General features: G+C 33.8%; 3 protein-coding genes, 4 long non-coding RNA genes and 2 other non-coding genes across 13 annotated transcripts; 6 read left to right on the forward strand and 3 right to left on the reverse strand.

The window, feature by feature from the left end:
- Positions 1 to 31919: 31919 nt before the first annotated feature.
- Positions 31920 to 40660, reverse strand: LOC146993081 (uncharacterized). Its single transcript, XR_015038459.1, has 3 exons — positions 40330 to 40660; positions 37972 to 38089; positions 31920 to 32148 (listed from the first exon to the last, which is right to left on the reverse strand). It is a non-coding gene; the product is annotated as an uncharacterized LOC146993081 (long non-coding RNA).
- A 93969-nt stretch (positions 40661 to 134629) lies between these two features.
- Positions 134630 to 169999, forward strand: LOC146993082 (uncharacterized). Of its 2 annotated transcripts, XR_015038778.1 has the most exons (5): positions 134630 to 136595; positions 152631 to 152727; positions 154998 to 155115; positions 167518 to 167635; positions 169886 to 169999. It is a non-coding gene; the product is annotated as an uncharacterized LOC146993082 (long non-coding RNA). The 2 variants fall into 2 exon arrangements; XR_015038779.1 differs by lacking the exons at positions 167518 to 167635; positions 169886 to 169999 and adding an exon at positions 162773 to 162955.
- Positions 170000 to 245989: 75990 nt separating this feature from the next.
- LOC146993083 (uncharacterized) lies at positions 245990 to 253400 on the forward strand. The gene is made up of 3 exons (XR_015038603.1): positions 245990 to 246102; positions 248405 to 248522; positions 253200 to 253400. It is a non-coding gene; the product is annotated as an uncharacterized LOC146993083 (long non-coding RNA).
- A 30290-nt stretch (positions 253401 to 283690) lies between these two features.
- On the forward strand, positions 283691 to 291832 carry LOC146993084 (uncharacterized). Its single transcript, XR_015038431.1, has 2 exons — positions 283691 to 284503; positions 291604 to 291832. It is a non-coding gene; the product is annotated as an uncharacterized LOC146993084 (long non-coding RNA).
- Positions 291833 to 361598: 69766 nt separating this feature from the next.
- LOC118191429 (uncharacterized) lies at positions 361599 to 480173 on the reverse strand. Its single transcript, XM_035362232.2, has 5 exons — positions 480053 to 480173; positions 443176 to 443305; positions 401252 to 401394; positions 366212 to 366353; positions 361599 to 362502 (listed from the first exon to the last, which is right to left on the reverse strand). The coding sequence occupies exons 1-5, from the start codon at positions 480090 to 480092 to the stop codon at positions 362241 to 362243; spliced, it is 717 nt and encodes a 238-aa protein (XP_035218123.1). The 5' UTR covers positions 480093 to 480173; the 3' UTR covers positions 361599 to 362240.
- LOC118191430 (uncharacterized) lies at positions 435233 to 791030 on the forward strand. Of its 3 annotated transcripts, XM_085807210.1 has the most exons (4): positions 435233 to 435348; positions 458463 to 458564; positions 645346 to 645452; positions 789846 to 791030. In XM_085807210.1, the coding sequence occupies exons 2-4, from the start codon at positions 458466 to 458468 to the stop codon at positions 790141 to 790143; spliced, it is 504 nt and encodes a 167-aa protein (XP_085663336.1). In that variant the 5' UTR covers positions 435233 to 435348; positions 458463 to 458465; the 3' UTR covers positions 790144 to 791030. The 3 variants fall into 3 exon arrangements, 1 of the variants encoding a protein (XP_085663336.1); XR_004758591.2 differs by lacking the exons at positions 435233 to 435348; positions 458463 to 458564; positions 789846 to 791030 and adding exons at positions 640658 to 640867; positions 646764 to 647009; XR_004758590.2 differs by lacking the exons at positions 435233 to 435348; positions 458463 to 458564; positions 789846 to 791030 and adding exons at positions 640662 to 640867; positions 652019 to 652599.
- TRNAN-GUU (transfer RNA asparagine (anticodon GUU)) lies at positions 487709 to 487782 on the forward strand. The gene has a single exon. It is a non-coding gene; the product is annotated as a tRNA-Asn (tRNA).
- Positions 616727 to 616799, reverse strand: TRNAA-UGC (transfer RNA alanine (anticodon UGC)). Its single transcript has one exon. It is a non-coding gene; the product is annotated as a tRNA-Ala (tRNA).
- Positions 791031 to 796690: 5660 nt separating the features above from the next.
- On the forward strand, positions 796691 to 877925 carry LOC118200565 (soluble guanylate cyclase 88E-like). 2 transcript variants are annotated; one of them, XM_085807000.1, is made up of 10 exons: positions 796695 to 797416; positions 816099 to 816351; positions 820968 to 821137; positions 828675 to 828804; positions 855288 to 855434; positions 863221 to 863367; positions 867639 to 867795; positions 872842 to 872951; positions 876653 to 876742; positions 877782 to 877925. In XM_085807000.1, exons 1-10 carry the CDS (start codon positions 796857 to 796859, stop codon positions 877836 to 877838), a joined length of 1821 nt encoding a protein of 606 aa, XP_085663126.1. In that variant the 5' UTR covers positions 796695 to 796856; the 3' UTR covers positions 877839 to 877925. The 2 variants fall into 2 exon arrangements, with proteins under 2 accessions (XP_085663127.1, XP_085663126.1); XM_085807001.1 differs by lacking the exon at positions 863221 to 863367 and having other exon boundaries at positions 796691 to 797416.
- The last annotated feature ends 2874 nt before the right edge of the window (positions 877926 to 880799 follow it).

Below are 880799 nucleotides of genomic sequence, written 5' to 3' on the forward strand. Positions count from 1 at the left end.
CTCGTTCAATTAACAAGTCCAGAGGCGGCGTGCCTGCGATAATTTGTAAGGCTGCCGTGGACGTGGTACGATAAACCTTGCAAATGAGAAGAAGCTGGTGTCGCTGTATAGAGAGTAATGAACGTCTCATTTGGGAAGAGATGTTAGTTCCCCAAATAGCAGCGGAATACAGAATAATTCTTTCTACTACTGTCTTGTACCATATTCTAAGCAAGTGACATCGGATACCCCATCTTAACGAGGTTGTTGATCGCATGGAAGTAGTCAGTCTATTGATTCTTAACTTAAAGAAGAGATGAGTGGTTGCCAGGAAAGTCTATTATCTATTACTACTCATAGGTACTTAAGTTGTTTAACACATTTAATGGAGGACCCCAAGAGTTTAAGACAGGGGTTTCTACGTACTGGAGAGCCTCGACTAATTATGAGTGCTTGTGTTTTAGGCACCGAGAGTTTCAGTTTATGCTCTCTCACCCAGTCAGCAAATAAATTAAGGCTATTCTGAGTTCGCGTTTCAAGGTCGCTTCGGCCTGCTACAATGAGTAAAAAGTCGTCTGCGTATGCTAAAAGCCTTACTCCTTCTTTGTTTTCAAAGACTGAAAAAACTGAGTTAGGAACTATGTTCCAAAGAACGGGTGCAAGACAGGAACCTTGCGGACATCCCCTCTTAAGGCCCTTCCTTACCAATTCTCTGTCTAACGTCATTAAAACTTGTCTTTTGTCAAGATAGCTGCGAATCAGGTGTGTTATAGAAGCAGAGCATTTGAGGGAATCCAAACTGTTCATGATGTCGGGCCACCACAGCGAGTCGAAAGCTCCTTGAATATCGAGGTATACGACTGCTGTGTGCCTATCTTCCATTTTGTTAGTGAGTATTATATCCAACAGCTGACTCAATGCGTGCTCCGTGGACATACCTGGTTTGAAACCGAATTGATTCTGATGAAAGCTTTTAGATCGTTCAATGAAGTACACGAGTCTGCCGAGTACAACTCGCTCAAGTAACTTACCCAGAGCAGGCAGGAGACAAACTGGCCTATATGAGGATGGAAGGAAAGAGTCTTTTCCTGGTTTCAGAAAAAGGGCCAGTTCAGCCATCTTAGTACCAGCGGGAAAAAACCGGAGACGCCAGCATGCAGTCAGAAAAGCCAAGATTAAGACTGGGAATTTTTGGAAGATGATTTTAATCACTTGATTATCGACTCCATCCGGACCTGGTGCTTTACGGGGTGAGAGTGGGGCCCAGGTTTGAATCCCGAAGAAGGCATGGATTTTTGTAAATGCATAGCGTCTTTGCATCATGGAGGCACTCTAAATATATGGCAAACCGAATGGCCTCTCATGTGGTTTGGTGGTAGAGAAAAGAGGTGGGAGACCCTCGACACCTCCCTAGGAGCTTTCCTGTCTCAGACCCGGAGCAACGGGTGCTGTCCCTCAAAACTGAGGTGGAAGTGGAAGTCTAACTACTTGAGGCTCTGGCAACCATTCTTGCATGAAATTCATGGACAAGACAACAACAATTACAGTAGACATGCAAGTAATAAATTATCATGCGATTTCGAAAAAATTAACAGCAAATTTATCATGAATTTACGTAGTTTTGAGAAATATTCAGATTTAATCATAGGCCCTTATTCAAGTTTAGTGATGTATAAGTATTTATTTATTTTTATTCGGTATGACTGGCAGATTTCTTTTAAAAGAATGTTAATACCTAGAATTATTCCCAGCATGAATTAGGTGCAACTATTATTTATCTTGATGATATTTTGGCTTATGAAAGTTTTCCCAATAGCATATTAGTTTCCTACAACGGAATTTGGAAAATTTTGCAAGTTTGTTTGCGAATCTTTTAAAAGTAAATTATAATAAAAAATTGCAACAAACATTAGTACAGTGTTAATGAAACGGCGTTTTTTGAAAATTCTTGGAACAACTTTTTTTTTTTTTCATACAAAACAAAATGCAGATTGCAAACTAAATAGCAAATACCCCAGAAGTTATCAAAGTAATTCAACTTATCGGGCAAACAGAGAAACGCTCTTGCAGTACATATGGAAAGATAATAATTCGATCAGTGTATAAATAATTATATCGCCTTTTCCGTGTGGGCTTTCGTAGTGTAATTATTAACACGCCCATCAAGCACTCGTTTTTTTTTTTCATTTATTAAAAAATTAAATTTGCGTTCGATATGTTACAAACAATATAATTCAACCATTAAAAATGAATTTTATAATTAAATTAAAATGAATATTATAATATTGTAAAAATAAAATTTTAAATCTAATACTTTTCACTAAAGACAGAGACTTTATTTTGACGTAGTTTGAAAGTAACTTCCTTTACAAAATACTATTAAGTGCTCTTTATTCCATTAGCACTTCCTTTGCTGAAAGGAAGTCCGGCATCGCTTATTGTTGAAAGCCATACGTTAGAAGTTCAGTAGACGGAAAACACTTTTTAAAGTGGACAACCTAACTGAAAAGTGCATCTCAGGAAGTTAAAAAGGTTTCTTAATAAATAAATACTGAAAGAGATTTTTATCTGTTTGGAAGTTAATTATTGACAAAATTCCACAGTGATGATATAAATAATTAATTCCTCGTTTCGTCCTGTCGTAGGTTATTTGCATTGTATTAAATAACACTCATGTCCATAAATTAAGGATAATTCGGAGTTACGCGGAAATCGAACTCTAAAATAAATATATCACCTGTAAAATCACTACACACATCTTCAAGAATCATATGCAAATTTCAGGAACTAACCAGATGACACCGATGGTACGTCACAATGACGAGAGTGTAAGAGAGTGATATATAAGGAATACAGGCAAAGAAGTAAAATTGTTCGCAGGCGCTTTATAAACATTTCAGTGCAATAACCGAATAGTTATGACACAAAGGACGCATTTAGATGATTTTTTACGTGGTAGAATTATCGGCCGTCTGGAATGTGGGCGTACCCAACTGGAAGTATAAGACGAACTTGGAATTGCCCAGAGTGTCATCTCCAGACAGGCAACGATTCCAAGATGATGGTAATGTGAGTAGACGTTACAGCACAGATCGCCCCAGAGTTACAAAGCCGAATGAGGACCGGTATTTGGCAGTTACTGCCAAAAGAAACAGGCGGAGCACAACCTCGGACCTGTCTCGTCAGCTCTCTTCAGCCACTGGTACGACAATTTCAAGGCAGACCGTGTACAGACGCTTAGGGCAGATTGGTCTATATGCTCGTAGACCTGTCAGATGCGTTCCCCTTACTGCAACTCACTGTCGCCTGCGTTTAGCCTGGAGTAGAGAGCATGCATTGTGGACACTGCAACAGTTGGCTTGTGGGATGTTTTCCGACGAGACCAGGTTTAGCTTGCAGTCTGATTCTTGCTGGACTTTCATATGAAGAGTTCCAGGTACCCGTTACCACCAAGAAAATATCATTGAACGACACCGTTACGGTGGTGCAGGAGTGCTCGTTTGGAGTGGAATTATTCTGGTTCCCAGAACTGACCTGCATGTTCAAATTGGAACCATGACAATCCAAATCTATCGGGACGTCATTCTGGAACAACATGTATGTTTGTTTCGGGGCGCCATGGGCGCACAACTTGTGTTTATGGATGACAACGCCCGTCCTCATCGTGCAAACATCGTAAGCGAACGCCTTCAATCGGAGGATATTAACCGTATGGACTGGCCAGCATTCTCACCGGTCCTAAGCGAATGCCTTCAATCGGAGGATATCACCCGTATGGACTGGCCAGCATTCTCACCGGACTTGAATCCAGTAGAGTACGTGTGGGGACATGCTTGGCCGACGAGTTGCAGCCCGTCAACCTCCTCCTACATGTCTACCGAACTTCGGAGAGCATTGCTTTTTGAGTGGTGTAATATCCCCCAAGATCAGATCGATAATTTGATACTCAACATGCCTAGGCGTTGTACGGACTGTACTGCATCGTCTGCGAGACATACAATGTAATTATAATCATACCAACCATGTAATATTGGGTTTTTGTAAATAGTTTTTTTTTTTTTTTTTAATTTGCTCCAGGGAGAAAAAATCGCTAATTTTTTTAATAATATCAAACATATAGCATCTTTTTTTGCTCTTTACCTTTTGTTTAATAAATAAGCTTTACAAATAAGTCAAATTTGGTTTGCTTCTAACATTTCCTTTGCCTGATTTTGCATTATCCTTAATTTATGGACATGAGTGTATTAACTGCAAAATACGTTATATTAATGTAACTATAGAAATTATTGTTAAAAAGTACTCTGCACTATTATAAACTTTTAATCATACTAATGATTTAGGTCCTACATCTCTGAATATAAGAACACTACATCTGCATCATGGAAAACAGTAGCTAGCCTGCATTTTAATTAAGAAATGAAAAAACTACCTTTTTTAAACATTCTGCATTTATCTTATATACAGTCCGTACTAATAAATAAAATCGCATTCTATATCCTATCAAATACACAGTAATGTTTTGCATATTTATGTTTTTTTTAGCTCAAATGGGTGTTAGGTCAGAAGGGTTATTGGTCCCAAAACAGGATTATGCGTGGAATTACTCTAAACGGTTGTATCAGTTTTCAGATTGTTGCCGACAAACATTAATCGCCCTGTGTTATATTTAAAGAAATTAAATAATGAAGAGTCTGCATGAATGTATGCGTGTTTACGCACTGTGAAAAAAATGACAGCACCTACAGCCATCCAATTTTAAATAACGTAGTCCTGCACCCTAACATGGACACCAGGAAGCCCGAATTTAGAATTAGTTTAATAGTATTAGACAGTTTTACTGTCTGTTTCATATTTTGGAAAACTTCAACTAATTTTTAGTTAAAGAACTCAACAATTTCGACTCGAGTATTGGCAACAGTGTAGGGTACAAGACAGTTTTATCTTCAGCGCGCCAGTCTGTCTATGGAAAAATATGCTGTTTTCAAATATTTTTAGTCCTATGTGATGTTAGCTCAAATGCTCTCGAAACGTGTATACGTCTGTAAATGAACAAAATGTCCGCTTGGAAATAATATAAAATTTGATTTTTTTTTTGTGTGTGTGTGTGCATTTTATTTTGCCATTAAAATTTTTTCAGAACTTCATATTTTTTATTCTAATAAAAGTTACCTTATGAACATGCGGTTGGCTCATATATAATCAGCAAGAAACAGGACTTTTTATCAAGAAAACAAATAGCCCACTAAATAGGCAACTCTATTTTATATTAACATCTATAAATAGGAAAACTTCACTTTAGGTAAAAGCCCCTCACAGTCGCAGTAACCTAAATTCCCACATTACCAATTAGCTAGTAATTTTTCACTATTAATTAAAATTTAGCTACCGGAGATTTCTTTACACTGCTATCACTGAAACTGTTTTACGTCCAGTATGTGGTACTTCGCGAGGAATCCTCATTACTGCTAAAAAATTAAATATTGGAAATATTTTAGGCCAAATAATCCATATATCATTTACATTCTCGGGTTTCAGCTAATATAAATGCCTTTTTACAGCTAAGCACTAACTGTAAAAAGGCATTTATTTCGGTTATAAATTTACAGGCAATGAGAAAGACGCAGCGGGATTAAATATTCAGTGTAGGGACTATCACAGTTAACTAAATATTTAGGCAAATTTATAGCGCACAGAAACCATCGAGCAACAAAATCCTGCCACGTACACAGATGAATGACAGTAGGCAGTCTGAAGTCGAGAGGAAAGAGAAGACGGCAGATTTCATTCGTCGGTTGGCTCACCATTCACCACGTCTAATTTTTTACTTCCTCGTACGAAGGAAATATTGTAATAGCGAAAATTTTCGGGTGTCATATTTCAACGGAAACGGCCATTTTGACCGCTATCGAATGCAATTTAACGATGTTTTTGCGTGACATCTGTATGTAAGAATAGAATAAAAGACTCTTCCAAAACGGTTTGCAAAAAGGATTTAGAAGAGATATACATACACGTACGTACGTATGTATGTATCTAGCATAACTCAAAAAGAGTAGCCTCAGAACGTTGAAATTTTGTATATAGGACTGCTATAACATGTAGATGTGCACATCCTTTTTTGGTTGCAATCGGCCGCATCATCCCAAAAAAGTATATATATATATATATAAATATACTTTTTGGGGGTTCTCACTTGGTTCCTCGGCTCCGTAAGCTGAGCTTTTTATTCTTATATGGTGGTAAACTGTCCATTTTTTGCTTTAAAAATGATTGAAGTAAGTTGTTCTTATCTTCCGATTAAGGTTTTTATGCCTTTAGTTAATCTGCATGCAACAGTTGTAGAATTATCACCAATTTAAAAGTTGTTTAAATGCAGACAAGCCTATTTTTTATCATAACAGCTGCATTTGCTTACAGAAGCTTAGCAGAATAGTGAATAAAGTCAGTTTCTGCACCTTCAGTGTCTTTTTGCCGAGTGGGACCAAAAGTGAACTTTCAGTTTTGTGCACCGAAATCTCTGCCTTTTTTCCCGTTCTCTGAATTGTTTTTGAGTAGAAGCACTTAATTTGAATTGTAAAAATTGTTTTTTTTTATTATTGTATGTATTTTTGCTTTGTCGGGAACCGAATTAATTTAATGAGAAATACATCTCTAATGAAAACGCGAGGAAATAAGTTTAAATGAATTAGAGGAAAAAATGCATATAATGTAATATTCCGTACAAGGAACTCGTGTGGCGTACACATCACATTTTTATCTAAGCAACGTCGCGAAGCTACGAGCGATGGAAAGTAGCAGTGTCGTAGAGAAATTACTTGTGTATTTGACTGGAGAACGACATTCCTGATTATATGAACGAGGTTAATTTACGGCCTTTGTTGATTCACGGCCGAGGAAGATACTTAGCGCGGATGATGTACTAAGATCTATATCCAAGGAAGCGGTGTCCAGTCCACACCATCTTCGCATAGATCGATCGGCAAATATGGACGATGAGACTCTTCGTAGCAGTTGGGTCTGATGTAGGGTTACTGCGCAGTGTGCTCAAACCTGAAACGGAAGAACGCACACAAGTACTACAACGATATGTTAATCCAGTGTGGTCCAACCTTTAGTTACCCGAGGGCCAATTAAACGTTAGTATAGGAGGGCCAGAGACAATAAAAAAAGAAAATGAATTACATATTATTCTTATTATGATATGTTCACTAGTTTAACATATCACTTTATTTGACAGTCCAAAAATTAATGTGATGATTGGCACTGCTTTTTTGATACAAGTTTATCAATGTCCACTGCAATTTCAGTAAGGCAAAGTCTCAGGCTCGATTCCAGTGAAGTACTTTCAATGCGATTTCTCGTTTTTTATTTAATTTGTTTGAGAGCAAATAAAGCACTTTCACGCGCATATGTACTGCCAAACGGCGATCACATTTGCAAAGAGAATTTATTTGGGAAAACGTTCTTTAAAAATCCGTTTTCAGAAATGTTGAGTGACATCACCCTTTTTAGTCTGGTAGAATGTAGAATGGATCAGCCTGAAGGTCACAGATTTCCATTTGAAGGTCGCTAGGCTTTTCACTTATTTCAATCTCCACGGGGTTGTTGTTTAATAATGAAAGATTTTTTAGGGAATTTCTTGATATCAGTAGTTATTTCATGAAACACACTAAAATTTGTGTCAATTTCTTCTTTCAGCTGTTGACAAAATGGAAAAATGCGCGGTATTGTTTGCATTCAATGCAATTTACATTACATTAAGTTTTTTTGCGAAAGCCTTCAATATGCCCATAAAGCTGAGATAAATTTTGTTTTCTGCCTTTTAGTTTCAAGTGTCAGAAAAGCAAGATTATTTAAAAACTGGATTTCTTGTAATTTTTCTTGATACTCATGCCCAGTGTTTTCTTTTTTGAGGAAAGCAAGAACTTTATTCCTCAACCCAAAAAACTGTTGCAGACAATTTCCAGCACTTAGCCAGCGCACTTGACAGTACAATGAAATGTCACCAAATTCAGCATCCAAATTGTCCAAAAATGAAATGCTCTGCACCTCTGGGTTTTGCCTCCCCTTATTAAATTTACAGTATTTACAACAGTTTTCATTGTCTGAGTTTCATTGTCTGAGTTTTCATTTCTGTCCTTATAATTTTTATTACTTAATTATTATATTTAATATAATTATTTATATTTATTACTTAAAGAAGTAAGAAGGGTCTTTTGTTTTTCCAAATGTTTAACTAACATTTGTTTTCAGTAAAGAAGGGCAAGTGCCAGCAAAATGAATAAGAGAACCGCGAGTTGGCACACGCTATGTTAATCCTTCGCGGAAGCGAGTACAACGTAACTGTATGGTCCGCTCACAATGGTAAGGAAAGTTGTGCATGCCTGAAACATGCTGCTATGCACGCAATGTACAACTTCCAGCCGAAGACAAGTATCGACATTGATTCTATGTCACATACTAAAAGTTTGACGCTACCTGGAATAAGGCACAATTCTTAGAATTTTTATTTATTTATTTATTTCTTAACTATTTCCCCTTCGCTACTTTGCACTAATATATAAAATCATTCTTACATAATAAACTTTTTCAAGTTATATGTTTTGAAATGCCGGAAGACTCTGAAAGAAATGTATAAAGACACTGGTAAAATCTTAAAAAATATAAATTTGCGTCTGAAAGACAGAAGCAAAAATTCAGTTTACAGAAACTACAATTTGGATTAAAAAATTTATTACTCGTAGAAGCTGCACTGCTTAGTCATTATGGCAAACGATATTGTGCTAATTAAAAGACTTATTTAATTTTAGAGCATTTAATTAACATTGTTTTTTAATCGGTTTCTTTTTCGTGTATTCTGCTCTCTTTACGTAAGCAGCAAAACCTGCCGAATATGAACACGAAAACTGAAAAACATCCCAATAATGCCAAATATATATACCGCAGGCACTAGCTAGTTTAGGCTTTGGCCACTACTGAGGCCAAGGAGCGACGGCCATATTATTATGAAGGCATATAAGACACGCACCACCGCTACCTCCTATGGCGCGCCACCTATGACCTCCTATGACCACGTCTCCTATGACGCGCCAACGTTACTCCCTATGATGCGCCACCTATGATTACTCTCGTTATGACCTCCTATGACCACGTCTCCTATGACGCGCCAACGTTACTCCCTATGATGCGCCAACTATGATTACTCTCGTTATGACCTCCTATGACCACGTCTCCTATGACGCGCCACCGTTACCTCCAGAAAATTACATCCCTGTCGTCTCCGGGATTCGAACCCGGATCCTTGGCCATCGCAAAAAGCTCCCCTAACCACTCGATCGTCTGGACAGCACTCATTATAATATATAAGTTATAACCAGACTATACTGTATGATAATAAAATATCTATCAAAATGGGTACATCATAAAATAACAATAATAACAAGGATTTTTCTTTTTTGTCAGAATATAGTTCGGAATAATGACTAGTAGAGGAGAGTTCGTTGAGCTGGTAGAGGGAATATCGTCAGAGAGAAGCAGCCCACTCGCGTAAATCATTATTCCCCGGGCGGATTCTGAGTGGCACGCATCATTCAGGAATGCGGAGTTCGTCGACATGAATTTTACCAATGGGACTGCGGAAAGAAAAGGAGCAACTGCTCAAAGAATGTACAAAGAACGTTTCTCGAGTAGACAACCGCCGAAATGCCAAATGTTCTAACGAAATAATCGTAAGATTTGCAAGCATATATCGCTCCGTGTTTGAGAGCGTGATGTGGGCAAGGGGATATATCACAGATCTCGTACGGTTGAAGAAGCTGTAATGTGTATATTTGATGATTATACCGCTACAAATAAGAAATGTCTTTGAATAAGAGCCAACCAATCGTTTGAAAACTTTAAACGAAAAAAATACGCTTCCATGTCATTTGCAGAAAGCAGGCATAGCAAACGGATGACCATCCTCTGTTTTTAACGACTTATTTTAAATATATGAGTTTATGTTGTAGAGACATTAGGTATTTTTTGGAGGCAGGCAAGATGAAACATCAGCAATAGCCTTCGCCGGAAATCGAACAACGGACCTCTGGAATACCGGCCCAGCGTGCAGAACCACTACATCACGGAGGCACGCTAGGAAGGCGGGAGAAATACCTTATATACTCCTCCTTTTAAAGGGCTCCTGGGGAGTTTAGGGGACCCAATCGCCAAATCCTGGGTGAGGAGAATAATCATCCAACACCCTTTTATTTCGGACGCCACTGTACAGACATTAGAATTTTTTTTGAAGCCAGAGAGATGAAAAATAAGCAATCGCCTTCGCCGGGAATCAAACCACGGACCTCTGAAAGGCCGGTTCAGTGTGCTGACCACTACACCACGAAGGCACGCTAGGAAGGCGAGAGAAGTACCTTATATACTCCCCTTTTTAATGAGCGACTGGGGTTTTTAGGGGACCCAATCTCCAAATCCTAGGTGTGGAGAATCCTGACCCAACACGCCACTGTAGAGACATTAGGTTTTTTGGAAAAGCCGTAGAGATTGAAAAATGAGCAATCGCCTTTACTAGGAATCGAACCACGAACCTCTGGAATTCCGGCCCAGCGTGCAGAACCATTACACCACAAAGGCGGGAGAAATACCTTATAATGTATCTTCATAGCTGAGATTATATTGTATTCCTGGATATTAATTTATTTTTAAATTAATAAACTAATCGTAAATCTTAAAATTAGTAAAGGAGCAACCTTGTATCTGGAGTAGCTTTAGGCAAAAACACTCAATCGATTTCGACGGCAAACCGGTCCCTCTTCATCAGTAGCAAAGGAATCTGCAAGACTGGAATGCAGCGGCTGTAAAAGCTCCTTTTTATACCCTACTACAGTAAAGTGGGCAGGAAAGTAGCACCGTCTGCCGGCAAAATTAGTAGCTAAAATTGAAAAATTATGTTAATTGAATTTTAAAAACGTCAGGAAGGTTTGCCCTTGAAATCGATTGAGTTTCTATTCTAAATCTATGCCAAATACAAGGTTGTTTCTTTACTAGTTTTAAGTTCCACTTTGACGTGTTTCTCTTCTGATTTCCAATCTTATGCGTTCAGAGTTAATAATTTTTATATTTTCTATATTTTTAAATAATTGTTTTACCTTTTCGAAACTTCAACGGTAAATTCTTTCGAGATGTTAAACTGAAATCTGAAATTTTCAAGCGACATTTTAGTTAATTATTTATGTAGTCATTGTTTTATTTTTCAGTAAAGATCAGATTTCTTATTTAATTCCTTAGCTTTGAATGTATAGAATTTCTTATAACTGGTTAAAAATGCGTCTTAAATGCAAAACGTGTTGCCATTGCGTGAATAGAAAGGTAAACCAATTCTTCAAATGTATATAACTCGCTTTGCTATTGTGCTCATTTTCTGGGTTAGTGATATTGTCTGGTGTCTTTATTTTTGCAGACAATTTTTGCCTTACACCTTTTGATAGAAGAAATTCATTCAGACAAACTGGAGTTGATCTACGGGAGGGTTCGGATTCTTCTAAGACTTTTTCGCCTCCTTGTTCTTGTTATCTGCTTCGAAACATCAGGTTTGTGGGGCTCACGGGAATATAGACGCAAAGCAAACAAGTAACTGCACAGTTGCAGTTCGATGGAAGAGGTGTTCTTTTCGATACTTCCTAGTTCAATATATCCGCAGAGATTACGTCAACTTCTTGATCCCTTTATTCCAGTCTACCAGAAATCACCTAAGTTTGAAATTAGGGAAGCAGAAGTTACAGCTGAAGAACTAAAATAAATTGAGCTATGTGTGTGTGTGTGTGTGTGTGTGTGTGTGTGTGTGTGTGTGATTATGGCAAAGCCTCGAGGGCTATCTGCCTACTAAATTAAATTGAGTGACTGGCTAAATGAAAAGTTTGGACGATGTGTCATTTTACGGTCACATAAAATGTAATAAGGCAAGCCATGGAAATTGTATGGTTTAAAGAAAGGGTGTTTAAATCCGAATGGAATGAATTCGTATCACCTGTATCGCTGTTGAATAATTTAATAAACACGTAAGGATTATGTTAATTTTATTAACAGTTAAATTTTGAATTAAAGTTCCTTTCCTGTCGATTCTTAACTTCAACTCACTACTTCCGGCCAGAACGTAGTTTTAGAATCACGTCTGAATACATAATGAGGAAGAGCGGTATTTAACCGCGAAGTTCTTCGGTCTTAGTGACAGAGATATCAGGTATTCTGTCTGCACGCGTCCGCCTTTTTTAGGCCACTCTCTCGTAAGCTATTATCACGCTCGGCCGTACTTTAGGCCCTTGGTAGCTTCGCAGTCTATTAACGTTAAGGGGCCAACTCTGTTAGAAATTTTGTTACCTTCGGCTATACCTCTTTAGTTTAGATTAGTTTAGTATTATTCTTAGCCTCTTAAGTTCAAAACCAAAGGGTCGGCTTTATTGTACACTCCAAGACGGAAAACCTTAGTTGGAATAATAAAGGATTAGTTTACCCTTCTATCTTGTTGTTTCCTGTCACACGAACTCAAGCGATTATTCGCTTATCAGTTCTTAAGATTCTTCACTTCCAACAGTAGCTTAGAATTTACAAAGTGAGGAACTCTACAAACATATTAAACTGGTCACTTGTTGAACAAATCAAAATGATATTAAAAATAATGAATGAAATAATTCTTTTTGATTCCGACTAGTATTCAAACATAATGGAAAATATTCCATTATGTTTTGGTTTCAACATATTCCAACATTTTATTCGATAAATTAAAATGATATTAAAAATAAAAAAAATCAAATAATTCTTTTTGATTCCGACTAATATTCAAACTATAATGGAAAATATTCCATTATGGTTTGGTTCCAACATTTTATTGGATAAATTAAATTGATATTGAAAATAATAAATCAAATAATTCTTTTTGATTCCGAGTGATATTCAAACATTTTTAGTTCCAACATATTCCAACACTTTATTGGATAAATTAAAATGATATTGAATATAATAAATCAAATAATTCCTTTTAATTCCAAATACCATTCAAACATAATCGAAAACATTTTATTATGCCACTCCGTTTACTTTCATTAAAGGTTAACAGTTAATATGTAAATTACACTATTCTCTAACAATTTTAGACGATTGCGGTAGTTTCATGTTTGCGACTGCAGTTGAGAAAAAGAGTGAAAATGCAGAATTCTTAAAACAGAACTGATCATTCGAAACGAAAGGTAAATAGGAAACAAAAATTAAAAGAATTCGCACTGAAAACGACGATCAGTTCTTAGCTAACAGTGTTAAAGGACTTTTTTAATAAATGGAAACTAAAATGAAGTTACAATGTATAATTCAATCGTCCTATCATCGAGAATGCTTTAACTGTACGAGGGTTGTCTGAAACGTTTCCGACCTCAATACGTAGGTGGCAACTCAAATGGGGGGAACTTGTTTGGGCATCACGTGATAACTACCAATGAAAATGTCGGCTATTTTGAATGCGAATTTTTTGTTTGGCAATTACTTTTATGAGCTGATGTGACCGTTTTTGCAAAAATGGAAAACTCCAGTATCATGCTGTCATTAGATACCTGTTTTTAAAGGTAATGCGCCTACTCAGATTAAACAGGATCTGGACACAATAGGACTCTGCCCCATCATTTACTACTGTAAAATTTTGGGCATCTAAATTTAAACGTAGGCGTACCAGCTTGGATGGCGATGAACATTCAGGACGGCCAAAAACTGCAACCACTGAAGTAAACATCGATAACATCTACAAAATGGTGCTGACGACCATCGAATCAATGTTAAAGAGATAGTACAGGCATATCCAGAGGACGCGTTCGCCTGGAGAAGACATGGATGTTTGAAAATGTGTAGTATCTGTGCGGAATCTGTTGTCACTCAAATATGCGGCGAGCCGAACGTCCTCCGTGAGGTTGATGGTAGGGGAAGAGGTGTGAAAGAGCCTCGACCTGTTCTCCCCAGAACGCCTATTCTATGATCACTGGATCTGTCTACAACTTGAGCGAACAATATTGACTCAAGGCTCAGGTGCTGGGCACTTCAGCAGGCTCCTAGGCTGGGACAGCCATATCCTGTGCATAATTTATTGTAGAAGGCATATCTTTCCTGGCATAACATATTGGAGAAGATAATAGAGGAAGAATATTTTTCCTCAAGAAAGTTCAGTGATTGTTGTATCATGGCATAAGTAAAGATAAGCAATTGACGATAGTTAAATCATGAGCCTTGCGTATATACAAATCGTAAAGTCAGAACGTCCGTCAGGAGAGATAGGCGTAACAGTTACTGCTTCGACGAACGGCGCTCAAATGAGTGAGAAACGGGTAGCAGGGCAGGTCCATGGCTGGGTGGGAGGAGCTACTGGTCATGTGATCCAATGGGAGTCCTGGAAAGAGAGTGCATTTTCTTGCTCGACAGGCATTGGTGGGGAAAAAATTTTAAAGTTTAAACTTCGCTTAAATCCTGGGTACATTTATTTGATAAAATAAAAAAGAAAAAAAAAAAAAGAAGAGAGTTATCAAGATATAATACAATAATGTGAAGTAAAGGGATCCTGGACTGAAATAAGTTGGCCTAATTTAAATGTATTCTGAACTAAGTATAAAAATAGGATATATTGAACATACAAGTTGTTGGTGTGATGAATTATTGATTCATATTCTGTAAGATAGATGGCGACACATGAGCGTGTGCTTTTAAGAGTTGCATATGTATGGTGAAGGAATGCAAACATAAAATAGCTATTGAAATGCAAAAAAGCAGTAATTAAAACAGTAGATAAGATTAAATTAAGTGCCGGAGAACTGCTCCGGGTCTTTTTTTGTTAGCTTCGCTGTTATAATCATAATTTAGTCTTGGGATGGAACTGTTGTTAATCTTTTCGATGTTGTTGAAGAATTTCCGTGCTATTTTTGCTATGTGTACGCTAATACTTTCAATATTTAATTCATTCTGGATAGCCTCGTTCCTGAAGAACCAGGGACTGTTGGATATAATCCTCAGCATGACATTTTGACTTTGCTGAATTTTGAGCATGTGAGTTTTGCACACACAACCCCAGACTGGGCAGGCATAGGTGATAATGGGTCGCAGCATGGATCTATATACATGAAGTTTATTTTGTATAGATAAAACGGAGTTTCGGGCAATTAGAGGGTTGAGTAAAGCTTTAGTCCCCCGAAACTTGTTCAAAACAAATGTTATGTGTGGGGCCCAAGTGAGTTTTTGGTCTAAAATAACACCGAGGTATTTGGCTTGCTTGGCCCAGGGAATACTGATGTCGTACATTTTGAGGGTGATACTTAAGTCGAAGATCCTTTTCTTCGTGAAATAAACAGCTTCCGACTTTTCAACATTGATCTTGATTTTCCACTTAATCATCCAGGACTCTAGTGCATGTATGTGTTCTTGTAGTGCCTGTACGACTGCGGCCATAGACGCAGCTTGGTAGAGGATCGCAGTGTCGTCTGCATAGAGTGCTAGTGTTGTGAGAGGGTTGTGAGGGATGTCGTTCGTGTAAATAGAAAATAATGTGGGCGAAAGCAAACTTCCTTGCGGTAAGCCCGCAAGGGTTACTTTCCGTGTAGAGTGAGTGTTGTTATAACGAACGACAAAGTATCTATCGTATAGATAGGAATTAATGATGTTTATGATGTAATCTGGGAAACCCAGAGTGATTAGCTTGTATGTGAGGCCCTGTAACCATACACAATCAAAGGCTTTCGAGATATCGAGAAAGAGTGCTCCAGTGATGTGTCTTTTTTGGAATCCCTCAGCAATCATTTCTGTGACTCTGTACAATTGATGAGTTGTAGAGTGTTTGCTCCGGAATCCGTATTGCTGTGGGATGAGAATTTGATTTTCTTCGAGGAATTCTTGGATCCTATTTAAAATGACTGCTTCAGCGATTTTGCTTAAGGTCGACAGTAAACTGATCGGCCTGTAGGAGGAAGCCAGCGTAGGGTCTTTTCCGGGTTTCAGGATCGGTGCGATGATTGCAGTTTTCCAATTGGTTGGAAAGTGATGTAGGCGGAGCATAGCGTTCAATAATTTGGAGAATTTACATAGCATTTTTGCTCCCATTTCCTTGATCATCTTGTTACTGATTTTGTCAATACCAGGGCTTTTTCGCTTCTTTCTCTTCTCGATATATCTAATAACCTCTGAAGGCATAACTAAGGGTGTGTTGTTTGTGTGTGTTTTTGTTTGGAATTGTGTGATGAGTGTCGAAACCAAGTGTTCTGTATGAGGGTTAGAAATGTTCTGAGTGCGAAATTGAGATGCATAGTGATCTGCAATAGACTCAGCTTTCTCAAAATCGGTGTATGCGATCCCGTGGGGGCCATTAATGGGCGGAATATTAGTGTTGCGTCTTTTAAATTTAGATACAGCACTCCACAGTGAGTTATCATCTGTGGATAATGCTTCTAAGTGTCTGGCCCAGTCAAGTTGTGCATGTTTTTTTAGTAGAGTCCTGACTTGTTGGTTTAATTGATTAAGTAGAATTTTATCCGTAGGACATCTGAAACGCTGCCATTGCTTCCGTGTGCGGTTTCTGTTTCGGATCAGCTCCCGGATTGCACTGTTCTTGTATCTTCTATCAGCTCTCATTGCTTTGCTGTTTTTGAGTAAGGCATCTTGAAGCTCATCAGTGAATTCTTCAGTATAAGCGTCTAACGCATCCCTGGAGTGTATCGTGGTGGTAGGGTACTGAGTGTTGTTTAGAGCTTTGGCATAAACCTGCCCAGTTTGTGAAAAGGGCTCTTTTGTGTGGTGTACTGTAGGAGTCGGTAGATATTTCCATCATCACCGGATTATGGTCTGAAGACAATTCTGTCAGACTTTCGACATAACTCGGGGGGTTGATGTTTTTTAAAATAAAAAAATCCATAATTGATGGTCTACCTATCCCACAGTGTGTTGGTTTATCTGGTACTGCTAGGTGAATATTGGCCGCTAGGGCAATGTCGTGTATGACTCGTCCGTGTTGATTGATATCCCAGCAGTTCCACTCGCGGTGGTGTGCGTTGAAATCTCCACCTATGATGACTCGATTGTTAGTATTTAAAAGTGTTTGCAAATCTGTCCGAACAGAATTTGTAGGTGAGTGTATAGGAAAATAGGTGGAGATAATAGTGATTGGTCGTGATGTGTTTGGCGTGAGTGTAATAGCTAGGGCTTCAACCGCTAAAAGCTGTGGAAGTGGAGTGACATGATGAGGGATGGAGCGCTTAACTAAAATTAGCAGACCTCCTCTTGGTGCAAATCTACCTTCGGTAGGCCTGTTCCATCGATGCGTAATATAATTGGAAGCTCTGAAATAATTTTGGGTACCAAGCATGTGTTCTTGTAGGAGTAAAATATCGGGGGAAACTTCATGTAAAAACTCCTTAAGCTCATAGGCTTTTTGGAGCAATCCATTTGCGTTCCACGTGACAAGAGTGAGAGGCATATTATGGTTGTTCTGAGACATGATTATTGATTTCACTAACAATTTCGTAAAACATAAATAGCTTATCTACAGGGTCAGACAAGGTTTTCAATTTAGGTAAATAATTTTTAAAAATATTATTCATCAATCTAATATTATTGATTCCTAAAATATTGTTAAATTCGGCGATATTTTTCATAAAATTAAGGAATTCAGAGCCTTGTGGCTTCTCCTGGCTATCCATAACATTTTCTTTTCTTTTACTATTAGGGTTATCACTATTAGTCATATTTAGATTTTTTAAAGCATTGCTTAGATCACTGAGCTTAATATTTTCATTTGTCATTGAGTGCAAATTTTGTGCAGCAGAAGCCGATTCTGTGGGATAAAATTTAGTATTTCCATTAAGCATATTGTTATGTCTTTTTGCCATATCTGCGTAGGAGATGCCTTTTCTGAGAGCGTTGTCCTTTTTTTGCTGGGTAGGTCTATTTCGTGGGAATTTCTCACACCCACGGTATGAGGCTACGTGGTTTTTGAGGCAATTGGCGCACTTGGGCTCTTCCATCCTTCCTTTGGTGGGGCAGTCCATGGTTTTGTGTTCCAGTGAGCACTTAACACATCGAGGTGCAAAGTGACAATTTTCGGAAGAGTGGTGCCACTTTTGGCAGTTATAGCACTGTGGCACCTGATTCTTCGAAATATATTTCTCTACGGAGACAGCAAAGAGAAGGAGGTCGGTGATTTGGTATATCTCGTCCGCTTTTTCGTTTTTGATGATTTGGACAAGGAATAAAGGCATGGGAGCTTTGGTTCTTCGTCTTGTAAGTTGTGTGACTTTACTTATTCCGAATCCCTTTTCCGATAAGGCAGTGGCTATGTCCTCCGGTTTTGTGGTTATAGACAGTCCTCTGAGAACCACTTTGATTGGACGGGCGTAATTTGCGTTGATGACGTAGTGCTCAACTTTTTTTTTTTCGTCGTCGCAGTGCGTGGTAGGACTTTCAAAAGTTCACCATTGACTTTTCCCAAAAATTTGGCTTCAGTTTGCAGAGCTAATTCCTTGAGAAAAACCTCGTGGGTCAGTTTTCCGGGATTAACCATTATGGGGGGAATAGCCTGTGATTGGCTGTTGGTCGGCTGCTGCTGCACGGCCTGTCCGTCTGGGTTATTACCAGCATTTACATTTTCCTCATTACTAGAATTTTCATTTAATACAGAATAACGATTAACAGTTTCTAAATTTAATGGGACTTTATCTAATTTTTGTTGCTTAGCAGTTTTTACGGGTAACTTAAATCCATCATTATCTATAATTATATTGCCATGACTAATTTTCCTCTTAGCTTTAATTTCCTCATTTTTCCTTTTCATGCTAGAAGTAACAGGGGGAACAATGCCTGAAGAGCAAGATAAATTGCACCTACCTCTTATTTCTGCAGCTTGGGTCTGAAGCATGCGTAAGTTCTTCGTCATGATATCCGTAGTAGTATCCGGGTCAGAAACCGCGCGTAGTCGTTGACATGCTTTAATAGCGGTCTTCACAGCATCAATTTCCTTTTCTAAGTCCATAAGCTTTTCCGTATAATAATCCAGGTTGTCGTTAATATCCGATTGGGGTTGCTGGGGAAGTCCAACACAACTCTCCGTGGCGGCAGGTGTCTCAGGCGGGACGCTAACATCCATCCGTATAGTAGCTTCGGCAGCAGAGCCTATCTCCGTCGGAGCGCTCATGATGCGCACCTTCACGTTCAAAGATCAAGGACCGAATGGTGGTAAATATCGAAAATCCAATATTGACTCAAAAGAACCGGTATGGACAGCCATCCCAACTTATCGGAGAAAGCCATTCTGTGGTCCTCAGTTGGAGGGCGGGTGGGTCCATTTAACTTTACTGGAAGGGGACAAGGCTTCAAGGAGCTTTAGACCAATCGCAGTACAGACGAGTGACGAAATTTATAGCGCTCGCTGGCTGAAGTTCTAGGAGTATTCTCCCATTATTTCACTAACTCACACGCTGTATTTGTAATTCGAAAAAAATTGCACAAAACAGTATTATGACCAACATGCAGCAGAATATGCTGCTGTCTTATGTGAAGGAAAATCCCGTTTTTTAAGGGGAAAGTTAACGCAGGAATTTAGAGCTAAGAAATAAAGAGTGATATGGGATACCACGAAAGCAATGGTAAATAGATAAGAGTAGATGAATTAAGCTTACTTCAAATCCTTTTAGAAATAAACAATTTTAATCATTTAAATTTATAATATGATTAATTTGCATTACAGTCTAATAGCAAACTAAGTTTCCCCCTCCCCATGCTTACATTAAAACTGTTTTCCCGCAATTTATTTTACAGTTACTATTGGAAAAATATCTCTTTAAATAAGAAAGTATTTCTTTCTTAATATTTCTTCCCTTTTTTTATTTTATTTTTCTATGAAAATTATTTCTTTCAGGAAAAGAAATAAAATTCATTCACTATGGCCGATTGCTGCTGCATTCAACTATCACACACGCATCAAAATGCTTTATTTTAAATAATTTATTCTATAATTAACATGAAAGAAAATATTTTTTCAATATAAAATACATAACCAAAATTAAACTAATTTATCCTGTATGTGTGATTAATTCGTTTTGCAATTTTTGTCACACAATTACTAATACCTTTTTTTCAATATTACATTGCTGTTATTTTAATTTTGTATATATATAAGAACTGCTCAGTTTAAATATTCTTCCTTCTCAAAAGATTTTGTTCTGTGAAAATAATTAAAAGATAGTAATATTTTCACAATGGAAGTACTAAAGTAAAAATAATCAGTGTAGGTCTCCTGAAGTTCAAGTCCTTATCAAACCAGCGTTTCGACACATTTTAAATAGAAAACTAATAATAATCAATATCTCTTTTACAATATAAAAATGAGAATGCTATGAACAGTATTTTTATTATTTATTTATTAATTTTTTTAAGTTTGCAAAGAAACAATGATTTTTTAATACTATAATAGGTTACAAAAGTACTATTCCATGAACAAACCCTCAGTCTTATAGCATTGTTACTTTATAGCATAATACAATAATAATACAGTATAATTCTGCTAACAAGCCCACCAGCCGCTGAGTGGTAGAGTCGCTGAACGCAGGTAGTTTGGTCCGAGATCCGAATCCCGCGAACGAGTTGGCCGGCAGGAGTGATCTCCATCAAAATTAGGGGGACGGAATTGAGCTAAATCGTACTGTCACCTGTAACGTGCTCAGGGCTATTACCGAACACAGGAGTATCTTGCGCTCCTTGCCAAGAGGAATTTGGTGGACTTCGGCTGATTATAGATCAGACAAGTGAGCATTAGTCAACAAAAAAAGCAATGAATTATTTCATAACAAAAGTGCTTTCCGAAATCCTTAAAATTCTTTCAATCCAGTTTGCTGAAATGTTGCCATTATTTCCCAGCTAAATCTTCCCCATCCTGTCTTTTTTAGTTCTTCCTAAAGGTAATTTTACTTTTAAAATTTCATAAAAAGTCAGAACAATTTCAAACAGGAAGAGGAAGTTAAATAAGAAGCCCTTTTGATTTAGTTTACCCATTTTATTCATAATTAAATTCAATACAGAGTCTCCCAGTGCTTCAGTTATGATTAATTAATTTCAGTTTCTACCTCGTTAACATGTTCTTAAGTTCAATGAATCAGAAATATGAAAAGCTTTATGTACATCAAAATGTTTATGCGAAAATCAGAATGGATACATTAAAAACCAAACTAACAGATATCTAATATAGGCACAGGGTTTGAAATTTCCATTATTTGATTACATACGGAATATGAAAAATACAAACAATAATGTCAGCAAAAACATATAAGCTATATTTTTCTTAAAATAATAATACGATTCAAAATATTATTATTAAAAAATGCGTATATTATCAATGCGAATATTTTAAATTTTGTATAACTAATGAAACCGCTAAAATTTATCAAGTCAATTACAAATATTTTCTGACACGAAATGGCGAAACTTTTCAAAACTGACAATTTGCTAGACCACGTGGTTACTGCAGGTAGACGATCCGATAACGCGAAGCAAAGAGAAAGAGTTGTAGACTTTCATAACACCAAAATCGAACATTTAATCAAGTATTTCATATATCTAAGGTTGGGTTTATTTGATTATGGCAAAGCACTTGAGGGTTATCTGCTTAAAGGGAGGGGTCTAGCAGTGGCGGAGCTGCTGAACATTGGTAGTTCGGTCCGAGGTTGGAACCAAGAGAAAGTGCTGACTGTATTGGCATTTTCGTTGATGTAACGTGTATACGAGGCAGGTTCCTCTAGAAAGTCCTCCACGAAGGCATTCCCTCAGGGCGATAAACCTCGAGTGCTTTGCCATATTCAAATACACACCACACGCCTAAAGGGAGGAATGCCTTCTTGGGAAATATACATATTTACCATGCTTAATATACTATACTACAAAAGCAATAAAATGGGATGAAATGGATTATGCGCATGAATTTAACGAAGAAGAAATAAAAATTCTCTTTAGTAAACTTTCAGCTATCTCATCAAATCCTTTATCAGGAATTCTAAGTAATTTACCCATAACTAGGATTGGCATGAAAGTTTGGTTTGTTTTTTATGCGATTATGGCATAAAAGTATGTTCTTCCAAATAGCTTCTGAAATCCCTTCATTGGGTATATCGTTGTTGAGCTATTCACAAAACAATGCATTAGTCATATCCAATATACTTTGCAAATTTAAAGAACTGTTCCTGTGTAAGCAAGCACATAAACAGTGTGTAGGTGTTCTTTTTTTAATCTTAAAATGCATTTCTCAGAAGTGGTCGCCCAGCCGGTATAGTGGTTAGTGACCCCGACTATCGTAGCGATTGGCCCGGGTTCGAATCCTGTAGAAGGCACGGTTGTAATTCTCTCAATCACAATGGAATTTCGACTACTCTAAAATAATGATATAGCTTGTATGTGTGACATACGCTAAAAGGGGCGTTTTGTTAATTTATACATATATACGCGTTCCGAAATTATCGGAGTTAAGTCCTTTTTGGGCTAAAATGACTTAAAATCAGGCCCGCGAACTGGCTGTGTGCATGAACATTTTCGTAGTTTTCCAATGTGTAACGTGTATAGGAGACAGTTTCCCTTAGAATGTCCTCCACCAAGGCATCCCTTTTCTTAGGCAGATAGCCCTCGAGACTTTGCAATATTCACGTAAACCAAACGCCTATTCTATGGTCACTGGATCTGTCTACAACTTAAGCGAACAATATTGACTCAAAAAAACCGGTATAGACAGCCGTCACAACTTATCGGAGAAAGCCATTCTGTGGTCCTCAGTTGGTGGGCGGGTGGGTCCATTTGACTTTACTGGAAGGGGACAAGGCTTCAAGGAGCTTTAGACCAATCGCAGTACAGACGAGTGACGAAATTTATAGTGCGCGCTGGCTGAAGTTCTAGGAGTATTCTCCCATTATTTCACTAACTCACACGCTGTATTTGTAATTCGAAAAAAATTGCACAAAACAGTATTATGACCAACATGCAGCAGAATATGCTGCTGTCTTATGTGAAGGAAAATCCCGTTTTTTAAGGGGAAAGTTAACGCAGGAATTTAGAGCTAAGAAATAAAGAGTGATATGGGATACCACGAAAGCAATGGTAAATAGATAAGAGTAGATGAATTAAGCTTACTTCAAATCCTTTTAGAAATAAACAATTTTAATCATTTAAATTTATAATATGATTAATTTGCATTACAGTCTAATAGCAAACTAAGTTTCCCCCTCCCCATGCTTACATTAAAACTGTTTTCCCGCAATTTATTTTACAGTTACTATTGGAAAAATATCTCTTTAAATAAGAAAGTATTTCTTTCTTAATATTTCTTCCCTTTTTTTATTTTATTTTTCTATGAAAATTATTTCTTTCAGGAAAAGAAATAAAATTCATTCACTATGGCCGATTGCTGCTGCATTCAACTATCACACACGCATCAAAATGCTTTATTTTAAATAATTTATTCTATAATTAACATGAAAGAAAATATTTTTTCAATATAAAATATATAACCAAAATTAAACTAATCTATCCTGTATGTGTGATTAATTCGTTTTGCAATTTTTGTCACACAATTACTAATACCTTTTTTTTAATATTACATTGCTGTTATTTTAATTTTATATATATATATAAGAACTGCTTGCTCAGTTTAAATATTCTTCCTTCTCAAAAGATTTTATTCTGTGAAAATAATTAAAAGATAGTAATATTTTCACAATGCAGGTACTAAAGTAAAAATAATCAGTGTAGGTCTCCTGCAGTTCAAGTCCTTATCAAATCAGCGTTTCGACACATTTTAAATAGAAAACTAATAATAATCAATGTAAAAATGAGAATGCTATGAACAGTAAATTTTTTTTTTTTTTTTTTTTTTTTTTTTTTTTTTTTTTTTTTTTAAGTTTGCAAAGAAACAATGATTTTTGAATACTATAATAGGTTACAAAAGTACTATTCCATGAAGAAAACCCCTCAGTCTTATAGCATTATTACTTTATAGCATAATGCAATAATAATTCTACTAACAATCCCACCAGCCGCCGAGCGGTAGAGTCGCTGAACGCAGGTAGTTTGGTCCGAGGTTCGAATCCCGCGAACGAGCTGGCGGCGTTTTCGTGGCTTTCCCCATGTGTAACGTGTATAAGAGCCAGTTTCCCTTAGAAAGTCCTCACTTAGGAACCAGTCTTAAACATAATAAAATTTATATATACATACACACACAAACACACCCAAAAAAAAAAAAAATCTGAAAGTCTTCAGATTTTATATTACTGAATATTATATTTATATTACTTCAGATTTTATATTAAGGTCCATTTTTTAACTTTTTGCGTGTTACCTTTATTTATTAAATATCATGTTTTTCGCACTTAAACCATAAAATTCAATTCAACAGCAATATCATATAATTTTAAAAAAGCATATCTTTAGAATTTCCAATACATAGTCTCGCGCGCTAGAGATGAAAATGCTTTTTTTCCTTTTTTTTTTTTTTTTTTTCCGTACAATGTTGGCATTGCTCGCTTTGAAATCGTTGGGTTTCTTAATCAAAAACTCATAAATGCTTTACAAAATATGAAATAGATAATAAAACAAATTCCCAGTTCCAAATATGGGCCTCCAGATGCCTACATTAGGATGGAGGATTATGTTATTCAGAATTTCATGGCTCTAGGTACCGTTGTTTTATCACAGTGCGAGAAACATTCATACATTCTGCAGATTCCTCATTATTTAATTTCTTTAAATATAATAGAGTGCGATAATACTTGGTGGCAACGATTTGAAAAGTGAAGCGCCACAAAATGGCAAAACGAAATTAATAGGCCCTCTGTGCTAAAACGTATTATTAAAAGTATCACACTAGTAGTAGTACAGCTACTGAAAAAAATATTTTAAAGCTATTTTATAGTTTTATAATTTTTTATTTTTATTTTTATTTTACAGTAGTGTGAATTTCGCGTAATGAACGACATTCCTTTTTGTGGTCACAGTATTATTCGTAAGGTATTCAACTGTTAGATTTTAAAGTAAACGTAATTCTTGCTGTACAAGAAGCTTATCGGATGTCTATATTTGTATTAAATGAAGAAGGTTTGTGTGCTTGATAAACTTATTATCTTCTACATTTTTAAAGCATACAATTACAATTTATATCTATAATTTCAGGAACAGCATAACCTTTCTTTCAGTAGAAATTGCGTTCTTGTTTTCTGAATGTGGCTGCAAATACTTTCTCAGTTCATCGCAAATTAAAATAACTATAAATTTTGACAATCTGAAATACGCAATGAAAACATCTTTTGGCAGAGCAAAAGCATCAACATATTTTCTATAAATTCGCCACCGATTCAGAGATCTACGACCGTATTCTTCGTTTAAATATGAAAAAATCAGCGGCGAAAACACATACAAAGCCATTGTCTACTTAGTACGTCAACTGCACAACCCTGATTGACGACGCGGCAACACTTTTTCACGCGCTTTCGACAACTTCCGTACTCAGAGAATATAGGATGTCGGGCAGACCTGTTTTTTACTAGCAGCGACATCTGGCGGCCCACAACTTGCTGTCGACTCTCGTAGCGTAGAATAAATGTCCAGATCTACCCTAAAGAGTTTCTGTTTCTCGTAAACAGAAATAGTATTTTCGCAATTAATGAACTGTTTAATTTATGTTGGAGTATGCGAGTTTTATTAATCTCAAAGGTGGTAGGTCTTCGTGGAGGACTTTCTATGGAAAACGACTCGTAATAATTAAGGCGAGGAGAAACCCTTGTTTTCCGACGTTTGTTCGTAAATCTAAACAGTAACTATTACTGATCTTACTGTTCGTCTTCTGGTCAACCTGTATGAATCTTGCAAAAAGGGGAAGAAATTCGAAGCTCTCACAGTATGTTTTTCTCAGCCGAAGGCCGACACCTGTAGAATAGCTGAGAGCTTGGAGACTCTCAATGAACTTGTTTCTCAGATCTACCCCTAATGAGGTTTTGTACTCCCCCGTAAACTGAAGCAGTGAAGCAGTATTTTTGCAGTTCACGAACTATCTGATTTATGTTAGGGTATCACAATTCCAGAACTATTTGATTTATGAGCATTAAATAAATGTGGAACTATGCAGTAAAATGGAAAAGTAATTTTAGACAATTACCTTCCTCTACTATAAGACTTAAACTATACTTCGCAAATTTAATAACGCACAAAAGCAAATCAAATCTAGACTACATTTTTTAAAATTAATTCTGGAAAGTAATTAATATAATATATGAGATACAAAATTAATATAAGATAGACAGATTATTAATTTTAAAGTATTTCTTTAAGTTTCACTAAGAACAGAAGTATTCAATCGTTAAGTTTAAACCATCAAGCAAACAAATTTTCTCTTTACTAGGATGTGAAATTCCAGAGTAATGTTTTCAGAAATCTTTAATAGTTTGGAGTGATAAAATTTAACATGGGAGAAATGTACTAAAGAATGGTATTTTCAATAGCATTAAACTCAGTCCGACAATCTAACAAAAGCCATATAATAACAAGAGTTGCAAAAAGATTTAAAATATTACTTGTGAAATTCCAATATGAATTGGAGTAATATATTATACGCGAAATTGCGCGTATAATAAATACGTATATTACTTCGATTCATATTGGAATTTAACAAATAATATTTTAAATCGTTTATTAATTTTTTATGATAAAGCATAGATTTGTTTCGCAGTTTTCGTTGAAATGAAATGCTCATAATAATGTATTGATAACTAAAAGCTATGGTTGTTTGTATTGCATTAAACTTTCAATGAACTAGCATCACATAAGCAATGGGATGCCACTATGGTGTCTTTAATAGAAAACAGCCTAACGTATTGGATACATACGTTTCCTTTAAGATTACGGCAAAACACACTAGGCATGTCTGCCTAAGAGGAGCGATACCTTCGTGGAGGACTTTCAGTGACGACACTTTGACGATTTTTCACAGAAGGTGATTTGATTAGTTTAATTACAGTAAAGCATGCTAGAACTGTAAGTCTAACGAGCGGGATGCCTTCGTGAGGGACATTATAAGGGAAATTTGCTCCTATAAACGTTACACGTGAGGAAAACCACGAAAACACCCATGCAAAGCCAGCCTGTTTGCGGGATTCGAATCTCGGACCGAACTACCAGATTTCGGCGACTTTAACGCTCGGCCGCTGGTGGGCCTGATACTGAAGGTCGGTACGGCTATCAAGCATTACATCTCCCCAAACGAGAACCCCACGACCTCCAAACCGGTCCCTTTTGATGATGTTGAAAGGTTTATTGTGTGTTTCACGTTCTCTCCAGATGTGTATGCGTATACTCATAGCAACTCAGACTAAATCTGCTCTCATTCGGGGAAGCGTTCTGCAGAAACTATTCTGAAGTTTCGTCGCTTTAGCCGCTGTTTGTTGAGTAAAGTTGCAGAAGCATATACGCCCACCAGCGGCCGAACGGTAAAGTCGCTGAACACTGGTAGTTCGGTACGAGGTTCGAATTCCACGAACGGGCTGGCTGCATGGGCGTTTTCGTGGTTTTCCCCATGAGTAACGTGTATACGAGACAGTTTCCCTTAGAAAGTCCTCCACGAAGGCATCCCTTCCCTTAGGCAGATAGCCCTCGAGGCTTTGCCGTAACCATACACACACACACACACTCACACGCAGAAGCATATACGCCTCCTAATATCTCTTAAAAATGATTTAGAAAATGCCCCCACACACGGTATAGTGGTTAGGGGATTCATTCCTCTAATTAAATGTACGATTAAAGTTTACATTTCGAACTCAAAAAGCACAACATACAAAAGCGTGAAATACGAAAACATGCTTAAAAATTAAAAAGTTACCAATAGCATAATCCCTTCATGCACATATTCAAAGTTTTTGAACGTATCAAGAGTCAATCACGCGTATCTTTCCTAATTGCATATGTACTATATGTGCATTGTGCATTGCATATATACTGTTCTCTAATTGCGTATGTATCACCTTTGAATTATATGAAAAAGCGTGAAAATAAGAAACATCGCATTAAAACAATAAGAATTTCCCATAACTGTCAAATAATCCCCTTCATGCACGGATAAAAAGTTAATGAACTTGGCGAAAATCAAACACGTAAAATTTCTTAAACAGAGCCAGTAAATGCTCTTAATATTCAAATTAAAATCACAAAAGCACTAAATCATGCGTTTTCAACACCTCGGTTTAATTTCACGAATTATAAACTGTCAATGTCAAATGTAAACATACCTGTCAGCTTAGGCTTAGTGGCTCCAGCAAACAAGAGAACTCAAAATTCACATTACACTTTTTATAATGTCTAATTCTTTTATAAATCAGCATTGAAATACATACAAGAACACATTTGAACACCAAAATTCATTCACACGGTCTTTTCTACCGAAATATTTCATAAAAATTAAAAGCTCATAAAACACACAAACATCATGGCGCCGAGCATGCGCAGAACTCCCCCAAAAATTGATATCGGAAAATTTTCTTCAATATCGAGTATGTGCCCACCAGCGGCCGAGCGTAAAGTCGATGAACACTGGTAATTCGGTTCGAGGCTCGACTCCCGCAAACGGGCTGGCTGCATGGGCGTTTTCGTGTTTTTCTCTATGTGTAACATATAGCTACCTAAGAGGATGGATGCCTTCGCGGTAGACAAAAGTACCAGTGTTTATCGACTTCACCGCTGGGCCCGAGTATTGAGACTAATACAAATGTTTTACAACAGCTCGTCTTCATGATCAGTTTATTCTCGTTGCATTTAGCATAATTCTAAGAACCTATTTTAGGCTTATAAATACAATGTTTAGTTCTCGATCACATACATGTTTTAAATACCACCTCTGAGAAGTCATAGATTGTCTTATAATTTATTTTTTTACGAAAATCTGTTCAAAGCTTCACTTAAAGCATGACTTCCTTTTTTTGAATTTTAGTCAAAATCCAGTACGTTGTTCTCATTGATATAAAATCTTAAATACCAGAATTTGAAAGGTTTTGTATTATATTTTAATACAGTTATTCATTAAAAACTGTTTTGTGCATCAAGTAAAGTACCACTTCTGGTTGTTCATTAAAAAGACTGTTACCACATAGCACAAAAACATACTTGGGATATCCCGATGATGTTGCTCGCGGGATATGCGCACATCCTCAGGACATCCCGGAATATCCCGCAAACCTCCTCCCGAGTGCTTAATGTCACATCCCAGGATATTCTCAGGACATCCTAACTAAGTCCCATCGACTGCGTGCGGGATGTTATTAGGATATAAACTCCTACTTACTACATCCTCAGGACATCCCACAAACCTCCTAAACACCTCCCATTATATCCTAAAAACATCCTATCGACATCCCATCGACAGCCTATGGGATGTTATTAGGATTTAAAGTCCTACTTACTACATCCTCAGGACATCCCGTAATATCCCAATTTCCTCCTAAACTCATCCTCCTGAGTGCTTAATGTCACATCCCAGTATATCCTTAGGACATCCTATCTAGGTTCCACCGACAGCGTATGGGATGTTATCAGGATTTGAAATACTAGTTACAATATCCCTTTAACCTCTTAAATACATAATCTCAACTGCTTAGTGTCACATACCAGTATATATACAGAGGAAACTTCCAGTGAAAGTATGTAAAGGTGTGATGATTTAAAACCTACTTATTTTACACAGATAGTCTCAAATCCTTCTCCTATGGTTACTATGGAAAAATCAGAAATGTTGAAAATATTTATACAACTTATTTTGTTTTTAAATCTGAATTTGTGAATATATTAAAAATGAGCAAGGAAATTAAAATGAATTATTAATACAAAATATTAAAACTGAAAATTTTGTTTTTATTTTTAAGATATTAAAAATCTTTCAATCATTTTTAAACATCCAATAGCCCCCAAATTGAATTATTCATAATTAAATTATTTTACAAAATCAGTTTCTAATTTCAATTAATTTGTATTAAAAATTCAGTAATAAAATTCGCGATTTAATAATCTTTACATAAATGAATCATCTTTCTTTAAAACATGTAAGGAATTTATAGTGTTTTGATGACACTTGGGAAATTGTTAAAAGGAATAAATTGTATTTTTAAAACTAAATCAATTCCTAGCCTCAGAATAAATAAATATGTTTTCGTAACATGAGAATGCTGCAGGCTTTTTTATATATTTAATATTTAGTTGTAAAAATTTGACATTATGTTAACAATTCTTTATATCATTCAAAAAGTAACTCAAGAAGCTCTTCTAAAATTCTATCTTTCTGATCATAGAATTAAAAAAAAAAAAAAAATCTGAAAGCCCTCAGGTTTTAGCAGTCACTCAAAAGGGCTCAAAGTTTATGAGTGCATAGATTATCAATACATTAAAATGAGCAATTATCATATATCAGAGCAGTCAATTTTTGCTTTCGTTTCGAGTCATTAGGATTTTTTTAGAGGCAGAAAAGAATAAAAATAGCAAACGCCTTCGCCAGGAATTGAACCACGGACCTCTGAAATACCGGCCCAGCGTGCAGAACCACTACACCATGAAGGACGCTAGGAAAGTGGGAGAAATACCTTATATACTCCCCTTTAGCAAAACATTTTATAAGATACTGACACCAGAAAGTTAAATATCTTCTATATATTTGAAAAAGTGATGATGAACTATATCATGTAATTATATAAAAATATTAAATGTTTTCAATTAGATATATCATGAATTAAATGCATTTTAAATCAATCAGATTAAAAAGTAAAAAAAAATTGTTAAGAACTGTATGTATTGCTTTTAAATAGCTTGGCTTGTTAATCTATAAGAGATTAAGATTTTCAAGGTAAATATGTTAAATTTTGCCAAATGGCAAGACTTGAATGAAAAGCGAAACAAGTTCACGATTGACAATATGAAGTCACATTTCGAGACTAATCGCCCTTTTGGATTAAAAAAAAAAGTTCTGAAAATAATTTGCAATGGTTCATTGGTATTATTTTATGTAAAATTCAGTAAAATGAAATTTACTAGTTGAAATCAGCACCAAATTAAACTTTGTAAATTCTAGCACATGTTAAAGGTTATCTCATCCATAATTTTATTATTAACCATTCATTTCTGAGCAAAATAAAACAGTAATTGCCATTTATATGACAATCAATATCAAAAATTTAAATCTGCATTTTACGCAACATAGAAAAACTCCAAAAGATCTACTGTTTACCATGCAATTAAGGCACTTTATTCTGCAATCAACTCTACCAGTTATTAATACTTCTAAGTATATTCAGTTTACTCTTTCTGCTCAATATATGCTATGTAAAATTTTCCATACATTTAATAATTCATTTTACTTTGAGGTGAGCTTTTATTCAACTCTCAATGTCAACGAGAATATTTAGTTCATTTTTTATTCGGTCTCAAAAGAGAAACTAAAATACGTGGATTTATGAATCAAAATACATGAGAAATCACAGTGAGAAAAGCACTGCTACCTTAAACTGTGATTATATATAACAAATGCAGTGAATTATAGTTAAAAAATAGTGAAAATATTTATATTTCTGAACTATTTCATATATAACATTTTCAGTTTCGCAATTTAAGAACTTTTTTACGTATAGCAATTTTTTGAAATGTCTACAAATTTTTGTATTTTCAAGGAAAGCTTATTCTTTCACCTTTAGTATATAAGTAATGGTAATTTACCAGATAAAATTACTTAATGGGGAATACAGAAAAATATCTTACCTTTGCATACTTACCTTTGTGACTTCATCTGCAGAGAGACTAAAAAAAGTAGTTCAGCTAAATCTGCTATAATAAATATTTATAATAATGCTAAATCCTGCAATATCTATTAATATGACAAATTTTTGTAAACCTATTTATTTGGATGAAAAATAAACACATTCAGAAATTTATATGGCACTATATTATGATTAACAGATGAAAAACACTTTTCAAAATTCAAAATAGTTTTTATTAATTCAAGTTATCACATTTTATTTGAATTCCTGAAAAACAATCTTATATCCGTGTATTCTTATGTATATAAGAAATCTTGATAAACTGGATCTCTGCCATTGCCTTTCACAGCACCTAAAATAAAAAAAAACACTCACAATTACTATATGTGAATATAATCCATAATTAAATTTAAACAAATGACTATTAGAATGCAAATTAAAGGAAGCATTTAAAATATTTTAACATTTAGTACCTATAAACAGAGTAGCAATTATTTGATTATTCAATTATAGTAAAATAAACATGGGGGATGCCTTTCAAAATTTTTATGTCAGAAAATAAACTCAAACCACGAGCTGAACATATGAGCAGTTTTATCAATCAGCCACTGGTAGGTAACCTGGATACCGAATCAATATATAAAGTTGCCAAGATAAAGAGAGAAACAAAATTATGATAATCACATCTTACCTAATCATAAAACAATTTTAAATTTAACGTGTAGGCAAGTCCAAAAAGAGTGAGAATGAATTTATTTTGCAACACAAACTAAAGTTGTCTTGCAGAAGCAAAAAAAACTTGTCTCATGAGACTGGCAAGTAAAAAATAATTAACTGCATCTGGTAGCATTTATCTGACAACACATAAGTAATTGTTAGCTAAAATCTGATCATGATAAGCAATATGCAATTTTAAATTTTTGAATTTAACTGCAGAAATCTATCAAAGAAGTATATTTTATGTTGTAACAGTAGTAAATGAAGATGTGGCTAATCTTTACTGTATGGTACACTATACATATATACTTTTATACTTTTTTAGAAAGGGCTCAAAAAGACCATTCTAAAAACAGATTTCGAAGAACATGTTGGAAACGAAAGTCATAAACCATAAAAGAAATATTTCATTCAGAATTTTAACGTAAGAACCGTTTCTATTTTTAAGTTCTTTACTTAGGTACCCTTATCCATGAGAGAGGAACGCTTAGTCCAATGTACAAGAAATTATCATGAAATATTACGTCACTTTAATGAAATTATAGGAATATTTCACTCAGGGAAAGAACATATTTTCTAGCTGCCCGGGTTCGAGCCCAGCTTTAATACAGGAAGCCAAAAGACATCAAATGCCATTGAATGATACAGCATTTTGAAATGATGCAAAACATTTAAATGCAATTTCGTGGAAGCACTAGTGTAATTACCTACATACTAAAATTTTGAGAAAAACTTAAAGAAAACTAAGATACTCTTTTTCTTTAGAAGGAATCAAAGTCATATACTAATGTACGGATGCTCAACGTATTGTACTATAAAACCTAAACATAGGAATGAAATTTTCTCAGCTATGTGAGATGTCCAATAAAGAGAAATTCCGTAAATTGTAGAATAGAACCTACGTCTGAAAAGAGATGAATGGTAAAACATAATTCAAATACTTTACTTTTAGCACTGAAGCAGGTATTCTACATTAAACTGTCTTAATTCACATACAGGATTAGTAATATAATAGCTCAAAATATTGTAAGAACAAAACACGCATTACATAAACATTAAAAAAAATCTATATACATTTATTAGTGTTACGAGGGTTTATTCTGAAATATTGTAAAGTCACTTTCAATCAAATGATAGAAATTTTCACACAGGGAAGGGACATTCTGTCTGGCTGCCTAGGTTCCATCCGAACTTTTGTTACAAAAGTTTCATAGAACAATTTTAAAAATCCAGAAACGAAACTTATGAAGAAATTATTGAACATACCTTGTTCTATGATTTAGCCATTCTTACAGACATAATAACTAAATCTTAATCTTGAGGGGGAGGAGAGAAGTGAACTAAAGTCTTTGAATTAAAGGTATTATAAATTCATTTTAAATCAAATTAATTTTGTGAAAATATTACACAAATATAAGGAATATACATTTTTACCATAATGTAATGTACGTTTTGCCACTTTGAAAATCTCGAGAACTAAAGCGTGAAATATAAGAAAACTGAAACAAACATTTGGAAAATCTCATCGAGCTTAAGTTAGTTTCTAAAGAGCTTAAGCTGGAATTTCATTCATACGTGGTTCAACATCTATCCATCAACACCGGAAAGAATTTATCTCCTACTTTAAATAATTTCCATCGACTGAGAATGAAGTTTAAAAAATCTTAAAATCTCAAAAGCAAAGGATGCCGAAGAATTTTCACATATGAAAGACAGAGAAGTCAAACAATGAATCAGAAAATTACAAAAGAAGAATTGTGTGCTTATAAAACCCCTTGATAATAAAAGCGCTCATTACGAAGAAGAGCTCTTAACTGAAGATAAGATGAAGGAATTGTTAAATAACACAAGAGCAACATCTGATCTTTTAGTGGAGATTGACCCAAGAAAAGAAAAAACAGGACACTTTAAAAGAACTACTGGGAAACATGTGCTCTTTAGAGCGACACGATTACAGTTGCATCAGTCATTATTATAAGCAAAAGACATCAGCTTTTTCAAAAAATAATTCTGTCATGCATTTGCCAAGAGAATGGAAAGAAGTCCAAAAGAAACTTTCAGAGTGCTTTTCAAAACAAAGTTGAAAGTTAATCTGCAGAATTTAACTTTAGAAAAGTTAAATTTAAATTTAGTTATGGAATCAATTTTAAATAGATCTTCGCAAATTGGTTCATAAAACTTCACAATATGACAAAATAGTTCAGATTAAGGGGGAAATATAATAAAGTATGCTTAAAACAACTAAGAAAAAGCACATTTTGAGCAGCCTTAACAGAAGACAATTTGGTTCCACTAACTTTCTTTACGAGTACTAATTAAATTTTATTCACATTTCTTTTTTGTTCAACATTTAACTTTCAATGGCTTTTAAGAGAAACACCACTTGATAGAGAGACTCGAAATTAGGAAAAAAACTGAAACAAAATTCGTTTATACACAGGCAGTGCAATTACACTGACCTGTTGAGAAGAGAAGACCCCATTGGACAGGGAAAATATTAGGCCACACAGAGAGGAAAATGTTTAGCCTCTCGTAATGCGAAAGGAGGCCACTTGGGAAAAAATTACACTACAGCAGTAAATTTGAAACCACTACGAAGCAACAGAACTCTAAGAAATCTCAGACTTCTGATATTTATAGTGTGATTAACAGTTCCGCCTCACTTCGAATATTACATTACAATATGAAGAAAGCACCAATTCAGACACTTCAATATGAAATTCAAAATCTAAGAAATTAATCCATAAATGCTACCCTAAACATTAAAGCATAATGTGAAGCGTTCGTGTAAAATTAATAACTCGTAAAACTCCAATATAAAGCAACATGTTAAAAGGGACGTACAAATTATAACATTCAAGCATTTCTAGTGGAAATAAAGTTAATATAAAACAAGAATTACCAGTACTCTTATCCATTAGAGAGGAATGCTTAGTCCAATGTACAAGAAATTATCCTGAAATATTACATCACTTTAATGAAATTATAACAATATTTCACTCAGGGAAAGATCATATTGACTGGCTACCCGGGTTCGAGCCCAGCTTTAATACAGCAAGCCAAAACAAATCAAATGCCATTGAATGATACAGCATTTTGACATGATGCAAAAAATTTAAATGCAATTTCGTGGAAGCACTATTGTAATTACCTACAGACTAAAATTTTGACCAAAAATTAAAGAAAAGTAAGATACTCTTTTTCTTTAGAAGGAATCAAAGTCATATACTAATGTACGGATGCTCAACGTATTGTAGTATAAAACCTAAACATAGGAATGAAATTTTGTCAGCTATGTGAGATGTCCAATAAAGAGGAATTCCATAAATTGTAGAATAGAACCTACGTCTGAAAACAGATGAACAGTAAAACATAATTCAAATACTTTACTTTTAGCACTGAAGCAGGTATTCTACATTAAACTGCCTTAATTCACATACAGAATTAGTAATATAATAGCTCAAAATATTGTAAGAACAAAACACGCATTACATAAACATTAAAAGAAATCTATATACATTTATTAGTGTTACGAGGGTTTATTCTGAAATATTATAAGGTCACTTTCAATGAAATGATAGAAATTTTCACTCAGGGAAGGGACATTCTGTCTGGCTGCATAGGTTCTATCCCAGCTCTTGTTACAAACGTTTCATAGAAGAATTTTAAAAATCCAGAAACGAAACTTATGAAGAAATTATTGAACATACCTGGTTCTACGATTTAGCCATTCTTACAGACATAATAACTAAATCTTAAACTTGAGGGGCAGGAGAGAACTAAACTCAAGTCTTTGAATTAAAGGTCTTTTAAATTCATTTTAAATCAAATTAATTTTGTGAAAATATTACACAAATATAAGGAATATACATTTTTACCATAACGTAATGTACGTTTTGCCACTTTGAAAATCTCGAGAACTAAAGCGTGAAATATAAGAAAACTGAAACAAACATTTGAAAAATCTCATCGAGCTTAAGTTACTTTCTAAATTAGATGTTTTGAATGTATTTAAAATTAGGCAAACTACTTCATTCACTTCAAACCCATTACATAATACTAATATATAACAAAAATGGTAAAAGATTGTAAATATGTTAAATAACAATTCTACAGATCTAGAAATGGAAGTAACTGATTTTCATCCTTATTAAGATCAAGAATATCACAAAAAGCCATTTGAATAGTCCTAGATCAGAAAAATCATGACCTGTTAAACTTTTAAAAAGACAAATTTCAGCTTTCGATCTACTAAAAGATGTGAAAGAGGATTTTTAACAACGAACTTGTTAAAAATCAATGTCCAATAAAGAGGAATTCCATAAATTGTAGAATAGAACCTACGTCTGAAAACAGATGAACGGTAAAACATAATTCAAATACTTTACTTTTAGCACTGAAGCAGGTATTCTGCATTAAACTGCCTTAATTCACATACAGAATTAGATATATAATAGCTCAAAATATTGTAAGAAACAAACACGCATTACATAAACATTAAAAAAAATGTATATACATTTATTAGTGTCACGAGGATTTATTCTGAAATATTATAAGGTCACTTTTAATGAAATGATAGAAATATTCACTCAGGTAAGGGACATTCTGTCTGGCTGCCTAGGTTCCATCCCAACTTTTGTTACAAAAGTTTCATAGAAGAATTTTAAAAATCCAGGAATGAAACTTATAAAGAAAATTTGAACATACCTGGTTTTATGATTTAGCCATTCTTACATACATAATAACAATCTTAAACTTGAGGGGGAGGAAAGAACTAAACTAAAGTCTTTGAATTAAAGGTATTATAAATTCATTTTAAATCAAATTAATTTTGTGAAAATATTACACAAATATAAGGAATATACATTTTTACCATAATGTAATGTACGTTTTGCCACTTTGAAAATCTCGAGAACTAAAGGATGAAATATAAGAAAACTAACAAACATTTGGAAAATCTCATCGAGCTTAAGTTAGTTTCTCAATTAGATGTTTTGAGTGTATTTAAAATTAGGCCAACTACTTCATTCAGTTCAAACCTATTACATATTACTAGTATTTAAGAAAAATTGTAAAAGATTGCAAATATGTTAAATAACAATTCTACTGATCTAGAAATGGAAGTAACTGATTTCCATCCTAATTAAGATCAAGAATATCACAAAAAGCCATTTGAATAGTCCTAGATCAGAAAAATCATGAACTGTTAAACTTTTAAAAAGCTAAATTTCTGCTTTCGATCTACTAAAAAATGTGAAAGAGGATTTTCAACAACGAACTTGTTAAAAAGAATGTTCAGATAGAGGATAAAAAACAAACATCAGAACGACTGCATGGATTTAGCCGTAACATCGCATGTACCAGAGGGAAAGAAAAACTCGCAGAAGAAATGCAGTTTACAAATTATAACATTCAAGCATTTCTAGTGGAAATAAAGTTAATATAAAACAAAAATTACCAGCCACAGATGTCTTTTTGCTCTGCAATATTTCCCCATTCTTATCATCCTCGTTCTTTTTCTTTCATGATATCATGTTCTGCAATCCAAGAGTGCACAGAAATGATGACAATTTACACTAGAAAAGGCCAAAAGGGGGGGGGGGAAAGGTATCATTAGATTTTAACTACTTTAAAATTAAAGAATAATTATACACAAACACAAATATATAATATTGTTTCTTAATATATAAAACTTGAAAGGTAGCCTTCTTTGTTTTCAATTCCAGCAACATGCTACATTGTTAATAAAATCATGACTGCAGTCGATAGGAAAGCAAATGATTTTCCTAATACGACAGAAGTACAGTAAGTGAAGGGGGATTTTAATGTATGGGTACAACATGAACAATGAAATAAATAAATTAGACAGTTATTACGGATACACAGAAGAAAAGGTATAATGCTCTTAGAGAAGAGTAAATAATTTCAGCGCTGGTAAAAAGATGGCACCAAAAGACAAGAAGCAGGTAATTTTAAATGACAAATAAACAAAACAAACTTTACTGTTAGCTTTGAAGCAGGTGATATATATTAAACTATCTTAACTCACACACAGAATTAGTGACATAACAGATCAAATTTGCAATATATTAACATTAAAAGAGTTATACATGTATACTTTTATAGATTTTTTTTTTTTTTAGAAAGGGCTCAAAAACACCATTCTAAAAACAAATTTCAAAGAACATCTTGGAAAAAAAAAGTCATAAACAAAAAAAGAAATATTTCATTCAGAATTTTAACGTAAGAAACGTTTCTATTTTTAAGTTCTTTACTTAGGTAGTCTTATCCATGAGAGAGGAATGCTTAGTCCAATGTACAAGAAATTATCCTGAAATATTACGCCAGTTTAATGAAATTATAGCAATATTTCACTCAGGGAAAGAACATATTGTCTGGCTGCCTGGGTTCGAGCCCAGCTTTAATACAGCAAGCAACAACACATCAATTTCTATTGAATGATACAGCATTTTGAAATGATGCAAAAAAATTAAATGCAATTTCGTAGAAGCACTATTGTAATTACCTACATACTAAAATTTTGACCAAAAATTAAAGAAAAGTAAGATATTCTTTTCCTTTAGTAGGAAACATAGTCATATACTAATTTACATATGCTCAACGTATTGTACTATAAAACCTAAACATAGGAATGAAATTTTGTCAGCTAAGTGAGATGTCCAAGAAAGAGAAATTCCGTAAATTGTAGAATAGAGCCTACGTCTGTAAACAGATGAACGGTAAAACATAATTTAAACACTTTACTTTTAGCACTGAAGCAGGTATTCTACATTAAACTGTCTTAATTCACATACAGAATTAGATATATAATAGCTCAAAATATTGTAAGAACCAAACATGCATTACATAAACATTAAAAAAAAATCTATATACATTTATTAGTGTTACAAGGGTTTATTCTGAAATATTATAAGGTCACTTTCAATGAAATGATAGAAATATTCACTCAGGGAAGGCACATTCTGTCTGGCTGCCTAGGTTCCATCCCAGCTTTTGTTACAAAAGTTTCATAGAAGAATTTTAAAAATCCAGAAAAGAAACTTATAAAGAAATTATTGAACATACCTGGTTTTATGATTTAGCCATTCTTACATACATAATAACTAAATCTTAAACTTGAGGGGAAGAAGAGAACTAAACTCAAGTCTTTGAATTAAAGGTATTATAAATTCATTTTAAATCAAATTAATTTTGTGAAAATATTACACAAATATAAGGAATATACATTTTTGCCACTTTGAAAATCTCGAGAACTAAAGCATGAAATATAAGAAAACTAACAAACATTTGGAAAATCTCATCGAGCTTAAGTTAGTTTCTCAATTAGATGTTTTGAGTGTATTTAAAATTAGGCCAACTACTTCATTCAGTTCAAACCTATTACATATTACTAGTATTTAAGAAAAATTGTAAAAGATTGCAAATATGTTAAATAACAATTCTACTGATCTAGAAATGGAAGTAACTGATTTCCATCCTAATTAAGATCAAGAATATCACAAAAAGCCATTTGAATAGTCCTAGATCAGAAAAATCATGAACTGTTAAACTTTTAAAAAGCTAAATTTCTGCTTTCGATCTACTAAAAAATGTGAAAGAGGATTTTCAACAACGAACTTGTTAAAATCAATGTTCAGATAGAGGATAACAAACAAACATCAGAACGACTGCATGGATTAACCGTAACATTGCATGTACCAGAGGGAAAGAAAAACTCGCAGAGGAAATGCAGTGTACAAATTATAACATTCAAGCATTTCTAGTGGAAATAAAGTTAATATAAAACAAAAATTACCAGCCACAGATGTCTTTTTGCTCTGCACTATTTCTCCATTCTTTTCATCCTCGTTCTTTTTTTTTCATGATATCATGTTCTACAATCCAAGAGTGCACAGAAATGATGACAAATTACACTAGAAGAGGCCAATGGGGGGAAAAAGCAATCATTAGATTTTAACTACTTTGAAATTAAAGAATAATTATACACAAACAGAAATATCTAATATTGTTTCTTAATATATAAAACTTCAAAAGTAGCCTTCTTTGTTTTAAATTCCAGCAACGTGCTACATTGTTAATAAAATCTTCACTGCAGTCGATAGAAAAGCAAATGAATTTCCTAATACGACAGAAGTACAGTAAGCAAAGAGGGTTTTTAATGTATGGGTACAACATGAACAATAAATTAGACAGTTATTACGGATACACAGAATAAAAGGGATAATGCTCTTCGAGAAGAGTAAATAATTTCAGCTCTGATAAAAAGATGGCACCAAAAGACAAGAAGCAGGCAATTTTAAATGACAAATAAACAAAATAAACTTTACTGTTAGCTTTGAAGCAGGTGATATATATTAAACTATCTTAATTCACACACAGAATTAGTGACATAACAGATCAAAAAAGAGTAAGAATCAAACTCGCAATATATTAACATTAAAAGAGCTATACATATATACTTTTAATCATTTTTTTTTAGAAAGGGCTCAACAACACCATTCTAAAAACAAATTTCAAAGAACATCTTGGAAACAAAAGTCATAAACCATAAAAGAAATATTTCATTCAGAATTTTAACGTAAGAACCGTTTCTATTTTTAAGTTCTGTACTATTTTTAAGTTCTTTACTTACTTTTATCCATGAGAGAGGAACACTTAGTCCAATGTACAAGAAATTATCCTGAAATATTATGCCACTTTAATGAAATTATAGCAATATTTCACTCAGGGAAAGAACATATTGTCTGGCTGCCTGGGTTCGAGCCCAGCTTTAATACAGCAAGCCAAAACACATCAAATGCCATTGAATGATACAGCATTTTGAAATGATGCAAAAAATTTAAATGCAATTTCGTGGAAGCACTATTGTAATTACCTACGTACTAAAATTTTGGCCAAAAATTAAAGAAAACTAAGATACTCTTTTTCTTTAGAAGGAATCATAGTCATATACTAATTTACATATGCTCAACGTATTGTACTATAAAACCTAAACATAGGAATGAAATTTTGTCAGCTATGTGAGACGTCCAAGAAAGAGAAATTCCGTAAATTGTAGAATAGAGCATACGGCTGAAAACAGATGAACGGTAAAACATAATTCAAATACTTTACTTTTAGCACTGAAGCAGGTATTCTACATTAAACTGCCTTAATTCACATACAGACTTAGTAATATAATAGCTTTAATATTGTAAAAACCAAACACGCATTACATAAACATTAAAAAAAAATTTATATATAGATTTATTAGTGTTACGAGGGTTTATTCTGAAATATTATAAGGTCACTTTCAATGAAATGATAGAAATTTTCACTCAGGGAAGGGACATTCTGTCTGGCTGCCTAGGTTCTATCCCAGCTCAGTTCGTATTAACTCAATTCGTAACTGACGCGTCAGTTCGTATTTAAATTCTATTTGTATCGTATTTAAAAAAAAATAAATATTATGATTCTGTACAACTTATAAATCAAAATATACGTCTCTTGGGTTAAACAATTAAGCAGCAAAAGAATTGTTAAACTTATGGCACTCAAAAGAACAGTTACATTTACGACACTCTAAAGAATACTTCTGCCTAAGCCATTGTAATGAAACATAAGACACTAAAAATTGACAATCGTGATAACACTCAACAAACCACTTTAGGTATTAAAGGTAAAAAGTATGGAAACATATTTTCACATAAATTAAACTTTTAATACATACAATTGTTTCTCCATTTGAAAATGCAATTTAGTGTTAATAGATATTAATTTTGATCTCATTAGCTCCTTTTTAAACTTAACAAACATAGCAAAATTTTTAAGTTCTATGTGCACCTGAAACGAAAATGCTTAGAAACGTATCAGTATGAATGAAATCAGTTCATTCTTTTAAAGCAGCGAACGATTCGTAGATAATTTTTTGTTGCCAAATCGGGAAACAAAAACTTCAGGCTAATACGTATACGTACGACATCGAGATTTGAATTTAATGTAATATAACAGCTTTTACTTATAAAGAAATTTGGCAATAACATATGGTATCAATCATCCTAACATGAGACAAAAAAGCTGCCAACAGCAAATACTTATTTAAAATCCCGACATTAACGAAACATTTTCGACAAACAATGACGTCACACGCAATAGCGTGCTTTTTTTTTTCAATGTCAAAATATGATCTTATATAATAATAATATATTTAATGATTGGAAATGCTATTTTTATTTCATATTTTGCAAAACTTACGAATTTTTAGTAAGAAACTCTACAATTTGCAAGGAGGCAGTGGCAACACTTTTCGAAGTAAAGCAGATTTTTATCTCCAGGGATCGAAACTGTTGCCACTCGGAAAAATTGAATTTGAAAATTGGTGGTTTTTGAGATTTTAATTAATACCTCGGCTGATTAAAGACGTAGGAAGAAGTAAATGATCGAAATGTTTTCCCGAGAATTTTTGGAATCCCGGGGTACCTCTCCCGAAACTCCCCGCCGTCCCAGAGGAGATAACCCCCCCCCCCCAAAAAAAAAGAAAACAGATTTTAAATACACAGCGGCAGCCTTTTTAATAAATTACATTTATTTGTATTTTTTGCTAAGAATTATCCAGCTCAAAGCATTTCTTTATTTATGAACTGAAAGACAAACTGTAATAAATGCTGTGAGTATGATATGTATATCGACTACATTGTTGGTTTGGATTAAAAAATGGAAAATTGAAAAAAAAAATAAGAAATTTATTCACCCTTCCGTTTAAGCTAGGTATTATTTAAAACTAGGAAACTGTAAAAACGATTTTGTAATAGGTATTCAAAATTAAGAACTACTTTTATTTACTTAAATAGGCACAAGGTCGTTCTGGATAGGGTCAGAGAGGTAAGAGTGCTTTATAGTGTAACATTTATTTATTGGCAGGTTCAAGTTAGACACGGACATTACATTTAACTTTAATAAAATTACAGAGCAGGAGTCTGAAACAACCTATCAGGTTAAACATTTGGCTTTTTCCTGAAGTCCTTCTCTTCCTACTTACTAGAGGGCACCCTTGTTGTTGGAATTAGTCCAACAGTATTAGCAGCAGAGTTTATATTAAATGATTGGTTACAATGTGAAAATATTCGTGTCCAATTTAATGCGCTCTCTAATTTTACGTCTTAGGAGTATGAATAAAAAGCATGAGTGAAATTCGAAGTAACGTGGCTGCTAAATTTCTGTAACTGCAGCATATTCGTCATATTTGTCTTCCATTATATCTTCATGCACATCATCGAATTCTGTTGCATTTTCACTATAATTTTACTCTGATTCACAAATATTGAATAATCATCTTCCGCTCCTCCTATATTGTTAGATGTACTACATATTTAACATCGGTATCTACCTTCTTTTAAAAGTAATCGTCTGTACTATTAAAAGCTATGCACGTTTGTTTGCTTGCTTGTTTGTGGCATTATCTCCTCCGGACGGCGGGGAGTTGAATTGCGAGAGAACTACTCTCGGATTACAAAAAAAATCGTGGCAAGCCAGTTCGACTATTCTCATCTTCGTACGACTTTAATTAGCAGAGATGTTTTCATTTCCTTGTACGAAGTAAAAAGGAAGTATTGTAATCGCGAAAAATTTCGGGTATCGTATTTCAACGAAAATACCGATTTTGATCGCTATCCAATGCAATTAATGATGTTTTTGCGTGACATCCACAAGCAAGGACAGAATAAAGGACTCTTTCCCCCCCCCAAAAAAAACAATTATAAAACTGATTTAAAATGAATTCTGAAGAGTGCATACGTATCTCGCATAACTCTAAAACGAGTAGCCTCAGAGCGGTGAAATTTTGTACGTAGGACTATTATAACATGTAGATGTGCACCTTGAATTTTGGTTGCAATCGGCCGCACCAAAAGTATATAAATATATGTATATATATACTCTGTTACCCGGCTCAGTGATCTCAGTTTCTTTATTCTTATATATTTGTAAATTGCGCATCTTTTGCTTTAAAAATGATAGAATTATGTTGTTTTTATCTTCCTGTTAAGGTTTTTTATGCATTTAGTAAATCTTCATGCAATATTTGTGGAGTTATCAATCAACAATTTAAAAGTTGTTTAAGTTCAGCTAAGCCTAATTTTTTAACTATAGCAGCCATATTTATTTACGTTTGAAACTTAGCAGAATAGTGGACTTGTTGCCAATCTAGATAAACTAAGCTTCGAAACAATAAAGTAACATCACCTTTTATTATTGCGAATTAAATCATGCTTAATCCATTCTGGAATTTATTCGAGGAAATAAGTGCTTCATATTTACTTCGTAATTTTTAATAAAGATATTTTGAGTATTTATGTATTTTTGCCTTGTGGGGAAGTGAGAACTGAATTAATTGAATGAGAAATACCGAATCGTCTGTGAACAACTGTTTCTTTTTTGTTTTGTTTGCTTAATTTCTTTTACACATCGTTTTAAATTTATTATGGTATTTGAACAGAACATGTGGCAACGATTAGATTATTCTTCAAATGATATAAATTTATATGTATTCTGAATTATAATATGGACGAAATGTAACGCTGTTAAGTGTACCTAGCGCCAGAGTGTCGCAATGGTAAACAAATATAGTGAATTTTAAAGAGTGCGGTTATTCTATTGTGGTTTATGCACTATCGACGAAGTAAATTTAATTCAATCCAATTTGAAATACAAGAACAAATGCGTATAATTTAATATTCCGTGCAAGGAAGTCATGTGGTGTACACATCAGGTTTTTAAAAACTGTGAAAACGACAATTTTCGCCGTCATTTTTCCGAGTGGCAACAGTCTTCCACGCTGGAGATAAAAATCTGCTTTACTTCGAGAAGTGTCGCCATTGCTCGCTTTCACATCGTAGAGGTTGTTAATAAAAAATTTGTAAGTTTTACAAAATATGAAATAAAAATAACATTGCCAAGCATTAAGCATATTAGTATTATTATAGAAGGTCATATTCGGACGCTAAAGAAAGCAAGCGATTGCATGTGACTCTACTGTATGTCGAAAATTGTTCGCTAATGTTAGCATTTTAAATAAATAGCTACTGTTCACAACTTTTTGTTTCCGGTTAGTACAATTGAAACGATATATTATTGCCACGTTAGTGCTTCGTTAATTCTGAGAAAATGTTGTCGTATTACATTAAATTTAAATCATGAGGTCATACGTATTAACTTGCTGTCAAAAGTTTTTGTTTCCTGTTTCAGCAATAAAAAAAAAATATATTTATGAATTTAATTGTTGCTCGGAAAGAATGAACTAATTTCTTTAATATTGAAATGTTTTCATACATTTGCTTTTCAGATGTACGTAGAACTTGAAAATTTTGCGTTGGTTGCAACCTGCTAATAGGCTTTAATTTTGTACCTTCTGTTAAGCAGATTTTACGTGACCTGCTCTTTTTATATAAACTAAGTTTTTCGTTTCACATCAATTGTTTCATTTCCTATCACATCAAGCATTACTGGAGTTTATAAAAAATTAAAAATGTAGTTTGAAATTATAGGTCCGCTTTAAGCCTTTTAAGCCTCGGTGTGCTTTATAGGCGAAATGTACTATGCGTTTAAATACAAAAATACTTTATTTTTATCCTATTTTTTCATCACAATTTATGATTCAAGACATCCAAGTCAAATATCTACAGAGGCTGTTCGGACATTTTTTAGACGATTTCGGTAAGCGGTAATAAAAGATCGTTTGCTGCAAAAGATGTAATTGCAATTGTACTACGTTCTTAAAAGTCAAAATTATCGTCTGTGGCTTCAAAGTTTTGTTTTTATTCAAAATGGCGAATTTAACAAAGCAGTGGTTCGAAGGCTACATTGACGCTCTTTCCGAAGAGAAATATGCATACTCCGTTATCCCAAAACGGTACGTTCATTTAACAATAGACGGGCAGATAAATTGGTTTTCGTTTTCACGTCTACGAAACATTTTGCAGCGATGGACAGAATTAAAAGAAATATATTTCGATTTGTTTTCATCGCGATGTGGAAGACAAGTTACCAGCTATTCTTGTTTGTGCAGTTTGAACGTGAATGGAGAATGAAGGATATAAAACGCGAATTTGCGGGCTGCGGAGTTACTAGCGCTGAATTGTTTTACGCAGTTAAAGTAAAGGAAACTTATTCGAAAATAGTTTCCGAGTACGGTCAGCCAGAGTTGAGCGACGGTACTTTACCCGGTACTGCGACGGAAGAAAGCAACCAGAAATTCAACCACGCCCAGCTGGCGGAATTTGCAGAATCGAGAAGAATTACGGACGTGCAGATTTTAATGTGGGAATATGCGCATTTAGCGCACAGAGACTGCGATAGAACCGACGAAAATTCGAAACAGCACGACGAAGACCACATTGAGCAGATGGAAAATGCTAGGAAATTTCTGCACCTCCCTGACAGAAAAAGAACTGCAAGAAACGCCGGTGACGTGACTCGAGCAGCCATTTACGCGGAATTAAACAGAATACCCAACATTAAATACATTGAAAATGAATCGCTGATTCTAGGCGAGAGTTTGGTTTGGTTTGGTTTATTAGATTACGGCAAAGCACTCGAGGGCTATCTGCCTTAAGGGAGGGATGCCTTCGTGGAGGACTTTTTAAGGGAAACTGGCTCGTATACACGTTACACATGGGGAAAACCACGAAAACACCCATGCAGCCAGCCCGTCCGCGGGATTCGAACCTCAGACCGAACTACCAGTGTTCAGCGACGTTACCGCTCGGCCGCTGGTGGGCCTCTAGGCGAGAGACTTGTGGAACAAGCGAACTTTCAGGCTCTAGTTGGGCAGGCCAGTTTTCACCTGTTTAACGTCGTTCGTTTCCACAAGTTTAAGTGCACGGCAGTGATTCTTCTGAGCCTTTTTATTCACGCCCATCCAAAACGAAGATACGTATGTTTAAAAGGACCATACAATTCGGGCAAGACCACGTTTGCTTATGCGTGGTGCTCGTTCCTCAACGGAACTGTTTTATCGGTGAACATAGACCCTAGCCGTGATACATAATATTTATGTATATGTAACATATATATTTTTATATATCATCTTATTCATTTTTATGAATTTATAGAATGAATGATGCACACTTTTTCTAAAGAATTTAACCAAATACACCTCGGAAAAAATTTTGAAGAACCGATAGTCACTTTGCATTTAATGCGCGGAAAACTCCAATGTGAACACCCATCTTGAATATTTGATGACACACGCGTAAAGACACCATTAGAATGTTTCTGAAGAAGTACACACTTTTCACTAATTACATGCATATCAAAATCGCACATAGGTAATTTAAAGACCATTTCAATAACCTATTTGTAGGATGTTTAATATTCGTAAGCCAGACTAAAGCAGCATGATCAATATGTACAATTAAATGATTACCATGTAAATAATAATAAAATTTATCTATTGCATTAATAGCTAAACATTCTAGCTCAGTAATATCATAAATTTGTGCAAAAGATCTTAATTTTCTAGAATGGAAAGCATTTGGATGTAGATTACCATCAGGATGTTCTTGTTTTAAAACTGCATCAACAGATTCTTTATAGATTCATCTACAAATACATGACATGGATGTTTTAAATTAAACAAAGCTAAAATAGGTCTTGAAATGAATGCATCTTTTAACTTTTGAAAAGCTATTTGACATTCAGTAGTCCATTTATAAGGAGAATCATTTTTTGAACTAAATTCTGTATCCGTTGACTGATCTAAGACAGCATCAATTCTAAGAATAGGCTCAGAATCTGTTTCAGTAATTTGGTAAAGTTTTCGACAGTCAATACGCAATCTAGTTTCTGCTTGAACAATTTTTGCATTTGGTCATCAACAATTTCACTATTTGTAGCATAATTATCAAATTGTTTAGTACTTACACTATTTTTGCACACAAAATTATTTTGAAAACGTTTATTTGATAGTAATAATATCTAATAATATGTCCTTTATTTTCAAAATGCATTTAATTGAGAGATTCATTTATTTAAGATTCAACTGCAATTTATATATTTTGCTACTTATCATATGTCATTCGCTAAATATTTATAGTTAATAGAACTATGTAAATAATTGAAGAAGTATAATATGAATATATAAATGAATATTATACATATGAACATATAAATATGAATTCAAATAAAAAATTGAAAAGTATATTTCAAATGTTGTTTTTGTAATACATAAATATATCATATAAAATTGTATCTATCATGACATATGAATGAAATTATACATTTTGATATGAATAGAGATGTTTAATTGAAAATGTTAAACCTTTAATGAATTATCATTTATTCTTAGTTGATGTTGTATTTATGTAATGCTTGATAATGTTGAAATTTATTGATTTTATTATTGCGGTAAGTGTATCTGTATAAGCGCACCATGTTTTCTGAAATATGTTTACCAAAACTATTTCAACGTAAGGTGAATGACAGGTAGTAAACATAATTAAAAATAAAGTAAAAAATGCTATAAATATTTTGTTATTATTTCGAACGTTTTGTGGTTGTATTCACGTTTATTAAAAGAAAAATAATACCATTCCAGATCTACATTTTCAGTACTTTGAAAAATCCATAACACCAATTTCATTTCAACGCTGGTGGTACAAAAATTAAGGACGAGACGGCTTTTTCAATATAACGTTGTGCAAATGCTTTCCATAGCAACAAAAATAATACCATAACATCCACAAGATGTAAGAACACGGGTAATGTAAGCAAAACGTCCCAAAAAAGAAATCAAAATGATAGAAAGAAACAGCATGGAGCACAATGCAACACAAAGTCGAAACATCCGTGTGACAGGTGTCCAGCAAGAAACATGCCCTTAGTATGGGATATGAAGTGTACGTGTCTACAATCGCAACTCAGACTAAACCTGCTCTCACCCGTAAAGATTTCTCGACCCCATTAATTTTTTAATCTGTCCAAAACTTCCCCGACGAGCAGGCGTTAATGATATACACCTTACGGATCGTCGTACAAACAGACCACCATTGTGCAGCCTCCTGGCCATGGTAACACGCTTGTTCCATATGTCTTGAGACTTTCCCGATAAATTTCTCTAAACAGGAAAATGTTTGAAAATCTTCCATTTCATGGAATATGTGTATTCACTTAATAGTTAAAAAATATGAAGCAATAAATATGAAGCAAAATAAAATGAAATAGCAAATTTTTATGAGAATTTTATTTCTGCAGAATGCCTGAAAGTCTATATTAAATTTGCCAAACCAAACCAATGAGGAAAAATCATTTAAAATATAGCCTATTATGCCTCCTTTAAAAAAATCTACTTATTTACAATCAGTTTAATTTTTTTTAAATAACATTTTTTCGTGCATAAAGACGACAGCAGCTGATCCGTGCTTGCATGTACCACACATGCGTGGAACTCCTGATTAGTCTCTCAGTCCGCTCTACGTTCTTCGTTCCACTGATAAGCTAATTTTTCAATTTCGTCCTTAAATTTTTCACACCAGTGCACAAGTTGAACTGTTTTACTAGAAACCAGTATATTATTTAAGAATATATTATAATATAAATTTATTTTTTCCCTTATTCTGTAAATTATCAGAAAATGAACCTGTTTATTATGGATTCCATGCTGATTCTGATATTTTGTCTTAAATTGCCCAAATATCTTTAATGGTTTATAGACGCTTTTATTTGTGATCTATGAAGTGAAAACGCATCAGTAGGTAAGAGTCTTTATTGGACTCTTACCCACCGATGCGTTTTCACTTCATAAATCACAAATAAAAGCGTCTATAAACCTTTTTTTATTTATTATAAATCATAAAGGAATAAATTATTTTAAATTATATTCAGCAGTCTTATAGATAAATTTTTTATGCAATTATATGTAATAGTTAAATATACAATCGATTTTGTTTCAGAAATATTGAACGCTTGACGCATGATTTATTCATTGCTTACATGTCATGAATGTGTTAATTCTGTTTTTGTCACGATATAAAAATTGTGTGTATTCAATATCCAATTGTTTTCATATAAATAAATTTTTTATTTCATTATTGTAATTGTCTTATCTTCAGTTTTTACTCTAAAAGATTTCATACATATATTTAATATTTAGTTAATTTTTATTAGAGATGAATTTAATTTCTGATCAGCATTTTTAATTTCATCCTGTCAAAAAATAAAACTTTCCTTCTGTGATAGGGTTTTCACGACATTTTCATTTCCTGTTTTAACAGTGTATTTTTAAAAATTTCTAGATATTCTTGCATTCAAAATCAAAGCATAATGGCAGATATTAATTTTATGACATATACAATTTCGAAAATAATAAAACGTACCTTTAAAATATTCTGCAGTTCAGGAGATTTAAACTTATAACTCCAAAATTAATTCTAAAACGCATAAATCGAAATAACGCAAATTTTAACGTAATAAATTTAGTAGTTTAATAAATTTTAGCGTAATAAAATTTAAATGTATAAATTGAAGATTAATTCTAAACAGAGAATTGTATAATTAATCAACCGCGCATGTATATAATGACTTCATGAATTATATCCCCAACCATAGTTAGTTTAGCAATGGACAGTTTTCCTGCCTGTAGCTTTGTAATGCAGTGAAACACATTTACAGTAAATAGAATTCTTTCTAGCCAATTGCTCGTCCTTTTATTACTACCTACATACTGCTCAGAGTGTTCACACATTTTTGGAACAACTTTGAAAAGATTTATATGTAAACAAACGAAGAATTTCATTTTCCAATATTCAGTCATAAACCTTTGTATCATTCTTTGGTTGAACTGTCATATTATATCTTGATTTCCGGGATAAATATAATAATATAATGCATTAAAATGTAGATATATCTGTTTTATATTAACAGGAACTTCATAAACATGTTAGCTAAAAATTTTATTTTTGCATAACAAAATTTTTTGCAAAGTGAACGGAGAATACCTACCCTCTACCAACTCACAATAAACTTCCCCTCAACATGCAGTTACGTAAGAAAAGTTGTAAGGATCTTAAGTTTCACTAACGTTTATTTTATTTTAAATCTGTACTATCACTTCTTATTTTCTACTTCCGGCCAGAATTATAAGCGTTAAAGTATTTATGCAAAGTTTGTCTGGCGATCGCCAAGTACAGGGTGATTATAATTAAAGTTTAAGTTTCAAAACGCTATAAAAAAAGAATCACTCATGAAAATGACGTCAAATTTGAAAGGAATGTTATTGAAGAAGGCGGAAAGCGTAATGCAGAAGAAAAAATTTAGTTTCAAAAGTTAGCAACAGATGGCGCTGCAAGCGGAAGAAGACGTAAATTAAAATGCTAATTAAATTTCAGTGTTATAAAGCCGTCAGGTACCAGGCTGTTCCTCATTTTGCGTCTCAGACGTTCGCCATGGGTGTTTCACTGCAGGACCGCGCTCTGCTGGTAAAGCTGTATTACAAGAATGATGATTGTGCAAGAGTAGCTCTGCAAAAATTCAGGACACTGAAGGGTATAAAAGAAGGCATTGGTCCAATGAGTGTCGTAGGTCTAAAGAAAATGATGCAAAAATTCGAAACGACAGGTTCGCTTGATGTGCAGTCTGGTAGAGGGAGAAAACGAGTGCATTCGACGGTAGTTGAAGAAGTGGCCCCAGCATTACAGGAGGGGTCGGCCGGTGGTGTGCAACCGTGCAGTGCACGTGGAATTGCCCGAACATTGGACAGGCCTACGAGCACGGTGCTGAAAATTGTACGAAACATCCTGCAATGCTATCCGTACAAAATTGGCTATGTGCAGGAGTTGCTTCCGTCTGACCTGACAGCTAGGGAGACGTTTGCGTTAGAATTCCTGGCTCGCATGGAAGTGGATAATGAATGGTCGTGGACAATTTTGTGGACAGATGAAGCCCATTTTTATCTGACACGATACGTGAATACCCAGAATTGTCGAATACGGGCAACAGAAAATCCATTGGCAACGCACCCCGTACCACTTCATTCTGAAAAGGTCACGGTATGGTGTGGCTTTATGGCATCATTCATCCTTACAACCATATTTTTTCGAGCAGACGGGTGCTTCCGTTCCTGTTATCGCAACCGTCAGTGGTCAGAGGTATGCGTCTCTTTTGCGCAACCACGTGATTCCAGCTCTGCAACAGCATGGATGTGTGTATGAAATCATTTTTATGCAAGATGGCGCTCCTCCGCACATTGCACATCCCGTGAAGCAGCTGCTGAGGCGCCATTTCGGAAATGCTCGAATTATCAGCCGTCATTTCCCTACAGCCTGGCCGTCCCGATCGCCTGATCTTACTCCGTGTGATTTCTGGCTGTGGGGATATCTGAAGGATGTTGTGTTCCGTGCTCCAATTGCAAATTAGCGGAATTAAAGGCACGCATTTCACAACACATTCTGAACATCACCCCGGAGACACTGCGATCCGTTGTGGAACATGCTGTTTGTCGCTTTCAACTTGTTGCACACAATGGTGGACACCATATTGAACATGTTTTGCGCCAGTCTCGCGACAGTTCCGAACTTCTTTGATGAATGGTTCTTATGCGGTACGTCGCCGCAAAACTCTTGAAACCGATTTGTCCCTTTCGATGTCATATGTACAGTCATGCAAATAAAATTATTCAACAATTCTAATTTGTCAATACGTTTTAATGTGTAACTTCCACCTTAGCCGTTGTTTTACGAATCATTTCTCGTCGTGATTCTGCCGCTTACAGCGCCATCTGTGGCTAACTTTCGAAACTAAATTTTTTCTTCTGCCATACGCTTTCCGCCTTCTTCAATAACATTCCTTTCAAATTTCACATCATTTTCATCAGTGGTTCTTTTTTTATAGCGTTTTTAAACTTAAACTTTAATTATAATCACCCTGTATTTAAGTTGTGGCTTTTTGCCAAGCGAGAGAGAGGAAGCAGTGAGTCGAAGCAGGCCGCTTACCTTAGAAATTTTACGCAGTTGCTGGTTGCCTTCCAGGCCAGAGGTTTTAAACCTCTTGATAAATTTTAAACGTATTGTAGTGTTCACAGTTCTCTGTACTACATACGGCTTCCTGTTAATATAAGGCCAATCTTCCACGTCTATTATTTTAAAGTTAAATTAGAGTTTAGTTTTATTTTTATACTTTTACGTTTTGACCCCAAGTAGCGGGTCTGTGTATTTCCGAAGTACGGAAGTTATTGTAAATAGAGAAAAATAAAGGGTTTTGTATACCCTTCTTGTGTATCCTGTCTACTTCCCCACAATTATTGAACATAGCTTTAGTAAGCTCTCTGTTCCGAGTCAGGTCCTTGCATGTTCCCGAAAAAGGTAAGACGGAACATTGATCCTGATAAAGTAGCTTTTTCTATTCAGAATAATTGGGGGGAACAAATGCCTCATGGCCTTTTAGGGACGAGTCGAAAATGAAAAACAAAGTCGGGAGTGCTCATGTTATTCTAATTTCAGAATATGAAGAAAAAATATTGAAAAGCCACCTGCATGAATATAACAGCATGTTCGGAGGCGAGCTGATGCTATAAAACGAGCAATTAGCTGGGCAACATAGCGAAACGTGAACCTAATTAGCATTTACTCAGAGAATGAGGCAGCTTCCAATTGCCCATATTCGGTTATTGAGATTTTGAGAAAATTGGATACCGTTGTTACTTCTGAATGCGAGAAACACATAGTGGCAGCAATTTTAAAAGTGACAAGACCCTTTCAGTGATTTTTTCGTGATATTATACGTAGCCGGTATATTTATATATCATTTGAAATGTTCAATCTTGTTTTAAATAGCATTTTCATATAATAAATAAAATTGCTCGTTTTTAACCTTATAGTTAGAATCACACGTCCGGCTACAGATCAGAATCGGAAAGTCTCGTGTTCATATTCCGTCGAAAACACATTTGATAGTCCAGTTTCCTTCACTGAAACAACTTGATTCAAAAACTATAAATGTAATTTCAGTTATGTTTTTGATGTCTGAAATGACTATATTTCATGGCTATTTTTCTACGGAACTGATAATTAATATATTTCCAAGTACAAACAGAAACAAATTAATCCAAGGCGTAAATACATATTATTTACTTTCATTTCGAAAACACTCGCAATCGTTTTAACTCTATTCTCTCATTCAAAATCTAAAAATAAAAAGTCGTCGGCAGCGATGCAAAGGCATTTTCATTTCCTTGATCGCACTGCCACAAGCGCTTATAAGCACATGCTCCTAGATGAATTCCTACATAGAAATATTTTTTTTATTTGTTTCTTATACGTCCCAGCAATAATTGGTGAAGTCTTCAGACTCGTATTTTTATTATATCTCAAAATAATTATTCGACTGTATTACAACAGGAGGAGGGTTTCTTTTTTCCAAAAAAATCGTAAAACGCTGTATGGTTAGACAAGGAATTTCACAATAATATTCAGTTCAAAAACTCGTGTATTACTAAAATCACACAAAAATTGCGGATTATAGACACTTGTTACAAAACGTTCAGTGGACTGTATTTTAAAATGGTTTACTTTCATTTCGAAAACACTCGCAACTCTTTTTAACTCTTCTCTCATCCAATATCTAAAAATAAAAAGTAGTCTGCGATTTCCATGGCAACGGAAATCATTTTCTGTTCCTTGATCGCACTGCCACAATAGCGCTTACAATTAGGAAAGGAACAATTGCTTTGTATTATTAAAGGAATCTAAAAATTTAACTAATGTAAAAATTGTGTTAGAGATGTGCGGTCTCTTTTAATAGAAAAATACCTTTTTGGTTTAATTCATTTACAGCGAATTTTAAAAACTGTCACAAATACATGAAAGTTATTTATTTATGGGTTGCGAAAATACTTATAAATTATAATGAAAGAATATACTCAGTGGTGATTTTTACTACATGGAAGTAACACTAAATGAAATTTATAAAATTTAGAAACATGTTTTAAATTGAAGCGCTTCTAAAATGTGAAAATGTAACACCCCAATAACTTTGTGGGTAAATGATAAATCCAGATATGTAGTATGCGACATTACGAGAATGAAAACCTAAAAAAATGCTTTCCTAAAATATAAACTTACACAGTTGCTGTAAACCAGGCTATAAAGCAGATAATTATACAGATAGGTGGAGCGGTTTAGACCAGGCTACCAATGCAGAAAGCAAACAACTCAGGAATGAATGTCCTATTCTAATATTTTACATCAAAATAACTTACTGCATTCTAGTTATTCATTACTAGAATGTAGTAATGTTTCAGCTTGACGCAAGAAGATAAAGACAATGAAAAAAGTGCGACTACTCTCTCTCTCTCTATATATATATATATGTGTGTGTGTGTAATGAAAATAAGCAAAATTAGTAGCAATGAAATGTAAGTAGCAAGCCTGTTCCGGTAAGTCTGGCAGATAACATGGTAGAAATAGTAGAAGTAGAGTAGAAATCGGTAAAAGCATTTACTGGCCTCAGTAAATATACTCTGCAAAATATAGGAAATATAGTATATAACTTACCATCATTATAATGTTATTCAAGTGCAAAAATTCATCACGCTCAAAAGCAAAAGTGTCTGTTATTGGACATCATCCTAATAGACAAGATAACTTCAGCTCCATCCCAATTGTGAAAGAGAATCAAATCCTACGTTATAAAATTTAAATGTTTTTCGATATAAGTGTATGATTCTAGTATTACAGAATTTTAGCACACAATTAAATTTAATACATTTTTCTCAGTTTCCGAAATTATTTTGGACTGTGATACCTTACGGCAATTGGGCGTTTATCACCCATTTGGCATGGCATGCTTTTTAGTGTTACGAAACCATTTTTAGAATTATCATGGTACTTAATTCAATCCACACGTAATCTAGCTTATAACTAGTTCTTACAAAATATCGTCTGAACTTGCACAACCCTATTTCTAGCTTTCAACTTATAAACGCCCCCATCAGCCGGGCGGTAAAGTTGCTGGACAAATTTTTAAGGATTCCATATTAACTACTATATATAAAACCAAAAAGTGCATCAATATTGTATTTTTCAGTATTAACTTCATTCTGAACAATTTTCTGCAGTCTAGTTTGCGTTATTTTATTCATAAGTCTCAAATAAAAACAATTATTCCTTATATGTCATTAGAAAATTAACCAAAAAGGCAGGGACAACAATGTAATTGAAAAACAGTCCTTAGACGTGAAAAGGTTGAAAGCCATTCGGTTATGACTATTATCTCACATACACAGCTACTTCGCATACATGGAACATAGCATTCGAAATGAAAAACTCGATATTTACTACAAATTCATTGATGTAACAAATATCTGTCTTTCTACTCGTATGGCTTTAAAAGAAGATGTTATTTACCTTACAGTTTTTCGTTCAATAATACATTTTCATTGTACAAAATTGCATTCATTCCAAGAATACAATTTGTACTTTCCTCTGTATAAAACTGAATGTAGAGAAGTTAAATGTTTAAACGATTCCCAGATTTTCTCAAGATCTCCAGCATGAGTATCCCTCCTTTTCAGCGGAGGGAAAGGGAAGCGCTTTCTACCGCTTCAAGTATCCCTCTAAGAAATGCGTTCATCCAAAATCCCTAAAAATGTTTTTATCGTTAAATTTACTCATGCAAGTGCTTTTCATTACAATAAAAATCCCTACAAATCCTTAAAGATTTACCAAAAAATCCTTAAAACTCCTTAAAGAGGAATAAAAATCCCCATAAGGAATGTTTTCAAAGCAGCCAGCAAAGTATAGAATGCTTTTCCCAAATAATAGTAATAATAAAAAAAGAGCATGGCAGAAAAGACATGCGCATAAAAATTAGAAACCGCTGATTCGCTTACGTCCACCATGACGTCGAAGAGGTGAGGCGAGGCGAGAAAAGGGAAGTAGAAGAAAAAATAAAAGAGCAAGGATCAGCAGACTTATATATTTATCTAATATATATCCACTAGATTCGAAGAGAAACTGTATACTTATCCTATTTCTATAAACCTATCCTTTTTTACCCAAAATCTTTTAAAAGAGATTGTCACATCTTACGAAAGTTACATGTTACCTTAGTATAGAGAGAAATATAGGATAGTAACATATGTGCTTTTTTTTGTTGTTTTGTTTTTTGCATTGGCGAGTTGGCGAGCTTGCTTTTGGCGTTTATTTTGGCGAGCTTTTGGAGGAGCGCCGAGAAGCATCGGGGTTTCTTTTCGGGGGATGCAGCCATGGAAACCGGTCGGAATACGCGAATGCTTCGATGGTGGCACGGAACCTTCCGCGACGGATGCCCATCGTCGCAGCGGAATTACCGGGAAGCTTAGAGGCGTCCCGGAACCTTCCGCCAGAGCGGCAAAGGATGCGCGTATCCTGCCGTCGGATTTTACCGGAAAGCTTGAAAGGGTCCCGGAACCTTCCGCGACCGATGGAATATTTTCCCGTGTTTCAATACCTTTCTCCTGTTATCGCATAGAAACGTAGATCCCTTCTGCCACCGATGAAATATTTTCCCGTGTTCCAGTACCTTTCTAACGTCGAATAGAATCGTGGATGCACTGGAATTAACGGAAGATTTAGAGGGGTCCCGGTCCCTCCCGCCACCCATGAAATATTTTCGCATGCATGGTCGCATAGAATTGTGGATATAGTGGAATTTTCCGAAATAAGAAATCATTGAAACATGAAAAGTTTACAAAAAATGAAAATTTTCGGTAATTATTACAAAACCAGTACAACGTTTTTTTTAATCGACCGTTTCCATTCCAATTACAAAGCCACATTTTCTTCAAAGCATGAAAACAGAGACGTGCGAAGAAAATGATAAAATATATAAGAGTGATTAAAAGAATGTTGTGGATGGTGCTGTTTTCAACGGTTCGTGACCGCATTTATATTCATGTGATATTTTATATCAAAGTAAAATAATATCCATTTTACGAGTGAAAATGCTGGTATGGATTAAGGAATGCTGTTACCAGCAAAATGTTAAGATGGTCAAACACGTTTGGAGTACCAGACTGAGCTCGTCTTGAGGTAAGAGATTATACTTATTTTTCTTTTTGTGCCTACCTATCTTAACTATTATTCTAGTTATTATATTTTGCATTTGTTAAATTTCCTAGGCGGTAAATCGAAGAAACAGCAAAGCTCTTCAGTGTGTTATAATAAAGGCAATCCGTAAAGTATCGGAAATAAAACAATTTTTATAATTGTTTAAGCAGAAACAAATGTAAAAAGCCCGGAGAAATTTGACAGTAGACTGACCTTATAATCGACGGCATTTTACTGTCTTAGTGACTCCAGGTATTGATTTCATTACATTCGATATTATAAGAGTGCTTTGCTCATCAGCCTAAAAAAGTTCTATCATGTAAATACTGCGTCAAGTGTTTAAAAACTTTTCTGAAGAAAAATGTTATTTTATTAAATGTGTATTAATACAGTACATGGTCTGCAAAATTTGTAAGTTTCCATGAAAATAATATTTGCAGGTCAGGTATTGTACTTTAAATTAGAATTCCGGCCGAACGGGCTGGCAGCATCGGCGTTTTCGTGGTTTTTTCTTAATGTTAATTGGAATAATTTAAAGATTGGAATTACTTAAAATTTTTAATAAATGCCACTGATCTCCGAACCTGTTCGACTGGGTCTAGAAAATTATATTTTTAAACCTAACCTAGCTTGACTTCCACAAAATGAGGAAAGGCGACGTGTTCTACAAGAAAAAATTCATTGGAAACTTTAGAACGTTCTTAAAATACGTCTGGATGCTACAGTTCTATAACGTAAAATGGCACTTTAATGACTGCTCCTGGTAGCCCTTTGTCATAACATCTAAGGAAGGAAGGTCCTGTAAAAGTGCAGCAGAAACATGTCACAAAACGGCATATTTTGACGAAAATGTGTCTTCTTTTAATATTTATATAAGATTTTCGTATCACTCAGGGACAGGTTTAAATATCAATGCAAATTTTTTACCAAATTATAAAATAAATACGTAGCCGGTATTGAACTGTATATGGCGTAAGTGCGAAGAAAATTATTTTTAATGATAAAGCTAAAAGGACAAAAAGAAATAAATTAACAGGAATGAGTGCAAACGCAGTCTGGTAGACTGCGAGCTCAGCGAGAGCGTAGAAAATCCTTAGCAAACCCTTTTGGGCAACCGTTGAAATCAGAATATCTTTAGAATTTTCGAAAGACAGCACCGCCGGCTAGATTTTTTTTCCGTACACTGTTACGAAATGCTCGCTTTGCTATCTTTGAGTTTGTTAATCAAAAATCCATTAAAGCTTAAAATAATATGAAAATAGACGATAAAATGAATTTGATCAAAGTAGACCATATATCTTTACCACAGTTTTTACATTAGTTACAAAATTTACACAATTTTTGGGATAACTTCAATACAAAACAATTGTTTCGTACCTAATTATAAGCGCTATTGTGGCAGCGCGATGAAGAAAATAAAACTATTTTTTAAGTTACCAAGGAAACTGCAGACGACTTTTTATTTTTAGATTTTGGTTTCTAACGGTTTGACTGAATAGAGTTAAAATGTGTCATTAGTGTTTTCAAAATGAAAGTAAATAAAGTTCTTTTTGAAACACTGAAATTTTTTAACAAACGTCTAAAATCATCATCAACAATTTCTGTGAGATTTTAGTAATGCGCGAGTTTTTCAACTAAATATTACTGTGGAAAGTTTTGTCCAACCGCACAGCGTTTTGGGATTTTTCTGAAAAAAACTCCTTAATTTCACTGGTAATTCTGCCGAATAATTACTTTCAGATATAATATGAGTCTAGAGATTTCCTAAAATATGTGAATGCTTGAAACATCTACGGAAAATATTACAACAAACATCTTTTTAATAAATTGTTTCAGTGTGAGCTTCTTACGTTTCTGCGCGTAGTTACCTAATTTCTTGTAATCATTAAAATAGTAAGTTTCATAATTTCCACGAAAGTACAATATATTTAAATACTGCCTTTTACATCTTAAACAACTCGTTGGAACGTGTAGAGGAAACATAATATTTTCTGTACATCTACATTTTTAGGATAAATGCATAACTTCTCGGTTAATTTATATATGTAACACACATTTTATATTTGTGTTTTTGAAGTTTTTTCTTTCTTTTTGGCCCTAAGGGCGTTATCACAGAAGGGTTATTAATTTCGTTTCGGCATTTTGCGTCGATTCTTTTTCTGCGTTGATTTAATTTTCAAACTGTTGCCACCAAAAATTGACTATTACGCGAGTAAACACGGCATTTCTTTTAAATCATCGAGTTATTGTGGAAAAACAACGATACCTAAAGCCATCAAATTTCCAATAACGTAGTCCTCCACCCGCACCTGGAAGACTGAATATTGAATTTCGAATTTGTTTTATTATCTATTTCACATTTTTTAAACTTTAATTAATTTTTGATTAAGAAACTTAACGACAATTTTATTTGTTATGTGAAAATGCTATTTGGGGGTCTATTAACTTACGCGCAACGCAAACGAAAGACATACACACACACACATACTCTTTTATTATATGGAGAGATGGATCATTTAAGGATGTTCCTATTGCATCTCTGTTCCGTCGCATCGCCAACACCTCTGTTAACTGAGCTATTTTAAAGAAATAATTTGGAAACTTTAGTAGTATTAGCGAATTTTGTTAGTGATGGATTGTTTGGCCTTTCTTACGATCATTTAACATTCTGTCTGTTGCATATTACCATAAAAAATCTAGTCTGCAGCTGTTATAAATAAAAAGATCGCTAACCGGCATTTGATTCAAAGATGAGTTGTTGCTGTCGTGTCCGTGTTCCATGGAAAAATGGTTGCCACAGCCTACTCCAAGGAGAGGTTGGACTTCTATTTTTCATTCCAATTTTGAGGAAGATTTCCCTGGGGAATTCCCATCCCTCTCCCTTTCCACCAAACTCGGTTTCGCAGTAGGCTGCCCTAACCACTATACCGTCTGGGCGACATTCAAAGATGAGTTTCAAGGATAAAAGAATGATGTTTTCGAATGGGTAATGTATTAACAGCGAATTTCCAAGCTATTAGACACTAAGAAATCATTTGAGGTTTAGTTCCGGGGAAACAAAACGTTGTGGCGATGCTGAGGATGAGCATGAAACTAGAAAAATGAAAATTAGCCAGGCTGAAGTCTTGGTTTATTTTCATTATGGAAAGCAGACGAGGGATGTCTCCCTAAAGAAAGGCAATTCCTCGTAAGAGATTTTCAACGGAGTTCACTCTTATCGAAGTTTTATTTGCGAAAAACCACGAGAGCTTCCGTACAAAGAGCCAATTCTTCGGTATCTGAGATCGAGTCGAACTATCAGTATTCAATGGTTTTGCCATTGGGGCCATTAATAGACAATAAAATTTTCTTGAATAAAATTTTCTAAAATTTAAGGAGCCATTCTATGAATTCTTCTCCTATAGATCTTTCCTTAGTAAAAAAATGGTACCTGATAGTTTTTAGATTTATCACAAAAAATTTATTAAAATTTTCAAAACAAAATTTTATTCTATAAATGTACGACGAAACTTGATAGCATTTCACAGTTTGTGTCAATTTTGATGCAGTTTGGTTATTGCATTTTTTCATGAATATTTGTCACAAATTAAAATTTTGTACAGAATTTTTGGTAACTGAAAACAAAAAGATAGTAATGAAGTAGTAAGTAGCAATAATAAAAGTATACACATAATGTAATAAAAGAATACATATTGTTATAAATTAATAGTTGCCCTTATGCACTTCTGTTTAAAATTTCAAATATACAGTTTCAAATATTCTTATCGAAAGAAAACTGGCATGATTAAAAACTCAGTCTCAAACCGCGTTTTCGACAATCTAAGGTGATGAAGTCCCAATTACATCGGATCATTGAGGTTCTAGTCTATTTTTTATGTTTTATTTCCGCAAAAGTAATGCATAAATGTATTTTTGGTAAAAGTATAGTTTAGGCGATTTGGCGATTTTTGGCGGTACATGGATACCGATTTTGTGCAATTCTTTGACTCGTTAATTTGGCTTCCGAAGCGGCGATTTTTTCGCCAAAAATCGCCGCTACACAAAGCCAAAATAACAAGTTCAAACAATTGCACAAACTCGGTATCCATGTACACATCGACTTATTTTCACTTAAAACAAAATCCCCGAATTGCACAAAAATGGCATTGCCCACTCTTTTAACTTCATCCATGTACACGTCGACCTATTTTCACTTAAAAAACAAATCCCATAATTGCACAAACTTTCATTGCGCACTCCCTTTACTTTGTCCATGTACACATGGACAAAGTAAAGGGAGTAAGTCACGAATGTCTTTTTGTTTTCTTGACTTTTGGCGTTTAGTATAAAATTTATTTCTAATGATATGGAAATCAATAATTTCTGAAGCAGTGTAGCTAGTACTAGCCTCGGCAAAAGAGATAAACTTATTTAGTGATTCTGCAGCTTCTGCCCAGCTGATTTTTTCCTTTTCTTCCGTTTCGGCATCTGAGTCATTTTCTTCAAGATTTTGAGTAGGCTGAGGGTTTACTACAATGTTGATATTGTCCTCATCGGTTAGTTCTTGTTCAACAGGCTCATTCTCGTCGATTAAAAGCCACTCCTCTACCTCATCTTCAGGTAGGTTTTTCAAGGGATTGTCAGTACTTCTAACGACATCCAAAACTTTGGTCAGAGCGTCTTGATGGTTTTATTCCTCATCAGTCTGTAGAGTTAGGTCAGATGCAGGGTTTGCAGCTGGCCAAAGTTTTCTCCAGCATTTTTGGAGTGTTGTATTTTTTACCTGGTTCCAAGACTGTGCAATAGCATAGACGGCATCTTTTACTGTAAACTTTTTTTGAAAATCAGTCACGTCACAGTCGGCATTTAACAGGCCTTGAATAAAAGACCTTCTATAAAAGCATTTAAAATTTTGAATAACCCCTTGGTCCATGGGTTGAATCAAAGATGTTACGTTAGGTGGGAGCACAGTAGTAACAATATTTCCAGAAACTAACTCATCTACTGGCGGATGGGCTTTGCAATTGTCCAAAAGAAGGATGGCTTTAGTATCTTCTGGTTGACCAAGGCTTTTGAAGGATTCCTTGACCTCAGGCACAAAGTGGTGACAAAACCAGTCTTTAAAGAGGGCGACGGTTATCCACGCATTTTATTGATCATCGTATTGGACAGGCAAGTGTGTAACATTCTTAAAAGTCCTGGGTTTTGCAGATTTACCTATCACAATACCGGATGATCTCTAACTACCCCGAAAACTTCCGAATAGCTCTCGAGCGGTTTTATTTGCTTTAAAGACACACTTTTGGAGAAAACCAAATTTTACAATTTTCCGGAGCGATGCCGGACTATCGGGCATTCCGAACTGTTGGATGCCGGACTAATGGGCTTCTACTGTATTGACACTCTGATTTTGCAGAAGCTCCGTTTAAAACGCGATGAGTGCAAATTTCTCGCAGGCAATTCCTGCAGTCTGTAAGTTTTTTATCCACCGTATTCAGCAGACAATATCATGTCCACTAATACACAATTTTATTGGTGGCAAGGTACTATAACTTTCAAAATAATCACCTACCGGTAATAACTACCGGTTATTCATCTGTAGAAAGCAGGTCCCAAATTTTACTCATTCTTTAAGTGCAAAAAATAATTATATAATAATAATAAAAGTTAATTTATATCCTTGTTCATAAAAACCTAACGGGGCATGTAGAGAATTAACAGGAGTTACAAGAGACAAAAGCGACATGTTTATATCATGCATATCCATAATTGGCGCTAAATCGCACTGCATGGCGACTAATGTATTGTCGACAGGATAATGCGTAAGTACGAAACAAATTAATTCTGTCTTGGTAACATCTTTGGTGAGTGACTCTTAATTTAAAAACCGTATTCTAGTAAAAAATGCATTTTAAGAAACATTCAGAGTAACGCCCATTCGGCGAGAAATTGCTAAATATTATCGAAATTTTCCTAACAAGGTATATCTTGATTTGTCCTCCAAGCCATTATACAACTCCAATGCGCATTCGTACAACACTCGATATGTTTCAAGCTAGTTAAAAGCATAAAATTCAAAAATAACCCAGAAATTTAAAATTATACAAAGCACACTAGAAATATATATAAAATTAAGTCTCATATTGCACAATAATTAATAAAACATAAGTGAGCAGAGTCGTACAAAATCAATAAATATCATTGTGAATATAACTCAAACATATAAACACCAACTTTTGTATAAATTTGCTACTACATATATACATTTACAAATTTTTATCTCTTCACTGGTGATATAATATAAAACCTTCCTTTTTGTCAAAAGAAAAAATCTGATGTGTACACTACATGACTTCCTTGTACGGAATATTAAATTATACGCATTTTTTCTTGCATTTCGTTTAAACTTATTGGATTGAATTAAATATACTTCACCGATACCGCATAAACCACAATAGAATACATGCATTCTTTAAAATTCACTGTAGTATGTGTTTACCATAGAGACATTCTGGCGCTAGATTCACTTAACAGTATTATACTTCGTTCATATTATAACTCATAAAGCACAAAATTTATATCATTTAAAGAATAGAATTATCTAATCGTTGCCACATGTTCTATTCAAATACTATAATAAAGCTAGAATGATGTATAAAAGAAATTAAGCAAACAAAACAAGAAAGAAACAGTTCTTCACACACGATTGAGTATTTCTCATTCAATTAATTAGTTCTCACTTCACGAGAAGGCAAAAATACATAAAAACTCAAAATATCTATATTAAAAATTACGAAGTAAATCTTAAACACTTATTTCCTCGAAAAAAATCCAGAAAGGATTAAGCATGATTTAATTGGCAATAATAAATGAAGGCGTTATCTTTGTTGTTGCAAGGCTAAGTTTCTCTAGATTGGCAACAAATCCACTAGTTTGCTGTTTCAAATGTAAACAATCAATGGCCGCCATGAAAATAAAGGCTTAGCGGCACTTATACAACTTTAAAATTGTTGATAATTCTAAAAATATTGCATACAGATTTACTAAAGGCATAAAAACCTTAACCGGAAGATAAAAACAACATAATTCAACCATTTTTAGTTCTACTCCTTTTTGAGTTATGCGAGATACGTACGTACGTACGTTCGTACAGACGCCACGAAAAATTATCTTCAGAATTAATTTTAAAGCAGTTTTATAATTTTTTTGGTGGAAACGAGTCTTTTATTCCGTTCTTACGTACAGATATCACGCAAAAACATCATTAAATTGCATTCGATAGCGGTCAAAATGGATATTTTCGTTGAAATATGCTGCCTGAAACTTTTCGCGATTACAATACTTCCTTTTTACTTCGTACATGGAAGTAAAAATAGAATCTTAAGTTTTCGCCTAATTTATGTAATTACATGATGCCCTTAAGCAAAAAGAGATCGTTCTGTATACGGGAAGAATAATATATCAATAGATCTCAGTCAGAGAATTGCTCAGCTTCTGATCTACACACATTAAACATTATATAGATATTGTGTTATATTATAAATTACTGTTATTACAATTTCGTTTTTCATGAAGCTTTACGTATCATTAAGTTGCTTTCATCTGGTTAGGTTCCACACCGACGTTTATATTTGACTCGCCCACCAGCGGTCGAGTGGTAAAATCACTGAACACTGGTAGTTCGGTCCGAGGTTCTAATTCAGCGAACTTGCCGGCTGCATGGGCGTTTTCGTAGTTTTCCCCATGTGTAACGCGTATACGAGCCAGTTTCCCTTAGAAAGTCCTCCACGAAGGCATCCCTCCCTTCAAGCAGATAGCCCTAGTATGCATTGCCTTAATCTGAATAATGTAATTATGTCTGACTTTAAGTGGCACTCCGTTAGCAGAAAAGTACCGTCAAATATTTTAAAATTTATACACTGAAGTGATAAAATATAAGGTGAATCTTCGGATTATGGTAACTTGGCAATTTTTTGGCGAAAATTTGGCGACCAACCCTGCTACAGCAACCTGCTAGTTTCTTTTTTTGGACGCCATTTTGTTTTCACAAAGATAAGGCTTTTTTTTTTAATCAACATTTTTTCCAACAATCTGCTAGCCGAATTACGCTTATGCTAGAACTTTTATGGAACAAAAGTGCTTATTCATGACGAAGATTAGATGCGAAATTGGGAGAAAGTGCAGAATCGCCCACTGCTTCGCGCCTTTTTAAGAAGTGCACATACGCTGTATCCATGTACACGTCGACCTATTTTCACTTAAAAAAACATCCCAGAATTGCACAAAAATGGCATTGCGCACACGCTTGACTTTATCCATGTACACATCGATTTATTTTCACTTCAAAAGTCAAAGAAAATTGACAAAAATCCAATTCTTCTTACTCTTGTAAAAAGCGCCAAAGAAATAAGTGGGCGATTCTGCACTTCAGCAGCGAAATTGTTTCTCTAAGTGCTTATTAGCTCAAATCACGATCGGAATTTTCCGGAAAACGTCACATGACATGTCTCATGATCTCTCATTTCTCTGAGACAAAATAATCTGTGATTCGAACTGTGTACTAAAGTCCTACCTAGTAACCTTTATCGCCTTACCAAAATGTCGCCAAACTACCTGTTTGCATATTCCAAAGATTAGCCAAATATAATAGTCAAAATAAGAAACCATTATTGACAACCAACAGTAAATCTGACCTTAACTAACAGTTTTGTTGTGTAAAAAGCTTTTTTGCCTATTTTTAACTAGTGAACGAGTATTGTTTATTCCTTGTTGTGCGCATTATAAGCAATATTATAAGTGTTTCAATCTACATACGGCGATCTGTTATACGAAGTTTATGAATTCCTCGAAAATATATTCGATGACGTTTACAGAAGACGCCGCTTAATGCGATTGCGGTTATTCGGATATTGTTATCGAATTGCCGCTCGTTTGTATTAGAATTAATCTTTTAAATTGAAGAAATGTCACCAAATAAAGTCTAAATTGCAAAAGTTTTAAAGTAAGGATTAAATGATTTCAGTTAACCACTTAAAATTAGCCTTTCCTCCAAAAACAATCTTAGTTTGATGTAGATTTTAAATAACGCTACCAATTTTGAAGGCTACCAGCCACAAGTTCCCTCTTTTTCAGAAGCAAAAACATTCTGCAGAATTTTTTTTTAAATCCCGAAAGGAAAAAGTATCCTCGAAAACATCTACGCGAAACTAAATGCCTTGCCTTTTTTTGCTTACTTTTAAAAGTTACACTTTCATGAATTTGCACTTCATGGAATGTTACACTTTCCGAAGCTTATTGAATCGTTCGTAAATGAACTTTTGAATAAAAGACATTGTCAACAGTTAATGAAGAATCTACTGCATTTTCCTAATTAAAATGCTGAGATGCAACATCACAGAGTTACAACAACAACAAAACGCAGACTATTACATTATATTTAAAATAATTCAACAGCGAAATTTGAAAATATTTATCAATTATCGCGAATAGTATATTTCAAGAGTTTCGTAAAAAAATATATTAATATAGTTTGCTTCTTGATCTTTCACCTACATTCAGTACAGAATTCAACGTTGTAAAGCGAAGTAGTATCTACGTTAATTTCCAAATTCCGTAATTTCCATAGAAGTATCTACGCAATTTCCAACAATAGTTTGGTTTAGGTAACGCGAATTGCAGATGCATTTAACTAAAGTTAATTTTTCGCCGTTTGTTAATGTTCGTATGCAAGTGCATAAACTTTGGGAAATGAAAGCTGCATTATTCGTATACGTAATCATTTCTGGTTATTTTCCCATTAGCTCAAATTTAGTAAATAATACAAAACGTGCAAAATGCAGCCGAAATTTGGATTCCTTAATTCGATAATGCACTTCTGAAGCCATTTTAAGATTGAATTTAATACGAATTAATAAATATAATTCTGGTAAAATCTTTACCTCCGTTTAAGTTTTACGGCGCATATTTGAGATTTCGTCTGAAATTGCGCAGTAAATTTACAATATTTCTTAATTTGAAGATACAAGAGACATAATCAAGAGAGAATTTTAAAACTTATTATAACTATTAGATTATTATTATTAATTTATTCTTTTAAGAAATTGACTTGAAATATAACCAACTCCTATTAATAAACAATGGGAAAAAATTGGTGAACCGATGCTTATCTAGACATATAATGTTAATTAAAAAGAATCGTAGTTATAGTATATAATGAAATTAAAAGCACGTATCGGATTCGTACAAATAGTTATAGTAAATAATGCATTTACCTGGGATACATCCAACGTTAGAGAAATTGGCTTGCATCTTCTTTACAAATGGGAAAACCAACATGCAGACAGCACCTATAGTGGAAACCAAAGTCGAATTATCTCTAAACCGCTTTAACCGCTCGGCTGTCCAAAAGAGCAAATAACAACGAATACTTTTATCGCCAAGCTTCTGAATTCCTCAGACCTCATTCCTGGGGAAAACATTTTTGTGGGGATTTTAGCCCAAAATGGCAAGTAGTCTTTTGCGTTGTTTAACTTTTCGTTGCCATTCGGAAAATGTAATCCTTTAATATTAATCTGCTTGTTGTTAGCGAGCAAGCTAAGTTATTTAAAAGTAATAGATGCAGTTCTTAAGAACAGTATTTTTTTTTTTTTTTTACTTACGAGTCCCATTCAATTAAATAAAAATGCATTTATGATATATCTAATTTAAAAATTCAATATTTTTATAGAACTACACAGGCTGTTCACACATTTTTTAGACGAAGTATATTGTATTCACAAAACTAAATTACATAAAATTCTTGTATTTTAAATGTTCTATTTGACATCCCTTATTCTGAACTATCTTTCGGCACCACAATTTCCAGGATAATAACGCCTTTTGAAGAGGCAGAAGAGATATTCTATCCCATTCCTCCCGAACATCTTTTCAGATTCCTGTTAGGGTTTTGGGACAACGTTTGGATTCCGAAAGCACAAAAATCCATAGGTGACTCATCGGGAGATTTAGTAGGGATATCAGTGAAGGGTATGACCTTGGTACCAGTTTTTTGTTCCATTTCTTTTAGGAAATTTAGAGTGGATTTTAATGTGTGACTGCTAGCTTTGTCCTGATGGAGTCTCACAGATAGATGGCACTGTGGGTAAAGCGATGGTATTTCATTCAGAACAATTGGCGATAAAATATGTTCCTGATAGTATTTGGAGTTAACATTGATATTTTTTTGCACTCTCTTTATTTTTAACTTGCCATTATAAGAAAAACCAGCAACAATCATGAATCCCTTAGAAAAACTTTCTTTCGATTTTTTGAACCATGTGCTTAAATTTTTTTCTCCTCTTTTACGATAATAAATGGCTCTTTTTTTTGTTACAATCATTTAAATACACACATGCTTCATCTATTGTGACAATTGTTTTTCATTTTCTTTGGATAAGCGTTTCTCATATAGAATTCTGCAGCGTGTCCTGCGTTGAGCGATATGGTTTGGAAGAAGACGATGCACATTGCGTTTCTTCGCTTTCTTAAGATTTAAATCAACGTTTATCATTTTCTTTACAGTGGACAACGAACATTTTAATGATTTTGACACTGTCCTTTGACTAGGGGGATTTTCTTTTAACATTAAACAACGTACCTTTGCAATAGTCGAAGATGTCCGTTTTTTCCTTGAATACTGGTTTGGAATTTTTGAGGTTCCTATTTGACGTTTTTTTCCTTTCTTGTTGATGATATTACCTATCGACGCTTTAGATATCACAAAACCATGACTCTCACATCGTTTTTGGATAACGGAGTATGCATATTTCTCTTCGGAAAGAGCGTCAATGTAGCCTTCGAACCACTGCTTTGCTAAATTCGCCATTTTGAATAAAAACAAAACTTTCAAGCCACAGACGATAATTTTGACTTTTAAAAATATAGTACAATTGCAATTACTTCTTTTGCAGCAAACGACCTTTTATTACCGCTTACCAAAATCGTCTAAAAAATGTGCGAACAGCCTCTGTACATTACATTTTTCCGTTTTTTAAATATACAGATTTCCAGATTGGAATTCTAAATACATGCTTTCCGAATATTCTATCAAATGTTTCGCTATTCTACCTGGATTTATCCATTCACAACGTACTCATAAATCATATTAAACTTTAAAAGAACCCTTTGGAGCGATCATTAAAATCTGAACGTTTTTCGTTTGAGGGGGCACTGTTTGAATATTAATTGTTTTACTGCCATTTGTCTTAACGAACTCTAATTATGTGCTATTCACGCTATCCCGGCAATGCATTATCGACTGAAATGTACTAAAGACTGAATGACGTAGTATCTGTTATGATTGACCAGAAATTTAAAGAGTCCAAGGGATATTAAATAAATTATGTTTCCCTTCAAATTCTGTTAAACATTTGTAAAAAGATGAATTTTTTGAGTAACTTTGTACATGATCTAAATTGTTTTAACATTGTATAAAATTTTTATTTTAAGTATCGCAATTTTGTTCTTCATTTGCATTGCATTTAATTTCTTTATTTTATCGGAAACAATTGTTGACTAAATTGACTCGTTTTCAAACAAATTCTTCGGTCTCCACAGTTTTATTCATCAGTGTGGCATGTCGACGGCAAAAGCAGAAAATTGTGATGAATATTAGTTAAAAATTAAATCCCTAATCTTGCTGAAGCAAAAGAACAGAATGGTAAAGGAAACTACTGGGATTTCGGAATGAATATTAAGTAATGTACCTAAAAAAACTTATTTCCCAGAAAGAAAAAATAGTTTACTAATTTTCTCTTATTAATTATTAGACAATAAGAAGTGTTCAACCGCTAAATCAAAACTAAAGTGACTTACCTAAAATAACGTAATTAGATTTCGGGGGAAGCAAAAGGATTCAAATACGAATTCTCCTATAGAAATCCTTTGCTTTTGAATCTTCTGCTACAAAAATCTTTTTCAGTTAAGCTGTAAAAATATATCTTATCTCTCTTTTTTCCGGATAAGAGCAAGATTGAATTTTGAAGTGAATGAATTAAATTCTATCATACTACTTAACTTTCTCATTAAAGTCTCAATATGTAAAATAACAGAGTTCTAAAAACAGAAGAAAATGCTTTCGCTACTCTTAAAAGAATACGTTCATCATGAATTTCACCAACTAGTCCGAAGTTTAACTAAAAATACGATACAAAATTCAGTTAATTTGTACAGCAAATGAAATAATTTCAGCTTGTTTTTCAAAGAATTTAACAACGAGCAGGATAATGCAACTTTTAGATGCTGTTGCTCATATTTCATCTGGCAAGCCAATTCACTCGCTATAACATTTCACGAATGATGACATATATGGGTCATAACATGCACGGGAATGATGACACGTACTGGAATGATGAGTATAACACTGCACGTTCCGATATTTAAGCACTCAGGCCCACCAATGGCCAGTTGGAAAAATTGCTGAACGCGGATGCATTTCCCAATGAATGTAGGCTACTTGGTGAGTTGGTTGGTTGGTATCTCGCAAATGTCCACATACTCGGCGAATGCCATCAATAAATGCTAATTTATCAGGTCCATTAAGAGACTTTTATCCCCACACTATAATACTTTTTTTTTAATTGTAGAAACCACATCTTAAGGAATCAAAGTTTTTTTTTTTTTTTTTTTTTTTTTTTTTCACTTTTCATCTAAACTAATTTTTTTGCCGTACGATCCAAATAAGTTAAACGTACTTTCGTCACTGAATATTATAATTTAGCCCAATTCCAAAGGTCTTTGCTAACTAAAGCCTTTTCTTCTATTCCTCCCGGGGGTCGACGTGGAGAACTTTGTGAAGGTACTGCTTATGTACCTAACCAATCGCGGCCTTGGGAGTATACAAATTACGAAACTTGTGGTGCTGGAGGCCCCGGAGAGATCATAAGGTCGGAGAGGTCGGCCTGTGAGTCTGACAGGTCCTAAAACTGAGGGCTCTAGTAGCCCGGGGTCCTCCCGGGTACACTGGGTAATGTCCCTCTGCGACGGGCTGCCCGAGCGACTGGTAGGTAGCAAATTGGCGACTGGTGACGCCCTGGGTCTCTGTTGCTCCAGGTGCTTTTGCGCCGATCTCTCCAAGGTTCTAGACCAGGGTTTGAAGCCCTATGCCTAGTTCCGCGGGGTTTGACGACCCTAAGTATCATTAAATTGACTGAGAGGAGACCGCCCAGAGATTGTCTTATCTTTTTTTCCTATTTGCTTCACTAATTTTCCTATTTGCTTCCTCATTACGCTTCTACCCTTATAGGCAAATCTATGTGTATGATTTTTTACAGTACATGGTGTCAAAAAAAAGCATGATGTAATGTCATTTTCAATTTCATTGCTACTAATTACTTTTAACAAAGCTTTAAATGAGTCCCTTGCTGAAAGTGGTTTGGGTCAATCACACTGCTTGCAGTTTCCACTTGCTTCGTAAGTAAAAGTAGGAAACAGTTGATATACACCGAAAAGGTAAAACCATTCCTCCTTAATTGGACTATTTTGGCACGATCTTCTCTGATTCCAGACATTGCCAATTAAAATTTTTCTTAAAATAAATGTGCCAATTGACTTTCGGTGGGTATTTTTCATTTCTTACGCTATCTGAAGCGCAGTGGGCTTCTCCACCAGTATTTATTTTTAGTTTAACTAATTAAGAATGGAGTTAGTGCTTAAACAAGGGCTCTGTTCAAATATTTTTGCCCGTCGCTGTACGTCTCGGGCTTTTCCCATACCGATCGTGCAGCACTGCATGGAAGAAAAAAGAAATTATTTCTATATACTCTCCAACTTGTATTATGATGACTACATGAGTATGTATTTTCTGTTTCTATATTCGATGTCATATAACTACCGTACTTCTGTAGACTAACAAGCAAATGTAATACTCGCTTGCCCTTGTATGACCCTGTAATTTTTATTTAAGATCCAAATAAACTCCCGGTGCTGCCTTCTGGGGCCCCAGGGAGTTGTTGCTACTAGATAGTGGAGGATGCGGGACATATGCCTGCTTGCCTCTATCATACGTCAGGCGTCCCCGTCCTCCGACACTTGTATTATGATGACATCATTTCTGAACATTTATAGAACTTCATTTTCTACACCTGATAAGAGCAAGCTTATTTAATAAGAATTATACATAAATAACCAAACTGATGAAAAACGAAGAATTAAAAAATAAAGTACAGAAAAAGATAAAAATGCCCGTAATAATACTGGTTCTAACTCTGGGCGCCTGCGTCTGAATTTGTCGCGATCAAAACTTTTTACTTCGTGTAATAAAACAAGTATTAAATCGAATCGTCGCAATGGTTGTAAAATGCCTTTAACTTGAAAATCTTCTCTCCGGGGGTTTAGTTCAGTTTATTATGGCAAAGCACACTATGGCTAGCTGCCTGGGGGGATGCCTTCGTGGAGGACTTTCTGAGGAAAACAAGCACGTACACACGCTATACGTGGGGAAAACCAGGAACACATCGATGTAGTCAACCCGTTCGCCTGAATTCGAATCCAAGTCGAAACTACCAGTGTTCAGCGATTTTACCGTTCGGCTGCTTGCGGGCTCCCTCTCTCTCAGAACTTAGCGCTGTAGTATCAATATGCGTATCTCCATATGCAGATTGTGAATGCTGTCAATCAGTAAAGAATTTTACGGGCTTACAATCATGTCGAAATAAGTATAAATAATTTCAAACGTTATTTATATTTTGACATGATTGTAAGCCGTAAAATTCTTTACTGTTTCTAGGATTTTCCGAATAAATATTATTAATAAATGTTCTGTTTTCCTTTAATATTCAAAGATCTAAGTGGAAATATAGCATAGAAGCAAATTAACTAAAATGTACGATTCGTAATTTTTATAAAATTGATATTAAAATAATTTTTGTAATTTTTTGTGTTGATCCAATGGTTGCAAAAATAAATTCCATATCCAGCCAATCACGTACAGAAGAGATAAAATGCGCCAGAGCTTCACCCCGCTAGAACCATCGGCGATATGACGTCATAATTTTCTTTTGCAATTATGTCGAAAACTATGGACCGCACAGGTACAGTTTTTCGCGCATTTTTTATGTAATCGGCACGAGGAATATGGCTGTGCAGAGTTTAGATGCTATTTACGGGACACCCTGTGTACAGGATTCGCTGCCAATGTAATCAATTTACACTGATCAAACTGAGAATCCCGTAAAATTTCGAGCTACAGAATATGAGACATATGTTCTATAGCCCGAAATTTAAGCATTTCACATTTATAAAAATCTTTCAGTTATAGTTAGCCATCCCAGTTTCAATCCGTCTTTACCCTCAACTTTTAAGGAAATTATTTCCTAGTTGTTTTCAGTTTTTGTAAATAGATGCTACCCTTTTTTATTGACAGCTTCTCTTTCGTCACTTGCATTACTGCAGCTGGTTCTATATTTAAACCTTCGAAAAAACTAGTCTCACAAATTTATGAATATTACCTCGATTCTTGCAGCTTTAACACAGTTTATATTTCATAACCAAGATTACACTTTTCATACGCTTTAGCATAGATTCAAATAATTTTTTTTATGTGTTAAAATTTGCTACATTCCTACACGAAAATTGCTTTTGGCAAAGCTTTTGAAAAAGTATCATGTTTCCTTGTTCTTTTCTTCAATCAGTTCCATGTATGTTCTATAGAAATTAAGTTCCGAATATGGAAAAGGTTTTTTAATTTCAGCATAGTTGTAAAAAAACCACAAGGGCTGTATGTTAAGGACAGTAGGGCTGTATGTTTAAGATTGTATAATTACAATATATCTTTAAACATACAATCTTATCAACATACAGACAGTTATTCTGATAAAACTCGAATGTATTTTGCATTCCAGGGTTTTTCGCAGACGTTTCCAGATTTTCATTAAGAATATTTGTATATTTATACCAATCCATATTATTTTAGACAAACGCTATTTTCGTATTCTAAAGACAAAGAAACATCTTCATCTGTATCCCTATGCGTGACATTAGGCAGTAGGTTTTCGAATTCAGTTCTTAATTCTGATTTTCTCAGCTATTTATTCGTCTGTAGAACAAAAAACTTTACTTACTGTAGATTTTGCGAAGGCTAGGCGTAGTTTCACTTTACTTTCTTTTTGATGAAAAATTTCCTTCTTGACGATCGCCCTTTTTATTCGTGTGCTCTAAATGATTCTTCTAAAAGCTTCAGGAATAATTTTTATTGCAAACCGTTCTTCTGAGTCCGCTAAACGATTTATAGTACAGAAAACGAGAGAAAAATATCCACGATTCCTTGGTGTCAGCTTAAAAACTTCTCTTTAACGGCCAAAACAATTACTTACTACTTTTTGTTTTCCAACAGAAATAAAAAACATAAAACAGCACAATGTTTTCTGGCTCCATTTTCTAAAACATTTAAGTCTCTTCCGTTCATTTTTAAATTTAAAAAACACGTAACTCAAGATTTATTCTACTAAGAAACTTTCGTAAAACAATGAAAGCAACAGATGTTAAAAAATTTCAGAATTTCCAAATTACTTATATATTTTAAAAAAACGTTTTATTTCAAATAAAAATATCATACGTGAAAAAATATCACAGAGAAAAAATGTGAAAATAGTTCAAATATTAATGCATTCACATATTACAATCATTTTATACAATATGATATAAATTAAATGAATTTGGTGTATTTAATTATGGCAAAGCACACTAGGGTTATCTGCCTAAGGGGAGGGATGCCTTCGTGGAGGACTTTCCAAGGGAAACTGGCTCTTATACATGTTACACATGGGGAAAACCACGAGAACACCCATGCAGCCAGCACGTTCGCGGGATTCGAACCTCCGACCGAACTACCAGTGCTCAGCGACTTTACTGCTCGGCCGCTGGTGGGCCTTAAATGAATTTGATTTGCAGTCAAAATGGATATTTTCTTTGAAATATGACGCCAGAAATTTGTCGCGATTAAAATACTTCCTTTACTTCGCACAAGGAAATAAAAACACAAGCAATTTAATTTTTCAGAATTTTAAAATATGCGCCTTCTCTTTATTAATCTTGATTTCATTCATGTACCTTTTTAAATTTTATTGCCGCTTAATTTTTAATTTTATTTCTGCAGATTAAACGAAATTTCGTTTACTCGAAATTAATGATAGGAACTCAGCTTATAAAAACGACTATATATAGAAACAAAGAATGAAGAAATACAATCTCTACATACTTCTGATTTTGCAGATAAATTAACATGCAAATAATTATATAGCAAATAGTGATTATAAGTCGGTAACAGTGACAAGTATAAAAATCGCTTATGTACACCACATGACTTCCTTGTATGGAGTATTAAATTATACGCACTTTTTTCCTTTATTTCATTCCAACTTGTTCACTCGAATTTCACTAGAGATATATTTCTCGTTCAATTAATTCAGTTATCACTTCGCGGCTGCTAAGTTTCAAATGTAAACATATGGCTGCTATGCTAAAAAATTAGGCTTAGCCGCGCACATAAACAACTTTTAAATTGTTGATAATTCTACAACTGTCGCACGTAGATTAACTAAAGTTACCCGACATAACAACATAATTCAATCATTTTTAAAGCAAAAATTACTTTGTTTACCAACATATAAGAATTAAAACAATTGAGCTCATGGAGCCGAGTAACAGAGTGGGTGTGGGTATATATATATATACTTTTGGTGCGGCCGATTGCAACTAAAAACGAAGGTGCACAGCTACATGTTAGAGCAGCCCTATATACAAAATTTCAATGTTCTAAAGCTACTCGCGTTTGAGCAATGCGAGATACATACATATGTACGTACAGTCGTAAAAAAATATCCCTTCTGAATATATTTAAAATATTTTTTGCAACCCCTTTTGGGAAAAAGAGTAATTTATTCTGTCCTTACGTACAGATTCCTTTACTTCGTACAAGGAATCAAAAAGTTGTTCGCTGGTGGAATTAATATATTGGTACACTGTAGCAAAAATAGACACTGTAGCCTATTGGTACACTGTAGCAAAAATAGATTATGTAATTCTCGAAAGATTAAAGAAAGGCGAAGCAATTTATATATCTTGTGTTATCTGTAAAACTGCTTGTAAGAATGAAGAATTTTTCTTTTTACTTTTTTTATACGAAGCAAAAAGGAAGTATTGTAATCGCGAAAAATTTCAGGCATCATATTTCAAAGAAAATATCCATTTTCACCTCTATCGATTGCAATTTAACAATGTTTTTGAGTGACATCTGTACGTAAGGACATAATAAAAGACTCTTTATTCCCCCAAAAGTTATGAAATTGATTTAAAATGAATTCTGAAGAGAATTTTTCGTAGCGTCAGTACTTCCATACGTACGTATCTCCCATAACTCAAATACGAGTAGACTCAGAACGTTGAAATTTTGTATATAGGACTGCTATAACATGAAGATGTGCATCTCCTATTTTGGTTGCAATCGGTCGCATCAAAAGTCTATAAATATATACATATATACATTCGCTCTTTTACTCGGCTCAGTGATCTCAGTTTCTTTACTCTTATATGTTTGTAAATTGTACATTTTTTGCTTTAAAAATGATTCAATTATGTTCTTTTATCTTCCGGTTAAGGTTTTTATGCCTTTAGTAAATCTGTATGCAATATTTTTAGAATTATCAACAATTTAAAATTTGTTTAAGTGCAGCTATGCCTAATTAATTTTTCCATGGCGGCCACGTTTGTTTACATTTGAAGCCGCAGAATAGTGAATTTGTTGCCAATCTAGAGAAACAAAGCTTCGCAGCAACAAAGATAAATCCTTTTTATTATTGCGAATTAAATCATGTTTAATCCATTCTGGAATTTATTCGAGAAAATAAGTGTTTAAGATTTACTTCGTAATTTTTAATACTGATATTTTGAGTTTTTATGTAGTTTGGCTTGCCGTGAAGTGAGAAAGGAATTAATTGAATGAGAAGTACTGAACCGTCTGTGAAAAACTGTTTCATTTTGTTTTGTTTGCTTAATTTCTCTTATACAACGTTCTAGATTTATTATAGTATTTGAATAGAATATGTGGCAAGGATGATATAATTCTTCAAATGATATAAAGTTTGTGCATTCTGAGTTATAATATGAACGAAATGTAACGCTGTTAAGTTAACTTAACGCCAGAGTGTCTCTATGGTAAACAAATATAGGGAATTTTAAAATGTGCATTTATTCTCTCGTGGTTTATGCGCTATCGACGAAGTAGATTGAATTCAATCCAATAAGTTTAAATGAAATGCAAGAAAAAATGCGTATAATTTAATATTCCGTGCAATAAAGTCGTGGTGTACACATCAGCTTTTTTATTTATTTAATAAACAGTGTTTCTGTACAGTTCTGTGTTATACGTACTTTCCGAAGTGCTAATTAATGATACTAAATTAATTCTTGAAATTAGTTTAGTAGGATTGCTTCTTTCAACACTGTGTTTTCGTTTTAATTTTTCCAAATTTTATTCAGAAGCAATGTTTTACATCTTAAAGAATTATACAGTTAGAGAGAAAGTTATAAATGTAAAATGCTCACCTGTATCACCCTGAAAATCTTTGAAAATAGGTAACCTCTTGTAATGCATAACCGTTGAAAATAACATTAATAATCAACACTAAAACTTCTCGAGTTATAATTAAACTACGATTTATTTACATAGGCCCACCAGCGGCCGAGCGGTAAAGACGCTGAACACTGGTAGTTCGGTCTGAGGTTTGAATCCCGCGAACGGGCTGGCTGCATGGGCGTTTTCGTGGTTTTCCCCATGTGTAACGTGTATACGAGCCAGTTTCCCTTAGAAAGTCCTCCACGAAAGGCATCCCTCCCTTTAGGCAGATAGCCCTCGTGTGCTTTGCCATAATTAAATACACCACCAACACCACACCTATTTACATAGATTAAAATGAAAAGAAAGGGGGAAAAAAGTTACATCGCCGGCTTCGCTAACATATCGTCTGCTCGTTTATCTGAATGGCGAATGAAAGTTACGTCATGCAGTTACAGTTGTGTGGCGATTTTCGCAGTTTTCATATTATATTTAAGAAAATTAAACAATTCCTTTATGTTCAAGAAAAAATTAGTTAGCATATTTAACCTTAGTTTAAGAACAATAGTTAGTACATATTGTGTTTCAACAACAATTTCTTTTATGATTAAGAACATTAGTTAGAATATTTTACAAGTTTGAGAGCTATAAATTTGACGATAAAATACGAAAACCATGCTTTAAAAAGAATATTTGTTATATGCGCCTATCAAATGAACTGTGAAATTCTGTATAATTTTTCAATCAATGTAATATAACAAAGAATTGATTTTCTTGAACAAAAGTACTTGGTTTCTCTCGCTTTTTAATCATCACTTTAACTTTTTTGCTCTGCTTGTAATTAAATCATTTGCCAAGCATCAGTAAAAAATATATTAAAAGTAAGAAAAAAATGGATGTTATAATATTTTTTAGGAAATTCTACAGTTTAGGCTTTGAATTGTTTCTTCGTAAATAATATTATAGGTGTTAGAATAAATTAGTGTTAGTTTTGTATAATAAAACTGGCAACATCAAACGAGCGTCAAACGATAAACTGACGAGAGAGGATTCTACCTATATGTTGATGAAGTCTTAAAAAATTTTAAATGTGTGTTGTACTTGAGTCTAAGCTCTGTTCCTTTTCGGAATATACTCGTGATATTATTGCCTAATAGGTAAGTCTGAAAATATATAAAATATTTATGAATCTTTTGTCAATTCTTTCTTTAACACTTCAATTTAAATGATGAAGAATTTTATTTTTGTGTTCTAATTGAGTTAAGCAAACTCTCTAACTTGTTAAATAAATATTTCATAGTTATTCTAAGTTATGATTCTTTAATAAAACTGTGACAAATTGGTAGTGTACTTAAACGCCTTAGCTGTTTTGAATGCACGACATACCAAATGTTGATCATACATATCTAGTTTATTTTATTATTATATTTTTGGTTTTCTAAGTAAAAAATAGATTGAAAAGGAAGAAACAGTGGTGTTTATTATACTTTTTAAGAAATTCTGTAGATTAGGCTATGCATTTGTCCATCGTAAACAATACTGTAAATCATTAAACACCGACGTATTCAATGATTACGGTATTGTTTACAACTACAGTATTGATGTATTGTAACTTGTGTTCGTTACTCTCAGTAAGCTCATGCATACATATACATGCATAAAAAATAGATCCTTGATGGCAGTTTTCGTTCCTCAAAAAGAAATCCAAATCCTTAAGTCCTTTTTTACTAAAATGTGGTAAAAATGTCTGTCGTTATTAATTTATAATGAAATAATATCACATCAAATTTTTCTCTTGCAATATAGCATTTAACACCTTCTTTCAAATACCTGATTTTGCCTTCTAGATCTTGAATTGAAGAATACTAATAGAATAATCTGAATTTAGCTTAACACATATTCGTTATAACGTTAAGTTACACATGCGGTCCTTTTGATCGTGTATACATTTTAATTTTACTACTTAAAAGTATCGTAAGAAACAATAAGGAATTAAAGAATATTTAAATTAACAAAGATTATTTAACGTGACTGATAATATACGTATTACAATTTTGAAATTTTTACGAAAGCAGAAAAAATGTTACCAAACATTCCTCATTCAGTATTACCAAAATCAAAACGTAAAATGCCCATCGGTCAAATTGTTCGATCTGTACTTATAGGTGTTAAAACTGTCTTAGTTGTTAGATACACGTTTTAAAAAAAATTAATATAAAGCTTTAAAAAATTTTTAATTTTAATTTCTAAAAATTTATATTCTTTCATATTGGAAAAATATTTTGGTACTTTTCTGAAACTTTAACTGTAGTTCGAGATGTTAGAATGTAATTTGTAACTTCTTGATTGGAATTTAATTATTTGATTATATTCTCGAAAATACTTTTCATTTTCGGAATTGGTCGTTCGTCTTTGGGAGTTTTCTCATCTGAGTTTATTATTTTAACTGAAATTTATAAAATTGTTGCATAGTTATCCTTAGCAAGAACACGAAGAAGTTAATCCTACTGCGAATATGGGCATGTGGAATTCCAAATTTGGAATTTGTTTTATTATAGATTTCATATTTGTAAAACTTTAACGAATTTTCGATTAACAAACTCAAGGATTTCAAAGCAAGCAATGGCAACGTTGTATAGAAAAAACATTTTTCTCTCCAACGCGCGAGACTCTGTATCGGAAATTCTAAAGATATGCTCAAAACTATTTTGCGATATTGCTCTTGAATTAAATTTTATAGTTTAAGTGAACGTGCAGAACGTGATATTTAATAAATAAAGGTAACACACAAAATGATAAAAAAAACGCCCCTTTGGACGTAATTTAAAATCTTTGGTTTGGAAATTTTTGAGTTTAAAAATAAATGTTCATGTTACAGTTGCGGAATAAAATTATTTTATTTTTTCCCAAGCATAAAAATATTACAGATAAAAAAATTTTATCTCGATAAAGGAATCATCCTTTCAATTCCTTTGCATAAAATTCCAAAAATTGTTTTAATTCTGTAAAAAAATGGAATGAAGTTTTACTTCTTGGTAATATTGAATGTATAAAATAATAAAATATCAAAGAGCAAAAGTGAAAAGAAGACAAATTAATTTCTATTGTATTTTCTTCATTATCCCTTAAAGCAAACGGAACATGCATTCAAATCTAAGCAGCAGTAATTGAAAATTTTAATACATTTAATTCCCGCGATGAAACGAAAACGCTTTTCCGACTTAGCCAGGAAGAGTTCATTACTTTCGAGCAAAACAAACTCCTTTATACGATACTTTTGGAAATAAAATTATGTTTTCTGTAGTTCACACTTTTTAGAGAGTTGATTTACTACCCGAATTTTGGAACTTTTGCTGTCTTAAATATTGATATAAATGAATCCTGTATCCGTGAAGACAAGTACTTGATGCACGGCTAAGCAAACTCTTAGCAACGAATTTCTTCCTTTCCGTGAAGGCTTTAAACCTACCATAGTAGAAGACATTTTCATTTTTAATGAGCGGCATGAATTATTTAAAATGAAAGCGGAAACATTTAACTAATGAAAAGTAAGGTACCGTTTTATATAAAATGATGTGCAGGATTTGCGAAGTAGAACCACCTTAAAGAGATGACTACTTTACTCAAATTTAGAGCCAGACTGGAATGGATTTTTTTAGGCACAACTGCGCCCACTATGGGACTGAGGGCAGATATGCTCTAATGCGCGACTTCCCAAGGGAAATTTCTTTGTGCTACACATGGGAAGAACCGCGAAACCCCGTGTAGACGTTCCATTTAATTGTCAGACCAAATTAATTTAAATATAAATCATGCTGCCAAATAAATTAAATGCTTGAGGTTATCATGATATATATAGAGAGAGGGTGCTCCATAAGTCCGTCAACATTTTAAAAATTCATTAAAATTGAAGAAATTTGTAGAATTGAACACGATTTCCGAAAAGTCCTTCAAGAGGGATTTATTTTTTTGGTAAATGAAAAACATAATTTCGTCAGTAGAGAGCGCTGTACGAGAAGAAATCGCACATTTCAAGGAATTTCTTTTTTTTTTTTTTTTTTTTTTTTGCATGGACTCTTACTTTTATTCTATGTATTATCATAAATCACAGTTTGCATGCGAGTTACGACACCGTTAACTGCAGCAAGTAGCAGATCCGAACGGATGCAAGAGATTTCGTGACGAATGATGTCCTTTAACTACACCAAGGAATATGTGCTATAGTTCTGGACTTGGTGTAACGCCAAAGTCAGAAATCAATTGGTGTTAAGTCCGGCTAGCGAGAGGGCCACTTATTTCTACAGTGACGGCTAATTGCTCTGCCTTCGGTGAAAGTTTTGCTTAGGAATTGCTTTACTTGTGTTGTGATATGAGAAGGTGTTCCATCCTGCATGAGCGTCACTGTGTCAAGAACATTATGTTACAATAAATGCGTTATCACTTTCTCCTGCAGCAGTTTTCCAGTAATTGAGTAGGTCTTCTAGCCCGCTTTTGCACAGCGCTTTCAAAGAATCCAGGCGCAGTGAAACTATACCAAACTGGAACACTGTCTTTTCATTTGCGTTTAATTTATATTTAATACTTACCTTTTTCAATTTTAGCTTAGAAATCTTCCATTTTTATGTGGTCTTTCGTATATCCATATTTTAAAATTATATCTGCATGTTTTCTAAACATTTCTTGTTTAAATTTCTTTTTAACAAATTGATTTCCTTTAAATTTTTATTTGAAATGCTTTACTTTTCGTTTAGCATGATTTTTTTGGTTAACAAAAATATTTAGCTATTCTGTTTATTCTATAGTTTATTTATTTGGCACATTACTTTTCATTATCCAAACAGTTTCATTTATTTTTTCCTTTATTGTTTATTTATTAAATATTTATTTTAGAGTCAAATCTTAGAGATTATATTGAAAATTTTTCAACTCCTCTTTGAAAATGAGCAATGAATTTTCAGCAGTTGTATATTTTATATATTTTGCAGCAAATTATACAGTTTTACTGATTTTGTTAAATAGTTTTTGCTTCTGTTCTGAAATTTTATATGCATTAAGACACAATAACACGCCGAACAAATACTAATACAGAAGCCAAACAACAAAAATCAGCGTTATATTTTCAAAATTTTCACAGGACTAGTTTCGATGGTTTTACCGAACCAACATCCTCAGCTGCAAAACCGCAAACGAAAACCGCATTTGCTACAAACCGCATTTGCGATTTTGCAGCTGAGGATGGTGGTTCGGTAAAACCATCGAAACTAGGCCTCTGAAAATATAACGCTGATTTTTGTTATTTGACTTCTGAATTTTATATGCAAAATTTCTTAAATATAAATTTATTGGTTATCTGATAATGGCGTCAACATCAACCTTGTTTTTTTTTTAGATGAAAGTGAGAGAATGTTCATTTCTAAATCGGCTAGTTACACAAGCAAAAGCTAATAACGGGGGGGGGGGATTTCTTTTATTGTTGATTTCTTAAACGAGGATCCACATCCATCAAAGGTAACTACACAGTGATTTAACTATAGCTTTAAAAAATAAAGCTTAATTGAAAATAAGTTAAATATTAGTTAAGAGTCCAGAGCCTTTGTTTTAGAGAAACACATGCATATTAATGGTTTATGACTGGAGATTTTAAAAGTCAGCATATATTTATCATAAACTTGAATACAGTAAAACGACGAAAACAGAATATCAAATAAATTGTGACATTAGTGAGGCTGAAAGTCTACATTTCTGAAATTTAAAAATAATGAAAGTATAACATTTCTGAAATTTAATTTTAAAAATATCGATATGGCAACTGTCTTTGTAAATTGAAGTCTACATTTCGTTTTATCTCTAATTACATTTAACCATCTTTTAGCCCAAATACATATCTATTCGATCTTAATAAGTTGTTCCCCCTCTAGATGCATATCCACGAAATCTCCTGATGTGTCTCCTATGGATTAATGTGCATTTGTACTTTTAAAACAAGCTCTTTATACGTGGCATCCCTAAACATTGGACGGACTGTGGAACATTGTGAAAGAGAAGTGGCATAAAATCAACCTTGATGTTTTCAGGAAAAGGCTTTTCTCTTACAAATCAAGATGTAATATTATAACGTTGCGCGCCTCCAACTTGCACGCAACCAAGAGGTGACTGTGAAAGCTGTATAAAACACAGAGTCTTGTAAAGGGTTTAAGTCCCTTTTTATTCAACGTAATAAATTACAATTGCGTCCTCTTGACGCTTACAGACGGTGACATCCTTATTCGTGTTTTAATGATTGACGCTAACATCCTTATTCGTGTTTTAATGATAATCTGGAGGTTTTTTTATACGAAATGCCGACAAATCACATAGGAAAAACAAAAAGGAAGTAGCTGACGGTCACTTCGAATTGGGAGCACAGACAACAAGGGAAAATATGCGTAAGAAAAATTTCAATAATAGCTACAGCTTAACTTAATTCAATGAGAAGTTATAGTTAAAATAGAGCATATTGGTAAATCATAACTGAATATGGTGTGTAAACTAGTAAATTAATTTAAGAGCACAAGAAAAACAAATTTAGCAACGGCATTTAACTGCAAATAATATTTTAATTTCAGGTTACCATAGAATTTCATTTAAATTTTGCAGTTCTGAAATGTAGCTCTAGAAAAGAATTTTAAAATGATTTTCTGTTTCCATTTCAGCTGTAGCGCAATAGATTGGACTGAAAACATCTTTCCTCTCTCTTATCGAAAAAGGCAATTTCTTCCGTCCAAATCCAATCCTCAGTCAATAAGGACGTCACTTAGTCAGTCAATGTTCAATTTTTATTCAGTCACTGGTCAGGCAAAGAGATCTTCACTTTCTCAGTCGATTTTCAGTGAATGTCCAATTTTTATTCTGTCACTGGTCAGTTAATCAGATCGTCACTCAGTCACTAGGCTGTCAATGAGATCGTCACTTAGTCAGTCAATGTCCAATTTTTATTCAGTCACTGGTCAGGCAAGGAGATCTTCACTTTCTCAGTTCCTGTTCAGTGAATGTCCAAATTTTAGTCTGTCAGTGCTCAGTTAATGAGATCACTCAGTCACTGCTCAGACAATGTCCAAATTTAGTCAGTCTCCGGTCTGTCAATGAGATAGTCAGTTAGTCAGTCACTGGTCAGACAATGTCCTACTTTTAGTCACTCAATGAGATTGTCATTTAGTAAGTCACTGGTCAGACAATGTCCAATTTTTAGCCAGTCAACGGGCAATCAAGGAGACCGTCACATAGTCAGTCAATGTCCAATTTTTAGGCAGGCCCTCGTCAGTTAATGTGATCGTCAGTTAGTGACTGGTCAGAAAATGTCTAATTTTTAGTCAGTCACTGGTCAGACAATGTCCTACTTTTAGTCAATGAGATTTTCATTTAGTCAGTCACTGGTCAGTCAATGTCCAATTTTTAGGCAAGTACTGGTGAGTCGAGATTGGTGTCATGGCAAACAAATTTATCACGAATACAAATTGAAATTGTGTAAACTTATCTCAGATCTATATAATATGTTTTAAGTCCTTTGTTTATTTTTAATTTTTTAAAGCAGAAATATTTCAGTAATGTTTTTCTTATGTTTGAAATTTTGAAACGCTTGCTATGATTCGAGGAAGGATGTTGAGTGTACTCGTCATCAAAGCAGATAACAGGGAGGGTAGCAACGACGAGATTAACGAGCTGTTCTTCAGAATCTTCAGTTGGTTTCAGTTCTGTTCTGTCTACTTGATCCAGTTTGCCATTCATTTTTGGTTCATTATTTGTGTTAAGGAGATTACCAGAATCGATGTCTCTTTGTGCTCCAAGATCGTTATGCGATACAATGCATTCAGCATCCAATGATTCAATAGAGGCATTCAAACTGAATTCTTCCTGGTTCAAGATGGTTATACTGCTATTTGGGACTATTTGATTACCTGAGTTATCAGGTTTTGGAAAATCAAAATCCTTTTCTGTTTCATGTTGGAGGTAATTAAATTGCTTTTCATCGCTGATATTGTGCGCATCATAAGAATTATTATCGAAATCTTTGGCAAAATGGCCGATGTGGTCAGTATCACTATCAATATGCAACTTAAGAAGGTTATTATCAAAAGCTTCGTTATTAACTTCGAGGAGATCGGTGTCACTGTCTATGTAAACATCAAAGGAATCATCATTAAATTCATTAATATCAGCATATGAATCAAGGAAATCTAAATTACGTACCTTGTTTCCGGCATTAAACTCGTGTTCATTACGGTTAATACAGTTTTCATCATTATTTTCCCGAATTCTCTCTTCTCTTCGAGAATACAAAAGGAAGGCAGTCGCAAAACAAATAAGTATGCCCAATAGGCTGTCGATAAAGGCTGTTGGTATAAAAACGTAACACAATACTGTCAAAAAAAAGAACTCCATTTCTAAAAATGGTTCGAATGCGATTTCAGCATTAAAAATAACAAGCAAATAAGCTCCACACGTAAGATTTTAGCACCACCAGATTTGATATCTCTAATGATTATGGTTTATAAGCATTGTTAAAAATGTATACATTAACTTTGTTTTAATTCAACAAAGCCTAAAACAATTATTGGTAAATTCATTGTTCCGAACGTTGTTAAAAGGATTCTTTGAATATGTAACAATGAAAGGTATTCTGATATATAACTTTACTCACAATAGAGGGAAGATTCTATGAGTCTGTCTTTCGTTCGGTCTGCGTGTAAGCTGATAGACCCAGGCCTACGAATTTGCTACATAGGTGCATCTAGACAAGAGCCAGTGCACCTCGAAACGAGGTTTCCAAAATTCGAATGACTTTTTAAATTTTATTTTTTATTTTTGTTTTATTCATTTTTTTGATAAAATCGCATAAAATCGGTAATTCTCTCTCATTACATCAGCAAAAATGGCACGCAACCATTATTGCTGTTGTATCCCTGTCGCCATTGTTGATGATATCAGCACTGTTGCCATTCGGAAAAATGAAGGCGAAAATTAGCGTTTTAATAACTTTTAATTAATATCTCTGATTTTTGCTATTTTTTGGGATAAAAGTGGAAGCGGAAAAGTGGAAAACGAACCAACGCTAAACTGCCGCTGCCATACATATTCAAATAAATGTTTCTTGTTTGGGGGTTTCTTGCAATACAAAGCATAAACGTAATACTTATATGTACACATATATATATATATATACATAACCAGAGATTATTATTATTAAAACAAAAATACTTGAATACTCTGGGAAAATATTTTTTATACAAAAAGTACTTTCAAAACATGAATTTGTATTGGATTTATTAGTGCAAAGCACAGAGAATCATGTTTACCTGCCACTCTGATGGAAAGGGTTTCATCTACCTTTGACTGGGTAAAAATGAAGCTAAATATATACACAATACAAAAATATATAAAACTATTTTTAATTCTTTAATAGTCACCTTTTTAAGATAAAATCAACTGGTTAGCGTAACATGAACTTATGTTATATAATTAGCGAGAACGATACACCAAAATGAGTTTTGGTGATCGATGTACTTAGTGTACATAGTGTTTTTTCTACTTTTCATTATTTTATTACATTTACTTAATTATTGCTGATAAATCGATATGGACTTTGCGAAACCTTGGGGCAGCACATTGATCTGTATTATGCGTTAAAAATTTCAACAACTGGTCTGTGCAACTATGCTCCGCTCACTTATGTTACATGCCTCAACAACTACGGCCACGATATTCCGTTAGCTTCAAGACACGGAGCAAGGAGGACGCTACAGCCTAGGGCTAACGAGGATAAAGTTAACCAACGTGTTTATGCTACAGATGTGCTAATTTGCTTTTACGATGTGAAAGTTACGCTTCCGATATTTTAAATCGCTATTTTACACAAGTTATCCCACTGTTACATATTGCCACATTGGATGTGATTCCGACCTTCAAGTGAAAAGGTTTGTTCCAACATTGGGATTTATTTTTGACTTTTATATGATACCCACTAAGGACAGATAGAGATAGGTAAAGATTTCAGGGTATTGTACCTCTTAAATAAGCGAAGACCTATGAACTATGACCTATATGTTATTAGAGTGAATCTATTTAGCGCTAGGAAGGCTTATAAATAATAAGCTCAATCATATGCTTACATACGAAACCATCACAACAGACGACATTTTGACATCATAACAGGCGACGACATTTCATACGACCATCATAACAGACATTCTGTACATGGAAAAAGAGTGAATAGAACATAACACTTCAATTCTCTACATTCCTCAATAATAAAATATACTAATTTGGAAAGATGCTCAGTAGAATTCAAGTCAGGGCTTTTAAGTAACCAATTTATGACAGAGAAGTCAGAGGAATGCTCTTCCATCCAACCAACCAGTAGCCAACCGTAACCTGTGAGAGGCGCAGTTATCTTTCTGAGATACTCCCTTTCCGTGTGAATGACAGGGACATAAATGGATGGAGATGATATCTCATCAACTCCACGTACAGAATCATATTGAGGGAGGTAAGAACAAGTACTAAAGATCCCAAACACAACCAGAAGAAAGCATCCCAGACCACGATTAAGCCTCCACGGCCTTGTACAGTTCCAATATGTCACACCGGATTCATACATTCACGATTCTCTCGCCATATTCTGAGCCTCCCATCGGTATTAATTAGAGGGATCGAGACTCATCACTCCTACACATTTCATATCCACTAGTGTCTATTCTCTATATTCTCTTGCCCAGGTAAGAATGGCAACTCGATGGCATGCATTTAGGAAAGGTACCCTCGTGTGTCTACGGCTTCCGAAGCCCATATGGTGAAGGGAGCGATACACGATCTTTTTACTGACTGTACGACTGTCGCTTACTTTAGCTAGGTGGTAATTTGAGCTAATATTTGGCTTCATTGACCATGTACAATACGGCTGAGACGTCTCACAGCACGATTGTTCTAAGTTAAATGTGCTTTGCACTTTGCAGAGTCGCTACTTCTTTTTCCCACCATCCGTGTATTCTCGGTATGCTCTTGACACTGTCGACCGTTAAAATCCTATCCCGCTGAGGATTTTAGAAATTTTATGCCCCATGCGACGAGAGATTACTATCTGCCCGATATTGAAATTTTACCTATACTGGTATATGAAACAACTGATTATCGACAAGCATAGTGCATTTGCCACAACTCCCTCACGTAAGCCCAGATGCGGCGCAGCGCTATTCAATTTGCATAGCCATGTCTATCCCTAATTTAGTGGCACTTCAGTGTAGTTACAACTCGTGAAGCTTGGGCATACGTGTAACGCTTGCACGAGATAAACATGAATTTACTGCCGAAAAAGAGGAGCAAAAGACTTAATATATTGGTTCGGAGAAAATTTTTTTTTTTCCTAAAGGTTTTTATTGTTCTTACTGGATTCTTTTATAAGGGGAAACTTAAAATAAGGAAAGTAGGAACAAATATCAAAATCAATTCGGATTACAATCAGAAATAACTTTAAACACCTATATTAAAAGACGAAATTCCATCTCTTTATCCAAACAATCTTGACTGTATTAAGTTCCATCAGTATAAGGCTACAAACCATACTTCTAAATCTACTGCTTTATGTTCTGAAAAACGTGGGCGACCAATACTGCTACAGCAACCTGCTAGTTTTTTTTCGGGGGGGGGTACGCCATTTTGTATTCACAAAGTAAAGGCTTTTTTTTTTTTTTTTTTTTTTTTTTTACACAAAATTTTTTTTTGAACAATCTGCTTGCCGAATTACGCTTATGCTAGAACTTTTATGGAACAAAAGTGCTTAATCATGACGAAGATTAGGTGCGAAATTGGGAGAAAGTGCAGAATAGCTCACTGCTTGCCTCGTTTTTAAGAACTGCACATACACGGTATCATCAATATACACTTCGACCTATTTTCACTTAAAAACACATCCCAAAATTGCACAAAAATCGCATTGCGCACACTCTTGACTTTATCCATGTACACTGCTAATGTCATAGCTACTAACCTTTTTCGCCTTACCAAAATGTCGCCAAACTACCTGTTACCATATTCCACAGATTAGCCGCATTTTCAGTGTATTTAGAGCAGAGTCTTTTGAACTGTAGGTTTCAACCTGCAGTAGCAGTTTTAATATTGCTTTAACTTGTAATAATAATTTTACAATTAACAAATATTTTTACACAATATATCTGAAGATAGTTAAAGATAAGACCATTCAGACAAAATCGAAAAACGAAAACGTTTTGACGCATTCTTTTTACAATATAAACTTTCATTTTACTTGCTTTGCACGTGACGCTGTCATTTCATCTGTTACTTGTTTAAAATGTTCACATGTTCTGCGTCTTAAAATTAGAAATAAAGTTAATGACCTAAAATTGCAATAGGATTTGCGTAATGCTTATGGGGTCCTAGGGTCGCGAAAAAATCTCAGTGCAGAAAAGGGGTCGCGACTGAAAAAAGTCTAAGAAGCCCTGATTTAGAGTGTGCTGGATTATTTTCACCTACAATTTGCACAGAAACACTAAAGCAAGAGCGTCAACTCGCCAATGAAAGAAGCTGAGTTGTGTGTAAACAATTTAGTCACGTATGAATTATGGGAAAACTTGCTATTTATAGTTGATTTCTTAAAGAGAACTTTTTTTTTCCCTTTTCTTTTTTCTTTTTTTTTTTTTTTTTTTTTTTTTGTGTGTGTGTGTGTGAAGTTCGCGAGTTCGTTCTGTTGAGATTCTCCAGTATCCAGTACTTAAAAGTTATCCCTTAAACTTTAGTAAGTTTTATGCATGTAAAATTAATATGTAAAAATGACACTGTATTAGGATTTTTCGTATACAGAGTGACTGTCAATTGTTCTTACAAAACCAGAAGGGTGGTAGTACCCATCCAGACGAATAATAATTACACTCCATGGAACACTCCACTAAGAGAGACAGAAAAGAGTAAAATAAGAATTCCGACATGAACTTATAACAGTGCTGAGAAAGCGAATGAACGATACAAAAAGTTGCATAATCTGATTCGTAGATGAGCTCAAAGTAGGCTCACCAGTAGTTGAGCCCACCAGCGGCCGAGCGGTAAAGTCGCTGAACACTGGTAGTTCGGTTCGAGGTTCGAATCCCACGTACGGGCTGCATGGGCGTTTTCGTGGTTTTCCCCATGTGTAACGTGTATACGAGCCAGTTTCCCTTAGAAAGTCGTCCACGAAGGCATCCCTCCTCTTAGGCAGATAGCCCTAGTGGGCTTTGCCATAAATAAATACACACACACACTGATGTTCACTTTCCTGGTCAGCTCGTGGTTAAGTTTTCAGTAATTCACTTTACGAGTTCCTGCCAAGCTCAGTTTTCTGCACCGACAATATCGAGACAATTTCTTAAAAATTTACTCTTAAACTGCTCACCGTACTGAACTGTGTTAAAGACTGGAAGAAAAAAAATGCAAATAAAAATAAAATAATCTTTCAAAATAAGCATTTTCATGACTTATTTTGAAATTAGTCGTTTTTAAGTAATGAATTTTTAAGTAAGATTTTTTTTAAGTCATTAGAATTTTTAAGTAATTAAAGTTCGTCATTCATTAGCGAACACACACTTGCCTAGTCTTTTTCTGCTTTTATTTGAAATTCTAGTTTTTATTATTAATTGTTCACATTTCCTCTCATTATCATTCCAAAATTTGCTCCATTGTGCGGGTTACCCCGTTTTACCAGTTATAATCCGCACAATGGGGCAAATTTTGGTTCCTATTTTCTCGGGTCCTATGGCTCCGACTGAAACGCGGTTTGAGGTTTAATATGCCAGAGAGAAGCCATATTTTTTTATAACAAAAAAAATTCATTTTAGCATGTTGGGTCAAGGTGATTTTCGAACCCCATGTTAATTTTTTTCGACAATTTCTCCGGAACTGCTCCATAGAAATCTCCATTTTTTGTGTGGAGGAGGAGACGCATGTGACCATTCATTTCCGCAAGAAAGTGACTCTATCTACAATAGGCGAGTTTTAGCGAATTTTTTTTAATTTTGCAAAAATATTCAAAAGCAATAAAAATTTAATAATTAATAAAAATCCGAAATAGCAAAAATGTTTTTCTCGCCATGCTCTACGATTTAAAAAAAAAAAAAATTCTCTCTCTAGGTCAATTACGATACGAGATCCATGTGGGCGCTCTAACCCATACAACGGGACACATTTTGGTCCCGATTTTCTCAGTCTCTATGACTCCGATTGAAACGCGGTTTGCGGCTTTAATATGCCAGAGGGTAAACCTATTTTTTCATATTAAAAAAAATTCATTTCGCCATGGGGGATCACGGTGATTTCGAACCCTATATGTTAAGGTTAGCAATCGCCTTCTCCAGGAATCGAACCACGGACCTCTGAAGTACCGGCTCAGTGCGCAGAACCACTACACCACGAAAGCACGCTAGGGAAGTGGGAAAAATACCTTATATACTCCCCTTTTTAAAGGGCGACTAGGGTTTCAGGTGACCTAGTCGCCAAATCCTGGGTGCGGAGAATCATCATCCACAACCCTTTTATAGTTCGGGCGCCATTGCAGAGACATTAGGATTTTATTGGAAGCAGGCAAATAAAAAAATATGCAACGGCTTCGCCGGGAATCGAACCAAAGACCTCTAAAATACAGGCTAAGTGTGCTGACCACTACACCACGAAGGCACGCCCCAAGAAGGTGGAAGAAATACCTTACAACTCTTATTATTACATTACGACATACACTAACGCTAAGGGTGCGACTTAGGGGTCTGCTTTCTAAAGAACACTGCCTCGTGTTTAATTTACGCATAAATGTTTACTTCGTGTTTACTTTATGTACTCATGAAAAGTGACATGCAAGCAGTGATTGGCATTTGAACCCGGATCGAACAGCCAATCTTCAGAGATTTTTACCACTCAATAACTAAAGTAGTTTCATCTTCCATTGGCCCTTATTATTTTTCATAGTAATGGGATTCATAGTACATTATATTTACAATAGTGTGGTAAACGTGAGGAATTTTTCTGGTTTTGGCCATAATTCCACAAAAAATCATGTGAGAGACTTGAAATTCATCCTACAGAGGCTTTTGATGCCTTATTTTATTCTGCTCTATAGGTGGTGCTGACCTTGCACCAGACGTTTTCCTGCGTAGGTAGTTTTAGTTTTGCTTTTGTGGCAAACGATGTGAAAAACCAAACCACACAATTCAATATTCCATGAAAATGTCAACATGCAAAAATTTCTAATAGTGCATTAAAAGAACCACTACACCACGAAAGGGAAGTGGGAAAAATACATTATAACAGAATCAAATCGCTAATAAATCCCGGTACAGCGTGGACTCAAGTAGGGAACATGATCTAAAATTAACTTGCAAAACCTTCTCTTCAATTTCACTTCTTTCTCATTCAATCTGAATAAACACTCGTTAAATTCTGGCATGAAAAGCATGGGTGAAAAAGAGAGTGGCAGAAAAGTAGCTTAGACAAACGCAGTACATGAAGTCACATGAAAGCTGGAGCACAATGTTAGAGTAGGTAAATACAGGTACACCTTGAATGATGAATGATGTGTTCATGAATACTCATGTGTGCAGAAGAGTGCAGTTAGATTGCTAAGGCGTTGATTATTGTAGCGTCGCTAAGAACATAGATAAAAAAACACTGTTAAAAATCACGAGGATGTTGTAGCACTAATTAATGGGCAAAGCCCCAGCAATGACTGCACCATGAGGCACACAAGCGTTCACATGCTATTGTGCCAGTCATTCATTGCCCGGGGTGAACTGTGCAACAAGACCGCCACTTTGAGCTCTTATTATTATTTCTATGTGCCGCCCTACACGGCACTACACGGAAGGGAACGATCCCTTCCTGGAGGATTTTCTAAGGGAAACTGACTCGTACTTAACCCGTTACACATGGCGAAAATCACTAAAATGCCCATAAGCCAGCCCGTTCGCGTGATTCGACTGTTCAGGGACTTTACCGTTCGACTACTTGTGTGTGTGTATTTAATTATGGCAAAGCACACGAGGGCTATCTGCCTAAGGGGAGGGATTCCTTCGTGGAGGACTTTCTAAGGGAAACTGGCTCGTATACACGTTACACATGGGGAAAACCACGAAAACGCCCATGCAGCTAGCCTGTTCGCGGGATTCGAACCTCGGACCGAACTACCGGTGTTCAGCGACTTTACTGCTCGGCCGCTGGTGGGCTCGACTACTGGTGAGCCTACTTTGAGCTCATCTACGAATCAGATTATGCAACTTTTTGTATCGTTCATTCGCTTTCTCAGCACTGTTATAAGTTCATATCGGAATTCTTATTTTACTCTTTTCTGCCTCTCATAGTGGAGTGTTCCATGGAGTGTAATTATTGCTCGTCTGGATGGGTACTACCACCCTTCTGGTTTTGTCAAAACAATTGACATTCACTCTGTATACGAAAAATCCTAATACAGTGTCACTTTTACATATTTATTTTACATGCATAAAACTTACTAAAGGTTAAGGTTTAACTTTTAAGTACTGGATACTGGAGAATCTCAACAGAACAAACTCGCTAACTTCACAAAAAAAAAAAAAAAAAAAAAAAATCTCTTTAGGAAATCAACTATAAATAGCAAGTTTTCCCATAATCCATACGTGACTACAATGTTTACACAAAACTCAATTTTTTCAACTAATACTCTAAAAGCCTTTATCTTCTAACTTTGTCAGATGTAAATACCTAGGTATTATCCTAAATTCGGAATTAATGTAACCCTACATTAACACGTTGAGCACCACGCTTATGTTTTAGGCAATCCCGTTCAGGCCACGCGCTTCGCTTAAAAGCGCTGGTATTGTAGGGCCAGTGATTCGCATCGCGGTAGAAGATAGCAACAAGTTGTGAAAAAGAAGACATTTCATCGAACAAAAAATACAAGGATATCTAGAAAACCACAACATAAACTCCGAAGAAAACCGGGAAAAGCCTCTGAAGTGCGAAAATATTGTAAATTATGTTATGATAAAAATGCAACAGAAGCTGGTAGAGTAATGGCCAGAAAAAAAGACTAAAAGAGTGTTGTCACATTTTGTAATAGCTGTAATGGAGAACCGTTTTTTATGTTTACCGTGTTTCAATGAAATCCAATGAATCAAAAATCAAATCATGAATCAAAATTAAGTAAATTTAAAATAAATTTTGTGTCATTTCATAAAACAGTGTAAATTTTATAGTTATATATCATGTTACACGCTTGTCAGCTAGCGGCGGTTGACGCGGCCTAAACGAAAAGGTCTAGTGTCAGCCACAAATGGCTGACGCGACCTAAACGGAAAATCTAATGTCAGCCACAGATGGCTGACGCGACCTAAACGGAAAGTTTAGTGCAGCCACAGATGGCTGACGCGGCCTAAATGGAAAATTTAGTGTCAGCTACAGATAGCTGACGCGGCCTAAACGGAAAATGGCTGACGTGGTGGCTGATGGCTGATGGCTGAATAGCCACAGATGGCTGACGTGGCGCTCAACGTGTTAAGAAAAATTTTTTATGCGAAGTTAGCTAGAACCTAATATTAACTTATATTGGGTACTTATATTAGTTTGATTTCTAAATTAAGGCCTTATCTAGGTCAGTGTTCTCTAAACTCATCGCAGTCGAAATGCAACTTTCAAGAGTAAAGATATCTCATACATGCGCAGAATTATGACCCATTCAAAACTTATTATCTTGCTCACGTTATAAACCAGACACAAACAATACATGACAATGAAGGAAACACATATAAATCCAGTCATAGTTTTCACTTACAAAAATTATCCTTCAACGTTGTTGTAGACTCAAAAGCACTCAATCAACTCAAAAGAAATTCAGACGCACAGCGCCATTTGGCCCCTGTAATTCTAGTTACCCCCGCCCCCGAATGATCAGGGGTTCATTCAAAATTTACATTAATGCAATTTTAAACAGAAGAAGCTTCGCAATATCACGGCATTACATTACCGATACCGATATCGCACAATGTTAATTCATGCATGACAGTAACGAAATTTAAGAAAATATATACAAAAACACTTTTATTTTATAGAAACATGATGAATCACATTAGATTGGAATAAGGTTTTGGTTTGGTTTCGTTTATTGAGATTACGGCAAAGCACACTAGGGCTATCTGCCTAAGGAGAGGGATGCCTTCGTGGAGGACTTTCTAAGGAAAACTCGCTAGTATACACGTTACACACCACGAAAACGCCCATGCAGCCAGCTCGTTCGCGAGATTCGAACCTCGGACCGAACTACCAGTGTTCAGAGACTTCACCGCTCGGCCGCTGGTGGGCAGATTGGAATAAGGAATTGGAATCTAATAAGGAATGGGTGACTAAAGAAATTAAAGGACTTAAAAAGAGGTTTAAACTAAGAAAGTGGTGAGGCAATGACCTTTCTTAATACGATATTTGTTGAATCAGGGACAACACGCAAATTAGGCGTAGTAAATTTTCTAAGCTGTTGGGGTTATATTGCGATTCAATATTATTTTATATTAACATTAAGACAGCCTTGACAATTGAAGAAAATCTAACCAAGCGAAAAGGGCTATCACTATCATTGAAGATTTTTGATTTGATTAAGCAAATCAAAGATTTCAAAGCGAGCAATGGCATCACTGTACGAAAAAAGAAAAACTACTTTTATCTTCATCGCGCAAGACTGTGTCGGAAATTCGAAAGATATGCTCTTTTAAATATTTTGCGATATTGCTGTTGAATTGAATTTTATGCTTTAAGGGCGAAGAACATGATATTTAATAAATAAAGGTAACACACGAAACGTTAAATATAAAACGCCCCTTTATGCGTAATGTAAAATCTGAAAGCTTTAAATTTTTGTTTTTCTTCCTTTATTTCTTTTTTCCCCAAAAGGGCTTTTAGCCTCGAAACACAATTTTAGGCTGTTTAATTTTTCATTCGAATCTGTCATCACTCGGAAAAACGTAAGATATTATTCTTTCAATCTCTTATTAATTAACAAATTAAACTATTTAAAAGCATTTAAGTTTTTTCTCCCTTCTCTGCGCGTTCCTTCGTACTCTAAGTGGAAGTATGTTCGACGCGTTATTCGGAAGGACTGGCGTTCGAATCTCGCCGTGAGCGTTGCCCATTTTCCCAGTTGTTCTATGGATATAATCTAAGGTTCTTTTTTAAGAAAGTTCTTTTTTTTACTGTTAATGGGATTGATTATAAAATACATTTAATTAACGCTATGTCTAATTAAAAACCTTCAGTATTTTTATAGAATTACATTACCAATCTTTTTCCTTTCCAAATACATGAAAGATGTTATATTATATGTTAGTCTAATGTCCTACAAGTCTATATCTATCAATATCTAGTCACCTAATGTCCTATAAAATGTATCGCTATTCCACTTGACCCATGTCCATACATAAACTCTACTGATAAACCATATTAAAATTTAAAAGAACCTTTGTTTAAAAAAATGTATTTCTCATCTTTAGATCGTATTAACCGAACTGTTGATCGCAATAAGCGACGAATTTTCCTCGTTTTCGTATAGAAACTGGAGGGAGTTGTGCAATTCGATGACAATATCCAAATGATAATATTAAGAGGCATTTACTGCATTTTACACAAGCGTAAGTTAGTTTCCGATTAATAGGCTTGACTCAAACTCTTCGTTAACACAAAGCGACTGGGATGACAGCATGAAAGTTTGAGTGATTTTCCTCACAAGTGACGTGAGAATACGAGCCATTTTTATCAAAAAAATCCTCCATGAAGGCATCTTCTTCCTCTAGGTGGCATATTTTGCCACAATTCTAATAATAATTTTTTATTGCACTGTGTTTACATTTTTAGCCTTCTGTACAATTAAATCTGATGATCAAAGCAACTAAACTAAATTTTATTTTTGAATTTAAAATTTCATACAAAGATCCTTTTCCGGATCTCTATCGTTAAATGTCTGTACATGCATCAACTTCATTATTTCCGAGAGGAAAATACTATTCTTCCGAACTTAGTAAGGAATGAAAAACTAGAATGGCACATCTTCTAAAAACTTCTTGTTCAAAGTAAGTGATAAGTGACGGAGGACGTGGGCACTGTCCCTTTACCTTAATGGTTAATCAGTACAGCACCACGTCCGCCATTATCCAGAGCCACCAATGGGCTTATTAAAAGTAAGTATTCTAAGCAATAAGAACAATGCATTTAATTTAATATGGCTACTAGACCACGCCGGGGCATATACAGTGATAGTGATAGTGACGGAGGACGTGGCCACCACCCCTTTACTATTAAGTTAATTAGCATATAGGGCCACGTCCGCGCTTATACAGAGTAAAGCCGGAGAGGTCACATGGGAGGCTTGCACAAGGCGGCCAAACCCAACGCCTGGACCATCCGGTTGGCAGTTCCGCGAACCAAATGCCACCGGGTAGACACCCGTCCAAAGTGCACGGGTCCAGTGATTTTGAATCTTCAAGAATAGCATTGTACATGGCTAAACAAGGGCAGATATACATTAGTAGTTATTTACATGCTTCTGTTAATACATATTTGCTGACATGCAATCCAGCACTGTTACATACATATACTTTCTAAATACCTACATGACATTACCTTAATTTGCTTTGGAATAATAAGACAGAGCTAGTGTATACACCTAGCACAATAAAGATAAAAATAAAAATAAAATAATAATAATAATAATAATAATAATAATAATAATAATAATAATAATAATAATAACATACATTAGGACACGCTTGCCACACTATATACACACATCGCAGACATATCTAAATTACTTGTGCTTGAATGATACTGATTTACATTGAAATTTGCTGACATACTCACCAGTTATATTTACACATGGCATAAGTCTGGACCCATGTCCATCAGCTTATCAATTATATGAGTAATTTTGTTGGTCTGGTGTCGCTGCTTGACCATAAATCTGTTGAATGCCTCCCTGTTCGTCTGCGGGAACCGGGACATATACAAGATGATCCAAAGGTCGCGCATTTATCTTTACATATAATAAAAGAAAGAGTCTGTCTGTGTGTGTGTCTTTCGTTCGCGCTGCGCGTAAGCTAATAGACCCACGGCTACGACATTTGGTACATAGGTGCATCTAGACAAGAGCCAGTGCACCTCGAAGCGATTTTTTTTAAAATTCGAATTAGAATTTCTTTTAATTTTATGTTTTGTGACGAAATTGCATTATTTTGAGATATAATGGGCTATAGGGAAGCGAGATTTCATTTTACACACTCCATTTTCCCATCGTCATGAAACGTTGGCACTTAGCTATTTTACGAGCTTAAAATAAATTTCGTGTTTCAGTAAATCGATTCAATACGAATTTATTTAACAAAGGTAGCTTAATACCTTTTCAACGGGATTTTTTCTAAAAAAGCTTATTTTTAAAAAATGTCTATTTTATTTTTCTTTGATTTTTGGACACGTTAAACTTTCATCCTTGCGACTGCTTTTACAAAAAGAATTTTGGAAAAATAATAATATTTTGTATTTTTTTTTTAAATTTAAATGAAGCTTTCGATTGCACTTCTCACATCTCACATCTTTAAAAATGTTATTTTGGCAACAATTTTCCCGTCTTGTTGTTGTTGATAGATTTTTGATGAAATCGCATCATTTTGAATAGTTTCATTCTTTTAGAAATATGGGTTTGGCAACAATTTTTTATCGTATTTCTTATGTCACTGTTTTTAAGAGATTGGCATATATATATAATACATTTTTATTGATTTTTTTGATAAAGTTGTTCTGTAGAGTAAAATTCTGCGCGGAATTTTATGTTTTTTGAGTTGCTTTCATGTTATCTTTTGCTTATTTCACTGTTAAGATATTGAAATGTTTTTCATGATTTTTTTTCTTCAACGGAAAGTTGGTTAATTTTTTTATTAGGATAATTAATATTTGTATTAAGGGATATAGCTTATTTCACTGTAATTTTATTATATGTAATAACTTTTTTTTATGAAGTTGTTCTGCGGAGTAAAATTCTACGCAGTTTTTAAATTTAACGTTTGGTGTTCCCTTCAGCCATTTTCCCGGTACAATTAAAATATCTTTTGAAGATTATTTCAGCCGCAAAGTATCTTAATCATTTTTTCTCTTCCACCACGATTCTCGACATTCTTATCTAGTTAGCTATAGGGTATTTTCTCCGTCCTTTCTGCATGCCTTCGTGTTGAAACGCTAGCATGCGTGGCATTCGAGAAGTCCAAGTTCGAGTTCTGGCGAGGGTACTGCTTATTTTTCATGTCTTCTGATTCTAAATAACCTAATGTCTGTACAGTGGCGCCCGATCTAAAAGGTGGAGAATGATGATTCTTCACCAACAGAACTTGGCGATTGAGTCCGCTAATCAACAGTCACTCTTTAAAAGGGGATTATATAAGTTATTTTCTTCCTCTTTCTTGTATGCCTTTTGTGTAACTGTAGAACACTCGGCGCTTATTGGAGAGAGTCCAGGTTCCAGTATGTTGCTAAAGATATCATATTTTGAATAACATTCTCCTCCACCCGATTATGAGCACCTGAAAGCACGGATCAAGATTTTTTTTGTTTATGTCTTATTTTGCAAAGCTTTAACGAATTTTTGATTAAAAAACTCAACGATTCCTAAGTGAGCAGTGGTAACACTGTACGAAAAAAAAAAAAAAAAAAATCTGATGTGTACACCACATGACTTCCTTGTACGGAATATTAAATTATACGCATTTGTTTCTCGCACTTCTTTTAAACTTAGTGGATTTAATTAAATCTACTTCGCCGACAGCGCATAAACCACAATAGAATAAAGGCATTCTTTAAAATTCACTCTATTTGTTTAACATAGCGACGCTCTGGCACTAGGTTCACTTAACAGTATTATATTTCACTCATATTATAACTCAGAATGCACAAAATGTATATCATTTAAAGAATTAACTAATCGTTGCGACATGTTCTTTTCAAATACTATAATAAAGCTAGAACGATGTAAAAAAGAAATTAAGCAAAAAAAGTAAAAAAGAAACCATTTTTCACAGACGATTGAGTATTTCTCATTCAATTAATTCAGTTTTCACTTCACGACAAGACAAAAATACATAAAAGCTCAAAATATCTGTATTACTAATTATTAAAAATTAAATTACTAATTATTAAAAATTAAGTAAATCTTAAACACTTATTTCCTTGAAAAATTTCCAGAAAGGATTAAGCATGATTTAACTCTGTATAATAAATGAAGACGTTATTTTTGTTGTTGCGAAGCTTAGTCTCTCCAGATTGACAACAAATCTACAATTCTGCTGTCTCAAATGTAAACAACTATGTCCGCCATGTTATTTAAAACTTAAACGCACTTAAACAGATTTTAAATTGTTGATAATTGTACAAATATTGCTTCCACAATTACGAAAGGTATAAAAACCTTAACCGGAAGATAAGAACAACATAATTCAATCATTTTTAAAGCAAAAAATGGACAATTTACAAACATATAAGAGTAAAGAACCTGAGATCACTGTGCCGAATAACAGAGTGTATATATATATATAAATATAGTATTTATATACGTTCGGTGCGGCCGATTGCAACCAAAATACGAGGTGCACATCTACATGTTACAGCAGTCCTATATACAAAATTTCAACGTTCTGAGGCTACTCGTTTTTGAGTTATGCGAGATACGTACGTACATACGTTCGTACAGACGCCACGAAAAATTCTCTTCAGAATTAATTTTAAAGCAGTTTTATAATTTTTTTGAAGGAAAAGATTATTTTATTCTGTCCTTACGTACAGATATCACGGAAAAACATCGTTAAATTGCATTCGATAGCGGTCAAAATGGATATTTTCGTTGAAATATGCTGCCTGAACCTTTTCGAGATTACAATACTTCCTTTTTACTTCGTACAAGGAAGTAACAAAAGAAATATATCTCTAGTGTGAGAGACCATCTATCGGAAATTATCAAGATATGCTGTTTTTAAACATTTTCAACCCAAACGGACATTACCGCAAATGCTCTCGATGTTATGTATGAGAGTGTAAATGAAAGACATGCCTAAATACAACTAACAAATTACGAAAATGATCATGTAAAATCACACAAAAAAAATCACTAAAAGCGTTTTGTCACTTTTAAAACAGCTGTCAGCATTTTTTCTCTCATTATGAAAAACCAACAGTACCTAAAGCCAGCAAATGTTGAAAAAAAATAGTCCTCCATACCCGAATATGAACAATTGAAAGCCCGAATTTACAATTTGATTTCTTGTCCATTTAAAATTTGGAAAGCTGAAAAATAAATGAGTTATGAAAATTTTGGAAGTGGGACATAACTTGAAAAAAAAAATTACTATCTAGCCTGTTTCTGTTAACTATTAAAATTTGTTCGAAGCATAAATAAAAATACAAATGTTTGTATGCAAACGTCTGTACCTTCAGATCTTTGGATTTGCATCTATTTATGCCTTTATTGGCACTGGGAAAAGTAAACCTTAATAATTTCGCCAACGCATCTACACTTTTCAACTAGCATGATGCGGCCCGCCAGCGGCTTAGCCGTAAAGTCGCTGAACACTGGTAGTTCATCCGAGGTTCGAATGCCGCGAACGCCCTGTCTCATGGCGTAGTCTATATGAGTCAATTTCCCTTAGAAAGTCTTCCACGAAGGCATCCTTCCAGTTAGGCAGATATAGACCTCTATGCTTAATCGCATAAACCAAACCAAATCACATAGCATCCTGCATCGAAATCGACGTCTTTCGGAAATTCCTACTTTCTTGCATGTGTTTGTTCACATTTTTAAGCGAAAATGATTTGGAACTAATCACGTTCACACGATGACTACCACACGAGTTTGTACGAAAATCTCCTTCTGGCCACCAGGGCTGCTGTACGATACGTCAATTGTTTCCAATCGTAGGAGTTTAAAGCATCTTGAACGAAACTTTTTGGGAAATGCATTCAGTTTAAAGAAGTATCTGAAGAAAGAAGTATCTAAGAAAGTGTGCAAGATTCGAAAATTGTTTCTTTTTTACATATTTTTGTGTAGTGACAAATTAACACCATAATTATCGTTCCTCCATTCGATTAGAAAAAAGAAAAATGAAATCTGAAAGAAAAAAGAAAAATGAAATCTGAAAGCTTTCAGATTTTATATTACGCCCAGAAGGGCGTTTTTTAAACGTTTTGAGTGTTACCTTTACTTGATAAACAAACACACTTGTTCACAGTTAAACCACATAAAATTCAATTCAACAACAATATCAATGAATATTTAAAAAAATGCAAAATAGCATATTGTTAGAATTTCCGATACATAGTCTCGCGCGCTGAAAATAAATGTTTAAAAACAGCATATCTTGATAATTTCCGACAGATAGTCTCTCATACTAGAGACATTTTTTTTTTTTTTTTTTTTTTTTTTTTTTTTTCCCGTACAGTGTTAAAACTGCTCACTTTGAAAGCGTCGAGTTTTTTAATAAAAAGTTAGTTAAAATTTTACATAACTTGCAATAGATTATAAAACGAAATCGAAATTCATTTAAATATAATGCAGAACTGTAACATTTGGTGGCAACAGTTTGAAAAGTGAAACGGACATTGATACATAACCAACGCAAAATCGCAAAGCGAAAACCTATTTAATTTCCTATTCCCAATTACGTTTTGGACTAAAACGTAATTGGGAATAGGAAATTTAATAATTAAAAATTCAACCATTACTTTAAAAAAATTTCTGTAGGCAAATACTGCAATAAATCTATTACGATGGATGAAATTAAAGGTCAGTTTACACCTGTCAGAGCGGCTCGGAGCGAGTCGCTCCTTAAGATTACTTTGACAATGTAAACGCTCAATGTAAACGTCAATGTAAACGGAGTATAAACGTAGGGGAGATGAGTCAGCGCTTCCGTTTCTACTTTGAACCTGTTAAAAAATCTCTCCGGGCAGTTACTCCGAGCAGCGTTCGCAGGGACGTCGTGACAAATAGTCCTATATAATCTGAGATTAAGCGATAGCCAAACCATGGCATTTTTTAATGCACACGCATCTTATGAAGTGTTTTACTTCTATAATTATGTGAGCTTATATTCATTTTTCTACAAGCATCCCTACATGAGGATGCAATAAATATATGATAAACTATAAAAATAAAAATAAAAATAACTATGAAAAAGTTATGTAGATCTGTTTTATTGGGGATATTTAAATTTCTTGCTTTGTATAAAAACATTCTGGGCTATAATTCGTTACAATTCCGCTTGGATGTGAAACATGTTCAGCTTGGATGTGTGAGTGCAAGTACTGAAGGTGTATTAAGGTTTTTATACAAATTATGCTAGATGAATTCTAATCTCCTTAAACTATCCGTTTTAACATTTTAAAAGTAAAGTATAATCACTATATTTACGGATTATTAATTTTGTTGATATCACTTTGTGCGTTGTCCAGAAACACAATTTCAGTAGGATCCAAAAGTAACAATTTGCGATAAATATCTTCCTCTTGGAACTATGTCATAATATATATAATCTTTTACCTGTGGTAATATATGTAATGCTCCCAAGTTTTTTGCTACTTCTTATTTATTTAAGATTTTCTGAATAATTAGGTAGATATCATACAGTTTACTTCTGTCGTGTTAATGGTAGCTTTGAATAAATATTCCATGTGTTAATTTTGCATTCTTCTCTAGAAATAACACAGTTCCAGTCAGAACTCTCCATAATTAATTCATGCACAGAAAGCTACTGATTCTGTGGATTCTGGATAAATAAATATATTCTTTCTATTAATAAATAATAAAACACATTATTACTTTTACATTATTTTGTAAATGATTAATTAGGTGTAAATAAATAGTTGTATATAGTAGAAAAACTTTGTTAATTTGACTTTCAGTAACCACAGTTGACTAAATAACTTCTCTCAAACTGAGTTTCTTTTAAATTCTTGTATCTGATATGCAATAACTTTTTTGTAACTTTGGACATTCTCGTCCGAAATTCATTTAATAGTTCATTTGATACTCCTAATTCATAGCGGCAAGCTACCCAATCACGTACCCATTTTTTTTTTTTTTTTTTTTTTTTTTTCCTCCCAAGAGCAGAAATTAATTCGTTTGAAACTGCTTCGCAGACTTCAAGCACTGCAGCCTAAGAACATCTATTGTATGTTCAATGCATATTCTTTCCTGCAGCTGCGACGTCGGTATCCATTTCGTAAGCAAACGGAGGCGAGTTGTCAGTCCACTCTGATTGGTGTAAACAATCTATCAGAGTACAGGTCCGTTCACTCGGTTCGAAACGCCCGGACGAGCGGCTCGCTACGAGCAGCTTTGACAGATGTAAACTGGCCTTAAATAAAAGAAACTGCAAACCAACGTATTCATCTGATATATATTCCCTAGATACGAACAGCAGCTATATGCTTATCTTATGTTTATAATGTATCCTTTTTACTCAATCTCATTACATGCGAGGATTACATCTTATAAAAGTTGCATGTTACCTCCCAGTAGAGAAAATATTGTAAAGTAATATATATATATTGCTTTGTTTCTTTCATTGGCGAGTTGACGCGCTTGCTTTAGTGTTTCTGTGCAAATTGCGGGTGAAAACAATCCAGCATACTCTAAATCAGGGCTTCTTAAGACTTTTTTCAGTCGCGACCCCTTTTCTCCACTGAGATTTTTTCGCGACCCCAGGACCCCATAAGCATTACGCAAATCCTATTGCAATTTTAGGTCATTAACTTTAGTTCTAATTTTAAGACGCAGAACAATGTGAACATTTTAAACAAGTAACAGACGAAATGACAGCGTCACGTGCAAAGAAAGTAAAATGAAAGTTTATATTGTAAAAAGAATGCGTCAAAACGTTTTCGTTTTTCGATTTTGTCTGAATGGTCTTATCCTTAACCATCTTCAGATATATTGTGTAAAAATATTTGTTAATTGTAAAATTATTTTTACAAGTTAAAGCAATATTAAAACTGCTACTGCAGGTTGCAATTTACAGTTCAAAAGACTCTACTCTAAATACACTGAAAATGCTCGTAGAAAAGGTATGCCAATTACACAGTATTCTAATTCTGCTCTGCTTCACAATTTCAGTGCAGTATATATAAGTAATATTCAATATATAAATCCGTGCATAGGATGTGAAAATATTCCAACACATTCCTAATACACAGAAACCACTCATAAAATTTTTATTCAAAATGAAGTAGTTTTTAGATGTATATCTGTTTCTTAATTTCAAAACAATATACTTTTATGTATTAACCAAAACTTTTAGGGTTACAGTGTAAATCTGTGTATAGGGTGTAAAAATAAGTTTAAGCACTGGTAAAACACAAATAAATATTCATTCTTTAAAAGTACGGTAATAATTTCAGTACTCAATCGTACTCATGTATACATATCAGATATAAGCAATTATCATGTTTTCCTCCAAATAACGCACATAAATAAACAGAAAGTTATTCTAGAAAGATTTCCTAATACAGTTTACACACGCATTCATCAATATCACTTAAAATCATTGAGGTTTAATCTTTGGATTATGGTAACTTGACGATTTTTTGGTGAAAATCTGGCGACTAACCCTGCTACAGCAACCTGCTAGTTTTTGTTTGGACGCCATTTTGTTTTCACGAAATAAAGGCATGGTTTTTTTTTTTTAAACCTCAACATTTTTTTTTCAAACAATCTGCTAGCCGAATTACGCTTATGCTAGAACTTTTATGGAACGAAAGTGCTTAATCATGACGAAGATTAGGTGCGAAATTGGGAAAAAGTGCAGAATCGTCCACTGCTTGCCACGTTTTTAAGAATTGCACATGACGGTATAATCCATGTACATGTCGACCTATTTTCACTTGAAAAAACATCCCAGAATTGCACAAAAATGGCATTCGCACACTCTTGACTTTATCCATGTACACTGCTAAAGTCCTAGCTAGTAACCTTTATCGCCTTACCAAAATGTCGCCAAAGTACCTGTTACCATATTCCAAAGATTAGCCAAAATAAATTTAAGCACTGTTAAAACACAAATAAATATTCGTTCTTTAAAAGTACGGTAATAATTTCAGTTCTCAATCGTACTCATGTATACATATCAGATATAAGCTATTATCATGTTTTCCTCCAAATAACGCACATAAATAGAAAGAACGTTATTCAAGAAAGATTTGATAACACAGTTTACACACGCATTCATCAATTTCACTTCAAAACATTGAGTAATGTGCGATTTCTCACTATCGTATGCAACGAAACAAAATGATTCACAAATTCCTGTGAAATTTATATAAATCAGTTTAATGTGTAAAATAACGAAGCAAAACCAAATACATACCGAATCGCTTCGAGGTGAACCAACACGCACAGCTTTTAGTCCAAATAACTTCAAATCAAAACATAAACAATTCATTCCGCTTATGCTAAACCCGCTGAATATGCTTGTAGCTCTCCAAATAAGGTTTATAAATGCACACTACATCTCAAACAACTTAAGATCACATTTTAATGTAAAATATAACGCAAAATTTCAGATACACTATGTAATTACCAAAAAATAATGATAAATTGAAGAGCTCGCAGAACCAGAGACAGCAATGGCGCCGAGCATGCGCAAAACCAAACATTAATGCGGTAATTGAGTACCCAATGACTCGCCAGCGGCCGAGAGGTAAAGTCGCCGAACGCTGGTAGTTCTTTCCGAGGTTCGAATCCCGAGAACGGGCATGAGCGTTTTCGTGATGTTCCCAATGTATAACGTGTATACAAATCGGTTTCCCTTGGGAAGTCCACTAGAAGGCTTCCTTCGCCTTAGGCAGACAGCGCTCGAAGCTTTGCCGTAATCATATAATCAAACAAACGAACAAATACTCCATGGCCTTGTACGGACGAGTCGAAAATAAACAACAAATTCGAGAGTGCTCATGTTATTCTAATTTCAGAACATGAAGAGAAAATATTGAAAAGCCACCTGCATGAATATAACAGCGTGTTCGGAGGCGAGCTGATGCTATAAAACGAGCAATTATCTGAGCAACACAGCGAAACGTGAAACTAATCAACATTTATTCAGAGATTGAGGCAGCCATTTAAGCAACTACAGATTTCAGAACTAAATCTCCAATTGTACAGAAGATTCCCGATTTTTTTTTGTCTCGTTTCTGTTTACTAATTATAATTCCCGTGCTGAAATCGAAGAAATTGAAATGCTTCTCAGCGTGTGTTACAATCTGGGAAGTGCGAAAAGGTGTCTGAAATAAAATATGTTTATAACTGTTTAAGTAAAACAAAAAAGGAAAGAAAAACCCAGAGAAATTTGACAATAGACTGACCTCATATTGCACGGCATTTTACTGTATTTCTCCTCTAGGTATTGATTACATTATAAATTATAAAAGCGCATTGCTCATCGAAGTAAAAGTGTCTGCCATCTAAATACTTTGTCCATAGTGAAGAACATTTCGAAAGAAAAGTGTTATTTTATTAAGCGTGTAATTAACAGTATATCGTCTGCAAAATTTCTAAGCTTTACTTCATAATTACCGCTACTATTTATAATAACTAACTTACGATAACTTAATGACTAACATTGCGATAGTTTTGTTGTACTTTATAAGAAATCTAAATTTCATACCTTAAATAATACATAATTTTTTTCCGTAAGAATTAGCAATGTTTTTATACTTCTGAAAACATGCCTTTATGAAATACTATGTGGTAATTGTACTTGTCATAAGAACAGCGCATTTAGTATTTGCAGGAAAACATAATAAAAATTGTTCAAATAACTTAAAAATTAATTGAATTTTGAAAGAATATAAGATACCAATAATACAAATAACTCTTCCAAACCAAAACTCGCATTCACAAAAAATACAAAAAAAAAAAAAAAAAAAAAAAAAAAAATCTCAAATCTTTTATATTTTATGTTATGCCGTCTTTTTAACGTTACGTGTTATTTTTATTGATTAAATATCACTTAAACCACACGAAATTCAACTCAACAGCAATATCAGAAAATAGATTTTAAAACTGCATATGTTTGGAGATTAAAATGTATTTTTTCCGTACAGTGTTCTCCACCGCTCGCTTTGAAATCGGTGAGTTTGTTATTCAAAAATTCGGTAAAGTTTCACAAAATTTTAAACAGATAATAAAACAAATTCGAAATTCAATATTCGAGCTTTCATCAGAAATTTTAAGGATAAAGGCACTTCTGTAAGAATTAGCAATGTTTTTATAGTTATGAAAATATGTATTTACGCCTTGGAATAATTTGTTTCTGTTTGTACTTGGAAATATATTAATTAGCAGTTCAGTAGGAAAACAGCCATCAAATACAGTCATTTCAGACATAAAAAACATGACGGAAATTACATTTATAGTTTTTGACTCACTAAGTTGTTTCAGTGAAGGAAATAGGACTATCAAGTGTGTTTTCTTCGGAATATGAACACGAGACTTTCAGATTCCGATTTGTAGCCGGACGTGATTCTAACTCCAAGGTTAAAAACGAGCAATTTTATTTGTTATATGAAAATGCTATTTAAAACAAGATAGAACATTTCAAAAGATATATAAATATACCGGCTACGTATTTATTTTATGATTTGATACAAAATTTGCATTAATATTTAAAACTGTTCCTGGGCGAGATATACGAAAATCGTACATAAATATAAAAACAAGACAAACACATTTTTGGGGGAAAATATGCCGTTTTGTGACATATTTTAGTTGCACCTCTGTATTGTGACAGCGCCATAAAAAATAAATAAAAACGATTTAAGTTGGCATGGAAATCGCAGATGACTTTTTCTTTTTAGATTCTGCAATCTAACGGTTTAAGAGAATAGAGTTTAAAAAGTGCAGTGAGTGTTTTCTAAACGAAGGTAAATGAAATTAAATAAAAAAATCGCTAATTTTTAAAATACAGTCCACTATATTTCTTGTAAAAAGCGTCTATAATCCCTAACAAAATTATTCAAAAGGGGTAATTTGCCAGAAGAAATATTAATTTTGTTTTGGAATTTTACTTTAATTCACTATTATTGGCAAAATAATTAGACCGCTTGGCACATTATTTTGCCTTTATTTGTTCTTGGAAAAATTCCTTTGGTAATCATCCTTCCTCAGGAGAAGGATGCCTTCGTGGAGGACTTTCCAAAGGGAAATGGCTCGTATACACGTTACGCAGGGTGAAAACCCCAAAAACGATCATGCAGTTAGCATGTTCACGGGATTCAAACCTGAGACCGAACTACCAGTGTTCAGCGACTTCACCGCTCAGCCGCTAGTTGGCCGTATACACCCTAAATTGAATAATGAAGTATACCGAGGTACTACTGTATGAGGATAATGTGACCAGCTTGTGTTTCTCGCATTGTGAAAATACAACGATTGCTAAAGTCATCAAATTTTGAATATCGTATATCGTCGTCCAGCTCGGCTGTGCAATTAGATTTATTGTGTATTTCATATTTTGTAAAGCTTACGAACGAATTTTTGATTGACAGATTCAAGGATTCAAAAGCGGGCGGAGACACTCTATCCGAAATTGTGAACATATGCTGTTTTTGAATGTTTTTAGCCCAAAGGGACTGAAATGCTTATGTTTGCGTAAATTAAAAACACGTCTAAAAATTCACTAAAAAATGTAAAATCGCTAAAACAGTTTGTTTAGTATTTTTTGTTACCAAACAAATTTCTAGTGTGTCTTGGCAACAATAGTTGGCTACCTATCATGATTCAATTACGGTTGCTGTGGTAGCTAGAATTTGGAATTTGTTTTATAGTCTATTTAATATTTTGTAAATCTTTAATGAATTTTGGATTAACAAACTCAATGCTTCCAAAGCGAGCAATGGTAACACTGTACGAAAAACTGGGTGGTCCAGCTGGGTGGCTGTCTATCGAATTTTTTAAAGATATGCTGTTTTTAAATGTCTCAACACAAAGGAACATTTGCCCAAATGCTCTCAGAACATGTATGTGTCTGTAAATGAAATAAAAAGGGCGTAAAATTTGCGTAAAATCACGATCAAAATCACTGCATGTGTTTTACATTTTTTAAATTGTTTCCACCACGTGTTTCTGGCATTCAGAAAAAACAACAGTATCTAAAGGCATCAAATTTTGAATAACGTAGTCTTCCACCGGAAGCTTAGCACCTGAAAGCACGGATCTGGAATTTGGTTTATTGGAAGCTGATGCTAAATACGTGAGTTTATATTTATATGTAAAAACTAAAGGCTTACCTGGTGCAGGTCATTTTAACCAGTTTCAAATACTGCAAATTGCCATTAAAATTTCTCTAGGAAGAGAATACATTAAAACAGCATATCTAAGTTTTCTGATAGAGTGTTAGCACTATATTACATTCGCACAATGCAGATTATTATATTCGCTAGATCATTTCTTTAAAAACTAACCACTCATGTAACCAGCAGCCTAAAACAGTAATCATAAAAAAAGTATATGATGATTTTAATGAGTCGGTGAAGTGTAATTTTATACAAATATTGAATATTTCTAATTAGACATGTCAAGATTTTAAAACGTATTTAATTCAATCACATTAAAAAGTACACAAAACTGTTCTTAAGAACTCTGTTAATTGCTTTTAAACCGCTTCATTTATTACTCGATAACCTTCCTGATCAAATTTGAAAGTATCTTAAGCTTTACTGAATGGCAACACGCTGGCACGTGGAAAATAAAAATATTTAATTCCGGCCGCTGCAACACTTTGCTTTCATAGAGTCGAATTTGTTAGCACAGATCGAAAGATATTTATCTTACATATTTTTTTTGAATGACTAATGTCTAGAGCTCTAGAGATTCTGGCGCTCTGGAAAAATACTTTATTTGGAATAGTGTTGCGCTGAGTGTGTTAATCAAATCAATCTTTAAGTGTGTTAATCAAAAATCCATTAAAGTGTTAAATTATAAATAAATTATCAGTTGTTGCCTAGCAATTATAAGCGAGAGAGCGGTAAAGTCGTTTTCACCGAGGAATTCGCCCACAAGCTCCTTCTGGGGTTCTCCCGGCTGAATGTCTTTCACGACCCTGGAAATTTATAGCCATGGGCGGGATAAACATGTGTTGTATCGTTTGTGAGGGGGCGGAAGGCTTCATTGGTAAAAGAAAGGTTTCCGAGTGGAGGATTGAAACGTTAAACCTGTCCCATTTCGCGCTAGAAATACTGATAAAATTTAAACCTTTTTTTTTTTTTTTTTTCCCAAATCTTTCATAGTTTATTCGCAAGAAAATAATGCGCAGATGCAAAAATTTATAAAACGTACGCACGATTTTTGCTTATTCGAACTTCCCCTTGATTAAGGAGTCCACACCAATTATAGCATCAAGTGATATGTCACTTTTTATAACAAAAATATTAATAGTAAAAAATTCAGCATGTTTTAGACTATCAGTTGTAAAACAGGCTATCGGCCTTAATTTCTCAATATCAAAACCAGTCGAATTACTTCGCAATACACTTCATGTATGAGAGAGTTTATTTAAATTATCTCCCTCTGTTATATTTAAAGAAATTAAGAATATTCGAAAGTTTCCAGATTTTAAATTACTTCCAAAGGGGCGTTTTTTTTTTTTTTTTTTTTTTTTTTTTTTTAAATTTTGTGTGTTACTTTTATTTATTGAATATCGTGTTCATCGCACTTAAACCATAAAATTTGATTAGCGGACCCAATCGCCAAATTCTGGTGATGAAGAATCATCATCCTGTACCTTTTCGTTCGGGAGCCACTCTATAGACATTAGGTTATTTAGAAGCAGAAGACATGAAAAATAACCAGTGCCCTCTCGAATGCCACGCATGCTAGCGTTACACCACGAAGGCATGCAGAAAGGAGGGAGAAAATACCCTATAGCTAACTAAATAAAAATCTCGAGAATCGTGGTGGAAGAGACAAAATGATGAAGATACTTCGAGGCTGAAATAATCTTCAAAAAGATATTTTAAGGTTCACTTGCTTATAACTGTTCTGTTCCATGCCGATTTCTCTGAGAATATAAAAGAAAGGATTTTAAAATTGTGTTTTCTCTTATATTTTACACTTTTCTTTAAAAAAAGTATGAAATATTAGCCCAAATGGCGTTAGCTAAGAAGGGCTATTTAGTCTCAAAACAGGATTTTCCGTTGCATCACAGCAAAAGTCTGAATTACTATCCAAATTCTTTCCACCCAACATAATCGCTCTCTATTATATTTAAAGAAATTAAATAAAAAAGGATCTACTTGAACGTATGTATGTTTCTCGCATTGTGAAAAAACGGCGGTACCCAGAGTCATCCAATTTTGAATAACGTTATTCTCGAACCGAACAATGGGCACTTGGAAGCTGAATTCGGAATTTGTTTTATTGTCTTTTTCTTATTTTGTAAAACTTTAACAAATGTTCATTAACAAATTCAACGATTTCAAAGCGGGCAATCGCAGCACTATAAAAAATAAAACATTTTTATCTTCAGCGCGCGAGACTGTGTATCGGAAATTTTAAGGTATGCCGTTAGCCTAAATGCTCTCGAAACATGTATGCGTCTGTAAACTAAACATTTTAAACCTGAAATCTTTCAGATTCTTTTGTTACTTCTGGCAATGTTTATTATTCTTTCATATCAAATTTACCTCATGTAGTACCTTTTCATTCTACTACTTACTTCTTTTGGGAGGCTACCAGCGGCCATTCTGCAAAATCGCTGAACGCTGGTAGTTCGCTCCAGAGTACGAATGTCGGCTAACGGGCTGGCTGCATGTTCGTTTTTGTAGTTTTCCCCATGTGTAACTTGTATACGAGTAATTTTCCTTAGAAAGACCTCCCTCATGTAGACAGCCCTTGTATATTTTGCAGTAACCAAACAAACCAAATTTTTCTACATTTTATTAATATTGTATTATAAGAGGCATATAATTGTGGCAAAGTTTTATAGATAGTTAGGTTGTTTTGTCTTTAGAATTATATATATATGTGTGTGTGTGTGTGTGTGTGTGTATGTTGACCATTTTTGTTGCAAAGAAATATATCATTTTCTGCTAACCCAGGCTTTAATGTCTGAACTGAAAATGTACCGATGTTCTAGAGGGCAGTAAACCACAATAATGATAGAAATGTGATAGGCAAACAAAATACGCTTTGGCCCAAAATTATATCTCATACATAAAACTAATACTATTTATGATTCACACATAAAACTAATACTATTTATGCGATCAATATGAGTAATGATTCATGCAATGAGAAGAAAGCTAAAGTAAAAATTTGTATATAGTACAATGTGGTCAATCTGTTCCTAAGAGTCTGAATAAAATTATGAGGTATTGAAATGGAATGAAAAATGCTCTAAGCCAAGCTTAAAGTTTCAGAGTTTAACTTCAGTGTTCATTCAGTCAAAACCTTGTCTGGTAGCAAATTAAACCCTTGTTTAGAAGAAGATATGTGTGTGTGATTATAGCAAAGCCTAGAGGGCTATCTGCCTAAGAGGACTTTCGAAGGGAAACTGGCTCGTATACACGTTACAAACGGGAATAACATCGAAAACGCCAATGCAGCCAGTCCGTTCGCGGGATTCGAACCTCGGATCGAACTACCAGTGTTCAGCGATTTTACCGCTCGGCCGCTGGTGGGCTAGAAGATATGAAACTGAGAGATGTCAGCCGTTAAATGGAACACCGTATTTCCTCACGCACTTCCCCCCATTTTTGTAGTAAATTTTTCGTAAGTAAATCGAGAGGGAAAAATTATGCGAATACCTTAATTTCCAAAGGACGTGGTTACAGCAAGAACATAAGAAAAGAAAAGTATTCTTTGAATGACCATAAAGGTCACTGGCCAAAGAATGGCCATAAAGGTCATTCAAAAAGGCCTTTTGAATGACCTTTATCACAATATTATTTTTAAAGTAATCTTTATTCCAACAAGAATGAGTAGTAATATTAACATTAGTTTAACTAATGTGATATCTTCATGTCTACATCCCTGTAGCATAGATCTCCCCGTCGTTATTCCTCAAAATATCTATAAAGAATAAGAGAAGGTAAATATGCAGCTGGCTCAGCGAAATGGTAGACTGAATGTCAGTTGGTGTTTACTTTGCTCTGACTTGTCGGTTATTGAATTAGACTAACATAAAATTCAACAGTTAGAAGGGAACGTTTCGGCGGGACCTTCGCAAGTATTTTGCGAGAGTTTGTCTGTTAGTAAGATGAAAACAATCACTATATGAACAAATTTATTTAAGGCAGTTCGTTTTCTGAACGGAGCTTTCTGAGCAGGGAGAAAAATCACGCGAATATTTTTAAAAATTTCAGAACCTGGCGCTTAAGATCAGAGAGGAATTATACGCAAGGGAGAAAAGGGATTTACGCGAGGAAATACGCTAATTGTTTGAATGCAAGACGTAAGAAAAAATGGTATTATAAGCTGAATGTATAAAAACAGGTTGTCTTATATTTTAACTCTTTTATTGTACATTTTATAAGAGATCTAAATTGTATAGTTTAAACAGTGTGTGATTTTTATTTTCCTGGGAAGCGAACACAAACTGACATTCCGTCTACAACTTGGCCGAGTGAGCTGCACATTCACCTTCTCTGATTGAATTGAGGCCTAAGATTTACCATAGACAACAATGAAACTGTCAAGATTCATTTGCAGAGAACTAGAAATGGAGACATAACAAAGATGCGTGGTTTAAGTATCTGTATTTTTAAAGAATGGAATAAAATATATTTATTCCCAGCCATGGAGACTGTATATAGGGAATTCTTAAACATGTGCTACTTTTAACTGTTTAGCCATTTTGCTGTTCAAATGGGTTTCCCAACTAGTCCGTTTGTTTAATCCCAGCTAGCCCGTTTGCCTGCAATAGAATCCAGCTTAAATCGAACTACGAGTATTCACCCGAGTCTACATTAATTATACCATCAAGTCTCTTTTTATAACAAACATTAGTGGAAAAACATTCAGCATGAGTTAGAATATCAGTTATGAAACCGGCTGTTGGCCTTAATTTCTCATTATCAAAACTAGTCGAATTACACTTATTGAGTGAGAATATTTTGATAAGTTAATAACAATCATAGTTTTAAATAGTAAACAGAGCCGTAAACGACGCCATATTTAATTTGAATTACTTTATGCATTCAGTTCGGTACGCTACACTTAATTCACACTTAAATGGCAGTGCTAATATTTTCATCATAAGTCTGAGTTATTGCCGCCAAATATTATCGCCCTTGTTAAAGAAATTAATTAATGAAGAATCTGCATGAATGTGTCCATGTTTTTCGCACTGTGAAAAAACAACGGTGCCTAGAACCATCTACTTTTGAGTAACGTAGTCCTTTATCCGAATATGGACACCTGGAGGCCCAAAATCTGAATGTCTTAATTTGTTTCATTATCTAGTGTTTCATACTGTGTAAAACTTTAATAATGAATTATTTACTAGCCAAGTCAACGACTTCAAAGCGAGCAGTTGCAACACTGTACGGAATACAACATTTATATCTGCAGCTGACAAGAATGCTTATCGGAAATCCTAAAGATGTGCTGTTTTTAAATATTTTGTGATTTTGCTGTTGAAGGGAATTTTATGCGGCGGAAGCGCCGAGAACGTGATATTTAATAAATAAACTGAATAACACATAACTCTAATAATAAAAGGACAAAAAAAAATTTGTAAAGCTGAATTGATATGATTAAGTGAGAAAAGACTGAAAAAAAAAAAAAAAAAAAAAAACAGATAAATGTATGCCAGTACTTTAACGCCACATTGTGAAATCAAACATGTACTGCTATGCTGCTTTTGAAATTTTTGTAATTTTGCTGTTGAATTGCACATGGCGTAAATGCTAAGAAAATGATGATTAATAATAAAGCTAAAAAGACAAAAAACAATGGGTTAGTAGTAGTGAGCGTAATAGCAAATTCGTAAACTTCGAAGTCAGCGAGAGCGTAAAAAAACCAAATGAACCCTTTTGGGCGATCCTTAAATTTTTTTAAATTTGTCCTTGAATTTAGAGATAGTTTTACAATTGCAAAGTAGTTTTTTTTTTTTTTTTTTTTTTTTTTTTTTTTTTTTTCCCCAGGAGAATCGGGAAAACCATTGACCGATAGTCGATAATTGAAATATCGTCGTGGAACGTGTATATTATGTATTGCAAACATTAAGGGATATTATGTATTGAAAACGTGTTTCCAGAGAATGCATCTTTGTCTGATTGTTTTGCACTTTTTGTAAATGCGAGTTTTCGTTTGGAAGAATTATCTGAATTTGTATTTATTGAATTTCTGTCTCCTCTTCTTTCAAAATGCAATACATTTTTAAGATGTTTGAACAAGCTTTATTATGTCATCCTGCGAACGGGAAACGTGCTGTTCTTACGACACGTGCAAATAACACACTGCATTTCTTAAATACATATTTTCATAACTGTAAAAACATTGCTAGTTCTAACAGAAAATAAAAATTACGTATTTTTTTAATCTATAAAATGTAGATCACTTATAATGTACATCAAAAATATTATGATGCAAAGTTAATAGTTATAAATATTAGCGATAATCATAAAGTATTAATAAGATTAGAAGTTTTGCAGACGATGTACTGTATATTACACATTTTATAAATTAACACTTTTCTTTCGAAGAGTTCTCAAACACTATGGACAAAATATTTTACATGACAGATATTTTTACTTTATGAGAAATGCCTTTTTAAATTTATAATGAAATCAATACCTGAAGGACAATGATAGTCAAATGCCGTGCATTAAATATGAGGCGAGTCTACTGTCTAATTTCTCCGGGTTAATTTCTCCGATACAGTCTCGCGCGCTGGAGATAAAAATGTTTTTTTTTATCTTAATGTTTTGTTCGTACAGTGTTGCCATTGCTTCTTTGAAATCTTTTAATCAACAATTTGTTACCTTGAATAAATACCTTGCTAGTTTTATTCAAAGTTAGAAAAATGTCCACTAAAATTTTGCTTACGCAATTACCAAAATATTTTAAAATTGCTGTCTAGGCAATAATATGATTCAACTGAAATTCCAACTTTTTGAAGCTAATGTTGTTAAAGAAATGGCAATTACAGGTAAATAAAATTTGAATGCGTTTCCCTTTTTAGTATTTAGTAACTACTTCATGCTTGCAGTGAATAATTGGCTTTCTACCCTTTGTTGCCCCCCCTCATATTACAGATTTGTACGGTTCTCCGTTTGTAATTGGATAATATTTCTTCTTAGATTTGTTCTCGCTCATGAGACTCTTAATGTTTGGGCCCACCAGCGGCCGAGCGGTAATGTAGTCGCTGAACACCGGTAATTCGGTCCGAGGTTCGAATCCCGGGAACGGGCTGGCTGCATGGGCGTTTTCGCGTTTTTCTCTATGTATAAAGTATATACGAGCCAGTTTCCATTATAAAGTCCTCCACGAAGGTATCCCTCTCCTTAGGAGGATATCCCTCGAGGCTTTGCCGTAATCACATAAACCATGCAAATCCGTGAAATCGTTTGCTTTTACGCTTAATTAATTGAACAAATGATTAGAATTAAGCAAAGCACGTAAAAGTTATCTCCTAAAGGATTAGGTTATGTACATTAGGTTTTCGATATGGGCGTGGGCAACCCGCCTTTGGGGATGCCTTCGTGACAGACTTTCTAAGGTAAATGGGACAGGTCACCACAAAATGAACAGTTGTACCACCTTTCTAGACTACCAACTGATTGTTCATTTTGTGGAAATATCTACTATCCGCTAAACACATCCGAATGGGCCCGGAGATCAGTGGCATTTATTTAAAATTTCAAGTAATTACAAAAATTTAAATACAGAATCATTAACTTATTTAAAACAAAATGTAAATTAAAAATCTGAGAATATATCAGCACAGTGCTAGAAACTAAACTGGTTAACAAAAGAAATATTATAAGCTTATCTGAAATTATTTTCGTAGAAACTGTTTACAGTCAGTCTAGTGTAAGTTCAACGATTGTTCAACTTCAAAGTCTCGGATAATACAAGTTATTGAATGTTCACTAAGGTTCACTGAAAGTTCTCTAAAAGTTGACTGAAAATTCACTGAATGGTCACCTCACTGAAAATAAAAGTTACTGAAAGTTTACTAATAGTGTAGAGAAATTAGCTTAATTCGAAGCAGGAGACATGAAAAATGAGCAATGCCATTGCGGGGTTTGATTTATTTAATTACGGCAAAGCACAGTAGGGCTACCTGCCTGAGGGATGCCTTCGTGGAGGACTTTCTAAGGGAAACTGGCTCGTATACACGTTACACATGGGGAACCACGAAAACGCCCATGCAGCCAGCCTGTTCCCGGGATTCGAACCTCGGACCGAACTACCAGTGTTCAAGCGACTTTACCGCTCAACCGCTGGTGGGCGCAATTGCCGGGATTAGAACCTCGGAGCTCTGGAATACGAAGGCGAGAGAAATACCTTATATTTCATTGAAAGTTTACTTCACTGAAAATCAGGGCTTAATTTCTAAAATTAGAAGTGCCGGAGCTCTATGGAAGACCGTTAACAAAGAGGAACAAAAGTAAATAAATAAATAAAATGACTACTAAAATCATTAATAATTTAAATATTAAATAGTTAATTATTATGAAATTAATTATTATTTAATTAATTTTAATAATTAGTATTTGCCAATTATATAATTAAATAAAATTAATTTATTATTATTACTAAAATAGTTAATAAATAATTAAATAAAATGTAAAGAGATAAATTAAAATTTAATAAGCGATTTGTAATATAATTTTATTACAAAAAATAAAATTTTCGAGATCAAATTTCTACTGAAATTGTTGTTCAGTTACAAAAAAGAAGCGCCGGAGCCTTCTGATTTAGGGCTCCGGTGCGCTCCGACTAGAATTATGATTTATACCAAAGCCTAGCACCGGTGGGCTCTGGCGCAATTTAAGCTCTGCTGAAAATGAAAGTCATTGAAGTTCAATTCTAGCTCGTATTCACGTTACTTATGATGGGAAAGACTACTAAGAATAACTCTGCAATCAACCCGTTTGCCTGGGATCGACTCCGAGTCGAACTTTCATAATGCAGTGGTCCTGACACTCAGCCACTGGTGGAGCAGCTGCCTAAAAGGAGGGATGCCTTTGCGGAAAATTTTCTAAAGAAAACTGGCTCGGCTCATATATTACTTGCTACACATACGAAAAACCACGAAAATGTTTAGAAAACAGATCCGTTAGCCTGGATTTGAACTCTATTCAAACTACCAGTATTAAATGATCCAGGTCCAGGATGCGAACCAAAGACTTTTAAACTAGGAGCTATATACTTGTTAAGGTGAAACACCGAAATCTGGAGAATGTCGACTTTCACCGGTGAGTGTCAACACAGAGACTTCACATAGTCGCTTGGTGCATGTCCGAAATATTTTCCAAATACTCTTATTTCTGTCTTACACCGGTAAATGTCGACATTCACCATGTGCTAATGGTGAATGTTGAACATATAAGACTATTATATTTTCTTCTCCGTAATTCAGTCTCGAAAAAACGCATTTGAGACTTAAAATAAGAACTGAAAACACACAGTACATTCAAAATGAGAAAGGAAAATAATAGAAGTTAAAAACTTACTAAATCATGTGATTTAAATCTTAATTACTGCAACAACTTAAACTATTAAGACACTTTGTGCAAAAGAGGTCCTTGCTTTTACAACTGCATTTATTTGTTGAACACTTCCTTTTGCAATGACAGCAAGTACATATACTCCTCTTTTTTCGACCTACACCAGAGCATATCCGTGATTGTCGACATACACCGGTGAGGGTCCGAATGTACAAGAATGTAATGCAATATTCGATCTTTCACCAACGCATTTGGTGAATGTTGACATTCTCCGGTGAAGTCGACATTCTCCAATTTCGGTCTTTCACGGTAATATACTCACATCACAAAGAAAGGATTACATTCTTCCCTACTCGGGGGCGTAGCTAGGGTTTTCAGCGCCCAGAGACAACTGAAGATTTTGTGCCCCTCTCTGTGCGCCACGAATGGAAAACACTTCATTCTAAAATTTCGTACCATCAATTAGGCGACCCTGGATGCTGCGCCCAGGACCCTTTGCCCCACCCTAGCTACGCCACTGCCCCTACTAAAGCGCAATTGGAAAGCGGTAAGAGATCCGGTCGACCAAGTTCAGACAAGTAGTGATGAATTAATTATCTTCCACACGCAAAGGAGAAGTTCCATTATCTAATTAACTAATTATCATATTCTTTAGCAGTCCGAATATTTTATACCTTTACCATTTCCAGAAATACTTCAGGGAATAAAAATAATACCGTATTAACTCGCGTATCCCCCCTTTCTTTACAAATTTTATCGTCTTAAAATCGAGAGGGGAGAATTAGGCGGATCATTTAATTTCCGAAGGACGCGTTTGCAATGAGAACGTAACAAATGAAAAGCAGTCGTGGATTAACTCCGGGTAACTATCCCAAGATTGTCTCTTTAAAAGAAACCTACATTCCGATAAGAACCATAGTAATATTAACATATCTAATAAAATATCTTCATTTCTAATTACTTGTAACTTGAATAGTCGCCCGGTCTTATCGTCGTCTCCATAAGTAATTATGCCTCAAATCTCTAGAAGTAATTATGCCGTCTCGTCGAATGTAGACTACATGCCAGTCCCTGCTTGATTTGCTGTGATGGGTAGCTGACAAGAAACTCGACAGTTAGAAGGCGAAGGTTGGGCGTGACCTTCGCAGGTAATTTGCAAGGGTTGGTCTTTGTTAGTAAGACGAAAACAATCACTAAGTGGGCGAATCCCTTATAAAATTTAGGGGAGCTCATTCTCTGAACGCACTGGGAAAGGGGAAAATGACGCTAATATTTCTAAAATTTTCAGAACATGGCGTAAAAAACTTTGGGGGGATGCAAGAGGAAATATGGTATCCGGGTGTTGCTTTTTTGCACGAAAAACATCCCCCCTTTCTCACTTTGTCAGTTCAGCATGTAGAGTCATTTCGAACCAGAAAACAGTAAAATTCCCTGCCTCCAATGACATCACGAAAGCACGCAATCGGGAGGGCGAAAATTCGTTACATTCTCCCCCACTTACGGGATGACCAGGGTGAAAGTAACCCGATTGCCAAATCAAGGCCGTGACGAATTATCGTCCACCAACTTTTAATTTGGTTACAGACATTACATTTATTTCGATTCAAGAAAGAGGAGCTGTGTCTGAACTCCGGACCTTCTAGTTACTAGCCGGATTTGCCTCCAGTTACACCATGAAGGCAGGCGGAGAAGAATAGTTCCTTACATTCTCTCCTCCCCGTTAAAGGACGAATGGGAAGGAGGAGGACACAAGTGGTGACGAATTACCGTCCACGTTAATTTAGTTCGCGGCTCAGAGTCACTAGACTTATTTCTGAACAGGTAAGAAGAAAAATCTGTTATCGTTCGCGGGGATTCAAACTCGAGATATACTTCCAACTATACTACGAAGGCACGCACTAAGGAGGATAAAAATTTCTCGTGAGTATTCACGGGAAAAAAGAGATTAATAAAAATTATTTATTTCATTGGATTTAATATTTGGAGCTTCCAACAATGCTTTGACTACTTCCACATGACCATTCTGTTTTGCTCAATGAAGTGGGGTCCAACCACAATTATTTTTTGTATTTACCTGAATATTAGAATTATTCAGTAATAGTTTAACTATTCCTGCATGACAATTCCGTGCTGCCCAATGAAGTGGGGTCCAGCCGTAATTATTCTTTTCATTGACGTGAATACGTTGATCTTTCAGTAAATTTCTTACTATCTCTATACAACCCGTTCGTGATGCACTATAAACTAGGGTATAGCCACTCTTACTTACCTCGTTGACATCAAATTGATTCATTCTTAGACTTATTACAAGCAAACGTAATGAATACAATACAAAAATATATTACTGAAATTGAATGGTATACAGGGTTCGTACACATTTCTACACACGGAAATTAAGTACTTTTAAGGACTTAATTTCCGTGTGCAGAAATGAAATTAATGAAAAACTTTAAGGATCTATAAGCAAATGGGAACAGAATAATTTCAATTAAAAATATTATTCTATGCCTGAATTTCACTCTTGTAATATCATCCTAAAAATAAAATAGATTCCTAAGTAATATGCACTACTACTAAACATTAATTAACATAATTATTAATAAGTTTGAGAATAAAATAAACTTCATGCAGTATATCAAGTAGCATTAAATATTTTACACTTATAATAAAGGTAGGACATATTTGAAAAAGTTTAAGTATTCATAACATATAAACCATGCAAGTTGGGATCGTGCTTTTAAAAATACAAGTAGAAATCACAATTCCAAATACATCTCTTCAAAAGAAATAAATTTGCACGGTATATTTATCAAAAAATCAACATAAAACTTACCCGTGCATGCAAATGGGGCGTTCCGTGTCGTAGAAATTTTCAATCATTCGTATCTTCAAAAACAACCACAATCCTGATACAGAAAGCACATTTTTCGAAACCGAAGCACAAAATAAATTATAATAACACACTTTCAGAAGCACAAAAGCAAAATGCACAAAATTATAAAGATTCTCGAAACACCAAACCATTCAACCAACACGGCTGCTGACATGCCCGTCGCAAAGGGGTGTTAGGTTTGCCAGAATGTGTAAGGAAAGTGAAGGTACCCAGATTTGGCGCGAAATCGCCCATTTAGCGATATGCCATAGACGGAACGAGAACATTCTGGAACTAAATTTTAGCGGTTTTTTTAGGGAATATTTCGAAAGGTAGGTTAAAACTCTATATACCCTGCCTATACAAGAAGATAGTAGTGTCTTGAAGGTCAGAGATTGGCTAGAGAGCAACGACAGAGTCGAAAGTTGTATTTTAGGTCTTTGCCGTGGAGCTGTCTTCACTGTTATAACCTCAAGGGTGCGTTACTGATTGTTTCCGTGTGTTCGTAGTAGTTTTGTAAACGTGTCTTTGGAACTGTCCTATGTAATAGCGCTTACTGGCCAATAAATTGTGTTTCAATTCTTCATCAGTTACTCCAAATCCACAAACCCGTAATGCAAAGATTCGAAAGGAAATCATTTAATTCTGCATGTATTTTTGAGCCCAGTCTCAAAATTGCTTAGAAGACTAAAAGCATTTTCAATTCTGCTTCAAAAGAAACTTGTACAGAGCAACCATATAATTGTTATCGAAGATCCTTAATTTTTTAAAAATTCTAATTTCTATTCTCGTCGAAATATTAGATGACATGAAAAAAACTGAAATAACATAAATTTAAAGAGTTTTTTAAATTATTGTACATTTTATATCCGTGTGCTTTCTTTGATGCTTCATTAGGATTAAACTATTTTTACGATTAGCGACTCTTCACCATAATCGCGAATGGGCAATTTCCTCCCCCAGTTGGGGCAATGTTTCCCCACCCCAGTTGGGGCAATTTTTTTCCCACCCCAGTTGAGACATTTTTTTAGGCATACCATCCTTCCGTTAGGCATACATCCTTTGAACACGTAAAAATATTATAACTAAACTCGCTTTGTATCCCGAAATACCGGAATAGCAGTAAACTGGGGAAAATAAATTGTAATTGTACCCTTCCTATCTGTGTCATATCTTCTACAATTTCAAAGAACATAGTTTAAAGTAAACTCATTGTTCTACTCGGAACACTCACATGTGTGCCAAATCAATTAGGTGAAATAGTAGTTCTGATAAATGTTTTAAGAGGAACTGGCAGCGGGAATGCAACACCAGTGTTAATATTAGTGGCGTCACTTAAAAGTTAAGGCTGTGTAGAAATGTGAATACCTATTTTTGTAAAAAAGCAACTAGAACTTACTTAATAGGTATGGCGTTCACTCATAGCGGGAGCGCAACTATGGCAACGCGTACTTGAGGCAGGTGATGTGAGAGCAATAGTATGGTGACGCGGTATGGTGAGTTTTCCAAATCTTATGTGTAGACGGTGGGTTTCTTCTTATTTTGATGGTCAAGAGCGCACAATTTCATCCAGATCGGAATAAAAGTGTACATTTGTACAAATTACACAAGAAAGAAATGCCACCCCAGTTGAGGCAATTTTTTCCCACCCCAGTTGGGGCAAATTTTTTTTTCACCCCAGTTGGGGCAATTTCTTTCCCACCCCAGTAGGGGCAATTTTTTTTCCACCCCAGTTGGAGCAATTTTTTTTTGCACTCAGTTGGGGCAATTTTTTAGGCATACCATCCTTCCGTTAGGCATACATCCTTTGAACACGTAAAAATATTATAATAACTAAACTCGCTTTGCATCCCGAAATACCGGAATAGCAGTAAACTGGGGAAAATAAATTGTAATTGTACCCTTCTTATCTGTGTCATATCTTCTACAATTTCAAAGAACATAGTTTAAAGTAAACTCATTGTTCTACTCGGAACACTCACATGTGTGCCAAATCAATTAGGCGAAATAGTAGCTCTGATAAATGTTTTAATAGGAACTGGCAGCGGGAATCCAACACTGGTGTTAATATTAGTGGCGTCACTTAAAAATTAAGGGTGTGTAGAAATGTGAATACCTATTTTTGTAAAAAAGCAACTAGAACTTACTTAATTGGTATGGCGTTCACTCATAGCGGGAGCGCAACTATGGCAACGCGAACTTGAGACAAGTGATGTGAGAGCAATAGTATGGTGACGCGGTATGGTGAGTTTTCCAAATCTTATGTGTAGACGGTGGCTTTCTTCTTATTTTGATGGTCAAGAGCGCACAATTTCATCCAGATCGGAATAAAAGTGTACATTTGTACAAATTACACAACAAAGAAAAACGGACACAGATTTTTATATGTACAGATGATTCTAATAAATTCGGTTAGTGTTATTTCATAAGTTCAGATAATTTATATGAATTTCGGCTTTTTTCTAAATCGCTTAGTTTTGAAAAATATAAGAATTAATTTGAAAGGAAAATTAAAATTCCTGCGCTTTGTTGAATGAGAAAAATCTGCTGCGTGGTCAGCGTAACTATTTAATTTGGCTAGTGGCAATGCATTTCTTTTAAATAACTTGTTTGCAAAAGTTGGGTGACAAATATATTGCGATTTGCAACAGACTTCTTTTATACCCCCGAGCTAAATGATTCCATTTGAAAAATAAATATTATCTTATGCTTTGCAGAAAGCTTTACGGATGACCGGAAACACACGTCCTTATTTATGTTTTATTATTCATTTAGCTAAATGACAGTGCAATTGCTGCTAATTTCTCCCTTAACGGGGATAACATACAAGTAATCCAATCCCATTATTGCTGTTTTATATGCTTATATATTTTCTGTAAAAATGCGTTTCTAAAAGCGGGCTGTAAACATAAATGTTCGGGAAACACAGCTTTAGGGCCCGATTCATGACATTTTTAACCACAGCGTTAAGTGATTTTTACGGAATCACGTGGTACTCTGACATCACAAGAAGTTAAATCGCAAGTATTGGTATTCTCATCAAAGCTAGCGTTAAATTTGACCGTTAAATTGATGAGACGGCTGTTAAAGTAAGGACAGGTCTGACCCTTCGTGTTAAATAAACAGATGATTGTATTTCCGGCAATAAACATGGCGGAAGGTTTTGTATCCCCCTGCGTCAGTTTTAGCTGAAGCGTATGTCATCGAAGCAATGCGTTTGATTTACATACAATATAGACAATGGATAATTAATTATTGTCAAGATTATTAAATTCCGGGCCCAGGAGAGTGTTGTTGGTGAGGTAAGTTCAGCTTCGTATTTTTTCATAGAATGTTAGAAAAATTACTCTTCGTATTTCTTCAGAATGTGTATTTTTATTTCACTGTCACTTATTGAATATCAACTGATTGTATAAATACAAAATGAATTGCGGAATGTGCATGTGTTTGTGCAGTAAAATTATCGCCAATACTGTTTGTGATGTTTCTTTTATTATCGCATAGTTTATGCTGTTTGTAAAATTGTATCCTACATTTCATGTAAACTTTGTGCTGAGTTATGGCATGAAATTCTGTAATTATATTTCATGTATACATTATTCTTGATAAAGAACTATATCAGTATCTCACGTTGCCAGCCATAAAATTTTGTACACATGTCATTCTGATAAATGTTGTATGTGTGTAAAAATATCTACCTGCTGTATATTTAAGTGATGCATTTAATAAGCTTGTTTTTTTGCCTAACTTTAAATGCATGCAGTGTTTTACAGTGCTGTAGGATAGTGCTTTATAGCTGTATGAAGAATTAAGTTCATCGAAGCTCTCTTGTCTAGATAATCCACGTCAAAAGTTATGAAAAATAATCACACGATAATGTACACGAGTCCATTCCATTTTTTTGCCAGAGATGAATTTTCAATTTACTGTAAACAACACAAATCACGCAAAAATGGCAAAACATTCTGAAGAAGTTATAGTTAAAAATATCAATCTTTCGATTGGAATTGTCTGCGCTTAACAATACTTACTATTGCCAAGGCCAGAAAAAGAAATAGCAACCTTCGTACGAAGAAACATTGAAAAATGCAAATTTGGAAACTTCAGTATGAATGGTACTTACGACAATCTCCCTTTCTTTTCATTCTGAAGGAACTGCCAGATGGTGATGTCTATGATCATGAGAGGACTCTCAATGAGATGTACAGCACCATTCTTGACAGGGATGTTTGGTTTCAGTATCTTTGCCATCACCACTCCTTTCTTGTGCCTGTATTCACTGTGGGTGGTGCTACTCTGAGCATATACTGGAAGTAAAAGGTAGACGTACAGGAGACAGCAATTATTTACGGAAATGGTGAAGCAGGTGTTGTTTTCATATACTACCTATCCCAAAACACTACCACCCCACTATGATCTCTAGAACTCGCAAAAAATAAATCCTTCATTCATTCCACACTATCAGCCCTAAAACAGCCAGGGACTCATTTAGAATTCAATCCACGTACTTTATTGGTACATATTATCACGCAGATATATATTTAGCATTATATACATGATATTATTACATTATAATCTGGCTGAAAATTTGCTTGCATTAATTTATATACTGAAATCTAACGTGAAATGTCAGAAGCATAAGTAACACAAAAGCCTACAATTTGACGGTTTGAAATCTTTGAAAGCACACACAGATTTGCATTTCTACAATGTGAAACTTGTAACTGAGAAACGCACATTGATTTTTTTTTTTAATTATGAGAATTCTTTAATCGCACAGATTTGTATATCAGAAAGAAAGAATATTATGGTGCTCAAAAGGGGGCGAAGTGCGCAAAAATTAATAACTTGTTAACTGAAAAAGCTCCTATTTTTAGGTACCAGTCGGCAAATAACTATAGTCTTTTCCAGTGCACTGCCTTATAAGTTCAACTTGTTCCCACGTCCAGCTACCAACTAGAAGATTCGCCGTTCGAATCCCACTCAGTTTATTTCTTATGTTTCTTGTTCTAAAATATTTCGTTGATGATATAACGCTAACAGCAGCTCCTCATTCCATGAATTAATATAAAATTGCCAAAAATCATGAATAACCTTATATTTCAGAACACAAGGATAAATTAGCAAACAAAAGAACTCGGTAAAATGCATCCTGTAAGGTATATAACATACAGTAATTTAATTAAAATTCAGAAGGCTGCTGTCAAGATACAAGGAAATTTAGATTTTATAAGATGAAGGGCACATTTCTGAAGTCGCACATTTGAGAACATGAAACGCGTGACTTATGGTTGGAGATATAGAAAAGTCTGTTTCTTTGAATTCGGCGATTCTGAACACGGTTTTGACTTGAATCAGAGAACTTATCATGGAGATCTAATCATAAAAAATAGTTCTGTTTTTTTTTGGGGGGGGAGGGTCTAGATGCAGTGGATTGTTGCCACATTATCAATACCTAAGTAAAAAGTATTTATAAGTCTTGGACATTTTTCTCAAATTCACATTTTAAATACCTTACGCCGCAGTACAAAAGAAAATTTCTACGCAGCTTCTCTTTGTGCAGTCATGCTAAATAGTTAATTGGCTGTACGTTTACAGAAAATCAATATTGGTTACATTAAGAATATCTAATTCTTTTTTCTTTTTTTTTTTGGGGGGGGGACTCGGTTTTTGACTTGAATCAAATAACTTATCATGAAGATCTAATCATAAAAAATAGCCTGTTAATAATATTTTTTGGCCTGGATGCAAATTAAATACAGTGGACTGTTGCCACGTTATCGATATACAACTAAAAAGTATTTTGAAGTCTTGGACATTTGCCTCAAATTCATAATTTGAATACAGTGGCGTAGCTAAGGTGGGGCAAGGGGGGACATGTGTTTCCGGGCGCAGCATCCAAGGGGCGCCAAATTGATGCTACGGAATTTTTTAATGAAATGTTTTCCATTCTTGGCACAGAGAAAGGGCACGAATTCTTCAGTTGTCCCTGGGCATTGGAAACTCTGGCTATGCCCCTGTTTGAATACCTTACACTGCAGTATGAAAGAAAACTTCTACGCAGCTTTTCTTTGTGCAGTCAGGCTAAATGCATTTGGAATGAACTCTAGACCAGGATTTCTTAAACTTTTTACGGTCACGACCCCTTTTATCAACGAGTTTCTTTCGCGACCCTCAGGACCCCATAATATTTACGAAAATTTTCTGGGACCCCATAAGCATTGCGCAAATCCGACACACGCGTGTGTGAAACTGTCAATTTTTTCACTTGTGCTGTAATATAATATTGCAGTTTGGGTCATTAACTTTAATTTCTAATTTTAAGATATAGAACAATGTGAAAATTTTAAACAAGTAACAGACGAAATGACAGCGTCATGTAAAATGAATGTTTCTATTATAAAAAGAATGTGTCGACACTTTTTTTTTTCCTTTGTCTGTATTGTCTTATCTTTATCTCTTTCAGATATATTGTGTAAAAATATTTGGTAATTTTAAGATTGTTAGAAGTATGTAGGGTTTATATTTATTTTAACTAACATTTATTTTAAGTTTAAACTATCTTTCCTGTCAAGCCTTACCCCTGGAACTGCCAATGCCAGAGTATGTAAATTTTAGTAGAACGCGCAAGGATTCAAATTATCAGCGGAAGTATTCTGATATAAATAGAAAGGAAACGAGTTCGAGGTGTGATATTCTTACTTCACGAGCGCGGAGGTAGTTGGCCAGAAATTGAAGAACCCCGCGTTTCGGCCTGTGTGCTTGCCTGGAAGTAGTGTTAATCGTTCAAGTGATCTTCAGGTTTGCTGAATTAGCAGCGGTATTGTAAAACGTGGTGAGTTAGTTACTTTTAGAGAGCCTCGTAGTTAGAGTCTTGTCTTTAGTTTCTTTTCAGGTTATTATTTTTATTTGACCGCCGAGTTGGCGCAGTTTGTGAGCGTCAAGAGCACGCACTTGTAATTTATTACGTTGAATAAAAAGGGACTTAAACCCTTAACAAGACTCTGTCTTTTATCCAGTTTTCACAGTCACCTCTTGGTTGCGTGCAAGTTGGAGGCGCGCAACGCTACAAGTTAAAGAAATATCAAAACTGCTAAATTTTTTGGCGACCCACAGTTTAAGAAACGCTGCTCTAGACAGTATTTCATAACCCTAGATGGCAGCCAGGCTGATCCGAGGTAGTGCGCCTGCACGAGCTGAACAGCAGTGTGTTCGACACTGGGTCTCTAAGAGAGACATTGGAGCTACAGTGTGGAGATATTCTTCTGTGAAGGTTAGGTCCATTGTGGCCCGCTTTTGTCTTCTCCTCGTATGTCACCAACTCGGAAATCTATTAATGTTTCTAAAGGCGTTCAAATTAAAATCAATAAAAGTTTATTGTTGTCTGCAAATTATTATGCAACACAGTTTTACTGTGCATGCTGTATGACTTCCGATGAACTTCAAACATAGTGGCGCAAAGCACTGAAAGCACACACAGATATAATTTCTACATATAATAAAAGAAACAGCGAGATATAATTTCTACATATAATAAAAGAAAGAGTCTGTCTGTGTGTTTGTGTGTGTCTTTCGTTCGCGCGCTGCGCATAAGCTAATAGACCCACGGCTACGAAATTTGGTACATAGGTGCATTTAGACAAGAGCCAGTGCACCTCGAAGCGATTTTTTTGAAATTCAAATTCGAATTTTTTTTTATTTTATGTTTTGTGACGAAAATGGCATCATTTTGAGACATAATGGGCTTCAGGAAAGCGAGATTTTACTCTACACACTCAATTTTCACATCGTCATCAATGATAATATTTTGTATTTTAAAAACATTTTTTAAATGAAGCGTCCGAGTACACTTCTCACATCTCACATCTTTAAAAATGTGATTTTGGCAACAATTTTCCTGTCTTATTGTTGTTGATAGATTTTCGATGAAATCGCATCATTTTGAGTAGTTTTAATCTTTTAGAAATATGGGTTTGGCAACAGATTTTCATCTTATTTCTTACATCACTGTTTTTAAGAGATTGGCATATTTTATTGTCATTTATATGTATATATATATATATAATATTTTTAGGTGTTCTCTAGAGCAAAATTCTGCGTGGAATTTTATGTTTTTTGAGTTGCTTTCATGTTATTTTTTGCTTATTTCATTGTTTGTAAGATATTGAAAAGTTTTGCATCATTTTTTTTCTTCAACAGAAAGTTGGTTAATTTTTTTATTAGGATAATTAATATTTGTATTAAAAGATATAGCTTTTTTCATTGTGATTTTTTTCTCTTAAAAATCTAAGATAAAATATCATTAATTATACTTTGCTTTTCAGAATTTTTTGTTTTTTGTATTCTTTTATGTTACTTAACTCATTTCACTGTTTTTAAGATATTGAAAAATGTTGAGTGATTTTTTTGGAAACAAAGTCCTTAAGATTTTGCAAAGGGAAGTTGGTTAATTTATTTATTAGGATAATTAATATTTGTATTAAGGGATATTGCTTATTTCATTATAATTTTGTTATACGTAATAACTTTATTTTATGAAGTTGTTCTGCAGAGTAAAATTTACGCAGTTTTTAAAATTTAACATTTGGTGTTTCCTTAAGCCATTTTTCCAAGACATTTAAAAGCCAGACGAAGGCTGGCAGCGAAGCTGCTAGTACAATAAATAAATGATTCCTCCGATAATGCAAATCAAGGAAATGGAAGTTCATGACAAGAATTAAATTCAGGCAAACTAAATCATATGAGGTGCCAAACAGAAAATACGAGTAATCCGTATAGCCAGTTTCTCCTCATTCTTACTTCAGAATTGAGTTCTCTTCTGCTGCAACAATGATAGTACTTGTGATGCCATCCATAGTAGTTTTTCTCAATATTAACTATACAGATTTCCAATACATCATACTGCAGGATATGAAGATTGCATTAAGATGCTCTGATTTCTAGCATCAAGATGCTCTTTTATTTGAATGTATGTTTTCTCCAGATCAAGTTTGAGAAAACTGGCAGATATAAAATTTTTGAAATAATTAAGGTTCATTCTTTTAAGTATACAGTAAGTGGTTCCCTTAAATTGACATGAAGTCTAAGGCCTGACACAGATGCAGTGTTTGAGGATTAGATTTTGTGGTAAATTTTATTTCCAGGTTGTGCTTTAAGTTAAGCACTCTCACATCCTCTCATCTATCCTATCTCTTCATATTATCTATAAATTTCTGTATGTTTTAATTTTCGTAAGATGACAACATAGGATTGTTGCTCGGCAACAACTGGTAATTTGCATTGATGAAAAATAAATGAGTTGTGTTCTTTTTCTCAAGTCATCCTGTCATCTAATTTTATTCACATAAAGAGTTAAAAGTTTATTACGGGTAAAATATTAACATAAAATGCCCTCTTCAACACTTTTCTGCTATATTAATAATTCCACAAACAAAGGTATGTAATAAATACAATAACATTTTTTTAATTCAAAAATATGCATGCATGGTAAATATTTGTTTAATTTTTTAAGTTTATTTTATTTTTAACTATTTAATCTTTCAAGGTGCATTAACATGGAAAACAATATAAAATTAAAGCATAGCTTTCTTTATATTAGAAAAATCTTTGGATTATTTAAAAAATATTGTTAATATCTCTGTAAATGAAAGATATATGGTACAACTAATAATTGATTTCAATAACAATACGTATATATACAAGTTACCATTTCAAGCAGAATTTTTATCATATAAATATATTATCATCATACAACCAATGTGTTTGGTTGTGTGCAAGAATACAGAGGCTATTTGCACATATTTTGCAGGATTTTGCTTTGCTATAAAAAACCACCGTCTGTTTTAAAATTCTTTATTTCATTGGTTATATTTTTAAAGATATAAATAATCATCTGAAGTTGTTCTGCAGAGTAAAATTTACGCAGTTTTTAAAATTTAACATTTGGTGTTTCCTTAAGCCATTTTTCCAGGACATTTAAAAGCCAGACGAAGGCTGGCAGCGAAGCTGCTAGTACAATAAATAAATGATTCCTCCGATAATGCAAATCAAGGAAATGGAAGTTCATGACAAGAATTAAATTCAGGCAAACTAAATCATATGAGGTGCCAAACAGAAAACACGAGTACTTGTCTTTTACTTGGCAGTTTTATTCTTATGCAAAATGGCGCTTTTAAAGAAGCAATGGATAGAAGGTCTTTACAAAGAAAATTATTAGTCTCTAATGCCCCCCCCCCCCGAAAAAAAACTCTTTTCAATATCTAAAGATAAGTAATACGACCAACACAGAAACTACGAGATTTAGACATAGTTTTGTTATTAATTTTATTTAAAACTTACGAGCAGAGAGGTAAAGAGAAAAAAACGTACACAGAAAGTTTGATAGTCCTTTTACCCAAATTAGTTTGCCAATTTTAGAAGATTTGGGGGGGGGATGCTGCTGGGTTCTATCAAAAAAACAATTCTAAAATATACATGGAAAAAATATTTTTTTTTCTTGGTAATTGCAGTAAAGTGTTTCAGATTTTTAGGCGACAAGGTGGCTTAGTCCTGCTGTATCTGACTTTCATGAATGCAGCATATTTCACAGTGGTGGTTGTTTACTGTGTTCTTACATGTGCAACCAATCACTGTTCAAGAAAGTATAAGTGATCTAGTAGCTACACATTTGGGCAAAAAAATGCAGGACGATCCTTTCCTGTGATATAAAAGTAGACTAAAAGTAGACTGTCAAAAATATTTTCTAGCCTTCTTATAAATGTTATTAAAAAACTTGTCTTCCCTTTCCCTGCATTTTGGTTACATTTCTCTCTAATCTTGGGGAAGGGGTGAACATCTGGGCTAGGTCCATTCACAGTCTTCCACTTGTTGAGTTGTAACTATGCTAGCACTTATATTGAAGTTTTAACTGCAGGCAAAGTAGCCTCACCTTTGTTTAGTTAGGCCTTGTCCAAATTTATAGTTAAATTTCAGTTATAAATCACCAGGAATGAACTGGATATCTGTAAGTATGTATGTTAATAATCGGACAGAACTTAACATGGTTAATTTACCAGCATGTTAAGGTTACCCTGTTAGCCATCAGGTTTAGTATTCATATTAATCATTGCGAAAATTTTCCAAATAAAATACAAATGAAAGTGAAAAAAAGCTGTCAACAAAACTATCGCAGAAAAGTAAAATTTCTTGCTGGAATACCATGGAGGTTTTTAGATACCAAAGACGAAAGTTGGTTCACCTTGCCAACTTCTGTCTCTGGTATGAGGCGAACTTTTTTGATGATGTGAGATCATGAATATAAGATCATCATTTGAAGAAATAAATGAAAGCTTTGCTTGAATTATGCTCAAAAGATGAGGCTAAAGATCATGATATATGTGGCACCATTAAGCTTTCATTCGATTTTGCTCATACAACTCAGGTTTAAAGGTGTTAATCTAATGCAAACTTAATAAGCATGGTAGCGTGTTTGCGCTGCTATGCTACCAACATAATAATAGTAAGAAATGTAAAGAAACCTTGCACTTAAAATATCAGTGTGGGAAGATGCATGCACTTAAAATGTCTTTCAGTTATTCTGTATGTCTGACTAATAAAGTTGGAATAAAGTTTAAAGTTCTAATAAAGTTTAGATTTCTCTAAAAATTCATTACAGACATAAGAAATAAATATCTGGTGGTGGTTTAAAAGATCATATTCTTAATGTGTCCTCAGAAGATGAAATCCATGCGTGTAAAGTCTAGTGATCATGATAGGCAGGGAGCATGTCTGCCTTGTCCAATGCAGTGGGGAAGTTCTGTGATATCACCTGCTTAATAAACTGAAACAGTCACTGGGATAGAAAGGTGAGTGTTTATTTAAAAACAAATACAGTATGTGTGAGTATAAGTTTTTATGAATACAGTGCCATTTTATATGAAAATGTTTTATCTTATTATTGAATGCAACTAATAGAATGATATTCTAAGTTTAAGCTTTTGGATTGGATTTTGGATTAGAGTGGCAAATTTATTACGTTAATGTTAGAATATTTCTATTATGAAATTTAAGCTCTTGTATTAGACTGGGAAATTTATTACGTTAATATTAGAATATTTGTATTATGAAATTTGAGCTCTTGTATTAGAGTGGTAAATTTATTACGTTAATATTAGAATATTTCTACTATGAAATTTGAGCTCTTGTATTAGAGCCCCAAATCAAGAATTTTGCTGTGCGAATCAATTTAAGAGGCTAGAATTTTTTTAGAATTTACTTTAGTGTAATTTATTAAGAACAAACTTCACAGATTTTTGTTTCTCAGAAAGCACATACGTTTATTGCATTATGTGTTTTAGAGGGGGGAAAAAATGCGTTGTGTCATACTTTAATTTCTAGTTAAAAAAAAAAAAAGACTAGATTGAGCAAGTTGATTTGAATTTTTGAATATTGACTAAAAGTCTTTTAAAATTAATTTTGACACACTGTGATAATTTTTTCGGCATAATTACTGTGAGCGGTCTCACAGACCGCTTTAAAGAAACGCGTAAAAATACATACTTTTATGCCTTTTTATAGATACTTTATACATATTTATTGAATTCTAATTCATTTAAATCAATATATTTAATACATTAATCATTTAATTTTATGCAGTTATTTTCATATAAAAAAGACTATTTTCTTCGTTTTAAGGAAAAGAGCTTTTTTAAAGAACAAAGATTTTATTAAACATGCATGAAAATATGTGACTTTGTTAAAGTATGTGACATTACTGTCAATTAAACCATAGTTCTGTAGCAATGAATTTAGTTATTAATAATAGATTAGTATATCTTTGTTTTCAAGGATGACTTACAAGTTGATACACAGTCAAAACACATTTTTGAGAGCACTTAAGACACACTGGTTCCTTGCATTCTAAGCATTTGGTATGCTGGTTTTCTCTTTTTTTTGGGGGGGGGGATTTGATAAATCCATTCTCTTAATTTCCAAGGATTCTTCTAATTGTTATCTTCAGTTCCCTTGGCAAAAAAGAGGAAATTATCCCAACTCTCAGATGCGGATTAATAATTAGCTAATAAAAGCATAAAATTTCTTCTTTTCACTTTTGTAGCGTCAGTATATGACTAGAACATTATGCATGAACATAAATTCCAAGTATTTTCGGGCTCTGCTCTACAGCCTATTTTTGCAAGATGTTTCTGACCAAGCAGGTGAATTATTGTTTTATGCTTTGGTGTTCGTATTGCCCGATTTGGTCAGTTTTTACACCATTTGAAGCGCTTTTTCCATAAAAATTATCACTTTGTTCGCAGTCATTAGAAAAATTATGACATTCATCTGCAGAAAGCACAGATTCACTTTTGCTTTCGCTGTGAAGGCTACATGATTCTTCAGAATCAGAGTATTTTACATAAAAAATATTGCTGACAAGATATTCAATTTCTTGTAAAATTTGAAGCCATATTTATCTCTTTTACGAAAAACAAGCATTCGATAAATAACGTCTATAGTCCACTAAAACTTGTACACATCTGCTGTGAGGGGCCTCTCAGACAACTTAAAAAGTAAAAATCGTAACTGAAACCATAATAAAGATAGAAGTTTAAAACTTGATATGTGACCTTGTGGGATGGGTTTGAGAAGGTAGGAGGAAGGACAGGCACCATTCTCTGTTTTTAGGGGTGGAGACAACGGTTAGAAAATCTTCTTCGTTCTCCGAAACCGCTCACAGCAGTTTAAGGTTAATTTACACGAAATTTTTTTTCTGTTCACAAACTATTCTATTACTTTTAAAGGTTATAAATATCTATTTGTGTCTTTTAAAATAGGGAGGTTTTAGGGAGTTAAAAAATTATTTTTTTCCCAATTTACAAGTTTCAGTAACTGAAAGAAAATTTTTTTGTTGTTGTTGCTATAAAATGATGCAGTATAAAGTATTCTTATTCCCAGCAGAGAAGATTATATAATTTGAGACCGATAATTGCTGGAGCATATTAACAGAATGATTTGCTGAACAAAAAAATATCTTTGACATATTTTCTACTTTCAAAGATTACTCGAATAAATCGGTTAAGAACTGTAGGTTTTATCCAGTGCTGTCATCTATTGCCGATTAATAAGACAAAAATATTACTATTATTATTTTACTTTTTTTTAGTTGTCGTGAAAGAGCAAAACTAATTTTGCTGTTGAACTGTATATGGCATAAGTACGAAGAAAATGAGGCTTAATAATAAAGCTAAAAAGACAAAATTAAAATGTATTAGCAGGAGTGAGTAGACCTGGTAGACTTCAAGGTCAGCAACAGCGTAAAAAAACTTACCATACCCATTAGGCGACCATTAAAATCTAAGCCCTTTCAGATTTTTTTCTTTTCATTTGGGAAACAGTTAAAAAGTTGCGAAATACTTGTTGATCAGAACAGTTCTGCTGCCTGAAGCTAGGCCGGAATCCCGGCTATTTCAAGATATCAAAACAGCCATATCTGGGCTAGATCAGGTAAGACCAAACACTGTGTCGACCCTCATACGATATTGTGAAATTTTAAATTTTAAATCCGAGATCAGAACTCTATGTTCTTTAAATAATTTAATATTAATTACGAAATTTTTTTGAATATTTTATATATAAAGTATTTACGAAAGGTACTCTTGAAGTTATATAGAAATTGTTTAGCGTGGAAACTTCCTGGCTTCAAATTAGTCATTTGCAAACACGGCAAATTTATAGCTCTGGATATTTTTGGAAACATCTCGTAAATTTGTACGTCCCTTTAATAGCTGCTTAATGCTTTAATTTATTTGAATTGAATAAAATTGTATTTTTAACCAGATATAATAAAATAAACGAATTGAATAAAATTAATTTTTATTTGGTTTATTGCTTTTTTGGTTGCATTTGTTTTTGTATACAATAGTAAATTTACTTGCGGTTACTAGGTTTAAGCGGATATTGAAAAAATCCAATCCTCTTTCCTAGTTATTTTTAATACCGCCTTTTATTACTGTTTTTTTAAACAATTTGTGCTACATTTCTTTAGAATTCCCATAAAAATGCCTTGCAAAGTAATTTTGTTCTCAAATACAAATCAGAACTTTCAAGTAGCCCAATTTGCTGAACTTTTAAACAAAAATAAAAAAAAAACAAATGTTGTTACCCGAAGTTATGTGTAAGCCTACATTAATAATTACAAAATAACTAACAATGGACAGATATCCATGGATATCCAAAATATCTAATCATGGATGTTTATTTTTATTTCATTTAATGATTTTAGTTCATATATATGCATTAATATGTATATCATTATCGTTTATCATTCATTGCTCACATATTATGTGTAAACCTAGGTTAATAATAACAAAACCTCTGACCATGGATAGATTAGTGTTTAATGATTTCATTTAATGATTTTATAGTTAGTTCTATTTTCATTTAACCTAATTTAACAACTTTGTTCCTAGATAATCTTTTAAATACTAGCAGAGTAGAACAGAAATTTTTTAATATTCACAATGCCACCGGTTTCTCACATTTCACATGTATCATAAGATAAAACATCAAGCATTGTTATCAATAATTGGTGCAGGAATTAGAATACCGTATTATTTTTTTTTCCCCCAAAACAAAAAATCAACATTTTCTTAAGAAATGTTGATGATGAAATGAAGAAATTTTACAACTAACTAAAATGAATGGTTTAAAAATTTTATAAAATTATTCTCTCTGTATAAAAATTAAATATCAGTTATGAGTTTTATATAGCTCCAGCACAATATTCAACAAAATTATTCCTTCTCCTTCCAAATTTAATTCAAAAAGTACTTTTCCATTAGTTAAGAAGCACTCCTTTAAACCTTTATTATGCCCTATCATTCATCCTCAAAAATATGAACAAAAACAATATGCATATAAAAATGTAGAAACAACTTGTTGAAAATAAACTATCGCGCTGCGCCGTATTTTTGGCATACGACAAGTGAAGCGTGATAACGCTTCGCCGGACTTAAACGGTTACGTTTTCAGACATTCTGTAAGGATCTTAAGTTTTACTAACGTTTATTTTATTTTAAATCTTTACTATCACTTTTTATTTTCTACTTCCGGCCAGAATTATAAGTGTTAACTTATTTATGCAAAATTTGTCTGGCGAATGCCAAGTACTTAAGTTGTGGCTTTTTGCCAAGCGAGAGAGAGGAAGGAGTTAGTCGAAGCAGGCCGCTTGCCTTAGAAGTTTTATTCAGTTGCTGTTTGCCTTCCAGGCCAGAGGTTTAATCCTCGTGATAATTTTAAACGTATTGTAGTGTTAACAGTTCTCTGTACTACATAAAGCTTCCTGTTAATATAAGGCCAATCTTCCACGTTTATTATTCCAAATTTAAGTTAGAGTTTAGTTATATTTTTATATTCTTACGTTCAGACCACAAGTAGTTGGTCTCTGTATTCCGAAGTACGGAAATTATTGTAAAGAGTGAAAAATAAAGAGTTTTGTATACCCTTCCTGTGTATCCTGTCTACTTCCCATATTTAGTGAACATAGCTTTAGTAAGCTCCCTGTTCCGAGTCAGGTCCTTGCATGTTCCCAAAGAAAGTAAGACGGAACATTGAACCTGATAGTGGCGCCCAACGATGAAGAATAACCATGGCCGAGTTTCAAGAAGAACCTGTGCTGCCTGCAGAAGTGGCTCAGAATCCAGAAATGCCAGCTGCCGCCCTGGAAGGATTTGGTTACATCGTCCAGACCATGCGCGCTTCGATGAAACCAGAAGCAACATTTAATGGAAACTCACCGGTAACCAGTTTTTTGGAAAAATCGGATGACCACTTCATGCTCTACCCTGTGCACGAGTTTCAAAAAGTTACCTTAGCTACCAGCGCTTTGAGGGGCCAAGCGCTTAACTGGTTCAAATGTATAGGCAGAAGTCTCGTGGGTCAAGCAGGAAGTCCCACCTATACTTACGAGAATTTCAAGACTGCCCTAGTAAAAGCCTTCCCTGTCGTAAGGAATCGTGCGAAATTAGAAACGGAACTTTTCAGCATATATCGGCAAAGAATCGAAAATCTCTCAAGCTTTATTTTAAGAAAAATTCTCGTCTTCAAACTCTTGTATGGAAACCGTCCGGATCCTGAGCTAATTCAAGTGATTTTGCCGAGGTTACTTCCCCAAGTGCAAGACTTTATTGAATTAAGGAATCTGACTGCACTGGAAAAATTATTTGAGCTAGCAATCCAGTTTGAAAGTAGAAGAACGGCGGACATTGAAAGAAGACGCCAATATCAACAACGAAACCAGTTTGGTGCGCCAAGACCACAGCAAAGTCAAGCACATGGCTACGGAAGCAAAGCAAATCAGTGGGCAAGGAAACCCGAGCATTCAAAAACAGCCGGCGAACGTCGACAGTTCAATAGCACCCCAGGAAAAAAGTCTCAAGGCCAGTGGAAAAAAAAGGAAAGCATGGAAACAAAAAAGGATTTAAACTAAAACGGATTTCTGCTGATGGGAGGGTGCGGAAATCCGAAGGCCAAGAAAACCCCTCTTCCTACAAGTTAAATACAGTAATGGTGAAAAATTTGACTCTTCCGAAGATTGAAGTGTTGGTGAATAATATCCCAGCCACCGCACTCCTGGATACAGGCGCACAGTGTTCCTGTGGGGCAGTTTTTTTTTAGGAAGTATTTTCGGAAATACCGCATATATAATTCGGATAATACGACGGTATTAGCGGCGCTAGGAGAAAGATGCAAGTGCATAGGTAAATTACCACTATACATCCGTATCAAGGACGAACAAGTAAAGGTTATGTTTTTTATAGTAAAGAATCTGCAAGCACATATTATCTTAGGAATAGATTTTCTTTCAGAGGCACAAGCAACGCTGGATTTTAATGAAGCGTCTCTTAAGCTGACGATGAGACCAGTTCGAGAAGAAAAGGCCGAACCACCGATGTTAAACCTTGACCACCTGCCTAATGAAGAGCAACGAAGAATCCGACAAGTGGTAAGTGAGTTTGCTTCGTTATTTAGTGATATTCCACGATTTACTCAGGTTACTAACCATAGTATTGACACCGGAGATTCAATGCCAGTTCTCTACAAAGCATACCGGTATGATAAGAATAAGGAAAAAAATATAGAATGGCATATCACCGATATGCTACGTAAAAAGATCATAACGCCCATCTCAAGTAGTTATGCTAGCCCGGTGGTTTTATGTAAGAAAAATAATGACTATCCATTGACGCATCCAAAAAGGTGGAGATTCGCGATTGACTACCGTAAATTAAACTCCATAACTAAATATCCGGTATATCCGTTACCTATTATTGAAGAAATTCTAAGGAACATAACATCGACCAAATATATGACGACTTTAGACTTAACGGCTGGTTATTTTCAAATAGGGGTTAGGCCTGAGGACGTGCCTAAGACTGCTTTTATAACCAAGTCTGGCACTTATGCATTTCTGCGTATGCCGTTTGGCCTTTCAGGGGCACCGGCAACATTTCAGCGATGTATGGACATTGTGTTAAGGCCTGTTCTTGGAAAGTCCACATTTATCTATTTAGACGATATCATTATTACTAGTGATAATCTCGACCAACATGTACAGGATTTAAGACAGGTGTTTTCTTTATTAAATGAGGCCGGTCTAAAAGTTAATGTCGAAAAGTGCAAATTTGCAGCCCCTGAATTAAAATATTTAGGTTACAAAATATCTCAGAAAGGAATCGAGACAGACGAATAAAAAATAATTGCTGTACAAAAGTATCCGACTCCAAACACGGCGAAGAAGCTCTCTTCTTTTCTAGGACTTTGTTCATATTATAGGTCCTTTATAAAAGATTTTGCAGCTATTGCTGAACCATTGTTAAAATTAAAAAGGAAAAAGGCAAGATTCTCGTGGACGGCCGAAGCCAATAGTGCGTTCGAAAAATTAAAGCAAGCATTAACGCAAGCCCCTGTGTTGAAATTTCCTGAAAAGGATGAGAATTTAGAAATTTCAGCGGATGCTTCGGATTATGCGGTAGGAGCGGTACTTTCACAAAATCAGCAGCCCTTGGCATTTTTTAGCCGAACTTTAAATCAAACACAAAGAAACTATTCCGCGACCGAGAGAGAGGCACTTGCAGTTCTGTTAGCAGTGCAAAAGTTCCGAGTCTATTTTGGAAAGGCGCCGATAACAGTATATTCTGATCATGCGGCGGTAACTAGATTGTACTCAGGGAAAAACTTATCCCCAAGGTTAATAAGATGGGCACTCAAGCTACAAGAATATAATCTGGTAATCAAGCATACCTCTGGAAAGGAAAATATCGTAGCAGATGCCCTATCCAGAATTAAAATAGATGAAGAAGGTAATACTGTAAAGGTGGCAATGCTCACAGCATGTACAATAAATTCCCGAGAAACTGTAATAACCGAACTGGGTAAGGATCCTGAGTTTGGAAGCATTTATGAGTATTTAAAGGATCCTGAAAATGTTAGCCACCAAGATATTGTGGCGATAAGAAATAGGGCGGCCCATTACGAACTAATAGATGGTCTATTATTTTATACAAAAACTACGAATTCCAACAACGAATTTCGACCTGTTATCCCAGCTAGTCTTAGATTAAATATCCTGCAGGAGTTGCATGACAGCCCTTTAGCTTCTCGTGCTGGTATTCGAAAAACTATACAATGCGTACGCGAGGCAGTCTATTTTCCTGAACTGCAAAAGTTAACAAGGGCGTATGTCCAGTCCTGCCCAACATGTCAAGCAGTTAATTATATTAATTTCCCCGGCCGGGTTTCTAAATAGTATTAAATCCGAATTTCCAAATGAAATAATTGGCATCGATTTATTTTGGCCCTTTCCCAAAAAGTCAGTTAAATAAAAGTCGCTATCTCCTTGTTATGGTTGATCATTTTAGTAAGTGGACCGAAATTGTTCCCTTAAAACGAGCCTCCGCAAAATTAGTTACTGATTCTATTTTAAATAAATATATTTTAAAATACGGGGCGCCCCTAAAAGTTATATCGGATAATGGTCCTCAATTTGTAAGTAATGTATTTGAAGACATGTGCCAAAAACTGGGCATACGTCATTTAAAAATGGTCCCGTATCGGCCGCAATCGAATATAGCGGAACGGGTCAATAGAAATATAGTGAAAATTATCCGTAGTTATGTTACAAATTTTCATAAAAGCTGGGATAACTATGTCAATGAATTTGCTTTCGCCCTTAGGACCGCAAAACATGATACAACGGGCAAAACTCCTGCTGAGTTATTTTTAGGCAGAAAGATTATAACGCCGTTAGATAAATTATTTTATGTGCAACAAAGAGCCCCAGAATTTAAAATGGGTGATACAGAAAAATTAATTAAAGAAGCAGAAAAGAATACTGAAGTAGCACAGAGAAAACAGAAGCTTTATTATGATTTGAAACGACGGGAAGTAACTTATAAAGTAGGGGATGAAGTGTTAAAAATTAAGCATTCACTTTCTTCAGCACAAGATAAAACTGCCAAATTTTTTCCACGATTTGAAGGACCATATGTCATAGAAAAAATAACTCACGCTGTAGTGGTGTTAAAAGCCAGAAATGGTGAAACGTGCTCCGCAAACATTGATCAAATAAAACCCTACTATGATTGTAATAAAATGAAAATTTTCAACACGGCAGGCACAAGCTCCAGAGGTGGAACAACGTCAAGCACAAGGACAAGCCATTAGGAGGCAGGAGCAATTGAAAAGAAAGTTTCCCCGCTGGAAAATTGAAGGTAACAAGAAAAAGAAGCCATTCCACCGTCCAGAAAAGAGAGCTCCCGAACACCCCCAGAATGAAGAAGGGAGAAGTACGACGAATCCAAAGAAAGCCAGGAGAAATAACGGCAACTATAACCCGGCTCCCAAATGGAAGATCAACTCATCGGACAGGACTCTCCGTAGCAAATGTCGCCGAACTGCGAAAGGGCCACCAGCGGCGGAGGAAAAGTTACAAGGAAAATTTGAACGGCCAGCAACGAGGTCCAAGCAGGAACGCGAAAGAAGTGTTCCGGTTCCGCCAAGACCACAGGCAGAGGCGAAAAAGAAGGTATTCAAAAGTGACCGAACTGGAGGAAAAAGAAAGCTTCTAGAGGAAGGCACTGAAGGGCGAGCCCGCACAAGAAGGAGGATAAATCAAACCAGAATCTGCGCTACCTTCCAGGACTGGGCTCAGAAAAGAATGTCCGAATATCACAAAGATAAGTAAAATTTTATGTTACTTTGCAAACTTAAGTTAATCCTTCATTCTTACTGCAAGTGGCAGATTTCAAGAAGTTTTACCTCATGTGAGGTCTACCTTTATCGCCAAAAAGGCGAGAAATGAGTTGTTACCGATTTTGATATTATGTTTTTCAATTACTCGCGCGTAAAACTAAAGTTGATGTAGAATAGGAATGTGTAAATACTTAAATATTGTAAAAGTTATTGTATAAATTTTATTTAAAAACATTCTGGCAAGAAAGAAGTTTTAGTCTGAAAGACTTTTTGAAATGTAGTATTTCAATGTAGAAGAATTGGCACTTGCTTTGAAAAGAATAGAAGTTAACAATGTACCACTAATGTATGTTTTAAAATGCGTAAAATTAACGGCATGTTAATATGTTCTTATATACAATGTGAACTGTTATTTTAAACGTTAAGAAATACTGTGATATGGTAAAAGTGAAAGTAATGCCAAAAATTTTAAACTTATTCGTGTGACTGTAAAAAGACCAAATTATGGTGAATATGTGTTAAAGGTTGAATGAATGTAGTTAGGCTCTCTGACGCTACACTTCAGAGTTAGCCACTTTCAGAATAGTACCTCAGGGTTTAGAGTTGAAGATAGGGTGTGTTACGAGGTCTGGTTATGTTGAATTTTAACACGTTAGTGTTTTGATTGTAGGAGGCAGTGTTGAACACGTATACATAAACACATTCGTGTTTGGTGTTCTTTTACAACACATGTCAGAGAGCATGGGGAGAGATAATTAAAATAGTCATGAATGAAATAAGAATGTTAAGAGAAATATAAATATGCATGTTACTTGCCGTTTCATTGTGTAACATTTCATTAAACTAGTTTTCCTTCCAGATCTCTGGAAGGAACCAGATTTGAATAAAAGCTCCTGTTTAGATGCACTACAGATGAAAAATTGGGTGTCCATGAAGCTGCTATTGTAAAAACAATTTTTTTTTTTTTTTTTTTTTAAATTTCTAGTTTCTAGTGAGAAATGTTTGTAAAAGATTGGCCTTGCGTTAGATACTAGAGCTAAAAGTTTTCAACAAGGTCGTTTTAGACCTCAGTTTCAAACTAATTAACTCTGGCGGGAAGTATGTAAGGATCTTAAGTTTTACTAACGTTTATTTTATTTTAAATCTTTACTATCACTTCATATTTTCTACTTCCGGCCAGAATTAAAAGCGTTAACTTATTTATGCAAAATTTGTCTGGCGAACGCCAAGTACTTAAGTTGTGGCTTTTTGCCAAGTGAGAGAGAGGAAGGAGTTAGTCGAAGCAGGCCGCTTGCCTTAGAAGTTTTATTCAGTTGCTGTTTGCCTTCCAGGCCAGAGGTTTAATCCTCGTGATAATTTTAAACGTATTGTAGTGTTAACAGTTCTCTGTACTACATACGGCTTCCTGTTAATATAAGGCAAATCTTCCACGTTTGTTATTCCAAATTTAAGTTAGAGTTTAGTTATATTTTTATATTCTTACGTTCAGACCACAAGTAGTTGGTCTCTGTATTCCGAAGTACGGAAATTATTGTAAAGAGTGAAAAATAAAGAGTTTTGTATACCCTTCCTGTGTATCCTGTCTACTTCCCACATTTATTGAATATAGCTTTAGTATGCTCCCTGTTCCGAGTCAGGTCCTTGCATATTCCCAAAGAAAGTAAGACGGACCATTGAACCTGATAATTCAAATTTGAAAACTTTCGTTCCAGCTGCATTTAAAAATTAAATAATAATCTGAAGTATTGGACTAACAGGCAAATAGACCAGGGGTTCCCTTACTTTTTCAACTGCTAGCGCACTTATAGGTTTAGTTGTTTTGTCAAGCCGCCCTAGTCGTGTTTGACGAAGTGTTGTACAAGATTTGCGCTTTACAACCTGCTTATTCATAGCAAATCACAACACTTCATTAAATACGACTCTATGATACATCTATGGGCACCACGGAGCACAGTTTGGGAACCCCTGAAATTTACGATTTAAAAAGCAGAGGATGCTGGCTGACAAAATATTACTGTAAATGGGAAAGTTTATTTATATGTGGCAAATCACGCTAGAGCCACCTGCCCAAGGGAAGGGATGTGGAGGAATTTCTTATTCAAAATGAATCATATTCACATCATATGTACCTATGAAGGGGAAAAAAAAAAAAAAGATTTTCATCCTCCCCTACAATTATTGTCATAAAATATTATAATTTTATAACCAGTTTTCTATAAAAATTTTACATCAGATTCACATACTTTGCCGAAACTAAACTTAAAAGGAGATACATTATTACCATTTAAAAAAATTATGACAAAATTATTTTTAAGTTTTAAGGAAGGAATGTACCCTGGGGAGCACGATAGGTGCAATGAAGTGAAACTACACTTCTGCTAATGCTTATGCTTACTTGAAAGAAGGGGGAGGGGAGATATATCAAAACAGTGGAGTCTCCCGAAGATCACTGTTTCTGCTAGTCCACTTGGCAAGTGAACTAGCCAAAAGTCATTAATTCGGACACCCATAATCCAGACCTCAAAGCTAAAATCTTTCTGCGCATGCGCCGCGTTGACACATGCGCATAGGCGTTTACGCGTGCGCGTAAGAGCTTTTACCACTGCGCATATGCGTGTGCGCAAGTGCAGGATACGTTTTCGCGTGCGTGTTTTATATATAACGGACGGTATAATCTAAATTTATCTAATTATCTATTTCAGTTAATGTTGATGATTGCGTTGTTCCTTAATCTTCGAATTGGATCCGGCTTATTATTTTTTGCAGACTGTAAGAGCAATTTTTTAAATGTAAAACTTGAACTTTCGATTATGTCAAATAGAATTTCCGATTCTGGAGCTCCCAAAGGATCGTACAAAACAAAAGTATGTTTCGATGTCCATCAAACAAAAAGTGGAATTGCTGCAAAATATGGATAAAGACATGAAGAATGTGACAGAGAGGTTAGTGAAAACGAAAAAATTTCGATTCGATTTCGTTGGTATTCTCGGCACAACAATTAACGGGACTTGAACAGCGGAACTTTGTAACTGAACAAGAAATTGTGTCTGTTTATAGAATTAAAGAGAAAGTATTATCACATAAAACGAAGCAACTTCAAATAACTTACATTGAAAGAAATGTTTAATAAAGTAAACAAATAAATATTAAGCTTTTTTTTGTAAATTTTGATACCCTTTAGATTATAATTGTTCTTTATTTCATAAATTAAGGTTTCATATTTTTAATTTTAGAATTTCTGCATGCCATCTTACGAGATTTAAACTGATGATCTATAATCCGGAATCGCCGAAGTCCCGACGAGTCCGGATTAACGACTTTTGACTGTATTACTGAAAGGCAATAACTCGCTTTAATATGTAGAGATAATTTTTAAGGGTAAGCAGTTAGTTATAAATAATTAAATTAGGTGAATAGGTAACCTTAGTCATTATGGATCCTGTTAAAATCTAAATCTAATAAAATTTCACAGTTTAAAATACATGTAATTTATGACACTGATTCTTAAAGGATATTAGAATAATTACACATTTAAAGCTACAAAACATTTATGTTTTGTAACAACAACACTCAACAAAATATTTATCCGTCATTTTAATTTGAAGCCTTACCAAACATTTTGGCTAGTTTACATCGATTTCATTCTCTTTAAGCATCTTTCCTAACAATAATTAGAGATTTGTCTCAATATGCAAACCAATGCTCTCGCTAGTTTCTGCATGCTTTATCTCCTAACTTGTTAACTTCTCCACAATGTACATATGAGGGTTTACTTGATCTGGTAAAAGTTAAAGAGGTCCAAAACCCCCGACAGACGTGAAGGAAATTATCACTATGTCTGAAAGTAACTACAATATCAGACAAAGGTTTAAATAAGCCTTTTATTTAAAAAGAACTTGGAACAAACATAAAGGCATGTTCTAATGCTAACAAAGTCAATTACATCTCAGGGTGGCGTAATTAAACAAGAACAGTCAAATTCAAACTAAAAATGTGGACTAGTGGTTAAAGATTATACAATTTAATTTTAATTTAATCTGGCTCTGTAACTCTATCATATGAGGAAAAAGAAATGGAAAATTATAGTAAAGGCTGAAATCATAAACAATTGGGTAATTTACATAATAATAACTGCACATATCTTTGAAGAATAATTTTCTTTATGTATTCAGTTTCTTTCTTCAGCACGTTTCCTTTTCATTTTAGAATTTTTGGATTTAATTAAGGATTTCCGTTTTTCTAAAAAACACTAATTGTATTTAGAATGTATAGAAAAAATGACTAATTTAATTTCTTTAGTAATATGGAATTCAAAAGAAATATGAAATATATATATAGTAAAGGCTGGTTACAAAGCTGGCATGGCAGAATTTTTAGAATTTAGTGACACACCAAACAACAAAATCTAGAAATGCCAAAACTTTTAGAATTTAGACAGGCACTGCAAGCAGAATTTAGATAGGCACTATGCAGTCGAATTTAGAATCTAGAATCTACAGAGATTTCATCAGATGTCAGAATGCGTAGTGCCAGCTCTGTGTACGATGCATTAAGACATATTAGATGGATCTTTTAAATTGTAAGTTTTCAATATCTTTCTTAATAAAAAAAATACCTTTCTATAATGCTTGCCCAAGTGATAAGATTAGAAGCATTTTTGATATTTTCCATGCTTGCATATAGTGAAAAGTAGAGAATATAAAGGGAAGATAAACATGTTAAAAAAAAGATTCTAGTATCAGGAGTAAAACATTCAAATATTATGTCTTCATTGTTCTTCCAGCGTTCTCCAAAAATTGTACATCCATTACGCGCTGATACCATGGAGACATTTTTCATTTTGTCACATATTTCTCGATTCTTCTAGAATTGTGGGTCTAGAAATCTTTTTTTTATATATTTTCATGTAAAGGAAAGGAAAAAGATATTTAAACGCTCATTTTAACATATATGACAGCTTAAAGAGCCATCATAAAGCATGCCATTCGATAACATTCCTTTGCCCTTTTGTTTATGTAATAAAAAACCATGTTTATGTGAGTCATGCTACTTTCATTTTAAGTAGAAGGTCAAATCTCCATGTAGCTGAAACCATATGGACATACAATGCCATCTTCTGCCAAAAGTTATAGTTTTTAAAATGTTTTAAGACACTGGCACAAATTTGTGACGGCCGGGGGTGAACGAGAAAACGCTCTGGCACACCAGAGCCAGGTAGAATGGGCTGGCGTGCTTTGGTAAAATCGACGATTTCTAAATCCTTTTTAGTAAGAGAATTTGGCTTGTCTATTTCAAAAATAACTTCAGAATACTGTTTTAAAATTTTACAGGGTCCTGAAAAAGGAGGAGAGAGTTTTCTGGTGTTAGGATATTCAATTTCCTCATACATTAGTACAGCACCAGATTTAAAATTACTTGTTTTAAAAAGAGGTGATATATCTTTCTTTATTTGCATTACGATAACCATCACACCTTATCTAAAGAATTTTCCTAGCTTCTTCACTTGGGCCTACTTGGCCTTCACTTGGGATACAGAGCCTGATTTTTGATTAAGAGATCACATGGATATTTTCCATAATAAGATGATGGAAATTTTGTTACAGAATACTGCTTGTATTATCAAGGGGTTTTATACGCACCCAATTCTTCTTTTGTAATTTTCTGATTCATTATTTGATTTCTCTGTCTTCCATATGTATTCCATTACAATAGCGCTTCCACGAAATTGCATTTAAATTTTTTGCATCATTTCAAAATGCTGTATCATTCAATGGCATTTGATGTGTTTTGGCTTGCTGTATTAAAGCTGGGCTCGAACCCGGGCAGCCAGACAATATGTTTTATCCCTGAGTGAAATATTGCTATAATTTCATTAAAGTGGCGTAATATTTCAGGATAATTTCTTGTACATTGGACTAAGCGTTCCTCTCTCATGGATAAGAGTACCTATGTAAAGAACTTAAAAATAGAAACGGTTTGTACGTTAAAATTTTGAATGAAATATTTCTTTTATGGTTTATGACTTTTGTTTCCACGATGTGCTTTGAAATCTGTTTTTAGAATGGTGTTTTTGAGCCCTTTCGAAAAAAAAAATTATAAAAGTATATATGTATAACTCTTTTAATGTTAATATATTGCGAGTTTGATTCTTACTCTTTTTTGATCTGTTATGTCACTAATTCTGTGTGTTAATTAAGATAGTTTAATATATAACACCTGCTTCAAAGCTAACAGTAAAGTTTATTTTGTTTTTTGTCATTTAAAATTACCTACTTATTGTTTTTTGGTGCCATCTTTTTACCAGCGCTGAAATTATTTATTCTTCTCAAAGATCATTATTCCTTTTATTCTGTGTATCCGTAATAACTGTCTAATTTTTTCTTTCATTGTTCATGTTGTACCCATATATTAAACACCCCCTTCGCTTACTGTACTTCTGTCGTATTAGGAAAATCATTTGCGTTTCTATCGACTGCAGTCACGATTTTAGTAACAATGTAGCACATTGCTGGAATTTAAAACAAAGAAGGCTACTTTTAAAGTTTTATATATTAAGAAACAATATTAGATATTTCTCTTTGTGTATAGTTATTCCTTAATTTGAAAGTAGTTAAAATCTAATGATTCCTTCCCCCCTTGTCCTCTTCTAGAGTAATTTGTCATCATTTCTGTGCTCTCTTGGATTGCAGAACAACGAGGATGAAAAGAATGGAGAAATAATGCAGAGCAAAAAGACATCTGTGGCTGGTAATTCTTGTTTTATATTAACTTTATTTCCACTAGAAATGCTTGAATGTTATTAATTTGTACACTGCATTTCTTCTGCGAGTTTTTCTTTCCCTCTGGTACATGCGATGTTACGGCTAAATCCATGCAGTCATTCTAATGTTTGTTTGTTATCCTGTATCTGAACATTGATTTTAACAAGTTCGTTGTTGAAAATCCTCTTTCACATTTTTTAGTAGATCGAAAGCGGAAATTTAGCTTTTTAAAAGTTTAACAATTCATGATTTTTCTGATCTAGGACTATTCAAATGGCTTTTTGTGATATTCTTGATCTTAATCAGGATGAAAATCAGTTACTTCCATATCTAGATCAGTAGAATTGTTATTTAACATATTTACAATCTTTTACCATTTTTCTTAAATACTAGTATTATGTAATGGGTTTGAAGTGAATAAAGTAGTTGGCCTAATTTTAAATACACTCAAACATCTAATTTAGAAACTAACTTAAGCTCGATGAGGTTTTCCAAATGTTTGCTTCAGTTTTCTTATATTTCACGCTTTAGTTCTCGAGATTTTCAAAATGGCAAAACGTACATTACATTATGGTAAAAATGTATATTCCTTATATTTGTGTAATATTTTCACAAAATTAATTTGATTTAAAATTAATTTATAGTACCTTTAACTCAAAGTCTTGAGTTTAGTTCTCTCCTCCCCCTCAAGTTTAAGATTTAGTTGTTATGTATGTAAGAATGGCTAAATCATAGAACCAGGTATGTTCAATAATTTCTTTATAAGTTTCGTTTCTGGATTTTTAAAATTCTTCTATGAAACTTTTGTAACAAAAGCTGGGATGGAACCTAGGCAGCCAGACAGAATGTCCCTTCCCTAAGTGAAAATTTCTATCATTTCATTGAAAGTGACCTTATAATATTTCAGAATAAACCCTCGTACCACTAATAAATGTATATAAATTTTTTTTAAAGTTTCTGTAATGCGTGTTTGGTTCTTATAATATTAAAGCTATTATATTACTAATTCTGTATGTGAATTAAGACAGTTTAATGTAGAATACTTGCTTCAGTGCTAAAAGTAAAGTATTTGAATTATGTTTTACCGTTTATCTGTTTTCAGACGTATGCTCTATTCTACAAATTACGGAATTTCTCTTTCTTAGACATCTCACATAGCTGACAAAATTTCATTCCTAAGTTTAGGTTTTATAGTACAATAGGTTGAGGATATGTAAATTAGTATATGACTATGATTCCTTCTAAAGAAAAAGAGTATCTTAATTTTCTTTAATTTTTGGTCAAAATTTTAGTACGTAGGTAATTACACTAGTGCTTCCACGAAATTGCATTTAAATTTTTTGCATCATTTCAAAATGCTGTATCATTCAATGGAATTTGATGTGTTTTGGCTCGCTGTATTAAAGCTGGGCTCGAACCCGGGCAGCCAGACAATATGTTCTTTCCCTGAGTGAAATATTGCTATAATTTCATTAACGTGGCATAATATTTCAGGATAATTTCTTGTATATTACTAAGCGTTCCTCTCTCATGGATAAGAGTAAGTAAAGAACTTAAAAATAGTACAGAACTTAAAAATAAAAACGGTTCTTACGTTTAAATTCTGAATGAAATATTTCTTTTATGGTTTATGACTTTTGTTTCCAAGATGTTCTTTGAAATCTGTATTTAGAATGGTGTATTTTAACCCTTTCTAAAAAAAAACTATATAAAAGTATATATGTATAGCTCTTTTAATGTTAATATATTGCGAGTTTGATTGTTACTCTTTTTTGATCTGTTATGTCACTAATTGTGTGTGTGAATTAAGATAATTTAACATATATCACCTGCTTCAAAGCTAACATAAAGTTTATTTGTCATTTAAGATTACCTGCTTCTTGTCTTTTGGTGCTATCTTTTTACCAGCACTGATATTATTTACTCTTCTCGAAGATCATTATCCCTTTTATTCTGTGTATCTGTAATAACTGTCTAATTTTTTCTTTCATTGTTCATGTTGTACACATACATTAAAAACCCCCTTCGCTTACTGTACTTCTGTTGTATTAGGAAAAGCATTTGCTTTTCTATCAACTGCAGTCATGATTTTATTAACAATGTAGCACGTTGCTGGAATTTAAAACAAAGAAGGGTACTTTTGAAGTTTTATATATTAAGAAACAATATTAGATATTTCTGTTTGCGTATAATTATTCTTTAATTTCAAAGTAGTTAAAATCTAATGATACCTTTTCCCCCCTTGGCCTCTTCTAGTGTAATTTGTCATCATTTCTGTGCACTCTTGGATTGCAGAACATGATATCATGAAAGAAAAAGCACGAGGATGAAAGGAATATAGAAATAGTGCAGAGCAAAAAGACATCTGTTGCTGGTAATTCTTGTTTTATATTAACTTTATTTCCACTAGAAATGCTTGAATGTTATAATTTGTACACTGCATTTCTTCTGCGAGTTTTTCTTTCCCTCTGGTACATGCGATGTTATGGCTAAATCCATGCAGTCGTTCGAATGTTTGTTTGTAACAGATAACAGTTCACATTGTATATAAGAACATATCAACATGCCATTAATTTTACACATTTTGAAAACATACATTAGTAGTACATTGTTAACTTCTATTCTTTTCAAAGCAAGTGCCAATTCTTTCTACTTTGAAATACTACATTTCAAAAAGTCTTTCAGACTAAAACTTCTTTCTTGCTAGCATGTTTTAAATAAAATTTATACAATAATTTTTTACAATATTTAAGTCTTTACACAACGCTATTATACATCAACTTTAGTTTTACGCGCGAGTAATTGAAAAACATAATACCCAAAATCGGTAACAACTCATTTCTCACCCTTTTGGCGATAAAGGTAGACCTCGCATGAGGTGAAACTTCTTGAAATCTGCCACTTGCAGTAAGAATGAAAGATTAACTTAAGTTTGCAAAGTAACATAAAATTTTACTTATCTTTGTGATATTCGGACATCCTTTTCTGGGCCCAGTCTTTAAAGGTATTGCAGATAGTTGTTTGATTTATCCTCCTTCTTGTACGGGCTCGCCCTTTAATGCCTTCCTCTGGAAGCTTCCTTTTTTCACCAGTTCGGTCACCCTTGAATACCTTCTTTTTCTCCTCTGCTTGTGGTCTTGGCCGTTTGATGGCAGCTGGTCTTGGCGGAACCGGGAAACTTCTGTCGTGTTCCTGCTTGGACCTCGTTGCTGGCCGTTCAAATTTTCCTTGTAACTTTTCCTCCGCCGCTGATGGCCCTTCCGCAGTTCGGCTACATTTACTGCGGAGAGTCCTGTCGGATGAGTAGATCTTCCGTTTTAGAGCCGGGTTATAGTTGCCGTCATTTCTCCTGGTTCTCTTCACATACGTCGTCCTTCTCCCTTCTTCATTCTGGGGGTGTTCGTGAACTCTCTTTTCTGGACGGTGGAACGGCTTCTTTTTCTTGCTCCCTTCAATTTTTCCGCGGGGAAATTTTCTTTTCACTTGCTCCTGCCTCTTACTGGCTTGCCCTTGTACTTGTCGTTTTTCCACCTCTGGAGCTTGTGCCTGCGGTGTCTGCCTTGCCGGATCCTGCAAAAGATCTGAAAATATTTGCATTTTCTTACGATCGAAGTAGGGTTTGATTTGATCAATGTTTGCGGAGCTGGTTTCACAATTTCTGGCTTTTAACACTACTACAGTGTGAGTTATTTTTTCTATAACATATGGTCCTTCAAATCGTTAAAAAAATTTGGCAGTCTTATCTTCTGGTGCTGAAGAAAGTGAATGCTTAATTTTTAAAACTTCATCCTCTACTTTATAAGTTACTCCTTGTCGTTTCAAATCATAATAGAGCTTCTGTTTTCTTTGTGCTACTTCCGTATTCTTCTTTGCTTCCTTAATTAGTTTTTCTATATCACCCATTTTAAATTCTGGGGCTCTTTGTTGCACATAAAATAATTTATCTAACGGCGTTATAATCTTTCTGCCTAGAAATAACTCAGCAGTAGTTTTTCCCGTTGTATCATGTTTTGCGGTCCTAAGGGGAAAGCAAATTCATTGACATAGTTATCCCAGCTTTTATGAAAATTTTTAACATAACTACGGATAATTTTCACTATATTTCTATTGACCCGTTCCGCTATATTTGATTGTGGCCGATACGGGACCATTTTTAAATGACGTATGCCCAGTTTTTGCCACATGTCTTCAAATATATTACTTACAAATTGAGGACCATTATCCGATATAACTTTTAGGGGCGCCCCGTATTTTAAAATATACTTATTTAAAATAGAATCAGTAACTAATTTCGCGGAGGCTCGTTTTAAGGGAACAATTTCGGTCCATTTACTAAAATGATCAACCATAACAAGGAGATAGCGACTTTTATTTAACTGACTTTTTGGGAAAGGGCCCAATAAATCGATGCCAATTATTTCATTTGGAAATTCGGAATTAATACTATTTAGAAACCTGGCCGGGGGAAATTAATATAATTAATGGCTTGACATGTTGGGCAGGACTGGACATACGCCCTTGTTAACTTTTGCAGTTCAGGAAAGTAGACTGCCTCGCGTACGCGTTGGATAGTTTTTCGAATACCAGCTAAAGGGCTGTCATGGAGCTCCTGCAGGATATTTAATCTAAGACTAGCTGGGATAACAGGTCGAAATTCGTTGTTGGAATTCGTAGTGTTTGTATAAAATAATAGACCATCTATTAGTTCGTAATGGGCCGCCCTATTTCTTATCGCCACAATATCTTGGTGGCTAAAATTTTCAGGATCCTTCAAATACTCATAAATGCTTCCAAACTCAGGATCCTTACCCAGTTCGGTTATTACAGTTTCTCGGGAATTTATTGTACATGCTATAAGCATTGCCACCTTTACGGTATTACCTTGTTCGTCTATTTTAATTCTTGATAGGGCATCTGCTACGATATTTTCCTTTCCGGGGGGTATGCTTGATTACCAGATTATATTCTTGCAGCTTGAGTGCCCATCTTATTAACCTTGGGGATAAATTTTTCCCTGAGTACAATCTAGTTACCGCCGCATGATCAGAGTACACTGTTATCGGCGCCGTTCCAAAATAGACTCGGAACTTTTGCACTGCTAACAGAACTGCAAGTGCCTCTCTCTCGGTCGCGGAATAGTTTCTTTGTGTTTGATTTAAAGTTCGGCTAAAAAATGCCACGGGCTGCTGATTTTGCGAAAGTACCGCTCCTACCGCATAATCCGAAGCATCCGCTGAAATTTCTAAATTCTCATCCTTTTGAGGAAATTTCAACACAGGTTCTTGCATTAATGCTTGTTTTAATTTTTCGAAAGCACTATTGGCTTTGGCCGTCCACGAGAATCTTGCCTTTTTCCTTTTTAATTTTAACAATGGTTCAGCAATAGCTGCAAAATATTTTATAAAGGACCTATAATATGAACAAAGTCCTAGAAAAGAAGAGAGCTTCTTCGCCGTGGTTGGAGTCGGATACTTTTGTACAGCAATTATTTTTGATTCGTCTGTCTCGATTCCTTTTTGAGATATTTTGTAACCTAAATATTTTAATTCAGGGGCTGCAAATTTGCACTTTTCGACATTAACTTTTAGACCGGCCTCATTTAATAAAGAAAACACCTGTCTTAAATCCTGTACATTTTGGTCGAGATTATCACTAGTAATAATGATATCGTCTAAATAGATAAATGTGGACTTTCCAAGAACAGGTCTTAACACAATGTCCATGCATCGCTGAAATGTTGCCGGGGCCCCTGAAAGGAAAAACGGCATACGCAAAAATGCATAAGTGCCAGACTTGGTTATAAAAGCAATCTTAGGCACGTCTTCAGGCCTAACTCCTATTTGAAAATAACCAGTCGTTAAGTCTAAAGTCGTCATAAATTTGGTTGATTTTATGTTCCTTAGAATTTCTTCAATGATCGGTAACGGATATACCGGATATTTAGTTATGGAGTTTAATTTACAGTAATCAATAGCGAATCTCCACCTTTTTGGATGCGTCAAAGGATAGTCATTATTTTTCTTACATAAAACCACCGGGCTAGCATAACTACTTGAGATGGGCATTATGATCTTTTTACGTAGCATATCGGTAATATGCCATTCTATAATTTTTTCCTTATTCTTATCATACCGGTATGGTTTTTGGCGAACTGGCATTGCATCTCCGGTGTCAATACTATGGTTAGTAACCTGAGTAAATCCTGGAATATCACTAAATAACGAAGCAAATTCACTTACCACTTGTCGGATTCTTCCTTGCTCGTCATTAGGGAGGTGGTCAAGTTTTAATATCGGCGGTTCAGCCTTTTCTGCAAGAACTGGTTTCATTGTCAGCTTAAGGGACGCTTCATTAAAATCCAGTGTTGCTTGTGCGTCTGAAAGAAAATCTATTCCTAAGATTAAATGTGCTTGCAGATTCTTTACTATAAAAAACATCACCTTTACTTGTTCGTCCTTGATACGGATATACAACGGTACTTTACCTATGCACTTACATTTTTCTCCTTGCGCCGCTAACACTGTTGTATTATCCGAATTATATATGCAGTATTTGCGAAAATACTTCCTAAAAAAATCTTCTGCCACACAGGAACACTGCGCGCCTGTATCCAGGAGTGCGGTGGCTGGGATATTATTCACCAACACTTCAATCTTCGGAAGAGTGAAATTTTTCACATTACTGTATTTAACTTGAAGGAAGAGGGGTTTTCGTGGCCTTCGGATTTCCGCACCCTCCCGTCAGCAGAAATCCGTTTTAGTTTAAATCCTTTTTTGTTTCCATGCTTTCCTTCTTTTTCCACTGGCCTTGAGACTTTTTTCCTGGGTTGCTATTGAACTGTCGACGTTCGCCGGCTGTTTTTGAATGCTCGGGTTTCTTTGCCTCCGTAGCCGTGTGCTTGACTTTGCTGTAGTCTTGGCGTACCAAATTGGTTTCGCTGTTGATATTGGCGTCTTCTTTCGACATCCGCCGTTCTTCTACTTTCAAACTGGATTGCTAGCTCAAATAACTTTTCCAGTGTAGTCGGATTTCTTAATTCAATAAAGTCTTGCACTTGGGGCAGTAACCTCGGCAAAATCACTTGAATTATTTCAGGATCCGGACGGTTTCCATACAAGAGTTTGAAGACGTGAATTTTTCTTAAAATAAAGCTTGAGAGGTTTTCGATTCTTTGTTGATATATACTGAAAAGTTCTGTTTCTAATTTCGCACAATCCCTTACAACAGGGAAGGCTTTTAGTAGGGCAGTCTTGAAATTTTCGTAAGTATAGGTGGGACTTCCTGCTTGACCCAAGAGACTTCTGCCTATACATTTGAACCAGTTAAGCGCTTGGCCTCTCGAAGCGCTGGTAGCTAAGGTAACTTTTTGAAACTCGTGCACGGGGTAGAGCATGAAGTGGTCATCCAATTTTTCCAAAAAACTGGTTACCGGTGAGTTTCCATTAAATGTTGCTTCTGGTTTCATCGAACCGCGCATGGTCTGGACGATGTAACCAAATCCTTCCAGGGCGGCAGCTGGCATTTCCGGATTTTGAGCCGTTTCTGCAGGCAGCACAGGTTCTTCTTGAAACTCGGCCATGGTTATTCTTCTTCGTTGGGTGCCACTATCAGGGTCAATGTTCCTTCTAACCTTCTTCGGGAACATGCAAGGACCTGACTCGGAACAGAGAGCTTACTAAAGCTATGTTCAAAACTGTGGGAAGTAAATAGGATACACAAGAAGGGTATACAAAACCCTTTATTTTTCTCTATTTTACAAAAACTTCCGTACTTCGGAATACACCGACCCGCTACTTGGGGTCTAACGTAAAAATATAAAAATAGAACTAAACTCTAATTTAACGTTAAAATAATAAACGTGGAAGATTGGCCTTATAATAACAGGAGGCGTATGTAGTACAGAGAACTGTGAACACTACAATATGTTTAAATTTATCAAGATGATTAAAACCTCTGGCCTGGAAGTCAAACAAGCAACTGCGTAACTTCTAAGGTAAGCGGCCTGCTTCGACTCACTGCTTCCTCTCTCTCGCTTGGCAAAAAAGCCACAACTTAAATACTTGGCGTTCGCCAGACAAACTTTGCATAAATACCTTCACGCTTATAATTCTGACCGGAAGTAGAAAATAAGAAGTGATAGTAAAGATTTAAAATAAAATAAACGTTAGTAAAACTTAAGATCCTGACAGTATTATGTAATGGGTTTGAAGTGAATGAAGTAGTTGGACTAATTTTAAATACACTCAAAACATCTAATTTAGAAACTAAGTTAAGCTCGATGAGATTTTCCAAATGTTTGTTTCAGTTTTCTTATATTTCACGCTTTAGTTCTCGAGATTTTCAAAGTGGCAAAACGTACATTACATTATGGTAAAAATGTATATTCCTTATATTTGTGTAATATTTTCACAAAATTAATTTGATTTAAAATGAATTTATAATACCTTTATTTCAAAGACTTGAGTTTAGTTCTCTCCTCCCCCTCAAGTTTAAGATTTAGTTATTATGTATGTAAGAATGTCTAAATCATAAAACCAGGTATGTTCAATAATTTCTTTATAAGTTTCGTTTCTGGATTTTTAAAATTCTTCTATGAAACTTTTGTAACAAAAGCTGGGATGTAACCTAGGCAGCCAGACAGAATGTCCCTTCCCTGAGTGAATATTTCTATCCTTTCATTGAAAGTGACCGTATAATATTTCAGAATAAACCCTCGTGACACTAATAAATGTATATGGATTTTTTTAATGTTTATGTAATGCGTGTTTTGTTCTTACAATATTTGGAACTATTATATATCTAATTCTGTATGTGAATTAAGACAGTTTAATGTAGAATACCTGCTTCAGTGCTAAAAGTAAAGTATTTGAATTATATTTTACCGTTCATCTGTTTACAGACGTAGGCTGTATTCTACAATTTACGGAATTTCTCTTTATTGGACATCTCACATAGCTGACAAAATTTCATTCCTTTGTTTAGGTTTTATAGTACAATACATTGATCATATGTAAATTAGTATATGACGATGTTTCCTTCTAAAGGAAAAGAGTATCTTACTTTAATTTTTGGTCAAAATTTTAGTACGTAGGTAATTACAATAGTGCTTCCACGAAATTGCATTTAAATTTTTTGCATCATTTCAAAATGCTGTATAATTCAACCGAATTTGATGTGTTTTGGCCTTCTGTATTAAAGCTGGGCTCGAACCCGGGCAGCCAGACAATATGTTCTTTCCATGAGTGAAATATTGCTATAATTTCATTAAAGTGGCGTAATATTTCAGGATAATTTTTTGTACATTGGACTAAGCATTCCTCTCTCATGGATAAGACTACCTAAGTAAAGAACTTAAAAATAGAAACGGTTCTTACGTTAAAATTCTGAATGAAATATTTCTTTTATGGTTTATGACTTTTGTTTCCAAGATGTTCTTTGAAATTTGTTTTTAGAATGGTGTTTTTGAGCCCTTTCTAAACAAAGAAAAATCTATAAAAGTATATATGTATAGCTCTTTTAATGTTAATATATTGCAAGTTTGATCTGTTATGTCACTAATTCTGTGTGTGAATTAAGATAGTTTAATATATATCACCTGCTTCAAAGCTAACAGTAAAGTTTATTTTGTTTATTTGTCATTTAAAATTACCTGCTTCTTGTCTTTTGGTGCCATCTTTTTACCAGCGCTGAAATTATTTACTCTTCTCGAAGATCATTATCCCTTTTACTCTGTGTATCCATAATAACTGTCTAATTTTTTTCTTTCATTGTTCATGTTGTACCCATACGTTAAAAACCTCCTTCGCTTACTGTACTACTGTCGTATTAGAAAAATCATTTGCTTTTCTATCGACTGCAGTCGTGATTTTATTAACAATGTAGCACGTTGCTGAAATTGAAACCAAAGAAGGCAACTTTGAAGTTTTATATATTAAGAAATAATATTATATATTTCTGTTCGTGTATAATTATTCTTTAATTTCAAAGTAGTTAAAATCTAATGATACCTTTCCCCCCTTGGCCTCTTCTAGTGTAATTTGTCACCATTTCTGTGCACTCTTGGATTGCAGAACATGATATCATGAAAGAAAAAGCACGAGGATGAAAAGAATGGAGAAATAGTGCAGAGCAAAAAGACATCTGTGGCTGGTAATTCTTGTTTTATATTAACTTTATTTCCACTAGAAATGCTTGAATGTTATAATTTGTACACTGCATTTCTTCTGCGAGTTTTTCTTTCCCTCTGTCTGGTACATGCGATGTTATGGCTAAATCCATGCAGTCGTTCGAATGTATGTTTGTTATCCTGTATCTGAACATTGATTTTTAACAAGTTCGTTGTTGAAAATCCTCTTTCACATCTTTTGGTAGATCGAAAGCAGAAATTTATCTTTTTACAAATTTAACAGGTCATGAATTTTCTGATCTAGGACTATTCAAATGGCTTTTTGTGAGATTCTTGATCTTAATTAGGATGAAAATCAGTTACTTCCATTTCTATATCAGTAGAATTGTTATTTAACATATTTGCAATCTTTTACCATTTTTCTTAAATACTAGTATTATGTAATGGGTTTGAAGTGAATGAAGTAGTTGGCCTAATTTTAAATACACTCAAAACATCTAATTTAGAAACTAAGTTAAGCTCGATGAGATTTTCCAAATGTTTGTTTCAGTTTTCTTATATTTCACGCTTTAGTTCTCGAGATTTTCAAAGTGGCAAAACGTACATTACATTATGGTAAAAATGTATATTCCTTATATTTGTGTAATATTTTCACAAAATTAATTTGATTTAAAATGAATTTATAATACCTTTAATTCAAAGACTTGAGTTTAGTTCTCTCCTCCCCCTCAAGTTTAAGATTTAGTTATTATGTATGTAAGAATGTCTAAATCATAAAACCAGGTATGTTCAATAATTTCTTTATAAGTTTCGTTTCTGGATTTTTAAAATTCTTCTATGAAACTTTTGTAACAAAAGCTGGGATGTAACCTAGGCAGCCAGACAGAATGTCCCTTCCCTAAGTGAATATTTCTATCATCTCATTGAAAGTGACCTTATAATATTTCAGAATAAACCCTCGTGACACTAATAAATGTATATAGATTTTTTTTTAATGTTTATGTGATGTGTGTTTGGTTCTTACAATATTTTGAGCTATTATATATCTAATCCTGTATGTGAATTAAAACAGTCTAATGTAGAATACCTGCTTCAGTGCTAAAAGTAAAGTATTTGAATTATGTTTTACCGTTCATCTGTTTACAGACGTAGGCTCTATTCTACAATTTACGGAATTTCTCTTTATTGGACATCTCACATAGCTGACAAAATTTCATTCCAATGTTTAGGTTTTATAGTACAATACGTTAAGCATATGTAAATTAGTATATCACGATGTTTCCTTCTAAAGGAAAAGAGTATCTTACTTTAATTTTTGGTCAAAATTTTAGTACGTAGGTAATTACAATAGTGCTTCCACGAAATTGCATTTAAATTTTTTGCATCATTTCAAAATGCTGTATCATTCAAAGGAATTTGATGTGTTTTGGCCTTCTGTATTAAAGCTGGGCTCGAACCCGGGCAGCCAGACAATATGTTCTTTCCGTGAGTGAATTTTTGCTATAATTTCATTAAAGTGGCGTAATATTTCAGGATAATTTCTTGTACATTGGACTAAGCATTCCTCTCTCATGGATAAGACTACCTAAGTAAAGAACTTAAAAATAGAAACGGTTCTTACGTTAAAATTCTGAATGAAATATTTCTTTTATGGTTTATGACTTTTGTTTCCAAGATGTTCTTTGAAATTTGTTTTTAGAATGGTGTTTTTGAGCCCTTTCTAAAAAAAAAAAAATCTATAAAAGTATATATGTATAGCTCTTTTAATGTTAATATATTGCGAGTTTGATCTGTTATGTCACTAATTCTGTGTGGGAATTAAGATAGTTTAATATATATCACTTGCTTCAAAGCTAACAGTAAATTTTATTTTGATTATTTGTCATTTAAAATTACCTGCTTCTTGTGTTTTGGTGCCATCTTTTTACCAGCGCTGAAATTATTTACTCATCTCGAAGATCATTATCCCTTTTATTCTGTATCCGTAATAACTGTCTAATTTTTTTCTTTCTTTGTTCATGTTGTATCCATACATTAAAAACCCTCTTCGCTTAATGTACTTGTGTCGTATTAGGAAAATCATTTGCTTTTCTATCGACTGCAGTCATGATTTTATTAACAATGTAGCACGTTGCTGGAATTGAAAACAAAGAAGGCTACCTTTGAAGTTTTATATATTAAGGAACAATATTATATATTTCTGTGTGTGTATAATTATTCTTTAATTTCAAAGTAGTTAAAATCTAATGATATCTTCCCCCCCCCCCCCCCCCCCGCTTGGCCTCTTCTAGTGTAATTTGTCATCATTTCTGTGCACTCTTGGATTGCAGAACATGATATCATGAAAGAAAAAGCACGAGGATGAAAAGAATGGAGAAATAGTGCAGAGCAAAAAGACATCTGTGGCTGGTAATTCTTGTTTTATATTAACTTTATTTCCACTAGAAATGCTTGAATGTTATAATTTGTACACTGCATTTCTTCTGCGAGTTTTTCTTTCCCTCTGGTACATGCGATGTTATGGCTAAATCCATGCAGTCGTTCGAATGTATGTTTGTTATCCTGTATCTGAACATTGATTTTTAACAAGTTCGTTGTTGAAAATCCTCTTTCACATCTTTTGGTAGATCGAAAGCAGAAATTTATCTTTTTACAAATTTAACAGGTCATGAATTTTCTGATCTAGGACTATTTAAATGGCTTTTTGTGAGATTCTTGATATTAATTAGGATGAAAATCATTTACTTCCATTTGTATATCAGTAGAATTGTTATTTAACATATTTGCAATCTTTTACCATTTTTCTTAAATACTAGTATTATGTAATGGGTTTGAAGTGAATGAAGTAGATGGCCTAATTTTAAATACACTGAAAACATCTAATTTAGAAACTAAGTTAAGCTCGATGAAATTTTTAAATGTTTGTTTCAGTTTTCTTATATTTCACGCTTTAGTTCTCGAGATTTTCAAAGTGGCAAAACGTACATTACGTTATGGTAAAAATGTATATTCCTTATATTTGTGTAATATTTTCACAAAATTAATTTGATTTAAAATTAATTTATAATACCTTTAATTCAAAGACTTGAGTTTAGTTCTCTCCTCCCCCTCAAGTTTAAGATTTAGTTATTATGTATGTAAGAATGTCTAAATCATAAAACCAGGTATGTTCAATAATTTCTTTATAAGTTTCGTTTCTGGATTTTTAAAATTCTTCTATGAAACTTTTGTAACAAAAGCTGGGATGTAACCTAGGCAGCCAGACAGAATGTCCCTTCCCTAAGTGAATATTTCTATCATTTCATTGAAAGTGACATTATAATATTTCAGAATAAACCCTCGTGACACTAATAAATGTATATAGATTTCTTTTTAATGTTTATGTGATGCATGTTTGGTTCTTACAATATTTTCAGCTATTATATATCTAGTCCTGTATGTGAATTAAAACAGTCTAATGTAGAATACCTGCTTCAGTGCTAAAAGTAAAGTATTTGAATTATGTTTTACCGTTCATCTGTTTACAGACGTAGGCTCTATTCTACAATTTACGGAATTTCTCTTTATTGGACATCTCACATAGCTGACAAAATTTCATTCCTATGTTTAGGTTTTATAGTACAATACGTTAAGCATATGTAATTTAGTATATGACGATGTTTCCTTCTAAAGGAAAAGAGTATCTTACTTTAATTTTTGGTCAAAATTTTAGTACGTAGGTAATTACAATAGTGCTTCCACGAAATTGCATTTAAATTTTTTGCATCATTTCAAAATGCTGTATCATTCAAAGGAATTTGATGTGTTTTGGCCTTCTGTATTAAAGCTGGGCTCGAACCCGGGCAGCCAGACAATATGTTCTTTCCGTGAGTGAAATTTTGCTATAATTTCATTAAAGTGGCGTAATATTTCAGGATAATTTCTTGTACATTGGACTAAGCATTCCTCTCTCATGGATAAGACTACCTAAGTAAAGAACTTAAAAATAGAAACGGTTCTTACGTTAAAATTCTGAATGAAATATTTCTTTTATGGTTTATGACTTTTGTTTCCAAGATGTTCTTTGAAATTTGTTTTTAGAATGGTGTTTTTGAGCCCTTTCTAAACAAAGAAAAATCTATAAAAGTATATATGTATAGCTCTTTTAATGTTAATATATTGCAAGTTTGATCTGTTATGTCACTAATTCTGTGTGTGAATTAAGATAGTTTAATATATATCACCTGCTTCAAAGCTAACAGTAAAGTTTATTTTGTTTATTTGTCATTTAAAATTACCTGCTTCTTGTCTTTTGGTGCCATCTTTTTACCAACGCTGAAATTATTTACTCTTCTCGAAGATCATTATCCCTTTTATTCTGTGTATCCGTAATAACTGTCTAATTTTTTTCTTTCTTTGTTCATGTTGTACCCATACATTAAAAACCCTCTTCGCTTACTGTACTTGTGTCGTATTAGGAAAATCATTTGCTTTTCTATCGACTGCAGTCATGATTTTATTAACAATGTAGCACGTTGCTGGAATTGAAAACAAAGAAGTTTTATATATTAAGGAACAATATTATATATTTCTGTTTGTGTATAATTATTCTTTAATTTCAAAGTAGTTAAAATCTAATGATATCTTCCCCCCCCCCTTGGCCTCTTCTAGTGTAATTTGTCATCATTTCTGTGCACTCTTGGATTGCAGAACATGATATCATGAAAGAAAAATCACGAGGATGAAAAGAATGGAGAAATAGTGCAGAGCAAAAAGACATCTGTGGCTGGTAATTCTTGTTTTATATTAACTTTATTTCCACTAGAAATGCTTGAATGTTATAATTTGTACACTGCATTTCTTCTGCGAGTTTTTCTTTCCCTCTGGTACATGCGATGTTATGGCTAAATCCATGCAGTCGTTCGAATGTATGTTTTTTATCCTGTATCTGAACATTGATTTTTAACAAGTTCGTTGTTGAAAATCCTCTTTCACATCTTTTGGTAGATCGAAAGCAGAAATTTATCTTTTTACAAATTTAACAGGTTATGAATTTTCTGATCTAGGACTATTCAAATGGCTTTTTGTGAGATTCTTGATCTTAATTAGGATGAAAATTAGTTACTTCCATTTCTATATCAGTAGAATTGTTATTTAACATATTTGCAATCTTTTACCATTTTTCTTAAATATTATGTAATGGGTTTGAATTGAGTGAAGTAGTTGGCCTAATTTTAAATACACTCAAAACATCTAATTTAGAAACTAAGTTAAGCTCGATGAGATTTTCCAAATGTTTGTTTCAGTTTTCTTATATTTCACGCTTTAGTTCTCGAGATTTTCAAAGTGGCAAAACGTACATTACATTATGGTAAAAATGTATGTTCCTTATATTTGTGTAATATTTTCACAAAATTAATTTGATTTAAAATGAATTTATAATACCTTTAATTCAAAGACTTGAGTTTAGATCTCTCCTCCCCCTCAAGTTTAAGATTTAGTTATTATGTATGTAAGAATGTCTAAATCATAAAACCAGGTATGTTCAATAATTTCTTTATAAGTTTCGTTTCTGGATTTTTAAAATTCTTCTATGAAACTTTTGTAACAAAAGCTGGGATGTAACCTAGGCAGCCAGACAGAATGTCCCTTCCCTAAGTGAATATTTCTATCATCTCATTGAAAGTGACCTTATAATATTTCAGAATAAACCCTCGTGACACTAATAAATGTATATAGATTTTTTTTAATGTTTATGTGATGCGTGTTTGGTTCTTACAATATTTTTAGCTATTATATATCTAATCCTGTATATGAATTAAAACAGTCTAATGTAGAATACCTGCTTCAGTGCTAAAAGTAAAGTATTTGAATTATGTTTTACCGTTCATCTGTTTACAGACGTAGGCTCTGTTCTACAATTTACGGAATTTCTCTTTATTGGACATCTCACATAGCTGACAAAATTTCATTTCAATGTTTAGGTTTTATACTACAATACGTTGAGCATATGTAAATTAGTATATGACTATGTTTCCTTCTAAAGAAAAAGTGTATCTTACTTTTCTTTAATTTTTGGTCAAAATTTTAGTACGTAGGTAATTACAATAGTGCTTCCATGAAATTGCATTTAAATTTTTTGTATCATTTCAAAATGCTGTATCATTCAAAGGAATTTGATGTGTTTTGGCCTTCTGTATTAAAGCTGGGCTCGAACTCGTGCAGCCAGACAATATGTTCTTTCCGTGAGTGAAATTTTGCTATAATTTCATTAAAGTGGCGTAATATTTCAGGATAATTTCTTGTACATTGGACTAAGCATTCCTCTCTCATGGATAAGACTACCTAAGTAAAGAACTTAAAAATAGAAACGGTTCTTACGTTAAAATTCTGAATGAAATATTTCTGTTATGGTTTATGACTTTTGTTTCCAAGATGTTCTTTGAAATTTGTTTTTAGAATGGTGTTTTTGAGCCCTTTCTAAAAAAAAAATCTATAAAAGTATATATGTATAGCTCTTTTAATGTTAATATATTGCGAGTTTGATCTGTTATGTCACTAATTCTGTGTGTGAATTAAGATGGTTTAATATATATCACCTGCTTCAAAGCTAACAGTAAAGTTTATTTTGTTTATTTGTCATTTAAAATTACCTTCTTCTTGTCTTTTGGTGCCATCTTTTTACCAGCGCTGAAATTATTTACTCATCTCGAAGATCATTATCCCTTTTATTCTGTATCCGTAATAACTGTCTAATTTTTTTCTTTCTTTGTTCATGTTGTACGCATACATTAAAAACAGTCTTCGCTTACTGTACTTGTGTCGTATTAGGAAAATCATTTGCTTTTCTATCGACTGCAGTCATGATTTTATTAAGAATGTAGCACGTTGCTGGAATTGAAAACAAAGAAGGCTACCTTTGAAGTTTTATATATTAAGGAACAATATTATATATTTCTGTGTGTGTATAATTATTCTTTAATTTCAAAGTAGTTAAAATCTAATGATATCTCCCCCCCCCCCGCTTGGCCTCTTCTAGTGTAATTTGTCATCATTTCTGTGCACTCTTGGATTGCAGAACATGATATCATGAAAGAAAAAGCACGAGGATGAAAAGAATGGAGAAATAGTGCAGAGCAAAAAGACATCTGTGGCTGGTAATTCTTGTTTTATATTAACTTTATTTCCACTAGAAATGCTTGAATGTTATAATTTGTACACTGCATTTCTTCTGCGAGTTTTTCTTTCCCTCTGGTACATGCGATATTAGGGCTAAATCCATGCAGTCGTTCGAATGTATGTTTGTTATCCTGTATCTGAACATTGATTTTTAACAAGTTCGTTGTTGAAAATCCTCTTTCACATCTTTTGGTAGATCGAAAGCAGAAATTTATCTTTTTACAAATTTAACAGGTCATGAATTTTCTGATCTAGGACTATTTAAATCGCTTTTTGTGAGATTCTTGATCTTAATTAGGATGAAAATCAGTTACTTCCATTTCTATATCAGTAGAATTGTTATTTAACATATTTGCAATCTTTTACCATTTTTCTTAAATATTATGTAATGGGTTTGAAGTGAGTGAAGTAGTTGGCCTAATTTTAAATACACTCAAAACATCTAATTTAGAAACTAAGTTAAGCTCGATAAGATTTTCCAAATGTTTGTTTCAGTTTTCTTATATTTCACGCTTTAGTTCTCGAGATTTTCAAAGTGGCAAAACGTACATTACATTATGGTAAAAATGTATGTTCCTTATATTTGTGTAATATTTTCACAAAATTAATTTGATTTAAAATGAATTTATAATACCTTTAATTCAAAGACTTGAGTTTAGGTCTCTCCTCCCCCTCAAGTTTAAGATTTAGTTATTATGTATGTAAGAATGTCTAAATCATAAAACCAGGTATGTTCAATAATTTCTTTATAAGTTTCGTTTCTGGATTTTTAAAATTCTTCTATGAAACTTTTGTAACAAAAGCTGGGATGTAACCTAGGCAGCCAGACAGAATGTCCCTTCCCTAAGTGAATATTTCTATCATCTCATTGAAAGTGACCTTATAATATTTCAGAATAAACCCTCGTGACACTAATAAATCTATATAGATTTTTTTTAATGTTTATGTGATGCGTGTTTGGTTCTTACAATATTTTGAGCTATTATATATCTAATCCTGTATGTGAATTAAAACAGTTTAATGTAGAATACCTGCTTCAGTGCTAAAAGTAAAGTATTTGAATTATGTTTTACCGTTCATCTGTTTACAGACGTAGGCTCTGTTCTACAATTTACGGAATTTCTCTTTATTGGACATCTCACATAGCTGACAAAATTTCATTCCAATGTTTAGGTTTTATACTACAATACGTTGAGCATATGTAAATTAGTATATGACTATGTTTCCTTCTAAAGAAAAAGAGTATCTTACTTTTCTTTAATTTTTGGTCAAAATTTTAGTACGTAGGTAATTACAATAGTGCTTCCACGAAATTGCATTTAAATTTTTTGTATCATTTCAAAATGCTGTATCATTCAAAGGAATTTGATGTGTTTTGGCCTTCTGTATTAAAGCTGGGCTCGAACCCGGGCAGCCAGACAATATATTCTTTCCGTGAGTGAAATTTTGCTATAATTTCTTAAAAGTGGCGTAATATTTCAGGATAATTTCTTGTACATTGGACTAAGCATTCCTCTCTCATGGATAAGACTACCTAAGTAAAGAACTTAAAAATAGAAACGGTTCTTACGTTAAAATTCTGAATGAAATATTTCTTTTATGGTTTATGACTTTTGTTTCCAAGATGTTCTTTGAAATTTGTTTTTAGAATGGTGTTTTTGAGCCCTTTCTAAAAAAAAAAAATCTATAAAAGTATATATGTATAGCTCTTTTAATGTTAATATATTGCGAGTTTGATCTGTTATGTCACTCATTCTGTGTGTGAATTAAGATAGTTTAATATATATCACCTGCTTCAAAGCTAACAGTAAAGTTTATTTTGTTTATTTGTCATTTAAAATTACCTTCTTCTTGTCTTTTGGTGCCATCTTTTTACCAGCGCTGGAATTATTTACTCATCTCGAAGATCATTATCCCTTTTATTCTGTGTATCCGTAATAACTGTCTAATTTTTTTCTTTCTTTGTTCATGTTGTACCCATACATTAAAAACCCTCTTCGCTTACTGTACTTCTGTCGTATTAGGAAAATCATTTGCTTTTCTATCGACTGCAGTCATGATTTTATTAACAATGTAGCACGTTGCTGGAATTGAAAACAAAGAAGGCTACCTTTGAAGTTTTATATATTAAGAAACAATATTATATATTTCTGTTTGTGTATAATTATTCTTTAATTTCAAAGTAGTTAAAATCTAATGATATCTTCCCCCCCACTTGGCCTCTTCTAGTGTAATTTGTCATCATTTCTGTGCACTCTTGGATTGCAGAACATGATATCATGAAAGAAAAAGCATGAGGATGAAAAGAATGGAGAAGTAGTGCAGAGCAAAAAGACATCTGTGGCTGGTAATTCTTGTTTTATATTAACTTTATTTCCACTAGAAATGCTTGAATGTTATAATTTGTACACTGCATTTCTTCTGCGAGTTTTTCTTTCCCTCTGGTACATGCGATGTTATGGCTAAGTCCATGCAGTCGTTCGAATGTATGTTTGTTATCCTGTATCTGAACATTGATTTTTAACATGTTCGTTGTTGAAAATCCTCTTTCACATCTTTTGGTAGATCGAAAGCAGAAATTTATCTTTTTACAAATTTAACAGGTCATGAATTTTCTGATCTAGGACTATTCAAATGGCTTTTTGTGAGATTCTTGATCTTAATTAGGATGAAAATCAGTTACTTCCATTTCTATATCAGTAGAATTGTTATTTAACATATTTGCAATCTTTTACCATTTTTCTTAAATATTATGTAATGGGTTTGAAGTGAGTGAAGTAGTTGGCCTAATTTTAAATACACTCAAAACATCTAATTTAGAAACTAAGTTAAGCTCGATGAGATTTTCCAAATGTTTGTTTCAGTTTTCTTATATTTCACGCTTTAGTTCTCGAGATTTTCAAAGTGGCAAAACATACATTACATTATGGTAAAAATGTATGTTCCTTATATTTGTGTAATATTTTCACAAAATTAATTTGATTTAAAATGAATTTATAATACCTTTAATTCAAAGACTTGAGTTTAGGTCTCTCCTCCCCCTCAAGTTTAAGATTTAGTTATTATGTATGTAAGAATGTCTAAATCATAAAACCGGGTATGTTCAATAATTTCTTTATAAGTTTCGTTTCTGGATTTTTAAAATTCTTCTATGAAACTTTTGTAACAAAAGCTGGGATGTAACCTAGGCAGCCAGACAGAATGTCCCTTCCCTAAGTGAATATTTCTATCATCTCATTGAAAGTGACCTTATAATATTTCAGAATAAACCCTCGTGACACTAATAAATCTATATAGATTTTTTTTAATGTTTATGTGATGCGTGTTTGGTTCTTACAATATTTTGAGCTATTATATATCTAATCCTGTATGTGAATTAAAACAGTTTAATGTAGAATACCTGCTTCAGTGCTAAAAGTAAAGTATTTGAATTATGTTTTACCGTTCATCTGTTTACAGACGTAGGCTCTGTTCTACAATTTACGGAATTTCTCTTTATTGGACATCTCACATAGCTGACAAAATTTCATTCCAATGTTTAGGTTTTATACTACAATACGTTGAGCATATGTAAATTAGTATATGACTATGTTTCCTTCTAAAGAAAAAGAGTATCTTACTTTTCTTTAATTTTTGGTCAAAATTTTAGTACGTAGGTAATTACAATAGTGCTTCCACGAAATTGCATTTAAATTTTTTGTATCATTTCAAAATGCTGTATCATTCAAAGGAATTTGATGTGTTTTGGCCTTCTGTATTAAAGCTGGGCTCGAACCCGGGCAGCCAGACAATATATTCTTTCCGTGAGTGAAATTTTGCTATAATTTCTTAAAAGTGGTGTAATATTTCAGGATAATTTCTTGTACATTGGACTAAGCATTCCTCTCTCATGGATAAGACTACCTAAGTAAAGAACTTAAAAATAGAAACGGTTCTTACGTTAAAATTCTGAATGAAATATTTCTTTTATGGTTTATGACTTTTGTTTCCAAGATGTTCTTTGAAATTTGTTTTTAGAATGGTGTTTTTGAGCCCTTTCTAAAAAAAAAAAATCTATAAAAGTATATATGTATAGCTCTTTTAATGTTAATATATTGCGAGTTTGATCTGTTATGTCACTAATTCTGTGTGTGAATTAAGATAGTTTAATATATATCACCTGCTTCAAAGCTAACAGTAAAGTTTATTTTGTTTATTTGTCATTTAAAATTACCTTCTTCTTGTCTTTTGGTGCCATCATTTTACCAGCGCTGGAATTATTTACTCATCTCGAAGATCATTATCCCTTTTATTCTGTGTATCCGTAATAACTGTCTAATTTTTTTCTTTCTTTGTTCATGTTGTACCCATACATTAAAAACCCTCTTCGCTTACTGTACTTCTGTCGTATTAGGAAAATCATTTGCTTTTCTATCGACTGCAGTCATGATTTTATTAACAATGTAGCACGTTGCTGGAATTGAAAACAAAGAAGGCTACCTTTGAAGTTTTATATATTAAGAAACAATATTATATATTTCTGTTTGTGTATAATTATTCTTTAATTTCAAAGTAGTTAAAATCTAATGATATCTTCCCCCCCCCCCCTTGGCCTCTTCTAGTGTAATTTGTCATCATTTCTGTGCACTCTTGGATTGCAGAACATGATATCATGAAAGAAAAAGCACGAGGATGAAAAGAATGGAGAAATAGTGCAGAGCAAAAAGACATCTGTGGCTGGTAATTCTTGTTTTATATTAACTTTATTTCCACTAGAAATGCTTGAATGTTATAATTTGTACACTGCATTTCTTCTGCGAGTTTTTCTTTCCCTCTGGTACATGCGATGTTATGGCTAAGTCCATGCAGTCGTTCGAATGTATGTTTGTTATCCTGTATCTGAACATTGATTTTTAACATGTTCGTTGTTGAAAATCCTCTTTCACATCTTTTGGTAGATCGAAAGCAGAAATTTATCTTTTTACAAATTTAACAGGTCATGAATTTTCTGATCTAGGACTATTCAAATGGCTTTTTGTGAGATTCTTGATCTTAATTAGGATGAAAATCAGTTACTTCCATTTCTATATCAGTAGAATTGTTATTTAACATATTTGCAATCTTTTACCATTTTTCTTAAATATTATGTAATGGGTTTGAAGTGAGTGAAGTAGTTGGCCTAATTTTAAATACATTCAAAACATCTAATTTAGAAACTAAGTTAAGCTCGATGAGATTTTCCAAATGTTTGTTTCAGTTTTCTTATATTTCACGCTTTAGTTCTCGAGATTTTCAAAGTGGCAAAACATACATTACATTATGGTAAAAATGTATGTTCCTTATATTTGTGTAATATTTTCACAAAATTAATTTGATTTAAAATGAATTTATAATACCTTTAATTCAAAGACTTGAGTTTAGGTCTCTCCTCCCCCTCAAGTTTAAGATTTAGTTATTATGTATGTAAGAATGTCTAAATCATAAAACCAGGTATGTTCAATAATTTCTTTATAAGTTTCGTTTCTGGATTTTTAAAATTCTTCTATGAAACTTTTGTAACAAAAGCTGGGATGTAACCTAGGCAGCCAGACAGAATGTCCCTTCCCTAAGTGAATATTTCTATCATCTCATTGAAAGTGACCTTATAATATTTCAGAATAAACCCTCGTGACACTAATAAATCTATATAGATTTTTTTTAATGTTTATGTGATGCGTGTTTGGTTCTTACAATATTTTGAGCTATTATATATCTAATCCTGTATGTGAATTAAAACAGTTTAATGTAGAATACCTGCTTCAGTGCTAAAAGTAAAGTATTTGAATTATGTTTTACCGTTCATCTGTTTACAGACGTAGGCTCTGTTCTACAATTTACGGAATTTCTCTTTATTGGACATCTCACATAGCTGACAAAATTTCATTCCAATGTTTAGGTTTTATACTACAATACGTTGAGCATATGTAAATTAGTATATGACTATGTTTCCTTCTAAAGAAAAAGAGTATCTTACTTTTCTTTAATTTTTGGTCAAAATTTTAGTACGTAGGTAATTACAATAGTGCTTCCACGAAATTGCATTTAAATTTTTTGTATCATTTCAAAATGCTGTATCATTCAAAGGAATTTGATGTGTTTTGGCCTTCTGTATTAAAGCTGGGCTTGAAGCCGGGCAGCCAGACAATATATTCTTTCCGTGAGTGAAATTTTGCTATAATTTCTTAAAAGTGGCGTAATATTTCAGGATAATTTCTTGTACATTGGACTAAGCATTCCTCTCTCATGGATAAGACTACCTAAGTAAAGAACTTAAAAATAGAAACGGTTCTTACGTTAAAATTCTGAATGAAATATTTCTTTTATGGTTTATGACTTTTGTTTCCAAGATGTTCTTTGAAATTTGTTTTTAGAATGGTGTTTTTGAGCCCTTTCTAAAAAAAAAAAATCTATAAAAGTATATATGTATAGCTCTTTTAATGTTAATATATTGCGAGTTTGATCTGTTATGTCACTAATTCTGTGTGTGAACTAAGATAGTTTAATATATATCACCTGCTTCAAAGCTAACAGTAAAGTTTATTTTGTTTATTTGTCATTTAAAATTACCTTCTTCTTGTCTTTTGGTGCCATCTTTTTACCAGCGCTGGAATTATTTACTCATCTCGAAGATCATTATCCCTTTTATTCTGTGTATCCGTAATAACTGTCTAATTTTTTTCTTTCTTTGTTCATGTTGTACCCATACATTAAAAACCCTCTTCGCTTACTGTACTTCTGTCGTATTAGGAAAATCATTTGCTTTTCTATCGACTGCAGTCATGATTTTATTAACAATGTAGCACGTTGCTGGAATTGAAAACAAAGAAGGCTACCTTTGAAGTTTTATATATTAAGAAACAATATTATATATTTCTGTTTGTGTCTAATTATTCTTTAATTTCAAAGTAGTTAAAATCTAATGATATCTTCCCCCCCCCCCCCTTGGCCTCTTCTAGTGTAATTTGTCATCATTTCTGTGCACTCTTGGATTACAGAACATGATATCATGAAAGAAAAAGCACGAGGATGAAAAGAATGGAGAAATAGTGCAGAGCAAAAAGACATCTGTGGCTGGTAATTCTTGTTTTATATTAACTTTATTTCCACTAGAAATGCTTGAATGTTATAATTTGTACACTGCATTTCTTCTGCGAGTTTTTCTTTCCCTCTGGTACATGCAATGTTATGGCTAAGTCCATGCAGTCGTTCGAATGTATGTTTGTTATCCTGTATCTGAATGTTGATTTTTAACATGTTCGTTGTTGAAAATCCTCTTTCACATCTTTTGGTAGATCGAAAGCAGAAATTTATCTTTTTACAAATTTAACAGGTCATGAATTTTCTGATCTAGGACTATTCAAATGGCTTTTTGTGAGATTCTTGATCTTAATTAGGATGAAAATCAGTTACTTCCATTTCTATATCAGTAGAATTGTTATTTAACATATTTGCAATCTTTTACCATTTTTCTTAAATATTATGTAATGGGTTTGAAGTGAGTGAAGTAGTTGGCCTAATTTTAAATACACTCAAAACATCTAATTTAGAAACTAAGTTAAGCTCGATGAGATTTTCCAAATGTTTGTTTCAGTTTTCTTATATTTCACGCTTTAGTTCTCGAGATTTTCAAAGTGGCAAAACATACATTACATTATGGTAAAAATGTATGTTCCTTATATTTGTGTAATATTTTCACAAAATTAATTTGATTTAAAATGAATTTATAATACCTTTAATTCAAAGACTTGAGTTTAGGTCTCTCCTCCCCCTCAAGTTTAAGATTTAGTTATTATGTATGTAAGAATGTCTAAATCATAAAACCAGGTATGTTCAATAATTTCTTTATAAGTTTCGTTTCTGGATTTTTAAAATTCTTCTATGAAACTTTTGTAACAAAAGCTGGGATGTAACCTAGGCAGCCAGACAGAATGTCCCTTCCCTAAGTGAATATTTCTATCATCTCATTGAAAGTGACCTTATAATATTTCAGAATAAACCCTCGTGACACTAATAAATCTATATAGATTTTTTTTAATGTTTATGTGATGCGTGTTTGGTTCTTACAATATTTTGAGCTATTATATATCTAATCCTGTATGTGAATTAAAACAGTTTAATGTAGAATACCTGCTTCAGTGCTAAAAGTAAAGTATTTGAATTATGTTTTACCGTTCATCTGTTTACAGACGTAGGCTCTGTTCTACAATTTACGGAATTTCTCTTTATTGGACATCTCACATAGCTGACAAAATTTCATTCCAATGTTTAGGTTTTATACTACAATACGTTGAGCATATGTAAATTAGTATATGACTATGTTTCCTTCTAAAGAAAAAGAGTATCTTACTTTTCTTTAATTTTTGGTCAAAATTTTAGTACGTAGGTAATTACAATAGTGCTTCCACGAAATTGCATTTAAATTTTTTGTATCATTTCAAAATGCTGTATCATTCAAAGGAATTTGATGTGTTTTGGCCTTCTGTATTAAAGCTGGGCTTGAAGCCGGGCAGCCAGACAATATATTCTTTCCGTGAGTGAAATTTTGCTATAATTTCTTAAAAGTGGCGTAATATTTCAGGATAATTTCTTGTACATTGGACTAAGCATTCCTCTCTCATGGATAAGACTACCTAAGTAAAGAACTTAAAAATAGAAACGGTTCTTACGTTAAAATTCTGAATGAAATATTTCTTTTATGGTTTATGACTTTTGTTTCCAAGATGTTCTTTGAAATTTGTTTTTAGAATGGTGTTTTTGAGCCCTTTCTAAAAAAAAAAAATCTATAAAAGTATATATGTATAGCTCTTTTAATGTTAATATATTGCGAGTTTGATCTGTTATGTCACTAATTCTGTGTGTGAACTAAGATAGTTTAATATATATCACCTGCTTCAAAGCTAACAGTAAAGTTTATTTTGTTTATTTGTCATTTAAAATTACCTTCTTCTTGTCTTTTGGTGCCATCTTTTTACCAGCGCTGGAATTATTTACTCATCTCGAAGATCATTATCCCTTTTATTCTGTGTATCCGTAATAACTGTCTAATTTTTTTCTTTCTTTGTTCATGTTGTACCCATACATTAAAAACCCTCTTCGCTTACTGTACTTCTGTCGTATTAGGAAAATCATTTGCTTTTCTATCGACTGCAGTCATGATTTTATTAACAATGTAGCACGTTGCTGGAATTGAAAACAAAGAAGGCTACCTTTGAAGTTTTATATATTAAGAAACAATATTATATATTTCTGTTTGTGTCTAATTATTCTTTAATTTCAAAGTAGTTAAAATCTAATGATATCTTCCCCCCCCCTTGGCCTCTTCTAGTGTAATTTGTCATCATTTCTGTGCACTCTTGGATTACAGAACATGATATCATGAAAGAAAAAGCACAAGGATGAAAAGAATGGAGAAATAGTGCAGAGCAAAAAGACATCTGTGGCTGGTAATTCTTGTTTTATATTAACTTTATTTCCACTAGAAATGCTTGAATGTTATAATTTGTACACTGCATTTCTTCTGCGAGTTTTTCTTTCCCTCTGGTACATGCGATGTTATGGCTAAGTCCATGCAGTCGTTCGAATGTATGTTTGTTATCCTGTATCTGAATGTTGATTTTTAACATGTTCGTTGTTGAAAATCCTCTTTCACATCTTTTGGTAGATCGAAAGCAGAAATTTATCTTTTTACAAATTTAACAGGTCATGAATTTTCTGATCTAGGACTATTCAAATGGCTTTTTGTGAGATTCTTGATCTTAATTAGGATGAAAATCAGTTACTTCCATTTCTATATCAGTAGAATTGTTATTTAACATATTTGCAATCTTTTACCATTTTTCTTAAATATTATGTATTGGGTTTGAAGTGAGTGAAGTAGTTGGCCTAATTTTAAATACACTCAAAACATCTAATTTAGAAACTAAGTTAAGCTCGATGAGATTTTCCAAATGTTTGTTTCAGTTTTCTTATATTTCACGCTTTAGTTCTCGAGATTTTCAAAGTGGCAAAACGTACATTACAGTATGGTAAAAATGTATGTTCCTTATATTTGTGTAATATTTTCACAAAATTAATTTGATTTAAAATGAATTTATAATACCTTTAATTCAAAGACTTGAGTTTAGGTCTCTCCTCCCCCTCAAGTTTAAGATTTAGTTATTATGTATGTAAGAATGTCTAAATCATAAAACCAGGTATGTTCAATAATTTCTTTATAAGTTTCGTTTCTGGATTTTTAAAATTCTTCTATGAAACTTTTGTAACAAAAGCTGGGATGTAACCTAGGCAGCCAGACAGAATGTCCCTTCCCTAAGTGAATATTTCTATCATCTCATTGAAAGTGACCTTATAATATTTCAGAATAAACCCTCCTGACACTAATAAATGTATATAGATTTTTTTTAATGTTTATGTGATGCGTGTTTGGTTCTTACAATATTTTTAGCTATTATATATCTACTCCTGTATATGAATTAAAACAGTCTAATGTAGAATACCTGCTTCAGTGCTAAAAGTAAAGTATTTGAATTATGTTTTACTGTTCATCTGTTTACAGGCGTAGGCTCTGTTCTACAATTTACGGAATTTCTCTTTATTGGACATCTCACATAGCTGACAAAATTTCATTTCAATGTTTAGGTTTTATACTACAATACGTTGAGCATATGTAAATTAGTATATGACTATGTTTCCTTCTAAAGAAAAAGTGTATCTTACTTTTCTTTAATTTTTGGTCAAAATTTTAGTACGTAGGTAATTACAATAGTGCTTCCACGAAATTGCATTTAAATTTTTTGTATCATTTCAAAATGCTGTATCATTCAAAGGAATTTGATGTGTTTTGGCCTTCTGTATTAAAGCTGGGCTCGAACCCGGGCAGCCAGACAATATGTTCTTTCCGTGAGTGAAATTTTGCTATAATTTCATTAAAGTGGTGTAATATTTCAGGATAATTTCTTGTACATTGGACTAAGCATTCCTCTCTCATGGATAAGACTACCTAAGTAAAGAACTTAAAAAAAAAAAACGGTTCTTACGTTAAAATTCTGAATAAAATATTTCTTTTATGGTTTATGACTTTTGTTTCCAAGATGTTCTTTGAAATTTGTTTTTAGAATGGTGTTTTTGAGCCCTTTCTAAAAAAAAAAAATCTATAAAAGTATATATGTATAGCTCTTTTAATGTTAATATATTGCAAGTTTGATCTGTTATGTCACTAATTCTGTGTGTGAATTAAGATAGTTTAATATATATCACCTGCTTCAAAGCTAACAGTAAAGTTTATTTTGTTTATTTGTCATTTAAAATTACCTTCTTCTTGTCTTTTGGTGCCATCTTTTTACCAGCGCTGAAATTATTTACTCATCTCGAAGATCATTATCCCTTTTATTCTGTGTATCCGTAATAACTGTCTAATTTTTTTCTTTCTTTGTTCATGTTGTACCCATACATTAAAAACCCTCTTCGCTTACTGTACTTCTGTCGTATTAGGAAAATCATTTGCTTTTCTATCGACTGCAGTCATGATTTTATTAACAATGTAGCACGTTGCTGGAATTGAAAACAAAGAAGGCTACCTTTGAAGTTTTATATATTAAGAAACAATATTATATATTTCTGTTCGTGTATAATTATTCTTTAATTTCAAAGTAGTTAAAATCTAATGATATCTTCCCCCCCCTTGGCCTCTTCTAGTGAAATTTGTCATCATTTCTGTGCACTCTTGGATTGCAGAACATGATATCATGAAAGAAAAAGCACGAGGATGAAAAGAATATAGAAATAGTGCAGAGCAAAAAGACATCTGTGGCTGGTAATTCTTGTTTTATATTAACTTTATTTCCACTAGAAATGCTTGAATGTTATAATTTGTACACTGCATTTCTTCTGCGAGTTTTTCTTTCCCTCTGGTACATGCGATGTTATGGCTAAATCCATACAGTCGTTCGAATGTTTGTTTGTTATGCTTTATATGAACATGGATTTTTAACAAGTTCCTTGTTGAAAATCCTTTTTCTCATCTTATGGTAGATCGAAAGCAGAAATTTATGTTTTTAGAAGTTTAACAGGTCATGATTTTTCTGATCTAGGACTATTCAAATGGCTTTTTGTGATATTCTTGATCTTAATTAGGATGAAAATCAGTTACTTCCATTTCTAGATCACTAGAATTGTTATTTAACATATTTGCAATCTTTTACCATTTTTCTTAAATTCTAGTATTATGTAATGGGTTTGAAGTGAATGAAGTAGTTGGCCTAATTTTAAATACACTCAAAACATCTAATTTAGAAACTAAGTTATGCTCGATGAGATTTTCCAAATGTTTGTTTCAGTTTTCTTATATTTCACGCTTTAGTTCTCGAGATTTTCAAAGTGGCAAAACGTACATTACATTATGGTAAAAATGTATATTCCTTATATTTATGTAATATTTTCAAAATTAATTTCATTTAAAATGAATTTATAATACCTTTAATTCAAAGACTTGAGTTTAGTTCTCTCCTCCCCCTCAAGTTTAAGAATTAGTTATTATGTATGTAAGAATGTCTAAATCATAAAACCAGGTATGTTCAATAATTTCTTTATAAGTTTCGTTTCTGGATTTTTAAAATTCTTCTATGAAACTTTTGTAACAAAAGCTGGGATGTAACCTAGGCAGCCAGACAGAATGTCCCTTCCCTGAGTGAATATTTCTATCATTTCATTGAAAGTGACCTTATAATATTTCAGAATAAACCCTCGTGACACTAATAAATGTATATAGATTTTTTTTAATGTTTATGTGAAGCGTGTTTGGTTATTACAATATTTTGAGCTATTATATATCTAATCCTGTATGTGAATTAAAACAGTTTAATGTAGAATACCTGCTTCAGTGCTAAAAGTAAAGTATTTGAATTATGTTTTACCGTTCATCTGTTTACAGACGTAGGCTCTATTCTACAATTTACGGAATTTCTCTTTATTGGACATCTCACATAGCTGACAAAATTTCATTCCTATGTTTAGGTTTTATAGTACAATATGTTGAGCTTATGTAAATTAGTATATGACTGTGTTTCCTTCGAAAGGAAAAGAGTATCTTACTTTTCTTTAATTTTTGGTCAAAATTTTAGTAAGTAGGTAATTACAATAGAGCTTCCACGAAATTGCATTTAAATTTTTTGCATCATTTCAAATTGCTGTATAATTCAATGGAATTTGATGTGTTTTGGCCTTCTGTATTAAAGCTGGGCTCGAACCCGGGCAGACAGACAATATGTTCTTTCCGTGAGTGAAATATTGCTATAATTTCATTAAAGTGGCATAATATTTCAGGATAATTTCTTGTACATTGGACTAAGCATTCCTCTCTCATGCATAAGACTACCTAAGTAAAGAACTTAAAAATAGAAACGGTTTTTACGTTAAAATTCTGAATGAAATATTTCTTTTACGGTTTATGACTTTTGTTTCCAAGATGTTCTTTTAAATTTGTTTTTAGAATGGTGTTTTTGAGCCCTTTCTAAAAAAAAAAAAAATCTATAAAAGTATATATGTATAGCTCTTTTAATGTTAATATATTGCGAGTTTGATTTGTTATGTCACTAATTCTGTGTGTGAATTAAGATAGTTTAATATATATCACCTGCTTCAAAGCTAACAGTAAAGTTTATTTTGTTTATTTGTCATTTAAAATTACCTGCTTCTTGTCTTTTGGTGCCATCTTTTTACCAGCGCTGAAATTATTTACTCTTCTCGAAGATCATTATCCCTTTTACTCTGTGTATCCATAATAACTGTCAATTTTTTTCTTTCATTGTTCATGTTGTACCCATACATTAAAAACCTCCTCCGCTTACTGTACTTCTGTCGTATTAGAAAAATCATTTGCTTTTCTATCGACTGCAGACGGGATTTTATTAACAATGTAGCACGTTGCTGAAATTGAAACCAAAGAAGGCTAACTTTGAAGTTTCATATATTAAGAAATAATATTATATATTTGTGTTCGTGTATAATTATTCTTTAATTTCAAAGTAGTTAATATCTAATGATACCTTTCCCCCCCTTGGCCTCTTCTAGTGTAATTTGTCATCATTTCTGTGCACTCTTGGATTGCAGAACATGATATCATGAAAGAAAAAGCACGAGGATGAAAAGAACGGAGAAATAGTGCAGAGCAAAAAGACATCTGTGGCTGGTAATTCTTGTTTTATATTAACTTTATTTCCACTAGAAATGCTTGAATGTTATAATTTGTACACTGCATTTCTTCTGCGAGTTTTTCTTTCCCTCTGGTACATGCGATGTTATGGCTAAATCCATACAGTCGTTCGAATGTTTGTTTGTTATGCTGTATATGAACATTGATTTTTAACAAGTTCCTTGTTGAAAATCCTTTTTCTCATCTTATGGTAGATCGAAAGCAGAAATTTATGTTTTTAGAAGTTTAACAGGTCATGATTTTTCTGATCTAGGACTATTCAAATGGCTTTTTGTGATATTCTTGATCTTAATTAGGATGAAAATCAGTTACTTCCATTTCTAGATCACTAGAATTGTTATTTAACATATTTGCAATCTTTTACCATTTTTCTTAAATACTAGTATTATGTAATGGGTTGAAGTGAATGAAGTAGTTGGCCTAATTTTAAATACACTCAAAACATCTAATTTAGAAACTAAGTTATGCTCGATGAGATTTTCCAAATGTTTGTTTCAGTTTTCTTATATTTCACGCTTTAGTTCTCGAGATTTTCAAAGTGGCAAAACGTACATTACATTATGGTAAAAATGTATATTCCTTATATTTATGTAATATTTTCACAAAATTAATTTCATTTAAAATGAATTTATAATACCTTTAATTCAAAGACTTGAGTTTAGTTCTCTCCTCCCCCTCAAGTTTAAGAATTAGTTATTATGTATGTAAGAAAGTCTAAATCATAAAACCAGGTATGTTCAATAATTTCTTTATAAGTTTCGTTTCTGGATTTTTAAAATTCTTCTATGAAACTTTTGTAACAAAAGCTGGGATGTAACCTAGGCAGCCAGACAGAATGTCCCTTCCCTGAGTGAATATTTCTATCATTTCATTGAAAGTGACCTTATAATATTTCAGAATAAACCCTCGTGACACTAATAAATGTATATAGATTTTTTTTAATGTTTATGTGAAGCGTGTTTGGTTATTACAATATTTTGAGCTATTATATATCTAATCCTGTATGTGAATTAAAACAGTTTAATGTAGAATACCTGCTTCAGTGCTAAAAGTAAAGTATTTGAATTATGTTTTACCGTTCATCTGTTTACAGACGTAGGCTCTATTCTACAATTTACGGAATTTCTCTTTATTGGACATCTCACATAGCTGACAAAATTTCATTCCTATGTTTAGGTTTTATAGTACAATACGTTGAGCTTATGTAAATTAGTATATGACTATGTTTCCTTCGAAAGGAAAAGAGTATCTTACTTTTCTTTAATTTTTGGTCAAAATTTTAGTAAGTAGGTAATTACAATAGAGCTTCCACGAAATTGCATTTAAATTTTTTGCATCATTTCAAAATGCTGTATAATTCAAAGGAATTTGATGTGTTTTGGCCTTCTGTATTAAAGCTGGGCTCGAACCCGGGCAGCCAGACAATATGTTCTTTCCGTGAGTGAAATATTGCTATAATTTCATTAAAGTGGCATAATATTTCAGGATAATTTCTTGTACATTGGACTAAGCATTCCTCTCTCATGGATATAAGACTACCTAAGTAAAGAACTTAAAAATAGAAACGGTTTTTACGTTAAAATTCTGAATGAAATATTTCTTTTATGGTTTATGACTTTTGTTTCCAAGATGTTCTTTGAAATTTGTTTTTAGAATGGTGTTTTTGAGCCCTTTCTAAAAAAAAAAAAAAAATCTATAAAAGTATATATGTATAGCTCTTTTAATGTTAATATATTGCGAGTTTGATCTGTTATGTCACTAATTCTGTGTGTGAATTAAGATAGTTTAATATATATCACCTGCTTCAAAGCTAACAGTAAAGTTTATTTTGTTTATTTGTCATTTAAAATTACCTGCTTCTTGTCTTTTGGTGCCATCTTTTTACCAGCGCTGAAATTATTTACTCTTCTCGAAGATCATTATCCCTTTTACTCTGTGTATCCATAATAACTGTCAATTTTTTTCTTTCATTGTTCATGTTGTACCCATACATTAAAACCTCCTTCGCTTACTGTACTTCTGTCGTATTAGAAAAATCATTTGCTTTTCTATCGACTGCAGTCATGATTTTATTAACAATGTAGCACGTTGCTGGAATTGAAAACAAAGAAGGCTACCTTTGAAGTTTTATATATTAAGAAACAATATTATATATTTCTGTTCGTGTATAATTATTCTTTCATTTCAAAGTAGTTAAAATCTAATGATATCTTCCCCCCCCTTGGCCTCTTCTAGTGTAATTTGTCATCATTTCTGTGCACTCTTGGATTGCAGAACATGATATCATGAAAGAAAAAGCACGAGGATGAAAAGAATATAGAAATAGTGCAGAGCAAAAAGACATCTGTGGCTGGTAATTCTTGTTTTATATTAACTTTATTTCCACTAGATATGCTTGAATGTTATAATTTGTACACTGCATTTCTTCTGTGAGTTTTTCTTTCCCTCTGGTACATGCGATGTTATGGCTAAATCCATACAGTCGTTCGAATGTTTGTTTGTTATGCTTTATATGAACATGGATTTTTAACAAGTTCCTTGTTGAAAATCCTTTTTCTCATCTTATGGTAGATCGAAAGCAGAAATTTATGTTTTTAGAAGTTTAACAGGTCATGATTTTTCTGATCTAGGACTATTCAAATGGCTTTTTGTGATATTCTTGATCTTAATTAGGATGAAAATCAGTTACTTCCATTTCTAGATCACTAGAATTGTTATTTAACATATTTGCAATCTTTTACCATTTTTCTTAAATTCTAGTATTATGTAATGGGTTTGAAGTGAATGAAGTAGTTGGCCTAATTTTAAATACACTCAAAACATCTAATTTAGAAACTAAGTTATGCTCGATGAGATTTTCCAAATGTTTGTTTCAGTTTTCTTATATTTCACGCTTTAGTTCTCGAGATTTTCAAAGTGGCAAAACCTACATTACATTATGGTAAAAATGTATATTCCTTATATTTATGTAATATTTTCAAAATTAATTTCATTTAAAATGAATTTATAATACCTTTAATTCAAAGACTTGAGTTTAGTTCTCTCCTCCCCCTCAAGTTTAAGAATTAGTTATTATGTATGTAAGAATGTCTAAATCATAAAACCAGGTATGTTCAATAATTTCTTTATAAGTTTCGTTTCTGGATTTTTAAAATTCTTCTATGAAACTTTTGTAACAAAAGCTGGGATGTAACCTAGGCAGCCAGACAGAATGTCCCTTCCCTGAGTGAATATTTCTATCATTTCATTGAAAGTGACCTTATAATATTTCAGAATAAACCCTCGTGACACTAATAAATGTATATAGATTTTTTTTAATGTTTATGTGAAGCGTGTTTGGTTATTACAATATTTTGAGCTATTATATATCTAATCCTGTATGTGAATTAAAACAGTTTAATGTAGAATACCTGCTTCAGTGCTAAAAGTAAAGTATTTGAATTATGTTTTACCGTTCATCTGTTTACAGACGTAGGCTCTATTCTACAATTTACGGAATTTCTCTTTATTGGACATCTCACATAGCTGACAAAATTTCATTCCTATGTTTAGGTTTTATAGTACAATATGTTGAGCTTATGTAAATTAGTATATGACTGTGTTTCCTTCGAAAGGAAAAGAGTATCTTACTTTTCTTTAATTTTTGGTCAAAATTTTAGTAAGTAGGTAATTACAATAGAGCTTCCACGAAATTGCATTTAAATTTTTTGCATCATTTCAAAATGCTGTATAATTCAATGGAATTTGATGTGTTTTGGCCTTCTGTATTAAAGCTGGGCTCGAACCCGGGCAGACAGACAATATGTTCTTTCCGTGAGTGAAATATTGCTATAATTTCATTAAAGTGGCATAATATTTCAGGATAATTTCTTGTACATTGGACTAAGCATTCCTCTCTCATGGATAAGACTACCTAAGTAAAGAACTTAAAAATAGAAACGGTTTTTACGTTAAAATTCTGAATGAAATATTTCTTTTACGGTTTATGACTTTTGTTTCCAAGATGTTCTTTTAAATTTGTTTTTAGAATGGTGTTTTTGAGCCCTTTCTAAAAAAAAAAAAAAAATCTATAAAAGTATATATGTATAGCTCTTTTAATGTTAATATATTGCGAGTTTGATTTGTTATGTCACTAATTCTGTGTGTGAATTAAGATAGTTTAATATATATCACCTGCTTCAAAGCTAACAGTAAAGTTTATTTTGTTTATTTGTCATTTAAAATTACCTGCTTCTTGTCTTTTGGTGCCATCTTTTTACCAGCGCTGAAATTATTTACTCTTCTCGAAGATCATTATCCCTTTTACTCTGTGTATCCATAATAACTGTCAATTTTTTTCTTTCATTGTTCATGTTGTACCCATACATTAAAAACCTCCTCCGCTTACTGTACTTCTGTCGTATTAGAAAAATCATTTGCTTTTCTATCGACTGCAGACGTGATTTTATTAACAATGTAGCACGTTGCTGAAATTGAAACCAAAAAAGGCTAACTTTGAAGTTTCATATATTAAGAAATAATATTATATATTTGTGTTCGTGTATAATTATTCTTTAATTTCAAAGTAGTTAATATCTAATGATACCTTTCCCCCCCTTGGCCTCTTCTAGTGTAATTTGTCATCATTTCTGTGCACTCTTGGATTGCAGAACATGATATCATGAAAGAAAAAGCACGAGGATGAAAAGAACGGAGAAATAGTGCAGAGCAAAAAAACATCTGTGGCTGGTAATTCTTGTTTTATATTAACTTTATTTCCACTAGAAATGCTTGAATGTTATAATTTGTACACTGCATTTCTTCTGCGAGTTTTTCTTTCCCTCTGGTACATGCGATGTTATGGCTAAATCCATACAGTCGTTCGAATGTTTGTTTGTTATGCTGTATATGAACATTGATTTTTAACAAGTTCCTTGTTGAAAATCCTTTTTCTCATCTTATGGTAGATCGAAAGCAGAAATTTATGTTTTTAGAAGTTTAACAGGTCATGATTTTTCTGATCTAGGACTATTCAAATGGCTTTTTGTGATATTCTTGATCTTAATTAGGATGAAAATCAGTTACTTCCATTTCTAGATCACTAGAATTGTTATTTAACATATTTGCAATCTTTTACCATTTTTCTTAAATACTAGTATTATGTAATGGGTTGAAGTGAATGAAGTAGTTGGCCTAATTTTAAATACACTCAAAACATCTAATTTAGAAACTAAGTTATGCTCGATGAGATTTTCCAAATGTTTGTTTCAGTTTTCTTATATTTCACGCTTTAGTTCTCGAGATTTTCAAAGTGGCAAAACGTACATTACATTATGGTAAAAATGTATATTCCTTATATTTATGTAATATTTTCACAAAATTAATTTCATTTAAAATGAATTTATAATACCTTTAATTCAAAGACTTGAGTTTAGTTCTCTCCTCCCCCTCAAGTTTAAGAATTAGTTATTATGTATGTAAGAAAGTCTAAATCATAAAACCAGGTATGTTCAATAATTTCTTTATAAGTTTCGTTTCTGGATTTTTAAAATTCTTCTATGAAACTTTTGTAACAAAAGCTGGGATGTAACCTAGGCAGCCAGACAGAATGTCCCTTCCCTGAGTGAATATTTCTATCATTTCATTGAAAGTGACCTTATAATATTTCAGAATAAACCCTCGTGACACTAATAAATGTATATAGATTTTTTTTAATGTTTATGTGAAGCGTGTTTGGTTATTACAATATTTTGAGCTATTATATATCTAATCCTGTATGTGAATTAAAACAGTTTAATGTAGAATACCTGCTTCAGTGCTAAAAGTAAAGTATTTGAATTATGTTTTACCGTTCATCTGTTTACAGACGTAGGCTCTATTCTACAATTTACGGAATTTCTCTTTATTGGACATCTCACATAGCTGACAAAATTTCATTCCTATGTTTAGGTTTTATAGTACAATACGTTGAGCTTATGTAAATTAGTATATGACTATGTTTCCTTCGAAAGGAAAAGAGTATCTTACTTTTCTTTAATTTTTGGTCAAAATTTTAGTAAGTAGGTAATTACAATAGAGCTTCCACGAAATTGCATTTAAATTTTTTGCATCATTTCAAAATGCTGTATAATTCAAAGGAATTTGATGTGTTTTGGCCTTCTGTATTAAAGCTGGGCTCGAACCCGGGCAGCCAGACAATATGTTCTTTCCGTGAGTGAAATATTGCTATAATTTCATTAAAGTGGCATAATATTTCAGGATAATTTCTTGTACATTGGACTAAGCATTCCTCTCTCATGGATATAAGACTACCTAAGTAAAGAACTTAAAAATAGAAACGGTTTTTACGTTAAAATTCTGAATGAAATATTTCTTTTATGGTTTATGACTTTTGTTTCCAAGATGTTCTTTGAAATTTGTTTTTAGAATGGTGTTTTTGAGCCCTTTCTAAAAAAAAAAAAAAAATCTATAAAAGTATATATGTATAGCTCTTTTAATGTTAATATATTGCGAGTTTGATCTGTTATGTCACTAATTCTGTGTGTGAATTAAGATAGTTTAATATATATCACCTGCTTCAAAGCTAACAGTAAAGTTTATTTTGTTTATTTGTCATTTAAAATTACCTGCTTCTTGTCTTTTGGTGCCATCTTTTTACCAGCGCTGAAATTATTTACTCTTCTCGAAGATCATTATCCCTTTTACTCTGTGTATCCATAATAACTGTCAATTTTTTTCTTTCATTGTTCATGTTGTACCCATACATTAAAACCTCCTTCGCTTACTGTACTTCTGTCGTATTAGAAAAATCATTTGCTTTTCTATCGACTGCAGTCGTGATTTTATTAACAATGTAGCACGTTGCTGAAATTAAAACCAAAGAAGGCTAACTTTGAAGTTTTATATATTAAGAAATAATATTATATATTTGTGTTCGTGTATAATTATTCTTTAATTTCAAAGTAGTTAAAATCTAATGATACTTTTCCCCCCCGTGGCCTCTTCTAGTGTAATTTGTCATCATTTCTGTGCACTCTTGGATTGCAGAACATGATATCATGAAAGAAAAAGCACGAGGATGAAAAGAATATAGAAATAGTGCAGAGCAAAAAGACATCTGTGGCTGGTAATTCTTGTTTTATATTAACTTTATTTCCACTAGAAATGCTTGAATGTTATAATTTGTACACTGCATTTCTTCTGCGAGTTTTTCTTTTCCTCTGGTACATGCGATGTTATGGCTAAATCCATACAGTCGTTCGAATGTTTGTTTGTTATGCTGTATATGAACATTGATTTTTAACAAGTTCCTTGTTGAAAATCCTTTTTCTCATCTTATGGTAGATCGAAAGCAGAAATTTATGTTTTTAGAAGTTTAACAGGTCATGATTTTTCTGATCTAGGACTATTCAAATGGCTTTTTGTGATATTCTTGATCTTAATTAGGATGAAAATCAGTTACTTCCATTTCTAGATCACTAGAATTGTTATTTAACATATTTGCAATCTTTTACCATTTTTCTTAAATTCTAGTATTATGTAATGGGTTTGAAGTGAATGAAGTAGTTGGCCTAATTTTAAATACACTCAAAACATCTAATTTAGAAACTAAGTTATGCTGGATGAGATTTTCCAAATGTTTGTTTCAGTTTTCTTATATTTCACGCTTTAGTTCTCGAGATTTTCAAAGTGGCAAAACGTACATTACATTATGGTAAAAATGTATATTCCTTATATTTATGTAATATTTTCAAAATTAATTTCATTTAAAATGAATTTATAATACCTTTAATTCAAAGACTTGAGTTTAGTTCTCTCCTCCCCCTCAAGTTTAAGAATTAGTTATTATGTATGTAAGAATGTCTAAATCATAAAACCAGGTATGTTCAATAATTTCTTTATAAGTTTCGTTTCTGGATTTTTAAAATTCTTCTATGAAACTTTTGTAACAAAAGCTGGGATGTAACCTAGGCAGCCAGACAGAATGTCCCTTCCCTGAGTGAATATTTCTATCATTTCATTGAAAGTGACCTTATAATATTTCAGAATAAACCCTCGTGACACTAATAATTGTATATAGATTTTTTTTAATGTTTATGTGAAGCGTGTTTGGTTATTACAATATTTTGAGCTATAATATATCTAATCCTGTATGTGAATTAAAACAGTTTAATGTAGAATACCTGCTTCAGTGCTAAAAGTAAAGTATTTGAATTATGTTTTACCGTTCATCTGTTTACAGACGTAGGCTCTATTCTACAATTTACGGAATTTCTCTTTATTGGACATCTCACATAGCTGACAAAATTTCATTCCTATGTTTAGGTTTTATAGTACAATACGTTGAGCTTATGTAAATTAGTATATGACTATGTTTCCTTCGAAAGGAAAAGAGTATCTTACTTTTCTTTAATTTTTGGTCAAAATTTTAGTAAGTAGGTAATTACAATAGAGCTTCCACGAAATTGCATTTAAATTTTTTGCATTTCAAAATGCTGTATAATTCAATGGAATTTGATGTGTTTTGACCTTCTGTATTAAAGCTTGGCTCGAACCCGGGCAGCCAGACAATATGTTCTTTCCGTGAGTGAAATATTGCTATAATTTCATTAAAGTGGCATAATATTTCAGGATAATTTCTTGTACATTGGACTAAGCATTCCTCTCTCATGGATAAGACTACCTAAGTAAAGAACTTAAAAATAGAAACGGTTTTTACGTTAAAATTCTGAATGAAATATTTCTTTTATGGTTTATGACTTTTGTTTCCAAGATGTTCTTTGAAATTTGTTTTTAGAATGGTGTTTTTGAGCCCTTTCTAAAAAAAAAAAAAAAATCTATAAAAGTATATATGTATAGCTCTTTTAATGTTAATATATTGCGAGTTTGATCTGTTATGTCACTAATTCTGTGTGTGAATTAAGATAGTTTAATATATATCACCTGCTTCAAAGCTAACAGTAAAGTTTATTTTGTTTATTTGTCATTTAAAATTACCTGCTTCTTGTCTTTTGGTGCCATCTTTTTACCAGCGCTGAAATTATTTACTCTTCTCGAAGATCATTATCCCTTTTACTCTGTGTATCCATAATAACTGTCAATTTTTTTCTTTCATTGTTCATGTTGTACCCATACATTAAAACCTCCTTCGCTTACTGTACTTCTGTCGTATTAGAAAAATCATTTGCTTTTCTATCGACTGCAGTCGTGATTTTATTAACAATGTAGCACGTTGCTGAAATTAAAACCAAAGAAGGCTAACTTTGAAGTTTTATATATTAAGAAATAATATTATATATTTGTGTTCGTGTATAATTATTCTTTAATTTCAAAGTAGTTAAAATCTAATGATACCTTTCCCCCCCCGTGGCCTCTTCTAGTGTAATTTGTCATCATTTCTGTGCACTCTTGGATTGCAGAACATGATATCATGAAAGAAAAAGCACGAGGATGAAAAGAATATAGAAATAGTGCAGAGCAAAAAGACATCTGTGGCTGGTAATTCTTGTTTTATATTAACTTTATTTCCACTAGAAATGCTTGAATGTTATAATTTGTACACTGCATTTCTTCTGCGAGTTTTTCTTTCCCTCTGGTACATGCGATGTTATGGCTAAATCCATACAGTCGTTCGAATGTTTGTTTGTTATGCTGTATATGAACATTGATTTTTAACAAGTTCCTTGTTGAAAATCCTTTTTCTCATCTTATGGTAGATCGAAAGCAGAAATTTATGTTTTTAGAAGTTTAACAGGTCATGATTTTTCTGATCTAGGACTATTCAAATGGCTTTTTGTGATATTCTTGATCTTAATTAGGATGAAAATCAGTTACTTCCATTTCTAGATCACTAGAATTGTTATTTAACATATTTGCAATCTTTTACCATTTTTCTTAAATACTAGTATTATGTAATGGGTTTGAAGTGAATGAAGTAGTTGGCCTAATTTTAAATACACTCAAAACATCTAATTTAGAAACTAAGTTATGCTCGATGAGATTTTCCAAATGTTTGTTTCAGTTTTCTTATATTTCACGCTTTAGTTCTCGAGATTTTCAAAGTGGCAAAACGTACATTACATTATGGTAAAAATGTATATTCCTTATATTTATGTAATATTTTCACAAAATTAATTTCATTTAAAATGAATTTATAATACCTTTAATTCAAAGACTTGAGTTTAGTTCTCTCCTCCCCCTCAAGTTTAAGAATTAGTTATTATGTATGTAAGAATGTCTAAATCATAAAACCAGGTATGTTCAATAATTTCTTTATAAGTTTCGTTTCTGGATTTTTAAAATTCTTCTATGAAACTTTTGTAACAAAAGCTGGGATGTAACCTAGGCAGCCAGACAGAATGTCCCTTCCCTGAGTGAATATTTCTATCATTTCATTGAAAGTGACCTTATAATATTTCAGAATAAACCCTCGTGACACTAATAAATGTATATAGATTTTTTTTAATGTTTATGTGAAGCGTGTTTGGTTATTACAATATTTTGAGCTATTATATATCTAATCCTGTATGTGAATTAAAACAGTTTAATGTAGAATACCTGCTTCAGTGCTAAAAGTAAAATATTTGAATTATGTTTTACCATTCATCTGTTTACAGACGTAGGCTCTATTCTACAATTTACGGAATTTCTCTTTATTGGACATCTCACATAGCTGACAAAATTTCATTCCTATGTTTAGGTTTTATAGTACAATATGTTGAGCTTATGTAAATTAGTATATGACTGTGTTTCCTTCGAAAGGAAAAGAGTATCTTACTTTTCTTTAATTTTTGGTCAAAATTTTAGTAAGTAGGTAATTACAATAGAGCTTCCACGAAATTGCATTTAAATTTTTTGCATCATTTCAAAATGCTGTATAATTCAATGGAATTTGATGTGTTTTGGCCTTCTGTATTAAAGCTGGGCTCGAACCCGGGCAGACAGACAATATGTTCTTTCCGTGAGTGAAATATTGCTATAATTTCATTAAAGTGGCATAATATTTCAGGATAATTTCTTGTACATTGGACTAAGCATTCCTCTCTCATGGATAAGACTACCTAAGTAAAGAACTTAAAAATAGAAACGGTTTTTACGTTAAAATTCTGAATGAAATATTTCTTTTATGGTTTATGACTTTTGTTTCCAAGATGTTCTTTGAAATTTGTTTTTAGAATGGTGTTTTTGAGCCCTTTCTAAAAAAAAAAAAAAAAATCTATAAAAGTATATATGTATAGCTCTTTTAATGTTAATATATTGCGAGTTTGATCTGTTATGTCACTAATTCTGTGTGTGAATTAAGATAGTTTAATATATATCACCTGCTTCAAAGCTAACAGTAAAGTTTATTTTGTTTATTTGTCATTTAAAATTACCTGCTTCTTGTCTTTTGGTGCCATCTTTTTACCAGCGCTGAAATTATTTACTCTTCTCGAAGATCATTATCCCTTTTACTCTGTGTATCCATAATAACTGTCAATTTTTTTCTTTCATTGTTCATGTTGTACCCATACATTAAAAACCTCCTCCGCTTACTGTACTTCTGTCGTATTAGAAAAATCATTTGCTTTTCTATCGACTGCAGACGTGATTTTATTAACAATGTAGCACGTTGCTGAAATTGAAACCAAAGAAGGCTAACTTTGAAGTTTTATATATTAAGAAATAATATTATATATTTGTGTTCGTGTATAATTATTCTTTAATTTCAAAGTAGTTAATATCTAATGATACCTTTCCCCCCCTTGGCCTCTTCTAGTGTAATTTGTCATCATTTCTGTGCACTCTTGGATTGCAGAACATGATATCATGAAAGAAAAAGCACGAGGATGAAAAGAATATAGAAATAGTGCAGAGCAAAAAGACATCTGTGGCTGGTAATTCTTGTTTTATATTAACTTTATTTCCACTAGAAATGCTTGAATGTTATAATTTGTACACTGCATTTCTTCTGCGAGTTTTTCTTTCCCTCTGGTACATGCGATGTTATGGCTAAATCCATACAGTCGTTCGAATGTTTGTTTGTTATGCTTTATATGAACATGGATTTTTAACAAGTTCCTTGTTGAAAATCCTTTTTCTCATCTTATGGTAGATCGAAAGCAGAAATTTATGTTTTTAGAAGTTTAACAGGTCATGATTTTTCTGATCTAGGACTATTCAAATGGCTTTTTGTGATATTCTTGATCTTAATTAGGATGAAAATCAGTTACTTCCATTTCTAGATCACTAGAATTGTTATTTAACATATTTGCAATCTTTTACCATTTTTCTTAAATTCTAGTATTATGTAATGGGTTTGAAGTGAATGAAGTAGTTGGCCTAATTTTAAATACACTCAAAACATCTAATTTAGAAACTAAGTTATGCTCGATGAGATTTTCCAAATGTTTGTTTCAGTTTTCTTATATTTCACGCTTTAGTTCTCGAGATTTTCAAAGTGGCAAAACGTACATTACATTATGGTAAAAATGTATATTCCTTATATTTATGTAATATTTTCAAAATTAATTTCATTTAAAATGAATTTATAATACCTTTAATTCAAAGACTTGAGTTTAGTTCTCTCCTCCCCCTCAAGTTTAAGAATTAGTTATTATGTATGTAAGAATGTCTAAATCATAAAACCAGGTATGTTCAATAATTTCTTTATAAGTTTCGTTTCTGGATTTTTAAAATTCTTCTATGAAACTTTTGTAACAAAAGCTGGGATGTAACCTAGGCAGCCAGACAGAAAGTCCCTTCCCTGAGTGAATATTTCTATCATTTCATTGAAAGTGACCTTATAATATTTCAGAATAAACCCTCGTGACACTAATAATTGTATATAGATTTTTTTTAATGTTTATGTGAAGTGTGTTTGGTTATTACAATATTTTGAGCTATAATATATCTAATCCTGTATGTGAATTAAAACAGTTTAATGTAGAATACCTGCTTCAGTGCTAAAAGTAAAGTATTTGAATTATGTTTTACCGTTCATCTGTTTACAGACGTAGGCTCTATTCTACAATTTACGGAATTTCTCTTTATTGGACATCTCACATAGCTGACAAAATTTCATTCCTATGTTTAGGTTTTATAGTACAATACGTTGAGCTTATGTAAATTAGTATATGACTATGTTTCCTTCGAAAGGAAAAGAGTATCTTACTTTTCTTTAATTTTTGGTCAAAATTTTAGTAAGTAGGTAATTACAATAGAGCTTCCACGAAATTGCATTTAAATTTTTTGCATTTCAAAATGCTGTATAATTCAATGGAATTTGATGTGTTTTGACCTTCTGTATTAAAGCTTGGCTCGAACCCGGGCAGCCAGACAATATGTTCTTTCCGTGAGTGAAATATTGCTATAATTTCATTAAAGTGGCATAATATTTCAGGATAATTTCTTGTACATTGGACTAAGCATTCCTCTCTCATGGATAAGACTACCTAAGTAAAGAACTTAAAAATAGAAACGGTTTTTACGTTAAAATTCTGAATGAAATATTTCTTTTATGGTTTATGACTTTTGTTTCCAAGATGTTCTTTGAAATTTGTTTTTAGAATGGTGTTTTTGAGCCCTTTCTAAAAAAAAAAAAAAAATCTATAAAAGTATATATGTATAGCTCTTTTAATGTTAATATATTGCGAGTTTGATCTGTTATGTCACTAATTCTGTGTGTGAATTAAGATAGTTTAATATATATCACCTGCTTCAAAGCTAACAGTAAAGTTTATTTTGTTTATTTGTCATTTAAAATTACCTGCTTCTTGTCTTTTGGTGCCATCTTTTTACCAGCGCTGAAATTATTTACTCTTCTCGAAGATCATTATCCCTTTTACTCTGTGTATCCATAATAACTGTCAATTTTTTTCTTTCATTGTTCATGTTGTACCCATACATTAAAACCTCCTTCGCTTACTGTACTTCTGTCGTATTAGAAAAATCATTTGCTTTTCTATCGACTGCAGTCGTGATTTTATTAACAATGTAGCACGTTGCTGAAATTAAAACCAAAGAAGGCTAACTTTGAAGTTTTATATATTAAGAAATAATATTATATATTTGTGTTCGTGTATAATTATTCTTTAATTTCAAAGTAGTTAAAATCTAATGATACCTTTCCCCCCCGTGGCCTCTTCTAGTGTAATTTGTCATCATTTCTGTGCACTCTTGGATTGCAGAACATGATATCATGAAAGAAAAAGCACGAGGATGAAAAGAATATAGAAATAGTGCAGAGCAAAGAGACATCTGTGGCTGGTAATTCTTGTTTTATATTAACTTTATTTCCACTAGAAATGCTTGAATGTTATAATTTGTACACTGCATTTCTTCTGCGAGTTTTTCTTTCCCTCTGGTACATGCAATGTTATGGCTAAATCCATACAGTCGTTCAAATGTTTGTTTGTTATGCTGTATATGAACATTGATTTTTAACAAGTTCCTTGTTGAAAATCCTTTTTCTCATCTTATGGTAGATCGAAAGCAGAAATTTATGTTTTTAGAAGTTTAACAGGTCATGATTTTTCTGATCTAGGACTATTCAAATGGCTTTTTGTGATATTCTTGATCTTAATTAGGATGAAAATCAGTTACTTCCATTTCTAGATCACTAGAATTGTTATTTAACATATTTGCAATCTTTTACCATTTTTCTTAAATACTAGTATTATGTAATGGGTTTGAAGTGAATGAAGTAGTTGGCCTAATTTTAAATACACTCAAAACATCTAATTTAGAAACTAAGTTATGCTCGATGAGATTTTCCAAATGTTTGTTTCAGTTTTCTTATATTTCACGCTTTAGTTCTCGAGATTTTCAAAGTGGCAAAACGTACATTACATTATGGTAAAAATGTATATTCCTTATATTTATGTAATATTTTCACAAAATTAATTTCATTTAAAAGGAATTTATAATACCTTTAATTCAAAGACTTGAGTTTAGTTCTCTCCTCCCCCTCAAGTTTAAGAATTAGTTATTATGTATGTAAGAATGTCTAAATCATAAAACCAGGTATGTTCAATAATTTCTTTATAAGTTTCGTTTCTGGATTTTTAAAATTCTTCTATGAAACTTTTGTAACAAAAGCTGGGATGTAACCTAGGCAGCCAGACAGAATGTCCCTTCCCTGAGTGAATATTTCTATCATTTCATTGAAAGTGACCTTATAATATTTCAGAATAAACCCTCGTGACACTAATAATTGTATATAGATTTTTTTTAATGTTTATGTGAAGTGTGTTTGGTTATTACAATATTTTGAGCTATAATATATCTAATCCTGTATGTGAATTAAAACAGTTTAATGTAGAATACCTGCTTCAGTGCTAAAAGTAAAGTATTTGAATTATGTTTTACCGTTCATCTGTTTACAGACGTAGGCTCTATTCTACAATTTACGGAATTTCTCTTTATTGGACATCTCACATAGCTGACAAAATTTCATTCCTATGTTTAGGTTTTATAGTACAATACGTTGAGCTTATGTAAATTAGTATATGACTATGTTTCCTTCGAAAGGAAAAGAGTATCTTACTTTTCTTTAATTTTTGGTCAAAATTTTAGTAAGTAGGTAATTACAATAGAGCTTCCACGAAATTGCATTTAAATTTTTTGCATTTCAAAATGCTGTATAATTCAATGGAATTTGATGTGTTTTGACCTTCTGTATTAAAGCTTGGCTCGAACCCGGGCAGCCAGACAATATGTTCTTTCCGTGAGTGAAATATTGCTATAATTTCATTAAAGTGGCATAATATTTCAGGATAATTTCTTGTACATTGGACTAAGCATTCCTCTCTCATGGATAAGACTACCTAAGTAAAGAACTTAAAAATAGAAACGGTTTTTACGTTAAAATTCTGAATGAAATATTTCTTTTATGGTTTATGACTTTTGTTTCCAAGATGTTCTTTGAAATTTGTTTTTAGAATGGTGTTTTTGAGCCCTTTCTAAAAAAAAAAAAAAATCTATAAAAGTATATATGTATAGCTCTTTTAATGTTAATATATTGCGAGTTTGATCTGTTATGTCACTAATTCTGTGTGTGAATTAAGATAGTTTAATATATATCACCTGCTTCAAAGCTAACAGTAAAGTTTATTTTGTTTATTTGTCATTTAAAATTACCTGCTTCTTGTCTTTTGGTGCCATCTTTTTACCAGCGCTGAAATTATTTACTCTTCTCGAAGATCATTATCCCTTTTACTCTGTGTATCCATAATAACTGTCAATTTTTTTCTTTCATTGTTCATGTTGTACCCATACATTAAAACCTCCTTCGCTTACTGTACTTCTGTCGTATTAGAAAAATCATTTGCTTTTCTATCGACTGCAGTCGTGATTTTATTAACAATGTAGCACGTTGCTGAAATTAAAACCAAAGAAGGCTAACTTTGAAGTTTTATATATTAAGAAATAATATTATATATTTGTGTTCGTGTATAATTATTCTTTAATTTCAAAGTAGTTAAAATCTAATGATACCTTTCCCCCCCGTGGCCTCTTCTAGTGTAATTTGTCATCATTTCTGTGCACTCTTGGATTGCAGAACATGATATCATGAAAGAAAAAGCACGAGGATGAAAAGAATATAGAAATAGTGCAGAGCAAAGAGACATCTGTGGCTGGTAATTCTTGTTTTATATTAACTTTATTTCCACTAGAAATGCTTGAATGTTATAATTTGTACACTGCATTTCTTCTGCGAGTTTTTCTTTCCCTCTGGTACATGCAATGTTATGGCTAAATCCATACAGTCGTTCAAATGTTTGTTTGTTATGCTGTATATGAACATTGATTTTTAACAAGTTCCTTGTTGAAAATCCTTTTTCTCATCTTATGGTAGATCGAAAGCAGAAATTTATGTTTTTAGAAGTTTAACAGGTCATGATTTTTCTGATCTAGGACTATTCAAATGGCTTTTTGTGATATTCTTGATCTTAATTAGGATGAAAATCAGTTACTTCCATTTCTAGATCACTAGAATTGTTATTTAACATATTTGCAATCTTTTACCATTTTTCTTAAATACTAGTATTATGTAATGGGTTTGAAGTGAATGAAGTAGTTGGCCTAATTTTAAATACACTCAAAACATCTAATTTAGAAACTAAGTTATGCTCGATGAGATTTTCCAAATGTTTGTTTCAGTTTTCTTATATTTCACGCTTTAGTTCTCGAGATTTTCAAAGTGGCAAAACGTACATTACATTATGGTAAAAATGTATATTCCTTATATTTATGTAATATTTTCACAAAATTAATTTCATTTAAAAGGAATTTATAATACCTTTAATTCAAAGACTTGAGTTTAGTTCTCTCCTCCCCCTCAAGTTTAAGAATTAGTTATTATGTATGTAAGAATGTCTAAATCATAAAACCAGGTATGTTCAATAATTTCTTTATAAGTTTCGTTTCTGGATTTTTAAAATTCTTCTATGAAACTTTTGTAACAAAAGCTGGGATGTAACCTAGGCAGCCAGACAGAATGTCCCTTCCCTGAGTGAATATTTCTATCATTTCATTGAAAGTGACCTTATAATATTTCAGAATAAACCCTCGTGACACTAATAATTGTATATAGATTTTTTTTAATGTTTATGTGAAGTGTGCTTGGTTATTACAATATTTTGAGCTATAATATATCTAATCCTGTATGTGAATTAAAACAGTTTAATGTAGAATACCTGCTTCAGTGCTAAAAGTAAAGTATTTGAATTATGTTTTACCGTTCATCTGTTTACAGACGTAGGCTCTATTCTACAATTTACGGAATTTCTCTTTATTGGACATCTCACATAGCTGACAAAATTTCATTCCTATGTTTAGGTTTTATAGTACAATACGTTGAGCTTATGTAAATTAGTATATGACTATGTTTCCTTCGAAAGGAAAAGAGTATCTTACTTTTCTTTAATTTTTGGTCAAAATTTTAGTAAGTAGGTAATTACAATAGAGCTTCCACGAAATTGCATTTAAATTTTTTGCATTTCAAAATGCTGTATAATTCAATGGAATTTGATGTGTTTTGACCTTCTGTATTAAAGCTTGGCTCGAACCCGGGCAGCCAGACAATATGTTCTTTCCGTGAGTGAAATATTGCTATAATTTCATTAAAGTGGCATAATATTTCAGGATAATTTCTTATACATTGGACTAAGCATTCCTCTCTCATGGATAAGACTACCTAAGTAAAGAACTTAAAAATAGAAACGGTTTTTACGTTAAAATTCTGAATGAAATATTTCTTTTATGGTTTATGACTTTTGTTTCCAAGATGTTCTTTGAAATTTGTTTTTAGAATGGTGTTTTTGAGCCCTTTCTAAAAAAAAAAAAAAATCTATAAAAGTATATATGTATAGCTCTTTTAATGTTAATATATTGCGAGTTTGATCTGTTATGTCACTAATTCTGTGTGTGAATTAAGATAGTTTAATATATATCACCTGCTTCAAAGCTAACAGTAAAGTTTATTTTGTTTATTTGTCATTTAAAATTACCTGCTTCTTGTCTTTTGGTGCCATCTTTTTACCAGCGCTGAAATTATTTACTCTTCTCGAAGATCATTATCCCTTTTACTCTGTGTATCCATAATAACTGTCAATTTTTTTCTTTCATTGTTCATGTTGTACCCATACATTAAAAACCTCCTCCGCTTACTGTACTTCTGTCGTATTAGAAAAATCATTTGCTTTTCTATCGACTGCAGACGTGATTTTATTAACAATGTAGCACGTTGCTGAAATTGAAACCAAAGAAGGCTAACTTTGAAGTTTTATATATTAAGAAATAATATTATATATTTGTGTTCGTGTATAATTATTCTTTAATTTCAAAGTAGTTAATATCTAATGATACCTTTCCCCCCCTTGGCCTCTTCTAGTGTAATTTGTCATCATTTCTGTGCACTCTTGGATTGCAGAACATGATATCATGAAAGAAAAAGCACGAGGATGAAAAGAATATAGAAATAGTGCAGAGCAAAAAGACATCTGTGGCTGGTAATTCTTGTTTTATATTAACTTTATTTCCACTAGAAATGCTTGAATGTTATAATTTGTACACTGCATTTCTTCTGCGAGTTTTTCTTTCCCTCTGGTACATGCGATGTTATGGCTAAATCCATACAGTCGTTCGAATGTTTGTTTGTTATGCTTTATATGAACATGGATTTTTAACAAGTTCCTTGTTGAAAATCCTTTTTCTCATCTTATGGTAGATCGAAAGCAGAAATTTATGTTTTTAGAAGTTTAACAGGTCATGATTTTTCTGATCTAGGACTATTCAAATGGCTTTTTGTGATATTCTTGATCTTAATTAGGATGAAAATCAGTTACTTCCATTTCTAGATCACTAGAATTGTTATTTAACATATTTGCAATCTTTTACCATTTTTCTTAAATTCTAGTATTATGTAATGGGTTTGAAGTGAATGAAGTAGTTGGCCTAATTTTAAATACACTCAAAACATCTAATTTAGAAACTAAGTTATGCTCGATGAGATTTTCCAAATGTTTGTTTCAGTTTTCTTATATTTCACGCTTTAGTTCTCGAGATTTTCAAAGTGGCAAAACGTACATTACATTATGGTAAAAATGTATATTCCTTATATTTATGTAATATTTTCAAAATTAATTTCATTTAAAATGAATTTATAATACCTTTAATTCAAAGACTTGAGTTTAGTTCTCTCCTCCCCCTCAAGTTTAAGAATTAGTTATTATGTATGTAAGAATGTCTAAATCATAAAACCAGGTATGTTCAATAATTTCTTTATAAGTTTCGTTTCTGGATTTTTAAAATTCTTCTATGAAACTTTTGTAACAAAAGCTGGGATGTAACCTAGGCAGCCAGACAGAATGTCCCTTCCCTGAGTGAATATTTCTATCATTTCATTGAAAGTAACCTTATAATATTTCAGAATAAACCCTCGTGACACTAATAATTGTATATAGATTTTTTTTAATGTTTATGTGAAGTGTGTTTGGTTATTACAATATTTTGAGCTATAATATATCTAATCCTGTATGTGAATTAAAACAGTTTAATGTAGAATACCTGCTTCAGTGCTAAAAGTAAAGTATTTGAATTATGTTTTACCGTTCATCTGTTTACAGACGTAGGCTCTATTCTACAATTTACGGAATTTCTCTTTATTGGACATCTCACATAGCTGACAAAATTTCATTCCTATGTTTAGGTTTTATAGTACAATACGTTGAGCTTATGTAAATTAGTATATGACTATGTTTCCTTCGAAAGGAAAAGAGTATCTTACTTTTCTTTAATTTTTGGTCAAAATTTTAGTAAGTAGGTAATTACAATAGAGCTTCCACGAAATTGCATTTAAATTTTTTGCATTTCAAAATGCTGTATAATTCAATGGAATTTGATGTGTTTTGACCTTCTGTATTAAAGCTTGGCTCGAACCCGGGCAGCCAGACAATATGTTCTTTCCGTGAGTGAAATATTGCTATAATTTCATTAAAGTTGCATAATATTTCAGGATAATTTCTTGTACATTGGACTAAGCATTCCTCTCTCATGGATAAGACTACCTAAGTAAAGAACTTAAAAATAGAAACGGTTTTTACGTTAAAATTCTGAATGAAATATTTCTTTTATGGTTTATGACTTTTGTTTCCAAGATGTTCTTTGAAATTTGTTTTTAGAATGGTGTTTTTGAGCCCTTTTTAAAAAAAAAAAAAAATCTATAAAAGTATATATGTATAGCTCTTTTAATGTTAATATATTGCGAGTTTGATCTGTTATGTCACTAATTCTGTGTGTGAATTAAGATAGTTTAATATATATCACCTGCTTCAAAGCTAACAGTAAAGTTTATTTTGTTTATTTGTCATTTAAAATTACCTGCTTCTTGTCTTTTGGTGCCATCTTTTTACCAGCGCTGAAATTATTTACTCTTCTCGAAGATCATTATCCCTTTTACTCTGTGTATCCATAATAACTGTCAATTTTTTTCTTTCATTGTTCATGTTGTACCCATACATTAAAACCTCCTTCGCTTACTGTACTTCTGTCGTATTAGAAAAATCATTTGCTTTTCTATCGACTGCAGTCGTGATTTTATTAACAATGTAGCACGTTGCTGAAATTAAAACCAAAGAAGGCTAACTTTGAAGTTTTATATATTAAGAAATAATATTATATATTTGTGTTCGTGTATAATTATTCTTTAATTTCAAAGTAGTTAAAATCTAATGATACCTTTCCCCCCCGTGGCCTCTTCTAGTGTAATTTGTCATCATTTCTGTGCACTCTTGGATTGCAGAACATGATATCATGAAAGAAAAAGCACGAGGATGAAAAGAATATAGAAATAGTGCAGAGCAAAGAGACATCTGTGGCTGGTAATTCTTGTTTTATATTAACTTTATTTCCACTAGAAATGCTTGAATGTTATAATTTGTACACTGCATTTCTTCTGCGAGTTTTTCTTTCCCTCTGGTACATGCAATGTTATGGCTAAATCCATACAGTCGTTCGAATGTTTGTTTGTTATGCTGTATATGAACATTGATTTTTAACAAGTTCCTTGTTGAAAATCCTTTTTCTCATCTTATGGTAGATCGAAAGCAGAAATTTATGTTTTTAGAAGTTTAACAGGTCATGATTTTTCTGATCTAGGACTATTCAAATGGCTTTTTGTGATATTCTTGATCTTAATTAGGATGAAAATCAGTTACTTCCATTTCTAGATCACTAGAATTGTTATTTAACATATTTGCAATCTTTTACCATTTTTCTTAAATACTAGTATTATGTAATGGGTTTGAAGTGAATGAAGTAGTTGGCCTAATTTTAAATACACTCAAAACATCTAATTTAGAAACTAAGTTATGCTCGATGAGATTTTCCAAATGTTTGTTTCAGTTTTCTTATATTTCACGCTTTAGTTCTCGAGATTTTCAAAGTGGCAAAACGTACATTACATTATGGTAAAAATGTATATTCCTTATATTTATGTAATATTTTCACAAAATTAATTTCATTTAAAATGAATTTATAATACCTTTAATTCAAAGACTTGAGTTTAGTTCTCTCCTCCCCCTCAAGTTTAAGAATTAGTTATTATGTATGTAAGAATGTCTAAATCATAAAACCAGGTATGTTCAATAATTTCTTTATAAGTTTCGTTTCTGGATTTTTAAAATTCTTCTATGAAACTTTTGTAACAAAAGCTGGGATGTAACCTAGGCAGCCAGACAGAATGTCCCTTCCCTGAGTGAATATTTCTATCATTTCATTGAAAGTGACCTTATAATATTTCAGAATAAACCCTCGTGACACTAATAATTGTATATAGATTTTTTTTAATGTTTATGTGAAGTGTGCTTGGTTATTACAATATTTTGAGCTATAATATATCTAATCCTGTATGTGAATTAAAACAGTTTAATGTAGAATACCTGCTTCAGTGCTAAAAGTAAAGTATTTGAATTATGTTTTACCGTTCATCTGTTTACAGACGTAGGCTCTATTCTACAATTTACGGAATTTCTCTTTATTGGACATCTCACATAGCTGACAAAATTTCATTCCTATGTTTAGGTTTTATAGTACAATACGTTGAGCTTATGTAAATTAGTATATGACTATGTTTCCTTCGAAAGGAAAAGAGTATCTTACTTTTCTTTAATTTTTGGTCAAAATTTTAGTAAGTAGGTAATTACAATAGAGCTTCCACGAAATTGCATTTAAATTTTTTGCATTTCAAAATGCTGTATAATTCAATGGAATTTGATGTGTTTTGACCTTCTGTATTAAAGCTTGGCTCGAACCCGGGCAGCCAGACAATATATTCTTTCCGTGAGTGAAATATTGCTATAATTTCATTAAAGTGGCATAATATTTCAGGATAATTTCTTATACATTGGACTAAGCATTCCTCTCTCATGGATAAGACTACCTAAGTAAAGAACTTAAAAATAGAAACGGTTTTTACGTTAAAATTCTGAATGAAATATTTCTTTTATGGTTTATGACTTTTGTTTCCAAGATGTTCTTTGAAATTTGTTTTTAGAATGGTGTTTTTGAGCCCTTTCTAAAAAAAAAAAAAAATCTATAAAAGTATATATGTATAGCTCTTTTAATGTTAATATATTGCGAGTTTGATCTGTTATGTCACTAATTCTGTGTGTGAATTAAGATAGTTTAATATATATCACCTGCTTCAAAGCTAACAGTAAAGTTTATTTTGTTTATTTGTCATTTAAAATTACCTGCTTCTTGTCTTTTGGTGCCATCTTTTTACCAGCGCTGAAATTATTTACTCTTCTCGAAGATCATTATCCCTTTTACTCTGTGTATCCATAATAACTGTCAATTTTTTTCTTTCATTGTTCATGTTGTACCCATACATTAAAAACCTCCTCCGCTTACTGTACTTCTGTCGTATTAGAAAAATCATTTGCTTTTCTATCGACTGCAGACGTGATTTTATTAACAATGTAGCACGTTGCTGAAATTGAAACCAAAGAAGGCTAACTTTGAAGTTTTATATATTAAGAAATAATATTATATATTTGTGTTCGTGTATAATTATTCTTTAATTTCAAAGTAGTTAATATCTAATGATACCTTTCCCCCCCTTGGCCTCTTCTAGTGTAATTTGTCATCATTTCTGTGCACTCTTGGATTGCAGAACATGATATCATGAAAGAAAAAGCACGAGGATGAAAAGAATATAGAAATAGTGCAGAGCAAAAAGACATCTGTGGCTGGTAATTCTTGTTTTATATTAACTTTATTTCCACTAGAAATGCTTGAATGTTATAATTTGTACACTGCATTTCTTCTGCGAGTTTTTCTTTCCCTCTGGTACATGCGATGTTATGGCTAAATCCATACAGTCGTTCGAATGTTTGTTTGTTATGCTTTATATGAACATGGATTTTTAACAAGTTCCTTGTTGAAAATCCTTTTTCTCATCTTATGGTAGATCGAAAGCAGAAATTTATGTTTTTAGAAGTTTAACAGGTCATGATTTTTCTGATCTAGGACTATTCAAATGGCTTTTTGTGATATTCTTGATCTTAATTAGGATGAAAATCAGTTACTTCCATTTCTAGATCACTAGAATTGTTATTTAACATATTTGCAATCTTTTACCATTTTTCTTAAATTCTAGTATTATGTAATGGGTTTGAAGTGAATGAAGTAGTTGGCCTAATTTTAAATACACTCAAAACATCTAATTTAGAAACTAAGTTATGCTCGATGAGATTTTCCAAATGTTTGTTTCAGTTTTCTTATATTTCACGCTTTAGTTCTCGAGATTTTCAAAGTGGCAAAACGTACATTACATTATGGTAAAAATGTATATTCCTTATATTTATGTAATATTTTCAAAATTAATTTCATTTAAAATGAATTTATAATACCCTTAATTCAAAGACTTGAGTTTAGTTCTCTCCTCCCCCTCAAGTTTAAGAATTAGTTATTATGTATGTAAGAATGTCTAAATCATAAAACCAGGTATGTTCAATAATTTCTTTATAAGTTTCGTTTCTGGATTTTTAAAATTCTTCTATGAAACTTTTGTAACAAAAGCTGGGATGTAACCTAGGCAGCCAGACAGAATGTCCCTTCCCTGAGTGAATATTTCTATCATTTCATTGAAAGTGACCTTATAATATTTCAGAATAAACCCTCGTGACACTAATAATTGTATATAGATTTTTTTTAATGTTTATGTGAAGCGTGTTTGGTTATTACAATATTTTGAGCTATAATATATCTAATCCTGTATGTGAATTAAAACAGTTTAATGTAGAATACCTGCTTCAGTGCTAAAAGTAAAGTATTTGAATTATGTTTTACCGTTCATCTGTTTACAGACGTAGGCTCTATTCTACAATTTACGGAATTTCTCTTTATTGGACATCTCACATAGCTGACAAAATTTCATTCCTATGTTTAGGTTTTATAGTACAATACGTTGAGCTTATGTAAATTAGTATATGACTATGTTTCCTTCGAAAGGAAAAGAGTATCTTACTTTTCTTTAATTTTTGGTCAAAATTTTAGTAAGTAGGTAATTACAATAGAGCTTCCACGAAATTGCATTTAAATTTTTTGCATTTCAAAATGCTGTATAATTCAATGGAATTTGATGTGTTTTGACCTTCTGTATTAAAGCTTGGCTCGAACCCGGGCAGCCAGACAATATGTTCTTTCCGTGAGTGAAATATTGCTATAATTTCATTAAAGTGGCATAATATTTCAGGATAATTTCTTGTACATTGGACTAAGCATTCCTCTCTCATGGATAAGACTACCTAAGTAAAGAACTTAAAAATAGAAACGGTTTTTACGTTAAAATTCTGAATGAAATATTTCTTTTATGGTTTATGACTTTTGTTTCCAAGATGTTCTTTGAAATTTGTTTTTAGAATGGTGTTTTTGAGCCCTTTCTAAAAAAAAAAAAAAAATCTATAAAAGTATATATGTATAGCTCTTTTAATGTTAATATATTGCGAGTTTGATCTGTTATGTCACTAATTCTGTGTGTGAATTAAGATAGTTTAATATATATCACCTGCTTCAAAGCTAACAGTAAAGTTTATTTTGTTTATTTGTCATTTAAAATTACCTGCTTCTTGTCTTTTGGTGCCATCTTTTTACCAGCGCTGAAATTATTTACTCTTCTCGAAGATCATTATCCCTTTTACTCTGTGTATCCATAATAACTGTCAATTTTTTTCTTTCATTGTTCATGTTGTACCCATACATTAAAACCTCCTTCGCTTACTGTACTTCTGTCGTATTAGAAAAATCATTTGCTTTTCTATCGACTGCAGTCGTGATTTTATTAACAATGTAGCACGTTGCTGAAATTAAAACCAAAGAAGGCTAACTTTGAAGTTTTATATATTAAGAAATAATATTATATATTTGTGTTCGTGTATAATTATTCTTTAATTTCAAAGTAGTTAAAATCTAATGATACCTTTCCCCCCCGTGGCCTCTTCTAGTGTAATTTGTCATCATTTCTGTGCACTCTTGGATTGCAGAACATGATATCATGAAAGAAAAAGCACGAGGATGAAAAGAATATAGAAATAGTGCAGAGCAAAAAGACATCTGTGGCTGGTAATTCTTGTTTTATATTAACTTTATTTCCACTAGAAATGCTTGAATGTTATAATTTGTACACTGCATTTCTTCTGCGAGTTTTTCTTTCCCTCTGGTACATGCGATGTTATGGCTAAATCCATACAGTCGTTCGAATGTTTGTTTGTTATGCTGTATATGAACATTGATTTTTAACAAGTTCCTTGTTGAAAATCCTTTTTCTCATCTTATGGTAGATCGAAAGCAGAAATTTATGTTTTTAGAAGTTTAACAGGTCATGATTTTTCTGATCTAGGACTATTCAAATGGCTTTTTGTGATATTCTTGATCTTAATTAGAATGAAAATCAGTTACTTCCATTTCTAGATCACTAGAATTGTTATTTAACATATTTGCAATCTTTTACCATTTTTCTTAAATACTAGTATTATGTAATGGGTTTGAAGTGAATGAAGTAGTTGGCCTAATTTTAAATACACTCAAAACATCTAATTAAGAAACTAAGTTATGCTCGATGAGATTTTCCAAATGTTTGTTTCAGTTTTCTTATATTTCACGCTTTAGTTCTCGAGATTTTCAAAGTGGCAAAACGTACATTACATTATGGTAAAAATGTATATTCCTTATATTTATGTAATATTTTCACAAAATTAATTTCATTTAAAATGAATTTATAATACCCTTAATTCAAAGACTTGAGTTTAGTTCTCTCCTCCCCCTCAAGTTTAAGAATTAGTTATTATGTATGTAAGAATGTCTAAATCATAAAACCAGGTATGTTCAATAATTTCTTTATAAGTTTCGTTTCTGGATTTTTAAAATTCTTCTATGAAACTTTTGTAACAAAAGCTGGGATGTAACCTAGGCAGCCAGACAGAATGTCCCTTCCCTGAGTGAATATTTCTATCATTTCATTGAAAGTGACCTTATAATATTTCAGAATAAACCCTCGTGACACTAATAATTGTATATAGATTTTTTTTAATGTTTATGTGAAGCGTGTTTGGTTATTACAATATTTTGAGCTATTATATATCTAATCCTGTATGTGAATTAAAACAGTTTAATGTAGAATACCTGCTTCAGTGCTAAAAGTAAAATATTTGAATTATGTTTTACCGTTCATCTGTTTACAGACGTAGGCTCTATTCTACAATTTACGGAATTTCTCTTTATTGGACATCTCACATAGCTGACAAAATTTCATTCCTATGTTTAGGTTTTATAGTACAATATGTTGAGCTTATGTAAATTAGTATATGACTGTGTTTCCTTCGAAAGGAAAAGAGTATCTTACTTTTCTTTAATTTTTGGTCAAAATTTTAGTAAGTAGGTAATTACAATAGAGCTTCCACGAAATTGCATTTAAATTTTTTGCATCATTTCAAAATGCTGTATAATTCAATGGAATTTGATGTGTTTTGGCCTTCTGTATTAAAGCTGGGCTCGAACCCGGGCAGACAGACAATATGTTCTTTCCGTGAGTGAAATATTGCAATAATTTCATTAAAGTGGCATAATATTTCAGGATAATTTCTTGTACATTGGACTAAGCATTCCTCTCTCATGGATAAGACTACCTAAGTAAAGAACTTAAAAATAGAAATGGTTTTTACGTTAAAATTCTGAATGAAATATTTCTTTTATGGTTTATGACTTTTGTTTCCAAGATGTTCTTTTAAATTTGTTTTTAGAATGGTGTTTTTGAGCCCTTTCTAAAAAAAAAAAAAAAAATCTATAAAAGTATATATGTATAGCTCTTTTAATGTTAATATATTGCGAGTTTGATCTGTTATGTCACTAATTCTGTGTGTGAATTAAGATAGTTTAATATATATCACCTGCTTCAAAGCTAACAGTAAAGTTTATTTTGTTTATTTGTCATTTAAAATTACCTGCTTTTTGTCTTTTGGTGCCATCTTTTTACCAGCGCTGAAATTATTTACTCTTCTCGAAGATCATTATCCCTTTTACTCTGTGTATCCATAATAACTGTCAATTTTTTTCTTTCATTGTTCATGTTGTACCCATACATTAAAAACCTCCTCCGCTTACTGTACTTCTGTCGTATTAGAAAAATCATTTGCTTTTCTATCGACTGCAGACGTGATTTTATTAACAATGTAGCACGTTGCTGAAATTGAAACCAAAGAAGGCTAACTTTGAAGTTTTATATATTAAGAAATAATATTATATATTTGTGTTCGTGTATAATTATTCTTTAATTTCAAAGTAGTTAATATCTAATGATACCTTTCCCCCCCTTGGCCTCTTCTAGTGTAATTTGTCATCATTTCTGTGCACTCTTGGATTGCAGAACATGATATCATGAAAGAAAAAGCACGAGGATGAAAAGAATATAGAAATAGTGCAGAGCAAAAAGACATCTGTGGCTGGTAATTCTTGTTTTATATTAACTTTATTTCCACTAGAAATGCTTGAATGTTATAATTTGTACACTGCATTTCTTCTGCGAGTTTTTCTTTCCCTCTGGTACATGCGATGTTATGGCTAAATCCATACAGTCGTTCGAATGTTTGTTTGTTATGCTTTATATGAACATGGATTTTTAACAAGTTCCTTGTTGAAAATCCTTTTTCTCATCTTATGGTAGATCGAAAGCAGAAATTTATGTTTTTAGAAGTTTAACAGGTCATGATTTTTCTGATCTAGGACTATTCAAATGGCTTTTTGTGATATTCTTGATCTTAATTAGGATGAAAATCAGTTACTTCCATTTCTAGATCACTAGAATTGTTATTTAACATATTTGCAATCTTTTACCATTTTTCTTAAATTCTAGTATTATGTAATGGGTTTGAAGTGAATGAAGTAGTTGGCCTAATTTTAAATACACTCAAAACATCTAATTTAGAAACTAAGTTATGCTCGATGAGATTTTCCAAATGTTTGTTTCAGTTTTCTTATATTTCACGCTTTAGTTCTCGAGATTTTCAAAGTGGCAAAACGTACATTACATTATGGTAAAAATGTATATTCCTTATATTTATGTAATATTTTCAAAATTAATTTCATTTAAAATGAATTTATAATACCTTTAATTCAAAGACTTGAGTTTAGTTCTCTCCTCCCCCTCAAGTTTAAGAATTAGTTATTATGTATGTAAGAATGTCTAAATCATAAAACCAGGTATGTTCAATAATTTCTTTATAAGTTTCGTTTCTGGATTTTTAAAATTCTTCTATGAAACTTTTGTAACAAAAGCTGGGATGTAACCTAGGCAGCCAGACAGAATGTCCCTTCCCTGAGTGAATATTTCTATCATTTCATTGAAAGTGACCTTATAATATTTCAGAATAAACCCTCGTGACACTAATAATTGTATATAGATTTTTTTTAATGTTTATGTGAAGCGTGTTTGGTTATTACAATATTTTGAGCTATAATATATCTAATCCTGTATGTGAATTAAAACAGTTTAATGTAGAATACCTGCTTCAGTGCTAAAAGTAAAGTATTTGAATTATGTTTTACCGTTCATCTGTTTACAGACGTAGGCTCTATTCTACAATTTACGGAATTTCTCTTTATTGGACATCTCACATAGCTGACAAAATTTCATTCCTATGTTTAGGTTTTATAGTACAATATGTTGAGCTTATGTAAATTAGTATATGACTGTGTTTCCTTCGAAAGGAAAAGAGTATCTTACTTTTCTTTAATTTTTGGTCAAAATTTTAGTAAGTAGGTAATTACAATAGAGCTTCCACGAAATTGCATTTAAATTTTTTGCATCATTTCAAAATGCTGTATAATTCAATGGAATTTGATGTGTTTTGGCCTTCTGTATTAAAGCTGGGCTCGAACCCGGGCAGCCAGACAATATGTTCTTTCCGTGAGTGAAATATTGCTATAATTTCATTAAAGTGGCATAATATTTCAGGATAATTTCTTGTACATTGGACTAAGCATTCCTCTCTCATGGATAAGACTACCTAAGTAAAGAACTTAAAAATAGAAACGGTTTTTACGTTAAAATTCTGAATGAAATATTTCTTTTATGGTTTATGACTTTTGTTTCCAAGATGTTCTTTGAAATTTGTTTTTAGAATGGTGTTTTTGAGCCCTTTCTAAAAAAAAAAAAAAAAATCTATAAAAGTATATATGTATAGCTCTTTTAATGTTAATATATTGCGAGTTTGATCTGTTATGTCACTAATTCTGTGTGTGAATTAAGATAGTTTAATATATATCACCTGCTTCAAAGCTAACAGTAAAGTTTATTTTGTTTATTTGTCATTTAAAATTACCTGCTTCTTGTCTTTTGGTGCCATCTTTTTACCAGCGCTGAAATTATTTACTCTTCTCGAAGATCATTATCCCTTTTACTCTGTGTATCCATAATAACTGTCAATTTTTTTCTTTCATTGTTCATGTTGTACCCATACATTAAAACCTCCTTCGCTTACTGTACTTCTGTCGTATTAGAAAAATCATTTGCTTTTCTATCGACTGCAGTCGTGATTTTATTAACAATGTAGCACGTTGCTGAAATTAAAACCAAAGAAGGCTAACTTTGAAGTTTTATATATTAAGAAATAATATTATATATTTGTGTTCGTGTATAATTATTCTTTAATTTCAAAGTAGTTAAAATCTAATGATACCTTTCCCCCCCGTGGCCTCTTCTAGTGTAATTTGTCATCATTTCTGTGCACTCTTGGATTGCAGAACATGATATCATGAAAGAAAAAGCACGAGGATGAAAAGAATATAGAAATAGTGCAGAGCAAAAAGACATCTGTGGCTGGTAATTCTTGTTTTATATTAACTTTATTTCCACTAGAAATGCTTGAATGTTATAATTTGTACACTGCATTTCTTCTGCGAGTTTTTCTTTCCCTCTGGTACATGCGATGTTATGGCTAAATCCATACAGTCGTTCGAATGTTTGTTTGTTATGCTGTATATGAACATTGATTTTTAACAAGTTCCTTGTTGAAAATCCTTTTTCTCATCTTATGGTAGATCGAAAGCAGAAATTTATGTTTTTAGAAGTTTAACAGGTCATGATTTTTCTGATCTAGGACTATTCAAATGGCTTTTTGTGATATTCTTGATCTTAATTAGAATGAAAATCAGTTACTTCCATTTCTAGATCACTAGAATTGTTATTTAACATATTTGCAATCTTTTACCATTTTTCTTAAATACTAGTATTATGTAATGGGTTTGAAGTGAATGAAGTAGTTGGCCTAATTTTAAATACACTCAAAACATCTAATTAAGAAACTAAGTTATGCTCGATGAGATTTTCCAAATGTTTGTTTCAGTTTTCTTATATTTCACGCTTTAGTTCTCGAGATTTTCAAAGTGGCAAAACGTACATTACATTATGGTAAAAATGTATATTCCTTATATTTATGTAATATTTTCACAAAATTAATTTCATTTAAAATGAATTTATAATACCCTTAATTCAAAGACTTGAGTTTAGTTCTCTCCTCCCCCTCAAGTTTAAGAATTAGTTATTATGTATGTAAGAATGTCTAAATCATAAAACCAGGTATGTTCAATAATTTCTTTATAAGTTTCGTTTCTGGATTTTTAAAATTCTTCTATGAAACTTTTGTAACAAAAGCTGGGATGTAACCTAGGCAGCCAGACAGAATGTCCCTTCCCTGAGTGAATATTTCTATCATTTCATTGAAAGTGACCTTATAATATTTCAGAATAAACCCTCGTGACACTAATAATTGTATATAGATTTTTTTTAATGTTTATGTGAAGCGTGTTTGGTTATTACAATATTTTGAGCTATTATATATCTAATCCTGTATGTGAATTAAAACAGTTTAATGTAGAATACCTGCTTCAGTGCTAAAAGTAAAATATTTGAATTATGTTTTACCGTTCATCTGTTTACAGACGTAGGCTCTATTCTACAATTTACGGAATTTCTCTTTATTGGACATCTCACATAGCTGACAAAATTTCATTCCTATGTTTAGGTTTTATAGTACAATATGTTGAGCTTATGTAAATTAGTATATGACTGTGTTTCCTTCGAAAGGAAAAGAGTATCTTACTTTTCTTTAATTTTTGGTCAAAATTTTAGTAAGTAGGTAATTACAATAGAGCTTCCACGAAATTGCATTTAAATTTTTTGCATCATTTCAAAATGCTGTATAATTCAATGGAATTTGATGTGTTTTGGCCTTCTGTATTAAAGCTGGGCTCGAACCCGGGCAGACAGACAATATGTTCTTTCCGTGAGTGAAATATTGCTATAATTTCATTAAAGTGGCATAATATTTCAGGATAATTTCTTGTACATTGGACTAAGCATTCCTCTCTCATGGATAAGACTACCTAAGTAAAGAACTTAAAAATAGAAATGGTTTTTACGTTAAAATTCTGAATGAAATATTTCTTTTATGGTTTATGACTTTTGTTTCCAAGATGTTCTTTTAAATTTGTTTTTAGAATGGTGTTTTTGAGCCCTTTCTAAAAAAAAAAAAAAAATCTATAAAAGTATATATGTATAGCTCTTTTAATGTTAATATATTGCGAGTTTGATCTGTTATGTCACTAATTCTGTGTGTGAATTAAGATAGTTTAATATATATCACCTGCTTCAAAGCTAACAGTAAAGTTTATTTTGTTTATTTGTCATTTAAAATTACCTGCTTTTTGTCTTTTGGTGCCATCTTTTTACCAGCGCTGAAATTATTTACTCTTCTCGAAGATCATTATCCCTTTTACTCTGTGTATCCATAATAACTGTCAATTTTTTTCTTTCATTGTTCATGTTGTACCCATACATTAAAAACCTCCTCCGCTTACTGTACTTCTGTCGTATTAGAAAAATCATTTGCTTTTCTATCGACTGCAGACGTGATTTTATTAACAATGTAGCACGTTGCTGAAATTGAAACCAAAGAAGGCTAACTTTGAAGTTTTATATATTAAGAAATAATATTATATATTTGTGTTCGTGTATAATTATTCTTTAATTTCAAAGTAGTTAATATCTAATGATACCTTTCCCCCCCTTGGCCTCTTCTAGTGTAATTTGTCATCATTTCTGTGCACTCTTGGATTGCAGAACATGATATCATGAAAGAAAAAGCACGAGGATGAAAAGAATATAGAAATAGTGCAGAGCAAAAAGACATCTGTGGCTGGTAATTCTTGTTTTATATTAACTTTATTTCCACTAGAAATGCTTGAATGTTATAATTTGTACACTGCATTTCTTCTGCGAGTTTTTCTTTCCCTCTGGTACATGCGATGTTATGGCTAAATCCATACAGTCGTTCGAATGTTTGTTTGTTATGCTTTATATGAACATGGATTTTTAACAAGTTCCTTGTTGAAAATCCTTTTTCTCATCTTATGGTAGATCGAAAGCAGAAATTTATGTTTTTAGAAGTTTAACAGGTCATGATTTTTCTGATCTAGGACTATTCAAATGGCTTTTTGTGATATTCTTGATCTTAATTAGGATGAAAATCAGTTACTTCCATTTCTAGATCACTAGAATTGTTATTTAACATATTTGCAATCTTTTACCATTTTTCTTAAATTCTAGTATTATGTAATGGGTTTGAAGTGAATGAAGTAGTTGGCCTAATTTTAAATACACTCAAAACATCTAATTTAGAAACTAAGTTATGCTCGATGAGATTTTCCAAATGTTTGTTTCAGTTTTCTTATATTTCACGCTTTAGTTCTCGAGATTTTCAAAGTGGCAAAACGTACATTACATTATGGTAAAAATGTATATTCCTTATATTTATGTAATATTTTCAAAATTAATTTCATTTAAAATGAATTTATAATACCTTTAATTCAAAGACTTGAGTTTAGTTCTCTCCTCCCCCTCAAGTTTAAGAATTAGTTATTATGTATGTAAGAATGTCTAAATCATAAAACCAGGTATGTTCAATAATTTCTTTATAAGTTTCGTTTCTGGATTTTTAAAATTCTTCTATGAAACTTTTGTAACAAAAGCTGGGATGTAACCTAGGCAGCCAGACAGAATGTCCCTTCCCTGAGTGAATTTTAGTAAGTAGGTAAATATTTCTATCATTTCATTGAAAGTGACCTTATAATATTTCAGAATAAACCCTCGTGACACTAATAATTGTATATAGATTTTTTTTAATGTTTATGTGAAGCGTGTTTGGTTATTACAATATTTTGAGCTATAATATATCTAATCCTGTATGTGAATTAAAACAGTTTAATGTAGAATACCTGCTTCAGTGCTAAAAGTAAAGTATTTGAATTATGTTTTACCGTTCATCTGTTTACAGACGTAGGCTCTATTCTACAATTTACGGAATTTCTCTTTATTGGACATCTCACATAGCTGACAAAATTTCATTCCTATGTTTAGGTTTTATAGTACAATATGTTGAGCTTATGTAAATTAGTATATGACTGTGTTTCCTTCGAAAGGAAAAGAGTATCTTACTTTTCTTTAATTTTTGGTCAAAATTTTAGTAAGTAGGTAATTACAATAGAGCTTCCACGAAATTGCATTTAAATTTTTTGCATCATTTCAAAATGCTGTATAATTCAATGGAATTTGATGTGTTTTGGCCTTCTGTATTAAAGCTGGGCTCGAACCCGGGCAGCCAGACAATATGTTCTTTCCGTGAGTGAAATATTGCTATAATTTCATTAAAGTGGCATAATATTTCAGGATAATTTCTTGTACATTGGACTAAGCATTGCTCTCTCATGGATAAGACTACCTAAGTAAAGAACTTAAAAATAGAAACGGTTTTTACGTTAAAATTCTGAATGAAATATTTCTTTTATGGTTTATGACTTTTGTTTCCAAGATGTTCTTTGAAATTTGTTTTTAGAATGGTGTTTTTGAGCCCTTTCTAAAAAAAAAAAAAATCTATAAAAGTATATATGTATAGCTCTTTTAATGTTAATATATTGCGAGTTTGATCTGTTATGTCACTAATTCTGTGTGTGAATTAAGATAGTTTAATATATATCACCTGCTTCAAAGCTAACAGTAAAGTTTATTTTGTTTATTTGTCATTTAAAATTACCTGCTTCTTGTCTTTTGGTGCCATCTTTTTACCAGCACTGAAATTATTTACTCTTCTCGAAGATCATTATCCCTTTTACTCTGTGTATCCATAATAACTGTCAATTTTTTTCTTTCATTGTTCATGTTGTACCCATATATTAAAAACCTCCTTCGCTTACTGTATTTCTGTTGTATTAGAAAAATCATTTGCTTTTCTATCGACTGCAGTCGTGATTTTATTAACAATGTAGCACGTTGCTGAAATTGAAACCAAAGAAGGCTAACTTTGAAGTTTTATATATTAAGAAATAATATTATATATTTGTGTTCGTGTATAATTATTCTTTAATTTCAAAGTAGTTAATATCTAATGATACCTTTCCCCCCCTTGGCCTCTTCTAGTGTAATTTGTCATCATTTCTGTGCACTCTTGGATTGCAGAACATGATATCATGAAAGAAAAAGCACGAGGATGAAAAGAATATAGAAATAGTGCAGAGCAAAAAGACATCTGTGGCTTGTAATTCTTGTTTTATATTAACTTTATTTCCACTAGAAATGCTTGAATGTTATAATTTGTACACTGCATTTCTTCTGCGAGTTTTTCTTTCCCTCTGGTACATGAGATGTTATGGCTAAATCCATACAGTCGTTCGAATGTTTGTTTGTTATGCTGTATATGAACATTGATTTTTAACAAGTTCCTTGTTGAAAATCCTTTTTCTCATCTTATGGTAGATCGAAAGCAGAAATTTATGTTTTTAGAAGTTTAACAGGTCATGATTTTTCTGATCTAGGACTATTCAAATGGCTTTTTGTGATATTCTTGATCTTAATTAGGATGAAAATCAGTTACTTCCATTTCTAGATCACTAGAATTGTTATTTAACATATTTGCAATCTTTTACCATTTTTCTTAAATACAAGTATTATGTAATGGGTTTGAAGTGAATGAAGTAGTTGGCCTAATTTTAAATACACTCAAAACATCTAATTTAGAAACTAAGTTATGCACGATGAGATTTTCCAAATGTTTGTTTCAGTTTTCTTATATTTCACGCTTTAGTTCTCGAGATTTTCAAAGTGGCAAAACGTACATTACATTATGGTAAAAATGTATATTCCTTATATTTATGTAATATTTTCACAAAATTAATTTCATTTAAAATGAATTTATAATACCTTTAATTCAAAGACTTGAGTTTAGTTCTCTCCTCCTCCTCAAGTTTAAGAATTAGTTATTATGTATGTAAGAATGTCTAAATCATAAAACCAGGTATGTTCAATAATTTCTTTATAAGTTTCGTTTCTGGATTTTTAAAATTCTTCTATGAAACTTTTGTAACAAAAGCTGGGATGTAACCTAGGCAGCCAGACAGAATGTCCCTTCCCTGAGTGAATATTTCTATCATTTCATTGAAAGTGACCTTATAATATTTCAGAATAAACCCTCGTGACACTTATAAATGTATATAGATTTTTTTTAATGTTTATGTGAAGCGTGTTTGGTTATTACAATATTTTGAGCTATAATATATCTAATCCTGTATGTGAATTAAAACAGTTTAATGTAGAATACCTGCTTCAGTGCTAAAAGTAAAGTATTTGAATTATGTTTTACCCTTCATCTGTTTACAGACGTAGGCTCTATTCTACAATTTACGGAATTTCTCTTTATTGGACATCTCACATAGCTGACAAAATTTCATTCCTATGTTTAGGTTTTATAGTACAATACGTTGAGCTTATGTAAATTAGTATATGACTATGTTTCCTTCGAAAGGAAAAGAGTATCTTACTTTTCTTTAATTTTTGGTCAAAATTTTAGTAAGTAGGTAATTACAATAGAGCTTCCACGAAATTGCATTTAAATTTTTTGCATCATTTCAAAATGCTGTATAATTCAATGGAATTTGATGTGTTTTGGCCTTCTGTATTAAAGCTGGGCTCGAACCCGGGCAGCCAGACAATATGTTCTTTCCGTGAGTGAAATATTGCTATAATTTCATTAAAGTGGCATAATATTTCAGGATAATTCCTTGTACATTGGACTAAGCATTCCTCTCTCATGGATAAGACTACCTAAGTAAAGAACTTAAAAATAGAAACGGTTTTTACGTTAAAATTCTGAATGAAATATTTCTTTTATGGTTTATGACTTTTGTTTCCAAGATGTTCTTTGAAATTTGTTTTTAGAATGGTGTTTTTGAGCCCTTTCTAAAAAAAAAAAAAAAAAATCTATAAAAGTATATATGTATAGCTCTTTTAATGTTAATATATTGCGAGTTTGATCTGTTATGTCACTAATTCTGTGTGTGAATTAAGATAGTTTAATATATATCACCTGCTTCAAAGCTAACAGTAAAGTTTATTTTGTTTATTTGTCATTTAAAATTACCTGCTTCTTGTCTTTTGGTGCCATCTTTTTACCAGCGCTGAAATTATTTACTCTTCTCGAAGATCATTATCCCTTTTACTCTGTGTATCCATAATAACTGTCAATTTTTTTCTTTCATTGTTCATGTTGTACCCATACATTAAAACCTCCTTCGCTTACTGTACTTCTGTCGTATTAGAAAAATCATTTGCTTTTCTATCGACTGCAGTCGTGATTTTATTAACAATGTAGCACGTTGCTGAAATTAAAACAAAAGAAGGCTAACTTTGAAGTTTTATATATTAAGAAATAATATTATATATTTGTGTTCGTGTATAATTATTCTTTAATTTCAAAGTAGTTAAAATCTAATGATACCTTTCCCCCCCGTGGCCTCTTCTAGTGTAATTTGTCATCATTTCTGTGCACTCTTGGATTGCAGAACATGATATCATGAAAGAAAAAGCACGAGGATGAAAAGAATATAGAAATAGTGCAGAGCAAAAAGACATCTGTGGCTGGTAATTCTTGTTTTATATTAACTTTATTTCCACTAGAAATGCTTGAATGTTATAATTTGTACACTGCATTTCTTCTGCGAGTTTTTCTTTCCCTCTGGTACATGCGATGTTATGGCTAAATCCATACAGTCGTTCGAATGTTTGTTTGTTATGCTGTATATGAACATTGATTTTTAACAAGTTCCTTGTTGAAAATCCTTTTTCTCATCTTATGGTAGATCGAAAGCAGAAATTTATGTTTTTAGAAGTTTAACAGGTCATGATTTTTCTGATCTAGGACTATTCAAATGGCTTTTTGTGATATTCTTGATCTTAATTAGGATGAAAATCAGTTACTTCCATTTCTAGATCACTAGAATTGTTATTTAACATATTTGCAATCTTTTACCATTTTTCTTAAATACTAGTATTATGTAATGGGTTTGAAGTGAATGAAGTAGTTGGCCTAATTTTAAATACACTCAAAACATCTAATTTAGAAACTAAGTTATGCTCGATGAGATTTTCCAAATGTTTGTTTCAGTTTTCTTATATTTCACGCTTTAGTTCTCGAGATTTTCAAAGTGGCAAAACGTACATTACATTATGGTAAAAATGTATATTCCTTATATTTATGTAATATTTTCACAAAATTAATTTCATTTAAAATGAATTTATAATACCTTTAATTCAAAGACTTGAGTTTAGTTCTCTCCTCCCCCTCAAGTTTAAGAATTAGTTATTATGTATGTAAGAATGTCTAAATCATAAAACCAGGTATGTTCAATAATTTCTTTATAAGTTTCGTTTCTGGATTTCTAAAATTCTTCTATGAAACTTTTGTAACAAAAGCTGGGATGTAACCTAGGCAGCCAGACAGAATGTCCCTTCCCTGAGTGAATATTTCTATCATTTCATTAAAAGTGACCTTATAATATTTCAGAATAAACCCTCGTGACACTAATAAATGTATATAGATTTTTTTTAATGTTTATGTGAAGCGTGTTTGGTTATTACAATATTTTGAGCTATTATATATCTAATCCTGTATGTGAATTAAAACAGTTTAATGTAGAATACCTGCTTCAGTGCTAAAAGTAAAGTATTTGAATTATGTTTTACCGTTCATCTGTTTACAGACGTAGGCTCTATTCTACAATTTACGGAATTTCTCTTTATTGGACATCTCACATAGCTGACAAAATTTCATTCCTATGTTTAGGTTTTATAGTACAATATGTTGAGCTTATGTAAATTAGTATATGACTATGTTTCCTTCGAAAGGAAAAGAGTATCTTACTTTTCTTTAATTTTTGGTCAAAATTTTAGTAAGTAGGTAATTACAATAGAGCTTCCATGAAATTGCATTTAAATTTTTTGCATCATTTCAAAATGCTGTACAATTCAATGGAATTTGATGTGATTTGGCCTTCTGTATTAAAGCTGGGCTCGAACCCGAGCAGCCAGACAATATGTTCTTTCCGTGAGTGAAATATTGCTATAATTTCATTAAAGTGGCATAATATTTCAGGATAATTTCTTGTACATTGGACTAAGCATTCCTCTCTCATGGATAAGACTACCTAAGTAAAGAACTTAAAAATAGAAACGGTTTTTACGTTAAAATTCTGAATGAAATATTTCTTTTATGGTTTATGACTTTTGTTTCCAAGATGTTCTTTGAAATTTGTTTTTAGAATGGTGTTTTTGAGCCCTTTCTAAAAAAAAAAAAAAATCTATAAAAGTATATATGTATAGCTCTTTTAATGTTAATATATTGCGAGTTTGATCTGTTATGTCACTAATTCTGTGTGTGAATTAAGATAGTTTAATATATATCACCTGCTTCAAAGCTAACAGTAAAGTTTATTTTGTTTATTTGTCATTTAAAATTACCTGCTTCTTGTCTTTTGGTGCCATCTTTTTACCAGCGCTGAAATTATTTACTCTTCTCGAAGATCATTATCCCTTTTACTCTGTGTATCCATAATAACTGTCAATTTTTTTCTTTCATTGTTCATGTTGTACCCATACATTAAAACCTCCTTCGCTTACTGTACTTCTGTCGTATTAGAAAAATCATTTGCTTTTCTATCGACTGCAGTCGTGATTTTATTAACAATGTAGCACGTTGCTGAAATTGAAACCAAAGAAGGCTAACTTTGAAGTTTTATATATTAAGAAATAATATTATATATTTGTGTTCGTGTATAATTATTCTTTAATTTCAAAGTAGTTAATATCTAATGATACCTTTCCCCCCCCCCTTGGCCTCTTCTAGTGTAATTTGTCATCATTTCTGTGCACTCTTGGATTGCAGAACATGATATCATGAAAGAAAAAGCACGAGGATGAAAAGAATATAGAAATAGTGCAGAGCAAAAAGACATCTGTGGCTGGTAATTCTTGTTTTATATTAACTTTATTTCCACTAGAAATGCTTGAATGTTATAATTTGTACACTGCATTTCTTCTGCGAGTTTTTCTTTCCCTCTGGTACATGCGATGTTATGGCTAAATCCATACAGTCGTTCGAATGTTTGTTTGTTATGCTGTATATGAACATTGATTTTTAACAAGTTCCTTGTTGAAAATCCTTTTTCTCATCTTATGGTAGATCGAAAGCAGAAATTTATGTTTTTAGAAGTTTAACAGGTCATGATTTTTCTGATCTAGGACTATTCAAATGGCTTTTTGTGATATTCTTGATCTTAATTAGGATGAAAATCAGTTACTTCCATTTCTAGATCACTAGAATTGTTATTTAACATATTTGCAATCTTTTACCATTTTTCTTAAATACTAGTATTATGTAATGGGTTTGAAGTGAATGAAGTAGTTGGCCTAATTTTAAATACACTCAAAACATCTAATTTAGAAACTAAGTTATGCTCGATGAGATTTTCCAAATGTTTGTTTCAGTTTTCTTATATTTCACTCTTTAGTTCTCGAGATTTTCAAAGTGGCAAAACGTACATTACATTATGGTAAAAATGTATATTCCTTATATTTATGTAATATTTTCACAAAATTAATTTCATTTAAAATGAATTTATAATACATTTAATTCAAAGACTTGAGTTTAGTTCTCTCCTCCCCCTCAAGTTTAAGAATTAGTTATTATGTATGTAAGAATGTCTAAATCATAAAACCAGGTATGTTCAATAATTTCTTTATAAGTTTCGTTTCTGGATTTTTAAAATTCTTCTATGAAACTTTTGTAACAAAAGCTGGGATGTAACCTAGGCAGCCAGACAGAATGTCCCTTCCCTGAGTGAATATTTCTATCATTTCATTGAAAGTGACCTTATAATATTTCAGAATAAACCCTCGTGACACTAATAAATGTATATAGATTTTTTTTAATGTTTATGTGAAGCGTGTTTGGTTATTACAATATTTTGAGCTATTATATATCTAATCCTGTATGTGAATTAAAACAGTTTAATGTAGAATACCTGCTTCAGTGCTAAAAGTAAAGTATTTGAATTATGTTTTACCGTTCATCTGTTTACAGACGTAGGCTCTATTCTACAATTTACGGAATTTCTCTTTATTGGACATCTCACATAGCTGACATAATTTCATTCCTATGTTTAGGTTTTATAGTACAATACGTTGAGCTTATGTGAATTAGTATATGACTATGTTTCCTTCGAAAGGAAAAGAGTATCTTACTTTTCTTTAATTTTTGGTCAAAATTTTAGTAAGTAGGTAATTACGATAGAGCTTCCATGAAATTGCATTTAAATTTTTTGCATCATTTCAAAATGCTGTACAATTCAATGGAATTTGATGTGATTTGGCCTTCTGTATTAAAGCTGGGCTCGAACCCGAGCAGCCAGACAATATGTTCTTTCCGTGAGTGAAATATTGCTATAATTTCATTAAAGTGGCATAATATTTCAGGATAATTTCTTGTACATTGGACTAAGCATTCCTCTCTCATGGATAAGACTACCTAAGTAAAGAACTTAAAAATAGAAACGGTTTTTACGTTAAAATTCTGAATGAAATATTTCTTTTATGGTTTATGACTTTTGTTTCCAAGATGTTCTTTGAAATTTGTTGTTAGAATGGTGTTTTTGAGCCCTTTCTAAAAAAAAAAAAAAAATCTATAAAAGTATATATGTATAGCTCTTTTAATGTTAATATATTGCGAGTTTGATCTGTTATGTCACTAATTCTGTGTGTGAATTAAGATAGTTTAATATATATCACCTGCTTCAAAGCTAACAGTAAAGTTTATTTTGTTTATTTGTCATTTAAAATTACCTGCTTCTTGTCTTTTGGTGCCATCTTTTTACCAGCGCTGAAATTATTTACTCTTCTCGAAGGTCATTATCCCTTTTATTCTGTGTATCCGTAATAAGTGTCTAATTTTTTTCTTTCATTGTTCATGTTGTACCCATACATTAAAAAACCCTCTTCGCTTACTGTACTTCTGTCGTATTAGGAAAATCATTTGCATTTCTATCGACTGCAGTCATGATTTTATTAACAATGTAGCACGTTGCTGGAATTGAAAACAAAGAAGGCTACCTTTGAAGTTTTATTTATTAAGAAACAATATTATATATTTCTGTTTGTGTATAATTATTCTTTAATTTCAAAGTAGTTAAAATCTAATGATATCTTCCCCCCCCCTTGGCCTCTTCTAGTGTAATTTGTCATCATTTCTGTGCACTCTTGGATTGCAGAACATGATATCATGAAAGAAAAAGCACGAGGATGAAAAGAATATAGAAATAGTGCAGAGCAAAAAGACATCTGTGGCTGGTAATTCTTGTTTTATATTAACTTTATTTCCACTAGAAATGCTTGAATGTTATAATTTGTACACTGCATTTCTTCTGCGAGTTTTTCTTTCCCTCTGGTACATGCGATGTTATGGCTAAATCCATACAGTCGTTCGAATGTTTGTTTGTTATGCTGTATCTGAACATTGATTTTTAACAAGTTCGTTGTTGAAAATCCTCTTTCACATCTTTTGGTAGATCGAAAGTAGAAATTTATCTTTTTACAAATTTAACAGGTCATGAATTTTCTGATCTAGGACTATTCAAATGGTTTTTTGTGAGATTCTTGATCTTAATTAGGATGAAAATCAGTTACTTCCATTTCTATATCAGTAGAATTGTTATTTAACATATTTGCAATCTTTTACCATTTTTCTTAAATACTAGTATTATGTAATGGGTTTGACGTGAATGAAGTAGTTGGCCTAATTTTAAATACACTCAAAACATCTAATTTAGAAACTAAGTTAAGCTCGATGAGATTTTCCAAATGTTTGTTTCAGTTTTCTTATATTTCACGCTTTAGTTCTCGAGATTTTCAAAGTGGCAAAACGTACTTTACATTATGGTAAAAATGTATATTCCTTATATTTGTGTAATATTTTCACAAAATTAATTTCATTTAAAATGAATTTATAATACCTTTAATTCAAAGACTTGAGTTTAGTTCTCTCCTCCCCCTCAAGTTTAAGAATTAGTTATTATGTATGTAAGAATGTCTAAATCATAAAACCAGGTATGTTCAATAATTTCTTTATAAGTTTCGTTTCTGGATTTTTAAAATTCTTCTATGAAACTTTTGTAACAAAAGCTGGGATGTAACCTAGGCAGCCAGACAGAATGTCCCTTCCCTGAGTGAATATTTCTATCATTTCATTGAAAGTGACCTTATAATATTTCAGAATAAACCCTCGTGACACTAATAATTGTATATAGATTTTTTTTAATGTTTATGTGAAGCGTGTTTGGTTATTACAATATTTTGAGCTATTATATATCTAATCCTGTATGTGAATTAAAACAGTTTAATGTAGAATACCTGCTTCAGTGCAAATTCATTCAAATACTTTACTTTTAAGTAAAGTATTTGAATTATGTTTTACCGTTCATCTGTTTACAGACGTAGGCTCTGTTCTACAATTTACGGAATTTCTCTTTATTGGACAGCTCACATAGCTGACAAAATTTTATTCCTATGTTTAGGTTTTATACTACAATACGTTGAGCATATGTAAATTAGTATATGACTATGTTTCCTTCTAAAGTAAAAGAGTATCTTACTTTTCTTTAATTTTTGGTCAAAATTTTAGTACGTAGGTAATTACAGTAGTGCTTCCACGAAATTGCATTTAAATTTTTTGCATCATTTCAAAATGCTGTATCATTCAAAGGAATTTGATGTGTTTTGGCCTTCTGTATTAAAGCTGGGCTTGAACCCGGCCAGCCAGATAATATGTTCTTTCCCTGAGTGAAATATTGCTATAATTTCGTTAAAGTGGCGTAATATTTCAGGATAATTTCTTGTACATTGGACTAAGCATTCCTCTCTCATGGATAAGACTACCTAACTAAAGAACTTAAAAATAGAAACGGTTCTTACGTTAAATTTCTGAATGAAATATTTCTTTTATGGTTTATGACTTTTGTTTCCAAGATGTTCTTTGAAATTTGTTTTTAGAATGGTGTTTTTGAGCCCTTTCTAAAAAAAAAAAAAAAAAAAAAAAAATCTATAAAAGTATATATGTATAGCTCTTTTAATGTTAATATATTGCGAGTTTGATCTGTTACGTCACTAATTCTGTGTGTGAATTAAGATAGTTTAATATATATCACCTGCTTCAAAGCTAACAGTAAAGTTTATTTTGTTTATTTGTCATTTAAAATTACCTGCTTCTTGTCTTTTGGTGCCATCTTTTTACCAGCGCTGAAATTATTTACTCTTCTCGAAGGTCATTATCCCTTTTATTCTGTGTATCCGTAATAAGTGTCTAATTTTTTTCTTTCATTGTTCATGTTGTACCCATACATTAAAAAACCCTCTTCGCTTACTGTACTTCTGTCGTATTAGGAAAATCATTTGCATTTCTATCGACTGCAGTCATGATTTTATTAACAATGTAGCACGTTGCTGGAATTGAAAACAAAGAAGGCTACCTTTGAAGTTTTATTTATTAAGAAACAATATTATATATTTCTGTTTGTGTATAATTATTCTTTAATTTCAAAGTAGTTAAAATCTAATGATATCTTCCCCCCCCCCCTTGGCCTCTTCTAGTGTAATTTGTCATCATTTCTGTGCACTCTTGGATTGCAGAACATGATATCATGAAAGAAAAAGCACGAGGATGAAAAGAATATAGAAATAGTGCAGAGCAAAAAGACATCTGTGGCTGGTAATTCTTGTTTTATATTAACTTTATTTCCACTAGAAATGCTTGAATGTTATAATTTGTACACTGCATTTCTTCTGCGAGTTTTTCTTTCCCTCTGGTACATGCGATGTTATGGCTAAATCCATACAGTCGTTCGAATGTTTGTTTGTTATGCTGTATATGAACATTGATTTTTAACAAGTTCCTTGTTGAAAATCCTTTTTCTCATCTTATGGTAGATCGAAAGCAGAAATTTATGTTTTTAGAAGTATAACAGGTCATGATTTTTCTGATCTAGGACTATTCAAATGGCTTTTTGTGATATTCTTGATCTTAATTAGGATGAAAATCAGTTACTTCTATTTCTAGATCACTAGAATTGTTATTTAACATATTTGCAATCTTTTACCATTTTTCTTAAATACTAGTATTATGTAATGGGTTTGAAGTGAATGAAGTAGTTGGCCTAATTTTAAATACACTCAAAACATCTAATTTAGAAACTAAGTTATGCTCGATGAGATTTTCCAAATGTTTGTTTCAGTTTTCTTGTATTTCACGCTTTAGTTCTCGAGATGTTCAAAGTGGCAAAACGTAGATTACATTATGGTAAAAATGTATATTCCTTATATTTATGTAATATTTTCACAAAATTAATTTCATTTAAAATGAATTTATAATACCTTTAATTCAAAGACTTGAGTTTAGTTCTCTCCTCCCCCTCAAGTTTAAGAATTAGTTATTATGTATGTAAGAATGTCTAAATCATAAAACCAGGTATGTTCAATAATTTCTTTATAAGTTTCGTTTCTGGATTTTTAAAATTCTTCTATGAAACTTTTGTAACAAAAGCTGGGATGTAACCTAGGCAGCCAGACAGAATGTCCCTTCCCTGAGTGAATATTTCTATCATTTCATTGAAAGTGACCTTATAATATTTCAGAATAAACCCTCGTGACACTAATAATTGTATATAGATTTTTTTTAATGTTTATGTGAAGCGTGTTTGGTTATTACAATATTTTGAGCTATTATATATCTAATCCTGTATGTGAATTAAAACAGTTTAATGTAGAATACCTGCTTCAGTGCAAATTCATTCAAATACTTTACTTTTATGTAAAGTATTTGAATTATGTTTTACCGTTTATCTGTTTACAGACGTAGGCTCTGTTCTACAATTTACGGAATTTCTCTTTATTGGACAGCTCACATAGCTGACAAAATTTTATTCCTATGTTTAGGTTTTATACTACAATACGTTGAGCATATGTAAATTAGTATATGACTATGTTTCCTTCTAAAGTAAAAGAGTATCTTACTTTTCTTTAATTTTTGGTCAAAATTTTAGTACGTAGGTAATTACAATAGTGCTTCCACGAAATTGCATTTAAATTTTTTGCATCATTTCAAAATGCTGTATCATTCAAAGGAATTTGATGTGTTTTGGCCTTCTGTATTAAAGCTGGGCTTGAACCCGGCCAGCCAGACAATATGTTCTTTCCCTGAGTGAAATATTGCTATAATTTCGTTAAAGTGGCGTAATATTTCAGGATAATTTCTTGTACATTGGACTAAGCATTCCTCTCTCATGGATAAGACTACCTAACTAAAGAACTTAAAAATAGAAACGGTTCTTACGTTAAATTTCTGAATGAAATATTTCTTTTATGGTTTATGACTTTTGTTTCCAAGATGTTCTTTGAAATTTGTTTTTAGAATGGTGTTTTTGAGCCCTTTCTAAAAAAAAAAAAAAAAAAAAAAAAAAAAATCTATAAAAGTATATATGTATAGCTCTTTTAATGTTAATATATTGCGAGTTTGATCTGTTACGTCACTAATTCTGTGTGTGAATTAAGATAGTTTAATATATATCACCTGCTTCAAAGCTAACAGTAAAGTTTATTTTGTTTATTTGTCATTTAAAATTACCTGCTTCTTGTCTTTTGGTGCCATCTTTTTACCAGCGCTGAAATTATTTACTCTTCTCGAAGGTCATTATCCCTTTTATTCTGTGTATCCGTAATAAGTGTCTAATTTTTTTCTTTCATTGTTCATGTTGTACCCATACATTAAAAAACCCTCTTCGCTTACTGTACTTCTGTCGTATTAGGAAAATCATTTGCATTTCTATCGACTGCAGTCATGATTTTATTAACAATGTAGCACGTTGCTGGAATTGAAAACAAAGAAGGCTACCTTTGAAGTTTTATTTATTAAGAAACAATATTATATATTTCTGTTTGTGTATAATTATTCTTTAATTTCAAAGTAGTTAAAATCTAATGATATCTTCCCCCCCCCTTGGCCTCTTCTAGTGTAATTTGTCATCATTTCTGTGCACTCTTGGATTGCAGAACATGATATCATGAAAGAAAAAGCACGAGGATGAAAAGAATATAGAAATAGTGCAGAGCAAAAAGACATCTGTGGCTGGTAATTCTTGTTTTATATTAACTTTATTTCCACTAGAAATGCTTGAATGTTATAATTTGTACACTGCATTTCTTCTGCGAGTTTTTCTTTCCCTCTGGTACATGCGATGTTATGGCTAAATCCATACAGTCGTTCGAATGTTTGTTTGTTATGCTTTATATGAACATGGATTTTTAACAAGTTCCTTGTTGAAAATCCTTTTTCTCATCTTATGGTAGATCGAAAGCAGAAATTTATGTTTTTAGAAGTTTAACAGGTCATGATTTTTCTGATCTAGGACTATTCAAATGGCTTTTTGTGATATTCTTGATCTTAATTAGGATGAAAATCAGTTACTTCCATTTCTAGATCACTAGAATTGTTATTTAACATATTTGCAATCTTTTACCATTTTTCTTAAATTCTAGTATTATGTAATGGGTTTGAAGTGAATGAAGTAGTTGGCCTAATTTTAAATACACTCAAAACATCTAATTTAGAAACTAAGTTATGCTCGATGAGATTTTCCAAATGTTTGTTTCAGTTTTCTTATATTTCACGCTTTAGTTCTCGAGATTTTCAAAGTGGCAAAACGTACATTACATTATGGTAAAAATGTATATTCCTTATATTTATGTAATATTTTCAAAATTAATTTCATTTAAAATGAATTTATAATACCTTTAATTCAAAGACTTGAGTTTAGTTCTCTCCTCCCCCTCAAGTTTAAGAATTAGTTATTATGTATGTAAGAATGTCTAAATCATAAAACCAGGTATGTTCAATAATTTCTTTATAAGTTTCGTTTCTGGATTTTTAAAATTCTTCTATGAAACTTTTGTAACAAAAGCTGGGATGTAACCTAGGCAGCCAGACAGAATGTCCCTTCCCTGAGTGAATATTTCTATCATTTCATTGAAAGTGACCTTATAATATTTCAGAATAAACCCTCGTGACACTAATAATTGTATATAGATTTTTTTTAATGTTTATGTGAAGCGTGTTTGGTTATTACAATATTTTGAGCTATAATATATCTAATCCTGTATGTGAATTAAAACAGTTTAATGTAGAATACCTGCTTCAGTGCTAAAAGTAAAGTATTTGAATTATGTTTTACCGTTCATCTGTTTACAGACGTAGGCTCTATTCTACAATTTACGGAATTTCTCTTTATTGGACATCTCACATAGCTGACAAAATTTCATTCCTATGTTTAGGTTTTATAGTACAATATGTTGAGCTTATGTAAATTAGTATATGACTGTGTTTCCTTCGAAAGGAAAAGAGTATCTTACTTTTCTTTAATTTTTGGTCAAAATTTTAGTAAGTAGGTAATTACAATAGAGCTTCCACGAAATTGCATTTAAATTTTTTGCATCATTTCAAAATGCTGTATAATTCAATGGAATTTGATGTGTTTTGGCCTTCTGTATTAAAGCTGGGCTCGAACCCGGGCAGCCAGACAATATGTTCTTTCCGTGAGTGAAATATTGCTATAATTTCATTAAAGTGGCATAATATTTCAGGATAATTTCTTGTACATTGGACTAAGCATTGCTCTCTCATGGATAAGACTACCTAAGTAAAGAACTTAAAAATAGAAACGGTTTTTACGTTAAAATTCTGAATGAAATATTTCTTTTATGGTTTATGACTTTTGTTTCCAAGATGTTCTTTGAAATTTGTTTTTAGAATGGTGTTTTTGAGCCCTTTCTAAAAAAAAAAAAAATCTATAAAAGTATATATGTATAGCTCTTTTAATGTTAATATATTGCGAGTTTGATCTGTTATGTCACTAATTCTGTGTGTGAATTAAGATAGTTTAATATATATCACCTGCTTCAAAGCTAACAGTAAAGTTTATTTTGTTTATTTGTCATTTAAAATTACCTGCTTCTTGTCTTTTGGTGCCATCTTTTTACCAGCACTGAAATTATTTACTCTTCTCGAAGATCATTATCCCTTTTACTCTGTGTATCCATAATAACTGTCAATTTTTTTCTTTCATTGTTCATGTTGTACCCATATATTAAAAACCTCCTTCGCTTACTGTATTTCTGTCGTATTAGAAAAATCATTTGCTTTTCTATCGACTGCAGTCGTGATTTTATTAACAATGTAGCACGTTGCTGAAATTGAAACCAAAGAAGGCTAACTTTGAAGTTTTATATATTAAGAAATAATATTATATATTTGTGTTCGTGTATAATTATTCTTTAATTTCAAAGTAGTTAATATCTAATGATACCTTTCCCCCCCTTGGCCTCTTCTAGTGTAATTTGTCATCATTTCTGTGCACTCTTGGATTGCAGAACATGATATCATGAAAGAAAAAGCACGAGGATGAAAAGAATATAGAAATAGTGCAGAGCAAAAAGACATCTGTGGCTGGTAATTCTTGTTTTATATTAACTTTATTTCCACTAGAAATGCTTGAATGTTATAATTTGTACACTGCATTTCTTCTGCGAGTTTTTCTTTCCCTCTGGTACATGAGATGTTATGGCTAAATCCATACAGTCGTTCGAATGTTTGTTTGTTATGCTGTATATGAACATTGATTTTTAACAAGTTCCTTGTTGAAAATCCTTTTTCTCATCTTATGGTAGATCGAAAGCAGAAATTTATGTTTTTAGAAGTTTAACAGGTCATGATTTTTCTGATCTAGGACTATTCAAATGGCTTTTTGTGATATTCTTGATCTTAATTAGGATGAAAATCAGTTACTTCCATTTCTAGATCACTAGAATTGTTATTTAACATATTTGCAATCTTTTACCATTTTTCTTAAATACAAGTATTATGTAATGGGTTTGAAGTGAATGAAGTAGTTGGCCTAATTTTAAATACACTCAAAACATCTAATTTAGAAACTAAGTTATGCACGATGAGATTTTCCAAATGTTTGTTTCAGTTTTCTTATATTTCACGCTTTAGTTCTCGAGATTTTCAAAGTGGCAAAACGTACATTACATTATGGTAAAAATGTATATTCCTTATATTTATGTAATATTTTCACAAAATTAATTTCATTTAAAATGAATTTATAATACCTTTAATTCAAAGACTTGAGTTTAGTTCTCTCCTCCCCCTCAAGTTTAAGAATTAGTTATTATGTATGTAAGAATGTCTAAATCATAAAACCAGGTATGTTCAATAATTTCTTTATAAGTTTCGTTTCTGGATTTTTAAAATTCTTCTATGAAACTTTTGTAACAAAAGCTGGGATGTAACCTAGGCAGCCAGACAGAATGTCCCTTCCCTGAGTGAATATTTCTATCATTTCATTGAAAGTGACCTTATAATATTTCAGAATAAACCCTCGTGACACTTATAAATGTATATAGATTTTTTTTAATGTTTATGTGAAGCGTGTTTGGTTATTACAATATTTTGAGCTATAATATATCTAATCCTGTATGTGAATTAAAACAGTTTAATGTAGAATACCTGCTTCAGTGCTAAAAGTAAAGTATTTGAATTATGTTTTACCCTTCATCTGTTTACAGACGTAGGCTCTATTCTACAATTTACGGAATTTCTCTTTATTGGACATCTCACATAGCTGACAAAATTTCATTCCTATGTTTAGGTTTTATAGTACAATACGTTGAGCTTATGTAAATTAGTATATGACTATGTTTCCTTCGAAAGGAAAAGAGTATCTTACTTTTCTTTAATTTTTGGTCAAAATTTTAGTAAGTAGGTAATTACAATAGAGCTTCCACGAAATTGCATTTAAATTTTTTGCATCATTTCAAAATGCTGTATAATTCAATGGAATTTGATGTGTTTTGGCCTTCTGTATTAAAGCTGGGCTCGAACCCGGGCAGCCAGACAATATGTTCTTTCCGTGAGTGAAATATTGCTATAATTTCATTAAAGTGGCATAATATTTCAGGATAATTTCTTGTACATTGGACTAAGCATTCCTCTCTCATGGATAAGACTACCTAAGTAAAGAACTTAAAAATAGAAACGGTTTTTACGTTAAAATTCTGAATGAAATATTTCTTTTATGGTTTATGACTTTTGTTTCCAAGATGTTCTTTGAAATTTGTTTTTAGAATGGTGTTTTTGAGCCCTTTCTAAAAAAAAAAAAAAAAAATCTATAAAAGTATATATGTATAGCTCTTTTAATGTTAATATATTGCGAGTTTGATCTGTTATGTCACTAATTCTGTGTGTGAATTAAGATAGTTTAATATATATCACCTGCTTCAAAGCTAACAGTAAAGTTTATTTTGTTTATTTGTCATTTAAAATTACCTGCTTCTTGTCTTTTGGTGCCATCTTTTTACCAGCGCTGAAATTATTTACTCTTCTCGAAGATCATTATCCCTTTTACTCTGTGTATCCATAATAACTGTCAATTTTTTTCTTTCATTGTTCATGTTGTACCCATACATTAAAACCTCCTTCGCTTACTGTACTTCTGTCGTATTAGAAAAATCATTTGCTTTTCTATCGACTGCAGTCGTGATTTTATTAACAATGTAGCACGTTGCTGAAATTAAAACAAAGGAAGGCTAACTTTGAAGTTTTATATATTAAGAAATAATATTATATATTTGTGTTCGTGTATAATTATTCTTTAATTTCAAAGTAGTTAAAATCTAATGATACCTTTCCCCCCCGTGGCCTCTTCTAGTGTAATTTGTCATCATTTCTGTGCACTCTTGGATTGCAGAACATGATATCATGAAAGAAAAAGCACGAGGATGAAAAGAATATAGAAATAGTGCAGAGCAAAAAGACATCTGTGGCTGGTAATTCTTGTTTTATATTAACTTTATTTCCACTAGAAATGCTTGAATGTTATAATTTGTACACTGCATTTCTTCTGCGAGTTTTTCTTTCCCTCTGGTACATGCGATGTTATGGCTAAATCCATACAGTCGTTCGAATGTTTGTTTGTTATGCTGTATATGAACATTGATTTTTAACAAGTTCCTTGTTGAAAATCCTTTTTCTCATCTTATGGTAGATCGAAAGCAGAAATTTATGTTTTTAGAAGTTTAACAGGTCATGATTTTTCTGATCTAGGACTATTCAAATGGCTTTTTGTGATATTCTTGATCTTAATTAGGATGAAAATCAGTTACTTCCATTTCTAGATCACTAGAATTGTTATTTAACATATTTGCAATCTTTTACCATTTTTCTTAAATACTAGTATTATGTAATGGGTTTGAAGTGAATGAAGTAGTTGGCCTAATTTTAAATACACTCAAAACATCTAATTTAGAAACTAAGTTATGCTCGATGAGATTTTCCAAATGTTTGTTTCAGTTTTCTTATATTTCACGCTTTAGTTCTCGAGATTTTCAAAGTGGCAAAACGTACATTACATTATGGTAAAAATGTATATTCCTTATATTTATGTAATATTTTCACAAAATTAATTTCATTTAAAATGAATTTATAATACCTTTAATTCAAAGACTTGAGTTTAGTTCTCTCCTCCCCCTCAAGTTTAAGAATTAGTTATTATGTATGTAAGAATGTCTAAATCATAAAACCAGGTATGTTCAATAATTTCTTTATAAGTTTCGTTTCTGGATTTTTAAAATTCTTCTATGAAACTTTTGTAACAAAAGCTGGGATGTAACCTAGGCAGCCAGACAGAATGTCCCTTCCCTGAGTGAATATTTCTATCATTTCATTAAAAGTGACCTTATAATATTTCAGAATAAACCCTCGTGACACTAATAAATGTATATAGATTTTTTTTAATGTTTATGTGAAGCGTGTTTGGTTATTACAATATTTTGAGCTATTATATATCTAATCCTGTATGTGAATTAAAACAGTTTAATGTAGAATACCTGCTTCAGTGCTAAAAGTAAAGTATTTGAATTATGTTTTACCGTTCATCTGTTTACAGACGTAGGCTCTATTCTACAATTTACGGAATTTCTCTTTATTGGACATCTCACATAGCTGACAAAATTTCATTCCTATGTTTAGGTTTTATAGTACAATATGTTGAGCTTATGTAAATTAGTATATGACTATGTTTCCTTCGAAAGGAAAAGAGTATCTTACTTTTCTTTAATTTTTGGTCAAAATTTTAGTAAGTAGGTAATTACAATAGAGCTTCCACGAAATTGCATTTAAATTTTTTGCATCATTTCAAAATGCTGTATAATTCAATGGAATTTGATGTGTTTTGGCCTTCTGTATTAAAGCTGGGCTCGAACCCGGGCAGCCAGACAATATGTTCTTTCCGTGAGTGAAATATTGCTATAATTTCATTAAAGTGGCATAATATTTCAGGATAATTTCTTGTACATTAGACTAAGCATTCCTCTCTCATGGATAAGACTACCTAAGTAAAGAACTTAAAAATAGAAACGGTTTTTACGTTAAAATTCTGAATGAAATATTTCTTTTATGGTTTATGACTTTTGTTTCCAAGATGTTCTTTGAAATTTGTTTTTAGAATGGTGTTTTTGAGCCCTTTCTAAAAAAAAAAAAAATCTATAAAAGTATATATGTATAGCTCTTTTAATGTTAATATATTGCGAGTTTGATCTGTTATGTCACTAATTCTGTGTGTGAATTAAGATAGTTTAATATATATCACCTTCTTCAAAGCTAACAGTAAAGTTTATTTTGTTTATTTGTCATTTAAAATTACCTGCTTCTTGTGTTTTGGTGCCATCTTTTTACCAGCACTGAAATTATTTACTCTTCTCGAAGATCATTATCCCTTTTATTCTGTGTATCCATAATAACTGTCAATTTTTTTCTTTCATTGTTCATGTTGTACCCATACATTAAAAACCTCCTTCGCTTACTGTACTTCTGTCGTATTAGAAAAATCATTTGCTTTTCTATCGACTGCAGTCGTGATTTTATTAACAATGTAGCACGTTGCTGAAATTGAAACCAAAGAAGGCTAACTTTGAAGTTTTATATATTAAGAAATAATATTATATATTTGTGTTCGTGTATAATTATTCTTTAATTTCAAAGTAGTTAATATCTAATGATACCTTTCCCCCCCCTTGGCCTCTTCTAGTGTAATTTGTCATCATTTCTGTGCACTCTTGGATTGCAGAACATGATATCATGAAAGAAAAAGCACGAGGATGAAAAGAATATAGAAATAGTGCAGAGCAAAAAGACATCTGTGGCTGGTAATTCTTGTTTTATATTAACTTTATTTCCACTAGAAATGCTTGAATGTTATAATTTGTACACTGCATTTCTTCTGCGAGTTTTTCTTTCCCTCTGGTACATGCGATGTTATGGCTAAATCCATACAGTCGTTCGAATGTTTGTTTGTTATGCTGTATATGAACATTGATTTTTAACAAGTTCCTTGTTGAAAATCCTTTTTCTCATCTTATGGTAGATCGAAAGCAGAAATTTATGTTTTTAGAAGTTTAACAGGTCATGATTTTTCTGATCTAGGACTATTCAAATAACTTTTTGTGATATTCTTGATCTTAATTAGGATGAAAATCAGTTACTTCCATTTCTAGATCACTAGAATTGTTATTTAACATATTTGCAATCTTTTACCATTTTTCTTAAATACTAGTATTATGTAATGGGTTTGAAGTGAATGAAGTAGTTGGCCTAATTTTAAATACACTCAAAACATCTAATTTAGAAACTAAGTTATGCTCGATGAGATTTTCCAAATGTTTGTTTCAGTTTTCTTATATTTCACGCTTTAGTTCTCGAGATTTTCAAAGTGGCAAAACGTACATTACATTATGGTAAAAATGTATATTCCTTATATTTATGTAATATTTTCACAAAATTAATTTCATTTAAAATGAATTTATAATACATTTAATTCAAAGACTTGAGTTTAGTTCTCTCCTCCCCCTCAAGTTTAAGAATTAGTTATTATGTATGTAAGAATGTCTAAATCATAAAACCAGGTATGTTCAATAATTTCTTTATAAGTTTCGTTTCTGGATTTTTAAAATTCTTCTATGAAACTTTTGTAACAAAAGCTGGGATGTAACCTAGGCAGCCAGACAGAATGTCCCTTCCCTGAGTGAATATTTCTATCATTTCATTGAAAGTGACCTTATAATATTTCAGAATAAACCCTCGTGACACTAATAAATGTATATAGATTTTTTTTAATGTTTATGTGAAGCATGTTTGGTTATTACAATATTTTGAGCTATTATATATCTAATCCTGTATGTGAATTAAAACAGTTTAATGTAGAATACCTGCTTCAGTGCTAAAAGTAAAGTATTTGAATTATGTTTTACCGTTCATCTGTTTACAGACGTAGGCTCTATTCTACAATTTACGGAATTTCTCTTTATTGGACATCTCACATAGCTGACATAATTTCATTCCTATGTTTAGGTTTTATAGTACAATACGTTGAGCTTATGTGAATTAGTATATGACTATGTTTCCTTCGAAAGGAAAAGAGTATCTTACTTTTCTTTAATTTTTGGTCAAAATTTTAGTAAGTAGGTAATTACAATAGAGCTTCCATGAAATTGCATTTAAATTTTTTGCATCATTTCAAAATGCTGTACAATTCAATGGAATTTGATGTGATTTGGCCTTCTGTATTAAAGCTGGGCTCGAACCCGAGCAGCCAGACAATATGTTCTTTCCGTGAGTGAAATATTGCTATAATTTCATTAAAGTGGCATAATATTTCAGGATAATTTCTTGTACATTGGACTAAGCATTCCTCTCTCATGGATAAGACTACCTAAGTAAAGAACTTAAAAATAGAAACGGTTTTTACGTTAAAATTCTGAATGAAATATTTCTTTTATGGTTTATGACTTTTGTTTCCAAGATGTTCTTTGAAATTTGTTTTTAGAATGGTGTTTTTGAGCCCTTTCTAAAAAAAAAAAAAAATCTATAAAAGTATATATGTATAGCTCTTTTAATGTTAATATATTGCGAGTTTGATCTGTTATGTCACTAATTCTGTGTGTGAATTAAGATAGTTTAATATATATCACCTGCTTCAAAGCTAACAGTAAAGTTTATTTTGTTTATTTGTCATTTAAAATTACCTGCTTCTTGTCTTTTGGTGCCATCTTTTTACCAGCGCTGAAATTATTTACTCTTCTCGAAGATCATTATCCCTTTTACTCTGTGTATCCATAATAACTGTCAATTTTTTTCTTTCATTGTTCATGTTGTACCCATACATTAAAACCTCCTTCGCTTACTGTACTTCTGTCGTATTAGAAAAATCATTTGCTTTTCTATCGACTGCAGTCGTGATTTTATTAACAATGTAGCACGTTGCTGAAATTAAAACCAAAGAAGGCTAACTTTGAAGTTTTATATATTAAGAAATAATATTATATATTTGTGTTCGTGTATAATTATTCTTTAATTTCAAAGTAGTTAAAATCTAATGATACCTTTCCCCCCCCCCCCTTGGCCTCTTCTAGTGTAATTTGTCATCATTTCTGTGCACTCTTGGATTGCAGAACATGATATCATGAAAGAAAAAGCACGAGGATGAAGAGAATATAGAAATAGTGCAGAGCAAAAAGACATCTGTCGCTGGTAATTCTTGTTTTATATTAACTTTATTTCCACTAGAAATGCTTGAATGTTATAATTTGTACTTTGCATTTCTTCTGCGAGTTTTTCTTTCCCTCTGGTACATGCGATGTTATGGCTAAATCCATGCAGTCGTTCGAATGTATGTTTGTTATGCTGTATCTGAACATTGATTTTTAACAAGTTCGTTGTTGAAAATCCTCTTTCACATCTTTTGGTAGATCGAAAGTAGAAATTTATCTTTTTACAAATTTAACAGGTCATGAATTTTCTGATCTAGGACTATTCAAATGGTTTTTTGTGAGATTCTTGATCTTAATTAGGATGAAAATCAGTTACTTCCATTTCTATATCAGTAGAATTGTTATTTAACATATTTGCAATCTTTTACCATTTTTCTTAAATACTAGTATTATGTAATGGGTTTGACGTGAATGAAGTAGTTGGCCTAATTTTAAATACACTCAAAACATCTAATTTAGAAACTAAGTTAAGCTCGATGAGATTTTCCAAATGTTTGTTTCAGTTTTCTTATATTTCACGCTTTAGTTCTCGAGATTTTCAAAGTGGCAAAACGTACTTTACATTATGGTAAAAATGTATATTCCTTATATTTGTGTAATATTTTCACAAAATTAATTTCATTTAAAATGAATTTATAATACCTTTAATTCAAAGACTTGAGTTTAGTTCTCTCCTCCCCCTCAAGTTTAAGAATTAGTTATTATGTATGTAAGAATGTCTAAATCATAAAACCAGGTATGTTCAATAATTTCTTTATAAGTTTCATTTCTGGATTTTTAAAATTCTTCTATGAAACTTTTGTAACAAAAGCTGGGATGTAACCTAGGCAGCCAGACAGAATGTCCCTTCCCTGAGTGAATATTTCTATCATTTCATTGAAAGTGACCTTATAATATTTCAGAATAAACCCTCGTGACACTAATAAATGTATATAGATTTTTTTTAATGTTTATGTGAAGCGTGTTTGGTTATTACAATATTTTGAGCTATTATATATCTAATCCTGTATGTGAATTAAAACAGTTTAATGTAGAATACCTGCTTCAGTGCTAAAAGTAAAGTATTTGAATTATGTTTTACCGTTCATCTGTTTACAGACGTAGGCTCTGTTCTACAATTTACGGAATTTCTCTTTATTGGACATCTCACATAGCTGACAAAATTTCATTCCTATGTTTAGGTTTTATAGTACAATATGTTGAGCATATGTAAATTAGTATATGACTATGTTTCCTTCTAAAGTAAAAGAGTATCTTACTTTTCTTTAATTTTTGGTCAAAATTTTAGTACGTAGGTAATTACAATAGTGCTTCCACGAAATTGCATTTAAATTTTTTGTATCATTTCAAAATGCTGTATCATTCAAAGGAATTTGATGTGTTTTGGCCTTCTGTATTAAAGCTGGGCTTGAACCCGGCCAGCCAGACAATATGTTCTTTCCCTGAGTGAAATATTGCTATAATTTCGTTAAAGTGGCGTAATATTTCAGGATAATTTCTTGTACATTGGACTAAGCATTCCTCTCTCATGGATAAGACTACCTAAGTAAAGAACTTAAAAATAGAAACGGTTTTTACGTTAAAATTCTGAATGAAATATTTCTTTTATGGTTTATGACTTTTGTTTCCAAGATGTTCTTTGAAATTTGTTTTTAGAATGGTGTTTTTGAGCCCTTTCTAAAAAAAAAAAATCTATAAAAGTGTATATGTATAGCTCTTTTAATGTTAATATATTGCGAGTTTGATTTGTTATGTCACTAATTCTGTGTGTGAATTAAGATAGTTTAATATATATCACCTTCTTCAAAGCTAACAGTAAAGTTTATTTTGTTTATTTGTCATTTAAAATTACCTGCTTCTTGTGTTTTGGTGCCATCTTTTTACCAGCACTGAAATTATTTACTCTTCTCGAAGATCATTATCCCTTTTACTCTGTGTATCCATAATAACTGTCAATTTTTTTCTTTCATTGTTCATGTTGTACCCATACATTAAAAACCTCCTTCGCTTACTGTACTTCTGTCGTATCAGAAAAATCATTTGCTTTTCTATCGACTGCAGTCGTGATTTTATTAACAATGTAGCACGTTGCTGAAATTGAAACCAAAGAAGGCTAACTTTGAAGTTTTATATATTAAGAAATAATATTATATATTTGTGTTCGTGTATAATTATTCTTTAATTTCAAAGTAGTTAATATCTAATGATACCTTTCCCCCCCCCCCCTTGGCCTCTTCTAGTGTAATTTGTCATCATTTCTGTGCACTCTTGGATTGCAGAACATGATATCATGAAAGAAAAAGCACGAGGATGAAAAGAATATAGAAATAGTGCAGAGCAAAAAGACATCTGTGGCTGGTAATTCTTGTTTTATATTAACTTTATTTCCACTAGAAATGCTTGAATGTTATAATTTGTACACTGCATTTCTTCTGCGAGTTTTTCTTTCCCTCTGGTACATGCGATGTTATGGCTAAATCCATACAGTCGTTCGAATGTTTGTTTGTTATGCTGTATATGAACATTGATTTTTAACAAGTTCCTTGTTGAAAATCCTTTTTCTCATCTTATGGTAGATCGAAAGCAGAAATTTATGTTTTTAGAAGTTTAACAGGTCATGATTTTTCTGATCTAGGACTATTCAAATGGCTTTTTGTGATATTCTTGATCTTAATTAGGATGAAAATCAGTTACTTCCATTTCTAGATCACTAGAATTGTTATTTAACATATTTGCAATCTTTTACCATTTTTCTTAAATACTAGTATTATGTAATGGGTTTGAAGTGAATGAAGTAGTTGGCCTAATTTTAAATACACTCAAAACATCTAATTTAGAAACTAAGTTATGCTCGATGAGATTTTCCAAATGTTTGTTTCAGTTTTCTTATATTTCACTCTTTAGTTCTCGAGATTTTCAAAGTGGCAAAACGTACATTACATTATGGTAAAAATGTATATTCCTTATATTTATGTAATATTTTCACAAAATTAATTTCATTTAAAATGAATTTATAATACATTTAATTCAAAGACTTGAGTTTAGTTCTCTCCTCCCCCTCAAGTTTAAGAATTAGTTATTATGTATGTAAGAATGTCTAAATCATAAAACCAGGTATGTTCAATAATTTCTTTATAAGTTTCGTTTCTGGATTTTTAAAATTCTTCTATGAAACTTTTGTAACAAAAGCTGGGATGTAACCTAGGCAGCCAGACAGAATGTCCCTTCCCTGAGTGAATATTTCTATCATTTCATTGAAAGTGACCTTATAATATTTCAGAATAAACCCTCGTGACACTAATAAATGTATATAGATTTTTTTAATGTTTATGTGAAGCGTGTTTTGTTATTACAATATTTTGAGCTATTATATATCTAATCCTGTATGTGAATTAAAACAGTTTAATGTAGAATACCTGCTTCAGTGCTAAAAGTAAAGTATTTGAATTATGTTTTACCGTTCATCTGTTTACAGACGTAGGCTCTATTCTACAATTTACGGAATTTCTCTTTATTGGACATCTCACATAGCTGACATAATTTCATTCCTATGTTTAGGTTTTATAGTACAATACGTTGAGCTTATGTGAATTAGTATATGACTATGTTTCCTTCGAAAGGAAAAGAGTATCTTACTTTTCTTTAATTTTTGGTCAAAATTTTAGTAAGTAGGTAATTACGATAGAGCTTCCATGAAATTGCATTTAAATTTTTTGCATCATTTCAAAATGCTGTACAATTCAATGGAATTTGATGTGATTTGGCCTTCTGTATTAAAGCTGGGCTCGAACCCGAGCAGCCAGACAATATGTTCTTTCCGTGAGTGAAATATTGCTATAATTTCATTAAAGTGGCATAATATTTCAGGATAATTTCTTGTACATTGGACTAAGCATTCCTCTCTCATGGATAAGACTACCTAACTAAAGAACTTAAAAATAGAAACGGTTCTTACGTTAAATTTCTGAATGAAATATTTCTTTTATGGTTTATGACTTTTGTTTCCAAGATGTTCTTTGAAATTTGTTTTTAGAATGGTGTTTTTGAGCCCTTTCTAAAAAAAAAAAAAAAAAAAAAAAAAAAATCTATAAAAGTATATATGTATAGCTCTTTTAATGTTAATATATTGCGAGTTTGATCTGTTACGTCACTAATTCTGTGTGTGAATTAAGATAGTTTAATATATATCACCTGCTTCAAAGCTAACAGTAAAGTTTATTTTGTTTATTTGTCATTTAAAATTACCTGCTTCTTGTCTTTTGGTGCCATCTTTTTACCAGCGCTGAAATTATTTACTCTTCTCGAAGGTCATTATCCCTTTTATTCTGTGTATCCGTAATAAGTGTCTAATTTTTTTCTTTCATTGTTCATGTTGTACCCATACATTAAAAAACCCTCTTCGCTTACTGTACTTCTGTCGTATTAGGAAAATCATTTGCATTTCTATCGACTGCAGTCATGATTTTATTAACAATGTAGCACGTTGCTGGAATTGAAAACAAAGAAGGCTACCTTTGAAGTTTTATTTATTAAGAAACAATATTATATATTTCTGTTTGTGTATAATTATTCTTTAATTTCAAAGTAGTTAAAATCTAATGATATCTTCCCCCCCCCCCCCTTGGCCTCTTCTAGTGTAATTTGTCATCATTTCTGTGCACTCTTGGATTGCAGAACATGATATCATGAAAGAAAAAGCACGAGGATGAAAAGAATATAGAAATAGTGCAGAGCAAAAAGACATCTGTGGCTGGTAATTCTTGTTTTATATTAACTTTATTTCCACTAGAAATGCTTGAATGTTATAATTTGTACACTGCATTTCTTCTGCGAGTTTTTCTTTCCCTCTGGTACATGCGATGTTATGGCTAAATCCATACAGTCGTTCGAATGTTTGTTTGTTATGCTGTATATGAACATTGATTTTTAACAAGTTCCTTGTTGAAAATCCTTTTTCTCATCTTATGGTAGATCGAAAGCAGAAATTTATGTTTTTAGAAGTATAACAGGTCATGATTTTTCTGATCTAGGACTATTCAAATGGCTTTTTGTGATATTCTTGATCTTAATTAGGATGAAAATCAGTTACTTCTATTTCTAGATCACTAGAATTGTTATTTAACATATTTGCAATCTTTTACCATTTTTCTTAAATACTAGTATTATGTAATGGGTTTGAAGTGAATGAAGTAGTTGGCCTAATTTTAAATACACTCAAAACATCTAATTTAGAAACTAAGTTATGCTCGATGAGATTTTCCAAATGTTTGTTTCAGTTTTCTTGTATTTCACGCTTTAGTTCTCGAGATGTTCAAAGTGGCAAAACGTACATTACATTATGGTAAAAATGTATATTCCTTATATTTATGTAATATTTTCACAAAATTAATTTCATTTAAAATGAATTTATAATACCTTTAATTCAAAGACTTGAGTTTAGTTCTCTCCTCCCCCTCAAGTTTAAGAATTAGTTATTATGTATGTAAGAATGTCTAAATCATAAAACCAGGTATGTTCAATAATTTCTTTATAAGTTTCGTTTCTGGATTTTTAAAATTCTTCTATGAAACTTTTGTAACAAAAGCTGGGATGTAACCTAGGCAGCCAGACAGAATGTCCCTTCCCTGAGTGAATATTTCTATCATTTCATTGAAAGTGACCTTATAATATTTCAGAATAAACCCTCGTGACACTAATAATTGTATATAGATTTTTTTTAATGTTTATGTGAAGCGTGTTTGGTTATTACAATATTTTGAGCTATTATATATCTAATCCTGTATGTGAATTAAAACAGTTTAATGTAGAATACCTGCTTCAGTGCAAATTCATTCAAATACTTTACTTTTAAGTAAAGTATTTGAATTATGTTTTACCGTTCATCTGTTTACAGACGTAGGCTCTGTTCTACAATTTACGGAATTTCTCTTTATTGGACAGCTCACATAGCTGACAAAATTTTATTCCTATGTTTAGGTTTTATACTACAATACGTTGAGCATATGTAAATTAGTATATGACTATGTTTCCTTCTAAAGTAAAAGAGTATCTTACTTTTCTTTAATTTTTGGTCAAAATTTTAGTACGTAGGTAATTACAATAGTGCTTCCACGAAATTGCATTTAAATTTTTTGCATCATTTCAAAATGCTGTATCATTCAAAGGAATTTGATGTGTTTTGGCCTTCTGTATTAAAGCTGGGCTTGAACCCGGCCAGCCAGACAATATGTTCTTTCCCTGAGTGAAATATTGCTATAATTTCGTTAAAGTGGCGTAATATTTCAGGATAATTTCTTGTACATTGGACTAAGCATTCCTCTCTCATGGATAAGACTACCTAACTAAAGAACTTAAAAATAGAAACGGTTCTTACGTTAAATTTCTGAATGAAATATTTCTTTTATGGTTTATGACTTTTGTTTCCAAGATGTTCTTTGAAATTTGTTTTTAGAATGGTGTTTTTGAGCCCTTTCTAAAAAAAAAAAAAAAAAAAAAAAAAAAAAAAAAATCTATAAAAGTATATATGTATAGCTCTTTTAATGTTAATATATTGCGAGTTTGATCTGTTACGTCACTAATTCTGTGTGTGAATTAAGATAGTTTAATATATATCACCTGCTTCAAAGCTAACAGTAAAGTTTATTTTGTTTATTTGTCATTTAAAATTACCTGCTTCTTGTCTTTTGGTGCCATCTTTTTACCAGCGCTGAAATTATTTACTCTTCTCGAAGATCATTATCCCTTTTACTCTGTGTATCCATAATAACTGTCAATTTTTTTCTTTCATTGTTCATGTTGTACCCATACATTAAAACCTCCTTCGCTTACTGTACTTCTGTCGTATTAGAAAAATCATTTGCTTTTCTATCGACTGCAGTCGTGATTTTATTAACAATGTAGCACGTTGCTGAAATTAAAACCAAAGAAGGCTAACTTTGAAGTTTTATATATTAAGAAATAATATTATATATTTGTGTTCGTGTATAATTATTCTTTAATTTCAACGTAGTTAAAATCTAATGATACCTTTCCCCCCCCCCCTTGGCCTCTTCTAGTGTAATTTGTCATCATTTCTGTGCACTCTTGGATTGCAGAACATGATATCATGAAAGAAAAAGCACGAGGATGAAGAGAATATAGAAATAGTGCAGAGCAAAAAGACATCTGTCGCTGGTAATTCTTGTTTTATATTAACTTTATTTCCACTAGAAATGCTTGAATGTTATAATTTGTACTTTGCATTTCTTCTGCGAGTTTTTCTTTCCCTCTGGTACATGCGATGTTATGGCTAAATCCATGCAGTCGTTCGAATGTATGTTTGTTATGCTGTATCTGAACATTGATTTTTAACAAGTTCGTTGTTGAAAATCCTCTTTCACATCTTTTGGTAGATCGAAAGTAGAAATTTATCTTTTTACAAATTTAACAGGTCATGAATTTTCTGATCTAGGACTATTCAAATGGTTTTTTGTGAGATTCTTGATCTTAATTAGGATGAAAATCAGTTACTTCCATTTCTATATCAGTAGAATTGTTATTTAACATATTTGCAATCTTTTACCATTTTTCTTAAATACTAGTATTATGTAATGGGTTTGACGTGAATGAAGTAGTTGGCCTAATTTTAAATACACTCAAAACATCTAATTTAGAAACTAAGTTAAGCTCGATGAGATTTTCCAAATGTTTGTTTCAGTTTTCTTATATTTCACGCTTTAGTTCTCGAGATTTTCAAAGTGGCAAAACGTACTTTACATTATGGTAAAAATGTATATTCCTTATATTTGTGTAATATTTTCACAAAATTAATTTCATTTAAAATGAATTTATAATACCTTTAATTCAAAGACTTGAGTTTAGTTCTCTCCTCCCCCTCAAGTTTAAGAATTAGTTATTATGTATGTAAGAATGTCTAAATCATAAAACCAGGTATGTTCAATAATTTCTTTATAAGTTTCATTTCTGGATTTTTAAAATTCTTCTATGAAACTTTTGTAACAAAAGCTGGGATGTAACCTAGGCAGCCAGACAGAATGTCCCTTCCCTGAGTGAATATTTCTATCATTTCATTGAAAGTGACCTTATAATATTTCAGAATAAACCCTCGTGACACTAATAAATGTATATAGATTTTTTTTAATGTTTATGTGAAGCGTGTTTGGTTATTACAATATTTTGAGCTATTATATATCTAATCCTGTATGTGAATTAAAACAGTTTAATGTAGAATACCTGCTTCAGTGCTAAAAGTAAAGTATTTGAATTATGTTTTACCGTTCATCTGTTTACAGACGTAGGCTCTGTTCTACAATTTACGGAATTTCTCTTTATTGGACATCTCACATAGCTGACAAAATTTCATTCCTATGTTTAGGTTTTATAGTACAATATGTTGAGCATATGTAAATTAGTATATGACTATGTTTCCTTCTAAAGTAAAAGAGTATCTTACTTTTCTTTAATTTTTGGTCAAAATTTTAGTACGTAGGTAATTACAATAGTGCTTCCACGAAATTGCATTTAAATTTTTTGTATCATTTCAAAATGCTGTATCATTCAAAGGAATTTGATGTGTTTTGGCCTTCTGTATTAAAGCTGGGCTTGAACCCGGCCAGCCAGACAATATGTTCTTTCCCTGAGTGAAATATTGCTATAATTTCGTTAAAGTGGCGTAATATTTCAGGATAATTTCTTGTACATTGGACTAAGCATTCCTCTCTCATGGATAAGACTACCTAAGTAAAGAACTTAAAAATAGAAACGGTTTTTACGTTAAAATTCTGAATGAAATATTTCTTTTATGGTTTATGACTTTTGTTTCCAAGATGTTCTTTGAAATTTGTTTTTAGAATGGTGTTTTTGAGCCCTTTCTAAAAAAAAAAAATCTATAAAAGTGTATATGTATAGCTCTTTTAATGTTAATATATTGCGAGTTTGATTTGTTATGTCACTAATTCTGTGTGTGAATTAAGATAGTTTAATATATATCACCTTCTTCAAAGCTAACAGTAAAGTTTATTTTGTTTATTTGTCATTTAAAATTACCTGCTTCTTGTGTTTTGGTGCCATCTTTTTACCAGCACTGAAATTATTTACTCTTCTCGAAGATCATTATCCCTTTTACTCTGTGTATCCATAATAACTGTCAATTTTTTTCTTTCATTGTTCATGTTGTACCCATACATTAAAAACCTCCTTCGCTTACTGTACTTCTGTCGTATCAGAAAAATCATTTGCTTTTCTATCGACTGCAGTCGTGATTTTATTAACAATGTAGCACGTTGCTGAAATTGAAACCAAAGAAGGCTAACTTTGAAGTTTTATATATTAAGAAATAATATTATATATTTGTGTTCGTGTATAATTATTCTTTAATTTCAAAGTAGTTAATATCTAATGATACCTTTCCCCCCCCCCCTTGGCCTCTTCTAGTGTAATTTGTCATCATTTCTGTGCACTCTTGGATTGCAGAACATGATATCATGAAAGAAAAAGCACGAGGATGAAAAGAATATAGAAATAGTGCAGAGCAAAAAGACATCTGTGGCTGGTAATTCTTGTTTTATATTAACTTTATTTCCACTAGAAATGCTTGAATGTTATAATTTGTACACTGCATTTCTTCTGCGAGTTTTTCTTTCCCTCTGGTACATGCGATGTTATGGCTAAATCCATACAGTCGTTCGAATGTTTGTTTGTTATGCTGTATATGAACATTGATTTTTAACAAGTTCCTTGTTGAAAATCCTTTTTCTCATCTTATGGTAGATCGAAAGCAGAAATTTATGTTTTTAGAAGTTTAACAGGTCATGATTTTTCTGATCTAGGACTATTCAAATGGCTTTTTGTGATATTCTTGATCTTAATTAGGATGAAAATCAGTTACTTCCATTTCTAGATCACTAGAATTGTTATTTAACATATTTGCAATCTTTTACCATTTTTCTTAAATACTAGTATTATGTAATGGGTTTGAAGTGAATGAAGTAGTTGGCCTAATTTTAAATACACTCAAAACATCTAATTTAGAAACTAAGTTATGCTCGATGAGATTTTCCAAATGTTTGTTTCAGTTTTCTTATATTTCACTCTTTAGTTCTCGAGATTTTCAAAGTGGCAAAACGTACATTACATTATGGTAAAAATGTATATTCCTTATATTTATGTAATATTTTCACAAAATTAATTTCATTTAAAATGAATTTATAATACATTTAATTCAAAGACTTGAGTTTAGTTCTCTCCTCCCCCTCAAGTTTAAGAATTAGTTATTATGTATGTAAGAATGTCTAAATCATAAAACCAGGTATGTTCAATAATTTCTTTATAAGTTTCGTTTCTGGATTTTTAAAATTCTTCTATGAAACTTTTGTAACAAAAGCTGGGATGTAACCTAGGCAGCCAGACAGAATGTCCCTTCCCTGAGTGAATATTTCTATCATTTCATTGAAAGTGACCTTATAATATTTCAGAATAAACCCTCGTGACACTAATAATTGTATATAGATTTTTTTTAATGTTTATGTGAAGCGTGTTTGGTTATTACAATATTTTGAGCTATTATATATCTAATCCTGTATGTGAATTAAAACAGTTTAATGTAGAATACCTGCTTCAGTGCAAATTCATTCAAATACTTTACTTTTAAGTAAAGTATTTGAATTATGTTTTACCGTTCATCTGTTTACAGACGTAGGCTCTGTTCTACAATTTACGGAATTTCTCTTTATTGGACAGCTCACATAGCTGACAAAATTTTATTCCTATGTTTAGGTTTTATACTACAATACGTTGAGCATATGTAAATTAGTATATGACTATGTTTCCTTCTAAAGTAAAAGAGTATCTTACTTTTCTTTAATTTTTGGTCAAAATTTTAGTACGTAGGTAATTACAATAGTGCTTCCACGAAATTGCATTTAAATTTTTTGCATCATTTCAAAATGCTGTATCATTCAAAGGAATTTGATGTGTTTTGGCCTTCTGTATTAAAGCTGGGCTTGAACCCGGCCAGCCAGACAATATGTTCTTTCCCTGAGTGAAATATTGCTATAATTTCGTTAAAGTGGCGTAATATTTCAGGATAATTTCTTGTACATTGGACTAAGCATTCCTCTCTCATGGATAAGACTACCTAACTAAAGAACTTAAAAATAGAAACGGTTCTTACGTTAAATTTCTGAATGAAATATTTCTTTTATGGTTTATGACTTTTGTTTCCAAGATGTTCTTTGAAATTTGTTTTTAGAATGGTGTTTTTGAGCCCTTTCTAAAAAAAAAAAAAAAAAAAAAAAAAAAAAAAATCTATAAAAGTATATATGTATAGCTCTTTTAATGTTAATATATTGCGAGTTTGATCTGTTACGTCACTAATTCTGTGTGTGAATTAAGATAGTTTAATATATATCACCTGCTTCAAAGCTAACAGTAAAGTTTATTTTGTTTATTTGTCATTTAAAATTACCTGCTTCTTGTCTTTTGGTGCCATCTTTTTACCAGCGCTGAAATTATTTACTCTTCTCGAAGATCATTATCCCTTTTACTCTGTGTATCCATAATAACTGTCAATTTTTTTCTTTCATTGTTCATGTTGTACCCATACATTAAAACCTCCTTCGCTTACTGTACTTCTGTCGTATTAGAAAAATCATTTGCTTTTCTATCGACTGCAGTCGTGATTTTATTAACAATGTAGCACGTTGCTGAAATTAAAACCAAAGAAGGCTAACTTTGAAGTTTTATATATTAAGAAATAATATTATATATTTGTGTTCGTGTATAATTATTCTTTAATTTCAACGTAGTTAAAATCTAATGATACCTTTCCCCCCCCCCCTTGGCCTCTTCTAGTGTAATTTGTCATCATTTCTGTGCACTCTTGGATTGCAGAACATGATATCATGAAAGAAAAAGCACGAGGATGAAGAGAATATAGAAATAGTGCAGAGCAAAAAGACATCTGTCGCTGGTAATTCTTGTTTTATATTAACTTTATTTCCACTAGAAATGCTTGAATGTTATAATTTGTACTTTGCATTTCTTCTGCGAGTTTTTCTTTCCCTCTGGTACATGCGATGTTATGGCTAAATCCATGCAGTCGTTCGAATGTATGTTTGTTATGCTGTATCTGAACATTGATTTTTAACAAGTTCGTTGTTGAAAATCCTCTTTCACATCTTTTGGTAGATCGAAAGTAGAAATTTATCTTTTTACAAATTTAACAGGTCATGAATTTTCTGATCTAGGACTATTCAAATGGTTTTTTGTGAGATTCTTGATCTTAATTAGGATGAAAATCAGTTACTTCCATTTCTATATCAGTAGAATTGTTATTTAACATATTTGCAATCTTTTACCATTTTTCTTAAATACTAGTATTATGTAATGGGTTTGACGTGAATGAAGTAGTTGGCCTAATTTTAAATACACTCAAAACATCTAATTTAGAAACTAAGTTAAGCTCGATGAGATTTTCCAAATGTTTGTTTCAGTTTTCTTATATTTCACGCTTTAGTTCTCGAGATTTTCAAAGTGGCAAAACGTACTTTACATTATGGTAAAAATGTATATTCCTTATATTTGTGTAATATTTTCACAAAATTAATTTCATTTAAAATGAATTTATAATACCTTTAATTCAAAGACTTGAGTTTAGTTCTCTCCTCCCCCTCAAGTTTAAGAATTAGTTATTATGTATGTAAGAATGTCTAAATCATAAAACCAGGTATGTTCAATAATTTCTTTATAAGTTTCATTTCTGGATTTTTAAAATTCTTCTATGAAACTTTTGTAACAAAAGCTGGGATGTAACCTAGGCAGCCAGACAGAATGTCCCTTCCCTGAGTGAATATTTCTATCATTTCATTGAAAGTGACCTTATAATATTTCAGAATAAACCCTCGTGACACTAATAAATGTATATAGATTTTTTTTAATGTTTATGTGAAGCGTGTTTGGTTATTACAATATTTTGAGCTATTATATATCTAATCCTGTATGTGAATTAAAACAGTTTAATGTAGAATACCTGCTTCAGTGCTAAAAGTAAAGTATTTGAATTATGTTTTACCGTTCATCTGTTTACAGACGTAGGCTCTGTTCTACAATTTACGGAATTTCTCTTTATTGGACATCTCACATAGCTGACAAAATTTCATTCCTATGTTTAGGTTTTATAGTACAATATGTTGAGCATATGTAAATTAGTATATGACTATGTTTCCTTCTAAAGTAAAAGAGTATCTTACTTTTCTTTAATTTTTGGTCAAAATTTTAGTACGTAGGTAATTACAATAGTGCTTCCACGAAATTGCATTTAAATTTTTTGTATCATTTCAAAATGCTGTATCATTCAAAGGAATTTGATGTGTTTTGGCCTTCTGTATTAAAGCTGGGCTTGAACCCGGCCAGCCAGACAATATGTTCTTTCCCTGAGTGAAATATTGCTATAATTTCGTTAAAGTGGCGTAATATTTCAGGATAATTTCTTGTACATTGGACTAAGCATTCCTCTCTCATGGATAAGACTACCTAAGTAAAGAACTTAAAAATAGAAACGGTTTTTACGTTAAAATTCTGAATGAAATATTTCTTTTATGGTTTATGACTTTTGTTTCCAAGATGTTCTTTGAAATTTGTTTTTAGAATGGTGTTTTTGAGCCCTTTCTAAAAAAAAAAAAATCTATAAAAGTGTATATGTATAGCTCTTTTAATGTTAATATATTGCGAGTTTGATTTGTTATGTCACTAATTCTGTGTGTGAATTAAGATAGTTTAATATATATCACCTTCTTCAAAGCTAACAGTAAAGTTTATTTTGTTTATTTGTCATTTAAAATTACCTGCTTCTTGTGTTTTGGTGCCATCTTTTTACCAGCACTGAAATTATTTACTCTTCTCGAAGATCATTATCCCTTTTACTCTGTGTATCCATAATAACTGTCAATTTTTTTCTTTCATTGTTCATGTTGTACCCATACATTAAAAACCTCCTTCGCTTACTGTACTTCTGTCGTATTAGAAAAATCATTTGCTTTTCTATCGACTGCAGTCGTGATTTTATTAACAATGTAGCACGTTGCTGAAATTGAAACCAAAGAAGGCTAACTTTGAAGTTTTATATATTAAGAAATAATATTATATATTTGTGTTCGTGTATAATTATTCTTTAATTTCAAAGTAGTTAATATCTAATGATACCTTTCCCCCCCCCTTGGCCTCTTCTAGTGTAATTTGTCATCATTTCTGTGCACTCTTGGATTGCAGAACATGATATCATGAAAGAAAAAGCACGAGGATGAAAAGAATATAGAAATAGTGCAGAGCAAAAAGACATCTGTGGCTGGTAATTCTTGTTTTATATTAACTTTATTTCCACTAGAAATGCTTGAATGTTATAATTTGTACACTGCATTTCTTCTGCGAGTTTTTCTTTCCCTCTGGTACATGCGATGTTATGGCTAAATCCATACAGTCGTTCGAATGTTTGTTTGTTATGCTGTATATGAACATTGATTTTTAACAAGTTCCTTGTTGAAAATCCTTTTTCTCATCTTATGGTAGATCGAAAGCAGAAATTTATGTTTTTAGAAGTTTAACAGGTCATGATTTTTCTGATCTAGGACTATTCAAATGGCTTTTTGTGATATTCTTGATCTTAATTAGGATGAAAATCAGTTACTTCCATTTCTAGATCACTAGAATTGTTATTTAACATATTTGCAATCTTTTACCATTTTTCTTAAATACTAGTATTATGTAATGGGTTTGAAGTGAATGAAGTAGTTGGCCTAATTTTAAATACACTCAAAACATCTAATTTAGAAACTAAGTTATGCTCGATGAGATTTTCCAAATGTTTGTTTCAGTTTTCTTATATTTCACTCTTTAGTTCTCGAGATTTTCAAAGTGGCAAAACGTACATTACATTATGGTAAAAATGTATATTCCTTATATTTATGTAATATTTTCACAAAATTAATTTCATTTAAAATGAATTTATAATACATTTAATTCAAAGACTTGAGTTTAGTTCTCTCCTCCCCCTCAAGTTTAAGAATTAGTTATTATGTATGTAAGAATGTCTAAATCATAAAACCAGGTATGTTCAATAATTTCTTTATAAGTTTCGTTTCTGGATTTTTAAAATTCTTCTATGAAACTTTTGTAACAAAAGCTGGGATGTAACCTAGGCAGCCAGACAGAATGTCCCTTCCCTGAGTGAATATTTCTATCATTTCATTGAAAGTGACCTTATAATATTTCAGAATAAACCCTCGTGACACTAATAAATGTATATAGATTTTTTTAATGTTTATGTGAAGCGTGTTTTGTTATTACAATATTTTGAGCTATTATATATCTAATCCTGTATGTGAATTAAAACAGTTTAATGTAGAATACCTGCTTCAGTGCTAAAAGTAAAGTATTTGAATTATGTTTTACCGTTCATCTGTTTACAGACGTAGGCTCTATTCTACAATTTACGGAATTTCTCTTTATTGGACATCTCACATAGCTGACATAATTTCATTCCTATGTTTAGGTTTTATAGTACAATACGTTGAGCTTATGTGAATTAGTATATGACTATGTTTCCTTCGAAAGGAAAAGAGTATCTTACTTTTCTTTAATTTTTGGTCAAAATTTTAGTAAGTAGGTAATTACGATAGAGCTTCCATGAAATTGCATTTAAATTTTTTGCATCATTTCAAAATGCTGTACAATTCAATGGAATTTGATGTGATTTGGCCTTCTGTATTAAAGCTGGGCTCGAACCCGAGCAGCCAGACAATATGTTCTTTCCGTGAGTGAAATATTGCTATAATTTCATTAAAGTGGCATAATATTTCAGGATAATTTCTTGTACATTGGACTAAGCATTCCTCTCTCATGGATAAGACTACCTAACTAAAGAACTTAAAAATAGAAACGGTTCTTACGTTAAATTTCTGAATGAAATATTTCTTTTATGGTTTATGACTTTTGTTTCCAAGATGTTCTTTGAAATTTGTTTTTAGAATGGTGTTTTTGAGCCCTTTCTAAAAAAAAAAAAAAAAAAAAAAAATCTATAAAAGTATATATGTATAGCTCTTTTAATGTTAATATATTGCGAGTTTGATCTGTTACGTCACTAATTCTGTGTGTGAATTAAGATAGTTTAATATATATCACCTGCTTCAAAGCTAACAGTAAAGTTTATTTTGTTTATTTGTCATTTAAAATTACCTGCTTCTTGTCTTTTGGTGCCATCTTTTTACCAGCGCTGAAATTATTTACTCTTCTCGAAGGTCATTATCCCTTTTATTCTGTGTATCCGTAATAAGTGTCTAATTTTTTTCTTTCATTGTTCATGTTGTACCCATACATTAAAAAACCCTCTTCGCTTACTGTACTTCTGTCGTATTAGGAAAATCATTTGCATTTCTATCGACTGCAGTCATGATTTTATTAACAATGTAGCACGTTGCTGGAATTGAAAACAAAGAAGGCTACCTTTGAAGTTTTATTTATTAAGAAACAATATTATATATTTCTGTTTGTGTATAATTATTCTTTAATTTCAAAGTAGTTAAAATCTAATGATATCTTCCCCCCCCCCCCCTTGGCCTCTTCTAGTGTAATTTGTCATCATTTCTGTGCACTCTTGGATTGCAGAACATGATATCATGAAAGAAAAAGCACGAGGATGAAAAGAATATAGAAATAGTGCAGAGCAAAAAGACATCTGTGGCTGGTAATTCTTGTTTTATATTAACTTTATTTCCACTAGAAATGCTTGAATGTTATAATTTGTACACTGCATTTCTTCTGCGAGTTTTTCTTTCCCTCTGGTACATGCGATGTTATGGCTAAATCCATACAGTCGTTCGAATGTTTGTTTGTTATGCTGTATATGAACATTGATTTTTAACAAGTTCCTTGTTGAAAATCCTTTTTCTCATCTTATGGTAGATCGAAAGCAGAAATTTATGTTTTTAGAAGTATAACAGGTCATGATTTTTCTGATCTAGGACTATTCAAATGGCTTTTTGTGATATTCTTGATCTTAATTAGGATGAAAATCAGTTACTTCTATTTCTAGATCACTAGAATTGTTATTTAACATATTTGCAATCTTTTACCATTTTTCTTAAATACTAGTATTATGTAATGGGTTTGAAGTGAATGAAGTAGTTGGCCTAATTTTAAATACACTCAAAACATCTAATTTAGAAACTAAGTTATGCTCGATGAGATTTTCCAAATGTTTGTTTCAGTTTTCTTGTATTTCACGCTTTAGTTCTCGAGATGTTCAAAGTGGCAAAACGTACATTACATTATGGTAAAAATGTATATTCCTTATATTTATGTAATATTTTCACAAAATTAATTTCATTTAAAATGAATTTATAATACCTTTAATTCAAAGACTTGAGTTTAGTTCTCTCCTCCCCCTCAAGTTTAAGAATTAGTTATTATGTATGTAAGAATGTCTAAATCATAAAACCAGGTATGTTCAATAATTTCTTTATAAGTTTCGTTTCTGGATTTTTAAAATTCTTCTATGAAACTTTTGTAACAAAAGCTGGGATGTAACCTAGGCAGCCAGACAGAATGTCCCTTCCCTGAGTGAATATTTCTATCATTTCATTGAAAGTGACCTTATAATATTTCAGAATAAACCCTCGTGACACTAATAATTGTATATAGATTTTTTTTAATGTTTATGTGAAGCGTGTTTGGTTATTACAATATTTTGAGCTATTATATATCTAATCCTGTATGTGAATTAAAACAGTTTAATGTAGAATACCTGCTTCAGTGCAAATTCATTCAAATACTTTACTTTTAAGTAAAGTATTTGAATTATGTTTTACCGTTCATCTGTTTACAGACGTAGGCTCTGTTCTACAATTTACGGAATTTCTCTTTATTGGACAGCTCACATAGCTGACAAAATTTTATTCCTATGTTTAGGTTTTATACTACAATACGTTGAGCATATGTAAATTAGTATATGACTATGTTTCCTTCTAAAGTAAAAGAGTATCTTACTTTTCTTTAATTTTTGGTCAAAATTTTAGTACGTAGGTAATTACAATAGTGCTTCCACGAAATTGCATTTAAATTTTTTGCATCATTTCAAAATGCTGTATCATTCAAAGGAATTTGATGTGTTTTGGCCTTCTGTATTAAAGCTGGGCTTGAACCCGGCCAGCCAGACAATATGTTCTTTCCCTGAGTGAAATATTGCTATAATTTCGTTAAAGTGGCGTAATATTTCAGGATAATTTCTTGTACATTGGACTAAGCATTCCTCTCTCATGGATAAGACTACCTAACTAAAGAACTTAAAAATAGAAACGGTTCTTACGTTAAATTTCTGAATGAAATATTTCTTTTATGGTTTATGACTTTTGTTTCCAAGATGTTCTTTGAAATTTGTTTTTAGAATGGTGTTTTTGAGCCCTTTCTAAAAAAAAAAAAAAAAAAAAAAAAAAATCTATAAAAGTATATATGTATAGCTCTTTTAATGTTAATATATTGCGAGTTTGATCTGTTACGTCACTAATTCTGTGTGTGAATTAAGATAGTTTAATATATATCACCTGCTTCAAAGCTAACAGTAAAGTTTATTTTGTTTATTTGTCATTTAAAATTACCTGCTTCTTGTCTTTTGGTGCCATCTTTTTACCAGCGCTGAAATTATTTACTCTTCTCGAAGGTCATTATCCCTTTTATTCTGTGTATCCGTAATAAGTGTCTAATTTTTTTCTTTCATTGTTCATGTTGTACCCATACATTAAAAAACCCTCTTCGCTTACTGTACTTCTGTCGTATTAGGAAAATCATTTGCATTTCTATCGACTGCAGTCATGATTTTATTAACAATGTAGCACGTTGCTGGAATTGAAAACAAAGAAGGCTACCTTTGAAGTTTTATTTATTAAGAAACAATATTATATATTTCTGTTTGTGTATAATTATTCTTTAATTTCAAAGTAGTTAAAATCTAATGATATCTTCCCCCCCCCTTGGCCTCTTCTAGTGTAATTTGTCATCATTTCTGTGCACTCTTGGATTGCAGAACATGATATCATGAAAGAAAAAGCACGAGGATGAAAAGAATATAGAAATAGTGCAGAGCAAAAAGACATCTGTGGCTGGTAATTCTTGTTTTATATTAACTTTATTTCCACTAGAAATGCTTGAATGTTATAATTTGTACACTGCATTTCTTCTGCGAGTTTTTCTTTCCCTCTGGTACATGCGATGTTATGGCTAAATCCATACAGTCGTTCGAATGTTTGTTTGTTATGCTGTATATGAACATTGATTTTTAACAAGTTCCTTGTTGAAAATCCTTTTTCTCATCTTATGGTAGATCGAAAGCAGAAATTTATGTTTTTAGAAGTATAACAGGTCATGATTTTTCTGATCTAGGACTATTCAAATGGCTTTTTGTGATATTCTTGATCTTAATTAGGATGAAAATCAGTTACTTCTATTTCTAGATCACTAGAATTGTTATTTAACATATTTGCAATCTTTTACCATTTTTCTTAAATACTAGTATTATGTAATGGGTTTGAAGTGAATGAAGTAGTTGGCCTAATTTTAAATACACTCAAAACATCTAATTTAGAAACTAAGTTATGCTCGATGAGATTTTCCAAATGTTTGTTTCAGTTTTCTTGTATTTCACGCTTTAGTTCTCGAGATGTTCAAAGTGGCAAAACGTACATTACATTATGGTAAAAATGTATATTCCTTATATTTATGTAATATTTTCACAAAATTAATTTCATTTAAAATGAATTTATAATACCTTTAATTCAAAGACTTGAGTTTAGTTCTCTCCTCCCCCTCAAGTTTAAGAATTAGTTATTATGTATGTAAGAATGTCTAAATCATAAAACCAGGTATGTTCAATAATTTCTTTATAAGTTTCGTTTCTGGATTTTTAAAATTCTTCTATGAAACTTTTGTAACAAAAGCTGGGATGTAACCTAGGCAGCCAGACAGAATGTCCCTTCCCTGAGTGAATATTTCTATCATTTCATTGAAAGTGACCTTATAATATTTCAGAATAAACCCTCGTGACACTAATAATTGTATATAGATTTTTTTTAATGTTTATGTGAAGCGTGTTTGGTTATTACAATATTTTGAGCTATTATATATCTAATCCTGTATGTGAATTAAAACAGTTTAATGTAGAATACCTGCTTCAGTGCAAATTCATTCAAATACTTTACTTTTAAGTAAAGTATTTGAATTATGTTTTACCGTTCATCTGTTTACAGACGTAGGCTCTGTTCTACAATTTACGGAATTTCTCTTTATTGGACAGCTCACATAGCTGACAAAATTTTATTCCTATGTTTAGGTTTTATACTACAATACGTTGAGCATATGTAAATTAGTATATGACTATGTTTCCTTCTAAAGTAAAAGAGTATCTTACTTTTCTTTAATTTTTGGTCAAAATTTTAGTACGTAGGTAATTACAATAGTGCTTCCACGAAATTGCATTTAAATTTTTTGCATCATTTCAAAATGCTGTATCATTCAAAGGAATTTGATGTGTTTTGGCCTTCTGTATTAAAGCTGGGCTTGAACCCGGCCAGCCAGACAATATGTTCTTTCCCTGAGTGAAATATTGCTATAATTTCGTTAAAGTGGCGTAATATTTCAGGATAATTTCTTGTACATTGGACTAAGCATTCCTCTCTCATGGATAAGACTACCTAACTAAAGAACTTAAAAATAGAAACGGTTCTTACGTTAAATTTCTGAATGAAATATTTCTTTTATGGTTTATGACTTTTGTTTCCAAGATGTTCTTTGAAATTTGTTTTTAGAATGGTGTTTTTGAGCCCTTTCTAAAAAAAAAAAAAAAAAAAAAAAAAAAATCTATAAAAGTATATATGTATAGCTCTTTTAATGTTAATATATTGCGAGTTTGATCTGTTACGTCACTAATTCTGTGTGTGAATTAAGATAGTTTAATATATATCACCTGCTTCAAAGCTAACAGTAAAGTTTATTTTGTTTATTTGTCATTTAAAATTACCTGCTTCTTGTCTTTTGGTGCCATCTTTTTACCAGCGCTGAAATTATTTACTCTTCTCGAAGGTCATTATCCCTTTTATTCTGTGTATCCGTAATAAGTGTCTAATTTTTTTCTTTCATTGTTCATGTTGTACCCATACATTAAAAAACCCTCTTCGCTTACTGTACTTCTGTCGTATTAGGAAAATCATTTGCATTTCTATCGACTGCAGTCATGATTTTATTAACAATGTAGCACGTTGCTGGAATTGAAAACAAAGAAGGCTACCTTTGAAGTTTTATTTATTAAGAAACAATATTATATATTTCTGTTTGTGTATAATTATTCTTTAATTTCAAAGTAGTTAAAATCTAATGATATCTTCCCCCCCCCCCTTGGCCTCTTCTAGTGTAATTTGTCATCATTTCTGTGCACTCTTGGATTGCAGAACATGATATCATGAAAGAAAAAGCACGAGGATGAAAAGAATATAGAAATAGTGCAGAGCAAAAAGACATCTGTGGCTGGTAATTCTTGTTTTATATTAACTTTATTTCCACTAGAAATGCTTGAATGTTATAATTTGTACACTGCATTTCTTCTGCGAGTTTTTCTTTCCCTCTGGTACATGCGATGTTATGGCTAAATCCATACAGTCGTTCGAATGTTTGTTTGTTATGCTGTATATGAACATTGATTTTTAACAAGTTCCTTGTTGAAAATCCTTTTTCTCATCTTATGGTAGATCGAAAGCAGAAATTTATGTTTTTAGAAGTATAACAGGTCATGATTTTTCTGATCTAGGACTATTCAAATGGCTTTTTGTGATATTCTTGATCTTAATTAGGATGAAAATCAGTTACTTCTATTTCTAGATCACTAGAATTGTTATTTAACATATTTGCAATCTTTTACCATTTTTCTTAAATACTAGTATTATGTAATGGGTTTGAAGTGAATGAAGTAGTTGGCCTAATTTTAAATACACTCAAAACATCTAATTTAGAAACTAAGTTATGCTCGATGAGATTTTCCAAATGTTTGTTTCAGTTTTCTTGTATTTCACGCTTTAGTTCTCGAGATGTTCAAAGTGGCAAAACGTACATTACATTATGGTAAAAATGTATATTCCTTATATTTATGTAATATTTTCACAAAATTAATTTCATTTAAAATGAATTTATAATACCTTTAATTCAAAGACTTGAGTTTAGTTCTCTCCTCCCCCTCAAGTTTAAGAATTAGTTATTATGTATGTAAGAATGTCTAAATCATAAAACCAGGTATGTTCAATAATTTCTTTATAAGTTTCGTTTCTGGATTTTTAAAATTCTTCTATGAAACTTTTGTAACAAAAGCTGGGATGTAACCTAGGCAGCCAGACAGAATGTCCCTTCCCTGAGTGAATATTTCTATCATTTCATTGAAAGTGACCTTATAATATTTCAGAATAAACCCTCGTGACACTAATAATTGTATATAGATTTTTTTTAATGTTTATGTGAAGCGTGTTTGGTTATTACAATATTTTGAGCTATTATATATCTAATCCTGTATGTGAATTAAAACAGTTTAATGTAGAATACCTGCTTCAGTGCAAATTCATTCAAATACTTTACTTTTAAGTAAAGTATTTGAATTATGTTTTACCGTTCATCTGTTTACAGACGTAGGCTCTGTTCTACAATTTACGGAATTTCTCTTTATTGGACAGCTCACATAGCTGACAAAATTTTATTCCTATGTTTAGGTTTTATACTACAATACGTTGAGCATATGTAAATTAGTATATGACTATGTTTCCTTCTAAAGTAAAAGAGTATCTTACTTTTCTTTAATTTTTGGTCAAAATTTTAGTACGTAGGTAATTACAATAGTGCTTCCACGAAATTGCATTTAAATTTTTTGCATCATTTCAAAATGCTGTATCATTCAAAGGAATTTGATGTGTTTTGGCCTTCTGTATTAAAGCTGGGCTTGAACCCGGCCAGCCAGACAATATGTTCTTTCCCTGAGTGAAATATTGCTATAATTTCGTTAAAGTGGCGTAATATTTCAGGATAATTTCTTGTACATTGGACTAAGCATTCCTCTCTCATGGATAAGACTACCTAACTAAAGAACTTAAAAATAGAAACGGTTCTTACGTTAAATTTCTGAATGAAATATTTCTTTTATGGTTTATGACTTTTGTTTCCAAGATGTTCTTTGAAATTTGTTTTTAGAATGGTGTTTTTGAGCCCTTTCTAAAAAAAAAAAAAAAAAAAAAAAAAAAAAATCTATAAAAGTATATATGTATAGCTCTTTTAATGTTAATATATTGCGAGTTTGATCTGTTACGTCACTAATTCTGTGTGTGAATTAAGATAGTTTAATATATATCACCTGCTTCAAAGCTAACAGTAAAGTTTATTTTGTTTATTTGTCATTTAAAATTACCTGCTTCTTGTCTTTTGGTGCCATCTTTTTACCAGCGCTGAAATTATTTACTCTTCTCGAAGGTCATTATCCCTTTTATTCTGTGTATCCGTAATAAGTGTCTAATTTTTTTCTTTCATTGTTCATGTTGTACCCATACATTAAAAAACCCTCTTCGCTTACTGTACTTCTGTCGTATTAGGAAAATCATTTGCATTTCTATCGACTGCAGTCATGATTTTATTAACAATGTAGCACGTTGCTGGAATTGAAAACAAAGAAGGCTACCTTTGAAGTTTTATTTATTAAGAAACAATATTATATATTTCTGTTTGTGTATAATTATTCTTTAATTTCAAAGTAGTTAAAATCTAATGATATCTTCCCCCCCCCCTTGGCCTCTTCTAGTGTAATTTGTCATCATTTCTGTGCACTCTTGGATTGCAGAACATGATATCATGAAAGAAAAAGCACGAGGATGAAAAGAATATAGAAATAGTGCAGAGCAAAAAGACATCTGTGGCTGGTAATTCTTGTTTTATATTAACTTTATTTCCACTAGAAATGCTTGAATGTTATAATTTGTACACTGCATTTCTTCTGCGAGTTTTTCTTTCCCTCTGGTACATGCGATGTTATGGCTAAATCCATACAGTCGTTCGAATGTTTGTTTGTTATGCTGTATATGAACATTGATTTTTAACAAGTTCCTTGTTGAAAATCCTTTTTCTCATCTTATGGTAGATCGAAAGCAGAAATTTATGTTTTTAGAAGTATAACAGGTCATGATTTTTCTGATCTAGGACTATTCAAATGGCTTTTTGTGATATTCTTGATCTTAATTAGGATGAAAATCAGTTACTTCTATTTCTAGATCACTAGAATTGTTATTTAACATATTTGCAATCTTTTACCATTTTTCTTAAATACTAGTATTATGTAATGGGTTTGAAGTGAATGAAGTAGTTGGCCTAATTTTAAATACACTCAAAACATCTAATTTAGAAACTAAGTTATGCTCGATGAGATTTTCCAAATGTTTGTTTCAGTTTTCTTGTATTTCACGCTTTAGTTCTCGAGATGTTCAAAGTGGCAAAACGTACATTACATTATGGTAAAAATGTATATTCCTTATATTTATGTAATATTTTCACAAAATTAATTTCATTTAAAATGAATTTATAATACCTTTAATTCAAAGACTTGAGTTTAGTTCTCTCCTCCCCCTCAAGTTTAAGAATTAGTTATTATGTATGTAAGAATGTCTAAATCATAAAACCAGGTATGTTCAATAATTTCTTTATAAGTTTCGTTTCTGGATTTTTAAAATTCTTCTATGAAACTTTTGTAACAAAAGCTGGGATGTAACCTAGGCAGCCAGACAGAATGTCCCTTCCCTGAGTGAATATTTCTATCATTTCATTGAAAGTGACCTTATAATATTTCAGAATAAACCCTCGTGACACTAATAATTGTATATAGATTTTTTTTAATGTTTATGTGAAGCGTGTTTGGTTATTACAATATTTTGAGCTATTATATATCTAATCCTGTATGTGAATTAAAACAGTTTAATGTAGAATACCTGCTTCAGTGCAAATTCATTCAAATACTTTACTTTTAAGTAAAGTATTTGAATTATGTTTTACCGTTCATCTGTTTACAGACGTAGGCTCTGTTCTACAATTTACGGAATTTCTCTTTATTGGACAGCTCACATAGCTGACAAAATTTTATTCCTATGTTTAGGTTTTATACTACAATACGTTGAGCATATGTAAATTAGTATATGACTATGTTTCCTTCTAAAGTAAAAGAGTATCTTACTTTTCTTTAATTTTTGGTCAAAATTTTAGTACGTAGGTAATTACAATAGTGCTTCCACGAAATTGCATTTAAATTTTTTGCATCATTTCAAAATGCTGTATCATTCAAAGGAATTTGATGTGTTTTGGCCTTCTGTATTAAAGCTGGGCTTGAACCCGGCCAGCCAGACAATATGTTCTTTCCCTGAGTGAAATATTGCTATAATTTCGTTAAAGTGGCGTAATATTTCAGGATAATTTCTTGTACATTGGACTAAGCATTCCTCTCTCATGGATAAGACTACCTAACTAAAGAACTTAAAAATAGAAACGGTTCTTACGTTAAATTTCTGAATGAAATATTTCTTTTATGGTTTATGACTTTTGTTTCCAAGATGTTCTTTGAAATTTGTTTTTAGAATGGTGTTTTTGAGCCCTTTCTAAAAAAAAAAAAAAAAAAAAAAAAAAAATCTATAAAAGTATATATGTATAGCTCTTTTAATGTTAATATATTGCGAGTTTGATCTGTTACGTCACTAATTCTGTGTGTGAATTAAGATAGTTTAATATATATCACCTGCTTCAAAGCTAACAGTAAAGTTTATTTTGTTTATTTGTCATTTAAAATTACCTGCTTCTTGTCTTTTGGTGCCATCTTTTTACCAGCGCTGAAATTATTTACTCTTCTCGAAGGTCATTATCCCTTTTATTCTGTGTATCCGTAATAAGTGTCTAATTTTTTTCTTTCATTGTTCATGTTGTACCCATACATTAAAAAACCCTCTTCGCTTACTGTACTTCTGTCGTATTAGGAAAATCATTTGCATTTCTATCGACTGCAGTCATGATTTTATTAACAATGTAGCACGTTGCTGGAATTGAAAACAAAGAAGGCTACCTTTGAAGTTTTATTTATTAAGAAACAATATTATATATTTCTGTTTGTGTATAATTATTCTTTAATTTCAAAGTAGTTAAAATCTAATGATATCTTCCCCCCCCCCTTGGCCTCTTCTAGTGTAATTTGTCATCATTTCTGTGCACTCTTGGATTGCAGAACATGATATCATGAAAGAAAAAGCACGAGGATGAAAAGAATATAGAAATAGTGCAGAGCAAAAAGACATCTGTGGCTGGTAATTCTTGTTTTATATTAACTTTATTTCCACTAGAAATGCTTGAATGTTATAATTTGTACACTGCATTTCTTCTGCGAGTTTTTCTTTCCCTCTGGTACATGCGATGTTATGGCTAAATCCATACAGTCGTTCGAATGTTTGTTTGTTATGCTGTATATGAACATTGATTTTTAACAAGTTCCTTGTTGAAAATCCTTTTTCTCATCTTATGGTAGATCGAAAGCAGAAATTTATGTTTTTAGAAGTATAACAGGTCATGATTTTTCTGATCTAGGACTATTCAAATGGCTTTTTGTGATATTCTTGATCTTAATTAGGATGAAAATCAGTTACTTCTATTTCTAGATCACTAGAATTGTTATTTAACATATTTGCAATCTTTTACCATTTTTCTTAAATACTAGTATTATGTAATGGGTTTGAAGTGAATGAAGTAGTTGGCCTAATTTTAAATACACTCAAAACATCTAATTTAGAAACTAAGTTATGCTCGATGAGATTTTCCAAATGTTTGTTTCAGTTTTCTTGTATTTCACGCTTTAGTTCTCGAGATGTTCAAAGTGGCAAAACGTACATTACATTATGGTAAAAATGTATATTCCTTATATTTATGTAATATTTTCACAAAATTAATTTCATTTAAAATGAATTTATAATACCTTTAATTCAAAGACTTGAGTTTAGTTCTCTCCTCCCCCTCAAGTTTAAGAATTAGTTATTATGTATGTAAGAATGTCTAAATCATAAAACCAGGTATGTTCAATAATTTCTTTATAAGTTTCGTTTCTGGATTTTTAAAATTCTTCTATGAAACTTTTGTAACAAAAGCTGGGATGTAACCTAGGCAGCCAGACAGAATGTCCCTTCCCTGAGTGAATATTTCTATCATTTCATTGAAAGTGACCTTATAATATTTCAGAATAAACCCTCGTGACACTAATAAATGTATATAGATTTTTTTTAATGTTTATGTGAAGCGTGTTTGGTTATTACAATATTTTGAGCTATTATATATCTAATCCTGTATGTGGATTAAAACAGTTTAATGTAGAATACCTGCTTCAATGCTAAAAGTAAAGTATTTGAATTATGTTTTACCGTTCATCTGTTTACAGACGTAGGCTCTATTCTACAATTTACGGAATTTCTCTTTATTGGACATCTCACATAGCTGACAAAATTTCATTCCTATGTTTAGGTTTTATAGTACAATACGTTGAGCTTATGTAAATTAGTATATGACTATGTTTCCTTCGAAAGGAAAAGAGTATCTTACTTTTCTTTAATTTTTGGTCAAAATTGTAGTAAGTAGGTAATTACAATAGAGCTTCCACGAAATTGCATTTAAATTTTTTGCATCATTTCAAAATGCTGTATAATTCAATGGAATTTGATGTGTTTTGGCCTTCTGTATTAAGGCTGGGCTCGAACCCGGGCAGCCAGACAATATGTTCTTTCCGTGAGTGAAATATTGCTATAATTTCATTAAAGTGGCATAATATTTCAGGATAATTTCTTGTACATTGGACTAAGCATTCCTCTCTCATGGATAAGACTACCTAAGTAAAGAACTTAAAAATAGAAACGGTTTTTACGTTAAATTTCTGAATGAAATATTTCTTTTATGGTTTATGACTTTTGTTTCCAAGATGTTCTTTGAAATTTGTTTTTAGAATGGTGTTTTTGAGCCCTTTCTAAAAAAAAAAAAAAAAAAAAAAAAAAAAAAAAAAAAAAATCTATAAAAGTATATATGTATAGCTCTTTTAATGTTAATGTATTGCGAGTTTGATCTGTTATGTCACTAATTCTGTGTGTGAATTTAGATAGTTTAATATATATCACCTGCTTCAAAGCTAACAGTAAAGTTTATTTTGTTTATTTGTCATTTAAAATTACCTGCTTCTTGTCTTTTGGTGCCATCTTTTTACCAGCGCTGAAATTATTTACTCTTCTCGAAGGTCATTATCCCTTTTATTCTGTGTATCCGTAATAAGTGTCTAATTTTTTTCTTTCATTGTTCATGTTGTACCCATACATTAAAAAACCCTCTTCGCTTACTGTACTTCTGTCGTATTAGGAAAATCATTTGCATTTCTGTCGACTGCAGTCATGATTTTATTAACAATGTAGCACGTTGCTGGAATTGAAAACAAAGAAGGCTACCTTTGAAGTTTTATATATTAAGAAACAATATTATATATTTCTGTTTGTGTATAAATATTCTTTAATTTCAAAGTAGTTAAAATCTAATGATATCTTCCCCCCCCTTGGCCTCTTCTAGTGTAATTTGTCATCATTTCTGTGCACTCTTGGATTGCAGAACATGATATCATGAAAGAAAAAGCACGAGGATGAAAAGAATGGAGAAATAGTGCAGAGCAAAAAGACATCTGTGGCTGGTAATTCTTGTTTTATATTAACTCAGGGTTGCCACGCTACCTGGAAAACCGGGAGAATCGGGAAAAGTCAAGGAATTCGAAAATTGACCAAAATATTCAGGGAGAAGTCAGGGAATTTAAGTATTTTTGTCAAAATCTGGAAAAGTCAGGGAAGTTCATACAACGATCCCGCCAAAAAAAAGTGATTTTTGCGCCGACGTCGGAAGAGGTAACTTTTTTGAAGAATTATGTATCACGTGAGTGTCATTCGGGTAGCTGGCATAGAGCCAATTTTCGCAGCTCCAATTTGATTGTCTTTTAGAAAGGCAAAGCAACTTTTGGTTTCCAGTATTCTCGAGAATCGCATGTGCAGTGCATGAACTAAATTAAGTACCTGTTCTCGTATAAAACAAAATGGGTTTAATCCTAGTATACGGTACTATGGAGGTTAGAATCAAAGAATATGTATTGTAAAGAAGGAAAATCTCTCTGCAACAGATGTGGCTGTGGCTCCATTCCATCATAGAGGGAAACAGCTGTGCATGTCTGATATATCTGTCACCAAAGCTCGAAACCGGTGAAGTTCGAAGGTCACGTTATCAAGAGTTCATAAAATGAATATCGTTTAAAATTTCTTTAACCACTTGCGCTAAAACGACGTGCCACGCACATCAAGATGCTTTTTTCTCAAACCGCGAGCGATGTGAACACCACGTCGATAAGCATTTATCGCAAAAATGAAAATAACGTGGTGCACACGTCGCCTAACAACGAGATTGTTTATTTCTCGAGTTACAGCTCTGGATTGCACTCGCAGATGCGGAGCGGCGTAAATGAGACACTTTACCGCTTGTTATATTGTAGCGCACGGCACCGCAACCGTGAAGTTTAGTCTTAGCGCAAATGGTTAAACTGTAAAGGAAAAGAAAATATTTTTTGGCGCAAGTAAATTAATTCATAGATTAGTTATTTTCAGAGGAAAAAAAAAAAAAAAAACTTTGAAAACCCGTTTTTAAAATTATTGCGAAAAATCCAAGAAGAAACGTCCTTTGATAAAACGTTTCTTCTTGGATTTTTCGCAATAATTTAAAAACGGATTTTCGTACTTTTCTTTTTGTCAAAGAGCGTTTCTTCTTAACACGTGTTTCTCAATTTCCTGTACACATCGCGGAGAGGATAATTCTGACCACCAGGTTCCGTCCCTAAATCCCTTGGCAAATTTTCCCTCCGCATTCTAGCGGCGTAATAGCATTTTACTTGTATGGAACCTTTTCTTCTTCACATAGACGTTCTTTGTTGGTTAGAATAATAATGGGATTTGGCGACATCTTGATGTGCAGTAAACGGGTCATGTTGGTCTTGGCGACAATTTTCAAAATCGTGCCAAAGCCTTACCGTATACTAGAATTTTACCGCAAAATCTTTTTAAACCCTTTTTTTTTTTTTTCTTTTTAATAAATACCTTGCCATTTTGCAGTAAAATAAAAAAATAGTAATCAGTCATCTAGGCCATCTAGCCATGTAATATAACTATATTCGCTAAAATATAGATGATTATTCTAATTCAATTTTTAAGTAATTATTTTTATGTTATTCATATAATTTAATGTTGCTTCTTCCCTCTAAATTTATTCATTATTAGTAAATAATATTTCCAAATTTCAGGAAATTTTCTCTGGCATAATTCTGAAGTTAATTATAGCAGTATGATGACATACCATCACGGAATTTAATGCACATATTTTTTCCTTATGTATGCTGCAAAATAAATATAAAATACCTCAATTTATTAAAATAGATTTCTTTCTTTCGTTTAGCTGCAGAATGTCTGCAAAAAAAGCCTTATTTTATTCCAGATTGGGAAGATTCTAATCTCAATCTTCAGTGGAGAAAACAACAACTATTATAATTATATTTGTGTTTTCAAGTGTTAAGGTTTTAAGAACATACCTCACGCAAATTAAATTTACCTAAAATCTAACCTAACTATTTAGCGTTGCGTTGTGATTTATAAGGACCGGATTATCCTCGTGTTGAACTGGTGATGATCATGAGTAATAATTAAATAAAACATACATTTGTTATCCAATATATATATCTTAAATTTTATTAAGTTTCTTAAGTGGAAAACTAAACAAAATTATCAAACAAAGTATACCAAGAATAATTAAGAATAAATGTCCTCTGGGATTTATTGAATAATTAAGTGAATTTGCTACACAATACAAGTAATACCATAATTAATTTACCTCTTAGCACAGCCAACATACATTACGCGGATAGACTGGAATTTTCTTCAAACACACCTGGAAAACCTGGAAAAGTCAGGGAATTTCATTCTCCTATTTGAGTGGCAACCCTGTCAACTTTATTTCCACTAGAAATGCTTGAATGTTATAATTTGTACACTGCATTTCTTCTGCGAGTTTTTCTTTCCCTCTGGTACATGCGATGTTATGGCTAAATCCAGGCAGTCGTTCGAATGTATGTATGTTATCCGGTATCTGAACATTGATTTTTAACAAGTTCGTTGTTGAAAATCCTCTTTCACATCTTTTGGTAGATCGAAAGCAGAAATTTATCTTTTTACAAATTTAACAGGTCATGAATTTTCTGATCTAGGACTATTCAAATGGCTTTTTGTGAGATTCTTGATCTTAATTAGGATGAAAATCAGTTACTTCCATTTCTATATCAGTAGAATTGTTATTTAACATATTTGCAATCTTTTACCATTTTTCTTAAATACTAGTATTATGTAATGGGTTTGACGTGAATGAAGTAGTTGGCCTAATTTTAAATACACTCAAAACATCTAATTTAGAAACTAAGTTATGCTCGATGAGATTTTCCAAATGTTTGTTTCAGTTTTCTTGTATTTCACGCTTTAGTTCTCGAGATGTTCAAAGTGGCAAAACGTACATTACATTATGGTAAAAATGTATATTCCTTATATTTATGTAATATTTTCACAAAATTAATTTGATTTAAAATGAATTTATAATACCTTTAATTCAAAGACTTGAGTTTAGTTCTCTCCTCCCCCTCAAGTTTAAGATTTAGTTATTATGTATGTAAGAATGTCTAAATCATAAAACCAGGTATGTTCAATAATTTCTTTATAAGTTTCGTTTCTGGATTTTTAAAATTCTTCTATGAAACTTTTGTAACAAAAGCTGGGATGTAACCTAGGCAGCCAGACAGAATGTCCCTTCCCTGAGTGAATATTTCTATCATTTCATTGAAAGTGACCTTATAATATTTCAGAATAAACCCTCGTGACACTAATAATTGTATATAGATTTTTTTTAATGTTTATGTGAAGCGTGTTTGGTTATTACAATATTTTGAGCTATTATATATCTAATCCTGTATGTGAATTAAAACAGTTTAATGTAGAATACCTGCTTCAGTGCAAATTCATTCAAATACTTTACTTTTAAGTAAAGTATTTGAATTATGTTTTACCGTTCATCTTTTTACAGACGTAGGCTCTGTTCTACAATTTACGGAATTTCTCTTTATTGGACAGCTCACATAGCTGACAAAATTTTATTCCTATGTTTAGGTTTTATACTACAATACGTTGAGCATATGTAAATTAGTATATGACTATGTTTCCTTCTAAAGTAAAAGAGTATCTTACTTTTCTTTAATTTTTGGTCAAAATTTTAGTACGTAGGTAATTACAATAGTGCTTCCACGAAATTGCATTTAAATTTTTTGCATCATTTCAAAATGCTGTATCATTCAAAGGAATTTGATGTGTTTTGGCCTTCTGTATTAAAGCTGGGCTTGAACCCGGCCAGCCAGACAATATGTTCTTTCCCTGAGTGAAATATTGCTATAATTTCGTTAAAGTGGCGTAATATTTCAGGATAATTTCTTGTACATTGGACTAAGCATTCCTCTCTCATGGATAAGACTACCTAACTAAAGAACTTAAAAATAGAAACGGTTCTTACGTTAAATTTCTGAATGAAATATTTCTTTTATGGTTTATGACTTTTGTTTCCAAGATGTTCTTTGAAATTTGTTTTTAGAATGGTGTTTTTGAGCCCTTTCTAAAAAAAAAAAAAAAAAAAAAAAAAAATCTATAAAAGTATATATGTATAGCTCTTTTAATGTTAATATATTGCGAGTTTGATCTGTTACGTCACTAATTCTGTGTGTGAATTAAGATAGTTTAATATATATCACCTGCTTCAAAGCTAACAGTAAAGTTTATTTTGTTTATTTGTCATTTAAAATTACCTGCTTCTTGTCTTTTGGTGCCATCTTTTTACCAGCGCTGAAATTATTTACTCTTCTCGAAGGTCATTATCCCTTTTATTCTGTGTATCCGTAATAAGTGTCTAATTTTTTTCTTTCATTGTTCATGTTGTACCCATACATTAAAAAACCCTCTTCGCTTACTGTACTTCTGTCGTATTAGGAAAATCATTTGCATTTCTATCGACTGCAGTCATGATTTTATTAACAATGTAGCACGTTGCTGGAATTGAAAACAAAGAAGGCTACCTTTGAAGTTTTATTTATTAAGAAACAATATTATATATTTCTGTTTGTGTATAATTATTCTTTAATTTCAAAGTAGTTAAAATCTAATGATATCTTCCCCCCCCCTTGGCCTCTTCTAGTGTAATTTGTCATCATTTCTGGATTGCAGAACATGATATCATGAAAGAAAAAGCACGAGGATGAAAAGAATATAGAAATAGTGCAGAGCAAAAAGACATCTGTGGCTGGTAATTCTTGTTTTATATTAACTTTATTTCCACTAGAAATGCTTGAATGTTATAATTTGTACACTGCATTTCTTCTGCGAGTTTTTCTTTCCCTCTGGTACATGCGATGTTATGGCTAAATCCATACAGTCGTTCGAATGTTTGTTTGTTATGCTGTATATGAACATTGATTTTTAACAAGTTCCTTGTTGAAAATCCTTTTTCTCATCTTATGGTAGATCGAAAGCAGAAATTTATGTTTTTAGAAGTATAACAGGTCATGATTTTTCTGATCTAGGACTATTCAAATGGCTTTTTGTGATATTCTTGATCTTAATTAGGATGAAAATCAGTTACTTCTATTTCTAGATCACTAGAATTGTTATTTAACATATTTGCAATCTTTTACCATTTTTCTTAAATACTAGTATTATGTAATGGGTTTGAAGTGAATGAAGTAGTTGGCCTAATTTTAAATACACTCAAAACATCTAATTTAGAAACTAAGTTATGCTCGATGAGATTTTCCAAATGTTTGTTTCAGTTTTCTTGTATTTCACGCTTTAGTTCTCGAGATGTTCAAAGTGGCAAAACGTACATTACATTATGGTAAAAATGTATATTCCTTATATTTATGTAATATTTTCACAAAATTAATTTCATTTAAAATGAATTTATAATACCTTTAATTCAAAGACTTGAGTTTAGTTCTCTCCTCCCCCTCAAGTTTAAGATTTAGTTATTATGTATGTAAGAATGTCTAAATCATAAAACCAGGTATGTTCAATAATTTCTTTATAAGTTTCGTTTCTGGATTTTTAAAATTCTTCTATGAAACTTTTGTAACAAAAGCTGGGATGTAACCTAGGCAGCCAGACAGAATGTCCCTTCCCTGAGTGAATATTTCTATCATTTCATTGAAAGTGACCTTATAATATTTCAGAATAAACCCTCGTGACACTAATAATTGTATATAGATTTTTTTTAATGTTTATGTGAAGCGTGTTTGGTTATTACAATATTTTGAGCTATTATATATCTAATCCTGTATGTGAATTAAAACAGTTTAATGTAGAATACCTGCTTCAGTGCAAATTCATTCAAATACTTTACTTTTAAGTAAAGTATTTGAATTATGTTTTACCGTTCATCTGTTTACAGACGTAGGCTCTGTTCTACAATTTACGGAATTTCTCTTTATTGGACAGCTCACATAGCTGACAAAATTTTATTCCTATGTTTAGGTTTTATACTACAATACGTTGAGCATATGTAAATTAGTATATGACTATGTTTCCTTCTAAAGTAAAAGAGTATCTTACTTTTCTTTAATTTTTGGTCAAAATTTTAGTACGTAGGTAATTACAATAGTGCTTCCACGAAATTGCATTTAAATTTTTTGCATCATTTCAAAATGCTGTATCATTCAAAGGAATTTGATGTGTTTTGGCCTTCTGTATTAAAGCTGGGCTTGAACCCGGCCAGCCAGACAATATGTTCTTTCCCTGAGTGAAATATTGCTATAATTTCGTTAAAGTGGCGTAATATTTCAGGATAATTTCTTGTACATTGGACTAAGCATTCCTCTCTCATGGATAAGACTACCTAACTAAAGAACTTAAAAATAGAAACGGTTCTTACGTTAAATTTCTGAATGAAATATTTCTTTTATGGTTTATGACTTTTGTTTCCAAGATGTTCTTTCAAATTTGTTTTTAGAATGGTGTTTTTGAGCCCTTTCTAAAAAAAAAAAAAAAAAAAAAAAAAAATCTATAAAAGTATATATGTATAGCTCTTTTAATGTTAATATATTGCGAGTTTGATCTGTTACGTCACTAATTCTGTGTGTGAATTAAGATAGTTTAATATATATCACCTGCTTCAAAGCTAACAGTAAAGTTTATTTTGTTTATTTGTCATTTAAAATTACCTGCTTCTTGTCTTTTGATGCCATCTTTTTACCAGCGCTGAAATTATTTACTCTTCTCGAAGGTCATTATCCCTTTTATTCTGTGTATCCGTAATAAGTGTCTAATTTTTTTCTTTCATTGTTCATGTTGTACCCATACATTAAAAAACCCTCTTCGCTTACTGTACTTCTGTCGTATTAGGAAAATCATTTGCATTTCTATCGACTGCAGTCATGATTTTATTAACAATGTAGCACGTTGCTGGAATTGAAAACAAAGAAGGCTACCTTTGAAGTTTTATTTATTAAGAAACAATATTATATATTTCTGTTTGTGTATAATTATTCTTTAATTTCAAAGTAGTTAAAATCTAATGATATCTTCCCCCCCCCCCCTTGGCCTCTTCTAGTGTAATTTGTCATCATTTCTGTGCACTCTTGGATTGCAGAACATGATATCATGAAAGAAAAAGCACGAGGATGAAAAGAATATAGAAATAGTGCAGAGCAAAAAGACATCTGTGGCTGGTAATTCTTGTTTTATATTAACTTTATTTCCACTAGAAATGCTTGAATGTTATAATTTGTACACTGCATTTCTTCTGCGAGTTTTTCTTTCCCTCTGGTACATGCGATGTTATGGCTAAATCCATACAGTCGTTCGAATGTTTGTTTGTTATGCTGTATATGAACATTGATTTTTAACAAGTTCCTTGTTGAAAATCCTTTTTCTCATCTTATGGTAGATCGAAAGCAGAAATTTATGTTTTTAGAAGTATAACAGGTCATGATTTTTCTGATCTAGGACTATTCAAATGGCTTTTTGTGATATTCTTGATCTTAATTAGGATGAAAATCAGTTACTTCTATTTCTAGATCACTAGAATTGTTATTTAACATATTTGCAATCTTTTACCATTTTTCTTAAATACTAGTATTATGTAATGGGTTTGAAGTGAATGAAGTAGTTGGCCTAATTTTAAATACACTCAAAACATCTAATTTAGAAACTAAGTTATGCTCGATGAGATTTTCCAAATGTTTGTTTCAGTTTTCTTGTATTTCACGCTTTAGTTCTCGAGATGTTCAAAGTGGCAAAACGTACATTACATTATGGTAAAAATGTATATTCCTTATATTTATGTAATATTTTCACAAAATTAATTTCATTTAAAATGAATTTATAATACCTTTAATTCAAAGACTTGAGTTTAGTTCTCTCCTCCCCCTCAAGTTTAAGAATTAGTTATTATGTATGTAAGAATGTCTAAATCATAAAACCAGGTATGTTCAATAATTTCTTTATAAGTTTCGTTTCTGGATTTTTAAAATTCTTCTATGAAACTTTTGTAACAAAAGCTGGGATGTAACCTAGGCAGCCAGACAGAATGTCCCTTCCCTGAGTGAATATTTCTATCATTTCATTGAAAGTGACCTTATAATATTTCAGAATAAACCCTCGTGACACTAATAATTGTATATAGATTTTTTTTAATGTTTATGTGAAGCGTGTTTGGTTATTACAATATTTTGAGCTATTATATATCTAATCCTGTATGTGAATTAAAACAGTTTAATGTAGAATACCTGCTTCAGTGCAAATTCATTCAAATACTTTACTTTTAAGTAAAGTATTTGAATTATGTTTTACCGTTCATCTGTTTACAGACGTAGGCTCTGTTCTACAATTTACGGAATTTCTCTTTATTGGACAGCTCACATAGCTGACAAAATTTTATTCCTATGTTTAGGTTTTATACTACAATACGTTGAGCATATGTAAATTAGTATATGACTATGTTTCCTTCTAAAGTAAAAGAGTATCTTACTTTTCTTTAATTTTTGGTCAAAATTTTAGTACGTAGGTAATTACAATAGTGCTTCCACGAAATTGCATTTAAATTTTTTGCATCATTTCAAAATGCTGTATCATTCAAAGGAATTTGATGTGTTTTGGCCTTCTGTATTAAAGCTGGGCTTGAACCCGGCCAGCCAGACAATATGTTCTTTCCCTGAGTGAAATATTGCTATAATTTCGTTAAAGTGGCGTAATATTTCAGGATAATTTCTTGTACATTGGACTAAGCATTCCTCTCTCATGGATAAGACTACCTAACTAAAGAACTTAAAAATAGAAACGGTTCTTACGTTAAATTTCTGAATGAAATATTTCTTTTATGGTTTATGACTTTTGTTTCCAAGATGTTCTTTGAAATTTGTTTTTAGAATGGTGTTTTTGAGCCCTTTCTAAAAAAAAAAAAAAAAAAAAAAAAAAATCTATAAAAGTATATATGTATAGCTCTTTTAATGTTAATATATTGCGAGTTTGATCTGTTACGTCACTAATTCTGTGTGTGAATTAAGATAGTTTAATATATATCACCTGCTTCAAAGCTAACAGTAAAGTTTATTTTGTTTATTTGTCATTTAAAATTACCTGCTTCTTGTCTTTTGGTGCCATCTTTTTACCAGCGCTGAAATTATTTACTCTTCTCGAAGGTCATTATCCCTTTTATTCTGTGTATCCGTAATAAGTGTCTAATTTTTTTCTTTCATTGTTCATGTTGTACCCATACATTAAAAAACCCTCTTCGCTTACTGTACTTCTGTCGTATTAGGAAAATCATTTGCATTTCTATCGACTGCAGTCATGATTTTATTAACAATGTAGCACGTTGCTGGAATTGAAAACAAAGAAGGCTACCTTTGAAGTTTTATTTATTAAGAAACAATATTATATATTTCTGTTTGTGTATAATTATTCTTTAATTTCAAAGTAGTTAAAATCTAATGATATCTTCCCCCCCCCCTTGGCCTCTTCTAGTGTAATTTGTCATCATTTCTGTGCACTCTTGGATTGCAGAACATGATATCATGAAAGAAAAAGCACGAGGATGAAAAGAATATAGAAATAGTGCAGAGCAAAAAGACATCTGTGGCTGGTAATTCTTGTTTTATATTAACTTTATTTCCACTAGAAATGCTTGAATGTTATAATTTGTACACTGCATTTCTTCTGCGAGTTTTTCTTTCCCTCTGGTACATGCGATGTTATGGCTAAATCCATACAGTCGTTCGAATGTTTGTTTGTTATGCTGTATATGAACATTGATTTTTAACAAGTTCCTTGTTGAAAATCCTTTTTCTCATCTTATGGTAGATCGAAAGCAGAAATTTATGTTTTTAGAAGTATAACAGGTCATGATTTTTCTGATCTAGGACTATTCAAATGGCTTTTTGTGATATTCTTGATCTTAATTAGGATGAAAATCAGTTACTTCTATTTCTAGATCACTAGAATTGTTATTTAACATATTTGCAATCTTTTACCATTTTTCTTAAATACTAGTATTATGTAATGGGTTTGAAGTGAATGAAGTAGTTGGCCTAATTTTAAATACACTCAAAACATCTAATTTAGAAACTAAGTTATGCTCGATGAGATTTTCCAAATGTTTGTTTCAGTTTTCTTGTATTTCACGCTTTAGTTCTCGAGATGTTCAAAGTGGCAAAACGTACATTACATTATGGTAAAAATGTATATTCCTTATATTTATGTAATATTTTCACAAAATTAATTTCATTTAAAATGAATTTATAATACCTTTAATTCAAAGACTTGAGTTTAGTTCTCTCCTCCCCCTCAAGTTTAAGAATTAGTTATTATGTATGTAAGAATGTCTAAATCATAAAACCAGGTATGTTCAATAATTTCTTTATAAGTTTCGTTTCTGGATTTTTAAAATTCTTCTATGAAACTTTTGTAACAAAAGCTGGGATGTAACCTAGGCAGCCAGACAGAATGTCCGTTCCCTGAGTGAATATTTCTATCATTTCATTGAAAGTGACCTTATAATATTTCAGAATAAACCCTCGTGACACTAATAATTGTATATAGATTTTTTTTAATGTTTATGTGAAGCGTGTTTGGTTATTACAATATTTTGAGCTATTATATATCTAATCCTGTATGTGAATTAAAACAGTTTAATGTAGAATACCTGCTTCAGTGCAAATTCATTCAAATACTTTACTTTTAAGTAAAGTATTTGAATTATGTTTTACCGTTCATCTGTTTACAGACGTAGGCTCTGTTCTACAATTTACGGAATTTCTCTTTATTGGACAGCTCACATAGCTGACAAAATTTTATTCCTATGTTTAGGTTTTATACTACAATACGTTGAGCATATGTAAATTAGTATATGACTATGTTTCCTTCTAAAGTAAAAGAGTATCTTACTTTTCTTTAATTTTTGGTCAAAATTTTAGTACGTAGGTAATTACAATAGTGCTTCCACGAAATTGCATTTAAATTTTTTGCATCATTTCAAAATGCTGTATCATTCAAAGGAATTTGATGTGTTTTGGCCTTCTGTATTAAAGCTGGGCTTGAACCCGGCCAGCCAGACAATATGTTCTTTCCCTGAGTGAAATATTGCTATAATTTCGTTAAAGTGGCGTAATATTTCAGGATAATTTCTTGTACATTGGACTAAGCATTCCTCTCTCATGGATAAGACTACCTAACTAAAGAACTTAAAAATAGAAACGGTTCTTACGTTAAATTTCTGAATGAAATATTTCTTTTATGGTTTATGACTTTTGTTTCCAAGATGTTCTTTGAAATTTGTTTTTAGAATGGTGTTTTTGAGCCCTTTCTAAAAAAAAAAAAAAAAAAAAAAAAAATCTATAAAAGTATATATGTATAGCTCTTTTAATGTTAATATATTGCGAGTTTGATCTGTTACGTCACTAATTCTGTGTGTGAATTAAGATAGTTTAATATATATCACCTGCTTCAAAGCTAACAGTAAAGTTTATTTTGTTTATTTGTCATTTAAAATTACCTGCTTCTTGTCTTTTGGTGCCATCTTTTTACCAGCGCTGAAATTATTTACTCTTCTCGAAGGTCATTATCCCTTTTATTCTGTGTATCCGTAATAAGTGTCTAATTTTTTTCTTTCATTGTTCATGTTGTACCCATACATTAAAAAACCCTCTTCGCTTACTGTACTTCTGTCGTATTAGGAAAATCATTTGCATTTCTATCGACTGCAGTCATGATTTTATTAACAATGTAGCACGTTGCTGGAATTGAAAACAAAGAAGGCTACCTTTGAAGTTTTATTTATTAAGAAACAATATTATATATTTCTGTTTGTGTATAATTATTCTTTAATTTCAAAGTAGTTAAAATCTAATGATATCTTCCCCCCCCCTTGGCCTCTTCTAGTGTAATTTGTCATCATTTCTGTGCACTCTTGGATTGCAGAACATGATATCATGAAAGAAAAAGCACGAGGATGAAAAGAATATAGAAATAGTGCAGAGCAAAAAGACATCTGTGGCTGGTAATTCTTGTTTTATATTAACTTTATTTCCACTAGAAATGCTTGAATGTTATAATTTGTACACTGCATTTCTTCTGCGAGTTTTTCTTTCCCTCTGGTACATGCGATGTTATGGCTAAATCCATACAGTCGTTCGAATGTTTGTTTGTTATGCTGTATATGAACATTGATTTTTAACAAGTTCCTTGTTGAAAATCCTTTTTCTCATCTTATGGTAGATCGAAAGCAGAAATTTATGTTTTTAGAAGTATAACAGGTCATGATTTTTCTGATCTAGGACTATTTAAATGGCTTTTTGTGATATTCTTGATCTTAATTAGGATGAAAATCAGTTACTTCTATTTCTAGATCACTAGAATTGTTATTTAACATATTTGCAATCTTTTACCATTTTTCTTAAATACTAGTATTATGTAATGGGTTTGAAGTGAATGAAGTAGTTGGCCTAATTTTAAATACACTCAAAACATCTAATTTAGAAACTAAGTTATGCTCGATGAGATTTTCCAAATGTTTGTTTCAGTTTTCTTGTATTTCACGCTTTAGTTCTCGAGATGTTCAAAGTGGCAAAACGTACATTACATTATGGTAAAAATGTATATTCCTTATATTTATGTAATATTTTCACAAAATTAATTTCATTTAAAATGAATTTATAATACCTTTAATTCAAAGACTTGAGTTTAGTTCTCTCCTCCCCCTCAAGTTTAAGAATTAGTTATTATGTATGTAAGAATGTCTAAATCATAAAACCAGGTATGTTCAATAATTTCTTTATAAGTTTCGTTTCTGGATTTTTAAAATTCTTCTATGAAACTTTTGTAACAAAAGCTGGGATGTAACCTAGGCAGCCAGACAGAATGTCCCTTCCCTGAGTGAATATTTCTATCATTTCATTGAAAGTGACCTTATAATATTTCAGAATAAACCCTCGTGACACTAATAAATGTATATAGATTTTTTTTAATGTTTATGTGAAGCGTGTTTGGTTATTACAATATTTTGAGCTATTATATATCTAATCCTGTATGTGGATTAAAACAGTTTAATGTAGAATACCTGCTTCAATGCTAAAAGTAAAGTATTTGAATTATGTTTTACCGTTCATCTGTTTACAGACGTAGGCTCTATTCTACAATTTACGGAATTTCTCTTTATTGGACATCTCACATAGCTGACAAAATTTCATTCCTATGTTTAGGTTTTATAGTACAATACGTTGAGCTTATGTAAATTAGTATATGACTATGTTTCCTTCGAAAGGAAAAGAGTATCTTACTTTTCTTTAATTTTTGGTCAAAATTGTAGTAAGTAGGTAATTACAATAGAGCTTCCACGAAATTGCATTTAAATTTTTTGCATCATTTCAAAATGCTGTATAATTCAATGGAATTTGATGTGTTTTGGCCTTCTGTATTAAGGCTGGGCTCGAACCCGGGCAGCCAGACAATATGTTCTTTCCGTGAGTGAAATATTGCTATAATTTCATTAAAGTGGCATAATATTTCAGGATAATTTCTTGTACATTGGACTAAGCATTCCTCTCTCATGGATAAGACTACCTAAGTAAAGAACTTAAAAATAGAAACGGTTTTGACGTTAAATTTCTGAATGAAATATTTCTTTTATGGTTTATGACTTTTGTTTCCAAGATGTTCTTTGAAATTTGTTTTTAGAATGGTGTTTTTGAGCCCTTTCTTAAAAAAAAAAAAAAAAAAAAAAATCTATAAAAGTATATATGTATAGCTCTTTTAATGTTAATGTATTGCGAGTTTGATCTGTTATGTCACTAATTCTGTGTGTGAATTTAGATAGTTTAATATATATCACCTGCTTCAAAGCTAACAGTAAAGTTTATTTTGTTTATTTGTCATTTAAAATTACCTGCTTCTTGTCTTTTGGTGCCATCTTTTTACCAGCGCTGAAATTATTTACTCTTCTCGAAGGTCATTATCCCTTTTATTCTGTGTATCCGTAATAAGTGTCTAATTTTTTTCTTTCATTGTTCATGTTGTACCCATACATTAAAAAACCCTCTTCGCTTACTGTACTTCTGTCGTATTAGGAAAATCATTTGCATTTCTGTCGACTGCAGTCATGATTTTATTAACAATGTAGCACGTTGCTGGAATTGAAAACAAAGAAGGCTACCTTTGAAGTTTTATATATTAAGAAACAATATTATATATTTCTGTTTGTGTATAATTATTCTTTAATTTCAAAGTAGTTAAAATCTAATGATATCTTCCCCCCCCTTGGCCTCTTCTAGTGTAATTTGTCATCATTTCTGTGCACTCTTGGATTGCAGAACATGATATCATGAAAGAAAAAGCACGAGGATGAAAAGAATGGAGAAATAGTGCAGAGCAAAAAGACATCTGTGGCTGGTAATTCTTGTTTTATATTAACTCAGGGTTGCCACGCTACCTGGAAAACCGGGAGAATCGGGAAAAGTCAAGGATTTCGAAAATTGACCAAAATATTCAGGGAAAAGTCAGGGAATTTAAGTATTTTTGTCAAAATCTGGAAAAGTCAGGGAAGTTCATACAACGATCCCGCCAAAAAAAAGCGATTTTTGCGCCGACGTCGGAAGAGGTAACTTTTTTGAAGAATTATGTATCACGTGAGTGTCATTCGGGTAGCTGGCATAGAGCCAATTTTCGCAGCTCCAATTTGATTGTCTTTTAGAAAGGCAAAGCAACTTTTGGTTTCCAGTGTTCTCGAGAATCGCATGTGCAGTGCATGAACTAAATTAAGTACCTGTTCTCGTATAAAACAAAATGGGTTTAATCCTAGTATACGGTACTATGGAGGTTAGAATCAAAGAATATGTATTGTAAAGAAGGAAAATCTCTCTGCAACAGATGTGGCTGTGGCTCCATTCCATCATAGAGGGAAACAGCTGTGCATGTCTGATATATCTGTCACCAAAGCTCGAAACCGGTGAAGTTCGAAGGTCACGTTATCAAGAGTTCATAAAATGAATATCGTTTAAAATTTCTTTAACCACTTGCGCTAAAACGACGTGCCACGCACATCAAGATGCTTTTTTCTCAAACCGCGAGCGATGTGAACACCACGTCGATAAGCATTTATCGCAAAAATGAAAATAACGTGGTGCACACGTCGCCTAACAACGAGATTGTTTATTTCTCGAGTTACAGCTCTGGATTGCACTCGCAGATGCGGAGCGGCGTAAATGAGACACTTTACCGCTTGTTATATTGTAGCGCACGGCACCGCAACCGTGAAGTTTAGTCTTAGCGCAAATGGTTAAACTGTAAAGGAAAAGAAAATATTTTTTGGCGCAAGTAAATTAATTCATAGATTAGTTATTTTCAGAGGAAAAAAAAAAAAAAAAACTTTGAAAACCCGTTTTTAAAATTATTGCGAAAAATCCAAGAAGAAACGTCCTTTGATAAAACGTTTCTTCTTGGATTTTTCGCAATAATTTAAAAACGGATTTTCGTACTTTTCTTTTTGTCAAAGAGCGTTTCTTCTTAACACGTGTTTCTCAATTTCCTGTACACATCGCGGAGAGGATAATTCTGACCACCAGGTTCCGTCCCCAAATCCCTTGGCAAATTTTCCCTCCGCATTCTAGCGGCGTAATAGCATTTTACTTGTATGGAACCTTTTCTTCTTTACATAGACGTTCTTTGTTGGTTAGAATAATAATGGGATTTGGCGACATCTTGATGTGCAGTAAACGGGTCATGTTGGTCTTGGCGACAATTTTCAAAATCGTGCCAAAGCCTTACCGTATACTAGAATTTTACCGCAAAATCTTTTTAAACCCTTTTTTTTTTTTCTTTTTAATAAATACCTTGCCATTTTGCAGTAAAATAAAAAAATAGTAATCAGTCATCTAGGCCATCTAGCCATGTAATATAACTATATTCGCTAAAATATAGATGATTATTCTAATTCAATTTTTAAGTAATTATTTTTATGTTATTCATATAATTTAATGTTGCTTCTTCCCTCTAAATTTATTCATTATTAGTAAATAATATTTCCAAATTTCAGGAAATTTTCTCTGGCATAATTCTGAAGTTAATTATAGCAGTATGATGACATACCATCACGGAATTTAATGCACATATTTTTTCCTTATGTATGCTGCAAAATAAATATAAAATACCTCAATTTATTAAAATAGATTTCTTTCTTTCGTTTAGCTGCAGAATGTCTGCAAAAAAAGCCTTATTTTATTCCAGATTGGGAAGATTCTAATCTCAATCTTCAGTGGAGAAAACAACAACTATTATAATTATATTTGTGTTTTCAAGTGTTAAGGTTTTAAGAACATACCTCACGCAAATTAAATTTACCTAAAATCTAACCTAACTATTTAGCGTTGCGTTGTGATTTATAAGGACCGGATTAGCCTCGTGTTGAACTGGTGATGATCATGAGTAATAATTAAATAAAACATACATTTGTTATCCAATATATATATCTTAAATTTTATTAAGTTTCTTAAGTGGAAAACTAAACAAAATTATCAAACAAAGTATACCAAGAATAATTAAGAATAAATGTCCTCTGGGATTTATTGAATAATTAAGTGAATTTGCTACACAATACAAGTAATACCATAATTAATTTACCTCTTAGCACAGCCAACATACATTACGCGGATAGACTGGAATTTTCTTGAAACACACCTGGAAAACCTGGAAAAGTCAGGGAATTTCATTCTCCTATTTGAGTGGCAACCCTGTCAATTTTATTTCCACTAGAAATGCTTGAATGTTATAATTTGTACACTGCATTTCTTCTGCGAGTTTTTCTTTCCCTCTGGTACATGCGATGTTATGGCTAAATCCAGGCAGTCGTTCGAATGTATGTATGTTATCCGGTATCTGAACATTGATTTTTAACAAGTTCGTTGTTGAAAATCCTCTTTCACATCTTTTGGTAGATCGAAAGCAGAAATTTATCTTTTTACAAATTTAACAGGTCATGAATTTTCTGATCTAGGACTATTCAAATGGCTTTTTGTGAGATTCTTGATCTTAATTAGGATGAAAATCAGTTACTTCCATTTCTATATCAGTAGAATTGTTATTTAACATATTTGCAATCTTTTACCATTTTTCTTAAATACTAGTATTATGTAATGGGTTTGACGTGAATGAAGTAGTTGGCCTAATTTTAAATACACTCAAAACATCTAATTTAGAAACTAAGTTATGCTCGATGAGATTTTCCAAATGTTTGTTTCAGTTTTCTTGTATTTCACGCTTTAGTTCTCGAGATGTTCAAAGTGGCAAAACGTACATTACATTATGGTAAAAATGTATATTCCTTATATTTATGTAATATTTTCACAAAATTAATTTGATTTAAAATGAATTTATAATACCTTTAATTCAAAGACTTGAGTTTAGTTCTCTCCTCCCCCTCAAGTTTAAGATTTAGTTATTATGTATGTAAGAATGTCTAAATCATAAAACCAGGTATGTTCAATAATTTCTTTATAAGTTTCGTTTCTGGATTTTTAAAATTCTTCTATGAAACTTTTGTAACAAAAGCTGGGATGTAACCTAGGCAGCCAGACAGAATGTCCCTTCCCTGAGTGAATATTTCTATCATTTCATTGAAAGTGACCTTATAATATTTCAGAATAAACCCTCGTGACACTAATAAATGTATATAGATTTTTTTTAATGTTTATGTGAAGCGTGTTTGGTTATTACAATATTTTGAGCTATTATATATCTAATCCTGTATGTGAATTAAAACAGTTTAATGTAGAATACCTGCTTCAGTGCTAAAAGTAAAGTATTTGAATTATGTTTTACCCTTCATCTGTTTACAGACGTAGGCTCTGTTCTACAATTTACGGAATTTCTCTTTATTGGACATCTCACATAGCTGACAAAATTTCATTCCTATGTTTAGGTTTTATAGTACAATACGTTGAGCATATGTAAATTAGTATATGACTATGTTTCCTTCTAAAGTAAAAGATTATCTTACTTTTCTTTAATTTTTGGTCAAAATTTTAGTACGTAGGTAATTACAATAGTGCTTCCACGAAATTGCATTTAAATTTTTTGCATCATTTCAAAATGCTGTATCATTCAAAGGAATTTGATGTGTTTTGGCCTTCTGTATTAAAGCTGGGCTTGAATCCGGCCAGCCAGACAATATGTTCTTTCCCTGAGTCAAATATTGCTATAATTTCATTAAAGTAGCGTAATATTTCAGGATAATTTCTTGTACATTGGACTAAGCATTCCTCTCTCATGGATAAGACTACCTAAGTAAAGAACTTAAAAATAGAAACGGTTCTTACGTTAAAATTCTGAATGAAATATTTCTTTTATGGTTTATGACTTTTGTTTCCAAGATGTTCTTTGAAATTTGTTTTTAGAACGGTGTTTTTGAGCCCTTTCTAAAAAAAAAAAAAAAAAAATCTATAAAAGTATATATGTATAGCTCTTTTAATGTTAATATATTGCGAGTTTGATCTGTTACGTCACTAATTCTGTGTGTGAATTAAGATAGTTTAATATATATCACCTGCTTCAAAGCTAACAGTAAAGTTTATTTTGTTTATTTGTCATTTAAAATTACCTGCTTCTTGTCTTTTGGTGCCATCTTTTTACCAGCGCTGAAATTATTTACTCATCTCGAAGATCCTTATCCCTTTTATTCTGTGTATCCGTAACAACTGTCTAATTTTTTTTCATTCATTGTTCATGTTGTACCCATACATTAAAAACCCTCTTCGCTTACTGTACTTCTGTCGTATTAGGAAAATCATTTGCTTTTCTTTCGACTGCAGTCATGATTTTATTAACAATGTAGCACGTTGCTGGAATTGAAAACAAAGAAGGCTACCTTTGAAGTTTTATATATTAAGAAACAATATTATATATTTCTGTTTGTGTATAATTATTCTTTAATTTCAAAGTAGTTAAAATCTAATGATATCTTTCCCCCCCCCCTTGGCCTCTTCTAGTGTAATTTGTCATCATTTCTGTGCACTCTTGAATTGCAGAACATGATATCATGAAAGAGAAAGCACGAGGATGATAAGAATGGAGAAATAGTGCAGAGCAAAAAGACATCTGTGGCTGGTAATTCTTGTTTGAAATTAACTTTATTTTCACTAGAAATGCTTGAATGTTATAATTTGTACACTGCATTTCTTCTGCGAGTTTTTCTTTCCCTCTGGTACCTGCGATGTTATGGCTAAATCCATGCAGTCGTTCGAATGTTTGTTTGTTATCCTGTATATGAACATTGATTTTTAACAAGTTCCTTGTTGAAAATCCTCTTTCACATCTTTTGGTAGATCGAAAGCAGAAATTTATCTTTTTAGAAGTTTAACAGGTCATGATTTTTCTGATCTAGGACTATTCAAATGGCTTTTTGTGATATTCTTGATCTTAATTAGGATAAAAATCAGTTACTTCCATTTCTAGATCAGTAGAATTGTTATTTAACATATTTGCAATCTTTTACCATTTTTCTTAAATACTAGTATTATGTAATGGGTTTGAAGTGAATGAAGTAGTTGGCCTAATTTTAAATACACTCACAACATCTAATTTAGAAACTAACTTAAGCTTGATGAGATTTTCCAAATGTTTGTTTCAGTTTTCTTATATTTCATGCTTTAGTTCTGGAGATTTTCAAAGTGGCAAAACGTACATTACATTATGGTAAAAATGTATATTCCTTATATTTGTGTAATATTTTCACAAAATTAATCTGATTTAAAATGAATTTATAATACCTTTAATTCAAAGACTTGAGTTTAGTTCTCTCCTCCCCCTCAAATCAAAGATTTAGTTATTATCTATGTAAGAATGGCTAAATCATAAAACCAGGTATGTTCAATAATTTTTTTTAAGTTTCGTTTCTGGATTTTTAAAATTCTTCTATTAAACTTTTGTAACAAAAGCTGGGATGGAACGTAGGCAGCCAGACAGAATGCCCCTTCCCTGAGTGAATATTTCTATTATTTCATTGAAAGTGACCTTATAATATTTCAGAATAAGCCCTCGTGACACTAATAAATGTATATAGATTTTTTTTAATGTTTATGTAATGCATGTTTGGTTCTTACAATATTTTGAGCTATTATATATCTAATTCTGTATGTGAATTAAGACAGTTTAATGTAGAATACCTGCTTCAGTGCTAAAAGTAAAGTATTTGAATTATGTTTTACCGTTCATCTGTTTACAGACGTAGGCTCTATTCTACAATTTACGGAATTCCTGTTTATTGGACATCTCACATAGCTGACAAAATTTCATTCCTATGTTTAGGTTTTATAGCACAATACGTTGAGCATCCGTATATTAGTATATGACTTTGATTCCTTCTAAAGAAATAGAGTATCTTAGTTTTCTTTAATTTTTGCTCAAAATTTTAGTATGTAGGTAATTACAATAGTGCTTCCACGAAATTGCATTTAAATGTTTTGCATCATTTCAAAATGCTGTATGATTCAATGGCATTTGATGTCTTTTGGCTTGCTGTGTTAAAGCTGGGCTCGAACTCGGCAGCTAGACAATATGTTCTTTCCGTGAGTGAAATATTGTTATAATTTCATTAAAGTGACGTAATATTTCAGGATAATTTCTTGTACATTGGACTAAGCGTTCCTCTCTCATGGATAAGGGTACCTAAGTAAAGAACTTAAAAATAGAAACGGTTGTTACGTTAAAATTCTGAATGAAATATTTCTTTTATGGTTTATGACTTTTGTTTCCAACATGTTCTTCGAAATCTGTTTTTAGAATGGTCTTTTTGAGCCCTTTCTAAAAAAATATAAAAGTATATATGTATAGTGTACCGTACAGTAAAGATTAGCCACATCTTCATTTACTACTGTTACAACATAAAATATACTTCTTTGATAGATTTCTGCAGTTAAATTCAAAAGTTTAAAATTGCATATTGCTTATCATGATCAGATTTTAGCTAACAATTACTTATGTGTTGTCAGATAAATGCTACCAGATGCAGTTAATTATTTTTTACTTGCCAATCTCATGAGACAAGTTTTTTTTTTTTTTTTTGCTTCTGCAAGACAACTTTACTTTGTGTTGCAAAATAAATTCATTCTCACTCTTTTTGGACTTGCCTACACATTAAATTTAAAATTGTTTTATGATTAGGTAAGATGTGATTATCATAATTTTGTTTCTCTCTTTATCTTGGGAACTTTATATATTGATTCGGTATCCAGGTTACCTACCAGTGGCTGATTGATAAAACTGCTCATATGTTCAGCTGGTGGTTTGAGTTTATTTTCTGACATAAAAATTTTGGAAGGCATCCCCCATGTTTATTTTACTATAATTGAATAATCAAATTATTGCTACTCTGTTTATAGGTACTAAATGTTAAAATATTTTAAATGCTTCCTTTAATTTGCATTCTAATAGTCATTTGTTTAAATTTAATTATGGATTTTATTCACATATAGTAATTGTGAGTGTTTTTTTTATTTTAGGTGCTGTGAAAGGCAATGGCAGAGATCCAGTTTATCAAGATTTCTTATATACATAAGAATACACGGATATAAGATTGTTTTTCAGGAATTCAAATAAAATGTGATAACTTGAATTAATAAAAACTATTTTGAATTTTGAAAAGTGTTTTTCGTCTGTTAATCATAATATAGTGCCATAAATTTCTGAATGTGTTTATTTTTCATCCAAATAAATAGGTTTACAAAAATTTGTCATATTAATAGATATTGCAGGATTTAGCATTATTATAAATATTTATTATAGCAGATTTAGCTGAACTACTTTTTTTAGTCTCTCTGCAGATGAAGTCACAAAGGTAAGTATGCAAAGGTAAGATATTTTTCTGTATTCCCCATTAAGTAATTTTATCTGGTAAATTACCATTACTTGTATACTAAAGGTGAAAGAATAAGCTTTCCTTGAAAATACAAAAATTTGTAGACATTTCAAAAAATTGCTATACGTAAAAAAGTTCTTAAATTGCGAAACTGAAAATGTTATATATGAAATAGTTCAGAAATATAAATATTTTCACTATTTTTTAACTATAATTCACTGCATTTGTTATATATAATCACAGTTTAAGGTAGCAGTGCTTTTCTCACTGTGATTTCTCATGTATTTTGATTCATAAATCCACGTATTTTAGTTTCTCTTTTGAGACCGAATAAAAAATGAACTAAATATTCTCGTTGACATTGAGAGTTGAATAAAAGCTCACCTCAAAGTAAAATGAATTATTAAATGTATGGAAAATTTTACATAGCATATATTGAGCAGAAAGACTAAACTGAATATACTTAGAAGTATTAATAACTGGTAGAGTTGATTGCAGAATAAAGTGCCTTAATTGCATGGTAAACAGTAGATCTTTTGGAGATTTTCTATGTTGCGTAAAATGCAGATTTAAATTTTTGATATTGATTGTCATATAAATGGCAATTACTGTTTTATTTTGCTCAGAAATGAATGGTTAGTAATAAAATTATGGATGAGATAACCTTTAACATGTGCTAGAATTTACAAAGTTTAATTTGGTGCTGATTTCAACTAGTAAATTTCATTTTACTGAATTTTACATAAAATAATACCAATGAATCATTGCAAATTATTTTCAGAACTCTTTTTTTTAATCCAAAAGGGTGATTAGTCTCGAAATGTGACTTCATATTGTCAATCGTGAACTTGTTTCGCTTTTCATTCAAGTCTTGCCATTTGGCAAAATTTAACATATTTACCTTTAAAATCTTAATCTCTTATAGATTAACAAGCCAAGCTATTTAAAAGCAATACACACAGTTCTTAACAATGTATTTTTTTACTTTATAATCTGATTGATTTAAAATGCATTTAATTCATGATATATCTAATTGAAAACATTTAATATTTTTATATAATTACATGATATAGTTCATCATCACTTTTTCAAATATATAGAAGATATTTAACTTTCTGGTGTCAGTATCTTATAAAATGTTTTGCTAAAGAGGAGTATATAAGGTATTTCTCCCACTTTCCTAGCGTCCTTCATGGTGTAGTGGTTCTGCACGCTGGGCCGGTATTTCAGAGGTCCGTTGTTCGATTCCCGGCGAAGGCGTTTGCTATTTTTATTCTTTTCTGCCTCTAAAAAAATCCTAATGACTCGAAACGAAAGCAAAAATTGACTGCTCTGATATATGATAATTGCTCATTTTAATGTATTGATAATCTATGCACTCATAAACTTTGAGCCCTTTTGAGTGACTGCTAAAACCTAAGGGCTTTCAGATTTTTTTTTTTTTTTTTTTTAATTCTATGATCAGAAAGATAGAATTTTAGAAGAGCTTCTTGAGTTACTTTTTGAATGATATAAAGAATTGTTAACATAATGTTAAATTTTTACAACTAAATATTAAATATATAAAAAAGCCTTCAGCATTCTCATGTTACGAAAACATATTTATTTATTCTGAGGCTAGGAATTGATTTAGTTTTAAAAATACAATTTATTCCTTTTAACAATTTCCCAAGTGTCATCAAAACACTATAAATTCCTTACATGTTTTAAAGAAAGATGATTCATTTATGTAAAGATTATTAAATTGCTAATTTTATTACTGAATTTTTAATACAAATTAATTGAAATTAGAAACTGATTTTCTAAAATAATTTAATTATGAATAATTCAGTTTGGGGGCTATTGGATGTTTAAAAATGATTGAAAGATTTTTAATATCTTAAAAATAAAAACAAAAGGGATGTGACACTAAGCAGTTGAGAGTATGTATTTAAGAGGTTAAAGGGATATTGTAACTAGTATTTCAAATCCTGATAACATCCCATATGCTGTCGGTGGAACCTAGATAGGATGTCCTAAGGATATACTGGGATGTGACACTAAGCAGTTGAGAGTATGTATTTAAGAGGTTAAAGGGATATTGTAACTAGTATTTCAAATCCTGATAACATCCCATACGCTGTCGGTGGAACCTAGATAGGATGTCCTAAGGATATACTGGGATGTGACATTAAGCACTCAGGAGGATGAGTTTAGGAGGAAATTGGGATATTACGGGATGTCCTGAGGATGTAGTAAGTAGGACTTTAAATCCTAATAACATCCACTAGGCTGTCGATGGGACATAGATAGGATGTTTTTAGGATATAATGGGAGGTGTTTAGGAGGTTTGTGGGATGTCCTGAGGATATCCTGGGATGTGACATTAAGCACTCGGGAGGAGGTGTTTAGGAGGTTTGCGGGATATTCCGGGATGTCCTGAGGATGTGCGCATATCCCGCGAGCAACATCCTCGGGATATCCCAAGGATGTTTTTGTGCTATGTGGGAACAGTCTTTAATGAACAACCAGAAGTGGTACTTTACTTGATGCACAAAACAGTTTTTAATGAATAACTGTATTAAAATATAATACAAAACCTTTCAAATTCTGGTATTTAAGATTTTATATCAATGAGAACAACGTACTGGATTTTGACTAAAATTCAAAAAAAGGAAGTCATGCTTTAAGTGAAGCTTTGAACAGATTTTCGTAAAAAAATAAATTATAAGACAATCTATGACTTCTCAGAGGTGGTATTTAAAACATGTATGTGATCGAGAACTAAACATTGTATTTATAAGCCTAAAATAGGTTCTTAGAATTATGCTAAATGCAACGAGAATAAGCTGATCATGAAGACGAGCTGTTGTAAAACATTTGTATTAGTCTCAATACTCGGGCCCAGCGGTGAAGTCGATAAACACTGGTACTTTTGTCTACCGCGAAGGCATCCCTCCTCTTAGGTAGCTATATGTTACACATAGAGAAAAACACGAAAACGCCCATGCAGCCAGCCCGTTTGCGGGAGTCGAGCCTCGAACCGAATTACCAGTGTTCATCGACTTTACGCTCGGCCGCTGGTGGGCACATACTCGATATTGAAGAAAATTTTCCGATATCAATTTTTGGGGGAGTTCTGCGCATGCTCGGCGCCATGATGTTTGTGTGTTTTATGAGCTTTTAATTTTTATGAAATATTTCGGTAGAAAAGACCGTGTGAATGAATTTTGGTGTTCAAATGTGTTCTTGTATGTATTTCAATGCTGATTTATAAAAGAATTAGACATTATAAAAAGTGTAATGTGAATTTTGAGTTCTCTTGTTTGCTGGAGCCACTAAGCCTAAGCTGACAGGTATGTTTACATTTGACATTGACAGTTTATAATTCGTGAAATTAAACCGAGGTGTTGAAAACGCATGATTTAGTGCTTTTGTGATTTTAATTTGAATATTAAGAGCATTTACTGGCTCTGTTTAAGAAATTTTACGTGTTTGATTTTCGCCAAGTTCATTAACTTTTTATACGTGCATGAAGGGATTATTTGACAGTTATGGGAAATTCTTATTGTTTTAATGCGATGTTTCTTATTTTCACGCTTTTTCATATAATTCAAAGGTGATACATACGCAATTAGAGAACAGTATATATGCAATGCACAATGCACATATAGTACATATGCAATTAGGAAAGATACGCGTGATTGACTCCTGATACGTTCAAAAATGAATATGTTCCAATATGAATCGAAGTAATATACGTATTTATTATACGCGCAATTTCGCGTATAATATATTACTCCAATTCATATTGGAATTTCACAAGTAATATTTTAAATCTTTTTGCAACTCTTGTTATTATATGGCTTTTGTTAGATTGTCGGACCGAGTTTAATGCTATTGAAAATACCATTCTTTAGTACATTTCTCCCATGTTAAATTTTATCACTCCAAACTATTAAAGATTTCTGAAAACATTACTCTAGAATTTCACATCCTAGTAAAGAGAAAATTTGTTTGCTTGATGGTTTAAACTTAACGATTGAATACTTCTGTTCTTAGTGAAACCTAAAGAAATACTTTAAAATTAATAATCTCTCTATCTTATATTCATTTTGTATCTCATATATTGTATTAATTACTTTCCAGAATTAATTTTAAAAAATGTAGTCTAGATTTGATTTGCTTTTGTGCGTTATTAAATTTGCGATGTATAGTTTAAGTCTTATAGTAGAGGAAGGTAATTGTCTAAAATTACTTTTCCATTTTACTGCATAGTTCCACATTTATTTAATGCTCATAAATCAAATAGTTCTGGAATTGTGATACCCTAACATAAATCGCATGCTCCAACATAAATCAGATAGTTCGTGAACTGCAAAAATACTGCTTCAGTTTACGGGGGAGTACAAAACCTCAGTAGGGGTAGATCTGAGAAACAAGTTCATTGAGAGTCTCCAAGCTCTCAGCTATTCTACAGGTGTCGGCCTTCGGCTGAGAAAAACATACTGTGAGGGGCTTCGAATTTCTTCCCCTTTTTGCAAGATGCATACAGGTTGACCAGAAGACGAACAGTAAGATCAGTAATAGTTACTGTTTAGATTTACGAACAAACGTCGGAAAACAAGGGTTTCTCCTCGTCTTAATTATTACGAGTCGTTTTCCATAGAAAGTCCTCCACGAAGCCCTACCACCTTTAAGATTAATAAAACTCGCATACTCCAACATAAATTAAACAGTTCATTAATTGCGAAAATACTATTTTTGTTTACGAGAAACAGAAACTCTTTAGGGTAGATCTGGTTTGGTTTACGTGAATATTGCAAAGTCTCGAGGGCTATCTGCCAAAGAAAAGGGATGCCTTGGTGGAGGACATTCTAAGGGAAACTGTCTCCTATACACGTTACACATTGGAAAACTACGAAAATGTTCATGCACACAGCCAGTTCGCGGGCCTGATTTTAAGTCATTTTAGTCCAAAAAGGACTTAACTCCGATAATTTCGGAACGCGTATATATGTATAAATTAACAAAACGCCCCTTTTAGCGTATGTCACACATACAAGCTATATCATTATTTTAGAGTAGTCGAAATTCCATTGTGATTGAGAGAATTACAACCGTGCCTTCTACAGGATTCGAACCCGGGCCAATCGCTACGATAGTCGGGGTCACTAACCACTATACCGGCTGGGCGACCACTTCTGAGAAATGCATTTTAAGATTAAAAAAAAAACACCTACACACTGTTTATGTGCTTGCTTACACAGGAACAGTTCTTTAAATTTGCAAAGTATATTGGATATGACTAATGCATTGTTTTGTGAATAGCTCAACAACGATATACCCAATGAAGGGATTTCAGAAGCTATTTGGAAGAACATACTTTTATGCCATAATCGCATAAAAAACAAACCAAACTTTCATGCCAATCCTAGTTATGGGTAAATTACTTAGAATTCCTGATAAAGGATTTGATGAGATAGCTGAAAGTTTACTAAAGAGAATTTTTATTTCTTCTTCGTTAAATTCATGCGCATAATCCATTTCATCCCATTTTATTGCTTTTGTAGTATAGTATATTAAGCATGGTAAATATGTATATTTCCCAAGAAGGCATTCCTCCCTTTAGGCGTGTGGTGTGTATTTGAATATGGCAAAGCACTCGAGGTTTATCGCCCTGAGGGAATGCGTTCGTGGAGGACTTTCTAGAGGAACCTGCCTCGTATACACGTTACATCAACGAAAATGCCAATACAGTCAGCCCTTTCTCTTGGTTCCAACCTCGGACCGAACTACCAATGTTCAGTAGCTCCGCCACTGCTGGACCCCTCCCTTTAGGCAGATAACCCTCAAGTGCTTTGCCATAATCAAATAAACCCAACCTTAGATATATGAAATACTTGATTAGATTAAATGTTCGATTTTGATGTTATGAAAGTCTACAACTCTTTCTCTTTGCTTCGCGTTATCGGATCGTCTACCTGCAGTAACCACGTGGTCTAGCAAATTGTCAGTTTTGAAAAGTTTCGCCATTTCGTGTCAGAAAATATTTGTAATTGACTTGATAAATTTTAGCGGTTTCATTAGTTATACAAAATTTAAAATATTCGCATTGATAATATACGCATTTTTTAATAATAATATTTTGAATCGTATTATTATTTTAAGAAAAATATAGCTTATATGTTTTTGCTGACATTATTGTTTGTATTTTTCATATTCCGTATGTAATCAAATAATGGAAATTTCAAACCCTGTGCCTATATTAGATATATGTTAATTTGGTTTTTAATGTATCCATTCTGATTTTCGCATAAACATTTTGATGTACATAAAGCTTTTCATATTTCTTATTCATTGAACTTAAGAACATGTTAACGAGGTAGAAACTGAAATTAATTAATCATAACTGAAGCACTGGGAGACTCTGTATTGAATTTAATTATGAATAAAATGGGTAAAGTAAATCAAAAGGGCTTCTTATTTAACTTCCTCTTCCTGTTTGAAATTGTTCTGACTTTTTATGAAATTTTAAAAGTAAAATTACCTTTAGGAAGAACTAAAAAAGACAGGATGGGGAAGATTTAGCTGGAAAATAATGGCAACATTTCAGCAAACTGGATTGAAAGAATTTTAAGGATTTCGGAAAGCACTTTTGTTATGAAATAATTCATTGCTTTTTTTGTTGACTAATGCTCACTTGTCTGATCTATAATCAGCCGAAGTCCACCAAATTCCTCTTGGCAAGGAGCGCAAGATACTCCTGTGTTCGGCCCTGAGCACGTTACAGGTGACAGTACGATTTAGCTCAATTCCGTCCCCCTAATTTTGATGGAGATCACTCCTGGGGAGAACAGGTCCAGGCTCTTTCACACCTCTTCCCCTACCATCAACCTCACGGAGGACGTTCGGCTCGCCGCATATTTGAGTGACAACAGATTCCGCACAGATACTACACATTTTCAAACATCCATGTCTTCTCCAGGCAAACGCGTCCTCTGGATATGCCTGTACTATCTCTTTAACCTTGATTCGATGGTCGTCAGTACAAATTTGTAGATGTTATCGATGTTTACTTCAGTGGTTGCAGTTTTTGGCCGTCCTGAACGTTCATCGCCATCCAAGCTGGTACGCCTACGTTTAAATTTAGATGCCCAAAATTTTACAGTAGTAAATGATGGGGCAGAGTCCTATTGTGTCCAGATCCTGTTTAATCTGAGTAGGCGCATTACCTTTAAAAACAGGTATCTAATGACAGCATGATACTGGAGTTTTCCATTTTTGCAAAAACGGTCACATCAGCTCATAAAAGTAATTGCCAAACAAAAAATTCGCATTCAAAATAGCCGACATTTTCATTGGTAGTTATCACGTGATGCCCAAACAAGTTCCCCCCATTTGAGTTGCCACCTACGTATTGAGGTCGGAAACGTTTCAGACAACCCTCGTACAGTTAAAGCATTCTCGATGATAGGACGATTGAATTATACATTGTAACTTCATTTTAGTTTCCATTTATTAAAAAAATCCTTTAACACTGTTAGCTAAGAACTGATCGTCGTTTTCAGTGCGAATTCTTTTAATTTTTGTTTCCTATTTACCTTTCGTTTCGAATGATCAGTTCTGTTTTAAGAATTCTGCATTTTCACTCTTTTTCTCAACTGCAGTCGCAAACATGAAACTACCGCAATCGTCTAAAATTGTTAAGAGAATAGTGTAATTTACATATTAACTGTTAACCTTTAATGAAAGTAAACGGAGGGGCATAATAAAATGTTTTCGATTATGTTTGAATGGTATTTGGAATTAAAAGGAATTATTTGATTTATTATATTCAATATCATTTTAATTTATCCAATAAAGTGTTGGAATATGTTGGAACTAAAAATGTTTGAATATCACTCGGAATCAAAAAGAATTATTTGATTTATTATTTTCAATATCAATTTAATTTATCCAATAAAATGTTGGAACCAAACCATAATGGAATATTTTCCATTATAGTTTGAATATTAGTCGGAATCAAAAAGAATTATTTGATTTTTTTTAATTTTAAATATCATTTTAATTTATCGAATAAAATGTTGGAATATGTTCAAACCAAAACATAATGGAATATTTTCCATTATGTTTGAATACTAGTCGGAATCAAAAAGAATTATTTCATTCATTATTTTTAATATCATTTTGATTTGTTCAACAAGTTACCAGTTTAATATGTTTGTAGAGTTCCTCACTTTGTAAGTTCTAAGCTACTGTTGGAAGTGAAGAATCTTAAGAACTGATAAGCGAATAATCGCTTGAGTTCGTGTGACAGGAAACAACAAGATAGAAGGGTAAACTAACCCTTTATTATTCCAACTAAGGTTTTCCGTCTTGGAGTGTACAATAAAGCCGACCCTTTGGTTTTGTTTACCTGTTTTTTTAACTTTAACCTGTTTTTTAAAAGATATCAGCTTTTATCATAGATTGTAATCTGTCTCTTTTTACTTTAGCTGGAAGATTTTACAAATGACTAATTGCATTGTTACCATTTGTCTGGCGCAGATAACCTTGACAGGTTTTGTGCCAAATTACAATAATCCAATCCAATCTAATACTATATCATTGAAATTTGAACTCCTGAAGGACATCTAAAACCAAATTATATTTCCCTTACACAATACGTTTCCGAATAAACATATACGAATCCTAGATGTTCTTTCATTTTAAACTTTTTAAAGCGAATATACAGTTATATTTTTATTATTAACTTTTTGAAAAACTCGTATATTTTTCTAGGCGTCATCAACTATTCAAACAGTTACCTTTTCAATACGCTGAATTACTTTCCTTTTTGTTTTTTATATGTAAAAGTATTTTAAGTGGGAAAAAATTATAAAAATTTTACTGAAGGTTTATTGATAGAAACAAAATACGTTACTTCCCTTAGATTCTCTACAATAAAAAATTGAATATTCTGAAAATCTAACTATTTCCTTACTTTTCAATCCCATTTGAGTATTTATTCTGAATTCGTTAAAACGTGTATAATTTGAAATCAGAGCTAGAGAAATTTGGATTTGTTTATTTTATTTTAAAAAAACAGTCGATTTCTCTCGAAGTGTTTCGAAATAATTAGCAGTTTCAAAACGGCTTGTTCCTTTAAAACAGTTAAGTGAAGCTACCCGATGATTAGCTTTCCTTATTTAAAATGCTTTTAGATTTTTCGCTGTGATAATCATAAAATGAGCACTACCAGGTTGCTGTTTCCAAAACAAATAATAAATTTCTCTATATCCTTGCACCAAAACTTTAATTCAGGGTAATTAATTTTTATTTTTATATTTGTTTCATTGCAAATGAAAAGCTGAAAGTAAAAGCTGCAATCTCGGTTGGAAACTGCCAATAAAATTTCTATATGTACTTTCGCGAGCAGCAGAATATTTGAATTTCTAGCCGCGCTAATGAAAATTTAATTAAAGTGCTTCAAGGAATTGGATGATGCAGGAAGAATGTCTCTAGATTATTTGATAGAAATAATCCTATTTTTAATATTTCGTATATTCCTTTCCTTTTTGCAGACTAAATACTCGCATAATTTCTCTAGATCTGTAGGAAACGTAATATTATAAGGGGTCGCAGTCCTTTTTAAATACTGCATAATGTAAGATTCATAATATTGTTACGAATTTTGTGCCTAGATAGTTAATTTTAGTAAAATTATATGTGAAATTGTTGTATCTCTTTTGTATAATGTAATATGAAAATCTAAAGGAGGGAAGCTTCCCGAAAAAATAAGAATACAAGGGCAACTCCACTCAACATGGAGTAAATGGCTATCTCGCTGAATTGGAGAGATATCGCCAAGCTCGTAGTAGTTTTGCCGACTAATTCTTGTTGCCAAATTTGGCTAGAACTTGCCAAAAGTCTCCAAACTTAGCAAGCATTTGGGGACATTTTAGTCCTGCGCTTATATCATCGTAATAGGTATTGTAACTGAATGAATGTAATTGATGTTCTGTGTAGTTGTAAACGTAATTCGACCCTCAAATGTCTTCGAGTAATTTCGAGAAGCAAAAAGCATTAGAAATCTCTCTGCGGCCGAGTGTATATAAGGCCGGAGAATGCATATGCCCTCAGTAGCTTTGTTGTGAGTTGTTAATTCAGAGCGACTTCAAAATATTGAAAGCGTCGCCTTTTAGATGCGCTTTGCATTGCATTGCATTGCGTTGCGTTTAGCGTTTTTAGTAGTTTGAAGTGTAACTACTGATTGTACTCTGAGATATTGTGAAAAGCTGTACCACTATTTTTGTGGAAAGTTCTGGAAGACTTCTTGGTACTTTTCCGTTTTGCCGGCGCAGGCGATAAAGTCGCCAATAGTGGTACAATTGATGCCAAACAGAATAACCTCTCTGGTAACATTTTACGTCTCATTTTCAAAATAAATCGCAGCCATTTCTTATCAGATTGAATGTTTCTTTCAATACTGGCATAAAATTACATATAATTTTTACCAGATAGCTCAATTTTATGCCCTAAGGCCATTATGGATAATTAAGTCAATTAGGATGCAATCACACCGCTCACCCGAAGGCGAAATGACTGGTAGTTCGGTCCGAGGTTCGAATCCCACGAACGGGCTGCCTGCATGGGCGTTTTCGTGGTTTTCCCCATGTGTAACGTGTATACGAGCCAGTTTCCCTTAGAAAGTCCTCCACGAAGGCATCCCTTCCCCTTAGGCAAATAGCCCTAGTGTGCTTTGCCATAATTAAATACACCACCATCACTTCTAATGAGAATGCACTAGCGAAGCAAAGCACTGCGGTTTTACATAATTTCTGAGTAAGTTATTCATACGAATTGAAATAATTCTTGCATTTTAAACTTGTATTCCAAATTAAGATTTAACTTGAAATTAATGTAGATAATTATTGAGAGAATTAGATTTTTGTTGCGTAGTTTACGTGAGATGAGATCACTTGGGGTCACGAGATATCAACCGGTGAATCATGATGTTGAACCATGAAAGCATAGTAAGTGTTTAAATTAATGTCTTTTTACAAATTTATTGTCTTTATTTATCGGCTTTTTATAAAATTTTAAACAATTTTAAAAATTAAATCGATATTACAGTGTTTATGCCTTCAAAATAAAAAATTCTTAGAATTAACATTTGTTAACATTTTTTATGTATATACTGTATCGTGTCGCCAATAAAGTCTGCTTGGCGAGATTTGCGCCGGCGAAACGGAAAAGTATCGACTTCTTTTGATAAAATAAATTTAATCAACCTATAATCGGAACTATGTGCATCGAGTTCTGTTACAACAATATGTTACTTACAAGATAGGTATCGTTCATTTCTCGTTCCGCCAAACTTAAGAGCGCTATGAGTTCGTACCCACAGTAGCGTCTAGTCCCAGCTTGGTTTATGCTTAACGCATGCTGAATGACAAACTTCGTTGGCGTTATTGGTTGGAGTCCGTTATATAGAATTGGCGATGTATCGTGAGATTGGCAACTAAAGACATGCTGTTATTCCATTAAATTTTGTCGCGTTGCTGAAGTTAAGCCTGAATAAGAAGCTTGAAGCATTGTAGAAGTCGAGCTGTTACTGATTTCTTATATTTAGCGCGATTAATAGGAAAGGTATTTTTGTATGTTTGTATTTTCGATTACATTTTGGATTACCACTAAGGTAAGATAATGTAATCAAGAATAAGAAGAGAAAGGACAAAGTATGTTAATTTGCTGAATGCCCGTTAAAAGATGAACTTTTATTATAACTGAAAATATAAAATAAAAAAACAAATTTGTAAAATGAGGTTAAATTAATTGATGTTGAGCTCTCAAGAATTATTTGCGTAGAATGAGAGATACCTTTGTGGAAAGCATGAATTTGAAAAGAAATTTTGTGATAACAGTATATATAAGATGAAATATCAAACAAAAATACATTTGGAAATAAATGTAAAATGCGGTTAAGTTAATTGATTATTGCACGTTATAAAAACCTACAGCATTAATTTAAGCAGTTCATAAACATTCACAAGAGTGAAAAAAGAATAAAATCTATTTCCTCATACGCTTTTTCAAGTTCCCAGTAAATAAATTCTCGTATATTTGGGGACAAAGCTCTCCCCATACGCTTTTTTAAGTCCCCAGTAAATAATGGCTCGCATAATTGGGCACAGAGTTAAAAAAGTTCGCACATTCCGCAGCACTTCGCTTACGCATCGCTGAAATCTGAATTGTGAATTCATCGCTAAGCCAAACACACATAGATGTTCTTTGGCCAAGCTTACCATGCTGTAAATATACCTATTGCGCATGCGTGAAGCATAAACCATGCTAAGGCTAGACGCTACACGCACCCACCACCGAACACCAAGGTTCGAGAACAGGGGTTCAATTCCTGTTCTCGAACCTTGGGGGATTGGCACCAACGCATCTGGTGAATACAGACCTCATGATGTCACTGGTCGTCAATTTTTTACCTACCAGTCAGGCCCACCAGTAAAGCGGTACGAACCCACGAGCGGTAAAGTCGCTGAACACTGGTAGTTCGTTCCGAGGCTCGAATCTCGCGAACGGGCTGGCTGCATGGGCGTTTTCGTGGTTTTTTCTCATGTGTAACGTGTATACGAGCCAGTTTCCCATAGAAAATCCTCCACGAAGGCATCCCTCCCCTTAGGCAGATAGCCCTCGAGGCTTTGCCATAATCACACACACACACACACATTTACCTACTAGTCACACGAGGTGCCTGTCGTTCAAGGTCATTACCCAGAATACCCGGTAACCCACCCCGGGCTCTAAAGACGGGCCAAACCACCGCGAGACTAATAAGTGACCTATGCGGGGCTTTTAGAGCCATCACGTTCATAATTTGTATACCCCCGTGGCCGAGACTGCCTAGTTACAGGTCCTAGTCAATAGCTTCGCAGAGTTCTCTACGTCGACTCCCGTGAGGAGGATTTTACTTAAAGGCATGATAACACATTCAGTGAAAGAAATTATAGGACATGCACTTTATAACTTCTTTGAAAGTTTGTGAGCGCGGCACAAAATACAAGCATTTTAAATTTAAATTTTCAAGGAGTTCGTAAGTCTGCGAAAGAAAGTTATTATTTGCAGAAACAAGTTTAAGGACGTCTGGTTCATGGAAAAGGGAGAAGAATTTCTTTTGTCGAGAATTTTGTCGAGAATTTCGTCGAGAATTTCGTCGAGAATTTCTTTTGGTAGGGCCACGCTAGGCGTACCATTCTGTACGCCTAGCGTGGCCCTACCAAAAGAAATTCTCGACGTACTTCGCCCATTCCGCCCCCTCGTCACGTCGAGGCAACTAGTAGGACATTAGAGGACTGACCATTTCACTCCTGAGTATCTTCTCACCTGATTGGGACTTGTAAAAGAGGACCTGTTGAAAAGAACTACCTTTATTTTGAATTTATTGACGGTTCTTGGACTCATGGAATGGCTAACCAATTAGGATCAGTAACAACAACAAAAACGCAAGTTTAAAGAGATGAAACGTTTAAGTGCGTTTTGAATACTGTAAGCGTTTTAGAGATGGACGGGATTTCACTGAAGTCGTAACTCGAAGTGTCATGCCGACGACGTCCCATGGTGGTAAAGCCATTGAAAAAGTTAAGAAAGTTTTTATTCATTTCAACCACTTTTGAAAACAAGTGCAAAATTTGAAAATGCATTATTTTTATACGAGCACACTTTTTTAATATGATTTGCTAGTATGCTTAAAATACTGTAGATGATAAAATACTGATGCTTAAAATACTGGTGATGATAAATTTTGATAAAGTTGAGAATGACCATCATGCTAAAAACAGTGAATTAACGTGTTACGATTGCGCATTTCCAAACCCTGAAGTTAGATATATCAAATTATAATTCGGAAGCCAGCGAAAAGGGAATTAGCATTGCTACCTTAGCGAAAAATTCTAAACAAAAAAGAATAAATCTAGAATCATGTAATTTCCTCAAATCCTAAATAGGTATTGTAATACCAGTTGTGTATTGTCTCACTTGTCTGACAGTAACCCACCTCAGATCATACCCACGAAGCAAGATTCTGCCTATCGTTTTGCAAGAGCCTCGAGCCCCATGCAGATGACAGCACGATTTTACTCAGTTCCTTCCCAATTTTGATGGATTGCAACCCAGGGGGACAAGTCTCTTCCCCTACCCTAACCTCTCAATAGAACTTTTGAATATCTGCATAATTAGAGTGCGGCAAGCACAGACACTATACGTTTACAAATAGCCATGATTTCTCCGGGATTTGAACCCGAGCCTTTCGGTATGGCAATCAGCGTCGCTAACCACTATCCTTTTTGGGCGGCATGACACAAGTAAATTGGTTTACTAATTTCTCCTGGAATTCGCAAAAAATAACCTAAACGGTTTGCTGATAAAATCACCATTATTATACTTGTAATTTGGTAAACAGCGCATAATAATGTGATCCCTATTTGTCCTTTTCATTCCGCCACCGGTATGGTTAGACGAACTGTTAAAAATCTGATAAAAATTTTGAAGACAATGAATATATATTTCCAGATTTTTCTGATGCAGTATTAGCTTTTCCGTATACTTGTAGTAAATATATAAATTTGATTGATATTTATAGTGAAGGATTGATAATAAAATAATTTTCTTTTGAAGATAATAATTTTCTTTCTATTGAATTTATAATAAAATAATTTAATTAGATAATTTTCTTTTTTTAATGGATTATAACATTGTAGAGACATTAGGATTTTTGGAAGCAAGAGAAATGAAAATTGAGCAATCACCTTTGCTGGAAATCGAACCACAGAACTCTGAAATACCGGCCCAGTGTGCTGACCACTACACTACGAAGGCACGCTAGGAAGGCGGGAGAAATACCTTATATACTCCCCCTTTTAAAGGGCGACTGGGGTTTTTAGGAGACCCAATCGCCAAATTCTGGGGAAGGAGAAATCATCATCGAACACCCTTTTTAGTTCGGGCGCCATTGTAGAGACATTAGGTTAATTGTAAAAGCCGGAGAGACGAAAAATTAGCAAACGCCTTCGCCAGGAATCGAACCATGGACCTCTAGAATACCGGCCCACCGTGCAGAACCACTACACCAAGAAGGTGTAGTGGTTCTGCACGCTGGGCCGGCATTCCAGAGGTCCGTGGTTCGATTCCCGGCGAAGGTAATTACTCATTTCTTATCTTGTCTGCTTCTGAAAAATGCCTAATGTCTCTACAGCGGCACCCGAACTAAAAAGGGTGTTGGATGAGGATTCTCTACACCCAGGATTTGGCGATTGGGTCCCCTAAAAAACCCAGTCGCCCTTTACAAAAGGGAGTGAATATATAAGGTATTTCTTACGCTTTCCTAGCGTGCCTTAGTAATTAGCACGCTGGGCCGGTATTCCAGAGGTTCGTGGTTCGATTCCCGGTGAAGGCGTTTGCTAATTTTTGATTCTGTCTGCTTCCAAAAATACCTAATGTCTCTACAATATAATAGTATTTGTTAATAAATTGAGGTGTACTCTACACAAGATATGTTCTTTGAATGCACGAAAGTCAAAATCTTACTGCTTATGTAATCATAATGTTTTCCCGAAGATTTTTATTTATTCGCTACATTGCGAAAATCTCATTATTTTAATACTGCTCTCATACGCAGAGGGTCGGGAAATATTTTAAAAGCTTCGTAATTAACTGAACCAAGATATGCGACCCAAACAGACAAAATGAAAATCTAAAAACATCAAGATTTTTTTGAGTCGTCTATTTTTACTTGATTCTGTATAAGTTTAAAGCCGCCAACGCAGAGTTTCCTCTCGAACGTCAGGCGGCAATTGTTGCACATTGTCGATCGCGGTCTACCTCACGACAATCTAACTTGAGACCACGTTACAAGACTAAAATGACCTTTTGACGGCTCATTCAGTAAAAAAGAACTGGTGAATTTTTCTTCGCATTGTTGCTAAATTTATCTCCCTATGTCATTTGATTCCAGTTTTCGTGTATCGACTTTGAGAGGTTGAAAATCGGCTATTCCGAGCCGAAAATCCTTTACTCCAAGTCCGAAAACCTATTTTTTTTTTTTTTTTTTCAGATCTTTCAGGCGATTTATGCTTATTACTGAAACGGCAGTCAAATCATCAGCAAAAGTAACAATTTGCTACCAATTCAGCTACAGTTTTTTTTGTTAAGAAAATGGTCCCGTAATTTGACAAAACGTTCATAAAGATAATCTTAAAGAAGATGCATAGTCGTTCTTATGAAGTTTTGAAATTATACACCTGTGTCAAAGACGAAGTAGATGCCATAACAATTGCTTTCTTCTCCTTTCGGTCAGTAAATCAAAGAACGATTTAAGGGAACAACCCCAAAATCTTCAAAAAATGGTGAATTCAGATTTTTGAAATTTCAAATTCTCTACACTCTTATCTTTATAAAAAAACCATTCTTTAATCTCTATGAAAATTAGAACTGTAAAAATTCTAGTTTTAATTTGTCATCGAATGCTTTGATCAATGAGGATTTTTACATAAGAACGCGTTTTTCTCCAAAAGTGATTTGTTTATACTCGATGTACCTTTTCTCAGAAACTGCTCACAGGTAGCTAAAATTTGTATGGCTTATTTATTAGGTTACCTAATATTTACTGAAATGAGCTTTTTGGAATAAACCAAGGAAAAAATTTAAAAATCTTTTTGTGTGAGAAAAGGGCTAAATTTTACTATGCCTAACAAAATATTCTGTAAATTACTCTAAATTTTAAAATGTTTCAAAAGCTTATTTTAGTATAAGCAGATAGGTATACTTTAATTGCACAAAAAATTTCAAGCGTGTATATATAGCAGATTTTGAGAAAAGGTACATCGAAAATGGCCAATTTAACATTGTCGGTATAGGGACTGACACTCCTTATAGCCTTTATCATCGAGATTGGGGTGTGGTCGAGGTTGCTGAAGTTTACATTTTCGCCAATAATGCCAAAAACGGGGATGTCTTCCTATTATTCATGAAATGATTGACATGCAAAAATTTTTAAATAAAAGTATGGACACAACGTAATCTACATATATTTTTTATTCCGTTCTGTTTGCTCAACAATATTTATATTTCACAATGTAATTTTTTACAGTATGTGTGTGTGTGATTATGGCAAAGCCTCTAGGGTTATTGACCTAAGGGGAGGGATGCCTTCGTGGAGGACTTTTAAGGCAAACTGGCTCGTATACACGTTACGCATGGGGAAAACCACGGAAACGCCCATGCAGTCAGCCCGTCCGCGGGATTCGAACCTCGGACGGAACTACCAGTGTTCAGCGACTTTACCGCTCGGCCACTGGTGGGCTTTTACATTTTTACAGTATGATATCTCAAAATAGTAGAATTCTACTCTACGGTGGACGCATACACTTTCTATTATATCCAGCATCTCCAACTTAGGTTGACTGGTAGTATAGACACGTCGAGGTGCGTAGAACCTTTGCGATGGATTTGGATGTTAAGGAAGATCTTACGAAAAGCTAGGAGCCAGTCAGCATCAGCGATTCGGTTCAGTCGGTCGATTCATAATACAGGATGTGGCAGGGAAACTTCCTTATTTGAAACGCGCGCCATCTAGCGATATTTATTCCGAGAAGGGTAGGGTGGCGCTCATTGAAAAGAGCGGTATCTAAAGTTTTATGTCATGTAGGTTTAGTACCGATTCTTCAGTGGACGAGAGAAGAGCGCGCTTTCTCCGTGGAGTCGTACTTTTCAACGTACTGCATTTTCATCGATATAAATTGGCAGTGGCGCAAAATCTTAATCCACGCGATTTTCTTTCACAGAAAAAAAAAAAAAAAAAAAAATGCATGCGAAGCCTTTCTTGGCAATACGCCTCATGATGCCCTTGTGTTCTCTAGAGATGAGGCTGATTTTCATCTTTCCGGTTGCAGCATGCATTAAGCAAAACATGTGATAATGGAATGGCACGAATCCCCGAGAATTTCATGAGCAGCCCGTCCATACAGAACGCGTGACTGTTTGGTGTACATTGTCCAGAATAGGCATCATTGGATCATGATTTTTTGGAGAACATTTTCCTAGACAGCTTATCTCCTTATACGAGGCGATTGTCGGTGGCCACCGCACTTTCCTGATTCAGCCCCGAGCGATTTTTTTTCGTGGGGCTATCTGAAATCTTTAACGTCCAAAGATCCTGTCTCAACTGAAGAACAATATTGAAGTTGCTATCGACAACATACCCGTTGATATGCTGGTAAAAGTGGAAAGAAACTTAAAAAAAACTCGACTATCTCAATGCATTGACCAGAAAGCAGGTCACTTTAATTATATTATTTTTAAACCGTAATAAAAAAAAAACTTTAAGTGTCTCTCTATAACTGTGAAAAAAATTAAACTGATATCGTTTATACTATTTGTATTATTCATTTTTAAAGTAAAGTAGTTTCCCTGCCGCACCCTGTATAAGTCTAGTGAAATTAATCTTAGCGCTTCAAATAAACAAACTCCAGTGATATAAATTAGTTCATATAACTTAGTTCATATTTAGTGTCATATTAATTCTTTTTTGTTGTCTTTGATAAATACTCTTCTTATTTTTTATACTGTTATATCTGTGTTGATGGAAGCATTTTGTAAAAGTAATAGTGCAGATGAAGAAATATGTCTTTAATTAGTGTGTATTGTGTATTTAATTATGGCAAAGCACACGAGGGCTATCTGCCTAAGGGGGGTGCCTTCATGGAGGACTTTCTAAGGGAAACTGGCTCGTATACATGTTACACATGGAGAAAACCACGAAAAAGCCCACGCAGCCAGGCCGTTCGCGGGATTCGAACCTCGGACCGAACTACCAGTGTTCAGCGTCTTTACCGCTCGGCCGCTGGTAGGCCTGTCTTTAATTAGTGGCACGACTGTCAAGAAACTAAATATTGTAAATATAATGACGGTTATTTAGAGTTTGGTTTCGGGTCAAAAGAAGTGTATTGAGGCCCTTTATACTAAAACCCCAACCTTAAAATAAACAAAGTATGAGTTCCCAAGGGGTAAATCTTTACATAGAGTGAAGTTCAACTAATCCAACGAATTAACAGAAAATGAGAATTTGTGAGATGCTTTGTAAAACTTTTGATTTTAAATTATGTTAAACCTCTTACAAAATACATATGATTTTACATTTTATTTCTTCAGCAATGAAACTTCTAACGAAAGTCAAAAATTGTGTTAGCTCTTTTGTTTTATTCGCTATTTGTCCAAGACAAAAAGAGAATCTCGTCAAGAACAATGCGAACGAGAGGAAATAGTTTAACTGCATGTAAATGAAATACAGTATACTGAAAAATGATTAAAAATTCAATTTCGAATCAGAAGGAAAACTTTTTCGTACTTGTGTCGGTTCTTCATTGATTTATTTCTTCATTCAGAACGAAAACGCTAAGTAAAACCTAGTGAAAATTTATGCGGAAGTATGTTTGAAATGGACATCTGTGCCACCAAAAAATAAATAAATAAATCTTTTAATCTGTGAAATGCAGTCGTTTGAATTAAGTACAAAGCCATTTAAAATACGATTGTAAATGTCCTAGTCATATTCCATAGAAATGCTAGTGGCGTTAAAATTTAGGGTTTCATGTTATCAGTTATTTCCATCTCGAGCTTTGGATTTTATTATTTGACTTGAAAACATGCGTGAGGTCTGTTTGTTGTACTTTATTTGATTTCCTGTACAAGAAACAGTAAGAAATGCGAAAGATTTGTTCGCATTTGGAAGCGAAAATAAATATGATGGCTGAAACTTCTTAACGGATTTTCCTTCTCATTTTTACTACGAGAATAAAATCAACGATCGTCTAAAGCAGGGGTTCTCAACCGGTGGTACGTGTACCATTGGTGGTATGCAAGAGAAAAATAGGTGGTACGCAAAGGAGCAAAGTATTTTTAACTTTTAAATTCAAAAATTAAAACTCCAACATCCTGGTTGAGTTTTTTCTCTAACCCTCGTTAAATTTATGGGATCTGAACTTTGTTCAAGAGTGGTGGTGATGGTAGTACTTTGGTGGTACTAAGGATTTTAAATTTTTGTTTAGATGGTAGTTTAAAGGTTGAAAACTGCTGGTCCAAAGCGTTTGCTTTTATTCGATACCTAGGAAATTCAAAAACAGTCTTTTAAAATTGATGCACTGCAAGAGATTTACGACGATGGCGTTAGATTAAGGAAGTATGCAAATTTATTATGAAAATAACTTTAGTAATGCGGATTTCTCTTAACAGTAAGTTAAGTCTTGTTTTGATCTTAAGTAGTTTTCCTGCTACTAATTATTTTCTGAAGGTTTTGCGCCTTTCATTTTTCTTTCACCCAATAAAAAAGGTCTTAAAATATGACTTCTTATTTTTATTATGATATGCTCTCATTGCCACCCATTCTGTTCTCCTATCAGTCACTGGATTGTCGTCATATTAAACTTTTACTATCAACGGCTAATTTCAACATTTTGTATTTGTTCCGATTGGGTGCCATACAAATTTTGTCATTTCTACATTTGTGACTACAATTAAATAACCGGTTCTACCTGCAAAAGTTCACCGTAGATTCGGATATCAAAGACTGAATGGGCAATTCACATAGACCTTTTGAGTTTACCTTCCGAAGTGAGAGAAATTTCTTTGAAATGTTATTCACCACGACATTCTTATTCAGAGAGGCAATTTACCCTAATTAAATATTCAATTCGATCCATGTGAATTCCAGTGCATTCAATTTATTTCACGGAGTATAAAAGTTATCTATTGTTAAAGACATCTACAGACAAATGTTAAGCTGATGCCTTTAGATTTTCTTTCTTCTGCAGTATATGAAGAATTTAAAAATATATTGTGACTTTATCACTTGTCTGATAGTAACATCAGAACTAGTCCACGAAATTCATCGTGGCAAAGAGGGCAAGACTGCACCTGTGGTTGCTAAGAGCCTTGTGCACCATACAGACGTAGCAGACAAACACAGATCCCCGCCCCAGGTCCGACTTGCGGACTCATACGGAGTTTGGATATCTATGGTCCAGGGGATCTCGTTCTTGCGGGCGCAACCTCCGCAGTCCCCGCCCGGCTTTATGCAAAGCATTGGGCAGAACAAATCGTAGATATGAACTGAAATTAGTTTACTCTGACCACTCTGTCAGTCCCCGTCACGAGAATTGAATGGGGTCAAAACTCCGGGGATTTGGTCGACGATCTCCAATCTATCTCCACCACAACCGATGGAACAGACACGACAGTACCAGTACGGTCCCTGCCAAGCCTGAACCAACCTGAGTACAGTACTCGGGTTCTAGTCCTGTGAAGTCAAATGATATACCGCCGTGGTTGAGACTGCCTAGGTACAGATCCTAACCAGTACTTCTCAGGCGTTCGCCTGAGTCAGCCCCCGAGGGGGGTTGAGCACTATACAGGACATAGTCCGACTTTCCTCAGTTCAGAACCCAATTTTGATGGAGAGCACTCGGTCCGACAGTTCCGAGGGCCTTCACCCCCCTCTTCAACTACCAACAATCTCTCGATAGAAGTTTCGGCTCGCTCATGTCGCACAGACACTATACATTTTCAAAACTCCATGCCTTCTTCGGGATTCGAACCTTGGCCTTTCGGTACGGCAGTCAGCATCAATAACTACTATCCCGGTTGGGCGTCATTTTAAAATATTTAAAAACGAACGTATCTAAAATAAACAAAATTTGCTAGATAAAAGTTTACAGTAACGAAGTTGAATAGTATAATAATTTTATGTAGCATACTCTTATGTAATATGTATTATGACAAAAAATGTGCTATGACATAATGACATCATAAACTGCGCTTCCGAGAGATGCCCAAGAGCGAACCTATACTTCCATTTTTGTTTCATAGCCTATTTTTAAAAAAAAAAGTGTAGAAAATCTCGCCATTAATACCTTTTTATAGATCGTATTTTAAAAGAGGGTAAAATGTGAACTCTATAATTTGTAAAGATGGTAATATTTTTTAACTGATACATTTTTAGATGTTGAAAATTTAAAATAATAGACATCAAGTAGTGGAAAAAATAAAGCGACTTTCGAAAATAATACAAAATGGTAAGAAAATGTTACGCCCAAACGGACGTTTTTTGCTTGTACAGACAAGTACACGAAGCAGTTCAGCTAACGCCACTTTGGGCTAAAAATATTTAAAAATATTATTATTAATAATATATTTTAATAATTTAATATTTATATTTTAAATAATAAATTTAAAATTTAATAATTTAAAATTTATTATTTAATTTATTATAACTTAAATATTTAAAAACGGCATATTTTTAGAATTTTCTATATACAGTCTCACGCGCTGAAGATAAAAATGCGTTTTTCGGTACAGTGGTGATATTGCTGGCTTTGAAATCATTGAGTTTGTTAATCAAAAATAAAATTTTATAAAATATGAAATAGACAACAAAGCAAATTCCAAACTCCAACAGCGGCCGAGAAGTACACTCGCTGAACACTGGTAGTTCACTCTGAGGTTCAAATTCCTCGATCGGTCTGGCTCCGTGGACGTTTTCGGGGTTTTCTCCATGTACCGCGTGTGTTCGATGCCAGTTTTCCCTAGAAAGTCCTCCACGAAAGCATTTCTCCCCTTCGGCATATAACGCTTGAGTCTTTGCCGTAATCCTAAAGTACAGAATCATCTCAATTGAAGTGTTTCTACTCCACGTTTTCGATCATCATCTCTACCAACGTGCATCGGGAAATATCCACTGCGATATACCTTTGGATACATCTTATATTTGCCAGTGTTTTGAGTGATGTCAGTGTTTTTGTGTGTGCGACAAGTAGTGCCGGAATAACAACAATTTGCCTGGACATAACTTTGTGTAGTGTTGTGCTGTGTTTTGAGGTATTTTCCCCATTGGATTAACAGTGTTCACAGCCATTTAGTTTACTTCAGTTCCAAAATTAGTGATTTGTGATATGAAACTAATATCTTGGATGCCTTTCAGTTCATTGAAAGCACAAAAGCAAGGTAAGGAATCTTTTCCCTGTCAATTGAACACTGGTACAGTTAATTACAAATATTCCTTGAGACTGGGTCTCTTTTGATGTTTAATTTGTGCTGCATCGTATTAAGCTCAATGATAAGCCATTGCTGCATATTCATAAACAACAACAGCTCGACCTTCAAGGGTCAAGGAAGACAGCCATTGCTCTAACGCTGGCTTTCTAATTCTAATATAATTGTAATCCATGTGAATTTGGGTAAAATCCTAGTATACGGTGTAGCCTTGCGCGACTTTGAAAATTATCGCCAACACCAAAAATGATTAAAAGAACGTCTATATGTATACTATACACACATAGTATATGTATATACACACATAGTATATGTATATTCACACATAGTATATGTATATACACACATAGTATATATACTATATAGATAGTATAATACTATGTTTAACTGTACATTTTCTTTGAACACTCATCGTAAATGTCCCGCTTTTACTGTCGTTAACTACTGATCGTAAATGTCCCGCTTTTACTGCTCATTATAAAGTCGCCAAATCCTGTGTGCACCGGATACTAGGATTAAACCTGAATTTGTTTACAATAATAGTTAGCTGTATTCTGTCATATTAGCATTTAGTTCAGATAGTTCATGTACTATCTGAACTAAATGCTAAATTTGCATTATGATTATTCAGAGATTTTTATGTGTTCATAAATTTGCATCATTAGCTCGCTGTTTTTGACATTTTAATTTTGTTTGTTCAACAACAGGTTTTTCAGTAAATTTGCATTATGATTAACAGTTGAACAACAGGTTTTCAATTCATGTTGAAATTCAATGTTATGTTTTACTTTTGCATATAAGTTAACATGCAGCTGTAAAGAGCTTTAATGCTGACTTTTTTTTTTAATATTTATAATCAATGTGAAACAGATCATTATAAATAGCCTTATATGTACCATTTAAATCAGCAAGCTTATTATATTCTATTAATACTGTAATATTAATATTTGTCCATTAATAGGTTTTAATTAGTGTTGCATTTTAATAAACTTCCATAGCTGCGTCGGACATTTTCTGGGTACTTTTCTGTTATAAGGAACAGAGGTACTTTTCCGTTTCCCCGAAACAAATCTCGCTAAGCAGATTTTATTGGCGACAACATACAGTATACACATAAAAAATGTTGTCAAATCTTAGTTCTAAGAATTTCTTATTTTGAAGGTATAAAAATTTGAATGTCGTTTAAAATTTTGTAGAAAAGCCAATAAATAAAGACAATAAATTTGTAAAAAGACATTAAGTATTTACTATGCTTTCATGGTACTACATTGTGATTCGCCGGTTCATATCACGTGATCCCAAGTAATCTCATCTCAGGTAAACTACGCTACAAAAATCTAATTCACTCAGTAATTATCTACATTAATTTCAAGTTAAATCTTAATTTGGAATACACGTTTAAATGCAAGAATTATTTCAATCCATACGAATAGTTTATTCAGAAATTATGTAAAACCGCAATGCTTTACTTCGGTAGTGTATTCTCATTAGAATTGATGAATTTAACCCTTGACTTTCCGTTTTTCTATGTTTTCACTATCGGGTGTGATTGCATCCTAATTCACTTAAGTACCGCCCGCGAATAGCCTGAAGGCCTAAAATTTAACTATCTGGTAAAAATTCTATGTAATTGTATACCAGTATTGAAAGAAATAATCATTCTGATAAGAAATGGCTGCAAATTGTTTTGAAAATGAAGAGTAAAAGGTTACCAGCGGGGATATTCCGTTTGGCAATCGGTTGTACCATTATTAGCGACTTTATCATCTGCGCCGGCAAAACGGAAAAGTACCGGACCGGATAAAGAAATGTATGTATGTATGTGTTCATATATGCATGTATATATATATAAATACAAATGTATATGTGTGTATACATATACACATATATGCACATACATACACACACACATTCATATATTTCTGAATCCGGTAACGATAACAGAACAGTTCTCTTTTCTGTTTTAACGGTGTTAAAGACCAGGGTGCCTGCGTACGAGCCTACCCCTAATCGAATTGAATTGAAAGCTACGAATTCAATTTTGCCAATAACTTGAGATCAGGTTTCTTAAATAATGATTAAATCTTAATAATTTTTAAATTGAATTTGGAATACTCATAATGAGAGAAGGGGAAAACGAGAGCTGCTGAGCTGGTGCATTAATTTTATTAACAGTTAAATTTTGAGCTAAACTTCCTTTCCTATCGCCTTTTAAAATTTCAACTTCCCACTTCTGGCCAGAATGTAGTCTTAGAATCACGTTTGAATGTGAATTGAGGAAGAGTGGTATTTAACCGCGAAGTTCTACTGTCTCAGTCAGAGAGAGTCAGAGCTTCTGGTTAGCACGCGACCGCCTTTTTAGGCTACTCTCTCTTAAGCTATTATTACGCTCGGCCGTACTTTAAGCCCTTAATAGCTTCGCAGTCAATTAGCGTTAAGGGGCCAACTCCTTTAAAATTGTGATAGCTTCGGCTATATCTTTTTCAGTTAAGATTAGTTTAGTTTAGTTCTTAGTTTCCTAAGTTCAAGCCCGAGTGTCGGCTTTATTGTAAAACTTCAAAGACGGAGTTCTGTTAAACTTTAGTTGGAATAATAAAGTGTTATTTCACCCTTCTACCTTGTTGTTTTCTACCTCACCAACTCAAGCGATTATTCGCTTACGTGTTCTTAAGATTCTTCACTTTCAACTGAGAATTACACAGTGGGGATTTCCTACAACTATATTAATGAAAATACAACATAAAATTTATAGTACATTCAGGGACAACACGTAACACATTACATTTCCATCACAATGCTGGGCTTTTAAAATTACTATTCGTCAATTGTGGTCTGAGATTAAGTGTAAACGAAGAAAGGTGATGTATGCGACGTACTATTGGTGATCTGCTATAGCCAATTATTGCAAAGATGCTAGAAGCACTATCAGTAATTATGACACTTGTCAATGAGGTATCTTTTGCATACTTAATTGCCTGTTCTATTGCAAAAAGCTCTGCTTGGAAGACAGTATTATTTTGATAAAGACGAAAGTACCTTTGTTTTAATATATTATTATTTTGGAATACACAGTATGCACTGCCAACGCCTGAATCTAATTTGAAGATTGAAATTATAAATTGAAGAAGTTTCAATTAAAGATTTTGTAAAAATTGAGGTTTTATATGCAGATCGTTTTTCAAGAATTCACAATTATTTGTAGAATAAAGGTTGCTGTTAAATGAGCTTGTGGTACGTAATCTTGAGACTTGGACTTTTATGACTTCTTTTTTCATTGAAAGATTAATGGGTGGTATACCAGGGATGATTTGAAGTGCATTTGTAGGAGTAGTACTGTATGCATTCGATGTTAGTATGTTAGTAATAGAAATGGTCTTTGAGCGGATTGTAAATGTCGTTGAGCATGAGTGTTTAAGTTATTACCCCAGGCAGAGGCTCCACGAAGAGAAATTTTTTCAATAACTGTAGAGTATCATATTTTTTGGAATAGTGGATGGAAGTCTCAAGTACTTGTACAAGTGGTGCGTAGTGAATTGTAGAGTACAAACGTTTTGTTTTTTAAGTATTTGATATGTTGATGCCACGATAGATGATTGCCTATTACTATGCCAAGATAAGTTAAGCTTTTTCAAAATTTTATTTTGTTTTGAGATAAGTTTATAATATATAATTATAATAGGATTTCTATATTTCTTGCTGAAGATCTTGCTTTTGGTATGCATAGAGCTGTGCATTTTTCTACTGAAATTTTGAGTTGATATTGTTTAGCCCAGTTGTTGAAGATAACTAATGATGAATACGTCTGAGTTTGTTAATTTTGCGAAATTTTTGTTTGGTAGTTTGTCATCATCTTTAGGATAGTTGTCATTTGGAATGTAACGAGTATATGGAGTCTGATATTCTCTAGTTTAATGATCCTGATGTTTGGAATTCTTCGTGATGTTGATCGTCCGTTTGTGATTCTTGTAATTTGCAGTCTGGAGTTATTCAATAAGATTTGTCTTCTTTAAACACCACTGCTTTTTTGTTGATCAAAGTCCATTTAGAGGGTGATACTTGCACAGAATTATCGACTTGAGATTTGATGTCTTTGGTATTTAACGCGGCGGTTTTCTGGTTTTCAAAGATTTGTTTTAATTTGTCTTGCAGTTTCAGTGGGATAAAAATTTTCGAGCCTTTTATTTCTTTTTAAGTGTTTAATTCCTTGATTGTAAAAATGATCTTTTGCGTTGATACGATCTGACTGATTTTGAATGAGATCCTGTGATTCATCTATGACGGACTCAGTCGTAAGATCGAAGTGATTATGATTAAGTATTATGATTTTGCAACGGGCCTTGTAGGGTTCAACCCAATTTTGTTTTAATGGCTATAAGGTTTTTGTCAATTGGAATGATATTATTCAGAATGACTATTTCGGACAGTTGATATTCGTCATCAACTGTCCGAAATAGTCAGCTCCTGTTAACAATCCGGTATCTGGTCCATCTCTACCAGAATCACTGATTTTGATTTTATGTTCTCGAACTGAGTTTGATTTCTGCTATGAAATTTGATCAGAGTTATTATCTGACATGTCGAGATGACTCATTTTATGATGTAGATATGTGATAGTTGTTATAGCAAAAAGTAAGAAAATTTGTATTACAATAGATAAAAATATCTTTATGGGAGTAATAAATGAATATTATTACAAAATGATTAAATAAACATGATATACATATCAATGAAACATTTAAGGTAATATTGTACTATAGTAAATAAAAATATAATATTAAAATATATAAAATATATATATATAGTAAATATAAGAATAATGACTTAAAATTACTTATTATGACTGAGAAAGTAGATTTACAGGCAATGTAATAAGAGGTTTAAGGTATTGTTATGAAAAGTAGATGAAAACGGTTTTTAGCAAGTTGCGAAATTATGAAAGTAATTTTATGTATAAAAATGAGTTATTTAGCAATATGTTTATATTAAATTCTTATAAGTATAAATTTTTGTGACTGGAATAAATATTTATTTATGCATAAAGTATTTTATAGCAAGTGCAGTTTCATATTTGAGCATGTGCATTGTTAGCAACTAAATTCTATTAAATTTAAATATTAAAAGATACAAGAAAAAAATAAAGAAAATTAGTGTAATTTTTGAAGTTTTTTAAATACAGAAATAAGACTTACTTAAAAAAGAGAGAAAATTTGATTTATAAAACTGTTATAAGTTTATCTAATTTTAACCAAGCTAAGCAGTTGCAAGTTTAAAATATGTGCATACAGTTATAGCAATATTCAATAGTTGCAACAATGAAGAATTATTGTTGTTTGAAATTAATCAATTTATTAACTTATTTTAATAACTTCGGACGAATGGAAATATATTTCTCAGAGAAAACCTTTTTAATTAACAATGAGCCTATTTAGCCTATTTATTTATCATTCTAAACATATATATATATATATATATATATATATATATATATATATATATATTTGTAATAATAAAATTCCATAGTCAAGAATATAATTAAAATTCTAACTGTATGTTCTTTTCATTTTTAATGGCGACGTTCTCTTATTTGAAAGTACGTGGAATTAAATCCACAGCCCCGTAGTCAAGTTGTTTTTCCCGCCTTTTCTACACGTACAGTTATAGAATGTTCTGGAAATATTTCAAGCGAACTGGATTGGCTGACGTCATTTCATGGAAGCTCCGCCTTTCCAGAGGCTATAAAAAGACTCGCAAAAGGAATATCAGGGCTTTTTCTTAAATGTCACGATGCAGTAAACTTCATACAAAATATTATTAGTAGTTCTTTTTTATTTACTCCGGAGATCAGATTTTTGTAATTGCTATTTTCTCCTGAAATATAATACATGGATCCTGTTTTTTAAAACTATCGTCTGATAATTTAAGCTACGACTACATTGATGATTCTCAACAATCTATTTATTCCTGACAAAAGCTGGTACATCACATATATATATCAAATGTTGTATGATCTTAAATTCATTTAGTGCGAAAACAAGTTATTACTACTTGCGCAATTGCTGCAAAGTTAGTTAATAATAATTTCTTTCCTAAACAATATTGATTAATTGATTATATTATCTCCTAAGTTTAATTAAAGTAGAATTATTTTAAAAGAGTGAATCCATGCTGGTAAGTTATATTTTGAAAGATGTTTTGAAGTAATTTGAAGGCAAAATGTTAATAATGTTTTAACGGGGACTGGAGTTAAATCATCATGAAGAACAAAATTTCAATTGTAAAAGGAAAAATTGAAAACATGTAATCATTGTCATTGATCGGAAATTAGTTGACTTTTCAAGGGGAACAAACCAACTCCCGTTCAATGAACAATAATTGATAAAAATACGTAAATACGAAGGTGTTTCGTCTTTACTCGAGTTATAAGGTAAAGCCAAAGCAGCAATTCTAGTCAGGCCAAATATTTCCGCGAATAGAAGGGATTACGAACCAATGCTTATACTCAAAGAACTTATTCTTATGAAGCATTTTAGCCAATTCAGTTTGGAGTAAAAAGCAATTTCTGTAGAGAAATCCGAAAAAACTCGAGTAACCGTCCCCGACACCTTCATGTTTATGCATTTGAGTTCTATATTATTTGTAAAAATTAAACATTGGAAATTGTCATTATGAAATAGAATTCAAAGTAAAGTTGAAATAAACATAGAAGATTACAAAATAAGATAAATAATGCAAACTTTGTAAAAACAAATCAAAAATAATATAAAAATAATATAAAAAATATAATAAGAACAGTGAATGCACATGAAGATATAAAGGCCAGAGAAGGTATTAAGTAACTTACATTCTTTCTAGTGGGGAGTTGGCAAAGTGTTCTCTTCGTGTCTGACTCATAAGTGTAGGGTGTCCGAAAATTCTTAGCGGCAGTGGGGGCTTTGAATAATATCAGTCGGTGAGACTTGAGTGAAGTAATTTATGGTAGTGGGTGGGACTCGGAATTCTTGAAGGATGTATTATGTGGAGTTCTTATTTGAGTGAAACTGTCTGTTAAGATTTTTTTGAAAATACTAGTGAATGAAAATTAATTAATTTCTGGCTAATTGTCGTGTCACAATGATTAAGAATTTAAGAAAGGAAAAAAGGAATTTTCACTGTCCAAGAGCTATTAGAGAGACTAAAGTCATGAAATAGGCCCATTTTTTTTAGTAACAGCATAAGTCTGAAGACAATTAGCTTTTTACAATATATACAACTGAGTAATTACACTATATACAAATCCTTCAACTGATAGTCATCCAACTTATACCGCCTTCTCAGGTTTAGGAATAAATTATCATATCCCTATCAGTTAAATGATTTAGAGTGAGTATTTAACACCTGCTCTTTTAAGGCAATGGTTAATAAATTGAATGGGTATTAGATTATTTTTGAGAATTTTAATAAGGAGCAAAATTTCGCGTTGTAAATCTATTCTATCTGTGCATATAATTTCAATTCGTTGTATTTGATTAATTATTGTATTGTTAATTACTTTTTTGGATATGATGGAGTTCCAATTTATTAATTTGTTGGTATTGAAATTGAAGTTTCTTGTTTTGTCAAAAAGTAAAATTTTTTTGTAGTTAATGATTTGAAGATCTAGAAAGTCTATGCTATTTTGTGAATTATTAGTTTTATTAAGTGTAAGACAATTCGGATAAATCTCGGAGTGTTCAATTTTACCAAAATTATTAATTGTAATAAGGTCATCAATATATCTGTAGGTGTGTTTGTAGTAATTTAACACTTTTGGTTGTAGATTTTTTTGGAAGTTAAATTTTTTGACAAATAAAAAGATATTACAGATCGAGGAGCTGGAATGTAAGCCCATTGGCAATCCTCTGACTTGTTTAAAAAGTTGATTTTGAAACTTGATGTAGTTATGAAAAAGTGTGCATTTTAGGTAGGTTTTCCATTTGTCAAGAGTCATGATATTGAGCATATCAGGGAAGAGTTTAGGCAGATCAAGTAGATTTCTTCTAGAGGAAGTGAGGTATATAAGTTTTCAAAGTCATAGCAGTTAATGTTTTGGATGTTAATTGTTTGAATGGTATTAATGATAGGAGTGTTATTATGGATGATCCAGCAATAGTTATGATTAGTGTTACAATCATTGAAAATAAATTTACAGATTTTATTAAGTTGAATTTAAAAATAATAGTCTACATTTTTCTTGTAATTATTAGTTCCATTAGCTATAAATCTGAATTTTAATGGTATTTTATGGAATTTGGGAATCGCATAAAGATTCTTAAATCTGTTGTAGTTTGCATTGAAAGTAATATTGAGTTTCTATATATATATATAAAACATCGCATGCGTTATTAATCTCAAAGCATATGTAAAGCAAACATCACTGTTGCTACAAAAGATCTACATTATAATGAATCTGTTAAATTACAGTGTATTAATTGAGTTCGTGCACGTTCCTTAACATCCTCTCACCTTGCAAATTTAGGAAATTGCAACATATTCTCAGTTTGGAGATTCAGTTGAATGAGAAACTTTTACTTGTCTTCCAACCCTAGTGGTCATGGGTCTGCCTATTGTAAGGGACTCAGTCAGAGGGGTTAAATTGCAATAAATTTCATTATTCTCGGTGTCCCATGAGAGTCCCGGAATTGGAATGATCTTCTGATAGGAAATCATGGTGCATGGTCAAAAATCCTCCTGAAAACATTAGAGTTTGGGACTCTTCTTTGAACTTGACTACTACTGGTTTCGAAACTAGATATACAATTGTCGGCATAAAAGGATTTCGTCAATCTAAGTGCTGTTTCTCTTAAATATTGTGCAGCATTATCCAAATGGTAGGAGATCATTGCTCCCAACAGGAATGGACTCGAAGAAATGCCGATGACAGTGTATGTAGGTAAAAATTTAGGTTTGATTTTGAATTTTTCCACCACAGGAATTTCAAAAAAATCTCTGTCAAACTGATTTGTCAGAAAGCTTTCCTTATATCGGCAGCAACACCAATTGCATGTTGCAGGAATTGCATCAAAAGTTTTGGAAGCATTTCTATTAAATTCGGCCCCTTTTCGAGGCAAGCATTCAAGGAATTCCCATTTTCATCCTTCAAGGATGCATCGAATACAGGTCGCACTTTCGTAATCAGACTGGAATCCTTGATGAGATAAATAGTGATCAGTATCAGTATTATTCGGACTATTTCAATTACACCTTCCTCGTGCCAGCCTTTAATAATACCTTCATATTCTTCAAAATATCCCATCTTCTGCAGTCTTCGTGTATTGGCGAAAAGTCTTTTCTCCGCTTTATTATCTCCAAGAATCCTATGAATATCCTTCCAAGACTTCATACCTATTACCCTCCTTTACTTTAATGTTTTCTAGGAAAAATTTCGTCGATTCAGTGCCTAAATTCTCCTTGGTCTTCACTTCTGCCGTATCTTTTATGCCAATTGTCTCTAAATTCCACAGTTCTGTGAGATCCAAATAGCAAAGTCCGACAGTATCAAGCAAGGTATTATGATTTTGCACCGGGCCTTGTAGGGTCCAACCCAATTTTGTTTCAATGGCAATTAGGTTTTTGTCAATTGGAATGATATTAATCGTCATCAACTGTCCGGAATAGTCGGCTCCTGTTAACAATCCGATATATGGTGTATCTCTACCAGAATCACTGATTTTAATTTTACATTTTCGAAGTGAGGAGCATAATCATTTAAACCTCGTTATGATAACTTTGTGAAAAAAATAGAGCATCCGCCTCATTTTAAGCATTCTGATAAATGGGATGATTCAAAATACCAGAAAGATCACCGACAAAGAAGTCAATTTCAAAACAAGAACCAAGAAAATTTATATGACAAAAGATATTGACCACGTTGTTTCGAGTGTGGATCATACGAACATTTTAAGCCTCAGTGTCCTCGCTTAAAACCAAATGAAAAGGTAAATTGCGTATCTTCGAATGATGATTTGTTAGAGACATATACAATTAACTGTTTAGTTAATGGATATGAAATGACTATTCTTCGAGACACAGGAGCCACTGTTGATGTTATTTCTCGAAAATACCTAGATAACGCAAAAATGACTGGAGAACATGTCTGCGTACAATACCTTTTAAATGACCATTTAATGTATCTACCGTTAGCGGAAGTCGAAATTAATTGCGAACTTGGTCATATAAAGGCAAAGGCACCTGTTGTTACAAAGGATCCCGGCAGATATGTATTGGGTAACAAAACTGCCCAATTGTTCAAAAATAAATCATTCTTAAATTTAGAAAAAATAAATGCGGTTTTGATACGATCTCAAGTAAAAAGATCTCATGAAGAAGATCGAAGTAGAGAAACCGAAATGGAGAAACTAGAAAAACTGACGTTTATTGAGTCTGACGAAGATATTTTACCGCAAGCTGATGAGGAAGACAAGGAAATTAAGAAAGGGATTAATGTTAATTCTAAGGAATTAATTGAATTTCAGCATCAAACAGAGATCTAGCCTCATTGCTTAGCGAAGCTAAAAATGAAAATTCCACCAAGACAAATGATTTCAAAGTAAAGAAGAACGGGTTGTTGGTGGAAAAGAAATTGGATAAAAAGGGAAATGAAAGGGAATTATTTGTTATTCTTGAAAAATATAGAGATCAAATAAAGTCATTATGTCATGATAGCACATCTGGACATTTAGACGTCGTCAAAACTAAAGGTAGATTAACAAGATACTTTTACTGGCCTAATTGCTATAAAGAAATAGAAGAGTATGTTAAAACTTGCGATTCATGTCAAAGAGTGGGAAAATCTAATGATAAAGCACCTTTGACTTTAGTACCAATTATTGCAGAAGTATTTTCAAAAATTAACTTTGACTCATGCGGCCCTTTACCAATAACACCGAATGGCAATAGATATTAGCTATTTGTTTAGCTTCAAAATATCCGGATGTTGTACCTGTTCCTAATACTAGCAAAACGTCAGTAATTGAAGCTATGTTACAAATATTTAGTAGAATGGTTTTCCCGAAAGGAATACAAACTGATCAAGGTACCTCCTTTATGAGCAATCTAGCCATTGAATTTGTAGAAAAATTTGAAATAAAAGTAACTAGAAGCTCAGTAGACCACCCGCAGAGCAACCCTGTTGAAAGATTTCACCGAACAATCAAACAAACGAATTTTAAAGGTTTTATGTATCGAAGCAGCCCCTGAGTGGGAGAAGCAAGTTCCTTCAGCTCTATTTGCTTTAAGAACAATAATGCACGAGAGTACGGGATTTACACCTGCAGAATTAGTATATGGCCGAAATCTTAGAACACCTGTAACATTATTATATGAACAATGGATGAATCCTAAATATGAAGGAAATAATGTTGTTGAATATGTTTTTCAATTGATAAATCGGTTAAAAAGATGTAAAGAGCTAGCTACAGATTAAATGCTGGAAATGCAAACCAAAAGAAATGTGTGGTACGATCGTAAAGCTATCAAAAGAGAATTCTCTGAAGGAGATTTAGTATTAGTTGTATCAACGAATAAACCAAACAGACTAGCAGTTGAATGGAAAGGTCCTGGGAAGGTGGAGAAGAAATTATTCGAAACTAATTATGTTGCGAGTTTCGAAAGAAAAAAAGACTTTAACCAAGTCTATCATGTTAACATGCTAAAACCTTATCATTGGCGAGCAGAATCAGTTAACCTTATGATTCCAGAAGGTCAATCTGAAATTGATGATCTGGAGGAAAATTTCCCAACAATTGACTCTGAACCAACATTGTTCGATTTTGAGGACATTAAAGAAAACAGTTCCTTAAGTGATAAGCTAAATGAACAACGATTCAAAATTTGCATGATATGCTGCTGAAGTTTTCAAAAATCTTTTCTAATAAGCCTGGAAAAACTCATTTAATAACGCATGATATTCAATTGACAGAAAAAAGTATTAAAAACGGAAATTGATAAAATGCTTGAGCATAAAATAATTGAAATAGGAGATTCAGATTACACTTCTCCTATGAGTTTAGTGGAAGTAGCAGGGAAGGATCCAAGGCCTTGTATCGATTATAGAAAATTGAATAAATTGACTAAAATACAATTCTGTCCCTTGCCCAACATCGAACAACGAGTAGAAACGGTAGCAGGCGCAAAATTGGATTAACTCTATTGGATTTAACAAAGGGATACTGGCAAATACCTTCAACACCTAATGCTCAAACATTAGCCATTTTTGTTACAAGTTTTGGCACATTTAGACCTCTACGGATGCCTTTCGGACATAAAAATGCACCATTTTCATTTAGTAAAATGATGGCCGAAATCCTTCACGGTTGTGAAAACTTTGCTGTTTCATATTTAGATGACGTGGCAGTCTTTTCAAAAACCTGGGAAGAACATCTAAGCCGTTTTGACCAAAATAAAGAACGCTGGTTTAACTATTAAACCAATAAAATGTAAATTTGCTCATAGCGCAGTAATAAAAGAAGGCGTTATCTTTGTTGTTGCGAAGCTTACTTTCTCTAGGTTGGCAAAAAAAACCGTTATTCTGCCAAGTTTCAAATGAAAATAAACATAGCCGCCAACGCAAAAATAATTAGGCTTAGCCGCACTTAAACAACTTTTAAATTGTTGATAACTCTAAACGTATTGCATGCAGATTTACTAAAGGCATAAAAACCTTAGCTGGAAGATAAGAAAAACAGAATTGAATAATTTTTAAAGCAAAAAAAAAAAAAAAAAAAAAAAAAAGCCACAATTTACAAACATATAAGAATAAAGAAATAAAGAAAGTGAGATCACTGAGCCGCGTAACAAAGTGGACATATATATGAATATATTTATATACTAGAATAGAAGAGAAACACTCCAATGTGACAATCAAAATCGCAATTACAACCTTGTATTTAGCGTACATTTCGTTCTCCTGATGAGAAGGGACCTTTAGGCTCCCCACGAAATCGATTGATTTAAATATGTTAAAGATTATTGTTTTAAACAATCGATTTCGTGGGCAGCTAAAGATCCCTCCTCATCAGGAGAACGAAATGTACGCTAAATACAAGGTTGTTATTGCGATTTTGATATTTATATAGTTTTGGTGCGGCCGATTGCTACAAAAATAGGCGATGCAGATCTACATGTTATAGCAGTCCTATATACAAAATTTCAACGTTCTGTGGCTACTCGTTTTTGAGTTATGCGAGATACACACGTACGTACGTACAAACGCCACGAAAAGTTCTCTTCAGAATTCATTTTGAAGCAGTTTTATAGTTTTTCTGGAGGGAAAGAGTCTTTATTCTGTCCTTACGTACAGATGTCACGCAAAAACATCGTTAAATTGCATTCGATAGCGGTCAAAATGGATTTTTTCATTGAAATATGCTGCCTGAGACTTTTCGCGATTACAATACTTCCTTTTTACTTCGTACAAGGAAGTAAAAACGGAGGAGAAAATACAGAAGGGAACATTAATGAATAAAAACGAGATTTCCCTTCATATAAATACATAATATTAATAAAGAATATTTTGTAATTTTACTTTTCTCTAAAATATATTTCATACAACACAGGAAAGTTAGAATTTAATAGCTCACAGTATATAATTAATTTAATAAGCTAACACTGAAAATGAATAATGAAAACGTAAGAAATTCCAAATTTTGGCTTCCAGGTGCCCATGATGGGTGGAGACTACTTTATTCAAAATCTGTTAACTCTAGGTACCGTTTGTTTTGTTTTCACAATGCGAAAAACATAACATACATTCATGCAAATTTTTCATTATTTAGTCTCTTTAAATATAATACTGAGCGATAATATTTGCTGGCAACAAGTTGAAAAGTGATGTGCCCTTTCGCAGTGATTCAAGGCAAAACCCAATTTCGAAACTAATATCCCATTCGGGACTAGCATCAGTTTTGGACTAATAAACAGTCACCACAGATATTTAAAACTAAAGATGTGTAAAAATCGTCATCTGAAAAGTCAAGTTTTAGGGTATGTTTAGTGGCTTAAGGTGAGTTGTGTACAAGAAAATCCCAAATACGTATGTAAAATGTTTCAGATAGTTAACAGAATCTGTGCCTGTGCTAGTGATTTAAATCGATACTTCTGCTGGTTAACGATGTGTCTGCTTTGGTAGTGATGTAATTCAACTATCTGCTCTGTTATCGTATATATCGTCTGTGTTAGTGTTATCCATGGAATTTCTGATCTCCTGCGTTGGTGACAAAAATCGATTCTTCTGCTGGTTAATCTGTCTGCTGCGTTATCCTAAAAATTGGTTATCTACTGTGTTAGTGACGTAAATCAATACTTCTGCTGGTTAGTGACGCAATCCAAGAGTTTGATCCTCCGAATTGCTAATCTCTGTGTTAGTGATATAAATTAACCCTTATTAGCTTAAAGTTCTACATCATAAAATAATAAAAAATGACATAAAATTAGCAAATCTGTAACCTTGTGGTTGGCGTAGATTCTGTCAGATTAGTCAGTAGATTTTCTTATGAGAAATGAAATATTTTTGCTATTTATTTCAAATAAACCGAGGTAGAAATGAACATCTATTGGCTTTGTAGGGTTTATATTTATTTTAACTAACATTTATTTTAAGCTATCTTTCCTGTCAAGCCTTTACTTTCCCCTGGAATTGCCAATGCCAGAGTATGTAAATTTTAGTAGAACGCGCAAAGTATTCAAATCTTTAGCAGAAGTAATTTTGAGTTAAATAGAAGGAAAATGAGTTTGTAGGTGTGCTTTCTTGATTCACGAGCGTGAAGGTTGCTAGGTAGAAATTTAAGAACCGCGCGTTTCGGCCTGTGTGCTTGCTTCGGCAGATAGTTTAATCTTTCAACTTTTTATTCAGAAAGTTTGCTGAAATCTCAGCTGTATCTTAGAACTCGGTTAGGTTAGTTACATTTAGAGAGCCTCGTAGGTAGTGACCTGTTATTATTCATTTTTAGTTGTACTTTCTTATTTTTATTTTACCGCCGGGTCGGCGTAGTTTGTGAGCGTCAAGTGCACGCATCTGTAACTTCTAAAGTGGAATAAAAAGGGAGTTAAACCCTTCTTAAGAGTTTGTGTACTTTCCAGTTCATAGCAGTCACTACTATTGTTGCGTGCAGGTTGGGGCCGCGCTACACCACATCTTAATTAGACTTAATGCCAGGTTTTAAGGGCATTAAGGAATGTTTAAAGAACATTCCTTAATGCCCTTAAAAAACCCGTAGTTGCAGGTGTTCCAAAATTTTGAGGAGATCCCCATCCTGAACAACTGTTTTTAAAAACGGGCTGATTTTCCTTCTGAAACATGTTTCATTACTTAAAAGTTTTTGAATCTTGTATGCACTGAAATTTCAGCTCATTTTCGATATTCATAGCTCAGAAATTGATAATATCTCAAACCGCTAAATTCGCATATCGTTACACGACAGTCTTGCTGCAGCAATAATAACGAAGTAAGGCATATCTGTACTTTTTCTGCCAAATGTCTTGTAAATAAAATAAAACTAAATACAACAGCAGGAAAATTGATAGGACTAGTCCTATAATCATTGATTCCTCTCTGACAGAAGGGGACCGTTATCTGTGTATTTATTACTAGAAGGTCAACTGGCCATCTCATTCTACTTAATTCTGTAGATTTAATAATATTCTCATCTTTATAATTTCGTTTACGCCATATATCATTCTCCTAAATAGCAGCAAAAATAGTTCTTAGAAGCTTTTTTTCAAAGATCGCCAAGGTTCTTTCTTCTCTCATAATCGGAGTCAACGTCTCCTAAGCATAGGTTAAGACTGATTTTATCAGTACCTCGTATAAGAGAATTTTGACCTTCTCTTTATTATTAGATAGGATTTCAGAAGATGTGTTAAACCAAAGAAGCAATAAACCCTTTCCTGATTTCAGGATTAATATCATTTTGATTGTTAATTTTGGAAGTCAAATAGGTGAAATGTTTGGTACTTACGTATTAACAGCGCCGCAGCTGCAGATTTGGCGGTTTTTAAGTGCTGCCTATCTACACCTAAAATTTTTGCGACAAATCGTAAATTAAAACATTTTATTTAAAATCAAAGTAGTCAATCGAATTTCGGTGGAAAATGGGCCGATATAGAGTTTAACATAGATTCAAAACAGACTATTTTCTTTGACCTGATATGCCGCCATATGAACTTTGCTAAATAAGATTCTAAATGATGTCTCGCTGTCCCCTGCATCTCTTGTTCCTACATTTAGCACTGCTCCACATTCTCGCAACTGTTTGTGTATGAACTCCTGTATCATGATCAATAAAATTGTATTTATGATTAACTTTAGCATGTAGGAATCCTTAATTTTCTATTCTGTTTGTTTCGTAACCTTTCCACTGTCAGAATAAATTGTGCTACCATCTGAAATGTTTTCAATAATTTTATTAAGAAGTTTAGAGCCAGTTTTATTGGGAATAGTGACTACAAAAGAATCTTTTGTCTCTCTACATATACCACCAAACACCCACTGTTCGGGTAATACTCGACCACAATTTTACGCTGAATAAACAAACTTTCATCAATTTTCACAATGCAGCCTGGTTCACTTACCTTCTTGCTTGGTTTGTTCGCCAAATCCAAGACACATAATTCATGCATTTAACTGTTCCAATCTATAACAGTTTTTATCCAATAAATCAAGTTGCTTTTCACAAAATTTAGTCGACTTCATCTCCTTGCACCAGCAGTATATGAATCTCAAAGCTGTCAAAATGGAATTCTGCTTCCTTCAAATCAGTTACCTTTTCTAAGTCCCACTTGCTGATCACACCGTCTTAAATTACATTTCCAAAACGTACGTTTACCAAAGTAAAGTTTCATAATCATGCGAATTGGTACACTTTCGTTTTTTTTTTTTTTTTTTTTTAAATATTTCGCTTTTTAAAAAATAAAATTGCATCTTCTGTATTTGGCAAATCCCAAAGACGCATTTTCGTGGCACTACAGAACGGCGTCAAAAATCGGCAAACAATAAGGCAAAAATGAATCCAAAAGAGGAACAGCGTGCGAACAACAGAATTGCTCTTTATTGGCGCATCAGCGCAATTTCTGCTGCGGTGGCGTTAATACGTAATTTAAATGTTTATATGTCAGATGTTTCATAGATTAAATTTTAAATGGGGCAGTCTCAAATATTTTAGTTGGATTTACGACATTTGACAGCTCTATCTAAATAAAACTATCTCGACTTTGCATTCTTTCGTAGACGATTACTTTAAAACTTATGCACCGGATCAAGTTAGTTGATTACCGTGTTTACTAGCGTAATAGGCGCACTTTTTTTTGCACAGGTCCTACTATTATGCGGGGAAATCTATTGCACAATATTGTACACGTCTGATGATTTTTTCTGCTTCAAAACAGGGGGTGCGACTATTACCCTGTGAGGACGACTATTGCGCGAGTAAATATGGTGGTTGAGCCAGCTTGTAGCTTAGCTTATTGCCTGCGTAGTCTTGGACTACTTTCGCCAACGTTTAAATTTAAGCATCTTTACTTATAGCAAAATTCAGGCCATTTTATGTTGACTCTGAGTTTAATAAATCCATTGTTTAAATCCTTTAAACTACACGAGGTATAAATTTAACGTAAAACGCAACATTTTACGTTTAATGATTTTTAAACATTTTAATACGTTTATTTTACGTTTCGTAATTTACATTTAGCTTTTATGTTTTATTTACTTTAACTGCAAAGTTTAGTAGCATATTAATATGCAAATGATCACGTACTGATAAGTAATAAAAAAATTAAAACAAACTAGAGCATATCTACATTGTGTAAATTTGTGGATTTTAAGAAGCCGCTTTATTCGAAAAAAAATAAAATCCCTCGGATTCTGCTACACAAGTGTGAGTTTTCACTTCAAGAGGCTTTCCTTGTCTGCGTAAATAATACCTCGAAGCAAGTGAATGAACCCCAATATCTTTGGTTCAATGCATCGAGAAAAATATCTTTACAAGTTCCTTTAAAAAAAAAACTTTCATGTATATATTTCCGTCATCGAACCAGCCGAAGATTCATATATTTCTGGAAGTTTCGCTATCTTTTAGTGCCGGAATGTTTTATTAAAAAACTACTGGAGAGTTTTGTCAGAAAAAGGAAGAATAGCTTGTTTTCAGATGTTTTTTACTTTCCCGCGAATTCCTTTTCTGTACATTTTCTAAAAACGAATTTTTCTGTTATAACACGTGTTGTAAATAATAAAGCGAAATTCTTGAGATAGAATACATCCAACATTTTGGTAGCTTAGAAATATGAACCTGATACATAAATAAAATAACTGATTTACAGGTTCTCGAAAAAACTGTAAAGAAGAATTTTATCGGGCAGATATTATTTCTGTTTTGTATTTTCTCATACAGTGCAGGATAGCGAAATTCTGGTAAAACGCAATACTTGCTGAAATTCAATAAATGTTGCAAACTGTTTCTTGAATACCAAAACATACCGAAAATCGTCTTAAAATAGAAATATTACGATAAGCTAACAATGAAATTCCTTAGCTGAATTAAAAATCTTAAGGTGCCAAATTAAAGATTTTATTTGATTATTCGATGATGTTTTAAAAGCATGTGATTTAGTCCGCCCTTTCTTAGTGTGTGCGTCGTGACATTGCTATACCGCGGTATTAGTAATGCTTAAAAATGTTCAGTTTTGAAACCATTTGTCATGAGATTGTAATCTTCGAATTAGAGCAAACATGGCTGATATAAAACAAATGATTAAAATATAACATACATATTTCGCATTCAGGTAACATATATATATGTTGTGTAAGACCGAAATTGGAGAATGTCGACTTTCACCGGAGAATATCATCATTCACGAAATACGTCGGTAAAAGATCGAATATTGCATTACATTCTTGTACATTCGAACCTTCACCGGTGTATGTCTACAATCACAGATATGCTCTGGTGGTAAGTCGAAAAGAGAAGAGTAGACAAAAAATCGACTGGCTGTTTCCCGCCAAATCCTTTGCTCTGGTTTGAGTCAGTCAGCTTTTCCAGTCTTATTCAAGGTTTGATGGTGCAAGCAACGTTTTCTCAATTTTTTTCGGATACCCTAATTTATACTGAATGGATCCTGCAGTGAATCGTCTTTTTTTTTTTTTTTTTTTTTTTTTTTTTAAAGTTAAATGCATTAATTGAGGGTAAACGAGAAGACAATTGTTTTTGTTTTTCTCAAGAAAAGTACTCTAAAATACTCTCTTAAGTGATTTATGCTAAAACTAAGTGCAACACACATTTTAACTTCTATTATTTTCCTTTCTCATTTTGAATCTGTGTGTTTTAAGTTCTTATTCTTGAAGTCTGAAGTGCGTTTTTTCGCGACTGAATTAAGGAGAAGAAAATATAATATTCTTATATGTTCAACATTCACCATTAGTATATGGTGAATGTCAACATTTACCCGTTAAGTCAGAAATAAGAGTATTTGGAAAATATTTCGGACATAGGCCAAGCGACTATGTGAATGTTGACATTCACCTGTGAAAGTCGACATTCTTCAGATTTCGGTATTTCACCGTAACATATATATAAAATCAATGACTCTCAAACGGTAAGAAATTCAGAAGCCAAATCCACAAAGACACGAAAGAAATAAAATTCAAAACTAGTAAAATCCGGAATTCCTTATAAATATGTAAAATATATCAACCAACGAATTTCGAATTCCATTTCCTGGTTTGAGAAAAAAAAAACACTTTACTAATTTGTCGTTGCTTGGAAAGAATGAACCTAATTTAATTCATACTGGAATGGTTTTGTGTATTTTCTTTTCAGGTGTACACAGAACTCATACATTTTGCTTTGACCCCAACTTTGTATAAAGTACATTTGCTTGGCTAGCAAATTTTCAGTACATAGAACTTATAAACATTAGTTTGGCCGCAGCCCGCTCATCTCTTGCTCGCTAGCTTCTATTATAAAATTTATAATTTCCTGTGCTCTGTCTGTTTTTGTCTGATCGCTTTATTGAAATGATAGTAGGGAAGCCGGCTGCCACAAATTTGAAACAGGATTTAGATCTCTGACTATGTACATTCTTCATATACTTCTTTGGGTTTGGATCGAGTAGTGTTCAGACTAGGTATAACAATAGTAATAGGATCCTTTTATCCCCCCAAAAGTACACACCTGCAAACATGGTAATGAATGTACTAAAATAATGGGTTGTTAATGTAGTTGGGGTTGGTACTTCGCAATTATTGTTGTGTAAAATCTTGAGCATGCATTCGGTTATATTATGTAATTAATACTTTGATGCATATTGAAATAAATCTTTGTAAACACTTGGTTGCGTTTTAAATTTTTTGCATTGTTTAAATGTTGTTGAATAATTTTAGTTTGTATTCTGGTTTAATGGAATTTGCGGGAGCAAAGAGATTCGCTAACCAAATTTAACTACTCTGTCACTGACACTTAGGGGAATGAAGGCTTATAAGAAAGTCTGAACTAAAATTTAAATATAAATCCCAACAATTTATTAATCTTTCTTTTTTTATTAAACTTATTTCTTTCTGCCTTTCACATTTCGAAATTCAGGTTCATTCCAAATAAAAGTCGCACAGTTTTTTATGATTTATTTTTCAAACTTGTATTTTTAAGTAATTTTTATAAATTTATCAAAAAAAATTATAATTATATCCTAGAAAATATTTACCATCAATCTTAACGTAGACGTATTTCTAAACATACCTGCAAAAAATTACAGTTTTTTATTCAAAATTTCCGAAGATTTGCGTGAATTTATATATTGGCGCGTTTGAAATTTGGCATATTTGTTGAAAGCGATGAATCATCAAACGTGGTTTAGACACTTTGCTAAAATTGTTTGAATTGCAAAGTGACTTTCACGGTCACTGCCTGTCTGATAATTGTCAACGAATGATGCTATTTTTAATTTTCGATATTGTCAAACTGAGTATTTAAATCTCACTGCATCTGCATTTAAAAATAAAATCTAATTGTTATCCTGAAATTTTTCCGTATTGTATGCATTGCAAGGCTCTTTGTATATATAGTTCGTTTTACGTTTGTTCTTAAGGTATTTTAGGAGCGGTAAAATCTTGTGCGGTATGAATATGTTATGCTGCTTATCAACGAAAAGTAAGTGCTATAATTTATCATTCAAATTTTATAAGAGTATTAAAAAATTCTGCATTTAAAATGAAATCTCTTTGTTATTTTAAAGACAAGTTAATTTAAAGAGAATTAAATTTTAAGAAAATTGTTATTTTAAAGACAATTAAAGTTTGTTATTTTAAGACGCAGGCAAAAATTTCCTGACCCACCTTGTAGAAAATTTTTATCGGTGTGTTGGAGACATATGAAGGTATATCTGTAACTTGGCGAATTTCTGGATATTTCAAGAAAACGGATTTTTGATACCCTCGAAACGATTTTCCTGGAAGCTTCTAGTGGATTTGGGTACCGTATGTAAATGTCTCTTTTGAGCGGCGGCAGCAAGGGTTACGAGCATAACTAGGAATTAGCTCAATTCTCCATAAAATCAGAATTATGGTTTAGAATTTACTCTGAAAGCGATATCGGTTATTTGGCTTACTTCTTTTGCTCTAAGGAGAATTTGTGTAATGTCTGCATTCCCGCTGGAGTATTCATAGTTGTTTATATGCATCACGAATCCGTAACGCGCAAGAGTATTATAAACTAAAATATATTTTACGAAATTCATTTATGTCTGTCACATACAGTAATATTAAAATGTACGCCACTCTGTGTACATGAATTTATATACAACAATATTACTTCTCATCTCAGCATTTCTTAGCTTTAAATAAAGCTTAATTTTCTTCCCAATAATTACTACGTACATTTATCCAGAGAGATTAAAACAATTATTCCTCGTAGGAAAAGTATTCACTTCAGAAGACGAAATATGGCTACTGCAATATGTATTTTTAAAGATAAAATTAATTAAAAAAGTAACTTAAAAGTACACAATGAATTAATTTCTTATCACGATGTCTTAACTTTTAATTGCTATCATTTATACAAATTTCATTTACCTTACTTCTCGAGGTAATGTATTAAATAATAGCGGATGTAAAAGATCTTATTTTTTTGAAAACCCTTAAAACTCCCGAAGGAAATAATTAACTTTTAGCTTCATATAATTAAAGCAGTTTACTAAAAAAAAGCAATTGTTTGACTCTACAAAACGAAACAAAAAAAAAAAAAAAAATCTGTCATCGAAATAAGAAACTTTAGATGAATTGAAATTACTTTATGACTAACCATTCCATCCATTAATTAACTAAAAATTCTTAAGGTTTTGAATTTTAAATGTAATCAACTCGGCAAACGGTCTGTTTGTATGGGCGTTTTCTTAGTTTCCCCCCATGCGTAACGTCTATGTGAGCCACGTTTCCTTAGAATATTTCGCTTCTTTAGAATATGCTTCACTTTTCTACGAAGACATCCATCTCCATTAAGTAGATAACCCTCGAATGCTTTCCCATAATCACATAAACCGAACTATTTAAAATTATATTCCGGCTTTAGCATTCTTACTAGCCGATGGCTTAAGTACGCGCTGGTAAAATATATGAGCCAACTTATTATATTTAACATATAGTTCTAGACTACGTTATCTGCGTTCCAATTTAATTCTGTTTTGTAGTGTTATGTTAATTTAAAGTATCCACAAGTTGTGGAAAATTTATCTGTAGCACAAGTTGTGACTTTATGTCTAAACTGAAATTAAAATTAAAATGTTATTTAATCTTTCTTCTGTATTTTGTGAGTTGTTGAAGACATGACGATAACTTGCTATATTTTTAGTACGGTATGCAGGATCTGTTTTCCAGTTATAACAACAACCCTACAGATTTCTAAATTACCATCTGATTTTGAAAATATTTAAAAGGTTATTATATTCGCAGGTACAAACAGCAGAGTTTTGTTAAAGTGTTAATTTTTAATCTACCGAATCGTAGGGCAAATGAACGTTTAGTTACATTTGCTATTATTGTATTCACTTGGTTTTCTTGGAATCTGAAGTAAAGATGGGAGAAAGATTGAAAGAAGCATTATACATTAAATAGAATAAACCGGATCATATATTTTACTGGCTCGTATTTAAAGAATTTGACTAGCAAGAATGCCAAAGTTGGAATATAATTTTTAAACAGTGCTTGTTAAAAATACGAGTAGCAAGACGCAATTATCAGGAGCTCTCTAAACTAAAGATTCAAAATCACCAGCTTAAATACACACAAAGCTAAGAATGTCGCAGAAACCCATCTGTTTCAAAAATGAGTGTGGTACACGCTATCTACCATTAAGCATTTGGACACTTGTGATGGAAATGTGAAACAAAATTTATTCATAATCAATATCTGGTAGAGCCTCTGCGAGTGGCAATTACAGCCCCAACTCTTCGGGGCATGCTTCTCAGAAGTCCCTATATTACTGCTATTGGTAATTTCTTCCACTCAGCTTGGAAAATACATAAAGTTTCTTCATCGATGATTGACGGTTGTTGCACTCCTTAATTCGGTGATTCATCTCGTCCCAGAGGCTTTCAATAGGGTTCGGGTGGGGGCAGGCCAGTGCATTCGGTTAACTCCATTGTCACCATACCAGTGCAAGAAGAACATCTCAGCATGACAGCTGACGTGTTCATTTTGAAAGCAACATGGGTCTAAATATTAAAAATGCTACAATATTAGAAGCACCTGTCGTCCAAAAGAGTGCAGTAGGCGTCGATATTCAGTTTACCATGAATTTGGATCAATCAAGGTTTCCGTACCATACCAGGAAAAACACCAGACTATAAATTCCACCTTTATCGAACTTTGCTGTGGGCACAATGCATTCTGGTAGGAAGCGTTCTCCAGGCACATGCCAGACAAAGACCCTGTCTTCATCCCTGTGATTCATCGCTTCAGACAACTTGCTTCCACTAATCTACGGTCCACTGTCGACGTGCTTTGCACAATATTAACCGACCAGCATGGTTGGACTTTGTGATCAAATGCTTATGGTTAGCAGCACGGCCTTGAAAACCAAGCAGATGTGCTTCCTTGTGGATCGTATTTATGGCAAAATCACTCCTGAATGCTGTTGAAACTTCTGGAGAATGTGGGCCATCGGTTGGGTGCGGTTCTACCGCATTTCTCTGGACATCACCTGTCGATCTTTGTCTCCCAATTTCGTGGATTTGCCGATTAGAGGCACATTCTGACAAATACCGCTCATCTTCCACTTCTGATTCACATAGGCTACTGCTGACTTTGGGTATTTCAGCTCACTAGATATGCCCCTTGTTGATTTTAAATACTGATTTATATCGTTTTTTGTTGTTTTGAGAATGGCAACAAAAAGATTATCAATGTTGTTGTTTTAAGAATTGTTTACGATTGCTAAAAGCTTTTATAAAGATTATTTTCGATTTAAAATGTGGCTTAAAGTTATTTGAAGAAACGGAACTCTAATTATAAAGATTAATTTAAAGTCAGGAGCCAACACTCCTTAAAGATCGGCCATTTCTGCGATACCCGTTGATTACACATTACTCGAAATGAGATAACTCTGCACTTCCTGGCATCTTGGATGCGACTAAAGCCTGCACGATATTTTTTGGCGGACGATGTGACGTTATCAGGACCGCAGATATCGGCATTTGCATTGGTGTCCAAATACTTATTGGTAGATAGTGTTATAGCGAATAAAAAGGCAGAATGATGCGGATGTATCTGCAGAATGCTTTAAGAAAATCATTAATTTTTTCTTGAAGCAATAAACCTTTAAAAATGAAAACTTAATTAAGAAAATAAAATATTTATTTGCATTAAATTTAGTTTTTTATGCTACATAATTTAATTTTTGTGGTAAAGCAATGGCACAGAGATGAAACCGTGGAAAGTTATTTGTGTGCATATGTTTCTAAATTAAAAGGTAGTTTATGTAACTTTCTCATTTATGTATCTTTTCTGAACGGGCCATTGAAAGACTATTAAGCGTGCTTTAGGATATTTTGTCTTTCAATATCAAGAAGAATCGCAAGAAATGCTATTCGAATAAATAAAATCAAATTTAAGAAAATTATATGAACATGTTTAAAGTACAGAATGCGAATGAATAAATATAAATTTTTAAAATAGCTATTTGAAGAATTATAATTCAATCTCCCAGATCAAATAAATAAAATTAAATTCTTAAAAGAAAGAAAAAAGCCTAAAAGTAACAATTGTGATTTAAAAAATATAACACGAAGTAAAAATATATGCGAGTTTCCGTTGGCGCAGAACGTAAGGGAAATTGGTATAGGTTGTCTTAAATTGAAGATTTTGTCAATTGGCACAATTCTTGACAAAGTAAAAAAGCGAAATTGAAATTCTTCAAAGAAATAGGTTTTGCATAAAAGCAATAAAAATGTAATAGCTTTATTTGAAATGCCTTTAAGTTTTTTTTTTTTTTGATTAAGCCAAAAGTTAACAAGTGTGTGTGTGTGTGTGCGTGATTATGGCAAAGCCTCGAGGGCTATCTGCCTAAGGGGAGGGATGCCTTCGTGGAGGACTTTCTAAGGAGAACTGGCTCGTATACACGTTACACATGGGGAAAACCACGAAAACGCCCATGCAGCCGGCCCGTTCGCGGGATTCGAACCTCGGACCGAACTACCAGTGTTCAGCGACTTTACCGCTCGGCCGCTGGTGGGCCCCGGTAACAAGTGTGTTATTTTTGAAATCTTCAGTTAGAGTTCGATTATAGGAAATTTCGATCAATTTTTGTCTCTCTCTTCACGATTTCTGATACATTTGAACAAAAGGACTTTCTAATGCAATTTTCTCTATCACAATCCTCTGGAAAATGCACGTTGAAATTATTTATCAATGGAAAACAATGATTTTTAATGTCGGATAATAATTCTTTTATTTTCAAATATTTTCTGTTAGAAAACTTTCTAAAAGTGGTGAAAAGCTTAAAATATTATTATCCTACTCTTTCATTATTAGCTGGAGTAGTTTCAGAATTGCATTTATTTTATTTCTAATGGTAAACAACAGTTTGTAATCCTAAATTATTTCATTTAACATTCCCTAAAGATCGTCTAAATATGCTAAACTCGCCAACTATAATTCCCTAAATAAATATTTTTGCAATTCAAATATTTAATTACAGGGGAAAATTTGAATTTCTGATCAAAAAGTTCAAAAAGGAGATTTAATACTTTGCTTCTCGATAACCCACCTATCTTCGGACTATAACAAAAGTGTTTCATGTTCACTGTCCATCTTTTGACATAAAATCGCAAATATTTTTGACACTCGGCTTTTAACAAAATTAACAATTTTCACACTTTGATACAAAACCATTTTCAGGACTCCAGGGATTATTTTGACAACTAAAGCTTCACGATGAATGGAGCAAACAGTAAATTTAGTTTCAGGTCCTACCTTTTACTTCCTTGTACGAAGTTAAAAGGAAATATTGTAATCGCGAAAAGTTTCAGGCAGCATATTTCAACGAAAATATCCATTTTGACCGCTATCGAATGCAATTTAACGATGGTTTTGCGTGATATCTGTACGTAAGGACAAAATAAAAGACTCTTTTACCCCCAAAAAATTATAAAACTGCTTTAAAATGAATTCTGAAGAGAATGTTTCATGGCGTCTGTACGTACGTATCTCGCATAACTCAACAACGAGTTGGCTCAGAATGTTGCAATTTTGTATATAGGACTGATATAACATGTAGATGTGCACCTCGTATTTTCGTTGCAATCGGTCGCACCAAAAGTATATAAATATACGTATATATATATATATATATATATATGTATCCACTCTGTTACCCGGCTCAGTGAGTTCAGTTTCTTTACTCTTATATGTTTGTAAATTGTGCGTTTTTTGCTTTAAAAATGATTGAGTTATGTTGTTCTTATCTTCCGGTTAAGGTTTTTATGCCTTTAGGAAATCTGTAAGCAATATCTGAAGAATTATCAACAATTTAAAAACTGTTTAAGTGTATAGTAGATTTGTTGCCAATCTAGAGAGACTAAGCTTCGCAACAACAAAGAATAACGCCTTCATTTATTATTGCGAATAAAATCATGCTTAATCCTTTCTGGAATTTTTCGAGAAAATAAATGTTTAAGATTTACTTCAAAATTTTTAATTTAAATATTTGGAGTTTTTATGTATTGTTGCCTTGTCGCGAATTAAAAACTGAATTAATTGAATGAGATTACTGAATCGTCTGTGAAAAACTGTTTCTTTTTTGTTTTGTTTGTTTGATTGATTTCTTTTATACATCGTTCTAGATTTATTATAGTATTTGAATCGAACATGTGGCAGCGGTTAGATAATTCTTTAAATGATATAAATTTTGTGCGTTCTGTGTTATAATAATATGAACGAAATATAACGCTGTTAAGTGAACCTAGCGCCAGAGTGTCGCTATGGTAAACAAATATAGTGAATTTTAAAGAGTGCATTTATCCTTTTGTGGTTTATGCGCTATCGACGAAGTAGAGTTAATTCAATCCCAATGAGTTTAAATGAAATGCAAGAAAATACGCGCCTAATTTAATATTCCGTACAAGGAAGTCATGTGATGTACAGATCAGATTTTTTGTATTTTAGAAATAACGGCGGAATGTTTTCCTGTTCAAGCCCATCTTTTTCTCCATATTCAAGTTCGTCTTTTTCTCCATATATTCTAGCCCTTCGGCAGGATATTTCAAATGTAATTAATTTTATTGATGCTACTACAAGACATTTAAGAAATAAACACCAAATCTATTGTGGAGATTTTAATGCCCACTCAGTGACATGGGGATACTTTACAACAGATATCAAAGGCCGTCTTTTAGAAGACTTTTTGTCATATAAAAATTTCATTCTCCTCAATACTCCTTATTCAAGTCCAACCTTTGATAGAATTTATGCTGTTGGTTGGCCCGATCTTATTTTTACCACAGCACACACTTCTAATTTAATACAAAATTGAATGATTCGTGAAGACATCAGTCTTTCCGATCACAAATTTAATACGTTCGAAATTGCAGAATTTAATAGTATTCCTATTCTAATCAGATACAAATTTCCTGGTCGGAAAAAGAATCAATTTAAAAGAAGGGCCTGTCAAATTCTAACCAATCTAAGGAGACAAATTCATACGCTTACCACACCAGAAGAAATCGAGCATTTTACGGAAGTTCTTGTCATCCATATTCAAGAATTATGCCAGGAAATTCTACTACAGCGTTCCAGCCAAAAAACTCCGTTCTCTCCATTGGTGGATTAATACACTTCGAATTCAACAAAAGAAGTGCAGGGCATTGAGAAGACGCTTGAAATCAGACAGAAGACATGGTATTCAATTAAACGCTTTACAGATCTATCAAAGGGAGAGAGCAGCATATAAAAGGCTTATCATCCAGTCTAAAATTAATGCTTGGAAATAATTTTGTAGTAATAACCGGGAAACATTTGGTTTTCACTATAAATTAGCAAGGGAGAAAATATTCACACCTCTTCAGACTTTCATACCGGCTTCCTATGCAAGTCATGATCAACCTACTGAAGATACTATTAATACTATCTTAACAACTGTTTTCACTGATGATGACCCATCATGTGATACTCTAGAACAATCGGCATTGAGAAGAATTACTACTATTCCAGATACTGAGGACGATCTGGCCATAACCATAACGGAAATCAAAACAACCATCAAAGGCCTTCCCAAAAAGCGGGCCCCTGGTCCCGATGGAATAGATTACTCAATTGTACAAGCATTAATTAATTCTCATCTTTACTTCTTTCTAGATTATTTTAATAAGTTGCTTACTTTGGGAGTTTTCCCAAAAGCATTCAAAACTGGAAGGATAGTTCTGTTCCTTAAAAAGGGCAAAGACCCGCTTCAACCAGAATCTTATCGACCAATCTGCTTATTATCAGCACTTGGAAAAGTGTATGAAAGACTTGCTGTTTATCGTTTAAAACATCATCTACATAAGCAACATACTCTAAATGATCTTCAGTATGGCTTTAGGCTGGGTCGATCAACAGTCCAAATCCTCTCCAGAATTATGGATGACATTTACAATAACCGGAATCATGGCCACCACAGTGCCTTCATCAGTATAGATTTGAAAAATGCATTTGATACACTGTGGTGGCCCGTTATTCTTGATTCTCTACGCAAAGCAGATTGTCCTAAGAATATTTTACGCACTTTTTGCAGTTATTTAAAGGACCGCAAACTTATATATGTTCCTAATAAGGGTATCATCCTAAAAGATCACAACAGAGGCTGTCCACGGGGTTCATGTGCTGGGCCTAACTTATGAAATGTAACATTTAATTATGTTCTTTCCTCAGCCTGGCCCACACATACCCACGTCTATGCTTACGCTGATGATACTGCTTTTATTGTCAGTGGACATACAAGAGAAGTACTGGAGAGAAATTCCACAGAAACGTGCAATTTATTCTATGAACTTTGTAATAAACTTACAATTTTTGAGACAAAATCTGAAATCTTACTCATTCCAAAAAAGGGAGGTTCGTTGATGAGAAGGCCAACAATAACCATTAATGGAAATCGTATCAGCATCAAAACCATATAAAATTCCTCGGTTTAATATTTGATGAGAAGTTGAATTGGATTCGACACTTACAAGATCTTAAAAAGCGCACAACCATCATCTCCAGTAAACTCCGCAAAATGCAAAGTTATAAATGGGGATTAAACCCTCATATTCTATAAGTCTTATATCTGACTGTGATCGAAAAGATGGTATTATATGCTGCAGCCATATGGGCTCATTCTATGCAAGGAAGGAAAATCAGAATTTTACAAAGTATCCAAAGACCTTTCGCTCTACAAATGACTCGCGCTTACTGCACTACCTCTTCTGCAGCTTTTAATGTTCTTGCGGGACTTATACCGATGCATTTACGAGCTCAACAGGAAGCTATCACTCAAAAAATCTTATTATTACGCAAACCTGCTACTTTCTTTAATGAGCTCTTTCTACCAAGTGAATTTGAAATATCTAGTAATCACCTTGAAGTACATCCGGCGATACAAGGACGTCGTATTTCCGTATTCCTTAAAGATGATCGTCTTCCTAAGCTGCCTAATCTACGACTTTACACAGATGGATCAAAACACGATGACCAAACAGGTAGTGCATTGGTAACGTACTATAATAATGAGAAAATTTTTCAATGGTTATGCAAATTACGAACCCACAAGCCGAGGCAACAGCAATCCTTCGGGCAATCAAATTCATCAAAACTTCTGTAGAGTTTGAAAGTATAATTATCACAGAGAGTCTCTCTTCTTTATTTGCTCTGCAAAATTCTAGACTACTTCTCCGATAATTACGCAGATTCAACAGGAACTACTCTTGGCCACTCCTCTCAAGATTATGCTTGCATGAACAAAAGGACATGCCACTGATGCAGGTAATCTAGTAGCCGATCAACTTGCAAAGGAGGCTGCAACAGGCATTGCAACAGGAAACTATACTGTACATAATTTACAACTATCGCTGCCACACTCCTTTTTCAAACGTACTGTGCTTTTAAAGACTATTTCAGAATGGCAATTTGAATGGGACAGTTCAGACACTGGTCGTCGGACCTACAATTTTATCACGTATGTAGATGTTAAAAGGCACATTACTAATCTTCAAGTTGTGCGTTATGTTTCAGGGCATGGACCATTCCCTAGTTATTTTAATAGGTATGGAACCACACATACTGATATATATGTGTGTGTGGAGACCTGGGTGATCCGGAACATTATGTCACCGCCTGTTCCCTCATTCAGCGTCTCCATATTAATATTCCTGCCACAAATACTTTAGCTTTCAACAGATTCCTCATCAAACAAAAGTACTTAGTGTTGAAACTCACCAGAATTATGGATTTATTGTTTGATATAGGTACAGACTTATGCCAAGTAATCTAAGCTATATTTTATTCTTCTTATGTCATAAATATACAGTAACCCTATGTACTATACTTTTGAATGTGTAATAGTTTTCGGGTACTGCATTGTATATTTGTTTGCAAGTATCATTTATCGTTGTATAATTGTCTATATTTATATTTCTACTTTATCTTGGTTAGTTATTTAGAAACTTATCATTTTTACTTATAGTTCATGTATTAAAATTGTTGTATTCCAGTACATGTAACATTTATCAACTAGTAATGTACATATGCTAGAGTAAAAATTTTATTTGTCATTTGTATTTTCCATTGGTATACAGACAGTATGCTGTAATCATGTGATTTGCTTTTCTGTAGTCTTAAAACTGAATTGTATCTTTGTCTCATATGTATACTTGGTACTGAATTGTAGACTATATCGAATTGTTATTCAGGTATCTCTGATATTTCTCTATGTAACTATGTTGAACAATGTAGTATTACATTAAACGTAATAATTATTGATTTGCAATATGTGTATGTTAGCATAATTCTATTAAGTACAATATTTCTTTGTAATTTGTAATGAACGGATATTTGTATAGTAAATATGTAGTATTCCTATGACTTGTATATTTGTAAGTCTATTGTAAACTGAATTATAATCATTATGTATACTTGATCTTAGCATATGACTTGTAGAATATATTCAATTGTTATTTTTATATCTATCTAAAAACTTACACTAAGTTCAATTATTATTGTTATGCACTCTATGTACATTAACATAATTCTCATAGGTATAAATGGTATTTAATGAAAACTTGTACTGAAAGGTTATATGTATTATAAAATGTGCATTTGGGAAATATGCAATATTAATATGACCCTTAATTCTGTATTCCTTAGTATTGAATAGTATAATTTTCAATATTTATATTAATCTCAGTTTTTTAATAGACATGTTACATACACATGTTATTCAGGTACTTCTAAATTTTTCTCTTTGGTACTATATCAAAACTTGCTGTAATATACTGGAACTAATGATAAATGATTTGTATTGTATGTATATTAATATAATTATTCTAAGTATTGAATCGTAATTTGTGTCTAATAATTTGTGTTTTAATTTGTATCTGGATATTACAGTATTGCATTTGAGATCTCAAAACTTGTTGTGTTATATTAGAACCAATGACAAATAATTTGCACTGTGTACACTGGTGTGCAAAAATTAAGAACGAGACGGTTTTTTCAATATAACTTTGTACAAAATCTTTCCAAATCAACACATTTAATACCGTAAGATCCCCAATACGTAAGGACATGAGTAATGTAAGCAACACTTACTAAAAGGGAAGTCAGAGGGATAAAAAGAAGCTTTATTGAAAAAGTAGCATGTAGCGCAATACGACTGAAGGCCGAAACATCCCTGTGATGGTTGTCCAGCAAGAAACATCCGGTCTTTAATAGGGGATATGATCTCCCCTGACTGCTAGGCAGCACAGCGTCTGCCCATGCTGAGAATGAGGGTGTCAATGAGTTGTTGAGGCATTGCTGCCCATTCGTCTTGCAGCGCCAATCGAAGCTCCGGAATCGTTACTGGTGGTAAGGTACGAGCTGCCAAGCGTCTGCCTAGAAAATCCCATACATGCTCGATGGGATTGAGATCCGGAGATCGTGCCGGCCAATCCATACGTTCAATATCCTCACTCTCTAAGAGCTGTTCAGCAGCTAATGTGCGATGACATGGTGCATTGTCGTCCATGAAAAGGAACTGCGGACCCATAGCGCCTCTAAAAAGACGCACATATGGAAGAAGAATCTCGTTACAATAACGGGTCCCGTGGACTGAACCTGCGTCGAAGATGTGAAGGTCTGTACGACTACCAAACATGATGCCTTCCCAAACGAAAACACCGCCACCTCCATACCTGTCCTTTTCAATGATGTTCGAGGGATGATTGCGGCTTCCCCGCTCTCTCCAGATGAGTATGCGATGAGAATCGCTACTCAGACTGAATCTGCTCTCATCTGTAAAGAGTACTCGTCCCCATTCATTGTCTCTCCAATTCCGGTGTTCCCGGCACCACAGAGAACGCCTTCTCCGATGGGCAAGCGTTAGAGGTACACACCGTACAGGGCGTCGTGCAAACAGACCACCACCGTGCAGTCTTCTGGCCACGGTAAAACGCGATATCGGTCGTGCAGTCGTCTGTGGCGTGTGTCTAGCGATTTCTCCGCTGTCTGCCGCCTGTTTCTTCTGGCCTGTAAGGCAATATACCGGTCATCTGCGGGTGTGGTTCCTCGTGGACGACCACTACTAAACCCCCGGATAGCTGTTCCTGTAGTTTGAAATTGTCTCTAAAGTCGTGAAACGATGCTGTGAGCAATTCCGAACTCTGCAGCCACACTTGTCACACTGCGGCCTTCCTCCAACTTCCCAATGATTCGACCTCGGGTAAAAGCATCCAGATGTCGTCTAACAGATTGATTATTCGCCATTTCTCGCTGAGGCAGCAACTCGGTGTGATTTTAACTGCTATACGGCGTGCAATCTCTTTGCCAGAAATACTGATCTTACACCGACAGCATGCTTTATACTACTCAGACACTTCCTCATTACGTTTACCTGCATATCTGCGCATGTGCTACTGTACATCACCTTACTTAATCTCCTGATTGGTCTTTCTGTCCGCTCTGCCTCTTCGTTCAGCTGATATGCTAATTTTTCGACTTCGTCCTTAATTTTTGCACACCAGTGTATATGTTAATATAATTATTCTAAGTAAGAATTATAATATACTTATTCTAAGTATTGAATTGTAATTTGTATCTAATAATTTGTGTCTTCATCTGCATTTGGAATATTGTAGTTATAACAAGATATTTTTACCTGATATTAGCTCTGCCGTATCTTTAATTTCCAATTCTGAAAATTTAAAACACACATAACAGTAATATATTATGCTTTGGACTTTTTTAAAAGAATATGTTCACCGCAGTATTTATAGCCTATATTATGAAGGTTTATACTTGCTGTATCCGACACCATCTTGGGTAAAATGCATCATAACCACAGTTTTAAACACTGTATTTTTTATAGGTTTATTATCGCAAATATCTCCATATATGATGTATAATAGTTTTGAATTTGTTTTTGTTGTATTTTGTCTATATAGTTTAGTAATTGTGTAATGGTTATGTACTTTCCTATTAAAGTAATAATGTAATACAATATTATTTTATGCTTTGCATTAGATCTCTACTGATATTTAGTGTTCAGTACAGAATGGCATTTTAATCTTTTGTTTTGTCGAAATTACTAATATTTTTTTATATACCATAATACTAATATATCAAAGTATGGACTCTGGAACTGAATTGTAATTATCTGGTTATCTTGTTAATTCTTTTTTCCTATTATCTTGTTAATTCTTTTTTCCTATTATCTTGTTTGGAGATTAGGACTCTTTGTTAATTTCCATGTATTTTTAAATACAGTACATAGAGCAACCTGACTTAATTGTGTTTGATCATTGTGAAATATGTAAAGTCCGCAGTATTGGATAGGCTTTCTTCGACTAGTATCTATATTAATTTAATTATTTATAATTGTGAATTGTAATGAATTCTATAACAACTGCTCAAGTATTAATTCTCATTATTCTATGATTTTTAATAACTTCAATTTTACTGTAATTCCGTAACTCATATTTTATATTAATATAATATCAAATTGCCTTATGGACAGGACCATCTGTGCAGGTTGCTTTTTATGTACTTTGGTATATCTTGTAATATTTTGAAACACAATAATGTACAATTTGTTATCCGCCAATTGCTATCTAAATCCCCAGTAAAAAGCAGTATTGGATAGGTTTTTATAGATAATTTGGTTCCGTTCTGGTAACATTGTAATGATCCTAAGTTTTACTAACGTTTATTTTATTTTAAATCTTTACTATCACTTCTTATTTTCTACTTCCGGCCAGAATTAAAAGCTTTTAACTTATTTATGCAAATTTGTCTTGCTAACGCCAAGTACTTAAGTTGTGGCTTTTTGCCAAGCAAGAGAGAGGAAGGAATTATTAGAAGCAGGCCGCTTGCCATAGCAGTTTTACTCGGTTGCTGGTTGCCTTCAAGGCCAGAGGTTTAATCCTCGTGATAATTTTAAACGTATCGTAGTTTTAGCAGCTCTCTGTACTACATACGGCTTCTTGTTAATTTACGGCCAATCTTGGAGTTAGGCACTTGTTTATTAATCTAAAGTTAGTTTAGTTAGAGTTTAGTTAATATTTTTATATTCTTACGTTCAGACCACAAGTGGTTGGTCTCTGTATTCCGAAGTTCCGGAAATCATTGTAAAGAGAGAAAAATAAAGGGTTTCGTATACCCTTCCTGTGTGTATTGTCTACTTCCCAAATTTATTGAACATAGCTTTAGTAAGCTCCCTGTTCCGAGTCAGGACAGTTAATGTTCCCAAAGCAAGTAAGAAGGAATACTAATCCTGATAACATAACATGCAAACATTTATGTACTGATTTCTAACTTCTGGTTTTCATTTTATGAATTCTTAATTGAATGTTTTCTGTTTATTTAATTTTTAATTTATTTCGTATTAATATTGTATTTTATGTTCTGTTTTTCAAAATTTTATAATGTTTTTTTTTTTCAAAATTGTAATGTTAACTCAACATTTTCCCTATTGTAATAATTAGCCCTTGTTTGGCACTGTATTTTATTTATATTCAATAAACCCCCGAGCCTTGTTTCAGTTTGTGTCCGGAGGGCGCATTTGATCGGCTTGACTGCGTTCTGGGTGGTCCGGGCGTTGGGTTTCGGTGCGGGGCGCTTGTGTGGCTTCTTTGTCTACGGCTTTAGATGGAGGTGGGCGTGTTGCATTTACCAATTAACCATTATGGTAGAGGGTTGGTGCACACGTTCCCCGTCAACTGTCAACTGTTCAAGTCCGAGCTCCGCCACTGCAGACAGCAATGGTTTTGTTTTTTGGTAAGTGTCTCTTTTACGGAATTTGCCATTTCCTAAATTCTTCGACTTACTGTATCATTTGATAAGAGAATATTATAAAGTTCCTTTTTCATTGAATAATGTTCAAACGATACCTTTTAGCTGCTGGTAATGTAAGCTTTTCTCCTATAATGTGAGCCCGCCAGTCTTGGCAATTCTTAGCTAACTGGTATCGAATGCTTTTTCGCTTGAAGTAAACAAAACCTTCCATTACTTGTTCACTATTTTTGAACTCCGCTGAATTCCTCTTAAAATATTCTTCAGATTTATCCTTTAAATTGGCATGCTTGGATTCAAGATGTCTTCTAAGAAACTATGGTTTCGTACTTTGATTGAATAATAGTTAACCGCAAACAACAGTTTGAGCATTGGATTATTCAGTTATGGCAAAGCACACGAGGGTTATCTGCCTAAAAGGAGGGATGCCTTTCGTGGAGGACTTTATAATAGAAACTGGCTCTTATACACGTTACACATGAGAAAAACTACGAAAATGCCCATGCAGCCAGCCCGTTTGCGGGATTCGAACCTCGGACTGAACTACCAGTGTTCAGCGTCTTTACCGCTCGGCCGCTAGTGAGCCAACAGTTTGAGGTTCACATTCATTCCAAGAAAACCCAAATGATAAAATTACTTTCATAATATTTTCTAGAAACGATTTTTTTTTTCCATTTCAATATTCTTAGTGCTAGTACATTGTCCTGGATCCATCACCTGGGAATCAGCCCGTTTCCGCTTAGTAAGTTCTAGCTATTTTTCCATTTTGAAAATCTAGATACAAGAACGTAGATACAAATATGAAGTACATTGGAAGTCCTTTTATCAATAGCAGATTTTTCTGGCAGATATATAAATTTAGAAATAAATTAATTTAAGATCTATAAAAAGAACAAAAAAATCACAATAAATATAATTATAAAAACAAACCTATTACTGAATTCAATCTTAAACGCCAAAGCAGCTTCCTTCCAACTCCCTATATATATGATGTAGTGAATCGAATATCAAAAAGAAATTTTATTTATACTATATATGAAGCTAGTAAACGGTACATAAAATTGTTAATCAGTGATATGCATATATTTTGATATGCTTTTGCATTACAAAATTTTTAAACTCTCTCGATAATATGTAATTTCTCTATAAATATTTTTTTATATTCATATATATGTAAATACACTACTGTAATTGTCTTTATTAACATACGGCAATACAGTACAAAGCGCTTGTAACGATCCCTGATTTAATGAGAACTCGTGTTTAACGAGGAAATCGGAAAAACTTGATTGGTACAATGTTAAGTCTGTGGGTGCATGATTCGCTTTTAACGAGCAAACCAAGGTTATAGCGAGCAATTTTTGATTCATAAAATTTCTATTGACTTCCACCTTTCCAGCTCAGCTAACCTGTTCTTGGAAAAATTTCTTTAACATTCCAATGTCTACCAAAAGTTCATGATGAGTCGTAAATCCTGGGAACACCTGACGAGGGCTATTTTTTAACCAGTTAACTGTGGCGCTCTCGTTTAAGAGTGCGCACCGTTTTGTGTCGCCAGAATCGAGCCTGACGAGTATATTCGTCAATCACAGAATAAGTTGCGCTGGTAAGCTATTGGATGAAAAAGATGGGTTTATTTTATAAAACTGAAAATTTTATGACTAATATTTACTTATTTGGTTAACATAAGCATATATTACATACATATTAAACTAAAACGCAATCAATTAAATTATATATTATACATATAAAAGTAAGAATTTAAATTCCTGCTGTGGAGTGATATTCAGCGAAACAGGGTACTATACCCGATGAGACTTTGCAAATCGAACACCAGTAACGCGATTCCTTCCTGATCTTACGTTTGTAGCAATGCAAACACCTTCGCTTAGGGTTGTTTTTTTTCGATATTCCGGGTATATAATCCGGAACATGATTCCCGCCTAATTGGCTTATATTAGGTCTAAATGGCCGAGTTTGTGTCGATGTATTTCTTTCAATTTGATACGTCGCAAAAGTGTCTTCAATAAATTTGAGAAAAAAGTGGATACGCGATAATGTTCCATTCTCTTTTTTATATATAATATGAGTGAATTCAGACACATAATGTCTACGAAATGGAGAAATATCCTTTTGTAGTACTTTTTGAGTCGTTTTCTTGCTGTGGAGTACGCTATGATAATTCCATCGCTCCTATCCACTCCACCCATTTTTTTATTACAATCAATTACTAGCTCCCATTTCTTTATTATTTTTCTTTTCTCTATTTCTATTACGTTGCCATTATGTACAGTAGTTACTAAATAAACCTCTCTCTTATCTTTTCATTTCATTATACGCATGATGAGTATACTCGGCAATACATAAAATCGTGCCGCTTCTCCATGACGAGTATACTCGTCAATCACATTTAACTGATTAATCTAGGGAAGTGGTCTGGATTGAATTTTTGTATCAACGAAATTCGCAAGTCTTATTCAGCCTACGGATTGCCAAAAATTTTAAATCAAACTTTCGGAAGCAGTTTAATTTGATGCTTCTCGATAGAAGAGAAAAAATAGGAACAATGTCAAATGCTAAACCTACTCCAAGCGATGCGTTTAGCGAACGATGCATTAAACGCTATATCAACATGCATTACCAGTCCCTTCCATAAGTCTAGATTGGACATTTTTCAAGAGCGACAGGTCCCTTCAGAAGAAGAAGTTTGAAAAATCTAGGAATGAGTAGAGAAGAATTTGGAAATTAAGAATCTGTAGACGCCAATATTATCACTTTCGAGATACCTACTCCCGAGAATATTGGTAGCTGAAGTTCAAGCAGATACAAAAATGATGGAAGCGACAAATGGGAAGAATTTCAACCCCCCGAACATTCTTAATAGCTTTTGAGAGCACAGAAAAGCTTCAAATGTTTTTAGAAGCCAGGGATGCAAATGACGATGATTTTTGGACCATGCAGTCTTTTCCGAAGAATAATAACAGAAGAAAGGAGACAATAAGGCAGTTCAAAGCAAATTATCCAACTTCTTTTGTACTTTAAAAGTGAGAAATAAAATATTTATAATGTAGTAAGTATGGATTACTTTTTATGATTTTTTCGCAAACCTGTGTTTTACGAGCACTCGGTAATAAGGAGTAAATGTCGTGGTCTCTTCACGCTCGTTATAAGCGAGTTTGACAATACATTCTGGATAGAATTTATATGTAACTATTTGAGAATAAGATACTACAAGTTTCTGCGGACGTAGTTTCCCAGTGTCCTTCCCTTCAATTTGACCGAGGAAAAAAAAAATTAAAAATTGTTTCTGAGAATCAAAAATTGTAGCAATGTTAATATTATAATCGATTACTTGCTAAATTTTATTATCTCATTTTCTTTCAATTTAGAAGCCTCACAAATCTGCTTTAATGAAAGAGTAGCAATTTAGAAGAGAACGGAATAAATGAAGCATGGTCTTGAGATAGGACGCTAATTGAATTTAACGCTTAGCTAGACGTAAATTTCAAAAGCTATGCTTACAGAGATAAAAGTTAAGCTTGTTGATTATTCTTGACGTGCCTCCCTTCAGAAGACAATGTTGATTTCAAATAATTCACTGAGTAATAACAAGAGTAACCGATACCCATAAATTACATTTTAAAGTCTGTATTTTTCAATGTAATAATTAAGAAAGTACAAACGAAAATTTCTTAATTGCAGTGGCCCTTGCAGTGGATGAGTAATAAAATAGATTTTGATAAAAAAACAAGCAGTTGGACCTTAATATCTGCAGCAAATTGTAATGAAACTGTTAGTGTCGTGACAATACGATACCGCTTAAACAAAATGCGTTGAGACATTTCAGACAGTGTGTAGGAACAGTGTTGCCAGAAATATTTCAACTAAAGTAGCAAGAGAAGACTAAAAATTCGCAAAAATTCGCAAATGACGTCAGAGATCACGTGGTTTTAGTGACCACATAGTAACTTCGATTTTTAAAGTCGTTTTAATCACGTATCTTAGCTTTAACGAAAATTTTAAAACTATATTATATAATGTACGTAATTCTGTGTTTTACAAATCATTTTACGATATATTAAAAAATATTTGAAGTCGCAAATAAAAAGCGTAAGGAAATGATGGATGTTGAAAAAAATTTCGCAAAATCACAAATACTAAAATGTTAGTAGCACAAGTTTGTCAAAAGTCGCGAATTTGCGAAAAATAGCACGATCTGGCAACACTGCGTAGGAAATGTATTATGTATTAAGCAAAAAGCTACACGTTCAAGAAGATTAAATTCTTGTACTTCAGATTGATAAATTTAGGAAACAGAGTGCAACTATTTGTATTAATAAAGTGGAAAAACACTGCTCAGTTAAATCACTTTAAATATCATTAGCATTAGCCTCAAAATTCTCTAAACGATCTGTATATTGTTATTTTATTTTAAGAAACTAATGATATGCTAATTGACATGCTGCTTAATTTCTATCCTTTCAATGCGCATTTCGAAGGTTTTCATTATAGCGGTTTTTTAAAGCAGAGAAAAATTTTAAACATTATAATGCTTTTATACGTAATTCACTCTAAAAGTTTTGAGATACACGCAGACGTGAGTGGCAGAAACAAATTAACGGTTAGATCTGAAAATATGAACTATTTTAGCCTAGCAAGTCTATTTTTCACTGACCAATTTCAAGTAGTTTAGCGTAGAATAAATTCTACTGGTAGGTAGAAAGAAAAATGGAGGGAACATTATCGCCCTCTGGTTTTCGATGATTTTAAAGTGGGATTGAATCAAGAAGAATGCTTACAACGTCTAAATTTAGCACACGAAAATGAAGATCCATCTCGTGCTACTGTATCCAGGGGGTTCACGGAATTTCACAGAGGTCGCGACTCTCGTCAGTAAGAAGAGCACACAGGAAGGCCGTTGTTAGCAATAATCCCGGATAATATGTGTGCCATACGGAAAATGTTAATCGATGATAATCGCTACTCCTACCAAATGATCAGAAGGAACTTTATATTGGATCTGCCGCCATACATAAAGTTATTCTTGGAGAATTGCATACGAAAACACTAGTTGGGTTTCCCATATTTTAACTGAACACCAAAAAGAAAGCGTGCCAGAATCAATAAAGAAACCCGTAAATTACTTAAAGACGGCGGCCACATAATTATTTCTAAACTTCTAACTGGTGATGAAACGAACAAAGCATTTTTTGATGTTCCAACACGTCAAAAAAGTAAAGTATGGGTGTTTGAAAATGATGTCACGCTTACAATGGTTAAAAGACAACATGCCATCAAAAAAGTAATATATGCCTTTTCTTCAGAAGTACAGGACTGGTCAAAGCCATCAAGCTGGAAGGGCAAGAAAACAGTCACAGCTAATTGGTACACCACTAAGTGTCTTCAGAAATTTTTCGAGAAGTGAATGTTCTTGAACAAAACCACATCAGAGTGATGGAACGTTCACACTATTCAGCCGATCTAGCTATGTATGGCTATTTTTTAATCTAAAAACGAACTTGCATTAACGTCGTTTACATTCCGAAGATGAGATTGATGAGGCCACAAATGCATCATTTTCATCGACTCCAAGAAATGAATGGCATTTAATCTTGGGAAAATTCATCTGCAGAAGTCAGTTGATGCTTAAGGAGACTACTTTGAACACACGTAAAATTTCATAGGTGCAGATGAAAGTGGAAATCTTTTTATGTGTACATCTTCCGCAAACATACTTTTGACATTTTTCACATATATTATTTGTTTTGTTGTTGTGGCAAAGACGTACTTGACAAATTTTGCGTTGTTTAGAATGGGTTGCGTTTGATGATATTGCAGTTGATCATTGTGGGTCTTGATGTTTGGATGACTTTTTCTGTCTTGCAGCTCTATATTCAATAGAAAGCTGTTCTGCTAACTGAAACAAGAACCCTTTTCATTGAATTTGCATTCCTGCTGTTTCTTTGTAAAGGATCCAAGCATTTATAGCAGCCAAACCTAAAATATTGAAAAATATTTGAAGGGGGATCTACGAGAACTAGCTTTTACTGTACATTTTCTGGCCATTTGATCCCTCATATCAACTCCAAATTTTGTGCTGTTATAAAATTCAACAGATTCCGGTAACATTTTTTTATTACTTTTATCAATTTTTACAAATTTATGTTTAGAACTTAGAACAACTACTCTTTTATTTGGTTTGCTTTTATATATTATAAGAATACAATTCTCTGATTTATATCGTAGAGTGGAAAAACGAGGCATGTTATCTTTCGTTTGTTTAGCTGATTTGGGTAGTTCTCTTTTGTTTCCTGCAATAGTACCAATTAGAGTTGTTTTTTTTTGGCCAATAATTTTGTCGCGAGTGACATGTTAGTGGAAAGGTTATCGGTTGTGATATTTCTTCCACAACTTGTATATGGCTCGACAAGTTTCAGAATAACGTGTTCACTGAGCTTCGAATAACAGGTACTACTTTAGCTTATTGGGAAACTGAAACTTATCAAGTATACGCCCAAATCGACAATTTATCATGTACATGTATGTTATCATGTGACGGTAATCGAAAAAAATGAAAACTGTTATTTCAATACAGCGCCGAACTGGTTATATAAGAAATTTACTCAATTCAATAATAAGAGTCATTTGATTATTTAAAATTTCCCAAGCAGTCAAAATGACTGCTTTTGGGCAATATTGGTATAACACATATATGTATATACCGGAAATGAAAGAAGGGGGGTAACTACAATTGTTATTAATAAACGCATTATATGTTGTACAAAAAGTCACAAAATTCTAAGAAATTGTGTCATTATATACATAATTGTTTTTCTAATCGAAATTAAAAAGCAGTCAAAATGACTTCCTTGGGAAATCTAGTGTTAAAAACCATCTGTGTCTCAAAAATTTCAGGGTGACAATTGCACTATTAAATGATTTTATGAGATTTCTAAGAAATTTTCATTATTTTATTTTTGCAGATTTATTTAAAATTTGATAAATTAATAAGAAAAACGCAACATTTTCGACTAAGATTCAAATTACACACATCACATTCCGAAAACATGACAGTATTCCAAAGAAAGAATTGACAAAATTTTTATAAATCAGCATTTATGTAGCTTTCTCGCAGGTTCATATCCACATTACTTTACGTAACAGTTAAGCTATAATTGCTAGCTTAAATGAATAAATAATTAAAATGTGTAACTATGATATGTATTTTTGGAGCCATCAGATACTCCGAAAGTGCATATCACAGTTTCATCCGACATTTTCTACATAGCTTCACACTGCTCAACAACAGTGGAGAAGTTTTCAATAAGCAAAGTGCATTAAAATTCATTCTGTGATTATTCTTTCTTAGCAAATAAAAACATTAAAAATGCTCTTTCGATATTTTGACACACATTTGCATTATTTTTCATCAGCTGTTTGTTAGAATGATGAACAGAATAATAATAAAAAAGAACTTTTATGATCATGTATAAAAGTTGACTTAACTTTTTTTCAGATTATTTTAACTAATTGCTCATTTATTTCAATTCCTGTTCGAACGAAACTATATTTATAATAAATTTATAATAATTGCTTCAGCGAAAAATTAAAAACGGCTTTAATCATTTATTGTAAATGAACGTTTTGTGACAGTTTTGATTTCTTTTAAATATTTTTTTGAAAATTCGCAGAATAACCTATGGATTTGTTACACTTTTTCCTCAAATAGATATATGTGCAATAAAAACTGCAAAGACGCAAAGAGAAAAATTCAAAGTGTAATGACAAGCTGTCAAATTCAAAGTGCTGTCAATTCAAAGTGACACTATGACAAGCCCGCATGCAGCCGATTTATTGCGATTGAGCGAATGAATTACACTTTATAGCAAAAATTAAAACGAGTATGCTCGTATAAATTTTTACTTCCTAGTACGAAGAAGTATTGTAATCGCGAAAAATTTCAGGTATCATATTTCAACGAAAGTATCCATTTCGACCACTCTAGAATCCATTTGAACGATCTTTTTGTGTGACATCTCTACTAGAATAAAGGACTCTTTTTCCCGAAACGGAAAAATGGATTTAAAATGGATTCAGAAGAAAATTTTTTTCAGTCACGTCTGTCTGTATGTATGTATGTATCTCGCGTAACTCAAAAACGAGTAGCTTCAGAACGTTGGAATATTGCGTATGGTACTGCTGGTAACATGTAGTTGTGCACCTCCCTTTTTGGTTGCAGTCGGACGCATCAAATATGTATATATTTCCCTCTGTAACCTGCCTGGGTGAGCTTCGTTTTTTATTCTTATATGTTGGTGAATTGCATATTTTTTGCTTTAAAAGTTATTGAATTATGTGATTTTTATGGTTAAGATTTTTATTGTTCAGTTAATCTGAATGCGATAACTGTAGAATTATAATAAGCCATTTAAAAGTTGTTCAATTGCCACTAAGCCTAACGAAACCGCCATTTTTTTACATTTGAAAGTTCTTAGTAGAATAGTGAATTAAGTCAGTTTCTGAGCCTTCAGTGTTTTTTTGGCGAGTTTGACTCATAGTAAAACTGAAAAATCTGCCTTTTTGTCCGCTGGCCGAATTGTTTGCTTTTGTTTAGAAACTGTAATTGTAATTGTAAAAATTGTTTTTTCAACTGTTTAAGTTGTATTTAGTGTTTTATGTTTTTCTGTATTTTACGATTTTTAACGAAGATGTTTTGAGTTTATATATTTTTGCCTTGCAACGAAGTGAGAACCGAATTAATTGAAAGAGAAATGTATCGCTATTGAGATTCGAAGAAATTAGTTTAAATAAATGAAATGCAGCAAAAACTTGTATAATTTAATAGGCCGTATAGGCTAAAGATGCTGAAGTAGCGGAACAATGGTCGTGCTCCGTTTCCGCAGTTGAAAGGATTAGCTGTTTAGAGGATTCATAGTTTTCCCATAGAACAACATATTTGAACTTTTCATCATTCCTGTATCTTTAAAATTTATCAAGTTAAGGTAGTTACACTTTATTATGAAAATAATAACTATGCTGAATTTTTCACTCAAGCAATTTTAACCAGATTTTAGCATTCTATAGAAATTATGAAAATATAAATATCAACAGAAGAAAACAAAATGTCAAAGATAAAAAATGTCAACAGAAAATAACATCGCTATCGTTTTCGGACTCTCATATTAAATTCACTCACTTTTAACAGATAAAATTTTAAATATTATAACATCTGTGTAATAGGTTTCGTCACAAAACAAATACATGAAGACAAATATTATATTACAAGCTTATATTACAAGAGGTTATATAACAAGCTTACATCATTTCTGTTTAATATATGGCATAACGTTTGGTTACTTACATTTAGGCATATCACAATCAGGAAGAGAAATTTAAATTAAGCTCACCTTTTTAAACTCTTATAATTCTTAGAAGGGTTTTCAAAATTGTTTAAATTAACAAGATTAAAGAAAATATAAATTAGTAAATATTCTTGAAACTTCTTAAAGTTTTAAAATATCTTAAAGTTGGCAAATTAGAAATATAAATTAAGTCATTTTTAGTCATTTTTATCAGGTTGTCCGGAAAGTAATGCAGGTTTTTGCAATTGTTTATCTTTCCTGTACATTTTTAGCAACAAAAATATTTTGAATTACAGTGATTTATATATCATTTTGAAGCTCTTTTTTCGTTCTATATTTCTTCTATAATCATTTTTTTCCAAAGTTATTTCCAAAAATATTTACTAGGCGTTTTTGTTTAGATGTCAAAACGGAATTTTCTGCAAATTTACTTTTATGAGTACAAGCTAGGCCACAGCGCAGCGCAAACGGCTCGAAATGTCAACAGAGTATGCGGCGAGAAATGTGTTAATGAATCTACAGTTCAACGGTGGTACCAAAAGTTTTGTCGTGGAAAATTTGACTTGGAAGATCAAGAGAGGTCGTGGACGCTCTTCAGCTGTTGATGACTATGATTTGAAAGTTGAAACAAATCCGTGCACCACTGTTCGAGAACTTGCGGAGGAGCTTGGTGTAAGCAAAACAAGGATTTCTGATCAATTGAATCGTATAGGAAAGGCAAAGAAGCTCAATAAGTGGGTGCCTCACAAATTGAATGAAAATTTAAAAAAATCGCCGTTTTGAATTGTCATCTGCACTTTTTCTCCGCAACAAAAAAGACACTTTTCCTGATCGAATGGTTACTGCGATGAAAAGTAGATTCTCTCTAACAACTGGCGACATTCGGCTCAGTGGTTAGACCGCGGTCAGACACCACAACACTTTCCAAAGCCAAATTTGTACCAAAAGAAAATTATGGTGACTGTTTGGTGGTCTGCGCCCAGTCTGATATACCACAGCGTCCTAAATCTGGGCGAAACGATTGCCGCAGATAAATACTGTTAGCAAATCAACGAAATGCACCAAAAAGTGCAACACATGTGCTCGGCATTGTCAACAGAAAGCGTCCAGTTTTTCTCCATGACGATGCTTGGCCGCACGTCGTGCAAGAGACCCTACAGAAATTTAACGAATTGGGATACGAGACTCTCCCTCTTCCCCCATATTCGCCCGACCTCTCGCCGACCGATTACCACTTTACAAACATCTGGATAACATTCTGCAGAAGAAATGCTTCAGAAACCAAGACGAGGTCAAAGGTCAAAAACGCCTTTGACAACTTTATCCCGTCCATAACTTCAGAATTCTATTCTGCCGTCATAAATAAACTTATATGAGGTTGGGAAAATGCATTGATTCGGTTGGTGCTTATTTTGATTAATAAAATTGTTTTTGAGTTGAGTTATGATGCTTTAAAGATATAACTTAAAAAACCTGCATTATTTTTCGGACAGCCTAATAGCTGAAATATCATTTAATGGATACATACCAAGTTTAAATATATCAAATAAAAATCATTTGCGTTTGACTAAGCTTACGTTTATGATTAAACTTCTTCCATTAAGAAATTCTAGTTTCAAAAATGGTTTTCGAGCATCACATTGAATTTATTAAATAATTCTTTAAACGAAATTACATACTATATATTTATTTTTTGAAGTTCGTTCATTTATTTTATAAGGGACTGTAGGAGGGAATAAAAGCTTTGTAAAACAAAGACCCTGAAACACCGATAGAAGTAAGTTTGGATCTTCTTAGTTACACTCAGGACTATAAAATTTACGTGGCTCAGACTTCTCTGTCATTCGCTTTCATTTATAAGTCATGTTTCCAAGAGATGACTTTCAACAGTGTTACTGCCAGGATGGTAAGAAATGGTAAGGAAATTATGTCTGCGTTAAAAGGGAGAGCGAAGGAAGATGTGCAAGAGTCCCTGGCATAGGTGTAATGGGCGCAATGTTCGTGTATGAGTGGGCTGGAAATGCGGTCGAGATGCTGTTGGAGGAAGTCGGCAGCTTCCTGCCCGCAGTCCCGGCTCACGTGGATGTACTTGCACAACACGAACTCGTTGAAGGCGCTGCAAAAGAAAAACATCTATTATTCTTACAGACTGATTCAGTCATATTCATCATTCATATCTGACATATTATGAGCGTCGATTCAGTCATTTTGACTGCTTTGGGGCAATATAGGTATATACTAAGTTTCAGTCTTTTTATTATTAAGAGGCCTACTTGCCAACCAATTTCTCCCATAAATCGCCAAAGCTACTTTCGGCATTTACTTGAACGCAAGACCAACTTGGTTAAACCGGCCTCGTAGAAATCACGTCCCCGCCCCCCCCCCCCGAAGCCAGTTCTCGGTAGCTGGTTTCATATCACGGGCCGAAGAAAACCTCGTTCCGGATAAATGTTTCGTGAATTTCGGAAAATAGTCATGCAAAAAAAAAAAAAAAAAATGCAAAGAGAGCCCGAGCCGTTGTCGAATCGAATGCTCATTTTTTGTTTATAGCATTTGAACCTCCCCCCCCAACATTTCCTCTTACATATAATTTCCTTTTGTGGCTATTTACGCATGTTCGATTGCGATGTAATGTAGCTTTTTCCTGGAAAAAAGATACGACAGTTTCTTATTTCTCGGTAAATTAAAAATTTTCAACTTTTTTTTCCTCCAGTGTTTAAATTGAAAAAAAGACTGCTACGATATTACGCTGCTCGTCAACGGCAAATAGAAAATGAAAGTACTATTTTTTTACATAAATCTTTAAACTTAAAAAAGAAAATTAATATATCTTGGCAAATGGAAGTTAAACTGAAAAAAGACTGGTAGGATTGCACGCGGTTTACATATTTAACGTTTATTGTGGGGGCCGTGAAAATCAACCTATTATTATTTTGAGCATCCACAAATTCTATCAGATGATACTAAATAACGCATAAGATTTCATATTGGAATAAAAGGAAGAATAAAGGCAGGAATATGCACCTAAAATTAATACAACATATGGATTGCAGTTTTATATTCTATAACTGAAGGGCTTGCAGGAAGAAGGGCCCAGCTCTACTAGATTTTGTGTTCACGGGTCTTTATATGTTAAAAGAAATTTGTTCTTTGCATTGGAGTAGCATTAAAAAACAATTTTATTAGCACTTTTAACGATGACAAACGTTTAGAACATAAGTTAAAAAATGAAATTTTGAAACTTTTGTAAATTTTCCGAAAATTTAAAAAAATGTGGAGCTGGGCCCTTCTTACTACCTTCAGTTGGTAAATGACTACATATTCGCATACTCAAGCATATGAACATTGATAATGGTGCATTAATCTGGTCTGATTTGTTTTGGTTTATGAGATTACGATAAGGGGCTATCTCCCAAAGGGGAGGGATGCCTTCGTGGAAGACTTTCCAAGAGAAACTGGCTCGTATATACTCTGGTCTGCAAATCAAACGTCACAGGCGACGTGAGAGTACGCAAAACGCATGCGATGGGAGCGCTAAACTCAAGACTACAATAAACGGAATGACAGAGACGCAATTAAAGACATTTCCTGCAAGTAAGTTCTTTCGTGAAATATGGCTAGAAGAAATGACCTGGATGACTTCACACGTGAAAGAATGACTGGAAAAATGTAAGAGAAGCGTAGTGTGACCAATGTAACTGAAGAGTTCGGAAACAATAAAAGTGTCGTTTCGCGCTCTTGGAAAGCCTTCAAAACCATAGGTACAGCTATTTTGTTATAAAGGTTGGTGGTGGAAGCAACAACAGCAGTGGATGACCGATATATCGTCTTGCAGGCGGAAAGAGCCCGAAACCAGTCAGCAAGCGCCATAGCTCAGCAACTGTGTACAGCAACTGAGCGACAAGTGTCGCGGTTTACTGCATCCAGACACCTCCAGAAAGGTGGCCTATTCGCCCGCCGTCCTAAACGCTGCATCCCTTTGAAAGTTGGCCGGCGACGCCATCGTTTAGAGTGGCGCAAGAAGCACCCCAGTAACATCAGCAAAAGAGACCGTTATGGTGGTACTGGAGTTCTCGTCTGGGGAGACATTATGCTGAACGTGCGGATAGAGCTCCATGTTTTCGATAGAGGTTCTGTAACCGGAAATCGCTATTGTCAGAAGGTGATCCTTCGCATGTGCGTCTGTTCCGAGGTGCCATTGGAGCAGACGTCGTTTTTGTGGATGACAAGGCCCTGCCATAACGTACTCCTGCTGTTCAGAATCTATTGGAAAGGGAGGATATCACTCGAATGGATTGGCCAGCGTACTTCCCTGATTTAAATCCCATAGAACATGTGTGGGATGCTTTATGGAAACGCCTTACGGCACGATTATGTCCTCTGAGGAAACACCCAACAACTGAAACAGATGCTGATTGAGTAATGGGAACTCTTACCTCAAGATCTGTTGAACAATCTGGTGCCGAGTATGGAAAAACGGTGCAAAGCAACTATTTCAGTAAGGGGAGGGCATATCCCATAATAGGCAACATATGCTTGTTGTTCTTCTTCTTGTAAAGACAACCATGTATAACGATACTATGTTCAATAAAACCTTTTTTGTTTAGTTCTATACTGTATGCATTGTATTCATTTTTATGCAACTATGCTTTCTTCATCTTTTAAATACAAAATGCTGTCTCTCATTTCTGAATTTCTTGTCTCTCAGATGATTTCTCGTGAAGTTATGGAAAAAAAAAACACCTGTTGCTTAAGTTTTGCACACCAGTGTATGTTACACGGGAGAAAAACCACCAAAAAGGCCCATGTAGCCAACCCGTTCTCAGGAATCGAACCTCGGACCGAACTACCAGTGTTCAGCGACTTTACCGCTCGGCCGCTGATGGACCTGCATTCAGTTGAGTTATGGGAAGACCAGAAGGTCAGAAAGTTGGAGGCATTCAGGTTACAACGTCTGCAGTTTCTTCACTTGCATGTGAGTATCAAAGGTCTATGTTTATCATTTCCTATAGATAATAATTTTTGATATCTGTAATGCCTTCTCTCAAGAATTGCTTACGAAGTATTAAGCTCGGACCGAACTACCAGTGTTCAGCGACTTTACCGCTCGGCCGCTGATGGACCTGCATTCAGTTGAGTTATGGGAAGACCAGAAGGTCAGAAAGTTGGAGGCATTCAGGTTACAACGTCTGCAGTTTCTTCACTTGCATGTGAGTATCAAAGGTCTATGTTTATCATTTCCTATAGATCGTTTGACACTTTAGTGTACATGGATTGCATAAAATTACTACAGATGCATTGTTTTCAAACTTTTTTATTGATTTTGCGTTAAAATGTTTATGACTAAAATAAAACTAGAATAATGTTAAATTTAAAAAATGTAAATCTCTAATTCAAAAGTTATCATATCGTAACTCAAGGGAATAATGTTCGATATAATCAGAATAAGAAGTGATTGCTTATGCTTTCTTGGTCAAGAGGGGCAATAACCATAAATAAAACAATTAAAACCGTCGATCACATTCCTGGTTCATGCGATGAATATCATAAAACGGTTAATTAATTCATTTAATATTTTACAGTATAATTTTTCTTTGAATATAATCTTGAAATGTGACATAGTTTTTACTTGGTGAAAAATCTACGCAAATCAAAGGTTTTTTCCCTTAATTTTGTATTTATGAATGTTTTATGTTTGTTTTCCCTTTTATTCCTCGTAAAATTACGTTTATAAATGCTTTTATACATTCATCTTCTACTTTTGAGACGTTACATTCTGAAAGTTGAAACCTCCATGAGTTTGAAATTAAGAAGAAAAATCTTACCAGCAGGATTCTCTGAGACCTTCATCGACGTTCCTTTGCTCATCGACGTTCTCAGACAAGTGAATTAAATGTCTATACTTCGGAGCACATTTTTCTTCGGAGAGTGAGACATTCTTGTAACAGGGGGAATGTCTCAGATATGCTGTAAAGGAATAAAGCATTTTGAGGACATTTTATTAACAATAATGAAACTTGGACTATTTCTCTTTGAATATTGGCACATATGCAGGGGAAATCTGAACAAGGGGGGCAAAACGTTACAGGGTGATAGCATGCAGCTATACAAGCAGTAATCGTCATAGAACAGGGAAAGGCAAACGTTTTCGGTCGCGGGCCAAAAGTCGAAAACAAAACGTTTTGCGGACCAAGATAAATTTTTCCAAAATTTTAAAAACAATATCCAGGTATTACAATTTAAATATGTTAATGAGATACATGAAATTGCGATTTCATTTTTAAAAGTTTCATATATTGAGATTCGAAGTGAGATAGATGTACTGATTCTAAAGAACGAGGCTAAGTTGAAGACATTTGTTCACATATATAAGATGAACAGCACTGATATTCTGGGCGTGAAATATTAAATTTGGGAAACTTTTTTCGATAATGATTTATAAAACTCTTAACTTTGGCACATTAAAAAAAAACTGCTTGAGATGATTGTTAGATTGCGACTCAATTAATTTAGCTGCAAATCTGACCTCACTGCTTCACAGTTTACGCTGAAAGTATCCAATTCCGTTAGAATGGCTCCGAAATCTTGAAATCTTCGTTCGAACTAAAAATGCTGTTTTTTCAAGCAGTCTTCATAATTCTTAAGCTTCTCTTCATTTACTGACGGTATTGAATTTAACCTCGGAAAATGAGACAAGCCCTTCTTAGCTAACTGCCCAGCAAACAGATTAAATTTTCTTATTAAAATTTAAGTTAATTAAGTTTAAGATTAAGTTTTTTCTGAGAAGTTCTTATTCACCTACATTGGATTCCCATATGTTTTCTCCCCGAGAAAGAGATAACGCTTGTTGGCGCCAACTTACAGCTATAACTAACAAAGAACTTCAGCTTTTAACACTTAGTCCTTGCTATTTCCGTCCATTTATGTTTTGTAGAACAAAAATAGAGAAAGTAAAAAGGTCATCAGCCCTTTGAAAAAAAGGAAGAAAAAAATATTAAAAAAAAGCAGAAAAGGAAATGGTACATAATATATAAATTCATATTTCTTTTAATTTGTCTCGGACCGAGAAATTAAAATTCTACCCACGGGCCGGATGGAACCTTCCTGTTGGCCGTAGTTTTCCCATCCCTGTCATATAATGTAGGGTCGGAACCCAAACGGTGACAAGTCAAAAGTTAGTTTTTCACTGAAACGTTTAAAGAATAAACACAATTGAGACCTTCTGTTTCATTATTAGACAGGACCATAATATCCATCAATTAGTAAGAGTATTTCTGTATTCGAAGTTAATAAAATTTACTCTAAAAGCCAGGTATAAAGAAGACACTGAGAATATAATTTTCAAAAATTCAATTAAGAAAATCCTAATGTCTACTGTAAGGGTTCCGTAAATAACTGGTTATGAACTTCTAGGTGAATAAATTTGGCATTTTTACTTCCTTCTACGAAGTAAAAAGGAAGTATTTGTAATCGCGAAAAGTTTCAGGCAGCATATATCAACGAAAATATCCATTTTGACCGCTATCGAATGCAATTTAATGATGCGTTTGCGTGACATCTGTACTTAAGGACAGAATAAAACATTCTTTTTTTCCAAAAAATTATAAAACTGCTTTAAAAGGAATTCTGAAGAGAATTTTTCATGGTGTCTGCACGTACATACGTATCTCGCATAACTAAAAAATGAGTAGCCTCAGAACGTTGAAATTTTGTATATTGGACTGCTATAACATGTAGATTCGCACCTCGTATTTTGGTTGCAATCAGCCGCACCAAAAATATATAAATATATGTATATATATCCACTCTGTTACCCGGCTCAGCGATCTCAGTTTCTTTACTCTTATATGTTGGTAAATTGTGCATTTTTTGCTTTAAAAATGATTGAATTATGTTTTTGATATCTTACGATTAAGGTTTTTATGGCTTTAGGAAATCTGCAAGCAATATTTGTAGAATTAGCAGCAGTTTGAAAGATTAAGACACAATAACACGCTGAACAAGTACTAATTCTGAAGTTAAACAACAAAAGTCAGCGTTATATTTTCAAATTTGAAAATATAACGCTGATTTTTGTTGTTTGACTTCTGAATTTAAAAGTTGTTTAAGTGCGGTTAAGCCTAATTTTTAAATAACATGGCGGACATATTTGTTTACATTTGAAACGTTAGAATAGTAGATTTGTTGTCAATCTAAAAAGACTAAGCTTCGCAACAACAAAGATAACGCCTTCATTTATTATTGCGAATTAAATCATGCTTAATCCTCTCTGGAATGTTTTCGAGGAAATAACTGTTTAAGATTTACTTCGTAATTTTTAAAATAGATATTTTGAGTTTTTATGTATTTTGCCTTGTTGCGAAGTGAAGTGAATTAATTAAATGAGAAATACTGAATCGCCTGTGAAAAACTGTTGCTTTTTGTTTTGTTTGCTTAATTTCTTTTATACATCGTTTTGGATTTATTATAGTATTTGAATAAAACATATGGCAACGATTAGATAATTCTTCAAATGATGTAAATTTTGTGCACTCTGAGTTATAATATGAATGAAATATAACGCTGTTAAGTGAACCTAGCGCCAGAGTGTCGCTATGGTAAACAAATATAGTGAATTTTAAAGAGTGCATTTATTCTATTGTGGTTTATGAGCTATCGACGAAGTGTATTTAATTCAATCCAATAAGTTTAAATGAAATGCAGGAAAAATTGCGCATAATTGAATATTCCGTACAAGGAAGTCATGTGGTGTACACATCAGATTTTTTTAAATGTGCAGAAGCGTTTCATTGTGCATTTATAGATGAATAAACTTGGCAGCTGTTTTTAAATGCGCAGAAACTTATATTACTTTTGAAACTGCAGTTTCCTAAACCAGCTGATTCGTTTAACTTGAAAAATTGACATAAAATATTAGGCAAGTATTGGAGGAAATTAAAAATGCACTAAGAATTGTTTTCATAAAGCTGTTTGCTCTAGTGAAAAGTTAAAAAGAACACATTTTTTAGGCTTTGCTGTGTTGATGTACATTTTGGGACTTGGGACTAATTTATTTTCTTCAAAATGAATTCTTGAAATTGTAGGATGTATTTTACAAAACAGTTTATACATACTTACTATACATCCGCATTCACATTCCACCACACATTGTATTATGGTAACTGTTACTTTTTAAGTGCTTGTATGAGCAACCTTTACTCCCTCTTAAATTCGTATTCATCAATTCTCTTATACTCCATCCGCATAAATGCAATCGAATTCAGTTCTAGTAAACGTTAGTGAGCAAATACAATATTCTGACTCATTATTTTCGGAGTGACTAATCGTCGCGAAATCCTTTCTGTTCGTTCCAAGTTTTATGGGTTTCTTCTTCCAAGTTTAAATCAAACATGACTCAGTTCCCGTCAAAGAGTCCAAAGACGTTCCTTCTTATAACGTGATTTGCCATGAAATTCAGCTAATTAGATATTACATAGCTAATTGGCTTAATTGGCACGTTAGCTATTAATTAGAACCGTTCTTTGCAATAGCCGTTGCATGCAGATTTAAATCTTTATAATAGTGTTATTCAATTGTAATTATCGTGGCATTTTGTTCAGCATAGTTATGAAATCATAATATTTCTGCCAGTTTTTATGATTAAATTTTCACTGTACAATATTAAAATGATACAGAGGCTCTTCGCACATTTTTAGACGACTTTGATTTGCTGTTAAAAATAATCTTCTGCTAAGAATTTTTTTTAAACTGCAACTATATTTTTGAAAGTACAAATTAATTACTGCTGACAGTTTGGTTTGGCGCAAAATGTCGCTTTTAAAGAGGCAATGAATGGAAGGCTATGTTTGCGTTCTTTCCTAAGAAAATGATTCGTATCTAGTTGTTAAACAACCTTGTGAAAGCCATGGATTTCCGATATCTAAAGCTACGATAGGTAATGTTATTAACAGTAAAGGAACAAAACGTCAAAATTGAGCTTCCAGGGAAAAATTGTTTCAAATGCGTATCTAAGGGTAAAGGAAATGTTTCGAATGTTGCAAAGGTAGGATCTTTAATCTTAAATGAAAAATCCGCGAAGTCGAAAAACAGCTGCAAAATCATTAAAATGCTCAGCTTATAAGGTATTTCTCCCACCTTCTTGGCGTGTCTTCGTGGTATGGTGTTTTGCACACTGGGGCCGGTTTTCCAGAGGTCCTCGGTTCGATTCCCGGCGAAGGCGTTAATTTAAATGTTAATTTTTCATCTTTCCTGCTTCAAAAAAACCTAATGTCTCTACCAGCTTCAACTGTAAACAAAGCGATTAATGCGGATTTGAATCTTAAAAAGGCGAGGAACATAATGCGCATCATCTTTCTCCACGACATATCGCCGAACGCGCTGTAGAATTCATTATGAGAAATACTTATCCGGAAAGAAATGGAAAAATGTTGCCACAATAGACGAAACTTGGGTTTACTTAAATGTTGCAATAAAACGAGATTCGTTATTATCATCACTGAGGAGAAAAAATCTTAAAACATGGTTCAAGGAATCTAAAGTGTTTTTCAAAGCATTTATGATTTTTGCTGCTTTTTGATATAACGAGAAACTAAAAATAAAGAGAATGGAGAAAAGTGATAAGATGAACTCCAAATATTATCAAAAGCATATTTTATACCTAATTTTCAAAAATTAAATACCTTCTCTCTACACACAGTGTGATCAGTCAATGGAACTAAATCAAGACGCAGCGACACGTCAAAATCTCTTGTTAATTTCCTAAAAAAAATGGAACAAGAAACGTGTAACAAGGCCGTACCCCTTCTCTCATATCCCTCCTAGACTTCCGGATTTATCCCCCATGTATTTTAGCACTTTTGGACTTTTAAAAAGGGGGTTGTCCAAACGTTTCCTTAGACTTTAGAAAGATTTTCGAGAGCAAAGGGATCAAGTACATTGAGCAAAAAAATGGGACAGTTCTATACCTCCCGTTCCACTCGGCTAATTGACGAAATTCAACTTGCGATTTTCAGGTCTCGATAGCGCGACTTAGGATATGTATTATATTTATATATAGCATTGTTCTAATGTAGGTATTTTGACACAAAATCGGACCTTTTCTGAAATAACATACCAATTTTTTTCCAGATTTCATTTATACGACTCAAATTACACCAAACTACCAAGTTTTATAAAAATAGCACGAGTCGTTTTTAAAAAATTAGCTCTCAATGCTAATTGAGTTTGGTATATATTTATTAATCTCTCTTTTTTATTAAACTTAATTGATTCTTCCTTTCACATTTCGAAAGTTAGGTTCATTCCAAATAAAATTCGCCCATTTTTTATGATTTCTCTTTAAAATTTGTATTTTAAAATAATTTTTATGAATTTTTCAAAAACAATTTTGAATTGTAATCTATAAATTTTTTCTAAGTAGAATTTTTTTTTTTTTTTTTTAAATTGCAAGTTTCTAAGTAGAATCTAAGTACACGTTTTAAAGCGTTTTGATATTTTCACCTAAAAGTAGACGTATTTCTAAGCATACCTGCAAAAAATTAGTTTTATATTAAAAATTTCCGATGATATACGTGAATTTGTATGTTGGCACGTTTTGAAATTTGGCATATTTGTTGAGAGTGATAAAATATTAGATGTGGTTTAGACACATTGCTAAAATTATTTGAAAGAAAGAACGAAGTGCCTTTTTTTCTTCTCACGCATGATGTACACCCATGTCCATAAATTAAAGATAATGCAAAATCAGGCAAAGGAAGAGTTAGAAGCAAAACAAATTTTACTTATTTGTAAAGATTATTTATTAAACAAAAGGTAAAGAGCAAAAAAAGATGCTATATGTTTGATGATATTAAAAAATTAGCGATTTTTTCTCCCTGGTGCAAATTACAAAAAAACCTATTTACAAAAAACCAATATCACATGGTTGGTATGATTGTTAATACATTGTATGTTTCCTAGACGATGCAATACAGTCCGTACAACGACTAGGCATGCTGAGTATCAAATTATCGGTCTGATCTTGGGGGATATTACACCACTCAAAACGCAATGCTCTCCGAAGTTCCGGTAGACATGTAGGAGGGGGTTGAAGGGCTGCAACTCGTCGGCCAAGCATGTCCCACACGTGCTCTACTGGATTCAAGTCCGGTGAGAATGCTGGCCAGTCCATACGGGTGATATCCTCCGATTGAAGGCATTCGCTTACGATGTTTGCACGGTGAGGACGGGCGTTGTCATCCATAAACACAAATTGTGCGCCCATGGCGCCCCGAAACAAACGTACATGTTGTTCTAGAATAACGTCCCGATAGATTTGGCTTGTCATGGTTCAGTTTGAACATGCAGGTCAGTTCTGGAACCCAGAATAATTCCACCCCAAACGAGCACTCCTGCACCACCGTAACGGTGTCGTTCAATGATGTTTTTTGGTAGTAACGGGTACCTGGAGCTCTCCATATGAAAGTCCGGCGAGAATCAGACTGCAAGCTAAACCTAGACTCGTCGGAAAACATCACACAAGCCCACTGTTGCGGTGTCCACAATGCATGCTCTCTACTCCAGGCTAAACGCAGGCGACAGTGAGTTGCAGTAAGGGGAACGCATCTGACAGGTCTACGAGCATATAGACCAATCTGCCCTAAGCGTCTGTACACGGTCTGCCTTGAAATTGTCGTACCAGTGGCTGAAGGGAGCTGACGAGACAGGTCTGAGGCTGTGCTCCGCCTGTTTCTTTTGGCAGTAACTGCCAAATACCGGTCCTCATTCGGCGTTGTAACTCTGGGGCGACCTGTTTTGTAACGTCTACACGCATTACCATCATCTTGGAATCGTTGCCAAAGCCTGGAGATGACACTCTGGGCAATTCCAAGTTCGTCTGATACTTCCAGTTGGGTACGCCCACATTCCAGACGGCCGATAATTCTACCACGTAAAAAATCATCCAAATGCGTCCTTTGTGTCATAACTATTCGGTTATTGCACTTAAATGCTTATAAAGCGCCTGGGAACAATTTTACTTCTTTGCCTGTATTAATTATATATTACTCTCTTACACTCTCGTCATTGTGACGTACCATCGGTGTCATCTGGTTACTTCCTGAAATTTGCATATGATTCTTGAAGATGTGTAGTGATTTTACAGGTGATATATTTATTTTAGAGTTCGATTTCCGCGTGACTCCGAATTATCCTTAATTTATGTACATGAGTGTAAAAAGATAGGAAAGAGGTGTCTTTTTTTTTTTTTTTTTTTTTTCCCCGCTTCGGCATTATGGAAGGGAAAGGGAAATTGGTTGCTATACATTAAGAAGTGCACCAAGTGAATTATTCTTGGCGCAAATTGAAAACATTGCGCCAAATTTTTGAATTTCTCAGTAAATTTCATACCAAATTTTACAAAATTTAATATCTAGGCATAATTTGAAACGTAGAATCGAAATATGGACAAATATTGGTATGTTATTAAAAAAAAAAAGTCCAATTTTGTGTCAAAATACCTATGTTACAACAATGCTATATATAAATCTAATACATATCCTAAGTCGCGCTACCGAGACATGAAAAACGCAAGTTGAATTTGGCAATCGGCCCAGTTGAACGGGAGATATAGAACTGTCCCTTTCTGTATGCGAAGTGTACCTCTTCCGATATTTCAAAAGGCTTTATTGTCATGGAAATTACGGTTTGTAAAGATAGCGAAGAATAAGGGTTATCAAATGGAAATGTTTATTAGAAATTAAGGTTTTTAAGTAAAATATTTCCTTAATTACAATGGTGTGGTGTATTTAATTATGGCAAAGCACACTAGGGCTATCTGCCTAAGGGGAGGGATGCCTTCGTGGAGGTCTTCCTAAGGGAAACTGGCTCGTATACACGTTACACATGGGAAAAACCACGAAAACACCCATGCAGCCAGCCCGTTCGCGGGATTCGAACCTCGGACCGAACTACCAGTGTTCAGCGACTTTACCGCTCTGCCGCTTGTGGGCTCTTTAATTACAATGAAAGTTGATTAAAGCATGTTCAAATCCTCTCTGTAAAATACAAATTTAAAATGCTTTCGTAGTTTTGTTGTGGCAAATACTAATATCATTTTCTAGACAACTGTCAGAATTCGGATATGTTTTACTACGATTTCCTAATAACATAACTTATTGAAACTATATTGTGAAATTTTAAAATTTATGTTCTGCTGAATAAGTAGTTGTTTATAACTTTAAAAGTTACGTTATACCTTTAATGTCGTCCGTATTCTAAGGGATTTGTAAGAATATAGTAAATATAGCAAAATTATAATTATGCAGTGTAATTCGAACACATCCAGATAAAATCATAATTATCTTTAACTAAAAAGTGTATGAAAAATTTTGAAATGTACCGAAGGATGGAAAGCAGCATGTTACGACGTATAGTACAGGTAAAAAGAAATGGCTAATTTTTGGGACTGTAGGTGATATATATGGCCTTTTTTACAAGGCCATATGTATCAACTACAGCATCTGGAATTCAGACGTTCAAAGATCAGGAAGCTTAAATAAACAACTTGAATCTTCGTTTCTTAAATATTTGATCTTTTTTTTCAGATATTAATCTTAACTTTCGTGTATACAGTATATGTTGTCACCCAGACGGTATCTTCTTTTGTACCGAAGGGCCCAGGTTCGAATCCCGGATGCATGTTTGTAAATGTATAGTGTCGGTGCGGCATGGCGGAACTCTAAATATGCGTCGAGCCGAAGGCCCTATCGTGTGGATTGGTGGAAGGAAAAGGGGTGGGAGACCGCCGAATTCCCCCCCCCCCCATCCGGGGGTGCTCTTCCTCAAAACTCCAATCTCTCTTCGGAGTAGGCTGCGGCAACCATTGTTCCATGTAATATGGACAAAACAACTACAAAAACAGTACATGTTTTAAAGCGTTTTGATGTTTTTAAAAATCCCTGCTCGTATATATATTAAAAAAAAACGGGTGCATTTAAATACAAATTTAGGGTTTTCCACATTAAATTTTTGATGGATTTAAATTTAGATATAGCAATAAAGGAAAAAATATACTAATTTTTTCACTGAAGTGTAGCACACATTTGCCAAATCGGAATACGCCTCCTTTAATTAAAATTTCTTAAATGTATATAATTCCACTTTTCTATTGTTTCCAAGACATAAGATATCTGATCCCTTGTATCGAGATTAATAAAATGATTAATAAAAAACCTAACAATCCTTGCTCTAAAGTTTTCTGCTGTATCGGTTGTAGTTGCTTTCATATTGTAATAAGGGCTAAACTTGCATTAAACCTTCAATCTTAATTTTTTTATGAACCGTTTTCCAAGATTCTCGTGCAGTCGGTACTTAAAAGAAGCTTTCAAAATTTTGCAACAGCACGGAAAACTACTCATTTCACAATCGAAAGATGCAACAGTGACACGATTAAAAATATTGTTTTGAGCTGCCTCGTAATAAGCTCAAAGATTCAGATGAAACTAGGTTAGCATTTTCAGAACCTGCTGATGGTTTCCCTGTATTAAACCAAGATCCTATTTTCATTTCTTTCTTCAAATTTATTTGCTTTTCAAAGAGTTTTACATCACATCCGAATGCCCGCACATAAGAATTGCAAACTTTGGTATTTTATTAGCGATGATTCTTTTATGTCTCTTTACTTCAAGGAAAAATTACTTCTTAAAATCATTTAAAAATTATCTTTAACTAATCAGTTATCAAATTACTAACTTTTGGATTTTACATCTATTAAAATATCCCATTAACCCAAAGAGCCCTGAAGGGCTATTACTTTCGTTTTTTCATTTTGCGTGGGTTCACTACAAATGTCGCTTCACTTTTCAAATTGTTGCCCCCATATATTATCACCATGCATTATATTTAAAGAAATGAAATAATGAAGAATCTGCATCAGTGTATGTATGTTTCTCGCACAGTAAAAAAACAACGGTACCTAAAGACATCAAATTTTGAATAACGTAGTCCATTCGAATATGGGCATTTGGAAGCCCGAATTTGGAATTTGTTTTATTATCGATTTCATATTTTGTCAAACATTGAAGAAATTTTGATTAACAAACTCAACGATTTCAAAGCGAGTAATGGCAACACCGTACGGGGAAAAATTTACCTTCAGCATCCGAGACTGTGTGTATCGGAAATTCTAAAGATATGCTCTTAAATACTTTGCGATATTGCTATTGCATTGGATTTTACGGTTTAAATGCGTAGAATATGATATAGGTAACACACAAGGTAACACACAAGACGTTAATAAACGTTCCTTTGAGAGTAATATAAAATCCGAAAGCTGAAAATGGTAACTACGGTAAGAAAAATTCGGCTTGGCAGCATTTATACTTGTTTAAACAAGTTTTAAATTGTTGCTAATTCTAAACCTACTGTATGCAGATTAAATAAAGACATAAAAACCATAACCAGAAGATTAAGAACAACATAAAGCCATCATTTTTAAAGGAAAAAATGCACAATTTACCAGCATGTGAGAATAAAATCAAACTGAGCTCACGGAGCCGAGTAACAAGGTGAGTATATATATATATGTGTGTGTGTGTGTGTGTGTGTGTGTGTATGTGATATAAACAAAGTCAGAACTAACTGAAGAACAAGAATTTAGATGGCGTAGAAGTATTGATCCATAATTGGAGATGAATGCAGATTAAATCTTCATTTTTATTTTTAGCAACATGTCGGCATATTAAATGTGTCTGTTACAAAGGGCTTACGTTTTTAATAGATTTGCAGCAAAAAAGAAGCAAACCGAAGGTAGATTCCAGCTAAGGCAAAGCGTAGAAAGCAAGTGCGTAATGTTCAGGATGAAATCTAAGTCAGACTGAGTTAGTTTTGGTTTTAAAAGCATTTTGATTGGATAGTTAATATTGCTGTAAAATTACTATTGGTTGGTTGAGTTTTATATATATGTATGTTATGGTGAAATACCAAAATCTGGAGAATGTCAACTTTCACCGGTGAATGTCAACGTTCACATAGTGGCTTAGTGTATGTCCAAAATATTTTTCAAATACTCTTATTTCTGATTTACACCGGTAAATGTCGACATTCACCATGTACTAATGGTGAATGTTGGACATATAAGAATATATTTTCTTATCCGTAGTTCAGTCGCGAAGAAACGCACTTGAGAATTAAAATAAGAACTAAGAACGTAAGAACTTAAAACGCACAGTACATTTAAAATGAGAAAGGAAAATAATTATACAGTGCGTTCTAAATGAGAAAATAAAATAATAGTAATAAAAAACTTACTAAATTATGTGATTCAAAACTTATTTATTGCAACAACTTAAACTATTATGACTTTTTATGACCTCTCTTTTCGACCTACACCAGAGCATATCTGTGATTGTCGACATACACCGGTGAGGGTCCGAATGTACAAGATTGTAATGCAATATTCGATCTTTCACCGACGTATTTGGTGACTGTTGACATTCTCCGGTTAAAGTCGACATTCTCCAATTTCGGTCTTTTTCACGGAAACATAGTATACTTTTTTAGTGCGGCCGATTGCAACGAAAAAGGAAGGTGTACTCTACATATTATACCAGTCCATTATACCAAATTTCGACGTTCTGATGCTAATCGTTTTTGAGTTATGCGAGATACTTACGTACAGACGTCACGAAAAAAATCTCTTCTGAATCCATTTGAAATCCTTTTGGCAACCCGCTTTGAGAAAAAAGAATCCTTTATTCTGCCCTTACGTGCAGAGACTGGGACAGGGAAAAGTGGACGGAGCACCAGAACTTCGTCAGTGACTTTTACAAGTATTGCTCCACTGCACTACTGGACCCGCTGGGCTTTCAGTTGGCCCGCATCGGATGCCAGCCTAACAAGACATTTACATAGAAATTTTACATTAATACTAGACTTACGTATTGAATATGCAATTACAGTGCAGATGTCCCGCGTAAACATCGTTCAATTGCATTCGATAGCGGTCAAAGTGGATATTTTCTTTGAAATACGATACTCGAAAATTTTGGCGATTACAATACTTCCTTTACTTTGTACAAGGGAGTAAAAAGGAATTTAGATAAATTTCAGTCATCTGTTTTTTCTAACGAAAATTGCTCCTTCTAAGTAGTGTTAGTGGTAACTAATTAAAAATGTTGTATAAAGGAAGATAAACGTAGCGTATTTCAAATTTTAATAGTAAGAATATTTCTAACTCCTTGTGAGCTGCATTCAGTTCTCCTAACTACTCTGTCAAGAGCTAAAGCATATCAAATACCCTTACAGGAAATATTCCCTACCACGTTTTATGTATTCCTCTTCCTCCCATCTCTAGCGAATGCATGCTAAAGAATTGCCGGAAACTATATAGAATCGGAACCAGACTTTTATGAATCTTACTCCTTAAAAGATGAAAGGAAATGTCTGACACTTCAGAAGAAAGTTTCTACATCTCTAACGCTTAAAGTCTTTTCTAGATCACAAAATAGCTGTCTTTAGTTGTACACGCATATGTTTCGCTATTGTTTGCTTAATAGCGAGGAGAATAGAATGACTGGAGGGAATTTTCTGCCTCATTTGCAGTGTACCTTTGTAAGGATCTTAAGTTTTACTAACGTTTATTTTATTTTAAATCTTTACTATCACTTCTTATTTTCTACTTCCGGCCAGAATTATAAGCGTGAAGGATTTTATGCAAAGTTGTCTGGCGAACGCCAAGTATTTAAGTGTGGCCTTTTTGCCAAGCAGGAGAGAGGAAGCAGTGAGTTCGAAGCAGGCCGCTTACCTTAGAAGTTACGCAGTTGCTATTTGCCTTCCAGGCCAGAGGTTTTAATCCTCTTGATAAATTAAACGTATTGTAGTGTTCACAGTCTCTGTGCTACATACGCTTCCTGGTTATTATAAGGCCAATCTTATTCTAAAGTTAAATTAGAGTTTAGTTTTATTTTTATACCTTTTACGTTAGACCCCGAGTGGAGGGTCATTGTATTCCGAAGTACGGAAGTCATTGTATATAAAGAAAAATAAAGGATCTTGTATACCCTTCGTCTGTATCCTGTCTACTTACTACAATTAGTGAACATAGCTTTAGTAAGCTCTTTGTTCCTAGTCAGGTCATTGTATGTTTCCGAAGAAGGTTAGAAGAAACATTGAACCTGATACCTTATAAGGGCCAATGGAAATGAAAAGGGAAGAGACAGTCGGCTAAACTATGCAGTAATGAACAGAGTTAATTTCTAAAATTTTACGAGTAGGAGCTCAGTCCAAAGGCATAAAGAAAGGCATATAAAAATAATAAAGAAGTTATAAATTATTAAGAATTGAAATTAAATGAAGTATTAAGAAATAAAAAAAAACTTCTGAACTCGTTTAATCGATTCGAAAATAGTGAAATAATAAATTAAAACATAATTTCCTTTACATGTTTCTCAAAAGCGGAACTATAAATTCACTCAACTGATCAAAATCTAAAGGCCAGGGCAGATTGTTCTTTTGGAAGGTAATAAATGTTTAAAATGATCAAGTTAATCAGTAATTTTAACAGGAAATCGGACAAGCGGTATTATTTATCCTTCACTGATCCAAGACTTTAATTAAAAAAATCTTCATTGATTTTCCATCCCTACAAGGGGCTGAGCAGTTAGACAGCTGAATACTGGTAGTTCGATACCGGTTCAGACCTAGGTAAACGGGATAGTAGTTTACTTGCTTTTCGTGGATTATCCCACATGCAACTTGAGTGCAAATTAGTTTCTTTTAGAAAGTCCTCCCCGAAGGCAACACTTCCCTTAACATCGAAGGCAACACTTCCTTCTGACAACGAATTTAAAAGAAACATTTTTTATCCCGTTTCTATCCAAGTGAATAAAATATATCATAAATAAGATAAATTTAGCATTTGGGATATTTTCGACAAATGGTTTTCGAGTCAAAGGCTGGACACATATGTCCCAACTGTTGTTAATGGTGGGATATATACGTCTCACACGTAGAGATCAACTTGCTATAAGCACACCTGTTATTCTGGAAGAGATTATTATATGAAATACATTTACATCGTATGGTAGAGGGTAAAGCCTTCTTTGCATAACCCAACATTGGGCAACTCATATTTGTTCTTTTCTCTATGTTCATTTGTGTAAAATGAGCACAATGGCGTCTTGAGTTTTCAACTATTCAAGATGATCTCCAACATGGAGATTCTTCTTTCTCACCTTCTGAATGAATTTTTCTCTTGAATGAATTTTGATTGTCAAAATTGTCTCTCCTTCTCCTTAAGTAGTCAAAGAATTAAACTGTAATGGAACGTGAAGAAAGTTTAGATCTTGACTTCCATAAAACGTGACGGTCAGTTAAACTACTGACTTGAGAAGTGACATACAATTATTTGAGACAAAATAGCCACCTTTATACAGGATGAATCTGAACAAGTGGGCAAAACTTTAGGCCGTGATAGAACGCAACTATGCGAGCGATATTCGCCATAGAATGCATGGACAGAACGCAAACGGCGAGGCCCTAGGTGGCATTGTAAACAAATGGTATAGGAAGGTTCGGTTCACTTCCCGAACGGTATTTTCTGCCGTGGATTCCCGAGAGGATTTCTGGTTATACTAACCACGAAATGTCGAGGACGATAGTTTAATCGAGGTGGTCACATAACTTGGCCACCAAGATCACCGTATCTCTCGTGTTTGGAAGTTTTCTTGTGGAGCCTTGTCAAAAGCCTAATCTAGGAGTGTTCCACTGATACCGATACGGATTTAGTCGTCAGGATCGCCGTTATTCGGGAAATGCCTAGTGTCTTCGCAAATGTGTCTTAACCCCTGTCCCGCTGGTGTGAAGCCTGCTTTACAGCTGGCGAAGGTCTTTTGAGCAATTTCTATGAACACGTTTTTTTCTAATGTTTTCTGAAGTATCTCCTCTCATTCTCGTGTTAATTCTTTAAATGTGTGAATATGTTTATAGCTCATACACAGGTAATAAAATGATTAAAAAATAAAGGTCATAGTACCTGTTCACGGCTCACAATCACCCAATGAGTGTTCAAATTAGTAATTGGTCGAACCGCCCCTGGCGGCAATGCATGCTTGAATTCCTCGAGGCAAGGAGTGGTAAAGGTTTCTAATGTCATCTTACGACACATTCTGCCAGGCATTCATCAGTTGTTGCTCCAGATCTGCGATATTTTGTGGTGCTCGAATCTGGTGGCCTACCATATCCAAAACATGCTCAATTGGTGAAAGGTCTGGTGACTTTGTTGGCCAAGGAAGAGTACCAGCCACACAGAGACAGTACAGAGATATGCGAGCGGTATGTGGCCTGGCATTATCTTGTTGGAAAATGGCCCCAGGATGACGTGCTATGAAGGGTAATGCAACCGGCCGCAGAATGGTATCAGCATATCGTTGAGCTGTTAAAGATGCGCAGAGGAGGACTAAAGATGACCTGATGTCATAAAAAATAGCGCCTCACACCATCACACCAGGGCTTATTGGCTGTATGTCTTTGTAAAACAAAGGCTAAGTGGGACCGCTGGCCGCGTCCTCTCCAAACACGAACACTGTGGCCATCTGCTTCAAGAGTGAAGCGAGATTCATCACTGAACACTATACAATGCGAGTCTGATGGCAGCCATGATGATTGGCTACGACACCACTCCAGACGACTCCGCCGATGTTGTAGGGTCAAAGACAAACGTCTTAAAGACCTCTGTGAGCGTAACCCCGCCTCAGACAAGCGCCATGAGATGGTGGACGGTACAACGGGAGGTATAGAGGTGGCTGTAGTGCGTTGAATATTCGACAATGATAACGTTGAGGCAGTTCGGGCCTGGAAAACAATCATCCTATCTTGCGTCACATTTGTGCTTCTTGGCTTTCCAGAACCTTCATTTCGTCGGCAATTTCCTTGTAACAACCATTGCTGCCAATATCTATGCATCTCTGTACGCTGCAGGTGGCGGCCTATTGCTCAGTATGACCACCCAACTTCACGCAATCCTACAATGCGGCCACCTTCGAAGTCATTTAGTTGTCTCTAAGGTCTTCGATATCGTCGTAATGGCATCTTTAGTTGCTTCTTTGCGGAATTACAATGGCAGCAACAGAAAAAGATAAATTTTCCGCCTCTGTTACTGGTTTTATACTTTGCGAACGGCGCACTAGAATTGCGTGGTATGATCGCAATTCCTGTTAATTTGCCTGGAAACTTTGATCATTTGCATGTTCGATCAAGATGCTGTTGCATAGCAAATTTCGTCACGATCGCAAAAGTCCTTGTCTTTGCAAAAGAGTCTCCATCATTGTTCGTATGGTTGCCTTCTGTCGCCCCCTAAGGTTTTGCCCTCTTCTTCAGATTCATACTGTATACACTTAGCGTATAAATTGACTTCAGCCATTTGTTATGTTTATAAAACACTATATAAAGACTGCTTCTGAAAGCCAAAACATTTAGCTGGATGTTAGTTTCATAAGTTTAGCTGTTTGTTAAATTTTAACTTGTGTTGATGAACCACTGGAATCCAAATTGTTAAAATAGTGAAGTTATTTCCGGTATCCGATTACCAAGTACTCAACATATTGCTTGCATGGGAGTTTTCTAGCTTTCTTCCTTAGCCATTTCAGAATTTTCTAAGTGCACATCGTTGTCAGAACCGTAGAAGGTGCTTCCCATATTGGACCAATAGATTTGCAATACTCTCTCAGAATCAAATGCCAAACTCGGCTGTTTTGTGAGAATGTTGTTTTCTATTTGTTATTACCCAGAAAATGTTTATTTAGTTTTATTTGTTGAAAGAATTAAAATCTAGTGATACAGAGTCTGTTCGCACATTTTTTAAACGCTTTTCATTGCATTTACAGAAATGTTTTACATAAAATTCTTGTTTCATTTGATAACCGTTAATCTTCAATATCTTTCTACAGCATAATTTAAAAGATAATGAAGCCATTTGTAGTAACGATAGACGTATTTTATAGCAGTCCTCTTGAACAGGTTTCCAGAGCCCAAGGAGGGTCTTGGGGCCCACCAGCGGCCGAGCGGTTAAAGCCGCTGAACACTGGTAGTTCGGTCCGGGGTTAGAGTCCCGGCGAACGAGCGGGCTGCATGAGCGTTTTCGTGGTTTTCCCCATGTGTAACGTGGAAACGAGCCAGTTTTTCCTTAAAAAAACTCCATGGAGCATACCTCCCTTTCCGTGTAGTTCCCAAGGGCGGAACACGTAATAAGCAAAGAAAAAAAAGGAGAGTTTTGGAGAGTTCAAGGAGAAATCGACGTATGGACAATCCATTTTTTAACAGTCCAAAAGCGCAAAATTCCGCGAGTGATAAATCAGGAGATTTAGTAGGGATATGGCCTTGGTACCAGTTTCTTGTTCCATTTTTTAACAGGAAATTACCAGTAGAATTTCATGTGTCGGTGCTTTGTCTCGATGCAGCTCTACTGATGGGTCGCACTGATCAGTCAGTAGTTTGGGGTAAAGAGTGTTACGACTGTGGGTAATGAGAAGTTTTTCCGCATTTGAAAATTGGGTATAAAATATTGTCTTGGTAATATGTGGAGTTGAACTTAACATTTTACTCCACTTTCTTTATTTTTAATTTGCCGTTATATGAGAAACAAGCAACAATCATAAATCTGTAGAGACATTAGGAATTTTTGGAAGCAGGGAAGATGAAAAATGAGCAAGGCATTCGCCGGGAATCGAACCACGGACCTCTGGAATACGTGCCCAGCGTGCAAACGACCACACCACGAAGGCGGGAGAAATACCTTATAAATCCCTTTGAAAAACTTTCCTTCGATTCTTTGAACTATTTTTTATGATATCGCTCTCCAATCATTTATTATTATTACCAAAAATGGTAATAATAATAAATGATTTCTTTTTATTGCAGTCAATTAAATACACCCAAGATTAATCTATTCTATCCATTTTTCGTTTCTGTTCGGATAAAGTTAACACTGAGGATTTTAATGATTTTGCAGTTGTTCTTCGACTTGCGGATTTTCTTTTAATGTTAAAGATCTTACCTTTGAAACATTCCAAAGATTCCAGTTTCTCGTTGGGTATGTATCTTGTATACATTTTCTACTTGGAGCTAAACGTTGATGCCTTTTTCCTTTCTTGTTGACAATATTACCTAACTTAGATATAGAAACACCATGGCTTTCACAGCGATTTTGGTAACTAGATACAAATAAATTTCTTTGGAAGAGAACAACATATCCTTCCATCCATTGCTTCTTTAAAAGTGTCATTTTGCATGATAACAAACTGTTAGGTAGCAGACAATAATTTATACTTTTAAAAATGTAGTTGCAGTTAAAACAAAAATTTCAAAATGGATGACCTTTCTTTAATAGCAAAGCAAATTCGTCTAAAACGTGTGCGAATAGCCTGCGTAGAATGTGCGTGAGCTACGTATATCTTTGGAGGAGGAACATGTCATTATTTTTGGCTTGAAGACATACGATGGCCTGCCCTTTCTAAAACTCAATATTTTACAAAAACACTGAGAACAGGAAGCTGTTCTAAATATTCTTATGTTCTAAATTCTATGTGGCTATTAAAATAATAGCCTCATAGAATTTAAGCATTCTAGATTCAAAAATATAAGATAAAAGAAAAATAAAAGCAAGAGAAAGAAATCATAGAATTGAGCAAAATACAACAATTTTAGAATACCTTAAAAAGATCTGAGTAAGAATGCTCATAATTGTAAGTAGCATATACTCTGGGTCTAATAAAATATGCCGAAAATAATCAAAATATTATTGTTGAAAGAAGTTAAATACATTGAATTCTGAACAAACCTAGAGGTGGACTAATGAAAAATGTTTAGGTATTTAGAAATTCAATTCAAACATTTTAAAATCTCTAGGTACAATTCTGAAAATGTTATAGTTTTAATCTCGCCAGAAATTGATTAAAATTAATCTCTATAAGCATCATTGGGAAAAAAATAAAAATCATTCATGCGTTCTTCTGTTGTTAGATATATAACAGTAGCCGGAGCGACAATGTTTACTGCTTTTGCATTACGCACTGAATAATGATGAATGCCATTTACTGAGCAAGCACTTCTAGTAGTGTATCTTACTAATGTACACACCGAAGTAAATTAAATTGAAAAAGCTATATTCGGAAAGTTATGTTGTTTTGTTCTGTATACCTGCAGATGTTTGACTTAATTTAACGATTTACACATCAAATGCCTCCTTAATCGCATTTTAAATAAAGGCGACATTCTCGATTCACTGATGTTACAAAGAAAATTCTTTTCTCGCGGATACCATCGATGCATTGTTAAAATTTTGTTTTTAACGTATTGTAAACTAAATTTTTAAAGGAATAAATTTAGCATGCCTCTTTTGAAAAAAGAAATAATGAAAGATAAACTAGTTTGGTTCAGAACAAAGGACAGCAAAATTTAGATCTTCTATTTGGGATTTAGTTTTCTGTGATGAATAAACAAATTAAGGAAATATCTCGTTTTGTATCATCACTTAAACATACTGAGTTTCGTTAACAGGAGTTAGAATACAAATATTTTCATAAAAATAAAACATCTAAAATTTTAATTAGGAAAATATTTCACTTTAAATATAAAAAAAGCTTTTTGAATAAATTAACCTTGTCATTTAATTGACCATGAGGGAAAAACTATTCCAAAAACAATTCGATTTAAAATATTCTCTGAAATTCTTTATATTTAATGAAATAATGAAAAGACGCCATTTTTGGCTTATTTCTTCGATCAGTAACGTAAGCGAAATTCTTCTCTTGGGAATAACAGAAGAGTTTTATATTTAGATTATTTTTCTTTCTTGAGTGCCTCAATTTTCTTTCTCGAAGACGTCTTGCAAATTTGGTAGACCATTTTTTTTTTCGTTCTGGTTTTAGTTTTGTGAGAGAAGAAAAAATCTTCGAGTGTATTCTATTTCACCCTGAGCAATTTTCTTTCTTTCCGAGAAATCTTTTCAGATTATATGTTTCTGAGACTATGTTTCTTTTAAATGATCTTCAGTTCTTAAACTGGGTTTGACATTTGCAAATGTGTAAACACTCCGAAAGAAAGACTGAATCGCAGGAAGTTTATTTCGTTCTATTCTTTTGCAGAAATGAGTACACTTAGCGTCCCTTTCATCAAAAAAACGAAAAAAACATTTCTGCTTTTTTCTTTTTGTATTGAATCATCCCTACGTGTGAGAATGAACATTAGCGAAGCCGAAAAGGTTTTTCCAATCTCTTTACTTCTTACCAAGCTCAATTGACTTAATATGCTGTATTTTTAAAGCATGTGACATAATGCTATGACAAGGAAAAACTGAAGCTATATCAGAAGGAATCGCGCGGGAGAAATCATCAGACCCAAAACGTAGTTTATGTACAAAAAATATGGAAAATTTAAGCCTGTTTGAATATAGTACAATAGTTATATGAATATTTAAGGAATAAGTTAGTTAATAGTTAATGAATAGTAGGCAATTGAATAGTGGTTATATATACGATGTAAAAACTGTCTACTAAAAAAAGCTGTTTTATATTAAAATAATTATAAGTCTACTTTCTAGAATTTCTGAATTTTTGTTAGGATTAACAACTAACTTATAACTAACTTTGTTGACATTAAAAACTTACTTGTTGATATTAAAACTCCTGAATTTTTTGTTGATGTTAACAAGACAGTGTTATGTAGCAATTGTTTATTTTTCTCATGTTTATCATATTTGAGAACTGACTGTCCTTTTCAGCTATCCTTTCTACAAATGACCTTAAATCTATTCAAAACTTAAAAGAAATTACTTTAATTTATTCCTTATTTAAAATACACATGCTTTCAATACTTTTTCTTCGACGTATATGTTGGAATCTAAAGAGACAAACATATAGTTTCCATTGAATAAATTTTTCTTATGGTTTAATAAACTGCTAAGGTTAGGTTTGACTCCCATACGATGAAAATCGCCCGAAATATTTAACTTCAAAATCTGCGATTTTAGAGGTCCTCAGTTTGCAATGAGAGGTCGGTTAGTAAACGAGTTAAAAAAATTGGAGGTTAATTCCCCCAAAATGTTTTGTATGTGCTGTTATGTTTTATGTGTGATCTGTTAACATCCTTAATTTATTGGCTCAAAAAAGTCGTAGTTTCAGAAGGGCTATTAGTCTAAAAACGGCATTTCGCGTCGAATAACTATAAACAGTTGTACCACTTTTCTAATTGTTGCAACCAAATATTACCGCCCTGTATTATATTGAAAGAAATTAAACAATGATGAATCTGCATGAATATATGATGTTTCTCGCATTGTGAAAAAACGACACCTAGAGCCATCCAATTTTGAATTACGTAGTTCTCAACCAGAAAAGTGGCAGCTGGAAATCGAATCTTGAATTTGTTTTATTATTTTTTCATATTTTTTAAACTTTTACGAATTTTTGATTAAGAAACTCAAGAACTTCAAAGGGAGCAGAGGCAACGCACTGTGCATAATAAAATATTTTTTGTCTCCAGCGCGTGAGTCCATCTATCCAAAATTCTAAAGATTAGCGGTGTTTAAATATTTTTAGCTCAAATGCTCTCGAAACGTGTATGTATGCGAAAATTAAAAAAAGTCCCTTTGTGCGTAATATGAAATCTTAAATCTAACAGAATTTTTTTATTTTTGTTATGCCGAAAGAATTTTCATACTGTAACTGTTAGATGTTTTCAAAGTCTAAATTACGTTATTAATATTTTTATGGTGTAAGTATTTTACAATCATTAATCGTACTTGAATTCTTAAACTGCAAATATTTTTTCATTTTTAATTAAGGTAAATACTAGTATGACAACTGGCTGCATGGCACTAGCGAAGCCTGCCAGTGTCTTCTCGAACATGAATTCTATAAGACTCTGTGAATAATATGACCATTTTAAAAACCATCATATTTTTCAATACTTTTCACACTTATTCTTAATACTTGACACTTAATCACTTTCAGAAGGCTCTCTCGAAACTGATGTTTTATATATACACTCAAACATTTGTGTACAGACTCTGAATATGATCCAAGACTTTAATACTAAATATCTCGATCAAATTTAAAGTAAGAGAATTAAAACTCTCTTTTCTTATAACAGAGATCCAATTTTCGTAAACCCAAATATGGGGACGGAAGAAAGGATAGAAAAATTAGATCTTTCAATTTTTACAAAATTGATTTGAAAAATTCAGTTTAAAAATGCCAAAATATGAGTATCGGTGTTATTTGAAACCTGTTTGTAATTTGAATTCTATGTGTAAGACCAGCGGTTGCAAAAATAAAAGCTTGTAAGGATATTTGTGAATAAGGCGTCACTATTACAGCAATTGCATTTGATCTATGCATATTTGGGAGAAAGAGGGAACAAAAGTTTGTTTAACGTAATTTGAAGAATGTTTTTTTCATTCTTTACGTATGGCAGATTTTTGCGCTGTCAGTAACACAAGGAACATCAATACATTTTCATAAATTTACTGCAATTTCATAGCTTGTTTGTCAACTCTTCAACAACGCGATACATTTTCCGCAATTTTTTAAGTGTTTCACTTATGAACTTTAAAAAAAATCTGTTGCATTTCATTTAAACATATTGGATTGAATTAAATCTACTTCGTCGATAGCGCATAAAACACAATAGAATAAATGCACTCTTTAAAATTCACTATATTTCTTTACCATAACAACACTCTGACGCTAGGTTCACTTAACAGCGTTATATTTCGTTCATATTATAACTCAGAATGCACAAAATTTATATCAGTTGAAGCATTATCTAATCGTTGCCACATGTTCTATTCAAATACTAGAATAAATCTAAAACGATGTATAAGAGAAATTAAGCAAACAAAAAAGAAAGTTTTTCGCAGACGATTTAGTATTTCTGATTCAATTAATTCAGTTATCACTTCGCGACAAGGCAAAAATACATAAAAACTCAAAATATCTGTATTGGAAATTACGAAGTAAATTTTAAACACTTATTTCCTCGAAAACATTCCAGAAAGGATTAAGCATGATTTAATTCCTAATAATAAATGAAGGCGTTATCTTTGTTGTTGCGGAACTTAGTCTCTCTAAATTGGCAACAAATCTACTATTCTGCCGTTTTAAATGTAAACAAATATGTCTGCCATGTTATTTAAAAATTAGGCTTAACCGCACTTAAACAGCTTTTAAATTGTTGATTAATTGTACAAATATTGCTTGCAGATTTACTTAAAGACATAAAAACCTTAACTGGAAGAAAAGAACAACATAATTGAATCATTTTAAAGCAAAAAATGCACAATTTACAATCACATAAGAGTAAAGAAACGGAGATCACTAAGCCGGGTAACAGAGTGGATATATATATATATATATATATAGGTTTGGTGTTGCCGATTGCAACCAAAATACGAGGTGCACATCTACATGTTATAGCAGTTTTATATACAAAATTTCAACGTTCTGAAGCCACTCGTTTTTTGAGTTATTGCGAGATATGTACGTACAGACGTCACGAAAAATTTTCTTCAGAATTCATTTTAAAGCAGTTTTATAATTTTTTTGGAGAAAAAGTCTTTTAATTTGTCCTTGCGTACAGATGTCAGGCAAAAACATCGTTAAATTGCATTCGTTAGTTCAAAATGGATATTTTAGTTGAAACATGATCCCTGAAACGTGTCGCGATTACAATACTTCCTTTTTACTTCGTACAAGGAAGTAAAAAGCAAAGCTTATAGTAAATCAACTTAAAATGCTAAAACGAAATTAATAGTCATTCTGGGTAAATTGTCCCTTTGGAGGAAAAAATAAATAAATAAATAAATAAATGAACGCTTTTCGTTATAGGTTAATTCTAAGTTGTAATATCCATATTCTTTGTCTTTATCGTTGCTGAACAAACATTGTTACCCAAATCTTCGAGATGCACTTCTCAACATTCCCGAATCTGCTTTATTCAAAAGGTTTCAACAAAGAGATTGCTAATCTCATGAGTGTGACCCGGTGTGGCGCCGATCCTAAGTGGGGGCAAGATGATGGACGGCCAAATTTAAGGCCAGCGGAATGATTATTAAATGTATTTTGTTCTGGTAAAAAGGGCGGCCAATTTGTATTTGCAACGGCCGGCCGAAGGTCTAAGAACCGCACTGACACATTGTTAAGGCTGAGTTTTATGGGAACAACTCTACTTTGTTGAAGACTTTGAAAAACACAAGCCAGCGACACAAGGACATCCGGCTGAAACACATATAAAAAAGTGTATTCTAGGCCACTAGGTGACACCAAAAGAAAATAACACAGCTATATTTACAGACGGCTCAAAAACCGAGACGGGTACTGGCACTGCCTTCTGCGTTTCTGCGAACAATCGCACGATCTGGCAACACTGCTCCCAAACAGCTTAATGAAGCATACTTTTAACTAAATAGTAAAAGTGCATATTGAAAACGCAGCTCTTTTATAGTTCCTTGTACCGAAGTAGAGGAAGTATTGTAATCGCGAAAAATTTCAGGTATTGTATACCACCGAAAATATCCACTTTGACCGCTCTCTCATCCATTGGAACGATATTTTTACGCGACATCTTTGCGGACACAAGAAAGGGCATTTTGTTCCCAAAACGGAATGTAAACTAGATTTAAATTGAATTCAGAAGAGATATTTTTCGAGACATCTGTACGTACCTACGTACGTAACTCGCATAACTCAAAAACGAGAAGTTTCAGAATGTTGAAATATTGTGTGTATAGAACTGCTATAACACGTAGATGTTCACCTCTCTTTTAACTGCAATCGACCGCACCAAAAAGAGACAAATAAATTTATATACCCAATCTGTTACCCGGCTCGGTGGGCTTAGGTTTTTTTCTTGTACGTTATTCCTTTTTTGCTTTAAAAGTGATTAAATTATATTGTTCTTACTCTCCAATTAAGGGGTGTCAGACGCCCCTATACCCATAATCTTAAATTGGCCATTTTCGATGCACCTTTTTTCAAAATCTGCTGTAGATACACGCTTGAAATACTTTGCGTAATTAAAGTAAACCTATTTGATTATACTGAAACGAGCTTTTGCAACATTTTGAATTTTAGAGTAATTTACAGAATATTTTGTTAGGCATAGTAAAATTTAGCGCTTTTCTAACACAAAAAATTTTAAAAAAATTTTTTCTTAGTTTATCACAAAAAGATCATTTCAGTAAATATTAGGAAACCTAAAAAATAAGCCATAAAAATTTTAGATACCTGTGAGCAGCAGTTCCTGAGAAAAGGTACATTGAGTATAAAAAAATCACGTTTGGAGAAACCTCCCCTTTTTTATGTAAAAATCCTCATTCATCAAAGCATTCGATAACAAGTTAAAACTAGACTTTTTACAGTTCTAATTTTCATAAAGATTAAAAAATGTTATTTTTAGAAAGATAAAAGTGTAGAGAATTTGAAAATGCAAAAATCCGAAATCACCATTTTTTTGAAGATTTTGGGGTTCCAACACCCCTAAGCTTTCTATGCCTCTAATTAATCTGCGTTTTAGAATTGTCAACAATGTAAAAGTTGCTTAAGTGGTACTAAACCTAACGAAGCCGACAATTTTTTACATTTTACACCCTTAGTGAAATAGTGAATCAAGTCTGTTTCTGCATAAAATTCAGTGTTTTTGCCGAGTGAGACCAAAAGTAAAATTTCAGTTTGAGTGCCGAAAAATTTTGTCTTCTTCTTAATTGTGTACATAATCTAATTTCAATTGTAAAAGATTTTTAACTGTATTTGGTGTTTTTATAGTTTTCTTTATTTGGGCCCACCAGCGGCCGAGCGGTAAAGTCGCTGAACACTGGTAGTTCGGTCCGAGGTTCGAATCCCGCGAACGGGCTGGCTGCATGGGCTTTTTCGTGGTTTTCCCCATGTGTAACGTGTATACGAGCCAGTTTCCCTTAGAAAGTCCTCCACGAAGGCATCCCTCCCCTTAGGCAGATAGCCCTAGTGTGCTTTGCCATAATTAAATACACCACAACACCACCAGTTTTCTTTATTTTACCATTTTTAATGAAGATGTTCTGAGTTTTTATGTATTTTTCCCCTGTCGCGAGGAGAGAAGTGAATTAATTCAATGAGAAATATATCTCTAATGAAATTCGAGGAAAACATTTTAAATGAAGTGCAGAAAAAAATGTGTGTAATTTAATAGACAGTATAGGAAAGTCATCAGAATTTCTTTTTCTGACTTCTTCAAACCGGATTGCCCTGTAGAGTTAATTTGTCCAACTTCTGTGTGAGAACTGGAAGAATAGTAACTGCACAGAAAAAGGGTTAAAAGTACCCTTTATTATTACACTCTTTAAAATTTACAATGCGTCAACTCGACTCTAACACATTACGCCTCTTCTTGGGCTGTAACTGAAATCACAGAACGAAACTAAAATTTCGAAAATATGTACAAGTAATAGAACTAAGTTACACGGCTCAGATAATTCCCGTTTCTTAAACCTTAAGTACAGACGTTCATTTTCTGTTTCGTAAAAACAGACGAGGGGTCTCTCAGACATCGCTCTATTTTATGCATTTTAAAAATATGAAATTAAAATAATGTACTATTGTTAGTATATAAGCATTAATACACTTTGCTTGTTATATTGAAGTAATTAAATATTTTTAAAAATCCAAAATTAATGCATTAATTTTTTTTTAATCATATACGAAAAAGTACGAAACACTGAATAAAATAAATAAAATAGACATTACTTACTTGCAAATGTGTACAAACTAAATCATTTAATAAATTTTCCATCTATAGAATCTGGATTTTTTTGCATTATAATATAATGTAATGTATAATATAATATAATGTATAATATAATATAATGCAAAAAAAAAAAAAAAAAAAGAGAATATATGTAAAGAATATTAAAAACCTGTAGCACATTATTTTAAGTATTTTCAACACAATTTTTAGTAAATTCTCTTAGCAGATTCTTTACATATTGGATTCTTGCAGATGAAACATAGATAGCTAGTTTTTCTTTTTATTCTAGGCAGACAAAGAAAGCATACTTTACGCTTTTTAAGGGTATCAGTTACATCTGAGCTAGAATAGATTCCGCTGGAAACTCTTAGCGCACTCTCTGAATGCACATTTTTATTTCTAGGTTCACAGTTAGGTTTTGTAGCCTCCGTTCCATATGTGGTTTCACTAATTCTGATTATAACTCCATCAAAAAATCAGTTTTTTTCATTGATGTATTACATGTGCATTAATTCCACCTGCATCACGTAACCTAAAGAAATATAGCCATTGGCCATCGCTTTGTTCTTTGACTTGTAGAATGTTTAGAACATTTTTCATCCAATGCATCTACACCTCTTTTAGTCAAATTGTAAAATACTATTATTTCTGGTTTCCCACTTTCAAGATCTTCTGATTTCGAATTGTGCATTGAAGAAATGAGAATAGCACTTTATACTTTTTGAGGCGTATATAAAACGAGAGTCATTCTATCTGTGATTGCATAAAGGAAAGATGGCCCACCAGCGGCCGAGCGGTAAAGTCGCTGAACACTGGTAGTTCGGTCCGAGGTTCGAATCCCGCGAACGGGCTGGCTGCATGGGTGTTTTCGTGGTTTTCCCCATGTGTAACGTGTATACGAGCCAGTTTCCCTTAGAAAGTCCTCCACGAAGGCATCCCTCCTCTTAGGCAGATAGCCCTCGAGGCTTTGCCATAATCACACACACACATAAAGGAAAGATGCTTCTCTTTTCGCTTTATTTGGAAAAAATTCACTTCGTATTTCTCTCTTATTGTTTTTCATTGTACCGACATACGGCAAACCTCTAGAGTTAAGTTCTTTTACAAGTTCGACACTCAAGTAGTGGTAAAGTCATTCCCCCACCCTCATGCGAGAGAAAAGTAACGTGAACGCAGACATGAGGTCTATATGACCGCTCCCCAATTTTAAAAATGATTTAAAAAACAACTAAAAGATAGAATTTAATAAAAATTTACGAATAGTTATATTTTATGTCAGTTTGAAAGTAATAAAAAGGAAAATAATAACTATATAAGTTATAAGCAGTTTTGAGGTTCTAAAATATTGGCACGGTCATACAGACTACACCTCTGTGTTTAAAAAACCCTTCTCCGCATTTACTTACTGCATCGAAACTAGTGGCAGCAAGTAAATGCAGTTAAGCCACGCGAACCAGCAATAACTCTGAAAGCAAACGCTTACGCAATAGAAGTGACGGCAATAGCCTAACTCTTTCTCACATTCCCACTGAACCTTTTCTTTGGTTTTTAAACACTTTTTTTCAAGGTAGAATTTGCATTCCTTCACGCGCGCGACAAAATTTAAATATTCTGGCATTGACATTTAGGGGAATGAAGGGGACATTAGGGGCTTATAGAGAAGAATAAAAAATTAAACTTGTTGTTGAAAATAAATATCAATCCGTCTACAACCCTTTTTCCTTGTGATATTCATTAGATCAGTAAATTTAAATACAGTTTGCCTGCTTAAAGAATCTGTCGGGATTAAGCTAAGTACCTTCCTCATATCATAGTGTTCAGCGTTATTTTACAATTTCTTTAATATTATTTTTGAATTATTTGTTAAGAAGTGAATTAAAAACCTGTATTGTATCTTTATGAAATAAACCTGCACGAAGATTCTTTTTGAATTGACAAAAATTTTATTAAGAGGCCCTATCGTTTACTGAATCTTGCAGAACACTCTCTTGTGACAGTACAGCATTCTTATGCATTTCTCAAGCCTGAAGCTATACATTTTGTCGGGAAATGATTCAGTCTTCTTGAGTGATTAGTTCAATCATTAGCAGAGATTTTCTTTCAACTGTTGAAAATCTCCCAAAGAGTAATGATTATCCCTTCAAATGCATTGTCATAACTTTCTAAATGCTGATGGCTGTGAAAAAATATATTTATGTGCATGATTTCATTTCTTTTAATTATTTTATTGTCTTACTCATTTCCTTTCCTTATTCATGCTACAAGATTGCTAAAGATTCTCGATGTTTTAAAGTAGCCATTCTTTGGTTAATTTCCTACGAGATTTTTTACACATAATTCGCTTTTATGATTATTGGGGCGGATTTTGTATTTAGTTAGCTATTTTTGGTAGAATTGTAATTAAAATTGTCTTATTTCCCCGTGCAATGCAGCGCGTGACGAGGTTTAATAGAAAGCTACGCCGAAAAAGTAAAAATACAGGAGCACGCACATTTAATAAATAGATTTCCCGTAATTTATATTTAAATTGAATAAATGCAGTTGCTTGTTAGCTGTAATTGTAATTATACTATTTTGCTTTCCAGAAACCTCGAGAAAATAAAAATTACCAGAATGTTCTCGCGGATGATTAAAAAGCTTTAAAATGCCGGAGAAAAACATCTCAGTTCGGTTGTTTACTTATTTGTTGTTGATGACTGTAGCGAATTCGAGATGAGATTGGATTAGCTATCTCTGCACTTTGAACTGTGTTCTATTTAAAGTTTTAGTAGTTTAAAATATAACTACTGTTTGATATTGTGATATTGCGTGAATATCTGTGAGGAAAAAATTTCAGCATTTTGTTTTATTTTTTGTGATAAGAATAAATATTATTAACTTTTTGTCAGATTTACGCGTTTATTACGAACCCGTACGCACGCAACAATACGTAATATGCTTGTCAAACATGAAAACTTCATTTATGAAACTTAAACATTCCTAAGTAGATTATACAGCTGAACACAGCTTAAATTTTTCAGGCTTATTGCTTAAAGTTTCCAGCCGATGTAGTTGGCTATATAGGATTGCCTCATTTTTCTCCGTAAAGGTAAAGGTGAAGTTAGCCTTACTTAAAAATCCACCTATGTTACTTTGGCATTTGTCGTAATACAATTGTGTAAGACCAGCATTTTAACTCTTGGTTTAATACTTCCAATAAGATACTGTAGATGTTTCTACTTAAATTTTAACTACAGTACATACATGAACGGGTCAAAGATGGATGGAATGTTTTATTCTAATACAGTCAAAAATTCGATTAACAATCAAATAATAATTACAGTGGAGTGTAAACTTTCATAGCATTATAATCATACCTAAATATAATAGCTTCATCAGTTTCATAGCTAAGTAAATATCCGTTGATGCCATTTATTTAGCAATAGTTATTATAATTTAGCAAAAAGATTGGTTTGATTTATTAGATTACGACAAAGCACACTAGGGCTATCTGCCTAAGGGGAGGGATGCCTTCGTGGAGGACTTTCTAAGGAAAACTGGTTCGTATACACGTTACACATGGGGAAAACCACGAAAACGCCCATGCAGCTAGCCCGTTCGCGGGAATTAGCAAAAAGAAGTTTGAACTTTTTTTAGATTCCTATATTACGCTTAAAGGAGCGTTTCATTTTCGTTTACACATATATACATGCTTCGAGAGCCTATGCGGTACCACCCCTTTGGGTTAAAAATATTTAAAGACAGCTTATCTTTAGAATTTCCTATGAACAGTGTCACGCGCTGTAGATAAAAGTATTTTGCTCCGCACTGTGTATTGCCACTGTTCACTTTGAAATCATTAAGTTTCTCAATAAAAAATTCTAAAAAATATGAAATAGACTATGAAATAGATTAAAAATTCGGGCGTCCGGGTGCCCATATTCGGGTGGAGGACTACGTTACTCAGAATTGAATGGCTCTAGGTGTCGTTTTTTAACAGTACGAGAAACATACATGCATTGATGCATACATACATGTAAGATATAACAAAATATGATAGCTGTTTCAAAAAAATAATTGACGACCTCAAGATTAACATTCTAAATTTGGTAATCTGCCCCTAAATTCATCTCTTCTTCACACTTTTCTATCTTATGTAATGTTTTAATGCAGATGTCTCTCGTCCAATCAAATTAATTCTAAACCAAAACTTTGAACTGAAACTTCAGCCTTCTTGCTATGAAAGTACTCTAACCTTTCCCCTTTTCCGCGTTAGCTCTCCTGCTGGTAAGACGCTTTTGATCCATGCTGCTGCCGCTTACTTGCATAAGATGACGTCATTCTTCAAAATGGGAGTTATTCTATTCAAATATTATTAAGAAGTATCTTATCTGAAAAAGGATTATTTGATATGGATGAAAAAATAAAGATTGTGATTTTTCAAGATATGTTGTGCTAAATTGCGTCATCATGCTTTCCCCTCTGCCACCTTCAAACCACAGTTTCATTACATACATACACTCATTCTTCATTATTTAATTTCCTTAAATATAATACAGGGCGATAGTATTTGGTGGTTACAGTTTGAAAAGTAATTCAGACATTTAAAGTAAATTGGACACGAAATGCCGTTTCAAGACTAATAGCCCTTTTGGGCTAACGACCCTTTGGGCAAAAGTTATTCATTTAATTAAGTAAAATGTGGCCTTGAATTAAAAGCTTGTTAGCACAGGTACTCTAAGGTATGTTTTGAATCGCATGTCAGGAGTAGATAGTAGTAAAAAGTGGTACCTCCTCCTATGGTGCATTCGCATGCAAAAATCCGCAAATCAAGAAATCCCAAATTCAATTCGTGGTGAACAAATATTGAAACAAGATGAAACTTCTATTGTTTAAAAGAAAAGACAGAAGTGAAAGAAGTGAGCAGGAACCAGAAGATGAAATGGTTTCATAGGCAAAATCCCACCACACAAACGGCTCATTTCCGCTCTCGTTTCGATGAAGCACACATTTGGAGATGGATCTACAGGTCTTTCTCCCTTCTTCCCTACACATTAGACCATTCGAAAGTACTTTTCACTCTCTAATATTTTACGTTCCCTCATGATACACAGACGCTATACACTCACAAACAAATATCCATGCTAATTAAGGTAAAGTAACACGCCGAATAAATATTAATTAAGAAGTCAAACAACAAAAATCAGCGTTATATTTTCAAATTTTCACAGGACTAGTTTCGATGGTTTTACCGAACCATCATCCTCAGCTGCCTTTCATTTGAACTTTGGTAGCTGAGGTTGCTGGTTCGGTAAAACCATCGAAACTAGTCCTGTGAAAATTTGAAAATATAACGCTGATTTTTGTTGTTTGACTTCTTAATTAATATTTATTCGGCGTGTTACTTTACCTTAATTAGCATGGATATTTGTTTGTGAGTGTATAGCGTCTGTGTATCATGAGGGAACGTTGTTTGACTTCTGAATTAATACATAGAGACTAGACCTGTGAAAATTTGCAAATATTACGATAATTTTTGTTGTTTTAACTTCTAAGTAAATAAATATCCATGCTGATTTCTTTAGTTCGAACTCGGGCCCCATGATGTGACAGCCAGTGTCTATAGTCATTATATCGATGAGGTCAGTGTGAAGGCATGAGCATTGGGATGTATTGCTGTTTAATTACGTCAATTCGAGTAAAATGAATTGTTCGTTCGTTAGTATAGGCAGGACATACATAGCTGTAAAGGTGAAATATGTTAATAAAGAACCGCATGTTGCTGCACTTCATTAGTACTTACCATATGCTAACCTCAGTTACTGACCATAGTTTCTGTATAGCAACAGAAGTAGCTAATATTAACCTTAATAATATTATAGCAACAGAAATAGCTGTTATTAACCGTATTAATGTTACAGGTATTCATAAAACAATCAAAACGGTGTATTATTAATTCAGTATAGTTAAAGGTATGAAAATTTGAACATAAAATTTAAAAAAAAATATAAAAACATCCTTTTTAAAATGCGTTTGGCGCTGTAAAACTGTTTAGTTTGTTAAGTAGTTATAATTTGTAAGAGATCTTAAGATTTTAGAGTGAAAATACTTTTACAACTTGTAATATATCAGACTGAGTAACGAAAAAACTGGATATCTTACATTTCGAACAAAGGTAGTATTTAACAAATGGCGCGCATTATAAATATGATATAGGAACATCGTGTTATGCAATGTGGTGGAATTTTTCAACTCTCCTAATGATGCATGTAAGAGTGCATCTGACCCGCAGTTATCTTCAGATAGTTCGCAACTTTCAAGAGCTGTTCTAAAAAACTAAACTAAATTCAGTGGCGTAACAGCCTTAATAGGCCTTCAGTGCCCGAAATCTGCTATCTTGACCGTGGGCCCCGGGCTGCGTAAGCATATGCCCTGAACAAGTAGTCAGCTTGTCGCAGGATCCCCAGTGTTTAGTCCCCAAGTGATGGAAATCAAGAAATGAAAGGCTGAGTCGACTTTGTACAGCCCAGGAATCGAACCCCGGCCCTGTGGTGCTGCTGCGCGATGCGCTAGCCACTGCGCCACCGGGCCTCTCAGAGCTGTTTTGCCAAAACTAAATATCTCAGAGCAGCCCATGAGGACGTCCCCCAAAACAATACCGACAACACCAGCCTGTGTATGACCTGCGGAACAGTGGGGAGTAAATGTTCATCACGAAGACATCGTACCCTGAGACGACCGTTCACGTGATGGTGATTCATCCAACCAGGTAGCTATCTTCCACTTATCCACTGTCCAGTCGCGATGCCCACTGTAGGCGTAGTTGACAATGACGTTTGGTCATCAGCGGCACACGAGTGGGACGTCTGCTGTACAGGCCTACATCCAACAGTGTCCTCTGAACTTGAACCAAATGTGTTCCAAAACACACTTGAACCTGAATGTAATGGGCTGTTAGCTGAGCCACCGGTTTTGCTGTGCCAAGCGGGATACTCTCCGATATCGTTTTTCTTTGCTGACGTCTGGACGTCTAAAACCTTGCTGCCTACTGCTGGTTTCACCGTCATTTATCCACTTTGCATAAATGCTAAAGACAGCAGATTGTGAACTACCTACCAGTTGTGTAGTTTCGAAGATATTCGTTCCGAGTCTTCTGGCCACTACAATCTGTTCTCTATCAAATTTCCTTAGATTAGCGGCCTTTCCCATCACTCGCAAAAGTAAGAGCAGGAATGATTTCTGACCTTTTCCAGGAACAGTTGAGTACCATTCCCACTTAATCACGTGTTCTACAATTTAATTATTAGATTAATTAGAAGAACTCGCTTTAGAAGACTGCAAATACAGATTTTTAGGCCTTTGCTTCCTGAAGTGACTATGAAATAAGTTGTGTAATAAATTTTGCCATAGTTAGTAATATTTTCAGATACGTTATTTTAAATTTGTTAGCATATCCTATCCCTTGCTTCTTTTGGTAGTTACTGCCAAATGCCGGTTGTCTTCGGCTTTGTACTTCGGGGACGACTTGTATTGTAACGATTCCTGACATTTCCATTATTTTGAAATCGTTGCCAAAGCCTAGAGATGACACTTTGGGCTATTTCAAGTTTCTAGGATACTTCCATTTGAGTACGCCTACATTCCAGGCGGAAGATAATTCAATCACAATAATAATAATAATAATAAATAAATAAAAATAAAAATCATTCACATGCGTCCTCTGTGTCATAACGATTCGGTTGTGGCATTGAGCGGCTTACAGAACGCTTGTGAACAATTTTTCGTTTTTGCTACGACTACTTATATACACTTCTTTCATACTCTGGTCATTGTGCCGTACCGTAGGCGTCATCTGATGGCTTCCTGTAATTTCCATATTCTTCTTAAAAGATAATTCAACAGGTGAAATGTTTACTTTAAAGTACGATTTCCGTCTGATTCTGAATTATCCTTAATTTATGGACAAGAGTGTAGATAATATTCCCATATACTGTTTTCCTAAACATGATGAATATGATAAAGACACTTTTGAGTACCTTCGGTACATTAAACAGAAGTAAGCTTCAACCTACATTATAGAATTTGATGTTAAACTTTGGTTTTTAAAGAAAATACTAATCCGAGAAAGAAATTACATTCTTGGATGGGTCCTCTTACACAAAGTTCAAGAAGAAACTGTCTGGCTCCGGCTACGACATGGTTGAAGACTTTCCTTTGCGTGGCGGTGAAACAATGCTTCATATGTTCATCGACGCACAACACGCTCTCTTTTAATTGGCTGCAAAGATAAAAAGACATATAACCTAATTTTCTAAATAGTTAGAAATCTTTCGTGAAAGCAAACTACAAGCAACTAATTAAAGTAATTAAGAAAAATTATTCTACTCAATCTTTGTTACTTCCTCATGAAACCTAGTAAACATTTCTTTTGCTGTCATTTACAAAAATAAATTTTCAGCTCTTTTATGTATATATTTTATAAGGTATTTTCTCCCTCCTTTCTGCACGCCTTCGTGGTGTAACTCAGCGCGTACTCGAGAGGTCCACGTTCGAGTCCATTCGAGGGCACTGGACACCTTTCACGTCTCCCGTGTTTCCTACAGCCCACCAGCGGCCGAGCGGTAAAGTCACTGAACACTGGTAGTTAGGCCCGAGGTTCGAATCCCGCGAGCGGGCTGGCTGCATGGGCGTTTTCCCTATGTGTAACGTGTATACGAGCCAGTTTCCCTTAGAAATTCCTCCACGAAGGCATCTCTTTCCTTAGGCAGATAGCCCTAGTGTGCTTTGTATTAATTAAATAAGCCAAACCAAACCAAAACCCGTGTTTCCTACTTCAAAAATCCTCTACAGTGACGCTCGAACTAAACAGACGGTGGTTAATAGCCAATCCCCAGTCGCCGTTTAAAAGGGGAGTGTATAAGGTATGTTCTTCCTCCTTTCTGCATGCCTTCGTGATGTAACGGTTAACACAGTTGGCGCGTATGCGAGAGGTCCAGGTTCGAGTTCCTGCGATGGCACTGTACATTTTTCACGTCTCCAGCCATCAAAATAACCCAGTGTCGCTACAGTTTTATTATACGGATGTATCAGAAATCATTAACGAACGTTGTGATGAGTAATTAAAAAATTCACACTCTACCAGGAAAAGTAAAATGGTTCATAAACTTCCCTTCCTTCAAGGTTTACAATATCCATAAGAATCACTGCTTTCCAGTTACAGTTATGTTTTGGTAGATAACATTAAGTAAATTTAAGTAACAAATAACGAAAAGGCAGAAATTGGGAAGCCTAGTAAGGAAAACGCTTATACATGTTTTTAAAGTTGAAACTCGTGATTACTGTTTGAGAAATTTAATCGAATGCTATTGTATATTGTTACGGATTTGGTATTTAAATAGTTAATGTTAGTAGAATTATAAATAAAATTGTTTGATTCCCCGTGCAGTGCAGCGCGTGACGAATATTAAAAGAAAGCTACCCTGGAAAATTAAAAATGAAAGAACATGTGCATTTAACATTTACTAAATAAATATCACTTTCTGATTTCGAGAAATTGCTAGAACAATCTCGCGCGTGTTTTAAAAAGCTTATAAAAAGGAGAAAAACCTCTGAATTTAAATAGTTGTTGTTTTAAGAGTTTGTTTAGAAAACTGCTCTTGTTGACTGTAGCGAATTCGCGGATTAACTTTCTCTAGCTGTTTTGAATTAAGTTCTGTTGAAAGTTTGAGTAGTTAAAAGTGAATCTACTGTGAGATATTACAGTATTGTAGGAATATCTGAGGAAATTTAAGCATTTTGTTTTATTTATTTATGATAATAATAAATATTATTAATTTTTCATCGGACTTGCGCATTCATTTCATAACGAACCCGTGCGCACGCAAAAATATAATCCAAAGCTATTACATGTCACAGTTTGAGAAATTTAATCGAATGCTATTATATATGAATATATCAAAAGCTATTATATATAATCGAATGCTGTTATATATTACAGTTTGAGAAATTTAATCGAATGCTATTACATATGAATATATCAAATGCTATTATATATTACAGTTTGAGAAATTTAATCGAATGCTATTACATATGAATATATCAAATGCTATTATATATAATCGAATGTTGTTATATATTACATTTAACCGAAATTTAATCGAATGCTATTATATATAATCGAATGTTATTATATATGAATATATCGAATGCTATTATATATTACAGTTTGAGAAATTTAATCGAATGCTATTATATATATTATGCTGTTATATATAATCTATTAGTTCTTCTACAGTTTACTGATTACATTAATTTAAAGAACTCTCTTTAGAAGACTGAAAATATAAATTTTGTTGTTTTCGAAGCGATTATAAGTAGTGAATCTTTATGCTTATATTATCATATTACAATCAAATTTATTTTAAGTGTATAATATTTCTTGAAGCTTTTCACATTCACAAAGATTTAGTTTTTTTAGTTAATGACTTTGAGTCCATTCCAGACCTTCCTAATCTTTCAAAACTCTGTTAACTTAATTTTTCAATTTTCGTAACTGATTTTTCCGGCAAATGCCATTATATTCCTGTTCTCTTTACTGCAGGTAATGTATAAATAGGACCGTTACGCTGTTTTCTTTGACCCTTTACTTATTTTCATATTACGCATATTCATATTTCTTGAACTATCTTTCAGAGGCTAAGGCCTGTCGAACATATTTTTCTTTTGCATTTCACGCATAAGCGGTACTGTTTGTGGTTTTACATGCGTTTTCCCCCTTAACGAGGGTATTTGAAGTGCTGGTATGAGCGCCATAATATTTCGTGATGACACTAGCCATACCAGCAAATATTTCCAATCTTGCAAATTTCTCTCCTTCTGATGAAGAGGGATCTGTTTGCCCTCGAAATCTATTGAATTTTTTTCTCAAGTATTTCGTAAATAATTTCGCGAAATGGCTTAAATTTCAAGTTCGTTTCTTTATTTTTGAACTGGGTCCACCAGTTTAATATCGTGGAAATACTAGTTGTCAAGATAATAAAGATTCTTCACTATATTTACAAGAAATATTTCATTTATCCGTGCATGTTATAATGGTCTGAGCGGTTAGAACAGACAGGCAGCTGAAAGATAGGGGTCCGAATAATGGAGAGTGGGCAGTTGAGTTTCATGTTTCCTGGTTCAAAGTATCCAATGCTCTCTGCATAGTCTTCGTATTTACTGAATAGGCTTTCGCTAGTGTTAAAATTTGCTGAAATGAGATTATTAACTATAACGGCAGTTTGAAAAGAAATGCAGCTGTGATATTTATAAATAATCTATTAAATTTTATGCTTGCTGCAGATTCCCGATATCCAACATCACAAATTCTTCAACAAGCACAAAAGGCTTAAGAGATGCCCCACACTTACACTTCTTTCTACTTTCGGGTCTCCAAAATGATGTAAAGAGACCATAATACTGCTCCTTCATGTAAATTATGTAAATAATTTTCTTATTAAATTTATTCATAATGTATAAATTGATCTGAGATTTTACATGACTAACCGACGAGAGTCGTTTTAGTTTGATAAACGATTCATGGAATCATTTGGTGTGTATAGAGGTAGGGACATGCTTTCATCCTATTAATATCAGAGAAAAAGACCGTTGGGGTTAAGGGGCGTGCTCGGGAGCGTTTTCCCCATTTGTAACGTGTATACGAGCCAGTCTCCCTTAAAGTTCTAGAATGTCCTCCACAAAGGCATCCCTGTCGTGAGACAGATAGCCCTCGAGGTTTTGCCGTAATCACATAAACCAAACCTCGGAAGTGAAGATATGCTATAATGAATGGCTAGTGGGCTCCGCTGATTTGAATACCATTGAGCGCGTATGGTGAAACTGTGATTATTTTTCACTTGTACTGTAATATACTAGTGCAGTTTTAAGTCATTAACTTTAATTTCTAATTTTAAGACATAGAACAAATGTGATAATTTAAAAAAAATTATACATTCAATAAATTTATAATTCGTTAAATTAAAAAAATCTCAAAGGTTTCAGATTTTAAGTTACGTCCAAAGGAGCGTTTTTTTAACGTTTTGTGCGTTACCTTTATTTATTAAATATCATGTTCTTTGCACTTAAACCATAAAATTCAGTCCAATAGCAATGTCGCAAAATAATTTTAAAATGAGCATATGTTAAGAATTTCCGATACACAATTCCGCGCGCTGGAGATAAAAAGGTCTTTTATTCCCCGTAGAGTATTGCTATTGTTTGCTTTTAAATCGTTGAGTTTTTTACTCAAAAATTCGTTAAAGTTTTAGAAAATATGAAATCGATAATAAAATAAATTCCAAATTTGGTCTTCCACATGCCCTTATTCGTAGGAGGATTATGTCATTCAAAATTCGATGGCTCTATGTACCATTGCTTTATCACAATGCTAGAAATATACGTACATTTATGCATATTTTTCATTATTTAATTTCTTCAAATTTAATGCAGGACTCTAAAATTTGGTGGCAACGGTTTGAAAAGTGAAACGGACTTTTATAGTGATTCAACGCAAAATCGCAAAACGAAAACAATATTCCTTCAGTGACAAAGCCCCTTTGGACTGATAAGTAATATACGAAATGACAGTGTCACGTGCAAAGCAAGGAAAATGAACTTTTATATTATAAGAAGAATGCGTCGAAACATTTTCGTTTTTTTCTTTGTCTGTATTGTTTTATCTTTATCTATTTTCAGATACATTGTGTAAAAGTATTTGGTAATTGTAAAAAAATTATAATAAGTTCAAGAAATATCAAAACATCTAAAATTTTTGGCGAACTCCTGCTGCAGGCCCCGCGACGTTTTTGGGAGTCGCGACCCACAGTTTAAGAAACCCTGCTTTAGAGAGACGCCTGGTGGAATGATTTACCGTTTAAAGACACCAGGCAACTGAAACCCACGTTCCTTGAAAAATAGGAACTCTTAGCCCAAGAACTGTTAGATAATCTGGTGTCGAGTAGCTACAGACGGTGCAACGTAACAGTTACATTTAGGGAAATTATTTGAGTTTTTAATCTAAAATGTAGTGATTTTCACGTTTTTCTACAGTTTTGAAATTTTTATTGTTATTGCACTATTCTGAGAGTGTTCGTATCCTTTACTAAAGCACTTTGCTGTGCTGTTGTTGTTGGCAAGACACAACCACATTATATCAATAAAGCCTTTTCTGCTCGTTCCGTGCCGTCTACATGCTATTGAAGTTTTTGCTACATTATTTCCTCATTAGTTAAGTGCTACACTGTGTATCTGTAGTTTAAATCTCATGTTTCATAGTTCAGTTCCAAATTAGAAAAGTTGCTTAAGTTTGGCACACTAATGAATGAAGAAACAGAGCACTAAAATCAAGCTATGAAAATGTATCTAATGACAGTACTTTTTCCTAAAATAAAATAATCAAAGAGACTGCTTGTACATGATTAAAATATAATACCCAAAACTCACCAGATTTAAGGTAAAAAGTACACAACATGGCTTCTCTGTACGGAATATTAAATTGTACGTATTTATTGCTGTATTTCATGCAACCGTGTTTCCTCGAATTTGATTAGAGAATTTACAATTCAAATAATTCAGTTCTCACTCCGCGGGAAAGCAAAAACACATAAAAACTCCAAACATCTTTATTAAAAATTTTAAAAGACATAAAATACCAAATACTATTAAAACAGTTAAAAATCAGTTTTTACAATTAAAATTAAAGTTTTCTACACTGAAACAAGCAATTCGACCAGCCTGCAAGAAGACAGATTTGTTTGGTGCACAAAACGGAAAGGTTATTTTGGGTCCCACTCCACAAAAAGACACTGAAATTGGTACACGAACTGACTGAATTTACTATTCTACTAAGAGTTTCAAATGTAAACAACTTTGTTAGGGCTAGTAGAATTTTAATAATTTTTAAATTATTGATAATACTACAAATACTACGTGTACGTGAACTAAGGGCACAAAAACCTTAACCGGAACATAAAGCAGCATATTTCAATTCCTTTTAAAGCAAAAAATGCGCAATTTAACAAACTGAGCTCACTGAGACGGGTAATAAAGTTTGTATATAGTGTATATATATATATATATATATATTAATTTTTAAATTAACGTTTTGATACAAAAAACTGTATAAATTTCGTTTTTATTTTTGATTCCGAGTTTGATTATAAATTGAGTTTAAATTATTTGAGTTTTTAATCTAAAATAATGTAGTGATTTTCACGTTTTTCTACAGTTTTGAAATTTTTATTGTTATTGTACTATTCTGAGAGTGTTCGGGAATACTCTTTCTAAAATAAGGATCTCGTTTATCCAGTTCTTAACGAACACCTTCAAATAAGAACATCTTACTCATTTTTGTGTTAGATTTTTGTTTATGACAAAATGCTTTGGCTTAAGTAGACTAATAGCTTCTTAGCTTATGATCTAACTCTGGAAAAATAACTATAATTTGATCCTTACTTGGAAAAAAAAACGAAACTCTCAGTTAATTTGATTATTGTTAATTAGTAATAGAGGTTCGTTCTTCTTGAGAAATCAATTAATCTGCGATCAATGACCAATAGCTACTATGTTTTCAGTACTTTTAGTTTCAATTTTAATATTTATAATTTTTTAATTTTTTCTATACGTTTTAAAATAATTTTCACTACAATAGAAATTTAAGTTCTTTAAATACTGACTTCAAATACTTACTAATTTGTTTTAATTCAAAGTTTTAACTAAATTTCTTTTCCTTGGAAAAGATATATGAAAAACCTTTCATAATAATAAATTATATATATATATATATATACTTTTGGTGCGGCCGATTGTGACTAAAAAGGGACGTGCACAACCGCATGTTATAGCAATCCCATATACGAAATTTCAACATTTTGATTTACTCGTTTTTGAGTTATGCGAGAAGAAATATGGTACCGGAAATTTTTCGCGACTACTACATTTCCTTTACGTCGTACAAAGAAGTAAAAATGTAATACAATTTTTAGGAATAAAATAAATCCTCTTAACGAACTAAATTTCTTTACCACCACACTTATCAGGACTTGTGTTCCTCTTTACTTGCTTTGGAAACATGAACTGTCCTGACTCGGAACAGGGAGCTTACCCAAGCTATGTTCAATAAATTGTGAAGTAGACAATACACACAGGAAGGGTATACGAAACCCTTTATTTTCCTATCTTTACAGAGGTTTCCGGAACTTCGGAATACAGAGACCAACCACTTGTGGTCTGAACGTAAGAATATAAAACTGCTAACTAAAACTCTAACTAAAACTAACTTTGAATTAATATACAAGTGCCTAACTTTAAGATTGGCCGTTATTTAACAAAAATCCGTATGTAGTACAGAGAACTGCTAAAACTACGATACATTTGAATTTATCAAGAGGACTAAACCTCTGACCTTGAAGGCAACCAGCAACCGAGTAAAACTACTATGGCAAGCGGCCTGCTTCTAATAACTGCTTTCTCTCTCTTGCTTGGCAAAAAGCCACAACTTAAGTACTTGGCGTTAGCAAGACAAATTTGCATAAATAAGTTAAAGCTTTTAATTCTGGACGGAAGTAGAAAATAAGAAGTGATAGTAAAGATTTAAAATAAAATAAACGTTAGTAAAACTTAGGATCCTTACACATTTAGGTACAGATATGTTGAACGAGAGTAGGATAAATGTTCGCTTGAATTATTACTTCTAATTCATTCTAAGCAATTCTGCATTTATGTTAGCTTCATTAATTCTTTCTATCAACAGAAGCATAATTTAGCTATCAAATTAAAATCAATATTGATTGAAATTTAAAGAAAGAAAAATAACAAAAAAGAAAATAACACGTTTTTGATCTTATCAGTACTACGATTTCTTCTAATTGCTTTAGCAAACATGTTGGAGTCCTGAGTAAGAACAGGGAGTTTACAAAAAACTTTTTTCCTGAAAGTGTAGAAGATACAACACAAACGCACACGCACTGGAGACCCGGTGTAGCACCAGGATGCCTGGGTCAAGGACACTACCCCTTGTAGAACAGATTTGTTAATTCGAATACTGCCATGAGTAACTAGTATATATTTAGAAATTTTATATATATACATAATTAAATCATGTTTTTAAACATTTTTAAAGTTATAAGAATAGATATAAGACGAGATAAATTAAAAGATAAATTTCTAAAAAGAATAAAGTGTGTATCTAGTTTCAATAGACCTGAAGTACTATCTGGGAATGATAAGAAAGGAGGAATGAGACTGATACAGGAAAAACATTCATATAAATAATAGGCAAAGTAGTTTGAGTCCCTTGGTGCACTAGTAATAATTAAACCTTAAATCTACAATACAAAGAGGTTGTAGGATTCTTCACTGTGTACTTCTAAATTGCGCTTGAATGTGAAGAATCTTAAGCGAATAATCGCTTGAGTTCGTGAGGTAGGAAAAAACAAGTGAGAAGGGTGAAATAGCCCTTTATTATTCCAACTAAAGTTTAACAAAACTCCGTCTTGGAGTTCTACAATAAAGCCGACACTCGGGCTTCAACTTAAGAGACTAAGAAATAAACTAAATCTTAACTAAAAAGATATAGCCGAAGCTATCAAAATTCTACCAGAGTTGGCCCCTTAACGCTAATTGACTGCGAAGCTATCAAGGACCTAAAGTACAGCCAAGCGTAATAATAGCTTACTAAAGAGTAGCCTAAAAAGGCGGACGCGTGCTTACCTGTTATCTCTCTCACTAAGACAGTAGAACTTCGCGGTTAAATACCTCTCTTCCTCATTAGCATTCAGACGTGATTCTAAAACTAAGTTGTGGCCGGAAGAGGTAAGTTGAAATTAAGAAGCGATAGGAAAGGAAGTTTAACTCAAAATTTAACTGTTAATAAAATTAACATAATCCTTACAAGGTACATAATAGATTAAATAAGTTATTCAATATGGGTACTAAGTATGGCCATAGGCCATTTACTATTATTTGCGTCATTAAAGTCGTAATCCTAAATCCTTATAACTGGGCTGTTGATATTAACAAAATTGGCATAAAAGTTCCGGGCGAGCCGGCAGTAAAAACACTTGAGTTGTTCTATAACCAATTCTTCATGTAACTTTTGATTTCGAACGTGCCAGGGTCAATTGGTAATCTGCTTTAGGACACAATTTTATGCTTGTTGCAATTTTTTACTTCCTTGTACGAAGTAAAAAGGAAGTATTGTTATCGCGAAAAGTTTCAGGCAGCATATTTCAACGAAAATATCCATTTTGACCGTTATCGAATGCAATTTAACGATGTTTTTGCGTGATATCTGTACGTAAGGACAGAATAAAAAACTCTTTTCCTCCAAAAAATTATAAAACTGCTTTAAAATGAATTTTGAAGAGAATTTTTCGTGGCGTCTGTACGAACGTATGTACGTACGTATCGCGCATAACTCAAAAACGAGTAGCCTCAGAACGTTGAAATTTTGTATATAGGACTGCTATAACATGTAGATGTGCACCTTTGTATTTTGGTTGCAATCGGCCACACCAAACCTATATAAATATATTTTTATATATATATACTATATCCACTCTGTTACCCGGCTCAGTGATCTCAGGTTCTTTACTCTTATATGTTTGTAAATTGCACATTTTTTGCTTTAAAAATGATTGAATTATGTTGTTCTTTCTTCCGGTTATGGTTTTATGAATTTAGTAAATCTATATGCAATATTTTTAGAATTATGAACAATTTTAAAGTTGTTTAAGTGCCGCTAAGCCTAATAATTTTTTTGATGGCGGCCATTGCTTGTTTACATTTGAAACAGCAGAATAGTGGATTTGTTGCCAATCTAGAGAAACTTAGCTTCACAACAACAAAGATAATGCCTTCATTTATTATTGCGAATTAAATCATGCTTAATCCATTCTGCAATTTTTTCGAGGAAATAAGTGTTTAAGATTTACTTCGTAATTTTTAATACAGATATTTTGAGTTTTTATGTATTTTTGCCTTGTCGCGAAGTGAGAACTGAATTAATTGAATGAGAAATACTCAATCGTCTGTGAAAAACTGTTTCTTTTTTGGTTTGTTTGCTTAATTTCTTTTATGCATCGTTCTACCTTTATTATAGTATTTGAATAGAACATGTGGCAACGATTAGATAATTCTTTAAATGATATAAATTTTGTGCATTCTGAGTTATAATATCGTTAATTGAACGCAGACTTAAACTGTTTTCCTATCCTGTGACAAAGTACTCTCAATTCAGAATGCTTCTTCTTAACCTTTTCCAGGGGGCTGGGGCATATATGTCTCGCACGTTCACTACTTTAAATGTGTCTCAAGAAATTTCAGTAAACTATGGAGATTTAAAATTTACTCCTTGATATGGATTAGAGTTTACCTCCAAACCTTAGAGTTTTTGAATGAATTCTACGCCTCTGGGTGATAGATGTACCAATAGTACATCTTCTTTTTGATACAAACGTGAAAGGCCTAAGGCATATTTGATCTATTGGTGATAACTCACAGTAGTACCAAATGCGAGTGAAGGTAAAGGTATATGAACGAAATATAATACTGTTAAGTGAACTTAGCGCCAGAGTGTCGCTATGCTAAACAAATAGAGTGCATTTTAAAGAATGCATTTATTCTGTTGTGGTTTATGCGCTGTCGGCGGAGTAGATTTAATTCAATCCAATAAGTTCAAGAAAAAATGCGTATAATTTAATATTCCGTACAAGGAAGTCATGTGTTGTACACATCATATTTTTTTCTATAAGATTTACATGAATACGCCTAGACCGGGCAGGCATAGCATAGTATGGAGCTACAACATAAGTGAAGTGGGAAGGGTTTAACTACCCTTTATTCTTCAGTTTACTGCTGCTTCCGCACTTGGGGATACAAAGACCAGTACTTGTGGTCTGAAACGTAAAAAATAAGAACTACAAACCAACTAAATTTAAATAAGGGCTAAACTCAAGTACTTTACAAAGACTAAGATTGGCCTTTTAATCTTTTACGTAAGCAGAATACAGGAAAACTACAATACGACTTCAGTATCAAGAGGACTGAATTTCTGACTGAAAAGCTCGCGTGAGATAAGGTAGCGAGAAGTCGCTTTCTCTATCTTCTTCTTAGCTAAAAGCCACAACTTAAATACTTAACAGTTTGCCAGCTCAGTTTGTATACTAAAAATAACCACGTTTATTCCGTCCGGAAGTAAAAAACAAGCGGGGACAGTAAAGTTTTAAAATAAAATAAACGTGAGTAAAACTTAATATCCTTACAATCTTATTATTTTGTGGAGCGAAGACACATATTTACGTCTTTTTGAGAATCAGAGTGGTCTTAAAAGTGCTAAGAAGATTTAGGAGAGGAAAAGCTGAACAACTATTTACTCATATTTTACAAGATTCCTTGTCAGTGTGGTTTAATTTACATTGGCCAAACTAGGAGAGCTTTAAAATTTCGCGTTAAGGAACATGAGGCATGTGTTAGAAAAAAGGAAACATAGAAGTCTTCTGTTGCCCAACATTGTTGGTCCGAAAATCACACTTTCAATTTTTATGCTGCCAAAATTATTCAAGAAACATCTTCCATTGGAGAACTGGATTTTCTAGAGGCGTTTAACATCTAAAAAAATCTTTCTGTTTATGTTAACGATCCTAATTCCAATCCATCTTTGAATCCAGACTTTAAAGAAATTATGTTTTAGTTTTGGTTTCATCAACAGATGGCCCCAGTAGCTTATCTCCTGTCCAGGCTTTCTTGTCTTATCTTATCATTATATCTTATCTGGTTCATTTGCGCTTTTGCAGATGAGGATTATGGTTCGGTAAAACCATCGAAACTAGTCCTGTGAAAATTTGAAAATATAACGCTGATTTTTGTTGTTTGACATCTAAATTAATATTTGTTCGGCGTGTTATTGTATCTTAACTATTTACTCGTTGAGTTTTCAGATCTTGAGTTTCAGCAGGGTACAAACCTCGAGGTATTCCAGTATTTCATGAAAAAGCTATGAATTCTGTTTAGCGTAAAAAGCGAAAGAATGAATCGCCTCTCGTATTTCCCTTCCACCCATGAGTGTATTTGTTCTGAAACTCTCACTTTCAAGACAATTTCAATTTAAAGGTGTACGTTGCATTTCCTCCTTTTACCAATGAGCCATGACTGAATTTGACGAATGATTCACAAGCGTATTATCGTGTACGTAAAACTTACAACTCATCCCTTCAGCAGTCGGAGGGGTATCATGATAGAGATACTTTGACGACTTAAGCAAGACGTAATCTATTCTCTTAAATCAGTGTTTTTTAAACTATGGGTCGCGGGACTTGCAGCAGGGGTCGCCATAAATTTTAGCAGTTTTGATATTACTTTAACTTATTATAGTAATTTTAAAGTTACCAAATATTTTTACACAATGTATCTGAAAGTAGGTAAAGATAAGACAATACAGACAAAGAAAAAAACGGAAACGTTTTTCTTTCTTTTTATAAATATATAAACGTTCATTTTTCTTGTTTTGCACGTGACACTGTCATTTCGTCTCTTACTTATTTAAAATTTTCACATTGTTCTATGTATTAAAATTAGAAATTAAAATGAATGACCTTAAACTGCAATAGTCTATTACAATACAAATGAAAAAAATTGACAGTTTCACTCGCGCGTGTGTCTGATTTGCGCAATACTTGAAGGGTCACGCAAAATTTTTGTGAATATTATGGGGTCCTGGGAGTCGCGAAAAAATCTCAGTGATAAAAAGGGGTCGCGACTGAAAAATGTTTAAGAAACCCTGTCTTAAACAATACGCTTAATATAGATTTGTAAGATCTTCGGACCTGAAAAGATATAAAGTATGTAGTTAAGGAAGAATTTATCAATTATTTCAACAATCTCTGTGTATACCATAAATTAATCGAGGTATTTTCAGTTTTGTAAAATTTTCAATTCATATAATATTCATAATGCAGCCTGTAGAATCGTATCGAGTATGCTTACAATTACTCCACGAAGGTATACAGAAAGGAAGGAGAAATGACCTTATATACTCTCCTTTTCCAAAGGGCGACTGGGAATTATGGGTCCTACTTGCCAAATCCTGGCGGTGATGAATTATTGTCCACAACCTTTTAGTTCAGGCGCTACTTGTAGAGAAAATAATTTATTTTCAAGCAGGAGATGTGGAAAATGTGCAATACCCTCGCCTCTTTCGAACCTGGACATATCGAATACGCGCTAGCATGCTTTTACTTACATCAAAGGCACGCAGAAAGGAGTGAGAAAATATATCGCTGCGTGGTTTGTTATGACCATAAGACCAACTTGTTTGCTTAGGGGGTCGGGCTGCACCCACTTCTTGTACCTTATAACCGTTTAGGCGTGGCCTATTATAACCCAAAGACCAATTTGTTTGGTTAGGTGAATAGGGCTGCGCCCACATTTGGTACCTTATAACCCTAAAAGTAGAATTTTCAGACTTTGTAAATAAGGATGTTAGAAGAAAAAAATAAAAGGAACATATGAGCAAGTTTCATATTCGTCGCTGTTGTTGTGACTTATATTACACTTGTCTGACAGCGACAATGGAGCAAGCCCACGAAATTCATCTTGGCAAGGAGTGCATGATCACGCCCTGTCCTTGGCAACTGTCTTGAGCACCATACAGGTGAGAGTACGACTTTGCTCATTCCCCACCCCTAATTTTGATGGACAGAACCCCGGTCCCGGTGGGACTGTTCCGAGGGTCTCCCATCCCTCTTTCTTTATTATCAACCTCTCGAGAGGACTTTTGACTCGCTGCATATTTAGAGTGCCCCACATGCGCACAGACAGTATACATTTACAAACAGCTCAGACTTCTCTGAAAGATCTTCGGCACGGCAGTCAAAGTCACTAACCACTCTCCCGGTTGGGCGGCACTGATATTCATTTTCGTCGTCAACAGACAAGAAAGTAAAGGATTCTCTGAAGCTGAAGAAGTTTTATTCATTCAGATAAGGAATTCAAATGTAACTGAAGTTGATTAGAATTTAATAAATAAAACCATCCGTTGCTAATATTATGCTTGCACGGATGTTGTAGGAGTCGGGCTGTCGGACCTGGCTTCGTATCTCAATGGAAGCATGGATGTTAATGACTGCAGAGCATTTGCGCTAATGACTGCAGAGCATTTGATATAAAATTCTGCCGATGGCTTAATGAGAGGAGAACGGAGTGAAGAGATTCTTGTGGACAATCAGGAACAAGTGAAAGCGAATGGATTCCCTCCTCTGAAACTTTTATCATAAGAACGTGAATGGAGTTGACCAAACATGTTGTCTTATGACTGTTGCAAGAATTAGGATAACTTATTTATTTTAAAGGCAATTGCTTCCAACTTTTTACAGCTGACTACATAATATAGCTGCTTTCTGAAACAGCAATCAGAAAGTTTGAATTGCCACAAATATGTTTATAATTTAATCCGCTTTGTGACAAAATGTTTCGTCATGTTTCCACCTTGCGCGCACAGTTTAAGACATTCTGTTGCATAATTTAATTCCATATTTAATATATAGCTTTTATAACAATTGGAAACTACTGTGAACCAAAAATTCTAAGAATTTCATGTTAAATTTTTATTTTATTTGGAGTTGAGTTTATAAAGTGTATTTTATTAAAATCTGTAATGTTTTCGTGCATAAATGTTTTTAATATTAAAATACTCATCAGATTTTGGGTTCAGTTTGAAAATAGTGCCCATATTAAGAATTCCATCCAATTTCAAGTATGTAACGCTAGCCATTCTAAAAATATCATGTGCTCAAGATGGAAACACGACGAAAACTTTTGTTACAAAGCGGATTAAATTACAAAAATATTTTTGGCAACACAAACTTTCTGGTTACTAGTTCCCAAAACAGCTATATTATGTAGCCAGCTGTAAAAAGTTGGAAATAATTGCTTTTAAAATAAATAAAATATCCCAATTCTTGCAACAGTCTCATATTTGAAGGGTTTAAGATGCATAACCCCCTTATCTAACTAACGATACCCTATTTATAACTAATGCTATAATCTTGTAGCTATTCGCCATTAATCAGGATCAGCAGTAAAACAGAAAAATATTCTGATTTCATTTAAATTAGAACCAGCGAAATCTACAAACTATTAGTATTAGCCCAAAGGAGCGTTAGCTAAAAAGAGCATTATAATTAGCCCGAAAGAGTGTTAGCTCAGTTTCGTTTTGACATTTTGCGTTGGTTCACTATAAACGGCCTTTCACTTTTCAAATTGTTGCCACCAAATATTATCGCACTGCATTATATTTAAAGAAATTAAATAATGCATGATTGTATGTAAACAACGGTACCTAGAGACATCCAATTTTGAAGAACGTAGTCCTGCACTTCAATATAGGCATTTGGAAGCCCATATTGTTTTATTATCTGTTTCATATTTTCTAAAACATTTATAAGTTTTTGATTAACAAAGTCAACGATTTCAAAGCGTGCTATGCTAAAACTGTACGGAAAAAAAAAAAAAATATCTCTAGCGCGAGAGACTGTGTATCGCAAATTCTAAAGATATTTAATTTCTTTTAAAAATTATTTATGATATTGCTGTTGAATTGAATTTTATGGTTTAAGTGCGAAGAACATGCTATTTAATAAGTAAAAGGTAACACACAAAACGTTAAGAACACTTCTCTGGGCGTAATATAAAATATGAAAGCTCTCAGACTTTAAAAAAAATTTTTTTTGCTAATATCATTATTACGGATTATGTAATGCAAGCATATATGTTCACAAGTAAGAAACAAGGCACAGCATTTATGTATAATATTTATTGGTCAAATGTTTATTCAGGGTAATGATATTAAAACATATATATAAACTTAAAAAAATGCATTTAGCGTAAAAACGCTCAGTAGTTTTTGCAAACAAAGCACACTGGAAGTCGGTTTATATGATAATAACTATGGATTTAGTCAATACATTACTACAGACTTCAAATAAATATATCTGAATATTTCATCTAAGCTTAGGTTAAAAACATAACTAGCTTACCTTTCATTGTTTCTTACCTTACTGACATTCTTACCTTTCATTGGTTTTGCAATATCCGGATAAGAGGTTTCTTAAGTTTCAGTTGTTTCGATTTTTTTTGTTCGGAAATATCTGAAATGGAACTTGCCTTTTACCATCTCTTTGATGATACTTTTAACTTTTAATGCAGAAAAGGGACATTAGAGAAATGGAATGACAGAAAGTGTTTTTTGTTCGATTGGCGGGTGCTCGAACATCGAAGGAAGCCATATCCTTTATGCCTTCTGCTGAAGAATCATCTGGTTAATATTTTATTCCGTCAGTGTCCCAGAAGAACGTAAAAATTAAATAAATTTTGCTTCGTGTTCTTTAAGTAACTCTTCTTTTTGTTATTTTTCTTATTACTGTTAAATGAATCCGACAAAAGTTTTTAAAGATTTTAGTATGCAAACTTAAATAATGGAACCTATTTGTAATTCTTATGATTTTTATTCTTTGATAGACATACTCACATCTATCTATCTAATCTATCTAAGGAGTATTGTTGTTTTAGTAGTGGGGTGTAATATGGAAAAAAGTGAAAAAGTGGAAAGGAGTTGGGCATGATGTTGCAAACGACTTCATGACATTTGCTAGACACACACACACACATTTATCTGTCTATCTATCTCTCTCTATATATATGTATATGTATAGATAGATTCAGAAAACTGCTTATACTTTCGTCGGCACGCCGAAAACGATCGAAAGGAGCAGAGTGAAAGAAAATATTCCGGAATTTTAATTTGTAGAAAATTTTCATTTTTGATTAATTGATTTCTCAAAGGTCGAGTTCTGAAAGTAAGGATTGTAGAGACATTAGGTTATTTTAAGCAAGAAATATTAAAAATGAGTAACGCCCTCGCCGGAACTCGAACCTGGACCTCTCGAATACACGCCGAGTGTGCTAACCATTACACCATGAAGGCGTGCAGAAAGGAGAAAAAGAATTCCTTATATACTCCCCTTCGGAATGAATCAATAAATCTTGATGGTAAAAATATTCGCAAAAATTTCATAATGTATATATCTAGTGTAGAGACATTAGGTAATTTTTGGAAGCAGGCAAGATGAAAAATTAGCAACCGCCTTCGCCGGGAATCGAACCACGGACCTCTGGAATACCGGCCCAACGTGCAGAACCACTACACCACGAAGGCACGCTAGGAAGGCGGGAGAAATACTAGTTTTTTTGTTTATTATGATACGTATAGTAAAAATGGGTTATATGATTATAAAAGTAAAAATTTGATGTAGGCACCACATGAATTCTTTGTATTACCAATTAAAATATGTACATTTTTGCTGCATTTCATTTAAACTTGTTTCTTCTATCTTTATTAGAGATAAATTTCTCATTCAACTAATTCACTTCTCACCTCCCGAGTAGGCAAAAATACATCAAATTAAAGGATCTTCATTAAAAATTGCAAAACACCAAAAAAAAAACAATTAAAATAATTAAATATAATTAAAAAATACATTTTACAATTAAAATTAGAGTTTTCACACAAAAGCAAGAAACTCGGCCAGCCCGTAGGAAGGCAGATTTTTCGATGCAGAAAATTGAAAGTTTAATTTTGGTCCCACTCGGCGAAAGGACCTGAAGTTGATGCACGAACTGACTTAATTCTCTATTCTGCTAAGGGTTTCAAATGTAAATAAATGGCGGCTACGTTAGCCTTAGACACACTTAAACAACTTGTAAATTGTTGATAATTCTATAACTATTGCATGCAGATAAACTAAAGTCATAAAAACCTTAACCGGAACATAAGAACAACATAATTCAATCCCTTTTAAATAAAAAAATGCACAATTTACGAAGTATAAGAATAAAAAAAACTCAACACATGGAGCCGCGTAATGGAGCATATAGTATATGTATGTTAAGTGCGGCCGACTACAACCAAAAGTGGTGAAGCACAAATGCATGTTATAGCAGTCCCCCATACAAAATTTCAACGTTATGAAACCACTCGTTTATGAGTTCTTCGAAATACTTACATACGTACGTACAGACGGTACGAAAAAAAATTCTCTTTTGAATCCATATTAAATGCATTTTACAACTCATTTTGGGAAACGGATTCTTTTTTTCTGTCGGTACTCGTATTTCACAAGTGCACATCAGCGTAGCCACTGAGGGAGAGGTTTTGAAAATGGACTAATGAGCTGCTATTACTCTTGTGACGCTACATCTTCGTGCATGTGAGCGTATGTTGTTTACGTTTTAATTTGCATCTGTTTCGCAGTTATAAATATATGGCGTATTAGTAGAAAATCTCGTAGTGCTTTCGTTTTCTGAGTTTGATTAATCGCTGACATTTAACTTTCGCGATTTTTATCACGCATTAATGTTAGGATTGATGTTCACGCGTGCATATTATGTGGATTAAGAGATTTCAAGTGTATATATATTTTTTTAATTGAGCTGAAAATGACTGAAAGGGTTGCAATGAATCTAATGTTTTCTTATTTCAATGCTTGCATTCTTTTGATTTTTAAAGTGTAAGATTCTGAACACATATATTCATTGTTAACATTAAAAATTATATGTGAATAAATGAATATACTCGCAAATACGATAAATTTACTCTGTTAGATGAGTATTTCTTGTGTAGACAGTACATTTAAGAGTGAGCATTTATTGAATGTGAAATTTAACGCACTAAATGTATACGAAAGCAAATTAGTAAAGTTCACTTTAAATAAAATTGTGCATTGGGTATTATTATAGAACAACTTTTTCATATATACTGCAATAAAATGTGCTGACTTCTATTTACATATATAATTGGTGTAAATATTTTTCTCATACGCGTAGTTTTATGTAAAGATAGCATTTGGGCTCAGATGTTTATCACATATTTCTTTCTTCATCCTATTTACCACTTATTGAGTAATATTTCACATCGATATTTTTGCGAAGTATCCAACATGTGTTTGTATTTATTTCAACCAGGTAGTGGAATCTTCATAACTTCCTATATTTGATCTAACTTCGCAATGAAAACTTTCAGAAGCATTCGACGATGCTTTAATTATTTTGTACAGAAAATTGCGTGGCAGAATATTTTCAACCATCTTGCTTAAATCATAAATCTTCCGAAGTGGCCATAAAGCACGCAAAAGATCATGTGAAATAACAGAAATATTACTGGATGCTCATTGGGCCACCCTAGAAGCTACTCCCCCGGTGGCTACACAGATGTGCACTTGTGAAATATGCTGTCGGTACGTACAGATGTGACCCAAAAATATCGTTCAAATGGATTCGAGAGCGGCCAAAACGGATATTTTCGTTGAAATATGATACCCGAAATTTTTCGTGATTACAATACTTCCTTCACTTTGTACAAGGAAATAGAAATGAATTTAACTTTCTGGAATGAATTGTATTTTGCGTACGGAAGTAAAAGTAATTTTATGTTATTTAACTGTATAATACGTGGTAAAGTAAAACGGAATGAGCGAAATTTGTCAGTAAAATGACAAGCTAGCTAAAGAGATTTTTATAATTTCTTGGTGGGCTATGGTCATAGTTAATCCGACTGAGCAACAGTACTTTTTAATCTAACCTCCTTAGTTGCATTTTTTTCCCTGTCAGTTGCATATTCATATTGTTGCGTGCGTACGGGTTCGTTATGAAATGAATGCACAAGTCCGATTAAAAATGAATAAAAAAAATATTATTATCACAACAAAAATGCTTAAATTTTCTCAAATTATCATGCAGTATTACAATATCTCGCAGTAGTTATCTTTTAACTACTCAAATGTCCAATAGAACGTAATTCAAAACAGCTAAAGAACGCTAATCCGCGAATTCGCTACAATCAACAAGAGCAGTTTTCTAAACAACAACAAACTAAGCAACTACTACGAACTGAGAGGTTTTCCTCTTTTTATAAGTTTTTTAAATCCCGTGCGAGAATTTTCTGGTACTATCTCGAAATCAAAAAGACATATTTATTTATTAAATGTTAAATGCACGTGCTCTTGTATTTTTAATTTTCCGGCTTAGCTTTCTTCTTTTAATATTCGTCACGCGCTGCACTGCGCGGGAAATAAAACCATTTAATTTATAATTGAACTAACATTAGCTTTTTAAATACCAAATTCGTAACACTGCCCCCTTCCCAAGGACTGCACGTCCTGGGCAGTACAATCCCTGGACAGGAAGCCAAACTTACAACTAAAGGTATAAAAGCAATAATAAGCATTACATTACAATAATAAACAACATGAACAATAAGTACAATAAATAAAACAAATCAAATGCTATCAAATACAAATCAAATACAAAATACACATTTAGAAACAAAAAGGACCATGGTCTTACACTATTTACAATTATTTCCATTACGTACTATGACCATAGTATAGCTAACCTGTCGTAATGAACGACTTTAGGTTTAGAGTTCGAAGACTTACGGATACGAACCACGACGTCATTCTGCCTGTTTAGGACCGTGTACGGACCATCCCAAGGTGACCGTAATTTCGGACAAAGTCCTTTCCGTCAAGTCGGATTTCACAACCACACCTTGTCTCCTTCGTGGAATTGATGTTCAGTAGCTCTTATGTCGTATCGGGTCTTCATCTTCTCCGTCGCCAAGTTTAACACGCTCTCGTGCAAAGTTGTGCATCACTTCAAACCGGGCCTGGAGATCTTGAATATATTCCTCAGACGATGAAGGAGCATCCGCATGGTGATCAAACAGGCGGTCACAAGGCAGACGAAGGTCTCGACCGAAGAGCATCTGAGCTGGAGAATAGATGGTAGTCTTGCGTTTCTTTTCAACCCTGGTATGATTTCGGCAGCTTCCCGAGCTGGATCTTTCGGACAAGGCGTCGACATTTCCAGGCAAGGATCCCTTTTGAGGATGGATAGTCATGCCATCAGATGCTGAAAGCAGTTTGTTGTTTTTCAAGTCTAAGGAAAAATTGTATTTCCTTAAAACGTCCAATCCGAGTATGCATGGATCTGTGATACCCGCCACATAAGCCGTGTGATGGTAGGCAGCACTTCCAAACGTGATGCTTACGTTTAACTTCCCAGTTATGTCGATCTTATCACCAGACGCAGTTTGAAGGTTAACACAGGATGGCGTCCAAATAAGTTTATCTTTAAACTGTTCAGCTAAATCTTTCTTAATAATGGTAACATTAGCTCCTGTGTCAATGATCATATTGCAAGGAACTCCATCGATATTCCCATTAATGGACAGTCCATTACTGTTGCCACTCACTGTATAAATTTTAAGCGCTTTAAAACAAGGTTTTTCATTCTGTGGCAACTTCAGCTCCTTGATATGGTCACTAATTTGTTTCCTGTATTGTTGCTGGGAACTGGTCTCAATTTTCGTACCCTGGGGTGTTCTGCAATTCTTTCGTACGTGGCCTTCAGCTCCACAGTTCCAGCACTTTGGTTTCTTGTCAGTCCTTTTCTTTCCCGTGGCATTTAATTGTCTGCTTAAATCGTATGCCTTAGTTTCCGTGCCCTGGGGTGTTCTGCAGTTCCTTCGTAGGTGGCATTCAACCCCGCAATTCCAGCACTTTAGCGTCGGTTTCGTTTCACCCCTATTCCGTCTTAAAACATTCACTGGGCTTGTCAACTCATTCGTTTTATGAGGTGTTCTGCAATGCCGTCGTAGGTGACCTTCACTACCACATCTCCAACACCTTAGAGCCACTTTCTTCTCGCTCCTATTCCGTATCAAAGCGTCGACTTGTCTGGCTAAATCATCTAAACGAGCCATCAGTTGATCCACTGGCTCATGGACTCGCACAGCTCTAACTGGGTAGCGATCTCTACTAGTTGCTTGCTGGGCTGCTTCGAACTTCATGGCGTACAACAGAGCGCTTTTTATGTCCTTTACATCTGCCATTCGAAGAGCTTTCTGTATTTCAGAATCCCGGATGCCATCGATGAAATATTGCAGCGACAGGATTTCCCTCGTTTCTCTCGGGCACTCCGTAAAGGCGAGGTGAGACAGCCTTTCATCATCCGTGGCGAGTTCCTGGAGTGATTCGGTGGGTTTCTGTTGACGGTATTTTAATTGAAGCCTGCTGTAGTCTTTTAAACATTTCTCGCCGAAGCGCAGCTCCACTGCGCCGGATAAAGCTTCGAAGTCAAGTCTTTGGTTTTCTGGAAGCGTCTGCAGGATATCCGCTGCGTCTGCTCTCAGAGATGCGGCGAGATGACAGGCCTTTGTTTGGGAATCCCATCCATTCGCATCCGAAACGATAGAAAATTGTGTTTTATACACTTGCTAGGATGTCTTCCCATCATATGTGGATAGCTTCAGAGATGGACGAGCAGGCATCGGTAAGAATTAAAAACCCTCAGAATTGCTTCCTTCTGTCGCTATGCTCTTCTTTAAAGTGTCAACTTCTTTGGCAACAGCAGTAGAAACCCTTTCCTCAATTTGTTGCTCGACGGCAGAAACTCGCTGTTCTATATGCTCTTTTACAAAAGAAATTCTTTCTTTTATTTCTTCTTTTACGGAAGATACTTTTACTTCAATTTACCCAACTTTATTTTCAACCACATCTATTCTGCCTTCCATAGCATCGAATTTGGTTTCTATTATGCAGGCAATTTCTCTTTTCATTTCGTATTGACTTTCTTCAATCTTTACTTGTACGGCTTTTATTTCGTCTTTAAAAGTTAATTGAGCAGCTTGAATGGTCTTCATATATTCCTTAACGGATTCTTGTCCCGCTTTCATTTCCTCCTGTCCCGCTTCAATCTTTTCCTGATTAGATTTCATCTCTTCTTTCATTTCTTCTTTAAACGAGGCAAACGCTGATATCGACTGCCTTAACTGCTCTTCCATCGCTCTTGTTATTGGCATTCAAATCCCACTCCTGACACCAAAAATTGTTGCGTGCGTACGGGTTCGTTATGAAATGAATGCACAAGTTCGATGAAAAATGAATAAAAAAATTTATTATTATTACAACAAAAATGCTTAAATTTTCTCAAATTATCATGCAGTATTACAATATCTCACAGTAGTTATCTTTTAACTACTCAAATGTCCAATAGAACGTAATTCAAAACAGCTAAAGAACGCTAATCCGCGAATTCGCTACAGTCAACAAGAGCAGTTTTCTAAACAACAACAAACTAAGCAACTACTACGAACTGAGAGTTTTTCCTCCTTTGATAAGATTTTTAAATCGCGTGCGAGAATTTTCTGGTACTATCTCGAAATCAAAAAGACATATTTATTTATTAAATGTTAAATGCACGCGCTCTTGTATTTTTAATTTTACGGCTTAGCTTTCTTCTTTTAATATTCGTCACGCGCTGCACTGCGCGGGAAATAAAACCATTTAATTTATAATTGAACTAACATTAGCTTTTTAAATACCAAATTCGTAACACTCTGCTATTTTTTTTATATCGTTGAAATTTGTTGCCATGAACTGTTGAGTTAAATCGTTTTCTTGCGAATAAAATCAGTTTAGAGTTTTTCGTTAACTTTGCTTCAGTTTCAATTAATGTATGAGGTTGGTCTCTATCATTATTTCCAATTCATGAACAGAAAAAAAAAAAAAAATCATTACACGATATTCTGCAACCATTATTTTCCTGTAGGAAAAACAAAACTAAATTAAGTGTTCTCTTTTTGCTTTAAAATCCGTATAGCTGACCGTATTGTCATTACTGAGACCTTTCGCTCATTACGTTTTACTTTACCAAGTATTATACAGTTAAATAACATAAAATTACTTTTACTTCCGTATGCGAAATACAATTCATTCCAGAAAGTTAAGTTCCTTTCTACTTCCTTGTACAAAGTGAAGGAAGTATTGTAATCACGAAAAATTTCAGGTATCGTATTTCAACGAAAATATCCGTTTTGACCGAATCCATTTAAACGATATTTTTGCGTCCCATCTATACGTACCGACAGAATAAAAGAATCGGTTTCCCAAAATGGGTTGTAAAATGGCTTTAATATGGATTCAGAAGAGATTGTTTTTGAGAGTTTTCCTTGAAGATAAGACATATTTATCTTTCGCACCAAAACCGTAATTTATGTTAAAAAATTCATGTTCCAATTAAGTTATATTTAATTGTGAATTTCTATTAAAATGTAGCGGAACTTCTAGGGTTTCCTTATTACATGCAGATTAATTGAAGCGCTGAGCGTATGAAACTTTTTTATAAGTATATTTTAAAATAATTAGACTATGGCAAGCGACAAGCGACTTGAATATCTGAGAATGTCTCAAGAAATGAATTAGTGTCTTCTTAGTACCGAAACTGTGCTGTTATAGTTTATAATGGCTTTCAAACTTTATCAGCGGAATTGATGTTGCAAGGAGAATTTGTTAATTGCAAATTTGTTTTGCATTTAATTTGGCTACTCATTAAAAGTTTAATGAAATCTTGGTTTATGTTGTTATATATTTTAGTTAGGATGAGTTAGTAATCTGCAAACTAGATTATCATTTAAATAATAATTTTCTGTGCTATGTTGATCTCGTTTTTTTGTTACAAATTCTTAAAAATATCAGTTTAAACCTTTTTTTAAGATTTAAACCTGACAATCACGCATTTAAATAAATGTATCTTTAAGTACCTTTAAATGTATACAATCTTAATCAAAAGCATTTCGTAAATTTTACATTCAAAACGAGAAAGGGACAATGCTATCTTTTTCTCGCTATCATAAATAAATGCAGCTTAAAAGAAAAGGGAATAATCTTTTTTTTTTTTTATCTATATATATTTGGTTAAAACCCGAGGATTCTTATGGTTTTTACTAACCGAACAATTATCCGTATCAACAAAGGAAATACTTCTTTTATTACATTAAAATGTCTTTTTAAGTTTTAAATTAATACTAGTGGACTGCGGCCAAAGCAAAATTTGTAAGCTGTATGTCCACTTGAAAAGAAAATGCATAAAAACATTCAATATGAATGAAATCACTTCATTCTTTCCAAGCAATAACCTATTTGTAAATAATTTTTCTTGTTGCCAAACCAGGAAACAAAAACTTTTGACATTTCAAATTAATGCGTGTGCATATGACATGGTTTTAATTTAATGTAATATAAATACTTTTTCTTAGTATCAATAAAAAGAATTGACGAAACATTTTCGACGTAAAATGACGTCACAGTCACATGCAATTGCGTGTTTTTTTCAACGCCATAATATAACCTTGCATTACGAATGATAATCAATATTTGGCAGTGTTATTTTTATTCCATATTTTGTAAAACTTGAAAATTTTTTATTAGCAAACTATTCAATTTGAAAAGGAGCAGTGGCAACGCCTTTTGAAATAAAGCAGATTTGAGGTTAAATTATCGTTTTCAGAATTTATCTGCTGAAGAAAACGTACGAAGATAAGAAAGGTCGAAAGACACGCGCAGATTTTAATATTGTAGATTTTATTTTCAGTTGGAATTCGAGAAATGTTATCAGTCGATGAGGTATTATAGATAGCACTGTCAGACGATCCCTTTTTATTAAATTCTGAACTTCCCTTATTCCGATTCTCCTTTAAAAGAGCGTTGTTTTAAGCTGAACTTGGCTTTAAGGCTTTAAGGTTCGTGTCAAACTTTTGAAAAAGTTTGGTGATACAGTAAATCCCCTATTTAACGGATTAATTGGGTCGAAAATTTGTCCGTAAAATCCCCTGTCGCCAAAAATCTTAATTTGTTTTATGAATGAAGTTTAAAATAAAATATTACACTTGAAACTGTACAGTCGTGTGCAAAAGTTTAAGACCACACATGTAAAAATCAGATTTATTGGAATTCCGCAACAAAAACGTATGTTATAAATGAAAAAAATAGATTTTCAAGGTTATTAAAGTATAGTCGGTATTTTGTCGGACCTCCTCTATTTTTTATTTTTACTGCAATACTTTTAGGCATGCTATGAACAAGAGACTGACAGTAAGCTTGATAAATCTCTGTACACCACATGCTTTATTGCTTCAACAAGTTCCATAGTACTGGATGGTGGCTTCTCCATGACTTTAGTTTTCATAATACACCACATATTTTCTATGGGATTCAAATCTGGACCTGGACAATCAAGTACTTGTATTTGAGTAGCTCTCAGATAACCCTTAACATTTCTTGCCCTGTGACACGGAGCCCCATCATGCATGAATATTGAACATCTGTGAACATCCAAGTGAAGCTTCAACTTGTCACGTAACAAATTAAGGTACCGACTGCCGTTCATCATGGTTTTAGATGGCAGGAAATATACAGCAGCAGTACCAGACATCGCACCCCATATCACCTGGCTTGGAAGGTGTTTCACTGTCGGAATCGTATATCTGTCATCATATCTTTTTTCAAATGGGCGGCGAATACATTTAGCACGTGCAGCAAAATTGCTGCACACTTGACTCATCGTAAAGTAACACTGTACTCCACTGTTGTTCGATCCAATTCTGATATTGTCTGGCGAAAGTCAGTCGTTTCTTTTTCATACTTTGAGTAAGTTGGGGTTTAATTACAGGTTTATAGGAAAATAAACCGTTATCTTTAGTCAAACGTCTTGACATAGTACTCGAAGTGACGTTGGTACTTTTTGCAGCCGGAGCAGCTCTAATTTTATTGCAGGATGTTGTTGGACATTCAGTGATCATCCTTCTTATCACATGTTCATCATGTGCAGAAGTTTTTCTTGGGCGGCCGCAACTATTAAGATCCATATAATTTCTCGAAATTTTGAATTTACTGATAGATTGATGCATACCTGTCTTGCTGACAGACAACCTTCAAACTTATTTCACGTTCAGAAAAGCCAACTTCATGCATGACCACTATTTTTGCTCGTTTTTCAACAGTAAGTGAAGATTTCTTACCCACTACAAGAATTATACAACATCACTGTGTACGCACAATTCAAAAACGATTTACTGGTAAACGAGACCACGTTATATTTATACCAATAGAAAGCGTTTTATGCAATCAACGCATGAGATAACGCAATGACGAGTGAAAATGGTGCAATCTGTTAATATACAGGAAAACAGCTACTGGTCTTAAACCTTTGCACGAGACTGTACTAAACATGATGTAAATGGATATGCCATATTAGTGAGTGTAATGTTTTAGCTATGTTATGGTGGGTTTAGTTTACAATACATGGACATTATTATATTAATAAAAAGCTAAAGTCTAACTTACAGTTTTCTAACGTTCTCTATAGGAATTCATAACTAATAAATTTAGATATATCTGGTTTAGATAAAGATTTAAGTCCTTTATTATAACCCAGAGCGATGTACTAAAGTTAATTTAATCACACTCATTACTTTATTTTTTTATTATTTCCAGCATGCTTTCGTGGTATAAAGGTAGCATACTCGGCACGTATTCGAGAGGTCCAGGTTCGACTTCCAGGGAGGGCATTGCGCATTTTTCACATCTCCTACTTCAAAATAGCCTAATGGCTCTACAGTGGTGCCCAAACTAAAAGGTAACTAAAAGTGGACAATAATTCCTCACTGCCAGGTTTTGGTGACTGAGTCTCCTAATACCCAGTCATTCTTCGAAAAGGGGGAAGTATATAAGGAATGTTTTACCCTCCTTGCAGCATGGCTTTGTGGTATAGCGGTAGCCCATTCGACGCGTATTCGAGAGGCACAGGTTTGAATCCCGGCGAGTGCCCTGCACATTTTTTACTTCTGCTCCGAAATAGCCGTATGTCTTCACAAATTTAAATGAATTTCTTTCTTTTCGTGCATGTAGAAGCATTTTACGACTGATACAATACATTGCTAAATGTAACGCCTCTCGAATACGCGCTGAGTGTGCTATTGTTACACTACGAAGGCATGCAGAAAGAAGGAGAAAATATTCCCTTTTAAAGGGCGAATGGGGATTAGGTGACCCAATCGCCAAATACTGTTGGTGAAGAATCATCATCCACCACCGTTGTGTTCGAGCGCCATTGTAAAGTCGTTAGGATTTTTTGAAGTAGGAAACACGAAAAATGTGCAATTCTCTCACGAGGACTCGAGCCTGGAACTCTCGAATACGCGCCTGCTACTGTTACACCCGGAGGGCATGAAAGGAGAGAGAAATAACTTATAACGCACTGGAATAAAATTTTAATATTTTTAGCTTGGAGAAAAATTAAAAAAAAAATAATATAAACTGTTTTCATTTTATTAAACCTAATTCGGAACTCTCTAATTTCAAAAGGAATCTCGAGCTCTTAAATATGCACCTTTCTCTGCTGCGCCTTTATCAGGAAACATAAAACAAAATACTTAAATTTCAGTTAATAATTTGACATAATGTTATGCTATTCTAAACGGTTTTCTGTAAATTAGATTTTGTCTTATAAACACTTGCAGAATTACGTTAGTAATTTACTCATACACTCTACCCGAATAGATTCAAACTATTTTACGAAAGTTGAACCAAATTAGAAAAGCAAACTGAAAATCCAGTCTATTTTCGCTTTACAGATATACGATTAACCTTTCAACATCGCTTTCACCTCGGGCATCTTGTGAAGAAATTTCTATTCGATTTTGCTATGTTGATAAATAGTCCCCAAACGGCTTGGAACATCATCACAGAAATGATGAAATGTGTCTGATAAGATACGTCCATCTCCAAAGTTGTACTGGAAACCTATCCGAGTTCGTTTAGACCAAAGTTCCTTAAACTGGGGGTCGCTATCCCCAGTTTAAGAAAGGGGCAGCAGGGGTCGCCAAAAAATTTTAACAAAATATTTCTTTAGCTTATTATAATAATTTTATAATTACCAAATGTTTTTACACAATGTATCTGAATATAGATAAAGATTAAGCAATACAGACAAAGAAAAAAACGAAAACTTTCGATACATTTCTTTTTATAATATAAACGTTCATTGTCCTTGCTTTGCACGCGACTCTGTCATTTCGTCTGTTACTTATTTAAAATTTTCACTTTGTTCTATTTCTTTAAATTAGAAATTAAAGTTAATGACCTAAAACTGCAATAGTATATTACAGTACAAGTGAAAAAATGGACAGTTTCACTCGCGCGTGTGTCGGATTTGCGCAATACTTATGGGGTCCCACAAAATTTTTGTAAATATTATGGGGTCCTAGGGGTCGCGAGAAAACCTCGGTGATAAAAAGGGGTCGCGACTGAAAAACGTTTAAGAAACCCTGGTTTAGACAAGTCGAAAAAGTCGAGGGTATCGCCAGTGTAAGACGCAAAAGTAAGTAACACAAATTTAATTGAAAAAAAAAAAAAAAATGAGGATGACAATCAAAGTATAGGAAACCATCCCATAGCTTTATAATAGTCCCTCTAGGGCTAACAATTTATCAAGTCACTTCACTTCGCCTCTATCATCCGGTGATTTATGGACAATCCTTACCACAATCGATGGGAACTCTTGGGAATACCGCATTATAATATTTTCTTCATTTATTCCTCCAATCGTGTCTTTTGCAGTGAAGACAACATCCGTCTGCCTGTTTTGATGTCGTTATTCCAGAACTGTCATACACCAGCAAACGTTTACTTTTTGATCATCGGGTACGCGGTGCATTCTCGAAAGACTATGTCATGTATAGACGCTATTTCTGCCAGCTAGTTTCTTTTCTAGGAAGGAATAATTTCTTCAAAATTCCATGTCCCCTTTTCCGCAGTGGTTGTGTAGACGCTATTTCTGCCAGCTAGTTTCTTTTCTAGGAGGGAATTATTTCTTCAAAATTCCATGTCCCCTTTTCCGCAGTGGTTCTGCTCTTAAATGGGACAGATGAATAGGTGATATATTGGCTCTTTCTCCTAAACGGGGTTATTCATGATGAAGATAAACAATATGGGGTCTCGCTTTCTTCACACTTTGTTGTCAGCCGTCGTTTGGAAGAATAAAACGATGCTGATATATGAAAGGATCTCAGAGTAGGTTTAAGAACAAAAGGGCTAATTATTTTGGCTTCGTAATGGCTAATAATATTAATAGCTAAAGATGAATGTTTTTCAGGCAAAACTTAATTCAATTTTCTTGCCGTCTTAAGACAAATAAAGAATGATATTTTAAATACAGGGTGCGGCAGGAAAACTACCTCATTTTAAAAATGAATAACACAAATAGTATAAGCGACATCAGTTTAATTTTTTCCAAGTTATAGAGAGACACTTAAAAGTTTCTTTTACTACGGTTTAAAAATAATATCATTAAGGTGGCCTTCGTTCTGGTCAATGCATTGAGATAGTCGAGTTTTGAAAATTTTTTCCACTTTTACCAGCATATCAACGGGTATGTTGTCGATAGCAGCTTCAATATTGTTCTTCAGTCGGGCCCAGGACCTTTGGACGTTGGAAATTTCAGATAGTCCCACAAAAAGAAATCCCACGGGGTTAAATCACGCGAGCGCACTGGCTACTGACAATCACCTCGTAAGGAGATAAGGCGTCCAGGGAAATGTTCTTCAAAAAATCATGGTCCAATGATGCCTATTCTGGACAATGCACACCAGACAGTCACACGTTCTGTATGGAGGGGCTGCTCATGAAATTCTCGGGGATTCGTGTCACTCCATGATCGCATATTTTGCTTAATGCGTGCTGCAACCGGAAAGATGAAAATGAGCCTCATCGCTAAAGAACATAAGGGCATCACGAGGCGGTATTTTCAAGAACGGCTTAGCGTATATTTTTTCGTGAAAGAAAATCGCGTGGAGTAGGTTTTTGCACCACAGCCAATTTTTATGGATGAAAACGCAGTACTTTGAAAAGTACGATTCCTCGGAGAACGCGCGCTCCTCTCTCGTCCACTGCATGATCGGTACTAAACCTATATGACATAAAACGTTAGACGCCGCTCTTTTCAATGATCGCCATTCCACTCTTCTCGGAATAAATGTCGCTAGATGGCGCGCGTTTTAAATAAGGAAGCTTCCCTGCCTCACCCTGTATAAAATAAATATCGTCTTCGACCTTTTCAAATTTTTAGGTTTGGCAAGAAATTTTAATGTTCAAATTATGCCACACATATTATCACGTTATCACGTTGACTGCAACCCGCATTTTACGGGGTTTGTCCATGGCTCCAGCATACATTTTACATTTGGCGATGTATATTACGTTAAAATATTATCTACAGAAGATAAGTTAATAATTATGTTTAATGCACCTTTCGCTGGTGAGGTTAACCGGTGAAATCCCCCGAGGAGCTGTAGACCATTTTTATTATTCTTCAGACTATTGTAGAAACAATGGTATTATTTAAAAAAAGATCAATATCGGTATTTACTCTAATCATGTAATTTTACTATTGATCACGTCGCCACAGAGCTGTAACCAAGTCGAATGCCGGCTACCGGTGACCCACGGCAGTTAACGTGTTAATAGACAGATTATTTCTACTTCAAAAATCAAAATAATGTTGCAAACTGTCAGATGTGGATTTGGATATCAATTTATAATGTATTTTTCCCGCCCTCCTAGCGCGCCTTCGTGGTGCAGACGTTCTGCACGCTGGGCCGGTATTCCAGACGTCCGTGGTTCGATTTCCGGCGAAGGCGGTGCTCATTTTTCATCTTGCCTACTTCCAAAAAATACCTAATGTCCCTACAACTTGTCAAAGCAACTAAGTAAGTGTATTGGCGATGATGCCAGTATAAAGAAGAAACCTTATAATTTACAGGAGTGTGTTAAAAGCTTTGTAGAAGTGATAAAGAATTAACACATTTACATATTTTTCTGAGGTCTTTTTATGAAAATCATGCTTCATTCTAGTTGTCGTAGGATATTGCGTAGAACTTTATATTCCCCAGCACCTCAAATTTTGAGGATATTTTTAAGCATTTAGAGATAAGTTATTAAGATTATGCTTGAAAAGAACTATGCGTCATTTAAAACTGACTTGCGGTATTTCTCACTCTCACAATTATGATGGAGTGAATTTTGAAATAAACTCCTTAGACTCGCTTATCAACGGATAATGATAATTTAGAAATACTGAATTTTGTCACTTCTTAAAAATTAAACTTGTAAATACTATAATTGAACCAAACCTTTGAGCTAACTAGGAAAAAAAAAGTTCGTTTGACAAAAATTATACAAATTAGTTCAATGTACTTGATGAATTTACGATAGAGATTATTTCGATCATTTGAAAGTAATAAATAAAACAGGATTATAAAACTAGGTTGCTTAATGGGTTTCATAAACCAGAGTTCGTTAAAGTTGCGTAATTGTAGTGTGGGAAGTAGAGTGAAATTGTTTCTTGCTACCGATGGTAAAATACGGAAGACGCAAATGAAAACATACTTTCATGAAAACTTATTTTAAAACCAAACAATGGAAAGATTTGCAGTCTAGAGAAAAAGATAAAATTAACTGTTTATTTAATTAATTTATTCAATCAATATAGAAATATCAATCTATCACGTTGAGCTGAAATTAAATTATTATTGAATACCATTCTGTGGCGATAAATTTGGCAATAATTAAACTTAATTTGCATAAATTTTACATCCTTATGTATAGATTTACTATGCCGCCCAACTGGGATAGCGGTTGGCGACGCGACTGCCCAGGTTCGAATTCCGGAGAAGGCATGGATGTTTGTAATTGTATAGTGTCTGAGCGGCATGGGGCACTCTAAATGTTCGGCGAGCCAAAAAACCCTCCCGAGAGGTTGTGGTAAGGGAAAAGGTAGTGGGAGACTGTGCCTCCGGGGTGCTGTCCATAGCAATGCCACTTGTATGATGCTCAAAGCTCTTGCCAACGACAGGCGCGATCTTGCACTCCTTGCCACGATGAATTTCGTGGGCTTGTTTTGATGTTACTGTCAGACAAGTGAGATAAGTCACGAAAACACAACAGAATTACTATATTCACATACAGAATAGGAAGTATATGAGTTCCATGGGCACATGAATGCAGAACTCGTTGTTTCTTATTCTTTGTGATTGAGCAAGAAGAACGTGAATGAACATTTTGAGCGGCATTGATTGAACTTGAGTTGTATTTTGTCTGATTCATAATTTGCCCGGTTCACATAAGTTAGCAAACCCTCACCGTTTAAGATTGGATGTAATTCTACTATTTTAATAAAACAGTTTAAAAGTTCCACCTATATGTGTTTTTGAAAGTAAACAGCATTCAGGATTATAATTATTAGAAAGTATCCCATCCTTTCTATGTTCACATAGAAAATCATTCTAATTGTTTAACTTCATAATTAAAAATGTATTTTTGTCCGTAGTTATGTTAAACAAATTGCCATAAAATGGTAAAAATTATTTATAGAATATGCGCGTTAATTTATTAAATTAAAATTGTGGAATAATCATATCCACTTGATATGGTAAGAGGCAATGCTTTTAAAAATCAATATATTATATTGTATTATATTATATATCTGTATTAGATGTTATAAAACTCATATTTCCAAATTTTTTGGTTTACAACCCAATATGTAGTCGAAACCAATTAATAAAAAAGTTTATAAATGTCGTAAATAAACATTAAGCAAAATAAACTAAACATTTTCTCAGAGTAACATTAAGGGGATGTTTAATATTTCGATTTTTTTAGATATGCTTAAGATGTAAAATTAATGAAATTTCTTTTAATAATATTAGCGTGACTTATTTCATGTCTTGGTTACTGAATACGAAAAACTTTTGTGATAGTTATTAAAAGATTATGATGACCAATATTTTCAAAAGCTTTACATACGTACAAGGAACAGGACATAAAAGCGTTCCTGATTTTTCAAAAATTTTTCCCAATGTTTTACTATCGTGTAAATCTATCTCAGTTATAACGAGCATGAAGGGACAGCGATATTTGCTCATTATAACCGAGTGCTCTTGGTTCCGAAAACTAAAGCAGAAAAAAAATTCAAACTGTAGTAATAAGACATAAATTGAGTTTAAAATTTATCTGAGTATGAGAGATAAAATGCCATTTCCCAAACCTGAAGCGAAACTTTGAGAGATTTAATTTTAAAGAGCCATAAGAATACTTTTATCATTTTACGACGATAACGATATTACTTCTAAATATTTGAAGAGCTTTTTCGTTTTCAGTGTACGAAGACGGGGGAAAAGTGCTGATTGCGTCCAAGATATTCTAAACATGCGAATGATTTTTCAACTTGGATTGCTGCGTTTTTGGACGTGGTAAGTTTGTATTAAATCCTAATAATTCAAAATATAAACTTAGTTAAAAATAATTCAGAACTCTTTGAATATTTAATAAATTTGGATCAGTTTAGATGAAAACATAAAATATCTGGCAAAATATTTTTACTTCCTTGTCCGAAGTAAAGGAGGTATTGTAATCGCGGAAAATTTCGGGTGTCACATTTCACTTAAAATATTCATTTTGAACGCTCTCGATTTCCATTTTAACGACGTTTTTGTGTGACATCTGTACGTACGGACAAAATAAAGAACTCTTTTCTTTCCAAAACGGATTATAAAATGCATTTAAAAGAGATTTGTTTTCATGACGTGTGTACGTACGTACCTATGTACATATCTCGCATAACTCAAAAACGAGTAGCCGCAAAACGTTCGAATTTTGATACAGGACTGCTATAGAATGCAGTTGTGCACTTCCCCAAAAATATATAAATATATATAAATGCATACTCAATCTTTTGCCAGGCTCGGTGAGCTCAATTTTTTTTATTCTTATATGTTGGTAAACTGCGCAGTTTTTGCTCTAAATTTGATTGAATTATGTTGCATTTATGTTCCGGTTAAAGTTTTTACGCCTTTAGTTAATCTGCGTGCAATAGTTGTAGAATTATCAATAATTTAAAAGCTGTTTAAATGCTACTGAGCCTAACGAAACCGCCATTTGTTTACATTTGAAACTCTTATTAGAATAGTGAATGAGGTTAGTTTCTGCACCAACTTCGGTGCCGTTTTGCTGAATGGGATCAAAAGTAAACTTCCAGCTTTATGCGCGGATATAAAGAACGCTTTGGACACAAAGACGGTTCGCCATATTACAAGGGTTTGTGGATTGCAAATATCGAAAAACGCAGTTCATTAGCTAACAGAGAACTCAGGTTATGTGATTCATGTAAAAATGGCTCGATTATCACCACTCTCAAAGCTTCACAAACGGACGAGATCATGCCATTTACAGAAAACACTTAAAGGCAGAACTAGGTGTACCAGCGTGACCCTGCTCCCATTCATACCTCTACTACTACAAAAATTAATTTAGACGTGGAAAGTGTAACTGTTCTTGATTTACCACCTATGAGCCCCGATTTTAACCCAATAGAGAATGTGTGGGATATTATGTCTCGGAAAGTGTCCGAGAATCGAAGTAGTTTTTTTCCCGTGAATGCTTTAAAACCAACCAGCGAGAGTGCATGCTACCATCTGGAATCAAAGTTATTACAAAACGTAGTTATCTGTTGATGGACAGACGCATATTTGAGTTTATACGGGATAATGGGGGCTGCTAAGTATTTAATAATTCGAAATTAATCACAAGTTGTTCAAATAGTAATTTGTGAGGCATATTCTTCTGTGTTTTTATTTTTCTAAAATAGTATAAATTTCCATTTTAGTTGAATAGTTACTAAAATGCAAGTCGCATGTGATGTAAGTAAACAGCCTTTTTATTGGGTGTTTGAGTTCCTGCCCATTTTTCTAAAACACGTAATATAATACTTGAGGCTATAAACATTTGGGACAGAGTGTGCCTAACATTTATTATTATGAATGTCATTTATTATTATGGAAGGCAATACACGATTATATAGAGACAGTAAATCTAGTGGACGCGGATGTTGAGAAAAAAGGCATTGCTGGCATGGAATAATCACCATATCCTCCCCCCCCCCAAACTCAATCCGTTATATTTTTTAGAATGCATTGATATCTATGTCTCCTGGAACTACTCGCAAAGTGATTGAAACTGTTCTCTTTAAATAATTATTGCTCTCTAGTGCACTCGACCACTTCGTTGAAATCAGAAACATTTGGAGAGCTTGTATGAAAGTTAGAGGTAGCACGTCCCTCATTATTAAAACGTTTTATAATAATCGCATCAAAATGTTTTAGTATGTAGATTTTGATGTACGTATGCAAATGGCAAAATAATACATAAATATGTTTTGTTCAGACTACTTTTAATCATATACAGTGCATTCATAAAGTCATGGTGCACTTTTGTTCGGTCACAGGAAAGCAACAAAACAAGATATAAATGTGAAATCTTCACAAAGCAAAAGGAAAACTCTCCACGTTTTCGTAGTATTATGTACAAGCACGTGCGCACACAGCTGATGACGCAGCACCGCGAAATGCGAAGGAGCAGATCGCCCATCCACCCCCACGCCAGTGTGTTCTGTGGCTTTCCAAATTCGAATCCGTGACCAAAGTGCAACGTGAATGTCGTCACGTTTACAACGAACCGCCACCACATAGAAATAACATTAATCGGCGGGTTTGGTTTGGTTTATTAGATTACGGCAAAGCACTCGAGGGCTATCTGCCTTAAGGGAGGGATGCCTTCGTGGAGGACTTTTTAAGGGAAACTGGCTCGTATACACGTTACACATGGGGAAAACCACGAAACACCCATGCAGCCAGCCTGTTCATTAATCGGTGGGAAAAGCAGTTAAAGAATACCTGCAGTTTGTTGGGTAAACTCCATTTTGGCAGGCCATCGGTCAGTGACGAGTCTGTAGAGGCTATATGGAAGAGTTACATAAGAAACTCTTATAAACTGCAGCTGTTGCACGCTATCAAACAGACGGATAGACCCAAATGATTTGCGTTTGCTGCAGATATGCTTCATGAGGTCGACAAGATAACCGATTTCTGCAGAAGATTGTGTTTACTGGTGAGGCGACATTCCCTGTTAGTGGATATTTTCATTGCCATAACATCCGAAAATGGGCTGCTGAAAATCCTCATGCCCACGCAGAGTACGAACGTAACAGCCCTAAGTGAACGTGTGGTGTTGCCTGATGCATGATAAAGTGATAGGACCATTTTTATTTGCGGAGTAGACTGTGACGGCATGGATGGAGCCCACATAAAAGTGCACTGAATAGGTATGAAACTTTAAGAAGTTTTCTTTTGTTTGGTGAAGATTCTTGTTTCGTTGCTTTCTTGTTACCGATCAAAAGTGTACCATGACTTATCGGACGCACTATATATATATAGAGAGAGAGAAACAGACTTGAAGAAGCTAAAGCTAAAATTAAATTGGAGTCAAAGCAAGGCAATTCTTCAACAATATTAATAATTTCAATGGTGTATTAGAGGTTTAACACAATATCTAAAACAAATCAAAATTAAAAAATATATATATTAAATATATATGTGATTAAAAATTACTCAAAGAAAGGTCTGCAATTTAGCCATAATTGTGATCAATTTGGCTACCTTTATGCAAGTGTTGGGTCAAACAAATGATAAATTTTCCGATTAGTTTTAATTTTGCATTAAGATTTTTAACTTTTGAAAAGCAGTGTAATTACAGGTGCAATACGCAGGTTTATGGCTGCGATACTTTGCAAAACCTTCATAACATTTTTCTGAGTTTTTAGAGAAGAAAATAATTATTTATCTAACAATTGTAAAACGCATTACACTGAAAGTAATGAGAATAACCTTCTACCGGAATTGTGATAAATGCAAGTTCAAGTTAGTTGACATACGAGAAAGAAGATTTCAGACAGTTATACAATGGAATTTCAGAAGAGTCTGACAACTTTAGAACAATTACGATGCACATAAAAAATAAACTAATCTGGAAAAGGGAACAGCTAATACGATAATGTGATAAACATATTCAGCGTTCGAAAAAGCAATATATTCCAAATTGCGAATTAGAAATTTCAGTTACTTATTTTTGAAGCATTTCATTCATTACCGCTAGACTATGAAATCTGTTAACCGGACTGAATGTACTAAAAATGAGCAGAAATTATCAATTAGCAAATAAACTCCAAAACATATACGCTAAGTCAAAACATATGACCTTCCACTCATTAACGCGCTGAGCGGGCCTGGAAAAAAGCTGAAACTCGCCTTGGTATGAATGCCACAAGTTCTGGGCAGATGACTGGAGACAGGTTGTGCCAAATATCTAAGCAGCGATCACGCAACGTCGAGGGATTCGGACATGGTGGTGTTTGAGCTCTGAGCTGCCGCTCCATCACATTCCAAATGTGCTTTTTCGGGTTAAGATTCCGCGCGTTAGGTGGCCAGGACACTAACTGGAATTCCTTGTTATGCTTCTCGAACTTCCCGTAGCATAATTCGAGCTTTGTGACATGGGACGTCGTCCTGTTGGAAGATTCCATTTCCAGCTGGGAAAACAGGCGCTATTCTGGGGATGCAACTAATCCGCAGTTATGTTCAGGTAGTGCGCAACTTTTATCATCTGTTCTACCATAACTAAGGGTCCCAGAGCTACCCATGAGAACGTCCCCCAAACCATAATACCACAACCACCAACTTGTGCATGACCAACTGTAGAGGGGAAGCAACTGTTCGCCTGAAAAACGGGGTATCCTGACACGACCATCGACGTGACAAATGCAAAATCGTGATTCATCCGACCAGGCAACTGTCTTCCACTTACCCATGGTCCAGTTTCGATGTTCCCGGCTTTACTTTAGGCGTAGTTCACTATGACGCTTGCTCAACAGAGGTACACGAGTAAGACATCTGCTGCGCAGTCCCATATCCAACACATTCGGCTGAACTGTGTGTTCAGAAACACTTGTGCGGAGTTGCATTGTATTCGATTTTCAGCTAAGCCACTGTCTGGCGCGGATTTCGCTGTACCAAGCGAAACAGTCTCCGACATCCTTTTCTTTGATGACACGTGGATCTTCGTTGTCTACTGCTGGTTTCTTCGTCATTTTGTAGTGTCATTAGGTTTTCATGAAGCGAGAGACATGAAAAATGTGCAATGCCGTCGCCAGAACAGAATTTGACCCTTGTCTGTCGAATACGCGCCGAGTGTGCTATTGTTACAACACGAAGGCATGTAGAAAGGAGGGAAAAAATGCTTTATATCCTCCCCCCTATTAAAGGGCGACTGGGGATTAAGGTACCCAATCGCCAAGTCCTGGTGGTGAAGAATCATGATCCACCACCTTTTAGTTTTGACGCCACTGCAGAGACATTAGTTTTTTTATGCAGCAAGAGACATGAAATATGAACAGTGTCTTCACCGGTACTCGAACCTGGGACTGTCGAATACGCACCGAGTGTGCTACCATTACATTGCGGAGGCATGCAGAAACGTGGAAGAAAATAACCTTATAATTTATCCACTTTGCATAAATAATAATAACTACAGATTGTAACCAACTTACCAGTCGTACTGTTTACCAGTCGTACTTCGGGCCATTACAATCTGCCCTCTATCAAATTCTCTTGTATCATCCGCAAAAATAAGTGCAAGAATGATTCCGTATCTTCTCCAGCAGTAGTTAATGCCATTCCCACTTCGTCACGTGCCCACCACATCATCCAGACTCGTTCATTCAAAAATTTGGGATGGTCATAATATTTCGGCTGGTCAGTGTATATGCGAAGAGGAATTCAGGTTAGCAAGTAGAACGAAAGGTTCAAATTCGAAAACAAGCGAACACTTGTGGAAATAGCTCAGATTCACCAAGTCATATAAATAGCCTTACTGTTATTTCATTTGTTACGAAAATTCTTAATCTATCAATCCCTGAACACAGTTCACGTTAGTCACTGAACTTAATTTCAGTATCCATTAGATTTGTTCATGGTTTAGATTTTCTCTTTAGCATCCCAATTCTGAACACCAAGAGCCAAAACTTCAGCTACTTGCAATGGAAGCAAGAGTTGAAAGCAAAGAACGGAAGTCTTGTTCTGAAATTTAAATTGTCAATTATAGTAATAGTAATTACGTACGCATGTCAAATACGGAAATTTTGCGAAAAAAATACAACTTTTTCTTTTAATGAAAAATCATACTTGTTATAATTAAATTATATATATTACTCCAAACAGAAATCCTTACATATAAATATTGATTATAGGAGAACTTATCACCCATCTTCAAGAATATATATCAGACATTTTAAATTACTATTTAATAATATAGTTAAGTCAGTAGCAGTTAACATTTCATACGGATACTTTTAATATTAACTTTTTTTTTTGTAAAATTACGATAAAATTTCCCTCAAAACTTTTTTATTCACAGCTGAAATTCTCTTTGCCGTTAAGGGGGCCTAGCATCTTACGATTTACCAGAAAACGATGAAAATACTTATTTTCGAATTTTTGCAAAATTCGTACTTCAATATTTTTCTTATACAAGGAAGAAAATATGAAAAATTACGGTAGATTTTTACTTCCTTGTGCGAAGTAAAAATGAAGTATTGTAATCGCGAAAAGTTTCAGGCAGCATATTTCAACGTAAATATCCATTTTGACCGCTATCGAATGCAATTTAACGATGTTTTTGCTTGACATCTGTTCCTAAGGACTCAATAAAGGACTCTTTTTCCCCCAAAAAATTGTAAAAACTAATTTAAAATGAATTCTGAAGATAATTTTTCGTGGCGTCATGTGCATACATACGTACATATCTCGCATAACTCAAAAACGAGTAGCCTCAGAACGTTGAAATTTTGTATATAGAACTGCTATAACATGTAGATGTTAACCTCGTATCTTGGTTGCAATCGGCCGCACCAAACGTACGTATATAAGCTCCTGGTAACTTTATAGCAAGCTCGTTGCAATATTTCTACCTATTATATATATATATATATATATCCACTCTATTACCCGGTTCAGTGATCTCAGTTTCTTTACTTTTATATGTTTGTAAATTGTGCATTTTTTGCTTTAAAAATGTTGTACTTATTTTCCGGTTAAGGTGTTTTTATGCCTTTAAGAAATCTGCAAGCAATATTTGTAGAATTATCAACAATTTAAAACCTGTTTAAGTGTGGTTAAGCCTAATTTTTAAGTAACATGGGGAACATGTTTATTTACATTTGAAACAGCAGAATAGTAGATTTGTTGCCAATCTAGAGAGACTAAGCTTCGCAACAACAAATATAACGTCTTCATTTATTATTGCGAATTAAATCATGCTTAATCCTTTCTGGAATATTTCGAGGAAATAAGTGTTTAAGATTTACTTCGTAATTTTTAATATAGATACTTTGAGTTTTTATGTATATTTGCCTTGTCGCGAAGTGAGAGCTGAATTAATTGAATGAGAAATATTGAATCGTCTGTGAAAAACTGGTTCTTCTTTGTTTTGTTTGCTTAATTTCTTTTATACATCGTTCTAGATTTATTGTAGTATTTGAATAGAACATGCGGCAACGATTAGATGATTCTTCAAATGATATAAATTTTGTGCATGCTGAGTTATAAAATGAACGAAATATAACGCTGTTAAGTGAACCTAGCGCCAGAGGGTCGCTATGGTAAACGAATATAGTGAATTTTAAAAAGTGCATTTATTCCATTGTGGTTTATGCGGTATCGATGAAGTATATTTAATTCAATCCAAACGCGTATAATTTAATATTCTGTACAAAGAAGTCATATGGTGTAGACATCAGATTTTTTAAAATTTGTTAAATTGTTTTTCAAAATATTTAATTTGAAAAATACCAGCATTTCATTTTTCTTTCTTAGAACCAGTTTATCTAAGAACAATATAAGTGCTTAACGGAAGAAAGTCATTGAGAGAGCACGAGCCTTTCTTCTTAAAGAATTTATTCTGCATTGAAATGTCCTGGTGATAACCAAAACAATGAGATAGTTTTGAGGTATAGGTTTTTTTTTAATTTGCTCGAAGTAAAATTAGATTTTTGTGCTTTAGTTCCTTGTCTTCATAAGTGATATAAGGAGATAATAAAGATTCTTTACCTATGATATTGTAATTAACACAAAGATACAAATTTAATCTGCAAGACTGACCTCACTTTGTGAGTCCTTATATGACTTACATACCTGCACACTGCAAGAAGCTCTGTTCGAGTGGTTGCCAGTGCCAAGTCGTTATTTTGTGTCACCGACTGGAGGGACTCTAGGCAACCTTGAAGTCGGTGGAGGGTGCACTCTTCTTCTCCCAGCGACAAAACTGCAACAACAAAGAGGGAAAAAGATTAGCTTTCTTAAATTATGTAAATAACGCAACATAACATTAAAAAAATTGTGTTGTTTTATAAGGTATTCCTTCCGCCTTCCCAGCCTGCCTTCATGGTGTAGGGGTTCTGCACGTTGAGCCGGTATTCCAGAGATCCGGGGTTCAATTCCCGGCGAAGGCGATTGCTCATTTTTCAATTCTCCGGCTTCCAAAAATTCATAATGTCTCTACAGTGGCGCCCAAAATAAAAGGGTGTTGGATGATGATTCTCCTCACAGATGATTTGGCGATTGGGTCCTCTAAAAAATTTCCAGACGCCCTTTAAAAGGGGTAGTCTATAAGGTATTCCTCTTGCCTTCCCAGTGTGCCTTCGTGGTGTAATGGTTCTGCAAGCTGGGCCGGTATTCCAGAGGTCCATGGTTCGATTTCCGCCGAAGGCCCCAAATGTAAGATTCTGCACTGTGTACTTTAAAGTTACAGTTGAGTGTGAAGAATCTTAAGAACTGATAAGCGAAAAATCGCTCGAGTTCGTGAGACAGTAACGGAAACTTGAAAAGGGTTAAAGACCTTTTATTCTTCAAATAAGGTCTAACAGAACTCCGTCTTGGAATTGTACATTAAACCCGACTCTCGGGCTTGAACTAAACTAATCTTAACTAAAAAGATATACCCTAAGCTATCAAAAGTGTAACAGAGTTGGCCTCTTAACACTGACTGCGAAGCTATCAAGGGTCTAAAGTACTGCCGAGCGTAATAATAGCTTCAAAGACAGTGGCCTAAAAGGGCGGACGCGTGCTACCCAGAATCTCTGGTTCTCTCTAACTAAGACAGTAGAACTTCACGGTTAAATACCCCTCTTCCTCGATTTGCATTGAAACGTGATTCTAAAAGTACGTTCTGGCCGGAAGTGGTAAGTTGAAATTCAGAAATGACAGGAAAGGAAGTTTAATTCAAAATTTAGCTGTTAGATAAATTAAGATAATCCTTACAGTTTGTTTAATTATGACAAAGTCCTCGATGGCTGCCTACCTAAAAGGATAGGTGTTTTCATAGAGGACTTCGTGTTCGAAAATGACTTGTATTCACTTTGCATATAGGGAAAACAAAATGATTTCGAAATTTATTTCCTTAACAAAACGCATTTAATGAGAAATTCGAACGAAAGGGGAACTTCGGATTTAGTATTTGGTCTCATTACGCAGACTGAGATCAAAAGTTAAACTTTGATCCAATTTCCCATTTGTACAATATTTGCACATTAATATTTTAACTGAAATTAAATAAAGGGTATTATAATATTCATATTAAATCACAGATATTTAGGATTTCGTTTCTAGTATTTGCTTGTGTTCTTCAAAATGCATTATTTAAAAACAAGAATGATACCTGAATAATTGGAATGATTATTTTCAGAACGCCGTTCCTTAGGTTATAACGTATTTCTCCCTTTTTAATAGCGTGCCTACGTGGTGCAGTGGTCAGCACACTGAGCCAGTGTTCCAGAGGTCCGTGGTTCGATTCCCGGTGAAGGCGGTTGCTAATTTTTCATCTCTCTGCTTCCAAAAAAATCCTAATGTCTGTACAGTGGCGCCCGAACTAAAATGGTGGTAGATGATGATTCTCCTCACTCAGGATTTGGTGATTGGGTCCCCTAAGAACCCCAGTCGCCCTTTGAAAAAGGGAGTCTATAAGGTATTTATCTCGCCTTCCTAGCGTGCCTTCGTGGTGTAGTGGTCAGCACACTGAGCTGGTATTTCAGAGGTCCGTGGTTCGATTATTGGCGAAGGTGGTTGCTAGTTTTTCATCTCTCCTGCTTCCAAAAGAAATCTTAATGTGTCTCCAAGGTTCCGAGGCACCAGTGGTATTTCACCTTCATTTCTAATTTAATCTGTGTTGAGATATTTGTAATCGCATTCTTACTGGTTAAAAGGAAGTATAGCTTTCTGTCAAGTCCGATACATTCATTAGCTTTCTGACAGGTCCGAGTTATTCTGAAACTTAAATCTCATTCTGTATGTTACTTTTGATTGGTTATTTATTGTGTCTTGTTTATGATTTGTTAAACCATGATCTGTTATAAAGTTATATATATGACCTCTGTAACCGCTTATGGCTGCTAGTGCTTGTACTTACTTATCTCTGCATGTAACTCTGCGTGTATCTCTGCATATCTCAGTAATAAATATTTGTTTTGCGAACCACGGCATTTTCTATGTTTAACAATCTGCATTTCTTAATATAAGCGCTGGCAGTCATGAAGGTGAATGAACATACGGATCTGAACTCATCCAAATCAGGAAGATTAGCTTATCCCATCTGTTGCGAATTGTGCCAGATTATATGCTCTTCTCAAAATTCATAAAAGTCGTATTACTTTCCGCACTTATTGTATCAAATTTAGGTACTGCCTCGTATCCATTGGTTAAATATTTAGTTTCTAGATTTTCAACTCTATTAGACAATAACATTTAACACCATAAAAAATTCAATACAGTTTGTAAAAAAGGTTAAAAACATTTCTCCTAGAAATTTATTCTTTTGATGTAAAATCATTATTCACCAATGCTCCAGTGGAAGGTGTATTAAGATGTCTAGAAACCAGACTTCGCGAATTTCATTTCTTTTGTATCGAAATTGATGAGCTACTTTCTCTCACTCAACTCTGTTTGAAACAAACACATTTTGTTTTCCAAAATAAATATTACAAGCAAACGGAGGGATTAGCCATGGGAAGCCCCCTCAGTCCCATCCTGGCTGATATCTATTGTACATGCATTATTATGAATCAAAATTGTTTGAAACTTTAAACTTCCCTGTATGGTTCCGCTACGTAGACAATACTTTTACCCTGTTTGAAGGTAATAAAGATGATTTAAATAAAGTGCTTTCAATAATGAATTCTATTGATCCTGCTATTCAGTTCACTTTTGAACTTGAGACTTACAATTCTCTTCCGTTTCTCGACATTCTGGTCACACGTCCAACTTCAGTACTACGGTTTACCGTAAACCTTCATCGGTTTGCCTAACACCACACTTTAAATTATGTCATCCGACTAAACAAAAGTTAGCTTCATTTTATTCCTATGTTTTCCGTGCTCTTCAAGTTTGCTCCTCCAAACTATCCCTTGATGAAGAACTAAATTATTTAAAAGCAATAGCTGTTGACAGCGGCTATTCACCCAACATTATTAATCAAGCGGTTAAAAAATTCTCATCTCAACACACTAAAAGGCACATTCTTGTTTTAGGAGATTATAAAATTATGTTGTCATTCCCTTCTTTCCATCAATTAGCTATAAAGTTGCACATATTTTGCAGAAATTTAACTTTCAGGTCGTTTATTCTCCCATCAATAAAATTCACAGTTCCATACTCAAGGGCTCCATTCCGGATATGAATTCCTGGGGTATTTATAGGATTCCTTGTCAGTGTGGTTTAATTTACATTGGCCAAACTAAGAGAGCCTTAAAATTTCGCGTCAAGGAACACGAGTCATGTGTTAGAAAAAAGGTAACTCAGAAGTCTTCTGTTGCCCAACATTTGGTCCGAAATTCACACTTTCAATTTTTCTGCTGCCAAAATTATTCAAAAAAATCTTCATTGGAGAACTGGATTTTCTGAGGCATTTCACATTCAAAAAAAATCTTTCTGTTCTAGTTAACGATCCTAATTGCAATCCATCTTTGTCTTCGGCTTTTAAAGAAATTGTTTTAGCTCTGGTTTCATCAACAGATGGCGCCACTAGATTATTTTCTGTCCAGACTTTCTTATCTTATCTGATCATTATATCTTATCTCGTTCATTTGTACTTTTACAGCTGACGATGGTGGTTCGGTAAAACCATCGAAACTAGTCCTGTGAAAATTTGAAAATATAACGCTGATTTTTGTTCTTTGACTTCTGAATTAGTATTTGTTCGGCGTGTTATTGTGTCTTAATCAGTAAGAATACGTTCAACGTCTTCAATCAGCATTTGAAATGAAGTTCCATCTCGCGCTACAGTACTCAAATAATCCCGGATAGCCATAATCCCGGATAATGTGCTTGCCACGTGGAAAATGTTAATCGATGATAATCGCTGCACGTACCAAACGATCCAGAAGGAATTTAACATTGGATTCACAGTGATACATAAAATTATTCATGAAGAATTGCATATGAAAAAACTAGTTTGCCGATGGCTTCCCCGTAATTTAAATGCGCTTCTGAAAAGAAAAGCATGCCAAAATCAGTAAAGAAACACTTAAATTTCTGGCCACCTCAAAAATTCTAATTTTTTTTTTTTTTTTTTTTTTTTTTTTTTTTTTTTAAGATTGGAATTAAATCTCAGTTTAGAACTTTTTAAGAATTTTTACAGTCAGAATTTTCACAGTCATACATAATTTATTTGATGTCAATATTTGACATCAATAAGATCAGATGTCAATATTTGACATCTGTATTTTTGACTTTAAAAATAAAATTAAAATTCATGCATTTAAGTGTCAAAGTCTTGTTTTAATTTGTTACGGTCAATGGCATCAAATCAGGCACAATATCAAATGATATCCATGAAAGTAGGAAATATGCATTTCACATACTGACATCTTTCATTTAAAAAACACTGATAAATCTTAGAAAATTCGTTTTCAAAAAAACGCTTCATAACTATTAAAATAATTTTGAGATTATTTATATTTCTTGAGCAAAAAAAAATTATTTCATTGTGAGATAGTTTATGAATTTTTTAGTAAAGTTGCCAAATAACCTAGTTTTGAACAGTGCAACCTTTGCTTGTTATAAAAAGTAATGAAAATTAACAAAAATTGATTACTTCGGTACAAATGGTGTACGCAAAACAATAACTGAAAAATTTTATTAGTATTCAACGCAACTAAGCATTCATGATACAAACAGGCTTTTACCAGATTTGAGCTCAGAAACTTGTGCACAAGGTGATTAAAGTAAGAAACTTTAACATATTGGAGAACTTTTTCTTTCCTTAGTTACCCATTATTTTTATAATATAATCCCAAACTATATTTTAGCAATTTATGGATTTTTATCCAAGCAGAAAAGTCAGTAAATAATAAAATCAATGAAATTCGCGCATCCTCTCTACTATATTTTGTAAAAGGCTTTTTCACTTCCTTGTGCGAAGTAAAAAATTATTGTAATCGCGAAAAATTTCGGGTATCATATTTCAACGAAAATATCCATTATGACCGTTATCGAATGCAACTGAACGCTGTTTTTGCATGACACCTGTACTTGGTACTGCTGTTGGTACTGTAGTTGAACACCTCCCTTTTTGACCGTAATCAGCCGCACCAGAAATATATATATACCCACTGTTACTCGGCTTCGTGAGATCAGTTTTTTTATTCTTATATGTATACTTATATGTATTCTTATACATAGTCAGAAATAAAAGCGCCAATAGTGGACTGCAGTGCCACAGTAGTGCTGATATTAATATTTTCTGTACATACAGTTCTATACAGTACCATTATAAGCCAATAATGGTATTAATATTAGTATTCATAATAATTCTAAAAATTATGCACAGTGCAGACAATACCGTAATACTATACAATACTTAACATTGTAATAAACTAGGATTAATTACATGGTTCAGATGCTATTGTTATATACAATTACATGGTTTAGATGCTATTTTTATATACATTACCGAAGCTGGAGGCTTGCTATATAGCACATAATAGTGCCAATAACGGTATACAGTGTGACAATATGGTGTTAATGTATAGTACATTCACAGTGCAACTTTAATGTCGGACTAGCACTGTAAGTAGTACTCCTGGTAGTGCTCACACTTTGCAGCTCAGTACAGTGTTGAAATCAGTAGTGGTACAAATAATAGTACTCTTGATGGCTCTAATTATATTATAAGATGCAGACAATAATGATAAGTATAATACAATTTTTACTATTTTCATTGTGAGCATCAATACTTACATTGTACACTCTTTTGACTGTTTGCTATATTGCTGTTTACAATACATTATAAATTACGATACTAATTTGTACAATACGTTACATTACTAATTTACAATCACTGTACATTAATGTGTTAGTTATGCAGTGCATACATAGGGTAACATTCCTCCATAGTGTTCCTGATATTGAACATTAAATTCTGTAAGTGTGCACGAAGTGGAGACCACCTCAGACACAGAAAATGAGTCGTCCATGTTCCTCCAGCAATCGCTGGATCATGGAGGCTCCATCATGACAATGGGCCTAGCCACAGCGTCTTTGCTGTCATGGTCCATTCCCAGTATACCTCAACAGATTCAGACTTAAGAATATTCCTTTCTGCGAACGCGGAGAGGAAGGCGACAGGGACTGTTATTACTTTCATTGTGTACATACAAGAACCTGGCACTTGAAGAAACGAGCGGCCTGTGTCTGAGCAATATGGACGTCTACAACACTCAAAAATAGAGTAGCCCTTGGTAAAATAGAGGAAATCTTAAGACACTGTGTAAGCAGAAATAAACGGGAATAATATTATGCTTCAAATGTTCAGAATGTAAAGTAGATAGCCATAATAACGCTCTGGTGCCTGCAGTTATCAATCAGTCTATAGAAACTGTTATTAGTATGTAATATTCAACTTTGTTACTTTGGAGTTTTCCCCGCCGTGATGGTATATCATTTCGTTTGGTTCATGTCCGTGGTCGGAAGCTATCAGTGCGGTGCACTCAACTCCTGACCAAACATAGCATCACGCAGCTTCAGACCAAACATGGCTACAGCGCAGATGTCGGGCCTTCAGAGTTATTCCTCTTCTTCCCACTGAAAAGGGTCATGAAAGGTTGGCACCTTGGCTCGGTCAAGGCCATTCAAGAGACTGTAACGACGGAGGTGCAGAGCATTCCAGTTTCTGCGTTCCGGGGAGACTTCAGTGATTAGCAGAGTTACTGAAAACGCTGTATTTATGCAGAAGGGGCATGTTTATAAAACTATTAAGTCGCTGTGTCAAAATTCGGGATATATATATATTTTTAAATTCAGTCCTACCACTTTCCGGACAAATCCTGTATATAAGGCTGGAGAGAGCATCTGCTCTCAGTTGTTAGTTTAGATCTAAATTCGGAGTATGGAGATATCCATGTTAACTTCGCGCTTTAGACGCGTCTTGCACTGCGTTGTGTTTAACGTTCTTAAAAGCTTTTTTTAAGTTATTTTTGCGGAAAAATCCAGAACTGCAAAGCGTTTCATTTGGTAAAAAGCTGTCATCGGTTCTTTGTGCATTTAATATATTATGAATTCGTACCTACAATAGATGTTTCTTCAGGCATGAAGTATAACAGCGTGAATTTGCTTATTCTTTAAGCATAAAATTAAAGAGTTTATAAGGTTGTAGAGACATTAGGTGATTTTTTTCGAAGCCAGAGAGATGAAAAATTAGCAATCGCCTTCGCCTTATAAGGTATTTCTCCCACCTTCCTAGCGTGCCTTCGCGGTGTAGTCGTTCTGCACGCTGGGCCGGTATTCCATAGGTCCGTGGTTCGATTGCCGGCGAAGGCAGTTGCTAAGGTTTCATCTCTCCGGCTTTTCCAATTAACCTAATGTCTCTGCAGTGGAGCCCGAACTAAAAGGGTGTTGAATGATGATTCTCCACACCCAGGATTAGGCGATTGGGTCCCCTAAAAACCCCAGTCGCCCTTTAAGGTATTTCCTCGCCTTTGTAGCCAGCCTTCGTTGTGTAGTGTACCTGCACGTTGGGCCGGTATTCCAGAGGTCCGCGGTTCGATTCCTGGCGAAGGCGATTGCTCATTTTTCATCTTGCCTCTTCCAAAAAATACCTAATGTCTCTACAAGTTAAATAGTTTAATTGTGTGTATAAATCATATGTGTTTTTTTATGTATTTTACTTATTTTATAAATATATCACGTATATGCTTTGAGAAAAAGGTAACTAACACTGTCTTGCCGATATTTCCTGCATAAATCCAATACTTCTCGGAGAAAATGCAACACCATGAAAATTTTATTGCAGTGATTTTTAAGCCCACTATAATAAATTACGTGTGTGGTGTATCATTGGCTAACGAAAACTGTTGCAGGTTCCAATCAATCATGTGACGTGAGAGCGTTATAAAGAGATAAATTGTCACTCCTCCTGACTTATGCGTCAGCATAAAGTTAAAGGCAAAAAATTAGCCTTAAAACACCGTTCATAACACAGTCTATCCAATGCTTTCATCAAACATTTTTATGATCATATTTATCAATACGTGATTAAACTGTAGTGTATCGTTTAATTTTCTAAGCCGTTATTTTAAATTAAAGACCTTTCCTTTCAACTGCCCCCTGACAGAATGCAAATTTCTAGCACGCGCGATATTAACATAGGTACAGAAAGAATTTTAAGGAAGATTTTAAATGGAACTATTCAAATTTGAAAGATTTTGCAGAGACAATAATGAAGAGTATAAATACGAACAAAAGAGCTGGAATTCGGCAGTGAGACTCAGATTTTGGACTTTACATGTTTTTTTCCCCCTCTTAAATTTGTTTTTTTTTTTTTTCCTGCCCAGTTCCTTTTTTTTTTTTTTTTTTTTATCTTACGGTCGGCTTGTGCCGGCTAGGAGGATCGAGGCTGTGCCCTTATAATAATAATAATAATAGGTACAAGGCAGAAAATATTTAAAGGAAGGTTTGGGGGATGAAATGAGGACGTATTCTGCCTGCTTTTTGAAGGCCACGTTGGTTGATTTTCTAGTGATTAGAATTCTGCGGTGTTGAATTATGCCGATTTTCGAGTTTACGCCGATTTTCGAGTCAGAGATATTATACGAGATCGTTAAATTCTGAAACCATTAGGCTATACTTAACCAGTAAACTGTGGTGCCTCGTTTAAGAGTGCGCACCGTTTTGTGTCACCAGAATCGAGCCATGACGAGTATATTCCTCAGTCACAGAGTAAGTTGCGCTGGTAAGATTTTGGATGAAAAAGATGGGTTTATTTTATAAAATTGAAAATTTTATTACTAATATTAACTTATTTGGTTAACATAAGCATATATTACATGCATATTAAACTAAAAACGCAATAAATTAAATTAAATACTATACATATAAAAGTAAGAATTTAAATTCCAGCTGTGGTGTGATATTCAGCGAAACAGAGTACTTACAAATGGGACACAAGGGGACTTTGCAAATCGAACACCAGTAACGCGATTCCTTCCTGATCTTACGTTTGTAGCCATGCGAACACCTTCGCATAATGTTTTTTGATTCGATGTTTCTTGTATATAATCCGGAGCACGATTCCCGCCTAATTGGTTTATATTAGGTCTAAATGGCTGAGTTTGTGTCGTTTTATTTCTTTCAATTGGATAAGTCGCAAAAGTGTCTTCAATAAATTTGAGCAAAAAGTTGATACGCGATAATGTTCCATTATTTTTTTATATAATATGAATGCATTCATACACGTAATGTCTAAGAAATGGAGAAATATCCTTTTGTAGTACTTTTTGAGTCGTTTTCTTGCTGTGGAGTACGCTATGATAATTCCATCGCTCCTATCCACTCCACCCATTTTTTTATTACAATCAATTACTAGCTCCCGTTTCTTTATTATTTTTCTTTTCTCTGTTTCTATTACGTTGCCATTATGTACAGTAGTTACTAAATAAACCTCTCTCTTATCTTTTCATTTCATTATACGCATGACGAGTATACTCGTCAATACACAAAATTGTGCCTCTTCTCCATGACGAGTATACTCGTCATTCACAGTTAACTGGTTAAATTCTGAAGCCGTTAAGCTATACTTAACTGCATCAATTTTCAAGTTATTCATTACTTTTTGAGATAAGCCAAATGTGCTGGCTTTTGTAAGCACTAATTTTTGTCGACTGTTAACATTTATTTGAGTTAATAAAGCATTCTTTACAACCTTCTCCTGAGTTTGTAGTACTTTAAAAGACTTGATGATAATACACTCACCGTCTTCAACGTCGCGAACATTTTATGTTAGCTAAGCACACACGACATTATAAAATACTTAATTTTCAATAAATGTTTAATCTCAAACATACTTGCAGATGCTTGATGTTGCGGATTTATTGCGGCAGAAACTGAACCAGAAATAATATTCATGGATTAATATTCCATAAAGGGATTTAGAGACAGTAAAACTAATGTCATAACGCGTAGAACGACACATTCTGGCATAAGGAAGTAAACGATCGCTCAATCCATAACTGCCAATATTCCATCTAGCACAAGGAGATACGTGAATTGTCCAATATCGAGACAAACTTCTGGTCGAGTGACAAGTGTTCGGCAACCGGTCCTTTGCGAAGACTTACGCAACAAACTATTGTTGCGTAATACATTGTAAAACATTGAGGTTACACTCAGACCCTCCTGGCCACGAAATGGCCTCATGGTAAAAAAAAAATTACCTCAAAAAGAAAATCAGATACAAAGTAAATAAGACATAATACAAAATATAAATAAGATACAAATGATACTCAAATATAAAACAACAATAGGAAAAAACATATAACAAGCACTCACGAACATACAAACAAAAATTAACGCAAAGGACAGCATCAGATCAGAATTCCAATTGCACCTCAATTTGAATTAAAAAATTTAAGGACATCTTGTGCAAGAGCTATAAAAAAGCCTTGATATCAAAATTATCATTATGTATAGCATTATCAATTTTGCAGTTTCCTCTGATCGGCGAAACTAGGACAGTCCTCCACAAAATGTTTCGCGTCTCCAATGGCATTACAAGAAGCACAAAGTTCATTATTTTGTAACTTGAATATCTTAAAATAATAGGGAAATCTCCCGTGGGCAGTAAGAACTTGGTTTAAATCAGTATTGTTAAAAAATAGCCATTTTGCTAGAAATTCTGATAATTTTCATGTATCCTTTATTTATTTTTTTCGTGAATTTTCCCATAGGATTTTCCATTTGTCAATGTAAAATTTCTTCATGTGTGTGATGGCCATCTGTTTAGATCCTGAAATTTCAATAAAAGGGATATTCATATCAGAGGCTGCCTCCTTGGTCAGACAGTCGGCCCTCTCATTTCCAATATACCCCACATGAGCTTTGATCCAGTGCAGTTTTACATCTAAATACCCGTTCAGAGTTTGTAAACAGTTTTTGATTTTCAAGATTATGGAATTGGCGTTGTCTGAGCGGGAAGCATATTTCGTAAGTGCACATAACCAGGAGGTGATATTTGAATTGATGTTCACGGCATATTATCGCTCTTTACATCGAGAAATTGATTCAAGCTACAATTAGCCTCGAATATTATGCATCTAATAACACCTGTGGATTAAGAAAATTCAAGTGCTGTGTATAGTTTTATTTTTATTGAGCTGAAAGGGACTGGAAGCGTTACAATGAATCTAGAGTTTGCTTCTTTCAACGCTTGCATTCTTTTGATTTTGAAAGTCTAAGATTCAGAATTCATATCGTGTATGATCTGATTATATGCATTGTTAACATTAAAAGTTATATGTGAATAAATTGAATATATTCGTTGTGAATAAGATAAATTCATTCTGTTTGATGAGTATTTCTTGTGTAGACAGTACATTTAAGAGTGAGCGGTTAGTATATGTGAAATTTAACACACTAAATGTATACGAATGCAAATTAGTAAAGTTCACTTTGAATAATAGTCTGCATTGGCTATTATTATAGAACATTTTTTTTTCATATAGACTGCAATAAAAAGTGCTGAAGTTAAGTGTTAAAAAGTGCTGAAGAAGAAATAAAAGTTACACCAATTACGGTGTAAATATTTTTCTCATATGCATAGTTTTATGTAAAGATAGCATTTGGGCTCAGATGTTTATCACATTTTTCTTTCTTATCTTATTAAGTAATATTTCACATGTATATTTTTGCGGAGTATCCAACATGTATGTGTATTTATTTCAAATTCTTTCAACCCGATAATGAAATCTTCACATTTGCTTATATTTGATCTTGTTTTGTATATTTTATACCTCCGAATGTCACAAGATGCAATGATTAATATGATTTTCTTTTCTTTATTAGCTTGTGTCCTCCTCTCAGAGCGTTAAATGACGTAATCTATGTTTTGGGGCAATCTGCCAACTTTAAACTCTGAACTTCAGTTATAGAGTCGTAGTAATGTTGATTGTTGCTGTATTGCGAATGCTTACCTTTTCACTCTCCTAATAAATGCTTGTTATCCCTGCTATGAAGTTAGTTAATTAAATTTATTTTATATAACAGATCTAACTTCGCAATGAAAATTTTGAGAAGAAATCGACGATGCTTTAATTATTTTGTACAGAAAATTGAATGGTAAAATATATTCAACCGTCTTGCTTAAATCTTTTAAAGATTGCCCGAAAGGTTATGTGACATGACAGAAATATTACTGGATGCCCATTGGTCCATCCTAGAAGCCACTCCGTTGGTGGCTACACAGATGTGCACTTGTGAAATATGCGAGCGGGAAAGACACTGAAGCAGCGACAAACAATCTGTGTAAATATTAATCGCATTTTGAAAAGCATCTGTTAATCCAAATTAAGGCTTGATATAGAGCCTCGCACTCTGCCTGAAAGAGTTATAGTTGTTTAATCTAAATTTTATATAGGTGATTTCGACACTAAAATAACATGCAACAAATGCTACTCCAATCCTCTCCTCAATCTCAGACCCGTCTGTAAATATATCGTATGTACTAGAATCAACAATCTCTTTGTCATAAAAAGAAAGCCAATTCTTTTAGAGGGGTGCAAAAGTTGAATATTATAGCTCTCAAAAACCTACTTTGTGACAATATAATCATTATATATTTTAAAATCAGTTCGGTCGGTACGTAATAAGAATTTCTCCAGAAAGAATTCGTAGAGAACTGAAAGGGGCCGCCATCCGGCCAAGACAAGCACAGCCTCAGTGGGGACTGTCCTAAAGCATATTATGACCGCTAAAGCTCAAGCTCTCTATTGTCGTGTTTCCCGAGACATCTGAAGCGTCGGTTAACACAATTTCCATATCATACCTATTTTAGAATACTGATTATCGACTGGGAATCTAGAGGCGATTTTACTCGATTCTTTTGCCATTGTTGCATAGCCTGTCAGTGTAGAGTTCTGTTTAAGGATAACAAAACAGGAAACATTACAAGATATATTAGCTGAATGCTTATTGATTATACTTCTGAGGAATAAAAGCAGTTGAGTATTTACCATACGTTCCATTCGTATATACTTTATCAAATTAAGGAATAAATTCAGTTCAAATCACTGAATTAATTTAAATTGCTGAATTAAAGCCAAATAACTGATATTAATTGTAATATTTATGGACAAAATAAGCCAAAATTAAATGAAACAGAAGCACATCAATAAGCACACAACAGATTTCTATAGTAATGCAATTGTAAAAAAAGGTACCCCTCCCGAACATGACTAACAAACAGCCTTGAGTAGGGTTGCTTATGCTTAGTCGCCAGGATTTCCTCCCACCCCAGCGGTATACTATTGAGCATGCGCAGTAAGCAAAATTCGGTAACATTGATCAACTTAATGTGCGGTTTGCCATTACGTTCACCGGGCCAAGAGTGCCGGCGACCAGATATCACCACTGAGTGTGTCCTTATAAGCTTGGAGATCTAACTGGGCATCAAAATGCTGCCTGCGAGTATTGCACGGCCTGATGCCGTGGTGTTCTTAAACAGGGCTTAGAACACCTCACCCTGTGGGCCACTCGAATGAACTCCTGCAAAAACCCACAGTCACGCGCCAAGCTCGTGATTTTATAACCCCGTTGCCGAGACTGCGTGGGTACTGATCATAGCCAGTAGCTTCACAGTTTTTTACTCGTTGACCCCGCGGTGATACACAGAAAGAAAATAAAGTTAGGTAACTTGCAGAGACATTAGGATTTTTTTGGAAGCAAGAGACATGAAAAATTAGCAACCGCCTTCGCCGGGAATCGAACCACGAACCTCTGAAATACCGGCCCAGCGGGCAGAAACACTACACCACGTAGGCACGTTAGGAAGGCGGGAGAAAAACCTTATATACTTCCCCTTTAAAGGGAGACTGGTGTTTTTAGGGAACCCAATCGCCAAATCCTGGGTGAGGAGAATCATCATCTAACACTCTTTTAGTTCGGGCGCCACTGTAGAGATATTAGGATTTTTTTGGAAGCAGGTAAGATGAAAAATTAGCAATCGCCTTCATCGGGAATTGAACCACGGCCCTCTGGAATACCGGCCCAGTGTGCAGACCACCACACCACGAAGGCCCGCCAAGATGGTGGGAGAAATACCTTATAAACTTAATAATTATTTTTATTTCTTTGCAATTAAAATTTCTTAGTTAATTTTTAAATTTTTATTTTATATTTGCTTAATACGAATAGAGAATATTATATTTGCTCTATACGAATAGAGAATATTTGTTAAATTCAAATTTCATTCCTTTCAGCAATGCCGCAAGAGATTTAGTTAAATTAAATTTAACTTTAATATTTTCTTATAAACTTAATAAAAATTTATTTAAGAAATCATTATTTTCAATGGTTATATTAATGTCTGTCAGATGAATGATTTAAACATATTGATTATTCTTGATATTGAAAAGGAGCATCTTGACATTTAACTGTGATGCGTAGAATAAGATACATTCCGCAAGAGAAGAGGAAAAATGTGGTTATGTGTTTAAGAACAATAACATTCGCATATACTATGTTTACAATGGTGGTGTTTGGTGGTGGTGTATTGAGAATACGGCAAAGCACACTAGGGCTATCTGCCTAAGAGGAGTGATGCCTTCGTGGAGGACTTTCTAAGGGAAACTGGCTTGTATACACGTTACACATGGGGAAAACCCCGAAAACGCCCATGCAGCCAGCCCGTTCGCGGGATTCGAACCTCCGACCGAACTACCAGTGTTCAGCGATTTTACCGCTCGGCCGTTGGTGGGCTGCTTACAATAGAGTCGTCGATAGCAGATATTCCGCTGAAATTAATTGATTTTTCGAATTTTGAAATTTATGTCTATTGCGAGAAATTAAAAAATAGGCTTAGAAATGATTTCTCTTTTCTTGATATCAACAAGCAGGTTCTTTTGTTATTCAAGGAAAAACATGTGAACTTTATTTGTTTCAAGGTAATGCCGGATATCACGGTCCTTATAGCAAGCCGTGTTAAGGACGAAATGAAGAAATCAATTAATTATGAAACATCTGTGCAAATTTCTGCAGAAAACGAGGTAAGATTTATAAATTTTTCTTATGCGTGATGCTTACCAGTATTAATAATGGTTTTATTAAGAATATTAAGTGTATATCAGTTAACTGAAAACTATTCCCAAGACCTCGAATATCGTTTTCTAAACTTTTAAATGTAAGTGTAATAATAGTGTATTTATAGTTCATGAATAGTTCTAAATTATTGAAATAGCCGAATTCGGGAAAGATCTGTTTATCTGCAAGAACATTAATACAAAGCCAATTCTCTTTTATTAATATTAATTAGTGTCATAGAACATTTTATGCTGCTAAAATTTTATTAATTTCATCAGGCTATGTTTTAATATTTTAGCTGCTGTAATCGATTTTTAATGAACACACATAAATATCGGAATGTTAATTTTTTAATACCTTCCATTGTAGATATTAAGGATACCAACAGCTGTAATATTAGAAACATCAATAATACTGAAACATTTTAATATAAAAGGATGCTTTTATAAGAATTAGTACTTAATTCTAAATTTTCATGGGAGATTGCTGAGTTTTTTAGTTTAAATATTAAATTAGCATGTATATTTAGTCCTTGAAAATTAGTGGTTGTGTCAGTCCATAGTTTGAGATAACATGTATGCATTAGAATTACACTAGTCTATTTCCTATGGTAGATCTTTTCAATAAATACACTTAAAAATCTTTTGAGCTACATGATTTTAAAATAAAAACTTCTGCACATAAATTATGTAACTTACAAGATTAAAAATAACTTCAAATTTATTTTTTGAATATTTAAAATAGATACAGATAGTACTTTATTATTATTTATTATTATAAAATGACTAAAAATGTATTATGAAAAAATATTAGTTTCACAGCTAGTACTGCAGTGAACTCAGTTGCACAAATATCTATATTTTTCTTTGTGATATTTATATTATAGTATTCAAAATGTGTTAATTTGCAGTTTATACTATAAGTAGGATAATATTCAGTTGCTAAAAATTAAATTTTAAGTTGTATAAAATTATATATTAATTTTGAACTGCGCAGAACATTGGCATCATTATTCTTACATGATTTAAGGGCCAGCTGCATTTACAATGCTTCGGAAATTTGACTATTACGATTTTCAGAAACCAACTATTTATATTTACCGTTCTGCTTTTTAAGCTGATAAAATTATGACTTAAAAATATTTATAGTAACTTTCTTTTTAGTGTAGAAGAGCACTCTATGTAAACATGATTTAATGTACTCATTTTTACATTTTTATAAAGGAATTAATTATCAGATCAAGTAAAGAATTCATAAATAAATATTAACAATCAAAACATGGTAAAGCAGCAAACAAAAGAGTATCATGAAGATAACAATAACCTATGAGTTACCAAAATTTATACTAACCAAAATGAATGAACAGTTAATTAACGGATGAAATAATAATTAAAGATGAAATGCAAATTTCACAACTAATTAAAAAAAACAAAGTTTCCGAATCACACACAGCACAAGCTTGTTTGTTTACATTAGCAGTTCTTACATCACGTGACCTCCGACGTCACCGGAATGTATCTCATTAAACATATTCTTCTTGTTACTTATCTTCACTTGTCTGAGAGTAACAGCAGCCCAAGCCCACGAAAATCCTCGTGGAAAGGAGCGCAGTTTACGACTGCCGTTGGCAACAGCCATAAGCATCTTACAGATGTCGGGGGATTTAGCTCAGTTTTGCCCCAATTTTGATGGAGAGCACTTTTCCGGGGGGAGGGGGGGTCCCAGGGTCTGCCACCCCTCTCCCCTTCTACCAAACCACCCTAGAGATCTTTCGTCTCAGCACATATTTAGAATGTTGCCTTGCCACCCCGTTACTATGCATTTACAAACATCCATGCTTTCTCCGAAGATTCGAACCTAGCCCTTCGCCACGGCAGTCAACCACTATACCTGTTGGGCGGCTAAAATTACTATTATGTACTGAAAGGAAAAATAATCATACGTTTCCGTTCAAGGAAAGCAAATACTTTGCATATGCTAAATATTTAAAATATTCAATCTGTGAATATTTAAATAGTTAAATAATTTATTTTAGTTCTCATTCCGCATATAAAATTTATATTTCCTACAGTGAAGAAAGACTGACCTCTTGTCATGTATAATATCGTACAGCCGACTAGATTAAACCGTCTCATTTTATTCAGTTTCGCAATGAAAGAGGTTTGCAGCATATGATAAAATTTATTCATGAAATAAAATTTCAGGATCATGTTCTAAGTTCTCTGGAGCTAGCCAGCTGCCAATGAGCCGAATGTGATCATTATAATTCACGCATGTGTTCCTCATAGCAGTTATAGTTCGGCCGAAATAGCTTGCGCTTCCCGCATTCTATAATTAAATTATGATTAATAACAATGAGAGGCGAGAAGGATTTCACCGTTAGAGCCATCTTGTAGCAGGCTGGACGGCAGTGAGTTACAAATCACAGACTAGATCTTAAATGATATTTGAATGATTACGTACTGCTTGATATAGGGTCGAATCGGCAGGCTAATCATGCAGTAATCTGAGGAAGCAGCCACAAAAGCCGTGTAGTATGATTTGATTTAAAATTAATATGAATACGCTGAAAATGCATATGATGCATAAAAATGCATATATGAATGAAGACTAAGTAAAAGCACGAAATTTCTAGTATCAAAAAGATCACTGCTACGTTTTAAGGGGAGGTTTCGACATCCCTGCATTTGTGGACGTCCTGTTTCCTACGACCATGTCAAGAGTTCTGAAGGAGTGTTGGAACCCAAAAATCTTCAAAAAAAGGTGATTTCGGATTTTTGCATTTTCGAATTCTCTACACTTTTATCTTTCTAAAAATGCCATTCTTTAATCTCTATGGAAATTAGAACTGTAAAAAATCTAGTTTTAATTTGTCATCGAATGCTCTGATAAATGAGGATTTTTACATAAAAACTCGTTTTTCTCCGAACGTGATTTTTCTATACTCGATGTACCTTTTCTCAGGAACTACTGCTCACAGGTGTTTAAATTTTTTATGGCTTATTTATTAGATTTCCTAATATTTACTGGAATGAGCTTTTTGTGATAAAGAGAAAGAGATAAGAGAAAAAAAATATTTAAAATTATTTTTGTGTGAGAAAAGTGCTAAATTTTACCATGCCTAATAAAATATTCTGCAAATTACTCTAAAATTCAAAATGCTTCAAAATCTCATTTCATTATAATCAGATAGGTATTCTTTAATTACACAAAAAACTTCAAGAGTGTATCTACAGCAGATTTTGAGAAAAAGTACATCGAAAATGACCAATTTAACATTGTCGGTATAGGGGTTGCTGATACCCTGGAAGCTTTTGCTATTGTGAGCAAATGTATTTGTTGTTTATACTTTTATACTTATTATTACTATGTATTATTGCATTATTACCTCTTTAATGTATCATAGTATTATTATTGTATTTTGTTTGTTTTATTTTTTTAAGTATTAATATATTGTATTACTATTACATCTCATAACTCCTTCGCTTTATTATTATTACTGTATTATTATGTATACTATTGAAATCTATGCATGTCTGTCCCTTTTTTTTTTTTTTTTTTTTTTTGTTTGTGGAATTATTTCCTCCGGAATAGCGAGAAGCTGAGCTTCGAGAGAGGTAACTCCCCCCCCCGGATTTCAAATATTTCGTGGGAAGGCATTTCGACCATTCTCATCTTAGTACGATTGTAATTAGCCGAGATATTAATTAAAAACTCAAAAAATGCAAATTTTCGCCCTCATTTCTACGAGTGCAAGTCTTGCGTGCTGGAGATAAAAAGCTGTGCTACTTCGAAGGGTTGCCTCTGCTCGCTTTCAAATCGTAGAGTTTCTTAATCAAAAATTTGTAAGTTTTATACAAAATATGAAATCAAAATTTGCCAAACATTAAACATATCATTACTAGAAATCCCGGCGGTCATACGAAATGACCACTGTTCTAGATATTATAAATTGTAATTAAAATGATTTGTGCAAAGGGTCTGCTAATTCAAATTGAAATACCCAGGCCAGACGGCGAGGACGCCCCTTTGCTTACTGCCCCGCAGGGATTCCCCCTTCTACTTGCTTAATTGCTTAAAGTAGAAAGCAATGAAGGAAACCACTGGCGGTACATTCCTTAAGAGCCACCGCTAGCTCAATAAATAAAGGTGATTTAAATAATAAAATGTTAATTCACATGTCAAAGATCTTTTTGTGCACAACATTTCTTGTGTAGATCCTTTCATCATTTTTAAGCTCGCCTTGCAGAGGACCATCCATTATTTTTAATTTTACGTTCGTTCTTTCACGAAATCTTGAACAGGCAACATAAAGCTGACCGTGTCAAATGCAGGCTCAGGTAAAAAAATGCCAACACGCTTAAACGTTTGGCCCTGAGACTTAGTGATGGTCATAGCAAAGGCAAGTTTTACAGGAAATTGTCTACGTCTCAATTGAAACGGCAACCCTGTGCCGTAGCAACTTCACCCCATTGGCTAGTACAGTTACGCAAGCAACCAATAAACTATCGGCGATAAACAGACACTTAAGCCGCATATAATGAAGATACTTATTTATGTATTTATTTGTTTTTTCATAGTTGCCGGTTTTTGCCGGTTGCATATTTCCGAATTCTATTATATACAGATGTTAAATTTATTTATTAAATGTTAAATGCACGTGCTCTTGTATTTTTAATTTTGCCGGCTTAGCTTTCTCATAATATTCGTCATGCGCTGCATTTCACGGGGAATAAAACAATTTAGAGTTACGCCAGCAACCAATAAACTATCGGCGACAAACACTTCAGCCGCATATATATAAGATTATATAAGATCGTATGCTCATGTTGAAGAAAGCACGCGATTGTTTGTGACGTCATTATATGTCGAAAGGTTTCGTTAATGACAGCATTTTAAATAAATAGCTGCTGTTTACAACTTTGCTATTTCGAGTTATAATAATTGGCACGTCAATTTTTTTTTTTTTTTGATATTGAGAAAAAGTATTTATATTGCATTAAATTTAAATCACGACGTCGTACGCATTAACCTGAAGTGTTAAAAGTTTTTGCTTCCTGGTTTCGCAATAAAAAAATATTTATGAATTGGCTGTTGGAAAGAGTAAATTGATTTCCTTCGTACTGAAATGTTTCCATGTATTTGATTTTCAGTGGTACATAGAACTTGTAAAGTTGCCTTTGGCTGCTAGTTGTTAGTATAATAATACTAACAACTAGTAGGCTTGGCTGCTAGTTGTTAGTATAATAATACTAACAACTAGTAGGCTTGCCTGCTAGTTGTTAGTATTATTATTCTAGTTTTATTACTTATATTACTCGTGCAGCTTCAAAATTTCTTACTTTGTTAGTTATATATAAGATTATATAAGATTGTATGCTCATGTTGAAGAAAGCAAGCGATTGTTTGTGACGTCATTATATGTCGAAAGGTTTCATTAATGACAGCATTTTAAATAAATAGCTGCTGTTTGCAACTTTGCTATTTCGGGTTATAATAATTGGCACGTCAATTCTTTTTTTTTTTTTTTTTTGATACTGAGAAAAAGTATTTATATTGCATTAAATTTAAATCACGACGTCGTACGCATTAACCTGAAGTGTTAAAAGTTTTTGCTTCCTGGTTTCGCAATAAAAAAATATTTATGAATTGGCTGTTGGAAAGAGTAAATTGATTTCCTTCGTACTGAAATGTTTCCATGTATTTGATTTTCAGGGGTACATAGAACTTGTAAAGTTCCCTTTGGCTGCAGCCCGCTCATCTGGCGGGCTTGCCTGCTAGTTGTTAGTATTATTATTCTAGTTTTATTACTTATATTACTCGTGCAGCTTCAAAATTTCTTACTTTGTTAGTTCTTTCAAAAATAGAGTTGTCACATTCTTTAAAGAAAATGATATTTTTTACTTCCTTGTATGAAGTAAAAAGGAAGTATTATAATCGCCAAAAATTTCGGGTATTATATTTCAACGAAAATATCGATTTTGACCGCTATCCAGTGCAATTTAATGATGTTTTTCGTGACATCCGCAAGTAAGGACAGAATAAAGGACTCTTTTCCCCCAAAAAATTTATATAACTGATTTAAAATGAATTCGGAAGAGAATTTTTCGTCGCGTGTGTGCATACTTATACTTATGTACGTATCTCGCATAACTCAAAAACGAGTAGCCTCAGAATGTTGCAATTTTGTATATAGGATTCCTATAACATGTAGATATGTACCTCGTATTTTGCTTGCAATCGGCCTCACCAAAAGTATATATGTATCCACTCTGTTACTCGGCTTAGTGAGCTCAGTTTCTTTATTCTTATGTCGTTGTAGATTTTGCATTTTTTGCTTTGTTTTTTTTCTTATCTTCCGGTTAAGGTTTTTATACCTTTAGTAAATATGCCTGCAATATTTGTGGAGTTATTATCGACAATTTAAAAGTTGTTTAAGTGCGGCTAAGCCTAATGAATTTTGCGATGGCGGACGTGTTTGTTTAAATTTGAAACTTGACAAAATAGTAGATTTGTTGCCAATCTAAAGAGACTAAGATTCGCAACAACAAAGATAACGCCTCCTTTTATTATTGCGAATTAAATCATACTTAATCCATTCTGGAATTTATTCGAGGAAATAAGAGTTTCAAATTTATTTCGTAATTTTTAATATAGATATTTTGAGATTTTTATGTATATTTGCCTTGTCGGAAAGTGAGAACTGAATTAATCGAATGAGAAACACTGAAGTGTCTGCGTGGTAAATATGAACGAAATGTAACGCTGTTAAGAGAACCTAGGGCCAGAGTCTTGCTATGATAAACAAATATAGTGAATTTTAAAGAGTGCATTTATTCTATTGTGATTAATGATCTATCGACGAAGCAGATTTAATTCAATCCGATAAGTTTAAATGAAATGCAAGAAAAAATGCGTTTAATTTAATATTTCGTGCAAGGAAGTCATGTGTTGTACTCATCAGATTTTTTTTTATATAATGACATTTAAAATAAGCAAAGAGTGTTTGATACATGAACACCAAAGGGATTTATTCTCTAGTTTTAAATTACTTATTTAAATCAAAAGTAAATATTTATTAATTTTGTTCACTAGTATTATTTTAAAGCTTTTTATGTCTGAGATTATTATCTCTCAAACCGCCTTACTCTTTAAATAACAATGCACTGAACCACCTGTGTTTAAGTGACACCCTCTACAGAAAAATACAGTCTGCGCAGTTTATCAAAAAAATTCTTGTTTCAACGTACCGAAGGCTTTTCACAATCTTGCATAAAGGCACTGCAGGGCAGGGTGTTGCAAACGACAGAATTACCAAGAAATGTGTAAAAGTACTTCGGGTTATCTTGGAGTAAATTATCTTGCAGGCATTAAGTAAAAATTCGGAACACATAATGCAATTTTAGTGTTAGATGATTTCAAGTTAGCATAAAACGGCAAAAGCCTTTAAAAATTTTGAAAATGCTTTGTGGAAAGTTGATTTCTACTCATGGCTGTATATCTTAAATGGAAAATATTCTCTAAAAATGAAACCTGAGTTTCACTCCTAATCGGCTCGATTTTAATTAAAGTTTCGCACCTAAATGAGCCGACTAAAATCCTTTTTCTTGAATCTTAAAAAAAGATTGCTTGGATGTCTAGTAAATGTTTAAGTGTTTGCATTTTACTTGAAGAAGTAGTTTACCGTCCTCTATTTTGTTTTGTTTGTTTTTCTTTGCATCCTTGACGATTCTGCTTTATGATAAATTTAGGCTTTTCCCTTGCCTTTTACATTTTCTTTTTTATTGCAGTAACGTCTTGACTTTAGAAATTTATCAAAGGAAGGTATTTGGTATTTTTGGTTTTTGTTTCACCGTTTTATTTTTGATTTAAAACAGTTCAACGTCTCAAAGACTCGAAACATTCTCTTGCTCTGACTATTGTAAATGTAAATTGGTTCACAAGCACTATATACACATGCCTTAAAATATACACACAAGCTTCAATAAACCATACACAAAAGCTTTAATAACTTAAATATTGCATGCACCCGGACATATGAATTTAATTAAACAAAATGCTAATGAAAACAACTCAAAATAGTGTATGGAGAAAATCATGTAAAAAATCAATTTGGTGTTTTGATAAAAACATTTTATAATTTAATTGATAACAATAAAAATATTTTATATTAAGCCCAAAGAAACCATTTTTACGTTTTGAGTCTAACTGTTACTTATTAAATATCATGTTCTTCGCACTTAAACCATAACATTCAATTCAACAGCAATATCACGAAATAACAAGAGCATATCTTTAGAATTTCCGATAGACAGTCTGTCTCACTGGAGATGAAAATGTTTTTTTCGTACAGTGTTGTTATTGCTGTCTTTGAAATCGTAGAGTTTGTTATTCAAACTTTTTTAATGTTTGACAAAAAATGAAATAGATAATAAAACAAACTCCAAATTCCAAATTTGGGTTTCCGGATGCCCATATTCGAATGAAGGACTGCGTTATTCAAAATTCGATGTCTCTAGGTGTCGTTGTTTTTTCACTGTGCGAGAAACATTACATCCATTCATGCAGATTCTTTATTATTTAATTTCTTTAGATATAATGCAGGGCTGTAATATTTGGTGGCAACAATTTGAAAAGTGAATCGATATTTATAGTTAACCGACACAAAATGCCGAAACGAAAGAAATAGTCTTTTCGAGAAAATTGCCCCTTTTTGCTGAAAACAAAATTGAATCTCTTACTTACTCCATTTAGAGAAAAATATTCCGATTAGGAAATTATTCATTATGCTTTAATCAAACAAAAGTAATAAGAGTTCCTTACATTTAGGTGCAAAATCCTCAAAAATATGTTTAATAAAGGGAGCTTAAAATAAGGAGGAATGATTTTTATCCCATATTAATCTCGGATAAAAATCATTCCTCCTTATTATGAACCAGATACGATATTAAATCAGATATAAACAAAACTATTTGAAAGTTTCTTTTCTGAAATGTTACTTACAAATCTTATACCGGTGCCGTTTTCCTATAAATTCCAGTAACACTGAAACATTTTCTCCAACGCGCTGAAATTTCTTTTTTTTTCTTTCTGTTTTATAAAAAGAAACAGGACATGTGTAGAAGGAACTGCCTACAAGTCCTTTGACTTCTTCACTTAATAAACAACGACAGCCCCAAACGTGCTCTATGTACGCTACGTAGGATGTATTCGAGTATTTCCCAGCAAATTTTTCCCGATTTTATGTGTTTTGTACCAGATGTGATGGGGGCTTGTATGTCCTTGAAAAAGAGTATATTGTTCACAGTATAATCAGTAGTTACACCTCAGACTACGAAGTGCGTTAAACACAATTCAAAGCACATCTAAGGAGAAAGCTAATCCGTTGGAGTAGCAACAATAACAACATCAGCTAACTAAACAACTCAGAGCAGATGCTCTCTCTTCAGCCTTAAATAGTTTTCAACCGGCTGCGAGATATTTTTAGCACTTTCTGCTTCTCGAAATTACTGGAAAGCAATACTAGGGTGGAATTACGGTTACAGCTAGCATAGTAATCAATTACATACATTAAGTTTCAATACAAATTACCGAGATAGCATTTACTTAATGTTAAATGCACGTGTCCCTGTATTTGGAAGAAGGCTGACTTCGCTCAGACTTCGTTTATTAGTTTTAGCTGAGCTAAGAGGAATGGCCTTTAGAAGTAGGGTGGCCCTACCAGGAGAAACTCCCGACGTACTTCGCCCATCGCGACGCCCTCACCACGTCGAGGAAACTAGTGGTCGTTTTTGTAGGTAATCAACGTACAAAATACCTCCTGAATGCCCATAAAATAGTAGTGGCAACATTGCCAGTTTTAAAATGACTGTAAATAAGCGATTTTTTTCCCCTTCAGTGAAGCAGTGTTGCATTTTGGACCATATTCTGTACAGCATCCCTTTTGTTTAGATGTGCAATGGTGCACAATATTGTTTAACGATTAAAAAGTACGTAAAAATTCATCTTCTGCTTCTACGGGGCTTTAAATGTTTAAAAAAACCTTTATGATTGTAGATTTAGTATTCTAAAATTCAAGGCCCAGTGATTTTTGGAATTCAATTTTATTTCGAATGATAAATTATGTGCTCCTATTACTTATACCTATTTAGTCATGCTTCGGGAGCTTTTGTGTGTTTGTTATGATGACCAATATTATGAATTTGGCGAATATTTTCTCTACTATTCATTTATTTTCCGTTGGTGAATATGAGTCTATCAAATTTAGGATTTCTGTAGGCCTATTTTGAAGAGTACTGCAAAGATCTTATCAGAGCTTTAAGATGGTATTGCGTATTTAGTCAGCACCATGTGTCAATAATTCGGGCAATTACATTTTTAACATGCATATATTGTGCATCAAATTGCATGAGGTATGTTTTGCTCATGCATAATTCTCGTGACTAAATAAATGAAAGTTAAGAATAAAACAATGCAAAATAAACTTTTTCAAAACTTCTAAATAATCTTATGTGGTTGCCATATCAGCAAGTATAAATTTCATCTGTTACTGTGCTACCTAAAAGTCATGATTGGCACTGAAAAATACACTTAATTTTTAATTCTCTCTAAAATATCATTGCGTTCGTAAGGAACAATTTAAAGATTTAGGGAATTAATTGGATTTGCATGGAATTATAAGATTATTGTCAGTCGTTCAACAAACTAAAAGATGTGCTCAGCTGATTTTCATTGTAATTATAAAAACATTTTACCTTAACATTTTTATGTTTTAAATGTTCTCTTTGCTAACTCTTATTCTTCACTATCTTTCTACACCGTCCAGAAGATTTGGTAGGGATGTGAGTAAATAAGAAGATTTGGTAGGGAAGTGAGTAAATCAGAAGATTTGGTAGGGATGTGAGTAAATCAGAAGATTTGGTAGGAATGTGAGTAAATCAAAAGATTTGGTAGGGATGTGAGTAAATCAGAAGATTTGGTAGAGAAACGAGTCTTGATACATGTATCTTGTTCCTATTACTTTTTTTCTGGAAATTAACTGTAGATTTTGACGGTCTCTGCTTGCTTTATCTTGATGGAGTTTTGCTGATAAATCACTATGTGTGTAATGAGAAGACATTTCATATTTGAAACCTGGGTATAAAATATGTTTTTGATAATATGTGGTGTCGATATTAACATTTTTATCCACTCTCTTTATTTTTAATTTGCCATTATATGAAAAACCAGCAACAAACGTAACTCTCTCAGAAAACTTTTGTAGCGTCTTCGATAGCATAAACTAGTGAACTCTAGAAAGAAAGCAGAAGAATAATACTCTTGTCTTAAACTGTAGACAAAGTCAGAATAAGAGTGTAAACAGCCCCTTTAGTTGTTAGCACATCTGCCTTCTGTTTTAACACTTCTGGTTTATCTTCAATATGTATTGTTGAACTAATTTAAATGAAATATATATTAGTCTAAAGGTTAGTCTCATAGGATAATTTAAACGAACAGAAAAGGCTCTGGTTTCTAGAAAACCGGCGAGACAAGCCAAATGGCTAGAAGAAATCAACGCCACAGAATCAAATCGCCAATAGTCACGGTATAACGTAGCCTGAAGTAGGCAGAACAGGCTCTAAAATTAGCTTGCGTTACACTCGCTTATAGTACTTCTCTCTCCCTCACTCTCACTAAGGATCGTATCTCATTTGTATTCTGGCATAAAAGCTTGGCTGGAAAGAGAGTGAGAGAAAAGTAAATGAACTTAAAATTAAAACCATAGATAAAATTAAAATTACCATACATAAAATCTAATGGTAATAAATGGATCTCTTTTTTATTGCAGTCATTGAAATATACTTAAGATTCGTCTGGTGTGGGAACATTTCTCTGTTTTTCTCCGGATTAAGGTTTCTCATAAAGAATTCTGCAGCGCGTTCTGCGTTCGGCGATATGTCGTGGAGAAACACAGTGCACATTACGTGTTTTCGTCTTTTTATGATTCAAATCAGCATTGATCACTTTGTTTACAGTTGACACCGAGTAGTTTAATAATTTTGCAACTGTCCTTTGACTCGGCGGATTTCCTTTTAACATTCAAATCTTAGTTTTGCAACATTCGAAGCATTGCGTTTCTTCCTTGAATTCGTATTTGGAACAATGTTTGCACCTTAAGCTAAATTTTAACGTTTTTTTCTTTTGTTGTTGACAACATTACCTATCGTATATTTAGATGTAGAAAAACCATGGCTTTCACAGCGTGTTTTAATAACTGGGATGCATATAAATTTCTTCAGCACAAACATAACCTTCCATCCATTGCTTCTTCAAAAGCATCATTTTGCATGAAAACACAACTGTCAAATAACAGACGATAATTTATACTTTCAAAAATATAGCTGCAGTTATAAACAATTCCAAGCAGAAGATGATTTTTTACAGAAAAGAAAATTCTTCTAAAAAATGTACGAACAGCCACTGAAGAATGAATTATCAGTATTTCAAAAGTTTTCCACATTTTAAAATACCTTAATCAGTGTAGAATGATCATCATTCATTGAATAAATCGCAGACTTCAAGGCATACCGTTTAACCGGGAAATATCAAATCTTTATACAACCAAAATATATTCAGCAACATTTCATTCACAAGCAAGTATATTACTTTGCCTGCATAAAGGGAAATCTACAGAAATTTCAAACAAAGTCACTCTCTTGGAAGTGTATCTGCTTTATAGTCAGAAAGGCATTGATTATTTCAAACAAACGATAGAAAAATGTTTCGATAAAAAATATGTAAATATGTTTCTCTTAAGTTTCTCTACAGGATTTCGTAATATAGTTTACACCACCAGAACAACATGTGGTAGTGTCATGTTAAATTTCATCGACTCTTTTTTGAGCCTTCCCTTCCTGTGAGAAGCTAACAAATTAATCAGATGCAAAGAAGTTTACTTAAACCATATACAGTAGTTTAAAGAATGTATGCAAAGCGAAGTAACTGAAGCTTTCTCTCTTGCTCCGGCAATTTCGAGCTAAAAATGAACTGAGCCCCGAAATTTTTGCTTCAGGAATGTAATATTCGCGTCAGAAGCTATTTCCCTGCGTCCCTAAGTTCATTACTGCTCCAGGAAACGAAAAAATTTTTCTGTTTTCTTATGTTCGTTTTTGTAAACTCTGTTCGGTGGGGGAAGTTATTAACATTGCAGGTTAAAAGGAAAAATCTCTTCGTGGGAGGAAGCGAGGAAATTAACTGTACTCGTTCCATTTCAGAGAGAAAGGAAGGCGTTGAAGGGGCGGAAGAGGTTTGGTTTTCTAAGTCACGAATATTTTGTCTAGTATTCAGAATGGAGGCGTTCTGTCGGCGCTTAATTATTGAAATAAATGGTTGTTACGATTAATGGAAGAATTTGCCCTGTGGGAAAAGTTTTGCAGAAAGTCTGTTTTCGACCATTCCTCCTTCTACAAGTTTTCACGTCTCATAGCCCACACCTAACTTTTATCTCATACGTTACGACGCTAAAGTTAAGTATAATAAAAACATTGGCAATGGGCATATTGTAATACAATTTTGTGAAAACTTCAAATCAATAAAGTAGTTGTTTCGCTATAACAAAAAGATATTTTTGCAGCATCTGTTGCTACTGTGTGCAAATTAGTGTCGCGTACCAAGGAAGCGGAAATAATCTTCTCAGCTAGGTTAAAAGCACTGTTGTAAATTAATTTTAAATTATCAGTGATCTTTAATGAAGTTTGCTCTGCCTTTTTCTTAGTAGCCCAAAGTGCGTTATTATTATCAAAATGCCGTTTTGATAATAATAGCCCCAAAGGCTAGCTATTATCAAAACGGCATTTTGCGTGGAATCTCTAAAAGCGTTGTATCACTCCTCACATTATTGCCACCAAATATTATCGCCTTCTATTATATTTAAAGAAATTAAATAACAAAGAATCTGGGTGAATATAACTGCGTTTCTCACATTGTCAAAAAACAACTATATCTAGAGACATCCAGTTTTGAATAACGTAGTCCTCCTCTCGTGGATAAGCATCTGGAAACCCACATTTTGAAATTTTTTGAATTGAAATCTATTTCATGTTTTCAAAATCTTAAATGAATTTTTGATTAACGAACTCGGCGATTTCTAAGCGAGCAATGGCAACACTGTACGAAATAAAAACTATCAGGTTCAATGTTCCGTCTAACCTTCTTCGGGAACATACAAGGACCTGACTCGGAACAGAGAGCTTACTAAAGCTATGTTCAACAATTGTGGGAAGTAGACAGGATACAGACGAAGGGTATACAAAACCCTTTATTTTTCTCTATTTACAATAACTTCCGTACTTCGGAAATACACAGACCCGCTACTTGGGGTCAAAACGTAAAAGTATAAAAAACAAAACTAAACTCTAATTTAACTTTAAAATAATAAACGTGGAAGATTGGCCTTATATTAACAGGAAGCATATGTAGTACAGAGAACTGTGAACACTACAATACGTTTAAAATTATCAAGAGGATTAAAACCTCTGGCCTGGACGGCAACCAGCAACTGAATAAACTTCTAAGGTAAGCGGCCTGCTTCGACTAACTGCTTCCTCTCTTTCGCTTGGCAAAAAGCCACAACTTAAATACTTGGCGTTCGCCAGACAAACTTTGCATAAATACTTTAAAGCTTATAATTCTGGCCGGAAGTAAAAAATAAGAAGTGATAGTAAAGATTTAAAATAAAATAAACGTTAGTAAAACTTAAGATCCTTACAAAACTATTTTATCTTCAGCTCGTGAGACTGCGTATCGGAAGTTCTAAAGATATGCTGTTTTTAAATATTTTGTGATGTTGCTGTTGAATCCAATTTTATGAGGCGTAAGCGTCAAGAACATGATATTTAATGAATAAAGTAAACACACATATTATTAATAATAAAAAGACAAAAAAATTGTAAAGCCGTCTTAGTAAGAAAACTGAACATTGATATGATGAGAAAAGGATGAGAAAAAAGAAACAGAAAAATGTATGCCAAAACTTAAGGCTGGATCGGGAACTCTAAACGCAGACTGCTATACTGCTTTTAAAAATTTTTGAAATTTTTCTCTTGAATTGTATATGGCGTAAGTGGGAAGAAAATGATGCTTAATTATAAAGCTAAAATGGCAAAAAAAATTGAGTTAGCAGGAGCAAGTACAACAGCAGACTGGTAGATTGCGAGCTCAGCAAGGCAGTAAAATATTTTAACAAACCCTTTTGGGTGACTGTTAAAATCTAAAAACTTTAAGATTTACTAGCCCAAAGCGGCACTTTTCCCAGAAGGGCTATTAATTTCGTTTGGTTGCATTGGTTCACTATAAACAGCGTTTCACTTTTCAAATTTTGCCACCAAATATTAGAGCCCTGCATTATATTTAAAGAAATGAATCTGCATGAATGTATGTATGTTTCTTGCATTGTGAAAAAACAACGGTACCTAAACACATCGAATTTTGAATAACGTAGTCCTTCACTCGAAAATTGGCATCTAGAAGTCCAAATTGTAAATCTGTTTTATAATCTATTTTTTATTTTGTTACACTTTAACGAATTTTTTATTATCAAACTCAAAGATTTCAAAGGGAGCAATGGCAAGACTGTACGGAAAAAAAGAACATTTTTATCTACAGTGTCGCCCGAACTGAAAGGTGGTGGACAATGATTCGTCACCCCCAGGAGATTTGTGGATTGGGTCACCTAATCCCCAGTCGCCCTTTAGAAGGGAAAGTATGTAAGGCATTTTATCTCGTCTTTTCGCATGCACTTGTGGTGTAATTTGAAGCATAATCAAAGGCATATTCGAGAGATCCAAGGTCGAGTCCCGGTGAAGACTTACACATTTTTCACCTCTGCTGCTTCAAAATTGTCTAATGACTCTACAGTGCGATCAGTTACATTTTCGAGAGGGTTACATTGCGATTAGTTATTTTCATTAAACTGATAAATTATAACTGCTTTTCTGTAGGTCTACATTAATTATTTTGTTGCTAGTTGTAAAACGGATTGAAAGTAGATTTAAAATGGATTCAAAAGGGTGTTTTGCGTGACGTCTACATTTACGCAGGTATGCATGCATGTACCTCGTTTAACTCAAAACGATTAGACTTGAAATCTTGACATTTTGTATATGGAACTGCTATAAAATTTGGTTGAGCACCTTCCTTTGTCATTTGCAATCGGCAGTATCAAACGCACGTGTATATGTACTTTATATATATATACCTATAATTAAAATTAAAATGGCAAATTAAAGGCAAACAAGATAATCATAATAGAGCAATTTAATGGTATTGCAAATTTAAAATGGAGTCAAAAATAATATTTGTAGTACCATATTTATTAAATACAGAGGAAAAATGATAAAAGTAGAAAAAACTGTATTATCTTCAGACCCTTACGTTGTGAACAAGCGTTTTAGACATCTTATGATAACTTGCGTTTTCCGGGCAGATTTATTCCGTTCCTTTAAGTTCAAAATTATCCTAGGCACTGAATTTATAATATAAATATTTTCTGTACTCCTTTGTATTGTATTTGCGTTGCTACGCTACCAATACAATTTCCCTAAAAATATAAAGAAACCTCGCGAATAGAATATCCGTGCCGAAAGAATCACGCGCTTAAAATGCTTTTCAGTTATTCTGTAAGTTTGAATAATAAAGTCTGTTGTTGGATCAAAAATGGCGAGATTTCTGTAGAACTTCATTACAGACGTATAAAAGAATAAACATCTGGTGGTAGTCACTGGGATAGAAAGGTGAAACCAGCGTTTATTTAAAAACAAAAGAAATATACTACATGTGAGTATAAGATTTTATGAATTACTGTGCCATTTTATATGAAAATGTTTCATCTTATTATTGAATCCAACTAATAGTACGATATTCTACGTTTAAGCTTTTGGATTAAAGCTCAAAATATTTAGTCTGATTACGATGTTCTTTTAAATTTTGAGCTCTTGTATTAGAGTGGCAAATTTACTACATTAATATTAGTATATTTCTATTATGAAATTTGAGCTGTTGTATTAGAGTCCCAAATCAAGAATTTTGTTGTGTGAATCAAGTTAGAGGCTTGAATGTTTTTTGATTTACTTTACTAGAAGTTATTCAGAGCAAGCTTCGCAGATTTTTCGTTTATCGGAATGTACATACGTTTTATTGCTTTAAGTGTTTTAGGGAAAAAAAATGCGTTGCGTCTTACTTGAATTTCTAATAAAAAAAGGCTATATTGAGCAAGCTGATTGGAATTTTTGAAGACTAAAAGCCTTTTAAAATTAATTTTGAAACGCTGTCGAAGAGTTTTCTATTTCTAAATATGTCATTTCTTGCCAAGGGTAGAAAACAAGATTTAATAGAAGTAGCCGAAGAATTAGGTAAGGAAGTGCCGCTAACTATTAAGGTCCCAGAAATTAAAAAAAAAATACTCATTAAAAGTCACTTTTACAATGAGGGAAAGAAATTAAATTAATTCTAAACCGAATAATTGCTGAACGCCTGGCTCAAGAAGCGAAAGAAGAATGCCTGGCTCAGGAAGCGAAAAAGAACAACATCTGGCTCAAGAAGCGAGAGAAGAACGCCTGGCTAAGGAAGCGAAAGAAGAACGTCTGGCTCGAGAAGCAAGCATATGTATTAGAAATAAAGCGGCTTGAATTTGAAAATCAAGTAATACGAGCTAGAGAGTCGACAAAATCCAGTTGTCACAATTTATTCCAAAGTTTGACGAAAAAAAGGATGAAATAGGACTACATTTGATGAATTTTGAGAGAAAATCTGAAATGGTTCAGGTTCCTAAGAAAGATTGGGTGGCTTATATTTTGGGTGTTGTACCTACCAAAATCTCCAATATGTTAGCCAGAGAACCATCTGAAGATGAACTAAGTACGAATATGTGAAAAATCTAATCTTAAGAAGATATAAACTTAACAGTGAAAAGCTGAAGCAATAGTTTTATCGACATCAAAAGACTCTTGAAAAATCTTGGAGAAATTATGCTCATGAACTTTATAGTTATTTTTTGGAGTGGATTGCGGATTTAGAAATTAAAACATTTGAGAATCTGAAAGATTTAATAGTTACCGAGCAAATTAAATATAGGATTCCCTTGGAAATAAAGGATCATTTTCTCAACCAGTGGATGAAATTAAAAACTCTTTATGAGCTAGCAGAAAAATTAGACGAGTATGAGCGTATTAAACAGATAAAGATTAATACTACCGTAACAGAGATCTAATCCAATTTTAGAACAAATAAATATGAAAACTAATTTTAAACTCAGTTTAATGGTTTCAGCCTTGATAATTCTGTAAAAGATAATATTTAATGTTTACGTAAACTTATTCTCCGAAAGAATATTATAGAACGTGTCTAGAATTCAAAGATTAGTTTAGAAAAGATTTTAAAATAAATTTTCTATTCTCTTTAATATTTAAGACCTAATAATGGAAATGGATGGATCTAATAATGAGTTCTGATATAGTTTCTTTCTTGTATGGTAGCCACATGCCGTTCGTTCTCTGCACCAAAGTATATTTTTTAAAATTTTAGACTGGTAAATAGAGCTTTCAACGAATATTATAAATAAATATATGCACAAAATCTAGAAATATTGTGTTCCTCTGAGTAAAATATTACTGAATACAATTTAAATTTTTCAGTTCACCCTGATCTTTAAGAGAGTTAAGAGGCCTACCAGCGGCCGAGCGGTAAAGTCCCTGAACACTGGTATTTCGGTTTGAGGTTTCGAATATCGCGAACGGGCTGACTGTATGGGCGCTTTCGTAGTAGCACTTGAGAGCTAGCTGTTGTGTGGCATTATGGAAAAGCATTCATTATGGCCTCATTTGCCTCATTATAGCAAAGCTTTGAGACAACCCTCGAGTATTTTGCCATAATAAAATACACCACACCATCTAAGTAAATCTGAACGCATTTCTGTGTTATCAGCATTAAATAAAATTAGATGTTATCTACAATTGTTTAATCTATGTTCAGCAAAAAAAGAAAGAAAAAAAAAAAAAAAAAGAACTCTTATACAACCCTGAGCAATGATTCATGAGCTAAACAAATAGCAGAGCTGTATGCAATGTGGAGTTCTTTTTCTATTAAAGTTTACAAATTTTATACTACGAAAAAAAATGGGACAGTTCTATAGCTACCAGTCTACTGGGCCGATCGACGAAATTCAACTTGCGTTTTTCATGCCTCGAAAGCGCGACTTAGGATATGTATTAGATTTATATATAACAATGCTCTACCACGGGTATTTTAACACAAAATCGGACTTTGCCTGAAATGACATGCCAATTCTTTTCCATATTTCAATTCTACGACTCAAATTATGCCAAACTGCCAAGTTTTGCAAAAATCGCCCGAGTAGTTTTTAAAAAATCAGCTCTCAAAATTTTAGCTCCTCAATGTTAATGGAATTTGAGATATATTTATTAATATCTCGTTTTTTATTAAACTTACTTGATTCCATCTTTCAGAATCTGAAATTTAAGCTTAATCCAAATATAATTCGTACATTTTTATGATGTATTTTTTAAATTTGTATTTTTAAATAGTTTTCATAAATTTTTCGGAAAAAAATCAATTGTAACCTATAAAATTTTTACCACCATCTTAAAGTAGATGTATTTCAAAGTATACCTGCAAATAATTAGCTATTTTTATTCAAAATTTCCTAAGATGTACGTGAATTTACATTTCGGCTCGTTTTGAAATTAAGCGTATTTATTATAAGCGATAATAACGAAAATGTGGTTTACGCACTTTGTTAAAATTATTTGAAAGTATGAACGGTGACTTCGTGGGCAGTGAAGAAAAAAGATGGTAAAACAGGTTCCTTTAAATTAAGAAGTTCGCCAAGTAAATTATTCTTGGCGAAAACTGGAAAAATACGCCAAGATAAACTTTTGAATTTCTCCTAAATTTTACACCAAGTTTTACAAAATTTAATATTTAGGCGTAACTTGAGTGGTAGAATCGAAATATGGAAAAAAAAATTGGTATGTCATTTCAGAAAAAGTCCGATTTTGTGTCAAAATACCTATCACTCTGAAATTCATGCTAAAAACTTTTATTAAAATCTTTTGTACTCGCCAAGATTTGCATTAGCGATTGTAAAGAAGAGAAGAAAAAAAGTAAAAACAGCAACAACAACAACAAAAAAAAATATTGCTGCAGAGTAGAAATAGGTAGCTATTGTGTAATCAAACAAATATTTCAATTTTGCATTCTTAATCGGTAATATTTCCGTAATATAATCAAAGCTGTTAAATTAATCAAGCTGCTGGCATAAAGATTTTCTTTAAAATGGACAGCAACTCGATATAATATCTATAATACTCTCTCTCTCTCTCTCTATATATATAATATATATAAAATATCAAATAATATTGTTGCTTGGTATTTTCTAACTTTAGAAAAGGAAAGTCGTATTATATATTGGAATATTTTACTAGTTCTGAAGGCCAACAAAAAGTTACGTTGTTTTGCTGTGGCTAAAGACCTTTTTGAGAACTCCAAAAATCAAAGTTAGTTCTGTTCAACAACACCCATTTTCAAGGGTCGTTTTCCACAATTCTCGTAGAAAGCAGTATTAAAATTATTCAGATGTGAAAAATAATCTAATAAATCAAATAGAATTTTAAAAAATAAGAAGAAAAACTTGCTCTCTTGTGGAAACAATTTCATATTCGCGATCTCTCAGAAATTGTTTCTAAAACTCGGCAAAATAGTCTGTACTCGCTGCAGTCAAGTTACTACTCTGTTAATATCCTATATATTTTCCAAATCAAATATTCATAATACATTTGATAAATTAAAAAAAATTTAATTAAACGACATTTTTCATATCGTGCATGATATATTTAAAGCATTCAATTATTTTATTTAACCATAAGCCAATAAATATACCACGCATATTCATCTCAATTTATTTAATAGCTTCTAAATAATCATATATTATTTTAGCTTTCCTCCTATTTAAATCAGTTAAAAAGTTAAAAACGCATAAATAAGTAAGCCAAAGTCTGCTTTCTTTCAAACTACGAACAAGAGTACAAGTCCACTGGAGTTCTGTGATACTGTTAAACTCATTAACTATTATTATTAAAAAGGCTACTTATTCTGTTATTAAACACTTTTGTTAAACAGAGTTTCATTTAATAACCTTCTTTCGATATGAAACTCGTTATATTAGAACTTTTTATTATTTTTAATACAGATGTTGTTATACGACATAGTAGATATGTTAGTATTAAAATTTTATACGAAATAAAAAATTAAAATTTATCTCAACCAGTTAAATTAATTCAAATCGAAACGATTCTCAAATTCCAGCTGTTTTCCGCATACGGCATTTCTGAAAACAACACAATAACTAAGGTCACATGTGCATGGCTCAGTTTTCTCTCATTCAAACATGTCTGTTACTCACCCGGGAGGAGGGCCAGCGAGAGCAGGCAAGTAAGGAGCATAGAGAATTCCTCGGCCACCTCACGTGTGTCATCGGAGCCACCGCCTTCCGTCTCGTTCTTTCTCCGCTTCACGCCTTTCCAACCGACACTGGAAACGGGAAATTAGGATCAAGAGCTTTTCAGCCGATCCGTGAGTGGGAGGGACGCGACGAGGGCGACTCCACAGGCGAATGTTCGCACTACTTTTCCCCGAAAGGGTTTCTTTCGCTAGATATATTTCATTATTACAAAACAAATCATGAATCTAGAATTTTCACGTATTAAGCTGCTGAAAAATTATCATTAAAGACATTGTAAGGGTAATGTTAATTTTATTAACAGTTAAATTTTGAGTTAAACTTCCTTTCCTGTTGATTCTTAACTTCAACCTACTACTTGCGGCCAGAACGTAGTTTTAGAATCACGTCTGAATACATAATGAAGAAGAGCAGTGTTTAACCGCGAAGTTCTTCGGTCCTAGAGAGAGAGATACCAGGTATTTTGGCTGCACGCGTCCGCCTTTTTTAGGCTACTCTCTCGTAAGCTATTATCACGATTGGCCGTACTTAAGATCGTTGATAGCTTCGCAGTCTATTAACGTTAAGGGGCCAACTCTGTTCGAATTTTTGATAGCGTCGGCTATACCTCTTTAGTTTAAATTAGTTTAGTTGTAAGGATTATGTTAATTTTATTAACAGTTAAATCTTAAGTTCCTTTCCTGTCGATTCTTAACTTCAACTTACTACTTCCTACCAGAACGAGTCCTAGAATCACGTCTGAATATATAATCAGGAAGAGCGGTATTTAACCACGAAGTTCTTCGGTCTTACAAAGAGAGTTACCAGGTATTCTGGCTGCACGCGTCCGCCTTTTTTAAGCTACTCTCTCTTAAGCTATTATCACGCTCGGCTGTACTTTAGGCCTTGATAGCTTCGCAGTCTATTAACGTTAAGGGACCAAGTCTGTTAGAATTTTCATAGCTTCGGCTATACCTCTTTAGTTTAGTTCAGTATTATTTTTAGTCTCTTAAGTTCAAAGCCAAAGTGTCGGCTTTATTGTACACTCGAAGACGGAGTTTTGTTAAACCTTAGTTGGAATAATAAAGGGTTAGTTTACCCTTCTATCTTGTTGTCTCGTGTCACACGAACTCAAGCGATTATTCACTTATCACTTCTTAAGATTCTTCACTTCCAACAGTAACTCAGCATTACACTGTAAGGAACTGTACAACATAAAGTAAGAAATTTAGAAACAATTTTTCACAAAGATCGAAAATTGAACTTCATAAGTAATAAATTTTAATAATCCTATAATTGCAATAAAGAATTTAATAAATGTTAAAACCAAAACTCTTCAAACAAGCGATACCCCAATTGAAAAAAACCAATGAAATTTAATGTTCTTTTTTTCTATTTCTATTTAATTTAATGTTCTTTTTTTTTTTTTTTCTAAGTTAAAAATGTTTAGTTAAAATGTTATTAATGTTTTTTAATTTTTTTTTGTTTCTTTAAATTAAATGTTCTTTTTTCTTTAAATTTCATTCATTCTTTGAATTGGGATATTGCTTGTTTGAAGAGTTTTGGCTTTAACATTTATTAAATTATTTATTGCAGTTATAGGATTATTTGAAATTTATTAATTACGAATTTCAATTTTTGGTCTTTGTGAAAAGTTAGCTCTAAATTTCTTACTTGACGTATTTGTCTTTACCGTATATATATATATATATATAATATAGTTTTTGATGTAAATATTTCTGTTTAGATAAACTGGATAAATAAACTATAATTTAAAGTTTTAAAAACGGAAACTTTACTACTATAAATAAATTTCATATTTGAAGATTTGTAAGAAAATGTAACTACTTTAAATGTTAATCTCTGAATCTGTTGATTTAGACAAACCTTTCATCTTTTTTTGTTACCTTTTAAGTAAAGAAAATCGAAAACAAACAAAAAAAAAAAAAAAAAAAAAAAAAAAAAAGGCTTCTAAAGTTACTATTCTTTTACATATCCAGTTACTTTATGATTTAGATCTCTACTGTCACTTCTCCTTTCCGTTTCCCTACCAGAATGCAAATTTAGTCTGAGAGTACTTAAGCTGAGGGTTTGCGTTTTTTCTGCCAATATTTAATTTGTTACGCCGGTGAGAAATTATTGAGCCAACGTTGCTTTAAATAAATTGCGTAGTCTTTGATTACTGGAATTAAATTAATTTCAATATGATTGTTACTTTAAGTTAATTCGCCACAAGTGGTGATTGAGCTTGTCAAGCCCGAGAACTGCGTTTTATGCTCAGGTTCTGATTGAATAAAAAGGTTTATTTAAACTTTTTTGTCATTCCAAACACAGTAATAATTCGCTCTAAGTCTGTTGGAAGCTTGATATTCGTTTAGGCTACAAAAGCAAACTCTATAGATTTAAAATAAATATTTTATTACTTCGTTTACTTAATAATTACACAGATTCTGTACGAAATTTAAGTTTTCTCAGTTTATGAAACCAACAGAAACAAAATTGTAGCAAAATTTAAGTATTACAATATGGCATTGACAAGATAAAGAGAGCTTTAAAGGAGCGAGACGGCCAGCGCTGTCTTTCAAAATCTAAGCTTAAATACGTTATTAATTACATCCTGCTGAAAGTGACAGTAAAAGAAAAATGTTAAGATAACTTTTAGAGCTTCAACTTTTAGTTAACTAACTTAACTTTTAGAGCTTCAACGAAAATATCCATTTTGACCGCTATCGAATGCAATTAAACGATGTTTTTGCGCGGCATCTGTACATAAGGACAGAATAAAAGACTCTTTTCCTATAAAAAATTATAAAACTGCTTTAAAATGAATTTTGAAGAGAAATTTTCGTGGCGTCTGTACGAACTATGTACGTACGTTCTCGCATAACTCAAAAACGAGTAGCCTCAGAACGTTGAAATTTTGTATATAGGGACTGCTATAACATGTAGATGTGCACCTCGTATTTTGGTTGCAATCGGCCGAACTAAACGCATATAAATTTATATATATCCACTCTGTTAACCGGCTCAGTAATCTCAGTTTCTTTACTCTTATTATGTTTATAAGTTGCGCCTTTTTTGCTTTAAAAATGATTTTATTATATTGTTCCTATTTTCCGGAACGCCTTATTTCATTATTGCTAGTTAAATCATGTTTAATCCTTTCTAGAATTTTTTCGAGGAATTAAGTGTTTCGGATTTACTTCGTAATTTTTAATATAGATATTTTGAGTTTTTATGTATTTCTGCCTTGTTGTGGAGTGAGAACTGTATTAACTGAATGAGGAATACTGAATCGTCTGTAAGAAACTGTTCTTTTTTGTTTTGTTTGCTTAATTTCTTTTATGCATCATTCTAGCTTTATTATAGTATTTGAATAGAACATGTGGCACCGATTAGGTAATTCTTCAAATGATATAAATTTTGTGCATTCTGAGTCATAATATGAACGAAATATAACGCTGTTAAGTGAACCTAGCGCCAGAGTGTCTCTATGGTAAACAAATATAGTGAATTTTAAAGAGGGCATTTATTCTATTGTGGTTTATGCGCTATCGACGAAGTAGATATAATTCAACCCAATAAGTTTAAATGAAATGCAAGAAACAATGAGTATAATTTAATATTCCGTGCGAGGAAGTCATGTGGTGTACACATCAGATTTTTTTTAATTAATTTTTTTCTACCAGATGAAAATGTAATGCAATTAGAACTGTCAATGCAGGAAACGGAAAAAATGTGCAATGCACTCGCTGGTCTCTAACCATGGATCTCTCGAATACGCGCCTAACTAAATACCACCAAAAGGCATGTTGGGAGGAAGGAGAAAATACCTTATATCCTCTCCCTTTTAAAGGGCGACTGGGAATTAGGGGACCTAGTTATGAAATCCTGGTGGTGATAAATTATTGTCCACCACATTTTAGTTCTGGCACAACTGTAGAGTAATTAGTATCGTTTGAAGTAGGAGACTAGGAAAATGTACAATGCTCTCGCCGGGACTTGAACGGGGACCTCTCGAATAGGCACCGATTAATCAATTTCATTTTAAAGAATTAATATTTTATAGTAATTAATAATTAATGAAAAAGGAATTCTGATTTTTATTAAACTTTAAGAATTATTTGTGAGCGTAGTTCAGACAATTGAAAATGTAGGCTGAAAATATGATATATAGTCTTCGATCCTTCAAAGAATGCGCTGACTTCAAGCTCTGATATATGCTTCTGAAATTTAAAGAATGAACGTAATAATGTCTAAAGGATGAAAATGTATGTTTAAAGGATGAACATAAATTTTAGCAATTTAAAGCACTCGTACACTGAAAAAAATAATCATGCTGTCTCAGAATAAAATAATTTTACTATAAAATAAATATTTCTGAACATTTCTGCAGTTTAAAGTTTTTAAATGAAGTATCTGTTTTAGGTAAAACAGAATAGTTAAACTTTCTGGTGATGCAGAACGAAATATCTACTTCAAATTCATAAAAAAAGTTTAGAAAATTATCTCACTAAAACGTGTTAGCAGTTTTTAGTAAGCTACAATTTTTTTTCACTTTTTCTTCCTCAGAATAAATGTGTTTAATCTCCCATACATCTTTGAACGGAAACTAATCTAATTTATTTAATTTTTAAGAAGAATACATATCACAATTTAAAGTTAAAAACGAAAAAAACATTAATTTCCTAACTGAATAAAATTGGATTCAACTTCTAACGTTTCCGAAAGATAAAATAACTCCAAGAGATAAAAATAAAAGATAATAACCAATAAATAAAATAATAATAGTAATAATAACGATAATAATTACCGTTTAATTACAAGACGTGAAGCTCATCTAAAAAATAAATGTGATCAAATTTTTCTGTGGAATGTACACTGCTCAAAACAATTCGGAGTATTATGTTTCTGGATATACACTGGGGATAAGGAAATGCTTTGGAAAAAATATAAATCAGTGTTGTAAGATTTGAGAAAAGAAAGAGAAGCAACTAACAAGGAATAATTAATTTTTATTGATGATATTTGTCGGTAAGCAAAAATGCCCCATTTGTGCCTATTGTATACTGCGAAAAAAAAAATGAGACAGTTCTACGTCTTCCGCTCTACTGGGCAGATTGATGAAATTTAATTTGCGTTTTTCATGTCTCGAAAGCACAACTTAGGATATGTATTAGATTTATATATAACATCGTTCTAATATAAGTATTTTGACACACAATCGACTTTTTTTTATATGACATGCCGATTGTTTTCCATATTTCGATTCTACGACTCGGTACGTAAAAATCGCAAGAGTCGTTTCTAAAAAATTAGTTCTCAAAATTTTAATTGCTCAGTGCTAATTGAATTTGGTACATATTTATTAATACCTCTATTTTTATTGAACGTATTTGATTCTGCCTTCCACGTTTCGAAATTTAGGTTCATTCCAAATAAAATTCGCCCATTTTGTAGGATTTATTTTTAAAATTTGTATTTTAAAACATTTTTTATAAATTTTTGGAAAAACATTTTGAGTTACAACTTATACAATTTTTAACATCATCATAGATATATTTCTAAGTATACCTGCAAAACATTAAGAGTTTTATTCAAAATTTCCGGAGATATACGTGAATTTATACATTGGTGCGTTTTGAAATTTGGCATATTTGTTGAAAGCGATAAAACATCCAAATGTGGTTTAGGCATTTTGTTAAAATTATTTGAAAATAGGAACGATCCCTCGTGCACAATGTAAACAGGGAAAGGAAAATAGGTTGCCATAAATTAAGAAGTTCGCCAAACGAATTATTCTTGACGAAAACTGAAAAAAATACTCCAAGATAAAATTTTGAATTTCTGCGTTAATTGCGCACCAAATTTTACAAGATTTAACATTTAGACATAATTTGAGTAGTAAAATTGAAATATGGAAAAGAACTGGTATGTCATTTAAAAAAAATCCTGATTTTGTGTCAAAATCCCTTTGTTGGAACATTGCTATATATAAATCTAATATATATCCCAAGTCGCGCTTTCGAAATATGAAAAAATGCAATTTGGATTTCGTTATTCGGCTCAGTAGATATAGAACGGGAGATACAGAACTGTCCCATTTTTAAGTCCAAGAACAGGAACGTGAACTCAGGAAGTGTTAATTACCCTTTATTGTCCAAAATACAGATTCACAGACGGCCATTTCCTCAGGACGTACGTACAACAAAGCCTCCACTTGGGAATAAACTCAAAAATGTAAAAAATAAGAACTATCTAATGATTAACTAAAGAGATTTAGCTAAAATGTTGATACAGGAAACACGTTATTGCTGTTTAATCTAAATTGCTAGAAAGCGGAAGGCCATTTAATAACCATAAATGGGATAGCTACTGCGATTTCGATGGTCTTAGACTTGGAAAAATGCTGGAAAAATGCTGACGACAAACGCTAGTCATAGATTTAGTGGAAATGAGTTGATAACAAACGGTTTCCGGCAAACTATTGAGAACCATTATTATAAGAAGTATGTTGTTGTTGTTGATTAGACCAAAACTCAAAAGAAACAATCATGAAAATTAATATTCTATTATAAAAACATTAATCTATCATCAATGCCCAATGGCTATGACCCTCTGCGCTGATGGCCACAGGCTTTAGTTGTAAGAATTTTGTTAATTTTATTAACAGTTAAATTTTAAGTTTCTTTCCTGTCAAATTCTTAACTTCAACTTACTACCTCCGGCCAGAACGTAGTTTTCGAATCTTTCTGAATATTTAATGGAGAGGAACGGTATTTAAACCGCGAAGTTACTTACAGAGTCAGAGAGAATGAGAGTTTCTGATTTACGCGCGTCTGCCTTTTGGCCACTTTCTCTCTCAAAGCTGTTATTACGCTCGGCCGTACTCAGGTCCTTGATAAGCTTCGTAGTCAAATAAAGTTAAGGGGCCAACTCGATTTCAATCTTGATAGCTTCGGCTATATTTCTTTAGTTAATCTTGATTTTAGTTTAATTTTAGTCTCTTAAGTTCAAGCCCGAGTGTCGGCTTTGTTTGTACACTCCAGGACGGAGTTTTGTTAAATCTTATTGAAATAATAAAGGGTTAGTTACCCTTCCATCTTGTTGTTTCTTGTCACACGAACTTAAGCAATTATTCGCTAACCAGTTCTTAAGATTCGTCACTTTCTACGGTAACTGAGAATTACACTAGTGAAAATCTTACATAGTATTAATGACATCACATCATCATCCAAGTTTTTGTCATAAAATCCCGAAGCCCAGAATCATGGAGGTGGATCCTTTCATCAACTTCTAGCTGGAATTTTCGAACAGACGAATTTTAAATAACCGTACTGTACACACACACACACATGAGTTAAAAATTTCGTATCGTATTTGGATAACTGTACAAAATGGTAGAAAGTACAATAAGAAACATTATGAAGTATTTATCCCGCCTCCCTAGCGTGCCTCTAATGTTAACCCCCTGACTTGAGTATCAACATATATTGTGGAATTACTGTATACAGGTTAAATAATGAACGAAAATTGCAGTAACAGATGTGAATATTTATAGTACTTTGGAGAAAAATGGGCATTTAAGATTATAAGGTATTTCTCTCAACTTATTAGCGTGCCTTCGTGGTATAGCGGTTCTGCACGCTGGGTTGTTATTCCAGAGGTCCGTGGTTCGATTCCCGGCGAAGGCGATTGCTAATTTTTCATCTCTCTGGTCTCCAAAAAAATCTTAATGTCTCTACAACATGTATTAAAAAATGGTCTCAACATACCTGATGTTTCTTTCTGTTATCTTGTCCATCTAATTTCATGGAAGAGTGGTTGCCACAACCTCACTTCTACTTCCACTCTAATTTTGAGGAAAAGCGCTTCGGAGGAGGGGGGGGGTCCGGCGGTTCCCACCTCTTTCCCTAACCACATGAGGACTTTCGGCTCGCCATATATTTATAGTGCCCCATATGCTGCAAAGAATCAATACATCCACAAACATCCGTGCCTTCTCCGGGATTCGAACCCGTGATTTTCGGTACTACAGTAGACTTCCCCAAACACTATACTGTCTGGGCGGTTTTTGTGTCCGTAAGTACCAGAAGTGATTCGAAATGTTATTGTATCGCAAAATCTTGGATGATAATAGTATAAAGAATGGGTTCTGAACCGGTGGTGTACGCATGAGAAAAATAGGTGGTAAGCTAAGAAGCAAAGTAGTTTGAATTATTGTATTCAGAAATTAAAACCCCAACATCATCCTGATTGAGTTTTTTTCTCTAACCCTCGTTAAATTTATGCGATCTGAGCTTTGTTCAAGAATGGTGGTGGTAGTAGTACTTTGCAGTGGTGGTACTAAAGGTTTGCAATTTTTGTTTAGATGGTACGCGTTAGTCAAAAGGTTGAGAACCACTGGTATAAAGTAAAAATCAAAAGATTGATAGAGGTTGCCTTATAACTAAAGAGCGTATTCATTTATTTCTGGTTCAAATATTACTTTTATTTTACTTTATGAGCTTGCTGTAGTTTAAATGCTCATAAGTAACCGCTGTTTTACATTGCTCTGATGGAGTATTTTTATGAAAATAAGTATTACATCTTTACAATCAATAACTTTCACGAGAAAAATAAGCCCTGCCCAGTCTAATGATTAGTTGTTGCTATCAAGAGCCTAATGATCTAGCTAAGCTCTTTATTAATATTCATGTTCTCTCCCAAATAATGTAAATTTGTGAGTTGATCATATACTTTTCGATATATTAATCATAAACTACTAATAACTATTTTAGCTTTTATTTAATGATTAATGGATTGCTGGAATTTGTAGAAAAATAAAGTATAGGGAAAACAGGATGATATTACCGAGTTTTAGAAAGAAGTAAATTCAAATAGACTTCGAACAATAAATTTTAAAAGAATTCTGTTTATTAAGAAGAGAATCTACAATCATCAAATTTTACAAAATAATTACTTTATAATAGTTGATTTAATAGTTGATTTTAATAGTTGATTTTCCACTCTATATAACATTTGTTTCTCTCAATTTAATTCTGAAATCTCTGGCTTTGTGCGTGTAAATGCAAGCGCGTTTTTTAAAGTTATATTTTTATTAATCTGGTTTGGAGGAAAAAACGTTTTTTATTATATGACTTGTTAACTAATTGTATAAAAGTGTTTATTCCATCACATCAGTTAATAACGTATCTTTAATTTCTGGAGAAGTAAATCTAATGCTTAATTTGTATGCTTCTTTCCTTTAAACCACAGATATACATTGTATCTTTCTTGAGAGTGAAATAAATGTTGAGCCGCTCAGACGGTACAGTGGCTACCAGAGCCTACTGAGGTACCAAAGGGACTGGTTTCGAATCCCGAAGAAGGCATGGATGTAAACTGTCTGTCCCTTAATAGGAGGCAAGGGGGCGCCTATTAGGTGCCTCCTAAATAAAATGACCACCGCTTCCGGCCTTAGTAGGGGGCGAAAGCCCAGAAATGGCTATTGCCCCCATAAAAAAAACGTGCTGATGTTTAGAAAACGTATTACGATTTGCAACATTTTGTTTAAACATAGTGTAGAAGCATTAGGTACATGAATAAAAAAGCAATCCTGTCGCCGAAACTCGAACCTGGACCTCTCCAATACGCGCCGAGTGTACTAACCGTTACACCACGAAGACATGCTGAAAGGAGGGACAAAATAATAAGATAATTAGTCCAAAGGGATTTGAGTCCCGAAGGATTATTACTTTCGTTTTGGCATTTTGTGTCGGACTCCTATAAATGTCGGTTCACTTTTCAAACTGTTGCCATAAAATGTTAGAGTCCTGCATTATATTTGAAGAAAGTAAATAATGAAAAATCCGCATAAATGTATGTATATTTCTCGCATTGCGATAAAACAACGGTATCTAGAGCCATCAGTTTTTTATGACGTAATCCTACTGCGAAATATGGGCATCTGAAATATGGAATTTGTTTTATTATCGATTTCATATTTTGTAAACTTTAAAGAATTTCTGAATAACAAACTCAACGATTTAAAAGCGAGCAATGGCAACACTCTACGGAAAAAAAAAATAAAAATAAAAAAACCTTTTTATCTCCAGCGCGTCGAACTGTGTATCGGAAATTCTAAAGATATGCTTATTTTAAAATTATTTTGCGACATTGCTATATAACTAAATTTTATGGTTTAAGTGCAAAGAACATAATATTTAGTAATAAAGGTAACACACAAAACGTTAAAAAAAGTCCCTTTGGACGTAATTTAAAATCTGAAATATTTCAGATTTTTGTTTTTGTTGTTGTTATTTTATTAGGCGTACTCAGGATCAGTACATTTTCGTTTAGGATTTTTTGCTGTAACAAATAAAAACTGATTGTTAGAAGCAGAAATTTGCTAGAAATACAACGTACTGATCTGTAATTTTTTTTGCAGTTACAAACAACAGGTGTGATTATAGTGGGCAAAAATAATTGTGAAATACAAAACCGCTTATATTTGTAATTATTTTTGGTTTACCAGACGATTTTACTCCGATAAATTTCACAGTTTGTTTATTTGTAATGCCAAAGGTTCATTAGCCCAAAAGGCTATTTGTCTTGAAACGGTTTTTGAGTTAAACCACTTAAATACGATGTATCTCTTTTGAAATTATTCTCACCAAATATTATCGCATGTATTATATTTAAAGAAACTAAATAATGAACAATTTGCATGAATGTATGTATGTTTCTCATACTCGGAAAAAAAAAGTGTACCTACAGTCATCAAATTTTGAATAATACAGGCTACACCCAAACATGGCCACCTGGAAGCTCCGATTCGGAATTTCGAATTTGTTTTATTATTTATTTCATCTTTTGTAAACTTTTAGATGAAAAACTCGATAATTTCAAAACGAGCAGTGGCAAGAACTCGCGCTGTGGAGATAAAACATTTTTATCTCCATTGCTCGAGGGTGTCTATCGGAAATTCTAGATAAGCTGTTTTTAAATAATTTTTACCCCAAAGTGGCGTTAGCCCAAATGCTCTCGAAACGTGTATGTGCCTGTAAATGAAAAAAAAAAAAAAAAAAAAAAAAAAGTTCGTTTGGGCGTAATGTAAAATCTGAAAGTTTTCAGACTTTTTTAATGGATTTATTTAAGTTGCGAAAGTTTTTCTTCTTCCTTCTTGGTGTAATTGAAGACACGTCCGGCAAGCAATCGGGAAGTCAAGCGTTTGAATCCCGTCCAAATGCATAAGTAATTTTCTCGCATTTCCTGCTCCAAAAGTTCTAAGTGACTCCACACGGGGCGCCAGAAGTAAAAAATGTCGTTGACGATAATTCGTAACCGCCTGAATTTGGCGATTGTGTACTCTCCTCCCCAGATCCTCTTTAGGTGAGGCAGAATCCAAAGGACATTCCTCTGTCCTGTCTTTGTATTATAAATGGAAAACTGGAATCCTCGCAAAAGTATAACTGAGTTTTCTTACTTCTTGTTCCTATAAATATAAATCTTGAAATAATTTTTTTATTGCTGTATACCTTACCGATTTCTATGAATGATGTATTTGCAGACCTAACACACGATGCATAACACTTATTAATGATAATAGACAAAGTTCAGGATAACTTTTACGAATTCAATATAGATGGTTTTTCTTAATTACTTCCGTGTACGGAGTAAAGGAAGGATTGTAATCGCGAAAATTTTCGGGTATCATATTTCAACGAAAATATTAATTTTGACCCCTATCGAATACAATTTAACAACATCTGTACGTAAGGACAGATACGGGACTCTTTTTCCCAAAACAGGTTGCAAAAAGGATTTAAAATGGATCCGGAAGAGACTTTTTTCGTGACGTCTCTAAGTACGTAAAAAAGGTTTTTATGCCTTTTGTTAATCTGCATGCAATAGTTGTATAAATATCAACAGTTTAAAAGTTGTTTAAGTTCGGATAAACCTAACGTTTTACCATAGCAGCCATATTTGTTTGCATTTGAAACTTAGCAGAATAGTGAATTAAGTCAATTTCTGCACCTTCAGTGTCTTTTTGCCAAACGGGATCAAAAATAAACTTTTCAGTTTTGAGCACCAAAATACCTGCCTTCTTGCCCGTCAGCAGAATTGCAAGTTTTTGAGTAGAAAATATAATTTTAATTGTAAAAATTGTTTTAACTGTATTTGTTGTTTTATATTTTTCTATATTTTTCAATTTTTTATGAAGATACTTTGAGGTTTTATTTATTTTTGTCTTGCTGCGAAGTGAGAACTGAATAAATTGAATGAGACGTATATTTCTAATGAAATTCGAGGAAATAAGTTTAAATGAAATGCAGCAAAAAATGTGTATAATTTAATATTCCGCACATGGAAGTCATGTGGTGTACACATTAGATTTTTTGTTCAAGCATTAATTTTATTGATTAAAATTTCCTTGATTAATTAAAATTACTTCAAATAAATCATCGAAAAATTGCGTTCTTTTCAATATCTTGTAGGTCTTCCATCTGATATATCTAGGAGTATCTATAATGCAATTTACGGATTTTTGGATTTCAAAAGTAGATCAGTGACTGATATGACTTTTAAAATGGCAGGTATTGAAAACAGAAGTTTTAAAGAGAGAGATAAATAAAATAAGATTATCTGCAAACATTAAATACATCGAAAGATAAAAGTGATGTCATTCAGAAATAGCGCCCACCAGCATTCGAGCGGTAAAGTTGACGAACACTGTTAGTTTGGTGCGAGGTTCGAATCATGCGAACGGGCTAGCTGCATGCCAGTTTTCGTGATTTTACCTGTCTGTAACATGTATACGAAACAGTTTCCCTTTAGAAAGTTGCTCAAGAAGGCATCCCTTCCCTTAGGCAGATAGCTCTTGAGAATTTTGCCGTAAACAAATATACACCTATTCTGAAATAGCAATTTTTCATTTTGATTATTTGATCACACAGTCTCCCTAATTTTGACGACAAATAACATATAAATATACGTATAAACATTCATATTCATGTTGGATGTACGTATGATATATATGCATCATACGTACATCCAATATGAATATGAATACATATATTTGTGATACGTATTGAATATATAATATACGTATTGAATAATACGTATATTATATGAATATATATACGTATACGTATATATATATATATATTATTTTTACGTATATATGTATATGAGATAAATGTGTAAATTAAAATTATAACTTAAATTACGAATAGCCCCTAAGCTGGCAAGTGGATATTCATGCTTTGCTTTCATTAGGTTTGGTTAGTTTAATTACGGCAAAGCATTCGAGGCCTCCGTGGATGACTTTCTAAGAGAAACTGGCTTGTATACACGTTACACATGAGGAATACCACGAAAACGCCCATGAAACTATCCCGTTTTTCGGGATTCGAACCGGGGACGAACTACCAGTGTTTTGCAATTTTACCGCTTTGCCGCTGGTGGATCTGTTTTCATTACGTACCAGTGTAAAATTTCTACCGAAACCGGTAAGTGGGCTGTGAATTTTCAAGTATGCAATTGCTAAGTACTGTTTTAACATTTTATTCTAGATTCTAAAAATTCTAAATTTTATTATATGATATATTACATATTATTCTGTATTTTATTTCTTATATTATAAGAATTATTTTAAATTTGTCATACGATATATTCTTTTCTTTAATTTTATTCAAAGTTTAGAAAATTCCAAATTTTATTATGTGACATATTATGTATTATTCTATATATTTTTTTTTTTTTTTTCTATATTAAGTATTTTTCTACACTCATGTCCATAAATTAAGGATAAGGCAAAATCAGGCAAAAGAATAGTTAGAAGCAAAACTAATTTGACTTATTTGTAAAGCTTATTTATTAAACAAAAGGTAAAGAGCAAAAAAAGATGCTATATGTTTGATATTATTAAAAAAATTAGCGATTTTTCTCCCTGGAGCAAATTACAAAAACAACTTATTTACAAAAAACCAATATTACATGGTTGGTATGATTGTTAATACATTGTATGTCTCCCAGACGATGCAAAACAGTTCGTACAACGCCTAGGCATGCTGAGTATCAAATTATCGATCTGATCTTGGGGGCTATTACACCACTCGAAAAGCAATGCTCTCCGAAGTTCCGGTAGACATGTAGGAGGAGGTTGGCGGGCTGCAACTCGTCGGCCAAGCATGTCCCACACGTGCTTTACTGGATTCAAGTCCGGTGAGATTACTGGCCAGTTCATACGGGTGATATCCTCCGATTGAAGGCATTCACTTACGATGTTTGCACGGTGAGAACGGGCGTTGTCATCCATAAACACAAATTGTGCGCCCATAGCGCCGCGAAACAAACGTACATATTGTTCCAGAATGACATCCCGATTGATTTGGCTTGTCGTGGTTTCAATTTGAACATGCAGGTCAGTCCTGGAACCCAGAAAAATTCCATCCCAAACGAGCACTCCTGCACCACCGTAACGGTGTCGTTCAATGATGTTTTCTTGGTGGTAACGGGTATCTGGAGCTCTCCATATGAAAATCCGGCGAGAATCAGACTTCAAGCTAAACCTGGACTCGTCGGAAAACATCACACAAGCCCACTGTTGCGGTGCATGCTCTCTACTCCAGGCTAACCGCAGGCGACAGTGATTTGCAGTAAGTGGAACGCATCTGACAGGTCTACGAGCATATAGACCAATCTGCCCTAAGCGTCTGTACACGGTGTACCAGTGGCTGAAGAGAGCTGACGAGACAAGTCTGAGGCTGTGCTCCGCCTGTTTCTTTTGGCAGTAACTGCCAAATACCGGTCCTCATTCGGCGTTGTAACTCTGGGGCGAGCTGTTTTGTAACGTCTACACACATTACCATCATCTTGGAATCGTTGCCAAAGCCTGGAGATGACACTCTGGGCAATTCCAAGTTCGTCTGATACTTCCAGTTGGGTACGCCCACATTCCAGACGGCCGATAATTCTACCACGTAAAAAATCATCCAAATGCGTCCTTTGTGTCATAACTATTCGGTTATTGCACTGAAATTCTTATAAAGCGCCTGCGAACAATTTTACTTCTTTGCCTGTATTTTTTATATATCACTCTCTTACACTCTCGTCATTGTGACGTACCATCGGTGGCATCTAGTTACTTCCTGAAATTTGCATATGATTCTTGAAGATGTGTGTAATAATTTTACAGGTGATATGTTTATTTTAGAGTTCGATTTTCGCGGGACTCCGAATTATCCTTAATTTATGGACATGAGTGTAAATTTGGCACTGTAAAATTTGTTATGTTAGATTTCGCCCCTTTCCCAAAGGTACAAAGTGTTCGGGATCTGGTCTCATCCAGTGGGCTAATAATTGATACACCCACTACACAGTAACCCTTCTAATAATCCTTTTACTAGATTTCTTCTTTTTCTGCTAATAACCTGTGTCCTTTTTTAGTCTCCCTCTCTTAGTAATAAGCTTCAAAACCTGTCTCTAAAAGAACTACCGTCTGAGGAAGACTGAGGCAAAAGACCTATATTAAAATGTGTCAGAAGAAAAAAAAAAGTAACTTATTCCATTTCTATGCATGTAAAATGCATTTCTTTGATACTTAGGTGGAATGAAAGATTAACATTTTAATTTCATGTTTTTTTTTTAACCCATTTCGTCTCATTTTCTCGTTCTAGATGTATGTCGTCTAAATTAGAAACTTAAGAAATTCACAGGGGTTTTCGAAATGCTGCATTTCATCATAGATGAAAGGGACATTCATATGTTTAGAATTCCTCATAGGAAACAAAAAGCAACGTAAATTTAAGGTTTGTGTAATGTTGTGTAACAAATTAATTTGCGTATATAATTTCAAAATTTAACACGAATCTAATCATTTCAGATTATAAAAAAAAATGATCCAGCAATAGCAATATGTTTACTTTCACAAAAATATTGTTAGAAATTTTGTACATAGGTAGATAATTTTAATGAAATTATATGTAAAATTGCTTTATTTTGCTGTATTTTAAAGCCGACAGAAGTGGTGCTTTGCCGGAAAAACAGGAATACAGTTCTATTCAACATTGAGTAAAAGGCTACTGAGTAAACAGTTTTGGCGACTAATTTTGTCGCCAAAATTGGCGAGAAATAACCAAAAGTCGTAAAACCAAATTCTGTACAAAATATGGCTGTTTGCATTCGTATAGAAATATTTCATGACTAAAAAAATTAGCTGTGGAATATCTCTAATTTTGTAATTACAGGATAGGAAAAATAACAAGAGTTGGTGAGCATAATGTAGTTTTGTGAGCTCCAAAAGAGATTGCCTGAACTGAAATATTATAAAAAATAGATAAAATCTATACGACTTTCAGATTTTATATTAATCCCAAAGGTGCGTTTTTTTTTTTTTTTTTTTTTTTTTTTTTTTTTTCATTTACACACACATACACGTTTCGAGAGCATGTGGGCTAAAATATTTAAAAACAAATTAAACAAGGCATATTAGTGTATTAGTTGAAAATTAAATGTATTTATAACACATCCGTGTTTTTAAATAAATATTAAAACTTTTGTGTTAAAGTACATTATGATTTTCTGTTTAAATTGAGACAAAAATAAAATTAATTTTGTAGTCGTAAGTAATAAAAACAATTCCCATATCTCTTACCTATAAAATTTGCATTTCAAATTGTTTTCCCAGAGTCTTTTCAGATTTCACCTCAATCGATACGTATAATACAATATCATACTTATACTGAAATTGTTTTCAGTTCTTCTACACTCATAAAGATCTAGTTAGTCTCATATATATTTCTTAATTACAAACTATGGTTTTCTACTTCATTAGTAAGTTAAGGAATTGTTGAATTAATTCATTAATAATTCAGTAACTGTTGAAATAACATTTGGTGTTACTGTAAAACATATTCGTACGAAGTTGACTCCTGTATGTACTGAAATAAAAAATCTCTATTCGTTTAAAATCGCACTGTATCATCTCTAAATTTATTTTTTACCTTTAATTTTAAATATTAAAATCTTTTGAATTTTCATTCATTTCCAAAAGGAAGAAAAGGTTGTCCCGTCATTTTTTATCTCCAAAGATTCATCTGAATTTAAGAAGAATTCTAAAAAGAAATGCAGTCTAAAAATAAAAGAATGCAAAGCGTAAAATCAAAAATAAAAGTAAGGAACGAACGCAGCAAATAAAAATGACAGATACGGAACTCAAATTGATAGCTCCGTTTTTCATGCGAATTCCATTTTAAAATCAATACAAAATGAGAAGTCTCTCTTTGTCTGAAATCGTTGATATTACTCTAACCACAGATGAAAAGTACTTTTTTCTGCCTTGCACATCAAAAGAAAAGCGAATTTTAAAATCTTATATGAAGACATCAACAAATTTTCAAACTTTTACATATATAAGACTAGGATATTCTCTAGTTACAAAATACTAGAGAAATTCTTTCCTAAGTGAATAAACGTTTATTTTTAAAGAGCATGTAGAGTTCCTCACTTTGTAATTCTAAGTTAATGTTGGAAGTGAAGAATCTTAAGAACTGATAAGCGCATAATCGCTTAAGTTCGGGTGACAAGAAACAAAAAGATAGAAGGGTAACTAACCCTTTAATATTCCAATAAGATTTAACAAAACTCCGCCTGGGAGTGTACAAACAAAGCCAACATTCGGGCTTGAACTTAAGAGACTAAGAATTAAACTAAAACTAAGATTAACTAAAGAAATATAGCCGAAGCTATCAAGATTCAAATCGAATTGGCTCCTTAACTCATTTAACTACGAAGCTTAGCAAGGGCCTGAGTACGGCCGAGCGTAATAACAGCTTTGAGAGAGAAAGAGTAGCCAAAAGGGCAGACGCGCGTAAATCAGAAACTCTGATTCTCTCTGCCTCTGTAAGTAACTTCGTGGTTTCAATACCGCTCCTCCTCATTAAATATTCAGCCAGATTCCAAAACTACGTTCTGGCCGGAAGTAATAAGTTACGAATTTTACAGGAAAGGAACTTTAACTTAAAATTTAACTGTTAATATAATTAACATAATCCTTATAAGCATAATAACTTTGTTTGTCAAAAATGGCTTGAACACAAACAAAAAGAATAGATATTTTTGTTTATTAGCATTGGCAGCAGTTGTTAAGTTTTAAAAGAATAGACATTTCTGTTTGTTAACTTTGGCAACAGTAGTTCAGTTTAAAAGAAGAGACATTTCGACGTCTGCTGTAATTCTTTTAGTATCGTCTGCGATTTTGTGTTAATATACTGTTTTTTTTTTTTTTTTTTTTTTTTTTTTTTTTTTTTTTTGTAGATACGCTTGTTTTTGTTTTCGTCTTAAGAAATTCTGAAAAATAATAGTGTTTTCGACAAGAATTAGTCGTCAAGTACTGCTTTATGATTTTCTATGTATTAAGCTCTTCCCGGAATTTGAACCTTTAGAAGAAAAAGCCGTAAATGTAAAATTCTTAATTTAGAATTTTTGAAGCAGAAAAATTTTATTAAAGTTTCTTATCAATGTTTGCATTTCAGTGATAAATGTACGCAGCTAGTACCTTTCTTATGCTTATAATTAACAGAATACTTTTAGAACGTTACATACATCCAAATATATTTTACTAGTGAATAAACTTATTCTGTAGAGAATATGTTTGCTATAGAATTCACAGTTCTGTAACAGGGATAAAATCAGGAATACGACTGCCTTTCTATAGCCGTTCTAAGTCGGTTTACTGAACTACGTGATTTATATACACTAATTATCAGAACATAGAATAGATCCATTAGCATTAGAATACATTGTCGTTATTAAAAGGCATTTATAAGCCTATGAAACAACCAATCATTTAATATGAGTTTTATTCTATGACAGTCCTAACAGCTGACAGTGCATCACATTAGCGAATTTTATTAAATGTATTCTGAATATGCTGCATTAATGAACTATTGATTTATTTTAGGCTAATAACATAAAATCTTCACTGTTTAAATGAGTTTTTCAGTTTTGTCTCTTTATATTTATTTTTATTTTTTTACTTAATTATTATTTCAAGCTTTCGAAACTTAACCTATCCATATAGGTATATTTTTTGTGAACTCTAAATCCTCGTGTACCACGAGACAGTTATTACAGTTGCGTAGCACCACGAGACACCACTTTGTTATACAACTAACAAAATAAACAAACACACTGCAAATGAGTAAAAATTACTGGAAACAATAAATAAATTAAAATTATAAAGAAAGAAAGAAAATAAGTAAAAATAAAATAAAAATTAAAAAAGTCTCACATCAATCCAAATTTTCAGATTTTATATTACGCCTAAACGGGTGTTTTTCTTTTTCACTTACAGACACATATACGTTTCAAGAACATTTGGGCTAACACCACTTTAGGCTGAAAATATCTAAAAACAGCATATCTTTAGAATTTCCGATAGACAGTCTCGCGCGATCGAGATAAAAGTGTTTTTATTCCCTACTGAGTGATATATACGTATATTTAATTATGTACAGATGAAATAAAAATGTGTATCAAGCACAGTTATTTAAGTTTTTTCAAAGAGACCGTCCACGCTTTTTCCCATTATTTATTAAACGTGATAAGCTAAAACAAGAAAGTGAAAAGTTGTTTATAGATTAATGCAGTTTGCTACTTTGCTAAAAAGTACGAATTTAACGTTATAGGATGTTACATTAAAGTAGTTATTGTGATGAAAAATTTATTAATAATTTAAAATATATTGAAAATATAGGAACCACGTAACATTTTAAAACGTATATTTAATATGAACTGAATTATTTAATAACTATTTGAAAATTTCAAAAATAATCACTCATATTTTTAAAGAAAAACAAAATCAATAAATAAGGCACTTATCTTTTTTTTCAATATATAACATTTATTGCACTTTCATAAAAATTTACTTGTAATTTTCTTGCTTGATACTGTATTATGAATCTTTCCCATATATGAAATTTACATGGTTATGGAAATTTGCTTTAGTTATAGAAATTTATTATTGAGTTATTTAATACTTCATATGCTATACTACTCTGTTTTTTTAAATGGATTTGTTCAAATAATGATTTAATAATTTGCCTGTCTTAAATTAACATGCACTGATAGATATAGCATAATTGTTAGCTATAACTTATTGGTTTCATATGTCTCATGTAACGAAAGGAAAACTTGAATCAATCCTTATAATATATAACGAAGAATAGATTAATTCAAGTTGAAGTAGCTGCTAAAAGAAAACCTCTTAATTTTATTATCCAGAAAAATGCCAACGCAGAATAAATGCCATTTAACAGAATTTCAGATACACCTTGTACTTCATAATTTGTCATTCTTGATTAAAAAAATAGTGCACAAAAATTCTTTTCTCAAGTGATTATCAAACATATAAACATTAAAATTCCTTATTCCTAAAACTTACTATTCTCTTATTGCATATTTTACATGTATGTTAAATTAAATTTTATTTTGTCTAACAAATATAAAACGTTATTATTATAAACAGATATTTTGATTTTTAAGGCTGGCCTTGCTTTTCTTGTTTATGAACACAAAAAAGAAAAAGATTTCAAACAGTACCTAATTACTGATAAGTGCTCTTTTTTCAATCTGAGTTCCTATGTTTAAACCTTTCTGTGAAATGGACTAAAAAATCTTGCAGTGGTTTGAATTCAATGCTTTTTTTCATTATGTAGGGATTCTTATTCTTCGTTACAATTGTTACAGAAAATTAGTGTTTCAGAGAAACTCGCTGTTGAAATTCAGGTTATTACTAAGACAGTGGTGTCTAACCTTTGGTCTCTCGCGAGCACATTTTGGCCTATCGCGAGCACATTTCCAAAACATCAACATTTTTGTTAAACATACTTCCAATCTTATGTGATGCATCTGAAATATTAATTTCGGCAAGTGGGTTTGAGATTAATAATAATATTGGTTGAACTTTATTTAAATCAGAGAAGTGGAGTTCAAAATTATTTTTCAGCGCATTTAGGTTTTCCAAGTATTTCTCTGTTTAAATTACCTTGTGGTTATTAATATGGCTTGATAAATTCTGAGAAATGGATGAAATATTTTTTTTCATCTGATTTACCCACAAATTTAACTTTATCTGAAAAGTAGTTACAGTCCTAGTCAATTGAAAAGGGTTTTTCTTTTCCCTAGAGATCTTCGTTCAGTTTAGCTGTTATATCCGTGAGAAAATACAGGTCGGATAACCAATTATTATCGTCCAATTCTTTATAACTTTCTTTTACGGATTTCCCAAACTGCTTTATTGGCGAAAGAAATTCTACAAACTGTTGAAGTACTTTTTCCCTGCTGAGCCATTTAAACATCGGAATGAAGCAATAAGATTCCATGTTCGCTATCAAGTTCATTAGTCAGCAATCAATTATTTTATAGCATCGTGCAAGATATCTGTTATAACTATAAATGTTTACCATATTTTAACAATTAAGAAATATAAATGAATGGTTATTTTTAAAATATTTTTTGTTCGTAGTACCTAAACGGGCTGGCGAGTACACTTGTTCTTGCGAGCACAAGGTTGGGCACCGCTGTACTAAGACCTTGCAAGATCTTGATATCGACATTCATTTTGCTTACGTTTGTGGACACTGTGGAAATTTTGGAAATGAGACACCTAATGCAAAGCTCGCCATGATACGTCACATTGATTTAAATCTCCGTGTCCCTGTTTTTCATTGAAAGCGCTTTTATAAAAATGATGCTATCTGTATCTGGAACAGAAAAAATCTGACTTCACCAAAAGCACAATGGACCGAAGGGTCTTTTCCTACAATTTTTCACTGGATATCAAGTTCCATATATTGTGGTAAATCATAGGATAAAAAAATGATCAGTTTTCAACAGACTTTAAATAAACTCAAATTTGGTGATGAATGTGTTTAGCATATTCTTTTTAAGTATAATCAAAATCAGAGAGGAAGATACCTCAGGCAACTTTAAAACACCTGTCTGTCTTTCGACCTTCACTTTTTCTGATATTTTTTTAATTGAAATGCAATTTTTGATTTTCGAAATTTTATTCTCAATTTAGATTATTGAGTTAGCATTATTTTATTACTTTTTAGCGCAAAAAAGCGTTAGCAAAGAATTGCTATTAGTCTCAATGGGATTTCGATTTGAATCACTATAAAAGTCTGAATCACTCTTCAAATTGTTGCCACTAAATATTATCGTCTTGTATTATATTTAAAGAAATTAAATAATAAAAAATTTCCATGAACATATGTTTGTTTCTCGCATTGTGAAAAAACAATGCTATCTATAGCCATCAAATTTTGAATAACGTAACCCTCCATCCAAATATAAGCACCTGGAAGCCCTGATTTGGAGTTTCGAATCTGTTTTATTGTGTATTTCATATTTTGTAAAACTTAACGAATTTTAATTAAAAAAACTGAGCGATTTGAAAGCGACAAGTAAAAAGAAAATTACAGGTGTAATTTTATGAAAGTGAAATAAATGGAAGTCATATTTTGGAAAAAAAATAAGTGCTTTATTTACTGATTTTGTTCTTGTTTAAATAAACTATTTATTTTTAAAATTTGCTTAATTATTTAATAAATCATTTCATATTAAATATGCGCTTAAAATTTACATGGTTTCTATATTTTCAATATTGCGCAAGTATTAGAAAAATTTGTTTTCGAACTAAGTGAATTTTAGATCATTCAACATATATATAAATATACACATATATGCAAAGTAAAGTAAAGTGTCGGAACGTAAATTAAATATAAATTTATTACCTTAGTATATATAAAGTGAAAATGTATGGAGGTTTAGGACAACTGCAGGTGTAAATGCGTCAAAAAAAGGGTTGAAGACTTTTGTACATTTTTACAAAAAATCCGCGCATATGCGTAATAAATATTACAGCAGATTCACCTAACTTTTTACCGAAATTGTAAGTATAGGCAAAGGAGAAAAATAGAGGGGGGAATTTGCGTAAATTTTTACCCAACATATGCGCAGCAAATATAGGGGAGAATTATGTAAATTTTTACTGAAAATATACATTCGCGCGAAGTAAAAATCTACAAAAAATTTACGTAAATGCAATAAAAAAGTAAACGTTTTACCAATAATATACGCAAATGCCTTAAATATGCAAAAATAAATATAAGACCTACCAATAAAGAACGACAAATCTTATGAATATATCTATATTTTATGTGTATTCTAACTATGTAGAGTCGATCTCGGATCTAGCGTTTTATCTCTGATCAAAGAGCAGTGTATGTACAGATATGAGTAACACTGACTTCTACAAAAGTGAAATAACGTATAAAGAATTTCCAGGATGTGTCTAGTGGAGTACAGTGTTTTATTAATAACTTCTTTTACACTATTTTGCGTAAAAGAATTCGTTTATTATAGTCAAAGAATAGATTAACTGAGGTGTACACATACGCATTTATTTCGTGTCATCATGGCTGTTATAATAGTGTATTTTTGTTTGTTCAAATTTTCCTAAAAGAACAAATTTCAAACCAGGCACTGCAAGAGGACCACAAAAATCTTTTTTTTTGGGGGGGGAGAAGGGGGTTCAGAGTAGATATCATTTAAAAAAATGTTAAAACGAAATATACTTGCGTGGAAAAAAAAGATAATATCAAGAAGAAAACGTTAGTCTCACTCCGGCATTATTCCTTTTGTGGTAGAAGAAAAGAAGGCACAGGGGAGGTGCTTGAAATCTCCTCCAAAATTGAAAAGAAAAAATAAAATGTAAAAGGAAGGAACAATCCGACCGAATCTAAATGATCCAAAAGCTCGTTTCACGGTTTTTTGAGGCAGGAGATACGATCTCAGAAAACTCTTTCCTCGTACTTACGGATTTTTAAACATCTTTTAAAAACAAAATCTTATAACGCTTTTGTTTCTCTAAGATGTACGGAGTTTCGTTTTCCAAACAGCGTCAGTAAGTGTTCCTTTCTTGCTTAGAGGAATATTTGATCCGTTGAGCAGAACTCGTGGACTATCTTCTTGACGTTCTTGATCCACCCGAAAAAAGAAGGATTAAAAAAGATAAAAATTTCCGGACTGATAGATTTGAGTTTCTCAAGAAAATATCATGTCTTTGTCTAAATTTCAATAACTTTTCAGCTTTTTTTGTTATTTATTTCTATCACATTTCCATTTCTATCTTTTGCCGTTACAGATATTGGAATAGAGATTGGGAAAAAGCATGGAAGGAAAGATATACATTCTAGAAGAGTTATGATGGTTGTCGACGGTTTATATCTGCACAGAACTTTTCATTTCATCATTTAAACTCTGACTGCCAAATTAGTCTGAAACTATCTATAATACGAACTAAATTGTTTTGAGAATAATCTTTATTTAATCTCTGATCAAAGAGCAGTGTACGATACTTTTTTTATAACTTCTTTAAAATTACCCTGTGCTACACTATTCATATTCTTTTGTTTTGCAAATAAGGTAACTCGTTTTGTGATAAAACGTTTTCTAGGACGGGCAAGAAGAACAATTTTGATAGGAAATAAGTTCCTAAAATAATATACATCAATAAATTTAAAAGAAATCTCAGTCTGAATACTTCAGTTCACAGTCTAACCCCTCGAATGTGATGACATTAAAATTTTAAAAATGTTAAACATATATAAAAATATAAAGACCGTAAGGAAGCAGTACTATGGTTCGTTATACAGATTTAAACTGTTAAGATAAACCTTACAGTTTAAAAGCTAGCTCGCCAGAAGTTTAAAAAAACAAAATTTCATTTTTAAATTGAGCTGTTCGAAACGAGGCTTCAAAAGCAGAGCTACAAAAATAAATAAATAAAATATTTCCTGGGATATTATTTCATCACATATTAACACAACGTAGGGAAACGTATTTATTTAATCAAGATGTACAGTCTATCAGGTTATATTGAAGCAGGAGACAAGAAAATTGAGAAATACCGTCGGCAAGACTCGAACCTGGACCTCTCGAATACGCGCCGAGTGTGCTACCGGTACACCACGAAGGCATGCTGCAAGGAGTGAGAAAATGCCTTATATACTCCCCTTTTTTAAAGAGCGAGTAGGTTATGATGATGGGACCCAATCACGAAATCCTGGAGGTAACGAATTATTGTCTACTCCCTTTTAGTTCGGGTGTCACTGTAACTTCTTGGTACAGTGACTTGGGTAGTATAAACTAACGAGACCTAGAAAACTGCGTGAAAAATTTTCCTCAAGGCAACTGAAGGCAATACTGTGTGAATCCTCAAGGCAATACTGTGTGAAGAATTTGGTATGAGAAGTCCAAATAAAAGTGTAAGGAACCCTTAATTCACTCAGTATATGTTTTCAAATGGCCCCACCTGAGGTGCACAAAAGCCAACACTTCTGGCTTAACTCAAACAGGTAGCGATGAACTTAAATTAAATGTAGTAAGTTCAGCGTAACAGCTGTAGGATGATTTAAGGCGCAGGAAGGCTCCGACTTGAAAAATTCGTCGCAAACTAGCATAATGTTTAGTAGGGCTCAACGCCACAGAAATCTAATCGCTGGAGTAACCAACTTAATAGATAGCAACTTCAAGCAGGACAACGCGCTCTAAAATCACCTTTCAAAACTTTCCCTTAGATATATACACTGAAGTGACAAAAGTCATGGGATACCTCCTAATATTTTGTCGGTCCTCCTTTTGCCCGGCGAAGTGCAGCAACTCGACGTGGCATGGACTCAACAAGTCGTTGGAAGTCCCCTGCAGGAATACTGAGCCATGCTGCATCTATAGACGTCCATAATTGTGAGAGTGTTGATGGTGAAGGGTTTTGGGCACGAACTGTCCTCTCGATGATGTCCCATAGATGTTTGATGGGATTCATGTCGGGTGATCTAGGTGGCCAGATCATTCGCTGGAATTGTCCAGAATATTCTTCTAACCGATAGCGAACAATTGTGGCCCGGTGGCATGGCGCATTGTCATCCATAAAAATCCCATCGTTGTTGAGTACGTGAAGTCTATGAATGGCTGTAAGTGATCTCCAAGTAGCTGAAGGTATCCATTTCCAGTCAATGATCGGTTCAGTTGCACCAGAGGACCGAGTCCATGCCATGTAAAAACAGCCCAGACCATTATGGAACCACCACCAGCTTGAACAGTACCTTGTTGACAACTTGGGTCCATGGCTTCGTGTGTTCTGCGCCACACTCGAACCCTACTATCAGCTCTTACCAACTGAAATCGTGACTCATCTGACCAAGCCACGGTTTTCCATTCGTTTAGGGACCAACCGGTATGCTCACGAGCCCACGAGAGTCGCTGCAGGCGATGTCGTGCTGTCAGTAAAGGCACTCGAGTCGGTCTTCTGCTGGCATAGCCTAAGGAAGACAAATTTCGCCGCACTGTCCTATAGGACACGTCTCTCGTACGTCCCACATTGATTTCTGCGGTTATTTGACGCAGTGTTGCTTGTCTGTGAACATTGAAAACTCTACGCAGACGTCGCTGGTCTCGGTCGTTAAGTGCAGGTGGTCGGCCACTGCGCTGTCCATGGTGGGATGTTATGCCTGAAATTAGATACTCTCAGCACACTCTTGACACTGTGGATCTCGGAATGTTGAATTCCCTAACGATATCCGAAATGGAATGACCCATGCGTTTAGCTCCAATTACCATTCCGCGTTCAAAGTCTGTTAATTCTCGTCGTGCGGCCGTAATCACGTCAAAGCCTCTTTACATGAATAACTTGGACACAAATGAAAGTCCTACCAAAGCACTTCGCATTTATACATTTTCTACGCGATACTACTGCCATCTGTATATTTGCATATTGCTATCCCATGACTTTTGTCACTTCAGTGTAGTACCTCATTTGAATACGCGCACGTTATCTTAACATTGTGCCAAGAAGGCTGGGGTTGAAAATGAGGAAACGTTGCATTAAAATAAAAATTAACTTTTAGATAACTCAAATGAAGCCTCACGAAAAAAAAAAAAAAAAAAAACGAGTTATGCAAGTTATAATTGTGTATTTATTTCACGGTTTAGTTGTAAAAAACTCTTTCTTTCGAGAGCCGATACTTCGGAATTACCGCCTTGGAGGCTGTTTTATAGGCGGTAATAACATGAAGAAATTTAAAAGAAATTCTAACACATTCAGAAGTGAGATTTTAACTTCATTTTTAAATTATCCATCATTTTAACAATAGACCAGCTTCAGTCTTGATAGTGTGTTTAATTGAAAAACTATTAAATCACAGAATTACAGAATATCAGTTGAAAAAATGGTTTTCGAAATTGTTCATTATAAACAGTTTCTGTATAAATTTAAGATGGTGTATAATATTGTTACTACTAATCTATAGTACTCGAGTTGCATATACGTAAAGCACATACGTAACGCGTATATGTGTAGAACCTTTATGCAGCTAGAATTTTAAATGAGTCGAATTTGTAAATTGCTTAAATGTAACTTTGTAAGAAACAGAAATATTTTTACAATTACTATAATTTACACAATAATCACAAAAGCGAATTTTCTCGAGTAAAAGGTGTAAAAATATGCAAAGTATGTTGTAAAAAAGTATATAAATATGTAACATAATATATATATGTTATAAAACTATATAAATACATAATACAAAAATTTTAAATGGAAAAACTAATGTGTTTGCACGTAAAAAGGAAATCAATTGAAATCCAGTTTTTTTTTTTTTTTTTAATTTTAAGTGAAGTAAAGAAAGATCATGATCATGCTTTTTGTCTTGCTGAAACTCAGAAATGTCGATAGCTCATTTAATACAATTCAATTCGAATCTCGATTCAATTATTAGAAAGAGTAGTTTCCACTTGAAGCGAGACTAACTCGAATGTAGAACAGAAGTAATTAATAAAATCACTGTTATTCTTTTATACTATCATCTGACTTTTAATCAAACTTTTTATTAGCCCAGGAAGGCTATTAGTCTCGAAACTGCATTTTGCATGGAATCACTATAAAATATCACTATCACTTTCCCAACTGTTACCATAAAATATTATCGCTCTGTATTACATTTAAGTAAATTAAGTAATGAAGAATCTGCGTGAATGTATGTATGTATGTTTTTCGCATTGTGGAAAAAGAACGACACCTAAATACAACTAATTTTGAATAACGTATTCCTCCACCCGAGTGTGGGCATCTGGAAGCCCAAATCTTGAATTTCGAAAATGTTTTATAATCTGTTTTATACTTTTTATACTTTAATTAGTTTTTCATTAAGAAATTCTACGATTTCAAAGCGAGCAGTGGCAACACATTGCACGGAATAAAATATTCCTATCTCCAGCGCGCTAGACTGTCTATCGGAAATTCTAAAGATGGGCTGTTGTGAAATATTTTCAGCCCAAATGGACGTTAGCTGAAATCCTCTCAAAACGTGTATGCGTCCGTAAATAACCAAAAAACGCCCGCTTGAAAATAATATAAAGCTTTTAGATTTTATTTTTTTATTATACATTTCATATTTTGTCAAATTGTAATGAATTTTTTATTAACAAACTCGACGATCTGAAAGCAAGCAGTGGCAAAACTGTTCTAAATAAAATATTTTGATCTCCAGCGCGCGAGATGTTTGCCATTCGTAAAAATGTAAGACGCTTATCTTTAAATTTTAATAAACAAACTCGTGTATATGAAAGTAATCTGTTGCCGAAGTCGGAAACAAAATACTTTTACCTTCCACATGCTAACGTGATGCCATTCGGCAAAGCATAAGATACTTTGGAATTTAACCTGGCATGTTATTGAGTAATAAACTAAGCGATTTGAAAGAAATAAACACGGTTTTTAAATTGTTTTCCTGTTAAAGATTTACATTTTTTTTATGAAACTAATGTAACAACAAGCTTCAGCCATCTATAAATCTACTTAACGTATTGCTAGCTGATAGTTCAGCTGCGTCAGAAACTAAGGATTACCTTCAAACTTCATATGTTCAATAAGTATTTTAATAAATGCCATATTTAAAAACGTAAGGATAAGTTAAACTGGAAATGGTTACGTAAGGATTGGTTTAACGTAAGGATTCAATTGGAAGGTTTAGTAATACTGGAAATTTTATTACATTTAAAGTCATCTGCTCCTGAGAAGTTGATGTTTGAAAGATCCCTAATTGTTTTATTTATATCGCAGTCTACATTTTTCTACTATTGCAAGTGCACTGTCCATCACAATATCATACTTTTATCCAGCATTTCATTCTTAAATATTATTTCAAGGATACTTTTAATGTCGGCAGCATGTTATGTTTAATGTCATTGAATCTTACAGCTCTCCTTTCATAGTTGCACATAAAATATGATAAAATACAGTTAGATAATGAGTATATGATATGTATGCATGTAGGAATTGCTTTATATTATATTCCACTGAAGCAATATCACTAACTAGAAGAGCGTCTCTTTGGAGATGTGAAATTTTAACTCAAGGTATATGTCGCTGAAGTTTTGTTTTATTTTGATGTCTAACACCATAACAATTTCAGCTACATTTCTTTAACAAATTCATCACAAACGTATGGGCGTTATGTGCAAGCAGTTGCCGATGATGGAATTAGATTAGGTTATTGTGCTGATTGACTTTTCCTGAAATTCTCGGTAGTGGGTTTTAGCTATACAGGAGTGATTTTAACATGATAACATAGATTTTAGTATTAACAGTTTGAAGTATATGTACCAATAAGAAACACATTTTTGACACAAAACATCGTTTGAAATCGCAAGACATCTTTCCTACTTAGTACTAGTTTAAAGTTCTACTACACTGGTGTTCAAAAGCAAGCATAATTGATGTTTATGTGAATATTTGAGGACATATAAGTCAGAATGGCCGAGTGTACTACGATAATATCGTAAGAAAACAATGCAGAGAAAGGATATTAATCACTTTTATTATCCAAATAAACAGTCTAAAAAATAGCGCAGACTAATAGCTTTAATGGAAACAAAGAACTTATTTAGAAGTTTAATAAGGTGTGGGTCAACTTTGATAGCCACAGACGCTGCTTAAAAATTTCTCATATGTGCTACGAAAGTGTGGATGAGTTGTGGCTTCAATCAGTTCCACGCATTAAGAAGAACTCTTTTTAGTTCTGGAACGGAATCTATTGGCTACGGAAGGGCTGTCCTATACATGCTCAGTTGGATTAAGATCAGGAGAGTGAGCGGGCCACTGCAAGCGCTGGATATTTTCCCTTTCAAGGAAGCTGTCGACCGGGACCGCACGGTGACAAGGCACGTTATCATCCCTGAATATGATTCAAGGACCGACAGTTCCTCAAAACAGGCTAACAGAAGTCTCATGGACTTCGTCTCTGTACTTTTTAGCAGTAACAGAGCCCCACATGGCCATCCGAAGTTATGCCTGCCCACCATGACTCCATTTGAAGGGAAATAATGCCTTTCCTTGATGTTTCTTCTGGGAAACGAGTTCCACGTTCTCTCGATATCGTTGTTCGGCGAGAATCAGTGTTCATTCTAAACCGGACCTCGTCACTGAATGGCCCAGTCTTACAGACAAGGGCGTTTATGACCAGGCATGAGGAGAATGCAAACGGCTGATCGCCATACAGAACAGCATGATGGAGTCTCCTATAAACAGTTTGTCTCGTACTTCTGTGGCGACTGTTCTTCTGTGACTTCTGAACCGAGTTCTTTGGCACAACTGTCCCTCTGGCATAGCGCGGTTATTGCCAAATATCGTTTTTGACGAATAGTTGTTACTCTTAGTCGACTCTCTACTCAAAGACACATTCAGAACTTAAGACACTTCGGTTTGAGATCGTCTCTATTCCAGCATTCCAATAATTTTCCTTCAAAAAAACATATCCATTTGATTTCTTCGTGCCATTCTTAGGCCTCGAACAGTTTGATTAATATTTACTCACATTCTCCCACATTTTACGAATTATGCTTAACTTCTGGATACAAGTGTACTTCACCTTCGTGTTTTCCCTTCATGTTGTCTCTTGGAGCCGTTTCATTCCCAAAACTATTTTCATTTCATGCACATTTCTAACACGACAACAATAATTAAATTAAAGCTAATAACGGGATCAAGAGCAATATAGCGAACTGCAGAGCTTCTTGTTAGCATTAAATTAACTTGTATGTCTAATTTATTTAAACTGCGGCAAGATTTCTTAAACTTTTTCCATTCGCGACCCTCTTTTATCATTGAGATTTTTTCGCGACCTCCCACGACCCTATTGGCTCTGACTCCAAATTAATCTTTATAATTTAAACTCCGTTTCATCAAATAACGTTAATCCATATTTTAAATCAAAATAATCTTTATTATCGTTTTAAAAAAATGTAAACAACTCGTTAGAACAACATCATCAATAATTTTTTGTTGTCAATACAAGAACAACAAAATTAAATAATTGTTTTGTTGCCATTCTCAAAACAACAAAAAAGAATAAAACAATATTAATCGGTATTTAAAGTTTCTGCATAAGTTCAAGCCACAACAACCCCATAATATTTATACAAAAATCATAATATTTGTCGGACCCCATAATATAGCGCAAATCCGACTCACACGTGAGTGAAACTATCAGTTTCTTCACTTGTACTGTCATATACTATTGCAGTTTTAGGTCATTAACTTTAATTTCTAATTTTAACACAGAACAATGTGAAAATTTTAAATAAGTAACAGACGAAATGACAGCGTCACGTGCAAAGCAAGGAAAATAAACGTTTCTATTATAAAAAGAATGCTTCGAAACATTTTCGTTTTTTCCTTTGTCTGCATTGTCTTATCTTTATCTATTTTCAGATATATTGTGTAAAAATATTTGGTAATTGTAAAATTATTATAATAAGTTAAAGAAATATCAAAACTCCTAACATTTTGGGCGACCCCCAGTTTAAGAAGCCCTGCACTATTGCAAAACTGTTCCCAATTATGAATAATTCCACTGAAATTAAAATTGCTGACCATAAAACTCAATTTATTGTTGATCCTAAATTTCTTTAGCCCATTACAATAGTCCTTTAATAATAATTTAAATTTATAAATGTGAAACCTCTTAGAGAGCATTTAAAACTGTTCCATTTTTACCCACCAAACTTTCATTTTATGCCCGATAGACAAACTAAAATCTTGAAAATCATTATTTATTTTTTATGATATCTGTACTGCAAAACCTTTAGCCTCAATATAGGCAAGTTATGAGTTGAGCGTAATTTGTGAGCTGTTGTTCGGGGGGATTACGTATACTTCAAATGTTGTCATCTTCCTGCAGGGAGGATGAGAACTTCAGAAATTCAGGACCAACCATGAAATGAATCCTTTCGTGTTTGCCACTATCAGAAGCAGCCTTATTCGAGGCGAAATACCAGAGTTTCTGGGAAAGTGAAGAAAACTTTAATAAAATTATTTAGAGACTTTTGCTATGCCCTACAAGATTCGATTAAAGGAAGTACTAAATTAATTTATAAGGTATTTCTCCCGCCTTCCTAGCGTGCCTTCGTGGTGTAGTGGTTCTGCCGGTATTCCAGATGTCCGTGGTTCGATTTCCGGCCACGGACGTGGTTCGATCCGTGGTTCGATTTCCGGCCAGGCGATTGCTCATTTTTCATCTTGGCTGTTTCTAAAAAATATCTAAAGTCTCTACAGTGGCACCCGAACTAAAAAGATGTTGGATGATGATTCTCCTCACCCAGGATTTGGCGGTTGGGTTCCCTAAAAACCCCCAGTCGCGCTTTAAAATGGGGGTGTTTATAAGGTATTTCTCTCGCCTTCCGAGCGTGCCTTCGTGGTGTAGTGGTTCTGCACGCTGGGCCGGTATTCCAGAGGTAAAAATTTTATGTGAAGTTCATATCGTCACTGATGAAATCGTCATTAATATTACATTTTTGTTGTTATATGTTTTCAAAACAGGTAAAAAATTTCATATAGTGCGCCGGTCACCACTATATGTTGTGAAATCGCCGCTGTCATCGTATTGTTTTGTTATTACAAATATATGTCAAAAAAAGTTAACATTTCATTTCTCTATTTCAAGTCAATAAAAACTCACAAAAAAGGTGTCGCTGTCAATATAGTGACGACTATTAATATTATTTTTGTTTTAATCTTACACTATTAAAGCCTAATAGTGTAAAGTATTATTTCGTTGCTGTGTAAAGTATTCTTAGCGTACCTTCATGGTGTAGCGCTCTGCACGCTGGGCGCGTATTCCAGAGGTCCGTGGTTCGATTCCCGGAGAAGGCGATTGCTCATTTTTCATCTTGCCTGTTTCCAAAAAGTACCTAGTATCTCTACAAATTATTAGCATTCTTTCCAAATCAAATCGAAAATTTTCTTCTATTCCTTTGACTTTTTAATTAATAATATTTTTTCTTTAATTTTATTAATCTTCATGATGTTTTGTGTTATTGAGAATGAGGAAAAACTAAATCACACACACATATTTCATTAAAAATTTTATACTAATGCCGTGAACTTATAAATATGCAATATTAAATCAATACCTATTACGCCGAGATAAGAAATTTATAACAATTCTTTGTGCCCCATGAGATATTTCTACATGATATCAAAATAAATATATAGGTATAAAACATTGTCAATATTTAAATACTTATTACCAAATTGACACCTTTAACAATCTTTTAACTTTCATAAAATTCATCACAGAAAACATTTCATTAAATAAATTAAGTTACCATTTAAATAAGACGCTCACTGCTATGCAACTGTATAACAAAACATAAACCAGTATAGAAATATATAAAACTGCTAGAAGAAAAAGTTAGGATGCATTTCGCTCCAAAATTTTGCATTTTTTATAGAAAGATCATCACAAAAAAAACAGTGATCTACAAGATTGTTATTGGTTCAAAATTTGTACTCTCCTTTTAATGCTCTATCATATACAACTATACTAATATTTGCCGAATTATTATAATTCATAAAAGACATTTTTAATGCCATACTTTGTGTAGCTGGTACAGAAATTGTTTGCTCTTGATGTCAGTGGCGCAATACATTGCTAAATTCTCTACATTTTACCTTACGTTTCTAACAGTTGCTAAAATTCTGGTAATTTAAACATGCTTTACTGTTTTTTCTCGTTTGCTATTCCCTACCAGAATGAGTTTTCATTATCGCTCTGTATGCAAATGAGTTAGCTTAGGAACCCTTAGTGGAGCGCGCTTGGTTAAATTAAAAGTCAACTACGTTAGGTATTTGTGTCTAGCTTTGGCTAAGTCTCTTTAGTTTGTAGAGTAATTCGGATTTTTTTCCTTTTGAAGCAGAAAACATAAAAAATTAGTAATGCCCACTTCGGGACTCCAACCGCGGACCTCTTGAAATACGCGCTGAGTGTGCTGACCACTACATCACGAAGGCATGTTAAGAAGGCGGAAGAAATGCCTTATACACGCCCCTTTTAAAGGGCGACTGGGGATTAGAGAACCCAATCGACAAATCCTGGTAGTGACGAATCATCATTCAACACCTTTTAGTTAGGGCGCCACTGTTGAGACATTAGGTTTTTTTTGGAAGGAAGAGACCTGAAAAATGAGCAATGCCCTATCCGGAACTCGAACCTCGGACCACACGAATACATGCCGAGGATGCTGACCATTAAACCACGACGGCGAAAGAAATACCTTATATGCTCCCCCCTTTTAAAAGGCGAATGGGAATTCGGAGACTCAGTCCCAAATCCTGGCGGTGAAGAATCCTCATTCATTACCTTTTTCTTCGGGCGCCACTGTAGAGACTTTGGAATTTTTTTGGAAACAGGAGACGTGAAAAATAAGCAGTGCCTTCGCCGGGACTCGAACCTCGGGCTTCTTGAATACAGGCCGAGCGTGCTGGCCATTACATCATGAAAGCATGCTAAGAACGCGCGAGAAATATCTCATAAGTTTAGTACTAGATCAGTTTCTTATTTTCTTGAGTCATGCGTGAGCACTTTCAGGAGTACTACGTGCACTATCAGGGATACACTGCATAATTAGTATTGTTACGAATTTGGTATTTAAAAAGCTAATGTTAGTTCAATTATAAATTAAATGGTTTTATTTCTCGCGCAGTGCAGCGCGTGACGAATATTAAAAGAAAGCTAAGCAGGAAAATTGAAAATACAAGAGCGCGTGCATTAATTAAATAAATATCTCTTTTTGATTTCGAGAAAGTACTGGAAAATTCTAGCGCGTGATTTTAAAATCTTATAAAAGGAGGAAAACATCTCAGTTTGCAGCAGTTGCTTAGTTTGTTGTTGCTTAGAAAACTGCTCTTGTTGATTGTAGCGAATTCGCGGATTAGCGTTCTTTAGCTGTTTTGAATTACGTTCTATTGGATATTTGAGTAGTTAAAAAATAACTACTGTGAGATATTGTAATTCTGCATGATAATTTGAGAAAATTTAAGCATTTTTGTTGTGATAATAATAAATTTTTGTTCATTTTTCATCGGACTTGTGCATTCATTTCATAACGAACCCGTACGCACGCAACAATTTTTGGTGTCAGAAGTGGGATTTGAATGCCAATAACAAGAGCGATGGAAGAACAATTCAGGCAAATGATGACTGCATTTGCTGCTTTCCAAGAAAAGATGGAAGGAGCCGTCAACTCCGTTAAGGAAGATATAAAAGCTGTACAAGAAAAGATGGAAGCTGGCCAAACATCTTTTAAAGAAGAAATTAAAGAGGAAATGAAATTGTGCCAGGAATCCGTTAAGGAAGAAATGAAATTGGGCCAGGAATCCGTTAAGGAAGAAATGAAATTGGGCCAGGAATCCCTTAAGGACGAAATGTAAGCCGTTCAAGCTGGTCAAGAAGAAATGAAAAGAGAAATTACTTGCATAATAGAAAATAAATTTGAAGCTATGGAAGGCAGAATTGACGCAGTTGAAAATAAAGTTGGACATATTGAAGAAAAAGTTTCTTCCGTAAAAGATCATATTGAAGAAAGAGTTTCTTCGGTGAAAGAAGAAATAGAAGAAAGAGTTTCTTCTGTAAAAGAACATATAGAAGGGAGAGTTTCTGCTGTGGAGGAACGAATTGAAGGAAGAGTTTGTGCCGTCCAACACCAAATCGAACAACAAATTGATGAGAGAGTTTCTGCAGTTGCCAAAGAAATGGATACTTTAAAGAAATTCGTATCGTCGGCAGGGAGCAGGAGTGATGATTTTAAATTCTTACCAATGCCTGCTCGTCCACCTCTGAAGCTATCCACATATGATGGGAAAACCTCCTGGCAGGTGTATAAGACACAATTTTCTATCGTGGCGGATGCGAATGGATGGGATTCCCAAGCTAAGGCCTGTCATCTCGCCGCTTCTCTAAGAGCCGACGCAGCGGATATCCTTCAGACTCTTCCCGAAAACAAAAGACTTGACTTCGAAGCTTTATCCGGCGCATTGGAGCTGCGCTATGGCGAGAAATGTTTAAAAGACTACAGCAAGCTTCAATTAAAATCCCGTCAACAGAAGCCCACCGAATCATTTCAGGAGCTCGTCACGGATGTTGAAAGGCTGTCACATCACGCCTTTTCGGAGTGCCCGACAGAAACAAGGGAAATCCTGTCCCTGCAATATTTCATCGATGGCATCCGGGATCCCGAAATACAGAAGGCTCTACGAATGGCAGATGTAAAGGATGTAAAAAGTGCTCTGTTGTACGCCGTGAAATTGGAGGCAGCCCAGCATGCAACTCTTAGAGATCGCTACCCAGTCAGAGCTGTGCGAGTCCACGACCCAGGGGACCAATTGATGGCTCGTTTAGATGATTTATCCAGACAGGTGACAGGTGACGGAGGACGGGGACGCCTGAAGTTTAACAGAGGTTAACAGGCATATGTCCCGCGTCCTCCCCTGGAGTTTATTTAATAGTTATAAGTGTGGATACATGGCCATACAGGGGCAACTGTTTGACATCTGGCATTTGAAGTACATTTGAATTAACATACAGGCACGGTTTAAAAAAAAAAACACTTAATAGGTTATAACAAAAGAAGAAAATTAAACACCTAAAAATGGTGTTCAATTTTCTTCTGCTCCCTATGCAGTCAGAGATTAGATGGTAGAGCATTAGAGTGCATATGTCAGTGCAAGTAATGCATGTAAGCCATATTACTCTGGTTGACAGAGGTCCTGGCCATATGCTGCAATGGTGGTTATTATTTTGCAGATTTTATTTATGGCCGCTCTGTTTTTGGCTAGGAACTTGTGAAATGCTGAGATATTGGCTGGCATCGGGAAGTGGAACTGTTCCGTGAGTGGGCACTGAAAGATATAATGGTCCGGTGACCCCTCACCCCCGCAAACACAGCGATCCGTGGTTGAGATGGTGCGGCGGTAGAAGTAATCCGGGAAGGGACCATGACCAGTAATGAAGTTGGTAAGGGGAGCAATTGCCATAAGGCGCTCCGTGGTTACTTTTGGCAAGAAGCTATGCGCTCTCCTTCCCGTGTCGCCCTGATCCCATTCTCTTTGCCACCACTGGATAGCGTCATTTCGCAGTTGACTTTTGAGGAAAGATGGTGGTGCTGATACTGATATCGGTCTGGCATTTTGGTTCGAAGCAGCCTCTTTAGCGAGTTCATCCGCTGTCTCATTACCCATGTTACCTGCATGGGCTTTAATCCATACTAGGTCAACATGTGCGTGCCGATTATCTTTTAGGATATGCTGCAGTCGTATGATCAGCGGGGAGGCGTGACTATGTTTGTCAAGAGCAAGCAGTGTCGACATACTGTCTGTATAAAGCTGCACATGTGTGATGTTGTTGAGCGCCACGTATTCAATGGCAGCTGTTATGGCAACTACTTGTGCTTGAAAAATGCTATTATTTGGATTGAGGTGCCCTTTCCAATGGTGTGCAGCATGGCCTTGCCTGTAGTATATAAAGGCACTACCTAAACCCTCAGCAGTTTTCGAGCCATCTGTGTAGAACGCGTGCATATTAGGGTTTCCTTCTGGTTGACTTCGTGACGGTTTGAGGACAGTGTGAATGCCAAGTCCCTTGTGTGCTGGGTGCGTGTGGAGAGGAGTACATGGATGTTCGTAATTTGCAGGGCTATGTAAAGTGCCTGCAAAGGTTGCGTCTTTCTGTAGATGTATTATTTTAGTATATGTGGCCTCTAGCTCCGCTTGGATATGAAGTGGTATGATGCCTGCCAAGGTGAGTGCTGCATAAGTTGCAGTGGTGCGGTAGGCTCTGCACAAGCCTATGGCGAATGGGCGCTGTAGTGATAGGAGTTGCTTAACCTTGCGTGCGGTCATGGGTTGTGCCCATATAGCTGCCGCATAGAGTGCCACCTTCTCAGCTACAGTTTTATAAAGTACCTTTTGAATGTGGGGATTCCGTCCCCAGTTCCGGCCTTGGAATTGTCGTGATCTCCTGGCAATTGCAGATGTTTTAATCTTTTGTGCCTGGATATGCGGAAGCCAAGTCAGACCTGGGTCCCATATTACCCCAAGGTATCTTAAAGTTTTTACGACTTTAATATTCCGGCCTTGTAGTTTGATACATGGGCTACGTGTTGGATTTGTACCCTTTCTTGGAAAGATGATAGCAGTGGACTTTGTGGTGGATATTTTGAGTTTTAGCTCTTCGCAGAGGTTGGCAAAGATAGTGCATGACTCACTGCCATGGGCTTCAAGCTCAGCGCGTGTGCGGCCTCTGACCAGTAATGCCGCGTCGTCCGCGTATGCAACTAACACAGTATGTTGTGGCCACCTTGCCTCTAAGACTTTATTAAAGGTGAGGTTCCATAGCAGAGGCCCTGCACAGGACCCCTGTGGACATCCTCTCACTTGTGTTATTGAAACAGTACTACTGTTGTTAGAGATCATCAGTTGCCGGTCTGCCAGATAGTTGTCCAGAACTTGAAAGATATTTCTTGGGCATCTTGCCTCTCTGAGCGCCTGCCTGATGGCAGGCCACCAGAGGGTATCGAACGCACTTTGCAAATCTATCGATATAAAAGCCGTCTGGTAGCCCTGCGATTTGTTCTGAATTATGACTTCATGGATTCGCTGCAGGGCATGAATGGTAGAACTGCCTTGTTTGAAGCCAAATTGTCTTGGGCTAATGCTTTGGTATTGATGTAGATGAAATTTTAGCCTGTTGACGATGAGCTTCTCGTAAATCTTTCCCATCGCCGACAGAAGGCAAATTGGCCTAAAGGAACTCGATACTAGGGGGTCTTTATCCTTTTTTAAAAATAATACCACATTGCCTTTTTTGAAAGCTGTGAGGAATATTTTATAATGCAGAAGCTGGTTGTAGTATTTATGGAAGTAGGATGGTCGTGCCTGATATGCAACTTTGATAATTGCGTAATCGAGTCCGTCTGGACCCGGGGCCTTTTTTAGTGGCAGATACCGGAATATATTACGTATCTCCTGTGCAGAAAACTGTATATCGTTCGGTGTGCATGGCGAGCTTGTATCTTCTCTAATTTGCCTCTGTTCTGAAGTATCTGCTTGTGTATCATCTGTGGGAAAGATAGCATTTAAAAGTTCCTTGGCGGTGGAGGCCGCTACGTCCATAGTATGTGGTGCTGTTGTTTGAACTGGTACTTGCGCTGGTTGGAAGATCTTCTGCGTTGCCAGTTTGTGTAAAATTCCATATGGAATTTTACACAAACTGGCAATCCAGACAAGTCGATGCTTTGATACGGAGCAGCAGTGAGAACAAAGTGGCTGCAAGATGTTGGAAATGTGGTTCTGAAGGTCACCTACGACGGCATTGCAGAACACCCCAGGGCACGGATAATAAAACGGATGAGTTGACAAGACCAGTGAATGCTTTAAGACGGAATAGTGGTGAAACGAAACCGACCCTAAAGTGCTCGAATTGCGGTGTTGAAGGCCACCTACGAAGGAACTGCAGAACTCCTCAGAGCACGGAAAATAAGGCATACGATTTAAACAGACAATTAAATGCCACGGGAAGGAAAAGGACTAACAAGAAACCAAAGTGCTGGAACTGTGGAGATGAAGGCCACGTACGAAAGAATTGCAGAACACCCCAGGGTACGAAAATTGAGACAATTTCTGAGCAACGACGCAGGAAACAAATTAATGACCATATCAAGGAACGGAGGTTGCCAGATAATGAAAAACCCTGTTTTAAAGCTCTTAAGATCTCTATAGTGAGTGGCAACAATAACGGACTGTCCATCAATGTGAATATCGATGGAGTTCCTTGCAATATGATCATTGACACAGGAGCTAATGTTACCATCATTAGGAAAGATTTAGCTGAACAGTTTAAAGATAAACTTATTTGGACGCCATCCTGTGTTACCCTTCAGACTGCGTCTGGTGACAATATCGACATAACTGGGAAGTTAAACGTAAACATCACGTTTGGAAGTGCCGCCTACCATCACACGGCATATGTGGCGGATATTACAGATCCATGCATACTCGGATTGGACTTTTTAAGGAAATACAATTTTTCCTTAGATTTCAAAAACAATAAGCTGCTTTCAGCAACTGATGGCATGACTATCCATCCTCAAAAGGGATCCTCGCCTGGAAATGTCGACGCCTTGTCCGAAAGATCGAGCTCGGGAAGCTGCCGAAATCATACCAGGGTCGAAAAGAAACGCAAGACTACCAGCTATTCTCCATCCCAGAAGCTCTTCGGTCGAGACCTTCGTCTGCCTTGTGACCGCCTGTTCAGTCGCCCTACGGATGCGCCTTCAACGCCTGAGGAGCACATCCAAGATGCCCAGGCCCGGTTTGAGGGGATGCACCGTTCTGCACGAAAGCGAGTCAACTTGGCGACGGAGAAAATGAAGACCAGATACCACACAAGAGCTACTAGACATAGATCCAACAAAGGAGACAAGGTGTGGTTGTGGAACCGGATTCAACGAAAAGGACTGAGTCGTAAATTACAGTCACCTTCGGATGGTCCATATACAGTGCTGAACACGAATGACGTCGTGGTTCGGATCCGTGAGTCTTCGAACTCTTACGACAGGTTAGCTCATTACTATGGCCATAGTACGTAATGTAAATAATTGTAAATAGTATAAGACCATGGTCCTTTTTGTTTTTAAATGTGTATTTGATTTGATTTGTATTTAGTATTTGATTTGAATTTAGTATTTGATTTGTATTTGATAGCATTTGATTTGTTTTATTTATTGCATTTATTGTTCATGTTGTTCATTATTGTAATGTAATGCTTATTAATGCATGTATGCCACAGTTGTAAGTTTAGCTTCCTGTCCAGGGATTGTACTGCCCGGGACGTGCAGTCCTTGGGAAGGGGGTAGTGTTACGAATTTGGTATTTAAAAAGCTAATGTTAGTTCAATTATAAATTAAATGGTTTTATTTCTCGCGCAGCGCAGCGCGTGACGAATATTAAAAGAAAGCTAAGCAGGAAAATTGAAAATACAAGAGCGCGTGCATTAATTAAATAAATATCTCTTTTTGATTTCGAGAAAGTACTGGAAAATTCTAGCGCGTGATTTTAAAATCTTATAAAAGGAGGAAAACATCTCAGTTTGCAGCAGTTGCTTAGTTTGTTGTTGCTTAGAAAACTGCTCTTGTTGATTGTAGCGAATTCGCGGATTAGCGTTCTTTAGCTGTTTTGAATTAAGTTCTATTGGATATTTGAGTAGTTAAAAGATAACTACTGTGAGATATTGTAATTTTGCATGATAATTTGAGAAAATTTAAGCATTTTTGTTGTGATAATAATAAATTTTTGTTCATTTTTCATCGGACTTGTGCATTCATTTCATAACGAACCCGTACGCACGCAACAGTATTGTAATGTTTAATAATTGTATAATTGGTAATGTTTCTATTATTCATCGTAACATACATTGTAAAGTCTATATGTGTACTGCATAATTAGTATTGTAATGTATTTAAATTGCATAATTAGTATTGTAATGTATAATTGGTAATGTATGAATTGTATAAATTAGTTTTTAAATGTATTATAATTGAATCATTAGTATCGTAACGTATTGTAAAAGTAGCATGTTACAGAAGCCCCTGTATGGCCATGTACTTATATTTTTCTCAGATATCAACAAACACTGGGACCCCGGCAGTTGGATCGCAGCGAACCCATCGGCGGCTCTGGATAATGGCGGACGTGGTGCTACACTGATTAACCATTAAGGTAAAGGAACAGTGCCCACGTCCTCCGTCACTTATCACTTTTCTTGAGTCAAATGACAACTGCAGGCTTTCCTGTAAGCCCGAGAAGGGGCCATCTATATTATATCTTTGACTGAATAAAAGGATATTTTAACCCTTTTCGGAACTTGGTTATTATAGACGCGAAGTCAGCGATAAGTGACTTTACTATTCATCAGGTTTCTTTACGCTCTACGTAGACAAAGTATCGAGGAACATTATAATTCTAAGCATGATAAAAGACTAAAGCAAAATTATAGAGCTTGCATTTAAAAGCTTTAGTTAACTAATAAATGATATGTTGAAATAAATTAAACAATACGTTAACGGGCCACCTAACAGGTATAATGGTTAGCGTCACTGATTGCCGTGCCGAAGAGCTCAGGCTCGAACCCCGAACAAGATATGGAGGTTTGTGAATGTATAGTGTCTTTGCGGCATATTTATATGCAGCGAACCGAAAGCCTCTAGTGAAGCTGGTGGTAGGGGGAAAGGGGTGAGAGACCCTCGAAACCGTCCCCCGAGGTGTTGTCCATCAAAATTGGGTGGGGCGGAACTGAGATAAATCGCACTGCCACCTTTAAGATGCTCGGGGCTGTTGCCAACCATAGGCGTAAATTTGCCTTCCTTGCCACGAGGAATATCGTAGGCGTAAGCTGACTATAAGTCAGACAAGTGAGCGCTGGTAACAACAACTTATGTTAACGGTTTTAAGGTTGCATAATGTGTCAGCAGCTTTCAGAACTATCAAACTGCCTAGGCAAATGACATAACGTGACTCAAAAAAAAATGGGAAGTCTTTGAAAAAACAACATGAATCCTCTAACATCAGCCAAACTGGAAAAAATGGCCTATGATTTCTGAATAAGGGTTAAAACGTAATATCACATACTTCATAGTAGCACTTTGTTATGCAATGTGAAACGTAGCTTTATCCCGTTTAGTCTAAAGGAATAAATATTTAGCATCAGTTTTGAACAGAATCTTTATTTATTTATTATGAAAGTCATATGAAAATATCATTCTCGCAGTTTCCCAAATTTTGCTCTCAGCGTCTGTATTTCCAGTCGAAAACAAACTACCTACTCTTTTATATTTAAGTATTAATTTACAAACAAAACCTCCTCATTTCCTTTTCTGCTTAGTGTTTTTACGTTGTCAAGACCGTCTGACGTACTTACGAAAGTGACAAATCGTATGTGAAGTATTTAGGAGAGTGCGGCTTTCATATCAATTCACAAACAATAAATATCGAAGTTCGCATCTTTCCTCCACCCATAAATCAAACATCTTGTTCTCCACATACATTCTTCCCAATAAAATAGAAGTACAGTAAACCGGCTTTCATACTCTATCATTCAATAAGCTCATAAATTTATGGTTTGTCATTCTTTTTGACTGTGAGTAGTTCGAGACACAAAATTTTCTGTTATTTAATGCTTTCTCCGTTCGGATATTTGTTATTTTAGCAAATTGCAGTTGTTTTGGGAGAAATGATTTCTGTTAAAAGTTAGCGTTACTTTTTTAGAGTTTAAATTGAATTTCTGAAAAAATTTCAAGTTATGTCATTTCCTAAATAAAAAGGAAAAACTTTTTAAGATTTCTAGATATGACTTTCCGCGAAATGAATTATTTAGTTTAAGAGATAAAATAGCTAGAACAGTAGTTGTTACTAAAAAAATATTAACTCATGCATTTTTTTATATTTCTCCGCTAGCTTCTATTAGATGTTAAAGTTTCCTTGTGCAGTTTTTTAACTCTCATTTCCTTTTCTCGTTAACTTTGCTCCACCTCAAATTATTCAGATAGTTAAACTAGGTAATCAGAATAAATAACAGCGAACTTTTAATGAGCTTCAATATATAAAATTTATTCATGCCTAAATTTTTATGATTTTGATGGAATAAATCAAGTGGCATACCAGTGAATGCCACCACAAAGATTAATAAACTACTTGTAACTTCCTTGTACGAAGTAAAGGGAGCATTGTAATCACGAAAAATTTCAAGTATCATATTTCAACAAAAATAGCTTCACACATAATAGCAAGTTACGTAATTTTAAGATTATTTTCAATAACTAGGGGATTAAGAATTCGAAGATTTGCATCTTCATTATTTTTCAAAAACGTTTTTTTAGTCCCAGAATCTGGTGTTTCTGTAATTTAAGGTTTTATATTTAGAACTTTAATGTTGTTATACTCTTTGGAATATTACTCACGAAAGATAAAACATTTCATAAAATATTTTTATAGACATTATCAGGTTCTGTGTTCCTCCTTACTTGCTTTGGAAACATTAACTGTCCTGACTCGGAACAGGGAGCTTACTAAAGCTATGTTCAATAAATTTGGGAAGTAGACAATACACACAGGAAGGGTATACGAAACCCATTATTTTTCTCTCTTTACAATGATTTCCGGAACTTCGGAATACAGAGACCAACCACTTGTGGTCTGAACGTAAGAATATAAAAAATATTAACTAAAAAATCTAACTAAACTAACTTTGGATTAATAAACAAGTGCCTAACTCCAAGATTGGCCGTATATTAACAAAAAGCTGCTAACACTACGATACGTTTAAAATTGTCAAGAGGATTAAACCTCTGGCCTTGAAGGCAACCAGCAACCGAGTAAAACTACTATGGCAAGCGGCCTGCTTCTAATAACTCCTTCCTCTCTCTTGCTTGGCAAAAAGCCACAACTTAAGTACTTGGCGTTAGCAAGACAAATTTGCATAAATAAGTTAAAACTTTTAATTCTGGCCGGAAGTAGAAAATAAGAAGTGATAATAAAGATTTAAAATAAAATAAACGTTAGTAAAACTTAGGATCCTTACAACATTAGAAACTATATCTCTTCGACTACTGCTAGCAAAAAGAGGAAGATTATGTGTAGTAATCAGAATAGTAAAGGTGTTTGTATTTTGTGAATATGAATTGTTATTTATAGCTTGTAGAAACATTAGGGATATTTTTTAAGCAGGAATACACGTAACTCGCCAGGACTCGAACCTGGAACTCTCGAATACACGCCAAATATGCTATCGTTAAATCACGAAGGCATTCTGGGAAGGAGGGAGAAAATACCTTATATACCCCCTTTAAAGGGCGACTAGGGTTAAGGTACCCATTCGACAAATCTTGGTGGTGACGAATTACTGTCTACCACCTTCTTAGTTCAGGCGCCACTGTAGTGTCATTAGTTTTTTTTTTAAGCAGGAATACATGAAAAAGGAGCAATTTCCTTGCAAGGACTTCGAACCTGGACCTCTCGAATACGCTGCGAGTGTGCTACCGTTACACCACGAAGACATGTTGGAAAAAGGGAGAAACTACCTTATAAGCTTTCATAAGAATAATGATTAATTGCTGGAGTGTTCATGAAAGAATATTTAAGGAATATCATTCAAGAGTAGTATTAAGAACGTTGATTTTAATTAATGTATATAATATTGTAATATTCTTAAGAATATTACTATTTGTTATAAAAGAAGTTTTTACTTCTTAATATTTTTTAGCCCAAAAGGGACGTTAGTCACGAATGGAATATTCGCCTGGGAACGGCATTTTGTTTTGAATCACTATAAACGGCGTATCACTTTTCACATTGTTGCCACCAAATATTATCGCCCTGTATTATATTTAAAGAAATTAAATAATTAAGAATCTGCTTTAATGTCTGTTTCTCGCACTGCGAAAAAATAACGGTATCTAGGAATGTCAAATTTTGAATAGCATAATCTTCACGAACATGGGCACCTGGAAACCTGAATTTCGAATTTTTTATTATCTATTTCAAAATTTTTAAAACTGTAAGGAATTTTTGATTAACGAACTCCAAAATTTCAATACGAGCAGTAACAACACTGTAGAAAAGGAAACATGTTTATTTCCAGCGCGCGAGATTTTCTATGAAAAATTCTAAAGATATGCTATTTTTAAATATTTTGTGATTTGGCTTTTGAATTGTTTATGGCGAAAAAATGATGCTTAATGATAAAGCTAAAAAAACAAAAGAAATGGGTCAATAGGAATGGGTGTAACAGCCAGACTGGTAAACCGCGAACTCCGCGAGAGAGTAAAAAACCTTAACAAACTCTTTTGGGCGACCGTTAAAATCTGAAACATTTCAGAATTCTTTTTCTTCTTTAGTTTTTTCCCACTCAAGATTAAGTTCTACCGTAAAGTTAGTTCTCCACTTCAAGGAATTGTGCCTTTTAATCCATTTCAAGTACTTTTATTTTAATTACCGTTGCTTTGTTATCTTCGGAGATTAGTGTAACTTGAGTTCATCAATCCCTGTAAATTAAAGAATGAGAAATAATAAGAAGCTAGGCTGAGATTGTAGAGTTTTTATTTTTCCTTTTATAAAGTATAAATTTGGATAAACGAAATATCTGGCAGATATCGATTTGGCTGAGAATGTGTGAAAGCTTAGTACTTCTAGAAAATACGAAATGGAAGATAATTTCGTCGCCTACGTGTCTTCTCTATTGTCTAGAGGAAACGTAATCTTTTCCGCTGAAATATGTATGATTGCAACACAAAGATTATTAACATTTTAAAAAGTATCTTATGTCTTGCAAAGCAATTAAATAATGTAAAACTCCAGTTCAAAGAAGAGAATTTAGACTGCGCTTATACTCAAACCAAACACGCCGATGAGGATCGAAATGTTTCATACCTGAAAAGAGGAATAAACTGTAAAACCGCAAGCTTAGTTCCTCTTTCTCCGAATACGAAAACTTTTAAAATTTCTATCATAATTTCAGCTCTGAATACAGATCTGTATCTCAGCTTAGTCGAAGAACTTGAATAGAATCAGAAAAACCATTTATGTCTTTTTCTAATAGTCATGTACACCATATGGTGTCCTAAGATATGTTTATTGTACCCTCCTTCTCCTAGAACTCAATCACTTATAGGCCCACCAGCGGCCGAGCGGTAAAATCGCTGAACACTGGTAGTTCGGTCCGAGGTTCGAATCCCGCGAACCGGCTGGCTGCATGGGTGTTTTCGTGGTTTTCCCCATGTGTAACGTGTATACGAGCCAGTTTCCCTTAGAAAGTCCTCCACGAAGGCATCCCTCCCTTTAGGCAGATAGCCCTAGTGTGCTTTGCCATAATTAAATACACCACACCAATCACTTATAGCTTTTGTTTAGAATATCTCATAGTTCCAGAACTCTGTCTCGCATAGCTTTTGTTTAGAACATATAAAAAAGTGGGGATGAAGGTACGACGGAAAAAAAAAAAAAAAAAAAAAAAAAAAAAAAAAAAAAAAACATAAAATTGTTTTCCTAAGAATGACTATCCGAAAGAAAATTTTAAAAAATATTGCCTGAATGATGTTCTTTTAAGCGCCGGTGGGTGAAAGAAGCTTAAATGTATACTGCAGTTTGAATGTATTTAGAAATTTTCAGCTTAACATTTTCAGAGTTTTAATATTGTTACGAATTTTCAACATAATAGATAATTTTTGGTGAAACTATATGTGAAATGGTTGTATTTTTCTGTATACAGGCGAAAATCTATTTAACATTGAGTAAATGGCTATCTTGCTAATTTGGCGAGATATCGCCAAGTTGGCAACGGTATAAGCAACTAATTTTTGTCGACAAATTTGGCGAGTAATCGCAAAAAGTTGCCAGATTTGGCGACATTTTGATCCGGTCCCTGTATCACCGTAATAGGTATTGCAATTGTATAAATGTAATTGATCACTATATATTGGCTGTAACCGTATCCGGCACTCACATGACTTCCAGCAATTTCGAGAAACAGAAAGACCAAAAAATATCTCGGCGGCCGGATAAAAACAATATAAAACCGGAGAATATCGGTTCCTCAGCTGTAGTTGTTGTTTTGAGTTTGGTAGTTCAGATCGACTTCGGAGTATTGAGATATCCGTGAAAGCTTCGTCTTTTAGATGCGCTTTGCATTGCATTGTGTTTATATTGAAGTGTAACTACTGATTGTACTCTGTTGTAAGATGCAGAACTCTGAAGTCTTTCTCTTTATAAAAGAGATTTTATCAACTTATCATCAGACCTGTATGTATTCAATATATTACGAAACCCGTACGTACGCAACACTATTTTAACAAAGAAAGTTACTGTCTCTCACTGTTACCAGGGCATGGCGATTCTTAAAATGTTTATATGGATGCAGTGGTATTGGCTTTACTTCAATCTGTACCTCTCAAGTAGAGTAAAATCTTTATATGTTAATTAAATCTCTCTCTCTCTCTCTATATATATATATATAAGCGAATACCACTGACTCATCACGAGATCTCCGAAACTATATATCCGATTGATTTGAAATTTTGCATAGTTACTCATTCCACGATGTAGACGCGCACTAAAAACGGATTTTACGTAAATCCTGTTTAAAATGGATTTTTGTTATGCATTAGAAGTTTCTCATACATTTGGTTTTCAAATCATAGTTCAGAATTTTTTTTATTGTTGCCAAAACTAGATATGAAATACAATGTTGCCAATGAATGCATTTTCCTTTAAAATTATTAAATTGGTATATAGCTTGCATCTATCCATTGAACATAAACAACATTTAAATGATGATGTTCATAACAGCATTTATATTTAACTGTTATCATAAGGTTCATGAAAATAAATGTTATTATTAAGAGAAATAAATTATTGTGATGAAAATAAAAAATATTATTGTTATTTATAAAAATTGCCATGCATAAAAAATCAAGGACAAATAATTATAATTGATTAAAAAATTTGATAACAAAGACAATAACATTTATTTTCATGAAACTTATGATAACAGTTAAATATATATATAGTTTATGTTGGCAATGTTTCGTGGTGTAGGCCTACTAGGTATCCCACCACGTTAAATAATGAGGACGCATCCCAATACACAGTACCTCAGTGTGACCTGCAAAGCGGGTGGGTATCAGCTAGTTCCTATTTATCATCACTTTTATATCTTAGTTCAAATCACTTGACTCAGCTCCTATGTGTTAATAGCTATTCGTCAAATTAGTTAGACTGCATTCGAAACGAGTTTCGGGCTAATTACAAATTAATTTACTGCTTTCAAGAAGTAGTGTTTCTCTGGCAAATATTAATCTTACGCCAAGAACAAACAAATTTTCGCCTATTTTCCCTACTAGAATTAATTTCAGTATATTCCAAGTCAACAAATTACTAAAAGTAATCTTCGTCAGAAACGTGGAAATCATGTTGATAATGCACAAGAAATTATTTAAAGTTAATGTCAATGCAAGCGAAGAATAATTTCTAAGTTCCCATTAAACCAGATTTCAAATACAGTTACAGAAATAAATCAATTGCGATTTAGTAGTTTCAGAAGACATACATTCTCCTTGCGGTCAAAATCAAAGCAAACATTAAAAGAACGAAACTTAAGTCAGTAGAAATAATTTCTTTCCTTACGAAACGCATTTCCCAGGCACATTTTTACCTTATCATTTCTCCAGAATAAACATACCGTTCCTCAGTTTAATATGTTTTCATCGGTCCATGAATGCTTAAGCAAAATATTCAAGAGAGTAATAAATTATAAAGATTTCAAACGCTTAACTCATTAAAATAAAATAAATAGTAACTTTTTCATCTGTTGCAGTGGAACCCAAATTATGTGTATATCAGAGTAATCATTAAAATACAAAGGATAGAGTAACAATTCATACTTTACAATTATTCTTCCAGCTTGATATCGCTAACATTTTACTGCTATCCAATTAAAAATGAAAGAATATAAATATTTCAATATCACTCCTTTCAGGGGAACATTTACCTCAAATTCTTTGTAATAAATATACGATCAAAATTAATTTTTCATTGTTCTTGTGTTAGGAATGAGAAGATATAGCTGATATTTTTACTTGCTTGTGCGAGGTAAAGGAAGCATTGTAATCGAGTAAGTAAAGGAAGCCTGATAAATTATCTATTTTAGACAGATTTCAAATCTGTTTGAACGACTTTTTGCTCGATATCTGTACACACGGTCAGAATAAAGGACTCTTTTTCCCAAAACGTATTGTAAAAGGAATTCAGAAGAGATGTTTTCTTGACGTTTGCACATACGTCATGACGTTTGACATTTGTACGTAAGTACATATCTCGCATAACTCAAAAACGAGTAGCGTTGAAATTTTGTATGTAGGATTGTTATAACATTGTAGTTGTGCACCTCCCTATTTAGTTACAATAGGCAGCACCAGAAGTATATAAATATATGTATATTATAAGGTATTTTTTCTAGCATGACTTCGTTGTGTAATATATGTATATTATTACAAGGTATTTCTTTGCGGCAAGGGCATTTCACATTTCCTGCTTCAAAATAACCTAATGATTTTGCATGGAATTAAATAAGATATGTTATCAATCTTCTACACTTTTTGTCAAATGAAACATTTTATTAAAATTATAAGATATTTAAAACTCCGATTCTATATGGAGAAAATTTCAAAATGCAAATTGTCGCTATCTTTGTTCAAGATCTTTCAAATTAACGCTCTGGTAAACGCTCAAAAATCTTCTTGACACAAGTCATCAAAATTATACGAATAAATTCTTTCATCCGATGGGAAAAAACTACAATTTCGCGACAACAAAATTACGACATATCTTTTTTTTTTTACAAAAATTAGCTTGAAAGCTTCTAATCTTATGCTTACGTAATCCGAAACTCGTTCCTTTAGAATTTGCAGTTGAAACCTTAATATGCATATACTTGTCTTTGGTCACTAAAACTTTTTTAAATAATTTCTTTTTCCATTGATCAAGCCTAATACAAATTACAAACCATATAAATACAAACAATCCAACCCATAAAAAACTGTAATGCGAAACGTACGAAAATCTGACACCATACAGGCCAGAGTAAAAGATTTTGTTACAGAATTTTAGCATCAAAATCATAAATAAGCAGAGATGCTTAAAAATATAATAAAATTTTCTTTTCTTTTCTTTTTAAGAGGGCCGAGTCCAAAAAAACAATATGTAATGAGAGTCTTTGAAACAATTTTCCATGATAAATGTTATTAGTGATAACTGCATTTTTGTTTCATGCAGTTTTAACTTGAAAAAGGTTTCATAGCAACATTGTGATTTCGAATACCAGAAGAACCTGCTTTTGCTTTTGTTGAGAAATAAGTTGTTATCCATCGCCGAAGCTCGAATTCACTCTAAAAGAAATATCTTTTTCAGGGCTTCCATCCGAATGAAGTATCTTTCTTTCTCCTTTGTCAAAACAAATCCTGTTTCAGATACTGAGCGATTCTTTTCTATAGAGTGTCATTTACACAAATACAGTTCTGATTTGTTCCGTGACAAAATAAGCGAATGATTTTTCGCTTTATTTCAAAAGAGCAGTTTTGAGACTTCTTTTTAGCTGAGAGCAGAAGATATCAACTTGTTTATGCTACTATAAAAATTTTTCCTCAAATGTTTCTTCAGATAACTGAAGTAGAAATATATTTGAAACGAAATTAGGGTTTCTATTCATATTTTGCTTTCGCAAATACTCTGAAATGTGTAATGAAATGGGATAAAATGTCTAAGGTAAATTTTAATATGTAGTGTGACTGCGGGAAACAGAAGAGAACAGAACAGACTCACTGTGTCGGCTTATAACCAACACTGGCTAACGAACAGACGGGATATAAAACACATTCAGACCACCTCGTAACTTTTAAGGTATTTTCTCCCTCCTTCCAGGTGTAACGGTTAGCACACTCGGCGCGTATTCGACATGTCCAGGCTCGAGTCCCGGCGAGGACATTGCTCATTTTTCCCGTCTCCCGCATATATATATAATAAAAAAATAATGACTTTACAAAATGAACTATGAAAAATTCAAATAATTAAATTAAACTAGAACAAAAATACTATGGTAAATAAATAGAATATTAATTTTCATTTCATTTTATATTCAGATTAATCCATATAAAATGCCATTTCAAATCCAGGATGTAAGAAATAAGAAAAATATTTTATACTCGTTTAAATCAGAAACTGATGGATACAGCCATGACCCCGGATCTTCTAATTCAGTATCTGTGGTTTCAATATACGGAATTAAAACAAACAAAACAAAAAACAAGAATAAAAAAGATCTGAAAGGTTTCAGATTTTAAATTACGTCCAAGGAGGCGTTGGCGTTTTTTTTTAAATTTTGTCTGTTACTATTATTTATTAAATATCACGTTCTTCGCACTTAAACCATAAAATTCAGGTCAAGAGCAATATCGCAAAATAGTTTTCAATTGAGCCTATCTTTGGAATTTCCGATACAGAGTCTTGCGCGCTGGACATAAAAATGTTTTTTCTGTACAACATTGCCATTGCTCGCTTTGAAATCCTTGAGTTTGTTAATCAAAAATTCTTTAAAGTTTTACAAAATATCAAATCGGTAATAAAACAAATTCCAAATTTCAAATTTGGATATTCGCAGTAGGATTACGTCATTCAAGATTCGATGGCTCTATGTACCGTTGTTTTATCACAATGCGAGAAATATACATACATTTATGCAGATTTTTCATTATTTAATTTCGTAAAATATAATGCAGGACTCTAACATTTGTTGGCAACAGTTTGAAAAGTGAAACGGACATTTATAATGATTCAACGCAAAATCGCAAAACTAAAACAATAAACCTTCAGGGACGAAGCCCCTTTTTTGACTCATAAAATGTCTTAAATGCCTTTACGTTGTGTAACAAACAACAAAGCCTTTACGTTGTGTCAAGTGGCAACGTTGTGTAACAAAGTGAAATACAACTCTCAAACACTTCCAGTACTATTTGCACCTCCAGCTTATTTCACGCGAACGGGCTGGCTGCATGGGCGTTTTCGTGGTTTTCCCCATGTGTAACGTGTATACGAGCCAGTTTCCCTTAGAAAGTCCTCCACGAAGGCATCCCTCCCCTTAGGCAGATAGCCCTCGTGTGCTTTGCCATAATTAAATAAACCAAACCAAACCAGCTTATTTCAAACAGTTAACCTTGTTTTCGAGCCTACCAACAGAGACCAAGGAGAACTGGTAGTTCTTTCGGGGTTGAGTCCAAGCAATCGAGTTTCGTTCACGTGTATTTTCGTATCCTTCCTCATTTATAACGTGAATAATAATTAGTTGTCTTTACAAAGTTCTCCATGCTGTTTTCTGTAAGTCCCCCTTCTTCATTAGTACATTGTTATCTCGGTTTTCTTGCGATAAATTTCTTAATTAATTCAGGCCTCAAAGGATTTCACTCTCGAATTTTGTGGTTCAGGTTAAATTAGCGTGCGTTCGTGGTGTAGTGGTCTGCCGGCTGGGTGCGTATTCCAGAGGTCCGTCGTTCCATTCCCGGCGAATGCGTTGTTCATTTTTTACTTCTCTTGCTTCCAAAAAATACTTAATGTCTCCACAGCGGCGCCCGAACTAAAAGTGTGTGAATGATGATTCTTTACAACCAGGATTTGGCGATTGGATCCCCTAAAACACAAGTCGCCCTTTAAAAAAGGGGGGAGTATGTAAGGTATTTTTCCCGCCTTCTTAGCCTGCCTTCGTGGTGTAGTGGTCTGCATGCTGGGAGCTTATTCCAGAGGTCCGTGGTTCGATTCCCAGCGAAGGCGTTGTTCACTTCTCCTACTTCCGAAAAGTACCTAAGGCAATGTACTTAATTATATGTTTTTAATTTTAATGCATAATGTATCAGTTATATTTGACTTTAGTTATGTATTTTATATAAATAAGTGTTCTATATTGGGTTCGTTATTATCCGCGTTCCACGTAAGTTTTGGAATGTATGACCTGCGGATATGGAGGTAGTTCTGCAATTCTTATTTTGATTTTGAATTTTTCTTTAAATAAATGATAAATAAATTAATCTTAAGTTTTTGAGTCCAATAGTTTTCATAATATACGCATTTGAAATGGGGTGAATACTTTTGAAACAATCTGTATTTATTTCTGTCATATTTTTTTATAATCATAACCCTAAACATGCTTAACAGCTGAAATGAAATTAGACTCTCAAAACTATTTTGCTAGCATTTTTATTTAAATTTTTGCTTTTCACACAAGATAGGGCTTAACATGATAATCAATTTATATTTCATATTAGCGAAGTAATTTGAAGCTTTCATTTAACAATGATATCATAAAACAAATTTGTATTAATACAAAAATATGAACAGACATTTTCTCTTTAGTAGAACTGCACAATCTTTCTTTCGTCATCTAAGAAAAACACCAACATACTATAATAGAACAGTGTGTATTATTAATAATTTTTTTTAGAATTTTGCAAAATTTTAAATCGATTACAAGCTTTAACGAAAATAGTTTAAATAATATGCCATATTTTAGATTAAGGAAGGAGGTTTAAAAATTTAAGATCAAGTCCAGACATGCTGATAACACTATAGAGTAGCTTTGAAATTTGATATTTCTTATTCTTATGTCATGAAACCTTCTTATGTTATGAAAAAGGTTATTGTGACAGCTTACTTGATTATGAATACACTAGAAAGCCCGGCTATCGAAGCAAACGACCGCTGTGCTAGATATTATAAATTGATTATAAACAGATAATCGCTAATGCAAACAAATGTTCACGATCCCCCCTGACACGCTCGATTTGCGTTCAGCTGAAACTTCAGTTTAAAATACAATGTCGGAATAAAATCGGGCAAATCGGGCATAGAAATAAATGTTAGATATAGGATAACTAGTTTTTAAGCTTTGGTCATTTCTTATTATTTTTTGACACTTCTGCGTCAAATTTTTTTGAAAGTTAATCCACATAACCAACCGCGTCTTTAATTTTGCTGTTAATCTTAGAGCTTATTCATAAGAGAAGAATGAAAGCCATTGATCTTTGAAGTCCTGGTATCCAATGATGGTTATTGGACAGAGCGGATTTCTATAAGTCATTTTTAGAGATTCTTCGTCATTCCGCAGATGATAGAGTGATATGATTTCCTACTCGTAATCCTTTCGGATGATTGCCTTTCACAGACAATGATACTAATCAACTCCTTGATGTCAACCTCCTATTGAAGATCAGACTCTCCACTAGTAGGTAATTTGCAATCGGATCTTCCGGTAGCAGCTTACTTGAAGGAAATGGTGGAAGAATTACTTGTTTCATAAAAATCTGGATAATTCCTCGCGTAATATGTTAAAAACAACGTTTTTCGAAGATGTAAAAGACCTTTTTTATTATTATTACCATAACTCTTATTTTTATCACATTTAAAATTCTTTTAAAGAAATAAAGTAGGAATTGTATACCTTACACACACACACACAAAAAAAAAAAAAAAAAAAAAAAAAAAAAAATTCCCGTTCTCCTGGATCGATTGTCGAAATTTAGCTCTTTTTTTTCCATGTCTCGAAAGCGCGACTTACGATATATATAAGATTTATATACAGTAATTATTGATTTTGACACAAAATCAAACTTTTTCTTAAATAATATGCTACTTTTTTGCATATTTTGATTCTGCGACTCAAATTATGTTAGAATGCAAAGTTTTGTAAAAATCGCACGAAACATCACCCTCAGCTGCCAAAGTGCAAATGCACTTTGGTTGGCAGCTGAGGATGATGGTTTGCATTATAATTGCCGATAGTATTTCACATCGGTGAAGTTTTAAGAGCCAAAATTGCGATTAATTTGCTCTGCGTAGCCTTTAGGTTCAGATTTACGTTAAATTTCTATTTTGAGTTCTTGCCATCAATGCTGGCTGATTTGCAAGCGCTTGGTGTGCCTTCGGTTCATCTTATTTAGTTTAAAAATAAAGAGTCTTTTGCACCCTTCTCAAATCCCTATACTACTTTTAAGACGTACCGATAAGCGATAAGTCGCTTACTGAGGTTTTGTCATAAGTTACATTTAGTAAAAGGCTCATACTTACGGCGTAAACATCTGCATAAAATTATCAACTGTTTTGCTTTTCTGACATGAGAAATTTTATGCTGATAACATATGCAACATTGTTTAATTAAGTAAATATGAATGTTTACAAACTTGTATTTCAATGAACTCGTCTGGGTGACAGGGAGGGCATGCGATTAAGTGGGAATGGTATTTAATTGCTACTTTGGAAAAAGTAAGGAATCATTCTAGCACTTTTGCAAGTGATGAGAATTTGATAGAGGGCAGATTGCAATGGCCAGAAGACTCTGAACGAATATCCCCGAAACTACACGGCTGGTAGGTTAAGCATGATCTACCGTTGTTAGTGTTTATGCAAATTCGATAATGACGGTGAAACCAATAGTAGACGCCAAGGTTTTGGATTTTCACGTGCCATCGAAGAAAAAGGACGTTGGAGCCTGCCCGCTTGGTATAGCAAACTCGTAGCCAGGCAGTGGCTCAATTGATAAATCCCATGCAAGGTAAGTGTTTTGGGAACAAACAGTTCTCGGGGCACTGTTGATATGCGACTGCGTAGCAGATGTCTCACCCGTGTGTGTCTGTCCAAGCATCATAGTCAACTACGCCTACAGTGGGCCGAGGAACATCGAGACTGGAACCTGGATAAGTGGCAGACAGTTACCTGGTCGGATGAATTATGAATTTGTCATTTATCACGTCGATGGCAGTGTCAGGACACGCCCCGTCTTCTAGGCGGACATTTGCTCCCTCCCTGCATAGTAGGCCTTACACAGGCTGGTGGTGACGGTATTATGCTGAGACGATCTCGTTGGCGGCTCTGGCGCTCTTAGTTGTGTTAGAAGAGACCATGAAACCTGCTGCTGAACGTAATTGCGGATTAGTTACACCCTTACATGGCGTCTGTCTTCCCAACGTTACATACGTGTGAAAGTGAATACCTTGCTAGCATGTATGCTCAACGTGCCACAAACGCATTTACAACGTACCTCAGCATGCGCTGTACCCATCAAGCACGCACCAAGAGAATAATGAATAGACAAGTGTATAGTGCAGTGTAGAATCCTTTTACAATTTATGTCCGCCTGTTTCTTATGTACATCTCTACCAGGCAAAGTGTAAATTTCTAATATCATGTTGTCAAGTTTTAAGATTTAAGCACATACAGGCTTAACCCCTGTAGTAGTCATGTGCTAAATACTCACATTAATGTGCACTTCATAATATGTCGAATGCACGTAGTATTTAGTGTTTTAATATGCGTATGTGCCTGCATATTTCAATGTATTGTATTCACATGTATGTAACAGTAGTATAATTGAATAACTGTTTAATCTTATTTACATGTATTGTATTAACGTATTATCAGTGTATTGTATCCACGTGTATGTTACACTAGTATAATTGAATAGACGTATAATCTTATCCACGTGTATTTTTGTGTACATGGTACTTACGTATTAGTGTCAAGGTATATCAGTGTAAAGTATATTAGTGTGTCGCTGTGCATTGCTTTTTCCAGAGGAGGTAAAAAGACTAGACCACCAAATTTGAAATATCAAGGCAAAAGAATCAAATTTGTAGATAATATGAAATATCTTGGCGTTATGATTGATAGCAAATTAAATTTTATAGAACATTGTAAGTTGGTACAAAGACGAACTGATCTGATTTTATTAAATTATAGAAGAACCTTTTCAGCTGAGATTTTAGCCTTGAAATCCTCCATTCTGAAGAAGATTTATTTAAATGTAATTAGAGCCTGGGGGTCCAGAGCAGGGGAATTGGTTAGATTACGGATGAAGTTAGACAGTATTCAGAGAGCTTGGTGTTTAGCTTTAACCCAATGTTTTAGAACGGTGCCTACCGAAGCCGTCCTTGTGTTGGCTGGGCTGCCTTCTCTCTCAATTTTATACGATATTTATTATGAGAAATTTGTATTTAAAATTGGACGAATGGAATTGAAAATGTACGAAGATTATTTAATTACAAGGAATGTTTTTGAAAAACTTAGTATTCATTTAATACATCCTTCCAATAGATTTGGTTTTGTTTTTCATAAAAGTAATCCAACTGTTGATGTGTTTGATATTTATACAGATGGTTCTGGGGTCGGAGGGAGCGTAGGAGCTGCAATTGTTGTTTTTTTACTATGGAACTGAGGTGGATTATAGAATGTTTAAGTTGAATATATATAATTCAGTTTTCCAGGCAGAAAGTGAAGCGTTCAAACAAGCCTTATTATGGATTAAAAATACCTTGTTTATACCCACGTTTGCAAATATTTACACTGACTGCCTGCCACTTCTTCATGCGCTCTCCCGCCCAGACAATTTCAATCCATTAATTGTCGAAATCAAGAATCATTTAGAAACTTTAAGTTCATATTTAAATATTAAGCTACATTGGATTAAAGCCCATATAGGCTTTATTGGTAATGAGAGGGCCGACAGCCTGGCCAAGCAGGCGGTCTCAAATGTCAGTGCAATGGATATTGAAGTAACAGGTTCGAAGAGAATTGCAATTCGAAGAATGAAAAAATTTTACGTTAACAAATGGAAAATACAGTGGGTTTCTTCACCTAAAAACAAAGGATTTATAAAACTAATTAAAATCACGAATAAAATGAAATGTATGAATAATATTGATGTGAATCAGGTTTTAACTGGACATGGTAGGTTTCTGTTCTCTTTCAACCGATTTAATCTGCAGGAAAATAGATTATGTAATAGTTGTCATGTTGATGGTGATGCTACGCATTTCGTGGTTGATTGTAGTTTAATAGCCCCTATTCGACAGATTTTTAACATTACTGATTTTAATGTAAGTGTCAATAATTTTAAAGTTTTTAAATCATATTCTATTGCTCTAATGAAGTTTATCAATGAAAATAGGGCGCTAGTAGGAATCTTCTGTTAAAATTGAATTTTGTATTTATATGGGTTTTAGATATCTCTGGTGTTCCATGTCGTGAATTTGTGTTTATGGATTTTCTTTTTGTTTGTTTGTTGGTGTGTAATTTTATGTTAGATCTGCTTACTTACTTTTGATTTAATATTTTTGTTTGTTGTTTGAGGGTGGCTGGGTTACTGGCTGACCTCGTTTGTGGAGATACGGGGGCCCCTTCGTTTGAGCTATGGAGACACTCGTGTCCAGGTGGGCTGAAGGAAGCCTCCAATTCTTACAATTCTTACCTTGTGCTTCATAATAACGATATTTTTTTATAAATTTCGCAACGCAGTGTTCTAAAGCAAATCTTATTCTCTCAAATGCAAAAAATCGTTTGATAAATGTAATTAAGCACAAGAACGTGAACTGTTTGCGCAGATAATATTTGCGATGGTGGACAACTTTCGTTAAAATTATGTATTTATGAAATTATTATACAAACTGCATAGTTTCTATTAAGACTATAAGGAGACTACTGAGTGCGAAACTAAGATAGCTTCTGGCCACCGAGATGAACCAAACAGAATTATATACCATCACAACAGGAAAATCTATTGAGTGACAATGTTGAACATTATGTTCTAGTAGCAGTTTCTATATTTCACTCTAAGTTTTAAGTTTCTCTTGTCCAAAATTCGTTCATATTAATACCCGTTCTGAGTACCTGAAACAAATACTCAAATTTATACTTCCTACTGAATGAAAACAAGCCTTACTGTTCTGTGATAAACTTACCAGTAGTTCTGGGATGATTTAACTTGATATCTGCAGACTCCGAGCATTATCCTGATTTTTTTGTTTTAAATTCTGATCATTTCAAATATAATATTATTCGCAGTTGTTTCTGCTTACTCAGTGACTTAAGATTTTCTCTTTTTCATCTAGAACTGCTGTATTTTTGAGTGTGTTGGACGTTCCCAGGCAAAGTATTAGCATAGTGATACATGAAACTTTCTTGTATTAACATAATGAAAGCAATACTTCCTCTCCCCACTCGCAGAAAACAAGTTATTTTCTCCCTATTTTCCGCATGCCTTCGGGGTGTAGCTGGAAGCATACTCGACTCGTATTCGATAAGTCCAGAGTTCGAGTCCCGAAAAGGACCCTGCACATTTTTCACGTCTCCCGCTTCAAAAAAATTAGTGACTCAACAAGTGACGCCCGAACTGAAAAAGGCGATGGACGATAGTTCGTTACCAGCGGGATTTGGCGACTAGGTCCTCTAATCTCCAGTCTAATCCCCAGTTAAATTGGGAAGTCTATAAAGTAGTTTCTCCTTCTGCATGCCTTCGTAGTGAAACTGGAAGCATACTCGACACGTATACGAGCAGTCCAGAGTTGCACGCTAAAAGCGTAAATTCTTGTTTGCGGTCGTTTGAGAGATGATTTATGTGGATAAACTGAATCCTCTAATGGCATTCACTTAAGATAATACCTCTTATAATCTCGTGGTGACCAACATACGTGATAGCATAAATATATATCGAGACTGGTAGTTATGATATTATTCTCTGAATCAATGACTCTTCAGTATCAATATGTAATAAGGCTGCCATCAACGTATCTAATTTCGCTATCTGATAAAATATTTCACGAATAATGCAAACGAAGAAGTTTTATTTTAAATTTTCTCTGAAGTAAATAAAAAGTAAAATTTAATAAAATTAAATTTATAGAAAACATATGTTAATTATTTCTGTACCATTAATTTTATTCGTTCTCAATGTGCTGTTTCCTACCAAGAGGCTTAATAGTTGCGAGATTATGATGCAAGCACTCTTTTGAGAAATTATCATATTCCTAAATTGTTCATATTTCCTTTTCTGTGTAAGTAAGTTAAAGACTATAAAGTGCTCTCTTAGTCTCAAGGCAGTTCGTTTGATTTTCAGAGTACTGCAACTGATTGCATATATATTGAAGTAAGCTCAATGAACATAAACTTCTCTTTTTTTTAAATTTTGTTTTAACTTTTTAAACCTTGAGTTAATAACTTAAACGATTCGATTTAAGTTAAATTTTTAAAACTTAAATCAAATCGTTTTCAATAAACTTAAATTAAAGCATCAGTAAAGCAAAAATTAAAGCATTAAACTTAAAAGCCTGATTAAAAGTTCTTCACTAGGCTGTTAGAATATGTCAACGGCAAAACTTCCGAAAACGTACGATAGATTACTAATTGTAATATGATGTTTATTCCATAAAATTCGTTTTTCTTATTCGTTTTATGAAATTCACACTGTTTCATATAGGTGGGTTATTAATGCCAAAAAAAAAAAGTCTGTAAGCTTTCATATTTTACGTTAAGCTCAAAGGGGCATTTTTAACGAGTGTGTTAGCTTTATATCTATTTATTAAATATTATCTTCTTCGCACTTAAACCATAAAATTCACCTCAACAGCAACATCTCAAAATAATTTTGAAATGAGCATATCTTTAGAATTCCCGATACACAGTCTCGCGCGCGGAAGATGAAAATATGTTTTTCCGTACAGTATTGTCATTGCTCGCTTTGAAATCGAGTTTGTTAATTAAAAATTCGTTAAAATTTTACGAAATTCGAAATAGATAATAAAACAAATTCATAATTTGGGCTTCCAGATGCCCATATTCGGGTGGAAAAGTACGTTATTCAAAATTGGATGGCTCTAGGTACCTTCGTTTAATTACAATGCGAGAAACATATCCATTTATGCAGATTCTTCATTATTTAATTTCTTTAAATATAATACAGGGCTCTAATATTTGGTGGCAACAATTTAAAAAGTGATTCGCCGTTTATAGTGAATCAACGCAAAATGCCAAAACGAAATTAATAGCCATTAATAAATTTATTAATTAATAATTAGCAAATTAATGCGCCCAACGTTGGACACGGGAAGCATTTGTGACTGTAGTACATCGTAATGTGTACCGCATTTCACTTGTAGTGCACATTTGTACATTGATACTTCGTGCCCTCAACGATCTTGTGAACGATATACGTCTTCGTCGTTTCCCGTGGTAGTACTGGATTTTTTTTTAACAGGAAAGAGTAGCTTCTTTTTCAATCTCCGCTTATTTGCTTCTTTGTATTCAAAACTGATGTCCAACTATTTTTGGAAGGTTTAGACACTCATAAGTTTGAAATCCTCTGTTACAGTTGCCCATGTACATAAGATTTCTTTTTTTTGCCTACTTTTTAGTAGGCAAATGGAAAGCAAAGCTCGCACTATTACGATCCTTTATTGGCAATGCACTCTAATATTTTACTTGATTCCATATTTCATTTCAGAAGAGTATTCAGTTGGAACTGAATTTGAATATTAGAGGGAATGCATTTTTAATATAAGACTCATGATAGCTGTTTTCACTGAAGTTTTTACGCAACTAGATTTATAGAGTCATTAGGTTATTTTGAATCAGAAGACATGAAAAGTGTGCAATGCCCTCGGCAGGACTCGAACCTGGACCTCTCGAATACACGCCGACTGTGCTGAGCATTACAGCACGAAGGCATGCTGGATTGAGGGAGAAAATATCTTTGTATACATCTTCCTTTAAAGGGTCATGAACTGTGAATGAACTGTGAACCATCTATGAACTGCATCTCCGTACTGACACTGCACACTGAGCAAACCTATCAACTTAAACCCACAACACCCACAATGCAATTCTCAAATATGTATTACACTGTCTCCAAAACATGACATTAATATCACAATAACTTAAGATAATAATGTTTAATGTTTTTCCATTCAATTCTATTTGTTTATTTGTGTACATATACTTATATTTATGTTTCACCATTAACTGTAATGTATGGTATTGTAATGTCATTGTCATCAGCAACTGTATCTTCAAGCCATGCTCTGTACCACAAGTTCTGTATGCCCTAATGATAACTTTTCAATTAACACCAATGCGTGGCGTAAGTGCGCCCTGTGGAGGTGTTCTTCTCAAGACGGTTAGTGTGAAGGAGCGACACAAGTTCTGCCAATGGCGATGTGTTGGTGCTTCCCACACTTAGTCCTGTCCTGGGGATTAGGGTCCTGGGTCCAATCGCCAAATCCTTGTTGTTGATGAATTACTGTGGAACTGGAAAGGTGGTGACCTTTTAGTTCGGCCAGCACTGCAGAGTCAATAAGTTATTTTGAAGCAAGAAACATGAAACATGAGCAATGCCCTCGCCGGGACTCAAACCTGGACCTCTCGAATACACGCCGAGAGTGCTACCGTTACACCATGAAGTCTTCCTGGAAGGAGGGAGTAATTACTTCATAAGGATAACACAGTATTTCTAATTACGAAAGAAAACTAAATAAAAGCAAAGTAATTCTTAAATGAATTATATTCGCAATTTGGAAAGATTTTCGAACTTATTAAATGTACCTAAAGTAAGAAACAATTTATTACACAGATTCTGCAACTGGAAAGAAACAGTTAAAGTTAATTTAAAGAGGGCACAACTTTTTTTTTATTACAACGAACTAAAACACACGATATGTACATTAAGTTTTAACAAAAAATTAAAACGTGCCTCTGATAAACTTGTTTAAAAACTTACCTTTGACATCTTAATAATTCGCAATTTCTCTTAAATATAGTAGAATTATTTGCAAGCACTTGTTTTACAACCGATTCCATTATAGATAAAATAGCTGGTCTCGACTTCGTGAACAGAGCTGTAAAGATTATGTCAATTTTATTAACAGTTAAATTTTAAGTTAAAGTGCTTTTCCTGTCAAATTCTTAACTTCAACTTACTACTTCCGGCCAGAACGTAGTTTTAGAATCACTCTGAGTACATAATGAGGAAGAGCGGTATTTAACCGCGAAGTTCTACTTGCTGAGAAAGAGAGAATCAGAGTTTCTGATTTCCGCGCGTCTGCCTTTTGGCTATTCTCTCTCAAAGCTGTTATTATGCTCGACCGTACTCAGGCTCTTGATAGCTTCGCAGTCATCTCGTGTTTAAGGGGCCAACTGCATTAAAAGTTTGATAGCTTCGGCTATACTCTTTAGTTTAGTTTAGTTTAGATCTTTATGTCTTAAGTTCAAAGTCTGAGTGTTTGGCTTTATTGCAAAACTCCAAGACAGAGTTCTGTTAACTTTTATCTGAGTAATAAAGGGTTATTTTACCCTTTGTGCTTGTTGTTTCATCTACGCGAACTCAAACGATTATTCGCTTAACAGTTCTTAAGATTCTTCACTTTCTAGAGTAACTGAGAATTACACGAGTGAGAATCCCACAGAGCTTAAGTAAATTTTAAATTATGTTTCAACACATGTTTTCTTTGAGCTTCACTCATAGCCACATGGTATGATGACTTCATACTTTTTCTTGAATAAAAACTCGAATCATTATCATAAACAGTTCTTAAAATGTTCACGTTTTTAACTTACATAAGCACAACTTTGCACGAAAGGTCATTAAAGTAAATTATGACTTTCTGCTTTAAAAAAAAAGAACTACCGTTTAACAAACCGCAGTTATAGAGAGGGCACAGGTAGAACTAATACTTCAAATTTCCTTTTTTTGAACTTTTATAGAGTCTAGCAAGAATAACAAGAAACTTTTAGTAGTCTGTAGAGACATCAGGCTATTTCGAAGCAGGAGACACGAAAAATGAGCAATAACTTCTCCGGGACTCGGACTTCTACGCGCCGAGTGTGCTGGCCGCTACACCACGAAGGCATGTTAAGAAGGCGGCAGAAATACCTTATATACTCCCCCTTTCAACTCTAGATAAGGGTAGACGGGGTGCTGTACTGATTAACCGAATCGCAAAGGACTCAGTGCCCACGTCCTCCGTCGCTTATCCTTTTAAAGGGCGACTGGGGATAAGGGCATCCAGCTGCCAAATCCTAGTGGTGAAGGATCATCATCTACCACCTTTTAGTTCGGGTGCCATTGTAGAGTCATTAGAATGTTTTGAAGCAGGGGAACTGAAGAATGAGCAAATCGCCTGGACTCGAGCCTGGACCTCTCGAATACGTGCCGAGTGTGTTCTCATTACGCCACGAAGGTATGCTGTAAGGAGGGGAAAAATATTGATTACCAATAATTTTAAAATGATGGGTGTGCACCCAAGGGTCACGACGTTTATTCTAAATTTGACTAACTCTGTGATAATGTTAAACATGAAATTGTGTAAACATTTCCGATATTTATAATTCAATTTTTATTCAAATATCGAAACCTTTGTTCGTAAAAACGAAGAAGAATTCAAACTGTCCTGTCAAAAAAAATAATATGTTAGCGTAATAAAACAATCTGATTTTTTTTTATTAAAATGAAACGTCATATCGCATGAATTATTTCAATTTTAAATGGATTGTCCTATATAATTCAAATCAAATTTTCCGTTTATAACTTATTGAAATGAGATTATTTATTCAGCTTTAAGTTACCTAAACACAGTAGAAGTGTGTCCAAGAATATTTGATTAAGACTCCCTTCTTTTGTTTATACAGTCGATTTCTTTTACGTTTACAAAAGTTCAACTACACAAAATATGAGAATCCAATATTATTCGCCGTTGCCGTTTTTATTTACTTATTTATTTATTCTGAAAGCTTAGAAAGAATTGTTCGAAATCTAATCAGATATTGGATAGTTTTTAAGATTCATTCAAGTTTTCTCGAGAAAGAAATAACTTTTCAAGCGGTTGACTTTCGAATAATTTTGGTCAAATTTTTTTATTTATTTTCGCAGGGAAGAGTTTCGATTTTCACTTTACTCTAAATGGAAAGAGCATTTGTCATTCTTCAAAGACCGGTTCTGTCAATGTGATACTTACGAGCAACTGCTTGTGTGAGAGTGCTGATGCATAGATACCGCTGAAAGACTGCGCTTCATTTTTTATTACTATTTGTGATGTTTACAAACTTGAGTAATTACGCTTCACTTTTTATACCATTCTTTCAGACCCGCTGTGAAGCCTTAGGGAAACCTTATACAGTAAAATCTTACTTAACCAAAACGGTGAAGAAGAATAACCTTGAATCTGTGTTAAGAAACCAGTTAACCACTCTACACCTTTCCTTAAATCAACGTTTTTCCTTGTCACGTTGTTTTAGCATTAAATGAATGTTAGTTTAAAGTTAAATGAGTGTTGTTTTAAAGGTGTTTTCTCCCTCCTTCCAGCATGCCTTCGTGGTGTAATTGTTAGGGGCGTATTCGAGAGGTCCAGGTTCGAGTCTCGGTGAGGGCATTGCTCATTTTTCTTGTTTCCTGCTATAAAATAACTTGACGACTCTACGGTGGCCGCCCGAACCAGAAAGAAAGGGTGGTGATGCTTTACCACCAGGATTTGGCCCCTAATCCCCAGTCGCCCTCTAAAAAGAGTAGGTAAGGTATTTTCTTCCTCCTTCCAGCATGCCTTCGTGATTTAAAGGTAGCGCACTCGGTGCGTCTTAGAAAGGCCAGTATCGAGTCCCGGTGAGGGCATTTCTCATTTCTTCAGTTTCCTGACATTTAAATATTCTAAGTTACTCTACAGTGGCGCCCGAACTAAAACGTTGTTTATGATGATTCTTCACCACGAGAATTTGTCGACTGGATGCTCTAATCTCCAGTTCCCCTTTAAAAAAGGGAGTATGTAAGGTATTTTCTTCCTCCTCCCAGCATGTCTTCGTGGTGTAACGGTTAGCACACTCGGCGTGTATTCGAAAGGTTCAGGTTCGAGTCCCGGCGAGGGCATTTGCTCAAATATTATGTTTCCTACTTCGAAAATCCTATTGACTCTATAAGGTAAATTCTGATTAGTGTTTCATTTTAGGATATTCATTTTTAAACAGTCCAACTCCAATTCTCTACAGTAATTGACTTTTTTTTTTTTTTTTGTGTGTGTGTGTGTTTGTGTGTGTGTGTGTACTACTGGTCATATTTACTGTAGTATAGATGAAAGTTTTTTTCACCCCAAAGGGGAGTTAGACAAGCAGGGTAACAGCATTTCGCGTTAAATTGCTTAAATGCAATGTATAACTTCTCAGTTTGTTTCCACCAAATATTATCGCCCTGTATTATATATAAGGAAGCTAAATGATGAATCCGCATGCATGTTTGTATGTTTCTCGCAAAGTGAAACCTAGAGCAGCCAAATTTTCAATAACATAGTCCTCCACCGAACTTGGGCACCTGGAAGCACGAATTTCGAATTCGAATTTTTTCACTGTCTATTTTGTATTTTGCAGATTCTCAACTAATATTTGATTAAAAAATTGAAGAATTTCAAAGTGAGCACTGGCAACACTGTAGGGAATAAAACATTTTTATCTTCAAGGTGTAAAACTATCTATGAGAAATTCTAAAGATATGCTGTTTTTAAATATTTTTAACCCAAAATTGGCGTTAGCGCAAATGCTCTTGGAAACGTTTATGCGTCTATTTGATCCCGTCTGAAAGCTTTCAGATTTTATTTTGCTAATTTTTCATTTTATATTATTATTAGCCCTAAAGTTGGACGTTAGTCCCGAATGGGATATTAGCATCGAAACGGCATTTCGCGTTTAAACACTTTAATGCCTCTTATCACTTTTCAGGACGTTGTCACAAAATATTATATCCCTGTATTTTATTTAAAGAAATTAAATAATGAAGAATCTGACTGAATGTGTACATGTTTCTCCCATTGTGGAAAAACAGCACGACCTGGAGCCATCCAGTTTTGAATAATGTATTCCTCACCCGAACATGTGCAGCTGTAAGCCCGAAAGTTTGAATTTCGAATTGATTTTATTATATTTCTCGTACTGCGTAAAACGTTAATGAACTTTTCTTATTTTTTACTTAATTTCAACAATAATCACGCGGCTTGTTTTCAGTATACATAATTTTTTTATCTATATGGTATTTAATGAAATCAAACTTGATGAACCAAAAATATATATACATACATATTTATTATATTTGCATCAGATCGCTCTCACAAAATGCGATTGCCTTGACTTTCGGACCCTCTAAAGTAATGAAGTGTGCCATAACTTCTTTGCGTAGAGACAAAGAAAAGAATTTTTTCTACGATCACAAACATAAATATAGGCACATTCAGTTGCACGTTTTAGGAACCGACCCTGACAATAACGATCCCATTGCGTCTAGGCGTACGATTCAGGTAACAGCCAAAGTTCTGTACATCAGGACTGGTAGCTGTATGTGGACTCCATTGATAATTCCGGAACTGGATGCAATAAACTGAAACATCCCAGACACGTTTGAGACCTAAAAAGAAGACACTGCCGTGAAAGACACTACCCAAATCATCAGTAGACTACTCCTATGGGTAAACGTGGTGTCTACCCAAATTAAAGTGATATGTACTGAAATAAAATTTAAATCGTTACATACTGAATAATAATAAATGAAAAGATTATGAGATATTTTCTCACTCCTTTCTGTAAGCCTTCGTGGTGTAATGATGGCATGCTCGGCGCGTATTCCAGACAGTGGCATAGCTAGGGTGGGGCAAAGGAAGACATCTGTCCCCGGGCGCAGCATCCAAGGGGCGCCAAATTGATGCAACGAAATTTTTTAATGAAATGTTTTCCATTCTTGGCACGCAGGAAGGAGAGCAAATTCTTCAATTGTCCCCGGGCGCTGGGAACTCTAGCTACGCCCCTGATTCCAGAGGTCCAGGTTCGAGTCCCGACGAGGTCATTACATATTTTTCATTTCTCCTGCATCAAAATAACTTAATGCCTCTGCAAAATAAATAAATAAATGATATAAAATATAAATCAGTACATACTGAAATTTATAGAAATTAACACATAAACATTTATTTATATATAAATTTCTATAAAATTTATTTGATGCATTCTTAAAACTATATTAAACTGCATTTTCTTTTTATGTTATTTAAATAAACATTGCAAAAATTAAGTCTAAATCAATTAACAAAAATGTTTAATTTTGTTAAGCCTAGAGTAGCGGTTCTCAACCTTTTGACTAACACGTACCATCCAAACAAAAACTGGAAAACTTTAATACCACTACTACATTTTACAATGATTATTTTTCAGTGTGTCAGTACCAATAGTAAAAAAATATATTTTGCCATTTGCGCAGCTTATTGGCTATATTAACTGTGCACACATAAAAAATTGGTTACGATTTTAATTATCAAAATTTAAGTTACAATACTTTAATTCTAAAATTTAGTGTGAAATTTGGGCCTGTTTAAGAGAGATCAAATTCGTTGTGTCTGGTCTTAAAGTTCGATTAGTTTTTTAACCATAAATATTAATATATATAAATAATTAATATATATATTTTGAGTTTTTATGTATTTTTGCCTTGTCGCGAAGGGTGGTGGTGTAGTGGTGTATTTAATTATGGCAAAGCACACTAGGGCTATCTGCGTAAGAGGAGGGATGTCTTCGTGGAGGACTTTCTAAGGGAAACTGGCTCGTATACACGTTACACATGGGGAAAACCACGAAAACGCCCATGCAGCCAGCCTGTTTGCGGGATTCGAACCTCGGACCGAACTACCAGTGTTCAGCGACTTTACCGCTTGGCCGCTGGTGAACTCTTGTCGCGAAGGGAGACTGAATTAATTGAATGAGAAATACTCAACAATCGGAAAAACTTTTTTTTGTTTTGTTTGCTTGATTTCTTTTATACATTGTTCTAGATTGATTATAGTATTTGAATAGAGCATGTGGCAATGATTAGATACTTCTTCAAATGATATAAATTTTGTACATTATGAGTTATAATATGAACGAAATATAAGGTTAAGTGAACCTAGCGTCAGGGTGTCGCTATGGTAAACAGATGTAGTGAATTTTAAAGAGTGAATTTATTCTATTGTGGTTTATGCGCTATCGACACAGTAGATTTAATTCAATCCAATAAGTTTAAATGAAATGCAAGAAAAAATGCGTATAATTTAATATTCCGTACAATGAAGTCATGTGGTGCACACATCAGATTTTTTCCAAAACGGATTGTAAAATGGATTCATTCACGTATGTATGTAGTTCACATAACTCAAAAAACGACTAGCCTCAGAAAGTTGAAATTTTGCATATATAATTGCTTTAACATGCAGCTGTGCAGCTCCTTTGTTGGTTGCAATCGGCCTCACCAAAAGTATGCATATACCCACTCTGTTATCCAGCTTGCTGAGCTCAGTTCTTTTAGTCTTTACGAACATGGTAAATTGTGCATTTTTTGGTTTAAAAGGGCTTGAATTCTGTTGTTCTTGTGTGTCGGTTAAGATTCTTATGACTTTAGTTATTTTGCATGAAATAGTTATAGAATTATCATTAATATAAAAATGTTAAAATATTACTAAGGCTAACGAAGCCGTGTTTCTTTGCTTTTGAAACTCCTAATAGAATAGTCAATTAAGGCAGTTTCTGCACCAACTTCAGTGTCTTTTTTCCGAGTGAGACCAAACTCCGAGTTCAGTTTTATGCACCGGAAGATCTGTCTTCTGGCCCGCTGGCCAAATTGCTTGTTTTTGCCTAGGAATTTTAATTATAAATTTTTTAAACCGTTTTTAACTTTGTTTGATTTCATTTATTTATTTATTTATTTATTTTTTTTTTTAGTATTTTGCAATTTTGAATGGAGATGTTTTGAGGTTTCATATATTTATGCCTTGCTGCGAACTGAATTGATTGAGAAACATATCTCTAATGAAATTCGAGGAAATGAGCCTAAATGAAATATAGCAAACAATGCGTATAATTTAATAGGCACAAGGAAGTCATGTGGTTTCCGAATCAGATTTTTTTCTCAACCAGTGCACCCAGTTAGGATCTGTATATTGGAAATTTCCGAAGTAAACTATTAATTATTTATGCCAGTTAACACACTTTAAAATGCATTAAGGCACTTATTAACAAGTTAAATTTTGGAACAGTGCCGGTAATTTTTAAGAAACAAATGTTCTTGTGTTTTTACTTGACAGCGTTGTTCGCATTACTCCTCTTTATTTGTTATCTTTTCACATGCAAAATGAAATGCTCGAATTGTTGCTTCTTTTCCTGTTACTTTGAAGACGCATTTTTTTCTTTAGAATTAAGGTTGGATCTCACGTTCCTTCAATTCTTATTTCTGTTTCGGTAATTTCTTTTCCCTCTAGAGAAATGTTTTACAGCTTCTTTAATAAGCACATTTTGAGGATATCCTTCAACTTTAAATTGGACTCATCACAACCCTCTGCGAAAATATGTTCTTGGAAGTGTATATTTTAGTTTTCCAATTTTTACCTTTCAGATTGTTCGTTTATGCGCTATAGGATAACGAAATATGATTGCTGTAAGAATATTTTCTACGGAAAGAATTTTTCTTCGCACGTATTATTTATTATGTGCAGAAATTTTTAATGACGTTGATCTGAACTCCGCCTGGACTCCTCGCCTGAACTCCGCCTACGAAATATATAAAAACAATTTGCTGTGTGAAAAAGGATATTTTCATGAAAAATCTTCTGAAATAAATGTACTTATATTAATTACCAGATTATAATACCAATTTAAATTAATTATGAAACAGTTACCCAAACCGTTTTAGTAGATATCCAAAAACAGGCGATAGTCTTTTGGTAGGCTGCTAGTCATTTTATTCTCGATTTACATGACGATTTAGTTGTAATTCATTTGCCACCATTAAAATTTTGTTTTCAGTCACCTTAAGTCTCTGATTTACATATTTGAAAGAAAACGGAAGGCAGTTCATTACAAAATACTTTTATCGTCTTCCCACTGTTTTAAGATTCCTCGTGTTGTAGAGACATTAGGTATTTTTGAAGCAGGATATGTGAAAAATGAGCAATGCCCTTGCCGGGACTCGAGTCTGGCTCTCTCGAATATGCGCTGAGTGTGCTAACAGGTGCACCACGAAGGCATGCTTTGAAGGAGGGAGAAAATACATGTTTTTATTTATTAATGCATGATAATATCCATTTCTCTTATGGTTTACTTATTTTTCTTTGTTGAATGGGCGTGGTCTGTTATGACCATAGGAACAACTTGTTTGGTTAGGTGGGTCGGTCTGCGCCTCCTTCTGACACCTTATGTACTCCCCTTTATAAAGAGCTCCTGGAGATTAGGGGACTCAATCTCCAAATCCTGGTGGTGAATAATCATCATCCACCTCCTTTTAGTTCGGGCTCCATTGTAGAGGCATTACGTATTTTTGAAGCAGGAGATGTGAAAAATGAGCGATGCTCTCGCCGAGCCTCGAACCTGGACCTCTCGAATACGCACCGAGTGTGCTAAACGTTACACCACGAAGGCGTGCTGAGAGTAGGGAGAAAATACCTTATAATGTCGCTGGACGCCATCGTTTGTTGCTTGATGGGTTAGTCCCCTCTGGTCATATGGTCGGATGATTCCGGCTAGGTGGACTGGGGTCTTCGCCCCGATAAATCAACTTATAAGGTATTTCTCCCACTTTCCTAGCGTGCCTTCGTGGTGTAACAGTAGCACGCTGGGCCGGTATTCCAGAGGTCTGTGGTTCGATTCCCGGCGAAGGCGTTGTTAATTTTTAATCTCTCCGGCCTCCAAATAAAACCTAATGACTCTACAAGTGGCGCACGAACTAAAAGGGTTGTGGAGGTTGATTCTCCACACATAGGATTTGGTGACTAGGTCCCCTAAAACCCTAGTCGCCCTTTAAAAAGGAGAATATATAAGGTATTTCTTCCACTTCCCTAGCGTGCCCTCGTGGTGAAACGATAGCACGTTGGGCCGGTATTCCAGAGGTCCGTGGTTGGATTCCCGGCGAAGGCGTTGTTAACTTTTCATCTCTCCGGCCTCCAAATAAAACCTAATGACTCTACAAACTTATAATGTCACTGCGAAATTGCAGACATACCTTTATTCTTAGTTCACGTACATGTACTCAAGCAAATACAATATAATAACAAAAACAGAACAGGATAATTTATCGCACTTTTTCAGCGCAAATATTTGTATTATGGGATGGAAGAGAATTATTTCGAAAGTTCGCGCATTGTCACCACATACGTCGACACTATGAACGTTACTCGAGAAGACAGCTTTTAAAATGTCAAATAAAGCCAAACTTCAGTTATCGTTTTTTTTTTTTTTTTTGCCTGCTGTAGAATACATCCGTCAGCTTACGGCTCTCGTAGGCCGCTTGGGAGATGTGTTTGTTTTGATCGTTTGGTAGGTCCAGCGATACCTCAGTTGCCTTTGGTTTGACGGGGGTACTAATCTAGCTTCTTCATCTCATTCAAGTTATTCTAGAATGCAGTCATTCCAAATAGCAGATACTGCCACAACAGACAACCCTTAAATACCGCCGGCATTGAACACACACTCTGTGGAACGGATTCCATGTTCTAAATAGTTAAAGGGCTAGAACAATACCTGTTCGATTCTATACAGTAAAGTTTCTGATGTCACAACCGCTCACTTTTCCTGTACATATCAGCTTTGAAAATTGAAACGGCAGTGTAAATTCCAGCTGATGAGAAGGCCGTTAATATCCATGTGAAAGACAGTAAAAGGAATGTTTTGTATCAAGTTATATTTTTCTCTCTCCTTCCGGCATGCTTTCGTGGTGTAACGGTAGCAGTGAAAAGCGACGGGCACACTGGCCGTATTTAAAGGAGGAGAAGCACTTTGATGTAAACGCAGTGTATATGATAAACGGAGAAAAAGGCCACCATTGATATTTGTGAAAGAGTACAACTTTGTGAAACCCAGTTACTGCTGAAAGAAACTTTGGAAATTTAACTATTCATGAATTGGTGGCTGCATTTAATGTCGGTACAGCAGAATGTTACAACTTTTTAATAATTACTTGAATATACCTTATTTTTGTGCAACAGTGTGATGATTTCATGGCATCAGGATGTAAAAACAAGCTCCGCAGTGTTCCATGCTGTCACGAATTGTATGAATTTTGTGTGAATTGTAACTCGGAAGCACTTCCAATTAGCAATCGGAAGGTCGAGTTCTAGTCTCGCTGCACATTTTTCATGCTTATGAGTGTTATATGAAAACGAGTGATAAACGTAGTTACTTAACAGAAACAATAATAATGAAATTACTTATGCAATAATATATATAACAAATCGTCTATCATTTAGCAATAATTAAGCGATTAAGCCTCCTGTCGTGAAACTGAGTAACTTCGTCAATTCATTTTAACTAAGAAATATCTTTATATTATCTCTTTTCTGTGCTTTCTATTTCTACACCGACCTTCACCACTATGCAAATTGACTAATGCTCAGGTATCTATTGATGACAATATTTTCTAAAATGACTCTAGAGCGTACTATGGTAATGCTACAATTCACTGTTTGCCCTATAAGCCGACTTGCTATCCGATTAGAATGGTAAATGAGTTTAAGGATCTCTTAAAAACTATAGTTAGATTGAGGAATACAGTTTTGGAATCCAGCCTTGATAGAAGAAATCTAAATTATGTTTTTGTAGTTTTCGGTACCTGTATTGTTTTGAAACTTACAGGTAGAAATGGATAGTTTTGCTAATTTTGATTTTTAATTCGTAATGTCTACGAGCTGTAGTTCATAAAACTTTAAGGAAGTTTTACAATTTGTATGCTACTGAAATAAAGTTGGATACTAGTAAATTGCGAAAATGATAATTTTTATGAGATAAAGTTACATAGGTGAAGATAGACATATGTCATTTCGTGTTACCTACAAGTTCTCTATTAAAAATCTTTTTTTTTTTTAATTTTTTTTTTTTTTCAGAGTTTTTTTTCCCTTATTCTCCTTTCTGCCTGAGAAATGTAAAATTTCAGATTATCTCTCTCTCTCTCTATATATATATATTAATATGGATATGTGTTTGCTTTATTTTTTTTCTTGTATATGTGTTAAGTGTTTTGCCTCCTCGCCACAAAATGCTATAATTTTTTAAATGAGTTCATGAGGCTTCAAAAGTCCTACAAAATAAAGAGGATATTTTAAACGTTTAATTTACTCAACCGAGTCAACTCGGGTGCACCGAATGAGATTATTAAATCGATGCACTTTCGAGTTAAATTAAAGAAACACGTTCAGTCAAAATAAAGAATAAATAATGGTAAAAAACATTACTTTCTGAATTTTTATTGGTGCATTAAAGCACTAGTAAAAATTAAGGAGTTAAATTGTGTCCAGAATTTTCGAAAAGTTACTTCTTAATTCTACACTATAAGATATTTTCTCCCTCTTTGCAGCATCTCTTCGTGATCTAAAGGTAGCATACTCGGAGCGTATTCGAGAGATCCAGGTTCGAGTCCCGGCAAGAGCATTGCATGTTTTTTACATCTTCCATTTCAAATAACCTAATGCCTCTACAGTGCCGTTGAAACTAAAAAGGGGTGGATAATAATTCATCTCCACCAGGATATGGCGATTGGGTTCCCTGAATCCCCAATCGCTATTTAAAAGGGGAAGTATATAAGGTATTTACTCCCTCCTTCTAGCATACCTTCGTTGTGTAAAGATATAGCACACTTGACCCGTATTCGAAGGTCCAGGTTCGAATGTCCTTGAGGTCACTGCTTATTTCTCATGTCTGTTGCTTTAAAATAACCTAATATACGCTTGAAATCATCACGCTTGAAATAATAATATTTATTTCAAGCGTGATGGTCACCTTAATTAATTAATTCCTGATGCATTAATTAGTCTGCCAATATTAGCATCAAATGACACAATTTTCACACATTCAGAAAACTAGATGATAACGCTTTGGGAAGTAGAAAGAATTTACAACGTAGAGAGACAGTCTAAAAACAGAAGATACAGCTACACAGTTCAAAGAATTTTTACTATTATTTTAATTCAAGTGATCAGTTTTAAAACTGCAGAAAGTTGATGTTCTCTACGTGGAGGAAAACTTCAGTAATCTATGCGTATCTGTTTGTGATATCATCTCCTCCGGAACGGCGGGGAGAAGAGTTTCAATAGAAAGCACGCCTGGATTCCAAAAAATCGTGGAAAGCCATTTCGACTACTCTCATCTTTGTAAGATTTTAATCAGTCGAAATATCAATTGAAAAACTCTGAAAACGCTCATTTTCGCACTCATTTCAGAGTGACAACAATATCGCGCGCTGGAGATAAAATCTACTTTTATTACGAAAAGTGTTGCCTCCGCTCGCTTTCAAATTGTAGAGTTTGTTAATAAAAAAAATTTTGTAAGTTTTACGAAATATGCAATAAAAATAAAATTTGCAAACATTAAATATATTATCCTTATAGAAGGTCATGTTCTAATGTTGAAGAAGACACGCGATTGCTTGTAACGTCCTTCCATGTCGAGAATGTTTCGTTATAGTCAGCATTTTAAATAAATAGCTGCTGTTGGCTTTTGTTTCAGGTTAAGATAATTGACACTATATATTATTCCCAAGTTAATTTTTTTATTGATTGAGAAAAAGTTGTTATAGTATATGAAATTTAAATCATGGCGTCATACGCAAAGCTAAAGTGTCACATTTTTTGTTTCCTGATTTGGCAAAAAAAAAAAAAAAAAAAAAAAGAAAGAAAGAAAATTATTTACGAATTGTTTATTGTTTATTAAGAATGAACCGATATCATTTATACTGAAATGTTTTATGCATTTTCTTATCAAGTGTACATAGAACTTAGAAATTTTGCTTTGGTCTCAGGCCGCTCATCTTGCCTTCTAGTCTTCGTCACAAGTTAGGTTTTTTTTTATAACGTTTATAAATTGTCTTGACGAAGAAGTATTTTATTTTCCATTATAACGCAAATCGATTTACTTGTTTGCACGAGAAGAAAAGTTTATTACTATATAGAAATATATCCACCTATGAAAGAAACGTAATAAATACAGTGTTTCACCAAATGTTTACTTGATTGAGACTGTTTCAAAAGTTGTAAACGTTGTTCTAATGAAGCGAAAAGTTAAAAATAATAACGAAAGATATTAGTGATTGTAAAGAGAGTAACTGATGCACAGTTTTCTTAATGTTAATCGCTTTCCTTGTAAATTGAGACATTTACTTAATGTTCTTTTTAGCTAACGAGAGCCATGAATATTAATTTTTAAGATCCTAATATATACTTAAAACATAAGTGCGGTACTGAATTTCTCCGAAATGCTAGGAAAGTGATTTTGTACTTAATATTTTGTATGACTCAAGAATTAGTAATAAAATTAAATAGCAGCATTATTTTTCAGAAAAATTAATTCAGGAGAAAATGCTTGATAAAAGACGAAACTGTATTGCATGCACATGAAGGTTTATAATTATTAGATATAAACGGTAATGGTAGTAGAGAGAAACCTAAAATGTGCAATTCAAAATTATGTAAATGCTAGAATTAAGTTTTCTGGTATATGAAGTATTTCATACATTTACGTTAATTGTTTAGCTTTATTATATGATAGGAATTTACTATCTGCAGTTCTTGAATTCTGCATCTTCATATTATAATGGTTACCATTCTTCTATAATACCTGACAAAAACTCATTTTTTTTCCTTTTTTTAATATTTTGACTTCCTTGTGCGAAGTAAAGGAAACACTGCAATCGCGAAAAATTTCAGGTACCATATTTCAAGGAAAATATCCATTTTTACTACTCTCGAATCCATGTAAACGATGCTTTTGCGTGACATCTGTACGTACGGACAGAGTAAAGGACTCTTTAGCCCAAAAGGGATTAAAAAATGAATTAAGAATTTTTTTCCTGACGTCTGTACGTACGTATGTATATATCTCGCATAACTCGAAAACGAGTAGCCTCAGAAGCTTGCAATTTTGTATATGAGACTGATATAAGTATATGATATAAGTATATTTTGTATATGGGACCATATAGTTGTGCTTATCTTTTCTGGTTGCGATCGACCATACAAAATGTATAAAAATATACGTATATATATAAATGCCCACTTTGTTAGCCTTAGTTTGAGCTTAGTTTTTTTTTATTCCTATATCTTGGTAGTTGAGAGCATTTTTTGCTTTAAAAGTGGTTCAATTATGCTGAATTGTTTTATTTAAAAGTGACTGAATTATGTTACGATTGCGTTTTTTATGCCTTTAGTGAATCTTCACACAATAGTTATAGACTTATCAACAATTTAAAAGTAGTTTAAGTGCTACTAAGGCTAATGAAGCCACCATTTGTTTACAGTGAATTAAGTCAGTTTCTGCACCAACTTCAGTGTCTTTTTGCCGAGTAAGATCAAAAGTAAATTTTCAGTATTTTGCACCGAAAAATCTATCTTCCTCCCTGCTGGCCGAATGAATTGCTAGTTTTTGCATCGAAGCTGTATTGCTTTTTAACTGTGTTTGGTGCTTTATGTTTTTTGTAATTTACAATTTTTAGCGAAGATGTTTTGAGTTTTTATATACTTTTGCCTCGCAAAGTCAGAACTGAATTGATTGATTGGAAAGCATATCTCTAATGAAAGTCGAAAAAATACGCTTAAATGAAATGCAGCAAAATTGCATAATTAAATGAAATGCATAATTTAATAATTCGCATAAGAGGTGTCCACATCAGATTTGCATTTTTTCATAAACAGTTTCGACAACATTTCTTGTTAGTACTTGAGTGAATACGTAAGTTTATTTAGACTTATGAGCAATGCACTTATAAAAGCAGTTTAAAGCTCTGATGAAATAATTTACCAGATTTTCTTAACTATTCATTATTCAATGATAAAAAAAACATTATTATTTTCCTTTTCAGTTGAGTAGTTAAAAATAAATTTATTTTAAAATGGACCCATCAGTGCCCTCAGATTTGATCGTTTTTTCATTAATTATTCGCCAGATATTGACACTTAAACAAGAAAGGTTACTTCGAAGTTAAGAAATCTATTTATCCACTGTAACTGCCTTTCTAATCCTTCCAATCTCTCAAAGAATAGAATAACAGCAGGGATGAATTCGACATGCATTAGTTTTTTTTATTTGTTATGACTTTTTACATTTTTATTTCCACTAATAAAATTTTCTTGTAAAGTATAGCATCCCATTTAGTTTAAAAGAAGCTAAAATTATTACTTTTATTTGCATATGATTAACTAGTTCCATATTTTTAATTTTTTGTCCATTTTAATAGAAATTTCAATAGCACAGAGAAATTTATCTCTCTTTTTCTTGAATAATGTATGATTTTTCTGGAAGCCAAGTTTTTTCTTCTTTCCGTTCCTAGAAAAAGGACAGTAGCCATTTTTTTTCCAAATTAGTTAAAAAAATTATTTTATCATAAAAGAAAACTTCACGTTTATTAGTTACATATGATTCTGTAACTTGCAAGAAGAAAGTATTAGGGGGTTCAAACTTCATTATAAGAATATGCCCCAAGGAAGCTTATATTATCTTTACATTTCAGCATACATATGATAGTCTGTTTATAAAAGAATTTAGAACCAGACTATCCGTACTGAGTAAATCCAGAGTCAGTCACATATTACTGACAGTACAAGCTCTTCTCCAATTAATGAATATCTGATTTATAAAAATTATTAATTTCCAGACGGGATACACTTTACCCAAAAAAGTGATATACCTTGTTAATAGAGAAGATCGCCTCAAGATCTACTATTTCAGTTTGTATTGTACACATTGGTATTTTTTTGGAAGCCGGAGAAATAAACAGTGAGCAATCGCCTTCGCCGAGAATCGCACCACGGACCTCTGGAATATAAGCCCAGGGTGCAGAACCACTACACAACGAAGGCACGCTAAGAAGGCGGGACAAATACCTTAAATACTCCCCCTTTCAAAGGGCGACTGGGGATTTTAGGGGACCCAATCGCCAAATCCTGGGTGAAGATAATCATCATCCAACACCCTTTTAGTTCGAGCGCCACTGTAGAGACATTAGGATTTTTTGGAAGACTGAGAGATAAAAAATGAGCAATCGCCTTCGCCGGGAATCGAACCACGGACCTCTGGAATACCGACCCAGCGTGCAGAATCACTACACCACGAACGCACGATAAGAAGGCGGGAGAAATACCTTATAGTGTAAACATAAGAAAATTACCTCGTTAAAAGTAATTCAAGTGCATCTCTTATGTTGTTGTTGTGTTGTCCATATTGCATAGAACAATGGTTGCCAGAGCATACTCCAAAAAGAGATTGGACTTCTATTTTCCTCCCCAATTTTGAGGGAAAGCACCCCGGGGAAGGGATCCGGGTGTCTCCCACTCCTCTCCACTTCCACCAATCCACACGAGAGAACTCTCCGTTCGCCGCATATTTAGAGTGCCATCATGCCGCTCCGACACTATATATTTACATTATATATTCCCGGAGAAGCCATGGATACAAACATCCATGTCTTCTCTGGGATTCGAACGTGGGCTCTTCGGTACCGTAGTAGGCTGCCCTAACCACTTTACCGTCGCCCAGACGGTACATCTCTTATAATATTCGCAAATGGGAATTAATACTACTACAGTTCTATTTTCATTCATTTCTCGTTAATCCATCCCATGTTCATTAAGTATTTACAATTTCTGTAGCAATTTTGGTTACCCTCTAAGGTATTTCTCCCACCTTCTTGGCGTGCCTTCGTGGTGTAGGGGTTTGTACACTGGGTCGGTATTCCAGAGGTTCGTGGTTCGATTCCCGGCGAAGGCGATTGCTTATTTTTTCATCTTGCCTGCTTCCAAAACCTACCTAATGTCTATACAAGTTATTGTATAATGTATTTTCTCCCTTCTTCCAGTATGCCTTCGTGTGTGTAGCATACTCGGCGTGGATTCGAGAGGACCACGTTCGAATTCCGGAAGAGTACTGCACACTTTTTCCCGTCTCCACCCTCAAAATAACCTAATAACTCCACAGTGGGGCCCGAACTTAGAAATTAAGAAACTAATCCAATTCTAAACTAAACAGACTTAGCCGAAGCTACCATACAAATACCTAACGTAGTTGGCCCTTAATTTACCTACCCGGCGATTATCAAAAGTCACGTACAAAACGGCCGAACGCAGTAGATTTAAGAACGAAGTAGCCAGATTGCAAACACGCGCCACTAAGGACTTGCAAGCTCTCTCCCTCTCGAAGTTTCAAATGCCGCGATTATCGTGTTCCGGCTGTCACGGAGTAGTGCCTCTAAGGGCGCCTGAAGTAGACTAATACTTGAGCTGAGACTGAAGACAGGATAGTTGCTGCTGAAGGGGGTGTGACCAACTGTCAAGTGGTCCGATGAGAGCATCTGATTAGCTGTGTAAAATGTTGACTAAAACATTAATTTTACAAATAATAGCATAAAATACAAAATCAAAGTCACTACAGAAAACTCTCTCGAAGTAAGTTGAACCTTCCTTATATACTCCTTCTGATTCATTTGCATAAAACGCGGTACTAAAAGCTCATTCTGATAGAGAATGGTACATAGAAAACGGAAATAGACTGTAAAGCATGATTAAAGTTAACCAGTTCGCCGTTAGGAAAATCGTAAACATTTCGTGCTATTTTTCGCATCCAAAGGTAAACTTTTTGTGTCTAAAACTGGGTTCAGAATATTTCTTTCCCTCTTTCACCACCTGTGAAAGCCTATTTAGAAGTTCTGTTCAAATCAGATTGAACAGCGTACCTGTCACACTGAAGGATGGTGAATAACGACCCCCTAAGAAGCAACACAAAGACTGGTGTAATCCTTAGAGCAGATATTTTTCCCTTTGCACCCACCCCACTTCCATTTCCTGCACCTAACCCCAAATCTATTGCAATGTAAATGTAATTTTTAATTGTCAAGAAAAAGCTTTATATAACGTAAAAATAAGGGCATTAGCTAGTATTTGAAATATCCTTGAATTTTGTTTTATTGTTTTCTTGATGGCCTGTAACAAAAGAGAAGAATTGAATCGTTAAGAATTGAAAGGATAGCATTCAAATCCCTTTGTCCGTTAATAGAAAAGGAGAAAGCCGTTGTGGATCCCATAAGATATGTTGAGGGGGTAGCTTGTCGAAGAAAGTGTCCCCATCCTTTACTTTCCTGAAACAGCCCCGCTGTGATCCTAATGCAACACCGCTGAGAAGATAAGTAACCCATCAATCACCCCTTTTGATTTTCGACTTTTGATTCTGTGGGGGTTGGAAAAACGTCGCTGCGTCGTATGTGTCTCGGGGGTTACGGTTCAGACCAAATTTCACCCCGACGAGAGTCTGCCGACGCTAACGGATGACGATGCCTTTTCTGTGAACGTATTTCTCTCGGGGCAAACGGTGAACTGGTTAAAATAACTGTTATAAACTCAAAGTTACCTCTATCAAAAACCACAACATGGAAAGAAAGTGCATGCTGAGGACACTGTTGTTGACACTAAGTTAAAAATGCTGATGATCGCTGATCTCGAGCACTGGAAAGTTGCTGTAACTTGCAAAGAGGTACTATGACATTGCTGAGTATAATGTATACATTGTTAAGTATACAGTTATTATGCGCACTAACAGTTACACGAATGCATTTTAAAAAAGATGTAACATTGTAGAGACATTAGGTATTTTTGAAGGCAAGAGAGATTAAAAATTTACAATGCCCTCGCCGGGACTCGAACCACGGACCTCTCGAATACGCGCCGAGCGAGCTGACCACTACAGCACGAGGAAATGCTAAGAAGGTGGGAGATATACGTTATATACTTTCCCTTTTAAAGTTCAACTGGGGATTAGGGGCCCCAAGCGCCAAATCCTGATGGCGGAGAATCATCATCCTCCACCCCTTTTAATTCGGTCACCATTGTAGGGACTGTTAGGTTATTTCGAAGCAGGAGAGATGAGACATGAGCAATGCCCTCACCCGAACTCGAACCACCAATCTCTCGAATACGCGTCTAGCGTGCTGACCACTACACCACGAAGGAATGTTAAGAAGGCTGGAGAAATAAGTTATAACATTACCAAGAGTTTGAAACTAATTCAGTACATTGCAGTGGTGCAAGTAAGCGTGCTAGTGCTTTCCACATGTGCTCTATCCGATTTAAATCTGAATAATATGCCCGTTACTCCATTCGTTGGATTCATTCCCCCACAAAATAGCCCCAGCTGTGTCCGAGTTGTTAAGACTACAGAATCCTGAGAGTTCGACCTGAGTTTGCTTCTAGGCGAACGGACTGGTTGCATGGTTTTCGCCGGTTTTCCTTTTTAACATAAGTATAAGCCAGTGTCCATTAGAATGTCCTCCACGAAGGTATCCCTGCCCGTTAGGAAGTTAGCCTTAGAGTGTTTTTCCATATCCATTCCTTATGATTATCCGTCTCGAGTGAGTGAAAAAGATGGGATGGAATGCATAGTGGAGAGGGTGGCCAAATGTTATGGCAAAAGTTAATTTTACATACACGATATCGTCTCCATAAATACTTACTTAAAGTGTATTCAGTGTGCCTAATAAGCAAATGTATTCCAATTAGAAATAAACAGCAAATGCGTTGTGTAAAGGAAATAACCCATTTATTAAAATACCAGAATTATCGGCTTTAACGTTCAGTAATAATACTAAAGCATGTTACTGTTGCCATTATGCTAAAACATGTTGCCGTTATAGTGGCATATCTTAACTTAAGAACGCACAAGAAATATACTTTTGCATATTTTGTTAATTTTATTATTTAGTAGCTACTGTCTGAATTTACTAATTTCTTGGCTAAATATACATATATTGTTTTATCGTTACACCAAATAATGAAAGAAAAGCAGATCTTGATCTTTTTTATAGCTCTTGTCTGCAGTGGAAACTGGGAGTTCTGTAGGCATCTACAGTAATTCATTATGATGACATAGAATTACATTTCCAAATTATGTCGACGGACATGTTCTTTAAATCACATGGAATATTTTTTAGCTAGCACGAAGATTTTTTTTTTTTTTTTTTTGTCTTTACAAGTGGAGCAGACCACCCACAGCACATGGTGATAAAGCTGGCCGAATACGTCTTAAGTAAATCATCTCATTTTCATGGAAATCAAATGGTTAAGAACCCGCTGTAGTCGTCATATTCTTGTAGAAAAATTAGAATTTTAAGAAAGTATCGACGAGACGCTCACTGCCTTCAACGTGCGCAAACAAATGGCGACGGGGACGAAACGAACAATCGTCTTGTTCCTTGCAACTCTCGGTGGAATAATGTCTCACAAAAGGCTTTAATGCTGAGTGCTTATGCTTTACCAGCCAAGAAAGCTTGGCTGTCCAAAGCTCTCGTGATGTAAAAACCTGAGGGCACTTCACGTGGAAGGAATCATATGAATTCCCACAATGGGAGAATGCAAGAAAGCAGAAGAGGAAAGGGGACCATGGTCCATGAAGAAGTCACAAACAAAGACCTGACGCATGGAAGTAAGTAAATTAGTGAGAGAGGCAGTCTAAGATGAAAATGTGTAATGGGAAATGCTAGAATGGACAGATAACTCAGTGAAGTAGGAACAGGTACATCTAAAGTATATACAGGAATACGTTACAAACAACATATACTACAAAATAAACAAATGCAAGCTCATGGATTCAAGAACGCATGCCAATTATGCATGGGAGATGAAATAGCTCAGGTCACGAAATTGTGGTCACGCATTCTGTGTACAGTAAATGGACGGATGGTGAAGTCCTTCGGATCTATGCTGTAATTCAGTGCAGCACTGAAGTTTCCTGCGTCACTGAGTCTATGCAAGTAAACGTCCATTGGCTCTAGCTTAAGATCATTGTCAAGCAGAGCATCGCTGATATAAAAGTGGACCCCTGTAATAATTCTCAAAATTTTGTTCTCCACTATCTCCAGCTTCTTGATGTTAGCAGGAGAACCGGCGGTGGTACGTAACTGATCATGGGATGTCGACTTGCAATGTAAATATGACGTTTCCTAATAAGGCCATGTCCAGTGTTTTTAAACGCTTGCTTTACACTGCATGACCGGAAAATAGCTGACAGGGCCAGAATTTTTCTTGCTTATAACAAATGAAACATTTTACTAAAAAAAAACAAATATTTTAAATAAATTTTAAATTTCACTTAATAAATATTAATCAAAACGTGCGCAAGTATAAGTATCGCAAAAGAAAAATTTCAAATTTGTATTTATCTGTAACAAGTTCTGATTGGCTACACTTTGATAATTCAAATAGTGACAACTAAACGTTACAGTCTTAGGCATATATTTCTTTCAAATAATTTTAATATATTTAATTAGTCTTTCAATAACTTGCTTTAATTGAAACCAAGAATGTGCACACTACTAAAACTTTTTAAGTTACCAGAGAAAATTTAATAGGTGGGACGAAAGTTGATATTAAGTAAAGAAAAACTACAGATTTTTCTCTTTTTCATTAATTTTTCTTCGATTCATAAATAAAAGTGCATGTATTTGTATATAAATGGTTATAAACATGCTTGCTTCATAATACAGCTTGACACTCGATGGCGTTTCGATTCGGATAAAGATCGTAGCCTTGGAGAGAAACTGCTTGAATTATCATGGATTGCAGATGCTACGTCGGTCAACCAGGTACACTGCTAAAAAAAAAAAAAAAAAATAGGACAGTGCTATATCTCCCGTTCTAATGGGCCGATTGACAAAATTCAAACTGCGTTTTTCATGTCTCGAAAGCGCGACTTAGGATATATATTAGATTTATATATAGCACTATTCTAACATAGGTATTTTGACACAAAATCGGACTTTTTCTGAAATAACATACCAATTTTTTTACATATTTCGATTCTACGACTCAAATTATGCCAGAATACCAAGTTTTGTAAAAATCGTACGACTAGTTTTTAAAATATTAGCTCTCAAAATTTTAGCTTCTCAATGTTAATTGAATTTGGCAAATATTTATTAATATCTCTTTTTTTATCGAACTTTTTTGATTTTTTCTCTCACATTTCGAAATTTAGGTTCATTCCAAATAAAATTTACTCATTTTTTGTGTTTTATTTTTAAAATTTCTATTTTTAAATAATTTTTATAAATTTTTCGAAACAAATTTTGAATTATTACCTATAAAATTTTTACCATCATCATAAAGTAGGTGTATTTTTAAGCATATCTGCAAAAAATTAGAATTTTTTATTCAAAATTTTCTAAGATATACACGAATTTACATATTTTCGCGTTTTTAAATTTGGCATCTTTTTTTTGAGCGATAATAACGCCAAATGTGGTCTATGGATTTTTGTTAAACTGAATTGCCACAGCTATTTTTAACCTTAAATTTCAAGTAAAATTGTACGGAGAATCAATTATATGCAATTTTTTCCCTCATAAGGCGTAATAAATATTTATTAATACTATATGAAAAGCTATTTTTTAAATTATAGATGATATTATTCAAATTTTTAACAATTTTTTTAAATTTCTCTTTCTTCCTTTTTTTAAAAAAAATAAGAGTGCATTTTTTTAAGAGATCTTAGAAATCTTTTCTTTTTACCTTCGGCGTTTTATCGTCTGCTACTTTACTTCGTTTAAATCGAATTGTCTAAAACTGAGAATTTTCGTTTAATGTTTATTTGAATTTTATGAAAATATTTTATGACATTAACTGCATAATTTATTTCTAAACAAACTGTTGCTTTTGAAGTGGCTTAAAGAGCGGCAGATACTATCATCCATATTTTTAAAGCACAGTGTATTTTTATAAAAACATAAGATTTAGAATAATCATGATATAAACATACAATCCTCTAGAGACTGAATTAGTGGAAGTTCAATGGTTATGTAGAAATGATATGCAGCTACTTAATGGCTGGATAAGTCAGCAACTTTTGTGGACAAGTAAGAATAATTATATAAACGACACACAACATTCTGGATTCAATTAACAACGAGGATACGATGTTTATTAAATGAATTTAAGAAGTTTTAAAACATAAAAAATCAACTCATTTTTTATCCTAAAATGTATTTTTGTGCGTGGCGTATTTTCATTATACCCTTAAAATTCTAATTTAGAATGTAATTGTCAAGAACTGAATCCTAATCATCAGTAATATAATAAGTAATTATTACGGTTATTAATAAATCCTTCTTATAAAGTAATTGCAAATATTTAAAAAAAACTTTCTGTCTGAATGCAAATATTTTTCTATGCAAAATTTTTAATTTTATATTAATCAAGATTGCACACGATATTATTTATTTGCACTTCAAATTTTACCGTCAGCTGTAGTAGAAGTTACAAATCAATTATATTTAATTACGGATTGGATTGGATTATTCAATTATGGCAAAGCACACGAGAGTTATCTGCCTAAAGGGAGGGATGCCTTCGTGGAGGACTTTCTAAGGTAAACTGTCTCGTATACACGTTACACATGGGGAAAACCACGAAAACGCCCACGCAGCCAGCCCGTTCGCGGGATTCGAACCTCAGACCGAACTACCAGTGCTCAGCGCCTTTACCGCTCGGCCGCTGGTGGGCTATTTGATTAAGGAATGACCATCTAAATTTAGAAACAGCGTACCGTAACAGCAATTCAATTATTGGCGCCGTATCTTTCATGTTACTCCCGATTGGCAAGCTACATGATTTTTAATGAGTATTCGGGTTTTGCTAGTAACTTCATTTGGAAATCGCGCTTAAACTAGGTTAGTTGGTTATTTGAACATAGAAAGAACATGGGAGCTATTTGGTTAAGATGCTTTTATAGAGAACCTTTGTAAAGAGAACCTAAAAAACTACGAAAACCAACCATGCAAGCTTGGGTTAGACTTCGCAACAAACAATTAGTATTTAACAATCTTCAAATGCTAGGCAACTGGTGAGGCTGCAATTAAATCTCCAATTTAATATTTTATTTGTAAATATTTAAAATATTGTTGTATACTTAGACAAAAAAAGCAGAATTTAAGTTTTGTTAACTCATTAGTAAACTACCAAGCCGTAGTGCAAATGAATATTCAATTTCTTTTGCAGTAATTGTATTCACTTAATATTCTTGGAATATGAGCTAAAGAAGGAACGTTCTTGGAAGATTAAAGAAGTGTTTAAATCCAGTGACATAAGGTTTCTCTTACAAGCTCAGGATCAAAACGATTCTGCAATTGTCCCAGTAGTTGACTTGTAAATGGCTGTGAATTAAGCAGATGACTTTTAATCTTACGTTTTCAGTCAGGCAACGTATTCCAAATGTTTTGTATTGCATGATAATGCATCTTTTCATTATTCAATAACCAGTTGGAGAACCGCTTGTGTTCCGAAAATAAGTATGTGTACTCAATCGTCCTGCATGTTTTTCAAATTTGTCTTCTTGTGATTTTTTTTCTTTCCCAAAAACTAAAGTTGCCTCTCAAAGGAAAGTTTTTTGATATTGAAGAGACAAAAGAAGTATGACATCTACTTTTAGAGGCATGTCAAAAACAGATCTCTACAAGCCTTCTCTTCCATTACATGTTGTGCAGTCAGACAAAACGTTGCATCAGCGTAAATTCTATAATCTATTTTTATTACACTCTGATTACTTTATTAACATACAGTGAATATATAGTAAATCTTTTATTTCAGCTTAAGTAATTCGGAATTTTTGATGGAATTGTTGTCGGAACTAGGACTTAGATGATAAATCAAATTAAATATTTCGATAACCCAATAAATTCAAGGTCAAATTTCAATATTATATTTTCGAAAGTTTCGTTTATGGTGATAATCTAAACAATTTGGCAGAAATGAAAAATGTGATACACTCACATGTCCGTAACATTCCTCATGATATGCTAAGAGCTGCTGTTGAGAATGCAGTAACAGGATTTAACTTGCTTTCGGAAAATGCTGGACGGTACATAATATGTTTCGTAGCACGTTTCGCAAAATATTAAACACATTTAAACAGATGTTTTCGTGTCTTATTTCATTTAACAATATTGTATACAGTGCCATTTTTCCCCTGGTGGTGGGTTTTTGAACTCTTTTTTTTTTTTTTTTTCCCCGCGGAAAATAAATTCCCATAACCTCCTTTACACGATTCCCAAGTTTGATAACATTTGGTCCGGTAGTTTTCCTTTTATGACCATTTCAAATTGGAACTTTAATTATAACCACCATGCAAATTAAACTTTAAAAGTTTGACAAGTTGGTTCAAGTCCCAGCTTTAAAAATATATGTATATAAATATAATCTTTTACATTAATCATCTTAGAAAGAATGTTTTAGGAAGCTAATCTTTATCTCGCATTATAGATTGTATAAAAAAACATGATCTTTAATATGATTTAGATTGTTTCAGCTGATATAAGAATCGGGTTACTCGGTGGTTCAGAATAAACCCTGCTGGACTGTTTTATTTCTTTGTCATTTAGCAAAAATATTTTAATTAAAATATTTATTCTTTGGACTTCTCTTTAAACTTAATTTATAGTTAAAATGACTAGAAAATGAAAAGCTGTTTTCAGCTGAATCGCAATTCATGTAATTGATATTTTAAAAAATTGACAAGAATGCAAAATTTATGGAAGTCTAGCAATCGAAAAATCTTAATTTTCTTGTGTGAAAGTAACTGTAGAAGAAAAGAAGAAAATTAGGGAGAAAAGTAAGCAAACATTTGCAGAGAAATTTGGCTGTCAGACATACCAAGATGTTTCAAAAAGTTGGACGCTTTTGAATATACTTTCAGGATACTTCAAAGAATTTAGGCGTTCAAAGAGAAAACACTTGAACGTGTACACCAGCAAATACCATCAATTGAGCTTGTGTTAGCAGAAAAGACAAAAACGATATCATTGCAGATTAAAGTGAAGAGCGACTGGTTTTAGTCTATATGGTTGTATAAATTTAAATTCGTTATAGAACATCATATCGTAACATAAATGGAGAATCCCATGATTTTCTCAGTCGAATTATTTGAAGATTCAGGAGTTTATCCAGTATTTTGTATGTGGATGTCACCCAAAGGCGTTTTTTTTTCCCTCCTGATGAAACAGCGGCCGAGCGGTAAAGTCGCTGAACACTGGTAGTTCGGTCCGAGGTTCGAATCCCGCGAACGGGCTGGCTGCATGGGCGTTTTCGTGGTTTTCCCCATGTGTAACGTGTATACGAGCCAGTTTCCCTTAGAAAGTCCTCCACGAAGGCATCCCTTCCCTTAGGCAGATAGCCCTAGTGTGCTTTGTCATAATTAAATAAACCAAAACCTCTTGATGAAAGCAGTCTTTCCTTTCATCTCATACCTTCAAAATGTTTAGTCTCTAAAGACTGATAAAACTCTAACGAAATACTTCGTGAAGAACTTTCTAAGGGAAACCAGCTGTCATACACGGTACACATGTGAAAATCCACGAAAACGCCGATGCAACCAGCCCGTTTACCGGGAATCGAACCCCGGAGTGAACTACCAGTGTTCAGCGACTTTACCGCTTGGCTGTTTGTTGGCCTTTATGAAATGGAAGGCAATAACTTTATTTAAAATAATTGTGAGAAGTACCAAAATATTTCGAAAAGTTGGATGCTTTTTTAATATACTTGCAGAATGCCTAAAGAAAAAGAGCAAGAATAAAGTAGAATGCCTGAAGAAAAAGAGAAGAAAAAATAAATTTTTGCGTAAAATTTAGTATTTGATTTTTTTTTAATTTAAAACCTTTTAATCTTATGATATTTTATTCTTGCGATTTCAAAAATAAAATATTTGACTAAAATATGAATAACATTTTAAGAAGCCAAATGTAGGATAAAATTGTGTAAAGCAATGGGCACAATGATAAAACTGTTTTAAGCAGTGTATGCAAGTCATCCTAAGTTAAAATGTCTTTTATACATCTCTCTTATTTATATATCTCTTTTCTGAACGGAAAAGGCGTGTTAACTTTGCTTTACTGTATTTTCTCTTTCAAAGTATGCAGTTTTCAAACGCATCGTAGTCTGGGTTACAAAGTATTCCTCCGAAAGAAACGCAATTCAAATAAATAAAATCAAATTCTGGAAAATTTATATTAATAAATATATTTAAAATGCTCAATTCGAAGGAATAAATAGAAAATTTTAAAACAATTATCTGAAGAGACAATGCAACACAAACAATTAAAATAAAAGTATAAGAATTTAAAATTTACCTAAAATAATAACTATGACAAAAATATATATAAAGAAAACTATTTGAAAAAAAAAAAAAAATAAATGCTGCACCTTTATTTACGCAGTTCGAATAGGTAAACAGAAATTTTTAAAACAGTTATTTGAAAAAAATATGCAACTTAAGCAATTAAAATGAAATTCGAAAAAGAAAAAATTACTTAAAATAATAAGTTATAATTAAAAATATAATATAAAGAATATTATTTGGAAAAAAGGAACGATGGTGACTTTTTTTCCTCTCACGGGAAAGGAAACTAGGTTGCTATATATTAAGAAGTTCGCCAAGTGAACTATTCTTGGCGCAAACTGACAAAAAAGTGCCAACATAAATTTATGAATTTCTCCGTAAATTTCGCTCCAAATTTTACAAAATTTCATATTTAGGCGTAATTTGAGTCGTAGAATCAAAATATGTAAAAAAATTGATATGTTATTTCAGAAGAAGTTCGATTTTGTGTCAAAATACCTATGTTAGAATAGTGCTATATATAAATCTAATACATATCCTAAGTCGCGCTTTCGAGGCATGAAGAACGCAATTTAAATGTTGTCAATCGGCCCAGTAGATCGGGAGATATAGGACTGTCCCATTTTTTTTTTCTGAGCAGTGTACGTTGCTTATAAATTTTGAATTGTGAAAAAAATGTTGTTGACGTATAAATGCACTTGCAAACAAAGCGAGTATTCTTAGACCAAACGTTCGTAACTAAGATTATTAATGTTTTGACAAATATGAACAAAACTCAATAAAATCCGTATCTTCAAATGAATTGAATAGAATTTATATCACTCTGTAAATTAATTATCTCTATTTATACAAAGTGTTTCAGAAATGTGGCGTCAAACCTTCAGGAGAGATAGAGTACACCTAGACGATGGAAAATCACATTAGCAATGCATGGTCGGAAAATCTTTCAGGTCGAGGTAGTGACAACAAAAAAAAAAAAAAAAAAAAAAAAACACATGGAAGGATAGACACGAACAAGGTGAGAAAACATGTTTATAGGGATCAGTGCAGTTGAAATGTTGGGAATGGTAAATTTTTGCATGCATTAGCAGCCTTGATGTTCATCAGCACCTGAATGCAACACATCCTTAACATTGGATCTCCAGGAGTGGTCCGGGACATTGGCTAGCAAGATCGCTACGCCTCACTTGCATTAACTACTTTCTCTGGGGTACATCAAGACACTGTTGTACAAATCTCCTTTAACTTAAATTATTGTTGCATGCATCGTGGCAGCTGCTGGGAAGTCCGAGACACGCCAGGTATTTTCCAGAACATCAGATCTACCGTGCGTCGGAAATTTGATGTCTGCATCACTGTCCGGGGTTGTAATTTCGACGTCGTAAAATTTAATTCTTCCACTAATGACAATTATTGTCAGTTTTTGTTTTCATTTCTTGTTTTCTGCTGTACAAAGCATAATAAATATGTTTTCTCATCCTGTTCGTGTCCTTCGTTTCTTGTGTTTTGCTTCATCATCACCTGCCAGGAAAACTACACATTGCTTTGTGATTTTCCGTCGTCCAGGTATACTCTACTTCTCCTGAAAGTTTGTAACCGAATATCTGAAACACCCTGCATATTTTCTAGTGCGTTATTCACATGATAGATACTTTACTTGATAGGCACGTTATTCACTTGATAGGTATATTTCCAAATCACTTGATAGGTATTACATCTAAAACAGCAGTTGCAACTTTATCAGGCAAATTAGCTAAGGTACCAGAAAATTGAGTCACATAATTCCCTACCCAGATTACGCCAGATAGTATACTATAACAATTGAAAATCAAAGTTAGAAAAATAGCTCGCTCTGCAGTAGTAACTGGACTGTAAAAGCAAAAACTACTGTAATGTAAGCTTATTACAATCCATTTTGCATTCACTTGTTGAAAATAATATTGTAAAGCAATTAAAAATTACATAGAAAAACCAGTCAATGTGTAACTGAGTTACAAGTTTACTCTGATTAGCTCAGTAAAAGTATTGTAAATACGAATTCAGATAATATTTAACATAAGTGTCATGATTATATCTAACTAATTCGTGTAACTTGTACAAGAAAATGTCTGTGAACATGTCTATGCTTATACACAGGCCTTGTATGCCCATGTAATATTTATATTTTTGTATGGAAAAATAATCTCTTTTGCCAGGATGACTATTAACACTGTAAGACTTTTACAACCAAGTTAGGTCAGTGATTATATCAGGCGGCGCTCAGTACGTTATTCATGTTCTTGTATTATCTGGCGACTGTTTGGCGAAGCAACAAAGCGCGTTTCGCCTCTTCCTCCAAAAAGATTGCTATATTTCAGGCGTTCCCAAGCCTATGCCCGCCGATCGTTTAACGTGTGCGATCTTGAAAAATTAAATGGTGCTCGCCGTCCAGCAGATAGTCTAGTGTACTGTTAGGGACAAAAATGTTGGGAATCCCTGGCTTAGACAGATTGCTTTGCAACAACTTAAATAATCTGATTTGATTATCATGCTAGTCTGCTTTCATTCTGAATCCTGTTATGCTTTGATTAATGTTTTAATTTATCATAAACTGTGTTAAATGCTTAAAATTTAATAATTTTAGCAATTTTCATGTTAGATTTCCTTTTTAAAACTTTTTATATGATTTTAAGAGCCTAAATATCGTTTTTGTAAAACATCGTATTTATAATTGTTTTGCATAGCAAGTACGAGAATTTTATGATAAGGAACTCTGAAAGTGTTTCCTATAACATAAATAAACATACTTTTCTACATTCCCTCGCTATGGCAACCAGCTACATAAAGGGGCCAAATCGCCTGAAACCGTTAATGGTCTCATTAGAGAAGCCTCAATATATTATTATTTTCTGTGGCATTTAATAATTTCGGTAATGTTCATATATTATTATTACTTCTTCTTCTTCTTCTTCTAAGGCCAGACATCCCAGGATGGACCCTTGCCTTTCTCAGAATCGAATTCCAAGCTCTTCTATCCCTGGCTATGGATATCCAATTGGTTATTTTTAAAATTCTTAAGTCCGTTTCCAAACATTCGAGCCACCTAAGTTTCGTTCTTCCTCTTTTTCGGGTGCCGAATAGTCTAGCCGAGAAGATCTTTTTAGTCACTCAGTTTTCATCCATTCTGCACAGGTGCCCTGCCCATTTAATTATCTGAATTCTTATATATTTTACTATATCTATTTCTTTAAAAGATTTATAGAGTTCAGAGTTAGTTCTTCTTCTCCGGATTATTATTAAAGCTATCCAACTATAAATTCACATTGAAAAAGTAAATGGTGCTCGCCGTCCGGCAGATATTCTAGAATGTGCCCTTAGGAACAAAAAGGTTGAGGACCCCTGCTACATTTTGTTAGTTGAATGTTCGCCACGGTGGAGCGAGGTGCTCGATTATTGTATGCTGTAGGAGCGATGTACTGCTCCGAGTAACGTACTTTGAATGTTATCTTAATAGATGTTTTGTTTCGTCTTGTCAGATGGTGCCTTCTTTTAACCACGAAGCCATTACAGTTTTTTTTTTAATGGAAATAAAAACAGATTCAACTCGGACTTCAAATAACTAAAATCTTGAAATCTTTGCAACTAATACGTACTTGAAATGTCATGGCTGGCCGCGTATCCTCCAGGGACCACCAATTTGAGTCTATTGCATTAGGATAATGTTATTATCAATAGAATACCTAAGCAGCTTGATTTAAGGATCAAAATCCTTATCTCCCTGTGTTTCCGAATTCATCGTTACACTAGTAAAATATGTGTGGTTATTCAAAATAATGCCACCCATGCCAGGATTTCACCCCCTATGTCTTTCACAGATGTTTTTAGGTTTATTGTTTCCCCCTTTATCTCTAGCTAATAACAAGTCTGAAAACCCTCTCCAAACAGCAATGATACTTACTGATCAGCAAATAGAATTCGACTCTACTCGATGTAGTCCAATCCTTATTGCAAGCGGATGCATTTAACAGTGCTTGTTAGTAGGACACAAATTATGGGTTTCCTTGAATACAAACCCCTTTTTATGCAGCTTCTCACTCATGTTATATGTGGATAATCCATTTCCTGTAGCTACATCCAACTCTGTGGCAATGTGAGCTGACGTTAGTTGTCTATTTCTTTTAGCGTTCGTTGCCAAAGAACGGTCCGGAGAAATTTTGTGGCATGTTTTTGAAAACACACTTTAATTTCCTTGTGCCATAGTCTTTTTCCCGAATATGTGCACCTCCAAGTTCGAATTAGTTTTTTTTTTATTTATTTATTTCGCATTTTGAGCAAATTTAAGAAATTTTTAATGAAAACTAGACGATTTAAATGCATTTTGTTGCCACTAGAAAAAACATACGATATTATGCTTCAGATTTAATCAGAAAACTCAATTATTTAAGACTCATTGATTGCAGCTACCCAAAATAAAATATTTTATCTTCCACGCGGCAGTGATTTGCCGATTCACAGTGCGTAACGTATTTAATTTCTTTGTTATTATTAACCAACCAAATGATATAAAAGCAACAAGCCCAGTTCTCTATTACACATAATAAAAGTCTGAATTACCAAAGAAAAACTGGTTTTAAGAGACGTTTGCTGTGTAGTTTCAGTGAGTAAAATATTCACCACGCGCATTTTAATTTAATTACATGGACTCTTTAAACTCGTTAAGTATTGTTTTTCCTTTTTACAATAATTATTTTAAGCGGCTGTCGCGTTCCAAAGCTGTCAGTTCATAACAAAAATGAATGCTTAATCCCTCCCCCCTCTCTTTACTGTTAAAGATTTCAAAAATTTTCTGTGAACTGTTTCCATTTTTCGTATAGATTTTCCTAGTACAATGCATTCATTAAAATTACAAAATAACATCTCAAAAAAGTTCCGTTTTCGTATTCTTCAGTAATGTGCAAATAAATACAATTGGCCAAATACAAACTCAGAATTGTGTTATCCTTTTTAATTTCCATAGCGGATTTGCATTCGTTATACCTTCATGAAATTATACTCAATTGTTTTGGAAAGAAATTGCGCATTTGTAATCATATATTTAAACATAAGAAATGGAAGCCTATATTACGTAATCACATCTACTTTATTTCTTAGATTGTAAATTTGTTTCCTTGTGTCATCAACCGCTTCCAAATGGTTGACATTACGCTTTTGGCTGTTTTTAGATCTTCACAGACTGTGTCAGTGTCTATTCTGCTTCCATTCTCCCAAACGCAAAACATTTCTCACAATTCAGACGCCTTCTCTGTGACATGTGTGCCTCCTACAGGCGAACATTTTACTCAGCCTCACAATCCTCAAAACAAGAATCTGAAGTACAGGGGACAAAAATTTTGCAAAAGTAAATTAAAAAATGCATTGGAAGAATATTAGGATTGCATAAAATGAAAGGAAAATCACTATTTTAGCACAATGCTTGAGTGATCAATTTGAGTTCAATTTCCTAAATTTTCTGTTAATTTATTAATGAAAAGTTTATTAGTTTACAAATACAATAAAGAGAAAAAATATTGTTTAACATGTGTACCTCCCACAGGCGAACATTTTACTAAAACACTCAGACAATACCCAAAACAAGAATCTGAAGCACAAGGGATTATTTTAGATGTTTAGCTTTGAAGTTCACAAAATCCTTCAATTTCGATTTCGATTCGCGAAACTCTGAGCCATGAAATTCGTATAAATATTATCCTTAAATAATTAGTAGATTTCTAAATAAAAGTATTGTAGCTAAAATAACTTATATTAAATGTTATTTGTTATTTTATTTCATTTACCTTTTAAAAATACAGTTATTTAATTAACTTTTTTAAAGAAAAGGAGTGCAAGGGTTCAGTAGGATACAATTCCGTAAACCGTTGGTGTAATTTGAGGAGTAAGTACAGCTGCAAATAATGTACGTAATTTACATGATACGTGTTCTATAAGATACGGTAAACTTCTCGTCCTGATGAAATTCCAGAATGTCTTACAAAGTTATTATTTTTGATGATGTGAAAAATCTTCGTAGCACCTCACGCATACAGACTGTATATAAAAAACTTCAGGCGTGGTAATAAATGTCTATGATTTTCGAAAGGATAAAGTCGAATAAACAACCTTTTCTTAAATGACTCCTTCCTTCCCGGACGCTTTGTTTCAACTTTCTAGTAAATCAAAAAATCAGTCCATATATGTGATTGGGGAGAAAAGTTGCGTAAAAGAAAACAGCGCTGCAGAGAATCTATGTAAATTCAATACCTTAAAACGAGCAAGGGACTTTTGGAAAAGGAAAAAAAGATCCAAACACTGAAACCACTTTGCAAGTGCTAGGGGGGCACAAGTGAGGCGACAACTCAACTCAATCTTTCACCTCCACCCCTCTACTCTCTTGCTGTAAGAGGAAAGATCGTTTTTCGAAAATTCGATTCCACTAATATAGAGACCCGATTTTTCCTTCCTTCCTCTTTTTAAGAGGGGAAAAAGTCTGTGAGATAATAATAAAAAAAAACTTCGATCGCTTTAGTCTTCTAGAAGGTACTTTTTCAGAAAAGGAGGGGCTACGATATAAAGCGAGCAGTTTATTGAATTTTCAATTTCGTTTTTGTTACCAAAAGTAGTTTATTTCACGGTCCGGCGGAAAAAAATAGTTTGGAGTATGGGAGGGAGGGAATTTTCGAAGCAATTTTTCTCAGCACCAGCAAATTGATAATCTATTGAAAAAAAAATTCGCCCGTGGGTTGAAACTGAGAAGATAAGTTACGACCCAGAAAGGCACTTATTATAGTAGTTAAGAGGTTTTCGGAGTTTCGTTACTGTGATATTTTAAAAGGAAAAATTTTGGAAAACCCTTATCAGTTCCAAATCTGGGAAACTACCGATGTAATAGACAAGTGAACTGGGAAACATTGACTTAGTTTGAGATTAATATACTCGGCTGTAGGTAACTTTTCACAGCTAGCTGAATATGAATGAAAATAAAGAAGTAAAAAAGCAGCTGAAGCGAAGACCGATTAATAAGTATGTGAGCAAAATTTACACTCAAAGATTATAAACTTTCAAAGAAAGTTTCATAAAAAAACAAGATGAATGTGAATAATTTCGACCTTACGTAGGCAAACTTCGTATCAGTTAATGTGGACTCAATTATGAATGGTTAAATTTAAGCCAAGATACCCATCATCCTGGTAATATTTTATGGAATCAGTTATATATTCATGCATAAAAATAAAGCCTATAAATACAGGTGAATTACTCAATTTATGGACTAAGAAAACGTAATTTTAAAGATAATAACAGACAATTTAGTCTAAGCACTTAAGTATTTTCACGTCTTATGCAATTTAAAAATTTTCTGACATTAAACCCTTTAGAAAACCGGAGTCTTTGATAACCTGTATAACTTAAAATATCGAAACGGTTGTCCCCGTTCATTACCCGTTTCGTCCGTTTCCTCCGCTGCCCGTTTACTAACGTGCAAAGATGTACGAAGGTTTCAGATGACATCCTTTCTACTTCCTGACAAAGAAGCTTCCATTAGCCTTTCAGAACAAGCTGTCTTCAATAAACTGAGACAAAAAATTTGGGGAAACTGCATACCGTAGGGGCAAGGGAAAAGAGCAACATCGCAATCTTGGCCGTTACGGGCGGTTGTGGTCGTTTGAATGAAAGGCTACCTCAGGCATTTTGGCCTTAAAATAGTTAATTCAGGGAAGTATAAAAACTTCATGACCATTTACCTGCGGGCAGACAAGCGGCCGAATGGTAAGATCGCTGACCGTTAGTAGTTCGACTCAAGTTACAAACTGCAGCGAATGGGTCTTTTTATGGAAGCTTTATTGTCTTTCCCCGTGTGTCACACGAATACGAGCCAATTCCCATTGAAACACCCTTCGCAAACGCAATCATTTCCATATAAAAATGAAATGACCTAAATTAAAAAATAAAGTTCCCAAATCTAGAGTATCTGATATGTAATCACAACTAGCACGTGCTTGAAATCCTGAAAGTTATTTGGCTGCATTGCTGTACCTTAGATTTATTGTGCCAACACACCGAGAGAACAATGCCAGAACTTATTTTTCTCTTGTTCCACTATCTTTCTAGCACGGTTTTGCCGGTATGGTTGTAAGCATTATCATGTTGGTAGAAGATGCTTATTAATAGATGAATACGATTTATGTAAAAATGTGTTTTATCTGCAATACTACGTGGAGAGAAGGTACGAGGTTGGAGGAAAATATGGTAACACCTCATGAAAATGCATGCTTGAACTGAAATGTTTATTCTAACAAAACGCTGTTAGTGACGCTTATGTGTTTGCTCCCTAACGCCATCTTGTAAAACATCCTCAATACATTTAAGGTGTTATTCATAATCGAAACAATGTTCTGTGTAGTTGTGAGTGCATCACATTAGAGCTAGATGAATTCGAACGCGGGCAAATTCTTCGAGCTCATACGGATGATGCTTCTGTAACAAAGGTAGCTGAAGCGTTTGGTGTTTCAAGAGACACAGTATCTAAGATTTTTAACTCATACAAGAAAACTACAAAAAAACATCAGCTAAATCACAGAGCGGACGAAAAAGTGTGCTGAGTTGATCACTCAGACAGGCGATTACTGAATAGGACTGAGACGAAAAATAAGAGGACTTTAGCCGAGAAACAGACCGCTGAACTGAATGTGGCATTCGGACACCCTGTCCACACCAAAACAGTATAAAGGGAGTTCCACAAACAACACATTTTTGGACGAGCTGATATAAACATTTTGCACATTAAGGGCCGAAATTTTCCAGTTTATTATTGTATTTTCTTAAGGGGACTCATACACCTTAAAACCCATAAAATGTTCGAATAGGTGACTGTTGCAAGAATTGATATAACTTATTTATTTTAAAAGCAATTACTACCAACTTTTTACAGCTGTCTACAGAATATAGCTGCTTTCTGAAATAGTAATCAGAAAATTCGTGTTGCCACAAATATTTTTATAATTTAATCCGCTTTGTGACAACATTTTTCGTCATGTTTCCAACTTGCGCGCACGGTTTAAAACATTATGTTTTATAATTTAATTCCGTATTTAATATATAGCTTTTATAACATTTGGAAACTACTGTGAACCTAAAATTCTAAAACTTTATTGTTAAATTTTTATTTTATTTGGAGTTGAGTTTATAAAATGTATTTTATTAAAAAAATCTGCAATGTTTTCGTCCATAAAATTTTTCAATATTAAAATATTCATCAGATTATTGGTTCAGTTAGAAAATAGTGCCCATATAAAGAATTCCATCAAACTTCAAGTATGTACCATTAGCCATTTTTAAAATATCATGCGCGCAAGGTGGAAGCATGGCGAAATATTTTGTCACAAAGAGAATTAAATTACAAAAATATTTGTGGCAACAGTAACTTTCTGGTTACTAGTTTCCAAAGCAGCTATATTATTTAGTCAGCTGTAAAAAAGTTGGAAGTAATTCCTTTAAAATAAATAAAATATCTCAATTCTTGCAACAGTCACATATTCCAAGATCATGAGGGATTTAAGGTTTATAAGTCCCCTTAAAACATTTTGAAGGTTTTTTAACCATAAAATTTCTACAGTGATTTACTGGAAGAAAATATTCTGATGCAATTATTTATTTAGCGTGGTTTAAGTTTTGTCAAACATATTTAAGTGATTTATTTTGACTTCACCTGATTGAATGGCATAGATCCAAAAGATCTGATCCTCTTTGCTTTATATTTTTTTAGAAGAATACCATGAGCGAAGTATATTACTCCTACTTGGTCGCATTGGACATGAAACTCCCTCAAACTAGGGTCTCGTATCCCCTAGGCCGAGAAGCAGACAACTTGAGATTTGGCTTGTTTTATTTGATTACGACAAAGCCCTCGAGGGCTATATGCCTAAGGGAAGGGATGCCGTCGAGGAGGACTTTCTATGGGAAACTTGCTGATATACACGTTACACATGGTGAAAATCGTGATAACGCCCATACAGTCAACCGCGGGACTCGAACCTCAAACTGCGCCACATTATTCAGCAACTTTATCGCTCGGTCGTTGGTGGATTCCATTTAAGAGGTCGCTCCAAAACAGGAGAGACGTTGCTGAAGAGGGCGGTTATGGGAGCTGCTAACTTGTAATAAGAATAAAAACAGGAAAACCCACTTAATTTAATAATCTTCATAAAAAAATTTTTTTTTAGAATCAGCATAGGGAACTGTTTCTTGGTAACATTCTTTCTAATATGACTATCTCTAGAAGAGATTAGTATTTCTTCGAAATGAATAGATATCAGTACTGATAGCCATCTCTCTAGGGCAAGCATAGCAGTCCTGTCTTAGAGGCCTGCTTGAACGTCCGACTTTTAAGTCCAAAGTCCGACTTTTGGGCTTGACAAGAGACCAAAATCATATGAAACTGTTGGTATTATTCACTTTAGAGTTGACTGTACTAGATGGAAATCATGGCTGTTGTTACGAAAACGTTTTCATCCAGTTTGCAACATTTCTAAACAATGTACGCAGCTGATGTCTTTCCTGTAATTGTAGGTACAGTTGCCCTTCAACATAAACTATATCAGTTAATGTTTAAGTTTCTCTTCAGATTAGATTTTCCAGAGCAGGATTAAAAACTTTTTATGTAGCAAGATAGATTTTAGCTATGCCTTACTGAACATGCTGTTTGACATAATTTATTTGTGCATACTTTTGTGTGACGAAAACCTGATCATAAAATTTTGGTTCTTCCGCGTGTTAAGCGTCTACTATTCTCGGGAGCATTAGAAATAATTTGTAAATACGGTATATTAATCAATTTCAATTTGGCACTTTGAACTAATTTAATTGGTTAAAACTATATCTGTAGGAATAATACTCTTTTTTCTGAAAAATCTAACTTTTAATGTAGGTATTATTGGAAGTCTTTTTTTTTTTTTTTTTTTTCCCTCAAAATAACTTTTATTTTCAAAAATAAATGACCATGTACTAAAAGGAAGGGTATATCAGACATGGACAAAGGAACTAATTGATGTTAAATAAGAGAACAAGAATAACTTGATTGATTTTAGAAATTCAAAACATTTCCTGTTTGGAAACCATATATGTCGCAGGTCAAATAAGAATTTCAGGAGGAGAGTATTTAATTTCAAAAGCATTAGCTCAAATAAAAATTAGAAAAGTTTACTAAATGTCTCACAGAAAACCATTATATAAAAAATATGATCATTATGAGTAAGCACACAGAAAGAGAAGAGTATCTAGGAAAAGTATTCCTGATACTCCATAAGGTATTTCTCCCACTTTCCTAGCGTGCCTTCGTGGTGTAGTGGTTCTGCACATTGGGCCGGTATTTCAGAGGTCCGTGGTTCGATTCACGGTGAAGGCGATTGCTCATTTTTCTTCTTGCCTACTTCCAAAGAAATACCTAATGTCTTTACAGTGGCCCCCGAACTAAAAAAAGGGTTGTGGATGATGATTCTCCGCACCCAGGATTTAGCGAATAAGTCCCCTAAAACCCTAGTCGCCCTTTAAAAAGGGGAGTATATAAGGTATTTATACAGCCTTCCTAGCGTGCCTTCGTGGTGTAGTGGTTCTGCACGCTGGGCCGGTATTCCAGAGGCCCACGGTTCGATTCCCGGCGAAGGCAGTTGCTAATTGTTCCTCTCATTTGCTTCCAAATTACCTAATGTCTCTACAGTGGCGCCCGAACTAAAAGGGTGTTGCATGATGATTCTGCATACCCAGGATTTGGCGATTGGGTCCCCTAAAAACCCCAGTCGCCTTTTAAAAGGGGGAGTATATAAGGTATTTCTCCCGCCTTCCTAGCGTGCCTTCGTGGTGTAGTGGTCAGCACACTGAGCCGGTATTCCCGGCGAAGGCGATTGTTCATTTCTCATCTTGCCTGCTTCCAAATTTCCTATTGTCTCTACAGCTCATCTACAGATTGATATCTTTTGTATTTGACTGCAAGTAGATTACTTTTAACATAAAAATTATCTCCGTGACTGAAGAAGTATCAAAGTTTCTTGTCGTAGATTGCCGTAGTCGCACCGATGGAAATAAGAATTACTGTATATCCGTAGCGTGGGTTTCATTTCCTTCACACATGTTACTCTAACGACGCATAGATGACACTTTTTTATTGTTTGTTTAACAATAAACTTTAAAAAGAAAACAATTCCTGATTATTTTATATTATAGGTACAATCATTGGATAGGTAAGTCCGGCATTGTCTCCGCCGGATGAGAAAAACTATTTCTGTATAACAAAAAATGGCAACGGCTCTTCAGCCAAAAAAATCGGACCGTCTCGACCGACATCCAGGGTCAAAAGTTACCTTTTCCCTTACTGAGCTTTCTGTTCTTTCTATCTACGGTTTTCTTTTTTTTATTACTTCCGTCCAACAAGCCACCCGGCGCTCGCCAGTGATCGTCACGTCGGACTAATTACATTTTCCGAACAGGCTTTTCCTTCTCGTGGGGCTATGGGCATTACATTTTTATTACTTCATTAAAAATGGATGAGTCTTAATAGATCGCAGTATGGTGGCTGCCCTACTACTTTACAAGTCGTCTACTATTTACAAGTCTCAGTGGCCCATTGATTGCTAAGAGTCGAATAGATCGAATAGGCCTCGTCGCCTGAGGGTCTTTTCATAACGTCGCGTCCGGGACAAATATATACGCTCCGGCTAAAATAACCCACCGGAGCGCAAAAACAATTTTATTACTTCATTTAAAATATATGCGCTGCATAACGTTTTTCTTAAGATAGTGAATCAAGATAGTGAATTTCGCTCATAACGAAATGGAACACATTTTTGCTTCCTTGTACAAAGTAAAGGAAGTACTGTAAACGCGAAAAATTTCCGGTATCCTATTTCAAAGAAAATGTCTAATTTGGCCGCTCTCGAATTCATCTGAACCATGTTTTTGCGTGACATTTGTACATACGGACAGATTGAAGTTCTTATTTGCCAATACGAATTATAGAATGGAATTAAAATGGATTGAAAGGAGAATTTTATCGTGACGTCTGTACGTATATACGTAGGTATCTCGCATAACTCAAAATCGAGTAGGCTCAGAACATTAAAATTTTGTGCATGGGACTGCTATAATATATAGCTGTGCATCTTCCTTTTTGGTTGCAATCGGCTGCAATAAAAGTATATATATATATATATATATATATATATATATATATATATATATATATATATATATATATATATACTTGTGAGTAATTGGTGAATTAGGTTTTCTCGAAGCGTTTCACATTAATTTTTTTTCTGTTCTAGTTAATGACCTTAATTACAATCTATCTTTAGCTTTTAAGAAAATTGTTTTAGTTTCCTTGTTTCATGAATGGATGGCGCCAGTAGCTTAACTCTTGTCCAGCCATTCTTATCCTATCTTTTCACTATATCTTATCTCGTACATTTTCGTTTTGGCAGCTGAGGTTGATGGTTCGGTAAAACCATCGAAACTAGTCCTGGGAAAATTTTCAAATATTACGCTGATTATTTGTTTAATATTTCTTCAGCGTGTTAGTTTAGAATAAATTAGAAAGCTACTGTTCAAATAGATATATGGGTTACTTACTTCAGACAGAGTTGTTGAAAGCGTATTCTGCCTCTCGGCCACGTTGTTTCTCTGCTATTATTTGCTTAAGCTTGTTGTTTTACAACCGTGCGTATTAATTGCCAGTTATTCTACGTTGGTGGTGGCCAAAAGCCAATTACGCGTTTAAATATCTGCGCAGATTCGACTCCTTTTTTTCAATCTGGGATTCGTTTTAGTTTTGCGTTTACTATTTTTGAATTGCCGCGAAAAGTATTGGCGAGGCTCTGTAAGCAACAAGAGTGCCATCTGGTCATATTGCTCTTAAGTTAAATAAAAGGGTCTTCTTACTCTTCTTACCTCTTCTTACTGACAGTTGAAATTAGCGAATAATCACTTCAGAGTTTAAATTAAAACAGAAGTTTTGGAAAACCATATACACTCAAGTCCATAAATTAAGGATAATTCGGAGTCACGCGGAAATCGAACTCTAAAATAAATATATCACCTGTAAAATCACTACACACATCTTCAAGAATCATATGCAAATTTCAGGAAGTAACCAGATGACACCGATGGTACGTCACAATGACGAGAGTGTAAGAGAGTGATATATAAGGAATACAGGCAAAGAAGTAAAATTGTTCGCAGGCGCTTTATAAGCATTTCAGTGCAATAACCGAATAGTTATGACACAAAGGACGCATTTGGATGATTTTTTACGTGGTAGAATTATAGGCCGTCTGGAATGTGGGCGTGCCCAACTGGAAGTATCAGACGAACTTGGAATTGCCCAGAGTGTCATCTCCAGGCTTTGGCAACGATTCCAAGATGATGGTAATGTGAGTAGACGTTACAGCACAGGTTGCCCCAGAGTTACAACGCCGAATGAGGACCGGTATTTGGCAGTTACTGCCAAAAGAAACAGGCGGAGCACAGCCTCAGACTTGTCTCGTCAGCTCTCTTCAGCCACTGGTACACCGTGTACAGACGCTTAGGGCAGATTGGTCTATATGCTCGTAGACCTGTCAGATGCGTTCCACTTACTGCAAATCACTGTCGCCTGCGGTTAGCCTGGAGTAGAGAGCCTACATTGTGGACACCGCAACAGTGGACTTGTGTGATGTTTTCCGACGAGTCCAGGTTTAGTTTGCAGTCTGATTCTCGCCGGACTTTCATATGGAGACCTCCAGGTATCTGTTACCACCAAGAAAACATCATTGAACGACACCGTTACGGTGGTGCTGGAGTGCTCGTTTGGGGTGGAATTATTCTGGGTTCCAGAACTGACCTGCATGTTCAAATTGGGACCATGACAAGCGAAATCAATCGGGATGTCATTCTGGAACAATATGCACGTTTGTTTCGCGGCGCCATGGGCGCACAATTTGTGTTTATTGATGACAACGCCCGTCCTCACCGTGCAAACATCGTAAGGGAATGCCTTCAATCGGAGGATATCACACGTATGAACTGGCCAGTAATATCACCGGACTTGAATCCAGTAAAGCACGTGTGGGACATGCTTGGCCGACGAGTTGCAGCCCGCCAACCTCCTCCTACATGTCTACCGGAACTTCGGAGAGCATTGCTTTTTGAGTGGTGTAATATCCCCCCAAGATCAGATCGATAATTTGTCACTCAGCATGCCTAGGCGTTGTACGAACTGTATTGCATCGTCTGGGAGACATACAATGTATTAACAATCATACCAACCTTGTAATATTGTTTTTTTGTAAATAGGTTTTTTTTTGTAATTTTTTCCAGGGAGAAAAAATCGCTAATTTTTTTAATAATATCAAACATATAACATCTTTTTTTTCTCTTTACCTTTTGTTTAATAAATAAGCTTTACAAATAAGTCAAATTTGTTTTGCTTCTAACTCTTCGTTTGCCTGATTTTGCATTATCCTTAATTTATGGACATGAGTGTATTTAGAAATCAATTCTAGTAGATTGTCTCACGTGCTGTAGTTAAAATGTTTTTTTTTTCGTGCCGTGTTGCCACTTCTCGCTTTTAAATTGTTGATTTTTTTTTATCTCAAACAAACTTATATTTTGTTGAGTTTTGCAAAATATTAAATAGACAGTAAAGCAAATTCAAGATTCGGGTTTCCAGATGTCCATTTTCGGGTGTAGGACTATGCTTCTCAAAATTGGATGGCTTTAGGTATCGTTGGTTTTCCACAACGCGAGAAACGCGCATACATTCATGCAGATTCTTCATTATTTAATTTCTTTAAATATAATATAGGTCGATAATATTGGTTGGCAACAATTTGAAAAGGGAAACAACCCTTTTAGTGATTCAACGCAAAATGCAATTTTAAGACTACTAGCCACTCTGGACTAAAACCCCTTTAGGCTAATAATTTTATGGGTTCTCTGAGTAGCCTAAGTTTGAATACCACTCGCAAAGAAGGGAACAAATTATTAAGAACTTTGATTTTTTACAAAATTCTGATTCAAAGAGTTATTTATTTTTTCTTTCCTGCAAGTGGATTTTGATAATCCTATAGCTTTTGTAATTACGGTTTTGATTAAAAATTTAAATAAAAATCTCACAGTAGCTATTTTTGATAAACGTGTGGAGACATGAGGTATTTTTTGGAGGCAGGAAAGATGAAAATTTAACAAAGCCTTCGCCAGGAATCGAACCATGCACCTCTGGGATACCAGCCCAGCGTGCAGAACCACTACATCATGTAGGCACGCTAAGAAGGCGGGAGAATTACCTTATATACTCCCCCCTTTAAAAGGCGACTGGGGTTTTTAGGGGACCCAATCGCCAAATCCTAAGTGAGGAAAATCATGATCCAGCACTCTTTTAGTTCGGGCGCCACTGTAGAAACATTAGGATTTTTTTGGGAAGGAGAAAGATGAAAATTTAAGCCTTCGCCGGGAATCGAACCGCTCACCTTTGGAATACCGGTCCGGTGTGCAGAACCACTTCACCACGAAGGCACGCTAAGAAGGCGGGAGAAATACCTTATAAGCGGGAATATGAAACATTTTTCTTCATGTCTAATCACTTTCAATCGCATTGAAATTTCTTTCTGACTTAAACGCACTCTTATCAACAGGGTCGTATCCTGTCTTTACATAAAGAGTATACACGAAATTTAAAAGAATCTATAAACGAGGACTAGCATTACGCGTAATAAATATATAAGTATTATGTATTTAGATGTTAATACACAAGTGTATGCATTTATGTGCTAATACATAAGTCAAATTATGATTTATAATTAATAAAAACTCACCGCTAAGCGTTCATCTGACTACAATAAAATCTATTAATATTTATGTAAATTATTTACGTAGAAGATACACTGATGGGGGAAAAATCCCAATATCAAGAAAAAATTATTTGTAGAGTAATGAAATTTCGGCAATACATGCAACGAAATTTCTAGGTTTCTAGGTGTAATGAAATTTCTAGGTAACATATTTAATAGATTAACTTTTCAAGATCGCAGGTGAATGCAAGCACAAGAACAGCCGTTTCAAATGTGAAATGCTGGTACATTAATAACCGGTGTAACCGTCAGAATTTTGAATGCAGGCATGCAGACGTGCATTGTGACATACAGGTGAAGGATGCCAGTTTATGGGATGGACTTTCAAACACTTGGTCGATCAATACAGTTATGTTTGGGGCGTTGGAACCCAAAAATCTTCAAAAAATGGTTATTTCGGATTTTTGCATTTTCAAACTCTCTACAATTTTATCCTTCTAAAAAAATACCATTCTTTAATCTCTATGAAAGTTAGAACTGTGAAAAATCTAGTTTTAATTTGTCATCGAATGCTTTATTAAATGAGGATTTTTACATAAAAACGCGTTTTTCTCCAAACGCGATTTTTTTATACTCGATGTACCTTTTCTCGGGAACTACTGCTCACAGGTACCTAAATTTTTCATGGCTTTATTTATTAGGCTTCCTAATATTTACTGAAATGACCTTTTTTTGATAAAGTAAGATAATTTTTTTTTTAAATTTTTCTGTGTGAGTAAAATGCTAAATTTTACTATGCCTAACAAAATATTCTGTAAATTACTCTAAAATTCAAAATGTTCCAAAAGCTCATTTTAGTATAATCAGATAGGTATACTTTAATTGCAAGAAAAATTTCAAGCGCGTATTTACAGCAGATTTTGAGAAAGGGTACATCGAAAATGGCCAATTTAACATTGTCGGTATACATAGGGGTTGTTGATACCCCTTAATGCTGGTTGTGGATGACGCTGGAGTTGTCGTCCAATGATGTGCCATACGTGCTCGACTGGAGAAAGATCTCGTGAGCTAGCAGGCCAAGGCAGCATGTCAATATAGGTTAGAACAGCGGTTTGAGGGAGAGTGTTTATGCTGTTGGAAAACACTCAGTTGAATGCTGTTCATGAATGGCAGCTGAACAGCTTGAACCACCAGATGACATGCAATTGTGTAGTCAGAGTGCGTGGGATAAAAACGAGGGTGTTCTTGTTGTCATAAGATATTGCTTCACCTAGAGCTATCTCCAGATTTAGGTCCAGATCGCAGACAGGTTGGTTTCAGACACTCACCTGGCCTCCTTCTAACCAACACACGGCCACCACTGGCACAAAGTCAGAACTGGAGTTCATCAGAAAACACAAAAGATCTATACTTCGTCCTCCAATGAGCTACAGGGCGTCTGGCTCGGAGCTATTCTTGAAATAACCGACTTGTAACAGTTTGTTGTATCACGTTGGTGCCAAATGCAGCTCACATTTTCTGGAGAGCTGTACGATACACTACAGCCATACATTCTTCCCTCTCCGTAGTGCCACGTGGCCGCCTGGAGCCCAGTCTTCTTGAGCCAATACCTTTTCTTGATCACTGTTGCCAACAACTATACACAGCGGATAAATTCCTGTCAAGTCTTAATCCAATATCGCGGAAAGAAAATCCACCTCCTTGTAGCCCTATTACGCGACCTCACTGAGCTGTTGACAATGGCTTATTCGTCTTCTTGAAGGCATTCTTCACCAACATCAATTCATAATGTCAAATCTCAACGATAAATAACCGTTAAGAACTCAACAGCAGGTATTTAAAGCAAACCTGTATTGTATGTTTATATTGGCGCTACTAGTGCTACACTTATGCGCCTAGCGCAAAATTTGAAGAGCCATCATCTTTCAGAAGTATAAACATGCTTACCAAATTTCATTTATCCAGCACAACTCCTGCTTGGTAGTGGGAAATTTTTTCCGTCAGTGTATTATTTGGTTTATGGAAATAATAGTATATACTGGAGGCTTAAAATGAAATCAAAAGTCTAGAAATAGCCCTTAGATTACGCTCTCTAGAATTAAAATTAATATTGTTGGAATCTAAATACTGCACTTCTATTTTTGAATAGTAAATTCCTTTATAACATCTTCATAAAATCAAGGTCATGCTTTAACTCTCAAAAATTATTTCTCGGTAGGTAATATGATAAGTGCACTTAACCTCTTTGGCTGCCTTTGGTCTGATACGATCATTACGTATTCTGCTGAGGGTCTTCGCCATCGTCCTTTCGCCGACAGGACAACCCGTCGAGAGCTGATTCGGCATGAACAATTTTGCTGTCAAGTAGAAATGAAATACATAAGAAAGGTTGCTTATAATATATGTATATAATTAATTGTTTACATGTAATACATAATGTTGTCACAAGTATAAAAGAAGTTGGAAGTTACAAATTTTTGATTAAGAAACTCTACGATTTGAAAACGAGCAGTAGAAACACTTTTTCTAAATAAAGCATTTTTATCTGCAACGCCCGAGATGTTGCCACTCGGGAAAAATGAGTGCGAAATTAGTGTTTTTAGAGTTTTTAATTAATATCTCGGCCGATTATAGTCGTACGAAGATGGGAATAGTCAAAATGGCTTCCCACGAGTTTTTGGAATTGGGAATAAAGTATTGAATGTTTAGCAATGCTGTTTTTATTTCATTGCAAAACTTATAAATTTTTTATTAACAAACTCCATGATTTCAAAGCGAGCAGTGGCAACACTTCTCGAAATAAAGCACGTTTTTATCTCCAGCTTGCGAGACTGTTGCCACTCGGAAAAATGTGGACGAAAATTAGCGTTTACAGAGTTTTTAGTTAATATCTCTGATTTTAGCTATTTTTTTTTCGAAAAATGTTGATGTCCACCTTTTCCAGAGCCCAGAAAAGGAAGTTAGAAAGTTTGGTGACAATAGCTATAGTAGTGACCGAGTTAATCACTAACAAATATACACACAAACAGACATTCTTCTTTATATATATACACAGACATAATTACTTGTTTACAAATATGGGATGTAAAGAAGTTAGAAGTCACAATTAGAATTTTCTAACACACGGCTAGTTAGAAAATTATGTTACTTCAACAGAATAAAATTATTACATTTCATTATTGTGGGCTAAACCTCTGACGTATTCTGTCATATTATTCTGAGATATTCTGTCATTCCTAAAATTATGCAGGTATAATATTCACACGATTCGTAGAAATTTCAATCAGCTAGTTCAGAGAAATCACTCATGCAAGCAGGAAATTCACATATGAAATCTTAGTTAAAAATGGAATTACTTTGGTATCTTCTTAGCACATTACCTTTTTAACATTATATATAGATATATATACTAATAAGTTAAATTTTTTGTCATGCGTATCGGTATATTTATAAAATTGCATACAAAAGCATTTTATATATTATTCAAAAGGTTTTAATACAAGGAACTTGTTGAAACGTAAATGTCAACAAACCATCTTGTTCTTTAAATGGCAAAAGTTTAGAAAGATGTTTTACCATGACATTGGTTGAAGAGAAAATTTTGCATGCGATTCGTTTTAAAATTCTTGAAAAAAAAAAAAAAAAAAAAAAAAAAAAAAAAAAAAAATCGTGTTTTAATGCAAAATCAAAAACAAAGTTAAATTTTTTTTAATTATATAAACTAGTTTCGCTTAAATATTAACTTAAAATGATCGATTTATTTGGAAATCTCAAATAATATTCTTTTTTATTAAAAGTGTTGCATTAAGTTACGTTTAATTTTAATATTATGCTTTATTTCATTATTATATATTTTTTAAATTTATATTATATAGTATCTTAATTATGAATGCTTTTAATTATTGGTTTGAATTTTACTAAATACCGCATGTCATTAATGAATTTATTATTTTCTATATTTTAGTAATTCTAGAATATAAGTTTCATTACAAATGCTTTTTTAAAATTTATTACAGTCAAAGGTATATAATACGTTGTACAGTTGCGCGCCTCCAACCTGCACGCAACCAAGTGGTGACAGCTGAAACTGGAAATTAGACAGAGTCCTGCGAAGGGTTTAAGTCCCTTTTTATTCAACTTTAGAATTTACAAATGCGTGCTCTTGACGCTCACAAACTACGCCGACCCGGCGGTTAAAATAAATAATAAGAACCTGAAAAGAAATAATAACAAGAGACTAACTACGAGGCTCTCTAAAAGTAACTAACCTCACCGCGTTTTACAATACCGCTGCTAATTCAGCAAACTTTGAATATCACGTTGAACGATTAACAATTGGCCGAGACAAGCACACAGGCCGAAACGCGTGGTTCTTCAATTTCTGGCTAACTACCTCCGCGCTCGTGAAGTAAGAACAGCACACTTCGAACTCGTTTCCTTTCTATTTAACTCAGAATACTTCCGCTGATAATTTGAATCCTTGCGCGTTCTACTAAAATTTACATACTCTGGCATTGGCAGTTCCAGGGGAAAGTAAGGCTTGACAGGAAAGATAGTTTAAACTTAAAATAAATGTTAGTTAAAATAAACATAAACCCTACAACGTAAACAAAATATATATGGTTATAATATATATTTAAATATAAAGAAAAATAAGTCTTGACGGGAAATTGGCCCAAAGGGGCGAAACGGCATGACGGCGACGGCGAAACAGCGGTGAATAGCTGCGTTCCCTCTTTTGATGCAATTGGAGGTAGTATTGATAAAAATGATTGACGTTAAATTGTAAATCGCATTCATAATGCTGCGGATATTAATGGATTTATAGTATATGCTCTAGTTCATGTGCACGTTTAGTTTCAAACTTTGCGGAAGAATATAGAAAAATCACCTCATTTTTAAGCTTTACAAAATCAAGAATTCTGCAGTCTGTATCAGCACTTTGCTTAATTTAGAAATATTTTGGGGAAAATTAGAGTTATAAGAAACAAAGTTCTTTTCATTCAGAAGAGTTATAAATTCAACTTCTTTAAGAGAACCAAATCTTTTGGATATTTAATTGGATGTGTTACCTAAAACACCTAATTCTACATTAATCTGCATGCATTCGTTTTACTGATAAGTCATTTGGGTCTCGTATGCTAGCACTTACCCAAACTGATTCAAAAACCAAACTTAAGTCGTTTCTCTGTGACATAAGCACATTTTGAAATTTTGTGATCTCTTTTTCACACTAAGCAAGGTTTCACACTAAGCAAGGTTTTCGTAAAATCTAGAAAAAGTGTACCTGTGTCACAAAATAGCACTAAAAACATTTGAAGGAGAAAGCAGTTCACTTATGAATTTAATAAAGCCATCCATTCTATGCAATCCCCCCCTTTATTTGTTAAATCTATAGACTGTAGACTAGGTGGGGCCAACTTTTTTATATACATATAAGGTCTACTTTTTATCTTAAAAGTATGTCGCGATCGACGTTTTGTCATAGGTGCTGTCTAAGGCGGAAGAACGGTGTAAAATACATACAATATTTGTACACTGTGTTTCGATATAAGGTGCATTCCAAAGAGGTATGGGTAGATAAATAAAATATATGTTCAAACTATTTTTAAGTCACTTATTAAGTTTTCGAGATATAGGCTCATGAAAAAAATTAATTTCCATACCTAACTTTTAATATCAGCATTCCGTACACACGGTACCTAAAAAATTCGATTTTCCGACACTTTTTCAAGATAGATTTTCACTAACTTAAAATGCAATTTCTTTTTTTTTATCTACTGCTATGTATAAGTTGTACTATTTGTTCGTTAATATGAAAAAGTTGTTATAAAAATGCACAGTATGGCTGATAATTTGATTTCAATATTTCACTTTTGCATTTTTAGAGGACCAGAAGAATTTATCATTAAAAATAACATGGCTTACGTTTTGCTAATCTATCAATAGCTCGCTCAGCATACCTCGTAGTCAAATATAGATATAAGGTTTCTACATAAAAACAACAGCAATTATTATTTAAAGATCCCAAAAACTCATGTCAAAGGAAGAAAACAGAACATGGATAATCATTAATAGTATTTATTAATTCAAAGTAGCTACAGATAAAGACTGATTTATAATTTACTTTGTTGCCTTAACATCAATGTAAAGACTGAGTCTGCATGTTCCTAACCAAGGAATCATAATTAGGTGTATGACTTTATAAGGTATTTCTCCCGCTTTCCAAGCGTCCTTCGTGGTGTAGTGGTTCTGCACGCTGGCCCGGTATTCCAGAGGTCCGTGGTTCGATTCCCGGCGAAGGCGTTGTTAATTTTTCATCTCTCCGGCCTCAAAAAATCCTAATGACTCTACAAGTGGCGCCCGAACTAAAAGGGTTGTGGATGATGATTCTCCACACCCAGGATTTGGCGACTAGGTCCCCTAAAACCCTAGTCGCCCTTTAAAAAGGGGAGTATATAAGGTATTTCTCCCGCTTTTCAAGCGTCCTTCGTGGTGTAGTGGTTCTGCACGCTGGCCCGGTATTCCAGATGTCCGTGGTTCGATTCCCGGCGAAGGCGTTGTTAATTTTTCATCTCTCCGGCCTCCAAAAAATATCCTAATGACTCTACAACTTGACAAAGATAATAATAATGAGGCTTCAGTATGGGAATCCGTCAGGACAGAACGTTGTTTAGTCTTCGTTAGTTTCAAGCATGAAAATGCCGATTCGCATAGGTATGTAGATTCGAAACAAGAATAGATATATTCGCTACGTTTGGTGATACTGGGATATTTTTCTCAGTTGACATATTTCCAAAAATCTTCTTCAAATTTTCGGGCGTGTAAAATTAAGTCAGTTTGTAAAATTATAATTTCATTTTCTAATGTGTTTTGATCAATATGAAATATGTCTGAAATTTTTTGGTTAATACATAAATCTTTTTTAAAAGGAAAATGTATGAATTCCACAATTACTTTAATATTTTCAAAATCCTGGAAACTTATCTTCCGCTGCTTAAACCGCCATATTTGGAAAATGATTCAGATTATTTTGTTACAGATCTTCTACTAGCAAACTAAATTGCGTTTTATGTGCGTCTATGGAGCTGATCATATCAATTACAGTTTTATTTTTACCTTGTAATTCTAAATTTAAATGACTTAATATTGAAGTTAAATCGGTAAGAAATGCTAAATCACTAAGCCAAGTTTTATCATTTAAATTTTCACAGTTTCCATCTTGTTTGTAAAGAAAAATCTATAATTTCAAGAAATCAATCACGAAATCGCTGCAAAAATTTCCCTCTGCTTAGCCATCTGACATCGGTATGTAATAATAATTCAGATTGGCCTTCATCGAGCTGCAGTTGGACGAAATGCCGTTTCAGGGAACTTTCTCCAACTGAATTAACAATTCTAAATGCTATGCCTATTACCTCTTTTGTGTTTAGTCTCTTGCTAACTAACACTTGCTGGTAAATTATGCAGTGATATCTTAAAAAGACAGGGAATTCATCTTCCTTATGACATATACAGCTATAAATCCATTTATGTTACCTATCATTGCAGCTGTTGCTATTGAGACTAATTTAAAAAAATCTGATGTGTACACCACATGACTTCCTTGTACGGAATATTAAATTATACGCATTTTTTCTTGCATTTCATTTAAACTTATTGGATTGAATTAAATCTACTTCGTCGATAGCACATAAACCACAATAGAGTAATTGAACTCTTTAAAATTCACTATATTTGTTTACCATAGCGACACTCTGGTTGGCTCTAGGTTCACTTAACAGCGTTATATTTCGTTCATATTATAACTCAGAATGCACAAAATTTATATCATTTGAAGAATTACCTAATCGGTGCCACATGTTCTATTCAAATACTATAATAAAGCTAGAACGATGCATAAAAGAAATTAAGCAAACAAAACAAAAAAGAAACAGTTTCTTACAGACGATTCAGTATTCCTCATTCAGTTAATTTAGTTCTCACTCCAAAACAAGGCAGAAATACATAAAAACTCAAAATATCTTTATTAAAAATTACGAAGTAAATCTTAAACACTTATTTTTCCTCGAAAAAATTCCAGAAAGGATTAAGCATGATTTAATTCGCAATAATCAATGAAGGCATTATCTTTGTTGTTTCGAAGCTTAATTTCTCTAGATTGGCAACAAATCTACTATTCTGCTGTTTCAAATGCAAATAAACATATCCGCTGTGTTATTAAAAATTAGGCGTAACCGCACTCAAACAACTTTTAAATTGTTGATAATTCTACAAATACTGCTTGCAGATTCCCTAAAAGCATAAAACCTTAACCGGAAGATAAGAACAACATAGTTCAATGATTTTTAAAGCAAAAAATGTACAATTTACAAACATATAAGAGTAAAGAAACTGAGATCACTGAGCCTGGCAACAGAGTGGATATATATATAAATATATTTATATACGTTTGGTGCGGCCGATTGCAACCAAAATACGAGATGCACATCTACATGTTATAGCAGTCCTATATACAAAATTTCAACTTCTGAGGCTACTCGTGTTTGAGGTATGCGAGATACATTCGTACGTACTGACACCACGAAACATTTTCTTCAGAATTCATTTTAAATCAGTTTTATAATTTTTTGGAGTAAAAGAGTCTTTTATTCTATCCTTACGTACAGATATCACGCAAAAACATCGTTAAATTGCATTCGATAGCGGTCAAAATGGATATTTTCGTTGAAATATGCTTCCTGAAACTTTTCGCGATTACAATACTTCCTTTTTACTTCGTACAAGGAAAGTAAAAAGGTACTTTCAAATCATTGAGCAAGTTTTTAAAGGCTTTAAATATGTCTACACCTCTCTTTCCTTTAAAGAAATCATACCCAACAATTCTTCTTTGGATGTAAAATAAGGATTTTACATACGAACGAAAACAAGTAATTGTGCGTATCACTAATATCTGTCGATTCATCATACTGAAGGGAAAACTAAGAACAGCTATTAATATAATTATGTAAATGCTTTTTTACATTCCCACTCATCCTTTCAATTCGTGACAACTGTAGATCTTGAATTGCAGCGACAATTTCACTCCTGTTCTTAAATCGTTAAAAAGTGAATCTGACACTTCTAAAAAAATTGCCTTTACAAATTCACAGTCGGAAAATGGCTTACATTTTTTTCTGAGAGATAGCTTACTTTGAATGATGCAGTAGTTACTGCTTGAGACTTTAAAAACGCTTTGTTGATTTGTTAATTGAGTTTTAAGATTCCTAACTTTATGTTTACTCAGTTCAGAATTTGATGAATAATCTGTTTGATACTTGTTAAGCTAAAAAAAATGTCTCTTGAGATTACCCTTTTTGGCAATGGCTACTGAGGTAAGGCATATTAAACAACAACATTTATCATTCAAATTTGTAAAAAAGTAATCGAGTTCCCATTCTTCATTGAAGTGATAAGTTTTAGATTTCTTCGGTTTACTAGTCATGTTGATCATAGGTATATTAGAATGCAAAGAAATATGACAATTTAAAGAATAAATATTGAATTAAATATTTTTCTAGAAAATTAAAAACTCATGAATATCAGGCTATTATCTCTGTTTCGTTGAGAGAAATCATAACAATACTGCATACTACACAATCGGGACACAGCAATAAAATTATATTAAAATCTATAAAGATATATTCAAATTTGCAAGAAATATGTTAAATTTACAATATATTTATTAGTTTAAATACTGAAATCTTAATTTAAATAGAATTATTGGTATTTCTAAATATATTTGTAATACTGCCCCTTATTTTTCTCTCAGCGTAATAACCGCAGTTTAGAGATCTGTTGCCGAGAATGCTCACTTATCACTGTGTAATTCTAAGTTACAGTTAAAAGTGAAGATTCTTAAGAACTAATAAGCGAATAATCGCTTGAATTCGTGAGACAGTGAATAAACGTGGAAAGGGTTAAAAAACCCTTTTTTATTCAAATAAGATTTAACAAAACTCCGTCTTGGAGTTGTACAATAAAGCCGACACTCAGACTTCAACTTAAGAGACTAAGAATTAAAACTAAAATAATCTTAACTAAAAAGATATAGCCGAAGCTATCAAAATTCTAACAGAGTTGGCCCCTTAACGATAACTGACTGCGAAGCTATCAAGGGCCTAAAGTACGGCCGAGCGTAATAATAGTTTGCGAGAGAGTAGCCTAAAAAGGCGGACGCGTGCAGCCAGAATATCTGGTATCTCTTTCACTAAGACAGTAGAACTTCGCAATTAAATACTGCTCTTCCTCATTAGCTTTCGGACGTGATTCTAAAACTACGTTCTGGCCGGAAGTGGTAAGTTGAAATTAAGAATCGACGGGAAAGGAAGTTTAACTCAAAATTTAACTGTTAATAAAATAACATAATCCTTACAACGTATTGCGTCCGCTGACAAGTTTAAAACATAAGTCGAAATGTATTGTACTCGATGAACAGAGATCACAGTGTCCGGCTTTCAGAATTCTAGGAATTTATGACCTTGGCAAATTCTTCTACAGTCGCTTCAAAATCCAATGCACACGGAATTCCACTCCAGTCATTGCGAGGGATCGACGATGGATCAAAATTAGCCTCGTGATCGACTTGTTGACCATCCCTGCTATAGACTCATCATGGTCTCTGCCGCCCATGCAGTACAGTGGTTAGGAAAGCCTACTGCGGTACCAAAGAGTCCGGGTTCGAATTCCGGAGAAGTCATGGATGTTTGTAAATGAATAGTGTCTTTGCGTCTAGGGAACACTCTAAATATATGGCGAGCCGAAAGTCCTCTCTTGCGAATTGGTTGAAGGGGAGAGGGGCGGGAACTCTCCGACCCGTCCCACCCGGGTGCTTTCCATCAAAATTGAGGGGCATTGGGGGGGAGTCGTGCTGTCACCAGTATGGTCTTCAAGGCTCTTGCCAACGACTTGCGCAATCTTCATGAATTTCGTGGACTTGTTCTAATATTACTGCCAGACAAATGATATAAGTCACAAAAATAACGACAGGTTTTTTACAAGACCTACAAAAACCCCTCCGGAATGCTTTTCCGGAAAAGTACCCCACTCCTCAAAACTGGAGTGGAAGTAGAAGTACAACTTCCTGGAGGCTCTAACCATTCTTCCATGGAAGAGAAAAAAAAAAGTTATCAAATTTCATGAATCGAAGTTCTTTTTAGTTTGTTAGTTATAAGGATTATTAAATTAATTAACTATTTATACTGGCAGAGATCTTTCTATATTCTTAGAAGTAATGATATAATGAACTTTTTATCTCCTTTTATTCCATCCTTAAAGAATGTATTATTTTGCCATTCGCGCGGAAATGCTTGCACAGTATAAGACAAATTAATAGTTTATGGAAAATTCAATAGCTTATAGGATGCGTTTAAGAGTAAAATTAACTCCATACTTAATTAAGATTTATTTTTGTTATAGACTAATTTATTCATCTTTAAAGAAAAATATTTAAAGAGCTAAATTTTTTAAAAGGTAGATGACGACAACCTATAATGTTTAGAATAATGATTTCGTGTAGTTTATTTTTAGCTGCATTAACTTCATTTCTTTTATTTAGTGGGAAATGCTAAATATTTAAGAGTAATGTTTGTAGTTTACTTTTTTCACGAATTTCATGGCACCGTTAAAATACTGAAAAGTTTTCAATTCATCAGCTTATTTAAATGCTCTTTCTTTTAGATCTTTAGTACAAAGAGAAAAATTATGTATGGTCATTAATTCTTAATTTTTATTTTATCTCTTTATTATCAGTTACATAAAATCGTAACGAAAATTCGCTTTGTCGCAAAAGTGGTAAATTTTCTAAAAAGAAAAACAAACATTTGTAATTAAAGCAACACCGTTTTGAGAAAAGTAAGATTGTATTTATTTATTTTAACTGAGCAAAATACTTGTAAGCTGAAGTATTTGAGATAACTAAGTTACTAATAAATCATTGAACTGAAATAATAAATTTAAGAGATATTTTCTTAATTCCTTAAAAAATATTAAATGACAAATACATAAATATTTTGCTACAAAAACAATTCAAAATTCTTCATTACAATTTTTACGGTGTTACTTGATTGGGAATTATTAACACCATCAGACATGAAGCAAAATATCGCTATGTAAAGCAACTACAAGCCATGGTAAAGTTTCTTATTAAACAGGCATGTGATATCAACCACAGCTTCAGGTAATGCAACTAAATTAACAGTCAAATTTCAGTTTAAAACGTAGAGTAGTAGTCAAATATTACACAGCAAAATGAGAATCTGAAATTCTTACCGGCGCATCAAATTAAGAAATCGGTAGCGATAACGCAAAGCCGAATAATTACAGCTTATTAGAGCTGGGAGGAACTAGCGTAACGTGTCCGTGAAAGGCAGAAAGACACTATGTCTTGCAGTCCGAAAGCCCCAGTTTATATACTACCTAACTGATTTGCATTCTGGGCATGAAACGGAAAGGAGAAGTTATAGTAAAGGCTGAAATCATAAATAACTACTTAAAAATAAATAATAATCTTATAAAGTCGTTTTAGTAACTTCAGTTCAGAAGTTCTTTTCAACAAGCAAACAGAGGCAACTGAATTACCTTTTACCTAAGCACGACTTAGGATATAAATTAGATTCATATATAGCAATGCTTTAATATAGTTATTTTGACACAAAATCGGAATTTTTCTGAAATGACATGCCATTCTTTTTCCATATTTCGATTCTACGACTCAAATTATGCCAAACTGCCAAGTTTTATAAAAATCGCATGGGTAGGTTTTAAAAAAATTAGCTCTGAAAATTTTAGCTCCTCCATGTTAATTAAGTTTTATATATATTTATTAATGTCTCTTTTTTTATTAAACTTACTTGATTTATACTTCCAGAATTCGAAATTTATGCTTAATCCAAATATAATTAGCACATTTTTAATTATTCATTACTAAAAATTGTAATTTTAAATAATTTTTATAAATTTTTCGAAAGAGCTTTTGAATTATAATGTATAAACGTTTTACCATCATCTCAAAGTAGATGTATTTCTAAGCATACATGCAAAAAATTAGAGTTCTACGTTGAAAGTTTTCTAAGATATACGTGAATTTACGTGTTGGCGCGTTTTGAAATTTGGCATATTTGTTATAAGCAATAATAACGCCAAATGTGGTTTACGCATTTTTTTAAAATTATTTGAAAGTATGAACGATGACTGTTTCCCCTCTCGTGTACAATGAAAAAAAGGGAAAGAAAAATAGATTGCTATAATTTAAGAAGTTCGCCAAGTGAATTAGTCTTGGAGCAAACTGAAAATTGTGCTCCAAGCTAAATTTTTAAATTTCTGACCAAAAATTATAAAATTTAATATCTAGGCATAATTTGAGTCGTAGATTCGAAATATGGAAAATAATTGGTATTTTATTTCAGAAAAAGTCAAATCTTGTGACAAAATACCTATGTTACAACAATGCTATATATAAACATATCCTAATTTTGCGCTTTCGAGACATGAAAACCGCGATTTGAATTTCGTCAATCAGCACAGTAAAACTGAAGGTATAGAACTGTCCCAATTCTCCTCCCCCCCCGCAGCGGACATGCATAAATCGGTAAAATCGTATAAGAAATTCGAATTCTTACTTTTTTAATATATCTTCAATTTAAAAATATTAGCGAAATAGAGTCAATTCTTAAAGAAGCAGACGCTGATTAACCGGGCTTTGTTTGAAAACAAAATGTTATGTTTGTCTACTGCGGAAATATTACTATCAGAAACAATGAGAATAAAACGTAATTTATGCCAGAAATAAAAAAAAATCTGATGTGTACACCACATGACTTCCTCGCACGTAATATTAAATTATACGCATCTTTCCCTGCATTTCATTTAAACTTATCGATTTGAATTAAATCTGCTTCGTCGATAGCGCATAAAGCACAATAGACTTTTTAAAATTCACTATATTTTTCACCATAGCGACACTCTGACGCTAGGTTCACTTAAAAGCGTTACATCTCATTCATTTTATAACTTAGGTCATCGCTTTAGTAAGTGGTGTGCGACCAAGCGGTCTTTACCACTCTATATTTGTCCCTTTCGGGTAATCCTGAATAAGAAAATAAAAATCCAAAATTTTGGAACTTACTTATGCACCATTCGTGCTGTAGTCTTCTATAAAGGCAATTGTAGTAGATTAGCAATATAGCAATTACAGTGGCAGTTAGCATAACGTTTCAGCGTATCTTTGCATATTGCGTATCTTGAGCGCTACGGATTTAGCGACCTACTTCTATGGCGTTTCGTCGGAGACTGAATACCGTCGTGTGGAACTAGTAGAGGCTCTGACCAACCGGCAATTCGCGTAATTTTTAAACACATTAACATACAATGATCAATGTATACTATACCCGCTTTGACGGGTCATTTTATAACTAATCTAATTTAATCTAGAGCAGCCTTTAGTCGAACTCGACTTTTACTACCTATCATGATTATGTTCCATAGGCTTGGTAAATAGATGTTGCAAAGGAGATACCTCCACGCCGACAGGCGAAGCTGGTGCTTGTACTCTTGCTACGACAGTTGGAAGATGAAAAATTTTGACGAGCATCTGGGCTGCGCCGAAAGGGGAGGTGTGCGGATTCGGCCGACGAGCTGGGGTTGAATAATAGAAAATATGTGATTCGTTGGGGCCAATCACGTGGGTGGTCACTCTCCCCAGCACTGACCCCGAGAGAAACTGCTTGAAACTGGAAACAGAAAAGTTCAGGTGAGAAGAAGCAAATATCTTCATAAGGGAGATGAAAACTTAATCATCTTCTGTTTCAGTTAACATCAATATATACTGCAATGCTTGGAATCCGATTGTTAGTTTATCTATCATAGCATTCGCATTTTTTAGTCTTTGGATTATGTTCATGAGTTTACGGAAATGAGAGAAAATTCCTTCATTCTCAAGCGTATTTTGGATATTTTCAAAACTATTTGTATCTGGACATCTGTTCTGGAGTCTTCTATTGTTGCTTGCGTTTTTAACCGATTTATTCTGGCTTCGTTTTCCTTGGGGAAGAAGAGGGAAGTTTTCCATAGTTATAGTCGGCATCTGCGTTCAACTCGTTTCTGAGTTATTAATCTCCAGAAGACTCGATACAAGTATCTTCGAAACTGTACGACTGGTAGGTTGCTTACTATCTGCCGTTGTTAGTATTTATGCAAAGCGGATAAATGACGGTGAAACAAATACTTCGGGTGCACTCCAAAGAATTGGACACCCAGGCTTCATCATAGAAAAAAGGACGTTGGAGACTGTACCGTTTGGTGCAACAAAATCGGCACCAGACAGTGGCTCAGTTGACAAGTCCAAGTGCAAGTGTTTCGGAACACACAGCTCAGCTGACACTGTTGGATGCTGGACGAAGCAACATAACGCCCCACGCGTGTGCTTCTTTTCACCAAGCATAACAGCATTGTCAACTACGCCTACAGTGGGTCCAGGAACATCGAGACTGGGCCATGGATAAGTGGAAGACAGTTTCCTGGTCGGATGAATCACCGACTTCTCATTGATCACGTCGATGGTCGTGTCAGAGTACGCAGTCTTCATGCGAGCAGCCGCTCCCCCCTGTACAGCACATGGAGGAAGTAAGTAAGAAGCTCTTTCTTACCTCCATGGTACAGCAAGTCATACACTGGCTGGTGGTGGCGGTATTATATTATGCTTTGGGAGACGTACTAATGGAAATCTCTGGAACGCTTAGTTGCAGTAGGACATACCGTAAAAACCTGTACACTCTCTGAACATAACTGCGGATCATTTGCACCCTTACATTTTCGTGAATATTACGTGAATGAAAAAAGGCTCATTAATTAAAATGCCTTTTCAATTATCGGTTTGAATATTTTATGGACACGCGTTTACATAATAAATATCAAATAGGATTAGAAACTTCTGATAAATATTCTTTTTCATATCCAAATTAAGAACAAAGGTAGTATCCAAAAGGCTTGCTGTCTCTCTGGGATTAATTATAACTGTTCTAAATTATTAATTTTATTTTTTATTATTAATTTTCTTACTTCATTTTATGTACCTATAAATTTATCTTTATTTAAATTTAGAAGTATTAGTCACGGCAAGTGTTTCGTAAATAAAAATGAGAAAAATAGTGAATATGAAAGAATGACTGCAACTGACACCTGAAAAAAACTATTGTTGTTGTATTGTGACTTATCTCACTTCTGAGATAAGTCACAGCTGACTATCACTGAATCGCACAGACGGTGTGTTGCGTCTATCACTGAATCGCCCTGACAGTGTAGTGGTTAGGGGAAGCGACTGCGAACCGAAGGACCCGGCTTCGAATCCAGGAGAAGACATGGATGTAAATGGTTTGTCTTCTCATAGGAAGTAAAGGTTGCTTATTAAGGCTGCTTATTAGGTTCCTCCATAATACAATGACCACTAACTTCTGGCTTTAATAGAAAAAGTTATCTCCCTTGTCAGCAACCTCAGAACAAGCCCACGAAATACATCGTGGCAAGGAGTGCAAGATTGCGCCTGGCGTTGGCAAGAGCCTTGAGCATCATACAGGTGATAATACGACTTTTCTCAGTTACACCCTAATATTGACGGAGAGCACACCAGAGGGTACGAGTCCGAGAGTACCCCCCTCTTTCCCTACCAACAACCTCGCGAAAGAACTTTCGGCTCGCTGCATATTTGGAGTCCCTTGTGCTGCACAGACAACAACACACAACACATTTACAAACTTCCATGCCTTCTCGGGGATTCGAATCCAGGCCCTTCGGTCGCGTAGCTAAATATTATCTCTGTTGGTCGCTAAATAGTATGCTGGTAGCCCAGCGTCGCTAGATATTATCCCGATTAGAATTAACCTAAAAAAAAAAAAAAAAAAGAACTAAAAAGAAGAAAATGAGGTACAAAGAAACAATATCTCATATATCCTAATAGAGAACTACAAAATAATCATAAGAATATAAAGTGCATAAAAAAGACAATAATAAAGAAATGTTTTATTTTTTGATTTCAAAATTTAACTCATTTATATATAAAATAGAAAATTTTCATTTTCCTCCGTGAAATTCTCCATTTAAACCTTCTAGAAAAAGTGTGAATTTAATACTTCAGAACTTAACTACCAAATTTTCTAAAAGGTTTTACCGAGAATATAACATTTTCCCTGACATAAAAATCTTCGCCGATGCAATTCCGAGGAATGATAATAATTGAGCTTTTTGTTTAACAGAATACATCAAAATATTTGAGAGTTATTTGCTTAAGAGAAGAGATATTTTTCGCGAATAACTTTCTATGGGTTTCATATTTCTACCGCCATAGGTAAATAAAAGCAAAACTGTAGTAAATCTGCATGCAATATTTGTGAAGTATCAACAATTTAAAAGTTGTTTAAGTGCAGCTAAGCCTAGTGAATTTTGCGATGGCGGACATTTACATTTCAAACTTGGCAAAATAGCGGATTTGTTGCCAATCTACAAGAACTAAGGTTCAACAACAAAGATAACACCTTCTTTCATAATTGCGAATTAAATCATGCTTAATCCATTCTGGAATTTATTCGAGGTATTAAGTGTTTAAGATTTACTTCGTAATTTTTAATGTAGATATTTTGAGTTTTTATGTATTGCCCTGCCGGGAAGGGAGAACTGAATTAATTGAATGAGAAATACTGAATCGTCTGTAAAAAAAACCGTTTCTTTTTTGTTTTGTTTGCTCAATTTCTTTTATACATCGTTTTAGATTTATTATAGTATTTGAATAGAACATGTGGCAACGATTAGATACTTCTTCAAATGATATAAATTTATATGCATTATGATTTATAATATGAACGAAATGTAACGCTATTAAGTGAAGCTAGCGCCAGAGTGTCGCAGGCCCGCCAGCGGCCGAGCGGTAAAGTCGCTGAACACTGGTAGTTCGGTCCGAGGTTCGAATCCCGCGAACGGGCTGGCTGCATGGGTGTTTTCGTGGTTTTCCCCATGTGTAACGTGTATACGAGCCAGTTTCCCTTAGAAAGTCCTCCACGAAGGCATCCCACACTTTAGGCAGATAGCCCTAGAGTGCTTTGCAATAATTAAATACACCACACCACACCGCCAGAGTGTCGCTGTGGTAAACAAATCTAGAGAATTTTAAAGAGTGCATTTATTCTATTGTGGTTTATGCGCTATCGACGAAGTAGATTTAATTTAATCCAATACGTTTAAAAGAAATGCAAGAAAAAATGCGTATAATTTAATATTCCGTTCAAGGAAGTTATGTGGTGTACACATCAGATTTTTTATTTCAAAAAAACTTTCGTTTTCCTTCTGATTTAAGCTTCCTGCCAGAATGCAAATTTATATGACATATATGCAAATCTAAATTAGTTCGGAAATAATGTTTAAGTATCAAAATTTAAGATTTCGCGGTAAAACAGTTAGTTACCAGTTTATGCTGCGTGTTTGCAAGTAGCTCTTTTGCTGAATATTTTGGTACTAGCCACTTATTTTAATTTATATTGGTATTCTAGGCACGGTTTTCCTATGTGCAGCCGATAAAGCGGATTTAGTAGTCAGCGGATTAGTAGAAGCCAGTCATGTAGTTAAATATTAATTTGTTCTTACTGTAATACTACTTTGTGTTAAGTAACAAGAGGTGGGTAAATTGTGAACACCGAGTGAGTGCATGTTCTGTTCAGTTTAGATAAAATAAGAATGTTGTTCATCGGCAGTTATCTGTTTTTTTTTTTTTTTTTTTTTTTTTTTCCAAGACATAGCGAAAATTCTCTACTTCGTCTTCAGTGGGGTCTACATTTTATGCTTCCAAAAAGAACGAGACTCTACAATATAATGCATTTATTTATTAACTCGGAAAATTCTTATACAAAGTGTATAAAATTTATGCACAAACGTTTGCTGATAAATTCCGATAAAGCTTTAATAATGTGTATTAAACCTTCTTCATTTCATAACTACTATTTTACCCTGTAAGTAGTAGTTTTGGAGATGATACTCTTTATTCCGTAGAAAAAAGAAGAATAAAGAATTAAAAGACACTGAAGGTGCAGAAACTGACTTAATTTACTATTCTTTTAAGAATCTCAAATGTAAGGAAATGAGGCTTCGTTAGGCTTAGCAGCGCCTAAACAACTTTTAAATTGTTGATAAGTCTATAACTACTGCACGCACATTAACTGAAGGCGTAAACAGGGTAACCAAACATAAGGAAAACATTATTCGATCACTTTCAAAGCAGAATATGCCCAATTTACCAATATATAAGAATAAAACAATTGAGCTCCCCAAGCCGGTTAACAGAGTGGGTGAAACAGCAGAATGACATTGTAAGACACCAGTTTACAGCAATTACGTAGATTCTCATCACCAGCACATAATTACTGGCAACCTGAATATCATACAAAACCATCAACTAAAAACACTAATGAGTTATGGTACAAAATTTAGACCAGTCAGAAACATAACTAAAAATTACTGTTACAAGACTTTCGATAACAACATCAACGAATTTATAGTTAAAGTAAGCTATCAATTGAATTTACCCATAGATACCTTCTTAAAATTGAAAGCTAAAATTCTTCAACGCATATTCACCGAAATCAGTCACCTCAAGTTTAAAAGTACACTGAATTGGTCGCAACTTACATCAGATATTAAAAAATTAAAACAGCTTTTTACTATTACAAAAATAGATAAAGCAACTAATAACTTTAGCATTATATGAAAACAATACTACGCAGAAATTATTCATAAAGAACTTCTCAAAGCAACTACTTATCAATTAGCCAACCTTACAGAAACATCTATAATAAACAGGATTAAAACTTCTCATAAGAAACTCAATATTACTTTCAATACAAACTACAACAGATTTACTAATCTTTATGCAATTCCCAAATTCCATAAAACACCATTAAAATTCAGATTTATAGATAATGGAACTAATAACTACAAGAAAAATGTAGACTATTATTTTTCAACTTAATAAAATCTGTAAATATATCTTCAATGACTGTAACACTAATCATAACTATTGCTGGATCATCCATAATAACATTCCTGTCATTAATACCATTCAAACAATTAACATCCAAAACATTAACTACTATGACTTTGAAAACTTATATACCTCACTTCCTCTAGAAGAAATTTATACCAGTCTACTTGATCTGCCTAAACTCTTCCCTGATATGCTCAAAATTATGACTTTTGACAAATGGAAAACCTACCTAAAATGCACACTTTTTCATAACTACATCAAGTTTCAAAATCAACTTTTTAAACAAGTCAGAGGATTGCCAATGGGCTTACATTCCAGCTCCTCGATCTGTAATATCTTTTTATTTATCAAAGAATTTAAGGGGTCATACTTCCCTTAAACCATCAAAATTTTTTATTTTTTGAAAAAAATATATGTTATAGCCTGATTCTTTCTGCGCAGTTTAAAAAAAAAAGACCCAAGCAAAAATTCGTACAATTTCATGAGTTATGAAGGAAAATGTACCAGCTGAACTAATGTAAACAAGGTTTAAAGGTCCAAGCGAAAAGCGTCAGCAGTTTCTACTCGAAGTGTTATGTGGCAAGCCTAATGATTTATTTTTTAATGATCTATTTATGGAGTAGCAATGTTATTTCTCAACTCTTCGGTAGTTTGTTTACATTCTTAACCGTTCTTGCCTTTTATTTTTATTGCTCTTTTATCCTTTCATTTCATTATATTTTAGTAGTGTTTCATATCACCCACTTGTTATTTCCGTCACTTATGATCATTCAGTTGTGATTTTAGAACAGTTTGTGGGTGAATTTAAATATAATTGTAAGTTTTTAAAGCATTTTATTATCTTACTGTGCACTGCTCCGTAAAATGGCTGATAATGCTTATAAACGTGCTTCTGAGAAGCGTTCAAAAAAGCGCCGATTTCATGGAAACCAGTTCACCAGAACTGGTAAATCGACAGTTTCAAATGAAATAAATAATGGATTTTCTATTTCTTCCCCAAACCAAGCTGTTATTTGTGAAACTACAGCTGCACATAGTTTCCCTGGAAATTCAGATGAACTAAATACAAGTGCTTCTTGTAAAAAGTTAAATGTAACAGACATTGATTTTTCAAGTGAAAGCAATCGATTTGATGGCAACATGATTGTCGATAAAAATATTCTGTATTCTTTTTTGGAAGAAAACACTAATTTTAATTTTAACTAAATTTTAATTTACATGTAAGGTATGGCATGGTAAATTAAAATTTACTACGAAAAGATCTGCAGGTCTGTGTTCCATAATGATCTTGACATGTCAAGGATGCAAAAATGTTGTGATGACAAGCAACACTAAACTTGTTGTGGAGAAAAGGAACATTGCAGAAATTAATCGTCGTATTATTTATGCAATGCGTTGTATTGGTCAAGGTCTTGAACCATTGAAAACATTTTGTGGAATAATGGATTTAGATCCTCCTGTGATGCAAAAAACTTATGACAGAATCTGTAACTTAATCAATAATGCAACAAAAATGACTGCAATTGAAAACATGAAAAATGCAGCAGCAGAAGAAATATCACTCAGTAATTCTACAGACATAAGTGTAAGTGGTGATGGCACCTGGAAACCAAGAGGCCATACATCTTAGATTGGTGTATGTACGGTTATTGGTGCTGAGAGTGGAAAAGTTATCGACGTAGAGGTTTTATCGGTAGCCATGTAAAGGATGCGAATTGTGGAAGGGTCCTCGATCTGGTGAAGCCTTTGATGAGTGGCAGAAAACCCATTGTCGCACTTGCAGGAGAAATCATTTCGGTTCATCTGCCAAAATGGAAGCTGACGGAATGGTTAAAATTTTTCAGAGGTCTCAAAGTGCAAGGGGTGTGAGATACATCAATTATATTGGTGATGGTGATTCAAAAACATTACTTTCCATAACAGAAAGCAAACCATATGAAGGTGTGACTGTGTCAAAACTAGAGTGTGTAGGGCACATCCACACATCCAGAAGAGGATGGGCACTCTCTTACGTAAACTGAAAGCTGATTATAAGGGACGAAAGCTTTCAGATGGCAAAAGTCTATCTGGAAAAGGTCGACTTACAGATAGTGCAATCAGCCGACTGTCATTGTATTATGGAAATGCAATTCGCCAACATGCAGATTCACTGAAAGATATGCGAAATGCTATCTGGGCTTTGTATTTTCATACTCGATCTATAGACAGTGACCCATTACATACTTTTTGTCCAACTGGTGAGTCCTCATGGTGCAAGTACCAAATTGCTTCGGCGAATGATTTTCGCCATAAAGAAACCTTACCACTGGCAGTCATGGATGTGATCAAACCAGTTTTCAACTCACTGTAGCATCCAGACCTCCTAAAACGCTGTCTTGGAGCTCATACTCAAAATCTAAATGAGTCACTGAACTCCTTGATTTGGCAAATATGTCCAAAGACATCTGGTAGTGGCAGAATCATCTCAGAAATAGCAGTTCATGAAGCAGTTACTCATTTTAATGATGGTAGAAAGGGTAGATTATCTACTCTGAGATACCTGAATATACACCCTGGAATTAATTGCATAACTGTACAATTCAGGAGTGACTATAAACGCGTAACTTCTTCGAAGAAACGAGTAACAGCTCGTACGATTGATGCTCGTCGCGCCAAGCGTCATGCAAAACTGCATGAAATTAAAAAGACTCATAAAGCTGAAGGAGTAACATACCTTTCAGGAGCATTTTAATGCTAATAGTGTGTGTATAATTATTATATGATGAATGTGTATTGATATATTTTGTGCATTTTTGCTATTCGGTGTAATTTGTCGTGTTAGTGTGAATGTTGTGTAAACAGTTGAAATTTATATCAAATACAAAATAAGTAAAGAAAACAAAATATCAGGTGATAAGTGTTTCATTTTATATAAAATTAAGGTGCAATAATAATGGTTATTAGGTAATATGTGGTGAAAAAAAACTTTAAAGTCATTTTTCTCAAAACATGATTTTTCATTATTGCGCGCATCATAACAGTTGAAAGATTCAATATGTTCTAATGAAAGTTGTATCACAGATACAATATGTAATTTGCTACAACCTGAACCTAAAATTTGCAATTTTCATTTATATTTTGTTATTTTCTGGGTTCTCAAAGTAATAAAAAGTATGCTATTTTCAGTAACATAAAACCACTGTTTTTAAAAAATATAAACTTTATATATATTTAAAATTTGAAAGGTTCAAAATTATAATAAGACTATAATAAATATGTTACAGGTGAAAATATTTTGAAAAAGCATATAATTTAAGAGTAATCTTGCGCGCAAGCTGATATTACATTTTCAGATTACATAAAGTACCATATAGTTTTCAGCATTATTAAAAATTTTTTTTCTATTTTATAAGCTTAGTCACATTTTCAGATAGTGTAGTATTTTAAGTGTCTTCTGTAAAAAATTTATTTGTTTCCTGTTTATATATTATGAGATACAGTAGTTTGAAATAGTGCAATTTACTCGACGTTTTAGCATTTTAAGGGAGGTATGACCCCTTAACTTCCAAAAAAAATCTACACCCACAAAAGTTAAATTACTACAAACACACCTACAGATATATTGATGACCTTATTACAATTAATAATTTTGGTAAAATTGAACACTCCGAGATTTATCCAAATTGTCTTACACTTAATAAAACTAATAATTCACAAAATAGCATAGACTTTCTAGATCTTCAAATCATTAACTACAAAAAAATTTTACTTTTTGACAAAACAAGAAACTTCAATTTCAATACCAACAAATTAATAAATTGGAACTCCATCATATCCAAAAAAGTAATTAACAATACAATAATTAATCAAATACAACGAATTGAAATTATATGCACAGATACAATAGATTTACAACGCGAAATTTTGCTCCTTATTAAAATTCTCAAAAGTAATCTAATACCCATTCAATTTATTAACCATTGCCTTAAAAGAGCAGGTGTTAAATACTCACTCTAAATCATTTAACTGATAGGGATATGATAATTTGTTCCTAAACCTGAGAAGGCGGTATAAGTTGGATGACTATCAGTTGAAGGATTTGTATATAGTGTAATTACTCAGTTGTATATATTGTAAAAAGCTAATTGTCTTCAGACTTATGCTGTTACTAAAAAAATGGGCCTATTTCATGACTTTAGTCTCTCTAATAGCTCTTGGACAGTGAAAATTCCTTTTTTCCTTTCTTAAATTCTTAATCATTGTGACACGACAATTAGCCAGAAATTAATTAATTTTCATTCACTAGTATTTTCAAAAAAATCTTAACAGACAGTTTCACTCAAATAAGAACTCCACATAATACATCCTTCAAGAATTCCGAGTCCCACCCACTACCATAAATTACTTCACTCAAGTCTTACCGACTGATATTATTCAAAGCCCCCACTGCCGCTAAGAATTTTCGGACACCCTACACTTATGAGTCAGAGACGAAGAGAACACTTTGCCAACTCCCCACTAGAAAGAATGTAAGTTACTTAATACCTTTTCTGGCCTTTATATCTTCATGTACATTCACTGTTCTTATTATATTTTTTATATTATTTTTATATTATTTTTGATTTGTTTTTACAAAGTTTGCATTATTTATCTTATTTTGTAATCTTCTATATTTATTTCAACTTTACTTTGAATTCTATTTCATAATGACAATTTCCAATGTTTAATTTTTACAAATAATATAGAACTCAAATGCATAAACATGAAGGTGTCGGGGACGGTTACTCGAGTTTTTTCGGATTTCTCTACAGAAATTGCTTTTTACTCCAAATTGAATTGGCTAAAATGCTTCATAAGAATAAGTTCTTTGAGTATAAGCATTGGTTCGTAATCCCTTCTATTCGCGGAAATATTTGGCCTGACTAGAATTGCTGCTTTGGCTTTACCTTATAACTCGAGTAAAGACGAAACACCTTCGTATTTACGTATTTTTATCAATTATTGTTCATTGAACGGGAGTTGGTTTGTTCCCCTTGAAAAGTCAACTAATTTCCGATCAATGACAATGATTACATGTTTTTAATTTTTCCTTTTACAGTTGAAATTTTGTTCTTCATGATGATTTAACTCCAGTCCCCGTTAAAACATTATTAACATTTTGCCTTCAAATTACTTCAAAACATCTTTCAAAATATAACTTACCAGCATGGATTCACTCTTTTAAAATAATTCTACTTTAATTAAACTTAGGAGATAATATAATCAATTAATCAATATTGTTTAGGAAATAAATTATATATTATTATTATTATTATTATTATTATTATTATTATAAGCAAAGTTGTAAGAACTATACAAAACTCTCTCTCTCTCTATTATATATATATATATAGAGAGAGAGAGAGATAAGTTTGGTGCTGCCGATTGCTACCCAAAGGGAAGTGCAAAATTTCATGCTATAGCAATCCTGTGTACAAAATTTTAACCTCCTGAGGCTACTCGTTTTTGAGTTATGCATGCATCCGTACGTACGTAATGCGAGATACATACATCCGCACGTAAATACAGGCGTCACGAAAAAATCTGTCCTGAATCCATTTTTCAATCCGTTTTGGGAGAAAGAGTGGTATATACAAATGTCACGCAAAAACATCTTTAAATTGTATTCGATAGCGGTCAAAATGGTATTTTCGTTGAAATATGATACCCAAAAGTTTTCGCGAGTAATACTTTCTTTACTTCGTACAAGGAAATAAAAAACAAAGAAAAGGAAAGTAAATAAGCATTTCATTAAAGTTTGTTGCGTAATATGAATTATCTCGAACATCTTTCATAATAATTAAAGAATCTGTCACAGAAAATTTGTGTTGAAGATTAGTAAATGCAAAAATATCCATTTTCGATGTACATCATGGCAGTGCAGAAAGGAGTTTCTAAATATTCTTTTTGCAGCATTCCGAGCAGATTTGAAATCAGGTACCCGGAAAGCCTCTTCATCCTATCGCAATTTAATAAAGATTTCGGAATTGACCGGAAGGATCAGGAAACAGTTCTTCCGGAAGAGAAGCGGATCAAATATTTGGCTCTCTGTTAAGCGTCCGTCTGTCCAAACATGGTCATTACTATGCCTAAGGACAGATGGCCTTTTTCTTCGATTACTCAATCTTTTCGAAGGCAAGGAGAGCTTTCAAGAGGCCGCGTAGTTGGTAGCACTCTAATATATTCCTTGCTCACCCTCACTCTAAAAGAAAAATGTCATTTTGACTTGCTGCAGAATGTTTGATTTTCTCTCTCTCGTTCAAAACAATTAACAAATGAGTTTTGCGAAAGGAGAATTTCGCTTCATGGCCGCGTTATCCTCTCTGCATGACTCAAATCAAGGATCGCGTAATGTAATTAACAAACTAGAAAAGTTAGATTTCGTTTATTTATTCCTCAAGTTAATGAAATGCAACGCTGACTTTCTTTAATAGTCGAATGAGAAATCCGGGCACAGTCAGAATTTACCGTAAGACATTTACAATTTTATAGGCAGTTTTTAATATCGCATCAGTAATTTTATTTGGCTTAATTTAAGCGTTTTTATGACTATGTAAGGTACTTTCTCCCTCGTTTCCCTATGCCTTCGTGGTGTAACGGTTAGCACACTCGGCGCGTAATCGAGAAGCCCAGGATTCCAGTCCCGGCGAGAGCATTGCTCATTTTTCCCATCTCCTGCTTCAAAAAATTCTAGTGTCTCTACAGTGGCGCCCGAACTAAAACGTGGTGGATAACGATTCTTCACTATCAGGATTTGGTGATTGGGTCCTCTAATCCACAATCGCCTTTTCAAAGCGGGAGTATATAACGTATTTTCTCCCTCCATTTAGCATGCCTTCGTGTTGTAACGGTTAGCACACTCGGCGAGTATTCGGGAGGTCCAGGGCTCGAGTCGTGGCGACGGTTGCTCATTTTTCATGTCTGTACAGGTACAGGTAAAGGTGTGGGAGACAAAAGCGATGTACCATTGGTCAACTGGTAAAGCCTTTCCTTACTAACTTTTTTTAAAGGAGAAAAGGGAAATAAAAACCTGAAAGCTTTCAGTTTTTATATTACTCTCATATGGGCCTTTTTTCATTTACATACACATAGACGTTACGAGAGCATTTGGTCTAATGTTTCTTTGGGCTACAAATGTTTACAAAACAGCCTGTCTTTTGAATTTCCAACAGAGAGTCTTACGCGCTGGAGATAAAAATGTTGTTTCCGTACAGTACTGCCATTCGTCACTTTGAAATCATTGAGTTTATAAGGTATTTCTCCCGCCTTCTTAGAGAGCCTTCGTAGTGTAGTGGTCTGCACGCTAAGCGCGTAATTGAGAGATCCGCGGCACGATTCCCGGCGAAGGCGTTGCTAATTTTTCATCTTTCCTGCTTCTCAAGAAGATCATAATGTGTGTATAAGTTTCTTAAAGAAAAATTTATTAAAGTTTTAGAAAATTTTAAATGCGCAATAAAACGAATTCGAAATTCAAAATTCGGGCTTCCAAGTATCCATATTGATTGTAGGATTAGGTTATTCAAAATATGATGGCTCTAGGTACGGTTGTTTTATCACAATGCGAGAAACATACCCATATTCATGAAATGCTTCATTATTTAAGTTTATTTAATAGAATACAGGGCGATAATATTTGGTGGCAACAATTTGAAAAGTGATTCAGATAGTAATTCAACCCAAAATCCCCCTTTAAGAATAATAATCCTTCTGGGCTAATGCGCGTTTGGGCTAAAAGTTAGAACGAACGAAAAAAAATTGCGAGTTTTTTAAGAATTTACAAAGAAATGTTGAAGAAATAAACAACTAAAGCTTTCCAATATGATTAGAGTTTACCTGTTACCCGTGCAGTCACACCGTAAGCCCCGCATCCAGTATTTATTCAGAATAAAGATTTAGGATACACATAGATTAAATTATAGTTTCAAGACAATTTGGAATTAACGAACTAAATTGAACATCTGTTTTAGTGTAGCAAAAATAATAAATAACTGATAAATACAATAAATACTGGGAACACCATGTTATAATGAACTCTAATAATAATAATCTTAAAAAAGGTGTCTATGGGATTATTGCAGTTATAAAATATGATTACAGTTTATTAAGTGCATTCCTTCTGAACGTATTCCCAGGTTGTAAAAGTTCATTAAATGTATGTAATATGAAAACTTATACTTGGCAATGGTCTAAGCCGTAGGGAAAAACTCATTGCATAGTTTTCTGAAATATGCGTTGGTTGGTTTTTGTCAAGCATATGCACAAAATTGCCGAAAACGGGGCCTTTCTGCCAAATGCTGAAATTGGGAGCACGGGTAATGTGAAAGTACCCAAGTAATAAATGTTGGCACTCTTCTTGCGATTCGGTTCCACGCGAGGTTCTTTTTTTCTAGTTTGACTGACGTTGGCCTCAATGTAATGTGCTCCTTTGAATATTCTTTCATGGAAAAAACAGAATTAATGAATGTTTTATCGAGTTACATTATACTTACTTGATTGAATTAAATAAGTAATCTCTCGTTTGTATCTTTTAAACCCTTCACTCCATTTATATAAACAATTTCGAACTTCAATTTCGTATTGTCTGGAACTGAGGCAATTAATGATATACAAATTTTGGGAAACTTTATATATAGGAAACAAAAATATAAAAATAGATTTAAATCTGTTAAAATTGTCAAATCCCGTAGAATTCTTTTAAGACCATTACATATCTATTACAGATGTAGAGACATTAGGTTATTTCCGAAGCAGGAGACATTAAAAATGTGCCATACCCTCGCCGGGACTCGAACCACGGACCTCTCGAATGCACGCCGAGTGTGCTGACCATTACACCACGAAGGCATGCTAAGAAGGCGGGAGAAATAACTTATATATTACCCCTTTTAAAGAGCAACTGGGGATTAGGGAATCCAATCGCCAAATCTGCGTGGTGGAATCATTATCTACCACCTTTTATACACTGGTGTGCAAAAATTAAGGACGAAGTCGAAAAATTAGCATATCAGCTGAACGAAGAGGCAGAGCGGACAGAAAGACCAATCACTAGATTAAGTAAGGTGGTGTACGGTAGCACATGCGCAGATATGCAGGTAGACGTAATGGGCGAGTGTCTGAGTAGTATAAAGCATGTTGTCGGTGTAAGATCAGTATTTCTGGCCAAGAGATTGCACGCCGTATAGCAGTTAAAATCACACCGAGTTGCTGCCTCAGCGAGAAATGGCGAATAATCAATCTGTTAGACGACATCTGGATGCTTTTACCCGAGGTCGAATCATTGGGAAGTTGGAGGAAGGCCGCAGTGTGACAAGTGTGGCTGCAGAGTTCGGAATTGCTCACAGCATCGTTTCACGACTGGAGACAATTTCAAACTACAGAAACTGCTATCCCGAGGTTTAGTAGTGGTCGTCCACGAGGAACCACACCCGCAGATGACCGGTATATTGCCTTACAGGCCAGAAGAAACAGGCGGCAGACAGCGGGAGAAACCGCTAGACACACGAGACAGGCGACTGGACGACGGATATCGCGTTTTACCGTGGCCAGAAGACTGCACGGTGGTGGTCTGTTTGCACGACGCCCTGTACGGTGTGTGTGTACCTCTAACGCCTGCCCATCAGAGAAGGCGTTCTCTGTGGTGCCGGGAACACCGGAATTGGAGAGACAATGAATGGGGAAGAGTACTCTTTACAGATGAGAGCAGATTCAGTCTGAGTAGCGATTCTTATCGCATACTCATCTGGAGAAAGCGGGGAAGCCGCAATCATCCCTCGAACATCATTGAAAGGGACAGGTATGGAGGTGGCGGTGTTCTCGTTTGCGGAGGCATCATGCTTGGTAGTCGTACAGACCTTCACATCTTCGACGCAGGTTCAGTCAACGGGACCCGTTATTGTAACGAGATTCTTCTTCCATATGTGCGTCTTTTTAGAGGCGCTATGGGTCCGCAGTTCCTTTTCATGGACGACAATGCACCATGTCATCGCACAGTAGCTGCCGAACAGCTCTTAGAGAGTGAGGATTCTGAACGTAGGGATTGACCGGCACGATCTCCGGATCTCATTCCCATCGAGCATGTATGGGATTTTCTAGGCAGACGCTTGGCAGCTCGTACCTTACCTCCAGTAACGATTCCGGAGCTTCGATTGGCGCTGCAAGACGAATGGGCAGCAGTGCCTCAACAACTCATTGACACCCTCATTCTCAGCATGGGCAGACGCTGTGAAACCTGCCTAGCAGTCAGGGGAGATCATATACCCTATTAAAGACCGGATGTTTCTTGCTGAACACCCATCACAGGGATGTTTCGGCCTTCAGTCGCATTGCGCTCCATGCTACGTTTTCAATAAAGCTTCTTTTTATCCCTCTGATTTCTCTTTTAGTAAGTTTTGCTTACATTACTCATGTCCTTACGTATTGGGGATCTTACGGTATTAAATGTGTTGATTTGGAAAGCTTTTGTACAAAGTTATATTGAAAAAAACCGTCTCGTCCTTAATTTTTGCACACCAGTGTATTTCGGGCCCCACTGTAGAGACATTACGTTTTTGCGAAGAAGGAGACATTAAAAATGTGCAATGCCCTCGCCGAGACTCGAACCATGGACCTCTCGAATACGCGCCGAGTGTGGTCAAGGAATGCTAAGAAGGCGGGAGAAATACCCTATACAGAATATCGAAATAAAAGCATATTGTTTCATATAAAATGCATATTTAAAATACATCCTCGGAAACAATATTAAGTCTAATATTTTGGAGTAATATTAAGACCAGTATATTTTACTATATTAAGTGCATATTACACCAAAATATTAAGAATATCTTGGAGGGGCTTAGTCCATATGGAGCTAGAACATTTTCTATAATTAATGAAACCTTAGAATATATTTAAAAATTTTATACCTTCGCATTGCATTGATATCTTCCAGCATTAAAAAATTATGCGTGTGTGATGATTTCGTTTTGAATTCAAAATTAGCCAGTCAATCTCCGATTACTCTTACGGCAGAAGATGGCAAATCGCACGATGTATGATGCCTTGGGCTAGTAGGCAATGAAAAAAATGTTATGACTGATACTTGTGAAAAGAAATAACAAAAACGATGCATTGCATTCGAATAAAACTGTTAGATCGGCCAAACATTATCATTTATATCATGTGCCGTTAATTATGAATGCGTTAGAATTTCCACGATAAAATGATTTTTTTTTAATACCAGTAAAAGACATTTACATTAGTTTAATATGAAAGGAAATTTTCTATTTTTTACCTTTGTTTCTGATCTTCAAAAGGTCTTGTAAGAATTTCTTTCAGCTACAAATCATGGCTAAGAAATTGCTTTTCCTTTTAACTTAAAGGTCATTATTGTATAAACAAACATAAAACCTTAAAAGGCTACAAAAAAAGTCCATTTATTAAACTGAAGCCAAATCCCCTTTAAATATTACGTGGTTGTTTTGAAATACACAATTTTACAATGGTAAAAATGGCTGTTTATTTAAAGAGAACGATAAGAATAAAAAAGATGGTTATTATTGTAACTGATAGTACTGCCTATTTTATTTAAAAGTTTCAAGCAGAAAACATTATAATTATACCTTAAAAAGTAAATAATAAATAGTGGCGAAGCGAAGAAGTTCTTCATTCCTTTGGTAAAAGTTCTACTCAAACACCCCTGTTTCATTATTTATCAGGGATGCCCGTAATAAATTTTTTATCACCACCTGTAAAAAATGCGAGCACCGAATCGATACCAATTTAAACTGCTTATAAATAATACATAAATGTATCAGATTAAAACAAAAATCTGATGTGGATATCACATGACTTCATTGTACGGGCTATTGAATTATGCGTATTTTTTGCTGTGTGTCATTTAAACTTATTTCATCGAATTTCATTAGAGATATATTTCACATTCAATGAATTCAGTTCTCACTTCGCGGCAAGGCAAAAATACATAAAAACTCAAAACATCCTCATTAAAAATTGTAAAATACAGGAAAACATAAAACACCAAATACAATTTTACAATTAAAATTAGAATTTCAACGCAAAAACAAGCAATTCGCCCCAGCGGTAAGAAGACTAATTTTTCGGTACACAAAATTGAAAGTTTACTTTTGGTCCCATTGCGCAAAAAGTCGCTGAAGTCGTGCAGAAACTAATTTAATTTATTGTTCTATTAATAGTTTCAAATGTTAAGTCTCACGAGCTTTTTTTAATTACATTAAATATAATCTCGCATCTGTGAAATGTCATGAGTATGGAATGAATTCGATAAAAAAAGGAACATTTTAATGCCCTGCAGTTAACACACTCAAACATTAAAAAACGCTGCCGATTTTGAAACTTGGTCTAACAGGAAAAATTAATTAAATTTTTAATTAAAATAAATGGCATTGCCTGTAAAGCACCTATCACAAAAATGCCCTTGTCAGATTTTGTGCATCGTAACTAAAATTGAGCACTCATACACTGTAGAGACATTAGGTTTCCTTTAAGGGGGCTGATACATATTAAACCCCTTATGATAAAATACATTTTATAAACTCAACTCCAAATAAAATAAAAATTTAACATGAAAATCTTAGGACTTTTGGTTCACAGTAGTTTCCAAATGTTATAAAAGATATATATTAAATATAGAATTAAATTATGCAACAGAATGTTTTAAACTGTGCGCGCAAGGTGGAAACATGACGAAACATTTTGTCACAAAGCGGATTAAATTATAAAAATATTTTTGGCAACACAAACTTTCTGATAGCAGCCCATAACGTCGAAGCAGTCCCAGTACAAATCCCATGGCCGGTTTCACATTTAAAATGGAATCTGCGCCCCACAGCTCTAGCACTCTGGCAGGCTGCGTGGGACAACGAAGACACAGGCCGCCGAGCGCATACATTTCTGCCTAAAATAGATAGGTAACTACTGGTTGCACGGCCACAAATGGTGTATTACATCACAGGGCATGGGCCCTTTCCAGTATATTTTGAGAGATTTGGAATCTCCAATTCGGATCAGTGCTGCTGCTGCGATCTGGGCACAGCAGAACACTGCGTTCATGAATGTCCCCTCACGGAGGGAATGCACATTCCGTTCCCGCAGACGAACAGGGAGGCATTCAACAGATTTATGGTCAAGCAGCGACACCAGACCAACACAATTACTCATATAATTGATAAGCTAATGGACATGGGTCCAGACTTATGCCATGTGTAAATATAACTGGTCAGTATGTCAGCAAATTTCAATGTAAATCAGTATCATTCAAGCATAAGTAATTTAGGTATGTCTGCGATGTGTGTATATAGTGTGGGCAAGCGTGTCCTAATGTATGTTGTTATTATTATTATTATTATTATTATTATTATTATTTTATTTTTATTTTTATCTTTATTGTGCTAGGTGTATACACTAGCTCTGTCTTATTATTCCAAAGCAAATTAAGGTAATGTCATGTAAGTATTTAGAAAGTATATGTATGTAACAGTGCTGGATTGCATGTCAGCAAATATGTATTAACAGAAACATGTAAATAACTACTAATGTATATCTGCCCTTGTTTAGCCATGTACAATGCTATTCTTGAAGATTCAAAATCACTGGACCCGGGCACTTTGGACGGGTGTCTACCCGGTGGCATTTGGTTCGCGGAACTGCCAACCGGATGGTCCAGGCGTTGGGTTTGGGCGCCTTGTGCAAGCCTTCCATGCGGCATCTCTGGCTTTACTCAGTATAAGGGCGGACGTGGCCCTATATGCTAATTAACTTAATAGTAAAGGGGTGGTGGCTACGTCCTCCGTCACTATCACTATCACTATTTCAGAAAGCAGCTATATTGTGTAGTCAGCTGTGAAAAGTTAGAAGTATTTGCTTTTAAAATACATAAGTTATCCCAATTCTTGCAACAATCACATATTCGAAGATCTTATGGGTTTTAAGGTGTATGAGTCCCCAGGAAGCGTGAAAAATGTGCAAATGTGCAATGCCCTAACTGGGAGTCGAACTTGGATCTCTTGAATACGCGCCGAGTGTGCTACCGTTATACCACAAAGACATGCTGGAAGGAGAGAAAAAATACCTTATATACTCCCCCCTTTTAAACTTCCAGACTTTAAGTTAAATACTAGTTCTACCTCATTTACATAGAATGTGATCCTGATAACGCATTCCTTCATGGAATTGTAGGTAGGAAACAAAGAAGTAAAAGACAGCTTATTCAAAATAAAAAATAATCATTATAAAATTAAAATAAACCCTTACAAACTAAAATGACTATTGCAAAAGAAACATAATATTTTCGTCTGAAACGCAAGCTATCCGTGGTTATTCACTTTGATTCAGAATTTACAGTTGGCGCATCTTTAGTTTGAAAATGATGGATATTTTGTTCTGAAATACACAAATAAAATAGATTTAAATTGCGTGGCTGAAAAGGCCTAGTTAAAAGCGCAAAAAGTACTTAAGCTTTGAATTTAGATTTCTAGATGTAACGCACCAAGTTACAGAGCTCTATCACAAGGAAAAAAATAATTTATGAATTTCATTTGGAGTTATTATTTTCATTTTAAAATCAAACTTCATTTTTTATGATTTGCTCATAACTATATTGAATTGCATATGCATACTTTGCATTCGAATCAAAAGCTAGTAGAAGAGCATCTTTTGAAACGCAATCTAACCTGAACATATTTGGTCCTATCCAATATAATGATATAATAACTCAGAATTTAAGCATATTCCTCTTAGAGGAACATACTTTCTAAAATCGCGATTTAAGAATGCTACTTTCGTACATAACAGAAAAATTATTATATTTACCGTTAAGCTATCATATTTTGCTTAGTATCTGAATCCAGCAACTAGTCATGCCGCGATATATCTTTTCATAATGTTGTAAGATTCCTCACACGTTTCGGCTAAAGTAAATGTCGAGGAGCCTAGTGAGCTGTTAAGCGACTTATCGTTGAATTCAATAACTAAAGACGTAGACTCAAGAAAGGTTAACTACCCTTTATTTCACTCAAAATATGAAGAACAGTTGGCACCTTTCTCGGGCTTATGACAAAGTCTCCACTTCAGCTTAAACTCAGAATAAAAAATAAGAACAAAAAAATCCGAAAGGTTTGATTTTAAATTATGTCCAAAAGGGCCCTTTTTTAAAGTTTTGTGTGTTACCTTTCTTTATTAAATATCATGTTCTTTCCACTTAAACCATACAATTTAGTTTAACAGCAATGTCGCAAAATAAGTTTAAAATGAGCATATCTTCAGAATTTCCGATACACAATTCCGCGCGCTGAAGATGAAAAATTTTTTGTTAGCCAAAAACTGATTATGAGCCCTCTAGTGACATAACTCCACATAACTGCGTTTTAGAAAAAATTACGAATTTAAATTTGATGTCTTGAATCGTAAATTGTGATGGGAAAATAAAATATAAATAATTTTGATATTTGAAGTATAGTATACATCGCGTATAAAGCTCGACTATAATTTCAAACTACATTTTTTAATTTTTATGTATATATATTCGCCGTATAACGCGCACCCATTTCATTAAGAAGAAACATGGCCGATGCTTTATCTTTTGAATTCACTAATTCGATTTTTTTCAAGCTTTCGATCAATGGTATAGAATGGCTTTCGATCAAAGAATGAACTTCCAAACCGAATGAATTCTCTGAATTAGGAGTCAGATTTTTTTCTCTCTTTCTGTAGTTATTTGAAGCTCTGAAATAAATCAACAAATTACTTTTTCTTTAGTTAAAATAGATTTAGTGTTTCTGTAGCGACATTACGTTATTTCGAAGCAGGAGTCAGGAAAAATGTGCAACGCGCTCGCCGGGACTCTAACCTCTCGAATACGCGCCGAGTGTGCTGACCATTACACCCCGAAGGCATGCGAAGAAGGCGGGAGAAATACCTTATACTCCTTTTTGTAGTAAATATGGCTGCTGCCAAATGAAACAGATAAAGTGCTGGTTTCAGATGAAAAATCATTCAATTAGCTAAAGTAAATGAAAATCGTGTTGCAGCAAGAGGGTTTGGTGTTGGTGAAAGCTCCATACATGAGTGGAAGACAAATGAAATCATAAGAATCGATAAGCCAAAGAGTGAATCTGCTTTGCGAAAAGGAGTAACGAAATGGCTTGTCCTAGAATAAAATGTTGCGATTGCGCCCTAGAAAGTCTCTAGAACGGATGAATTGTAACAGGAACAGCGTACCTTTATTTGCTTTCAAGCAGGCACACACACACACACATAAGAAACACACACCTAAAAAAAAAAAAAAAAAAAAAAACTCAAAGATTTCAGATTTAAAATTACGTCTAAAGGGGCGTTTTTTAAAACATTTTGTGTGTACATTTATTTATTAAATATCAAATTCTTCTCACTTAAACCATAAAATTCAGTTCAACAGCAATATCGCAAAATAGTTTTAAAATGAGCATACAATTTCTGATACAAAGACTCGCGCGCTGGAGATAATTTTTTTTTTTTTTTTTTTTTTTTTTTTTTTTTGTACAATTTTGCCATGATTCGCTTTGAAATCCTTGAATTCGTTAATCAAAAATTCGTTAAAGTTTTACAAAATAGGAAATCGATAATAAAACAAATTCCAAATTTCAAATTTGGGCTTCCACATGCCCATATTCGCAGTAGGATTACGCCATTCAAAATCGATGGCTCTATGGACCGTTGTTTTATCACAATGCAAGAAACATGCATACATTTATGCAGATTTTTCATTATTTAACTTCTTCAAATATAATGCAGGACTCTAACATTGGGTGGCAACAGTTTGAAAAGTGAAACGGACATTTATAGTGAACCAATGCAAAATCGTAAAACGAAAACAATAGTCCTTCACAGACGAAGCCCCTTTGAACTAAAAATATTTGCTGTCACATATTGAAAATACAGATAAAACTCTATTAATGTTTAATGTGATAGGAAATGAAACACTTGATGTGAAAACAAAAACATAGTTTAAATAAAAACAACAGGTCAGGTAAAATCTCACATCACCGTATTTCTTTCCTGCTTAACAGAAGGTACAAAATTAAAACCCACTAGCGGGCAGCAGCCAAAGCAAAATTTGTACAATCTATGTACCCCTGAAAAGCAAATGTATGAAAACATTTCAGTATGAAAGAAATTAGTTCATTCTTTCCGAGCAACAACCAATTCGTATATAAGGTATTTCTCCCGCCTTCTTAGCAAGCCTTCGTGGTGTAGCGGTCTAAGCGCTCAGCGCTTAATTGAGAAGTCCACGGTTTGATTCCGCTCGAAGGCGTTGCTAATTTTTCATCTCCCCGGCCTCTAAAAAAATTATAATATCTCTACAGTGGCGCCCAAACTAAAAGAGTGTTGGATGATGATTCTCCACAGCCAGGAGTTGCCGATTAGGTTCCCTAAAAAACCCCAGTCGTCCTTTAAAAGGGTGAGTATATAAATCCCCGCCTTCTTAGAGAGCCTTCGTGGTGTAGTTGTCTGCACGCTCAGCGTGTAATTGAGAGGTCCGCGGTTCGATTCCCGGCGAAGGCGTTGCTCATTTTTCATCTTTCCGGCCTCCAAAAAAATCCTAATGTCTCTACATGTAAATATTTTTTTTATTGCCGGAACAGGAAATAAAATCTTTTGACACTTCAGGTTAATACGTATGACGTCTTGATTTAAAAATAATGTACTATAATATTTTTTTCTCAATATTAATGAAAGAATGAACGTGGCAATAATATATCGTGTCAGTTATACTAAATTGAAACAAAAAAGTTGCCAACAGCAGCTATTTATTTAAAATTATTAACGAAAGATTTTCGACATGCACTGACGTCACATGCAATGGCGTGCTTTCTTCAACGTCCGAATACGGTCTTATGTAATAATAATATGCTTAATGTTCGGCAATGCTATTTTGATTTCATATTTTGAAAAACTTAGAGGAATATTTTTATTAACAAACTATATGATTAGAAAGCGAGCAGTGGTAACACTTTTTGAAATAAAACATTTTTACTTCCAACGAGCGAGACTCTTGCCACTCGGAAATATTAGTGCGAAAATTAGTGTTTTCAAAGTTTTTAATTAATATCGCGGCTGATCAAAGTCGTGCGAAGATGAAAATGGTCGAAATGGTTTCCCACGAATTTTTGGAATCTGCGGGTACCGCTCTCGAAACTCAACTGCTCTCCGTTTCGGAGGAGATAAAGCCGCAAACAGCCAGACGCGCAGAGATTTTAATACTACTTACCTTTAACTATTTAACTGTGATTGACGAGTATACTCGTCATGGAGAAGCGGAACGATTTGGTGTGTTGACGAGTATACTCGTCATGCGTATAAAGCAGTGTAAGCAACGCGCGTATAAAGCAACATAATAGAAACAGAGAAAAGAAAAATAATAACAAAGAAACCGGAGTTAGTGATTGATTATAATAAAAAAATGGGTGGAATGGATAGGAGCGATGGAATTATCATAGCGTACTTCACAGCAAGAAAACGACTCAAAAAGTATTACAAAAAGATATTTCTCCATTTCTTAGACATTATGTGTTTTAATGCATTCATGTTATATAAAAAAAATAATGGAACATTATCGCGTATCCACTTTTTGCTCAAATTTATTGAAGACACTTTTGCGACGTATCTAGTTGAAAGAAATAAATCGACACAAACTCGGCCATTTAGACCTAATATAAGCCAATTAGGCGGGAATCATGTTCCGGATTATATGCTCGGAACATCGAAAAAAAATCAACTTTACGCGAAGGTGTTCGCATTGCTACAAACGTAAGATCAGGAAGGAATCGCGTTAGTGGTGTTCGATTTGCAAAGTCCCACTGTTTCGCTGAATATCACTCCACAGCAGGAATTTAAATTCTTACTTTTATATGTATAATATTTAATTTAATTCATTGCGTTTTTAGTTTAATATATATGTAATATACGCTTATGTTAACGAAATAAGTAAATATTAGTAATAAAATTTTCAATTTTATAAAGTGTACCTATCATTTTCATCCAATATCTTACCAGGTTCAGGTTGTAGTGCAGCGGACACCCAATGTTTAACCATAGGTAATGTGGGTATTGTCAAACTGCGCTATCTTTTTATTTGAACATCATAATTTTTTGAAAGAATTTTGACATATTTACATTTTTCATATGATTACAATATAGTTGTGACATATGGTGCCTTTCATACTCGAATACATAACGGTAAATATAGAACATAGTGATAAGTACAGAACATAAAGCCAAATATATAACATAAAGGTAAATGTATAACATATTGGGACATAATGACATACATATAACAATACATTTAAGAACATATATATAGCATTATTATATACATAAATGCAAAGAGCACTTTTCTACCTGTATATCTAAGAGAGTATATACTGAATCAGGCAAAAATTATTTTGTATATGAAATTTTTTAGAATATTTTTTTACTTTTTTTTTATTTTATTTGATTCATAGAGATGTTATATGGTCCTCTAGTCTTTTTGTTCATTCTAGTCCGTACTTTTGTCAATTTTTGTCCATCAATATTTTGTCAAGTAGGTAGTTTTGTCAATTCTAATTTAAATTTTTTGAAAGTTCCAGTGTGTTATTTTTTGCTTATCTTGTATTGCACAATTCTTCTTCTCTACTAGCGAGGAATATAATTGAGAGTTCTATTATCCAATTATTATTATTAGTTCCAATATCTTACCAGCGCAACTTAATCTGTGATTGACGAATATACTCGTTATGGCTTGATTCTGGCGACACAAAACGGTGCGCACTCTTAAACGAGGGCGCCACAGTTAACTGGTTAAAAGAAAGTCGATATCGAAATGTAATTTCGCAAACGATATTTTATTCATGTTTACGAGAAGAACGGATCGAAAAAAAAGGCGTGAACTGTAGATAAGAAACGCTTGGCAAAAGCGAAAAGAGAATCCCGAAAGTCTTCTGGTTTGAAACATGAGTGGATCCCGTCTAACGGATAATTTTAAGAAATTGTTCATAGAGATACAGACATGACGGTTATTTAAGGTGGGTATACCTCGTTTGTTCAGTCTTTAGATGTGTTTATCAATAATCCATTCGAAGAAAAATTCAGCCAACAGTGAAATACGCGGATGTGTTAGGAGGTGAAAAAACATTGATAAAGGGAAGAAAAATCCGTCATGCCAGTCTAGTAATATTGCCTAAATGGATAATAAAATCATGGAATGAAATTAAACCCGACTTAATTCAAAAGTAATTTTAAAATATTTTTAGTTCCTGATAAACAAAAATTCATAAAATATTATTATGAACCTGAGCTTGTAAGATGAACCTAATATCACTGGATTTAAACACTTTTTTAAACTTCCGAGAACACTCCTTTTTTAACACATATTCCAAGAATATTAAGTGAATACGATTATTGCAAAAGAAATTGAATATTCATTTGCACTACGGCTTGGTAGTTTACTAACGAGTTAACAAAACTTAAATTCTGCTTTTTGTGTCTAAGAATAAAACAATATTTTAAATATTTAAAAATAAAATATTAAATTGGAGATTTAACTGGAGCATCACCAGTGACCTAGCATTTGAAGATTGTTAAATGCTAGTTGTTTGTTGCGAAGTCTAACCCAGGCTTTTTTTTTTTTTTTTTTTGGCATGGTTGATTTTCGTAGTTTTCTAGGTTCTCTATGAAGGCATCTTAACCAAATAGCTCCCGTGTTCTTTCTATGTTCAAATAAACGACTAACATAGTTTAAGAACGATTTCCATGTGAAGTAATATATAAGAGCACTCATTAAAAATCACGTAGCTTGCCAATCGAAGAAACATGAAAGATATGGCGCCAATAATTGAATTGCTATTATGGCACCAATACGCTGTTTCGCTGTTTCTAAACTTTGGTCATTCCTTAATTAAACATAATTAATTTGTAACTTCTATTAAAGCTGACGGTAAGAATTGAAATTCAAATAAATATATCTTGTGCAATCTTGATTAATATAAAATTAGAAATATTTGTATAGAAAAGTACAACTTTTGAAATATTTGCAATTACTTTATAAGAAGGATTTATTAATAACCGTAATAATTATTTATTATTATTACTCATGATTAGAATTCAGTTCTTGATAATTACATTCTAAATTAGAATTTTAAGAATATAATGAAAATACGTTACGCAGAAAAATACATTTTAGGAAAGAAAATTAGTTGATATTTTATGTTTAAAAACTTCGAAAATTCATTTAATAAACATTGTACTCTCGTTGGTAATTGAATCCAGAATGTTGTGTGTAGTTTATATAATTATTCTTACTTGTCCACACACCTTGCTGACTTATCCAGCCATTAAGTAGCTGCAGATCATTTCTACGTAACCATTGAACTTCCATTAATTCGGTCTCTGGAGGGTTGTATGTTTATATCATAATTTGACTTTTCTAAAAATGATTATTCTAAATCTTATGTTTCTATAAAAATATATTGTGCTTTAAAAATATGGATGAGAGTATCAGCCGCTCTTTCAGCAACTTCATAAGCAACAGCTTGTTTAGAAATAAATTATCCAGTTAATGTCACAAAATATTTTCATAAAATTCAAATAAACATCAAACAAAAGTTCTCAGTTTTAGAAAATTCGATTTAAACGAAGTTAAAGTAGCAGACGATAACACTCCGAAGATAAAAATTTACTCTTACAAATATTTTTAAAAAAAGGAAGAAAGAAAGAAATTAAAAAAAAAGTTAAAATTTTGAATAATATCATCTATAATTAAAAAAAATAGCTCTTCACATAGTATTAATAAATATTTATTATGCATCGTTGACGGAAAAAATTTCATATAATTAATTCTCCCTAAAAATTTATTTGAAATCTAAGTTTAAAAATAGCTGTGGCAATTCACTATAACAAAATCTATAAACCGCATTTGGCGTTATTATCGCTGAAATAAAAGATGTCAAATTTTAAAACGCGAAAATATATAAATTCGTGTATATCTTAGAAAATGTTGAATGAAAAACTAATTTTTTGCAGGTATGCTTAGAAATACGTCTACTTTAAGGCGATGGTAAAACTTTTATAGGTTACAATTCAAAAATGTTTTCGAAAAATTTATAAAAATTATTTTAAAATACAAATTTAAAAAATAAAACACAAAAATGGCTGAATTTTATTTGGAATGAACCTAAATTTGGAAATGGGAAAGGAAAAATCAAAAACATTTAATACAAAAAGAGTTATTAATAAATATATGCCAAATTCAATTAACATTGAGCAGATAATATTTTGACAGCTAATTTTTTAAGAACTACTCGTATGATATTTACAAAACTTGGCAGTCTGGCATAATTTGAGCGTAGAATCGAAATATGTAAAAAAATTGGTATATTATTTCAGAAAAGTCCGATTTTGTGTCAAAATACCTGTGTTAGTGCTATATATAAATCTAATATATATCCTAAGTCGAGCTTTCGAGACATGAAAAACGCAATTTGAATTTTGTCAATCTGCCCAGTAGAACGGAAGATATAGAACTACCCCCTTTTTTGCGCAGATTCATTATCATTTAGTTGCTTTAAATATAATATAGGGCGGTAATATTTAGTGGCAACAATTTGAAAGGTTATAACAACATTTTTAGTTGTTCAATGAAAAATGCCGTTTCAATACTAATAGCCCACAGTGAAGACATGTTTCACTTTTCCTTTCTGGAAGGAAACTTAAACCTTCATTTAGAAACGCTAATTACCAAACCCGGTGAATGTAACGGAATTAAGATTTTACTTTCTGTTTAATTCATTAACCTGGAACATCCCTACTGTTAAGAGTACACTTGCTTAATTCCGGAGAGTTTTCTAAGATTAAGTCCTAAAACGTATACTTACATGTTGTCTTTTAAAAGCACAAGACGAAGCTTCCCGCTTTAGCTGTAAATCACAGCTTATGCGGATTGCTTGATCCGAAGTCTGCCATCTTAATATCAATTCCACAATTCCTTTCTTGTTTCAGAGAAAATGTTTCTCAGTTTTGGAAAATTTTCATCAGGCTTTAATTTCTTTTCTTTCTATCTGACTAAAAGCATAGTAAAAATTGTGGAATTCCAAAGATATGGCATTTATTTAGCTTTCATGGACATGCAGAAACATTGCAGAAAATCAGTTCTGTTTTATATGATTTATACTTTATGTTTAATTATTATTTATGTTTAATTTAATTTATGTTTATGTTTAATTATTATTTATGTTTAATTTAATTTATGTTTATGTTTAATTTATGTTTAAATGAATTATGATTATGTTTAATTTAATTAACATAAACACAATTAAATAATAACATTTATTTATGTTTAATTTAATTTATTATTTATGTTTAATTATGTTATTAAATGTTTATTATGTAGAAACATTTAATTGTTTTATATGAAATATACTTTCCTACACGAAAATATTATGCATTCTTCGTTCAAAAAATCGCTTTTGATAAAGTTGTAAGGTTATTTTCTCCCTCCTTCCAGCATTGTGGCTGACCTTTCCAGCATTCATCCCTCCTTCTTTACGCCTGCGTGGTGTAACGATAGAACAAGCGGCGAACACGTATTCGAGAGGTCCAAAGTTCGAGTCCCGGAGAGGGTAATGCACATTTTTTACACCTCCTGTTTCAAAAGTGTCTAATGACACTATAGTGACGCCTGAACTAAAAGGTGGTGAACAATATTTTGTTATCACCGACATTTGGAGACTGGATCCCCTAATCCCGGTCGCCCTTTAAAAGGGGGAGTATATAAGGTATTTTCTCCTTCCTTCCAACATAACCTTTGTGGTGTAACGGTAGCACACTCGGTGCGTATTCGAGAGCCCCAGGTTCGAGTCCCGGAGAGAGCATTGCTCACTTTTTCATGTCCCCAGCATCAATAAACCCTGTGAGTACAACTTTATTGTTTCACTTGTAAAAGTAGAATAATTGTTTGGCGTAAGAGTCCGTTTCGGAGCGTTTTCTCTGAAAAATTATCCCAATAAAGAATACATCGCTATAATTAACATTAATTTTTATCAGTTTTTAAATTTTTTTATGATTCACTTCTTGTGAACGTATAAAACTCATGTATTTATTACAGATTTCATCATGCATAAAATGTTCATCATACATGAAATTCAAGGCCCTCATGTTTCCTTTGTGAATGATATTGTAAAAGGGTAAGCTAATTGTAAATCATATTTCATATTTCTGTTTTGGTAAAAAAATAAATCCGTTTTTCGATGCCTTCACCTGACGGGCAATTACATGTGCCCAGGTTTCCAGAAATCTACTTATAATATTCAGATGACCTTTGTCACTTTGATTGCTTAAAGGAAAATTTCAAATCTTCATGAATTAAATTTTGTTTACTTTAATATATAAATATATGTAAAAAAATTAAACGCTTTGATGTTATTGAAAAATCGGTGCTAGAAACAAAGGCCAACTAAATTACGTACAACGTTTTTAATCTTTAGAGATGGTATAGAGGCATGTGTTTTGCATTAAATTGTACGTACCTAATGCAGGTAGAACCATAGCTTGCATATTTTTAATTTAATCTATCATTTCACTTTTATCATTAAATTTCTGAACCAATACAGTAATAGTATTGATGAGGCATTCTTTAAGAATTTTTTCATCAGCAAATGATTTCATAATTTTGCCAAATATGTAATAAATTTCACATGAAGTTTAAGTTACCACTCGTTAAATCGTCATTAATATTACATTTTTGCTGATATATGTTTTCAAAGCATGTAAAACATTTCATACGGGGCGCTGGTCACCACTATATCTTGCGAAATCGCCCCTATCATCGTATTGTTTTTATTACAAAATGTAATACAAATGTTTTTATAACTCCCTACCAGAATGAGGTTTTAAAACCGCGTTGAATGCAAATGAGTTAGAAAACGTATTTAAGGAGGGTACTTATAGCCATTGGGGCTAAACAGCAATAAAATAATGATAACTCAATAATCTATAATGAGAATGAAATTTCGAAAAGCATTCTCATTATAGATGCAAATTGCATTTTAGTCCGAAAAGGTTGAGAAAAATTGGAGGCCGGGATATAGACAGGTGCTAGTAAAATAAATAGTTACTTTTTCTTCTCTTGCAGTGGAACCTAAAGTACGTGTATATCAGAGTAATCACTAATATATAAACGACACAGTAACAGTTCATACATTGTTAATTATTCTTCCAATTCGATATCGCTGACATTTTACTGCTATCCAATTAAAAATGGAACAATAAAATTGTTTTAATACTACTCCTTTCAGGAAAACACTTACCTCGAGTTCTTTGTAATAAATATACGTAATAAATATCTTAGTAATAATATACTGTAATAAATATCTTAGTTCTAATTTAGTTCTTATTTCTTATTCTGAGTTTAAGCCCGACTGGAGGCTTTGTTGTAAGCCCGAGAAAGAGACCAACTGTTCATCTTATTTTGAGAGAAATAAAGGGTAGTTAACCATTCTTGAGTTTACATCTTTAGTTATGTGAACTCAGCGATAAGTCGCTAATGACCTAATGAGCCTAATGAACTGTTTAATGTACTTTAGACAAAAAGAGTGAGGAACCCTACATATTAACATTTCATTTCTCATTAAAAACCCACAGAAAAGGTGTCGCTGTCAGTATAGTGACTATTAATGTTATATTTGTTTTGATCTTACTCTTTTAAGGCCTACATTTTCTTTGCTGAACCATGTTGATTTTGCATAGCAAAATATTCCTCCTTCCATTTATCTCGCTAAAAATCTCTTTTCGTCTATCTACCTTTTTTTCTGAACATGTTTTCCATTATGGATAGTAACATTCTGGGATTTTAGGTTTGAAAGTAAAATAATCGTAGATCAGTATTACCACGCATCAGTGTAATTACAGAACTTCAACATTTCATGCCCAGCAATATTATTTCGTGATATGCATATGATCGTGTGTTTAGCAGCAATCCGTATTCTGATAACTGTACCAGTGGCATCATAAAAACAAAGCTCTTCTTGTAAAACTAGAATATTGACATATGTATTTTGAGAAATTTAAAACTAAACTGAGAATTAGGCGAGTTCAATATTTATTTACAAGAGAATTAAATAATTTTCGTTCTTACCGGGGTTGGACATGGATCATCTAAACAATGAATTTACCGCACTGCAGAAACTCGAAACTTTAGTTAACAGTTTCTGAAATGAAAAGCGCTGCGAAAATATTTTATTTTGTCAATTTTAAGATTTAAAATTTTTAAACATCAACATTATTTTTTTGTGTAATTTATTTGGTAAAGACTTATGGAAATTTGTTTGTATGTATATAATTTTTTCATGAAAATTGCAAATATTCAATACAGTATTATCATAAGGTATTTTAGCCCTCCTTCTAGCATACCTTCAGGGCGTAACGGTAGTACAGTCGGTGTGTATTCCAGAAATCCAGGTTTTAGTCCCGGCGAGGGCATTGCACATTTTTCACATGACCTCATTCAAAATAGCCTAATGACTCTACAAGTGATTCCCGAATTAAAAAAGGTGGTGATCGTCACCATTAGGATTTGGCGTCACCATTAGGATTTGGCGATCTAATCACCAGTCACCTTTTAAATGGGGAGTATAAAAGGTATTTTCTCCTTCCTTCCAGCATGCCTTCGTGGTGTAACTGACAGCACAACAGGCGCGTATTCGTGAGATCCAGGTTCAAGTACACGCGAGGACATTGTACATTTCTGATATCTTCTACTTCAAAATAACCTAATTACACTACAATATAATAGGGTCGTTTAAATTTACTGCAAACTTTAATCATAGGACATATTCTTAATAATAATTATCAGTTCAAAGGGGCTTTGTCCCTGAAGGAATATTGTTTCGTTTTGCGATTTTGCGTTGAATCACTATAAATGTCCGTTTCACTTTTCAAACTGTTGACAACAAATGTTAGAGTCCTGCATTATATTTGAAGAAATTAAATAATGAAAAATCTGCATAAATGTATGTATATTTCTCGCATTGTGATAAAACAACGGTACCAGGAGCCATCGAATTTTGAATGACGTAATCCTCCTACGAATATCGGCATGTGGAAGACCCAGTTTGGAATTTGTTTTATTATCAATTTCATATTTTCTAAAACTTTAACGAATTTTTGATTAACAAACTCAAGGATTTGAAAGCGAGCAATGGCAACACTCTACGGGGGAAAAAACCCTTTTATCTCCAGCGCGCGGAATTGTGTATCGGGAATTCTAAAGATATGCTCATTTCAAAATTATTTTGCGACATTGCTGTTGAACTCAATTTGATGGTTTAAATGCAAAGAACATGATATTTAATAAAGAAAGGTAACACACAAAACGTTAAAAAAAGCGCCCCTTTGGACGTAATTTAAAATCTGAAACCATTCAGATTTTTTTTTTTCCTAAAATTGAACCATTCAATTGGTAATTTTTAAAATTAATTTTCATTGTAATTTTATTGCTTACGAACATTTAAAATCAAAAGAACGTGCAAAAAATTTTAAATGCTTTATTATATATATTATTCAAAAATAATATTAAAAAAATTACAAATTCGTTAGCATACAGTTTTAAAAATTTTCAACGACTATGGATAAATAACATTGTTGACATACAGTTAGAAACTTAGAAAATTATATATAACGTAACTGACAGTCAATGAACTTAAAAGTTGTGACTTGTCTTTCTCGTATGACAATAAAATCCGAACAAGGTTAGGAAATTCATCTTAGGAAGGAGTGCAAGATTGCGCCTGTCTTTTGGCAACAGCCTCGAGCACCATAGAGACAGTACGAATTTGCTCAGTTCCGCCCCAATTTTGATGGAAAGCACCCCGAAGGGAAGGTTCTGATGGTCTCTTCTCTTTTACCCTATCACCAACCTCTCGAAAGGACTTTTGGCTCATATTTAAACTGCCCCTGTGCTGCACAAACACTATACATTTACAAACATTCATGCGTTATGCGGAATTCAAACCAGAGCTTTTCGATAGGGCAATCAGCGTCGCTAACCACTATCCCGGTTGAGCGCCCTAGCAAACTCTTCTAAACTAAAACAAAATAAGGCAAAAGTCTGGGGAAGAGAGAAAAAACGAAAATTGTTTTCGTAATCACAAAATTTTAATTTTACGTGTAGACTTTTGGTGTATTCACAACTTCCTTTTTTAATAAAACAACGGGCTGTTTTAATTTTTATGCTACAGATTAATCAATGTTCGATAGGTTTCTTGTTTTAAGAAAACTAATATCCAGTTTTTAAGATAAACCGACTGAGACCTGGTTGTGTTTGGTGAGTAAGATGGGCATAAAATCTCAAAATGTGCATATTACTAAAGGAACCGAGAAAATAAAAACTTCATCCATTTAAAGAACAGAACACGTAGTTCAACATGTGCAAGCAACACTGATTGCAAAAAAGTTTTTTTGTTAAAAAATTTATATTATTCACAATAATGCACTGAAAGTTAGCGTAGCTTTGATAAAGAATTCAGGAATTGCAGTCGTCCTCTTGGGGAAAAAACGGTGGAAAGTCCGCCTTTTATAAGGCATCGATTAATTTAGTTCTTGATATTGCAGTCGTATCGGAACACCTGAACGCAGTAAAGAAGTGTGACGCTGAGGATATTGCAGCCTTGTGTTGCTTCGAAACTGAGAAAATATCGGTCAAGAATAGACAGATTGCATGACAGAAGGCAGTCGTGCAAGAAAAATCGAAAAATTCAACCAATAAAAGTTCATCCTGGAAGATTAGATGTTGTAAAATGCTCAACTGTTTCGAAAAATTTGTGTTTACAAAACCTGATCCTGTATAACTTCATTATATTTAAAAAAAAGTCTATGAAATTAGGTATCCTTAAATAATGTTATGCAAAATACAAAGTAGTTTACAGTGCTGAATTTTCTGTATTGCAAGTTAATGTAACAACTCAATGAAAACAATAAGGGATAACAATTATTTTGCGTAATGACAGGTAATAACTGAAAGCCTAGTTTCTCAAACACTCAGATGCCTGAACATGAATCCGATAAGGTGTCATCATGAATAATCTTAAGGCATTTGCAACCAGAAATGATTTATAAAAAATATTCTATTGCTTGATTATAAGTAACCTAACAGCTGTATTTTCGTATGTGTGTCTTTTTAGCTTAATTTCTTTTAATAAGCCACGTAACATTTTCAAGAGCAGCCCAACCCGGACAGTGGTTAGCAACGCAGACTGCTTTATCGAAGGGCCCGGGTTCGAATCCTGAAAAAGACATGAATGTTTGTAAATGTATAACGTCTGTGCGGCACGGGGGCACACTAAATATGCGACGAGCGAAATTTCTCTCGAGAGGTTGCTGGTAAGCGAAGAGAGGTAGGAGACCCTCCAACTCGTCCCACTCGGATGCTTTCCATCAAAATTGGGGGGCGCAACTGAGGGAAGTAGTGTTGTCACTTGTATGGCCCTCAAGGCTCTCACCAACGACTTGCGCACTCTTGATGAATTTCGTGGACTTGTTCTAATGTTACTGCCAGACAAGTGATATAAGTCACAAAAATAACAACAGGTTTTTTACAAGACCTACAAAAACTAAACTTCATAAGCTTCATCAAAAGTTTAGGCATACACGGATTGGCCAAATCTCTCAGGCAAAAGCAATGCATGACGTCGAAAAGTCCAGCGCCTCACAGTGGATAATTCAGCTAACAGTAGCTCTTCTCTTACACTGGTTCTTCGGAATGCAGCTTACCTGAAAACAAAAATCAAAGTATCCCACCCGTTCATTTTTAACTTTAATGTCGCTATCTATCTCATTGCTGATATACTTACCTTATCTAATGAGAGACAGAATCTCTATACAAGTTCAATAGATGTAGGCATACGTGTGTCGGGATTGCCACCTTATTTTTTTTTTTCAATGGCGGGCCCTCAACCGACTTGTGCACTGCTAAGGACAGAATTGATGGCCACTTTCTTATGGAGGCACATAATAGGTGCGCCACTTTTGCTTCCCAATTACAGCCATGCCTTCTCTGGGATACGAACCGGGCCCTTTCGTATCGCAATTGGGTCTCCCAACCACTATAACGTCTGGGCGGTAGATTGCCATCTATGTAAAACCTGTTTTTAACTCTTGCCTAATCTCTTATTTAAGACAACAGGAGGGCTAATAAATTGTAGCAGTACACATCAGTCTCCCTGTGCACAGTACAATCTTTATCATTGTAATATATAATCCTTAAAATAACAGATTCAGGTTACTCTCAATAAAATGATTCTGGACTCTATGCCCGTACACTGGCGGTGCCATCAACGCCAAGTATATGGAATAGGGTTGCAGGATTTCGAATACCAATGAGAAAGTACTGGATGACTATATTTTCGGTTACCCTATTGTATTTTCAACGCCACATGAACGTACGCATATCAGTGAATAGGGACAACACAGAGATATCTTGGACTTGTTCCATACCGATTTTAGCGTTCCCATGACCAATGATCAATGGCGAAAGTTGGAACTGAAAAGCCAGAATCTCTCAAGCTCAAAGCCAGAACGTATTGGAGCTCATTTCACAATCTTATGAAAAATAAATCCTCTATAGCTTGAAGACTTGCACTATAAACTTATATCACATAGAACATCACCCATTGAATGTTCACAATCACCCATTGACAACGGCTCACAATCACCCATTGAATATTCAACTTAATAGTTGGTCGAACCGCTCCTGGCGGCAATGCATGCTGCGATATTTCGTAGTGCCCGAATTTCCGGCCTACCATATCCCAGACATGCTCGATTGGTGAAAGATTTGGTGACCTTGCTGGCCAAGGAAGAGTATCAACCGCACGGAGACAGTCCAGATATATGTGAGCGGTATGTGGGCTGGCATTATCTTGTAAAATGGCCCCAGAAGGACGTGCCATGAAGGGTAATGCAACCGGCCGCAGGATGGTATAAGCATATCTTTGAGTTGTTAAAGATGTACGGAGGTGAGTAAAGATGACCTGTTTTCATAAGAAATAGCGCCCCACACAATCACACCAGGGGTTATGGCTGTATGCCTTTATAAAACAAAGGGTGATTGAGACCGCTGGCATCGTCCTCTCCAGATACGAACGTGGCCATCATCTGCTTCAAAAGTGAAACGGGATTCATCGCTGAACAGTATACGATGCCAGTCTGATGGCAGCCATGATAATCGGCTGCGACACCACTCCAAACGACTCTGCCGATGTTGTGGGGTCAAAAGTCTTAAAGGCCTCTGTGAGCGTAAACCCGCCTCCGGTAAGCGCCGTGAGGTGGTGGACGGTACCGCGGAAGGTATAGACGTGGCTGCAGTGCCTTGAATAGTCGACAATGATACCGTTGTGGTGGTTTGGGCCTGGCAAACAATTATCCTACCTTGCTTCGCATTTATGCTGCGTGGCCTTCATTTCATCAGCAACTTCCTTGTAGCAACTATTGCTGCCAACATCTTTGCACAGCAGTGTTTGTACGCTGCAGGTGGCGGCCTATTGCTCGGTATGACCACCCAGCTTCCCGCAACCCTACAATGCGACCACGTTCGAAGTCGTTTAGTTGTCTGTGAGGTCTTCGTCCACCATTCTCGCTACATTTACAGTGAAATATCAGTTGGTGCCTACGTTTAAATATAATAAGCATGTGTAAGAAGTTGTACATATAAAATTAATGCAAACAGATATACAATATTACAGAATTACCTTTTACGTGGCTGCATAATGTCCATTTGCATATCTAAGTACAAAATGTTTATGTTTGCTTTGTAAAAGTTCTTTCAGTTCTTTTCTGCGAAGCATAAGTGTTTATACGTAGGTTTCTAAGAGGTAAGAAATCAGTTGTTCACAGAGTCTTCTTCTTGTATCAGTTTACTATTAAGCAACCACAGTACACTTTTTTTAACTATCGAATGCTTTTAATTTTGATGTTTTTGGGTGGAATATTGAGAGGGCCACAACTTTTAGCATTGCTGTGGCTGTTATTTATATATGTTTGCGAGTGCATTTCTTAAAATTATGTACAGTTGAGCAGTAATACGTAAAAGGAGTACGTTTTTTTGCTAAACATTCTTTACTAGGTCGTCAATACATATAATTAGTAGGAAGACAGAATTTACAAATGACTTCAGATACCCATTTTCCTTTTCTTATCATACTGCGTACATTTTAGCAATCAAACAGTATGATAAGAACGAGGAATTTCTCAATCATTGCACCCTGAAGTACGAGGAATCTCGCAAGCGTTACATTTTACAGTCATTATTTTGTACGGTCTTTCAGCAAAGATTTTGCTTGTTTGCTAATATGATCATTGATATTTGGGGATTTTTGAGGCAAACTCACTGTACCTGACGCATGTTAAGTCCAAAGATTTGAATGTAAAGAAGAACTTTCCGGATTTTTCCCCTTGATATATCTGTTCTTGTTTGTGTATCTTTTAAACGTATCCAAGTTATCGCCTACCAACGGCCGAGCGTTCAAGTCGCTGAACACTGGTAGTCGAAGGAACAAAAAAGGAAAACTAAAGTGAAGCGAGAAAGGAGAACGGGTCCGTTTCTATCATAGGTGCAAACTGCGCATGCTCTGTAACATTAAGAACTGGATTGGCTCATTCGTACCCTCGGAAAGCTTTCATCGAGTTTCTTCTCGTCAGTACAATAAATTCGCCATTCTGAGACTTGACCATATATCTTGTGATAGTGGACGGTTTATAGGTTTTCGAGCTCAGCCAGCCCAGCCCAGCCTAGCCACCATTTTTCATCATGAAGGATTTTGGATTTGTAGTTTTAGTGGCTGTACTTAAGTATTCCGGCACTTTGTGAACTTCCTAGAGTGATTGACTTCCCGGTGAGTATATGTTGCTATCTTATATCTAAATAGTTGTTTTTCAGTTTTAATTAGATTTAAGTTGCTGTTTTTCACTTTTAATTAGATTTAAGTTGCTGTTTTTCACTTTTAATTAGATTTAAGTTGCTGTTTTTCACTTTTAATTAGATTTAAGTTGCTGTTTTTCACTTTTAATTAGATTTAAGTTGCTGTTTTTCACTTTTAATTAGATTTAAGTTGCTGTTTTTCACTTTTAATTAGATTTAAATTGCAAGTTTCATTTTGGCAGTGTGCGAGGTAAAACCAGTCACTTATTCTAAAGCAGTATTTTTGACTGGAAATCATGAGAATAAAATTTCACATTCCTGTACTCTCTTCAGAATTAACCGCTGTGTATTCTAAGTAATGCCAGAGAATGCTTATTATTTATACCTACTCGTTAAGTGCATTTATAGAGCACACCTAAGAGTGCATAGTTAAATGAACACTTAGATAGTTTGGGTGCTCAGAAAACATTAAATGATGAAATTCTGGGCATTAATTTGTACATGCGTAGCCATGGGTACAAAATTCTTTTAACTGCTGGGTCCTGAATATGTATGGATTAGACGAAATGAGCTGGTGTGCAGAGAAATTGTCCTTTTGCTTACTTTCTGTAAAGATATCGGAGAGTGAGGCTGTGAATCTTGATTAAATTTGCTTTTATTTTGGGATAAATAATTTCTTAATTTCCTGAGAAGCATTAAAATTCGAATAGAATATTGGGATATCAGTAGGAAGAAGTAAATTTTAACTTATCTCAGAAGGGTCATTCCCGTGTTACACACAATTACTGTTTAAAAGTCGAGAGTGAAATTGTTTGTTCATACTGTAAACTGGGGCCACCACAAGCCCAAACGCTTTAAGTCTCTGAACACTGGTAGTTCGGTCAGAAGTTGAAATCCTACGAACGGGCTGGCTGTATGGGAGTTTTTGGGGTTTATCATATGTGTAACGTGTTAATACGAACCAGCTTTCCTTAGAAAGTCCTCCACGAAGGCATCCCTCCCCTCCCTTCCTTCCGTGCAGTGCCATAGGGTGAAACACGTAAATAATACTGTACTGCTGTTTTGTTGGAGAAAGATTTCTTAATTGAATGTCCGTATTTTAATATTTTTCAACTGAAGTATTTTAGCGTATATAACCTGCTTTCGAATGTTTAACTGGGGAAGAGTACGATTCTAACTTTTTTCAGCGCCTAAACCTTGGGTTTGATTTGGTTTTGTGTAGTTCATGGTATTTTAAAACCATCCATTCTAATGTATTTCAGGATATTCATTTTTCCTCTTTTGCATTGGAAATAATTATAAAAAAATCTCATGGGGCAGGTTCGTGTCAATATTTCAGCAGCACGCAATTTCATTTAATTTTGTAAGTCCGCTTCTGTTTTAAATGTGTTGCATGTAACTATCATGTGTTTGGCGCATCATAATTTGCCAGTTTGTGATAAAATTTCGCTACCACTATAACTATCAGCTTTTCGAATGTTCTACCCCAAAATTAAAATGTCAGCAGGTTCGGTTTTCAGTCCATAAAAGGAAATTATAATGCTGTATAACAAATTGCATTCCCTTTTCAGAAGAACTATTATTGTTGCAAGCACTCATTCTGAAGAATATGAAATTAATGAGTAGAGTACATTATGCTGTAGAGCTACATTAAAACACAATTTTAGCCAACTGTAATTAAATACGTGAAAGCTAATTTAATAGCTAACTGTAATTAAAATACATGAGTGATTTCTATTAAAAATATGACTGCATAATTTGAATAATTTACTGCACACTAATGCTGTACTACAAATCTCGCAAAACGCAGATCTTCAAATATTAGCAGGGCTTACCAGCGGCCAGTTAGTAATAATTGGTAATTCAAGCCCAGTCCAAATCTTGGCGAAACAACTGGCTTCATGAGAAATTTCGTGGTTTCCTCCTTAAACGCTCCTCCGTGAAGGCATTAACAAAACAGCCTAGATATAAATTTGAACACTCATAGCCATAAGTACGGTATTCTTTAACTAGATAGCTTAACTAGACAGCCTTCGTGCAGTTGCCATAATCCAGTAAGGCTCAAACAAATATTAATTTTTAATTGTGGGTTCGTCTTTATTTTCGCTAATTGCAGTAAATTTTTCCAGTTTGATTTCTGTAGTATTGTTTATTTTATGTTACCAATGTATCTTTATATTTATTTCATGTATAAAATGCAGGCATTCTATTGAATGGCTCTCGTTTTTTAGGCGAACTTTGAGATATAGAACTTTGAGATACTTTAAGAATTATTATGTACTTTACATACGCATTGTATACAATACCTAGGCATTTTATAGAGTGGCAAATGCGCTTTAGGCAAAGTATGAAAAACAGTCATGCTAAGCTATTATTTAAAAGACGTTCATTCCTGGAAAATGCAATTTTATTTTGAAAAAATTATGAAACTACCATTAAAAAAAACTTGTTCTAAATACCTTAAAAATTATCTTAGTACATCGTAATAAATTTGTATTCTTTACCTGAATGGAAATTAATGAAATGTACCTGACAACAGGAATTAAATTCTGAAAAATCATAGGTTTCACAATGCCCTTTTTAATATTGCTACTTCTGGAAGGACTCCCAAAACTGGATGTACAGTTCAATATTATTTTTATATATATATGTAACATTTTTGTACTTGGTTTCAAGTTCCTTCAACATTGTGTCACGGCCTCCGTGGCCAACAGCCAAATGAATTTCGTGAAGTACGAGAAATAACTGACGTCATCTCTGACAGGACAAATGAGTTTACTTTTGTTTTCCACAAACATCGCATCCTAGCGGTTGAGCAACCAATAGTCCCATGGTTTCTTCTTGGCAGTCACTTTGCGTTTTTTACATCATTTATTAACTTCTGCTGAGTACTTTCCGTTATTCGAAAAGTATCGCAGATGTAGTTCATACTTTGCCGGTTTGTCATTTGGCATTCTAATAAAATGCCTAAGCAAATGTGTGAAATGTTTAATCGTTTCATACATTGCCGGCCAGTTTTTCACGTTTTATACAATGCCGGATTGCATACTTTGCCGGTATACATATATTTTGAAATGATCACGTTTTGAAGATTCTCTTAGAGAATGTGAATCGCAAATATAATTTCAAATATCATAAGAGGTAACTTAAGATTTAGTAATTAATGATTTTTAATTATTCTTAGATTTTTGTTTAATTGCATATAAATTGCTTCTTTGTTCTAGCTTTAAGAACAGTTTCAGTGTACATGCGATGCTTGAACAATTGCATGAAAAGATTATATTTCGAAAAAAAAAGAAAAGTAAAACATTTAACTCGATGCTGCTAATAAAAGTGGTCTTGTCCGTTTAAACCAGTTCTTCAGAGACCTCTCTGTGTATTTAGTCCCATATCGACATGTTGGATCTTGTCCACAAAGTCACTGTTATTGGTAGCTGTTTTAAATTCAAAAGTCTTACATCCTCGAATTTACCCATTAGGCATAAAGTTATTTTTCGTTATATTGTTATGAAAAACGTTCTAAAAAGAACCCTGAGAATCATGCGGGACAAACTAAGCGGTATAATTTCTGACCAGCTGAAGTTACCGCGTCAGAGTGGCCAGGAACGTGCCATATTAGTTTATAAAGATGCTATGCTCAACACTATATTTATAAAGTAGAACTGCTAAATCCTGTTTGATAATTAAGAAATAGAAGCATAAAATGATCTCTAACATTAAATATAACATTAATGATTAATAACATTAATGATCTAAACATTAAATATGTTATTATACAAGTCCGTATTCTGACGTTCAAGAAAGCACGCGATTGCATGTCACGTCATTGTACGTCGAAACGTTTTCGTTAATGTCAGCATTTTGGCGTATCAGCGGCCGAACGGTAAAGACGCTGAACACTGGTAGTTCGGTCCGAGGTTCGAATCCCGCGAACGGGCTGGCTACATGGGCGTTTTCGTGATTTCCTCATGTGTAGCCTGTTAATACTAACCAGCACCTTTAGAAAGTCCTCCACGAAGGCATCCTTCCCTTCCATATAGTGCCTTAGAGCTTACCACATAAATAAGAGAATATCAGCATTTTAAACAAATAACTGCTGATGTCAAACTTTTTGTTTCAGGTTAGAATTGACACGGTATGCTATTGCCACGTTAATTTATTGATTGATATCGGGAAAAATTTGTTACATTAAATTTAAATCATGTCATACGGAATGATTTTGCTGCTTGGAAAGAATGATCCGATTTCATTTTGAAATGTTTTAGTGCATTTATTTTTTTTTTTTTTTTTTCAGGTTTACACAGAACTTATAAATTTTGCTTTGGTCGCTCAGCTAGCGGGCTTGCCCGCCAGTATATTTTAAATTTCAGTCTTGCATGATTTAATCTTAATGCTTTTAAATTACCTTTAAATCATGTTTTGCATATTTACTTAACTTTTCTTCCTTTACAGAGATTGAAACTGCCTGCCTGTAAGAAAGGCTTCTCATGTGGTTATATAGCAACCGACGAATACAGGGCCATCGAACTTTCCATTAAAGAGCCTTGCATTCAAAGCGAGTAAGTTTTTTTATCTTTCAAACTTGCAAATCTAAGTTTCATCTCTATAGCAGCTTGAGATAGAAAAGCTTATCACTAAATCATATTACGTAAAAGAGTACTTTTATGTATGAATGTAGGTTAAAAGCAGTTACAGAATAATCATAGCTACATACTTTCGTAAATAGTCGATACTTACAAGCAGCACTCAAAATAAGCATAAGGATTGTCTGTAACACTAAGAAGGGAATTTCTTAGCTGTCAAATTGTATAATTATGTTTTCTTAATAGAAATAGCGAACTTGCAACAATCTACTGCTAACATTAGTTCTGCATTTTTCCTTTCGTTCTAGATTATTTTTGTTCTTTTTATCAGAACAACTATATACCTGTGGATCGTGACGTTAAAATCTTTGAGAAATAGCGCTGTAAGAAGTTTCCTGTTTCCATATGAAACGCATTTAACTCTTTCAGTCCCAATTTATTTGTTTCAACTGACTTGATGTTTTTATGTACTATTACCAATCGTCACAAAAAATTGAAAAATACCAATTTAAACATTTTATTTTAAAATGAGGGGTTTCAGGGGCCTAGGACAAATGTCCGACTGGGTGGTGATGGTGGGACATAGGTGTCCCGTTATTACTAAAGTGTTGACACATAAAAGAAAAAATCAAAAGAAGCTATTTTCATAACTTGCGTGTGATAAGAAGTAACAGTTTCTGCATAGGGGTAGATTGCATGCCACACGTTGTTTTTGTTCTTTTCTCTTGGTACAACTGAGATGCCTTCTACTGGGTTCTTCGATGGGTAAGTGATCTCCTATATTCAACAACTTTGAATTGGATGATAGTCTACCAGTATGGTACTTTATTCTAGTGGTAGTGTATGGTCTATCGCTATAGTTTTGTAGTGGGGATGTTGGAAATGATGCCTACTACCAGTGGAACATGAACTACGCCGTAAATTGATGCGTTAATTCCCTCTAGGCTTCTTTAAACATCTACTGGGACTTGCAGAACCCATTGGGACTGAAAGGGTTAAACAACACTTTTCCGAACATATAAAACTGAACTTGAGAACATGCCAAACAAAGTATTTTCAACTTTAATTTGCAAGAGATAAAGTATAGTTTATATGAAAGTCAACATCATGTAGCTATTGAACAGGAATATTGAGTAAAGCGAATACTTTTAACCTCAAGTATCTTTTTAAGCAATTGTTAGAACTTCTGCACAAACGTGACTTTTCTATGTTAGCTTAATGTGCAGCATGAAAGTATTTTCAATTTTGATTATATAGGTAAATCTAGATTTTTCTTTTTTTCCGCAGCTGTATTTGTCCAAAGGGAACTGATTGCAGATTTTATGGAGTGGTAATAAAAAAAGTGTATGATTACCGTTGTTACCTTTCTTTAAGAACTCAGAGTGGAATATTTGTTTAGAATAAGGACTTTGTTTTCAAGCAATGAAAGATTCAGTTAAAAAAATGTTGAGTGGTGCTCCTCGCTAAAATTTTCATTCATTTTTATATCAAGAAATATTGTAGTCAATAAAGTTTTCTTATTCACTAAAACTACTTTATGGATTGATTTTTGACTGATACTTTATTGATTAATATTTGCAGTTTGGAATCGAACTAACACTGCTCATGATATTTTTCAAGTGCTGTTTCTTTGACAATGATGTTAGATTTATGATTATAGCTTAATTTCTTAAAATGTAACTTAATTCTAGAAACTATTGTGATTTTGTTATCTGCTTCTGCAGTAGATCGGATTATAAAATCACCAATAGATCTGTAGTAGGTCATAATCTAAAGTTTCCTTCGAGAATAATACAGTTGAAATAAACATTTTGAAAGACACATATAGGTTCGTCTGAACTTTCAGCGTTATGCTTAGTTTAGATATTCTTCACTTTAACATGGACGTTTATTATTTTGAAAATACCGGAATTTGTGATCTTATAAAATAATTGGTACTTACGTATTATCGCAACCAGGTTGGCGCGATTTGTAAGTTTGAGTAAAAAAGTATGAATAGAAAGAAAATGTACATTTATTAATTACAGATAATTTTTAATACAGTTTTTTATATTATTTTGTTTTAAAATATAAAATAGCAATTAAACCCTTCCGGTTTCGAATTTGAATAAGTTGCAGAATTATTTTTTAGGCGGAAATCTTTTGGCTATTGCTTTTAGCACTGATTAAAAACCGTCTTCGCCATTAACAGCTTGAGCTTGGCGCCATATTAATTCGATAAGGTATGAGTCAAGATGACGACGGGCTGTTCCTCTCTGTTTTTTGTTGCGCCATTTGGCTGAGCCCCACATGCGCTCTACATGTTGTGTGTGAACGCCCGTGTTGGGATCCACAAAGTTATATTTGTGATTAACAGTTCCATGCAGAAATCCAGCATTTTCGAACTCACTTGTATTGTATCCTTTCCAGCAATCCGAATAAATGATGCTTCCTTCCTTGATATTTTCGCAAATTTTTTCCATGAGGGTAACGGCGCTTCTGTTAGGTACAGTAACCAAAAAGGTAATTAAAGTATTTCAGGTATTCAATCTAACCAGTAAGAAAAATAATTTCTTTACGAAAAACTACGTATAACACGTAGGGTTGCCGTAAGTAGGGTCGCCAAATTCGGCGATTTATGCGAATTTTGGCCTGGTTGCGTTAATACGTAAGTACCAAATAATTTTATTTGCTTTGAAGTTGGTACAACTCTGATATACGCCCTAATTTCCCCAAATGTGGCGATATGAGTTCTGCGCTGGTTTTTGGCGCGATTGCGTGTTGTATGGCAACCCTGTTGACGTTGAAAAATCTTTCGCTGGAGTTCGTTGGTTCCCGTCATGCTTTGTGTCTGAGAAGCTAGGGGGGGGAAGATTTAATGGTGAAAGTTGTTGAAGTTCGGCATAAGGAAATATCGTCGTGGCCATCCTGTTGAGGGCCAATGGGTATTTAGAGGCGTGGAAAGAAGATATGGGAGATTATTTTTAGTGGCTGTGCGTGATAGAAGTAGGGATTTGTGATTATTTGTTATTTTATTTGTGAACCATAGTATGAATTTTCTGAATAGTGTGTCTGGCTGTTATATAAATACGATAGTGATTACGTGGCGGTATGTTAAAGGCGGTATTAAATTGGTATTTCTGTTGTTCAAAAAAGCATTAATGGTAAGTGCATTTTATTTTATTCTTGTTCTTATTTTGTAGAATGTTATGTTCATTGTTTTTTAGTATGAATTTCCGTCGTTATTGTTGTTTTTTTTTTAATTGTTTGAAATTTATTTTAGTTATTTTGTTGATTAGTGCGTACCGTCTAAACTGTGCAATTCGTAGATGTTTTTTAAAGTTGAAACAGAACGCTGTGTACATGGTATTCTTTGAAATTTATTGTTATGTTACATTATTAAAGCGAGGTGTACGTAGTTCGTAAATTCGTTCGTTGCCTAGATGGTGCCATTCGTAGATGTTTTTTTAAGTTAAAACATATCGCTGTGTACATGGACTCTTGTCAAATAATTTTGGTTAGAAACTTCACGGTTTTTCTATCTAAATTTTTTGTTTTTGTTTCGGATTTTTAAGTTAAATTGTGCGTTTAAAACGTCGTTTTTGCGTTCGCGAAAACCGTATTTTTGGAGACATTTTAGGCTTAAAGTTCTAAATGTAGACAAAAAATTTAGATAGCAATATGGCAGCGTGGAGTTTCTCGCCAAAAATATTTGGCGAGAAATTTGGCGCCTTGAGGGCGCATATCAGTAGTTCCACACTACCCGCTTACTGCAAGCAACTGGAAGGTGCAAACGGTTAAGGTATCAAAATGCATTCCAGTTATGTTAAGTGTCTCGATTAAAGGAATGTAGCCTTGGTAGATTTATTGATTTCTCTGCATTGTAGAAAAATCTTAAAAATAATTTTAACTACATGAAAGTACTTTCATATAGTTCAAACTATTCTTTATTATATACTTTCATGCGCTTCACAAAATGTTTTCTCAAATCAATAACAAATTTGGGCTAGTCTATATTTTAGGGTACCACATGGATTATCGCAAAGTTGTTTCATTTATGGTAAGATTATTTTACGGTGAATGTTTTGGAAACCTTATTATGACGTGATTGGTTGTAATGCGTGACTGCGGTTATTTTGATTGTTGGGAAAATATTTCTGAGGCCTTATTTTTGCGTTCGATAATGGTTAGGAAGTACATTGGTTATTTTGTGCTGTGAACCTTAAAATGGCTGCCGGTGGTAAGATTAACCTGAAGTGTCTGTCCTATTGGGGTGTAATAAAATAAGGATTTTCGAAAGAAATGCCACCAATCCGGCGGTACGGAGGATATTTTTGATTTCTTTTGTGAATCTATGTAGAGTCGGCAGTATACAGATTCTAGTTCAGATAATTGTAAACAGTTTTTGGATGCTTTGAAGGAAATCCAAGAACTACATATTGAAGACGAAGAAATTTCTAAATGAGGAAAGTTGATATTTCTTTTTCGTACTGTAGGTGACATGTATTTACTTTTATGTCAATTCCTTGTTTTATTTTGATTTAAAATGTAATTTATTGAAAATTTTTGTTTTATGTTTATTACATTATGTTTTGGATGGTATTTTACTGGGAAGGGCACTGCACGTACACAGGAATCGGGTCGAAAATTCGCCAATTTTCGCCAAGAGGTAGCCTGAAATATATTTTCCCCTAAATTTGTTTAGACATACTTCAAAAATTCTATTGATCTTAAATTTTTAGAATAACGCGAAAAATCTATTCCTTCTCGTGTGCATCGGATCTACTTTCTTACAATAAATCTAATCTCGTTCAATATAAGAAAAGATAAAAGGGTACTTTTGTGATAGTAGGCTTCGAGACTGAATTGCCAATCAACCGAGGTATCTCGCCCAAATTTGGCTGCGTGTTCTTGTACCTCGCCACGTGACTCTATATTTGACAGGCTACGTGCTCCTTGGTTCCGTGGATTGGGGAATTCTTAAAAATATTCTTAGGAAGCGAGATGCGAGTATTACTTTTATTATTGTAATTATATAGTGTGGTGTTTATTTTAACTAATTTATTAGTTAATAAATTATTTAACATAGAATGTGTGTAATCAAATCATAGTTCCGTTCTGTAATCCCAGGAAATTCTAAATGTGTGTTCGCCATGGATAGTTGCTGATTCCGAGAGTAGATCACCATTAAATTAAAGCATTCAAACTGCAAAAATTAGCGCCTGCAAACTTCATTAAGTAATAATTATTATATATTGTGGTGTTTTTAAAAATTTATTAAATTTTAATCATTCATTCACACTTTACGACCGTGCCGAAATTATAGCTGAGATCTCTGCGCAAATCCAAAATTTGCCAAATATGGCTGGAAGCAGCTATAAAAAAGAATTGCCGATAAAAATCAATGCAAAACCAGAGTTTGTATAAAATTGCTAAATTTTCTAGCTGACACTTTGCGAAAGTGGGATGAATATATGGCAAAAGAAAACACTTTAAAATCGAAACGATAAAGCTCGTTTCGTATCTCAAGTGAATGTAAACCTCTTTGGACTGTCAACCGCAAAATCAAACTGAATCCAGATGGGAACTCTAGGAATATTAATTTTAAATTATGCCTAGAAGTTTTACAGTTAAAATATATTTTAAGTCTTACAGAAAAAGCATCTTAAACTTGGTATTGTAACATACAACGAAAGACCTATAGCATTTCAAGTCTTCGTATTTGACTTATTAATTTCTTATTAGAATTAGTTACCTAATGGAATAATTTATTTACTCATTATTTTTTATAGCAAGTTCGGCAAGAAATCTTTTCTCTTGTATTCAAACAGAAAAACTTTAGATCCTGTTATCAGGACCGGGTTCAGAAATGTGTGTATACATACACACACACGTTCATACATTTCTGAATCCGGTCTCGATAACAGAACAGTACAAAAGTTCATTGAATTTAAAATGTTAAACTATCATAATCAGGAAAGAAAATTAATGTCTTTACATTTTCACTACAAGAGAATTTTAGTAACTTAAATCTAATCATTTGGAAGTGCTAGTTGCAAACCGTAAGTTACAACGCAATGTAACTACGAATGTAATCAGCACTGAATTTTGGCGAGTGTTCATTTATTGAAACTTATTTCTCTAGAACAAGCTCATATTTTTGTGTAACAAAACAATATTCAGTTTCAATTACTTGCAAAAAGGATCAGCATTTCTTTTGAATTTTTAACCTAAAACTAAATTAATTTTTTTTACAGTTGTTTTAATGCGTTGTGTTATAGAGAATCAATATAATTTCAATTTTAATCATCTGCAAAACGAAATCTACTTTTTTAAAATTTTTAACCTAAAACTGACTAAATTAAAAATTTTACATTTTGTTTTAATGCACCGTGTTGTATAGAATCACTATCTATTTATGTAAAGTTTACTATTTACACTAAATTCTTGAACTCAACTTTTAAGTATTGTAGGAAATTCCAAATAAATTTGAAATGCTGTAATTTTCAGAAATTTTAAATTTATCTTAGCTCGAAACATATATTTAATTTCTGCTATTTCAGTTGATACAGTACCTCGGTTTCGTTTAATTGTCGCAGAGCACGAGAAGACTATCTGCCTAAGGGTAGGGATGCATTCGTGGAGGCCTCTTTAAGAGAAACTGGCTGGTATACGCGTTAGACACCGGGAAAACTACGAAAATGCCATTTCAGCCAGCTCGTTTACTGGAACTCGCACCCCGAATCGAACTACCAGTGTTCAGAGATTTTACCGCTCGGCCGCTGGTAAGCCCTACTGAACGTTGTACTTTGTTTAGAAACTTACCACAAGTTGATTTTCGATAATTAACCTTTCGAATAAAATTAAGTTGAATTAAAATAGTATTCTTTACATTTATATCTATTTTTATTACATAAGACTGAGTTTTTATTACCATATAGTTGCTAACAGCTTTCCCTCTGTAAAAGTATGAGTTGGTACATATTTTTGCAATTTTAATTTTTCAGATATTTATTGCGGTGCAAAACTTGCAAATGTAATAAGTGATAGTTTGTAAAAATTATTTTCTGTTTCAACTTAAAATTATGATCGTTTGCTTTCAAAAATTATGATACTAAATATTTATTATATACTGTTTTCTGTCGGAAAGTGTTAATTCAAAGAGAAATTTCAAGTGCACTGTTAGAAATTAAAGATAATTCTGTTTTTATTTTCATAAGTTGAGAAAAAATGCACGTTAACTATATTAAGCAGTATTAGATATAATTTCGATGCTCTTGTTATAAAGTTTTATACGAAATTTGAATAAATTATATTCATCAAAAGTAGTTATCGAGTAAATTTTTATCACTGAATAAGGAATAAGCTGTGTTAGATAATAATCAGCTCAGAATAAAGTTTCTTAAAGGGCTTGCATGCGTACTGTTTCGTAATAGATTGAATGCACACAGGTCCACGGATAAGTTGATAAAATTTATTTTATCAGTAACATTTCATAGTTCAAGAACTTTCCACAGAAATAGTGTTACAACTCTTCACAATATCCCAGAGTACAATCAGCAGTTACACTTCGAACTACTAAAAACGTTAAACGCATCTTAAGAGCGAAACTAACCCGTGAACTATCAACTCTGAGAACACTCTCTCTAGCGTGTTCTCAGAGAACGAGCCGCCGAGATATTTCTAGTACTTTCTGCTTCTCGAATTTACTGGAAGGCATACGAGGGCCGAGTTGCAATTATAGCTACATTAACGCATCAAATATTGATCCGTTAGTTATACAGCCCCAAATTTGGCCCTGTTTATCTAATTTTAATTTTAAAATTTAAATTCTTAATTTACATTACACAGAAAAATACAATAATTTCACACACAAGTTCACTAAAATCGTCTATGTACAAAATTCGTAACAATGTAAGCTGAATATTGTCATTTTTGACAGAATCTTGCAAACAATGAACGAAACTTCAGAATAACAGACAAGGAAGAGTTAGTATCAAGTAAAAAATTTATAGATTTTGATTCCATTTAAACAGAATTAGAATAACTTAACTGAAGAGTGTTCTGAACTACTTTAATCTGTAACTGTCTCTAATTAGTGGATACTATTCAACGTTCATTCATTATTATTATTATACTATATCCACACTATTCAAAATTTCTCAGGAATGGTTCTTGATAATCCTTCAGTATTACATAAACAGAAGACTGGTGGTGATCTTTTCATGACATATTCATATTTAGGATGTATTAGTTATATAAATATATATAGCCTTCTTTTGATTTTGCTTCAAGATTATGATAAATGCAACATTTTCTCTTGCACAAGATTTTAAAACACGTAATAATCTTTATAAATGAAGTATTTTGAATAACTCTGTTCTGAAATGCGCACTGGCAAAAGGAAGTAGCGTCTTCTTGACTTGTGTTCCTATTGAAAATCCTTTTTAGAAACCAACATACCCTTTTTAGTTTCTCTCGCTGATTTTCAGATCTCGCAGAAAACAAAAGAACGTTGTGAACTACTTTAACCTAGAACTATGTCTCTAATTAGTAGCAGAGCATTTCGGTTTGCGTGCAACTTAGTGCGTAACTCAAATAAAGTTGCTAAAGATCTAAATGTTTACAAAATTAGACAGAAGAGTAGCCATACATGTGTACGTTTAACATAAAGAAAATCTGGAAAATTTACGCAGACAAACATTTCGGTCACTGAGAACGGAACTGGATCCATATTGCCGCTCTTTCGCGACTTCAGCTATTCAAAGATGGGTCAGCCTAAAGAAGAGATCAGACGCCTGTCTGCATACATCATTTCTTAGACATAAATGCTAACCTGTAGCTGTGATTTTTTTTAAAGCTTTTATTAAATTTAATATACACTTAAAAAGTAAAGGTTAGTTTATGAGGACAAAACAAATAACTTTATCAAATTCTTTCGAAACTCGAAGAAAATTAAAATCTGTTTCGTTACCTCTCTTAACTGCTATTGCAATTTAGAAGTTACACTTATCTTGTTAAAGATTACTGCGGTAGAATGTTTTATCGCCGATATTTAGTAGAAACGCGGATGCAAATATGGGTGAATAACATTTTAGCTCTTTCTTGCTATGCGAAACTTTTATTGGTTACATCGAAAGCATCATGAACTGTGTATATAATGTAACTGTGTAATATTTAAATTTAATTTATGGGCATGAATTACACTGATATATAGACGAATTCAGACATTCGCAGCCCTCCTTTACTTCAAGCGCATTTTTAATAGAAATTCATAGCTTTGTCTGTGAACACAAAAACACCATTGCACAATGGAAGAAATTATTCGTCACTTAACAACTTTCTACTTAAATATTACTCGTCAGAATAAACAAATATTAACTTTTAGTGCAACAAATATTAACTGAAATCTGTGTATTCCAAATCAATAAGTGTAAAATGCTAAAATGAAACATGCGAATGTAAATGAAGTTTCAACTTTTTAAGCCTTTCTTATAAGATATTTATGCAAAATTCTTTTTTAATCTGAAAACTTCCATATTTTATATTACGCCCACATGGGCGTATGTCTTCATTCAGACATTTATTTCGAGAGCATTAGGTCTAACGCCTCTTTGGGTTAAAAACATTTAAAAACGGCAGCACAGCTTTACAATTCCCGATACAGTCTCGCAAGCAGGAGATAAAAATGTTTTATTTTCCTAAAGTTTTGACACTGCGCACTTTGAAATCGTCGAGTTTCTTAATCAAAAATTCGTTAAGATTTACTATGTCATAGACAATAAAACATATTCCAAATTCGTATTTCCAGGTGCCCATGTTCAGCTGGAGGACTGATATTCAAAATTTGACTACTCTAGTTACCTTCGTTTTTCCGCAGTGAGAGATACATACACACATTCATGCAGATTCTTCATTATTTAATTTCTTTAACTATAATACTGGGCGATAATATTTGGTGGCAACAGTTTGAAAAGGGATACAACCGTTTATAGTGATTCGAAACGAAATGTTTAGAGATTAAAAGCCGTTCTGAGTTTAACGCCCTTTAAGATAAAAAAAAATAATCAGATCAGTGGGTATTTTAAAAATCTATGATAAGAGAGATACTTGAATAATTTCCCAAAGTTTGAAGAAATTAACTTAAGATTGAATCAGAAGAATGTGAAAAGAAAGACAAATATATTAATTGTACTAGTTGGAATAACTTAAATTTACATCGTTTAATCGAAAAGTAACTTTCCATACGTTTCTTATATTTCTGGCATAAAAACATCAAAAGATTATGTAATAGAACACAAAGTAACCAGAAATCTAGGAAATAAGATTCTCCTGCGTTCTTCTAACTTCTAAATATTCTTAAAGACTCGGTTTTCTAAATCTAAATTTTCAAGAGATGGAGAAGAAAATTTTTTGCCATCAATAATTACGAAAGTGATTGTATTTCCTATGATACTAAGCATCGCGGACCAAGAAATGGGAAAAAATATTTTCTTCCTCCCCCAAACTCAGATTTTTCTGTCCGCAGGCTACGTGTGATTTATACCTTGTTTTCTCTTTAGCTCAGGTTAAGTGTTGTTAAGCAACGTGGTTTTAGAATTAAGAAATTTTATTCTAAATACTAGAAATATTGTGTGAATTCTGCCATCACATTAATTAAAACTACATTTTGTGAAATTAGAATCTGATTTTGTTTCTGAAAACATATTTGTTTGTAAAATTAAAAAGTAATAAGAATAATAAAACATAGGTATGCTAAATCATTTTCCCAAAATTTTTGTTCATATTCTTAGTCTAATATGTTATCGTTAAGTTGTTTATGCGCATTATTTACATTATGATTATTTTGTAAGCTTTATGTTAATAGAATAAAATTCCAAGACTGTCCACGAAGAAAACCATTCACTTAAAATGGGTTGATGGAAGAAAATGTTTGGGATTCTTTGCCTTAAGTTCTAATTTCTTAAGTAGACTAAATGGTAGTTTCTATACAATTATTCGGCCTGCTTTTACTGATGGTGATTCTGTAGAAATTACACCCATTATTGAATTATATTGTTCTGGTAACATTTAATATCGTTATTAAGCTTAGCTGTTGAACTAAAGTAGAATGAAATTTCCGATGCAGATGTTTCTAGTGGTCTAACCAACTTATGAAATAAGTTTAATCGACCTTCTGTTTGTTACTATAGTTTTCGTGTGAATTGAGAGCAGTTGTATTTATGTCAGTTGCGGTTTTCATTCATATCATTCAGTTGGGATTTTGAATAAGATAACTTAATCTCTTAGGCATAATGCGGTACTACAGTGGCTCACTCTAGTGCATCGCCGTTTGTATTGACTGTTCTCTTTTGTTGTATTTCACACGTTTCTCTTTACAGTGTCCTGGAACACTGTTAACAGTGTACGGAAAAAATATCCAGTTATTGGTTTTGATACGCCAGTGTCATGTATGAATTGTTGCTTTTCATGCGTTGTACTGTTGCATCGTTTACACGTAATTCGCTTTGACGTTTACGTGTGCGACGTAATTTGGGTAAACATTCAATAGGCTTACGTGTACGACGTAATTCGCGTTGAAGTCTGCCGTATTTTCCATGTACGGCAGGAAACTTGCTTATTTTCCATATAAGCGGTACGTATTTCTAATGTACGGCAGGAATCATGATGACAAATGGCTGCACCGAGCTGCATATCTTTCAACGAAGTTGTATAATCGCTCAGATACAGGACAAGGTACTGGAACCCTAACTTAGATTGTTTAGGAGTGCTGTTGACCCAGAATGTTTGTTAATCGATAACAATGCTCGGCATCATCGAGCATATGGAGTATCAAAATATCTGCAAACGGAAGATGTTATTCGAATGGATTGACCACCTTACTCACCCCACTGGAACCCGATTGATCATGGCGCCAAATTTTTTTCTGGAACTTCCAGGAGCTCAAAAGTGCACTTTGAAAAGAATGACATGCAGTTCCAAGACACTTCATCAACTCTTTGGTAAAGTCTGTGAAATCGAGATGTGAGGTATGCTATATCTGTCCGAGGTGACCATACATAATATTTAAGAAAAATGTTTCCCGCAAGAGGTGACTTACTTTTTTCCATCATTTTCCAGTTTCCATAAATTTGGTTTGTTTCAATATTTTGCGAATAATCAACTGCCAAAAGTTGTAATTTATGTTAGCTAATACTTTTGTACAAATTTCTGTTAATAATTTTTCATTAAATATCAGTTACGCTTTAGATGTGTCATTATATTTTTATTTTGATGACCACGGTACAATAGTTTTATCTTTCGCGAAGGGGAAATAATTATTTTTATCTCTGTGAAACTCGTATTTGTCAAGTTTATGGAACTCAAAGTTACGTCTCTTTGAACCAGTTTCGTGTGTATACTTCCATTTATTCAAAATTCAGATGTGCTGGAACAGTAGTAACTGTTTTTAGAATTTTTATTAGGAACAGTTTTGTACGAAGAAATGATTTTTTGCATTCTAGTGGTTGTCGGCTAATGAATCCAACCTTTAACAAATATCAGTAATCACCTTTAAATGAGCACAGAGATTCTCTTCATAGTACATGTGTTGAAATAGTGGTGCAAATGGTGATTAGTTTCTTTTCTTTACCACATAAGATGGAGAAAGGAAACTTCTTCACGTTATACATATATTTTTGTTCAACTGATGAAAGGTCTTTCGTTTTACAAATTATGTAAGAGCTTAAATTGAGCAATCGGACTTTGATCACCATAGTTATATAAATTTTTCTCACAATTACTATAAACATCTTTGTTTATTTTATTACTAGCAGAAGTACCCGATGGCAGTTAAGTTAAATTAAGAGCAATGCATCTAATAAAGAGAACGATACCGCTGTAATCCTTCTCTAATAACGATGCAAAAAATACTATTCTTACTCATACGCTTTTCACTTTGATGCGATATTGAACCCACAGAAAAAAATTCTATAGAAAAATAAACTAATTCCCTCTCATATGAGCAATAATAGCATGCAGTTTTTTGATTTTCGTCTTTCTAATCAAATGGTCATAAAAGCTCGAGTTTCATCCAATATTTCCCTTATATTCAATTTTAGTCGATTAAATGTGGCAAAACATTATAATTAATCAAAAATCACTAACGCAAACAAATACATTCTTTTTTATATATACAAATTTTATAAAACTAACAAAATTTTTATTAGCAAATTGTACGCTATGAAAGGGAGCAGTAGCAACACTTTTCGAAATAAAGAATTTTGTATCTCCAACGTCCTCTGTTGCTAATCGGAAAAATGAGTGCGAAAATTAATGTTTTCGGAGTTTTTAATTAATATCTCGGCTTCCTACGAATTTTTGGAATCTGGAATAATGTATCTAATGTTTGGCAATTCTATTTTTATTTCATTGTAAAACTTAGAAATTATTTTATTAACAAACTCTAAAATTTGAAAGCGAGCAGTGACGACAACTTTCGAAACAAAGCACATTTTCTTATCCAGCTTGCGAGATTGTTGCCATTCTGAAAAATGAAGGGAAAATTATAGTTTTTCTTTAAAATCTGACTTTAGCTACTTTTTTGGGGAAAAATTGGACATCGACCTTTTCCACGACTCGGAAAAGAATTTTAGAAAGTTTGGTGACGATAGCTATAGTAGTGACCGAGTTATTTGCAGACGAACACGCACATAGACATTCTTTATACATTTATATAGATGGATACTTTATTTTACAGGTACTTTAGAATTTTAAAAAATTTATAATTGCCTAAGATATTTGATATACAACATTACCCTCTTACATGGATAATTATGTTTTGAGTTCCTTAAAAATGCCATTCTTTTTCTCGCAAAAGCAGTTTATTTTTCAGTAAATTTAAGTAATACGGGATTTAAGACCAGTTTCGAAGTGAACAGTTTGTAAGCTATGCAGAACAGTTCACTTTTGCAGATGAGATTCTGCTGCGGAGTATTGCAATCGGCTACCAGTTTTTGAGCTGGCCTAGTCAGAACTGGTTCCAATTCCGTTGAATATCTCAATTAGTAATAAGAAAGCACGGCAAATGCTGTCTTATATAAACGATCCAGATTTTACTGCATATAGAGATATAAAAGTCATTAAGAGCCCCTGGCAGCAGTTTACCTTATATATTGCTACTGAATTCATTAAAGTCAATAAATGTTCATCTAGAGTGTGAAGTAAATTAACCCATCGCGCTTGAATGTTCATGAAAGTCTTTAGATTATTCCTGTGCATAGAAATAATCTTAAAGATATAAATTCTAAACAAGATGAATTTATTTACAGCACTTCGCTGATGTAACAACCAGAATTTGTCTGGACTATCAGGTATTTATAGTAATTTTCACCCGGTTTAGTTCTAACACAAGTATTATACTAAGGCACGAGGTTTTTCTTAAAAAAGGATGATTTAAAATCCTCAGTTTTCTAAAATTGTTTAACATCTACCATTTCTTAATTTAGATAAAGTAATGAATAACATAGTGACCGACACAAACTAGGTATTCCACTTTGTAAATTGCTGACATTAACTTTGAACCTTTTATCGACTACATGTTAATAAACTGGAAAGTTTACCATCTTCAATTCCAACGGACGTCCTTCGAAAAATGTTCTTTCAGCTGTTCTCACGCGATCTTAAGTGCATCTAACAATACAGCACTTTTCTCCGCGCAAAGTGAAAAAAAGATTTTCATCAGTATTCAGCGATTTATTTTTGCAACTTATTAATGCCAACTTGCGCCGTTGGGGTATCTCGGCGAAAATTAAGCTGCCATTGTACAGCTTAAGACAGCTAATGAAGCAGACGATGGTCGTAAAGTAATTTAAATATTCACACTCAAGAGCGGTTCCTTCTGGGACATATGCAGTCATAAACGATCCAGATTTTATTTCAGATAGGGATATGAAAGTCATTAAGAGCCCCTGGCGGCAGCTTACTTCATATTGCTGAATTCATTAAAAGTCAATAAATGTTCGCCTAGAGTGTGAAGTAAATTTGCTCATCGCGTTGAAATTTCCTGCATAGCTTCGGAATTTTTCGGCTCATTTCGAAATGCATTTAAAAAATATCAATATTTCTACATTCTAACCAAGATATTTTTATTTACAGGACTTCGCTGCTGTGACAGTTGTCTGGACTCGGTAATATTTGTCGTAATTTTCACTGTTTGTTCTAATGCAAGCATTTTATTGATAGCAAACTGTTGGTTATTGGTCCCAGTGTTTAAGCCAATCTTTCTCAACTCAATTTATTCGTGGAACTGGTAAATTATTTCAGTATTTTATAGCGGATTAGTAAGGTTAGTAATTTGACTATTGGCATAATCTTTACATGTACAAAATTCTGGAACTTAAACACGGTTGAAAAGGCAGGCGAATAGTCTTTGCGAACCGGGAAGTTGAGAACACTGGCTGTCACGGATACGTGCCAGCAAAGAAATGCATTCATTTCCTGGCCGGCACTTTTGCATGACAGAGCCTTTTAATGTTCACCCCCGGCCGTCACACATTCGTGCCAGTTTCCAAAACCGATTTAAAGACCACTAGATGGCGTTTCGTGTCCATTGCTTTTGAACTCTGTCTAGTTTTAGGATCCTGACCTTCAATTTGATCATTCTGCGCAACGTTGCTGTCAACTATTGCGGGGTGGGGATGTAATATAAACAGCGATATAAAAGAATTGGTACTCTCAATATGTTTGTCTTTCGAATTCCATAAACTCAGCAATTGAAAAATACGTTTTGCCCATTGCCCGAATTAAAATAATCTTCCACTCGGACGTATTTTATTGCTCAACAAAGCGTAAGTTATTTAAGCTTTCTCTCAAATTTATTCCGTTATTAACAAACTAAGAGATTTAAAGGTAATAAACTGACATTCGGACTCGTGAAAATACAGTAGCTGAGTACAAAAAATCTTAAAGAATGTTCTTTTTTTATTTATGTGTGTGTTACTCGTACAAATCTACAGTTTTATTCCGATATTGATGAAATTTTGCACATCTGACTTTCAAAATAAGAGGAAGTTCACTGTCTATATATAATATGTCTAATAACTACCCCATGAGATATTTAATTCAGAAAGCTGCGTTCATGTCATCTAAAGGTTCACGTCACCGTTGCTGCTTTCTTGCTGTTAGTGGGAGTTGGGAATTTAGAGCTTTTTATAAAAAAGTAAATAATTAATATTTCTACAGTTTCAATTTTGAAATCACGACATCTATCTTAGGTTAACGTCATCGTTGTTACGTTATTGCTACTAGTTCTCGTTAAAACCATAGGATGATGCCGAGTTAGTTTACTCAATAAAATGTGTAGAGCTTTCTACAACAGTGTAAAACCTTTAAAGCAGGATTTAAGTGAACTGTCAGATTTTCACGAATATTTGGTAAATGAAGAAATCTGCGAAAGTGGATGGTGATTTTCCGGAAGGTACATTAGTTCTACAGTTTCATTCCAGCTTGGGAAATTTTTACACAATTTACATTGAATAAAATAAATCTGCCTGGTATTTCGATAAAAATAACTATGCGACTACTTTTCCTTTTGCGTAAAGGCAAGTTAACTATGGGTACTTCAATTCGGGTGGCGCACTACAATGTAACATGGTACGTTTAGCCCGCCATCAGTAGGATTGCTAGAACGCCCCAACCCGCCTGATCAGAAAGTGATCTTATGACCCAAAAAGGGACGTCCCATTCACACCACAAGCGAAAGCAACCAGCGACCCGGAGAGTCCCCCAACAAAAGTTAAAACGCCAGATTAATAAAAAAGAACAACTAATCCAAGATATTTTACACGAAGCAACTTTAACATTTAACTTAAAATTCAAAGTTTCAAGAAACCAAGCCCGGTATTCCGAGTAACTAAAAATGTTAGTATAATCAACTAAACAAAATAATAATTATACATCCAGCAAGGCTGCCATACAACTATATAATTTTATTTTTTTAAAGGGTCATCCGTCATCGGTATATGTGTTGCAGGAATGGATGAGTGCAGGGGAGAAGAGTGACTGAGAGCGAACAGGTGGTATTGAGGTAAGCTCAAGGAGGAGCCAACAAATTATTGTTACCAGAATTAAAGATGTGGTTGAGGTGATCTCGAAAGGGGCAACCGTTAACGTCCTATAACTTTCTGTGTTTAGGTTGTATCTTTTGCACGAAGTCCTATTCCATTATGCCTTGCACCCATTATTCAGGCGTCACGTCTGCTTTGAGCATTCAAATTTTTTCAAAGTAAACTTGCCGGTCACCCAAGACAATCCGTGAAGATCATGAAAGAAAACCGGCTGGCTCTTCAGCTCAGACAGTAACCCATCTGGCGCACTACCCATTTGGAACTGATATCCAACTACGAGCTTTTTAACCGCAACAACTTTAATATACGCTATTGAAACTGGAATTACTGAGGTTGCTGGCACCAGATTTGTTCTACAATTCATCCTCCTTAAAGGCTTTAGAGTGTACTCATTACAATTACTGGGCCTCAAAAGAGCCGCGTATTGTTATTTTTCGTCACTACCTCTCGTTCTGGGAGTAGGTAATTTGCGCGACTGCTGCCTTCCTTGGATGTGGTAACCGTTTCTCGAGCTCCCTGAATCAAACCTTGATTCCCCGTTACGACCGTCGACAGTTGATAAGGCAGACACTTGAAAGATGTTGAGTTCCAGTTAAGACTGTTATTCTGCAATTTCTAAAATCTAGGTAATAATAAGACAATAAGGTAAAGTAATTTTATTCGAGTGAAATTTTTATATACAAATTATATTATTCTTTTATATATACAATAAATTAAGTGGTTGCACATTACGACTTTCATTACAGACCACAGTTCATTGCCTGCTCTTATAAATGTAGAGAAAATAGATAATGAAATCTTTCATTCAGCAGTTCCTTCTAACCGATCTTTGAATAAAAGTGAGTTAATTCATTCCATCTATCGAAAATAGTTTTCACTAAAAGTATGGGCCGGTGCTTTAAAGAACTGATGAAGAAACCTCCACTTGTAGCCGATCGCATTCAGTGTAATAATGGACGAAAATATGTTTAGGACTAACTAAGCTATACATTTCCACATATTTGAGTTGCACATCTGTTACTATGTCCAATCTCATTGGAATTTAGTAAGTTTTGCATCGATAAAAAAGATTATAAAATATCTAGAATACAAATGTGTATTTCTAGGTCATTATTTTATTGTTTCTTTAATAAATATATTTATTTATATAGAGCATTTGTAAAATGTGAGTAGACTTTATTTCATCGGTCATCATATATTGACTTCCAATTACAAAGTGTCTCAGTAGGTCAGAGAATTTTTTTAAACAGTTCAAATTTTATGGTTAGAAATCTCAAAACTTTGTATGGCTCTTAATATTTTTGCACGGATCCTTAGTTTAACTTTATTGTGTAGCTCTTAACCCTTTAATATAGCTTCTATAAATCCCTTTGTATTTCTACGTGTTTTACTTTTTTGTACGGTTCTTAATCTTGTTGTATTGCTCGTGTTAATATTTATGTTCCTTCTTAATTTTAATTAGTAACTCTTAATCTTTTTAAATAGTTACTTCAACACTGTGTGATTCCAACAGAACAAAAATTAACTATTTATTATTCTTCAGTGTAAATTAAAAGTTTTCTAACACTAACATGCAAAATTAACGGAAATATTAGAGAATAAAGTTGCCCATTTAAATTATTTTTCAGTGTCTAGCATCTAGATATACTGACATTTCTTTACACAGATCTCCAAAAAAAGTATAAGACAGAAGTCGCTCATTTTTGTGATTAATGGTTCCGTATTAAGTAAAGTAGTATACATCGCTGAACTGATAACTAGTCCCATGAAAGTTTTAACTAAGCATCACTCCTATTTTGGAAACATAAATAAAAGAATATTTTGCGCTTATTAATCTCTTTTGTTTTATTAAATTAGGCAAAAAAAAGCTTAAATTGGCAAGAATCTATAGATTGCAAGAACGTTCAGACAAAGGCTCCTATTTTTCTTCAGGAGCAAGTCATGTTTGCTTCTGAAGTTCAAAATTTTTATTACTCCTGTAGAAGAGAAACATGTCTGACCGCCCTCGAAATACATAAAATGTTGATCAAAATCTATGCCAGTCTTAAGTTTCTACTTGGCCTAATTTTAAATATTGCACTTGCCGCCCAGATCGGAAAGTGGTTAGTGACTTACTACCGTATCGAAGGGCCCACGTTCGAATCCCAGAGAAGGCATAAATGCAATATGTCCAATAGGAAGCAATCGTGGCCCACCTGTTAGGTGCCTCCATAATGAAGAGGCCACAGCTTCCGGCCAATGCCTATAAATAGCTAGTCACCGTCATTAGAATCAAGAAAGAAGGTCCCACAGGGATAATGTGCCTGCGAGGCGGTCCACCACCTATGGCGGTAGTCATTGAACTTAGCATCGGACCCGCACCTCCCTCTTCTCTTGATGAGACCGGGAAATATATACTAGGCACCTCGATGGAGGTCCGAGACCACTTGGGATTTCGGAAGTTTCAGTTCAAATCAGAGTCGTAGCTAGGGTTTTCAGCGCCCAGGGACAACTGAAGATTTCGAGTCCCCTACTGCTTGCCAAGGATGGAAAACATTTAATTCTAAAATGTCGTAACATGAGTTTGGCGCCCCTTGGATTCTGCGCCCGGGGACAGATGCCGCCTCTTGTCCCCCTCTAGCTACGCCCCTGGTTCAAATGTTTCTGCGATTTCACTCCGCTCAGTGGCGAGCAGCCTTACTTCCTACCTCCATGCGAGTAGCACAGGGAAGGAAGGCAAACCTCCCTCCCCGAGTTTCTCCCATGGAGGTAAGAAAGGGAGGAGGGGCCATTCCGCGCTAGAAGTGAAGCACTGCTTTGAAGCTTGGGTCACCAGACGGGGTGTTGTTGTTTGTTTACATTCAGAAGCTCGCTTGACAAGATTCTGATAGTATTTCGACACACGACAGTTCCATAGAAATCGAAAAAGGGACACTCTCGCATGAAAGAAACATTCATAGTCTAATGGATAATGGCAATTTGTATAGTTTACTGACATTTACGCAAAAATCACATCTTGGTTATTTTTCGATAACTAACAACAGCGATTTTGATTATGAATTTGTTTTATAAAATTCTAAGCTGTTGCACTATAAAAATATAGATTTTAAGAAAATTGCTAAAAGAGATCTGCCAAAATTTATTTTCTAGAAGATTTGAAAAGTTTGAAACTTGATGGCTAAATGTAAATATAAAATTATGTATGTTAAAATATTTGTAATTAGGCACATAGGTCAGATTAAGTTTTTATTAGAGTAACGCATGCAAGGACTATCTGCCTAAAGAGAGAGATGCCATCATGGAGGAATTTTGAAGAAAAACTGACCTTTGAGTGGGTATTAAAAATAATACTTATAATTTTCATTCAAATTATATTCATATATATTTTTTATGTAAAACTTTCGGGTGTATGCTAAATTAGTGTAAATTACTTTACACGAAAAATATAGTGAATGCACAGAAATTAAAGATTTGCACATGCTGGAAATGATAAATAGGAAATATGTATGGGTATTTATGCATGTGCTTGCAAAAAGCATGTATCTGCCTTTGACAAAATACTTAAATATTAATTAAATTATTTATAAATGTATTTGAAATGAAGAATTTATTCCCTTATAAACAACTGTGAAAGTACTGTGAAGAAATCTAATGATTAAATGTATCTAATTTATAATGATTATAAATGTTATCTAAATATATAATAACCTTAATATTGAATTGTAAACATAAATTGAAATCCTGTTGACAAATACGTTATAAAACTATTTAAGCAAGAATTGTTCGTATTGGAAAGCAATCTGTTAAAAGGTATTGTAAAGCAAATGCTATGAGATGCGCACTTAAGAACATAATAAAGAGTTTTGGAATATGTATTGTTGAAATGAAGGGTAAAAAAAAATCTGATAAGTATAATTAAAAGAATTATTCCCCTTACATTTTATAATAACTCAGTCACAAGTTTTAAATAATACTTAAAAAAAAACTTATTTTATTCGTTTTCAGAAATGTTCAGAGAAAGTCAAGTACTATTTAATACCTATTTAATTATTAGGAATTAGCGAAATACTTAAAGTATTTCGCTAATTCCTAATAATTCTCTAATTTAAAATGAACCGAATAGAGCATTAATTATAAATTGACTTACATTTTTCGATTTAAAAGAAGCCAAAAAATGTCATATTTAAGAAAGTATTTTAGGAAGCTCTATAAATAGAAAAGAAATAATGCATAATTTTAATATTAATAATACAATAAACTTTGATCTAAATTTTTGTACCTTAACCGAATAAAATCGAATTACCTTAATTTTTTTTTCTAATGTAATTAACGAAAACTTGTGAAAATATTTCATTCAAATTAAACCATTCTGAGAAAACTGTCCTGTGAAAAGTATAGCATTTAATTCCGTTCAGAATGAAATGTTTAAAAATATGTTGTTTTCACATACTTAGGACTCTGAAGTGTTGTAGAAAAAGAAAATATATACATTTATATGTATATTTGCGACGTAATTACAAAATATTTACACCCGAACGCGTCAAATCCCTTAGAACTCAATGGTAAATGACCCAATGTTTTGGTCACCACGTAGGGATCGCCGGTGCTTCAGAGCAGGGTACGGAGAAACTTGTTTAGGGCGACTCCTTCTTACTTCCTACCTCCATGGTTTCTCCAATCTTTTTTGCCAGCTTAATTTGACCATTGGTAATGATCCTTCCGCAGGACTTGTTACTTTTACTTCCTCTAAATGATACAGTTGGGTCATCAGTCCGATACGCCGACGCGAACCGGAAGCCTCACTAAATCATTCAATCGGTAGTAGCGACGGGCGGTGTGTACAAAGGGCAGGGACGTAATCAACACGAGTGTGAAGAATCTGCATGAATGTCTCTCGCATTGTGAAAAAACAACGGTACATTTAGCCATCCAATTTTTAGTAACGTAGTCCCCCAAGAGAACATGGGGCACTGTAGAAGCCCGAGTTTCGAATATGTTTTATTATCTATTTCAGATTTTGCAAAACTTTAACTAATATTTTATTAACAAACTCGACGATTCCAAAGTGAATAACGGCAGCATTGTACGGAAAAAAAAGTTTTATGTCCAGCGTGAGAGACTGTGTATCGGAACTTCTAAAGATAGGCTGTTTTTAAATATTTCGTGATGTTGCTGTGGAATTGAACCTTATGGCGTTTAAGTGCGATTATGATATTTGATAAAGGTAAAGCACAAAACATTAAACGCCTTTTTGAGCGTAATATAAGATCTGAAAACTTTCAGTTTAATTTTTCCCGTTTTCTTTTCTTCCCAGAAGATTTTCTCGTGTATTCATATAAAACACCTGAAACTTTTGTTTGAAATATTAAAATTTTAGAGTATAAATATGATTTGGGATTATAATTAATTACATTTTAAATTGAAGTATTATAATCATTATCCTGCAAAATAGTTTTGCATAATGTACGAATATTAAACACTTATTTACGAAACCTGCATGTCTATAACTCAGTTTTTTGTTGGAAGAAATATCTTACAAGAATATTTTCTTTTGTTTCTCTAACAGCTTCTATGCAAAATAAGAATTTATTAAATTTCCTTAATGCAAACTTAACGTGAATAATGAATTAGTTAATACTGCAGTATTTTGAAAAAACTCATTTAATATTCAATAGTTAGTTAAGCACATTCATTGCAAAGAAATCCTATTATAAATTTATATATCTTCTGTGCAGAAAAATTTCTATTGCGTTAATAATTAACGCCTTGAGCTGCAATAATGTATAAATGTAGCTTTAGAACTAATTGTTATCGTTGAAAAGATTGCAAAACTGTTGATAAAACTTCTGAAAGGAATTTTAAATCTTCTGTTAGTAAATGTAGCTTTGGTTTAAGGCTTCGAAACATTTTTCTCTTGACAAGTTCTATTTGAAGTTTTAAACAAAGGAGATTATACCATATTTTTATTTTTGTTCCATATTGATTTATTTTCATATTTTGTTTTCCTATTTGAAGTTTTTAATTTTATAGGCAAATTTATATTCTTCTGTATGTTTTTATTTTATATGCAAATTTATATTCTTTTGGGTTGCGACTTTTATTGAGGAAAAATTAGTTAGGGCCGTTATAGGAAAAACATTATGATCTATCATGTAGTCCCGACTTTTCCTTTTAATTTGACTAATTTTTTAGTCCAACATATATAAATCGGTCATTTTTGAGTGTTTAAATGAAATTACTTTTTTAAAAAAAAATTCAGGGCTCCATCTTCATGTGTGCTTTCTGTTCAATGTTCATTTTATATTTTATAGTTATCATCCTGGCTTTTGCTCAAACAGAAATTTAAAAAATGTGAATGATCATATGCAATCATTGCTGAGACTTTTGTTTTTTTGCAGTTTATCTACAGTATGTACATATTTTAATATAGATCCTGAAAAGGCTTGGTCAAAATCGTCTTGCAAAAATTTTGGATCAGGAAATATGAAAAATTTAATTGTGCCCTCGCTCAGAGTTAAGTTTCCAGGTGCAAGTGGTTAAGACGTCCAGTTATTAACTCGACGTCTTAACCACTTGCATCTGGAAAGCACGCACGGAAGATGACTGCTTATGAATGTCCTACCCATCACTGCAGAATCGTTTTAACTTTAATTCAATTTTGCAGGCAGTTGTTTAACTAGGCGTGTATTAAAAAAGTTCTCGTTTATTTCAAATAGCTATTAAACATATCGCCAGTTTCTTGCATCATGAAATTTCACTTAGTTTTTTTTTTGCTTTTTCCTCTCCTTAGCAAGCCCCGAAAATATAGTGGCCGCAATTTGAAGCGTTTTAACCCTTAGAAAATCGAAGGCTTTGCTGTTTGCTTAAGATAAGATACCGTGATTCTCCTCGTGATTGGATATGGCTTCTCATGACATAATTTCCTCTACCCTAAGGAATGCCTTGCTTGGGTTCGAGGCTATAACTCCATACCGTTTGTTTATATTTTGATAGCAGTAACTAAAAGATTATTAAATGCATTGTATTTTTGTTATGATATTACACTTCTTACAGCATTGTAATGTGGTGAATTTAATAAAAAATGTAGTGGTTTTTTTCTCCTAGAGAGAAAAAGCGTTATTTCTTGTGCTAACTCCCGAAATGTGTATTAAGTGTAGAGATTTTTAATAACTGTATTCTTAAATTTTACCCTTCATATTAAGTGTTGATTATTAACTATTTCATGTTTATTATATATCTTCTCTGCTGATACAATCTGTGAAAGCATGAGACAAATCAGTTTTTGGAAATAGCAAAAAAGACGCTGGGAACTAACTTGACACAAGTACATTATAAATTTACAATATATAATAATTCTGAAAAGTAAAATTTATTTTTGAAGTTGGACTAATATAGATTTGAAACAGCGAAAGAGATGCGTATTTTAAAATGAATAATATTACTTTATGAATATTGCCATTTTTTAACGTGTAACATTTTTTGCAATTTTGCATAAAAATAGTACTTGTCAGAAAAATTTCATTTCTTACACACGTGTATTAAATTCAGGGAAAGTACTCAATGTAGTACTTTCGCTGGTACTCATTCATTCACTTAAGGTAGGAGTTTTCAACCAGTTTTCATTCGTTTAAGGTAGGAGTCTTCAGTGACCCGCTGAAGACATTTTAGTGGCCTCCTCATTTCAATTTGAAGAAACCATGAAGAATTTAAAAAATTTTTGATTTCAAGAAAGTTGCATTGTCAGATTTTTGTCGTAAAATAATTCATTTTCTCCTGTTCTTGATATTTAAAACTTTTTATTGACATGCCTGATAGATTGAGATGAAATTTTCTAAAACTGAGTTTTCAAAAAATATTTTTATCTTATGTCATTTTAAAAATTAAAATTTTGACTACGCAGAAAATCTTAATTCCATGAAAGGGTAGATTCTTATCTCTGTTGTAAAAGTGGTTACTTTCATTCGTCTAAAGGACTTAAACACAGGCAATTTCAATAATTCTTAAGTGATTTGGAAGCTCAATATGGTTACGTTGTGTATAATGCGGAAGTACGTTGCTTGAGTCGAGGAAAGATGCTTCAGAGCCTGTTTTCTTTGAAGAGTGAAGTTCAACAATTCATGGAATCTAAAGATAAATGTATTCACGAGTTCATTGATGAGAAATGGTTGAAAGACTTGTCGATATTACAGGTTATTGCAATGATTTGAATTACCGCTTACTACGGAAAGATCTACTTGTTCATAATCTTTTACTTTGTGAGAGCTTTTGAGACAAAATTAATCCTGCGGTAAAGTCAGTTTCTAAATAAGAATTCCACTCACTTTCCAAAACTGATGTAGTGCCTGAAGAACTATACAACATGGAATTCAAATAATTATGTATAATGCATTTCAAAATTGAAAGAGTAATTCAAAAGCCGATTTTCATGAATATTTCATATTCATGAGAATGTCGCCATTTTCAGTAGACGTTGGCATTTAGTAGACATTTTCAGTAGACGTTAGAATTGTTCCACCTGAACTTCAATTAGAATTTATATATTTGCAGTGTGTGTGACTCTGCAGTAAAATGCACTACGTAAATTGATTTTTTATTCGAAGTACGTGGCCGAAGACAAGCATCTAAGAATTTGTAAACCTGCACTCTTCATGTTTTCTAACTTTGGCAGTACCTACATATGTGAACAACGCTTTAGTAAAATGAAAATCCTAAAATCAAAAACAAGAACGCTGCTGACAGACATACATTTGAAGGGAACTTTACGAATTGCAGAACTGATTAAACCGGATATTGAAGCTTTAATCAAGCAAAATTAATGTCAAATTTCACGTTAAAACTAAAGTAACTACCATCTCTTGCCAGTAATGTAAGTTTTTTATTGCAAATGCATTTTGTAACATCTTTCTGTATAATCATCTTTATACTTTTTTTCATAGTTAAAAATGTTGCAATTGATTTTAATTCGATTTCGGTTTGACTTTTGGGAAACAATGTATATATAACATATAAATGTGTAACACTATCACCTCGCATGGAATCAACTGTAGTCTTGCAAAACAAACCACCCTTTTTCATGTAAATTTTCTGAATACACTTTTTTTTGAGACATGTGGCTCGCAGATCTTTGCGAATTTATTGATGTGGCTCTCGGGCAAGAAATGTTGAAGACCCCTAATTTAAGGCAACAGATATATTAGAATGACATGGAAATAACATAATATAGGATTATATAATAATTGCAAAGGAAATATTTTCTGCAATGTAAAAGAAATAGAATGCAACAAAATTGCAATAATACACTTACTAGCACACGGTGCTTTTAAAGTTGAATCGAGATCGTTGTGTTTCGGCTTTTGCACTTCATTCATTCGGCTGTTTATATAATCTAAGTGCTTAAGACTGCTTCTGATATTAACAGCATCTTTAAATGATTTTTTATAATTTTATTATTCTATGAAACGGGAAGCCATGCAATCTACAGAACGCTGCAGCAACATTGTTTCAAAGAAAACAAACTATAACTTTCACGCTTCCGTGTCACACGCGCGTTGTTTAACGAAAGCAAAACCGTAAGAATCCGGCCTCCAAGCGAAAATGATGCCGTCTGAAAGTATGTCCAACACTCAAGTACGGAATTTACCCTATGCGCGTAGCGCGGTACAGAGTGCTTATATGCTTCCCGTCCCTTACACGTCCCGTTTGTTCTCTCCCATATCCATTAACGCACAGAGATGTAAAGCCTTCAAATAACATCCTTTCTATTTTCTGACAAAGAAGCTTCATTATTCCTGACAAAGAAGCTCCCATACTTTTAGGATAAGTTGTCTGCCATAAACTGATACAATGCATTTGGGAAACTACACTTGCTACTGCATAACTTTCGGGGAAGGGAAGAAAACAAAATTGCAGTATGGGTTGTTTCGGGCGGTTGTGGTCGTTTGAATGAAAGGTCATGTTGGTCATTTTGGAGATCCGAGGGTTAATTTGAAGTACGGTTTTTAAAAGTAGCTTTATCGCTTTATCTTCAAAGTAAAATGCTCGAATCTAACATGAACGAAATTTCGTTGATGATAATTGCGTTATAATAGCTTGAATTACTCAATGGTTCAAAACATCTTTTCTTTGCACAAACTATTACATAGGTTTTTCTAAAAGAACCCTCTCCTTAAATTGTATGCATAATTGCTTTGTCGAAACCACTTGAAACAAAAATTTTAAAAACTCATTTTAATAATATTCCGGCAGAAAATAGTGAGCAAAACTGTGCAGAAAGCAGACAGTTTTAATAGTGTGAAATTCAATGCTCCGAGTAATTTTTTCAGACTCTCGTGATTTTTGTTTCACCTGAAAAGTGCTCTCCGTTGGGAAATCAGGTTGGAAATTAAATTTCCTTTTTAACTTGCAGAAAGAAAATAAAATTTAAATACCTTAGCTTATTCGCATGGCATTACATTCTACACGAGAGTGAAAAGAAATTTAATGTCGAAGGAACTGAAAAGAAAACAAACCCCCAAAAAATAAACAAGCAAAAACAAAAATAATCTTTAAAATATCGCTTCGTCGTTCTATAACTAGTTTATTGAGTTTCTTGTTTGAAATTGCCGTTGATTACACGAAACCTTTACATTTAATTAAAATCTAATTTTCTTTTTCATCGTCCTTGCTTCTCTTCCTATTTCCCTTCCGCTGAAATCGTATTTCTAAATATTGGGAGTCTTGCGCTTCTTTTATTATTCTCACGAGAATCTGGTTTAATTTTAATTATTCTTTTGCTCTTTTCAACTCTGAAGTAATGGTACGAGACTACTTTCTCTTTTATTGGTGAATCTTATAACTCGATACCGAACTCGGGTTTTATAACTCAATTAAAACCTCGCTTGGAAATTCTGAGGTTACTTTATAGCCTGCCTGTCTGACTTTAACAGCGCGCAAAAGTGGAAAAAAATTTTTCTTGACATTCACTATAAATGTAATAGTTAAAGAAGGCGCAGTACCCGTGAAAAGGTCCTAAATATATGCGACATTAGTCGTACCTGTAAAATAGGGGATGCTGTACTAATGCAATGAAATTTTAACCCTTTGACAACGAATTTAAAAAAACAAATTTACTTCGGTTTTAGTCAGGTGAACAAACTGTCATAATTAAGGTAATTTTAGCATTTGGGATCTTTTGGCAAACGGTTTTCAAGCCAAACACATATGCCCCAGCTTGTAGTTAACGGTTGGATACGTCTGTTCCACATGCAGCCATCGACTTAATCCAGAGGATGTTCACACATTTTTCTAACGAATTTGCAAAGATTTATATGTAAACAAACCTTAGAATTTTATTTTCTAATATGTTCAGTCTGATAGCCCTTTTGTTGAACTATCATATTAAATCTTTCTTTCCGACATAAAAATCATTTTCTTAAAGAATGAAGGTGATTTTATTCCACTCCTCCTTCACAAAGTTTCTTATAACTTATAACTGTTTCTTATAAAGAGCTCGTTTTAAACGTTCAAATGCACGGTACTCAATAGGAGACGCATCAGTGGACTTGGTGGGATGCAATTTAAAGAGAATGGCTCCAATTCCGGTTTCATTTCTCATTTTTCAAAAAATAGTACAGCTTGGAGACTGATCCTGATGGAAGTTAACACAGTTAAGATTGTTTGGATAAAAGATGGAATTTCTACCTTAAAAATAGTTGTTAAAAACATTTCTAATAAAAACTTTACTTGTTTTCTCGGAACCAATGTATCAAGTCTCTTTCGGTAATAAATCGAACTTTTTCTATTGCAGACAGATACGTATATCAAGCTTTATCAACTGTAACTATATATTTACATTTTTCACCTGTCTAATTTTCGTACAGCAATCTGCATATAGTCTTACGCCGAGAACCATGTTTCTGCGTTAGGCGATGAACATAATTTTTTGTGTTTATTAGTTTTAAATCAATTTGTAATTTTGTTCAAAGTTCGTACAGAGATATTGAAAGATTCTGAAATAGCTCTTTGGAGTTTCGATTTTCCTTTAAAACATGAGATGCGACTTTAGCTTTAATGAGAGCTGAACGTACCTCTGTTGAATATGCATTTTTGGACCTTTTTCCCCAGTCTGATGCAAACTTTCAAATTTCTTTCCTTTTATATTAATTAGGTCACTTATTTTACATGTAGAAATATTAAAACATGCATTTCACATCTTTCTTAATAATTCGATAAGAGCATTTCTTTTCGGACACCGCAAAAATACAGTTTTTGATCCATTTATTTTTCAGGGACGTTTTTAAGAAAAAGATAATTTTAATGCTGCAGACTATAATTAAATCTTCTTGGTCTAAAAGGGCTTTCTCCCTGAAGGACTATTTTCGTTTTGCGATTTTGTGTTGGTTCGCTATAAATGTCCGTTTCAATTTTCAAACTGTTGCCACAAAATTTTAGTCCTGCATTATATAAAGAATTAAATAATGGAAAATCTGCATAGATAAATGTATATTTCTCGCATTGGGATAAAACAATGGTACCTAGAACCATCGAATTTTGAATGACGTAATCCTAATGCAAATATGGACATGTGGATGCCCAAAGTTTAATTTGGAATTTGTTTTATTACCGATTTCGTATTTTGTAAATCTTTAACGGATTTTTGATTAACAAACTCGAGGATTTCACAGCTAGCCATGGCAACGTTGTACAGGAAAAAAAAATTCTGAAGATATGCTCTTTAAAACTATTTTGCGATATTGCTCTTGAACTGAGTTTTATGGTTTAAATGCGAAGAACGCGATATTTAATAAAGATAACAGACAAAATGTTAAAAAAAAACGCCCCTTTAGACGTAATTTAAAATCTGAACTTTTCAGATTTTTTTTCAATTTGATGGCAGTTACGTTTGTATTTTAAAGTTAATATTTAAATTCATGGAGGGAATTAAAGTCTGTACAAAAATGTGTAAACACCGTCTGTATAAACACGCCGGGAAAACTTTATATGAAACTTATTTTACATCGTATGGTACAGGATAAAGTATTCTTTGCACATTGGGAAACTCGTATTTGTTCTTTTCTTTGTTCATTTGTGTACAAGGAGCACGGCAGCGTCTTGATTTTCCAACTATTGGAAGATGATTCCCAACTTTCAGGAGATTCTATGTGCTTTTTAACCCAGCAGTAATTTTTAAACTTTTAGTGAGACATATATGTCGCTTTAGTAGTTGAAAGGGTTAATAAAGATTTCAAGAAAAGGGAAGGAAGGTGAGAAGAGATTTCTCCCGTTTACTCGCTAGACGCAAAGAAACATCTTCCTTGATACTCAAAGCGTTTAATTATTTACTATTCAGCGATATTGGTTTTATTTTTAGCTTAAAGATTTTAAAAAAAATTGGATCGCAGATATAACTATAAATGCGTGTATTTTTTCCATGCGCAACCTTTCAAGTAATGTACAATGAGGAATGTTACTTTAAAATAAAATTTCCTTTTAACCGGAATAAAGTGCTATATTATTACTCTTTATGTACTTGGAATAATTTCAAATTGAATGAGATGTTTTCAAAGGTTTTTCGAGAAAGAATTTTAAAATTTCATTAAAAAGAAGTAATCTGATTTAATTTGGTTAATGGTTAACAAAATACTTAGAGCAAAGTTTTTTGTATTAATTCTTAATACAAAAAATTGTGCTTTAAGTAAAAATACATTTAAAAAATGTAATTATATTTCTATTTGCAATTTTAAAAAATGTAAATTGTAACTTTAGAAAATTTTTTCTATTCGCAGAAACTCTTTCTGAAATATTTTATGAAATAGAATTTTTTCTTTCTATTGCATCTTTTCAATCGAAAATTGTAGTCGTAATATAAATGTTTTTTATATTTATTAAAACTTAGTGGTTTCTTACTATAATCGTTTAACTACTACAACCGTTTTTTACTATAATTGTTTACTGTAACTAGTTAGCATTCTAATTTACATACATTTGACTTTATCACAAACTGAAAAGGAGCATAAAGATTATCCATAATTTTTAGACTTCCAACGAAATACTTTCAAAACATAATTTTAGTAGTTGTAGAGTCATTGTTATTTTGAAGCAAGGAGACGTGAAAATGCGATACTTTCCTCGCCGGGACTCTAACCTTGTCCTCTCGAATACGCGCCGAGTGTGCTACCGCTACACACGAAGACCTGGAAGAAGTTAGAATATACCTTACATACTTCCCCCTTTTCAAAGGGCGGCTCGGGACTAGGGAACCCAGTTGGCAGTTCCCGATGGTGACCAACCATAGCTCACTACCTTTCAGTTCGGGCGCCACTTATTATTTTATTTTGAAGGAGGAAACTTGAAAAATGAGCAATTCCCTCGTCGCAACTCGAACTTGGACCTCTCGAATGTGCGCCGAGTATGCTAACGCCACGAAAGCATGCTGGAAACGAGGAGAAAACCTTGTAGAGTAATATAATTTAGTTACTTATATAACCTTGTTTTGTGTAATTGAATACCGCGGAACGCAAGGATTATGTATCTAGGAAGAATATTTTCCCAGAAGGTTTTGTAAGGGAATCTAGATGGTAATATTTATGGAATGCATGAGGAAAATCTCAAAAATACCGAAGAACCGATCTGAGATTGTTTTCGGTAGTCCTGATTGAACCTTGGTGTAATGGGAATTTATTAAGCTTCACATTATATAAGGGATAACAAAGTTATAAATTCTCGAAACGTTTTCGTAAAATATGCATAATAAAATTGGATACCTTTCTAAGGTATAAATTTAACTATTGAATGTATAATTTAACTGTCGAAAGAGAAAAATGAACAGATACCACAAAAGCTTCTTTTGTAATTCGCATTTTAAAATTTCAGACAGACGTTTTTAAAAGGCTTCTTCTGTAATTCGCAATGAATGTTTACTTATAAGTACTGGTAAAAGAAAACATACTGTGCGGCCAATCCGAATCTAACGCACATTAATTGGTCTTCTTATAAGGCCATCTTGGATCTCGCATCAATATGGCCATACTTATGTACAATCATCTTACGTAAATATGGCTTTGCCTCTTATGGACAGAGACTAGCCGTCAATGATGCACATAATGCGGCATAAAGATATGAAATCAAAGTCTTAATGTAAAAGTTCTTTGTTTCACAATGAACATATACAGGGGTTGGACAAAAATATGGAAACACCTTTAAAAAACATGGTTCTTTGCTTAATATGGTGTAGGAAACCCGTTGGCATCCAAAACAGCTTGCAGTCTTCTCGGAATGGATAAATACAGTTCCTGTATGTTTGCCAAGGGAATATACCATTCTTCCTGCAAAACGGTGGCAAGTTCAGATAACGATGTTGGCGGTGGATAACGAGAACGCACTTTCCGTTCCAATGTAGACCACAAAGGTTCGATAATATTTAGGTCCGGTGACTGTGGTGGCCAGGGGAGATGGGACAACTCATCCTCGTGCTCAGAAAACCAGTCCTGTACAGTGTGAGCTGTGTGAACAGGGGCTTTGTCGTCTTGGAAGACACCATCACCATCAGGGAACAAAGTTTGTACCATGGGATGAACTTGATCGGCCAAAATGTTCACAAGTCTTGGCAGTCATGTGCCCTGACACAGTTATCATGGGGCTAGCAGAGAACCACGATATGGCTTCCCAAACCATAACAGAACCCCCGCCAAGTTTCACTCTTGGCAATAAGCAGTCTGTATTATAGGCTTGAGATGGCGTTCTCCAGACGTAAACTCGGCCAGAAGTGGGAAACAATGTGAAAGAAGACTCGTCAGACCATATTACTCGCTTCCACTGCTCTATAGTCCAGGCTTTATGACTTAAACACCACCTTTTCCTGTTACGGGCATTAGCATCACTGATGAGTGGCTTCTGAATTGCAGCACGGCCAGCAATTCCCTGTTTATGAAGCTCCCTTCTAATTGTTTTGGTACTCAGAGTTCGGTAACACAACATTCATTTCAGCAGTAACTTTTGCAGCTGTGGTCTTCTTATTTTTCGTCACAATTGCCCTTAATGATCGTCTGTCACGATCACTCACGATCGTCCGCGCTGTGATTTAGCAGATGTTTTTCCGCTTTTCAAATATGCGGAATAAATCTTCGATACAGTACCTCTTGAAACACTGAACACCTCGGCTACCTTGCTTTCAGAAGCACCTACCATACGTGCTCCAACAATTTGCCCACGTTCGAAGTCTGTTAACTCTGACATAATGCAATGACAACCTCACATAACAGTACTCCGACAACAACTGAACTGTTTAGCACATTTACGAAGTTGTATAGGTGGCGTCAGTAGTCAAAAACACGAGCGCCACCTACATATTTCATTAAAATCAATCGTTCTTTTCAAACATGCATTTCACAAGGTGTTTCCATATTTTGTCCATCCACTGTAGTTGCGTTCGTACTAGATTGAAAGCACAAGCCCAAGAAAAGGTTAATAAAATTTCTTATCACAAGAAATATAACATAATGATGGATTTTTCCTCAGATATCCGTGCAATTTTCAAAATATCGCGTAAAATAATCAGGAGTTGTACTTTAAACTACTAAAAACAATAACTAGAATACAACGCAATGCAAAGCGAAAGCGAATCCGATCTCACGCTGAACTCCCAAATAATAACAGCAGATAACTAAACAACTGAGGTGAGGTGTTTCTCTCCGGCTGTTTAAAGCCTTTAATTGGTCGCAAGAGAGTTCTAGTAATTTCTTTGCTTTTCGAGATTTCTGGAAAGCAAAACGGTACAATTACGGTTACATTTAACAAGTTAGTCAATTACATTTATTGAATTTAACTATAAATTACGAGATATCTATTTATTAAATCTTAAATGCACGTGCACGTGTTTACTTTTCCGGCGTAGATATATCTTAAACAGGACTGTCAAAGAGACGCTAAGGTCCAAAATTACTTGTATACTCCCTTAAGCAAAACGATTGAGCCGGGAAAGAACCCCACAGCCACATGACATATCCAGCCCAAGAAATATCAAAGTATCCAAACCTACGGCGAGTTGCCTTGAGAGCCAAGACTGTCTGAGCCGCGCTCCTGTTTTGCCTACTTGTTTGGCTTGGCTTATTTAATCATGGCAAAGCACACTAGAGATATCTGCCTAAGGGAAGGGATGCTTTCGTGGAGGACTTTCTAAGGGCAACTGACTCGTATACACTTTACACATGGGAAAAACCACGAGAACTGGCTGGCTGCATGGGTATTTCACCCATGCAGCCAGCTAGTTCGCGGGATTCGAACCTCGGACCGAACTACCAGTGTTCAGCGACTTTACCGCTGGTGGGCCCTTTTTGCCTACTTCTAATGATACGGCGCAGGCATCTGCGCCGGAAGTGTTACGTTGAACAAATTTCAGACTTATGGATAAATGGATGTTATTATTGTGACGTATCTCACTTGTCTAACTAACATCATAAGAAACCCACGAAATTCATCGTGGTAAGGAGTTCAACATTGCGCCTATCATTGGCGCCTTGAGCGTATTAGGTGACAGTACGACTTTGCTCAGTTCTGCCCCCAATTTTGATGTAGAGCATCCGTAGGGAGCAGATCTGAGGGTCTCAAATCCATTGCCACCAACCTCTCGAGAGGAATTTCGACTTGCAGGCTATTTAGAGTGCCCCCATGCCGCGCAGTGACCATACATATACAAACATCCATGTCTTTTCCGGGATTCGAACCCGGCCCGTTCGGCACGGCGGTCATCTATGCTAACCTCTATATTGGTTGGGCGGCTTGTGCACTTTTATAAGTAGGAAATAAATACGGCAAACTATTAACCATATTATAGATTTTCCGCAGAAATTCTTTCTAATAAGTATTAAACATGCATACAAAATTCAGTTTAGAGAAAGGGCTTTCAACCGGTGGTACGCAAGAGAAAAATGGGTGGTATGCAGAGAAGCAAAGAATTTTTAACTACTGAATTCGAAAATTAAATAAAACGAAATTCAAAATTTGAATAACTAAATTCAAAAATTAAGCCCCAACATCCTGATTGAGTTTCTTCTCTAATACTCTTAAATTTATTCGATTTGAGCTTTGCTCAAGAGTGGTCGTAGTAGTAGTAGTACTTTGTAGCGGTGGTACTAAAGGTTTTCAATGTTTGATTTTACTAAAGGTTTTCAAATTTTTGATTTTACTAAAGGTTTTCAAATTTTTGATTTTACTAAAGGTTTTCAAATTTTTGATTTTACTAAAGGTTTTCAAATTTTTGATTTTACTAAAGGTTTTCAAATTTTTGGTTTTACTAAAGGTTTTCAAATTTTTGATTTTACTAAAGGTTTTCAAATTTTTGATTTTACTAAAGGTTTTCAAATTTTTGATTTTACTAAAGGTTTTCAAATTTTTGATTTTACTAAAGGTTTTCAAATTTTTGATTTTACTAAAGGTTTTCAAATTTTTGATTTTACTAAAGGTTTTCAAATTTTTGATTTTACTAAAGGTTTTCAAATTTTTGATTTTACTAAAGGTTTTCAAATTTTTGATTTTACTAAAGGTTTTCAAATTTTTGATTTTACTAAAGGTTTTCAAATTTTTGATTTTACTAAAGGTTTTCAAATTTTTGATTTTACTAAAGGTTTTCAAATTTTTGATTTTACTAAAGGTTTTCAAATTTTTGATTTTACTAAAGGTTTTCAAATTTTTGATTTTACTAAAGGTTTTCAAATTTTTGATTTTACTAAAGGTTTTCAAATTTTTGATTTTACTAAAGGTTTTCAAATTTTTGATTTTACTAAAGGTTTTCAAATTTTTGATTTTACTAAAGGTTTTCAAATTTAGATGGTACGCGTCAGTCAAAAGCTGAACCACTGATTTAAGGAAGCTATTTTTAGTTCCATTATTTAAATTCAACATTTAAATATTTATTTAGTATATTTTAATTTCTTTCTCCTAGCGTTTTTAATCAAGTAAATGATTCCTTTATAATATTTTGCCTCAGTGATCAAAATTAAATTTATTATTTATTTCATGTTTCCTAGCACATTATTATTCATAATAAATCAAATAACTTCAAAACTTTTATCTTCGCACTTACACCTTCCCTTTACGAAACTGAAGAGATTTATACTAACATAGACACATAGCTTTAGGGTGTAAATTGTATCTTTTCAGTGAAAGGCAGTGAACGTAAAAATCTGTTTCAATTAAAAAGGTAACGCCTAATTCCTACTTCTTTCTTTTGTCTATTATTAGAGCTTCTCTTTTTTCCCGCTTATGCAGCCACATGCTCTCTTCAGCGAGAGATAACTCTTAATTATTCGTTCGCATCTACCACGCACCTTTAATTAGCGCCTAGCCAAGCAGCGGAGGATAAGACTTTTATACTGTTGGAAAGAGATTAATTTTTAACCTTATACAATGGATTTCAAGGATGTGAGATATTTTTTCCCTTAATCTGGATGCTAATTGAGCTGAAACTCATTTTTAAAAATAAGGAGAAGTGAATACAGCGGAAGAAGGTAAACGTGAAAACGAGATTTCCCTCCCTGATAAATAGAACTGAACGTCAGCTATAAAAGGTACTTCAAGAAATAAACTCTTTACAGTAAATAATTATCATAAAAGGGTTCCGGAAAAATGTAGCAGTGAGATAGGTGAGAATTCTTCCTGAAGAAACATCACCAGAAAGTTTATTTGTTAATTACTTCTTAATTCGCAAATAATGAAAATCTCTGTATTCACGACTTTGTTTCATAATAGTAACAAAAGAATAAAATGAGTTTCTGCTATGTTTAGAAAAAGCGTTTCGTCATTCCCTTTTAAAAGCTATTTATATTTTTCAGCAGGCTGGCTTACTTGAAACCTAGTAATAATGTACTTTATCAGAGAGTCTTTGTCCTACTATTTCTACAAAATTATAACGCTTAGGAGCATTACTTCCTTGTACGAAGTAAAGAATGTATTGTAATTCGTAAAAAATCCAGGCGCCATATTTCAAATAAAATATCCATTTTGATCGCTTTCGAATGCAATCTAACGATGTTTTTGAGTGACATCTGTACACATGGACAAAAGAAAGGACTCTTTCCCCCAAAAATTATAAAACTGATTTGGAATGTATTCAGAAGAGATTTGTTTCGTGGCGTATGTATCTCGCATAACTTAAAAGCGAGTAGCCTCATATCGTTGAAATTTCGCCTACAGGACAGGTATAGAATGTAGTTGTGCACCTCCCTTTCTGGCGGCAATTGGCCGCACCAAAAATGTACATATACCCACTCTGTTACTCGGCTCAGTGAGCTCAGTTTTTTTTATTCTTGTATATTGGTAAGTTGTGCATTATTTGCTTTAAAAATGGTTGAATTATGTTGTCTTCCGGTTAAGGTTTTTATACCTTTAGTAAATCTGCATGCAATATTTGTAGTTATCAGCAGTTTAAAAGTTGTTTATGTGCGGCTAAGCGTAATGAGTTTTGCGATGACGGCCATGTTTGTTTACATTTTTAACTTGGAAGAATAGCGGATTTGTTGCCAATCTAGAGAAACTAAGCTTTGCAACAACAAAGATAACGCCTTCTTTTATTATTGCGCTTTATTATTGCGATATTTTGAGATTTTATGTATTTTTGCCTTCTCGCAAAAGGAGAACTGAATTAATTGAATGAGAAATACTAAATCGTCTGTGAAAAACCTTTTTTGTTTTGTTTGCTTAATTTCTCCTGTACATCGTTCTAGATTTATTCTAGTATTTGAATAAAACATGCGGCAACGATTAGATAATTCTTCAGATGGTATAATTTTTGCGCATTCTGAATTATAAAAGGAATGAGATATAATGCTGTTAAGTAATCTAGTGCCAGAATATCCCTATGGTAAATAAATGTAGTGAATTTTAAAGAGTGCACTTATTCTATTGTAGTTTATTCGCTATCGATGAAGTCTGATTTAATTCAATCCAATAAGTTAAAATAAAACGCAAGCGAAATTGCGTATAATTTAATATTCCGTACAAGGAAGTCATGTGGTCTACACATCAGATTTTTTAAGAACTAGATACGAATAATTTTCTTCAGAGAGAACACAAACATAGCTTTCCATCCACTGCTTCTTAAGAGCGCTATTTATCATGAACACAAAACTGTTAAGTAACTATAATTTATTCTTTCAAAAACGGTTTCGGCTAAAAATATTTCCAAGCAGACAAAGTTTTTATAGTTAATCAAATCGTCTGAGAAATGTGCGAACAGCCTTTGCACGTCAGGAAAAAAGATAACTGTTATACGGGTACGGACATGTACCACACCTGCAATAAGACAGGCTTGATTGTTTTAAGCCTATCTTATTGCATGACTTTCTGAATCCATCCCTTATTCATGAAATTGTTTTCCACTTGGTCATCGCTATTTAGTTTTTTTTATGTGAATCTATATTATCTGAAGGAATGTTTATTTCGCATGAATACATATATATATGTGTGTGAGTAACTTGCACAAAGAAATGGGACAGTTTTTACCTTCCTTTCTACTGGATATTGTCGAAATTTAACTTGCGATTTCCTTGCCTTGATAGCGCGACTTAGGATATATATTAGATTTATATATAGCAATGTTCTAACCTACGTATTTTGACAAAATCTATCTTTTTAAGAAATAATATACCAGTTTTCCATATTTCGATTCTACAACTCGCGTTATGATTAGATATTACATTTTGTAATTTTTGGTGAGAAATTTAAAAATTTATCTTGGTGCACTTTATCATTTTCTGCCAAGAATGTTTTGCCAGTTGGTAAAATTCTTAACAAAGTGCGTAAACCACATTTGGCGTTATTATCGCTTATAACGAATATTCCAAACTTCAAAACGCAGTATGTAAATTCACGTATATCTTAAGAAATTTTGAATAAAAAAACTCTAAATTTTTCCAGGTATGCTTAGAAATACGTCTATTTTAAGGTGAGGGTAAAACGTTTACAGGTTAGAATTCGAATTTTTCAAAATATTTACATAATGCTCCAATTTTTATTTTGAATGAGTTTAAATTTCGAAATGTGAAAGGAACAATCAAACAAGCTTAATAATAAATATATGCCACATATAAACAAGCTTAATAATAAATATATGCCACATATAAACAAGCTTAATAATAAATATATGCCACATTCAGTTAACATGGAAGAGCTGAGAATAAATTTTGAGAGCTGACTTTTTAAGAATTAGTCGTGCGATTTTTACGAAACTTGGCACTTTGGCATAATTTGTGTCGTAGAATCGAAGTATGGAAAAAAAATAGCATGTTATTTCAGAAAAATACCAATTTTGTGTCCAAATACCTATGTTCGAACAATTTTATATATAAATCTAATATATATCCTAAGTCACGGTTTCGAAACTTGGAAAACGCAAATTAAATGTCGACAATCGGTCCAGTAGAAGGTAAATGCAGAACTGTCCCCCTTTTTGTGTGAAAGCTGTGCAAAAAAATGAAGTAACATGTATGTTATGTTTTGAAACTGTAGATGGGTGTTAACACATTTCTGTATGTAATGTTTCCAAACTACAGAAACGTGTTTACATATTTTCTGGGTTCAAAAAATGTGTAAACACCCGTCTCTAGCTTAGAAGCATTACATACCACCCATTTAAATTCCACAAGATTGTAACAATCTAAATTCCACAACACTTCATTAATAATCTATGCAATCAAGATGACAGGTATCTATCCAAGGTGACCATATACCATATTAAAGAAAAATAATTTTCACAAGAGGGTGACTTGATTTTTCCATGATTTTTCAATTTCCATAAATTTGGTTTTTCAATATTTTGCGAATATTCAACTGCCAAATATTACAATTTGTGTTAACTAATGCTTTTGTACAAATTTCTATCGGTAATTAAGTCTATTACGTTTTATTCCTGTCATTATCCTTTAATTTTTATGATAAAGTGTGTTTTTTAAGTATTCGATCTCTTTTCTGTACTACAAGTCTGAAGCTTTTTTGCATAATAGAAGGGCTTCACATAGCATTTGCAGGTATGTTGATTTTCCTTCTTACACTACTTTCTAGAGTCGATCACTCGTGGTGGGTTTGTGCTTAGAAAGAGCTCTTTTAGAGACACCAGAGCGACAGTAGTCCATAGCTGAAATGTTAAGGAACTTCGCAGGGTTGCGTTGAAAATCTGTAGATGTGCAATACCTGTATCAGTCTTTCTTTTCTGAAACAATGCAGTGGTACATTTCGAAGTATGACTTTGTCTTGATGAAGTTTCACTCTCTGAAAGTCATTGGAATAGGAAAATGGAATTTCTTCTGTAAGATATCGAGTCTAAAACGTTCTCTTGAAAGTACGTTGAGTTGATTTTAGCATTTTCTTCCCCTCTTATTTTTAATTCCCCGTTGTAAAAGAATTCTGCAGCAGTCCTTAATCCCCTTATCGAAACTTTCTTTGCATTAATGGATCCAGGTAAGCACGCTTTTTCCTCTTCGTTTTCTAAAATAAATAGGCCCGTTTTTAATCACTTAGGTAAACTCATGATTCATCTCACTTTATCTCCCATTAAATAATTTTCATACAAGGTTTTAGAAATTTTTCTGCGTTCAGCCACGTATCTCTGCAAAAGCTGGTAGCTGAGCATTATGATTTCAGCTTTGTTAAGTTGTAAAAATCCTGGTTTATTATTTTAATCTTTATTGTTACAGATGTACTTTAAAGACTTGCAATTGATTTTTGTGTCGGCGGATTTTCTCCTCTTACCAGTGATTGAACTTTAGAAACAGCACGTACCTTTTACGGGTATTAGTTTGGAATATTTTCATATAGAAGCGATGACTGACCGTTTTTCTCTAATAATTAATGTTGCTTATTTTTGCACTTCGAAATTTTAATACCGTGCATTTCCTAACGTTTTCGATTTATGCAATAGGAATTTTCTCTTTCCAAAGCTCAGAATTGTATCCTTCAATTAACAGCTTGTTTAAATGCCTCATTTTGAAATATTTAAAAGTAGATATTTCTCATTTCAAATAGTAAGCAATTGCCAGAAATTTTTATTCCGAAATGTTTGCATTTTTTTTTTACTTCTCCTTTCTAAAAAAAGTTCCCTCTCTACAGTGTATGTATATATCCTCTATTTCCTCTACACAAAAACCACAAGAGTGCACTTATAATACGACATAACGGTTAGCATTTTTTACTTGTACAATGTAAAGGTAGTAGTGTAATCACGAAAATTTTCGGGTATGACATTTCAACGAAAATATCCATTTTGACGTCAATCGAATACAATTTGATGTTTTCGTCACATTTGTACGTACGAACAGCATAAAATACTCTCTCTCCCAAAATGGGTTTTGCACGAAAGATTTAAAATAAATTCAGAAGAGATTTTTTCGTGACTGTACGTACAGTGGGTAAAACAGTATTGGCAATTGCCTATAATTCATCAGATTAACTAAGAAAGGAAATGCTTGATAATTTTAGATTGACATAAAGAACACAGGAGGTAATAAACATACAAATCTAATGAAACTTTCATTTTAATAAGATTCTTACACGAAATATAAAACAAAAAACTAAATTTGCATGTCAAAAAAGGTATTGGCAAGATCATACAACAAAAATGAGGACCAGAATTTAATACTTTCTATTCATACCTTTTACATTTATAGCAGCTTTTTAAATTTATTTCTCATGGAGAAAACCATTGTACCATTGGGAAAAGTCTTGGTTGTAGTATTTGGAATTTTGTGCCATTCTTGCAGGAGTTATAAGCCTTAAGTTCATCTTTACACAAAATTGTGTTTCCTGACTTCTAGGTTCAATAAATTTTCACAAATTTTAACTGGATTTATATCAGGTCATTGAGCCATTGTCTTTAACTAGCAAGGGGCGTTAGAGTAACTACTGCCAGGTAAGGTTCGCTGTATGCTTAGGGTCATTGTCTTCTTGAAACACGAATGATGTACCTAAGCGAAATTTTGGGGCACTGAATTTCACGTTATGGCGCAATCCATCGATGTACATACCATCAATGAAGCACAGATTACTAGCTTCGTTTGTGTGTGTGTGTGTGTGTGTGTGTGTGTGTGTGTGTGTGTGTGTGTGTGTGTGTGTGTGTGTGTGTGTGTGTGTGTGTGTGTGTGTGGGCTGTCATACAGCCCCAAACTACGACGCTCTCTCCACCATATTTGATAGTCTGTGTTATATGATTTTTCATTTCGGAACTTGGATTTCTCCATACATGCTGTCGTCCATCACTCCCTAAAATGTTAAACTTCGATTCGTCGGAGAAAATTAACTGTTCTAAAACTCGTCTGCTAAATTAACATGAGATACTGCAAAATCTAATTTTTCTCCTGTTTATTTTTGAATTGAAAGGTTTCTTTCTAGCTGGCCTTCCATAGTAACTTCCTCCATCTCGGACATTCCGTATAGTCCATACATTAAAAGTTTTAGGCGAAGTATTAACATCTTAAGGCTAACTGGGTTATACTTATTTTAGGGTTTCTCTTAAACTCTTTGATAATGGCACGTTTTTCCCTTGCAGAAAATATTCCAAGCTGTTCACTTCTAATCTTATTTTGCATCGATCCTGTCTCGTTGTTCCTTTTTGCAACAGTTCTAACAGTAAATAAACTTATGTTCAGTTGTATTCCTATAGCTAAGTTAGACCCTCATTGTGGAGCTGAATAATCATGTTCTTAACATTAACGTCCAACTATTTCGACTTCGAAGAGATTTTATCATAGGATTAGCAAAATAACTGCAGACTTTATACTAACAGGGTTTCTTATCAGTCTAAACACGTGACCTCGACATAATAAAATTTGCTTAGCAGTTAGAATTTTGCCAATACTTTTTGACGTGCAAATTTACGTTTTTGTTTTATATTTTGTATTAAAGACTCATTAAAATGAAAATTATATTACCTTTGTGTACTTGTTTACTTCCTGTGTTCGTTATGTCCAGCTAAAATTGTCAAGCATTTGATTCCTTTATTAGTTAATGTGATCAATTATAAGCAATTGCCAATACCTTTTTACCCACTGTAAATACGTATCTCGCATAACTCAAACACGAATAGCCCCAAGATGTTGAAATTTTGTATGTAGGACTGCTCCAAGATGAATAGCCCCAAGATGTTGAAATTTTATATATAAATGTTATAACATGTAGCTGTGCACCCACCTTCCTTTTTAGTTGCAGTCGGCCGCACTAAAAGCGCATAAATATATACATACATCCACTCTGCTACTCGGATCGATGAGCTCAGTTTTTTAGTCTTATATGTGGGTAAATTGTGCCTTTTTTGCTTTAAAATTGATTGAATTATGTTCTTATCTTCCGGTTAAAGATTTAATACCTTTAATATGCATGCAATATTTGTAGAATTATCAACGACTTAAAAGTAGCTCAAGTGCAGCTAAACCTAATTTTTTTACCATAGCTGCCATATTTGCTTACATTAGAAACTTGACAGAATAGTAAAGTGAGTCAGCTTCTTCGCCTTCGGTGTCTTTTCCCCGAGTGAGACCAAGAGTAAACTTTCAATTTTGTGCATCGAAATATCTGCTTTCTTGCCGGCTGGCCGAATTGCTTGTTTTGCGTAGAAACGCTCATTTTAGTTGTAAATATTTTTAAAAATTAATAATTTCAAAAATTTATATTTCTATATTTTTGAATTTTTGGTAAAGATATTTTGAGGTTTTATGTATGTTAGCGTTGCCGCGAAGTGAAAACTGAAGTAATTGAATAAGAAATCTTATTTCGTGAAATTCGAGGAAATAAGTTTAAATGAAATGCAGCAAAAAAGTGCTTATAATGAATATTGCGTGTAAGGAAGTCGTGTGGATTTGAATCCCGCAGAAAACATACATGTCTGCATATGTATGGTGTCTTTGCATCATAAGGACGCTTGAAATCCTCTTGAAACGTTGGCAGTAGGTGATGAACCCTTGAATCATTCCCAGCATTAAAACTAGGGCAGCTCTGTCACCTATTTGGATTCTAAAGGTTTGGCTAACGACAACGGCTAACCTTTCCCTCCTGACTCCAATGAATTCGTGAACTTGTAAACTGTAATAGCTCTATAAACACAAACGCCGGCTAGTTCTAAAAGTACTTATTAACAGAGCACAGAAGCAGTTACAAAGAACATATACATCAAAATGGAACATATTCCAAACCGGAACACACAACATTTCTAATTAATATTTTGAGTCGCGGAGACATTGGAGAAACTATCCTCATTGCAGCTGGAGGTGGTCTAAGTTCTTGTTGCCATTAGATAAGCGTTCCATAAAATAGTTCGGTTACCTACAAATAGTTTGTTTCTGGGTACTTTATTTATGTAGAACGCAAAGGACCCTAATGAAGCGTGAGCGACTTATCGCTGATTTCACCTGTTATAATAACGAAGTCCAGGGAAAGGTTAAAATACCTTTTTATTCATCCAACGAAATAATAAGAGTTGGCCCCTTCTCGAGCTTAAGGAAAGCCTCCACTGGGGATTTTGTCTCAAGATAAGAAAATAAGAAACTAATCTAATACAAAACAGGCTTAGTGGAAACTAGACACAAATACCTAGCGTAGTTGGCCTTTAATTTAACCTAGTCGGCTATTAACAGGCGCGTACTATACGGCTGAGCGTAGTTAATTTAAAAACGAACGCGCGCCCACTGAGTACTCTTATAATTTTTCGAAGTAAGCTGAACCTTTTTTAAATACTCCTTTTAACTCATTGGCATAAAATGCGAAACTAAAACCTCATTCTGGTAGATGGGAAAGGAGAGTAGACAATAAAGCATGTTTAAACTTAAAATAACTGTTAGAAACTTAAAGTAACCTCTAAAAGTTCTATGACAAAGTCTCATTATTGGTGTGTCTCCGAATCGTCATTGTATAATATACAGCGCAGTCTTAATGGCTTTCTCAACCATCTTTCTGATCAGGGAATTGTATGCTTTTATTATGCACACGCAAAGAAAGGGAAATCTATATCTTCCGTTCTACTGAGCCGATTGACGTAATTCAAATTGCGTTTTCCATGCCTCGATTTAAAATATTTTATTAGATTTATATGTAGCACTGTTCTAACATAGGTATTTTGACGCAAAATCTGACTTTTCTGAAATAACATGCCAATTTTTATCAATATTTCGATTCTACGACTCAAATTATGCCTAGATATTAAATTTTGTAATTTTTGGTGAGAACTTTACGGAGAAATTAAAAATTTCGTGGCACACTATTTTCAATTTGAGCCAACATTAATTCACTTTGCGTACTTCTTAATTTATAGCAAACTATTTTCCTCTCCTTTTTCTTTCATTGCCCACGAGTGGGAAAAAGCCATCGTTCCTACTTCCAAATAATTTTAACAAAGTGCGTAAACCATATTTTCGTTATTATCGCTTATAATAAATGCACCAAATTTCAAAACGCGCCAAAATATAAATTCACGTATATCTTGGGAAATTTTGAATAAAAAAACAATAATTTTTTGCAGGTATGCTTAGAAACACATTTTTAAAATAATGGCAAAACCTTTATAGGTTATAATTAAAAATGTTTTTGAAAAATTTACAAAAACTATTTTAAAATACAAATTTTAAAAATAAATCGAAAAAACTGGGCAATATTTATTTGGAACCAAACTAAATTTCGAAATGGGAAAGGAAGAATCAAGTTTAATGAAACAAAAAGATATTAATATAGATCAGATTGAATTAGGATTGAGGAGCTAAAATTTTGAGAGCTAATTTTTTAAAAACTAACCCGTGCGACTTTTACAAAATTTGTCATTTTGACATACTTTGAGTCGCAGAATCGAAATGTGGAAAAAACCAGTAGCATGTCGTTTCAGAAAATGTCCGATTTTTGTGTCAAAATACCTATATCAGAACAATGCTATATGTAAATCTAATGAGATGAAAAACGCAAGTTGAATATTGTCAATCGGCCCACTAGAACGGGATATATAGAACTGTCCTTTTTTTACGCAGTGTACCATATTTTTCGGTGCATTTTTCAAGCTTCAACATTAATTTAAAATTTTATTTTTGAATAAGAATAAAGGTAATTGGTTAATACGAGCCACCTCTCGATCTCTACTTCCGCGACGATATCATGGTAACGGAACGTTCATTCATTTCCGTTACATTTTCTCCCTCCTTTCAGCATTCCTTCGCAGTGTAATGTTTAGCACACTCGGCGCGATTCGAGAGTCCGGGTTCGAAGCCTGGTGAGAGGCATGCTTATTTTTCATGATCTTCCGCTTCCAAAAAAAACCTAATGACTCTACACTATCGCCCGAATAAAAAGATGGTGGATGATAATTCGTCACCACTGGCATTTGGCGACTGGTTGTCCTAATTTCCAGTCGCCCTATAAAAGGGGCCGTATATTAGGTCAGACGACAACCGTTTCAGCATGGTAAGACCGTTGATAGGAGTACATAAGGTGTTTTCTCCTTCCTTTCTGCATGACTTCGTGGCGTAACGGTAGCACACTCGGCGCGTACTCCAGAGGTCCAGGTTCGAGACCCGGCGACGGCATTGCTCAATTTTTACACCATATATTTTCCGTCAGCTGTTACGTATTCAATTTCAAAAAGCTTTCATTACGCATGAAAATTCGTTTTTTTTTTTCCTCTAATACTCATAAGATCACTGGTTAACTAATTATGGTAGATAAAAAAAAAAATAGCAAGAATTATTTAAAAAAAGAAAAGAAATAATAATTGTCATAGTTATGTTGTAATGTTTTTTATATGTATATTTCTCTTTCCAATCAATATTCGAAAGTACTTTTATTCTACAGGGGGTAGGGTCTTTGAACCCAGGCACCCCGGTGTTTGGACACCATTCTACAGGCATGGAACTCTCAATTATGATAAAATAATCGAGAGTTATTCTGTTAGGAAAGTGTACCTTTGTGGAGAAATCTATAAGAGAAATTGTGTTGTATTGGATTTTGGTTTTGGGAAACTCGTGAATGACTCGTAGAGCGAGTCAGTCTCTCACCTGAATGAACCAGTGTTCCATATTCGGCTAATTTTAACATAAAATAAATTAGCGCAACAAAATTGTAGTGCGTTTAAGAAATGTAGCACGTACTACTAAACTTTTAAAATAGAGGGACATTTAATTAAAATCTTGATATTCGCGTAAAGAACATTGTTGCATGCGTACGGGTTCGTAATAGATTGAATGCAGAAGTCTCATAAAACGTTAATAAAATTCATTCTTATCAAAAGAAACCTAGCTGAGCGCTGGAATTTTCTTGACAGATATTCGTACAAGTATTCGCAGTATAGCGCAATATAATTGGTTGTTATACTTCCAGCTACTAGAAACGTTAAAATACAACGCAATTCAAAGAGAAAGCTAATTCAGATATCTTAGTTCGCGCGGAACCAAACTCTCAAAGCAACTAACTAAATAACAAAATTCGTAACAATATGAACTTTTATGTGCTCAGTCTAAACTTTTTATATAAGAGATAATAAGATGACCATTATTTTAAAATTTAAAATAAGTAATAATTATAAAAATGAAATCAGTTTTCTACCAAAAAACGTGTATAGGTTTCAAAGCTATAATTTTAATTTCAAAACGTTTGTTCCTTAAAAATGCACATACGATTATTCTCTCATGTCTCTACCAACGATATTCTGAGCATTTTCTTTTATCTACGGCAATGCCTTTGGATAAGTGTAAATGTGCTAAGCTAAATAAAATATTTAACTATAGATGTTCGAAAACGATTTATTTGAAGCTTTCATTACATCCGCACTACGAACATTGTATCGCTAGAAAGGGTATCAACAATGATTAAACGATTTTCTTAATTATCTAATTTAAATTATCTCTAAAGTTTAGCATAATTAAAACCAGTGATCTCGAGAGCAATTCAAGATACTTCAGTTACAAAGACGAAAAATGTAATTCGATTTGTATGAATTGTGAATTTTCTACCTAAACCAATTCTGTCTAAATGCATGAAAAGTTAATTTTGTTTTCAGCCCGTGTGGATGCTCTGGAAAGAAGGCTAAAACGTTTGTTTTCATTGTGAAAACGTACCTTCGTTTGAAAGAGCTCGTAATAGTTTTTAATTTAGATGCATTTCTCCCAAATACATATCATACTTTCAGTGAGTTTGAGTTTCATTTCGATCTTCAAAATTAGGTAAAGTTCCAAAAATATATTATTACAGAAATTTTAAAATTGCGCTTAATTTCGATAAGAAATCTATAAAATTTATACAATATATTTTTCAAAATCATATCTTCTTTGGGGTAAGAACCGTATTCTACTAATGTTTTGCATTTCATTCCCAAATGATTAATAATATGCCATTATATTCAATAAAATATCAATTATTATAATCAATAAAATATCAATTATTATAATCAATAAAAATTCTGATTATAAAACTTCTGTTTACATTCCCTTCTTCCCATCAATTAGCTATAAAGTTGCATATATTTTGCAGAAATTTAACTTTCGGGTCGTTTATTCTCCCATCAATAAAATTCCGAGTTTCATACTCAAGGACCCCATTCAGGATATGAATTCCTGGGGTATTTATAGGATTCCTTGCCAGTGTGGTTTAATTTACATTGGCCAAACTAAGAGAGCCTTAAAATTTCCCGTCAAGGAACATGAGGCATATGTTAGAAAAAAGGAAACTCGAAAGTCTTCTGTTGCCCAACATTGTTGGTTCGAAAATCACTTTCAATTTTTCTGCTGCCAAAATGATTCAAAAAAACATCTTCCATTGGAGAATTGGATTTTCTAGAATCATTTCACATTAAAAAAAATCTTTCTGTTCTAGTGAACGATTCTAATTCCAATCCATCTTTGCCTTCGATCTTTAAAGAAATTGTTTTAGTTCTGCTTTCATCAACAGATGGCGCCACTAACTTATTTTCTGTCCAGGCTTTCTTATCTGATCATTATATCCTATCTCGTTCATTTGTGCTTTTGCCGCTGACGATGGTTCGGTAAAACCATCGAAACTAGTCCTGTGAAAATTTGAAAATATAACGCTGATTTTTGTTGTTTGACTTCTGAATTGGTGACCGTTATCATATTACTGTTTGAAAAGACCTCATTTCAGATAAATGTGTTTCAATTTTGGAAAAAGGAAATGGTCATTGGGTGCTAAATCTGAACTATGTACGGGGGAAGGACTCCAGACTTCTTCCTCAATTTGTTGCAGCAATTCTTCAGTGTAGCAAGCAGTATGGAGCCGAGCGTTTTCATGTAGGAGGTTGAAACATGCCAGGGCGTCGGATGGTTTCACAAAATTTTGTCTAAGAGGAACAGTGACGATCGGTAGTGACGCTATGGCCCCACTCCAGATATTCTATCAGGATAACGAATCATGGCTCGCACCTCCAAACTGGACCTTTTTTTGTTTTTTTGAACGCCTTGCCATTTCAATCACTCTGACGCGTCTGCGAACTTACATGACCACTGCTGAAGAACTAGTGCCAACTGCCTACACTCTGGGGGAAAAGTATTCCGTTCACAATAATTACTTTTCAAATGCTGATGTTTAACTTTTTTTTTTTTTTTTTGGATAAAAACTTTATATATATTTATATTGGATATAAACTTTTTTCTACGTGCTTATGTACCTCTCTTCGTGCTCCTCTATGATATGTGTCTATAATGTAGTATACTTCTCTTCGCAAATACGGATTCTCTTGTTCTGTTAAAATTGCTTAATACCGCTTTGACTCTTCTATGAAACTAACACTATTAGCTTTATCAAATATATGAAATTTAAGCAAACCTTCATTTAGGTTCTAAACATCTGCATAGAACTATACTGTAAAATAAAGTATCGCATTCCGTCAATGTCACAAAAAATTGCTGTTTTCTTGCTAAAGCGACTATTTCAGTCAGCTGCTCAGTCAGTCGCTCTGTAGACAAAAATCTGCTTCATTTCGAAAAGTATTGCCACGGCTCGCTTTCAAATCGTAGTTTGTTAACGAAAAATTTGTAGAGATAAAAGTAACATTCCCAGACATTAAACATATTATATGCGGTCACATTCTGACGTTGAAAAAAGCACGCGGGGGCATGTGACGTCACTGTACGTTGGAAATGTTTCGTTAATGTTAGCATTTTGAATAAATAGCTGCTGTTGGCAACGTTTTTGTTTCAGGTTGGAGCGAATGAAACGATATGTTATTGCCATGTTAATTCTTTTATTGATATTGAGAAAAACATTTTTATATTACATTAAATTTAAATCTTGACGTCATACGCATTAAACAGAAGTGTCAAAATTTTCTGTTTCCTAGTTTGACAATAAAAAATTGAGATTGGTTGTTGCTTGGAAAAAATTAACGGATTTTATTCATATTTAAATGTTTTTATGCACTTTTCAGATGAACAAAGAACTTACAAATTTCGTTTTGGCCGCAGCTCACTAGTTTGTTAATAAATCTTGTTTTTTCGTTTTATTTGTCAAAATTAGTTGACATTAGTTAAATGTACTATCAACTAATTTTTCTAAATTTCACTAAACTAATTTACGACTGGCAATCTTTTCATCCCTAGTTTATATTACTTTTTACTCCATTTATAAGAGAATTTTTACTCTTTTTTTCTAAATTTTACTTTTTAACGTATTACACAAATGCATAAACTTTTGAAAATAATTATAATACTACTATGTTCTTATCATTAATGCAACTGATTACCTTTCTATAAGTTGCTAAATTTCAGTCTGCATTCTGTAAATAAATGAATATTATTTATATGAAAATAACAAATTCCACACTTTGTGACCAAACAGATGGATATTCTTATGTCATTAGAATACTTGACTCTGATGGCAAACTTGCATTGACTAAGACGGTAAACATTTATTTTACATTTCGATAGGATCCAAACTATTCGTTGAAAATATAAGGAAAAATTTGTGATATCATTCGTTATATCTATTTTCATTAGCTTTACAGTGGTAATCATAATTTCAAAGCAAATATAATCAGTCTATACAGCTTGGTAAAATTACATTTATTAGGGTGAAGTACTTAACGAAGTTAGGCTTAACGCGAGCTCCCATTTAGTGTTAGTGCATCAATAAATAGCTGCAGAATTATGAAATTTAATTAAATACAGCTTATTTTCGCTTTCAAATTAAACTACTACGCATTATAACATAAATTTGCATTTTTATTTCATTATGTAAAATATTTAAAAAGAACGGAAACCTTGCAACAATCTTCAAAAACATCTCATTAATTACGTCCTGTTTCCTACCATCCATTAATCACAGGCTTAATTCTGCTTGTATGTTGGGAGAATGTGTGCCAAGATGGTGTTTTATTACTCGGACACTGATTTATAGCTTCTTCGTAAGTTAATTTTAAATTTAATAACAAAATAATTAAGTTATTTTTTGAGACTTTCTCTAGTTTATTTTAGTTCTGAAATTATTCCGAGATAAAAGAATATCTTGTTGCAGTATTTGGGTCTGAGTAGCATTTTAAAGCATGTGGCGGATAAACCTTTATTCATACAACCTCCACTGCAAATTGAGGGTGATCGACAAGAAAAATGAACTGTGCTTCAGCTTTAAAAATGTATTAAGTTAATTAACTAATTTATGAAGACTGAGCAGTGAGCAAGTATCGTCACTCTTCAAATAAATGCATTGGATTATAATTTAATAATGGTAAATTTTTTTTTACTCTCTGCTGAAAGACGATTTTCTGGTCTACCTTTCTAAGAGAAATTGGCTTACGTTTCCGTTGTGCGTGAAGGAATTTGATTTTAAAACTATACGGCGGGCACTAGCCATTTTTAGGCTTTCGCCACTATTAAGGCAAGAAGTAGTGGTCATTTTATTACGGAGACACTTAATAGACAGTTGTGGTGATCATTTAATACGGAGACGATTTAAAACCATGTTTTCTCCTGCATTCGGGCCCGGGATCATATTTCGGAAGTGCACATCTGTATCGCCGCCGAGGGTGGTGGTGTGGTGTGCTGTGTTTAATTATCGCAAAACACGCTAGGGCTATCTGCCTAAGGGAAGGGATGCCTTCGTGGAGGACGTTCTAAGGGAAACTGGCTCGTATACACGTTACACATGGGCAAAAACACGAAAGCGCCCATGTTGCCAGCCCGTTTGCGGGATTCGAACCTCGGACCGAACTACCAGTGTTCAGCGACTTTACCGCTCGGCCGCTGGTGGGCCCCGCCGCCGAGGGAGTGGCTTCTAGAATGGACCAATGGTTTCTAGAAACATTTCTGTCATTTCACATGCCCTTTGCCGCCCTTTAAACAAAATGGTTGAAAATGTTTTCCCATAGCATTGCTTGTGCAAAATAATTATAGCATGGTGGATTTCTTCTGAAAATTTTCATTGTCGTAGATCAAATATAAGCCTAATTATACATGTAAATAGTAAGTCTTGGCATTCTTTATCTATATGAAAAAGACCTCCTACAAGTACAGTTCTATTAAAAGTGAACTTTCCTACACATTTATTGTGTAAATTTCACATTAACTATTCGCTCTGAAGTGTATCGCTGCATGAGAAATACTCTTCAGACAGAATGAATTTCTTATTGTGCGTGAAGGAAACCAAGGAATCTCGTGCAGTTTAACCGCCGGAAATGTAAACTAAAACGAATTATCCTCCTTTCTTGGATCACTATTGGCCTTCACTTAATTACGTTTTGCCAATAATAAGTCACTGGTGTACATTACTAGAAATCACATCTAGACATTTGCACAAATACAATAGAAACAACAATACAACAGAAATTAATAGAACTTAATGGAAGTAGGCAGAAATTAAGACTATGCATGTAAAAATGTAATTTTCGGGAAAATGTAATGGGAATGTCCCATAAAATCTTGCATTCTTCAACCAAAATTTTGGAATGAATTTCATCGATTGTCAGTAGAGGTTGCTCTTTCTTAGCAGATAATTATAAGCTTAGATTCATGGTAGATTTGAAACTGAAACTGTGTGATGTTAAATGATGCTGTCTAATTTCAGTAGTAACTTTAGAGTAGTAACTTTAGAGTAGTAACTTTAGAGTAGTAACTTTAGAGTAGTAACTTTAGAGTAGTAACTTTAGAGTAGTAACTTTAGAGTAGTAACTTTAGAGTAGTAACTTTAGAGTAGTAACTTTAGAGTAGTAACTTTAGAGTAGTAACTTTAGAGTAGTAACTTTAGAGTAGTAACTTTAGAGTAGTAACTTTAGAGTAGTAACTTTAGAGTAGTAACTTTAGAGTAGTAACTTTAGAGTAGTAACTTTAGAGTAGTAACTTTAGAGTAGTAACTTTAGAGTAGTAACTTTAGAGTAGTAACTTTAGAGTAGTAACTTTAGAGTAGTAACTTTAGAGTAGTAACTTTAGAGTAGTAACTTTAGAGTAGTAACTTTAGAGTAGTAACTTTAGAGTAGTAACTTTAGAGTAGTAACTTTAGAGTAGTAACTTTAGAGTAGTAACTTTAGAGTAGTAACTTTAGAGTAGTAACTTTAGAGTAGTAACTTTAGAGTAGTAACTTTAGAGTAGTAACTTTAGAGTAGTAACTTTAGAGTAGTAACTTTAGAGTAGTAACTTTAGAGTAGTAACTTTAGAGTAGTAACTTTAGAGTAGTAACTTTAGAGTAGTAACTTTAGAGTAGTAACTTTAGAGTAGTAACTTTAGAGTAGTAACTTTAGAGTAGTAACTTTAGAGTAGTAACTTTAGAGTAGTAACTTTAGAGTAGTAACTTTAGAGTAGTAACTTTAGAGTAGTAACTTTAGAGTAGTAACTTTAGAGTAGTAACTTTAGAGTAGTAACTTTAGAGTAGTAACTTTAGAGTAGTAACTTTAGAGTAGTAACTTTAGAGTAGTAACTTTAGAGTAGTAACTTTAGAGTAGTAACTTTAGAGTAGTAACTTTAGAGTAGTAACTTTAGAGTAGTAACTTTAGAGTAGTAACTTTAGAGTAGTAACTTTAGAGTAGTAACTTTAGAGTAGTAACTTTAGAGTAGTAACTTTAGAGTAGTAACTTTAGAGTAGTAACTTTAGAGTAGTAACTTTAGAGTAGTAACTTTAGAGTAGTAACTTTAGAGTAGTAACTTTAGAGTAGTAACTTTAGAGTAGTAACTTTAGAGTAGTAACTTTAGAGTAGTAACTTTAGAGTAGTAACTTTAGAGTAGTAACTTTAGAGTAGTAACTTTAGAGTAGTAACTTTAGAGTAGTAACTTTAGAGTAGTAACTTTAGAGTAGTAACTTTAGAGTAGTAACTTTAGAGTAGTAACTTTAGAGTAGTAACTTTAGAGTAGTAACTTTAGAGTAGTAACTTTAGAGTAGTAACTTTAGAGTAGTAACTTTAGAGTAGTAACTTTAGAGTAGTAACTTTAGAGTAGTAACTTTAGAGTAGTAACTTTAGAGTAGTAACTTTAGAGTAGTAACTTTAGAGTAGTAACTTTAGAGTAGTAACTTTAGAGTAGTAACTTTAGAGTAGTAACTTTAGAGTAGTAACTTTAGAGTAGTAACTTTAGAGTAGTAACTTTAGAGTAGTAACTTTAGAGTAGTAACTTTAGAGTAGTAACTTTAGAGTAGTAACTTTAGAGTAGTAACTTTAGAGTAGTAACTTTAGAGTAGTAACTTTAGAGTAGTAACTTTAGAGTAGTAACTTTAGAGTAGTAACTTTAGAGTAGTAACTTTAGAGTAGTAACTTTAGAGTAGTAACTTTAGAGTAGTAACTTTAGAGTAGTAACTTTAGAGTAGTAACTTTAGAGTAGTAACTTTAGAGTAGTAACTTTAGAGTAGTAACTTTAGAGTAGTAACTTTAGAGTAGTAACTTTAGAGTAGTAACTTTAGAGTAGTAACTTTAGAGTAGTAACTTTAGAGTAGTAACTTTAGAGTAGTAACTTTAGAGTAGTAACTTTAGAGTAGTAACTTTAGAGTAGTAACTTTAGAGTAGTAACTTTAGAGTAGTAACTTTAGAGTAGTAACTTTAGAGTAGTAACTTTAGAGTAGTAACTTTAGAGTAGTAACTTTAGAGTAGTAACTTTAGAGTAGTAACTTTAGAGTAGTAACTTTAGAGTAGTAACTTTAGAGTAGTAACTTTAGAGTAGTAACTTTAGAGTAGTAACTTTAGAGTAGTAACTTTAGAGTAGTAACTTTAGAGTAGTAACTTTAGAGTAGTAACTTTAGAGTAGTAACTTTAGAGTAGTAACTTTAGAGTAGTAACTTTAGAGTAGTAACTTTAGAGTAGTAACTTTAGAGTAGTAACTTTAGAGTAGTAACTTTAGAGTAGTAACTTTAGAGTAGTAACTTTAGAGTAGTAACTTTAGAGTAGTAACTTTAGAGTAGTAACTTTAGAGTAGTAACTTTAGAGTAGTAACTTTAGAGTAGTAACTTTAGAGTAGTAACTTTAGAGTAGTAACTTTAGAGTAGTAACTTTAGAGTAGTAACTTTAGAGTAGTAACTTTAGAGTAGTAACTTTAGAGTAGTAACTTTAGAGTAGTAACTTTAGAGTAGTAACTTTAGAGTAGTAACTTTAGAGTAGTAACTTTAGAGTAGTAACTTTAGAGTAGTAACTTTAGAGTAGTAACTTTAGAGTAGTAACTTTAGAGTAGTAACTTTAGAGTAGTAACTTTAGAGTAGTAACTTTAGAGTAGTAACTTTAGAGTAGTAACTTTAGAGTAGTAACTTTAGAGTAGTAACTTTAGAGTAGTAACTTTAGAGTAGTAACTTTAGAGTAGTAACTTTAGAGTAGTAACTTTAGAGTAGTAACTTTAGAGTAGTAACTTTAGAGTAGTAACTTTAGAGTAGTAACTTTAGAGTAGTAACTTTAGAGTAGTAACTTTAGAGTAGTAACTTTAGAGTAGTAACTTTAGAGTAGTAACTTTAGAGTAGTAACTTTAGAGTAGTAACTTTAGAGTAGTAACTTTAGAGTAGTAACTTTAGAGTAGTAACTTTAGAGTAGTAACTTTAGAGTAGTAACTTTAGAGTAGTAACTTTAGAGTAGTAACTTTAGAGTAGTAACTTTAGAGTAGTAACTTTAGAGTAGTAACTTTAGAGTAGTAACTTTAGAGTAGTAACTTTAGAGTAGTAACTTTAGAGTAGTAACTTTAGAGTAGTAACTTTAGAGTAGTAACTTTAGAGTAGTAACTTTAGAGTAGTAACTTTAGAGTAGTAACTTTAGAGTAGTAACTTTAGAGTAGTAACTTTAGAGTAGTAACTTTAGAGTAGTAACTTTAGAGTAGTAACTTTAGAGTAGTAACTTTAGAGTAGTAACTTTAGAGTAGTAACTTTAGAGTAGTAACTTTAGAGTAGTAACTTTAGAGTAGTAACTTTAGAGTAGTAACTTTAGAGTAGTAACTTTAGAGTAGTAACTTTAGAGTAGTAACTTTAGAGTAGTAACTTTAGAGTAGTAACTTTAGAGTAGTAACTTTAGAGTAGTAACTTTAGAGTAGTAACTTTAGAGTAGTAACTTTAGAGTAGTAACTTTAGAGTTGCTGATAAAAGCTGAAACGCAATAACATATTTTTACCTTTCCAAATTATCTGAAGTATTCATCTGAGAACGTATTTTGTGGATACTGTTACTTTCTAGATAATCATCAGCGAGACAAGACTATACGCATGATGATGAGCATTGAGATTAAGTTTATAAAGCTAAACTCAAATTGTTGATTTATTCCTTTGACTACTAACGGAGTATTTGTCCCAATAAAAGTTTAAAAAGCACTGCTAGGATTGATAGGAATCTCCTGAATGTTTGTGATAATCTTTAATATAGTTGAAAAATTAAGACTCCACTGTGCTCTTGTACACAAATGAACATAGAGAAAAGAACACGTATGAGTTGACCAATGTGTAATGTTGGTTTATGCAAAGAAGGCTTTACCCTGTATCATATGATGTAAATCTTATTTTATATAATAAGGTTCTCCAGAATAATAGTGTGCTTACGGTAAGTCGATTGTTACGTGTAGGACAAATGTATCTCACCATTAACTACGGCTGGACATAACGTTGTGCCAGACTTTGGATTAACAACCGTTTGGCAAAAATATCCCAAATCTAAATTTACTTTATTTATGACATATTTTGTTCTCTTGGCTAGAAAATGAAATGGTCTTTTCTTTTTAAATTCGTTGTCAAAGGGTTAAACTTAAGTCCTGAAAGATGACTTTTTGTTCTGGCTTCTACACTCTCAGAATATTGAATGAACCCACCAGTAAAATAATGACTAAAATTTATTGTAGATTTCATTTCGAAGACAAACTTAACGCAAATTCACTTTTGCTTGTGATGAAAATAACAAACGCATAAAATTAAATTTTATATAATTCACAAGTTAATATCGTTCTAACATTTGTTTTGAATAATATACTGTGCGTGCGTACTGGTTCGTAATTTTGGTGGTGGTGCCGATTCTCCTTAACGTAAATCCTATCTCTTAATTTTTTTCCGTTCTGATAGGGTGTCTCTTCTGATGGAGGAGTATAGAATGGATTTTAAAGAGCAAAAACGCGTTTGTTAAAACTTAATGTTAAGATAAAGAATTGTTACCAACTTTCACTCCTCAATACTTTATTTTAATAATGAAACTTCAGCAACACTATCGTATGTTTTCATTTTCATCGATGCCACAGTTTGCAGAACGTTGACACAAATGTTTTAGATATTTTTCTACTGTTTTCGAATGACTGATTATACAGAATTGTGTTGTATAGATTTTGCTGTAACTTTGTTCAGCTCTAATTTTGTTGAATCAATTTATGATTCTTCAGAGGTAATACTAATTCGCAGAAATGATCAGTCTTAAGTAAATGGGTGTACCACCTTTTTCTTGCCTTTTCCATGGATTTAACGTCAAAGAAAAAATTGAAAGTCATTAAGGAAATGAAACAGTCTTACAATTTATACACGAAATCTCGCATTTGTTTTGTGCATGTGTCGTCGAGAACTTTTTCGTCGAGAAATTTGCATCGGGTTTCCTGTAAAAAGTAGTTTAGAAAGAGAACAATTGAAAACTCGAATGAACCGTCATTTGTTAACTTCAGCTGAATTTTAAAGATGTAACAGAATCCTAGTTAACTGGAGCCCAAATATCTGGATCACGTGTTCTTCTGTTATCCGATTAGAATTAAGTTTTGTTGATTTATTTACGTGTTTTGAATTTTTCCGTATTGATTTTGAAGAACCGTAATAAAAATACAACAGAGCAAATATTCTTCTAAGATAATACGAAATGAATTTATCTTTGATGAAAGATGTGATACTTGTTTCGCAATTGAAACAAACTCCATTGATGGAACACGGCAGTAAATTTATTTAACATTCAAAATGGCGACATGCAAGCCAGAATAGAAAACTTATTCTAGCTTATCTCTACATATAATAAAAGAGTTTGTGCGTCTTTCATTCGTGCTGCGCGTAAGCTAACAGACCCAGGCATACGAAATTTGGTATATAGGTGTATCTAGACAAGATCCAATGCACCTCGAAGCGATTTTTTTTCAAACTTGGAATAAGATTTTTTTAAATTTTATCTTTTCAATTTTATCGCACCATTTTGAATAGTTTAATTCTTTTAGAAATGTGGTTTTGGCAACATTTTTTCATTCAATTGCATACTGGACTGCTGACTGTTGAAAATCAGCACTGCTGCCACTTGCGAAAATGAGGGCGATAATTCTGTGCAGTTTTAAATTTAATGTTTCCCTTGGATACTGGACGTTTGTTGAAAGAAGGCCACGGGAAGTTGGTTAATTTTTTTTGTTAGGATAATTAATATTTGTGTTAAGGTATATTGCTTATTTCAATGTAATTTTGTTATATGTAATATTTTTATGAAGTGAAGTTCTGCTCCAGAGTAAAATTCTGTGCAGTTTTTAAATTTAACGTTTGGTATTCCTTTCAGGTATTTTCCTGTACATTTAAAAGCCAAACTAAGGCTGGCCGTGTAGCTGCTAGTTTAAAATAAAATAATCACATTCTTCGTGAGAGAGCCTACATTTCGAACATTGCCGTTAACATACACATTAATGTTCATCTATTTAAATTGTACAAGATTTTAACAAAAATATTTGAAACTGTTACAAAGGGTAAGTAATGTAAAGTGTACGATATACCGCTTTCCATATAAATATAATTCACAAATCGGAAAGAAATTACGTATACTGTATATGTAGGCCAAATGGTCTTAGCTTATTTCGTAAGGTAATTGCTAAACGATTAAAGATGCTCCGTTTCTATTAAAGACTAAAGAAATGGTGATATTACACAATGTTCATGCAAGGAAGTGTTTCATCTTACAGTAGTACAACTACAGTACAAACTATGCTTTCGGTATATGTCGCCCTGTTTTTTTTTTTTTTTTTTTTACTACTACGGATTTTTATTCTTGATGACAAACTCCCATCTCCTCCCTTTAGTATCAAAAGAAACAGTGCTGCTTATGACTTCTATTGTATATATTTCACTGTTTACTAAAGAAACAACTTCGTATTCGGCCTAGATTTAGACGCAAAACTCCATCTTTTTCAAGGGCTAGAAGGTCCTGCTTCATCAGGAGCAAAAACATTTGCAACACTGGAAAGCAGCGGGCATAACGGTCCTATTTATACCCTACGAAAAGCGAACAGGAATGTAGGCTTTCTGCCTGGGAAATGTGTAACGAAAAGTGAGAAATTAGACTAAAAAAAAATAGTTTCTTTACTCCTGTTGAAGAGGAACCTGTTTGCCCACGAAATCGATTGAGTTTTCTGTCTAAATCTTCGCCTAACACAAGATTGTTTCTTTACTAATTTTGAGTTTCATTTTGGCGTGTTTCTCTTCGCATTTATCACTGTACTTGTCTTCCAGAAAAAGTAGCCGAAATCTCAATTTTTTTGTCGTGCTGTTCCCAATATACTAATCTTAGATTTTTAACTAGCATTTTTAAGTTGTGCTTCAGTATTCTTTTCCAGATTAGACAAGTGAAACTTAGATAAGTGAATTAAAATTAGATAAGTGAATTTGAATAAATTTAGATAAGTGAAACTTATTATCTTTGTCATTCAGTAATCTTAGGAGTTATGTAATTACGACTTGCATATATAACTGAAAACTTAAACTTTATTAAGTGCGCAAAAGTGGTTGCATTCAAACTGAAACTTACCAATTAGAAATAAAGACACCATAAATATTTTTTTCTTTTTATGGGCACTTTTTGAATTCAAACAATAGTCGTACGCTTAGTATAGTAAATTGATTTTCAATGTTGTAGTTCATTTATCCTTCAGATGCTAAAAATAATATGCGTACTGAACTGCCAGATACAAACATTATGTAGTTTCAAAGGATTAGTTTTAATCTGATTGACGCTAGCAAAAATAGAATAAGCGGTTACAAATGAACACCAAACAGCTGGAGAATATAAGCTGCTGTATCCGTTCTGATATGTTAAGATGCAAGATCATTTAAGATGAAAGAAAGTGTCACTACGCAATCTGCATAGACATGCAACTCTGAATAACGTAAAGATAACTCAAACGACCGATAGGAGTAGAAGTTCTTGTAGAGCAGTATTTTTCTTAAACTATCTCTCCTTCATTACCTGTTCTTCCATTTCGAAGTTAATTTATCTGCCATGATGCAACTTTTTATATAAAAATAGTTATTTCAGTTTGTTTTTATATCCTTTGACGTATTTTTCATACTTTTATATGGCCCAAAGAGGCCGAGCGGTGGTGAAAAATGTCGGTCGGAGGCTCGAATTCTGCGAACGGGTTGGCTGCATGGGCGTTTTCGTGGATTTCTGCATGTGTAACTTATATACGAACCATTTATCTTGGAAAGTACTCCACGAAAGCGTCATTCCTTTAAATTCATTCGTATTCTATTTTTGCTAGCGTCAGATTAAAACTAATCCTTTGAAACTACATAATGTTTGTATCTGGCAGTTCAGTACGCATATTATTTTTAGTATTTGAAGGATAAATGAACTACAACATTGAAAATCAAGTCACTATACTAAGCGTACGACTATTGTTTTAAAAAATGATAGCCCTCAAAGGGCTTTGTTATAATCGAGTAAACCAAACCATGCTTTTTGTAGTTGATATCCTAGTAAATACTGCTCCAACAGGATTAGTCGTACTTGCTTATAACGAACGCGAAGGGGCCGCGATATTCGTGCTATAACAGAGTGCTCGTAAAAACGGTTTCGTGAAAAATCTTAAAAAATTCATACAAATTTACCTCCTGGAGTGTATACGCTGACTTAGTATTTTACTATGGCAGTAGCACTCTGGGGAAACAAAAACCTGAACCTGGAGATTCCAGAACCCGAGGGAAGATCTCTATACGGTGGCAATGAGGTGATTTAACAATATTGTATGCCACGAAGCAGGCTTTTTTTTCCGTCTTAGAAATCCATGCGGAATGATGCCTGTTCGGTGGAAGAATCTCAGGGTAGAACCGACAAACGTAGTTATTCGTTGTCACTGAAGAGTTTCATGGACAGGGTAGGTTATTGTTGCTTGGTTACCTTGCATAGGAATACTACGATTATTCGTGGGAGGGGATTACTTTAGACAATAATATGCCTTCGTTTTTGAATCATTAAATGAGTCCATAGTAAAAGTAGAAGTGGAGAGTCCAACGTTCTAGGAAAATACCATCGTGCCTTTGTGGATATTTCCGTGGAATTATTCCTGTGAATAATGCACAAAGATCAGACTTTACTAAATCGTTATGTTATTTTATGCATAGTTATCACATAACGAAGTGCAGCTGAACATACGGACTTTTTCTAGTGAGGTAAAGCATAGCTTATTTCTGTTGCCAGCAAATAGATGCGTGGATACATCCAAGGTTAGGTTAGGTTATTTAATTACGGCAAAGCCTCGAGGGATATCTGACTAATGGTAGGGATGCCTTCGTGGAGGACTTTCTAAGGGGAACTGGCTCGTATACACGTTACACATGGGGGGAAACCACGAAAACCCACATGCAGCCAGCCCGTTCGCGGGATTCGAACCTCGGACCGAACTACCAGTGTTCAGCGACTTTACTGCTCGGCCGCTGGTGGGCCTTGGATACATCCAAGAAAAAAAAGGTTATAAGCAACCAGCATTTGAAAAGTAATTATTGTGGAGGGAATAACTTTTTCCCAGATTGTAGGCAGATGGCACTAGTTCTCCAGTAGCGGTTTTGTGTGTGGAGGGGGGACAACACGTTTACAAAAGTGGTCCGGCTTGGAGGTGCGGGCCATGATTCCCTATCCTGATCCAGTACTGGAGCGTGGCCATGCCGTCGCATCTGATCGTTCTTGTGTCACTTTGACAAGGTTACGTGAAGGTATCCGACGCAAGCGCCCTGGCATAGTGAGGGATAGTGTCGTCTTTATTCCTGACTATGCCCCGCCCCGTCTCCTGGCCAAACTCAAGAGTTGTTGCAAAAGTGAGACTGTTTAGCATACAGTGCTTATTTCCTTTTTCCCATCTTGAAGGAAAACTTATCCGGAATGAGGTTCTCTTTAGGCAGTGCTATGAAAACAGCTACCAAGAACTGGGTCATTAGGCACAGACGTGATTTCTACCAAGTCGTGTTAAATAAGTTATCTTGCGTTCAGATACATGTCTAAACAGATTCCATTATTATGTGGGAAAAGGAATCCTCTTAATTCCCCTTTGTCTTTCCTATCTATTGTTAAAAATTCTTTATTACCCTTGTAACCTTTTTTGTATTCACACCTTCCTTTTGAAACATTAACTATTGTAAATCCTCAGTTTCCTTAAACCAAAAAAATTGAGTCAATTTGTTAAGACCATTATCTAGTATATTATAATGATTCTCTGGCGACTGATCTTGAGTTGGACATCATACGGTTACTTTGCTTAATCACGAAACAGCTAAAGTATTGAACTCTAAGGTATTTAATAATAATGTTACGGTTTTCATAATTATTTAGCTAATTTTAATATAAATTTGCAATTAAAATTTTTATATTCTCGTGCAATGGAGAATGACACTTGTTTAAAGAGAAAGCTCCACCAGAAAAGTTAAAATACAGGAGCACACACATTTAATAAATAGATATCTCGTAATTGCTTTTTGATATCCAGAAAAATTGAGAAAATACGAGAATGCTCGCATGCATTTAAAAAGCTTATAAAAGCTGGAGGAAAACATCTCAATTCAGTTGTTTTATGAGTTTCGAAAACTGTTCTTGTTTACTGTAGCGAATTCGCGGCGAGATCGGATTAGCTTTCTCTACGTTTCTTTGCTTTGAATTGAGTTGTATTCAACGTTTTAGTAGTTTAGAATGTAACTACTGTGAAATATTGCGATATTGTAAAAATATCTCTGAAGAAATTTCAGCGTTTTGTTTTATTTGTTGTGATAAGAAATTTTATTCAATTTTCATCGGACTTGTGCATTTCAATTTATTACGAACCCGTACGCGCGCAAGACACAAAAATTAAGTAATCTAAAATAGCATTTAAAAAGATTAAAAACACGTCATTTTTACGATGAAAATGAGGAATAAGTATGTATGAAACCAGTATATGCTCTCAAATTAAATTGGTCTTTATTTTTAACGTGAGGGCAGAACCAGCTCCCGTGTTAACGGCAATATTTTAATAATTTTCTCCTGGGTTAGCCTATATTTGGCGGTGCCCTCGCCAAGTTGCTGTTTCATTTATGGGAACCTCGGTAAAGGATGCCCGTTGGATTACCGCCAAGTTGTTGTTTCATTTATGGTAACTTGAGTAGTTTAATATTATGAAAAACCTATTATGAGGTTAATTGGTTGCGTGAATTTGACTGATGAGAAAAGATGGTTGATCTTTACATTATGGTAACTTGGCGATTTTTTGGCGAAAATTTGGCGACCAACTCTCCTACAGCAACCCTCTATTTTTTTTTTCCCGCCGCTATTTTGTCTTCACGAAGTAAAGACATGTTTCTTTTCTTTTTATCTACTGAACACTTCTTCCAACAATCTACTACCCGAATTACACTTATGCTAGAAATTTTATCCAACAAAACTGCTTAATCATGACAAATATTCACTGCAAAATTGGGAAAAAGTGCACAATACCATACTCCTTACGCGTTTTTCAAAATAACACATACACATAAACCATGTACACGTCGACTTATTTTTACTTAAAAAAACATCCCAGAATTACACAAAAATGGCATTGCGCACTCTTCACTATATCCATGTACACTGCTTTTTTCTCATAAATTAGAAAAATTTCACGAAAATACATGACAATTTTCTCAATCTTTAAACCCGGTAAAAAGAACATATATGAAATTACCTGATCGCGAAAAAGTATATACCCTTTCCAAATATGAACATTTCCACATATAAAATAAATAAAATATCCAAAAACTTACCTCTAAATTATCTATTATATTATAAATGTCACCAACGAATTCATATCGCAAACATTACAAATACTTAGTGTCAAATATTTAAATTATTTCCATGCACGTTTACTTCAACTTAAACGTATACCAAATTCCTACAAACATAAAATTCACAAAATAACTATCATTTAATTAAAATATCACTAAACCATGTACACGTCGACTTATTTTTACTTAAAAAAACATCCCAGAATTGCACAAAAATGGCATTGCGCACACTCTTCACTATATCCATGTACACTGCTTTTTTTTTTCATAAATTAGAAAAATTTCACGAAAATACATGACAATTTTCTCAATCTTTAAACCCGGTAAAAAGAACATATATGAAATTACTTGATCGCGAAAAAGTATTTACCCTTTCCAAATATGAACATTTCCACATATAAAATAAATAAAATATCCAAAAACTTTTACCTCTAAATTATCTATTATGTTATAAATGTCACCAACGAATTCATACCGCAAACATTACAAATACTTAGTGTCAGATATTTAAATTATTTCCATGCACGTTTACTTCAACTAAAACGTATACCAAATTCCTACAAACATAAAATTCACAAAATAACTATTATTTAATTAAAATATAATTAAATTCAAAAACACTACTTAAAATATAAATGAGCACATACATTAAATTAATAAAAATTACCTTACAATCCTAATTACTTTAAACTAAATCATTGCTAATAACAATTTTCCCAATAATACCAAATTCCTTTACTTCCACCTTACATTTAGAACAATGCATAAAAATAATATCCTCAAATAATTAAAAATACTAACTTACCTAATCTTCTTCAGAATCTTGATTACGTGTCCGATAAACTTTTCTTCTTTCTGTTTCAGGATCTTTAAAATCATACTTATATTTCACAGCAAGGTACCAGGTAAAATAAATAACTTAATAAAACATCTTTATTTCTATCTCGCACAACCTTAAAGAAACATTTATTACTACCCTTTTCAATACCACTAAATACCTATTTCGAATTCACTTTAGTTAGGGCCATGGGATCCAAAAATTCACGAACACTGTTTCACACAACACAGAATAAAGCCAAATACAAAATTTCCAGATTTTTTCCCCGATTTCCCCCCTTTTCCGATTAAAGAACCGTAATTCGTCCATTAATATCACATGACATATTCCATGATCTCTCATTTCCCTCACACAAAATAATGCGTAATCGGAACTGAGTACTGCTGACATTATTACCAAAGTCCCAGGTAGTAACCTTTATCGCCTCCAAAATGTCGCCAAACTACCAGTTACCATATTGTAAAGATCAACCGAAAAGATTTATAAGGGCTTGTGTGTTGGATGTTGGTTAGCCGTTGCTGCTCAGTGTTCCACTGCATGGCACACCCAACTTGAATCGCTTCTGAAACCCTTAAATTCAAACATAAATGGATAAATATGCCTGTATAATATACTTTGAACTTTTCTTTTTAAATAGTAGATGACAGCATATCACAAGGAGACTCAGAATTTTCACCAATGATGTGTTATTAAAATCCACTTATTTTCAAGTAATTTTCTCTATTCTTTTGTGATACAAAAAAATTTGTTTGAAAAAAATCTGTATGATTTTAATGGCTGTACTCTATATTATTTGTTCTATATTTTTTTCATACAAAAAGTATGCACATAATCATTGAATAAAACAGGGTGTTCCATCAGCGGGAACTCTGCGCCTTTAGCGATCTCATGCTATTACGCATCAGAACTTAGGAGAAAACATCTGTTGTATACTTTTCCTGTTTCCGTTGTTTTGGGGGGAAGGAATTCAAGCAAAGCATTATTGAGGGAAGAGGTTTGGCTTGTGCTATAAAAGCCCTAATATGAGCATCTGTAAATTTTTGTGAGTAGTTTTCAGGCAGGAATTTTATCAGTAGCTCGAGTCATCACAAAACAAGTTTTGTGTGCAAAACCTGCAAAGTTGGTTTGTGCTTCTATCAAAAAGATATGACATGCTTTCAACAATTTCATGAAGCTAAGAAATCGATAAATTTGTAAATATGTTTTTATATAGGACTTCTGTATATTTCTCATTTATCCATATGTATTCAAGAATATTGTGTATATCCAGAAAACCATGTATACAACCATAATACAGTGCTTTTTCATTACTATTGTAATGTATTTTGCAGTAATTTACAAAACAGCAATCTTCTTAGTAGAACATAAATTTTATTTCTAGTTCTCGGTGAAAGACAAATTTTATAAAATTCTTAAGTGGCAAAATTTTAATACTACTCCTAGCTGGCAAAATCTTCAGAATACAAAATCTTTTTAAAACAATCTCTCGTTGCTGAGTAACGGTTTGTTACAAATATGGCGTTGCCACTTCAACAATAATTATATTTATTTATTAAATAACAAGATATTACACTATACAAAAGCTTCTACTCAATTTCGTGCTTCACTGCAATGCTCGCTTAGTCGCACTTTTAAAAGCTCTGGCGGCGCAGTGTTTCACCTCATAGAACACCCACAAAATTAAAACGGTAAGCGCAATTTTTACAAAACTTTACATGTATACTCCTTTAGGCCTAAATAGACTGCATAAAACTTTTTTTGTTGAAATTCCGACTTTAAAGTATAATGCGCCACAAAGGGTTAGGAAGTTGCTAAGTGTCGTGTTTGTACAAAGGAAATGCATATGGTCGAACGTCAAGACCGTTCAGATGGGTTTGTCGTAAGAAAGGTTCAAATTCTCACCATATAAAGCGTTCCGTTAGAAAGGGTACATGGTTTGAGGAAAGTTTTCGGATGCTGTTTAGGAATTTTGAGTACCGCAGAATGAAGACTGAGAAATTTCTAAATAATGTAGGGGGCTATTTCCTTTGTGTAGTGCGTAGTGCTTTTTTGTTATTTCATTGTTTAATTTAAAACGCAGTTTATTGAGATTATATATTTTTGTGCGCAATGCCGAGTTTATGCATTTCTTTGACTTGTTATTTTGGCTTTGTTTAGCGGCGATTTTTGGCGCGAAAATCGCCTCTAAACCAAGCTAAAATAAATCAAAGAATTGCATAAATTCTGTGTCCATGTACCGTCAAAAATCGCCAAGTTTGCCCAGGGGGCACCGTCAAATATAGCTTTACCTTCTGCTGTTGTCAGAGTTTCAGAGCATTCTCTCTACTCGCTTTGTTTGTAATATTGCAGACCGGTTTAGTAGTGCTCCTTTGATTAACTAAAATGAGCGTTAGCCCAGAAGCGATATTAGTCTGAAAATGTCATTTTGCGTCGGATCACTTTAAATGCCGGAATTACGTTTAAATTGTCTCCAAATATTATAGCCGTGTTTTATATTTAAGGAAATTAATAATGAAAAATCTGCATGTATGTATGAATGTTTTTTCGCAATGTGAAAAACGACGGTAGCTAGAGCCATCCAATTTTGAATAACGTACTCCTCCACCCGAACATGTGCACCTAGAAGCCCGGATTTTGAATTTCGAATTTGTCTTATTATCTATTTCATATTTTGTAAAACTGAATTTTTATCAGACTCGACAATTTCAAAGCGAGCAGTGGCAACACTTTTATCTCCAGCGCGAGAGACTATTTGAAATTTTAAAGGTGTGCTAGTTTTAAATATTTTTAGCACGATGTGGCTTAGCCGAAATTCTCTAGAAACGTGTATGTGTCTGTAAATGAAAAAAAAAAAAATCTTCCGTTTAGGCGTGATATGAAATCTAAACGCTTTCAGATTTTATTTCATTTTTCTTAGATTTTTAAGTACTCTGATTAGTAATGACTAAAAACGATATCATAGGACTTGCGATATCGCTCAATCTATTATCACCCCGAAATCGAGCTGTTCAGACATTTGTTATTAAGTTACGGCATCTCTGAAAAATATTACGGTACTACTCTTGTATGCGCTCTCGGGTCGCCAAATGCGGTGATATGTGTTGTGCGCTGGTATTTGGCGCGATCGAGTGTTCTACGATGGTTTTTGAGGCGATGTTGGTTTCTATGGCAACCCATTTTACGTGGAAACTTGTATTTGCTAGTTGGTTCGTGTGATGTGTAGGAATTAAGTGATTTATGACGTGTTGGCAAAATTTTAGTCGCGTGCCTAGTACAACTATTTTTTCGGGTAGCTGGAAATGCTATACAAGTATTTAGGATAAGGTTTTGAACATTTATTTGTGAAAGATTTTATCAATTTTGTGGATAGTGAGTCTCGCTGTCATATAAATACGATGGAGATTACGTGGCGGCATGTTAAAGCTACGTTGCCTACTTATAATCGGAAAGGTGATTTTGTGTTTTATTTGGTGGTTTATATATTTTTCAATCTTTGTTCTGAAACGCGAGAAGGTGCTTCTAACAAATTTATGGTGAAATTTGGTGAGGTATGAACCTGGTATTTCTGCTGTGGTATTCATTCATGGTAAGTGCATTTTATTTTATTCTTGTTGTTCTTTCGTAGAATGTTATGATCATTGTTTTTAGTAAGAATATCTGTCGTTATTGTTTTTTGTTTGAAATTTTAGTTATTTCAGTTTATTTTGTTAATTAGTGAGCAATGTCTGGATTGTGCAATTCGTGGCTGATCTTTAGAATATGGTAACTGGTAGTTTGGCGACATTTTAGAGGCGATAAAGGTTACTACCTGGGACTTTGGTAATAATGTGAGCAGTACTCAGTTCCGATTACGCATTATTTTGTGTGAGGGAAATGAGAGATCATGGGATATGTAATGTGATATTAATGGACGAATTACGGTTCTTTAATCGGAAAAGGGGGCAAATCGGGAAAAAATCTGGAAATTTTGTATTTGGCTTTATTCTGTGTTGTGTGAAACAGTGTTCGTGAATTTTTGGATCCCATGGCCCTAACTAAAGTGAATTCGAAATGGGTATTTAGTGGGATTGAAAGGGGTAGTAATAAGTGTTTCTTTAAGGTTGTGCGAGATAGAAGTAAAGATGTTTTATTAAGTTATTTATTTTACCTGGTACCTTGCTGTGAACTATAAGTATGATTTTAAAGATCCTGAAACAGAAATAAAAAAAGTTTATCGGACACGTAATCAAGATTCTGAAGAAGATTAGGTAAGTTAGTATTTTTAATTATTTGAGGATATTTTTATGCATTGTTCTAAATGTAAGGTGGAAGTAAAGTAATTTGGTATTATTGGAAAAATTGTTATTAGCAATGATTTAGTTTAAAGTAATTAGGATTGTAAGCTAATTTTTATTAATTTAATGTATGTGCTTATTTATATTTTAAGTAGTGTTTTTGAATTTAATTACATTTTAATTAAATGATAGTTGTTTTGTGAATTTTATGTTTGTAGGAATTTGGTATATGTTTTAGTTGAAGTAAACGTGCATGGAAATAATTTAAATATTTGACACTAAGTATTTGTAATGTTTGCGATATGAATTCGTTGGTGACATTTATAATATAATAGATAATTTAGAGGTAAGTTTTTGGATATTTTATTTATTTTATATGTGGAAATGTTCATATTTGGAAAGGGTATATACTTTTTCGCGATCAGGTAATTTCATATATGTTCTTTTTACCGGGTTTAAAGATTGAGAAAATTGTCATGTATTTTCGTGAAATTTTTCTAATTTATGAGAAAAAAGCAGTGTACATGGATATAGTGAAGAGTGCGCAATGCCATTTTTGTGTAATTCTGGGATGTTTTTTTAAGTAAAAATAAGTCGACGTGTACATGGTTTATGTGTATGTGTTATTTTGAAAAACGCGTAAGGCGTATGGTATTGTTCACTTTTTCCCAATTTTCCAGTGAATATTTGTCATGATTAAGCAGTTTTGTTGGATAAAATTTCTAGCATAAGTGTAATTCGGCTAGTAGATTGTTGGAAGAAGTGTTCAGTATATAAAAAGAAAAGAGACATGTCTTTACTTCGTGAAGACAAAATGGCGGCGGGGAAAAAAATAGAGGGTTGCTGTAGGAGAGTTGGTCGCCAAATTTTCGCCAAAAAATCGCTAAATTACCATAATGTAAAGATCAACCCAATTCGTAAATGCTTTTTTAAATTTAAATAGAAAGTTGTGTAGTTGTGTATATGGTATTTTTTGAAATTTATTATTGTTATGTTAATTTACTTAAGCTAGGTTTTCGTAGTTCGTAGATTCCTTCGCTGCATGAATTATGAAATTCTCTGAGGATTTTTAAGTTAGAACATATCTCTGTGTACATGAATTCTTGTCAAATATTTTTGGTTAGAAAATTTACGTTTTTGCTATGTAAGTTTTTTGTTTTGGATTTTTAGCTTAAATTGTGTGTTCAAAACGTGGTTTTTGGAGACATTTTAGGCTTAAAGTTCGAAATGTAGACAAAATTTAGATAGCAATATAGCACCTTGGAGCTAAAAATATTTGACGAGAAATTTGTCGCCAAGCGAAGGCGTATATAAGAGTAGTTACAATCTTGTATTTGTAGTGTACATATGTCATCTCTTCAACTGTCTGGCATTTCAACCTCTGCAGTAAACGCATAAGATTTTAATTCTTACATGAAACGTTGCAATTCAGTTTACGCCTCGCGTTCAGAATACAGTATTGCATTGTGAGTTGATGGTGTGTTTATTGCAAAATAAATATTTCGGGAGTATCGAAAAAAGTTCTGGGGTTTGGCTCTCCTTGGGGCACGAACTACGTCCTGCATCGCTCTTTGCTTTGTGCGCGGATGTTTCGTTACTGCAAATCCAAGTTGGGTCTAAGTGCCCTTCTCCCTGGTAAGTGGTAAGAAATTTAAAGTGCTTTTAATGTCTTGCATTTCCCAGAACTCAACTTATGTGTAAGAAATAACTTGAAAGTGTGATTTATCTCTTAATATTTGGTGCTGTTTACATAATTCATATTGTTTCAAGAAAATGTTTCGTTAGTTATACTTATAATCTTTTTTCCTAATATAAGAATTTTTAAGTTGCATATCTTAATATTAAGTTATCTTCAGAATAAGAATCTTTAAGTTACTGACAAACAGTACTTGCAACGAATCGAAATTTGACGAATAAATGCTAAATAGTTTAAGTTGTAGATAAAAACCTATCTATTCTTCAAATATCGATTATCTAATTTTAATTCCAAAAGGAAGAGTCGTCTTCGGCAAATAGAAGTGAATAAACCCATCTTAACCCGTTTGAGAATAGGTCATTGTTGATTGACTCGCGAATATCTGCTGAAAGGCGAGAAGAATCCTCTTCGCACAAACTGTGATGAAGATCTGACAGTCCACTATATTTCCTTAAAGTCTCATGGTTTTAATTATCTTCGCCCAAAACGTTTTAAATGTTTAAAATCAGATTTAAAAAAAACCTAATAGGGGGAAACCATTATCACAAGTTGTTCCACTTTTTAAAGGATGCTGACTTTTATTTATAAACTAATATACAGTGAGTCCCAAAATTGAGGGTACACTCCATTCTATGACAGAATTAATGTTTAGAATGAAAACAAAAACTGTCAGATAAAGACAGTCACCAAAACCTTTAGACGAGGATATAGAAAGATACCTAATCTTAATATTTATTCATGAATAGACATAAAAAAATTCATGAAATACAAACAAAATGTACAACAGAAATTGTCAAAAACTGAGCTCACAAAATCGAGGGTACATGTAATTATTTTATTACATAAATTATTAAAAAAACACATTAATATTTTGTAGCATACCCACTGGCTTTGATGACAGCTTCCAGCCGCCGGGACATCGAATCGACAAGATTTTTCGTAATTTCGGGTGAAATGTTTTCCCACTCCACTTTTAGTACATGCTTCAAATGTTCTTTACTTGTGATCTGATGTTTTCGGACCTCTGTTTCAAGGTGCGACCACAAATTTTCGATCACGTTCAAATCAGGAGATTGGGGGGGGGGGGGTGTTCAGCTGATTTCGGCAGTGATACAGCAGCCATTCTTTGACAGTATTTGCTGTATGCTTTGGATCATTATCCTGTTGAAATGTGAATTTTGATCCTAGTCCCAATTGAGTAGCACTGTCCTTCAAATTATTTTTCAATATATTAAGATAACCCATTTTATCCGTTATTCCATCAATAAACACTAGCTTTCAAACTCCCGATGATGCCATACAGCCCCAAACCATTACTGACCCACCTCCATGCTTCACAGTTGGAATTGTGTTTCTTGGATCTAAAGCTGCATTTTTCTTGCGCCATACCATACGATGACCGTCACTGCCAAAAACATTAAATTTACTCTCATCGCTGAAAATAACTTCATTCCAGAACTCTTTAGGCTTTAGGGTACAACTCTAATATACGTCCTAATTTCACCAAATGTAGCGATATGTGTTCTGCGCTGGTTTTTGGCACGATTGCGTGTTCTATGGCAACCCTGTTGACGTTGAAAAATCTTTCGTTGGAGCCTCTGTGTCTGAGATGATGGGAGGGAAAGATAAAATGGTAGTTGAATTGAAGTTCGGCAAAAGGAAATATCATTGTGGCTATCCTGTTGAGGGGTAGTGGGTATTTGGAAGTGTGGAAAGAGGGTCTGGGAGATTATTTTTAATGGCAGTGCATGATAGAAGTAGGGATTTGTGATTTTATTTATTTGTGAACCATAGTATAAATTTTCTGGATAGTGTCTGGCTGTCATGTAAATACAATAGTGATTACGTGGCGGCATGTTAAAGGCGGTATGAAATTGATATTTCTGCTATTCGAAAACTCATTAATTCATGGTAAGTGCATTTTATTTTATCCTTGTTTTTATTTTGTAGAATGTTATGTTCATTGGTTCTTTAGTATGAATTTCTATCGTTATTGTTGGTTTTTTAAATTGTTTGAAATTTATTTTAGTTTATTTTGTTGTTTAGTGTCTAGACTGTGCAATTCGTAGATGATTTTTATAGTTGAAACAGAACGCCGTGTACATGGTATTATTTGAAATTTATTATGTTATTTATTAAAGCGAGGAGTGCGTAGATCGTAGATTCCTTCCTTGCCTAAATTGTGCAATTCGTAGAATTTTTTTTAAGTTTAAACAGGATGCTGTGTACATGGTATTCTTTGAAATTTATTGTTATGTTAATTTATTAAAGCGAGGTGTGCGTAGTTTGTAGATTCGTTCGTTGCCTACATTGTGCCATTTGTAGATTTTTTTTAAGTTAAAACATGTCGCTGTGTACATGGATTGTTGTCAAATATTTTTGGTTAGAAACTTTACGTTTTTGCTATTTAAATTTTTTGTTTTTGGATTTTTAGCTAAATTGTATGTTGAAAACATAGTTTTTGCATGTGCGAAAATCGCGATTTTGGAGACATTTTAGGCTAAAAGTTCGAAATGTAGACAAAAAATTTAGATAGTAATATGGCAGCGTGAAGTTTCTCGCCAAAAATATTTGGCGCGAAATTTGGCGACTTGAGGGCGCATATCAGAGTAGTTCCGCTTTTCTGCCATTATAACCAGCCCTTCTGAGGATTCTGCGCACTGTTTCTGCAGAAACAGATTTACCCACAGTTTCCGAAGTACTTGCGGCAATTTTTGGGGCACTTATTGTAGGATCAATCCTTACCTTGTGTACAATTCTCCTCTCTGCTGTTGAACTGAGAATTTTCTTCCTGCCTGGTTTTCCAGCTTACCATCCTTTCTAAATTTTTGAATGATTTTTCTAATACAATTTACATTTCTCCCAAGTATTTCTCCTATTTTTCTCAAAGATTTGCCTTGATTAGACAGATTAATGGCCAGTTTTCTTTCCTCAATCGTCGTTTCTTTCCTATTCTCCATATTTGTCACACAGAAAAGTAGTGAGCTCAAATTTGAAATATTTGGATACTAAAAGGTTGTATTTTTGTATAAATCTTAGATACAAATTATTTTTAAAATTTTACTGGTAGTTTTACAGTCATTTAAGAAGTGTACTCTCCATTTTGTGACTTTCAGAAGTTGAAGATTTTCGTTTAAGTAATATATTTTTTAACCGAGTTTTATAACTTATTTTTTTGTGTAATTAAGAAGAAAAATGTATTTTTTAATGGGACAAAACTAGGAAAACTTGAATAATAATTTCTATTCTTAGTAGCCTACAAATTAAGTTAGCATTAAGTGTACCTCAATTTTGGGACTCGCTGTATTTTTACATCTAAAAGGTATAGTTATTGTCCACTTTTTATGTACTGATTTTACCCTTTGGCGCAGATAACCTTGTAAGGCTTTGTGCGAGAAACTACAATAAATCAAATCAAATTTAAATTTGTGGAATACCTATATTAAAAAGGCTTCTTTCCTGCAATCTAAAGACGCTAACAGCTTATTTATTCACTACTCTTAAAGCTGCAAAATTCTATCATGATTCCAAGCAGACGATCGAAACTGAAATCCGAATTTCTTTATTGAGAGTGTCTGAGGAATTATTGCTGTTTTGGCAACGCAGCTGTTTCCGTGCTTATGTCAACAATTTATAGAATTGATTCCATAGTAGAGATGTTATCTTTTATTTTCTTTGCGCTGAATCTCTTCAAATGTTATCCACACTTAAAATTTCTTCGCTAAACATTCTTGAGCAATACTACCGCATTTTAATGCAGTTTTATTTCAAAATGTTATGCGTAAAACAACATAAAATTCCACTAAACATTATTATAAATACGGTAAAGTACTATATCCCATTTCAAAATATTTAAGTATAATATTTTTGCTTTGAAAAACCATTTTTTTGTTTGTTTTAATCATTTTCTAGAAATTCCGTACTTATTTTCGGCGAATCCATTCAAACACTTGCATTTCTAAGGATATATCGATTTTCCTTCCAGCCAAGGGTACGATTATTTTTGCTTTTGCATCTTTCTTCAGTAAATATTTGAAAAAAGAATTCGAAAGCAAACGTTTTCGGTACCAACATTTACCATAAATGTTTTCCCACTCTTCTCATCTGCATTTTAATTTAAATTGTCGCATAGAATTTTAAGAAAAAATACATTTATATATTTAATTACATTTCAAAATATTTAGAATATTCTAGCGTTTTGCGTTAGATGTGAAAATTATGTTAGATGTGTTACCGAACTATGTTTAACCATCGCTATAGTAATTTTTACATTTTTCAAGCTATACAAAGATTTCAAAAAATAATTTCAACTAAGGCCAATCAAATACGGATTTTCTTCGAGAAACGATTCTTTTCGAAGCTGAATATATTTAGATTATTTATAATAAACAATGCAGAATTTTATGAAAATTTTCTAATTTTGTTTAAGAGTCTCCTCTTTTAAATGTACAAAACCAAAGTAAACTTTTACTAAATAGGTGTTACTTTAGTAAATCCATCGTTTTTCATAAAATATTGAACGACGTTGCGATTAGGTTATATTCCCTTAGAAAGTCTTCCACGAAGGCATTCCTCTCTTTCGGTTAACACTTTTCATGTAATTATTCGTATTTGAAACGAAACTAAAGAGAAATTTAGTTGGAAACAAGGCATGGGTTAATCTTTGGATTATGGTAACTAGCCGATTTTTTGGCGAACATTTGGCGACCAACCCTGCTACAGCAACCTGCTAGTTTTGTTTTGGACGCCATTTTGTTTTCACGAAGTAAAGGCATTTTTTTAACTCAATTTTTTTTTCCAACAATCTGCTAGCAGAATTACGCTTATGCTAGAACTTTTATGTAACAAAAGTGCTTAATCATGATGATTAGGTGCGAAATTGGGAGAAAGTGCACACTCGCCCACTGCTTGCCGTGTTTTTAAGAATTGCACATACACGGTATCATCCATGTACACATCGACCTATTTTCACTTAAAAAAACATCACAGAATTGCACAAAAATGGCATTGCGCACACTCTTGACTTTATCCATGTACACTCCTAAAGTCCTAGCTGGTAACCTTTATCGCCTTACCAAAATGTCGCCAAACTACCTGTTACCATATTCCAAAAATTAGCCCAAGGCATGATATTTAAAGCTATAATTATGTTTCTAAACATTGTGAAAATAAATTTTAAAACTCGTGCAACAACGGTTTGTTGTCATTAAGAGAAGCAACATTTTTCAAAAAGATTTACACAACTCGTGCTTATTTTCCAAGATGGTCGTCATTTTCAATATGGAATTTTAAAAATTATTTTTGTTTCTTTCATAACTCTGCACCCGCTAGTGGCCGAGCAGTAAAGTTGCTGAACACTGGTAGTTCGTTCCGGGATTCGAGTCCCGTCTAACGGCATGGCTGTGCGTTTCCGTGGTTTTTCCTAGAAGTAACGCGTATACAAGCCACTTTGCTTTAGAAACTCCTCCACAACAGCATACCTTCCCTTGGGATAGTCCTCGAATGCTTTACCGCAATTAATAAACCAATATTTTATAGATCTATACTGGCGATGTGGAAAAAGCTGCGGAACACTGGTAATTCATTAGGTCACGATTCGCAAAACCAGACTGGTTCGATTCTTTGTTGAAATACCAGGAAGGAAAAGCATGACGTTTATATTGCTTTTTCTCGCTATGTAAGATAAATATAAAGCAGTTTTCCTTAAAATTCGATGAAGGTATCTTAGGCCGACGGTTTTGAATCGATGTTGAGGTTCATTGTAGCATCAGTTTCTTCTCTAAGACAACTAACTCGCATCCATTCTTTTTCAAAAGCTTAAAATAAAATGTAATGCTTTTCCCTTCCTTTTTCTGTTTGCTATTTTTGATTTAAAAGGTGCATATCTGTCTTCGTTTCTTAACACCATTGACCGCCTCACAGAACAGGATAAGCAAAATACACTATGAATAAAATCCCAGGTCCAGCGTTGAAGATGTATGCTACGTTCCCTTAAAGTTGCTTGTACGCGGACACACACGCACAAACACGCATACATGCACATATATATGTATGTACACGCTCGTGCTCAAAAAAAAAAAATAAATAAAGCCCCCGAGCGGTAAAGACGCTGAACACTGGTAGTTGGGTCCGAGGTTCGAATCCCGCGAACGGGCTGGCTGCATGGGCGTTTTCGTGGTTTTCCCCATGTGTAACGTGTATACGAGCCAGTTTCCCTTAGGAAGTCCTCCACGAAGGCATCCCTCCCTTTAGGCAGATAGCCCTTGTGTGCTTTGCCATAATTGAATAATCCAATCCAGCTGAATATCAGTTTGTAAATAGTATTTCTAGAATATTTGTACCATGGTAACCATATCGACGTAGTCGCTATTTATACTTTCAATTTTTCAGGGAACGTTCTACTAGTATCAGTTTCTAATAGTAGTTTTAGAACCGATTACCGTGGCCATTTATGAAAAAAAGTATATAATTGCTTACTGAACAACAAATTTCATCTTCAGTTTTGAAATATCTTATTTTTAACCTAATGGTAACAAGTAAATCATTCATATAGTTTTAAAACTGTGTACTACCGAAAATACAGTGTTACTAACGGGCAAGCCTGTAAGATGAGCGGCCTACGGCCAAAGCGAAATTTATAAGTTTTATGTACCCCTTAAATATATAAACATTTATCGATGAAATCAGTTCATTCTTTCCAAGCAACAACCAATTCGTAAATAACTGTTTTCGTTGCAAACCAAGGAAAAAACAAGAAAAAGATTTCCATACTTCAAGTTAATATGTTGAATTCAATGTAACTTAAATTCAATGTAATATAACAACTTTTTTTCAGTATCAATAAAAGAATTAACATGGCACTAACATACTGTCGATTATCCTGATCTGAAACATAAAAGTTTTCAACAGCAGCTGTTTATTTAAAATGCCGAAATTAGCGAAAAATTTTCGACATACTATGATGTCACATACAATCGTCGGCTTTCTTCAGCGTCAGAATATGTGGTGTTTAATGTTTGGCAGTGATATTTTTATTCCATGTTATGTAAAACTTACAAATTATTTGTTAATAAACTCTACGATTTGAAAGCGAGTAATGGCAACACTTTTCGCAATAAAGCATTTTTATCTCCAGCGCGTACGACTGTTGCCACTCGGAAGATAAGAGTGCGAAAATTATTTCGGATGATTAAAGTCGTACGAAAATGAAAAGGGTCGAAATGGATTTCCGCGAATTTTTGGAATCGGTCGTACCCTCTCGAAGCTCAACTCCCCGCCCTTCCTGAGAAGCGGTTACAAACAGACAGACGAGCACACATTTTAAGAGTATATAATGTAAATTTAATTTTAATTAGTATCTTCGGTCACCAAAATGTCACAAAATGGCAATTGCTTTCGTAAGATATAAAGCACATAGGGGAGAGTAGAATAATTTTGTATTTTTCACTATATAGAAGGACTGAAGAGGTGCCAATAAAAATCAAGTAGTAGAAAATAAACTCACTAAGTGTACCTTCAAAATAGAATCATTTAATTTTAAAAATTATTTATAACTGTGAAAAATGAATTTAAAAATGTCGTGTCGTCGGTTCAATTTATTAAACCGGTTTCCTTATTTGGACCGCTAGTTTCCTAAATTGGACCATGAGCTTTCTTAACGGCAATTACAACAAAAGAACCTTTTAATTGCAGCACTAACTCCAGCACACCGAGTATGTATCCAAGCGTGACATTTCATGTATTGTATCATTTCTTCTTCCTTGGTTTCTTCACATAATATACAAACCCATGAATCGCCAGTTTCTTTTTTATGTTTCTGTATTTTGTTAAAACTTTGGTGAACTGATTTTTGCTACTACAGACTTTGGCTACTACAGATAAGAACTTTCCTTCTTGTGGAAATATTTCTGCAATTAGCTCTTAAAATAAGTTTTAAGCACGCTTACGCATATTTCGTCTCGGAGACGAATGGTTGCCATTTCCGTAAGTTTTTCGAAGGGTAGTATTCTAGGGTTAATTATCATTTATCCATGAAAAAAATGTCGTTGCCGAAATTGGACCGGTTCAATTTCGACAACTGTTTTCGGTTCATCTTGGGAAACTTGAATATTTAATGCTTGATATTGTACAGAAACGTCAAACTAACATAACCTCGCAAAATTATAATTGCAAATTGTAGATAAATAAGCAAGTTTTGTGATGGTATAATAAGACATGTAATTACTTACGTTTAGACGAATTAACTGCTTTCACACTTGTGTCGAAATAAGATTTTCTTCTTAGCCAAACGAATAACACTTCTCTCAATGCAACCACGAGGCGTTTCTTTACAAACACAATTGCATTAACCTCTTCTACATCTACGAGAAAAAAAAATGCCTATCTCAAATCTGGCAGATATCATCAGTCTTCGTCTATCATAGCGGTCCAAATAAGGCTACCTTCGCCTACATTTCAATAATATCAGTTATATTCTTACAACTATCAGCTAAGCCTAATCTTGGTAAAGTGTGGATTTATTCCTTTTAACAACAGGGTGAAGAAAGCATCGAAGAAGACTTACAGCTTATCAAGCTTGGTTTATTTTGATTTTTGCAGATCAGCAACAAATTTCATACAAGAGCTAAAGTATTGATTTGCCTGTAACAGAATTATTTGGAAATTCTTTGGTATGTGACGAAATGGTTTGCTACCTCATATTTATTTCGCTTCGCTCTTCTTTCCGAACAGTTTTCGCTTTTATTTTCTTTTGGAGACTTACTTTCTTATTTTCCAATTTGTCCTTAGAACCTACAGGAATGTAGCCATTCCTGTAGGCTAATTTCTATCGCCTACAAGAATGTAGGCATTATATCTTCATACACAATGCTGAAGTATATTGTATAAAATACAGGAATGGTGTTATATTGAATATAAAGCTCATCTTATTGTCTGTTATAACAGTATATATTTTAATCTAGAGCAGCAGTTCTTGCATTTTTTCGTTTATGGTCATTTTTTATCACCGTATTTTTTCCGATCCCTGGTATTATATTCATAAAAGATAAAAATGTTATACCAAAAAAAATCTGAAAGCATTCAAATTTTGTATTATTAGATTCATTGTTTTGTTCTTTAATTGTTTGTGTTCTATTGATTGTTCTGTTGAATGTAATTGTTCTAATGGTTGTTTGTGTGTTACCTTTATTGATTAAATATCACGTTCTTCGCCCTTGATTCGTAAAATTCAATTCTGCAGCAGTATCACAAAATATTTAAAAACGGCAAACCAGCATATCTTTAGAATTTCTGATGCGGTCTGTCGTGCTGGAGATAAAAATGCTTTATTCTGTATAGTGTTGCCATTTCTCGCTTATTATTCGTGTCTATATTCGGTTGGAGGACTACGTTATTCAAAATTAGATGGCTCTAGGTACCGTTGTTTCTTCATACTGCGAGAAACATTCATGCATCCAATTCTTCACTATTTAGTTTCTTTAAATATATTACATGGCGATAATTTTTGGTGGTAACAGTTTGATAAGTGACTCGACGCAAAATGCCGTTTTGAAGTTGCTTATTAGCTTCGGGCTAATAAGTAATTTATTTCGTTGGTAAACATTATAAACGTGAGTAGTTTAAGTATGTAAAAATTAGCGGAAGGAAATCACATTTAGTGACGAATGCCCTTATTTTTTGCTACATAAATTAAATCTCGATGCAATATTTATGGCTTCAGCGTAGAGTGATATTTGGATTTAATAAACGTTAAAACCAAAAACGTCTTTTCACATAAGTGTGTGGGCTGAATGGCAGAAAACCATTCAGTGCCCTTTCAAATACTTTGGGAAATTCAGTTCTCGCTCTGATACAAAATTCATTCGAGGATTTTTGTAAAAACTCAAGTTTTAAGTCCGAGTCATCTGACACCTCAACAAATTCCTCTCGGGCTTTATATTGCATGTGATTAATTTCATCAATGTCAATCAAGCATGCTTTCGGAATCCAACTTAACATTTTGAAATTCAAATCTGTTATAAAATAAATCAAAAACTGTTTGTGGGATTTTTAAAAGTTTGTTGGACTTTTGTAGATAAAGCTTTAAATCTTTTTCTCAGTTATAAAATTATCAAAAATATTTCGAATTAAGTATTTAATACCATATTCTTCCAGGTGTTGATAATTTTAATAAAAAAAATTTTGAAAAATTTGAAAGCTTTCAGATTTTTCATTACGCCCAAAGTGACTTTTTAAACATTTAGTGTTACCTTTAATCATTAAATATCATGTTCTTCGCACTTAAACCATAAAATTCAATTTAACAGTAGTATCGCAAAATGATTTAAAATGAGTATATCTTAAGAATTTTAAATACAGTCTCTCGCGCTGGAGATAGAAACGTTTTTTTTTTCGTACAGTGTTGCCATTGCTCACTTTGAAATCGTTGACTTTCTTAATCAAAAATTTGTTCGTTTGATTAACAAATTATGAAATCGATAATAAACCAAATTCCAAATTAGGACTTCTAGATATCTATATTCGGTGGAAAATTACGTTATTCAAAATTTGATGGCTCTAGTTACCGTTGTTTTGCTTTTTAAATATAATGCAAAGCTTTAATATTTGGATGACAACAATTTCAAAAGTGAACCGGTATTTATAGTGAACCAGCGCAAACTGCCAAAACAAAATTAATAACCCTTGTGGACTACGTTCTTTGAGCTAATTTAATTCTGTCACTCGTAGAAAGTACACTGCATTTTTTCTTTGAAGAGAAATTGACATGTTTTTGTTTCTCAAAACTTTTTGACAAATAGCACGGCTTCGATAGCCATAAATTATTTTGAAAAGAGCAGCAAGATCAGACTTTTGCTTCGTTAAAAATGTGGGATGCGGCAGCGTTCATAGTAGAATATTAAAAGCACACCATAAGGCAGTAACTGTAATTTATTTATGACCTCTTATGTCAATTAATAGTTAAAGGTATGCCATTTACTAATGTGCAAGTCATTGTCCATTGCGTGGATTACGTTTTGAAAATGATGCCTGTCGAATGATGCCCCATCTGCACAACACGTATATCTAGGCGGCGTTGGAAGCTTGCCATAACTCGGCGTAACGTATTCCCTGGGACATCGACGGCAGTTCTGATGCGATCCTTCAACTCAGAAATGGTGGCACAATGTGTTCGGAAAACTTCTTGCTTCAGGTGCCCTAGAGTCGGCACATGAAAGATAGGGTGAGCAAGGCGGCCAGGAAATGTCACCAAAACGGGAAATTACTCTACCTGGAAATGTCTGTCGCAATGGTCCGTCCATCTGGAACTTTCCCATAACTTCCCAAGTTGAAATGTTACCGAAATAGGCGCTGGGTAGCAATAACAGAGTAGTTATTCTTGAAATAACTTTCAACAGCAAAGGCACGATGCTGTGAACTCCAACGATCTATATCACTGTCACACACGAAATGACAGTTCATTAGTATACGAATGCGGCACGAGCTGGTGCGCATTCATGCAGTACGTCATTGTGCTACGCAAGTCAAATTACGCTATGAACGCTGCCGCACCCTGTATGATAATTCCATCTTCTCGTTTATTAATAAATTTGTATTTGGTTTTCGTAGTTTAGCAGAGCTTGAAGAATAAACTCTGTTAAGGGCACGGTTTTTAATAAGCTTATAATTTTGACAGCATTCTGAAGCAATCCTTGAATTCCGTTGCTAATTTTGTTACTGCAAGCGCTTCGTGGTGGACGTATTTAAAAAATATCAGTTTTGTCCAACTGAGTTGTAAATTTTGGTCTTAATTTGATGTTCTCAATCATTCTTAGTTTGTGAGTTGGGATCACGAAAAAGTTTGAAGCTTTCTTTTTGTTTCAATTGTTGTTTTCTTTGTTACTTAAATATAAATAGATATATTTACCTTTAAATAAGAATTTATAATTAACAATTGACTGAAGAGAATGCCCCCCCCTCCCCAAGCAATGACATGGCTATTGGTTGAAATAAACTACAAATATTTGTATATGGGCGGCAGGGCTAAACATTTTGAAACATTGCTCTATACCACTGGTTCTCAAACTGTGATACATTACAAAATTTTTGTGGTACAATTTTTACAGCCAAAAAAAAAAAATAAATAAATGAATATTCCAAATGAATGTAAAATTGCTCCCCTTTTAACATTTTGTTTTAATCGCTATTATACAGAAACGCATCTACTTTTTAAGTTTTTGACTTTTACGGCTCTAGCTTTAACGTTGAAATGGCTTTTTTCAAGAAAACTAAATTTCGCAACATTCACCACTTTTCAAATCATGTAATATCTAAATTAGCAAAAAGAATATATATATATTTTTAAACTTGTCAACGCTGGGGCCCTGTGACTCTGGGGTCTTCTTTGCTTTGTAAAACTACATTATTTTCTTAATTACATTATTTGTATCATTACTCACGATTTACAATTGTTATATATATATATATACTCGTAGTATACTTGTTTATATTTCATTGTAAGTTTTCATTTACAAATATAATTAAATATAAATTTAAAGAGTTTTATTCTTTGATTATATGCGCTTCTTTTCGTATGCATTGATGTTTAACGGTGAAATGCTTTTATTGTGGCACATATATTTTTGTTTCATATTTATGTGGTACAAAATTTGAAAAGTTTGAGAACCTCTGCTCTGTTATGTATATGTAAGTCTTTAATATTCAGTTGTTTGATATTTACGTATAAAAAATAGTGACTTCCCACCCTCTCAGATTCAAGCTGAAATATTCATTACGCCTTATTTCGATTGATAAGGAGAAGCTGACTCCAAGTGTTGCAAAATTGGACAGCGCATACCTTGGATATCGTTTAGCAATATTATTCGCTAACTTATCTTCTCCATCATAGAGTTTTAGTTTCAGATAAAGTCTCCCAAACTGCTATCTTGTATCTGAGACGATGCCACCCAAGAAATGTAAATATCTCCCCCTTTCGCGAAAAAGAAATGCAGTTCTGCAGACATATTTTTACAGAAGAAAAGTTCTTCCTCTTCGACGTTTTCCCAGTGCAGAAATTTAAATTCCTGTCTCCTCTCTCTTACATTACCAATCGCAGACGGAATTTTATATTTAAAACGAATGTATAATATATGGAATGCATAATGTCGGGATACTAATTTGAATTTCAGATTTTGAAATAGCCCTTGATTAGAAACTCTGTATAAATTTCATTTTTAAACGTCTGTTTGGTAAGCGAGGAAGAGTTGCTTGTCGAATAAAAATTCAAATATTTTCAAAGAGAGATGCGCTTTTGCATCTTTAAATAAAAGCGCTTTAAAGAGGAAACATTCCCTTAACTGTATATACCTATGTGATATCGTCGTGAATAAGATAAATGTTGAGTACAATTTTTTAAAATTAATGTTTGCATCCTGGTAAAATAAACGTAAAATAGGTTTGTGTTCTTAAAAATCCTGTTATGCAGTGCGTCCGTAAAGTCGTGGTGCACTTTTGATCCGTCACAGGAAAACAACAAAACAAAATAGGAATGTGAAATCTTCACCAAACGAAAGAACCTCTTAAATTTTTATACCTATTCAGTGCAGTTCAATGTGGGCTCAATCCATGCAGTGACAATCTATTCCGCAAACAAAAATGTCCTATTATTTTATCTTGCATCAGGCCACACTACACATTCACTTTAGGGCTGTTACGTTAATACTCTACCTACGCATGAGGATTTTCAGCAGCCCATATTCGGATGTTATGGCGATGAACATATCCACTAACATGGAATTCGCAGTTCGCGATGTTGCGTCCTCACATGCTTGCGCATGACACTAGGGAAACTTGGAGGAATTTCCTTTTGTTTGGTGAAGATTTCACATTTCTATCTTGTTTTGTTGCTTTCCTATGACCGATCAAAAGTGCATCAAGAATTTACGGTCGCACTATATTAATATACGATCAACATTAGCCGTATCAGTAAAGTATTCAGCTGCGCTATTAATGTATGTTACATGATGTGCAGCAAACTTCCTAAAATGTTAATTGATATAAGTAAGAGTAGGATAAACATCAAACTGAGTAATGTTTATTATAATTAACACGTTCTTCTAAAGCTCAAATCTATCATGTACTTTTGCCGTTCGTCTATTCCACCAGGAAATGTAAATGAGAGGGGTTTCAAATCAGCGTGAGGGCTGGCAGTATTAGCTGGACCGTTTGTGTCCGAAGTAAACGTGTTTGTGGTCGGTGAATTTTTCCTTTCCTTTTCAGTAATTCGTGAAAATATCTGAGCTTGATGCCATGATATAGCTAAAACGTATGAGCTGTAAGTGTGAATTCTTATTCCGACTAGAAAGGCAGCGTGTTCGTTAATTTTTATTCTATACTTCAAACTGAAGACACAATAAGTTTTTAGTTGCATTCATTTAGTGTTCTGATACTGATAGCCAGTTTCGGAATGAAACTTTGTCTGGCAGACTGAAAGGTTCGAATAGTATTTCGAAAATGACAAATCAGAAGAGAAAGCCGCCAAAGTAAAACTTAAAATTAATATCTTTAAAATTCTATTAACGTAATTTTTAAATTTTCGTTACTAATTTTGCCGACAGATAATGCTACCTTCTTGTTCGCTTTACTGTACTAGGGTATAAATAGGACCAATTCGCTCACTGTTTTGGAGTCTTGCAAATTTCTTTGCTCCTGATGAAGAGGGACCTGTTTGTTCTGGAAATCGATTGTGATTTATACGTAAATCTACGCCAAAATAAAGGTTGCTTCTTTGCTAATTTTAGGTAAAATGAGTATTTTGACAACTCTTAACCTGGCGTATAACCACGAGTCTCACTCGTGGTAAAGAATTTGTGCCATAAAGGAAAGCCTCGTGGTCTGATTCGTGGTGAGGAAATTTGTGCATAAAGTGCCGCGTATTATTATTAGTTATTCTACAGTTATTCTACATTATTATTACATATATTAAGTTATTCTAGATATATTAAGTTATTATTATTATTACATAGATTAAGGAAGTTATTCTACATTGAATATTTTTTCTTTGATTGTAAAGTCAGTATTTTTTTTCAGTTATTTCTGACGAAACTGGATGATCTGTTACTTTAGTTCCCCGTAAAGCTTCGTTACGTTCACGCGTTTCAAATATAATTTCGTATAAAGAATTAAAACACTCGTATACCCATCATGCAATTATTTTTGTCAATTGATTATGATTACACCCTAGACGTCTTAAAATTACTATTTGTACCTAAACATTATTTATTATTTCACAATTCCTTTCGTTACACTGAAATATATGTCAGGAAAAGTATACATTTTGCGCCAGTTCACGGCTGAACAGTTGAATGAACGACGTGCGACCGATTTTCTTGTTTGCTATAGCTCGCTCAATTCGCAGATATCCTGTAGGCTAAGGGGTTAATACTGCAAACTCGAAAGAATATAACATCTATGTATAGAGAAGTGTGCATAAAAGTACTTCCAGTATCTTCTTACCCATAAGTAGTTCAGTGTAGAAAGTATATTCTCGCACGTCTTCCGTCTATCGTTCTACAAGTGTTCATACAGTAATAATTTCCGACTTAACTAGAAAGCAAATATCAATGCAACTGTACTTACATCTATGAGTAATGTAAATGTCCTATCCGAAATTACCGATCCTAGGATAGTACAAATATCGTACCAAAACATATTGTTATAAACATAAATGATAAACATTTCAAAGCTCTACATAATTAGTAGTAATGTGAATACAGAAGAGATTTTCCTTAACTGAAGTTTGAGAACAGACATTTGCAATTCTGGCGGTTACGAAGCATTTACCAACCAATATTAAAATAAAGGATATTAAAGAGAGTCTCTTAGTGCCAATATACAATCGGTAAGATTTTAATGTTTGATCGTAGAATTTTTCTAACATTTTCGATATATTTTCTGTTTCATATTTTACGAAAATTATCATCCATTGCGTCTCTTATTAGAAATCGATATCTACTGAGGCGCGTCTCTTTCTTTGAAATATTAAATATCTTTTGTAAAAGTATAAATTTTTTCGATGAGAAACAGATTCGAAATTTATTTCATATCGTTTCAAAATTCATAATAAATAAATGGAAAAATTAAAAGAAAAAATTGGGAAAAAAAGTTGGATGAAGGTCTCAAGTAAAATGCTATCAGAAATCTGAAGAGGAAAAATCTGACGTCGACACCACATGACTTCCTTTGTACGGCCTATTCAATTATACACATTTTTAGCTGCATTTCATTTAAACTTATTTCCTCGATTTTTTCCTCGAACAATTTACAAGGAGTACGAAACTAGGATATATATATAGAAACCAGGATATACATACTATGATGTCAATTTAGTGAAGTCAAAACTATACCCAATCGAAATTTTGGCTGAAAACGGATTTTTGGTTGAATACCTAATTAGCACAGATAGTTTGTTTGGTTGCGGCAAAGCACACTAGGGTTATTTGTGTAAGAGGGGGGGGGCTTCCTAAGGAACACTGATTCGTATACATGTTACACATGGAGAAAGCATCGAAAATGTCCATGCAACCAGTCTCTTCGCAGGATTTGAACCCGGGCGTAACTACCAGTGTTCAGCGACTTTAATGCTAGAATTTAAGAAAGAAAAAATTTAAAATGTAAGATTTAAAAATAATAATAATCTGAAAGCTTTCAGATTTTATATTAAGCCCAAATGGACGTTTTTTTTCATTTATAAACACCAACCTATTTTGAGAGCATTTCGCTTAACGTCACATTGGGCTAAAAATATTTAAAAATTTCTTAAAACATTTTCTTAATATTTTAAAGATGAGCGAACAAAATAAGCAATTTCTTTGTCGCGATAGTAGTGAGGAAACTGTTCAAGAACTTGATTCGTTTGCCTAAGGCTTAAATTTTACGGCAAACAACACTTGAAGATTTGCTTTTCCTTTTAAAGCAAATTAAAATTAACGTGTGTTAAAAATCTTTCCCAAAAGAGAAATTATTATTCCAGAAAGGCTTCTGAAAAAGCACGGTCGTTACCCTTTTTAAATTAAGATATTTAAAGTAAAATATTTTGCAATTTTTAACATATATCATTTTAAGTAAATTGAAAACAGGATGATAAAATTTTATTTATATGATAACAATAATATAATAAAATTCTACAACTAATACTCGTATTACACTTCAAATTAAAATTTCGATTTTGCATTCATTTCATTCGTGTCGTTTTCTTATCGGACTTTTGAAAGACGTTTAAACGGTATTTTAAAAAACAGTTGCATTCAAGTAGCAATTACTGTAAATCAGCTGTAATGCAAAAAAATAATTTAAATACTTTTTATGGATCTCCAATTGATAAAACTGGCAGATAAACTGTTAGTCGATTATCTAAAGTTGCTGTAAATCTCCCGTTGAAAGGAATTCAACCGATGACCTATTATCAGCTTCTTGCAGCTTTTGATTTAATATTCTACTTGCTCACATCAGCTGCAATCATTCTTATACACCTATAGCGAAATATTTGTGATACTGGAAATAAAACTCCTCATTTTCTGGATAAAAAAAAAAAAATTGCATCGAAAGAATCCCCCCCCCAGATGAGTTTTTTTGGAGTAAAAGAGATCACAATAGCTCTTCCAGATAAAAGCAATCGCTAAATAAAATTCAGACAAATTACAGATCATATACAAATAAACGCATCAACTCGTATTTTTTATGCAAATGCAGTGGGTTCGTAAGAAAAGATATTAACGAATGCTCATCCGTCATCTGTTTTTATAAGCGCTTAGCATAATAACCTGCTCGTTTCATAAATGGCGCTGAGTGCTATTACTCCGTTTATTGTCTTTCTCAGTAATTCTGTATTCTAGTTCTGTTCTATTGCATAGTTCTTTGAAAATGGCAAATAAGCTTCCGGAATAAAGTTCTTTTCTTTGCTGTGAAATGGCATTTTCCTTTTTCTCATTTAGATTTAATTTAATGGGTGTTTTTAAAATTCATTTTTCTTCTGTTTTTCTGCTCTTAAAATGGTTCAAATGATTTCTTGCTATATAAGGCTATTTGGATTTTTTTGTTGGTGTTTTAAATCTGTCCGCCGCTTAGCAAAATTTAACTTTTGTGTGTTTAAGATTTTATTTTTATGAGAAACTTCATTTCGATATTTCATTTTATGTTAGTATTTCCTGTTTCAAATCTCTAATTCAGTCTGTTTGCTTAAGAACTATTCAGCTGTTCGTCTGTAAATGAAATTTAAAATTTTATGCTTATATAACGAGTTTTACAATACAATGTTTATTGATAAAATATAACGGTTCAGACAATATTCAAATAATGATTTGATAATAATCATTTATAATTTATTAATGTGTACATTATTAGCCGAAATGGGCTATTAGACCCGAAACGGCATTTCGCGTCAAATCGCCATACGGCTGTATCACTTTTCAAATTGTTTCCACCAAATATTATCGCCTTGTAATTTAAAGAAACTAAATAATGAAGAATCTAATGAAAGTACACTGATGAGCTAAGAATTATGACCATCCCCACATTTTCTCAATGAACTTACCTAGGTGACGTGGAGGGCTCATGATTTGGTGGGAATGGTATTTAGCTGCAGCTGGAAAAGATAAGGAATCATTCGTGCACTTTTGCGAATGATGGGAAAGAATACTTATCTAGGCGAATTTCACAGAATTTGTAATGGCTCGAAGACTGAGTTATCTCCGAAACTGCACGACTGGTAGTTTGTTCACGATCTGATATTGTTATCACTTATAAAAAGTGAATAAATGATGATGAAACCAGAAGTAGAAGCCAAGGGGTTCGACGTGCACACGTCATTAAAGAAAAAGACGTCGAAGGCTATGCCATTTGGTACAGCAAAATCGGTGCCAGACATTGGCTCAGCTGACAGCCCAATATAGTGCGGGTTCAGAATGCACAGTTCAGCGGACACTGTTGGTTATGGGATTGCGCAGCAGACGTCCCTTTGTGTGCTTCTGTTCGCCAAGCGTCATTATCAATTATGGCTATAGTCGGCTTGGGAACATAGAGAGTGAACCATGGATAAGTCGAAGACACTTGCCTGGTCGGATGAATCATGATTTCTCATTCATCACGTGAATGGTTGTGTCAGCCTATGCCATCTTCCACGCGAACAGTTGCCTCCCTCTGTACAGCATGCAATACCCAAGCTGGTGGAGGTATGCTTTGGGGACATTCTCATAGGTGGCTCTGGAACCTTAAAATCTGGTAGAAAAGATTATAAAAACTGTGGACTACCTGAACATAACTGCGCAATAGTTGCTTACTTGACGTCTGTCTTCCCATATGGAAATGGAATCTGTTAGCTTGATAACGTCCCGTGTCACAAGTCTCGAATTGTGTTGGAGTGGTTCGAGAGCATATTGATAAATTCCAGTTAATCTCCTGGCCACCTAATTCCCCGGAACTTAACCTGATCAAGCACTTTTGGGGTGTCATGGAGCGGCAGCTCAGAGGTCAAACACCCCCATTTCGGAATATCTCAACTTTGTGTAACCGATGCTTAGATATTTGGTACAAGGCGTATCCAGTCATGTACCAAGAAATTGTGGCATCTATGCCCAAGGCGTTTTGCAGTTGTTTTGCAAGTCAAATATCGCTCTATGCGTTAGTGAGTACATTACGTATTTCTATCAATCATAATATCTATGATCCTTGTTTAATGGAACACCAAATTTTTACTGATGGGATCGGGTTATGAGGGCCGGGGTGGGCTCGGCTTTTGTTGTATATTATTTTGATACTGAGATCTATAACTATAAATTGGGCCTTGAAAAATATAACTGTTTATCAAGCCGAACTCATCGCCGTCCTCTATGCCCTTAAATGAGTATTGAAAAGTAATTTTGCAAAAAATTCTAACTTTTATATTTTTACAGATTGCATGTCTTGCTTAAATGTACTTTATAACGCAGAAAATAATAATGGTCTGATTATCGGTATTAAAGATCTTTACCAAAAACTATCCTTATCCTTTCATATTAAGTTTGGCCTGGTTAAAGCCATATCGGAATATTCGGTAATGAGAGAGCGGGTGTGCTCGCAAAAGAGACTGCCTTAGGTAGTGTTTCGGGGACGCCCTATTTTCAGGGTTAAAAAAAAATAGCAACCAAAGTTATTTATTCGTATTATTTTAAGGAATGGTAGTTACAATGGAATATTTCTGAAAGGAAAACTGAATATTTGAAACACTTAGAACTGATTAAGGAAAAGAATATTATCTTCAATGATTTTGAAGTTAACCAGTTTCTGACCGGACATGGGCGGTTCCAGGGTTACTTGGCTAGGTTTATGATACAGAACGACGATAAATGTAAACCATGTGGTCTGTTTGGTGATGCTAAGCATTTCCTCGAGGTCTGTCGCTACTTTAACAGCTTAAGAAACAATTAAAATGTTGATTTTGAAAATCCCTTTTTATGCTGTAAAGATTTCGCACAATTATGTAAATCTGTGATGAAAATTATTAACGATGAGCGCCGGAAAGTGCGAATAAGTGTATGATTTTTGCTTTTTATTCCTATCACTATTTGGTTTATTTTACTAATTTGTTAGCATTGTTTGTGTTTGTTGTTCGCGGGTTTTTTGTCTCTGGTGTCTGCTCTTGCCTAAATTTTTGTATTTTTTCTTTACTTTTATATTTAAAATTATTTTCATTTAACTATTTTGCTTATTTTTTTTTCCTTTGTTGAAATGGGCGTGGTCTTTTATCACCATAAGACCAACTTGTTTAGTTAGGCGGGTCGGGCTGCGCCCGCTACTGATACATGGTGAAAATGTTTTGGCTCTTCAGTGTGCATAGTTCTCGCATTGTGAAAAAACACCTATACCTAGAATCATCAAATTTTGAATAATAGTCCTCCACTCGTACATGGGCACCTGAAATCCCGAATTTGAAACTTGTCTGTTTCATATTTTGTAAAATTAACGAATTTTTGATTAAAAAAACTGAACAGTGTGGATATATATATACATATATTTATATACTTTTGGTGCGGCTGATTGCACCCAAAATACGAGGTGCACATCTACATGTTATGACAGTCCTATATACAAAATTTAAACGTTCTGAGGCTTCTCGGTTTTGAGTTATGCGAGATACATACGCCCGCACAGACGTCACGAAAAATTCTCTTCAGAATTCATTTAAAATTAGTTTTGCGCATTTTTATGGGGGAAGAGAGCCCTTTATTCTGTCCTTGCGAATACATGTCAAGCAAAAACATCATTAAATTGCATTCGATAGCGGAGAAAATGGATATTTGCGTTGAAATATGATTCCTGAAACTTTTCGCGATTACAATACTCTATTTTTACTTCGTACAAGAAAGTAAAAAGGAAAAAAAATAAAAACGAAAAAAGTTCAATGAAAAAGAAAGGCTAAAGGAAGTATCGTGAGATGTGCCATGTATACATTCTTCTTTAAACATGTTCTTTCACTGGTGTGTTGCTCGGGAGGTTTAGTAGCTGGTTTTTAATCCATATCTATTTCATCCGAAATACGGTGATTGTTGAGGCAAATTTTCATTTGCGTTTACATTAAAAAGATTTTAATGTTAACGGGCAAATGGCAAACGAGTTCTGTAATACACATTTTACAAAACGTAACAAAATCGTTGAAGAAATTTGATTAGAATCGTTGTTTATTCGGTGGTAAGTTCAGGGACCACATGTCCGCAGCAGTCTTGTCTGCCTCCTTGGTTGTGGGAACGCCTTATGGTTAGATTTCCAAGGTTGTCCTTTGAGATTTAGTTCTTGTTCAACGCTGTGGACGAAGTACGATATGTCACCTTCTCTTTGTTGGTGACTTCGTAACCATCCACCAGTATTTCAAATGTGTTTGTATGCTTTTTCCCAGATTGTTTGTCATACAAGTTACTGTGGGATGACCGGGGGTTATGCCTCTTTGGATCGCCTCTAGGAGTTGGGGCAACATAACCGTTTTAAGGGCTTTTGATAGCCCAGGTTTGAGGTAATAATGAGAACATTATTGAGTTGAAGAGAGTTGTAGTCCGAAAGACAACTTTTAGAACGTGTAAAAATCTGTTATGATTATTTTTGTCACTACCTGGAGTAAAGTTGGACAGGAATGCATCTCTGTATAAGATATTCAAAAGGCTATAGATTGTCTTCAAAAATATGCAGTAAAAGGTTGTAGAAAGGCACCTTTTTACCGATATCCTACAGTACTTGGATATAGTCCTTGCTGAAACGAGATCATGGAGAAAGATATTACTAAAAGGTCATTCATTATGTATGTGTGTAATGCGAAAACGCACCGTTTCTTCATCTTTCAATGCCTTTAGTAGAGCAATTTTAGCAACTGAAATAAAATAGAAAATAATTTCGTAAAGTAAAGAAATTTTGTTGATTGCGTACGACTTCGTAATAGAAGTCCTGAGAAAGAAATTTTGTTGATTGCGTACGAGTTCGTAATAGAGTGCACGCATGTCCTATGGAAGATTGATAAAATTTATTTTGTCGAAAGAAGCACTTCAGAGTTCTAGAACTTTACACAGAAATACCCCTACATGTGTTCACAGTACCACAGAATACAATCGGTAGTTACACTTCAAACTACTACGAACGTTAAACACAAAGCAATGCAAAGTGCATCTAAAGACGAAGCTAACTCGGAGATCTCAGTACTCCGTACTCACGCTGAACTCGCAATCAACAACTAAGGGCAGATGCCCTCTCCGGCCTTATATAGTTTTCACCCGGCACCAACATATTTCTAGTATTTTCTGCTTATTGAAATTACTGGAAAGCAGATGAGGGCTAGATACGGCTACAGCTAATATTAGTGTTATTCAGTTACAATGCCTACAACGGAGATGCAGTTCCCGGACCAAAATGTTATCAAATGCTCGCCAAGTTTAACGGCTTTTGGCGATATGTGGCCACTTTAGCGAGATAGCTATTTACTCAATGTTGAATAAACTGTATTCTTAACTTTTCGGCAGAGCATCATTCTTCTAGAATATGATTGTACAGAAAAATAGAACAATTTTACATAAAATTTCATTAAAACTGTCCGTACATGTACGAATTCGTAACAATATTTAATCAATAAAATTTATTTTTATCTCTGAATGGCTCAACATGAATCTTTTATACCACAATAATAATTTTCAAAAGACATTTAAACCACTATATGAAGTATAAGGGCATTCTAGCTTCTACTATTATTAAAGAATATGTAGTATGGTCGTCTGTAATTTTGAACGATCTCGGGAAGCTAACGTTTTAATTATTCTCGTAAAATTGAAATCACCAATTTTATTAATATTCTCTAATAATAGCGCATGAGTCGAAAGCATAGATAACCTTCTTCACTTTTCAGTCGAAGCTAATACCACCTAAAGCTGTGTAAATGAGATCGTTGTATACCAGCGTAAACGTTTGAATCCATGAGACTGTTCGGGGGTAAAACGTGGCCATTTTTATTGCTTTAAATATTGGTCCTCGTCATGTATTTGATTCTTTAAATTAGGTACAAGTCTTTTTAAAAACAATTTCAGCGCTAATCATAACAAGGTTTTGTAACTATAAAATATAGCATTTTATATGCATAATTCTCTTTTAATGAAACGTCCATTGTATTTAACGTTTTAAGAAGACTCGGACACCATAAGACCCGTAAGATCTTCGAATATGTGACTGTTGCAAGAATTGGGATATTTTACTTATTTTAAAAGCAATTACTTCGAACTTTTTACAGATGACTACATAATACAGCTGCTTCCTGAAATAGTAATCAGTTTGTGTTGCCACAAATATTTTTATAATTTAATCCGCTTTGAGACAAAATATTTCGTCATGATTTCACCTTGCGCGCACAGTTTAAAACATTCTGTCGCATAGTTTAATTCCATATCTAACATATAGCTTTTATAACATTTGGAAACTACTGTGAACCATTCTAAGAATTCCATGTTAAATTTTTATTTTATTTGGAGTTGAGTTTATAAAATGTATTTCATTAAAAAAGCTGAAATGTTTTTATACATAAATTTTTTAATATTAAAATATTAAGATTTTCAGTTCAATTAAAAAAAGGTGCCCATATAAAGAATTCCATCAAATTTCAAGTATTAGCCGTTTTTAAAATATCATGCGCGCAAGGCGGAAACATAACGAAAACGGTTTGTCCCAAAGCGGATTAAATTACAAAAATATTTGTGGCAACACAAACTTTCCGGTTAATGGTTTCCAAAGCAGCTATATTATGTAGTCAGCTGAAAAAAGTTGGAAGAAATTGCTTTTAAAATAAAATATCCCGATTCTTGCAACAGCCACATATTCGAAGATCATAAGGGGTTTAAGGTGTACGAGTCCCCTTAAATATAAGATGCTCTATACTTTTTAAGTACGTATTTAAAGATGTGTACAAGGTAAACATTTGTTGATATGGATTATTTTTCAATATCTGTTAATCCCACCAAATATAGGGAGCAGTTGTAGATTAAATTCATTCACTTTAGCATTTCATATTTCAGCATTGTCTGAAACAGAACTCACATTATTAACTTTGCATCCGGCCCCGTGAAGCTGCTAGTTACCAATATGTCCCAGAATTTTGCGTATACCGGTACGGCATTTTTTGTATTAAACTTAACTTATTCCATATAAGTTTTAACTCTGGTTTAATAATAAGTTTGTCTTCAGCACCTAGCGGCTGTTCACAGGAACTATGTCCTACGACATATGAATGATCGGCTGATACAGCTTACTTACTAATGCACAAGATAAGTTTCAGAAGTAACTGTAATATTGTTGCTTGCGTACGTAGTAGATTGAATTCACAAGTCCGATAAAAGATTAATAAAATTTATTGTTATCAAAAGAAATAAAGCGGAATGGTGGAATTTTCCTCGGAGGTATTCGTACAAGTTTTCACAATATCACGCAGTATAATCAGTAGTTACGCTTCAAATTACTAAAAAACGTTAAAACACAATGCCATGCAACGTATCTACAGATAAATCTAACTACGATTTATCTCAGTTCACGGCGGAACTACAGCTCGCTACAACAGTAACTAAGCAACTAACTAAAGAACTGAGCTGGGATGTCTTTTCGTCCTATAGCTTTCAATCGATCGCGAGAAATTTCTCTTAAATTTCTGCGTCTCGAGATTTCTAGAAAGCAATAAGAGAATGTAATTACGGTTACAACTAACGTAGTAGCCAATTACATTTATTCAATTTCATTAGAAATTAAAGAGATACCTATTTATTATATGTTAAAGTGTACGTGCTCTTGTACTTTTCCGGCATACCTTTCTCTTAAAATTTGTCTCTCCCTGCAGAAGAAATGGAACAATTTTACTGCTCGAAACAGTGTTTTATCAATTGACAACAAGTTACTCAATTATAAGTTCGTTCTCGGTCCATTAATATATTATGCTAGTCCAGTTTGGACCTATACCAAAAAATGTAATAGAAAAAAAATTAGACTTTCCAAAGTTATGTTCTTAGGCAAATGGTTAAAGCGGAGTGGTATATCCGCAACAATAGAATTCATGAAGAACTGAGTATGGAGCAACTACGCTCACATTATTATAAACTTGCTAAAAGCTTTCATGAACGAAGAACAATTAACAACCCGGCCGTTAAGATTTGCAATTATGACTACAATGATCTAGCAAATATGGACAGGCCCATGGCCCAACTGAATGTATATATTATGTAATATTTATTATGCCTTTACGGTTTATGTTAACCTTCTCTTATTGTATCTCCTGTGCATTCTTTTTGCCCACCAGCGGTAACGTCGCTGAACGCTGGTAGTTCGGTCCGAGGTTCGAATCCCGCGAACGGGCTGGCTGCATGGGTGTTTTCGTGGTTTTCCCCATGTGTAACGTGTATACGAGCCAGTTTCCCTTAGAAAGTCCTCCACGAAGGCATCCCTCCCCCTTAGGCAGATAGCCCTAGTGAGCTTTGCCATAATTAAATACACACACACAAACAAAAAAACTGTGCATTCTTTTTAGTCTTACGTTCATAGTATTTGTCTTATTATCGGATTCAAATTACCAATGTTTGCCTAACCTTGCCTTTATTCACACGCTCATCAGCTCGACGACTTCTGGCCTTCGTTCATTTGACATTGCTTAACACTTTAATTAGCATTTCCTAACTTCCGGCTTAAATATGAATTTTAATTACTAATTATTCACTTTAAAAATTCATTATAAAAAGAAATTACTTTAGATATCTTTCAGGTTATTTCATCATATCATTCGTAATTCGCAAATTGTTCTACAAGGGATAGAGCCTTGTCGCTCAGGTACCCTGGTGTACCAAACACCGTTCCACGAAAGCGAGAGAACAACTTTAATTCTACTAAAACTAGCTATCTTAATGCAAAATTCATAACAATATAAACACTCCAAGACTTGCGAGTATTACGATTAAAATAAAGATAAGCTAAATTATAAAAACTTGTCCTCAACTTACAAAAATAACTGCTTCTAGATATGCTAAACTTTAAACGTGGTTACAGAAATAAATCCTATGCAGATTTACAAAATACTTTCTGTCGAAAGGGAAAACTAGCTAACTTGTTACCGTTAAACTTTCGGTAGCTCTATTCCTACTCTGCAACCGGCTTCTATAACGAGAGGACAGTATCCTGAAACACCTTGTAGTTAATTCATGGTTTGTCTATTGGGCGTTTCAAGGCAGGAAACAGGAAGAAACAGCTATGTCCTCGGCGGGATTCGAATCTCATTTCCAAATTTCTAGCCCAAGGAGCTTCCAATTACACCGCGAAAGCACTCGGTGAAAGAAAATTTTCTTCACATCCCCCCCCACACACTTAAAGCTACTGGAGAGGAGGAACACGGTTTGTCTATTGGGCGTTTCAAGGCAGGAAACAGGAAGAAACAGCTATGTCCTCGGCGGGATTCGAATCTCATTTCCAAATTTCTAGCCCAAGGAGCTTCCAATTACACCGCGAAAGCACTCGGTGAAAGAAAATTTTCTTCACATCCCCCCCCACACACTTAAAGCTACTGGAGAGGAGGAACACGGTGTCAAATGCAGGTGATGATGAATTATCACCCACCACATTTTAGTTCGGGCACTACTTTGCAAAGTTGCTAGGTTTATTTTGGATTAAGGAAATAAAAAATCAGCATATCCCGCGCCGGAATTTGAATTCAGGATTTTTCAGTCACCACGAAGTTACTCGGTAAAGGAGAAAATTCTTCGCAAGTCCAATTTTAAATTACGCACTTTGCGGTCAATTTGCACAAGCGTTTGGTATAAACATCATATAGTGACAAAGACCAAAGGCTAGAAATTAACATAAAGCCAGCGATTAATATGAACTTAAATCATCATAAAGTGTCCCAAATTTATTAAAGCATGAGTATTTCCCAAATTGCTCATTTGTTGTTCTGATCGTGTAAAAATATTTTTATACAGTCTGAGTAAAAACTTTAAGGCCAGTAAACATTTTTGAGAAAATGTAAAACGAAATAAAAGGTATTCAAATAATATTAATTATTAAAGTTGATTAATAAGAAATAAATGCTATAAACATAATTTGTAAATGCATAATTATGAGAAACGTGGTTATTTACAAAGTTAGTATTTCTGCCTGAGTAAAACCTTTAAGGCCATCAGTCATTTTTAAAAATAAATATAATAGTGTAATTACCATTGCAACTACTAGCTTGTGACAACACTGCAATTTCCATATTTGTCATACGTTTCTTCGAAGTATTGGTGATCTTTGTGAAGATGGCGAAGGGTAAGAAGTTAACTGATCGTGAAAGAGGAGAGATCGAAGCTTTGTCTTCAACAGGAATGAGTAGTCGTGCTATTGCGATAAAGATAGGAAGATCAAAGACTGTAGTCAACATTTTTTTTTTTTAAATTGAAAGACAATTATGGTAAAAAGAATACTGAGGGAAGACCTAAAGCTTTGTCGTCGCATGATGAAAGAAGTTTGCCAACTTGTATCTAGTGGAATGTACTCAACCAGGAAACTGATTCCGACGACAGGTTTAAAAGTTTGTCAAAAAACGATTTATAACACAATTAGAAGGACTGGAAGGTTCATTTATACAGCAAAATTGACTAAGCCTCAGTTACTGCAGACACACAAAATAGAGCGTTTGAACTTTGGCCAGAAAGTCATGACCTGGGACAACCAATGGATAGAAATTATTTTTTCTGACGAAAAGAAATGGAATCTGGATGGACCAGATGGCTGGAATTTCTACTGGCATGATATAAGAAATGAAAAAGAAATATTCTCCAAGCGCCAATTATGTGGAGGGTCTGTCATAACTTGGGGCTGTTTTGCTTACAATGGTGTGGGCTCAATTGCATTCGTTTCAGGTAGAATGAATTCACAAGGATACCAAAATGTTCTAACAAATCATCTTTTGCCAAATGTTGAATGTCTTGCTGGAGAAAATTGGAAATATCAGCAAGACAATGCATCGATCCATTCGAGTAACAGCACAAAAAATTGGTTCCAAGTCAACAATGTTGAAACTGAAATGGCCAGCTAGATCACCTGACCTCAACCCAATCGAGAACCTTAGGAAGTGACTTAGCAAGAAGAGTTTATGCAAATGGGAGACATTTTATACATCAACAACAGAGCTGAAATCTACTATCGAAGATGACTGGTATAAAACCGACCCCACCCTTTGTCAAAAACTCGTTTCATCCATAAAAACAAGAATATTTGAAGTAATTCGAAGAAATGGCTCCTACACAATCTTCTAAGAATTTGTAATTTTTTTCGTATGTTATTTTCTATGTTGGCCTTAAAGTTTTTACTCAGGCTCAAATATTCATCCGTGTGTTCCGTAATATTTTCTAATAATAAATTATTTGCAAATTAATTTTTCTACTTTTTTACTTTTATTTAAGCTCAATAATTATCAATCAAATGGTATTTTAATTCCTGAGTTTAAATGTTTCCATTTTCTCAAACATATTTACTGGCCTTAAAGTTTTTACTCAGGCTTTAAAACCTTCTTAACTCATGTTAAAATTATTTTCACGGAATATATGCATTAATTTGAGAAGTTTTATTAATGTAATTATTTATTTAAAACCAGATTTAAGGAAATATCTGTAGCCTATCGGATATACTGTATTTGCAAACACATGAGCATCTTAACAAAAATTCTCAGCGTCTACTAAAGATACCTGCGTTTACTTTCTGTAAACTTAGTGTCAAAGCACGATGTTAACTGATACAGTGGGTAAAAAAGTATTGGCAATTGCCTATAATTGATCACATTACCCAACAAAGAAAATGCTTGACAGTTTGAGCTGGACATAACGAACACAAGAGGTAATACACAAATCTAATGAAAATTTCAATTTATTATGCCCTTTACACAAAAAGCTGTATGGCAGCAAACGTAATTAGTAACCTGTGCTTCATGGATGATATTATGACGGCTCTACGTATGTTAACATATTGTACCATAACAGGAAATTCAATGCCCCAAAACTTGGTTTAGGAACACCATTTGTGTTTCAATGACCCTAAGGATTCAGTGAGCCTCACTTGGTAATAGTTACTCTATAACGCTCCTCGCCAGTTAAAGACACCTTCTCAATAGCCTGACATAAATTTAATTGAAAATTTATGGCCCAAATCAGACCTAGAATCCAGGAAACACAAAATTTTGTGTAAAGATGAACTTAAGCTTATACTCCTGTAAGAATGGCACAAAATTCCCAACAGGACAATAACCAGGACTTTGATTTTTTTGTATGATAAATAGATTACAAGCTGTTATAAATGCAAAAGGTATGAATACAACGTATTAAATTTTGTTCCCACATTTTGCTGTATGATTTTGCCAATATATTTTTTGACATCTAAACTTAAGTTTTTGTTGTAGATTTTGTGTAAAAGGCATAGTAAAACTAAAGTTTCATTAGATTTGTGTCTTCATTGCCTTTTGTGTTCGTTATGTCCATCTAAAATTTTCAAGCGTTTCCTTTGATAGCTAGATTGATCAATTATAGGCAATTGCCAATACTTTTTTATCCACTGTATATTAGCGTGTGAGTATATTTAAGTTACAAAAGATATTTCAATTACATTAGTGTACGAATTTAGTTATTTATTGTAGATTAAATTTTGTCCCACTTGTCTTACATGAGTCGGTTTTATCTCGATATTTTTATAATTTTCTGGCACAGAAAATTTAAAGTATGCAGATATGAAGTGCATACAGAAAAGTCAAAGTTCATGGCAAAATATATGCAGTTTTGTTTTAAATAATTTATAACCGAAGAAATTATGACAGAAAACACAAATAAATAAGAGAAAATATTTCAGGTTATAACGCAGCTACAGGAAATTTTAATTTTCTGCTATTGTATGATTAAATATCTTCTATTTAAATTTACGAAAACCGAGTTTTAACTTAGTAGTAAGTATTTTAAAACTAGATACTGATTTCATCTAAAGGCGGCCTTCATTTTGCTCTTTTCCTTTGTTGCATCTGCAGTCCTTCGTAACAAATGAATTTTGTATAGCCCTTTTTTACATTCATCCCGGAAATGGGCTGGATACATGGGCGTTTTTGTGGTTTTCTCAAGTGTAACGTGTATACGAGACAGTTTCCCTTAGAAAGTTCTCCACGAAGGCATCCTTATTCTTAGGCAGATAGCCCTCGAGACTTTGCCTTAAATTACATAAACCAAACCAAAATCAACCTGCTTTGAAATAATGTTCACTCTGCAATGGAGCACTAACTAAAAAGGTGGTGGTGATTCGTCACCACCAGGGTTTGATGATTGGGTCTGCTACATTATATGTGACTGTATTTTACAAATAAAGTTTTCGATTTGAAGCTGAACATAGTCTTATTTTACGGATTTTAAGGAAATATGCACGTATTTAAAGCTGGCAGCAATACCCGTTTACATTAAATTTTTCATAATAATTATCAATTTCATGGCATTAAAGTTAATTGCGTATTAAAGGGAAGTTAAATTAACTTGTCTTCATATTTCCATAGATAATGCAAAATTAATATGCTACATACCTTCATAAGAAGGAAATTGAAAATGTTATCTAGAATATGTAATTATTGATTTACATATTTATTGTAAGTAGTAATCATCACCTGCAGTATATAAAGGATCATCCTTAAAATTATAATAATTTTTTCCACGTATATGCGCAGTATATAAGTGTTTTTAACCTATGCTTTTTATTTTTTTCTATGAGACAAAAATATTCAAATAACAAGCATGATGTTACGAATTTTGTATTTAAATAGGTAACTTCAGTAAAATTATAATAAAAGCTGTATTTTTCTGTGCAATGCAGCGCGAGATAAATTCTAAAGAGAAGCTGTGACGGAAAACTGGGAACACAAAGCATTTAGCATCGAGTGAATGGGTATCTCACTAATTTGGTGAGATACCGCCAAGCTGACAAAGGTTTTGACGACTTAATTTGTTGTCAAATTTGGCGACATTTTGGTCCGTTCCCTGTATCACCGCAATGTGTGTTGAATAAATGTAATTGACCACTATGTCAGTTGTAACACGTAATTCTACCTTCGTATTGCTTTCCGGTAATTTCCAGACGAAGAAAGTAATAGAAATATCTCGGGACTGCGTGAAAACTATAAAGGGCCGCGTGAAAACTATAACGGCTGAGTTCAGTTGCTTATTGTTGCGAGTTGTTTACTTACGCGTTAACTGAGATATTCGAGTTGTATTTCTCTTTAGATCCTCTTTGCATTGCGTTCTGTTTAACGTTTTTAAGCAGTTTGTCTGAAGTCTGTTATGTATGAAATATAAATACAATTTTTAACAGAGAGACTTATAGATTTTTAACAGAGGCTAGATGTTTTGTCAAATTATTTAACTATAATTTTAGTATAATTCCATACGAATACAGATTTGTCAATTTTTTAATACAGTTTTCCAACATTAAAGATTGTTACATCAATTATGACTCAAACTTTTCGGCTGGCTTAATGATTGATATAACATAAGAGATAATTTTCTTCCCCAGACAAAAACGTTCTTATTATGTTTTCACTTTAATATGAAAATCGATTAGCGCACTAAAGTAAGGTAAATATTAATGTTTCTCGGCAAAAGTTTTATATAATTTTTTTGTTTATGAACTCGTATTGGTTGGTTTCAGATTTGTGTCGTCCCTCATCGTTTTTGAATGATTTCATTCGTTAGTAGAAAAGTGCATCGAATTTTAAATTATATTTAGAAAAAATGTAGAAATATAAAATACGAGAAGTATTTTTAATCCATTTTGGGATAAGGTGTCCTTTGTTCTGTCGGTACGTTTCAGACGTGGTCCAAATGGTTCGAGATGAGGTTCAAATGGTTCGTGCAAAAACGTGGTTCAAATGGGTTCGAGAGCGGTCAAAATGGATATTTTCGTTGAAATGTGATATCCGAAATTTTTTTGCGATTACGATACTTCCTCGCCGACCAGACGGTAGAGTAGTTTAGGAGAGCCGACTGCGATACCAAAGGGCTCGGGTTCGAATCCCGGAAAAGGCGTGGTTGTAACTGTCTGTGCCTTCACAAGGGACAAGCGACGGGAGGACGTGTGCACTCCCCCTATACCATAATGGTTAATCAGTACAGCATCACGTCCACCATTATCTAGAGCGGACCAGAGGAAGTGTAGTACAAAGGACTCTTTTAGTTTACAGTGCAGATGACATTTGTTGTGCATAATGCGCCACAGGTGTCCACAGATTAGCACATTACAGATACCCCATATTACCACAGATAAGCACATTACCACAGATAAGCACATTACCACAGATAAGCACATTACAATGTGCAAATGGCTATTTTATGTCATATTTATGTTATTATGCTGATGACATGGTTTTGCACAGTACACTACTTTTATCTTATAAACACATTAGGAATACACATACATTACAATGCACGCTATAAAACAGACGTATGCCATATTTAAGTATAGTGATTATGCTGATGACCAGGGTATGCAGGATGGTTTACAGTACAGGTAATGTTATAATCACATGTTACATGGTTAAAATTATACATACATTACAGTTACTTTGTAATTAAACATGCTTTACAATACTCTTACATAATAAATACATTAGAATTACACATACATTACGATATACGCTATACAATCTGTTCCTTCACAGGAGGCAAAAGTGACCCATCTATTAGATGCTTCCATAATAAAGTGCCCATTGGTTCCATAATAAAATTATCATTGGCTGAGAGCCCGCCATTGGTAAAGAGGGGGAAAAAATCTAAAAAGTTTCAGATTTTAAATTATGTCCAAAGGGGCGTTTTTTTAACGTTTTGTGTGTTACCTTTATTTATTAAATATTATTAACTTTGCACTTATTAACTTACACCATAAAATTCAGTTCAGTAACAATGTCGCAATATTAATTTTAAAATGAGCATATCTTTAGAATTTCCGATACAGTTTCCCGCCAGCTGGAGATAAAAAGGTTTTTTCCCCCGCCGTAGAGTGTTGCCATTACTTGCTTTTGAATTTTTGAGTTGTTACTCAAAAATTCGTTCAAGTTTTACAAAATATGAAATCGATATTAAAACAAATTCCAAGTTTCAAATTTGGTTTTCCACATGCCCATATTCGTAGGATTACGTCATTCAAAATTCGATGGCTCTAGTTACCGTTGTTTTATTACAATGCGAGAAATAGACATTTATGCAGATTTTTCATTATTTAATTTCTTCAAATATAATACAAGTCTCTAACATTTAGAGGCAACAGTTTGAAAAGTGAGACGGACATTTATAGTGAACCAACGATAAATCGCAAAACGAAAACAATAGTCCTTCAGAGACGAAGCTCCTTTGCACTAAGGAAAAAAAAAAAAAAAAAAAAAAAAAAAAACTTCCTTTACTTCGTACAAGGAAGTAAAAAGCAGCAATGTTAACAGTTAATGTTGGTTTCACACAATTATGTAAAGCTCGGTAAACACATAATCGTGGTTTCAGACATAAATTTCATTAGAAGAAAAATTAGAATTATACCAAGCAAAATTGTTTTATATTTGTGGACTTGTTTAAGTGGTACTTTTCCGTTATGCACTTTCCACGACTTCTGGCACGGGGCGGATGGTGACGGTAATGTCGCCAAATTTAAGACTTATAAATATCTTTAATTATAATCTTCATTTACTTTCATGATCTGAAATTATCTGGGTTCTTTCACTGTAACCTTTATTTAATAAATGTTTAATAAGAATTAAAATTTTACGTCTCTTCGGATTGTTTATTCAAGTTAAATAGAATAAAAAATTGAGATTTAAAGGTTCCAGTATCTGGCTTGAAACGAATTTCAGGACCGTGTCTAAGGGGACTCGTACGCCTTAAAACCCTTAAAATCTCCGAATATGTGACATTTGTAAGAATTGAGATCTTTTATTTATTTTAAAAGCAATACTTCCAACTTTTTCAAGCTGACTACATAATACAGCTTCTTTGGGAACTGGTAACCAGAAAGTTTGCGTTGCCACAAATACTTTTATAAATTAATCTGCTTTGTGATTAAATTTGTTATGCGTTCAAGCCACGTTTCCACCTTGCGCACACAATTTAAAACATTCTGTTGCATTACTTAATATATAACTTTTATAACATTTGAAAACTGCTGTGAAACCAAAAATCCTAAGAATTTCATGTTAAATTTTTATTTTATTTCGAGTTGAGTTTCTAAAATGTATTTTGTTAAAAAAATCTAATATTTTCGTGCATAAAATTGTTTAATATTAAATTATTCATCAGACTCTTGGTTCAGTTGGAAGATAGTGCCCATATGAAGAATTCCATGAAATTTCAAATATGTATCATTAGCCATTTTTAAAATATCATCCGCGCAAGGAGGAAACTTAACGTGAACGCATAACAAATTTTGTCACTGCAGATTAAATTATAAAACTTTTTGTAGCAACAGAAACTTTCTAGTTACTAGTTCCCAAAGCAGCTGTGTTACGTAGTCAGCTGCAAAAATTCGGAAGTAATTGCTTTTAAAATAAATAAAATATCCCAATTCTTGCAACAGTCACATATTCGAAGGTCTCAAGGGTTTTAAGGACTAAGAGTCTTCGAATTTCGTAAATTTTGGTTCTCTTTGGGCTATATCAGTCTTTAGCGCTAATCTATTTCTGTTATAACTATTGAATTGGAGAATTGTTTGCGCGTACGTATCCACCCACACTACTATAACGAAGTTGAAGAAAACGTTTTGCCTCCAGGTCTCTCTTACCTAAATCAAGCAGTCAAATTTTCTCCCAGCGAAGATTCACAGAAATGATTTTTTGAAATCGTAGTAGTATAGCAGTAGATAGCTAGTAGGTTTGTCATCGGTTTTTCAAGTCACTGCTTTGGTGTCCAGGAGCATTTCTTTTCTAGATGATTCCCGTTGTAAGCAATAATTTCTTCACTTTTCGTATAATCGATGATAGCAATGCCGAGTAAAAATCGTGTTTCTGCTGTGGCATAGTCTTAGTACCATTTTGAGAGATACTCAGTTACTGGCTAAGATCATTGCCTAAGTCCAGAAGTGGCATCAGCAATTGCATTTGCCCATGTTGAAAGTGTACGTTCAGAGCATTGACGCACTTTCAGCGCCGTGCACGTAAAAAATACACGGTCACGTGACTTTTATTTGAAATTTAAACAAAAGGAGTGTAAAATTTATACAGCCCATTTACTTTAAATGAGTAGCCATGCTTCTGACTCGCACATACTCATCTACATCCTTTTTTCTCACGCACTGAAATTAATCTGTCGCTTTGGGTATAAAATATATTTTTAAATTAACAGCCTTGGGACTCTCGACCTCATAAAATTAGATATCCATAGTTTTCTAAAACTAATTTTGGAAAACGGATCGATTTAAGTGCAAAAGTTTCCCTTATTTGCTTACTTATTTGGTCACAGTTGAAACGTGTGAGGATCCAACAGCAGTGGAACCGTAATCACGTTGGATAACTCCGGGGAACAGATTGCCGCCAGATATCCTTCTAAAGTTCCTCCCCCCCCCTTGGGAACCTTCGAATCGTAAAGGAAAATCACAACTGGAATTTCAAATTCTCGCCGGACTTTCATATGGAGAGCTCCAGGTACCCGTTACCACCAAGAAAACATCAAACGACACCGTTACGGTGGTGCAGGAGTGCTCGTTTGGGGTGGAACTATTCTGGGTTCCAGAACTGACCTGCATGTTCAAATTGGAACCATAAGCCAAATCTGTCGGGACGTCATTCTGGAACAACATGTACGTATGTTTCGGGGCGCCACGGGCGCACAATTTGTGTTTATGGATGACAACGCCCGTCCTCACCGTGCAAACATCATAAGCGAATGCCTTCAATCGGAGGATATCACCCGTATGGACTGGCCAGCATTCTCACCGGACTCGAATCCAGTAGAGCACGTGTGGGACATGCTTGGCCGACGAGTTGCAGCCCGTCAACCCCCTCCTACATGTCTACCGTAACTTCGGAGAGCATTGCTTTTTGAGTAGTGTAATATCCCCAAAGATCAGATCGATAATTTGATACTCAGCATGCCTAGGCGTTGTACGGACTGTATTGCATCGTCTGGGAGACATACAATGTATTAACAATCACACCAACCATGTAATATTGGTTTTTTGTAAATAGGTTTTTTTTAGAATTTGCTCCAGGTAGAAAAAATCGCTAATTTTTTTAGTAGTATCAAACATATAGCATCTTTTTTTGCTCTTTACCTTTTGTTTAACAAATAAGCTTTACAAATAAGTCAAATTTGTTTTGCTTCTAACTCTTCCTTTGCCTGATTTTGCATTATCCTTAATTTATGGATATGAGTGTAGTTCTGAACAAGTGCTGCGCCGCTGTATCGCGGATTGAAAAATTCTCGTCTCCAGAAATCGCCAGGTGTACCTGAAATTGAGGGATACAGTACAAATTCAAAGTATTCGTTCTTTTAACAAAACTTTTTAGTATATCTTAAACTCGGATTTTCATAGATTTAGTTAGTCAAATTAAATAATCCATTAATTTATCCACTTGCGCTGATTTATGTTGATACGGAGGGGGAAAAATGATATCGCAGAGCTTTGAACACTTGACCAAACGTGACCTTCGACACCGGCTCGACAGCTATTTAGCCTGTGGGCAAATTATTAGCCCATTAACTCCCAAATTTTTTCTCTCAATTAACATTTATTTCTGGATGTTTAGATTGACATGGGAATATAAATGAAATATAGATGGAATCTGCCATGAGCCCTAAATGGGTATCGACATTCAAATAGCCCTCACCGAAACATAAAATTCACATTGACACTAAATACTTGGAAAACATATTCTAAAATCATTAGAGAGCACGGCAGTACGTAGAAGTTGAAAATTATGTACATAATGACATTCCGCGCTTTTAAAATGTTGAGATCTTGAAACTCACAAAAATTGTACTCCCCACAAATGATGCTCTGCAGCTCACTTATTTAACAACTCGTGCAAAAGCTTGAAGGTTTAAACAACAATAGTGTTGCCAATCTAATTAAAGTTTCTAAATTTTCGTTACCGAGATAAATCCCCAAATGGAAATTATGGCAGTTAATAGATTAAGGCGGGGTGGATAAGCTCCCCCCGCCCCGTTTGAGACCGCAGAGGGAAACGGACGGGCTCTCTCAGAGCCGCTCATTCTTCTGCGAAGCTTAGGTACTTAACATACATATTCTTTAGTTGTACCTCGAGTCAGAGTTCTGTGGTGCTAACACCTTATCTACACCTGTGACTGTTTGTAGCCTTACCGTTACCCAATGTGTTCGGCATATTCACAAAGCCTACAGACAATTTCGCTACGGGCTGCTCTCATTGGAGGAAACATCTGCTTGGCGGTCATATTTGGAATGGCGAGTTATCGCCCTGTAGGCGTGGTAATTAACGCCAAACAAACGGAAACAGCGTTTATTTCATTCAATATTTTTTTAGTTTATGAATGAAAGCTTAGATTAATTGTGTGGAATATATCTTAAATAACCTACTGATCTTATTAATAGTTTATTTGTATTTGAATTTAAACTTTTAAAAGTACGTAATTGTTTTACAAGAAAAGGTGTTTATATCGAGACAGCATATGCACTTTTTCGTTATTTCACTTAGGAAGAGTCTGGTGTGTAAATTTTCATAGCGCATTTATTTATGCAAATAAAGGAATATTAAAAAAATTAACCAAATTAAAACATTCAGTAAACATTTAAGGGTGTCGGATATCTATTCTTTTTACGAGTAAATATAACTAAAATTATATTTTATTCCATTATGCGCTATATCTATTGAAACGCTTTTCGGGATCTTGGATCGTAATCTTGCTTACTGGTATCTACTACAAAGAGTACAAACCAGTAAATAAAAATAAGAAAAATTAACATTAACAAAAATAAAGAAAATAAAGGCGTTTAATTTTTAACACCGTACCCGAAGGCGAAAAGACAAATAATGACAGTCATTCAATAAAGTTAAAATAAAAATAAATCCGTATAGAGCAGAGTTTATGAAAGCTACGAGCGGGTATAGAACCGGCGACCTAGAAGTTTGAGAATATTCTCGCGCTCGTTACCACCGAGCTGCGGTTTCTCCGAGGGATTATGCTCACTTTTTAATACACCACGCTCAGATACAAATTGTAAAGGCGATGAACCAAAAGTCGCCAAGCACTAGATTCTGTAACCCTACCTCTTTTAACCAATCTGAGCAAACAGTAGAAGAAACGGTCTGTAGGCTTTGTGAATAAGCATGTGTTCGATCTTTCGAATTCCGGATCTTTTATTAGTCTTCTGCTTCCTTTCTCCGTTGTCACTCTTGGGAAATGTAGTCATTTATCTGAGTTACCGTTGGAATTTTGAAAGGTAGTTGAGTGTCCGGGTCAGTTACCGTCAAATACCGGTGGTTCAATATCCATCAGATATTGTAATGTTAATATTACTATGTATTCTTATTCGAAAGTAGGGTTCTTTTAAAGAAATAATGTTATAATTATCACTAGTCTGTCTATTTTTCATTTCTGTCACTGTAACCGTTTTGTGTAACTTTCTTTCCCAACAAAAGGCTAAAACCTGTACTAAGGCTTCAGCAGCTTATTGTAAAGCTAATTTCAGTTTCTTATTTAGTTGAATTTCTGCTTATTTAAGCTCTAAACGCTTTTTTTCATAACTAACATTTAAATTACTTAAAAGGTATGGCATGTACTTTCTACTGCTTTTAAAGAGTGCTTTCTACTTCATTAAATTCATGTGTCAACTAACTTTATGAGAAAATATTTTTAGAAGAAAATTACTCAAGTATACAAACGTTTTTATAGCGCAAATGGGCATTGGCCTCAAAGCGGGGGTTTTGCGTCGAATCCTTATAAAAGTATGAATCACTTCTCAAATTGTTGCCACCAAATATTATCGCTCTGTATAAAGCCATACATTCATGTAGATTCTTCATTATTATGTTTCTCGCATTGTGAAAAATAACAGTATCTAGAATCATCAAATTTTGAATGACATAATCCTCCACCCGAAAAGATTCACTTGATATTTGTTTATGCATCTTGAATTTCACTCACCATTTGTCTGGCGCATAATAACCCTCGAGGTTTTGTGTTATTTGAAAAACCAGCCAACCACCCGAAAAGGGTCACCTAGAAGTCCGAATTTAGAATCTGGAATTTTTTTTTTTTTTGTCTATTTCATATTTTGTAAAACTTCAACGAATTTTTGATTAAAGAAAAACTCGACAATTTCAAAGCGACCAGTGACAACACTGTAGGGAAGAAAACATTCTAATATGCAGCGAGCGAAACTGTCTATCAGAAATTCTAAAGATTATGCTGTTTTCAAATATTTTTAGTCCAAAGGCTTTCGAAACGTGTATGTATCTGTAAATGAAAAAAAGTCCGTTTGGTTATAATATAAAATCTGAAAGTTCTCAGATTTTAACTATTATTAAGTTTTTAAATTTAAAGTCTTTTTTTTTTTCTGTAACGTTTGAAAGTCTATAGTGCGTTTATAATTCTTTATTGAGCATACAGTATAAAATAAAGTATATTTACTCGATTCGAATGCGCTAAAGATTGTATAAGAATTTCGGTTTGCTCATTTTTATTTTTTGGAAGCTTTTCTTTAATAGACAATACAGCTGCTAAGAAGCATAAATGAAATGAATGAATGAAAATTAAAAGTTAAAAAATAGTAATTAAAAATTGGATATTATAAATTTAGTTTTATTAAAAAATAACAAAAATTTATAAATTTGAGTCTTGGTATAATTTAAAGATGATTAATTTATGACAACTAAAGAGTCTTAATATGTTATAAAGCGAAATAAAATTGCAAACTTAAGTAAATTATTATGGTGACTTGCATTAAAACATTTATTTGTTTTAGAAGTAATTTTATATTGAAAATCAGGATTTATATTCAGATTTCCGAGAAAGTGTCGTACTGGATATCATAAGGTTCTAATACTAGTTAACAAATACAAGAATATACAGTTACCCAGATTGTGAGATAAATTGTTGTAATATTGATTGCTAGGAATAGCAAAGCATATACAGAAAAATTTTCCTCGCAAATTAGCAATTTTCATTCACTTTGTAATTACCTCCATAACTGATAGATTTACGTTTAATACATACGCGGTCGCGGACACTTAGCCGACAGGACGCTCAACCGACACCAGTTAGCCGACAGGGACACTTAGCCGACATGGACACTTATCCCACAGTACATTTAGCTCACACGGGCACTTTGCCGACACGACGTTTAGCCGACAGGACAGTTAGCCGACAATGAGTCTCGCTCATCCCAATGCTTTCAGATTTCTATCCAATCCATATATTTATCGTCGAATTGTCGCCAGTAAATGCGACGTTACCGGCTCCTGATAATTTGCCGTGATGGCACCTGACAGTTGTTAATAGGTGGTAAAAGAGGAACTGAGTAAAGGGGGGAGAGATTTCTAATACTTTCACATTTCATTTACTGCTTTGCTCAAGACATCACACTATATTCGTTCCCGTATAAAGTCGTTTCGCTCCTCCCACTAATGAAATATTCTCTCCTTGTCAGGAAGTAGTGATTCGCTCTACTCCTCACCACACTGGAAGTATTTTTTTTTTTTTTTTTTTTTCTAAAATGCTATTTACACGTTAGGCATCGCATATTTATTAATCTGGGATAGGGCTTCGGCACGGGAAGTATTAATAAATATATATGTGGGTTGGCATCGTTCATTTATAATCGAATGACGCGGCAAGCTGTGGGAGAAAATCTTTCACTGTTTCGATGACGAAGGCAGTCAGACGATTCCGCCATTAAGACGATGACGCGATTCAAAGATGTTTGCTTATAAAATACGATTCCTTCTCTTCATCTGTAAATAATCTCACCTATTTCCTTCTACGTATGTAATTACTTTGTAGTTTGTTGCAACTATTCATGTTTCATTAAATATTCAAGTTATTTGTAAATCGGACTAGTTTATTAGCCCCTAGACAGCCACCTAAGAAGTAAGTTTACAAACATCATATTCCTAGACAGTAAATACCGATTCTACCTATATTACTACAAATTCCGGATTATTTGCAATTTTTTACTGTTCTGGAGATGAAAAAGTAAATTTCTAGTGCTAGTTTTTTCGGCATTCTGGGCTTTAATGTACAATGCACTAAGTAATAATAATGGATAACAGAATATTTAGATCTTAAGATTTGCAAGCATTTTAGAGAAACTATTATAATTCTCCATTATTTCATTGATTCAAATTACTAGAAGTTAAAAGTAGAAAGGTCTGTCACCTTTTCGAAAAACTAATAAATCTACTAACTAAAACTAATAAACTCTGAGTCTACATGAATATGAGGGGTTTTAAGGAAAAAATATTGTTTTCAAATTTTTGATTGTGTCGTTAAATTATGTCATTAAAAACTAATATATCCATAACTCTGAATCTACATGAATATGATGGGTTTTTAAGAAAATTATTGCTTTAATTTTTTTTACTTGGTCATTAAATCATGCAAGAATACAAAAAACAAAGAAAAGTTGGAAAAAAGTGTTTCCCGGATTATATCAGTCGTAATATTGCATTTAAAAACCATTACACTAATATGTGTCCTAAATTCATATTTATCCTTTATACTAACATATATCCTTTCGTAACAGTAGCAAGTGATTTATAGACCTTTTACAAGTCGCCATAAATTACTTGCGTTGAATGAACTTATTACAAGACAAGTCTTTTTGAAAGGGTAGCACTAATATTTATTGATACGCAAATATAAGATTTTTTTAATAACGATATTACGGGTCTTTCTAGTTTCGTCGCTTTATGCTCTAGTTTTGTTACGTGTATCACCTGCAATATTTTGGTGTACAAACGGTTTCATATTTTATTTAATGCCATTTAAATTATACAAATATAGCACATACTTTTCATTTTTTTGGGGCCGAGCGGTAAAGACGCTGAACACTGGTAGTTCGGTCCGTGGTTCGAATCCCGCGAACGGGCTGGCTGCATGGGCGTTTTCGTGTTTTTCCCCATGTGTAACACGTGTATACGAGCCAGTTTCCCTTAGAAAGTCCTCCACGAAGGCATCCCTCCCTTTAGGCAGATAGCCCTCGTGTGCTTTGCCATAATTAAATAATCCAATCCAATCATTTTTTTCGGTTTTCTTCCGCAAAGGATCCGTTGGCGCCGATACGTATTTATTCGCCAAGCTCACCAACGGCTAATCGGCCATGATTTTAGCGATGTATAGTCAAAGAATATGTATTGTTAGACATTCTTTGGTATAGTTAAGTTGCAAGATATTTATCATATGGAAGCCATGATTTTAGCTGTGTACAAGTCAAGTTATAAGATATTTAGCATATAGAAGTAAAATTAATAGGTTGATAATGACATTTAGCGGTATATAGTTAACCCGGAAGGACGCAGGATGTATTATTTAACACGAGAACGCGCGTCGCAATTAAATGACATACAAATGAAACATATTATTACAATTCAGTAAAATAATGCATTTTGTATTAATTGCAACATTTATTATATAAAATAACTTAAAAATAATGTTAATTTTAAAATTAACATTATATAAAATAACTTAAAAATAATGTTAATTTAAAATTAATAACAAATAAAAGTACTTATATTTTCTTCAGATAACTAGGAATCATTGATTTCCATGAGAAATTTGTGTTTTTTTATTTTTGAATGCAATTATAATCCAAATTATGCAGAATTATTACATGGATAATGAGTTATATAATTAATTTTCAAATCATTTAGGCTCAAGAAAAATTGGATATTTTGTAGTTTATACATGAAGCTTCTATTTCAGTGTTCTTGACATTTTTTTTTACACTTCACACATACAGTTTCTGATTTTCTGTCTTTTTTTTCTTGAGCACATATAACATCTCCAGTAACATAATTTTCTTTTCTTTGTTTGCGAATCTTCAAGAGAATCTTCTATTATATTCCTACTGTTTCTGTTATGATTTCAAATGAGGATCTAAACGTGCAAAGGCCAAACGTGCCTCTGGTGGAGTTTTAGTAGATGAAATGGACAGAATAATGTAAAAAAATCTTGCAGGTTTTTTAAATTTTCAATCAAAAAGCATCCAATGACTTGCGTATATCATTTACTCATACAGTGAAATTTTCCTCATTTGTTAAATTTCATCTTGCATCATGGTAGTGGCGGCATCTCTCGGCAAGAAAAGAAACTATAAATGATCCACTTAAATTAATAGAACGTTGTTTTTTTATTTTGCTGCGATAAGTAATCAGAAATGTATTTATTACCTTAAATTAGTCGACGTGTATTTGAGAGTTCCAAGATTCGAGTCCCGCCTAGGGCACTGCACATTTTCCACCTTTTCAATGAAAACCTAATGACTACAGTGGCGCCCGAACTAAAAGGTAGTGGACAATAATCCGTTAACAGTAGGATTCGTTGACTGGATTCCCTAATCATAAGTCGTCCTTTAAAAGAGGAAGTATATAAGGTAATTTTCTCCCTCTTTTCCAGCATGTATTCGTGGTGTAACGGTAACACACTTGGCGCATATTCGACAAGTCTAGGTTCGAGTCCCGGAGAGGGCATTGCACATTTTTCATCGCTCCTGCTTCAAAAAAACCCTAATGACTCTACAATCTAACGACGATAGTTACATAATTAGCCATACATAGCCATTTCGGTACGTATTCATTTTTTTCTTAGGCGAAAGGGGCGTTATACCCAAAGGGCTATGTCTCAAAACGCTATTTGTCGTCTTTCACTTTTCAAACTGTTGCCACCAAATGTTATCGACATGTATTATATTTAAGGAAAGTAAATAATGAAGAATTCGCATGAATGTTTCTCGTATTGTGAAAAGCAACGGTACCTAGAGCCATCCAGTTTGAATAACGTAGTCCTCCAACCGAACAGATGCACTTAAAAGCCCAAATTTTGAATTTCGAATTTGTTTTATTATCGATTTCATATTTGTAGAACTTTAACGAATTTTTGAATAAGAAACTCAACTATTTCAAAGCGAACTATGGCAACACTGTAAGGAAAAATCATTTTCATCTTCAGCGCACGAGACTGTGTATCTGAAATTCTAAAGATATGTTCATTTTAAAATTACCTTGCTATATTGCTGTTGAATTGAATTTTATTTGGTTTTTAAGTGAGAACATAATTTATTTAGTTTACTTTGTTTAGGTGCAAAAAGCATACTTAACAAGTAACACAGAAAACGTTAAAAATATATATGGCATGAGTACAATCTTAAGACATTGTAGTCGGGAAACGTAAAATTACATTTTTCGCCAACTGTGCATAGAGGGCGGATCACTTAGTAATACGTATTTTACGGACTGGTGGTAGAACGTGGGAAACGTACCTAATAAGAGTTACTACATATGTGTATGTTTCTTATGCCGCTTATTTATTTCGGGTAGTTATCGGTATTTATCGGTATTTAGACGTCTCCTTAGGAAGAAAAGTATTTTCCACATTGCAAACCTATATTAGTTTCAAAAATCGCCAGTTTTTTAAAGATATTTTGTATTTTTTATAGTTATCTTGAGTTGAATTGTTATCGAACTCTTTCAATAACTGTTTTCATGTGGAAGTGGTATAGTTATTTTTATATATAAATACTGATAAAATGAGATTCGGTGACTACGAAAGCGACCAGGAAATTTGTGCGGACAATTTGTGATATTATTCGTGTGATTAAGGCAGAGTGAGGAGGAGAGTGACGATGAAGACATTATTCCACGACCTCAGAAGATTTATCCTCGAAGACTATTCCATCTGTGTCTGAATCAAATTCTGACGAACATGAAGAATGGTCATCGACTGATAATTCATCGATCTATTCATCGACTGATAATCATTTAGGTCGCCCTGGGATAAATGTTGATGCTTGTCCCGAATACATAACCGATGCATTGAACTTGTTTATTGGAGATGACTTGTTCACATATTTTGTAGATGAATCGAATACGTATTATTACCAAAATATGAACAATTTCAAAATACCTCAAAAAAGTTTGAAATGGAAGGATATTACGGTATCGGAAATAAAGAAATTTTTGGGAATAATTATTTTCATGGGGCAAATTAGAAAAGATAGAAGAGACGAGTACTGGACCACAGATCCTTGCACAGAAATGTTATTCTTTGGAAAAACAATGTGTAGAGATAGATTTCGGCAAATATGGAAGGCTTGGCATTACAACAATAACGAGATCAACGATGAATCGAACCGATTGACCAAAGTTAGGCCCATAATTGATTATTTTCTCCCGAAATTTGTGAACATGTACAGACCTAAACAGCAAGTATCCTTTTATGAAGGCATAACACTCAAGCCCTTTTGTGGAAAAAAATTAGGGTATGTGGAACCATCAGAAACATTTAGGTTTACCGGAGTGTGTAAAAAAGACAAATCTCAAAAAAGGACAGTCTTTCGTCGTAAAGAGGCTATTTGACGTCAAATCTGGCAATCAAAGAAATAAGTCTATTCATTTAAGGCTATATATTCGGCGGAAAGAACAACACGCCAAAAAATAACTAAACATAATGCAAACATAATGCAAACAAAAGTTAGCTTCATTTTATTCCTATGTTTTCCGTGCTCTTCAAGTTTGCTCCTCCAAACTAGCCCTTGATGAACTAAATTATTTAAAAGCAATAGCTATTGACAGGGGCTTTTCCACCCAACATTATTAATCAAGCAGTTAAAAAATTCTCATCTCAACACACTAAAAGTCACACTCTTATTTTAGGAGATTATAAAAATTCTGTTGTCATTCCCTTCTTTCCATCAATTAGCTATAAAGTTGCACATATTTTGCAGAAATTTAACTTTCGGGTTGTTTTTTCTCCCATCAATAAAATTCCAACTTCTATACTCAAGGACCCCATTCCGGATATGAATTCCTGGGGTATTTATAGGATTCCTTGCCAGTGTGGTTTAATTTACATTGGCCAAACTAAGAGAGCCTTAAAATTTCGCGTCAAAGAACATGAGGCATATGTTAGAAAAAAGGAAACACAGAGGTCTTCTGTTGCTCAACATTGTTGGTCCGAAAATCACACTTTCAATTTTTCTGCTGCCAAAATTATTCAAAAAACATCTTCCATTGGAGAACTGGATTTTCTAGAGGCATTTCACATTCATAAAAATCTTTCTGTTCTAGTTAACGATCCTAATTCCAATCCAAATTTGCCTTCGGCTTTTAAAGAAATTATGTTTTAGTTCTGGTTTCGCCAACAGATGGCGCCACTTGCTTATTCTTGTCCAGGCTTTCTTATCTTATCTAATCATTATTTCCTATCTTGTTCATTTGCGGTTTTGCAGCTGAAGATGATGGTTCGGTAAAACCATCGAAACTAGTCCTGTGAAAATTTTGTAGGTATAACGCTGATTTTTGTTGTTTGACTTCTGAATTAATAATGCATTGATTTATTATAACAACTTTATGAAAGGTGTCGACTGTGCAAATCAGTATTTGTGTTACTGTTCAATACTACGAAAGACTACGAAATGGACAAAACCAGTAACAATTTACATGATAAATTGTGCATTGTTTAATTCCTTTGTCTATAACTAAAAAAGCAACAAAGTAAAATATAAGAAATTTTTATACGAAGTAGCTTTGCATGATTCGCTACGAACCGGAGTAACAATCAAGAGCCAGGACCATCCACTTTCAGGAAAAGGGCGCCTGAAGAAGATCCACCAGCAAGATTGTCGATAGATATGAAAAACCACGTACTAGAAAAAATTGTTGGAACTAGAAAGAAAAAAATTGCGCAAAGACAATGTCGAGAGTATGCGAAGTGAAACTTGTTTTATGTGTAAATTTTGCAGCGTACCTCTTCATGGGTGTAAATGTTTTGAGCGCTATCGCACTGTAAAACATTAATTAGTGTTCATCATTTACTTCATTAAGTTATTTGTTTATTGAAAACTTTTGGTAATAAATATTGGCGAAAATTATAAATTTTCCTGTTTTGTACTTTCAATTGTATATTATATATTCATTTACACAAAAAGTGTGTATCTTTCATAACAACGATGAAGAATGCTTTCTAAGTTCAGAAAATCAGATTCATAAAAAAATTTAGTGAGTAGTTTATAGTGTTTTCAATTTATAGTGATTATACATAACGACAAAATTCAGCCGCTCCCGCCATAACGCACCGACGCGAAGCGCCCAACAACAATGTGTTAAGTTAACTGAACTAAAATTAGCTAAAATATCTAGTGATTAAAAATTGTTATATGGCTCAAATTATTTCTGTTTATAAAATATGCTATTTACGCTTCAGAAGTATGACTGCAACCAGGACTGGTTTCAACAATTTCGGTAGCCTAGGAGGTCAGTGTATTTCTTGTAATTTAAAAATTTATACAACTCAAAAATATGTCTTTGAATTTTCGCTTGTCAGAAATGCTTTGGCAGCCTACAAAAATTGGTGTCTTTAGCTGCTGTCAGTGTTATCTATACTTGAACCTGATCCTGTAATATGATATTGTTGTGACTTATCAAACAGCGACATCAGAACAAGCCCACGAAATTCATCGTGGTAAGGAGTGCAAGATTAGCAAGAGCCTTGAGCAACGAGTACGACTTTGCTCATTCCCGCCTCGTCCTCTTTCCCTACCAGCAACCTCTCGAGAGGACTTTCAGCTCGCCGCATATTTGATTGTCCCCCATTCCACGCATTTACAAAATTTCATGCCTTCTCCGGCATTCGAACCCGAGCCCTTCAGTACGACAGTCAGTCCACTAACCACTATTCCGGTTGGGCGGCAGATCTTGCAATATAATAATTTAATGCACATTCGTGAACTGTTCCTGTCTATGGCATTACATTCAGTGATTGGTACCGAGTATTGTCCTCGATTCCGATTCGTGCGTTTTTATATAATTTCTGCATAGTTACCCCCTATGTGTTGAGCTTGTGGCTTAGGATTCTGCTGTTTTAAAAGACGACTTTCCGATAGTTTCGGTATTGTGAATAATTGAGTGCGTTTGGGTAATAATTGGGAGCGCTTTCATTTACAAAAAACACTAATTTTAAGAATTCCAGTTAAAATGTTCGTTTGTTGCTTAGCAGGAATTTTTTTTCCAAAGGGAACTGAAAAATTATAAAATTATCTGAACCTCATTATTTTACTCTTTTAGTAACTTATTTCGACGAAGCGATTTTGACGTTCAGAAAATTGAAAATTTGGGGCATCAAAGTTTATCTGGATCAAATAGTTATTTTATATGATTTTGTTCTTAATTGTTATGATTGATCTCAGGTTTCGACGTAACCAAAAATTTTACGTTAGTTATAATTATTTAGTACGTTATTTATTAAAATATTCATCTACAAAGCCCAGATTTAAACGTTTTAAAGACAAATCCTACGAAATTTTGAACCAGATCATGACGAGTAAAACGTAGAGTAAATCATTCTTTTGTCCTCTCGATAACATTTATACATCGCAGTAGTGGCGAAATCGCTTGGCAATTAATGAAACTATTTTATGAAATTCTAAGTTAAAAACTAATCGATAATTTTGCCTATTTTTACTTTCTTGCACGAAGCAAAAAGGAAGTATTGTAATCGCGAAAAGTTTCAGGTAGCATATTTCAACGAAAATATCCATTTTGAACGCTATCGAATGCAATTTAACGATGTTTTTGCGTGATATCTGTACGTAAGGACAGAATAAAAGACTCGTTTCTTCCAAAATAATTATAAAACTGCTTTAAAATGATTTCTGAAGAGAATTTTTCGTGGCGTCTGTCCGAACGTATGTACGTATTTCGCTTAACTCAAAAACGAGTAGCCTCAGAACGTTGAAATTTCGTATATAGGACTGCTATAACATGTAGATGTGCACCTCGTATTTTGGTCGTAATCGGCCGCACCAAACGTATATAAATATATTTATATATATCCACTCTGTTATCCGGCTCACTAATCTCAGTTTCTTCACTTTTATGTTTTTAAATTGTACATTTTTTGCTTTAAAAATTATTGAATTATGTTGTTCTTATCTTTCGGTTAAGGTTTTTATGCCTTCAGTAAATCTGTATGCGATATTTTTAGATTTATCAACAATTTTAAAATTGTTTAAGTGCCGCTAAGCCTAATTTTTTTGATGGCGGCCATTGCTTGTTTACATTTGAAACGGCAGACTAGTGGATTTGTTGTCAATCTAGAGAAACTTAGCTTCGCAACCACAAAGATAACGCCTTCATTTATTATTGCGAATTAAATCATGCTTAATCTTTTGTGGAATGTTTTCGAAGAAATAAGTAATTAAGAAGAAAATACAGATATTTTGAGTTTTTATGTATTTTTGCCTTCTCGCAAAGTAAGAACTGAATTAATTGAATGAGAAATATTCAATCGTCTGTGAAAAACTTTCTTTTTTGTTTTGTTTGCTTAATTGCTTTTATACATCGTTCTAGCTTTATTATAGGATTTGAATAGAACATGAGGCAACGATTCGATTATTCTTTAAATGATATAAATTTTGTGCATTCTGAGTTATAATATGAACGAAATATAATACTGTTAAGTGAATCTAGCGCCAGTGTCGCTATGGTAAACAAATACTAGAGTGGATTTTAAAGAATGCATTTATTCTATTGTGGTTTATGCGCTGTCGGGGAAGTATATTTAATTCAATCCAATTAGTTTAAATGAAATGCAAGAAAAAATGCACATAATTTAATATTCCGTACAAGGAAGTCATGTGGTGTACACATCAGATTTTTTATTTTAAGGCATGAAACCCAAAACTGTATTTTTACTTTATTGTTTTAAAAAACAAGTTCAGCAACGGGGAATACTAAAATAATATAGATGAAATATGTAAACATTGAATAATGCTTGAACTGTTGGTTACAAGTTTGAAATGTAGATGGCATCACTACACACTCCTTGGTCAAAAAGAGAAATCCTGAAATTGCATCATTTTGGAGTTAAAAAATTAAATATTGCGCATAACAGTGATTCCTTATAGATTTTTTGTCAAATGTTGGATTTTAAATTTGCATTTTATAGCATTCAGAAATGTTCTAAACCATTATGTCAATGATCCATTAATTCAATTAATTTTAAGGAAAACTGCATAAAATTACCAACGCCTGCAGCAACAACGTTTAGCTCCTTTTTGCGTTTGGTATCAGAATTAGGAAAGAAAAATCTTTATCATTAGAGGTAATGGCTACTATTTTTTTACTTTTTCTGTTTTTTTTTTTTTTTTAATTGAAGGATATACCTCAGCGACAAAACTAATTTATCAACTGCGCAAGAAAGTTTACCTGCTCAAATAAAAAGGTAAACGCTCTCGTAGGATTTCATTCTTCGCAAATTATGATCATATGACGAGGAAGTTTATAACGGAATGTGCTGGTCACTGAAATTTTTTTGAGATACGCGCAGTTGAAAGTGGCGGAAAAAAAATTAACGATTAGATTTCAAAGTATGAATTATTTTAGCCTAGCAGACTATTTTTTTAATTGGCCAATTGCAAATAATTTGAAGTAGAATAAATTTTAGCAAGAAGAAAAAATGTAGCTGACTCGAGAACATTATCGCGTTATTACATTCTATGCTTCTAAAGCGAGATTAAATCAAGAAGCATGAGTTCAACGTTTACAATTAGTATATAAGGTATTTCTCCCGCCTTCCTAGCTTGCCTTCGTGTTGTAGTGGTTCTGCACGCTGGGCCGCTATTCCAGATGTCCGTGGTTCGATTCCCGGCGAAGGCGTTTGCTCATTTTTCATCTTACCTGCTTCCAAAATAAATCGTAATGTCTCTACAGTGGCGCCCGAACTTAAAGGGTGTTGGATGTGAATTCTCCACACCCAGTATTTGACGATTGGGTGCCTTAAAAACCTCAGTCGCCCTCTAAAAAGGGGAGTATATAAGGTATTTCTTCCACTTTCCTAGCGTGCCTTCGTCGTGTAGTGGTTCTGCACGACGGGCCGGTGTTCGAGAGGTCCGTGGTTCGATTCCCGGCGAGGGCGATTGCTCATTTTTCATCTTACCTGCTTCCAAAATAAATCATAATATCTCTACAATAGCGCCCGAACTATAAAGAGTATTGGATGATTCTCCTCACCCATGATTTGGCGGCTGGCTTCCCTAAAATCCCTAGTCGCAGTTTAAAAGGGGGAGTATGTAAGGTATTTCTCCCGCCTTCCTGGTGTAGTGGTTCTGCATGCTGAGCCGGTATTCCAGAGTTCCTTGGTTCGATTCCCAGCGAAGGCGTTGCTAATTTTTCATCTTACCTGCTTCCAAAAAAAAAAAAAAAAAAAAAAAAAAATCCTAATGGCTCTACAAGCATTTGGAAATGAAGGTCCATCTCGAGCTACTGTATTCAGATGGTTTACAGAATTTCACCGAGGTCGCAGCTCTTTTTCAGGATGAACACACAGGAAGGCCGCTGTCAGCGGATAATGTCGGATAATGTATCTGCCGTACAGAAAATGTTAATTGATGACGACAGCTGCATTTGCCAAATGACACAGAAGGAACTTAACACTGGCTCCGTCGCCATACATAAAATTATTCATGAAGAACTGCATATGAAAAAAAAAAACTACTTTGCAGTTGGGTGGGTTTCTCATAATTTAACTAATCACCAAATGGAAGCGTGTGTCAGAATCAGTAAATTACTTAAATATAAGTAAATTACTTACCTTAAATTACTTAAAGATAGTTGCCACCCTATTATTTCTAAAATCGTAAATGGTGATAAAACGAACATACCATATTTTCACGTCCAACACGTCAAGAAAGTAAAGTATGGGTCTTTGAAGATGAACCCAATCCCACAATTGTGAAAAGGCAACCTACAATTGTGAAAAGGCAAACGTAATGTATGCCATTTTTCATTAGAAGTACAGGGCTGGTCAAAGCCATCAAGCTGGAAGGGCAAGAAACCAGTCACAGCTAGGAGGAATTTCTAGTACATCACTCAGTGTCTTGTAGAAATTCCTCCAGAAGTGAATTTTAGAGGACTCGTGCTCCACCATGACGATCTTTTCATTTCACGCACGCACACCGGATAACGTACAGAAAGAAAATTTTGGCCCACGATCGTCGTGTCACAGTGCAAATGGAAAAAGCTTAAATTGATGGTGAAATGGTCCATAATTTTGGTAAAAGCAAGATTTGCTTCCCCTAATGTCCCACACTCTAATGCCAGAACAAATACAACTACGGTCTGACGCCTGTGGAAACCTCGTAGGACGGAGCGAAACCCAAATTTCCTGAAAAGCATAGTGACGGGTAACGAGACCTGATGCCTGAAGGATAACCCCGAAGACAAGCCTCAGAGTATGGGGTTTCGGGATCCAGGATCGCCCAAAAGCAAAAAAAATTGCGAAGTGAGAAATCCTGCATCAAGACAATGTTCGTGGTGTTCTTCGACTCTGAACGTCTCATCTATAAAGAATTCCTACCTGAGGGCACCACATTAAATGCTGCCACGTTCGTGGAAATACTGAAACGTCTGCTGCAACCCATCAAGCGGATACGCCTCCAGTAAGCAAGCCTGGCCATTGTAGTTCCTGGCCAACAGGGCTATTGTGTAACAACCCTGAATTAACAACTCTGCTTCCCAGATTTGTCCTCAGCGGACTTTTTCTTGTTCCTCAAATTTAAATCAGCCCTGAAGGGCCATACGTTTTCGGACATCCAAATGTTACGACCCAGCTCAAAGGCCATCCCTAAAGACTATTACCCCAGGAGCTTTCAGGGCTTGTACAGTCGTTCCCGGATGTGTATTACCGCCAACGGAGGTTACTTCAAAGGACAGTAACAGCTAGTTCATGTAAGACAATTCATTGTAACTATAGACACATTTACTGAATTTTCCGGACAGAAATTGTATACGAGTTTGATATGGTTTAATAATAAGTGAAATTTTACGCTACATTTGATGCAGATACTTTTTGTCCCAAAATGTTATCAATCGGCCAACCAATCTGCAAGCTCGCTTCTTGATAATTTATCTCCTTCGAATCAGTTTCATTCAATGTATTCTTGAATATGAATCTACTTGCCATCATCACAATCCTTAGCTTTCATGTATGACCTTTTTACTGAATTTTCAGTATAACACTAGCTTTTAAACATTCCTACTGATTTAAACATTTAAAAAAAATATGAAAGGTTTCAGATTTTTAAATTACGTCCAAAGGTGCGTTTTTAACGTTTTGTGTGTTACCTTTATTTATTAAATATCATGTTCTTGGCACTTAAACCACAAAATTCAGTTCAACAGCAATATCGCAAAATAATTTTAAAATGAGCATATCTTAAGAATTTCGGATACAGTCTCACGCACTGGAGATAAATGTTTTTTCTGTACAACGCTGCCATTGCTCGCTTTGAAATACTTGAGTTTGTTATTGAAAAATTCGTTAGTTCTACAAAACAGAAAATCGATAATGAAAACACATTCCAAATTAGAGCTACCAGAGGCCCGAAACATACGTTCATGCAGATTCTTCACTATATAATTTCTTTAAATATAATACAGGGCGATAATATTTGGTAGCAACAATTTGAAAAGTGAAACAACAAAGAAAGTCAACGCAAAATTCCAAAACGAAATTAATAGTCCTTCTGGACAAATTGCCCCTTTGGACTAATAACTTGTATCGATAAACCTTTGTAAATAGCATACTGAACAGCTTGGGTTTTAGGTAACGAATTTTAAATTTCTTTTAAAGGAAAATTATGTTTTATTTTTAGATTCAAACTATTCATCGGACTTGAAAGTAAAACTTAAGTCTCTAGTTTCGCCTAATAGCGTAAGGAAAATTAAACGGACAAGTATATTCTCCTGCATAAAACGAAATTACTAATTTTATAAGTATTAAAATTTGTAGAGACATGAAGTTATTTTGAAGCAGGAAAAAAAATGATCAGTGCCTTCGCTGAAACTCTAACCTGGACCCCTCGAATATGCGCCGATTGTGCTACCGTTACACCACAAAGGCATGGGAAAGAAGGGAGAAAATACCTTATATACTTTCTCTGTGGTCCGATGCTTGCTAGGTGTTCAAACTAACCCTCTTCTGTAATTCCCCTCTTTGAAAGGGCGACTGCGGAATAGAGGACCCAATTGCCAAATCCTGGTGGTGAAGAATTGTCATCCACCACCTTTTAATTCGAGCGCCACCGTAGAACTAATAGTTTATTTCGAAGTAAGAGTCATGAAAAATGAGCAATGACCACACCGGGACTCTTAACCTGGATCTCTCGCATACGCGCCGAGTGTGCTGCAATTACACCCCGAAGGCGACCCTTATAAATTGAAAAGATAATGGAAAATTTTGCACCGTTATCAACAAAAAACACAATGATGGAAAAAGAAATAAAACAAAACTAATACACTATTAATAACCAATAGTATAATTAAATATTAATCTCTGATTTGAAATTACCTTAACGAAAGGATTGAATATCAGCTTTTTGTAAAGAAACTAGTATTTTTCAGCAGCATTTTTTAACATTTTTACAAATTGAATATTGCAGCAAAATATTAATTTATATTTTATGTTGCTTTTACAAGAATAAAAGGTAAAGATAAGTGCAAGAATTTTTTTCATTAATAAATATGTGAACATCCGAGATGTGTCAAAATAATTTATCCACTGTAAAAAGCTTGCTATTTTGCAACGTAACTTCGGAATATAATACTATTTTTATCTAACAAGGTTACGATAAGTACTTCCCATTACGACCAAGTATATAAAAGCTCTAACTTCGTACTTCTATAAATTTTGTTTGTTACTTTTGTTAAAAATGAAATGAATAGTGAGTTACAAATTTGCGTTTTGTTCAAAAATAGTTAAAAACCTCAAAGAACGCTTCTTTGAGGACTTTGTGTTAACACCTAGCAAATTTCGTCTGCTGGTAAAATAGTAGCATTGTTATTTGCATGAATGTTTCTGCAGGCTTCATGCACAAGCGATCCAGTGAAACTAATGCAAAGTTTGTTTTCTTGAATAAATAAGTGCACAAATCTCTGCATATAATTAATTTGCGTTGAAATAATATTATAACTTCTATACTATTATTGATTATCCCATTTCAAACGCCTATTTTAAGCATAAAATTTTATATTCTTTATTATCTTCAGTTTCTGGTAGTTGATTCTTGAACTAGTTTAACACTCTTATATAAAACTAAGTTATTCACTTTAGGAAAAAATTGCTCCATATTGTGTAAAATAACAATCGTTGTTTAAATTTTATACGATTATTGTCTGCCCTATTGAAATTATAATATTTACAATATATTTCCCTGCAAAACCTGAGAATTTAACTTTTTCTAAAAGCTAAATAAAGGGGGTTATTCTATATAGACTTACGAAGTTTATATTTATGAAAAAAATTAAAAAGAATGAGTTATTTTTTATGAAAATTGTTTTATTTTTGATATTGTTTATATAATACTGATTTGTTGCGTCGTTCCCAAAACGAAAGATCTGATGTTGGCAAAATTTATACTTTTTTTTTTCCTCATTTACGGATCAGCTGATCGTAATGAGATCGTAATGTCATTTACTGATCAGCGACTGTACCGATCGGCCACCAGCGGCCGATCGGTAAAGTCACTGAACAGTGGTAGTTCGGTCCGAGATTCGAATCCCGCGAACGGGTTGGCTGAATGGGCGTTTTCATGGTTTTCCCCCATGTGTAACGTGTATACGAGCCAGTTTCCCTTAGAAAGACCTCCACGAAGGCATCCCTTCCCTTAGGCAGATAACCCTAGTGTGCTTTGCCATAATTAAATAAAGCAAACCAAACCATTTACGGAGAAATGCCAAACAGCCGTACTCTAGAAGTTTCAACGAACACGAGCCTCTGTAGTTTGAAATTTGCTATACAAGAGTTTCTTTTCCCGTTCAAATTTCAGACAGAAAGTTAAAATGGTGCAGAAGCTAAGACTACCACAGGTCGTATATACAACAAATGAATAGAATAAATGTGCTAGCTTCAGATAAGATTACCAGAGTTAAAACTATCATCGTTGCCTTTTTACTTTGCGGCAATTTGATTGGAAAATAGCCTACCCATTTTACCTGGCCAACCAACTGCCGAGCGGTAAAGTCGTTGAACATTGGTATGTTGGTCCTAGGTTCGAATCCTGAGAATGTTTTTTTTTCGTGGTTTTCGCCATGTTTATACGAACCAGTTTCCCTTCGAAAGCCCCCTCTACGAAGGCATCCCTTCCCTTAAAAAGATAGCCCTTGATTGCTTTGTCGTAATCGAACCAAAACAAACCAAAGCAAACATATTTTACCTACTTGGCAACATTTCCGCCTCACGACGACGTTTGAACAAGACGGGAAATAATTTTTTCCCATTTCGACTTGTATACGGATTTTAAATTTGGGGTTAATTTTTGAAGAGAAACGGATAGACTTGCATTCAGAAATATACGGTATATTAATGAATACTCTACATTAATTATTATGTGAATTTTTTTATCAAGGTATGGAAAATTTCATATATAATCTTAGTAACGTATAAAACAAATTTTTAATTATTGAATTTTTCTTTGTTTGTTATGAAAGTTAAATTTTCGGAACCCTCTACAATATTCAAACCATGTCCATAAAATTATTTGCCTTATTTTGAGATACTGTGCATCTAGAAAGAGATCAGCGTTTAAGTCTGTACTTGAAGAATTAATCCCCGATTAGTATTCAGAAAAGGTATCTAGGATAAGTATTTAAGTAGTCACCATATTTCTAAATATCTTATCTCTATTATGCATAGCTACTCAGAAAGTTGTAAGATTATGTACTGTGTATTTTCTAGTTACAGTTGAATGTGAAGAATCTTAAGAACTAGTAAGCGAATAATCGCTTGAATTCGTGAGATAGTAATTAACTCGGCGGAAGTCGCACCAAAGAAAGTTACTAGAGTGGGCGCGTGGGGTATCACATACCCCAATATTTAAAATACAATAAAAATAGTATTATTTAGTTTTAAAACTGTTTTGTTTCTCGTGTATTATAAATAAGTGAATAATAATTGGGTTTCAAAAAATTAATTTCCGAAATAATCTTAGAGTTAAAATTAAGATAAATGAAAATAATAAACATCATGCCTCTAAGTTTCATTGCATCTCTAATACACCATTATTATTTTATTTCTTCACACTTTGAACGAAATACATTCATGTGTTCTTGGCACAGAATGTTTTCGCATTTTAAACATTGCATTCGCGTCCTTCTGTCCTTGGCGCGAGGGCAAAAAATTTAACACATCTTTCATACTTAGTTGTTTCGAATTTCATGCATTCGTTTTAATTCTTCATCGAAACTTCTGCTTTCTTTTTGCATGCAGTACGTCAATTTCTTGGAAAAGTATTAATCTCTGATCTTTGTTCAATACTTTTTTTCATTAATTGTAATGCTAAGTCCTTCAAAAACTGACTTCTGTTTCTTGTTGGTGGGTTAGCAGTTGAATGTAATATATTTCAAGCATTTATTACAGCAACATTCAGTGCAGGAAAGAAAATTACTATTGGACACCACCTTGTTATTCTGGCAATTGAATAATTGGCTGACATTTCAGCCCCCATATCCACTGCACCTTTAGTCATATTATTAAAACATATAATTCCTGACGTTTTAGTATCTTCTATAGTATCTTCTATAGACTCCAATAGTATCTTCTATAATATGATCGTTATATAATGTTGAAAGCATAAGAACAGTTTTTCCTTTTTTAGGAACATCAGGAATTAATGTTTTATCTTTTTCGAAACCAAAACATTGTAGAAAATATTCTTAGTTTCATCTTCAGTTTCCGAAATGCAACCTTCATAGCTTTCAAATATTTCTAATAAATCTCACATACGTTGCATCTCCAGTTCATAGGGACTCATTCTTTTTACCATAATGCAGTTAGAAATTTTTAAGAATTTAATTTCAAGTACTTTAAAATCACTTGCGAGTAGAAATATTTACTGTTACACTCTAGAAATATTTACTGTTACACTCTAGAAATAAATTTGTGAACAAAATATTCAGTCAGAAAAGCACTTACAAGGACAGGCGCGTGGGGTGTGTTATACCCCAGTTCCAACAAAATACTGATAAATGTTTTTCTGAAACACACAGGCAAAGAAAAAGCGGTTCTGAAAGTCAACCACAACTAGAAATTCAGCTACTGAAAGCAGCATAGAATTTCAGTTTCACAAGTTAGGAATATTCCACTTTTATGTAGGGTTGGGGTATGATACACCCCACGCGCCTTCCCGCGGGTTAAAATATGGAAAGGGTTAAAAGACCCTTTATTATTCAAATAAAACTTTGCAGAACTCCATTTGGAGTTTTACTATAAAGCCGACACTCGGGCTTGAACTTGGGAAACAAAGAATTAAAACTTAACTAATCTTAGCCGAAGCTATCAAGATTCTAGCAGAGTTGGCTCCTTAACGCTAATGGACTGCGAAGCTGTCAAGGGCCTAAAGTACGGCCGAGCGTAACCCTCTCATAATCCATGGAGGTAGGAAAGGGAGGAGGGGCCATTCCGCGCTAGAAGTGAAGCACTGCTTTGAAGCTTGGGTCACCAGACGGGGTGTTCTTTGTTTACATTCAGAGCTCGCTTGACAAGATTCTGATAGTATTTCGCATGGAGGTAGGAAGTAAGATGGAGTCTCCCTAAACAAGTTTCTCCGTACCCTGCTCTGAAGCACCGGCGATCTCTACGTGGTGACCAAAACATTGGGTCATTTACCCATTGAGTTCTATGGGATTTGACGCGTTCGGGTGTAAATATTTTGCAATTACGTCGCAAATATACATATAAATATATATATTTCCTTTTTCTACAACACTTCAGAGTCCTAAGTATGTGAAAACAACATATTTTTAAACAACATTTCATTCTGAACTGAATTAAATGCTATACTTTTCACAGGACAGTTTTCTCAGAATGATTTAATTTGAATGAAATATTTTCACAAGTTTTCGTTAATTACATTAGAAAAAAAAATTAAGGTAATTCGATTTTATTCGGTTAAGGTACAAAAATTAAGATCAAAGTTTATTGTATTATTAATATTAAAATTATGCATTATTTCTTTTCTATTTATAGAGCTTCTTCCTAAAATACTTTCTTAAATATGACATGATTTTTTGGCTTCTTTTAAATCGAAAAATGTAAGTCAATTTATAATTAATGCTCTGTTCGGTTCATTTTAAGTTAGAGAATTATTAGGAATTAAGGCATTAAAGTATTTCGCTAATTCCTAATAATTAAATAGGTATTAAATAGTATTTGACTTTCTCTGAACATTTCTGAAAGGGAATAAAATTTTTTTTTTTAAGTATTTAAAACTTGTAACTGTTTTATTATAAAATGTAAAGGGAATAATTCTTTTAATTATACTTATCAGATTTTTTTTTACCCTTCATTTCAACAATACATATTCCAAAACTCTTTATTACGTTCTTAAGTGCGCATCTCATAGCATTTGGTTTACAATACCTTTTAACAGATTGCTTTCCAATACGAACAATTCTTGCTTAAATAGTTTTATAACGTATTTGTCGACAGGATTTCAGTTTATGTTTACAATTCAATATTAAGATTATTATATATTTAGATAACATTTATAATCATTATAAATTCGATACATTAGATTAATCATTAGATTTCTTCACAGTACTTTCACATTTGTTTATAAGTGAATAAATTCTTCATTTCAAATACATTTATAAATAATTTAATGAATATTTAAGTATTTTGTCAAAGGCAGATAGACGCTTTTTGCAAGCACATGCATAAATACCCATACATATTTCCTATTTATCATTTCCGGCATGTGCAAATTTCTGTGCATTCTCTATATTTTTCGTGTAAAGTAATTTACACTAATTTAGAATACACCCGAAAGTTTTACATAAAAAATATATATGAATATAATTTGAATGAAAATTATAGGTATTATTTTTAATACCCACTCAAAGGTCAGTTTTTCTTCAAAATTCCTCCACGATGGCATCTCTCTCTTTAGGCAGATAGCCCTTGCATGCGTTACTCTATTTAATAAAAACTTAATCTGACCTATGTGCCTAATTACAAATATTTTAACATACATAATTTTATATTTACATTTAGCCCTCAAGTTTCAAACTTTTTAAATCTTCTAGAAAATAAATTTTGGCAGATCTCTTTTAGCAATTTTCTTAAAATCTATATTTTTGTAGTGCAACAGCTTAGAATTTTATAAAACAAATTCATAATCAAAATCGCTGTTGTTAGTTATCGAAAAATAACCAAGATGTGATTTTTGCGTAAATGTCAGTAAACTATACAAATTGCCATTATCCATTAGACTATGAATGTTTCTTTCATGCGAGAGTGTCCCTTTTTCGATTTCTATGGAACTGTCGTGTGTCGAAATACTATCAGAATCTTGTCAAGCGAGCTTCTGAATGTAAACAAAGAACACCCCGTCTGGTGACCCAAGCTTCAAAGCAGTGCTTCACTTCTAGCGCGGAATGGCCCCTCCTCTCTTTCCTACCTCCATGGTATTTCGACACACGATAGTTCCACAGAAATCGAAAAAGGGACACTCTCGCATGAAAGAAACATTCATAGTGTGATGGATAATAGCAATTTGTATAGTTTACTGACATTTACGCAAAAATCACATCTTGGTTATTTTTCGATAACTAACAACAGCGATTTTGATTATGAATTTGTTTTATAAAATTCTAAGCTGTTGCACTACAAAACTATAGATTTTAAGAAAATTGCTAAAAGAGATCTGCCAAAATTTATTTTCTAGAAGATTTGAAAAGTTTGAAACTTGATGGCTAAATGTAAATATAAAATTATGTATGTTAAAATATTTGTAATTAGGCACATAGGTCAGATTAAGTTTTTATTAAATAGAGTAACGCATGCAAGGGCTATCTGCCTAAAGAGAGAGATGCCATCGTGGAGGAATTTTGAAGAAAAACTGACCTTTGAGTGGGTATTAAAAATAATACCTATAATTTTCATTCAAATTATATTCATATATATTTTTTATGTAAAACTTTCGGGTGTATTCTAAATTAGTGTAAATTACTTTACACGAAAAATATAGAGAATGCACAGAAATTTGCACATGCCGGAAATGATAAATAGGAAATATGTATGGGTATTTATGCATGTGCTTGCAAAAAGCGTCTATCTGCCTTTGACAAAATACTTAAATATTCATTAAATTATTTATAAATGTATTTGAAATGAAGAATTTATTCACTTATAAACAAATGTGAAAGTACTGTGAAGAAATCTAATGATTAATCTAATGTATCGAATTTATAATGATTATAAATGTTATCTAAATATATAATAATCTTAATATTGAATTGTAAACATAAACTGAAATCCTGTCGACAAATACGTTATAAAACTATTTAAGCAAGAATTGTTCGTATTGGAAAGCAATCTGTTAAAAGGTATTGTAAACCAAATGCTATGAGATGCGCACTTAAGAACGTAATAAAGAGTTTTGGAATATGTATTGTTGAAATGAAGGGTAAAAAAAAATCTGATAAGTATAATTAAAAGAATTATTCCCTTTACATTTTATAATAAAACTGTTACAAGTTTTAAATACTTAAAAAAAAAAATATTTTATTCCCTTTCAGAAATGTTCAGAGAAAGTCAAATACTATTTAATACCTATTTAATTATTAGGAATTAGCGAAATACTTTAATGCCTTAATTCCTAATAATTCTCTAACTTAAAATGAACCGAACAGAGCATTAATTATAAATTGACTTACATTTTTCGATTTAAAAGAAGCCAAAAAATCATGTCATATTTAAGAAAGTATTTTAGGAAGAAGCTCTATAAATAGAAAAGAAATAATGCATAATTTTAATATTAATAATACAATAAACTTTGATCTTAATTTTTGTACCTTAACCGAATAAAATCGAATTACCTTAATTTTTTTTTCTAATGTAATTAACGAAAACTTGTGAAAATATTTCATTCAAATTAAACCATTCTGAGAAAACTGTCCTGTGAAAAATATAGCATTTAATTCCGTTCAGAATGAAATGTTGTTTAAAAATATGTTTTCACATACTTAGGACTCTGAAGTGTTGTAGAAAAAGGAAATATATACATTTATATGTATATTTGCGACGTAATTACAAAATATTTACACCCGAACGCGTCAAATCCCATAGAACTCAATGGTAAATGACCCAATGTTTTGGTCACCACGTAGGGATCGCCGGTGCTTCAGAGCAGGGTACGGAGAAACTTGTTTAGGGCGACTCCATCTTACTTCCTACCTCCATGTCATCCTCCCCTCGCCCTCTCATCTCCCCTCACCCTCTCATTGTCAATCCATACTTTCATTTATTGTTATTTTTTAACATTTAGACACAAACAAAAAATAAAGTATTTATAATATTAGGAAGTATCTACGATTTTATGATTTTTTCCGAATCCGTTTTTACGAGCACTTGGTTATAACGAAGAAATATCGCGATCTCTTCATGCTCGTTATAACAGAGTTTTACTGAGTAATATGCGCTTTTATGGGAGATTATTATTCCTATTTCTCATAACTGGCGTTCTTTCACTTATACGAAGAAGTGAAAAGACCTATTTTTGAATACTCATAGATTTGACTTAACGATTGGTTGACTCATAGATTTAGAATATTTCTCATAACTGGCGTTCTTTCACTTGTAGGAAGAAGTGAAGACCTATTTTTGAATACTCATATATTACTTCGGATAGATGTGTTAAAATAATATCATTTCCTCTATGGAATTATGCGAAAGAATGTTTTAAACTGTGCGCGCAAGATGGAAACATGACGAAAGATTGTCACAATCGGATTAAATTATAAAACTATTTGTGGCAACACAAGCTTTCTGATTACTATTTCAGAAAACAACTATATTATGTAGTCAGCTGTAAAAAGTTGGAAGTAATTGCTTTTAAAATAAATAAAATATCCTAATTATTGCAACAGTCATATATTCGAAGATCTTATGTGTTTTAAGGTGTATGAATCCCCTTATATCTACCTTCGAACGTGTCAAAGTAAATGAAGTTTATTTTCCATAACTTCACAAAATATGTGATTTATCGCCTAAGCATTTAAAGTTTTAATTTGTTATAAGATAAACTGTAACATCATTATTTATCTTTTATCTTTAAAAATAAATCTTCCCCTTGTTGGTGGACTTGAAACACTGTACTCTAAAATAGAAATCTCTTAAAGGAATCCTCTAAGGAGTGCAGTTGCGGTGTGAGAAGTACTTGAAATTCTCCGTAAGATGGTCTCTTTTTAAGTGACAGCAGTTCTTGAAGACTCTATTGTAAGCAGTCTCTTCCTAGTTTTATATTATGGCTTAAGAATGAGTTAGTTTAAATCGCATCTTAGCCAGAGCCCCATAGTTTGTTTGCATCGGCTAAAAAATATAAGATTTTACATTCAAACACTGTTAAAAATGTATGGTTTATATATAGCAATGTAATAAACTCTACAATTACAAAGCCTTATATTAAAATTATATTTATTTTGTTTTACATTATTATTAGCTAGGGCCGTTAGTCCAGAAAGGATATTAATTTCGTTTTGGCATTCTGCATCGAAGACTTCCAATTGCTGTCATCCAATATCATCGCCCTGTTATATTTAAAGAAATTAAATAATGAAGAATCTGCATAAATATATGTATGTTTCTCGCGTTACGAGAAAACAACGCTACCTAGGGACATCCCATTTTGAATAACGTACTCCTCCACCGAATATGGGTATCTGGAAGCCCGAATTTGGAATTTGTTTTATTATCTGCTTCATATTTTGTAACACTTTAACAAATTTTGCATTAACAAACTCAACAATTTCAAAGCGAGCAATGGCAACACTGTACGAAAAAACAAAAATCTCCAGCGCGCGATACTGTGTATGGGATAAGCTCTAAAGATACGCTCATTTTTAAATTATTTTGCGATATTGCTGTTGAATTGAATTTTATGGTTTAAGTGCGAAGAACACGATATTTAAGAAATAAAGGCAAGGCAGCACATAAAATGTTAAAAAAACGCTCCTTTGGGCGTAATGTAAAACCTGAAAGCTGATTTTTTTTTTTTTTTTTTTTTTTTTTTTTTTTTTTTTTTTTTACGTTTATTTCGAAAACTGCTGCTGAAATCTTTAACATAAGTCATCGTAGAAGATTTTTTATGCATTTTAAATTATTCATTATTTTATTACTTGAACTAACGCATAACACCATAATGCAATTCAATTTAGTCAAAAAATTAGTTTAATTACGTTATACAATAATACTACAACTGAATTAAATTGCGTCCAAATGGGCGTTTTTCAACGTTTTGTGTGTCACTTTTATTTATTAAATATCATGTTCTACGTACTCGAACCATAAAATTCAGTTCAAGAGCAATATTGCAAAATAATTTTAAAATGAGCCTATCTTTAGAATTTCCGATACAGAATCTCGCGCGCTGGAGATAAAAATGTCTTTTTTTTCCTACAGTGTTAACATTGCTCGTTTTGAAATCGTATAGTTTTTTAATTAAAAATTCATTGAAGTGTTACAAAATATGAAATCGATAACAAAACAAATTTCATGTTCAAATTAGGGCTTCCACGTGCGCATATTCTGTGAAAGATTAAGTTATTCAAATTTTGATAACTCTAGGTACCGTTGTTTTATCACAATTCGAGAAAAATACATACGTTGATGCAAATTCTTCATTATTTAATTTCTTTAAATATAATGTAGGGGTCTAATATTTGGTGTCAATAATATGAAAAGTGAACCGACATTTATAGTGAACCAACGCGAAATGCCAAAACGAAATTAAGTTCTGGGCAAATTGCCCCTTTGGATTAATAAAAATTAAAAGCAGCTTTCTTTTATTCAAATTTCTTTTGTTCTTTGTTTTTTTCGGAAATTTACGATAAATTGTGCAATAAGCTAGATTTTCATCAGCCTACAAGTAATTTCAGATTTTAAGTACCTTGGGCATTTACTTTAATGCAGAATTAAAAAAAAATGATTCCCGAGACACTTCAGAAAACAAATACGTGCCGCATTGTGGCAAACACGAAAAGCCCTTTAACTTTTATTGAAATTAACATTTCCCTACCGAAGCTGAAGTGAAATTAAGAGCGCTACAACCGACTAAGTAATAGGATGTGAAAAGCTTCATTGTTCGCCCTCGGAGATCGCTCTTTAAATGCTTATTGGCTGTCACTTCCTTTTATCGCGATACCAGATTTGGCGCAGAGTCGCTTTATTAAATTCCTTGGAAAAGTTCGAAAAATTCTTCTCCCTAGAATTTTATGTGCGCAGAACCACATTCAGAAGAAGGGGAAATAATAGTCTTAAAGACGAATTATTTGTTTTACAAAGCAAGAACCAAAAATGTATAATAAATATGTAAAATATTTTTGGAGAGTAAAGTTTCAAAAAATTTTCAATTTGGGATATTGAAGAATTTAGAACCAGTTTTTCGCAGACCAAAAATTGAAATTCAAATAAATTTTAAAAATACTATATATGTAGAAATAAAATTCTGTAAATGTTAACAGAATTAAAATAAACCTTCACAAGAAAAACCAATATATACCTATAGTTTACGCCTGTAATATATTGTTGCGTGCGTACGGGTTCGTTATGAATTGAATGCACAACTCCGATGAAAAATAAAATTTATTATTACAACAAATAAAACAAAATGCTTAAATTTCTTGAGATTTTCTTACAATATTCCAATATCTCACATTAGTTACCTATTAAACTACTAAAAACGTTCAATAGAACTAATTCAAAATAGAGAAAGCTAGTCCGCGAATTCGCTACAGTCAACAACCGCAGTTTTCTAAACAAAAACTCGTAAAACAACTAACTGAATTGAGAGGTTTTCCTCCTTTTTACAAGCTTTTTAAATCATGCACGAGATTGTATTAATTTCTCGAAATCAACGAGATATTTATTAAATGTTAAATGCACGTGTTTTTATTTTTAATTTTTCGTCTTAGCTTTCTCTTAATATTCGGGGAATGAAAGAATTTAATTTATAATTCTACTAATATTAGCTATTTAAATACCAAATCCGTAACAGTATAAAGAAGAATGTCTGTTTGTGTGTTTCTTCGCGGTTAACTCAATCACTAAGTTCGTCAACAAATTTTTCTACAATTCTTTTCTGGATTCTGAATCGTCGGCCCAGAAAAGAATTATAGAAAGTTGTGTAAAAATTGTAGAAATAATTGTAGAAATTGTAGGAAGATCGACGTCCACTTTTTTGGAAAAAAGAGCTAAAATCCAAGATATTAATTAAAAACTCTAAAAACGTTAATTTTTGCTCTCGTGTTTCGGAGTGGCAAGTCTCTCACACTGGAGATAAAAATCTGCTTTATTTCGAGAAGTGTTGCCTTTGGTAGCTTTCAAATCGTAGAGTTTGTTAATAACAAATTTCTAAGTTTTACAATGAAATAAAAGTATCATTGCCAAACATTAAATACATTATTCTCAATTACAAAAATTCATGGGAAGACATTTGGACTATTCCCATCTTCGTGCGACTTTAATCAACTGAGATATTAATTTAAAACTCTGAAAACACCCATTTTCGCACTCATTTTTCCGAGTGGCAACAGGCTCGCGCGTTGGAGATAAAAAAATGCTTTATTTCAAAAAGTGTTGCTACTGCTCGCTTTCAAATCGTAGTTTATTCAAAAATTTGTAGTTTTTACAAAATTTCTCTGTATAAAGGAAAAATGTCTATTTGTGAGTTTGTTCGCTTTATTGATTTATGATAAATTTTTGCCACATTTATTCGACTAAAATTGAATATAGGTGAAATATTGCATGGAACTTGAGCTTTTACGAAGAAAATCATTAAAAACTGTGCATCATTGTTTCTGATATAGTGAGAGAGAATTAGTGTATTTTTGTGCGGAAATTTTTTATGTGGGTTCCATATCGCATCAGACTAAAAAATGTATGACTACGAATCTTATTTTTTGCAACTTTATTAGAGAAGGATTCCATCGGTATGGTTCTCTCTGTTGTTACATACATTCTCAATTTAACTTAACTGGGATTGGGTACTTCTGCTTTCTTTTTACTTAAATGCTTATTGCTAAGAATGCAGTTTCAGCGCAAGTTTTAGCCTTTTTTGGAACTTTTAATTTCTTACCTTTTAATTCTTTGAATTCAATATATATGTTACGATGAAACACCGAAATCTGGAGAATGTCGACTTTCACCGGTGAATGTCAACATTCACATAGTCTCTTGGTATATGTCCGAAATATTTTCCAATTATTCTTATTTCTGACTTACACCGGTCAATGTCGACATTCACCATGTACTTAATGGTGAATGTTGAACATATAACAATATTATATTTTCTTCTCCGTAATTCAGTCGCGAATAAACGCACTTGAGACTTGAAATAAGAACTTAAGAACATGAGAACCTAAAACACACAATACATTCAAAATGAGAAAGGAAAATAATAGAAGTTAAAAACTTACTTAATTATACAGTACGTTCTAAATGAGAAAATAAAATAACAGTAATAAAAAACTTACTAAATTATGTGATTCAAATCTTATTTATTGCAACAACTTAAACTGTTATTGACCTCTCTTTTCGACTTTCACCGGAGCATATCTGTGATTGTTGACATACACCGGTGAGAGTCCGAATTTACAAGAATGTAGTGAAATATTCCTTCTTTCACCGACGTATTTGGTGAATGTTGATATTCTCCGGTGAAAGTCGACATTCTCCAATTTCGGTCTTTCACGGTAACATATATAAAACTATGAAATTTACTAAATTTATAAATGAGCTCTTAATGAAGAAAATGTATGTATGGAAATAAGATAATGTATAAAATCTCCGTGCATTTAACTAGTAGCAGTAAAATACGTACAAGAGATTATTAGGATTTTTGATGCATGAAATATGAAAAATTAACTCCATTTCCACGAGGATTCGAAACACTCGTTTCCAAGTGCTAGCTGGAATTTCTGACCATGCATGACACGTACATTCCCCGTTACGTCGAAGATGTCGACTAATCCTTACAATCTCCTTCACTTAAAGGGTGATTGGAGAAAAAATGATTCGATCAAATCCAAGTAGTGACGAAATACGATTTATAAAGTGTTTTCTCGCTCCCTCCAGCATGCTTTCGTAGTTTTACAGTAGCACATTCCGTGGTCCAGGTTCGACTTCTGGCGAGAGCAGAGTCGTAGCTAGGGTTTTAAACGCTCAGGGACAACTGAAGATTTCGCGCCCCCTACTGCTTGCCAATGATGAAAACCATTTAATTCTAAAATGTCGTAACATCAGTTTGGCGCCCCTTGGATTCTGCGCCCGGGAAAATATGCCCCCTCTTGCCCCCCTCTAGCTACGCCCCTGGGCGAGAGCATTGCACATTTTTCATATCTCCTGCTTAAAATAACCTAATGTTTCTGCAATGGCGCAAAACCTTTTAGTTCGTGAGTAAACTGATGAAGACAGTCCATTTAACCCGCGAGCGCGCGCTCTGGGTTCAAAGGACCCGCGTGATTAACCAGTTAACTGTGGCGCTCTCGTTTAAGAGTGCGCACCGTTTTGTATCGCCAGAATCGAGCCATGACGAATATATTCGTCAATCACAGAGTAAGTTGTGAAAAGATATTGGATGAAAAAGATGGGTTTATTTTATGAAATTGAAAATTTTATTTCTAATATTTACTTATTTTGTTAACATAAGCATATATTACATACATATTAAACTAAACACACAATAAATTAAATATTATCCATATGAAAGTAAGAATTTAAATTCCTGTTCTGGAGTGATATTCAGCGAAACAGGGTACTATACACAATGGGACTTAGCAAATCGAACACCAGTAACGCGATTACTTCCCGATCTTACGTTTGTAGCAAGGCGAACACCTTCGCGTAGTTTTTTTTTTTTTTTTTTTTTCGATATTCCGGGTATATAATCCGGAACATGATTCCGGCCTAATTGGCTTATTCGGCTAATTGGTCTAAATGACAGTTTGTGTCGGTTTCTTTCTTTCAATTGGATGTCGCAAAAATGTCTTGAATAAATTTGAGCAAAAAGTTGATACGCGATAATGTTCCATCATTTTTTATGTAATATGAATGCATTCAGACACATAATGTCTGAGAAATGCAGAAATATCTTTTTGTAGTACTTTTTGAGTCGTTTTCTTGCTGTGGAGTACGCTATGATAATTCCATCGCTCATATCCACTCCACCCATTTTTTTATTGTAATCAATCACTAGCTTCGGTTTCTTTATTATTTTTCTTTTCTCAGTTTCTATTGCGTTGCTTTATATGCGCGTTGCTTTATATGCGCGTTGCTTACACTGCTTTATACGCATGACGAGTATATTCGTCAATCACAGTTACCTGTTTAAACAAACCTTTCTCAAAGTGCACCTATTTCACGCAAGTTGTTGAAGTCCAGCTTGGTCGTGTCTTAGGTAGATCTCTTTGTTTCCGAAGGTTTTTAGTTGGGGCTTTATTCAGAGTTCTGATTTTTGATACGATCGGATCTGTTAGACCCAGCGCCCCTATTCTTGTTGCTATTACATAGTTTATTTGTGATATTATAGAAAGCGGCAAAAACGTCGCGTTATTCACCTTACAACGAAGAAATGTTGCAAATGTTATCGGAGGTATCACTTGGCGGAGAGAATGAGGATGGAAGTGATCATGAATTTTTAATTCACATGATCCTGATTCAGACAATGATATACATTCTGGAAACGAGAGTGAGAAAGACATTTTTTTTGGGGGAGGGGGAAGGGGAATTATCTGAAAAGAAAAGAAAATGCAGTTTTTGCCCAGCAAAAAAAAAAAAGCACAGAAAAACGAAAATGAGCTTCGCCGAATGTGGAAATTATATGTATTTGGAATACACGAAAACATTTTCTTCAGTGTGTTCGTAACATTTTCCTCTGTGTCTATAGTGCTAATAAAGTAAATAAGAACCAATACAGAGTAAAATACAGAACAGTACTATTTTTTTCCTATGCTAATAAATAATTAATTTTCTATTTTTATTTCATAAAGGCATTTGGAGAAATTAAAAATTTTAACTTGCATATTTCTTAAATTTTATAAAATTTATTTTTGACATAGGTGTAACATTTTTTCTGAATATTTACAATATTTTCTTCAAAAAACAAGAACTGCGCACGCTCATGTAATTCGTATGAGCGCGCTAGCGGGTTAAATACCTGTGACTTGTTGAGACATTACTGATGAAATATCATTTCTGAAACTATGCGTTCATTGATGGCCTTAAGTATAAGAAACTGACATAAATAGTTAGTTCACTAGTGGTATAAACTCGCATATTTGTATAAATAGCGTATTTTGTTCTTATTATAAAATTTGTATGTAGTAATGGTAACTGAAGATTAGAACAGAATAATTAATTTCGGAAGAAAAGATATCGGTAAAATTTGAAAGGATTCAGATTTTAACGTCGCACCAGAGAATTTGTAAAGGTTATAAGGTATCTTCTCCCTCCTTCCGGCATGCCTTCATAGTGTAAGGGTAGCACATTCCGCGCGTATTCGAGAGGTCCGCGTTCGAGTTCTGGCGAGAACATTGTACATCTCCTGCTTTAAAATAACCTAATGGCTCTTCAGATTGACTACACTTTTCATGCGGGACCTTGTTGCATAGATTATTAGGATTTCGATGCAGGGAATATGGAAAGCCAGTTGTGTCTTCACAGGAATTCGAATTTCAGATTTTCCAGCTGCCAGTTGCTCGTAGAAATTCGCCTATGAAAAATCGCTAGGGCGAATGTGATAAAACCTTCCAACGTAAGTACCAAAATAATTTCAGAATTATTCGACAAAAACTTTGCTTATCAAATTTTCGAAGGAAATTCCATCTATAATAATTTTTAATATTTTTAATGTTCAGAAAGCATTCAATCCGATTTCTAAAGTCAAAATTTTGAAAATCTTGAATTCATATCTCAGATCAGGTTAGGTTATTGGAACATAAGAGTTATCTTCTTAATGTAAGGGATGCCTTCGTGGAGGACTTTCTAATAGAAATCTATTGTTATTAGTCTTCCGCCAGGGAGAAAGCCACGAAAAAGCCCATTCGTCTAGGATCGAACGTAGGTCGAACTCGGTGTTCAACGGTCTCGACCACTATCGCAATTCATATTTCCGATATCAAGTAATCCGGTTCGGGGTCAACCTGTGTCTCAAGATTTAAATATCTGGCTCAGTATCAATATAAATTCCGGCTATTCAAGCAATATTTTGGGAATCCATTACTGTAAAATGCTGAAAGAATGAAGCATGGCGAAAAATTTGAAATTTAAATTAACACTAATTTCACCTAAAGTTGTTTATTTTATAGAAAAAAATTCCGAGTATTTTGGAAGAGGTAGGTAAGCAGAAAGAAAAAACTATTTGAACAGCCTTTCTTCGTAAAATTTCTAAATTATTTTGCTCATCGAGCTGACGTTCTGTTTAAGCTTCGAAAAACAACATTACATATGTATCAAGTCAAACTAAAGCGCGCATGCGCAATAAGTCCGGTTCTCTCGTATTTATAACAGCAAAACCGGTGTACAAGCAATCCTTAATATTTCATGCTTAATACTTAAATAAAATATCTTGTTTGGTTGATTTTAATTAAAGCGAAGCACAAGAGAGGTAGGCTGCAAAGAGAGGGAGCATTTTTGTATAAATTTTTAAGGAAAACTGATTCATTCACGTAACTCGCAGGAAAAAGAAACATGAAACCCGAACAAATCAAGATGCAACCAACCCGTTTGCCAAGATTGAAATAAATCTTTTCTTTGAGTATTCCCTTTTACCAGATTTCACATAAATATTCTATCTACTAACAATAGATTGCATGAAAAAGGAAGACAAAAAACTTTCGATTAAAATTAGTTTTTAATAAAAATGTACATTTTAAGGTTATAATAATCCATACATATTAAAGTTGTATAATTACTTATTAAAGTTATATAATTACTTGCTAAAATAATGAGTCTAAAGTCACTTTATTTACTTTTTTACCCGCTTTGTTTTGTATTCTGACAAGCAATCCCAAGATTTCTGTGATGAAATTATGTCAAGCGTCAGAATTTAGAATTTATTCTGTCTAGACGCATTTTAATCAATAGAACAGAATAAACGGGCGGGATAACTTTTCACATTAAAGAAGTAGTCTCTAATATTTGACCTGGACGCTAGACAATTTTTTTTTTCCATTTAGATGCACAATTACACATATGCTCAAACTTCGCATAAGATTTCAAAATGTTTACATAGATTATTGTTTGTTTCTCTATTTAAATAATTAATTAGTCTGAAAATGCGATAAAATTTCCTACTTTAACCATACCTCAAATACAAATATGCACTTAATTTAATTTTTTTATGTAATTTTCATTAGGTTATCCTCACCTGGAAATGCCGACGCCTTGTCCAAAAGACACAGCTCGGGAAGCTTCCGAAATCATACTAGGGTCGAAAAGAAACGCAAGAAAGATTGCCAGCTATTCTCCATCACAAGTGATCAAGTGCCTTGCGACCGCCTGTTGGATTGCCATACGGATGCGCCTTCATCGCCTGAGGAATACATCCAAGATGTCCAGGCCCGTTTTGAAGTGATGCACTGTTCCGCAAGAAAGCGAGTCAACTTGGCGACTGAGAAAGTGAAGTCAATACAACACGAGAGCTATTGGACATAGATCCAGCAAAGGAGACAAGGTGTGGTTGTGGAACCCGATTCGACGAAAAGTAATCAGGCCTAAATTACAGCCACCTTTGGATGGTCCGCGCACAGTCCTAAACAGGCTGAATGACGTCATGGTTCGGATCCGTGAGTCTTCGAACTCTAAATATAAAGTCGTTCATTACGACAGGTTAGCTCATTACTATTGCCATAGTACGTAGTGTAAATAATTGTAAATAGTGTAAGACCATGGTCCTTTTTGTTTCTAAATGTGTATTTAGTATTTGTTTTGTATTTAGTATTTGTTTAAAGTTAGTTATTGCGTTTATTGTTCATGTTGATTGTTATTGTAATGTAATGCTTAGTATTGCATTTATGCCTTAGTTTTAAGTTTGGCTTCCTGTCCAGGGATTGTACTGCCCGGGACGTGCTGACCTTGGAAAGGGGGCAGTGTTACGGATTTGGTATTTAAATAGCTAATATTAGTTGAATTATAAATTAAATTGTTTTATTCCCTGTTCAGTGCAGCGCGTGACGAATATTATGAGAAAGCTAAGCCGGAAAAATTAAAAATGCAAGAGCACGCGCATTTGACATTTAATAAATATCTCTTTGATTTCGAGAAAGTTCCAGAAAATTCTCGCGCGCGATTTAAAATCTTATAAAAGGAGGAAAACCTCTCAGTTCAGTGTGATTTGAGTTAGTTACTTAGTTTGTTGTTTTAAGTTTGTTTTAGAAAACTGCTCTTGCTGATTGTAGCAAATTCGCGGATTAGCTTTCTTTAGCTGTTTTGAATTAAGTTCTCTTGAACGTTTGAGTAGTTAGAAGATAACTACTGTAATATGTAATACTGCACGATTATTTGAGGACATTTAATCATATTTGTTGTGATAATAATAAATTTTGTTCATTTTTCATCGGACTTGTGCATTCATTTCATAACGAACCCGTACGCACGCAACAATACGTTAGTTGTTTATAATACACCTTAGACTTTCATTACCATGGTTTTAAATAGATACTTTTTATTCGATCTGGTTGGTGGTAATTTACTTAATAATGCCGTAACATTTTAAATTTTATGTTTTAACCAGCAATATTCTGATATTAGTCTTTTCACTTCATTGTTTATCATTTCACGATTATTTACTATATATAAATCTCATGAAAGTTTCCTACTAATACAAAATTGTGTCGATGCAATACTTCAGAAAAACCAATCTACAGCCAACGTGCTAACTCGGATATATCTGGTGATATTCAAAGTGTAGCTCAGGGTTATGGTCCACATGAAGAAAATTTATGCAGTTGGCACACGATACATTCACAACAGTTAAAGATGGTAAATAGGCTTTGCCTATATACCTTTAAGACCAAATATTCGATAATTTAAATAAACTTCGAATTTTATGTTATGAGAATATTTATATGCTTGTGCAGGACGATGTTAAGCATTTTATCTACCCTTTGCAAAGGAAACAAGTATTTCTCATCTATCTACATCCATTGCAACATAATTTAATCCGCAGTATTCTTAAAGCTTCAGCTTCTGAGGTTTCACAACCTGTTAAAAATGCGAAACACTATGCCCCGCTTCAGTTATCTATAGAATTTATCTAAAAATAAAACTATCAAAAAATTGCAGAACGTCGTATCTGTGAAGGAAATCTGAATAAATATTGATCAGGCCAAACCAGTTGCGAAAGAAGGATTAACAACTGTGTATTAAATTAAACAAGGTATAGGATTAATTAAAGAAAAAATCTGAGTTGGACAAACCATGTCCTCCTTGTACGGCCTATTGAAATATACACAATTTTTTGCTGCATTTCATTTAAACTTATTTCCTCGAATTTTATTAGAGATATATTTCACATTCAGTTAATTCAGCTCTCGCTTAGCGGCAAGGCAAGTACACAAAAATTCAAAATCTTCATTAAAAATTGTAAAATACAGAAAATCGTAAAACATCAAATGCAGCTAGAAACAGCTTAAAACAGTTTTTAGAACTGAAATTGGAGTTTTAATGCAAAAACAAGCAATTCGACCAGCGGGCACGAAGACGTTTTTCAGTGCACAAAACTTATAAAACCTTATTTTGCATTATTTTTATTTTAAGAAACGTTTCTCTTCTGATTTCAGTTTCCTACCAGAATATAAATTTAAATACTCGATACTACACGATTATGTGTAATCATTAATCGTCATCTTCACAATAATGCGCAAGTATCATTCTGAGTGTATCATTTCTATGAACGCATAAATATTTGAATGTTTCAGCTCTATCGATGTATGTATAGCCAAGTAGGATAATACATGATTATGCATTTTCATTAATCGTCGTCTTTTCGTATACTGTGCAAGTGTCATTGTCAGAGTATCATTGCTGTTAATGTGTAAGCGTTTAAGTGTATCATTTCTTGTAGTGTATGTATAACCATACAGGATGATACACAATTACGTGTAATTAATATTCATATTCCCATTAATACACAAGTATCATTATCAGTGTATCATTTCTATTATTAGTGTATCATTTCTATTATCAGTGTATCATTTCTATTATCAGTGTATCATTTCTATTATCAGTGTATCATTTCTATTATCAGTGTATCATTTCTATTATCAGTGTATCATTTCTATTATCAGTGTATCATTTCTATTATCAGTGTATCATTTCTATTATCAGTGTATCATTTCTATTATCAGTGTATCATTTCTATTATCAGTGTATCATTTCTATTATCAGTGTATCATTTCTGTATAAGTAGTTATCGTTTGTCTGTCAGCCAGTTGTACGAAATGAGGGAAGTATTGTAATCGTGAAAAATTTCAAGTATCTTATTTAAAAGAAAATATCCATTTTTACAGCTCTCGAATTAATTTAAACGATATATTTGTGCGACATCTGTGCGGACAAAATAAAGGACTATTTTCCGAAAACAGATTGTAAAATGGATTCTGAAGAACTTTTTTGTGACGTTGTTACGTACATACGTATCTATCTCGCATACTCAAAAACGAATAGCCTCAGAACGTTAATTTTGTATATGGGACTGCGTAAAATGTAGTAGTGCATCGGTTGCAATCGGCGGCACCGATATAGTGTGCATGCATATATATATATATATAATTTATTTACTAAATAATATTGATTAATTGGTTATCTCCCAAGTTTAATTATAGTAGGATTATCTTAAGAGTGAATCCATACTAGTAAGTTATATTTTGAAAGATGTTTTGACTTGAAGGAAGTGATTGTTTTTCATTAAATTCAATATGTGTATAACTCATACACAGATAATAAAATGATTAAAAAATTAAGGTCATAGTACCTGTTCATGGCTCACAATCACCCACTGAATGTTAAAATTAGTAGTTGATCGAACCGTCCCTGGCGGCAATGCATGCTTGAAGCAAGGAGTGATAGAGGTTCCTAATGTCTCCTGCGACGCATTCTGCCAGGCATTCACCAGTTGGTTCTCCAGATCTGCTATATTTTGTAGTACCTTAATCTGGGGGGGGCTACCATGCCCCAGACATGCTCGATTGGTGAAAGGTCTGGTGAACTTGCTGTCCAAGGAAGAGTATCAACCGCACGGAGACAGTCCAGACATATGCGAGCGGTATGTGGCCTGGCATTATCTAGTTGGAAAATGGCTGGTGATGATGTGCCATGAAGGGTTTTGCAACCAGCTGCAGAATGGTATTAACATATCGTTGAGTTGTTAAAGATGTAGGAAGGATGACTAAAGATGACCTACTGTCATAAGGAATAGCGCCCCACTCTATCACACCAAGGGTTATGGCTGTATGCCTTTGTAAAACAAAGTCTGATTGGGACCGCTGGACCCGTCCTCTCGAGATACGAACACGGGTGGTCATTTGCTTCAAGACTGAAGCGGGATTCATCGCTGAGCACTATACGATGCCAGTCTGATGGCAGCCATGGTGATTGGCTGCTACACCACTCCAAACGACTCCGCCGATATTGTGGGGGTCAAAGGCAAACGTCTTGAAGGCCTCTGTGAGTAATCCTGCCTCAGACAAGCGCTGTGAGATGGTGGATGGTACCCACGGGAGGTATACACGTGGCTGTAATGTGTTGAATAGTCGACAATGATACCGTTGGGGCTGTTCGGACCTGGCGAACAATCCTCGTATCTTACCTCGCATTTGTGATCCTTGGGCTTCCACAGCCTTCATTTCATCGGCAGTTTCTTTGTAGCAACCGTTGCTGCCAACATCTTTGCACAGCAGTGTTTGTACGCTGCAGGTGACGGCCTATTGCTCGGTATGACCACCCAATTTCACGCACCCTACAATGCGACAACGTTCGAAGTCGTTTAGTTGTCTGTGAGGTTTTCGATATCGTCGTAATGGTATCTTTAGTTGCTTCTTTACGGAATTACAATTTCAGTAACAGAAAAAGATAAATTTTCCGCTTCTTGGTGCTTCCATTTTTTTGGAGTGAATATAAACTTAGAGCATCTAAAGTTAAAAGTAAATTGAAGTGAAAAGACGGCAATTTCTCTATAATATTAATAATTGCATCCTTGTGTAAGAGGTGTAACGCAATATCTAAACAATTCAAAATTTAAAAAAGGATCATAGTGGTACAAACTCTAAAACCGAAAATGCAAAAAGGAAAAAATACACAAATAAAAATATAAAAATCTTCTTTTACTGAAATTCCAACTTTGAACTGATAAGGGGAAAATGAATTATAGCTTCATAAAAGTTGTTTAATATACTTCGAAAACGTGTTTCGTTCTCCTGGTTTATTTGAGATAATTGAAAAAAGAAACAAATTTTCATTACATTAAAATTCATATAAAACCTAAAGTACTGAATCTTAAATGTACTAGGATTTTCCCTACACGCCTTCGAAACACTTGGAAAAAAAGAATAAAACATAGCATTTTGTGTGTAGTCAGTTTGAAACAAACAAATAAATAAATAAATGAAACTTTACATTATGTCAAATTCAAAAAACCAAATTTGTCTAAAACTATTATACGCAAATTCGAAATTCAAAATCAAATATAAATATAGGCGCAATACAAATATATTTTAAACCAAATAGTCAATACAAATATATTTTAAACCAAATAGTCATTTAAACAGTAGTCTAAAAATAAACGGCACTCGACCTTCAAACGAAAATTTACTTAATTCTTCAGATGACCAAGCTGTGTTTCTAGCAGAATTCATAGTTGCTCTGGAGAAAATAGAAAATGGTAGTTCTTGGCAAAAATATGCGAAAAGGTTCAAAGTGTCCAGTAGTAGAACTAAGTATTTAAACATGTGTTCAAAAGAACCCTATCCTGTTAAACTTTATGTGCGGGGGTGTCAAACGTGGGGCCTGTCGTAAAAATTATTACTGCGAGGTAGGGTGTTCGTCGGTTCCAAAATGGCGGCGTTACGAATCTTCTAAAAGATACCGTTTTCTATAAAATTTGAAAACATGTAAGTAGTACTAGCTCAAAGTTGAGGAAAAGGGTAATATGTGTTATAAAAGATAAGTCTTCACGTAATCGGGGTACAAAACATCTCCGAAGCTAAAAAGCCCTATTTTTTTAGTAAAGGCCAGTATAAATTTATAAGATAGCAAAGAGAAAGTACACATAACTGAAAAGGGAAAAGAAGTAAGATTTTTGTACATATTTATATTAAATTTCATATCATAGTCATCCAAATATGACCCCCGATTAAGGTTTAAGTAATAATTTTCATATCACTATAGATGAGAAATTTAAAACTTTAAAGAAATTGTGCAAGGATGTAATTATTAATATTGTTGAGGAGTTGCCTTGTGTTGACTCCAATTTACTTTTTTTTTTAAACTTTAGATGCTTTGTTTATTTTACTTCAATCCTGCAGCTGACGGGTATAAAAAATTTTGTTTTTCATTTTCGCCTTTTATTAAGTTTCCTTATATACATATAATACCAACTCTTACCCGGCTCAGGGAGCTCAGTTTTTTATTATTATATGTCGGTAAATTGTGCAATTTTTGAAGCAGTTTTCAAAACAATCGAATGCATTGTCTCTTATTTTCTGCTTGCTTTTATAATTTATTTGTGTGTTATTTTTATTTAGGTGAAATTTAGTATGTTAATTTAAAAGAAAAATTAACGGATTAAAATAAATTTGCTATTTAAAATCTAGAAAATCAGTTATTTTCGTAACTGCATAGTTTTAGTGCACGTTTGAGCAGATGTGCTCAAAGTGTTCACGTAAGTGCAGTTGTGCTCACGTAAATGCAAGTTTGAGCAGACGACAGCGAATAATAAAAGAGTAAATGCTCCGATTCTGAAACATTAAATACGACATCTAAGGTTTCTGAAAGGGACCAGTTTGCCGAAAGAAATAAAATCACGTTTGCGGTGCTGATGTATATGGTGGAATAAATAGGAAAAGCTCTCGCTCTCAGTGTTCGCGGGAGCTAATGCCGCTTTATGATGCGCATCAGGAAATCAATGCAGTAACCCTGCGTGCGCTCGCCAAAGTTCGCCAAAAGAAAAGAAGGAAAAAAAGATTCTGCTCCTCAGTGACTTACTGCGATACCCACTCTGCCTACCCAAATCAAAAACGTACTTATCTCGCAGTGGAAGTGTAAAGAGAAGACCCGCTATCGCAAGTGTGCGTCCACTACGCAGAGAAAGTTTACTTCCGGTCAAAGGTTAAATCTACTTTTTTTTAAGCGGATTTCACTTCCCGTAAAAAATGTATGGCATGCTTCTCGAGAGCATTCAGCATTATGTTCAAACAGAATACGGAGAAGACGTGTGGAATAAGGCCTTAGAAGAATCTGGCTTTAAAAATGCCGTCTTCACCACCCACCAGGTCTACCCGGACCGCCTCATACCCAAGTTGGCCGCCGCTTGCAGTCAGCATACCATGCACACGAATGACAAAAAAGACGATTTTTTGTGCTTTTTTGGTCGTTGTTTCGTAAGGTTCTTCACCCATTATGGATACGATACTCTCATCCGTGCTTCGGGTAGATATTTTAGAGACTTCCTCAACGGCATTGACAACCTCCACCATCAGATTCGCTTCAGTTATCCTAAGATGCAAAGTCCTTCTTTCTACGTGGAAAAAGAAGACGTTGGAGGAGCAAGATTACACTACAGATCCAAAAGATCCGGATTTGGATATTACGTGATTGGGCAGCTAATCCAGATAGCACGGACATTCTATGACTTAGACCTCCAAATAAGCATCTTGAAAGATGAGGAAGACGGGAATGGTTCGTCAGGTTGCCACCTAATTTATGACTTAAGGTAAGAAAAGTTATCTTTTTATTTATCATTCAAATCTTTCTATGATAATGCATGAAAATAAGTTCTTAAGATCAGTTTTTGTTTCAGTTCCAACATTAAATTCCACGAACGTTCTTTCGAGGTAGCGCATGAGATTTTTTGTACTGATTTTACTGTACATCACCGATTTTTGTAAAAACTGGTCACTACTTTTTTATACTATAAGGTATATTCTTCCTCCTTTCTGCATGCCCTTCGTGGTTTAACGGGAGCACACTCGGCGCGTATTCGAAAGGTCAGGTTCGAGTCCTGGCTAGGGCATTGCTAATTTTTCATGTACTCCTGCTTCAAAAAAAAAAGCAATGACTATGTATACACTGTCCCCCGAGCTAAAAAGGAGGTGGATGATGACGATTGGGTCCAATAATCCCCGGTCCTCCATAAAAAGGAAAAGTATATATTTTCTCCCTCCTTTCTGCATGCCTTCGTGTTGTAACGCTAGCACACTCTGCGCGTATTCGAGAGATCCAGGTTCGAGTCCCGGCGAGGACATTGCTAATTTTTAATATACTTCAAGAAAAAAAACCCTAATGATTCTATAATACATATATATAGTTCGAGGTCATGGGGAAACGTTATTGTACCTAAGAAAAAGGCGTAGTGAAGAAATTAAAGTAATAAAAGTAAGTAAGCTTTTTGTACGGGAATCTTGAACAAGTTAAAACCAAATTGAGAACTTAAAGTTAAAATCCATAAAAGCATCGGTGAAATAATAAGCCGTATGTGTCTTTACATCGCCAAACAATATTTTTCCTTGCTCAGTTTATTTGTTCTTCCCCACTATGCGAAAAATTAGATGGACTATTTATCAGGAATGTGAAATATCGAAACTCTTGGGATTTTTAAACATTTCTCATCCCTTCTAAGAACTCTAAAATAGCATTTTCGGGTAATATTGCTTCTTTATTTGAATATGGCAAAGCATTAATGGGTTACGATCTTAAGCTTAAGATTTGCTTTTCTAAAGATCCTACTTTCTCAAATGAAGTTCTCCACAAAAACATACTCACGAGACTATTCTTTGAGTGCTTTGTGGAAATTCACTACCTTTTGAACAAATCGGTAGCATATAATTAGCAAAAATGAATTCTCGGAATGCTTAAATTTTGCGCAGTTCCAAGAGTCTAATAGCTCAAGTTTGAGATTTTTATCCCAAAGCGCAATTTCATTTTGGCATTTTGCGTTGATTCACTATAAATGACTGTTCACTTTTGACAAACCCTGTGTTAATTTAAAGAAATTAAATAATCAAGAACTTGCATAAATATATGTATGTTCCTCGCATTGTGATATAAAACAACGGTACCTAGTGCCATTCAATATTGAATAACGTAGCCCTCCACTCAAATATGGGCACGTGGAAGCCCGAATTTGGAATTTGTTTTATTATTTATTTATTTTTCTCTTTATTTCTCTTTATTTAATATTTTTAAAACTTTAAACAATTTTTGATTATCAAACTCAACGATTTCAGAGCGAGCAAAATTATATCTCCAGCGCGCGAGACTGTGTATCGATAATTCTAAAGATATGTTCTTTTTAAATACTTTGTGATATTGCTGTTAAATTTAATTTTATGATTTAAGTGCGAAGAACATGATATTTAATAAAACGTTAAAAACGCCCCTTTGGGAGTAATATAAAATCTGAAACCTTTCAGGGCTTTGTTTTTGTAATAAAATATTTATTAGGTATTTATTCAGTAGAAATGTTAAAACACATCCTCATGGAAATATAGCTCTTCTACATTGTAGATCATTTTTATTTCATATATTTTGCTTTATCTCTTCGCTACAATGCTACAAACGGATATTGCACATAATTCTAGTAATTCAGATAAGAATCCACCAGCTCCAGTTATTGAATGAATAAGACGATGTAAAACTGGTAATTTGATCTTGGTACAGATGCTAGCGAAAGACCAGCCTGCATGGATATTTTTTTTTTTTTTGTCTTGGGTAAATGAATAAGAATCAGTTTCCCTAAGCAAGTCCTCTACGAAACATTAATTTATCTGGAGTAGATAGCCATCGCTTTCTTTTCTGTATTCAAATAAACTGAGCTACATCACAACTCGATATGCCCGTGAAATGAAATTTTGAAATTGTCCAGCGCACAAACTTTTCGATCCTTTCTCCACCATTTATCTTCAATGACGACTGTATACTATAATTTATAAAATTAATATTGGAATGTATTACAGAACTGTGATTAGATACTATGTTGTAAAGTTTAAAATAGATAGAAAAGAATTATATCGCTATTGCAAAAAATCAGGGTAGAAAAATGCACCAAAAGTAATTGTTGCGTATACAAAACAAAAATCGCAAATTCAGGCAATAAATACTTTTATACGTGTGTTAAATCATATTTACGAAAGTGAAAATTACATTATATATTCTTTTATGTTAAGAGTGTTTGCGTCATGCTCTTTTATAGTTCTATGATTCAGTGTACCCTTTTTTTTTAAACGTAGCACTGTGCATATTTTTACCACTTTCTGAGTAAGCATTTCCTTGAATTTCCTTAGCGTATGTTTATGGTGGAATAGCTCTTTAACTTGCGATCCTATTTGTGAAATTCAATGATTTTCTGAACAGAAATGTTAGTTCTGCTAGTAATTTCAGCCTTGTAATATTTTCCAGGCAGGTTTGTGTCTGGTAACTTGGCAAACAAAATAAATACTAGTTTATCGTTTCTCTTGTAATACATCGAGGCTGCTCGCACATTTTTTAGAGGATTTTCATTGTAATTACAGAAATATTTTACCTGAAATTTGTAAGTTTTAGATCTTCCATAAATCCCTAATTCTTCACTACCTTTCTACATCATAATTTCCAAGACGATAAAATATTTTTATAGTTTCGGAAGAGGTATTTTATCCCATTCATCACCAACAGCTTTCCAAAATATAAGAAAGTTGTAGGTCGACGTTTGGACAACCTGCTTTTTAAAATTCCGAAAGCTCAAAAATGTATCGGTGATAGGCCAGAAGATTTAGTAGATATCGCTGCTTGATTTGTCTTGATGCAAATTCTACTGATAATCCACACTGTGTGTAAAGAGAAGGTATTTCATATTTGAAAATTAAGTATAACATATTTTTCTAATAATATGTGAAATTGATCTTAACATTTTTCTTTATTCTCTTTATTTTTAATTTCCGTTTTATGAAAAAACAGCTACAATCATAAATTCCTTAAGAAAACTTTTCTTTAGATTCTTTGAACCATGTTTTAAGACTTTTTCTCCTCTTAAATGGCTCCAGCCCACCAGCGGCCGAGCGGTAAAGTCGCTGAACACTGGTAGTTCGGTCCCAGGTTCGAATCCCGCGAACGGGCTGGCTGCATGGGCGTTTTGGTGGTTTTCCCCATGTGTAACGTGTATACGAGCCAGTTTCCCTTAGAAAGTCCTCCACGAAAGGCATCCCTCTTCTTAGGCAGATAGCCCTAGTGTGCTTTGCCATAATTAAATACACCACTTAAATGGCTCCCTTTTTATTGCGATCATTTAATTAAACCCAAGCTTGGTATGTTGTGGCAACATTTTTCAATTTTTGTCGGGATAAATGTTTCTCATAAAGAATTCTGCTATATGTCATGGAGAAAGACGACTCAGATTATGTTTTTCGCATTTTAAAGACATAAATCGGCTGTTTACAGTTGACATTGAAAATTTTTATGATTTTGTAATTGTGCTGTGGCTTAAAATATTTTATTTTGACATTAAAGATCTTACCTTAACAACATTCGAAACATTAAGTTTTTCACCTGGATACGTATATGGAACAATTTTTGCCCTTGAAGCTCAATTCTGGCGTGTTTTTTCTTGTTCACAACATTACCTATCGTAGCTTTAGTTGTCTAAAACCCACGGCTTTCGCAATTTTTTAATCACTAGCTACGAATAATTTATGTTACGGAAAGAACACAGTCTTCCATCCATTGCTTCCTTAAAAGCGTCATTTTGTATGAAAACAAAGTTGTCGAGTAGCAGACGATAATTTATACATTCAAAAATATAGCTGCAGTCGGAAAAAAAATTCCAATCAAAAGATTTTTTTTTTACGACAGAGGAAAATCGCCTAAAAATGTGCGAACAGCCTTCTTATAACTGCTTGCTTTATAACTTATAACTGCATATTGATTCGCAGCTTTTGAGAAATGTCTGCATTATAGGGCTCCTACAAAAATTTATTTCATTTTTGCAAAAAGAAAATATATGGTTTCAAATAAAAGCATAATAAAATGAAATAATTTTAACATCAGATGATGCAAATTTTAATTTGGAAGTGTTCATTAACATCATTTAACATGTGTGTTTAGACGGGTTTATTGCAGATTCAAAATAATTGTTACAAGCACTTAAACTGTTTTATTTAGTTTAGTTCAAACTATTTATGCTATTGATCCAAGTAGTCAAAGCTACTATTAATCGATAAATACCTTAAGAAAACTAACTAACTTAACTAGTTCTCTTACACGCGTAATTTATTTTCTAAATAATTGTTATTAACTTCTTTACATAGATTCACTGACAATGATGAATAAATTTTCTTTCGAAAAATATGTATTTCTTTCGAAACATACGTGATTATTCGAACCATTATACCTTTCCTGGATAAATTTTAAAAAAGTGAAAGCTTTAAGATTTTTTTTTTATATTATGCACAAAGGGGCGATTTTTTCATTCACACATACATACATGTTTCGATAACACATGCGCTAAAAATATTTTTAAACGGCATCTTCAGAATTTACGATAGACTGTCTTGATAGACAGTTCAGGAATTTTTTTTTTTTTTTTTTGGTGCGTGTGTGTGTGTGCGCGCGCGCGCAGTGTGTTGCCAGTGCTCGCTTTGAAATCGTTGAGTTTGTTAATCAAAAATTCGTTAGTTTTACAAAATATGAAATAGACAATAAAACAATTTCTAAATACCAAATTCGGCCGGATTACTAAGTTGTTCAAAATTTGATGAAATATAAATATCTCAAAATTTGATGAAATATAAAATCTCTATGTGCCGTTGTTTTGTTTTCTTACAGTGCGAGGAACATGCATACATTTATGCAGATTCTTCATCATTTAATTTCTTTAAATATAATACAGAGCGATAATATTTGGTGGCAAGAATTTGAAAAGTGATACAGATAATTTTTAGCGATTCGATGCAAAATGCAGTTTCGAAAATAATAGCTCTTCTGGGCTTAAAGAGAAACTGAATTTTGAAACTCTACCTGATAGATTAGCCTCGATTTAAAAATTGAGGCAAAAAAATCGATTTGCCTCGATTAATTTGATGATTTGCCTCTTGATTAAAAATTGCAGGTTAATGAAGACTAATATTGTATTTTCTAATACTTTTGATTGGATGCGAAAGGTAATAACTGAGATTTAAAGAAGCTGCATTAAAAAGTATTTCAACTTTGTCGATTTCCAATGTTAACATTTATGAATTTGTTATACTCATCTTCAGTTTATGAATCGAGGTGACAGAAGTGGTGATCCAAAGTAGAACCAGATTCCAGTAACCGTTAAACGTTGGAACAGGTTGTAATCGATGCCTGAGGGGAACTTTCGCTTCTCGGTAGAACCCGATTGCCATCGCATCAGTGAATTCCACAAATTATGTGCAAGTCGTTAGAGAAAAAGGCGTGATGTATGTGTGCTCTGCCAGCTAAGAAGTAGCAATTTACTGAATACCAGTGCTTTAATGAGAATGAAAAATACCGGCATATTTTTTATCGCTTCTCATTTTTGGTTCTGTTCCGAGGTAAAACTGTATATGACAGGGAGATGAACAAATTTATCTGTACAACATTTTCGATAATTGATCCAGTCCGTTAAATCGGTGATAGTCAGCGGACGGTTCTCGGGTTTTCCGTGATTTTAGTTTCTATGGGGGCAACGAAATTTTGACCGAAATAAAAGAAGCAGAATTTCGCATGTAAATAGGCTTATTGTTTGATTCGGGGGATATATACCTAGTTTAATGCATTTCTTTTATGCAATGCCATTCGGGGGAAAATATGTCTTCGAAACTACCATTTATAAATATTAAGGAAATCGCTTCCCAAATGGCAGATATTTTATTAACAATTACTATAATATTTAAATTAAATAAATATTGCCTGCACTATTGTTAGTGCACCGCAGCCGAGTAAGACCGCTTAACACTGATATTTTGATCCGAATTCAAATTGCAAGTAAAACGCAGGCTGGCTGGATTTTCATGTGTAATTCATGTAACGTGAATAAAAACTAGTTTCCCTTAGGAAGCCCGAATGTACCTTAGACATGTAGCCTTAGTGTATCGTGTCTTACTCTAATTATACCTATTATTAAATACTATATAATTTAAGATTTGAGATGATGTGTACTTCGAATAAGTCAACGGTTTTCGATGTCGTCATTTTAATTCTCTTTATACCGCTATCAGGGGAAAAAAAACTTTGCGTTGTTTTAAGTAAGGAATTTATCATTCAGAAAGCCCATGTGTGAAGTAAATTTCATTTTAAGGTGTTCTCCTTAATAATGGCTGAATAAAATGTATCGTACAAAATTAATGCACTTGTTAAATTGACCATTATGTGCAGCTACCGACAATCACTGAATTAAATGATGGTATTTATGGAAGCTTCTTATAACGAAATTAAAACGATATGAAATTTTATGAGATTTAATAGGATTTCCAGTAGGTTCTATAACTCAGATTAATGAAATCAATGTCAATCATGTGATCAATGTCAGTCTTAAATCAGTGTTAATGATTTAATTCCTAAAAAAATTCAGTATTAGAAAAGAGAGCATACGTGAAATAGTATCGTGTATGGAAATGAACTAATGTCGTTTATTTTTTCATTCTTCAGCTGAATTGATTGTAAAATTTTCATGTCACCTGCTTCAAAATAATCTAATAATTCCACAATTTCGCATTTAAATAATTTTGATGCTACAACATACTTTGTCAGTAATTAATTTAAAGTAAGCTAACCGGAAAAGAAAGGCTAAAAAGATGATTAGTAAATATCAGGCAGTAAGCCACGTAGCATAGAGAATGAGAGTAATGTCAAGAATATAACGATTTTCTAATATCATAAATAGTGCTAACAAAATTATATTTTCTTCAATATATTTTTAAACTCTGTTTCGTAATATGTTTCAATGACTATAGTTAACAATTATAACATTTTAAACGAATAACTAAATTTTCAGATAGTTTGGCGCCCCTTTTAGCTGTTCACTCGAGGCAAGGGCCTCGCTTGTCTGACACTTATCACGGCTCTCCGAAATAACAGCATTCAGTGGCATTAAACATCAGTGCGCATTCGATCAATGCTGCGAACAGTCACTTTCATTAATATCGTTTTCCTCAAAGGATGAATATAAACCACTTTCCTAAAGAAAATCCTCCACAAACATATTTCACCCTTTTAGTAGGTAACCTGCCACGATTTCTAAAATTTTACCAAGCAAACGACCATCACTTATGAATTCATTTGAACTATACATTGATAATTAAGATAAAAACCTTTTATTAACCTTTAAGATTAAGATAATTATTGAAAGCCTTTAAGATTAAGATAATTATTAAAAGCCTTTAAGATTAAGATAATTATTAAAGGCCTTTAACCCTTTGCGGCACAGAAAAATTGAATGAAAAAGGATTTATAGGTTACTCTGAAACTTCTTTATCTATAGTAGACGGCAGATCAACACAAACCAGTCCATATATTTTAGCCATGTTTAGTTTTTTAAGACCCTCATTTTTTCAAAGAAATCTTCCAGATTTTTTTAGTGTATAAAAAGGAATTGTTTGAAAAAAATTTATTTTTTGGCTGTATGCTAATCACCTTATTCTATGTTAGTTTTAAATTTTTACCTTGAAATATTACCTAAAATCAAACGGTGAACGCTAGGTGTGCTCAGACCGGGCTCACCGATAATATAGTTCATTGACATTTCAGTTCATTGACAACAATGCTCGTTTCAGCACTCTTTTTGAAGCTCTATTCAATCAATGTGCCACTTTGGGCACACCAACAGAACTAAAACGATAAGCGCTATCTTTACAAAATTTTTGTGTACTCCTCTAGGCCTAATTAGACTGCCTACCATTTTTTTTTTCTATCAAAACTCTGTCTTTAAAAGATAGCGTGCCGGAAAGTGTAAGATTAAGATCTTCCATTGGTGAATTACATTTTTAGAGGCGTTTCACATTCAAAAAAATTCTTCCTGCTCTAGTTGACGGCCCTAATTCCAATCCATCTTTGCCTTCAACCTTTAAGGAAATTATATTTTAGTTCTCGTTTCATCAATTGATGGCGCCAGTAACTTTACTCCTGTCCAGCCATTCTTATCTAATCACTATATCTTGTTTCGTTCATTTGCACTTTGGCAGTTGAAGAAGGCTAGTTCGGTAAAACCATCGAAACTAGTCCTGTGAAAATTTGAAAATATAACTAACATCATTTGTTTGACAAATTAAAGTGTAAAATTGTGTGAAATGAATGTGATTAAGTATTTATCAAGTAATTGCATTGAGCTTTTTATTTGATTACTTTCACAATCTTCCAAAGTCCATCCAATGTTTAGGAATGCCGCTGCTTATAAAACTTGTTTTAAAAAGTTAAGATGCACGATAATCCATAGGAGACACGTCAGGGGAATTGTGTGAGATACATTTAAAAGGGATAGCTTCGATTTCTGTGGTTTCTCGACAAGAAATTTAAAAGAAATCGTAAATTTTAGAAAACATCTGTTTGCAGTAAATGATAAACAATCGACTGATACTTTTTCAGTGACAATTTCTAATCGTGTAGAAATTGAAATAAAAAAATATCTGAAACCTTTCAGATTTTATATTATGCTCAAAGGGACTTTTTTAACATTTTGTGTGTTATCTTTATTTAATATCATGATCTTCGCACTTAAACCGTAAAATTCAGTTCAGCGGTAATATCGCAAAATAATTTAAAAAGAGCATATCTTTAGAATTTTCGAAACAGAGTCGCGCGCTGGAGATGAAGTTTTTTTTCGTACAGTGTTGCCATTGCTCGCTTTGAAATCGTTGAGTTTCTTAATAAAAAGTTCATAAATGCTTTACAAAATATGAAATGGATAATAAAGCAAATTCCAAATTTGGGTTTCCAGATGCTCATATTCGGTTGGATGGCTACGTTATTCAAACTTGGATGGCTCTAGATGCCTTTTTTTTTTTTTTTTTTTTTTTTTTTTTTCAAAATGCGAGAAACATTCGTGTAGATGCTGCATTATTTAGTTTTCTTAAATATAATTCATGGCGATAATATTTGGTGGCAAGAGTTTCAAAAGTGAATCGTGCAAAATGCCGTTTTGAAATTAATAGCCTCTGGGCTAAAGCCTTTTGGGTTAATTATTTAAAATCTGAAATATAAATATCTTAAACAATTTTCAGTAACAAAAACATCTGCATGTAGTAGGTATGATTTAAAAATATTCGTCACTGGGGAAATAAAATAATATGCATAAACCTTTGCCCTTTAGAAATGCGCTTACTAGGCGAACTGTTTAAAAAAAAAAAAAAAAAAATCAAAGGAAGTCGTGTGATATTGCTTCAGTTTCATGCACCCTCTTCCAGTGTCCTACATTTGTGGAGTCTGAAGGTCAATCACAAAGTATGAATTTAATAATAGGTACTGTCTTTGACACTATGGTCACAAACGCGCAGATAAAACTATAATTAGAAATGCTTGTGCCTGAAACGGAACTGTTGGCAAATCTAAACAAACAAAATAAACGGTCCGCGTCGGAGTTGCGTAAGTAGTCGAACATGGTCGCTTTATCGCTCACTCTCTGTTGTTAAATGGACGGTGAAAATGTATGGGGACTAATGACCAGAGAAAAGTAGTTTAGCTACTGGTAGACTACTGCTTTCGGAAAATAATGGGGGTTGATAAGATTTATTTATTCTTACTGACAACAACTGACAATGGCTTTCGTTTTGCTTCCTTCTGAGAATGGCTGTAACACTACGCTAAACCTACTAATGGTTATTTCAAGCATACAGAGGGTTTTTCACATATTTTTGTAACGATTAACGAAGGTAAACAATCCTTAGAATAAATTATATAAACAAACCTTAGAATTTTATTTTCTAATATATTTAGTCCGATAGCGAGGGCCGGATTTACGTATAAGCTGTAGCTTAGGGCTCCCACTTTCTTGCCCCCCTCAAAAAAATTATAGTATAAATAGTATGGTGTTTAAAAAAATATATACGTATTTCGAATGCATATATTTATTAAACTGTACGACGTACGAATATAAAACTTTACACACATATGTAAGAACCTCTCAAATTCAGATTACAAATGTTCAATATGTCCTCCATCAGCGACACGAACAATATCACATCGATACTCAAATTCCTGCCATACTCGGACAAGCATGTCCGTCGTCACTGATGTTATGGCAGTACGGATCCGTTTCGTCAACACTTCCAAGTTCTGTAGGAGTGGTAGTACATAAACGTCGTCTTTAATGAAACCCTACAGGAAGAAGTCACAGGGTGTCAAATCCGGTGACCGTGGAGGCCAGCTGAGACATGCTAAGTCGCCAGCTCCTTGACGACCAATCCAACGGTTCGGTAGAGTTTCATTCAGATAATCACGCACTTGGCAACACCAGTGAAGGGGTGCCCCGTCTTGTTGAAAAATGAAGTTGTCTTCGTGCAGCCTCGGAAACAACCACTTCTGTAACATAGCGAGATACCGTTAACCGTGTTTCCATCAAAGAAGGATGGGCTGTAAACAGATAATAGGGATATCGCACAAAACACATTAATTTTGGGCGAATCTCGTACATGTTCAATGGTTGCATGTGGATTCTGTAGGCGCCAAATTCGAACATTGTGTTTGTTTACATGACCACTAACATGAAAAGTCGTTTCATCACTGAACACGATGCGTTGTGCGAAAGTGTTAGCATTGTCAATAGCAGCAATAATCTCGTTACAAAATGCCACACGTTTGCGTTTGTCATCAGGACGCAGGGCCTGTAACAAATGTAATTTGTACGGCTTTACCGACGTCTCAAAACACGCCAAATCATTGTTGTAAGCAGTTGTAACTCCCGACCTGCACGACGAGTTGATTTTGAAGGACTACGTTGGAAAGCAGTTTGAATTCGTGCAACATTTTCTTCGGGAACACGAGAGCGGCCAGAACTCTTTTCTTTACATACACATCGTGTATTTAAAAACTGTCGATACCATATGCGAATGTTCCGCCCATTCTTAGGATCACTTTGGCACCTCAACTTGAAACGTCTTTGCACTGTAATCACGGAATTGCACTTCGCAAACTCGAGAAGACAAAATGATTTCTGCTGCGGAGTAGCCGTTTTAAACATGTGACGGTTACCACGCAAAACAGAAGACAACCGACATCTAGCGGCTATTAATATAAACTAAACTCGCCAATAACCGAGCTGAGGCGCAGTGATCGAAGGTTTGGACAAAATAAAACTTTTTAATACGTATATTCTTTTTGGAACACTGTGCATATTATATCAAACTTATAAAGGGCCCTATATCTCAAATAGCTTAAAGCCTTATCAAGTCTAAATCTGGCTCTGCTGGTAGCTCTTTCGTTGAACTAATATATTACATCTTGATTTCCAAGATAAAAGTCCTTTTCTTAAAATATCAAGGTTGATTTAATACCACCCCTTCTTCACAATCTTCCAGAGTCCATCCAATGTTTAGGAATACCGCTTATAAAGCTTGTTTTAAAAGTCCAGATGCACGGTAAGCCATAGGAGACACATCAGGGAAATTGTGTGGGATACATTAAAAAAGAATAGCTTCAATTCTGGTTTCACATCTCATTGTTTCAAAAATAGAGCAGTAGATTTAGAGGTAGGGCTCGGAGGATGGATCCCGATGGAACTTAACTCAGTGAAGATCGTTTTTATAAAGAGATGGAATTTCTTCTTTAAAAATAGGAGTTAAAACATATTTCTGATAGTATTCCGAATTAATTTTGACATTTATTTCCACTTTCCTTATGTTAAGTTTTCTTTATAAGAGAATCAATCCAGTAATAACTGTAAAACCTTTAGAAAAACTTTACTTGTTTTCGTGGAACCAACATATTAAGTCTTTTTCTCCTCTTTTTCTACTACAATCGGATAAGTCTCATCAATTGTATCTAAATATTTCCATTTTTCACCTGACAAATAATTTTCATACAGCACTTTGCACATAGTCGAGAGACGTGTTTCGGAGTTAGGCGATAAACATAATGTTTTTGTTGTTGTTGTTTTGTGTGTGTTTTTATTAGTTTTAAATTAATTTATAAATTTTCTCACAGTTCGTACAGAGATATTTAAAGAATCTGAAATTTCTTTGGGGGGGGGCGAAGCTGAATTTCTTTTAAAACAAGAGATGCGACTTTAGATCAAATAAAAGCTGTGTGTATTTTTCGCCTTTTCCCCCCAGTTAGATTTAACGTTTCTTTCCTATCATATTAATTATGTCACTTATTTTACGTGTAGAAGTATTAAAACTATGCTTTTCACATCTTTTTTTAATAACTGAATAAGAGTATTTCTCTTCGGACAGCGCAAAAATATAGCCTTCGATCTATTGTTTATTTTTCAACGACATTTTAAAGAAAAGAATGTTATGACCCACCAGCGGCCGAGCGGTAAATTCGCTGAGCCCTGGTAGTTCGGTCCGAGGTTCGAATCCCGCGAACGAGCTGGCTGCATGGGCGTTTTCGTGGTTTTTTTCCCATGTGTAACGTGTACACGAGCCAGTTTCCCTTAGAAAGTCGTCCACGAAGGCATCCCTTCCCTTAGGCAGATAGCCTTCGTGTGCTTTGCCATAACTCAACACACCACCAACAAGAAAAGAATATTTTTAATGCTGCAGACGATAATAAGCTTATTCGAATTGGATGCCAATCACGTTTGTGTTTTAAAATTAACATTTAAACTGATGGAGAAAATCAAAATTGTTATAATAATCTGTGAAACACCTTATATTTGCGAGCATTAAGCTATTCCTTTGGGTGATTCCGTAGAAACTGACAATAAAATATAAAAACTTAAGAATATGTTCTTCCTTTTGTCATCGGAGGTTTGTTATTAGTTCAATGTCCTCACTTTGTTTAAAATTGCTGCCACCAAATTTTATCGACATGCTCTATATATAACATGCGCATTATCCTGCTCTTCCTCAAATCCGTTGATTATAATATTTGCACAAAATTTTTCTCATAAATGTATGGAATATTTTATATTTCATTTATTAAAGGATTGGATCGGTTGGTTATTTTCATTTGTGGGAAACCTTATAAAATTAGGTTTCGTATTTAAAGAAACATCTTATCCTTAACACTGAAACAGTTTTCACTTGCTTCGAATCTCAGAAATTTGTCAAAAAGCAACATAAGCATTAAATGATTTGATTTCAAAATATGCTACCGCTAATGTGAGTTACTGCTCAGATTCACATTCAGATAACTCAAATGATAGAATTTTCCTTGAAACTACATGCTAATCTTCATCTTCTAATCTAATCTTCATTTAATGTATCTTCAATATATTTAATGCATCTATGAACAGTAAAAAACAGCAACAAGGTTTTAAGAAATATCACTTGACCTGATTTGGACAGGATTTTTGACGGGTATGAATGTCGGATACAGCCTCAAAATATAAGAAATCCTAAGAATTTGGAATTTGATGCTTCTTAAATTTGTGCTCCTAGAAAAGAAGTTAGCTTCAGCAGGCTAGACTTTCGAAGTATAAATAAGATTTCTCATCGTCCGATTTCTTGATTTTTCATACATGTTGAAAAATGTTTCATACATGTATGTTGTGACTTATCTTACTTTTATGACGGTAACATCAAAACAAACTCACCAAATTCATCGTGGCAAGGAGTGCAAGATAGCATCTGTCGTTGGCAATAGCCTTAAACACCATACAGGTGACACTAAGACTGTTCCGCCTCCCAGTTTTGAAGGAAAACATCCCGGGGGGCGGGACGGGTCAGAAGGTGTCGAGAGGACTTTCGGCTCGCCGCATATTTAAAGTGCCCTCATGCCGCACAGGCACTTTCTTTCCAACGACAGCGAGGCAGCCGATCCACTGGGGCAGTTAGCATATCGGCCAGATAGCCCCACTGACGGAATTAACTTGGTCAACGTAACACATTTTGGTACACATTGTGTTCAAGACGAGTGCTGGGGGCGGTGTAAACAAATGCTGGGCGAGAGGATAGTGCAGTGATGGAAGACGGGTGCAAGCAATGCTAAAAATACTAAAGTAAAATGCTAAAAAGCAAAATAATGCATGAATAAAATAAGGCAAAACAGTGAAAATAATACATAAGGCAAAATACATAATTCAAGACTCATAATTCAGGGTTTACAGTTCAAGGAGATGAGTATAAACAGGAAAAAAAAAAGCTAACTTAAGATAAAATAAGTTCTCTTCAAGTACAGAATATACGGGGGCAGTGCTGGTGACGAAGATGGCAGCTGCTAATTACTTCAGCCTGTCTGAGATTTTGCGTGCAATATTTACGCAGTCGCTTATGCGTTTCAATGCATAGCCATTTTTCGAAATAGCTTCAGCCCATGCAAGGATGTAGTCCGCTACTGGCTGCCCAAGATGAATTTGGCAAACGAATACATAGTTTTGTTCTTTGAAAACGAGCACATAGTGTCCGGATCTCCTGCCATCCCGCAGGAGCAATGGTCGTTTTTGCACCATCTGAAGCGATGCAGGTAAGTCCTGAAGGGACCATGCCCTGTTAGAAACTGAGTGAAATGAGGCGAGCCATTTTTAGAAGCAGCAGACTTTGGGAAAAAATCTAAGCTCTTCTGCCGCTGGATTTCCATATCCCACAGATGTTGCCAACGCTTCAGTAATTCAGAACTAACCTAGAGGAGACACGTCGAGAGTGCGAACGTGGGGATCAGTTGCTGCTCTTTTGGATATTGCATCTACAGTATTATTACAGAGTATTCCGGTGTGCGCAAGTACCCCTGGAGTTCAAGCCTATAGTATTTTGGTGTTCTTATTAAGAGTTTTGTATGGCCCTGACGAGTGGATTTTTACGGCATGTGCCGTGGATTGCCTGCTGAGTCTGAATAAATACTGGAATAGTTATTTTCCAATGCGTAGGCAAGTGCAGCTTTTAATGCAATTAATTCAGCCTGAAAAACTTAGTTGTGGTGCCCACGCTTTCTTTCCCAGGTCCTTAAGATATGGTCCCCATGGAGAACACAATATCCGCTACCGGTATTGCACAGGCACTGTACATTTACAAAAGTTACAAACATCCACGCCTTCGATATAGCAGTCAGTGTAGCTAACCAGTATCGCGTTGGGTTGCGCACATGTATAAAAGTCATCTGTGCCACCATATAACACTGGTTATTTAATTTCTTCTTTCAGGAACTGATAAATAAATTATATGGGTTGCGTTAGATGAGATTTTATTACGAAGCTATAAAATTACAAATTTAGCTTTAAACACTTCCCTTTCGGAAGCTACAAATTACCTCCTTTAATAATAATTTGAAATGCAGATTTCGTTTCAATCAGCTAATTTTTAATCTTTAGGGAATATGAAATGTTCTCCTGAATCCAAGCATCTCATTTCTTAAAGACTTATTTTATCGGAAGGTCTAAATTAGAAATTGTTTCGCATTCACGTTACACATGGGAAAAAAATCCGAAAACGTTCGATGTCCCAGCCATTCGCCCGGATTTGAGCCCGGGTCGGACTACCAGTATTAAGTGATTTTACCGCTTTCTACTGAAAGGATTATGATGTTTGTTTTGCTACATTCATCATCTTTATAAAAAATATTGAGCCCATTCTGTCTTAAAGAAAATTATTTACTTTTGGTTTTATTCTCAGCAGTGGAACGAGATAGCTGCATAAGCTTACCATGGTTCCCCCCTTCTAAAACTAAACTCGGCCGCACAAACGGCCCATATAACCATGGCGGGTAGCCCGATATCTGGCTCCGTGGGCTCCGGGGTGCTTGTGGATCTTAGCCTGGACAAGTGATCAGCTTTACATCCACCAGTGGCCGAGAGTAAAGTCGTTGAACACTAGTAGTTCAATCCGGGGTTCAAATCCTGGTGAACGGGCTGGCTGAATAAACGTTTTCGTGGTTTTCCCCATGACTAACGTGTATACGAGTCGGCTTTCGTTAGAAAGTCCTGCACAAAGGCATTCCTGCTATAAGTAGCTAGCCCTCGAGTGTTTTGTCATAATTAAATAAACCAAAACATACCTCAGAAAAATCTTAATGAAAGTAACTTTAATTGGTACTTATGTATTATTCTTTCAAATGAGAAAGTTGGCGGATGTCTGCCAAAGTTGGGCCAATCGTTTCTAAGAAATTCTAAAATAAACTGATGACTGTTTATTTAATAAACAATGAGTATTCGGACCCCCCTCCATAAAAGGCTTTTCGAGAACTTCTACCTTTCTGTTAAGCCCCGATTTTACCGAAAGCTCTGTTTAGAGCGATACGAGTACTAATTTCCTGTTTATTACTGTTTGCTTCAAACTAATTGTTTAAATCTATTACTGTTTTGCCTCTCATAGGCAATTTTCAAAATGCAAGGGGGAAAATACAGCAATAACAGTTAATTTATATCTTTGTTCATTAGAAAGCTTATCCAGAACCAGTCTGGTTACATCAAACCGAAAGCGCAGATACTATGAACGTGTTTACGTCACGCTTTTCCCTCACTGGCTTTCAAGTCGCCCTGCTTGGCGACAGTTTCATAATGGATGGTATAATAGGTAAGTACCGTTTCATTTTAAGATGACAGCTGTAGCAGGTAGTCTTTTGGTAACAACCAACAGATGCGCGAAAATTATTTATTTATGAATAGCTGACAGAATATTTTAGAAGGATTTTTAGAAAATAAAATTTTATTTATTTGTCTATGATACCCGATCATACCAAATAAGAAAATGAGTTTTTTACTTTATCGATTAAAAGTTGATTCTGCTGTTAGCTTCGTCAAAGATGATTTAATAAACTTAATTCTTAATAAGGCAACCTGTAGTATCTTCCTCATGTTTTCAGAGTTACTTTGTATGTTTTTACTACCGAGCAGAAATGCTTAATAAATTTGCAATACTTATGTTTGTAATTTTGCGAGTTTTTTTTTTCCATGCTTTATCTGTCGTGAATCGAGAGAGAAAGCAGATAAAACTCACATAAAGCGTTTTATAATTCTATCCTGGCGATTAAACACAAATTAGTTCCGTTTTAATTATAGCATTTTTCGTAAGAGTCGCGTTCATCTACAAGTAAAAATACATTGATGAGCCAAACATTATGACCATCCCCACATTTTTCAATGAAATCGTCTGAATGACGTGGAGGACAGGTAATTAAGTAGGAATGTACGTATTCAGCTGCTGATGGAGGAGATAAGGAATCATGCTTGCGCATTTGCCAGTGATGGGCTCTAAGGGAATTTGAAAGACAGCATATTGTAGAGACACGAAGACTTGGAACGAGTATCCCTTAATTGCACGACTGGATAGATTGTTCACTATCAGCCGTGATAGTGGATAAATGACTGTGAAACCAGAAGTACACGCCAAGGTGTTGGGAGCCCACGCATCATCAAAGAAAAAAGACTTTTGAGACTTTTTGCTTGGTACAGCAAAATTGGCGCCACAAACTGGCGCCCAATACAATGCAGATCCAAGTGCAAGTGTTTCAGAATTCATAGTTCAGACACTGTTGAATATGGGACGGCGCATTAGACGTTCCACATGCGTGCCTCTGTTGACTAAACGTAATTGTCAACAACACCTACAGTGGGCCCGGTAACATCGAGACTGGACAATGGATAAGTGGAAGACAGTTGCCTGTCCGATGAATCACGATTTCTCAATCATCATGTCCATGGTTTGTCAGGGTCTGCCCTATTCCAGGCGAAGAGTTGCTCCCTCCCTATACAGCACGTCATTTACAGGCTGGTGGTGGCGGTGTTATGCTTCGGGGGGCGTTCTCACGGTCGGCTCTGGGAGTTGGTGGAACAGACTACGAAAGCTGCGAACTGCCTGAACATAAGTGTTGAACAGTTGCACCATTTCATGGCGTCTGTCTTCTCAGCTGGAAAGGAAATTTTCCAACTCTCTTTTGGAGTGGTTTGAAGAACATATGTATGAATTTCAGTTAATGTCCTGTCCAGCTATCTGGCTGGATCTTAACTCGATAGAGCACATTTCTGATGTCATGGAGCGCCAGCTCAGAGCTGAAACTCAGCCATGTCTGAATATCTCGAATTTGCCTGACCATTGCTTAGACGTTTGTTACAACTTGTCTTCAGTCATATACCAAACATTTGACATCCATTCCGAGACGATCCGCAGCTGTTTTGCAAGCCAAAGATCGCGCAAAGCGTTATTGAACGTATGGTCGTCATGTTTTGGATGTTCAGTGTAATTTTACCTCAGTACGTACGATAAAAATTTGGACTACGAAATACCCAAAACCAATTGGCAGTATTGCTGTCTTTACATTTTACACTGCTCATTATCACAAGAACAAATTTATATGTAAAACAATTCATGTAGTTTTGTTTTTCTTTTTATCGGCAGGTTCGACAATACGCCATATCAACTGGCTCAAACAGCTCGGCGGAACATGATCGAACACACGGATCTGGTTCCAGTGTCGTGCGTGTATTTGTTTCAGCTATTCCCATTTGCCATTGCTTTCGATAGGACGATGACGATTCTTCAAGTTGGCGAAAAGTCTCGGGAACTCTTCGGCGGTGAGGAGATGGTTGGCTTACCAGTTGAGACCTTCTTTCTCATGCATCGTCCTAGAGTTGCCTTCACGTGGGAAAATGTGAGATACTGCCTTCTGTTTTTCTCATTAAATAATTCTATTTTACGAGCTATGCAATTTTAATTATATAGAGATCTCAATAATTAAGTTTGGAAATTATTATCTTGGCATCTATAAATGCAGCTCTTGTTCTTTTGACAAAAGATTAACATAAAAATTAGACAGAATTCAACCTTAAATTCGCTTGTGCTTGTAAACTTGTACACCAGAGATAATATGCACTACGTCTGTCTTCACTGAGAATGTTCATTTAAGTTTGTTCAGAAAATGTTTTCAGCCAGAGAAAATGATTTTCTTCTGAGCAGTCAAATTTCATCTTGAATTGAAAGAAAACTAACAACGATTTAAGGTTGGATTTTGCCTCAATCTAAAATTGTCGAGTTGTTTTTAACATTAAATGAATGTATAACGGGTAAAATTTCACTCGTTAAAAATATATCATCAAATATAATGAATTTTTGTAAGTAAATAAAAAATTACAAAAGTATTTTTGTAATAAAGCAATTATTGCTTAATGTAACGCACTTCTTTTTTTTTTTTTTTTTTTTTTTTTTTTGTGAAATGTGACGCTATTATCCATTGATAGGTAACATTCTGAAAGAAATTTCAGATAAAATGAAAACCACAAGCGTGCTAAGGCCAGGCTAAACTCTATAAACTGTAGCATGGTTTTAAATATTTTCATCTTCCTTTATACTTCAACACTGGTAGTTCGATCCGAGGTTCGAAGCCCGCGAACGGGCTGGCTGCATGGGCGTTTTTGTGGTTTTCCCCATTTGCAACGTGTATACGAGACAGTTTTCCTTAGAAAGTCCCCGACGAAGGCATCCCTCCCCTTAAACAGATAGACCTCATGTGCTTTGTCATAATTAAATACACCAAAATCATCCTTTGTACTTCAAGTCATTAATATGTTACTCTTTTTCCCCTTAAACAGTATTACTTTCCCTAATTAAGCATTTTTTAAATACGAAAAATAAGCAATTTTCAAAAAATTTTGTACATGATAATACTTTTAGTGAGAAAAAATAAAATCTGGCATTTACAAGAACTGTTAGATTTTACTCTAATCAAACCAAAAAATTTACAGATGTTCGGTTCACTTCATTAAATTTTTTTAAAAAAGAAAAATTACTGCTCCACTAATATCATTTCTACACTTATGTTCAAAACATTTGCTAAAAATAAGGCATTTCTCCCAGAAATATAAAAAAGGCCCCTTCGGGCATCACCAGTATCTAAGTAATTAAGGAATACTGCGAGTCCGTTGAATATTGCGAGTTCGACAGGGTTGATTCCACTTAATTTAACCTAATCTAGGCCCTCTTCGAAGTAGCAATTATTGGAATATGCACATGTCTTCCATGACTGCAGACATTCCTAGAAGTAGTGGTAGAATGTCTCTTTTGGCATCTCTCATAAACTAGCCGTCATGTTTTTCAATATTTTTAACGATGCAGCATTTAAAAGATACTTTCTGAAAACGCTCACCTCGTAGAATCAGCTTTTTTAAGACCGAACAAACGAAGTAAGAGGGTGAGAAATCTGACATGTACGTAGGTGGATCCAAAAAAAAAAAAAAAAAAAAAAAAAAAAAGTCAGCATCTGAAAAGTAATTATTGTGAAGGGAATTTATCCCCAGAGCGTAGGCAGATCGCACTATTTGTCTAGCAGCGGTTGTGCACTTATGTAGAGTAAGTTTGCAGGCGCGTCAAAGCGATTGAAGTGGCAAGACCTTTAGAAAGGTGAGAGTCTTGATTCGTTCTCTTGATCGAGTATCTGTGCCGTGGCCATACCACTACTGCCGATCGTTACTGTGCCACTTAGACTAGGTTACGTGAAGCCATTCGGCGCAAGCACCCTGGCATGATGAATGATGGTGGCATCCACCTGCAAGACAATATCTCGCCCCATACTGCCCGCCAAACTCAAGAATTGCTGCAAAATTTGAAATGGGAAGTCTGAATTCACAACCCATATAGTCCAGATTTAGCATCCAGTGACTATTTTCGTTTCCTGAAATTGAAAGAACATTTATCTGGAATGAGGTTCTCTTGAGACTGCGATGTGAAAACAGCCACCTAGAACTGGTTAGTGGGCAGGGACGAGAATTCTTACAAAGCCGGGTTAAAGAAGTTCGTCCTGCATCCAGATAAATACCTAAATAGAGTGCCTCTTGATTTTCTTTTATATTTTCCGTCTGTTGCTAATAAATAATTTTTTTATTACCTTTGACACTTTTTTGATCCACCCTCCTAAATTGCTTGTGTGGTGACGGAGATGTATTTTTGCTCAAAGAGATCCTTCCTCACAGAAAAACGGTATCGTGTAGAACGGTCCAAACATGCTTTAACTGGTCTACGTTAAAGCAAGAACTGCGCACTACCGTATTGTGTCCCTTCACGAAATTCTTCTGTAGACAGTATACTAACGTATTATTGTTCATGACATGACAACGTATTATTGTTCATGACATGACAACGTATTATTGTTCATGACATGACAAGGTTCAGACATGAATTTCCTCAAACGTTTGCAACAGTTCCAGTTTCCGGTCACGTTTCCAGTTTCAGCGGTCATACAGCAATTATTCGTAACAATATGAATTTATACAGATAGTTAAGCTTACATCAATAAAAATGTAATGCTTATCATTTGATTCTAAGATTCTAAATTGAAGTGGGGGGGACAAATCTGTAAGCTTTCAGATCTTGTATTACGCCCAAAAAGGCGTTTTCGTAACGTTTTGTGCGTTACATTTAGTTATTAAGCATAACGTTCTTCGCGCTTAAACCATAAAATTCAATTCAACAGCAATATCACAATATAATTTTAAAATGAGTCTATCCTTAGAATTTCCGATACACAGCCTCGCGCGCTGGAGATAAAAATGTATTTCTTTTCGTACAATGTTGCCATTCCTCACATTGAAATCGTTGAGTTTGTTAATCAAAAATTCTTTAATACCTGACAAAACATTAAGCAGATAATGAAACAAATTCCAAATTAGGGTTTCCAGATGCCCATATTCGGTGGAGGATTACGTTATTCAAAATTTGAAGGCTCTAGGCACCGTTGTTTTATCATAATGCGAGAAATATGCAAATTTTTATTATTCATTTCCTTAAATATAATACAGGGCTGTAATATTTGGTGGCAACAGTCTGAAAATAGTGAACCAAAGCAAAATACCAAAATTAAGTAAACTTTGGGTTAAAAAGTTACCATTTTATAAAGAATATGTATGCAAAGGAAACAAAATTAATCATTTTCCTTCAAATTAACTTCTAAAAGTTTGATAATCATCCTTTGTGCAACGCTACGTTAAATTCTTATGCACAAAAATTTATTTGGCAAACAATCAATCAATCAATCAATCACTAAATCCTATCCCAACTAAACACGTGAACAGTTCATTTTGATTTTTGCGTTTCATCACAGTACTACATATTCTTATATCTTACAATAGATTCGCGCAAATGCTTGAAATATCTGCTTGGGATTCTGAAGGCGTTTTTGAACTCTAGCGAACCGATCTTTAATATTTGGAAAGCAGTATGACGTGGCCAGAGGCCATTGCAGCTGTGCATTTCGAATGTAGATGAGAGTCCCAAGAGAACGGTTGAACGCTAATGATACAATATACAACAGTATGCGATGGACCGCTTTGCTTTCGGCCATTAGGAGTGCTGTTGGTAATGAAAGCATGTTATTGCGAAACATTCCTCATTTTGTATCATCATCTTGCGTTACGTAACTGTATAAATGTTTAATCACGTATTTTTTGAGAGAAGTAATTCTCGAAGTCATTTCGTTCCGAGAGCATTAAACTGCATTTATCATTGGTTAAAAAATACCGAACCTTGTAGGCATACATCTATAGCATGCTCCCTGAAGCATCTCATTTGGTCTCACCTTTAGAAGTGTTTGATATGTCAGTTAGAAAAACATATATTGTAATTGCATTTATTGATGAATTTTATAATCAATAAATGCAAATTGTAACAGAATTTTAATAATTTTATTAAGTATTTCTTGTCGCATTCTATTTCAAAAACATCTGTGCGCGTGTGTTTTTCTTTTGTTAATTATTGCGTGCTTCGCCTCTAGCCACTATACGGAAAGGGAGGAATGCCCCCTGGAGATCGTTTTTAAAGGAAACAGGCTCAGCAACTGTCTAACTGAGCACACCCTCCAGGCGTCCAATGAGGGCCACACCATGAGTTTATTGACAGTAACACTATACATACATTGTCATACAGGTACATTATACATACACTATGCAGTGGTCAGTGGCTTTTACCGCACGGCCCATACATTGTCATACAGGGTCTGCGACATAACATAATTTACATAAATTTAGATACTTGAAACGAGTACGTGCAGTGTTCAGTGGCTTTTACCACACGGCCCATACATGGCCGTTCACTTTACTTCTGTATATGATTTTTAAGAAAAGGAATTGGGGTCAGTGCGAAGATATTTAACGTAATGCATGTTTAAACAAAGAATTCATGTACATGTTCTCATAGACGTAAACAAAAGCTCTCAATTTCAACGAAAGTGGCAAAGCAGTTTTTAGTTAATATCTAATTCCGTGATATATTCTCTTACAGATCTACATCCTCCAAAAGGTAGTCGTCGAACTGGAATGCCTAAACTCTCGATTTACAAAGCATCCGATAGCAGACAGGAGAAACAGTGCATCTACAAGGAATCTACTACTGAAAGGACAAATGAGACTTATCGAAGAATGGGATGCCATCATCTACCTCTGCGTACCCCTGTAAGGACATCCGTAGTCTCCATGGTTAATTTATTGTGTATTCTTAATTGATATTTTATATCCAACGATTATGTTACCTAGCGACCGTCACTAAAGTGAATCCGATTACGATAAATTACGAAAAATAGCTTAAATTTATCAATAAATAGACATTCTTGTGATTGGTAAATACCGTATATCGATATCTGTACATGTCGTTTTGAATCCGCCACCGTTTACTCGTGTTAAAAATTTGTCATAAATTTAAAATACGATTTAAATTTATATTTTTAAATCTTAAATAAATGAAACCTGTGTTGCATTCGTAAGGGTTCGTAATAGATTGCATGCACAAATCGTATAATAATTTAATGAAATTTATTCTTATCAACATAAATCTATCAGAACGCTGGAATTTTCCTCACTTATTCCTACAAGTGTTCATAATATAACGCAGTATAATCAGTAGTTATACTTGAAACTATTAAAAACGTTCAAGCACAACACAGTGAAAGCGCATCTAATGAAAAAGCTAACTCGGTTATCTCAGTTCACGCGGAACTAAACTCGTAACGACAGGGACTAAGCAACGGAACTCGGACGCTCTGTCTGGCCTTTTATAGTTTTCAACCGATCGCGGAAAATGTGTAGTACTTATCGCTTCTCCAGATTTCTGGAAGGCAATAAGAGGTTGGAATTACGGTTAATGCTTACATAAATAGTCAATTACATTTATTCAGTTTCAATACAAATTACCAAGATATACATTTACTCAATGTTAAATGCATGTGCCTCTGTATTTTTACATTTCCGGCATAGCTTTCATTTAAAATTTGTCTCGCGCTGCATTGTACGGGGAAATGCAACAATTTTAACTGTAATTCTACTAAAATTAACTATCTAAATCCAAAATTCGTAACACCTGATATAAACTTAATTTTCATGTTAGAACATCAGGGTTACAACTTGATGCTGAAACACCGCGTTTGTGGAAACGTTAATGTCTGTCTGTGATGTTATATTAAAATTCATATTTTAATCAAGCCAGTAAAAAATCATATCTAATGAAAGCCGTGGAATAAATTGAAGGCATACGTAAGAAAAGTAAATTGTCTTAAATAACGAGGTTAAATAACATATGATAATGATTCCGAAAAGTTTCTAGGCTCAATTCCATCACCATCGTTTTCAAGTAAGAAACTCGCTCCCATTCGCAAATTAAAAATGTTGCGTATTATTAGGAATCAACTCCAAAAAATAAAGTTTTCAGAACAGAATTGGGTTATTAAGCAGGGAAAAAATGAGGAGGAAGTACATCAAAATAGCATACGTTTTCCTAATTTCTATCGGTACATTGTAGATCTTTTTGGGAGGAGGGTTTGTTTATATAATAACTAGATTTTCAATTAGGAACCTACGGTTTGGTCAAATTTTGCTTTTCGTGAACTAACGTTTCAAGAGTTTATAAATAAAAAAAAATTAATTTTAAGTGTAGGTGAAAAATTTAAAGTTTTTCAAGGTGAAGCTTCATGTATGTATGCATATGTTAATAATATGCGAGTGTATCGCAAATTATATTGAATTATATTTTATGCACATGCTGTACCATTTTATATTTTATGTTATCATAGTACGATTTATTTTCCCTTATCTTTTGTAACGCCTGATAAGTTTTGAATACGACGCTTATGTTTATATTAAAAACCTAAATATCGCAACAGAGCCATGACCTGAAATGCCCTGATATTTGCTTTCTTGAACGTGGGTCCTGGAGTGCATGAGCATATACCCTGGACAAGTGGTCAGCTTATCGCAGGATCCCCGGTGTTTAATCCCCAAGCGAACTTTGTACTCATTTTATCGACCCACTGAAGGGATGAAAGGCTGAATTAACCTCTCCCAATAGGGGGATCGAGCCCCAGACTGCGGCGCTAGCCACTGTGCCGCCGGGCTTCCTTATGTTTATATTATTTACTCTTATATTTTCAATAAATGTTTCGATAGAAAAAATATCCTTTTAAGTTTTCGGTAACCGTAAAAGGCAACTCTACCGAATTACCGGTAATAGAAAAAAAGTCTGAAATATTACAAACCCTAATGCAGACCTCGTTATAAAATCTCTTGTCATTTAAAATAATTAAATGACAATGGTAGACTGTTTCCTGCTCCAAGTATCTAACTAGAAACGCTGATATTTATGTAATTACTTGGAAATGAAAGGTTTTCATTAGAAATGTAATACATTAATTATTAATAAAAAATCATATGCCATTGCATCGTTGGAAGAAAATGCATTAACTCTTGTCCATAATTCAAAGCTCATCAGTAGTTTAATGGATAAAACTGTTGAACACTATCAATTCGAATATTGGACAATCCTTGCTCTACTGTTTTCTTCTTGGTTTTTCTTATTTGTTACGTTAATGCAAGCCGAGTTAATTACTAAATCCTCTATGAAAGCATCCCTTCCTTTAAACGTGCCAATATGACCAAAAGTATCCGGACAACCCCTTACAGTAGTAGATGGCAGACGATCTGATGATGGTATCTGATAGATGACGTAATTCGATGCCTAAACGAAAGCTTTAAAAGTGTTGCTAGTGGTTTGTAAGTCATATTTATGCGTTTATGCGACGATGAGTAAGTCAAAGGAGCTTGGTGACTTTGATCATGACTGTATAGTGAGATGCCACGTTTGTAAGAAATCGTTCGTGAAATTTCTAACATTCTCCAGAAGCCAAAAACCATTCTTAGTTATGTAATTGTGAAGTGGGAACGTCGAGGCTGTGTAACTGCAGAAAGACGAAGTGACAGGCCGAAAAAAAAATTAGTGAACGCAGCTGTAGAACTATAGAAAGGGTTGCAAAACAAAATCGCAAGTCCTTGTTGGTTGAAATAACTTTTTTTAGGAGTTCCAAAATTCATCAGGTGTTAGTGCTTCCGACAGGACTGTTCGTCGAGAGTTAAAAATCTTGGGATTCCAATGATCGTGTAGCCTCCCCAGAATGCGGTAGCGTCGATTACAATGATGCAAAGCTCACCGTCATTGGTCTGTGGAGAGGTGGACAAATGTTCTGCGAAGCGATGAATCTCACTATGTATAATCTTGGAATCCGATCGTCTGGGTTTGGCGGATTGCCCATCGAGCGCTTTTAAAGTGACTGCATTGTGCTGACTGTAAAGTTTGGTGTTGGCAGAATAATGACGTGCGGTTGTTTTTCATGGTCTGGCCTGAGTCCCTTATATCCCGTGGTTGGAAATATGAACTCTGACATGTATGTGGATATTCTGGACAAAGCTGCTGATCCTAGGGCAGTATTTCGGGAAAGCCAGCAAGATAACTACTCCATTCACACATCGAGACTTGCGCAGCCATAGTTTACGAAATGGGTGTTCAAAAACTGGACTGGGTTTTTCAAAGCCCCGATCTAAATCTCATAGATCGGCGGATATAGTTTGGGATATAGAATCCCATAGTTTGGGATATAGAATCCCATAGTTTGGGACGAACTAGAACGCAGATTAAGTAAACAGTCAAATCGCCTATGGCCACCTATCAAAAACTGGTGGAAGGTTTCCCCAGACGTGTCCAGGCTGCCATCGATGCAAAAGGGAATATCGTTTCGCTAACGACATAGCAATTTGCATCCAGGGATCAAATCTTGGAAGACGTGTTGGCTTCATGGACATATTTGTGGTTTTCTATGTATAACATGGATACTAGCCAGCTTTCCTTAGAAAGTTTTCCACGAAGGCATCCTCCTTTAGGCAGATAACCAATACGTGGTTTTCCATTATCATATAAACCAAACGAAACCAATATTTTGATTATTCTAGCAAAGATTTTTAATCTAGCAAAGATTTGCTAGTTATCACAAGTTGAACTTTATAACTAATTTAAATGCAGAAAAAGGTTTAATATATTTTCTGTACAGCTTTGGGAAAATAAGTTATAACTTTAGAATTGATTTTACAGCTCTAAACAGGCTAATTTAGGAATACGATTTTTAGATGTACTACTGAGCTTCCAAATACAGATTCATAGTCGTGTTCGAAATGAGTTAGAGTGCAGATATGTACGGTTCCCAATTTCATGGAACTGTGTTACACTACATAAAATAGTTTTTTATATAATGAGGCTTTGTGGCGCAGTAGCTAGCGTGTCGCGTACCAACACCATAGGTCCGGGGTTTCAATCCCTGAGCTGGGCAAGGCAAGGGGGACTCAGCCCGCTCAACCTTTGAATAAGCGATAAAATGAGTAGAAAGTTCACTTGGGGACTAAACATGGGTTCTGGGACAAACTGGCCACTTCTCTGGGATAGATGTTCATGTACGTCGCAGCTCACGGTCTAGAAAGCGGATATAAGGGCACTGCAGCCCATGGCTCGCTGAGGGCTGGTACGCCATTGAGTTTAGTTTATGAAGCCATCTTATAGCCCTAGAGTTTCTGAAGAATAGACAATTTTCAAAGTATTTCCATAAACTTATAAGTTTTGATTTAGTATGTTAAACACCAAAATTCTTCGGAAAATGAGTCAAAGGTTAAAAAAATGTATAAGTCTGCTTGAGAAAAGTTGGATATTAAACGCGAAATTTTACTAAAATTTTATACATTGAGAAACAATAGACATTACATTTAGTTGAAATTTTACTTAGATCAGAATTTAGAAAGACTTTAGATTACTACTTTATCTGCTATTCAAATACCAAGTGCCTGTATTACCAGGTAGTGGAAGTTCAATTCAATGTGAAACTTTCTGTGCATACTGAGGTGTAATTTACTCAGTCTGCTCCAGTCGTTAGCGAATCGGTGAGTCAAACTAACGATAGTCTATTTTTTATCAAATTTGTTTAATTCCATATTTTTGTAATTTTCCACAAAGCTACAGTTTCCAAAAATTGAAATAAATTTTTCTTTTTTTAGGGGGGGGGGAAGCATAAGTTTTAAAAAATTTAATCTTTTAAGTGGGACTTACTTTCGCAAGGCAGTTCTTTTAATTTTGTTGAATCCAAGTAAAATACAGGATGTGTTCTCGAGATCTTTCTCAAAGACAAATCATCCATTTTCTTCCTCTTTATGCAAAAAGTAAAGGACCCGATCGATGAACTGGGTCCTCTGGGATTACAGTAATTGCTCCCGTCTGCGTCCATCTAATGAGTGTTTACTGGCCGAGCCCATATTGGCCAGAGAAAAAAACCAATTTATCAGCCCATTCATCAAGTGGTCACTTTTTGTTTCGCCTGGCTTAGTAGACAGAAAACACCCCTCAGCGAGATATTTTTATTTTTGGTCGGGAAGATTTATGTTAGTTCTTCATTTATGCAATGAATCATTTTACGAAGATTCATCGCTATGATACAGAACATAATCTTAGAGAAAGAGATGTATATTTCACCAAAGGAAGCAATGTTATATAATAACAAAATTTTTAAAAATATGAAAATGAAATCCGAAAATATAGATATTTATTAAACTTGATTCTAATTGTGTAAAAATATATTCTGGTTTTCCGCATATCGAGAGATGAAGGAAGGCAGAATGTAATTGCAAATGAAAATATTAAATAAAATAAAAGATTCTGAAAGCTTTCAGATTTTATATTACGCCCAAAAGAGCACTTTTTCATTTATACATACGTACACGTTTCAAGAACATTTGGACTAAAAATATTTAAAAACTGCATATCTTTAGAATTTCATAATCGTTTATTTTATTTACATAATTTAATTTGCACTGGGAATGGTATTTAACTGCTGTTGGAGAAGGTAAAGAATCGTTCTTGTACTTACTTTTGCGAGTGATAGGCTGCAGATCTAAGCAAATTTGAAAGGGGACAAAGTTTTATATTAACAAATATCAATCTTTTATTTGATGATGCATGAACATGTAACTCCTTGACGTCTACTGCCGGTTTTACCGCCGTTTATCCAATTTGCATAAATACTAACGATGGTAGATTGTGAACAACGATATTACGGTTTCGGGAGTGTCTGCACGGCGTCATTGTTCCCAACTGGAAATGGCCCAAAGACTCTGAACGAGTATCTCCGAAACCTTACGATCGTTGTTCACGATCTACCATCGTTAGTATTTATGCAAAGTGGATAAACGACTGTAAAGCCGGCAGTAGACGCCGAGGAGTTGCATGTTCATGCGTCACCAAATAAAAGGACGCCCGAGACTGTCTGGCGCGGTGTATCAAAATCAGCGCCTCACAGTGGCTCAGCCTTGAGCCCAATACAATGCAGGTCCAAGTGCAAGTGTTTCGGAACACACAGTTCAGCGGAGACTGTTGGATATGGAACTTCTCAGCGGACGTCCTACTCGTAACTTTAGTTGTTGCGTGATTAAGTACTATTCTGTGTTTACTAAACGTCGTGGGCCTGGGAACATTGAGATGGAACCATGGAAAAATAGTTGCCTGGCCGGTTGAATCACGATTACTCATTCAGCACGTCGACGCTCATGTCGGGGAACGCCATATTCCAGGAGAATAGTTGCTCCCTCCAGCAGCTTCAAACATAGGCTCACGGTGGCCGTATTATGCTTTGGATGGTGTTCTCTGCCCTCAATTATGGCAGAACATGCTATGAAAGCTGCGGACTATCTGAACATAACTGCGGATTAGTTGCATCCTCACACGGCGTCTGTGTTCCCAACTGGAAATGAAATCTTCCAGCAGGACAAAGCCTCGTGTCACAAGGCTCGAAATCTGTTGGACTGATTCGAAGGGAATAAGGATGAATTCCCAGTTAATGTCCTGGCCACCTAACTTGCCGGATGTTAACTCGATAGAGCACATTTGGGAAGTTGTGGAGCGGTAGCTCAGACCTCAAACACAACTATGTCGGAATATCTCGACTGATCACTGCATAGACATTTGGTACAACCTGTCTCCAGTCATCTACCAAGAACTTGTGGCATTCATGCCAAGGCGAGTCGCAGCTGTTTCGCAGTCCAAATTTTCCTCAACGTGTTATTGAGTAGAAGGGCGTAATGTTTTGACTTTTCAGTGTATATTTTCAGTTATTATTTATCATGTGTCTTCTCTTAATTTTCAAACCATTAAACATCAAAAATAATTGTATCATAGCCCGCCACTGTTATTTCTTCATCCATAAAATTCTTCCTATTTGATGACATCGAAAATCAGGTTTTTAAGCTACGAATCAGTGCAAGTTTTTAATTTAAGTATCAGATTGAAATTTAGCACATCAAAATTCGAGTGTTTCTTTCTAAAAGTGACAAGTTTCATTTGTAAGTACTAATCTAGGAATGCTTTTTGCGAAAAGAAACAGGCATGGATAGTTCATAAACATTGGAAAAATTTATATTTAAAACACCTGATTTTTCTTAAAAACTCTAGACGTGTACATATATGTACTTTTTTAACAACCTTGATTTGCTTCTAATTTTCTGTGTAAATGTTTCTTCTAAAAATTTACTTTATGGTAGGATTTCTGAGAGTGAAAATAAATGAAAAATTAAACAAATCTTTATGCATAAGTAATTTTTAAACTGTATCTTTTTTATTGTTATATAAAAATGAATATAGGCTGAGTAACCTTCAAGAAATGCAGGAAGTGGGACTCTACCTCACCGATCTTTGTCTTCATGATAGCAGTAGAGAAATCGTTCTCGCTGGATGGCAACATGGAGCAAGGCTAGAGATTTCATACGAGAAGGTAGGCTTTTATCTTGCCTGTAGGTTTTTATCTGCCTTTTATCTCATTATAGTTATGAGCTAAAGGACTACAAAAGTAAGATAAAAGCATATAAGATAAAACACTTATTATAGTTATAATTTATCTTACTTATAGGAGCTATTACTTGGAGGCTTTTATCTTATTATAGTTGTAAGTAATTATACGTAAGATACGTTATCATACATGCTTTTATCTTACTTTTGTGGGTTTTAATCTTTCTTATAGTTATACGTCATTGGTCTATTTACCTCTTAAGGGGACTCGTACACCTTAAAACAAATAAGATCTTCGAATATGTGACCATTGCGAGAATTGGGATTACTTATTTATTTTAAAAGCAATTACTTCCAACTTTTACAACTGACTACATAATATACCTGCTTTCTAAAATAGTAATCAGAAACTTTGTGTTGCCACATATGTTTATAGTTTAATACGCTTTTTGTGACAAAATGTTTCGTCATGTTTCCATCTTGCGCCCACAGTTTAAGACATTCTGTTGCATAATTGAATTCCATATTTAATATATAGCTTTTATAACATTTGGAAACTATTGGGAACCAAAAATTCTAACAATTTCATGTTAAATTTTTATTTTATTTCGAGTTGAGTTTATAAATATGTATTTTATTTAAAAAATCTAAGATTTTCCTGCATAAAATTTTTTAATATTAAAATATTCATCAGATTTTGGTTCTGTTAGAAAATAGTGCTCATATAAAGAATTCCATCTAATTTCAAGTATGTAGTTACCATTAGCCATTTTTTAAATATCGTGCACGCAAGGTGGAAACATGACTAAAAATGTTGTCACAAAGCGGATTAAATTACAAAAATATTTGTGTCAGCACAAACATTCTGGTTACTACTTTCCTATTATGTAGTCAGCTGTAAAAAGTTGGAAGTAATTGCTTTTAAAATAAAATATCCCAGTTCTTGCAACAATCACATATTCTAAGATCGTAAGGGGTTTAAGGTGTATGAGTCCCCTAAGGGTCATTTATATTTCGTGGTGCATCGATTAATTTCTCTTGCACGTCTTCAGTCTTTAAATTTCCTTAAGATATGAATATAACAAGAATAACGTGACGAAATTTAACATCGTGTCTTATGTTAATTTCTAAAATCAGAAGAAACGTCGTGTCTTATGGCTTAATTTCTAAAATCAGAAGTTCCGGAACCCTCTAGAAGGCCATCAGAAAGAAGTGTAAAAAAATTAATAAAGTAAGTAATAATTAAAATAATGAAATTAATGTTAAATAAATATAAATATAAAGCTATAAATAAAAATTTAGTAAATTACTAAAGTAATTATAAATAGTTAAATAAAAATGTATCATCGAACCTCGTCTTATTTGGGGCTCCGATTCGACTTACAATTTCAAACAAAAAAAAAAAATTAAGAAATAGCTCAGCTGACCTCCGGCTGAATTTAGACTCTAAATATACAGTACACCGTACAATTTCAAATGGGGGGGGACTTCTTTTTCTGGCACGCCTGTAGAAAAAGTAAATGCATTAAAGCGTCACTGGGAAAATGGAGAATGCTAGAAGCAATATGCGAGTATGGAAAGAAATTTTGAAAGAGAATTGTAGCTTTGAAATCAGACAACGCTTTCTGACCGCGATGCCCTGCCACTATAATTCTAACTGCCAAGCAGAATGAAACTGGCCCAAAATATTTTCCCCGAATCTGGTCCCATAACGACCGAATTTATGTGCGAATAACATGGGAATAAATGTAAGGTCTGCATAAGTGACAATTTTTGTCCCCCGTATTTGGTTACATAGCTCACAGACGTTCTGCAATGAGAGATCGCTAGCACTGGACGTGGAAGACGGAGGTAATCACTGTCAATACTTTCGGGGACAAAGCATTTCACCAGCTTTCATTAATTTATTGCACTACCTGCAAAATAAGCCTTTGACATGTGAATGGTTTCTTTCCTTAAAAATCTTAACCTTCGTTAAAGCGTTTCCTCCGCAGGAAAAGATAGGCATGAATTCGGAATTTATAATCGATTTTAGAGCTATATATGTTGGTCCAAAGGGGCAATTTGCCCAGGACTATTAATTTCGTTTTGGCATTTTGCTTTGAAATGTCGGTTCACTTTTCAAATTGTTGCCACCAAATATTAGAGCCCTGTACTTGTGGTGATGGCGATAAGGAGCGCGCCTTGCGCCCTCCGATAAGTGTGGCAACCCTAGAGGAGAAGTTTTTCTTACGTGTAGCGAGCAGAGCGAAACAGGCAGGCTGTCGGGGAGTATGCGCGATGTTCCTAAATAAAGTTTAATTTTTATTGTGCACTATGTCTTGTTAATATTTATATTAATGCAGTAAGAACATAATCTGTGATATGGAATTTGAGGATTGGTGGTAAAACATAACAGGAAATTTCCATAATGGTGACCCGGACTGTGTTAAATCGTATGAACAGTTCTCAAGCACTTTCGGTTTTGACTACAAGCCATCACTCAAGATCTCCAAACCAGAAGTAATGGATTACATCGGTTTTCGTCCTCCGGATCACAGATGAGTAGTAATTATAGATCATTTTATAATTCTGTTTTCTACTTATCATTTAATTTAATTTTCTTTAGTTAAATTTTTGCTTTTATTTTGGCTTAAAAACCTTGCACAATGTCTGATGTTCATGCCGTCCAAATTCCGGTTTATAACCGATCAGACCCATCTTTATGGTTTATTATGTGTGAAAGTACCTTTGCTCTTGCCACCCCCAAACCTATCACAGAATCCATTACTAAATATAATTATATAGTTGCTCATCTTCCTCCAGATACTGCATCAATAGTACGGGATTTACTTATGAAACCAGACCCTATTGATCCATATACAAAGCTCAAAACTGAGTTAATAAATCGTTCAGGAGAATCTTCTCAGCAAGAAATTCGCCAGTTATTATCTGGAGAAGAATTAGGCTCTCGAAAACCTTCCGATTTGCTTAGAAATATGAAGCGTCGAGCAGAATCTTTAAGTGTTCCTGATAACTTAATGTTAGAATTATTCCTTCAAAGTTTTCCTTCGACTGTTCAGTCTATTTTGGCAGCGGTTTCCAATTTAACTGTAGATAAAGCTGCAGAAATTGCCGACAGAATTTTAGAAGTAAATCCAACCCCAGGGACTTGTGCCGTTTCTCGCACAGTCGATCAGTCTCTTGAGGATAAATTATTTAAACAAATAGAAAAATTAAACAAACGTATTGATCGCATTTCTCTTTCTCGTGGTCGCTCGCCAAATCGCGGAGATCGCAATAAGGAAAGAAGCAATTCCAAAAGGAGAGATTATTCTGTTTGCTGGTATCATAGACGTTTTGGGAAAAAGTATAGAGATGACAAATGTACAAAACCTTGTTCATGACAGGGAAACGAAACCAGCAAAGAATAGAGGCGACTTATTCTTTGCCTCAAGTTTCACGTCGCCTGTTCGTTCGTGACCGTAGAACAAACCTTTCCTTCTTGGTCGATACCGGCTCTGACGTGTCCTTACTTCCAGCAAATAATTCTCAAAAACGGAATTCGTCCCAACAAACACTTTTCGCTGCTAATTCTTCTACTATTCATGTTTATGGTCAAAAAACACTTTCTTTAAATTTCAAATTAAGACGACAGTTTACATGGACATTTCTTATAGCAAATGTTAGTACACCCATTCTTGGAGCAGATTTTCTCCATTTCTTTGAATTGGTGCCTGATCTCAGAAACAAATGTCTCAAAGATTTAAAAACGCATTTTAAAACCGTCGGTTGCGTGAAAAATGCAAGCATTTATTCAGTAAAAACTGTATTTAGTGATACACCATATCACAAAATTTTAAAAGAATTTCCTTCAGTTACTAGATTACCAGATCCTAACCAACCTGTTAAACACAACACCGTTCATTATATCATAACTAAAGGTCCACCTGTGGTTGCAAAACCTCGTCGGTTAGCTCCAGATCGCTTAAAAATAGCAAAACAAGAATTTCAAACTATGATGCAATTGGGGCATTTGAGACCTTCGAGCAGCAATTATGCATCCCCACTTCACATGGTTCCAAAAAAGGGAAGTCTGGAATGGAGACCTGTAGGAGATTATGGAGCATTGAACGCTCAAACAATAAAAGACAAATACCCTATGCCATGTTTAGCCGATTTTACTGCTGCATTGCACGGTACTAAAATTTTTAGTCATGTCGACCTGATTAAGGCATACCATCAAATACCAATTAACCCAGCCGACATCCACAAAACCGCCATATGCACACCATTCGGTTTATTCGAAAGTACCCGTATGCAATTCGGCTTATGCAATGCATCCGCGACTTTTCAACGTTTTATAGATGAAGTCACGCGGGATTTAGAAGGTGTTTACGCTTTCGTCGATGACTTGCTCATAGCCTCTAAAGATTCTGAGGAACATTGCAGGCATTTGAAAGCTTTATTTTCCAAACTTCAGGAATATGGACTTTGCATAAATGTTTCAAAATGCACCTTTGGTCAAACGTCTATTGATTTCTTAGGTTTTCACCTTAGTGAAAACGGAATTGAACCTCTTCCTGACAAAGTCAAATGTATTTTAGATTTTCCTCAACCTACCACTCTCACTCAGCTTCGCCGATTTTTAGGCATGTTTAACTTTTATAGATGTTTCATACCTAAAGCAGCACATATTCTTTCTCCTTTAATAAAATTGTTAGAAGGCTATATTAATAAAAAGAAATCTCGTTCTCGTGTTCAGGATTCATCCCCACAATTAAATTGGAACGAGAATGCTGAACAAGCCTTTATTGCTGCCAAAAATGCCATTGCTCAGGCTACCCTTTTGAGACACCCTATTCCCGGAGCCCAGCTAAGCATCTGGGTAGATGCCTCAGACGTCGCAATCGGCGGCACACTTATGCAGTTGTCTCAACAAGCATGGGATCCTATAGCATTTTTCTCTATGAAACTCAGTAAAAGTCAACAGAAATGGTCCGCGTACGATAGGGAATTATTTTCTATTTATTCTGCAATTAAGAAATTCCGACACATGTTAGAGGGCAGAAATTTTATAATTTATACGGATCAAAAACCGTTAATATACGCTTTTAAACAGAACCCTCATAAATGTTCACCTCGACAATTGCGCCATTTAGATTTTATTTCTCAGTACTCTACTGATATTAGGCATGTGCAAGGTTCAAAAGACGTCGTTGCTGACGCTCTTTCAAGAATCGAAATTGATTCCATAACAAAATCTCCATTTTTGGATTTAAAAAAATTTTCGGAAGCTCAACGGCATGATCCGGAGGTACAAGACCTTCTCAAAAACAACACATCATCTTTGAAACTGGAATTTAAACCGTGCCAATATTCTGATGGTAATATTCTTTGTGACATATCAAGAGACATTCCTCGTCCATTTGTTCCGAATTCCTTTCGCAGACTCATCTTTCATCATCTGCATAATCTGTCACATCCAGGAATTGCAGCTACTACGAAGCTTATTTGTTCTCGTTATGTATGGCCCGATATGAAACGTCATATCAAAAATTGGGTGAAATCCGCATAAAGTCCTTTCTAGAACGGACAAAACTTTCACAATTGATGTTAACGGTCTGAAATCTACTGTGTCTATAGACCGTGTGAAACCAGCCTATTTGCTTTCGGACTCTAATTTGCCTGAACTGAAAACAAATAAAGACTTAAAGACAGTTCAGCAGAATAAATCTGCAAACGAACTCTCTAAGACACAAACTGTCACCAGATCGGGAAGACATGTTCACTTCCCTAAGAAACTTGCTTCTTACATAACAATTTAAAACATTTTTTTTAAATTCATATCTTAACATATTTCTTGTTATTTCATGTTTATTATATGTGTCAATACCTTGTTATATATTGAATTTCATTTTGATCTTTTCTAATTTTATATTTTAATTTTGTAATCATGTAAAAATACCCGACAGTACTGATACTCTGAGATAATTTCATAACCTATGTCGTTCCTTTGAATAGCCATTAAAGGAACTGGGGGGAAACTCTGTGGTGATGGCGATAAGGAGCGCGCCTTGCGCCCTCCGATAAGTGTGGCAACCCTAGAGGAGAAGTTTTTCTTACGTGTAGCGAGCAGAGCGAAACAGGCAGGCTGTCGGGGAGTATGCGCGATGTTCCTAAATAAAGTTTAATTTTTATTGTGCACTATGTCTTGTTAATATTTATATTAATGCAGTAAGAACATAATCTGTGATATGGAATTTGAGGTTTGGTGGTAAAACATAACAGGAAATTTCCATATACTATATTTAAAGAAATGAAATAATGAAGAATCTGCATACATGTATGTACGTTTCTCGCATTGTGATAAAACAACGGTACCTAGAGCCATTCAGTTTTGAATTACCTACGTTTCCACCGAATATGGGCGTCTGGAAGCCTGAACTTGGAATTTGTTTTATTATCTATTTGATATTTTGTAAACATTTAACGAATTTTTGATTAACAAACTCAACTATTTAAAAGTGAGCAATCGCAACACTAAGGGGGGAGTTTTATCGTGAATTTGTATCGAAAATTAAAATTATTTTGCGATATTGCTGTCAGTGGCGTAGCGAGCATAACTGGCGCCCGGGGCAAAATACATTTTTGTCGCCTCCCCCCCCAAAAAAAACACTTGCAGTAATATAATGTATAGAATATATTCGTAATAAGAAAATAATGCAAATAATAATAAAATGCTGAATCTGTCATAAAATACTGTAAAATGTATTAAGAACAATCACCACCTAACTACACTAGCATTGGATTCGGAAATGTATTTGTGTCGGCGGAAAAAGCAGACATACGATGATCTAGGATTAGTGTAAAAGGTATTACTTTACTTATTTATTAAAACAACTGTTTTTAAAAAAGTACAGTTTTTAAACAATTAAAAGTTTAATATATATTATAGATAAGTAGATATATTTATTAATAACAATATAGTATTATAATACATTAATATAATTAATTACTATGTATACATTTTTCTTGTCTTGGATGAAACAAATTTATCAATTACCTCATCAAAGTCTGCGCATTTAAAATTTTTCTCTTTCTACATTTAGAAATGCTAGATGGCTTAGCGGATCTTGTCCTATCGTTGATTGTAAATATGTCAAAATTTATTTTAATCTGCTGAACGAACGTTCATAGCTAGCATTAATAATGAAATAATAAGGAGTATTTGAAGTGCTACTCTGGTTTGGAAAGACATTTTCTCCATAGATCTGTAATGGAGTTTTAGGTTCAGTTTCTTTTCTACTGCGGAATAACATCTTGCAGACATTCACTGCTCAAAAGAATTGGGGAACATTGCAAGTTTGGTCTAAAATAACCATATAATCGACAACCTTTTTAACAAAAGGAAATAGAAAAGATTATAAAGTAAAATTATAACGTTTACAAAGTTGGGAATATGCAAATCTAATCTGTGACGTCGGAAACTATGCGTTTTAGATAAGGAGTAAGGAGCGACCTGCAGCATTCCTTTTTAGTAGGAGACTAAAAACAACTGACATGTGTTGAATGCTTTGTAGCAGTGAATATACGATGTCTCAGCAAAATGATTTAGTTCAATCGGTAACCAGAAAGACCATCAGTCGTTTCCAGGATAATCAAACGCAATACATTGTCGCGGAAGCGTTACGAGTTTCCCAAAATATCATTTCCAGACTATGGAATCGGTTTTTTTGAAACTGGATATGTTTGAGAAATTCGGGACATGTTATCGTTTTAAAATAAAAAAACGGGAGTTATACGTGCATTTCGTTTAAAAAAATAGAAATGTATCTCTGTTTTAGAGAAATAAAATGATCAGAAAGAACGTTTTATATGCGGTGATATTTGGTTGTAGTACTGCAAACATTTTATTACACATTTTATCAGACAAAATAAGTAATTATATTACAATCATTAATTTTAAATATATGTTCCAGAAATCGATCGAAATAAAAACTTAAATTTTCTGGAAAATCTTGTTCGGAGACCATTTTGCGCCCCTCTGCGAGCGGCGTCTGGGGCATCATACAGCCCCTTGCCCCTCCTTCGCTACGCCACTGATTGCTGTTGAACTGAATTTTATGATTTAAGCGCTTTTAACATGATATTTAATAAATAAAGGTAGCACAGAACACGTTAAGAAACGCCCCTTTGGGCGTAATATAAAATCTGAAAGCTTTCAGATTATGTTTATTTTTATAAATATAACAAGGTATCGGGTAGAAAATTACAAAATCATAGATTATAATTCCCAAAAGTTCAGCAATAAGAAAAGTTACGAATGCGCTTGACTATTGATGCAATTTTTTGAATATTTAGCATAAAATTGCTTAATTCCCATATCGCTTTGTTTTTAAAATAAAAGTTGTCTGCCGAAATTGTTTCAGTTATACAAAAGAAGGCTTGAAGCAGTTGTATTTAAGGCTCCGGCTAGAATTACGATTTACCTCAGAAACTGAAGTGTCGGAGCCGGCGCAATTTAAGCTGTGCTCTTATTTGAAGGATTTTGCAAAATATCTTACAACTTTATGATATTTATATGATGAAGTATATTCATGAGTAACATTGACATCTGTCCCTAAAGGGAAAAACGAAAGTGACAGAGAAGCTGATTTTGAGGAGAACGGTAGGACAAAAGAGAAACTTGATAGCCTGTGTAAATATAAGTTTAAAAATTGGCATTAGACCGCAGAACGTGGTTACTTGTTGTACTGAGACTTAACGCTCATTTATTAAAAAATGGCGATAACGATGGTGATGATACGAAGATATGCTTTGGATATGCTGAAATGCACTGCAATGAAAAGGGGCAATAACAATAGTAATACCGTCTAATTAAGTGTAATTTGAGCATCTCTGGTCATTGAAGCCGATTATAGAGACATTTACTAGAATACTTTGTTTTGACATAAAAAATCTCCTGCTTTGAAAAAAAAAATTAATCGTAACTGTATTTTTAAAAGTCTAAATTATCGTCTGCTACTTGACAATTTCGTTTTCATGCAAACTGGTGCTTTTAAAGAAGCAGTGGAGGAAGGCTAAGTTTGTACTCTTTCCGATGAAAATTATTATTATATTTATTTGTAAAAAGCGCTTTAAAGCCATGATGTTTCGGTATCTAAAGCAGCGATAGATATTTTCAATAAGAAAGGTGAAAAGGTGAAAGTTTGGCTTCAAAGAGAAAAACTGTCCAAGGAAATAAATATCAAAGGAAGAAACGGAAGATTTCGAATGTTACAAAGGTAAATATTAAAATCTGAGAAGTCAAAGGACAGTTGCATAATCATTAAGGTGCTCAGTTCCGACTGTAAAAGGAGTGATTAATGCTGATTTGAATCTTAAAACGGCGAAAAAACGTAACGTTCGTCGTCTTTCTCCACAACATATTGCGGAAAGCGGAACGCGCTGCAGAATTCTTTGAGAAACATTTATCTGAACAAAAATAAAAAAATGTTGTCACAATAGATGAATCTTGAGTATATTTATATAACCGCAATGAAATAGTTCCATTTATCATAATCCAAGAGAAGGAAAAAATCTTAGAACATAATTCAAAGAATCTCGAGAAAGGGATTTATGATTGTTGCTGGTTTTCGATGTAACAGCAATTTAAAGAGTGCAGAAAACTGCTAAAGTCAAGTCCGCATATTATCAGGTATATATTTCATACCCAGTTTTTAGATATGAAATACATTCTGTTTACTCAGAGTGCCATCAATCGGTACAACTGCGTCAAGACAAAACAAGCAGTCGCACTTTAAAATCCACTGTTAATTTCCTAGAAAAAATAGCACAAGAAACGATATCAAGGCCACACCCTTCATTCATATTCCCACTAAATCTCTTGATGTATCATCTACTGATTTTTGCGCTTTTGGACTTTTAAAAAACGAATTGTCCAACCGTCGACCTACATTCCTCCTTGGACTTAGGAAAGCTGTTCCACAAAGAATGGGAGAAAATGCCTCTTTCGATACTAAAAAAGGCTTTATTCTCTTTGAAATTAAAACATGGAAATATAAGTGAAGAACAAGGGTTATTAAAAGGGACATTTTAAAACAAAAAAATTAGGTAAAATATTTCTATATATATTTACCGGCAAAACATGAAATCCGACATTCTATAGAATGCCCCAAACTAGCCGGGAATGTATGGAACGATTCATATATCACACATTCCCTAGGCATTTTATAGAATACCAAATGACAAACCGGCAAAGTGTTAAATACATTTCCCACTTTTTTCGAAGAACCGAAATCACTTACCAGAAGATAATAAATGACATAAAAAGGCCGAATTGACTACTGAGAAGGAACCACGGGACTACTGGCGGCCGAATCGCTAGGTTGTGATGTTTGTGGAAAACAAAAGTACATCCATTTATGCTGTTAAGGAAAGCGTCAGTACTATGCAGTATTCCGTCACGGCGCTGAGTTATTTTTAGTATTTCACGAAAACTCATTTGAGTACTGCACAGGAACGACGTGACAGAATGTCTAAAGAACTGTCAACCAATAAAAAAAAATTATGCTACACGTAATGATATTGAACTGTAACAACCACCTTTTTGAGCCCAGGGAAAAAAAAATATTAAAAAGGGCACTGATGTGAAACTTATGATTTTGTTTCTAAATTTAATTTCCGTTGTCAGGTAGATCTTACCGATTCCCAGTCTAAGCCAGATAGAAAGTACAAATTTATTACGCTGCATCAAGATTACCTCACTATCGTTTTTTTTTACATATTTCGAAGAACACTTTTAATGGCAATGTTTCATTAATTTTTCAAAATAACATTTGTATTTTAGAGGAATGAACGTATTTTAAATAATAGCCTTATCGCAACCTTTTTTTCATACTCTGTCTGAAGGGCATTTTTCATTCTATAGCAGTGATGGCGAACCTATGGCACTCGTGCCACAGTCGGCACGCGACTAAAATATTACTTCCTTAATTAATAATCACAAAATGATACTATGTAATTTAATAAGTGTTTTAGTCTGTTCTTGAACGTTTCACTTACTTATCCCAAAATTCCACTGACATAGGGCCTAAGGCTAGATATAAGATTTTCATATATCGTTATAGAAATCATACACATATTTATTGACCAAATTTATAACTTTTCAATTGTTTGGGCCAATCATATTACTTGTTACATGGCAAAGAATACACGAAAGTTGAAGCAGCTAAGGTATTATAAACGAATTCAAATTTATTGAAGACAGCAGGTGAGTTTTAATACTTCCATTGTTAAGTAGATTTTCTATACTCCAGGTCTTCAAGCCTCACATATAACTGCAGCAAAAAATGCAAAATTAAAATTGATAGTGGAAGATCATTTCAAGAGACCTGGACAGAATCATTTGAAGTTATTAAACGCAATATTAAAGCATTATGCATTTTGTGCGGGGAAAATATCGTGTGTCGCACATCTAGTGTCAGACGGCACTTTAACTCCAACCACAAGGTTGTTGCCGAACTTGAAGCTGAAAGGAAGGTGTTTATTGAAGGGAAATTAAGGGGACTCATACACCTTAAAACCCATAAGATGTTCGAATAGGTGACTGTTGCAAGAATTGATATAACTTATTTATTTTAAAAGCAATTACTACCAACATTTTACAGCTGTCTACAGAATATAGCTGCTTTCTGAAATAGTAATCAGAAAATTTGTGTTGCCACAAATATTTTTATAATTTAATCCGCTTTGTGACAACATTTTTCGTCATGTTTCCAACTTGCGCGCACGGTTTAAAACATTGTTTTATAATTTAATTCCGTATTTAATATATAGCTTTTATAACATTTGGAAACTACTGTGAACCTAAAATTCTAAAAATTTATTGTTAAATTTTTATTTTATTTGGAGTTGAGTTTATAAAATGTATTTTATTAAAAAAATCTGCAATGTTTTCGTCCATAAAATATTTCAATATTAAAATATTCATCAGATTATTGGTTCAGTTAGAAAATAGTGCCCATATAAAGAATTCCATCAAACTTCAAGTATGTACCATTAGCCATTTTTAAAATATCATGCGCGCAAGGTGGAAACATGGCGAAATATTTTGTCACAAAGAGAATTAAATTACAAAAATATTTGTGCCAACAGTAACTTTCTGGTTACTAGTTTCCAAAGCAGCTATATTATTTAGTCAGCTGTAAAAAGTTGGAAGTAATTGCTTTTAAAATAAATAAAATATCTCAATTCTTGCAACGGTCACATATTCCAAGATCATGAGGGGTTTAAGGTTTATGAGTCAGGTTTATGAGTCCCCTTAAGGAATTATAATTACGAGAAAGTTCGTTTCGGCAATTATCTTTCTAAAACAATCTAACAACGGCCAGCTTTCAAATTTCACTTTGCCTGGCAAAACATGGCAAATCGCTCTCCGATGGGGATTTAATCAGAGATCTTGGGCACGCCCCTCCACCCCCCCGCGAAAAAATAGTTTGGGGCACACGGCTGCAAAAAGGTTCGCCAACACTGTTCTGTAGAATGCCTAGGTATTGTATACAATGTCTAGGTAAATTATATAATAATTCTCTAATTTCATGCTTTGCCTAAAATAATTCGGCGTTTTATACTTTGCCGGTAACATATACAATAGATTATAGACAAAAAAAGTGCGAATTGCCTCTGTATAATGTAACGTAAAGAGTTTCAATATCCAATTAGTTGCGATATATGCTGCAATTTTCCAAGTTACTATGTAAATCTGTCTAGCTTAAACTCGCGATGTAACGTAAAAAGTTTCAATGTCGAATTAGTTGCAATTCGTAAATCTGTCTAAATGTATGTAATGTACTATGTAAATCTGTTTCACGTGAATTGGGGGGGGTGTCTTTTTCCCCCCGAAGGAGTGGGAACTGTGATTATCCGGAATTAAATGCTTCTATAATTATCAAATTCTCCTCTATATATTCTTTTTATTATTAACAGAAAGTTTGAATGAAGATATTACTAGATATGATCATCTTGTGACTCTTAGTTTACGGTCTCTAACATACTCTTTCTTGAGATAGTTTCCTGCTTCTTATGATCTTAAAAATACTTGTTTTCCTTCTCCATTAGTTTAAAAGCAGTGGCGTAGCTAGGGTGGGGCAAGAGGGCGCAATTGATGCTACAAATTTTAGAATGCAAATGTTTTCCCATTCTCTGAACGCAGAAAGGGGCTCAAAATCCTCAGTTTTCCCAGCGCGCTGAAAATTCTAGCTACTCCTGTGTTCAAAAGGAAACATTATTACAAAACTCTGAGCAGTAGTTGAGATGTACATCTGCTAAACATATGTAAAAATCGGAAAATGATATCCCATCTGTATGTCTTGCTGCGTTTTACATATGAAACTGCTGACAAAACGTTAAACATTTCAAATTTTTGTCCTTCAGAATGAGGATGTATTACTCGGTAATTTTATTTTGAAACTGAGGAACAAGCTTCTGTTCTTTTTTGTACGTGTTTAAACTGTATGGGATAATTTTGAAACTAGTTCCGCTTTTATTTAATATCCAAATTTATTATAGTTATTTCGTATTTAAAATTATTTTTTGTGTTGATAAAAATACTTTTGGTTTTACGAAGTGTCTGATTTTAAATGCTTATATTTATCTTTAAAAATATAAACTCGATCATTGCAGACATCATCATAAAAAAATATCAAAACTCATAGCTATGAAAAAATTTCATGCCTGTAGACTAGCAAAGTGTAGGGGAAGACTAGGGAAGTCTGTAGACTAGTAAATGCATAATTGGCATATTAGTGGGACGAGAATAAATCACGTGACTCCTATCAAATATTTAAAATTAAATTTAATAAAAAAAGAATAAAAAACCTGAAAGCTTTCAGACTTTATATTACGCCTAGAGGGCCATTTTTCCCCTTTACACATACACACGTTTCGACAGCATTTGGGCCAACGCCCCTTTCAGTTAAAAATATTTAAAAACAGTATATCTTTAGAATTTCCGATGGACGGTCTCACGCGATGGAGGTAAAAACATTTTATTTCGTAAAGTGCGTTGCCGCTGCTCGCTGTGAAATCGTTGAGTTTCTTAATCAAAAATTCTTTAAAGTTTAAAAAAGTATCCGATAGGTAAATGCGGTTACGCCCAAAGGGGTTTCTTCAACTTTTTGTGTGTTACCTGTATTTATTAAACAGCATATTCTTCGCACTTAAACCATAAAATTCAATTCAATAGCAATATCGGGCTCACCAGCGGCCGAGCGGTAAAGTCGCTGAACACTGGTAGTTCGGTCCGAGATTCGAATCCCGCGAACGGGCTGGCTGCATGGGCATTTTCGTGGTTTTCCCCATGTGTAACGTGTATACGATCCAGCTTCCCTTAGAAAGTCCTCCGCGAAGGCATCCCTCCTCTTAGGCAGATAGTCCTAGTGTGCTTTGCCATAATTAAATATACCAATAGCAATACCACAAAATAACGTAAAATATGTTTAGAATTTCCGGTACAGTTTCGCGCGCTGGAGATATTTTTTTTTTCGTACAGTGTTGCCATTGCTCGCTTTGAAATCGTTGAGTTCGTTAATCAAGAATTCGTTAAAGTCTTACAAAACCTGAAATGGATAATAAAAGATTCAAAACTCGGACGTCCAAGTGCCGGTTGGAGGACTACGTTATTCAAAATTGTATGGCTCTAGGTACCGTTGTATTTTCATAATGCGAGAATAATACATACATTCATGCAGATTCTTCATTACTTAATTTCTTTGAATATAATGCAGGGCTCTAATATTTGGTGGCAATAATTTGAAAAGCGAAACGCCATTTTATAGAGGGCGACTGAAAATGAAATTAATAGCCCTTCTGGGCAAATTGCTCCTTTGGGCTAATAATAAAACGAATTCAAGATTCGGGCTTCCAGGTGCCCATGTTCAGGTGGAGGACTACGTTATTCAACATTTGGTGGCTCTAGGTATCTTTTTTCACATTGCAAGAAACATACACACATTATTTATTTTTTAATATAATGCAGGGCGATAATATTTTGTGGCAACAATATGAAAAGTGATTCAGCCGTTTATAGTGAAACATTAAAGTGAAACCTTTAAAGCATTTTGACAGTTTTAATCCTTTAACATCGTGGAGCATTTATGAAATAATTTATCGGTTTTTCAACTTTATTTTAAAAAAACTGAGACTCGTTGAAAAGAGCCTAAATTTAGGTTTCTAAAATTACAATACTATGGGATTTCAAATGAGAATTCAATTGGTACTGGGAATGAGCAGATCGTTTGGATATTCAAATGTAATTATCATCCTTATTATGAATGATTTCATATTTTTTGCAAGGAAGGCAAGAGAAAAATGTGGCTTCAACTTAGAATATTGATGATGATGCTTAATTCAGGAAGTTGGAATATTGCCAAAAATAACTTTTTCGAAGTTAAATGAAAAACTTTTATCTCTGCACTATTCCATAAATTGTAATAGATTTTCCAGAAATGCTTTTTTGTAGTTCGAAAAAATACGATGCTTTTCTTCAGAGACAAAACATTATTGCTTGTAATGTTATGAACTTCACCTTCTTATAATATACAATATTCTCTAAGAATATTGCAAAAATTTGTGTGAATTTCTGTAATAGGAATAATTTGAAATACACCAAGTTTTTAATGAAATCTCTGATAAGGCTAAAATTACGTTATTTTCTTTCAGTAAATTGCTCTTTCCATAACATTCTTCTGTCAAAGAGTCCCAATAGTCTTGTCGTCATCCTCATTTTGCTCTTGCTCAAATTATCCATTTCAATTTCCAAGATATTTTTCCAACAAAAATAGCAAAGTTCTTATGGTTCTGCTGTCGATGATCGAAAAAAAAATTACATGAAATTTAAAGTGATTTTCCCTTACGTAACGTAAATATGAATCATTTTTGCTAAAAAAATTTCGACAAAAACAGGAGCACCAGCGACCAAGCGGGAAAGTCGCTGAACACTGGCAGTTCGGTCAGATGTTCGATTCCCGCAAACATGGCTGGCTGCATGGGCGTTTTCACGCTTTTTATCCCATGTGTAATCAGTATACCAGCCATTTTTCCTTAGAATGTCTTCCACGAAGGCATCACTCCTCTCTGGGAAGTAGCCTTCGAGGCTTTGCCGTAATCAAACTAACGAAACCTTCGACAAAAACCATCCTTTTCTTAAGCATGTAACACTGGAGTAAATTCCCATTGTTCAGTAATCCAAAACTGCATGGCTTCAAGTTATTTTGCTGATCTATTGATACAATTCATAATTACGTAGTTTGAAAGTTATTTTAGATAATTTACAGCATTCTTAAATTTGTGGTTTTAAACCCGACAGTCTTACTAACAAAATTTTAAAATTTTACATTAAGAACATTAAGTTTGCGTTAGGAAAAAAATTAAGATATGTGCTTGTTTTAATAATTGTTAATTATGTATTAAAAACTTCTTTCTTTAATTTGTGAATAAGATCTCCTTGAAGGTATTTTATTATCAAAATTACATTAACATTTGGTAATGATAATCCCAGCCATCATCGGGAAAACGTTTAAAATACCTGCTTTTTAATTTTTGTATCACCTTTCATTTTGCTCAACAGATGTGGTGAAAGTTTCATTATTATTTTATAAAAGACAAAGAAATTTCGTACAATAATGCAAAACCATTTATTGCTTGGTGATAGATAAGCATCAGGTTCCTTCCAAATGTTCAGAATAGTCTTTTTAAATTAATATTAAAATTAAAATTTTGTATAGTTTTAATGTTCGGCTGTAGTGCTTTTCTCATATTATTTCACATTGATTGCCAGAAAGCAGTTTCAGGTACATCTGTACTATTAAAAATCTGTGGGCATCTGTCTATCTGTTTGTAACATCATCTCCTCTGGAACGACAGGGAGTTGAGTGTCGAAAAGGATACCCCCCGGATTCTAAAAATCTGTGGGAAGCCATTTCGACCATTCTCATCTTCGTACGGCCTTAATCACCCAAGATATTTATTATAAACTCTGAAAACGCTCATTTTCGCGAGTGGCAACAGTCGCTGTGGATAAAAATGCTTTATTTCGAAGCGTGTTGCCACTGATCGCTTTCAAATCGTAGAGTTTGTTATCAAAAATTTGTAAGTTTAACAAAATATTAAGTAAAATTAGCATTGCCAAACATTAAATGCATTATTATTATATACGATCATCATATTCTGACGTTGAATGAAACAAGCCATGGCATGTGACATCATTGCATGTCGAAAATGTTTCGTTAATGTCAGCATTTTAAATAAATAGCTGCTGTTGAGAATTTTGCTTCTGGTTAGTATAATTGAAATTATATGTTATTGCTATGTTAATTATTAATGTTGCGCGCGTACGGGTTCGTTACGAAATGAATGCACAAGTCCGATGAAAAATGAACAAAATTTATTATCTCAACAAATATGATTAAATGTCCTCAAATTATCATGCAGTATTACATTATCTCACAGTAGTTATCTTTTAACTACTGAAATGTCCAATAGAACGTAATTCAAAACAGCTAAAGAAAGCTAGTCCGCGAATTCGCTACAATCAACAAGAGCAGTTTTCTAAACAACAAACTAAGCAACTACTACGAACTGAGATGTTTTCCTCCTTTTATAAGATTTTAAAAATCACGCACTAGAATTTTCTAGTACTTTCTCGAAATCAAAAAGAGATATTTATTTATTTAATGCAGGCGCTCTTGTATTTTCAATTTTCCGGCTTAGCTTTCTTTTAATATTCGTCACGCGCTGCACTGCGCGGGAAATAAAACCATTTAATTTATAATTGAACTAACATTAGCTTTTTAAATACCAAATTCGTAACACTATATTATATTTCGATATTGATAAATTTTATTGATATTGAGAAAAAGTTGTTATATTCATGGAGGTTATAGAATAGATTGGAATAAGCTTTCTCCGTATGTCCCGTGCAATGAAAATGAAGCCATGATCGTCAGGTACGACGTCACGTCTTATCATGGCCGCTGTCATAAACGGACTTGTTTACATTTTAATCGGCGGTTTTTGTTTGTTAGCTATTCATCACTGAAAGTTTTATAGGTCTCCCGTTCTAACTTTAATATTTAACATAAAATATTTTCTACTGAATGTATAGAAAAATCGCAAGGATTGCAAATAACTTTTTTAAATTTATTAAAATCTAGGTACATGAAAATGCGTAAATGGTAACTATAAGGCAAATGTATACACTGTAAAACCTGGAAGTTTCAATGGTATTTTATGCAAATTATGCCCCAAAACACCCTTCTGAGGCTGCGGACATGTATATTTGCTTTCAAATTTAGTGCAGTTTTATTTAACAACTATTTTGTAGTCTTACCAGTATTCTGTATGACGGCCATCATAAGTCATCTTACTTCACTTTGCTAACATTTCGTTAGCTTCAATATTGTAACGTCATGCTTACTGTGTGTATTCTAACCTCCATGGTTATATTTCATTAAATTTAAATCATTTAATTATTTGTCTGCTGGTTTGGAAATAAAAAATATTTGCGAGCTGGTTATTACTTCAAAAGAACGAACTGATTTCATTCATACTGAAATATTTTTAGCCATTTTCTTTTCAAGTGTACATAGAATTTATAAATCTTGCCCGCTAGTTGGGCAAATAAATTGCGAGATTTCGGTCTGAAGAACTACAAGAGAATCTATTACTGCATAAAAATCTATTAATAGATTATTTACAGATATATCTTTATCATCCACAGTAATTTATTCCTCAAGATAAATCCGAGTTCTAATTTTAAGACACAGGCGGAGTATTGAGATAAAAAATATAAAAATTTTTATCTCCCTTGAGCCGAAACGTAGTCGCTGTCTTCATCTCGGATGTATCTCTATTCACTCTGACGATAGGGGGAAAAGAAGGATGAATGAAGATAGAAAAAAGTTCGCTTATTTCCTCGTAAAGTGTCATTGGAGATTGATCTTCCGGTGTCCTGTGGCCGGAGAGAAAGAAAAACTCTATTATGTGGCCATCACGTACGCCAGAAGGAAACTGGATTGGCTGTCTCGTGCGGTTGCACTTAGTTTTGCGAAATGCGAAGTGAGGAAAAGTATGAATGATGGGATGTTCTTGGGGAGGGATGGCACTGATTCGTTCGGTCTGTGAAATATGAGGTGCGGGTATTATAATGAAGCAAAGTTCTGGTAGTATCTAAGGCGTAAGCAATGGGTTTCAGAGCTACGGCGATCTTTGTGAAATCAAAACTATTCGAATGGGAATGAGTTTCACTGTGAAATGAAATCAAAACTACTCGAATGGGAATGAGTTTCACTCAAATGAAACTTTGTTTCTTTTTTTCTTTCACTTCCGGTCAGATTTGTGTTTTTTTCTAATTTTAAAACACGCTGTTCACTGAGTTGAACAATCCTAATGAATCTTTATTTCTATCTTCTTCTATTCAGTTTTTTTTTTTTCCTAATTTAGAAAATTCTCATTAAAACCATAATGTACTTTCTTTTTGGATTTTTAGCCCAAAGGGCTGTTAGTGTCAAACGGGCACTTTACGTCGTTTCATTTTCTGCATCGATTCACTTTTCAAACTGTTGCCACCAAATATTATAGCGTTGCTTGAATTTCTGCATTGATTCAAATATATATTAAATATGAAGAATCTGCATAAATGTTTCTCGCATTGTGAAAAAAACAACGGCACCTACGGCCATTGAATTTTGAAATAACGTAGTCCTCCAACCGAATAGTGGCACTTGGTAGACACAATTTCGAATTTGTTTTATTATCTATTTAAAATTTGAACGAATTTTTTTATTAACAAATTCAACGATTTAAAAGCAAGCAATGGCAACACTGTACCGGAAACGACATTTTTATTTGCAGCGAACGAGACTGTGCATCGGAAATTCTAAAGCTAGGCTGTTTTTAAATATTTTGTGATATTGCTGTTGAATTGAATTTTATGATTTAAGTGCGAAGAACATGATATTTAATAAATAAAGGTAACTCAGAAAACGTTAAAAAAAACTCCCTTGGGCGTAATATAAAATCTGAATGCTTTCAGATTTTATTTAATAACTTTTGCCTTATTGAATAATGCTTTTGTCAGAAATTCAGTAATTTGTCTGGAAAATGCGTCTGATTAGAATTTTTTTAGCAAGTTATTTGACCTTATTTTATCTTTTTATCTATTAGAAACAGCATTCTTCTATATGATTTTTTTCTTTAATTTTGTGTATTGATTTCTTGAAATCGTTTCACAAAAAATAATTTTCTTTTACTTATTTCCAAAATGAAACGAAAACGAGAAAAAGGGTGAGGCCGTAATTATTGAGTCGAGACAATTTTTGTCAGCCTATGAGAAAGATCTGAAAGCTGCTGTTGTAAGAAATAAATATAGTGGTGGTTTCTGCTTAAATTTACATCAACTTAGCAAAAATACGTCGGTCTTGATAAACAACCTTCTCTTGCGTATCACTATCAATGCATTTAAATGCCCTGTTTTGAAGTCTGTGAAGCCACCAAGTACTATGACATTTTGTTCGTTTATCATTTACGAATTTTGAATTTATTTGGAAATTTGTTTTAATGGAATATGTTATGCACATAGCCTTCTTTAAAAACGCCATGTCAAGCGAAATATTTCTACGTTCAAAATATTATAATCGTGAATGTTTATTTTCTAGAAACTAACATAATGAGATTTTAACGAACTCAAGTATTTGACGTGTAATAAAATCAAAGAATGTGTTTCGAATTATTAAATCGTTATAGTGGAGAAAAGTTGAAATATTTTCCGGAGAAATGTATTGTACTCGAAGATGTTAATTCATGTGATTGTCAGACCTTTATGTATTTAACAGCAGTTTAATGCTAGCATACACCGTGAAGAGCTGTTTGAAGCTAGACTGGAATTCGGATTCCATAGAAAATTGGTTGATCTACCTAGAGTGACTTTAAAGAGTAAACTTCAAAGTTAAAATCATGGGCTCTACTCTTATATGCGCCCTTAAGATCACCGAATGTGGCGATATGTGTTCTGCGCTGGTTTTTGGAGCGATTACGTGCTGTATGGCAACCCTTTTGACGTTGAAAACTCTTTTGCCGGAGTGATTTAATTGCTTGTTGGTTTGTGTCGTGCGTGTTTTGAAATGGTCTATGTTGCAATGAGAGACGTGGCTGCAAGAGTGTCTGGGAGATTATTTTTAGTGACTGTGCATGAAAGAAACAAGGAAACGCTGGTGCAGTGTATTAAATATGGCGATATGTGTTCTGCACTGGTTTTTGGCGCGATTGCGTGTTGTATGGCAACCTTGTTGACGTTGAAAAATCTTTCGCTGGAGCTCGTCGGTTCGCGTCATGCTCTCTGTCTGAGAAGATAGGGGGGGGGAAGGATGAAATGGTGGAAGTTGTTGAATTGAAGTTCGGGAAGAGGAAATATCGTGGCAATCCTGTTCCGGGGCAGTGGGTATTTGGAGTTGTGGAAAGAAGGTCTGGGAGATTACTTTTAGTGGCTGTGCATGATAGAAGTAGGGATTTGTGATTATTTGAGAACCATAGAATGAATTTTCTGGATAGTGTGTCTGGCTGTCGTATAAATACGATAGTGATTACGTGGCGGCATGTTAAAAGAGGTATAAACTTGGTATTTCTGCTGTTCGAAAAAACATTAGTTCATGGAAAGTGCATTTTATTTTATTCTTGTTTTATTTTGTAGAATGTTATGTTCATTGTTTTTTAGTATGAATTTCTGTCGTTATTGTTGTTTTTTTAATTGTTTGAAATTTATTTTAGTTTATTTTGTTGATTAGTGCGTAGCGTCTAGATTGTTTAATTCTTAGATGTTTTATAAAGTTTAAACAGGATGCTGTGTACATGATATTCTTTGAAATTTATTGTTATGTTAATTTATTAAAGCGAGGTGTCCGTAGTTTGTAAATTCGTTCGTTGCCTCGATTGTGCAATTCGTAGATTTTTTTTTTTAAGTTAAAACATATACATGGATTCTTGTCAAATATTTTTGGTTAGAAACTTTACGTTTTTGCTATCTATATTTTTTGGGGGGATTTTTAGCTTAAATTGTGTGTTCAAAACGTGGTTTTTTGCATACGAGACATTTTAGGCTTAAAGTTCGAAATGTAGGCAAAAAATTTAGATAGTAATATGGCAGCTTGGAGTTTCTCGCCAAAAATGTTTGGGGAAAAATTTGTCGCCGCATTTGGCGACCTGAGGGCGCATATGAGAGTAGTTCCAAATCATGTCTGATCTATCAGAGGTTGAATCTACACTGAAAGGGGTCTAGACAAGATGATGCCCTTGCATACATATTGTAGAAGCATTAGGTTTCTTGATACGGGAGACGTGAAAAATGTGCATTGCCCTCGCCAGAACACGAACCTAGACGTCTCGAATACGCGCCGAGTGTGCTGACCCACTCACCAAATCCTGGTGAATACTCATTATCCACCACGTTTTTAGTTCGGGCGTAACTGTAGAGTCATTGTTATTTTGAAACACATAATGAATGAGTAATACCCTCGCCGGGCCTCGAAGCTGGATACCCCGAATACGCGCCGAGTGTGCTACCGTTACAACATGAAGGCATCCAGAAAGGAGGGAGAGAATATCTTGTAGTGTTTTTTTAATATCGCCGTTGAAAAGGATATTAAAGATGCCGGAATTATAACTAGAGGCAGAGTTGCTAGCGTAAGCTGATGACATCGACATTATTGGCAGAAGTAAATAGGAGGTTGTAGAGACTTTTATTTTTCCAGAGTTTGCAGCCAGAGACATTGGGCTGACCATTAAGCGTAATGGCAAACTGCACATTCAGTTGATCAATGTTAAACGAATTTCGCATACTGCGCATGCCCAGAATAGAATTCGGCGTAATTACGACTTTGGTACAATTTTAAAAGAAGATAATTACGGTGTGTGGTTGATATTCTGTTATCTGGGCGTAAACAGTTCGGGGTTTTAAAACTCGTTAGGTTGTAAGTTCCTTTATTACTTAGAGGGTGTAACTATCGATGTCTCAGTTTCGTTTAAGAATGATTACAAAACAGGAAACATTAGAGGATATATTTGCTGAATCTTTATTGAATATACTTGTGAAGAATAAAAGCAATTGCGTATGGTAAATAACTATGTTCCATTCGTATATACTTTAACAAGTTAAAGAGTAAATCTAGTTTAAATTGCTGAATTAAAGTCGAGGGAATTATTATAAATAACTGATATTAAATATAACATTTGTGAACAAATAAACCAGAATGAACTCGCCCGCCTCGTCCACCTTACTCGCCCGACTTGAACCCGATTGAGCATGTATGGAATGCCTTAGGGTGCCGAATTTCAGGGCGCCAAATTCCTCCCCGGACCCTCCAAAAGTTAAAAAGTGCCCTTTTGTAAGAGTGGTGTGGAATTCCACAAGATTTGATCAACACTTCTGTATGTCAAGACATATCTGTCCAAGGTGACCATGCGGTATATTAAAGACTCATTTTTCCACAAGAGGTGACTTAACCATCCCACCATTTTCCAATTTTCAAAAATTTGGTTTTAATTTCAATATTTTGCGAATAATGAACTGCCAAACATTGTAATTTATGTTAACTAATGCTTTTGTGCCGCTCTGGAAGCTGGAGTGAGTGGGACACAAACCATTGGTTTTTCTTGCATACAGTCCAACTTCGTTAAGCCTCCGTGTAGCAGCAGAACGGCGCATTCGATTTGCTGTGGCAGCCCGAAAGTCTAAAACCAAATCTCTTCGGGGTCTGCCGGTTGTCTATCAACTTATCCAGCTCTTAAAAAGCGGCTCCAAACTCTTGCTGTGACACTTTAAGGGATGTTCAAATCTTGAGCTCCCTCGATTCAACCAATCGTTCACCACTTTGGACCTTCCCTTAAGGGGACGGTGGACTTTAAAAATTAGTTTAAGTTTTTGTGTTTTCAGTAAGAAATTTTACACATATACATATTATAACATCAGTTTATAAAATATATGTTCAAAATTTCAATTTATTTTAAACAAAAATTTTTAAACAAATAATTATTTTAATTAAAGATTAAAAATGCTCCTTGCTCTCTAATTTTCAATATTTTCCCCTAATTTTTCCTTTTAGTTAGTTATAAAGACTTGAGATTTTGTGTATCCATTATTGAATATGATGAATCAAAAATTTTTAAAAAGGAATTTTGTGAACTTAAAACCAGTTTTCGGAAAAATATCGCCTTTTGTTAAACATTATCACAAGTTTAAACTTCTTAATAACCTCCTATCCAAAATTGCATATACAGTTTACTGTAACAAGTAACAAGATACTTTCTTCCAAATATCATTCATTTTGAACTAAAAATGAGTCGCATGGAGCATGGAACTTCCAAAAAATTTGTTTTTTGAAAACCGAATTTAAAGTTTTTCTTCAAACTTACTTGTAATACATGGTGATGAGAAACGGCAAATTAACTTTAAATATGAATTTGTAAACACTAGATAACATTTTAGTATCATTTAACTATTTTTAATCTCATAATATTAAATATGACAAATATAAACTCTCTCAAATTGGTATGCGATTCAAAGTTATAGGGAGAAACAATTTATGCATTATATACGATGAAACTTTTAAAATCCACCCGCACCATATGTTTTACCTTCAGTTGTCACATTTACATTATCTTTTAATGCTTTACAGTGTTTTTACGATTTCTGTTTTTTTTCAAGCAGGTAAACTTCTCTTTTTGCTTTGGTTCAAGCGAAGTTATCCCGCTTTTTTGCAACGAATAGGGAAAACGAGTTTCCCCATGCTCTACGCGTATATCATTTACATAAGCAAAGTTAAATTAATTAATATTTGTCAATCCTGACATTTCTAGCCTTTTGTTTAGAAATACACTTCTTTTGGGCAAATATATAAATTATAACTGTTGAAATACACTTTTTTAAAGATTTTCTCCAAAATTTAAAAAGCAAAGTTTACATTGTTTATGCATTTTAAATGGTTGTAACTTCTTTAAAAATTAGAATATTTGAATTCGGTTTTTTTGCATACGATGTAGTTACGTATATGGAATATTACGAGAATAAAAAAATCAAATGTAATATTTTGGTTGATTTTTAGCTACTTTAAAGTTCACAGTGCCCTTAAAGCAGCGGTGCGTAACCTTGTGCTCGCCGATTATTTTGTATGTGCTCACCAGGCCGATTAGATACGGTAAAAAATATTTTTAAAATAACCATTCATTTATATTTAATTGTTAAAATATGGTAAGCATTTATAGTCATAAGAGATATCTTGCACGACGTTATAAAATAATTGATTGCTGACTGATGAACTTGATAGCGAACATGGAATCTTATTGCTTCATTCCGATGTTGGATGGCTCAGCAGGGAAAAAGTACTTCAACGATTTGTAGAACTTCCTTCGCCAATAAAGCAGTTTTTGGAATTCGGAAACGAAAGTTATAAAGAATTGAACGGTAATAATTGGCTATCTAATCTGTATTTTCTCACGGATATAGCAGCTAAACTGAACAAACTGAACGAAGATCTCCAGGGAAAAGAAAAAAAAAAAAAAAAAAAAAATTTTTCAATTGACTGGGACTGTAAATGCTTTTCAGATAAAGTTAACTCTGTGGATGAATCGGATGGAAGAAAAAAAAATTTCACCCATTTTCATAATTTATGATGCCATATTAATAACCACAAGGTAATTGAAACAGAGAAATACTCGGAAAACCGAAAATGCACCGAAAAAAATTTTGAATTTCACTTCTCTGATTTCCATAAAGTTCAACCAATATTATTCATCTCAAACCCGTTTGCCGAAATTAATATTTCAGATCTATCACATAAGATTGGAAATATGTTTAACAAAAATGTTGATGTTTTGAAAATGTGCTTGAGATAGGCCAAAGGTTGGGCACCACTGCCTTAAAGAATGCCTTTGAGCCGTAACTACTGATTGCTGATCACTCTCACATTTACTTTAAATAACACTACAGACCGGAATTACAACATGCGTCCATCGCGCACCACATTCTCAGTAGCAGAATTTGCATATTTCCGCCGCTAACATAATTTAACATTTGCAGAAGTGTAAATTTGTGTTCAATTGCATTTAATTAACCAAAATTATGGAAATGACTCCAAAGTTTGTAAGTGCAAAGGCAAAGACTGCAAACATTGGTTTATTATATTCCGAAATTAATAAATATGGAAGCGTAATAGGGCTTATACCAATTTACTTATAGGAAACATTGAGTGCCCTATTACATTCCAACCTGTACCTGTATTTAATTAACGTAATGACAGCTTTGGGAATTAATTTCAACATTAATTTAGTGAGCATATTTTTTTCTCATTATCCTTTGATATTGTTGACCAGTATATTTTTGTAAACATTTCAAATAGGAGGAATTAGTATTTAAAAATGCACTTACTGTGTTTATTTCAGCAAGAGCAGCGCAGTAAAAAACTGGAACAGAATCTAAAAATGTTGGATGAATGGAAACAGAAAGGTGACGATTTGCTTTATTCTATGATTCCTAAGGCTGTAGCTGTGAGGCTGAGGAACGGGGAGGATCCGATTGGAACGTGCGAGGTAAGAATTCTTCATATATCCAGCCTTGACTATTCCCTTTTTGCTTATTGCTTCGTTACTTCCAATCCTTTATTGACCTAATTCGTTTCCCACTCGATCGACGGAAAGATTTCCGTTAATGATAAATCTCTTTATACGCGGGACTGTGGATCGATAGCATTAAGAGTTGCAGAGATTAATAGTTTCATCAGTCAACGAGTAACACGTATGCAACGCATATTCTTCGTGTAACACAAACATGCCATGCATATTTTAATACATCATATGTATGTAACACGTAAATACTTTTTCCGATCGTTAACCTGTAGAGACATTAGCTTACTTTTAAGCAGGAGACATAAAACATGAGCAATGCACTCACCGAGACTGGACTTCTCGAATACGCGCCGAGTGTGCTAACCATTTCACCACGAACACATGCTAAGATGTCAATACCTTATATCCCCTTTTCAAAGGGCGACTGGAATTAGGGAACCCAGTTGCCAAATCCTGGTGGTAAAGAATCATCATCCACCGCCTTTTTTAGTTCGGGCGCCACTGTAGAGACATTAGGTTATTTTGAAGGAGGAAGACGTGAAAAATGAGCAATATCCTCGCCAGGATTCGAACCTCCTGACCTCTCAAGCAGGCGCTGAGCGGGCTGGTCATTATACCACGAAGGCATGCTAAGAAGGCGATACAAATACTTGTAAGCCACCTCGATAAAACGGTGAAATGCTAGTAATCCTCTCCTAGCTTTACTAATGTCAGTAGTTGAAAAGGTTGGCAGTAACAGTGTTTTTTCTGATGTGCAAAGTAAAATATGGGCCTCTTTCTTTTAAACAATCCTGTGTGAAAGACATCCTTCTCGAAAGGTAATATATAGCAAGCCATAATCGAATAACCGATCGAGGCTATAATTGAACTTGCAGTAAATTCGTGTACAATTTTGACTTCTAATTATTTAAAATGCCTTATAATTTCAAATGTAAAAATTTTTTAAACCTAGAGCTGAGTTTCATTATTTGAAATACAATTTTTATCCGTATTTCTCTATTACTTCGTATTTTTTGCTGTCCATAATAGCTTTTTAAACACTGTCAGTTCGTCTTGGGTTTGTTCAGAGCGAATACGAAATGAACCAGGACAACATTTTGTTAAGCATGGTTTTCATTATTTCTTCCTGTCTAAAGCTGGTGTGACACCTACGGAAGCGAAACATAACAGGCAATTTTTTTGGGGGGGAGAGGGAATTTTTAATTTGAACTGCTGCTTGTGGTTGCAATACTTTTTGTTCTGTTGCACATATGTCAACTAACCACAATGTAATAACTATGTATTTAAACAAAACTTTTCCAAACTTGCTTCATCAAAAAAAAAAAAAAAAAAAAAAAAAAAAAAAAATTAGAAATTTCAGAAGGGAGATTTTCAAATAGATTTTGAAGCTAAAAGCTAAGAAATTCAAATCTGTAACGCAGAATTGCATTCTGCCATCTAAACTGAACATTAAAAGATTTAATTCTACTTTGGAGTCGAAATATGTGAACAGTAAAATAATTTTAAAGGGCAGAAAATTAACTCAGACATTTATTAACAAATTTTGGGGAAAACGTTTGGTGGCAGAATTCGTTGATTAATGATTTCAGTAGAGTAAATACATGTGAAGGAATTTCTTAATTGCGTAGTATACGTTTCAGAACACGTCCCCACCAGTAGAAGAGCGGTAAAGTCGCTAGTACTTCGATTCGAGGTTCGAAACCCAGCGAACTCTGTTTGCATTCGAAAGTTCTCCAGGAAGAATTCCTCCCCTTAAGCAGATGGTCCTGGAGTGCTTTGCCGTAATCAAATAAACCAACCTAGCCAAACCGTTTCAAAACATAGCCAGCAGCTGGAATTCGGGAGACTGGGGGAAGTCCGGTCAGAACGAGTCCGTTCACCCTTATCTAGAGATGGCTTGAGTGTAGCCACACAGGAGTCTCGCACCGGGCGCCCAGACCCAGCGCCGGATTCATCCAGAGGTCAGTCCTACCGACCAAAGCACCCCCCCTCCCGGGATTCTGGTCATCCAGGGCGCACATACCTCGCATAAAGGGCGCTATAAGTACAGATGAGAATTTACAGAAGAATTACATGTGTACATATTAACCTTGAGGGCTAATGGGCGGCTCCTGAACGCCTGACATGCGTTATACCATAAGACTAATATGTTTACATATGAGGTACATTTACATTAAGTACGCAGTACATGAACAGGACTCAACATATACATTTTACCGTACATTAATAGTGCTCAACACATGCAATATGTAATATAAGAAGCACAGAGACAATATGTATATAATTTGACACATGAGTATAATTAGAAATTATGTAATGTAATGTAATCATACGAGTTCGTATCATTTCCGCTGCGTGTATACGCCCTGGATTACATACTGATATGGTTTGCATTTGACTTTGCATACAATTGTATAGGTATTACACTACTGCCTTACATTTTCAAATATGAAGCCTATACGACATAACATATGCGCTAAATACAGTACATATTTTCATTACATAACATGGCATAACGTGTGCAGGAACTGTACGACAGATACATATAAATGCTTATTCTTGAAGTTATTTTGCTTACATAGTATGCTGCAGGGCATCTAGTGGCATGCATGCAATAGCATACCTTAATGTATACCACGTAGGCCCATACAGTTACGAGACATTTACTGCATTATACGAACAATTATATAAAGTGCATACAAAACATACATAGCATTGCACATACTAATATATTACAAAAATCCGCATTAAACAAACATAAGCCTATACTGCATTTGCATATGAGTGCATAAATATAAGGCAGTAAATAATGCTGAAGCAATTGTGCTGATGAGCATGAAATTACTTACATTCGCTAGCTAGATGTAGAGTCACACATATAGCAGTTGTGATAATGAAACGTAAACAGTATTACATGTGCTTTAAATACAGTACATTTTTACAATGCATAACCGGGCGCTACATTTGCATGGACTGTACAACAGATACATTCTTATTCTTGTCATCATCTTGCTTACATAATATGCTGCCGGGCCTTTAATGGCATGCATGCAATAGCATGCCTAAGCATATACCACAAAGGCCCATTCAGTTACGAAACAATTTACTACATTATACAAACAATTATATAAAGTACATACAAAACATGCATATAATATTACACGTACTAATATATTTACAAAAATCGCCATTAAACAGACATAAGCTAATTCTGCACTTCCATACTAATGTATAAATTTAAAGCAGTAATGATTTATGCAAACAATTATATGAGGTACATACAAAGCATATATTACATTACACATAGTAGTATAGTACAAAATCAGCATAAAATAAACAAACTGATACTGCATTTGCATATGAATGCATAAATTTAAGGCAAGTAATGATGTTCAAGCAATTGTGCTGATGAACATAATGTTAGTTACATTCGATAGTTTATGTAGATTCATCTAAACATTATGTTCCTCGAGGTCCTGATAAACACTTGTCAGATATGATTAACAATTTTGTAAATATAAAACAGTTTCCTTAAGAAATTCGGCCCACCAGCGGCCGATCGGTAAAGACGCTGAACACTGGTAGTTCGGTCTGAGGTTCGAATCCCGCGAACGGGCTGGCTGCATGGACGTTCTCTTGGTTTTCTCGATGTGTAACGTGTATACGAGCCAATTTACCTAAGAAAGCCCTCCACGAAGGCATCCCTCTCTTTAGGCAGATAGCCCTCGTGCGCTTTGCCATAATTGAATAATCCATTCCATTCCAATCCCTAAGAAAATCACCCTAGAAGACAGCGCGCCCTATCAAATAGATCTTGCATACTTTGCCGCAGTCAGTTGATCTATCGATCTCTTTCATATTGTGTGAATTCTGAGAGCGAACCATAAACCAGAGCCGTTCCTAGCGGGGGTGAAGCACGCCGGGGGGGGGCAAAAATCAGGGGCTGCCGTACTCTTGCGATACCATGAGAAAATATATTAAATTCATTGTAAGTACTTTTTATGCAGTTTGTCGTATGTAAGCTCTTAGTGAGTATGAAATAGAAATTTCATTTATCATTGATCACTTTTTTTAATTGGTGGGGGGCAATCTTAGAAAAATTCGCGAGTAGCCAGAGGCCTAGGAACGGCCCTACCATAAAGCAACTAGCAATATAGCAACTTATAGAGCGCGTTAGTGTAATGTGTTGGCAAAGTATATTTTATTATATTTCCTTTGTTGAAATTGCCGAGTTCTTTTAGTTACAGTTACTTACCTTCTTTTAAAATTCACGATTATTTCCCGCTTGTTTGCAACTTAAGCCTTTCCATTGAATGGGGAGATTTAGTTAGTATAAACAGATAAAACCAGTGTCGCATTGTAACAACTATTAGAGCTCTGTTTTAGGAGGTCACAATGCAGATGAAAAGTTCAAATGCTTTACTTTTAATATAAATAAAGCTATATAAAGGTAGGATTGTAATCCCCAAAATTTTCGGGTGTCGTATTTCGAAGAAAATATCCATTTTGACCGCTACCGAATGCAGTTTAACGATGATTCTGTGTGACATCTCTATGTAAGGACTTTTTTTTTCGAAAAGGATTATAAAATGGATTTAAAATGAGTTCGGAAGAGATTTTTTCGTTATGTATGTAGGTACGTATGTCGCTTAAGCCAAACGAGTAGCTCCAGAGCGTTGAAACTCTATTAATCGGCTCCGTGATCTCGGGTTTTTTTTCATTCTTGTATGTTGGTAAATTGTGCCTTTTTTTTTGTTTGTGTTCAAAATGATTGAATTATGTTACTCTGATATTTCGGTTAAGGTTTCTGTTTTCAGTTAATCTGCATAGAATAGTTGTAGAATTGTCAACAATTTAAAAGTTGCTTAAGTGCGGTTAAGACTCATTTTTGTTTACCGTAGCAGCTATATTTGTTTGCATTTGAAACTTAGCAGAATAGTGAACTGTCACCTCCTGCACCTTCAGTGTCTTTTTGCGGAGTGGACCGAAAGTAAATTTTCAGTTTTATGCATAGAAAAATCTGCCTTCTTGCCTGCTGACCGAATTACCTGCCTTTGCGTAGAAAGTCTAATTTTAATTGTACAATTATTTTTTTAATTGTTTTAACTGTATTTGCTATTTTATGTTGTTCAATTTTTACTGAAGATTTATATATTTTTGCCTTGTCGCGAAGTGAGAACTGAATTAACTGAATGAGAAATATATATCTATTCAAATTCGAGGAAATAAGTTTAAATGAAATGCAGGAAAAAAGGAGTATAATTTAATATTCCGTGCAAGGTATTCGTGTGGTGTGAACATCGGATTTTTTTTTTAGGTTTAGAACCAACAAAAGCTTTTTGTTGATTAAATTTTTGTGATTAAAATTTAGTCTTTTTGACTGAATTCCAAATCTTAAAATAGTGCGTTGGTTATGTGTCATTGAAATTGCACTAATGATACAGAGCTTGAAAGCAACAGAACGCTTTTCCAGAAAGCATACATTTTTACTTGAAAACGGAAAAGGACACCAAGTGAAACATAAAGTTAGTAACGCTCCCTATTCTTTGCTTCCGACGAAGAGAGATCTGCACTTGTTTGTTTTCGAAATCGACTGAGATCTTGAATAAATTCACACCAAACTTGAGGATGTTACTTAACTAATTTAAAATTTTTGCTTCATATGAGCTGTAGATTTTAATTATTTAAATTGTTTTATTTCATTTGGATTACTTTTTCGCATTAAACTTTAAAGAAGTCCACTAGCCGCTTTCGTATCGCATTCACTACGTAATATATCTTATAATCTTATATAATATGTATATTGTTGCGGGCGTCCGTTTCGTAATAGATTGAATGCTCACAAGTCCAATGATAGATTAATAAAATTTATTTTGTGAAAAATAGATAAATTTTTTTACAGGTCAAAACAACAGGTCCGATTATTAGGTCCGTAACAGGTCCGATGATAGGCTGATAAAATTTATTTTGTCAAAACAGGCCCGATCATAGATTTATAAAATTTTTTTTGTGAAAAATAGATGAATTTGGTCCCGCGCAGGTCCGATGATAGGTTGATCAATGTCACAAGTCAAAAGGACAGTTCCGATTATTAGGTCCGTAGCAGGTCCGATTATTAGGTCCGTAGCAGGTCCGATGATAGATTGATAAAATTTATTTTATCAAAACAGGTCCGATCATAGGTTCATAAATTTATTTTGTCAAGAATAGATGAATTTTGCCCCCGCATAGATCCGATGATAGGTTGATAAAATTTATTTTGTCAAAAATGGATAAATTTTGTCACAGGTCAAAACAACAGGTCCGATGATAGGTTGATAAAATTTATTTTCTCAAAATTGATAAATTCCTGTTATTTTATCAACCTGTCACAGGACCAAAATTTTGTCACAGTAAAACAGAATACAATCAATAGTTACACCTCAAACTACTGAGAACGTTAAACGCAACACAACACAATGCAAAGCGCATCTAAGGAGAAAGATAAGCCGGAGGTATCTCTGTTCTCCGAACTCGAGCTGAACTAACAATTCGCAGTAACAACAACAGAGAGCAGATGCTGTCTGGCCTTACATAAATTTTACAGAGTGGCTGAGGTATTTCTAGCACTTTCTGGTTCTCGAAATTACTTGAAGACAATATGAAGGTAGAATTAAGGTTACAGCTGACATAGTGGTCAGTTACATTTATGAAATTTCAAAACTTATTACCGTGATACAAGGAACAGACCAAAATGTCGCCAAATGGTCACCAAATTTGGCACCAAAACCTTTATCCTGGTCATATCTCGCCAAATTACTGAGATACCCATTTACTCAATGTTACCTCTGTATTCCTATTTTTCCGGGATAGCTTTCTCTTAAAATTTGTTTCGCTTTGCATTACACAGAAAAATGCAATAATTTCACTTATAATTCTTCTAAAATTAGCTATCCTAGTACAAATTTTGTAACAAAGTATTCCCTTGTTTAGATAGCTCTGATTTATGTAATTTTCCGTTGAAATGCAAGCCCAATTTTTTTAGGAGTTAAGATGGACCAGTTACCAAATTTAAATATTGTTACAAATTTTGTATTTAAACAGCTAATTCTAGTAGAATTATAATGAATTGTATTTCCCTGTGCCATGCCGCGCGTGACAAATTTTAATAGAAACCTACGCCGGAAAATTAAAAATGCTGAAGCACGTGCATTTAACATTGAATAAATCGATATCTCTTTAATTTATATTTAAATTTAACAAATATAATTGACTACTATATTAGCTGCGACCGTAATTCCGTAATCACTCTTTTGCTTTCCAGAAATCTCGAGAAGCAGAATTTACTAGAAAGATCTCGCGCGCCCTGTTAAAAAGGCTATAAAAGCCAGAGAGAGAACAGTTGCTATTGTCGCGCGTTCAGCGAGAGATCGGATAGGCTTTCTTTTTGCATTGCGTTTTATTTTAAAGTTGATTTTAGTAGTTTGCTACTGATTTTATTGAGAACATTTGTACGAATATCTCTGAGGAAAAATTCCAGCGTTGTGTTATATTTCTTTTGATAAGAATTTTATTAACCTCTTATCGGATTTGTGCATTCAATCAGTTATTAACCCGTACGCACACAACAATATTTAAAATTTCAAAAAGAATGCAAAAACGAAATTAGGTGAAAAAATTGTACGTATCTAACATTTTGTACGCAACATTGTACGTATCTAACATTTTGTACGTAACATTGTACGTATCTAATATTTTGTCTTCATTTCAGTCATTCGATGAGGTGACTGTGCTTTTCAGCGAAGTCGTGGAATTCTCTGAGCTTTGTGCTAGACTCACAGCCATGGAAGCTGTTACTTGCATCAACGATGTTTTCTCTCTGTTTGATAAAGTAACGGACGCATACAATGTATTTAAGGTAAAGAACTACTAATATTACACTTAAAATAAACGTTTCCAAAACACGACTGAAATCTTTCTTGTTTATGCTATTGGTTAATTTCTTGTTTATGCAATAGGTTAACTTGTGGGGATTCATCTTACTGATAGTGTGAATTGTTACTTGTATGTTAACAGGAACCTTCGATACACTTCCAACAATCAATTAATGTCTTTTGGCAATGTAATATATTTTCGATGTCAGCAGGTCTATAGAAAAATTTTTTCTATGTCCGGCGGATATTTCATGTTAATCACATTCAAAATCGCACTGAATAATTATTATTTGGCATTGCCTCGATATGATTTATTTTAGATGAAAGGACAAGACTTCTCTCGAACGATAGAATAACTCATCAGTATTTACTTAATGGAGTAAATGAACCTATATGCAGTTTATGCAATTCTCTTTTATCCATTGAACATATTTTAATTATCTGTCCTCTTTTTAATCCTCATAGGTTATAGTTTTTTCATAAAACAAATTTGACATTGATGGATTTAATTGGGCAACAACCCCATTTTAATATCTTTAAGTTTTAAAAGGAATCAAAATGTATTATAGCATTTCAATTTTAACCACATCTGGTCTTTTAACACAAAGCAACTTTAGAAAAGTGTTTTCCACACAGATAATAGTTTTAATATAGCTTTCAAATTTCAACCATTGCTGTCCTTTTCTTTCATACCTTCATTTTGTTCTTATACTCAATTATGTCACGCAGTTACACTGTAATTTTGCATAGGAGTACTTTTGTGCGATTCTGGCGATTGTTTCCGTACTTCCACGTTTGTGGAACATATACACATATCAAACTAAAGAACATTTATTATTAAATAAGCAAAATCTTCTTGTTTTCAGAATTATGTATGATCGACTTACCTGTGCTATTTTTAATTAAATGTAATAATTCAGCTCATGGCGAAAATTGTTTATTAAAGTGTTTTTAATAAAACTGCAGATTTTCATTCGTTGTTTCCGAAATTAATAATTAATTCTTCTGAATGGCGCATTCTTTAAAACTGTGTTCGGGAAATTTATCTTCATAACCCATAGTATATTGCGCAGAATAACGCTTTAGAAGAGTCATAATAGAATAATGCTTAATAAAAAATTTACGATTATTTGAATGTGAAACATCGAGCCATTATAAAGAAAGTTAGAATATAGCAGGGAAAATCTCCGAAATTCATAAATTTAACAGTCGAAGAAAAATCTGACGTTCGCGAAATCTCCGAAATTCCTCTAAATTTCGCAAAATGTTTCTGAGAAATTTGCATCGTGATAAAATTACTACCTTAATGACCGATATTGGCAACTATGTTGTGAAAGCAAATCTACAGGTAGCATTCCGTTTATGACAAAAAAAAAAAAAAAATGCTTAATTTTAAAAATTCCAATAATTATCGTTGGTTGTAAATCAGTAGCGTTTTCGTCAAAATTAAATTTTCTCTTTAAATTCTTATTTTTAAGAGAATTGCGACTCTAATACACAGAAAGATTATCGTAGTTATTTAATGACTTGCATTCATTCCCTCATGCAACTTGCAGAGGCGTCTTAGTGCACCCTTAGTTTCCACCGTACGCTTGGCGCATCATAACCGCTGGGTTATGCCTCAAAACTCAACACCAACCAACTTCTCCAGAACAATTTACCAATTCTTATCTTTTCAATTTTTGGCTTTTGTCAATATTATACACTGACTGCGAAAAAATCTCAACACCGAGAACATATTATTTCATAATAATGAAATTTCGGCAAAATTTTTCTCTAAGATATTCAATTAAATTTGTAAGATCACAGGGCGAGAAGAGCCATTTCAAATGAGAAATGCTGGTATATTAATAACCGGTGTAACCGCCAGAATTCTGAATGCAGGGATGCAAACGTGCATGCATTGCGTCGCACAGGTGCCGGATGTTCGTTTGTGCGGCCGAGTTCGATACCTGTCGCACTTTGTCGGTTAATGCTGGTTGTGAATGACAGTGGATTTTGTCGTCCAGCGATTTCTCATATGTGCTCGGTTGTAGAAAGATCTGGTGATGTAAGAGGCCGAGGCAATATCTCGACACTCTGTAGATCATGTTGGGTTGCAACAACGGTATAAGGCCGAGCGTTATCCTCTTGGAAAACACCCTCTTGTATACTGTTCATGAATGACAGCAGATAGACATACAGATTTGCAGTCAGGACGCGTGGGGTAACCAAGAAAGTGCTCTTGCTGCCATGCGAAATTACTCCGCAGACCATAACTCCAGGTGTAGGTCCAGTATATCTAGGCAGCAGACAGTTTATTTGTAGGCGATCAGCTGGCCTCCTTCTAACCAATACACGACCATCACTGCCACCAAAGCAAAACCGGCTGTCACTATACAAAAGATTTATATTTCGTCCTCCGGTGAGCTCTAGCTTGACACCACCGACGTGACAAGCGACAGTGGTTTGGAGTCTGTGGAATGCACGCTACAGGGCGTCTGGCTCAGAGCTGTCCTTCAAGTAACCGTTTGTGACAGTTCGTTGTGTCACTGTTGTGCCAACTGCAGATCGAACTTCTGTGTGGATGCAGCCAGTGCCACGTGGCTCGCACAGAACTTGGCCTTTTGAAATAATACGATCCCTTGACCACACAATGGATAAATTCCTGTTAAGTCTTTCTGCAATATCGTGGAAAGAAAATCCGCCTTTTCGTAGCCTTATTACAAGACCTGGTTGAAACTCATTGAGCTGTTGATAATGGTTTCGTTTTCATAAAGGCATTCTAGAATAACATTAAATCACTGCGTCAAATTTGGGCGATAAATAACGCGTCAAATTTCGGCCCATCTTTTAAAGCAAACCTTATTTCCATGTTCAAGCGGGGTTACTATCGCCATATTTGTGCCCCTAGGTCGAAATTTGATTTGACGTCATCTTTTAGATGCGTAAACACGGTTACCAAATTTCGTTTATATAGCACAACTCCTTCTTGGTGTCGAGAATTTTTTTTTATCCGTCAGTATTTCCATCACATGCCTTCCATCATGTGAAGTTTCATTGCGTTAGAATAGGAACACTCACAATTGTATTGTGAAAATGTCTTGCGCCTGGTGATAATGAATTGCTTCCATTTTCTTTATCTGCAAATCTAGCAAAGCATGGTGCAAAATGCAATAAAAATTAAGACAGGAGGAAGAAACTTTAAACTTTTTCACGGGGAAGAAACCAAAGAAAAAAAATCTGAAAGCTCTCGGATTTTATATTACGCCCAAATGGACGTCTTTTTAATGTTTTTTGTGTTACCTTTATTTATTAAATACCCTTGTGTGGCTTCAGGGGTTGTTTTAGATAAAGGTGGACGTGGTGCTGCACCAATTAACCTATGGTAGAGGGGTGGTGCCCACGTCCTCCGTCGCATGTCGCATGTCGAATGGTCCGGCCGAGAAGATCTTTTTAGTTACTCGATTTTCATCCATTCTGCACGTGGGTCCTGCCCATTTTAATTCTCTGAATCCATATATATATTTACTATATGTATTTCTTTAAAGGATTTAGAAAGTTCAGAGTCAGTTCTTCTCCAGATATTGTTACATTTTATGGTACCAAAAGTACTTCTCAAAATTTTTCTTCACAGAAATGCTACTTTTAGCTTTTTCTGTCTCAGTAGAGTATGTAAGAATGGGTCTGATTAAGCTTTTGTAAATTAAAATCTTCGTTTTTCTGCTAGTGAAGTTAGACTTCAAGTATTTTTTGAGAGCGAACAAACATCGGTTAGCATCTGGGACTCTACTACGGATCTCGGGCATTAAATCATTTGAGAGTATTAACTTCTGATCCTAAATATTTAAATTTGCTAACAGTTTCAAATTTGTAATTCGCAACTTCAAAATAGGGGCTGCTGTTATTACCACATGGCATGTATTTAGTTTATTTTGATTGATTGCTAAGAAGAATCCAGACTAGTTGATGTAATTGCCCGAACGCTAGTAGGAATCGGAGTTGGTAATATTAATTTGCGCAATATATCACCGGCTTTACGTCCGCGATATTTTTGCTGCGATGTCTTCGCGGACGCGGAAGAAACGCACATAGTTTTAAACATAGGAAACAGCGAAGTGTTTTGAGACAGGTATACAAATTGAACCATATGTTTGTATGAAATGCTGCTTTTCCTTTAACTTGTTTCATAATCCTGCAGCTTCAGATCGAAAAATCAAAGTTAGATGATTTTTTTCAATATCGATTCATTTAAAATTTCATATCTTTTTTACAGGTTGAGACCGTCGGTCAAGTCTACATGTTAGTAAGTGGAGCGCCGGAGAGGAGGCCAGACCACGCCCAGAATGTTGCAAAGGCAGCTTTGGACATGGTTGCTCAAGTCGATCAACTGACTTCTACTTACGGAGGCGAGAAAGTTATGGTTAGGATTGGTAAGCTTAAATTCGTTTCAATTCTTATTGCTTTAATTTAATAACATTTTATCTTATTATTCAGAATATTAACATAGACTCCAACTACTACGGATTCTCCGTAGTTTCTACGGAAATTCATGAAAAAGTACGAGCTACGAAAAGTATGGAAAAAACTTCGGATTTTACAGAAACAAGAGCAGGAGAACCAGTACGCAAAACGGAACCAACTAATTCATCCGATGATTGGCTGAATACTCGTGTTATCATATATCACGTGTTGAGTGCGTTCCTAGTTTTGAAGAATTAGCCAATCGTAAATCAGTAACTCCAACCGTTAACGACTTATGAATAGTTCCACCCAATTGTCTGTCTCCCAGGTTCCTCGCTGATGCGTGTTTAGGCTGCATTCGGCTGCATTGTGTAGTTTACGGCGAGAGCTTAGCGTGTGTCTTGTGAACTTTTAATGAACTTGTGAATCAGGTGAAAGATTTTTAATCATAATGCTGCCTCGAACGAAGAAGCCAAAATTATCAAAGCAGAAGTTTAAAGATTCATATTCTTCAGAATTTCCATGCATTAAAGCGTCCGAAATTTCTGTGAATCACGCACACTGCAGTGTATGCAACAAAGACTTCTCAGTTGCTCATGGCGGAAAAGATGACTGTAAACGGCATGTGTTTTCTCAAAAGCATATAGAGCTTGGCACCGTAAAATCTAAAGAAATAACAAATTTCTTAATAAAAGATGATGAAACAGATCCTATAAAAGCCGAATGCTATTTTGTTCGTTTTTTAATTGAACATAATCTACCGCTTTCTGTTTCGGATCATTCCAAAGAGCTTTTCAAAGCAATGTTTCCGGATTCTGCCATAGCAAAAAAATTTAGCTGCGGTCATACCAAAACTGCTGCTATTGTGAAAACGCTTGCAGAAAATACTGTTGCCGATATTATAAAATCAGTGTGCTGTACATCATTTTCTCTAAGTACTGATGGAAGTAATGATAACAATTATAACAAACTGTACCCATTGGTTATAACATACTACAGTAAAGAAAAGGGAGTGGTAATTACTTCATAGATTTCTATTTTAGAATGCACGAATAATACAGGAGAAGGTATTTTTAATTGTATAAATGAAAACTTTAAAAACAAAGGTTTAGAATGGAAAAATTGCTTATCATTTTCTTCAGATAATGCTAGTAATATGATTGGAAAGTTTAAAGGTGTAGCATCATTTATCAAAATGCATCAACCAAGTATAATCACCCGAGGTTGTCCGTGCCACCTCTTGCATATAGCTGCAAAAAAAGCTACTGAAAAATTAATTGGCTCAGAAATTGAAATGTTGATAATAGATATATATTTTTACTTGGAGAAAAGTTCGAAACGGAAGCATAGCTTCAAAGTTGCTCAACAAATTTTGGGACAGAATGCAAAATCTCATAAAATTTTGAAATATTGCAGTACGAGATGGTTGTCTCTTTTAGAATCTATAACAAGGATTTTGGAACAGTGGGATGCTGTGATAAATTTTTTTGGAGATCAACCAGATAACAGTGAGAATGAAGGAAAGAGATTGCAAAACATTAAAAAAATTTTAGTCACCGACCACCAAATTGTACTTGTTATTTTTGAAAAATACTTTGCCTTTGTTTATAACAGTAAATATTAATTTGCAACAACAAGCTCCTTATATACATAAATTGAGAAGAGAACTTTTTGAACTTTTAATGAATTTATTTGTTAGATTCGTAAAACCATCAGTAATTTCTAAAGAAAATGAAGATGTTACTCTAACGTCTATTCCATTTCAGAAGTATAGTAAACAAAAAGAAAATTTAGTGATTGGTGCGGAAACAAGACTATATTTAAAAAATGCCAAGTTGAATGAAAGTGAAGTGAAATCATTTTTCAATTCTGTGCGAGCTTTTTTTGTAACTGCATGTTCATATATAATTGATAAATTTCCACTGAGTGATCCATTTCTAAAACATGCTGAAGTTGCTGACATCAACTTGAGAACTGAAGTCTCATTTTCATCTGTTCTTTACTTGATGAATACTTTTCCATCCATTATTGATGAAAAATGTCTTAATTAAGTAGAAATTGAATTTTCCATGTATCAAGTAGATGGTTTGAAAGAAATTGTAGATTTGCGTATTGATATAGCATGGGGAGAAATTGCCAAATTAAAAAATATGAATGGGTGTATTAAATACAAAGTATTGCCTTCTGTAATGCTTGCTGTCTTAATAATACTTCATTCAAATGAAGCTTGCGAAAGAATTTTTTCTATTGTTAAAAAAAAATCAGACGGAATTTCGACCAAATTTAGGTCTTAAAACTCTTGAAGCAGTTTTGATTGAAAAAATAAATATGCAGGCAAATGAAGAACTGTGTTATAAAAAAACATTCTCAAAATCGGAACTTAAGCTTGCTAAGCATGCTACATATAAATCTTTGCATTCATAAATTATGCGTATTTTGTTTAATACTTATATGTATCATTCTTGGTTATTTAAATTTTATTTCCCTGTAGAAATCATATCCAGAATAAAGATATGATTTATAGCTTCTGATTTTTTCTATGATTAGTTGTGATTTGAAGTACTTTTTATTAGTGAATGCTTGAGGAGTTAAAAGAAAATTTCTAATTAAATGTGCATATAATTTACAAGGTATATTTTTAATTATTCAGTTTTATATGTATATGGATTTTAAATGTAATAAAATTGATTACAATTAATTATTAATTTAAAATTAATGAATGGTTAATTACAACATACGCTACGCGCACATTTTCAAAGTTGTAAAAATGTCGTTCGCGCGTTGACTCCTGACAAGGTTTGCTGAAGGTTGGAGTCTAAAATAAGAAGCTCGGATTTTCCTATCCGTTTGTTGGTGACATTATTATACATCTTATTTGGCAAATAAGTTATTTTTTAGTTAATAGGTTTAATAACATGCTTTCCAAAAGCAATATGGTAATTACTGTTTCTTTTTGAACGAACTAACCTTGGATCACGTGCCTGTGGTAACCTATCTTGTCGTTAGCATGACTAGGGGCACGCCGCCACTTCAAATCACCGAATGGTATTTATATGACAAAACTGTGTTTACTTCTAATGTGAATTTTGATAATTTAAAATCTAAGAGTGACATTGATCATGCAGTAAATATATATACTAAGAGTGACATTGATTATGCACTAAATATATAGTAAATATATTTACTGAACATCTGCATAACGCTCATACACAGGCTACCAAAACTGTGGATCTCAACAAATATGAATATGAGCTCCCTAAGAACATCAGAGAAATCATCGTTGTTTGCAAGAGATTGGGTAAAGACTTTAATCGTACATGGGATGCGGCTACTAAGACTGCCATCGACGCAATAAGCAGCTGATCAAGAGACATAAAACAAACATCTGGAATAGCAAAATTGAAAATCTTAATCTGGATAGTAGCTCCATTTGGAAGTATATAAAAATGTTCAAAGCAGACTGTCTCCTGCAACAAGTCCATCAGAAATGAGAGCAGATTGGCCTACACAGACGAGGAGAAATCCGAACTCTTCGCCAATCACCTGGTTGAACAATTCGTTCCAAACTCCTTTCCTGTTAACTGTGAATCTGACCTACAGGTAACTGATTAGGTGTTACAGGCAGGTCAGGTAGATTAACGCGCCTAGTGCTAGGAACGTCGCAAATCTGGTCACTCCTCATGAAGTAAATAAAATCGTCAGATCTCTCAAACCCCAAAAAGCGGTGCGGTAGCGATGCAGTCAGCAAACAGATGCTCAAGAACATGCCATTCAAAACGCTCTACAAACTACTTTCCACAGCCGTGGAAACATGCAAGTATCTTTCTCTTTCCGAAACCGGGAAAAGAGTGCGAAAATCCGACAAACTACAGGCCCATTAGGACCCATTGTGTCATCATGCCTACAGGCCCCTGCTGTCATCGATCAGCCAGACAAAAACCTCATAAATAATAGATTGATCAACAACCTCCAGTCTTTAGTGGATTATCAGCCCTGATTCAGGAAAGACACTCTACTTCGCCGCAGCTCGTTCGCTTGAATGAATTCTTAGGCTCGACTATCCACAATAAAATGAGTGTCGCAATAATCATGCTACGGGGCAAAAGCTTTTGACCGCGTCTGGCATCCAGGTCTGCTCTACAGACTTATCATACTCGACGTGCCTCGTGAACTTGTTTTTCTCATAAACTCCTTTCTCAAAAGCTCACTTTCCCTGTCAAACATGAAAAGGCGATTTCTACTGTAAAGAATATCCTAGCTGGTATTCCGCAAGGTATAATCCTTGAGAGTTCTTTCACATACTTTATGTTAACGATTTCCACAGCTTTCGAGACGACGTTAACATTCTCCTAGCCAGCTACGCGGATTCACGGCAATTGTTTCTAAATCACGTCGACTGGACCATACTATGGCCAGGGTGCAAGAGAAAATTCCAGCCATAGAAAGATGGTGTGGTTCTACAAACCTCTTCATGTGTTTCCCGCCAGCTTTCCTCACCTCCCTGTCCTTCTGCAGCTGCCCCAGACATGGCTTGCTGATCACCGAAGCTCAAGGCTTCATTTCTGTTTTTTAGAAGGCTATCTCAACTAGATAAGCTTCATCTTTGAACTTTCACATACGCCAGAACCCTAAGGAAACTCATTCGGGAATCCAGAAAGAGCAAGAGTAGGGCCTGTCCCCCTGAATGCCAGTATATGTATCAAAGTAGCTGCTTTCCACTCTTGCAAATTTCTTTGCTCTTGATGAAGAGTGAGCTGTTTGCCTTCGAAATCGATTGAGTTTTTTAGTATGAATATACGCGAATTACAAGGTGGTTTCTTAGTTTCACTTTAGCGTGTTTCCCTTCTGATTTCATTTTATAATCCATTGACACGTGTCAATTTTTGTGCCTTATTAAGGATATAGGGCCCTATAGGATATCAGAGAGGTAGCCGTAGGGTCCGCTAGTTGATTCAGCCCTAATTACATTAATATTTACAAGTGAAATAGGAAAATGTAATGTTCATTCTTTACAGGTATGCATTCTGGTCCCGTCGCAGCAGGTGTTGTTGGCCTGAAAATGCCAAGGTATTGTCTTTTCGGAGACACTGTCAACACTGCAGCTAGAATGCAGACGCATGGAGAGGTAAGGAAATTCTGCATTTTTCTTCTAAATGCAATTTTTTTCATGAAGTTAAATCGTATGTTAGATTTCTTAATTGTGCTGGACATCTTTCCAATAACAAATGTAGAGCAGTTTTTTTTTTTTTTTTTAATTTTGCTATCGATAAATTTCCGAAACTCTTTTAACCCATCATCTTTAAATAATACCGTTTGATTTCAAATTCATGGTGCAAACTTGGTGAATAAAATTAATTCTCATATAAATATTATTTTGTCAACGAACCAGCTTCGTTTCTTAATTATTTTATTAAGGAAAACATCATGTACAATATTTACAGTGAAGGAAAATACAAATCATTTGTGAGCTTCACATCATATAATTATTGCTCACGTCAAGTGGTTTCGATTTCTTTATTTTTTCAACTCTAACTGCTTGAATCGTAGGAGGCGATCCATTGCCGAGTTTCGATGGCGTGAAACTGCGCCAAAACTTGAATACATGTATATTTCATGAAACATTTACAATTAATTTACACTGTAAAACTTAATCAATATACACTTTATATCGCATTTGCAAAAATTGCTTTAAGTTACTATACTATTATGAAGTGGCGTAACTAGAACTTTAGGGCCACTATGCAAAACAAAATTCTTGTCCCCCCCAATAAATTTGCAATACTACTCCCCCCTCCCCAAAAATAATTCAGGTTTCCAGGAGCCAAAATTTTGATAATGATTTTTATCAGATCAGGTTTAATAGTTAAAAATCTGGTATGGAGACACGACTTCCTTGTATCGTCTGTTAAATTGCACACTTTTTGTTGCTGCATTTCATTTAAAGTTATTCCCTCGAATAATTTTAACTTAATTACCCGATCCTTCAAGACAAGTTGAAAATGACATCAAAAATTGCATTTTAAATTAAATATCCCGGCCAGTTTTTGTCGTACGGGAGTCAAACTTCTTTTAATTTATTTTTGCATAGCGAGTAGAAAACTTTCCCAAGTATAGGAACTGGGACACCGAATGAAAAGATAAATTTCGTTATTTGTCGAAAATTATGATTTTTTTTTAAATTTGACATAGCGTCATTTGACATTTTTCGCATCAGCCACGCTAACCACTATACCGGTTGGGCGGCGAAAGCTGTCCTTTAGGAGGGAATCAAAAATAAAAGCGTATCTTTTCTGCTGTGTATTCAGTTGAAGTTTTGGTGTATGTAACACTGAATTCAGCTATTTTTAAATCTGCTTCAAAGAGCCCCTAACTATGTCATAGGGCAACTGGAAATTTATAAGAACACTGATTCTATTATATATATATAGTATTTATAAAAGAATCCACCGTCCTTTAATTTTAAACATATAAATGTAGTTCAGAAGGACATGCGACGGCATTCGTTGCATACCGTTATTTACGCCACCGTTATTATACCCGACTTTCTTAAAATAGTCACTTAGACAAAAATCAAGTCTCATTCTTATACTAAACTAAAATTCATTATGATAAATGCATAATTAAAATAAAAGCTTTTTGCCATATAACAAAACTTAAATATCCTCACTTGAACCAAAAACTTAAAATAAGTAGCAACTGCTGCACTTTAGACATATACTAAAAGCTGAATACTGGAAGTAATTAAATTTCATTTATCTTTTGCTTAATGATAGTCGCTCATCCGTTGGGCAAGAAATTCTTCCAAGATGGATAGATTGTTATAGACCTTAATTTCTGCGCTCGTTCCTGGAACCTCTTGAGTTTCGCCTGGCGTTGGGGTAAATCTAAAACTAAGTATTGCTGAAATGCCTTCTCATGAGTTTTTAGGATCTGTGGGTACCTTTCTTGAAACTCAACTGCCTGTCGTTCCGGAGGAGGTAACGTCACAGATAAACAGGCGCGCAGAAATTTTCATAGCATAGATTTTTTTGTCAACTCTGCAATATTCTACTGCGAGAAGCATTTTTGATGTAGGATATCCGGTAGGGAATCATTTTTAGATGTCGTATGCCAAGCATTTCACATAATTCCTCAAAAATTTGTCTAGCAAATTACTATTATCCGAAATTATCTTTAGTGGGGCACCATATTTCAAAATAAATTTATTTATCAAAGAATCTTTTGAGCGAAATTATTTCTACCCTATTTGAAGAATGATTCGCGATAACTAGTGAACAAACACCTATTCTTGTTAATTTCACTGCATTAGTATGCACTTAATAAATCAATTCCTATTAATTAATTTGCGAATGTAACTTTTATGCTATTTAGATACCAGACCGACTTATAACTAACATCGTTAAATAATTGGCAAGTATGCCAAGACGTGACATATTCCGTAACATGAAATTGGTGAATCATGGAATTCATGCAATATATTAAATTTTAAAATATCTGGGATAACCAGTCTTAATTTGTTATATTTATTTGTTGCTTTAGTGTAAAAGAAAAAGGATTGTCAATAATCTTATAATTTGCGGCTCTTTTCCTGATAGGCGTTATATCGTGGTATTCGAAATTGTCAGGATCTTTCTGTTTTTTTTTTTTTTTTTTAAATATACAGACTCCCCGTGCACCACATATGTACAACACGGGGCTTACAGAAGTAAGTGAAATAAAACATTAAAAGTTACATGCATAAATAAAAGGAACAAAAGCAGAGAACAGCAGGACAGGAAAAAGTACAGGGGATATAGACAGGAAAGATTCGGAATGCAGTCTATGGTAAATAGAAGGAAAGAACTTTTGGGTGACTTCAGCATTACAAGATGATATATATTCCTCATTCCACAAATTTTAAAATATGCTGCATTCGCGCGGGTCACCCGAAGGTGACAATAAATATGGTGATAAGGTCAGTATCGTCAAATCTAAAGTCGCCTGTGCGGCCATCCAGAGACGGAGTTCTGAATAAATTAACTGCGGACGAAAATTTAAGTTGTGAAATATGTGAGAGAAAATATTTTAAGCATTGAATTTGTACAAAGTGTTCTATATTATTGCAGAAAAAACATCTCGAGTGACTATGCAAATTTTACGGTGAGTTCAAAGACCACTTCCGAAGCCTGAATTGTGGTAATCTAATTGTGGTAATGCAGCTTCCATCTATTGAATTTTGATAACTTCGTTGCCATTTTTTATTTTTATTAAAGTTGTCGATTGCTTTAAGTTTTATCACTGATTTAAGTTTTTGGAAATGATTTTTTAAATTTTATTTTAAAAAGTGATTTATCTGATCAATTATACCATTACTTTTTTAAAAATTCATTTTATGCATTTTTTGTTGTACAGAAATGATCTGACTTTTTAACCTCGTATTTTCTCATCCTTGAGACAGTTTTAATGCAACTTATTTAGAAAAACTTCTTTCAAGCATTAAAAGTCATGATTTATGGTAATTTATTTCAAAAGAGTTTTCTCAGCATTTACATTCTTCATGAAATATAACTCATAATTCGTAAGTATATAACTGGACGACTTGCTTTTTTGAATGGAACAAATGCTGACAATGCTCATAAGTTCCAAAGACTGTTTAAATCTCTTAGTAACAGATATTTATGTGAACACCGTATATATGTAGAAAATGATCTAATTTGATCCCTCCTCTAAGGTTTGTGAAACGCAAATTATTATATTTAGATGGGTTAATTATCATAATCATGTGCATTAATGGAGTATTAATTGTGATGTGCATTAATTGAAGAGAGTACATTTTTCCTCATTCAGCCTGGGAAAATTCACGTAAGCGAACCTTGTAAAAATCATCTGAAATCCGATTCCTTCATCACAGAACCAAGAGGTCCCATGAAAATAAAGGTAAGCATAAATGTGTTTAAATATATATCAGTATTTACGAAAAATCCATTTTATAATAAACATGAAGATATATTCCTGTAATGAATTTGTTTCACAGGCATGAAAACTTATTTTCCCGTTTTTGTTACGTATAAAATAATTTTATAATTTGTTTCACTATCACCGATAAAAAGGACCGGTATCCAACTGAATAAGACACTAAAATGGTCTCGTATACGTTTACTTCCCCGTTGCTGAAGTTTGGTTATGCGGCGTTTTCGTGGTTTTCCCAATCGAGGGCCAAAAAATATAGTCATTAAGAATTATATCATGTATGATGGTTAATGAATTACAAGTAATTGCTGTGACATTGTCTCATCAAGTGATACAAGGTTTTGAACTTGTGATTATTCATTTACCTCTGTTCTTATACCTATTTTGTGAAACATTGGAAACAAACACTGGAATACGAAATACAGTAGTTTCCACAAATTAAAGGAAAATGACGAAATATCAATAACTCGTTCAAAAATAAACCAAGCCAAGTAGAATTTGAATATATTGTCAAATAGGAGTTGTGCAAAACTGAAGTATGCAAATTAATGGCGCTGCGATCGGAATACATGATCTGCAAGGAGCCTGAAATTACATGTGTGATAGGAAGACTAATAGCTGCTCTCAGTCCTCCTCTTCAAACTCTTGCAACACGACTCTGACTATGGATTGTTGGGAAGATTATACTTTTCCAATCTAATTTTACTATACCAAACTGACACATCCGATTCTTTCATTTTATTCATATGCTAATTTCTATACCACCATAATTGTGTGGTAATTTCTTTTCATGTTATTTCATACCTTACTATGTGTCGTATACTGTGGGTCAGTTTCATTAAAGTAAAGTTTGCTTGTAGCTTTTTAAGTAATCGTCATTTTTGTGATTTTTTTTAATAACCATTGCATTTTATTTAAAGATGAAAATTAATCTACCACTCATATTCACATGAAACATGCCGTGTTGTATCTGTATTGTTCTCATAAAAGTTTCCTGTATTTCCAGGGTAAAGGCCAAATGAATACGTTTTGGTTAATAGGTGAAAAACAAGATACTTGTTGACAGTAAATAACAGATGAAATATCGAGATTGTAAGATTTCTATTGTATATTGAAATAATAAAAACGAATCATTTTATCAAAAACAAAATTTATTAAAATTTTTATTACTAAAACCTATGCCTCTGTTCCCCCTTTAATCTCTAACCCTCATCCCTTTAAATTGTCCCGTCGCCCCCTTTTAACTTCTCCCACCTTATCGTGTCCCTCTTTAACCTCTCCCCCTTCCCCCTCTACCGTGCCCTTTTAACCTGTGCCCCTTTAACTTAGCTCTCTTTAACCTGCCCCCTTAACTTGTCCCCCTTTAACCTAGCTCTCTTTAACTTGCCCCCTTAACCTGTGCCCCTGTCTCCCCTTTAATCGGTTCCCCTTTTAACTTGTCTCCCCTGTCCCCCTTTAATCTCTAACCCTCAACCCTTTAAATTGTCCCGTCGCCCCCTGTTCCCCTTTTAACTTGTCCCCCTTTAACCTAGCTCTGTTTAACTTGCCCGATTAACCTAGCTCTCTTTAACTTGCCCCCTTAACCTGTGCCCCCGTCTCCCCTTTAATCGGTTCCCCTTTTAACTTGTCTCCCCTGTCCCCCTTTAATCTCTAACCCTCAACCCTTTAAATTGTCCCGTCGCCCCCTTTTAACTTGTCCCCTTAATCTGTAACCCTCAACCCTTTAAATTGTCCCGTCGCCCCTTTTTCCCCCTCTACCGTGCCCTTTTAACCTAGCTCTCTTTAACTTGCCCCCTTAATCTGTAACCCTCAACCCTTTAAATTGTCCCGTCGCCCCTTTTTCCCCCTCTACCGTGCCCTTTTAACCTAGCTCTCTTTAACTTGCCCCCTTAACCTGTGCTCCTGTCCCCCCTTTAATCTCTAACCCTCATCCCTTTAAATTCTCCCGTCGCCCCCTGTCCCCCTTTAATCTGTAACCCTCAACCGTTTAAATTCTCCCGTCTCCCCCTTATCGTGTCCCTCTTTAACCTGTCCCTCATTAATCTAGCTCTCTTTAACTTGCCCCCTTAATTTGTACCCCCTAACTTGTCCCTCTTTAATCTGTCCCCCTGCGCCCCCTTAATTTGTCACCTATCCCATTTTAACCGTGCCCTCGTAACCTGTCGCCTTTGTAACCCTTTAACCCCTTCCCCTCTCCCCATGCGCCCCCTTAAACCGACCCCCCTTTAACCTGTCCCTCCTTAACTTGTCACCCTTTAACCGACCCCTCTTTAACCTGTCCCCCTTTAATCTGTACCAATTTTAACTTGTCACCCTTGTCCTCCTTTAATCTGCAACCCTCACCCCTTTAACCTGTCCCACTTAACTAATCACCCTTTAAATTCTCCCCCCGCCCCTTTAACCATTGACCTGTCCCTCTTTAACCTCTCCCCCTTAACTTTTTCCCAGCCCCCCTTTAACTTGTGCCCTTTCCCTCTGTAACTTGTCATCCTGTCCCCTGGTCCCCATTTAATTTGTCCTCTTCTCCCCATTTAATTTGTCCCCTTTTCCCCTTGTAGGCGAAATGAAATTTTTTGATGCGGAACTCTGCATTAAAACTATGTACTGTAACAAAAAAAACGTTAAAATACTTAATAAAACAACCACAAATCCAACTCAATCTCTAAAACTATAGCATATGTGCCACCCAACCAGCATACTGGTTAACAACTCACTGCTGTACCAAAGGCATCGATATCTGTAAATATACAGTATCAGTGCAGCATTAGGGGCACTCTAAATATGCAGCGACTCTAAAAACAAGTTACAGGTGGGACGACCTTCTACTCACCCCGTCATACTCTCCACGAAAATTGAAGGCATAACTCAGCAAAGTCATACTCTCACCTGTACGGTAATCAAGGCTCTTGCCAACGACATGCACACCTTCTCACCATTAAATTCATTAACTTGTTTTGATGTTACTGTAAAACAACTGAGATAAATCACAACATACCATAAGTTTTCCAGACAAATACTTATGTTACTTAAGACAAATACTTAAGTTTCTGTAACATTTAATTCATTTTAAATACTCCTTACTTAACAAATGATATACCATATCTCACTGAAAGATTACTACATCATTTCGTTCGATAGACCCATCACAGTTTATTTCACTCTCGAGTAAAGCAGGAGATAAAAACTCTGCGAAGCTTCAAATGCTACTGAAAATTTGGTTGCCACCTAAAAATCAGAAATTAAGTAATTTCAAACATATAATGCACATATTTCCTACTCTTGTTCAGAAATTTGATATGTGATCTATGAATTACTGAAAATACATACATACAGCTGAAGATTATGAGAACTGGATTCGAATTTTACTCTCATTTCACACTGAAAATGAATGGAAAGAAACATACACTATACACACTATTACTTAATAGATCAAGCAAAAGCTACTGTCACTGATATTGATATTCCACAAGTATTCTTCAGTTTGTAAAAATTATATAGGACTCATATTTTCACTTACTCTCTTGTCTGACATTAACATCCAAACAAACATTTTTATCATGGCTAGGAAACCAAGATTTTACCTGCCATTTCCACAAAGCTATTTTCAGCATTTCATTACAGGCCACTCAGTTCCACCACCAATTTTGATTCACACCATCCCAAGGGAAAGAGATCAAAGTATCTCCCACCCCTCTTTCCCTACCACTCAGAGGACTTTCGTCTCACCATATATTTAGTGTCTCCATGCCTCAAAAACAATATACCTTTACAAACATCCAAACCTTCTCCAGGATTCAAACCCGAACCATTCAATAGGACAGTCAGCATTGCTAACCAATATCCTGGTTGGCAGCCAAAGATTTACATAATTACTCTAACACGAATGTATACATAATATACTGTTAATGATTACAATACAAGGAAAAATATTTCAAAAACAAAATTTCAATATCCAATTAATATAAATTCTGATTTGTCGGTCCTTTCACACGAATTTTCTCTCAAATTAATGTAAAATTTAATC

This window comes from Stegodyphus dumicola, chromosome X1 (assembly GCF_044657685.1).
Source record: "Stegodyphus dumicola isolate Sdum_Otavi_A_Nest chromosome X1, ASM4465768v1".
In the NCBI taxonomy this organism is placed as follows: Eukaryota; Metazoa; Arthropoda; class Arachnida; order Araneae; family Eresidae; genus Stegodyphus; species Stegodyphus dumicola.

Coding starts and splice junctions, on each gene's coding strand:
- LOC118191430 (XM_085807210.1), top strand. CDS start 458,466: ATGCCGGATATCACGGTCCTTATAGCAAGCCGTGTTAAGGACGAAATG. Junction 458,565..645,345: donor AAATTTCTGCAGAAAACGAG/GTAAGATTTATA, acceptor CTTCCTTTACAG/AGATTGAAACTGCCTGCCTG. Junction 645,453..789,845: donor GAGCCTTGCATTCAAAGCGA/GTAAGTTTTTTT, acceptor AATTTTCATTAG/GTTATCCTCACCTGGAAATG.
- LOC118191429 (XM_035362232.2), bottom strand. CDS start 480,092: ATGCTCCTTACTTGCCTGCTCTCGCTGGCCCTCCTCCCGG. Junction 401,395..443,175: donor GAGCTTCTTGCAGTGTGCAG/GTATGTAAGTCA, acceptor TTATCTTTGCAG/CCAATTAAAAGAGAGCGTGT. Junction 362,503..366,211: donor GGTCTCAGAGAATCCTGCTG/GTAAGATTTTTC, acceptor TTTCTTTTGCAG/CGCCTTCAACGAGTTCGTGT.
- LOC118200565 (XM_085807000.1), top strand. CDS start 796,857: ATGTATGGCATGCTTCTCGAGAGCATTCAGCATTATGTTCAAACAGAA. Junction 821,138..828,674: donor ATCTACCTCTGCGTACCCCT/GTAAGGACATCC, acceptor AAATGAATATAG/GCTGAGTAACCTTCAAGAAA. Junction 876,743..877,781: donor GAGGTCCCATGAAAATAAAG/GTAAGCATAAAT, acceptor CTGTATTTCCAG/GGTAAAGGCCAAATGAATAC.